The sequence below is a fragment of the Neoarius graeffei genome, chromosome 3 (genome assembly GCF_027579695.1).
Source record: "Neoarius graeffei isolate fNeoGra1 chromosome 3, fNeoGra1.pri, whole genome shotgun sequence".
Classification (NCBI taxonomy): domain Eukaryota; kingdom Metazoa; phylum Chordata; class Actinopteri; order Siluriformes; family Ariidae; genus Neoarius; species Neoarius graeffei.
In genome coordinates, this window is record NC_083571.1 from 12760529 (window position 1) to 13913961 (window position 1153433).

Below are 1153433 nucleotides of genomic sequence, written 5' to 3' on the forward strand. Positions count from 1 at the left end.
TTGGTTCGGAGTTCATTGCCGGGACAGAAGGCCATGGCAGTGTATGTTTATATAGGAAGTTACAGATGAATTAACCAATCAGATTTTGATTAATAGTGGGAGGGACCAAAAATGTATCACCTTAGGCCTTCTCGAAGGCCAAACACTAACTTAATTGCGAGTCGGCGCCGTCAGCGCAGCAGTGAAGTCACCTTCCAGCCGGTGCAGCGTTCATCAGTAGTGTTAGCGAATGCTAATAAAGCAGTTGAGCCAGTGCTATCAACAGCTACTAGCACAGGCTAACAACCGAGAAACTAAGATTTCTGTCTCTAGACTCTTCTTCCACGCTGCACGCTCACTACAGTATTTTTCACTCAGACTTAAGTGTTCATTTCGCTGTGTAATTTACTTAGTTACTTTTAAAATCAACATCGACAGCTACACACAACGGAGCGACCTGGCAGCCTGCCACTAATCCCTTAAAACATCCTTTGCCCTGTTGCTGTTTTGGTGTCTGGCTAAGGTTTGGCTGAGCTTAAGTCCCAGCTCTAATAGTAACGGTTCGCCACTGGTGTCAATAAATCATGAAATATAAATGAAATAGGTTTTGTGATAATAAATTGAAAGAGTTATTGAAATATTTAATTACTGATATATTTATTGGACGATATATTTATAAATTTATTGACGGATAGGTTGACACATACAGTATAATTAAAGATAGGTCACAAAAAATACTCCATATACACTGAATCACAACCATGCAAATATCCAATATAACCTCATTCTTGCTTGTGTGACTTTACTTAAAACTTTTATTAATACTGTATGTAACATTTTGTCTTTTGGGGAGACAAACACCGCGATTTGAAGGTGAAATTAGAGTCAGGTGTTTTCAATCAATGGGATGACAATCAGCTGTGAGCAGGCACCCTGTTTTATTTAAAGAACAGGGATCTATCAAAGTCTGATCTTCACAACACATGTTTGTGGAAGTGTATCATGGCACGACCAAAAGAGATTTCTGAGGACCTCAGAAAAAGCGTTGTTGATGCTCATCAGGCTGGAAAAGGTTACAAAGCCATCTCTAAAGAGTTTGGACTCCACCAATCCACAGTCAGACAGATTGTGTACAAATGGAGGAAATTCAAGACCATTGTTACCCTCCCCAGGAGTGGTCGACCAACAAAGATCACTCCAAGAGCAAGGCGTCTGATAGTCGGCAAGGTCACAAAGGACCCCAGGGTAACTTCTAAGCAACTGAAGGCCTCTATCGCATTGGCTAATGTTAATGTTCATGAATTCACCATCAGGAGAACACTGAACATCAGTGGTGTGCATGGCAGGGTTGCAAGGAGAAAGCCACTGCTCTCCAAAAAGAACATTGCTGCTCATCTGCACTTTGCTAAAGATCACGTGGACAAGCCAGAAGGCTATTGGAAAAATGTTTTGTGGACGGATGAGACCAAAATAGAACTTTTTGGTTTAAATGAGAAGCGTTATGTTTGGAGAAAGGAAAACACTGCATTCCAGCATAAGAAGGTTATCCCATCTGTGAAACATGGTGGTGGTAGTATCATGGTTTGGGCCTGTTTTGCTGCATCTGGGCCAGGACGGCTTGCCATCATTGATGGAGCAATGAATTCTGAATTATACCAAAGAATTCTAAAAGAAAATGTTGGGACATCTGTCCATGAACTGAATCTCAAATGAAGGTGGGTCATGCAGCAAGACAGCGACCCTAAGCACACAAGTCGTTCTACCAAAGAATGGTTAAAGAAGAATAAAGTTTTGGAATGGCCAAGTCAAAGTCCTGACCTTAATCCAATCGAAATGTTGTGGAAGGACCTGAAGTGAGCAGTTCATGTGAGGAAACTCACCAACATCCCAGAGTTGAAGCTGTTCTGTACAGAGGAATGGGCTAAAATTCCTCCAAGCCGGTGTGCAGGACTGATCAACAGTTACCAGAAACCTTTAGTTGCAGTTATTGCTGCACAAGGGGGTCACACCAGATACTGAAAGCAAAGGTTCACATACTTTTGCCACTCACAGATATGTAATATTGGATCATTTTCCTCAATAAATAAATTACCAAGTATAATATTTTGTCTCATTTGTTTAACTGGGTTCTCTTTATCTACTTTTAGGACTTGTGTGAAAATCTGATGATGTTTTAGGTCATATTTATGCAGAAATATAGAAAATTTGAAAGGGTTCACAAACTTTCAAGCACCACTGTACTGAGCACATATACACTCAGTGGCCACTTTATTAGGAACACCCATTCACCTGCTGTTTTACGCAGTTATCTAAATCAGCCAATCCCTTGACAGCAGCACAATGCATGAAATCATGCAGATACAAATCAAGAGCCTCAGTTAATGTTCACTCACATCAAACATCAGAATGGGAAAAATTGTGATCTCAAAGTGTGACTTTGATCACCTGATGGACTTTGATCCATGTGGTTTAAGCCAGATGGACTGGTTTGAGTATTTCAGAAACTGCTGATCTCCTGGGGTTTTCACACACACAACAGTCTCTATAGAGTTTACACAGACGGAATGGTGCGGAAAAACAAAACAAAAACCCAAAAAACATCTTTTGAGTGAGTGACAGCTCTGTGGGTGGAAACAAATGCTTTGTTGATAAGAGAGGTCAGAGGAAAATGGCCAGATTGGTTTGAGCTTTTTGGCCGGGAAGGATATCTCATCTCATCTCATTATCTCTAGCCGCTTTATCCTTCTACAGGGTCGCAGGCAAGCTGGAGCCTATCCCAGCTGACTACGGGCGAAAGGCGGGGTACACCCTGGACAAGTCGCCAGGTCATCACAGGGCTGACACATAGACACAGACAACCATTCACACTCACATTCACACCTACGGTCAATTTAGAGTCACCAGTTAACCTAACCTGCATGTCTTTGGACTGTGGGGGAAACCGGAGCACCTGGAGGAAACCCACGCGGACACGGGGAGAACATGCAAACTCCACACAGAAAGGCCCTCGCCGGCCCCAGGGCTCGAACCCAGGACCTAATTGCTGTGAGGCGACAGCGCTAACCACTACACCACCGTGCCACCCCCCGGGAAGGATATATTAACTCATATAATCACTCTTTACAACCATGGTGAGCAGAAAAGCATCTCAGCAGAAAAGCAACAGCAGAAGACCATGTTGGGTTCCACTCCTGCAGCCAAGAACAGGAATCTTAGAACCAAGAACAAGTTCCTATTAAAGTGGCCGGTGAGTGTACGCGGAATCCTTGAAGTAAGAATTGCAGTACTTCTAAGAATTGAACTTTCTCCATCTCTATTTATTGCAGTCAGTATTATAATAGAGTATAACCATGATATTAGCTGTTTGTGCTTGATATGTTATGTCCAGCAGAAATAATGGAAAAAATAGCTGCAAAAAATTAACTCCTGGAAGTCTATTCTTCTGTCTAATAAATGGGAAGATTTCTCGCTTCATCGGTTGCGTGATGAAGGTTTGAAGTGGCGTAATTACTGCATTGTCGTCTCTTCAGAGTGATCAATCATTCTTGCATCTCCATTAAAACTTTTAATGCACAGTCTTATTCAGTTTAGATTAATAGATGCAGTTTTATGAAAGTGATGGTGGAAATGAGGTTGATAATTGAACATTCATTACTGTATTACATTCATTTGAGAAAAAAGAAAAAAAAAAGATTAATAAAGTGCTTTGGGATGTTTGTGTCTCTGTGCATTGAAGTGAAGTGCTGCTTTGCCGGACTAAAAGCAGACCTTGGGAATAATTCATACGCTTGGCCTTTGTGTGTATTAGGGCGAAACAGGCCTGATGTTCCCTGAGCAGATCGTCTGGAGATTACCTCTATGTGACAAGGCTTGGCTGAAATGCAGCTCATCCATTTCAGTTTGTAGACGTTCAGTTGCATTGTGACCATCACCTGAATGCCAAAGTTATTCCTGGTGTGATTAGGCATTCTCTCTGCATCTGGTATTGTCGGCCATGAGCTTCATCTAAATTAAAGAGAAAAATAAGTCAGGCTGTTCTCACTCCAGTCCTTGGAGTGTGTCGCAGTAATACAAACCATTTTTCAAACCTCCACCATGTCCTGAATACATATAGACCCATATACACGCCACTGTTCCTGACTGATCCTCTTGTGGTAAAGGACCATATGCAGAGACCTGCTCTGAGATTTTCTTTTTAAGCAATCGTCAGATAAAATAAATACTATTTCCCACAGTACCATACTGAGAAGCAACCAAGGCAGTCTAGACGCTGATACAGCAGAGTAAAAACTCCACTGCTCTTTTAACAACTTGAAATAGAGCTGTGATGTGTGTGCAATGTGTACCATGTGCAGTGTTTGTCCTACTTTCTACAAACAAGCTCGTGTAGACACTAAAGCGTTCACGTGCTAATGCGTTCACAACAGTTTGTGGGCCGTATTCCCAAAAAAAAGTATACCGCAAGTTGGCCTAGCAGTTAGTGTATCCGCCTCTTGATTGGGAGATCGTGAGTTCTACTTGTGGTTGGGTCATACCAAAGACCATCATAAAAATGATACCTACTGCTGTCTGGCAAGGGAAGCTGCAATACAGATGTGAGCGGGGAGTCGAAGTCTTGTGGTTACCAGAGGACTAGCCCTCCACTGTAACCCTAGCTGTATAGGTGAGTGGCCAAGGGCTATGGAGATTGGTGCTACCCAATTGCTTGGTGTGGGAAGGACTTTAGACTTTTTTTAGATTCCAAAAAAAGTCAAATGTTCACCGTGTTCAGAGTTGAGTTTCAAACGTGCTTAAGCTGACTTTCTGGCATTTGCATTCAACCCTCCCCAAAAATGAGGGGGTAGAAAATGTGGACTGAAGAAGCAGATCACTTTTTTCCTTTACTGTCATGTAGTATGATGGAACTGAAAAGCAAGAGCCTGTTTAAAAATAAACAAATAGTAGGCACATGTCAAGAAAATGACTTTAAAAAATAGTGAAATGAAATGTTTCAACACTAAACCAAATGCTGTAAACAGTAGTAAGCCATAAAAAAAATAGTAGTCTCAGGTACAGTGAGTGCAGTTTGATAAGGAAATGAGCTGTAGGTTTTACTGAGCATCTTACAGAACCAGCCACAGTTCTTCTGGACACTTGACTGTCACACTTGCTTTGTAATTTTGCACCAAAACCCAGTAGCTTTCATTATGTTTCTTTTTTAATCTGAAAAAAAGTGCTCAGATACAAACATATTTTTTTTCTGTAACATTTAATTTTGTGCTGGAAAACAAACGTTTGGAACTCTAAAATGTTTTTGTGTTGACTCGTTAATGTTTTAATTGAATAGACTTCCAGGAGTTGATGTTACTTGTTCAGTAATTTTTTGCAGCTAATTTTTCCATTATTTCTGCTGGACATATCAGCCATAAACAGCTGATATTGTAGTTATACTGTATTATAATATTGACCGCAGTAAATAGGGATGAGGAAGGATCGATTCTTAGAAGCAGTGCAATTTTTACTTAAAAGGTTTCTGTGTACACTCACTGGCCCTTGACAGCAGCACGATGCATCAAATCATGCAGATACAAATCAAGAGCTTCAGTTAATGTTCGCAATGTTCAAACATCAGAATGGGAAAAATTGTGATCTCAAAAAGTGTGACTTTCTTTCACTGTGGCATGGGTGTTGGTTTGAGCCAGATGGACTGGTTTGAGTATTTCAGAACCTGCTGATCTCCTGGGGGTTTTCACACACAACAGTCTCTAGAGTTTACACAGACAGAATGGTGCGAAAAACAAAAAACATTGAGTTCAGTGAGCAACAGTTCTGTGGGTGGAAACAAACCCCTTGCTGATAAGAGAGGTCAAAGGAAAATGGACAGGTTGGTTTGAGCTATTTGGCCAGGAAGGATGTAGTAACTCATTATAATCACTCTTTACAACCGTGGTGAGCAGAAAAGCATCTCAGCAGAAAAGCACATTGGGTTCCACCCCTGCAGCCAAGAACAGGGATCTTCATCCTTAACTATCCAAAGAATCCTTGAAGAAATCTTTGTCTCAATATATATTTTTTAAATGGTTGTCCAACTGGTGAACCATTAAAAGTGAAGAAATTAAATCTAGCCAAAGAAACTTTGAGGAACTCTTCACACACAGAGAGAGAGAGCGTTCCAGAGGGAACTGTGCTTGTGAGGCTTCACTGACATCAGCAGGTACATTAATATTCATGTAACCTATGAAGCTGCTGGTGGTTTTGGTTCAAAAGGTCTCCTGATAGTTCAGGAATTCATTTCATACCGGTTTCTGGCACAAAGCACCAGCTGTGATGGATGGATGCAAATATTGCAGTGGAAATTAATGCCACAACGATTTAGAAATCAGTGCGGGATCATGAATATGCATTCTGAGTGTCGCACTGAAACACAATGCTGTGTGATGAGAGATGAAGAGTTGGCTCAGGTGTGAATATTGTTTTTGGGTCTGATTTGTGAAGCATGGCTCAGTGGTTTGTGACGTCCTTACCACTTCCTATTCTTCTCTCAGGATGATGTGGTGAAAGCCAGGAACAAAGATGCTGTATCAGCAAAATGCCTATATAACAATCATTTATTTATTTCAACAGCACTTGACGTCAGACATTAAGCAGATGCTCTTATCCAGAGCACCTTACAACATGCCCAGAGCAGCCTGGGGAGTAGTTGGGGGTTAGATGCCTTGCTCAAGGGCACTTCAGCCATTTCTGCTGTTCCAGGGAATCAAACCAGCAACCTTTTGGTCTCAAAGATGCTTCTCTAACCATTACGCCATGACTTTCCCTCCTTAAAGCTAAACAGATGACCTTTTCTGTGCGTTCAGAGAACAATCAATTGCTCAGATAGATGGATCTTTTGGCATACAAACCTGGATTGTGGTGTTAATGAGGCCTTAAGGTTCAGCATGTTCATCATGGAGCGTGTCTGGTTCATAATGATTACGTGAACGACTCTGATAGTAATAATCATATTGTTCAGCGAGAGTGTGAAATGAGCTCACTGCTGTAATTCTCCGTTCTCACTGGGACTTTAATACAGCACTTTAAATACCATCCTGACCAAATTGCCCCAATCATAATTCATGTTCCTAAGCAAAGTTCAGCCGAGGTTATTAACCACACACTGATCTTTTGGAACCAATGAACCTTTTTAAGAAACAGACGCAGTTTTAGAGTCGGTGTAAATGACGTGTGCGTCAGTGGCAGCGAAGCATTACAGCAGGACAGAACATGTACAGAAAAAAGGTTCATCTATGAGTGAGTAGGTGTGTCCAAACCTTTCACTGGTACTATACATGAATTTTGTTAATATGTCTCATTACTCCACAGCAGTGTTGAATTCTTGAATCTGATTGGTCAAATTTTCTATCATTTTCTATCACAGTAGCTCTGACATGAGCACATGGGTTTATATTAATGCCTGTTATTGTTTCTATGGAAACAGCTCCTTCTCAGGAACTTGACCCTCCATGAAATCTACAGCTGACCTCTGTCATCAACAAGGTGTTTCCACCCACAGAACTGTCACTCACTTGGTGTTTTTTGTTTTTTGCACCATTCTGTCTGTGTAAACCCTAGAGACTGTTGTGTGTGAAAACCCTAGGAAGTCAGAGGAAAATAGCCAGCAGACAGATTTAAAAAAAAAAGTATTATTTCTCAGAGAAAAATATCTAAACACCGACATTTTCTTGAAGGAGTCTCCAGTGTCAGTGCTTTGTAACATCCAGTAAGGTTTCTGAAAAAGGAAAAGGGGGGAAAAGGAGTGTCTTTAGGACAGGTTTCTTGGTAAAGTATTTTAATAATAATAATAATCTGTCCCTCTGAGTTACATGTTGGTCCTGGGATTGAGATGCTGGCCTCTTCTGCCCCTCGGACCTGCTTGATCCATCATGGTGCCCTGTGTCTGGTCGGAGTTTTATCGCATCGCTCCTGTGAAGGACGGCCCCATGAGGATAGTTGAGGGTTATACCTGGAGGATGCTCTTGACTCTTACAGTAATGCTTTTATGGCTGAGGACTACAGTTGTCTTGCTACCTTTAGGACTGCAGTTATCATGAATCAGTTTTGCACTCAAGTTTCCATCAATGAAGAGTTATAACATCAACGAAACTGTCCTCATGTTAAAACTGTTAATATTATAGTCAGGCTGTCTGTTGTTGCCCAAATGAGGATGGGTTCCCTTTTGAGTCTGGTTCCTCTCGAGGTTTCTTCCTCATGTCGTCTGAGGGAGTTTTTCCTTGCCACCGTCGCCACAGGCTTGCTCATTGGGGATAGATTAGGGATAAAATTAGCTCATGTTTTAAGTTGTTCAAATTCTGTAAAGCTGCTTTGCGACAATGTTTATTGTTAAAAGCGCTATACAAATAAACTTGACTTGACTTATTAATAATAATAATAATAATAATAATAATAATAATAATACACAGACGACCACCCATTTACAAATTTGATCAACCAGTGGTGGGATGGAGATGCCCTCACGGCTGACCACGCATCAGTTGGAACGATGTCGTTCATCAAGACCTCCAGCAGATCAATTTGAGGCTGGAAGACATCCCGACACTCAGCCAAGACCGTGAGAGATGGTGGAGTTCGGTAAGATGGGTGGGCTCAATGCCATGCTGGCATGAGGTTTAGAAGAAGGAAGAGGGAGAAGAAGAAGCGGCACAGTGGTGTAGTGGTTAGCACTGTCGCCTTACAGCAAGAAGGTTCTGGGTTTGAGCCCAATGGCCGAGGGGGGCCTTTCTGTGTGGAGTTTGCATGTTCTCACCGTGACTGTGTGGGTTTCCTCCGGGTGCTCTGGTTTCCGCCACAGTCTAAAGACATGCAGGTTAGGCTAATTGGTGGCTCTAAATTGACTGTGAATGGTTGGTTGTCTCTATGTATCGGCCCTGTGACGACCTGGCGACTTGTCCAGGGTGTATCCCTGCCTCTCACCCATAGTCAGCTGGGATAGGCTCCAGCTTGGCCATGACTCTGCACAGGCTAAGCGGTTATAGATAATGGATGGATAATAATAATAGTACTTCCGTAGAGAGAAAAAATTGAGGCTGGTGAAGGAATGACTGTTTATAGCTGCTATAAAGTAAGTTTTAGATTATAATTTTGGTAAATTGCTGCGGTATAAAAGGAGGGACAGCACATGTGGAGAGCTTGGGAATTAAGCTAAGAGAGATGAGACTGAGATGGTATGGGCACATCCTGAGAAGAGATGCAGAACACGTTGGAAGGAGAATGTTGAGGATGGAGCTGCCAGGCAAACGAAAACGAGGAAGGCCAAAGAGGAGATACATGGATGTGGTGAGAGAGGACATGAAAGTGGCAGGTGTGGTAGAGAAGGATGCGGAAGACAGGGAGCAATGGAGACGAAAGATCCGCTGTGGCGACCCCTAATCGGGAGCAGCCAAAAGAAGAAGAAGAAGAAGCGGTATAAAAGGAACAAAAAAAAAATTGTTATATGCTTTTATTGGAAAATAATCAGCTTTTGGATGGTAACACTAATGTTGTAGTACTTGAGACCAGCCTCAAGGCCACTTTTTGAAGGTTTTAGTCTTGTCTTGGAATTGACCGTATTTTTACTCAGTCTTGTCAGACATAGAGGACTCAGGATTTTATTTCAAGACTGGTCAAGACCACAACTGTGGGGATTTCACTAAAAAAAATGACATCACTGTCCAGGTACATTTAGCTTTAATGTGTCTCAGGGATATAAAAAGACAAGTTGTTTTCGGCTACCAGAAATAATAAAGATCAGTAAAATCTGCTCAAATTAGTTCAGAACACAAAGAGCCTAATTAATGTTCTTTAAAACATCACTGGGGACCTTGTGTAAGCACCGATGTTTCAGTATCAGCCTTGATTAGCGTGCGGTGTGCAGGGACGCTGTAATAACTCTTCAGCCTATAAAGAAAGTATTCTCTTGAAAAATGACTACAGTGAATATTGCAGGATGATTTATGGCGAGACATTTTTATGGGTTATATTCACGTCCATATGCCTTATTGAAAATGGCTACATGTCCATTTTCCTTAAGCAGTTTTTTAATTGAAAAAATGGACAACACTTCTGTGGCTTGAAACAGACAGCCATTTAATCATTGCAGTGCTAGAATCTAGCAGAAGCTTGATAAATGTAAATTAATATTCTGACAAGCCATCAGCTTAAATGGAAATTATTCCTCTTCGCTAGTTATTGCATTTTCTCCACATCTTCTTTCTGTGCAACTGTAGAATGGAACAGAACAGGCACATAAAAGCTTTTCAGAGCAGAACCTGCTTTATTTGTGCCCTGTCATTGACATACACAGAAGTGAATGTCATCATGGACATGAATGTTCTGGCAATATTGCGCTTTCAAGGATTTCTTTGAACTCTTCCTTTACTGTGGCAGAATGATTGTACAACATACATCTTTGATAGAAAAAAAAATTATTTGATGTACAAGTTTTAATTTATTTGGGGTTTTCTGACATCAACACAGAATCAAAATTATACAGAGTCAAAAGTATACGTACACCCACTGAGATTATTAATTCATTGGTGCTGAAAGTTCCAAAATATCCTTTAACTTGCCAAGGCCAAGCCCTGTTAACTTCCTGTTAGTGATCATGACTGACGACAGCTGGTAGCTTCTCTGTGCACAACATAAAAAGGGTTTGTTTGACAGCACTCACTGGATTGATTGATCAACACATAGTACAATGAGAAAGTCCAAGGAGCTCAATGCAGAGCTGAGAAAGAGGATCATAGATTTACACACTCAGGAATTTCTCTTGGGGCCATTTCTAAACAACTGCAGATTCCACAACCATCCGTTCAAACAGTTGTACAGTGCTCAGCGTAAATGAGTACATCCCCTTTGAAAAGTAACATTTTAAACAATATCTCAATGAACACAAACAATTTCCAAAATGTTGACAAGACAAAGTTTAATATAACATCTGCTTAACTTATAACGTGAAAGTAAGGTTAATAATATAACTTAGATTACACATTTTTCAGTTTTACTCAAATTAGGGTGGTGCAAAAATGAGTACACCTCACAACAAAAACTACTACATCTAGTACTTTGCATGGCCTCCATGATTTTTAATCACGGCACCAAGTCTTCTAGGCATGGAATGAACAAGTTGGCGACATTTTGCAACATCAATCTTTTTCCATTCTTCAACAATGACCTCTTTTAGTAACTGGATGCTGGATGGAGAGCGATGCTCAACTTGTTTCTTCAGAATTCCCGAAAGAAAATTATTTCTTTTCACCACAAAGGTGAAGGCTACAAGATGATCAGCAAACCTTTACTTATCAGTCAGAATACTGTAGCAAAAGTGGTACAAAAATTTAAGAAAGATGGAACTGCAACCATCTCACAGAGACGTCCAGGTCGTCCACGGAAGTTAACACCTTGACAGGAGTGTCTTCTGATGAGAAGGGTTGAAGAAAATCAGCATGCAAGTTCGCTGCAGTTATCTAAAGAAGTAGAAAGCCAAACTGGGGTGACTATTTCCCATGACACAATACGGCATACACTGCAGAGGAATGGCATGAATGGATGCCGTCCATGAAAGAAGCCTCTCCTAAAGCCCAGGCACAAAAAAGCCTACCTAGAGTTTGCCAGGGCCCATGCTGACAAAGATGAAGACTACTGGGACTCTATACTCTGGAGTGATGAGACCAAGATATAAATGTTTTTGGAACTGATGGCTTCAAAACTGTATGGCGTCACAAAGCTAAGGAATACAAAGAAAAATGCATGGTGCCTACAGTGAAACATGGTGGTGGCAGTGTCCTTATGTGGGGCTGCATGAGTGCTGCTGGTGTCGGGGAGCTGCATTTCATTGATGGCATCATGAATTCACAGATGTATTGCTCTATACTGAAAGAGAAGATGCTACCATCACTCCGTGCCCTTTGTCGTCGTGCACGTTTCCAACATGACTAAACACACATCTAAGGCCACTGTTGGATTTCTGAAGAAGAACAGGGTGAAAGTGATTCAGTGGTCAAGTATGTCTCCTTATCTGAACCCAATCGAACACCTATGGGGAATTCTGAAGAGACAAGTTGAGCATCACTCTCCATCCAGCATCCAATCACTAAAAGAGGTCATTGTTGAAGAATGGAAAAAGATTGATGTTGCAAAATGTCGCCAACTTGTTCATTCCATGCCTAGAAGACTTGGTGCTGTCATTAAAAATCATGGAGGCCATACAAAGTACTAGATGTAGTAGTTTTTGTTGTGGGGTGTACTCATTTTTGCACCACCCTAATTTGAGTAAAACTGAAAAATGTGTAATCTAAGTTATATTATTAACCTTACTTTTTCCTGTTATAAGTTAAACAGATGTTATATTAAACTTTGCCTTGTCAACATTTTGGAAATTGTTTGTGTTCATTGAGATATTGTTTAAAATGCTACTTTTCAAAGGGGGTGCACTCATTTACGCTGAGCACTGTATGTAAGTACAAGTTATTGGGAGGTGTAGCCACTTTGACAAGCCACTTTGCTGGAAGAAGACCCAAACTGTCACCCTCAGCTGAGAGGAAATTGGTTCAAATGGTCATGAAAAACCCAGAAACCTCCAAGGCACAGGCCTGCCATGAACTGGAAGCTGCTGGAACACTGTGTACAGTCAAGCGTGGTTTATATCACCATGGATTGAGAGGCTGCTGTCCAAGAATCGACACCTTCAAGCTTAAATAAAGTTTGCAGCTCAAAGAAATCATTGAAAGCCCAATATTGCCGACATTCACGTCCCTGTATGTAAACTTCTGACTGTAAACAAATAAAGTGCCGCAGCTTTTTTAATGTTTTCTGTTTTCTTCAGTGAAGTGATTCATGCTGAGCTGTGAGAGTCTCGATGTTCACAATCATGATAAACCGTCTCACTATTAAAGCTCTCTGAATGGTCTAATTTTGCCAACAAATAGAAACCATAGCCTAATGGTTAGAGCAGCAGCTTTTGGACTAAAAAGTCACCAGTTCAATTCTCTGGACCAGTAGGAATGGCTGAAGTGCCTTTGAGCAAGGCACCTAATCCCTAACTGCTTCCCAGGCTACTCTGGGTATGTTGTATGTCGCTCTGGATAAGAATGCCTGCTAAATGCCTGTAATGTAGAAACAGGTTTCTGCAAATTTAATACTTGTACTAATTTGTGCCCAGAAGTGACTTTCAGGCTGCTGTATATCACATTGCAGGTGTAAAATTCATTCATTTGTACAAAACCTCTGTAGACACTGTTAGTCAGCCATAAATAAGACATACACATGCACGCACGCAGGATTTGAAATAGACTTTAAACACACCTGTTGTCTGTGATGAAGCTGTTTCATAATGAAACAAATTCAGCATCACCTACTTCTTCTTCTTCTTCTTTTTTTTTTGGTCATCCTACCACAGCATTAAATATTTACACCTTCATTATTGTGATCAGATTTCTATCCTGGTTATTATTCTGAGTTTCTTTTACAGCGTGTGCTGTAAAGTGTGAAACAGATCCGTCCCTCCTGACTGATAAAACCACATCATGGCCTCATTACACAGCCTAATGGCCAAAAATGGTGTTATAATCACGGCTTGTGCGCATGGATTCCATTTCTGAATGTCACGTGTCTGTTCCTCGGAGAACGATACGTGACCCTGATGTGACCCATTTCTAGATTGACACTTGAAATAGAACGATGTCTATAGAAGTTGTTATTGGGCTTCGCTGACAAGAATCTAGTTTAAAAGTGTGTATTGGGGCAACATTTTTGGAGAAAAATAGTACATATTTGTACTGCGTGATGAATTCTCGGAGTAGTTGAACTTTTTCCCAAGCCAAAATCTGTTGTACCTTGACAGATGCTTTATTTGTCAGCGTATACCGTACATTACAGATCTGCTTTAATTTGGAAGGTTAATTTACTTTGAGGCCTTGAGCAAGAAAAACCTTAAAGCAGGGGTTCATAAACTGTTTTGTCAGTTGAATCCCTTCAACTTAAATGATTTGCCTCAAATTATTTACCCGCGGAGATGTTAAGCAGGTAAATGTTAAGTAAATCTTTTGCTTGTTGTACAAGTTTGTTTCATCTCATCTCATCTCATTATCTCTAGCCGCTTTATCCTGTTCTACAGGTTCGCAGGCAAGCTGGAGCCTATCCCAGCTGACTACGGGCGAAAGGCAGGGTACACCCTGGACAAGTCGCCAGGTCATCACAGGGCTGACACATAGACACAGACAACCATTCACACTCACATTCACACCTACGGTCAATTTAGAGTCACCAGTTAACCTAACCTGCATGTCTTTGGACTGTGGGGGAAACCGGAGCACCCGGAGGAAACCCACGCGGACACAGGGAGAACATGCAAACTCCACACAGAAAGGCCCTCGCCGGCCACAGGGCTCGAACCCAGACCTTCTTGCTGTGAGGCGACAGCTACACTACAACACCGTGCCGCCTGTTTGTTTCATTCAATTAAAATTTTATTTCCAAAATGTCTTTTTAAGAACGCTAACTTCATACTTTTGTTAGAAAGTTGCTTCAAACATCACACACTTGGGAAAGGGTTTGGCTTTGTCACGGTCCGTGAACATGAATCCAAGTTTTCAATATTCCTTGCTGTACTTGCAGAACTTTTTCCCATTTGGAGCTAGGATCTTCATTCTCTTGTGATTTTCTTTTACTGCAACATGTCTGTCCATTTCAAGTGATTTTAAAGACTGAAGATGACACTGTTAGACATAAGGACTGTGTAGCTTTCCCTAGGTGTGGGTGGAGCACAGAGGACGGCAGGACAGAGATCAGGTCCAACAAACAGTTTTATTGTTCCACTTTTCAGGGAACACAATAGCTTTCACGCAGACACACGCACACACACACATCAGGTGTCTGGTTCGGGGGAGATCCCCTCTGCTCTCGCTCTCCCTCCCTAAATAGGGCGCGGTCCCTGGGAAGACACACAAACACAGGTTAATTGCTCTCAGGTGAAGTGAATCTGCCACTTACCTTCCCTGACTCCGCCCTCCTGTCACAGACCGGTGCTCGACCACGCCCCCGCTGCCACATACCCCCACCGCCCGACTCAGGCCGGGCAGCCGTCCGGCCCGCAGCCGACTCCCCCCCCCCCCTTGACGGGAGAGGAAGTCCGCCACGATCATCTGCGCCCCCGGCCTGTGGACCACCTTGAAATTAAAGGGTTGGAGCGCCAGATACCAACGGGTGATCCGCGCGTTGGCATCTTTCATGCGGTGGAGCCACTGGAGGGGCGCGTGGTCCGAACAGAGGGTGAAAGAGCGCCCCAGCAGGTAGTACCGGAGGGCGAGGACCGCCCATTTGATCGCCAGGCACTCCTTCTCAATCGTGCTGTAGCGCCCCTCACGCACTGACAGCTTCCGGCTGATGTATAGGACCGGGCGATCCTCCCCCTCCACCTGCTGGGACAAAACGGCCCCCAGCCCTCTGTCCGACGCATCTGTCTGTAACATAAAAGGGAGAGAGAAGTCAGGGGAGTGTAAAAGTGGCCCCCCACACAGTGCAGCCTTTACCTCAGAGAAAGCCCGCTGGCACTGCTCCGTCCACTGGACCGGATCTGGCGCCCCCTTTTTAGTGAGGTCAGTCAGCGGGCTGGTGACGTCCGAATAATTAGGTATAAACCTACGATAGTAGCCAGCCAGCCCCAGGAACTGTCTCACCCCCTTTTTGGTCTTGGGCCTCGGGCAGGCCGCAATCGCTGCTGTCTTATTAATTTGGGGACGCACCTGCCCGTTGCCCAAGTGGAAGCCCAGATACCGTACTTCCACCCGCCCAATCGCACACTTCTTTGGGTTGGCCGTGAGTCCCGCCCGTCTCAGCGACCTAAGGACGGCCCTCAGGTGTTGCAGGTGCCGCTGCCAGTCGTTACTATAAACGATAATGTCGTCCAGGTAGGCGGCCGCATAGGTGGCGTGGGGCCGGAGGACCCGGTCCATCAGCCGCTGAAACGTAGCGGGCGCCCCAAACAGCCCAAACGGAAGTGTGACGAACTGGTGTAAGCCGAACGGTGTGGAAAAGGCCGTTTTCTCCCGGGATAATGGAGTCAAGGGGATCTGCCAATATCCCTTCGTTAAATCCAGTGTCGAGTAAAAGCGAGCCGTGCCTAGTCGATCGAGCAGCTCATCAATACGAGGCATTGGGTACGCGTCGAATTTAGACACCGCGTTGACTTTTCTATAGTCCACACAGAACCGGACCGAGCCGTCGGCCTTGGGAACCAAGACCACCGGGCTGCTCCAGTCGCTGTGGGACTCCTCGACGATGCCCATTTCGAGCATGGCCTGAAGTTCTTCCCGAACCACCTTTTTTTTGTGTTCGGGTAGTCTATAAGGGCGGCTACGCACTACCACCCCCGGGGGTGTCTCTATGTGGTGTTCTATGAGGTTAGTGCGACCGGGCAGGGGCGAGAACACATCCGAAAACTCGGCCTGCAACTGGGCGACCTCCGTGAGTTGGGTCGGGGAGAGGTGGTCTCCACAGGGGACCGGAGAGGTACGTGATGCCAAATTCCCTTTTTGAACCTCCGGCCCCAGCTCCGCCTTCTCTGGAACTACCGACACCAACGCCACGGGGACCTCCTCGTTCCAGAGTTTGAGCAGATTGAGGTGGTAAATCTGTAGCGCCCCACCCCTGTCTGTTCGCCTCACCTCATAGTCGACATCCCCGACTCGCCGTGTGACCTCAAAGGGTCCTTGCCACTTGGCGATTAATTTGGAGCTCGACGTGGGCAAGAGTACGAGTACTTTATCTCCCGGTGTAAACTCTCTAAGGCGCGTACCCTTGTTGTACAGGCGGGCTTGCCGTTCCTGGGCCTGCCGCAAATTCTCCTGAGTTAGGTGGGTGAGCGTGTGGAGTTTTGCGCGCAGGTCCATAACGTACTGAATTTCATTCTTACTTTGTGAAGGTCCCTCCTCCCAATTTTCCCGCAGCACGTCCAGGATGCCGCGCGGCTTACGCCCATATAATAATTCGAACGGGGAGAACCCCGTGGAGGCTTGAGGGACCTCTCGCACTGAGAACAGCAAGGGTTCGAGCCACTTATCCCAATTACGTGCGTCCTCACTTACGAATTTTTTAATGATATTTTTGAGGGTGCGGTTGAACCGTTCTACTAAACCGTCCGTTTGTGGGTGATATACACTGGTGCGGATCGGCTTAATCCCCAATAACCTATACAGTTCGCGTAGTGTTCGTGACATAAACGTAGTGCCTTGATCAGTCAGAATCTCTTTCGGGATTCCAACTCGGGAGATGACGCGGAAGAGTGCCTCTGCAATACTGCGTGCTGAGATATTGCGCAGAGGCACTGCTTCCGGGTATCGCGTTGCATAGTCCACTAGAACTAATATAAAGCGGTACCCTCGTGCTGACCAATCTAATGGCCCGACGAGATCCATCCCAATTCTTTCAAACGGGGTCTCGATTAACGGTAGAGGGCGCAATGGCGCTTTTGGAATGGCCGCTGGATTTACTAACTGGCATTCGCGGCATGCCGTACACCACCTACGGACATCGCCGTGAATCCCTGGCCAATAGAATCGGGCCATTATTCGGGCTAGTGTTTTATCCTGCCCTAAGTGTCCAGCCATGGGATTAAAGTGAGCCGCCTGGAATACCAATTCCCGGCGGCTCTTTGGAATCAAAAGCTGCGTGACTCGCTCTTTAGTTTGAGTGTCCTGCGTCACTCGGTATAACCTATCCTTCATAATCGTGAAGTAGGGGAAGGACGGGGTGGCGTTCGGCGGGAGCGTTTGACCATCGATTACTCTCACTTGGTCAAACGCATGCCGCAGAGTCTCGTCTCGCGACTGCTCTAATGGGAAATCCGCGAGGGATTCCCCAATAGAGAGAGGAGGAGCCGGTGGCTCCTCACCCTGACGCGGAGATGACGTAGACGGCTCCGCGACAGCTGCTCCCGCCAAAACGACACCGGGACCTCCCCCTGTCAACTGGCAGGACCCACTCTCTACTAGGCGCGTCATTAAACCCCGAAATCCCGGCCAATCAGTCCCCAAAATTAACGAGTGGGTAAGGCGAGGATTAACCGCCGCCTTCACTATAAATTTTTCCCCTCTGAAAATAATATGGACCGACACCAAAGGGTAGCTGTGAATATCCCCGTGCACACACAAAACCTTCACCCCTTGTGCTCCCCCCAATGCCTCATTTTGAACCAGGCTTTGGCGAATTGAGGTCTGATTACAACCAGAATCCACCAATGCCTGATATGTAGCCCCTTGGATACTCACCGGTATGCGATACGCTCCGGCCCGATCGAGGGCGGCCTCTGGCACGTCGGGGATCCGAACCACCGCGCCCACTTCCATTGCTGTGCACTGCTGTTGAAGGTGGTCCGGTTCCCCGCAGCGCCAGCAAACCGGCCCGGGCTTCCCCTCTGCACCGGTGCTCTGGGGCTCACTCACCTGAGGTGGGGGAGAGACAGACACAGAAGGGAGACACGGGAGGGCACCGCGGGTGCGGCGGGCCGGCAGGGGTGGTGCCGGCCCCCGCCTCCGCGGTGGGGGAATGGGGCGAGGACGGGACACAGAAGGAGGGGAGAGAGAGAGAGAAAGAGAAGAGGAGAGAAGAGATGTCGACATCCGCTGTCCTGCCGCCGAGACAGCTGCCAGATGATCCTCCGCCAGCTCGACTGCCTGATCCAGCGACGCCGGGCGGTGGCACTGGACCCACTCCGCGGCTCCTGCTGGTAAGCGGGCGATGAACTGTTCCAGTACCACCTGATCGACGATTCCCTCGGCGTCGCGATCTTCGGCCCTCAGCCACCGCCAGCAGGCGTCCCGGAGCTGCTGGCCGAACGCGAACGGGCTGCCGACTTCCTCCATCCGCAGCGCGCGGAAGCGCTGGCGCTGCTGCTCCGGCGTGCGCCCCACGCGCTGAAGGACAGCCCGGCGAAGGTCGGCGTAGGCCAGCCGGCGATCGGCGGGGAGCTGTAGTGCAGCCAGCTGCGCCTCTCCTGTCAGGAGGGGGAGGAGGCGCGCTGCGCGCTGCTCCATCGGCCACCCCGAGGCTTCAGCGACCTGCTCGAATAACGTGAAGAAAGCCTCGGGGTCATCCTGCGGGCCCATCTTAGTTAAGGTGAGGGGAGACGGGCCCGCGGCCGGAGCGCTGGTGGGCCCCGCCGACGCGAGGAGACGCCGGAACGCCTTGCGATCTTCTTGCTGGGCCAGCACCAGGGCATCGAAGCGCCGCTCTTGTTCCTTTCGGAGTGTGACGAGCGCCTGGTGCTGGCTTTGCTGAGCCGTGGCGAGGGCGTGGACCAGGTCGGTGAACGGGGAGGATTCCATGGGGCTGCTGGGTTGGTGCTCCATTTCTCCCGGGTTTCGGCACCACTGTAGCTTTCCCTAGGTGTGGGTGGAGCACAGAGGATGGCAGGACAGAGATCAGGTCCAACAAACAGTTTTATTGTTCCACTTTTCAGGGAACACAATAGCTTTCACGCAGACACACGCACACACACACATCAGGTGTCTGGTTCGGGGGAGATCCCCTCTGCTCTCGCTCTCCCTCCCTAAATAGGGCGCGGTCCCTGGGAAGACACACAAACACAGGTTAATTGCTCTCAGGTGAAGTGAATCTGCCACTTACCTTCCCTGACTCCGCCCTCCTGTCACAGACCGGTGCTCGACCACGCCCCCGCTGCCACAGACTGATTTACAGCTGTGGTCAGAAGTTTACATACAGTGACATGAATGTCATCTTGGATATGAACGTCATGGCAATATTTGGGCTTTCAATGATTTCTCTGAACTGTTTTTTTTTCGGTGTATATATATACAGTACACACACACACACTATATATATATATATATGTTGGAATTAGAGCAAGAGGGTGGAGCACAGAAGTATGGCAGGCCAGAACTGAGTTCCAAAAAACCTCTTTATTTGCACTTTTCAGTGTCTACACTCTCCCAGCCACACACGCACGCACACACACAAGTCGTCTGGTTGGGGAGAGAGCTCCCTTCCTCTGCTCTCTCTCTCCTTTTATAGGGCGCGGTCACTGGGGAAGACACACAAACACAGGTTAACTAACATCAGGTGTAGTGTTTCTGCCACTTACTTTCCCTGACTCCGCCCTCCGTTCACAGACCGACGCTTGACCACGCCCCCGCTGCCACATACCCCCACCGCCCGACTCAGGCCGGGGAGCCGTCTGGCCTGCAGCTGACTCCCCCCCACCCACCCACCTTGACGGGAGAGGAAATCCGCCACAACCATCTGCACCCCAGGCCTGTGGATCACCTTGAACTTAAATGGCTGGAGTGCCAGATACCAACGGGTGATCCGCGCATTGGCATCCTTCATGCGGTGGAGCCACTGGAGTGGTGCGTGGTCCGAACAGAGGGTGAAAGGGCGTCCCAGTAGGTAGTAGCAGAGGGCGAGGACCATCCACTTGATGGCAAGGCACTCCTTCTCTATAGTGCTGTAGCGGCCCTCATGAACCGACAGCTTCCTGCTGATGTACAGCACTGGACAATCCTCCCCCTCCACCTCCTGGGACAGAACAGCCCCCAGCCCCCTGTCTGACGTGTCTGTCTGCAAAACAAAGGGGAGAGTGAAGTCAGGGGAGTGTAACAGTGACCCCCCATACAGTGCAGCCTTTACCTCAGAGAAAGCCCACTGGCATTGCTCCGTCCACTGGACCAGATCTGGTGCCCCCTTTTTAGTGAGATCAGTCAGCGGGCTGGTGACGTCTGAATAATTAGGTATAAACCTACGATAGTAGCCAGCCAGCCCCAGGAACTGTCTCACCCCCTTTTTGGTCTTGGGCCTTGGGCAGGGCACAATCGCTGCTGTCTTATTACTTTGGGGACACACCTGCCCATTGCCCAAGTGGAAGCCCAGATACCATACTTCCACCTGCCCAATCGCACACTTCTTCGGGTTGGCTGTGAGACCCGCTCGCCTCAGCGACCTAAGGACGGCCCTTAGGTGTTGTAAATGCCGCGGCCAGTCATTACTATAGATTATAATATCATCCAGGTATGCAGCCGCATAGGTGGTGTGGGGGCAGAGGACCCTATCCATAAGCCGCTGGAACGTAGCAGGCGCCCCAAACAGCCCAAAAGGGAGTGTGACAAACTGGTGTAAGCCAAACGGTGTGGAAAAGGACATTTTCTCTTGGGATAATGGAGTCAAGGGGATCTGCCAATATCCCCTTGTCAAATCCAGTGTCGAATAAAAACGAGCCGTGCCTAGTCGATCAAGCAACTCGTCAATACGAGGCATTGGGTACGCATCGAATTTAGACACCGCGTTGACTTTTCTATAGTCCACACAGAACCGGACCGACCCGTCGGCCTTGGGAACCAAGACCACCGGGCTGCTCCAGTCACTGTGGGACTCCTCAACGATGCCCATGTCGAGCATGGCCTCGAGTTCTTCCCGAACCACCTTTTTCTTGTGGTCGGGCAGCCTGTAAGGGCGGCTGCGCACTACCACCCCCGGGGGCGTCTCAATGTGGTGTTCTATGAAGCGGGTGCAGCTGGGCAGGGGTGAGAACACGTCCGAAAATTTGGCTTGCAACTGGGCAACTTCCTTGAGTTGGGTCGAGGAGAGGTGGTCTCCACAGGGGACCAGAGTGGTAAGCGATGCCAATGTTCCCCTTTGAACCTCCGGCCCCAGCTCTGCCTTCTCTGGAACCAACGACACCAATGCCACGGGGACCTCCTCCTTCCAAAATTTTAACAGATTGAGGTGGTAAATCTGTAACGCCCCGCCCCTGTCCATTCGCCTCACCTCATAGTCGACATCCCCGACTCGCCGTGTGACCTCAAAGGGTCCTTGCCACTTGGCAGTCAATTTGGAGCTCGACGTGGGCAACAGCATGAGCACTTTATCTCCCGGTGCGAACTCCCTAAGGTGCGTGCCCCTGTCGTACAGGTGGATTTGCTGTTCTTGGGCCTGCCGCAAATTCTCCTGGGTTAGATGTGTGAGTGTGTGGAGTTTTGCGTGCAGGTCGATAACGTATTGAATTTCATTTTTGCTCGTTGAAGGTCCCTCCTCCCAATTTTCCCGCAGTACATCTAGGATGCCCCGTGGCTTACGCCCATATAATAATTCGAATGGGGAGAACCCTGTGGAGGCTTGTGGGACCTCTCGCACTGCGAATAGCAGGGGCTCGAGCCATTTATCCCAGTTATGTGCGTCCTCACTTACAAACTTTTTAATTATGGTTTTGAGTGTGCAATTAAACCGTTCGACTAAGCCGTCCGTTTGTGGGTGATAAACGCTGGTGCGGATCGGCTTAATTCCCAGTAACCCATACAGTTCACACAGTGTGCGTGACATAAACGTAGTGCCTTGATCAGTCAGAATCTCTTTGGGGATTCCAACTCGGGAGATGACATGGAAGAGTGCTTCTGCAATACTACATGCTGAGATATTGCGAAGAGGCACTGCTTCCGGATATCGTGTTGCATAGTCCACCAGAACTAAAATAAAGTGATATCCTTGTGTTGACCGCTCTAATGGCCCGACGAGATCCATCCCAATTCTTTCGAATGGGGTCTCGAATAATGGCAGAGGGTGCAAAGGCGTTTTTGGAATGGCCGCGGGATTCATTAACTGGCATTCGCGGCACGCCGTACACCACCTACGGACATCGCCGCGAATCCTTGGCCAATAGAACCGGGCCATTATTCGGGCTAGTGTCTTATCCTGCCCCAAGTGTCCAGCCATGGGATTAAAGTGAGCCGCCTGGAATACCAATTCCCGGTGGCTCTTTGGGATCAAAAGCTGTGTGATCGGCTCCTTAGTCTGAGTGTCCTGCGTCACTCGGTATAATCTGTCCTTCCTAATGGAAAAATAGGGGAAGGACGGGGTGGCGTGTTTGACCATCGATTACTCTCACTTGGTCAAACGCATGCCACAGAGTCTTGTCTCGCGACTGCTCTAACGTGAAATCCGTGAAGGATTCCCCAAGAGAGGGAGGAGGAGCCTGCTGCTCCTCACTCTGACGTGGGGATGCTGTAGACAGCTCTGTGACAGCTGCTCCCGCCAATGCCACACCGGGACCTCCCCCTGCTGAACTATGGCAGGCCCCACTCTTCACTAAATGAGTCATTAATTCCCGAAATCCCAGCCAATCAGTCCCCAAAATTATCGAGTAGGTAAGGCGAGGATTAACTGCTGCCTTTACACTAAATTTCTCCCCTCAAAATAGAATGTGGACCGACACTAAAGGGTAGTTGTGAACATCCCTGTGCACACACAACACCTTCACCAATTGTGCTCTCCCCAATGCCTCATCTTGCACCAGGCTTTGGTGGATTGAGGTCTGATTACAGCCGGAGTCCACCAAAGCCTGATACGTATCCCCTTGGATACTCACCGGTATGCGATATGCTCCGGCCTGATCGAGGGCGGTCCCTGGCACATCGGGGATCCAGACCACCATGCCCACCTCCATTGCCGAGCACTGATGCCGGAGGTGCCCTGGCTCCCCGCAGCGCCAGCAAACCGGCCCAGGCTCTCTCTCTGCACCGGCGTTCTGGAGCTCACTCACCTGAGGGGGGGGAGAGACAGACACAGAAGTGGGAAACGGGAGGGCACCACGGGTGCGGTGGGCCGGCTGGAGTGGAGCCGGCCCCCGCCTCCGTGGTGGGGGAACTGGGCGAGGACGAGGAACAGAAGGGGAGGGGGAGAGAGAGGAGAGGGTAGAAGAGGAGACATGCTGTCCTGCTGTCAGAACAGCCGCCAAATTGTCCTCCACCAGCTCGATGGCCTGATCCAGCGACGCCAGGCGATGGCACTGGACCCACTCTGCGGTTCCTTCGGGAAGTTGAGCAATGAACTGTTCCAGTACCACCAGATCGATGATTCCCTCGGCGTCGCGGTTGTCAGCTCTCAGCCACCGCCGGCAGGCATCCCGGAGTTGCTGGCCAAACGTGAACAGCCGGCCGACCTCCTCTAGGCGCAGAGCGTGGAAGTGCTGTCGTTGTTGTTCCGGGGTGCACCCCACACGCTGGAGGACGGCCCGGCGGAGGTCTGCGTAGACCAGCCGGCTGTCGGCGGGGAGCTGTAGCGCAGCCAGCTGCACCTCGCCCGTTAGCAGGGGGAGGAGGCGTGCCGTGTGCTGTTCCACCAGCCAGCCCCAGGCCTCTGCTGCCTGCTCAAAGAGCGCGAGGAAGGACTCGGGGTCGTCGTGCGGGCCCATCTTCGTTAGGGTGAGGTGGGGAGGGCCCGTGGCAGTGGAGGTGGTGGACCCTGCCGACGCGAGGAGGTGCCGGAACCCCTGACGAAGGACCAGGGCCTCTAACCTTTGCTCCTGCGGCAACCAGCGCCTGGTGCTGGCTCTGTTGGGCCGTGGCGAGGGCATGGATCAGGTCCTTAAAGGGGGAGGACTGCATAGGGCTGTTTTCCTCTGTGCTCCGGGTCCCGGGTTTCGGCACCACTGTAGGAATTAGAGCGGGTGGGTGGAGCACAGAAGTATGGCAGACCAGAACTGAGTTCCAAAAAAACTCTTTATTTGCACTTTTCATTGTCTACTTTACACTCTCCCAGCCACACACGCACGCACACACACAAGTCGTCTGGTTGGGGAGAGAGCTCCCTTCCACTGCTCTCTCTCTCCTTTTATAGGGCACGGTCACTGGGGAAGACACACAAACACAGGTTAACTAACATCAGGTGTAGTGATTCTGCCACTTACCTTTCCTGACTCCGCCCTCCATTCACAGACCGACGCTTGACCATGCCCCCGCTGCCACTATATATACAGTGGTGCTTGAAAGTTTGTGAACCCTTTAGAATTTGCTACATTTTTGCATAAATATGACCTAAAACATCATCAGATTTTCACACAAGTCCTAAAAGTAGATAAAGAGAACCCAGTTAAACAAATGAGACAAAAATATTATACTTGGTCATTTATTTATTGAGGAAAATGATACAATATTACATATCTGTGAGTGGCAAAAGTATGTGAACCTCTAGGATTAGCAGTTAATTTGAAGGTGAAATTAGAGTCAGGTGTTTTCAATCAATGGGATGACAATCAGGTGTGAGTGGGCACCCTGTTTTATTTAAAGAACAGAGATCTATCAAAGTCTGATCTTCACAACACATGTTTGTGGAAGTGTATCATGGCATGAACAAAGGAGATTTCTGAGGACCTCAGAAAAAGCATTGTTGATGCTCATCAGACTGGAAAAGGTTACAAAACCATCTCTAAAGAGTTTGGACTCCACCAATCCACAGTCAGACAGATTGCGTATAAATGGAGGAAATTCAAGACCATTGTTACCCTCTCCAGAAGTGGTCGACCAACAAAGATCACTCCAAAAGCAAGGCGTGTAATAGTCGGCGAGGTCACAAAGGACCCCAGGGTAACTTCTAAGCAACTTAAGGCCTCTCTCACATTGGCTAATGTTAATGTTCATGAGTCCACCATCAGGAGAACACTGAACAACAATGGTGTGCATGTCAGGGTTGCAAAGAGAAAGCCACTGCTCTGCAAAAAGAACATTGCTGCTCATCTGCAGTTTGCTAAAGATCACGTGGACAAGCCAGAAGGCTGTTGGGAAAATGTTTTGTGGACGGATAAGACTAAAATAGAACTTTTTGGTTTAAATGAGAAGTGTTATGTTTGGAGAAAGGAAAACACTGCATTCCAGCATACAAACCTTATCCCATTTGTGAAACATGGTGGTGGTAGTATCATGGTTTGGGCCTGTTTTGCTGCATCTGGGCCAGGATGGCTTGCCATCATTGATGGAACAATGAATTCTGAATTATACCAGCGAATTCTACAGGAAAATGTCAGGAAATCTGTCCATGAACTGAATCTTAAGAGAAGGTGGGTCATGCAGCAAGACAACGACCCTAAGCACACAAGTTGTTCTACCAAAGAATGGTTAAAGAAGAATAAAGTTAATGTTTTGGAATGGCCAAGTCCAAGTCCTGACCTTAATCCAATTGAAATGTTGTGGAAGGACCTGAAGCGAGCAGTTCATGTGAGGAAACCCACCAACATCCCAGAGTTGAAGGTGTTCTGTATGGAGGAATGGGCTAAAATTCATCCAAGCAGGTGTGCAGGACTGATCAACAGTTACCAGAAATGTTTAGTTGCAGTTATTGCTGCACAAGAGGATCACACCAGATACTGAAAGCAAAGGTTCACATACTTTTGCCACTCATAAATATGTAATATTGGGTCATTTTCCTCAATAAATAAATGACCAAGTATAATATTTTTGTCTCATTTGTTTAACTGGGTTCTCTTTATCTACTTTTTGGACTTGTGTGAAAATCTGATGTTGTTTTAGGTGATATTTATGCAGAAATATTGACAATTCTAAAGGGTTCACAAACTTTCAAGCACCACTGTATATATATATATATATATATATATATATATATATATATATATATAAAATGTGTGAATTTTATATATATATATATATATATATATATATATATATATATATATATATATATATATATATATAAAATTTAGTGCACAATTTTCTTTGGGTTTTCTGAAATCAACACAGGGTCAAAAGTATACATACAGGGTCAAAAATATACATACAGCCCACCTAATATTTGGGTAAAATGTCTCTTCGCAAGATTCAGCTTGACCAAACATTTTTTGTTTACCATGAACAAAGAACAGAAAAAATTCTGGCAGAATTCTGGTTGGATATTTCACAACTTTTCATGGTAGAATTGGTAGAGTTCAATTAAATTTGTTTTTTTTCTTGGCTTATAAGTCGAGTGACTTATAAGCACGGTCCATATATTTTCAATAGGGTTGGTTCGGATGGTCAGGAACAACCCAGGAACCACCATGGCACAGCCCTGCCATGAACTGGAAGCTGATGGATCACTGTGTACAGTTCAGTGAGTTTTATATCAGCATGGACTAAGAGTCTGCTATCCAGGAAATAACCCCCTGCTCCAAAATTGTCTCATATATAGGGTTGTTAGTCTGCTTTATCCTCTACAACCAGCGTGTTTGGGTTCATTGTCCTGTTGTGACTCCCAATCATATTCAAGTTTCCAATGGAAGGTTATGCTGAAGAATTCTGAGGTAGTCCTCCTTCTTCATTATTCCATCCACTTTGTGCAATGAACCAGTTCCACTGGCAGTAAAACAGCCCCAGAGCATGATGATTCTACCACCACCACCAGCTGGTACAGTGTCCCTCTGTACATGGTGGTCATTGTGGCCAAACAACTCAATCTTTGTCTCATGTGACCATACAGCAGAAGGCTTTTTCTTCGTCCATGTGGTCAGTTGCAAACTTTAGTTAAGCTCAAAGGTGCCAATTTTGGAGCAGGGGGTTATTTCCTGGATAGCAGACTCTTAGTCCATGCTGATATAAAACTCACTGAACTGTACACAGTGATCCATCAGCTTCCAGTTCATGGCAGGGCTGTGCCATGGTGGTTCCTGGGTTGTTCCTGACCATCCGAACCAATTTCCTTTCAGCTGAGGGTGACAGTTTGGGTTTTCTTGAAGCAAAGTGGCTTGGCAAAGTGACTACACTTCCCAGTAACTTACATACAATTGTTTGAACTGATCTTGGGATCTGCAGTTGTTTAGAAATGGCTCTAAGAGACATTCCTCAGTTGTGTACATCTGCGATCCTCTTTCTCAGATCTGCACTGAGCTCCTTGGACTTTCCCATTGTATTGTGTGTTGGTCAGTCCAATGAGTGCTGTAAATAAACCCTTTTTATGAAGGCACAGAGAAGCTACCAGCTGTAGTCAATCATGATCGCTAACAGGAAGTTAAGAGACCTCGGCCTTGGCAAGATAAAAGACATTTTGGAAGTTTCAGCACCTCTGAATTAATAATCTAAGTGAGCATGTGTAACATTTTGATCCTTTATGTATAGTTTTGAACCTGTGTTGATTTCAGAAAACCCAAAGAAAATTGTGCACTGAATATGTATATATTTTAAAGATGTATGCTGTTTCATTCTGCCACAGAAAAAGAACAGTTCAGAGAAATCACTGAAAGCCCAAATATTGCCATGACATTCATATCCAAGATGACATTCATGTCGCTGTATGTAAACTTCTGACCACAACTGTAGCTCACTAGCACTAATTTACATTTAACTCCTTTGTTAAGAAATACAGTATTATCTCGTCAACTTCTATTACTTTTTACTTCTCTGATTACAATAATGTGCTACGGTATACGGTTTAACTTGTAAACATATACAACTGAGCGTGTCACTAACATTTCCATCACAGCCTCACAAAACCCCTGCAATGCCACCATGAACCCCTGGCTGGAAAACCCTGCCTGCAAGGAACGTTCTGGCATGTTGAATCACATTTTGAATAGGTTTGAAACTTTCCCAGGAACTCCACCTTCGCCTGTGACTATGTCTGGTTTCTCTGGGATATATACACTCACCGGCCACTTTAATAGGAACTTGTTCTTGATTCTAAGATTCCTGTTCTTGGCTGCAGGAGTGGAACCAAATGTGGTCTTCTGCTCTTGCATCCTGAGATGCTTTTCTGCTCACCACGGTTGTAAAAAGTTGCTGTGAGTTACTATATCCTTCCTGGCCAAAAAGCTCGAACCAATCTGTCCATTTTCCTCTGACCTCTCTTATCAGCAAGACGTTTGTTTCCACCCACAGAACTGTCACTCACTCAACTTCAGTGTTTTTTGTTTTTCTCACCATTCTGTGTAAACTCTAGAGACTGTTGTTAGTGAAAACCCCAGGAGATCAGCAGGTTCTGAAATACTCAAACCAACACCCATGCCACAGTGAAAGAAAGTCACACTCTGAGATCACAATTTTTCCCATTCTGATGTTTGAAGTGAACATGAACTGAAGCTCTTGATTTATATCTGCATGATTTAATGCATTGTGCTGCTGTCAAGGGATTGGCTGATTAGAGAACCGCATAAAACAGTGCACACATGCAAACTCCTCACCTTTCGGCGAAATTCGCCGTTTTGGTCCCAAAATAGGTCACTTGTGTGAATCGTGTAGATCCGAAGAGTTTTTTTTTTTTTTTTTTTTTTTTTGGGGGGGTAGGCAGGCTACAACGCTATTGTTGCCAAACATTTCACTTACAAGGTTACAGCCAATCAAGATAAACAGTTACTAACACGCTTCTTTTCCATTGGCGTTCTGATCAGCTGGTGCACAACCCACTGCTGGTTGCCAGTCCTCGCTTATGAATATTCCACAGATTCACACCGCAAAGTCACCTTTTTATAGAGAGATCTGGCAATCTCATCTCGCGACTGAATCTGAATACCAATGGAACAGTTTCCAGCGCGCTCGGGGGTGAATAACCATGGGCGGACCTACCGGGGTGGCATATGCCACTCTAAAAGAAAGCCTTGCCACCCCTGCTGCTACCCCAGTTGGCAGCGACGAATTCAAAGAAAAATTACGGCCAATTTGACATTTACGTGCGCGAATTTCCAATGTCTGACTGTGGCGAATGCAGCACGAGATAACTCCAGAGATTGGTTGTTTTGGAAAATTGAGAGGCGCGAAGCGAGGGAGCCAGGAGTCGCGAGGAAAGGAGACACGGGAGGAAAGGGGTAAAAGCTGATTAACTATCTATCAAAAAATGAAATTATAATGAATGAACAGTGCTAGCATAGTTGCGATGCTGATTTTGAGAGGATAAAAATCAGGTTGGAGAAGGTTATTTAGCTAACTATACATGTAAGGCAAAAAAAAAGCGTGTTTCCGGTAACCCGACCGATCGAGAATTTCCGCGTCGAAATTGCCGACCGTAAAGTTTTTATTACAAATTTCCCTCGATATTTTAGTGTAAGTGGCGTTAGTTTGTCATAATTTTTTGTTTCAACGCATTCAAGTTGTGAAAGAAACGATAAAAAGTAAAATGTTTTGCCACTTCTATCAGCCCTCCTGGCTGTAATGCAAATTGCTTCCTCTTCAGTATACAAGTGCACTTCCATGGCAAGGAAAAACACTACATTTTGCCACCTATGTAGTCCCCTATTTATACAAATAGGAGTCATTCAGGATTCAGCCATGTTTTTGCTCCGTGTTTTTGCTCGACCCAAGTTCTACAGTAGGCTAGGCGAGGCCGGCTGCTTTTAATGGAAGTAGCCTAGCCTAGGACGTTAAACCATATTTTCACGTTATTTCTTGATAAGGTGTTTTCACATTATCACATGAAAATATCATGAAATTACGTGATATGTTATTACATGATAAATATATTGTAAAAACGTGATAACTCTGTTAACAATATCTTTTCACGTAATTACTTGAGTCTAAGCCAATTTTTTTTTCTTTTTGAGTGTGGCAGCAATACGCTTCCGCAGATCATAACTCGAACTCTTGCGATATTTTTTTTATTCGTTTAAAGATTTAAAACACTAATTTTATTATGATGTGTGGTATAAAGGATTCTGTGCCAAAATACTATTTTGTAAGATGTTTACTTGTGTTAATTTTTTCGAACAAAATAAAACAAATTAAGAAAAAAAATTTCCTACCCACCGACCTTATTTTAGTATTTCATGTTACCTGAAACACACTTTTTTTTGGCCTAATGTTATCTAGGTCTGACATTAGTTTTGTGTAAAGTCGGCCACAAAAGTTAATATTGATTCACCGTCTGTCAAGGAAAACATTGCTATTGGCTGAAGCTTATGATTCAAATATTGAGGATCTTAAACATGAGTTACATCAGACGAGGAGAGTACTAGACAGAAAAAAGGGGGAACAGGAGAGTCCTACCACTCTCATGGAGTTCACTGTTTTTGGACCCATACCAAGATGATGTTTGTTTTTTTTTGAGTTGTTCAGGTTGTGTAAAATAGCGGTTGTCTTGCCTGTGAGCAGTGCATCCTGTGAACGAAGTTTTTCATCTCTCAGGCTCATAAAGACTTATTTGCGGTTGACTATGACAGAAAAGAGACTATCAAGTTTGGCTGTACTCAGCATTGAATCAAAGCGCACAAAAGCATTAGGTCTTGATAAATTTGTGAAGCGTTTTGCTGAGCAACATGGAAATCGCCGCATTCAGCTGTTGTAGGCATGACAAGTTCATGTTATGCTCACTGGTGAGCCTTTACAAAGCGTGAGGAAAAAAACTATAAAATGTGACACTGGTGTAAATGGTTTAAATCATGCTGAACTTGAAGCAGTGTTGTTATTGTTGTTTTTTAGTGTCTGTTCTTTTGCATATACAGTATAAAACTGTCCAGAAACGGTATAGACCTCATCTGAGAATGTGTGTTCTTCGTGAACAATAAAGGCATGAGATTAAGTTTGTCTGTATGAGTTTGCAAATGGCAGTCTGTGCCCTTTTGTAGTGTGTACATACTATTTGTCGTCAAACTGTGATTAAATTCAGTATATATACATGTCTGTAATACGTTGCCACCCCTCAAAAATTCCTGCCCCCCTCTTGCCACCCCATAAATATTTTTCTAGATCCGCCCCTGATTTCACATAGGTGATGTCTTTAAGAAAATTGACAGACAGGGATTGGCCAGGTGTGTCCTCTGGGGTAGGTCTGTTAGATAGCACAGGCAGTAATATATACCTTTTTGTAAATAGCCCACTGTGTTGTACACAGGGGTGAAAATTAACTTCACAAAATATCAAACTTTACCGGCCACTGACAAATAAATGGTACAATTTACCGGCCACTCAACAGTAACTTATTAAGACATGTTTATGGAAAGTTATTTTGTACTGTATTAAATTCAAGATGTCACTGGTTGCAATTTTTTTTGTAACGTAGACTACGAAATGTACTTTTGCGCGTGTGCCGTGTGTCCGTGCACCCTTCTCACCTTTTTCACCCCTGACCAGTTTGCATGCCTGACAGTGGGGGGCGGCACGGTGGTGTAGTGGTTAGCGCTGTCACCTCACAGCAAGAAGGTCCTGGGTTCGAGCCCCGGGGCCGGCGAGGGCCTTTCTGTGTGGAGTTTGCATGTTCTCCCCGTGTCCGCGTGGGTTTCCTCCGGGTGCTCCGGTTTCCCCCACAGTCCAAAGACATGCAGGTTAGGTTAACTGGTGACTCTAAATTGACCGTAGGTGTGAGTGTGAATGGTTGTCTGTGTGTCAGCCCTGTGATGACCTGGCGACTTGTCCAGGGTGTACCCCGCCTTTCGCCCATAGTCAGCTGGGATAGGCTCCAGCTTGCCTGCGACCCTGTAGAAGGATAAAGTGGCTAGAGATGATGAGATGAGATAAAACAGTGGGTGTATGGGTGGGTGTTCCTAATAAAGTGGCCGGTGAGTGTATAACGTTGAACACATGTAAGGTTTCTTCTCATCCGTCACCACCCTGAGGAAAAACCAAGCGTTTTCAACAGAAATGAAACGGATAGTTGTTACTGTAGACATACAGATTCGGAGTTCAACAGTGTAATTGATTCGTTTGATTTTTTTTCTAATTCTGATACCATAGCTGTTTATTGGAGAGTTTCAAAAAAGAACTTCCACATGCACAAACCTAAGAATATTCCAGATTGTGGGATGTCCTCCTTGACATTACAGCAAGAGGTTCAGTACTGTTATTCTTTCCATGGAACGTGTCATGAAATATTAATCATAAGGGTGCCAATAATTCTGAAACCAGTGTTTTGCAGAAAAAGTCACACTACTTAAGAAAGCTCAAAACATGACTCATTGCATGAGATATTGATGTTTATTCTATCCACATTCACTGGATATGAGCAATCGCGCGCTCTGATTGGCTACTCTACTACTAGGATATCAGCTCATATACCATAAGTAAAGAAAAACAAGATAGTGGAGCATGTTGCTGAACCAACCGAGGACAAAATAAAAACTCTCCTCGAAAACAAAACCCCAAAAAATACAAACAAGCAACAAAGTATGGAATGAAGGGATTTGATATTAAGAACGCATCTTTATTTATTTTTCAAGAATTATTATTATCACGTTTTCCACAAATTGCTCCTGTCATTTCGCCAGTTTGTTTACATTCTTCATCTTTAAGCATTAAAATTTGCTGCATTTTGTTTAGACTGGTTCAAAATCTCAAAGAAAAATAAAATTTTAATAGTTTACATGTATGCGACTTGTCATGTGTCTGCTAAGCAGTGTTGTAGTCGAGTCACTAAACCTCGAGTCCGAGTCCAGTCTTGAGTCCCCAGTGTTCAAGTCCAAGCCATTAAAAAAAATTTCGAGTCGAGTCCGAGAACAAGACTCCAACCGCACCATTTGACGGTGGCTGTTTTAACACCATTAACATTAGTTTGTTCCTGAACATGACGTATGAACAGGTCAATGTGCTTCTCTTTATCAGGGAGTATGAAGTATTCTGTCAGAGATGGTTGGGAGATGGATGCAAGTGCAGAAGGTGCGTTTATTAATACAAGTGAAGATGGTAAACAATCCAGAACGGCAGGCAAAATTGTAAAACGGTGAAACAGGCAATAGGTTGAGCGACGCACAAACAGGCTATCGCAGACTCGGCAGAATCAAAGACGAGAAACAGGAAATCAGGGATCAGGAAACCAAACAAGTAAATAAGGCTTAGTAACGTGTCAGCAATGCGACTCAATACTTCGCAAAGTAAGTGTGTTTTCACAGTTTTTATATCGACGCGATGATTGCGCCTTAATCCTAGTGTTGTGCATGAACGCGTTCAAAAGAATGCGTTCACTGAACACGCTCGTTTTTCCATGAACTTTGAACTGAACGCAACAACTTTGTAATGAAAGAACTTGAACGTGAATTCGTTCAAATTATGCGACATGAATGACAAACATGAAGATGAACGAAACATGAAACCTGATGAATCGAGTGGCACGTCTACTTGCAAGATATTTTACGTTCTACTACTTCACTGTCAGTCTGATGCTGTTGTCACTCACTGCCCTGAGGTGCCGCGTGTGTGCAATGCATCATGGATAACGTAGTGTGAAGCCGGAGATAGTGGATGGCTCTATGATTTGGCGCCATACTACGTTACCCATGATGCAGCAGAGCAGAGTAGGCGTAACCTGAAAACTGAAAGCATTTGTTTGAAGTCACGTGTAACGTTTTGGTGCAGTGGTTGAGTCAGTGAAGAAATCAAAATATTTTGTCCTTTTTCCATATATAGTATGTACAATAACTTCCATTTTGTGTGATAGAATATAATATCTATAATATGTGAGTAGTTTTGAGCTAGAATGTAGCATATGATTTTAGTCTTTATTTTCATATCCCGCCTAAAAGTAAAATGAACTGAACTTTGAACTAGTTCAGAATTAAAACTGTGAACTATGAACGTGACCAGTTCACTTTTAACATGTTTGAACTGAACTTGAACTAGTTCAAAAAAAGTGTGAACTTGCACAACACAGCTTAATCCTGTGAAGGTGCGAGTCGTTTACGGCGCACGCGCGAGAGTCCGCCAAGGCGTGCAGGTGTGACACTCTTGCGCGAAATTAGTATAAAAATTAATGTAGTTATAAGTATCTTATGGCAAATTATTATGGCATGTTACAAAAAAATAAAGAAAAAAATCTGAGTCTTGGTCTCCAATTTACAAGTCTGAATGCAGTTAATGCACGAGTCTGAGTCCAAGTACAAGTCATCAGTGCTCAAGTCCAGGTTGAGTCACGAGTCCTTAAAATTAGGGCACGAGTCGGACTCGAGTATTACAAGCCTGCCACTAAGCAGAAATGGTTTTGTTGGACGTTTTGTATAAAGTTTTTATTTATCGAATTTGCTAAAAATGAAAATGCTCTGTTTCTCAAAATCCAGTGAATGTGGACAGAATAAAACAATTATTCCACTCAATCTCGTTGTACATGGATTATAGCCGACTCGGTGCTACGCGGCTCCTCAGCTATCAGCTCATGTACAACTCGATTTCATGGAATAATTGTGAAATGTATTGCAGCTGTTGTAGTCTCCATTCTGATTGATCGAGTGTTGGCCAGTACTCATTGATAAGGAGATGTTTATGTAAGATTTTTTGAAGGAGTCTCCAGCATCAGTGCTTAGTTACAGTCGGTCGCTGATTGTTTTCCTATAATAGCACACCTCAGGTGCTTTATTCCTTACTTACACCTTTGTGTCCAACTCACATTCCTTTATTCTTTCTATTTCAGTTTTCAGCTCTCTACCTACTGTCGTTCTTCATCATCTTGCTCGGCTTGGTGATCTACTCGTCCTCGTCGACCTACATCGCGCAGGACCCTCGCGTTTATAAGCAGTTCCGCAACACAGGAAATCCTGTCCCGGATACGCCCAACGTCGGGCCCTTGGAGCCCTCAGTGACCTACAGCAGCCTGGGGCAGGAGATAGAGGACGAGCCTCGGGTCCGGGTTGCCTGAAGGGGCGGAGTCTCATGCACGCAATTATCCACAGCCCCTCCCACAGCGTGTAGAAAGTGAATGATGATTGTCACAGAATAATGTATATAACCACGTAGCAAACAAGTACACTGTGATCACGAACTGTGAATAGGTAGCAGTGATCTCGGACTGTTTCGGATCCATGGTGTATAAACGTCATCGCCTGCACACGCAACAGTTTAAGTGTTTAAGGATCTGTGCTGACTGTTTGTGCAAAATCTCAGTTGTGACTTTTGTTTTCTTACATGAGCACAAAAGGTTTCAGTGTACCTGAAATTGTTTATTTTGCTATTGTTAATATTTTAAAGGAACAAATCAGCCAAAAATAAAACGTAAAATATATCATTTTACTCTTTACACTAAACTGAGCCAGTCGGCTAAATTTGCTGTTTAAATTTTGCACTGGAGCAACGAAACTAACATGGCTAACATTTAAGAAAGTTTTACAGCTACCAATTTAACATAATTCTAACTGCATGCCTGCATCATCACAATCAGCTGAAACTCTGTGGAGCGCTTTCGTGTCTTGTGGATGTAGTTTTTGACGCTGTGTATCACACTGATTATCAATAAAAATGGACAAAAGCAAATATTTCAGAGCAGAAAACAGTCTCTTGAAGCTGGAATCAGGTTCAGGTAGGGGGCGTGGCTGAGAACATAAAGGTTGAATAGCGAATAGTATGCTCAAAGTGATTTAGTTGATAATGTAGTACTGATTTGATTTTTATTTCTCATTTTCTTAATACAGACTGTTATTGTATAAAACTGTTTTGTAATTGATTCAGTTGATGTCCTCGGAGGAGGTGCATGCAGTTGTGGTGCTAAAATGGTGGCTGTATGCTTTTATACTGCTTGAATTCCTGAATCTGATTGGTCACAAGGTGTTTATTAAAGCTAGACGGCCTTGCAGTTTCATAAAATCGGTGAAATTTAGTTCCCTCTGAAATTTGGTCATTGTGATGTATGTTTATTTCTGCAATATCTAATATAAATAAATAACCCAGGCCATTCTGTGGCTGGGAAGTTATTTTATTTGAGGGGATTAACGCAAATAATGTGCATGAAATCGCTCGCTTCGCACAGTCAAGCAGACAGAGGAAGTCCTTGTGCGCATGCGCAGGTTTACCTTCTTCTTTTCCTTCTTCTTTTGGGTTTTACGGCAGCTGGCATCCAGTGTTGCATGACTGCCATCTACAGGTTTACCTTGACCATGCACTGATAGTTACATCATTCTGTCGCTAAATGAACAGCTGATCACACCGAGGTGCTCGCTGACCGCTGATATTTATTAGTTTGGTCCTGTGTTTCCTTTCCTTTGCAACATAACGTCTTTTCTTCTCGCTTTCTGTTACTGTAGTCAGTCTTTCATGTTTCATTCGCGCCCTCCGTTTTTCTCTCCTGTTTCAGATTTGTATCTCACAATGCCTTGCGTGATCGGGGAAAGCCCACCACGTGATGCATGACGTAGTATCTTGAATTGGGTCATGGTGAAGCAGGAAAAAATAGCGGAGAATTTATGGCCACGGGGCCCTAAATTCATTAATTATTCTATTTTTTAAAAAAAGTAATACAATTGGAAGTCAGTGATTCAAATTCAGTTGCTTTCGGTCCATTAAACAAAAATAATTGAGTGTCGGGGAAAATTCTTTCTATGACCTACACATGAAAAACCTGAAAGGCGGTCTACCTTTAATTTTATGTAATAGCAGCTCTGTCAATAGTTCTGGCTGCTAATATGTTATCGATTTTATAGCTACACAAGGATTTATATGGTGGGCGTTCCATGTAATCTAAGGCTAATAATAAACAGATTAAAAACGTGCTGTTATTTAGCAAAGAAAAACATAATTGCTATGTTTAATATTGTAAAGTTTTCATAAAGGAAGGATGTTTAACACTTATGGAAGGAGTCTCTAGTGTCGGTGTAACAGTCACTGAGACACAGAGGGCTTTGGACAGTTCAGTTTATCAGTAACACATCAACCTTCGCTTTTTTTTTTGTCGTATTAACTTCAAGAGAGCCAAAAAAACAGACTGGTGAGGGATCAACTGAAGTGATAACAGGAACTAACTTGTTTCGTGGACATTTCACAATATTAAATGTAACTATAAATTGGTTAAATGATGTGTTGTTAAATTAAAATTAGTTGGAAATAATTGTGGTTTAAAAGGAATAAAGCACACTTTGGAGTTGCTATTATTGGAAAATAATGAACATTGGGGTGGTAACAGTAATTCTGCTCCATGCCAGGCCACATCACACCGCATTGTTGTTATTTACTTTTATAGTTAAAGCAGCACATCCCCAAGTGTTTAACCCCTTACTTATTAGCTACGTTAATCTCATAGCTCGAGTGCAAAACTGAAGAAACAATACAATTCATACACCAAACGTTATGGTTAACCGAGTGCATTTGGAGTATGAAGATAATTGTGTACGTTTCATTTTGCTTTAATAGATTCTGAGTTACAATAAATTATAAACTGATTTGTTAAGAGCCAGTGCCTTGCCATATATAGGTAATGTTGGTGAAAGAGTCAACAGTGTCAGTTTTCCACTTGTCTGAGAACACAGATTTGTGAGAGAGTGCATTCTCAGCTGGAAACTAAAATATATTACTTATCAGAAAACCAGAATGAAACACACACACACACACACACACACTTATTTACTTATGGGTCTCTTTTATCGGTTTTATTTTTCTGTTATGCCACTTTGGTTAATCAACCTTTTGAACAAACTAAAAGAATGTCTTTGGGTTATTTTTGTGTTTTTATTGTCATGATAATGTATGATATTTTCTTTTGTATTAAATATAAAATGTGTACTAGCTTGATTGTAAACATGTACAAAAAAATCTTAAATGCACCTCCGCCAACTTTGTTGGAGGAGGTTATGTTTTTGCCTCTGTTTGTTTGTTCCCAACATAATTCAAAAAGTAGTGAACAGATTTTCATGACATTTGGAGGAAAGGTGAGCCACGGGCCAAGGAACAAACTGATTGATTAGATTGTGATGCAAGTCTGGATATGTATGAGCATCCAGGATTTTTGTTTGTTCCCAACGTAACTCAAAAAGTAGTGAATGGATTTGGATGAAATTTGGTGGACAGCTTTAGTATTATCCTCGGTTCAAGTGATTTGATTTTGATGTTGATAATATGTGGCTTGACGGAGGTACGCACTCTACGGAGTGCCCTTCTAGTATTTAATTTGTCTTATGGCTGAACATCAGCCACATCATTGTCCTTTGAAGTATTATCAGCATTTGGATAAATTCTATGTATAAATTTATTATATTGAGCAAATTCTCTAAAAATATATATATTGTTTTGTTTTCTTTTATTTGGTCATTTATGTACTGGAATTCTTAATGTGTCCAAGTTGTCGCTTTAAATAAAGGATCTTTGTCTTAAAGCTCAAAACGAAACGACTAAATGTGTAGCATAAAACCAGCTGAGAAAACCATATAAAAGAAGAATGTTAAGAGAGCCAACAGTTTTGCAGGGTTTACATTTTTGACCTTTTCAGATAGGTTCTGAAATTAAACGTTTTGTTCTGATCGTTCAGCCATCTCCTAAAAAAAAAAATCAATATAAGAATGCAATTCATTAAAACTACTGTAATTTCAGTACCAATTAAGATCAACGGAAATGAAATACTTATCAGCAACACAAATGGTGGTATACACAAAACAGTTTGTGGTACAGGTATATTACTGTGAAATAAACACATTTTGGGATACTGTTGTTGGTAAATAATAATTCCAGGGTGGCAACAGAAATTCTACTTCACGGTGGATGTCATGGAAACTCTCCCAAGCAAGAATAATTCAAAGTCAAAGAGTTTGCAGAAAAATTTAGACTTTTATTAAGTCAATTAACAAAAGCTGAGTCAGTCTGCAGAGTTGTCTGACTCCAAAAGTGCAAAGCACACATTTTTATAGTGTTCTGACATAAAGTTTGATAAGTATAATGATTGGTTCACACGTCTCACCATTGAAGACCTCATTTCCACCAGTATATTCTCATCTCATCTCATCTCATCTCATCATCTCTAGCCGCTTTATCCTTCTACAGGGTCACAGGCAAGCTGGAGCCTATCCCAGCTGACTACGGGCGAAAGGCGGGGTACACCCTGGACAAGTCGCCAGGTCATCACAGGGCTGACACATAGACACAGACAACCATTCACACTCACATTCACACCTACGGTCAATTTAGAGTCACCAGTTAACCTAACCTGCATGTCTTTGGACTGTGGGGGAAACCGGAGCACCCGGAGGAAACCCACATGGACACGGGGAAAACATGCAAACTCCACACAGAAAGGCCGTCGTCGGCCACGGGGCCCGAACCCGGACCCTCTTGCTGTGAGGCGACAGCGCTAACCACTACACCACCGTGCCGCCCCCCAGTATATTCTATTGGGCCATATAAACCCTCGAAGTTTCAGGTTGGTCTCCATCAATATTTCCAGTGTCGCACTGATACCATTAAAAAACAACAACAACAACAACAAAACAAAAAACATACATTCAGGTCTCGCTCTTCAAATATTTCCAAGGCCACAATGAGCTAAATAAAAAAAAAAAAGCTTAATCATTTAAACAAGACTTTATACATGATTCAAAGTTCTAGAACAATATAATGTTTTAACAAATCTATTTGTAAAAATTTTTAAAGTAGAAATCAATTTCATTTATTATTATTTAATGAAAATCAAGACGATTGGCTTTAAGTTAAAATACAAGCAACATAAAACAAATTACTGTATGTGTGAGATTACATATGCATAAAATCATCACAAAAACAACATCACTGTTGATTATTTTCCTACGACAGCACCTCCCTAGTATTATATTCCTTACTGACAAAGTGAATATTATATCAAATCTACACCTTGTTTTTACACTATTATCAGAGAACATATGAACTATGCATGTTTAAACCTTATACAAACAGATGATATTAAAAAGTACAACAAAACAAACCCCAGTCACTTTAATAATTATGGGATGCACAGGGGCCATCTTGTATGTACACTTGTGCCATCTTACAAAATATGTAAATAGGGGAATTCCTCTCACCATGATCACTTAGAGAAATTAAATAAATAAGCCCAGATTTATCAATAGTGGCTTAGCATTTACAAATTTAGCTTTAATACAAAATGTAGCCTTTACATTTTTTATTTCTGTTCCAGTATTGTGATAATCATAACTCTGTGTATCCCAAACACTCCCGTGGTGTGGTGTACTGGGCTAACCTCAAGGGTCACAATGATGGCCACATTACTCAGCCAGTCCTGAGATATTGCCAAGAGCGACTGTATGAGGGAGGGAAAAGCTTTGGGTGGACAGTCAGGGATTGGGTTATGAATATGGGATTGTGGCAGTTCGTAGGAGGGGGAGGAGCACAGAAAGACGGCAGGCCAGAATAAAGTTCCATAATGCTCTTTTATTTGTTCTTTTCAGACACAAATCTCTCCAGTCACACCACACACACCAGTTGACTGGTTCCAGAGAGAGCTGCCTTCCTCTGCTCTCTCTCTCTTTATATAGGGCGCGGTCACTGGGAAGACACACAAACACAGGTTAATTGACATCAGGTGTAGTGATTTTGCCACTTACCTTCCCTGACTCCGCCGTCCTGTCACAGACTGATGCTTGGCCACGCCCCCGCTGCCACATACCCCCACCGCCCGACTCAGGCCGGGCGGCCGTCCGGCCTGCAGCCGACTCCCCCCCCCCCCCCCCCCTTGACGGGAGAGAAAGTCCGCCACAACCATCTGCGCCCCCGGCCTGTGGATCACCTTGAAATTAAAGGGTTGGCGTGCCAGATACCAACGGGTGATCCGCGCGTTGGCATCCTTCATGCGGTGGAGCCACTGGAGGGGGCGCGTGGTCCGAACAGAGGGTGAAAGGGCGTCCCAGCAGGTAGTAGCGGAGGGCGAGGACTGCCCACTTGATCGCGAGGCACTCCTTCTCTATCGTGCTGTAGCGCCCCTCGCGTACCGACAGCTTTCTGCTGATGTACAGCACGGGACGATCCTCCCCCTCCACCTCCTGGGACAACACGGCCCCCAGCCCTCTGTCCGACGCATCCGTCTGTAACATAAAAGGGAGAGAAAAGTCAGGGGAGTGTAATAGTGGCCCCCCACACAGTGCAGCCTTTACCTCAGAGAAAGCCCGCTGGCATTGCTCCGTCCACTGGACCGGATCTGGTGCCCCCTTTTTAGTGAGATCAGTCAGCGGGCTGGTGACGTCCGAATAGTTAGGTATAAACCTACGATAGTAGCCAGCCAGCCCCAGGAACTGTCTCACCCCCTTTTTGGTCTTGGGCCTCGGGCAGGCCGCAATTGCTGCTGTCTTGTTAATTTGGGGACGCACCTGCCCGTTGCCCAAGTGGAAGCCCAGATACCGTACTTCCACCCGCCCAATCGCACACTTCTTTGGGTTGGCTGTGAGACCCGCTCGCCTCAGCGACTTAAGGACGGCCCTCAGGTGTTGTAAGTGCCGCTGCCAGTCATTACTATAAATAATGATATCGTCGAGGTATGCAGCTGCATAAGTGGCGTGGGGGCGGAGGACCCTGTCCATCAGCCGCTGAAATGTAGCGGGCGCCCCAAACAGCCCAAAAGGAAGTGTGACAAACTGGTGTAAGCCGAACGGTGTGGAAAAGGCCGTTTTTTCTCGGGATAATGGAGTCAAGGGGATCTGCCAATAACCCTTTGTCAAATCCAGTGTCGAGTAAAAGCGAGCCGTGCCTAGCCGATCGAGCAACTCGTCAATACGAGGCATTGGGTACGCGTCGAATTTAGACACCGCGTTGACTTTTCGGTAGTCCACACAGAACCGGACCGACCCATCGGCCTTGGGAACCAAGACCACTGGGCTGCTCCAGTCACTGTGGGACTCCTCGACGATGCCCATCTCGAGCATGGCCTCGAGTTCTTCCCGAACCACTTTTTTCTTGTGTTCGGGCAGCCTGTAAGGGCGGCTACGCACTACCACCCCCGGGGGCGTCTCAATGTGGTGCTCTATGAGGTCGGTGCGGCCGGGCAGAGGCGAGAACACGTCCGAAAACTCGGTCTGCAACTGGGCGACCTCCGCGAGTTGGGTCGGGGAGAGGTGGTCTCCACAGGGGACCGGAGAGGTATGCGATGCCAATGTGCCCTTTTGAACCTCCGGCCCCAGCTCCGCCTTCTCCGGAACCACCGACACCAACGCTACGGGGACCTCCTCGTTCCAGAGTTTGAGTAGATTGAGGTGGTAAATCTGTAGTGCCCCACCTCTGTCCGTTCGCCTCACCTCATAGTCGACGTCCCCGACTCGCCGTGTGACCTCAAAGGGTCCTTGCCACCTGGCGATCAATTTGGAGCTCGATGTGGGCAACAGTACGAGTACTTTATCTCCCGGTGCGAACTCCCTAAGGCGCGTACCCCTGTCATACAGGCAGGTTTGCCGTTCTTGGGCCTGCCACAAATTCTCCTGGGTTAGGTGTGTGAGCGTGTGGAGTTTTGCGCGCAGGTCAATAACGTATTGAATTTCATTTTTACTGGGTGAAGGTCCCTCCTCCCAATTTTCTCGCAGCACGTCTAAAATGCCGCGCAGCTTACGCCCGTATAACAATTCAAACGGGGAGAACCCCGTGGAGGCTTGGGGGACCTCTCGCACTGCAAATAACAAGGGTTCGAGCCATTTATCCCAGTTACGTGCATCCTCACATACGAATTTTTTAATTATATTCTTGAGGGTGCGATTGAACCATTCAACTAAACCGTCCGTTTGTGGGTGATACACGCTGGTGCGGATCGGCTTAATACCTAATAGCCTATACAGTTCGCTCAGTGTTCGTGACATAAACGAGGTGCCTTGGTCAGTCAGAATCTCTTTCGGGATTCCAACTTGGGAGATGATGCGGAAGAGTGCCTCCGCAATACTGCGTGCTGAGATATTGCGAAGAGGCACCGCTTCCGGGTATCGCGTTGCATAGTCCACCAGAACTAATATAAAGCGGTACCCTCGTGTTGACCGATCTAATGGCCCGACGAGATCCATCCCAACCCTTTCGAACAGGGTCTCGATTAATGGTAGGGGGCGCAAAGGCGCTTTTGGAATGGCCACTGGATTTACTAACTGGCATTTGCGGCACGCCGTACACCACCTACGGACATCGCCACGAATCCCCGGCCAATAGAATCGGGCCATTATTCGGGCTAGTGTCTTATCCTGCCCTAAGTGTCCAGCCATGGGATTAAAGTGAGCCGCCTGGAATACCAATTCCCGGCGGCTTTTTGGAATCAAAAGCTGGGTGATTTGCTCTTTCGTCTGAGTGTCCTGCGTCACTCGGTATAATCTATCTCTCATAATAGAAAAATAGGGGAAGGACGGGGTGGCGTTCGGCGGGAGCGTTTGACCATCGATTACTCTCACTTGGTCAAACGCATGCCGCAGAGTCTCGTCTCGCGACTGCTCTAACGGGAAATCCGCAAGGGATTCCCCGAGAGAGGGAGGAGGAGCCTGCGGCTCCTCACTCTGACGCGAAGATGATGTGGACGGCTCTGCGACAGCTGCCCCCGCCAAAGCGACACCGGGACCTCCCCCTGCTGACCTATGGCAGGACCCACTCTTCACTAGATGACTCATCAACTCCCTGAATCCCGGCCAATCAGTCCCCAAAATTATCGAGTGGGTGAGGCGAGGATTAACCGCCGCCTTTACTATAAATTTTTCCCCTCGGAACAAAATGTGGACCGACACCAACGGGTAGCTGTGAACATCCCCGTGCACACACAACACCTTCACCCCCTGTGCTCCCCCCAATGCCTCGTCTTGCACCAGGCTTTGGTGGATTGAGGTCTGATTACAACCGGAATCCACCAATGCCTGATATGTATCCCCTTGGATACTCACCGGTATGCGATACGCTCCGGCCCGATCGAGGGCAGCTCCTGGCGCGTCGGGGATCCGAACCACCGCGCCCACTTCCATTGCCGAACACTGCTGTTGGAGGTGGCCCGGCTCCCCGCAGCGCCAGAAAACCGGCCCGGGCTTCCTCTCTGCACTGGCGCCCCGGGGCTCACTCACCTGAGGGGGGGAAGAGACAGACACAGAAGGGAAAAACGGGAGGACACTGCGGGTGCGACGGGCCGGCTGGGGTGGGGCCAGCCCCTGCCTCCGCGGTGGGGGGACGGGGTGAGGACGAGACACAGGAGGAGAGAGGGGGAGAGAGAGAGAGGAGAGGAGAGAAGAGGATGTTCGCTGTCCTGCCGTCGGAACAGCCGCCAAATGGTCCTCCGCCAACTCGATGGCCTGATCCAGCGACGCCGGGCGGTGGCACTGGACCCACTCCGCGGTTCCCTCTGGCAGGCGGCCGATGAACTGCTCCAGCACCACCTGATCGAGAATTCCCTCGGCGTCGCAGTAGTTGGCCCTCAACCACCGCCAGCAGGCGTCCCGGAGCTGCTGGCCAAACGCGAACGGCCGGCCGACTTCCTCCAGCCGCAGAGCGCGGAAGCGCCGTCGTTGTTGTTCGGGGGTGCACCCCACCTGCTGGAGGACGGCCCGGCGAAGGTCCGCGTAGGCCAGCCGGCGGTCAGCGGGGAGCTGTAGCGCGGCCAGCTGCGCCTCTCCTGTTAGCAGGGGGAGAAGGCGCGCTGCGCGCTGCTCCATCGGCCACCCCGAGGTCTCCGCGACTTGCTCGAAGAGCGTGATGAATGCCTCGGGGTCGTCCTGCGGGCCCATCTTGGTTAGGATGGGGGGGGACGGGCCCGCGATGGGAGCGCTGGTGGACCCCGCCGACGCGAGGAGGTGCCGGAACGCCTGACGATCTTCCTGCTGCGCCAGCACCAGGGCCTCGAACCGGCGCTCTTGCTCCTTCCGGAGGGTGATTAGCGCCTGGTGCTGGCTCTGCTGGGCCATGGCGAGGGCGTGGACCAGGTCCGCGAAGGTGGAGGGCTCCATGGGGCTGTTCTTTTCCTGTGCTCCGTCCTGGGTTTCGGCACCACTGTGGCAGTTCGTAGGAGGGGGAGGAGCACAGAAAGACGGCAGGCCAGAATAAAGTTCCATAATGCTCTTTTATTTGTTCTTTTCAGACACAAATCTCTCCAGTCACACCACACACACCAGTTGACTGGTTCCAGAGAGAGCTGCCTTCCTCTGCTCTCTCTCTCTTTATATAGGGCGCGGTCACTGGGAAGACACACAAACACAGGTTAATTGACATCAGGTGTAGTGATTTTGCCACTTACCTTCCCTGACTCCGCCCTCCTGTCACAGACTGATGCTTGGCCACGCCCCCGCTGCCACAGGGATTAAGTGGCTTTAATATCTGCCCTACAGTATCATATTCTACAGTTCCCCCTTGGACCTTTGAGGAAGCTAAAGTAGACCTGGGGCTGCTTGAAGAAAGGCAGGAGTGTGAGGTGGACAAGTGGAGGGTTGATGGGTACAGTCATGAACATTACAGCAAGAGTATGTTCATATATACAGATGCCTCAAAGGGTCCTGATAAAAGGGTGGGAGTGGCGTATGTGGTACCCGAGCTGGGGTTGGCCATTAAAAAGAGAATAACTGATGACCTGGCTATGTATACAGCAGAGCTGGTAGCCATATGGTTTGCCCTGCTCTGGATAGAGGGTAATGAGACCTTCTGGCTCTCCCCTTTTAGTTATGCTGTCATAGTTAGTTGCCGGAGTCCCTACTTGTACCCAGTGCAAGATGTATACTGTTCCTACTTATTCAGGTGACATTGGGCATACGTAACAACCCGTGTTTTCTTCCCCCCCCCAAAAAAAAAAATCTGTCCCTCTGAGTTACATGGAGTCAACAGGAAATCTTTTGGTGGAGAGGGTGGAGACCTCAACTGGCTATCGTAGCCTGCAGGGAATCGGCCGTCAGACATTCTGTCGCATGTCCCAGACCTGGTGAAATGTAACTGAATTGTCTTGGCCAGCCCTAAGGGTCCCATCTGCATCTCATCATTGCTGAGGAGTGTGCTCCCATCACCCAATCAAGCATCCAACCAGAGAAGGTCATGATATTTTTTTAACCATATTAACATGCCATTGTTGTGTATTATGCCTGATGTCAAGACTCTCGTCTCTGCGAGCCTACCACACAGATTTAATACTTGTGTCATTTTTAGGGCATACCTAACAACCTGTGTTCCCCCCCCCCCCCCCCCCCCCCCAATCTGTCCCTCTGAGTTACATGTTGGTCCTGGGATTGAGATGCTGGCCTCTTCTGCCCCTCGGACCTGCTTGATCCATCCTGGTACCCTGTGTCTGGTTGGAGTTTTATCGCATCGCTCCTGTGGAGGACGGCCCCATGAGGACAGTTGAGGGTTACACCTGGAGGATGCTCTGGACTCTTACAGTAATGCTTTTATGGCTGAGGACTACAGTTGACTTGCTAACTTTAGGACTGCAGTTGTCATGAACAGTTTTGCACTCACGTTTCCATCAATGAAGAGTTACAACATCAACGAAACTGTCTTCATGTTAAAACTGTTAATGTTATAGTCATGCTGTCTGTTGTTGCCCAAATGAGGATGGATTCCCTTTTGAGTCTGGTTCCTCTCGAGGTTTCTTCCTCATGTCGTCTGAGGGAGTTTTTCCTTGCCACCGTCGCCACAGGCTTGCTCATTGGGGATAGATTAGGGACAAAATTAGCTCATGTTTTAAGTCGTTCAAATTCTGTAATGCTGCTTTGCGACAATGTTTATTGTTAAAAGTGCTATACAAATAAACTTGACTTGACTTGACTTAATGGGGATAGGCACAGGCAAGTGGTCATAGCATCTGACTCTAGCTCTGCTCTTGTGAGTATTCAGAACTCACATTCCACATCCAGGAACGACATTCTTCTTGACATTTTACAGTTGACAAGTGTGTTAATGAAGGCAGGTTTTAAACTTTCCTTTTTATGGGTTCCAGCTCATGTAGGGGTGGAGGGGAACGAGTTGGCTGACAAATATGCCAAAAGAGCGGCAAGTAGGGACAATATAGATATTAATATACAGTATAGTAAGGCTGAAGTCAAAAGCATTATTAAGGCCAGAGTACATGGGAGATGGCAGCACCTTTGGGAGAATGGGTCTTCTGGGAGGCATCTTTTTAACATTCAGCCTGAAATAGATAGTTTTCACTGACGTCACGGCATTCCGGGGAACGCCCTCCAGCTGCCATCTTGTGGGGCAAACAAAACGGACCATCGCCATTACCGGCTACATTATCTCGGACGAATTTATGAAGTTATATAGTCAGTTTTCTAAAATAAAGATCAATGTCAGTAAAATCAAGCAAACGGAAGTATATGGATACATTGGACGACATCTCACGACAACGGTATGCAGCCAAACTGGCCTTGATTGGGGGAATTGACCCCTACGAAGTGGACAAAGATGCATTTTCAAGTAACTATGCAGGGCTGCCATCCATATCGTACCCTGATATTGTGAACTATTTCGTGAATAGTAAAAGTGCCTACACACTCGAAGCATACAAGTCGCTGGAGTCATACAATTATTTTGTCTGTGGCTGGGTCCGTGAAGTCCACCATATAAAAACAAGTGACAGTCGTGTCCTAATTACAGCCAAGGTATGTAAACATTGGAATTTTAGAGCTCTCAACACTGCATATAAATATATATATGTGTGTGTATAATATCGAGTTGATTTAAAACAAATTTTACATCCATTAGTGGTATTACAGTACCAGGTCAGTATAAACTTTGTAATATAATTAACTGGTATGTAGGCTTGTTACATTTTGTGTTTGTTATGATAAATATGACAATTTATAGGCCAGTAATAATCATATGTTTGCAGCCTTGTACCGAGCGATATTAAGTGTACATTACAATGTAAACGTACACTCAGCGGTTCCAGTTAGGCATTCTCCAGAGATTGTTTACACGATGTTTTGGTTTCCAAAAACAAACTTAAACACAATTGATTGTTTATTTAAACAACGTACCACTTATAAAATGATTGGAGCAGACTTTGCTGTGTTTGGAAGGCTGATAATCCTTGCGGTTGATTCTCGCAAGCCATAGATTTCTCCTTTGTATGCTGAGTTTCTTTGTTTGCTCGCCTTCGTGCTCCCGTACAGTGGGAATTCCATAAAAGCTCCGCTTGACGTCATCATCTGACCTATTACAACAGCCGTGAATACAATAGGTGTGCACCATTGCTAGCTTTAAATAGCCTGCTTGGGTTCTTTTGAATGTGGCACGGTGGTGTAGTGGTTAGCGTTGTCGCCTCACAGCAAGAAGGTCCGGGTTCGAGCCCCGTGGCTGGTGAGGGCCTTTCTGTGCGGAGTTTGCATGTTCTCCCCGTGTCCGCGTGGGTTTCCTCCTGGTGCTCCGGTTTCTCCCACAGTCCAAAGACATGCAGGTTAGGTTAACTGGTGACTCTAAATTGACCGTAGGTGTGAATGTGAGTGTGGATGGTTGTCTGTGTCTATGTGTCAGCCCTGTGATGACCTGGCGACTTGTCCAGGGTGTACCTTGCTTTTCGCCTGTAGTCAGCTGGGATAGGCTCCAGCTTGCCTGCGACCCTGTAGAACAGGATTAAAGCGGCTAGAGATAATGAGATGAGATGAGATGGGTTCTTTTGAAGACTTTGTACTCGCGCGTTACAATGTGTGCTCAGTCACCAGTACGGTAAGTTTGACCCGCAAGATGGCCGCCACTAGGGAATCCCCGACTCTGTGACATCATTTGAGAATTGGGCACTCCCATCTTAATAGTACTCTCTTTATTATGAGTAGGCATGCTGATGGTAACTGCGAGTATTGTGCATCACAAAGCCCAGAGACTGTAGAGCATGTTCTTATTCATTGTCAAAAATACTATCAAGAGAGACAGAATTTTATTGCTCAAGTCGAGGCCAATAATACACCCTTTAATGTCAGAAATATCTTACAAAGAAGTAATGGGAAAATTTTATCTTATTTGTTTACTTTTTTGAAAAACACAGGATTATTAAAACGTATTTAATTTCTAGATAAGAAGCAACTCCTGTTCCACACTCCAGTCCAGCGGTGGCGGTAATACACAGAAACAGTTGTCAACCGCCATATAAATCAGAAAGAGAGAGAGAGAGTCCTCATAATTGATTTACGGGAAGATTTTGTTTGGTTATCCTCGTAATTGGTTTACGGGAAGATTTTGTTTGGTTATCCTCGTAATTGGTTTACGGGAAGATTTTTTGTTTGGTTATCCTCGTAATTGGTTTACGGGAAGATTTTGTTTGGTTATCCTCGTAATTGGTTTACGGGAAGATTTTTTGTTTGGTTATCCTCGTAATTGGTTTACGGGAAGATTTTTTGTTTGGTTATCCTCGTAATTGGTTTACGGGAAGATTTTGTTTGGTTATCCTTGTAATTGGTTTATGGGAAGATTTTTGTTTGGTTATCCTCGTAATTGGTTTACGGGAAGATTTTTGTTTGGTTATCCTCGTAATTGGTTTACGGGAAGATTTTGTTTGGTTCATGGGACAATTTGGCTGGAGTTTCTCTAAGCTCCGGTGAGGTGGGACGAGGGCTGATAGGGCATGCCCGCCCTCTGAGCACCAATACTCGTCAAGAAGAGCAAGGATTAACTCGAGCATACATCTCTTAATATTGTTAATATTCTACTCCATTCTATTTTACTATTTCAGCGACAAGGCTAGAATTCTTCTGTGACCTCCCATACGAAAAAGAACAGTAAAGAACTTATAAGAGTTTACCACTGTCTTAGTAGTAAATCCTTATAAATATAAGGATAAATCCTTATAAGGATTTATAAATAAATATATATGCCATGTATGATTTACTCCTGAAAGTGGCCCATTTTGCATTTTCCTCATACAAATTTTTTATGAAAATCTAGTATGTATGAAGTGAACATTGTGCATGGTTTTTACAGATAATGTGTATGATGAATTACACCGTCTTTGTATGCTTCATGTAATGTTTGTAGTTTTAAATTATATTTTATAGTTTAAAATGTGGGTGGCACGGTGGTGTAGTGGTTAGCGCTGTCGCCTCACAGCAAGAAGGTCCTGGGTTCGAGCCCCATGGCCGGCGAGGGCCTTTCTGTGTGGAGTTTGCATGTTCTCCCCGTGTCCGCGTGGGTTTCCTCCGGGTGCTCCGGTTTCCCCCACAGTCCAAAGACATGCAGGTTAGGTTAACTGGTGACTCTAAATTGACTGTAGGTGTGAATGTGAGTGTGAATGGTTGTCTGTGTCTATGTGTCAGCCCTGTGATGACCTGGCGACTTGTCCAGGGTGTACCCCGCCTTTCGCCCGTAGTCAGCTGGGATAGGCTCCAGCTTGCCTGCGACCCTGTAGAACAGGATAAAGCGGCTAGAGATAATGAGATGAGATGAGTTTAAAATGTATATGCCTTTTATATGTAAATCCACATATGTTTGTGTTGGATTTACATATAAAAGGCATATACATTTTAAACTGTAAAATATAATTAAAAACTACAAACATTACATGAAGCATACAAAGACGGTGTAATTCATCATACACATTATCTGTAAAAACCATGCACAATGTCGACAGAAGAAGAAGAAGAAGCGACAGAGACACCCCCGCGGTGAAACTTGGTACATCCTGACAGTTTTAAAAGCTGTTATCCAAAATGGCGGCGCTTGGCGAGCTGAGTACTGGCAGGTATGGCCTACCACGACACGACCCTGGAGAGCGAGCTGCTGGAGCCTTTTTCCTGTTTATCTGTTAGCAGGGATGACCGTATGATTAAAAGTGAGCTCCAGGACTCGGACACAAACCCGGGTTTGTTATGTTTAAGCGACGAGGTGCTTATTGTGATTTTAGCTCCCCTGGAGCCGGTGTCTTTGTTGAGGCTCGGCAGCACCTGTTGCAGGTTGTTCCGGGTTTGTTCCTGTGACTCGCTGTGGACTCGCCACTTCCGGGTACGGTTTGTTTGTTTTTCTGAAAGTTTTAATAAAGGAGCAGTTGTTTTTGAGCAAACACAACGTATTTGAGTCTTGTACGCCCATTTCTAGCACTTTCTTGGTGTTACTGGGTACACAAATGCTAAACAAGCAATTAGCACAAATTAGCATCTGTTATTGATAACTGTTGGCTCCTGGTTTACACTACCGTTCAAAAGTTTGGGGTCACTTTGAAATTTCCTTATTTTTGAAAGAAAAGCACTGTTCTTTTCAATGAATATCACTTTAAACTAATCAGAAATCCACTCTATACATTGCTAATGTGCTAAATGACTATTCTAGCTGCAAATGTCTGGTTTTTGGTGCAATATCTCCATAGGTGTATAGAGGCCCATTTCCAGCAACTCTCACTCCAGTGTTCTAATGGTACAATGTGTTTGCTCATTGCCTCAGAAGGCTAATGGATGATTAGAAAACCCTTGTACAATCATGTTAGCACAGCTGAAAACAGTTTAGCTCTTTAGAGAAGCTATAAAACTGACCTTCCTTTGAGCAGATTGAGTTTCTGGAGCATCACATTTGTGGGGTCGATTAAATGCTCAAAATGGCCAGAAAAAATGTCTTGACTATATATTTTCTATTCATTTTACAACTTGTGGTGGTAAATAAAAGTGTGACTTTTCATGGAAAACACAAAATTGTCTGGGTGACCCCAAACTTTTGAACGGTAGTATATGTTTAATAATAGGGTTTTGTATACAGTCATGGCCAAAAGATTTGAGCCTTAACCAAATTTTGGTTTTCACAAAGTTTGCTGCTTCAGTTTTTATGGTGGCAATTTGCATTGACTAGATTGTTGTTCTAAAGAGTGATCAGATGAATTGCAAAGTCCTTCCTTGCCATGAAAATTAACTTTTAAGGGTTGCTTTGCAATCAGGGTACAAAGTTTGTGTCACAGGGGTCCAAAATTCAAATTGATTCAAACTGGTTCTTGTACCAGTTTTTAAGTGAAGGACAAGTTATGCCTCGGTCACAACTGGCCGTACGTGCTCCTACGGCCGGTCTACGTGCAAGAAACGCACGGAGGGCGCGCGTGTGACGTGCTGATTTTCGAGCCGTAGACTGGCCGCAGACCGGCCGCAGAGGTTCTTTGTCATGTCAAACAAACTCTACGGGCGCTTATGCTTTTTTTCAGGTCGCAAGACAAACTTACGGCCAACGTGCGTCTTTCTCCACGAACAAAAAAAAAAGCGCAGCGAGTTGGGAAACGCCAAAAATCGCACGGCCAAAAAATCGTACGTCTGGTTGTGACCTAGGCTTTAAAGAACAGGTAGGCAATGCATGTGTAATAGTTTGTATTATAACAAGATTAAGTGTAGCTTTAAGCAGGGCTGGGAGAAACAAATGAAGTGATTCTCGGAGAGGCACCGGCGCGGGAACCGGGGGTGCGGGGGGGTGCGGCAGCACCCCCTGGTGGTGGACCCTCAAAACTGACATGAACATAAAACAAAACTTGCGTGAAAATATATTTGTTTATTTGTTTTCATTTGGCTCTGCTGATTTTATATGTCATGTTTTAGATGTAGGATGATGAGGGCTACATTTTAGTTATTTAAAAAAGGATTTAATTAAAACTTATAACTTAATATGTAGCCTAGTGGACCATCAGAATTTTTTTTGTCGTGACGTTGACGTTCAGCTTTTCAGCGCGCGAAATTACAACAGGAAGCGAGTACGAGTCGACCGTCTGTAGAGAAGAGTAAGAGTTAGTTAGTTGATACTTAATAGTTACTATGTCTCAGAAGAGAACCGTGTGGATTTAAGTGGAATAATTGCGAGAAGTCATATGATCAAGACAGCGTTTTAAGGTAAGGCCATTTGGTTATTAATTTTGCCCGCTGTGTCGTGTTCACTTGAGCCTATTTGGTATGCCTTGAACAAGTGCAGGTGTTGCTAGCATCGTGCTTTGAAGTTGACTCAGATGTAACTACAGTCTTAAAAAATGTTCGTTTAAAACGGTGTCCATGCTCATCATGTTTTACTTTTACTTAATGGAGAGTGTGAAATACCGCTGCATCACTTTTATGAGTGATTTTTGCAATAGAACACTAATGGCCCTTTTCCACTACCCTTTTTCAGCTCACTTCAGCCCGACACGGCTCGCGTTTCGACTACCAAAAAACAGCACGACTCGGCTCGCTTCAGCCCTGCTTAGCCCCTAAAACCCGCACGGTTTTGGAGTGGGGCTGAAGCGAGCCAAAGCAAGCCGAGTGAGGCTGGGGGCGTGAGCAGACACTCCCCTGTGCACTGATTGGTGAGGAGGAGTGTCCTCACATGCCCCCACACGCCCCGCGAGCATGCTGGGATCTGTAAACACCGTAAACCCGGAAGGAGAAGAATTAAGAATTACGAGAATTTCTGAAGCCTTATGCGCCTCGCCTCATCTATACGCTCTTGCCAGTATCTGTTGGCGTTGTCGGTGACAACAAGCCACAGAACCAAGACCAGCAACACTAACGACTTCATGTTTATTGTTTACTATTCGGGTCGTGAGACTGCCGCTTAAAAGCTCACTGTTTGCGCTGCTTAACGACATCACCTGACGTCCACCCACTTTCGCTAACTCCACCCAATGTGTCCACCCACTTCCAGCCAGCACGGTTCAGCGCGGTTGTAGTCGAAATGCAACTCCAACAGCCCCGCTCAGCTCGACTCAGCCCAACTCGGCACGGCTCAGCCGCGTTTGTAGTGGAAAAGCGGCATAAGTTAGTGTCACTAACCCATAGTAGTAGGATGAGTGGGTTCATGGATTTCGGTCTGTTGATTGAGAGAACCATGGTGTTTGTGTTGTTCCAGCGAGAGTGTTGTTCTGTTTCGTGTGTGTGCGCGTGCGACTAACTACTGTATTTGAAATGCACACTCGCTTGACTGGATCTGGGTATGTAAGGCTGTAATCGGGTGGAATCCGCGTCTCCTTCAGTTTATCTAGAGCAGATGTAAAACCTGCGACTGTTAAACCACAGCTGTGCGCTTCTGCTTCTAAAATAACCTGTCCTTTGTAATCGTGTTAACTGAGAATTGTCATTGACAGACAGGCTTCAGATTCTTCCGTCATCACTCAAAAAAAAAAAGTCGTTTTTACGGATTAGGCCTATAAGTAGTAGGCAGTTTAACGAAATATTGCAATTGCAAGCTTAAAAGGATTTCGGACGCCTGATTGGTTAAAATGCAGGAAATTGCATCTAAGAAATACAAAATTTTCTGGGGGAGGACCCCCAGACCCCCCTTCAAAAAAATGTCCCAGGTCACGTCACAGCACCCCCTGCCGACAATGTCTTCCCGCGCCGCTGCGGAGAGGAGGTTTTTTTTTTTGACAATTTAGAATCCACTACTTCCATAGTGCTTTTAAATAGAAGGTAAACTGTGTTAGTTGTCTCTAATATTTATGTCCCAATATCTTGACCACATTTTAGGATGAAAATAATCATTTTAGATGTTATTTTATATTGAAAAATTAGCTGTCTGAGGACATTTTTTTGACACAATTACAGACTAATTTGATCAAAATAGTCTGAAAACTTACTGGCATTCAACATTAAAACTTAACTATGTTTCCAATGATATGGAACCAAATATTTGTTTTATGGTATAAAGAATGATTTAAGTGCATCCCTTTTGGAGCTACCTGTGGTCAAAAAAGCACTTTTTCTAAATGACATGAGTAATTTTGCTAAATATAACACACATTGCCATACATTCACCAAAAATAACGTTATCACCAGATTTTTTTTTTTTTTTGCATGGTAAGTAGAGCTATCACAGGGCTACAATAAACAACCAAGCTTATTTAGTCAAGCCTTTTGATATTGAAGATAAGTGTTAAATGTGATTTTTAGCTTGCGTACCCTGAGAGGAGTTGTACAGTCTGATGGCGTAAGGGACAAAGGAGTTTTTAAGTCTGTTTGTCCTGCACTTGGGAAGGAGCATTCCATCACTGAACAGGCTCCTCTGGTTGCTGATGACTGTGTGCAGAGGGTGACTGGTATCGTCCATGATGTTCAATAGTTTGTCCATATATCTCTTCTCTGCCACCGTCACCAGAGAGTCCAGCTTCATGCTGACCACAGAGCTGGCCCACCTGATCAGTTTGTCCAGCCTGGATGTGTCCCCCCCCCCCCCCCCCCCCAGCACATGTAAAACAGGACACTGGCGACCACAGACTGATAGAACATCCACAGGAGTTTCCTGCAGATGTTAAAGGACCACAGCCTCCTGAGGAAGTATAACCTGCTCTGTCCCTTCCTGTATAAGTGATTTGGTGTTGCAAGTCCAGTCCAGCTTGCTGTCCAGCCACAGCCCGAGGTACTTGTAGGAATCCACAGCCTCCACCTCGACTCCCTCGATCAGAACTGGTTGTGACCTTGGTCTGGACCTCCCAAAGTCAATGATCAGCTCCTTGGTCTTCGAGGTGTTGAGCTGCAGATGGTTCCTGTTGCACCACACAGCGAAGTCCCTCACCAGGCTCCTATACTCCTCCTCTGTCATCACTGATGCACCCAATGATGGCTGTGTCATCTGCGAACTTCTGAATGTGACACAGCTCCGAGTTGTAGCAGAAGTCCGCGGTGTACAGGGTGAAGAGAAGAGGGGCCAGCACCGTGCCCTGGGGTGTTCCAGTGCTGCTAATTAGTGTCAGACGTGATGTCCTTCAGCCTGACGTACTGCGGCCTGTCAGCGAGGTAGCTGGAGATCCAGGTGACCAGGCAGGGGTCCACTCGCATCCTGTTCAGTTTGTCCTGAAGCAGTAGGGGCTGGATGGTGTTGAAGGCACTTGAAGTCCAAGAAGAGGATCCTCACTGTGCCACTTCCTCACTCATTGCCATTTCCGCTATACTAAAACACAGAGCTGAGTGCAACTCCAATCCTCCATTTTGAGCTAATTTATCGCCATGCCACGGAGATGTGGTGTTGGCTGGTACAGCAACATGACAGAAGGCGGATTTGCATTGCATTCATGGCCCAAGAATGTTCAAACTGCAAAGATTTGGATGCGGTTTGCAAGAAGTTCACGGGCACATTGGGCACCTACGAAGTGGTCTCTCCTCTGCTCTGCACATTTTACTGAAGACTCGTACAAGACCTCTAATCTGTTGAGGAGCGTTGGCTATAAGCCCGTATTGAAAGAGGGTGCAGTACCAACAATTAAAGAAAACAAGAAAAGTATTTTAGATTTATTTATTTATTTTTAAAGTTCAGTTGCACCAGTCATCCCAGTTCACCAGTTGTTGGTGAAACCTGGAACGGGATTGGACGTATCGCTCAGGCAGTGACCTCCCCGCGGTTGTTAAAACCGGTGACATCCCGTTCTGTCCCGGGTTTTAGTAATTGCCAGAGCTGAGCAGTAATGTCGGGCTACACAGTATGAAGAAAAGTGAATGAGTGGAGCAGCAGTCTTATTTCTAAACTGGATATTGCTGCCATCTCGCCCTTACATGGAAGTGAATGAATGGAGAACTGAGTCAGATTATTTCAGAAACAATTGGCCACAAGATCAGCCTTCAAGAAGCGAGAACAGATGGGCTGCTTACCTGCATTTAGATTAATACATGTAACTTGCATTGTGTTTAAGTTACCAGTATGAGATTATTTAATTTGCTTCAGAATGTGATTTTCAGTTCATCTGGTTATTTAATTAGCCTTTTACGTTTTATCAGTGAAAATGCATGCATAATGTAATGTATGTTGCAGGGGCGATTTCTCAGAGACAACAAGGGAAGCCGAGCTTCCCCTAAAATTCTCTCCCCAAACTGCGGCATCTACGACGTTGAATTCTCATTAAAACAATAACTTGCATAATATATGCCCAAGATTGTATTTACGTTCATAACTATCCTGTAACTTGAGTGATGTCTGACGAACTTGCAGTTTGCTACGAGAATCACCTTTGCTGCCAGGCTGTAACCAGCGTTGCCAGATACTGCTGACTTTTTCCAGCCAAAGTGTTCAAAACCCGCCAAAATGCACTTAAAACCGCCCAATCTGGCAACACTGGCTGTAACCTTTCTTATTTCAATGGGCTCTATGGCTGGCAGCCGGGTATCCGTTGCAGTCTATGAGAGGGCTCTGAACAGCCAATTTCGGCTAGTTGTTATTGGTTAAATTCGACAAAATCGTCACTTCCAGGGAAGCCGGGCTTCTCTGGGACTAAATGAGACAGTGGGAGGGACAAGAAGCCGGGCTGATGAAGGATTATTGGAGGTAGTGTTTGAAAGACATGAGGAGGGCGGTACTTCAGCGAGGAACACGGAAGTATGATCAGTCAGTCCCCAGCGGATGTCGAAAAAGTGTAGTCGTGTGCCAAAGTGCTGTCCGACTTTCCATATAAACGTTTCTTCTCATTGATCTCTGTACATTACTCTGTAAATAAATGTAAATATTACTCGTTGTGCTCCGTTAACTTTCATCCATTCTATCAGTTTGATCATTCGTGAATTCACTCGTTTATTTCATTTGTAGTTCAATCTGGTTGTAGGCTAGCTTGAGCCTTATTGGGATCTGCAGTGCTAGCTGCTAACAGAAATTGGTGAAGTCTCTGGAAAGCACAACCAGCTGGTATGACAGGGTCACAGACCATTTTCTGGAAAAGGAGCGGAGGGCAGAATTTGTGTATAAATAGTGTGCATCATGTAATGTTCATGAATCTGAAGTGTGTATATTGTTCAGTAATGTTAAAGGGCTGATGACACGAACATGACTATGCAATTTCTTAAATAAACTATACAACATGGCAAACATGTTAGGTTTCTGTTATAATTACATGAAAAGAAGCTGTTGCGCAAATATCCAACTTTTAATTGCACAGCGCAAGAAAACTGGGTCCGTGGCTCGCGGCCATGTGACGTCAGCGGGAGAACACGCTGCGGTTCACTGGCTGTTCTACTCAATGGAAATGGCGCATGAAAACGCTGGTGAACTCTCTAATGCTAGCTCTTCCTCTTCTGGGAGTCTAGAATTGTGTTGATCTCTTCCAAATAGAATCTGATAGCCTACCCTCTTTGCCTCTCGTAGGCGGCAGTTACATGAAAGCCGCAAGCTTTCACAAGCAAATACATGACTGATATCACGCCGACTTTATGATTGCATTTATGATTATCACATACCTGCAAACTAGTCACCTTTCGGCGAAATTCGCCGTTTTGATCCCAAAATAGGTCACTTGTGTGAATCGTGTAGATCCGAAGAGGTTTTTGGGGGGGGGGGTGCGCGAGGCTTCGTTGCCGAACATTTGATTTCAATGTACTACTACTTCAAAGTACTACTACTACTTTTCTCCTCACACCCACATTCCGACCATTTCCGCCGCCTTCATACTTCAAACGTCTCTCTGATTGGATGACATTCCAACGAGCCAATAGTCTTACAGAGCACTGGACAGTGTCCGCGAATTGTAACTGAATAGAGGCGGGGTTTTCTTGAATACGGGTGTGTATAGGAGGATGGCAGAGATCATCCAAACGCAATGCAGAACGGGACACTGAGTCTTGAAAACAGCTCACGGAATCATATTTTCTGATTTTTTTTCCGGAACTCTATATTACATCCGGAGACGGAAAACATTTTTAGTATGCGGAGAAAGCTGTGTTACGATGAGTGCGATTTAAAGAGGCTTTAGGGTGGTTTTTTTTTTTTTGGTACCTGTGATTTTGGTGGTCTGTGAGTCGCGTTTTTATGACGTAAGACGCAAGGGGTGGGACTGTTACGTTTGAACCGAACGCGCGACACGGAAGATGTTTCTGTGGGCTGAAACAAAACAGAAAAAAATGTCAAGTCAATTTGAATAAAGTCATTTTTTGTTGAACATAAGGATCTATAAACGTGTGTTTTGGGTAAGAGAGATCATTTTTATGTGAAACTATTGGTGGGATTGTCAATTATAACGTAATGTGTTGATCTCGGTTGTATTCAGAGAACCAGTTGTGCGTGTGAGAGTGTGTGTGAGAGAGAGATTCTCTCTCTCTCTCTCACACACCATGAATTTGGCAGCACTGAAGGAAAGGAGGGCTGAATTTGGTGTCCAGCCATCTACCAGTGCTGCTGGTAATAGGGCAGAGGTGGTGGAGAAGGATAACATGGCGCGAAAGAGGCACATGGCAGAGCAGCATAAACGTGCCCTTGAACGGCTTGTTTGGGCCAAAAGGTCTAAAAAATGATAAACTGGTCTGCTGAAGAAAGTTTCTAGTGTCACACTTCAAAAATTACTTTTTTAAATTCAAATTTTACTTTTTATACTTTTCCTTCCTTAATGGTAATGTAATGAGGTGTCAGATGCAAAACTGAAAATTGCAAAGCTAAAAATGAATAAATCTTGTCTGTTTTAAATGTTGTCTTTTCCCTTTATTTTCCTTGATCGCGCGCTGTTTAAGGGGGCCGGGGGGTTACCGGTAGTTTGTCACCTTTTTCAACCCTCATGAGTTTGCAGGTATGTTATGTAGAATCTATAGCTCTACGTACCTTTATCTTATGTCGTTTCACAACACGTGTTCTGACAGGAGGACTATCTTTGGATCCAGCATAGCTACTAGTAGACCCCCTCCGGAATACTGGCAGTGTTGCCAGATTGGGATTTTTCCCGCCCAGTTGGGCGGTTTCAAGTGCATTTTGGTGGGTTTTGAACATATTTTGGGCTGGAAAACTTCAGCGGTATCTGGCAACAGATTCTGCTGACGTTTTCCAGCCCAAAATATGTTCAAAACCCACCAAAATGCACTTGAAACCGCTCAACTGGGCGGGAAACCTCCCAATCTGGCAACACTGTGTAGGCACTGCTGATGGTAGTAACACACGTTTGTGCTGAACTGAACACCCAAGAGATTCTTTTAAGCTGGGAAGGGTGTCAAAACAATCCAAATCGAAGTGTTCAGAGCACAGGACGGATGTTGGTGAGGGCTCCCACTTGTCACGAGTGCGCCTGACTTGCTTCACCTACTTCGCATGCAGCTCGGGATCTCTGGGAAACTTGAATAAACTTACCCCATCCTTGTGGGTTTTGGAGCAAAAGCCGGCAACACAACGCGAAGGCATGATAACTAAAATACTAATAATGACAAACTGAACACCTGCCGAATCAACAACAAACTGGTAAGTTAGGAGGAAGGTTCTTTCGCTGACGTCATATAGCTCCTCCTCCTCTTTCGTCTCCTGGGTGCTGCAGCCCTGTCAAATTTGCCCAAATTTGCGTTTATCATAACTTGTAAAATAGGCGCCTTCGTGAATTAATATATGGATCATCGGGAATTACTTTTTGTTATAAAACATCGCCAAAGATGTCAAAAACGTGTCATCAGCACTTTAAGAGAATGGTGGGCTCTGTGTTATAGGTTATACCTGGGTATAATATTCAAGGTTCTGTGTGTTGCATAGCCTACTTGGTTATGAATTTCCAGACTGTGTTGCAGATGATGTTCAAGGATGTGTTGCACAGCTGGGTATTGTGTTAAAGACTCTGTGTTGCATATCAGGGTATGATGTTCAAGGCTCTTCGTTGAATAGCCAGTGATTTTTGGATGTTTGATATTTTTGATTAAGGATATGAGGCACTAGCCTGGCAAGCCAGACTATAACATGAAATGTACAAGCAAAAATACTTTCTGCCACTAGGTAGGGTTGTCTAGTTCACTATGCTAATGGGGCACACCTTTCTATGCTTTGATATCCGGCCTACAGGTTTTACGATGAATGTGCAAAATGGGCTTCCCCCGTTTTAAAAACCAGCAGCCGCCACTGGTATGTTGCACAAGTTATAACACCTATCCTGTTTTAATGAGTCAACCCACAATCAATGAAGTCAAATCAGTCTTAGTTGAGCAAGTCAGTGACTGTATATTTCTTACTTTCACCATAAATTTATATGACTTTGGTCTATAGCTGTAAAAGGCCTCAGCCTTAAAACCGGTTCTTGCTGTGACTTCACACACTCTGGCATGGCTAGCTCAGCGGGGCAGCTCGAATGCCAACTTTACAGATTTTTATTCCCATTTATGCAGCATACAAGTGATAAGGATGGAGATACTATCCACTCAAACTTATTTAAAAATAAAGGCTCTGCATATCTCCTTTAATCACAAACCCCATTTCCACTGCATTTTAGCCCTGCCACAAAATGACTTGCTGACATTTCAGTGATCTTTTCCTTAGCTCAGGAGAAAGTGTTAAGAAGGACAAGGCAGCTGATATCACCCTGTCATGCTGATTGAATTAGAAGAGCAGACTGGTTGCTTCAGAAGTGAGGTGGCGCTTGAAATCATTGTCTTCTGTTAACTATCCTTACCTCCAAGATAACACATGCAGTCATGATTGCTTTGCATTAAAAGGGGCTTCACAGGCAAAGATATTGCTGCTAGTAAGATTGCACCTAAATAAACCATTTATCGGATCAAGAGCTTCAAGGAGAGAGGTTCAATTGCTGTGAAGAAGGCTTCAGGGTGCCCAGGAAAGTCCAGCAAGTGCGAGGATGGTCTCCTAAAGAGGATTCAGCTATGGGATTGGGTCACCACCAGTGCAAAGCTTGCTCAGGAATGGCAGTAGGCAGGTGTAAGTGCATCTTTGCACGCAGTGAGACGAAGACGTGGTTTTTTTTTTTTTTTTTTTTTTTTTTGGGGGGGGAGATGGCCTGGTGTCAAGAAGGGCAGCAAAGAAGCCACTTCTCTCCAAGAAAAACATCAAGGACAGTCTGACGTTCTGCGGGAAATACAGGGATTAGACTGCAGAGGACTGGGATGAAGTTATTTTCTCTGTAGCCTCCTTCAGATTGTTTTGGACATCTAGAAAAATGATTGTCTGGAGAAGAAAAGGTGAGTGCTACAATGAGTTCGGTCTCATGCCAACAGTAAAGCATCCTGGGACTATTCATGTGGGGTCGCTTCTCATCCAAGGGAGTGGGATCACTCAATTTTGCCTAAGAACACTGCCATGACTAAAGAATGGTATTAAAACATCCTCCAAGAGCAACTTCTCCCAACGATCCAGGAGCAATTTGGGAATGAACAATGCTTTTTCCAGCATAATGGAGCACCAGGTCACAAAGCAAAAGTGATAACCAAGTGGCTTTGGGAACAAAACATTGACATTTTGGGTCCATGGCCAGAAAACTCTCTTCAGATCTTAATCCGAGAAGCTATGGACAAACAAAAACCCCAAAATTGTGATTAACTCCAAGCACTGATTATGCAAGAATGGGTTGCCATCAGTCAGGATTTAGCCCAGAAGCTGATATCCAGCATTCCAGGGCGAATTGCAGGAGTCTTGAAAATGAAGGGTTAACACTGTAAATATTGACTTTGCATAAACTTGATGCATTTGTCAATAAAAGCCTTTGAAACTTATGAAATGCTTATTGTACTTCAATATACTATTAGAAACATCTGACAAAAAGATCTAAAAATGCTGAAGCATTTGTTAAAACCAAAATTTCAGTCTCAACTTTTGAACTTGACAAAAAATACTTCTCATACTCCAAATCTATAAAAAAGTATTGCCAGGCAAAACAAACCTTGCCTGGTAGCACTTGTATTAAGGAAGATATCGTGGAAAAAATGTACCCATAGGATACTCATGTGGCGGCTACTTATAAAATTGACACCATGACCATACAGTAAATATAGCTTATATATTTACTCTAGGAGGCTGTAGCCACAGAAATGAAATCCAGAAATGAGCAACTTAAAAATCACTAGTGTCTGTTCTTTTTATATTCAACTCTTGCCTCTTAGTTTTTGAAACTGAAACCTCTGAACCGAGGCTGACACGCATGCTGTCGCCATGACCGAAACTCTTATTTCCTGGAAATGGCCCAGTGCTAGAGCTCAGTGGGATGCACTTTCCCTCTGTAATAAGCATAAACGTGTCTGATTTCTTTAGTCCATTTATTTTGAATGGTGAACTGAATTGTATACACTCGCCGGCCATTTTAATCGGAACGCGTGTATGCACATGCGCAATGCACTATTGTTACACTTGCATTCTTGCAGCACGATGATGTAGTGGCTAGCACGTCCTATATGAAGCAGTAGACACAACAAAAACAATTTTGACCTTGTCCAGATCCTCAGTGTTGAGGTTCTATTTGAGACCAATGCCCATCTACCCTGAAAGTTTCATGAAGATTGATCCAGCTGTTTTCCTGTAATATCATTTACAGAGGGGAAAAAAAAAAACCAAAGAAACCAGACTGAAAACAATACCTTGCCCTGCTTACTCTGTAGTGGGTGAGAGAACAAACGTACAAGGCTGTTTTTCCAGCTAACTGTAAAATAAACATTTTTTTTCACAATTGGCTCATATACATGTATGTATAACTGAAGTCTGACAAATTTGGAAGCCTGTTTCTGCCACTTGGAAAGAAATTACGTAGTCTATGGCCCTGTCCACACGGCAACGGATTCAGGTGAATCCGATAAAATTTATCGTTTCGGCCTGGTGTCCACACAGCACTGGCTTTTTGGGTGCCCCAAAACGATATTTTTTTTGAGAACGGTTTCCAGAGTGGAAAAATCTGGCAACGGCACTGTTGTGAAGTCGTCTGGATGAGTAGAATGGATTTGTTTACGATGACGTCACAACCACATGACTAGAACAAGCAGCACTCGCACGCATCATTCGTAACAACAGCAGCAACAATGGCGGACCCCAGAGTAGTAGTAGTTCAGTGCCAGGTAGAAGGTTTTTATGCGCATGCGTCCTACTTCTATTGTTCTGGTGTCTCTGATGGGACCGTCTTACAGCGCACGTAGAGGTGTGGCATGTGTATTGCATCGTTTTCAGCAAGCGTTGCGTTGCCATATGTACCTGATATTTTACTGATCCGTTGCCCATGTGGACGCGGGGTTTTTTTTTTTTTAATATAAACCCGCTACAAAAAAAAAAACTCGTGTGGATGTAGCCTATATCTTGGTCGGTAAGTCATTTGACATCACACCAACTATTAAACAATACTATATGAAATATCAAATAAAAACCACTATAATTTACACACATTGTAGAAATACATGCTATAAACGAACACTTAGTCATTAGTTTCGTATTGAAGAGCCTTAACTTTAAATGTCTCTAAAGAACTACTTTCAACTATGTTTCTAGGTGGATGATTACAAAGTCTGGCCACTAGGTGGCGTGTAGGGCAGGCAGTTACTAGCACTGGCCACTAGGCGGCGTGTAGGACCGAAACCATCAGGAAACAACTCGATGGGTTTATGTATCTGGATCGGTCTTAGAAACTGGGTACTGTGGGGGTACCTTACTAAATATACTCAGTCAATAAACTATACGGTTTTGAATGGTGTTGGTTTTAATTTGAAATAAAATGAAGAAATACAGAACTAAATCTTTGATGTGAATACTCTTCAGAATTTGGCAAAAATTCTGCAAATTTGTGGAAAAATGGCGGCTTGATCTGGGACGTGATAAATGATTGACTACATCGCATTCCCTTAAGGTTGTAGTCCACTGAAAAGTCTACAGTTATCACTAATTGTATTTTAAATTGTAACTTTATCCACCTAAGGATTGGTGCGCTCACAGAATAATCATAACCGTAATAAAACATCATGCAAAATATTTGATCACCGTTGTAACTCCATTTTCTGCATACCCAATACGATCGTGTGTTTTGATCTAAATGGAAAGCCTCCAGGTCAAGGTCACTACCTCACCAAATCACTACGCCATATAAAAATTTAGTTATAAATCTATGATTGTTTTTTAAAACGAAAGCTGAAAGTTGGGTATAGAATGGTTTGTTTTTTTTTTACAGAATGTTACGATGGTAGCTGGTCTTGTATGAATTTCAGAGCTATAAAATGAGTTGTGGTCTATTTTTTACCGTAGCGTGTTATTTGTGTGCGGGGAAGGACACGTTAACAATTTGCATGTGTAGAATAGAATTTTCCACTCCAACAGTTAGAAGTTGATCGTGCTTCCATTTGCGGTCTCTGTTACGTGGGTGATCTGTTTGGACGTTATCACTGAAAAGGTGAGTTTTGAGTTTTATTTTTAGTCTTGCAGTATAAGGCAATAGAATGTTTTCTTTTTCATCTTTATTTCGTAGTGTTTGTGTATTTTTGGCCACTATTTTGCAACCATGGTCAATTTAGATCGAACTTTTGATAGAATCTACGGCTAGTTATTTTGCCCCGCCCCCGCCTCGTGCTCCCTCAGGTGCGGTAGTGATGTCCCATTGCTCACGCGCTGCAGTAGAGACCCGCGCGACCTTCAGCCGGTACAGTCGCTGTTTTACCACCGCCGTTATTCTCATCTTTCCGGTGTGTTCTTGATTTTTCCATTGTGTCCTATCAAATACCCAAAAAGTACCATATTATTCATATTTAAGTGAATAATCAATTGTCATCATAACTTGGCGTTTTTAACCCAAGCAATCAAAGAGGAAATTTATTCAATATTTTCACTCATCTGCGAAGGAGGGGCTTAATTCATGATGTAGTTATTTTATATGGAAATCAATTTTACAAAAGCATTTGAATTGTAATCTCAATTTTCCACAGTGGAGGCCAGATAAAGCAAGATGCTATCTTTATTCTTATTAAACATGACAAAAGAAACATTGAGTGTTAGGTAAATGCAAAAAACAGGTAAAATTAGAATTTTATTTTTTGACCATAATGTCCCAAATGAGAGACCAGTTTCTGAGACAGACCCATCTACACACTATGCCTATGGGGCTCTGCTCGCGTGGGCCTTTGGCCTGTGCAGGGGCTCCACTTAAAAATCCTTAGTAGCCTCGTATTGTTTGAACTTAAAATTTACTTGAACGGGTACTGACTCCAGTATTCTCTTCAGGACATGAGTAACTAATTACATCAATTTCAACAAGTCCAGGACACGTCTTGTAAAAATTAATCTAGACAACATCCTCCTTGACTCAGTCCACCCCAGTTCCCTAAGCATATTAATGGCGCCTAACAATTGGATGATGGTGGTTTGCACAAACGTGCAGTTAACATCTGATTGACTTTGTATCTTTATAACTGATTTTCATTGGCATCTGTCAGTCACGTGGCTGTGGATCAGCGCCTTGAGTCATGATCAGTTGGCACTGGAGCAGTGCCTGTTGTGGCGGGAATGTCAGTCCCTGAAGCAGCAGCGGCTGCACTTGAAGGTGGTAGGGCTTGTTGGCTGTTCTTGCGTCTCACTTCGTTCATCTGCCCCAGGCTAGCTGCTTTTCCCCTTTGTGTAGATTGTGATTCAGTTCCTGTCTCCAGCAGGAGTGATCTTGGGCAAGGTCTTCCTATCCATCGACATCCACGTTGAGGCCCTTCATGTCTCTCTTGCAGACATCTTTAAATCAGAGTTGGGGGTGGCCCTGAGCTCTCCTTGCCTGTTGCAAGCTCACCATACAGCAGGTCCTTGGGAATCCTGTGGGTGTGTCTGAGGCAACGTTGATGTACAACCCCGATTCCAAAAAAGTTGGGACAAAGTACAAATTGTAAATAAAAACGGAATGCAATGATGTGGAAGTTTCAAAATTCCGTATTTTATTCAGAATAGAACATAGATGACATATCAAATATTTAAACTGAGAAAATGCATCATTTAAAGAGGAAAAATTAGGTGATTTTAAATTTCATGACAACACCTCAAAGTTGGGACAAAGCCATGTTTACCACTGTGAGACATCTCCTTTTCTCTTTACAACAGTCTGTAAACGTCTGGGAACTGAGGAGACAAGTTGCTCAAGTTTAGGGATAGGAATGTTAACCCATTCTTGTCTAATGTAGGATTCTAGTTGCTCAACTGTCTTGGGTCTTTTTTTGTCGTATCTTCTGTTTTATGATGCACCAAATGTTTTTTCTATGGGTGAAAGATCTGGACTGCAGGCTGGCCAGTTCAGTACCCGGACCCTTCTTCTACGCAGCCATGATGCTGTAATTGATGCAGTATGTGGTTTGGCATTGTCATGTTGGAAAATGCAAGGTCTTCCCTGAAAGAGACGTCGTCTGGATGGGAGCATATGCTGCTCTAGAACCTGGATATACCTTTCAGCATTGGTGTCTTTCCAGATGTGTAAGCTGCCCATGCCACACGCACTAATGCAACCCCATACCATCAGAGATGCAGGCTTCTGAACTGAGTGCTGATAACTTGGGTCGTCCTTCTCTTTAGTCCGAATGACACGGCGTCCCCGATTTCCATAAAGAACTTCAAATTTTGATTCGTCTGACCACAGAACAGTTTTCCACTTTGCCACAGTCCATTTTAAATGAGCCTTGGCCCAGAGAAGACGTCTGCGCTTCTGGATCGTGTTTAGATACGGCTTCTTTGAACTACAGAGTTTTAGCTGGCAACGGCGGATGGCACGGTGAATTGTGTTCACAGATAATGTTCTCTGGAAATATTCCTGAGCCCATTTTGTGATTTCCAATACAGAAGCATGCCTGTGTGTGATGCAGTGCCGTCTAAGGGCCCGAAGATCACGGGCACCCAGTATGGTTTTCCGGCCTTGACCCTTACACACAGATTCTTCCAGATTCTCTGAATCTTTTGATATGCACTGTAGATGATATGTTCAAACTCTTTGCAATTTTACACTGTCGAACTCCTTTCTGATATTGCTCCACTATTTGTCGGCGCAGAATTAGGGGGATTGGTGATCCTCTTCCCATCTTTACTTCTGAGAGCTGCTGCCACTCCAAGATGCTCTTTTTATACCCAGTCATGTTAATGACCTATTGCCAGTTGACCTAATGAGTTGCAATCTAGTCCTCCAGCTGTTCCTTTTTTGTACCTTTAACTTTTCCAGCCTCTTATTGCCCCGTCCCAACTTTTTTGACATGTTGCTGTCATGAAATTTCAAATGAGCCAATATTTGGCATGAAATTTCAAAATGTCTCACTTTCGACATTTGATATGTTGTCTATGTTCTATTGTGAATACAATATCAGATTTTGAGATTTGTAAATTATTGCATTCCGTTTTTATTTACAATTTGTACTTTGTCCCAACTTTTTTGGAATTGGGGTTGTAGAAGATTTGGGTTGAGATTGAATGGAGGTTCTATGCCTTAATTATAACTTTTCATAATAAAGAGAAAATTGACTTATGTAATGCTGAGTCATAATAGCGAGAGGCTGGAGTGTTATGATGATGGCGAGAGGGGCGGAGGTGTCCGTGATGGTGGCAGTTCAGTTGCGATACAGTCATAAGATCTCATAATTTATGAAATGGCAAAGGAGTTCAAGTCATTTAGAACTTTTAAGTTGTAATTATGAGAAACCTTTTCATTATTATGGAGTGGAAATGGGCATCCATATATCAATCTGGCAACAGTCTTTGTTGGCTACATGAGCATTTTTGGCAGAAAAAAATTATTTGATGCTGACTTGGAGGTAATATGATTATTTCCACCAACACCACCATGTCTTTGCTAATGTTTAGGCTTTAAGCTGAGTAGGGTCTTGTTGGTGAGTCTTGGAATTGGGGCTGTTTGTCCTGTTGATATTAAATTTACAAATGCAGTATTTTCAGTATGGGTAGTTTGAATAGCCGAAGAAGAAAATTCTCATTTTTTGCAGTTGAGAATGTTGCCAGAGGTCACATTGAAGGTGCAAACCTTTTACTCAAGTTAGATTTGAAAATGAAGGACGAAAGCCTTCAGAAAGAAAAATGTGACCTTTTGTATATTTGCCAATTTTATGGTGAGAGGCTGGAAATATTAAGCTTAACTGCATAGTCCTGAGATTGTGTGGGTTTTTTTTTTTTTTTTTTTTAAACAAAGTTTAATCTTTAGGGGTATAGGACATTGTGATCATGGCAACACCCTTTTAATGTAATTTTATCTCAAGATACAAGGCTTTTTTCTTCCCTAACTTGTTTTATTTCAAATGTTTGACTCCCACCCCCCCACCCCCCTTCTCGTTTTGAAATGTGTGGTTAGGACTCGTTTGGGGTAGGCCTGCCAAACATCACTACAGCTGGTTACGCCGCCAAAACCGCCTTTCGTTTAGTGTTCATGTGGCGATCCCTTTTCCGAAACATCCACTGTAACCGGTCCCTTCAGGAGAAGCTGTTCGCTGAAGTGCCGTTCCCTCCGCACCCGTACTGGACACAGTGGCTTGCATTGGAGGAGCGAGTGCCTCTACCTGCTGCACGGCTACCATGTGCTGATGTGGAGAAGCTGTGGGGGATGCCGAGGGAGCTGCTCACTGAGAAACTTCAAGGTAGTCCTGTCCATCTTTCCTCAGGTCACACTGGCTCATGGAGGGCTGTGTAGGAATCAGTGATGTGGTACAAACATGGAATCAGAAATTATGATGCATGCAGAAGATTTTCATGTTACCTTTTTACCTCCATTAAGTTTAATTCTCTTCACACGATCTCTTAATGTAGTGCAACATGTAAAGGTTTTCATAACCTTGTTTTGTGTTTTTTGTTAATCTTCAAGAAAGGGATAATTGTGAGGGAAAGACTGTCTGTAGCTGCTGTAACGCAAGTGATAACAGGAGCTAAATTTTCAGACGTATGAAATATTTTAATACAGTTCATGCGCACCATAGTAGCTGTAGTTCATTTTTCTAAAACCACACATGACTGGCCCCCCCCCCCCCCTTAGTTAACACTTGCCTCAGTAAAGTGTAGCCAGTATTGATGGCTTGTTCCCAGTCCATCCCTTAAGGCTCCAAAATGTTTCATTAAATTAAACTCCTAATGTGGGCGGGGTTTTTTTTTTTTTTTTTAGGGGCACCAGATGAGACACTCAGGGTGGAATGGAGGGAGTTGTATAACCTCGCTGTCACTCATCATGGCAGTACAGCGATGCTCTTTCACTACGTTCTTGAGCAACACCAAAGCAGTGGTAAGTCATTTCCATTCCCCAGGGATCAGTGACTACGTTTACATGCACGTCCAAATCGAGCTGCTGTTGGTAATCGAGCAAAGGGTCCCAGCAGGGGTGCCAGAGAAATCCAATCCTACATGCACAAGTGAAATCGGGCTATTGTGCACCCGAGCCACACGTGGCGCTACACGCCCCATCATGTTGGTACACTTCTGGTTGTCGTCATGAAGAGCTATAGTGTTGCCAGATACTGCTGACGTTTTCCAGCCCAAAACAGGTTCAAATCCGCTAAAATGCACTTAAAACCCCCAATCTGGCAACACTAGCAGTTCCGTGTTCAAGCTGTTAGGCTTGCTCTAACAGACTATGGCTACAAACTATCCGGCGCAGACCACTGTTTTGTAAGACAACTTATTTTGCACAATAATATTTTTCTAAAGTCCATTTTTTGCTTACAAAAAATTTTTTTTTTGCTTACAATTTAACTTGTGTCTTAATAAACACAAAAAGTTCAATTGTTTTGTTTTTATTGACATTCTTCAGATGTTGGACATATATAAAAAATATACGCGCACACACAATGACTTGTTAATGTACACAATTCACAGCTGTGCAACAGCTGTACAGATGTATTTGGTGATACAGTAAGTGAGCTAAATTTTAACAGTGCAAACAATGCCACAAAAAGAAAAGATTCATGCCGGTGTCATGCCGACCGAGGCTGTTGTGTTTCCCGCTTGCGGTCTAGTCACTTCCGGAAGTAGCTCGACAACTAGCTCAATAGGGTATACATGCATAAAGTAGCTCGGCAGAAATCGCATAAACTAGGTCGTGTAGCTCGATTCCGAGAAATCAAGTTCGGTTCAATTTCAGCCGAATTAAGGTATATACATGGCATTTTGAACTTCGATTTCAGTCGAGCAACGGCAGAAATTCGATTCTCTCTGTGCATGTAAACGTAGTGAGTGTTTTGTAGTCAGAGGAAGATTTGGACTGCCATTACTTGTTCCATTAAGTCTAAATCGGCTTTATTTTATATTTATATCCATTTTAACCCTCTGGGGTCGAGAACTTTGCCAACGAAGCTCGACAGATTTGGAATGAGTAGGTCATGTATTTAGATAAAGCTCTTCATGTTTTATCATACAAGCATGACAAACTTTTCTATGTGCCTACTGCCAAGTAACAGCTTTTAAATTGCCTAAATTACATGAAACATAAAACTTGTCACCTTACTCAGTCACACTGGAGTCAGCGCTGAGTGCCCATTTACGCATTCATAAGACTATTCACATGGTAACAGCATGATCACTTTCACTTTTTTGGTTTTGATTGGTTTCTCTTTCACGGTGGGAATGCCCATCGTAAACAGGTCAGGTGTAGTTTAGACTATTTGGAGGTAAAACTTAATTTTGCTCCATTTTGAGTTTAGAGAGTAAAATTTGGAGTTGGAGGAAAATTAGAGTAATTGTGTAAGAGTTGGTTGTGGCTCTGAACTGAGTAAAATAATACAATATTTAATTTCAAGACGCACTGAATCGAGTCAAATACTAGATAAATGAAGGTGTTGTACAAAGCAGTTTTAGAACTGTTGGAATTTGTGAAAAACAAAACATGACCTTACCCATTCTGACTTAACCTGATGGAATTAAGAGTTGGCAGTGGGAGGGGTTTTCACTCTTCTCATTGAAGGTAAAGGAAATTTTTACCCTTCTCATTGAATACCCCTCCCACTGCCAACCCTTTATCCCAAAACAATAGGACAAAAACTTTTTGGTCAGGTAATTGTCCAAATCAAGGGAGCAAAATTAAGTTTTTGTGCTTGATGCATTCCTAAGATTGAACAGAATCACCTCAAGTGATCAAAACGGTTCATCACAATGGGTAAGGTCGTGTGTGTATGTATATATATATGTATATATATATGTATATATATATGTATATGTATATATATATATATATATATATATATATATATATATATATATATATATATATATATATATATATATATTTTTTTTTTTTTTAACACATTCCAACACAGCTCTAAAATTGCCTTTTACAACAGCATTTTTTTTTTTTAAATACAATCCTGGCATACATACTGCATAGACGTTATTGTAGTTGAACTTGTGCTGAATGCAAAAGTTATATGACTGAAAATACTGCTTATATTTGTTGAAATTGATGACAAAATCAGAGCATGACGATCATTGGAGTGCCAGAAAATACCCTCAGACCCCAGAGGGTTAATAGCCAATGGACCGGATTTGGGGCTCACTAGAGAAAATTAAATATTTGCTGGCATTGAGTGGCATACAGGTTCAGTATCATGCTAGCTGAATATACACCATGGAAAAGAAAGCCAGCCAATATTATACATACACACACTATGGGGCATGTGCATCTTTTTAATGTTTTTTTCAATGAGGGAATGGTGCACCACATCACCCTTTCCTAACACCCCCCCCCCCCCCCCCCCCCCCAAAAAAAAAAAAAAAAAAACTGGACTGATGCTGTTCTGAAAGATTGGATGGCTTCAGAAAATTCAGTGTCTTTAATGTCTATTTGGCCATTGTATATATCGTTCAAATGGCGATTAATGCCTGCATGAATACTCACTTCTGAAGTCCTCTTGTAAAAGTCTGTCACTTTTCCTCACCTTCAAGTAGAACCTTCAGCCATTTCAGCTATTGCTCTTTTCCAGTTTTTCAATGTCTGTTGGTATGTTTTTCTCTTGTAGATAATATGCGTGAAGTAGTAGTTTCGGTAGATTTTCAGGTGTTCAGCGTCTTTCAAAATTCTCTCATCTTCTGTATTTAACAAAGCAAACCTGGCAGCCATGTTTGCTTACAAATTCAGTTGCTTGCTTGCATGGAAGTTTTACATGTAATACATCTTATGGCATTTTCAGTGCACTGCAACGGTTTAATGCTGCTGTACATGCACAGAAGCAAACGTTCTCATTGAATGTTCGCATCAGCTCCGTGTGACGTCATGCAAACTATATTCAACGCTCGCTCTCCATTGGGTAGAGTGATATGCTAACGATATTGCATGCCATCGAACCAAATGAATGAAACTGACTAGAAGGGAATAGAACACATTTTTATTCCATCGAAGAAGTGCATCCTGTATGGATAATCCTTAATATTTGGTTCAATATTGAAATCCTTGTTTATAATCAATGAGCCGTTTTAGGATCGATGTTTTATACCTGGCTTTCTTCATCGCTCAGGATGGCTAGAATGTGATGGACGATATAAGAACTTAAATAAATAAAAATCTAATGCTTTAATCATACTCAAGTTCCTGTTGACACTTTTTGAGACTTTGGTGTACAGTTGTAGAAGATAAGGATGGATTCCCTTTTGAGTCTGGTTCCTCTTGTCTCAGGAGGTTTTTTTTTTTCTTGCCACAATCACCATTGGCCTGCTCCTTAGGGATAAATTGGTGGTGGTTTTTTTTTTTTTTTTTTTTTTTTTAAATTTACGTTTATTTGGATTTCTGTCAATCTGCTTTGTGACCATGTCAGTTTATTAAGTGTAAATAAATTGAATTGAAAAGTCTTAACATTGTTTATCAAGCTGAATGAGAGTAAATTTTGCAATGTACAAAATTTTAATCATTTACGCAAAATTTGGAGGTGGGACTCTGATAGTGGCTTTAAAACCACAATGTGAATACTGAAGCTACTTCAAGATTCACAAGTCTGACATTTGCAACAAAATACTTGCGCTTTTTTTTTTTTTTTTTTGAAGTGCTTTTTGTTTTTGAATGCTTTTCATCATGGGCCTCTTGTGTGCCCTCCTACACTCCTGCCCTACCAAAAAGCAATGGAAGCCTTTTGGAGAAGTACAATCCAATTTTTTGCACTGCTGAGTCACTTCAAAGTGCCGTAATGTACGGGCGGAGTGAAGAGCCTCCTTTGTCTTGCTACAAGACTGACTGACTCATGTTTTGAGTCCTTGTTCTTCATGTCTGATTAGTTTGCATCTGTTGCTTTTCATCGCCAAGTGTCTTAAAATATTTATTAATCCATTTTCTATAACTTGTGGAGCAGATTTTCATTTCAAAACACAGTATTAAAATTCAGTACTGTCCGAGATGTTGACTATATACACATTTAAGCTCATCAGCCTTATGGCCACGCCATGGTGTGGCATCTGTCGTCCACAATTCAGTTAAATCGTATCTCCTCCAATTCTCCACGGATTTCTGTTCTGATTTTGTTTGAAAGAACGCTTCACTCCGCACAACTTGGTTTTGTTTAATTTTTTTTTTTTTTGTGAATCAGTTAGTAATTGGGCCAAATTAATGACTTTTCCAGGCCTCTCACTAGAATTGTATCTCCCCTCTCATTTCTCATCCGATTTCAGTTCTGATCAATGTTTTGGGTAGATCTTCCTTCAGGGAACAAAACTTGGTTTGGTTTTCTTGCTTTAAACAATGTTTGCAACTTTTTTGTTTCTTTTCAGTTAAATCGGGGGTCTGCCCTCAGTTCTCATTGGATTTCAGTTCTGATTGTTTTGCTTGAAAGAGCTAGACCTTCTGCACAAAACTTGGTCAACGTATTGTCAACTTTTTTTTTTTTTTGGCTAACAAATTAGTCTATAGGTCAACTTTAACACATTTTCTTCTGACTAGAATTGTATCTCTATCATGCGAATTCAGTTCTGATCAATGTATTGGGTCGAGCTAAATTTAGCCTCACCACCCCCTTCCCTGTTGTAAAGAATTTGTTGTGGAGGTTGGTCCTCTCACACTGTCACACTTCAGTTCTGTTTGTTTTAGTCATCATGATTTTTGATGGCAGGCCAGATAAGCTACCATGTTCTGGTTTAAAAAACAAATTCCCCTCATTCACTTTACACGTTTATCTTCGGGCTCCTCTAGACCATTCTGAACTGGAGTCGATGTACCGCCAGTACACCCAGTGCCGGTTCCAGTGGCTCTTCACTTACTGGCTCTTTCGCCAGCCGGCTCCGCTAAACCGCCAGCTCAGATCCATATACCTGCAGTGGAGGAAACACAGCAAGAAGAAGGTTTCCACATGGGGAGAAACGGTGTGTGATGTGAGATACCTGGCATCCCTACATCCCATCACCAGTGACTACTGGAGGGGCAGGCTGGCTCGGGGAGATGAGAACATTGGTGAGTTTGGGTTTAAACTTGCTCTGTGCAAGTCGTGATGGTTTTTAATGATTATGCAATCACACGTCGTCCATCTGTTGTCTGTCCACAATTTACAAAAATCGCTACCCTTCCGACAGGATTGATCAGATTTTGCTCAAACTCGCATACAATGTTCCCCAGGTGGGTGTGTATTAAGTTGTCAAGATGGTGGCGCCACCTGTCATTTACGATTTTATGGGCATCTGAAATAAGGATGTATGATGATCAAAAACGGGCGGCATGGTGGTGTAGTGGTTAGCGCTGTTGCCTCACAGCAAGAAGGTCCTGGGTTCGAGCCCCGGGGCCAGCGAGGGCCTTTCTGTGTGGAGTTTGCATGTTCTCCCCATGTCCACGTGGGTTTTCTCCGGGTGCTCCGGTTTCCCCCACAGTCCAAAGACATGCAGGTTGGGTTAACTGGTGACTCTAAATTGAGCGTAGGTGTGAATGTGAGTGTGAATGGTTGTCTGTGTCTGTGTCAGCCCTGTGATGACCTGGCGACTTGTCCAGGGTGTACCCCGCCTTTCGCCCGTAGTCAGCTGGGATAGGCTCCAGCTTGCCTGCGACCCTGTAGAAGGATAAAGCGGCTAGAGAATGAGATGAGATGAAATTTTTGGGTGACGTTACATTAAATGCTACTCTTTGTAAACTGTTCACTGAAACTCACCCAGAAGACTCCAAAGACACATTCCAACAAGAATTGTTCACCAGTTGGTGCCACCTGGCATGGATGTGGCTACACAGGGGTCGGGAAAATCGCTGCTCCTCCTACAGGATTGACTGGATTTCAAACTTGCATGCAAGGAAATGTTCTGCCTATTATTTATCAAAGCAGCTCATGTATCAAAATGTGTGATTTCAGAGAATGTGTAGCTGAACGGTCTTGAATTTGAACGTGTGATCAGATCCAGATGCTTGATGTTCAATCATGAAAAGTTATTCTTGCCTGTTAATATATTTTCCACCTCTCAATGATGCAGGGATTCATACAGTGGGAAACTACTTCTCCATGTGCAAATCGCTCGTGGCCTGGATCCTCGGCCGTGACTGGGGAAGACTGAAACGCAAAAAGGTACAAATCCTCTCCATTCTTATTGAAGAGAACAAACTATAATGAACCTCAGTGCTTGGCTGTCCTTCCCACCTCACCACTTAAAACCCACGCGAAACACGACAAACTAAACAAACAGCCTCATCTCACTTATTAAAATGTACTTGTTTACTGTCTGAAATGCTGAAGCAGCTCACTTCAGACTGCTCTCCTGGTCAAAAATGCAAACTCCGAGTTCCCTCTCTCACGGGCTCCTCTTTTTCATTTAGGCAACATTTAAACGAGCTCCTGCAGGGCACAGCACATCTTTAGGTATTCCTGTGGTGTCCATCTCGTGCCATTATGTGTCATTAGTTCATTACCCAGTATCTGTAATTTCACAGGTCACAGCATGAGCAGGCAACAGGAAGCGCTCGCCTTCATCTAATGGCTGGCTAAAAGGATAACAGGCGTATCAATATGCATCCTATTTAATTGTGCTACGTGTCTGAGCATGCTCCTTCTCCATTTTACTGCCACATTAATAGAATTAATGAGCTGGAGTTGAAGTTGGGAGGACTAGTGAAGTCACGACTTTGTTTTCAGCATGAATATGACCTTTAGGAAATGGTCATGTTTTTAATTAGTTTGACTCCCTCCCCCCCCTTCATTTCTGCATTTGCTTCAGATGTATTTTTGAATGTAGTGCATATTATGAATGTCGTGACTTCCATTTTTAGTCTCATGCCTGTATTGTAGTCCTAAATGTCAACCAATAGTTAATCCTGCTTTTCCTGTGCAGTTTAAGCCATTTTTCATTCTAATTTTATCCAAAAACAGCAAGCAGTACATTTTATTGCACTGAGAAATGGGCATATGACTAGATATTGTGGTACAAATTTGTGACTATTCAAAATGATAAAATAACAAATGAATCGTGATTTGTAACTTCGTTTTTCCTCGCTGTAATTGTTTAGACAGTAGGGCTGTTTCACAGGCAGGGTACCAAAGTGGATTATATGGAATGGCTCAAGTATTACTGAAGTACAAGAAGTACTTGTGAAGTAAGGATTAGCTCTGCATGAAGAACTAATCCCACCTGTAAACTAGCCATTCGTTAGCCAGCCTGATGTACTATTAAGTAAACCCATTTTTGACCTTTTTGTTTCAACCTTATTTGGTCTAGTTTGAAGAGGTACAGTGGTGCTTGAAAGTTTGTGAACCCTTTAGAATTTTCTATATTTCTGCATAAATATGACCGAAAACATCATCAGATTTTCACACAAGTCCTAAAAGTAGATAAAGAGAACCCAGTTAAACAAAGGAGACAAAAATATTATACTTGGTCATTTATTTATTGAAGAAAATGATCCAATATTACATATCTGTGAGTGGCAAAAGTATGTGAACGTCTAGGATTAGTAGTTGATTTGAAGGTGAAATTAGTCAGGTGTTTTCAATCAATGGGATGACAATCAGATGTGAGTGGGCACCCTGTTTTATTTAAATAACAGGGATCTATCAAAGTCTGATCTTCAAAACACATGTTTGTGGAAGTGTATCATGGCACGAACAAAGGAGATTTCTGAGGACCTCAGAAAAAGCGTTGTTGGTGCTCATCAGGCTGGAAAAGGTTACAAAACCATCTCTAAAGAGTTTGGACTCCACCAATCCACAGTCCGACAGGTTGTGTACAAATAGAGGAAATTCAAGACCATTGTTACCCTCCCCAGGAGTGGTCGATCAACAAAGATCACTCCAAGAGCAAGGCATGTAATAGTCGGCGAGGTCACAAAGGACCCCAGGGTAACTTCTAAGCAACTGAAGGCCTCTCTCACATTGGCTAATGTTCATGAGTCCACCATCAGGAGAACACTGAACAACAATGGTGTGCATGGCAGGGTTGCAAGGAGAAAGCCACTGCTCTCCAAAAAGAACATTGCTGCTCATCTGGAGTTTGCTAAAGATCATGTGGACGAGCCAGAAGGCTATTGGAAAAATGTTTTGTGGACGGATGAGACCAAAATGGAACTTTTTGGTTTAAATGAGAAACGTTATGTTTGGAGAAAGGAAAACACTGCATTCCAGCATAAGAACCTTATCCCATCTGTGAAACATGGTGGTGGTAGTATCATGGTTTGGGCCTGTTTTGCTGCATCTGGGCCAGGACGGCTTGCCATCATTGATGGAACAATGAATTCTGAATTATACCAGCGAATTCTAAAGGAAAACAGCAGGACATCTGTCCATGAACTAAATCTCAAGAGAAGGTGGGTCATGCAGCAAGACAACGACCCTAAGCACGCAAGTTGTTCTATCAAAGAATGGTTAAAGAAGAGTAAAGTTAATGTTTTGGAATGGCCAAGTCAAAGTCCTGACCTTAATCCAATTGAAATGTTGTGGAAGGACCTGAAGTGAGCAGTTCATGTGAGGAAACCCACAAACATCCCAGAGTTGAAGCTGTTCTGTACGGAGGAATGGGCTAAAATTCCTCCAAGCCGGTGTGCAGGACTGATCAACAGTTACCGCAAACGTTTAGTTGCAGTTATTGCTGCACAAGGGGGTCACACCAGATACTGAAAGCAAAGGTTCACATACTTTTGCCACTCACAAATGTAATATTGGATCATTTTCCTCAATAAATAAATGACCAAGTATAATTTTGTCTCATTTGTTTAACTGGGTTCTCTTTATCTACTTTTAGGACTTGTGTGAAAATCTGATCATGTTTTAGGTCATATTTATGCAGAAATATAGAAAATTCTAAAGGGTTCACAAACTTTCAAGCACCACTGTAGTTTAATATTATTGGCAATCTTGCAGCCCCTGAATAGTTTAGTTGGAGCCTCATTTCATACGTGAAGAATAATTGCCAACAAAGTTAACCACAAATGGGTACTGATAGGGTCACAAGGGTATATTTAAGAAGGTAGCTTGTTTGCCAAAAATGTCCTCTCTGGTAATCTAGTCCTTAGTTTATAAAAAAAAAAAAAAAGCAGATCTTAGACAAGTAGCTTATGATTCTGAAAGTCCAGGTCCATATAAGTACTGGCACATAAGGCTATACACTTAGCTTCTTAAAATGAGCTATAGTGGTTACCAACAAAACAATTGTCTTGTCCAGAAATAGAATTATTCTCTCACCATTAGCCAGGTGACAACACAGTGCTGTCTGTATTCTAGCTGCAAATTCTTGCCACCAACAGCGTTCAGCAGAAAATAACTTCCATCAATATGTACTGATTGCCAAAAAATTGAACTTGATTTTTTGATGTTGGTGACAAACTTGTGTGCCCTGACTGTGAAACACACCAGTAATAACGTACAACCCCGATTCCAAAAAAGTTGGGACAAATTATAAATAAAAACGGAATGCAATGATGTGGAAGTTTCAAAATTCCATATTTTATTCAGAATAGAACATAGATGACAGATCAAATGTTTAAACTGAGAAAATGTATCATTTAAAAAGAGAAATTAGGTGGTTTTAAATTTCATGACAACACCACATCTCAAAGTTGGGACAAGGCCATGTTTACCACTGTGAGACATCTCCTTTTCTCTTTACAACAGTCTGTAAACATCTGGGGACTGAGGAGACAAGTTGCTCAAGTTTAGGGATAGGAATGTTAACCCATTCTTGTCTAATGTAGGATTCTAGTTGCTCAACTGTCTTGGGTCTTTTTTTTGTCATATCTTCTGTTTTATGATGCGCCAAATGTTTTCTATGGGTGAAAGATCTGGACTGCAGGCTGGCCAGTTCAGTACCCGGACCCTTCTTCTACACAGCCATGATGCTGTAATTGATGCAGTATGTGGTTTGGCATTGTCATGTTGGAAAATGCAGGGTCTTCCCTGAAAGAGATGTCGTCTGGATGGGAGCATATGTTGCTCTAGAACCTGGATATACCTTTCAGCATTGATGGTGTCTTTCCAGATGTGTAAGCTGCCCATGCCGCATGCACTAATGCAACCCCATACCATCGGAGATGCAGGCTTCTGAACTGAGCGCTGATAACTCGGGTCGTCCTTCTCCTCTTTAATCCGAATGACACTGCGTCCCTCATTTCCATAAAGAACTTCAAATTTTGATTCGTCTGACCACAGAACAGTTTTCCACTTTGCCACAGTCCATTTTAAATGAGCCTTGGCCCAGAGAAGACGTCTGCGCTTCTGGATCATGTTTAGATACAGCTTCTTCTTTGAACTATCAAGTTTTAGCTGGCAACTGCGGATGGCACGGTGAATTGTGTTCACAGATAATGTTCTCTGGAAATATTCCTGAGCCCACTTTATTTCCAATACAGAAGCATGCCTGTATGTGTATGTACCTCTGGTGATAAGGAGCTTGTTTGGCTTTGCTGTAGCTTAGAAGGCAAAATATTAACAGAACTTAAGCTGCTTTTGTGACTTGACTATAAGCAGCTGCAGGTAAAGTGGAACACCATGCTGCATTCCAGCAAACATGATGGGTGGTTTTGGGTTTTTGTTACATTTCAGTGTTTGGTATATTATTGGTAATGATTTTTTTTTTTTTTTTTTAATTTTTTGCGCTCACGAGCAGGACTCGTCTCTGACTTGTTCAGTATCTTGCTAGCTGAATGATTAGATTAGATGGAACTTTATTGATCCCTTTGGGAGGGTTCCCTCAGGGAAATTAAGATTCCAGCAGCATCATTACAGAGAATGGAAAATGGAGAAAAAAACTTCTAGATAAATTAAGTATTTACATATTCAAATATAAAAATAAGAAATGAGGGGGGGAGAAAGGGGGCCAACAGGAGAGGTATTGTCCAGTATTGCTTGTTAGGCTAGGCTACTGCTCCTTCTTGTTCTCTGTCCTCCTGTTACCTCTCCTCCCCCCCCAGAGAGGAGTTGTACAGTCTGATGGCGTGAGGGACAAAGGAGTTTAAGTCTGTTAGTCCTGCACTTGGGAAGGAGCATTCTGTCACTGAACAGGCTCCTCTGGTTGCTGATGAGTGTGCAGAGGGTGACTGGTATTGTCCATGATGTTCAGTAGTTTGTCCATAGTCCTCTTCTCTGCCACCATCACCAGAGTCCAGCTTCATGCCGACCACAGAGCTGGCCTGCCTGATCAGTTTGTCCAGCCTGGATGTGTGTCCCCCCCAGCACACCACGGTGTAAAACAGGACACTGGTGACCACAGACTGATTTAACATCTGCAGGAAACTCCTGTGGATGTTCTAGGACCGCAGCCTCCTAAGGAAGTAGGCTATAGCCTGCTCTGTCCCTTCCTGTATAAGTGATTGGTGTTGCAAGTCCAGTCCAGCTTGCTGTCCAGCCACAGCCCGAGGTACTTGTAGGAATCCACAGCCTCCACCTCGATTCCCTTGAACAGAACGGTTTGTGACCTTGGTCTGGACCTCCCAAAGTCAGTGACCAGCTCCTTGGTCTTCGAGGTGTTGAGCTGCAGATGGTCCCTGTTGCACCAAATGGCAAAGTCCCTCACCAGGCTCCTATACTCCTCATCTGTCATCACTGATGCACCCAACGATGGCTGTGTCATCTGCGAACTTCTGAATGTGACACAGCTCTGAGTTGTTGCAGAAGTCCATGGTGTACAGGGTGAAGAGAAGGGCCAGCACTGTGCCCTGGGGTGCTCCGGTGCTACTAATCAGTGTCAGACATGTCCTTCAGCCTGATGTACTGCGGCCTGTCAGTGAGGTAGCTGGAGAGCCAGGTGACCAGGCAGGGGTCCACTTGCATCCTGTTCAGTTTGTCCTGAAGCAGTAGGGGCTGGATGGTGTTGAAGGCACTCGAAGTCCAAGAAGAGGATCCTCACTGTACCGTTTCCCTTATCCAGATGCAAGTGGGCTCGGTGTAGCAGGTAAAGGATGACGTCTTCCACACCAACACCTGCCTGGTACACAAACTGTAGCATGTTGTACCTGGGGTCTGAGGAGGCTGAGGAAGAGCGGCTCTAATGTCTGGAATGTATCTGAGACCCCTCAACACCAGCCAATATTTAAATATGTCACTCAGATCCATGATGCATTTCATATGAAATGTGAATTTTTCAAGACGAACTATACATCTTCAAGCCAACATGTGATATATTTTTTTAAATTATATCGACATTCACAAAGTACCCAAATTTATCAAAAACAATTCATCGATTTCCTCATGAGTGATGCATAGAGATTTATGTCACGGTTTTGGTTCTCCATGTCCTGGATGGAGCTCGTATGAAAAATACGAATGGCGTATTTCCCAGTAAAACACTCGTTCATAATAGAAAATTAGATAAATTTACCCGTATTTAAAATATTTTCACTTTGAAATGTAAATCAAAATCTTGCAATGAAGTAGTCCTTTTTGACTTTATTAGCAAAATTAGTGGTATAAATGCATTGTGTACGGCAGCATATATAAGGGCTATTTTAGGTAAATTAAAAGCTGAAGGGGGGGGGGTGTGTGTGTGTAAATATTCTAAGATTTCTGGGATTAAAGTCATATGCTTATGAGGAAAAAACTTGGATATTCTCCAAGGTTATAAAGTCATAAATTTGGGAGGGGGGGATCAAATTCCTTTTTTTTCCTTTCTTTTCTTATAACTGTGTGCTTTCAAATGTTAATGCAAAACTATGTAAAAGATAATTATAACTAATGTCCTGAGGTACCCATTTGCATTTTGAGTCCTCCTAAATTTTTAATGGTTCAAGGTTGTATGTAGAACTCCAGATGAGTTCCTCTTACAGAGCTGGCTGAAGGACCTATTTAGAATTCCACAGCCTTCAATTCTTTAACGAACCCTATTTTACCAAGTGGGGTTTTTTTTGCCCACAATGTGGCCGCTCATTAGTGTAGTGTGATATGCTGGCAGGTTTATGGGGACACTTTGGATGGCGTGTACCTGCTGCTGAAGAGAGAGATGCAGGAGAGGCTGGTGGAGCACGAGAGGTTCTGGCAGGTGGCCAAAGTGCAGATGAGCAGAGTATGTGCTCTGGAGGAGACAGCCATGAACTACGTCAACTGGAAGATGATAGAGATGCTTCCCTGTTACAAGTAGGTGCTGAGCGTCGTGTGTGTGGGGAGATGCTGGAGGGGTTTAATGGGCTATAAATATGAGCTCTGTTGAAAAAGGAACATCTTGGAAATTAGCTTTAGGTTTTATTATTGAGACTTTCCCTCAGTGACTGTTTGATTCTGATTTGTAGAGGTTTTATTTTTTTAATAAGCCTGCTGCAATCCTTATACACTTCTAAAATTGCGTTTTTATGGACAATTAAAGCTACTCCTAGGAAGGTTTTTTTTGGGTGGGGGGAAGGAGCAGAAAAATGGAACAGAAGAATAAAATGTGAATCAGCAAATCAAACACTGCAAAAGGGTGAGGATTTAAAAATAAAAAAAAAGAGAGAACAATTCTTTTAAATTAGGTTCTTGGCTATTAGAAGGAACTACTATGATTTGGATGAGGGTGTTGCTTCTCTTTAAAGCTGGTCAAGCTCTGTGTTTTTCTGCCCCAGCACCCTTTTTTCCCTTTCAGGCAGGGCTTTGAAGCTTGTCGAGCTCTCCGTGGGAGAACTGTGCTGCGGCTGGCAGCTTCAAACACACAGCCTGCAGTCAGTCACAGGGTGAGATCTACAGCGGTTCGACGCTGTCTTTTTGAAGTGCGAGGAGAATAAAACTCCGCTCTAAAGCCAGGCGAAGCCATTTCCATCAAAGTGAACTGACTACAGTCAGCTAATATGAAATATTAAGTGGAAAGTTTATCATGCAGGCAAATTAATATGAAGCAGCTTTTCCATCTGTTCAGCTTTTTAAATGGAGAGGCAAGTGATGGGACGTACAGAAATGTAACGCTTTACTGTATATAGTTAAATGCAAAAAAAACCAAACCAACCCACAGTGAGGTAAGCATTTTGTTTTTGTATTTTAAAGCCTACATTTATGTAGGACACGGATTAATATATTTTTATCCTGTATACTGGCAATGCTGTAATTAGGTTTTACTCCACGATAAACTATGGAAGGAGTAAATTGCTTGCAGTGCTGTTAGTCAAGTCAGTTTATTTGTATAGCACTTTTAACGGACATCGTCACAAAGCAGCTTGACAGAAAATTAAAGACTAAGGCCTGGTGCCATAATACCTATAAATAAAAGGGTCCCCTGCAGTTTGTGGTTGGTGGTCACACCAGATTGATAACGATATCTATAGCCCAGGCCTGGGTTTATCCATGTCGGAGTGATTTTTCCAGGCCTGATCTGATAATACATCTGACCAATCAGGTAATTGTTTACATGTGATGTCTGAGCATGTGCCATTTTTCCCCTGAACATCCTTGTTGCATCATGAAGTCATGGAATACGGATTTACAGAAAATGAATATAATACAAAGCACGGATCTTTTCACAGATGTGATTCCCGTGAAATATCAATAGTAAATTAATAAGCATGTAAATGCAGGTAAGATATTACTGTATGAAATCAGTAACCAATTTATAATCTACTGAAATGTCTGTGACCAATCCGTAAATTATTAGCATCTGTATTAAAATCTGTAACCATTCCGTATTTTGTATCCTTTATATTTCCGTAATCCATGACCTATCTGTATATCAACCACTGGAGTGTGTGCATGGGTTGTTTTGAAGCCCAAGCTGTACAGTATGACCTGGAATTGTGCGCTACTACTTGGAAAAAACTTCCATGACCATTCCTAAGTTGCATGCATTTATTTCCCTGAGTGGCAGGACCAGCAGTGGTGTGACTGCTCCATACTAGGACTAAATTCAAGCAGAGGTATAGTTATCGGTGTTGTGGGACCGGGCCCTTAAAGATGTGAGCTAATTTTATCCATAATGATTTTATTTATCCCTGATGAGCAAGCCTGTGGCAAGGGGAAAAAAACCCTGAGAAGTCATGAGGAAAAAACCTTGAGAGGAATCAGACCCAAAAGGGAATCCATCCTCATCTGGGTGATAGCATGATCATCAATAACTCACTCCTATAAGTGTCCTATATCACAAAGTACAACTGTGTAACCAGGAAATTCATAGTTTGACATGAAGTCTATTTTGTTTTTTATTAAACTTCATTGATAACTTCAACAAAATAGACTTTAGGCTAAACTAGCATGGAGGAAACCAGCATTATAAGAAAATCACTAAGGTGATGGGATCACACGCATCCTGACTTTTCCATTCAGGTGTGTTTAATCACACATGGCTCATTATTAACCCTAATAGTTCTTAGGGAATAAAATCAGCAATACAAGCAATTCGTTGTAAGGCCTAAAGCGAGGCATTTGAATCTTGTGCATTTTATTTTTGGCAGAATTTCTAGTGCATATTCACATGAAAGTGAAGATGTAATGTGAGAATGTGTTTGCTGTTTAGGCTGTATTTGGTGTCTGGTAACGACGTGTACCTGCAGCACGTGCAGGATTTCCTGAGCAGGAAGAAGATGCTTTGTGATTGGATCTACCTGGAGGACAACACCTGGCTCCGAGAACTGCTCCCTGATGAGCTCTTAACACTGCTGGAGTTTGACACGAAGATCTCGCAAGGTAAGTTCACAGAGCTCTGTAGATCATATAAACACGAGGATCTCGGACACATCCTGCAGGAGCCTGACCACAAGAACAGTTCATCATTCTTGAATTACAATATTGGGTTTAATGCACATAGGATTTGTTTGTTTCTCGGTTCACACCCTAATTTGGCATTTATTTCACCAAATAATGCATTAAAACATAGAAACCTTTGATATCGATGAACAGGTGACTATCGCAGATCAGATGTAAGAAGAAACCTAATCCAGCCAGTTTGACTCACAAATGGAAAAACACATCAGAGCAGTGTGGGGACAATGCTTTAAAAAGAAAAAAAGTTGGATACAAAATGGAGTTGTCGTTTTTTTTTTTTTTTTCCACCAAAGTTTCAAGTTTGTATAGCGCTTTTAACAATAGACATTGTCCCAAAGCAGCTTTACGAAATCTGAATGGCCCAAGACATGAGCCAATTTTATCCCTAATCTATCCCCAATGACCAAGCCTGTGGCGATGGTGGCAAGGAAAAACTCCCCCAGACTACATGAGGAAGAAACCTCGAGAGGAACCAGACCCAAAAGGGAACCAATCCTCACCTGGACAACAGACAACATGACTAACAGTTTTAACATGAAGTCCGTTTCGTTGTTATAACTCTTTGTTAATGGAAACTTGAGTGCAAAACTGTTCATGACAACCACAGTCCCAAAGTTAGCAAGCCACCTGTAGTCCTCAGCCACAAAAGCATTACTGTAAGTGTCCAGAGCATCTTCCAAGTGTCACCTTTCAACTGTCCATATGGGGCTGTCCTCCACAGGAGTGATGTGATGAGACTCCAACCGGACACGGGGCACCAGGATGGATCAGGCAGGTCCGAGGGGCAGAAGAGGTCAGCATCTCAATCTCAGGATTGACATGTAACTCAGAGGGATAGATTGGGGGGGAGAACAGGGAGAAAACACGGGTACACTTGTGTTCAAAATAATAGCAGTCCAACACGACTAACCAGATCAATCACTGTTTTTGGTGGAAATTATATTACTACATGGCAAATAATTTACCAGTAGGTGTAGTAGAGTCATAGAAAACCAACAGACCCAACATTCATGATGCGCATGCTCCCGAGTCTGTGTAATTGAATAAGTGAAAGGGACGTGTTCAAAATAATGGCAGTGTGGAGTTTAATTAGTGAGATCATTCATTCTGTGAAAAAACAGATGTCCGTCAGGTGGCCCTAATTTAAGGATGAAGCCAGCACATGTTGTACATCCATTTCTCTCTGAAAACCTGAGAAACATGGGTCGTTCCAGACATTGTTCAGAAGAACAGCGTGCTTTGATTAAAACGTTGATTGGAGAGGTAAAACGTATACTGTAAAGAAGTGCAGAAAATGATGGGCTGCTCGGCTAAAATGATCTCCAGTGCTTTAAAATGGACAGCAAAACCAGAGAGACGTGGAAGAAAACAGAAGACTACCATTCGAATGGATCGAAGAATAGCCAGAATGGCAAAGACTCGGCCAATGATCAGCTCCAGGGTGATCAAAGACGGTCTGAAGTTACCTGTGAGTACTGTGACAATTAGAAGACACCTGTGTGAAGCTAATCTATCGGCAAGAAGCTCCTGCAAAGTTCCACTGTTTAAAAAAAAAAAGACGTGCTGAAGAGGATACAATTTGCCAAAGAACACATCGACTGGCCTAAAGAGAAATGGAAAAACATTTTGTGGACTGATGAAAGTAAAATTGTTCTTTTTGGGTCCAAGGGCCGCAGACATATTTTCAGACGACCCCCAAACACTGAATTCAAGCCACAGTACACTCTGAAGACAGTGAAGCATGGTGGTGCAAGCATCATGATATGGGAATGTTTCTCTTACTATGATGTTGGGCCCATTTATCGCATACCAGGGATCATGGATCAGTTTGCATATATCAAAATACTTGGAGGTCATGTTGCCTTATTGCTGAAGAGGAAATGCCCTTGAAATGGGTGTTTCAACAAGACAACGACCCCAAACACACCAGTAAGCGAGCAGCATCAGGGTTCAAGACCAACAAAATGAAAGTTATGGAGTGGCCAGCCCAATCCCCGGACCTTAATCCGATAGAAAACTTGTGGGGTGACATCAAAAATGCTGTTTCTGAGGCAAAACCAAGAAATGCAGAGGAATTGTGGAATGTTGTCAAATCATCCTAGGCTGGAATACCTGTTCACAGGTGCCAGAAGTTCTCAGAAACCGTGGTTATACAACTAAAATATTAGTTTAGTGATTCACAGGAATACTAAATCCTTAAGATTTCAGTTTATACAGTAAATATTTGGAGTTTGTAATGAAAAATGCAGACACTGCTATTTTTTTGAACAGCCCAATGTTCATTTTTCTTCATTTTCTGTAAGGTAATTAAAATATTGATGCATTTTTCTTCATGTTTTGATGTAGAATATAATGTGCATTGTTCCCAATGCATGGAAATAAAAACTATTATAAGGATTGAGCTTTACTCATGTTTTTAAACACACTGCTATTATTTTGAACACAACTGTATGCCCAGTGTCACCTGAATAAGTAGGTACAGTATACATTTTGCACTGAGTACAAGCAGGGACTCCGGCAAAACTAACCATGACAGCCTAACTAAAAGGGGAGAGCCAGAAGGTGCAACAGGCATGAGGGAGCCCCGGGACATAAGCAGCAGCCGCTACACCGTCGACAAACTCGCGTGAGCAAGCGAGTGGGGACTGACAGCATCCATACATCCCAGTTTACCAAAACACTGTCTGAGGACCCTCCAGATCTCCACCGTTACCTCATAAACACCATTAACACAAGGCTTGACTAAACATGTTTTCAGCCTGCACTTAAATGCTGAGACTGTCTGATTCCCAAACACTACTTGGAAGGCTGTTCCATAACTGTGGGGCTTTGTAAGAAAAGGCTCTGCCCCCTGATGTAGCCTTCACTATATGAGGTACCAGCAGATAGCCTGCACCTTTTGGTCTAAGTAGGCGTGGCGGGTCATAAAGGAGCAGAAGTTCGCTCAGGTACTGTGGCGCAAGACCATTTAGTGCTTTAAAGGTCAATAGTAGTATTTTATAATCAATACGAAATTTGATTGGGAGCCAATGCAGTGTGGATAAGACAGGGGTGATGTGGTCATTTTCTAGTTCTAGTAAGGACTCTTGCTGCTGCATTTTGAACTAACTGGAGCTTGTTTATGCACTTATTGGAACATCCAGACAGTAAGGCATTACAATAATCCAATCTGGAGGTAACAAAAGCATGAACTAGTTTTTCTGTGTCATGTAGTAACATTAAATTTCTTATCTTAGCAATATTTCTGAGATGAAAGAAAGCTATCCGGGTAATGCTATCAATGTGAGTTTCAAATGAAAGACTGGGTAACCAAAGGTGATCAAAAACCTCTTGATTTTTAATAAAGCTTAATTTTTCATATACTTATTTCATATCAGTTCAGATTGCCTCTACTAGTGCATCTCAATTAGAATATCGTGAAGGTTCATTTTTTCATAACTTAATTCAGAAACTTTCATATTCTAAATTCATTACACGTAAAGTGAGATTTCAGGCCTTTGTTTTAATTTTGATTATGGTCTATAGCTCATGAAAGTCAGAAGTCCAGTGTTTCAAATTATTAGAATATTTCCTAAAATCAAAGGATTTGCAATACAGAAATGTCCAACTTCTGAAGAGTATCATTTATACACTTGGTACTCATTTGGGGCTCCTTTACCATGGATTACTGCATCAGTGTGGTGTGGCATGGAGGTGATCAGCCTATGGCAGTACTGAGGTGGTGTTGAAGCCCAGCTTGCTTTGATGGCGACCTTCAGCTCGTCTATTTTTGGATCGGGTGTTTATCTTCTTGACAATACCCCACAGATTCTCTATGGGGTTCAGGTCAGGCGAGTTGGCTGGCTAATCAAGCACAGTAATATCACGGTCAGTAAACCATTTGGTAGCAGTTTTGGCACTGTGGGCAGGTGCCAAGTTCTGCTGGAAAAGGAAATCTGCATCACCATAAAACTTGTCAGCAGCTAGAAGCATGAAGTGCTCTAAAATTTCCTGGTTTGAAGGTGTGGCATTTCCATGACTTCCTTGACTTGATCACACACAGTGGACCAACACTAGCAGATGACATGGCACCCCAAATCCATCAGACTGTGGAAATGTCACACCTTCAAGCGCCTTGGATTCTGTGCCTCTCCAGACTCAAGGAACTTGATTTCCAAACAAAAATGCAAAATTTACTTTCATCTGAAAAAAGAACTTTGGACCACTGAGCAACAGTCCAGTTCTTTCTCTCCTTAGCCCAGGTAAAACGCTTCTGATGTCTCTGGTTCAGGAGTGGCTTGATATTAGGAATGTGACTGTTGTAGCCCCTTTCCTGAAGGTGTGTGTGGTGGCTCTTGATAGACTGACACTAGCCTCAGAGCCTGTTGAAGCTCTCCCAAGTTCTTGAACTGACTTTTCTGGACAATCCTCTTAAGGCTGCAGTTATCCCCGTTTGTGCGCCTTTTCAGCAATGACCCTCAGTGGCTTATTCTCCTTGTGGAGGGTGTCGATCATCTGGATAACCGTCAAGTCAGCAGTCTTCATGACTGTGGTTGCGTGTACTGAACTAGACTGAGATATGCAGTATTTATATGTTTTTACTCAAACTTGAAATGAAATATTCTAATTTGAGTTTTATTTTTTGCACTATAGGCCATAATTATCAGTTAAAATAAAGTTAACATTTTAGTTTGCGTAGTGAGTTGAATATATTAAATTTTCACTTTCTTAAATAACTGATGGAAAATATTGACCTTTCATGATATTCAAATTGTTTGAGATGCACCAGTGTATGACATGGCCAGTTCCATCAGGGAATTCAGACAAACAAAAGTGTAAAAACAAGAGTTGTCTGCTTTTGCCCCAAACTCATTTGAAAGACTTGGCAGGAAACTGTGAAAAATTGCCCCAGTTCATGAATTTTCAGATCATTAATCTAATAACAGTCACTAGATTCATATTTGAAAGTCCAAATTTCTTTAGTCTCTCTCTTGGATTTGTTCAAATTGCAGGTGAATGATTCCAAAAGTGTTCATTTTATCTTTCACTCAGCAGGGCAGATCTGACCTGATTTCTTTTAGACTGATTTTTGACATCTCGTCAAACTGCTGGAAGTTTGGGCATCCTTTCTCGTAGGTTTTTCTGTATTTTGTGTTTTCATTGGAGAACAATACTGCAGACATCAAAACTATGAAATAACATCTGGAACATGTTTTCCACATAATTCCATACAAGTGTTAAAATAGGAAGCAGTTTTTAGATTCTTCAAAATTTCCACCATTTACCTTGATGCTTTGAACACTTGGCATTATCTTAACCAGCTTTGTGAAGTAGTCACCTGGAATATTAACAGGTGTGCATCATCAAAAGTTAGTGGATTATTTCGTGTCTTAATGTGAGGTCAAATAGTAAATGATGGCCCTATTCCACAACTGTAGTAATCCATATGTCCAGAACTACTCAACTAAGGAAAGAGAAACTACATCCATTACTTTTAAGACATGAAGTGACCTTTCAATAAAAATAAAGAAGCTTTTGACTGGTACTCTGAGCCAATGTTCATTAACATGGCCAAGTAGAGCAAATGTCTTGCCAACAGTCTATCACACAACTTCATGTGCAATCTTCACAATGTTCTGTGGATGATCCCCAAGTTTCATACAAAAAGACCACTAGATGCATCATTAAATTGCTTCTCCCCAGTGACCAATTTTCCTGGTAACTTTTTCCCCTCTTAAATCTCGCTTCATGGGTAGGACAGCAGGAAGATTCTGGGTTTGAGCCCGGGGGCCTTTGTGTGGCGTTGCATGTTCAGTGTCTGTGTGGGTTTCCCCCACAGTTCAGACATGCAGATTCAGTAAAATACCCAGCCACTTGGGTTACAAGACAGTGCATACTTGGCACTGGTCCCAAGCCTGGATAGACTGGGGAGGGTTGTCAGGAAGGGCATTTGGTGTAAAACCTATGCCAAATCTGAGCACGAGCTAAACTGGTTAACCTTCTGAAAATGGTCTCATTTGTCTGTGAAGGTTCTCAGTCATCCAAGTCATAGTAAACCGTAGGTGCTTAAAAATAAAGCAACTGGACTTGCTTGAAATTCTTGGAGATGTTTCACCTCTCATCCAAAAGGCAGGTTCTATCTGACTAGTGGGGAGTTCCAGGTATTTATCCTCTAGTAGACCAAAAGCAACCCTAAGGAGAGTTGTTGGTCACCTGGGTCGTTGAGTCCTCGTGTAGGTCACTGGGGGCCGGGTGTGAACGGTGTTAGCAGCCTAGAGAGTTCTTAAGACAGAAGCCTTAGCATCAAGGTCTACCAGAAACCCACACACAGACTGTCTGACTCTCACCACCCACTGGACCACAAATTGGGGGTCATTACAACCTTGCATCACAGGGCTCAGAACATTCCTACAATGGTAGAGGGAAAAGCAAAGGAGCAAAAACACAAAGGAAGCACTTCAGAAGTGGGTACCCCAACTGGGCTTTTGTCAAGACCAGAAAAAGAAACCTAATGGACAGGGAAGAAAATGGTAACAAAGGCAAGAAAATTCATTCTCTACATTTCTGGACTATTTGAGAAACTCAGGAGGTTCTACAAACCCAACATTCCTGTACATTTTGGACCCAGCAACACTAAGGCAGAAACTGGTCCACCCTAAGGACAGAATACCCAGACAAACAGGACAATGCAGTGTATGCAGTGAGGAATGCACAAACCTGTACATTGGGGGAAATGAAACAACCGCTTCACAGGCACATGGCTAAACACAGGAGATCCAGTTCCTCAGGCCAGGACTCTGCAGTCTATCTTCATCTCTAACAAAGGACACTTGTTTCAAGACTGCAACGTATGCATTTTAGCCAGAGAAGACTGGTGGTTTGAAAGGGGAGCAACTCTTATGTCAACATGAGGCAACAGCCACTAACCTGAAATTTACATTAACTTCATTTGACAAGGGTTTTTTTTTTTTTTTTGGGTGCCTCAAGCAGCTTCATCCTTTAAAGACTAAAGCAATTTGAAAAGGTTTTGGCGAAGCTTGAAATTCCGCACTTTAACCAGATCCTGTTTTGTCACCTTTTTATGAAATCCCTTGACCATGATTTGTTAGGTTATCGTCATCAACCTGGAACGACAATCACTGAACAGAGGAGGTGGTCTAAGACACCACTCATCAGCCACCTACAATGCAGTCCTTGGCACACTTACCAGAAAAATGAGCACATCCACACCAAGACTCAGCTGACTTGAATGATTCACATGGTAGAGAGCGCCAATGAACCCTAATGAGACTCTAGGTTGCCAACACTGTTCACACCCAGCCTCCAGTGACCAACACCTACAAGGATGACTCAGGTGACCTCAACTCTCCTTATGGTTGCTTTTGGTCCACTAGAGCAGTGTTTCTCAACCACTGGGCTGCAGCCCACTGGTGGGCTGCGAAGTGGCATGAATGTGAATTTGAATGTGAAGAGGCTGTGAATTTTTTTAAAGTTGAAATTTAATTTTTTACTTGTTGGGTATCATTGGGTTGCATCGGTCACATCTGCCTCATTAAGCTGCAGTCACCCTACAGCTCGTGATGGGTTATCAATGAAAATGAGGCCTTTTGGTGGTGATATACATGAGCTAAAAGTTGTGGTCACACAGTAGGTGAACACGTGACTGTCGCACCTTTGCATGCTTGAGTCTGGCGCAGCTCGAGCAGCTGCGCACGCTCATGGAGTACGTTGTGCGCGTGCTTGAGACCCTGATCATTATGGGAAACGCCTGGTACTGATCTGAGTGCAATCAGCAGATAGGGACGTTGTTTTCAGAGGCTTTGCGAAGCATCAGTCATGTTTGTTTCTAGCCATGTTTAACACTTTAAATATTCTGCTTTGTTTTGCTTTTGTAAATATCACGCCTCTAATAAACACACTTCCTGCATTTAGATCCATCTACTCCTGTTTATCTTGTCCTGATCCCCAGATCTTTAACCCAACCACGTATAAAAAGTTGCATGCCTCCATGCGCTTCCAGGTTCTTGTCTGTGTAGAGCGATGTCTGCAGCACCAGATAGTTTGAGATGTTGGGGAACTCAACGGGTGGATAATTTTCCAACTTGTAGGAAAAATCCTTCTTTATAAGGACTGAATCCCATTGAGTGGTTTCTATATCCACTTCTAGGTTTTAATAACTTGCTTGTTTGCTGGACACAAACATGGCAATAAGTTTGTTCATGGACCAGACTCCACTTTTGGGTCATTAATCCCTTTTGATGGAGAATGCCCTGCATGCATGGTTTTATGTTGGTTTCTGGCACATCCATGCAGTTTTTAAATACAATACCAACAAACAGTTTTTATTGCATTTATTTAATTCCTAGGCTCCCATCGGTAACGAGGAGTGATGTTGCATTCTGTTAATACACTTTACAATAAGTTAGATTCTAATAGAATAGGTGAGGCAATTTTTTTTTTTTAAATGGGCTCTGTTTCGTTATACACTGAGTGCAGAATTATTAGGCAAGTGAGTATTTTGACCACAACATCCTTTTAATGCATGTTGTCCCACTCCAAGCTGTTTAGGCTTGAAAGCCTACTACCAATTAAGTATATCAGGTGCTGTGCATCTGTGTAATGAGAGGGGGTGTGGTCTAATGACATCAACACCCTATATCAGGTGTGCATAATTATTAGGCAACCTCTTTTCCTCTGGCAAAATGGGTCAGAAGAGAGATCTGACAGACTTTGAAAAGTATAAAATTGTGAGATGTCTTGCAGACGGATGCAGCACTCTTGAAATTGCGAAGATGTTGAAACGTGATCACCGAACAATCAAGCGTTTCATTGCAAATAGTCAACAGGGTCGAAAGAAGCGTGTGGGGGGAAAAAAAAGGCGCAAAATAACTGCACATGATCTGCGGAAAATCAAGCGTGAAGCTAACAAGCAGCCATTAGCATCCAGTTCTGCCATATTCCAGAGTTGCAACATTCCTGGAGTGTCAAAGAGTACAAGGTGTGCAATACTGAGGGACATGGCCAAGGTAAGGAAGGCTGAAAAACAACCACCACTGAGTAAGGCACACAAGATAAAACGTCAAGACTGGGCCAAGAAATATCTCAAGACTGATTTTTCTAAGGTGCTGTGGTCTGATGAGATGAGTGACTCTTGATGGGCCAGATGGATGGGCCTGTGGCTGGATCAGTAATGGGCACAGAGCTCCACTCCGACTCGGACGCCAGCAAGATGGAGGTGGAGTACTGCTATGGGCTGGTATCATCAAAGACGAGCTTGTTGGACCTTTTCGAGTTGAGGATGGACTCAAACTCAACTCCCAGACCTACTGCCAGTTCCTGGAAGAAACCTTCAAGCAGTGGTATAGGAAAAAGTCAGCATCTTTCAAGAAGAACATGATTTTCATGCAGGATAACGCTCCATCTCATGCGTCCAAATACTCCACTGCGTGGCTAGCCAGTAAAGGTCTGAAAGGTGAAAAAAATAATGACATGGCCCCCTTGTTCACCTGACCTAAACCCCATAGAGAACCTGTGGTCCATTATAAAACATGAGGTCTACAAAGAGGGAAAACAGTACACCTCTCTGAACAGCGTCTGGGAGGCCGTGGTTGCTGCTGCACACAATGTTGGTCGTGAACAGATAAAGAAATTGACAATCTATGGATGGAAGGCTTTTGAGCGTCCTCATGAAGAAGGGTGGCTATAGTGGTCACTGATTTGTTTTTGTTTTGTGTTTGAATGTCAGATATGTTTATTTGCAAATCTGGAGTTGTCATATCAGTGTACCTGGTGAAAATAAATAAGTGAAATGGCTACATATTTGGTTTTTATTAAGTTGCCTAATAATTCTGCACAGTGAAAGTTACCTGAACACATACATATTCTCCTAAAATGGCCAAAACTAAAAACGCCCCACTCTAACTTCCATACATATTCAGCTTTGATATTTGAGTCTTTTTGTTTGATTGAGAACATAGTTGTTGTTCAATAATAAAACTAATCCTCAAAAATACAACTTGCCTAATAATTCTGCACTCCGTGTAAGTATGAATAAGTGGGCCTCAAAGCAGAAAAGGTTGAACCCTTGCACTAGAGGATAAATACCTGAAACTCTCCACTAGTGAGACAGAACTGAAGACTTTCAGATGAGAGGTGAAACATCTTCAAGCAAGTCCAGTTGCCCTTTTTTTAGCACGTACTGTATGGAGTCCTATTTATGCTCCCTACAGTATTCTCCAAGGCATAGTGAATAACCCTGAAGGGCCAGAGCTCAAACCCTGCTTCTCCCAGGTTATTTTGCATCAATCTTTGAATCTCCATTCTCAAAGGTCTTAGGTCTTGGATAGTGTCCAAGGTCTCCATTTGCTTGGATCCCAATCATTGCTGCTCATGGCTATACTTGTGCGGAAAAAAAGCTGTCTGAATGCTGATCATATCTGGTCCTAAAACCCACTGTATATAGCCGTGAAACTAATAGTTATTGCCATTAGATGAAAACTTGCTGAAATGAAGACTGATTCTAAATAATGCCTTGAATGCTATATTTAAGATTAATATGGAAGTTTTTCACCCTCATCTTTGAATTCACAGCTGTCCATTGCACACAAATGGCCTTCATTTAAACAAAAAAAAAAATTGTGCCTTTTTAGTTCTGATCACTTGCAGTGTAAACACAGTTGTACTGTTTTTTGCTCCTGAGCCACAGCTGGTCTGGATGTGGGGTGTGACGTGGTGTTAATTGGGCTTTGAGTAATGCTGGTGGTTTCTGAGAGACTGGGATTGATTCATGTCCTGAAGGTGAACCATCGAAAAATGCATTTAAAAAAAAAAAGAATAAATCTGACCCTTTGCCTGCGTGTGAGCCATTCATCATTCATGAGGTGGTGACAAGACGTCAGTGAAGTCTTTAATTAGGATTTATAACGGTTCTGCTGCTCACATCTCTGACCCTCAGCCGTGATGGTCAGTTTATCAGACAGCTGCAGTCCCACAAGTGATTTATCTTGTTTACAACTCGGCGCTCTAGGTCCTGTTCATTCCTGCATGCTTTACTGAGCTGTGTGGTTTTTGCAAAAATGCACATGAATACATTTTATAGCATGGTTTGGAAAAATTTTTTATAAATAAAACTGACCTCAAATGTAGTTGACCTGTTTGGTGTCTGTCTGCTGCTTGGTTTTGGACTGGAAGCTAGAAGGCTGTGCTACATTTACATTAATGGCATGTAGTAGACACTCTTATCCAGAGTGACGTAGAGCAGCCTAGGGAGCAGTTGAGGGCTAGGTGTCTTGTTCAAGGGCATTTTCAGTCATTCCTGCTGGTCCAGGGAATTGAACCGGTGAGCTTTTGGTCCCAAAGCTGCTTCCCTATAGAGATCTTGCAGTCACGTGACCGGAAAGTACACAACTGCCATCTTGTCGGTCAAAAACACTGCTGAATACTGCTGCACTCGTGTACAGAATGGATCAATTTCAACCGACGGACTACACGGCTCATTTTTCTAATGAACAGATAACTAGATATGTCTAAATGATCTACAGATTTGTGACCCTTATGGCTTACCGGACGGAGTTTTCATGACCGGATTTTGAACTGCCAGCGGAATACCCGGACGTGTATAATTACCTCATTAACTTTCCCTCGCTGTTCAGTGGTGAATCACTGCGTGCTTATAAATCTCTGGACAGTTATCTCTACAGAAATTCAGGATTTGTCAGCGACTCAGATGTGGCATCTTGTAAACAAGAATCCTCATTGGATGGGTAAGTCACTTAAGTATTGAGTATAGCACTGACCAGCCGATTATAGAATAAGGTAATTCCAAATCGTCCGTCTTGTTTACATGGATCTGGCGTTGGAGAGAGAGGGGCTTGGCAGTGGAGATTTGAGTGGCTGTTTTCTGAGCTTAGTCAACAGGCCGGCTCTGCCTGCAGCCTCGCTTTTGTTCCCGGCGCCGCCTCCTTCGCTTTGCTTCCGATAACAATCCACGGAGACCCCGCTGGTCTCGCTATCTCGTCCGGAATGTTTTTTTTTTTTTCGTCCGGAATGTTGTGCATGCGATGGAAATCGCTACAAACCGTCATTTTCTGCTGGAAACCAATGTCCAGTAAGTCCATACGGTTGTAGTGGATATTGAAGTCCGGTACAGACGAGCAACACGCAAAAATACACACAAACGTAAACGTGCACAGGTAGGGAGGGCTTGTAGCCGCAGCCGTTGTAGTAGAATTGTATATAGTAGGGTTTTCCAGAAGAAAAGGTAGAAGTAGAAGGTGGAATATGGCGTTTGACCGACACGATGGTGTCTGTCACAATCTGGATCAGCTGTGACGTCACATGCAAGTGCTCCATATGCTGGCAATCTTGCCTAAGATCTATTAAGTGCATCTGTGTAGAATTTCGCCATGTAAAACTTGAGGTAGTTTAGTTGTGGGAGGGATGTAAAGGTGGTGTGCGTCTGTCCAACTAATCAGAAGTAACGTAAAAGGTTTAGTGAGCTATGAAAAATGTTGTGCTGTGAAAGGTTTACATAGTTATGGGGTGGAAGTCTTTTATATGTGCAAAACAATTGCTATATTAAAGTGATCTGTGTAAAGTTTAACCATTAGGGTGCATCAGTTGCCCTCACTTTCATAAAATCTGATGCATTTTTGTCTGGGTGTTCCTTTTCACCAAAAAAAGACATCCTGTAATTTTTTTGACCATATTCAAAAGTCTAATGGTGGCACCATGAGGTTCGTTTTTTTTTTTTTTTTGCCAAAAAAACACTCATTTTGTTTTCACGTAAGGTTTGAATCACAATGTTGGACTCCATTTATTGATTTTCTTGTGACCCAGAGATCATGTTAAGAACCTTTGCAAGGGATTGAGAAGCATTAATGTGATTCATAATATATTTGTATTGTTTAAAAGTAGTTGAACAATGATTCAATGAACAGCTAAACTCAAACTGTGCTTGATGTATTTAGAATATGTACTAAAAATGTGTATCTAAGATATTTGGTATACTCTATAAGGTGCCATAATGTTTCATGAAAAGTGATCGAAATTGTCAGTCACAAAATAGCAGCTTTTTCCATAATTTTGAGCTCCTGGTGCCACCATTAAACTTTTGAATTTTGTCAAAATATTTCACCCAGTGTGTTTTCTTACCAAAAGGAACATAAAAACAAAAATGCATCATGATCGGAGTCTGTGGTTGGTAGAAGAGAGCAACTGGACTTGCTTGAAAAGTCTTGAAGACGTTTCGCCTCTCGTCCGAAAGGCTTCCTCAGTTCTGCCTGACTAATAGGGAGTATCAAGTATTTATCCTCTCATGGATCATCATAGAATCCGAATCAGAATGCTGATGGCTGCATTAAAGGTGGCTGATAGATGTCATAAACACCCACCTCTGTTCAGTGATGGTCGTTCCAGGTTGACAAAAATGAACGATCCTCTCTGGCTAAGATGTCTGCCAGTTTTCTGGAAGTCCTCTCATACTCCCGCACAGACAGAACTGAGGATGCCTTTCGGACGAGAGGCGAAACGTCTTCAAGACTTTTCAAGCAAGTCCAGTTGCTCTCTTCTACCAACCACAGATTACTATGTACCTGGATGACGGAGTATCTTCACAGATGTGTTTCTACGCACTTTGGGATGAGATCCCTTCGACTGGTGCGGGAGTATGAGAGGACTTCCAGAAAACTGGCAGACATCTTAGCCAGAGAGGATCGTTCATTTTTGTCAACCTGGAATGACAATCACTGAACAGAGGTGGGTGTCTGACATCTTTTATCAGCCACCTACAATGCAGCCATCAGCATTCTGATTCGGATTCTATGATGATCCATGAGAGGATAAATACCTGATACTCCCTATTAGACAGGCAGAACTGAGGATGCCTTTCGGACGAGAGGCAAAACGTCTTCAAGACTTTTCAAGCAAGTCCAGTTGCTCTCTTCAACCAACCACAGATTACTATGTACCTGGATGACTGAGTATCTTCACAGATATCATGATCGGAGGAACTTTTCATTTTTAGGGGGCAACTGATGCACCCTATTAACCATGTATAAGGGCAAGTTTATCAAATTTAGCTATGTAACTAAACTTTTAGGGCGGCACGGTGGTGTAGTGGTTAGCGCTGTCACCTCACAGCAAGAAGGTCCTGGGTTCGAGCCCCATGGCCGGCGAGGGCCTTTCTGTGTGGAGTTTGCATGTTCTCCCCGTGTCCACGTGGGTTTCCTCCGGGTGCTCCGGTTTCCCCCACAGTCCAAAGACATGCAGGTTAGGTTAACTGGTGACTCTAAATTGACCGTAGGTGTGAATGAGAGTGTGAATGGTTGTCTGTGTGTCAGCCCTGTGATGACCTGGCAACTTGTCCAGGGTGTACCCCGCCTTTCGCCCGTAGTCAGCTGGGATAGGCTCCAGCTTGCCTGCGACCCTGTAGAAGGATAAAGCAGCTAGAGATAATGAGATGAGAGAACTAAACTTTTAAAAGGGTTAGCAAGTAGTCGAAACCTCCAGCTTTCTTGTACACGCTCCTGCCTTTTTTAAATTTTTCGCCTAGAGGGATGAAGATTCCGAAATGCAGGTGTCCAAGATGGCTGACCTCCATAACATTTTAAAGTTGTTTGTCTATGGATGACAGGAAGTCCCACTGTGTCTGTCATGTTCATTGCAATATTCACCTTTTGGCTCCAGTGTAAAACTATAGTATTAGACACTGAATGCGTGCGTTCACTGTTTTTGCGAACAGGAAGTTTACATGGTGCCTCTGCAAGCGCTCTGCTCAGTCGGCTGATCTGGCTGTACCTGCACTCAGGTGAGCAGCTCTACATGGAGGCAGTGAAACAGACGGTGCTGCAGTCCGTTCATGCACGACTGGTCATCTGCTCCAACATCCTCTCAGCAGACCTCTGGCAGCTCTCCTCAGGTCAGTCTCCATGAACTGGCATCAGGTGGATTTTCCTTTTACGTATTTTTAAGGGATATGTCGGTTTTATACAATTTTATTCCTCATTTAAAAAAAAAAATGTATTGCTCTTGCATATTGTAGTGCATTTTTGGGACTGTAACAGTTTTAATTTGTGATGGAGCTGGATGTGTGGACCCTCAGACGTTGAACCCGATGCTGTGTGTAAATGTTAGTATGAATTTCACAGGTTGTGATTGTCTGAGCTGTGTGTGAAAGTTTGGGTGTGATCCTGAGATGCATGATCACCATTTTCTTTTCTTTTTTTAAGCACATCGGTTTTTAATTTTTTTTTATTATAACTTTCTTGACAATCACTGAATTTGTGGGTTTGTCTCCTGGATAATCCTGTGACTATTAAAGTCCATTTCAACTTTAACCCACTGCTGCTGTTGCTTTATTACCATCAGTAGCCATGTTCTTATCCAGTTTTAAGTTGTTCAACACTAGTAGAAATGCCTCCAACATGGAACTATACTCCTTGCTCTGCAAAAAAGAGATTATCTGTAGAAAAATATTTTATTTTATTCTTTGTACAAATGGAAAGCAAACATTTTTTCCCTTTTTTGTTTTACATGAAAAAATACAAGTCTTTCTGTAAGTGTACATAAATAGAGCTTTGGCATGTGGAAAGTCAAGCTGAAAAACTAAAAGCTTTTAACGCCCGTGCAAGTGGATGTGATGCAGTAAAGCCAACCAGCAGCTTCAGTGTGCTCACAATCGGCCATGACAACCATGCAGCGCACACTCCCTCAGGTTCATCACTTAACCTGAGTAGAAATGTGCAGTTTGTACCTATGGCTGCTTGTCACACCGATTACACACACACCACTGTCACACCACACACACCAGACGTGTTTAACTCTGCTGCATAGATTTATAAAGGCACAGGAAAGCAACGTCTGCTGAATTCTATGCTGGTAAAATGAGGTTGCATAGCGTTTTATACGTCCAACCAGCTTCAGAGACATTCTGTTCCTGCACAAACTCCATCTGGAGCAATTGTGTGCGCGCACACCCGATGACTGACATGCACAAAAAAAGCTAATATTGGTAGCTAGATACACCAGCAGAAACAACTTTATAAATATATTCATTGTCCAGCAAATGTATGTGCACAGGTTGTCATGACCCAAGCATTTCCTAATTTTGTTATTACAGAGAATGAGTTCTATACAGCGTCTAACAAAAAAAAAAAAAAACAATCCCACTCTGCTTAAAATGAGTTCAGAGTTAAAATCCCTTTTTGAAAGCAAAGTGGTTCCACCATAAGCATGGAGTCTCAATACTGTTTTATATACCTGAGAATCTCTTTTGCATTGTTTGAACTGTAACATAACGTTCTGTCATAAGATCTGATCTTCCCCCTTTTGAGGAATCTACTGGGGGTTCTGTTTAAAACCATTACCTGAATTCCAGTACATCTTTTTCACTGAGCCTGGACGGATCATCATGAATACGGAATCCTCTTAAAAGGAAAAACCAACATGGGGGGGAGTCGTACTCGGACAAGGTTCTGAACGGAAGACCGATGAACCACCGCTGTGCGTGAGAGTGCAATCTGCTTCAGTGTCGACCGGCGACCAGCAGCATTTGATGGAGGAGATGAACATCTTTGGGTGAGACTGAGGATTTGTCACAGTTTGGGCTTTGAGATGTAAAACGATCAGCGAATGCACTGGAACATCACAAGGCACTTGATGGAGCAGCATGAACCACTTCACCCACACATTTCCAACCACCTACAGTGCATCACTGCCTTGCTCACTTCCTGTATTTTCTAGATTACAAGACTTTTTTTTTTTAAACCCTTTTTAGTTTGATAAATTTGCATTAGTTATTCAAATGCAGCTGATGCATGTTATGACGACGACCAAAATTGTAGCCAAGAGTGTCGTGGCTCATAGTCCAGAAAATACTTTAATGTAACAACTAATGGCCTTTTTCATAGTCCCAATAAATAAGAGCTCGGATCCCAGAAGTGGAGATGAACAGAAATACAAAGACTGTAAACTTGATTCACAGCTTGGTCCAACATTCAGTAGTCAGACAGGTTTATTCTCCTTTCTCTTGTTGGTGAGTGGCTTGGCCTCCAGGGGCCACTCACTGCGTCACACAGTTCTCCCCCATGTCCTGGGCGTAGCGGTCAGAGATGATGGTGCGCAGCTCGTCAATGTCTTTCCTCAGCTGATGCACCTCCAGCAGCTTGGACCGCAGTCCATCCTCCACCAGTGGCTTCTCGCTCTCCTCGGCTGAGCAGCTCATTGCTGAAACAGGAAAAAGTTATCAAAATGCAGCCAGAAAAATTCAGGCAACAATTCTGAAATGTCTTCTCTTATCCCTAGAGCAGTGATGTTTTTGGTTGCTTTATTACCCGTCACTATACAGGTGGAGAGCAACCCTCAGCTTTATCTATGCAATGCATTCATCAGTTTCTGACCACAGCACTGCAGGTTAGACATTCTTAATTTCTCAACTTTTTTCAAAACTGAATTCGAAAAATCAAACTTGAAGGAACCACTGATACAAGATATTTTGGAGAGCTCATTGTCAAACCTCTGCTGTACAGATGAGTGAAGCCATCAGGCTGCCATATTACTGTACCCATTGTGTGTATTTTTGGTTTGGTCATATCGGATTTAAATTTGCCCCAAGAAAAGTATTTCCTGACTTTATTCCTTTTATTACCTCCTTATTTTCTCAACTTTACCCACATTCCTTACACAGCTTTATAGCACTTTTTTTATGACTTTTCAATACTATCTCTAGGGTGGCTATTCTCTTTCATGTACAATTGTACAGAGTTCCATAGCATTTTTACTTGTATCCAAACTACTACTTCCTTTCTATTTAGGACAGCTGTTGAAACAGATTTTCTTATGGTAGTCGCTGTCATGTCATTCTCAGTCATGTTTTAAGCATAGGGGTTGCATTCACATCATGAGAGTTGATCCTGAGTTCAATAACTTGATTATTCCTCAGTACTCACACTAATGGCTCCATCAGCTTTTTTACACTAGTGGATTGTTAGTTACAAATACCCCTCTTTAAATTGCCACCTTAACAGGGTGGAGGGGTTTGAGTGCTTCAATGATTCTAGGGGCTATGTTGTTAGGGGCATTTGCCCCTGGTAGAGTCTCCCAAGGCCTATGGGAAAGGTCAAACTAAGAACGGTCCTGAAGACCCTTATGAGGAAAAGAACAATGAGCTGAATGAGTGATACAGAACCACCCGCAGGAGGGGCCGATGGATCAGCTAAAGGGGGAGGCCCTGGCATACTAATCCCCCAACTGACAAAACTGGCTTTTGGGACATGGAATGTCACTTCTCTGGCAAGGAAGGGGCTTGGGCTCTGGAACCAATTTCCTGGAGGGGGTGGGACTATTGTTAGCCTCCAAGTAAACAAGAGGGTAGGTTCCCTGCACCATCAGGTCAGGAACCGATCTTTGTCATTTGCCAAGTGGTAGTTCAGAGTACCTGCCCTTCCTGGAATGGGGTGCTAGACAGTGCACCATGAGGGGGAGACCTGAAGGGGTGTGATTTGGGAGGAACAGCTTGCTCGATATGAATCCAAGTGGTGTTCTGTTGGATTTCTATACCATGCATGCTTTGTCCATAACAAACACCATGTTCAAGCATAAGGGTGTCCATAAGTGCACATAGCACTTGAAGGATACCTTAGCCTGCAGATCGATGATTGATTGATTTTTTTTGTAGTCGTTTCATCTGATCTGTGACTGTACGTCTTGGACACCTGGGTGAAGACAGGAGCAGAGTTGTCAAGTGGTGGGGGAGGATGCCAGACAGACCTGGTAGGCCCAAGCGTGTAGTGAGAATTATGCTGGAAACATTGAGTCAGAGTAGACCATATTCTGCACCTCCATTGCTGAGGCGGTCATGCAGAGCTGCTGGTGCATGTAATCCCCAAAGCCGGTAGTAGACACACAGGGCGAGGGGCACTGTCAAGCTGAAGGAGTCCTATCAGGCTTGGTTAGCCTGCGGGTCTCCAGAGGCAGCTGACAGGTACTGAAGGTCCAAGCAGAACACGGCTCTGGTGTGGGAGAAGTTTGGTCATGGAAAGTGACTTTCGGTTGGCCTTGAGGAGATTCTGGAAAACCATCCAGCAGCTCAAGATGGGGAAGCAGTCCTCTGTTCTGACTTTACAGTAGGGATGGAGTGCTGTTGTCTGAGGCAGACTTGTCGAGGTGGTTAAAAATTACCCCTAAGGAACAGTGTTTTGAATTTAAAAAGCTCCTCAGTGGTGGATGAGATTTGCCCTGCGTCCCGAGTTGGACAGACCGATTGGGGCAGTGTCAGTAATGTTGCGGATGCTAAACTGGTCTGTTATGGTGGAGAGAGAGCTGAGCCAAAACGCACAGAGTCGGGGATTCCCTGGTGGCGGCCATCTTGGGGGGCTAGCTTACCGTATGGGTCACTGAGCACACATTGTAACGCGCGAGTTACATTATTTAAAGCTAGCAATGGTGCACACCTGTTGTATTCACAGCTGTCGTAATAGGTCAGGTGAGGACGTTAAGCGGAGCTTTTATGGAATTCCCACTGTACGGGAGTACGAAGGCGAGCAACCAAAAAAACTCAGCATACAAAGGAGAAATCTATGGCTTGCGAGAATCAACCGCAAGGATTATCAGCCTTCCAAACACAGCAAAGTCTGCTCCGATCATTTTATAAGTGGTACGTTGTTTGTTGTAAGGCTGCAAACATATTATTACTGGCCTATAAATTGTCATTTATCATAAACACAAAGTAATAACCTACATACCAGTTAATTTATTACCAAGTTTATACTGACATGGTACTGTAATACTACTAATGGATGTAAAATTTGTCTTAAATCAACTCTATTATACACACGCATATATTTATATGCAGTGTTGAGAGCTCTAAAATTCCAATGTTTACATACCTTGGCTGTAATTAGGACACGGCTCTCACTGGTTTTTATACGGTGGACTTCACGGACCCAGCCACAGCCAAAATAATTGTATGACTCCAGCGACTTGTATGCTTTGAGGTCGTCAAGTGGGTAGGCGCTTTTACTATTCACGAAATAGTTCACAATATCAGGGTACGATATGGATGGCAGCCCTGCATAGTCACTTGAAAATGCATCTTTGTCCATGTCGTAGGGGTCAATTCCCCCAATCAAGGCCAGTTTGGCTGCATACCATTGTCGTCCAATGTATCTCTATATACTTCCGTTTGCTTGATTTTGCCGACATTGATCTTTATTTTAGAAAACTGACTACATAACTTAATAAATTCGTCCGAGATAACGTAGCCGGTAGCGGCGATGGTCCGTTTTGTTTGCCGCTCAAGATGGCGGCTGAGGGGCGTTCCCCGGAATGCCGTGACGTCAGTGAAAACTATTTACTGGTCCATTTACGTTCCCACTCTTGCCTATAGTCACACGTTATGGATGGCGACCGAAAGAATGACTGCAGATACAAGTAGTCAAAATGAGTTTTCTCTGCAGGGTGGCTGGGCTCTCTCTTGGAGAGAAGCTCGGGCATTCGGGAGAGACTCTGAATAGAACCGCTGCTCCTCCACATCGAAAGGAGTCAGTGGAGGTGGTTCGGGGACCTTGTTCAGATGCCCCACTGGGAGGAGACCCCAGAGAGATTAAATCTCTTGGCTGGCCTGGGAAGCTCTACTTAGGCTGTGACCCTGATAAGCAGTAGAAAATGAATGGATGGATAGATGGTGCCTGATGTTATTTAGGTTTTCTTAAAATTTATTTTCATGTTTTAGAACTGAATTTCCAAATACATGAGTATTAGAATAATTTTAATACTAGATAGCTATTTAGAAAGCAGAAGCAGCCTTTATTTGCTACATGTACATTCAAGCACAGTGAAATTCGTCCTCTGCATTTAACCCATCTGAACACACATGCAGCAGTGGCTAGTTGAGGGTTAAGTGCCTTGCTCAAGGGCACTTCAGCCTAAGGCCACCCCATGGATTGATACCAATCTGTAACATCTCCCTAAAAATCTTCGAGTTTCGCAAGTATGTTGAGCTGTATGTTGGTGTTCTGGCATTATCATTTCTTGACCAATCTTCACAGGACAACTGCTTAGGGTCACATGAAGACATTAGTTTTTGGTGGGTCAAGGTCAAATCTTGCAGAAATACCTAATCAGCCACAATTCTTTGTGATTTTCACCTATCTGTCACCACTTCCTTACTTGCAAAAAATCTCAGATTTTTGCAAGTATGTCCATTTGTTGGTGCTCTACTGTCATCATTTCTTGACCAATCTTCACCAAAGTGCAGAGGACAACTTACTAGGGTCGCACATGTAAAATCTGGAGTAACAAAGACATCATTAGTTTTTGGTGGGTCAAGGTCAAATCTTGTAAAAAAAAAAAAAAAAACCCTAATCGGCCATAACTTCCATTTTCTTTGTGATTTTCGTAAGTATTATGAAACCGTGCGTGACCTTTTTTAATTGCTCATCTGGAACAGTATGAGGGTTCACATACCTCCAGGCACCAGGAAATGACTGTTTGTGGACCCTGACCCACCTGCTGTCTCCATCTCTCTGGAAACCAGAATAGTGGTGGTGTGTACAGTTTTCTTCTCTGTTTTTAATTAATAAAATCTGAATGTATCCATGATGATGATAAAATGATTATAAAACACACCCGCAAAAATCACCCATTCTCACTCACTCACGCGTCCAATTTTGTGTAGCTTCCTAGGCAGAGATATGACCCTACTGGTCCGATGTGTCTGGTAATATGGCAGCCAGATGGCTTCACTCTGACAGGCCAGTGAGCTATCCAGATAGTTTATGTAGAAAGCAGTGGAAAGAACCCATTTCCATCAGCTCCAGTCATGTGAAAAGCTTGAAGATGGTGTATGTTTGAAAGCTATTACAGAGTGACTGCAATAGATGATGTAATTAAGACCACTAATTTCACACATTTATCACTTTCTTGCATCACGATGCATGACAATGTATTGTTGCATCCCGAGCTCCTGTTTTTTGCAAAATGAACCCCCCCCCCCAAAGTTTTAATCTTCAAACTTCACACCAAACAAGTAGTAAGATGTTCAATATGTTTGTACTTTGTGCAGCGGGAATCCTGTGTGGCTTAAATGTGCTGCCTGCTTTGAGTTACAATAATTTTTGTAATAAAATCAGAGAACTGCACTTGTAAACAAAGACCAGTATCTTAGAAACTACTGAAATTGAAGAGGTGAAGCTTGCGTAATTAACACTCTAGAGTCCAGACCATACACTATTTTATATCCTGCCTCCTGTGAACTTGTATGAAAGTGTTAACCTGCATGATCATGGAGAAATCAGGGTCGTAACACTCACATTTGATGCCCAGCAGCAGTGCCAGGTTGGGTTCTTTGCCCTGTGCTCTCTGGGTGAGAATGCTGCACAGAGCCTTCAGGTCTAGCAGACATAGTGACATTTCCTTCAGCAGAGAGCCCGCTTCCTGCCGCATGGCACCATTATCCACGTGCTGCTGCTTCTACAAACGCACACCCGTGAAAATGTTAATATGCACTTCTGCAAAAATGCACCTGGTAAAGGAATACATGTATGTACTTTTAAAGGAAAAAAACAAATGTTCTGTTTTGGGAAGGTATTCTTGTACAGCACAAAGAATTAAACCTGATTATTGAGCTCTCATTGTGCTTATAGACATCATAATTCAAATTTTATGTCACAAACACTTGTACATAGTATGACATGGAGTGAAAAGCTTAGCACAAATGCTCCCTAAGTAGTAAAGATTTCCTTTTTTAAGCTGAAGAGTAAAACAGAATGTAAAAATAGAATAAAAAAAGTGATAGAATGGTCCCAACAGCGAGCCGCTGTGTTTGGGGATCAGGTCATCGAGGCCCCTGCCTTCGACTGCCACCCAATCCACACTGCACCGGCCCCCTACTGCTACCTCTGTGGGTAGTGAACCCACAGGAGGTCGGACCCACGTCACCGCTGAGCCCGGCCGGGCATACAGGATTTCATCTCTGCTTTTTGCAGATGATGATGTCCTGTTGACTTCAAACCAGGACCTTCAGCATGCACTGGGGCGGTTTGCAGTCGAGTGTGAAGTGGCTGGGATGAGAATCAGCACCTCCAAGTCCGAGGCCATGGTTCTCAACCGGAAAAGGGTGGCTTGCCCTCTCCAGGTTGGTGGAGAAGTCCTGCCTCAAGTGGAGGAGTTTAAGCATCTCGGGATCTTGTTCATGAGTGAGGGAAGGATAGAGCATGAGATCGACCGGCAGATCGGTGCAGCCGCCGCAGTGATGCGGTTGCTTTACCGGTCCGTCGTGGTGAAGGAGCTGAGCCAAAAGGCGAAGCTCTCGATTTACTGGTCGATCTACATTCCGACTCTCACCTATGGTCATGAGCTTTGGGTGATGACCGAAAGAACAAGATCGCGGATACAAGCGGCCGAAATTAGTTTCCTTTGCAGGGTGGCTGGGTGCTCCCTTAAAGATGGGGTGAGGAGCTCAGAGTAGAGGCACTGCTCCTCCACATTGAGAGGAATCAGCTGAGGTGGCTCAGGCATCTCTTTTGGATGCCTCCTGGGGAGGTGTTCCAGGCATGTCCCCCTGGGAGGGACTATGTCTCTCGGCTGGCCTGGGACCGCCTCGGTGTTCTTCCCGAGGAGCTGGGAGAGGGAAGTTTGGGCTTCCATGCTCAGACTGCTGCCTCCGGATAAGCGGAAGATATGAGATGAGAGATGGAATGGTCTGCAGAATATGTACAAATATATACTGTACTAAAGTAAATGCACTTGCGACTAAAATATAAATATTGCACTTTAATGAGTTTGTATGAAGAGGTGTAAAAGATGAGGGGAAATGAGGATGAAGTGGTGACGTGATCAAGTTAATGGCCTGAGGGAAGAAGCTCCTCCTCATTCTCTCTGTGTTGGCCTTAAGGGAGTGAAAGTGTTTCCTTGACCTCGACAGAGACAAGAGTCCATGGTTGGGATGGCTGAAGTCCTTCATTATCATCCTGGCACCAACTGGTGTAAACAGATTGCAGGTCCGTTCGCTCAGTGTGGATCATTCGTTCAGCTGATCGCACCACTCTCTGGAGAGCCCCTGTCCTGTTCGGTGCTGTTCCCAAACCAGGTGGAGGTATGTCCTGTCAGGATGTTCTCAGTGGTGCAGGAGTAAAAGCTCCTCATCACCCTCGGTGGAAGACTTGAGTCTCAGATGGAACAGACACTGGTGGGCCTTCTTAACCGGGACGCTAATGTGTAGGTCCAGGTACTGAAAACTATCCACTCTCTCCACTGGGGCCCTGTTGATGTTAAAGTGCTGATGACACGAACATGACTCTATGCAATTTCTTAAATAAACTATACAACATGGCAAACATGTTAGATTTCTGTTATAATTACGTGAAAAGAAGCTGTTACGCAAATATCCAACTTTTAATTGCACAGCGCAAGAAAACTGGGTCCGTGGCTCGCGGCCATGCTGTGACGTCAGCGGAAGAACGCTGCGGTTCACTGGCTGTTCTACTCGATGGAAATGGCGCATGAAAACGCCGGTGAACTCTCTAGTGCTAGCTCTTCAACAACCAAATACTGGTACTTTAAGCAGTGATCATGATGGCATGATTTTATCTGATTTTAAATAAATGAGATTGATAATAATGTGAATGTTCACAACTAGTACATACAAACTCTGCAGCTTCTGATTCAGCAGCTGCGTCATACTCCGCAAAAACATCAGCAAGAACCTACAATATATAGCTCAAATGACTTTTGGAAAGTATAATTTCTAAACTTTTTCTACATATTCTTGAAGGCGGTCATCGAGGTACTTGCTACCGTTCCCTAACAACGCATGGCAAAGGGTAAAGTGTAGTGTTGCTACGAGTACTTGCTAAAGCCTCCGGTGGAAGATCCTCGATGTGCTGATAAGACGTACAGTTCTATATAACACACAAGTGTCACGATAATCACAAAACAGATGCAAATTGTTAAAATACCTAATTTTTAAGCAATCATGTGTTGATCTCTTCCGAATAGAATCTATGATAGCCTACCCTCTTTACCCTTTGCCTCTCGTTGACAGGCGGCAGTTACATGAAAGCCGCAAGCTTTCACAAGCAAATACATGACTGATATCACGCCGACTTTATGATTATCATGAATGTGTACTCTATGAGCGCTCTGAAGCGAGTCACTTCCAAGATGGCCGCGCAGACCGCAGTGTTACTATTTTTAGCATCATGTCGGAGCACTCTATAGCTCTACGTACCTTTATCTTATGTCGTTTCTCAACACATGTTCTGACAGGAGGACTGTCTTTGGAGGAGTCGCCTTGTCCCAGGCGACTGCTGGATCCGGCATAGCTACTAGTAGACCCCCTCCGGAATACTGTAGGCACTGCTGATGGTAGTAACACACGTTTGTGCTGAACTGAACACCCAAGAGATTCTTTTAAGCTGGGAAAGGTGTCAAAACAATCCAAATCGAAGTGTTCAGAGCACAGGACGGATGTTGGTGAGGGCTCCCACTTGTCACGAGTGCGCCTGACTTGCTTCACCCACTTCGCATGCAGCTCGGGATCTCTGGGAAACTTGAATAAACTTTCCCCATCCTTGTGGGTTTTGGAGCAAAAGCCGGCAACACAACGCGAAGGCATGATAACAATAATGTCTAATAAAAATACTAATAATGACAAACTGGTAAGTTAGGAGGAAGGTTCTTTCGCTGATGTCATATAGCTCCTCTTTCGTCTCCTGGGTGCTGCAGCCCCGTCAAATTTGCCCAAATAGCCGCGTTTTTTTATCATAACTTGTAAAATAGGCGCCTTCGTGAATTAATATATGGATCATCGGGAATTACTTTTTATGTTATAAAACATCGCCAAAGATGTCAAAAACGTGTCATCAGCACTTTAAGGGACTTGTACTTCCTCCCCTGCTTTGTGCAGAAGTCCACAATCAGCTCTTTTGTCTTGCTGACATTTAGGAGGGGGTTATTGTCCTGGCATTAGACCTCCAGGTTTCTGACCTCCTCATTGTTGTTGTTGATCAGACAACACAACAGTGTCGTCAGCAAACTTGACAATGGTGGTAGAAGCTGATGAGGCTATGCAGTCAATGTGTACAGAGAGTACAGCGGGGGCTCAGAACACAGCCCTGGGGGGGGCTCCACTGCTGAGGAGGATGCGTTTCCTCACCCTTACTGCTTGTGGTCTATCTGAAAGGAACTGGCACACTAACGGGCCGAGTCCCAGATCCTTCAACTCCGTGAAGAGCTTTGAGGGAATTATAGTCCACAAACAGCATAATACATGAGTGTCAAGTGTTCTGGATGAGCGACTTCTTTTATGTTAGACATTTGTTGAAGAAATGACCAAATTTAATATTGTTAATATGAATTTGTGGTGTGAGGAAGCATCAGCAGTTTGGCAAACATTCCCTTAGATGACCTTTGGTGTGAAATATAGACGTACGATTTTAGCTCAGCTTTCCAGAGTCCAGTCAGGCTGTAACATATTTCACGTTCTCCATTTTGGAACGATTTCTTGAATATAGATTTGTATCTGTAACTATATCTATCTAATAATATCTGAAGATATATTGTGTGAGATTTATACTCCCTGGTCTATTGGAGTGTGCTATTTTGGGATGAAGTGTGACTGACGCTCGTGTGTGTGTGTACTCTGTGATACTGAAATAGACTGCTACTGTTTCAACACGTTTTTCTCATGAGCTGAAATGCTTTTAGACTCAGACAGTGCAGTCTTGAACTCGCACTGAAGTTCACACTGCTGCTCAGCTCGACTGAACAGAGAAAGATGGCTTCTGAGAGCCACGGTGAGCTGAAATGCCAATTAAAGACTAACCAGCACAGTCTATTAACTGTACTTTTAGGAAAGGCCTTCTCCCAGCATAATCTGGATAAATCAGTAGTTTTTTATGTGCTGCAACAATACTGATGTGTATAACGTCTCTGCACCTTTAAGGCCGAGGAGCAGCCTTGCTTTGTGTGTTCTCTCCCATCAGTGAGGGTCTTTAGGTAGGAATCACACTCAGGATCAAAACAACCAGTCAGAGAGCGTCTGGTTTCTATGAACCCAAGCATGATTTGATTGCTGTGAGAGAAAGTGATTCAACTCTGAACTGACTGGGTTGCCTTTCAAAAAAAAAAAAAAATTCTGCACTAGTAAACTGAGGCTCAGTTCTAGAGATCTGGACTGACAAAAAAAAATAAAAAGTAATGCTAGATATGATGCACACACATCTATTTATAGAATAATTTATTTAGCATGAGGTCTGCATTCTTCATGCTTGGGTGATTTTTTTTTTTTTTTGCCAATTACTATGCAAACTATCACCGTATTTATTTCTGACTAATGAATGTAGGTTTAACAAGTCAGATTTTTAGCTGTACACTCCCCTCAGCATCCCCCCCAATTATTTCAGTCTTGCAATTTAGGTCAGGACCCTGCTGTACCTGCTGTACGCTCTTGGACAACATCTCCAGGTCCTCCTCTCTCTCTGCCAGCTGCTTATGAAGCTCCTGTGTGATGGCGCTTTCTTTCTGCAGCCTCTTCTCAAGTCCCTGAGCGAGAGATAGAGATGACATTAATTTCACAGAACACACCCAAGCATCTCCTCTCCACCTATGCACTGCTTCCTCACACTGATCACTCGCAGTCTTCATGAGGTGCTCAGCTCTCACCAGCTATGTGACCATCCATGTTAATACGCAGCAACGGAAACTGCAGACATATTTCTATCAACTCCTGTTGTACTGAATAATCAAAATTCAGTGTGGCGTGTTGGGTTCAAAAATGCATATCAAATAAACCATTTGGTTTAGCAGTAAAGGCCAGTAGATCGCAGGTTACTGGGCACTATATCAGCAACCTAATAAGCTGATTAAAAAAAAACACACCTCGGATTGTGCCGTTATTGAGAAAATGATCAACTTTGGGGTTATCACAATAATTCTGCTGATATTTCATCTCTGTCCACATTGCACCACCTTGTTGTTTATTGATTATTTTTCACTTGCACTTTTCCAACAATGACCATTTACCGTATTTTCTGGACTATAGAGCGCACCTGTATATAAGCCGTATCCGCTCTATTTAAAAAAAAAAAAAAAAAAAGATATACAAGCCGCACCGGGCTATAAGCCGCAGATATCTATGTTGAAAAATTAGATATTTACTGCATGTACAGAACGATTTTGTACTGTAAATGTACATGTATGTACCTGAACAGATTCTTTCCGAACAGTGCCTTTTAACACGGCAGTAACTTTGCTGATTAAAACGGAACAGAACCAAGAGAAAATAACCGGTATTTATTTACCTTCATTTCTCCTGTGTTTGAAACCACAAGTCACTTTAATCATCTTCGCTGGATTTGAAAATAATTACCAGTTAGTAATTTGTCGTGCGTGTTCTATCTGCTAAAGATCTGCTAATTCTTCTTTGCATTGATTTTTCGTCTATCTTTTGATTCTACTTCCGGTTAGAGCGCCCCTAGCGGTGGAAGAAAAATCCACAGAATAGCCGCACCTTTGTATAAGCCGCATGGTTCAAAACCTAGGAAAAAAGTAGCGGCTTATAGTCCAGAAAATACGGTATGTATTAAAGATCAAGCCCTCATACTTTTTTTTTCTGAATACATTTAATGTGCAACACCCCCAAATTAACTTGGTGCATGTTTTCACTTCGATTACAGCAGTTCTCTCTCTCTCAAAAAGCTCCATCCACCCAGTGCTTAAGACGTTCCTAGTGGAAAAAGCATGGACACTGACTGGAGCCCTCGAATACAAATGTTAAATAAAACACTTGCGCAAAGGTAGAAAACCTCGCCGTTAAATAACACCTTCTGATCAAATCAGAATCAAGTTTATTGCCAGGTACGTTCTCACATACAAGGAATTTGCTTTGGTGATTGGTGCAACAGTGAACACCTTGTCCCTGACATGTTTTCTTGGTTTTTTTTTTTTTAATTCTATATTTTTCTTTCGTTTCTACAACATCCAGAAGTGTCTGTTCTTCAATGTTTAAACTCAGGACATTCCCTAGTTTTGTTTTTGGCCTTCTGCTCTTTCTATTTCATTTATTTGAAACCGTCATGGAGAAAGAAGGCGACACCAGACGCCGTTATTTATATAAAACACTCTTTATTACAGCGTCTCAACATACCAGTTGTTCCATCTTATCCGTATTGATGTACATTTTTTTAAAGAAATTGCGTGTGTAATAGGGCTGTGCGATATGAGAAAAAATGAATATCCCGATACATTTTCTCCATTTCACGATATACGATACATTTAAATCTCCTCTAAAGGACCCCATGAAATCTAACTTTTACTCTTTTCACTACAATCCCTGCAGATTAAATAACATTCTTGGTTAACTTTACAGGTGGTTTTCAACAACACATTTTAAATTTTCATGTTAGTGATTAATCACAATTTAATTGAAATCAGACTATTTTTATTCAACAAAGATGTGGCACAAACTGCAAAAACAATCTTGAAAATTGCAACAAAGGGGCAATACAATACAGAGCTGCTCAGAGCTCAAATCAGTAAAGTGCAAGCTCAACACTGAGAAAGACATTTAGCCTAAATAAGAAAAGTGCTCTTTCATTAAATTATTTTAAAAAATAGATCTCCAAGCTATTAACCTGACTACTGAGAACCACTGGAACATTCACAATAGAGAGGGAGATTGAGGGAGAGAAGAGAGAGATCTGCAAAACATCATTTTCCTCTTTGCACACTTTTGAACTGAATGTTTTCTGGCTCTGCCTCTCAGATGTGTAGAATTCCGGCTGCTGCCTTTCGTGATGACAGGTTTTTTTTGCACACTTTACAAACTGGCACTTGCTGTTCCACGTCGTCCTCGCGATATCCAAAAAAATGCCAGATGACCGACCCCTTACTAGTTCTTTTAGGAACCAATTCGTCCGCTTCCATTTTTAATTTGTCGCTGAAATTGACAGAGCTTACACGGTAGCCTATGCAACACCAGAGATTGCACGAACTGAGTCAGCGCTGTAAACCAGAACCAGGAAATCCTCCCGCCGGCAGTGTTGCCAGATACTGCTGACGTTTTCCAGCCCAAAATATGTTCAAAACCCGCCAAAACGCACTTAAATCCGCCCAATCTGGCAACACAACCGAAACTAGAAAATCTTCCCAGAAGTTCCTTTCAGCACCGAGCTTTCGCTCGGGATTGGTTGGCGAGTGCGTGACGTTGTTTTCTTTACCCTTAGGCAGCCTCTCACGTTACTGCCTGAGGGACAGGGAGGAAACCACTGGGAAATGTTTTAAACAAACACGAAACGAACGCAAGTCGGAAGATGATCATAAAATATTCGATAGTTACGATATAATAATTTTATGTATCGCGCACACAATTTTCGGCGATATATCGAGTATATTCGATATATCGCACAGCCCTAGTGTGTAAATTAAATTAGAACCAATTATGGAAAATTTAACATCTGTTTTCTTGGTGTTAAAATCTGAAATTCAAAGTTCGTGTCTTCCTTCCTTCTGGATAGCTATATTGATAGCTAGACACTTGAGTTAATGCTTCGATTTCATTGTGTGTGTAAATTTTCTCATTTATATATTTTTCTTGCTAGTTTCCCCCCCCCCCCCATGCTTGTTTGATTTTTTTGTGGGTGGGTGACTTTCGTGCATGCGAGTTTTATTGATTATGTATTCTCCTACAATTTGAAATTTATAACAATTATGCCAAGGCCCATGGCGGCTTGGCTCAATTAGTCTCAACTACTGCCAAGTGGCTTGTGCTTTTTTTCCATAGAAATCCTCTGTAATTATGCACTTTTTCTCAATTTCAGTATTTGCATCCAAACTCAATAACACAACCCTACACCCTGTACCTGTGCAACGAGCGAGACAAAAACAGGAGTTCGAGCTGCTTACCGTTAATTCCAGGGTGAGTCTGTCGATCTGCTGCTTCTGGCTGTTGATCAGCTGAAAACAGAGAACATTATCATCAGCCTGAGCGGTTATCTACAGACAAAGTGTAAAAGATGAGTGTGTGGGTTGTTCGGTGCACTTTGTGTGTGGGGGGGAATGATATTCAGCAGGTAGAGTGTACTCAGAAAGAATGAAAAACAGCTCAGCTGGGACTAAACAAAACCCTTGAAATAAAGTTTTTTTTTTTAGGGTTCGTTTTTAAAAACTACTTTCATTATGTTCCATTATATCTATATATATGTGTGTGTGTGAGAGAGATGTGGTACCGTGCTGTTGTGACCCTGCTGTTCCAGGAGACGCGCGTTCTCCCTCTCCAGCTGCTTCATGTCCAACATGGGCAACCGCACTCCGTCCTCCAGACACTTCTCCACCTTCTCCTGCAAACTATAGACAGATTAGAGAGAAGAGTGAGAGAGTGTGTTAATATTTGGCTCATATCATGCAACAACCAAAGTGATGGCGCACGGCTCCTCCGTGCTTCAGGAAGACGGGTTTGCGCTTTAATCTCTGCATCACAAACAGGAAATTGACTTAAAAATGAAATATAGACTTAATTTCTACCAGTTTCACTACTAATACTAATGCTGCACGACAGAGTCGACCTGGAAGTACTGTTCTACACAATATTCTCTGGTTAAGAGGTGTAACTCGGGAAGCTCATAAAAATGGGATTAACATGAGCAGAAATATATTTTGAGAGATTCAGAGTTATTTGTTAATTTAAAACAAAAATGTGATTGATGGAGGAGATACAGGAGTTTTTTTTTTTAATTTCACAATGAAAAGCTAACACACACCTCTGCACAGCAGCCACCAGCTCCTTCTCCCTTTTGGCCTGTCTCTCGATGAGCGCGTCTTTCTCCTGTAGACGAGCTCGGCTCTCCTCTAAGCTCCGCTCCAGCTGTGCCACGGTGTCCTGCAGCGTCTGCGCCTTCGCCTGTACGTCCTCCAACTGACGAAAGACATGCATCAGTAATTACACACACTCAAAGCTAAGGGCTTGTCAGTGAGTGTGAGTGTTCATGAGCATGAAATGGACGACTGAGTGCATCAGAAAGAAGTCAGGGATAATCAGCAGCGCAACAGAGCCTCTCGGTCACGCTGCCTCGTAGCTATGTTGGCTAGCTAGGTACATTATGGGACAACCGGGATCCCAACAGAATCTCACACTGAATCTACTCGATATCTGATCATGTAGGGCTGGAACACATGACCACCTTACTGAAATCATAAACACGATGTCTGTCTAAGCAGGTATTGTTAATAATTTTATAAAAATGACTCCATAACACCAGTGTTACCCTACTGTGTCAAATAACTAAACAGTCATGAAATTATATTCTATTATTTTTATTCCAAATGTTCATTTGTTATATGGAGCGTGTCACCACAAAACCGGTCCAGTGGAGCACAAGTTCATTCCGGCGTATAGTGATTTATTGCATCAAAAAATGACCCATATATTGTTTATCTAATTTTGCTGCGAATATATTCCTTAATATTCTATAATGTATCCAATACTAAAACATTACGCTGTAAAAATAACCTATAAATATGACTTTGTAGATCAAATAAATGTTATGAATGCTATGTGTTACAGCTGATTTTTTCCAAACTTAATTTTCCATTCAAATAATGAAATATTTTCGCTAATTTCTCTGGATTGGCTGCACCATATACCGCTTATCCATTACGGGTCGTGGGAAAGCTGGAGCCAATCCCAGCTGACATCAGGCGGGAGGCAGGGTTCACCCTGGACAGGCCGCCAACCCAATCCATCGCAGGGACCAACTGTCACAAATGATCCCTTTATTTCAATGATGATCTGTAGATTTAGAATATCCAATAAAACGTCTTTTCATTTTTTGATGACACGCTCCACATGCAGCATATCATCAAAGTGTTTTCAAGCACCATAGTATGACAATCTGGCCATATCGATCACACCTTAAATATCGAATTTGAGCTATTTACAGATTTGAGTGTAAACATAGAGGACATCGCGTGTGCTGATTGGTTGAGAAATTCGGACCATTTCTCTATAATCACCTCGAGCGACTCGGCAAAATGGCGGCCAATCACTTTATCACCGTAAGTGAGGAAGAATTACAAACGATGAAAGAAAACGCTGCTCCTAAAAGCACTAAAGATGCTACGAAGTTTGGTCTAAAACTATTCAAAGGTGGAATTGTGATTTATTTTATCGATTTCAGAGCCAAGTATTTTGTGACTCCGTGTAGATAAGTGATTTTATTACATTTGCATGCTGATTTTGAAGTTTGAATTTTTTTTTTTTTTAATAAAATCAGCTGTGTATTTATACTAAAACAATTATCCACCTCAGGCTCTGAATATTGGTGAATAACAACCTCAACTTCGTCTTGGTTATTATTCACTGATATTTACTGAGCCTTCAGCGAACACTTGCTAGATTTTAGCAACATGGTTCAATTTGAATCATGATGTGTGCAACCATAAAACCTGAATTAAATATTCAATTAAAAAAAAAAAAAAGGCACGGTGGTGTAGTGGTTAGCGCTGTCGCCTCACAGCAAGAAGGTCCGGGTTCGAGCCCCGTGGCCGGCGAGGGCCTTTCTGTGTGGAGTTTGCATGTTCTCCCCGTGTCCGCGTGGGTTTCCTCCGGGTGCTCCGGTTTCCCCCACAGTCCAAAGACATGCAGGTTAGGTTAACTGGTGACTCTAAATTGACCGTAGGTGTGAATGAGTGTGAATGGTTGTCTATATTACCCCTTTTCCACCAAATCAGTTCCAGGGCTGATTCACAACTCGTTCAACTTGTGAACCAACTGAGAACCAGTTTGCTTTTCCATAGCTCGGGGTGCTAAGGGGAGCCGCGTCATTACGTCTGTTACGTCGCCGCCGCGTTTGCATAAACCTTGGCGCAAACATCGAAGCAACAACACGGAGAAGAAGAAGAAGCAGCAACAACAACAATAATGGATGACTGCTGCTTTACTGCATCCATGATATCTCGTCGCTTATTTAAAAATGGCGCCCTCTCGCGGTCTTGCTATTGTTGTTGGTCTTAACAACTCCGCCCCCCCGCTGACGTAAGCAGTTCTTTCCTCTGGCCCAGCAAGGAGTTGGTGCTACCCTGGAACCGGTTTTTCTGGCCCAGAGCCAGTTCTTTGTCAGTGGAAACAGAAAACCTGGTTCCAAATTAAGCACTGGCCCCGAACCAGCCCTGGAACTGACTTGGTGGAAAAAGGTTATGTGTCAGCCCTGTGATGACCTGGCGACTTGTCCAGGGTGTACCCCGCCTTTCGCCAGTAGTCAGCTGGGATAGGCTCCAGCTTGCCTGCGACCAGGATAAAGCGGCTAGAGATAATGAGATGAGATTGCTAAAATGACTCCGTTAATCCAAGTTTGAATCACAATTAAGAAATTTACAACCATAAAATCTATATCATCATATTAGAATTATATTTAATAAACAAACAAGACAAAGTGCATGACATAACGTCGTCTTGTCTTTTTTTTTTTTTAAAGCATCATATCTTTCATCAGTTGTTCTCTGCCCAATACCGGTTCCAAAGTAAATGCTATAATGCCACAAAGACCAAACGTTTTCTCCTGTTTTTCAATCATTTATATACCTGGTGCCTGACATCAAGCATCTGAGTTTCCTAAATCCTTTGTAACCATAATAAAAATATCTCACTACTTCTGTAGAAATCTTTAACCTGCCTGCAGCTTACATTCGAGCACAGAAAATCACATCACTGTTTTGTTACTGCCCCCTGCTGGCTCAGTTTCATAGTCTACAGTAACAACACGTCATCGTAAACATCCTGTTAAGCCACTTAGTGCAGCTTAATCAGCTGCTGTAAGGTCCGAGAGCGCCGATTTCTCTACAGGTGATATCAGCCTGTCACGGAGTGTCTGTCTTCTACAGGAATATTAATTCCTCTCAGCTTGCACATGTTACAGGAGGCAGTGATGTGGATTTAATCAAGTGTGAACAGCTTGTTTATAAACAATAAAATGTCACATTAAAGGCTCTGTTAGCACAGCCGCGGGGGACACGCGCTCCGGATCCAGCACCGTTAATACACAAATGTGTTCATTATGCTTTAATCAACTCAACTCGCTGCTGGAACTGGTTTAAAGATTAAGAGTTAAAGGTTTGGGTAAATAACACGTATGAAGATCAGCCTGAAGCTTAGAGCGGAGTATGTACATGCGCAGCACACGTTTCTGTAATTTGGTGTGTTTTTTCAGTGTGGATTTGTATCTGAATAACACACCGACCTTTCACTTCAGAAGACCCTAAATCACTGCATGAAGAGAGACAAAGGTACTGTAGAAACCACAACCCATCATTATCAGACTTGCTATATACCATGTCTGAAATCCAATGAACTTTTTAGAAAATTGGTTCTTTGGATACAAAGTTAAAGGAAAAAAACAAAAACAAAACTCTGGCTCCAAGAAGTATCCAAATATTGTACACATTTAAATAATGTGCCTAATTTTATTTTTGTAAATAAATCTACATTTTAAAACAGATATCTTGTGAAAAATACTTTTATCATTCAATTTTTTTTTTTTATGCCGTTTTGACTGGCTGAGCGAACTGCAAATACAGTGCTGAGCGTAAATGAGTGCACCCCCTTTGAAAAGTAACATTTTAAACAATATCTCAATGAACACAAACAATTTCCAAAATGTTGACAAGTTTAATATAACATCTGTTTAACTTATAACGTGAAAGTAAGGTTAATAATATAACTTAGATTACACATTTTTCAGTTTTACTCAAATTAGGGTGGTGCGAAAATGAGTACACCCCACAACAAAAACTACTACATCTAGTACTTTGTATGGCCTCCATGATTTTTAATGACAGCACCAAGTCTTCTAGGCATGGAATGAACAAGTTGGCGACATCAATCTTTTTCCATTCTTCAACAATGACCTCTTTTAGTGACTGGATGCTGGATGGAGAGCGATGCTCAACTTGTCTCTTCAGAATTCCCCATAGGTGTTCGATTGGGTTCAGATCAGGAGACATACTTGGCCACTGAATCACTTTCACCCTGTTGTTCTTCAGGAATCCAACAGTGGCCTTAGATGTGTGTTTAGTCATGTTGGAAAAGTGCACGACGACCAAGGGCACGGAGTGATGGTAGCATCTTCTCTTTCACTATAGAGCAAAACATCTGTGAATTCATGACGCCATCAATGAAATGCAGCTCCCCGACACCAGCAGCACTCTTGCAGCCCCACATAAGGACACTGCCACCACCATGTTTCACTGTAGGCACCATGCATTTTTCTTTGTATTCCTCAGCTTTGAAGCCATCAGTTCCAAAAACATTTATCTTGGTCTCATCACTCCAGAGTATAGATAGTTTTCACTGACGTCACGGCATTCCAGGGAACGCCCTCCAGCCGCCATCTTGTGGGGCAAACAAAACGGACCATCGCTATTACCGGCTACGTTATCTCGGATGAATTTATAAAGTTATATAGTCAGTTTTCTAAAATAAAGATCACTGTCGGCAAAATCAAGCAAACGGAAGTATATGGATACATTGGACGACATCTCACGACAACGGTATGCAGCCAAACTGGCCTTGATTGGGGGAATTGACCCCTACGAAGTGGACAAAGATGCATTTTCAAGTGACTATGCAGGGCTGCCATCCATATCGTACCCTGATATTGTGAACTATTTCGTGAATAGTAAAAGCGCCTACACACTTGACGACCTCAAAGCATACAAGTCGCTGGAGTCATACAACTATTTTGTCTGTGGCTGGGTCCGTGAAGTCCACCATATAAAAACAAGTGACAGTCGTGTCCTAATTACAGCCAAGGTATGTAAACATTGGAATTTTAGAGCTCTCAACACTGCATATAAATATATATGTGTATAATATCGAGTTGATTTAAGACAAATTTTACATCCATTAGTGGTATTACAGTTAGGCATCCTCCAGAGATTGTTTACACGATGTTTTGGTTTCCAAAAACAAACTTAAACACAATTGATTGTTTATTTAAACAACTTACCACTTATAAAATGATCGGAGCAGACTTTGCTGTGTTTGGAAGGCTGATAATCCTTGCGGTTGATTCTCGCAAGCCATAGATTTCTCCTTTGTATGCTGAGTTTCTTTGTTTGCTCACCTTCGTGCTCCCGTACAGTGGGAATTCCATAAAAGCTCTGCTTGACGTCATCTGACCTATTACGACAGCCGTGAATACAACAGGTGTGCACCATTGCTAGCTTTAAATAGTAGCAATGTAACTATAAATGTAAATAATATATAAATAAATGTAACTTGCACGTTACAATGTGTGCTCAGTGACCCGTACGGTAAGCTTGCCCCGCAAGATGGCCGCCACCAGGGAATCCCCGACTCTGTGACATCATGTGAAAACTATCTATAGAGTCCCAGTAGTCTTCATCTTTGTCAGCATGGGCCCAGGCAAACTCTCGGCGGGCTTTTTTGTGCCTGGGCTTTAGGAGAGGCTTCTTTTGTGGACGGCATCCATGCATGCCATTCCTCTGCAGTGTACGCCATATTGCGTCACGGGAAATAGTCACCCCAGTTTGGCTTTCTACTTCTTGAGATAACTGCAGTGAACTTGCATGCTGATTTTCTTCAACCCTTCTCATCAGAAGACGCTCCTGTCGAGGTGTTAACTTCCGAGGACGACCTGGACGTCTCTGAGAGATGGTTGCAGTTCCATCTTTCTTAAATTTTTGTACCACTTTTGCTACAGTGTTCTGACTGATCAGTAAAGCTTTGCTGATCTTCTTGTAGCCTTCACCTCTGTGGTGGAAAGAAATTATTTTCTTTCTCAGGTCTTGTGTCATTTTTCTTCCATGTGGTGCCGTTGCTGACAGCATGAAATGGGGAGGGGTTTTCTTTAAGTAACGCCCTTTTATAGTCAACTGTCTGCTGGACACCTGTGTAATGACTAATTAGACTCACCTGTGATTGTATTCTTGTTAAATTAGACATTTGTAGTCGACAATTTAGCTCTGCTCCAGAGACTTTCAGTGGGGTGTACTCATTTTTGCACCACCCTAATTTGAGTAAAACTGAAAAATGTGTAATCTAAGTTTATATTATTAACCTTACAAGTTAAACAGATGTTATATTAAACTTTATCTTGTCAACATTTTGGAAATTGTTTGTGTTCATGGAGATATTGTTTAAAATGTTACTTTTCAAAGGGGGTGCACTCATTTACGCTCAGCACTGTATCTACCTACAAATAATGGTCTGCTCGTACAGAGTTACTTCACACTTTTATCAAGATGGCTCACTTCACTAAATTGACAGAGTTGGCTTCTTTAACAGAAAGTAAAACCACGTCAAAAAAATTGAACAATAAAACAATTATTGAACTTGGTTTTCACAAAACATCGTGATATGTTAGTGTATCTACCTTCGGCATTGGCAAATCATTGCTTGCTCACCACTAATCATGATATTTTGTTCAACGTTTTCCAATAATTGCTTATTATTTTTATTTATTTTTACTATTTCAGTAACCACTTTGTCCTGATCAGGGTTGCATTACATTACATTACACTGCAGGCAGTGAGCAGACGCTCTTATCCAGACTGATGTACAACATACCCAGAGTAGCCTGGGGGTTAGGTACCTTGCTCAAGGGCACTTCAGCCATTCCTGCTGGTCCAGGGAATCAAACCAGTGACTTTTTGGTCCCAACGCCGATTCTCTAACCATTAGGTCATGGATTGTTACTCTATATGAATCCATTGCAATGTCATAATGTAATGCAATGTGATGTAATATGAGGTTTTAGACTACGTTCAGACTGCACCCTGAAACGACCCATATCCGATTTTTTTGCCCATATGCGACCTGTATCCGATTTGTTATTGACAATCTGAACGACACAGATCCGATTTTTTCACATGCGACCCAGGCCGCTTGGATATGTGGTCCTAAATCCGATGCATATCCGTTATTTTCACATGCGACTGCAGTCTGACCGGACAGATCGCATTCATGCGACCTACACGTCATCAACAAGAGACAAACGTCACTATTCTGCGTTGGCTAATCCCGCCTCTTTGCCACCAAAAACAACAACATTTGTACAGTTTTCAGAATTTAAATAGACTTTTATAGAATTGATCAAGCTAATGGTGGATTTGGTAGGGACCTGGATGTTGATCTGTTAGCCTGATTAAATAAAACAGTTTCTATAACTGATTTATAACTTAAACCATCCTGTATTACAAGATTATAAGATTGTTCTGGAAATTTCCAGTAATTTGACACCTTCGGTCTCATTAGTCTGCTGCCCACATTAATCAGATCATTGTGCGAGTTCCACCGCCGCCACAAAAACCACATCGCCAGGTCTCGCCTCATCTCCATAGCAAACTGCACTGGTGTTTCTGCACCTTGAGCCAGCGCTGAGAGAAGTTGCAGAATTCAGCTGGCTATAAACAATCTAAATAAATATTTATAAAAATGTAGAAAAAGTTTATTAATATGACGAAATAAATATGTGCAAATGATTAAGCCTGAATTAAGAGTTTGGTAATACAGCGGCCGTATCCCAAATGACTGCCTACTGAAGCTCGAGTGCACTATATAGAGTTTAAAAATCCATTACTTCCTAGTAACATGTAGTGCACTTATATAGAAATTAGAGAGACATTTAGGAGTCAACCCTCGTTACCAGGCTACACGTTTTCATTTCAGTTCAGAAACAAAAACACACACGAGACCTCACACTTTAACACTAACCAGATAATTAAACAAACAAACAAACAAAAAATTCATTAAACTTGAAGAGTGCGCTTTTTTTTTGTTTACGTATTACGTAGATGTGCTTATTACGTGTCAATCTGCGCATGCGGGACACTTTTGGGTCGTTTTCCGTTCATATTGGAGATCGCATACAAGTCTCATATAATTGGTAATGTGAACGGCCTAACAAAAAAATCGGATTTCACAACAAATCGGATATGGGTCGTTTCAGGTTGCAGTCTGAACGTAGTGTTATTCTATCCACATTCACTGGATACGAGCAACCGCGCGCTCTGATTGGCTACTCTACTACTAGGTTATCAGCTCATATACCGTGAGTAGAGAAAAACAAAATGGCGGAGCGTGTTGCTGAACCAACCGAGGACGAAATACCCCGCCCCCAAAAAAGCAACAAAATATGGAGAGTATTTGATGCTAAAAGTATCTGTTTTTATTTTTCAAGAATTATTATTATAGCATTTTTCACAACATTGCTCCTGTCATTTCGCCGGTTTGTTTACATTCTTCATCTTTAAGCATTAAAATTTATTGAAGTTTTTTTTTTTTTAAACTGGTTCAAAATCTCAAAGAAGTTTGAAAATTACAGAACTGAAACGTCCAGGGAAGAATTAAATAAATGTCTAAAGCTATTCTATACCTCGGCATGACAGCAAGATGGCACTTTCTACAAAAAAATAAAATAAAATAAATTCGTGCAGCCATCAAAAGGTTTTTAAGAAGTCCACCTCAGCGGAAATGATTTTGCCAGACAAGTTTTTATTTATTGAATTTGCAAATAAATAAATAAATAAATAAATAAATGCTCTGTTAGAATAAAACAATTATTCCAGCCAATCTCGTTGTACATGGCTTATAGCCAACTCGGTGCTACCCGCCTTGTCGGCTATCAGCTCACGTACGACTCGATTTCGTGGAATAACTGTTAAATGTAATTTCAGATGATGTAATATGTATTAATTTCAGGAGATGTAATATTATGTAACCTAACATCATTTGATTGAATTTTAGTCATCCCTGACTGTAAACATTTTCAAAAGCCGTGCACACAGCTGATATTTACTGCTACGTTTATCTTTGAGATTTCAACCGTTCCAGTAAAGTGCCCGAGACGCACTACACCAGTGCATGCACTGCTCAGCTACACGTTGCGGCACAACAGCAACTCTTTTCACTGTTCGCTCTCTTAGAGCAGCCTGAAGATAAAGCATTTGCCAAGTTACAGCACTCTGGGCCTAAATATACAGCCTGTTTTGTGAGCTGAGTGATGTCAGAGTGCTACTGCATTTATTAATCGACCCTGCCTCCAGCCTGGTTTCTTCATAACTCACGCTGTGACTGCAATTTTTTTGTGTGTGTGTATTCAGAGTATCTCCTCAGTTCATATGAAATAAATAAAAGTTACTGTGGACACTCAAACACCAGAGACGCAGTGTACTGATGCGCTATAACAACACTGTGCCTGTGATCAGCTATTACTTTATTCCTTATTCAGTTTTGTTTGCATAAATGATCAAAAACAGGCTCTCTTATTGGATTAAGCAGCAGTGGGAAAGTGTTAACAGTATACAAAGTGATGCGCGTGTGTGTACCTGCTGGGCCTGGGTATGCACCTCGTCCAGCGAGGGCAGATCTGCCAGGTATTTCTCCAGAGTCTCGATGCGCTGCTGCTTTTCCTGATTCTGCTCCTGCTCTCGCTGACATTTCTTCTTTAGACTGCTGATGTAGCGATCACGCGTCTTCATCTAAACCACACACAAAACTTTTTTTTTTAATATCAAAAACTATAATCCAATCAAGGCTGTCTTCTACAAGTGTGTGTAACTAAAAATCTGATATTAAAACTAGATATTAAAAAGTTAAAACATTATTTTTGGTAATATCAAGAAAATAATGCAATGGTGACATCATGGTGTGTGTACATCAACAGTAGCACATCAATTAAAAATCACCGATGTGAAATTTACTGCGGTATAAGAGGAATAAAACACTTCGGGATGTGATTTTACAGTAAAATATTCAACTTCGGGATGCATCACTCCACCTTGTTGTTGATTATTTTCTGATAACGGCACAACCCTATGCGTTTTATTCACACAGTGATATTCTGCACACAGGGTGTCTGCAGGCTTGAACAAGTTCAATTTAAGACTTTTTAAGACCTTTTTAAGACCATAACAGGTTAAATTTAAGACTTATGCCGCACAAAAAAAATAAAATTGGGAGAGCCTGAATTACTTTCGAAATAACAAAATTTATCATCATTCACCAGTGAACTCATTACATCCCGAGGGTGCGCTCTTGCATTAATGAGGAACTAAGTTGCAGTGGAGCCAAAGACATCCCGCAAATCACTTGAGGATGAGGCATTCGATTCCGTACGGTTTGCATGTTGTAGCGTTACAGTTCGCACAGAGTTAGCTGATACACCGTCTCGAGATGTGCTTGGACTTGACAACGGTGAACAAAATTGAGTGATGGCATGCGATTGTTGCAGACTTTTATGGGCAGCCTGGTGCTTCTCCACTTTCGCGTGCGATTCCAGTGCCTTTACACCCAGGGTGCTGAGTTTGAGTGTTCTTTTGCACAATGTGCAGTACGCCTCAAACGGATTGTTTGGTACACGTTTTAACCAGTCTACGAAATCATTGCGTTCAAGCCAGCAGTCGTTAAACTTGCATTTGCCCATTTTGCTACAAACAGTGACAATAGGGCTGTGCGATATGGGAAAAAATGAATATCCCGATACATTTTCTCCATTTCACGATATACATCTCGATATATTTAAATCTCCTCTAAAGGACCCCATGAAATCTAACTTTTACTCTTTACTGTTTTCACTACAATCCCTGCAGATTAAATAACATTCTTGGTTAACTTTACAGGTGGTTTTCAACAACACATTTTAAATTTTCATGTTAGTGATTAATCACAATTGAGTTGAAATAAGACTATTTTTATTCAACAAAGATGTGGCACAAACTGCAAAAACAATCTTGAAAATTGCAACAAAGGGGCAATACAATACAGAGCTGCTCAGAGCTCAAATCAATAAAGTGCAAGCTCAACACTGAGAAAGACATTTAGCCTAAATGAGAAAAGTGCTCTTTCATTAAATTATTTTAAAAAATAGATCTCCAAGCTATTAACCTGACTACTGAGAACCACTGGAACATTCACAATAGAGAGAGAGATTGAGGGAGAGAAGAGAGAGATCTGCAAAACAATTTTTCTCTTTGCACACTTTTGAACTGAATGTTTTCTGGCTCTGCCTCTCAGATGTGTATAATTCCGGCTGCTGCCTTTCGTGATGACAGTTTTTTTTTGCACACTTTACAAACTGGCATTTGCTGTTCCATGTCGTCCTCGCGATATCCAAAAAAATGCCAGATGACCGACCTCTTACTAGTTCTTTTAGGAACCAATTCGTCCGCTTCCATTTTTAATGTGTCGCTGAAACTGACAGAGCTTACGCGGTAGCCTATGCAACACCAGCGATTGCACGAACTGAGTCAGCGCTGTAAACCGGAACCAGGAAATCTTCCCGCCAGCAGTGTTGCCAGATACTGCTGACGTTTTCCAGCCCAAAATATGTTCAAAACCCGCCCAATCTGGCAACACAACCGAAACTAGAAAATCTTCCCAGAAGTTCCTTTCAGCACCGAGATTTCGCCCGGGATTGGTTGGCGAGTGCGTGATGTTGTTTTCTTTACCCTTAAGCAGCCTCTCACGTTACTGCCTGAGGGACAGGGAGGAAACCACTGGGAAATGTTTTAAACAAACACGAAATGAATGCAAGTCGGAAGATGATCATAAAATACTCAATAGTTACGATATAATAATTTTATGTATCGCGCACACAATTTTCAGTGATATATTCAGTGATATAATTTTCAGTGAAAATTTATATTAAATTTTCATGTTAGTGATTAATCACAACTGAATTGAAATAAGACTATTTTTATTCAACAAAGATGTGGCACAAACTGCAAAAACAATCTTGAAAATTGCAACAAAGGGGCAACACAATACAGAGCTGCTCAGAGCTCAAATCAGTAAAGTGCAAGCTCAACACTGAGAAAGACATTTAGCCTAAATAAGAAAAGTGCTCTTTCATTAAATTATTTTAAAAAATAGATCTCCAAGCTATTAACCTGACTACTGAGAACCACTGGAACATTCATAATAGAGAGATTGAGGAAGAGAAGAGAGAGATCTGCAAAACATCATTTTCCTCTTTGCACACTTTTGAGCTGAATGTTTTCTGGCTCTGCCTCTCAGATGTGTATAATTCCGGTATTGCCTTCTCTGTAAAATGTCTGCGACCAGGCAACTCATGTTTGGGATTGTGTGTGTTTAGTAATTTTTGGAAGCCTGGTTTTTCCACTATACTAACTGGGATCATGTCTTCGGCAATGAAGTTAGTGATTGCATCCGTTATAGCTCTCCATCTCTGACTCATTTACTCATATGGGGGGGCTTTGGAGAATGAGGCCGCTATGGTCATTTGTTTAGCTCGTGGGGGGTTATAGCTCGTGGGCAAGTAGTTCAGAGTTTAAGAGACTCTTCTTACTGTACCAGGTGAGTTTTCAGGTGATGGAACATATTTGTCGTGCTGCTGCCTTTCGTGATGACAGGTTTTTTTTGCACACTTTACAAACTGGCACTTGCTGTTCCACGTCCTCCTCGCGATATCCAAAAAAATGCCAGATGACCGACCCCTTACTAGTTCTTTTAGGAACCAATTCGTCCGCTTCCATTTTTAATTTGTCGCTGAAATTGACAGAGCTTACACGGTAGCCTACGCAACACCAGCAATTGCACGAACTGAGTCAGTGCTGTAAACCGGAACCAGGAAATCTTCCCGCCGGCAGTGTTGCCAGATACTGCTGACGTTTTCCAGCCCAAAATATATGTTCAAAACGCACTTAAATCCACCCAATCTGGCAACACAACCAAAACTAGAAAATCTTCCTGGAAGTTCCTTTCAGCACCGAGATGGTAACCAATCCCGGGTGACATCTAAGTGCTGAAAGGAACTTCCAGGAAGATTTTCTACATGCAGAATAATTCTGCACGTAACCTAGGTCTTAAATTACCCAAATGAGATTTTAGACCAACAGTGCAAAATATCTCTGTATTTTAGACTTTTTTAGGCCTAAAATTGAAAATGTGTAATTTTAGACTTTTTTAGACTCGGCGGACACCCTGTGCACATCATATGACAGATGTCTAAACCCCAGCAGACCTTCTCCTCCAGCTTCTTGATGTCCTCTGTGTATTTCTGTGTGTTCTGCTTGAGGAACTCTTTGAGGTGGATGACCTCGAGCTCGGCTGAGGCCAGTCTGCGCCCCAGCTCTCCGTTCTCGCAGCATACTGGAGTCTGAGGACTGTGTCGAGACGATGCAGGGCTGTCCAGCGGGCTCTCCTGAGGAGGAACGCCGAAAATGTAACGTCTTTAACAACGTCACGAATCAAAAGTTCATCATATTTGCATGCATAATTAAGTACCTTTGTTTTAAGCGCGTATGAGTCGTCACTGCGCCCTCTCTGGTTCTGGAGGACCTGCTGTGCCCTTAACTCGTTTTCCCTGATTCTGGCATGGAGCTGCATGATCTGCTGCTTTTGCCTGGGAAACACAGAGACGTTGGGGGGGATGGCATAAAACATATGTCATTATCCAACATAAATGTCATAATGCGCAAATGGGAATTAAATAGAACTGATGTGTAAAACTGAAGCTGATAAATTACTGGGAAAGCAAATCATGTCTTAATGACTGTTTGATGATGTACAGACATCACAGTAAAACCAGCAACATGAGGACCGATAAAGTCAGGTTAGAACCTACAGTTCGAATCAGAATAGAAATGAAGGATGAAAATCTTCGTAAGCAAGCAAGAGAAGCTGGAGATGCAAGAAAGTTAAGTGTACAGCTGAAAAGCATTTAACAAGTGCTGAATAACATGTTTGCAAAGGAGTACTTGTTCTTAAAACCACACTTGGGGGAAAAAAATACTAGTTTCATAATTTACCATAATTTTAGTTAGTGCAGTTCAAAATGTATCCAGTAGGTGGCAGTGACACGTTAAGAGTCTATACAGGAATGAAACATGAAAACGAAATAATTACAGCAACTAATTTTAATCATTATTGTACAGATAGAAATTTAACAACACTCCACTCTTTAAAAAAAAAAAGCTAAGATACTGAACTAAAATAAATATACGAAGAATAACTCTAATAGCCTACAGTGCAAGAGTCTGAGGTACATATAAAAAATTCCGTTCCTCAGTCCTCCAGGATTATACCTGAGTGTTATCCATTCCGGCTTTCAATAGCTTTTGAAGCAATAACAAATCTCATTTCAGAATCAGAATCAGAATCCAGTTTACTGCCAAGTACGTTCTCACATAGAAGGAATTCGCTTTGGTGGTCGGTGCTTGGACAGTCAAGAGAACAGAATTTTAAAATAGACAAAAGTAGCTCTATGAGCAGAATAAAAAATAAGAAGCGGCTAAATAAAATATATAAATTTGAAAAACAGACATTTTTTAAGCAGCATGGGTTGTATTGAAGTCCGAGCTGTACAGTATGTTCCGGAACGTGCAAAAAAAAAAACGGGTCACAGGATGAAGATGAAGAAGAGTCAGGACATGAATGTGTGAGAAGAGAATATGTGCAGTGAGTTAAATAAATAACCAAGCTGCAGGGTTCTGAAAAAATATTCACTTTTTTTCCTTGAAAAATCAAGTCAAAGAAGTATTCTTCACGTTTTCTCAGTCTGCATTCTTCTTAGTTACCGACATATCAAAGTGGACTTAATACAGGTTTGTACCAACCAAACTGGCACAATTCAAATATTTGTACAGACACAGCGAGGCCTCTCGGTTACATATAAAATTTGGGCTCCACGCCAGCCTCTAATAAGAAGGACTTGGTTTTGGGCGCCCTGTGCACCATCAAGCTCAAATAAACCTCTTTAGTTTGAGCTTACTGAAGGTTATTTTAGCAGGAAATTATTCCAAAGAGGTATGAGGACTCCCTTTAGCCTTTACTTCAACACTAAACTTGATTGAACACAGTTGAGAAGAGTCTTGGACCAACCAACAGTGAAGGAATTTGAATTTTCCGTCGATTTACAAACCGAACACAGAATGACGCTGCGTTTTACATCATACGTTCACTGCGGGAACTCAACACGCCACGCTGCCTGAAACAGTGCTCCCTTCAGTTACTTACCAGCTGACAGCACTTTGGAGTTTTTTACTGACCCCTGTATTACTGACACTGTCTGATGTGCTCGGGGCTAGAGCCCTGCACTCCCGCGGGATTCCCGCGGGACCCGCCGCAAAGCAGTGCGGTGCGGGACAAATTTTGAAAGCTCATTGCGGGCGCGGGTGGGACCGGAAGTGCACATATGCGCACGCGGGCGGGAGCGGGAGTGCAGATATGCGGTGCGGGTGGGAACGGTGATAAGCTGCAGTCCCGCTAACTAAAAACGTGCTTGAAATAAAATTTATAAATTATTAATTTATGTCTATCATATATAATTTGTGCTGGATATTTTATTTGGCATTAATAAAAACATTTTAAGATGCCTAAATTTGCAGAGAAAGTCAGATTGCCGGATTGAGTGAGAAATAGCATCTTAAACTTGCCATTGATCACTCTAATGACTCACAGTTCACACCCAGCTAGCAAGAGAACCATGAGTGAATTGATTTACTTGTTGCGTTAGTCTACAACTTTAACCAGAGAGACAGGTTACACAGTGACGGTAGGCTCGACTCAATGCTATCCCAGAAATCCTTCCTGTAATATGCAAATTTGGCTGTCCAATCAGAGGCGGCCAAATTTGCATATTACAGGAAGGATTTCTGGGATAGCATTGAGTCAAGCCTACCGTCACTGTGTAACCTGTCTCTCTGGTTAAAGTTGCAGACTAACGCAAGCAGGAAATCAATTCATTTCTTTTACTAGCTTTGCTTTGCAATAAAAAAAAACATTGATACAAAGCAAGCCCATTCACTTTTTTATGCTGATCAGAGAATTACAATGGTTTCTCATGTGATAAAAATGTGTGATTTGCGATTAAATATTTTAATCGTTTGACAGCACTAATTATTATTATTAGAGATACTACATGCTGAATTCAGAAATAAGGTAAACAATAACAAACGTGAGCTGTAGATATTTATGCTCAAATCCACTCAAAGTAGGGGGTGGGGCACCATCACACTGTGTCAAGACAAGAACTTTCCTGAGAAATAACGCGAACGTCTGCATCATGTGGGATTTGCGGGCGGGAGCGGGACAAAATATGGCAGGCGCGGGCGGGAGCGGGACTGAAAATCATAATTCTTTGCGGGCGCGGGCGGGAGTGGGACTGCACAATGCGGGCGCGAGCGGGACTGAAAAATCCGACCCGCGCAGACCTCTACTCGGGGCTCTGAGCGCCTCTCCCATGACTGTTTAAATCATCTTCAGTGCTTGAAGCAGCTCACCCAAAAAACCTCATCAGCTTATGGCCAATTTATGCTGACAACCCAGTCCTCGCAGATGGCGTCACAGACAACATCTGCGTAGCCCCCCCCCTTTCGCAGACACTCTGCGCACACCTCCCAAAAATTGTGACCACCGCAGAAGCCTCGCAGACAGCGTCGCAGACAAGAGGGCTCTGATTGGTCCACTCTACATCCGCTGTACACGCACTTCCGCTTCCCTACTTTCCCAGTTTGGTTTGTTTTCACTACCGCCATTTTTAAAAACACGAGCGAAGATGGAGCAGCACGAAGAGCAGTTGATCGAGGAAGTGAGGAAGTACGTACATCTATACGACTCCAGTTCTAGTCATTATAAGTAACCGGAGGATAAACACTCCACTAACCACACCCACCAACTACTCCTAGCGATTTCGCACCCCCTTGCGTAGTTGCGGTGAATAACATCGCGCACGCCTATTACTCCCCGCTCAACGATAAATTACAACTGTCTGCGAAAAGCTATCTGCGAAAGCCTTGTCGCAAGAGCATGCAGAGGCCCTTAGACTGCACCATTGTTTGGTTCACGCACAGATAATTCCACCATCACACCAGGCCGATTAAGACGCACAACAATTGGTCAAAAGCTTGGCGTCCATTTGGTCATTATGTATGGTCAATTTTTATTGGTCACAAGTGTGCGCTCATTGTTTACACTCTGGCTTCCCGCCGTCTCTTCACTGCGGTTGGATTTCAGCAAACGGAAGGATTTGTGGAGGGATTTCTTTAAAAGATGACTTATGATAATGATAAAGACGACAAATACATTCGTCACCGTGACGACTGTGAGCAATTTTCTCTTCCTCACTGATGGATTACGTTCGTCAATGACGAGCGCCAGCGGGAACCCTGAAGCTGTACCGTGTGAACTGGAACATGCAATAAAAGCTCGTGGGATGAAGACGCATGACATGACCATGAAATGTTTAAAAACAAACAAACAGGTCATTCAAAAGTTTGTTTTAGGGACCCATGTTTCAGCAGCACATCATATGGATGTCGTTTATGCTTGGGTGTATCCAAAACAACTACAAGTGTTAGAAACGTGCCATATTCTTCCCATCTATTAATAACTACTAATCTTGCTTGCTTGGTCTTTATGGGAAAATATCAGACCGAGGTCTTGACAGCACAGACGGAGCCATATATTTTCCCGTAAAGACCAAGCAAGCGAGGATAATAAGGAGGAGTTTATTATATGGCTTTTTTATTTCTAAGATTAAAACAGACGGTCATTATAATGAGACGTGACGCTGTTTGTAATGTAGTTGAGTCACGCATGCAGAATAAACAGCTAGCAGTTTCAAAACTGAATTTATTTCATTCTCCACTCGAGTAATACATGACAAACGTTCTGAGACATCTCATCTCATTATCTCTAGCCGCTTTATCCTGTTCTACAGGGTCGCAGGCAAGCTGGAGCCTATCCCAGCTGACTACGGGCGAAAGGCGGGGTACACCCTGGACAAGTTGCCAGGTCATCACAGGGCTGACACAGACACAGACAACCATTCACACTCACATTCACACCTACGGTCAATTTAGAGTCACCAGTTAACCTAACCTGCATGTCTTTGGACTGTGGGGGAAACCGGAGCACCCGGAGGAAACCCACGCGGACACGCGGAGAACATGCAAACTCCGCACAGAAAGGCCCTCGCCGGCCACGGGGCTCGAACCCGGACCTTCTTGCTGTGAGGCGACAGCGTTAACCACTACACCACCGTGCCGCCGTTCTGCGACATATAAAAATATAATCTACATTGGTTTATTTTTCAACAAAATGATGTTAGATAATGAACAGGTTTTTTGAGAAACGGCGCCTTGGAAAGATCACCCACGGGCATTATGAGAAAATTGTGCCCGCCAGGGAACCAATCAGAGCACACGATTTTTCCGGAAGTAGCTCGGGCCATATAATAATGACAGATATTCAAAGTTTGGGTTTTTCTTTATAGCCAAAATATTGTTAAATACTGTCCGATGCAACAGATCTACTGAATGATAGAAAGCCTGAATGAGAATCTAATGGCAATATGGTCAAACAGCACCATGGGTGTAACTTTATATTTAAACAAACAAAAAACGGCTGTGCGACTTTGCCGAGGTCTTAACACTGTGTGGGTGTGTGTGTTGGTGTTTTTGTGAGCATGTGCCCTGTGACTGTGCCAGTTTGTGAACTTCACACATTGTGTGTGTGTGGGCATGTTTTTATTATCCTGCAGGAGACCAAATGGATAAAATGGATCTAAAGGGGTGTTCACACGGCACATATTTGCATCGATGCTGCACCGATGTATTTTGTTGCGATATATCTTATACTAGGGACGGCGAAAACTAAAAAAAATCTTGACCGACCACCGAGCCTCATTAGCCGGTTAAAGTCGATTAACCTATGAGTTTAAACAGGGATGCAAACGGCGCGCCTTTTTCACAGCTCGTGCAGATCCGATTTTTTTTTTAGGGGGGGCGTTGGAGTGTCTGAATAATTTCATCAGAGTAAATTCTGTATTAAAATTACTACATAAGCAAATGCCGTTACAGTCCATGAAAAAGCCGTGAAAAAGTCGGCATCTGCGCCTTTAGTTTGTGTGGAGAGATATGATCTGCAATAACATGCATTGTTGGCTACAGACCGAAACATACTTTCAGAAAGCACTGGCCAAGGCAGGACTAAACTCCATGTGCCTTCTAATAATAATTAAAAAAAAAAAAAAAACAGAATAGTAATTTGTAAGCTAAAAAGCCTGTGTCTACACTTTTCTTTCACAGAGTGGCAGCGGGAGGGCAGGACATGACTGAATGGGTGTTTTTGATTTGTCAGCTGTCTTTAACTGGGGCGGGAGGGCGGGACATGACTGAATGAGTGTTTCTGATTTGTCAGCTGTCGTCCTTACACCGCATGGCATGCCCCAAGCGTTTACAACACAGAATTCCAGGTTCTCCGCTCCAAAATGATTTTTTTTTTTAACCGACAACCAAAAAAAAAAAAATTTAACCGGTTGACGTTGATTCGGTCAACCACCGGTCAAATGGTCATCGGTTAACATCCCTATCTTACACCGGTGTAAATTTTGTGGAGCGTTCACACGTCACAACCCTGCTTACTAGAGAGAAGCGTGTTAGCACCGGTGCAGCCCCACTTGCGGTCACACGGCAGTTTTTGCGACTGTGCAATAGTCGCAAAAACTTTATTACTATCATTTCCTTTGGTAGTAATAAAGTTTTGATATCATTTCCTTTTATTATTATCATTTCCTACAGTAATAATGCGGAAATGAAATATGTGCATGCGTGAAAATGTACTTCCTTTTCCCGGTTGTCAAGGCATCACCAAGCGCCGGGAAAACAACGTGGATGAAGACACCAGTGTTGCCAGATACTGCTGACGTTTTCCAGCCCAAAATATGTTCAAATCCGCCAAAATGCACTTAAAACTGCCCAATCTGGCAACACTGGAAGACACGCAGTTCTGTTGTTGTTGATATTCGCCATTTTGGAAGCGCAAAATACCAGGATGCAAATTATGCAATGCCCGTATGTAATCGACTCTCCTCACGCGTAGCGAGTCTACCCCTGTAGCGTTCAGACGTCCCATTTTATATCGGTGCTGCCCCGCAGACTAGCATTTACTCCGGAGTAAATTTCTTAAACCACCTCCCGAGCAGGGTTAGATTTGCACCGGTTTAAGCAGCTTTCAGGGGCGACACCGGTATAACTTTGTACCGTGTGAACGCTCTACCGGGGCAGCCCCGGTGCTACACCGGAGTAAAAGTTGCCGTGTGAATACGCCTTAAAAGGATAGGAATATTATCAGAGTTTTTACTTTTGGCTGGTTTCCATGAGGAAAAGCTTTTATTTAACAAACAAACAAACAAAAATCCCCCATAATGTTTCTTTTTGGTTACTGAAGTTAAGATTCGGATTAGATTTGAGTGTAGCACAGAATTAATGAGCTGCATTAAGAGTTTTGTCAGTGAAAGGTCCTCAGAAGGATCGTAACACAAGTGTGTGTGTGCGTGCGCCAGTGAGCTGAAGGTCACTCAGCAATCAGGAATGCACATTCCTCACCATGCACTGTAGCATGTCGACACGCTGCCACTCACACACACACACTGAGGAAACCAGATGTCCCAACTGGCCAGATCTTTTCGGTTAAGGACACGAGATTTGAATGCAAAGTGAAATTAGCGAATACACCATGCCAGATGCTCTTGTGTAATCGGGGTGCAGATGAATTCCCTCAGTTCATTTCGTTTTATTTCATCAGCACACCAAACAGATCATCACTCACCTGTCGATCTCCAGCTCCCGCTGTCTCAGCAGCCCTTCCTTTATCTTCACCAGTGTGTTCACAGGGAGAGGAGCTCCACCCAGCATCTGCACAACACAATTAGAACAACCACATTACATTATACACTCACTGGCCACTTTATTAGGAACATCCACCTGCTGTTTTATGCGGCTCTCTAATCAGCCGATCCCTTGACAGCAGCGCGATTCATAAAATCATGCAGATACAAATCAAGAGCTTCAAGTTAACGCTCACTTCAAACGTCCGAATGGGAAAAATTGTGATCTCAAAGTTTGACTTTCACTGTGGCGTGGGTGTTGGTTTGAGCCAGATGGACTGGTCTGAGTATTTCAGAAACTGCTGATCTCCTGGGGTTCACACACACACACACACACACACACACACACACACACACACACCAGTCTCTAGAGTTTGCACAGACAGAATGGTGTGGAAAACAAAAAACACTGAGTGAGTGACAGTTTTGTGGGTGGAAACAAACGCCTTGTTGATAAGAGAGGTCAGAGGGAAACGGCCAGATTGGTTTGAGCTGCCAGGAAGGATGAAGGATACAGTAACACATAGCAACTCTTTACAACCGTGGTGAGCAGAAAAGCATCTCATTAGACAAACAACAGCAGAACACCACATTGGGTTCCACTCCTGCCAGTCAAGAACAGGAATCTCAGAATCAAGAACAAGTTACTATTAAAAGTGGCTGGTGAGTGTGTACACACACTGCCCTGTCTACACACTGTCATCAAACTCAGCAGTTGAGCAATCATTTAGAGTAGGGGTTCTAAACCTTTTTCTCAGTGCGCCCTTTTTTGGGGTAAAAATTATGACGAGCCCCAAAACACACACCTCGCAAAGGTGCCTCAGTGTATTACCCCCGGAACGCCATTGTACTTCATTGGGTTACAACATCTGATTGTGTTCGGCTGTTAATCGACAGCAGCCTATCTTCCATTTAACTTTTTTAGTGTCATGATTTTAGATCTAGAGATGACCAAGTTCATTTTGTGCCGGTGGTATTCAGTAAAACTCATGACAGGGTTTTTTCTAGAAAAATATAGTACGAGGGCGCTCACCATGGCGAGGGAGCGGGGGGGGGGATGGTGCCAGTTGTCCCCCCCCGCCGTGCAAAGCCTTTGAAAAATGCTCCAATGGGACATTCTGAGGCTATCTGAGAGGGAAATTGTAACAAATTGTCTGTCAACATTGAAAAAGAAAGAAGTAATCTTCTTCTGTCCCGGACAGTCTTTGGCTTTCTTCCGCTTCGTGCCGCGGGATGACATCTTTAAATGCCCAAGTGTCAACAAAAACAACTCGCAAACTACTTCTGTCAAAAGCTCCCACGCCAGTGGGTGAAAGGTCATTCAGTCTTGAGAAATCTCGCTCTACAAGTCAGCTGACCTTGTATGTAACCCATGTCAAATCTCGCGAGAGCAGCCGCGACAAGTAAACAACTAAACAACATGGCGCCTCAGTCTGGAAAACGCTAATTCGGATTGTTTTCGCACCGTCTGGCGGTGTATCTATTATAATTGGAATATTTTTGGAGCAATTATAACGTATTTGATGATCAGACACATTGTCACATAGTGTTGCTGGGATGTTTTCACGGAGTCGGTAAGGGGGCGCACGCCGAGAGTAAGAGGGCGCAGCGCCCCTGTTCCCCCGTTTAGACGAAAGCCTGCATGAGGTCTACAAGCAAAAAGTTAAGTAAAATCTAAAAACCCAGGAGTTTGACAATATTGACAAACGTATACATTTTAATTCTATTACTATTTGCTTATTTGGATGCATGTTCTATCCATCCATCCATCAGGCATGTACCAATATATCGTGCAATGATGAACTGCGATACAAATTTATGACTATTTGAATCAATGAAATAAAAAATGAATCATGATTATCAGACTGAGCTGTAATTGCATTGTTTAGACAGCAGAGGACACAATAACATAAAACAGGGGGAATGCTCATGACTTAACAGTAGGCGGAAGTAACACAACTCTAATGCCATGAAAAAACAGACACACACAACCCAAACAAACCAGATCTAAAATGGGAAAGAGCTGTTGTGTGATTGTCTGTACAAACAGATTTAAAGTGCATATCACGGGTAAACTCAGGAGCAAGATCAATGTAATTCTCCTATTTTATATTAAACTTTGGTCAAATATCTAACATTTTGCAGTATGTGCAAATTTTTTTTTTACCTTGCACAATACCAGAAAAATTCGGTTGAAATCAAGCCATTTGAGGCGAATTGGTCCGTCTCTGAAAAAACTTGGCATTTGGATTTCCTGGCAAACAACAGATTTTCGTGACGTCGCGTGCGGGACGCCTCCTTCTGAATCCTACATTAGCGCTGGTTTGTTTATGAGAAAACGACCTGGTGGTTTGCTGCAAATTTCTTCAACGTTATCACGTAATTATTAAAATGGTTAACAGATGTATCGTAGGAGGGTGTAGCAACACCAATCATGATGGGATTAGTACTCATCGTTTCCCAAAAGACCGGACAATGAGAGAGAAATGGGAGCGCTTGGTCTACACAGGCTGTGCACTGAAACCGTGCAAAGCTCGCGCAGCCTGCTGGCGTTTCCGCAGGTGACGTCACGAATCTGGCTCCAGACTCCCTTGGGATTTTTCCAGATGCGTTTTGTTATTTGATTTTTTTTTCTGCTGTAGACAGATGGCCTTGTGCAAAATTACCCTTCTGGATGAGTGTGTAAAGGGACATACTTTCATATTTAAAAAAAAAAAAAGAAATTGGTCCAGAATATGCACTTTAACAAGAAATCAGAGCTCTTTTTACAGACTGATGAAAGATTAAGAAGAGAGAAGCAAATGGAGGTAGTACAAATGTTCATAAAAGTTTAAGAAAAAGCCTCTTCGTTATTAAACTTTTTCACTTCTTAATAAAAGGAATATTTTAGCTAATAGGCTATCTGCTATTACATTTTACTCCAACCTTGACAAATGTGGGTAAATAATTATTGCTGGTTATCATCTATCTACGTTTTATTTAATTTCTGGCGCATTTTTATTACAAGTGCAAGCATTTTAGAAAAGGTATCTACAAAAGGTGTTAAACATCAATTTTTGCCAACTAGAAACTAGGAGAAAAATTCACACACTACCACACAATAAAACATATACTTTATCGTGTATATTATAACTTGTGCTCGGGTGCTGCACGAAGTCTGGGGTAGATGAAAGATTGACATGATGAAGGTTAGTGGTATGGTGTTTACACCATGTTGGAAAATACTGGAGCTTGTGTGTGAACTGTTGAGAGGACGCAGCAGGAGCTGGTCTGTAATCCCCTAACAGCTGAGCACAGGACTTGCAACTCACTGCCATTCTGGAGGTCTCGTATTACCAGGTAGAACAACACTGTCTGGATCCTTTGGTTTGGGAGCTGGTGGTGGTTTGGAGCTTCGTCAACATTTTAATCCCAACCATGAGATTTACACACCAAGACACATTCATTACTTTATTCAGATGTGCTGTTTAAAGTTTTAAAAATGTAAAAAAGAAGTACCAGAGTTACCCGGGAATGACATGAGACAATCTTTCATGGAGTTTGAAAATGATGCAATTCCAAGCTCAGAGCCAAGTTTCTGGGTTTTTTTTCTCCAACAAAGCATAAAGCTTTGGAGTTAATGAAAATCCGTATGCAATTCCAGCCAATTAGCTGCCTTTCTAGTTCAAAGCACACAGGAATTCAACTTGGAAAAACCATCTCTGCTCACAACCCCCACCATGGCAGCAACCTCCTAACTAACCACTTCATGAATTTGGAAGTCCGGTTATCTGTCTGTCTCTCCCCATGTGCTGCCAACAATCAGAACCAGCAGCTGCCGGAGAGCTGAAGCTCATTCATTATGCCAGCCTGCAGTAAAAATGATAAATGCCAAGCCTTCCATTGGGATGGCTCACAATTCCTGATTCAGATTCCCTAAACAAGAACACAGCCTAGGTCCAGATCACACATCTGATACAACAAGTGTGTGCATGTTGGAGCTAAAAATAGTTTAAGGCCTTCTTACTGTGAAACGCCAGCTTTACCCCATTAAACTTCACAGGTCCATCCATGTACACGCTCAGCATGCTTACTATTATAAACTGTTTCAGCTCAGGGATAAGAATTTGACTTCTGAGCCAAGTTCATAGAGGTCTGCACTGCATGCCACCATGTGCCAACTTTGAAGCTTGAACTGGATGTACATTGAAGCTGACCGATCAAAACCTCTCCGGCTGAAACAACCCTGATATACAAAGTAGGTTTACCTGCCATAAAGCAACCGATTAAACCAGAGATTCTACAGTAAAGGTGTGTGTGTGTGTGTGTGTGTGGGGGGGGGGGGGGGGGGGGGGGGGGGGACGACGACTGTTTTTTTTGAATCCCAATCCAACCAACTCCCAAATGAATTTTGACTTGCCCACCTGCTCCCAAAACAATTCTGACCAATCCCTTCAGTACTTGAAAGAATCTTGACCAATCCCTTGCTCCCAAAAAGAAGTCCAACCAAAGCCACCCACTCGCATCAGAATTCCAAAAAAAAGAAAAATTCTGACCAATCCCGCCTGCTTCTGAAAGAACTCCAACCAATTGTGCCCATTCCCTCAATATGCTCAATCCAGCCCATTCTCAAAATACAAGGTTTTTTTCCCCAAAAGAATCGTATTGTGTTTTTCGTTTCCAGTTGAGGGTACGCCGTGTGCATTTTGCCTGCCACTTCTCACCAGAATCACTTCTTTTTTCTTTGTTTGCTCTCCGTTTTAACGTTTTGCTGATTTGGTCTTTTTGTCCACCAGTTGTGGTGTAGCTCCAGACTCGGTCTTGAGTGTAGGTTTCTCCCCAGGCTTTGGTCCACCACGAGTGCTCTGCTCACTATGGACTGTGGTACGTTTGTTGCTCTCGTCAATATCAGGGTCACCCAGCGCTCTGTGCAGTGATGTTTCTGGACTCGCTTTGTGGATCCATGGCATGGCATTCTGAGCGCTGTTGCCTGGTAACATTGCGAGAGCTGTACAGGACTAGCCTGGGCCCGCCCATCCTAAGCGTGACGCAACACGAGGGCCTGTTGCGAGCTTAGTCTGGCCAGGCAAGCTATCTCCAGCTCTTCCAAGCTCCGGAAAAATCGGGAGCCAATCAACTTTGAGCATCTCCAACGGCCCTGGGTAGAGGCGTGTTCAAGGCAGTGACGTAGAAGAACTGCGACCGGAAGCCATAGATTGTTTACAGAATCATGCTGTATTGAAAGCATTCAACGGGAAGTTTTCATTGAAAACGGAGCAAAGAGCAGCCCTGGAGGTATTTATTGAAAGGAAGGGCGTTTTCGCCTTGCTCCCGACCGGCTTCGGTAAGAGTTTAATCTACCAGTTAGCCCCGCTAGTAGCCAAATCAATGGGGCTCAGCGAGAATTCTATCGTTGCGTCACATACGTCAGAGGAAAGAGTGATGTGATTGGTTTAAGCTTCGTCACAGCCTTTTCTGGCTTCGACCAGTAGCAAACTGAGGCATTTCAGGGAGGCGGGTCAACCACGGGCTCTGGGAAACGGTTGGGCTGAATATCTTGGCCAGACCAATAGCTCGTAGAGCTTTGAAGTCGCGTTAGCCAGACTAGTACAGGACATCCCTGTGTGCATTTTTCAGTGGGGCTGTGAGCAGCTACCCCACTTGAGTTACATCCTGACCACTTTTGGAGGACTTTCTTCCTGTTTGTTTTTCTAACTGTAAAGCGACCTTGGCTGTGAGAACAGCGTTATATACATTATTATAATTTTGTTAATCTAGACCAATTCCACCCATTCCTGACAGAATTATGACCAACGCTGGCAGCTTTTAAAAGAATTCAGACCAATTCAACTCACTCCCAATAAGAATCTGGACCAATCCAACCCTCTAACAATTAAATTTTGACGTATCCTGTCCGCTCCCAAAACAACTCTGACCAATACCGTCCGCTCAAAAGAAATTCCTTTTGATTGACTCCTTAATATTTTCCTTTGAACTTGGTTATATGCTGCAAAACAAACAAATTAGCATCTTAAACCATAGTAATGCTGACCAGGAAAAAGTTTCGAGTTTCATATCCGACCACTAGCATGACAGGAAAAAATTCTTGTCTGAGCTCTGCAGAATCCCATTTCGATGTGCACCTCTACTTTACAGAAGCCAAGCTGAAGAACAGCGAATAAAAGAAGAGGTGGTGATGCAGCCCAGTGTGACTGCTCGGAGAAAGCGGAGAGAAGGTTTTATCCACTCTTGGCTGATTGACGTTCATCAGAGCCTCACTATGAAGCACATCCACTGCCAGACCTCACAGCTAATCTGCTGCCAGCTCTGTGAACGTAATCAGCTCTGGTGCCACTCAGTCCTTGTGTGTCTACAGAAAGCCAGGCACACACTCATCTGTGGATGAGAAGCTCTAAATCAGCTCTGGGTGTCAGATCCAAGAGACTGATAGGAAATGTTTAACTTAATGGTGATGCCAGTCTATGCACGTTTTATTGATTGGTTTAAATTTGGTATCAAAATGGCTCAGGGTGTAAAAGAGCCAATGCTACCCATTCAGCAAGTATTCAACAGGTTCTTAGGTGATTATGCAGTAAGGTCACAAAAAATAACGCCCCCATGATGTTCTAAAAAAGTTTTTTTTTTTTTTTTTAAATCTGCCATAAATTATGGAAAGACTCACTCAGAGAGCTAAAACTGATGTTCTGAGAACCAAAAATGTTCTACTAACCTAAAAAAATATTTCTTCGCTAGGTAGCATTTTAATTCATTGGTTTACATGTGGTAAATGCGAGAAGTTGTTCTGCCTCACATTGGTTTTTAAGCTGCAAAATTGGTAATCAGCAGATTTCGAGAAGATCGTCGCAACTGTCAACAGTCTCCCTTGATGTGTACACTTAGATTAGATCAGTCAGTCATCGGCAGCCTTCTGGATAATTAGCCTGGCGAGGTCACTGTGCCACTAGTGTTAAGCTACAGCTTTCAAATGCTTGGCTAAAATGACTCTCTGCTAATCTGTGTAGCTTTATAAACAGGAAGTGGTGAAGCAGCAAGGCTTCATTTTATAGTTTTTGAAATGGTCCTGCTTTTGAAACGGGTATAAAACAGACTGCACGACTTGTGACTGTGGAAAAGGCATTGCGGAAACATTATTCTTTGCCATTCCCACCTGCCTTTTTAGCACTGGCACCCTTGCTGCATTCTTGTTCCTGGGGAGATGCCAAGTCAATAATTACACAATATGGCGTCCCTACACTGCTCTGATCAGACAGAACATGGAAGAGTTTGTGTTAGTTTCCAAGAGCTAATCAAGTTTTTCATCTGATGTGTTGGGCAGGGGGCCAAGGACTGGAAGTGAAAATCCCTTCCTGCTCCAACACACCAGATCCAACTAATAAGCCAGTTAGCAGGTCCTTGAATTAAACACCGCAATAGCAGGAAGTTGACTCAATCTGAACCAAATGGTTTTTGCCCCTGACAACAGAACTGCAAAATATAAAACGTTCAAATATACACAAGTATGCACAATGGTACGCAAAAAGAACTTTGGATATCCTGCGGTGACCTTGCTATGAGACACATGACGACAGGTGAGGTACACCAAGCTAAGTGAAGAGCTGCAATGTAGATATATTGCTGGCAATAAGCAGACGTACTATCGAAACTAGCCAAAGCTGAGCCTTGTGAGTGCACAACCCGGCCATGGCTAGCAGTAAACAGCCCATAAACAAAGGAACGGTCTGAACAAGGTCAATTCTAACGGCCATCCTTCCACAGCACCTCGGTTTGAATGACTACTCCGCAAGCCGTGCCCTCCATTAGTCTGGCATAGTTAAACGGCGCCGGTGGTCCTTCATGTTTTCCATCAGCGGGGTATAAATGGTATGCGTAACTGACATTCGGCTTGCAAGGCATGATAATGAACAATAAGAACTTGACCATGAGGGACGGTGGAGCTGAGCTGCTGGAGGTCATTCTGGACAAGTGGCGGACATGGCTTGGCCAACCCATGGCTCAAAGGATTAAAACATCCTGCTCGGATGACGTGCCTCTGACTTCCATCTCCCATTCACCAGTGGCTCTCAGTGTGTAGCCAACAACGACAGTATTCAGTACGCAAGTGCGTACTCTTGTCTCTGAGTACCTGGGATTCAGTTGCAGGGGTTTAACCTGTGCCAACGACCGTGCTGTCTCATCCAGGGGAAGCACAGCCAGCACATGCCACAGCAGTGTCCTGATCACCCTTCCCCTTCGGTGAAAAATGCACTCTTGGAACTCGCTCTGCTCGAATGTGCCAAGCGCCTTATAAGGAAGAGGAAGCTCAGAGCTGTTTTTATCTCTGGAGCTTCTGAAAAGCTGTGCAGCAACATTCCCAGGAGAACCCCTGTAAAAGGTTTCAATCAAATCGTTGGAGGCAAAAGGTCAAGAAAAGGAAAAAGGTGGCTGGACAAGGTCAATGGAAGAGGTCAGGCAAAGCACACACTCCTCTGGCGAAAACATCAATCGAATACTTATGTTAATCCTCCAGCAGGGGAACAGACTGACAATGAGAAAGTACTGTGCGCAGTTACAGAATAAACAGAGGGTCTGTTAAGGGATTCGTGGGAAGATTTTTGATGAATAAAGCTGATGTTAACCAGCCATGCTAGAACAAATTCATAATAAAACAAATCGGGGAGGAAAAAGGAAAAAAAAAAAAAAAGCCAAAAACAGACCACAAAGGCACCATTGTGAGATACAATTTAAAATATATATATATGGTTTTCTAAACACCATAAAAATGCACAAAGCCTAATGATTTCCATGACTAATAATAATAACAACAACAACAGTAGTAATGTCAATCTGCAGAAAAAAAAATGCAAATTTATGCTACATTAATTTAAAAAAAAATGATGTATAAAGAATCACCAATTGAGACAATCATGTCACCTCTAAATCGAATCTGCAGGCCTCTCGAGATTTTTCACCCTGCTGGTCATAATTAGCACAACGTATGAAACTAATCTGCACATGAAAATTAATTGCAAACCTCTCAGTTCTCAAACTGATTACTTCTGATGAGAGTGAAGATGGAAGAGAGAGAGAGAGATTCTGAGACTGCATTTAGCTTTAGAAAAATCAGTGCACCGATCCTTTTATGGGAAAATTAATATCAAAGCTACGCTGAGTTGAGAGAGAGAGAGAGAGAGAGAGAGAGAAACATGCCTTGGAAAACAAGTGTGACACGAGACCCCTCCTATGCATCTCTGTTTTGCTATCATCCCCACCATTTCTCCTCCCCTCTGCGTTCTTTCGCACATAAACTCTCAGACATCCTGAACAAAACTCCCAGAGGCCATTGTCAGCCGCTGGAGCAGTGTGAGAACTGGAGCGAGGACGTAAAACCCACCCGCGTAGGCTGGACCTCACTGCCACGGCCTCGCTTCCACAGGCTCAGGTAAGACGCGCACACGTCACCGGTCACTGAGCACATGCTGATGATGCACATGCAGCAAAATAGACTTGTACACAAACGGAGGTTTACCAGTCTGAATATTTGTGTGGATGACATTTGGGATGACAAATTTACTGAATAGAAAGTCGGAATATATATATATATATATATATATATATATATATATACACACATACATACACACAAAAAAAAATGATCAAATTACAAACAGGATCAGAAGAGCATCTGCGGTATGAAATTCAAGGACAAGGAGATTTGTTCACTTTTTTTTTTCCATCATTTGTATCATCAGAATAAACCTGGCACACACACACACTCCCTCATGTAAACAGATGAGGAAAAGACATCATACTGTACACACACTAATCTCTATAAAATGTATTACTACGTACGATATAGTTAAAGCCCTAAATGTCATTATTTATGATGTAAACTAGGGCTGTAACGATATGCGTATCGAAATCGCGATACGCAGAGCCACGATCCGTATCGCGATACAAGGCGGCAGAATCGCGGTACACCCTTTCAAACTTCTCCTCAGCCCAAAAACAGAGGTGCTTCCAAACTTCAATTTATGAATACTTTTTATTTAAATTACATTTTAAACTTACTTAAATTACTTTTATTTTTTTATATTAAAGTCGTTTTTTCGCCGACCTGCGACAATCTTCTGCGAGTCACGCATCGTCCACACTCGCCACTGGCAGAGCATTAATTTCTTTTAAGCGGTCGCCATTCTGGTTGCGACGCGGGGAGCGAATCTGTAAACAAGCAGCTCATTGGCTGGCTAGGTGTGCCACAAGCCAATCACAATCACTTGACCGGAAAGGCATGCAGTGTTGCCAGATTGGGCAGGTTTAGGTGCTTTTTGGCTGGTTTTGAACATATTTTGGGGTGGAAAACGTTAGCAATATCTGGCAACACTGAAGGCATGTCTGCTTGGGCGGAAGCCTTCTGCGGCAGTTACATTTTGACACGCGAGCAATGTTTCACCATAAAAATTCCGTAATTTCCATTTGTTTTCCGCGATCACAGAAAATCATTGGCCCTATGAGAGTGAGACAGTGAGAGAGCCACCCCCCCAAAAAAAATCTTAACGGATTTACACGATTTGGAAAAATGACTTTTTCAGAACCGAAAAAAAAACAGAGCTTCCGGCTCAACAGTATTATTTTGAGAAATAAAACAATCTTTGGATATACATTTGTTCATTTTTGAATACATATTACTCATTCTCTGCAGTGGTCTGAATTATTTGTTATTAAATAGTTAATGTAAGTAAGTAAATGTTAAGTCAAATTTACTACTTTAAAAAAACATTTAAAAAAAAAATCGTGGGCGTATCGAATCGTGGGTCAAAAATCGCGATACGAATCGAATCGTGAGTTGGGTGTATCGTTACAGCCCTAATGTAAACCAATATAATTTCAGTTGAAACACCGAAGCGAAGGAATACAAAATCAGGAGCGTCTACAGACCCAAACATTTGGAGATTTGGGAGTCATTTGCATATTATGATACTGTCCAGACTTCAGCTTCAGTGCCAGCACAAATCTCTGTCCAAACATTAAACACGCAGTATGTTTCCAGCTTTAAAGCCTGACACTCGCCTATCGCTCACGTCCCCATCAAAAATGTTCACTGAACATCTCATTTCTAACAGGAGAATAAAATGAGAAAGGCGTAGCGGGCATGTAGGACATAATAATAACCTCGGGGTGAGCTGTAATGATGGCTCTCAAAGCCAAGCATTGCTCCATCATGCCATCATGGAAAGTTCAGTAAGCAGCCGTGCACCCCTCCCCTCTGCCTCGAGAGGACTTTATTTGTGCAGGAGCGCTGCCAGGACAGCGGGAATATAGAGCACGTTAAAATCCATCCACGTCTGGGAAATCTGCGGCTGTGGATTTCCTTCTTCGGTTTGAGCCAGACCTGTTCTCTGCCTCTGGCATTATTCAGTTGATGAACAACACCTGCCTTTAGCCAAGCGATGCTCTGAAACCCTTTCAAAATAAATGAGCGTGCTTTAATAGAGTCTGTTCTGAGTAACCATGTAAGGGTACATTTCCCCAGCCTGTGAGGTGTGTGTTAAGAGAGTTCACAGCCTCCTAGTGAAGTTATCGCTGAAAGCTGCTCTCTGGAATATTTCTGGGTGACGCTGTTGGCGCACACTTTCGTGGTTTACGTGTGCCCATGCTGCAGTGACACTCACTCAGGCTGCACTGACAGGGTGATTATGATGAAGCTGTCAACACTACAAACACACACAGACAAACACGGGGAAGTTTCTGTCCTGCCTCAGAACTGACTGACCCGACCTGGCAACGAAAACCGCCATTAAAGAGACAAACTGCGGAAATTGCTTTAATCGTTAAAATACCTTAAAGATCTGGCTAGTATCTAAATCTGTGACTGGAGAGGACACTTGCAATCGATTAAAACACTTACAAGTGACACACAAGCATGAGCACATCCGGTCGGAGATGATGTGCAGCGACAGCAGGGATCTGGCAGTAAAACGGAGGTGATGAGTTCTGGATGGAGCCACATTCAGTCTGTTGATAATCAAAAGGTCGTTCCTAAGAATAACCTTTAATGCGTGTGGCCGATAGCGTCAGCCGGGGCCTTTTTGAGGACGTGGGGCTTTGGAGACCCTGGGAATGTTCCCTCGTGAGGCCCTCAGTCCAAACGAGAGCCAAGTGAAGCAGCGTGAGAGAGGAAGATAAGCTCCTCTCCACACAAACACTCAATCTTCATAATGGAGTGTCTTATCTTTTAGCAAAGGACTTGACAGCTGCACCCAGTCTGCTCAGGAGCACCACGATTCACGCTTTAGTCTCGCTCACATCATGAAACTGTAAACGCAGAGATCATTTCTTTTCAGCACGAACTGGATCAAGCCCTCAGACACATGTTAGATACTGATGGATTAACATTAGACTCCTAGGATCTTCTGCAAACCTCTGCACATAAATGCAGCGCCTGTCATGACTCCAGCGCGCAAATGGCTGCCAGAATGCTTTATTTATTACTGGGTTCATCAGCTGGAAAACGAACATAAAACTAACTACGGAAACATTCAATGGCAAAATCCCACCGCTGTATTGCATTCCTGGAACATTTATTTTTGCCATTTTCTGCTTTTTATTGAGTGAGTGCCTGGACATGATCACCAAGCACATTGGGGGTAAAAGGAAAACAAAACATGAAATGTAACTATAAATAGATAAAAAGTATGACATCTCTGGGGAAAAAAAAAAAGCCACTGGATAATCATTTTGTATTAAAGAACATTGTGTTTTTGTCCATTTATAGTTACATTTAGTGGTTGTGGATTGCCCTAGAAACATTTACATTATAGCACCTATATTCCATATGAATTAACTATTAATATAGAAATAACTGAAGTGATATTTAACAGTTATTCCACGAAATCGAGTCGTACATGAGCTGATAGCCGGCGAGGCGTGTAGCACCGAGTTAACTATAAGCCGTGTACGACAAGATTGAGTGGAATACCTGTTTTATTCTATCCACATTCACTGGATTTTGAGAAACAGAGCATTTTTATTTTTTGCAAATTCAATAAAAGGTCAATCCATGTGAAATCACCAGAGGCCTCGCCACTGACCATCTCAGATTTGCTTCATACTTTCTGGAAATATTGTCAGTGTGCCCCATAAATAGTGTACAAAATTTTAGGCTTGTACCTTCATTAGTTTCTGAGATATAGGGGCTTTAAAAAAGAGGCGTGGCCCCAATTTCGCTGTTGAAACACGTGCTACGGAAAACAGACCTAAATTCCATAAGTCATTAATTTTAAACTATTCATGCAAGATACGTGAAATTTTCAAGGATTGTTCTTCAATGCCAGACGCCTTTAAAAATACTATAATAGAAAGTTCACAGTTCAATATTTGCCAAGTTATGGCTTGCTGAAAATCATAAAAAAAAAAGTCTTCTATCGTGCTTTGGAGCAACTTTGACGCACCGTATCTCCACATTAAAGCACACCAGATAGGGCTGCACAATTAATCGAATTTAATCGAAAATCGCGATTTTGGCTGCCACGATTAAATTAAATGAAAATCCCGATTTATTTCCATTTAAAATGCGAGCTCTGCTGTATCAAGCACTTTTTGACCAATACTCCGCCAAACCATTAGGGGGCGAACCGACGCATGTAAGGTTTCATTACTCCGCCTAAATAAGCAAGCAAGCCAAGTGCAGTGTTGCCAGATTGGGCGGTTTTAAGTGCATTTTGGCGGGTTTTGAACATATTTTGGGCTGGAAAACGTCAGCAGCATCTGGCAACACTGGCCAAGTGCGCAGAGCTTCAGTGCAGCGGTATCTTCTTCAAGGGGGGATAGCGTGAGAGTAGGTAGCAGATTGAGGTGAGAGAGAAAAGCTAACTAGACTGGCAGTCAATGAAAAAGTCCAGGTCAATAATTCAACATATTATGCAATACGGAGTTGGGGAAATGTTTGAGATGTTTCTACTGAATAGCGTGCACAGAAGTCATTAATGAGTTCTCCTCAATCCAAACATTTTTCAATAGTCTTCAGGGAGTGGTCTTTAGGAATCAGCTCAAAGTGCTGTTTTGGAGAAAAGCAAAAATTTGTACACGGTTGAAAGGATGGGTTGGATAGCCTTTATTAAGGCCATGAAAAAGCCGACTTTTGTATTCCTTATGTCCAAGATGCCACGGTTAAATCCAGATGACAGATGGCGGGCCCTCGGCATGGTGCAAGCCGGCCTAAGTTTTTCAGAAGTTGGGCGTCGATTGAATGTCCAAACCCTGCCATGGCCTGCGTATTCACCTGATCTCAATCCCATTGAGCATTTATGGGATCACCTTGGAGTTCGGATCCAGAACCGTGTTCCTCGTCCCATGAACAGAGGTCAACTGATCCAGACTCTTCAAAAGGAGTGGCAGGCCATTCCACAAGACAGGATTCGCCGTTTGATACGCAGTATGCGTCGCAGACTGAAGGCTTGTATTGCTGTTGGTGGGGACAATACTCGGTACTGAAGCTGCAACTTTCCAATTACAGGGTATCCATTTTGTTCGGACTGTACATTATCAAAGCTCACAACAATTGTGATTTTTTTGTTTATTCATCTCGAGTTAAATGTCAGTATATTGATCTGTAAGCTTCTAGTACATGATTTCATAGCTTATGAATAAAATTATTTTCATAAATGTCACCTGGACATTTTCATTGACTGTCAGTGTATGTCGGAACAACAGACTATTTAGCACTGGAGGCAATGTTGTGACCTGCCTTCGCTCATGTTTAAAGCCAGAGCATGTTGATAGGCTGGTCTTTCTAGCTAAAAACTTGTAGGCCTCAGTATAATGCTATGCAATTGTTGCAATTGAGTTTTCAGTTCCTTCATCCTTTGGTAATTTCTTGGATAAATTTCATTTATTTGTCATTTGGAAATCAGAATTTCTCTTTTAAATTTCATTCTGCACTGAAAGCTGTTCATATTGTTTGTTTGAATATCTCATTCTCATCTCATCTCATTATCTCTAGCCGCTTTATCCTGTTCTACAGGGTCGCAGGCAAGCTGGGCCTATCCCAGCTGACTACGGGCGAAAGGCGGGGTACACCCTAGTGAAATAAAATTTAAGTGATTTCCCTAACATCAAGAATAATCGTGATTAATAATCGTGATTACAATTTTGATCAAGATAACCATGATTATCAGTTTTTCCATAATCGTGCAGCCCTAACACCAGATCTTTCAAATTTTCTTATTTATTACTCATGTTATAGTACTCTTTAGGCAACTAGGTATGTGTTCAAAAGAAATCACACTTTCTGATTTATTAGGCTTTAAAAAAAAAAAAAATTTTTGCACCTATAATTCAAATGCATATTGCAAATGTATGACAAGGTCTAGCATAAAAACAATTTTACCACCGGAAAGAGCTTGTTTTGATTAGCAAATGCACAAAATATGAAGTTGGTACGCTAAACCAAGCTATAAATGTTAAGGTAGCAAGTACGGCATGTTTTACGATAGATGGAAATGCTGTTTTAAGGCATATTACAATACAGTTACAAACCTACAGTGTAGGAAAAACAACCACCTTAAAAATACTTTATTTCAAGAGCTTAAACAGTGTATTGATTTGCTTTTCCACATCAGATGGAAGTTTATACTGCCTGCCAGTTGATGTAAGCAGGGCATCAATGATTTTCATGGCATGCACCAGAGGGACCCAACAGTTATGCTCTCTCCTGGGCCAGCTGCAAGTCTGAGAGGGACCATGAGGATGCATAAATGTTACTTGTACATCTTGTTCCTCCTCTGATAATGCACGAATGTTGCCTATCCACCACTGTCTGTCATACAAACATACAACATATTTACCAGGAGTTGTATCTGCCAGAGAGACTGCTGATTTAACAGGGGTTTTATGCGTTACTTGTGGCCGATTCCCACTCACATCCACAATGAAGCTAGGACCACCTGACACCCTGCTGACCTGCAGCTGGTTGGACATGATTGGAACGAATGAGTGGTTGTCTCCTGTTCCAGGAATAGTAGCTGACCTTGAAAATCTTGTCTCCAATGCTTTTCCACTCTCCATAACTTCCCCTGTACCAACCCAGATGAAATGGATGTTCTTATGTTTTTCTGCCCACAAAAACAGATCAGATGGGGTTAGTATGTGATCACTCGTGACCGGCTGTAAGCTAGCTCGAGCTGCTGACCGCTTTACAGTGCCTCCAATACCATCACAGGGTGATTTACCATGAGAAGTAAATATGTGCTTCTAATGCCGCTTTTCCACTACAAACGCGGCTGAGTCGGGCCGAGTGGGGCTATTGAACTTGTATTTCGACTACAACCGCGCTGAACCGTGCTGGCTGGAAGTGGGTGGACACATTGGGTGGAGTTAGCGAAAGTGGGTGGACGTCACGTGATGTCGTTAAGCGGCGCAAACAGTGACATCAGTGATCTTTTAAGCGGTAGTCTCACGACCCGGAGAGTAAACAATAAACATGGAGGACATGGAGTCGTTAGTGTTGCTGGTCTTGGTGCTGTGGCTTGTTGTCACCGACAACAGATACTGGCAAGAGCGTATAGATGAGGCGAGGCGCATAAGGCTTCAGAAATTCTCGTAATTCGTAATTCTTCTCCTTCCGGGTTTACGGTGTTTACAGATCCCAGCGTGCTCGTGGGGCGTGTGTAGGCATGTGAGGACACTCCTCCTCACCAATCAGTGCACAGGGGAGTGTCTGCTCACGCCCCCAGCCTCACTCGGCTCGCTTTGGCTCGCTTCAGCCCCACTCCAAAACGGTGCGAGTTTTAGGGGCTAAGCAGGGCTGAAGCGAGCTGAGTCGTGCTGTTTTTTGGTAGTCGAAACGTGAGCCGTGTCGGGCTGAAGCGAGCTGAAGTGAGCTGAAAAAGGGTAGTGGAAAAGGGCCATAAGGGATAGTGATAAAAATCCTCATGAATTTTGTGGTTTTTCAGTTTTTATGCATCTCTGGATGCATCCAAGTAGATTATATGCCTTAAAACAGCATTCCCGTCTATCGTAAAACATGCTGTACTCGCTACCTTAATATACTCAACAAAAATAAAAACTTCACACTCGTTTCAAAGTCAATAATTTGAACATTTTGGAAAATAGGTTTGAAATAACGATTGTATTCAATTATCTTGTCATTAAAGATGCTATAGCATACAGATCATGTTTGTCATGGAATCGGTTCCACCGGAAATGTGACGACAATGTCCATGATCAAAAACTGTGAGTCACAACTTAATGAAATCATGTCAATATCGGGTGTGTCCTCCATGGGCGTTCACAACTGCGATACAACGTCTCCTCATGGATTGGATGATGCGTCTGAACACGGCTTGGGGAATGCGCCGCCATATTTGTACCAACATGGCACCAAGCTCCTGCAAGTTCTGTGGAGGGTTCCTTACGGTCGGCTGTGGTGCCAGTTTGATGGAGACGTGTCTGGAGATTATGGATGGTCTGTCGACTGCGTCCCATAACCCTCGCAACGTCAGTGACGGATGTTCCCGTATTCAGCATGCCAATGGCACGTTCACGCTGAATGTTTGACAGTCATGGCATTGCAAATTAACGAATAATTAACCATAAAACCTTGTTTTTCTGAGATGACACTCTACTCTGCTACCGTGAGATCAATTGCACGTGTATCAATAGGTCACGTCACTTGTGTCACGTGGAAACGTGATTTTAGCGTGCAGTGCTCTCGCACGTGCTACGTAGGCCCGACCAGTAGAATGAATGTGTGACGTAATGCCCTTGACAATGCATTTAACCATAATCACAACAAGAACTCTTTCAAGAAAAGTTTCTAAACACTATTTGAAAATAATGAGTGTCAAGTTTTTATTTTTGCTGAGTATATTTATAGTTTGGTTTAGCGTACCAACTTCATATTTTGTGCATTTGCTAATCAGAACAAGCTCTTTCCGGTGGTATAATTGTTTTTATGCTAGACCTTGTCATACATTTGCAATATGCATTTGAATTATAGGTCCAAAATGTTTTTTTTTTTAAAGCCTAATAAATCAGAAAATTTGATTTCTTTTGAAGACATACCTAGTTGCCTAAAGAGTACTATAACATGAGTAACAAATAAGAAAATTTGAAAGATCTGGTGTGCTTTGATGTGGAGATACGGGGCACCAAAGTTGCTCCAAAGCACAATAGAAGACTTTTTTTTATGATTTTCAGCAAGCCATAACTTCGCAAATATTGAACTGTGAACTTTCTATTATAGTATTTTTAAAGGCGTCTGGCATTGAAGAACAATCCTTGAAAATTTCATGTATCTTGCATGAATAGTTTAAAAGTTATGACTTATGGAAGTTAGGTCCATTTTCTGTAGCACGCGTTTCAACAGTGAAATTGGGGCCACGCCCCTTTTTTAAAGCCCCTATATCTCAGAACCTAATGAAGGTACAAGCCTAAAATTTTGTACACTATTTATTGGGCACACTGACAGTATTTCCAGAAAGTATGAAGCAAATCTGAGATGGTCAGTGGCGAACATTTTTCTAAATCTGGTGATTTGGGGCGGAATTACCCTAAATAAAAACTTTATACAAAACGTCCGACAAAATCATTTCCGCTTAGGCGGACCTCTTAAAAACCTATCGATGGCCGCACGAATTGACTTTAATGGGTTTTTCGTCTTGCTGTTGTACCGAGGTACAGAATAGCTTTAGACATTTATTTAATTCTTCCTTGGACATTTCAGAGATAATTTTCAAACTTTTGAGATTTTGAAAGATAAAGTATGCAAACAAACTGGCGAAATGACAGGAGCATTTTGTGAAAAATGCTAAAAGGATAATAATTCTTGAAAAAAAAAATGTTCTTACCATCAAATACTTTCTTTCCATATTTTGTTCCTTTTTTTTGTATTCTTTATAGTTTTGTTCCCGAGCAGAGTTTTTATTTCGTCCTCGGTTGGTTCAGCAACACGCGCCGCCATTTTGTTTTTCTCTATTCATGGTATATGAGCTGATATCCTAGTAGTAGAGTAGCCAAACAGAGCGCACGATTGCTCATATCCAGTGTATGTGGATGGAATAATAGTGAATAATGCACAGAGGCCCTGCAAGTGACACCAAGTCCTGTACACAAGGTTTATGACTAAATGCTTTTGGAGACTGACACAAGCTGGGTAAAGTGTGCAAATGGTCAAGTAACTGGCAGTTCTGCTGAATTCCTATTAAAAAAATTGCTACAAATCTTTATCCTTGATGAGGATGAAAGCGTTGGCTCTTATCGGATTTTCAGTCCGGGGTACTAGTGTGAGCATACAGCATCAGTCAAAAGTTTGTACACCCCATCCTACTCATTCATAGGTGTTTCTGTATTTTCTACAGTGTAGAACAATACTGAAGACGTCAAAACTATAAAACCATACATGTTCCATGTAGTAAACGAAAACGTTTTTAAGCAAAACAAAATGTGTTTGACATTTTAGCTTCTTCAAAGTATCCAGCATTTGCCTTGATGATGCTTTGCACGCTACTGGCGTTATCTTAACCAGCTTCATGACGTCGTCACCTGGAATGCTTTTCAATTAACAGGTCTGCCTCGTCAAAAGGTAATTAGTGGACGAGTTTCTTGCCTTCTTAATGCGTTTGAGATCAAACAGTAAATAATAAAAAATACAGTAAACCACAGTACAGTATTCCATCCACAACTGTAGTCATCCATATGTATTCTATCGAGAACCGCTCAACTAAGTAAAAGAGAAACGACACCCATCATTGCTTTAAGACATGATGAAGTGTCTTTTAATTAATAACAATTAAAAAGCAAAACACTGAATTAGAAGGCGTGTCCAAACTTGTGGCTGATACTGTATGTGTTACAGGGTACTAGCATGGAGGATGAGTAAATGAGTGATTTAGATTTTCTTTTTTGGTGCATTCCTACGAAACAAAAAAATTTCAAAAGTTCATGAATGGTTTATCATGTTGTACATGCATGTAAATGTGGCATGACTGACTCCCATGTGTGCATGCGTACTCATTCGGCTTCTCTACTGCTCCCTCCATCAGCCCTGTGGACTCCACCAGCTCCTGGACCACCTCTGTCCTCACGAGCACATCCACACCCCACCCTCCATCTTATTCTTCTTCACTCCTACACCTCTCTCTCTCTCTTTCTCTCTCTCTCTGTGTGTGTGTGTGTGCACACTTCACCTCCGGCACCTCACGTGTACAGTGCTAGCGTACCATGGAGAAGGTGCAGCACATGACCCGTGCGGCCATCAGGAGGGCATCCACCATGGAGGTTCCACAGCAGGCCAAGCAGAACATGCAGAACCTCTTCGTCAACTTCTGCCTCATCCTCATCTGCCTGCTGCTCATCTACATCATCGTCTTGCTAATGTGAGCTGGAGGAGGGGCCGGGACGTGGCCTGGTGGCCAGTCAGGGTCATGGACTCAGTCAGGGAGGGGTTTGGGGTGGGGTCAGAGCAAGGGGGGGGAGGGGTTAAATTGTCTATCTGAGCTGACTGCATGCTGCATGAATTTAAAAACACACTGTTCTTGTAAATAATACACTGTACATCAAATAACAGCACACCAGCAGGGAGGCAGAAAGGGAACGGTGGTAGTCTGAGGACAGCAGATCCAATTCCACATTCCCCGTCCCTTCACCTGAGCTCACAAAACAGGATTGAGAAATGGACTCAAAGCCTGAGCACTGCACTAGCCCAGATGTTACACTCAGTATTAATAAAACTACAATAAACACTCAAAAGACATGTGTATAGCATATTTTCTCAATGCCCCCCCACCCAACACTACGGTTAATCCACATTAGTGTGAGAAACTAAACAGAAAACTTCACACTACAAAGCTTAACTATCAAACACACACACACACACACAATTTACCTTCAATGTAGTCAGTAAATCACCTGGTGTCTGATGTTTACTTCTTTAGTTTTGCTCAAGAGGTATGAGGCTAATGGAGCGAACAATTAATTAATCATCAATATAATTAGAGATGTTTCTATTATACACAATTTATATATCAAGGTATGCAAATTAGACTATATTTTATTATCTAGAAAACTTATTCAACACTCAAAAAGAGGGAAAACTCGTACGTTTTTAAAGATTCGGTCCAAGATTCGGATTGTAATGGCTGAAATAAATGGACAATGCTCATGAAATCTGCACAAGATCAAGATTAATTTGCATTAGTATCAATATGCAGGTGATTATAGGAAATTGTATGAGCTGATTGGTCGAGAGATTCAGACTATTTCTCGATAATCACCTCGAACGACTCGGCAAAATGGCGGCCGATCGCTTCGTCACCACAATTGAGGAAGAATTACAAATGATGAAAGAAAACGCTGCTCCTAAAAGCACTAAAGATGCTACGAAGTTTGGTCTAAAACTATTCAAAGGTGGAACTGTGATGTACTTTATTTGACTCGGTGCAGATACATGACAAGCCTGCGCATATTACGTTTGTGTGCCGCTTTTGAAGATTGAAATAAATTATTTTTTAAATACGATTTTTTTCAAATAAATCGCCTGTGTATAGATACCAAAACAATTATCCACCTCAGGCTCAGTGAATATCGGTGAATAGTAACTTCATCTCTGTTATTATTTAAATAATATTGGCTGGCTTTTTTTTCGTGGTAGATCAGATAGATTCCATTCAGCTAGCAGGATATTGAACGAGTCAAAAATGAGTAGCTGAATTGACATGAAAAAAAGCCAGACATTATTATTATTATTATACATACATTACACATTACTTTCAGATATTCAACCCATCTCTCTCTTTCAAAATTCTCTCAAAATCTTCCATATTTAATGAAGCAAACCTGGAGGCCATGTCTGTTTACAAACTGTCACAGTCGCTCGCTAGCGTGGAAGTTTTATGTCTCCAAAGTGTGACGTCATGTTGTCTTGACAACCATGCAATATCGTAAACCATATTCAATGCTCATTCTCCATTGGGTAGAGTGACGCAATACACGTAGTATAAGCGATATGCTAACAATATCGCATGCTATCAAACCAAATGAATGAAACCCGCTAGAAGGGAATAGAACACGTTTTTATTCCATCGAAAAAGGTGTCCTGTATGTAGAGTAACTCCTGATATATACTGAACCTTCATTGAATAAATTGTCCAGCCCCAAATAACAGATCATTTTTGTAAATTTGTCTTAAACTCGTGGTAAATTAGGCTTGATTTAAGTACAATTTATTTTTCGCAAACAATTTTTAGTACATTTTTTTTTCCTCTGAAAGCACATTTCTAAAACTTACAACTACAGCTGGCATAACTATCAAAAAAAAAAAAAAAAAGTCATAATGGTCACTTTTGCCATTTGTCCCAAAACAGCAACAACAACAAAAACCCAAAGCTGGTTTCATTTATATTCATTCAAGAAACTCTTATTCTATCACTGATTTTTGTTGTTGTTGTTCCATATGACAGAACAAAGCATGGAATACTTTAGGGCAATGTATAACGCTCAACATGGCTGCTGTACCATACAAGTCCCACCCCTCAGTAAAAAAAGAGCCAATCACCCCGTTGGTTAAAACGCCTGGCTTATTAGATCCTTACACTGGCTACACAGGTGCCGATATCGTTAATGTTACTTGTGGTAAAACGTGCAAATGTGCAGTTGCCGGAGCAAAATGGAAAACTGAGAGTTGAGCCACAAATTTTTGAAGCCATTTTAGGTCAGCCATCTTAAAACCATGTTTAAAACTAGGCATGCAACGATCCACCCAATTCACAATTCGATTCAACTTAGGATCTTGGGTTCACGATTTGATTTTCCCACAATATTTTTGAAAAAAGGGCGTCACGGTGGTATAGTGGTTAGCGCTGTCGCCTCACAGCAAGAAGGTCCGGGTTCGAGCCCCGTGTCCGGCGAGGGCCTTTCTGTGCGGAGTTTGCATGTTCTCCCCGTGTCCGCGTGGGTTTCCTCCGGGTGCTCCGGTTTCCCCCACAGTCCAAAGACATGCAGGTTAGGTTAACTGGTGACTCTAAATTGACCGTAGGTGTGAATGTGAGTGTGAATGGTTGTCTGTGTCAGCTCTGTGATGACCTGGTGACTTGTCCAAGGTCCTCTCGCCCGTAGTCAGCTGGGATAGGCTCCAGCTTGCCTGCGACCCTGTAGAACAGGATAAAGCGGCTAGAGATAATGAGATGAGAGTTTTGAAAAATAAAACAAAACAAAAAAACCTTGTTTCATTTTCTTAATAACCAACAATAATTTACTCACACTTCTAAAGGCTGGAGTAAAATATAACAGCCTATTAACTACAAATATCCCTTTTATTAAAAGTGAAAAAAGTTAATACCAAATAGGCTTTTCCATATTAAACTTTTATGAACCTCCATTTGCTTCTCTTTTCTTTATCCTTCAGCAGCCTGTAAAAAGACCTCCAATTCCTTGTCAAATCTATTTGTAGTCAGTCACACAACAGCTCTTTCCCATTTTCGATCTGCTTTTTGTGTTTTCACAGCACTAGAGCTGCGTTACTTCCGCACAGGGTGAAATCATATGCATTTTTGCTATTGTACGTTACCTCTGCTGTCTAAACAGCGCAATTACAGTGCGGAGAAACAGATTCCACATCAGGATTATTTTTTATTTCACTGACTCGAATGGTCAAATTTGTACCGTGATTTATCACTGCACAATATCTCGTTACATTCTTATTTAAAACGCCATTTGGTCAATCCCTTTCTGGCTTTTAGGTCTCCTCCCGTTAATGTAGATGAGCCTGAGCTTCTACGATTGACAAATAACTGTGTTGCTAAGCTGGCCAACAAGTGAGCAGACTTTACTAGAGGAACACTGATGAAACTTTATGGTATCGCTGAATCCACTGATATGAATCACAAAGCTTCAATTGAAACTTGCTCCTAGGCAAAAGTAAAAGATGTAAAAGTCAGACACTGGACATGTCTGCACACAAACACTTATTAAGAACAGCAACGCTGTGCTCTTATTTGTCCTTGTTGATGGTGTTTAGCTCTTTCCACGTGTGAAGGATGGACAGTGTGGCGTAACCTCGTCCTCTTCCTGGCACTGCACGCTGAGCACGTCCGTCCCCGAGCCGCACGGCACCTCACTGTGAGCTCGCGCTCTGCGATCATCCAGCTCTGACATCTTCACCATGGATCTTGCCAATAACCGAGGTCTCAACCTGCTGCTCAACTTCCTGCTCATCGTCATCGTGCTGCTGCTCATGCTCATTCTGGTCAAGCTCATGTGACCTGAGCTGAGCTGCTCACCAAGCACTCAAGACTTAATATGGCCTGAACACATTTACTACAGATGGAGAGATATAGGGATCTCTCCCTCGTTCATTCTCTCTCTCTAGTTCTCCGTTTGAGCGTCTGTTCCACTTTATAAATCACATTCTGATGCATCGCTTTAAGACCAAGTGCTCGTTAAGGCAACGTAGGAGGTCTTTTATGTGGAAAAAGATGAGATGTGCGCTTCTTAACGACAATCTAAAATCAAAACTGACCTTTTCGCCATGTTAGCTCACATCTTTGATTAGATTGTGCTTGAAAAACGATTCTAAATTGTCCATTAACGTGTAGCAGTAAAGATTTCCCGCTTCTAAATCACTTCAGACTTTTAGCTATGTCACTGACCGTCATGGACGGGATAAAAAAAAAAAACAAACAGCCAGTCAGCAAAGATGTGAGATGTCTGCTTTTCATAAGCCAGTCAAAGTCTCAGGGATAAAACCAAAAAAAAAGTTGTTTTACCCGTTTCACTGATTAAAGCCCTATTCGGATTGGATTTGTTTTATATGTGGAGACGCACCACCAGTGCATCTCTGGGATTTTAGTCCGAATCTGACATGCCAGGAAATTGTGTGTCTAGAAATAATTTGCTTTCCGTTGACGAGTAGAAATGGCCCCAGGTAAAAAAAAATATACCACCTGAACTGACATGTTGGTAAAGATTCGGTTTTATCCTGTGGCTGTGGAAAAAGAGATTTTACATTCTTCCTTCAGTATGAAGACAATCCAGGAAGCACGATTGTTTCCCACAGAAACCACGACAGAACTGGATTTAAAACAGAACAAAAACATACAGATGGTGTTTGAGATACCTTTTCAGAGTAGTGACACTTTCAGGGGTTTTAGGAAAGTTTTTGAGTTCCACAATAGGTAAAGCTGACACGCATTATGGTCATGTGACCTCCTTTTGCAGCCAGCGGGGTCAATACGATCAGTTTGACCTATGTAGTTGGGGTGTAAACCACAGACTTCGATTCTTACCAGAATTATGTCTGAAAACCTTGTCCACCTGAATCGCACTTACCACACGCAAGTGATAAACACTGCTTCCTACATGCTTCTGCCATCTAGTGGTGATGTTTATACTGCAACGAGGAAAAACCTCAGACCAAGGTCTTTAATTTCACTCCTCCACCCTTTTTCTACCTTCTCCATATAAACTGCACAGTGCATTATGGGAGATCTGCAAGCCCTCGGCTACATTCTTCAGTTCGGTCTGATAAAACGTGCACTCCACAGTGAAAAGGAGTAGAGTATGGACTTTTCTTCCCATTCAGCTCACCAGGACTTCGGTGACAAACCTAATTTTTACTCATGGTCATGATGTGTACTGAAGGTTTCATTTTTAAAGTGCCTGGACATCAAACCATCAGTGTTGTGAGATTTTTAATTGCGGCACTAGGGGTGGGTGATATGATCCAAAAAAAAAAAACCCCAGGAAACCAATAGTGTCACCTTACAACCAGGGCTTTGAACCAGAATTTTTTTCCTATTGGTTCGTTCCGAACAGAAACGGAATTTTAACGTTTCCGATTTTGGGTTCCACCATTAAATAGACGTTCCCGAACCGGTTAGAACAAAAAAAATTTCGTTCCCGGAACGGTTAATTACGTTCCCTGTCAGCTGTTTAACAAATGGCAATAAAATTATGTCTCTGTCTCATCCAGCTTAAGCCAAATGTAGGCTAATTCTATTACAACCTTCATTAAATAAGACAAGAAATAATTCAAAACAATTATTATTTCAAATGTTGGCGATTTGGATTCTCAGTATGTCTTCCCATCTACACAAACAGAAAAAGTGCCAAAAATGAAAGAGAATTCATTTAGTGTGTTACCAAAGGCTAGTCAGGCCCTATGCATTGATAGGCTAACAGAGGTTAACGTCATTTAATGTTCACGAGCCTCTCATTAACGTGGACAAATATATTGATATCGTGTTTGAAATTGACATTTTTGAATAACGATAGACTGCAATATTTACCTCTTATTTAAGATGTGGAGACGTGATAGTAGTCCACCCTCCCGCTCTCTCCATTCAGTCAGCGAACGTCACACAGGAAGCGAACCCCAGCGGGTCATAGAAACTTGCGCAGGAGAAGAATGACTTTATTTGTAGGCTACGGAAACTTTGAGGAACGAAATAAAAACCGGTATTAACCGGTTACCATTATTTTTAATAAGCGTTTCTGTTCCGGAACATAAAAAAATAAAGTTTCTGGTTTCGTTTCTGTTCCATGTGAAATAGAAAAAGTTCCCGGTTTTCGTTTTCGTTCCTTGAACCGGTTCAAAGCCCTGCTTACAACCGAGTTGTATGATGGCTAAAATAATAAATAATTTAATACTGAAAAGAAGATACATACTGTGTAAAAAAAAAAAAACATGTCTATAGTACAACATTCAGACAACAGATCAACAGCTTCCATTCAGTTTCAAAATGATAAAAATATTTATAACCATATCTGATATACTGTGACAATCAAACTACAATATCAAAATTGTCATATCACCCAGCCTGTGTCACTACTGCTTTTTTTTTTTTTTAATAGTTTGCAAATCTAAATATCTTCATTTATTCTATCCACGTTCACTGATATGAGCAATCACATGCTCTGACTGGCTGCTCTACTACTAATCTATCAGCTCATATACTGTGAGTAAAAAAAAAAAAAAATTGCAGAATATATAAAAAGATACCTTTTCCATATATATATATATATATATATATATATATATATATATATATATATATATATATATAAAAAAAATGGAAAAAGTATCTTTTTTTATTTTTCCATTATTATTATCGCATTCTTCACAAATTGTTCCAGTCATTTCGTCGGTTTGTTTACATTCTTCATCTTTAAGCATTAAAATTTGTTGAATTTCTTTAGACTGGTTCAAAATCTCAAAGTAGTTTGAAAATTACAGAACTGAAATGTCAAAGGAAGAATTAAATAAAATGTCTAAAGCTATTCTATACCTCGGCACGACAGCAAGACGGCACTTTCTACAAAGAAAACACCACTCAAGTCAATTCGTGCGGCCATTGATAGGTTTTTAAGAAGTCGCCTAAGCGGAAATGATTTTGTCGGACGTTTTTAATTTATCGAATTTGCAAAAAAATTAAAATGCTCCGTTTCTCAAAATCCAGTGAATGTGGATAGAATAAAACAATTATTCCACTCAATCTCATTGTACACGGCTTATAGCCAATTCAGCGCTCCGCGTCTTGTCGGCTATCAGCTCATGTACGACTCGATTTCGTGGAATAACTGTTAAATATATATCTCAAGTATATTAATTCACCCTCACTGCCATGTGTGGTGGCTGAAATCATCAAACTGTGCTGCACTCTGGCTTCCAGGACTCAAGCCGATGCCCTCTATACTAAGAAACACAATAAGAGTGGCCAGGATGGGTTTCCAAATAAAAGAAAAAAAAAAAAAGCTGCTTGGATGCAGTGGTGCACAATTATGAAGACACAAGGCTGACTGATTACAAAAAATATCCACTATGTTCCAAGCTGAAACACTGACGTTACGCTTCGTGTTTCACTGTTTGGTTTGTATATAGTTTCTGTAGAAACGTAATCCAACTGTTTGCACATTCACGATTTGTCAGCAGATACACGAGAATAAAAGGTGTACATGAACTCAAATGCAAATAAACATCCTACACTGATGATCACACCTACTGAGCCAGCTTACGTTTCTTTGTCAACTTGTCACCATTCGACTGAGTTTTGATATTGATAAAATTAATTCCAATTTGATCTTATATATTATATATCAGCCCTTTGTACGAAATAAAAAATCTTAAATAGGCAAAATATGATTGTATAAACTACTCTTTTGGTAGCTTTTACAGGTAAAGAGATGTTCACCCATTTATAAAGGAAGATTTTGAGGTATTGATGGTGCTGTGATGAATTCTTCCCACTAGGGGGCAGCACAGTATTTACTATATCTATTATAAGAGCAAGTTTGACCTTTCGAGGTATTTCTAGCCATGTGTGCATGAGTCGGAAAGATGCCGCTGGCCTTAATGCATCGAGGTGTTACACAGAACGTTTGTCTTACCTGCGAGAGCTCGTTCTCCTGCCTCATCCTGTCTCGCTGCTGCTGCTCGCTCAGCCACGTGTTCACGCCCTCAGGTCTGAACTCCATCTGCTCGCTCAGCCACATCTGAGTCCTCACACTGGGTTGGATGGGTGACCCTCCAACAGCCTGGTGCCCCAACGAGTGCCCCCTGGGCATCACGAGGGAGGTTCTGCTCTCGGGTAAGGCACTGTAGCTCAGGTCCAGCGTACTAGGCTTGAGCGGAGACGAGTCGGGGCGGGCGTGGAGCAGGCCGCGGTCCAGTGAGCCGTGGGCGTCCGGGTGATACGAAGTCTTGCCGTTTTTCTCTTGGCCACTCAGGCGGGTGAGGGAGGACCAGCGGCGCATGGGGCGAGGGTCCTTCATGTCCAGTGGGCTAGAGATGGGAGAGGAGAGCTGACTGCTGTTCCACGGGCTGCCGGGGACCGACTGGGCACTGAGCTTGGAGCTGGACGGAGACGGCATGACATGCGCGGTGGGGATGGAGCCCTGCGAGCGGAGGGGCTGAAAAGACAGCGTACCACTCGAACTGGAGTGGTCTGGAGGGAGGAAGGGAAAACAGACATACACAGATGTTAGTAAACGCTGATATTGTTTATCGTGGCATGATTGAGGTGCGTGTACACAATACCAGGTTCAAGGACAATTCATTGTAGCTAACTCTCACCAAGACTCTCGTGTGTCATTTTCGAGTTAGAAAATTACTTTTAAACTTATAATAACCATATATGTTCTTAACCATCGCCTTTGAATTTCCTTCAGGAAGCCACTTTCGCACTTCCGAGACTCCACCTACTGTGTAATTTCAGTACGAGTGGATGCCTGAACAATCCAGCTCTTTGTTAGCATTCAGGACTCACACCCAGGGCAGCTGTGGAGCAGCTGTGGAACTGAGAGCGCACGTGCTCAGGAGAACCCACACTCAGGTCATTAACACACACACACAAGCCAAAGCGAAATGATTATAGGTGTTCCCGCGCTACTGTATATTCTTTATGCCGGAGCTTGATCTCATTTGTACCTACAAGTATTTTAAAGCAAAATTCACTATTTAGTACCAGAAAAACCACCGCTGGTGGCCAACATGATGGTCCTGAAAGCCAGTCTCACTCTCACGGCAACACTTTGGAAAAGAAAAGTCGCTTCCTTAATCAGGACCAGCAGGTGAACTGGGATTTGTCTCCATTTCTACTTCTATGATCTGCTATTCTATTATTTCTACTCGCTTTCTTTAAAAAAAAAAAAAAAAAACAGTGACAGCAGAACCCAGTCACATAAATATAAACGAATACAAAGTACTGAATAGTTTAACATATAGGTCTGCAGGTATGGATCGTTTGATCTTTCAGGAGTTCAGAAGCTTATGTTGAACATTTTTCACTTCTTTTATTAATAAATAACCTTACAGCAAGCACTACAGGTCTTCATACGTGCTGCATGTTGGGTCTCTTTTTCAGTAAGTACTGCTCTCACACACAACAATACGATACACAAGTTTAAAGCCTTTATCTGTACTCTGTTAGTGCAGTGTGTGAAATACCACACACACACACGGCAACGTGCACTCCAACATCAACACGACGGCTCTAAATTAACCGCCGAGGTGCAGAGCCAAATCTACTCCAGCCAATCACAACCAGAGATGTTTATTTTAGCGTCCCAACACGCGAGCTTGGTTATGTAACAAGAGACACAGAAGGACACAGCGGTGTTATTTTCATGAGCGGAACTTGCCCTGGTTACACCGACGTGAATAGAAACATCATTTAAAGGGTGCAGCGATGTAATAAATATATACATATCATTTTTCCATTTTAACTTCTAGGTGTCAGACAGGATAGGTTCAGGGATGTGGTGTGTATCGATTCCGACCACAGCGGGACAAATCGATAATAAATGATGAGGCCTTGTTGTGATTTCATCCATGATCTCATTCCTTGTCCTGTTGAGCAATCAAGAGACCCAATAGTGTCCTACTGCTCTTTCCACGTTTATTAACATGCATTTAAAATCAGCTCTTGAATTTCACGGTGTCGAATTCCGTGTGGCGCCGATGAGATGAGCGGAGACGCTTCCATTCCCGTAAGGGGTCCAAGCAGAGAACTAAGAATAAGACTGACAGGAGAGGTATGTTTCCGATGCGTGCTGTCCCCAGGTAGCCATTTTGAACTGAAATTATTCAGAGTAAGCAAATAGGTTAAACCCACAGAGGGCCAGACGCGGTAAACAACCACATCAAGCGTCCTTTAACTGCATGTACAACAGAAAGAGTGAAGGAGAGAGGGTGAAAGAACAGGAGCATGAGAGAAAAGCAAGAGCAAAAAGAGATGAAAGCAGATGAAAGCCTGAGCAAAAAAGAATGAACAAAAGAAAAAAGCAAAATAAAGAATGAGTGAAAAAAAAGTGAAAGCAAGCAAAAGAAGTAAAAGGTGGAAAATGTGCAAAAGAATGAACGTAATTTTTAGACAATTTTACCGAAATAAACAGATGGAACAAAAGTGAAAGAAGGAAAAGTGAGCGAACGAATAAACGCGTTTGAATTATCTTAGAGGCAGTGTTGGTGTAATCATAACCCCGCCCCCTGCAGTCACATGACCCAGCACAATGAACTAACATTCTTCTAGCTACCCTGCACTTCCATATCCAGGCTTTATGAAGGCACAGTAACAGAGCCAACGCTGGTCCTACTCTCGCGCTCTCGCACACAAATGGAACCGCCCCGAGTGAGAGAGCGTGGTTAAACCAGAGCAGAGTGTGAGAGTGTGGTGAAACTGGAGCAGAGAGGACAGTGGATGGCGGTGAAGGTGACCTCTGCAGAATCAAGCCTTTAGTGTCTAAACAGATGAAAATCACACCCTGGAGCGCCGACACGTCTTTTACGGGTTTCTAGAACAATCTGTGAACACAGGAAGCGCGGAACACACACCTGGGAACGCTGACAGGAGTTCTGGCACATTCGTTAAAATATACGTCAAACAGCAAGGAAGCTATGAAAGAAAAACCTACAAACATTCAATCGCTTGTTTTTGAGACATCACACTAATGCTCTGGGACAGACAACATAATGAGGAAGGAAGGAAGGATGGATGGACAGACAGAAGGAAAGAAAAAGTGGGAAAGAGTAAAAAGTAACAACATAATGAGAACATACAGATGGATGGAAGGAAAGAAAGAGTAAAAATTAATAAAGGAGTGAAAGGAAGGAATGAAAGTAAAAAAAGAGTGGGGAAGGAAGGATGGAAGATGGAAGGCAAGAAAGAAAGGGAAAGAGTAAAAATTAACATGCAGACTGACGGATAGAAGAAAAGAGTAAAAATTAAGAAAGGAGTGAAGGAAAATGAAAAAGACTGAAAGTGTAAAAAAAGAAACAAGTGAAAAAGTGGTGAAGGAAAGATGAATGATGGAAGCCAAGAAAGAGAGGGAAAGAGTAAAAATTAACATGTGGACAGACTGATAGAAGGAAAAAGGAGTAAAAAAATTAAACAATGAAAACATGGATGGACAGAAGGAAAGAAAGAGGGAAAGAGTTAAAATTAAGAAAGGAGTGAAAGAAAATGAAAGACTGAAAGTGTAAAAAAAGAGAAAAGAAACAAGTGAAAAAGAAAAAAGTAGTGAAGGAAGGATGAATGATGGAAGCCAAGAAAGAAAGAAAAAGAGGGAAAGAGTAAAAATTAACAACATATGGACAGATATCAGAAGGAAAAAAGGAGTAAAAATTAATGAAAACATGGATGGACAGAAGGAAAGAGTTAAAATTAAGAAAGAAAGGAGTGAAGGAAAATGAAAGACTGAACATGTAAAAAAAGAAAAGAAAAACAAAAGTGAAAAGAATGAAAGAAGAGCGAAAGAAGAGCAAAAGAAAAAGTGGTGAAGGAAGGATGGAAGTCAAGAAAGAAGAGGGAAAGAGTAAAAATTAACAACATATGGACAGATGGATAGAAGGAAAAAGAGTAAAAATTAAAACAATGAAAACATGGATGGACAGAAGGAAAGAAAGAGGGAGAGAGTTAAAATTAATAAAGAAAGGAGTGAAAGAAAAAAGAGTGAAAGTGTAAAAAAGAAAAAAGTGAAAAACAAAAGATAAAAAAGAAAGAAAAAAGAAGTGAGGCAGGAAAGAAGGAAGGATTGATGGATGGAAGGCAAGAAAAAAGAAAGAAAAGTGAGCAAAGAAGGAAGGCAAGAAAGAAAGAGCTTAAGATAGAGTGAAAAAGAAAGAAAGAAAGCTTCAATGAAAGTTTAAAAGAAATTAAGAGCAAAAGAAGGAAAAAAAAAAAAACGCACTGCTAGTATGAACGCAAGATTTGGTCTCTTCCTGTCCCTGACTCACAACCTCTCGTCTTTCTTTGCCGTCTCTCCGTCTTTCTGATGCGTCCTGAACGAGCGCTCTCGTGTGAAGCAGCAGTGTGTTCACTACAGAACCCTCTGCATCGTCTTTCCCTCATTAGCACAGCCGTATAAAGTGATCAGACCGAAGAGCTGCTGCTGCACGGCTTTAGACTCATTATTTCATTCATGAGCGAAAGCAGGAAGACAGCGGATGAATGAGAAGACATCAGGAGACGGATACGGCCCTCCTTTAGGCCTATAAATGGGGAACTGGGCTGCATTACTGGATCTCGGACCACCATCCTAGCGGAAAGGAGAGGGACGATTAAAAGGGTGTAATCCGAGATAAATGGAGGATGTTGAACAGTCAGAGCTCCATTCAAGCAGGACACGGATATGGATCAATACAGAGATGGAATCGTGGTGCTGCTTTAAAAACCCGGTGATGGGAGGATGAGAAGAGGACAGAAGAGCAGTACGAGTGGACGAGATCAGTCACCTCACTTGTGTGTGTCGGGGGGGAAGCTACCGGTCAATTCAAGTCATGTCTTATTGATGTGAATGAAAGGAATAAATCAGGGCAGGGAACGCTGTAATCGGAAATTAATCAATAACATGACTGTGTGATGAGGCTGAGTTACTGTTACCACTTAAAGCAGGGGTCACCAAACTTTTTTCTCTGGGGGCCACATTGTCGTTCCTGACTGTGATGGGGGACCGGGGTCGGGTCAGCTATATCACATAGAATTGTATGACCCAGACAAATATGACCACCAGCAGGCCTCATTGTGTAGTAGAGATTACTAGCCTGGCACAGCCATCCACACTACTATATCCCCACTACTATATCAACACTTGATTCCTGGCACATATTTGTTTATCTTTACTAGTGGTTTGTAAAAGTAGTAATCAAGTCTTCACACTTTGTTTTAATTTGAAATACCACTGATATTCCATTTATTTATTTTCTAATAAAAATAATATCAAAGCTGTCAAGGTAAGAAACATCTGCCTAGTCGAGGTGATTGACACTGGCAAAGGTGAGTGGAAAATTATAAATTGTAGGTAGGCCTGTTGATATTATTAATAATATAAATAATTGTACGCAGCACTTAATAAAGGTCAAATAAATAGGCCTATAAAATAAATACATTTTAAAAAACAGTGAAATTATAATAATATGAGCAATAGATCAATAGATCACAGCAGTTGTGCTGTGTCCTGCACGTCATTGCTCTCATCCATGGCCAAAGCAAAAAAAACTCGAATTCTGACGCTTTCTCATTCAGCTGGTCATACACGGTGTCCCCCAAATCTTCGGTTCGCCTGGTCATAGTAGGTGCGGAGAGACTCACCGCGTTGAGTGCATCCTTCTTGTCGGGACATGCGTCCTCGGCCACAGCAAGCATGCATACTTTAACAAAGTCCCCATCAGTAAACGGCTTTCCATGGGTAGCTAGTAGGTGAGCTACCTTATAGCTAGCTCGGACAGCAGCCTGGTTGATCTGGGTTTGGCAAAGGAATACATCCTGTTGTGCAGCCAGTCTGCATTTCATCCTCCGAATCCTGTCTTCTCTTGTTTGCCCTCGCAAACTAGCATACTCTTTGTGGCGGGTTTCGTAGTGACGACGCAGATTATATTCTTTGAAAACCGGCACACTTTCTTTACATACAAGACAAACTGCACGGTCCTTACACTGAACAAAAAAATAATCAGTGGTCCACTATTCTTTAAAAACTCTGCACACTCTGTCAGCTTTTCGCTGACCGCTAGCCATTTTGCTGTCCTGAACACTGACAGTTCTCTGCGCGTGCGCTACCTGTCACTGCTTGATCGCGAGCATATGACGAAAATTCGGAAAATATGAATAGTTCATTTTATAACTAAATATCAATTTTAATTGATAAAATCAACAAAATACAAGATGCAGACATGTTATTATTTGCCAAAAAGCAATTTTAAAAAATAGGCCATGACCACTTTTGGGGATTGCCTCATAGGGCCGGTTCAAGTGATGGGGGGCAGAGGGGCTGGGGGGCCGGTCAAAGGGGGGTGGCAGGCCGGATCTGGCCCGCGGGCCGTAGTTTGGTGACCCCTGACTTAAAGGTTGATGATTTTCCTAGAACACCTGGTCCCAAAGTATTCTATTCATCTTACACCACAGCAAATCACCAACACGGACACTTTTTATGCCTTTTTATCCATTTATGGTTACATTTAATGCTGTGGAACGTCCACAAAAAAAGGCTAGTACCTCAGTAGGGTCTCTTATTGTCCCTCTTGAAATTAACAAAACAAAACCTGATGTATTGAACATCATCCTCCATCCTTAAGACTTTCCTACGGTGGGAGGTTTTACCTCCGAGTGTTACAAAGCACCGACACTGGAGACTCCTTCCACAAATATTAAACCAATAACATCTCTGAACCGAACACTGCACTACACCAACACAGGTTTTTAAAAACGTCCCTGTGAATGAGCTTCGTCGCTTGTAGACGGCCTGGTGAAAATAAGAGGCACACGTGCGAGCACGCGCGCACACACACACACACAAATCATACAGAGCAGTAAACCAGCCGGAAAGGCAGGACCATCATTCCAAGGCCTCCATTAAAAGTTCCAGACTGAAGTTGAACACTCATCTGTTTGCCCATAACCCAATACACACACCTCATGACTGATATCTGGCTTCACAAAGCTAATAACCGGAGCCGTAACAGCGTTCGGTCGATTCCTGAACACGTGCAAGACTCCGAGCAGGAAGGGACGTCCAGTTACATGGCCTCTTTATGGCTAAGCTGATCCTGAGCGACATATGGAGCGGATGAGTTTAAAGTGCTTTAACAAGCACAAACAGGCTGAAAGTAAATTAGCACTGAAGGTTACAGAGAGAGAGAGAGAGAGAGAGAGAGAGAGAGAGAGAGAGAGAGGGGATTAGCTAGTGAAGTCATTCTCCTAAAATCACCTCATGTATTTACAGCCTCCGACTAAGAATGCTTTGCTTTGTTTGTTAATGAATTAGAAATTTCACGTTTTGAAAAAACAGATCAATCTCTGACTATAAAATGTGATTGCTTTTTTTTTTTAATCTACAAGGAAGTCGGACACTTTTTAGAACCCACTATTTTTATCCAAATAAGTTAAGTTGATTACTGCTTTAGAAACAAAGAAAGGCCGTACTAATCAAAACATTTGGACGCACTTACTCATAGTAAATGCGTTCAAACTTTTGACTCTACAATAAATACCCAAGAGAGTTTCTTACCAAGAACTAAAACTATTTTTGAGAGTCCGGCTGAACCCGCATCATCTCCGGATTCCCTCAAAGCAACATCTTGCACAGATTTCATCTCCTCACGGTTATGCCTCAGGCGATTAAGAATGGGAAAATAACGAGACTCGGAAAGTAGGCAATGAAAACTGGAACATAAATCAACTTTGGGATGGAACGAGCATGTCTGCGTCACGTCTTTGATAACTTTCCTGTAACAGTACGCCTAAAACAAAATGAGTGTCGTACTCCTTACATGATAGACTTTAAGTATCATCATCATCATCATCATCATCAGATGTCAGTATTCCTACAACTACTTCTCCTCATTGTATAAAGTAACTAACTGGATAATTTCTCTCTCTTTTTTTTGGCAAAACATTTCTAAACCTTTTACTGGTGATCAAGTTTATACACACAGATTTTTTGTGTATTATTCAAATAGAGTATGATTCAAGTTTTTCTTTTGCCAAATCAGAAATCTCTTAAAACAGAGGCAGAAGACAAATCGCAGTACTGACTAGCATCAGTTGCCCAGCTGTTTAGCACAGAGGCACTGCGTCATCTCACTGCAACAACACTCTCTGTACAGAGTGACCGAACTCTCTCCGAATGACCCGATCTCGCAACACAAGATAAGAACTGCAACACGTGGACCTGCCTGATTTCAACACTGGCTCGTCGCAGAGTGGGTGAGGGCGTGGGTTGAGGAAGCATCTCCATACTTTCCCCTATGCCATTTATATCAGAGACTGTGTTCTCAAAATCTTTACAATTAACACCCCGTTAAGAAGGCAGGGCTGGATACACATGGCTCTCCTCCAAGCGTAATCAGTAAGCTACACGTTTAGAAGCTTCAATGCGCTTCATTTCGGGTTTTGTAATGAATAGCTGGAAAACCACTACAGTGTTTCCACAAACCATGAAGAGATACCCAGTTTCTGTGCATTTCTGTTCATCTTCTGTCCACCAATCAGGAAAGACTACCAGTAGAGAGATTAGTCTAGTGCTTCCAGTCCTACAGGACGATCAGGTTCTTTCTTTCTAGAACTCCAAGCGCCAAAACTGACTTCAGATCCATAGGAGACTCCTAGTCAGGTATCTGCGTCTACTTCCTGTTGTGATTGTACTAATGAACGTTAGGAAGCTTGTGGGATGGAGTTGCGAAGATGGATGTTAACCGAAAAAAAGGAGATTTATTTCATGTAAAAGCCCCCTAATCAACTTGCTGAATCCAAACAAGATCAACTGTGAGCTACTGCTCACTTGCGCATCCCCCCCCACTCTCGCTCATATCAGAAAGCAAGCAACCGAAGGAATAGGACACTTATAATGAATGTTGACTTCAACAAATAATTAACCCTGAAACAAATAAGTAAAGAGCAGTGTCTCTCCCCAGGGATTTCAAATAGCATCCTGGTAAACTGTCATTTTGAAATAGCATTTTGCTTCTTGAAATAGCGTCAAAGTCCACTCTATACGTTTTGTAAATACATTCAGTTGGTAAACAGGAAGTCGACATGGGACAGACCTGAAAAACAGTATATGTGGTATAGAACCCCAAGCTGAAGTTTGGTTCCAAGTGGCTATGATTTGTGGTTGCTGAGAAAAAGGGTGTTTTGGACCAGCGGAAATAGGGACAGAGGTGTTTAAAAAAAAAAGTATACCCTTTGGAGCGGGGGTATGAATAATTAAATTTATATATATAAATAAATAATTTACCAGCTGGGAGGTCCGTATGGTGAAATACCGTGACCGAGGTCTTGAAAGTACTGAGCGAGGCCCTCTGGGCCAAGGTCACGGTATTTCACCATACGGATCGACCTTAAGCTGGTAAATAATATATTTATTTTTTCGTTACCAAATCCTAACAGAAAACGAGAGCGCCTGAAAGGGAAAAACGAGCCGAGCCTCCATTTTGAATCCTCATTCACGGCTGTAATGCAAATGGCTTCCTCCTCTGTATACAAGTGCACTTCCATGGCAGAGAAAAAACTACATTTTGCCGCCTATGTAGTCCCCTATTTATACAAAATTGAGTCATTCAGGATTCAGCCATGTTTTTGCTCGGCATTAGCAAGTTAGAGGTTTTTAGCTTTCTCCTGAAATGTAATGTTTTATTTCGTCTTCCTCAGGGTAGTAAAACTCGCTTTCGCTGTGAAAACTGTCGTTATCGCTATCCACACTGTAAAATTAATGCTATTTTCCTGAGAAATGCTGGCAAACATTTATAAGATTTTTGATAAGCTTATAAATAAACCTTATTAAAAAAAAAAAAGATAAATGTTGACAAAAAAAATTCTACTATGTTTGTTGTTGTTCTGAACGAGCGAGTTGCCAGCGGTCCATAACCGGGGTCCGTATCGTAGGATACGGACCCACTCGCCAGCCAATCAGAACGCAGGATTTAATGGAAACCGCACCGCGAAAAAAATAATTTGGGTTATTTTCTGTGGCTGAAAACGTACTCGGAAAACTCATTCATTGGTCAGAAATATGGCGACAGAAAAAGATAAACTTTTACCAACCAACCAAGTGCATCCAGACAGACGGTCATAAAAAGCATTTCACTGCATGTTGTACTTTCTATGATTGTGTGTGTAACCAATAAAATTTGATTCGATTTGTGCTGAATTTAAACTTGAGCATAGAGAAGAAAGTTACTACTCAATGAATGGTTAGTTAATTATGGCTAGGTCAAAATCCCCCAAAAAACAGCCACAAAACATTGTTCTATCGTTTGGCTCGGCTGTCATTAACAGCTCCCGTCTACAGAAAACGTCGCCCACAATCCAAAACATGTTTGGTTCACTTCCTGCAGCTGGATTGATTCAAATCGTTTTCTCACTGCAATCAAACCGCAACAGAATTCAGGCTGAACGGTACCGAGACCACCTTGTTCAGATGCTCTCGGTTGATCTGGTCCACCAAAGAAGAAAGCGCACCAGAGTTTGATGTAAAACGGACTGCGTGTGTGAAAGAACACTTAAACATGGTACACACTTGAGGATTTTCCGCTTTTAAAAACATGGGAGACCACAGACATAATGACAGATTTAACCAAATTTGTAATATTTTACTCGCAAGAACATACACACACACACACGATTCAACTGAGACGCAGGACCTCACACACACACACACACACACACACCGAATGATTGATTTCAGAGTGACGATCTCACAGAATCTCGTTCGTAAAAATTCCAAGTTTGAAGCACTTGCTCTCCTCATTGGAAACAATGCTGGCGCTTGGGGTGGAAAAAAACAAACAAAAAAGCACCGTATGAACACCAACAACACTTCTACATTTTGCAGCGTGAGCTGGAGGTGAGCTAGCGCAAGCTACTTCTACAAGCTCACACTGTCATGTGAAGCGAGAGTGAAACCCATGTAGTTATTTTCATCCATTCTCCGACCTTCCACTGCCTTGGAGATACCGTGCTAAACATGACGCTTCTTGGTCAATATTCCATCACAGTTCCTTTTACACTACATGATTTCTAGTCTTAAATATCAAACGTTCATTCATTCCTACTGAAAACTTTGCAAGCTAGATTTATGAACCCTGACAGAAAATTCACACTAGCTAGGTATTTTTAATACCGGATTTGCATTCCAAAGATCTGCACTGTTTCTACTTCGACCCATGTGTCTGTGTTTGTTACTCTGCTGTCTGGCAAGAAGCATAAACAAACAAACAAAAAAAAAGCACTGTTTCACTTGCGATTATTATAATAAACGTGGTATCAGTCAGGCTACTCTCTAGCCCCACTAGAGTGGCCTGGAAGCACCATTTAATGAGAACCCAGACAGCTTCAAGGACGCCCTTCACTCAACGGCTGTAAATGCACAGCTCGTCAACATGTAAGTAATATAGATCAGCCAAAACCTGTCCTTAGACCATCTGTGTCGCCAGACCCATTTTACTGGGGCACGTGCCCCAGTATATATCTGCTGTGCCCCAGTAAATTTTCCTGAACACATTTCAGAAACAGTAATGTCTTTGGCATTGCGGAATCACCGTATACGACCGATGCGTCCAAATCGCACCCATTCATCTCTATTAAATTGCTGGCGGAATACTCACCACACAATTAACACGCATAAATCACATGACTTGGGCTTCCCAATGGCGCTACCCCACTAGTTGCTGTGATAAACGATTTGCGATAAAATTAACATAAATTAATTCACATCATATTCTGCATACAGCTCTGCGTCCCATTCTTGTTGGCGCAATACCTCACTAGCTCCTGAGTTTACACGACAAACCATACATCAAAATAAACAGCAGCCCCTACCGTTTCGAATGGTACAAAGCCTTCATCTGGGCCTTTTGCCTTTCTCAAGTAATCCAGTTTTGAAATTCTAGCACCAGCAAATTACAGCAACAATGTGTCTCCAACTTATATTCCAATATAGCTTACATTACGTAGTTACGTCGGTACATGATATATTTTTACAAATTATTGCTAAGGCATACAGTAGGCTATCCCACTATCATGATCTTTATGTTGCCAGATTCCAGACAGTCCACACAAGTATGAAAAGGTATTTCGGTTGCCATGCTTCCTATAGTGGCATACATTCAGGAACATAGAAAATTCATAAACGCAAAATGTTTTTCCTTGATAGAAAAGCCTGACGTGAATATGCAAATATTATCATAGCCTAGACTGCCCTGAAAAAAAAAAAAAGATTACATCATTATAGCATGTAGATGGATGGCCCTTATAATGGACCATGAGCTTAAAAGTAAAGATAGTATACCCTGAAAATAGTCTATGGTTAATTTATGCTCAGGTCAGATGGCAGGCTGCAACTAGTTTTCAACGACTTGCGTCTACCTGTGATGATAAAATTGCAGGTAGACGCAAGACTGGTCTTGCGTCGACGCACGATGACGCAGATAATGGCAGTGTTGCAGAGCGTCTTTAGTCGAGGCAGGTTGATGCAAGTGGATCACGATCTGTTCGCATTGTAGCTGCGATTCGCTTCCAAATCGGTGCAAATAGCAGGTTGACGCATGTAGAAGGCAGGTCTTAATCTGGATGGCAGAGGAGTGGAGGGGAGGAGCCGACGGGAGAACTACAGGAACGGGTAATTAGGGAAAAAAATGGAGATTAGAGATCAGCTGCCAAACGAGCGCAAAAGGGAAAAAAGCATGATCGAATCCAGAAACGCAGCCCCACAACGGGAAAGAGCTCTCAGTTCAAAGAACGCAATTCAAAAGTTCAAAGCACTTCCGCGTCGGGAAAACAACGCGCTCACAGTCCCAATAAAATATATCCACAGAAGAGCGAAATACTCCACAGCGCACAGCAAAGTAACAAAATAATAGAATACAAAAACCAGGAGGGGGGAAAAAAAAAAGGGCGAAAAACCATATCACGAGGCGAAGACAATCCTGCACTGAATAAATACCTGAGCAGTATAATATAGAGTCGTGGATGAGAGACCGGTGTGTTAGCCGCAACGCGGGGAAAGCTCGGGCAAAACCAGGGAAAGGGGTGAAAGATTGGATAAGGACCTAGATGTTCCTGGCTGGCTCGTGACAAGATTCAGCTTAAAAACTGTGTCTTGCAATAGATCTGACCACAACGAAGGATTTGACGCAAAACACCTGCGTCCATCTACGGTCGGTCTCCACCCGACCGATCGCAGCATGTGTCCTTCTACCATCTGACCTGGGCATTAGATCGATAATATCAGGAAGAGTGTGGATGTTTTTCTACTTCAAGGTGCATCAACGTAGGCAACTTTCTGTCCGGAAATATAAGACGCACATTCTGTGCACGTCCATGTGACTGTAGGGAACGCACATGCAGCCAAACGCACGAAATTGGAGAAGGAAGGTACAGTGACGCCACGCAAGTTTGCGCAGCGAGTGAAGCTGTATGTCCTAGAACACATTTCATACACAGAAAGCTTTCAAAGAAAAAAGGGTATGGGTATTGGGTGGCAAGCCGGCATGCCCCAGTAAAGCTATATGTCTAGCAACTCCCCTGCCTTAGACACATGGGCAGACTGGATGTAGTAAACATAGAAACAGCATCATCTGCATGGTTATGGGGTAGCTGTCTCAGGAAACGAGGGGGATACCGATGAGAAAACATTCAGTTCATGTTTTGGAAACTTAAGTTAACTAGTAAATCTCCGTACACTATCAAATCGCCCAATACCCTGAGTGGTTGGAAACACTGTCTAGCTGCTAAGCCATTCCTAATTCAGGGCTTAAAACCCCATCATTAGAAGGGTGCAGAGCAGCTGGCGTGTCAATATGTTCCACAGTGGGGGTTATGAGGGAGAGGGCACAGGAGGACGAACACAAATTACACCTCCTTCAATCATGTCTTAACTACATTACTACCACATATCAGCCTGATGGTAACAAGTGACTCCTGACCGGCTAATTAGACTACGCAATGTCTAACAGGGCCCAAATTTTATTTGGGGGGGGAAGGATTCTTGCAGATGTTCCTCTTGGGAAGGGATATTAGCTAATGGTCTGGGATTTGGGAACCATGATCCTGACTCATCCCAAATTATGCTAACCTCTTCACTAAAGTGCTGTAGCTAGGACTTGCAGCTCGGGAGGGAGGGGGTGTCCAAATTTTACTTGAAACTGAGGAGTTGTCTGCAAATTTTAGCTGCCAACCAGGCCATGTTGCTTCAAACCCATGTTGACACTTGGAGCCAAATATGGACCCTTTTCACGTGACGTCACGACAAACGCGGCCGCCATTTTGGACGTGTACTACCAGTAGTTTACCACAGCCAACATTGAGGAACGGCAGCAAAGAAAGTGTTTATTTTCAGCAAGACTTCCATCATGCCACTATATTGTTGTGCACCTGGATGTAGTAACCATCAACAAACAAGGCAAGGGTTATCATTTTATCGGATCCCGGTAGATGCTGACCGACGGAGAAGATGGATAGCGGCACACCAACGCTTGTGTAGTGACCACTTTGTTGGAGGTAAGACGAATAAAATTAGCCAGAAAAGGCATTACATTGCTGTTAACATTCTGTGGCGGCGAGTGTGTAACCAAATAGGCTAAAATAACCCATTGTAACCTCTTTGTTCTTCTGTAGTAGCTATTAGCTAGCGTTGTGTTCCTTTGCTGTTGGTAGACTGTAGGACAGATCAGAGGCAGTGTCCTACAAACAGCGCTTAATTTGAGGGGGAGCAAGCCGGAGCGCGCTCCGGAACTTCGGGCGTTGGCTCCGGCAGCTATTTACACTGGATCCGGTGATCCGACACCTCTTTTGACTATATAACAAAAAACAAAACAAAACAAATAATTAAATAAAAAAATGCGAGTTTATTTAGTGTTAATGTCTGATTTTGATATCTGTCTTGTTGGTGATTTCTCTCATGAAACGACATCCACAAAATATCTGCAGATGAACTTAATTTGCAGTGTTATTACAAAACATGCCCAGAAGCGCAGCGCAGCGCCCCCCCTTTTTTTCCGCACCGGAGCCGCTCATCCTCTGCGCTCCGGGACCTCCCACTTTACAAATTAAGCACTGCCTACAAATAAGTGTTCAAAATAAGAGGAACATGTATTTGTCTCTTAAATCCAGGCCGTTCCCTGTAATCTGTAACAACGGTTGGAGAAAGTAATGGCAAATAGTGAGTGCACAAACCATAGAAGGTAAACTGTACACAGCGCCAGGGCAGTGTGATGGTATGTCTACTTTTAGATTGTGTTAGCTTATCAATGAACACACTCGTCACTCGATGAGTTTCACGTCTTTACGACGGATACTTAAATGTGTGTTAGGTATTATTGTTGCAGTCTAAGCAGTCATTGTAGCAGCTAGATGAGCGAGAACCGAAAGGGTCTGTGCCATAAACCGTTATTTCTGTACGGCATTGCTAATGTGTCGTTACTGTTATTTCTCCCTCTGCTCGCCCTGTAAATGCCCTACGTCGCTGGATAGCGAAGGTGTTTTCTGCATCTCGCTCCTTTTTCTTGTATGTTCTCCGTTTGTCGCCTTCCTCGCATTCAAACCAATTCGAGCCGAAGTCCGCTACATGTCCAAAATGGTGGTCGCGTTTACGAAGGTCACGTGACTGAAAAGGGTCTATACCGAGTAGTCCATAACAAAGGAAAAGAAATGTACACAATGAATTCTGTCTCCCTTCTGAGAAGTGATATTTACGGGGTGAGTTAGGAGCTTCCTCGGCATGCTTTCTCGCATGTTCTTAGTCACCTCTATGCATATTCCTGGCTAATAAGTCATGTGGCTCGGGTTGCCTTTCAACACTGGGGATCCGTGCAAGAGGATACCCTGATACCATGCCCTGGACTCGACCTCCATTGCGTCAGTGCTTGGTGGAAACATGAGTCTCAGTAAACCAGCGAGAACTTCTTTCAGCAGACAGAGGATGAAGATGACAGGCTGTTTGATGGATTCTTTAGAACCGATTTCCTAGGCCTTCAAGCAAATTCAGGATAAAGAATCCGAGTGTGAACCTTTAGTGGTAAAGTGAGGTAGAATTTGCCTGTTAGCACAGCGGGGGCTCCATAACAGCTGTGAATTTGCAGTCGAAGAGTGAACACACCAATTTACTCCCAAACCCACCCATCAGACTCACATAAGCTTGAGAGGTTGAAACAAGAATGAAACAGCGTTCATGTCTGCATTATTCAGGAATGCCCGAATAGAGCCATAGACACCCAGGGGTAATTATGAGGAAGCTACTCTTGCTACAGTCATATAATTGGTATAATTAGCGAGTTGGGTCAGCAGGCAGCCTGGTTCAAAACTAGAGGAATTTCCTGCGTCTTTTTCTAGGCCACTTACACAGCTAATCTGGAGGATGGAAATTCTAAAGTGACCATCCGGACAAGATTTAACATGGGTCAAGGGGAACTTTTTTTTTTTTTAGACCAATGGGTCAAAGCAGAGGTTTTAAAGGATATGGGACATGAAACATAAAAGCACACTATATCAGTTTCTTTCCATTAAAAATATGAATTAATTGCATCAACAAATACAAAATCATCTATTAAATTCAGCAAAATCGTTATATTCGTGATGATTATATGGCATTTCTGCTTGACTTCCGATATGCATTTTTTGCAACCGGAAGAGCCGCTGTCATGTGATCATACGTCACAAAAACTTTCGGGCACAGCACAAGCGGGTAGATGAATGGAGAAGTGGATGACAAGAAAATTGTTTTTATAGTCTTTAAAGTACATTGAACATCATGGTGTATTGTGCTGCTTATGGTTGCAATAATTCCAATGGGAAATGTCCTGGAGTAAGTTTTTTTGCATTCCCCAAGGACCCGAAGCTGAGGAAAGTGTGGGCTCACCTGCGCATGCGCAGTAGGCTTCGCGCATGCGCAGTAGGCTTGGTAGGACAACTTTACAGAACACCTGTTGAAAAAAAAAAAAAAAACTTTGCACCTACTGTTTCCCACAAACTGTATTCGGACCATTTCACTGAGGATTCTTTCAACATTAATACTCAGATACTGAGCAATATTAATTCATGAAACATGAAACAGGAAGCATAAGGATGAGAAAAAAAAAAAAACAGTTCAAATCGGGAAGCCGCGCACACCTGCGCCAGGCTGCACAAATGTCCGCAGCTTCCCGACCCAAACCGCCTCTCTCTCATCCTTACACTTCATGCCTCATGCTCCATGAACCAACATAGCTATTTTTTTTTTTTTTTAAATCGGATCTGCGCGATTCAGCCGTGAAAAAGGCGGCATCCGCCGAAAGGCGCGCTGTTTGCATCCCTGCACGGAGGCCAGGGGACAGGGCAGGAATATTTTTGTTGATATGAGTGATCCGGTGCGATTTCGCGACCCCCCTGTTGAAGACCTCTGCGCTAAGCGACTGAAAGCCGAAGTAAGGATTAGTATTATAATTTTGGGTGTATCAATTATTGATTATCATAATTCTGACTCGGGCGGCACAGTGGTGTAGTGGTTAGCGCTGTCGCCTCACAGCAAGAAGGTCCTGGGTTCGAGCCCCGGGGCTAGCGAGGGCCTTTCTGTGTGGAGTTTGCATGTTCTCCCCGTGTCCGCGTGGGTTTCCTCCGGGTGCTCCGGTTTCCCCCACAGTCCAAAGACATGCAGGTTAGGTTAACTGGTGGCTCTAAATTGACCGTAGGTGTGAATGTGAGTGTGAATGGTTGTCTGTGTCTATGTGTCAGCCCTGTGATGACCTGGCGACTTGTCCAGGGTGTACCCCGCCTTTCGCCCGTAGTCAGCTGGGATAGGCTCCAGCTTGCCTGCGACCCTGTAGAAGGATAAAGCGGCTAGAGATAATGAGATAATTCTGACTCGTTTCGCCATTTTGAATGTTTTCATCTCGGACTCTGGAAGCATTGTATCTCAATCAATCTCGAAAAATATCAGCAAAAAAAAAAAAAACTAGCTTGCAACGGACTTTAGCTAGATCTATGATGAACTTTCAATGTATGATACAAAAATAATACTTCTTTCAACAGATCATTAGCCTTTGAGCAGAATTGTTTTTAACTTACCAGGAAGTGTTATCCAGCCGACCGCTTTCAGTTTCATGAGGGCTGAATGAACTCTCACTCTCAGAATCATCTGACCCGTCAGAGTAAAGACAAGATCCATGTTCATGTGAATTTCCAGCTATTGGTTCGAATTGATAGGGTCTAACTTCACATCTCTGTGAAACATCGGGAATATCACTGTCGATGGTGTCCATTTCGGTAACCTGTTTACATTAGATTCCCAAGCGCTGGCTCCTTGGAAAGTTTTTGTGACGTCACGGGTCACGTGACCACCTAGCTCATTAACGAACCCTTGTTTTACGCTGATGTATAGAAAAACTTGAATAATGTGATGATTTTCACATTTTTGACGCCCTGCAGTGATTTAGATGGCATTTCTTATGTCCTTTATACATAATTATGCCCAGGTAAAAATCCATGTCCCATATCCTTTAAGGGAACTCTTCCATGATAACGGAAATGCTTTAAAAAGTTTGCCATGGCACGACATGATGTTTGCAAAAGGAACTCCTGCATCAAATTTCACTGCCTTCAAAACATCAGCCAAGCTTTCAAACCCACAGATCGCAAAATATCCTGCATCTGACAAGCGAGGCCCTTGAGATTTCTGACACACTGTTTATAACGCTAGCTAGGCTGACCTACATTCTAAGAAATGTTATGTCTGGAACTCACCAGCTCTTTCACCCAATTGTTTTGGGACCTGGGGATCCTCTATGTATCTTGGGTCACTAAGATTTGACTGAACACTGGATAAATTGGAGTGACATAAATGCGGGACACGTCCCCAGGCTTCTTAATGAACTGGAATGAGGCCACTTTCTCATTATACAACTCACTTAAGGAGAAATATCACCTTCAGCATGAACTGAAGGGGGGGGAAAAAAAAGATGTTATACAAGTGGATACATGCATATGTTCTCAAAGGCTGCTAACACCAGACCATGCGAGAGTTTGATAGGGACCGATCCACTAGTAAACCTAAGGGTAGTAATTATGTGGCAGCTCCCAAAATAACATCATCCTTTTGGTGTGGATTGCAGCCACTGCATGCAGAATTCCTTCTGAAGGAAAGATTTTGGATAAACGAGCCTCAGAAATGGCATTCTTTAACAGCAGAGCAGGCTGAGAATAGTGATAAAAAGAGAAAACTAACGACACTGATCTTCATTAGAAAGACCATTGCTCTGACGGTAATATACGATCAGTATCAGAAGGTGAAAATAGTACTGATGTACGTCTTTCGCTGTTCTGAAGCCATTACTTGCCCATGCTTGGCAAGAAACATGTGGGTGAGGAAGACAAGCCAGAAATGATATCCTCATCCACAGTAAAGTGTTTAATCAACTTAAGTCTACATTTCCTTATGGTCACGTGTGTAGGGGACTTAAATCTGATTAAAAAGGGTTAGATATTTAATAATGTGAATGCAGCCTTTGGAAAAATAACCGGACCCATTTCAGTGCTCCTTCCTACATCTCCTCAACCTCAGAGATGTCTGTAAGCAGATATGACTAACGACATTCCCTGTTTCTTTGCTTGTCGAGGTTTTCTGCATCATCCGGTGATATTACGACTCCGCTTCCTACGCAGCATTTACAGACATTTTCATGACAGATCTGCTACTCCTCTGGAGCCAGCTGTCTGTTTTAAAAGCTTGATCATAGATCATGCAGAGCTGAAACACTCACTTACAGGATACGAGCGATTCTGGATCCTCTGCGGTCACAAGTTTTAGCAAATGCACAACCGCTGAAATCTAGGCCACAGCCCAAGGTACTGCACGTGACTTTATTCCTGGCTCTTTGCCGTTTTAGTGACTGATTCATTGATTTCTGATGGTAAAGCCTCAGTCCACGTACCAAGATCAATGTGAACGTGCTGTTGACTATTTGCATATATTAGCAGCCGAGGGAGTGAGCTGGGTGAGGAGATGATGAGATCCAGTCCAGGACAAAGCTCATACTGGTGGGGGCACAATGATTTGGTGGGATGCATGGTTCAAATCCCTCATCGCATCCAGCACTAATTAAAACCTGACAACTGCTCCTGTTGTGATGAACTCAGCAAAGTTCCTATAGTAACCCGCTCTCTCTTGGGTAAACAGTGAGTACAGCTGAGGCTGAGCCCCCACCCTGATGCTCGCTCATCATCTGGCAAACAAGAACCATTAGCACTCTGGGCTGTTTAATGCAGCAACACAGACTTTCAAAGGTGGTACATTTTAATGATGGAGGACTGGAGCACTAATGGTGGGGGTCTTGGTAACAACAGGCTAAGATGATCAGTTTAAACTTCTCTACCTCCTGAGCCACATATTCCAGCCCCTCCTGGAGCATCCCTGGACATTCCCAAGCCAATCATGAGATACAGCCTCTCCAGCAGGTTCTGGGGCTATTCAAGGGTCTCCATTCAGTCGAACATCCCTGGTCCGGCTCTAGATGGCACCAACCAGAGAGCATCCTTAGAAGATGCCCAAACCAACTCACATGGAGCCTTTTGATTTAGGAGTAGCAACTTGACGCTGAGGTCCTGAGCTCCTTGGACTTTCACAGAGAAACAGCCCGAGGAACCCTGCAGAGGAATGTAACTTTCCGCCACTTGTACCCAGGACCTTATTCTTTCGGTCACTACTCTCACCATGTGGTCATATTTGAGGATAGGGATGTATAGAGTGACCAGTAAACAGAGAGTTTTGTATGAAACCTGAGCTCTTGTTTCACCACCACAGACCACAGTGACCGTAACACTGCTACCGCTAACCTGATCTGTTTGCCAATCTCACACAAGTGTAACTCGTCCAAATGCTGAAGGTCGTTACCGGTCATGCCTTTCAGTCAGACCCAATAATTTGGATTGAGAGATGCAAGAAAAGAACATCTGCTCTGTTTGTCTCTGAGCAAATGCAGATGTGATAAAATAGACCGCAACAAGCCTCCGACCTCTCCAGACTCCAAACTGGACATAAATGCCAACTTGACGAGACGACCACAACTCAAGTCTCCACGTACAAAAATGACCACAACTGTAACAGACTAAACCCTAAAGTCCATCCAGAAATATATTCAATTATTATTGTGGTTGGTTAAAAACAGCAACTGGAAGTAAATGTTATGACTAATATTTGTGTAATGCTTTGAGATCATGCCATGCTTTCAAGCCATGATTTTATGCATTTCAAATGTATGAATCATGATTTGGCATAATTTAATATCATTCATTCCAGAAAGCAAACACATACTTGGCAAAAGTGCCTTGCGCCATGACTTTCCTTTGTGAACGATGTTGTTCTAAAGGAAAACCACCTTCAAATAAACACACTGCATACGAGCGCTGGTTTCTGGTTGAATAATCGGTCATACTTTCATCATTATGATGAAAACTTCAAGCTCTGCGCTATGGAAAAAGAAACCAAGTCAAAAGAGACATGTCTCTGTCTCCATCTCTATTTTGTTGCCTTCTTCTTCTTCTCGTCACTACGCTGCAACCAGCGATTTCCAGAATTCCCTGTTTTTGGCCACTTTCTCCGTTTCACCCCAGCTCTTCCCAATACTCTTGATCTTTTCTTCAATCGTCCATCTCCAGGTCTCTCTCGGCCAGCCTCTCCTCCTTTTCCCCCTCGTCTGGTGTCCATTTTCGAGCTGTACTTGTTATGTTCTCTGGGTCTTTTTGGATGACGTGAACCAGCCATTTCCAGCTTTTCTTAACCAGGGTTAACACCACGAGTTGGCCTAGTGGTTAGCGTGTCCGCCTCTCGATCGGGAGTTCTACTCACGGTCGGGTCATACCAAAGACCATCATAAAAATGTCATCTGGCAAGGCACGCTGCAATACAGATGTGAGTGGGGAGTCAAATTCTCATGGTTACCAGAGGACTAGCCCCCCACTGTAACCCTAGCTATTGCCGCTTTTCCACTACAAACGCGGCTGAGTCGGGCTGAGCCGTGCCGTGCTGAGTCGAGCTGAGTGGGGCTATTGGAGTTGCATTTCGACTACAACTGCGCTGAACCGTGCTGGCTGGAAGTGGGTGGACACATTGGGTGGAGTTAGCAAAAGTGGGTGGACGTCACGTGATGTCGTTAAGCGGCGCAAACAGTGACATCAGTGATCTTTTAAGCGGTAGTCTCACGACCCGGATAGTAAACAATAAACATGGAGGACATGGAGTCGTTAGTGTTGCTGGTCTTGGTTCTGTGGCTTGTTGTCACCGACAACGCCAACAGATACTGGCAAGAGCGTATAGATGAGGCGAGGCGCATAAGGCTTCAGAAATTCTCGTAATTCGTAATTCTTCTTCTTCCGGGTTTGCGGTGTTTACAGATCCCAGCGTACTCGCGGGGCGTGTGTGGACATGTGAGGACACTCCTCCTCACCAATCAGTGCACAGGGGAGTGTCTGCTCACGCCCCCAGCCTCACTCAGCTCGGTTTGGCTCGCTTCAGCCCCACTCCAAAACCGTGCGAGTTTTGGGTGCTAAGCAGGGCTGAAGCGAGCTGAGTCGTGCTGTTCTGAGGTAGTCGAAACGCGAGCCGTGTCGGGCTGAAGTGAGCTGAAGCGAGCTGAAGTGAGCTGAAAAAGGGTAGTGGAAAAGGGCCATATGTAATAGGCGAGGCGCCGAGGGCTACAAAACGGCGATCAGTGCCGCCATATGGCAGGGGAAAGACTTTTTTTTTTTTTTAAACCAGGGTCATGATGTCCTGTTGACCATTTTCCATAGACGTGTTGTATGGAACCTCATGTCTCTGTACAACTCTCCAGCATTCTGCACCATACAGCAGGACCGAAAGGACATTACTGTTGTAGATCTTTATCTTGATCTTCTTTGGTGTTATGGGATCTCTGTATCTTGTTCAGTTGACGAAACGATGATCTTGCTTTCTTTAGTCCGTTAGCAATATCTTTATCTATGTTTTATTTATTGTTTCACTCTTTCATCTCAGCCCAAGTTAACGTCGATGGCTTTAGACGTGACTTTTAAAATAAATTCGATATGTAAAAGTAAATACACAGAAACCAAGATGTACTTTTAAGGCAATATTAAGTCTCCATTTTTCTGTAGGATGAGCAAGGCAGTTATGCCCAAATAGAGTGCAGAAATAGTGGAACAGGAGGTCAATTCGGATTTGGCTACAAATAAAATATACTGCTGTCTAAAGACGTATTAACGATGAGTCCAGGTCTAATATTTGCTAATTGTTTACCTTAATGGCAGTACATTTATATACACTTATTCATTTAAAAAAATTTTTTCTCGTCTTAACTTATTACCACTCATATTGCCATCACTTCAATGCATATCACATGTTTTGTCCATACTGTGTAGCACTAATATAGTCCAACCTGCAGTGCGTGCTGACAGTAGCACTGTTCTCACTAACAGCATTAGAGGGCTCGGTGGTGCTGTACTGGAAATACAGACTGGCCTACATAACTAATGATCATAAAGGATCTCTAGGACGGTCTTTACGTTTAGATTTTGCGCTTCACTCCGCTCCGATCACATGAATAGGAAACAGGGATGCAAACAGCGCGCCTTTTGGCGGATGCCGCCTTTTTCACGGCTGAATCGCGCAGATCCGAATTTTTTTTTTAGGGGGGGCGTTGGAGTGTCTGATTATAATTTCAAAGTAAATTCTGTATTAAAATTACTAAATAAGCAAATCCGTTACAGTCCATGAAACAGGAAGTATAAGGATGAGAAAAAAAACAGTTTAAATCGGGAAGCTGCGCACATTCGTGCAGCCTGAGCGGCAGGACTGCGCAAATGTGCGCAGCTTCCCGATTTAAACTGTTTTTTTCTCATCCTTATACTTCCTGTTTCATGGACTGTAACGGATTTGCTTATTTAGTAATTTTAATACAGAATTTACTTTGAAATTATAATCAGACACTCCAACGCCCCCCCTAAAAAAAAAAATCGGATCTGCGCGATTCAGCCGTGAAAAAGGCGGCATCCGCCAAAAGGCGCGCTGTTTGCATCCCTGAGGAAAGATACCTCACGTACCTTTCTGCTCCTCACGTATGCTTTCTGACAACCATCCCTTCATTCCAGCAGATTTAGAGTTAATAGGAGATAAGACGACACTGTCTGATCATTACAAATGAGCACAATTATTACAAATCACTTAATCAGCACTGATTTGAGCTTTCGGTGTTTTCACGTACACAGCACTTGGTTTGTTTGAATTGGTGCGTGTTTTCCTCTTTGATGTGGTTTGCTTACACAGGTGAGAACACATTTCACACGCGGGTTCGGACTAAGACAACTGAGTGACGAGGACTCCGTCTGGTTCCAAACAGACTCCGGTTTGTGACAGGCTGCTGAGCTGAGACGCAAAAATGCAAGATGTTTTATTGGGGGTGAGGGGGGAGAAAGAAATGCTAGATACGGTTCAAAAAATATTTAAACGTGCTCGGTATTGTATTATGTAATACTTGATTTAATATTTATAATATAAGCTTGCCAAAGGTTTCTTTACGTTTTGGCATCGCTGTATCTTGGCGCAATTACTTTGAAGTGAATTTTATGAAACACTGTTTCCCATCTCTTCCCAGCTCTCAGCTAAAACGATCATTTTTGATTATGTGCAACGTGAATACACACTAATATCACTTTGACTCAAACTCAGCAAAAAACGTACGAACATGAGAAATCAGTAGTTCTGAATGTAAGCACACGAGCATGTGAAAAGGTCAACGCCATGACCTTTAGGGTATCCCTTACCTTCCACGCTGTCCGAGCAGGAAGTTCCTATGCCTGTGTCGGCGCTGTCGGAGGCGGCGCTGTGGCGCCTGGCGCGGTTACTGCTGCTGATGGAGGATGAGCCGTGCCATGCTGATTCACAGCCTGGCACCCATCCAGGAGAGGACGCACTGGAACCTAGACAGCAAAACCAGAGGACACAGTCACCAAAGAAACAGTGCTCATGGAGGGAAAAACTAGACTAAATGACCTGAGCCCTGTGTCTATCATAATGGTGTAATGATTCTGACTCAGTAGAGGCAGAATGAGATGAGGAAGCGGAGTTAAACACACTGTATTCAATGGTCAGTGTGCACACACCACAGCTCTCGCTCTTCCTCCTGACTCATACAAGGACAAAACAAGGCCAAGTGCACGTGAGTAACACCAACCCGGGTTTTAACTCTTCAGCAGCTAACCTGAGTGATTACCACGTGTACTGCGGTTCGACACGGTCATTAAGGATGTCCTCTAACACAAGCCAGGAGGGAACACGGACTCTGTTACAGCTCCAGTCACGCGTAATTTAACTTGACAAACATACAGTGAGCACAAAAACACTGGAATGTATAACATCCATATCAAAATATATCAGCAGGAAGTTTTCCTTATTGACTAACGTATAGATTTTTGCATCCAGTTTATTAGACATACACACATGTACATATATGTGTGTGTGTCACTGTTATGCTAAGGATGAAGCTGCGTTCAACTTAACTCAGAAACTGAAACCCAGAATTACATCAGGCTACAAAGTTGGGATAAACCCACGGAAGCCTCCTGTTCATTTTTTGTTAGTAACAATCTAGCCCACCATCTGTAACTTACTGTTACAGATTTCATACACATTTGCTTGTGTTATATCTAAAGCAAATACTTGTATATACAGTATTATTCATTTAAAGGTACCAAAAATTTGGCCATTTTGATTCGCCATCATTTCCTGACCTCGGGGTTGAAGACACCGTCCTAACATTTCTATGTAGAAATTTCTGATGAGAGTTACAAGCTTTAATCGACCATAGCACAAAATCTCTTTTCACTGATAGAGGGGGGCCAATACTTGTGCAGCGCAGCAGACTGGCTACACTCAGTAACTACAAACCAAAAAAAACTGACCTATACAATTGCTGGGTTTCACATGACGTCACATCCGCCTCATTAGTTATTCAAAACTTTAGCTGGTGGTCTACCAAAGCTCAGCTGACAAAAGGGGTGTTCACACGGCAACTTTTACTCTGGTGTAGCACCGGGGCTGCCCCGGTAGAGCGTTCACACGGTACAAAGTTATACCGGTGTAGCCCCTGAAAGCTGCTTAAACCGGTGCAAATCTAACCCTGCTCGGGAGGTGGTTTAAGAAATTTACTCTGGAGTAAATGCTAGTTTGCGGGGCAGCACCGATATAAAATGGGACGTCTGAACGCTACAGGGGTAGACTCGCTACGCGTGAGGAGAGTTGATTACATACGGGCATTGCATAATTTGCATCCTGGTATTTTGCGCTTCCAAAATGGCGAATATCAACAACAACAGAACTGCGTGTCTTCCAGTGTTGCCAGATTGGGCGGTTTTAAGTGCATTTTGGCGCATTTGAACATATTTTGGGCTGGAAAACGTCAGCAGTATCTGGCAACACTGGTGTCTTCATCCACATTGTTTTCCCGCCGCTTGGTGATGCCATGACAACCGGGAAAAGGAAGTACATTTTCACGCATGCGCATATTTCATTTCCGCATTATTACTATCGTATAGCACGGTCGCAAAAACTGCCGTGTGAACGCAAGTGGGGCTGCACCGGTGCTAACACGCTTCTCTCTAGTAAGCAGGTTTGTGACGTGTGAACGCTCCACAAAATTTACACCGGTGTAAGATATATCGCAACAAAATACATCGGTGCAGCATCGATGCAAATATGTGCCGTGTGAACACCCCTAAAGCGTTTGTACGGAGAAGGTGCATTGCTCACGTGAAAAATGCCGTACGCTTGCATTGTTTTAGGTTGTTCGAATTGATCAAACCGTGAAACCGATAAAAGTTTCTTCAAGGTTCCCTATGAACTAATTAAAAAAAGGGTGAACGAACACAGGATTTCACAAAAAAGACGTCGAGAAAGGTGGCTTTTGAACCTCTCGCTGAAATCGAAGGGGGCCCGAGTCTCAAAGCATGCTCGAGTTTGCAGTGATCACTTGGTGAAAGGTTTGTATTTCCCTCTCAGCTATGGCCTTGGTGTTTTCCAAGTACTTTTCTTGCTGTGTGTCGTTATTTTACGGTACTTTTTTTTTTTTAGTCACGAAGCACTAAAGTCCCCAGCTGTTTCTCTGTTTACTCCTCACAAAGTCCATGAAGGTCGCGACAAAATTCTTCCCCAGCCGTACAGTTACAACGCGCCGTGATCACTTCTCCATCTTGTTTGACTAAGATCCAGGTCTTTAAAGGGGTTTCTGATGATCTTTGTGAAGGATTTAGCTGAGATATAAGAGCCAACGCAAATGAGAATCAAGCCAACTGTTGTTTGTTTACACTTCAACTCGCAGCGCTTCGTTGTAAAGACACGAACAAAAAGCTTAAAAAAAAGAAAAAATACTTACATGGGCAAAAACAATACAGGATTCATTCGGCAGCGACTTGATACTGAGGTCCTTTACCCAGCCACATATTTAAAAACTAAAAAAATAAAAGTTATAAGCCTCCATACTCTTCCAACACGATCTGTTTTGCGGTACAGAAGGACGTCTGCGACACCAGATAGTTCGCGATGTTGGGGAACTCGACTGAAGGGTAGTTTTCGAGATCGTATGACAAAGCCTTCTTTCCCAGACTGTAGGGGTCGATCCCACTGCACATAGCAATCTTCTGAATATATCTAAAGCCAGCAGTGGCTTCTGGATTACGAGCGTACTCTGATAGGTTATCGCTAGTTGTTTGCACTACAGCAGCTGTTTAGACCACCAGCTATTTCACTTCCGGTAAAACCGCTAAGAAAAGTCACATGACTGAAACCCAGCAACAGGTAGCCCGAATAAACTGGCAAGAAAACCTTCTCGTACACACAGAGACCGACATATCTTGGTGAAAGAATGGGATTTTCCAGAAAGCTGTCTCTAGTGTGGCTCAGAATCAGAAATCAAGTTTGTTGCCAAGTACATTCTCACATACAAGGAGTGTGTATGATGTGTACAAAGAGATGATGTGTAATGGGTTAAGTCAATAACCACGCTATACAGCATGAGCTGAAACGTGCGATAAAGGTTCACAGAATGGAGATGTATGACATGGCTTTGGAATGTGCAAAATCGCAGTTCAGAGACAAAGTGCACTGACGTTACAGATTGGAAGTGTGAGGTTAGAGTCAGTGGGGTCTCGGAGACCCTTATTGATGAAGCCAGCTGCAGTGGGGAAAAAGCTGGCCTTATGGCATGAGGTTTTGGTTCTAATGGACCTAGGGCTGTGCGATGTCCCCTTAATTGGCATCGACGATGTTTACAGTGCAAACATCGTGATGGACGATCATATTGTGGGCGGGTATTAAAAGTATTAGATACTCATCCGAGGCTTTGGCACGTAAAGAAAAAAAAGCGCTAGGTGATGTGGAATATTTGGCCTTGATAACGGATATGTGGTCCAGCTGCAACATGATGCCCTATATGTCAGCTACCGTACATTATGTGGACCGAGAGTGGGCAATGCAGTCCAAATGCCTGCAGACGAGTTTCATACCAGAGACACATTCAGCGGACAATTTAGAAGACGCATTGCGCGAGACACTTGCCGAATGGAAAATAGAGGAGAAAAAGATCGCCTGCATATCAACGGGGCGAATATTGTCACAGCCATCAGGCAATTGAAATGGCCGTGGTTAAGTTGTTTTGGGCACAATTTGAACCTGGCCATAACCAACTCGCTTGCGCAACAGATGGCCAGTACAGACCGAGCGTTTGGAGTTTGCCGAGCAGTCAACACTGCGTTTGCGCACAGCTGGCTTCGGAGAAATGAGCTGCGCAAAGCGCAGGTGGAAATGAACCTCCCCGAGCACTCACTGATCACGGCAAGATATTAATCTGCTCTAACAATGAAAGACTAATATTCAAACTATGAGAAGAAACTACACTTAAGCTATTACTCATTGTTTATTTACACCATATCAATTGAAGATGCGTTTCGGCCTTTAGTGCGCACTTGAATGCGCTAATTTTTCCAATTTATTAGTGTTTGAATTATTGCACCAGCTTTTAAAATCATGATTTAATATTGTTTTTTTTTTTTTACTGTCTTTACATTTATCAGAATCACCTTCATTCTTCCATTTGGTTTGACATTATGGTTTAGAGTGGACCATTTTGTGTCTGAAAGTAGGCCTATTTACCAGATTAAAGTTATTTGACTTCTGCCGAAGTCTGCGCTTCACTGCCGTTTGATAAGGTGCAATATTTCCCGACTGAAGTCGTTAATAGGGGCTATTTGTTTGAACAACATGACAAATTTTACATTAAAAGTATAGTGTAGGCTAAAAAATGAAGTCAAAATTTATTATTAGTAGCATACTGTATTTGTGTAACCACATGTTATGTTCACTAGCACGTCCCTGCACCATAGCCTACGTGAACAAGCGGTAATAGGATATTACTTTATAATGATTTATATAATTATGTATTTAGATATAATTATATGTTATATATTTATATATTAAACAAAACTAACTAACTAAACTAACAAAAAACTAACTTTTTAGGTTAAAATAGGCCCAGATGATACCGTATATGCATGATTATGACAGGAGGGGGCGTGGTATCACGATGGTGGCTCTCCATCGTGATGGATGACCACCATCGTCGATGGACGATGGCATCGTCTATCGGCACAGCCCTAAAAGGACCGCAACCTCCTACCAGAGGGGAGCGGTTCGAAAGGTTTGTGTCTGGGGTGAGCGGTGAGCGGGGTCGGCTACAACCCTTTCTGCTCTCCTCAGGGTCCTGGACTCGTACAGGTCCTGAAGAGACGGAAGGTTGCAGCCGATCGTCCTCTCAGCAGAGCGAATGACGCGCTGCAGTCTGCCCTCGTCCCTGGCAGTGGCAGCAGCGTACCAGACGGTGATGGAGGGGGTGAGGACGGACTCGATGATGGTGGTGTAAAAGTGCACAATCATTGTCTTTGGCAGATCGAACTTCTTCAACTGCTGCAGGAAGTACATCCTCTGCTGTGCTTTCTTGGTGAGAAAGCAGGTATACGTCTCCCAATTAAGGTCCTGGGTGATTATAGCGCCCAGGAAACAGAAACACTCCACAGAGGTTACTGGGGAGTCAAACAGGGTGATGGGGAGGGTGTGGCAGAGCTCAGGTTTACAATCGTTGCGCTCCAAGTTGTTCTGCCTGCACCAGGACACCAGGATAAATCCCACCTGTAGGCAGACTCATCCTCATCAAAGATGAGTCCAACGAGGGTGGAGTCATCTGCAAACTTTAAGAGCTTGAGAGACTTCCGGGGAAGCAGAGTACAGCAGGTCATCTCATCTCATCTCATTATCTCTAGCCGCTTTATCCTTTTACAGGGTCGCAGGCAAGCTGGAGCCTATCCCAGCTGACTACGGGCGAAAGGCGGGGTACACCCTGGACAAGTCGCCAGGTCATCACAGGGCTGACACATAGACACAGACAACCATTCACACTCACATTCACACCTACGGTCAATTTAGAGTCACCAGTTAACCTAACCTGCATGTCTTTGGACTGTGGGGGAAACCGGAGCACCCGGAGGAAACCCACGCGGACACGGGGAGAACATGCAAACTCCACACAGAAAGGCCCTCGCCGGCCCCGGGGCTCGAACCCAGGACCTTCTTGCTGAGTACAGCAGGTACGTGTGTAAAAATAACCACACTGTAATAGATTATTAGACTTTAAATTCATCGAAATAGGAGAAACAGTGATCAAATACTTTAATAAAATAAATATCTGTGGTGAATCTTCATTTCATTCGGACATTCATTGTATTTTTCGTTTGTATGGTTCACATTAACCATCACAAATGTCGTAAAATATCTCGGGGGAATTTTACGACGGTGCCGAACTCACTCACGGTTTCTTTTCATTTACAACGTGATTCGGTCCCTCTTATCATGTCCAACTTGTTTTCTTTAAATTAATTTATACTTTAAGTTTTACTGGATTAAAATCAGCCTTATTTCCTCCAGAAGCTTTGAGTTTGGGTGAGTCGAACTCTTAAAACTGCAGGTCAGGTAATGGGCTAGAACACCACACGCACCATAATAGGGCACTGGAAAGTTGTTTATTGTTAAAGTTTTAGTGAAAAATTATAAATCATTAAAGCATAATGATTATGATAACTATACCTGCCTTTTTGATAAACTTTGTTAACCACTTTCCTTTCAGTGAACTAGTAAACACCTAGGAATACAAAGGTGAAAAATCTTGCTGCTTGTCCGACTGGATTAAAACGTTAACGTCGAGCCCTGTGGATGAACGTATAGAAGTGTAAATTGAAACCTAGAGGAAATTTCCACCACAACCGTTACAGAAACAGGTCGAGTTAATACCCGGACACCGTCAAGGAGTTCTGCCAAACAAAGGATGGCCACTTAAATACTAATGAGTTTATAAATATGTTTTTGTTCAATTATGACCTGTACATCTTATTTTTAAACAAACAATCTATTTTTGGAAACTATTTTGCTTGAAATGTGTGCTTGTGATATCTTTAATTAAAACAAGAAGACAGAGTCATCTATATCCCCTGCCCTATATACCAACTATATACCAAGTTTCAAGATATTAGTAGTCACATTTTTCAAGTTGTGCTGCAGGAAACCAACCCGACCTCTTTACACTGACCTCAGCAGCCCATGGCATAATAAACCCAGCAGACCTTTGGTCCAGGGGAGCTAAAAAGTCAAATTTCTCACATTTCTTAGTATCAAAAGGCACACATACATTACTTAATCTACACACGTACCAACTTTCAAGACCGTACCACTCATAGTTTTCAAGTTCTGTTCCAGAAACAAACCCTACCCCTAAGACTAACCTGAGAGACTAACGCTACGTTCACACTGCAAGGCTTAATGCTCAATTCCGATTTTTTTGTGAAATCCGATTTTTTTGTGAGGTCGTTCACATTAACAAATATATGCGACTTGTATGTGATCCTCAGTATGAACGAAAAACGACCTAAAAGTGTTCCGCATGCGCATTGCAGGATACGACGACGTCACACGCAGTGAGCATGGCCAGTGTTTACGGAAGTAAAACCGTCCGGTTGCGGTATGACTCATCCAATCTAGCTTGAATAGCTGCATCCCCCCAAATGGAAATCAGCTCCCTAACCTCTGCGTCCTTCCATTGAGAAGATTCAGAACCTTCACAGCCCGAAGCGTCCCTCGCATTGATGTCATGCGCAGGGGCGCAGATACGTTTTTTGAACTGGGAGGGACAAAAAACTGGGGGGGACAAAGCTGCCAGCAAACCAACCCCAAACCCCGATATGCCTGTCAAACTTGTTGTTAGTAACCATAGCAACCAAGCTCGAGCTCGCAACCTGTGCGGTCTGCGCAGCTCAACCAACCGAATATCAGTCTTTGTTTTGTTTTATGTGAGTTGTTGCAACCAGCGCTCGAAACTAACGGTGTCCCGACGTCCCGGGGACCATAAAAAATGTCATCGGGACACAAAATTATCATATCTGGGACAATCCCGGGACAATGGAAAAAAATAGATCTAGAAAAAAAGTTCCACATTAATATTATTTACAAAGCCGTAACACATACGTAGACATTCACCTAATTTGTCAATTTTAATTTTAAAACGTTAACAGCGAAAAATACATTAGTAGCTACACTTTGGATGCACCTGCATCCGTAGGCTACAGAGCAGCGCATTCTGTTCTAGAATCTTCGGCCGGAGTCCGCATTATATGGACTTGGAAGGGAATTGCTACCGCACACGCTGCGCCGACTCTTGCCAGAACAAAAATGCTGAAGTGGTTGAAGCGGACCGACCGCGGGGAAGAAACTGAAAGCCCAGACATAACGTCTCCGGGACCTTCAGGATCCAAAGTGTCATCGCCTGGTCTGCAGGCAACGCTAGCAACTGAATGAACTGAATGAACACTGTTAGACATGTTATAAAATACAACAGGAATGATGTGGATGATATTGACGGAAGATACCGTTCAACAGAATAAGTGAGTTTTCTTGGTGTCTTTCTAGTTCAGAAAGTTTAGTCAGTCAGCAGCACAACTAGGCTTGGACCTGCCACTATGCTGATGTTGCTAACATTTGCACCCACGTTTCGGCAACGAAAGTTCATAAAATGGATAACGGAAAGTTCATAAAAATGGATAACGGTAATGGTGAAAATTATAAGTTGGCCTTATAAGTGCCAACAGATATTCAAGGTATAAGTAGATGAAATGAACATAAAAGGGGTCTTATTTTCAACTAAAGTGTACTGCAGATGTAGTGAGTTGAAACATTTTCTGAATGAGCTAGTTGGCCCCTTTAAATAAACGGGTATCTATTCATACAGTGAGATCGCCAAAGTTTAATAAACTGAAAATGCAATAACTAATTTTGAAGTAGATGATGTATAGGACATGTGTCGCTTGTGTCTTGTGACTTATTGTAAAAAAATGATATAAAAGGGTTCAAAATCGCATAGTTACAAATATAATAGTAACTTCATATGATAATATTAACCACTGGTTATTTCAGAGAGGAAAAAAATGGGGACACTATTGCTTCCATTCGGGACAATACAACACAGAATTCGGGACCACTGGGGGACACAAAGAAAAAAAGTTAATTTCGAGCCCTGGTTGCAACTATGTATACACTGCTGTGCACCTCAATAAACCGAATGGTAATTAGTCTTTTGATTTTTCCGTGAGGTTTGCCTTATGCAAAGAAAGACAGCATAGACGTTTTTTCCTCCCTATAAGTGGGGGGGACCGAACGAAGTGAATTGAAATCTGGGTGGGACGAATCCCACCCGTCCCACCCTCTATCTGCGCCTGTGATTATGCGCCATGTTGTTGTAACTTTTTTTGAGAGACCCGCCGCCTACTTCAGCGCAGAATAGTGACGTTTGTGGCTTGTTGATGACGTGTAAGTCGGATGAATGCGACCTGGCGGTTCAGACTGAAGTCGCATATGAAAAGAGCGGATAGGAATCGGAATTAGGACCACATATCCAAACGGCCTGGGTCGGATTTGAAAAAATCGGATCTGTGTCGTTCATATTGTCAATAAAAGATCGGATACAGGTCACATATGGGCGAAAAGATCGGATTTGAGTCACTTCAGCCTGCAGTGTGAACGTAGCCTAATGGCCCTTTTCCACTACCCTTTTTCAGCTCACTTCAGCCCGACACGGCTCGCGTTTCGACTACCTCAGAGCAGCACGACTCAGATCGCTTCACCCTGCTTAGCACCCAAAACTCGCACGGTTTTGGAGTAGGGCTGAAGCGAGCCAAACCGAGCAGAGTGGGGCTAGGGGCGTGAGCAGACACTCCCCTGTGCACTGATTGGTGAGGAGGCGTGTCCTCACATGCCCACACACGCCCCGCGAGCACGCTGGGATCTGTAAACACCGTAAACCCGGAAGAAGAAGAATTACGAATTACGAGAATTTCTGAAGCCTTATGCGCCTCGCCTCATCTATACGCTCTTGCCAGTATCTGTTGGCGTTGTCGGTGACAACAAGCCACAGCACCAAGACCAGCAACACTAACGACTCCATGTCCTCCATGTTTATTGTTTACTATCCGGGTCGTGAGACTACCGCTTAAAAGATCACTGATGTCACTGTTTGCGCCGCCTAACAACATCACGTGACGTCCACCCACTTCCAGCCAGCACGGTTCAGCGCGGTTGTAGTCGAAATGCAACTCCAACAGCCCCACTCAGCTCGACTCAGCCGCGTTGGTAGTGGAAAAGCGGCATAAGTCTGAAATTGTTTCCATGGAAACATGAAAAATTTAAATTTCTCAAATTTCTTAGTATGAAAACGCACATCTACATCACCTTGTTAACATGTATACCAAGTTTCAAATCCGTATCATGAATAGCTTTATTTATGACCTGTACATCTTATTTTTAAACAATCTACACAATCCATAACGGTTACAGAAACGTCTTGAAATTATGAAAAACTGTACAAGTCTCACTACAAACTCAGTGTGCGGATTGTACGTAGGGACAAATATTTTCCCTCAAAATGTCTTCAGAATAGAAAATCTTGGGACTTGGGAAAAAGGAAAAAAAAACATCATCGTACAGCAGGTATTTAAGACGACGTGAAATCATGGCTGCTGAATATCGGTCTTTATCTTGGAAACAATTCATGGCACATGCTGAGACCTGAGAGAAACGAAAGTGTGATGTGTGTGTGTGAGAGAGAGAGAGATCTGTGATAACACCGGGCCTTGTTTATCAAGTTGGATATAAACGGATTTATTTATACATTTTGTGAAAACCAGGCCATTTTATTTTATTAGCATTAATTAAGGAATATTAAAAATGTGACCCAAAACAAACCCATACATTAAATTGTTCAATTAATGCTGGAGACTGAGATTCTCATTGGGAGTGACAAAGTTGGACAGGATCAGAAATGAGTATATTAGAGGGACAGGACATGTACGACAGCTTGGAGACAAAGCGAGATTGAGATGGTTTGGACACGTCCAGAGGAGAGAGCCAGGGTATATCAAATCAAATCAAGTTTATTTGTATAGCGCTTTTAACAATAAACATTGTCGCAAAGCAGCTTTACAGAATTTGAACGACTTAAAACATGAGCTAATTTTATCCCTAATCTACCCCATATTCTTATCCCCGTATATTGGGAAAAGAATGCTGGAGATGGAGTTGCCAGGTAGAAGGAAAAGAGAAAGAGCAGAGATTTATGGATGTAGTAAAGGAGGACATGAGAATGGCTGGCGTAACAGCAGAAGATATGGAGGACAGGAGGAGATGGAAGGACATTATCCGCTGTGGCGAACCTAACGGGAACAGCCGAAAGAAGACGACGACTAAAGGAATGGTGATGTACAAATAGAGGACGGGGAGGTCTGTCTGCTTTGAGCCAAATGTCTTAAACAGAATGAAAGATAACTTCTACTTGTGCCTTTCTGCCTTTACCCTGACTGTTCATTTCGTGCTCCCCGCTGTCTGTGCACTTGACCTTTTCTGGGGTTTTGTAGGCGCCACTACATGCAATGTGGCATGGGTGTTGGTTAGAGCCAGATGGACTGGTTTGAGTATTTCAGAAACTGCTGATCTCCTGGGGTTCACACACACACACACAACAGTCTCTAGAGTTTACACAGACAGAATAGTGTTTAAAAAAAAAAATCGAGTTGAGTGAGGGACGGTTCTATTGGTTAAAACAAACGCCTTGTTGATAAGAGAGGTCAGAGGAAAAGATAGCCAGAGGAAGGATATAGCAACTCTTCACAACCGTGGTGAGCAGAAAAGCATCTCAGCATGCAACAGCAGAACACCACATTGGGTTCCACGCCTGCAGCCAAGAACAGGAATCTTAGAATCAAGAACAAGTTCCTATTAAAGTGGCCAGTGAGTGTATTTGGTGCTCATTAGCACATTCCATCACCGCTGTTGCTGTATATGTCGTTCCTTGAGCTTACAATGATCAGCATTGGGTCAGATCTTAACCTGAAAAATCTAATCTCACACATTTATCTTTGTCGTTCGCAACGCGAGTGTGATCACAACCAGAGAACTGTTACGAATTATAATACAAGGTTCTCGCCTTTCAGTTTAAAAATAAATAAATCGTACAACGCAAAGCCGGCTTTCGAGAAGTACATGCTGAGAAACAAGAGGGCGATTAAGAAATACAATCACGTGGATGTCTGTTTAAATCATGAACCTCATATTTAAGTTAGGCGAGTAGTTGGATTATTTATGTTCATAAAATTAATGACAGATTTTTATTTGCTTGCTTTGACATTACCGGGTCAGTAAAACATTTAGATTTCCAAACATTAGTTTTTAAGCACAAAGTTAAATTTTTCCAGAAAAGTTTATAAAATGCTCAAGGAAAGAAAACACCCAAGACCAGGTGATGCTGAGTACGAATATCCTGAAGACAGCAAGGTTAAGAAGGTTAAATTACATCTCCTTGAAGATGAAGCGACAAAATTTGAAATGGGAGCAGAGGATGAAGCGAATGTTTCCATGAGTGATGTCCGTGAAAGTGTTAATGCCATTGGAATAGAACTCGCAAAAGACTCTAACGGAGGGATCGATGGTACAGTTGACAATGGCTGGCTAGATGATTTGGTCATAGATGCGGCCCATTCTGTTTTACAAAGGCAGTTTCCCTTCGTCGGTGGTTTCCGACCTTGTGTCTATGCCGAGACACCATGCTTCAAAAGCCAGTTGATGCTTTTGTCAAATTGTAAACACACCTCCGAAGACTGGTGGCCAGCGCTGGATAATGATCACAACTACTGTATGAATGTTAACATTTCTTCAGCAAATATTAAGTTGTATGAGAGTGCTTTGACAAACTCCATCTCTTCTTCAGTTCAAATGAGTATAGCCAGCATTCTCCAGAGTCCAAAATAATTGCACATTTCATGAACTCCGATGTCCAACCAAATGCCAGTGACTGTGGCATGTATGCGATAGCAAACGCCGTAGAAATTTGTTTTGGTGGATTGTCAGAGGCTGTACATTATGACCTCCAAGCTATGAGACAATATCTGAGAAGATGCATCACAATTTTTGTGGCTACTGCCTCATAGAAGCGGAGCCACGATGTCATCGTGTTGTAAGAATATAAGAATGAGTGCAACAATAGTGCACTGTGCATACGCATGAGCATTACAATCACCAGAATGGTGAATTGTGATCTCGCGTCATCAAAGAACGAGTGGCGAAGCCACAATGTCATCGTGTTGTAAGAATGAGTGTAACAATAGTGAAACTGCGTAACCGATCAACACTTATCCTGATCAAGTTCGATTTCCCGTTCTACTTCTTGATAAACTTCAGAACCAGAAACGAAATAAGAGAAATCTCATTATAACTTCGGAGTATCGGAAGATAATCGGCAGATAAAAAGATAAACGAAATTTGCCTCATGGTTCGCCAAGGCTACTGATTCGATATCAAGTAAGTGGTGTTTATTTGAAGAAAATTTACTTTTTGATTATCACAGCTTTTGTTTGGGCCTTCTGAAAGGTCAAATGAAAACCTTACAAAACCTTTTTTTTTTTTTAAAACTCTTTGGCAGATATTTACAGCAACAATTCCAGCCATTCAACAAAAATAGGTACCCTATGGGTCCATGTGGCTGCTGCTTATAAATAAAATTGTTTTCTGATACCATGCCTATACCGTAAATATAGCACATCTACATATATTTGCTCTATGAGGCAGTAGCCACAAAAATGAAGCGCAATCCAAAAATTAACTATTTAAAAATCACAGACGTAAACTATACCAAGTGTCTGTACTTTATATTATTCTACTCTTCCCGTTTTTGAAACCGAAACCTCCGAACGGAGGCTGACATACACATGGTGTTGCCATGACCCAAACTCTTATTTCCTGGAAAAGGCCTGGCGCTAGAGCTCAGTGGTCACTTTTCGACAACTTCCAGTAAAAACTCGGAAGGAAGTGCGTCACATCTAAATCACACATTGGCTGAAGAAGGCGAGGAAACCTGGAGTATATTTTAAAATAGGAACGCAAGTTCCATCGGTAATAAGCACAAATGTGTCTGAAAGCGATTTCTTGAGTCTAGTCCATTTATTTCGAATGGTGAACCGAATTGTCTACACTCACCGGGTATTTTAATCAGAACACATGTATGCGTATGCGTAGTGCACGATTATTACAATCAATCATTCTTACATCACGATGACACAGTGGCTACAGCCTCTACGGTCATACCTGTCAACCCTCCCGTTTTTCCCGGGAAATCCCTTATTTTGACTTATTTCCCGCTGTCTTCCCGTTTTTTTATTTTCCCGAAAATATCCCGTATTTTCACAATATAAAAAAGTCGGTAGGTCCAGAATTCATGACGCGCCTCTGACAGGAGTTTACAGCAGGAAGTCGGGCAATGAATTCACGTCCCCGCCCTCTCAGGCATCAGTAATTACATAACTCCGTCCGGAGGCAAGGCTGAACAAGTGATTAGGTCCAGTGTTGCCAGATTGGGTGGTTTCCCGCCCAAGTTGGGAGGTTTCAAGTGCAATTTGGTGGGTTTTGAACATATTTTAGGCTGGAAAACGTCAGCAGTATCTGGCAACACTGATTAGGTCTGAGGTGAAGATGGCGATGCTAATAGCTAAGAAAAACATTAGCCTCTCTTTCTCTGATGATTTCAACAAGTGCGTGGCTGGAATGTTCCCAGACTCTTCCATCGCAAAGAAATTTTCCATGGGGAAAACGAAAGCCTCCCAAATAATCAAAGGTAAGCTACACGTTTACATTAAGTATGTCCTGGCTAAGACCTCATAAATAGCCTAGTGTAAACTAATTGGTGTATTAACTGTTTTATCCACTCACTGTCTATTTTATTTTCTATCTGAAACTTACCCATTTTAAATCACTCTTGGTTTAATATCTTATATTACTCTTTTTTATCTATCTATCTATCTATCTATCTATCTATCTATCTATAGGGGTGTTCACACGGCAACTTTTACTCCAGTGTAGCACCGGGGCTGCCCCGGTAGAGCGTTCACACGGTACAAAGTTATACCGGTGTCGCCCCTGAAAGCTGCTTAAACCGGTGCAAATCTAACCCTGCTCGGGAGGTGGTTTAAGAAATTTACTCCGGAGTAAATGCTAGTTTGCGGGGCAGCACCGATATAAAATGGGACGTCTGAACGCTACAGGGGTAGACTCGCTACGTGTGAGGAGAGTTGATTACATACGGGCATTGCATAATTTTGCATCCTGGTATTTTGCGCTTCCAAAATGGCGAATATCAACACCAACAACAGAACTGCGTGTCTTCCAGTGTTGCCAGATTGGCAGTTTTAAGTGCATTTTGGCGGATTTGAACATATTTTGGGCTGGAAAAAGTCAGCAATATCTGGCAACACTGCTGTCTTCATCCACATTGTTTTCCCGGCGCTTGGTGATCCCATGACAACCGGGAAAAGGAAGTACATTTTCACACATGCGCATATTTCATTTCCGCATTATTACTATCGGAAATGATAGTAATAATGATAGGAAATGATAATAAAAGGAAATGATATCAAAACTTTATTACTATCAAAGGAAATGATAGTAATAAAGTTTTTGCTACTATAGCAAGGTCGCAGAAACTGCCGTGTGACCGCAAGTGAGGCTGCACCGGTGCTAACACACTTCTCTCTAGTAAGCAGGGTTGTGACGTGTGAACGCTCCACAAAATTTACACCGGTGTAAGATATATCGCAACAAAATACAGCGGTGCAGCATCGATGCAAATATGTGCCGTGTGAACAGGGCTTATCTATCTAGTGTTCCGAGGCTATGACTATGGTAAAACCATAATAAATTGCAATGGAATTGAATTTATTGACTGGTTATATAATGACCTAAGATACGTATTTTAGCCCTTAATTTGGGAAATAACTGGTACCACTGAAAGCAAGTAAAAATAAATGTATAGCTTATTCACAAATGCATTCTATAAACCATAAGCATATTGAGTTTGGGTCTTGGCTATCACCAACATGCACCAGAGTACAGGAAATCACAAATGTTAGATAGAAAATTGCCCCCCATTCAACTACACACCCACTTTTGGTGAAGGGTATGACTTTCCAAAATTTTCCCTTATTTTGAGTTAAAAATCTGGGAAATATCCCTTTTTTTCAAACCTCAAAGTTGACAGGTATGTCCACGGTAGTGAAGGCATTGTTGGAATCTTCTGAGCGATCTGCTCGGTTTGCAATTACAAAAGTCCCATTTGGGAATAAATCAGCTCCTTCGTGAAAAGTTAAAAGTGTAATTGGTCGAACTTGTGTTGTTCGCTTTAATTTTTTGAGTACTATATTTGTGAAACAAAACGTGCTCATTAGTACTAAATCATGCTTCCAAGACGATTCATGGACAAGTGCTTTTCTTACCATTTTGAAAATATAACTCACAGCACTGTATTTTGAACAAAAAACACTTTTACTTTTCAGACAGAAAACATAACCAAGGCTGCTGGAGCAAGTGTGGCGGTCAAAGTGTCCAGAAGAACTGAGACTGGTTCTGTAAAACCTACAGCTCATTTCCTTTTAATAAAACTCAAGTTTTAAAATAACTCTGTTTGGTTTTAAAACCAGAGTCTGAACACCAAATAGTGACTTTCCCCCCTTTGTTACTGCTATTTATAGACATTTTAACACAGAAAAACGTTCAATTTCATCATTTCTGACTGCATATTTGTGGGAAAAAAAACAAGGAATATTATTTGATGCAGTTTTATATTATATTATCACAATTACACTGTAGTGCTTGAGCAGAGAAAGTCAGTGAGGTCGTGCTGCCAGACAGACTTATGCAACATTAGAGTTAAATATTGCACAATATCCAGCTAGTCTGAGCCTGAAATCAGACAAAATAGTTATAACAGTGTGTCTAAAACTCTGTTACTGACCCTGACGTGCAGGAATAGTAATTAAAATCAGCGCCAGTAAGCGAGAACATGATCCAGTCACAGCTAAGGCGAGCTAAAGCTAGCAAGCTAATAATTATTTATCCTTTTCTAACTAATATCGTGACAGATATCTAAACCGGGTCAGTCAAAATGCTGTCTCGGGTTTATAACTAATTTATTACAGAGTTTAAACTACAATTTAAATGGTTTCCAAGCCTGCATTTGAAAATAAAACATTTAGAAACCAGCCTTGCTAACTCAGCTAGCTAACAATAAGATGCCGTTAGTCAGAGTCTGAGATTCCGGAGGTTAACGGTGAGCGCGCGAGCGAGAGAAAATAAAAATCAATAAATTTAGCAGGTTTTAGGATTAAAACACCGTATATCCCGGGACTTACCGGTTTTATAGATATCCAGGCCATCCTCGAAATCGTTTCTGCTCCACATCTCGGTGGATTTCATGCGCTTTTTAAACCGTAAACGTCGAAGGAGTTTCAGAAACCGATTCCTCCTCAAAAAAAAACAAAACACCACGTAACCTAATATTATGGATTTGATATATGGACTAGGATTTTTTTCTCTCTCTCTTCTACCTGTAATCCATTTTTACGACAAAAAAAAAATCTTATTCCACACGAACCTAACATTCACCTCAAGCAAGAAGCAGCTTTGGCTAAACTACAGTCCGAGTACGAGCACGGCCAAACTCACTGTGAGCTCAAACCGAGGCCGCATTCCAAACGCACACAAAGTGCACTCAGATGACGCACGTGAAGCACTAGATCGTGTCCTACATAGTGCGCATGTGTAGAAGGCTTGCGTACGTTTAGAATACGACCTCGCGCCGCTTGCTCTTTCTGCGTATGAGTGGAGAATGAAAGCAGCAATCAGAGCTGTAAAACTCCGCCCACGAAAGTGACTCGAATCACTGTATTTCGGCTCCTTATCCTATAAAGTCTGACACGACTCAAATCAGACTTCCATGGGGGAGATGTTAATCCGGATGTGTGCGCGCATACACACACAATGCAGCCTCAAATATCTAACAGCAGCACCGATTTGAATCGATACGGTTTTGCCGCGAATCGAATCACTTCAATTGACTCGAATCTCTGGAGAGTAACTGAATCGAATCTCTTGTAATGAATCGAATCAGTTGAGATCATAGATTTAGAAAGCACAACTTTATTCATCACACACTTGTGAAATTCCTCTCTGCAGTTAACCCATCTGTAGCAGTGAACACACACACAGCAGTTGGGAGTTAGGTGCTTCACTCAAGGGTACCTCAGCTCAAGGCTGTCCCATAACCGCATGTCTTTGGACTGTGAGGGAAACCAGAGCACCCGGAGGAAACCCACGCAGACACGGGGAAAACGTGCAAACTCCACATAGAAAGGCCCTCGCCGACCGCTGGGCTCGAACCCAGAACCTTCTTGCTTTGAGGCGACCATGCTAACCACTTACACCAATCATAGATTTCCAGCTCTAGTCCTGGAAACCATTTCCCCAAATCCTGCACATTTTAGTTTTTCCTTCTTCCACCACACTTGATTCATCTATCAGCCACTCCTGAACTGAAGCAGGTGAGCAGGGGTACACTAAAATGTGCAGGAACAGTGACTGGGTTGGGAACCTGTATTGTCACCAACACTGGCCTGTACCAATGTTGGACCCCTTGGATAATTTATGTTCCCTCTTATGTGTTGTCCTCACCCTTTACACAACACCAGGTTTAGTGCTTCCTGGAATAAGTATAGGTGGGATTTATAACCATGCATGGAAAAAAAAAAGAGAGGCATAAATATGGCACAGCTCCAGGATCCTTCATTTAATCCTGAGCTTGGCTTACTGTATGTGTGAGTATCATTCCAACTAGCAAAACATGCTGGGTGGCCCCAAGGAGTGAAACTCTGTGTGTGTGTGTGTGTGTGTGTGTGTGTGTGAGAGAGAGAGAGAGAATGTCCCATCCAGGGTGTGCTTCATGCCTCACACCCAGTGTTCCTGGGATACGCTCAAGATCCACCACCATCCTGACCAGGATAATGAAGATGAATAAACGAAAAAGAGACCATTATTATGTTAAACAACTCCACGCTGACGATTGGCTGAACACAGGCTGAACATTTTGACCACATTCATATGCAAATATGTATTTCTTCAAAATCTCAAAAAGAGTCAGATTTAAAACGGACCTCTGATTTGAACAAAGTTTATCCTTGATGCATTTTTGTGCCAAATCACGTACATGATTTGGCCAGCTGATGAGTCACCCAGTTTCCCGACCAATTAGAAATCATCTTTGGAATGCACTAATCAAAGAGACTAATCCTGAATGTAAACTGCAGGTTCAGGAACGCTAGTGTTAACAAAAGACCATTTGCATTCCCCAGGGTAACAAAATGCACAAGAGGTCTCCTCAGCCCCTGTTCTGAGCACACATTCATTTTAAAGGAATTTCAGGCAAACTATTTAAAGGGGCTGAAAACCATTTGGCACCTGTTCAGCGACAGACTGATGCCTGAAAGTCTGATGCGAGCAAGTGAAGTTTTCCAAGTGGCATCTTCAACAGTTCAACCCGAGCCTGATACAAAGCAGAGTAAACATCAGACTCTAATGTAATAACTAATAAAAAAAGAATTTGGTGTTCAAGGGTTGTTTCTTTAGTTCTGTCTCAACGCAAAGGAGATGTGATCAACCAATCTATGAAGTCGTTCTAGATTAAAATGAAAGGACAACGAGGACATGCGAAACAGAGGTATGATCTAACAAATAGCACCGATTTGATTTGATTCAAAATCCAAAACTGGCACAAGATCTCAGGCTCTTGCTTTTCTGCAATATGAATAATGAATAGTACTGACATTTATCAGATGTCTAAAGACTGGCCACTGCAGTGGTTTCAGATACCACAGTCCATTCAGTTTAACCTTCATATATACAGTACGTCTGTAACAACACCTACATTACATAAAGCCATGACTTAATGGTTAGAGAAGTAGCTTTGGGACCAATAGGTCACCGGTTCGATTCCCTGGACCAGCAGGAATGGCTGAAGTGCCCTTGAGCAAGGCATCTAACCCTCAACTGCTCTCCAGGCTGTTCTGGGTGTGTTGGGCGTCGCTCTGGATAAGAGTGTCTGCTAAATGCCTGTAATGTAATAAAGCTATTAAGCAACCATGTAGATACCAGCGATCTGCCCATTTTACTCAAGTTTTAGAAAAAAAAAATATATATATATAGTGTGGAAGTACAACAGGTGTTTATCTCAAACATAAAAAACCCAAAACAAATACCCTCCCATTGCTATTCTATTCTGATATTCTTAAGCGAGCATTTCTATCCACAAAACCAAACAACTTTTAACATAAACAAAATGTCCTTTACTTCCTGTGTGTGTTGCAAAATCGGCCTTATATCGTAATCCTCTTCGCATGTGGTACATGGTTTCATCATGTTGCTCATACGCAGTTCCTCTTTTTTAAAGCTTAAACCTCACATTATTACGGAAACATCCTCACGGCATGTTTCACATATATTCAACAGTAAAGGTGAAAAGCTGAACGCATAAGTACGAGTGTTTTGTTTGGTTTCGGTATTAGCAGAGAACAGCGGCGGCAGCAGCAGCGCTCTTTCAGCCGGTGGACAAAGGCCATGCATGCAAAATTAAAGCATTGAGTTAGGTCAATTACCCATGAGCTCCTAATTAATCCAACACCGGTCAGCTGTGTTACACTCAAGTGCAACCGGGCATGCACAAAGAGCCTCTGGGAAATAAATATTTGGACTCCGAAAACATGGAATATTGGCTCTCAAAGACTGGTTCGGATGTTAATGCAGTAGACTGGCATCCGATTCAGGGGGGTATGCCAAGGACGTGGTTAGGTGACAAACCCAGGGAAGCTGATTTAAAGTAAATAGTAACCCTCCAGTAGAAGAGTTCCATGGCCTAATGGTTAGAGAAGCAGCTTTGGGAACAAAAGGTTGCTGGTTTGATTCCCAGGACCAGCAGGAATGGCTGATGTGCCCTAGAGCAAGGCACCCAACCCCCAACTGCTCTCCAAGCTGCTCTGGGTATGTTGTATGTCGCTCTGGATAAGACCATCTGCTAAATGCCTGTAATGTAATAATTCTCCCAGCAAACCAAAGGCTCTTCTGTTACATGGGCTACGACTTACTCGGAGTTCAAGTAGATACCATACCTGAAGGAAAGTGTTCATCAGCTTTAATGTTACCATTATTTCAAGGCTACTACTGAAAAGTCTGATTATTTCTTCAAAACCTTTAAAAGTCCTCCTATAGAGATCTTGCATGTGACGTCACAGCCGATCCAGATTGTAACAGACGCCGTCTTGTCGGTCAAATGCCATATTTCCGCCTTCTACTTCTACCTTTTCTTCTGGAAAACCCTACTATATACAATTCTACTACAACGGCTGCGGCTACAAGCTCTCTCTACCTGTGCACGTTTTTTATGTTTTTTGTGTGTATTTTTGCGTGTTGTTCGTCTGTACCGGACTTCAATATCCACTACAACCGTATGGACTTACTGGACATTGGTTTTCAGCAGAAAATGACTGTTTGTAGCGATTTCCATCGCATACATAACATTCCGGACGAGATAGCGAGACCAGCGGGGTCTCCGTGGATTGTTATCGGGTCTGGCAGGCGAAGGAGGCGGCATCGGGAGAGGAAGCAAAAGCGAGGCTGCAGGCAGAGCCGGCCTGTTGACTAAGCTCAGAAAACAGCCACTCAAACCTCCACTGCCAAGCCTCTACCTCTCCAACGCCAGATCCATGTAAACAAGACGGACGATTTGGAATTACAGCTGGAATTACCTTATTCTATTCTATTATTGGCTGGTCAGTGCTATAGTAGATACTACTGATATATCTAGTATCAGTACTAGTAATACTTAAGTGACTTACCCGTCCAATGAGGATTGTTATTTTCTTGTTTACAAGATGCCACATCTGAGGGCGGCTGACAAATCCTGAATTTCTGTAAAGATAACTGTCCAGAGATTTATAAGCACGCAGTGCTTCACCACTGAACAGCGAGGGAAAGTTAATGAGGTAATTATACACGTCTGGGTATTCCACCTCTGGCAGTTCAATATCCACTGACACGGTCGTGAAAACTACATCCGGTAAGCGATAAGGGTCACTAATCTGTAGATCATTTATTTTAGACATATATCTAGTTATCTGTTCATTAGAAAAATGAGCCGTGTAGTCCGTCGGTTGAAATTTATCCATTTTGTACATGAGTGCAGCAGTATTCAGCTGTGTTTTTTACCGACAAGATGGCGGCTGTGTACTTTCCGGTCACGTGACTGCAAGATCTCTATAGTTGTAGTTGTAGCATTGGCCAATCTGTCCGATGTTTTGCAGTTGAAGTCTAGTGCTACTTGTCCCTTTGAGCTGGTTCTCATACTTTCATTTTTAGACCTACCATACACTGGAGCTCAAGCTATTTTATTCATAAAAGCTTAGCCAGTGGCACTGTTCTGCCCCGCCCCAATTTAAACCTGCAGAGTCTTATGAACAATCGCATTATAAAACACCAATCAGTTCTGTCGAAGGCCTACTTGTCCCTACCTGTCCCTTGAAAAGCTTTAAAGCATGCCATCTTGGCTTAACTTTCCTAAGGGCAAATAATATTCCTGAGAAATCCCAGTCAGGTTTTTGAGCACAGCACAGAGTGCACGCTTTCTAAATTAATGACATAGAATTGGAGTCCAATTCTTAAAATCATTACGTCAATAAGAACGATGAAACTTTTCTATCCTTGTGGGAGTGGTTTCTTACAAAATGGCTCCGTCTACACCTAGAGGATACAAGCTCTGTGTCCGAAATCGCTCACTCGTTCACTACTCCCTGTATAGGGAATTACTAGATAGAGGACTATATAGTGAGCTTATTGATAAAATGAAAAAATGCTTCATCGTGCTGGTATCTACGTCATTACTGTCGTACAATTAAAACGTGCCAGATCAGTCGGCTGGTGGGTTTTCAAAATAATAAATACATGCATGCGTTTTTGTGATAAATCCATATTGTACTGAGCGTATTTCCCACATTAATCAATACAAAGTCCCTGCATCTTTCAGTTCTTTTAAATCAAGGCTGAATACTTTCTTCTTTGTCGCTGCCTTTTATTAAATCAAATTTGAGACTTTTAATGTGATTTCTTTCAGCGTGACCGCAATGCATGATGGGATATATTGCTTTGGTTAGTGACCATCGTTGTACACTACTTTTCATGATGCATTGTGGGATACTTTGAGTGCACTATATAGGGTGTAAATAATCCTCACTAAGGTTTCGGACAGCACTACAAAATGGCGTCCCCACTATATAGTGCCCTATATAGTGAGTAGGGAGCGATTTCAGACACGCCATCACCACAACACCAACTGGCAGAATATCTTTCGGATGAATGGCGTTCATCACGAATACAGTTCCAAACTTATCAAGGTGCACGAAAGCTGTTTTGCTGCTTGTGTTTGCAGCCCAGTACCTTATCAGTAGTTTACTTTTCATTCATTTTGACACCCATCTATAATATCTATAGCATAATGGATTAATTTGAGTAAAACGTAGTGGAACATTTGACAGCTACATACACTAGTGTGCAAAAGTCTTAGGCACCATATATTTTATCCATACAGCCTTTGTTATAAATTTCTATTTTATGATTTCTTTATTATCGAGTTAGTACAAAAACATTTTAGAGTTCCAAATGTTCATTTTCTTCCAGCACAAAATTAAATGTTACAAGGAAAAAAAAAAAGTTTGTATCTGAGCAGCATATTTCATAAGAGACCACTTCATTCATCTCATTATCTCTAGCCACTTTATCCTTCTACAGGGTCGCAGGCAAGCTGGAGCCTATCCCAGCTGACTACGGGCGAAAGGCGGGGTACACCCTGGACAAGTCGCCAGGTCATCACAGGGCTGACACATAGACACAGACAACCATTCACACTCACATTCACACCTACGGTCAATTTAGAGTCACCAGTTAACCTAACCTGCATGTCTTTGGACTGTGGGGGAAACCGGAGCACCCGGAGGAAACCTACGCGGACACGGGGAGAACATGCAAACTCCGCACAGAAAGGCCCTCGCCGGCCCCGGGGCTCGAACCCAGGACCTTCTTGCTGTGAGGCGACAGCGTAAGAGACCACTTTTCAGATTAAAAAACAAAACATAAATGAAGGCTACTGGGTTTTGGTGCAAAATGAAGAAGCGAGTGTGACAAAGTGTCCAGAAGAACTGTGGCTGGTTCTGGAAGATGCTCAGTAAAACCTACAGCTCATTTCCTTATCAAACTGCACTCGTTCTACCTGAGACTACTATTTTTAATTTTCTTTAAAGCAAACGGAATTTTGTCTCACACCAAATATTGACTTTGTTATATTCATTTATGATGGCTCACTGCTGTTTATAGTATTTTTTTCTCATGTTGAAACATTTCATTTCGTTATTTTTAAGCCATTTTTGGTCGACAGCATTTCTTTACATGTGCCTAAGACTGTTGCACAATACCTCAGGCCGACATCTCAGGTCTCATTTTGTTTTATCATCCACACTTTCCCTTTATTTGGTTTCAAACGTACCATGTCTCACACCACTACTATATAGATGATCCACATTCTTTGATGAAATGCTGATTCTGGAAAATTGATTGTGGAAAAGTGTGCTGGTTTCATGGTTTCTCTTTAGTCTGAAGAGAAATTAAATTTTAACCTGTTGCTTTTATCCTTTCAGTCTAGTATTTGTTTACGGGTCTTAAAGGATTTGTATACAACCCTGATTCCAAAAAAGTTGGGACAAAGTACAAATTGTAAGTAAAAACGGAATGCAATGATGTGGAAGTTTCAAAACTCCATATTTTATTCAGAATAGAACATAGATGACATATCAAATGTTTAAACTGAGAAAATGTATCATTTAAAGAGAAAAATTAGGTGATTTTAAATTTCATGACAACACCACATCTCAAAAAAGTTGGGACAAGGCCATGTTTACCACTGTGAGACATCCCCTTTTCTCTTTACAACAGTCTGTAAACGTCTGGGGACTGAGGAGACAAGTTGCTCAAGTTTAGGGATAGGAATGTTAACCCATTCTTGTCTAATGTAGGATTCTAGTTGCTCAACTGTCTTAGGTCTTTTTTGTCGTATCTTCCGTTTTATGATGCGCCAAATGTTTTCTATGGGTGAAAGATCTGGACTGCAGGCTGGCCAGTTCAGTACCCGGACCCTTCTTCTACGCAGCCATGATGCTGTAATTGATGCAGTATGTGGTTTGGCATTGTCATGTTGGAAAATGCAAGGTCTTCCCTGAAAGAGACTTCATCTGGATGGGACCATGTGTTGCTCTAGAACCTGGATATACCTTTCAGCATTGATGGTGTCTTTCCAAATGTGTAAGCTGCCCATGCCACACACACTAATGCAACCTCATACCATCAGAGATGCAGGCTTCTGAACTGAGTGCTGATAACAACTTGGGTCGTCCTTCTCCTCTTTAGTCCGAATGACACGGCGTCCCTGATTTCCATAAAGAACTTCAAATTTTGATTCGTCTGACCACAGAACAGTTTTCCACTTTGCCACAGTCCATTTTAAATGAGCCTTGGCCCAGAGAAGACGTCTGCGCTTCTGGATCGTGTTTAGATACGGCTTCTTCTTTGAACTATAGTTTTAGCTGGCAACGGCGGATGGCACGGTGAATTGTGTTCACAGATAATGTTCTCTGGAAATATTCCTGAGCCCATTTTGTGATTTCCAATTCAGAACCATGCCTGTATGTGATGCAGTGCCGTCTAAGGGCCCGAAGATCACGGGCACCCAGTATGGTTTTCTGGCCTTGACCCTTACGCACAGAGATTCTTCCAGATTCTCTGAATCTTTTGATGATATTATGCACTGTAGATGATATGTTCAAACTCTTTGCAATTTTACACTGTCGAACTCCTTTCTGATATTGCTCCACTATTTGTCGGCGCAGAATTAGGGGGATTGGTGATCCTCTTCCCATCTTTACTTCTGAGAGCCGCTGCCACTCCAAGATGCTCTTTTTATACCTAATCATGTTAATGACCTATTGCCAATTGACCTAATGAGTTGAAATTTGGTCCTCCAGCTGGTCCTTTTTTGTACCTTTCACTTTTCCAGCCTCTTATTGCCCCTGTCCCAACTTTTTTGAGATGTGTTGCTGTCATGAAATTTCAAATGAGCCAATATTTGGCATGAAATGTCAAAATGTCTCACTTTCGACATTTGATATGTTGTCTATGTTCTATTGTGAATACAATATCAATTTGAGATTTGTAAATTATTGCATTCCGTCTTTATTTACAATTTGTACTTTGTCCCAACTTTTTTGGATACGGGGTTGTAGTTAATTTCTATTGCCGTTTACATTCTTGTACTGGTATATTGTGTATTTTCTATCAGCTAGCGTAATTGCACTGGTATATCCCTGCATTGTTCACTTTTTGCACGACTGCCATAGTACACATTGTATTCTACCATAGCATCCTATTGAACCACTTCCACTATGTATATTGCCTAGAATCTGTGATCATCTCACAATTGCCTTCTGTTTTTTTTTCTTTTGCATATGTACGTCATAAGCTACTGGATGCCTTAAAGGTAAACTGCCTTTTAGATTTTTCAAGTTTAGGTCATAAAAAGACTTTTCCCTGACACCCAATTATTTTTGTTTAGTGGACCGAAAGCTACTGAATTCGAAATCACAGACTTCCAATTTTATTAGTTTTTTTTTTAAAATAGAACAATTAATGAATTTAAGGCCACATGGCCCTAAATTCTCCACTATTTTTTCCTGCTTCACCATGACCCAATTCAAGATACTACATCATGGCATTTCCCCGTTTGTGCAAGGCATTGTGGGATACAAATTTGAAACAGGAGAGAAAAATGGAGGACGCGAGTGTGCGAATGAAACGTGAAAGACCAACTACAGTAACAGAAAGCGAGAAGAAAAGATGTTATGTTGTATATGAAGGAAAGGAAATGCAGGACCAAACTAATAAATATCAGTGGTCAGCGAGCACCTCGGTGTGATCAACTGTTGGTGCACAGTCAAGGTAAACCTGCGCATGCGTACACACACAGAATTCCTCTGTCTGCTCGACTGTGCAAAGCCTGCGATTTCATGCACATTATTTGCTCGGGAATCCCCTCAGATTAAATAACTTCCCAGTCACAGAATGGGCTGGATTTTTTTTTTTGAGATATTACAGAAATAAACATAGTTGTGGTCAGGAGTTTACATACAGTGATGTGAATGTCATCTTGGATATGAATGTCATGGCAATATTTGGGTTTTCAGTCATTTCTTTGAACCGTTCTTTTTCTGTGGCAGAATGATTGTACAGCATACAGCTTTATTTAAAAAAAAACCACTAGAATTTGGTGCACAAGTTTTAATTTTCTTTGGGTTTTCTGAAATCAACACAGGGCCAAAAATTTACATACGCTCACTTAAATTATTAATTCAGGTGCGCTGAAACTTCCAAAATGTCTCTTACCTTGCCGAGGTCTCTTAACTTCCTGTTAGTGATCATGATTGACTACAGCTGGTAGCTTCTCTGTGCCTTCATAAAAAGGGCTTGTTTACAGCACTCATTGGATTGACCAACACACAATAAAATGGGAAAGTCCAAGGAGCTCAGTGCAGATCTGAGAAAGAGGATCGCAGAAATACACAACTCCGGAATGTCTCTTGGAGCCATTTCTAAACAACTGCAAATGCCATGATCAGTTCAAACAATTATATCCAAGTTATTGTGAGGTGTAGTCACTTTGCTTCAAGAAAACCCAAACTGTCACCCTCAGCTGAAAGGAAGTTGGTTCAGATGGTCAGGAACAACCTGGGAACCACCATGGCACAGCCCTGCCATGAACTGGAAACTGATGGATCACTGTCTACAGTTCAGATCACTATGGACTAAGAGGCTGCTACCCAAGAAATAACCCCCTGCTTCAAAATTGACACCTTCAAGCTTAACTAAAGTTTGATGCTGACTACACGGACAAAGAAAAAGCCTTCTGGAGGAAAGCTGTATGGTCAGATGAGACAAAGATTGAGTTGTTTGGCCACAATGACCACCATGTACAGAGGGACACTGTACTAACTGGTGGTAGGATCATCATGTTCTGGGGCTGTTTTGCTGCCAATGGAACTGGTTCATTGCACAAAGTGGATGAAATAATGAAGAAGGAGGACTACCTCAGAATTCTTCAGCATAAACCATCAGAAACTTGAACACGACTTGGGAGTTACAACAGGACAATGAACCCAAACACGCATCAGAGCTGGTTGTGGAGGATAAAGCAGGCTAACATTAAGCTTAAAACAAGTCCTGACTTCAACCCTACTGAAAATATACGAACCGTGCTTATGAGTCGAGTCCATGCCAAGAAAAAAAAAAAAATTTAATTGAACTCTACCATGAAGAGTCGTGAAATATCCAACCAGAATTCTGCCAGAAGCTTGTTCATGGTAAACAAAAATGTTTGGTCAAGGTGAATCTTGCGAAGAGACATTTTCCCTAAATATTAGGTGTGCTGTATGTATATTTTTGACCTTGTGTTGATTTCAGAAAACCCAAAGAAAATTAAAACTTGTGCACCAAATTCTAGTGTTTTTAAATTAAAGATGTATGCTGTACATTCTGCCACAGAAAAAGAACAGTTTAAAGAAATTACTGAAAGCCCAAATATTGCCATGACATTTCATATCCAAGATGACATTCATGTCACTGTATGTAAACTTCTGACCACAACTGTACATCACAATGACCAAATTTCAGAGGGAACTAAATTTCACGGATTTTATGAAATTGAAAGGCTGTCTAGCTTTAATTTCCTTTGGGATGAATAAAGTAAGTCAGTAAGTAAATATGTATATGTATGTATGTATCTTTTCAAAGTCTACTCCAGTATTCCTGCTAAGCCGATTATGACGACGACCCTTTTATTTTCTGCTGATTTGTAGCTTTATTCAGCCTTGTTTTATTTAAGCCTATAGCGTTTTGTCTTGTTCTGCCAGTTAAATGGACTTTCTAAAGAGAGATTACATCACTTAATTTTGTGGTTTGTGGATCCAAATGTTTATCCTAAGCAGCTGAATGTCTCTAGCAAAGCTTCAGGCTGGTTTCTACATTGCCTTCACTGCCTCCTGCTGATAGACCACAAATGTCATGTGCTTCCACATGATAATCATCACAAAGGAAGAGAAATATTTACTGCTGATCTCTTTTATCCATCAAAGTCATTCGACTCAATGAATCCCCAATCCCAGGTACGGTACATCAAACTCTCAAACCCATTAAGATCATACTAATACTCGACTCCGCTCAGGTCAGTTCAGGTCCCAGTCGAATCTCGCTGATGGCTTTTGGAGCTCTTTATAAATAAATAATAGCCCTAATCTGGCACCTTCTACTGAAATGCTATACAAAAGCTCTGACGGTGAGCGGCTGCGTAATGTTTTACATTATTAATATGACTTATTATGCAGACTGTTCCCTTACAGCCACGTCAGCCAAATGTCCTCATGGTGCTTTAACACCCAGTACAAGACCGGTCAGGCCTCCTGTAAAGCAGCACTTGTATAATATTCCTAAACGGCTTAAAACAGTGAATATTCACTGACAGTATAAGCTAAATCTTGGATTTTGACTTAATTATACACTTCTACCGCCCCCAATCCATCCATCATCCACCTGACCTGAACACTACAAGACCTGTACAGCTCTGTCCAACATTAACCTGAACTCACTATCTGATGCCTACAGCTCGTGTCATTTATCGGAAATTTAAAAGGTCTAAAGAACCCACAAGCAAACACTGATCCTCAATCATTTACTAAGACCTTTTATATGTCAAAGCGAACAAAAACCAATCGACAGAGGATTTTCAAAAAGCTTCAATCACTAATGCTGATTTTTCAGAGTCGTGTGCATGTTGACGAACACCAATCAGCCAAGCATGTTCATGGCACACCTGATTTATATTTAGGAACTCTTATCCGATTACGTTCAGACTGCAACCTGAAACGACCCATATCCGATTTGTTGTGAAATCCGATTTTTTTGTTAGGCCGTTCACATTACCAATTATATGAGACTTGTATGCGATCTCCAATATGAATGGAAAACGACCCAAAAGTGTCCCGCATGCGCAAATTGACACATAATAAGCACATCTACGTAATATGTAAACAAAAAAAAAAGCGCACTCTTCAAGTTTGCAAGTAAAGCATGGAGATGAGGCGAGACCTGGCGATGTGGTTTTTGTGGCGGCGGCGGAACCTCACACAATAATCTGATTAATGTGGGCAGCAGACTAATGAGACCGAAGGTGTCAAATTACTGGAAATTTCCAGAACAATCTTATAATCTTGTAATACAGGATGATTTAACATCCAGGTCCCTACCAAATCCACCATTAGCTTGATCAATTCTATAAAAGTCTATTTAAATTCTGAAAACTGTACAAATGTTGTTGTTTTCCACCAAAGAGGCGGGATTAGCCAACGCAGAATAGTGACGTTTGTCTCTTGTTGATGACGTGTAGGTCGCATGAATGCGACCTGTCCGGTCAGACTGCAGTCGCATGTGAAAATAACGGATATGCATCGGATTTAGGACCACATATCCAAGCGGCCTGGGTCGCATGTGAAAAAATCGAATCTGTGTCGTTCAGATTGTCAATAACAAATCGGATACAGGTCGCATATGGGCAAAAAAAAAATCGGATATGGGTCGTTTCAGGGTGCAGTCTGAACGTAGTCCAGAGAGCTGAAAACGGCAAACTCATGACTAAAAACAGTGAAGAAGCATCTCCGAAGCATGGTACGCACTAATCTTCCAGTAATGCAGCTCAGCCACTGCAGCCACCATAAACACACCAACTCTTTCTGATTTTATAGGGCACCATTACTTTTATGATACTCTAACAGCTAGTCTTATTTGCCCAGTTTTTTTTTAATGATTTGATTCTTTCAAACTGTGAACATGAAACAACTAAATGTTCATTAAATTGAGGTGTAATTTAAAGGTGCTGACTGCAAAGTTGAATTCTGGGCAAAATGTTCTATTTCTATTGCTGTTTCTGTTTTGAGATGTTTCGCTGCTGCGCACACACTGTGTATCCTGTGTGTGTAGATTTTGCCGAGATAAAAAGTGTCCCACGTTTTACGATTCCAGAGATTGCCGGAACAAGTTAGCAATAATATCACGTGACCATCGTGTTTGACCTACTTTTAACCAAAACAAGTCGATGTGGGCAAACATGGCAGACTTTGCTCTCTCTCCAGCTAAAAGCCAGTGGAAAAGAAAAGAAAAGCCTGCCTAGTGAGCGCAACTGGAAGACAGAGCAAGGTTAGATGACGTGTCATTTTTCTGGACAGATAATCATTCTAGCTAGTGCTTAGCTACGTATCTTAGCCTTCAAATGCATGGGCTTGACTCCACGGTAGCGAGTATGGAGTTATAGCCCGAATGTTTTGAGAAAGAAACAATAACACAGAGAAGATCTATTCGTGAATGCCAACCACAAATTACATCCCAGTGACTCAAAACTCTCAGAGGCCGATGCGAAGTCACGACGTTTTCCGTGCGTCGCCATCTTGGTGCGACAAAGTTCCAGAATTATGCTAATTAATTAAAGCTCCTTGCGTTCGGCTGTTTCCGTAGGGTCATACTGTTTGCCTCAAGGTCCCAAAATGGAGAAAAGTGACCGTCAACACATCAAAATGATCACATCTCGTCCGCATGATATTGTTCTTGCGAGACGAGGAAGCCATGGACTTAATGGTTAAAGAAACAGCGTTGGGACCAAAAGGTTGCTGGTTCGATTCCCTGGACCAGCAGGAATGGCTGAAGTACCCTTGAACAAGCCATCTAAACCCCAACTGCTCCGGGTATGTTGTACGTCACTCTGGATAACAGCGTCTGCTAAATGGCATTAATGTAATGAGACATAGGAAAATGCCATGTACAATAAAAAGTTAGAAAATTAACATTTTCTTTGCAGTCAACACCTTTAAATAAAGAAACCGCAACTCATCAGCAATTACAAGATCGAAAGCCTCACGTTCGGGAGTCTCCTCAGATGTAAATTTGCAGAAACACAGGAGAATGTGTTGGATATGGACGTTTCTCTGAGATAATTGGATTTTTATATGCAAATGATGCATTTCTTATGGAAACGTCCCTGTGAATGATTTATGCACATATTCATTCAGGTCAGTTTGATAAATGAGAGTTAGTCTCATGAACTGAACATTCAATACCTACAGTCTCAACACACACCCAAACACACCACACACACACTTTCCAGACTTACAGTCTTGTATAATTTGCAGTCTGTTTAGATTCGCATGTTTAATTACACCATGTGTTTGATATCGATGCTGCTCCTGTATTATCTCCCTCCCTGGTTATGCACTGTCCTGGTCTAGAATGTTCTATATTTCTGCATAAATATGACCTAAAACATCATCAGATTTTCACACAAGTCCTAAAAGTAGATAAAGAGAACCCAGTTAAACAAATGAGGCAAAAATATTATACTTGGTCATTTATTTATTGAGGAAAATGATCCAATATTACATATCTGTGAGTGGCAAAAGTATGTGAACCTTTGTTTTCAGTATCTGGTGTGACCCCCTTGTGCAGCAATAACTGCAACTAAACGTTTGCGGTAACTGTTGATCAGTCCTGCACACCGGCTTGGAGGAATTTTAGCCCATTCCTCCGTACAGAACAGCTTCAACTCTGGGATGTTGGTGGGTTTCCTCACATGAACTGCTCGCTTCAGGTCCTTCCACAACATTTCGATTGGATTAAGGTCAGGACTTTGACTTGGCCGTTCCAAAACATTAACTTTATTCTTCTTTAACCATTCTTTGGTAGAACGACTTGTGTGCTTAGGGCCGTTGTCTTGCTGCATGACCCACCTTCTCTTGAGATTCAGTTCATGGACAGATGTCCTGACATTTTCCTTTAGAATTCGCTGGTATAATTCAGAATTCATTGTTCCATCAATGATGGCAAGACGTCCTGGCCCAGATGCAGCAAAACAGGCTCAAACCATGATACTACCACCACCATGTTTCACAGATGGGATAAGGTTCTTATGCTGGAATGCAGTGTTTTTCTTTCTCCAAACATAACGCTTCTCATTTAAACCAAAAAGTTCTATTTTGGTCTCATCCGTCCACAAAACATTTTTCCAATAGCCTTCTGGCTTGTCCACATGACCTTTAGCAAACTGCAGATGAGCAGCAATGCTCTTTTTGGAGAGCAGTGGCTTTCTCCTTGCAACCCTGCCATGCACACCATTGTTGTTCAGTGTTCTCCTGATGGTGGACTCATGAACATTAACATTAGCCAATGTGAGAGAGGCCTTCAGTTGCTTAGAAGCTACCCTGGGGTCCTTTGTGACCTCACTGACTATTACACGCCTTGCTCTTGGAGTGATCTTTGTTGGTCAACCACTCCTGGGGAGGGAGGGTAACAATGGTCTTGAATTTCCTCCATTTGTACACAATCTGTCTGACTGTGGATTGGTGGAGTCCAAACTCTTTAGAGATGGTTTTGTAACCTTTTCCAGCCTGATGAGCATCAACGACACTTTTTCTGAGGTCTTCAGAAATCTCCTTAGTTCGTGCCATGATACACTTCCACAAACATGCGTTGTGAAGATCAGACTTTGATAGATCCCTGTTCTTTAAATAAAACAGGGTGCCCACTCACACCTGATTGTCATCCCATTGATTGAAAACACCTGACTCTAATTTCACCTTCAAATTAACTGCTAATCCTAGAGGTTCACATACTTTTGCCACCCACAGACATGTAATATTGGATCATTTTCCTCAATAAATAAATGGGCAAGTATAATATTTTTGTCTCATTTGTTTAACTGGGTTCTCTTTATCTACTTTTAGGACTTGTGTGAAAATCTAATGATGTTTTAGGTCATATTTATGCAGAAATGTAGAAAATTCTAAAGGGTTCACAAACTTCCAAGCACCACTGTGTTATATATATATATATATATATATATATATATATATATATATATATATATATATATGAAATAAACTAAACTGTTTTGCTACATAAACTGGACATTTCCAATCCTTCCTTTATGCTGTACTGTTTGGAAATCTTGGTGGCTCATGAGAGCTGTAACCGTCGTCACGACACACAGAAGCTCCAAGCAACGACTGCGTCCTACTCGCACACAAAACAAAGAACACACTCTACTATGAACAATCCTACTGCTGTTAAGGATTCACAAATACACCACCGATCAGTGGGACACACTAATGGTTCAGTGACACAAAGAGTGGAGTGCAGCATAAAATAAAACCAGCGCTATATGAGATTATATCAGCGTGAAACATCTTTATACAAAACAACTCTCTGATGAAAGATAAAACGTTTTAGTATTAACTGTGTCATTAACAAACAAAACACTTGCTCTCAGAGGAACCCACGTGGTTGGGTGTTCCACTGTGCGTTTTAGCCTCTGGGTTGACGGTGTGTGTATGTATGGTGTGAAATCCCAAATCGATGTCAAAACAGGACACGAGTGGGACTTTAAGAAAACAAGAATGAGTACGGAGAATCACTGTTTTTGTGTGTTATCAGGAGTGTACACACACACTGCGCCCTGCCCCCCCACTTCCTGTCTCACAGTCTCTTAGTCAGGAAAGCTGGCGTTCTATCTGAGGCTACGTCCCAATCCATACTAGTACTACTCTCTACATGGTGGTAATTAAAATACAAAAAAGATTCAAGACATGTCCCAAATCACATCCTAATGCACTAATCGGTATGTCAAAATAGTACGGATGATTAAAGTACTTCAGGACTCAGAATGCCAAACTGCGTACTACAGTACTAAATTGTATTCAAATAGAATGAGTTACAGGCCAAGACTCAGGATATGACCTTTGATGAAGTAATTAGTGTGTCAAAACACTTCTGGTGATCACAATACTACCTCAGGACACATCCCAAACCACAGACTAATATACTAAATAGTGTGTCAAAGTAGTACAGGTGGGAGGCGTCATGGCTCAGGTGGCTCAGGCGCCATACCATAAATCCGGGGACCCGGGTTCGATTCCGACCCGAGGTCATGTCCCGATCCTTCCCCATCTCTCTCTCCCACTCATTTCCTGTCCTGTCTCTGCACTGTCCTATCCAATAAAGGTGAAAAAAGCCCAAAAAAAATCTTAAAAAAAAAAAAAGTAGTACAGGTGATTAAAATAGAGTTTTGGGACTCAGGATACTGACAAAACTGCATACTAATGTACTAAACAGTGCATCAAAGTACAACCCCAAATCAGAAAAAGGTGGGACAGGACGTCAAATGCAAAAAAAAAAAAAAAAGGGGAAAGAAAGCAGTGATTTCTAAATCGACTTTGATTTGTATTTCATTACAGACAGAATGAACTCAAGATATATGTCATGCTCTCTCTGGTCAACTTCATTTCATTTGTTAATATACATCCATTCCTGTTTTTCAGGCCTCCAACACATTCCAAAAAAAGTTAGGACCGAGGCAATTTAGGGCTAGTAATGAGATAAAATGATTAAACAGTCAAGTGGTTTGAAACAAGTGATGTCAACAGGTGACTTGGTAATGATTTGGTAGAAAAATCAGTATCCAGGAAAGGCCTAATCTTTGAGGAGCAAAGAAAGATGGGATGAGGCTTTCCAGTTTGTCAACAAATGCATGAGAAAATTATTGAAGCATTTAAAATCAATGTTCCTCAAAGAAAGATAGGAAGGGGTTTGGATATTTCGCCGTCTACGGTGCATAAGATCATTAAACGATTCAAGGAACCTGGAGGAAATTTGGTGCGTAAAGGGCAAGGGCTCAAGCCTAATCTGAACACCTGTGATAGCCGATCCCTCAGACGGCACTGCATCAAGAACCGTCATTCATCTATAGCTGATATAACCACATGGGCTTGGGATTACTTTGGAAAAGCTTTGTCAAGCTCTACTATCCACAAACGCCAATTAAAACTTTACTGTGCAAAAATTAATCCTTATGCTAACGGTGTCCAGAAGCACCGTCGACTTCTCTGGGCTTGGAGGCATCTGGGATGGACCATCACACAGTGGAAACATGTATTGTGGTCAGATGAATCGGTATTCCAGGTCTTTTTTGGAAGAAATGGACACGGTCTGGAGCAGACCAAAGACAAAAAGGCCCATCCAGACTGTTACCAGGAACAAGTCCAAAAGCCAGGGTCTGTCATGGTATGGGGTTGTGTCAGTGCCCTTAGCAAAGGTAACTGACACTTCTGTGATGAGCATTAACGCAGAAAAGTACACTGAGATTTTGGAGCAACATATGCTGCCTTCAAGACGACATCTTTTCCAGGGAGATTTCAACAAGACAATGCAAAACCACATTCTGCACACATTACAAAGGCAGGGCTGTGGAAGAAGACGGTGCGTCTCCTCTGTCTCCAACAGAGAATGTGTGGAGAATTTAGAAATGAAAAGTATGACAACAGCGACCCTGGATGTCTTCAGTCTCTAAGGCTACATCCACACGACAACGGCAACGAGATTTTTTTTTTAGCGGGTAAAAAAAATATCGCATCCACATGGGCAACGGATCAGTAAAATATCAGGTACATATGGCAACGCAATGCTTGCTGAAAATGATGCAATACACATGCCACACCTCTACGTGCGCTGTAAGACGGTCCCATCGGAGACACCAGAACAATAGAAGAAGTAGGACGCATGTGCATAAACCCCTTCTTCTACCTGGCGTGAATGAGTGAGTGCTGCTTGTTCTAGTCATGTGGTTGTGATGTCATCGTAAACAAATCCATTCTACTCATCCAGACGACTTCGCAACGGCGCCGTTGCCAGATTTTTCCACTCTGGAAACCGTTCTCAAAAAATTTCGTTTTGGGGCACCCAAAACGCTGGTGCCGTGTGGACGCCAGGCCGAAACGATAAAAAAATTTACTGGATTCACCTGAATCCGTTGCCATGTGGACAGGGCCTAAAAGTGTTGTGAGAAGGAATGGCAACATTACAAAGTGGTAAATGTTTTACCGTTCCAACTTTTTTTTTTTTTTAAATGTGTTGCAAGAATCAAAATTGCAATGTGGTTATCTCATCATCTCGAGCCGCTTTATCCTGTTCTACAGGGTCGCAGGCAAGCTGGAGCCTATCCCAGCTGACTATGGGCGAAAGGCGGGGTACACCCTGGACAAGTCGCCAGGTCATCACAGGGCTGACACATAGACACAGACAACCGTTCACACTCACCTTCACACCTACGCTCAATTTAGAGTCACCAGTTAACCTAACCTGCATGTCTTTGGACTGTGGGGGAAACCGGAGCACCCGGAGGAAACCCACGCGGACACGGGGAGAACATGCAAACTCCACACAGAAAGGCCCTCGCCGGCCACGGGGCTCGAACCCGGACCTTCTTGCTGTGAGGCGACAGCGCTAACCACTACACCACCGTGCCGCCCTGCAATGTGTTTATGTTGGAAAAAAAACCCAAAACCATGAGGTAAAGCATCAAATAATGTCCTGTTGTATTGTTCCGAGTGCAATACATGCCAAATATTACTTACAAATCATTGTTTTCCATTTTAATTTCAACATACCGTCTCAAATTTTTTTGATTTGGGGTTGTGGTACTGATGATTAAAATACAACCTCAGGACACATCCCAAACCACATACCAAATGTACTAAGTAGTGCATCAAAACACTGCGTCACATATGGCAAAGTGCGAGCTCCAGCATCAGATCAACAATAAAGATGTCAAACCGTAGCACCAATGGTACGTTTTGTACCGTTAGTTTGCATCTTTAACCTGAGAAGGCGCATGAGTTGAACCACCAATTAGCTGTGAGACTAAACATGTGTTTTAAGATGTCATCGGTGGTCCTGAAAGTCTAATTATGCATCTTAAACCATTTTGTAAAGGTAGACCGTGTTCATGTTTCCAGGTGAGGTACATAATAAAAGGTACATGTGCCTTTGATGGTACAACTGCAGCAAGCAACAAGGAAACGTCCAGGTTAGTACTTTTATTTCTGGGAGTGTGTATTAACACCTCACTTAGCAGAATCAATGGAGGATCAAACTCAATCGTCTTTACAAAATACATGAATATATTATTAACCTAGAAACATAGAACAATGTGAAACATGCAGCACATGCCTCTGTTTGCATTTCTGCTTAGCCGTCACATCCTGTGCTTTTTTTGGGGGGGAGAATTTGTTTTTTTTTTTAATTGGCCTGGCTACATTCTACATGAAGCAGCTTTTTCACCTCCATTAACCAATTGGACATTTTCAGACAGTAAAAGAGCAATGCAATTTAAAAAAAGGGAGTAAAAAACACCATTTTAGAAAGAAAGAAAAAAAAACTTACAGCTGCTGTTCTTCATGAGAAAGACGCATTATGCAGAAGTAGTGGGAGGAAGTGGTGATGCTTCAGCATACGTTAGCTAAAGTGAAACCCGGCAGAGGAACTCGTTCAGCCAATAAGCATCACAGACCTTTTTTTTGAAATGGTTGAAGTGAAGAAGAAAAAAAAGTGACTTCACAAAAAGCAAGGTGTCATGGAGGTACATAGAGGTTACAGTGAGGAAATGAACATGACGTGTCCTGAGTTATATATGTTAGATCGGTTTATTAATGTGGCCTCTTTGGATCTGGCAAGGCAAGGAATACAGCAACATTATTCCATTTTTTTGGGCTCAATAGTTCATCTCATCTCACCATCTCTAGCCGCTTTATCCTTCTACAGGGTCGCAGGCAAGCTGGAGCCTATCCCAGCTGACTACGGGCAAAAGGCGGGGTACACCCTGGACAAGTCGCCAGGTCATCACAGGGCTGACACATAGACACAGACAACCATTCACACTCACATTCACACCTACGCTCAATTTAGAGTCACCAGTTAACCTAACCTGCATGTCTTTGGACTGTGGGGGAAACCGGAGCACCTGGAGGAAACCCACGCGGACACGGGGAGAACATGCAAACTCCACACAGAAAGGCCCTCGCCGGCCACAGGGCTCGAACCCAGACCTTCTTGCTGTGAGGTGACAGCGCTAACCATTACACCACCGTGCCACCCGACTCAATAGTTAATAAAACTTAGGCCAAGTTTACATTAGACCGTATCTGTCTCGTTTTCTTCGCGGATGCACTGTCCGTTTACATTAAAACGCCTGGAAACGCCGGGAAACGGGAATCCGCCAGGGTCCATGTATTCAATCCAGATCGTGTCTGGTCCGGTGCTGTGTAAACATTGAGAATACGCGGATACGCTGTGCTGAGCTCTAGCTGGCGTCGTCATTGGACAACGTCACTGTGACATCCACCTTCCTGATTCGCTGGCGTTGGTCATGTGACGCGACTGCTGAAAAACGGCGCGGACTTCCGCCTTGTATCACCTTTCATTAAAGAGTATAAAAGTATGAAAATACTGCAAATACTGATGCAAATACTGCCCATTGTGTAGTTATGATTGTCTTTAGGCTTGCCATTCTTCCACTTGCAAGTGGTAAGTGACGCGCATGCCCGACATGCACTGAGATCACACACACAGCGGCTCAGTCCCGAATCACTGCTCGTGCGCTTCACTCGCGCGCTCTGTGAGCTGCGCAGGGCCGGAGTGCGCACCCTCCAGAGGGCACTCGCTGTTCAGGGCGGAGTGATTTGGAGCGCAGGATGCCTGCGGAGCCGAGCGTATCCGTGTATTGGTGTTGCTGTGTACACGCGAATCGTGTATTGGTGTTGCTGTGTGCACGCTAATCGTTTTAAAAACGTTAATCTGATGATCCGCTGATACGGTCTAATGTAAACCCCACCTTATTCTATCCACATTCACTGGATATGAGCAATCACACGCTCTGATTGGCTACTCTACTACTAAGATATCAGCTCATATACCGTGAGTAGAGAAAAACAAAATGACGGCGCATATTGCTGAACCAACCGAGGACGAAATAAAAACTCTCCTCGAAAACAAAACTCCAAAAAATACAAAAAAAAAGGAACAAAAGTATTTGATGTTAAGAACGTATCTGTTTTTGTTTTTCAAGAATTAGTATTATAGCATTTTTCACAAATTGCTCCTGTCATTTCGCCGGTTTGTTTACATTCTTCATCTTTAAGCATTAAAATTTGTTGAAATTTTTTAGACTGGTTCAAAAGCTCAAAGAAGTGTGAACAGTACATCACTGAAATGTCCAAGGAAGAATTAAATAAACGTCTAAGGCTATTCTATACCTCGGCACGACAGCAAGACGACACTTTCTACAGGAAAAAAAACAATACTAAAGCCAATTCGTGCAGCCATTGATAGGTTTTTAAGTCGTCGCCTAAGCGGAAATGATTTTGTCGGACATTCTGCGTACGGTTTTTCTTGATCGAATTTGCAAAAAATAAAAGTAAAAATGCTCAGTTTCTCAAAATCCAGTGAATGTGGATAGAATAAAACAGGTTATTCCACTCAATCTTGTCGTGCATGGCTGATAGCTGACTTGGTGCTTCGTGCCTCATCGACTATTTGCTCATGCATGACTGGATTTCGTGGAATAATTATTAATTATGCTGGGATCAGACTACAGAAATTTAGGTTGCTTTTGACACGGCTGAGACATTTCCAGCGTCATGCCTGAATACGAACGTCAGGAATGACAAACAGGCCTTGTAGTGCGACAATCAAAGAACCATGATGCCCCAGGACACCCCGACGACAAGTCTAGCATGTTAGAATTTTTGCAATTTTCTCACAGTTTGTAACTTCTATGACACGTTCCTTGATGTTCTATGATTGCCAATTTCTTGACCCTCCTTCCCAATGGACATGAATGATGATTGGTTGTTGCCAGTCTCCCGATCAAGACACGGCAAGAATTTATGACCCCATGATCGACTAATCTCACATAATGACCATCATGAAAGAAAAATCTCCTGTAGTCTGATCCTGGCATTACTCAAATAAAGAAAGAGTGCATCATCAAGAACCACTTATCCTGTAAAACCCAACAGTCAAAATCTTTACAGATAAAAAAGTTAGAACACAGAGACAGAGTTATAATCGCAGACTGTCTGAGTGGAGTCTCTGTTCAGGCCTGGTGTGGATTATGGCTCCTGGACCACAAGATGAAATCATTGAGCTCTTTCACAGCAGGAGTCGTCTGCTCAATGCTCACCAGTGTGGCCTAAAGCACATCCTGTGAGGATCAATGCCTGTCTGGCTCACTGAAGTAGGAATGAAATGTCTGTGATTTGATCGTCTGGTCTATGAAAGAAGTCTTGAAGTGCAAATCAACCAAGAGCTTTGAGAAGATAACAGGCTCAGCAAGTTATTAAATTAATCATTAAAAATTTGATCTTAACGCAGACTGTAGGACTCGAGATGGTTTGACTTGGTCTTGGAAATATTGGCACTTGGACTTGTCGAGGTCAAGAGAAGAAGAAACCTTTATTCGTCACATGCACACTGAAATTCATCCTCTGCATTTAACCCATCTGAAGCAGTGAACACACACACCCAGAGCAGTGGGCAGCCACACCAAAGCACCCGGGAAGCAGTCAGGGGTCAGGTACCTTGCTCAAGGGCACCTCAGTGCCCAAGGTTGCCCCACATCAACTTAACTTCATGTCTTTGGATTGTGGGGGAAACCGGAGCAAACCCACGCAGACAACATGCAAACTCCACCTCGCCGGCCACTGGGTTCGAACCCGGAACCTTCTTGCTGCGAGTCGACCGTGCACCACCGTGCCGCCCTTAAACTTACTGTCAGAAGTGGGATTCGAACCCACGCCTCCAGGAGAGACTGCGACCTGAATGCAGCACCTTAAGCCGCTCGGCCATCCTGACAGAGTTTGTATATGTAACCGGGTCAACGTCTGCGTTTATAATTACACAAAATATTAGTTACAGTCACTACCTGGCAAGAAAATGCCTCCAGATCACATGTGTAGACTCTGTGTGTGTGGTTCAAAGCCTCTCCTTTTTAAATTTCTTCTTCTGTGGTGTCCCCCCCGTATAAATGCCCTCTGTGTCCTCACCTCATCTCCTTTGTATAATTCTCCTGTTGGAGAAGTGAGTGCCATTGCCCAGTCAGTTAACAATCAATAATCGCCCATCTTAAACCTTTCTCCTTGTTTATTTTATATAATTTTGGTCCCAATGTTATCATTATGTCTGTCCCTCCCTAATGTGATGCATACGTCTGCAGAGTTGTATTTAAAACTATTATTTTTAAATATTGCTAGCTTAAAATTAACTTCCAGTTTGCTGACATTTTTAATATTTGTACGGGAGCTGCAGCGGGCAGCACTATTTACATGGAGGCGCTTTGTCTTTTTTGTTCATTATGCCAGGCTCACGATAAACGGAAAATCATAGCCAAAGAGGTCCCGGTGTCACAGCATCACTGTCTAAAGCACAACGCAGAACCACACCGGTCACATGTAATCAGCCGTTCCTGTTTGGGGTCGCCGCAGCGGATCTGTTCTGTACATTTTGATTTGGCGTAGGTTTTACACTGGATGCCCTTCCTGCCTGATGCAACTCTCCCCAATCTATTTGGGCTTGGGACTGGCGCCAAGTCCACACTGTCTTGTGCAACTCCAGTGGCTGGGTATTTAACCAAGAGTTCATCTAATAAGAAGTTTGCACTGTTGTTTCTTTCTGAATGCACAAAGTGTGCCGAGACATACCGGTAATTCTCTTCAAGAAAACAGCCTGATCACTGGCGCAATGCACAAATAACCCTAACCCATAACTACGTCATCGCTTGTTTACCGCAATGCATTACGGGCGATACCCGGGGTCAGCTCCGCCGTATTGTTTACTTTCGCCTTTGTTAAACACTGCATTGTTCTGTCCAACCGGTTTTAACCATGCCGAAAGTGAACTGCCGTGTGCCTTACTGTGTCTCCACGACAAAGGGCACCTCATTTGAGCTTTTATCAGCTGCCAGGCGAGAAGAAAGAAATGGATAAGTTTAATCCGCAATGAAAACCTTCGAACTGAATCGAAACGGACAAGTGTTTGTAGCTTACATTTCTCTGGTGGGAAAAAGCCGTACTTAAACTGTGACCCAGCAATATTTCCATGGTCTGCAGAATGGCCCTTGGTTATAGAAGATTATCACAATCGACACTGTTCATCGTGTGAAACTAGCGATATTCCAAAGCCTGGAAAACACAGAAGCATTCTTCAGCCTTTGCCTCTCGGCAGCTGAACGAGCCTGTCGGACTGATAAAGCTCCCAAACCACAAAGGGTTCTCTTTCGGGTACGTTTAATGCTCAGTGTACCTCACTAGCGGCATTTATTGAAGTAAATGCATTTATACCGAATATGACACAGCAGATTTCCAAAGATTTTTTTTTTTGCAATGTTTCCTGATATCAAGTTATATTTAACTAATCACTCATTTATAAACATTTTGATAAGACATTCTGAGATGTGATGTTGTTGTACAGTGTGGTAGACTCGGTCTAGACTCTTAGCTTCTCACCAAGCTTGATTTGGATTCAGATTTTCCTGCTGTAAACCCTCGACGTTATCCGCCTCCTTAAATCACCAATTTCACGACAGAGCACAGCGAAATTGCTCCTCTCACGTAAAATTAATCTAACATCTGCTGTATTGCACAGCTACCGACCCTGGCTATCCCCCATAATGCATTCCAATAAACAAGTGATGACGTAGTCGTGCTTGGGAACTACTGTATTAAGCCAACTAGTTGATGCAAAGGCTTGGTCTTGATCTTGATCCCACCTTCCTTCCAGTTCACTCTATCCTGACCTTGACTCAATCTCAATCTTGCTTTATTCTAGTCTTCGACTTGACGATGGCGGCTCTGGAACTAAAATTATTCTCTTTTGGTTGATAAACTATTCATGGACGTATTAATGCTATAGTAATCCTGGGGTTGTACTGCGAAAGAAAGAAATCGATCTGGTAAATCGTTTTGACTTGGAATTGGTGAAAGCCCTGCTTCTTTTATGAATGAGTGACTGCAACATGGGGACTACAGGGAATCCTTTTTTAAGTTTTGGTATTCAAATCATAAAAACATACACTATAATGGCCAAAAGTTTTCACACCCCTATGTGTTCTTCTGCAAACCGTTGCCACAAAGTTGAAACACACACACACAAAATTGTACGGTGTGGAACTGTATGCTGCAGCATGAACAATTTCCTTTCACTTGAACCAGGAGGACCAAACCTGTCCCAGCATGAAGAACTATGGCCGAGTTCTTTGAAGCGTGCTGCAAACTGCACAACAGGCTGACACATGTATATATGTGGGTGTTTCTTACGAAGCAGTTTATCTCTAACAGGAACACCCAGACAGTGATGCTGAGTGAAGCGCACAGAGCTGAGGGCCAAAACACGCACACGTTCCTCAATAGCTGGTTATATAAAGGCAGAACTGAGGCATGCAGAACCACAAAAACAGTCCTGTTATCGGGTCAATCTTAGCTGCATTCAAGTCTTTGGAAAAGCTGGGAAAACGTCCCATTACCCTGAATTTGTCAAAAAGGATCATCGTTGTAGTTTTCACTCTTTAATGATTAAAAGAACTCAATTTATCATTTCTAAAACACAACCTAAAATTGCTTTTGTAAGACTTTATTTCCCTGGACACACACCCTGTACATGGTCATTCCATCACTCTTTGGTTTGGCAGGAGCAACCACTGCTATCCAAAACCTCCCAAAGTTCCTATTCAGAGTTGACATGAACAGTTTTCCCAGATGGAAGACAGGAATTTGCGTTATTTAGATATCAAATCAAATCAAGTTTATTTGTACAGCGCTTTTAACAATAAACATTGTCGCAAAGCAGCTTTACAGAATTTGAACGACTTAAAACATGAGCTAATTTTATCCCTAATCTATCCCCAATGAGCAAGCCTGTGGCGACGGTGGCAAGGAAAAACTCCCTCAGACGACATGAGGAAGAAACCTCGAGAGGAACCAGACTCAAAAGGGAACCCCTCCTCATTTGGGCAACAACAGACAGCCTGACTATAATATTAACAGTTTTAACAGGTATAACCCTCAACTGTCCTCATGGGGCCGTCCTTCACAGGAGTGGGGCAATAAAACTCCGACCAGACACAGGGCACCAGGATGGATCAAGCAGGTCCGAGGGGCAGAAGAGGCCAGCATCTCAATCCCAGGATCAACATGTAACTCAGAGGGACAGATTGGGGGGGGGGGGGGGGGGGGGGGGGGGGGAGAGACAGAAAGAAAACACGTTGTTAGGTATGCCCTAAAAATGACAAGTATTAAATCTGTGTGGTAGGCTCGCAGAGACGAGAGTCTTTACATCAGGCATAACACACAACGGCATGTTAATATGGTAAAAAATATATCATGACCTGCTCTGGCTGGATGCTTGATTGGGTGATGGGAGCACACTCCTCAGCAATGATGAGATGCAGATGGGACCCTTAGGCCTGGCCAAGACAATTCAGTTACATTTCACCGGGTCTGGGACATGCGACAGAATGTCTGACGGCCGATTCCCTGCAGGCTACGATAGCCAGTCGAGGTCCCCACCGTCTCCACCAAAAGATTTCCTGTTGACTCCATGTAACTCAGAGGGACAGATTTGGGGTGGGGGGGAGGGAAAGAAAACACAGGTGGTTAGGTATGCCCAATGTCACCTGAATAAGTAGGAACAGTATACATATTGCACCGAGTACAAGCAGGGACTCCGGCAACTAACTATGACAGCATAACTAAAAGGAGAGAGCCAGAAGGTAACACAGGCATGAGGGAGCCCCGGGACATAAAGCAGCCAGCCACTACACCGTCAACAAACTCGAGTGAGCAAGCGAGTGGGGACTGACAGCATCCGTACATCCCAGTTTACCAAAACACTCTATGTCTGAGGACCCTCCAGATCTACTCCTTTACCTCATAAACACCATTAACAAAAGGCTTGACTAAACAGATATGTTTTCAGCCTAGACTTAAATGCTGAGACTGTGTCTGATTCCCGAACATTACTTGGAAGGCTGTTCCATAACTGTGGGGCTTTGTAAGAAAAGGCTCTGCCCCCTGATGTAGCCTTCACTATACGAGGTACCAGCAGATAGCCTGCACCTTTTGATCTAAGTAGGTGTGGCGGGTCATAGAGGAGCAGAAGTTCACTCAGGTACTGTAGTGCAAGACCATTTAGTGCTTTAAAAGGTCAATAGTAGTATTTTATAATCAATACGAAATTTGATTGGGAGCCAATGCAGTGTGGATAAGACAGGCGTGATGTGGTCATACTTTCTAGTTCTAGTAAGGACTCTTGCTGCTGCATTTTGAACTAACTGGAGCTTGTTTATGCACTTATTGGAACATCCAGACAGTAAGGCATTACAATAATCCAACCTGGAGGTAACTAAAGCATGGACAAGTTTTTCTGCATCATGCAATGACATTAAATTTCTTATCTTTGCAATATTTCTGAGATGAAAGAAAGCTATCCGGGTGATGTTATCAATGTGAGTTTCGAATGAAAGACTGGGGTCAATAATCACTCCGAGGTCTTTTACTCGGAGTGATTATTGAGGTCTTTTGAGATATGACATGAATGTGGTATGAGGGGAAAACCACCTTGAAATTGCAGGATTGCTTTGTTGCGGAGTTATTTTTTTCCCCCCAAAAGACTGATTATAAAGTCAAGTTTGAAAAACTTATCATCGTTCACAATTTACAACAATAATTCATCCATCTATGGCAACCACTTTAGGGTCACGACAGATCCAGAGCCACAGTGGGATCACTGGACATGAGTTAAGAGTACACCCTGGATGATGGAGGAGGGAAAGTGATTTGGACAAATGTAATCTACATTCCAGCTCCATCCTCTCCACCCCTGGACGACATCACCTCCCTGGGGGACATATCTAAGGCCCTGTCCACACGGCAACGGATTCAGGTGAATCTGATAAAATTGTTTATTGTTTCGGCCTGGCGTCCACACGGCACCGGCATTTTGGTGCCCCAAAACGAAATCTTTTGAGAACAGGTTCCAGAGTGGAAAAATCTGGCAACGGCACCATTGCGAAGTCGTCTGGATGAGTAGAACGGATTTGTTTACGATGACGTCACAACCACATGACTGTGAGTGCTTCACGCTGGGTAGAAGTGTAACGAACTCGATGCGAGTTGTCAACAAATCCTATAACTTGGTTCATGAAACGCGCTTACAAAATATTTTCACTGTGAATATTTATTGTGTAATGGTGCAAAGTGAGAGAGAGAGAGAGAGAGAGAGAGAGAGAGAATAGCCCTTAGGGCAGAGTCTTTAGTCCAAACACTGCGGAAGCAGTACCAAACCGCGCACCACCCGTGCGCTTTCCAAAAACAAAAACAATCCCGCCAGCAAAAACAGGAAAACAAAAGGAGCGATCTCACCTCTTCAGATGTTGGTTTAAGTCCGACAATACATTCCTCAAAAAGGGCGTAGAACAACAAAGTAATCCATCAACGTGTAGCATTCAATTTATTCCGGACCATTAAAGAATTCTGGAGGATATCAGAATGTTGGCGGTACCAGCTTCCATCTACCCCCATTCATTCCTCTTTCCGCGTCTTTCGTTTTACGCTACTGATTAATAATCAAAACTTTATGTGGCTAATGCTACAGAAGAAGGGGTTTATGCGCATGCGTCCTACTTCTTCTGGTGTCTCCGATGGGACCGTCTTACAGCGCACGTAGTGGTGTGGCATGTGTATTACATCATTTTCAGCAAGCATTGCGTTGCCATATGTACCTGAAATTTTACTGATCCGTTGCCCATGTGGACGCGATATTTAAAAAAAAAAATCTCGTTGCTGTTGTCGTGTGGATGTAGCCTAAGTCACCATCACCCAATGTGAAGAACCTAGAGGTCATGTTTGACAACAAACTCTCCTCCTCAACAAACATCGCTGCAGTGACCCAGATGTGACTCCTCTACAACATCTGAAGGATCTGCCCTTTTCTGACCACCTACTCTACTCAGCTCCTGGTCCAAGCACTGATCCTCTCCCACTTGGATTGCTGCAACTCTCTCCTTGCTGGCCTTCCAGCTTCTCCCATCAGACCCCTGCAGCTCGCCTGGTCTACAGCCTCCCCCATTCTTCCATGTCATCCCTCTGCTTGCCGACCTATCGCAGTTCGTATCAAATTTAAGACATTCGTGCTTTACCAGGCAGTCAAGGGGTTAGGGTCAGCAGACCTCCAGAGTCTGAGCCGTCCTTATACGCCAGCCAGATACCTACGCTCCACTACTAGTGGTCGCCCAAGACTGCGGTCTTTCCTGGTTCCCATTGGTGGAATGACCTTCCCATTGAGGTCAGAACTCCTGACTCCCTGACCACCTTCAAGCGCAGACTGAAGACTCACCTCTTCAGGCTGCACCTCTCCCCTTCTTCCCTGTCCACTGTGTAACTGTGCTTTGGTCTCGACCAACCCAGGCTGTGAACGGTCTAGCCTGGGTTTAGCTGTTTTGAGTTCTCCTAGTTGTACTTTATATGGTTGGTTTGTTTCCTTGGCTGTTTGAGTATTGGCACTTCAGCAGAATATATTACACTAGGTGCTATTCTGTCACTTGTTCAGTTGGCACAAGAACTTTCTTGTCTAGAACTTCAGCACTTCGTGTACCTGACTTTTGCACTTGCTGTACATCGCTCTGGATAAGAGCATCTGATAAATGCCATGTAAAGTAAAATCAAATCAATCAATCAGAGTTGGTTTCTATCAGATTGTACTAGTTTTAAATCAGAACTGATTTTCAAAACAGCTGATCCAATCTGGCAACCCTGTGAGCTGAGCCAGAAAATCAAGCTGAAAAAACAAGGCTAATAACTGTGTTCGTGAAACACTGCTGTAGCCGTCAGAGCAGCACACACACTTAATCCCCTGGGGCTCTTCAAACATCCAACCAGCTCATAAATCAGGTTTACCGCTGACTAAAGCCGTGTTTCTGACTTGTACAACTTTTTTTTTTTTTTAACTCAAAAACACAAATATAATGATGTTACTTAGCATTAATCGCACTATCACACTGACTATCCACTCAGTGCAGAATAACCACTTACCTTAAAGGCAAAGCTTTCACTTCAGTAGACAGAAGAAAACCCCAGACTCTGAGAAGAAACTGAACCGCTCTAAAGGAGCGGAACAAAATAGAAAGCAAACTCGCCATGTGTGTTTGACATGATCCAACACCTCACATGATACTGTTAAACCTGCCACAACAATCTGCTGGCAAAATAGAGCTTCTAGAAAAAGCAGCTCAAGCTAGCGTCCATGAATTTGAAATCACACACACACAACTTTTATTTTTCTTCCGTAAAATATGTTAATGTTCTCCTTACAATCACCTCTCCAGGTTTTGCTCTGGAGCTAGCCATCTGTAGCATCAATGGAAGAGTTTAACATCTTTATTTCATTTGACAGTCATGGTGTCTAGTAACGTTGCTAGTTGTTCAGTTTTTTTGTTTCGAAACCCCAGCTACAGCCACATTGTTTTACGCTAGCTATATTTAACGGCGGGCGGCACGGTGGTGTAGTGGTTAGCGCTGTCGCCTCACAGCAAGAAGGTCCGGGTTCGAGCCCCGTGGCCGGCGAGGGCCTTTCTGTGTGGAGTTTGCATGTTCTCCCCGTGTCCGCGTGGGTTTCCTCCGGGTGCTCCGGTTTCCCCCACAGTCCAAAGACATGCAGGTTAGGTTAACTGGTGACTCTAAATTGACCGTAGGTGTGAATGTGAGTGTGAATGGTTGTCTGTGTGTCGCCCTGTGATAACCTGGCGACTTGTCCAGGGTGTACCCCGCCTTTCACCCGTAGTCAGCTGGGATAGGCTCCAGCTTGCCTGCGACCCTGTCGAACAGGATAAAGCGGCTAGAGATAATGAGATGAGATATTTAACGGCACACATCATGGAGCGCTTTGCAAGCTAGGCATAATAATCCTGATTGTGATGCTAGTTAATTTATTACTTGGCCGCCGTGTGTTATGTGTGATCATTACACGTAGCCATGTTTGTTATTTCAGCTGATGAAAAGGTATTTATGACATCAAGGGGACTTCTTTGTCAATTCAGAAAGCTCTGCCTGGAGCATTAGAGCACTATTCATTCAGGCTTTAAATATAAAAACATGTCCCTGACAATATGGAAGGAGACATCGAATTATTAATGTGGCCTGCCTTGGATCTGAAATTCAAACCAGGAATCTGTGATGTTGGGACAAGGGTTATTACAGCAGTATGTACACTAACTCACGGTGGGATCTTAAAATGTTTTGGAGAATCGCAAAAGGAATTTGGACTAGAAAACAAAGACTTCTTCAGATACCTTCAAATAAGAGATTACTCTGATAAAAGAAAAAGACCAACATTATTCTAGCCACATTTACTGGATAAGAGCAATCGCGAGCTCTGATTGGCTACTCTACTACTAGGATATCAGCTCATATATGGTGAGTAGAGAAAAACAAAATGGCGAAGCGTGTTGCTGAACCAACCGAGGACAAAATAAAAACTCGACTCGAAAACAAAAAATGCAAAACACAAAATATGGAATAAAATTATTTGATCGTAAGAACATCTCTGTTTTTATTTTTCAAGAATTATTATAGCATTTTTCACAAATTGCTACTGTCATTTCGCCGGTTTGTTTACATTCTAAGCAGAAATGATTTGGACGTTTTGTATAAAAAGTTTTTGTTTATCGAGTTTGCAAAAAATAACAATAAAAATGCTGTTTCTCAAAATCCAGTGAGTGTGGATAGAATAAAAGTTATTCCACGCAAATCTCATTGTACATGGCTTATAGCCGACTTGGTGCTACGTGCCTCGTCGGCTATCAGCTCATGTACGACACGATTTCGTGGAATAATTGTTATATATCTGGAGAGGGTAATGCAGCAATAGAGATAACAGAAGCCTATATAAAGAAGAATGAGAAAATAATTTCCAAATTATACCAGGGCCTTCAGAAACCAAATGGGAACAACACGGGATACCTTCAAACAAAATGGGAGAAAGAACTAAATATAGAAATATCACTGGAGGACTGGTGTTCAATGCGGAGTGCACGGCATTCTTCCACAAGTTCAAAGAAGTGGAAAGAATTTGGCTGGAAAAATTTGATCCGTTTCTTCATTACACCACATATTAAAAGTAAACTATCTCAGTCACAGGAACAGTGTTGGAGGCGGTACGGAAACTTGGATGCCAATCAATCACACCGATATCATCTGGTCATGCCCAAAAATCCAAACATTTTGGGGAAATGTGTGTCTAACTCTAAGAAAGATCTTGGGATATGAAATTCCGAGTAAATGTTAAGATCTTGTACTTTTTTGTTTTAAAAGATGTGATTAAAAAAAAGACTGGTATCTAAGTAAAATACTGTTAATAGCCTGTAAAAAAAAATAAATAAATAGATAAATACAGAATTGGTATAAAGCTGAGTCCCCAAGCCTCAATCAGTGGATGGACAGCGTTAAAGAATTCTATCCTGTCTGAGGTCCAGAGGAGCAATCTTTCCCAGAAAGTGGGAGAAATAGACTGCCTGTATCAAAGGGGTAGAGGACGCTACCTGAACATGGGATACAACGGACAATTAAGGACACTGGTCATGATACATCACAACAATACAAACTGAGGTGCCCCCAACATTGTTTTTCTTTGTCAGCCTGTTATTGTTTGCTTGTTCCATATTATGCTGAAAATAATAAATAAAAAAAGTTACCATATACACTAGTGCTGTCAAGCGATTAAAATATTTAATCGCGATTAATGTCGCGACTGTCATAGTTAACTCGCGATTAATCGCAATTTAACCGCACATTTTTGTCACATGAAAAACCATTGTAATTCTCTTATCAGAATAAAGTGAATGGGCTTGTTTTGTACCAATGTTTTTTTTTTTATTGCACAGCATAACACGTCTTGTCTCAGCCACTGCAAAGTCGGGCTGGAGCCGCCGATGGGAAAACGAAACCTAAGCCAAGCACCGTGGCTCTTCGTCCCGAGGCGCGAGGCTAGCGCGCCCTGCCCGCGCTGGTTCTTTGGGGGGAGGGCAGAGGACTCTGGCTGTGCGGGGCGTGGCATTACAGTCTAGCTGCTATCGTTTTTCTAAGCAAAGTCTCTGTTCCAAGTTCCTGGCAGTTTCAAAAGCTTATGAAAAACCTACATCATGTCACAGAGCGTTAATCTCGCGATAAAAAAATTATCGCCGTTAAAATTGAGTCAAGTTAACGCGATAATAACGCGACATTTTTGACAGCACTAATATACACATTTCCGCAAGCAGCGATGAAGGGCCCAAGCACCTCCGGTTCTGCGACCCATCATATGTGGTCATCCAAATCTGGAATGAATCTGATGAACCGTCTAGGAGCGGTATAGCAGATATTGATGAAAAAGCCACTCTTTATGTTACCAAATGGTGGCACTATACCAGAGGGTCACTTTGGGCATGTGGATATCATCAGAACTGTCATATCCTGTGAAGTTTGAGCCATAACGGCAACGCATGGTGAATTTATGACACATTTCCTGTTTGCACGGCTTAACACAAACTTATTTTTTCACCTTTTCAGCATCTTGTAAGATATCGCAAATCCCTATGTAATTGAAGCCACGGCCTAATGGTTAGAGAAGCAGCTTTGGGACTAAAAGGTTGCCGGTTCAATTCCCCGGACCAGCAGGAATGGCTGAAGTGCCCTTGAGTAAGGCACCTAACCCTCAGTGCTCCCCAGGCTGCTCTGCATACGTCAGTCTGGGTAAGAGCATCTGCAAAATGCCTGGAACGCAATTCAAAAATCTGCAACATCTTGACATCACGTATACCAAATCTGGCATGAATCCAACAAACTGCCTAGGACGAGAACGTCAAAATGTAATGCGTGTCAAAACGCATAAAACCAAAAATAACTCGCTTCCTGTTGAGTATCGTTAATACAATATACATTACGATTTTGTTCGTCTTGGGGCACCCCACACACCTACCAAATTTGACACGGATAGGTGAAACTATATACAGCGCAAAAGTCTCAATGACATGTGGGGGTGCTATGGAGTCCCCCGGACACACCTGGGGTCAAGCCTCTATCCCTGAGTAGCGGTGGCCAGGACTGATGCGTGTACCAAATTTCATGAGTTTTCGCCCATCTCAAAAATGGCCAAGTCTTGAAGAAAGGTTCCTTGGGAAAATAATAGGGCGTTGTACTGCTGGTGCTCGGGCCTTAAAAACCCACACGTCCCTGACAGACTGCTTGTTTGTGTCCTTCTTGTTCGTCCTTACGCTTGCCTCCATCTTAACTCCGATCATCTTTCTGAGCTTGGGGCTGAAACTGGACACAGATTTAGCAACAGGAACTTTAGCAGAAAGCTCGTCTGATCAGCAATTTCGAAAGAAATAACTGCTGATCACTTAATTTAAAATAACTTTATTACCCAGTCAGCTAGATGGCTAAAGCAGCGATTCGGATCAAGGATACGTTTCTGCTTGTGAGCTAGCAAGCTAGATTAGTTTCAATAGGCAGGATAAAGCAGCCACAGATGTGCGATCGATTAACATTTAGAGCTGCAGTTCTATGCCGATGTAAAGCCCTTGACTGAGAATCTCATTTGTGTCACAGTCAAATACAACGTTAATTAAAAAAAAAAAGGCAATCTTTACTACCTTTTTTAAATTACTGTGCTGTTGCACTAATCCTGAGGCACCGATAAAACAAACTCCAGCTCGTAAAACATGCTGGTCTAGAACCAGCCTCATTCATTTCAATGCGTTATCCCCGGTCATGCTGCAAAAAACTATTTTCCTGGAACTAAGAGATTGCTCCCAGAGCTTTTCCAGAAGCACATTTCTGACCTAGAATCCAAGAAGAAGAAAAAAAAAAGTAGTCAGACTGCAAATAACACAATAAAACACTAAAAATCCTTCTGGCTGCCTCGAGGATGATGTAATGTTGGTTAGAGGAGGGGATGTGCTAACTTGACACCAAGAGAGACGTTCAGGTCAATAACACTTCATTATTGATGATGATGCTGCTTCATCTGCAGGAAGTTGGGATCCATTAACTCCTCATGTTACCGCTCGTTTTCTCCTGAGCACAGCTCGGCCCTGTGAGGAACACCGAATCCGACACACCTCACCGTCTGACATTGACTATTCTCTGACTGGCTCAAGCCGGAGACGAGACCTCATTCAGTAATGGAGACAATTGGACTGGCCTTCTCTCTCTCTCCGTTCCTAATTCAAGGGCAAAGGAAAAAAAAAGTCTTCTAATGGACACAATTACACATCCATCACAAAATATCATTATCTACACTAAGATATTGTATATCAAACTAAAAAGTGAACACACACAGACACAAAAACACCCCTCACCATTTGGATTCAAATAAGCGAAGCCTTTGGATAATTACTGCAGTGATTAATGTGTTTCAGCTGACACTTTTTTTTTTCACCCTAACTGATGCAGTGAGTAGCTTCTCATTTCTTACACATCCATGTTGGAAGTCATATCCTGTGCTCATGGAAAAGATGTTACGGTGTTTCAGAAGATCAAATTATTGGTTTGGATCAAGCAAAGAAAACAACTAAGGAGATTACGGAAATTACTGGAGTTGGGATAAGAACTGACCAATGCATTATTACAGCCTAGAAGGATAATGATGAACCATCAACTTCACAGAAGAAATGTAGTCGGGAAAAAAAAAAAATTCTGACTGACCATGATCAGAGATCTCTGAAACACTTGAAGTTGAATTGTAAAACATCGAGAGCAGAACTCACAGCTATGTTTAATAGTGAAAGTAAGGGCGTATTCACACCTACGTTGTTTGGTCCGGACCAAACGAACCAAATTTCCCTTGGTCCGGACCTTTTGGGTTGGTCTGAATACAAACCACCGAACTCTGGTCCGGACCAAACAAGCGGACCGAGACCGAGCTGCAAGGTCGGACTCGGTCCGGACCAAAGGAACCCTGGTGCGGACCTTTTGGAGGTGTGAAAGCAGACCGGACCTAATCCGACAGTTTTGCTTTTTTGTACCTCGGGAGCTTCCGTCGTTTGTCGAGCATTATGGGAAACAGAGTCTTGACACTCCACCGCAAAGTGCAAACACTGTTTCGGTTGTCAAGGGAACCTTACAACAGTCGTTCAGTCATTCAGACCAGTGGTAGGCTAGACTACAGAGTACAAAAAATGAGTAGGGGGCAAACGTGGGCCGAGGAAGAAACGCGTACCCTTGTGGATATATGGGCAGATGTCCACATATCTGAGCTTTTGGAGAGAACACACAAAAATGCCGACGTGTTTGCTGTATTCAGTGAGAAAATGAAGAAGGGGTTCACGCGCTCCCCAGAACAGCGCTTTGTGCGCGTGTCGTCTCTGACCAATAGCTGAACGACCTCAGGGCGCGTGGCTTTGTTGACAGATTTTGGTCCGCTTACTAAAATGTACAGTGTGAAAGCGAACCGCACCAAAATGAAAAAATAAAAAAAACATTTGGTTCGGACCAAAGCAAGCGAACTATCGAACTATCCTGGTCTGAATACACCCTAAGAGCATTTCCACACTCCCAATGTGATGAGAACTCACAGGATTGGGACTAAACAGATGTGGGTCCATAAGAAACGAATCAGGAGCATAAAGACTGGACTCTGGCGCAATGGGAAAAGGTCATGTGGTCTGATGAGTCCAGACTGACCCTATTCCTGAGTGATGGGTGTGTCAGGGTAAGAAGGGAAGCTCATGAAGCGACGCACCCATCATGCATAGTGGCCACTGTACATGTCTCTGGAGGCAGCGTTATGATCTGGGGTTGCTTCAGTTGGTCAGGTCGAGACTCAGCAACGTTATGGGGCAATAAAATGAAGTCAGCTGATGACCTGAAAATGTACTGAATGACCATCACATCAATGGGTTTTTTTTTCTTCTCCGATCACACGGGGATAAAATTAGGGCTCGGATTGTGAAAGAGTGGAACTAACCACCACGGAGTCCTGTCCTTAACTCCATTGAAAGTCTTTGGGATGCTGGAGAAGACTTTACAAAGTTGTTAGACTCTCTGATAGTCAAGACAAGACCTCGGTGAAAAATTAATCCAACTCTGGATGGAAATAAATGTTGTGACGTTGTATAAAGTTACTGAAATAATGCCATGGTGAACGCGAGCCATAACCAAAGCTAAAGGTAGTACGTTAAACATTTGTGTGGGATACTTTTTTTTTTTTCTGGACTGGGTAGTGTATAAAATTCTGAAAAGTAATTTTTCATGGACCGAAATATGTTTCTCATTCACATCAGTCTGTTTCATAACCTGAGGTTAAAAAAAAAAAAAAAGTCACTACCGAACCTCATCATGGTGTCTTCACTAGTATCACACCAGCATCGGTGCAGAAATCATGTTGGACTCCTTCACACACTTGTGCGCTTTTATTTGGCCATTTAAATCTTTGACCACTGTTGTCTGTATAAAGCATGTCGGTGCTCTTCTTTGTTTAAATGACGACGAATTGATGGCACAGGAGCATCGCAGACATTGTGACAGCCGGTATCCAAACTGATTCGTGTCCGTTTCGCGATGACACTTCCAGAAAATATCTAATAACTTGATCAAAACATGACACTTGCTGTGTAATGAAATTAGTCAGCTAGTAAGATTTTACTTCAAATAAGATTAATAAGTTAAAGATTTTACGCTTCTTAGATTTTGACTGGTTTATTGAAAATTAATGATTTTTAATTGAATGCATTTTTTACTGTCATGATTTTAGACTTCAAGTATAATTGTTTGCATTTTTTTGCATTGTAAAGCGCTATTGAGGTTTTTCACCCACGTGACCAAGTCATGTGAGGCCGCCATTTTGGACGTCACGGCTCGAATCAGTTTGAATGTGAGGAAGGCGACAAACGAAAATCGTAAAAGAAAAAGGAGCGAGATGCAGAAAACACGTTCACTATCCAGCGACGTAGGGCATTTACAGGGCGAGCAGAGGGAGAGGTATTTGCAAAAATTGAGGTTAGCAGGCTTAGAGAACGACGTTTACCTGCTTCCACCAGGATTGTTCACTGACGTACGGAAGTACACGAAGCCCTCGTCTTTACCTGACTTCGGCCCACGTGATCTGTATACCTATGTCGTTAAAAACCCATCGCCATACACAGGTATTGATCTGAAAGCGTATAAGAGTTTGGATGCCTACAAATATTTTGTGTCAGGCTGGGTAACATGCCTACATCAGCGGGTCGTCCCTGGAGCCGGCGGTCGCCATCTTATTACAGCTAAGGTTTGTTCACATTTTCATTTACTTTCGGTCCTCAGGATAAACAAAATGTTATTAAATGTCATTGAAATAACTTCTTAGTCTGTTGAGACATGGCCCGTTATAAATTTGCCGTTACCAGGCAATGACCAAGAACTGTATTATTAGGGTCGGTGTAGTTGTAGCAGTGTACTAGCAGCTAGCTGTTAGCACTAGCTAATGTCAACAACATAGTAGCTAGTATGTTACTGTAGCAATGTTTACGTTCAGTCATTTGGATGACTGTTAAAACCTTTCAGTCTCAAGTTTTTCCTTTACTGGATTTACTAGTTTACTGAGCTAGCGCGCTCGGGCAAGCTGGGAGCTAGCGCGCTCGGGCAAGCTGGGAGCTAGCGCGCTCCGGCGCGCTAGCTCAGTAAACTAGTAAATACAGTATAGGAAAAACTTGAGACTGAAAGGTTTTAACAGTCATCCAAATGACTGAACGTAAACATTGCTACAGTAACATACTAGCTACTATGATGTTGACATTAGCTAGCTTGACCTTCAAAATGGCGGACACCGGGGCGTCACGTGACCCTGTGACGTCAGGTGAAAAACCTCAATACTCATATAAATGTAATAAAGTAGACCGGCGGATACAATTAGACACCTTTACAGATTTACCAATAAAAAACAAATTTTACAAAGGTGAGTTTCAGTTACAACAGTTATTATTGGTTAATCAATCAACCGCAAGACCTGCCTCGCCCTTTGAGCTTGTTGTCTGATAACACAGCTCGTTACCGGAGATAGAATTTCTTTAGGCCACACCAATTCAATTAGTTGGTTCTCGGAATTGCTGCTTGAAGAAAATGCAAAATGAAAAAAAAAATCAAACTCCTGCCAACAGAAAAGGTCACATGACGTGAGGTCACGTGACGTCGAAAACCAATCAAATCGCCCCTTTCACTTTCGATAAAGACTTGTGGAAGAAACATGCCTGTGGAGGGGAATCCTACAAAGCCTGTGTTTGTGATTGTTAGGATATTCAGCGAACAGAAGCGTAAAATCTTTGACAGGTGTGTCGAAATTCTGTTTACTGGTTTGCCTGTATTGTTTGGTCTATTTCCACCGCTAATTTTACCATCAGAGCATTTTTTAAATTTTATTTTTATTTCGCCCGCTCGCTTCATATTTTTCCTGAAAAAAATCCAAGAACCAACTAATTAAATTGGTGTGGCCTTAAGCACGATCAGCAAGTTGAGAAAAACCCGGACGTTATCATCGCAGGTAAGCATGGTGGAAAGATCATGGGGATGTTCTTACAAATCAAATTCACCAATATTTGTCGAAACCTACTTTGTTTCTTACTCTTTCATTTGACAGTCACCATTTTGTATCTAAACGCATTTGAGAACTCACGTGAAGTGTCGATAATAGTGACCACTTTCACCGGTGTCCACCATTATCAACACCCTGTGGAATTAAGTGACATTTACAACTGTTATGGATCGATCTTTGTGTAACATTGTTGAAGTAGATTAAGTGCTTTAAAAAAAAAAAAAAAAAGTGCTGTGAAAAAAAATAATCTTTTTTTTTTCTGATTCATAACAGAATGGAATGTTTATAGAGTATTTGGAATCCGATTGCAGTCAATAGAATTAGACCAGAATTGAATTCCTAGCATACAAAAAATTCCATTCAGAAATTTTTTTTTTTGCAGTTTGTTGTAAATACAGAGGTGCTTGAAAGTTTGTGAACCCTTTAGAATTTTCTATATTTCTGCATAAATATGACCGAAAACATCATCAGATTTTCACACAAGTCCTAAAAGTAGATAAAGAGAACCCAGTTAAACAAATGAGACAAAAATATTATACTTGGTCATTTATTTATTGAGGAAAATGATCCAATATTACATATCTGTGAGTGGCAAAAGTATGTGAACCTCTAGGATTAGCAGTTAATTTGAAGGTGAAATTAAAGTCAGGTGTTTTCAATCAATGGGATGACAATCAGGTGTGAGTGGGCACTCTGTTTTATTTAAAGAACAGGGATCTATCAGAGTCTGATCTTCACAACACATGTTTGTGGAAGTGTATCATGGCACGAACAAAGGAGATTTCTGAACACCTCAGAAAAAGCGTTGTTGATGCTCATCAGGCTGGAAAAGGTTACAAAACCATCTCTAAAGAGTTTGGACTCCACCAATCCACAGTCAGACAGATTGTGTACAAATGAAGGAAATTCAAGACCATTGTTACCCTCCCCAGGAGTGGGCGACCAACAAAGATCACTCCAAGAGCAAGGAGTGTAATAGTCGGTGAGGTCAAAAGGACCCCAGGGTAACTTCTAAGCAACTGAAGGCCTCTCTCACATTGGCTAATGTTAATGATGTTCATGAGTCCACCATCAGGAGAACACTGAACAACAATGGTGTGCATGGCAGGGTTGCAAGGAGAAAGCCACTGCTCTCCAAAAAGAACATTGCTGCTCGTCTGCACTTTGCTAAAGATCACGTGGACAAGCCAGAAGGCTATTGGAAAAATGTTTTGTGGACGGATGAGACCAAAATAGAACTTTTTGGTTTAAATGAGAAGCGTTATGTTTGGAGAAAGGAAAACACTGCATTCCAGCATAAGAACCTTATCCCATCTGTGAAACATGGTGGTGGTAGTATCATGGTTTGGGCCTGTTTTGCTGCATCTGGGCCAGGACGGCTTGCCATCATTGATGGAACAATGAATTCTGAATTATACCAGCGAATTCTAAAGAAAAATGTCAGGACATCTGTCCATGAACTGAATCTCAAGAGAAGGTGGGTCATGCAGCAAGACAACGACCCTAAGCACACAAGTCGTTCTACCAAAGAATGGTTAAAGAACAATAAAGTTAATGTTTTGGAATGGCCAAGTCAAAGTCCTGACCTTAATCCAATCGAAATGTTGTGGAAGGTCCTGAAGTGAGCAGTTCATGTGAGGAAACCCACCAACATCCCAGAGTTGAAGCTGTTCTGTACGGAGGAATGGGCTAAAATTCCTCCAAGCCGGTGTGCAGGACTGATCAACAGTTACCGCAAACGTTTAGTTGCAGTTATTGCTGCACAAGGGGGTCACACCAGATACTGAAAGCAAAGGTTCACATACTTTTGCCACTCACAGATATGTAATATTGGATCATTTTCCTCAATAAATAAATGACCAAGTATAATATTTTTGCCTCATTTGTTTAACTGGGTTCTCTTTATCTACTTTTAGGACTTGTGTGAAAATCTGATGTTTTATGCAGAAATATAGAAAATTCTAAAGGGCTCACAAACTTTCAAGCACCACTGTATCTACCACATATTACAATATCAGGAGACATTTTATATTTTGGTTCGAGGAATGACATGCGACCTTTGAGCTGGATGTTCATGTGGTTACAATGTCAATTGCCTGTTGACCTTTATTGGTAAATAACAAAACTAGAAATTAATACAAACACCGAATGATTAACAAAATGTGCTCTATGAAAATACTGAGAAAGCGGGTAGAAAGTGGAACAAAAAGATTTTCTGACATGGGTTAAACATTATCCGTTCATTTGTTTACAAACATTAGAATTACTTCATTTACGTAAACACCGACATTGAAAAAATATTTTGTATTAAATACAAGTCTACGTAAAACAAATTTTAAATAAAAACTATGTTGTGTTTACTTAATACCACATACCAATTATTATTATTATTTTTAGGAATAATCATCTGGGTGTCGATAATTGTGGAATGGTGTCACGTGATGCGATGCGCTAAGTAATCGGGAATCAACTAATTTTTTTCCCAGTGGAAGTTTGAGTAACTATTCATGCACAATTTACGTATTGAAAGTCTTTTCAAAAGATCGTTAAAGTGTCGATAATCGTAGCCACTGCTCTATTATTGTTTTCGGCATTTTTAGCTAAACTGGCTCCGTACACAACATTTGAAGGAAGCTAGTCTGAAAGAAAGTAAAGTAAATACATTTCAAAATTGCTTAAAAGTGAGCTGAAGTATGTTAGACAACCTTTTTTTTCCCCCCAGAAAGACTATCATTTTTTGGCAGATTTGCCGAGATCCAGTGGGTTTTCCCAGACCACTGCGCATATTTGCTGAGTTTTTCTGCTGTTTGAGGTTATATCCGTAAACCACTTACTTATATTATTTTGTCAGAAAGTTGAGCACGAACAAATGAGCTCGGCTCTCATATTCACCCTTCCATCTTATTCGACCATTTGCTCTTTCAATGACCTCAGTCCATCTCAAGTTGTCATTACGATCTCCTTGGACGTTTCTCAACAGTCCTTCATCCTTCAAGCCGCTAAATAAAAGGTTTAAATAAAGGAAGAATCTACAGTCCTGTGCAAAAGTCTGAGGCACCGTGGGTTTTTTTTTTCATAGAAACTTTGTCATAGATTTCTATTTTATGACTTCTACATTATCAAGTCAGTACAAAAACATTTTAGAGTTCCAAATGTTCGTTTTCCAGCACAAAATTAAACGTTACAGAAAAAAAAAATTTGTATCTGAGCAGCATATTCCATAAGAGACGACTTTTCAGATTAAAAAAGAAAACATAATGAAGGCTACTGGGTTTTGGTGCAAAATTAAGAAGCGAGTGTGACAGTCAAAGTGTCCAGAAGAACTGTGGCTGGTTCTGGAAGATGCTCAGTAAAACCTACAGCTCATTTCCTTATCAAACTGCACTCACTGTACCTGAGACTATCCTCTATCTATACGCAAACGGAATTTCGTCTCGCACCAAATATTGACTTTGCTATATTGATTTATTATGGCTTTATCGTACAACCCCGATTCCAAAAAAGTTGGGACAAAGTACAAATTGTAAATAAAAACGGAATGCAATGATGCGGAAGTTTCAAAATTCCATATTTTATTCAGAATAGAACATAGATGACATATCAAATGTTTAAACTGAGAAAATGTATCGTTTAAAGAGAAAAATTAGGTGATTTTAAATTTCATGACAACAACACATCTCAAAAAAGTTGGGACAAGGCCATGTTTACCACTGTGAGACATCCCCTTTTCTCTTTACAACAGTCTGTAAACGTCTGGGGACTGAGGAGACAAGTTGCTCAAGTTTAGGGATAGGAATGTTAACCCATTCTTGTCTAATGTAGGATTCTAGTTGCTCAACTGTCTTAGGTCTTTTTTGTCGTATCTTCCATTTTATGATGCGCCAAATGTTTTCTATGGGTGAAAGATCTGGACTGCAGGCTGGCCAGTTCAGTACCCGGACCCTTCTTCTACGCAGCCATGATGCTGTAATTGATGCAATATGTGGTTTGGCATTGTCATGTTGGAAAATGCAAGGTCTTCCCTGAAAGAGACGCCGTCTGGATGGGAACATATGTTGCTCTAGAACCTGGATATACCTTTCAGCATTGATGGTGTCTTTCCAGATGTGTAAGCTGCCCATGCCACACACACTAATGCAACCCCATACCATCAGAGATGCAGGCTTCTGAACTGAGCGCTGTTAACAACTCGGGTCGTCCTTCTCCTCTTTAGTCCGAATGACACGGCGTCCCTGATTTCCATAAAGAACTTCAAATTTTGATTCGTCTGACCACAGAACAGTTTTCCACTTTGCCACAGTCCATTTTAAATGAGCCTTGGCCCAGAGAAGACGTCTGCGCTTCTGGATCGTGTTTAGATATGGCTTCTTCTTTGAACTATAGAGTTTTAGCTGGCAACAGCGGATGGCACGGTGAATTGTGTTCACAGATAATGTTCTCTGGAAATATTCCTGAGCCCATTTTGTGATTTCCAATACAGAAGCATGCCTGTATGTGATGCAGTGCCGTCTAAGGGCCCGAAGATCACGGGCACCCAGTATGGTTTTCCAGCCTTGACCCTTACGCACAGAGATTCTTCCAGATTCTCTGAATCTTTTGATGATATTATGCACTGTAGATGATGATATGTTCAAACTCTTTGCAATTTTACACTGTCGAACTCCTTTCTGATATTGCTCCACTATTTGTCGGCGCAGAATTAGGGGGATTGGTGATCCTCTTCCCATCTTTACTTCTGAGAGCCGCTGCCACTCCAAGATGCTCTTTTTATACCCAGTCATGTTAATGACCTATTGCCAATTGACCTAATGAGTTGCAATTTGGTCCTCCAGCTGTTCCTTTTTTGAACCTTTAACTTTTCCAGCCTCTTATTGCCCCTGTCCCAACTTTTTTGAGATGTGTTGCTGTCATGAAATTTCAAATGAGCCAATATTTGGCATGAAATTTCAAAATGTCTCACTTTCGACATTTGATATGTTGTCTGTTCTATTGTGAATACAATATCAGTTTTTGAGATTTGTAAATTATTGCATTCCGTTTTTATTTACAATTTGTACTTTGTCCCAACTTTTTTGGAATCGGGGTTGTATTTTTTTTAATGTTAAAACATTTCATTTCATTATTTTTGAAGCCATTTTTGGCACACACGTGCCTAAGACTTTTGCACCGTACTGTACGTCACTATATAAGCAGATGCACATCCAGCACTGAAGCTGTAGAAGGCTAACACCGTGATAAACGCAACACAACGTAGCAAGCAGTCGCCGTTCTGTCAGCAGTTATCCTGCACTGCTGACGGAAGTGGGCATGAAAAATGCAGCAATAAGGGAAGTGTGATAGGAAAGCATGGCTAGTACATCACTAAACACAGGGGAGCAAGAAGGAACTTTATACCTGCTGATTAAAGAGCAAAAATGAGTAAAGTGCATTTTTTTTTCTTACTGTTCATTTATAACTTTGCAGCAGGAGGAGACGACTGGATTTTTTTTTCCCTGAACAGCTTTTCATTTCACATAATCCAAGAAAATAGATTACACATCATAAAACAAGGTTAAGAGACCATTTTTTTTTTTTACATTAAAGGAAAACTCCAACGTTTTTAACCTCACGTCTATCCACAGTATCTGTAGCGTGTGTGTGTGTGAGAGAGAGAGAGATTACCAGGGACAAGAATTTACACCATTTCCTGTATTATGTAAAGAAGAAAGAAGAAAAAACCCTTGTAATTGGAGGCTAAGGGCAGTAAACATGTTGTATTGTGCGTGTGGCACATATTTATGATTTCTGCAAGAGGGAGGGGAAAAAAAAAAAGTATGGATCGGATACCGTAAAACTTCGAGAACATTTAAAGTAAAATGCTTTAATCTGGATAAATCACTCTGCTAAGAGTGTCCGTTTCATCCTAATACCTTCTAGACTACAGCGCCACAGCTGTCACTCTTGATTTGGCATTATATACAGCAGATCACGTTTTTAAACATTTATCACCTGGCCCTAGACATGGATAAACCGCAGCTTTTGTTCTTTTCTCATAACAGGAAAGCGTGTCGCTCATGTTGATTACACAGATGTAATGGATACAGATGGAGCGCTTCCGGAGTATTCCTTTAATGCAACTTTAAACACACAGGTCTCTTGTATATATATATATATATATGAAACTATAGATTCACTTTCTTTTTTGACTCCTCCTCCCAGTTCACATCGAAAGCTTCATCATCTGCTATCGAGGAGCTGAAGAAGGAAAGACCAGAGAAAAGACCTCCGGGACGTGCTGAGCTCAACTCAAAGCACTTCCTCTTCCTGGAGTTCACAGATTGTTCTTCACACGTCTCAGTCCTTGCGTGTGGCCTGCTCGTGTTCTGGCGAGGCTCTGTGGCTGAATTCGTGGAGCTTTTCTGTTCCACAGTCGCAGTAGTGCTTGTGTGCGTACTTTCTGCTGCGTTGGCATCTTTTTCCATGACGCCGTCCCTGGAAACGGGTGTGGTGTTCTCCTGTGTTGGAGCTGTGGTAAGATTCTGGCTGGACTTTTCCTCAGGAGAGGGAACAAAAGAGAACGCGGAAAGCTTGGCCAAGGTAGACGAAGCGACTTTAGTTTTTGGTGGGCGTGGCTGAACGGAGGACTCGGGCTCGTTTGGAGCGAGTTGCTGACGTTTGTGCTCTGCGTCGTCGGCTGTTCGGTTTCTCTCTCGTGACTTTTCAGAGGGAATCTCTCCGACTTCAGCCTCTCCGGGCTTCCTAGACGCACTGCCGCCCTCTGCTGGTTGCTCGGCGCACTGATTTTTTTGCTTCTTCTCTTTCTCTTTTCGTCTTATTTGTCTAATTTGTTTTGTGCCAATTTTAGCATCCATTTTAGAAGCCAGATCTGTGCGCGTCATTCTCTCTCTGGGTTTGAAGGTGAAGCTCGACAGGTCGACCTGTAGATTTTCACACTCGGACTGTTCCGTCGCAGGTGGACTCAAAGATGTAGCTTTTCTTTTAGAAGGTCTTTTCCTGTCCACCACTGGCGTGCTGTGGCATGGGCGCTCATACGGAGAGAACGGCTGCTCTGTATTTAATCGCTCATCCACAATGTTCTTTGTCTCGTTCTCCCTGTTCATCCCTTTCAATCGTTTGGTCCTCAGCTTTTTGGAGATCTTCTGCACCACTGAACTGCTGTCTTCATCGGCCTGCTTCTCCCACGCAGAGCCCTCGCCATGCGCCGAGCCACTGTTGCTAGGCAACACACTAGGGCACGGTGCATTAGCTGCACGATCCGGTGTAAAGGAACGAATGGGAGATGTTGGGAAGAGAGAATTCCTTTCAGCTGGCCTGGTTAAGCTGTGAAACCAGTCGAGGCCTGGGTCAGAGGCAGACGTCTCTTCACTGCTCATACTCTCTCTGCGTACGTCACTCGGCTGCTGACCTCCAGACGACTCACGAGAGCTGTTCTGCTTTCTGAAGAAAATTAGGAACAGAAATTGAATTTTAAAACTCCTTTAAACATTCTGTCCCACCTTTAATCACTTAAAATATTTAGCAGTCAAATGCGTTCATGAAAATGTCGTGTTATACGCGCCGCCACGGAGCTAAGAGCGCTCCTGAAATTTCAATTCTCTTTGGTCAGAAGGTGTTGAGTTCTTTTCCATACCAGCAGCTTTGACAGTAGTGATAACAGTAACACAAATCACACATTTATATTAAATGCACTCATTCTAATACATTAGCATTTCTATGGTAACAATAAATGTAATCATTGCTAATTTGCTGGGGGAGGAAAAAAAAAAAAAAAAACACTTCCGGATGAGAAACGATCGACTTCACGGATATAACAGTGGATGCAAACAGAAAACACTTTGCATCAGGTCACAAAATCCACCTTTTGGTAAAGTCGTCGCTTCATCTCACAGTGGGAAGAAAATGAGACAAATCCAACTTTTAATTGAAATAAATTTGTTCAAAGGGGAAAAAAAAAATCCCTCAGTAAGAAAATTATTTTCAACAAAAACACATGTTCCAGTATTATTGACACCCCTGGAAATGATAGTGAACACAGTGTAACTGAATCATGTTTGCTATTTAAATTGTACAGTATTTTTGAGTTGACTGGAGTGTGTAGGAACGTTCAAGCTGTAATCCATGACTTTCTGGGGAACAAATATGAGGTGACACAGAGGCTAAATTCCCTCAACATCGACATGGGGAAGAGAAGAGAACACGCAAACCAAATGACGGAGAAGTAGTAGTAGTGTGCTGATCTTCATAAGTCAGGGGAATGGGTATTATTTAAAAAAAAAAAAAGGCTACTCACCTGAAAATGTCCATTTCCTATAGTATGTCCTGTTAGGGTGGTGATAAAGTGGACGCCAACTGGAACTGTTATAAACTTGTCTGGAAGAGGACTCAAGTTTATTTTGCCCCCACTGTACAGTGAGGAGGGTAAGAGAGGCAAAAAAAAAAGATCATTGTTGGTGAATTACAAGAAAAAGTAAATTCTTGGGGTTTACAAGTCTCCAAAACCACCATTAGACTCCACCTCCATGTCAACAGATTATTTGGAAGGTTGTATGAGGGGGAAAAAACAAAAAAGCTTTTCTGTCAGTTAACCACAAAAAACGTAAGCACCTGGAGTTTGTGAAACGCTACTACAACTTTGACTGGAAGCGCGTTCTCTGGTCTGATGGAACAAAAATGGAGCTTTTTGGCAATAAACACTCGCGGTGGGTTTGGTGTAAAAAGAAGGATGGCTATAATGAAAACATCCCAGCTGTAAAATACGGTGGAAGTTCTGTGATGTTTTGAGGCTGTTTTTCCCTCCAAAGACCCTGGAAACCTTGTTAGGGTGCATGGCATCGTGGACTCCATGAAATACCAGGACATTTCAAATCTAAATCTGGCTGCCTCTGCCAGGGAACTAAAACTGGGTCGTCACTGGATCTTCCAGCAGGACAATAATCCGAAGCATATGTCCAAATCAACACAAAAATGGTTGAACCCCATTGAAAACCTGTGGGGTGCGCTGAAGAGGAGAGAGCACAAGAGAGGGTCGAGGACCCTGGATGATCTGGTCTCAGATCTCCTGCTCTGCATCTCCAACCTTATAAAACGTTATAGGAGAGACTCAGCCTCAGTGCTGTTTTACTGGCAGTGCGAGGGTATACAAAGTATTAAATGCAGGGACGCCAATAATAGTAGCACGTGCGTTTTTCTCTGAATAAAATGTATTTCAATTAAAGGTTGGATTTTTCCTCATTTTTTCAGTGTGAGATGAGGCGACTTCTTCACCAAAAGGTGGATGCTTTCTAACCCTTTTGAACTCATCTTTACAAGGGGTGCCAATAATTGTGGAGGGCACTGTAGGGGTGTGTGTGTATGCATGTATGTGTATATATATATATATATCTCAACCCTGCTCTACACCACGTGAGTCATTTATCCTTAATGTTCAGGCACAAACTCGGTCTTAAATAATTAAATGTAGATTTTTTTTTTTAAATGATTTAATTACTGCTTATTAGAAATATGGTCAGCCTAATGCTTCTCATGATGAATAAAGGTGATCATGTGTCATGTTTCATATGCAGCAAGTGCTCATAAAGGAAAAAAAAACAACATACATACATATACATATATACACATATATATATATATACATATATACACATATATATATATATATATATATATATATATATATATATATATATATAGGGTATTAAAATCGAAACTCGCATGCCTATTTATCCGTTTATATTATCTGTATTTAATTCCTTCTATGTCGCTCGGTACTGTACACTGAATCTCGCGCACGTCTGATGACAATAAAGGTGTTTGTATTTGTAATTAGGGATAATTCTGGGAACTCCATTAACGAGGTTTACCCTGAGAGCCTCTGCAGCTCTTTGTTGAGGATGTGAGTCAGGCCCAGACCCTCCAGAACAATCTCGCATTGGCTTCTATACTGCTCTCCAGGCTCATCAGGGAAGGACGTGTGCAGAGCGTTCACATTACCAAGCAGTGCGCCACCCTGTGGCCAAAACACACACACACAAAAATAAACCTAATTCCAGAGAGGAACACCAATGACAATTTTGACTAAGAAATCAGGAGACACTATTAGCTCATGGAACTAAATGATTTGTCAATTTAATAATCTTCAATAGATTCTTGAAATAATTCAATCAGCAGGCTCGAATGTCCTGTTCTCCAATACATCCTTGTTTCATTTATGAAATAACATCATACTGTATCTGTTATGAGATACATTCAGTGTTATGAACCTTACACTAAACATGCGACAGCAATTATAAATACAGTAACTGATCCATCACCAGCCACTTCTTTTTTTCCTCAAAGTTAAGAAGAAAACTGCATCATCATGTTAATGATAAACTGCAAAGTGTATTATTCTATCCACGTTCACTGGATATGAGCAAATGGCGCGCTCTGATTGGCTACTCTACTACTAGGATATCAGCTCATATACCATGAGTAGACAAAAACAAAAATGGCGGCAGTGGCGTGCACAGATAGACACGAGGTGGTGCTCAAGCACCTGCCCCTCTGCCCTCTGTCCAAAAAAGTGCCCTTTTGAATTTTTTTTTTACAGTTTACTGAGGCCAATGTTGACATGATCTTTTAGAAAAGCCGCGGCATTAAAAGCGTGTGAAAATAATGTCCCGATGTGTGCCCCCTCCGCGCACACACCGGACCTCTGTCTCTCTTGCTCTGTCACGTGAACAAGCGTGCAGTGCATTCAATGTGAGGTTGCAGCAGCGTAGCGTCCTGGAAGCCACGGCCTTGTCGTAGCGCAGACAGCACATCGGGCAGTCAGGCAGCTCTTCCCCTGCCCCACCAGCCAGGTAACACATGAATCGAGTGAAAATGTATTGTTTGCCCTCTAAGCCCAAGCTGTAATTATTTTGTCGTGAAGTAGCCCGTCGCATACAGAAACAACTGCACATAAGTGTTATATTTTTTGCTAGACCATTTTCAGATTTAGGAAAACAAAAATTTCTTTTTCTATTTTGTTCAACTATTGATTCCTGGCAAAGTCAAAAAGCCTTGATGTAATAAATTAACATTAAGTGGTTGTTTTACACCGTTAAAAACTAAAATGGGTCAGTGGCGACCCGAACACAAGAGGAGGGTTAAATCTCAGACTTTTATAATAAGGTGTTCCACATGCGCAAAAAAGTGCCCTTTTTTCCCCCCAGAGCACTTGCCCCCCAAAATGTCTGTGCACGCCACTGAATGGTGGCACGTCTTGCCGAACCAACCGAAGACGAAATAAAAACCTTTACTCGAAAATAAAAACCCCAAAAACACAAAAATAAAAAAAAGCAACAAAATATGGAATAAAGGTATTTGATGGTAAGAAGATATCTTTTTTTAAAATTTATTTTTCAGGAATTATCATCGCATTTTTCACAAATTGCTTGTCATTTCGCCGGTTTGTTTACATTCTAAGCGGAAATGATTTTGTCGGACGTTTTGTATAAAGCTTTTATTTATCAAATTTGCAAAAAATAAAAGTTTCTCAAAATCCAGTGAATGTGGGTAGAATAAAACAGTTATTCCATTCAATCTCGGTGCTACGCGCCTCGTCGGCTATCAGCTCATGTACGACTTTCGTGGAATAATTCTTAAACATCCTCTGTCCAGAAGACTTTCCTGTGCTGGAAACCTTGTGACCAAGCTTTATCTCTGACTGTTACAGAGACGCCAAACAAACATCTCCTCACAGAAAACAAACAACCCCCTGCCCCTCCCAAAAAAACACCTTAAAAACACAATCTTGTTTGTGCAGTTTCTGTTCTGTTGCTACTGTAGAAATGATAATTTATTCCAAAAAGCACAAAACAAGCATATTCCCGTATACAAAAGGAAAAAATATGGGAGTTCGGTTTGTTCTGTATTTAACCTTTGATCAAAATGTACAAAAAAAAATAATAATTCATTACAACTATGTACTACCGTATTTTTTGGACTATAAGTCGCACTTTTTTTCATGGTTCGGCTGGCCATGCGACTTGTACTCCGGTGCGACGTATATATATATATATATTTTTTTTTTTTTTTCACCGCGGAATAACTGGAGCTGATGCTGAGTCTGACGACAGCCACGCAGAAGAGGAGGAAACGGCGCTTCATCTGCCGCTGGAGGCAGAGTTGTTCAGAAGCGACACCGAGGATGAGGAATTCAATGGATTTGCTGATTTGGAGTGAAATCATCAGCTTGATAAACTTGATTGACCTGTGTTTTATTCTTAATGATAGGCCTATAGTTATTTAAATAAGTTATGTAGTGATTTTAGGCAGTGCTTAATTTGTGAAGTGGGAGGTCCCAGAACGCAGGAGGTGGGTGGGTCCGGCGACTTAAAAAAAAAAAAAAAAAGGCGGGGGATGGTTTACTATAACTTTACGCTTATTGTGTGTGTAAAATAATAATAATAATAATAATAATAATATCAGACATTATGATCTTAGAAAACGCTTTAGTGACAAACAGTTACAGACAGTAATATGTCGTGATATTATAAAATATTAATTTTTATTAGTCTATATATTAAATTATATATTACATTTATCTTCTAAAATAACAGACTGTACTCATCACAACCGGTTTATTTCACCATTGGAGATCAGATCACACAAGACACGAGTTAAATGACTCATTTTAAGGATTTAAGTAGGGGATTTAAAAGCGGTTGTTGTTTTTTTTTTCACTAGATGGTTGTTTTTACTACCGTACCTGTCTTTGCAGATGATATACCTATAGCCTACTTGACCTCTGATTTGATGAAATAAAATTCGACAAAAATGAAGAATGACACTCCTCGATGATGACTACAGTTTAATAACACAGATGAAAGAGCCATGGGGCGATAATAAGCCCTACCGGTAAAAATATTCTAAAAGCAAACTGATTAATGCATCAGTAATAGGCTACTAATATTAGTTATAATAATAATATAGGCTATTAGTAATAACGATAGTGATAGTATTAAAGATGGTAGTAGATATTTAAAATAATCAGACTAGGCTACTTACAGGGCAAAGGCCGCGTTATCACTGCTCAGCTGTTCGTTTATTAAATAAACGATGCAGTCGCGCAGTAACCACGCGCCGCTTATCAGATACAATCACAGATTCTATGGATAGAATAACCCTTCAAAAAAGTGCGACTTATAGTCCGGTGCGACGTATATATGTTTTTTTCGTCTTCATAATGCATTTTTTGGCTGATGCGACTTAAACTCCGGAGCGACGTATAGTCCGGAAAATACGGTATATAAACACGCCGAACTCAGAGTCGAGGTTATTTACAGCAGTGTTGCTCTTTTGTTCTTATTATCCACTCAGGTGTCAGCCATCTTATCATACAGGCTACACTGCTGTAGGTCGACAGTTACTGACTGGAGCCCATCTGTTTCTCTGCATAATTTATTGCCCCCCCTTCACACACCCAGCACGTCCTTTAATGAAAAGAAGCTGCTGAGCAAATATTATATAACACTCTCATGCTCCTGGAGGTGACGTACCTGCATGGAGCACTCCATAACAGATACCACCACTACGGCATCCTCCACCGTCACGCTCTCTCTGAACATCAGCTTGGCATGAGCTGGAAAACAGAAACAGATTAAAAAACAAAAAAAGGAAGTAACAATGTGGCCCTTTTTGCGCTGATTAGTGCTCTAATGCAAGTTGGCATTTTAAAAAGGAGCCATTACTCTAAATATACATTAAGAGAAGTGATAAGGCAGAGGAATCAGTGTGTGCGTGTGTGTTTGGGATCCAACAGGACACCCAATAAATAAATAAAATGAAATAAAATAAATCCTGGTCCGATACGTATCTCAGTTTTGAAGTCACGGTTCGGATCATTTTTGGTACAGTAAAAGGAAACTAAATCGAGACTGCGACTGAAGGTCACAGTAATTTGCGCTAGCTGTTATAAACTGGGACGTCTGGTCACTGTACCCTAGAGATCTGGAACGGTAAGAGATAGAGAATAAAAAGAGATAAGAGATAAAGTTGCGCCCTGAGCAAAATAAAAAAAAAAAATCATGAAAATTGACAAAGTGATTGGAAAAAAAGCCCGTTTTTCATGGATCATTCTGGTTCGGTGATCCGGATCACCACCAAAAGCCAGCAGCGTAATTCAGCCCAGAGGTATTCTTCATGTGAAATTTGGTGAGGACTGGCTGAAAACTGAGGGAGAAATAGTGTCCTAAAAAACGTTAGGATAATAATACCAATAAAAATAATAATAATAATAAAAGAAGAAAGATCCTGAGTGTGAGTAAAAATTTGCACCAGTGCTGCTAGCGCAAATTAAAAAGGCACAGCATAAAATTGCAGGTAGAGCCCTGCACTCCCACGGGAGTCCGGCGGGACCCGACGCAAAGCAGTGCGGCGCGGGACAAATTTTGAAAGCTCATTGCGGGCGCGGGCGGGAGGGGGAGTGCACAATGCGGGCGCGGGCGGGAGAGGTGATAAGCTGCAGTCCCGCTAACTAAAAACGTGTTTAAAATAAAATTTATAAATTATTAATTTATGTCTATCATATATCATTTGTGCTGGATATTTTATTTGGCATTAATAAAAACATTTTAAGATGCCTAAATTTGCGGACGTGGTCTAATCTCGCGTACATTTCTGATTCCTTTCCGCTCTTCCGTGTTTGAGATCTCCGATCATGGCAGAAGAGCAGAGCTCCTCTAGTGAAGCTCACAATGGGTATCTCTGTAAAGCCTCAGCTGCGCATGCCGCCTGGCAACGCGCACCCTCGCTACGTGCGCTAGGTGAAGGATCGGTCAGTGGAGAGCTCAGCTAAGCTCAGCATGTTTAATTCCCCAAGCCAATGACAAGAACTTTCGTGAGAAATAACGTGAACGTCTGCATCATGTGGGATTTGCGGGCGGGAGCGGGACAAAATATGGCAGGCGCGGGACTGCACAATGCTGGAGCGGGCAGGAGCTGGACTGAAAATTCTGTCCTGCGCAGACCTCTAATTGCAGGTTGTTTATTATGAACCTTCTGTAAACACCAATGTTGTAGTTGAGTCGCTAAACCTCGAGTCCGAGTCCAGTCTCGAGTCCCCAGGGTTCAAGTCCGAGTCATTAAAGAAAATTTCAAGTCGAGTCCGAGAACAAGACTCCACCCGCACCATATAACGGTGTCTGTTGTTGCCTTTATGTGAAAGCGTCTCTGCTACTGCGTTGGACTAACGTTCCTGCTCGACTGCTCCATTTTAGTTAACAGGCTACAGATAAAAAGCTTGTTCCTTGCTCAGCAAGCCCCGCCCATTATCAACAGAGCGATAAACACAGTGTGTCACTTCCTTCTCTGGGTGGAGTCTTGCCAAATAACGATTGAAGTTCGAGGTCGTCCCCGTCGTCTCCTCGATAGTTCTTCTACATATGGAACACACAGCAGTGCATTTTTTCCCACTGCACGAGAAGTCTGTATAAGCGAAGCGGACAATCCTAGCGGCGTCTCTCCAGGCATTTTAGCGCCGTTAACGTTAGTTTTTTCCTGAACATGATGCATGAACAGGTGAATGTGCATTCACTTGCACGAAATTAGTATAAAAATTTATGTAGATATAAATCTCTTACGCCAAAGTATTATGAGAAGTTACAAAAAAATAAAGAAGCAATCCGAGTCCGAATGCAATTAATGCACGAGTCCGAGTCATCAGTGCTCAAGTCCAAGTCGGACTTGGGTACTACAAGCCTGGTAAACACCAACAGTTTATAATGTTTAACAACATTTTAAATGCAACCTACTAAAAAAAAACAAAAAACCCTAGAATAAAAAATTAAACACTGCTGCAAACCACTGATAACTTCTCGAAGAAATAAAAGTTCCCCCCTCCCAGAAAAATTAACTTGTCCGCATTGTCCTGTGAAGCGACAGATCTGCAGCTGGCAATGACGATATCTGAGTGTTCGAGTTCGAAGTGTTGCCAGACGCATCCTTGATCGCTCCTTAACAATGTCGACACGCTGATTTCATCTTATCGACTTGTTTTTGTCCGTCGTTGTATTTCAACGGGATAACGATAAGGGCGGGTCTTCAAGCTCTGGCTTCTCGTTCATATCACCCATGACGTTCGCCAGCTTGGCGGAGACTTGACAAATATGTTCGTGTGGGAACTCGGATTTGAAGTGTGTTCCGCACGCAAAAAAAGATGACTGCTAACTACTGTTAAAGATTGCATTTGGTACACACCTGCAGTGTAGAGAAAGTCCTGCACCGAAGCAGTATGAACTGTGCCGTTACACCCCTAGTATGCGTGTGTGAGACAGCGAGACAGGAGGACAGACCTTCTGCGAGACGGCCAAGGCTCTCCAGCATGCGGATGGTGGTGCGTGCGGCGTTACGGCTGTCGCTCTGCCTCTGCAGCTGGTAGTAGCGGGTCAGGATGGCGTTGGCGTCCTGCGTGACGCGCGGCTGCAGCCTCTTTATCACACAGAAGTATGCTCTCATCTTCTCCATACTCCATAACGATGAAGGCTGAGTCGGGACACCTCGGGGAGACAAGGATAATAAAGACGACGATGATGAAAACGTAATGCGATTTTGTTTCCATTACGTGGCCATTTTATCATTTGCTATCAATTTTGCTCAAACAAATACAGCAGAAAAAGAAAAGTAAGTAAGGGCTCTATATATCCTGGTTAGTGTTGCAATGAATCTGGAGCCAATCCCAGGAAAGATCAAAAGATCGCAAACGCCCATGCCCTTATTACACGGAAGGATCCAGACAGATAACAGGGTGATCTGACCTTTCCCATGATTCATTACTGCATCATAGCAGAAGCCGGTCTCTTTCTTCTGCTCCACTGTGTGTTTGTAGCTAGCGCTAACTGCTAGGTAGTTAAGCTCAAAGATCACTAAAATATGGTTACGCGGGTCCGATTTTCTGACGCGCTCTGGGGAGAATATGATCGAAGTGCCCCATCCGTCCACCCTCACGGAATGGAGAGACGTGAAGAAGTTGTGGCCTGACGTCAGCTACGTTGACATTGCCAATTATTTTATTCTTAGCGATGGCGTTGATGACAAAAAAAAAAAAAGGAAATCCTGCAGTCATGCAGCAGCTATCATCTGGAAAGTAGGCTATGTCAGAGTAGAGCAACTGTATTACTGGTTTTTTGTTTGTTTGTTTTTTTACTAATAATGTACACTACCGTTCAAAAGTTTGGGGTCACTCAGACAATTTTGTGTTTTCCATGAAAAGTCACACTTTTATTTACCACCATAAGTTGTAAAATGAATAGAAAATATAGTCAAGACATTTTTCTGGCCATTTTGAGCATTTAATCGACCCCACAAATGTGATGCTCCAGAAACTCAATCTGCTCAAAGGAAGGTCAGTTTTATAGCTTCTCTAAAGAGCTCAACTGTTTTCAGCTGTGCTAACATGATTGTACAAGGGTTTTCTAATCATCCATTAGCCTTCTGAGGCAATGAGCAAACACATTGTACCATTAGAACACTGGAGTGATAGTTGCTGGCAATGGGCCTCTATACACCTATGGAGATATTGCACCAAAAACCAGACATTTGCAGCTAGAATAGTCATTTACCACATTAGCAATGTATAGAGTGGATTTCTGATTAGTTTAAAGTGATCTTCATTGAAAAGAACAGTGCTTTTCTTTCAAAAATAAGGACATTTCAAAGTGACCCCAAACTTTTGAACGGTAGTGTAGTTTTATATACTAGTGCATCTCAAAAAATTAGAATACCATGAAAAAGTTCCTTTTTTTCCATGATTTAATTCAAAAAGGTAAGCTTTCATATATTCTATATTCATTACATGTAAAGTGAAATATTTAAAGCCTTTTTTGTTTTAATTTTGATGATTATGGCTTATAGCTCATGAAAATCAGAAATCCAGTATCTCAAATTATTAGAATATTCCCTAAGATCAATCAAAAAAAAGAATTTACAATACAGAAATGTCCAACTTCTGAAAAGTATATTCATTTATACACTCAATACTTGGTTGGGGCTCCTTTACCATGAATTACTGTATCACTGCGGTGTGGCATGGAGGTGATCAGTCTGTGGCACTGCTGAGGTGTTATTGAAGCCCAGGTTGCTTTGATAGCGGCCTTCAGTGTGTCTGTATTTTTGGGTCGGGTGTTTCTCATCTTCCTCTTGACAATACCCCATAGATTCTCTATGGGGTTCAGGTCAGGCAAGTTGGCTGGCCAATCAAACACAGTAATATCATGGTCAGCAAACCATTTGGTAGTAGTTTTGGCACTGTGGGTAGGTGCCAAGTCCTGCTGGAAAAGGAAATCAGTATCTCCAAAAAGCTCATCAGCAAATGGAAGCATGAAGTGCTCTAAAATGTCCTGGTAGATGGCTGTGTTGACTTTGGACTTGATAAAACACAGTGGACCAACACCAGCAGATGACATGGCACCCCAAATCATCACAGACTGTGGAAACTTCACACTGGGCTTCAAACACGTTGGATTCTGTGCCTCTCCACTCTTCCTCCAGACTCTAGAACCGTGATTTCCAAATTAAATGCAAAATGTACTTTCATCTGAAAAGAGGACTTTGGACCACTGAGCGACAGTCCATTTCTTTCTCTCCTGAGCCCAGATAAAACACTTCTGACGTTGTCTCTGGCTCAGGAGTAGCTTGATATTAGGAATGTGAAAGTTGTATCCCCTTTCTTGAAGATGTCTGTTCGTGATGGGTCTTGATACACTGACACCAGCCTCAGTCCACTCCTTGTGAAGCTCTCCCAAGTTCTTGAATCAACTTTTCTTGACAATCCTCTCAAGACTGCGGCCATCCCTGTTGCTTGTGCACCTTTTCCAGCCACCCTTTTCAGCAATGACCTTTTGTGGCTTACCCTCCTTGTGGAGGGCATCAGTGATCATCTTCTGGACAACAGTCAAGTCAGCAGTCTTCCCCATGATTGTGGTTGTGTGTACTGAACTAGACCGAGAGATACACTTTTGGACAAAAGTGTCTGTCAAATACCATACAGGCTCAATATGTATATGTCTAGGCTCAAGAAGCAAAGGCTAACCATTTTACTGCAGATGCTGTCAAACTTTGAAAACAAACATACTACACTTAATAATTCCTTGTCTATGTACAGTATTTGTCCAAGCTTCTTCAACTTCTTAACTCCCCTGATCATTCCAGATATTGGATGGTATTTGTAGGCTGTTTGTCTGGTCGCTCTTGGATTCTCTTGGCTACGTGCACTTATTGTGAGTCGCTTTGAATAAAAACGTCAGCGAAATGACTGTACTGTAGTGCAATGTTTGAATAATGTACAATGTCTAAACCAGTGTTTCTCAACCAAGCGCCATCTAGTGGGCTGCGAATTTTTTTCAAGTTTGAAGCTAAACAGTTCAGGATGTCGTTGTGTCCTAAATCTGGTAGCAGGTTTGCGAAACACTTTTCAAATAAAATAAATACATTTGTGGGTAAATCAAGATGAACAAGCCTTTATTTTGTCACATTCCTCCTCTACATTTAACCCGCATGTGTGCGCGGACACAGAGCGCACATGTGCGCGTCCACACACGCTGCAAAAAATGACATCTTAGCAAGTGAAAATATCTTGGAAATAATTGAAATAATCCAGCATTTCCTATTAGAAGAATACAAGACACCAATTCCGAGATTATTAAACCTCGTTCTAGATTGCAACCAACGTATTCTAAGATGTCTTATCAAGTAAAAATATCTGTCCATGCAAGCAAGATGATTTCACGAGTATTAAGTAATTTTCTCCTCAAATTCAGTTTTCAATTTTTTTGCAGTACACACACACAGCGCGCGATAAATAGATACGTTTGTGGGTAAATTCTATGGATCTGCGATATCTGCTGGAAGAGCAGAACAGGGAGGATTGGGAATCAAGTGGCTGTTGTTTATTTACACCCGATACCAAAACTTGTAGCGTCCTAGCAACCATCACAAAGACGCAGACAAAAACAATAGTGTGCTGATCCCCAGATCTTTAACCCAACCACATAAAAAAAGTTGTTCTCCTCCATGCTCTTCCAGGTTTTCATCTGTTTGTCTGTGTAGAACGATGTCTGCAGCACCAGGTAGTTTGAGATGTCGGAAAAATCAACGGATGGATTAATTTTCCAGCTCATAATGAATGACTTTATTTAAAACACGATACGTTGATCAGCAGAGCCGGTGGGGTCGTGCATGTACAGATACAAATACAACCCCGATTCCAAAAAAGTTGGGACAAAGTACAAATTGTAAATAAAAACAGAATGCAATAATTTACAAATCTCAAAAACTGATATTGTACTCACAATAGAACATAGACAACATATCAAATGTCGAAAGTGAGACATTTTGAAATTTCATGCCAAATATTGGCTCATTTGAAATTTCATGACAGCAACACATCTCAAAAAAGTTGGGACGGGGCAATAAGAGGCTGGAAAAGTTAAAGGTACAAAAAAGGAACAGCTAAAGGACCAAATTGCAACTCATTAGGTCAATTGGCAATAGGTCATTAACATGACTGGGTATAAAAAGAGCATCTTGGAGTGGCAGCGGCTCTCAGAAGTAAAGATGGGAAGAGGATCACCAATCCCCCTAATTCTGCACCGACAAATAGTGGAGCAATATCAGAAAGGAGTTCGACAGTGTAAAACTGCAAAGAGTTTGAACATATCATCATCTACAGTGCATATCATCATCATCAAAAGATTCAGAGAATCTGGAAGAATCTCTGTGCGTAAGGGTCAAGGCCGGAAAACCATACTGGGTGCCCGTGATCTTCGGGCCCTTAGACGGCACTGCATCACATACAGGCATGCTTCTGTATTGGAAATCACAAAATGGGCTCAGGAATATTTCCAGAGAACATTATCTGTGAACACAATTTACCGTGCCATCCGCCGTTGCCAGCTAAAACTCTATAGTTCAAAGAAGAAACCGTATATAAACATGATCCAGAAGCGCAGACGTCTTCTCTGGGCCAAGGCTCATTTAAAATGGACTGTGGCAAAGTGGAAAACTGTTCTGTGGTCAGATGAATCAAAATTTGAAGTTCTTTATGGAAATCAAGGACGCCGTGTCATTCGGACTAAAGAGGAGAAGGACGACCCAAGTTGTTATCAGCGCTCAGTTCAGAAGCCTGCATCTCTGATGGTATGGGGTTGCATTAGTGCGTGTGGCATGGGCAGCTTACACATCTGGAAAGACACCATCAATGCTGAAAGGTATATCCAGGTTCTAGAGCAACATATGCTCCCATCCAGACGACGTCTCTTTCAGGGAAGACCTTGCATTTTCCAACATGACAATGCCAAACCACATACTGCATCAATTACAGCATCATGGCTGCGTAGAAGAAGGGTCCGGGTACTGAACTGGCCAGCCTGCAGTCCAGATCTTTCACCCATAGAAAACATTTGGCGCATCATAAAATGGAAGATACGACAAAAAAGACCTAAGACAGTTGAGCAACTAGAATCCTACATTAGACAAGAATGAGTTAACATTCCTATCCCTAAACTTGAGCAACTTGTCTCCTCAGTCCCCAGACGTTTACAGACTGTTGTAAAGAGAAAAGGGGATGTCTCACAGTGGTAAACATGGCCTTGTCCCAACTTTTTTGAGATGTGTTGTTGTCATGAAATTTAAAATCACCTAATTTTTCTCTTTAAATGATACATTTTCTCAGTTTAAACATTTGATGTGTCATCTATGTTCTATTCAGAATAAAATATGGAATTTTGAAACTTCCACATCACTGCATTCCGTTTTTATTTACAATTTGTACTTTGTCCCAACTTTTTTGGATTCGGGGTTGTAATTACGAATACAAAAGACTAAAAACATACATAATCTTTTCACAAAAAAAAACTTAAAATCTGTTGATTATCTGTTAATTATCTTCACATTCAGTTAATTAATAGTATGGGTAACTACTGTCTTTGTATTTAGTTACGGCGACAACAGGATCAAAATTTATTCTACTAACATCAAATTTAGGTGGTAAATTTTTCTTTCATAGGAGGAAAAATCCTTCTTTGTTAACGTGTAAGGATCTAATCCCATTGAGTGGTTTCTATATCCACTTCTTGGTTGTAATAACTTGCTCGTTTGCTGGACACAAACATGGCGATAAGTTCCTGTGTGAATGGGCCAGACTCCACTTTTGGATCATTAATCCCTTTTGACTGAGAATGCCCTGCATGCAGGGTTTGGCTTCTGGAACATTCATACAGTTTTAAATACAATACCAACAATCTAAAAAATAGTTTTTATTGCATTTATTAATTCCCATTTGTAACAGGGAGTGATGTTGCATCCCATTAATACACTTTACAATAGATTATTAGATTTTAATAGAATAGATGAGCCAAAAATAATTGGGGTCTTGTTTAATGGGACCCCGACTCGGTACAAGTATGAATAGGTGGGCCTTAAAGCAGAAATGGTTGAGAACCCCTGGTCTAAACAACAATTACATGGAATTAACGCTGTTGATTCAGATCCAAAATGCAGTGGTTAGTGAAAGACAGGAATCGCATGTACAGATGAGCAGTGTATGGAGCTGGACAACACGTCTTACTAGGGCTGTGCCGATAGACGATGCCATCGTCCATCGACGATGGTGGTCATCCATCACGATGGAGAGCCACCATCGTGATACCACGCCCCTTCCTGTCATAAACATGCATATACGGTATCATCTAGGCCTATTTAACCTAAAAAGTTAGTTTTTTGTTAGTTTAGTTAGTTAGTTTTGTTTAATATATAAATATATTATAGAACATATAATTATATATAAATACATAATTATATAAATCATTATAAAGTAATATCCTATTACCGCTTGTTCACGTAGGCTATGGTGCAGGGACGTGCTAGTGAACATAACATGTGGTTACACAAATACAGTATGCTACTAATAATAAATTTTGACTTCATTTTTTAGCCTACACTATACTTTTAATGTAAAATTTGTCATGTTGTTCAAACAAATAGCCACTATTAACGACTTCAGTCGGGAAATATTGCACCTTATCAAACGGCAGTGAAGCGCAGACTTCGGCAGAAGTCAAATAACTTTAATCTGGTAAATAGGCCTACTTTCAGACACAAAATGGTCCACTCTAAGCCATAATGTCAAACCAAATGGAAGAATGAAGGTGATTCTGATAAATGTAAAGACAGTAAAAAAAAAAAAACAATATTAAATCATGATTTTAAAAGCTGGTGCAATAATTCAAACACTAATAAATTGGAAAAATTAGCGCGTTCAAGTGCGCACTAAAGGCCGAAACGCATCTTCAATTGATATGGTGTAAATAAACAATGAGTAATAGCTTAAGTGTAGTTTCTTCTCATAGTTTGAATATTAGTCTTTCATTGTTAGAGCAGATTAATATCTTGCCGTGATCAGTGAGTGCTCGGGGAGGTTCATTTCCACCTGCGCTTTGCTCAGCTCATTTCTCCGAAGCCAGCTGTGCGCAAACGCAGTGTTGACTGCTCGGCAAACTCCAAACGCTCGGTCTGTACTGGCCCTCTGTTGTGCAAGCGAGTTGGTTATGGCCAGGTTCAAATTGTGCCCAAAACAACTTAACCACGGCCATTTCAATTGCCTGATGGCTGTGACAATATTCGCCCCGTTGTCCGTTGTTATGCAGGCGATCTTTTTCTCCTCTATTTTCCATTCGGCAAGTGTCTCGCGCAATGCGTCTTCTAAATTGTCCGCTGAATGTGTCTCTGGCATGAAACTCGTCTGCAGGCATTTGGACTGCGTTGCCCACTCTCGGTCCACATAATGTACGGTAGCTGACATATAGGGCATCATGTTGCAGCTGGACCACATATCCGTTATCAAGGCCAAATATTCCACATCACCTCGCGCTTTTTTTTCTTTACGTGCCAAAGCCTCGGATGAGTATCTAATACTTTTAATAATAATAATAATAATAATAATAATAATATATTTAATAATGTGGTATTAAAATCCCCCCCGCCCACGATATGATCGTCCATCACGATGTTTGCACTGTAAACATTGTCGATGCCAATTAAGGGGACATCGCACAGCCCTACGTCTTACGAGTCCGTTTGTGCTCAAAATAGATTCCATTCATAAAATCTTTAAGCTTTCGTGAGTTGTTTGTGCACCCGACGATGGCACACGCTGAACCAGAAAAAGGCATAATTTAAAAAAAGACGTTATTCTCTGACTAAAACATGCTTGTCGTAGCTAGCTCCGCTCAGCTCCCTCGACCTCAGCTGATTTCTGGTTTATCCAAGCAAAGACTGCCATCTGCGAGAGGCGGGTGTGTCATGGCGACCCCCCCCCCTCCCCCATTGTCTCTCGCAGGAAAGTCGTGGATAACATTCCCCGAGTGTAGCTGCTAGGCTACAGTAACATGTCTTTAAAACAAGAACGTGAGAGATAACTGAGCGCTACCTTTATTGTGGAGGATAAACGAGGAGATGATTTTATCCCACTCTGGGTTCTTGGTGTCCAGCAGGACGAGGACCAGGTCAAAGCGGCTGAGGAGAGGACTGGCCAGAGCTACGTTTACAGACACGGACACATTGGGGTCGTACTGGCCCTTTGGGTTGGTAGCTGCAAGAATCGTGGTCCTTGTGTCCAGTTTACACACCATTCTGTACGGGAGAACACACGCATCATTAGTGTTGACCGATAAAGTTTTCTTTCATAATAAAATAAAAGCCATAATATGACTGTTCAGGAAGCTTTGCAAGAAAACATCTGTCGAGAGATGAAGAAGTGTAGGTCGCTGTACAATACAATGGTTTAGATCATAGCAGTGCACACGATCACTGGACTGTTACCGTCTAAACTGAAATGGTTCCAAAACAGCCATTTTTCACTGTTCTCGAATCTGTTTTGGGGTTGTGTCTAAGGCTACGTTCATACTGCAGGCTGAAGTGACTCAAATCCGATCTTTTCGCCCATATGTGACCTGTATCCGATCTTTTATTGACAATATGAACGACACAGATCCGATTTTTTCAAATCCGACCCAGGCCGTTTGGATATGTGGTCCTAATTCCGATTCCTATCCGCTCTTTTCATATGCGACTTCAGTCTGAACCGCCAGGTCGTATTCATCCGACTTACACGTCATCAACAAGCCACAAACGTCACTATTCTGCGCTGAAGTAGGCGGCGGGTCTCTCAAAAAAGTTACAACAACATGGCGCATAATCACGGGCGCAGATAGAGGGTGGGACGAGTCATATTTAAATTCACCTCGTTCGGTCCCCCCCCCACTTATAGGGAGGAAAAAACGTCTATGCTGTCTTTCTTTGCATAAGGCAAACCTCACGGAAAAATCAAAAGACTAATTACCATTCGGTTTATTGAGGTGCACGGCAGTGTATACATAGTTGCAACAACTCACATAAAACAAAACAAAGACTGATATTCGGTTGGTTGAGCTGCGCAGACTGCACAGGTTGCGAGCTCGAGCTTGGTTGCTATGGTTACTAACAACAAGTTTGACAGGCATATCGGGGTTGGTTTGCTGGCAGCTTTGTTCCCCCCCCCCCCAGTTTTTTGTCCCCCCCAGTTCAAAAAACGTATCTGCGCCCCTGCGCATGACATCAATGCGAGGGACGCTTCGGGCTGTGAAGGTTCTGAATCTTCTCAATGGAAGGACGCAGAGGTTAGGGAGCTGATTTCCATTTGGGGGGATGCAGCTATTCAAGCTAGATTGGATGGGTCATACCGCAACCGGGCGGTTTTACTTCCGTAAACACTGGCCATGCTCACTGCGTGTGACGTCGTCGTATCCTGCAGTGCGCATGCGGAACACTTAGGTCGCTTTTCGTTCATACTGAGGATCACATACAAGTCGCATATATTTGTTAATGTGAACGACCTCACAAAAAAATCGGATTTCACAAAAAAATCGGAATTGAGCATTAAGCCTTGCAGTGTGAACGTAGCGAAAATGTGCAAAAACCAAAAAAGGTGGCACGGTGGTGCAGTGGTTAGCGCTGTCGCCTCACAGCAAGAAGGTTCCAGGTTCGGACGTCACTGCTAGGGTTCCTTTCTGTGTGGCGTTTACATGTTCTCTCTGTGGGTTTCTTCCCACAGTCTAAAGACATGCAGGTTAGGTAAAAATACCCAGCCACTGGGGATGCACATGCCAGCGCATACTTCGTGCTTGTCCCAAGCCCGGATAGACTGGGGAGGGTTGTGTCAGGAAGGGCATCCGATGGAAAAACCTATGCCAAATCAAATACGCAGATCATGATGAGCCGCTGTGGTGATGCCTAATGGGAGCAGCTGAAAGAAGAAAGCAGCAGCAGTAGTTCAAAAACCAACAATGCCAGGAGAGCATTTTTACCTGAACATTTTCAGTCCTGTTTACAGCGATGTACTTGTCTAATTCCATCATTCACCGATTAATTAACTCAAAATATTCTATCCACGTTCACTGGACATGAGCAATCGTGCGCTCTGATTGGCGACTCTACTACTAGGATATCAGCTCATATACCGTGAGTAGACTAAAACAAAATGGCGGTGCGTCTTGCTGAACCAACTGAGGACGAAATAAAAAGTCTACTCGAAAACAAAACCCGTAAAATCGTTATCAAGTATTTAAAAGAAACAGAAGTAGCTAAAAATATATATATATATATATATATATATATATATATATATATATATATATATATATATATATATCGTTCCCACTCCAATATCTCCTGTTCCACTCCAGCCCAGTCAGTGGCGGAAGAAAACCCAAAAAACTAAATATGGAATAAGAAGTATTTGATGTAGCCTGGCTAACGCGACTTCAAAGCTCTCCGAGCTATTGGTCTGGCCAAGATATTAAGCCCAACCGTTTCCCAGAGCCCGTGGTTGACCCGCCTCCCTGAAATGCCTCAGTTTGCTACTGGTCGAAGCCAGAAAAGGCTGTGATGAAGCTTAAACCAATCACATCACTCTTTCCTCTGACGTATGCGACGCGACGGGGCTAACTGGTAGATTAAACTCTTACCGAAGCCGGTCGGGAGCAAGGCGAAAACGTCCTTCCTTTCAATAAATACCTCCAGGGCTGCTCTTTGCTCCGTTTTCAATGAGAACTTGCTCCATGTTTGTAATGTTTCTAGTGAATGAAGCGCTTCCGGCATAGATTCTGTAAACAATCTATGGCTTCTGGTCGCAGTTCTACTACATCAGTGCCTTGAACACGCCTCTACCCAGGGCCGTTGGAGATGCTCAAAGTTGATTGGTTCCCGATTTTTCGGGAGCTTGGAAGAGCTGGAGATAGCTTGCTTGGCCAGACTAAGCTCGCAACAGGCCCTCGTGTTGCGTCACGCTTAGGATGGGCGGGCCCAGGCTATATTTGACGGTAAGAACGTATCTTTTTTTAATTTATTTTTCAAGAATTATTATGAGAGCATTTTTCACAAATTGCTCCTCTCATTTCGCCAGTTTGTTTACATTCTAAGCGGAAATGATTTTGCATAAAGTTTTTAGTTATTGAATTTGCTTAAAATAAAAATGCATAACCCAGTGAATGTGGATAGAATCAGTTATTCCACTCAATCTCGGTGCTACGCGCCTCATCGGCTATCAGCTCATGTATGGAATCAATTTTGTGCCAAAATGTTCATACAATACTTTTGAAATATCAAACAAAAACGATAAATCAAAATTTTTAAAAAAGTCCATTTTTTTTTAGACTGGCAAACAAATTATTTGTGTAATCGTGCAAAATTACAAAAGTCTATTACTCTTCAGAAACCTTTTATTTTTGTTCCGCGTCTTTCTCGGTTTTGTTTGACGTAATTTATTTCGGTTGCGATTCCAGCTTTCTCGTTTGCGCTCCCTGACTTTTTGCTTGCAGTTTTGGCACAAACTTCACGTGTGGGTGGGCTGTCCAGGAATGCATTCCCATTGGCTAACTTGTGTTTGACTGACAGCTACGCTCAGCGATTCCCCCGGAGGCTGTTGCGGCCATTTCCTACTCGGATTCTGGCGGACTGTTTGACGAGTGACTGATCCATTGACGGTAAACAAGGATCGAGTGGACTTCAGTGGCAACTATGATATTGAATTAATTCAACAAAGTGTAAGTACGGGACAAATGTGTTGTATGTGTTGCAGTAGTACACATTATGCAGGTGTGTTTAACGTTAGCAAGACAGCTATTATATTGGGTAGTGGAGCTAAGGCTAACATTTGACTTGCCACGAAACACCTGCATAATGTGTACTACTGCAACACATTATGCAGGGGGGGTAGAGACGTCAAACACAGCAAGGCTTCCGATGGTGTCGAGATCAAAGCTCAAAACACCTCCAAAATTTTTAATTGTTCCAGATTCAAGTGATAACTTGCACAAGGCCAGCTGTAATGTGCCATTTCGTACAGGCTAATCTAAGCAGACTCAGACCTAATCACAGTCCAGTGCGTGTATGGAGTGTCATTTTTTTGTGCATCATAAAGCTCAGTGAAAAACAGAAAATGTTTCTGGTGTGGTGCTGCAGCACAGGATCTTACACACAGTGACATGTAGTAAAAAGTAGAAAAGCACTATAGTTGTTGAGGTTGGTGCAGGTTTAAGACAGAGCGTAGTGTTGCTAACCCAGCTTTCGCCACGCTGATGGTCTGCTGCTCCATGGCCTCGTGGATGCTGGTGCGGTCATGTTCCTTAATGCTGTTAAACTCATCGATGCAGCACAGGCCTCCGTCAGAGAGAACCAGCGCTCCTGCCTCCAGGTGCCACTCTCCAGAGTCCTTCACTGCTGCTACCGTCAGCCCTAATGATCTCACACACACACACACAGTATCAGACACCTGACTGCTCACTTCTGTAGATGTAAAGGTACAATATTTACAGTAAAACCCGAGTCAGCACCTGCATTAGTGGAGCCGATGCCAGCAGTGAGGACCGAGCGTGGCGTGATTTTTGCTGCGTACTTCAGAAACTGAGATTTTCCAGTGCCTGGATCACCCACAAGCAAGAGGTGAGACTCACCTGCCAAAAAGCAACATCTTTACTGAACGAGAGAGCTGCTGAATTCTCAATTTTGATTGGTCAGAATGGTGTATAAATATACAGAGGTACTTGAAAGTTTGTGAACCCTTTAGAATTTTCTATATTTCTGCATAATGACCTAAAACATTATCAGATTTTCACACAAGTCCTAAAAGTAGATAAAGGGAACCTAGTTAAACAAATGAGACAAAAATATTATACTTGGTCATTTATTTATTGAGGAAAATGATCCAATATTACATATCTGTGAGTGGCAAAAGTATGTGAACCTTTGCTTTCAGTATCTGGTGTGACCCCCTCGTGCAGCAATAACTGCAACTAAACGTTTGCGGTAACTGTTGATCAGTCCTGCACACTGGCTTGGAGGAATTTTAGCCCATTCCTCCGTACAGAACAGCTTCAACTCTGGGATGTTGGTGGGTTTCTTCACATGAATTGCTCGCTTCAGGACCTTCCACAACATGTCGTTTGTATTAAGGTCAGGACTTTGACTTGGCCATTCCAAAACATTAACTTTATTCTTCTTTAACCATTCTTTGGTAGAACGACTTGTGTGCTTAGGGTCGTTGTCTTGCTGCATGACCCACCTTCTCTTGAAATTCAGTTCATGGACAGATGCCCTGACATTTTCCTTTAGAATTCACTGGTATAATTCAGAATTCATTGTTCCATCAATGATGGCAAGCCATCCTGGCCCAGATGCAGCAAAACAGGCCCAAACCATGATACTACCACCACCATGTTTCACAGATGGGATAAGGTTCTTATGCTGGAATGCAGTGTTTTCCTTTCTCCAAACATAATGCTTCTCATTTAAACCAAAAAGTTCTATTTTGGTCTCCTCCATCCACAAAACATTTCTGGCTTGTCCACATGATCTTTAGCAAACTGTAGATGAGCAGCAATGTTCTTCTTGGAGAGCAGTGGCTTTCTCCTTGCAACCCTGCTATGCACACCATTGTTGTTCAGTGTTCTCCTGATGGTGGAATCATGAATATTAACATTAGCCAATGTGAGAGAGGCCTTCAGTTGCTTAGAAGTTACCCTGGGGTCCTTTGTGACCTCGCCGACTATTACAAGCCTTGCTCTTAGAGTGATCTTTGTTGGTCGCCCACTCCTGGGGAGGGTAACAATGCTCTTGAATTTCCTCCATTTGTACACAATCTGTCTGACTGTGGATTGGTGGAGTCCAAACTCTTTAGAGATGGTTCTGTAACCTTTTCCAGCCTGATGAGCATCAACAACGCTTTTTCTGAGGTCCTCAGAAATCTCCTTTGTTCGTGCCATGATACACTCCCACAAACGTGTTGTGAAGATCAGACTTTGATAGATCCCTGTTCTTTAAATAAAACAGGGTGCCCACTCACACCTGATTGTCATCCCACTGATTGAAAACACCTGACTCTAATTTCACCTTCAAATTAACTGTTAATCCGAGAGGTTCACATACTTTTGCCACTCACAGATATGTAATATTCAGCGCTATCCGAAGAGGAACGTCTGGAGAAAGACCTGCACCGCTTGGGATGGAATGTGTCTGGCGTGAGGAGTAATCGTGCGCGTGTGGATCGTAAACTTCTTAATGTGATGGAAGGATTTCTTGGCGGACTTGGTGAGACCGTTTCAAATAGTCTAGAATAGGGACAAGTACAGTGGTGTCTTTAATGTTACTATAACTTGTTTACTCTCCTTTTCTGTAATGCACTTGTTATGGCGAACTAAGGGGACTTATTTTATCATTCCAGCATTCAGCATTGTTGTTATACAGGCTACCTTACTACAGGCTATGTATGGACAATGGGCCGTTGTTTTTGTTAATTGATATAGACGATTTCAGTCTAATCTTATTAGAGCATCTTCTGTTTATTGGCTATTATTATTTGGCTATGCCTATTCTTTACTGTATTTTATTATTATTTTCTCTTAATGGCCAAGTCCCATTCTTTCACACACTTTTTTTATTCGGAGTCCGAGCTGTCCATTCTTCTTATAACCTAGGCCTAATTTTTAATTTTTTTTTTTTTTTTAGAGTTAATAGCCTAACACTTTTGTACTTTTCATACTTTACACAATATAGCCTCCAGTTTTATTGTGGGTATGGTCGTGGGACAGGGTTTTTGCACCTCTTGATAGTGGTAAGTGTGGGATTTAGCCTCCCACCCAGCGGTGAACATCTAACGCTGAAGGCCCAGGTGGTGCTTAGGCTACCTGGAAATTCCTTTTCATTTGTTGTCATGAAGAAATATTACTTCTTGTTGTTGTTTTTGTTACTACCTCATGGTTCTTTGGGGTATTTGTTTGTTTTGTTATTATGCTCAAAACAATTTTGGCACTTATGTACAATCAGCAAATCATTACTTTTTTGTTGTTGTTGTTGTTTTTTTATTATGATGTATCCCCCCCCCCGTATTTGCTCTACAATTATTTCTCAAGGTGCCAGTTGAAGTGCTGTGTGTCTGTGGTTTTGGTACACTGCGATGGGAGTTAAATTAATTAGTTATAATGTGAATGGTCTTCATAGTCCTGTGAAGAAAAAGAAGATTCTCCATCAACTGAAACAAAGTAGCTGTGGAATAGCATTTCTGCAGGAGACACACCTTTCAGATGCTGAGCATGGCAAACTTGGTAGAACATGGGCTAACAAAGTCTATTTCTCATCTCATGCATCAGGGAGAAAACGAGGGGTAGCAATACTGTTAAATAGGAGCCTGAATTTCACTCATGTCTCCCACTTTGCAGACTCTGAGGGTAGATATATATTACTAAATGGAATAATTGATGGTATGCATCTCTCTTTGTGTAACATTTATGCCCCTAATGAAGATGACCCATTATTCATAAGACAGGTATTTGGTTTCATTTTAGACAAAAGCTCTGGGGTTCTCATTGCAGGTGGTGATATGAATTGTGTAATGTCTCAGCTTAAAGATAAAACCCCATTAGCATCATCCAAGTCAGGGGCCAATATGAGCAGAGCTCTTAATTATCATTGTCAAGAAATGGGCTTGTTAGATATTTGGCGATACAAACATCCAAAAGGCAAAGATTTTACATTTTATTCCAATAGACACTCTTCCTATTCACGTATTGACCTACTGTTTACACCTAGGGGGGAGATACATAGAATTACAGAGTGTAAAATACTTCCAGTCACTCTCTCAGACCATTCCCCAGTACTGGTGGATTGGCATCTGGGGGTGAGAAACATATCAAAAACCTGGAGACTCAATACATCCCTCCTTAATAACCCAGATTTTGTGCAGTTTGTCAAAACAGAACTAAACTATTATTTGGAGTTAAATTCTCTTCCGGAGACCTCCCCATTAATATTATGGGACTGTGCAAAGGCATATTTAAGGGGTCGTATTATAGCTTTTTGCAGCGTCAAAAAGAAGGAAAAAGATTCTGAACGTAAAAGGTTAGAAAGTAAAATTAAGAATCTTGAGCAACAACATAAAATTACACAATCCACAGAGATATCGGAATCACTGATGAATACACGCAGATTACTAGACTCTTTATTTACTGACAAAGCAGAGCGGTGTTTACGGTTTACTAGACAGAGATACTATGAACATGGGGCAAGGGCGAGCCGTTTACTTGCATTTCAATTAAGAAAACAACAATCCTCCAGGGTCGTGACAAAAATTAAAATAAACACCCCTCCCACAATGTTGACAGATCCAGTACAAATTTCTGAAGCATTTGCTAACTTTTATAAGTCTCTATACACCAATTCAGGGGTCTCCACTTGTGAAAGTGAGATCCAAAACTTTCTAGACCAAATTAATATTACACAACTGCCTGATGGCGTAAAAGAGGAGTTGGATCGGCCTATTGCCCTTAATGAACTGGAGGAGGTTATTAAAGATCTTAAGAATAATAAAACCCCTGGCCCTGATGGGTATGTAAACGAGTTTTATAAAACTTTCAAGGATATATTGTCTCCTTTGTTACTAAAGGCGTATAACTGCATATTAGAAGAAAAGAAGCTGGCCCCATCATGGAGAGATGCCATTATAATAGTTTTACATAAAGAAGGCAAAGATCCTTCTGAATGTGGCGCGTATAGACCCATCTCTCTCCTCAATGGAGATCTGCGCCTACTTTCATCTATGTTGGCCCGTAGACTGAATAAATATATCACTGAAATTATACATCCAGATCAAACTGGATTTATTCCTGGGCGCTATTCAGGGAACAATGTGTGCAGACTGCTAAATGTCATGTCCTGTGCATCCACCCAGACTTCTGAAGCCATGGTCTTATCCTTAGATGCAGAAAAAGCATTTGACCGTGTGTCATGGAAATATTTATTTCAAACTTTGGTGCGGTTTGGATTTGGTAAGAAGTTTGTGTCATGGATCCGCATCCTTTATTCTGAACCTAGGGCTGCAGTTAGGGTCAATGGGCATTTATCAGAGCCCTTCAGTCTTGAAAGAGGTACACGCCAAGGCTGTCCTCTCTCTCCTGTGCTCTTTGCCCTTTGTATTGAGCCATTTGCTCAAATGATTAGAGATAGTTCAAATATAGTTGGAATAATGGCAGGAGACGAAGAACATAAAATCTCATTATACGCTGATGATGTTCTTTTGTATCTCTCGAATTTGCCTTGCTCCATTTCTGCGTTGATGGATACTGTTAAACTGTTCGGACACTACTCTGGCTATAAGATTAATGTTAACAAAACAGAGGCGTTAGATATAAATAGATGTATTTCAAAACAAATTAAGGATAATAGTGGTTTTCGTTGGCCCGCTGAAGGTATTAAATATCTTGGCATTATAATTACTCCTTCACAAGACAAGTTATACAATGCAAATTATGATAAAATAATGAGACAAATCAAACAGGATCTAGCCCGTTGGTCATCTCTCCCCCTGTCCTTGCTAGGCCGAATAGAATCCATGCGTATGAATGTTCTCCCAAGGTTGTTATACCCATTTCAAATGCTTCCTATTCCTGTACCGAAGTCCATTTTTGATATTTGGGATAGGTTGATTTCCCGTTTTATATGGCAAGGTAGGCGGCCAAGAGTACGACTAAAAACGCTACAGCTCCCTAAATCTGAAGGGGGTCTTGCCCTACCTTGTCTGAAATTATATTTCTGGGCTGCACAGCTGAAGCCCTTCCTGGCTTGGATCACAAATGATATCTCCACCAGATGGCTGGACATAGAGGTATCACAGTGTGAATATACTCTACAACAATTAGCTTTCTCAAGTATTTCTCTGAAATCCTGTAGGGTAAGCATATGGTCTAAACACAGCATTCAGATATGGAGGGAAGTACAGAAGAAATACAAATTAGCAAACTCAATTTCAAGTCTAACTTTAATTAAATCTACTCCCAACTTTAAGCCGTTGCAATTAGATGTAGGATTCAAACACTGGGCTAGATATGGCCTTACTTATATTCATCAGCTAATTGAGTCAAACAGGGTTAAGCCCTTTTCCCAAATTAAGGAAGAATTTGATCTTCCTAATACTGACTTCTTTAGATTTTTACAAATTAGGCAGTTTCTTAATAAACTTGAGAATCCTGAAAGAATCCTCTCACCATCTGCAATAGAACAATATTTTATTGGGGTTCAACTTGGTGTCTTTTGTAAGAAGACTATTTCATGTCTATACAATTGCCTCCAGAGTATGGAAACTTGTGATACACTATATATTAAACTAAAATGGGAGACAGAGCTTCAGCTAGATATTTCTCCAGACACATGGGCTGAAATTTGTACAGAGGCACACAAGGTGACATATTCTAATAGTTGGCGGGAATTCAGATGGAAAATGGTTGTTAGATTTTTTAGGACCCCATACATAACAGGGAAGTACGGATCTTCATCCTCTAGTTCTTGTTGGAGGGATTGTGGTGAGAGTGATTCGAACTTTCTTCATACCTTTTGGTCGTGTGTAAAGCTGAGGAAATACTGGGATGATATATTTTCTGCATTGGTTGATATTTTTCGTACAGATATCCCTAAAGAGCCCCTGTATGGGTTGTTGGGAGCGGTCCCTCAGGGCTTTGAATGTAGAGATGATATATACCTCTTACAAATCCTCCTAGTAGCAGCTGTCAAAGGGATCACTGTAAATTGGCTGAAACCTGCTGTTCCAACATTTCAATCATGGAAAGACAGAGTATGGGAAATATATAGGATGGAGGAGATAACTCACAACCTAAGGCTTCAGAAAGAGAAGTTCCTAAGGAGATGGTCTCCTGTATCGCTTATGATGTTTTGAGAAGAGCAAAGCCCCCCCCATTTTGTTGTTTGGATTTGGTTTTTGTTTTATGGTCTGTGTTTGTCTACTGTCTCTAGTATTTGTATGGTTGCTGACTGTCTGTGATTTCTGTTTTTGATTAATAAAAAAATAAGTTTAAAAGACAGATATGTAATATTGGATCATTTTCCTCAATAAATAAATGACCAAGTATAAATAAATGAATAAAATAAATGACCCCCCCCCGGAAAATTTTGAAAAATAAGGCCTTACAAACCACTTGTCCTGCAATCTGAGCTGTAGTAGATAAAAAATATATCTGTTGTCTTTTTTATATATTTACATGAAAATGTTTCAAATCAATAGGAGTATTGTTTGAATTCAAGATAAAATCACATTCTACATTCAAGGGTATGGTTATAATTCATGATCAACAAAAACGACAAACTAAATTCACATTAAACTTAAGTTTTATTAATTATCAAAATGTCCATATATTAAATAAAATTTTAGGGTGACTGACCTTTTCTCCCTATGTCCTCATTAGTTGCATATGATTCTTCAAAAAGTCTTTTGAAATAGTTAAGTTTTCAAAACTGTCAGCATTAATTCAGATTTACTGACCATCATATACATGTTCAATGTATTAAATCAAACGAATGCTAAGTTTATGGGATAATGTCTATGTACACTTTATACAATTATTTATAGTTCACAGTCACTTATCATTTTCATTTAATCATTTCGATGACTTCTTCAGCCTTTTGGCCAAAGACAAGAGCTTGTCAGTCCTCTCTCTGTTTTTTATACCAGCATCGATTTCACGTACCTTTGCTTCGTCTCGCTTGTCAATTGTATTCGGCATTTTGAGTAAAAAAGCCGATACGAAAGAGAAACGTATTTTTGAAGAGCAGCGATGATGAACATGTGCAAGTTTCGATAAAATAGAACAGATGCGGGTACTTTTGTAAGAACTATTATGATTGGCTATCATGCTCTCATCAGTGATGTTTTGGCCAATTACATTGTAGATAACACGTATTCTACCGCGAGACTAAAGATGGCGAAAATGTAAACATGTAACATCATCGTAGGAATGAATTACGCTTGAGTATCACGAAGGAACATACCCCAACCCCCCTCAATAAATGAAAAAAAAAATCTCAACGGATTTGGCATAATATAAAAAGGTTGATTTTTACTCAAAAAGCAGAAATACGCCAAAAAGCGGAAAACTCTCATCCCTGAATCACTGCTAAGTTAACGTTTTCTGTAAGACATGATTTAATATGAGCTACCTTTTTTTGGCTGATGATGGAAAAACTGTTTTTAGCTTCTATAACACGAGTGGTAACAGGAAATAATTTCTCAGATGTTCCACAATATTAAACATAACTATAAATGGATTAAAACAAACGTTTAATTAATTTAAAAAAAAAAAGCCATCGTTGATGAAAATCGTTTTGACAGAGGAGGAAGAAAACACCTTGTACAATATTATACCAAGTACTCAGCGTGTAATGTAACACAACATACAGTAGGGATACGGTCACGACCTTGAAGTTGATTATTTACCCATAACAACATGATCCGGGGTGTTTTATTCATTCAGAGGAACTCACATACCTCTCACCTTCATTCCTGAGGCATCGACTCGCTGCACTCCACCTGCCAAAACCAAGGCTACAGCCAACTTGACCACATACATCCCAAACACCTGGGGGCACAAACTCATCAGAATCTGGTTCCTGCCTTCAGATTGTCAGAACAAGGAAAGAAAGAGAAAAATGAGAGTTTTGGATAGAAAAATCAGAGTTTGAATGTCTTCACACTCGCTATGTAGCGACATGGAGTTTAATAATCGGTTAATACAATATATTTGGAATTAAAAAAATCATTAATTTTACACCTAAAATCTAAGGAGGTGGGAAGTAAGTTGAGCTGAGTGCTATTATTAACGGCTAATGCAACAATAAAAACGTGATGTGCTTTAGCAATGTATCCAGTTTAACACTACGAGTAACTTGTTTAATAGTTATATAAACTAATAATGATTTCCTAAATCTTTGCACCCATTCAGTGCATATGCATTTACATCATTACAACAACCCCTAGTGCTGTGAGGAGGGAATAAGGATGTAGAACGATTTAGAAATAACTAAGGGTTTGATAAAGGTGGGATGGACTTCTGCAAACTCCTAAACTAAATGTTAGATAGTTGTTACAGTCTGACAGGAATCATGCATCCTTTTTTTTTTTTTTGGAAGACATGTTTACAATAAATGTACATTAATATCCCCCGCAGGCAACTCGGCCATAACTCTGGTAAAATGCTAGCCTAGTAAACTAGACCCACCCGCCTAGCGGCCAAAAATATTTTTGCCTACGAGTGGGTCTAGCCTCGCACCATATCAACAAAAACACCCCGGGCATCAAATCGTGCCCGCCAATCACAACGCAAGGTTTTTGTTTGAATTCTTTGGGCGGGCTTTTGCAGGAGTGACGACAAGGCTGCGCGACGCTGGAGAAAGCACAACAGGAAAGATGGCTACCGCTAGTGAACAGCGCGCGTTTGACTCCGCTTTGGAATCAGTTTTAGAAGAATTAGACTTGGAGTTTTTGTTGAAACATGAGCAGGAAGAGGCTCTCCGCTCATTCCTTTTCAAGAAGGACGTTTTCGCTGTTTTGCCGACCGGCTATGGGAAAAGTCTGATCTACCAGCTGGCTCCGCTCGTAGCCAAAAGGATGGGGCTAGTTTGTGCAGTACGAAGAATTAATAAACAGCTTTGAAACATTACTTTTTGATTGTTTCTTATTTTCCCATTATTTTAAATTTAAGGGAAATTATTTCACCAAACACCACTAAATAAAAACTCTCAAAAACAGTTTAAGCAAACCCTTGAAAAACACTTGAAAAAAAATAAGAGTTATGTGGTACAGACTCCAAACTTGTGGTCATTATCTCCAAACTTCTTAATATCTAGAACCTGTTTATTACGTAATACGCATTTTGAAAAATTATTTATTTCAAGGCCTCCCCTACTGCTTTCTGTCGCTCTGATTACATCACAGTCACTGTTGCGCTGATTGGTCAGAGCGTTGGCCTATACGCACAGAGACAGTTTGAAAGACAGCGGGTTGTTCCTCCCACACCCTTCGGAAATGTCTACGGATCGAGGCCAGACTAAATATTCACATTTAGTCTGGCTTGCCAGGCTAGTAAAATGCGACTGAATTGAACAAAATTGCAAGATGCGTGTTACCGATATATAACAAAGAATCCTGTCAAGTTTCGTGAAATTCCTCCAAAAATTGTGAGAAGAGTTGATTTCAGAAGGTGAGTACCCTTCCCGGGACGGACGGACGGACGGACGATTACCATGACATAATCCCCCTTCGGGCCTTTCGGCCAGCGGGGGATAAAAATTGTGAGGGAAGTTGATTTCAGAAAGCAAGCACACCTTGATGAAATTGCCAAAGTACAAGTTTGTTAATATTCAAGAGCATAACTCTGGTAAAATTTGCCCAAATTAAACGAAATTTCAATATGCGTATAACTGTCATATAACAAAGCCTGTTGCCAAGTTCGGTGAAATTCCTCCACAAATTATGAGAGGAGTTGATTTCAGAAGAACGTACACCTTCATGAAATTGTCAAAATAGAAAATTATTTAATCAAGGGTCAAAACTCTGGGAAAATTTTCACAAACGAAATTAGATCGCAATATGCATATTACCGTCATATAACAAGGCCTTTTGTCAAGCTTCGAGAAATTCGTCCAAAAATTGTGAGAGGAGTTGATGTCAGAAAGCAAACACACCTTCATGAAATTGTGAAAGTATAAGGTTGTCAATCAAGGGCTGGAACTCTGGAAAAATACGACCGAATTTAATGAGATTCCAATATGCGTACTACCGACATATAACAAAGAATCCTGCCAAGTTTGGTGAAATTCCTCCAAAAATTATGAGAAGAGTTGATGTCAGAAGGAAAACACACACTTATGAAATTGTCAAAGTATCATTTTGTTAATCAAGGGCTGTAACTCTGGTAAAACGTGACCCAGTTTAACAAAATTACAATACGCATATTACCAACATATAACAAAGATTCCTGTCAAGTTTCGTGAAATTCCTACAAAAATTGTGAGAGGAGTTGATTTCAGAAGGCGAGTACCCTTCCCGGGATGGACATCGCCACGACATAATCCTCCTTTGGGCCTTTCGGCCAGCGGGGGATAAAAAAACAAATCTTAGTCTTCGGCACATGGAAAGCAAAGATGGCTTTAAAAATGGTGAAACTGAACTTTTCCTATATTAAAAAAAAGTGTTGTAAGTAGTAATAAACTAAAAGTTAGCATGTGATGAGACAAGAATTTCCATTAAATTAAAAAAAAAAAAAAATCCCCACATCTCCAGTCTGAGGTACACTGTTGAGTTTTCTAAGGAAATTAGCCAGTAAGGTTTTCTGAGTATCTTGGAGAACCTGCTACGGTTCGTCTGGAGATTCTGACTCTTAACTCCTCCTCTGCTTTTGCAGCTAAAACCCGACAGACTTCGGCCGAATCCCATTTCACCCCTTGGACCAACCCCTTGGCCCTTCCCCTCCATTTTGCGCGTTCACGTGAAGGGGTAGGGGTATCCCAATCCCAGTTAACGCGGAGGGGTAGGGGAAGGGCTCCTGTACCCCTCCAAACGGAGATTTTCCTGGAGCTGACTCCGAACGAAGGGGTTTGAGTGATTTCCCACAATGCCATGCGGATTTCAGCGAGATTTCATGCGGATTTCAGAAAGATGGCGGTTCCCGCGGCGAAAGATTGTCATAAATGTATTTTCTCCATTATTTACGTGTTTTAAGTTGTTATCCAGAGGAAACACGCTGCTTGATTCGCTTTCGAGCTGAGAATGAGCAGCGATTTCTGAAATCCAAGCTGCTGCTAAAAAGCTTTGGGAGTGAGTATTGTTTTCGGTTGCTTTACTGCGTACGTTTTGTTCTGTTATTCTCGCTTTTATTGTTTACATGAGTGTTCTGACACCTCATTCTGTCGGATGTGGTGCACGAAGCGCCAAAGATATCCCATTCAGTGGTGTTAGTTAACAAATCACACCCTGCCAGCAGAGATTTCTGGTTCTGGCTCTGACTGTAGCGGCTGGTCGCAGCCAATGACGCATTTGGTCGCGTTTTGCTAACGTAAACGCTGACGGAGGTACGCGATGACGTATGCGATCGTTGAAGGGCTATCCCAATACGTAAGGGTTGAATTTCAAGCCCTATCCCTTGTAGCTCAGTTTCAAGGGGAAGGGCCAAGGGGAAGGCGGAGGGGAAGGGGGAGGGGTAGAAATTAGAATTGGGATTGGGCCTTCATTATGTTGTTCTGTCTGAAAAGATGTCCGTTTTATAAAGTGTTGCATTCTTTACTGCCATGCAAACGTTTTTCTCTAACATTTAATTTAGTTGGAAAAGTACTGCTTGGAAATCTATGAAGGTTTTTGTGCTGACTCGATAATGCAAAAGCTACAGAATGAACATCTACCACAAAAGTTGTATGAAAGAAAATTAGACTGCTGTATCTATAAGCATAGACGTACAGTATACAGAGATTGATGTGGATGGGGGCGGGGTCTTTCTGGATGAGACCACACCCACTGGGATAGATCTGTCCCATCAGTCAGAAAAATACTTTGTAATAATTGGATTAATTAGGCCAATTCCAGTGGATCCAGCTGCCTACTTTCCATTATTTTTTAGTTTTATATACCGTACCAGCCAAAAGTTTGTACACCCCTACTCGACTCATTTATAGGTTTTTTCTGTATTTTCTACATTGTAAAACAGTACTGAAGACATCAAAACTATGAAATAACATCTGGGACGCATATGGAATTGTATGTCCAAAAAAAAAAAAAAGTTTGATAGTTTAGATTCTTCAGCGTATCCAGTGTGTACCTTGATGATGCTTTGCACACTATTGGCAATATCTTAACCAGCTTCATGAGGTCGTCACCTGGAATGCTTTTCAATTAACAGGTCTGCCTCGTCAAAAGGTCATTAGTGGACTCATTTCTTGCCTTCTTAATGCGTTTGAGATCAGAGTAAATAATAAATAATAAAAATACCTTATAATAAATAGCCCTATTCCATAACTGTAGTAATCCATATTATGTCAAGAACCGCTCAACTAAGTAAAGAGAAACGACATCCATCGTTACTTTAAGACAAGAAGAAGTGTCTTTTAATGAATAAAAATAAAGAAAAAACACTGAATTAGAAGGTGTGTCCAAACTTTTGGTTGGTACTGTATATTATTTAAATATTTAGTGTCACATTATTTTATATATATATATATATATATATATATATATATATATATATATATTACACTCACACACCCGCTATAGGGTTCTGCTTGTGAATTTCCCAGAATTCCTCAAATTCCTTCTGAAAGTCCTCTAGCGCTACTGCTGCTGTGGATTGATCGTTGTTGATTTCAATGTAGTTGGCCTTCAGCACAATCTCCACATCACAGCGAGAGTCCTGGTACAGTGGCTTCCAGCGCTGACACACCACCCCATACACCGTAATATCATCTCCTGGAGGGGAAAAATAAACAAAAACACAAATAACCTGTGATGCTCTCAGTGAAGATGAGGTTATGGCATTGCTAGCAAGCATTTCATTCTACGTGTATCCATTTCATTCTGCACATATCCATTCTTATGGCTAAAAGGATGTGGTTTTCCCCAAACTGTTGCCACAAAGTTGGAAGCGCACAAGTGTATAGAACGTCTTTGGATGCTGGAGCTTTACAATTTCCCTTCACTTGAACTACGAGGCCTGAACATGTTCCAGCACGACAATGCTCCTGTGCACAAAGCTCCGTGAAGACATGGTTTGCCAAATTTGTACTGGAAGAACTCGACTCGAGGGTCCTGCACAGAACCCTGACTGAACACCTTTGGGATGAACTGGAACGCCAACATCAGTGCATGATCTCACGAATGCTCATGTTGCTGAATGAACACAAATCCACGCCCCAAAATCTAATGGAAAGCCTTCACAGAAGAGTGGAGGATATTATAAGAGCATCTGGAACGGGATGTGGATTTGTTCAACAACCAGGATAAGCTAGTAATTACATAGTAACTAACTTTTTTTTTCCCCCTCAAAGATGCAAATAGTGGCATCGTTTTTATTATATGACGTGAGCACAATATCACTCGCTGGTGACTATGCCATAACTCTGGTAAAATGCGATTGAATTGAACGAAATTGCAAAATGCATATTAGCGACATATAACAATTTTTTTTTTTTCACGGTCCAAATCCTGTGCTCTGATTGGCTAGCGAGTGGGTCCATATCCTATGGTACGGACCCCGGTTACGGACCTCTGGCGACTCGCTCGTTCACAACAAACAAACAACATAGTAGAATTTTTTGTCAACATTTATCTTTTTTTTAAAAAAAAGATTTATTCGTAAGATTATCAAAAATCTTATACATTTTTGCCAGCATGTCTCAGGAGCATAGCATTAATTTTACATCGTGGATAGCGATAACGACAGTCTTCACAGCGAAAGCGAGTTTTACTACCCTGAGGAAGAAGAAATTTAAAAAAAAAAATTTCAGGAGAAAGCTAAAACCTGTAATTTGCTAACACTGAGCAAAAACATGGCTGAATCCTGAATGACTCCTATTTGCATAAATAGGGAACTACGTAGGCGGCAAAATGCAGTTTTTTTTCCTGCCATGGAAGTGCACTTGTATACCGAGGAGAAAGCGATTTGCATTACAGCCGTGAATGAGGATTCAAAATGGTGGCTCGGCTCGGTTTTCCCTTTCGGGCACTCTCGTTTTCTGTTAGAATTTGGTAAAGAAAAAATAAATATATTATTTACCAGCTTAAGGTCGGTCCGTATGGTGAAATACCGTGGCCTCGGCCCAGAGGGCCTCAGTCAGTACTTTCAAGACCTCAGTCACGGTATTTCACGATATGGACCTCCCAGCTTGTAAATAACATATATGAATTCTGTCAAGTTTCCTGAAATTCTGCCAAAAATTGTGAGAGGAGTTGATGTCGGAAGGCAAGCACACCTTCATGAAATTGTGAAAGTAAAAGGTTGTTAATCAAGGGCTGGAACTCTGGTAAAATGCGACAGAATTTAACAAAATTACAATATGCGTACTACCGACATACAACAATGCCTTTTGCCAAGTTTCGTGAAATTCCTCCAAAAATTGCGAGAGTTGATTTCAGAAGGAAAGCACACTCTCATGAAACTGTCAAAGTATAATTTTGTTAATCGAAGGCTGTAACTCTGGTAAAATGTGACCGAATTGTACGAAATTGGAATACGCGTATTACTGACATATAACAAAGAATCCTGCCAAGTTTCATGAAATTCCTCCAAAAAAGTGAGAGAGCCGTTGATTTGAGGTGGTGAGCACCCTTCCTGGAACGGACGGATGGACACCACCACGACATAATCCTCCTTTGGGCCTTTCGGCCAGCAGGGGATTAAAAAAAAAATATGTAAAATACTCACTCACTAAAGCTCACATCCCCAGATGGATTAAATGCGGAGAGTGAATTTCACTATGCTCTAATGTACGTGTGATGAATAAAGGCTTAAAATTCCCCAAATTTCCCCCAATGTATGCTACAGCCTATTGTCTTTTTATTAAATCATTAAATAAACATGACTTATTGGATAAAACTTTCTTTCTAATTAGTACGAGTACTACAATAAAGAACTGTGCTCATTACAAATGAAAAATGTTAAAATGGTATTAAATATTACATTTTCACATCTTGAATGTTAAAATGGGAAATGAAAATATTTAAAAAAGTTGTAGTATTAGGTAATATCTCCGAGTTCAAGTTCTTATCCACTGACTGAAACACAACGTTAACACATGAACATTGCACATGGTGTTGGCTAAAATGCTCACAAGCACTTTTTTTTAAAAATCTCACCTCTGTTCAAAAAGGTAGTCGCAATGTTTCTCCTAATCCCTGATGTTAAATTGTTTAAATTAAATAACTTGTACAAGGGCAAAGATCTCAGGAATGACACTGCATTAATCTGGAGCGAACTGGGCTTGCAGCGTTGTTTACCTGATTTGCAGCTGTCCACCAGATCGTCTTCTAAAATGAGCAGCATGGAGCGAGGGATGCTGCCCACGGAGAGTCTCTGGACCTGCAACCAGGCATCATAACCCCTTTACTCAGGAGGGCATTACATTCAACTGTCATTAAGGCTGTTTCACAATCTTGGGTGTCTTTTTGAATAGCACCAACTAACTCCTACAACTAGATCCTGTGTGTGTGTGTGTGTGTGTGTGTGTGTGTGTGTGTGTGTGTGTGTGTGTATACTGGAGTTTCTTATACATCATTTTACAGGGACACACCATCCCTACCTACAGCAGTAATGTCTCTTATAAGGTCTTATAAATACGTTTAAGAGTCAAATCCGGTCTCAGTTTTGACCTTGTAGTCATTTCATTTAATTCTACTTTAATTATTACACTTAGATTTTACTGGTTAAATTCAGAATTGCTTTTTTTTTTTTTTAGCACTAATTAGGTTTTACTCTGGGATGTATACAGTACTTTCATTCACAGTAGAAAGATATTTAAGTGCAAGTTATTTTTTTTGTGAAACTAAGTGCCTCTGACAGGAACCTTTGTCTGTTAAAAACTTCCTCTCTGTAAATCACTCACCATATGATGAGGTTGTAAATGATTATCTAACCCTCTGGGGTCTGAGGGTATTTTCTGGCACTCTAATGATTTTGGCATGCTCTGATTTTGTTGTTAATTTCAACAAATCTAAGCAGTATTTTCAATGTCATATGACTTTTTTTTGTATTCAGCACAAGTTCAGCTACAATAATCTCTCTGTAATATGTATGTCATGATTGTATTTTAAAAAATACCAGATAAATGTTGTAAAAAGCAGTTTTAGAGCTGTGTTGGAATATGTAAAAAACCATGACCTTACCCATTGCAGGGTTTTTTTCTAGAAAAATTTAGTATGAGGGCGCTCACCATGGCGAGGGAGCGAAGCAGGGGGGCGGGGGGATGGTGCCGGTTGTCCGTCCCCCTCTCTGCCGTGCGAAGCCTTTGAAAAATTGAGGCTACAATGGGACATTCTGAGGCTATCTGAGAGGGAAATTGTAACAAATTGTCTGTCAACATTGAAAAAGAAAGAAGTAATCTTCTTCTGCCCCGGACAGTCTTTGGCTTTCTTCCGTTTCGTGCCACGGGATGACATCTTTAAATGCCCAAGTGTCAACAAAAACAACTTGCGAACAATTCTGTCAAAAACTCCCACGCCGGTGGGTGAAAGGTCATTCAGTCTCGAGAAATCTCGCTCTATAAGTCAGCTGACCTTGTATGTAACCCATGTCAAATCTCACAAGAGCAGCCGCAACAAGTAAACAACTAAACAACATGGCGCCTCAGTCTGGAAAATGCCAATTCGGATTGTTTTTGCACCGTCTGGCGGTGTATCTACTATGATTGGAATATTTTTGGAGTAATTATAACGTATTTGATGATCAGACACATTGTCACGTGGTGTTGCTGGGATGTTTTCACGGAGAAAAGATCGCATGTTGTGCAGTAGCATATAAGTGCATGGCCTAAGTGTGATTTGGGGTTCAATCGGCATTTCGGTAAGGGGGCGCACACCGAGAGTAAGAGGGCACAACGCCCCTGTTCCCCGGTTTAGATGAAAGCCTGCATTGTGCTGAACTGTTTTGGTCACTTGAGGTGATTCTGTTCAGTCTTAGGAATGGATCAAGCACAAAAAAAAAATCTGCTCCATTGATTTGGACAATTAACTGGTCATTAAAAAATGTATATCCTATTGTTTTGGGATAAAGGGCTGGCAGTGGGAAGGGTATTCAATGAGAAGAGTAAAAATTTCCATTTCATTCAATGAGAAGAGTGAAAAACCCTCCCACAGCCAACTCTTAATCCCGTCAGGTCAAGTCACAATGGGTAAGGTCATGTTTTTTCACACATTCCAACACAGTTCTAAAACTGCTTTTTACAACAGCTTCATTTATCTGGTATTTGACTCGATTCAGTGTGTCTTGAAATTAACTCTTGTACTATTTTACTCAGTTCAGAGCCACAACCTACTCGGTTACATAATTATTCTATAATTTTGCTCCCACTCCAACTTTTACTCTCTAAACTCAAAATACAGAAAAATTAACCATTTTTGAGGAAAATACTTTTAACTCTGGAAAAACTGCTCAGTCGTTTTTCCTGTGTATGCACTACAGCGCACACACATCAACCGATCTGCTCATCAGAAATAGAAGAAATATTTACACTTACTCGAGTTGATCTTCGGCTGGATCGAGTCAAAGTTAAAAAAAACAAAAAAAACAAAACACCACTCATCATCAGTGTCGCAGTTCTCAAGATTGAATTGAATCACTGTCCAGAATCATCCAAAGCGCATAAAATCCGTGTGCCATCTCACAACAAGTTTTAGCGCCAAATAACCTAAACTATATCTAAAAGATTTGGTCCTGTTTACAGTGGGCGTGCCCACCACGAAAGAGAAACCAATCGAAACCAAAAGAGTGAAAAAGTGATTATTATGCTGTTACCATGTGAATAGTCTTTTATGAATGTGTACGTGGCACTCAGCGCTCCGACTCCGGTGTGACTGAATAAGGCTACATCCACACGACAACGGCAACGAGATGTTATTAAAAAAAAAATATCGCGTCCACATGGGCAACGGATCAGTAAAATATCAGGTACATATGGCAATGCAACGCTTGCTGAAAACAATGCAATACACATGCCACACCTCTAGGGGCGCTGTAAGACGGTCCCATCGGAGACACCAGAACAATAGAAGTAGTAGACACATGCGCATAAACCCCTTCTTCTACCCAGTGTGCACAGATCTATGCCGGTGTGAAGCACTGTCAGGAACAAACACACAACAAGAAGAAGATGGGTGCGACTACGCGAGGAAATCGTGCCTTCTGTGTGTACAAATTAGTTTTATTAGTGTGCATAGTTTTATATAACTTACTTTTCTTATTGTGTGTGAACATTTTGAAAAGCTTTTTTATATAATTTATATAACTTTTTATATTGTGTGTGAACATTTTGAAAAGCAGTCTTATCCAATAAAAAAAAAAAAAGAAATTCAAGAAATGGTTCAGTTACTTGTTTATTTAAAAGAAAAGCTGTATACAAAAGTGAATGCAATGCAGTGGTTCATACAAAACAGCGAGAGTGCTGCTTGTTCTAGTCATGTGGTTGTGACGTCATCGTAAACAAATCTGTTCTACTCATCCAGACGACTTCGCAATGGCGCCGTTGCCAGATTTTTCCACTCTTGAACCCGTTCTCAAAAGATTTCGTTTTGGGGCACCCAAAACGCCGGTGCCGTGTGGACGCCAGGCCGAAACGATAAACAATTTTATTAGATTCACCTGAATCCATTGCCGTGTGGACAGGGCCTAAGGTGACAAGTTTTAAGTTTCATCTAATTTAGATAATTTAAAAGCTATAATATTTGACAATGGGCACATAGGAAAGTGTAAAGTTTGTCAATATGTTTATCATGCTTGTATGATGATAAACTCGAAGATATTTATTTAAAATACATGACCTACTCATTCTAAACCTGTTGAGCTTCGCTGGCGGAGCTCTCAACCCCAGAGGGTTAAGAAAATATTTCTCTCTTTTGAAACAGAATACTCTGTTGCTGCTAAAAAGAAAAGGGGAAAAAAAAAACATGACTTGAAACACATGTGAGACACATTTGATCTGCAGCAGAACTTCACGTAGTTGAAATGTGAGGCCATCAAACAGTGTCCTCTCCAGAAAACCACAAGGATCACCACCACTTCAGTTGTTATTACAGTAACCACTGTGTACAATCATCGCTGCACAGGATTTGAAAATTTGTAATTAACATAGATTATATCCATTTCAACAGTTTTTAATTTCGTATCCCTTACTCTTGTGGACTATTAGTTAGGTGGTCAGTTTTAGAAACATGCTACGTGCCGGCTTCTCACTACAGGTAACATGCGCAGGATACGACCTGTAGCTCTGAAATTCTGCAGTTCATTTCCATCTCAAAAGGTCATTTTTGGCAGCAGAGAAACATAAAAATCTGAAGTTTGAATTTTGGACTATTGTGGATGTGATTGTCAAACAGCCCTTTTAAAACCACTGGTACGGAAGCCGCGAGAGGCCCTTCATATAATCTTTTTTTATTCACCTTGTTATCCCGAGATAACGACATAATTAATTCAGGATCTCGAGAAAACAACACAACTAATTTGAGATCTCGAGAAAACAAAACAATTATTCCGTGATCTCGAGAAAACAAGACGATTATTCCGTGATCTCGAAAAAACAGCTGAGATTTCTAGCAGAGCTGCGCCCCCCTGTGGGTCAGACAACGAAGACTTAGAAATTGGCGGACATGTAACAGAGCAGAAATGGCTTTTTACGATGCCTTGAGAGAGAGGGGGGTCCCAGAGAAGATTATTCCAGACATTCTAATGACCAAAGTTGTGTCTATACAGAATGAGAAATAGCCCCAAAGTCAGCATATCACAAGTCTCTTGGCGCACCTGAATGAACCATTTCTCAGCTGTTTACTCGAGATCATGAAATAATTGTTTTGTTTCTCGAGATCTCGAATTAGTTGTGTTGTTTTCTCGAGATCCTGAATTAATTATGTCGTTATCTCGGGATAACAAGGTGAATAAAAAAAAAGGATTATATGAAGGGCCTCTCTCGGCTTCCGTACACTGGAGAAGGTTAGACTTTATTTAAAACGCCTCATAATAAATCTACAATTCACAACCACTCGATTTCCCCAGAACACCTCTCTCTCGCCCGAGGTCCTGACCTGCTCTTGGATCTTGATTTCCTGGTAGTCTCTGCAGGATGACGGCGGGGTGTCTGCTTCTGTCAGGCAGGTGAATTTGAAGGAGCTGCACTCGTCCTCACTGGGGCAGCGGCTGGGTGGCGTGAAGCTGTAGTACTGCTCGAAGTCGGCCTGCACGGAGAACACGTGTCTGCACTTGTTGCACATGTAGTCCCGCTGGTACTCCAGCACTTTGGTCATGCTGGTGCGGATGACGGTGCCCGTGACGGACAGGAAGTGACCCACGTCGCGGGCTTTAGGGATGTGCTCTCTGGTCATCTCAGGACACATGGGCAAACCTGGAGTTTCAGACACGGTGGATGAGGGACAATTTTGGCCAAGTATAAAAAAGTGGGTTGCATTTAGAAATTATTAAAATGATTAGAATAAAACATGCCATGCCATCCACGGCGGCGTTTCTGTAAAGAATGGCAGGTTTAAGAGCTGCACCGACAGCACAGGTTACTCCACTTACCCTCCACAAAGACGGCATTGAAAAATGGAGCTGAGAGATCATTCACATCCAGGGCTCAACTTGAAAATCATCTCAAACATTTACTATTATGAGAAGGTTAAAGGCGCAACAGTGGCAGCTTGGTGATGCTGGGACTTGAACTCATGACCTCACAGAGACTGTGATATGTACTTGAATATAAATCAATCAGTTATATTGAGTGTATAAAAACATTTTTAGACTGAGGTGTGAATAATTGAACAAGCGAGTGAGGTGATTTGTCTGTAATATAGTTTTAAAAACAGTCCTTGTCTACATATCCATTATTCACATACAGTGGTGCTTGGAAGTTTGTGAACTCTAGAATTTTCTATATTTCTGCATAAATATGACCTAAAAAAAAAAATCATCAGATTTTCACAAGTCCTAAAAGTAGATAAAGAGAACCCAGTTAAACAAATGAGACAAAAATATTATACTTGGTCATTTATTTATTGAGGAAAATGACCCAATATTACATATCTGTGAGTGGCAAAAGTATGTGAACCTTTGCTTTCAGTATCTGGTGTGACCCCCTTGTGCAGCAATAACTGCAACTAAATGTTTGCGGTAACTGTTGATCAGTCCTGCACACCGGCTTGGAGGAATTTTAGCCCATTCCTCCGTACAGAACAGCTTCAACTCTGGGATGTTGGTGGGTTTCCTCACATGAACTGCTCGCTTCAGGTCCTTCCACAACATTTCGATTGGATTAAGGTCAGGACTTTGACTTGGCCATTCCAAAACATTAACTTTATTCTTCTTTAACCATTCTTTGGTAGAACGACTTGTGTGCTTAGGTTCATTATCTTGCTGCATGATCCACCTTCTCTTGAGAGTCAGTTCATGGACAGATGTCCTGACATTTTCCTTTAGAATTCGCTGGTATAATTCAGAATTCATTGTTCCATCAATGATGGCAAGCCGTCCTGGCCCAGATGCAGCAAAACAGGCCCAAACCATGATACTACCACCACCATGTTTCACAGATGGAATAAGGTTCTTATGCTGGAATGCAGTGTTTTCCTTTCTCCAAACATAACGCTTCTCATTTAAACCAAAAAGTTCTATTTTGGTCTCATCCGTCCACAAAACATTTTTCCAATAGCCTTCTGGCTTGTCCACGTGATCTTTAGCAAACTGCAGACGAGCAGCAATGTTCTTTTTGGAGAGCAGTGGCTTTCTCCTTGCAACCCTGCCATGCACACCATTGTTGTTCAGTGTTCTCCTGATGGTGGACTCATGAACATTAGCCAATGTGAGAGAGGCCTTCAGTTGCTTAGAAGTTACTCTGGGGTCCTTTGTGACCTCGCCAACTATTACACGCCTTGCTCTTGGAGTGATTTTTGTTGGTCGACCACTCCTGGGGAGGGTAACAATGGTCTTGAATTTCCTCCATTTGTACACAATTTGTCTGACTGTGGATTGGTGGAGTCCAAACTCTTTAGAGGTGGTTTTGTAACCTTTTCCAGCCTGATGAGCATCAATGACACTTTTTCTGAGGTCCTCAGAAATCTGCTTTGTTCGTGCCATGATACACTTCCACAAACGTGTTGTGAAGATCAGACTTTGATAGATCCCTGTTCTTTAAATAAAACAGGGTGCCCACTCACACCTGATTGTCATCCCATTGATTGAAAACACCTGACTCTAATTTCACCTTCAAATTAACTGCTAATCCGAGAGGTTCACATACTTTTGCCACTCACAGATATGTAAAATTGGATCATTTTCCTCAATAAATAAATGAGCAAGTATAACATTTTTGTCTCATTTGTTTAACTGGGTTCATTTTATCTACTTTTAGGACTTGTGTGAAAATCTGATGTTGTTTTAGGTCATATTTATGCAGAGAAACAGAACATTCTAAAGGGTTCACAAACTTTCAAGCACCACTGTAACTAATAAATCAGCCTACACCGGATTCTGGTCACGTTTTGATGAGAGGATACAAATTGCAGGAGATCTGGTGTTATAGTCATATTACACTGACGCCTCAAGAACTGAAATTATATACATTATTTGGACACGAGTGTTTTACTGGGAAACACACCACTCATTTTTCATACGAGCTTCTTTTCTTTCAAAACAAAATCACATGTTGGCTTGAAGATATAATGTTTATCTTCTCGTGTTGAAAAACTCGCATTTTTCATACGAAATACATCACGGATCTGAGTGACATATTTAAATAATATTGGCTGGCGTTGAGTGGTCTATCCGATATATTCCGTTCAGCTAGCATGATGCTGAACGAGTCAAACTCATGAATGGAATATATCTGATATACCACCAAAAAAAAAAAAAGCCATTAAGCTCTGACGTGTTGTCTTGACAAGGCCACACCAATTCGATTAGTTGGTTCTCGGAATCGCCGCTTGAAGAAAATGCAAAATGGAAAAAAAAAATCGAAATCGACTGCAGGTTGAGGTCACGTGACGTCAAAAACCAATCAAGTCGCCCCTTTCACTTTAGATAAAGACTTGTGGAAGAAACGTGGCTGTGGAGGGGAATCCTACAAAGCCTGTTTGTGATTGTTAGGATATTCAGCGAACAGAAGCGTAAAATCTTTGACAGGTGTGTTGAAATTCAAGAGGGAGAAAACTTTGTACAGTTGTACTCAAGATGCCGTGAGCTTGTTAGCCTGCAATGTGCCAACATGGACAATGACTCTGTGGAGGTGGGTTTGATTTATATATTTCATTGATTGATGTGAGGGGCAAACAAAAAATCATTCGAAGTATTTAGCCATCAGATGTTCAATTGACTGTAATTCAATCGTTTATTTAGCCTATCTGTTTACTGGTTTGCCTGATAAAAGACGTGCAGCCAGAGCTAGCCCTTAATGCATACGGGTGGAAATAAGAAAAGCTATTAAAAGAGCCATATGAAATGTGTAACAATAATGTATTGTCTTTGTTTTGTTTCTCTATTATGAAAGCCCTCTATTTCCACTGATAATTTTACCATTAGAGCATTTTTTTTTATTTTATTTTTATTTCGCACGCTCGCTTCATATTTTTCCTGAAAAAATCCGAGAACCAACTAATTAAATTGGTGTGGCCCAACCATGCAATATCGTAAACCATATTCAGCGCTCATTCTCCATTGGGTAGCATGGCGTAATACATGTAGGATAAGCGATATGTGAACAATATTGCATGCTATCGAACCAAATGAATGAAACCTGTTAGAAGGGAATAGAACATGTTTTTACTCCATGGAAAAAAAAAGTGTCTTGTACTGTATGTATAATAGTTCCTGATATTTCACTCTGATGACATCACTCCCAGTGGGACATCAGATGGTCTTATTTCTGATAAAGAGAAGCTGTACAAAATGCTAACTTCCTGTTCAAGAAAATGTATTGTCCTGAACTGGGTAATGGATAAACCTCCTTCTAAAACACAATGACATAAGGTCATAATAGAATATTATCATTAGATGATCTAACATGTACCGTATGTTGCATGATAATGTCTTTCATGAATTATGTTATACATTGGACTGGACATTGCAACTATATTTACAAGGTTTACATCCTGCAGATTGGAATGGATGGTGCATCTAACTACCCGTTACCTACTTCTATGTTAAATGAAAAACCCTGCAGTGTAATTTACACAGGAAACAAATGCTTATTACTGATAAAAAGTCAGTCGATCAATAAAAATTGGTTAAGATTAGGTCACACTGACTAATTAGATTATACTTTGAGAGGAAAGAACAAACTCTGCTTGACAGAAAATATCTGACAAGTACAGACAACAGCAGCAGCAGCAGTCGCAAGTGGGAATGGGATTTAAAAATAGATACAGTGGGGCAAAAAAGTATTTAGTCAGTCACCAATTGTGCAAGTTCTGCCACTTAAAAAGATGAGAGAGGCCTGTAATTTTCATCATAGGTACACTTCAACTATGAGAGACAAAATGAGAAAAAAAAAATCCAGAAAATCACATTGTCTGATTTTTAAAGAATTTGTTTGCAAATTATGGTGGAAAATAAGTATTTGGTCAATAACAAAAGTTCATCTCAATACTTTGTTATATACCCTTTGTTGGCAATGACAGAGGTCAAACGTTTTCTGTAAGTCTTCACAAGGTTTTCACACACTGTTGCTGGTATTTTGGCCCATTCCTCCATGCAGATCTCCTCTAGAGCAGTGATGTTTTGGGGCTGTCGCTGGGCAACACGGACTTTCAACTCCCTCCAAAGATTTTCTATGGGGTTGAGATCTGGAGACTGGCTAGGCTACTCCAGGACCTTGAAATGCTTCTTACGAAGCCACTCCTTCGTTGCCTGGGCGGTGTGTTTGGGATCATTGTCATGCTGAAAGACCCAGCCACGTTTCATCTTCAATGCCCTTGCTGATGGAAGGAGGTTTTCACTCAAAATCTCACGATACATGGCCCCATTCATTCTTTCCTTTACACGGATCAGTCGTCCTGGTCCCTTTGCAGAAAAACAGCCCCAAAGCATGATGTTTCCACCCCCATGCTTCACAGTAGGTATGGTGTTCTTTGAATGCAACTCAGCATTCTTTCTCCTCCAAACACGACAAGTTGAGCTTTTTCCAAAAAGTTCTATTTTGGTTTCATCTGACCATATGACATTCTCCCAATCCTCTTCTGGATCATCCAAATGCTCTCTAGCAAACTTCAGACGGGCCTGGACATGTACTGGCTTAAGCAGGGGGACACGTCTGGCACTGCAGGATTTGAGTCCCTGGTGGCGTAGTGTGTTACTGATGGTAGCCTTTGTTACTTTGGTCCCAGCTCTCTGCAGGTCATTCACTAGGTCCCCCTGTGTGGTTCTGGGATTTTTGCTCACCGTTCTTGTGATCATTTTGACCCCACAGGGTGAGATCTCTCGTGGAGCCCCAGATCGAGGGAGATTATCAGTGGTCTTGTATGTCTTCCATTTTCTAATAATTGCTCCCACAGTTGATTTCTTCACACCAAGCTGCTTACCTATTGCAGATTCAGTCTTCCCAGCCTGGTGCAGGGCTACAATTTTGTTTCTGTTGTCCTTTGACAGCTCTTTGGTCTTGGCCATAGTGGAGTTTGGAGTGTGACTGTTTGAGGTTGTGGACAGGTGTCTTTTATACTGATAACGAGTTCAAACAGGTGCCATTAATACAGGTAACGAGTGGAGGACAGAGGAGCCTCTTAAAGAAGTTGTTACAGGTCTGTGAGAGCCAGAAATCTTGCTTGTTTGTAGGTGACCAAATACTTATTTTACCGAGGAATTTACCAATTAATTCATTAAAAATCCTACAATGTGATTTCCTGGATTCTTTCCCCCCATTTTGTTTCTCATAGTTGAAGTGTACCTATGATGAAAATTACAGGCCTCTCTCATCTTTTTAAGTGGGAGAACTTGCACAATTGGTGGCTGACTAAATACTTTTTTTGCCCCACTGTAAATAAAATATTCAGACCGTTCCTTTAAAGTAAAGCAGCACAATTCCGTCTGTTCAGAATACAACATTTCAGTATAACAAGTATGACAATGTAAAAACAATAAACCAACACTACGCTGCATAATTATGTCCACTAGATGGCACTGTAAACTCCTCTATGGAGAAGAGAAGCTCTTGGCCTTGAAAATGAGACCACAAATTGGAGGGAAGGAAGAAAAAAACATTACAAAAATTACACGATTCTCTGCTTCACTGAAGGCAACAGCAAATAAAGCAACCCTGAAAGTATTTTTAAAAGGTCAGTGCTGTTTAATAAATGAAAGCAATGCCTTAACAACTTTAATTTGAGGGAGATAAGAACAGACACAGTTCCCTTGTGCCAAATAAATGTGCAGGAAACGGTGATGCAAGGATGTCTGGACTTCCTGATCCGTCATATCTGTAAGTGTACAGAGGGTTTCTGTAATTACAGGTGACATATATCCTCTCCATCCCACGTGCCCAGAAACAGACGCAAAAGGGGAGGAGAGAAAAGAAGAGGAAGAAAAAAAAAAAGGTCTGCTTCATTGTGATTCAGTCCAATATTTTACCACACAAACAGCACTGGGGATAAAAGGCCTCTCTCTGTTCCTCCTACAAGGAATCTTAAAAAAATAAAAAAAATAAAAATTCCTCCTCACTCTTTTGGGTGTTTGTCTCTGCTTCAGCAAACCTCATCCCTGCAGATCAGACTGAAAGTCAGATGGAACAATGCCCTTCAGTGAAGGCTGGTTAAAACAGCGCTTGTCCTCTGTACAAATCAGACCCGAGCTGCTGTCTGATAACCGCCTGCTTGCGCTCTCTCTTTTTCTGTCTGTGTGCTATTTATAGATCGTCCATTATGTTCTCATCATGTCCCTGAGTGAAGAACAACCTGCGGCTATTTTCAGTCCGATTGTACACCAGCTCATAACGGTAAAGGTAACAGTATTTTATAAAAGCCGTATGACGCAGGCACAGAGCGAGTAATTTCCTCCATCTGAGCTCCATCTCTAGTTACAGGAGCTTGATTTTCTACAGTAGGGGTTGAATCTTTTCACAGTATTTCGAAAAGCTCCATCTCTCCCCGAGTCTGGCTGAAACTAGAGCGGGCTAGTTATATATGATAAGATAAATGATATAATGATGGAGATTGTTATGAATTACATCACATCACACTTTTTCAAAGAGATCAGACATTTTTATTGTTTAATATTTTCAATTTCTTTTGTAATATTTAAGAACTGCTACAGTTGAAACATTTCAAGTCAAGTTTATTTGTATAGTATGGAAGCCGAGAGAGGCCCTTCATATAATCCTTTTTTTTATTCACCTTGTTATCCCGAGATAACGACATAATTAATTCAGGATCTCGAGAGAACACAACTAATTTGAGATCTCGAGAAAACAAAATCGTTATTCCGAGATAACGACATAATTAATTCAGGATCTCGAGAGAACACAACTAATTCGAGATCTCGAGAAAACAAAACCGTTATTCCGAGATAACGACATAATTAATTCAGGATCTCGAGAAAACACCACAACTAATTTGAGATCTCGAGAAAACAAAACCGTTATTTCGAGATCTCGAGAAAACAAAATTATTTCATGATCTCGAGTAAACAGCTGAGAACTGGTTCATTCAGATGCGCCAAGAGACTTGTGATATGCTGACTTTGGGGCTATTTCTCATTCTGTATAGCCATTTCTGCTCTGTTACATGTCCGCCAATTTCTAAGTCTTCGTTGTCTGACCCACAGGGGGCGCAGCTCTGCTAGAAATCTCAGCTGTTTTCTCGAGATCATGAAATAATTGTTTTGTTTTTTCGAGATCACGGAATAATTGTCGTTTTCTCGAGATCCTGAATTAATTATGTCGTTATCTCGGGATAACAAGGTGAATAAAAAAAAGATTATATGAAGGGCCTCTCTCGGCTTCTGTAGTATAGCGCTTTTAACAATAAACATTGTCGCAAAGCAGCTTTACAGAATTTGAACAACTTAAAACACGACCTAATTTTATCCCTAATCTATCCCCAATGAGCAAGCCTGTGGTGACGGTGGCAAGGAAAAACTCCCTCAGACGAGGTGCTACGCACTTCCTGGTTCCCGAGTTGTTTGCGACGAGTCTTTTCCGCGAGTGTTGGCGTTAATTACTAATCTTTAAAAAAAAAAATTCTACAAATAATTTTCCAGTATCCTCTTCATTTTTTTTTATTGTACTTTGGCTTTCCTTTTTCCGTTTTTTTCCCCCTCTCTTTTTTCGGAAGAACACCGAGACCGGAAGCTTTCTTTTTTTTCCTCCTCCTGTGCAAAGACCACAAGCGGAGGCCAACCACATCGGATCTGCTTTAATATCAACAGATCTTCGATTAAGGTACGCAAATCCTTTCATCATGGCACACCTTCAGCCTGTTCAGTGTGCTGAGTGCAGGATGTTTAGTCATTCTTCCTCCATCGCTAGCGATAGCTTTATTTGTGATAAGTGCAGATTAGTTAGCTCTCTGATGGAGAAGATTATAGTGCTAGAAGCGTGTATCCAGGCTTTAGAGGTCAGTGAGAACGAGAACAGCAGGGAAGAGAGTGGGTCCTGATGAAAAAAAAGCAGAAAATCCGTAAAATGTCCTGAGGGCGCCGAAGGCGCCCAAAGTAGTAAAGGGGGTCCAGGGGGACACCCCCAGTGAAATTTTTCAAAATGAGACCTTACACACCCCATTTCCTGCAATCTGAGCTGTAGTTAATTAAAACACCTGATGCCTATTTTCATACTTATTGAAATAAAAACACTATTATATAGAACAATATGTATCAAAATTCAGAATATCTACATTTTATGGGGACTGGTTAGGCCATCCTTAAAAAAAAAATCCGTTTCCTGTCCACCGGGTGAGCAAAAAAATTTTCAGTCAGGAGGGAGGGATTTTTTTTTTATATGGATGGATAAGAAATCGCAATGCTGTTTGCTTTTTCTTTCAGTACTTTATTACAAAAGCGGACACATTTAATAAAATGACAGTTTAATCAACTGAAACTTGTACAAAAACTTTGTTAGCATTTTAAATGCTGACTGCAACATTTGCAAAACTTTTACAAAGGTACTTAAAATGTCCGACACACAGACTTTTTGTAGTTCTAAATCGACCGTTAGGCCTAGTTCGGATGAAATTACACTATTAAAATGATCACTGAATGATTTGTTTTTCTGAATCTTTACTATTTTGTTGTTCGCTAGAATACCATTTTGCGATTTCACACTTAAGCAAATGTTTGAAAACTCCGGATCTGCTTCCTTCATGGTGGCTGCCATTTTTTTGTGCCGCACGGCGCATGCGCAGAGCTGATTCAGTTCAGAGTGCGCGCGCACTCGGCGGAGGCAGTAGTGTGTCGGAGGGAACAGAAGCAGAGATGACGCTTATTTTGTCTCCTGTAAACCAGTCTTCTCTTGTTCAGTTACGTGCTGGCATCAAAAGACACCGTTGGTTGTAAATGAAACCAAACTGAGTGGTTGGAGTGTATTTTCATACACAAATGGAGAAATGTTCGCTGAGTGTTTGTGTAGCCCCACTGCAGACCGTTGTCGTTGTTAATTCATAGCATGCTCAGCTGCGTGAATGTGTCATGCACCGAAAATAAGAGATTTACAAGCCAGGAACGCCTCATGATGCAATACGCAAGAAAAGAAAGAAGATTTACTGCCATTTTACTTTGTATTTGAGTAAAGTGAATAAATAAATGGTCTGTGGAAAATACATTTAATCCTGGGAACTGCGTGCACAGGAGTTTATTTTGTGTTTAAACCCCCCCCCCCCCCCCCCCCCCAGCTGGCTACTTATTTGTCATGGCTGGCTAGTATGAGCCTTAGTGGAAAGCCCTGGGAATGCGGAAATGTGAAGTTCGATTTTAGATTTACGAACCTGAAAAAAATGTTGAAAAACCGGCGTTAAAAAAAAAAAATTTCAACTGCACAAACAGCACTCACCCGGCCGGTGGACAGGAAACAGAACATTTTTTAATAATGGCCTTATTACTCATTGTCAACATCACTTGTTTTTCTAAAAAAATGTCCATTAAAATTCAGTTATTTACAGTTCCATTAATAATTCAAATTTTCATCTATTCAATATATTGAATTAAATAAAAACATTTATATATCTTAGAGACTGACGTTTTCCTAATGTCCACATTACTTGTATATGATTTCTTCACAATGTCTTTTTAAACTTTAAAAAGTTGTCAACACTGTCAGCTATAATTCAAATTATCATATATTCAATGTATTGAATCAAACAAATGCACGTTATGGGGACTGTCTTTCTCTTATTGTCCACATCACTTGTATGTTTTCTTCAAAAGGTAGAGCATATGTCTATTCACACTTTTTACAGTTAAAGTTGTTTACAGTTCCCAGTTATTTTTGAAACAAATTTTCATTACATCATTTAGAATTCTTCTTCAGCTTCTTGGCCAAAGCCAAAAGCTCATCAGTCCTCTCTTTTTTCCTTTTTCTTTCATTAGTCAGCTCCTCCTGTGTTTTTACTGTACATGCTCTAACCTGGTTCTCTTCTGCTCTCTCTCACACTCCTCTCTTGCTTTCCTTTTGCTTTGCTAAACTTGTTTTTTATCCCAGCATCAATTTCACGTGCCTTCGCTTCACCTCGCTTGTCAATAGTCTTCGGCATCTTGAGAAAACACGGCGATTAGAGGAACGTATTTTTGATATGCAGCTCACGAACATGTGTAAGTTTTGATAAAAGAAAACGGCTGTGGGTATCTTTGTAAAAACTGTTTTGATTGGCTATTATGGTCTCGACATCGATGTTTTGACCAATAACAATGTAGAGAACACGAATTTTACATCACATTCAACGAGATTAAACAAGACTAAAGATGGCGACTTACAAATAAATGTGTAAACATCGTTGGAGTTAATCAAGTTTGAACAACAGACATCCCAAGTCTCCCGGAAGTTCCGGGAGTCTCCCGCATATTGATAGCGGCTCCCTGATGCCCGCAAATTGGATAATATCTCCCAGAATCTAGAGCAAGCAAGCAAGAGCATGCACGCGAAACATTAATGTCTGCATCGCGCATATGACTGATTGCGAGAGAGACTGCACGTGTGCCTGTTCATGTAGCGCATGCTAGACAAAGAGCATCCTGATTGGTTTACAGACATCCCAACCTGCTGAAACTCCCCCCCCCCCCCCCCCCCCCCCATGGGGGAAAAATTTGTGCGGCATGACTTTTTTTCTCCATCAGCGGGGGGGGGATTGTCGTCGTCATGACACCTCCCTGAAATGAGTTTCTGCAGGTTGGGATGTCTGGAACAACATGAAGGAACATACCCCAACCCCCCTCAATTAATTTAAAAAAATTCTCAACGGATTTGGCATAATATAAAAAAAGGTTGTTTTTTTAACTCAGAAAAAGCGGAAATCCGCCAAAAAGAGGAAAACTCTCATCCCTGGAACAGTATAATTTCTGTAGAGGAAAGTCTGGATGCCCTAGGTGGAGTTAGCAGTCCCCCAACTCCAGCAGTAGAGCCCTTAAAGCAGGGCGAATGGGTGACGGCTCGGCAGCATAAGCGTCGAGCCAAAGCTAGCGCTGAGGCTCACCCACGGGAGCACCAATCCTCTCTGTGTCACGTGTCGAACAGGTTTGCTCTCCTTAGTGATGCACCCACTGAGAAACTTGAAAGAGCTCTGGTTATAGGGGACTCTATCATACAGCACGTGAAATTAGCTCAGTCTTTAGGGGCACCAGCAGCTTTAGTTAGGTGTATACCGGGAGCCAGACATAGCAGGTAATCTTAGGGTCCTAGGCAAGCACAGGTTCTCAAAGATAATTATCCATGCAGGAGTTAATGATATATGCCTTCGTCAGTCTGAGGTTACCAAGAGTAACTTTGTAGAGGTGTTTAAATTAGCGAAGGCGATGTCCGATGCTGTAGTATGCCAGATGTAGCTTACAGCAGGTTATGGTCGCTGAACTGCTGGTTGTCCAGGCGGTGCTCTGAAAACAGTGTGGGCTTTATAGATAATTGGGCTAATTTTGAGGGCACTACTGGCCTGTTTGTTAGGGTTTTGCTGGGATTCAAACCTGGTTTGTTGGTGTGATAATCCAGCAAACCCCCACTAGGCCACCAGGGGGATGACTCAAATGCAGAGGCGTGAGGCGGAAGTAGAAAAGTATCAAAAGGTTTATATACAATATATATAGTCCAAAAGAAAAAAATCCAAAACGCTCAGAAGATGAAGGGAAAAATAAGAAATATCCAAAGTACAAAAGTCAAAACAAAAGCCAAAAAACCAGAAAAGGCAAAAAATACCAACGCTCAGAAGATCCAAAAAACAGTAAATACTAGGTCAAAAAAGTCCAAAAAGCAAAGCAAAGTGCAAAACCAAAAAGACAAAGGCAAGGAACACGGTACAGAGGAAACTGGAGCTAAACATAACAGCACAAAGACTCCGTGACAAGAGGACTGAACTCAGGGGTATAAATACGTACACAAACTAATTAAGGACAGGGCGGAGAAGGAAACAGGCAATAAGACAAAAACAAAACACAGAACACAGTGGTGACCTCTAGAGGCCAAAACAAACATGACCAGAAAAGGAAATAACAGCGGCCTCTAGAGGCCAAAACAGTCCCAGTCCTAACACTGTTAGGACGGGACGGTATCCATCCTACTCGGGAAGGTGCTGCTCTCATTTCCTGCAGCATAGGTCATAGTCTCAGAACAGGCCTAGTTAATTTCTGACAATCCAGAGCCAAGGCCAGGGAGCAGACGAACAGGCTAAACCGACTGTCTGCGAGCTGCACAGAGTCGTCACTCAGGGTCCACTACATTGAGACTGTGTCTGTTCCCCAAGCTCAACAAAAAGGTAGAAATATTCAGAGGGTTTGCTCCAGTAACCTAATCAATATAAAATTAGATCATGCTGACTGTACAGCTGCTGCCAGCACCTTTGATCTAAAGGTGGGGCTATTAAATATTAGATCTCTTACATCTAAAGCGCTAATGGCTAATGAACTCATTACTGATCAGGAGTTTAATGTACTTTGTTTAACTGAAACATGGATTAAGCCAAATGAATATATAGCATTAAATGAAGCGAGTCCTCCTGGATACAGTTATATACACCAGCCTCGTCTAACTGGCAGAGGAGGAGGCGTTGCGGTTATTTATAATGATTATCTAGGTGTAACACAAAAACCTGGTTATAAATTTAATACAATTGAAGAAGTTCTTCATACTCACATCATGTATGTAGCCTCGAAAAATAGGTCTACCCAGTTAATTGTGTTACTTATTATTTACAGGCCCCCGGGGCCATATTCTGAGTTTCTTTCTGAATTTGCAGATTTTATCTCAGATCTGGTTATTTCCTTAGACAAAGCTTTAGTTGGGGATTTTAATATTCACTTCGATAACCCAGAAGACCCTTTGAAAACAGCTTGTGTGTCCATTTCGGATTCAGTAGGGATTAATCAGAATGTCATAGGACCGACCCATAATGGTGGTCACACCCTCAATCTAATACTAACATTCGAGTTAAACGTAGAAAATATAGTCACACTTCCACAGTCTGAAGTTATCTCAGACCATTATCTCATCTCATTCAAACTATGTCTGAGTAATAATATATGCACCTCACCACGCTACTGTATTAAACGTACATTCACGTCAACTACTGCACAGAGCTTTATAAATGATCTCCCAGAGTTATCAACTTTGATTGGGTCACTGTCAGCCCCTGCAGAACTTGATCAGGCAACTGAATGCTTAGAGTCAATGTTCCGCTTTACTTTAGATAATGTAGCTCCTCTTAAATGGAAAATGGTCAGATACAAAAAATTAGCACGCTGGTATAATGATGACACTCGCACATTAAAACAGACCACTTGAAAATTGGAACGTAAATGGCGTCAAACAAAATTGGAAGGAGAGCTTCCTGAAGTATAGAAAAGCTCTTAGTGCTGCAAGATCAACATATCTCTCCTCCATAATAGAAAATAACAAAAATAATCCTAGATTCCTATTTAATACTGTAGCAAAATTAACCAGGAATAAGTCCACTATAGACACATGAACACCTGCAGTATGTAGTAGCAACGACTAAATGAATTTTTTTCATAACAAAATTGAGAATATCCGACAAAAAATTCAAACTACTAATTTAAGGTCAGACAATGTAAGTGACCCTGTAGTTAACAATATAACTACCAGATCATCAATTAGAATGTTTTACTCCCCTTAGAGAAACTGAATTACTTTCATTAATCTCGACATCTAAAGCCTCAACTTGTGTACTAGATCCCTTACCTACACGTCTATTCAAACAGATAATACCTGAAGTAACTGAACCTCTTTTAAAAATAATAAATTCTTCTCTTACGATTGGCTATGTACCCAAATCCTTTAAACTAGCAGTTATCAAACCCTTGATTAAAAAACCTGACCTTGATCCCTGTCAGCTGTCCAATTATCGGCCAATATCAAACCTCCCCTTTATCTCCAAGATCCTTGAAAAAGCTGTGGCACAGCAGTTATGCTCATATTTACATAGGAATAACATCCATGAAATGTATCAGTCAGGATTTAGACCTAATCATAGCACAGAGACAGCTCTGGTTAAAGTAGTAAACGACCTACTGTTGGCGTCTGATCAGGGCTGTGTCTCGCTGCTTGTGTTGCTTGATCTTAGTGCAGCATTTGATACCACTACTCATTCAACTCTACTGGATAGACTAGAAAATGTTGTGGGAGTGAAGGGAACGGCCCTCTCCTGGCTCAGCTCTTATTTAACTGATCGTTATCAGCATGTTGATGTAAATGGTGATTTTTCTAGACGTACTGAGGTAAAGGTTGGTGTTCCACAAGGTTCTGTCTTGGGTCCATGCTTTTTTCTTTATACATGTTACCTCTGGGTGATATTATTCGTAAACATTGTATTAGTTTCCACTGTTATGCTGATGATACACAGTTGTACGTTTCTGCAAAACCTGCTGAAAGACACCAGCTTAAAAGAACTGAGGAATGTGTTAAGGACATTAGACACTGGATACTTATTAACTTCCTTCTGCTTAACTCTGACAAGACTGAAGTACTTGTACTAGGACCACATGCAGCTCGAAGTAAGTTTTCTGATTACACAGTAACTCTGGATGGCCTTTCCGTTTCTTCACGTGCAGCAGTAAAAGACCTCAGAGTGATTATTGACCCCAGTCTTTCATTCGAAACTCACATTGATAACATCACCCAGATAGCTTTCTTTCATCTCAGAAATATTGCTAAGATAAGAAATTTAACGTCACTACATGACGCGGAAAAACTAGTCCATGCTTTCGTTACCTCCAGGTTGGATTATTGTAATGCCTTACGGTCTGGATGTTCCAATAAGTGCATAAACAAGCTCCAGTTAGTTCAAAATGCAGCAGCAAGAGTCCTTACTAGAACTAGAAAATATGACCACATCACGCCTGTCTTATCCACACTGTATTGGCTCCCAATCAAATTTCGTATTGATTATAAAATACTACTATTGACCTTTAAAGCACTGAATGGTCTCGCACCACAGTACCTGAGTGAACTTCTGCTCCTCTATGACCCGCCACGCCTACTTAAATCAAAAGGTGCAGGGCTATCTGCTGGTACCTCGTATCGTGAAGGCTACATCAGGGAGCAGAGCGTTTTCTTACAAAGCCCCACAGTTATGCAACAGCCTTCCAAGTAATGTTCGGGAATCAGACACAGTCTCAGTGTTTAAGACCCCGTCCACACGTAGCCGGGTATCTGCTAAATCGAAGATATTGTTCTAAGTTTTGGCCTGTCATCCACATGAAAACACATCAAAAACGAATATTTAAAAAAAACTCCGGGCAAAGTGAAGATTTTTGAAAACTCCGTGCATGCCTTTTCGTGTAGACAGAGATAACCGGAGTTTTGCGTTTTAGAACGTCACAATCTGCGCCAAAAAAATGACAACAAATCTGCCCTGACGTCAAACATGCGACCTTTGTTTACTGCAGAAGCCAGATTAAGCATGGACAAAGAGTAATGGATCGGAGTAGTGCCTTGAAAGCGTTAATTATTGTGCAGGTGCTATTTACATGTTTAATTTTAGAAGCCCAACTACTGACAAGATTCCCAATCAACGTTTTCTTGCGTCTTTTGAAGTTTATACTCCAAAATTGTGTTTAGAAGCAATTCGGTCTCCGAGTCTGTCCAGACGAACGAGCTTGGCGCCATGTTTTATGTTTAGGCGGAAGTGACGCCAACAGAGGGCTATTCTGATGTGATTAGGGGGTAGGATTTGGGGAAATAATGCCATCTACAGGTTTGGAATGCTTATGAATGTGATTGAAAACGCAGATGTTCGGTTATGTGTGGAAGGGATTTTTTTCGAAGATGAGGTGGTGTGGCTAAAACATTTTTATAAACGGAGGGGGGGAAATGTTCGGTTTTAAAAATACCCGGCTACGTGTGTACATGGCCTAAGTCTCAGCTGAAAACATATCTGTTTAGTCAAGCCTTGTGTTAATGGTGTTTATGAGGTAAAGGTGGAGATCTGGAGGGTCCTCAGACATAGAGTGTTTTAGTAAACTGGGATGTATGGATGCTGTCAGTCCCCACTCGCTTGCTCACTCGAGTTTGTTGACGGTGTAGTGGCTGTTGCTTTATGTCCCAGGGCTCCCTCATGCCCGTGTTACCTTCTGGCTCTCCTCTTTTAGTTATGCTGTCATAGTTAGTTGCTGGAGTCCCTGCTTGTACTCAGTGCAATATGTATATACTGTTCCTACTTATTCAGGTGACACTGGGCATACCTAACAACCTGTGTTTTCTCTCTCTCTCTCCTCCCCCCAAATCTGTCCCTCTGAGTTACATGTCAATCCTGAGATCGAGATGCTGACCTCTTCTGCCCCTCAGACCTGCTTGATCCATCCTGGTGCCGTGTCTGGTTGGAGTCTCATCGCATCGCTCCTGTGGAGGACGGCCCCATGTGGACAGTTGAAAGTCACACCTGGAGGACGCTCTGGACTCTTACAGTAATGCTTTTATGGCTGAGGACTACAGTTGACTTGCTAACTTTAGGACTGCAGTTGTCATGAACAGTTTTGCACTCAAGTTTCCATCAATGAAGAGTTACATCATCAACGAAACTGACTTCATGTTACAACTGTTAATGTTATAGTCATGTTGTCTGTTGTTGCCCAAATGAGGATGGGTTCCCTTTTGAGTCTGGTTCTTCTCGAGGGTACATTTCAAATACAAACTTTGTTCAGATTTCCCCCTTCTTCCCTGTGTCTTGTTGAGGCACCTGTCTGTATGTGTAACTGAGTTCGAGCATGTTTAAGAATGTAATTGGCGAGCCAGCCTCAGGTGGTGATTCCACAGTCATGGTGTGGCGCCAGTGTCTACTCACTATGTAAGGGCAGGGCTCTACACTAACTTTTTTTTTTCAGGAGCACACGTGCTCCTAAGTTAAAAATTTTAGGAGCACAGGGAAAAAAATGGGGGCACAAGTAGGTTTTCATTTTAAAGGTTTATTGCAGCGCAAACCTTAGACACACCAACACACAAAACGCAAAATTCAATTGAGAATGAATGAATGAACAAACAAATGAATAACGAATAACTGAATGAATGAACAAACAGTAGCTAAACAGAGAGCAGAGCTCAGCAGAGCTAACAACATCATCAAGGACAGCTCCCACCCTGGCTCTGAGTTCTTTGACTTGCTGCCCTCAGGCAGGCGTTACAGGTGCATCAAAGCAAGGACCAACAGACTCAAAAACAGTTTTTTCCCCACAGGCCATAACCACCTTGAACAATTAGCCTTTTTCACATTACGTCACTTGCAGGGGAACTCGTATCCGTTTTCAGCCTTTTGAATGGAAGAAGAGGTATACGGCGGCAACATATGTTAACAAAACTATGTCATTCACAGATAAGATTGATAATAATATTGTGCATTGCTGTTTATCATTACGTATTGTTAGCGACCATTTCAGTCACCTATCTGCCTTGTTTTGGAAAGGAAGTTTACTGACTTTCTATGGTTGCTACTTGTTAGCCAGCAGATTAGCATGCCGCCTCTTCTTCCATTCAAAAGGCTGAAAACGGATGTGAGGTTCTTCTGCAAGTGATGTAATGTGAAAAAGGCTAATTACATGCACTGACTGATGCCACTTCTGGCAGGTGCAACAATGCACCACCAAGGACCTAAAAGGACAATATTCTCACACTTACCTGATACAGTGCAATACTTATTACAGTGCAACCTCACAGAGCAACTTTTTAGTTTTTATAGCTTTTGTATATTTTATATTTATATTTCTACACTTTTACATCCATACCCAATACAATGCAATACCAAATACAGTGCAATATCCTGAGTTTTGTAGCTGAACTGAGTTTCTATAACTAATGTGCAATTAACATCTGCAACTCAACACGCCCGGTTGTATATATATTCTTTGTTTTTCTGCTGTGTTGTGACATGCACCATTTGTATATACTGTATATTATTTGTTTTTCTGCTGTGTTGTATGTTCCCATCTAAATGTTTGCACTGGGGTATGTGCTTTCCATCTCATTATATAATTTTCCCGCACCTTCTCCCGTCGTTCTAGCTTTCTTCACTACACTTTCTTCCTCTTCCGTTCTTTTATTCTTGTTTCCACCATCATTGCTTGTAAAAAAAACGCCGTTATTCTCTGCATAGCGAATATATTTCTCAGTTCGGTCCGAACCAGCTCTCAGTTATCTCTCAGTTGAATGATCTGATGAATCCCTAAAAAGCACTTTTCCCACCTAATGCCACACCCACAACATACAACCGCGGGAAAGAGGGGCAATCACAGAAAGATGAGTAGAAAACGGGAAATGTTACGGGGGATATTTATTGTGATAGTAGGCTATTGTAACGTCAGCACAAAAGCACCAGACTCAACTTTAACTGACAGTGTTATTCCGTAGCCTAAACTTATTCAAGCTACAGACCGAGAAGAATAAAAATGCTGAAATCTCATGTCCCGGTAAAACGCACTAGCATGGCAGAACGGCAAAAAAATTTAACTTTTTCACTCCCCCCCCGGCTACCATGGGAACCACCGCAGTGCAAGACAGAGGCAATGCACGCAACTACAGACAGGGAGCAAGGCGCAGGCAGAACACACACACACGTACACAACACTGAACACACACACACAACAATACAGGCCGTTACTCGTTACACTACATTAGGTAGGCTATCCAGCGCTGGATTTACATACTTTGCAGTTTAACGCTTGATACATTTTAGAATGCTAAACTCATCGCGTCTGTGCTCAGTGCTTTCCTAAATTTTCGGCCGCAAGAAGCCCTCGCACGAATGCGCGTTTTTTTTCGTCGTTCGCATGCCAAAAAATTCGCTCGCAAATGCGAGTGAAATGTGCGCACTGTAGAGCCCCTGTGTAAGGGTCATGTTACATAACCTCCATTCACAATGTAATCCTCCATGGCAGAGCGGTCTAGAGCGTGATCCAGGAAAGGAACTGATTTTGCAATGTTGGTTCGAATCCTGGCGTTGACGTAAAAGGCTGAGCACAGACCTGCACAGGTCTCTAGTTTTTATGAAAAGTCTGTATTAATGTAATTTTTTTTTTATTTAGTACAATTGTAGAGAAACTGTTCATAATCCTATACTATCGTCATATATACGAAAGCACTTCAAAAAGTTCTCAGCCTCGCCCAGAAATGAGGGGCGTAACTCCCATTTTGGGGCATAACTGTACCCTAAAGGAGCCTTAAATCACTGTCCACAAAAACTCAAATGAAAGAAGCCATCAAAGAAAAAAGGAAAGGAAAGCTTCGAGCTGGCGTGCTGTTGTTCCAAGACAATGCGCCCTTCCACACAGCACAGATGGCGGGGTGAGTAAGGTGCCCTGTGGACCTTACTCACCCGACCTGGCACCGCCTGACTTCTGTCTGTTTCCCAAACTGAAATCCCACTCGCATGGTCACCATTTTCAGAGTGATGATGAAGTCATCCATGCTGTTGAGGAGGATCTGGAGGCTCAAGATATGACCACCTTCCGCGAAGGGATAGCGAAGCTTGAATATCAGTGGACCAAGTGCATTGACATTAAAAGAGACCATGTTGAAAAATAATGCAAGAACAATCTTTCTCCTGTGACGTTTTCTGGGCGAGGCCGAGAACTTTTTGAAGTACCCTCGTATCATGTATCATAGAAATGCCTTTAAGAATCATGATCTTTTTTGTCCCATCACCCCACCCGTAGCTACAGGAATATGCCTCATTATACTATAGCGCTTGACTCTGATTGGTCAGAAGGCATGATGAAGTAAGGAATAAACCACTCTGTGGTATGTGGTGAGAGGAAAATCATCCACGATGATGCAGCCTGATGCAAAGCAGACTGACTTTTCCCACAATGACTTAAGTCCTGGAGTGTTTTATGGCTCTTACACCGCAGCGGTTTGTCAATATTTACGAATTTAAATTCTTGAATGAGCGACATGTTTATAGTTCTGTGTCGACTGTTCACAGAACAAGTTCATTTGTGGAGACTTTCCATTCACGTTCAAACAGACATCACTGATTAGATCAAAGATTGTGTGAAAGAGTGGTTACGATAGAAATAACGTTTTGAATGAAACTGAGCGTGAATGGTGAGCGAGCCACGTAATCCTAGAATAAAAATAAACTCATGACAAATTAATATAATATTAGTCGTCTTATTCTTGAGCCTTCATGACCAAGTGTCTCATAGCGCCTTGATAAGCCTCGACCATTCCTTTCTTCCATTGACAATCGTTCCCGTTTCTTCAAACATGATGGAACGTCCTTATAGGTCTCTGAGAACACTCTCCATCTCATTCTTTGTCAATCAGGCCTTCGTGTTCCTAATGGGTTCCAAAAGAGGAGGAGTCTACGGGTAATTCTGGAAGGTGACATCCTTACTACGTGGTCAGACTATGTTACTTGTTTCTTTCATAGTATATTTATCACTGGAGGTTGGTGAGTCAATCAAAGTCCCTTTCATGCCAGAATCTGGTCTTCCCAGGCAGTCTCCTATCCCAGTACTAACAAACTCTTTAAGGCATATGGGTGCAGCGTCGATCTCTGTTTTGACAGCCCTTGGCCTCTTGCCGATACAGCTAGGGTTACAGTAGGGGGGCTAGTCCTCTGGTAACCGCGAGAGTTTGACTTCCCCACTCGCACGTGTATTGCAGCGTGCCTTGCCAGACAGTAGTGGGTACCATTTTTATGACAGTCTTTGGTATGACCCGACCGCAAGTAGAATTCGCGATCTTCCGGTCGAGAGGCAGGCATGCTAACCACTAGGCCAACTCATGGTGAGGTTGGTGAGTGTGTTGGTATAATTCTGCATTTGAGCTGTGGTCCATCCAACTGATCTTGAGAATTCTTCTTAGACAGCGGTTATAAAAGGACGAAAGACGTTGTTCTTCTCCGATAGTCGTGTTGGTAGTGGTGGTAACTGCTGCTTGGAAAATCTTCAACTTTGTGGTTCAACTTGTGCTTTATTATTGATATTTCATTCAAAGCGCCAGCTGCCTTTCCAATTCCATTATCCATTTCTTGAGCGAGTTCTCCATTTGCAGTGACAGTACTTCCAAGATAAGTAATCTCCTTCACATTTTCTAGTATCTCATTGCATCTCAGTGTGATGCTAAGCATTGTTGGTGCTCTTGTGACGGACATCACTTTACTCTTCTTTGCATTTACAATCATTAACATATGTAATAATGTCGGTGAATAAATTCATAGTGGCTATCCCTCGAAAGCAAGGATGACGTTCTAGTCGTTGGCAGCTCAGTCGTGGTGGGTTCTCAGGTGGCTAAGGAGCCCAATCTTTGATTTAGAGGATTTGTTGCAGATAGTGGTGGTGGTGGGAAAGCGCAGGTAGTATGGATTTTGTGCACATTCTTTCCTTTGCCTCCTCTCCTCCTCGATGTGGCTCATCCTCTGGTTTTCGAAATTCTTGACTCTTTCTATGATGGTTGCTCTCCAGGTAATACGGTTTCTGGCCTGGTCTTCCCACTTGTTCCAGTCGATGCTGCAGCTTTTCAGGTTTCGTTTCAGCAGGTCCTTGTATCGTTTCTTTTTCCTCCTCTGGACCGCTTTCCTTCTCCGTGTTGGGAGCAGAAGACCTGTTTCGGAAGTCGGCTGTCATCCATTCTGATGATGTGGCCAACCCACCGCAGCTGGCTTTAGATGACGATGGACTTGATGCTCGGGAGTTTAGTTTCAGCCAAGATGCTGATGTTAGTACGGTATTTCTCCCAGCTGATGTGAAGGATGCTCCTCAAGCAGCGTAGGTGGAAACGCTCAAGGGTCTTCAGGTGGCCCGCGTTTCAGATCCGTACAGAAGAGTTGGGATGACGACAGCTCTGTAGACACGAATCTTCATTTCGTCTCAGAGGTCTCCGTTTTGGAAGATGCAAGAGCGCAGGTGGCCAAAGGCTGTTCCAGCACATTACTTAAACGTAATGTACGGATCTCGTCGTCAATGTTGGCGTTCGATAACACATGGCTGGTGAGGTATGCAAAGTGGTTCACATTCTCAAGAAGTTATCCCTTCAGTTTCACAGCTGGGATTTTTGGGTGGACCTCACGGGGAGTGGGTTCTCAAATTAAATGTGTAGTCGTTGATGTGGAGACGTTTATCTAAGGGCAGGTTTATTTCACAGTATTCGGAGGAGACTTCGATGTCCTTTGGTAAATGTTTATAGCTGCTATAGCACAAGCGATAACAGGAACTAATACCTCTGTCTCCAGAGGGCAGTTTTGTGGCATCTTGGTGCAACAAGCTGCATTTTCTCTGATGAGAAAAGTCAGGATCGGTCATTTATAACGGTTATGTCGTGCCTGACAACAGATTCTGAGAAGCTCCGCAACATTAAATGCAGCTATAAATGGACAAAAAGTATTACTTGTTCATGAAGAAAAAAAAAAAAAGAATTGGAAGACTGCTGTTGTATAACTATATAAGAAAAAGAATAAAACACTTCACATCACACTGTAACAGGAAAATAATCAACTTCACAGTGCCGATGTACCCAGAGACGAAATGTTGTTAGCATCACAACCCTGAAGTTGATTAATTTCCTCCAACACCACCAACTGTTTTTGATTCCTTACTTAAAATTCAAGTTCACGCTGAAAACTTTATCACCCAGAAACAGACTTGTGTTCCTGCACAACGCAATTAAAGTTAACTTCACACAGTAAATACACTGCACAGCGGGTATGTTGTTGTAATAAAAATCGCTCTTAAAAAAAAAAAAATCATGAGCCAAAAGCTATAATAATTCGCTCACAGACAATACTGAGAGACTCATGTGCGCCATCAGCTCGGAGATGAAAGCATCTGATCGATAAAGCTCCTGCGGTGCGCAGTTCCTCCTCATGCTCGTCTCGTCACTGTATCACGCTGGGGTTTTACTTTTTACCCAAACGCCTGCAGGGAAACCCGGCGTCTCTGTCTCTTTACTGTGAGAAGCCGCAGATCAAACAGAGCGAATGAAAAGGGATAAAATATAATTCCTTTCAGGCAGCTGATAATCAAAGCGAGGATTCGGTTATGTTAATTCTGAGCTTGATGCTTTTCATGCCCTAGTTTGCCAGTGGCAACATGGATTCAGGCTGCAGAAATCTGAGAAATGTCAAGAGAAGCGTTCCAGCTGCAAAGCTTTTGACGCGTTTGTCATTTCTTCCGCAGACCTGAACAGTTTGAACACTCAAGTATTTTGGTTACTTTATTTTATTTATTGGCTTCCTATTCCCCAAGTGCACCAAAGCAAGTAGGCAGTGAAATAGTGCTTTCTCGACCCTATCTAGTGCACTAGATGTTCAAATAGCAAGTCATTCGGGATTCAATCAAGCAAAGAACTTCTTGAACTCCCTTCTCCGACTCTCACCTCAAGCTCTCTGTGCTTAAAGTCGATCTATCGGACGAGTAGCTTACAACCAGAAACAGGAGAAATGTTTACATCCCAATTAGCTAATCCTGTTTTTTATTAAAGCACCTAGAATCCAATAACATGATACAAAAAGAGTGTGATCATTTAAAAAGAAACTTCTTTATAATCAATATAATTGATGTTATTATCTAACAGTGCATACACTGGTATAATTTCTCATCTCATTATCTCTAGCCGCTTTATCCTGTTCTACAGGGTCGCAGGCAAGCTGGAGCCTATCCCAGCTGACTACGGGCGAAAGGCGGGGTACACCCTGGACAAGTCGCCAGGTCATCACAGGGCTGACACATAGACACAGACAACCATTCACACTCACATTCACACCTACGGTCAATTTAGAGTCACCAGTTAACCTAACCTGCATGTCTTTGGACTGTGGGGGAAACCGGAGCACCCGGAGGAAACCCACGCGGACATGGGGAGAACATGCAAACTCCACACAGAAAGGCCCTCGCCGGCCACTGGGCTCAAACCCGGACCTTCCTGCTGTGAGGCAACAGCGTTAACCACTACACCACCGTGCCGCCCCTGGTATAATTTGTTATAGTTATTTATTTTTCTACAAAACATCCTCGAAATCCTAATTGAAATACATGAATTGATTTAGAATTGAAATTCTTTGAAAGTGAATTTGAAAAAGGAATTGAAATTTGAATGTGAAATTATCTGAAAATGAAATAAATTTTTCATTTAAAAGAGCTTTTTTAAATTTTATTTCTTTTTCTGTTTTTTTTTCCTGTGTGTTTGTGTAGTTTGATGTTTATTTGAATGTTTTGTTCCACCGGTTGTGGTGTAGCTCCGGACCTAGTTTTGGGCGTTGGTTCCCTCCAGGTCTTGGTTCGCTGTGGGTGATGCCTGTGCTCCCAGCTATGGACTGCAGCGAGCTCGTTTCTCATTTTACATCGTGGTTGTCCAGCGCTCTGCGCTTTAACGCTTGGCGTGATGTTCCGAGCGATGTTGCTCGGTGGTGTCGCAGCGGCTGTGCAGGCGGTTTGGGACACACCAGCGCTCTGCGTGGCGGAGCTTCTCTGCTCGCTTTGTGGATCCATGGCGTGGTGTTCGAGCGATGTTGCTGACGGCGTCACGGCGGCGGTGCTGGAGATGTGGGACTTGTTTTCGTGCGCCTTTTGGTGGGACTGTGGCTGCTACACCATGGGAATTACATCCTGACCCCTACTTGGTGGACTTAATTATTTTTTCTTTCCTTGTCTATAATTGTAAAGCGTCCTTGGGTTTTTTGAAAGGCGCTATATAAATTTAACTTATTATTATTAAATTAGAATTGAAATCCCTGAACTGAATTAGAACTGAAATTCTTTGAAAGTGAACTGAAATAATCTGAAATCAATTAGAACTGAAATTTAATTGAAAATCCATGAACTGAATTAGAATTGAAATTAGTTGAAACTGAATTTGAAAATAATCATTTAGAATTGAAATTCTAATTGAAATCCATGAATTGAATTAGAATTAAAATTGAATTCGAAATTATTTGAAAATTAAATCAATTAGAATTTAAATTCTAATTTCAGAGCCTTTATTATTGGTGTGGTAGTTGATGTTCAATAAGGTGCGAGAGAGACTTCAATCGCGGCTCTTCAGGGTCTCACAAAAATGCTAAACATTTGACCTTTTTTGTAACCATTTTGGAATCGAAATGGGGAAATCGATAAGAACCAGGACCAATAACCAGAATCAGGGTATATAAAATTCGCTCAAATGATACTCAACCCTTTTACACACACACAAACAATACAAAGAGAATTCAGGACTGGGACTAAACAGCTGTGTGTCCATAAGAAAACCACTGGTTTCACTAACAAATCAGAAGAAAAGGCTTCAGTTTGCTCGGGAGCTTAAAGACTGGACTCTGGCGCAATGGGAAAAGGTCATGTGCTCTGATGAGTCCAGACTGACCCTATTCCTGAGTGATGGGCGTGTCAGGGTAAGAAGGGAAGCTCATGAAGCGACGCACCCATCATGCATAGTGTCCACTGTACACGTCTCTGGAGGCAGCGTTATGATCTGGGATTGATTCAGTTGGTCAGGTCGAGACTCAGCAACGTTATGGGGCAATAAAATGAAGGCAGCTGGCAACCTGAATGACCAGGTTATCATCGCATCAATGGATTTTTTTCTTCCCTGATGTCACGGGAATAAAATTAGGGCTCAGATTGTGAACGTGTGTTTCAGGGACCATGAAGAATCGTTTTCACATATGAATTAACCACCAGAGAGACCTGATCTTAACTCTACTGCAAGTCTTTGGGTTGCTGGAGAAGATTTACAGAGTGGTTCAACTCTCCAGTCGTCAAGACAAAAACTCGGCGAAAAATCAATGCAACTGAAAAAAGTGACAGCCTTAATAATTCACATCTCCATTTATTTAGAACGCAGATCGAATACACACTGAAATGCCTTCTAAATAAACGTTGGCCCTCTAGTGGAGACAACAGAATGCACTTTTCCGTCCTCATCCTCTCGTTTATTACCGTTTTTTCCGCACTATAAGGCGCACCTAAAAGCCCTCAATTTTCTCAAAAGCCGACAGTGCGCCTTATAATCTGATGCGCCTTATATATGGATCAATATTGGTTAATCACGGCTACCGTAGTCAGGGGGCGTCACCGTAGTAACAACGGTAGGAACGCGGTAACGGTCCCACACCATTTGTGTGTGTCAGAGATTTTATTTGAGGATATATATATATATACACAGACTGACTTTGTGTGTGTTTAAAGACCCCAAAATGGCTCCTTTGAAGAGAGACGCTTACGACGCAGAGTTCAAACTCAAGGCTATCAGTCACGCAGTAGAACAGGGGTGTCAAACCTGATCCATAAAGGGCCGTGTGGCTGCAGGTTTTCATTCCAGCCATGCAGCAGCACCCTGATTTGGCTTATTCAATCAACTGACACACCCACCCTTTAATCAAGGGTGGGTGTGGCTGCAAGTATTTGACTGTGTGAAGACAGTTCAGTTGATTGAATGAGCCAAGTCAGGTGTGCTGCTGCATGGCTGGAATGAAAACCTGCAGCCACAAGGCCCTTTATGGATCAGGTTTGACACCCCTGCAGTAGAACATGGGAATAGAATTCGGACACTGAAGAAGAAGAATTCGAGGGATTCGTGGATGAGGAATGAACTGATAAAGTGAAATGATAAAGTGAGCTTTACATGTTTCTTTTGTGTGTTCACAACTGAACAAGGTTGGTCATATTGTGAATATGAACGTTAACGTTTCAACAACGTTGAGTTATTGATTTATTGTTATTGCTTTGCACTATTTCGAGAGTTACTATATTGTGATTGCACTAACGTTTGATTTACCGTAACGGTATCGGTTTCTTTTACATGTTTACTGAATCGAGGAAAAGTTCCCCTCCACTACGTGATAAAAAAAAGTTGCACTACTTGTTATACCATGCTGTTGTTAAGAGATAATCTGTTTCGCGAATATACTACGTCACTGACGTTACCTCGGGGAAAACAATAAAACTGTTTATTCATTTTGGGAGTGAACGGAGTTGTCAGAACGCTGGTCTGTATTATATTAATAAAGTTTGACTGCTAACTTATCTGACTGTTTTGTTGACATTCCCTTTAGCGCAGCTCCATCTAGTGGATGCATAACGCAACCCCAGCCACTACTGTAGGTTCTATTCTATGCGCCTTATAATGCAGTGCGCTCTATATATGAAAATAGTTTTAAAATAGGCCATTCATTTAAGGTGCGCCTTATAATCCGATGCGCCTTATAGTGTGGAAAATACGGTACTTTTAAATGTAGGTGGATTGGCTTTTTTTTTTATTAAAGGAAATCTTCTGTTGTTTTGTGAGATTTCATTGCTGCTACTTTACTTACCTGAGATTTTAAATTGACAGGATAAACGGATATTGGACTTATTTATTTATTTCTCTTTTGTAGCAGCGAGAAAGTTCATTTAAGGGACATATTTTTGAGTGAAGTATTCAACTTTACTGTCTGTACTGTTAGTTAGCACAGGCCTAAAACAACCTCAGGCTAAATTTAAAAGCTGATTGCTAAATAAGAGCCATTGCATAATCGTGCAATTCATAATCCAAATAGTCGATTACTCATTTCAATAATCAACAGATTATTCGACTATCAAAACAGTCGTTAGTTGCAGCCCTATTAATTACATCAAGCCAGCACATGAGCGTCACCGTGACTTATTTTTTTTTCACTTGGAGTATCTATTTTAGTGATGTGTATCAGGATGCAAATGCAATTTCGCATAAGTGTTCGGAGACAAATTGCTTACCGCTGCTTTAATTTAAAATTTTTCAGTTAGCACATGACAAAAACCACCTCAAAATAAGTGCCATCATATAAGCATGCAATTCATAATCCAAATAGTTGGTTTGCTTCAATAATCAATAGATTATTCGACTATCAAAACATTATTAATTGCAGCCTTATTAATTACATCTAGCCAGCGCATTGCTTTTTTTTTAAGGGTTTGCCATACAAGTGTAAAATGATTTAGTGATTACAGATCACCAGAGCATCACTGTGACTTATTTTTTCATTCAGAGTATCCATTTTAGTGATGTGTAACAGGATGTAAATGCAGTTTAGCAGAAGTGTTTGGAGACAGATTGCTTACTGCTGCTTTAATTTCAATTTTTCAGGCAATCCAGCTCCTACGAAGCAGCCACATTTGATCATTACTGTCGGTATGTTGGCCTGAGAGACTTGGTGAGCTCAAAACTATCCAAAAAAACCCTGTTTAAGTCTGCAAAAGTTGGATTCCGGTTATTACTCACTTGAATTCAAGGTTCCCTTTAAAATCTAACTATTGCAGATAAATACTAAAACATTCCGTCTCTTTCCCCACACACCTCAGATCTATAGCTACATGATCGAAACTTACTTTGGCGTACAATTGTACACCGTTGTCGTACCTGAGATGCGGACGTGCAGGTTGTGTTTCAGCCTGAAGGAGCTCTGCAGCGGCTCGGACCGGGAGACGGCGAGCGCGGCGGCGTGAAGAGCCTCGTCGAATATGGGCAGCACCTGGCTGGGGAAGGCGTTGAAATACTCGCCCACCTCCATGTTGGCTTCAAATAAGGTCATAGCATTAACTACGAGCGAGTAATGAGCATCTTCATCGGGTTCCTGTAGGATCTGCAGGATGTCATTCCTGTGATGCTCCATCACATAGGTTTCAAACATCAGGCCTGTGAGAGCCGCCTGCTCCGAGTTCAGCCACATCTTCACCCTGGACAAGAACCGACGCTTCAGTCTTCAACCCATTAAATATTCCTGTAGTCTGATCCCTGACTGACCTTCCTTTATTAATTTTTAAATACAACCCCAAATCAGAAAGAAAGTTGGGACGGTATATTGAAATTAAAACTGAAAACAATGGTTTGTAAATAATCTCTGACCTGTATTGCACTCAGAACAATACAACAGCATATTATTTGATGTTTTACCTCGTGATTTTTTCTTTTTCAAAATAAACACATTTCAATTTTGGAGGTCCTCGACTCATCTCCGCTCTCCAAAGACTAGGCCTTTCCTGGATACTAATTTTGTACCAAATCATGCCGACAATCACCGGTTTCAAATCCAGAGGTGGACAAAGTACCCAACTTCATTACTTAAGTCAAAGTACAGATCTCGCTGGTCAAATGTTACTCCGATACAAGTGAAGGTTGTCCAGTCAAATTTTTACTTAAGTTAAAAGTACTTGCTTTTAATAATACTTAAGTATTAAAAGTACATTTTCTGTCAACGCATTGTTGTATTATTGCCACAATGCTTACAAAACCTAATGCCTCTGAAGCAACCAACTGGATTTACAAAATGAACGCATGCCGTGCCATCATGGTGGTTTAACCTTAAGCTAGCTAGTCAGTCAGTGAAGCTCCACCTGACATGCTAGCAAACTCTTTTCAAACTTGAAATCATATTGGGTAGCTAAGGTTACTTGAATTCTGTTCATTTGCCAAAACATTTCTGAAAGGACTTCAGATAAGTTAATGTTATTCATGTTAGTGTAACTCCGTTTTTACATGCTAACTAACAGTGCCCAAGTTAATGTTAACGTTAGCCGTGGACAAGGCTGTAGCAACTTGGCAGGCAAATCCGTAGAAAGTCATTTGACTAACCAGACTACGTTATCGCTAGCTCTAAAAGCACAGACAACCTCATTACAAACTTTCTCTTGGAATAAAATGTTTACATGCCTCAATATGCTTCCGCAGGTTGGACGAGTTTTTGTAGGCTGTGATGTGGTTCGTTTTAGGCAAACAAAGCAAACATTTAAAACGAAATAAAGCTTTATTCCTTTCAGAAAACTGAAACATGGGTTCTGGGTATGGCCATGACTCTTCTGGGCATTCTCCAGAAGAACCGCCTCCTTCCATTCTGTCATCAACTGATCGTGTTAAATAATGCTGCTGAGAAATCATTGAACTTGATTTTATAGTCTATGGACGTGACGTGACCCGAGTGATTTACTGACAGGCTGTCTCAGTGTCACCTGCGAAAAAAACAATCACGTTTTAGAAAAGAAAAAAAACATCCACTTTCAAAGCCGCTTCATAGTAACGAGGACCTTGATAGAAATGTAGTGGAGTGAAAAGCACGATATTTGTCTTTCAAATGTAGTGAAGTTAAAGTCATAGGTTTCCAAAAAAAAAAATACTCAAGTACAGATACTCAAAAAGTGTACTCAAGTAAATGTACTTCATTACTGTCCACCCCTGTTCAAATCACATCATTATTTAATTGTTTTACCTCATTACTAGCCCTAAAGTGCCCCATGCCAACTTTTTTGGACTGTGTTACAGGCCTGAAATACAGAAATGGATGTACAACCCCGATTCCAAAAAAGTTGGGACAAAGTACAAATTGTAAATAAAAACAGAATGCAATAATTTACAAATCTCAAAAACTGATATTGTACTCACAATAGAACATAGACAACATATCAAATGTCGAAAGTGAGACATTTTGAAATTTCATGCCAAATATTGGCTCATTTGAAATTTCATGACAGCAACACATCTCAAAAAAGTTGGGACAGGGGCAATAAGAGGCTGGAAAAGTTAAAGGTACAAAAAAGGAACAGCTGGAGGACCAAATTGCAACTCATTAGGTCAATTGGCAATAAGTCATTAACATGACTGGGTATAAAAAGAGCATCTTGGAGTGGCAGCGGCTCTCAGAAGTAAAGATGGGAAGAGGATCACCAATCCCCCTAATTCTGCGCCGACAAATAGTGGAGCAATATCAGAAAGGAGTTCGACAGTGTAAAATTGCAAAGAGTTTGAACATATCATCATCTACAGTGCATAATATCATCAAAAGATTCAGAGAATCTGGAAGAATCTCTGTGCGCAAGGGTCAAGGCCGGAAAAACATACTGGGTGCCCGTGATCTTCGGGCCCTTAGACGACACTGCATCACATACAGGCATGCTTCTGTATTGGAAATCACAAAATGGGCTCAGGAATATTTCCAGAGAACATTATCTGTGAACACAATTCACCGTGCCATCCGTCGTTGCCAGCTAAAACTCTATAGTTCAAAGAAGAAGCCGTATCTAAACATGATCCAGAAGCGCAGACGTCTTCTCTGGGCCAAGGCTCATTTAAAATGGACTGTGGCAAAGTGGAAAACTGTTCTGTGGTCAGACGAATCAAAATTTGAAGTTCTTTATGGAAATCAGGGACGCCGTGTCATTCGGACTAAAGAGGAGAAGGACGACCCAAGTTGTTATCAGCGCTCAGTTCAGAAGCCTGCATCTCCGATGGTATGGGGTTGCATTAGTGCGTGTGACATGGGCAGCTTACACATCTGGAAAGACACCATCAATGCTGAAAGGTATATCCGGGTTCTAGAGCAACATATGCTCCCATCCAGATGACGTCTCTTTCAGGGAAGACCTTGCATTTTCCAACATGACAATGCCAAACCACATACTGCATCAATTACAGCATCATGGCTGTGTAGAAGAAGGGTCCGGGTACTGAACTGGCCAGCCTGCAGTCCAGATCTTTCACCCATAGAAAACATTTGGCGCATCATAAAACGGAAGATACGACAAAAAAGACAGAAGACAGTTGAGCAACTAGAATCCTACATTAGACAAGAATGGGTTAACATTCCTATCCCTAAACTTGAGCAACTTGTCTCCTCAGTCCCCAGACGTTTACAGACTGTTGTAAAGAGAAAAGGGGATCTCTCACAGTGGGAAACATGGCCTTGTCCCAACTTTTTTGAGATGTGTTGTTGTCATGAAATTTAAAATCACCTAATTTTTCTCTTTAAATGATACATTTTCTCAGTTTAAACATTTGATATGTCATCTATGTTCTATTCTGAATAAAATATGGAATTTTGAAACTTCCACATCATTGCATTCCGTTTTTATTTACAATTTGTACTTTGTCCCAACTTTTTTGGAATCAGGTTTGTAGGTAAAGCTATGAAAACTCACCTCAAAGTCTCCTGCGAATCATAACGTCAAAAGTAGCTGACGGAAAATTTTGCTGAATACTTCATCAGAAACAGTGAGAGCTAGAAAACATCCCTATGGAAAAAAAGTAATCTGGTTGATATTCACAAGTAATACAGTCAGAAACCGATCAGAAGAGAGACAGAGAGCGAGCCTGACCGCTTTCCCGTGACTTAAAAAGCACCGGCAGTTTCCCGACGTCCTGCGAGCAGTGTGTGTACCCTGTTGTACCGACTTCAGCTTGGCGTTACTCCCAAAGTACTCAACAGATCTTAACGTGATGAATTTCTTTGGAAAGCAGAGATAAGCTTTTTAATGAGAGTATTCACGATAGAAAATGTTCAAGAGTTAAGCAACGACAGATTTGGAAACTTAGATGAGCGTCTGCATGCAGAGTTTTCACAGCACGGCCAGTGAGTGTCTGATATGCCGACTTTTACTCGTGTAACAGCAACTTTTATAGGCATGTTGGCAATATTGTGGGCGTAGTGATAAGGAAACATTGTGTATCGGCCCGATACGCTGAAAAGGCCTAGTTAGAACCCTGCAGTTAATTTGGACAAAACTGGGTTTAGATTTAAACTGAGTTTATCAGGAGACTGTGTTTACCCAAATAACCCTGAAACGTACACAATTTCCTGCAAGATATTTTTGAAGTCAAAAATGGAAAAAGTCATTCATTTTGCCCAAAATGTCCATTTTCCCTTGACACTTTGTGCATTACACTTTATATGTATTACATCAACTCTATGCAACTCTCACACTCACCTCAAACTGCGCCGAGTTGTTCAATGCATACCTGGTTTCTGAAACACTTCTTATCTATCAGAAAGTGACAGAAAGTAAAAAGTCACAGATCTTAAAGCATATACGCAAAACCATGGCCTCATTTTTCGTTTATAAATGCCTTGAGACCTCAAGAATGACATAGGAACAGTTTTAAGCATTAACAATAAAGCTAATATAGTAATTTTTATGATTAAAGTGATTCATATAGGTAGCGGTCTGAGTGAATGACCTTGACATCTGTGACGTCACAGCGGGAAGGCTATCGGTCTCATCGCCATTTCCGCTATACTAAAACACAGAGCTGACTGCAACTTTTGAGCTAATTTACTGCCATGGCATGTAGATGCGTTGCTGGCAGGTGCAGCAACACGACAGAAGGTGGATTTGTGTTGCATTCATGGCCCAAGAATGTTCAGACTAGGGCTTTGACTTCGAACTTCGATATTCGAATACAATTCGAATGTTGTGAAAAAAAAAGAGATGTTCGAACGAATATTAGGCAGCTCTAAATATTCGAACCTGTATATGGTATCATTAGGCATAATTCTTTTATTTTTGTGAATGTGGTTGTAAACGTTTTCAGTTCAGGTCGCAGGTTTTTTTTTTTTTTTTTAACGTCTGTGGAATTTATGTGAATCGCGAAGGTCATTGTCTTTTGTCTTATCTGGGCACCTGTAGACGTTAGCGTCAAGCTGGCACGCATTGAACAATGGAGTCAGATGCTAGCACGTTGGAGATTTGCACTCCGGAGAATTTAAAAAGTGATGTGTGGTGCTATTTTGGATTCGAAAAAAAAGATGGAGAATGCGATAAAAAAAAAGGTTACCTGTAAAATATGTGGAAACAAATTGGCCTATCAATCAACAACTTCAAACTTGAGGGCCCACTTGAAGACATTGCACGCGGGAGTGCTAGAAGGTGAGAGGGGGCTGCTAACGTAGCCCCTTTTTATTACTAACGCAGACTATGCGACACTGCGCAGTAATGCTTTCATGCGCTGTTATTTTTGTCAACTTGGGATAGTTGCTAAAATAAAAAATAAAAAAAAAACTATTAGCTTACTTGTGCAAGTAGCCTATAGGCCTAAATTAATTTAGCCTACACATGGTGGAATTTACGTACCATGAAGTTCATAAGTTAACGAAGTGAGCACGTAAAACTAATCTGTGATCTTATAACATATCGTGTCCGTGTTTGTTTGAATTGTGAATCAGAGACGCGAGCAGGAAGCAGTGACATGACAGCTGACACCGGTCTCATTCAAAACAAACATTCTCAAAAGCCAACACGAATGGGCTCGGAACGGCAGTGTTATAAACTCACAGATTAGGTGTAGGCCTAGCAGTACCTGCTCATTTTGTAAACGTTCCCCTTTGATTGTCAGTGAGGCTACAGTTTAGAGGCTTTCATCAGTACAAGCAACCAGGAAACCGAAGGAACAGCGTTTCACACAAAAAAGGCAACGGACAAACGACGAAGTTTGTGGATTATGTAACGTTAAGTGTCAGCCGGTATAATGCCAATTACTACGACACTGCACGTTTCATTAGTAGTGGTTGTAAAAACACGCCTGAATATTTCATATTTCCTGCACGTAATCTTATTGACATTGACTGAACACTGCCCCCTGGTGGACTGAATATCATTTAATTTTGATGCCGAGGTGTTAGTGAGGCATTTAAGAATAATATAATTAATAAAAAAGTTCGAATACTATTCGAATGTCTAGATTAATTTCCAAACGAACTTCAAATATGATTTTTGGGCCAAGGTCAAAGCCCTAGTTCAGACTGCAAAGATTTGGACGCATTTTGCGAGTTGTTCGTGGCACATTGGGCCACGAAGTGGTCTCTCCTCTGCTCTGCACATTTTACTGATAACTTGTACGAGACCTCTGATCTGTTGAGGAGCGTTGGCTATAAGCCCGTATTGAAAGATGGTGCAGTACCAACAATTAAAGGAAAAGAAAACTACAAGAAAAGGAAAGTAAGTTCAGTTGGACCAGTTCTCCCGGAGTACTCAGTATGGAGAAAATGGAGAACGGGTGGACCAGCCGTCAGATTTCTCCGCTGGATATGCTTGCCTCAGCAGCAATATCTCACCCTTACATGGAAGAAGCGAATGAACAAAGAACTGAAAGTCAGATTGTTTCAAAACAAATCGGCCACAAGCTCAGCCTTCAAGAAGCGAGAACACAGACGGGTAAGATGCGACTCTCGTTTGGTTACATAACAGCAGCAGCACTCGTCGTTTAACTGCATTTAGATTAATACATGTAACTTGTATTGTGTGTTTAAGTTACCGGTATAAGATTATTTAATTTGCTTCAGAACGTGATTGTCTCAGTTCATCTGATTATTTAATTAGCCTTTTACGTTTTATCAGTGAAAATGCATGCACGTCACGGGCGATTGCTCTAAGACAACGAGGGAGGCTCAGCCTCCTCTAAAAATGAGGAACATCGTGTAGGATGAATTGCGCTAGGCTTATGTTATAGCCGACCTTATAACATTGCTATTTCAGATCCAGAATCATAGAAATATATGTGCTCAACCCACTACAGTGTGAAATCATTCCGTTATAACTTTCCCCAGTTCGCCTAATGTGCGCGTGAGTTTTTCCCCCTTGTGACAGCCGATGCAGCCCAGCCTCAGTGGATTGCGAGCTATGTGCTTGTCAATCTCAAAATGCAAGACAATTATTGGACAAATACTGCGAAAACGCCCGCCCACGGAGTCTCACGGACTCCCAGCCTCAGTGGACTTCAATGGCATTTGGGAGCTATGCGCTTTTCAATCTCAAAATGCAAGACGGTTATTGGACAAATACTGCGAAAACGCCCGCCCACGGACTCCAAGCCTCACATGGGAGGGACATGGCAGTTTCCGCGAGGAGACTGGTGATTGGTGAAAGCGGCCGGATATTTTCTTTGATTGACAGCTCGTTTCAACTATAGACAGGCAGCACAGTGTTGCCAGATTGGGCGGTTTCCTGCCCAATTGGGCGGTTTTAAGTGCATTTTGGCGGGTTTTGAACATATTTTGGGCTGGATAACGTCAGCAATATCTGGCAACATCAGTTCAGTCCCATGCGGATTCGCAAGTGCTGTGGTGTATTGTAAGAGATCGGCTTACATTTCGATTTCATTCATTACATACGGTTTCTACCAGCTTTTTTAGTTTGTATATATTTTCATTGTAAATAAAGTGTAAATATAGTGTTGTCAAGTTTGCTATCTTAGTTCCAGAAATTTCGTTTATTTGAGTGACTGAACTTGAACTTGAGGGGGCTAGTCAGCTAGCAAGAAAGCTGCGCACGGATGCTGAGCATTGCTGATTTAATTTTGGCGAAGCCATTTGCCAGTCTTCCTTTCGAGGAAAAAATTAAAATTAAAGAGCAGGGTAGACCAACGTCTCAAACTGACTTGGTGAAAAAGGTAGGGAATAATACTCGTTCCTTTCAGCTCTCCTGGTACGAGAAAGTGAATTGGCTAACAGCAAGTGACCCACATCAACAACAGTAAATAGGCTACTTTAGTAATATGTCATGGATGGACCAAAAATATAGAATCTATTTAAAATGTTTATGCTGAGTATATTATATTGGAATATATGTTTTTCGGGATATGAATTAAACACCGCTACAATTTGGAAAACATTTTTAAACAAAAACACAGCCGAGGTCAATTTTTAAACAACATGCCACAATTTTAAACTATAAAATGTTAAAATATACCCCACCCAACACCACCATCATGTATATTGGACAGTAGGCTAATGGGCCAAAAGAACCTGTTATTTCACAGTTTGTGACCCTGCCAACAATCAGCCAGATCAGAGGCAAGAGTATGGGCAAAATTGATGTGTTTTTTCTTTTAAAATCTGGAAATATCGTAACCGACCAGCCTCCCCTGTTTGAAAGACTACCAGCCGCCACTGATGCACGTACATGTATGTTGCAGAAGTTATAACACCTATCCGGTTTTAATGAGAGTCACATGAGACCATCCGTTCAATTCCATCCAATTCTCTAGACGGCTTTGTTCTCTGACTTTATTTTGTAAGGTGGGGGCCTCCGTGGCCGGCGTGTTACAATCGGATTCACTTTCCGATGGTTCGAACTGATACGGTTCTACGTGTATAGCAATAGCATGTACACACACTCCAATTTCAGGACCATCACAGTCAGATGTACTACTATCTGAGGAATACTCCAATAAATCCGAATGAAGAGGCCGTTGCAACCACTCTCACCTGCCGAGTCTGGCTTTGGTCGATAGCTGTCAAAGGCCTCGGCCTTAAAACCGGTTACCGCTGTGACGTCACGCACTCAGGGCTGGCTGGCTCAGCGGGGCAGCTCGAATGCCAACTTTGTGGTCGATTTTAACTCTCAAAAATATTTCTTCATTCTCATTTATGCAGCATACAAGAGTCAAGGACGGAGATACTATCCACTCAGAAATGTATTTAAAAATAAAGGTTCTGCGTATCTGCTTTAAACCTGATACAGCTCCATCTTAAAGCAGCTACTGTCTTCCTCAGCGCATACTGTAGCTTCAACAAAGAACATCAGACCTTGGTTCGAGGCGTTTTAAATCATCAGACTTGCTTCGGAAGTCAGGGCTTGGAAGTACGTCATTTTCAAACTCTGTATTTGAGCTGCAAAATGTGGAAGGGGGGTGTGTGATGATGCGACCTATGAGCGCACCATCACGGCGTCTGCTATGGCAGCTGCCATTGAAAGCATGTACTGTCATTTCCCCCATTCAAACTTTCCTCGCACTGTTATGATTGTTCATGGACTTTACAAACTGTAGTACGTGAGTTTTAACCCTTTTACTGTGCATGGTGGTTTTGTTAGTTAACATGGGTCGACACATGTTCAGCGTAACAACCATTCACGCACATAGCATTAAAACACATTACATTCCTACACATCGACGCAAACATAAATAACTCAGAAACAACGTTTTGTTTCTTTATTGTGCCTAGTCATAATATCTAGCCTTAATGAGTGCAAACGAGTGTTTTTTAAGTGTTTAAAAACACCAACCAATGTTCATTTGGCATTTAAAAATTCCATGTCTTACCGGTGTCGCAGCGCTTCCTTGTTGTGGCAAAGGGTTGCGTGACGGTTCTGAGGACGTTTTTATTATTGGGCACGTTTACGTGTGCGCGTCCTCGCGGTGACAGTTAAACGTGTAAAATGTCTGAATGGTTGGTATTTGGGTATCTATATGTATATGTACTTGTGTATTATTTTTTTTTTTTGCAAGGCCTGAGAATATGTATTTCTTTATAGCGCTATTTTAAAATGTTTAAATTAATTATTATTGAGTGCCTAACTAAAACTCCCTGTTTTTTGGTTCAGGCAAGTGTATTGGCCAACTATAGGGAGGATACAGGTATCATTCATAATGGTGATGTGTTCAGTTGTTGGGAGAGCCAGGTAGAGACAAGACCTGTGTTTATATTGCTCTGTCCTACACTCAGCTGTGTGAGTACATTGACTTGAACTTTGCATTCTTGAGCCTTAGGCTAGTTTATCTTTTTTTTATGTTTATTTTGGCTCCACGTAGCCTGTTTATTTTCTGTATATTTGTAAATATTGTGCAGTTATATTTTTCTACATTTTCATTTTGGTTTAGTTTAGTTGGTTATTGGTCTCTGGCTCATTATCTTACCCGTGATGGCAAAAATAAAAGGCAAAAACGTCATCTCTTGCCTCCTGCCGTATCTGTGTGCCAACTCCTAAGACCCTCGACACTCTGATCCCTTAACAGGGGGGAATCATCGAAGCCTCCATGTTTGTCTTTTCTTCACAACAACCTATCGCTTTAACTATGAGTGATGCATATTTACCTCCTCAAAACAGCCTACTGTGTAGACAGTATTATAGATTTAGCAAGCACTTGTCTGGACAGTATAACTCTTCAAGGTAAAGTAGTACTACTCTGGCTCCCGTTGATGTTGTGAAACAAAGTAGCCGTTTTGATTTGAGATCACTTGCTGAACTCGGGGATGAGGAAACACGATTTCATCATGGCCGACAAATTTCCAGCCCCGGAACGTGGGATGCATCAGGACACCTCAGAATTTTTTGTATTTTCACAAGGACATAAACGATGATTGGTCGGGGTCACATTTGTGGTGTTGCCAGTCCCCCAACCAAGGGACGACAAAAACGTGTCACCATGATTGCTTAATCGGACATGATGACCATCATTAAAGACAAAAATATTGTGCGGTCTGATTCCGGTATGAGTCGTATTCAAAAACTCTGACTGACTGGCAGCGGCTGCTAAATTACAGGTACAGATTTATTTCGGCATGTTATGATTGATAACATTTTGTTTTTATGTTTTATTCATCTTCCATCCAATACTGCCACTTTTACAATGTTTTTATTTTCATTCATCACAATTCTTGTTTTTAGCACTATTAATGCATATTCACCTGTACAAAGCAATTACAGTGGTGCTTGAAAGTTTGTGAACCCTTTAGAATTTTCTATATTTCTGCATAAATATGACCAAAAACAATCAGATTTTCACACAAGTCCTAAAAGTAGATAAAGAGAACCCAGTTAAACAAATGAGACAAAAATATTATACTTGGTCATTTATTTATTGAGGAAAAGGATCCAATATTACATATCTGTGAGTGGCAAAAGTATGTGAACCTCTAGGATTAGCAGTTAATTTGAAGGTGAAATTAGAGTCAGGTGTTTTCAATCAATGGGACGCCAATCAGGTGTGAGTGGGCACCCTGTTTTATTTAAAGAACAGGGATCTATCAAATGGCCCTTTTCCACTACCCTTTTTCAGCTCACTTCAGCTCGCTTCAACCCGACACGGCTCGCGTTTCGACTACCAAAAACCAGCACGACTCAGCTCGCTTCAGCCCTGCTTAGCCCCTAAAACTCGCACCGTTTTGGAGTGGGGCTGAAGCGAGCCAAGCCGTGCCGAGTGAGGCTGGGGGCGTGAGCAGACACTCCCCTGTGCACTGATTGGTGAGGAGGAGTGTCCTCACATGCCCACACACGCCCCGCGAGCACGCTGGGATCTGTAAACACCGCAAACCCGGAAGAAGAATAATTACGAATTACGAGAATTTCTGAAGCCTTATGCGCCTCGCCTCATCTATACGCTCTTGCCAGTATCTGTTGGCGTTGTCGGTGACAACAAGCCACAGCACCAAGACCAGCAACACTAACGACACCATGTCCTCCATGTTTATTGTTTACTATCCGGGTCATGAGACTACCGCTTAAAAGCTCACTGAATCAGTGACATACAGAGCATCGTGGACGAGTTCGCGGAGCGCAAGGCTCGTCGTATGCCCTTCAAATAATGCGCGCAGTAGGCTATTGATGTTTTATTATGAGCCATGTACAGTATGTCGCCTAATGTTTTTTTGTTTCTGAGTTACATGTTCGTTTGAAGGACTTAATGGACAAAATAACATAGTTGCACCCGGTAGTGTTGAAATTGGTAAACACAGTGCATTCAGTGAGGTTTGCACCGCCCTCCTTTTATTTCTGACTCTTCCTGTCACCGTTGCAACCTCTGAGTGCTCATTCGTATGCCCTTCAAATAATGTGCGCAGTATAGGCTATTGATGTTTTATTATGAGCCATGTACAGTATCCTAATGTTTTTTGTTTCTGAGTTACATGTTCGTTTGAAGGACTTGATGTACTAAATAACATAGTTGCACCCGGTAGTGTTGAAATTGGTAAACACCGCAGTTGCGGACATTTTGTAGCCTAAAATGATGTTATGATAAGCTTTAATAAAGGGCCCGGTCATTTGCCCCGCCCCCGGCCCGGCTCTGACTTGTTCCGCCACTGTCACTGATGTCACTGTTTGCGCTGCTTAACGACATCACGTGACGTCCACCCACTTTCGCTAACTCCACCCAATGTGTCCACCCACTTCCAGCCAGCACGGTTCAGCGCGGTTGTAGTCGAAATGCAACTCCAACAGCCCCGCTCAGCTCGACTCAGCCCAACTCGGCACGGCTCAGCCGCGTTTGTAGTGGAAAAGTGGCAAAAGTCTGATCTTCACAACACATGTTTGTGGAAGTGTATCATGGCACGAACAAAGGAGATTTCTGAGGACCTCAGAAAAAGCGTTGCTGATGCTCATCGGGCTGGAAAAGGTTACAAAACCATCTCTAAAGAGTTTGGACTCCACCAATCCACAGTCAGACAGATTGTGTACAAATGGAGGAAATTCAAGACCATTGTCCCCCCCCCAGGAGTGGTCGACCAACAAAGATCACTCCAAGAGCAAGGCGTGTAATAGTCGGCAAGGTCACAAAGGACCCCAGGGTAACTTCTAAGCAACTGAAGGCCTCTCTCACATTGGCTAATGTTCATGAGTCCACCATCAGGAGAACACTGAACAACAATGGTGTGCATGGCAGGGTTGCAAGGAGAAAGCCACTGCTCTCCAAAAAGAACATTGCTGCTCGTCTGCAGTTTGAAGCATTATGTTTGGAGAAAGGAAAACACTGCATTCCAGCATAAGAACCTTATCCCATCTGTGAAACATGGTGGTGATAGTATCATGGTTTGGGCCTGTTTTGCTGCATCTGGGCCAGGACAGCTTGCCATCACTGATGGAACAATGAATTCTGAATTATACCAGTGAATTCTAAAGGAAAATGTCAGACATCTGTCCATGAACTGAACCTTAAGAGAAGGTGGGTCATGCAGCAAGACAACGACCCTAAGCACACAAGTCATTCTACCAAAGAATGGTTAAAGAAGAATAAAGTTAATGTTTTGGAACGGCCAAGTCAAAGTCCTGACCTTAATCCAATGGAAATGTTGTGGAAGGACCTGAAGCGAGCAGTTCATGTGAGGAAACCCACCAACATTCCAGAGTTGAAGCTGTTCTGTACGGAGGAATGGGCTAAAATTCCTCCAAGCCAGTGTGCAGGACTGATCAACAGTTACCGGAAACATTTAGTTGCAGTTATTGCTGCACAAGGGGGGTCACACCAGATACTGAAAGCAAAGGTTCACATACTTTTGCCACTCACAGATATGCAATATTGGATCATTTTCCTCAATAAATAAATGACCAAGTATAATATTTTTGTCTCATTTGTTTAACTGGGTTCTCTTTATCTACTTTTAGGACTTGTGTGAAAATCTGATGATATTTTAGGTCATATTTATGCAGAAATATAGAAAATTCTCAAGGGCTCACAAACTTTCAAGCACCACTGTACATACGGTAGGTTTTTTTAAATTGTTACATTTTTATATTGTATTGTTGGTTTGTTTTGGGGATTTTTTAAAAATTCCATTTTATGTTGTACAGTGTGTTTTTCTTTTTGCACGTCTGATAACTTGCTGCTGTAGCATAATATCCCAGCTTGGGATCAATAAAGTAAACCAATCCATCTATAAATGCATCCCTTGTGCGGCAGGGTGGTGCAATGATTAGCACTGTCGCCTCACGGTAAGAAGGTTCCAGGTTCGAACCTCTCAGCTGACAGGGGCCTTTCTGTGTGGAGTTTGCATGTTCTCCCTGTGTCCATGTTGGTTTCCTCCGGGATCTCCAGTTTCTTCCCACAGTTCAAAGTCATGCAGATTAGATAAACTACCCAGCCAGTGGGACTGTACATACATAGTACCGGTCCAAAGCCCAGATAGACTGGGGAGGGTTGTGTCAGGAAAGGTATCTGTAAAACCTATGCCAAATCAAATATGCAGAGCCACTGTGACCCCTAACAGGAGCAGCTGAAAGAAGAAAATGACGTAAAAACACATCCTTTATGAACTCCTCCCATTTTATGAGCAAACCTGTACAGGTAGTCGTCGACTTACGACCTATGCAACTTATGACCGATCGACTTTACGACCGTCTGGTTATGAATGGCAAGTGTTTCCCAGCTGAGCTAGCTAACCGTACGACAGTTTCCGCCCCAGCTCCTGGCAGCGCCTCTCGCCGCGTACAACAGTTTCCGCCCCAGCTCCTGGTTTATGAAACGAGCAAATGCTCCCGCCAGCCCGAGCGCTGCAACAGCTGATGATGACGTAGACGACCCACAGCCAAGCACCAGTGATGCCAGCGGTCACTAAGTCTTGTATTTTGCTATGTTTTACATTTGTATTTTATGTTTCAAACACTTTCTACAGAGGCACCATCGAGAACATTCTGACCAGCTGCATCACCGTGTGGTACGGCGCCTGCACCGTGTCCTGCTGCAAGTCTCTGCAGCGCATCATGAGAGCAGCTGAGAGGATCATTGGTGTCTCTCTCCCTCCTCTAATGGATATTTATAACTCCCGCCTCACCCGCAAAGCCATCAGGATTGCAGGTGACCCCACCCACCCATCCATCCATCTCACAGCCTCTTCAGCCTGCTGCCGTCGGGGAGGAGACTGCGGAGTCTCCGGGCCAAAACCAGCAGGCTCAAGAACAGTTTCTTTCACCAGGCGGTCAGGAGGCTCAACTCCCTCCCTGTTCTGCCCCCTGCCACAGATTCTGCCCGCACACCCCCCTGCCCTCCCTTCAGCATCTGATATGTCATCCTCACAGTCCCCCACCCCCCCCAAACACACACATCATTCATTAACACACTGAACTCAGGGACCGCACATCTCACTTTACCTCGCTCATTGGCACTATTCCGCACTACCTCACCTTAACAACTACTAGTTTGTTTATACTGCTTATTTCATGTTTACCTGCTATACCTCAAGTGCCCTTGACTGTTTATTTATTTGCACCAATTTACATGTGTGTGTATATACATGTATGCATATATGAGTGCTTAGTCTACGTCTAGTTCTTATCTAGAGTGTTTATACTGTTTATATTGTTTGTTTTTTCAATTATTCTATTTTAATTTATTGCATTGCGTGTTTGCACCATGGGTCAGAGAGGACTGAAATTTCATCTGTGCTGTATGTCGAGCATGTATAGCATATTTGACAATAAAGTTGACTTGACTAAAATGTTTTCTATTTTTCACACCTGTATTTCGTATTTTTTTGTTCTGCACATATTAAACGAGTTGTACTGTACGCAGTGTTTGACTTAAAGTGCTGATGACACGAACATGACTCTATGCAATTTCTTAAATAAACTATACAACATGGCAAACATGTTAGATTTCTGTTATAATTACGTGAAAAGAAGCTGTTGTTACGCGAATATCTCATCTCATTATCTCTAGCCGCTTTATCCTGTCCTACAGGGTCGCAGGCAAGCTGGAGCCTATCCAACTTTTAATTGCACAGCGCAAGAAAACTGGGTCCGTGGCTCGCGGCCATGTTGTGACGTCAGCGGGAGAACACACTGCGGTTCACTGGCTGTTCTACTCAATGGAAATGGCGCATGAAAACGCCGGTGAACTCTCTAGTGCTAGCTCTTCCTCTTCTGGGAGTCTAGAATTGTGTTGATCTCTTCCGAATAGAATCTATGATAGTCTACCCTCTTTACCCTTTGCCTCTCGTTGCTAGGCGGCAGTTACATGAAAGCCGCAAGCTTTCACAAGCAAATACATGACTGATATCACGCCGACTTTATGATTACATTTATGATTATCATGTAGAATCTATAGCTCTACGTACCTTTATCTTATGTCGTTTCACAACACATGTTCTGACAGGAGGACTGTCTTTGGATCCGGCATAACTACTAGTAGACCCCCTCCAGAATACTGGCAGTGTTGCCAGATTGGGAGGTTTCCCGCCTAGTTGGGTGGTTTCAAGTGCATTTTGGTGGGTTTTGAACATATTTTGGGCTGGAAAACTTCAGCGGTATCTGGAAACAGATACTGCTGACGTTTTCCAGCCCAAAATATGTTCAAAACCCACCAAAATGCACTTGAAACCGCCCAACTGGGCGGGAAACCTCCCAATCTGGCAACACTGTGTAGGCACTGCTGTAGGTAGTAACACATGTTTGTGCTGAACTGAACACCCAAGAGATTCTTTTAAGCTGGGAAGGGTGTCAAAACAATCCAAATCGAAGTGTTCAGAGCACAGGACGGATGTTGGTGAGGGCTCCCACTTGTCACGAGTGCGCCTGACTTGCTTCACCCACTTCGCATGCAGCTCGGGATCTCTGGGAAACTTGAATAAACTTACCCCATCCTTGTGGGTTTTGGAGCAAAAGCCGGCAACACAATGCGAAGGCATAATTAATATATGAGTGATTCCACGCTTATGGGTACTGAAATGGGGACATGAACTTATTCACCTAAAACCATTTCTTTTTTTACCATCAGGTCACAAAACATGTAATCTTTAATGAATGATATGTTAAAAGATAACTTTAATTTTCTGAGATGTAATAAAAACATATTTATATGCCAAAGTCAAGCCTATGAGTTCCAAAATGATGTCTGTTACATTACTTCTGTTACGATTGTCCATCTCGCGTCTGTTACAAATTAATTACAATCTAGCTATATACCATGTTAATCTTATTGAAAGAATGTGTATGTTTATTCTACTACACATGTTTATTAATTATATTTGCTAAAACATCACCTTCCTATGTTTCAAAAAGTAATTCTACATTGTTAAAATTGAGAATATATATGTCCACAACACTTCTGTTACGTTCTGACTTTGGCATATAAATATGTTTTTATTACATCTCAGAAAATTAAAGTTATCTTTTAACATATCATTCATTAAAGATTACATGTTTTGTGACCTGATGGTAAAAAAAAGAAATGGTTTTAGGTGAATTTTTAAAAATAAGTTCATGTCCCCATTTCAGTACCCATAAGCGTGGAATCACTCATATATATATATATATATATATGTATAATAAAAATACTAATAATGATAAACTGAACACCTGTCGCATCAACAACAAACTGGTAAGTTAGGAGGAAGGTTCTTTCGCTGACGTCATATAGCTCCTCCTCCTCTTTTGTCTCCTGGGTGCAGCAGCCCCGTCAAATTTGCCCAAATAGCCGCGTTTTTTATCATAACTTGTAAAATAGGCGCCTTCGTGAATTAATATATGGATCATCGGGAATTACTTTTTATGTTATAAAACATCGCCAAAGATGTCAAAAACGTGTCATCAGCACTTTAAACACTGCATACTACTGTATATCGTGATATATATAATATCGCGTGTCAAGAATCGTGATACGATATTTCTGTCATATCGCCCAGCAAATTAAACACTTAGAGCTGCTTTAATTTCTCTGCGTTATTAATTACACATATTTTAACAGACATATCAGTCTGTTTTTAAGTAACCATCTAAACTGAGACACACAGAAGTCAGTTAAGGATATTGTGTAGCACCGGATATCGACTTATAATTACTCACTAATAACATAAACACAAAATGGCGGCCATTAAAACTTTTTTTAAGCCTGAAAATGCCCTGTTTAGCATGTTAGCCAGCAAGCTAACGTGCTAAAATGATATTTAATAACTTTCTCGTTAACAAATGGCTCTTATTTATTATTTGAAAACTTTATAATAAAATATTAACCTACTAGTGGATGTGTTCACAACTTCTCCAGCTTTCAACACTGTGTAGCTGAATTATAGAAGTTAATCCGCACACCTGTGCACATAAACATGCTTTAGATTTGGCGCCGGGTCTTCATTTCCTTCAGATTTAGGGGTGAGTTGAACTACAAAAATACAAAAAAATCACTTAACTAAGAATAAATTAGTAAATATGCAACATGGCGGTAAAAACTGTTTTAATAAAGTGTGTAATATATAGTGTTACATAATCTTATCTTTTTTTTTCGAAGTTCATACACAACTTGAATTAGCGGTTCCACCCGCTTTATATTGATGATGGTACGTTCCAGGAACCATTAAACTCAGCACAAGGCTGAATCCCAAATCCCAAATAGCGTATAACTCGCTACCCAAGTGCACTACGTAAGGCTTAATAATAACGGTTGACGTAGTGCGCTACTCGTTCACTACACCCAGGAGTTGTTTGAGATTTGACGTCAAAGCGTTCTTCTTTTTTTAGACGTACAGAGGAGAATAATACAATCGCAAAAATGAATAAAAATATGAAACCCTAAGCAAATTTAATCTCATATTAGTCAAAAAGCTTTTATAGAATGTTTCAAATATATATTTTGCACGTTTTTTTCCGTGCAAAACAGCAACTCGAGGTGCCACCACTGAGCTCTATGTACAATTTGAAGCGCTCATAGGCTCGTCAGAGTGAAGCCACCTGGCTGCCATCTTACCACTCGCATCGCCTGTATTTGGATTGTGTGTTGTTAAACCGTCCTATCTGATCAAACTTGCCCCAAGAAAAGTATCTCCTGTTTTTTCCCCTTTCATTGCCTCCTCTTATTTTCTCAACTTTACCCCCATTCCTTATATATCTTTATAGTGCTCCGCTTCACTGTTATTTTTTTCCTTTTCCAGTCTAGTTTCTGATAATTTTTTTGAACGGCTGTTTTATAGCTACTATAATTATTTTTAGGGAAATTATTTCAGTTTTTCTCTTATACAGTGTATCTTTCTCTTTCATACAGTTCTTCCTTTCTATCTATATCTATTATACCAACACAAAGGCTGGACAATACTTCCTTTCTACTTCGGACAGTTGTTGAAACAGGATTATTTTCTCATGTTATTTACCATTTTCACTTCATTCTCACAGTCATGTTTTAACAGTATCCACTGTCACATATTCCTGCGGCTTGCGATCGATAAATACTGTTAAGACATGACTGTGAGAATGAAGTGAAAATGGCAAATAACATGAGAAAATAATCCTGTTTCAACAATTGTCCTAAATAGAAAGGAAGTATTGCCCAGCCTTTGTGTTGGATGGATAGATAGATAGATAGATAGATAGATAGATAGATAGATAGATAGATAGATAGGAAGAACTGTATGAAAGAGAAGGATACACTGTATAAGAGGAAAAACTGAAATAGTCTCAGTTGAAATAATTATAGTAGTAAAAGAGCCATTCAAAAAATGATCAGAGACTGGATTGGAAAAGAAAAAAACAGTAACAGTGAAGGGGAGCGCTATAAATATATATAAGGAATGTGGGTGAAGTCGAGAAAATAAGAATAGGTAATGAAAAGAAAAAAGTCAGAAGATACTTCTCTTGGGGTAAATTTGATCAGATACTATGGTTGAACACAAGCCAAATACACATGATGTGAGTGGTAAGATGGCGGCCAGATGGCCATGTGCTCTCCAGGCTTTATATGGAGCTCAGTGGGTGCCACTCATTGAATCTGAATAATGGAACATTCCAGAAATAAACAAACAAAAAGGTCACAAAGGAGAAATCTGGGCTCAGGATTTTCATATGAAACTGTACATTCTTTCTGTCTTGTTTATTATCACTTTTGCACTTTAATAGGTTAACTGATGAGAAATGACACGCTGTTAAATCTCACAATAATCATTTATTCTGTAAGCATACATACAGAGTAATATAAATATAAAATATGCATTTTTCTTTTTAAAATTGGCGAGACATCATTGTATCTGTGTTGAGACAACCATACAAACAGTTTTAATTCTACCAAAAGTGGATTTATGCAGCTGTAAACAAACTCTCATTACGGTGCCAATAATCTAAAATAAGATACAGGGAGAAGGACAAGGACTTTATACTGCATTTAACAAACCATCGTCATCATCATCATCAGAATATGCACTACTCTTTAGAAACTCCATGAGATGCAACGTCAAACAAACCTAATTTTATTATTATTATTTTTATTATTAATCACTGTACAAACAAGAAACCCATTCACAGTGGAGAAATAAAACAGAACAGTTAGAAGGATGTAAAGATGAAGATAGCTTTTTATTTATTTGTTTTCTTTCTTTCTTTTTTCATCTTTTGGCTTGGCTGACATGCTTCGGAGATGTTAAGAGTCAGAAGGTGAAGTACTGGGCGAACCACTCTTGTCTTTGAGAATCTGGGGAGGTCGGGGGTGAGTCTTCTGTCTCAGGAGGGCTGTGGAGAAAGAGAGAGAGAGTGTGGGGGAGACACAAAGAGAGAAATAGAGAAGGGGGAGACAGAGAGAGAATGAGAGAGTGAGTGGGGGAGCGAGAGAGAGAGTGGGGGAGACAAAGAGAGAGAAATAGAGAAGGGGGAGAGAGGGGAGAGAGACAGAGAGAGAGAGAAATAGAAAAGGGGGAGAGGGGGGAGAGAGAGAATGGGGAGACATGAAGAGAGAGAGAAACAGAGAAGGGGAGAAAGAGTGCACGAGAGAGAGATAGAGAAGAGGGAGAGAGAGGGGAAGAGAGTGAGAGAATGAGAGAGAGTGGGGAGACAAAGAGAGAGAGAGAGAAATAGAGGATAGAGAGTGGGGGAGACAGAGAGACATGGGGAGAGAGTGAGAGAGAGAGAGGGAGACGCAAAGAGAGAGAGAGAGAGACAGACAGACAGAGTGGAGAGAGAGTGGGGGGACAGACAGAGAGGGGGAGACACAAAGAGAGAGAAGGGGGGAGAGAGAGAGAGAGAGAGAGAGAGAGAGAGACAGACAGAGTGGGGGGAGAGAGTGGGGGGACAGAGAGGGGGAGATGGGGAGAGAGTGAGAAAATGAAAGAGTGGGGGTGGAGAGAGAGAGAATAGGAGGAGTGCAGTGGTTATACTGCAAACTGTAGTTTATGTGCAACGTTTCAACCTCCATGCAGTTTTCATTCATTCATGCAATTTTCAAATAAATATAGATAATTCATTAATTCAAATAAAAAAAAGTGAATAAAACCCCAAACCTATGAACTGATGATTTTAACCTTCTGACTTTCTGTGCCACCCTGAAATAACAGGGTTTTCTCTCTCTCTCTCTCTCTCTCTCTCTCTCTCATGCTCGCGCACTCTCCAGTGTCTTGCAAAAGTATTCATCCCCCTTGGTGTTTATCCTGTTTTGTTGCATTACAAGCTGGGGTTCAAATGGATTTTTTGGGAGTGAGTGCCATTTGATTTACACAACATGCCCATCACTTTAAAGGTGAAAATTGTTGTTTTATTGTGACACAAACAATAATTAAGATGAAAAAACAGAAATCTGGAGTGTGCATAGGTATTCACCCCCTTTCATATGAAACCCCTAAATAAGAGCTGGTCCAACCAATTCACTTCATAAGTCACATAATTAGTTGATTAAGATCCACCTGTGTGCAATCAAAGTGTCACATGATCGGTCACATGACGTCTGTATAAATCAACCTGTTCTGGAAGGACCCTGACTCTGCTACACTACTAAGCAAGCAACATGAGAACCAAGGAGTCTCCAAACGGGTCAGAGACAAAGTTGTGGAGAAGTATAGATCAGGGTTGGGTTATAAAAAATATCCCAAACTTTGAATATCCCAGGGAGTACCATTAAATCCATTATAGCAAAATGGAAAGAATATGGCATCACTACAAACCTGACAAGAGAAGGCCTCCCACCAAAACTCACAGACCGGGCAAGGAGGGCATTAATCAGAGATGCAACAAACACACCAAAGATAACACTGAAGCACTGAAGGAGCTGCAAAGATTCATAGTGGAGATGGGAGTATCTGTCCATAGGACCACTTTAAGCGATACACTCCATAGAGCGGGGCTTTATGGAAGAGTGGCCAGAAAAAAAGTCATTGTTTAAGAAAACATGTTTGGAGTTTGCCCAACAGCATGCGACAGACTCCCCAAGCCCATGGAAGAAGATTCTCTGGTCAAATGAGACTAAAATTGAACATTTTGGCCATCATGGGAAATGCCATGTGTGGCGCAAACCCAACACCCTGAGAACACCATTCCTACAATGAAGCATGGTGGTGGCAGCATCATGCTGTGGAGATATTTTTCATCTGCAGGGACAGGAAAGCTGGTCAGGACTGAAGGAAAGATGGATGGCACTAAATACAGGGCAATTCTGGAGGAAAACCTGTTTGAATCAGTCAGAGGTTTCAGACTGGGATGAAGGTTCACGTTCCAGCAGGACAATGACCCTAAACATACTGCTAAAGCTACACTGGAGTGGTTTAAAGGGAAACATTTACATGTCTTGGAATGGCCTAATCAAAGCCCAGACCTCAATCCAATTGAGAATCTGTGGTATAACTTGAAGATTGCTGTACACCAACGCAACCCATCTAACTTGGAGTTGGAGCAGTTTTGCCTTGATGTGCTAAGTTAACAGAGACATACCCCAAGAGACTTGCAGCTGGAATTGCAGCAAATGGTGGTGCTACAAAATAACGACTTTGGGGGTGACTACCTATGCACACTCCAGATTTCTGTTTTTTCATCGTAATTATTGTTTGTGTCACAATAAAACAACAATTTTCACCTTTAAAGTGATAGGCATGTTGTGTAAATCAAATGGTGCTAATCCTCCAAAAATTCATTTTAATTCCAGCTTGTAATGCGACAAAACAGGACAAACACAAAGGGGGATGAATACTTTTGCAAGACACTGTATCTTTTTTTGCTTTTTTTTTGTTTAATGAGCTTCTTCTGGAGAGATTAAGTCAACTACCAACCCTCTGACCCCCTAAAATTAATAAATAAACAAGCAAACAGAAACTCCAAAACAACTGTTGATACAACCGGCAGGCCCAAAAGTAATTAATAATAATAAATTATATACACAGAGGAGATTACATGACTATGCAAAGATATGAAGCTTATTTTCAAGTGGTGAATGTAGATATCACGAATGAGCGAAGCGAACAAGTGAAAATATTTTCAACACGAGAAGATAAACTTCATATCTTCACGCCACCATATAATGTTCTTAATTTATATGGACACATCCACAAAAAACCCCAAACAAACAAAAAAAACCCCGCAAGTAAATCCAAAGAATTTCAATGTTGAACCTGTTTGCCATTTTGACAACATGTGTCTATTCAGCAGGAAAACACTGGGAGTGATGTCATTGGAGTGAAATATCGGGAGTTATGTTACAGAAATCCGCGATGTAGTTCATATGAAAAAGGCGTGTTTTTCAACACGAGAAGATAAACTTCATATCTTCAAACCAACATGTGATGTTCTATTTGTTATATAGACACATTCACAAACAAAAAAGTACCCAAATTTATCAAAACAATTCATCGATTTCTTCATGAGTGACAATATAGAGATTTATGTCATGGTTTTGGTTCTCCATGTCCCGGATGGAGCTTGTATGAAAAATACCAGTGCTGTATTTCCCAGTAAAACGCTCATGTCCATATTTTATATAAATTAGAATCCAAAGACTATGAACTGATAAACTCTCTGTTCAACCCTAAAATAAAATTTCATAAAATCCCAGTTCAACTCACGTTTTGAGAAAATTTGTAATTATAAGGCAAGTTTATAATTTCTTTCAATGATTTTTTGTGCAGAAAAGCAAAATGGACCTTCAAACAGAGCATCTGGTCCTAATTAGGCCTGACAGCTGCATTTGGAAACTTGAATGTCTTTAAGTGTCTTAAGTTTAATTGAGAGAATTTTAAAAAGCATTCATATGATGAGATTATTTATATGAGATTATTTATATTTATATATTATGCATGCCCTTCCTGTGTTGAGTGTCTGCATGCTGTTCTCATTCAGTCTTAGAGCCATCAATTAGAATCCCTTTACTGTCATTGCACAGAGTACAACGAAATTGGTTAGCAGTCCTAATGGTGCACTGACACAACAAAACAAGAAGTAGCAAGAGCAAAATAAATAGGCATATATATCCATACACACTTTATACACCCACACACACATGCAAAGAAGAAATTGTGCAACGTTAGTAGGCAACTGAGAATGTACCATACATTCAGACAAATCCAGGACAATATCATCCTGGGATCCAGACAAACATCATGCTGGGGTATTTACAAACATCACCCTGGGAACCAGGCAAACATCGTCCTGGGGTATTTACAAACATCACCCTGGGAATCAGGCAAACATCGTTCTGGGGTATTTACAATCATCATCCTGGGAACCAGGCAAATATCGTCCTGGGGTATTTACAAACATCACCCTGGGAATCAGGCAAACATCGTCCTGGGTTATTTACAAACATCACCCTGGGAACCAGGCAAAACATCGTCCTGGGCTATTTACAAACATCATCCTGGGAACCAGGCAAACATCGTCCTGGGGTATTTACAAACATCATCCTGGGAGCCAGGCAAACATCGTCCTGGGATCCAGGCAAACATTGTCCTGGAGTATTTACAAACATCACCCTGGGAACCAGGCAAAACATCGTCCTGGGGTATTTACAAACATCATCCTGGGAGCCAGGCAAACATCGTCCTGGGGTATTTACAAACATCATCCTGGGAGCCAGGCAAACATCGTCCTGGGATCCAGGCAAATATCGTCCTGGGGTATTTACAAACATCACCCTGGGAACCAGGCAAACATCATCCTGGGATATTTACAAACATCATCCTGGGATCCAGGCAAACACCATCCTGGGGTATTTACAAACATCATCCTGGGGTATTTACAAATATCACCCTGGGATCCAGGCAAACATCGTCCTGGGGTATTTACAAACATTACCCTGGGAACCAGGCAAACATCGTCCTGGGGTATTTACAAACATCATTCTGGGATTCAGGCAAACATAATCCTGGGGTATTTACAAACATCATCCTGGGATCCAGGCAAACACCATCCTGGGGTATTTACAAACATCATCCTGGGGTATTTACAAATATCACCCTGGGATCCAGGCAAACATTGTCCTGGGGTATTTACAAACATCACCCTGCAGGGTTCTCCACGAGGGGTTTTAGAGGTGCAGGCCGCCCCCCTTTCTGTTATTCCCGCCCCCGTTTAATTTCTGCCGCCCCTTTACAAAAGGAAGAGACGTCCCTTTGTTTTCTTTGTGACAGATAGCCTTTCTCTGTTGGAGTACCAACAATGCGACAACACCCGAGTGTGAAACTCATTTACCAGCAATTAGTTTAGTCAGTCTGACGATTATAGTCTAAGAAAAGCGTTTCACACTTCGGCGTTTTTGACACATTGTTCTTGCGCCGGGAGATAACACGCCTTTATAATACGTGTGAATCGACACCAAGTTCGAGATAACTGATTGTTATTGTCGGCAGAGAAATAAAGTATAAAAACAAAAAGTTCAAAGTTGGTGAGTTTAAATTACAATGTCATTTTTCTTTTTTATCTTCTTAGACTGTTAACTGGTGAACATGGATGGAGCAGTGTAAATATAGCCATGGAGCAGTGTAAATATAGTTAAAACAACATCTTTTCAATGTACTTTACTCTCTAAAAAAATTATTTTTTCCAGTGGTGCCTGCAATTACATTTCCATTTCAAACAATGTCAGCTTTTGTGGAGCAGTGTTAATATAGTTCATACAAAAACTTTTCTGTACTTTTCTGTTCTTTTTTTTGTAGTTTGCTAAATAAAAAAATATTTTTTCCAGTTCCATTTCAAACAATGTCTGAATATGATGTATAAGTGTGTAATATTTGATGTATGATGTGTTTTGTACCAGTCCAATTGATTCCTCTATTCTAAATGATTACTATTTGAGAGTATTTAATGCAAATTCTATGCAAATGACATATGTAAATTTATGCAAATTTGTTTCAAGGTCAACCGATTGACCCCCACCCCCCTATATTTTCAATCCGTAGAGAACCCTGACCGTGGGAACTAGGCAAACACCATCCTGGGGTATTTACAAACATCACCCTGGGATCCAGGCAAACACCATCCTGGGGTATTTACAAACATCATCCTGGGATCCAGGCAAACATCATCCTGGGGTATTTACAAACATCATCCTGGGATCCAGGCAAACATCACCCTGGGAACCAGGTAAACATAATCCTGGGGTATTTACAAACATCATCCTGGGATCCAGGCAAACACCATCCTGGGGCATTTACAAACATCATCCTGCAGTATTTACAAATATCACCCTGGGAACCAGGCAAACATCGTCCTGGGGTATTTACAAACATCACCCAGGGAACCAGGCAAACATAATCCTGGGATCCAGGCAAACATCATCCTGGAATATTTACAAACATCATCTTGGGAACCAGGCAAACATAATCCTAGGGTATTTACAAACATCATCCTGGGATCCAGGCAAACACCATCCTGGGGTATTTACAAACATCATCCTGGGGTATTTACAAATATCACCCTGGGAACCAGGCAAACATCATCCTGGGGTAGTTACAAACATCATCCTGGGATCCGGGCAAACACTATCCTGGGGTATTTATAAACATCATCCTGGGGTATTTACAAATATCACCCTGGGAACCAGGCAAACATCATCCTGGGGTATTTACAAACATCATCCTGGGAACCAGGCAAACATCGACCTGGGGTATTGACAAACATTATCCTGGGAACCAGGCAAACATAATCCTGGGGTATTTACAAACATCATCCTGGGGTATTTACAAATATCACCCAGGGAACCAGGCAAACATAATCCTGGGGTATTTACAAAATCATCCTGGGATCCAGGAAAATATCATCCTGGGATCCAGGCAAACACCATCCTGGGGTATTTACAAACATCACCCAGGGAACCAGGCAAACATAATCCTGGGGTATTTACAAAATCATCCTGGGATTCAGGCAAACATAATCCTGGGGTATGTACAAACATCATCCTGGGATCCAGGCAAACACCATCCTGGGGTATTTACAAACATCATCCTAGGGTATTTACAAATATCACCCTGGGAACCAGGCAAACATTGTCCTGAGGTATTTACAAACATCACCCTGGGAACCAGGCAAACATTGTCCTGGGGTATTTACAAACATCACCCTGGGAACCAGGCAAACATCGTCCTGGGGTATTTACAAACATCACCCTCGGAACTAGGCAAACATCATCCTGGAGTATTTACAAACATCACCCTGGGAACCAGACAAACATCGTCCTGGGGTATTTACAAACATCACCCTGGGAACCAGGCAAACAACGTCCTGGGGTATTTACAAACATCACCATGGGAACCAGGCAAACATTGTCCTGGGGTATTTACAAACATCATCCTGGGATCCAGGCAAACATCGTCCTGGGGTATTTACAAACATCATCCAGGGATCCAGGCAAACATCATCCTGGGATCCAGGCAAACATCAACCTGGGAACCAGGCAAACATAGTCCTGGGGTATTTACAAACATCATCCTGGGAACCAGGCAAACATCGTCCTGGGGTATTTACAAACATCATCCTGGGAACCAGGCAAACATAATCCTGGGGTATTTACAAACATCATCCTGGGATCCAGGCAAACACCATCCTGGGGTATTTACAAATATCACCCTGGGAACCCCCTGTGATGACCTGGCGACTTGTCCAGGGTGTACCCCGCCTTTCGCCCGTAGTCAGCTGGGATAGGCTCCAGCTTGCCTGCGACCCTGTAGAACAGGAAAAAGCGGCTAGAGATAATGAGATGAGATGAGACCCTGGGAACCAGGCAAACATCGTCCTGGGGTATTTACAAACATCATCCAGGGAACCAGGCAAACATAATCCTGGGATCCAGGCAAACATCACCCTGGGAACCAGGTAAACATAGTCCTGGGGTATTTACAAACATCATCCTGGGAACCAGGCAAACATAATCCAGGGGTATTTACAAACATCATCCTGGGATCCAGGCAAACACCATCCTGGGGTATTTACAAATATCACCCTGGGAACCAGGCAAACATCGTCCTAGGGTATTTACAAACATTATCCTGGGATCCAGGGAAACACCATCCTGGGGTATTTACAAACATCATCCTGGGGTATTTACAAATATCACCCTGGGAACCAGGCAAACATCATCCTGGGGTATTTACAAACATCATCCTGGGATCCAGGCAAACACCATCCTGGGGTATTTACAAACATCATCCTGGGGTATTTACAAACATCACCCAGGGAACCAGGCAAACATAATCCTGGGGTATTTACAAAATCATCCTGGGATCCAGGAAAATATCATCCTGGGATCCAGAAACATCATCCTGGGATGCAGGCAAACACCATCCTGGGGTATTTACAAACATCATCCTGGGAACCAGGCAAACATTGTCCTGGGGTATTTTCAGACATCACCCTGGGAACCAGGCAAACATTGTCCTGGGGTATTTACAAACATCACCCTGGGAACCAGGCAAACATCGTCCTGGGGTATTTACAAACATCACCCTCGGAACTAGGCAAACATCATCCAAGGAGTATTTACAAACATCACCCTGGGAACCAGGCAAACATCGTCCTGGGGTATTTACAAACATCACCCTGGGAACCAGGCAAACAACGTCCTGGGGTATTTACAAACATCACCATGGGAACCAGGCAAACACCATGCTGGGGTATTTACAAACATCACCCTGGGATCCAGGCAAACACCATCCTGGGGTATTTACAAACATCATCCTGGGATCCAGGCAAACATCGTCCTGGGGTATTTACAAACATCATCCAGGGATTCAGGCAAACATCATCCTGGGATCCAGGCAAACATCAACCTGGGAACCAGGCAAACATAGTCCTGGGGTATTTACAAACATCATCCTGGGAACCAGGCAAACATCGTCCTGGGGTATTTACAAACATCATCCTGGGAACCAGGCAAACATAATCCTGGGGTATTTACAAACATCATCCTGGGATCCAGGCAAACACCATCCTGGGGTATTTACAAATATCACCCTGGGAACCCCCTGTGATGACCTGGCGACTTGTCCAGGGTGTACCCCGCCTTTCACCCGTAGTCAGCTGGGATAGGCTCCAGCTTGCCTGCGACCCTGTAGAACAGGAAAAAGCGGCTAGAGATAATGAGATGAGATGAGACCCTGGGAACCAGGCAAACATCGTCCTGCGGTATTTACAAACATCATCCAGGGAACCAGGCAAACATAATCCTGGGATCCAGGCAAACATCACCCTGGGAACCAGGTAAACATAGTCCTGGGGTATTTACAAACATCATCCTGGGAACCAGGCAAACATAATCCTGGGGTATTTACAAACATCATCCTGGGATCCAGGCAAACACCATCCTGGGGTATTTACAAATATCACCCTGGGAACCAGGCAAACATCGTCCTAGGGTATTTACAAACATTATCCTGGGATCCAGGGAAACACCATCCTGGGGTATTTACAAACATCATCCTGGGGTATTTACAAATATCACCCTGGGAACCAGGCAAACATCATCCTGGGGTATTTACAAACATCATCCTGGGATCCAGGCAAACACCATCCTGGGGTATTTACAAACATCATCCTGGGGTATTTACAAACATCATCCTGGGGTATTTACAAACATCACCCAGGGAACCAGGCAAACATAATCCTGGGGTATTTACAAAATCATCCTGGGATCCAGGAAAATATCATCCTGGGATCCAGAAACATCATCCTGGGATGCAGGCAAACACCATCCTGGGGTATTTACAAACATCATCCTGGGAACCAGGCAAACATTGTCCTGGGGTATTTTCAGACATCACCCTGGGAACCAGGCAAACACAATCCTGGGGTATTTACAAACATCATCCTGGGATCCAGGCAAACACCATCCTGGGGTATTTACAAACATCATCCTGGGGTATTTACAAATATCACCCTGGGAACCAAGCAAACATCATCCTGGGGTATTTACAAACATCATCCTGGGATCCAGGCGAACATCATCCTGCGATCCAGGCAAATATCATCCTGGGATCCAGAAACATCATCCTGGGATCCAGGCAAACACCATCCTGGGGTATTTACAAACATCATCCTGGGGTATTTACAAACATCGTCCTGGGATCCAGGCAAACATCATCCTGGGGTATTTACAAACATCAGCCTGGGAACCAGGCAAACATCATCCTGTGGTATTTACAAACATCACCCTGGGGTATTTACAAACATTGTCCTGGGATCCAGGCAAACATCATCCTGGGGTATTTACAAATATCTCCCTGGGAACCAGGCAAACATCGTCCTGGGGTATTTACAAACATCACCCTGGGATCCAGGCAAACATCGCAAACATAGTCCTGGGGTATTTACAAACATCATCCTGGGAACCAGACAAACATCGTCCTGGGGTATTTACAAACATCACCCTGGGAACCAGGCAAACATCATCCTGGGATCCAGGCAAATATCCTGGGATCCAGAAACATCATCCTGGGATCCAGGCAAACACCATCCTGGGGTATTTACAAACATCGCCCTGGGATCCAAGCAAACATCATCCTGGGGTATTTACAAATATCACCCTGGAAACCAGGCAAACATCGTCCTCGGGTATTTGCAAACATCACCCTGGGATCCAGGCAAACATCATCCTGGGAACCAGGCAAACATCGTCCTGGGGTATTTACAAACATCACCCTGGGATCCAGGCAAACATCATCCAGACAAACATCATCTGTTGATCCAGACAAACATCATCCCGGGATCCAGACAAACATCATCCTGGGATCCAGACAAACATCATCTTGGGATCCTTACAAATATCATCACATCTTACACACCCACATCTCAACCTCCCCACAGAGGAAACCAGATGTTCGTTTTAAACATTTTGGGATCCTTACAAACACCATCCTGAGATCCAGACAAACCCCATCCGGGTACCCAGACAGACAAACATCCTCCTGGGATCCAGACAAACATCCTCATGGGATCCTTACAAAAATCATACTGGGATGTTGACAAAAATTCTGAGATCTTCACAAACACCCTGTGATCTCTATAAGAGCCCCTGAATTATGAGATACTAAACAACCCTAAATCATCCATGGTAAGAAGTTTTTTTTTTCTTTTTTCCTTGAAAAGTAAACAACAAACCCAAGGAATCTGAGGGAAGGGTGGGACATGCATCTTTGGTGGTAATGTGTGTGAAAAGACTTTAGTAGCGAGTCAGTGAGTGGGTAATGAGTGAACAATATTTTATGGCTTTGCTTCATTAGTACTGATGATGGGAAGGAGCTTTACTCTGCTCCATTCTCTCTCTATCCACTCTCAGTCTCCATTTTAGTTCATCATATAGAGACTGTTCACCTCACCATATTTTATTTAGTTCTGGTTGTCATGGTTTCCAGTAGAGCATGGCCAGTGCAATATCCACACAGCCAAAGGGAACTGTACAAGCTAGCTACAGATCAGACATCTTCCCACAGACGACTCTCAGAACAAATCTAATATTGTTGAAAAGTTTCTCACAGCTCAGTTGTGATCCAGTGTTGTTTTTCAGTATCGCCAAACGCATGGAATTTAGCGGTTAATACTCAGCATAATTACAATATCTTACAGATTTTAGTCCCTCTGAACCTTTTGGCAGCATTTTCCCACCACATCTGAGGGAAATGTCGATCCTCCTGATGATTCTGCCTTGTTTCCATTGTCATCCTTCCTTTACATTTTTCACATGAAAGACTTAATCGCTAGATAGTTAAGTAATTAGCCTCTCATTAACCACACTGATTTCCCAGTTGCCTAGCAACCGTGTTCTTATGGCACTTTAGGCACTTGAACAGTGTAGCGTGCGTACTGTGTGTTCATCTTCCTGTGTTGAAGGCACAAATCCACACACCATTAAACACAGGCAGCTAATGCTAGCTAATTAACTTAATGCTTAAAATGACGAGGGAAAAGAGCCTTGGTGCAAAGTGCCAAATAAATCCCTTCATTTGTTTCCTAAAGACAAAACCACCATCCTCTAACTGTTCTCCCAAATCCTTACACTCAAACTAAAGCACACTTATGCACTCAGAGCATTAGCATGACTATAACAAATTGATTTAATGACATTATTTATTTATCCATCTATCTATTTGTTTATTTATTAGCAGTTTCCTGTTTAAATCTGGAACAGCAGCAGGTTCTAACAAGAGTGCTCTGAGAGCACAATCTCCTTCGCTGGCAACTAGGCCATCTGGTAAAATGCAACTGAATTGAATGAAATTACAATATGCGTATTACCGACATATAACAAAGAATTCTGCCAAGTTTCCTGAAATTCCTCCAAAAATTGTGAGAGTTCATTTCAGAAGGTGAGTACCCTTTCTGGGACGGACGGACATCGCCACAACATAATCCCTGTTCGGGCCTTTCGGCCAGCGGGGGTAAAAATTGCAAGGGAAGTTGATTTCAGAAAGCAAGCACACCTTGATGAAAATGCCAAAGTACAAGTTTGTTAATAATCTGGTAAAATTTGGCCAAATTAAACAAAATTTCAATATGTGTATAACTGTCATATAACAAAGCCTTTTACCAAGTTTGGTGAAATTCCTCCACAAATTGTGAGAGGAGTTGATTTCAGAAGAACCCACACCCTCACAAAATTGTCAGAGTGCAAGTTATTTAAATAAGGGTCAAAACTCTGGGAAAATTTTCACAAAGGAAATTAAATCGCAATATGCGTATTACCGTCATATAACAAGGCCTTTTGCCAAGCTTTGAGAAATTCGTCCAAAAATTGTGAGAGGAGTTGATGTCAGAAGGCAAGCACACCTTCATGAAATTGTGAAAGTACAAGGTTGTTAATCAAGGGCTGTAACTCTGGTAAAGTGTGACGGAATTGAACAAAATAACAATATGCGTACTAATAACGTATAACAAAGCCTTTTGCCAAGTTTGGTGAAATTGCTCCAAAAATTGTGAGAGGAGTTGATTTCAGAAGGAAAACACACTCTCATGAAATTGTCAAAGTATAATTGTTAATCAAGGGCTGTAACTTTGGTAAAATGCGACTGAATTGAACAAAATTGCAATATGTGTATTACGGACATATAACAAAGAATCCTGCCAAATTTCATGACATTCCTCCAAAAATTGTGAGAGGAGTTGATTTCGGACTGTGAGCACCCTTTCCGGGACGGATGGAAATCGTGACAACATAATCCCACTTCAGGCCTTTCGGCCAGCAGGGATAAAAAAAAAAAGGATTCTATTAATGTGTAAAACATTGTTTGTTAGCTAGTTAGCTGATAGATAGCCAAGATATCCAATGAAATTCAAGCCAAGAGTATAAACTCACCTCGGCACATTATTACTATTATTACTGTTATTATTATTATCAGGGTGCGATTTGTCAAAAAACCAGAAGGGGGGATGTTTTTTTTAATCATGAAACGTCACAAAATTAAGGTAACAATAGGCTAACAGCTCAATAACATCCGATGATATGAAATGAATAACACTAAATGAAAACGAACACTAAACCAGAGATAGTAAATTCATCTTCCTATCTCTCTGACTAAATACACGAACACTAACACACAACAAAGTTCGCATTGCTTGTCGCGTTGCTGTGATGTTTCTCTCCCTCCGGATTAAATGGACAGTGACTCGAAAATCACTAAAATACATGAATACTAAATGAACAGTTTGCTCTGATGGCGCAGTTCACATTGTGCGCAGCTTTCCGATTTAAACTGTTTTTTTCTCATCCTTATACTTCCTGTTTCATGGACTGTAACGGATTTGCTTATTTAGTAATTTTAATACAGAATTTACTTTGAAATTATAATCAGACACTCCAACGCCCCCCCCCCTAAAAAAAAAAAAAATCCGCCGTGAAAAAGGCAGCATCCGCCAAAAGGCGCGCTGTTTGCATTCCTGCATAGAACGCAAAGATATTGTTATTATCTACAATGTATCTGTTTGCTGGGGACGTTCGTGAACATCAAAGCTGCCACTTCGGGTCATTTTGAAAGTGAGTGCAATGTAGACCATAGAAAACTGTGTCACAACATGCCTGTCATGTCAACTTTTTTTTTGGTTTGTTTGTTTTATTGACGGGGTTGTCCCCGAGGATTTTTTTTCAGCAGAGATAAAAACCAGAGGGGGGGATGATCCCCACCATCCCCCCCAGCAAATCGCACCCAGATTATTATTATTATTATTCACATCCAGCATCCATATTTCAGAATGTATATGTCAACTAACGACTGTTAATAAACATTAGCATGGGGTCAAATATTAATGATGAGAGGGCAGTGAAAGCTGGCTGTGATTTGGACAGTCAGAGACTGACATTGCAACAATTTATTAAAACATAACATGAGTTTTAAAGCAAAAAATCAACGTGTTTTATAGATACTCACTACCAAAACTTATAAAATAATAAAGTATAGCACCTTTAAAATTTTAATCCGTCTCATCATCATGAAGTGGCCCATAGTGATCAATATACTGTGTGTGTGTGTATATATATATATATATATATATATATGATAGGAATGAAAACCTCAAACCTGAAATATTCGGGGTTTTTTTTTCCTCCACTCCATTTTAGGAAGTGTGTAAATATAAGACGGAGAACACAGGACAGCTGAACTAAAATACATTCTACTGTTTGTATTTAGACAACACACATTTTACAACACTTTTATTACACCAGGAAGAAGTAAAATTACTTTTGTAAATAATACAAAACAAAACAAAAAATCATTAGAGGAAAAAAAACAAAACAAAACACTTATGTTGTCCATATACAGTACGGTGCAAAAGTCTTAGGCACATGTAAAGAAATACTGGAGACCAAAAATGGCTTAAAAATAATGAAATTAAATGTTTCAACATTAAAAAAAATACTATAAACAGCAATAAGCCATAATAAATCAATATTAAGTCAATATTTGGCACGAGACGAAATTCCCTTTGCTTTAAAGAAAAAAATAGTAGTCCCAGGTACCGTGAGTGCAGTTTTATGCGGAAATGAGCTGTAGGTTTTACTGACCATCTTCCAGAACCAGCCACAGTTCTTCTGGACACTTTGACCATCACACTCGCTTCTTCATTTTATACCAAAACTCAGTAGCCTTCATTATGTTTTCTTTTTTAATCTGAAAAGTGCTCTCTTATGTAATATGCTGCTCAGATACAAACTTTTTTCTGTAACATTTAATTTTGCGCCCTGTGATGACCTGGTGACTTGTCCAGGGTGTACCCCGCCTTTCGCCCGTAGTCAGCTGGGATAGGCTCCAGCTTGCCTGCGACCCTGTAGAAGGATAAAGCGGCTAGAGATAATGAGATGAGATGAGATTTAATTTTGCGCTGGAAACCCCCCCCAAACGTTTGGACTCTAAAATGTTTTTGTGTTGTTGACTCGATAATGTAGATAGAAATCTATAACAAAGTTTGATGGAAAAAAAAATAGGGGGCTAAGACTTTTGCACAGGACTGCATATCCTGGGGTCATTTTTGACATTATTGACTTTTAAACATGATCGCTAAATACTGAATCTCTTTTTCCTTTTTCTATAATTTTTGCAGTAAAAATGAATAAATCAATCAATGAGGCCTGTTTTTGGAGTGACGATACCCTTTTCATCAGATACCCCTACCACGCAGGTCACTTTGTAGCCGTACAATTACTGACTCTCATCCATTTGTTCTTATAAATATTTGCCCCATCTACCTCCATCAATAACCATAAGCAGCTCTGAGCAGATGTTTTATCGGTGATGTTTTATTCTCACAGTACACTACACCAACACTGGTGTAGATCAGCGACAGTAGTTTTCTTTGTAACGTTTTAAACAGTGTACACTTTTAAACCAGACTTTAAATTGTAGGTTTTAAGTTAATTCGCAACTTAATTAATATCTTCAATTAAAAAATAAAATAAAATTTCATAAATCTTCAAATAAAAAAAATCTTCACTTTACAAAAAAAAAAGAAGCATGCGACAGTGTGACTACTATATTTTCACACAGTCAAAACAGCAAGAAAAATAACATACACTTTCTTATGTAAGGAATAAAAACACCCAGGAATGTGCTGCTGTAGGAAAATAAGCAACAACACTCTGAGAAGTGTTTAATTCCTCTTACAGCACAGTATAATTTGCCAATAATTAAAATTTTTATTTTATGAATGAATAAGTATGTAATTATATATATATATATTCGTGTGATGATATTTAACAGTTATTCCATAAAATCGAGTCGTACATGAGCTGATAGCTGATGAGGTGCGTAGCACCAAGTTGGCTTTAAGCCATGTACGACAAGATTGAGTGGAATAACTGTTTTATTCGATCCACATTCACTGGATTTTGAGAAACAGAGCATTTTTATTTTTTGCAAATTCGATAAATAAAAACTTTATACAAAACGTCTGACAAAATTTCCGCTTAGAATGTAAACAAACCGGCAAAATGACATTAGCAACTTGTGAACAATGTGATAATAATAATAATAATAATAATAATAATTCTTGAAAAAAAAAGATACGTTCTGACCGTCAAATACTTTCATTCCATATTTTGTTCTTTTTTTTTTGTATTTTTAGGGTTTTGTTTTCGAGTCGAGTTTTAATTTCGTCCTCGGCTGGTTCAGCAACACGTGCCGCCATTTTGTTTTTCTCTACTCACGGTATATGAGCTGATATCCTAGTAGTAGAGTAGCCAATCAGAGCACGCGATTGCTCATATCCAGTGAATGTGGATAGAATAATATATTGGGTAAATAATTACTGTTGATCATTAAGAAAATGAAACAAAAGGAATATTTAAGCTGATAAAAATAAGAAAATGAATGTTTTTGGTCATAAAATTTTCATTTAGTTTCAAAAACATGGGAAAATCGAATCGTGAACCAGACACTGGTGACGCCTTCTATAAAATAAATCAACACACAGAAAGGTACAGAATATTCAGATTGCTAATGGATTCGGTGGCCAGATTCTTCGACTAATTATTATTTACAAAGTGACCTAAATGTTAGGTGTATCCCACATGAGCGTCTCAGTCTACATATTATATCATACACAGGCGCTGGCTTGACATGGCACCATTTAATGTGACTGTGCGTGTGTGTGCTTAACTAGTTGCTGTGCTGTGGTTTGGCTCTGGATTCAGGGTCACCTTGTCCTGCTCTGAGCCTGGCAGCTTGTGAGTGTGTGTTTGAGGAAATGGACGAGTCCCATGACAATGTAGAGCAGTCCGCCTCGCTCACTTCATTCCCATTCAGGACAGCATGCATGCAGAATCGTACAGCGGCGCCACCAGACACGAAGCACAGCCATGCATGCTCAATAAACCACACCATAACACGCACGCACACACACACACACACACACACATATACACAAACATGCTGAGGAGTCACAGCTTTAAGAACAGTGTTTTATCAGAATGCAGTGAAACACATACATACAGAGAACAATAATGAAAAGTTCAATACAAGATTAGCTCACATGACCTTAAAGTGCGGTTCAGAAAAATGAAGACGTTACACATGAGCTTGATATCACATAGACAGAAAGACACCAACTCCCAGTGTGCACTCTGACGGTGGGGACACATGCTCCCTTTTGCATTCCAATGCCATTTATAATAGTAATAATAATACTCAGACATAAACATTAGGGTTAGGAAGAGGTATCCCCTTTTTCCTGTCATCTGGAAAGAAACCAAGCTGTGTCTCTGGTACGATACGATCGATATCTCTTAGGGACAAAATACAAAAAAAAGTTCTTCTAACAGCATACTGATCGAGGGGGAATCTTCGCCCCACCCCTCCTTTAAGCCAGAGAGCTTAGAAGGTCGAGGGCTTTCATTACTCAAGTTAATGACATGTTTCAGAGGGTTGCTTCGGGTTTCTAATTCCTGATTTCACGCCCTCTGTTTATCAGAGAAAAGTGATCCTCAGTGTCACGTTGGATTCTTTCCAGTTTCTCAAAAGGGATACGGCAGCAGTGGTTAGAAATGTTTGGAGATGAGCGGACAGGCGAGTGACGTGCTGGCGTGCTCGTCCACTGGGCGAGAGAGATAGAAAATGAGAGACAGAAAAAGAGAGACAGAAAAAGAGAGAGGCGTCTGTGGCGGAGAGAGGTGCAGCTCACCTCGTGAATTTCTTGGGTTCAGAGGGAGGGGTCGGTGGGGGCAGTGGTTTGCTGGTGTTGAGCTCCAGCTGGTGAATGGGGGAGTTGGGGATGGGTTCGAGGCGATTAGGCTGGGGCGGCCCGCTCCCCGTCCCCCCAGCCTCTGCATTGGCCCTTAGATTGGGCGAGCTGCTGAATCGGGTGGATGATTTGTCATTCTTTCGCTTTTGCTACACAGAAGAACACAAAAATAAACAACAACAACAAAAATACGTATGTAGAGAAGCTAAGAGAGCTGGAGTAGCCTGACGCTCTCGAATAGAACTTCTATCCTGCACAGATTGAGATCAGATCAGGTGTCGATGGTCAAGCTTAGAGGCGCTCAGCTGTGGAAAGTGACAGTCGCGCTCAGCCAGATGTGTCGGAAAGAGTTTGAGTTGACAGAATGGCTTGGAAAGCAAAGAGTTGGAGGTCTAAATGCAGATGACACACACTGGACACACACCCACACACACAGAAAATGAAATATATGCGACAGAAACTTTTTTTTTCCTTTTCCAAATCCAGTTTGAGACAAGTTTGGTGTTTTACCTGCTCAAACTCTTTCATTAATCCGATTCGATGAAATGTGTTGGAGCAGAAAAAACAAAAACAAACAAAAAAACCCACCAAACGTGTTTACGTAGCATTTTCTAGAGCGACAGTGTTAGTGACATCCCTCTTGCTCATGCGCTCAGGCATGTTAAGTGTGAGCTGAAGCAGCGACAATGGAATGGGAAAGACACTTTAGACCTCTTCTGTCTAGATCAGTGGTTCTTCTGAATTTTTTTTTTTGTTAAATTCAGCTACAGCAATGGAAATCACTTCTCACTAAGTCACTAATAAAAGGTTATTATATTCATCCTTGATATTACTGAGTATAGTTTTTAGTTATCTCGTTTGACCAGTCAGTTGAATTGAACGGGTTTAATCCGAACCTCTAACTCAAACACCAGTAGGTCTTGATGGAAAGTTCAGGAAGAACAAGCTCCATGGCTTCAATAGATACGAGATACTGAGGGCTCCGTGGAATTTATATTACAGTGAACAAAAAGTGTGAGAACTGCTGATCTAGATCACTCTTCACAAAATCCACCCTCGTGCTCAGATGATGTGGACGATTTGACATTGCTCCGTAACAATGTTTACGATGAACTGCTTTTAGTAAGTGCAGCAAAACTGATTTAGGCGAGTCGCGGCTTGATGGGGATTTCTCGATTCAGACACAGAGCTTTATCCTGGATATTCAGTCTGTATGTACTGCCTTTGATTACGCTACATAAGAATCACATTAGTTAGGTGAGATCGCTGGTATTTTAAAGGGATTGATCACATGCAGCTCTGTCTTATATTTATTTCTACAGTCAAGGATTAGAAACCATGGTGCTGTTGAAAGAAACTACGTTAAACCTTAGAAACACCCATGGGATGACAAAAAATGGGATTTCAACATTTACATTTGATAGAATGCAAAGAAATGTAGCCACTACACTACAGGATACAAAGCAAAACTACGTACACAGCTGATCTTCCAAACAAACAAAGCTGCCAGATAAAGACTTTATTTTTTGTGATAGAATTTAAAAAAAAACCCCTCATTATCCCTTACTTCCTTTATAGAGAAAAAGTGGGTTTGGCCCAACAACAAGATCTAGGCTGCATCCGAATACGCATACTTCCATACTATTAGTATGCAAAATGCAATATGTAGGGTGTCCGAATACTCATGAGGCATTTAATTGTAGCCAAATGATCTACTACACTGTCAGAAATAGGGATACAGTTACAGTAGGAGTCCATTTCTGTCCCCCAAGGTACAAGCTACACTAATGTACCCCCTGAGGCTCATTATTAGACTTCAAGGTAACTTTGTATACCTTTTTATGGCTAAAAAGGTACATATACTGCTTGGGAACATATATCTCATCTCATCTCATCTCATCTCACCTCATTATCTCTAGCCGCTTTATCCTGTTCTACAGGGTCGCAGGCAAGCTGGAGCCTATCCCAGCTGACTACGGGCGAAAGGCGGGGTACACCCTGGACAAGTCGCCAGGTCATCACAGGGCTGACACATAGACACAGACAACCATTCACACTCACATTCACACCTATGGTCAATTTAGAGCCGCCAGTTAACCTAACCTGCATGTCTTTGGACTGTGGCGGAAACCGGAGCACCCGGAGGAAACCCACGCGGACAACATGCAAACTCCGCACAGACAGGCTCTTGCCGGCCATGAGGCTCGAACCCGGACCTTCTTGCTGTGAGGCGACAGCACTAACCACTACACCACCGTGCCGCCCCAAGCAGTATATAAAGGGTACAAATAAGCACCTTAGAGGGTACTGCACCAGTGACAAACCGTTGTACCCCTAAAGGTACAATAATATACTTTATTTTCTGAGACTGTACATCTGTAGCATGCAAACGTACCACACAGTATGTCATTAGTACATACTGAGAATTCGGATTCAGCTATAGCTAGCTTGATGGATGATATCAAAGTTTATTCACCATTACTTGGTCAATAAGTAAGGAATAAAACACTAAAGGATGTGTTTTTATAGCGAAATTATCAATGATAGGGTGGTGTGATGGGGAATCCATGGCCTAATGGTTCGAGAAACAGCTTTGGGCCCAAAAGGTCGCCGGTTCAAGTGCCTGGACCAGCAGGAATGGCTGAAGTGCCCTTGAGCAAGGCACCTAAATCCCAACTGCTCCCCAGGCTGCTCTGGGTATGTTGTACGTCACTCTGGATAAGAGCGTCTGCTAAACGCCTGTAATGTAATGCAATGTAATGTAATGTAACGTAATGCGATGTGACTGTCACCAAGCTGATTATGTTCTGACAAAAGCATAGAAATAAAAATAATGTGCATTAATATAAACCTGGGATTTGCCTTGAAGTGGAAACTATAATTAATTAATCACCTTCTGATGAATCAGAATCGAGAATTCAACAGCGTTATGATATAAAATACAGCAGTTTACTTACATTTGACAAGGTTATTAAAATATTAGCACCTCTGATAATAACAGACATGACAGAGTCATGGTGCATTTGTTCTGGAGCAAGTAACAGCTATTAATATCATCTTTGCATGTCAAATGTTTGGTGACAACTCACTTTAGACATTTTTTAATCCTGGTTGGGGTAGATCCAAGGCTGTCCAAGGAACACTGGGTGTGAGGTAGTGTTCATTACAAGGCACCATATATGCGTGCATTCAAATGCTCATTTGGACAATTTGACATTGCCAATCTGGCTACAACAAATGTTTGGAAGTTGGGATAAATACGGAGATTAATCCCACATGGTGAAGCTTCAAATGGACTGTAACCCAAACTCAGGATCCTGAACTAGGGACCCTGGGAGCTGTGAGCCAGCAATGCTGTAAATAATTGAGATTAATTGTCCTTAAAAAAAGAAGTCTTTAAGGAGCTCTAACTGCTTCACACACTTCCTCTCAGGAACAGTCAGCATTTCTATAAATTTCTCACAGATGCCCTGTTGTGTCTCTTGCATAAAGTCTGACAAGATTGTGGAGATTTGGTTTCGGTTGAGGTCCTGAACTGGTCGTTCTCAAAGGCACTAATTTCTTCCTTTCACTCAGCTTTTAAGGTGGGGTTTACATTAGACCGTATCAGCGGATCATCAGATTAACGTTTTTAAAAACGATTAGCGGGCACACAGCAACGCCAATACACGATTCGCGTGCACACAGCAACGCCAATACACGGATACGCTAATCACATGACTAATTCGGCACGTAAGTTGAAATGTGTCAGTGCGGCTCATCGCTTCCTCCTCAGCGGCTGTGCTCCAAATCACTCCGCCCTGAACAGCGAGTGCCCTCTGGAGGGTGCGCACTCCGGCCCTGTGCAGCTCACAGAGCGCGCGAGTGAAGTGCACGAGCAGTGATTCGGGACTGAGCCGCTGTGCGCAAGTCACTTACCACTTGCAAGTGGAAGGATGGCAAGCCTAAAGACCATCATAACTACACAATGGGCAGTATTTGCATCAGTATTTGCAGTATTTTCATACTTTTATACTCTTTAATGAAAGGTGATACAAGGCGGAAGTCCGCGCCGTTTTTCAGCAGTCGCGTCACATGACCAACACCAGCGAATCAGGAAGGTGGATGTCACAGTGACGTTGTCCAATGACGACGCCAGCTAGAGCTCAGCACAGCGTATCCGCGTATTCTCAATGTTTACACAGCACCGGACCAGACACGATCTGGATTGAATACGTGGACCCTGGCAGATTCCCGTTTCCTGGCGTTTCCAGGCGTTTTAATGTAAACGGACAGTGCATCCGCGAAGAAAACGAGACAGATACGGTCTAATGTAAACTTGGCCTAAGTGTGTTGGGAGGAAAATTTCAAAAGCAAGCACGATATCCTTCAACTTTGGACAGGCATATATTACGGTATATTACAGTGTGTGTGTAAACTATACAACTGAAAGTAAATGAAAATGACCCTGTTTCTAATCCTTGACCATATTGCAATGTATTTCACGCGATGTATGTGCTCCTGGAACCGATACAGGAGCATTGTTCCTCTGCCCAATTCACAGTACTGGTGGGACGTGTGTTTAAAGATGCAGCTGTTACTGAACAATCTGTTATACAGCAAATCTGTCATTTTTTTTGATTAATAACACCATAGAACCTTGACATATATCTTCATATTTTCTGAATATTCTGCATCACTGACACCATTCACTTACGTCAACAGAAATGCCAGAAAATCATGAAAACAGCCAACAGCGAAGAGAGGAAGTTAGCTTACCTTAATGAGAGGGTTAATTACACCGACATTGGGGCTGGCGTTGAACACTTTGTTGAAGTTGGTCTCTCTGTTTACGAGCTCTAGCTGGTAGAACTTCTTGTCATCCTGTACACAGCAGGAGAAATCTCAGATCACTGTAGACGCATCACTGAGATTAAAGCAAACAATACTTATGGGATGGATGGCTTACAGTCATGTGAAAAAGAAAATATACCCTCTTTCAAGCCTAGGTTTTAAGTATCAGGACATAATAAAAATCATCTGGTCCTTACCAGGTCTTAAAATTAAGCAAATACAACCTCAGATGACCAATAACGCATGACATATTCACCCTGTCATTATTTATTTAACACAACGCAAGCCAAAAATGCAGTAGCAGTAGGGCTGGGTATCACCAGATACCTCACAATACGATACTATGGCGATATTTTGCCCACGATAACGATAATATCAAGGTACAGCGATTCTGCGATAATCGATATATTGCAAGAAATTTCAACCACATCACGATATCTGTGTCACTGAAGAAAATGAGAATTTATTGACCACTGTAAAATTACATTTCACATACATAACTACACACTCTTGCCAGACATATATTTGTCTCTATTCCACTGCTGGCAAAACCAAGAGTTGCTTTACTACAACATACAGAAAATTCCCATTTCTGTGCTAGTATTATCAACTTTTCTGTAAGCATGGACACATCAGTGCTGCTTAACAAGCAGAATTAAATTGTTTTATGAAAACTTAAAACTTGCACTGCAGACTGCACATACATTTCAGTGCTAACACTAATATCAATTTGTTCTTTGTAAACTTGAGAACATATACCTGAGAACATTTAACTTGTGCTTATTTTGCAGGAACAACACTGTCTGAAACACATTGAAAAGTGCAGTGTGCATCTTAGTCTCCTACTGCGCATGCGCGAAGCCTACTGCGCATGCACAGAACACATGAATTAGCAAGTTCTCATACAGACCGGTTTATTATTCAAAACAAGGCATTACAAATTATTTGACTCGGCCAAAGACTCGACCAATACGCACAAAACATAAAAATCGGCAAATGCGTGAAATACTCACCAATTTTCTATCAGCCCAGCTGATCAGTAGGACAAAACTACTGTTGAATTTTCCTACCCTCCTGGATTTCGCGCATGCGCAGTAGGCTTGGTAGGACAAATCCAAGAGGTAGGATAACTTTACAGAACACCGGCTCACTGTTTTTTTTTCTCCTTTCCTTTGGAATCCAAAATGCCTCCAAACATCTGCCTTAAAGTTCGGCGGCATCTCTAGGTTTACGTTAACAGCCATGCTTACTTGTTTTTTTTCCTCACTGCAACCGCCGGGGAAAAAAGAGAAGACGAAGAGTGCCTTGCAGTGAGGGAGCAGCACAGCGACACCTCGCGGAGCGGAGGTGCGGAAGTCGTACTGGATTTACAACCCGTCTGAAACATGATTTATTATTTGAAAAAAATATCGATATTCAAATTGAGTATCGATATTGAATCGGAAGACAAAGTATCGCGATATATCGCCGTATCGATATTTTTGCACACCCCTAAGTAGCAGTGTGTGAAAAATTAAGTACAACCTTACTGCTTTCATAGAAATTATAAAGGCAATTGGCAGCCAGGTGTTGCTGATCAAATGAATTTGATTAATTGATCATCAGCAAGTGTGGCCACCTCTTAAAGGGCTGATGACACGTTTTTGACATCTTTGGTGATGTTTTATAACGTAAAAAGTAATTCCCGATGATCCATATATTAATTCACGAAGGCGCCTATTTTACAAGTTATGATAAAAAACGCGGCTATTTGGGCAAATTTGACAGGGCTGCAGCACCCAGGAGACGAAAAAGGAGGAGGGGCTATATGATGTCAGCGAAAGAATCTTCCTCCTAACTTACCAGTTTGTTGTTGATGCGAGAGATGTTCAGTTTATCATTATTAGTATTATTATTATACATTATTATAATATATATATATATATATATATATATATATATATATATATATATATATATATATATATTAGGGCTGTCAAAAGATTAATTTTCTTGATCGCAACTAATCTCAGAAATTTCATAGTTAATCGCGATTAATCTTGATTTACTTTGCATGTGTAAAATTGATATTTTGCAGTAAGACCGTTCGAATCTAAAGTTAAACCCACAATGCAAAGTATTTCTGACCATTGTGTCTTAAATTGGAATAAAATGAAGACAGAGACAAAAGCAGAATTTATCTTTTGGCCTTTTTTATTTCAAAAAGAGTGTAGAGAAAGGAAAACAAGTATTAAGAATGAATGACTGGCTACTGCTTGACACAGGGTGCATTTTACTCTCGTCTTGTCGACTTGTCCGTCTGGATGTTTTTTAAATTCAAACAAACCATTCAGAGGTCCAGAAAACCGTTGCTTATCTATCACAAAAGAGGACTAAACTGAAGACAACAGCGTGTCCTTCCATGCCAATGCCAACGACTCGATGGAAACCACACGATTCCGCTCGAGCTGCCTGCGGATGCGTAGAAGGAACAAAAGACTAGCAAACTCGAAATAGCGCGTTTAACCGAAAATGAGTTTAATTAATACAACCAGAGGAACTGCATGTGGATGGTAGAAGTGCGGAAAATGCTGGTAAACTCTGATCGCGATTAAAAAAAATATTCGCGATCACAATTTACATTAATCTAATCGCGATTAACGCGTTAATATTCCCAGCCCTAATATATATATATATATATAGTTATTATGCCTTCGCGTTGTGTTGCCGGCTTTTGCTCCAAAACCCACAAGGATGGGGTAAGTTTATTCAAGTTTCCCAGAGATCCCGAGCTGCATGCGAAGTGGGTGAAGCAAGTCAGGCACACTCGTGACAAGTGGGAGCCCTCACCAACATCCGTCCTGTGCTCTGAACACTTCGATTTGGATTGTTTTGACACCCTTCCCAGCTTAAAAGAATCGCTTGGGTGTTCAGTTCAGCACAAACGTGTGTTGCTACCATCAGCAGTGCCTACAGTATTCCGGAGGGGGTCTACTAGTAGCTATGCCGGATCCAGCAGTCGCCTGGGACAAGGCGACTCCTCCAAAGACAGTCCAATTGTCAGAACATGTGTTGAGAAACGACATAAGATAAAGGTACGTAGAGCTACAGAGTGCTCCGACATGATGCTAAAAATAGTAACCATGCGGTCTGCGCGGCCATCTTGGAAGTGACTCACTCTAGAGCGCTCACAGAGTACACATTCATGATAATCATAAATGTAATCATAAAGTCGGCGTGATATCAGTCATGTATTTGCTTGTGAAAGCTTGCACTGTCTTCGATGGTGTTGGATGGTTTGTTTACGTCTTCTTAGTACTAATACAAAAAAAACTGATCTATGGGTATGGGCATCATATCGCCTAGTCTTCCTCCTCACTTGCTGGTTTGTTGATGTGACAGATTTGTAGTAGCAGTTGTAGTATGTTGCCTTTGCATTGTGGTCTCTTATTGCCAAGTTGAAAGAATTTGTTTCTCAAAGCAAACACTGAGGGAAAGCTAACTTAGCCAGACAAGTAGGCTACAGATTGTCATTTGCTTACGCTGATGTAGGTTATCAAATATTTTGCTTCATTCAAGGATAAAACTAAGAAGCCATAAACTAGAAGACGTGCCTGCCAATATTATCCTAAATGTATCACGGATCAGGCATAGTCGTAAGCTTATTATGTTAGCCGTTTGCATGCTCCATTAGGAACTATGTATTCAGTGTAGCATACGGCTTACATGATATAAGCAGTGTTTACACATGCAAGACAACAATACACAATATTAAAATATTGATTCCGTAACATTTTGAACAAATACGGGTTGACCTACCAATCCTTGTTATCCAACCTTGTGGTGTTCAATGCTGGGCTGTCTGCCTGTCTGCTGTCCATGTCGGAGTCGGAGTCGCTCTCAGATTGGTGCACAGTAACAGGTTCAAACCTGTACGGTTGGATGCACCCGTGTTCGTCATCACTTGATTCTTCCGATCTATCCCATACACAACACAATTCTAGACTCCCAGAAGAGGAAGAGCTAGAGAGTTCACCGGCGTTTTCATGCGCCATTTCCATTGAGTAGACAGCCAGTGAACCGCAGCGTGTTCTTCCGCTGACGTCACAACATGGCCGTGAGCCACGGACCCAGTTTTCTTGCGCTGTGCAATTAAAAGTTGGATATTCGCGTAACAACAGCTTCTTTTCACTTAATTATAACAGAAATCTAACATGTTTGCCATGTTGTATAGTTTATTTAAGAAATTGCATAGAGTCATGTTCGTGTCATCAGCCCTTTAAAAAGCAGAAGTTTTGGCAGTTTGCTGGTCTGGAGCACTCAGGTGCACGTTAACACAATGCCAAAGAGGAAAGACATCAGCAATGATCTTAGAGAAGCAATTGTTGCCGCACATCAGTCTGAGAAGGGTTATAAGGCCATTTCCAAACAATTTGAAATCCATCATTCTACTGTGAGAAAGATTATTCCGAAGTGGAAAACATTCAAGACACAGTTGCCAGTCTTCCCAGGAGTGGACGTCCCAGCAAATTTACTCCAAGGTCAGACCGTGCAACGCTCAGAGAAATTGCAGATAACCCAAGAACTACATCTAGGACTCTACAGGCCACAGTTAGCATGTTAAATGTTAAAGTTCATGACAGTACAATTAGAAAAAGACTGCGCAAGTATGGCTTGTTTGGAAGGGTTGCCAGAAGAAAGCCTCTTCTATCTAAAAAGAACATGGCAGCACGACTTAGGTTTGCAAAGATGCATCTGAACAAGCCACAAGCCTTCTGGAACAATGTCCTTTGGACAGATGAGACCAAAGTGGAAATGTTTGGCTATAATGCACAGTGCCATGTTTGGCGAAAACCAAACACAGCATATCAACACAAACACCTCATACCAACCATCAAGCACGGTGATGGAGGGGTGGTGATTTGGGCTTGTTTTGCAGCCACAGGGCCTGGGCACCTTGCAGTCATTGAGTCAACCATGAACTCCTCTGTATACCAAAGTATTCTAGAGGCAAACATGAGGCCATCTGTCCAACAGCTAAAGCTTGGCCGCAATTGGGTCATGCAACAGGACAATGATCCCAAGCACACCAGCAAATCTACAGCAGAATGGCTGAAAAAGAAAATAATCGAGGTGTTGTAATGGCCAAGTCAAAGTCCAAACCTCAACCTAACTGAAATGCTGTGGCGGGACCTTAAGAGAGCTGTGAATAAACAAATGCCCTCAAACATGAATGAACTGAAGCGATGTTGTAAAGAAAAGTGCACCAAAATTCCTCCACAACGGTGTGAGAGACTGATAAACTCATACAGAAAACGATTGCTTCAAGTTATTGCTGCAAAAGGTGGTTCTACAAGCTATTGAATCATGTGGTGTACTTACTTTTTCACACATGGATTCTGCATTTTCACTTAGTTTTTGTTAAATAAATAATGACACGGTGGAATCTGTTGTGTGTTGCTTTACACCTGAGGTCAGATTTGCAGAATTTTAGGACGTGGTAAGGATCAGATGACTTTTTGTTATGTCTTGAATGGTAAAACCATGTAAGTGGAAGAGGGTGTACTTTCTTTTTCACATGACTGTATGCCTTATCCATCACAGAAAAACCTTTGGAAAGTTCTGCTGCTAATTTAGACAGCTGCTTGATTGTGCAATGTAATGAAATACCGATGAGTGGTGTATAAATCACGACTGAGACACACTCACCACCAGCTTCTTGACCAAGGCTTCTCTCTCTGCCACCATATCTTTGAGCTCAGCAATCACCTGCAGATCTTCTGGCCTGCTCTCCCGATTCCTGAACTTCTCTTCTGTCCCCTCAAGCCTGAAGAAAGTAGCAAAAAGTTCTCATCTTCCTCACAGGGGGAAAAAAAAAATAGATAGGCCTGTCTGGTACCAGTAAATGGGCAATTCAACTTCGCTGGAATGCCTGATTCAATTAAGAGAATGTTTTCGAGCACTCTGAAAGCCATTAGTTTGAAATCGATGTAAAAGTTACATCCCACATCATTGTCTGCACTTCAATCTCACATGGTAATTAAAATCAGCAGCACCTCTGAATACCTGTGTGTCTCAATGCATCCTTCATATTCACACATCCCTCCATTCTCAGCATGGACAGAATCATTATGAATCAATATCTACTCTGTGTCTGGATTCATGATTATTCTAAGTTCATAAGGGATGTACAGAAATCACGAAGCTAATGCTCTTTCTGTATGTATTTTTATGACTAATGTGGGTTTGCATGTCATAGTTTTCATAAACATAAACTATTAAAAAGCTCATCTCATCTCATCTCATTATCTCTAGCCGCTTTATCCTTCTACAGGGTCGCAGGCAGGCTGGAGCCTATCCCAGCTGACTACGGGCGAGAGGCGGGGTACACCCTGGACAAGTCGCCAGGTCATCACAGGGCTGACACATAGACACAGACAACCATTCACACTCACATTCACACCTACGCTCAATTTAGAGCCACCAGTTAACCTAACCTGCATGTCTTTGGACTGTGGGGGAAACCAGAGCACCCGGAGGAAACCCACGCGGACACGGGGAGAACATGCAAACTCCACACAGAAAGGCCCTCGCCGGCCCCGGGGCTCGAACCCAGGACCTTCTTGCTGTGAGGCGACAGTGCTAACCACTACACCACCGTGCCGCCTATTAAAAAGCTTACATTCACAAACTAATTGCTTTATTCTCAACTCCTAGCATTAATCCATATATTCCTCCCTTTATTCATCGAGCCTGAAAGCCATTCAGACATCCATACAATAATCCACCCATGCATGCACACATTTAGACTGCTAGCCACCCACCCAATCAAATATCCATCCATCCATCCATCCATCCATCCATCCATCCATCCATCTAATTATCTCATCTCATCTCATTATTTCTAGCCGCTTCATCCTGTTCTACAGGGTCGCAGGCAAGCTGGAGCCTATCCCAGCTGACTACGGGCGAAAGGCGGGGTACACCCTGGACAAGTCGCCAGGTCATCACAGGGCTGACACATAGACACAGACAACCATTCACACTCACATTCACACCTACGGTCAATTTAGAGTCACCAGTTAACCTAACCTGCATGTCTTTGGACTGTGGGGGAAACCGGAGCACCCGGAGGAAACCCACACGGACACGGGGAGAACATGCAAACTCCGCACAGAAAGGCCCTCGCCGGCCACGGGGCTCAAACCCGGACCTTCTTGCTGTGAGGCGACAGCGCTAACCACTACACCACCGTGCCGCCCCTCCATCCAATTAGATATACATTCACAAACTAATTGTGTAACATCCATCAATCCATACATGCATTCACCAGTCAACCTATCTATCCATTCATCCATCAATAACTCCAGCCCTCCCTTCATCCATCCAACCTGAAAACTAGTCAAACATAGTCAATAATTCATCCATGCATATATACACATTTAATATACAGTTGTGCTCATAAGTTTACATACCCTGGCAGAATCTATGATTCTTTGACCATTTTTCAGTGAATATGAATGATAACACAAAAATATCTTTTCCACTTATGGTTAGTGGTTGGTTGAAACCATTTATTGTCAAACGACTGTGTTTTCTCTTTTTAAATCATAATGACAACAGAAACTACCCAAATGACCCTGATCAAAAGTTCACATACCCTGGTGATTTTGGCCTGATAACATGCACAGAAGTTGACACAAATGGGTTTGAATGGCTACTAAAGGTGACATCCTCACCTGTGATCTGTTTGCTTGTAATCAGTGTGTGTGCATAAAAGCTGAGTGAGTTTCTGGGATCCAGACAGACTCGTGCATCTTTCATCCAGCCACTGACGTTTCTGGATTCTGAGTCATGGGGAAAGCAAAAGAATTGTCAACGGATCTACGGGAAAAGGTAGCTGAACTGTATGAAACAGGAAAGGGATACAAAAAGATATCCAAGGAATTGATAACGCCAGTCAGCAGTGTTCAAACTGTGATTAACAAATGGAAAATCAGGGGCTCTGTTAAAACCAGGCAAATGCCACAAAGTATCTCGCCTACAATACGCCAAACAGCACAGAGACAAGCCTCAAAACTTCTGGAACAAGGTAATTTGGAGTGATGAGACCAAAATTGAACTTTTTGGCCACAACCATAAATGTTACATTTGGAGAGGTGTCAACAAGGCCTATGAAGGAAGGAACACCATTCCTACTGTAAAGCACGAAGGTGGATCGCTGATGTTTTGGGGATGTGTGAGCTACAAAGGAACAGGAAACTTGGTCAAAGTTGAAGGAAAGATGAATGCAGCACGTTATCAGCAAATACTGGAGGCAAATTTGCACTCATCAGCCCGGAAGCTGCGCATGGGACGTACTTGGACGTTCCAACATGACAACGATCCAAAACACAAGGCCAAGTCGACCTGTCATTGGCTACAGCAGAACAAAGTGAAGGTTCTGGAGTGGCCATCTCAATCTCCTGACCTCAATATCATTGAGCCACTCTGGGGAGATCTCAAGCGTGCAGTTCATGCAAGACAGCCCAGGAATTTACAGGAACTGGAGGCTTTTTGCCAAGAAGAATGGGCAGCTTTACCATCTGAGAAAATAAAGAGCCTCATCCACAACTACCACAAAAGACTTCAGGCTGTCATTGATGTTAGAGGGGGCAATACACGGTATTAAGAACTGGGGTATGTAAACTTTGATCAGGGTCATTTGGATATTTTTTGTTGTCATTATGATTTAAAAATAGAAAACACAGTTGTTTATCAATAAATGGCTTCACCCAACCACTACCCATGAGTGGGGAAAAAAGTTTTTGTGTTATCATTCATATTCTCTGAAAAAAGGCCAAGAAAGCAAAAATTCTGCCAGGGTATGTAAACTTATGAGCACAACTGTATGCCAGCCATCCTGCTAGCCATCCACCCAATAAGACACCTTCAACAGGGCTTTCCCCAGAAAAAAAAAATCAGAGCAGTGCTACTGATGCAGAGCCCAGCCCTTAAGGTCTGGCCCAGCCTGGAGGGCTGGCTACTAAGGGGGATCCAGGGGCATGCTCCCCGGAAAGTTTTGAAATTCGAGACTTCAATGGTGCATTCTGGTGGCATCGAGGGCTGATTTAAGCACAATTCAACATTATTAAATTTGCTTTTTTTCCTTGTCAAATATGCAAGGGGCAAAATTTAAAGGCCAAAATTAGATTTGAAATGAAAACACTGGAAGAAGTCAATTCAGAGAAATATTTAATTTTACTGCACAACAAAAATGAATAATAAATAGCACGGCTCTTCATATTCCAATTCCAGGATGCCAGGAACAGAATCGAGGTCAAATCATTCAACAGTGCCATCAAGCGACCAGCGCCAAGAACGTGGTTTTTATGTATGGTTGCGAATGGCAGTCAGCGCACGCAGCGAAACCCTTTATTTTCACTTCTGGGTTGAGTACCAAAATAGTCTTGACCTAGATATTACAGTATCTTCCTATTTCTATAGTTATTACTCATTTTCATAGGGGAATAGGAGACATTTAGGTGTGGAAAGTACTCTGCATTGTTCAATTTAGGGTATTGATTTTTTTTGGTGTGCAAGTGCAGGCTTGTAGTACTCGAGTCCCACTCATGCTCTAATTTTAAGGACTTGTGACTTGACTTGGACTTGAGCACTGATGACTCGGACTCATGCATTAACTGCATTCGGACCCGTAAATTGGAGACAAGGACTAGGATTTTTTCTTTATTTTTTGTAACATGCCATAATAATTTGGCAGAAGATATTTATATCTACATTAATTTTTATACTAACTTTGTGCAAGAGAATGCACATTCACCTGTACATACATCATTTTCAGGAACGAACTAATGTTAATGGCACTAAAATGCCTGGAGAGAATGCCTCAGGATTGTCCGCTTTGCTTATACAGACTTCTTGTGCAGTGGGAAAAAATGCACTGCTATGTGTTCCATATGTAGAAGAACTATCGAGGAGACGACGGGGATGACCTCGAACTTCAATCGTCATTTGGCAAGACTCCACCCAGAGAAGGAAGTGACACACTATGTTAATTGCTCTGTTGATAGCGGGGCAGCCCTACCAATATTCAGCCGCTACTGTGTAATCACGATCAATAAAAGCGATGTCCTAACCTGAGCAAGGATTATATGGCACACAAAGGGTTAAATGTATGACACTGCTAATAATCCCCCCTCTAACGTAGATATACATTCTCTGATTAGCTACCTGTTTCTCGCTAACTTACATGGTTGGCTATCCCAGCTGTCACTCCATCTGCTGTAAAAGCAGCACACTTCCCACAGCAGCCATGACTACCCGCCCATCAACCCCCCGTATCTCACACGTACACATCTGACCTACCCCACGCACCCCCCACTCTCCGTCAGCCTACAAATTGAGCTGGACTTCGATGTCCATGCATGCTTGCCCTACGACTCGCATGCTGACTTGAGTATCATGGATGACAGCCCCCCTCCCAAGAAATGAGACATTCGTTCATTCTTCTTCAAAGTCAAGAATGTAAGTGCAGGGTTTCCGTCGAGCTTTAAAAACTCAACAAAATCCTTTTGATGTATGGAAACCCTTCATAAAAGTATTGCTGCGGCTCCTTAGGCAGGTTTAGCAACGTGACAGGACGCATCAGAGCTAGGCTACGAATATTGGTAACTGCAGCATGAACATAAACGAAGTCACAAGCACATCTGCAGTGAAAATCACAACACATGTTACGAACACAGAAACAGGCAACAAAAAGATATAATATGGAAAATGGAGGGGCAACAAAAAGACAAAAAATGGGGGGTATACTACAAATGCAATACTAATGTAATCATAATCATACTATAATAGGCAATCACTAAATTATATATCCAAATATCATTTTAACTAAATTTGAGCTTAATTACAGAATAGAAAATGCCACCAGTAGCACCTATTTATGAGTGTCTCAATAAGGCAGTCAGTGAATTTTGAGACACCCCCCCCAATGTCAAACAATACAGATATTGAATTAAAAAAACCCCAATATTTAATGCTAAAAATGCTTAAAGTTTTTAATTCTTATTTTCATGTATTTCTGTGGAAGAGACAGAACGACTACTTAAACACAAATTAGGAATTGTGTGGTGTAAAAGTAATAAATCATCAGACTCTAGCAATGTTGGGTTAGGCGCCTTGCTCAAGGGCACTTCAGCCATGGATGGAGATGTAGGGAGAGGTAAGGGTGGGATTTGAACCTGCAACCCTGGGATCCAAAGACCAACCATTAGGCCACGGCTGCCCTCATTAACCTATAAGATTTGCATGACATGAAATTATGATTGCTAATGGAAAAAAAAAAAAAAACACCTTTCGGAAGCTCTGCCTTGGATCAATTTTGTGTCCCCACCAATGTCAAAACCAAAGTTACTCCCTTGGCGGGGCTTACTTGCTGACCTATGAACTAGCTAGTGTTAACTCTCTCATGTTATTTGCCGGGCGGCACGGTGGTGTAGTGGTTAGCGCTGTCGCCTCACAGCAAGAAGGTCCTGGGTTTGAGCCCCGGGGCCGGCGAGGGCCTTTCTGTGTGGAGTTTGTATGTTCTCCCCGTGTCTGCGTGGGTTTCCTCCGGGTGCTCCGGTTTCCCCCAAAGACATGCAGGTTAGGTTAACTGGTGACTCTAAATTGACCGTAGGTGTGAATGTGAGTGTGAATGGTTGTCTGTGTCTGTGTCAGCCCTGTGATGACCTGGCGACTTGTCCAGGGTGTACCCCGCCTTTCATCCGTAGTCAGCTGGGATAGGCTCCAGCTTGCCTGCGACCCTGTAGAAGGATAAAGCGGCTTGAGATAATGAGATGAGATGAGATGAGATGTTATTTGCCCTGTTGATAGTGGGCGGGGCTTGTTGAGCAATGAACGAGCTTTTTATCTGTAGCCTATTCACTAAAATGGGGCAGTCGAGCAGTAACGTTAGTCCAACACAGTAGGAAAGACGGTTTCACATAAAGGCAGCAACAGCCACTGTCAAATGGCGCGGTTGGAGTCTTGTTCTCGGACTCGACTTGGATCAATAGTGGATTTGACTCGAAATTTTCTTTAATGACTTGGACTTGACTTGGAATTGAACCCTGGGGACTCAAGACTGGACTTGGATTTGAGACTGGACTTGGACTCGAAGTTTAGTGACTTGACTACAACACTGTGCAAGTGACATTGTGGCACAGATGTCGCACAGCGTAGCGCAGCATCATGTATTTGCACTTTCAGGAAAGCCCTGTTCAGTCCATTCGTCCATCTATCCAACCAACCATCCATTCAGTCAGACATACAATAATTCATCCATCCATCATCACAAAGATATTTGTCAAGTTGGATGGATGGCTGTTTGGATGGTTTTATGGATGGGTGGATGGATGGATGGTTGACTGGAGGGTTTTATGGGTGGATGGATGGCTCATTGGATGGTTTTAAGGATGGATGGCTGAATGGCTCTTTGGATGGTTTTAAGGATGAATGGACGGCTGATTGGATGGTCTTATGGATGGATGGATGGCTGACTGGATGGTTTTATGGATGGATGGATGGATGGATGGATGGATGGATGGATGGATGGATGACTGTATAGTTTTATGGATGGTTGACAGACTAGTTGCAAGATAGAGGGATGGACTGATTGATGAAATCAGACATCCAATGAGCCATCCATCCCTCCATCCATCCATCCATCCATCCATCCATCCATCCATCCATCCATCCATCCATCCATAAAACCCTCCAGTCAGCCATCCATCCATCAATCCATCAAACCATCCAATCAGCCATCCATCCATCCATCCATCCATCCATCCATCCATCCATCAAACCATCCAATCAGCCATCCATCCATCCATCCATAAAACCATCCAATCATCCATCTATCCATCAAACCATCCAATCAGCCATCCATCCATAAAACCATCCAATCAGCCATCCATCAATCCATCAATAAAACCATCCAATCATCCATCTATCCATCAAACCATCCATCCATAAAACCATGCAATCATCTATCTATCCATCAAACCATCCAATCAGCCATCCATCCATAAAACCATCCAATCAGCCATCCATCCATCCATCCATCCATAAAACCATCCAGTCATCCAGTCGATCATCCAGCCTGAAACAAATCAGACATCCATTCATTAATTCCAGCCAGCCAATTATTCAGCCATTCATACATACCGGTACATCCCATTCAACCAGTTACCCAGTCAGACATCCATCCATCCTTCCATGCATACATACATTCAGCCCAGACATTCATCGATCCAACGAGCCAATCTCATATCCATGTATCCCATCATTCCGCCTATCCAGCCAGACATCGATCCACTAAATCCACCCACCCATCAATCTATCCATCCATTTTTCAGTCAGCAAGCCAACTTGCTACTTAGTTACAGTATTAGGGTAAAAAAGGATCCTTAAGGGTTCTTTTATTGATGAACAGTCCTAACATCCTGTTGTAGGATTTCCCGGTTGGAAAAATCTAAAATCCTTTTAAGGTGCTAGACAGATTTTTATTATTTTATAGGAATGCACTTATTCACATTCCTATTGACATTCAATCATTCATCTTACTTTCTAAATGTGTTAGTTTGCTGGAGGCTGGAGGATGAGGCGGTGAGTTTATACAGATGGAGTCTGCTGGAGGCTGGAGGTGATGACTCTTGTGGCCAGGCTTTCCTAAATAAATCATCACTCTGTTGATTTTACATTCTTCACAAAGACACAACACCCACTCAGCTCAGTCCTGCCATCATTCCAGCAGATAAAACGAAACACGAAGAAAAACACAGCCATCAAATATGCATGAGAATTAAATGGGTTGAAATATAATGACTGTTTGGGGAAACTTGATTGTCACTGTGATTAATTGCGACAAAGATGCGGCTGGCATTAAGAAAGATTTGTGTTGCGCTTAATTAGCAAGCTGTAAATCCAGGCCCTGTGGGGACGCCCCAGGAAACTATGTGAAAAATACCAGTTAAGACTGCTCCACTTGAAACCTTATTCTGTTTGGCAGTAAAGGACTCCGTTGTCCTCGAAAATGTTTGTAAGTTGTTAATTTTCTTAATAGGATGTGAAACGGGATGGCACAAGTTCAGCATTTAAAAAGTCAAAGGCAAAAGGATTGAATGCATACATATTTTAACGTTTTTAAACAAACAGTATCTTACTTGCCCAGGACACAGCTGTTTCATTTCATTTGCTTTAGCCTTGGGAAGACTTTCCTGAGGCAGAAAACTTACTCACTGTTACCAAGTGCTAACACTGGAGACACCTTCCATAAATGTTAAAAAAAAAAAAAAGTTCAAGAAAATGTCACCATATCAACAATTATAATAAATACAGAACACTTTTTTCCATGGAATAAAAACATGTATTCTGTTCCCTTAAATATAAAATAATGATCCGTGTTTAAGGACTTCATAAACTCTGATTCTAATAAGACTCTAAGTGACTGCTTTATTAAAATCAGGGCTTTGAACCGGTTCAAGGAACGAAAACGAAAACCGGGAACTTTTTCTATTTCACATGGAACAGAAACGAAACCAGAAACTTTATTATCTTTTATGTTCCGGAACAGAAACGCTTATTAAAATTAATGGTAACCGGTTAATACCGGTTTTTATTTCGTTCCTCAAAGTTTCCGTAGCCTACAAATAAAAAAGTCATTCTTCTCCTGCGCAAGTTTCTATGACCCGCTGGGGTTCACTTCCTGTGTGACGTTCGCTGACTGAATGGAGAGAGCGGGAGGGTGGACTACTATCACGTCTCCACATCTTAAATAAGAGGTAAACATTGCAGTCTATCGTTATTCAAAAACGTCAATTTCAAACACGATATCAATATATTTGTCCACGTTAATGAGAGGCTCGCGAACATTAAATGACGTTAACCTCTGTTAGCCTATCAATGCATAGGGCCTGACTAGCCTTTGGTAACACACTAAATGAATTCTCTTCCATTTTTGGCACTTTTTCTGTTTGTGTAGATGGGAAGACATACTGAGAATCCAAATCGCCAACATTTGAAATAATAATTGTTTTGAATTATTTCTTGTCTTATTTAATGAAGGTTGTAATAGAATTAGCCTACATTTGGCTTAAACTGGATGAGACAGAGACATAATTTTATAGCCATTTGTTAAACAGCTGACAGGGAACGTAATTAACCGTTCCGGGAACGAAATTTTTTTGTTCTAACCGGTTCGGGAACATCTATTTAATGGTGGAACCCAAAACCGGAAATGTTAAAATTCCGTTTCTGTTCAGAACGAACCAATAGGAAAAAAATTCTGGTTCAAAGCCCTGATTAAAATCGCTTGTATTCTTTACTGTAAATTACAATACATTACAGTTAAGCCTAGATTTATTTCTCAGTTGATATTATACACTTTTAGTCTTATCGATCAGACAAATCCATGTTGTCACAAACATTTCTCCCTTCACGTACATCCATTTCTCACTTTGCTAATTCTAGAGGATTTTATTTGAACTCGTATGTTGAAGTGAATTCAGGGTGTTCGAAAACTTTTGTTTCGTCAGTGTATTTGTGATTCTTGGTGTTATGGTGCTGCCTGAATGCAGCATGTGAACTCACAGGATCTGCAGGGCCGAGATTTTGTCCTTGAGCAGCTCCTGGGCTTTGTTGAAGTCGGAGAGCATGTTCTGCGTCTCCCTGTTGTGCAGGGCGTTTAGCTCGGCCATCTCCCGCTCATGCTTCTTACACAGGTCCTGCTCATGAGCCCTGAGAACACACGCACACACACACACACACACACACACACACACACACACAGCTCATTTGATCACACCATTAACTTTCATCCATCCCAGGGCTGTTCTGCCGCTTTCGCTCTTCCATCTTCTGTAGTGGCCATCTTCTGTATGAAAGCTGTGTATAAATCACGACATCCCCAGTTGAATGGGATCATTGCGTTTTATACACTTCCTTCTGTTTATTTATTGATTTTCATTCAGGACAAACTGAGCGCATCCCCCCTTCAGGAGCAAAGTCCTCTTCATACTGGAGCGGCAAATTATACTTTTAAACACGCTCATATCTGGTATACACACTCACAATCTCTCTCTCACACACACACATACACACCATCCCTGACAGATCAACAAATGTGTGTGCATTGAGGGTGTGTGCAGGAGTAGGCTCTGCTTTCCCACACTCATTTCTCCACAGGAGAGCCGAAGTGATTTGTCATTTGCTATTATTAGCACAAGGCTCAAGATCTGCTGCCATGTTAAATAATTAGAAATGAAACCTTGTGTGAAAAAGTGCATGTACAATGCATTATAGTACAGCTACACAACATATGTGCAATATGTACAACCCCAATTCCAAAAAAGTTGGGACTTTTTTTAAACCGTAAATAAAAACAGAATGCAATAATTTATAAAATCATGGAAACCCTATATTTCACTGAAAATAGTACAAAGACAACATATCAAATGTTGAAACTGAGAAATTTTTATTGCTTTTTGAAAAATATATGCTCATTCTGAATTTGATGTAAGCAACACATTTTAAAAAAGTTGGGACGGGGGCGTGTTTACCACTGTGTTGCATCACCTCTACTTTTAATAACACTCTGTAAACGTTTGGGAACTGAGGAGACCAATTGCTGTAGTTTTGAAAGAGAACTCTTGTCCCATTCTTGACTGATATACAATTTCAGTTGCTGAACAGTTCGGGGTCTCCTTTGTTGTATTTTGCACTTCATAATGCACCAAATGTTTTAAATGGGAGACAGGTCTGGACTGTAGGCAGGCCAGTTTAGCACCTGCGCTCTTACTACAGAGCCAGGCAGTTTTAATATGTGTAGAAAGCGGTTTGGCATTGTCTTGCTGAAAGAAAGAAGGCCTTCCCTGAAAAAGATTTTGTCTGGATGGCAGCATATTGCTCTGAAACGTGTATATATCATTCAGCATTAATGATGCCTTCCCAGATGTACAAGCTACTCATGTCATGTGCACTAATGCACCCTCATACCATCACAGATGCTGGCTTTTGAACTGTGTACTGATAACAACCCGGATGGTCCCTCTCCTTTTTAGCCTAGAGGATGTGGTGTCCATGATTTCTAAAAAGAATTTCTACTTTTGATTCATCAGACCTCGGGACAGTTTTCCACTTTGCCTCAGTCCATCATAAAAGAGCTTGGGCCCAGAGAAGGTGGTGGTGTTTCTGGATATTGTTTATATCTGGTTTTAACTTGCATTTGTGGATGCAGTAATGAACTGTTTTCACAGACGATGGTTTTCTGAAGTGTTCCTGAACCCACTACAGACATGTGTCTGCTTTTAATGCAGTGTCGCCTGAGGGCCTGAAGATCACAGGCATCCAATGTCAGTTTTCAGCCTTGTCTCTTGCATACAGAGATTTCTCCAGATTCTCTGAATCTTTTAATGATATTATGGACCACAGATAATGTGATCCACAAATTCTTTGCAGTTTTACATTAAGGAATGTTATTCTTAAATTGTTGCATTGTTTGTCCACGCAGTCTTTCACAGAGCAGTGAACCCCTCCCCATCTTTACTTCTGAAAGACTCCGCCTCTCTGGGATGCTCTTTTTATACCCAGACATGTTACTGACCTGTTGCCAAGTAACCAAATTAGTTCTTTGGTTTTTTTTTTTTTTTAGCATTACACAACTTTTTCAGTCTTTTGTTGCCCGTCCCAACTTTTCTGAAATGTGTTGCTGACTTCAAATTCAAAATGAACATATATTTAAAAAAAAAATGTCTCAGTTTCAACATTTAATATGTTGTCTTTGTACTACTTTCAATGAAGTATAGGGTTTCAGGGTTTCCATGATGTGCAAATCCCTGGCATCCCTGGAAATGATAGTGAACGCAATGTAAGTGAAGCATTTTTCCATTTATATTGTACAGTATTTTTGAGTTGATTGGAGTGTGTAGGAACTTTCAAGCTGTAATCCATGACTTCCTGATTAACTGGGGAACAAATGTAAGGTGACACAGAGGCCAAATTCCCTCAACATCAACATGGGAAAGATAAGAGAACGCACAAACTAAATGAAGGGGAAGTGTGCTGACCTTCATAAGTCAGGGAAAGGTTATTATTAAAAAATAAAGAAATAGCTACTCGCCTGAAAATGTCCATTTCCAATTAGGGCAATAATTAAAAAAGTGGACACCAACTGGAACTGTTACAAACTTGCCTGGAAGAGGCAATCATGGAGGGTACTGTGTATGATATGCTTCTCCATGTTGGGGGAAGGAGCAGCCGACAAGACCGCAACAGAGTTGACAGTGTCACGTCTTTTACACCACATTGGGCCAACAACACCTTCGTGTGTTCACAGTGAAATGATGTTATGATATACATAACCATTTCTACTGTAAGATACATTTGCAAAGGCTGGGAGAAGAAAAGGTGGATTATGTAGTGGATAACGTCATTACATCAGAAATGCGTGTGTACCACAGTACCTGCCTTTTTGAGGGCTAGTTTCAGGAGACAATATTAGCTCTTCTACATGTGCACCTTGCAAACCGTGGCAATGATGATGGGAAACACACCTGCTGTATCAAACTCAGTTGAACAACGGTACATTTAAAACGATTCGAAACGAGTTGCTAGTCGGTTATAACGTATTATTCTGTCTTATCAAAATCTCTTTAAAGCTGTAGGGCTGAGTGGGACTTTGTTCTTGAGATACTTGATTGTTTAGTGGCTTGTATATCTTTCACAGGATGACAAATGATTTGAAGGATTTATAGGGTATTATCTCAAGATGTCAGAGTCGACGCCGTCACACTTCACCACGTTTTGGAGAACTGATTCCACTGAATATCCGAAACCAAGGTAAAAGCCAGAGCAAATATGATTACCCAGAACTGATAGGCGTGGCTATTAGAAGCTCCAGGGGCTAATCTGAATTTTGATGAATATTAACAGTGCATCGGAAAGCAATCCGAGTAGGTGATAGTACATTGAGAATGCTTTGCTTTTAAAGTCAATGGAAACAGCAAGATTAGAGAATATGACTAAACTTTGTGAAGTCTTTATGAAGCCCTTTCATCGACTTAACTATTAATGCAGCTAATTCATGCTATAATATACCTAAATCTAACCTTAACATTAAGCTTAGTAACTAAAAGGAAACTTTTGGGTCAAAAAAAAAATTAAATAAACGTTTTTGTGAACCCACACATGCACACACCTGATCTGTTGATTGGCTTCGCTGCGGATCTTCAGCACCTCTTTGCCCTTGAGCTCCAGCTCCTTGGTGAGAGTGCTGATGTTCTCATTCAGCGTGTGGATCTCATGATCCAGATCGGCGATGTGTTTTTTCCTGCGAGTCACTTCCTCCTGGAGCTCCGATATACGACTCAGCAGCTCCCGTTCCTTCAACACAAAAACACAAACACACGCCACCTTAGAAACAACCACTGATGACCCTGCTATTCATGTGGCAACAGGTTAAAACTACTAACAGGTGAAGTGAATAACATTGATTATCTCATTACAGTGGCACCTGTCAACGGGTGGGATATATTCAGTGGCAAGAGAACACTCAGTTCTTGAAGTTGATGTGTTGGAAGCAGGAAAAACGGGTAAGCGTAAGGAGCGACTTTGATGAGGGCCAAATTGTGATGGCTAGATGACTGGGTCTGAGCATCTCCAAAATGGCACATCTTGCGGGGTTGTTCCCGGTATGCAGTGATTAGTACCTACCAAAAGTGGTCCAAGGAAGGACAACCGATGAACCAGCAACAGGGTCATGTGTGTCGAAGGTTCATTGATTCGCATGAGGCATGAAGGCTAGCCCATATGGTCCAATCCCACAGAAGAGCTACTGTAGCAAAAAACTGCTGAAAAAGTTCACCTTTCTGTTTTTTCACCAGTTTGTGCTACAGTAGCTCTTCTGTGGGACTGGACCGTATGGGCTAGTCTTCATGCCCCATGCAAATCAATCATGACCCTGTCACCGGTTCACCGGTTGCCCTTCCTTGGACCACTTTTGGTGGTCCAGAAGCTCCAGATGTCTTAAAAAGAACACAGTTGACTTATAATTTGTTTTCATTGCTGAAATATTGAAACAGCTTCCATTTTCTTAACAAATTCACCTCAGCTGAACTGTTCCTGAAGAGAGATTTAGTCTGAAAGAAATGAGTGAAAATAAAGGCTAAGCAGCATTCTAAAAAAAAAATTAAAGATAAGATAATAGAGTTTCGTAACTTGTAAAATTAGATCTAAGAGGCTGGACATGCCAGTAAGCACTGGTGGCTCAGTAGTGAGGAAGAAGTGGAAGCTGCCTCACACCACCCAAGCAGTGCTTAGACAAGGCTGTCCCTCAAAACTCAAATGCAAAACCAGACAGAGGGAAGCTACAGTGAGGCCAGTAGTTACTCTGAAGGCGTTAGAGTACACTGGCTGAGAGTGGACTGAAGGTGCACCATAGAACCATTTCAGGAGTTCTGCATAATTAAGGACTGTATAAGAAGGTGGCTAGAAAGAAACCATCGCTCAAGAAGAGGCTTATGAAAGGGAAAGAACTCACAAAAAAGCCACAAAAGTGAAGAAGTGTTTATTTATTTATTTGGTGTGATGAGACCAAGATCAAGATTTGTTCTGGTTTCAAACCTAACAGGCCATATGTCAATTAATACCATCCCTATAGTGAAATATGGTGGCGACAGCATCATACATTTGGGGATGCTTTTCGTCCTCACAACCCTGGGCATCTTGTCTAAATTAGGCTAGGCTGACACTTGCACGATTCCGTGGCACGCATTGGCACGACTCGAGTCGTGCCAGTGCGCAAACTAGTCGTAAACTGGCGTGAAGTGTGCGTAAACCCGTCGTGACTGCGTGCCATGTCGGGACGAGAATTTTGAAATGTTCAAAATTTTGGTCACGACAAAATTTCGCGACCTGGTCGTGAACTATGCGCAAACTGTTCGTGATCTCGTCGGGAGGATGCGTGCCAGTGCATGGAAGTGTGCGCCATGCCACGACTGTCACGAACTGCCATGAATAGTTCACGAACAGCTCACATCGAGTTCACGAGTAGTTCACGACATGTTCACAAATTGGTGCGCGTCACAGCGTGGCCGTGCCTTCCCACTGACACGGTCACGCATTGATGGCACAAGCAGTTCACGACTAGTTTACGCACTTCACGAACAGTTTGCGCATGGCACGAGCAGTTCACAAGCAGTTCACGACTACTGCGCGACAGTGGCGCTCGCGTCGGTGCGGGGGTATATATAGGGCTTCCCGGACACTTCTCGCCATTCGCAATTTTTTTTCTTGCTTTTTTCTTTAATGTCTTTTATTTTCTAATCCTTCATGACTTTTTTTTGTGGGGGGAGTTTCATTTCTTTTATTTCAAAAATGGAACAACTGTGGATGCAGCTCATGAAGCTACTACCATTCTTTCTTGCCAAGGGACAGCACCAGCAGGGGACATGTAGTAATGTGACAGGTAGTCTCGCTGATCCTTTGCATCCTTCTGGGTATGATGGCCGGTTAGAGGCAGCAGCCCCTGCAGGTGTCGGTCAGTCCTCCATCCACCAGGGATCAGATCATGTGTGTCCGGATCTTCGCGGTCCACTTCTGAAATTGCGTGTGGGTATCTGATGAGGATGAGGTTGTGCATGACACAGGCGTGCCCAAGTCGGCACGACACCGTCCGAATTGCGCAAACTCGTCGTGCCAATGCGGGAAGTGCGTAAACTATGCGCAAACTATGCGTGAACTCATCGTGCCAGTTCGTGAATGTGGACGGGCACGCATTCGTGAACTCATCGTGAACTATGCGTGAACTAGTCGTGAACAGTGCGGGAGCCTCCCAGTTCGTGCCCCAAAATGGCACGACTTGCCACGACAAAATCATGGCCAAAAGTCATGCAAGTGTCAGCCTAGGGTTAGATTAGACTAAGGTTTGTCATTGTGCAGAGTACAGGTACAAAGCCAATGGAATGTAGTCGCATTTGAAGGGAGAATGGATGGAGCAAAATACAGGGGATATTACAAGAAAAACTGTTTCAGTCTGCTAAAAACAATCAAACAAACAAAAAGCTTGGGCGAAACTTCGCCTTTCAGCAGTACAATGGTTCCAAACACAAGGTGGTTAAAAACAAAGTTGTACAGCGGCCAAGTTAAAGTTCAGATCCGAATCCTATTGAGAATCTGTGGCACTGTTTGAAAATTACGGTCAACAAATGATACCCACACAACGTGGAGCAAATCTGCCAAGAGAAATGAGTGAAAATCTCTCCCAAACAGTTTACAAAGCTGGTAGGAACATAACCGAATACTCTTAAAGCCGTTACTGCAGCAAAAGGTGATTATACCCAGGACTAGTCTGAAGGGGTTAAAGAATTACTCAAGCAGCATTTTTCAGTTTAAATTTTTTAAAGGATCCGCTGACAAATAATGAATTTCGTATTTGAAAATGCACTTTTCGAGCACATTGATTTGCAGTAAACATGCTGGCTGGAGCAATCTGTGGAAGCATCATTTGTAATCAGACAAATCTGATGACTTAAGGGAGTTGAATACTTTTGCAAAACACTGTACGTGCATTAGGGCTCAAACAGCAAGAAGGACTTATGGCACTTACGGCTCAAACTTCACAGGTTATAGGATATGATGGTTCTGATGAGGGTGGCACAGTGGTGTAGTGGTTAGCACTGTCGCCTCACAGCAAGAAGGTTCTGGGTTCAAGCCGAGTGGCCGATGGGGGCCTTTCTGTCTGGAGTTTGCATGTTCTGCCCGTGTCTGCGTGGGTTTCCTCCGGGTGCTCTGGTTATCCCCACAGTCCAAAGACATGCAGGTTAGGTTAATTGGTGGCTCTAAATTGACTGTAGGTGTGAATGTGAGTGTGAATGGTTGTTTGTCTCTATGTGTCAGCCTTGCGATGATTTGGCAACTTGTCCAGGGTGTACCCCGCCTCTCGCTCACAGTCAGCTGGGATAGGCTCCAGCTTGCCCGTGACCCTGCACAGGATAAGCGGTTACGGATAATGGAAATGTATGTGCACTATGATCAGGGTTTCCAGATCCACAACAAAAGCGGCACAATTGACAAGTAGTACAAAAAACAAAACAAAAAGACATAGTTATTTCACCAAGATCCTCAATGATCTCATAAGATCAGACCTTCACTTGGGTGTCTCTTCTTAGCAACCGAAATTACTATGGCCCAAGATGTCCTGAGTAGCTTTTTGCTTTCAAATACAGCCAAACAAGAAGTCACCCTTCCTGGAGATGGGGAAAGTGAGTAAATAATTCAGATGCTTCCTGAATGAGATGAGATGAGAAAAGGCATCTAATAGCTCTTGCCCAATTCCCTCAGCACTCTGGACACGTTTTCAAGAGCAGTACCCACATTTATAAAGTCCTGCTTTGAATATATAATCAAAAAAATCTTAAAATAATAATAATTATAATAATAACCTTGATGATTTTAAAATGTCATCATTAACATATAGTCATCATCATACATTAAGGAATACATGAGCAGAACTAACAGCTCAGTATGATTAAGTGGAGTGTAGTTTAATTAGCCAGTGCAATGCACATAATCTTTCACTCTAATGGCATTGACTTTTTAAAACGTCAGCTCTTCCTATGGCACAATGCCCAGCCTATAGCTGCATTTAAGGACAAAATGAATCTTGCTTAATTGAATTATAATCTGCTCATCTCGTTTTACAATTTTGTAAATACCATTTCACACCTCACAAGTAGCTTAATAATAGGATAACAGTGAGTCTTGGAGCTAAAAGTGTACGTTGGTGCTCTTCAGGTTAGTGATTCTATTAGCTCATGACAGAAAACCTTTGACGGAGATCTAGCATGTAAGTGTGTGCTAAAAAATTATCCAGCACCTAAATAAAAACTGATCAGACATTTTATTGATATACGGAGTAGAAAACTACATCGTGCATATCAGCATATGGCCTACAGCTAGTAACTGTACATCTACAAATTAGCATTTTGTATTATATTCGAATTAAGTGTCTGAAATGGTTAAATGTATGTATGTATGAATTTCACTTGTTTTACACTAGTGATATACAGTCTCCTTTAAATGTTTTGGAATAACAAGACCAATTTTTACGCGAGACCTCTCAATCCTTAGGTGATCAAAAGTATCGGAACATATACTCTTAAAGTAAATCACACTTATTATTATACATACAGGACACTTTTTTGATGGAATAAAACATGTGTTCTATTCCCTTCTAGCAGCTTTCATTCATTTGGTTTGATAGCATGCAATATTGTTAGCATATCGCTTATCTTATGTGTGTTACGCCACTCTACCCAATTTAATCGGCTCCCCGGCCCAGCTTGCTGGGTGAGGCGGGTGTGTGGGGCACCCAGAAGGATTAAAACAAGACCTATCAAAGGGTGGATGAGCTCCTAGTGAGCCAACGCCCACCCCTGCACAATAAATTGCCTTGCAGCAGCGTGCCTCCACTGGCATCCTGAACCTCATTTTTGCCCTCGAGTCTGGGACATGTTGTCAAGAGGATGATGGATAGTGCGACCAGCATCGTCACCAAGCACACGCTTCCACGATGATAAATAGCCACCAAGTAAAATCATCATGGCACCTTACTCGAATCGAGTGGCAGCGACGACGATGACCCAATGGAGAACGAACGTTGAATATGATTGTCAAGACAACATGATGTCACACGTCAGAGATGTAAAACTTCCACACTAGTGAGCGATTGTGACAATTTGCAAACAAACATGGCCGCCAAGTTCGTTTGGTTAAATATGGAAGATTTTGAAAGACCTGTTGAACACCCAAAAGGAATCTCATCTCATTATCTCTAGCCGCTTTATCCTTCTACAGGGTCGCAGGCAAGCTGGAGCCTATCCCAGCTGACTATGGGCGAAAGGCGGGGTACACCCTGGACAAGTCGCCAGGTCATCACAGGGCTGACACATAGACACAGACAACCATTCACACTCACATTCACACCTACGCTCAATTTAGAGTCACCAGTTAACCTAACCTGCATGTCTTTGGACTGTGGGGGAAACCGGAGCACCCGGAGGAAACCCATGCGGACACGGGGAGAACATGCAAACTCCGCACAGAAAGGCCCTCACCAGCCCCGGGGCTCGAACCCAGGACCTTCTTGCTGTGAGGCGACAGCGCTAACCACTACACCACCGTGCCGCCCCCAAAAGGAATGTATAATAATAATAATAATAATAATAATAATGGCTGGCCTTTTTTCGTGGTATATCAGATATATTCCATTCAGCTACTCATCGTTGACTTGTTCACTATCATGCTAACTGAATGGAATATATCTGATATACCACTCAATGCCAGCCAATATTATTTAAATACTTTGTTGCATGTCCCTTGCTTGCAAGAACCACATCAACCTGGCAACCCAGTGAAATCTCCAAACTGTTGCATTCTTTTTTGTAATGCTTTTCCAGGATTGATTTCAGTAGTTGTTTGTTTTACAGTGTTTCTCCTTTCAGTCTCCTCTTCAGTTGGTGAAATGCTGCTCAACTGGGTTAAAGTTTGGTGATTGACTCAGTCAATCTAAAACCTTCCACTCCTCCCCCCGATGGACTCCTTTATTGTGTTGACAATGTGATCTTCATCATGATGAAATTCATTCATTCATTCATTATCTCTAGCCGCTTTATCCTTCTACAGGGTCGCAGGCAAGCTGGAGCCTATCCCAGCTGACTACGGGCGAAAGGCGGGGTACACCCTGGACAAGTCGCCAGGTCATCACAGGGCTGACACATAGACACAGACAACCATTCACACTCACATTCACACCTACGGTCAATTTAGAGTCACCAGTTAACCTAACCTGCATGTCTTTGGACTGTGGGGGAAACCGGAGCACCCGGAGGAAACCCACGCGGACACGGGGAGAACATGCAAACTCCGCACAGAAAGGCCCTCGCCGGCCACAGGGCTCGAACCCAGGACCTTCTTGCTGTGAGGCGACAGCGCTAACCACTACACCACCGTGCCGCCCCATGATGAAATTATGTCATTAATAAAGATTATTGAGCTCATTCCAGAAGCAGCCATGCAAGACCCAGCCATGACACTACCTCCACCATGCTTGAATGGTTTGGTTCATGAGCAGATCCTTTCTTTCTTCACACTGTGACCTTTCCATCACTTTGGTAGAGGTTAAGCTTGGTTTCTGAACTTTTGTGGCTCATCTCTGTATTTCTTTTCGAATTCCAGTCTGGCTTTTTGATTCTTACTGCTGATGAGTAGTTTGCATTTTGTAACATGGCCTCTATATTCCTGCTCTCGAAGGCTTTTTTGAATACTGGTACCTTTGTGGTACCTTCACCTCTGCTCTGTGGAGGTTATTGGTAATGTCACTGACTGTTGTTTTGGGGTTTTTCTTCACAGCTCTCACAATGTTTGTCATCAACTGCTGTTGTTTTCCTTGGCCAACCTGTTCAATGTCTGGTTGTTAGTACACCAGTGGTTTCTTTCTTGTTCAGGGCATTCCAAATTATTGTACAACCCCGATTCCAAAAAAGTTGGGACAAAGTACAAATTGTAAATAAAAACGGAATGCAATGATGTGAAAGTTTCAAAATTCCATATTTTATTCAGAATAGAACATAGATGACATATCAAATGTTTAAACTGAGAAAATGTATCATTTAAAGAGAAAAATTAGGTGATTTTAAATTTCATGACAACAACACATCTCAAAAAAGTTGGGACAAGGCCATGTTTACTACTGTGAGACATCCCCTTTTCTCTTTACAACAGTCTGTAAACGTCTGGGGACTGAGGAGACAAGTTGCTCAAGTTTAGGGATAGGAATGTTAACCCATTCTTGTCTAATGTAGGATTCTAGTTGCTCAACTGCCTTAGGTCTTTTTTGTCGTATCTTCCGTTTTATGATGCGCCAAATGTTTTCTATGGGTGAAAGATCTGGACTGCAGGCTGGCCAGTTCAGTACCCGGACCCTTCTTCTACACAGCCATGATGCTGTAATTGATGCAGTATGTGGTTTGGCATTGTCATGTTGGAAAATGCAAGGTCTTCCCTGAAAGAGACGTCATCTGGATGGGAGCATATGTTGCTCTAGAACCTGGATATACCTTTCAGCATTGATGGTGTCTTTCCAGATGTGTAAGCTGCCCATGCCACACGCACTAATGCAACCCCATACCATCAGAGATGCAGGCTTCTGAACTGAGCACTGATAACAACTTGGGTCATCCTTCTCCTCTTTAGTCCGAATGACACAGCGTCCCTGATTTCCATAGAGAACTTCAAATTTTGATTCGTCTGACCACAGAACAGTTTTCCACTTTGCCACAGTCCATTTTAAATGAGCCTTGGCCCAGAGAAGACGTCTGCGCTTCTGGATCATGTTTAGATATGGCTTCTTCTTTGAACTATAGAGTTTTAGCTGGCAACGGCAGATGGCACGGTGAATTGTGTTCACAGATAATGTTCTCTGGAAATATTCCTGAGCCCATTTTGTGATTTCCAATACAGAAGCATGCCTGTATGTGATGCAGTGCCGTCTAAGGGCCCGAAGATCACGGGCACCCAGTATGGTTTTCCGGCCTTGACCCTTACGCACAGAGATTCTTCCAGATTCTCTGAATTTTTTGATGATATTATGCACTGTAGATGATATGTTCAAACTCTTTGCAATTTTATACTGTCGAACTCCTTTCTGATATTGCTCCACTATTTGTCGGTGCAGAATTAGGGGGATTGGTGATCCTCTTCCCATCTTTACTTCTGAGAGCCGCTGCCACTCCAAGTTGCTCTTTTTATACCCAGTCATGTTAATGACCTATTGCCAATTGACCTAATGAGTTGCAATTTGGTCCTCCAGCTGTTCCTTTTTTGTACCTTTAACTTTTCCAGCCTCTTATTGCCCCTGTCCCAACTTTTTTGAGATGTGTTGCTGTCATGAAATTTCAAATGAGCCAATATTTGGCATGAAATTTCAAAATGTCTCACTTTCGACATTTGATATGTTGTCTATGTTCTTTTGTGAATACAATATCAGTTTTTGAGATTTGTAAGTTATTGCATTCCGTTTTTATTTACAATTTGTACTTTGTCCCAACTTTTTGGAATCGGGGTTGTATTAGTTCTGCCCAGTGCTTGTGTAATAAAAATCTGATTGATTTTCCTTCTTTTCTCAGCTAGGAAATGGCTTGCCCTGCCATAGGCAGCTCTCTGGTCTTCATGTTGGTTTTCCTTTTTTTTTTTTTAAACAGCAAATGCGCTTTTCATAGGTAAAACCCAGGACTCAAACCAAGTACAGATATTCACAGCTATTAACTGTTTAAACAATCAATCAGTCTAACAGGACAAACCTGGGCAGCAACAAACACCTGTTCCAATATTTTTGGGCACTTGAAAAACAGGTGGGTTCAAAACAAAGGCACCATGTTTGAAGTTGTTTAACACGTCTAGATGTAAATAACAGAAAACGAAAGCTGAAATTCTGATCCATCATTGAGCTTTTGAGCTCAAACCCAAATGTCAGTGTCTAGCAAAACAACAGAATTGGATTTGTGGTTCCAATACTTTCTGAGGGGACTGTATGAGCTGTATAAACTGTAGGCCAGCCATTCTCAAACATTTTGTAGTCTGAGGTGCATTTCAATGTAAAAAAAAAAAAATCATTAGAATTTATGACTGCAGTAGATTATAAACATATCTATTTAACTATTAACCACATTTTGCAAGTATGTAATATCCTGTTTATTTATTACAGCCATTAGAGCTTTTTATTCCTCCTCATCTTACCTCATTATCTCTAGTCGCTTTATCCTGTTCTACAGGGTCGCAAGCACATCTCATATAAACAGCACTTCTCCTGCTTTTAGCCAAATTGCACTTACTGTAGATTCAATGTGACAGAATTTATGATTGGTTTAAGTAATTAAGTTTTAGATTAAAAAGTAAATTTTTAAACACTATATAGCACATCAGTGTGAGTGGCAACCTTTTACAGCCATTTACGCAGGTGATCAGTCAATAATTCAAGTGACCAAATAAGAACTATATAACAACAGTGGTTGATAGTCATAAAATTGTATTAACCCCCTCCCCCCCCCAAAAAAACCCCCCAAAAACTATGGACCCTGTTGTTGAAATAGTGTGTTACAGACCTCATGATCCTAGATGATGCGGCAAGTCTTAGCAAATTCCCCATAATCAGGGTTCTAACTAGGCCTTTTCAGCGTATCGGGCCGATACACAACGTTTCCTTACTGCTAGGCCACAATATTGTCGATATGCCTATAAAAGTTGCCGCTACACAAATAAAAGTAGGCATATCAGATGCTCGCTGCCCGTGCTGTGAAAATTTTGCATGCAGACACTCATCTAAGTTTCCAAATCTGTTATTGCTTAACTCTTGAATATTTTCTATCATGAATACTTTCATTAAAAAGCTTATCTCTGCTTTCCAAAGAAATTTATCTCGTTAAGATCTGTTCAGTACTTTGGGAGTAACGCCAAGCTGAAGTCAGCACAACAGAGTAAAAACTCTGCTCGCAGGACGTTGGGAAACTGCCGGTGCTTTTTGAGTTATGGGAAAGTGGTCAGGCTCGCTCTCTTCTGATCGGTTTCCGACTGGATTACTCATGAATATCAATCAGATAACTTTTTTTTTAATAGGGATGTTCTCTCGCTCTCACTGTTTCTGATGAAGTATTCAGCAAAATTTTCCATCTGCTAATTTTGACGTTATGATTCACAGGAGACTTTGAGGTGAGTTTTCATACTGTAGCTTTACCTACTTATTTTTTTTTCAAATAAAACTGATTCCTGTAAATAAATAACTACTTTACAATATAATTGTAGTTGTTTTGATGAAAAATATTGAGATCTTAGTGGTTGGAATGATATTTTTAAAAAAACCTGGAAGTCAGAAATACAAGTGTCAATTTCAGTTCAATTAATTGGAATTGCTTATTGGATGTGTCTCACACAGTTTTTTCAAGGCTCGCCTTGAAAGCTGTGAATATTATCATTTATATTCTTTAATATAAACACTAGCAGGCCCTACTTTTGAGAAATACAAAGGCCTACAGAGCACAAAGAGGGTATTAGAAGTATTCTTTTATCACTTTTTTATTGAGTGTACTGATTTAATGTTTTTTTAAACCCTAATTAGCATAAGTAATAGTAATTAAATGCTATTTTGCATAATTGGGTTCTACTAATTTTTCAAACTTTGTATTCAGTATACAACCATCTATGTGCCTGCCAATTTCCATGTAAATATCTTGAAAAATAAAAAAGTTATTAAGAAAAAACATTTGATCTCATTTGTTAATGAGGCCCATTTTGGACCATGAGATCCTCGTACAGAATATTACGGCAGTTTTCTAAAAATTAAGCCGTTTCTTCAAGCTTTGATTTGTAATATCTCAGGAACGGATAAACATATTTTAATTCTGTGAAAAGTATGTTGTTCAGCATTCATTTCTGAATTCAGTGAAACCAGTTTCAAGCTATTTGGATTGAATTTAAAATTTCACCTAATATGCCTAATAAAAAGACTTGTCAATCGTGAAAATGTGGTCTTTTGTTTAATTTTCTCTTGTTATCCCGACACGGCAGTGACAGCGCACAGCCATTTGAATGTTCTACATTCGGACATACTCCACTCCCAGTGCATAGTTGCCCAAGTAGTTCCGTGTGGAAATCGTCACTGATCATGCTAGTCCGGTTTACCTCCTTCCTTCTGCTGTGTTTGCGGTAAAGTACCATCCGTGTTAAGAGCCGCTTACGTGTCATGCACGTAATATGTGCTGGTCCCTGAGTTAGATCTGGAGAGTCATGTATTGTAACTGAATGGCTGAAGCTGAAAATAAAGCTGACCCTTGGTGAACATCAACTGGTTGTTTTATTCTTAGTCCATAAATATGTCACTAATAGAGTTAAATATTAATGATAATAAGTCTTCAGCAAAAGTGCTAGGAAATGCACAAGAATGCATCTCAAGGCATGCAGAACCCGTGAGCTTTCAGGGGCCTAAGGTGGCCCCTGAACCCCCAGCCGTTATGACTGATGCCACTACATTGATATTTTGGTCTAGTTAGAACCCTGCATAATCCTCCACATTGTTGATATTTCCATCATCAAGTACTTATTTATCCATTCCGTATATAAATTTGTTTACTCCTCTTACCCAGGTACGAGTTATGAGCCAAGTTGGGACATGTAGGCGGAGCTAAAAATACTGCAGACCCTTGTCTACTAAAATAAACATCTTCAGTACTAGACTAGTGTAGTGGCTGCCAAAGTTTCCCACTTGTCTCAAACATCCATTGCTTAAAGAACAAATTAAAGTTTCAGATTCATTTTAATTCATTTACCCACAGAAATGTTTTATTATAGCTATTTAACTTGATCCAGGAGAAATCTGCGTAGGGATTTCACTGTCAAGACCGTATTCACATTTGATCTAACATAATGGGATGCCGTATCTAGTGCCTTCACATATAATGTAGGAAGATGTTTGCAATTCAACCACAGACATTTTGCACTCAAACTCCTTTCATTAAACATGACGAAAGAAAAAAAAACCCAAACAACTGCCATTAAACATAAAAGTTTTGGCACTTTTAGCTGTAATTGGGTGTATATGGGTAGCGATTAAATGAAATTTTGCTCTTATTCAGTTTCACACGCTACCCTTAAAACACATATTATTAATTCACTCCGAGAGAGAAATGCAGCAGTAACACATTCATCTCATCTCATTATCTCTAGCCGCTTTATCCTGTTCTACAGGGTCGCAGGCAAGCTGGAGCCTATCCCAGCTAACTACGGGCGAAAGGCGGGGTACACCCTGGACAAATCGCCAGATCATCGCAGGGCCGACACACAGAGACAAACAATCATTCACACTCACACCTACGGTCAATTTAGAGTCACCAGTTAACCTAACCTGCATGTCTTTGGACTGTGGGGGAAACCGGAGCACCCGGAGGAAACCCACGCAGACACAGGGAGAACATGCAAACTCCGCACAGAAAGGCCCTTGTCGGCCACGGGGCTCGAACCGGGACCTTCTTGCTGTGAGGCAACAGCGCTAACCACTACACCACCGTGCCGCCGCAGTAACATCTCATCTCGTTATCTCTAGCCGCTTTATCCTGTTCTACAGGGTCGCAGGCAAGCTGAAGCCTATCCCAGCTGACTACGGGCAAAAGGTGGGGTGCACCCTGGACAAGTCGCCAGATCATCGCAGGGCTGACACAGAGACACAGACAACCATTCACACTCACATTCACACCTACGGTCAATTTAGAGTCACCAGTTAACCTAACCTGCATGTCTTTGGACTGTGGGGGAAACCGGAGCACCCAGAGGAAACCCACGCAGACACGGGGAGAACATGCAAACTCCGCACAGAAAGGCCCTCGCCGGCCACGGGGCTCGAACCCGGACCTTCTTGCTGTGAGGCGACAGCGCTAACCACTACACCACCGTGCCGCCGCCGCAGTAACATACTATATATAAATGGTTTCATTTTGGAAATATAGCCGCAAGCAGCAATACCAACCCTGCGCTAGAAGTCATTCACTGGATTGGTTACACATGCTGTCACTCACGAGACTAGTCAAGGAGCCCAAAAATCTGTTCAGAGGTGCCCAAATTAATCCTTTCCCTATGATTACACTGTCTAACATATCAAAATTTCCTTCACAATACAAAATCAAGACACCCATGAGTTTATGTACACCAAATCTGGAATGAATCTGATAAACCGTCTTGGAGCGGTATAGCAGTTATGGATGGGATGAAAAAGCCACCCTTTCTGTTGCCAAATGGTGGTGCTATACCAGAGGGTCACTTTGGGCATGTGGATATCATCAGAACCATCCATCCATCTATTATCCGTAACTGCTTATCCTGTGCAGGGTCGCGGGCAAGCTGGAGCCTATCCCAGCTGACTATGGGCGAGAGGTGGGGTACACCCTGGACAAGTTGCCAGATCATCGCAGGGCCGATACACAGAGACAAACAACCATTCACACTTGCATTCACACCTACGGTCAATTTACAGCCACCAGTTAACCTAACCTGCATGTCTTTGGACTGTGGGGGAAACCGGAGCACCCAGAGGAAACCCACGCAGACACGGGGAGAACATGCAAACTACACACAGAAAGGCCCCCGTTGGCCACGGGGCTCAAACCCAGAACCTTCTTGCTATGAGTAGATAGTGCCAACCACTACGCCACTGTGCCGCCCTGATCAGAACCATCATATCCTATATGCTGTGAAGTTTGAGCCAGAACAGCTATGCATGGTGAATTTATGACACATTTCCTGTTTGTGTGGCTTAACATATAAATTTATTGTTTCGCCTTTTCAGCATCTTGCAAGATATTGCAAACGCCTTCGCAATTCAAAATCAGTAGCAGCTTGACATCACGTATACCAAAACTTGCATGAATCCAACAAAGTGCCTAGGAGGAGAACATCAAAATGTAACACGTGTCAAAACGCACAAGACCATAAATAACTTACTTCCTGTTGAGCATGGCTAATACAATGTACATTACAGTTTTGTTTGTCTTGGGCCACCCCACACACCTACCAAATTTGACACAGATAGGTGAAACTATATACCAGGCAAAAGTCTCAATGACATGTGGGGGTGCTATGGAGTCCTCCAGACACACCTGGGGCCAAGACTCTATCCTTGAGTAGCAGTAGCCAGGACTGATGTGTGTACCAAATTTCATGAGCTTTCGCCCATGGGAACCACCTCAAAAATGGCCAAGTCTTGAAGAAAAAGAATAATAATAAGGGGAGGAATAAGAATAAGAATAAGAATCCTTAGGAAAACAATAGGGCCTTGCACCTCTGGTGCTCAGGCTGTAATGATTGACTTGACGCTGGAGAGTATTTCTGTTGAGATGGAAGGCCAAACTGTGAAACACTTGTGCCTTTTTAAATTCAATAGATGGCTTGGCATAATATATGGACTACGTCTGGATACCAGATAAGACTGTCTGGAATACTAAGCATCATTTCAACAGTCATTTTCTCTCTCTCTCTCTCTCTCTCTCTCTCTCTCATTTGTTTGACGAGGTTTTGAACTTCATGAGTCCGTGACTGATGCATTCGTCATGTCTCGCAGACAGACAGAATCTCTGAGGAAATCATTTTGGGGAAAAGCTCTGTGCTCGAGTTCACTGACTGCTCACTGTGCCTTGAACTACAAACCGAACTCTGACTGGTGATATTTCTATCCGCACTAAAACAAAAATGTTCAGGACCACCAAATCCTCTTTAGCAACAAGCATATGAGGAGAAGGTCCATATCTGCTTTCTACATACTTTCTCTATTTTCTTGCCTTTTGTAAAGCAGAGCGATATAAACAGCATTCTAGATATCAGTTAGGAAAAGGACAACTGCTTTCTAGATATCTGTGCCACATTTTTCTATCACCTACAGTGTCTTGCAAAAGTATTCATCCCCCTTGGTGTTTGTCCTGTTTTGTCACATTACAAGCTGGAATTAAAATGGATTTTTGGGGAGTTAGCACCGTTTGAGTTAGACAACATGTCTACAACTTTAAAGGGGCAAATTGTTGTTGTTGTTTTTTAAATTGTGACACAAACAATAATTAACATGAAAAAACAGACATGTGGAGTATGCATAGGTATTCACCCCCCAAAGTCAATACTTTGTAGAGTCACCTTTTGCTGCAATTCCTGCTGCAAGTCTCTTGGGGTATGTCTCTATTAGCTTAGCACATCTAGCCACTGGGATTTTTGTCTATTCCTCAAAGCAAAACTACTCCAACTCCTTCAAGTTAGATGGGTTGCATTGGTGTACAGCAATCTTCAAGTTATGCCACAGATTCTCAGTTGGATTGAGGTCTGGGCTTTAACTAGGTCATTCCAAGACATTTAAATGTTTCCCTTTAAACCACTCCAGTGTAGCTTTAGCAGTACGTTTAGGGTCATTGTCCTGCTGGAATGTGAACCTCTGTCCCAGTCTCAAACCTCTGGCTGACTCAAACAGGTTTTCCTCCAGAATTGCCCTGTATTTAGTGCCATCCATCTTTCCCTCAGTCCTGACCAGCTTTCCTGTCCCTGCAGATGAAAAACATCCCCACAGCATGATGCTGCCACCACCATGCTTCACTGTAGGAATGGTGTTCTCAGGATGTTGGGTTTGAGCCACACGTGGCGTTTCCCATGATGGCCAAAAAACTCTGTGGCGCGTACGGCTTAAAGTGGTCCTATGGACAGATACTCCCATCTGTGCTGTGGATCTCTGCAGCTCCTTCAGTGTTATCTTTGGTGTCTTTGTTGCATCTATGATTAATGCCCTCCTTGCCAGGGCCAAGAGTTTTGCAAGACTCTGTATTTGTTTTTGTGAATATTCGCACATCATTAAGACCAGAGTTGTTCTGAACTAGAGCTATAAGACACTCACATAAAAATACTACAGAATTAACCTGGGTGGAATTACGGAAGCTAGTGCTCAGTATGACCACATTATGTCTCTCCCCCCCCCTTAAAAAAAGTGATAAAAAGAATTAACCATGAGCCTTCAGATTAACCATACTAACTCATCACGTTACTGTTACCACAATGCAGTTGATTATTTTCCAATAACAAAGGGTGCTGGTATATTTTTCTGCTCTTCTGTCATATCAATTTGTCAATGATTACTTTTTATCCATTTATAATGATGTTAAATGTTGCTGAATGTCCCTGAAACAAGTTATTTCCTGTTATCACTCATGTTATAGCAGCTAAAAAGCGTAGCTGCCTTGCGAACCTCTTTTTTTGACTGTAATAAGGCACTGACATTGGACACTCCTTCCGTAAATGTGAAATAAACTTCTCCTTACAGGAAAAAGAAAAATCACCACATCAACAATTACACGGGTTTTTATCCGTTTTATACGATTCCTGTACTACACAAGATTTACAAATAAAGCCGATTTTTTTAAAAAAAAGTCACCTGACAGACAGAGAGTCCAAATCCCAAACAGCTTCCTACTTATTTACGATATACACTCCCTGGCCACTTTATTAGGTACACCCTAATAAACTTGTGTGAAAATCTGATGTTGTTTTAGGTCATATTTATGCAGAAATACAGACAATTCTAAAGGGTTCACAAACTTTCAAGCACCACTGTGTATTTCAATAGAAATGTCATATCTAATTTGAAAAAGGTAAAAAAAAAGTGTGATTTATTTCGAAAAATATCCTTTATATTGATATATTTTTAAATTATGAATCTATATTGTAGCCTTTTTTTAATCTGTGAGAAAATGTGAATAGGAAAAAAAATAGAAATATGAAAAGAAATTTTAACTTCCATAGTCTCGACAGGGAAACACGAGCCTCTTATCTTCCTTTGAAGTTCGACAGAAAGTCTTACAATCCTTCTGATCATTCTCACACACAAACTGAGACTGAGAGATGAGGAAGGAAGGCGTCTTTTGAAACGCTAAGACAGTCGTGTTGTTTCATGTAGTCTGACTTCACTGTACTCTAAAAGGTTAGAAAAGTCAGTTGTGCTTCTAGCCAGTGGAGAAAATCAGATTCATCAGCGGCTGGAAAAGCCACAATAGAAGAGAACGTGGTTATGGCAATTTATCTTCTAAAAGACTTCAGCGGCACTGTGCATCATAAACACAAATATTAATCAAAGAGCCGTATCAGCCGTGCGTTTGGTGTAAAGATTTAGCGATTCTGTTTATTGGCTCTGACGCAGTCGAGCACATTAGGCGAGCATGATGTGTATGTTCATGTGCGAGAGAGAGAGAGAGAGAGAGAGAGAGAGAGAACTAGTGGACAGTAAAATGGCACGCAGCTCTGCTGACTGTCATGATGATAAAACTTGATTCTTCACGCTGCAGCTTTGACCAGCCCATCGCCCACAGCTCATTACACCGGACACACACTGATATCTCACAGGGGAACAATCAATGAAGAAGAGAAAGAAAAAAAAAAAGAGTGATAGTGAAAGGGAGGAGAAAATTAGAAAAAAGACAACAAAGCAAGAATGCAAGTAAGCAAGCAAGCTTAAAGCTGTACAGACAGAAGGATGGAGAAAGTAGGAGAAATGTTCTGCCATGATGAGTGATCGGGGTAATTATTTTAAAATCACTGGCGTATTGATCTCAAACACTAGCGAGGCTTTATTCCTGTTCTCACTGCCAGCCATCTTGTTAACAGCTGCCTGTACGGGAGACGAACTGGATATTTGGCCGCACAGATTTTCTTTGATTAAACGTTAACAGGTTTGTAGAAGAGCTATTTTGATTTCCTGTGGAAAACAGCATGGACTTTTAAAAAGCTCGGAGCTACATTACAAACCGCATACTTGTTACGATAATGTTTCCTGATCTCTTGCCAAAGTGGCTTCAAATAATACTCATTAATTCTTTGGTTAAAAAGCATCAACACGCAGGCCCAAGCTGCTGGGTGGGAGCATGTCTGAGGGGAAGCTTAAGCTCCCATAAAGTCTTTTCCATATTGATAATTAGGGCTGTCAATCGATTAAAATATTTGTGATTAATCGCATTATTGTCCACTCGTGACTAACCGCAAATTAATCGCACATTTTTTTATCCGTTCTAAATGTACCTTAAAGGGATATTTTTCAACTGTTTGAGGAGTGGGAGTGGACAAACATGCTTGCTTTATGCAAATATATGTGGTCAGGTCAGGAAGGATAAAGCTGGACGTAGCAAAAATAATTTGTCTGGGTATTTTATTCCTCCACTGCATTAAAAAACAAGTTCTCTGATAGCCCTTTTCCACCAAAGCAGTTCCAGGGCTGGTTCGGGGCCAGTGCTTAGTTTGGAACCGGGTTTTCTGTTTCCACTGACAAAGAACTGGCTCTGGGTCAGAAAAAATGGTTCCAGGGTAGCACCAGCTCTTTGCTGGGCCAGAGGAAAGAACTGCTTACGTCAGCGGGGGGCGGAGTTGTTAAGGCCAACAACAATAGCAAGACCGTGAGAGGGCGCCATTTTTAAATAAGCGACGAGATATCATGGATGCAGTAAAGCAGCAGTCATCCATTATTATTGTTGCTGTTGTTGTTGCTTCTTCTTCTTCTTCGTGTTGTTGTTGCTTCGATGTTCACGCCAAGGTTTATGCAAACGCAGCAACGTAACTGACGTATAAAGTGACGTAATGACGTGGCTCCCCTTAGCACCCCGAGCTATGGAAAAGCAAACTGGTTCTCAGCTGGTTTGCAAGTTGAACGAGTTGTGAACCAGCACCGGCACTGGCCCCGAACCAGCCCTGGAACTGATTTGGTGGAAAAGGGGTATGAGAGCACAATATTCCCCGCTGGCAACTATGCTATAACTCTGGTAAAATGCGACTGAATTGAACGAATTTGGAATATTTGTTTTACCGACATATAACAAAGAATCCTGTCAAGTTTCATGAAATTCCTCCAAAAATTGTGAGAGGAGTTGATTTCAGAAGGTGAGTACCCTTCCTGGGATGGACAGACGGACATCGCCATGACATAATACCCCTTCGGGCCTTTTGGCCAGCGGGGGATAAAAATTGTGAGGGAAGTTGATTTCAGAAAGCAAGCACACCTTGATGAAATTGCCAAAGTACAAGTTTGTTAATAATCAAGGGCATAACTCTGCTAAAATTTGCCCAAATTAAACGAAATTTCAACATGCATATAACTGTCATATAACAAAGCCTGTTACCAAGTTTGGTGAAATTCCTCCACAAATGGTAAGAGGAGTTGATTTCAGAAGAACGTACACCTTCATGAAATTGTCAAAGTACAAGTTATTTAATCAAGGGTCAAAACTGGGAAAATTTTCACAAACGAAATTAAATCGCAATATGTGTATTGCCGTCATATAACAAGGCCTTTTGCCAAGCTTCGAGAAATTCGTCCAAAAATTGTGAGAGGAGTTGATGTCAGAAGGCAAACAGACCTTCATGAAATTGTGAAAGTACAAGGTTGTTAAAAGGGAACTGAAGTCATTTTTAAACTTGCTTTATTTCTTAATTAACGTGTTATTCAATTACGTTTTCGGTTTTATTAACCTTATATCGTAACTCATCTCATTATCTCTAGCCGCTTTATCCTGTTCTACAGGGTCGCAGGCAAGCTGGAGCCTATCCCAGCTGACTACGGGCGAAAGGCGCGGTACACCCTGGATAAGTCGCCAGGTCATCACAGGGCTGACACATAGACACAGACAACCATTCACACTCACATTCACACCTACGGTCAATTTAGAGTCACCAGTTAACCTAACCTGCATGCCTTTGGACTGTGGGGGAAACTGGAGCACCCGGAGGAAACCCACGCGGACACGGGGAGAACATGCAAACTCCACACAGAAAGGCCCTCGCCGGCCACGGGGCTCGAACCCGGACCTTCTTGCTGTGAGGCGACAGCGCTAACCACTACACCACCGTGCCGCCCTATATCGTAACACATATTGGCATATTATATTACACTTATCTGCCTTTTCGGTTTTTAGCCATGTTGAATGTAGTTCGTTTGGTCCACGGCAGGCGTCGCTTATCCACGCGATCTTCACAAGACTTGTGCGAGATTTCAAACTTGAAGTGTCAGTGTCACCATTTTGAAAACTGTTTACACAGTGGCCAGATCGTCATATCATTCCACTGTAGATTAATTTTGAGATTTGCCAGCTTCATCAGTGATGGAGATTATTCCATACGACTTCGAACCAACGTGGAGTAGAGAAGAGTTGGAAAGACAGGATAAGGTCGAGTCCGTCGTGCTGGTATTTACATCATTATTGTCGCACAATTAAAACATGCCAGATCAGGCGGCTGGTGGGTTTTCAAAATAATAAATGCATGCATGTATTTTTGTGATAAATCCATATTACACTGAGCGCATTTCCCACATAATCCTCACTAAGGTTTCGGACAGAACTACAAAATGGCATCCCTACTATATAGTGACCTATATAGTGAGTAGGGAGCGATTTCGGACACAGGGAAAACTTCCAGCTTGATTACATCAGCATTCGAAAGAAGGCATGCGCGTCTTTTGACAACGTTGGCAGATGTTGGTCACTTTGATTTCCGCTGTATGTATTACTTCCGTCCTACGATGTCTCGCATAGGTCTCAGCGAATCTCGTTTACAACCATTGCTTTGACATATGGACTGATATATTACAGAGCATATTTCAAACACTCATAACTTGCTATAGTAGTGACAAAATAGCGATCAAAAATGCATTCCGATATTTAATAAAATGAGATTTTGATCATAAAAAAATTTGCCTTCAGTTCCCCTTTAGGGAACTTAAGTCCTTTTTTAGGACTTGTGTGAAAATCTGATGTTGTTTTTGGTCATATTTATGCAGAAATATAGAAAATTCTAAAGGGTTCATAAACTTTCAAGCGCCACTGTATGTCATTAGTACGCATATTGTAATTTCATTAAATTCGGTCACATTTTACCAGAGTTGTGGCCCTGGATTAAAGGGGAACTGAAGGCAAATTTTTTAATTTTATTTTTATTTTATTAAATTTTTTATTATATTTTTTTATTTTACTTTCAAGCACCACTGGACCAATGCCTTTTGCCAGGTTTGGTGAAATTCCTCCACAAATTGTGAGAGGAGGTAATATCAGAATGAAAACACACACACTCATGAAATTGTCAAAGTATAATTTTGTTAATCAAGGGCTGTAACTCTGGTAAAATGTGACAAAATTTAACGCAATTACAATATGCGTATGTGGCAGCGGGGGCGTGGTCAAGCAACGGTCTGTGACAGGAGGGCGGCGTCAGGGAAGGTAAGTGGCAGAATCACTACACCTGATGTCAATTAACCTGTGTCTGTGTGTCTTCCCAGTGACCGCGCCCTACTTAAGGAGGGAGAGCGAGAGCAGAGGAGCTCTTCCCCGAACCAGACGCCGATTGTGTGTGTGTGTCTGTAAATTTCGCAGTAATTGTTCACTGAAAAGTGTCGCAATAAAACGCTGTATCAACCTGAACTCTGTCCTGCCGTCTTCTGCGCTCCACCTGTTAGGGTTTTGCTGGGATTCGAACCTGGTTCGTTGGTGTGATAATCCAGCAAACCCCCACTAGGCCACCAGGGGGATGACTCAAATGCAGAGGCGTGAGGCGGAAGTAGAAAAAGAATCAAAAGGTTTATTTAAACTATATACACTATATACAGGGCAAAACAAAAGACAAAAAAAACCAAAGAGTATAATCCAAAAGAAAAGCAAAGTGCAAAAATTCAAAAGCTAAGAAGATCAAAAAACACAGTACAAAGGAAACTGGAGATAAACATAACAGCACAAAGACTCCGTGACAAGAGGACTGAACTCAGGGGTATAAATAGACAAACTAATTAAGGACACAGGTGAAGATAATTAGGCAATTAACACAAACACAAAACACAGGAACAGTGGCGGCCTCTAGAGGCCAAAATAAACACGACATGAAAAGGAAATAACAGCGGCCTCTAGAGGCCAAAACAGTCCTAGTCCTAACAGGACCCCCCCCTCTAGGAGCGTCTCCTGACGTTCCCAGGGCGATCCGGATGGGCCGAATGGAAGTCCCGACATAGTTCTTTATCAAGGACATCCCGAGCAGGAACCCAGCAGCGCTCTTCAGGACCATAGCCCTCCCAGTCCACCAGATATTGCAACCCGCCGCGGACCCGGCGGGAGTCAAGCAGGCGATTCACAGTGAACACAGTCTGCCCCTGGAAGATGCGGGGGGGTGGGGGGTTCCTAGGGGCAGGGGCATACGTAGACGTCAGTACGGGCCGTAACAGGGAAACATGGAAAGTGGGGTTGATCCTCAGAGTCCGGGGCAACTGGAGCCGGTAGGAGACAGGGTTCACCCTGCGCACCACCTTGAAGGGGCCAATGTAGCGAGGAGCAAGCTTGCGGTTCTCCACCCGCAGTGGAAGGTCCTTAGTGGACAGCCAAACACGCTGCCCAGGGCGGAAAGCGTGTGCAGGTCTTCTATGGCGGTTGGCCTGAGTCTGGTTGGTTCTGGAGGTCTGTATGAGGGTCTTCCTGACCTTGCTCCAGGTCTTGCGACACCGTCTCACATATTGGTTGACCGAGGGCATCCCCGCGTCCTCCTCCTGGTCCGGGAACAGAGGTGGCTGGAACCCGAATTGGCACTGGAATGGCGACAGCTTGGTGGCCGATGACTGCAGGGTGTTGTGGGCGTACTCCGCCCATGGCAGCCAGGTGCTCCACGATGTCGGGTTATCCATAGCCAGGCCTCGCAGGGTGGTTTCCAGGTCCTGGTTGAGCCTCTCCGTCTGACCATTGGACTGTGGGTGAAACCCAGAGGAGAGGCTGGCAGTGGCTCCGATGACCTTGCAGAACCCGTGCCACACTCGGGAGGAGAACTGGGGCCCTCGGTCTGAGACGATGTCCTGTGGAAGACCAAAGACTCGGAAGACATGATTAAACAAAAGTTTCGCAGTTTCAAGAGCAGAGGGGAGTTTGCACAGTGGTATGAAGCGGCAGGCCTTGGAGAATCTGTCAACTAAGACCAAAATGACCGTGTTACCTTGTGACTCAGGGAGACCCGTGATAAAGTCGACTGCCACGTGGGACCAGGGACGCCGGGGAATGGTCAGAGGATGCAGGAGACCCTGGGGACGCTGTCGTGGGTTCTTGGTTCTGGTGCAAACCTCACAGGACAGGACAAATGACCTTACTTCCTTCTCCATGTTAGGCCACCAGAAGCGTCTTTTCAGGAAGTCCAGGGTCCTCCGAGCTCCCGGGTGGGCGGTGAGAGGGGAAGAGTGACCCCACTGGAGAACCTTGGCCCGGGCTTGATGTGGGACGTACAAGAGGCCTGGTGGCCCCGTCCCAGGACCGGGGTCCTGGCGTTGGGCTCGTCGGACAGCCTCCTCAATACCCCAGCGGACAGGGGCCACAATCCGGGACACAGGGATAATAGGCCCGACTTCATTCTCCCTGTTAGTGGCAGAGAACAGTCTGGACAGTGCGTCAGGTTTGGTGTTCTTGGAGCCGGGGCGGTATGAGAGGGTGAAGTCAAACCGACTGAAAAACAGGGCCCACCTAGCCTGTCGAGGGTTCAGTCTCTTGGCTTGCTGGAGGTACTCCAGGTTCTTGTGGTCAGTCCAAACCAGGAATGGATGTTGTGCTCCCTCCAGCCAGTGCCTCCACTCCTCAAGGGCCAGTTTGACCGCTAGCAGTTCTCGATCCCCCACATCGTACCGGGACTCAGCAGGACTCAGGCGGTGGGAGAAGTAAGCGCAGGGGTGCAGCTTTCCTTCCGAACGTTGAGAGAGCACCGCGCCGACACCACTGTCCGAGGCGTCCACCTCCACGATGAATGGTTGGGAGGTGTCCGGGAGAACCAGAATGGGTGCCGTGCAGAAGCGGTCCTTGAGGTCTTTGAACGCCTTTTCTGCCTGAGGAGACCAGCCATAAGATCCACCTGTCCCTTTGGTGAGGTCTGACATGGGTGCTGCCACAGAACTGAAGTTCCTGATGAACTTGCGGTAGAAGTTAGCGAATCCTAAGAACCGCTGAACCTCCTTAACGGACTTGGGAGTAGGCCAATCCCGGACGGCCAGGGTCTTGGCAGGGTCCATTTGGAGTTGGCCTGTCCGTACAATAAATCCCAGAAAGGAGACCTCGGGAACATGAAATTCGCATTTCTGGGCCTTGGCGAACAGATTGTTCTGTAGCAGCCTCTGGAGAACCTGGCGGACATGGTGGCGGTGCTCCTGCACGGTCTTGGAAAAGATAAGGATGTCATCGAGGTAGACAAAAACGTATAGGTTAATCATGTCCCTTAAGACGTCATTGATTAGGGCCTGAAAAACAGCTGGTGCGTTGGTGAGTCCGAAGGGCATCACCTGGTATTCGTAGTGCCCAGACGGGGTGTTAAAGGCAGTCTTCCACTCGTCTCCCTGTCGGATACGGATGAGGTGGTATGCGTTCCGTAGGTCCAACTTGGTGAAGACGGTGGCGCCTTGGAGCAGGTCGAAAGCTGTGGACATCAGCGGAAGGGGATATCGGTTGCGCACAGTGATCTTATTCAGGCCCCTGTAATCAATACATGGTCGGAGCCCCCCATCCTTCTTGCCGACAAAGAAGAAGCCGGCTCCAGCAGGTGAAGTGGAGGGTCGAATAAACCCAGAGACCAGGGCATCTTTGAGGTATTCCTCCATGGCCTTGCGTTCTGGCTGAGAGAGTGAAAACAGTCTGCCACGAGGAGGGGTAGTCCCAGGGAGCAAGTCGATGGCACAGTCGTAGGCCCGGTGCGGAGGAAGAACGGCGGCCCTGCTCTTGCTGAATACCTCCTTGAGATCCCAGTACTCTGTGGGAACTTGAGATAACTCGGTGAGATCAGGGGGCTCGGCAGGAGACACAGGAGAGCTAGAGAGCAGACAAGAGGCATGGCATGCAGGGCCCCATTCCACAACCTGGCTTGTTACCCAGTCTATGCGAGGGTTGTGGCGAGTAAGCCAAGGAAGGCCTAGAATAACTGGGAACTCAGGTGAAGGAATCAGGTGCAGGGATATTTCTTCCTTGTGACCTTGAGACTGGAGGAAAACTGGAGAAGTAACTTGGGTGACTCTTCCATCACCTAACGCTTGGCCATCGAGGGCAGACACAGACAGTGGGACTTCAAGAGGTGCAGTCGGAATATTGATGCTTTGGGCGAAGTGAATATCCATAAAGTTCCCAGCCGCCCCTGAGTCTATCAAAGCTTGACAAGAGTGGACAGACTCACCCCAGGAGATGGAGACCGGGATGTAGATTCCTTGGCCAGGGAGTCCGGGAGAGAGGGTAGGCCCCGTCACAACCCTCCCTCGGCTGGACGGGGCGGTCCTTTTCCCAAGAGTTCGGGACATGATGCTCGGAAGTGACCAGGCTTGCCACAGTAGATGCAGCACTTGTCCCTCCTTCTGCGCTCCCTCTCAGATGCGGAGAGGCGAGTACGACCCACTTGCATGGGTTCTGGACAGTCACTGAAGGAGGTAGACGGTCTCCAGGTAGAGGTAGGGAGGCTGGGGGGGCTCAAGGCTTGGTGGCGTTCTCTCATCCTGTTGTCCAGACGAATAGCATGTGAGATGAGGGTTTCGAGGTCACTTGGGCATCCAATAGAGGCCAGACCGTCCTTGATGGGGTCAGACAGACCATGGTGGAAGGCTGACACCAGGGCAGTCTCGTTCCATCCACTTACTGCTGCGAGTGTTCGGAACGAGATGGCGTAATCTGCGACGCTTCCTCCTTGCCGGATGGACATGAGCTTTCGGGCTGCGTCGGTACTGATGTCTGCCTGATCGAAGACCCGAAGCATCTCTTCAGAAAACAGCTGGAAATCAAAGCACTCAGGTCCCTGTCTTTGCCAGATAGCAGTAGCCCAGGCTCGCGCCTTACCAGCTAATAAGGTGATCACAAAGGCAATCTTGCGGCGATCCGTAGTGTAGGTGGTAGGCTGAAGCTCAAAGGTGAGTTGACACTGGGTAAGGAACTCTCGGCACTCACTGTGCTTGCCGTCATACCTCTGTGGTGCAGGAAGGCTGGGTTCGCGAGGTGAAGAAGGCAGCATTGCAGGAGGCACTGGAGCAGGAGCAGGAACTGGATCAGGAGCAGGAGATGCAGGCAGAGATGTCAGCTGTGCCAGGGTTTTCCCAATTTGCTGAAGCAGTTCCTCGTGGCGAGCGAGGGCCTCACGTTGGCTGGTGAGCGTACGTCCATGAGCGTCCATGGTCGCTCCGAAGCGTGTCAAAGCTGCCATAATTCCCTGAAGGTTGGCCGGGTAGACAGTTGAAGCAGCCTCTGCTGAGTCGGTCATGACGGAGTCTTTCTGTTAGGGTTTTGCTGGGATTCGAACCTGGTTCGTTGGTGTGATAATCCAGCAAACCCCCACTAGGCCACCAGGGGGATGACTCAAATGCAGAGGCGTGAGGCGGAAGTAGAAAAAGAATCAAAAGGTTTATTTAAACTATATACACTATATACAGGGCAAAACAAAAGACAAAAAAAACCAAAGAGTATAATCCAAAAGAAAAGCAAAGTGCAAAAATTCAAAAGCTAAGAAGATCAAAAAACACAGTACAAAGGAAACTGGAGATAAACATAACAGCACAAAGACTCCGTGACAAGAGGACTGAACTCAGGGGTATAAATAGACAAACTAATTAAGGACACAGGTGAAGATAATTAGGCAATTAACACAAACACAAAACACAGGAACAGTGGCGGCCTCTAGAGGCCAAAATAAACACGACATGAAAAGGAAATAACAGCGGCCTCTAGAGGCCAAAACAGTCCTAGTCCTAACACCACCCTTATACAAGAACCGCTACAGTGGTGCTGAAACCTGGGATCTGGAGCGCAGACGCCGAACAGCCCCATGGAGTCTTCCCTGTTCGCCGACCTGGTCCACGCCCTCGCCACGGCCCAGCAAAGCCAGCACCAGGCGCTAGTCACGCTCCATAAGGAGCAGGAGCAGCGATTCGAGGCCCTGGTGTTGGCCCAGCAAGAGGATCGACAGGCGTTCCGGCACCTCCTCGCATCGGCGGGGTCTACCAACGCTCCCACCGCGGGCCCGTCCCCCCCCCGACAAAGATGGGCCCGCAGGATGACCCCAAGGCTTTCATCACGCTCTTTGAGCAAGTCGCGGAGACCTCGGGGTGGCCGATGGATCAACGCGCGGCGCGCCTCTTCCCCCTGCTAACGGGGGAGGCGCAGCTGGCCACGCTACAGCTCCCTGCCAACCGCCAGCTGGCCTACGCAGACCTTCGCCGGGCTGTCCTCCAGCGTGTGGGGCGCACCCCCGAACAGCAGCGCCAGCGCTTCCGCGCTTTGCGCTTGGAGGAAGTCGGCCGGCCGTTCGCGTTTGGCCAGCAACTCCAGGACGCCTGCTGGCGGTGGCTGAGGGCCGACAACCGCGACGCCGAGGGGATCGTCGACCAGGTGGTACTGGAGCAGTTTATCGCGCGCTTGCCAACAGGAACCACGGAGGGGGTCCAGTGCCACCGCCCGGCGTCGCTGGATCAGGCCATCGAGCTGGCGGAGGACCATTTGGTGGCTGTCCCGGCGGCAGGACAGCAGACAGCCTCTTCTCTTCTCTCCTCATCTCTCTCTCCCCCTCCTCCTGTGTCCCGTCCTCGCCCCATTCCCCCACCGCGGAGGCGGGGGCCGGCGCCACCCCAGCCAGCCTGCCGCACCTGCGGTGCCCTCCCGTTTCTCCCTTCTGTGTCTGTCCCCCCCCCCCAGGTGAGTGAGCCCCAGAACACAGGTGCAGAGAGAAAGCCCGGGCCGGTTTGCTGGCGCTGCGGGGAGCCGGGCCACCTCCAACAGCAGTGCACGGCAATGGAGGTGGGCACGGTGGTTCGGATCCCCGACGCGCCAGGAGCCGCCCTCGATCAGGCCAGAGCATATCGCATACCGGTGAGTATTCAAGGGGATACATATCAGGCGTTGGTAGATTCCGGTTGTAATCAAACCTCAATTCACCAAAGCCTGGTGCAAAACGAGGCATTGGGGGGAGCACAGAGGGTGAAGGTGTTGTGTGTGCACAGGGATGTTCACAGCTACCCTTTGGTGTCAGTCCACATTTTTTTCCGAGGGAAAAAATTTATAGTAAAGGCGGCGGTTAATCCTCGCCTCACCCACTCTGTAATTTTGGGGACTGATTGGCCGGGATTCAGGGAGTTGATGAGCCATTTAGTGGAGAGTGGGTCCTGCCATACTTCAGCAGGGGGAAGTCCCGGTGTCGCCTTGGCGGGAGCAGCTGTCACAGAGCCGTCTACGTCATGTCCGCGTCAGAGTGAGGAGCTACAGGCTCCTCCTCTCTCTCTCGGGGAATCCCTCGCGGATTTCCCATTAGAACAGTCGCGAGACGAGACTCTGCGGCATGCGTTTGACCAAGTGAGAGTAATTGATGGTCAAACGCTCCCGCCGAACGCCACCCCGTCCTTCCCCTATTTTTCTATTATGAAGGATAGATTATACTGAGTGACCCAGGACACTCAGACGAAAGAGCAAATCACGCAGCTGTTAATTCCAAAGAGCCGCCGGGAATTGGTATTCCAGGCAGCTCACTTTAATCCCATGACTGGACACTTAGGGCAGGATAAGACACTAGCCCGAATAATGGCCCGATTCTATTGGCCGGGGATTCGCGGCGATGTTCGTAGGTGGTGTACGGCGTGCCGCGAATGCCAGTTAGTAAATCCAGCGGCCATTCCAAAAGCACCTTTGCGCCCTCTACCATTAATCGAGACCCCGTTCGAGAGAATTGGGATGGATCTCGTCAGGCCATTAGATTGGTCAGCACGAGGGTACCGCTTTATATTAGTTCTGGTGGACTATGCAACACGATACCCGGAAGCAGTGCCTCTGCGCAATATCTCAGCACGCAGTATTGCGGAGGCGCTCTTCCGCGTTATCTCCCGAGTTGGAATCCCGAAAGAGATTCTGACTGATCAAGGCACCATGTTTATGTCACGGACACTGCGCGAACTGTATGGGTTATTGGGGATTAAGCCGATCCGCACCAGCGTGTATCACCCACAAACGGACGGTTTAGTTGAATGGTTCAACCGCATCCTCAAGAATATAATTAAAAAATTCGTAAGTGAGGACGCACGTAATTGGGATAAGTGGCTCGAGCCCTTGCTGTTTTCAGTGTGAGAGGTTCCCCAAGCCTCCACGGGGTTCTCCCCGTTCGAATTATTATATGGGTGTAAGCCGCACAGCATTCTAGATGTGCTGCAGGAAAATTGGGAGGAGGGACCTTCACAAAGCAAAAACAAAATTCAATACGTTATGAACCTGCGCGCAAAACTCCACACCCTCACCCACCTAACCCAGGAGAATTTGCGGCAGGCCCAAGAACGGCAAACCCGCCTGTACAACAAGGGTACGCGCCTTAGAGAGTTTGCACCGGGAGATAAAGTACTCGTACTGTTGCCCACATTGAGCTCCAAATTGGTTGCCAAGGGGCAAGGACCCTTTGAGGTCACACGGCAAGTCGGGGACGTCAACTACGAGGTGAGGCGAACGGACGGGGTGGGGCGCTACAGATTTACCACCTCAATCTGCTTAAACTCTGGAATGAGGAGGTCCCCGTGGCGTTGTGTCGGTGGTTCCGGAGAAGGCGGAGCTGGGGCCGGAGGTTCAAAAAGGGGCATTAGTGTCACGTACCCCTCCGGTCCCCTGTGGAGACCACCTCTCCCCGACCCAACTCGCGGAGGTCGCCCAGTTGCAGACCAAGTTTTCGGATGTGTTCTCGCCCCTGCCCGGTTGCACTGACCTCATAGAGCACCACATAGAGACGCCCCCGGGGGTGGTAGTGCGTAGCCGCCCTTACAGGCTACCCGAACACAAAAAAAAGGTGGTTCAGGAAGAGCTCGAGGCCATGCTCGAAATGGGCATCGTCGAGGAGTCCCACAGTGACTGGAGCAGCCCGGTGGTCTTGGTACCCAAGGCTGACGGGTCGGTCCGGTTCTGTGTGGACTATAGAAAAGTCAACGCGGTGTCTAAATTTGACGCGTACCCAATGCCTCGGATTGATGAGTTGCTCGATCGACTAGGCATGGCTCGCTTTTATTCGACACTGGATTTGACAAAGGGATACTGGCAGATCCCCTTGACTCCACTATCCCGAGAAAAAACGGCATTTTCCACACCATTCGGATTACACCAATTCGTCACACTTCCTTTTGGGCTGTTTGGGGTGCCCGCTACGTTTCAGCGGCTGATGTACAGGGTCCTCCGCCCCCACGCCACTTATGCGGCCGCTTACCTCGATGACATTATCGTCTATATCAATGACTGGCTGAGGCACCTCGAACATCTGAGGGCCGTCCTTAGGTCGCTGAGGCGAGCGGGGCTCACAGCCAACCCAAAGAAGTGTGCGATTGGGCGGGTGGAAGTATGGTATCTGGGCTTCCACTTGGGCAACGGGCAGGTGCATCCCCAAATTAACAAGACGGCAGCAATTGCGGCCTGCCCGAGGCCCAAGACCAAAAAGGGGGTGAGACAGTTCCTGGGGCTGGCTGGCTATTATCGTAGGTTTATACCTAATTATTCGGACGTCACCAGCCCGCTGACTGATCTGACTAAAAAGGGGGCACCAGATCCGGTCCAGTGGACGGAGCAATGCCAGCGGGCTTTCTCTGAGGTAAAGGCTGCACTGTGTGGGGGGCCACTTTTACACTCCCCTGACTTTTCTCTCCCCTTTATGTTGCAGACGGATGCGTTGGACAGAGGGCTGGGGGCTGTTTTGTCCCAGGAGGTGGAGGGGGAGGACCGCCCAGTCTTGTACATCAGCAGGAAGCTGTCGGTGTGTGAGGGGCGCTACAGCACCATCGAGAAAGAGTGCTTGGCGATCAAGTGGGCGGTCCTCGCCCTCCGTTACTACCTGCTGGGACGCCCTGTCACCCTCTGTTCGGACCACGCGCCCCTCCAGTGGCTCCACCGCATGAAAGATGCCAACGCGCGGATCACCCGTTGGTATCTGGCACTCCAGCCCTTTAATTTCAAGGTGGTCCACAGGCCGGGGGCGCAGATGGTCGTGGCAGACTTCCTCTCCCGTCAAGGTGGGGGGGGGGGGGGGGGGGGGGGAGTCAGCTGCAGGCCGGACAGCCGCCCGGCCTGAGTCGGGCGGTGGGGGTATGTGGCAGCGGGGGCGTGGTCAAGCGCCAGTCTGTGACAGAAGGGCGGAGTCAGGGAAGGTAAGTGGCAGAATCACTACACCTGATGTCAATTAACCTGTGTCTGTGTGTCTTCCCAGTGACCGCGCCCTACTTAAGGAGGGAGAGCGAGAGCAGAGGAGCTCTTCCCCGAACCAGACGCCGATTGTGTGTGTGTGTGTCTGTAAATTTCACAGTAATTGTTCGCTGAAAAGTGTAGCAATAAAACGCTGTATCAACCTGAACTCTGTCCTGCCGTCTTCTGCGCTCCACCCTTATACAAGAACCGCTACAGCGTATTACCGACCTATAACAAAAAATTGTGAGAGGAGTTGATTTCAGAAGGTGAGCACCCTTCCTGGGATGGACGGACGGAAATCGCCACGACATAATCCCCCTTTGGGCCTTTCGGCCAGCGGGGGATAAAAATTAAACAGTGTTGACTTTATAATTTTGAGGGTTTTGCACAATTCATTGTGAACAAAACAATATTCATTTTTCTCTAGTTCTGTCCTTAACGTCCCGCCTCAAACTACGCAGTAAAAACCGAGTTTGGTTAGTAAAAAATAAACTAACCAAACTTGGTGATGTGGACTCTGGACAACAGTAGCGGCCATTTTTAAATAAAAAAAAAAATACAAAACCCAAATAAATACTTTTGTTGAGCCACACAGATCATAAAGATGTTTTCCAGTAAAATGCAGTAACTCACTGGTAAATATACAGAACATTCATGAGCAAAAACTGCATTTATACACACTTTTATATCACTCTCATCTCAGAATAAAACAAACTCGCACTCCAGTGTACAGCCTGCGTGCTTACACACACACACACACACACACACACCTGGACCTTAACACGTCTTCTTTTCTCCCCTCTGGATCATCTAAAAAATATCTAAAAAAATACACACATTTTTTGTAAACAGTCAGAATGCAACAATATAAAGTTAATTCTGTACATAAGTGCACTTTATCACGACTTACGACCACCAGCTACTCGCTACATCACTTTCTGATTTCCCAAACAACGGGGAAGGGGGGCAGAACGTACATGCATTAATCATGCGTGAAAATAATTCGTGGCGTTAAAAGGAATTTGCTTTCATGTGTCATTATCGCATTCACTTCGACAGCCTGATTGATCGTGTTAAAGGTGTTTGTGGGAAATTCTGCTTGCACTGCAAAGAAAATGACATCTTACCAAGTTAACATATCTTGAAAACATATATTCAAAATAATCTGGAAACCAAATCAGATTTCAAGCTTGAAATAGTTCTATTGGTAGATAATTTTAAGTATTTATTTCTAAAAAGATGCAAAATTATCTGTCAGTCGAGAAAGAAGACGGAAAGCTTGAAATTGGTAAAAAAAAGTCTAGAAATAGATTTAATAATCTTGTATTTATTTATTTTATAATAGGAAATACTAGATAAATATGACTACGTTCGAGATATTTACACTTGCTAAGATGCCATTGTTTGCAGTGTACCAGCTTACTACGGCTCATTACATTACATTACATTACATTAATGGCATTTAGCAGATGCTGTTATCCAGAGCGACGTACAACATACCCAGAGCAGCCTGGGGAGCAGTTGGGGGTTAGGTGCCTTGCTCAAGGACACTTCAGCCATTCCTGCTGGTCCAGGGAATCAAACCAGCAACCTTTTGGTACCAAAGTTACTTCTCTAACCTTTGGCCATGGATATTTCTAGGGAAATATCTCCCAGATAGTATCCTCCATCCAAGAAAGTCTGGTCAGTGAGGTATAGAGAGCGTGCACGTGACGTCACGAGGTCACGTGATATTTGTTTATCTGCCATCTTGGATGGCATGGCCGCGCATAGAACTTAGACAAACCCGTTCTAATTATCAAGTGTGTGGGAGTAGATCTTTCGAGAATGGTTATATCTTGTTCAGCATTTGGTTGTACCAATAGACAGGGCCAAAAGGAGGGCCTGTCATTTTATAGATTCCCCGCAGACGAGGAGAGACGCGCAAAATGGGTGTCCGCTGTGCGAAGAGAAAACTGGAACCCCAGTTCTACCAGCCGAATTTGTAGTGAACACTTCATATCAGGTAGGTGTAATCTTCTAATTCAATACTCCTAGTACATCTGTTAAGTTGATTTTCGGATTGAATGATAACTGCATACTTAGAAACTAGACAGAACAGTGTTTGTGGCCGTCAGTCCGCTTGATCTCTAACGTTTAAAATGGCTATGCCTAGCCCTACTACCCTGGCCTAGTCTATGACAATGTTTTATCTTTTTGGCTCATATATGCCTTTGAAAGGCCAATCCATAGTAGGGATGGCGAAAACTAAAAAAAATCTTGACCGACCACCGAGCCTCATTAGCCGGTTAAAGTCGGTTAACCTATGAGTTTAAACAGGGATGCAAACGGCGCGCCTTTTGGAGGATGCCGCCTTTTTCATGGCTGAATCGTGCAGATCCGATTTTTTTTTAGGGGGGGCGTTGGAGTGTCTGAATAATTTCATCAGAGTAAATTCTGTATTAAAATTACTAAATAAGCAAATGCCGTTACAGTCCATGAAACATAGGAAGTATGAGAAGAAAACAGTAAATCGGAAAGCTGCGCACGTTTTCGCAGCTTTCTGATTTACTGTTTTCTTCTCATATCTGGAACTGAGTTTAGATTTCGAACATTCTTACGATAAAACGTCCTGCATAGTCTCTTTATGATAAACGTCTTAATGCCACTTACCCGTGAGGTTATCAAGTAGACATTCTTCTTCGGAACCTTCCAGAGGTATAGTTGGGATACCCATCCCGCAACAAAATACAGTTGTGCTCATAAGTTTACATACCCTGGCAGAATTTTTGCTTTCTTGGCCTTTTTTCAGAGAATATGAATGATAACACAAAAACTTTTTTCCCCACTCATGGGTAGTGGTTGGGTGAAGCCATTTATTGATAAACAACTGTGTTTTCTATTTTTAAATCATAATGACAACAAAAAACATCCAAATGACCCTGATCAAAAGTTTACATACCCCAGTTCTTAATACCGTGTATTGCCCCCTCTAACATCAATGACAGCCTGAAGTATTTTGTGGTAGTTGTGGATGAGGCTCTTTATTTTCTCAGATGGTAAAAAAGCCTCCAGTTCCTGTAAATTCCTGGGCTGTCTTGCATGAACTGCACGCTTGAGATCTCCCCAGAGTGGCTCAATGATATTGAGGTCAGGAGACTGAGATGGCCACTCCAGAACCTTCACTTTGTTCTGCTGTAGCCAATGACAGGTCGACTTGGCCTTGTGTTTTGGATCGTTGTCATGTTGGAACGTCCAAGTACGTCCCATGCGCAGCTTCCGGGCTGATGAGTGCAAATTTGCCTCCAGTATTTGCTGATAACGTGCTGCATTCATCTTTCCTTCAACTTTGACCAAGTTTCCTGTGCCTTTGTAGCTCACACATCCCCAAAACATCAGCGATCCACCTCCGTGCTTTACAGTAGGAATGGTGTTCCTTCCATCATAGGCCTTGTTGACACCTCTCCAAATGTAACATTTATGGTTGTGGCCAAAAAGTTCAATTTTGGTCTCATCACTCCAAATTACCTTGTTCCAGAAGTTTTGAGGCTTGTCTCTGTGCTGTTTGGCGTATTGTAGGCGAGATACTTTGTGGCATTTGCCTGGTTTTAACAGAGCCCCTGATTTTCCATTTGTTAATCACAGTTTGAACACTGCTGACTGGCATTATCAGTTCCTTGGATATCTTTTTGTATCCCTTTCCTGTTTCATACAGTTCAGCTACCTTTTCCCGTAGATCCGTTGACAATTCTTTTGCTTTCCCCATGACTCAGAATCCAGAAACGTCAGTGGCTGGATGAAAGATGCACGAGTCTGTCTGGATCCCAGAAACTCACTCAGCTTTTATGCACACACACTGATTACAAGCAAACAGATCACAGGTGAGGATGTCACCTTTAGTAGCCATTCAAACCCATTTGTGTCAACTTCTGTGCATGTTATCAGGCCAAAATCACCAGGGTATGTGAACTTTTGATCAGGGTCATTTGGGTAGTTTCTGTTGTCATTATGATTTAAAAAGAGAAAACACAGTCGTTTGACAATAAATGGTTTCAACCAACCACTAACCATAAGTGGAAAAGATATTTTTGTGTTATCATTCATATTCTCTGAAAAATGGTCAAAGAATCATAGATTCTGCCAGGGTATGTAAACTTATGAGCACAACTGTATTTATAAGCTTCCAGGCTCTTGTAAGCTTTGAGAACTTTGCCAGTGTAACACGATTCACGATTAACAAGAAAATTGTAAATGTCGTGGTAGGCCAGATCGGGCAAATCGCCGGCACCGCAGCTCCGAATTTCCCTGAACAAGGATTGCGTCAAGTTGTACGGATCTGCAATCCCCAACCTGGAACACTTTTCCACGTAACGCTGCCTCACGTCACCTTCAAGATGCTGAACAAACTTAGACAAGTTATCGCGCGATGTAGATGGGGTATTTTTCGAATTTTCTTGGGGATTACTCCCTGGATCCATTACGCTCACACAAGGTAAACAATCCTGAAGCCGTCCAATATGGCGGAGTAAACACGGACGGGTCACGTGACTGCACATCCTCTATAAAGGCAGCTCTGTTGAAGTACACGAGCTTCCATGCTGTGTGTTCTCAGTTTCAGAATCAACAGTCAGATGAGACACATGGATGTATCGTTGTGGACATCTATTGCACCGATTTATTTTTGTTTCTAATAACAGAGTAGCCGAAAAAGTGACCAGAACGTCAAGGACGTAGTAGCTCATCTGGCCCGCCATCAAAACGACCATGACGACCAAAACATCAAACAGAACTGAAATGTGACAATGTGAGAGAGGACCAACCTCCACGCCAATTTGTTTACAACAGGAAAACCAACAAAGGACTAAATTTTGTTCCCCGAGCGAAGATCGACCCAAAACATCGATCAGAACTGAATTCACATGATAAATGAGAGAGGAGATACAATTCTAGTCAGAAGAAAAATGTGTTAAGTTGACCTAATTACTAATTTGTTAGCAAAAAATTGACAATACAATGACCAAGTTTTTGTATTGAGGGAGGGAGGAGATATGATTTAAATGAAAATAAAGTACTGGAAAATTAACAAAATAAATGACCAAGTTTTGTTCGTCAAGGGAAGATTTATCCAAAACATCGATAAGAACTGAAATTGGATGAGAAGTCTGAGAAGAGATACAATTCTGTAGAACAGGATAAAGCGGCTAGAGATAACGAGATGAGATGAGGACTGGAAAAAAACGTTAATTTGGCTGAATTACTAAGTCATTAGCAAAATATTTGACAAAACAATGACCAAGTTTTGTGCGGAGTGATGATTTCTTTCAAAACAAAACAATCAGAACGGGAATCCGTGGAGAATTGACGAAGGAGATAAGATTTAACTTAATTGTGGATGACGGACGATGGACGACAAACGCCACGCCATGGCAACAGCTCATCGGCTTTATGACCAGATGAGCTAATAATAATTGAAGTGCGTTTTGGTGCGTTCTTTCCTGTTGCTTACCAGAATTTAACCGCGATAATAAAAACAGCTGAAAAATAGCCAACTACTTTCTTTAATTACTTGTCAACTAGGCTTAGTCCTTAACAGCTTGGGATGATGCAAGCGCATAAATTAACTTTTTAAAATGACACACTTCACTACATCAAGTCTAATTGACGCGTGATCATCTATAAAAACAGATAAAAGCATGTTACAGAACGAAACCATCTTGAAGCTGAATCTCTTTCTCGGTAAATAGTTTGCTCAGATAGGACGCGCTGTCTACACGTGAAGGACGATAATATGTCTAATTTGATTTGCATATTTGTTGAATACAGACTTAAGTTCATTTATGAGCTATGACACTAAACCAGTCTTCATATTTTCTCCCAACGCTGCTGATGGATCCATCCATACACACAATCGTTTATCAACAGAAGAAATCGCATGCTCCATGTGCGTCATCAGTGCAGTCTGGCAGCTGAGAGATAATTAAAATTTCCTCCTGCTAGCTTCAGCGCTTTGATTCGAAACAGTGAACTTCTGTAACGCATGATGTGCGTCAGTGAAAGAACATCTGGCTGAGCCATCTGCATGACGTAGTCCAGTGATCACGAGAACTGAATGAAGGTGATTGATGCAGGAGTGACATCAGTGAAGGTGTGGGTGAAACAGAGACGAGACCCTGCTGTGGAAGTCACAGAGCTCCAGCTGGCCTCCGGCTTTACACTCATTCAGCACCAGTGCGAACGGGGATGATGTGATGTTTACTCACTCGGCGAGGATGAAGTGGAATCTCCGGTTTCTAATAATCAGCAGTTAGACACATGCAGAATAATGCAGACAAATGAGTGTGCTTTTATAGTACGAGAGCCATAGGGGGTTATTATTACACTGTGTGTGTGTTTGTGTGTATGCGTCTCTACTAAATATCAACCGCACTGACTCATTTCCTTTGCCAACAGTCCTGACAGATCGCATCTGTGTTTTGCGCGAGCACCAAAGTTTGAAGGCTTTTGTGCTCTTATTCTGTCACAAGTTGACAGTGCACTGTGATTAATTAGCTCCTTTTCACATGGGTGTGCCAAGAGCTGTTCCGAGTTCCCACTGTTGATATTAAACCCTGATTTTAAACAGCATGCTCTGTCCATTTTAACAGCAAAATTAATGAGAAATGTAAGAAGGCTGGTATAGTACACGTTCGGCTCATTGCATCTTTGCTCGTGCAATTGGTCTCAGCTGAGCTGAAGTGTGTTTCGCCATTTGTACTAATGTACTTTGGTGTCCTGATGACATATTGGTTTTAATCACTTGAGGTCCATGTAGTATTTTTGGAAACAAAAACGTACCCATTTTTTTCATGTGTGTTCGCGCTATCGTAGTGAGATCGCGAGTTCAAATCCTGACAACGCCACAGCCATGGAGCAAAATTGGCTGGGAGGCATGGCATACTCTATACTCTCTCTATACTCTCTCACCTACCAATCACAGAGACACTAGCCAATCATGGACTTCTATAAGCTCGTGTATGCGGAAGCGGGCGGATAGCGCTTTCCTTTCCATCGAATGTGAAGGAGCAGGAGCAGCAGATTAAAAAGATGTACTGTACGTACTAGTTGGCTTCCTGTGGCTTGGAGGAAGCATGTGTTAGCCTCCCTGGGCGACAAAATTGAAGAGAAATACAGAATTCGCTTCTTAATAACCAGAATGTCAAGGACATAGTAGCTCATCTGGCCTGAAATCAAAACAAAGCACGACTACCAAAGCATCAAACAGAACTGAAATGTGACAATGTGAGAGAGGACCAACCTCCACGACAAACTGTTTACAACAGGAAAATCAACAAAGGACTAAATTTTGTTCCTCAAGGGAAGATCGACCCAAAACATCAATCAGAACTGGAATGGGATGAGAAACCAGAGAGGAGATACAATTCTAGTGAGAGGCCTGGAAAATTTGTTAATTTGGCCTAATTACTAACTCATTAGCAAAAAATTTGACAAAACAATGACCAAGTTTTGTGATGAGTTTTTTCAAACAAAACAATCGTAACGGAAACCCGTGGAGAGTTGACAGAGGAGATATGATTTAACTTAATTATGGATGACGGACGCCATGCCATGGCAACAGCTCACCAGCCTTACGGACAGACAGTGGCGGTTCTAGACCAAAATTACTAGGGGGGCCGAGGTGGGGCCAGTGTTTTTTCAAGGGGGCACATATGGACAAAACATGGCAATATTTAAGCGTTCAAAATGTTTTGTTTTGTTTATTTAAAACCAAAACAAAATACATTGAGCATAAATACAATGAGAAACATTCTGTCTCAATAGCCTAAACATAAAATAAATTGTGTTCAATAAATCTTAAAACCATGTTTCTCTTTTTTGTAAAATAAGATTTCTATTTTTGCATACAATGAATCTTTTCTTCAGACGTGGCTGCACTGGAGTGTCGTCCAAGCACTTGCTGATATCTGGAGAAAGATGAATACAGTAAATATGAGAGTGCTACTGAGAACAACATTTATCATTATTCATTTATTAATTTATTATTATATCTATTATTTTTATTTTATATTTATTAATTATTATTCAGACTTCACACTTTCAGGGTAGGCTATATGAATTGTAGGCCAACACTGCTCACACACACGCATTTGTTCAACATTACAAACCTGATGGTGCTGTACTTGATATGCATGGTGAATCTGGTTGTCCCAATGACTCGTTGGGTTGTCCCTCATTCTGTCCCTCAATCTGATCCTGAATGTCTTCATCCTCACTCTCAGATTGCCTTTCAGATGCCTCACTTTCCACCTCTCCAACCACCACCTCTGGCTGTCTCTCCACCTCTGGCTCACTCTCCTCTTTCATAATCTTCATCTTCCTTACTCTCTCTATGTTGCTTTTTGCCAACAGGGGCAAAAAAGGACATAATGTCCTTCTTGCTCCTTTTCATGATAGCCTACAGTAGGCCTATACTAAAAAGTAAACGGAGAGGAATGTAGCCTCTACATATCACAAGGCCATTCGAGTTTTACAAGAAGGTTAAACACTGTCGGTTATTTTACCCATTTCACAAAAATATTAAGTTAGGCTACTTATTGCTGTGCAACGCACTTTTAAGAAAGCGCAATAAAACGGATTTATTATTGTAGTGAACAACAACAGTAAAACACGGATATGTGCAAACACTGATGTTACAAAATTGAATAATTTTCCTTACCTTCACTTCTTTGCAGTAGCCTAGTTCTTGCAGGGCTGCAGCTGTTATCTCTCACGTCCGAAGTTTACAATTCGCGCTGCTGCTGATCTTTCTGCTGCAGGTAACAGTGTGTGTGTAGCGCTTTAAGGAGTCCGTGTAGAACACTCCGTCATGTCAGTTCCGATCTTCGAGCCAGCGCATGTCAAAATTAATAAAGCTTATTATCTGTTCAGCACAGGGGCCACAACAGGGGCCAGGAGCAATTTTACAGGGGCACTGGCCCCCCCTGGCCCCCGTTTAAAACCGCCTATGCGGACAGATGAGCTAATAATAATTGAAGTGCGTTAGATCCTCTAATTTTTGACAAACAACATAACACACGACAAGCTTCATGAAGTCAAAGCATTGCTAGAAAGCAGACGCAACCTCTACTAGAACAAATGAGCGTCTCTGACATTGTAAAAGTCTGAGAAAGAGTGAAAATGATTGGGAAATACAGGACATGTTGAATGGATTTGGCTGTCTAGGTAGCATACTGATTGATATTCTTTGTTTGCAATCACGTGACTTCTTGCCTCCTGGTTTACTTCCGGTTTCCAAGTGACGGGCAACGATCAAAGATGGCATCCAAGCCAAGTACGTGTCCGTCGTCATCTTGTGGCACTCATTCTCTATCTGACCATGTTAATGGACTCGAACCAAAAGCAAAATCAAGGTCTCATCTCATCTCATTATCTCTAGCTGCTTTATCCTGTTCTACAGGGTCGCAGGCAAGCTGGAGCCTATCCCAGCTGACTACGGGCGAAAGGCAGGGTTCACCCTGGACAAGTTGCCAGGTCATCACAGGGCTGACACATAGACACACACAACCATTCACACTCACATTCACACCTACGCTCAATTTAGAGTCACCAGTTAACCTAACCTGCATGTCTTTGGACTGTGGGGGAAACCAGAGCACCCGGAGGAAACCCACGCGGACACGGGGAGAACATGCAAACTCCACACAGAAAGGCCCTCGCCGGCCACGGGGCTCGAACCCGGACCTTCTTGCTGTGAGGCGACAGCGCTAACCACTACACCACCGTGCCGCCCCAAAATCGAGGTATCAAGAAAAAAAAATATTTATGTGATGGATTGGACTCCTACTGCTTAAAAAAGACAGACTTTTCAAGCGATTTCGACAACTTTCCAAACATACAGTTTCTGGACATTTCCAATTATCTGGTCATCCAAACATCGTTTTACACGAAGAATCAAATGAAAGCTTTCAAAAGTCTTGAAGCCGATAACTTTTTCATTTGTGGCTGGGTTCATGATGTTGGAAAAAGACTTCTAAAGGACAATAATCATCTTATTTTTGCGAGAGTAAGTAATGTAAGCCGGTGTAATACATGATTCAAGTTGGCACTGCTGGAGGCATTTTTGCAATGATAACTTCCATTTTATTTCATGACATTTCAAACGACATCATCGGACAACCTGAAACAATACGTCAACAATCGAGTTTCAATCGAGGCTGACCTACAAACTAGTTTCATCATTTCATCAACGACATCCAAAACGTAAGAAAACTCATTTAACATTAGAAGTTTTGAGTTTAGATCCATAAAGTTGATGGACGTACCTTTAACAAAATGATCGCTGCAAACACGAGCATGTAGACTCTCGATTCCTTTCCAATACAGTGAAAAGTTTGCGAGCCATTTTTCATGGCGTCTTTTTGAGATATTTTTCATTCTTTCACCCTTCTGCACGACTTATTTTAGTATCCTATTATACTGTACCTTTTGTCTTTTTCTCAATTTGATCGGTTTGAACATCCAAATACAGAGCAACAATCTGGTATATCTGGAGGCGAAACACAAGAAACTACTGCACAGTGACTGTAAACAAATGCGATGGCTGCCCGTCAGCTGGAAATCTGAATACATAATGAGGTGGATCACTACCAGAAGTGATGTCACAAACGAAGAATTCTGCTATTCTATTGTAGTGTTGATGTTAATGTTGGTTAAAATTATATGAGTGTTTCTGCGAATCAGTGTTGTAGTCGAGTCACTAAACTTCGAGTCCGAGTCCAGTCTCGAGTCCGCAGTGTACAAGTCTGAGTCAAGCCCAAGTCATTAAAGAAAATTTCGAGTCAAATCTGAGTCACGTCCAAGAACAAGACTCTAACCGCACCATTTGACAGTGGCTGTTGCTGCCTTTATGTGAACCCGTCTCTGCTACTGTGCTGGACTAACGTTACTGCTCAACTGCCCTATTTTAGTTAATAGGCTATGGATAAAAAGCTTGCTCATCGCTCAGCAAACCCCGCCCACTATCAACAGGGCAAATAACATGAGAGAGGGTTAACACTAGCTAGTTCATCGCTCAGCAAGCAAGCCCCACTATCAACAGGACAATGAACATAGCGTGTCACTTCCTTCTCTGGGTGGAGTCTTGCCAAATGATTGAAGTTCGAGGTTGTCCCCATCGTCTCCTCGATAGTTCTTCTACATATGGAACATATAGCAGTGCATTTTTTCCCACTGCACCAGAAGTCTGTATTAGCAAAGCGGACAATCCTGGGGCGTTCTCGCCAGGCATTTTAGCGCCATTAACGTTAGTTTGTTCCTGAACATGACGTATGAATAGGTGAATGTGCATTCTTTTGCATGACATTAGTATAAAAATTAATGTAGATTTAAATATCCTCTGCCAAATTATTATGGCATGTTACAAAAAATAAAGAAAAGAATGAGTCCTCGTCTCCGATTTACGAGTCTGAATGCAGTTAATGCATGAGTCCAAGTCCAAGTCATCAGTGTGCAAGTCTAAGTAGAGTCACGAGTCCTTAAAATTAGGGCACGAGTCGGACTCGAGTACTACAAGCCTGCTGTGAATACAGAGAAATTTGGGGTGGGCAATTTGGCAAAAATGAAGTATGTTGGGTTTTGGTATAAATACTGCCAAATGATCATAGCACATCCCAAGTAAAAGGTACACAGCAGAGCCATGCTCAAATGCTTTTATATTTTTCAGTATACAACACTAATCACATACATCATTTTGTGAGATGTCCACTATGTGACAGATAGACCAGCTGCCATCTATTCTTGTAATACAATCCTGGTGGTGGTCATCCTTAAGTATTTTGTATAAATGACAGAAAATACTAACTTGTAACGATTTTTTTTTTCACTGTGGTGTAGTGGTTAGCGCTGTCGCCTCACAGCAAGAAGGTTCTGGGTTTGAGCCCAGTGGCCAACGGGGGGCTTTCTGTGTGGAGTTTGCATGTTCTCCTCGTGTCTGCGTGGGTTTCCTGTGGGTGCTCTGGTTTCCCCCACAGTCCAAAGACATGCAGGTTAGGTCAACATAGGGCAGCCATGGCCTGAGGTTGGGCTGAAGTGCCCTTGAGCAAGAGCATCTAACCCACAACTGCTCCCTGGGTGCTGTAGCATAGCTGCCCACTGCTCTGGGTATGTGTGTGTGCTCATTGCTCACTTGTGTTCACTGCTTCAGTTGGGTTAAATTTCACTGTGTGCTAAAGTCTGTGCCTGAGTGTACATGTGACAAATAAATGCTTTTTGGATTTTTATCTTAATTTGGGACTAAATATGGTCAAAATAACAATAAGCTAATAATAATAATAATAATAATAATAATAATAATTTAATAATAACTTGTTACTTTTTGTGTACCCCCTACTTTAAAGTCAAAATCAAATAGCTTGTTGTCTAGAATTTGGCTTCACCAGTAGACATTGTTGGTTGAATTGTAGCCTGCACTGCAGTATCCAGCAGCACTGGCAATGCTAAATCTACCTTAAAGTAGACGTTTGATGTCACATAGTTGACAAAGTTTGGGCGTTTTGCCTTGCCATGTCCATTGGTTGGCGGCTGTCCATCGCTAGCGATGATGACTACTTCATTAGGATGTGCAAAAATGCAGATGGGCCGCGAGGCCCACACTAGAGTGACAGAGCCGTCCGCAGCGGCGGTATGAATGGCCCAGCCGAGCCACCATGGAATGCCTGGGCTCATGAGTATATTATTCTCCTCTCCTAGCAAAGCACCTTGCACAGTAAGGTAAGACAAACAATGTCGTGCCCCTATCATGTTGTCTCTCTAGGCCTCCAGACCTGATGCCAAGTGATGCACAAAAGTGCCACAGACCTGATGGGTATGGAAGTTGCCCTGCAGTGACAACTGACTTGCTGAATGATGCCATCCATTGGCCATCTGAATGGCTCTTCCGCATGCCATCTGGTGGTGCGCCATTGACCTTGTTGGTTGAATTGTAGTCTGCACTGCAGTATCCAGCAGCACTGGCAATGCTAAATCTACCTTAAAGTAGGCATCACATATTTGACAAATTTTGGGCATTTTGGCTTGCCAATACACCCAAAATTGTACATTTGTTTGTCTGAACCAACAATTCAACCGACAAGTATTCATCTCATCTCATCTCATCTCATTATCTCTAGCCGCTTTATCCTTCTACAGGGTCGCAGGCAAGCTGGAGCCTATCCCAGCTGACTACGGGCGAAAGGCGGGGTACACCCTGGACAAGTCGCCAGGTCATCACAGGGCTGACACATAGACACAGACAACCATTCACACTCACATTCACACCTACGGTCAATTTAGAGTCACCAGTTAACCTAACCTGCATGTCTTTGGACTGTGGGGGAAACCGGAGCACCCGGAGGAAACCCACGCGGACACGGGGAGAACATGCAAACTCCACACAGAAAGGCCCTCGCCGGCCCCGGGGCTCGAACCCAGGACCTTCTTGCTGTGAGGCGACAGCGCTAACCACTACACCACCGTGCTGCCCCCGACAAGTATTAGTATACTTTTAATTATAATAACATTCACCACATTATCATTTTACTGAACCATCACCATTGTTATGTGATGCAACTAAATTTTGCATCACACCATAGTTCTATTTTACTAAAAGCAAAATGGGGTTAATTATTGCTGCTATGGAAATGTAAGCTAATTATATCAAAATACTTCACTTACGTCAACCTTCTGTAGAAGTACAAGTAAAGATTAATGATTATTTGTATGAACACACCTTGATAATATTTGTATTTCAAATCTCATCTCATCTCATTATCTCTAGCCGCTTTATCCTGTTCTACAGGGTCACAGGCAAGCTGGAGCCTATCCCAGCTGACTACAGGTGAAAGGCAGGGTACACCCTGGACAAGTCGCCAGGTCATCACAGGGCTGATACATAGACACAGACAACCATTCACACTCACATTCACACCTACGGTCAATTTAGAGTCACCAGTTAGCCTAACCTGCATGTCTTTGGACTGTGGGGGAAACCGGAGCACCTGGAGGAAACCCACGCGGACACGGGGAGAACATGCAAACTCCACACAGAAAGGCCCTCGCCGGCCACGGGGCTCGAACCCGGACCTTCTTGCTGTGAGGCGACAGCACTAACCACTACACCACCGTGCCGCCCGTATTTCAAATCATGAGTCAATATAATGTACTGATCATACTATTGTATACTATGTAACTTACATAGATTTAACATTACTATTTTGTATTTTCATTGTTTACAATTGTTGGCAATAGTTTGACTCAGAGTATTTTTGGCCCTGTATTTTTTATAAATTATTTGATTATATATATATATATCATAGAACTTTTCTAAGAGTAAATGTTTAAGCATTATCAGCCGACATGAGACAATAAAAATTCATAATTGCCTCTGAATGAGCTTGTCTATCTGCTATTGGTGTCAGGGGCACTGATTCCGTGTTATCCGTAACTGTTGATTTCGCAAGTGTTCCCCAATGGCTGACATCATGAGCATCATCAGGCTTCGCTTTGAAAAACGATGATCCAAGAGAATAGTTTGCTCGTCTGAAAGCACGTTTTTTTGGTGTGCTTCTTCATTTTTGTATGTTCTGTGATCGCAACACATCCTCGACTCCCATAATTTATCAAGTCATTGCAGTATGTGGATAAAACTTTGCCAGGTCAATTGGCTTTCTCGACAAAATTTTCAAGTTTCTCCGGGATTGTCTCTTCTTTGCTACGGATTTTCACCTCGATTGTCACTGTCTTTTGCATCCATTCCTACCTAAATTTATTTTTAACTTCCTTGTCAATTTCAAGAACTTGAGATTCTTGTTCTCGTGTGAGAGTTTTCACCATTTTCATCTTTAGATTTCAGCTGAAAGCATGGTCTATCGATCTGCCATTTGCAATAGTGATATCTATGTATCGAGACCGCTGATTGGTTCAAAGATCAAAAGATAGTTTGGGTCAGCCAATCGCTACACGTTTTGCAAAATTTATGGCTTTTGAGAGGTTTTCTGGTTACGGAAAGAAGTGATTTGCTCCAAATGTTCCGCGGGTCACGTCTACGCTGAGAGGGACTTGGCAAAAATCGAACCTCCTTGGATTTGGACGATTCACAAAAATGACCCATTTGGCTAACAAAACTGCGGAAATCTGCGGCTCCACGGAAAATTGTCATCCCTGCTGTTGGGTTCATCTACCACATTGCACCAAAAAGCACCCTGCTGCCAGCGCCTTATTGTTGATGTACTATTTAACCCATAGCTGGAACCCAGGCAGGTGCTATCACCTAGGAGCAATGGTGATTAAGGGATAACTCCACTTTCCCCAATACTCAAGTACTCCCAAACCTGAGACTCACCACCGGTTGCAGTTTAAAGTCATAGCCAGTCATACCCACATGGGCGCCGCCAGGGGGGGAAAGGTTAGAACAATTCTAGGGGCCCAGCACTGCCATGGGGCCCTTTAAGGGACTGATAATATGCTTTTAATGATTTTAATAAGACTTTTGAAATAACAACAATGCAATATTCCATCTGGTAAAATGAGCTAATTGAACAAGGTTGTCTATTTCTTGAGTTCTTCAACATATTGTCATTTAACCCTCCCCCTTTTGCGAAATGGTACGGTCCAGTTCTGGTAGAAGCGCGATGCGTTAAATCTGTGTGCTGATCAGTGCAACGCTACTTGCTGCTGTGTCGCGGTGCAGCAGCCAGCCAGCCAGCAGTCTATGATCGCTAAATATGAAGCGTGGCTGTCAAAAACATAAAGAAAGGCAGCTGAAAGCTGAGAGGGACCGGAGAGGCAGGCAACTGGTCACTCAGTTTTTCCCAAAGAAAGGTAGCTATCGCTCACATGTGTGTTCAAAATATTAGCGAATGGTAAATGAACAGTATGAACGTGGTTGGATTAGCCTATCAAGAGAACACTTTTACAGTTTGTACAGTGACATTTTTTCCATTTTAATAACTGAACTGACTTGTGTGATAAACAAGATGAAATATTACGTTATGCTGGTGCTAATAACTAGTGCTAATAACCAGTTTCATAACTAATGGGGTGCCCTAAATATGCACAGATTCAGCCTCAGGGGGACCTCTGCCCTACCAAACCACTGAACCCCCCTTTGGAGAAGGAGGTAAGCAGCAATACAACCCATAAATGCTTTAGGATTGAAGTTTTTAATGAGCAAGCGCCATATACAGTTTGCTAGATTAAAGTGTTGCTAATAACGGACACCAGCCAAGTGTTTGACATGGTTACGTGTGTGGAATGTTCACACGTTCTAAACCATTGGTTTCAAATTGAGGAGCTGGAGAAAGCGCAGCACACATAAAAAAGGGATAGAGGTTACAACATATGAAGAAATACGTATGTAATTGATCAAATTGAAATGTGTCACTTTGAAATAAATTTATAATAAGATGTTTCCTGTCTTTTATGGGTAACATTTGTAAGGCTACTGAGTATGGAGTTCATTTAAATGCATCAAACTTGTCCCTGGTAGGTTAATACATAAAATGTAATAACAAAGTCACAAACTCAAGGTCCATGGGCTATCAAAAGTCAAATAATGACAATAGTGCAATTGTGACGAGGGTGGGCAAAGTTGGGGGGCCCAAAATTCTAATCTTTCATGGGGCCCAAAATTTCTGGCGGCGCCCCTGCATACCCATGTCCACTGGTATCAACCTATTATCACCCAGGGTCATGTGTGTGAAGGGAGTGGGCTGCCACTTCGTTTCATCATACTGACTACTTACCGCAGTTAATCACGCGGATGTAATCACCGTCACATAGTTGACATGTAAAAAAGGCACGCATCAATTTTTACACCCTCAACTCCACGCAAAAAAAACCATACCAAAAGCAGTAGACAAGATCGTGTGTATGAGATGTGATAACATGAGGCAGGCGAACCTTGTATCTGAGTAACCGTTGCAGCACTGGGGCTGAATTCAGCGCCGTCACAGAGTTGACGGCAAGTTCGTGGGACGCTTACTTTGGCTGAGCTGCAGTCGAAATGATTGAAAGCTGCATCAAGTTTCATTGCATTTTCTTTAAACACACTCATACCCGTGACATGCATGGAGGACAATCATGTCTGATGGCTTTCAGTGGAGAAATAACACTTCGTTCAAACCAAGGTTGCAGGTGGGATGAGCCAAGTTGGCCATTTTCACACTTATTTCGATTTTTTCCAACAACTAAGAAATGTCAGAGAGGTCTGCTGAATTTTTTCCACAGTAGGCCACAGGGAGTTCTTGCTGTATGGAAAGGGTTTAGATCACCCCACGTTACACAGGCCGAGAGATGGCTCTGGGGGAACACATTTCTCAGTATTCACAGAAACACCCGTATTGACTCATCTGTGTGGCTTTTTCCAGATTTCTCAGTATTAATCAGACTGTGGCTGTTCAAATATTGAGCTAATGCAAGCAAATGCATCCTCGACCTAATGAAGTCTGGTCATTTTGCCACCGAGACACACCATTGGCTGAGCAGCAGCGAAGAACTTGAGCTGATACTCAACTTTAGCTGTTAAGTTCTGAGTGTAATGAAGGAGAGCTGAAGCTGCAGTAAAATCAGCACCATTGTCCAACACACTGATCATTAGAGCGGGTGGTGAAGATGTTGTGATCACCTGTATCCTGCTCTGCTCCAGGGCGTTCTCCAGCTCCTGCTTGGCAGCTGCAGTCTCCTGCTGATGAGTCTGCCGCAGGTGCTCTATAGCCGAAGCGTGGAGATGATTCAGCTCTGAACGCAGAGATGCTACACACAGAGAAAGAGAGATAGAGAGAGAAAAATATTATTCTTGTGACACGAATCTCTATGTTATATTAAAACTCATCAATCACTGACGTTCGATGCACAAAAAAGTCAAGTCGAAGAAGTAATTGCTTTTATTCTAACAATAGCAATATTCTCCCTCCCTCAATCTAGTTTTCTCTGCACTGTACACTTTCTCATATTTATGGCTACATTCCAGAGAAAATTGGTGCCTCATAATTCTTCAATGTGAAAGTCACGAGGAAAATCACATTCAGACTCGGAAAAACTTTAATTAAACCTGGAGCCATATACCACCAGCGCTCCATGATACTGCAGTTTTAGACTTCTTACAAATCAGCTTAGGAAAGTTTTAGTGCTAACTCTAAGTTGCGCTTTTTTTTTTTTTTTGGTAATATGACTTCACATTGTTAAGACACCTTACCACAGTGTGATTTTTGAACGATTCCATCGCAGTGGATTTTTCAAGTTTCTCCGTTTCATTTTTCTCTGGTCTGGAAATAAGCTCCACCCCCCACTCTCATCTCATCTCATCTCATCTCATTATCTCTAGCCGCTTTATCCTTCTACAGGGTTGCAGGCAAGCTGGAGCCTATCCCAGCTGACTACGGGCGAAAGGCGGGGTACACCCTGGACAAGTCGCCAGGTCATCACAGGGCTGACACATAGACACAGACAACCATTCACACTCACATTCACACCTACGGTCAATTTAGAGTCACCAGTTAACCTAACCTGCATGTCTTTGGACTGTGGGGGAAACCGGAGCACCCGGAGGAAACCCACGCGGACACGGGGAGAACATGCAAACTCCACACAGAAGGGCCCTTGCCGGCCCCGGGGCTCGAACCCAGGACCTTCTTGCTGTGAGGCGACAGCGCTAACCACTACACCACCGTGCCACCCCCCCCCACTCTGCATAATTAAATACTAATTATATAGATTATTAATAATAATCTAATTCTCCCGGTATTATTATAAGGATTATTAGTAGTTGTGTTTGTGTTAGTGGGAGCACAGCTGGCAGCGTCGTCACATCACAGCTCCAGGCTTCCTGGCTTGAGTTCCACGTGTTCTCTTCATGTACAGTACATATGAGTTTCCTCTGGGTTCTCCAGTTTCCTCCAACCAGGCTTGTAGTACTCGAGTCCAGGACTCAGACTCGAGTCAGACTCGTGCCCTAATTTTAAGGACTTGTGACTTGACTTGGACTTGTGCATTAACTGCATTCAGACTCGTAAATTGGAGACTCAGCCTTTCTTTATTTTTTGTAACATGCCATAATAATTTGGGAGAAGATATTTATATCTACATTAATTTTTATACTAATTTCGTGCAAGAGAATGTACATTCACCTGTTCAAACTTCATGTTCAGGAGCAAACTAACATTAACGCTGCTAAAATGCCTGAAAAGAATGACGCTAGGATTGTCCGCTTTGCTTATACAGACTTCTCGTGCAGTGGGAAAAAATGCACTGCTATGTGTTCCATATGTAGGAGAACTATCGAGGAGACGACGGGGACAACCTCAAACTTCAATCATCATTTGGTAAGACTCCACCCAGAGAAGGAAGTGATACGCTGTGTTCATTGCCTTGTTGATAGTGGGCGGGGCTTGCTTGCTGAGCGATGAACTAGCTAGTGTTAACCCTCTCTCATGTTATTTGCCCTGTTGATAGTGGGTGGGGCTTGCTGAGCAATGAACAAGCTTTTTCTCTGTAGCCTGTTAACTAAAATGGGGCAGTCAAGCAGGAACGTTAGTCCAACACAGTAGCAGAGACGCTTTCACATAAAGGCAGCAACAGCCATCGTCATATGGTGTGGATGGAGTTTTGTTCTCGGACTCAAATCGAAATTTTCTTTAATGACTTGGACTTGAACCCTGAGGACTCGAGACTGGACTCTGACTCGAGGTTTAGTGACTCGACTACAACATTGCCTCCAACAACTTAAAACATGCTGGTAGAAGGACTGATGACTTTTAATTGCCCTTAGTTGTGAAAGTGTATGTGCATGGTGACCTGTGATGGACTGGAGTTCCATCCAGGGAGTATTCCCACATCATGCCCAGTGTTCCTGGGATAATCTTGACCAGAATAGAGCGGTTACTGAAGATGAACGAATGAGTTGTATGAGTAGTTGTAACAGGTCTATTTAAAATGATCTTAACTGATAGAAAGAATGTAGAAAGTGATACCATTTAACAATGATCTAACAACTATTATTATACATACAGGACACTTTTTCGATGGAATAAAAACATTCTATTCCCTTCTAGTGGGTTTCATTCATTTGGTTCGATAGCATGCAATATTGTTAGCATATCGCTTATCCTACATGTATCACGTTACTCTACCCAGTGGAGAATGAGTGTTGAATATGGCTTACGATATTGCATGGTTGTCAAGACAACATGACATCACACGTCGGAGCTGATGAGAATATTCAATGAGAGAGTTTTCTGCTGTGCATGCACAGAAGCATTTCTTTGTTTGCCGGGAAAGAGAAAGGCGTGTTGAACACCCGAAAGGCTACCAAAACTTCATTAGATATTCTTCGCGCATATTTACAAGCAGTGATGAACCGTTACTATTAGAGCTGCGATTTCAGCTCAGCCAAAACTTAGCCAGACACACCAAAAAAGCAACAAGGCAAAGGATTTTGTAAGGGATTAGCGGCAGACTGCCAGGTTGCTCCGTTGTGTGTACAACCCCGATTCCAAAAAAGTTGGGACAAAATACAAATTGTAAATAAAAACGGAATGCAATAATTTACACATATCAAAAACTGATATTATATTCACAGTAGAACATAGACAACATATCAAATGTCGAAAGTGAGACACTTTGAAATTTCATGCCAAATATTGGCTCATTTGAAATTTCATGACAGCAACACATCTCAAAAAAGTTGGGACAGGGGCAATAAGAGGCTGGAAAAGTTAAAGGTACAAAAAAGGAACAGCTGGAGGACCAAATTGCAACTCATTAGGCCAATTGGCAATAAGTCATTAACATGACTGGGTATGAAAAGAGCATCTTGGAGTGGCAGCGGCTCTCAGAAGTAAAGATGGGAAGAGGATCACCAATCCCCCTAATTCTGCGCCGACAAATAGTGGAGCAATATCAGAAAGGAGTTCGACAGTGTAAAATTGCAAAGAGTTTGAACATATCATCTACAGTGCATAATCTCATCAAAAGATTCAGAGAATCTGGAAGAATCTCTGTGCGTAAGGGTCAAGGCCGGAAAACCATACTGGGTGCCTGTGATCTTCAGGCCCTTAGACGGCACTGCATCACATACAGGCATGCTTCTGTATTGGAAACCACAAAATGGGCTCAGGAATATTTCCAGAGAACATTATCTGTGAACACAATTCACCGTGCCATCCGCCGTTGCCAGCTAAAACTCTATAGTTCAAAGAAGAAGCCGTATCTAAACATGATCCAGAAGCGCAGACGTCTTCTCTGGGCCAAGGCTCATTTAAAATGGACTGTGGCAAAGTGGAAAACTGTTCTGTGGTCAGACGAATCAAAATTTGAAGTTCTTTATGGAAATCAGGGACGCCGTGTCATTCGGACTAAAGAGGAGAAGGACGACCCAAGTTGTTATCAGCGCTCAGTTCAGAAGCCTGCATCTCTGATGGTATGGGGTTGCATTAGTGCGTGTGGCATGGGCAGCTTACACATCTGGAAAGACACCATCAATGCTGAAAGGTATATCCAGGTTCTAGAGCAGCATATGCTCCCATCCAGACGACGTCTCTTTCAGGGAAGACCTTGCATTTTCCAACATGACAATGCCAAACCACATACTGCATCAATTACAGCATCATGGCTGCGTAGAAGAAGGGTCCGGGTACTGAACTGGCCAGCCTGCAGTCCAGATCTTTCACCCATAGAAAACATTTGGCGCATCATAAAACAGAAGATACGACAAAAAAGACCTAAGACAGTTGAGCAACTAGAATCCTACATTAGACAAGAATGGGTTAACATTCCTATCCCTAAACTTGAGCAACTTGTCTCCTCAGTCCCCAGACGTTTACAGACTGTTGTAAAGAGAAAAGGGGATGTCTCACAGTGGTAAACATGGCCTTGTCCCAACTTTTTTGAGATGTGCTGTTGTCATGAAATTTAAAATCACCTAATTTTTCTCTTTAAATGATACATTTTCTCAGTTTAAACATATGTCATCTATGTTCTATTCTGAATAAAATATGGAAGTTTGAAACTTCCACATCATTGCATTCCGTTTTTATTTACAATTTGTACTTTGTCACAACTTTTTTGGAATCGGGGTTGTAGTTGTCGATGTTGATTTAAAAAGTAACGAAGTAAATTACACAGGGAAATGAATACTTAAGTCTGAGTGAAAAATACTGTAGCAAGCGTGCAGCATGGAAGATGAGTCTGGAGACAGAAATCTTAGTTTCTCGGTCGTTAGCCTGTACTACTTGCTCTCGATAGCACTGGCTTGACTGCTTTATTAATATTCGCTAACACTACTGATGAACGCTACACTGGCTGGTAGGGGACTTCACTGCTGCACTGATGGCGTCGAGTCACAATTAAGCTCATGTTGGCCTTTGAGAAGGCCGAGGGCGATACATTTTTGGTCCCTCTCATTATAAATCAAAATATGATTGGTTAATTCGTCTGTCACTTCCTACATAAACATACACTGCCATGGCCTTCTGTCCCGGCAAAGAAGTCCTAATCAATGAGCGAGCCAGCTCTAAACTCTTCTCAGCCTAGAGACAACAAACAAAAAAATCTCACTGGATAACTCGATTTTAATGTTTTCAGTACAGTAACCCTATCAGCAAATTTGATAGAAAATGAGGCCGAATTAGAATTGGAAGAGAATAATTATCATGAAATTATGAAAGAAATTAAATATAACATTTGAAATGCTGATATGTTTGGGCCTTCTCTGAAGGCTGAGAAGGCCCTGACAGTTCCCCCTCCATTTACAAGAGAAAAACATACCAACGGACATCGAAAAACTGGAAAAGAGTATAAATCCAGTATGTATAATAATAATAATAATAATAATAATAATAATGACTTTTGTTTGTGGTCTATCAGATATATTCCACTCAGCTACTCGTCTTTGACTCGTTCAATATCATGCTAGCTGAATGGAATATATCTGATAGACCGCTCAACGCCAGCTAATATCATTTAAATATTTGGATTTATTGATTTAACCCTTTCGATTATTCATAACTCCTGCGAATTCTTCACTCGCAGAACTGTTAGGGAGTTAAAAATAAAACATTTCTACAAAGAATCTTAGTGACAGCATTTCGTTATCACAGTAGGTTCCAAGTAGAACCATGTTAACTGGCTACAAATCCTTATTTATCTTTCAAGAGCCTGTTTTTCTAACTGAGATGCATGCAGAGTGGATGATGAGTCCTTGAAGCTACGGTATGCCTGGAACAAAACAAGTTTTACATTTTTGCCCTGTGGTTACGCTGGAAGAAATTGTGTGCCTTGAAATTTGCCCGCCAAAAAGCCGAGCTCAAATCCACCGTGTCCTCTCAGTAGGGGCAAACGGCAGATGTCCTTCAGCCCGGACTCCGTCGCTGTGCTTCTTACCTAGCATTGCTTTCCCCTCGTCCTCCAGCTCGAAGCGTAGCGTCTGCAGCTCCTGCTCCGACTGCTGCTTCAGCGTCTCGATTTTCTGCCTGTGGGCTTCTCTTAGGGACTGCAGCTCCATGTGATGCTGCTGCCGCAGACGCTCCTCCAACTCCTACACCAACACACACACGCACACTTTTTAAATCTCCGGAAAGCAAACTCTATTAAAACAGAATCTTTTAGTAACCACAAATTAGACATGGACTCTAATGGACTTTCTCCAAAGCCATCAATTAAAGCAGTTTGCAGCCTGGGGATCATTAATAAGTCTTTGTCGGTCAGAAAAATTGCATAAAAATCAAAAACCACTTACACATATTAGCAACTTATTGTGGATTTTAAATGGCTGTTCCGTTCAGGTTGTCAGTGTAAGCGAAGCAGACATTATGTCGTGCTAATCTGGTCAGTCATGTTACCACCAACGACAGATGTAGAAATCACTAATGAAATGGAAGTAGAGGCAATTACGTCTCTCGATGCTTTAGGAAAGCTTAATCTGCTGCATCTGCACTTTACAAGTTAGAAAAAGAAGTCAGCAAAGGTACCTTCTTACCTAACACCCTAACCAGAGACGAGTTTCTCTTTCTCAGTCTCTCTTTCTCTCAACAAATGGTCTTAAGTTCACAACACTTTTGGGAAACTGGATCCAAATTGATCAACAGCGGGAAATTTTTTTAAATTCAATTCTTAGTTGTTAATTTTCTATTTAAATTATTCTGATTTGAATTCTGTTGTATTATTTATAGTTTCAAAGAAAAGCCGATAAATTTGATAAACTCGAGCCAAGCTAGTCTGAAGATTTGAAGATACAGTACCTAAGACACCACGTGGTGGTGTAGTTTATTGGGTGGAGCTTAAAGTGTGTGTAATCATGAGTCAAAAATAAGGAGGAAGCGCTGAAATCAAGCAAGGTGCAGAGCATGTAGAGAACTCAAACAGGAGTGCTAGGAGAGCACAACATCCCCCACTGGTAACTATGCCATAACTCTGGTAAAATGCAACTGAATTGGACGAAATTACAATATGCATATTACCAACATATAACAAAGAATCCTGTCAAGTTTCATAAAATTCCTCCAAAAATTGTGAGAAGAGTTGATTTCAGAAGGTGAGCACCCTTCCCGGGATGGACAGATGGACATCGCCACAGCATAATCCCCCTTTGGGCCTTTCAGCTAGCGGGGGATAAAAATTGTGAGGGAAGTTGATTTCAGAAAGCAAGCACACCTTGATGAAATTGCCAAAGTACAAGTCTGTTAATAATCAAGAGCATAACTCTGGTAAAATGTGCCCAAATTAAATGAAATTTCAATATGCGTATAACTGTCATATAACAAATCCTTTTACCAAGTTTGGTGAAATTCCTTCACAAATTGTGAGAGGAGTTGATTTCAGAAGAACGTACACCCTCATGAAATTGTCAAAGTACAAGTTATTTAATCAAGGGTCAAAACTCTGGGAAAACTCATCTCATCTCATTATCTCTAGCCGCTTTATCCTTCTACAGGGTCGCAGGCAAGCTGGAGCCTATCCCAGCTGACTACGGGAGAAAGGCGGGGTACACCCTGGACAAGTCGCCAGGTCATCACAGGGCCGACACATAGACACAGACAACCATTCACACTCACATTCACACCTACGGTCAATTTAGAGTCACCAGTTAACCTAACCTGCATGTCTTTGGACTGTGGGGGAAACCGGAGCACCCGGAGGAAACCCACGCGGACACGGGGAGAACATGCAAACTCCGCACAGAAAGGCCGTCACCGGCCACGGGGCTCGAACCCGGACCTTCTTGCTGTGAGGCGACAGCGCTAACCACTACACCACCGTGCCGCCCCTCTGGGAAAACTGTTAGACAAAATTAAATCACAATATGCGGATTACCGTCATATAACAAGGCCTTTTGCCAAGCTTCGAGAAATTCGTCCAAAAATTGTGAGAGGAGTTGATGTCAGAAGGCAAGCACACCTTCACATTGTGGAAGTACAAAGTTGTTCATCAAGGGATCTGGTAAAATGTGACTGAATTTAACGAAATTACAGTATGCGTACTACCAACATATAACAAAGAATCCTACCAAGTTTGGTGAAATTCCTCCACAAATTGTGAAAGGAGTTGATTTCAAAAGGAAAACACACTCTCATGAAATTGTCAAAGCGTAATTTTGGTAATCAAGGGCTGTAACTCTGGCAAAATGTGTCCCAATTGAATGAAATTACAATATGCATATTACTGGCATAGAACAATGCCTCTTGTCAAGTTTCGTGAAATTCCTCCAAAAATTGTGAGAGGAGTTGATTTCAGAAGGTGAGTACCTTTTTCTGGGACGAACAGACAGACGGACAGACATCACCACAACATAATCCCCTTTCGGGCCTTTCGGCCAGCGGGGGATAAAAAGACAAAGTGATGTAATCTATCCACATTCACTGGATATGAGCAATCGTGTGCTCTGATTTGCTACTCTACTACTAGGTTATTAGCTTTATATACCATGAGTAGAGAAAAACAAAATGGCGGAGTGTTTTTCTGAACAAACCAAAGACAAAATAAAAACTTGACTTGAAAACAAAACTACCCAAAAAAGATCAAAATCTGGAATAAAAGTATTTGACGGTAAGAACGTATCTTTTTTTACTTTTCAAGAATTATTATTATAGCATTTTTCACAAATTGCTACTGTCATTTCGCCAGTTTGTTTACATTCTAAGCGGAAATTATTTTGTTGGACGTTTTGTCGAAAGTTTTTATTTATTGAAATTGCAAAAGTAAAAATGCTCTGTTTCTTAAAATCCAGTGAATGTGGATAGAATAAAACAGTTATTCCACTCAATCTCGTTGTACATGGCTTATAGCCAACTCAGTGCTATGTGCCTCGTCGGCTTTCAGCTCATGTACGACTTGATTTCGTGAAATAACTGTAAATTAGCAGGTCAACTGCAAATGTCAAGTTATGGCACAGTATAAATAATGCACAAATCATGTATAAATGATCTTGAGATGTGTCAAGAATCATTTTATACTCACATCATGGCACTCTGAATCAAATTAGCATTGAATCCCTATATAATACATAATGGAAAGGTTTTTTTTTTAACGATTAGAAAAACATGTTTGTTTCTAAGTGTAGTGTCATGTGGCAGGATTTTCAGGATGGTATCAGAGCAGGACAACGTTTCCTAGTTTTCTGGTATTTCCAGGAAATAATGTGACGTGATGCTTGCATTTGATGGAAATTACAGCAATTCAAAATAGCACGTTCTTGTAACATCATGTGACAGCTTGCATTGTTCCTGTTCCATCTTGTAGTGTTATTAAGTGAGAAGAATAAGGAGTTGAAAAATGATCAACATTAGTAGTTTGCAGATTATGTAGTCAGTAATGGAAAAGTCAAACTGTAATAAGAGGCTAAACGGTCACATTCTCGCCATTACCACTTCCTGTTGCATTTGCATGAGAATAACACCATCTCGAACATTCTTTCTTTACTGATTTGTTATTCGATGACACCTCCATCGAATATTTTTTTTTCTTCATTGACTGCATTTCCTGCTTTATTTAATCTCACATATGTGCCCTTGCACAACTTGCTGTTAGAGGAAAATAATCAGTCTTGTGTGATATTTCTGTTACCACCTCTAAGTTGACTATTTTCCATCATTACATAAAATCATTTTCACCTCAAAAACTCAATTTGATGGAAAGTTGTCAAAAAAATTTTTTTTTCTTGCATTATACACACCAGAGCATCAGTGACAGTAGCTTAGACGGCTGTACCATGAGAAACCAGACTCGTTTATAATTAGCCAATTTGTTCTTCATGAGAAAAATTAGATCTTCCAAACAAAAGAAATCAGAATCAAAATCCATTGAAAACTCAGGGAGGAGTAGCGATTTTCCTCAAAGTTCATTAACCGGCCTAACTAGCAACTTGTTAATGAGAAATCACAAAACCAGGGAGTAACTTTTGTGCAGATGGATTAGATCTTCCAAACAGAACAATCAGAATCAAAATTCATTGAAAACTCAGGGAGGAGTAGCGTTTTTTGTGAATTGTGGGCGGACAGATGATGGGTGCCGCATGATTGCAATAACTCACTGCCCTACGGCTGGTGAGCTAATAAAGCCAACTGAGACTTGAAACTGAAACCAAGTCTTAAAGTTTAATAGCTAAAAACTTTTAAACTGGCTTATTAGTTTATCCTCAGTAATCAGGATCAGTGTCAAACTTTAGATTTTCAAGCTACAATGCCTACAACGCAGTAGCGGCTGGTGGTCTTTGAAATATGGGAAACTCAGTTTTAGGTCTACAAAATAAAACTTTTCAATTATTTGTTATTTGTTGTTATTTATATGTGAATTCTGCCATGTTCTACTCTGACTCTGCCAAGTAAACTTCAGTGTGCACATGAACTTAAGTGTTCTTTGTTTTTCTTATGCCTTTTGTATATCCTGTCAAAGTTGGCCAAATCTCCAAAACCCAGTTTTGACCCAATAATGGGATGGTCTCAGTAGCAAAGCAGTGACCTTATTCTGCCTTGAACCCAAGTCTACAGGGTACCAAACCTGCACCCTGACCACAACACCAAAGAGCCAGGCTTGTTGGCATGGCAGAGCACATCCTCAACTGTAGTGACAGGCATTCTGTCACACTGCCCTCCCCTTTGGGAGGTGCACACAGGCATCCCTCAGCCATACTTCTCCCATACCAGGGTGCCCCACCCACTCATGCTTCACCCATCTCTGGGGTCCTTCACACAGGGCCACCTATCCCTCGTATACAGGGCACACCTCCGATGGCCTTCCAGCAAGCCATCCCACTCCTGACACCATCTGGAGCAAAGCAGGAGAACAGTGACCTTATCCTGCCTTGAACCCAGGTCTACAGGGTACCAAACCTGCACTCTGACCACAACGCCAAAGAGCCAAGCTCGTTCATATGGCAGTCAGAGCACATACTCAACTGTAGTGATGGGCACTCCATCACAGTCTCATTAAGAGACAAGTCCAACAGGACATTCTCTTGGTCAAAGCCCTCCCAGTGAACCAGTTTACTTTGTCATACCAAGACAGCTGAAATGAGTGATTGTGCCTCCTTGACTCTTGAATTAAATCAATTTTGGGCATTGATCTGCCATGTTGTTTAATTCTGAGCATCTCCTCATAAAGCCTGGCGCACACAGGTGATTTTCCGTCGCTTGGTTGTGCAACTTTTTGATGCAAGTGAAAAATTGCTTTGTTTGCGGATATTTGCAATGACGATTTTTTTGTCAACTGTGACAGATCGCAGGTATCAAACATGCTTGATATTCTACGACAAAAAAAAAAAATCGCCAGTTGCTGACTTGTTGCAGAGCTATTGTTGCGTGTGCGTGTCTTTGCGATAACAAAGTGATCACCTCCAAAGGCTAACCCAATCCCTGCCTGCAAAGTGATTTCCACGTGACTTGCATCCCCCTCCCCAAATCGCCCACTGGTCACAGATAATGCACGCATGCAGCTACCCGAGAAGGGAAACTTGCGTCCAAAAATAGCAATACGCTTGTGATGGGAAGTTGCTCGTGTGCATCGGGCTTAAGGAAGAGCATCAAAATCAGGTCTTCTCCAAAATCAGGTCAACAACATTAGTAACGTTTGCCATTTCCCATTTTGCACAGCTAATAGCTAGCTAGCTGGCGAGATTTCCCCTTAAAATAAACAGCCTTTACTGATCCGAAACATAAGCAAGTAACAAACTCACAAACTCACAAATATTTACAATTTCATTTACAGTATATACAAATGGAAATAGGAACTGCATATTGGTAGGAAAAGAACGAGAATGAGCAGCAGCTAGTCTCAAGACTTCACTTGCCAACACACCGCATGATGGACTGAGCTTGAATCCCTCCGATCGATGTGACGTATAATTTTAAAACACTGTCAGTCACATGACATTCAAAAGAGATTTGAGAGTTCCTCCACTCATCCGTCATCATACAGAAGCCCAGTGTCCAGTCCCGCCTTAATGTCAGCGACTCTCCATAGACCCCCAGTGAAGCCGGGAGTCCAGAAGTTACGTTTTAAAAGAATATTGTCCAATAAATGTCTCTAAGATCAAAGCCTATCCCGTAGTGGCATTGAACTACAAAGACGCTGAGCATCAATGGGTTTTCAGTGGGTTTTGCTTCCACAGGCTTCTCTGTGGGAAAAACAAAACAAAACACATTATCAGATTATGACGACCAGCGAGAAAGAACTGCTGAACAAACCAGCCATAAAGCTGAGCACTTTCTAGCACAAAATATCAATTTGGAATAAGAGTCATGTAAATACAGTGGTGCTTGAAAGTTTGTGAACCCTTTAGAATTTTTTATATTTCTGCATAAATATGACCTCATATTTATGCAGAAATATAGATTTTCTGGTCCTTCCACAACATTTCGATTGGATTAAGGTCAGGACTTTGACTTGGCCATTCCAAAACATTAACTTTATTCTTCTTTAACCATTCTTTGGTAGAACGACTTGTGTGCTTAGGGTTGTTGTCTTGCTGCATGACCCACCTTCTCTTGAGATTCAGTTCATGGACAGATGTCCTGACATTTTCCTTTAGAACTCGCTGGTATAATTCAGAATTCATTCATTATTCCATCAATGACGGCAAGCCGTCCTGGCCCAGATGCAGCAAAACAGGCCCAAACCATGATACACCCATCACCATGTTTCACAGATGGGATAAGGTTTTTATGCTGGAATGCAGTGTTTTCCTTTCTCCAAACATAATGCTTCTCATTTAGACCAAAAAGTTCTATTTTGGTCTCATCTGTCCACAGGACATTTTTCCAATAGCCTTCTGGCTTGTCCACGCGATCTTTAGCAAACTGCAGACAAGCAGCAATGTTCTTTTTGGAGAGCAGTGGTTTTCTCCTTGCAACCCTGCCATGCACACCATTGTTGTTCAGTGTTCTCCTGATGGTGGACTCATGAACAGTAACATTAGCCAATGTGAGAGAGGCCTTCAGTTGCTTAGAAGTTACAGTGTTTCCCACAGACCAGGTAGCAATTTGTGGTGCTCCACTGTGCCAATGAGGGAATCGTGCGCGGTGGTGTCGTGGTGGTCGGTGGAGTCGGTCATTGGGGTGTATGCAAAGTGTTTACAGCGGGCGGTGTTCAAACACATAGTATTTTTCTTCAGAGTCACCTGCTGGGACTATTTTAAAGCTACAAGAAGCATTTGAGATTATTCAGTTCAATCTAAATTCTTTTAAGTTCTTTAAGAGAAGACAGCTAAAACAATTTTTACCAGAACCCTGCCTGGTTTCATTCCTTGACCCAACTTTACATTACAGGGAAGGCCATTAGTTTGCTGGGCTTGATGTTGGTGGAAAACCTGTCTTTTAAATTTATGAAAATTACTCACCAAAATTGAAGTTGAAGTTTAGTTTTTACCTTAGTTTTTGGCCTTTTTGGTGGCAATCTTTCAATCATTCTTTAGTTGACATTCAAGGAATAAATTGCAAAAAACAAGCTGGAGGTTTTTATTTTAAATACTGAACTCAACACTTACCTCAACCAATAGTAAAATGAAATAAATAGTATAATGTAACAACAAAATAATAATAAAATAAAATATCATAATTAGATATAAGAAACCACTTAAGGTAACACCAAAGCAACTAACAATAATGAAAAAGCATTACCCTAATTGGTGCAAAGCCTGCATGCCCTATCAGAACATTTAATTCTCCATGGCTTCCTGAAAAAAAACTCAAGTGCCCTATCATAAGGGAAGTCATTGGGTTCGGGACCATTTATGGAGATTCATAAGCAGGCTGAGCCTATTCCTGAGGTCTGTTTTAATCTATGGATAAAAAAGTACATTTTCTTCATCATCAAAGCACTACAAATTTCATTATATCAAAAAAAATACAAAGGAATACTGAATTTCTATGTGCTTACCCTATTCATAGCTGAGAAATCCCGTTCGCAATTCTACTTCGCCAATAAAGCTAATAAAGATGTTTCTTAAAATATTCAGATTTTATGCTTCAGACAGCATCAACTAGGCATCCCTGCGAGTATAACAACATTTTATTTAGGCTAGTGGGAAATCCTTATTTATTGTGAATGTCAAGCCATTATTAATAACTTGCATGAATGCTGAAGCAGGATAAACGGGATAATGCAATAAGGCCGGTTCCTCGCGTCAAGCTGCTACTGTATGCATCAAAATTGGTTTATAGCCTGACTCAGGGATGTCCGTTTCATGTAAGCCAAGAAGGCTATGATAAAGCTCATCACGAGCACGACGTAGGCTACCTTTTAAAATAAGGGGTTGGAAGGCGAATCGGGAAGGCTGCGTTATTTTTAATTAGCCTAACAGGCCTACTTGCAGTCCGGGTATATGCGCAACGGCAGGCCTGTGCACACGCCTCTCTCTCTGTCTCTGTGTGTGGGTGTGTGTGCGCGCGCGTGAACGAGAAGAAAGAGCACTATGAATGAACGGAACGATACGCAACGGAATTTTTTTTTTCAAAATCGCGAGTCTGATGTGGTGATAGGAATCCATTGTGTGGCACTGCGCCACACAATGGTCTATGTATGGGAAACCCTGAGTTACCCTGGGGTCCTTTGTGACCTCGCCGACTATTACACGCCTTGCTCTTGGAGTGATCTTTGTTGGTCGACCACTCCTGGGGAGGGTAACAATGGTCTTGAATTTCCTCCATTTGTACACAATCTGTCTGACTGTGGATTGGTGGAGTCCAAACTCTTTAGAGATGGTTTTGTAACCTTTTCCAGCCTGATGAGCATCAACAACGCTTTTTCTGAGGTCCTCAGAAATCTCCTTTGTTCGTGCCATGATACACTTCCACAAACATGTGCTGTGAAGAGCAGACTTTGATAGATCCCTGTTCTTTAAATAAAACAGGGTGCCCACTCACACCTGATCGTCATCCCATTGATTGATAACACCTGACTTGTCATGCTTCGCCCCGGACTTCCACTCTGGAGATTTATTATCTCCCAATTCAGCACTAATCTGGATCCAGGACGGGACTTTCATCTTGCTGGCATTCACTTCCTGGTTTGCTCTGCTATGTATAAAAGGCCGTTCTCAGAAGGGGACTTTGTCAGAACATCTCGTTGGTACTGTTTTCATGTCGTCTCTGCGCCCTTATTGCTTCTTGGATTTTTGCTCTCTGTTTTGCCTGTTCCTTGTCACAGTTTTTGCACTACGTTTTTTTTTGGTCTTTTTTCATGTTTGTTGAGCTACGTTTTTGTCTCAAGTTTTTTGTTTGGACTATTTTTATGCTAGCGTTTTTTGTCCTTGCCTGCCTCTTTTTTTGTCCCTAGTTTTTTCTGGATTATTTTTACTCCTATTAAATCTTTTTTATCATTGGATTTACTGGTCTGTGTTCTGCTCTTGGATCCTACTCACCACATCTCACCTCCCATAACACGACTCTAATTTCAGCTTCAAATTAACTGCTAATCCTAGAGGTTCACATACTTTTGCCACTCACATATGTAATATTGGATCCTTTTCCTCAATAAATAAATTACCAAGTATGATATTTTGGTCTCATTTGTTTAACTGGGTTCTCTTTATCTACTTTTAGGACTTGTGTGAAAATCTGATGATGTTTTAGGTCATATTTATGCAGAAATATAGAAAATTCTAAAGGGTTCACAAACTTTCAAGCACCACTGTACACATTTAACAGACAATTAACATTTAACAGACATTTCGTGACATTTTACAGGAAGCTTCCCTTGTAGTCTTACAGCAGTCGCCTCTGCTACAACCTCATGCTTAAGTATACGATATAAAATCGGTCTTCAAGCCCAAACAAGACACGCAGCCGGAAGCTCTGTCTCTGCAGGAATACTTGTAAGACTGAGAAGGTCAAATCATATCAGTCATCCAGACAGCTATCAGGAGACATGCCCCAGCCTTTCTATTCGACACGTACACAAACCAACACACAAAACCCCTCTACACACTCTCCCTCAGGAGCTGTGGGCTGTGCCGCTGTTTTCAGTCTGACTGACAAGACTCCCAAACCATCTCGCTTTCACTCTCTCCCTCATTTTAACACACAGCACCATCCAGGACGCATCTGAATTCTCAGCACGTTCAGTACAAACACTGTAGCAACCGTCCCAGAAGACAGGATCCCATTTGCACCTCCACAAGTGTTACTAGTGTGGTAGCACATCTGAATAGGCTTTGAGATCTAGCTTCCCCTCCTCTGGAGATGTTACACACTGGCAGGGTATGAATAGTGGACGGCTCATACGCTGCCATGTCTCAGCACTGAATGAATGACACTCAGTGAGAAAGCAGTGTATACATATAGAACATTCATACAACTGGCATATAATGGCCCACAAATCAATATAGACTCATGAGGATCTCGGACAGATTTGTGGGTCAGATTTTGGTCTGAACAGGCAACTGGATTAACATTTCAAAGACATTACTGAACTGTGATTTTGCACTCTTCCATTCCATTGCAAAGATGCCTTCAAAAATAATGAAATTTAATGTTTATACATTAAAAAACGACTATAAATCAGCAGTAAGCCATAATAAATGAAATAAAGTCAATATTTGGTGTGAGACGACCCTTTGCTTTAAAAAAAAATAGTAGTCTCAGGTACAATGAGTACAGTTTTATAAGGAAATGAGCTGTAGGTTTTATTGAGCATCTTACAGAACCAGCTTTTCTTTTAGACACTGACTGTCACACTCGTGTCTTAATTTTACACCAAAACCCAGGAGCCTTCATTATGTTTTTTTGTTTGGAAAGTGTCTCTTATGCAATATACTGCACTTTCTTTACAGAACATACAAACATTTTTCTATAACATTTATTTTATGCTGGAAAAAAAGTTTGGAAACCTAAACTGCTTTTGTACTGACTCCATAATGAAGAAGTTATAAAATAAAAGACTTTTGCACAGTATTGTATATTTAAAGAAATCTGCTTCATGGAAAGGAAAAGAAAGGAAAGGAAAGAAGAAAGTAACTCAAGTTTTTTTTTTTATTTGTTATGTATATTTAAACAAAACAAGAGTGCTCTGAGAGCACAATATTTCCCGCTGGCAACTAGGCCATAACTCTGGGAAAATGTGACTGAATTTAACACAATTGCAATATGTGTATTACCAACATATCACAAAGAATCTTGTTAAGTTTCGTGAAATTCCTTCAAAAATTGTGAGAGGAGTTGATTTCAGAAGGTGAGCACCCTTACTGGGACGGACAGACAGACATCGCCAAGGCATAATCCCCCTTCGGGCCTTTTGGCCAGCGGGGGATAAAAATTGTGAGGGAAGTTGATTTCAGAAAGCAAGCACACCTTGATGAAATTGCCAAAGTACAAGTTTGTTGTTAATCAAGGGCATAACTCTGGTAAAATTTGCCCAAATTAAGCGAAAATTCAATATGCGTATAACTGTCATATACCAAAGCCTTTTACCAAGTTTGGTGAAATTCCTCCACAAATTGTGAGAGGAAATTGATTTCAGAAGAACATCCACCCTCATGAAATTGTCAAAGTACAAGTTATTTAAAACTCTCGGAAAATTTTCATCCAAAAATTGTGAGAGGAATTGATGTCAGAAGGCAAGCACACTTTCATGAAATTGTGAAAGTACAAGGCTGTTAATCAAGGGCGACCGATTGAACAAAATAACAACATGCGTACTACCGATGTATAACAATGCCTCTTGTCAAGTTTTGTGAAATTCCTCCACAAATTGCGAGAGGAGTTGATTTCAGAAGGTGAGCACCCTTCCTGGGATGGATGGACAGATGGACATCGCCACAACATAATCCCCCTTCAGGCCTTTCAGCCAATGGGGGATGAAAAGGAAAAGAAACTTGCTACTGACATTTGCAAACCTCGTTTTTATTATTTGGTATATATTTTCAACAAACATGCTTCACAGAATGGAAAGAGGAAAAAAACGTACTACTGACTCTTGCAAAATAAAGATTTTTATTTGGAATGTATATATGCTTTATATTCTCTCTATCTACACATATTTCTACTACTTGGACTGTGACCTTGTAGCAGTGTAGTAGCTTGCGCGCCCCTGTGAGCCCAAGAGCTCATGCCAGCGGGGGTCCCTATAAACCCTCAGCAGGTTCAGCCTTGCCGGATTTGGTCTTGGGGGACAGGCCCGACAAACAACAGTCCACCCATTTCTCTCTAGACACGCACCTGGTGATGTGTGTCTCCCTGTGAGTCCACTCCATGCGTTTCTGAAAGAAGGATGCCGTATGGAAGATGGGCAGCCTACTTGCTAGCAGCAGTGAGGCCAGCACCCTCACTGCAGTGAATTTTTTAACATACGAACTCTTCAATCATGACATCACTATAGCTTCAAGCAAATGGGAAGTGTCACAGCAAGAATGATGGGGTGAGGGTAAAGCCCACGGGAACCCCCCCACACCTGAAAATTCAGGATGTCATCACAAATACATCTGTCAGATCAAGATCGCATTTCATCCATCGATAGCCATGACGGGGACCATAAGTAAGTAAGTAAGTAAGTAAGTAAGTAAGTAAGTAAGTAAGTAAGTATTCTTTGTACAACCCCAATTCCAAGAAAGTTGGGATGCTATGTAAAACAAATAAAAACAGAATGCAATGATTTGCAAATCCTTTTCGAACTACATGCAGTTGAATACAATACAAAAGACAATATATATAATATTCAAACTGATAAACTTTATTGGGACAGGGGCATGTTTACCACTGTATTACATCACCTTTCCTTTTAACAACACTCAGTAAACATTTGGGAACTGAGGACAATAATTATTGATATTTTGAAAGAGAAATTCTTTTCCATTCTTCCTGGATCAACAATTTCAGTTGCTCAACAGTCCCAGGTCTCTGTTATTGTATTTTACACTTCATAATGCACCATCCATTTTCAATTGGAGGCTGGCAGGTCAGTTTAGCACCTGCACTCATTTACTATGAAGCCACGCTCTTGTAACACATGCAGAATGTGGCTTGGCATGGTCTTGCTGGAATAAGCAGGGATGTTCCTGAAAAAGGCATCATCTAGCTGGCAGCATTGTTACTCTAAAACATATGTACTTTTCAGCATTAATGGTGCCTTCACAGATGGTGGCTTTTGAACTTTGTACTGATAACAATCTGGATGGTCCTTTTTCTCTTTAGCCTGGAAGACATGATATCCATGATTTCCAAAAACAATTTAAAATGTGGACTCGTCAGACCACAGCATAGGTTTCCATTTTGCATCAGTCCATCTCAGATGAGCTTGGGCCAAGACAATTCAGCAGCATTTTTGGATGTTGTTGATATATGACTGTGGCAGCGGGGGCGTGGCCAAGCAGCAGTCTGTGAATGGAGGGCGGGGTCGGGGAAGGTAAGTGGCTAAGTCATTCCGCCTGCTGTCAATTAATGTGTGTGTGTGTTTGTTACAGGGACGGAGCATTAAAGGAGGGGGAGAGCAGAGAAAAGAGGCTCCCAACCAGAATGCATGTGTGTGTGCATGTGTGAGGCTGAAAAGCTAGATATCTCTCTTTAAAAAAAAAAAGAAGTTTGTAAGAACCTCAGGTCCCGCCTGCCATGCTTCTGTACTCCACCCACATCAGGGATTTGCTACAGTTTTGCTGAAACCCAGGAGCGAGTACAGAAGGGAACCACCCCATGGAGTCCTCGCCAATTATGGAGCTCGTCCATGCCCTCGCTGCTGCCCAGCAGAACCAGCATCAAGCACTGACCGCCCTCTGGAAGGACCAGGAACAAGGCTTGGAAGCCTTGGTGCTGGCCCAGCGGGAAGATCGCCAGGCGTTCCAGCATCTGCTGGCGTCGGCAAGGACATCCAACATTACCACCCTGGACTCCCCTCACGTCACCCTCACGAAGATGGGCCTGCATGACAAGCCTGAAACCTTCATCGCTCTCTTTGAGCAAGCGTCCCAAGCGTAGGGGTGGCCAATTGAGCAGCACGTGGCTCGCCTCCTCCCGCTCAACAGGCAAGGCGCAGCTCGTGGCACAGCAGCTCCCTGCCGACAGCCAGCTCAACTACGCCAACCTCAAGAGGGCCATTTTGCAGCGGGTCGACCGCTCCCCGGAGCAACATCACCAGCGGTTCCAAAAGCTGACCCTGGAAGAGATCGGCCGACCGTTTGCATTTGGCCAACAACTCCGGGACGCCTGCAGGTGGTGGCTGAGGGCGAAAGACTGCGACACCGACAGGATCATCGACCTGGTGGCACTGGAACAGTTCATCTCCCGGCTTCCGGAAGGAACGGCAGAATGGGTCCAGTGTCACAGCCCAGCATCGCTCCAGCGAGCCATCAAGTTGGCGGAGGACCATCTGGCGGCGGTTCTGACGACAGGTGGACGAGGCGAAGGTGCCTCTCCTCATTTCTCTTCTCCCTCCCCTCCCTCTGGCCCCATTCCCCCACCGCGGAGGCAGGGGCCGACTCCCTCCCAGCCGGCCCGTCGCACCCGTGGTGTCCTCCCGTTTCCCTCGTCCGTGTCTGTGTCTTTCCCCCTTCAGGTGAGTGACGCCCTTAACACCGGTGCAGAGGGAAAGCCTGGGCCAGTATGCTGGTGCAGCGGGGAGCCGGGGCATCTCCAGAATCAGGGTTACGCAAGGAAGGTGGAAGCTGTGATCTGGATCCCCGACACGCCAGAGACTGCCCCTGATCAGGCCAGAATGTATCGCATACCAGTAAGTGTTCAAGGGGATACATATCATGCTTTGGTGGATTCCGGTTGTAATCAGACCTCAATTCACCAATGCCTGGTGCAAGGTGAGGCATCGGGGAGAACACAAGCGGTGAAAGTGTTGTGTGTGCATGGGGATGTTCAAAATTATCCCTTAGCGTCTGTCCGTATTCTATTCCAGGCCCAAATGCATAGAGTAAAGGCGGCGGTTAGCCTTCGTCTCACCCACTCGTTGATTTTGGGTACTGATTGGACAGGGTTTGAAAAGCTGATGAAATATTTAACACGTAGTGGGTCCTGCACTAGTAGGTCATGGGAAGATCCTGGTGTGGCGTTGACTGGAGAAGCTGTCACAGAGCCGTCTACGTCAGCACTGCGTCAGAGTGAGGAACAGCCCACTCCTCCTCCCTCTCTTGGGGATTCCCTTGGGGATTTCCCATTAGAGCAGTTGCAAGACGAGACTCTGCGGCATGTGTTTGACCAAGTGAGAGTAATCGATGGTCAAACTCTTCAGCCAAGCGCGGCACTGACCTTCCCTTATTTTGCTATTATTAAAGATAGATTGTACCAAGTGATGCAGGACACTCAAACTAGTGAACGAATAACCCAGTTGTTAATCCCAAAGAGCCACAGGGAACTCGCATTCCATGCGGCTCACTTTAATCCCATGGCTGGACACTTAGGGCAAGATAAAACACTAGCCCGAATAATGGCCTGGTTCTATTGGCCAGGGATTCGCGGGGATGTCTGTCGGGGGTGTGCGGCATGCCATGCATGCCAATTAGTAAATCCCGCGGCCACTCCAAAAGTGCCTTTGCACCCTCTTCCTCTAATCGAGACCCCATTTGAGCAAATTGGGATGGATCTCGTCGGGCCATTAGATCGGTCGGCACAAGGGTATCGCTTTATTCTAGTTCTGGTGGACTATGCAACGCGATATCCGGAAGCAGTGCCTCTCCGCAATATCTCAGCACGCAGTATTGTGGAAGTGGTCTTCCGCTTTATCTCCTGGGTTGGGATTCCAAAAGAAATCCTGACAGACCAAGGCACGTCGTTTATGTCACGCACACGGCGCGAGCTGTATGGGTTATTGGGGATTAAGTCTATCCGCACCAGTGTCTATCACCCACAAACGGATGGCTTAGTAGAGCGATTTAATCAAACGCTCAAGAACATAATCTGGAAATTCATAAGTGAAAATGCACGTAATTGGGATAAGTGGCTCGAACCCCTGTTATTCACAGTACGAGAGGTCTCGCAAGCCTCCACAGGGTTTTCTCACTTTGAATTATTATACGGGCGTAAGCCGCATGGTATTCTGGACGTGCTATGGGAAAACTGGGAGGAGGGACCTTCACCTAGCAAAAACGAAATCCAGAATGTTCTTGACCTGCATGCAAAACTCCACACCCTCACACACCTAACCCAGGAGAATTTGCGGCAGGCACAAGAACATCAAAGCCGGCTGTATGACAGGAGCATGCGCCTTAGAGAGTTCAAGTTGGGAGACAAAGTGCTCGTATTATTGCCCACGTCGAGCTCCAAATTAGTCGCCAAGTGGCAAGGGCCCTTCGAGGTCACACGGCGAGTCGGGGACATCAACTATGAAGTGAGGTGAACGGATAGGTGTGGGGCATTGCAAATCTACCACCTCAACCTTTTAAAATGCTGGAATGAGGGGGTCCCCGTGGCGTTGGTAGTCCTGGAGAAGGCGGAGCTGGGGCTGGAGGTGAAAAAGATAACGTCTCGGACCACTATGGTCCCTTGTGGAGACCACCTCTCATCGGCCCAACTCACGGAGGTGGCCAAGTTGCAAAAGGAATTTTCCGACGTGTTCTCGCCCCTTCCTGGTCGTACCCACCTCATAGAACACCACATCGAAACGCCCCCGGGGGTGGTAGTGCATAGCTGCCCTTACCGCTTACCTGAACACAAGAAAAAAGTGGTTCAGGACGAACTCAAGGCCATGCTCGAAATGGGCATAATCGAGGAGTCCCACAGACCTTGGTTCCCAAGACCGACGGGTCGGTCCGGTTCTGTATGGACTATAGAAAGGCCAACGCGGTGTCTAAATTTGACGCATACCCAATGCCTCGCATTGATGAGTTGCTTGATCGGTTAGGTGCTGCTCGCTTTTATTCAACATTGGATCTAACAAAGGGATATTGGCAGATCCCCTTGACTCCTCTATCCCGAGAGAAAACGGCCTTTTCCACACTGTTTGGATTACACCAATTTGTCATGCTCCCTTTTGGGTTATTTGGGGCGCCCGCTACATTCCAGCGGCTTATGGACACGGTCCTCCGCCCTCACGCTGCCTACACGGCCGCATATCTGGATGATATAATAATCTACAGCCATGATTGGCAGCGGCACTTGGAACACCTGAGGGCCGTTCTAAAGTTGCTGAGGCGTGCAGGCCTCACAGCTAACCTGAAAAAGTGTGCAATTGGGCGGGTGGAAGTACGGTATCTGGGTTCCACCTGGGTCATGGGCAGGTGCGTCCCCAAATTAACAAGACTGCAGCGATTGCGGCCTGCCCGAGGCCCAAGACCAAAAAGGAGGCGAGACGGTTCCTGGGGCTGGCTGGCTATTATCGTAGGTTTATACCTAATTATTCGGACGTCACCAGCCCCCTAACCGATCTCACTAAAAAGGGGGCTCCAGATCCGGTCCAGTGGACGGAGCAGTGCCAACAGGCCTTCTCTGAGGTAAAAGCTGCACTGTGTGGGGGGCCACTTTTACACTCCCCTGACTTTTCTCTCCCCTTTATTTTGCCGACTGATGCATCGGACAGAGGGCTGGGGGCCATTTTGTCCCAGAAGGTGGAGGGCAAGGAGCGCCCCGCGCTGTACATCAGCCGGAAACTCTCAATGCATGAGAGCAAATACTGCATGATAGAGAAGGAATGTCTTGCCATCAAGTGGGCGGTCCTCGCCCTCCAATACTACCTGCTGGGGTGCCCTTTCACTCTCTGTTCAGACCACGCGCCCCTCCAGTGGCTCCACTGCAAGAAGGATGCCAGTGTGCAGATCACCCGTTGGTATCTCGCCCTCCAGCCATTTAAGTTCGAGGTGATCCACAGGCTGGGGGCACAGATGGTGGTGGTGGACTTCCTGTCCCGTCAGGGGGGGGAGTCAGCTTCAGGCCAGATGGCTCCCTGGCCTGAGTCAGGCGGTGGGGGTATATGGCATCGGGGGCGTGGCCAAGCAGCAGTCTGTGAATGGAGGGCGGGGTCGGGGAAGGTAAGTAGCTAAGTCATTCCACCTGCTGTCAATTAACGTGTGTGTGTTTGTTACAGGGACAGAGCATAAAAGGAGGGGGAGAGCAGAGAAAAGAGGCTCCCGACCAGAATGCGTGTGTGTGTGTGTGTGTGTGTGTGTGTGTGTGTGAGGCTGAAAAGCTAGATATCTCTCTTTTAAAAAAATAAAATAAAATTTTGTAAGAACCTCAGGTCCCTCCTGCCATGCTTCTGTACTCCACCCACATCAGGGATTTGCTACAATGACTTTCACTTTGCATTTGTAGATGCAGCGATGAACCATGTTTCCTGACAATGGTTTTCTGAAGTGGTCCTTAGCCTGTGTAGTAATATCCTTTGTTCAATCATGTCGGTTTTTAATACAGTGCTGCCTGAGTGATCGAAGGTCACAGGTGTTCAAGTGCTGGTTTTTGGCCTTGCCCTTTACATACAGAGATTTCACTAGATTCTCAGAATTTTTTTGATATTATGGATTCTCAATGGTGAAATCACTAAATTCCTTATAATTGTTCATAGAGAATTGTTCAGGCCTGTGATGACCTGGCGACTTGTCCAGAGTGTCCCCCACCTCTCACCCATAGTCAGCTGGGATAGGCCCCAGCTTGCCCCCGACCCTGCACAGGATAAGCGGTTATGGATAATGGATGGAAGTGCTGCTCTTAAACTGTCAGACTATTTGCCCCATCCTTGCTTGTGAAAGACTGAGCATTTCCAATGACCAATTAACCTGTTTACTGCATTAGGTGGTCACTTTTGGATGGTTTCTCCTCAATGCTAGCGGCGTTATAGGCTTGGAAGGCTGCCTCGCACTCACTGTCCCAGCAGGGGATATAGCTGTTACGTCTGCCCCGGGGAATGGAGGCCTTAGCGGCTGAGTTGAGCATGGATGTGAAAGCCTTGTACGTCTCTGACGCTGGTCAAGAGGGGTCTGGGAGCTCGGAGGATAGCGAGTTGGCGAGCGAAGTAAATTTACTCCAATCTGCTTTGCGAAAATTCCATCTCTTTTTCCCAAGACTATTGACGTTCATCCCTACTTCGGTACTGATTATAATTGGGCAGTGCCCAGATCGGGGAAATTTATCCAGTACAGATCTTTTACATGAGCTCGCCAATAAGTTTGAGACAAAACATAGATCGGGGTTAGTCCAGGTCTTGTGTCAGCCAGAGAAAAACGACTTGCCGTCATTGGCGTCATAGAGCAGGTAGAGGTCCGATGCTTCGGCCCATTGGGCAATCATCTCTCCATTAGTATTGGTATCCAGGTAGCCCCATAGGGTGTTTCCCTGACCATCCCTGCTATCTGGCGCAAGGCCAATGTGGTTGCTATCCTCAAACCTAAGAAACCTGCTGAAGATCCCAAGAGCTACAGGCCAATCTCACTGCTTTGTATACCATACAAGCTGGTGGAGAGAGTAATCCTGGCGCGCATAAACGGCATTGTGGAAACAAATCTTCCACAAGCCCAGGCAGGCTTTCGTAAAGGCAGATCCACAACAGACCAAATAGTTCGCCTTGTAAATGACAAAGAAGGTGCCTTTCAGAAGAAAGAAAAAGTTGAAGTTGTATACATCGGTCTAACAGCCGCCTACGACACCGTGTGGCATCGTGGCCTCTATCTGAAGCTCCTACAAATGATCCCTGACGTGAAGCTCATGAATTGCATTATGCTCATGCTCCAGAACCGATCTTTCTATGTCACCACCTCAAGCGGTGAGCGAAGCAGAAATCGCCAGCTCCGAAACGGCTTACCACAGGGATCCGTACTTGCTCCCATTCTCTTCAACATCTACACCGCGGTCTACCCCGCCACCTCGGCAACTAAGTACCTATATGCGGACGACAGTGCAATTGCGGCCCAAGCCAAAACATATGAGGAGATCCAGACCATCCTAGAGGCAGATTTATCTATTCTCTGCAGCTACTTTCATCTTTGGCATCTGAAAGTAAGCGAGTCAAAGACTATCTGTTCGATCTACCACCTGTCGACCCGACTTGCCAAAACAGAGCTTGAAGTGAGAAAGGAGGGCAAGAAGCTAAGATTCGACCCTGTACCTGTTTACCTGGGCGTCACACTTGACCGCAGCTTAACATTTGGGCCTCACCTAAAGAACGTAACCAAAAAAACATCCAAGCGCGTCAACCTGATAAGGAAACTCTGTGGCCTAGAGTGGGGAGCCAGTTTCACGACATTGCGCACATCAGTCCTTGCACTTGTGTACTCTACTGCCGAATATGCTGCAGCGGCCTGGTCTCATAGTATCCACACCAAATCAGTCGATGTTGTCCTCAACGAAGCAATGCGCATCATCTCTGGCACTCTGAAGCCAACTCCAACAGAGATGCTACCCGTACTATCCGGAATCCATCCATCAAAAACAAGGTGCGACTTTCAGATCCTCAAACTCGCAGAGAAGGCAATTCAACCTGGTGGAAATAGCATCATCTCAGCACCGCAGGACACACCCCAATGGATCTCGAGGCAACATTTCGCCACTAGAGCTGCCGAGCTTATAAGATCTGGCCCTGCCTCCGACACATGGATGGAAAGGAGATGGAGCGATGAATGGAAGGACTTAAACACCAACCTGCACTCCTTCATCAGCACCCCTTCTACAACACCACCTAGACATACCCTCCCATGGAAGGCATGGGTTCGGCTCAACCGCCTCCGAACAGGTTGGGGGAGGACCAAGTCCTTCCTGAAGATGACAGGAGCAAGCCCCTCAGATGCCTGCCAATGTGGGGCTAGCCAGACGGTCTCACACATCATCAATGAGTGCCCGACCTTTGGCACCCCACATGGCCATAGAGGCCTGGCATTGTTGGACCGAGACACGATCAACTGGCTGTTTAACGTAGCAATTCCTATATGATGGAAATTACACGATCGACGTCGACGAACCTGTTTACATGTAGAATGTTACAAACGGGTATTTTTTAAGCATTCCACAACTTTCCCAGTATTTTGCTGCCCCGTCCCAACTTTTTTGGAGTGTGTTGTAGGCATCAAAGTCAGACTGAGTGCATACTTCAAAGAAACAATAAACTTTAATCAGTTTGAACATTACATGTGGGCAACCATGGCCTGAAGGTTAATAGAAGCAGCTTTGGGCTGAAAGGGTCACTGGTTTGATTCCCAGGACCGGCAGGAAAAATGTGAGTGAAGTTGAATGAATGAACAGCACTTTCCCTTCCTTCTGTATTATAGCTGAAGTGCCCTTGATCAAGGCACTTAACCCCCAACTGCTCCCCGGGCACTGTAGCATAGCTGCCCACTGCTCTGGTTATGTGTGTGTTCACTGCTTCAGATGGGTTAAATGCAGAGGAAGAATTTTGCTGTGCTTGTATACATGTGACAAATAAAGGCTTCTTCTTCTTCTCTTTATTGCATTAATTGAATTCAGGTCAAAAAGGATTTGCAAATCACTGCATTCTGTTTTTATTTACAGTTTACACAGCGTCCCAACTTTTTTGGAATTAGGGTTGTAGTTAAGCATGTCAAGAAAATGAAGACACTCGTCAGACTCGAACAACATGTTTTGTGTATGATGTGAAGAGAAACCACCGCAACTCACTTTCAAACCTCAGGCACTTTCTTCAGAAAGTGGATAACATAGTCATTATTCTATGTGGAAACTTATAAACTCGTCTGTGTCTGCGTTACTGCCATTAACTACTGAACTTGAGTGCCATACGTACGTTGCATTATTGTTTTAGCTTAGTTAGGCTCAAGCAAAACATTCAATAAGTGGCAGCACTATGTGGGAAAAGTAATCTCTCCACCAGGTGTATGGAAGTTCAAGTCACTGATGTTTCTGACTGTTAGCTGGCCTCGATTTACACAATCACACATTTTACTTACAGTTATTCAGCAGTCTGAGATGACAGCATGAGCTGTGAAATTCTATGAGGTTCAGCAGGCTAATGAGGCAGTTAGCCCTGTTAACATGTCAATTAAAACAGAAATGAAATGTTTCAGTGTGCTCTGATGCCAGAAGGAGTCTCTCTGGATTTGTGCGGATTTGTGTTAATGGAGAAAACTGGAAATATTCACAAGTCAATCAGTGTCACACTTGGCATACACGCCACACTTTAACACTACATGGAAAGTACGGACTCGCCTAAAATTTTATTAAAATGCACCAATTGAACATTCACCTGCGTTATTCATCAGTCTTGGTGATGAATCAAAATATCAAATATTTCCCACCAGTATTGCGCTGTTCGTTCATTCATTCAACTCAATGGACAGGACAGCCTATGAGAACATGTCCATTGAAGCCCACTTAGCTGGGAGTCAATGAGTGCCTCAGGAGGAGGTTTTGCATAGAAAACAATATCTCAGTATTAACTGGAGAGCTGATCTTCATAATACATTTTATCCATGATTAGTTCTCTCATAAAAAAATGTCAAGAATGAACCTGCTTTCATTGTTAGTTCATGAAAACAGGACACATAACAGGGTTGTGTTTATGTCTGTTATCCTTCTTTTTCACTTTTCTATCCAAGCAGGATCATTGGGACCATATGTTCTCCTCTGGCTCCTCGGCCAATGTGGGTAGAGAAAATAACAACTCTCTCTGGTGCAGCTCGTGGGAAGTATGTATGGTCTTTCCGGATAAATCAAAGAAAAGTAAAGGTAGTTTTCTAACATCAGCAAAAAATGCTACAGGGATGTTTGGTGAGTTTTTTTTTTTTAAAGAGTTGTTGGAGTAAAAAAAAAAATCTCCAGTACAGAAAATAGGCTTATTTTGCCTGGGAAGACAGTGCTTTATAGGAAATGAGGCAATCCTTCTCCTGTCTCCCTTCTCCTACCATTCCAGTATTCAAAGATTTCCTCTATAGGACAAAGAAATCTCATCTGGACACGATGAAGAGGATTTTAAAAAATGCTGTTTTCCACTACCTTTACCACTACAAAAAAAAAAAAAAAGAGGAGATAGAACCCACTTTGTTCTCCACTAAACCCGTCTTATTTATTAAAAAGCAGTGAATAAATCAACAGCACACTGTCCTGTTTAACCAGAGTGCCTGCTTAGCCATGCTGGTGCTGGGCTTCAGAGCGGTAATGTGTAAAAACCAGCCCTGCTGATGGATCTCTCCCACACTCATACTGAATAATGAACAAACAGATGGAAAAGGACCCTTATTTTAACGGCCCTGTAGCTGGGTAGAACTTTCCAGAGACTGCATTGGTCGAGCGGTCAATTCGCTCCATTTAGCACTGAAACTCGATAGTTCTAACACGATACTGAATACCACCAGTGCCGTTTCTTTTCTACCTTCAATCTTTTTAAATATTAATAACCCATTTTTAAAGGTGTTGATGAGTAAAAAACTAGCTGTTTAACCTGCAGTTCAAGTTTATATGAAAGCTAAAGCTGTTGTCTGCGTGATCTGCTGGAAAACGTTCAAGCCATAACGGATAAGCTGTAAAACCAAGACCATGAGATTATTAAATTTCCTAACTGTATTGAAATCGTGCCAGCTCGATGTCGGATTTTAACCTAACCACTGAGGCCTCTTGGCATTATAAGCTGTGAATTGTATTCCTCGCTGTCAGCAGTGCAGAGCAAGGCATTGATTATAAAAAGGTGATTAGACATACAGAGCTGTGTATCACATTTATTCTAATTTAATGTGAAAGTCTGAGGAAACGTGCCATCCAGTGGAAAAATGCTTTTCCAACCAGGATTTCACTTTATAACCCAGAGCAATCCAATTCACACAAATCAACCTCAAGGTTATCAGTCACGAGGAATTTGGGCTTGTGTGGACTCTTTACTTAATTGACTGTGCAACCAAGAATCTTTTGAATGAGCTCTTTTTTTAATTGATCTCAGCTTTTTCATACTAAGAAGGTTAATTTTATTACACTCAGCAATTTGAAAGTAAATGGCAGTCTTACACACACACAGAGCCCAAAGAATATAGTTCAATAGCAATTGCTCCTAACCAGTGATGAGAATAACGGCGTTAGAAATAAACGGCGTTACTAACGGCGTTACTTTTTTTTAGTAACGAGTAATCTAACTAATTACTTTTTACATGGTTATAACTCCGTTCCCGTTACTTACAATAAAATGCTCTGCGTTACTTTATTAAAGCTGTTTTCATCTGGCACGCTGCTCGTTCAGCCTTTCTTTACTCTGCTTTAGTGTGGGGCGGGGAGACGCGAGACAACGGCATAGTCAGCCAATCAGAGTAGATTTGGACAACATACGTAGGTAGGCTCCGCCTACTGCACTACTGCGCACACTTTCAATCAGAAGACACAGCGATGGTGAGCGGTCAGCCCAACACTGCGCTTTCACATTAGAAATACAGCCATTACTTTTCATTACTTGAAATAAAAGGCAAAAATGTCTACATGCAATGCACATTATGTCGAGGAACAAAGCGTTTGTCCTCGTCAGTGGCCAGTAATTAGTAACAATTTTAATAACTACAAAAATATATTACATTTGATAGATGTCTTATCTCACATTGTCCCACAAAAATATTAATATAGTGTAGATAATGTTACTAACTGGTTCTGTTAAGTGTCCATTTTGGTCATTAAACACATTTAACATTCACTTTTATTATGATTACACTAATTGAATTTTTTTTTTTTGTGGGGGGGACACAAAATGTCACGGAATAATTACTTTCCCTGGTAATTAGTTACTTTTATGACAAAGTAACTCCGTTACTAACTCCGTTACTTTTTGGGAAAAGTAACTAGTAACTATAACTAATTACTTTTTGAAAGTAATGTGCCCAACACTGCTCCTAACTACCAGTGTCCCTCAGGGTTCTGTCTTAACACCACTTCAGTTTTCATTCTATACAGAGAAGGTGAAGAACCATAGCAGCACTTCTGAGTGGTTTCAATCCGCAGATAAATTAGGGATAAAATTAGCTCAAGTTTAAAGTCTTTAATTTTCTGTAAAACTGCTTTGTGACAATGTCTGTTGTTAAAAGCACTATGCAAATAAACTTGACTTGAGATAACAGGCTGGACCATAAAGGGACCATTCAGAGCTCTTTTCAGTCCAATGCAGAGGGAATTAATGCTATCGAAACACTGCTGCACTGTGTGATCCACTTGTCATATTAATTGGAGCATAGTTCTACGCCAGATGCCCTTCCTACCACAACCCTCCCATTTCTGGGCTTGGAAAACACACATGGACAATTTAGAGTAGCTAGTTAACCTAACCACATGCCTTTGGACTGTGGGGGAAACCGGAGCACCCGGAGGAAACCCACGCAGACACAGGGAGAAAACGCAAACTCCACACAGAAAGGCCCCCGTCGGCCACTGGGTTTGAATCCAGAACCTTCTTGCTGTGAGGTAACAGTGCTAACCACTACACCACTGTGCCGCCCCTCTGGGTCAGACAGTATATAGGTTATAAACAATATTTTATCATCATCATCATTTGTAAATACAGTGGTGCTTGAAATTTTGTGAACCCTTTAGAATTGTCTATATTTCTGCATAAATATGAACTAAAACATCATCAGATTTTCTCACAAGTCCTAAAAGTAGATAAAGAGAACCCAGTTAAACAAATGAGACAAAAATATTATACTTGCTCATTTATTTATTGAGGAAAATGATCCAATATTACATATTTGTGAGTGGCAAGAGGATGTGAACCTTTGCTTTCAGTATCTGGTGTGACCCCCTTGTGCAGCAATAACTGCAGCTAAACGTTTCCGGTAACTGTTGATCAGTCCCGCACACTGGCTTGGAGGACTTTTAGCCCATTCCTCCGTACAGAACAGCTTCAACTCTGGGATGTTGGTGGGTTTCCTCACATGAACTGCTCGCTTCAGGTCCTTCCACAACATTTCGATTGGATTAAGGTCAGGACTTTGACTTGGCCATTCCAAAACATTAACTTTATTCTTCTTTCACCATTCTTTGGTAGAACGACTTGTGTGCTTAGGGTCGTTGTCTTGCTGCATGACCCACATTCTCTTGAGATTCAGTTCATGGACAAATGTCCTGACATGTTCCTTTAGAATTCGCTGGTATAATTCAGAATTCATTGTTCCATCAATGATGGCAAGCCGTCCTGGCCCAGATGCAGCAAAACAGGCCCAAACCATGATACTACCACCACCATGTTTCACAGATGGGATAAGGTTCTTATGCTGGAATGCAGTGTTTTCCTTTCTCTAAACATAACGCTTGTCATTTAAGCCAAAAAGTTCTATTTTGGTCTCATCCATCCACAGAACATTTTTCCAATAGCCTTCTGGCTTGTCCACGTGATCTTTAGCAAACTGCAGACAAGCAGCAATGTTCTTTTTGGAGAGCAGTGGCTTTCTCCTTGCAACCCTGCCATGCACACCATTGTTATTCAGTGTTCTCCTGATGGTGGACTCATGAACATTAACATTAGCCAATGTGAGAGAGAGGCCTTCAGTTGCTTAGAAATTACCCTGGGGTCCTTTGTAACCTCGCCTTGCTCTTGGAGTGATCTTTGTTGGTTGACCACTCCTGGGGAGGGTAACAATGGTCCTGAATTTCTTTCATTTGTACACAATCTGTCTGACTGTGGATTGGTGGAGTCCAAACTTTTAGAGATGGTTTTGTAACCTTTTCCAGCCTGATGAGCATCAACAACGCATACATGTCAACCTATACAGAATGTCCGTATTTTATACGGATTTGATTCAATAAACGTAGTATACGGGCGTACAAATAAAGTTATACGGATTCTTTAAAAAAAACTTCAATATTTATTTAGAGCTATAATCAATTCCCACGATGATAAAAGAGCGCATAACATTTACAAATGTACTGTACACCACAGAAAGCACAAACAGCCAGTAAAGAGTCTTATGAAATTGCACGTTATCTTGTGGTAGCGAGACTTCATTCCACTTTTGATCATGCGCACACCACATTGCGAGAATCCCGCCAAACGGGAAGTAACATTTTGTTTGAAACGCGTATTTCCACCTGAGCGACTTTCACTAGCGACTGAAAAGATTCTGAATGGGCGCTCCGGCAAGATCAACACAGACACTTGCTGTGACATGCAGCCTAGTGAGCATTGGTGCAGACTGCTAAAAAAAGCTGTCATGGAGTACAATTCAGAACATTAGAGTGACACTTTGTGTTTTTGTCGAACATTGGGGCTTTGTATTCATTCTGAAGGTTTATTGTTATTAATATTGAATAAAAAGTAACTGGGATATATCATTGTTAATTATCATTCAAATTTTAGGTAAATTATTTTAATTTGCATCTTATACGGATTTTATAAGGGAAATACAGATTTTGGAGGTTGGTTATACAGGTTTGATTGACCAAAGGTTGACATGTATGACAACGCTTTTTCTGAGGTCCTCAGAAATCTCCTTTGTTCGTGCCATGCATGGGTGATTGCTCTAAGACAACGAGGGAGGCTCAGCCTCCTCTAAAAATGACGAACATCGTGTAGGATGAATTGCGCTAGGCTTATGTTATAGCCGACCTTATAACATTGCTATTTCAGATCCAGAATCATAGAAATATATGTGCTCAACCCAACTACAGTGCGAAATCATTCCGTTATAACTTTCCCCAGTTCGCCTAATGTGTGCGTGAGTTTTTCCCCCTCGTGACAGCGCGATGCAGCCCAGCCTCAGTGGACTTCAATGGCATTTGGGAGCTATGCGCTTTTCAATCTCAAAATGCAAGACGATTATTGGACAAATACTGCGAAAACACCCGCCCACGGAGTCCCAGCCTCACAGTGGGAGGGACATGGCAAAGCTTTCCGCGAGGAGACTGGTGATTGGTGAAAGCGGCTGGATATTTTCTTTGATTGACAGCTCATTTCAACTATAGACAGGCAGCGGTGAATTTCAGTTCAGTCCCATGCGGATTCACAAGTGCTGTGGTGTATTGTAAGAGATCAGCTTACATTTCGATTTCATTCATTACATACAGTTTCTACCAGCTTTTTTAGTTTGTATATATTTTCATTGTAAATAAAGTGTAAATATAGTGTTGTCAAGTTTGCTATCTTAGTTCCAGAAATTTCGTTTGAGTGACTGAACTTGAACTTGAGGGGGCTAGTCAGCTAGCAAGAAAGCTGCGCACGGATGCCAAGCATTGCTGATTTAATTTTGGCGAAGCCATTTGCCAGTCTTCCTTTTGAAGAAAAAATTAAAATTAAAGAGCAGGGTAGACCAACGCCTCAAATTGACTTGGTGAAAAAGGTAGGGAATAATACTCGTTCCTTTCAGCTCTCCTGGTATGAGAAAGTGAATTGGCTAACAGCAAGTGACCCACATCAACAACAGTAAATAGGCTACTTTAGTAATATGTCATGGATGGACCAAAAATATAGAATCTATTTAAAATGTTTATGCTGAGTATATTATATTGGAATATATATTTCTCTGGATATGAATTAAACACAGCTACAATTTGGAAAACATTTTTAAACAAAAACACAGCTGAGAACATTTCACACTACAGACCTGGATTAAAAGTGAAGGGTTATCAAAATTATCAATAAAACATTTCTCAGTCAAAATAAGTAAAATATAGGGAAAGTGTCACTGAATGAAATGTGTGGCACCCAGCTCTATGTTTGGCTCCCCAAGGTCAGTGCTTGTGCCTATTCCAGAACACTCTGCTGTTACTGCTGAGGTTCCTGACAAAGAGCTGCTTTCAATAATAATCAATTTTTAAACAACATGTCACAATTTTAAAATATAAAATGTTAAAATATACCCCCCCAACACCACCATCATGTATGACAGTAGGCTAATGGGCCAAAAGAACCTGTTATTTCACAGTTTGTGACCCTGCCAACAATCAGCCAGATCAGAGGCAAGAGTATGGGCAAAATTGATGTGGTTTTTCTTTTAAAATCTGGAAATATCGTAGCCGACCAGCCTCCCCTGTTTGAAAGACTACCAGCCACCACTGGTGCCATGATACACTTCCACAAACATGTGTTGTGAAGATCAGACTTTGATAGATCCCTGTCCTTTAAATAAAACAGGGTGCCCACTCACACCTGATCGTCATCCCATTGATTGAAAACACCTGACTCTAATTTCACCTTCAAATTAACTGCTAATCCTGAGGGTTCACATACTTTTGCCACTCACAGATATGTAATATTGGATCATTTTCCTCAGTAAATAAATGACCAAGTATAATATTTTTGTCTCATTTGTTTAACTGGGATCTCTTTATCTACTTTTAGGACTTGTGTGAAAACCTGATGATGTTTTAGGTCATATTTATGCAGAAATATAAAAAATTCTAAAGGGTTCACAAACTTTCAAGCACCACTGTACAGTATGAATGTTGATCTATTAAAGATGACCTTTCAAAGTTGTACCATTTATTATGGCAGCTTGGACACCAAGAGTAAAAAGAGAGTCAAATCTTCAGAAGATTGCAGTTGGCAGGCAAGGTCAGTATGAAGAAAGAGGCAGAGTCAAATTTTTACTGGCCACCCCGTCTCATCTACTTAACAGTTTAAAATGATGTGCTTTGGGGGACAATTCAGGAAACGGTCCAATAAAAACATCTATAAAAGGTATGTTATCCTTTACCCTATAAAAACCTCTAAATAAAAATATGTAAAGGACCAACCAACAGTGAATGTTAACCTTTTATGCTCATCAGATTTTATGTGTGTTTTATTGTCTTTAGATATTTTTGTGTGTTTGATGTTTCATGGTAAGGCCAACTGGGTCTGTCTGACACTAGCTATTCCAGATGACTTAATTACATCAAGGTTCAGACATCTGGGAGGTACTGAAATATCTAATAATAGTACCAGCTCATAGCAACTCTATTCGCGGTATAATCCTGAAGTCATTCCGTCTGAAAGTGACACCTGGCTCTGGTTAATCATTCCTTGCCTGAATGAGAACTCAAATCACAGAGGCCAGGTAATGCATGACTATGCCTCAGAGCCAATTACAGCAAGCACTCAATTGTCGCTCAGCTAAGCACCAAGTTGTTACGAAAGCTCTTTGTTGCCCAGAGAAAGAAGCTGGGACTGCACTGAATCAGTCTGGATTACCAACAGACCTTCCCCCTGCATTGATCCAGTGGTAGAGGAGTTTTCGATAGGATCATCCAAAGGTGCCTTGTTGTCTTGCTGCCGACGATGCCTTATAAGGGAGTTTTCCGAAAAGTTAGGCAGTGCTTCAATATCTACAAAGGTATGCAGCTGTAGTTGACTGCATATCAGAAGGCAGGCACTGAATGTTTTAGGTAATCCTAGTGCAGGGGTTCTTAACCTTTTCTTCTCTAAGGGCCACCTATTCATACTTGTAACGATTTGAGGCCCATTAAAAAAAGATCCACTTATTTTAGCTCATCTATTCTATTAGAATCTAATAATCTATTGTAAAGTGTATTAATGGGATACACCACTCCCTGCTACAGATGGGAGCCCAGGAATTAAATAAATGCAATAAAAACAAACTGTTTTTTTAATTGTAGGTATTGCATTTAAAACTGTATGGATGTGCAGGAAGCCAAGATAAAACCACGTACAGTATGCAGGGCATTCTCAGTCAAAAGGGATTAACGATCCAAAAGTGGAGTCTGGTCCATTAACACAAGAACTTATTGCCATGTTTGTGTCCAGCAAACAAGCACGTTATTAAAACCAAGAAGTGGATATAGAAACCACTCAATGGGATTAGATCCTTACATGCTAGCAAAGAAGGATTTTTCCTACGAGTTGGAAAATTATCCATCCGTTGAGTTCCCAGACATCTCAAACTACCTGGTGCTGCAGACATCGTTCTACACGGACAAATAGATGAAAACCTGGAAGAGCATGGAGACGTACAACTTTTTATATGTGGCTGGGTTAAAGATCTGGGGATCAGGACACTACAAAATAAATTCTGTGTCGTTTATTATTGTGAAGTATTCTGTCAGGTATGCGGTGGTAGACGGATCTAAGTGCAGGAAGGAGTGTTTATTAGCAGGCGTGATATTTACAAAAACAAAACGTGAGGAAAGGTCAGAGTAACAAAACACAAACAAAAGCAAAATCATAAAGCAGATTATTTAACCAGAGCCATAAACATGGGTAGAAACAAACACTACAGTGATAACGATACAAAATCTCTGTGAAAACAGTGTCTGTATATGCACATGCTGATTGCGCTCAAATCTGCATCAGGTGTTTCCCATAATGACTAGTCCCAAGCGCGCACACAACACGCTCTGTGAGTGGGCGTGGCCGCTCGAGCTGCACTAGACTCAAGCACGCGAAGGCATGGCAGTCAAGTGTTTGCCTGCTGTGTGACAACAACTTTTAGTTCACCTGTATATCATCAAGCATCGCCGCCAAAATGCCTCGTTTTCATCAATAACCCATCGTGAAGCAGTGTGGGCTGTAGTGTGACCGTAGCTTAATGAGGCGGATGAGACGTCGGATGCAACCCAGCAGTTGCACCTTACTATGAGTAAAAACAAGTGTTGCCAGGCAAAATAAACCTCGCCCGGCAGCACTTATTTTATATCTACACGTTGATAATGGTAACATTTCTCAATCATCAGCTGTCAGCTTATAGTCATATGAAAATCCATGACCTTGAGTTTGACATTTCAAAGTCATTCAAGGTCAAAGGTCATGGTGCCAAACGAAAGCCCATATAGCACTTCCTATAAGGTGATAATGGTAAATATCTGTCTACCATCAACCGTTTTCAAGTTACGGCCGTCTGAAAATCCATGACCTTGAGTTTGACCTTTCAAGATCAAAGATCATGGTGCTAAATGAAAGCCCATATGGGAGTTCCTATAGGTTCATAATAGTAAACATTTGTCTATCAGCAACTGTTTTTGAGTTATAATGGAAAATATGTTATTTTGACCGAAAGGTTGACCTTTCCAGTGACCTTGACCTTCACCTTGACCCGATTACCCACAAAATTTAATCAGGTAATCTACGGAGCATTGCCCACCTACCCTGGACATTTGAAGTCAATTGGTGCAACCGTCTAGACCAGGGGTGGGCAATTATTTTTTCCATGGGGCCACATGAGAAACAGAAAATTTTGTGGAGGGCCGGACCAAAAGGCTGAACTAAATTCTGCATAATATTAATTGTATTTCTTTATATAAAGCAGTAAATAACATTGTTTTTACAAGCTGCTAAAACTGGTAAGAGTATGGAAAAAACGAGGTTGCCTTACAAAAAATGTCATTTATTCAATCAAATTTCCCAAAACAATGGTTAACAAAATGTGAACGTTTGTACCATTTTTTTTCAGTCACATTCACCCCAAAACACAATAAAGACATCACAATATTGCATTTCTACTCCAAATATCAAGCAAGATGCATCATATTATAATAATGATACCGTGTCGATTCGGTGTAGGTATCAGATCTACAGATCGGCTCGGGCTCCGGCGCCTGCTGGTGACGTCACACTATGTGAATGGCTGGACCGTTTGAAGGATGACGTACAAGTTTGTGGTTGGTCTGGACAAATTACGGAAGTAGTTATCGCGGGATTAGGTTTCGTGGGATTTCATGTCATGTTCATGTCGCGCGCATTGCGTTTTTGTTGAACACAACTTCAAAATAAAAGCACTGCACATTCAGTCCATGCATGATGTAAAATTAGAAAATACGTTTATTTTGTAATTTCTAATTAACCTTACGCGGGCCGGTCAGAATGAACCAAAGGGCCGGATGCGGCCCGCGGGCCGTAAAATGCCCAGGTCTGGTCTAGACGCTAGATTGTTAACAGACAGACACACAAACAAACCACACTGATTACAATATCTCGCCCCACTTACTCTGTTGCGGGCGAGGTAATTAGCTTCGACTTGGGGGGAAAAAAGTGACCCACTAGATGGCACTTCGCAGCCCACTAATGGGCCAAGGCCCAGTGGTTGAGAAACACTGTCCTGGGGCATTAGACAAATGAAAGCTTTATAAGATGGTTATCCATGTAGGAGCTAACACATGTCTTCGTCAGTCAGAGGTAACTAAGTGTAACATTGTACAGGCATGCAAGTTAGCGAAAGTGAAATACGATGCTGTAATATGCTCTGGCCACGTCCCAATCCGACATGGTAATACAACTTGGTTTAATATTCGTAGCAAGTGGTACTCTGAAAACAATGGGCGGGAAAGAGTGGGACAGATGAGGTGTGGCAGAGAGCTGGTTAAAGACTGCTCCGTAGAATGAGTCGCAGGGTGATAATAAATATGACAATTATAAATGAGAGAGACCTTGAGGTCATGCTGGCGTGCCTCCTGCAGGTCGTGGATGGCGCAGCAGTGGGCCTCGCGCAGACGCTCCTCCCTTCGCTGGTGCTCCAACTCCAGCTCCTGCAGCTGCTGGCCCAGGTGCTCTCGCTCCTGATTAAACTGAGCCTGCAGCTGCTGCAGAGAATGCTGTGACTGCGACAGCTGCATCTCCAGACTCTGCTTCAACAGAGAAATCTGCACCACCAGATAGAGCGAGAAAGAAAGAAAGAAAGAAAGAAAGAAAGCACGCAAATACTTATCAGTACAACCTGAAAACCACATAGCAGAGACCTACAATCTATCAAATGTATCCTAGGGATAAAGAGAATGCAATGAGAAGAAGCAATAAATAAAGCACTTGCAGGGGCACATATTTTGTTTTATTCCTCTGGAGCATCCATTAGGCTCGAGCCAGATATAATCAGCGATTGTGAGGATGTTATTTGTCCGCTTTTTTGTCAGAATCTTAACCACAATCTTCTCTCACTGCTGTAAGACTCAGCTTGCTCGATCTGTTATATAAACAGCTCCCTGGATGCGGGCCAACAAACGTAAAAGAGACTGCAGCTAAGTAAAAGGATACGAAGTTTGTTACAAAATCAGCAGGGTGTTAATATAATAAAATGACAAATCATGACAAATAAGGCTAAACACTTCCTGTAATTATGATGTGGAGCTAGAGCTAGGAGAAGAGCAACTTTCTGCCAACCGCAGATGCTCCTGTTGAAGAAGAAGGAAAAAAAAAGACTAACCTACAAAAGTATAAAGAGATCAGTTCATTGCTAAGAAATCAGATTCCTATAAATGGACAGTCTTCGCCTCCATGTTCGACTCCAACGTGTTGCGTGTGTGTGTGTGTAAGCTGCCATGTGGTTGCTAGTCTTGCTTCAAAGATGAGAGAATGAGAGATCGACAGCAGACATTCTCCCTTTACTCCAATCGATATCACTGGAAGAGGCAGGCAGAAGGCAGTGGATTTGCAATTAATGAAGCTCACTGTGCAGCCTGCTCATGTCATTAGCACAGTCTCTCACTGCTGAGTGAGCAGCCTGCTAGCCCGACATGCGAACTCACCATCATACCCCTTACAAAAGGTGCCAAAAATCTGGGTCAAACCAAGAAACCTAACATAAGAGCCCGGTCCCACAACACTAATAACTCTGACTATCCCTCTGCCTGAATTTAGTTCCAGTCTGGAGCAGTCACGCCACTCAGGTAGATAAATGCATGCAACTTAGGAATAGTCATGGAAGTTCCCCCCCCCCAAGTAGTAGCACATTATTCCGGGTCATACTGTATAGGCTGGACTTCAAAACAACCCATGTGCATACTCTGGTGGTTGATATAATACACATACAGTGGTGCTTGAAAGTTTGTGAAGCCTTTAGAATTTTCTATATTTCTGCATAAATATGAACTAAAACATCATCAGATTTTCACGCAAGTCCCAAAAGTAGATAAAGAGAACCCAGTTAAACAAATGAAACAAAAATATTATACTTGGCCATTTATTTATTGAGGAAAATGATCCAATATTACATATCTGTGAGTGGCAAAAGTATGTGAACCTTTGCTTTCAGTATCTGGTGTGACCCCGTGTGCAGCAATAACTGCAACTAAACGTTTCCGGTAACTGTTGATCAGTCCTGCACACCGGCTTGGAGGAATTTTAGCCCATTCCTCTGAACAGAACAGCTTCAACTATGGGATGTTGGTGGGTTTCCTCACATGAACTGCTCGCTTCAGGTCCTTCCAAAACATTAACTTTATTCTTCTTTAACCATTCTTTGGTAGAACGACTTGTGTGCTTAGGGTTGTTGTCTTGCTGCATGACCCACCTTCTCTTGAGATTCAGTTCATGGACAGATGTCCTGACATTTTCCTTTAGAATTCGCTGGTAAAATTCAGAATTCATTGTTCCATCAATGATGGCAAGCCGTCCTGGCCCAGATGCAGCAAAACAGGCCCAAACCATGATACTACCACCACCATGTTTCACAGATGGGATAAGGTTCTTATGCTGTAATGCAGCGTTTTCCTTTCTCCAAACATAACGCTCCTCATTTCAACCAAAAAGTTCTCTTTTGGTCTCATCTGTCCACAAAACATTTTTTCCAACAGCCTTCTGGCTTGTCCATATGATGTTTAGCAAACTGCAGATGAGCAGCAATGTTATTTTTGGAGAGCAGTGGCTTTCTCCTTGCAACCCTGCCATGCACACCATTGTTGTTCAGTGTTCTCCTGATGGTGGACTCATGAACATTAACATTAGCCAATGTGAGAGAGGCCTTCAGTTGCTTAGAAGTTACCCTGGTGTCCTTTGTGACCTCACCGACTATTACACGCCTTGCTCTTGGAGTGATCTTTGTTGGTTGACCACTCCTGGGGAGGGTAACAATGCTCTTGAATTTCTTCCATTTGTACACAATCTGTCTGACTGTGGATTGGTGGAGTCCAAACTCTTTAGAGATGGTTTTCTAACCTTTTCCAGCCTGATGAGCATCAACAATGCTTTTTCTGAGGTCCTCAGAAATCTCCTTTGTTCGTGCCATGATACACTTCCACAAACATGTGTTGTGAAGATCAGACTTTGATAGATCCCTGTTCTTTAAATAAAACAGGGTGCCCACTCACACCTGATTTGTCATCCCATTGGTTGAAAACACCTGACTCTAATTTCACCTTCAAATTAACTGCTAACCCTAGAGGTTCACATACTTTTGCCACTCACAGATATGTAATATTGGAACATTTTCCTCAATAAATAAATGACCAAGTATAATATTTTTGTCTCATTTGTTTAACTGGGTTCATTTTATCTACTTTTAGGACTTGTGTGAAAATGTGATGATTTTTTAGGTCATATTTATGCAGAAATGTAGAAAATTCTAAAGGGTTCACAAACCTTCAAGCACCACTGTAGGCCATGGATTACAGAAAAAATACGGATGCAAATAATTTACGGATTGGTCACAGACGTTTCTGTAGATTACAGATTGGTTATGGATTTTATACGGATGATGCATCACGGATAAAAAAAAAATTAAGAAGTCATGGAGAAACAATTAAATGTTTGGACTGCCGAGGTTCATCATTAAAACATCTTACCTGCATGTACTGTATATGTTTACTTTATTAATCTACTATTGATATGTCACGGAAAATCATATATCCGTGAATAAAAGATCCGTGCTTTGCATTATGTTTTTTATTTTCCGTGACTTCATGATGCAACAAGGATGTACAAAGATGCCCTGGAGAAATAGCACATGCTCAGATAACATCACATGGAAACAATTACCTGATTGGTCAGATGTTTAATCGGATCAGGTCCAGGCCTGGAAAAATTGCTCTAGAATCTCACCGATACGGATAAATCCAGGCCTGGACTATACTGTAGGTATCTTTATCGGTCTGGTGTGAGCACCGAGCACATAAACTGCAGGGGACCCAGTTATTTATAGTTATCGATAATTATTGTGGGACGAGGCCTCAACCCCAGCTGACGGTTCAGTATTAACCCTACGTTACCAAGCTGCTCATTTTGCTTGCAGTTTGGTCTTGTGGGCGTCTTGCGTCCGCTAATGGTGCTGCTTGTGGGCGTGGTCTGTTCTGGCTTTTTAAATTCTGACATGGAGAAACTTTCAGTCAGTCCATGCAAGACACACAGTGTATAAATAGGTCTAACCACTCATTCATTACCTACTCATTCTCTGCAACTTCTCCTCCCATTCACAGCCGGTGCTTGACCACGTCCCAGCTGAAACAGTTATCTATACTGTAGTTAAAGCTAAGAAAATATGATCAGAAATGGAATAAAACGCCATCAAATTTGGTTGTGTAAAGTCTAAAGTCCTTAAACATGGGTAGGAAGTGAACTTGTAAAAGATACTAAGGAGAGATATCTGTGACGAACCTCAGTCATCCAGGTACATAGTATTCTGTGGTTGGTTGAAGAGAGCAACTGGACTTGCTTGAAGATTCTTGAAAACGTTTCGCCTCTCATCCTAAAGGCATCCTCAGTTCTGTCTGACTAATAGGGAGTATCCAGTATTTATCCTCTCATGGATCATCATAGAATCTGAATCAGAATGCTGATGGCTGCATTGTAGGTGGCTGATAAAAGATGTCATAGACACCCACCTCTGTTCAATGATGGTCGTTCCAGGTTGACTTAAATGAATGATCCTCTCTGGCTAAGATGTCTGCCAGTTTTCTGGAAGTCCTCTCATACTCCCGCACCAGTTGAAGGGATCTCATCCCAAAGTGCGTAGAAACATATCTCTGACGAATCTCAGTCATCCAGGTACATAGTAATCTGTGGTTGGTTGAAGAGAGCAACTGGACTTGCTTGAAGATTCTTGAAAACGTTTCGCCTCTCATCCTAAAGGCTTCCTCAGTTCTGTCTGTCTAATAGGGAGTATCCAGTATTTATCCTCTCATGGATCATCATAGAATCCGAATCAGAATGCTGATGGCAAAACGTTTTCAAGAATCTTCAAGCAAGTCCAGTTGCTCTCTTCAACCAACCACAGATTACTATGTACCTGGATGACTGAGATTCGTCACAGATATGTTTCTACGCACTTTGGGATGAGATCCCTTCGACTGGTGCGGGAGTACGAGAGGACTTCCAGAAAACTGGCAGACATCTTAGCCAGAAAGGATCGTTCATTTTTGTCAACCTGGAACGGCCATCACTGAACAGAGGTGGGTGTCTATGACATCTTTTATCAGCCACCTACAATGCAGCCATCAGCATTCTGATTCAGATTCTATGATGATCCATGAGAGGATAAATACTGGATACTCCCTATTAGTCAGACAGAACTGAGGAAGCCTTTAGGATGAGAGGCGAAACGTTTTCAAGAATCTTCAAGCAAGTCCAGTTGCTCTCTTCAACCAACCACAGATTACTAAGGAGAGGCTAATAAGGAGGTTTCCAGGAACAACCTGTGCCAAGGAATTTACTGTAGTCAATCATTTGCATTTGTCAACTTACTGTGTCATTTAATTTGTGCATTTTCTTGCTGTCCGGTCTCTGTATTGCTTACTGCTGTTGTTGGAATTGCAGCTGCATGTTGCGCAGTCACAGGAAATAAACTTTACCTATCGCTTGCTGTTGTAAACTTCGTGTGAGGCTACGAGTTCACAGACAAACTAAGATCTTTGTGCATGGATATTTCATAGAGCTCGATTTCATTTCATCATCCACACAAAGCCTTAGGCTTGATCAGATGTCCTTTTGCAGCGTGGCCTGAAATGGAGCCTCTCATCAGACAGTATGAAGAAATCTTGGATGCCTTGTGTGTGTGTGTGTGTGTGTGTGTGTGTGTGTGTGTGTGTGTGTGTGTGTCTGTGTGTGCGCCACTCATCTACTTCACCTGCTCCAGCAGGTCCTCCACTTTTCTCTGCCAGCTCTCTCGCGCATTGCCCAGCTCTTGTTCTTTGGCCTGAGCAAGCTGTGTGAGCGCTGCCCTCTTGTCCTCCTCATGTTCCTCTCGCAGCTCCTCACGTAGTTTCTTACACTCCTGCCTACACACACACACACACACACACAAACCCAAATGCAGATGTTATGAACAAAATATATACTAGTCCTAATATTTAACTATATAAGGCCACACCTCCATCATAGACGCCATGGAGATACACTCATTATACACTCACTGGCCACTTTATTAAGGACACCCTAATAAGCACCTGCTGTTTTATGCACTTATCTAAATCAGCCGATCCCTTGACAGCAGCACAATGCATAAAATCATACAGATACAAATCAAGAGCTTCAGTTCATGTTCACTTCAAACATCAGAATGGGAAAAATTGTGATCGCACAGTGAAGTGTGACTTTCTTTCACTGTGGCATGGGTGTTGGTTTGAGCCAGATGGACTGGAATCTGCTGATCTCCTGGGGTTTTCACACACAACAGTTTCTAGAGTTTACACAGACAGAATGGTGCGCAAAAAACAAAAAAAAACATCGAGTTGAGTGAGTGACAGTTCTGTGGGTGGAAACAAACACCTTGTTGATAAGACAGCTCAGAGGAAAAATGGCCAGATAGGTTTGAGCCTGGGCGGCACGGTGGTGTAGTGGTTAGCGCTGTCGCCTCACAGCAAGAAGGTCCGGGTTCGAGCCCTGTGGCTGACGAGAGCCTTTCTGTGCAGAGTTTGCATGTTCTCCCCATGTCCGCGTGGGTTTCCTCCGGTTTCCCCCACAGTCCAAAGACATGCAGGTTAGGTTAACTGGTGACTCTAAATTGAATGTGAGTGTGAATGGTTGTCTCTGTCTATGTGTCGGCCCTGTGATGACCTGGCGACTTGTCCAGGGTGTACCCCGCCTTTCGCCCGTAGTCAGCTGGGATAGGCTCCAGCTTGCCTGCGACCCTGTAGAACAGGATAAAGCGGCTAGAGATAATGAGATGAGAATGAATGAGGTTTGAGCCCTTTTTGCCAGAAAGGATAAAGCAACTCGTATAATCACTCTTTACAACCGTGGTGAGCAGAAAAGCATCTCAGCATGCAACAGCAGAAGAACACGTTGGGATCCACTCCTACAGCCAAGAACGGGAATCTTAGAATCAAGAACATGCTCCTGTAAAAGTGGCTGGTGAGTGTAAATATTACTGGAGGATATTCATCGGGAGGTGACTGACATCTAAAACGGAGAGCTTTATGCACAGAGAGGCACCATAGAGCTTTTTCATCGTTGGATGATGTATGCCGGAGTTTCCCATCATTGACTATCAACTGTAATGGTGAAAAATGTAGCTTAAAAGCACAGGCTGTTGCATTCTGTCTCATCCTGTGTCGCCAGCTGTTATACAATGATTACATAATAGGCTGCCATCGGTATGTAGATCAATGTTCTGTTGCTGTTTCTAGCAGATGTTTCACCTGTATCTTGCTTGAACTGTGTAGTTCAAATTAATACCGTAGTGGTGTTTATCTCACAGCATTGTGACTACTGTAGGCAGCGCAATGTAGATCTGTGTGTGATGAATATGCTTCTGTTCTGTGCATACGTGGGTATAAATTATTGAATAGCACACAGGAGAGATAGTAAAGCCAATTTAGGTTGCTTAACCCCTTCGGACACAAGGAAAAATGCTATGGAACATCATGCTATGGAACTTCACGTGTACAATTATAGACGTTATGTCCGAAGGGGTTATATGTTTAAATATTGTAAGTATTATGAAAGGAAATTTTTTTATTGTTTACAGTGTGATCATTGGCTCCATCTTGCAAAACAGAACTGCTGATTTCAAAATCAGTGTAAAGCTAAGGATTAACTATACTTACAGACATACAACCCTGATTCCAAAAAAGTTGGGAGAAAGTACAAACTGTAAATAAAAACGGAATGCAATGATGTGGAAGTTTCAAAATTCCATATTTTATTCAGAATAGAACATAGATGACATATCAAATGTTTAAACTGAGAAAATGTATCATTTAAAGAGAAAAATTAGGTGATTTTAAATTTCATGACAACAACACATCTCAAAAAAGTTGGAACAAGGTCATGTTTACCACTGTGAGACATCCCCTTTTCTCTTTACAGCAGTCTGTAAATGTCTGGGGACTGAGGAGACAAGTTGCTCAAGTTTAGGGATAGGAATGTTAACCCATTCTTGTCTAATGTAGGATTCTAGTTGCTCAACTGTCTTAGGTCTTTTTTGTCGTATCTTCCGCTTTATGATGCGCCAAATGTTTTCTATGGGTGAAAGATCTGGACTGCAGGCTGGCCAGTTCAGTACCCGGACCCTTCTTCTATGCAGCCATGATGCTGTAATTGATGCAGTATGTGGTTTGGCATTGTCATGTTGGAAAATGCAAGGTCTTCCCTGAAAGAGACGTCGTCTGGATGGGAGCATATGTTGCTCTAGAACCTGGATATACCTTTCAGCATTGATGGTGTCTTTCCAGATGTGTAAGCTGCCCATGCCACACACACTAATGAAACCCCATACCATCAGAGATGCAGGCTTCTGAACTGAGCACCGATAACAACTTGGGTCGTCCTTCTCCTCTTTAGTCCGAATGACACGGCGTCCCTGATTTCCATAAAGAACTTCAAATTTTGATTCGTCTGACCACAGAACAGTTTTCCACTTTGCCACAGTCCATTTTAAATGAGCCTCGGCCCAGAGAAGACGTCTGCGCTTCTGGATCATGTTTAGATACGGCTTCTTCTTTGAACTATAGAGTTTTAGCTGGCAACGGCGGATGGCACGGTGAATTGTGTTCACAAATAATGTTCTCTGGAAATATTCCTGAGCCCATTTTGTGATTTCCAATACAGAAGCATGCCTGTATGTGATGCAGTGCCGTCTAAGGGCCTGAAGATCACAGGCACCCAGTATGGTTTTCCGGCCTTGACCCTTACGCACAGAGATTCTTCCAGATTCTCTGAATCTTTTGATGATATTATGCACTGTAGATGATGATATGTTCAAACCCTTTGCAATTTTACACTGTCGAACTCCTTTCTGATATTGCTCCACTATTTGTCGGCGCAGAATTAGGGGGATTGGTGATCCTCTTCCCATCTTTACTTCTGAGAGATGCTGCCACTCCAAGATGCTCTTTTTATACCCACTCATGTTAATGACCTATTGCCAATTGACCTAATGAGTTGCAATTTGGTCCTCCAGCTGTTCCTTTTTTTGTACCTTTAACTTTTCCAGCCTCTTATTGCCCCGTCCCAACTTTTTTGAGATGTGTTGCTGTCATGAAATTTCAAATGAGCCAATATTTGGCATGAAATTTCAAAATGTCTCACTTTCGACATTTGATATGTTGTCTATGTTCTATTGTGAATACAATATCAGTTTTTGAGATTTGTAAATTATTGCATTCCGTTTTTATTTACAATTTGTACTTTGACCCAACTTTTTTGGAATCGGGGTTGTATAAACTGTTGCTTTTCGTACCCACTGTGCTTTCTTCCAGCATGAAGAGGGCATGTATGTACACACTAGCCCACGTCAGTCTTTACTGTACGCTTTGGCTCCAATTTTCATCTTCTGCACAAATGCAAACATTACACGCGCTTTTTAATTTGGCTTTTTTTTTTTTTACTTAACAGCACAGTGGACACCAGCAGTGCTCCATGATATCCAGTGATTAGGACTGGGGCACCCAAACTGCCCAAATACCAGGCTTGTAGTACTTGAGTCTGACTTGTGCTCTAATTTTAAGGACTCGTGACTCGACTTGGACTTGAGCACTGATGACTCGGATTTGGACTTGTGCATTAACTGCATTCAGACTTGAAAACTGGAGACGAGGACTCAGATTCTTTTCTTTATTTTTTGTAACATGCCATAATAATTTGGCATAAGATATTTATATCTACATTCATTTTTGTACTAATTTCGTGCAAGGAGTGTCACACCTTATTTACTGAGCCTTATTTCCTTGTTTGGTTTCCTGATTTCCTGTTTCTCGTCTTTGATTCTGCTGAGTCTACGCTAGCCAGTTTGTGCCTCGCTTGACCTATTGCCTGTTTCACTGTTTTACGATTTTGCCTGTCGTTCTGGGGTAGGTTTCCCAATAATGTTGCCCTTTAGGGCTAAACAGCAAGTTGAGAGACTTTCTTCAGCAATGAACGTTGTCTCTGTATGTGTTTTTTCCGAACTCACTCGTCAGAAGGAGTCTTAACAGAAACGTTACAAAGAGCTTCTTTGAAATACGTGTCCCCGATATAGGCATTAGTAGTTGCTAAATCCAGTCGAGGAGGTCGCATGGCATTTGTTTTTTACAAAAAAAATATATAAAGTGTTTAAAACGCTAAAATATTGTATTGTCATTAAGCATTACATATATAATGTGGTGATTAATAATTTAAACTATTTTACATTTTTGGGCAATAGTTTTTTTTATTCCAAGTATGCTTTTTTAATTAAATGAAAGAATGAGCAAACAATAAACTAAATAATTCAGTAAATGTGTGTCCCATGCCTGCTCATTTCACTGTTAGTCAAACATACAGTCAGGATTATTTCAACTGTTATCCACAATGCCAAGTGGGCAATGTTCTTCCTTATAATGTACGCGTGCAGAGAGAGAGAGAGAGAGAGAGAGAGAGAGAGAGAGAGAGAGAGAGGTTTTAATCTGTTTGTACCTAAGGAGGTTGAATTGACCATATATACCGGTAAGATAAAACTTTATTAATCCTGAGGGAAATTCTTGTGCCAGAAGTCGCTCCATAGCAATACAGTACAAGTTAAAATACAATACAAGTGTGTGGGGGGGAGCACGTAATAAGAACTGTGCAAGAAATAAATGCCTAAAAAACAGTGCCTAATAGAACAACAGAGATACTGTAAGTTACATAAGGGGAATGGAAAAAGCAAAAACCAGTGCCTCGATGGTGAGCATTCTAACTGTAGAAATAAGGTACGTTATGTAAGAAAGTAACCTAATGGTGAAAGTAAATCTTGCACATATGGTATGTTGGGGAATATACACAGTGGATGTAAAAAGTGTACACACCCCGTTAAAATGATGTAGTTTTTTCTGATGTGAAAAAATGAGACCACGATATATAATTTCAAAACTTCTTCCACCTTTAATGTGACCTTTAACCTGTACAATTCAATTGAAAAACAAACAAATCCATTAGGGGGGAAAACAAAACAATAAAAAATGTACAATAAGCTGGTTGCATAAGTGTGCACACCCTTAAACTAATACTTTATTGAAGCATCTTTTGATTTAATTACAGCATTCAGTCTTTTTGGGTTCATACCTGCTATCAATTAAAATGACTCTGATTAACTCCAAATAAAGTTCAGACATTTACTCAGTCGCATCCTCCAGCAAAAGCCGGGGTTCACAGAGAGCTTACAAAGGGATCTCATTGCTGAAAGGTATTAGTCAGGAGAAGGGTACAAAAACATTTCCACAGCATTAGATATACCATGGAGCACAATGAAGACAGTCATCAAGAAGTGGAGAAAATATGGGACAACAGTGACATTACTGAAAACTGGATGTCCCTCTAAAATTGATGAAAAGACGAGACGAAAACTGGTCAGGGAGGCTGCCAAGAGGCCTACAGCAACACTGAAGGAGCTGCAGGAATTTCTGGCAAATACTGGTTGTGTACTACATGTGACAACAATCTCCTGTATTCTCCATATGTCTGGACTATGAGGTAGGGTCAAAGAAAAACATCCAGGCCCAGCTAAATTTTGCAAAAAATACATAAACTCTCCCAAAAGCATGTGGGAAAATGTGCTATGGTCTGATGAAACCAAGGTTGAACTTTCTGGCCACAATTCCAAAAGGTATGTTTGGCGCAAAAACAACACTGCGCATCACCAAAAGAACACCACACCCACGGTGAAGCATGGTGGTGGCAGCATCATGTTTTGGGGTTGTTTTTCTTCAGCTGGAACAGGGGCTTTAGTCAAGGTGGAGGGAATTATGATTTTTGGCCCAAAACCTTCAGGTGTCTGCTAGAAAGCTGAAAATGAAGAGGAATTTCATCTTTCAGCATGACAATGACCCAAAAAAGTTTTGGAATGGCCCGGCCAGAGTCTAGGCCTAAATCCAATTGAAAATCTGTGGGGTGACCTGAAGAGGGCTGTACACAAGAGATGCCCTCGCAATCTGACAGATTCGGAGCGCTTTTGCAAGGAAGAGTGGGCAAATATTGCCAAGTCTAGATGTGGCAGGCTGACAGACTCCGACCCAAAAAGACTGAATGCTGTAATTAAATCAAAAGGTGCTTCAACAAAGTATTAGTTTAAAGGTGTGCACACTTATGCAACCAGCTTATTGTACGTTTTTTTTTTTTTTATGTTATTCCCTCCTACCAGATTTTTTTGTTTTTCAACTGAATTGTACAGGTTATCGGTCACATTAAAGGTGGGAAAAGTTTTCAAATTATTTATTATAGTCTCATTTTTTTACATTAGACCTATCATTTTAACGGGATGTGCACACTTTTTATAACCACTGTGTGTGTGTATAAGGTCAGTTCAACCTCCTTAGGTACACACACATCAAAACCTCTCTTTCATGTGCACGTGTGCACTCACACATGCACAATGTTAGAGGTGCAGAAATGTGTCTCATTTATGGCACTAAATGAGATAATCACTCGTCTTATGGGGTTAAATTTAATTAAAACGTGGCAATATTAATGTGATATTCCGATATCCATACGTGATTCCAGACCATATTGAAATATATTCATAAATGTTTGTCGTATAGGACAGCATGGTGGTGTAGTGGTTAGCACTGTTGCCTTACAGCAAGAAGGTCCTGGGTTCGAGCCCCATGGCTGACGAGGGACTTTCTGTGCGGAGTTACTAATGTTAATGGAGCTAAAACAGCCACTGTCAAATGGTGCGGTTGGAGTTTTGTTTTCTGCCTCGACTCGGATCAGTAGTGGACTCAACTTGAAATTTTTTTTCATGACTTGGACTTGGGTGGCACGGTGGTGTAGTGGTTACCGCTGTCACCTCACAGCAAGAAGGTCCGGGTTCGAGCCCCGTGGCCAGCGAGGGCCTTTCTGTGTGGAGATTGCATGTTCTCCCCGTGTCCGCGTGGGTTTCCTCCGGGTGCTCCGGTTTCCCCCACAGTCCAAAGACATGCAGGTTAGGTTAACTGGTGACTCTAAATTGACCGTAGGTGTGAATGTGAGTGTGAATGGTTGTCTGTGTCTATGTGTCAGCCCCGTGATGACCTGGCGACTTGTCCAGGGTGTACCCCGCCGTTCGCCCGTAGTCAGCTGGGATAGGCTCCAGCTTGGCCGCGACCCTGTAGAACAAGATAAAGCGGCTAGAGATAATGAGATGAGATGAGACTTGGACTTGACTCAGACTTGAACACTGGGGACTCGAGACTGGACTAGGCCTCAAGGTTTAGTGACTCGATTACAACACTGCCAAATATAGCATCATTGCTTGTGGAAGCCATGGTCTAATGGTTAGAGAAGCAGCGTTGGGACCAAAAGGTCACTGATTTGATTCCTGGACCAGCAGGAATGGCTGAAGTGCCCTTGAGCAAGGCACCTAACCCCAAGCTGCTCCGCAGGCTGCTCTGGGTATGTTGTACGTCGCTCTGGATAAGAGCGTTTGCTAAATGCCATTAATGTAATGTAATCATTGACAGTGACTGTACAGCACCATCGCCAAAACAAGAAGCACAGCTTGTTGGATCTGTCCAACAGCTTGAGCTGGCAGCAAAGAGATAGAGACAGAAAAACACCAGCAGTGTGGGAGAAAAAAATAAGTGGTCTTTCTAATTAAACATTTTTCTGACCCATTCTAAGCCATGCATCCACTCCAGCTTAACTTTCTGCAAGTACACCTCTGGTATTTAAAGTGGGACCTCTGCATAACCATAAAAATATACAATATTATATATATTTACATATTATATATTTGAAGGCAGGTGGCACAGTGGTGTAGTGGTTAGCACTGTCGCCTCACAGCAAGATGGTCCTGTGTTCGAGCCCAGCGGCCGGCGAGGGCCTTTCTGTGTGGAGTTTGCATGTTCTCCCCGTGTCCGCGTGGGTTTCCTCCGGGTGCTCCGGTTTCTCCCACAGTCCAAAGGCATGCAGGTTAGGCTAATTGGTGGCTCTAAATTGACCGTAGGTGTGAGGGTGAATGGCTGTCTGTGTCTATGTGTCAGCCCTGTGATGACCTGGCGACTTGTCCAGGGTGTACCCCGCCTCTCACCCATAGTCAGCTGGGATAGGCTCCAGCTTGCCTGCGACCCTGTAGGACAGGATAAGCGGATACAGATAATGGATGGATGGACATTTGAAGGCAAGATTTAATTGATTTCGAGGTTATGTTTTCAGCGCGGTTTGTTTGTTTGGTGTAAGCAGGTTGCCGCAAAACCTACCAATCCCATTTCCATGAAACTTGGTGGAAAGGTGTAGCATGGGTCAAGGAAGAACCCACAACATTTTGGTGTGGATCCCAGTCATGGGGCAGATCCACGGATTTAGTTTCCCTCTCGCTAACATTGTAAGATAAAGCATTTGGCCTTGTTGGAAGTCTGTGCTCAACAATGTCATGCATCTTGCATTCCAGTAGATAGCAGTAAAGTTCAACAGTGACAAAACATAGCCAATGTAGAAATATGATGACTCCAAATTACAATCCCGATTCACAGGTAATACACTAGTAATCCTCTGTGATACACATGCAGACACAATTCTAATAGATTTAGAAATATATCCAGACATATATATAAAGTGTCAAATATTGTCCTTGGCAGAGGTCTGCGCTCTCCAAGTTACAGTTTGAAAGGTTGATACTGTGGACCTGCATGAGCTATTACTTCAGTAAATAGAGGGACAGACAGAGAGATGAGAGAAATCACCACCACTGTGCATTTATAATAAAAGCCCCCTTTTGCTCCTGCACTGCGGAGCCTGCAGCTCATCATTAAACCTTGTAATGGAGGTAGCCGTGCCCTGGGCCCTCTATAGCTGAAAATGCCACCAAGCTATTTTATGTCCAGTTGAATCCCAGCACACCATAGTGGTGGTTTAGTGGTGTGAAATTTTCATAATTGCTAGCTGTCTGAAAATGGCATGTTAAATGAGAGCATGGACACCTCATTGGGGCTCTGAAAGCACTACAGCGGTGGTGTGTGGGTGTAGACGCGGGGATGAGGGAGGGAAGGTGCTTATCAGAGAGATTTCTCTCAGGAATACTCTGTGAAACAAAAAGTCATTATCGCAGACTCCGGATTCCACATTCAGATCTGAGGTTGTTTGTGTGCTACCTTAAAGCAGCATGGTAGACACAGCAGCCCATCACACAAATAATTTGGTGGTTCTTTGTACGTGAAAAACACTACTGTGTAAATGTAAAACACGCTGGATGTTGTAACAGGACCAGGATATGTCTTTATTAATGTTGGCAAACTTCAGATTACCTTACTTTGGATAGCTTGGATCGGCTTTGAGCTTGATCACTCAGGCCAAGCATATCACATATCTCCACCGCCGATTCCCAGGGTAGCAGCTATTAACACTTGCTACCGACCCACTTCAATAACACGTTCCTATTCACTCCAAGGTACCCAGGTGTAGGCACAGTCGCTACATGCCCCAATACACAGTCATCCTCGGTCTTCTTTTCCTACAAGTTATGACACAGAAAAATCCCCAAAGCTGTAATTCATGAACGGTCCACTCCACATACAATCTGTCGGTCTCCATTTGATCACAAAACAATAAAGGGTTCCTGAATCACCACGTCAGCAACTTCAAATCAATATTCATGCCCCCTGCTGCTGATTTTCTGAATCGAGCCGAAAAGTTCGTCTACTCCGCCGGCGCTGCCATGATTGAAAATCATGTGATTGCATTCCTGCACACTGATTGGCCAAAGCTCAAAGCAGTGTGAACCTTGCATGCCGTGCTGTTTTACCTATCAGTATCCCCCAATCACCGTGCCCAAATAAACTTGAGATTACTGATTTGAAGCCACACAGTGTATCATAAATTTAGACTTTGCGTACTACTTCTTTCATTTCCAACCCTTCCATAACATGACACGGTGTGTTGTGAGCCTAGTCCCGTTTTTGTTACTCATTTTGACAGTTCACATTTAAAACATTGGTGCATGGTTTCTTGCAGACAAATTCAACATCACTTGTCTTTCAACCAATCAGCGCACAGCAATGCATCATGTGATTTCTAAAATGGCAGCGCTGGTAGACTGGAAGTTTTCTTCTTCGTTGAAAGAAATCAACTGTTTGGGTCAATATTATCGACTTGAATTGAATAACACGTTGGGCTGAGTAATCTATTGATTCGTGATCAAAATAAGGTTGGTAGACTGGCCATGGCGCTAGCAGTTTACGAAATACATGACTTCTAACATGGGAACTCCCAGCTTTAGGGTTTTTCCATGTCATAACTTGTAGGAAAAGAAGACAGAGAAGGATTGTGTATTGGGGCATGTAGCGACTGTGGGTTTAGGTGGAGTGTCAGGGAATGATCTGAGCCAGGGGTTCCCAAACTTTTCCATGCCAAGGCCCCCCAAACAGCATTAGCTTCTGGCCAGGGACCCCCTTTGCAAACCCACAGACAATGCTACAAAATATGTAAAGAAACATCAACTTTTAGAATGTTTTCTCTTACTTTTATTCAGTATTCAATAATTGTTACATTTGTTTAGCATAAGAATATTATTAACTAACATGTTTTCAACACAAATATTTTCGCACTGAACAATAAACTGTATAACCTCCTGTAGTACCTGATTCAACTCGTTATCCATCCTTTTTGCGACCAGTGCCTCGCGATGGAGCATGCAGTGTGTGGCCACTACATGCGGGGCCTTCTGCTTAATGAGAGCGGTCACTCCACTGATCTTCCTGGTCATCGCCGCGGCTCCGTCCGAACACACCCCCACACAACGGGTCCAGTCCAATCCGTTAGACTCGATGTAATCGTCCAAAACTTGATAAATGTCTTTCCCAGTAGTTCTTCTTTCAAGTGCTTTACAAAATAGTATTTCCTCCACAAATCTTTCCTGTGAAATAAATCTGATGTACACAAGCAGTTGGGCCTCATTGGATAAATCTGTGCTCTCATCCAGCTGAAGTGCGAAGTATTTGCTGGCTCTCACCTGCTCCAACAGCTGAGCAGATACGTCTTGAGCCATGTCACCAACCCGTCGGCTCACGGTGTTATCAGAGAGTGGGACAGCATCGATTTTTTTGGCAGCATCCTCACCAAGCAATTCTTGGACAATGTCTTTGGTGGCTGGTAAAATCAAATCTTCTCCAATTGAGTGAGGTTTTTTAGCACGAGCAATGTGGTACGAGGCTAAAAATGATGCCTTCAGGGCCCGCTCGGGGACAGTAGCTTGCTGGGTGAATGCAGCAGATTGCCTGACCAAATGCTCTTCTTTGTGTCTGAAGAAATCTACTGTTGTTTTGGCATCTGTCGGATGTTTTTGTACCAAGTGACGCTGAAGTTTCGAAGGTTTTAAGCACTCGTTTGACAGGGTCTCCAGACAGAGGACGCATTTCGGGCAATCATGGCCATTTTTCTGTATGGCTGTAAAGCCACACATAATGTATGCTGCTTCATATTTTCGGATTTTATTTGGCCAGGACTTCTTAGTTTTTTTCGCAGCAGTGTCCTCCACAGCAGGGCTGTTGGTTTGTTCCTTCGGTCTCTTCTTCGAAAACCTGTCCATTTTGCGCTAGCAATACGCTAGTTTGAGGAGCAAAGCAGCTTGATAAATGGCGCAAACCGCAACGTCACAGGCAATCGGAGAGATGAGCATGGCAAACAACGTTTCAATATGATGCATTATTATTAAAAATTATATTTTATAATAATGATTAAAAAACTAATTACAATATATTTAATAATTATTATTTTTAAAAAGTATATTTTTTTTCCGCAATTTTTTTGTTATCGTCCCTCCAACTTTCTGAGGCCCCCCTAGTGTCCCCTGGCGGCCCCCCAGGGGGCTGCGGCCCCCACTTTGAAAACCACTGATCTGAGCCACTTATTAAAGGTGTCATTGCATCGTTTTTTCATTAATTGTACAGTGGTCTCTAGTATGAATGAATGCCCTGTGAGCCAGTTTTGGTGAAAAAAACGCTGTGGTGCTCCTGTTTCAGGCTGTTCTAGTTTGGTGGAGGACTGGGTGGGGAGAGAACGACAGGATTTCAGCTCTTACTCATGAATATTCATGACATGTAAACATATCGCTTCTGATTGGCTAACAGCACTATGACGCTCCCTCCAGTGGGTTATAGGCGAGGCCATGACGACTAATTTTCGAAGTGACGCAAGTTCGTAGGGCTTTTTCTGATTCGCTCGTTTTTCCATCTATTTTCTTTCATAGGCTAACACAGGGAATGGGGGTAGAAGAATATTTTCACGTGCAGCATGCATATGCAACTCGGAGTGACCTATGGTATTTCAAAAAGAGCAAGTATTAAACGGTTTGTCGTGGAATGACACCTTTAAGTTCTATCTTGAAACTCATCAGGGGAGGGATTGACTTGATGTCTTCTGGCACCACATTTGAGAGAGCTGGTGCGACCGATGAAAAAGAGGTGAATATCGTCATGTTAACACTGCTGTACTGTGAATTGCCAAGAGGTCTGATAAATGTCATTCCTCATCTAGCAGATTAATTGGACTCAATATTGATGCAATTGGGTACAAGATTGTTTTGTATCTTCCAGATCAAGATAATGGCGTATTGCTCATGGCACCTTTGTAAAGAATAGAGGTTGAGAGCCTTAAGTCTGTTCCAATAGTTTGTAGTTCAAAGACTGCTGATTTTTCTTGTGAAGGATGTTTGTATGCTCTCAGTCTTGATGGTATCACATTGAAGATGCAGCAACCAGAGTGGACTCTACAATGGACCTTACATATGACTTGTATAAGAGAATCACTGTGTCCTTGTCCTGACATGAGAAAGTTCTCAAGACCCAACTGGCTTTTTTTTTTTTTTTGCTGGCTTCAGCTACCTTAATATTGATATGAGCTCTCCAGCTGAGACTTTGATTGACGTAGACTCCAAGATGTTTAACACACCCCTCACCTGACAGTAGCTCTCCAGATGGTAAAATGTAAGGAAGTTTAAGCTCTTCATTTTTGCCATGTTGGAGGAGTTGGAACTTGGGTGGATTTAGCTCCATGTTATTATCAAGGGACCATTTCACAGCTTCAATATCTTCCTGGAGAAAGTATTTCATTTGTGATTGAACCAGTGTTGTAGTCGAGTTGCTAAACCTTGAGTCTGAGTCCAGTCTCAAATCCCCAGGATTCAAGTTCAAGTCATTAAAGAAAATTTTGAGTCGAGTCCAATATTGATCCGAGTCGGGTTCAAGAACAAGGCTCCGGCCCTGTCCACACGGCAACAGATTCAGGTGAATCTGATAAAATTGTTTATCGTTTCGGCCTGGCGTCCACACAGCACCGGCGTTTTGGGTGCCCCAAAACGAAATCTTTTGAGAACGGGTTCCAGAGTGAAAAAATCTGGCAACGGCCCCGTTGCGAAGTCGTCTGGGTGAGTAGAACAGATTTGTTTACGATGACGTCACAACCACATGACAATCCCGCCAGCAAAAATAGGGAAAAAAAGGAGCGATCTCACCTCTTCAGATGTTGGTTTAAGTCCGACAATACATTCCACAAAAAGGGCGTAGAAGAACAAAGTAATCCATCAATGTGTAGCATTCAATTTATTCCGGACCATTAAAGAATTCTGGAGGATCTCAGAATGTTGGCGTACCGGCTTCCATCTACCCCTGTTCATTCCTCTCTCTCTCCATCTACCCCCGTTCATTCCTCTTTCCGCGTCTCCATTCAAAAAACGAGCACGTGATTTAAAGGGACTATAGCCATAGGATAGGGAGTGAGAAGGTGTGCGCGTGTGACAGTGACAGGGAAGAACCTAGGCTCATGCTCGCCCTGAATTTCTCTTAAAGTGAAGGCAGAAGAACGTTCAGCGCCTGGCCAGGCTTTCTATGTATTAATTTACATAGACGTTTTAATATGAAATATAAATAAGTGTCTTAGACAATAGATACTATTTAACGCTACTGACTACTAATAAAAACTTTATGTGGTTGATGCTACAGAAGAAGGGGTTTATGCGCATGTGTCTACTTCTTCTATTGTTCTGGTGTCTCCGATGGGACCATCTTACAGCGTACATCGAGGTGTGGCATGTGTATTGCATCGTTTTCAGCAAGCGTTGCGTTGCCATATGTACCTGATATTTTACTGATCCGTTGCCCATGTGGACGCGATATTTAAAAAAAAAAATCTCGTTGCCGTTGTCGTGTGGATGTAGCCTCCAACTGCGCCATTTGACGGTGGCTGTTGCTGCCTTTATGTGAAACCGTCTCTACTACTGTGTTGGACTAACGTTACTGCTTGACTGCCCCATTTTAGTTAACAGGCCACAGATAAAAAGCTTGTTCATCACTCAGCAAGCCCCGCCCACTATCAACAGGACAAATAACATGAGAGAGTTAACACTAGCGAGTTCATCGGTCAGCAATAAAGCCCCTTGGATGGAGTCTTACCAAATGACCACTGAAGTTCGAGGTTGTCCCCGTTGTCTCCTCGATAGTTCTTCTACATATGGAACACATAGCAGTGCATTTTCCCCACTGCACGAGAAGTCTGTATTAGCAAAGTGGACAATCCTAGGGGCGTTCTCTCCAGGCATTTTAGCACCATTAACGTTAGTTTGTTCCTGAACATGACGTATGAACAGGTGAATGTGCATTCTCTTGCACGAAATTAGGATAAAAATTAATGTAGATATAAATATCTTACGCCAAATTATTATGGCATGTTACAAAAAATAAAGAAAAACCCAAGTCCTCGTCTCCAGTTTACAAGTCCGAATGCAGTTAATGCAGGAATCTGAGTCATCAGTGCTCAAGTCCAAGTCAAGTCACAAGTCCTTAAAATTACGGCACGAGTTGGACTCGAGTCCTGGACTTGAGTACTACAAGCCTGGATTGAACTATATTTGGGCATGCAGCAACGTAGATAGATGGACGTGCATATGGACAATGGAAAGCTGTCTTTTTTCTGATTGGTCACTGCTACATGGTTGCTGTTTGTAATTTAATACAATGCATCAAGTTAAAAACCAGCACAATGTTTCTCGCTGGGCTGAAACACCAGTTCTCACTGCTCGCTATCCCACAATCCCTTGCACTGGAAGGAATCCAGGATCCCCATTAGAAATGAACTGGAGTGAAATTTCAGTTGACGAATTTGCACATCTTGGATGTGTCCCATTAGAGTTCATGATTCATAATTCTCCATCATTTAGACAAAATAGCTTAGTTTTCACATCTGCTATAGAAAGCTGGTAAAACTATTCGAGTCACTACGATTCCCAAACCTTCAATCATGAGAGACCAAACAGATGATGTCACTTTTTAGTCCATCTTATTGTTATCTAATCAGAGAACTAAAAATTCTTATTGTAATTTAAAGACATATCCACATAAAGATGCTAAGGTGACAAAATTGGCTTGGCAACTGAAATCAATATTCTTGATTTCAGTATTGACCAAAATAATCGTAATTTTCATTTGACTCATTATCATTACAGCTGGGCGGCACGGTGGTGTAGTGGTTAGCGCTGTCGCCTCACAGCAAGAAGGTTCTGGGTTCGAGCCCCGGGGCCGGCAAGGGCCTTTCTGTGTGGAGTTTGCATGTTCTCCCCGTGTCCGCGTGGGTTTCCTCCGGGTGCTCCGGTTTCCCCCACAGTCCAAAGACATGCAGGTTAGGTTAACTGGTGACTCTAAATTGACCGTAGGTGTGAATGTGAGTGTGAATGGTTGTCTGTGTCTATGTGTCAGCCCTGTGATGACCTGGCGACTTGTCCAGGGTGTACCCCGCCTTTCGCCCATAGTCATCTGGGATAGGCTCCAGCTTGCCTGCGACCCTGTAGAAGGATAAAGCGGCTAGAGATAATGAGATGAGATGAGATCATTACAGCTTGCACTGTGATTTCAACACTGCAAAAAAGCCTTAAATCGTTTGCTGAGGAAGGAAAAAAAAGAAGAAAAAAATGAATTAAAGTAAACGAAGACCATTTGGAATAATAAATCCAGGATTCATGCAGGACGATGGTACAGAGCAGGATTAGACCCGTGTTTAAGAGATGTAGCGATATCTCAGCAAATCCTTACTGTAGTGTATTAAGACTTTAACGGATTTGAAGAGCTAATTCACAACTTTTGTACTTCGCATGAATAAGTTTCTCATAGGCTCTTAACTGCCCTATTGTAGCACAGGGCCATTAAGATTCAAAAGTTTATTCACAATTTGACATTCCATACAGCCTGCAAGGGTTTGAAGCTCCTACATCTCAATCCCCTGCTCTCTTCAGCTCGTTAGCAGCTCATCATCTGATCATTAACGACCTCCACCAAAGAGCCTGACACACCCAGTGACAAAAGTACTGCCCGAGTTTCAGACGCAGTAATATACTTGCTTCAAACGCACAAAAATCCTAGCAATGGTGATGTCTCTGCACTATTATTTCGGTGAGATTGAAAACCGGTGTGGGGCGGCACGGTGGTGTAGTGGTTAGTGCTGTCGCCTCACAGCAAGAAGGTCCTGGGTTCGAGCCCCGGGGCCGGCGAGGGCCTTTCTGTGTGGAGTTTGCATGTTCTCCCCGTGTCCGCGTGGGTTTCCTCCGGGTGCTCCGGTTTCCCCCACAGTCCAAAGACATGCAGGTTAGGTTAACTGGTGACTCTAAATTGGCCGTAGGTGTGAATGTGAGTGTGAATGATTGTCTGTGTCTATGTGTCAGCCCTGTGATGACCTGGCGACTTGTCCAGGGTGTACCCCGCCTTTCGCCCGTAGTCAGCTGGGATAGGCTCCAGCTTGCCTACGACCCTGTAGAAGGATAAAGCGGCTAGAGATAATGAGATGAGATGAAAACCGGTGTCACAAGAAACTCACAAACTAGAACACTATGTTCAATTCCTCAGACCCAGAGCCTTGACACATGGCACCCAAACATTATCGATTTATAAGACAGTGCTGTGATTTCTTCAGAGGTTTCGAATTATAGTTTCACTCGGCTGTCGTGGTTGATGTAAACTGCACACGCCCTGTCCCCTAAAACAAAACTATTAAACTCTTAAAAACTTCTGCACACATCCTGAAATATTGTAGAAGTCACCCACAGCTGGGAAACCTGCTGGCAGGTTACATATCCATCATGTTTTTTTCATTCACAGCTGCCTAAAAGAAACAACTGTTCATATAATAGCTACTAGTATTTTTCTGATGTATTTTTTTTTCTTCATTCATCCAACAACCAGAGAAGGGAAAAAAAAAACTACTTCCTTTTATATATTTTCACAGAACGCCACCTTTCATTTCAAATGTAAAAAGTAATACATGCTGTTATATAGAAATAATACAAGCCCTGGAGGTGCGATACAGCCTGATATTATTATCCTAAGTGTGTTATTCCACTTGTACGTACTGTGGTTCTGAAGAAGAACGTAGGCCACTGACAATCCTCCTCCACTCTGTCTTGTTCTGCGCTTCTTTCTCCAACTGCTTCCAGGTGTAGCCAGCTGTCTGGATCTCTACTGTTGTGTTCCGTCTCCAGGTATTCCAGGGGCGGCCTCTCTTTCTTTTCCCCTGGGGGTTCCACTGTAATGCCTTGTCTTGTGATGTTGTTCCTAGGTTTCCGTAGGGTATAGCCAATCCACCCCCATTTTCTTCGCTGCATTTGGGTTAACAGGGGCGCTTCTTTTGTTCTTGTCAGCAACTCTTCATTGGTAATCTTTTCTGGCCACCATATCCTTAGGATCCAATGTAGGCATCTGTTGACAAAAGCCTGGAGCGTTTTTGTTGTTTGCCAAGTTTCTACCCCATACAACAAAACCGATTTCATATTCGAGTTGCAGATCCGCAATTCTGTGGGGGTCGAGATGTTGTGTGCCTTCCAGTTTCCCGGCATTACAGTACAAAGGCTGTCCTGGCTTTTCCCATTCTGGCTCTTACACCCTTTTCTGTTCCTCCTGTGCTGTCTGTGATGCTGGAAATCCTCGACTTCCTCAATGATGTTTCCCTTTATCCTCACCGGCTCTCTGTTGTTGGTGTTAGCTATTAGCACCTTGGTTTTGTTCATGCTGATGATGCGTAGTCCAGCTGATGTGGCATATCCATCCAGTAGATCTACCTTGTCTTGCATTTGTTTATGGGCACAGCAATGTCATCCACAAAATCGAGGTCATCCAGCTGGTCACGGAGTGTCTGCTAGATCCCATTACGTTTGTTTACTGTTGTTTGTCGCATGATCCAGTCGACAGCCAAGAAGAATCGTATCCCACTTATACCACAGCAATTTTCCGATGATTATAATGTTTCATTTATCAATGAATGAATGAAGGAGCACTTTTTAATGTTTACAGTTAGACAGTTATAGTTAGGAATATTGCTAGAACTATATATAAGAACGTCCATGATACAAGTTAGTTCTATTATCGCTTATGTTATAGCAGCTATAAACAGTCATTTGATCTCTCTCTCTCTCTCTCTCTCTCTACCATTCTCAAAAAAAAGTTTTGAGAAAATACTGGGTACCTTATAAAATAGCCAACAAGAGGAGCAAAAATCATAATCGTAACTGCTGGTAAATAAAATAAGATTACACAGATAAGAAGGGAGTTTACACAGTATGGCATTGTAAATAAAAATATACCAATGCTGCTGTCTCCTTAGGCTTAATAAAGACCAAGGAACCAGATCAATAAGTACACAGTGATGTGTTCTGGACAATGAATTAGACATAAAATGAAAAGAATACGAGAATATGATACAGCGAATCAAGGCAGTGAAGTACAGATGAGGCAGCATGCATGTAAATAATGTCCCCATAATCTAGAACACTTAAGAACGTAGCCTGTACAAGAGTTTTCTAGTTGCTAAATTAAGACAGGCCCTGTTTCGATTATAAAAGCCCAGGCTGACTGTCGACTTCTTCACTAGGTGCTCAGTATGCACTCTAAAAGAAAACCCATCGTCCAACCAAATACTTATAGGATGATACTTTTCCAGTCGAGTCTCCTCCTAAGGTATGAATGCCAACAATATACATTATTATACATACGGGCCACTTTTTCCATGGAATAAAAACATGCATTCTATTCCCTTCTAGCGGGTTTATTGATGCCATGCAATATTGTTATCGTATCGCTTATCCTCCATGTATTACTCCACTCTCCCCAATGGAGAACGAGTGTGCGGTATTGTTATAATATTGCACGTTGTCAAGACAACACGACGTCATACACGAAAATCCAATGACAAAACTCTTCTGTTGCGCATGCGCACAATCATTTCTTTGTCGGCCGGGAGACAGAGAAGACGGGGTTAATTCAGTGCTCAGTTTAAGCACTAAATAAATAAACTGAAACTAAAGACACGCTGAACACCCAAAAGGCTACCAAAACTCATCTCATCTCATTATCTCTAGCTGCTTTATCCTTCTACAGGGTCGCAGGCAAGCTGGAGCCTATCCCAGCTGACTACGGGCGAAAGGCGGGGTACACCCTGGACAAGTCGCCAGGTCATCACAGGGCTGACACATAGACACAGACAACCATTCATACCTAGGGTCAATTTAGAGTCACCAGTTAACCTAACCTGCATGTCTTTGGACTGTGGGGGAAACCGGAGCACCCGGAGGAAACCCACACGGACACGGGGAGAACATGCAAACTCCGCACAGAAAGGCCCTCGTCGGCCACGGGGCTCGAACCCGGACCTTCTTGCTGTGAGGCGACAGCGCTAACCACTACACCACCGTGCCACCCCCTTTTAGAATATTAGAATATTATTAATAAAAATTGAAAATAGGGCAGCACGGTGGTGTAGTGGTTAGCGCTGTCGCCTCACAGCAAGAAGGTCTGGGTTCGAGCCCCGTGGCCGGCGAGGGCCTTTCTGTGCGGAGTTTGCATGTTCTCCCCGTGTCCGTGTGGGTTTCCTCCGGGTGCTCCGGTTTCCCCCACAGTCCAAAGACATGCAGGTTAGGTTAACTGGTGACTCTAAATTGACCGTAGGTGTGAATGTGAGTGTGAATGGTTGTCTGTGTCTATGGCCAAGTTTACATTAGACCGTATCTGTCTCGTTTTCTTCGCGGATGCACTGTCCGTTTACATTAAAACGCCTGGAAACGGGAATCCGCCAGGGTCCACGTATTCAATCCAGATCGTGTCTGGTCCGGTGCTGTGTAAACATTGAGAATAGGTGGATACGGTGTGCTGAGCTCTAGCTGGCGTCGTCATTGGACAACGTCACTGTGACATCCACCTTCCTGATTTGCTGGCGTTGGTCATGTGACGCGACTGCTGAAAAACGGCGCGGACTTCCGCCTTGTATCACCTTTCATTAAAGAGTATAAAAGTATGAAAATACTGCAAATACTGATGCAAATACTGCCCATTGTGTAGTTATGATTGTCTTTAGGCTTGCCATCCTTCCACTTGCAAGTGGTAAGTGACGCGCATGCCCGATATGCACTAGGATCACACACACAGCGGCTCAGTCCCGAATCACTGCTCGTGCGCTTCACTCGCGCGCTCTGTGAGCTGCGCAGGGCTGGAGTGCGCACCCTCCAGAGGGCACTCGCTGTTCAGGGCGGAGTGATTTGGAGCGCAGGATGCCTGCGGAGCCGAGCGTATCCGTGTATTGGCGTTGCTGTGTGCACGCGAATCGTGTATTGGCGTTGCTGTGTGCATGCTAATCGTTTTAAAAATGTTAATCTGATGATCCGCTGATATGGTCTAATGTAAACCCCACCTATGTGTCAGCCCTGTGATGACCTGGCAACTTGTCCAGGGTGTACCCCGCCTTTCGCCCGTAGTCAGCTGGGATAGGCTCCAGCTTGCCTGCGACCCTGTAGAACAGGATAAAGCGGCTAGAGATAATGAGAGAAATTGAAAATAAATCAGGAGCTAAGACTGAACCTTGTGGGACTCCGTTAGAGATCTCCATAAAACATGACTTGTCCATCTGCATATACTGTATACACTGGGTTCTATCTGCAAGGTCGTTCCGAAACCACTCTATAGCCTTATCACCAATACCAATATAACGGAGTCTGCCTCACAGCAGCTTATGGGCGACAGAATCGAACGCCCTGGACAAATCCACAAACTGGGCAGCACAATGTTGCTTTCTGTCCAAGACACTGATGATATTATTGGTTACCGACATAGCTACTGTTATGGTACTCTGACCTGATCTAAAGTCAGACTGAGTCTCGCTTAAAATATTATTGTCAGCTAAGAATTTTTCAATTAGGGGTTTATTTGAGATTCTAAAATCTTAGCATGTATACAAAGTTAAGATCGAGTGTTCAAGCAACCATTCATTCTACTGTACTTTCATTCATTCACACCGAAAAACACCCTGACCAATATGACAGTGCCGTAGATGTATGAACCAGAGGCTGATGCGGCGTCTACGTCTATATTTCTCTGTTCTCGGCTCATTCTATAAATGTTAACTAAAGTTTGCAAACAAATAAACAAACAAACAAACAAACTTTACCACATTAATGATCACACATTTTTCTTTGTTAAATAAGAATACATTTTTAAAAGTCAGTTTATTATTAGCCTTAAATTCTGTGTAGCATCTGCCATACAAGTCCTTGTATATGAACTGTTACTAGAGCTGTCGAAGTGAACACGATAATGACGTGTAAATGCAAATTCCTTTTAATGCCATTAATTTTTTTGACACGCGATTAACGCATGGGCGGCACGGTGGTGTAGTGGTTAGCGCTGTCGCCTCACAGCAAGAAGGTCTGGGTTCGAGCCCCGTGGCCGGCGAGGGCCTTTCTGTGCGGAGTTTGCATGTCCTCCCCGTGTCCGCGTGGGTTTCCTCCGGGTGCTCCGGTTTCCCCCACAGTCCAAAGACATGCAGGTTAGGTTAACTGGTGACTCTAAATTGACCGTAGGTGTGAATGTGAGTGTGAATGGTTGTCTGTGTCTATGTGTCAGCCCTGTGATGACCTGGCGACTTGTCCAGGGTGTACCCCGCCTTTCGCCCGTAGTCAGCTGGGATAGGCTCCAGCTTGCCTGCGACCCTGTAGAACAGGATAAAGCGGCTAGAGATAATGAGATGAGATGAGATTAATGCATGCACATATCTGTTTTTGATAAGTTTATTTTTTATTTCATATTTTATGCTATTTACATATATTTACATATTTTTATATGCATTTGATGGTCCAGAGGGGAAAAAAAGATGTGTTAAGGTCCAGGTGTGTGTGTGTGTTTGTGCTTGTGTGTAAGTGCGCAGGCTGCACACTGGAGTGAGAGAGTTTGTTTTATTCTGAGAAATGTGTGAGTTACGTAAAAGTGTTTATAAATGCAGTTTTTGCTCATGAATGTTCTGTATATTTACCAGTGAGTTTTTGCATTTTACTGGAAAACATTTTTATGAGCAGTGTGGCTTAACAAATGTATTTATTTGTTAAGCCACATTTATTTGCAGTGTCTTGCAAAAGTATTCATCCCCCTTTGTGTTTCTCCTGTTTTGTCACATTACAAGCTGGAATTAAAATGGATTTGGGGGGGGGGTTATTACCATTTGATTTACACAACATGCCTACCACTTTAAAGGTGCAAATTTTTGTGTTACTGTGGGAAAAACAATAATTAAGGTAAAAATAAAAAAAAACAGAAATCTGGAGTGGGCTTAGGTATCTCCCCCCCCCCCCAGGTTTTTCTGGGAGCAGTTTTCCCCATGCCTCAAGGCAAAACTGCTCCAACTCCTTCAAGTTAGATGGGTTGTATTGGTGTACAGCAATCTTCAAGTTATGTAACAGATTCTCAATTGGATTGAGGTCTGGGCTTTGACTAGGCCATTCTAAGACATTTAAATGTTTCCCTTTAAACCACTCCAATGTAGCTTTAGCAGTACTTTTAGGGTCATTGTCCTGCTGGAACGTGAATCTTCGTCCCAGTCTCAAACCTCTCACCGACTCAAACAGGTTTTCCTCCAGAATTGCCCTGTATTTAATGCCATCCATCTTTCCTTCAGTCCTGACCAGCTTTCTTGTCCCTGAAGATGAAAAATATCCCCACAGCATGATGCTGCCACCACCATGCTTCACTGTAAGAATGATGTTCTCAGGGTGTTGGGTTTGTGCCACACATGGCATTTCCCATGATGGCCAAAAAGATCAATTTTAGTCTCATTTGACCAGAGAATCTTCTTCCATGTGTTTGGGGAGTCTGCCACATGCTGTTGGGCAAACTCCAAACATGTTTTCTTAATTTTTTTCTTTGAGCAATGGCTTTTTTCTGGCTACTCTTCCATAAAGCCCCACTCTATGGAGTGTATGGCTTAAAGTGGTCCTATGGACAGATACTCCAGTCTATGCTGTGGATCTTTGCGGCTCCTTCAGTGTTATCTTTGGTGTTTTTGTTGCATCTCTGATTAATGCCCTTCTTGCCCAATCTGTGAGTTTTGGTGGGTGGCCTTCTCTTGTCAGGTTTGTAGTGGTGCCGCATTCTTTCCATTTTGCTATAATGGATTTAATGGTGCTCCGTGGGATATTCAAAGTTTGGGATATTTTTTTTTATAACCCAACCCTGATCTATACTTCTCCACAACTTTGTCTCTGACCTGTTTGGAGGCTCCTTGGTTCTCATGTTGCTTGCTTGGTAGTGTTGCAGAGTCAGGGTCCTTCCAGAACAGGTTGATTTATACAGACATCATGTGACAGATCATGTGACACTTTGATTGCACACAGGTGGAACTTAATCAACTAATTATGTGACTTATGAAGTGAATTGGTTGGACCAGGATTTATTTTCATATGAAAGGGGGTGAAGTATGGAATCAATTTTGTGCCAGAATGTTCATACAATACTTTTGAAATATCAAACAAAAACGACAAATCAAAATACAAAAAAACAAAACAAAAAGTCAATTTTTTTAGACTGGCAAACAAATTATTCGTGTAATCGTGCAAAATATCAGTCTATTACTCTTCAGAAACCTTTTATTTTTGTTCCGCGTCTTTCTCGGTTTTGTTTGACGTAATTTATTTTGGTTGCGATTCCAGCTTTCTCGTTTGCGCTCCCTGACTTTTTGCTTGCAGTTTTGGCACAAACTTCACGTGTGGGTGGGCTGTCCAGGAACGCATTCCCATTGGGTAACTTGTGTTTGACTGTCAGCTACACTCAGCCATTCCCTACTCGGATTTTGGCGGACTGTTTGACGAGTGACCGATCCATTGACAGTAAACAAGGATCAAGTGGACTTCAGTGGCGACTATGATATTGAATTTACACTTTGCTGAATTAATTCAATATCATAGTCGCCACTGAAGTCCACTCGATCCTTGTTTACCGTCAATGGATCGGCCACTCGTCAAACAGTCCGCCAAAATCCGAGTAGGAAATGGCCGCAACAGCCTCCGGGGGAATGGCTGAGCGTAGCTGTCAGTCAAACACAAGTTAGCTAATGGGAATACATTCCTGGACAGCCCACCCACACGTGAAGTTTGTGCCAAACCTGCAAGCAAAAAGTCAGGGAGCGCAAACGAGAAAGCTGGAATCGCAACCAAAATAAATTACGTCAAACAAAACTGAGAAAGATGCGGAACAAAAATAAAAGGTTTCTGAAGAGTAATAGACTGATATTTTGCACGATTACACGAATAATTTGTTTGCCAGTCTCAAAAAATTGATTTTTTTTGTTTTTTTGTATTTTGATTTGTCGTTTTTGTTTGATATTTCAAAAGTATTGTATGAACATTTTGGCACAAAATTGATTCCATAGTGAATACCTATGCACACTCCAGATTTCTGTTTTTTCATCTTAATTATTGTTTGTGTCACAATAAAACAACAATTTGCACATTTAAAGCTGTAGGCATGTTGTGTAAATCAAATGGTGCTAACCCTCCAAAAATCCATTTTAATTCCAGCTTGTAATGCGACAAAACAGGACAAACACAAAGGGGGATGAATACTTTTGCAAGACACTGTATATGTCCACTCCCACTCCACAAAACCTTTTAAAGTATCCCTTTAAGGTACATTTAGAACAGATACAAATGTTCAATTAATCGTGAGTTAACTACGGACAATAATGCGATTAATCACGATTGGATATTTTAATCAATTGACAGCCCTAATATAAACCTATTGCTCATGTTACAGCTGAAAATTCTGTCCAAGCTGTTATGAAAAAAAATCATCTCATGCACATCTTATAACCAATCAGATTCAAGAATTAAACTGTGCTGTGATATATAAGTTTCTTTAAATGCAACATGTTCCAGTTAACTGATTCATACTGTACATCAAGCACCTCGGTTCTACACACATGCATGGACATGGCTGCTTTGGGGATTTTTTTTTTATTACTAAACAATTTTTATGAGACATATCAATTAGCTTTGATTGATACTAGACGAACTTTCAAGAATCACAAATGAAAAAGGAAACAGAGACTAAACTGAGGAAAATACGGTACACTGCGGCGCAAAAAGCGTTATACAAGTCTAACGCTAGCACAATACACAGCCGAGATGATGACAGGACATCGCTCATGACCAAAGTTTTAGCCAGAGATATTATCATTAGGGGCGGCACGGTGGTGTAGTGGTTAGCGCTGTCGCCTCACAGCAAGAAGGTCCTGGGTTCGAGCCCCGGGGCCGGCGAGGGCCTTTCTGTGCGGAGTTTGCATGTTCTCCCCGTGTCCGCGTGGGTTTCCTCCGGGTGCTCCGGTTTCCCCCACAGTCCAAAGACATGCAGGTTAGGTTAACTGGTGACTCTAAATTGACCGTAGGTGTGAATGTGAGTGTGAATGGTTGTCTGTGTCTATGTGTCAGCCCTGTGATGACCTGGCGACTTGTCCAGGGTGTACCCCGCCTTTCGCCCATAGTCAGCTGGGATAGGCTCCAGCTTGCCTGCGACCCAGTAGAACAGGATAAAGCGGCTAGAGATAATGATGAGACATTATCATTAGAGGATAAGTACTGTAGCTACATAAAGTCGTCGCTCAGAAGGATTCTTTAAAAAAAAGGCACCTACGCACACACACGTAAACCCACACCCACCTACCTGAGTGTTTCAGTCCATTTCAGCTCCAGCTCCAGAGCCATTTTGTCCATTTTGAGCTTCTCATCCTCTTTAGTGGAGATGAGTTTGGCATCGTGTTGTTGCTTCTGAGTTTCCATCTCTCCCTGTTGAGAGCAACACAGAATGAAGGCGCAGTAAGGAGCTAAACAATATGCGAAAGCTCAACATTGTAAAACCTGTTCACAACCATCAATCAACACACAGTTTTGTGAGGACCGGATGATTATGAAGTGCTAAGTACATGTAGACAGACAGACGGACACACACACACACACAGACAGAGCCATCTTTTGGATAAAAGCTGTTAAAAAAAAAATAAAATTGTGAGGACCGGATGACTGAGGTCATTCGGTCTTTTTAGGTCCTCATAAAACCTGAAATACTGTACATGTACATGTGAGAGAATTTTGTCTCTAGCTTGTGGTTTTAAGCTTCAGAATGTATTGGGACTCCCATAGACTTTTTGTCTCTGGAGACATTTTGTTTTGGGGTGGTCCTGGGGTGGTCCAAGGCCGGGTCTCCCAAAAAGGGACCGGACTTAAAAACTAATGGAAGAAACTTAGACTTCAGTGTTTTGCCAGGAATCACTCATGCTTGTATTGTTTCTGTGCAATAAAAGCTTTTCAGGCGACTTCTTTCATGTAAAGTATAATTTTTGGCTACTTTTGAGGTATAGAAGTCCACGACACACACACACACCCCACTATCCAAGGTCAGAGTGAGATCATGTTCTCCTGGTCAAAGGAAGGAAAAGTTTCAGTGTCAGAGTCTTGCTCTAATGAAGTGTCAGTATCACTGTTCTTCACCAGCACCCAAAACACTGCGATCCATAATTCATCACAGCACCTGTCACATGCCCCCCTCCACTGATCTCATTACAGATGTCATCAGCATCACTATTCATGAGGAAATAAGGACATGACTGACAGCCAGACTACACTTCAGAGGAGATATTAACCCACCCCGCCCTTAACCTGCGCCGTCAATGACATTCCCTCTCTTTCTCTGTGCTGTAAAAGATCTGTGCAAACAACGCCGATGATGATGTTACCTGATGAAAACCTTTCTGTAACATGGGTGCATTTTTAATCAGCAAGGAAGTACTAACAAATAAAACGGGACTGTCTCTACACTTACTGTATGTCTCCAAGTCCTTGAGCAACCCAAAATAATCACGAACAATAGCTAGCTTAATAGCTACTCATCTCATCTCATTATCTCTAGCCGCTTTATCCTGTTCTACAGGGTTGCAGGCAAGCTGGAGCCTATCCCAGCTGACTATGGGCGAGAGGCGGGGTACACCCTGGACAAGTCGTCAGGTCATCACAGGGCTGACACATAGACACAGACAACCATTCACACTCACATTCACACCTACGGTCAATTTAGACTCACCAGTTAACCTAACCTGCATGTCTTTGGACTGGGGGGGAAACCAGGGCACCCGGAGGAAACCCACGCGGACATGGGGAGAACATGCAAACTCCTCACAGAAAGGCCCTCACCGGCCACGGGGCTCGAACCCGGACCTTCTTGCTGTGAGGTGACAGCGCTAACCACTACACCACCGTGCCGCCCGGTGAATAGCTACTGCTCGTAAAATATCTTGGATTTGTTACATGTAGATGAGAATTCAATTCCAATTTCTATCATTATTTTCTCAAGCCTTGGGATATAACGTAATCATCAAAAACCTGTTCACAACCATCAATATTACTCATGACTAATATTCACTTTGTAGTTAGCAAGATTAGTATGCAAGATCCGTGTCTAGAACTTTCTGTGTACAAGGTCATCCCGTAATCTCAGGCATGCATCATTATCTGAGCTTATATTATACAGGAGCACTTACAAAGTCTCTGAGTAAAAAATTAGAATGATTATAAGAATTAATATGTGAGCTTCAGAGCAGCCATCTTGGATTTTGAAATCCATGTCGGAAAAAAATCCTGACTTCAGGGGCGTTCCAGTTGACATGTCTGACTAGGAACTTGGAAATCCTGACTTCCCAGTACACATGGAACACACCATTAGCCCTCACTTTATTTCTACCTAAACAGAGCAATGCAGCGGCACTTTATTCTTTAGTTTGTCCAGTTCTTTCATCACATTATCTATAAACAAACTGGCTTCCAAAGCTTTAAAGTTCATGTTTATACTACCATCAGTGCCGCCACACTTGTCATCTTGCAGCTCACGGACTAGCCGAGTACAACTGTGTTGTATGGCTGCATACCATTCTGTAACCGAGTCCAAAGTTTGGAAGATAATGAGTGAGAAACTTCAGACCTGAAGTGCTGCGAGGAGATTGGTGGTCTCTCTCAGTCTGGCCCGCGTGGCATCCAGCTCTTCCAGAAGTTTCTCTTGAGCCTCCTTCAGGCTGGAGATGTGTCCCTTAGCCGAGCCCAGACCCAGCTCTCCTTCCTTCACCATCTCCTGAAGCTGGCTTACCTAGCGAAAAGAGAAAGGGTGCTTAAAGATCCACATTATAGCTGAGTGCAAAAGTTTGTACACCCTTGGAGGTAAAAAAAAAAAAAGTGTAAATTTTGATAAATGCTCCTTTATCATCACAAAGAGCAACAATGCTCCAATAGTAAACCATGATGGATACATAATGGTATACTTACTGTGCACAAACTATATCCACTTGAAATTTACACACAATGTCTTTTGACTTCTGAGTATGTATTCATCAGCATATACACTAAATTGATAATGAAAACATATTCAGATATTACATTAAAACGTTCCGTAAAAATAAATCAATTTCTGCATATAAATGCTGCAAAAAAGTATGTCCATTCCACCCAGTGTCCTTATAAAAGAGGCTGCCATTGCTGCAGATTTCACACAGCAAGTAGCAATTATGGTGAAGTTCTCGGGGACGATATGTCAGGACAGCTGGTTTGATAATACGGAGTTGGAAATTTCATGAAACCACAACTAATCATCCAATCATCCCTGAACACTTGCGCCATATAAAATTCCACAATACGCTCTCAGACTAATGACACGGAAAAGGTAAGAGAAAGCCAGCAGCCACTTGAAAAAAGTTGCAGGATGACCTGAAAGCAGCAGGAACAACAAGAAGCAAGGACCTGTACTGCAATCATCTGTAACTACTCGTACACCTCATATAAAACTCCTCTGCTAGAACAAAGCGCAGTGATGCATGTTTTACCAGTTAGACAAATCCGAACAATAATGGAACAAAATCTGAAACAAAAAACAGAACTTTTGATCAATAATTCAGCTCATCATTTTTGGAGAACCATATGAGGTCCAAGAAGTGGGTCTGCTTTTCTGTAAATGCTCCTGGAGCATCACACATCATTATCAAAGGACACATGAACAGAGCAATATACTGGGACATCCTGTTTCACTCAATCTGATTGGTCAAGCAACTGAATCTGGGAAGAAAAACATTTCAACAAGACAACGACTCCAAAGATACAGCTAAAATAACTCAAGAAGGCCTTGCATGGCATAACCTCCTGACTTGAATCCTATTTAAAATTTATAGAGAAGTTTGAAATTGGGAGCGGCACGGTGGTGTAGTGGTTAGCGCTGTCGCCTCACAGCAAGAAGGTCCTGGGTTCGAGCCCCGGGGCCGGCGAGGGCCTTTCTGTGTCGAGTTTGCATGTTCTCCCCGTGTCCGCGTGGGTTTCCTCCGGGTGCTCCGGTTTCCCCCCACAGTCCAAAGACATGCAGGTTAGGTTAACTGGTGACTCTAAATTGACCGTAGGTGTGAATGTGAGTGTGAATGGTTGTCTGTGTCTATGTGTCAGCCCTGTGATGACCTGGCGACTTGTCCAGGGTGTACCCCGCCTTTCGCCCGTAGTCAGCTGGGATGGGCTCCAGCTTGCCTGCGACCCTGTAGAAGGATAAAGCGGCTAGAGATAATGAGATGAGATGAATGAGTTTGAAATTGGAGAAGATCCATTAGTAGGACCCTCATAATCTTGGGGGGGAATGAAGATTATTTGCCAAGAGGAATGGACCAAAGTTGGCCACAATGCTGCAAAAAGCTAATTACTTCTTACCGTATACATCTTGAAGCTGTAACTGCCAACAATGGCTTTGCAACAAAGTGTTTTTCCCTTACAACTTTGTCTTGAACATTTGTTTATGCTTATGAATGCATCCGTTTTTCTTCACATTTATAAGTACAAAGTCAAAAGACATTTGAAGTGAATATACTGTATGTACTAGAGGTATATTCAATAACAAACTAAAGTGTCCAAATACGTATTTTCTCTCATTCCATGTTAAGGTACTATTACTGTACCTCCACTAAGGAGTTTATGTTTTCCATGTGGTTTGTTTGTCTGACTGTAAGCAGGATTGCACAAAACCTACCACCCACATTTCTACCAAACTTGGTGGAATGGTGTAGCATGGGCTAAGGAAGAACCCATTAAATTTTGGAGCAGATGCATCCCGTGTCAGGGTGGATCAATGAATTTAGCTTCACTATTACTAACAATGCGAGATACAGCATTTGGCCTTGGTGGAAGTCTGCACTCAACAATCTTCTTCTTCTTTCATATGAGCTACACAAACGGCAAAATCTACAAAGTCAAATCCAGGGATGATATCCAGGCAAGGACAGCACTGGTTGTTCTTTCTGGCTCTTTGAAACTCCCAGTGAAATGCCATACACAGCAATGATTCACAATATGATGAATTGTCTGGTCTTGGTGGTCACAATCGCAGGCAGGGTTGTCTGCCATCCTCCATAACGCAGATGGTGTCTTCTTCTTGAGTGGAGGGTGCGTATGTGGTTCAATATCTGCTTGTGTGGGAGGTTGAAACCATTTGGCTTCACTGTGGGATCTGTAATGGTGGTGTGGTCCCAGCTGGAACTGGCATCTGCCCATGCCCTGCGCCATTTGGTCTTAATGTCAAAGTTGTCCGGAGATTCAAAAGACAACCAGACAGGCTTGCGAGACTTTAAACACATGGCCAGCAGGTTGTTGAGGTCATCATGAATGGGAAGGTCAAGGTTGGCCTAAATGGCAATCATGTCCATCATTTTTTCCTTTCTGCATATGTTGGGGGGAGTGTTGTGTGAGAGAGGACGGGGAGCCACGGAAGGGGGGCTGATTTCAGTGTCCCTGTGATCACTCGCATTGCAGAGTTCAGGACTGTATCAACTTGCTTGGTATGGCAGCTGTTGGCCCAGGTTGTTGAACAGTACTCTGCTGTTGAGTAGACTAAGGCTAGACTTGCAGTGCAAAGGGTGTTTGCCTTGGATCCCCAACTGTTGCCTGCAAGCTTCCTGATGATGTTCACCCTTGACTTCAATTTGTCGGCTACCGTTTTCAGTTGTTCATGATATGTGAGGGTGCGATCAAGCGTGACCCCAAAGTATGCACTCAATAGTGCCATACTTCTCAAAATCTAGAACATGGCAATAAAGTTCAATAGTGACAAAACATAGCCAATGTAGAAATACAATACAATGACTCCATATCACAATCCACATTCATGGTTATCAGTAATCCTCTGCGATACACATGCAGGCATGTAATTCTGACAGTTTTAGAAATATATCCAGACATATAAAGTGGTTGTGTTTGGAAATTTGCATATGAAAGAGTCGTCAACTATTGTCCTTGGCGGAGATCTGAGCTCTCCGAGTGCTGTTCTAGTTCTCTAAGAAATCATGATGGATGCCAACTTTTGCACCTGACAGCAAGGTGTCACTTTAACTTCACCAGCCTCACAGATGTTTTACACCTGACCCCAGTATTCCTATCACGCTCTTCTAATGAAAAGAATGAAACGAGAAGCCAGAGAACAATAAGGATTTGATGCCAAAGTGGAGTCCTTGTCCTGTAGCAGTGGTGAGACTTTGTGCGACACACAACCAGCTCTGAGAGCAGAGAACCCATTAAAACAGAAAGAGTAATGAGACGCAAAACACACAGTGCTGAAATTAATCACTCTGAAATGGGTCCAAATTGTCCACCCACTAGAGAGCTAAAGATCTACGGAGCTCGACTCCGAGAACAGCACGAGGCACAGCGCCTCAGAGAAACGTGTATGAAAACAAGGACCACAGCCAGCTCCAATTCACCGATTTGGGCTCTATAGTAGAATGAACATTAAGAGTTTATTCAAGCCTGTCTTTCTTAATTTCGTCACATTTGGTATGCTTTTTTTTTTAAAACAGCACTGCTGTAATGGAAGTAGTGTTCTGCCAATTCTTATGACTGAAACAAACAAGAAAGACAAACTGACAGCTACAGTGGTGCTTGAAAGTTTGTGAACCCTTTAGAATTTTCTACATTTCTGCATAAATATGACCTAAAACATCATCAGATTTTCACACAAGTCCTAAAAGTAGATAAAGAGAACCCAGTTAAACAAATGAGACAAAAAATATTATACTTGCTCATTTATTTATTGAGGAAAATGATCCAATATTACATATCTGTGAGTGGCAAAAGTATGTGAACCTTTGCTTTCAGTATCTGGTGTGACCCCCTTGTGCAGCAATAACTGCAACTAAACATTTCCGGTAACTGTTGATCAGTCCTGCACACCGGCTTGGAGGAATTTTAGCCCATTCCTCCATACAGAACACCTTCAACTCTGGGATGTTGGTGGGTTTCCTCACATGAACTGCTCGCTTCAGGTCCTTCCACAACATTTTGATTGGATTAAGGTCAGGACTTTGACTTGGCCGTTCCAAAACATTAACTTTATTCTTCTTTAACCATTCTTTGGTAGAACGACTTGTGCACTTAGGGTCATTTTCTTGCTGCATGACCCACCTTGTCTTGAGATTGCAGTTCATCGACAGATGTCCTGACATTCTCCTTTAGAATTTGCTGGTTTAATTCAGAATTCATTGTTGTATCAATGATGGCAAGCTGTCCTGGCCCAGATGCAGCAAAACAGGCCCAAACCATGATCCTACCACCACCATGTTTCACAGATGGGATAAGGTTCTTATGCTGGAATCCAGTGTTTTCCTTTCTCCAAACATAACACTTCTCATTGAAACCAAAAGTTCTATTTTGGTCTCATCCATCTACAAAACATTTTTCCAATAGCCTTCTGGCTTGTCCACGTGATCTTTAGCAAACTGCAGATGAGCAGCAATGTTCTTTTTGTTGAGCAGTGGCTTTCTCCTTGCAACCCTGCCATGCACACCATTGTTGTTCAGTGTTCTCCTGGTGGTGGACTCATGAACATTAACATTAGCCAATGTGAGAGAGGCCTTCAGTTGCTTAGAAGTTACCCTGGGGTCCTTTGTGACCTCGCTGACTATTACATGCCTTGCTGTTGGAGTGATCTTTGTTGGTCGACCACTCCTGGGGAGGGTAACAATGGTCTTGAATTTCCTCCATTTGTACACAATCTGTCTAACTGTGGATTGGTGGAGTCCAAACTCTTTAGAGATGGTTTTGTAACCTTTTCCAGCCTGATGAGCATCAACAACGCTTTTTCTGAGGTCCTCAGAAATCTCCTTTGTTTGTGCCATGATACACTTCCACAAACATGTGCTGTGAAGAGCAGACTTTGATAGATCCCTGTTCTTTAAATAAAACAGGGTGCCCATTCACACCTGATTGTCATCCCACTGATTGAAAACACCTGACTCTAATTTCACCTTCAAATTAACTGCTAATCCTAGAGGTTCACATACTTTTGCCACCCACAGATATGTAATATTGGATCATTTTCCTCAATAAATAAATGACCAAGTATAATATTTTTGTCTCATTTGTTTAACTGGGTTCTCTTTATCTACTTTTAGAACTTGTGTGAAAATCTGATGATGTTTTAGGTCATATTTATGCCGAAATATAGAACATTCTAAAGGGTTCACAAACTTTCAAGCACCACTGTAGTTAGGTAAGCCAAAAATCCAGAAAATAGAAGAAATTATGGTAAAATACAAATGCTGTCTGACAGAACATTAGTCAAACAGTGTCACCCATATAGATATTTCTGTCAAAAGACAACAGCACTGTTAGATGAACCTGAACTAGATGAAAAAAACCAAACACTTTGACCACATATTTCCACACATTTATTTATGCATTTATTCTCGCTGGTCCTGAAAGTAACTGGACTTTTACCTCTTGTGATAAATAAAAAATACTTTAGTTCCTTAAAGCTATGTTAAGCTAGCGGTTCAACTGAGTCACATTTTAAAGTCAATATTAATCAAATATCTCATGCACTGAGAGGCTCCATTTGAAATTAAGGATTCTCTGAGGTGACTGGCATAGTACCATTTTGTGAAGGGCCCAGTCCCAAAGAGAATCCATAATTCCTGGTGCCTCTCAGTTCATGGTATATTTGATTTATAGCCTTCATCAAAAAATTCCCAACTAAAAGTGTTAAGATTGAATCTTGGCATAAACACACTGGAGGCAGCCATGTTTGTTGTTTACGGCAGAGCAATCTTCGACCTGCATATGTGCAATGTACCATGCTATTGCCTGCCTCACTTGGCATGATCAGATGTAGGTCTACACACACACACACACAAATGCTCGCGGAGCCACAGCTGTGACTCGAATTGGCCGTATAGCTTGAAAGTGTGACGTCTATTCATGGTATATCCAGGATATATTCTATCCACATTCACTGGATATGAACAATTGCATGCTCTGAGTGGCTACTCTGTGACGAAGCTATGAACACATATACCAGGAGTAAAGAAAAACAAAATGGCGGAACATGTTGCTGAACCAACCGAGGACGAAATAAAAACTTGGTGCTACACGCCTCATCGGCTATCAGCTCACGTACAACTCAACTTCATGGAATAACACCTAATTATACCACAGCACTATTGAATTCTCAAATCTGATTGGTCAGAAGGTGTTGGTTAGCTTTAAAGCATATACGCAGAACCATGGCCTCACTTTCGTTTATAAATGCCTTGAGACCTCAAGAATGGCATAGGAATACTTTTAAGCGTTAACAATAAATCTAATATAGTAATTTTTACAATTAAAGTGATTCATATACAACCCCGATTCCAAAAAAGTTGGGACAAAGTACAAATTGTAAATAAAAACGGAATGCAACAATTTACAAATCTCAAAAACTGATATTGTATTCACAATAGAACATAGACAACATATCAGATGTTGAAAGTGAGACATTTTTAAATTTAATGCCAAATATTGGCTCATTTGAAATTTCATGACAGCAACACATCTCAAAAAAGTTGGGACAGGGGCAATAAGAGGCTGGAAAAGTTAAAGGTACAAAAAAGGAACAGCTGGAGGACCAAATTGCAACTCATTAGGCCAATTGGCAATAAGTCATTAACATGACTGGGTATAAAAAGAGCATCTTGGAGTGGCAGTGGCTCTCAGAAGTAAAGATGGGAAGAGGATCACCAATCCCCCTAATTCTGTGCCGACAAATAGTGGAGCAATATCAGAAAGGAGTTCGACAGTGTAAAATTGCAAAGAGTTTGAACATATCATCATCTACAGTGCATAATATCATCAAAAGATTCAGAGAATCTGGAAGAATCTCTGTGCGTAAGGGTCAAGGTCGGAAAACCATACTGGGTGCCCGTGATCTTCGGGCCCTTAGACGGCACTGCATCACGTACAGGCATGCTTCTGTATTGGAAATCACAAAATGGGCTCAGGAATATTTCCGGAGAACATTATCTGTGAGCACAATTCACCGTGCCATCCGCTGTTGCCAGCTAAAACTCTATAGTTCAAAGAAGAAGCCGTATCTAAACATGATCCAGAAGCGCAGACATTTTCTCTGGGCCAAGGCTCATTTAAAATGGACTGTGGCAAAGTGGAAAACTGTTCTGTGGTCAGACGAATCAAAATTTGAAGTTCTTTATGGAAATCAGGGACGCTGTGTCATTCGGACTAAAGAGGAGAAGGACGACCCAAGTTGTTATCAGCGATCAGTTCAGAAGCCTGCATCTCTGATGGTATGGGGTTGCATTAGTGCGTGTGACATGGGCAGCTTACACATCTGGAAAGACACCATCAATGCTGAAAGGTATATCCAGGTTCTAGAGCAACATATGCTCCCATCCAGACGACGTCTCTTTCAGGGAAGACCTTGCATTTTCCAACATGACAATGCCAAACCACATACTGCATCAATTACGGCATCATGGCTGCATAGAAGAAGGGTCCGGGTACTGAACTGGCCAGCCTGCAGTCCAGATCTTTCACCCATAGAAAACATTTGGCGCATCATAAAATGGAAGATACAACAAAAAAGACCTAAGACAGTTGAGCAACTAGAATCCTACATTAGACAAGAATGGGTTAACATTCCTATCCCTAAACTTGAGCAACTTGTCCCCTCAATCCCCAGACGTTTACAGACTGTTGTAAAGAGAAAAGGGGATGTCTCACAGTGGTAAACATGGCCTCATGGCCTTGTCCCAACTTTTTTGAGATGTGTTGTTGTCATGAAATTTAAAATCACCTAATTTCTCTCTTTAAATGATACATTTTCTCAGTTTAAACATTTGATATGTCATCTACGTTCTATTCTGAAAAAAATATGGAATTTTGAAACTTCCACATCACTGCATTCCATTTTTTTTTTACAATTTGTACTTTGTCCCAACTGTTTTTGGAATCGGGGTTGTAGGTAGCGGTCTGAGTGAATGACCTTGACGTCCCTAATGTCACAACAGGAAGTCTATCGGTCTCATCGCCATTTCTGCTATACTAAAACACAGAGCTAACTGCAACTCCGATCCTCCATTTTGAGCTAATTTATCGCCATGTCACGTAGATGTGCCAGCAACATGACAGAAGGTGGATTTACGTTGCATTCATGGCCCAAGAATGTTCAAACTGCAAAGATTTAGACGCGTTTTGCAAGTTGTTCACGGGCACATTGGATGCCTACGAAGTGGTCTCTCCTCTGCTCTGCAGATTTTACTGAAGACACGTATAAAACCTCTGATCTGTTGAGGAGCGTTGGCTATCAGCCTGTATTGAAAGAGGGTGCAGTACCAACAATTAAAGAAAACTACAAGAAAAGGAAAGCATTTATTTTATTTATTTTAAAGGAAAGTAAGTTCAGTTGCACCAGTTCTCCTGGAGTGTGAGCCGAATGTTGTTGCTAAAACCCGGGACGGAACGGGATGGGACATATCGCTCAGGCAGTGGCCTCCTCACGGTTGTTGCTAAAACCGGTGATGTTCCATCCCAGGTTTTAGTAATTAATTGAGCAGAGCAGTAATGGCGGAGTACTCAGTATGGAGAAAATGGAGAATGAGTGAAGCAGCCGTCTGATTTCTAAACTGGATATTGCTGCCATCTCGCCCTTACGTGGAAGAAGCGAATGAATGGAGAACTGAACGAACAACTGAAAGTCAGACTGTTTCAAAACAAATCGGCCACAAGATCGGCCTTCAAGAAGCGAGAACACAGACGGGTAAGCTCCGACTCTCATTTGGCTATAAAACAACAAAAACACGTTGTTTACCTGCATTTAGATTAATACATGTAACTTGTATTGTGTGTTTAAGTTAGCGGTATAAGATTATTTAATTTGCTTCAGAATGTGATTGTCTCAGTTCATCTGATTATTTAATTAGCCTTCTACATTTTATCAGTGAAAATGCACGCATGTATGTTGCATAAGTTATAGCACCTATCCTGTTTTAATGAGAGTCAACCCACAATCAATGAAGTCAAATCAGTCTTAGTTGAGCAAGTCGGTAACGCTATTTCTTACTTTCACCATCAATTTTTATTTATATGACTTTGGTCTATAGCTGTAAAAGGCCTCGGCCTTAAAACCGGTTCCTGCTGTGACGTCACGCACTCAGGGCTGGCTGGCTCAGCGTGGCAGCTCGAATGCCAACTTTGGAGTTGATTTTAACTCTCAAAAATATATATTTTTTAATTCCCATTTATGCAGCATACAAGAGTCAAGGATGGAGATACTATCCACTCAGAAATGTGTTTAAAAATAAAGGTTCTGCGTATCTCCTTTAATAGGTCATTTACATAATCTTAGGCTAAAAATGTATCATTGTTGACGTGATAAAGTTTTCTAGAAGAATATACAGTATTTATTTTACATTTATGGAAGGAGTGACCAAGTGTCAACACTTTGTAATGGTAAGTTTTCCACCACAGGAAAGTCTTCAAGATGGAGGAGTTTGCTCTTTTGTGGTTTTTGTATAACATGACAAGCTGGATTTATCTTATTAACAACTGAGAGAAAGAGAGAGAGAGAGATCAATCCACAATAAATGTAACTATACGTAAATGGATAAAACTTATGCCATGTCATTTTTTAAAATAATTAAAATTGTTTGTGTTGACAAATTGCTGTTGTATCAGAAAAATCAACATTGCATTGGGACTCAGGACACTATCCTATCATTGATTTATTTCCTGCAACAGCATGCCTATTATAGAAAACATTTTATTTCTTACTCATAAGCACTTTATCGGAAATAAATCGCACATCACTTTCCACTCGCACCAAACGCTGTCGAAAGTTTGCGTCTTTGATTTGTCCTGGAGTTACAAATATAATGGAAGCTTATAGCTAGTAGCTTAGCAAACTAACTGCATGCTGAAATCATCACACACTCTAATGTACATCAAACAGACTCACATCATGTTGTACAGGTTTAAAAAAAAGTCATATCTTTAAAAGTTTAAACTTGACATAGTGTTTTGCAAAAGTATTCATCCCCCTTTGTGTTTGTCCTGTTTTGTCGCATTACAAGCTGGAATTAAAATGGATTTTTGGAGGGTTAGCACCATTTGATTTACACAACATGCCTACAGCTTTAAATGTGCAAATTGTTGTTTTATTGTGACACAAACAATAATTAAGATGAAAAAACAGAAATCTGGAGTGTGCATAGGTATTCACCCCCTTTCGTATGAAACCCCTAAATAAGAGCTGGTCCAACCAATTCACTTCATAAGTCACATAATTAGTTGATTACGTTCCACCTGTGTGCAATCAAAGTGTCACATGATCTGTCACATGATGTCTGTATAAATCAACCTGTTCTGGAAGGACCCTGACCCTGCTACACTACCAAGCAAGCAACATGAAAACCAAGGAACCTCCAAACAGGTCAGAGACAAAGTTGTGGAGAAGTATAGATCAGGCTTGGGTTATAAAAAAAAAATATATCCCAAACTTTGAATATCCCACGGAGCACCATTAAATCCATTATAGCAAAATGGAAAGAATATGGCATCACTACAAACCTGACAAGAGAAGGCCTCCCACCAAAACTCACAGACCGGGCAAGGAGGGCATTAATCAGAGATGCAACAAACACACCAAAGATAACACTGAAGGAGCTGCAAAGATCCACAGTGGAGATGGGAGTATCTGTCCATAGGACCACTTTAACCCATACACTCCACAGAGCGGGGCTTTATGGAAGAGTGGCCAGAAAAAAGCTATTGCTTAAGAAAACATGTTTGGAGTTTGCCCAACAGCATGCGACAGACTCCCCAAACACATGGAAGAAGATTCTCTGGTCAAATGAGACTAAAATTGATCTCTTTGGTCATCATGAGAAATGCCATGTGTGGCACAAACCCAACACCCTGAGAACACCATTCCTACAGTGAAGCATGGTGGTGGCAGCATCATGCTGCGGGGATATTTTTCATCTGCAGGGACAGGAAAGCTGGTTAGGACTGAAGGAAAGATGGATGGCATTAAATACAGGGCAATTCTGGAGGAAAACCTGTTTGAGTCGGCCAGAGGTTTCAGACTGGGATGAAGCTTCATGTTCCAGCAGGACAATGACCCTAAACATACTGCTAAAGCTACACTGGAGTGGTTTAAAGGGAAACATTTAAATGTTTTGGAATGGCCTAATCAAAGCCCAGACCTCAATCCAATTGAAAATCTGTGGCCTAACTTGAAGATTGCTGTACACCAACACAACCTATCTAACCTGAAGGAGTTGGAGCAGTTTTGCCTTGAGGAATGGGCAAAAATCCCAATGGCTAAATGTACTAAGCTAATCGAGACATACCCCAAGAGACTTGCAGCTGGAATTGCAGCAAAAAGTATTGATTTTTTTTTTCTGGGGGGGGGTATTATTGTTTGTGTCCCAATAAAACAACAGTTTTCTCCTTTAAAGTGGTAGGCATGTTGCGTAAATCAAATGGTGCTAACCCCCCAAAAAAATCCATTTTAATTCCAGCTTGAAATGCGACAAAACAGGACAAACACCAGGGGGGATGAATACTTTTGCAAGACAATGTAGTTTGGTTTTCCTCCACTACAGCATCAGACTCAGATAAAAGGCATGGCCTAAAGTCTGAACATAGACAAATATACAGTATTTGAACTGCTTTGAATAACAGTGTAGTTACAGTCTGATTTGTATAGTCATTTTAATACAGAGATTTTTATTCGACAATTTTATGAATGTTTTGATTCCCTTGGCTCATTAAAAAAAAAGAAAAAAAAGGTCTTAATATTGAGCCAATCATGTTTAGTCATGTAGCTCCAGAGTAAATCTATAGAACCAAACTGAAGAAAATAAAAATGACCTTGCTCTCAATTGATAAACTGCGCTGGAGAAAAAGTAAAGATATACTGTATATCAGCAAATTTAACTAATATTTCTTTTTCGTATAAATACGGAGGTGATTACAGAAAATCGCGCGCACTGATTGGTTGAGCAATTTGAACTATTTCTTGATAATCACCTCGAGCAATTCGGCAAAATGGCGGCCAATCGCTTTGTCACCATAAGTGAGGAAGAATTACAAATGATGAAAGAAAATGCTGTTCCTAAAAGCACTAAAGATGCTATGAAGTTTGGTCTAAAACTATTCAAAGGTAAGGTGGAATTGTGATTTATTTTATCGATTTCAAAACAAAGTATTTTATGTGAATCGGTGTAGATAAGTGACAAGTCTGCACTGTGCCGTTATTACATTTGCATGCCACTTTTGAAGTTTGAAATAAATGCTTTTTTAAATATGATTTTTTTAATGTATTTATACTAAAACAATTATCCGCCTCAGGCTCAGTGAATATCAGGAATTATTATACATACAGGACACTTTTTTGATGGAATAAAAACGTGTTCTATTCCCTTCTAGTGGGTTTCATTCATTTGGTTTGATAGCATGCAATATTGTTAACATATCGCTTATCCTACATGCATTACGTCACTCTACCCAATGGAGAATGAGCGTTGAATATGGTTTATGATATTGCATGGTTGTCAAGACAACATGACGTCACACGTCAGAGATGTAAAACGTCTGCACTAGTGATCGACTGTGACAATTTGTAAACATGGCCACCAGGTTTGCTTCGTTAAATATGGAAAATTTTGAGAGAATTTTGAAAGATAAAGATGCGTTGAACACCCGAAATGAATTTGTATGTATAATAATAATAATAATAATAATAATAATAATAATAATAATATTGGCTGGCTTTTTTTGTGGTATAGCAGATATATTCCATTCAGCTAGCATGATATCATGCTAGCTGGATGGAATATATCTGATGTACCACTCAATGCCAGCCAATATTATTTAAATAATAACCTTGACTTCATCTCGGTTATTATTCGCTGATATTCACTTTAGCTTCGGTGAATAATTGTTAATTATTAGGTTTTTAAACAAATAGAAGATTATTAAGCCAACTTCTAATGTCAAGCTTGGAATTGTTTTATTCATTTCTGTAATTCAAGCCTTTATTTCTAGAAAGAAAAAAAATCTGCCAATAGAATAAACACTAATTTAAAGGGGAACTGAAGGCTAATTTTTTAATCAAAATTCTATTTATCTCATTTTATTAAATATAAGTGCATTTTTGATCGCTATTTTGTCACTGCTATAGCAAGTTATGAGTGTTTGAAATATGCTATGTAATATATCAGTCCATTTGTCAAAGCAATGGTCATAAACGAGATTCATTGCGACCTGTGTGAGACATCGTAGGATGGAAGTAAAACATACAGCGGAAATCAAAGTGACCGACGTCTGCCAACATTGTCAAAAGACGCGCGTGCCTTCTTTCGAACGCTGATGTAATCCAGCCGGAAGTTTTGTTTGTTTTGATAGCAATCAGGAAAGTTTGAAAAAAGTAGGCAGTAATCGTCATTTAAACTCGTTTTTGTGCAATATTTCGTTTGGAAAACAGTTTTCAAAATGGCGGCACCGACACCTGGCTGACACTTCACGTTTCGAGGTCTCGCACAAGTCTCATGAAGATCGCTCGGATAAGCGACGCCTGCCGTGGACCAAACGAACTAAATTCAACATGGCTAAAAACCGAATAGGCTGATAAGTATAATATTTAATTGCAGTTAGTTGCCAATACGAGTCATGATATAAGGTTACTAAAACCAAAAACATAATTGAATAACACGCTAATTAAGAAATAAAGCAAGTTTAAAAATTACTTCAGTTCTCCTTAAAGCTGAAAATGAGTAAATATGTCTAGAACTAGGCTTAACAGTCTGTCAAATATTCAATAACTTTTCCTTGATTCACTTACTAAGATCATTTTTTACAGTGTGGGGAAAGATGAGAAACCGTGACCTTCAATTGTGGCCAAAGTATACCTTTAAAAGTCTTTCAGAAGGATATTTGTAACATTTAGAGGGTTGGTAAAGCTTTTGTAATGGTCTTTGTGGGACAGGCTCATACTATATGACAGAAAGCGTCTACGTGGTGAGCATCTATAGCTCACCTGTGAATCAGTAAATGAGTTTCATGTACGGCTGTACAATAAATCATATTAAAACTATGATCTCTATTCATTTCTCATTCAGGAACAGTAAACTGTGGGTGGTAGAAATGGGCAACTGGACTTGCTTGAAGATTCTTGAAAACGTTTCACCTCTCGTCCAAAAGCCTTTTGGACGAGAGGTGAAATGTTTTCAAGAATCTTCAAGCAAGTCCAGTTGCCCATTTCTACCACCCACAGTTTACTATGACCTGGATGATTGAGAATCTTCACAGACATGTTCAGGAACAGTATTGATTCATAAAACAAAGCGTCACTATGCATCGACGTGAAAGGAGGGGAAAAAACAATGTCAGAAATCTGTGAGTGAGTGAGTGAGTGAATTTTAAAATGACTCAAATGTCTGGTTGGAGTGACAAGCAACAAATTTGTCCGAAACAAATATTCAATATTACATCACACGTGGGGCGGCATGGTGGTGTAGTGGTTAGCGCTGTCGCCTCACAGCAAGAAGGTCCGGGTTCGAGCCCCGTGGCCGGCGAGGGCCTTTCTGTGCGGAGTTTGCATGTTCTCCCCGTGTCCGCGTGGGTTTCCTCCGGGTGCTCCGGTTTCCCCCACAGTCCAAAGACATGCAGGTTAGGTTAACTGGTGACTCTAAATTGACCGTAGGTGTGAATGTGAGTGTGAATGGTTGTCTGTGTCTATGTGTCAGCCCTGTGATGACCTGGCGACTTGTCCAGGGTGTACCCCGCCTTTCGCCTGTAGTCAGCTGGGATAGGCTCCAGCTTGCCTGCGACCCTGTAGAACAGGATAAAGTGGCTACAGATAATGAGATGAGATGAGAGACATCACATGTGCAAAGGATTATGAATTGATTTTGACAGAAGACCAGAATTTCATCCACAACAGGAAGAATTTAATACATACAGTCAAGCCGGAAAGTCTGCACACCTCTTTCACTTTCTCCACGTTTTATTAAGTTACAGACTTATTCTACAATAGACTGAGTTCATTTTTTGCCTCAAACATCTACACACAATCACCAATAATTATGAAGTGAAAACAGGTTTTTAGAAAATATGCAATTTTATTTTACTGACAAAAATAGGTTATTTATGGGTTACATATCTGTACACACCCATAGCCTAATACTTGGTTGATGCACCTTTGGCAGCAATTACAGCTTCAAGGCATCTTGGAAAAGAAGCTACAAGCTTGGCACACTTGTTTCTGGACATTTTTGCCCATTCCTCTTGGCATATCCTTGCAAGCTCCGTCAGGTTGGATGGGGAGTATAGGTACACAGCCATTTTCAGCTCCTTCCACAGATGTTCAATTGGATTCAGGTCTAGCCTCTGGCTGGGCCACTCAAGGACATTCACAGACTTTCTCCACAGCCACTCCTTCGTTCTCTTAGCTGTGTGCTTCGGGTTGTTGTCATGTTGGAAGGTAAACCTTCACCCCAGAGGGCTCTGGAGCAGGTTTTCTTCAAGGAGCTCTGTGTACTTAGCTGCATTCATCTTTCCCTCTATCAGGACTAGTCTCCCGTTTCCGCTGCTGAAAAACATCCCCACATCATGATGCTGCCACTGCCATGCTTCACTGTAGGGATGGCATTAGTCAGGTGATGAGTGATGCCTGGTTTCCTCCAGATGTGACGCTTGGTATTCAGGCCAAAAAGTTCAATTTTGGTTTCATCAGACCAGAGAATCTTGTTTCTCATGGTTTGAGAGTCCTCTAGGTGCCTTTTGGCAAGCTCCAAGCGGGCTGTCATGTGCCTTTTACTAAGGAGTGGCTTCTGTTTGGCCACTCTACCATAAAGGCCTGATTTGTGGAGTGCTGCCTGGATGGTTGATCTTCTGAAAGGTTCTCCCATCTCCACAAGGATATGCTGGAGCTCTGTCAGAGTGACCCTCAGGTTCCCGCTCACCTCCCTGGCCAAGGCCCGTCTTCCCTGATCGCTCAGTTTGGCTGGGCGGCCAGGTCTAGGAAGATTCTTGGTGGTTCCAAACTTCTTCCATTTACGAATGATGCTGGCCACTGTGCTCTTTGGGACCTGTAAAGCTGCAGCAATTTTTCTGTACCCTTCTCCAGATCTATGCCTTGACACAATCCTGTTTCTGAGGTCTGCAGATAATTCCTTTGACCCCATGGCTTGGAGTTTGCTCTGACATGCACTGTCAACTGTGGGACCTTATAAAGGCAGGTGCTGACAATCCCTAATCATGTCCAATCAATTGAATTTACCACAGGCAGGCCTGTCACGATAACAAATTTCTGCCAATCCAGTTTCTCAAAGATTAGTGCCCAGATAAACAAAAAGTGCAAAGTAACAACGTATTGCCAGCTGTCATTTGGATAAAAGTAACAATAATTAGAACGAGATAACATGTAGGCAAGGGCGTAGGTTTGGTATTAACACTGGTGGGGACATAAACCCAATGCCAACCCCCAGTGGCGCCAACTTCAGGTCAACATTAGAGGGTCACAATATTTTGCTTCATTGTGTTCCACCAAAAGAGTATCCATCATCTCTCCAAAGTCCAGACTTTTAAAATTTGAAGTTCAGAACTGTAGTAATTCAGGAATAATAATAATATGCAATTCATTTGATTAATTGCAAATCTTGCATGTGGTGATTAACTCATTCTACCAATTTGCAAAATGTGTTTTACAAGCGAGTAACACATTGACTGTCGGGAGGGTGTATGGTCCTTTCCCTCATAAATGGAAGTAAAACACATATGGAGCCTTAAACACTGCATTCCATTAGGCTGGCAGGGGGAGTTGGCTATCTTCTGTGTGATCTTTAACTAGTTTTAGAATGCTAGTTTAAGCTGATATGTGATTGATCTAACGGTAAAACAGGACGAGGGCTCTAGAACTTTTTTGACACGTTGAAAAGTTATAATTTTACTTGGCAATCAGAATTCCGATTGGTTGTTGGTATATTATTGCCCTTTTGTTGTCTTCTTGAGCCCAGAGCGGAGAGGGGAGGGAAAGGAGGGAAGGACAGGGTTCTACAGAGAAAAGTTTTTAGCCGACCGCTTTCAAATGAACCCCTTCGAAAACCAATCAGTTCAGCAGATGTATGTACTCCGTATGTGACGTTTTCAAAAGAGAGGCGGGAGTAACCAAAAATTTCTGATCAAGAAGGTGGAGGCCGTTATGCTTATTACGTGAAAATGTTTTATTTGATTAAAAGGTGTCTGGGCCACGAACGATGTCCACATCACCATCGGGTTGGTGTTTACCGTACATGTGTCATGTTACACGAACTCGGTCAGGGCTCTGCAGGTCTTAACTGAAGCACTTCAGATTCAAGGTTAGCAGGCTGCTAAAGTTTGCAGGCACTTCACAAGCAAGACTCAGTGCAATATTAGCCAACATTAGCACAATTTGATATGATTTAATAATGTCTTTGTGACCTTAATGAACACCAGTTGTTGTCGGTATCAAGTCGGATTATTTACATGCCACACAAACTTAGAAAACAGTCATATTCGTATGTTGTCGTTTTTACACACTGAATACGAACTGTTGTTAACTGATTAATTTTACGAGCTAATCTAACGTTACATTCCTCAAGGACAGTTTGCTAGCTAGCAGCCGGTCACTGCACTGCAACCGCACTTGCTAATTGACATGGTAGCCGAACTTGCTTGCTGTTTTCAGGACCACACCCCCAGAGCGAATATTCATGAGCGAATTTTGTGTGGTTTCGCCCAGTGGAAACCTACAGTAACCATTTGTGTACCGCGCACGGAGCGTGATTTTTTTTTCTTCAATTAGAAATATTGGTAGGGACACGTCCATACCCAATTCTACGCCTATGGTCTGTACAACAGAGCAACATGTTGTTGTCTCTTCCCCATTCAGTGGATAACCTGGCTGGATAACTGTTGCATGCTGGGAGGCCCCGCCTCTGACAGAGAGCCGCGTGAGACGACAGAAAACAGCGCGGTGTTTTATTCAGGCAATGGGTCAAGCTAATACTCTGGTGACTTCCCTATGTAGATATACAGCGTGTAAATGCCAAAATCGCGGTAAAAAAAATTACCGAGTTCATTTTCATTTAACATACGATAAGTCGGTATATCGAATATCGCGACAGGCCTAACCACAGGTGGACTGCAATTAAGTTGTAGAACCATCTCAAACAATATCAGTGGAAACAAAATGCACCTCAGCTCACTTTTGGGTTTCATGTCAAAGGGTGTGCACACATGTACATATGATATTTTGCATTTTGATTTTTAATAAATTAGCACAAATGTCTAAAAACCTGCTTTCACTTTGTCATTATGGGCTATTTTGTGTCGAATTTTGTGACAAAAAAATTAACTCAATCTATTGTAGAATAAGTCTGTAATGTAATAAAACATGGAGAAGGTGAAGGGGTGTGCAGACTTTCCGGCTTGACTGTATACAGTTCTGTTCCTTACAAAACAGCTCTTGTTTCATGCGAGGTTTCTGAAGTGTTTTTCGTCCCCAAATTATCCTCTGCTACACAGATGAGTGCACACACCCTTTCTGATCATCTATAACATGGTGTGAAAGGATCAGAGGGAGGATTTGGGGTTGCTCTCACCTCACTGTTGGCCATGTTGAGCTTGGTGGTGAGCTCCTCTCTCAGGCTGTCCAGCTGCTCCCGCAGACGGTTCTTTTGCTCCTCGAGTGAAGTGCGCTCCTTCTCAAACTGCTGCTCCATCTCCTGATGGGAGAAATGCAACACCACAATGAGAAAATGGCCCACATGTCACAGTAAGGACACTCAAGTGTACTCAACTGAAGACTGGTGAAACCTTCGACGTCAAAAATTTGCCGGAGGCTCAAGAAACTTTTGTCAAAACATTCAGGCTTAGAGATACATGACTAGGAATTACAACCCCAATTCAAAAAAGGTGGGACGCTGTATAAACTGCAAATAAAAACAGAATGTGAAGATTTGCAAATCCTGGAAACCCTACATTTCATGGAAAATAGTACAAAGACAACATATCAAATGTTGAAACGGAGAAATTTTGTTGTTTTTTGAAAAACGTATGGTCATTTTGAATTTGATGTCAGCAACATGTTTCAGAAAAGTTGGGACATGGCAACAAAAGACTGAAAAAGTTGTGTAATGCTAAAAAAACCCCAAAAAACCTAAGTTGATTAATTGGCAACAGGTCAGTAACATGATTGTGTATAAAAAGAGCATCCCAGAGAGGCGGAGGCTCTCAGAAGTAAAGATGGGGAGGGGTTCACCGCTCTGTGAAAAACTGCATGGGGAAACAGTGCCACAATTTAAGAATAACATTCCTCAATGTAAAACTGCAAAGAATTTGGGGATCACATCATCTATGGTCCATAATACCACTAAAAGATTCAGAGAATCTGGAGAAATCTCTGTATGCAAGAGACAAGGCTGAAAACTGACATTGGATGCCTGTGATCTTCAGGCCCTCAGGTGACACTGCATTAAAAGCCGACACGTGTCTGGAGTGGAAATCACTGTATGGGCTCAGGAACACTTCAGAAAACCATCGTCTGTGAAAACACTTCATTACTGCATCCACAAATGTAAGTTAAAACCAGATATAAACAATATCCAGAAACACTGCCACCTTCTCTGGGCCTGAACTCTTTTACGATGGACTGGGGCAAAATGGAAAATTGCCCTGAGGTCTGACGAATCAAAAGTAGAAATTCTTTTTAGAAATCATGGACACCACGTCCTCCAGGCTAAAGAGGAGAGGGACCATCCGGCTTGTTATCAGTGCACAGTTCAAAAGCAGCATCTGTGATGGTATGAGGGGGCATTAGTGCACATGACATGGGTAGCTTGTACATCTGGGAAGGCGTCATTAATGCTGAATGATATATACATGTTTCAGAGCAATACGCTGCCATCCAGACAAAATCTTTTTCAGGGAAGGCCTTCCTTCTTTCAGCAAGACAATGCCAAACTGCTTTTTGTACATATTAAAACTGCATGGCTCTGTAGTAAAAGAGTCCGGGTGTTAAACTGGCCTACCTGCAGTCCAGACTTGTCTCCCATTTAAAACATTTGGCGCATTATGAAGCGCAAAATACGACAAAGGAGACCCTGAACTGTTGCGTAATTGAAATTGTATATCAGGCAAGAACGGGACAACATTTCTCTTTCAAAACTACAGCAGTTGGTCTCCTCAGTTCCCAAACGTTTTCAGAGTGTTGTTAAAAGTAGAGGTGATGCAACACAGTGGTAAACACGCCCCCGTCCCAACTTTTCTGGAACGTGTTTCTGACATCAAATTCAAAATGAGCATATATTTTTCAAAAAACAAAATTTCTCGGTTTCAGTGTTTGATACAGTATGTTGTCATTGTATTGTTTTCAAAGAAATATAGGGTTTCCATGATTTGACTAACAAATCGTCATATTCTGTTTTTTATTTACGTTTTACATAGTGTCCCAAATTTATGGAATTGGGGCTGTCCAAAAACAGTCCTGATTTTTATTTTTATTTTTTTTAAAAGTTCCACATACTTCAATGTACTTCATCTGGAGGAAGCAGGCACATTTTACAGCTGTCTTATGACTTGATTAATATTTGCATACCTCTGTTTGATGAGAAGGTTAATCATCTTTTGGTGCAATATTCAAAAAAGGGAAATACAACTATAAATTATGGCTGCTCTGTGAAACATTTGCATGGAAGAGTATTATTATTACAACCCCGATTGCAAAAAAGTTGGGACAAAGTACAAATTGTAAATAAAAACGGAATGCAATGATGTGGAAGTTTCAAAATTTCATATTTTATTCAGAATAGAACATAGATGACACATCAAATGTTTAAATTGAGAAAATGCATCATTTAAAGAGAGAAATTAGGTGATTTTAAATTTCATGACAACAACACATCTCAAAAAAGTTGGGACAAGGCCATGTTTACCACTGTGAGACATCCCCTTTTCTCTTTACAACAGTCTGTAAACATCTGGGGACTGAGGAGACAAGTTGCTCAAGTTTAGGGATAGGAATGTTAACCCATTCTTGTCTAATGTAGGATTCTAGTTGCTCAACGGTCTTAGGTCTTTTTTGTCGTATCTTCCGTTTTATGATGCGCCAAATGTTTTCTATGGGTGAAAGATCTGGACTGCAGGCTGGCCAGTTCAGTACCCGGACCCTTCTTCTACGCAGCCATGATGCTGTAATTGATGCAGTATGTGGTTTGGCATTGTCATGTTGGAAAATGCAAGGTCTTCCCTGAAAGAGACGTCGTCTGGATGGGAGCATATGTTGCTCTAGAACCTGGATATACCTTTCAGCATTGATGGTGTCTTTCCAGATGTGTAAGCTGCCCATGTCACACGCACTAATGCAACCCCATAGCATCAGAGATGCAGGCTTCTGAACCGAGCGCTGATAACAACTTGGGTCGTCCTTCTCCTCTTTAGTTCGAATGACACGGCGTCCCTCATTTCCATAAAGAACTTCAAATTCTGATTCGTCTAACCACAGAACAGTTTTCCACTTTGCCACAGTCCATTTTAAATGAGCCTTGGCCCAGAGAAGACATCTGCGCTTCTGGATCATGTTTAGATACGGTTTCTTCTTTGAACTATAGAGTTTTAGCTGGCAACGGCGGATGGCACGGTGAATTGTGCTCACAGATAATGTTCTCTGGAAATATTCCTGAGCCCATTTTGTGATTTCCAATACAGAAGCATGCCTGTATGTGATGCAGTGCCGTCTAAGGGCCCGAAGATCACGGGCACCCAGTATGGTTTTCCGGCCTTGACCCTTGCGCACAGAGATTCTTCCAGATTCTCTGAATCTTTTGATGATATTATGCACTGTAGATGATGATATGTTCAAACTCTTTGCAATTTTACACTGTCGAACTCCTTTCTGATATTGCTCCACTATTTGTCGGTGCAGAATTAGGGGGATTGGTGATCCTCTTCCCATCTTTACTTCTGAGAGCCGCTGCCACTCCAAGATGCTCTTTTTATACCCAGTCATGTTAATGACCTATTGACAATTGGCCTAATGAGTTGCAATTTGGTCCTCCAGCTGTTCCTTTTTTGTACCTTTAACTTTTCCAGCCTCTTATTGCCCCGTCCCAACTTTTTTGAGATGTGTTGCTGTCATGAAATTTCAAATGAGCCAATATTTGGTATGAAATTTCAAAATGTCTCACTTTCAAAATTTGATATGTTGTCTATGTTCTATTGTGAATACAATATCAGTTTTTGAGATTTGTAAATTATTGCATTCCATTTTTATTTACAATTTGTAATTTGTCCCAACTTTTTTGGAATCGGGGTTGTATTATTATTATTATTGTTATGTGTCATCCACACAGATATTTTTGTGGCTGGATGACAGTGGTAATGTCGCACATATCCCCAATGCTGAGTCTGATTTTAAAGGGAAAAAAAAGGAAAACATGCTGAACAAAGTGTCACAGTCTGCTCAGATAAGCGGTGGCGTTATATAATCTGAGACACGGCTCAATTATGGATTGATGAATGCAGTGTAAATGCAAATCACCTGTGTAATTATAGTAAATGTTTATCTGTGTATGGAAGCACAGCTGTAATTCATAATTACAATCATTATATGTATATAAAAAAAGACAAGACAAATATTGCAAATGACAGGCTTTAATACAAAGTTGCATGTTGTTGTAAATGTGCAGTTGCCACGCCGAGCGTCAGGATGATCAATTGGAAAACGCACCGGAGTGCCGTGTAATGGAGGCTGATGGCACTTGGAGTGCACTGCTGCTCAAAAACGTGTTTTATAATTTCGCATTTAGCTCTTGGAATGATCGCACGACTTTATCATGCTCATAACTGATAGTTCTGAAACGTGAATGTGCCGCCTGATGTTGTTCATGCTGTGTGCTTTCTATGCAAATATGCATGCACTTCTTCAAACCATAAATAATAAACGAGGCTACATATAAAATATTTTACTTGTCAAAGAGAGAAAGACCATGAGAGAGAGTGCATGAGTAAGACTGCTAAAGAACGGATAGTGTGCAGAGCTGATCATTGAGTACAGCTGGCGAGCGTGCATAATTTACCGTCCCAAACTTCCAAGTGGGGAAATATGCAAATATGTCCTCATGCATGATTAATAAGGCTACATCTGTAATTGCAGTGTGATGACATCAAAGCACAGGACAAAGCTTTCGGCGTAACCAAAAGTATGCAAAAATCAAACGCACACAAATGTTCCAGTTAACCCAAAGATAAAAGATGTTCTTTGAATACCATGAAAATCCTCACGCATGTCATCCTCAAGCCTCGGTCACAACCGGCCGTACGTACTCCTACGGCCGGTCTACGTGCAAAAAACGCAAGAAACGCACGGAGGGTGCGCGTGAAATGCACGGAGGGCGTGCGTGTGACGTGCTGATTTTCGAGCCGTAGACTGGCCACAGACCGGCCGCAGAGGTTTTTTGTCATGTCAAGCAAACTCTACGGGCGCTTACGTATTTTTCAGGTTGCAAGACAAACTTATGGCCAACGTGCGTCTTTCTCCATGAACAAAAAAAACGCCAAAAATTGCACGGCCAAAAAATCGTACGTCCAGTTGTGACCTAGGCTTTAGACACAATGGTACAACCAACTTAAACGATTTATATTGAACTGAAATGTGCAGAAAGTTTTGTATTTACAAGCAACAAGTTGAGTGTATATTTTATTTCATTCTATCCACATTCACTGGATACGAGCAATCGCACGCTCTGATTGGCTACTCTACTACTTGGCTATCAGCTCATATACCATGAGCAGAGAAAAACAAAATGGTGGAGCGTGTTACTGAACCAACCGAGGACGAAATAAAAACTCTACTCGAAAACAAAACCCCAAACAATACAAAAACAAGCAACAAAATATGGAATAAAAGTATTTGATGGTAAGAACGTATATTTTTTTTCCCCAAGAATTATTATTATCGCATTTTTCACACATGGCTCCTGTCATTTCGCCGGTTTGTTTACATTCTATATCTTTATTAAGCATTAAAATTTGTTGAATTTTTTTTAGACTGGTTCAAAAGCTCAAAGAAGTTTGAACATTACAGAGCTGAAATGTCCAAGAAAGAATTAAATAAATGTCTAAAGCTATTCTATACCTCGTCACGACAGCAAGACGGCACTTTCTAAAAAAAAAAAAAAAAACACTAAAGTGAATTCGTGCAGGCATCGATAGGTTTTTAAGAAGTCCACCTAAGCGCAAATGATTTTGTCGGACATTTTGTAACATTTTTATTTATTGAATTTGCAAAAAATAAAAATGCTCCGTTTCTCAAAATCCAGTGAATGTGGATAGAATAAAATAAATATTCCACTCAATCTCGTCGTACATGGTTTATAGCCAACTCGGCACTATGCACCTTGTTGGTTATCAGCTCATGTATGACTCGATTTTGTGGAGTAACTGTTAATTATTCACTTGTTAAACAAGATCAACTGTGAGCTACTGCTCACTTGCGTATCCCCCCCGCTCTCGTTTACATCAGAAAGCAAGCAGGCGAAGGAATAGGACACTTATTATGAATGTTGACTTCAACAAATAATGAACCCTGAAACAAGTAAGTAAAGAGCAGTGTCTCTCCCCAGGGATTTCAAATAGCATCCTGGTAAACTGTCATTTTGAAATAGCATTTTGCTTCTTGAAATAGCGTCAAAATCCACCCTATATGTTTCGTGAATACATTCAGTCGGTAAACAGGAAGTTGATGCGCGACAGACCTGAAAATGGTGCACATGGTATAGAACCCCAAGCCGAAACTCGGTACCAAATATCAAGCAGTTGTGATTTGTAGTTGTTGAGAAAAATGTTACAAAAATGTTGTAAATCCACCCTACATGTTTCATAAATGTATTGTCAGTAAACAGGAAGTTGATGTGCGACAGACCTGAAAATGGTACAAATGGTATAGAACCCCAAGCTGAAGTTTGGTACCAAGTGGTTATGATTTGTGGTTGCTGAGAAAAAGGGTGTTTCGGACGGACGGACGGAGACAAAGGTAAACCAGTATACCCCCCCCTTTGGAGTGGGGGTATAATAAAAATGTCTGATCTGCACTCTGGTCCATGATCATGTTATGTCATGTCTACAATTATACTGAAAGATGTATTCTGTTGAAGAACTGACTCTTTGGACTGAACTGAGCATGACTGAGCAATAACGACAATCTCAGGAAAAAAAATGGTACTAAACTGTACCAATCCTTGCTGCTCTGGGCAGTACCCTTAACCGTCACCTAATACGCATATTTCGTCAAGATACACAAATTAAGTTTTTACTGATGTTTACAGACCACATCAGCAATTCTGACACCCATTTCACAGTTATTCCACGAAATCGAGTCATACATGAACTGATAGCCGACAAGACACGTAGCGCCAAGTTGGCTGTAAAACATGTACATTGAGATAGAGTGGAATAACTGTTTTATTCTATCTACATTCACTGGATTTTGAAAAAGAGAGCATTTTTATTTTTTGCAAATTTGCTAAATAAAAACTTTATACAACCCCGATTCCAAAAAAGTTGGGACAAAGTACAAATTGTAAATAAAAACGGAATGCAATAATTTACAAATCTCAAAAACTGATATTGTATTCACAATAGAACATAGACAACATATCAAATGTCGAAAGTGAGACATTTTGAAATTTCATGCCAAATATTGGCTCATTTGAAATTTCATGACAGCAACACATCTCAAAAAGTTGGGACAGGGGCAATAAGAGGCTGGAAAAGTTAAAGGTACAAAAAAGGAACAGCTGGAGGACCAAATTGCAACTCATTAGGTCAATTGGCAATAGGTCATTAACATGACTGGGTATAAAAAGAGCATCTTGGAGTGGCAGCGGCTCTCAGAAGTAAAGATGGGAAGAGGATCACCAATCCCCCTAATTCTGCGCCGACAAATAGTGGAGCAATATCAGAAAGGAGTTTGACAATGTAAAATTACAAAGAGTTTGAACATATCATCATCTACAGTGCATAATATCATCAAAAGATTCAGAGAATCTGGAAGAATCTCTGTGCGTAAGGGTCAAGGCCGGAAAACCATACTGGGTGCCCGTGATCTTCAGGCTCCTAGACGGCACTGCATCACATACAGGCATGCTTCTGTATTGGAAATCACAAAATGGGCTCAGGAATATTTCCAGAGAACATTATCTGTGAACACAATTTACCGTGCCATCCGCCGTTGCCAGCTAAAACGCTATAGTTCAAAGAAGAAGGCGTATCTAAACATGATCCAGAAGCGCAGACGTCTTCTCTGGGCCAAGGCTCATTTAAAATGGACTGTGGCAAAGTGGAAAACTGTTCTGTGGTCAGACGAATCAAAATTTGAAGTTATTTATGGAAATGAGGGACGCCGTGTCATTCGGACTAAAGAGGAGAAGGATGACCCAAGTTGTTGTCAGCGCTCAGTTCAGAAGCCTGCATCTCTGATGGTATGGGGTTGCATTAGTGCGTGTGGCATGGGCAGCTTACACATCTGGAAAGACACCATCAATGCTGAAAGGTATATCCAGGTTCTAGAGCAACATATGCTCCCATCCAGACGACGTCTCTTTCAGGGAAGACCTTGTATTTTCCAACATGACAATGCCAAACCACATACTGCATCAATTACAGCATCATGGCTGCGTAGAAGAAGGGTCCGGGTACTGAACTGGCCAGCCTGCAGTCCAGATCCTTCACCCATAGAAAACATTTGGCTCATCATAAAACGGAAGATACAACAAAAAAGACCTAAGACAGTTGAGCAACTAGAATCCTACATTAGACAAGAATGGGTTAACATTCTTATCCCTAAACTTGAGCAACTTGTCTCCTCAGTCCCCAGACATTTACAGACTGTTGTAAAGAGAAAAGGGGATGTCTCACAGTGGTAAACATGGCCTTGTCCCAACTTTTTTGAGATGTGTTGTTGTCATGAAATTTAAAATCACCTAATTTTTCTCTTTAAATGATACATTTTCTCAGTTTAAACATTTGATATGTCATCTATGTTCTATTCTGAATAAAATATGGAATTTTGAAACTTCCACATCACTGCATTCCGTTTTTATTTACAATTTGTACTTTGTCCCAACTTTTTTGGAATCGGGGTTGTACAAAACGTCTGACATTCCGCATGTTAGATTCGGCACAGTTTTACGCCGGATGCCCTTCCTGATGCAACCCTCTCCAATTTATCTGGCCTTGGGACCGGCACCAAGAGTATGCTTATGCACCCCCAGTGGCTGGATTTATACATGTGCATCAGTGAGAATGGGGATGAGAGTGTAGTGAAGATGCAAGGAGTAGACGTAAAGAAAGTTGGTGAATTCAAGTACCTGGGGTCAACTGTGCAGAAAAATGGGGGCTGTGATAGTGAGGTGAGAAAGAGAGTGCAGGCAGGGTGGAGCAGTTGGAGAAGGATTTCGGGAGTCATTTGTGATAGGAAAGTCCCAGCAAAAGTGAAAGGTAAGGTGTATAAGACAGTAGTGAGACCAGCTGTGATGTATGGATTGGAGACCATACCCTTAACGAAGAGACAGGAGGCAAAGTTGGAGGTGGCGGAGTTGAGGATGTTAAGGTTTGCGATGGGAGGTTGGACAGGATAAGGAACGAGCACATTAGAGGGACAGCACATGTGGAGAGCTTGGGAATGAAGCTAAGAGAGATGAGACTGAGATGGTATGGGCACATCCTGAGAAGAGATGCAGAGCATGTTGGAAGGAGAATGTTGAGGATGGAGCTGCCAGGCAAACGAAAACGAGGAAGGCCAAAGAGGAGATACATGGATGTGGTGAGAGAGGACATGAAAGTGGCAGGTGTGGTAGAGAAGGATGCGGAAGACAGGGAGCAATGGAGACGAAAGATCCGCTGTGGCGACCCCTAATCGGGAGCAGCCAAAAGAAGAAGAAGATACAAAATGACCGGCAAAATCATTTCCGCTTAGCGAACACGTGACAAACTGTATACATGTGGAGTAAAATATTCAAATTTAACAAGATTTACATCAACAGTTGATCAATGAAAACACATTTTATCAGAAAAAAAATTAAGCCTCACACTTTCTGAGTAGAGTTTTTATTTCGTCCTCGGTCGGTTCAGCAACACGCTCCGCCATTTTGTTTTTCTCTACTCACGGTATATGAGCTGATAGCCTTGTAGTAGAGTAGCCAATCAGAGTGCATGATTGCTCATATCCAGTGAAAGTGGATAGAATAATACTTGTTAGCATATTAGAAACTTCAGTCAGGTATCAGACAACTCTGATGTAGATGATTGACTGTATTCGTGATGTGGAGAAAATTGGACTATTGCTGGAAGCTTCTCCTACAGAGACTATCGATATAGTTCTGTGCTATTTAAAAAAAATAATAATTAAATGGTTTTGAAGACTACCTCTTCCAAGTGTTGGATGGAACTGACAAGCTGTCAGTGCTCAAGGGAAGAAAAGGAAGTGGAAGGAGAGAAAGAGGAAGAGGAGAAACTCCAGGTCTGGATTAAAATAGCTGTTATCGTCTTGTTTCTGTACGACTTGGCGCTCAGCTCTCACGTAATCCCTGCTCCTTCATTATTCATCCACCCTTCAATTTTTCTTTTGCCATTTCCATTTCTCAGAGCCGCGACTGATAAGCCCAAAGCGGCTCTGCGCTAATGTGATTCGGCTCTTTAGTGTCGCGCCTGCTTCAGTGTCCTGTCCTCTGGATCTGTCCCTGAGGATAGGTCCCAGCAAAAAGGGCAAAACGAGCTGCCGGAGACGCAGGTGCGACATCGGAGAAAATCAGCCATGCCTGCGTAAAAGCCTGCCTCGGGGACTTCAAGGAGACATGTTGGTGTTGGAGAGACAGACAGCGCAACGTTTGAGACTCGCTGTCATTTGGAGATGAAAAGAGAGCAGAAACAGGCGACTAAAAATAGATTTGAGATTTTTTTTTTTGCATTACTTCTCATGAAACTTGCAACCAATAACAGTTGTTATCAGTTATTACAAAGCAAAGGTCTATTTTTACCATGGCAAGATACTGCGACTGTGATTCCTGTTGGTTTTAATGTTTAATCCTGAGGAAAAATCTAGCATGTGGTCACATTTGATCATTAAAAGTTGCCAAAAATTAAACACCCCAGAAGTTATTCATGAGCCAAGACATTTAGTGGCAGTTTACTTCTGCAGCTTAGTTATGCATCATGCAAACCAAAATTTTACAACCCCAATTCCAAAAAAGTTGGAACACTGTGTAAATTGTAAATAAAAACAGAATGCGATAATTTGCAAAACACAGAAACCCTATATTTCATTGCAAATAGTGCAAAGACAACGTATCAAATGTTGAAACTGAGAAATTTTGTTGTTGTTGTTGTTTTAAATATATGTTCATTTTGAATTTGATGTCAACAACACATTTCAGAAAAGTTGGGACGGGGCAACAAAAGACTGAAAAAGTTGTGTAATGCTAAATAAAAAAATGCATTTAGTTAATTGACAGCAGGTCAGTAACATGATTGTGTATAAAAAGAGCATCCCAGAGAGGCAGAGTCTCTCAGAAGTAAAGATGGGGAGGGGTTCACCGCTCTGTGAAAGACTGCGTGGACAAACAGTGCAACAATTTAAGAAAAATGTTCCTCAGTGTAAAACTGCAAAGAATTTGGGGGATCACATCATCTATGGTCCACAATATCATTAAAAGATTCAGAGAATCTGGAGAAATCTCTGTATGCAAGAGACAAGGCTGAAAACTGACATTGGATGCCTGTGATCTTCAGGCCCTCAGGCGACACTGCATTAAAAGCAGACACGTGTCTGTAGTGGAAATCACTGTATGGGCTCAGGAACACTTCAGAAAACCATTGTCTGTGAAAATAGTTCATTACTGCATCCACAAATGCAAGTTAAAACCAGATATAAACAATATCCAGAAACACCGCCACCTTCTCTGGGCCTGAGTTCTTTTACGACATACTGAGGCAAAATGGAAAATTGTCCTCGAGGTCTAACAAATCAAAAGTAGAAATTCTTTTTAGAAATCATGGACACCACGATGGGCGGCACGGTGGTGTAGTGGTTAGTGCTGTCGCCTCACAGCAAGAAGGTCCTGGGTTCGAGCCCCGGGGCTGGCGAGGGCCTTTCTGTGCGGAGTTTGCATGTTCTCCCCGTGTCTGCGTGGGTTTCCTCCGGGTGCTCCGGTTTCCCCCACAGTCCAAAGACATGCAGGTTAGGTTAACTGGTGACTCTAAATTGACCGTAGGTGTGAATGTGAGTGTGAATGGTTGTCTGTGTGTCAGCCCTGTGATGACCTGGCGACTTGTCCAGGGTGTACCCCGCCTCTCGCCCGTAGTCAGCTGGGATAGGCTCCAGCTTGCCTGCGACCCTGTAGAACAGGATAAAGCGGCTAGAGATAATGAGATGAGAATGAGATGGACACCAGGTCCTCCAGGCTAAAGAGGAGAGGGACCATCCGGCTTGTTATCAGTGCACAGTTCAAAAGCAGCATCTGTGATGGTATGAGGGGGCATTTGTGCACATGACATGGGTAGCTTGTACATCTGGGAAGGCGTCATTAATGCTGAATGATATATACACGTTTCAGAGCAATACGCTGCCATCCAGACAAAATCGTTTTCAGGGAAGGCCTTCCTTCTTTCAGCAAGACAATGCCAAACTGCTTTCTGTACATATTAAAACTGCATGGCTCTGTAGTAAGAGTCCGGGTGCTAAACTGGCTTGCCTGCAGTCCAGCCCTGTCTCCCATTTAAAACATCTGGCACATTACGAAACTTAAAATACGACAGAGGAGACCCTGAATTGTTGAGCAACTGAAATTATACATCAGGCAAGAATGGGACAACATTTCTCTTTCAAAACTACAGCAACTGGTCTTCTCAGTTGCCAAATGTTTACAGAATGTTGTTAAAAGTAGAGGTGTTGCAACACAGTGGTAAACATGTCCTTGTCCCAACTTTTCTGAAACATGTTTCTGACATCAAATTCAAAATGAGCATATATTTTTCAAAAACAATAACATTTCTCAGTTTCAACATTTGAGGGTGGCATGGTGGTGTAGTGGTTAGCACTGTGGTCTTATAGCAAGAAGGTTCTGGGTTTGAGCCCAGAGGCTGATGGGGGCCTTTCTGTGTGGAGTTTGCATGTTCTCCCCATGTCTGTGTGGGCTTCCTCTGGGTGCTCTGGTTCCCCCCCACACAGTCCAAAAACATGCAGGTTAGGGTAACTGGTGGCTCTAAATTGACTGTAGGTGTGAATGTGAATGGTTGGTTGTCTCTGTGTCAGCCCTGCGATGACCTGGCGACTTGTCGAGGGTGTACCCCACCTCTCGCCCATAGTCAGCTGGGATAAGCTCCAGCTAGCCTGCGACCCTGCACAGGATAAGCAGTTATGGATAATGGATGGATGGAGTTTCAAAGCATATTTGTAAAGGCTGGAGTAAAATATAATAGCCTGTTAACTAAAATATTCCTTTTATTAAAAATGAAAATCCTTAATAACAAATACTCTCCTTCTTCTTCTTCTTCTTCTGGCTGCTCCCGACTAGGGGTCGCCACAGCGGATCTTTCGTCTCCATTGCTCTGTCTTTTGTTAATAAACATTTATGAACCTTTGCTCTTCCTCCATTTGCTTCTTTTTTCTTTTTCTTTCAGCAGTCTGATTTCTTGTTAAATCTATTTATAGAGTCAATCACACAGCAGCTCTTTCCCATTTTACATTTGTTTTTTTTGTGTTTTTGCAGCATTAGAGCTGTGTTACTTCCACCCAGGGTGAACGCATGCGTATTCTCGCTACTGTATTTTATTTTATTGCACCCTATACTGTCTCAACAATGCAACTACGGCAAGGAAAAACTAAGATTACACAGCCTGATAATAAGCTTATTCTTCTTCTTTCAGCTGCTTCCACTAGGGGTCGCCACAGAGGATCCTGATCCGCATATTCGATTTGGCTTTATTTATTTATTTATTTTATTTTTTACACTGGAAGCCCTTCCTGATACAACCCTCCCCAATCTATCTGGGCTTGGGACCAACACCAAGTATGCACAGTCAGTGGGAAAACACTGACTCATTGGAGTGAAATATCAGGAATTATTATACATACAGGACACTTTTTCGATGGAATAAAAATGTGTTCTATTCCCTTCTAGCAGGTTTCATTCATTTGATTTGATAGCATGCAATATTGTTAGCGTATCGCTTATCCTACATGTATTACGTTACTCTACCCAATGGAGAATTAGCGTTGAATATGGTTTACGATATCACACGTCGTCAAGATAACATGATGTCACATGTCAGAGCTGATGCAAATATCGAATGAGAATGTTTTCTGCTGTGCATGCGCAGAAGTATTTCTTTGTTCACTGGGAAAGAGAAAGACGTGTTGAACACCCGAAAGGCTACTAAAACTTCATCAGATATTCTTCACACATATTTACAAGAGAAAAACATATCAACGGGCATCAAAAAACTGGAAAAGAGAGTGTGTATGTATTATAATAATAATAATATTGGCTGGCTTTTTTTCGTGGTATATCAGATATATTCCATTCAGCTACTCGTCTTCGACTCATTCAATATTATGCTACCTGAATGGAATATATCTGATATACCACGAAAAAAAGCCAGCCAATATTAGTTCAATATGTCACTCAGATCCGTGATGTATTTTGTATGAAAAATGTGAGTTTTTCAGTATGAGAAGATAAACTTCATATCTTCAAGCCAACGTGTGATTTTCTTTTTATTATATGGTATGGACACATTCACAAACAAAATGTATCAAAACAATTCATTGATTTCCTCATGAGTGACATATAGAGATTTATGTCACGGTTGTGGTTCTCCATGTCCCAGTTGGAGCTTGTATGAAAAATACCAGTGGCGTATTTCCTAGTAAAACACTTGTGTTCATCTTGTCTAAGCCCATTTCTATAGATCGAGTGCAAAATTATACCATTCACAGGGTTTTAATAATAAGAATGCTCGTTTTTTCACAATTATATCCAGTGAAAACATTTTCCATTCATACACATCACATGCACATTTTAAATATTTTTAATCTTCCTTTAATTAAAGGTATACTTGTCATATAATTATGCATGTGTGACAAGTTTCCTTTTCAGTTTTACTCATCAGGGAGTCTCTTAGAGATGTGAAGTCATCTAAATGCAAAAATCTTATTTATATTATTTGTCCATGACATAAATCACACTATTTTTCTTTGTGTAACTCGCCTACTATCCACGCACACGGTTTCTCCCACTGCACTAGCAAATTACAGTGCGTTATTTGGGATAGAAGTAAATCAGATCATTTAATTCCGTCTTATTCGCCACATTCTCTCAGTGTACGTGTGATATTAAATGGCTAATGGGTGAAACAGTATGTGGAGGTTTTGGAGTGTGACACGCGGCTGTTTGTTGGCAGGAATGCAGTCGACAGAGATAGAAGACAGATTGTGTGTTGGCTGAGCCAATCATGCATGGCTTTTTGGGCTTACATTTCATATGCTTTCAGTCGAAAATATCACAACAGACAAGCTAGTAGTCGTGTCATTTTGTAGCTTCTGGGTTCAGCCTCCCTTGCAGACGACAAGAGAAAAGGATGTGGTGTGTCAGACAGAGTGCTGAAGGAATGTAAAGGTGTGTGTCAGCACAAACAGGACATCTAGGTTAGGGCCAGAAGAAGAGGCAGGATGTCTAATGAAGCGTGGGTTTGGAGCGGATACTCTGCTTCTTAGATCTGTGAGGCTTCCTGGAGCTTGAGCAGCTGGACTCGCACTAGCAAAAAACTATTTTAAAAGGACACACTGAAGTGCCAGCCGGGTCTGTTCAGGAAGTCACCAGCTGTGATCCGTGTCACTGAGTAGATGCATCCACCCAAAACAACTGGCAATGAACCAATCATGCTTATGGAACAACTCTTAGTCCAAACACCGTACCAGGGACATGACCAATTAAACATGTAGAATGCCATGGCATTTCTACAGCACTGTTATCCCTCTAGAAATACAGCAAACCTATATAAAATAGCCTTATAGAATTATTATGTAAAGACCCCTGACCCATAATTATGGCGACCCCTAACGGCTGAAAGAAGAAGAAGAAGAAGAAGAAGAAGAAGAAGGAGCTTATTATCAGGCTATGTAATCTTAATTTTTCCTTGCTGTAATTGCATTGTTGAGACAGTATAGGGTGCAAAAAAGTACAGTAGCGAGAATACACACGACTTCACCCTGAGTGGAAGTAACACAGCTCTAATGCTGCAAAAAACCAGACATGATGGACTGTGTATGAATGAAAATAATCCACACTCGGGTGGTGTAATGTGGCACAATGTAAAGTGAAGTAGATTATTTTCATATAACCGCACAATTGAATACACAGTCTGCTGATTATTAATAAACACTGTAATCAGCATAAACAACACTTTTTTGTATTTTAATGATTTATAATTAAACCCAGGGTAGGTAATTTTGGAGAAACCGGCAAGAGTATGCGAGAGTTTGAAAGTATCCAACCAAAATAATCCCACCCCTTTGTTTCAGCCCTACTTCCCAAGCCACTCCTTCAGAGATGTCCACAAGTGTCAGCGACCAGCGGTTTCCTCTGCCTACTGGCTACTCGATCCCAGGTTAAAACAAACAACAACAAAAAAACCCTTGCCTTTCGATGTTCAAGCGATTTTGTATAGTCTTCGCTGCCTATAATTTGCTGCAAATCCAATTATTTCACCACGAAATTGTCTTCGATTCGGGTCAAGTATGATCGGAAGCGACATCATATTTGTTGATCGATTCTCGTGCTCTGATTGGCTAAGCCGAACCACATGATCACACCGTAGCGTATGTAGTTATGTTACTGAGCCAGGCAGCGTACTACAGAGGGTAACTGAGAAAGTGAAGCACACACACACACACACACACACACACACACACACACACACACACACACATACACACACATTGGGAGGGAAATTCATACATATTTGCAAGTATTTTACAGGGAAACGGTTAGTAATTTATTAGCTGAGAATGCACCAGAAGGCATGTAAATTTCAAAATTTTCTGGGGTGGGGGGGCATGTCCCCAGATCCCCCTAGCATTAGCAACGGCAAAAATTCCAGAGCCACCTACTACTTTTTTTTTTAGCTGGCTACTTCAGATTTTCCGGAGAACCCTGTTCCTTCAAAACACATGAACGCGCACTGCCTGACTACTGCTAGAGGACGAGCCCCTGAAAGAGAGCGAGAGCGAGAGTGCAGCACGTTAATGCCATATCCATCTTCATCATGTCTCATTCGCACATAAAAAAAACCATCTAACATTATCATAATGAATGCAAATGATGAACATGGCTATTGTTAGTCCTCACAGCTGTCAACTACCTCGCTAGATTTAAAGAAGAAAGAAAGAAAGCACAACTTTATTCATCACACACTTGTGAAATTTCCTCTCTGCATTTAACCCATCTGAAGCAGTGAACACACACACGTGAGCAATGAGCGCACACACATACCCAGAGCAGCGGGCAGCCATGCTAACAGCGCTTGGGGAGCAGTTGGGAGTTCGGTGCCTCGCTCAAGGGCGCCTCAGCCCAAGGCCGTCCCATATTAACCTAACCACATGTCTTTGGACTGTGGGGGAAACCGGAGCACCCGGAGGAAACCCACGCAGACACGGGGAGAACATGCAAACTCCACACAGAATGGCCATCGCTGGCTGCTGGGTTCGAACCCAGAACCTTCTTGCTGTGAGGCGACAGTGCTAACCACTACACCACCATGCCACCCGCCAAACAATATGTCTGCAGTATGTTTGCCGAACTTGCACGTGCAATGAGCCTACGTGCAGGTAGGCAGGTCGTTATGTAGCCCATTTGAACCAAATGAAATGATTGAACGGGGTGTTTTTTTTTTTTAAACAGTCCTGCGACTGCCACAGATGACAGATTGTTGTTGTTTTTTTTCTTTTTATCGTCAGAGCATTTGATTTATTCATTGCTGTCAGGAAGGAAACAGATCTTCAAGAACTGTAACAAAAAATACTTAGCTTTAAGATTTAATGTTGTGGTACGTCTCAGAGACAAGTTCCTGTTATCACTTACGTTTTAGCAATGATAAACAACCATTCCCTCACCAGAAAAACCTACTCTCTCACTGTCTCTCTTTCCAAAAAAAAAAAAAGCAGCTTGTCTTTTAACCTGGCGGAGAAACTGTCGGAAAGCACAAACTCCTCTATCCTGAAGTCTTTCCTGGACTGGAAAACTTTACAAAGCACCTACACCTGAGACTCCTTTCATAAATGTTAAATAAACTTCTCCTCACAAAAAAAAAAAATGTCACTACAGCAACATTTCGACAACATATATTAATTAACAATTATTTGCCAAAGGCTCCGTGAATATCGGTGAATAATAACTGAGACGAAGACTTGGTTATGATTCACCAATATTCACTGAGCCTGAGGCGAATAAGTGTTTTAGTATAAATACACAGGTGTTTTTTTTTTTTTTAATTAAATCGTATAAAAAATTAATTATTTCAATCTTCAAAAGCGGCATGCAAATGTAATCACGGCACGACACGGACTTGTGTCACTTATCTACGCCAAATCACATAAAATACTTTGTTTTGTAATCAATAAAATAAATCACAATTCCACCTTACCTTCGAATAGTTTTAGACCAAACTCCGTAACATCTTCAGCGCTATAGGAACAGCATTTTCTTTCATCATTTGTAATTCTTCCTCACTTACAGTGATGAAGTGATTGGCTGCCATTTTGCCGAGAAATAGTCCAAATCTCTCGACCAATCAGCACGTGCGATTTTCAATAATCACCTGCGTATTTATGCTAATTACACATATACTGTATAATATGGACACAAGTCTTTTACTGGGCAATACGAGCTCCATCTGGGACATGGAGAACCAAAACCGTGACATAAATCTCAATATGCCACTCGTGAGGAAACTCATGAATTGTTTTGAAAAATTTGAGTACTTTTTATTTGTGAATGCATCGATATAATAAAAATCACGTTGGCTTGAAGATATGAAGTTGTAATATCTTGTCGTGTTGAAAAACTCGCATTTTTCATATGAAATACTGTACATCGCAGATCTGAGTGATATATTTAAATAATATTGGCTTGCGTTGAGTGGTATATCACCTGTAACCTCCTGGGAACCAAGAAAAAAATGTGTCTCTCAATTTCTCTTTTGTTGTGATTTCCTTACTAGGAATTTCCCAGCAACCCTCCTAGTCACATGATATATCATTGGAAAGCCCAGGATCTACTCTTTACAAGACACTAGGATTCAAATGAATAGCTTGAAAGAGTAAGAGGGTGTGCACGTAAAACAAATGTCAACTACAGAGGACACAAGTCTATGGGTTGGTTCTCAGGAGGATATTCAATTCAGCTAGCATGATTTTGAACAAGTCAAAGACGAGTAACTGAATTAAATATATCTGATATACCACGAAAAAAAGCCAGCCAATATTATTATTATTATTATTATAATACCTACACACACTCTTCATATCAGCATTCTCGAAGGCCAATGCTAGCTTACCCGCAAGTTAGCACGGCAGTGAAGTCACCTTCCAGCCGCTCTGGAGTTCATCAGTAGCACAGGCTACCAACCGAGAAACTAAGATTTCTGTCTCCAGACTCTTCCTCGCACGCTTACCACAGTATTTTTCACTTATACTTAGGTATTCATTTCCCTCTGTGATTTACTTAGCTACTTTTAAAATCGACACTGACAGCTACACACAATGGCACAACCTGGCAGCCAAAATTCTCTCAAAATCTTCTGTATTTAACGAATGTTTGTTTACAAACTGTCACAGTCACTCGCTAGCACGGAACTTTTACATCTCCGATGGGCCTCTTTTCCAGTTTTTCAATGTACATTGATATGTTTTTCTCTTGTAAATATGCGTGAAGAATATATAATGAAGTTTTGGTAGCCTTTCGGGTGTTCAGCGCGTCTAGTTTCAGTTATCATTTTATTTATTTAGTGCTTAATTATAGCATTGCTAATCCTAGTAGTAGCACTGAATTAGCCTCTTTCCCAGCGGACAAAGAAATGATTGTGCGCATGCGCAGCGGGAAAGTTTTGTCACTGGATATTCGCATGAGCGCTAACGTGTGTGAGGTCATGTTTGACAACGTGCAGTATTGTAACAATATTACACGCTCATTCTCCATTGGATAGAATGGCGTAATACACATAGGATAAGCGATATGATAACAATATTGCATACCAGCAATAAACAAGCTAGAAGGGAAGAGAATACATGTTTTTATTCCATCGAAAAAGTGTCCTGTATGTATAATAATTCCTGATATTTCAATTCACACCAATGACGTCACTCCCAGTGTTTTCCCGCTGACTAGGCACACGTTGTCAAAATGGTGAATTGGTTCAAAATTAAAATTCTTTTGATTAACTTGCGTTTTTTTTGCATATAAAGAACATTACATGGCATGAAGATATCCACCACTCTAAGATAAACTTCATATCTTCATGCCACCATGTAATATCCTCTCTCTCTCTCTCTCTCTCTCTCTCTCTCTCTCTCTCTATATATATATATATATATATATATATATATATATATATATATATATATATATACACAGTGGTCCTTGAAAGTTTGTGAACCCTTTAGAATTTTCTATATTTCTGCATAAATATGACTTAAAACATCATCAGATTTTCACACAAGTCCTAAAAGTAGATAAAATTAACCCAGTTAAACAAATGAGACAAAAATATTATACTTGCTCATTTATTTATTGAGGAAAATGATCCAATATTACATATGTGAGTGGCAAAAGTATGTGAACCTCTAGGATTAGCAGTTAATTTGAAGGTGAAATTAGAGTCAGGTGTTTTCAATCAATGGGATGACAATCAGGTGTGAGTGGGCACCCTGTTTTATTTAAAGAACAGGGATCTATCAAAGTCTGATCTTCACAACACATGTTTGTGGAAGTGTATCATGGCACGAACAAAGGAGATTTCTGAGGACCTCAGAAAAAGCGTTGTTGATGCTCATCAGGCTGGAAAAGGTTACAAAACCATCTCTAAAGAGTTTGGACTCCACCAATCCACAGTCAGACAGGTTGTGTACAAATGGAGGAAATTCAAGACCACTTTTACCCTCCCCAGGAGTGGCCGACCAACAAAGATCACTCCAAGAGCAAGGCGTGTAATAGTCAGCTAGGTCACAAAGGACCCCAGGGTAAATTCTAAGCAACTGAAGGTCTCTTGCACATTGGCTAATGTTAATGTTCATGAGTCCACCATCAGGAGAACACTGAACAACAATGGTGTGCATAGCAGGGTTGCAAGGAGAAAGCCACTGCTCTCCAAAAAGAACATTGCTGCTCATCTAGAGTTTGCTAAAGATCACGTGGACAAGCCAGAAGGCTACTGGAAAAATGTTTTGTGGATGGATGAGACCAAAATAGAACTTTTTGGTTTAAATGAGAAGCGTTATGTTTGGAGAAAGGAAAACACTGCATTCCAGCATAAGAACCTTATCCCATCTGTGAAACATGGTGGTGGTAGTATCATGGTTTGGGCCTGTTTTGCTGCATCTGGGCCAGGACGGCTTGCCATCATTGATGGAACAATGAATTCTGAATTATACCAAAGAATTCTAAAGGAAAATGTCAAGACATCTGTCCATGAACTGAATCTCAAGAGAAGGTGAGTCATGCAGCAAGACAACAACCCGAAGCACACAAGTCGTTCTACCAAAGAATGGTGAAAGAAGAATAAAGTTAATGTTTTGGAACGGCCAAGTCAAAGTCCTGACCTTAATCCAATCGAAATGTTGTGGAAGGACCTGAAGCGAGCAGTTCCTGTGAGGAAACCCACCAACATCCCAGAGTTGAAGCTGTTCTGTACGGAGGAACGGGCTAAAATTCCTCCAAGCCGGTGTGCAGGACTGATCAACAGTTACCGCAAACATTTAGTTGCAGTTATTGCTGCACAAGGGGGTCACACCAGATACTGAAAACAAAGGTTCACATACTTTTGCCACTCACAGATATGTAATATTGGATCATTTTCCTCAATAAATAAATGAGCAAGTATAATATTTTTGTCTCATTTGTTTAACTGGGTTCTCTTTCTCTACTTTTAGGACTTGTGTGAAAATCTGATGATGTTTTAGGTCATATTTATGCAGAAATATAGAAAATTCTAAAGGGTTCACAAACTTTCAAGTACCACCGTATATTAAACTAGTCCTTATATATTGAGGAACTACTTTCTGAGAAGTGCTGGTTCGCAAAAATAGTGCCCACCTTGTGTTGTGACCAATCAGATTTGAGCATTCAGCCACGTTGGATAATGCAGTCAGTGAGTATAAAAGGCAGGTAGTGAATTAGTGAAATTGAATCTGATAAGAATCTCACTTCAGGTATCTGACTAAACATCTCTCTGTATGGTAAGAACCCCTGGGTTGAGATCCACCGGTTCAGAGCAGTGAAACCCTATTGTTCAGTGTTTCCAAGGACATAAACCATCTACCATAAAAAAAAAAAATCAATAAAGCCAGTGAGATGGAAACGAGAGTCAGTTCATGAGACTGCAGGATACGAGAGCGAGACAATGAATTGCCTGTGTGTGTTCTCGATGTCAAAACACTAACCTCGCTTAACGAGGTCCAATAATAGAACAGCCAACGTGAGACGACGGCAATGACAATCAAGCGTCAGGCTACACTACAGCCTCATCTCCATCACACAGCTCCTCTTCTCCTTCTCTCTCTCTCTCACTTTCTTTACAAACAGCGTGACAAGATGATAACACGCTTCGTGTGCCGACGTGGAAAGAGATGCACTTCCATTTTCATTTTTCAGCTAATGACATCCCTCTTGTATATCCTCGTAACGCCGTTTCCATCCAGCACTGATCGAACCCAAACACTCCGAGCCATTAACAGCACAATTTACAACACGATACAACTGAGAAACAAAACTATTTGAATGCTTTAAATAATATTAAGCCTAATGTTATACTGTTCGAGACAGAATAAACATTAGCAGTACCAGTAGCAACACTGATGCAGGAGTAGTAGTTCTTTGCAGCTTATCATAATTTTATTAGGAATGGCAAAGTCTTAGATGTGGGGTTTTTTCCCCATTGTCACTTGGTTTTTGAAGGATTTTTGAGGTCGAGGTAAAAATCTGGTTTTAAAAAAATTAGAGCAGTATTTCAGGTTTAATTAAAAAAAGAAAAAGAGCTCATTCAATAACTGATGGAAATACTACTACTACTACTAATATTATTATTATTATAAACAAATTAGCATTTAAGTACGATCAAATGCGCATTACAGACATTAATAAATAGCTAAATTACAAAACATTGTCTATTGTACAAAACATATATCAAAATTCCGATATAAAACATAAAATATCTCAGGCAAAACACATTTATATTACTTATTGTCCAAAAATAATTTATCTTTATCTTCATATAAATATTGCAGGTGCAAAAATCAGTTAATAAAACGTTTCTATAAAAGAAATCAGAATGTCATAGAAATACCTCATAATAAAACATATTATTCGATCCACATTCACTGGATATGAGCAATCACGCGCTCTGATTGGCTACTCTAGTACCAGGCTGTTAGCTCATATACCGTGAGTAGAGAAAAACAAAACGGTGGAGCGTGTTGCTTAACCAACCGAGGACGAAATAAAAACTACTTGAAAACAACCCCCCCCCCAAAAAAAGGAACAAAATATGGAATAAAATTATTTGATGATAAGAACAAATCTTTATTATTATCGCATTTTTCGCAAATTGCTCCTGTCATTTCACCGGTTTGTTTACATTCTAAGCGGAATTGATTTTGTCGGACGTTTTGTATGAAGTTTTTATTGATCGAATTTGCAAAAAAATAACAATAAAAATGCTCCGTTTCTCAAAATCCAGTGAACTTGGATAGAATAAAACAGTTATTCCATTCAATCTTGTTGTACATGGATTATAGTTTATATTGGCTCACGTACGACTCGATTTCATGGAATAATTGTTAAATATAATAATGATACATTAATACGATCAGTTGTAGTATCTAAAATTTATCCATAAGCAGCCCGAAGGGGAAAAAAAAAGTTTTAACCAAAGACTTAAAATTATCAAAGTTCTTCTCATGTATTTCAATATTTCAACATTTGAAGTATTTCAATAAATACTTCAATATTTGGTCATGTTAAAGTGACACATTTAGTTCACTATTATATCCACGTACATCGTTTTAAAAAGGTGTTGAAATCAAATATGCCATAAATGACACGTTCAGAGCTGTTTTAATAATGTAACGGTCAGAAACTTATATTAATCGCTGAAAGAAAACGAAAATGAGATCTGGTAGAAATTCTGCCTTTGAAATTGTATTTTTTTAACTTCCTGTAGTAATATCTTAATACCTTAGACGATGTCAGTGTGTGCCCTTCAGTGTATTCAATATAGTTCAATGGCAACAACTACACAGGAGTTCGTTCCTTACTTTCCCCTTTTTTCATTGTGTGTGTGTGTGCGCGAGATGAAAGTGCACTCACGGCCAGCAGTCGGTTCTTCTCTTTCTCGGCCGAGCTCTGGGTGTTCTCCAGGGCGGCCCGGTGTTTTCTGGAGAGCTCCTCCAGCGCACGGCTCTGCATCTCTCTGAAGTGAGAGGTTTCCTCCTCGTATCTGTTCCGCAGGTTCATCAGCTCCTTCTCATAGGCTTGCTTTTCCTCGCGAAGATTCTGCACAGGGGAGAGGACAGCAGGACGATGTGTTGAACTCGGGAATAACGCCAGGATGAAAATCTTCCACACTTCAGACTGAGCGGTAGTGAGTGAGTTAATCTGCTTTCAGAAATGACCAATGTTTACGCTTATGTAAGGAGGAATAGAATACTTGTAGGCGTACCGTTTGTCAAAAGAAAAAAAAAATCAACGCTGGGGTCAAAGTTCTTTTTTTTTTTTCTATAGGAGCATGTCTCATTCTGCTAATAGGTACCGCAGCTGGTAAACAATTCATGAAAGAACGAAACGTTGATGAAACTAGTTCCTTATGTTATAGTCGTTTCCTCACCAGACTCTTAAAATCCTGTCCTGAAGAACAATATGTTGTACAAAGAAGCGGAGATGTCACATGTACACAAGCACAGTGAACGCTCACATGTGAGCAACGAGCACACACACATACCCAGAGCAGTGGGCAGCTATACTACAGCACCCGGGGAGCAGTTGGGGGTTAGGTGCCTTGCTCAAGGGCACTTCAGCCATGATACACAGGGAGGGAAAAGAAGTGCTGTTCATTCACTCGAGTCCCCTCACATTTTTCCTGCCGGTCTCGGGAATCAAACCAGCGACCATTTGGTCTCCAGACTGCTTCTCTAACCTTCACACTGGAGACTTCTTCCATAAAGGTTAAAGAAACATCTCCTCACATAAAGCATCAGCATCCGATTAATCATTACGCACCTTTATTTTTCAATTTTAAAAACACGTTACTTAACAAATCAACTATTCTGACCAACCAGATTTGAGTATTCAGTGTCATGGACTACTGACTACGTTCAAGCTAGACGTCTTGATATAAAAAGTAAAGATTCTTGGATTTTTTTCCTTTACATTCCATAATATAAAAACATACTGATGATCGTATTCTTGTCAGGATGTACAGTATCTGCACAACCGTTAGTGAACTAGAGGCGTCTCGTGTAACTCGCATGGTCCTAACAGGCTTACATAACCTTTTAAGCCGAAGAACGCACATGGAAACTGGCAGGGGGTGGAACTGCACAGCCTGAGGGGCACTCAGACTCAGACGCAGCATGTTAATTTCAGCGTCTGTGATGAACAGGAAGAGACGGAGACTTGTTATTCGACCATGTTTCGGATACTGACAGGCCTCAGCTCTCGGCACGTCCCGCATTGTTAGCGAATTCAACAAGCCTGAAACAAAAAAGCAAGAGACTCCATTAAAGCATCTAGGAACATCCGGCATAGTGAATCACACACTCCTGCCTTCATTTAGCCCCACGTTGTCATAGCAACGCCAAACCTCAGACCACATTCATAACACAAGGCCGTGTTCTTCTCTTCTCTACAGGCGCGCTGGCTGGGGATGTGTTCTGAGCCGGAGACTGGAGTTCAAAAGTTATGGCAATGTTTATGCAGGAAAAAAGTTCCTTATATTCAGAATTGGTTTATGCGACTGATCTGAGTGTTGGATTATGCGGAGGGTCCAAGCTGTTACTATAGAAACAATAAAGTGTTAAAACAAGTGCATTAATATTAATGTATCAGTCATATTCAAGCTTGAACTACTGTCTGACCAATCAGATTCAAGAATCGAATACCAGGGTAATATAGTGACCAAAAAAAAAGTGAATATAAAAATCGAGTATAAAGTCAAGTACTTGAGAGTATTTATAGCCCAAAGTGTAAAATTCAGTGTGACGTATTGCACTGATAATCTCTAAATACACCCCAGAGAGAGAGAGAGAGAGAGAGAGGCAGAGAGAGGAGAGAGAGAAAAAGAGAAAGAGAGAGAAAGAGAGAGAGGGAAACAGAGGAAAGAGAGAGAGAGACAGACAGAAAGAGAGGGAGAGAGAAGAGACAGAGAGAGAGAGAGAGAGGACAGAGAGGGAGATGAGAGAGAGAGAAAAGGAGACAGACAGAGAGAGAGAGGCAGAGAGAGACAGAAAAAGAGGGAGAGAGGAGAGAGAGGGAAACAGAGAAAGAGAGAGGAGAGAGAGAAAGAGGAGAGAGAGAGAGGGGGAAACAGAGGAGAGAGAGAGAGAGACGGACAAAGAGAGGGAGAGAGAGGAGACAGAGAGAGAGAAAGCGAGGACAGAGAGAGAGAGAGAGAGAGAGAGGGAGAGAAAGCGAGAACAGAGAGGGAGATGAGAGGGAGAGAAAGGGAGACAGACAGAGAGAGAGAGGCAGAGAGAGGAGAGAGAGAGACAGAAAGAGAGGGAGAGAGACAGAGAGGGAGAAAGAGAGAGAGAGAGGAGAGAGAAAAAGAGGGAAAAGAAAGAGGGAAACAGAGGAAAGAGAAAGACAGACAGACAAAGAGAGGGAGAGAGAGGAGACAGAGAGAGATGAGAGAGAGAGACAGACAAAGAGAGAGAGGGAGAGAGAGACAGAGGGAGAGAGAACGAGAAAGATATGAGAGAGACAGAAAGAGAGGGAGAGAGACAGAGAGAGGAGAGAGAGAGAAAGAGGAGAGGGAAAGAGAGGAAAAAGAGAGAGAGGGGGAAACAGGAAAGAGAGAGACAGATAGACAGAAAGAGAGGGAGAGAGAGGAGACAGAGAGAACGAGAAAGATAAGAGAGAGAAAAAGAGAGAGAGAGAAACAGAGGGAGAGAGAGAACGAGAGAGATATGAGAGAGAGAGATTATATCAGAAAGTTTCTGAATGAATGTTAGGTCCCCTTTATGAGATTTTTTTAATGAGATCCTCCCTAGATATGAGAGAGAGAGAGAGAGAGAGAGAGAGAGAGAGAGATGAGAGAGAGAGGGGGAGAGAGAGGGAGAGAGAGAACAAGAAAGAAAGAGAGAGATATGAGAGAGAGATTATATCAAAGTTTCTGAATGAATGTTAAATCCCCTTGCCATGTTGCAGAAGGTTTTATTATTGCTCACATGCTGAACTGTCAGGACATGGGGGGGGGGGGGGGGGGGTTTGAGAAGCTGAATTAAAATCATCTTGACATTTACATGGAACTGCATTGTGTGATGTGGATACTGTCTACATCTACTTTGGCCTTTTCTCCAGGCTGTAATTCACATTTAAATATTTCAACATTGAATAAAAGAAACTTTCCTTCCTTCCTTTAATTTAAAAAGTACCGACTAAAAAAACAACAACTCTGTTCCAGAAATGCATCGATGGAGGGCACTTTGCAACATATTATTCACTAAACACGGCCTAAACGCTGTACGGCTTTTAAAACTGCAGCTTGTGCAGGAAGTCCCAGCCCACACAAGCGTCTGTATTTACGAATTGTGATGAAATAACTAAACCTGTGTAATAAGAAACCGTATGCGTGAGCCAGTAGCATATATAGCTACAGCTCGGTTCAAACACGGTGCCTATTTGAGCAGGAATTACTTTGGGCAGCTTGAAGAATACACATCATGCCCTGAAGCAATAAAAATTCATTTTTAAAAATGTCATGCTGCTGCTGTCTTTACAGAATATCTTATATACAAACTAATCAAATTTGGTCTCTTTTACTTTGCAAAACAGACAAACTGTTGAAAGAAACAAATCCAATTTAAGACATATATCAGATTTACCCTGCTGCTGCTGCTGCATGAACCTCAATTTCAAGCAATAAATCATTTAAAAAAAAAGATATTTGACTCTAGTACAGTGACCAAGACTTGTCCATCATCCTGGACTTGTTCTGATTGTTCCTTGGACATCGTGGTTTCACCCAGGAACAGGTTTATTCATATCAAGCCCATGTGACATTTCCGACTGTACTGACTTCTGATGGCAGAACTACTGTAATTTCGGGGGTTTCACACCAATGGGGGGGTCAATATTTATCCAATAACAGCTTTTTTTAGTAAATATTATAGTCTAAGGGAAGTATCTCACTGGGCTGCGACAGCTTGTGAACATCATTTGCGAGAGAGTTTCAAAAGTGTCTTGAAACATTCGTGGGGCTTCTCAATTTCCTCGCATGAGTCGCAAAGTGTCGCTCCTTCGTCGCTGAAATTTTGAACATGTTCAAAAAATTAGTGCGACAAAATTTCTCTCAAAATAGCCGCAAATGCGTCGCTGGTGTCGCAAAGCCGTCACGAACCCTTCTCAAATCAGTTTCCGTCAGACAGGAAGTGCGAGTTGAGACAGGAAGTGCGAGCCAGTATCTCACTGGGCTGGAGACACAACAATTGCGGTAAAATATGCGAATATCAATTCAGTGTGATTCCAAGTCAAGTCAAGTCAAGTTTATTTGTATAGCGCTTTTAACAATAAACATTGTCGCAAAGCAGCTTTACAGAATTTGAACGACTTAAAACATGAGCTAATTTTATCCCTAATCTATCCCCAATGAGCAAGCCTGTGGCGACGGTGGCAAGGAAAAACTCCCTCAGACGACATGAGGAAGAGACCTCGAGAGGAACCAGACTCAAAAGGGAACCCATCCCCATCCGGGCAACAACAGACAACATGACTATAACATTAACAGTCCTAACATAAAGTCAACTTCGTTGATTCTATAAACCCCCCCACCAACGGAAACCCGAGTGCAAAACCGTTCACGACAACCGCAGTCCCAAAGTCAGCAAGTCAAGGTTTGCTCTCCTTAGTGATGCACCCACTGAGAAACCTGAAAGAGCTCTGGTTATAGGGGACTCCTTCATACGGCACGTGAAATTAGCTCAGTCTTTAGGGGCACCAGCAGCTTTAGTCAGGTGTATATCAGGAGCCAGGGTGCCGGACATAGCAGGTGATCTTAGGGTCCTAGGCAAGCACAGGTTCTCAAAGATAATTATCCATGCAGGAGCTAATGATATACGCCTTCGTCAGTCTGAGGTTACCAAGAGTAACTTTGTAGAGGTGTTTAAATTAGCGAAGGCGACGTCCGATGCTGTAGTATGCCAGATGTAGCTTACAGCAGGTTATGGTCGCTGAACTGCTGGTTGTCCAGGTGGTGCTCTGAAAACAGTGTGGGCTTTATAGATAATTGGGCTAATTTTGAGGGCACTGCTGGCCTGTTAGGGCAGGACAGTATCCATCCCACTCGGGAAGGTGCTGCTCTCATTTCCTGCAGCATAGGTCATAGTCTCAGAACAGGCCTAGTTAATTTCTGACAATCCAGAGCCAAGGCCAGGGAGCAGACGAACAGGCTAAACCGACTGTCTGCGAGCTGCACAGAGTCGTCACTCAGGGTCCACTACATCGAGACTGTGTCTGTCTGTTCCCCGAGCTCAACAAAAAGGTAGAAATATTCAGAGAGTTTGCTCCAGTAACCTAATCAATATAAAATTAGATCATGCTGACTGTACAGCTGCTGCCAGCACCTTTGATCTAAAGGTGGGGCTATTAAATATTAGATCTCTTACATCTAAAGCGCTAATGGCTAATGAACTCATTACTGATCAGGAGTTTAATGTACTTTGTTTAACTGAAACATGAATATATAGCGCTGTCGCCTCACAGCAAGAAGGTTCTGGGTTCGAGCCCCGTGGCCGGCGACGGCCTTTCTGTGCGGAGTTTGCATGTTCTCCCCGTGTCCGCGTGGGTTTCCTCCGGGTGCTCCGTTTTCCCCCACAGTCCAAAGACATGCAGGTTAGGTTAATTGGTGACTCTAAATTGACCGTAGGCGTGAATGTGAGTGTGAATGGTTGTCTATGTGTCAGCCCTGTGATGACCTGGCGGCTTGTCCAGGGTGTACCCCGCCTTTCGCCCGTAGTCAGCTGGGATAGGCTCCAGCTTGCCTGCAACCCTGTAGAACAGGGGTCTTCAATCCTATCCACAAAGGGCCAGTGTGGCTGCAGGCTTTCATTCCAACCAAGCAGGAGCTACACCTGATTTCACTTGTTTAATCATTTCATCCTCGTCTCCAATCAACAATCAAGTGAGCCTCCAATTTGGCTGTAATGAAAGCCTGCAGCTACACCGGCCCTTTGCGGATAGGATTGAAGACCCCTGCTGTAGAAGGATAAAGCGGCTAGAGATAATGAGATGAGATGAGATGAATATATAGCATTAAATGAAGCGAGTCCTCCTGGATGCAGTTATATACATCAGCCTCATCTAACTGGCAGAGGAGGAGGCGTTGCGGTTATTTATAATGATTATCTAGGTGTAACACAAAAACCTGGTTATAAATTTAATACAATTGAAGTTCTTCATACTCATATAATGTATGTAGCCTCGAAAAATAAGTCTACCCAGTTAATTGTGTTACTTATTATTTACAGGCCCCCGGGGCCATATTCTGAGTTTCTTTTTGAATTTGCAGATTTTCTCCCAGATCTGGTTATTTCCTTAGACAAAGCTTTAGTTGTCGGAGATTTTAATATTCACTTCGATAACCCAGAAGACCCTTTGAAAGTGAAAACTGTCGCTAATTCGCATATTTTATCGCAATTGTTGTGTCTCCAACTAGTCGCAGGCTGTTGCAGCCCAGTGAGATATAGTGTATAATCTTAATGAGCTGCGTTTGCGGTTCTTTTACGACACTCACAAAAACGATATATGACAATCAGGGTCTGCAAAAGCTGCTGAAGAGAAATGTCCATGACGTTCTTCAGCGATGTAAGAACACTTGCGAAGCTCCTTCTAGCAAGCGAACGAAGGGCTAGAAATGTAGTGTGTGCTTCGTCATAAATACACAACGAGAACATCAATGATGGCGTAGCTCACTCCGGCCCTGTCTAGTCCAGGAGGAAAGATCTTAAGTGAATATATTGATTGAGAAGAAGCAATTTTCGTGAAATGTGGACAATGCCAGACAAACAACACACAGCACATGATGGCATAAGCTCATCACCTGTCAGCCGGATGAGCTAACAACAATGAAGCTAAGAAAATGGAATTATTCTCATCTCATTATCTCTAGCCGCTTTATCCTTCTACAGGGTCGCAGGCAAGCTGGAGCCTATCCCAGCTGACTACGGGCGAAAGGCGGGGTACACCCTGGACAAGTCGCCAGGTCATCACAGGGCTGACACATAGACACAGACAACCATTCACACTCACACCTACGGTCAATTTAGAGTCACCAGTTAACCTAACCTGCATGTCTTTGGGGGAAACCGGAGGAAACCCACGCGGACAACATGCAAACTCCACACAGAAAGGCCCTCGCCGGCCCCAGGGCTCGAACCCAGGACCTTCTTGCTGTGAGGCGACAGCGCTAACCACTACACCACCGTGCCACCGGAATTATTAACAGGAAGATTAAAAAAAAAAACTTTCAAAGAGTAATGGCATTGTTTTTTTGTTTTTTTTAATAGCTCATCCGGCCGACGAACTTATGCCATCATGTGTTGTCCGGCATCATCCTCATTTCACAAAAATCACTTCTTCTGTCTCAATTCTTCACCGATTTTTATTCTTTTTGGCAGGAAGGTAGGTCTGCCTAGGGTGCATATAGCTTCCATGCAAATTTGCATAATTGCATTAATAATGAAGATATGGAGTAATTAAAGGGGAACAGAGGGCAATATATAGAGTAAATATAACAATAAAACACACATTAACGAACCTTATTCAAGACTTACAAAAGTTTTTTGTTCTAAGGTTGGAAAGTTATAGTGTTTTGAAAGTAGCTCGAGCAAACTATTTCCGCAGTTTGAACAGCCTGCCATGATATTAATTTTATCCAATCAGAATGCACGTTCATTTTCTCTGCGTAACACTCATGACGTATGTATGTGCCCAGTTGTGTTGGCTCATTGAGGTTGGGAATAGCACGTGTGAAATACCTGTTTCTGCCTCTTGCGACGATTTCGCAAGTCCACGGGTGGCGCCTATCTCATTGCAGCAAATAAATTCTGCTGGACTCGTGAGCAACTCCACGTTACATTTTCCGCACGAGCACCACGCCGTGTCACCTGCACGCATACGCTCTGCCCCACGCTCGCCATGCCCATGGTCGGCATCAGTCTCATCCTCGCCGTCATCCGAGCTTTCTTCTCTTATTTCATCACCGGAGTCGAGAGTACCTCTCCTAGCTATTTTAAGTTCGTTTCTTAAGACAAGGATTTTTTTAAGATGTTCCCTTGTTGACAGTTTCGGTGAGAATCTTCCGCCTTCTTCAAAACAGTCACCAGATGTGTCCTGGGGGAGCGACCTGACAGCAGGAGGCGTGAACTACCTGTCAAATTGGGCGGGACGTTCACGCCTCCGTAGCGTAACATCAGCTGATAAGGCACGTCACCACTCGACATCTGGTGACTGTTTTGAAGAAGGCGGAAGATTCTCGCCGAAACTGTCAACAAGGTAACATCTTAAAAAATCCTCATCTTGAGAAACGAACTTAAAATAGCTTTAATAGTTAGACATAATGAACTTGCAGTGTGTCTTGCGGGATCTCTTCGTATGATTCGACAGAGCTGTCGCTTTCACTTGATGCGCCCGACGCCATGATTACACGCTCATCTCCTCTATTTCAGAGAGTTCCGCTAGTGCAGTGGGTAGCGCTGACGTCACGGTCTTTTAAAAATGGCGACTCTTGTGCGGTTTAGCGTATAAAGTATTATATTTACAATTACCAAGATATTTCGTTGTTTTCTAGTATATAAATTTGATAGAATACTTAAGAATACGTTACTTTGTCACATCAGCAACTGTATATTTGGTACCCCTTTAATCAATCGCTAACAAGCAGTTTCCACACAAATCACTACTTCTCCCTCAATTCTTCACTGATTTTGATTCTGTTTGGCATGAAGGTAGGGCTACCTAGGGTTCATATAACTTCTACCCAGATTTGCTTAATTAGAATTATTAATGAAGTTATGGACTAATTAAGCCTTAATGAGCAGTTAAAAAAGATAATTTCTTCTTGTTCAATTCCTCGCCATTTTGGATTCTTTCTGACAAATATTCCTAGGGTGGATATAGCTATATTGCGCAAGGTGGCCCACTTTAGATCGTTCCTTCTGGACTAGACAGGGCCGGAGTGAGCTACGCCGTCATTGACGATCTCGCTATTTTTTTGCTGTTGTTCTCTGACTTTTGATTGTTTTGATTCAGCAAGCTGATCTGGCACGTTTCGTACGGGGTGAAATTGTGAAACGGACGTGATGTAGGTTTGCTAACCTTCGTCACAAATTTTAAGGACGGAGCTTCTGAAGAAGCACTGAAGGGTGGCGTGTATTTATTTGGCTGGTGACGAACATCAACGATGACGGCTCCTTTAAACACCTCAACGGTGGCCACTCGGTCGATGTTGTGTTACGAAGCACAAGTCACTCTCTCACTGTACCGACCAACGTAAACGATTCGAATGGAAATGCTATTAGATATGGAAATGCACTGCAGTTTGAAATACAAGTAGCCCGTTAAGGCTCTGTCAGTTCCAGGTTGTAACATGCTGAAAAGCTCAAAGGGTGTGAATACTTATGCAAGGCGTGGTAATAAACAATAGTGACTGATAATGATCCGATGCTAATCAGTGAGTGATGTAGTATGCAGCGTGCGGTGTAGTTCGCTCAGTACCTTCTCTAGTGTGAGGATCTGCTGCCTCTGCCTCTCGTCCAGAGCCTGACTCTTATTCTGCAGCGCTCCCCTCTCCTCCTCCAGACGCAACACCTTGTCCTTCAGACGCGACTTCTCCGACTCCAGGTCACGGATTGCCGCCTCGTGGGTCATCTGTGTAGCCTGCAGGCTGCCGATCTGACCTGAGGACACAGGTCACGTTCATAGCTTTCGGGCTTAAAACAAAGAAAGCTTCAAACTCTTCTTAACTGTAGCATGCTAGCTTTAGGTCTGTGTATCTGACATGTGTTTTTACTTTAGCGCCATAGTTCATGGATGTTACTAGGACACCAGGTGTGGCTAGATAATGTAGGAGAGAGAGAGAGAGAGAGAAGACACGACACACCAAGACCTGGATAGCTGAAAGAACAGATTTTGATTACAGCAAAGACGGTGAACGTCTGATGAGTTGTTGCTTTTCTGTTTCATCATGTGTAAATAAATCTGCAGATCACCCACGCTGTTCTGGAGCAGTACATTTATAATCCCCTTTAAAATCAATCACTATTTCAAGTTGCTACCTTCATTTCAAAGAACTCTCTTTGCCAAACATCTGACTTCATGCCTTTTATCTGCATTACCTTGTATTAAGCCTATAAATAGCACAAAAAAAAAATCAATAAAGCCCCAGCTGTTTTGTAAGGCTAACAGATGCAGCTTAAGTTAATTAATCTGAATAACAGATTACAAGCAGTCTGATTGAAAATGCTTCCTGATACAGTGGATATAAAAAAAAAGTGTACACACTTTTTTGCTTTAAAATGATAGGTTGTAAAATGATGTGTAAAAAAAAAAAATGAGGCCACGATAAATTATTTCAAAGCTTTTCCCACCTTTAATGTGACCGATAACCTGTACAATTCAATTGAAAAACAAAGAAATCTGGTAGGGGGGAAAAACATAAAAAATAAAAAACGTACAATAAGCTGGTTGTATAAGTGCGCACACCTTTAAACTAATACTTTGTTGAAGCACCTTTTGATTTAATTACAGCATTCAGTCTCTTTGGGTCGGAGTCTGTCAGCCTGCCACATCTAGACTTGGCAATATTTGCCCACTCTTCCTTGCAAAAGCGCTCCAAATCTGTCAAATTGCGAGGGCATCTCTTGTGCACAGCCCTCTTCAGGTCACCCCACAGATTTTCGATTGGATTTAGGGCTAGGCTCTGGCCGGGCCATTCCAAAACTTTTTTGGGGTTATTGTCATGCTGAAAGATGAAATTCCTCTTCATCTTCAGCTTTCTAGCAGACACCTGAAGGTTTTAGGCCAAAATTCATAATTCCCTCCACCTTGACTAAAGCCCCTGTTCCAGCTGAAGAAAAACAACCCCAAAACATGATGCTGCCACCACCATGCTTCACCGTGGGTATGGTGTCCTTTTGGTGATGCGCAGTGTTGTTTTTGCGTCAAACATACCTTTAGGAATTGTGGCCAGAAAGTTCAACCTTGGTTTCATCAGACCATAAAACATTTTCCCACATGCTTTTGGGAGAGTTGATGTATATTTTTTTGCAAAATTTAGCCAGGCCTGGATGTTTTTCTTTGACCCTACATATGGAGAATACGGGAGATTGTTGTCACATGTAGTACACAACTAGTACTTGCCAGAAATTCCTGCAGCTCCTTCAGTGTTGCTGTAGGCCTCTTGGCAGCCTCCCTGAGCAGTTTTCGTCTTGTCTTTTCATCAATTTTGAAGGGACGTCCAGTTCTCGGTAATGTCACTGTTGTCCCATATTTTCTCCACTTCTTGATGACTGTCTTCACTGTGCTCCATGTTATATTTAATGCTGTGGAAATGTTTTTGTACCCTTCTCCTGACTGATACCTTTCAGCAATGAGATCCCTTTGTAAGCTCTCTGTGAACCCCGGCTTTTGCTGGAGGAAGCGACTGAGGAAATGTCTGAACTTTATTTGGGGTTAATCAGAGTCATTTTAATTGATGGCAGGTATGAACTCAAAAAGACTGAATGCTGTAATTAAATCAAAAGGTGCTTCAACAAAGTATTAGTTTAAGGGTGTGCACACTTATGCAACCAGCTTATTGTACGTTTTTTATTTCTTATGTTTTTCCCCCCTAACGGATTTGTTTGTTTTTCAGTTGAATTGTACAGGTTATAGGTCACATTAAAGGTGGGAAAAGTTTTGAAATTATTTATCGTGGTCTCATATTTTTACATCAGAAAAACCTATATCATTTTAACGGGGGGCAGCACGGTGGTGTAGTGGTTAGCGCTGTCGCCTCACAGCAAGAAGGTCCTGGGTTCAAGCCCCGGGGCCGGCGAGGGCCTTTCTGTGTGGAGTTTGCATGTTCTCCCCGTGTCCGTGTGGGTTTCCTCCGGGTGCTCCGGTTTCCCCCACAGTCCAAAGACATGCAGGTTAGGTTAACTGGTGACTCTAAATTGACCGTAGGTGTGAATGTGAGTGTGAATGGTTGTCTGTGTCTATGTGTCAGCCCTGTGATGACCTGGCGACTTGTCCAGGGTGTACCCCGCCTTTCGCCCGTAGTCAGCTGGGATAGGCTCCAGCTTGCCTGCGACCCTGTAGAAGGATAAAGCGGCTAGAGATAATGAATGAATGAATTAATTAATTTTAACGGGGCGTGTACACTTTATATATCCACTGTAAATACACATAACCACTGGCCCTGATGATGGCATGAAAAGAGTAGGAGTGGCATTGAGTCCAGGTGTTCAGTCTTCGTGTCTGGTGAAACACTCCAGAAATTGGCTGACAGGGTCTTAGGGAGCAACAGAGCTGTGACGTTCAGTTGCTGTTGCCAGGAAACCGGCAGGCGATCTGTCACCCAAAATTTTCCCAACATAGACCCACACAGAGTGGCTGAGAAAAGCCTCAAGACAAACCAAGCACCGGTTTCTGGCTCGTGCATTAAACTCCCCAATTCCCTCCATGAATCACATACGAGACGAGCAAAGATTGGAATAAATTGCTTTGTGACCCAACAAGCAAATCAGTGCTTGGGACTGCTGGGACTCGCTCAGTGCTCCAGCCACTCAGACATAAATCACGAGGTATCAGGTGTTACTGGGGTTGCCAAACAGGGACACTGCATCCTTTATCCTTTATCAGACACTTTAAGGACAGTTTAATCAACAAGGACACCAAAGACCCACTAAAGAGTCTGGACTTGAGGACAGGACACATCAGAAACATGCCTGTTATTTTGAAAAAGTATTCCTTCTAGTCACTCAAGTGTCTCATAGAAACCTATTGACTCTTCATCCTTCATGAGGAGGCAGCTGAGACAGCTTCCACGAACAATGAGATATACTGTTGAGCAAACAGAGGTCATCGCCCGCTGTGTCAAATTCCATGGATGAACGTGGTATGCGCTGGAGCCTGCTACCACCCTGCCTCATTTGTGACTTTGAGAATCGGCGATTATTTCCTTGCAGTCGTTAAAACGGTCGTGACGTTTTAACAGCGCCACCTGCAGGACTGGAGCACTTCTGGAGGGCACGATGGCCAACAGGAAACTGCAGCAAGTACGTCAACTTGCAAGCTCACAAATCTGGTTCCATCTTCATGAAGAAAGCGTCAGTCAGACTGATCTAATCTGTCTTTCAGAACCTAGTCAAGCGTCAGGAAAATAAGATCTCCTTTACTGTCTTTAATAAATCTGGTACTTTTTTATTTATTTGAATAGTTATGATGGATCTATTATCAGATATGAATAAAAGTATTAGATACTATTCTATCCACATTCACTGGATATGAGCAATCCAGTGCTCTGACTGGCTACTCTACTACTAGGATATCAGCTCATATACCATGAGTAGAGAAAAACAAAATAGCAGCTTTGCTATCAAGTATTTAAAAGAAACAGAAATAGCTAAAAGAATATAGCTATCCCTCCGTCCCCCAGTATCTCCTGTTCCACACTCCAGCCCAGTCAGTGGCGGTAATACACCTTTAAGTTGGTCTGCCAAATGTCAAAAAACCCTGAAGAAAGAAAAGAACAAATCCTGCATCCGAAATCGCTCACTTGTTCACTACTCCCTATATAGGGAATTACTGTATAGAGGACTATACAGTGAGGTCATTGGTAAAATGAAAAAAAAAAAAACGCTTTCGGATGCTAGTCCGTTGCGCTGGTATTTACGTCATTACTGTCACACAATTAAAACGTGCCAGATCAGTCAGTTGGTGGGTTTTCAAAATAATAAACGCATGCGTGTATTTTTGTGATAAATACAAAGTATACTGAGCGTATTTCCCACATTAATCAATACAAAGTCCCTGCATCTTTCAGTTCTTTTAAATCAAGGCTGAATACTTTCTTCTTTGCCGCTGCCTTTTATTAAATCAAATCTGAGACTTTTAATTTGATTTCTTTCAGCACGACCGCAATGCATGATGGGATATATTGCTTTGGTTAGTGACCATTGGTTGTACACTGCTTTTCGTGATGCATTGTGGGATACTTTGAGTGCACTATATAGGGTGTAAATAATCCTCATTAAGGTTTCGGACAGCAGTACAAAACGGCGACCCCACTATATAGTGCCCTACATAGTGAGTAGGGAGCAATTTCAGACACAGGGAAAATAGCGGCACATGTTGCTGAACCGACCGAGGATGAAATAAAAACTCTACTCAAAAACAAACCCTCAAAAAAATATAAAAAAAAAATCAACAAAATATGGAATGAAAGTATTTGATGGTAAGAACATATCTTTTTTTATTTTTCAATTATTATGATTATTATAGTATTTTTCACAAATTGCTACCGTCATTTCGCCGGTTTGTTTACATTCTAAGCGGAAATGATTTTGTCGGACGTTTTGTATAAAGTTTTTATTTATCGAATTTGCAAAAAATAAAAATTTTATTTTTGTTTTTCTGTTTCTCAAAATCCAGTGAATGTGGCTCGAATAAAGCAGTTATTCCACTCAATCTCGTCGTACTTGGCTTATAAACAACTCAGTGCTACGCGCCTCGTTGACTATCAGCTCATGTCCGACTCGATTTCGTGGAATAACTGTTAAATACAGATATATAGATAATTACAAAAAAGTATTCATATCAAAAAAATTAAAAGGAGGTAAAGGTTTTGGGTCACTTTTAGACAAGAACAAAAGGAAAGAATTGATGTGTGTTTTGATACACAAAGAGAAATAAATCAGAGTGAGTGTATGTAGAGAGTATAAAGACTGTATGTCGATAGTTTTTGATGCGATTTAAAATTTATGGAGATATCTCACTGGCTTTGAGGAGGATCTCCGTGGCCTGCTGCTGAACTCTGTCTCTGGTGGCTTCCAGCTCGCACTCTGCTTCTTTCTGCCTGATCGCTATGATCTCCGCATCCTGAGTCACCTCATCCAGCTGTTTATGCAGCTCCTGTACACACACACACACACACACACACACACAAATAAACCCAAAGATGAAATTAAATGAGCAGTGCATCACTGATTGACACATGGTGCTGTCTTATTCTTCCCCCCGATCATCATGACCACTCTTTTTCTCTCTGTCCAGCCATTTCCTTTTTCCTTCTCATGAATTGTGAATGTGCACCTCATCTCCCTCTACTCTTCCTATCCTTTAGACTCGGTAACAATTTCCTGTGAGAGTCTTTCTTTCTTTCTTTCTTTCTTTCTTTCTTTCTTTCTTTCTTTCTTTCTTTCTTTCTTTCTTTCTCTCTCTCTCTCTATTGCCATCATGTTCAGTCCTATTATCCCATCCTGGCTATCTGTCACTCTCTGAGCAGTGAAGAGGAGCAGGCACTTTGTCAAAATATATATTTCTTACTTGTACAAATAACATGGATAATATGTAGAACATGGTAACAACATAGCAGTTTAAGTCATGACCTTGACACAAGTGACCTCTCATCAGTAATTTAATAGAGATCCACCAAAACTCCTTTACTCCGTCTCCATGTCAGTATGAAATCAGCATGTGCCCAATGCTTTCATGGTTATCAAGAAAATTCTTTCAAGTCGTCATGATGTGTTTCATCGTGGCTCCCCGTATTACCATTTCGACCCACCACCATGGACCACGAACAGATGAGACGTCTGATAAGGGAAGAATAAACATATACATCCATGACCAATTGTCTTTTTTAAACCAAACCATGTCAAGAGCAAATAAGATGAAGTCAAGTCAAGTCAACTTTATTATCAAATATGCTATACATGCTCGACATACAGCACAGATGAAATTACAGTCCTCTCTGACCCACGGTGCAAACAGGCAATGCAATAAATAAAAAATAGAATAATTGAAATAAACAATACAAACAGTATAACCACTCTAGATAAGAACTGGACATAGACTAAACACTCATAAAAATAGAATAATTGAAATAAGCAATACAAACAGTATAAACACTAGATAAGAACTAGACAGACTAACACTCAAAAATAGAATAACTGAAATAAACAACACAAACAGTATAAACACTCTAGATAAGAACTAGACATAGACTAAACACTCATATGTGTATATATATACACACACACACACACTTAAATTGAAGCAAATAAACAGTCAAGGGCACTTGAGGTATAGCAGGTAAACGTGAGATAAGCAGAATAAACAATAAACTAATAGCTGTTAAGGTGAGGTAGTGCGGAATGGTGCAAATGAGCGAGGTAAAGTGAAATGTGCAATCCCTGAGTTTAGTATGTTAATGAACGTTGAGAGTATGTATGTGTGCGCGCGCGTGTGTGTGTGTGTTGGGGGGGTGGGAACTGTGAGGGTGACATGTCAGATGCTGAAGGGGGGGCAGGGGGGTGTGTGGGCAGAATCTGTGGCAGGGGGCAGAACAGGGACTGAGTTGAGCCTCCTGACCGCGGCCCGGAGACTCCGCAGTCTCCTCCCCGACGGCAGCAGACTGAAGAGGCTGTGAGATGGGTGGGTGGGGTCACCTGCAATCCTGATGGCTTTGCGGGTGAGGCGGGAGTTATAAATATCCATTAGAGTAGGGAGAGAGACACCAATGATCCTCTCAGCTGCTCTCACGATGCGCTGCAGAGTCTTGCAGCAGGACACGGTGCAGGTGCCGTACCACACGGTGATGCAGCTGGTCAGGATGTTCTCGATGGTGCCTCTGTAGAATGTGTGCATGATGGGGGCTGGGACTCTTGCTCTCCTCAGTTTGCGGAGGAAGTACTGACGCTGTTGGGCTTTTTTGGCCAGTGATGCGGTGTTGTTGTTCCAGGACAGGTCTTCAGAGATGTGCACACCCAGAAACTTGGTGTTGCTCACCCTCTCCACTGCAGCACCGTCGATAGATAGTGGAGCATGCTGGGTGTGCTCACTCCTGAAGTCCACAACAATCTCCTTTGTCTTCTCCACATTCAGGCGGAGATTGTTGTCCTTGCACCACATGGCCAAGCGGCTCACCTCACTCCTGTAGATTGTCTCATCGCCATTGTTGATGAGATCCACTACAGTCGTGTCATCCGCAAACTTAATGAAGAGATTAGAGCTGGATGTTGGTGTGCAGTCGCTGGTCAGCAGAGTAAAGAGGAGGGGGCTCAGCACACATCCTTGGGGGGCCCCCGTGTTCAATGTGATGATGCTGGAGGAGTTGCTGCCGACTCGTACAGCCTGTGGTCTCCCCGTCAGGAAGTCCAGCAGCCAGTTGCACAGGGAGGTGTTGAGTCCCAGCTGGTCCAGTTTATGGATGAGCTGCTGAGGAATGATTGTGTTGAATGCTGAGCTGAAGTCTATGAACAGCATTCTGACATACGAGTCTTTTGTCTCCAGGTGGGTGAGGGCTGAGTGGAGGGCAGTGGAGATGGTGTCATCGGTCGAATGGTTGGACTGATATGCAAACTGGAAAGGGTCCAGGGCGGGGGGGAGGGCAGACTTGATATGCCGCATGACTAGCCGCTCGAAGCACTTCATGAGGATGGGAGTGAGTGCAACAGGGCGGTAGTCATTGAAGCAGGAGGGAGACGGCTTCTTTGGGACCGGGATGATGGTGGTGGCTTTGAGGCACGTGGGGACAACAGCCTGGCTCAATGAGATGTTGAAGATGTCTGTAAAGACATCTGTGAGCTCCTCGGCACAGTCTCTCAGGACACGACCAGGAATGCTATCAGGACCTGGGGCTTTCCGTACATTTGTCATCCTGAGAGCTCTCCTCACGCTGTCTGGGGACAGCGTCAACACCTGGTCGCTGGGAGGTGGTGGGGTCTTCCATGCCATGGTGCTATTGTCTGGCTCAAAACGAGCGAATAAGTTGTTCAGCTGATTCAGGAGAGACATGGAGTAGTCACAGGTCAGCGGCGAGGGCTTGATGGTCTGAATCCCCTGCCACAGGTTCCTGGTGTTTCTGCTGTCATTGAAATAGTCAGCAATGTACCTTGAATACTGTCTCTTGGCCACCCTGATGCCTCGAGACAGGTTGGCTCTAGCTGTCCTCAGGCCCACCTCGTCCCCAGCTCTGAAGGCAGTGTTCCGAGCCCTCAGGAGCCTGTGGACTTCCCCTGTCAGCCATGGTTTCTGATTGGCTGACAGGGGAAGTCCACAGGCTCCTGAGACGTCAACGAAAGTCTATAAAAACTCTCCATTTAGACCAAATCTCTCGATCCATGCAGCTAGTTTTTGTTCCAGTGAGCTGTCTTTAGTGACATAACTGACACAAATGTATGCGATTGGATAAAATACACAGAAGTAACAGAAGATCTACTACTACTCGAGTTGCAGAACTATGCTCGGTTCTGTCTGCTGAAATATTTCAGCTGAACTTCAGTCTGCCACTTCGTCTACAGTAGAATTTGCACAGCCCAGGGAATAATAGTACAACCCCAATTCCAAAAAAGTTGGGACGCTGTGTAAACTGTAAATCAAAACAGAATGCGATAATTTGCAAATCATGGAAGCCCTATATTTCATTGAAAATAGTACAAAGACAGCATATCAAATGTTGAAACGGAGAAATTTTATTGTTTTTGTTTTTGAAAAATATATGCTCATTTTGAATTTGATGTCAGCAACACGTTTCAGAAAAGTTGGGACAGGGGCGTGTTTACCACTATGTTACATCACCACTACTTTTAACAACACTCTGTAAACGTTTGGGAACTGAGGAGACCAATTGCTGTTGTTTTGAAAGAGAACTCTTGTCCCATTCTTGCCTGATATACGATTTCAGTTGCTCAACAGTTCGGGGTCTCCTTTGTCATATTTTGTGCTTCATAATGCGCCAAATGTTTTCAATGGGAGAGAGGCCTGGACTGCAAGCAGGCCAGTTTAGCACCTGGACTCTCTTACTACAGAGCCATGCGGTTTTAATATGTACAGAAAGCGGTTTGGCATTGCCTTGCTGAAAGAAGGAAGGCTTTCCCTGAAAAAGATTTTGTCTGGATGGCAGCGTATTGCTCTGAAACGTGTATATATCGTTCAGCATTAATGACGCCTTCCCAGATGTTCAAGCTACCCATGTCATGTGCACTAATGCACCCTCATACCATCACAGATGCTGGCTTTTGAACTGTGCACTGATAACAAGCCAGATGGTCCCTCTCCTCTTTAGCCTGGAGGACATGGTGTCCATGATTTCTAAAAAGAATTTCTACTTTTGATTCGTTAGTCAGCTGGGATAGGCTCCAGCCTGCCTGCGACCCTGTAGAACAGGATAAAGCGGCTACAGATAATGAGATGAGATTCGTTAGACCTCGAGACAATTTTCCATTTTGCCTCAGTCCATCGTAAAAGAGCTTGGGCCCAGAGAAGGTGGCTGTGTTTCTGGATATTGTTTATATCTGGTTTTAACTTGCATTTGTGGATGCAGTAATGAACTGTTTTCATAGACGATGGTTTTCTGAAGTGTTCCTGAGCCCATACAGTGATTTCCACTACAGACACGTGTCGGCTTTTAATGCAGTGTCGCCTGAGGGCCTGAAGATCACAGGCATTCACTGTCAGTTTTCAGCCTTGTCTCTTGCATACAGAGATTTCTCCAGATTCTCTGAACCTTTTAATGGTATTATGTACCATAGATGATGTGATCCTCAAATTCTTTGCAGTTTTACATTGAGGAATGTTATTCTTAAATTGTTGCACTGTTTGTCCACGCAGTCTTTCACAGAGTGGTGAACCCCTCCCCATCTTTACTTCTGAGAGACTCCACCTCTCTGGGATGCTCTTTTTATAACCAGACATTTACTGACCTGTTGCCAAGTAACCAAATTATTATTATTATTTTTTTTTAATTTTGTATTACACAACTTTTTCAGTCTTCTGTTGGCCCCGTCCCAACTTTCCTGAAATGTGTTGCTGACATCAAATTCAAAATGAGCATATATTTTTCAATAAACAATACAATTTCTCAGTTTCAACATCTGATATGTTGTCTTTGTACTATTTGCAATGAAATATAGGGTTTCCATGATTTGCAAATCTTCACATTCTGTTTTCATTTGTGTTTTACACAGCATCCTGACTTTTTTGGAATTGGGGTTGTAATAATAATAATAATAATAATAATAACAACAACAACAACAACAACAACAACTCCTCAAGAAAAGATCAGATGGCAATTTCCGACACGCACAGTGGATATAACAAGTCTATACAGCCCTGTTAAAATCACAGGGTCTTGTTTTTCATTTTTGGTGGACTTTATATCCACTGTTTACTATATTTTTTCCATTTCTGTGCATCAAACATTGTCAAAACAGACCAACATACAAAAAACAGACAACGAGAAAGTATAGAAGAAGCGACTGTCGAACGTCCCTCACTGTTGGACTGATACACGGATCAGGATACTCGCGGCAGTTTTTTTTTTTTGAGTCATGCTTTTATGGAGTCATAACTGATTTACAGAAAAAGCGATTAAATGTCACTGTTATTGAGTTTCGCTGCCTCCTGAGTCATATCTATGTTTAGTTGAAGGTACCGCCATAGTGTGTTTATAACTTTCATAAGCACTGCGTGAATGTTTGATTACGCAATTCTGGAGAATTTATGCCAACAATTATTATTATTATTATTATTATTATTATTATTATCATCATCATCATTATTTAGTAGCAGTTGGAGTTTGCATGTTCTCCTCATTTCTGTGTATGTCCCCCCCACAGTCCAAAGACATGCAGTAGATTAATCAACAATCAACATCTCATTTGGCACGATCATGTTGAAATGCTGCACTCTAAGGTTGCACAATGGCTTGGAGTTTTAAAGCGGATAAAACACCTGTTGCCTTTGTTTGCAAGGAAAATTTATGTCATGATATTAATAGTCCCTCTATCTGACTATGTGTCCATTGTCTGGGGTGAAAAGGACAATAAAATGTTAATGAACTCGCTCCAAGTACTTCATAACAAAGCGGCCAAACTACTCCTGAATCGATCACCTTGGTCCTGCTCTACTGACGAACTCAAGTGGCTGGACCTTTCAATGACTTGACTTGAAAGCTTTAATGTCCTTAAAAAAGGCAATTTGTCTTACAGCACAGCAAAGTGACAAAAAAACACATACAATAAAAAACCCATCACAACACAATAAATAGCAAAACGTGTAAATAAATACAGACCACTGGTCAGAGGCATCAATCAATGCTAGAAATGTTAAAAAAAAAAAAATCATTTGTACATTAACACAAGTATGAGTGTAGTTTTAAGTATGTATCTCCCATATCTTGTTCAACTGATTAATTGCCATGGGGATGAAGGAGTTCTTTGCTCTATTTGTTCTGATGTTAGGTATCTGTATATACGACCTGAAGGAAGTGTTTGGAATTTAACTGAGAGGGGATGGGTAATGTCAGTGCAGACTTTGCCTGCCTTCTTGGCTAGTCTATCCAGGTAAAGGTTATTAAGCTCTTTTTGCTGACACCCCATTATTTTCCCACTTGTTTTAACGATTTTACCCAGTTTACTTTTGTGCGTCACTTTGGAGTGACCATACCAGCATACAATACCATAGCAAAGAATACTTTCAATAAAAGACTTGTAAAATAACGTCATAATTGTATTGTCAACATTAAAAAAGTTAATGACGAGATGTTAATGACGAGTTAATGACGAGAACTCCATCGCTGTGTCCGCATGTATAACAAAGTATCTGAAGATGCATCAAGTTTATCTAAAGGTACAGATGTATAACAAGTACAATACGTGCAATAAAAATATGCTGAGAACAGTTAAATCTAACACGAACCAGGGTCTGTTAAGATCTCAAATCTCGTGTCTAGTCAAGTCAAGTTTATTTCTATCGCGCTTTTAACAATAGACATTGTCGCAAAGCAGCTTTACAGAATTTGAATGACTTTAAACATGAGCTAATTTTATCCCTAATCTATCCCCAATGAGCAAGCCTGTGGCGACGGTGGCAAGGAAAAACTCCCTCAGACGACATGAGGAAGAAACCTCGAGAGGAACCAGACTCAAAAGGAGCTGTCGACACAGCTGGAACTCCTTACTCGATGACAATCACTGTCCACTATTAAGAAATTTAAAAGAGTGGCGAAAAGTTCCTTCATCGTAATTAATTATGTTTTGTTAATTTTTTTTCTCCCTCTTTACCTCACCTGCGACGGAGCCAGCAGGGCGAGATATTGTAATCAGTGCGGTTTGTTTGTGTGTCTGTCTGTTAACAATGTAGCGTCTAGACGGTTGCACTGATTGACTTCAAATTTTCAGGCTAGGTGGGCAATGGTCCGTAGATTACCTGATTAAATTTTGGGGATAATAGAGTCAAGGTCAAGATCTTCAAATTCATCATTTTGACTTCAAACCAAAACCAAAATGTGCATCTTTCAATTCTGCTTCCAACCATATGCTGCATGATGGGGTAGCTTGGACGGTCTCCGTAGCAGTTGGGGGTTAAAGATCAGAGGGTTCAAGGTCATCGGTCAAAATAACATTTTCCATTATAACTCAAAAACGGTTGCCGATAGACAGATGTTTACGATTATGAGCATAAAGGAACTCCTATATGGCCTTTCAATTGGCACCATGATCTTTGACTTTGAGTGACCGTGAAAGGTCAAACTCAAGGCCATGGATTTTCAGAGGGCTGTAACTTTAAAATGGTTAATGATAGCCAGATGTTTACCATTATCAACATATAAGAAGGGCGGCACGGTGGTGTAGTGGTTAGCGCTGTCGCCTCACAGCAAGAAGGTCCGGGTTTGAGCCCCGTGGCCGGCGAGGGCCTTTCTGTGCGGAGTTTGCATGTTCTCCCCGTGTCCGCGTGGGTTTCCTCCGGGTGCTCCGGTTTCCCCCACAGTCCAAAGACATGCAGGTTAGGTTAACTGGTGACTCTAAATTGACCGTAGGTGTGAATGTGAGTGTGAATGGTTGTCTGTGTCTATGTGTCAGCCCTGTGATGACCTGGCGACTTGTCCAGGGTGTACCCCGCCTTTCGCCCGTAGTCAGCTAGGATAGGCTCCAGCTTGCCTGCGACCCTGTAGAACAGGATAAAGCGGCTAGAGATGATGAGATGAGAACATATAAGAAGTCCCATATGGGCTTTCATTATTACGATAAAATAATACACTCTCTACCCACACCCCCGAAATAGCCATAAGGTCTACACCATAGCAACGTCATGCATAGTCCAAGATAGCTGCTATGACGTTTTATCTTCGCCAACTTTGAAAGGTGAAGAGGGAACACTTGTATAATGCCGTCAGTATCAAAAGCACTAAAATAAGTGCTGCCGAGAGAGGTTTGTTTTGCCTGCGAACACTTTTTTAATACTTATTTTATCGACATTATTATTATGATTTGTCATCATCATGTTGCTATTTATCATATTATTTATTAGAATGACTTACTGTTTACTTAAGTGTAGTTTTTAATGATATGTACTTTATGATTATGTATATATAACAGTTATTCCAAGAAATCTAGTCGTACATGAGCTGATAGTCGGCTATAAGCCATGTACGGCGAAACCGAGTGGAATAACTGTTTTATTCTATCCATATTCACTGGCTTTTGAGAAACAGAGCATTTTTATTTGTATTTTTTGCAAATTCGATCAATAAAAACTTTATACAAAACATCCGACACAGTCATTTCCGCTTAGAACATAAGCAAACTGGCGAAATGACAGGAGCTATTTGTGAAAAATGCGATAATAATAATAATTCTTGAAAAATACATTCTTGCCGTCAGATACTTTTATTCCATATTTTGTTGCTTTTTTTTATTTTATGGGGTTTTGTTTTCGAGTAGAGTTTTTATTTCGTCCTCGGTTGGTTCAGCAACACGCTTTGCCATTTTGTTGTTGCTGTTCTTCTTCTTTAGGGTTTTTCGGCGGTTGGCAAACCAACTTAAATCTGCATTACTGCCACCAACTGGGCTGGAGTGTGAAACAGGAGATATTGGGAGGGGGGAAAACAACTACTCTATTCTTTTAGCTATGTCTGTTTCTTTTAAATACTTCATAACAAAGCCGCCATTTTGTTTTTCTCTACTCACGATATATGAGCTGATATTCTAGTAGTAGAGTAGCCAATCAATCAGAGTGCGCGACTGCTCATATCCATTGAATGTGAATAGAATAAGTACATACATTTTTTTTTTAAATTTTATTTTATCAGAGCCCTACTGAAAATGACTTTGCAGGACGTAGGTCTTCCGAATAAAGATTCTTCCTACTGTTAACTGGCTAGTCTAAATTGCCTGTCGGTGTGAATGTGTGTGTGTGAACGGTTGTTTGTCTGGGGAACCTGCGACATGCCTAGCAAGCCAGATGAAGATGAAGTGTGCTCAGATAAGAAGCTGGCAACTGACAGGCGAATTGGCCTACAGGGCGTCAGGGTGTGTGAGTAGTTGTTGTTGACTGACTGGCATTCTCAGTCACTGTCATTTGTGATCCATATTTTGGAAGTAGCTTGAAGGAGTATGCAGTTTATGAGGTCAAAAAAAAAAAAGTTAGTATGTAAGGAGAACAGCTGTGGCTCTCTCATCCATTAAAAATAAATAAATAAATAAATAAATAAATAAATGTGAGATGAATAGAAATAATTATTCAAGAAATAATTTAATAGGATATTAATCTCGGCTATTTTTGTCCTGCTGCCAGACTGGGATGTGGTGCAGCACCTCGAGCTTGAGTGATCACGTTAAAAAGAGTTGAGGTTTTTTTTTTTAATTAGCTATTTATTTTTTCATTTTATTGCATTTTATTTTAGGTTGTTTGTCTTTTGTTTTGGTTGGATGTCTGTATCGTGTTGATGTCTGCATTTTGTCTGAAGATGCAAAAAAACAAATATTCAATAAATATCTCATCTCATCTCATTATCTCTAGCCGCTTTATCCTTCTACAGGGTCGCAGGCGAGCTGGAGCCTATCCCAGCTGACTACGGGCGAAAGGCGGGGTACACCCTGGACAAGTCGCCAGGTCATCACAGGGCTGACACATAAACACAGACAACCATTCACACTCACATTCACACCTACGGTCAATTTAGAGTCACCAGTTAACCTAACCTGCATGTCTTTGGACTGTGGGGGAAACCGGAGCATCCGGAGGAAACCCACGCGGACACAGGGAGAACATGCAAACTCCGCACAGAAAGGCCCTCGCCGGCCCCGGGGCTCGAACCCAGGACCTTCTTGCTGTGAGGCGACAGCGCTAACCACTACACCACCGTGCCGCCTTCAATAAATATATGTTTTGAAAAAAATGACGAGGTTATTATTTATATACATCACTGCAATTTTCATTACAGCTTAAAAAAAAAAAAGTCACTTACCATTATCCAGTTCATGATTTGGATATAACTAACAGCTGGGTTGTTATTTCCACAACTGTAACAACATGAATATTTAAAAAAACTAAAAATAAAAACAATTATAGCCCCCCTGGCTATTATTCATAGACCCCATTTGGCGAGTCATGTGTATAAATGTCTTATCCTCTCATCAGAACATTTCATCATTATGACTCGAGAACAGAAAGCCTTCTTTGTTGTATGAACTGCCTTGTACAATACCATATCACACGATCTGTCTTGCAAATCACAAAATGCGTTGTGTACGCTGCTATGAGCGAAATGTTTAGAAACTATATATTTCTGAACCATTATTTTTCCTTCTCCCTGTTCATTCAGAGAAATATGGCTCGAAAGCCTGGTACTAATTGCATTCACAAATAACGACTCCTTTTCTAAAATTCAGAAAGGGCTCCGAGAGATTTAACGATGGCTCGCTCATTAACTGTGAATAAACACAAGCTGTACGCTGCACTCTTTGAAGATCAGATGAAAAAAGAAAAAAAAAGATTAAAACACACCTTTATGTTCGCTGAACATCAGCACTAAACTTAGCTGCATATATTTTATGAATCAGCGATGCACTGTGTATTCAGTGTACACAGTGTCTTGCAAAAGTATTCATCCCCCTTGGTGTTTGTCCTGTTTTGTCGCATTACAAGCTGGAATTAAAATGGATTTTTGGAGGGTTAGCACCATTTGATTTACACAACATGCCTACCATGTCTTTGAACTGTTCTTTTTCTGTGGCAGAAGGATTGTACAGCATACATCTTTAATAAAAACACTAGAATTTGGTGCACAAGTTTTAATTTTCTTTGGGTTTTCTGAAATCAACACAGGGTCAAAAATTTACATACGCTCACTTAGATTATTAATTCAGAGGTGCTGAAACTTCCAAAATGTCTCTTATCTTGCCAAGGCCGAGGTCTCTTAATTTCCTGTTAGCGATCATGATTGACTACAGCTGGTAGCTTCTCTGTGCCTTCATAAAAAGGGCTTGTTTACAGCACTCATTGGACTGACCAACACACAGTAAAATGGGAAAGGCCAAGGAGCTCAGTGCAGATCTGAGAAAGAGGATTGCAGATATACACAACTCCAGAATGTCTCTTGGAGCCATTTCTAAACAACTGCAAATTCCAAGATCAGTTCAAACAATTATATGCAAGCTATTGTGAGGTGTAGTCACTTTGCCAAGCCACTTTGCTTCAAGAAAGCCCAAACTGTCACCCTCAGCTGAAAGGAAATTGGTTTGGATGGTCAGGAACAACCCAGGAGACACATGACAACCCTGCCATGAAATGGAAGTTGATGGATCATTGTCTACAGTTCAGATCACCATGGATTAAGAGGCTGCTATCCAAGAAATAACCCCCTGCTCCAAAATCGACACCTTCAGGCTTAACTTAAGTTTGAAGCTGACCACACGGACAAAGAAAAAATCCTTCTGGAGGAAAGCTGGATGGTCAGATGAGACAAAGACTGAGTTGTTTGGCCACAATGACCACCATGTACAGAGGGACACTGTACCAGCTGGTGGTGCTGGTAGGATCATCATGCTCTGGGGCTGTTTTGCTGCCAGTGGAACTGGTTCATTGCATAAAGTGGATGGAATAATGAAGAAGGAGGACTACCTCAGAATTCTTCAGCATAAACCATCAGAAACTTGAACATGACTTGGGAGTTACAACAGGACAATGAACCCAAACACGCATCAGAGCTGGTTGTGGAGGATAAAGCAGGCTAACATTAAGCTTAAAACAAGTCCTGACTTCAACCCTACTGAAAATATATGAACCGTGCTTATAAGTCGAGTCCATGCCAAGAAAAAAAATTTGATTGAAGTCTACCAATTCGACCATGAAGAGTTGTGAAATATCTAACCAGAATTCTGCCAGAAGCTTGTTCATGGTAAATAAAAATGTCAAGGTGAATCTTGTGAAGAGACATTTTACCCAAATATTACGTGTGCTGTATGTATATTCTTGACCCTGTGTGTATAATTTTAACCATGTTGATTTCAGAAAACCCAAAGAAAATTAAAACTTGTGCACCAAATTCTAGTGGGTTTTTTTTTTTATTAAAGATGTACGCTGTGTATTCTGCCACAGAAAAAGAACAGTTCAGGGAAATTACTGAAAGCCCAAATATTGCCATGACATTCATATCCAAGATGACATTCATGTCACTGTGTGTAAACTTCTGAGCACAACTGTATAAACAGACACACACGCACACACAGTATTGTACACAGCGGTACAGAAATGGGCTCCTCCTGTAACTGCACCCCTATTTCTGACAGTGTACTGATTAATAATGGATATCTCAAATGCTACACGATGCTAATTTACAGTATTGTGCAAAAGTCTTAGGCACCCTTTTTTTTCCACACAAACTTGGTTATAGATTTCTATTTGATGACGTAAGGGCGGCACGGTGGTGTAGTGGTTAGCGCTGTCGCCTCACAGCAAGAAGGTCCGGGTTTGAGCCCCGTGGCTGGCGAGGGCCTTTCTGTGCGGAGTTTGCATGTTCTCCCCGTGTCCGCGTGGGTTTCCTCCGGGTGCTCCGGTTTCCCCCACAGTCCAAAGACATGCAGGTTAGGTTAACTGGTGACTCTAAATTGACCGTAGGTGTGAATGTGAGTGTGAATGGTTGTCTGTGTCTATGTGTCAGCCCTGTGATGACCTGGCGACTTGTCCAGGGTGTACCCCGCCTTTCGCCCGTAGTCAGCTGGGATAGGCTCCAGCTTGCCTGCGACCCTGTAGAACAGGATAAAGCGGCTACAGATAATGAGATGAGATGAGATTTGATGACGTCTAGAGTCCAAATGTTTATTTTCCAGCACAAAATTGAATGTTACAGAAAAAATGTTTGTATCTGAGTAGCATGTTCCATAAGAGCCCACTTTTCAGATTAAAAAAGAAAACATAATGAAGGTGTGGCAGCAGGGGCGTGGTCAAGCATCGGTCTGTGACCGGAGGGCGGAGTCAGGGAAGGTAAGTGGCAGAATCACTGCACCTGATGTTGGTTAATCTGTGTTTGTGTGTCTTCCCCAGTGACCGCGCCCTATATAAGTAGAGAGAGAGCAGAGGAAGGGAGCTCTCTCCCCTACCAGGCAACTGATGTGTGTGTGTCTGTGTGACTGGGAGGAGTATTTGAAGCTGAAAATAAAGAGCTTTTGCAAACTCAGTTCTGGCCGGCCGTACTTCTGTGCTCCACCCACCCGCTCAACATACTACAGAAGGCTACTGGGTTTTGGTGCAAAATGAAGAAGCGAGTGTGACAGTCAAAGTGTCCAGAAGAACTGGGGCTGGTTCTGCAAGATGCTCAGTAAAACCTACAGCTCATTTCCTTATCAAACTGCACTCATTGTACTTGAGACTACTATTTTTTTTTAAAGTAAAGGTCTCACACCATCTCATCTCATCTCATTATCTCTAGCCGCTTTATCCTTCTACAGGGTCGCAGGCAAGCTGGAGCCTATCCCAGCTGACTACGGGCGAAAGGCGGGGTACACCCTGGACAAGTCGCCAGGTCATCACAGGGCTGACACATAGACACAGACAACCATTCACACTCACATTCACACCTACGGTCAATTTAGAGTCACCAGTTAACCTAACCTGCATGTCTTTGGACTGTGGGGGAAACCGGAGCACCCGGAGGAAACCCACACGGACACGGGGAGAACATGCAAACTCCGCACAGAAAGGCCCTCGCCGGCCCCGGGGCTCGAACCCAGGACCTTCTTGCTGTGAGGCGACAGCGCTAACCACTACACCACCGTGCCGCCCAGGTCTCACACCAAATATTGACAATGTTTTATTTATTATAGTATTTTTTTAATGTTGAAACATTTAATTATGGGGCGGCACGGTGGTGTAGTGGTTAGTGCCGTCGCCTCACAGCAAGAAGGTCCGGGTTTGAGCCCCGGGGCCGGCGAGGGCCTTTCTGTGCGGAGTTTGCATGTTCTCCCCGTGTCCGCGTGGGTTTCCTCCGGGTGCTCCGGTTTCCCCCACAGTCCAAAGACATGCAGGTTAGGTTAACTGGTGACTCTAAATTGACCGTAGGTGTGAATGTGAGTGTGAATGGTTATCTGTGTCTATGTGTCAACCCTGTGATGACCTGGCAACTTGTCCAGGGTGTACCCCGCCTTTCGCCCGTAGTCAGCTGAGATAGGCTCCAGCTTGCCTGCGACCCTGTAGAAGGATAAAGCGGCTAGAGATAATGAGATGAGAATGAATGAGACATTTCATTATTTTTAAGCCATTTTTGCCTAAGATTTTTGCACAGTAGTATATATGTATACTTGTGTGTGTGCGCGTGTGCTGAACCAAAGTGAGCTTTCCAGAGGCTGACAATTTTCTGCCCTTACCCCCACCCCATGCAGAGGCACAGACCAAAATTGTTTATTTCAAGCTGAATCTGCTGTGTCCTCAAGCTACATTGTCCAATTTTATTGTTGAACTCCTATTCAGTGCTGTGTGTCCGGATATCAGAATCGGAAAAAAAACAAAAACAAAACAGACGACCGAAATAGCATGCACACCTTTCATTTAAACGTGGATATGAACTCCAGTAACATTCAAAATATCATCATGCAAAACATGCCATCATATTTGGAATGATATTCATAAAATCATAAAATAATTTGTACAATAAAAGAATAGCAGTGTTTACTCTTCCTACTCTATAAGAGGGAATAGTATTTAACGCCTCTACGTCATCCTATATTTTATAGTAGTACTTTAGTGTCTATTGTCTGCATTTATTATTATACTAATCCCAGGCTCTCTCACTCATGTTCTGAGTATCTGGGACAAACTACATTTCATTCCTTCCTGATGTCTTGTCTGATGTCTGTCTATGATGAAAGGGACGACAATAAAGCAGGGCTCGACATTAAGCATTGCCCGATTGCCCGGGACAAGTGAAGCATGCATTTGGGCAAGTAGGATATGTCCCTGACATGCCCGACCGGGCAAGTTGGAATGAGCATATATTACAAACTAGCACCACAAAAATTAGGCTTTTTGATCTTTTATTTCAGTTCCTAAAAGCGTCCCTGGCTACGTATCCGCCATAATGTCTTGGCTGTTTTTTTAGTCTCAGTTTCATTTACTGCTTTGTAAGTTATTTGATATACCCCTGCTGTTGTAGTATGGTACCTATACCGTTTATAGACCCCTTGTGCATGACGTCACGCATCACGTGATAATTACATCTGGGGTCAGACAGACACCGTCTTTCATGCAAGCAAGGCTTAATCTGTCTTCAATATGGTTCATTTTTGTGCTGTTTTTGCTTGTTCATACAGACAAATAGATAAAAGGCAGTACCGTCTCCCCGCTATCAAGAAAAATGTTAGCAAATAGAAGCAAATTCACGAGTGTATTTAAAATGTATTTTACAAAGACAGAAAGTCAGAAGTGAGTATGGAAGAGTTTGCTTAAGTATCTTGTTTTATTTTTTTTTCTGCTCGCATTTGAGTTAGCTCCTTCATGAAAGCGTTTGATTTTCTTACAGGCGAAGCCGCTTCCTTATTCGACACAGAAAACCCAGATTGGTTTCAAACAACTCGGGCATAAAAAAACTCAACAAAGAATGACATACGTGATAAATCCTGCAAGAACAGAACAGATTAAGAGCAGAGAGAGCTGGAGCTTTATTTCTGTTATCAGAGGAACCCAGTCCTGTGCAAAATATTTATATCTATCTTTTTTTTTTTTATATCATCCACCTCTAGGGTTATTTCAAAGAAACAAAACACCCAGGCTGCATCATGACAGACCGGCTGCACTGATTCAGTTACAGGTTGCCAGATCTGTATAAAACACCCATAACCTACACACTAAACAATAAATTTTAAAGTCAAACATTATCCTGTCTAGCCCTGTGATGACCTGGCGACTTGTCCAGGGTGTACCCCGCCTTTCGCCCGTAGTCAGCTGGGATAGGCTCCAGCTTGCCTGCGACCCTGTAGAAGGATAAAGCGGCTAGAGATAATGAGATGAGATGAGATATGAGATTATCCTGTCTGTCATGACGCAGCGTGTTTTTTGTTTGTTTTTTTTTAACCTTGAGGTGGATCATATAACAAAACCCCCCGATATACAAATATTCTCAAACACAGTACTGTTCAAAAGTATTGGCACCCTGTTGTTTTCTTCATACAAACTTTGTTATAGATTTCTATTTTATGATTTCGACATTATCGAGTAATGAACCGACAGTCTGAGAGAGTTCTACACAAACACACTGAACTTTACAACAGCTGCATGCATGTGAAATGGAAATAAATCAACTAAGGCAGGAAAAACTATTTTGGATAGAATTGTTATTGTCCGTTACAAGTAAAAAGTAACCAATAACCAAACTTAATACTAAACTTAATCAATAACCAAACTTCAACTCAATGTGTGATCTTCATTTTACGTTGCAATTCACAACTATTCTATGGTTTTCCTAAAAAAAAAAAAAAGTAGTACTCACAAAATAGGGGGCAAGTGATAATATTGGGGGGGGGGGTTAAAAGTTAATGTCGAGTCCTGTAAAGCCATCGTTATATTATATCTGACGTGCCACTTCACACTGTATATGTTACAGGTCAAAAAAATTTCAACCTCTGTGATTTTTTTTTTTTGACCTGGGTTACAATTTTTAACATCTTTCGTAATTTCCTAAAGCTCATAAAGATTCTTAAAAGGGATTTTCTATAATTTCTTTAGTCTTTCTTTTATCCATCCACTTCCTCTCTTTCTACACCTGCCTAGTATTTCCTCTTGTCTATCTGCCCACCTATTCAGCATTTTCTTTAAAGGACATGGGACATGAAACATAAATGCACGCTATATCAGTTTCTTTCCATTAAAAATATGAAATAATTGCATCAACAAATACAAAATTATCTATTAAATTCAGCAAAATCGTTATATTCGTGATGATTATATGGCATTTCTGCTCGAGCTCCGATATGCATATTTTACAACCGGAAGAGCCGCTGTCACGTGATCATACATCACAAAAACTTTCGGGTATAGCACAAGCGGGTAGATGAATGGAGAAGTGTGAATCGTGATGATGACGAATGCGACAAAATAGTTTTTGTGTCTTGGATGACAAGAAAATTGTTTCATTTTTAGAGTGTTTAACGTACATTGAACATCATGGTGTATTGCGACCTCCCAGTCAGTCAGACGCGCTGTCACTCCTGTTAGCAATGTAGCTAGGCTCAGCATGGCCAATGGTATTTTTTGGGGCTGTAGTTAGATGCGACCAAACTCTTCCATGTTTTTCCTGTTTACATAGGTTTATATGACCAGTGACATGAAACAAAGTTCAGTTACACAAATTGAAGTGGCGATTTTCTGTGCTATGGAAAGTCCGCACTATAATGACAGGCGTACTAACACCTTCTGCGCGCTTAGACAGCGCATTGATACCTTCACTCGGAGTTGTACCATTATTTTTTAGACAGGGCGGACGGACCAGGGCATTCGCCCGCCTGGCCGTGCCCGACGAGGAGCGCTCTCGGCCGGCTTGGGAGGCAGACGGCAGCCCCTCCTGGAAGTGTGGTTTTACCATGGGCCTCTTGCGGAAAAATGCCGAGGTGCATTCGCTAAGCGACTGAAAGCCGAGGTAAGGATTAGTATTATAATTTTGGGTGTATCAATTATTGATTATCATAATTCTGACTTGTTTCGCCATTTTGAATGTTTTCATCTCGGACTCTGGAAGCATTGTATCTCAGCAAAAAAAAACTAGCTTGCAATGGACTTTAGCTAGATCTATGATGAACTTTCAATGTATGATACAAAAATAATACTTCTTTCAACAGATCATTAGCCTTTGAGCAGAATTGTTTTTAACTTACCAGGAAGTGTTATCGAGCCGACCGCTTTCAGTTTCATGGGGATTGAATGAACTCTCACTCTCAGAATCATCTGACCCGTCAGAGTAAAGACAAGATCCATGTTCATGTGAATTTCCAGCTATCGGTTCGAATTGATAGGGTCTAACTTCACATCTCTGTGAAACATCGGGAATGTCACTGTCGATGGTGTCCATTTCGGTAACCTGTTTACATTAGATTCCCAAGCGCTGGCTCCTTGGAAAGTTTTTGTGACGTCACGGGTCACGTGACCACCTAGCTCATTAACGAATCCTTGTTTTACGCTGATGTATTAAAAAGTTGAATAATGTGATGGTTTTCACATTTTTGACGCCCTGCAGTGATTTTAGATGGCATTTCTTATGTCCTTTATACATAATTATACCCAGAAAAAAATCCATGTCCCATGTCCTTTAACATACCTGTTCTTCATACATAACCAGGATTTGAACTCGGAACCTTCTGACCAACACCTTAACCACTCGAGCAGCATTGATTGCAATGGAATGAGTGATATTTATTCTGAATTTATGAAGGAGTCCAGTTTTATTACGACTTAGCCTCCCCGTTTATATAAGTCCAGAAGGAATTATCTAAAGTGAACCACCTTGCACAGTTCTCCTCTCAATCAGTCCGGCTCAAATATTTGCCTGAAAGAATCCAAAACGGTGAAGAATTGACTGAGAAGAAGCGATTTTTGTCGAACTGCTCATTAAGGCTTAATTAGTCCATCACTTCATTAATAATTGCAATTAAGCAAATCTGGGTAGAAGTTATATACACCCTAGGTAGCCCTACCTTCATGCCAGAAAGAATCAAAATCAGTGAAGAATTGAGGGAGAAGTAGTGATTTGTGTGGAAACTGCTTGTTAGGGGTTGATTAATTATTCCATATCTTCATTACTAATGCAATTATGCAAATTTGGGTAGACCTACCTTCCTGCCAAAAAGAATAAAAACCAGTGAAGAATTGAAAGAGAACAAGCGATTTTCCTGACATGTGGACGACGACGGACGGACGATGGATGACACATGATGGGATAAGCTCATCGCTCGTCAGCCAGATGAGCTAACAAGTAGCAAATTATGAACTGGGTTAAAAATTCTAACTTAGGTTGAAAAATTCCACCTGACCTGCAACATATATTTGTTAAACTGTACTTTCTTTTTTTTTTGGTACGGTGCATGATTCGAAGCCTGTGTGAGAAAAAGAAAGATGAAACGATATGACGAGACGTGTCGATGAATAACAACAGAGCTAAGTTCAAAGTTATTTTATGTTTCCGTGGTTACCTTGATGTTGCTCTCAGAGGCGGTGAGCGAGGCCTGCAGTTTGTGCGATTTCTCCTGGCTCTCTCTGGCCTCCTCTTGAACTCGCTGCAGCTCGGAGCGCAGCTTACCCAGCGTCTTCTGCAGCGCCGCCTCCTGCGCCTGGAACTCCTTCCTCAGCTCCGCCTCGGTCTTCTTCCAGGCCAGCAGGTTCTCTGCAGTCATCTGCTGCGTGCGCTTCATGGCCTCTAGCTCTCTCTCGTAGAAGGTCTGCGCCTTGCTCAGCTTGGCCTCGTACTCCTCCACCAGGCGCTTCTTGTCCTGCTTGAGCTCCTCCATGCGCTCGGTCAGAGCCTCCACTTCCTGTTTGTGCAGCTGGCTCAGCTTCTCCTGATCTTTGCTGTAGTTGGCGTTCTGGCTCTGGTGTGATCGCAGCAGCTCCTGGACCTGCACCAGGAAAAAAGAAAAAAAAATCATCCTCATTTGTAATAAAGTGATTTTAAATGTTGATTAGTACTAACTACGACAGGATATTTAAAAAAAAAAAAAAAAAAGCTCTGAAGAGCTACCCAAGCTGTAGGAGGTGAAACCTTGGATATAAAAGTAACTTGTAGCTGAAACACGTTCTTCATACCTCCTGTCTGTGTGCGGTACGCAGCTCCTCCAGTGCCTGTCTCTTCTCCTGCTCAAACTGTGCCTGGACTTGAGCGAAGGCTCTCAGCTTCTCCTCGAAGGAGCGCCGCATCTCCTCAACCTCGCGCGACATGGTGACCACACGCTGCGTATGCTGCGCCTCCGTGCACAACTGCATGTCCTCCACTCGCTGCCGGTATGACTCGAACTCGGCCAGCGCCTGCCGCTTCATCCTGTCGTGCACCTCCATGGATTCCTCCAGTGACTGGATGCGCCGCTTCAGGTCCATCTCGTCACTGATCTTGCTCTTGTACTGCATGATCTTCTCGCGTGTCTCAGACAGGATCTGCTGCACCTCCTCTTCATGGGCCTCCTTCAGGGTCTGGATAGCTGCCTCGTGCTCATCGTTCTTTGTATTGAGCGCGTAAATCACCTGGTTTAGGAAAAGAGAGAGGTTTGAGAGAGGGAATGGGTTCTCGGGGAGTTGGGAAGACACCAAGCGTTGTTAAATAAAACTGCTAGCATATGGAGGAGAAAGGGTTTTAGGTTCCCAGTGTACAAATAAAAATTGTGTGTGTGTGTGTGTGTGTGTTTGGCAAATGAAAACTACTCTTCAATAACTAACACACATTTTTGTTAGGGTTTTGCTGGGATTCGAACCTGGTTCGTTGGTGTGATAATCCAGCAAACCCCCACTAGGCCACCAGGGGGATGACTCAAATGCAGAGGCGTGAGGCGGAAGTAGAAAAAGAATCAAAAGGTTTATTTAAACTATATACACTATATACAGGGCAAAACAAAAGACAAAAAAAAACCAAAGAGTATAATCCAAAAGAAAAGCAAAGTGCAAAAATACAAAAGCTAAGAAGATCAAAAAACACAGTACAAAGGAAACTGGAGATAAACATAACAGCACAAAGACTCCGTGACAAGAGGACTGAACTCAGGGGTATAAATAGACAAACTAATTAAGGACACAGGTGAAGATAATTAGGCAATTAACACAAACTCAAAACACAGGAACAGTGGCGGCCTCTAGAGGCCAAAATGAACACGACATGAAAAGGAAATAACAGCGGCCTCTAGAGGCCAAAACAGTCCTAGTCCTAACAGGACCCCCCCCCTAGGAGCGTCTCCTGACGTTCCCAGGGCGATCCGGATGGGCCGAATGGAAGTCCCGACATAGTTCTTTATCAAGGACATCCCGAGCAGGAACCCAGCAGCGCTCCTCAGGACCATAGCCCTCCCAGTCCACCAGATATTGCAACCCGCCGCGGACCCGGCGGGAGTCAAGCAGGCGATTCACAGTGAACACAGTCTGCCCCTGGAAGATGCGGGGGGGTGGGGGGTTCCTAGGGGCAGGGGCATACGTAGACGTCAGTACGGGCCGTAACAGGGAAACATGGAAAGTGGGGTTGATCCTCAGAGTCCGGGGCAACTGGAGCCGGTAGGAGACAGGGTTCACCCTGCGCACCACCTTGAAGGGGCCAATGTAGCGAGGAGCAAGCTTGCGGTTCTCCACCCGCAGTGGAAGGTCCTTAGTGGACAGCCAAACACGCTGCCCAGAGCGGAAAGCGTGTGCAGGTCTTCTATGGCGGTTGGCCTGAGTCTGGTTGGTTCTGGAGGTCTGTATGAGGGTCTTCCTGACCTTGCTCCAGGTCTTGCGACACCGTCTCACATATTGGTTGACCGAGGGCACCCCCGCGTCCTCCTCCTGGTCCGGGAACAGAGGTGGCTGGAACCCGAATTGGCACTGGAATGGCGACAGCTTGGTGGCCGATGACTGCAGGGTGTTGTGGGCGTACTCCGCCCATGGCAGCCAGGTGCTCCACGATGTCGGGTTATCCATAGCCAGGCCTCGCAGGGTGGTTTCCAGGTCCTGGTTGAGCCTCTCCGTCTGACCATTGGACTGTGGGTGAAACCCAGAGGAGAGGCTGGCAGTGGCTCCGATGACCTTGCAGAACCCGTGCCACACTCGGGAGGAGAACTGGGGCCCTCGGTCTGAGACGATGTCCTGTGGAAGACCAAAGACTCGGAAGACATGATTAAACAAAAGTTTCGCAGTTTCAAGAGCAGAGGGGAGTTTGCACAGTGGTATGAAGCGGCAGGCCTTGGAGAATCTGTCAACTAAGACCAAAATGACCGTGTTACCTTGTGACTCAGGGAGACCCGTGATAAAGTCGACTGCTACGTGGGACCAGGGACGCCGGGGAATGGTCAGAGGATGCAGGAGACCCTGGGGACGCTGTCGTGGGTTCTTGGTTCTGGTGCAAACCTCACAGGACAGGACAAATGACCTTACTTCCTTCTCCATGTTAGGCCACCAGAAGCGTCTTTTCAGGAAGTCCAGGGTCCTCCGAGCTCCCGGGTGGGCGGTGAGAGGGGAAGAGTGACCCCACTGGAGAACCTTGGCCCGGGCTTGATGTGGGACGTACAAGAGGCCTGGTGGCCCCGTCCCAGGACCGGGGTCCTGGCGTTGGGCTCGTCGGACAGCCTCCTCAATACCCCAGCGGACAGGGGCCACAATCCGGGACACAGGGATAATAGGCCCGACTTCATTCTCCCTGTTAGTGGCAGAGAACAGTCTGGACAGTGCGTCAGGTTTGGTGTTCTTGGAGCCGGGGCGGTATGAGAGGGTGAAGTCAAACCGACTGAAAAACAGGGCCCACCTAGCCTGTCGAGGGTTCAGTCTCTTGGCTTGCTGGAGGTACTCCAGGTTCTTGTGGTCAGTCCAAACCAGGAATGGATGTTGTGCTCCCTCCAGCCAGTGCCTCCACTCCTCAAGGGCCAGTTTGACCGCTAGCAGTTCTCGATCCCCCACATCGTACCGGGACTCAGCAGGACTCAGGCGGTGGGAGAAGTAAGCGCAGGGGTGCAGCTTTCCTTCCGAACGTTGAGAGAGCACCGCGCCGACACCACTGTCCGAGGCGTCCACCTCCACGATGAATGGTTGGGAGGTGTCCGGGAGAACCAGAATGGGTGCTGTGCAGAAGCGGTCCTTGAGGTCTTTGAACGCCTTTTCTGCCTGAGGAGACCAGCCATAAGATCCACCTGTCCCTTTGGTGAGGTCTGACATGGGTGCTGCCACAGAACTGAAGTTCCTGATGAACTTGCGGTAGAAGTTAGCGAATCCTAAGAACCGCTGAACCTCCTTAACGGACTTGGGAGTAGGCCAATCCCGGACGGCCAGGGTCTTGGCAGGGTCCATTTGGAGTTGGCCTGTCCGTACAATAAATCCCAGAAAGGAGACCTCGGGAACATGAAATTCGCATTTCTGGGCCTTGGCGAACAGATTGTTCTGTAGCAGCCTCTGGAGAACCTGGCGGACATGGTGGCGGTGCTCCTGCACGGTCTTGGAAAAGATAAGGATGTCGTCGAGGTAGACAAAAACGTATAGGTTAATCATGTCCCTTAAGACGTCGTTGATTAGGGCCTGAAAAACAGCTGGTGCGTTGGTGAGTCCGAAGGGCATCACCTGGTATTCGTAGTGCCCAGACGGGGTGTTAAAGGCAGTCTTCCACTCGTCTCCCTGTCGGATACGGATGAGGTGGTATGCGTTCCGTAGGTCCAACTTGGTGAAGACGGTGGCGCCTTGGAGCAGGTCGAAAGCTGTGGACATCAGCGGAAGGGGATATCGGTTGCGCACAGTGATCTTATTCAGGCCCCTGTAATCAATACATGGTCGGAGCCCCCCATCCTTCTTGCCGACAAAGAAGAAGCCGGCTCCAGCAGGTGAAGTGGAGGGTCGAATAAACCCAGAGACCAGGGCATCTTTGAGGTATTCCTCCATGGCCTTGCGTTCTGGCTGAGAGAGTGAAAACAGTCTGCCACGAGGAGGGGTAGTCCCAGGGAGCAAGTCGATGGCACAGTCGTAGGCCCGGTGCGGAGGAAGAACGGCGGCCCTGCTCTTGCTGAATACCTCCTTGAGATCCCAGTACTCTGTGGGAACTTGAGATAACTCGGTGAGATCAGGGGGCTCGGCAGGAGACACAGGAGAGCTAGAGAGCAGACAAGAGGCATGGCATGCAGGGCCCCATTCCACAACCTGGCTTGTTACCCAGTCTATGCGAGGGTTGTGGCGAGTAAGCCAAGGAAGGCCTAGAATAACTGGGAACTCAGGTGAAGGAATCAGGTGCAGGGATATTTCTTCCTTGTGACCTTGAGACTGGAGGAAAACTGGAGAAGTAACTTGGGTGACTCTTCCATCACCTAACGCTTGGCCATCGAGGGCAGACACAGACAGAGGGACTTCAAGAGGTGCAGTAGGTATATTGATGCTTTGGGCGAAGTGAATATCCATAAAGTTCCCAGCCGCCCCTGAGTCTATCAAAGCTTGACAAGAGTGGACAGACTCACCCCAGGAGATGGAGACCGGGATGTAGATTCCTTGGCCAGGGAGTCCGGGAGAGAGGGTAGGCCCCGTCACAACCCTCCCTCGGCTGGACGGGGCGGTCCTTTTCCCAAGAGTTCGGGACATGATGCTCGGAAGTGACCAGGCTTGCCACAGTAGATGCAGCACTTGTCCCTCCTTCTGCGCTCCCTCTCAGATGCGGAGAGGCGAGTACGACCCACTTGCATGGGTTCTGGACAGTCACTGAAGGAGGTAGACGGTCTCCAGGTAGAGGTAGGGAGGCTGGGGGGGCTCAAGGCTTGGTGGCGTTCTCTCATCCTGTTGTCCAGACGAATAGCATGTGAGATGAGGGTTTCGAGGTCACTTGGGTATCCAATAGAGGCCAGACCGTCCTTGATGGGGTCAGACAGACCATGGTGGAAGGCTGACACCAGGGCAGTCTCGTTCCATCCACTTACTGCTGCGAGTGTTCGGAACGAGATGGCGTAATCTGCGACGCTTCCTCCTTGCCGGATGGACATGAGCTTTCGGGCTGCGTCGGTACTGATGTCTGCCTGATCGAAGACCCGAAGCATCTCTTCAGAAAACAGCTGGAAATCAAAGCACTCAGGTCCCTGTCTTTGCCAGATAGCAGTAGCCCAGGCTCGCGCCTTACCAGCTAATAAGGTGATCACAAAGGCAATCTTGCGGCGATCCGTAGTGTAGGTGGTAGGCTGAAGCTCAAAGGTGAGTTGACACTGGGTAAGGAACTCTCGGCACTCACTGTGCTTGCCGTCATACCTCTGTGGTGCAGGAAGGCTGGGTTCGCGAGGTGAAGAAGGCAGCATTGCAGGAGGCACTGGAGCAGGAGTGGGAGCTGGATCAGGAGCAGGAACTGGATCAGGGGCAGGAGATGCAGGCAGAGATGTCAGCTGTGCCAGGGTTTTCCCAATTTGCTGAAGCAGTTCCTCGTGGCGAGCGAGGGCCTCACGTTGGCTGGTGAGCGTACGTCCATGAGCGTCCATGGTCGCTCCGAAGCGTGTCAAAGCTGCCATAATTCCCTGAAGGTTGGCCGGGTAGACAGTTGAAGCAGCCTCTGCTGAGTCGGTCATGACGGAGTCTTTCTGTTAGGGTTTTGCTGGGATTCGAACCTGGTTCGTTGGTGTGATAATCCAGCAAACCCCCACTAGGCCACCAGGGGGATGACTCAAATGCAGAGGCGTGAGGCGGAAGTAGAAAAAGAATCAAAAGGTTTATTTAAACTATATACATATATACAGGGCAAAACAAAAGACAAAAAAAAACCAAAGAGTATAATCCAAAAGAAAAGCAAAGTGCAAAAATACAAAAGCTAAGAAGATCAAAAAACACAGTACAAAGGAAACTGGAGATAAACATAACAGCACAAAGACTCCGTGACAAGAGGACTGAACTCAGGGGTATAAATAGACAAACTAATTAAGGACACAGGTGAAGATAATTAGGCAATTAACACAAACTCAAAACACAGGAACAGTGGCGGCCTCTAGAGGCCAAAATGAACACGACATGAAAAGGAAATAACAGCGGCCTCTAGAGGCCAAAACAGTCCTAGTCCTAACAATTTTAAACCAGACTATTCACTTATAAACTGATTGCAGACAGAAAAAAGACATCATGCTCATTTGCGTGCTCATTTGAATGCCAGACCACGCCCACCACACGAGTTTTCTGATTGGTGATTAGTCAGTTCAGTTGCTGTTTATGCAAATCAATTTTTGGATCCACAGACATTTTCTCAGTCTGGATGTTGAACAAAAACACTCATCTTTGGACTCGTATACACATTTTATTTTTATTTTGTCATATTCATACATGATCCTCTCTGGATCGTTATCTCAATCCAAACTGACTTCCACTTAAAATTAATCTCACCATACAGCATGTTTTTCCATCATACACATACTTTAAATCAGGGTTTCCCAAAGTGTGGTGCGTGCACCCCCGGGGGTGCGCGAGCTGCCACTAGGGGGTGCGCAAGATAAAAAAAAATGTAATGGCGATTTTTAACTCTTCTTCTACGCTGTAACGGTTCTGCAGTAGTTTGTGGCTTCATTCATTCATTTGCGATGCTCAACTGGTTGAAATCGGCAAAACTAAATGTGCCACCACAAATCAGGGATGAAGGAGGAGAAACCCCAACAGATAGGGACGAATCGGGGGCAATTGGTGAGGAGCGCTACAGTTGCAGTTCAAGCGAAAGGCACTTGTGGATTTCTGGACTGGGTTGATGCCGTCATACACAGTCCTGGCAAAACAGGCCTTGAGAGTTTTGATGCCCTTCGCAACAACTTATCTGTGCGAAGCTGGGTTCTCCGCTTTGGCAGCAATTAAAACTAAATATCGGCAAAGACTGGGAGATGTTGAGAAAGATTTGAGGCTGAGACTGTCTTCAATTACCCCAAACATCGGAGAGCTCTGTGCCAAGATGCAGGCCCATCCGTCGCATTAATATTGGTATGTATTTGGCCAAATGGCATTGATCTTGCTAAAAATATATACTGCTACTGAAAATAGGACCTATATAGCCTACTGACCCACCCATCGTCTGTCTGTATGTCTGTCTGTCTGTCTGTGTCTCTCTCTCTCTCTCTCTCGCTGCAGACTGAGCCGCCAGCGCTGCACTTCACAATCAGATGGATCCTCTTCTTTATCTGTTCCTGATATGCTCCTTAATTGTTGTATCTCTTTAAAATGCATGTTCATAATTATCATTGCTATTTTTACTGTTATTATATGAGTGATTCCACGCTTATGGGTACTGAAATGGGGACATGAACTTCACACATCACACACATCACATTATCTCTAGCCGCTTTATCCTTCTACAGGGTCGCAGGCAAGCTGGAGCCTATCCCAGCTGACTACGGGCGAAAGGCGGGGTACACCCTGGACAAGTCGCCAGGTCATCACAGGGCTGACACATAGACACAGACAACCATTCACACTCACACTCACACCTACGGTCAATTTAGAGTCACCAGTTAACCTAACCTGCATGTCTTTGGACTGTGGGGGAAACCGGAGCACCCGGAGGAAACCCACGCGGACACGGGGAGAACATGCAAACTCCGCACAGAAAGGCCCTCGCCGGCCCCGGGGCTCGAACCCAGGACCTTCTTGCTGTGAGGCAACAGCGCTAACCACTACACCACCGTGCCGCCCGGGACATGAACTTATTTTTAAAAATTCACCTAAAACCATTTCTTTTTTTACCATCAGGTCACAAAACATGTAATCTTTAATGAATGATATGTTCAAAGATAACTTTAATTTTCTGAGATGTAATAAAAACATATTTATATGCCAAAGTCAGAACGTAACAGAAGTGTTGTGGACATATATATTCTCAATTTTAACAATGTAGAATTACTTTTTGAAACATAGGAAGGTGATGTTTTAGCAAATATAATTAATAAACATGTGTAGTAGAATAAACATACACATTCTTTCAATAAGATTAACATGGTATAGAGCTAGATTGTAATTAATTTGTAACAGACGCGAGATGGACAATCGTAACAGAAGTAATGTAACAGACATCATTTTGGAACTCATAGGCTTGACTTTGGCATATAAATATGTTTTTATTACATCTCAGAAAATTAAAGTTATCTTTTAACATATCATTCATTAAAGATTACATGTTTTGTGACCTGATGGTAAAAAAAGAAATGGTTTTAGGTGAATTTTTAAAAATAAGTTCATGTCCCCATTTCAGTACCCATAAGCGTGGAATCACTCATATGTTAACTTTTTTGCAAATTAAATTCATTCTCAATTCATTTTCATAACCTTGTAATGACAGGGTTGTGTTGCTAGTGTTTTAAACACGGATGAAAATCATATATTTTCCCCGTATCTGGCTGGTAGACTACATGCCTCGATGTGATCTCCCTTTGTAATGAATTTGCGCATTTACCGTGTTGCAACGTTTTAAAACTGTTACATTTCAATCAAATTCTAATTCAAATACGAGAGCGCATAATATGTTAATGTGATTCGATGTTCTCATTCGAGCACGACGTGCTGCCTTTGTAAGAAAGCTTTGGTGGGTTTTTTTTTTTCACTTTTGTGGTTTCCTGCAGGTGTGGCAAACAATGTTTATCATTTTAGCACGAGTAAAGATGCTGCCTTTATAAGAAATGTTTTCAAAAATTTATACAAAAATGTTTTCAAGTACGTTTACAATTAATTTAAAGTTTAAATTAATTGTAAACGTACTTGAAAACATTTTTGCTCTTTTTTAATTTTTTTTTTTAGAAAATCACAACTCGCTAATCACAAGGCAACATTTTAGACAGAAGCTTAAATACGAAATACGCGTTAACATTTTGCACTTATAACCGGCTACAGCTCATTTTCAATTTGAAGGCATTCAGAATTTAAAAGTATATAAATTAATTGATTGATACACATTAATGAAAACATAACTGAATCATAAACACCAGATACTTTCCTCATAAATAATAAGAGTCAATGATAAAATAATAACAACAAGATCGTCAATGACGGCGTAGCTCACTCCGGCCCCGTCTAGTCCAGAAGGAACGATCTAAAGTGGGCTACGTTGCGCAATAAATGCTGCAAGCTATATACAGGCTATATATAGACGCTATAGCCACCCTAGGAATACCTACCTATTTATCAGAAAGAATCCAAAATGGCGAGGAATTGACCGAGAACAGGTGATTTTTGTTGAACTGTTCATTAAACGTGCCCTTCCACCAAAAACGTTTAATACTGGCTCTTTTTGAAATACCATAGTTCACTCCGAGTTGCATATGCATGCTGCATGTGAAAATGTAATTCTACTCCCATTCCCTGTATTAGCTTATGAAAGAAAATAGTTGGAAAAACGATCGAATCTGAAAAAGCCCTACGAACTTACGTCACTTCGAAAATTAGTATTCATGGCCTCGCCCACCTTGGCTTGCGACCGCCCACGGGAATAAAGTTCGGATTTAAGCGCGAAGAGAGATAGCAGAGCCCATCTCGTCAGTAGCTAACGAAGAGGACCTAACAGCAAGTTGAAAACATGGCTGAACAAGTTTGTGCCTGTGTTATTTGTGGCAGTAACCCATCAACGTTGCATGTTTGGGGAGGCTGGGACCTCCCCTGTGCGAGTTACGAGCGTTCAAAGTCGGGCTGGAGTCGCCAACAGAAACGAAACCTAAGCGGAGCACCGCGGCTCGCCTCGGGGCGAATTACGTCCCGAGGCGCGGGGCTAGCCTGCCCTGGCAGCGCTGGTTCGTTGGGGAGAGGGCAGAGGTCGCTGGCTGGCAAGTTTGGGGAGGCTGGGACCTCCCCTACCCGAGTTACGAGCATCCAAAGTCGGGCTGGAGCCGCTGATAGAAACGAAACCTAAGCGGAGCAATGTTGCAAGATAGAAGAGGTGAAGAAGAAATGGTTGGAATTTATCTTTGGAACACGACCAGCGAAGTATAATGCAGCGTTAGTACTGTGTTCTGATCATTTCAACCACAGTGACTTTTCAAACTTCGGTGACTTCAGTAGTGGTTTTGCTTCGAGGTTGTTTTTAATCCCTGGATCTGTACCGTCAAGACGATCGACCACCAGCTCACAAGCTGTAAGTAAAACATGAACTTTTTGTTCGAAGGTTTTTGTTACAAAATAGCATATTCATATTCTCCACGTTAGCATGCATGACATGGTCACAAGCTAGGCAGGGATGAGAGTTTTCCGCTTTTCGGCGGATTTCCGCTTTTTCTAAGTAAAAAACGACCTTTTTATATTATGCCAAATCCGTTGAGAATTTTTTTAAAATTAATTTCGGGGGTTGGGGTGTGTTCCTTCATGCTGTTCAAACTTTATTAACTCCAACGATGTTTACACATTATTTGTAAGCCGCCATCTTTAGTCTCGTTTAAATCTCGTTGAATGTGATGTAAAATTCGAGTTATCTACATTGTTATTGGTCAAAACATCGATGTCGAGACCATAATAGCCAATCGAAACAGTTTTTACAAAGACACCCACATCCGCTTGTTCTGACCCACTGGAGGTAGCATCACAGGGCTGTTAGCCAATCAGAGGTAACACGTTTACTGATTGCTGTTAGCCAATCAGAGGTAACATGTTTACATGTCATGAATATTAATGAGTAAGAGCTGAAATCCTGTCGTTCTCCCGCCACCCACTCCTCCACCAAACTAGAACAGCCTGAAACAGGAGAATCACAGCATTTTTTTCACCAAAACCGGCTCACAGGGCATTCATTCATACTAGAGACCACCGCACAATTAATGAAAAAACGATGCAATGAGACCTTTTAAGGCTTAATTAGTCCATCACTTCATTAATAATTGTAATTAAACACATCTGGGTAGTAGTTATATGCACCCTAGGTAACCCTACCTTCATGCCAGAAAGAATCAAAAGCAGTGAAGAATTGAGGGAGAAGAAGTGATTTTCATTAAATGTGGACGACGACGGACGGACGGACAACAGACCACACATGATGGCATAAGCTCATTGCCTATCGGCCGGATGAGCTAAAAATAAAAATTATTATTATCCATACAAAACACTTTTTCGATAGAATAAAAATGTGTGTTCCATTCCCTTCTAGCAGGTTTCATTCATTTGGCTTGATAGCATGCAATATTGTTAGCATACACGCTTATCCTACATATATTAAGTCACTCTACCCAATGGAGAATGAGCGTTGAATATGGTTTACGATATTGCATGGTTGTCAAGACAACATGATGTCACATGTCGGAACTGATGCGAAAATCCAATGAGAGAGCTTTCTGCTGTGCATGCGCAGAAGCATTTCTTTGTTCGCCGGGAAAGAGACAGACGCGCTGAACACCCGAAAGGCTACGAAAACTTCATTAGATATACTTGATGCATATTTACAAGAGAAAAACATACCAACGGACATCGAAAAACTGGAAAAGAGACACATTGGAGATGTAAAACTTCTGCGCTAGCGAGGGACTGTGACAATTTGTACACAAACATGGCTGCCAGGTTTGCTTTGTTAAATACGGAAGATTTTGAAAGAATTTTGAAAGAGAAAGATGCGTTGAACACCCGAAAGGAATGTGCATGTATAATAATAATAATAATAATAATAATAATAATAAAAATATTGGCTGTCTTTTTTTTTCCATGGTATATCAGATATATTCCATTCCGCTATTCGTCTTCAACTTGTTCAGTATCATGCTAGCTGAATGGAATATATCTGATATACCACTCAACGCCAGACAATATTATTTAAATATACTGTATTAGTGAGTATATTACTTTTATCTCATCTCTCATTATCTCTAGCCGCTTTATCCTTCTACAGGGTCGCAGGCAAGCTGGAGCCTATCCCAGCTGACTACGGGCAAAAGGCGGGGTACACCCTGGACAAGTCGCCAGGTCATCACAGGGCTGACACATAGACACAGACAACCATTCACACTCACATTCACACCTACGCTCAATTTAGAGTCACCAGTTAACCTAACCTGCATGTCTGTGGGGGAAACCGGAGCACCCAGAGGAAACCCACATGGACACGGGGAGAACATGCAAACTCCGCACAGAAAGATCCTCGCCGGCCACGGGGCTCGAACCCGGACCTTCTTGCTATGAGGCGACAGCGCTAACCACTACGCCACCGTGCCGCCCGTGCCTGTAATTATCACTGGAAATAAAACATGACTCCTGATTCAGAGTCTTCCACTTTGTGCATCACACTTCGAGTCCACTCCCGTAATTGTCTGTCCAGAGTCCCATTCTGCATGAACAGCTTTGTTCAAACAATGACTAAGCCACAGAGTGGACTGAAGGAGTCATCTTCATCTTATAATGGCCAGTCAAGTCCGAGAGACAGAAGAGCAGTCATTATCTTCACACTCCACTTTCACACAATGGGCTGGTGAGAAAAGCAGGTCGGTCTGAAAGTGCACTTTAGCTCTTGGATCCTTTCTGCTTACGGAATTGGTTATTCGAGATCGATCGTAATGTTTAACTGAACTCTCCAGGGCTTAGTGAATGGCTTTGGGTAATAAAAACCTCAATAGCTCATACGGAACTCAGAGCTGCTTTGCATGCACTTTTCTGAGGATTTAATAGCAACATTCCTTACACACGTCATTCATTCTTCAGACCTCTATGAATAATGTGAGGTGACATCAGAGTTACACACAGGGCGGAGTTTACCTAAGACAGAGGCGTGTCTTCTCATCTCATTATCTCTAGCCGCTTTATCCTGTTCTACAGGGTCGCAGGCAAGCTGGAGCCTATCCCAGCTGACTACGGGCGAAAGGCGGGGTACACCCTGGACAAGTCGCCAGGTCATCACAGGGCTGACACATAGACACAGACAACCATTCACACTCACATTCACACCTACGGTCAATTTAGAGTCACCAGTTAACCTAACCTGCATGTCTTTGGACTGTGGGGGAAACCGGAGCACCCGGAGGAAACCCACGCGGACACAGGGAGAACATGCAAACTCCGCACAGAAAGGCCCTCGCCGGCCACGGGGCTCGAACCCGGACCTTCTTGCTGTGAGGCGACAGCGCTAACCACTACACCACCGTGCCACCCCAGAGGCGTGTCTTATAAAAGTTATTCTGACTTAGTAACCACACTATGTCACACTGAAATGTGACCAAAAGTTTGTGCACACCTGACCACTATATGTGCGTTCCAGATTCATTCCCTCTTTGCCGTTATAATAAGCTCCACTCTTCCGCGAAGTCTTTCCACTCGATTATGAAGCCTAGCTGTGGGGGTTGTGTTTATTTAGCCACAAGATCAACTCTCTTGAGAACATTTTATACCAAAGCACTTGCTTCAATCAATCAATCAATCAATCTGATTGGTCAGAATGTGTATACAATTTTCATATAACAGCACAAGTCGGAGCAGCTGTAACATGAACGATTAATGCGCTCGGTTTGAGACATTATCATTTCTCAAGCAACAACTCATACACATGGACATGTACAGTTGACACGCCGCGTAATTTAAGATTAATAATACACAGATTTAAATATGGGTTGCTGCTCAAGAGAGTAATGCTTATAACTGTTGATGTAGTGAAGTTGTTTTTTTTTTTGTAAGGAGATCTTTAATATTTGTAGGAGGACTCTTGATTATAAGTGCTCTGAGAGAGAGAGAGAGAGAGAGAGAGAGAGAGAGAGAGAGAGAGAGAATGAATCTCTCAGACATTTCACAACATTAACCATGATGTTGTTGTCTTCCAGTTACACATGGTTTTACCATTCAAGACATAACAAAAAAAAAAAAAAATCATCTGATCCTAACCACGTCCTAAAATTCTGCAAATCTGACCTCAACACACAACAGATTCCACCGTGTCATTATTTATTTAACAAGAACTAAGTGAAAATGTAGAATCCATGTGTGAAAAAGTAAGTACACCCCATGATTCAATAGCTTGTAGAACCACCTTTTGCAGCAATAACTTGAAGCAATCGTTTTCTGTATGAGTTTATCAGTCTCTCACACCGTTGTGGAGGAATTTTGGTGCACTTTTCTTTACAACATCGCTTCAGTTCATTCATGTTTGAGGGCATTTGTTTATTCACAGCTCTCTTAAGGTCCTGCCACAGCATTTCAGTTGGGTTGAGGTTTGGACTTTGACTTGGCCATTCCAACACCTTGATTCTTTTCTTTTTCAGCCATTCTGCTGTAGATTCGCTGGTGTGCTTGGGATCACTTTCCTGTTGCATGACCCAATTGCAGCCAAGCTTGAGCTGTTGGACAGATGGGCTCACATTTGTCTCTAGAATACTTTGGTATACAGAGGAGTACATGGTTGACTCAATGACTGCAAGGTGCCCAGGCCCTGTGGCTGCAAAACAAGCCCAAATCATCACCCCTCCACCACTGTGCTTGATGGTTGGTATGAGGTGTTTTTGCTGATATGCTGTGTTTGGTTTTCGCCAAACATTTCCACTTTGGTCTTATCTGTCCACAGGACATTGTTCCAGAAGGCTTGTGGCTTGTTCAGATGCATCTTTGCAAACCTAAGTCATGCTGCCATGTTCATTTTAGATAGAAGAGGCTTTCTTCTGGCAACCCTTCCAAACAAGCCATACTTGCGCAGTCTTTTTCTAATTGTACTGTCATGAACTTTAACATTTAACATGCTAACTGTGGCCTGTAGAGTCCTAGCTGTAGTTCTTGTTTTTTCTGCAATTTCTCTGAGCATTGCACGTTCTGACCTTGGAGTAAATTTGCTGGGACGTCCACTCCTGGGAAGACTGGCAACGGTCTTGAATGTTTCCCACTTCAGAATAATCTTTCTCACAGTAGAATGATGGATTTCAAATTGTTTGGAAATGGCCTTATAACCCTTCCCAGACTGATGTGCAGCAACAATTGCTTCTCTAAGATCATTGCTGATGTCTTTCCTTCTTGGCATTGTGTTAACATACACCTGAGTGTCGTGTGTTATTGGTGATCTGAGGTTGCATTTGCCTAATTTTAAGACCTGGTAAGGACCAGATGATTTTTTTATTATGTCCTGACACTTAAAACCTAGACTACCCCTTTTCCACCAAATCAGTTCCAGGGCTGGTTCGGAGCCAGTGCTGGTGCTGGTTCACAACTCGTTCAACTTGCGAGCCAGCTGAGAACCAGCTTGCTTTTCCATCGCTCGCGGTGCTAAGAGAAGACACGTCATTACGTCGCTGTATACGTCAGTTACGTCGTTGTATACGTCAGTTACGTCGCTACGTTTGCATAAACCTTGGCGCGAATATCGAAGCAAAAACAACGCGGAAGAAGCAGCAGCAACAACAACAACAATAATAATAATGGATGACTTCATGTTTGTACAGCTGCTGCTTCTCGTCGCTTAAAAATGGCGATCTTTCGCGGTCTTGTTATTGTTGTCGGTCTTAACAACTCCGCCCCCCCCCCCCCGCTGACGTAAGCGGTTCTTTCCTCTGGCCCAGCAGAGAGTTGGTGCTAGCCTGGAACCAGTTTTTCTGGCCCCAGAGCCAGTTCTTTGTCAGTAGAAACAGAAAACCTGGTTCCAAACTAAGCACTGGCCCCGAACCAGCCCTGGAACTGCTTTGGTGGAAAAGGGGCAGACATGAAAGAGGGTGCACTTTCTTTTACACATGACATACATATACATACAATATACTGTATATTTCTATCCACATTCACTGGATACGAGCAATCGCGCTCTCTGATTGGCTACTCTACTACGAGGGTATCAGCTTATATACTGTGAGTAGAGAAAAACAAAATGGCGGAGCGTGTTGCTGAACCAACCGAAGACGAAATAGAAACTCTACTCAACAACCAAAAAAAAAAAAAAAATTGGAATAAAAGTATTTGACGGTGGGGCGGCACGGTGGTGTAGTGATTAGCACTGTCGCCTCACAGCAAGAAGGTCCTGGGTTCGAGCCCCGTGGCCGGCGAGGGCCTTTCTGTGCGGAGTTTGCATGTTCTCCCCGTGTCCGCGTGGGTTTCCACCACAGTCCAAAGACATGCAGGTTAGGTTAACTGGTGACTCTAAATTGACCGTAGGTGTGAGTGTGAATGGTTGTCTGTGTCTATGTGTCAGCCCTGTGATGACCTGGCAACTTGTCCAGGGTGTACCCCGCCTTTTGCCCGTAGTCAGCTGGGATAGGCTTCAGCTTGCCTGCGACCCTGTAGAAGGATAAAGCGGCTTGAGATAATGAGATGAGATGAGTATTTGACGGTAAGAACATATCCTTTTTTAATTTTTCAAGAACTATTATTATCGCATTTTTCACAAATTGCTCCTGCCATTTTGCCAGTTTGTTTACATTCTAAGCGGAAATTATTTTGTTGGACATTTTGTATACAGTTTTTATTTATCGACTTTGCAAAAAATAAAAATGCTCTGCTTCTGAAAAGCCAGTGAATGTGGATAGAATAAAACAGCTATTCCACTCAATCACTTCATACATGGCTTATAGCTGACTCAGCACTACACACCTCGTTGGCCATCAGCTCATGTACGACTTAATTTCGTGGAATAACTTTTAATTAGATATTATATGGAGACAAGTGTTTTACTGGGAAATACAACACTGGTATTTTTCATACGAGCTCCATCCAGGACATGGAGAACCAAAACTGTGACATAAATCTCTATATGTCACTCGTGAGGAAATCGATGAATTGTTTTGATTAAATTTAGGTACTTTTTGTTTGTGAATGTGTCGATATAATAAAAAGAAAATCACACGTTGGCTTGAAGATGTGAAATTTATCTTCTCTTGTTGAAAAACGGATCTGAGTAACATATTTAAATAACATTGGCTGAATTTTTTTGTGGTATATCAGAAATATTCCATTCAGCTAGCATGATACTGAACAAGTCGAAGACGAGTAGCTGAATGGAATATACCTGATAGACCACCCAAAAAAGCCAGCCAATATTATTATACATACGCATTCCATTCGGGTGTTCAATACGTCTTTCTCTTTCAAAATTCTCTCAAAATCTTCTGTATTTAACGAAGCAAACCTGGCGGCCATGTTTGTTTACAAATTGTCACAGTCGCTCACTAGCGCGGAAGTTTTACGTCTCCGACGTGTGACGTCATGTTGTCTTGACAACCATACAATATCGTAAACCATATTCAACGCTCATTCTCCATTAGGTAGAGTGACATAATACACATAGGCTAAGCGATATGCTAACAATATTGCATGCCATCAAAGCAAATGAATGAAAGCCACTAGAAGGGAATAGAACACATTTTTATTCTAGCGAAAAAGTGTCCTGTATGGATAACAATTCCCGATCTTTCACTCCGATGACGTCACTCTCAGTGTTTTCCCACTGACGACGCGCGTTGACAAAATGGTGAACCGGTTCTTAATTAAAATTCTCCTGATTAACTTGCATTTTTTTTTGTGGACGTGTCCATATAGTATAAAGAACAGTACATGGTGGCATGAAGATATGAAGTTTATCTTCTGGTGCTGAAAATATTTTCGCTTCACTCACTCATGGTATATCCATTCAAAACGTGAAGATAAACTTTATATCTTCACGCAACCGTGTAATACCCTCCCTCTCTTTCTCTCTCTCAAACACACACATATATATATATATATATATAAATTTGCATCATACTATATCATAATTATTATTTAATACATGAATTAATAAAAATACATAATCATTTAAAGTGTCCTTTTTTCCTGCACAGCGGACATCAGAGGAGATAGCATCTTCATCAAAGACGTCGCTTCTTGTCCTTTTGCGTGTTCATTTATTTATTTTAGTTCTCATTTTAAAAGTTCTGGAGCGATCTTTATATGCATCGAGTCATCTTTTCATCTTAAACAAAAAAGAAAATCTTTAAAACGTCAAAAGGCAAGTAAAATAAAATATATTTGAAAGATGGAGACGTTTCACATGTCGCATACTCAATTCATTTTTAATGGATGAACTGTTGAACAGCACATAAACTGCGCTGTAACTGTAGCAGATGAGCGTTTGGCCTTCATGTATCCTGAAGCAAGCACCCTTCACGTATCCTGAAGCACCATTCACATTTTCTTTACTGGAGAGCACGAAATGTACCTTGGCATCGATTCTCCAACTCTCTAGAACTGCAATGATGAACACCTTCCTTTCAAAAGCTATTCCCTTCGTTATATTCCATATATATTTGATACAAAGACAGATTTTCAGACTAACCCATTGCTTGGAACCACTCATAACATTCATACAATTCAAACAAATATGGATTTAAAAAAAAAAATTCTTGTGCTATTTTCATTGAGTTGAAAAAAGCACTCAACACAGTTGATATAATTTTTGTTAAAAAAGCTCAATTGTTATAATATTAGAGGCATAGTAAATAACTGGTTTCATTCTTACCTTTCAGAAATAAAGCACTGTTGAAATAAGTTCTTCTATGAGCAACGCTGAACACTGCCAGTGTGGGGTTCCTCAAGGCTCCGCACTCGGACCCCTACTATTTTTATTGTATATCAATGATATTACTAAATCTTCACATATTTTTAAGCTTTTTCTATTTGCTGATGATAAAAACTTTTAGGATCTACGGTTAACAGTGAATTAAGGAAGTTATCTAACTGGATCATGGCGAATAAATTACCCTTAAATGTCTCATCTCATTATCTCTAGCCGCTTTATCCTGTTCTACAGGGTCGCAGACAAGCTGGAGCCTATCCTGGCTGACTACGGGCAAAAGGCGGGGTACACCCTGGACAAGTCGCCAGGTCATCACAGGGCTGACACATAGACACAGACAACCATTCACACTCACGGTCAATTTAGAGTCACCAGTTAACCTAACCTGCCTGTCTTTGGACTGTGGGGGAAACCGGAGCACCCAGCGGAAACCCACGCAAACAACATGCAAACTCCGCACAGAAAGGCCCTCGCCGGCCATGAACCCGGCCCTTCTTGGTGGGAGGCGACAGCGCTAACCACTACACCACTGTGCCACCACCTTTAAATGTTTAAAAAAAAAATTCACCCTCACCAAAGAAAAATGTATTCAGATATTAATATAAAAATTCCTGATTATTTATTTCAGTGATTTTGGGGTTTATTGATAGATAGTATGCGTTCTTGGAAAAAAATCTGATCAATTACATTTGTACCAAAGTCAGTAAATCGATTGGTCTTATTGTTAAGTTTAGACATTTTGCACCTCAAAAAACTTTAAAATCACCTTGTATTTGGTCACTCATCTATCCTTATTTAAATTATGGAATAAGTGCTTGGGGACAAGCATCCAAATCCCTTCGAAAGAAGTTATTAATTTTGCAAACGTGAGCTCTCAGACTTATATTTTTAAAAGAATATTAGGGAAAGTGCTATTCCATTACTTATGAAAACTAATATACCTCCATTCCATTAACAAGATCAACTGTGAGCTACTGCTCACTTGTGTATCCCCCCCCCCCCCCGCTCTCGTTTATATCAGAATGCAAGCGATTGAAGGAATAGGACACTTATTATGAATGCTGACTTCAACAAATAATTAACCCTGAAACGAGTAAGTAAAGAGCAGTGTCTCTCCCCAGGAATTTCAAATAGCATCCTGGTAAACCGTCATTTTGAAATAGCATTTTGCTTCTTGAAATAGCGTCAAAATCCACCCTATATGTTTCATAAATACATTCAGTCGGTAAACAGGAAGTTGATGTGGGACAGACATTAAAACGGTATACACAGTATAGAACCCCAAGCTGAAGCTCCGTACCAAATATCAAGCATTTGTGATTTGTAGTTGCTGAGAAAAATGTTACGAAAATTTTGTAAATCCATGCTATACAGTGGTCCTTGAAAGTTTGTGAACCCTTTAGAATTTACTATATTTCTGCATAAATATGACCTAAAACATCATCAGACTTTCACACAAGTCCTAAAAGTAGATAAAGAGAACCCAGTTAAACAAATGAGACAAAAATATTATACTTGGCCATTTATTTATTGAGGAAAATGATCCAATATTACATATCTGTGAGTGGCAAAAGTATGTGAACCTCGAGGATTAGCAGTTAATTTGAAGGTGAAATTAGAGTCAGGTGCTTTCAATCAATGGGATGACGATCAGGTGTGAGTGGGCACCCTGTTTTATTTCAAGAACAGGGATCTATCAAAGTCTGATCTTCACAACACGTTTGTGTATCATGGCATGAACAAAGGAGATTTCTGAGGACCTCAGAAAAAGCGTCGTTGATGCTCATCAGGCTGGAAAAGGTTACAAAACCATCTCTAAAGAGTTTGGACTCCACCAATCCACAGTCACAGTACACAGATTGTGTACAAATGGAGGAAATTCAAGACCATTGTTACCCTCCCCAGGAGTGGTCGACCAACAAAGATCACTCCAAGAGCAAGGCGTGTAATAGTCGGCAAGGTCACAAAAAACCCCAGGGTAACTTCTAAGCAACTGAAGGCCTTTCTCACATTAGTTAATGTTAATGAGTCCACCATCAGGAGAACACTGAACAACAATGGTGTGCATGGCAGGGTTGCAAGGAGAAAGCCACTGCTCTCCAAAAAGAACATTGCTGCTCATCTGCAGTTTGCTAAAGATCACGTGGACAAGCCAGAAAGCTATTGGAAAAATATTTTGTGGAAGGATGAGACCAAAATAGAACTTTTTGGTTGAAATGAGAAGCGTTATGTTTGGAGAAAGGAAAACACTGCATTCCAGCATAAGAACCTTATCCCATCTGTGAAACATGGTGGTGGTAGTATCATGGTTTGGGCCTGTTTTGCTGCATCTGGGCCAGGACGGCTTGCCATCATTGATGGAACAATGAATTCTGAATTATACCAAAGAATTCTAAAGGAAAATGTCAGGACATCTGTCCATGAACTGAACTTTAAGAGAAGGTGGGTCATGCAGCAAGACAACGGCCCTAAGCACACAAGTCGTTCTACCAAAGAATGGTTAAAGAAGAATAAAGTTCATGTTTTGGAATGGCCAAGTCAAAGTCCTGACCTTAATCCAATGGAAATGTTGTGGAAGGACCTGAAGCGATCAGTTCATGTGAGGAAACCCACCAACATCCCAGAGTTGAAGCTGTTCTGTACGGAGGAATGGGCTAAAATTCCTCCAAGCCGGTGTGCAGGACTGATCAACAGTTACCGCAAACGTTTAGTTGCAGTTATTGCTGCACAAGGGGATCACACCAGATACTGAAAGCAAAGGTTCACATACTTTTGCCACTCACAGATTCGCAAAGGAAGTGTGTTTTAACAGTTTTTATATAGGTGCGCTGATTGCGGCTTAATCCTGTGCAGGTGTGAGTCATTTAGTCCTCGTCTCTAATTTATGAGTCTGAATGCACAAATCTAAGTCCGAGTTATCAGTGCTCAAGTCCAAGTCAAGTCACGAGTCCTTAAAATTAGGGCACGAGTCGGACTCGAGTCCAAGTCCTGGACTCGGGTATTACAAGCCTGCTCGAATGCGTAGGCTTAGCTAGCGAGCCGTGCTTTACACGTCCAAGTCTCAAAAAACACAGCCTATAAATTTTATACTAACCTGTGCTAACCAAAATTTTGTTGTTTTGTGAAGTAATTTTGTGCATTTCTGTGGACATTTTTGTTGATGGTCAGCAGTTTCCTGGCCCACGTGCTTTTCGGATATGGAAGTTAAATCGAGAAAATCAAATTTATCGGCAAAAATGTAGCGTTCTTATTGGTCAGACTTCGAAACGAGACTTGAATGGAAGCAAAATACTACGAGTTTTGAGAGCTTCGCCGGCAAAGCTCAGCAGGTTTAGAATGAGTATGTCACGTATTTAGATAAATATCTCATCTCATCTCATCTCATTATCTCTAGCCGCTTTATCCTTCTACAGGGTCGCAGGCAAGCTGGAGCCTATCCCAGCTGACTACGGGCGAAAGGCGGGGTACACCCTGGACAAGTCGCCAGGTCATCACAGGGCTGACACATAGACACAGACAACCATTCACACTCACATTCATACCTACGGTCAATTTAGAGTCACCAGTTAACCTAACCTGCATGTCTTTGGACTGTGGGGGAAACCGGAGCACCCGGAGGAAACCCACGCGGACACGGGGAGAACATGCAAACTCCACACAGAAAGGCCCTCGCCAGCCCCGGGGCTCGAACCCAGGACCTTCTTGCTGTGAGGCGACAGCGCTAACCACTACACCACCGTGCCGCCCTTAGATAAATATCTTCGCAGTTTTTTTTTAAATCATACAAGCATGATAAACATACTGACAGAAACTTTATACACTTTACACTTTCCTATGTGCCCACTGCCAAATAATATTATAGTTTTTAAATAACCTAAATTAGATGAAACATAAAACTTGTCACCTTACTCAGTCACACTGGACTCGGAGCGCTGAGCGCTCACTTCGGCATTCATAAAAGACTGTTCCCATGGTAACGTCATGATCATCACTTTCACGCTTTCGGTATTGATTGGTTTCTCTTTCGCCAAGATTTACATTATCTTAAATAGTACTTTCATAAACTACCATTATTATTGAATTTTTTGTATCGTTTACAGTATTTACATTTCAAGTAACTATCGGAAAATTTCCTTTCATTTGTAACTTCCTGTTTATTGCACTTTTTAACAGAATCAAAATGATTCCTAACATTTTGTGATGTAACAACTGCATTAGGCATCTCATCTCATTATCTCTAGCCGCTTTATCCTTCTACAGGGTCGCAGGCAAGCTGGAGCCTATCCCAGCTGACTACGGGTGAAAGGCGGGGTACACCCTGGACAAGTCGCCAGGTCATCACAGGGCTGACACATAGACACAGACAACCATTCACACTCACGGTCAATTTAGAGTCACCAGTTAACCTAACCTGCATGTCTTTGGGGGAAACCGGAGCACCCGGAGGAAACCCACGCGGACAACATGCAAACTCCGCACAGAAAGGCCCTCGCTGGCCACGGGGCTCGAACCCGGACCTTCTTGCTGTGAGGTGACAGCGCTAACCAATACACCACCGTGCCGCCTTGCATTAGGCATATTTTGTAAAATCAAAACTTGTTAAAGGTATCGATTATTTTCAGTTGTATATATTTCATAATATTAATCTTCAGAGTTAGCTGAATCTCATTTGTCGTCTCTGTTGTATATCGTAAAGATTGCAGCGATCTGTATTTTATTTTTGTCGTAAGTGCAATAGAAATGATAATTTAAGATTTCTGCTTTTATTGCAGGAATTTGTAGAAGATTTTATTGATAATTACAGTGATTTGTAAAGCTCTGGTTAATGAATGAGACGCTAAATTTAAACTTTGTTATAACGTTTTATTCAGTTAGTAAATACAATTTGTGTTAAATGCCTAATAAAATATAATTCAGACTTAAAATTAATCCCGTCTTTCATTTCTTTTTAAGGCTCAACTGCAGCTCCAGAAGTCACCAGATTGCACCAAAAAAGATGAAATTTTCAAAATTTGCCTCCCCCGCATTTACGTCTGAATGAATGAAACATGCAATGATTTGGTCTACATACTAAATCAGCTCAAAAAAGTGAAATGTTCCATGAAATAACTGGCATTATATTAAAATCTAGGTCTTAGGACTGTCATATTGTTCAGCCCAAGGATTTTCATTTCAGTGCATCATTACTCAGCGTGTGTGTGTGTGTGTGTGTGTGTGTGAAGAATACTATGAAGCGCTAAAACCAACACACACTGTGGATTTCTTTTCCCCAAAATAACTAGGAGCTTTTCTCTTCCAGGGTGCCATCATATCTCTGTCTTCTCCTCTAGCAGGCAGAGAGAAGCCTAAACACACACTTTTCACACCTGCATGTCCTGGAGGTTCGACATCTTCCCTGCTGTACACTGAAATTTCCCTTCCAAGTCATTTTTCTGGATTTTCCGGATATCTGGTCACTGCGGCTTGCAGGTTGTTATTTCTTCGTGTGACCTCTGCAATACCTCAGAATAATGTCCTTCCTCAAATAACATCCAGGCTAAAAAAAAAAAAAAAAACAAGAAAGAAAAATGTGTGCAGCTGTAAAGCGATATGGTGTTGGACTTTTTCCTGGATTGATTCAGTTGCATTTGCCTCCCAGCTTTTGTCCGCCTGCCAGTCTTGAGATCTCAATTTAAATGAGTTGTGAAACTACTCTAGCTCCGTGTTGAGTCCTGTAGAAGTACACCAAGTTTTGGCAGGCAGGTTGACTTGTGACCTAAAAGAACTTCAACCTGACAAATCTGCTCATGTCCTTCGGCGGTGGAGGTGTAATCACGTCCTCAGATCTCAGAGCCATTATAGGTGGCCTCCTATCAGTCAATACTTCGTGATAAATGATAACAGGAATTTGCTGAAGGACAGTGAAAGACGAATGTGTGCTTCGGCCTGGGAAATCTGTCCATATTTCCTATTCAAAAGAAAAGGAAAAAAAACACTCGATATTTTCTTGAACTGAAAATTGCTGTAAATTTCCAGCAGTCTGATTACCTCCTAAATGAAATGCATTTAATTATTTCACTCCAATTCCAAATCCTACACTATATGGCTAAAAGTATGTGCATCCCTGCCCATCACACCCATATCAAGTTGGAAGCACACAATTGTCGTGAATATCTGCTTATGCTGTAGCTTTAAGGCCTCTGCATGCTCTTGCGACAAGGCTTTCGCAGATAGCTTTTTGCAGACAGTTGTAATTTATTGTTGAGCGGGGAGTAATAGGCGTGCGCGATGTTATTCACTGCCACAACGCAAGGGGGCGCGAAGTCGCGAAATCGCTAGGAGTAGTTGGTGGGTGTGGTTAGTGGAGTGTTTATCCTCCGGTTACTTATAATGACTAGAACTGGAGTCATATAGATGTACGTACTTCCTCACTTCCTCGATCAACCGCTCTTCGTGCTGCTCCATCTTTGCTCGTGTTTTTAAAAATGGCGGTCGTGAAAACAAACCAAACCGGGAAAGTAGGGAAGCGGAAGTGCGTGTACAGCGGATGTAGATTGGACCAATCAGAGCCCTCTTGTCTGCGACGTTGTCTGCGAGGCTTCTGCGGTGGTCACAATTTTTGGGAGGTGCGCGCAGAGCGTCTGCGAAGGTGGGGGGGCTACGCAGACACTGTCTGCGACGCTATCTGCGAGGACTGGGTTGTTAGCAAAAATTGGCCTTTACAGTTTCGAGGCCTAAACCTGTTCCAGCACGACAACGCTCCTGTGCACAAAGCGAGTTCCATGAAGACATGGTTTGCCAAAACTGGTGTGGAAGAACTCAAGTGTCTTGCACAGATCCCTGACTGAACTCAACCCCAGTGAACACCTTCGGGATGAACTGGAACACTGACTTCACCCCAGACCTCCTGACCCGACATCACTAAAGCTCTTGTGACTGAATGATCACAAATCCCTACAGCCACGCCCCAAAATCTAATGGCAAGTGGAGAAGAGTGGAGCTTATTATAACAGCAAAGGAGGAATAAACCTGGAACAAAATGTTCAGCAAGGACATACAGATGTGATGGTTGGTGTACAAACTTTTGGATGTATAGTATATATAGTCCAGAATTCTTTGTTTGCAATCACGTGACTTTTTGCCTCCTGGTTCACTTCCGGTTTCCAAGTGGCAGGCAATAATCAAAGATGGCGTCCAAGCCAAGTACACATCTGTCGTCATCTTGTGGAAAACATTCTCCATCTGACTACATTAACTGACTCGAACCAAAAGTAAAATTGAGATATCAAGAAAAAATATATTTATGTGATGGATTGGACTCCTACTGCTTAAAAAAGACGGACTTTTCAAGCGATTTCAACAACTTTCCAAACATACAGTCTCCGGACATTTCCAATTATCTGGTCATCCAAACATCGTTTTATACGAAGAATCAGATGAAAGCTTTCAGAAGTCTTGAAGTCGATAACTTTTTCGATGTGGCTGGGTTCATGATGTTGGAAAAAGACTTCTAAAGGACAATAATCATCTTATTTTTGCGAGAGTAAGTAATGTAAGCTGAAGTGTAATACATGATTCAAGTCGGCATTGCTGGAGGCATTTTTGCAATGATAACTTATATTTTATTTCATGACATTTCAAACGACTTATGAATTGACATCATCGGACAACCTGAAACAATACGTCAACAATCGAGTTTCAATCGAGGCTGACCTACAAACTAGTTTCATCGTTTCATCAACGACATCCAAAACGTAAGAAAACTCATTTAACATTAGAAGTTTTGATTTTAGATCCATAAAGTTGATAGACGTACCTTTAACAAAATGATCGCTGCAAACACGAGCATGTAGACTCTCGATTCCTTTCCAACACAGTGAAAGGTCTGCGAGCCATTTTTCATGGCATCTTTTTAAGATGTTTTTCGTTCTTTCACCCTTGTGCATGACTTCTTTTGGTATCCTATAACACCTTTTGCTTTTTTCTCAATTTGATCTGTTTGAACATCCAAATACAGAGCAACAATCTGGTATATCTGGAGGCGAAACACAAGAAATTACTGTACAGTGACTAAACAACGAGATCAACTGTGAGCTACCGCTCACTTAGGTATCCCCCTGCTCTCGCTTATATCAGAATGTAAGCAATCAAAGGAATAGGACACTTATTATGAATGTTGACTTCAACAAATAATTAACCCTGAAACAAGTAACAAACAAGGGATTTCAATAGTATCCTGGTAAACTGTCAATTTGAAATAGCGTAAAAATCCACCCTATATGTTTCGTAAATATATGCAGTCGGTAAACAGGAAGTTGATGTGCGACAGACCTGAAAATGGTATATACGGTATAGAACCCCAAGCTGAAGTTTGGTGCCAAATATCAAGCAGTTGTGATTTGTGGTTGCTAAGAAAAATGTTACGAAAATTTTGTAAATCCACGCTATATGTTTCGTAAATACATTCAGTCGGTAAACAGGAAGTCGATGTACGACAGACCTGAAAATGGTATACACGGTATAGAACCCCAAGCTGAAGTTTGGTGCCAAATATCAAGCAGCTGTGATTTGTGGTTGCTAAGAAAAATGTTACGAAAATGTTGTAAATCCACGCTATATGTTTCGTAAATACATTCAGTCGGTAAACAGGAAGTCGATGTGCGACAGACCTGAAAATGGTATATACGGTATAGAACCCCAAGCTGAAGTTTGGTGCCAAATATCAAGCAGTTGTTATTTGTGGTTGCTAAGAAAAATGTTACGAAAATTTTGTAAATCCACGCTATATGTTTCTCAGTCGGTAAACAGGAAGTCGATGTGCCACAGACCTGAAAACGGTAAATATGGTATAGAACCCCAAGCTGAAGTTTGGTACCAAGTACCAAGTGGCTATGATTTGTGGTTGGGTGTTTCAGGCGGACGGAGATACGGACAGAGGTAAACCAGTATACCCTCCTTCCTCCGGAGTGGGAGTATAAATACGATGCCTGCCTGTCAGCTGGAAATCTGAATATGTAATGAGGCGGCTCACTAGCGGAAATGACGTCTATTGCAAACAAAGTCAAAGGTGATGAGAAATATCACTGAATGCTGAAGATTAAAATGAATACAGTTCTTAAATAAAAAACAAATTCAGCTTGTGTAGCAGACCATTCAAACCAGTCGTACAGTTGGTATAATATTGGGCAACCCAATATCACTGACAGGACAGAAATAGAGAGTCAGTGATTGAGCAGGTGCACAGGAGCCCATGATCTGTCAGGCGTGTGAATATGCATTAAGCAAGAAAAAAAAAAAAGCGCAGACTTTAATGAGCTTCATGGAGAGTGTTAATTACAGTAATTATTTTTGCTAAACTGTAAGGTGCACCTTTATCCATAAAGTAATTAGCAGCGGTTGGAAACGTGTGCAGGGAAACTCTGATTTTGACTAAATGCATATAGGAAAAATTTATGCTCCCTTTAAAAACTATCATCGACTTACAAACCTATCCTTCCGAGGCCTGATAAAGCTTTCTGTATCAGCTAATGATGAGGGGTTTTTTTTGTGTGTGTTGTGCTTGGAGAGACGATGTGATATGATATGATACGATCTGATCTGATATGGCGAGGTGTGTGGTCCTGGGATCTAGGGAGCGTCTCCTAATATTACATAAAAGCATTTGCATGTCCCTCACCATTACAAGGACGACTGGCGATTAGTTCACAACTTCATTATGTTAATGAATATTTCATACAAGTCATGCTGATGTACTATATTCATTTCCTGTTCTTAGAAATCACTAATTGGTGGCAGAGGAACAGAGGACCCATTTCACGACATAATGTGTGGTGTTTTTGTATTAATTTACCATAAGCACAGTCATGTCCAGAAGTCTGAGAGCACGAGTGAGTGAAAATGCTTGAGTGAAAAGTAGAATATCAGGAATTATTGTACATACAGGACAACTTGTCAATAGAATAACATGTGTTCTATTCCCTTCTAGTGGGTTTCATTCATTTGGTTCGATAGCATGCAATATTGTTAGCATATCGCTTATCCTACGTGTATTACGTCACTCTACCCAATGGAGAATGAGCAATGAATATGGTTTATGACATTGCATGGTTGTCAAATGAGGCCAAATTAGAATTAGAAGAGAATAACTATCATGAAATTATGAAAGAATGAAAGCAATTAAATATAACATTTGAAAGGCTGATATGTTTGGACCTTCTCTGAAGGCCTAGAAGGCTCTCATGGTTCAACTCTGTTTACAAGAGAAAAACATACCAATGGACATCGAAAAACTGGAAGAGAGCGTGTGTATGTATAATAATAATAACATTGGCTGGCTTTTTTTCATGGTATATCAGATATATTCCATTCAGCTCCTCGTCTTTGACTCGTTCAATATCATGCTAGCTAAATGGAATATATCTGATAGACCATGAAAAAAAGCCAGCCAATATTATTTAAATATTGACAAATTTCAGAATTTTAGTATTCATAGTAAACGTCCCACTTTTTTGAGCTCAACATGGACTCAACAAGTTTGCATCAAACCTGACAATCCATGTTAGAACAAATTAATTGGAGTGTCGTGTGACGTGAACACAGAGGACGAGATCAGACTTGAGGAAAATCTAGTTTGTACAAAAGAAGTTATTCTGATCAGTGTTAGAAATCTGTCTAAATTTAAATAGTGACTGAGAAATAAATAGTGGAGAATTTTGGATACTGAATATTGAGCATTTAGTTCTTTGTTTTAATTTTTATCAAAATTTCTTCAACTTCGTTTATTCCCCAAAGTAAAATTCACAGATTTTCTATGTGCTCACATCCTTCAGGACCGCACTGTACACACCAGTTATTTCCAGTCACCAGAAATTGAGGATTTTTGCTTGCCATTCAGGCCTGAGTTTCCCAAAAGCATCGTAGCACAAAGATCATTGTTAAATGGTTGAGTGAGCAACACAACGAATGCTCTCTCAACTCGTTAAGATGCTCTTAAAGTGATGATACAAGGGGCAACTTTTTGGGCAATTGCGCTTCGACCATTTCCCATTGAGACTGGGCAATGCAATTTCTATCTGAAAATTTTGGGGCAAACTTTTTAAGATCATCCAATCAGAGTGCTAGCAGCAAATCACATGACCACCTGAGAGCTTCTGAAATTTTCAACAAAGATGGCGGCATCTCCGGCAGTTGAGCGAAGGAAAAGGGAGACGACTTATGGCTTTTTATGCCGGTAAATTGTTCTGCGTAAACCCAAAGTGGTGAATTTACCTCATCAGATGCTTAGAAAACCAACTGATGTCTATTTTTAAGTGCTCAGGTTGGAATTAAGACATAGATTTTTTTCAGCTAAGTGTAAACTGCCGTTAGCTAACCACCGCTCCGTAGAGATTGAATGGGATTTAGCTAACTAGTGATGGTTTTTGCTAATATAGTTAGCTGAAAGTTATCGCTAGCTCGTGATAGTGATGGGCAGCTCATCTCATCTCATTATCTGTAGCCACTTTATCCTGTTCTACAGGGTCGCAGGCAAGCTGAAGCCTATCCCAGCTGACTACGGGCGAAAGGCGGGGTACACCCTGGACAAGTCGCCAGGTCATCACAGGGCTGACACATAGACACAGACAACCATTCACACTCACATTCACACCTACGGTCAATTTAGAGTCACCAGTTAACCTAACCTGCATGTCTTTGGACTGTGGAGGAAACCGGAGCACCTGGAGGAAACCCACGCGGACACGGGGAGAACATGCAAACTCCACACAGAAAGGCCCTCGCTGGCCATGGGGCTCGAACCCGGACCTTCTTGCTGTGAGGCGACAGCGCTAACCACTACACCACCGTGCCGCCCTGGGCAGCTCATGATTTTTTTTTTTTTGTGAGTTGTAATAGATTGTCTAACTTATCTGATCTAAAAGTGACAGCTGCAAATGTTTCAGTGTCCATCTTTGCAGTGTCTGTCTCTCTGGCAATAGATTTGCTCTGATCTGATTGGTTGTTGCCAATTGTCTGTTGCCCTGAGTCTCACCTGATTGCGCGTTGCTGGCAACATTGCCCAAAAAGTTGCCCTGTGTATCATCACCTTTAGCATTAAGAGGCTTTTGAGAACCCCACCACAGATCAGTGACCAGCTTCAGTTAATTCAGCTTCTGAACCGAAAACTGGTTCCAATCAATCTGTATCCAAGTGCAAAGAGTAAAAACATTTATTATTTAAAACAGATTTTACTCTCAGGTGTTTCAGTTCCATATAGACTACAATCCTGAATTCCATCTTTTGTCCACAGCTTACAGCTTGTGCATCACATCCTGCTTTAGTTTTAACTTCAAATCTGGACCTCTAGTGAGTTCAGCACTTAACCTAAAAAGCTACTAGTCGATATCCCATTATCTTCATAAACCAGGTTGAAACAGTCACTACATTGATATACACAAAATGCCCTTATTCTAAACTATTTCAAGAGATTTCATGGAAGATCTTGCTGAAGACCAGCTATCTTGGCGACAGACCATCAAACAAGGAGTTCTGAAATGAGAGGATGTGAAGCGCAACAGGAGAGAAAGATCGCATCCGAATGGCGAGACACCAACGGTGCCAAGCAATGGTCCACCAGCAACATGGACACGCCCCACAGCTGCAACATCTCCCAGAGGTCCTTCCAAACCGGAACAGGACTGCTGAGTCATACCATACCAGAGCACATGCGAGACGTGATGGGACAATCATAAGAAGAAGACGACTAAAGAATTTACATGGTTAATGACATGCTTGTGGGCGGCACGGTGGTGTAGTGGTTAGCACTGTTGCCTCACAGCAAGAAGGTCCGGGTTCGAGCTCCGTGGCCAGCGAGGGCCTTTCTGTGTGGAGTTTGCATGTTCTCCCCGTGTCCGTGTGGGTTTCTTCCGGGTGCTCCGGTTTCCCCCACAGTCCAAAGACATGCAGGTTACGTTAACTGGTGACTCTAAATTGACCGTAGGTGTGAATGTGAGTGTGAATGGTTGTCTGTGTCTATGTGTCGGCCCTGTGATGACCTGGCGACTTGTCCAGGGTGTACCCCGCCTTTCGCCCGTAGTCAGCTGGGATAGGCTCCAGCTTGCCTGCGACCCTGTAGAACAGGATAAAGCGGCTAGAGATAATGAGATGAGATGAGACTTGACTTGAGCACTGATGACTTGGACTCGTACATTAACTGCATTCGGACTCGTAAATTGGAGACGAGGACTTGGATTTTTTCTTTATTTTTTGTAACATGCCATAATAATTTAGCATAGGATATTTATATCTACATTAATTTTTATACCAACTTCGTGCAAGAGAATGCATGATCTGTTCATACGTCATATTCAGGAACAAACTAAAGTTAACGGCGCTAAAATGCCTGGAGAGAACGCGCCTATTATTGTCCGCTTTGCTTATACAGACTTCCTCGTGCAGTGGGAAAAAAAATGCACTGCTATGTGTTCCATATGTAGAACTATCGAGGAGATGACGGGGACAACCTCGAACTTCAATCGTCATTTGGTAAGACTCCACCCAAGGGGCTTGCTTGCTGACTGATGAACTAGCTAGTGTTAACCCTCTCTCATGTTATTTGCACTGGTGATAGTGGGCGGGGCTTGCTGAGCGATGAACAAGCTTTTTATCTGTAGCCCATTAACTAAAATGGGGCAGTTGAGTAGTAACGTTAGTCCAATACAGTAGCAGAGATGCTTTCACATAAAGGCAGCAACAGCCACCGTCAAATGGTGCGGTTGGAGTCTTGTTCTTGGACTCGACTTGGATCAATAGTGGACTTGACTCAGGTGGGGTTTACATTAGACCGTATCAGCGGATCATCAGATTAACGTTTTTAAAACGATTAGTGTGCACACAGTAACACCAATACACGATTTGAGTGCACACAGCAACACCAATACACGGATACGCTCGGCTCCGCAGGCATCCTGCGCTCCAAATCACTCCGCCCTGAACAGCGAGTGCCCTCTGGAGGGTGCGCATTCCGGCCCTGCGCAGCTCACAGAGCGCGCGAGTGAAGTGCACAAGCAGTGATTCGGGACTGAACCGCTGTGTGTGTGATCCCAGCGCATATCACTTACCACTTGCAAGTGGAAGGATGGCAAGCCTAAAGACCATCATAACTACACAATGGGCAGTATTTGCATCAGTATTTGCAGTATTTTCATACTTTTATACTCTTTAATGAAAGGTGATACAAGGCGGAAGTCCGCGCCGTTTTTCAGCAGTCGCGTCACATGACCAACGCCAGGGAATCAGGAATGTGGATGTCACAGTGACGTTGTCCAATGACGACGCCAGCTAGAGCTCAGCACAGCGTATCCGCGTATTCTCAATGTTTACACAGCACCGGACCAGACACGATCTGGATTGAATACGTGGACCCTGGCGGATTCCCGTTTCCCGGCGTTTCCAGGCGTTTTAATGTAAATGGACAGTGCATCCGCGAAGAAAACGAGACAGATACGGTCTAATGTAAACTTGGCCTCAGACTCGACTTGAAATTTTCTTTAATGACTTGGACTTGGCTCGGACTTGCACACTGGCTAATGAAGATGAAAATTCAACTAATATTCCCGTTTACATGCAGCCGTACATACTTCAACTAACGTTAAAAAAAAAAGAAAAAAGAGGAAGTTCCATGTTGATTTCTGTCCAATGCACAGAGCTGAACGTGAACAGGAAAGAGGCCATGTGTCGCAAACTACCAGAAAGCGCCAAACAAAACGGATATTCCCAATGCACTGTATACAGTGCTGTACAAACTTGCTTTCTGTAACATTTAATTTTGTGCTGGAAATAAACGATAATGTAGAAGTCTCATCTCATTATCTCTAGCCGCTTTATCCTGTTCTACAGGGTCGCAGGCAAGCTGGAGCCTATCCCAGCTGACTACGGGCGAAAGGCGGGGTACACCCTGGACAAGTCACCAGGTCATCACAGGGCTGACACATAGACACAGACAACCATTCACAGTCACATTCACACCTACGGTCAATTTAGAGTCACCAGTTAACCTAACCTGCATGTCTTTGGACTGTGGGGGAAACCGGAGCACCCGGAGGAAACGGGGAGAACATGCAAACTCCGCACAGAAAGGCCCTCGCCGGCCACGGGGCTCGAACCCAGGACCTTCTTGCTGTAAGACAACAGCGCTAACCACTACACCACCGTGCTGCCCTAATGTAGAAGTCATAAAATGGAAATCTATAACATAGTTTATATGGGGAAAAAAATAGGGTGCCTAAGACTTTTGCACAGGACTGTAGATTAGCATCGTGTAGCGTTTGAGATATCCATTATTAATCAGTACACTGTCAGAAATAGGGGTGCAGTTACAGGAGGAGTCCATTTCTGTACCCCATGATAGAATCTATACTAATGCATGGTTTTCCCCAAAGCGTTTTAGCGTATCGGGTTCGATATGCTTGCTCTGCCTGCCGATACACTTAGTCGCTTTAGTTAAAATCTGATACGCTTAGATTTATACCGATACGTTAAATTTCCTACCCACAAGTAACTAGATACATCGGAGAGCAAATAACAGATCCATTTACATATTGATTGATATTTGTGTTAAACAAGCGGTCTTTTTTTCCAGTGTTCATGTTGATTCTGTCAAAGTAATATGTCCGTGTGGTATGATGTAAACAAACTGTAATCTGTTGGCTAGGTCAAGATCACGTGTTCAAACCGTCCAATAAAAATATCGAAAGAAAACGTCAGGCATCCCGGAATTTTCCGATTCATTATAAGCCAGGCATCACCAAATGGCAGACCTCGGTCCGGATCCGGACCCAGTGATGGTTCTGTCCGGACCCGTGACCAATGGTAAATTCACGAGATTAAGTAATTTTCATGGAGCATTATTTTGGATGGTCGTGGTTATTGACAGCGGGCGCTGCTACTCCAGTTAATACGACAACAGCTTCACTCAGTTGAGCCAATAAAATCGTTAGTTTACCCAGCGCACCACAGCAGAGCAACAAGCATAGAGGAAGAGAGTTAAGTTAAGAAACAACCGACCGAGACAACATGGCTTGCTCCAAAAGGCGGCGGAAAGTAGACAAGGAAAATCGTTGTTTTAAAGATGAATGGACGGAGAAATATATGTTCATTCTTCCGGCGAGCAGTTCAAAACCAGTGTGCCTCATATGCTCCGAAAACGTGGCATTAATTAACCTTCATCCTACCAAGTGGGGTCCATCTGGACCCCGCACCTATATGTTTGTTTGCCATTTTAAAAATAAGTGACATACTGCCTCACCGTTTTATGAATTTGTCGGAATTTATGTCTTAATTAAAACACTAAAGCACCGGAAGATCAGCTTTTTGCATTGTGAAGGTATAATTAATTTGTTACTGGGGTCCAACCGGACCCCAGAGTAAAGTTTATCTGTCTTTCATTTTATAATTGAATAGCACACTGAAAGTTAACTTCTTTTATTTCTTTTATGTTCCATAATGAAACTACCAAGGCATTCCTTCTTGGGGTCCGTGTGGACCCCACTGCTGCAATAAGCACAGGCTGCAAAACAAAAGTTCTAGGCTCAACAATGAACACCTACATATCTGCATGAGAATGGCACTAATTCCATTCCAACCAAAATTTAAATTACTGGCAGGTCAGCCACATGCCCATTTTTCTCATTAAGAAAAGTAAAAGAAGAATTAAAAGAGAAAAGTTAAAAAAAAAATGTTCTGTTTGCATTTCCCCCCCAAAAAGCCACTTGTTTTCTGAAGATGTGGACTTTTTTTTCTTGAAAAGTAGGCCCTCATTTTTTTAGGCTGGGACCTCCTTATTTTAAGAACAAAGAAGAGAAAATGTGAAGTCAATTAGCCTAGTAAACTAGACCCACCCGCCTAGCGGCCAAAAATATTTTTGCCTACGAGTGGGTCTAGCCTCGCACCATATCAACAAAACACCCCAGGCATCAAATCGTGCCCGCCAATCACAACGCAAGGTTTTTGTTTGGATTCTTTGGGCGGGCTTTTGCAGGAGTGACGACAAGGCTGCGCAACGCTGGAGAAAGCACAGCAGGAAAGATGGCTACGGCTAGTGAACAGCACGCGTTTGACTCCGCTTTGGAATCAGTTTTAGAAGAATTAGACTTGGAGTTTTCGTTGAAACATGAGCAGGAAGAGGCTCTCCGCTCATTCCTTTTCAAGAAGGACGTTTTTGCTGTTTTGCCGACCGGCTATGGCAAAAGTCTGATGACAAAAGCTGGCTCCGCTGGTAACCACCTGAGCCACTACGCCCCCAGGCCTCCCCCACTGCTTTCTGTCGCTCTGACTACGTCACAGTCAATGTTGCGCTGATTGGTCAGAGCGTTGACCTGTACGCACAGAGACAGTTTGAAAGACAGCGGGTTGTTCCTCCCACACCCTTCGGAAATGTCTACGACCGAGACCAGACTAAATATTCACATTTATGCCGTTTTTCCACTACCAACGTGGCTGAGCCGTGCTGTGCTGAGTTGGGCTGAGTCGAGCTGAGCGGGGCTGTTGGAGTTGCATTTCGACTACAACCGCGCTGAACCGTGCTGGCTGGAAGTGGGTGGACACATTGGGTGGAGTTAGCGAAAGTGGGTGGACGTCAGGTGATGTCGTTTGGCGGCGCAAACAGTGACATCAGTGAGCTTTTAAGCGGTAGTCTCACAACCCGGAGAGTAAACAATAAACATGGAGGACATGGAGTCGTTAGTGTTGCTGGTCTTGGTGCTGTGGCTTGTTGTCACCAACAACGCCAACAGATACTGGCAAGAGTGTATAGATGAGGCGAGGCGCATAAGGCTTCATAATTCTCGTAATTCGTAACTCTCCTTCTTCCGGGTTTGCGGTGTTTACAGATCCCAGCGTGCTCGCGGGGCGTGTGTGGGCATGTGAGGACGCTCCTCCTCACCAATCAGTGCACAGGGGAGTGTCTGCTCACGCCCCTAGCCTCACTCAGCTCGGTTTGGCTCGCTTCAGCCCCACTCCAAAACGGTGCGAGTTTTAGGGGCTAAGCAGGGCTGAAGCGAGCTGAGTCGTGCTGTTTTTGGATAGTCGAAACGCGAGCCGTGTCGGGCTGAAGTGAGCTGAAGCGAGCTGAAAAAGGGTAGTGGAAAAGGGCCATTAGTCTGGCTTGCCAGGCTAGAAGTCAATGCTCTGTTTGCACTTTTTAGTTAATGTTTTCTGAGTTGACTTTTTTACTTGAAGTGTAGGCCTTCAATTCTTCAGGTTGGGACCTCTTTAATTTAAGAGAAAAAGGAGTTATTCCACTCTGTTTGCACTTTTTTATTTATTTTATTCTGAGGTTCCTGTTTTCTTTAATCTGAAATAAAGGCCTTGAATTAATTTTCCTGGGACTACTTTTATTTATGGTAAAAGAGATAGTTGTGCACTCAGTTCATTTCCTGCATTGGAAATGAGCAATAAATATTGTTGAAACCATATGAAAATGTGGACATAGGGGAAGGCTATAAGACACAAGCTGGACTTCGGTTTGGACCTTCTACACTCAAAGAAATGAAACATGCATGTTGCTGGAGTTAAATAACTAGTTCATGTTAAATTTATTAAATATTGTCGTGTTTAACGATTAAATCAAGTGAGTTTTGTTTTAATAACCGAACAGTATTGGCTTTTATGATTATTAGACCTTATTGAGTTGGATTTATGTAATACAGTTGATTAAACTGCATTAAGGTTGTCCCAATGCACTCTCCGTACTTTCTTGCACACGCTCAGTAAGGCAGACTAAACATTGGTTGAATTAAGGGACTTGTTGGGTATTGCACTGAAATCTTGGGAGTCCCAGTAGGTGGTACTGGTTTGTGATTGTTGGCTTGATTATATTTTTGTTAGATTGTATAAAAAAGACCACATTGTTCTTGTCAGTCCTCACTTGACATGCTGGATAAGACAATATTTTTGAGCAAGGAGCTTAGTTTATCTTTTTACTGTTGTCTGAAGTATAACGATTTTACAAAAGCACCCAATATATGATATTCATTATGTTGTCATTTTATTTTGAGTTTTTTACTTGGCACAGTGGTCAATTTGTTAAGAACAAAGCTGTGGAGGGTTACATAACTTTCCCCTACTGAAGTCTTCAGCTTGTTTTTTTATGCTGTTAGACTTTTTGTTTGCATTGGTAATGCTGCCAAATGTCAACAAGTGACTTGTTGGGTATTGCACTGAAATCTTGGGAGTCCTCGAACATCTCCCAGTAGGCATTACTGGTTTTTGATTGATATTTTGATAATATATTTGTTAATATTCAATTTTTAAATGAAAGTTGTCATTTAACCCAATTGATACCACATTAGTGTTGCCACCTGTCCCGGTTTTTCCTGATTGTCCCGGATTTTCATGGTCTGTACCGGAAAAAAAAAAAAAATCAGGGACACTGAATGTCCCGTTTTTTTGTACATGATGGGCAAAATGTGTATTTCAACTTGCGAGCCAGCTGAGAACCAGTTTGCTTTTCTGTAGCTCGCCGTGCTAAGTGGAGCCACGTCATTACGTCGCTGAATACGTCATTACGTCACTGTATACATCAGTTACGGCGCTACGTTTGCATAAACCTTGGCGCGAATATCAAAGCAAAAACAACACAGAAGAAGCAGCAGCAGCAGCAACAACAACAATAATAATAATGGATGACTTCGCGTTTGTACAGCTGCGGCTTCTCGTCGCTTAAAAATGGCGACCTTTCGCGGTCTTGTTATTGTTGTTGGTCTTAACAACTCCGCCCCCTCCGCTGACGTAAGCGGTTCTTTCCTCTGGCCCCGCAGAGAGTTGGTGCTAGCCTGGAACCGGTTTTTCTGGCCCCAGAGCCAGTTCTTTGTCAGTAGAAACAGAAAACCTGGTTCCAAACTAAGCACTGGCCCCGAACCAGCCCTGGAACTGCTTTGGTGGAAAAGGGGCATTGGAGGATGCTTGGACTAATAAAAGAAACAGATTCTCTGTTGCAATGGTGAAGGCTGAGCTTCAAGTCAGGCTAAACTTTCAGTTGTCCTGTACTGAGTTCAAGACATTCATTGAAAATCAGCCAGGACTCATAGCAGCAGCAAAGAAAAACACCAAATATAAATGGAAGATTAGGTAAGGTTTTAGTGAATTAAATGAAATAGTGTAGTGTAGTACATACTCCTGTATGTACTGTATGTGCCCAGTTATATCAGTTACATGTCCTCCTATGTATTTGTTTAGCCAAGAGCAGCAGAGGCACAGGCAAGCACAAGCAAAGCACACAGCACACTCTAAGCAATCAGGTAAGCTGTTGGACACTACACCTTACACTGTTACATTCAGGTATTCTTAGATACAATGAAAAATTAGATTATTTATTTTTATTCCACATAAGCAAACAGAACTTAATTATGTATTCCCCTTTTACCTGTGCCCACTACTGCCCCCAGGTGTCCACAACCAAAAACTGTTGGAAATAAACCAAAATAATGAAGACCTGCTATATTATGTAAAGCAATTAACTAAACAAATAACTAGCAAAAGCGTCATTTTTACTAATTAGAGCAATACAATTTCAGCGTAGAAGGGCAATTTTTGCCTTGGGTTAGATGTGCGAAGGGCGCCGTTGCTTACAAGCAAAAAGGTCGATTGGATGGTCGAAATGTCCAGGATTTTTGTCAGACACAGGTGGCAACCCTATACCACACTGATACTTATGACTTAAGTCTTGAGCTTGTTTTGGGCTGTTACACATTTTGTTTGCATTGGTAATGCTACCAAATGTTTTCTGTTTATAGATAGCCTAAGATTTTTTTATGCACTTAAAGATGCCCGTGCACTTTACAACAAAGGCGAAGGCTTTTTTTTCTTTAAAGTAACTTGAATCACCTTTCTATTTTTTTGACATTGTAATCTGCCAAAAGTTTAGTTTTTCAGATTGAAAGATGCACTTGGGCAAACAAATTAAACTGAGTTAAATAGTTATTTTGTGTTGTGTACGGTGCTTTAAGTAGATATTGGAACAAATGCAGACAGTACAGAACGCAGGAATGTAAATTAAACACAAGTTTATTAAATAAATCCAACATAACTCTGTTCACCAAAGGCAACGTGACGTTGTTAATTAAATCCAACATAACTTTGTCAGCTAAATCCAACATGGCTTTATTTAATACCGTCCATGCAACTTTGTGTAGTAAATCTAACATAACTCTGTTGAATAAACTCAACATAACTGTATTCAATACATCTAAATTAACACAGTTTCGTGGGACCGGTTGCCATAACTCGGTTAAGTAAATCCAATGTTTTATTTTTTTGAGTGTACTTGGACAAAATTTAATAACTGGACCTCAGTGACTTTTAATTGAATACCCCTGTTATAAGCGATCTCATTGGCTGCCGATGTTGTCCCCCACCAGACGGACAAAGCCGACTGATCTTAATCACAAAAGTTTGACCTAGTCTATTAGCATTATGGCTTTGATCAAAGACTGGTTGACTAAACGTCAACAAATCCACGTGAGTGATGGCGCACAAAACCAGACAACTGTCACGACAACGAAAATGTCATCAATTTTAATCACGGCGACTGGCTCAAAAAGCACTCGCTGGACAATTTGATCCACATCAGCATGGATGACAGCGAGATGGACGACGAGAGGGTTGCCCAACATTGGGCCAAGCAAAAGCCAAGGAGAATTAATCTGCTTTAAAGGAGTAGAAAGCTTCATTCATCAGTTTGGGTTTGCAGAAAGATTATGTACTTATAAACACTCTCACGAAGTGAAGTTGTCCAAATGTGTCAAATACAGCATAATTTCAAATAATAATCATAAGCATATTTGACAGTGTGATGTCACTGTGTTAAAGGGTCACAGTGACATCACACTGCCAAATACCGTACGCTTATCATTATTATTTGAAATTATGCTACATTTGACACTTAAATTCTCTTCATGAATGTGTTTATAAGTACATAATCTTTCTGCAAACTTAAATGTATGAATTAAGTTTTCTTTTCCTTTAAATATGTTTTAATCGTAATCTAGTCCATTTAATAAAGTGCCAAAATTTAAACTTTATAATATGCAGTCGCCTTACTTTTCTTTTCAGTGTATCTTAGTTCTACATATATTACGGTAACTGCATCAGAAACATTCTAAATCATTACAGTTATAGTAATACAGCAACTTATTTTAAGGTGGCAGGTCTTAGGTTCAGATCCCTTTGTGATCAACAGGAGGTCATGGTGATCGATTCTCTTCATTGGATTGCATAAGATGGAGCAAACCACTGTTCATATTTTCATGCACATTTTTGTTACAACACTACTTGATCATAGATAATTAAAGGATCCCCGTAGATTTTCAATCGATCATATACTTCAGTAATCTATAACAAAACAGTTTAACTTGCATGGTGAACTTTAAGGTGAAATTTCAAATACTATTTAGGTCAGAAATCATTGAAACCCTGGTAAAATCTATCCTATAATCATGTATTGAAAACCTCTCAGAGACCCTGAAAATGCACCTGAGAGCATCTATTTTCAAAAAATTTTCCGGGGGGGCATGCCCCTGGGCGGCACGGTGGTGTAGTGGTTAGCGCTGTCGCCTCACAGCAAGAAGGTCCGGGCTCGAGCCCCGTGACCGGCGAGGGCCTTTCTGTGTGGAGTTTGCATGTTCTCCCCGTGTCCGCGTGGGTTTCCTCCGGGTGCTCCGGTTTCCCCCACAGTCCAAAGACATGCAGGTTAGGTTAACTGGTGACTCTAAATTGACCGTAGGTGTGAATGTGAGTGTGAATGGTTGTCTGTCTATGTGTCAGCCCTGTGATGACCTGGTGACTTGTCCAGGGTGTACCCCGCCTTTCGCCCGTAGTCAGCTGGGATAGGCTCCAGCTTGCCTGCGACCCTGTAGAAGGATAAAGCGGCTAGAGATAATGAGATGAGATGAGATGCTCCGTACCTCTCCGAGCTTTGCGCGACCTCCCAGTCAGTCAGACGCAGTCAGACGCGCTGTCACTCTTGTTAGCAATGTAGCTAGGCTCAGTATGGCCAATGGTATTTTTTGGGGCTGTAGTTAGATGCGACCAAACTCTTCCGCGTTTTTCCTGTTTACATAGGTTTATATGACCAGTGATATGAAACAAGTTCAGTTAAAAAAATTGAAACGTAGCGATTTTCTATGCTATGGAAAGTCCGCACTATAATGACAGGCGTACTAACACCTTCTGCGCGCTTCGGCAGCACATTAATATCTGAGCTCCGTATCAATGCACTGCCGAAGCACGCAGAAGGTGTTAGTACGCCTGTCATTATAGTGCGGACTTTCCATAGCATAGAAAATCGCTACGTTTCAATTTTTTTAACTGAACTTGTTTCATATCACTGGTCATATAAACCTATGTAAACAGGAAAAACGCGAAAGAGTTTGGTCACATCTAACTACAGCCCCAAAAAATACCATTGGCCATACTGAGCCTAGCTACATTGCTAACAGGAGTGACGGCGCGTCTGACTGCGTCTGACTGACTGGGAGGTCGTGCAAAGCTCGGACAGGTACGGAGCAGCTCGTCTCAATTCAGATAAGAGCATATTTCATTATGGAAGTACGGTGGACTGTTCCTTTAAGGCTCATTATTGGACCTCAAGGTAACTATGTGTACATTTTAAGAGCTAAAAAGGTACATACTGTATATGTTCCCAAACAGTATATAAAGGGTACAAGTAAGTACTTTAGAGGGTACTGTCCCAGTGACGAGCAGTTGTAAAGTAATGCACTTTAATTTGAGTGTGTTCAGTGCATTTTACTAGCGTCCTGAATGACAAATGACATCGCCACACCACTGGGAGACTCAGTCCTGCTCGGTAATGATAATGTAATGACAACAATGCACATGTAATGACTGGTTTCCTCATGCTCGGTGTGTACCACCTCAAGTGAAGTAGTGTGATGGGACGCAACCTGGCAGCGAGTTTTGTGAAAATGCTGCATGCTCACAGCAAGCACGCAATGATAGCAAAGAACCCTGCTGCGAGACCTGCGAGTTGAGGCTGCTGATGGGGAGAGCAGTTTATCTCGGTGTAATTATGCAATGAGCCTTCTTTCGCAGTTTCCCCTGATTGAAAACGATGCCAGAAGCTGACTCCATCTGGCGTAGTGTGCGTCGCTCTTCTGACAGCTTCATCAGATTGTAAATGCTTTCCCCCCCACCCACTGACACACATCTCAACTCTATATTTATGTGTAGATTACTTTCACGTCCCAGCAGTATGCGTCTGTGAACCTGTGGTTGTAAAAGGATTTGTCTGCCCCATGCTCAGGTCGTCTGGAAGCATAACGCGATGAACATAAGACTAGACTTGATTTCATGTTGGGTCACCGTGGTGAAGGTTCCTCATGGATGGACAAATCAGTAGCCTGCAGAAGAATAGGTTCAATTCGCAGAAAAAGAATTAAAAAACCCTACACCTTTATCGATTTTGCAAAACAAACAAACTTTTCATTGGCTTTCATTGGTATAACGAGTTTTAGTAGTAGGATTAATTAGTGTGAGCGATGATGGGCGGTTTTTTCATAATCAGGATCATGCAGGTTTCTGGAAACCCTTAGTCTGTATTTTATGCTGTACTCGTCCTATCCATGGAAATCTTGAACTAGGAATTTTGTCATTTTTGACCTTGAGCTACAAAGTCGGGAAAAGGAAGAGGAGAAGGAGGAGGAGGAAAGAAGGAGTAGGAAGAGGGAAGAAGAATAAGGAGGAGGAGAAGGAGGAGGAGAGAAGAAGGAGGAGGGAAGAAGAAGAGGAAGGAAGAGGAAGGGAAGGAGGAGGGAAGAAGAAAGAGGAGGAAATGAGGAGGGAAGAAGAAGAAGGAGGAGGAGGAGAAAAGGAGGAGGGAATAAGAAGGAGGAGGGAAGGAAGGAGGAGGGGAGGGAAGGAAGATGGAAGAAGAAGACAGGAGGAAGATGAGGAAGGAAGAAGAAGGATGTGGTGGAGGAGGGGGGAAGGAGGTGAAGGAGGAGGAAAGAAGCAGGTGGAGGACGAGAAGGAGGGAAGAAGGAGGAAAGAGGAGGGAAGGAATGGGGAAGAAGAAGGAGGAGGAGGAGGAGGGAAGAAGAAGAAGAATCCTTCAGTGAAACTCTTTACTACACCTCTGGAATTGTATATAATGTCTTGCAAAAGTATTCATCCCCCTTGATGTTTGTCCTGTTTTGTCGCATTACAAGCTGGAATTAAAATGGATTTTTGGAGGGTTAGCACCATTTGATTTACACAACAGGCCTACCACTTTAAAGGTGCACACAGTTGTTTTATTGTGACACAAACAACAATTAAAATGAAAAAAAAAAACCAGAAATCTGGAGTGTGCATAGGTATTCACCCCCTTTCATATGAAACCCCTAAATAAGAGCTGGTCCAACCAATTCACTTCATAAGTCACATAATCAGTTGATTAAGATCCACCTGTGTGCAAAGTGTCACGTGATCAGTCACATGATGTCTGTATAAATCAACCTGTTCTGGAAGGACCCTGACTCTGCAACACTACCAAGCAAGCAACATGAGAACCAAAGAGCCTCCAAACAGGTCAGAGACAAAGTTGTGGAGAAGTATAGATCAGGGTTGGGTTATAAAAAATATCCCAAACTTTGAATATCCCAGGGAGCTCCATTAAATCCATTATAGCAAAATGGAAAGAATATGGCACCACTACAAACCTGACAAGAGAAGGCCACCCACTAAAACTCACAGACCGGGCAAGGAGGGCATTAATCAGAGATGCAACAAAGACACCAAAGATAACACTGAAGTACTGAAGGAGCTGCAAAGATCTACAGTAGAGATGGGAGCATCTGTCCATAGGACCACTTTAAACCGTACACTCCACAGAGTGGGGCTTTATGGAAGAGTGGCCAGAAAAAAAGCCAGTGCTTAAGAAAACACATTGGGCAAACTCCAAACAGCATGTGGCAGACTCCCCAAACACATGGAAGAAGATTCTCTGGTCAAATGAGACTAAAATTGATCTTTTTGGCAATCATGGGAAATGCCATGTGTGGCGCAAACCCAACACCCTGAGAACATCATTCCTACATTGAAGCATGGTGGTAGCAGCATCATGCTGTGGGGATATTTTTCATTTGCAGGGACAGGAAAGCTGGTCAGGACTGAAGGAAAGATGGATGGCATTAAATACAGGGCAATTCTGGAGGAAAACCTGTTTGAGTCGGCCAGAGGTTTGAGATTGGGGCGAAGGTTCACATTCCAGCAGGACAATGACCTAAAATAGGGGTGGCCAAACTACGGCCCGTGGGCCAACTGCGGCCCGTCGCTCTCTTTTATGTGGCCTGCCATGAATTATAAAAATTGAACTGTAATTTGGCCCGTTGTAATGTCAGTCTGAATACATTGCACTTTTTAAGTTTCAACACTGGGTGGCGCTGCAATTTTGAGCAAGATTTGGCTCCACTCTAGACTCTTTGGCTGAGTTACTCACGTTCGCTCACGTTACTGTTGTTTACTTTATTGGTTGTTGCCTTGGAGACGAGCAAAGCACTCAGATGAGCGATTACATGCGCTATCACAGTAACTGACAAAAGATGGGAGTGAAAAGACGAAAAATAGAGAGTGAGTGTAGAAAATTTCAGACTAGATGGGAAAATGAATACTTGTTCGTAGAGATTAAGGGAAAATGTGTTTGTTTGATTTGCAAGGAGTCTGTAGCAGTGATGAAAGACTATAATGTTCGAAGACACTATGAAACTAAACATCAGTCATACACTTCATACACTGGCCTGGAGAGGGAGAGAAAAGTCAAACAGATGACAGCTAACCTGTTAGCGCAACAGCAGCATTTTTTTCATGCCAACAAACTTCAAGAAAACAGCACCAGAGGTATCTCAACTGATTGCTGAGCATGGAAAACCTTTCTCGGATGGTGAATTTGTTAAATGCTGCCTCACTAAAGTTGCTGTGTCCAGAGAAGATTCAGGACTTCAGAAATGTGAGTTTGTCCAGACAAACAGTTGCCAGACGAATCGAAGACCTCTCAGCTAACTTGAATCAGCAAGTATCAGACAAGGCAAGAGCATTTGAGTTTTACTCAATTGCGTGTGATGAGAGTACCGGTGCTACAGACACAGCGCAGCTGCTGATTTTTTTATGAGGCGTCGACATTAACTTTGGCATTACCGAGGAGTTACTTGATCTTGGGAGTCTAAAAGGTACCACAACGGGTAGGGACATTTTTGAGGCTGTATCGGCTGCGATTAATGACATTAACCTGCCCTGGGACAAGCTGCGTGGAGTTACCACAGATGGGGCTCCAGCAATGACTGGCGAACGTACCTGTAATGGGGTGGCCTCTATGGTGTGCAGAAAAGTTCGCAAAAGTGGAGGTGAGGCTGTAAAAATGCACTGCATTATCCACCAGGAAGCACTCTGTGCTAAGACTGTTCAGGTGAATGATGTGATGGACACGGTGGTTAAAACAATCAATCAATCTCATTCGTGCAAAGGCACCCAATCACAGACAGTTCCAAACTTTTTTGTCTGAAGTTGAAGCTGAATATGGAGACATCATCTACCACTCAGATGTGCGCTGGCTCAGTCGCGGCACCGTTCTGCATAGGTTTTACTCACTGAGATCAGAAATTGGCCAGTTTTTGAAAGAAAAAGGCAAGCCTCTTCACGAACTGGATGATCCCCTATGGTTGGCAGGCCTGGCTTTTTTGGTAGATCTGACCAGCCATCTTAACGCACTGAACAAGAGCCTTCAAGGCAAAGATCAACTTGTCTCTCACCTGTACGCACACCTGAAAGCGTTCTGTGTCAAGCTCAAACTTTTAGAGGCGCAACTACGCGACTTCAATGTAGTTCACTTCCCCACAATGTTGGAGCTGAAGACAGCTTTCCCGAATGCCAACATCTCTGCCCCCCCAAAAAAAAATGTATCAGTGATCACATCTCTTCTGGCAGAATTTCGTAAGCGCTTTCAGGATTTTTCGGTCATTGAGAAAGACATGAAACTATTCACAACACCATTCTCGGTTGACGTGACAGATGTTGATGAGCGTATGCAGATGGAAGTTATTGAGATCCAGTGCAACAATTCACTGAAAAGTCAGCATCAGCTTCTCCCCCTACCAGAGTTTTATCAGAGTTTGGATAAGACCAGGTTTCCTCTCATGAAGCGCCATGCCGCAAGAATGATGAGTCTGTTCGGGTCTACGTACATACGCGAGCAGACATTTTCTCTTATGACTCTGAACAAAAGCCGACTAAGAACGAGGCTGACTGACAGACATCTCTGCGACGTTCTTCGCATCGCAACATCAAGGCTTACTCCTGACCTGCCAGCTATTCTTCAGTCCAAGACTCAGCATCACTGCTCCCACTGAACGACATTGCAATTTTTTTTTTTACCTGCAAATGTTTTCATCAGTCTTGTTGCACCTTTGTCACTGATCATGACCCATTTTCAGTTAGGCTACTTAAAGGTCCCATGGCATGGTGGTTTGTTGATGCTTTAAACGGGCTCGTGGAGGTTTCCGGATGTTATATCCGCAGCCTTTCTCGAAATGAACCCTTGGCACGTAGATATAGCCTCCTGGGAGAAAGCCCCATTTCAGCGCTTTTCCCAGTGCGTCGTTTTGCTAATGAGAAGCAGGAGGCGGGGAAGGGTAGAGGGTGGGGGCGGGTCTTATCATTAATATTCATGACATGTAAACGTGTTACCTCTGATTGGCTAACAGCACTGTGACGCTACCTCCAGTGGGTCAGAACAAGCGGATGTGGGTGTCTTACTATGGCGAGAGAGAAGGAACAAACCGTGAAGGGAAAAATACCGCGCACTGACGTCATTAAGGTGCGACGCGAGGAAATAAAATAAATTCAACAAATGTTTGGGTTTTTACTGAACAAACAAACAAATAAAATGAACGAGTGACTTAAAAAAAAGAATGTGGGTGTCTTTGTAAAAACTGTTTTGATTGGCTATTATAACAGAGCATGCTGCATGCTTTTTGGTTTTGTAGCGCAGAGTACCTGGCTAACTGCAGGGAGCGGTTAGCTGCACAGCTAATGTAGCCATTGCAAGGCTAATGTGGCACCGATTTTAAAACACGGCAAAACATAAGCTCATAAGTTACAGTCAATTTCCAGACTAAACTCAGTTTAACAGAGCATGCTGCATGCTTTTTGGTTTTGTAGCACAGAGTACCTGGCTAACTGCAGGAAGCGGTTAGCTGCACAGCTAATGTAGCCATTGCAAGGCTAACGCACCGATTTTAAAACACGGCAAAACGACTTAACAGTTATACACTTACTTGTTCGCTGTTTGTGGCTGATGCGGCAGGGATGCTTGGTACGGACCCAGGCTTCAGTGACAGTTGATGTGCAAAACCTGCCCTGTACTGTCCCAAGTTGTGGAAACATTCATCAGGAAAATGCTTCCGACAAACATACACCGTCTTAGGTAGACTCGATGGCGTATTATTGGAGTAAATAAAATTAAGCCACTGCGTCTTCAGGGGCTCTCCCGTCGGCAGTAAAAACAGACTCTTTTCTGTGTTGTCACATCCATGTACAGCGCAACTTCCATGTTTGGTGGCAACTTTTGAGCTGGGCGGGCAATCCATACGGTGGGTGGGAATCCAGAGGGGGGGCGTGGGGATCATCTCCCTTGCTGACGTCGTCAAGGGAAGAGCTTCTCAACGCGCTGTTTTGACGCGCCATTCTCAAATATTGGGCATAGTTTGGTTTACACATTATGACATTTCTAGCCACTGGGGTGACTTAAGAAGGTCAGAGGAACTCATTTTAACGTTAAAAAACCTCAGAAAGTGAAAATTTCATGCCATGGGACCTTTAACAAAGCACTAAGATTAGGCCTATAGAGATCTTGCAGTCACGTGACCGGAAAGTACACAGACGCCATCTTGTCGGTAAAAAACACCGCTGAATACTGCTGCACTCGTGTACAGAATGGATCAATTTCAACCGATGGACTACACGGCTCATTTTTATAATGAACAGATAACTAGATATATGTCTAAAATAAACGATCTACAGATTAGTGACCCTTATGGCTTTCCGGACGGAGTTTTCACGACCGTGTCAGTGGATATGGAACTGCCAGCGGAATACCCAGACGTGTATAATTACCTCATCAACTTTCCCTCGCTGTTCAGTGGTGAAGCACTGCGTGCTTATAAATCTCTGGACAGTTATTTTTACAGAACTTCAGGATTTGTCAGCGACTCAGATGTGGCATCTTGTAAACAAGAAAATAACAGTCCTCATTGGACGGGTAAGTCACTTAAGTATTACTAGTACTGCACTGACCAGCCGATTATAGAATAGAATAAGGTAATTCCAGCTGTAATTCCAAATCGTCCGTGTTGTTTACCATGGATCTGGCGTTGGAGAGGTAGAGGCTTAGCAGTGGAGGTTTGAGTAGCTGTTTTCTGAGCTTAGTCAACAGGCCGGCTCTGCAGCCTCGCTTTTGCTTCCGCTCCCGGCGCCGCCTCCTTCGCTTTGCTTCCGATAACAATCCACGGAGACCCCGCTGGTCTCGCTATCTCGTCCGGAATGTTTTTTTTTTTTTCTTGTCCGGAATGCTGTGCATGCGATGGAAATCGCTACAAACCGTCATTTTCTGCTGGAAACCAATGTCCAGTAAGTCCATACGGTTATAGTGGATATTGAAGTCCGGTACAGATGAACAACACGCAAAAATACACACAAAAAACATAAACCGTGCACAGGTAGGGAGAGCTTGTAGCCGCAGCCGTTGTAGTAGAATTGTATATAGTAGGGTTTTCCAGAAGAAAAGGTAGAAGTAGAAGCAGAAGTAGAAGGTGGAAATATGGCGTTTGACCGACAAGATGGCATTTGTCACAATCTGGATCGGCTGTGACGTCACATGCAAGTGCTCCATAGACAGGTATGTTTTCTTGATGTGACTGCCTGTACTGCCTTTTTCCTTTTCGGCTACATGTGAATGTGTTATTTATTCATTTGCAGACCTTTGTGACATTGTCAGTTATTAGGCTAATTGAAATTCATTTCATACCAAAGTAGGTTGTTTTATTAGGCTATGTTCTTATGTAAGCCATTCACATTTTATACCAAACTACATTAGCTTACACAGCCACTTTCTCTCAGAAGTGTTGAAACTGCCTTGACCCTCTGTGTTGTTCACTCAGACATTTATGTTCATAGTCTGTTGCATTCTACATATTTCAGGTTACATTCTGAGATTTTCAAATGTTTATTTGAATGAAACCAAGGATAAGTAAAGTTGTGTACTAGGGTGCATCAGTTGCCCTCACTTTCATAAAATCTGATGCATTTTTGTTTGGGTGTTCCTTTTCACCAATAAAGACATCCTGTAAAATTTTTTGACCATATTCAAAAGTCTAATGGTGGCACCATGAGGTTCATTTTTTGCCAAAAAAACCCGCTTATTTTATGTTTTTGCGTAAGGTTTGAATCACAATGTTGGACTCCATTTATTGATTTCTTGTGGCCCTCAAACTGGAAAACTTCATAGGTGAAGACTCGTGGCTGTTCTTTGCAGCTTTTGATATATTTGATGATCATCTGCTCTCAACACCAGTGTCACAATGGGATGGCTTGGCATCTTACCAGAGGATAAAGGCAACACTCATAAACTTCACTGTGACAAATGATGTGGCAGAGCGTGGGGTTAAACTAGCCCATGAGAAAGTTGGTTCTGCCACAATAGAAGAAAGATTCCAGAACATTGTGCAAGTTGTAGCAAAAGACAGAGTAATGGTTCCAAATCTGAGACGGCCACATAGGAAATAGACATTGAGAATTTGCTTCTTAACATTTCACTTGTATCTTCAGTTGTCTTGAAAACAGGTAATCTAGCATCATTATAACTTTAACAGGGGCTAGCATATGCATAGGTGGCAAGCTTAAAACCAGGGTTATAACATTGATAGATAATGCTAGTGACACCCTAAAATCTCATCTCATCTCATTATCTCTAGCCGCTTTATCCTGTTCTACAGGGTCGCAGGCAAGCTGGAGCCTATCCCAGCTGACTACGGGCGAAAGGCGGGGTACACCCTGGACAAGTCGCCAGGTCATCACAGGGCTGACACATAGACACAGACAACCATTCACACTCACATTCACACCTACGGTCAATTTAGAGTCACCAGTTAACCTAACCTGCATGTCTTTGGACTGTGGGGGAAACCGGAGCACCCGGAGGAAACCCATGCGGACACGGGGAGAACATGCAAACTCCGCACAGAAAGGCCCTCGCCGGCCACGGGGCTCGAACCCGGACCTTCTTGCTGTGAGGCGACAGCGCTAACCACTACACCACCGTGCCGCCTACACCCTAAAATAAACCTCCAAATATTTTTAGACATTCTAGACATACTGTCTACAGTATCTAAGATATTTGGTATGCTCTATAAGGTGCCATAATGTTTCATGAAAAGTGATCGAAATTTTGTCATAAAATAGCAGCTTTTTCCATAACTTTGAGTTCCTGGTGCCACCATTAAACTTTTGAATTTTGTCAAACTATTTCACCCAGTGTGTTTTCTTACCAAAAGGAACATAAAAACAAAAATGCATCATGATCGGAGGAACTTTTCATTTTTAGGGGTCAACTGATGCACCCTAGTGTGCACTGTAAACTTAATAAAGTACTCAGACATCATTAGGCCTATAATTCACATCATATCAAGTAGGCTACTATTGCAACAAAAATACAATGTTTTGCACAGTCTAAAAAACATTGTAACTAGTCTAAAAGACACCTTTAATTTCTATCGGCCCTTGGCGGCTCATACAACCCCGATTCCAAAAAAGTTGGGACAAAGTACAAATTGTAAATAAAAACGGAATGCAATAATTTACAAATCTCAAAAACTGATATTGTATTCACAATAGAACATAGACAACATATCAAATGTCGAAAGTGAGACATTTTGAAATTTCATGCCAAATATTGGCTCATTTGAAATTTCATGACAGCAACACATCTCAAAAAAGTTGGGACAGGGGCAATAAGAGGCTGGAAAAGTTAAAGGTACAAAAAAGGAACAGCTGGAGGACCAAATTGCAACTCATTAGGTCAATTGGCAATAGGTCATTAACATGACTGGGTATAAAAAGAGCATCTTGGAGTGGCAGCGGCTCTCAGAAGTAAAGATGGGAAGAGGATCACCAATCCCCCTAATTCTGCGCCGACAAATAATGGAGCAATATCAGAAAGGAGTTCGACAGTGTAAAATTGCAAAGAGTTTGAACATATCATCATCTACAGTGCATAATATCATCAAAAGATTCAGAGAATCTGGAAGAATCTCTGTGCGTAAGGGTCAAGGCCGGAAAACCATACTGGGTGCCCGTGATCTTCGGGCCCTTAGACGGCACTGCATCACATACAGGCATGCTTCTGTATTGGAAATCACAAAATGGGCTCAGGAATATTTCCAGAGAACATTATCTGTGAACACAATTCACCGTGCCATCCGCCGTTGCCAGATAAAACTCTATAGTTCAAAGAAGAAGCCGTATCTAAACATGATCCAGAAGCGCAGACGTCTTCTCTGGGCCAAGGCTCATTTAAAATGGACTGTGGCAAAGTGGAAAACTGTTCTGTGGTCAGACGAATCAAAATTTGAAGTTCTTTATGGAAATCAGGGACGCCGTGTCATCCAGACTAAAGAGGAGAAGGACGACCCAAGTTGTTATCAGCGCTCGGTTTAGAAGCCTGCATCTCTGATGGTATGGGGTTGCATTAGTGCGTGTGGCATGGGCAGCTTACACATCTGGAAAGACACCATCAATGCTGAAAGGTATATCCAGGTTCTAGAGCAACATATGCTCCCATCCAGACGACGTCTCTTTCAGGGTAGACCTTGCATTTTCCAACATGACATACTGCATCAATTACAGCATCATGGCTGCGTAGAAGAAGGGTCCGGGTACTGAACTGGCCAGCCTGCAGTCCAGATCTTTCACCCATAGAAAACATTTGGCTCATCATAAAACGGAAGATACGACAAAAAAGACCTAAGACAGTTGAGCAACTAGAATCCTACATTAGACAAGAATGGGTTAACATTCCTGTCCCTAAACTTGAGCAACTTGTCTCCTCAGTCCCCAGACGTTTACAGACTGTTGTAAAGAGAAAAGGGGATGTCTCACAGTGGTAAACATGGCCTTGTCCCAACTTTTTTGAGATGTGTTGTTGTCATGAAATTTAAAATCACCTAATTTTTCTCTTTAAATGATACATTTTCTCAGTTTAAACATTTGATATGTCATCTATGTTCTACTCTGAATAAAATATGGAATTTTGAAACTTCCACATCATTGCATTCCATTTTATTTACAATTTGTACTTTGTCCCAACTTTTTTGGAATTGGGGTTGTATTTTTCTTTATGTGGCCCTCAAGCAAAAAAAGTTTGGCCACCCCTGACCTAAAACATACTGCTAAAGCTACACTGGAGTGGTTTAAAGGGAAACATTTAAATGTTTTGGAATGGCCTAATCAAAGCCCAGACCTCAATCCAATTGAGAATCTGTGGCCTAACTTGAAGATTCCTGTACACCAACGCAACCCATCTAACTTGAAGGGGTTGGAACAGTTTTGCCTTGAGGAATGGGCAAAAATCCCAATGGCTAGATGTGCTAAGCTAATAGAGACATACCCAAAGAGACTTGCAGCTGTAATTGCAGCAAAAGGTGGCTCTACAAAAGTACTTTGGGGAGGTGAATACCTATGAACACACCAGATTTCTGTTCTTTCATCTTAATTATCATTTGTGTCACAATAAAACAACAATTTTCACCTTTAAAGTGGTAGGCATATTGTGTCAATCAAATGGTGCTAACCCTCCAAAGATCGATTTTAATTCCAGCTTGTAATGCGACAAAACAGGACAAACACCAAGGGGGATGAATACTTTTGCAAGACATGTGAAGTAAACATGTCGCTCCAAACATGATACAGATCTGAGAGAATGTGTAGAGCATAAGGCCGACCAATATCGAGTATATGCTGTAAATAATAAATACAAAATTAAGGATCGGTAGCTTTACTCTCATCGGTTCCTGAACTTTTAGACACCCTGTTTATACAGTGGGCTCCAGAATTCTGAGAGCATTTGTGAAAAATGCCGATTTTGTAATTTAACACAACAACTTTTATGACAACTCATGAGAAACATGAGTTTCAGAGTTCTTAGTATTTCACACGTCCTCTTTTCGTTTGAAAGACAGTGTGCACTCGAGCTGCACGGACTCCACAAATTTGTGCAAAACCTGATGATCCGTTTTTGATCAAATCCATCAGAGCGTTGTCTGATCACGTGCTTCAGTAGAGAAGAGATTAGACATGAGGCAAATCTGACCTTTTGCACAAAGCAATAACATGGTCAAGATCACAAACTTGCTTACATTTAAATAGAGACCGAGAACTAGTGCAGAATCTGGAATATTTATTCTATTAAACATAGCTTTCTTCATTTTAAATATTTGAAATGAATATTAGTGAGTGTGATGCAATAGCAAACATAGCTATAAATAGGGTTGGGAACTGAAACTCTGTTCCAAATTAAAACCCAATCACAAATGCCAGACAAAAAAATTAAAATAAATAATAATAATTTTGGTTCTGCGGCGGCACGGTGGTGTAGTGGTTAGTGCTGTCGCCTCACAGCAAGAAGGTCCTGGGTTCGAGCCCCGTGGCCATCTTTCTGTGCGGAGTTTGCATGTTCTCCCTGTGTCTGCGTGGGTTTCCCCCACAGTCCAAAGACATGCAGGTTAAGTTAACTGGTGACTCTAAATTGACTGTGAGTGTGAATGGTTGTCTGTGTCTATGTGTCAGCCCTGTGATGACCTGGCGACTTGTCCAGGGTGTACCCCGCCTTTCGCCCGTAGTCAGCTGGGATAGGCTCCTGCGACCCTGTAGAACAGGATAAAGTGGCTAGAGATAATGAGATGAGATGAATTTTGGTTCTGCATTAACCCTTTAGTTTTGCTAAAAAGGACGTATGTACACCAATCAGCCATAACATTAAAATCACTGACAGGTGACATGAATAGCATTGATTATCTCATTACAATGGCATGTGTCAAGGGGTGGGATGTATTAGGCAGCAAGAGAACAGTCAGTTCTTGAACTTGATGTGTTGGAAGCAGGACAAACGGGCAAGTGTAAGGATCTGAGTGACTTTGACAAGGACCAAATTGTGATGGCTGGATGACTAGGTCTGAGAATCTCCAAAATGGCACATCTTGTGGGGTGTTCCTGGTATACAGTGGTTAGTACCTACCAAAAGTGGTCCATGAAAGGGGAACCAGTGAACTGGCGACAGGGTCATGGGTATCGAAGGCTCATTGATCGGCATGGGGCACAAAGGCTAGCCCATATGGTCCGATCCCACAGAAGACCTACTGTAGCACAAACTGCTGAAAAAGTTAATGCAGACACCTTTCTGTTTTAGCCAGCATTCACTTTTTCAGCAGTTTGGAGATGCTCAGACCCAGTCATCTAGCCATCACAAGTTGGCCCTTGTCAAAGTCGCTCAAATGCTTACGCTTACCCATTTTTCCTGCTTCAAACACATCAACTTCAAGAACTGACTGTTGTCTTGCTGCTTAAAATGAGATGGCCTTTCGATTTTATAAAATTGGTGAAATTTAGTTCCCTCTGAAATTTGGTCATTATGATATACGTTTATTTCTGTACTATCTCACAAAATATCAGGCCATTCTGTGGCTGGGAAGTTATTTAATTTGAGGGATTCCCGAGCAAATAATGCGCATGAAATTGCAGGCTTTGCGCAGTCGAGCAGACAGAGGAAGTCCGTGTGTGTGCGCATGCGCAGGTTTACCTTTGACTGATCACACCGACATGCTCGCTGACCGCCAATATTTATTAGCTTGGTCTTGCGTTTCCTTTCCTTCGTATATAACATAACGTCTTTTCTTCTCGCTTTCCGGTATTGTATTCGGTCTTCCACATTTCATTCGCACACTCACGTCCTCCATTTTTCTCTCCTGTTTCAAATTTGTATCCCACAATGCCTTGCGCGAACGGAGAAAGCCCACCACGTTATGACATGACGTAGTATGTTGAATTGGGTCATGGTGAAACAGGAAAAAATAGCAGAGAATTTAGGGCCACATGGCCCTAAATTCATTAATTGTTCTATTAGGAAAAAAAACCCTAATAAAACTGGAAGTCTATGTTTCGAATTCGGTAGCTTTCCATCCACTAAACAAAAATAACTGGGTGTCAGGGAAAATTATTTTTATGACCTACTGTATACTTGAAAAATTTGAAAGGCAGTGTACCTTTAACATATCCCACCCATTGACAGTTGCCACTGTAATGAGATAATCAATGTTATTCACTTCTTCCCCTGACAGTGGTTTTAATTTTATGGCTGATCGGTGTGTGTAGCTGTCTGCCAGGACCTGTCTATGTGACTACTACGTTATGCATCATTATCATTTGTTTAGACACAAGCTAGCATGCGTGGCTAACGTCACAACAGTGTGAAAGATGGCCTGCAGTAAACAGTCAAAAGTTATATTTTGTTATCTAAACATTTGATCTCTCTCTCTCTCTCTCTCTCTCTATCTCTCTCTCTCTTTTTAACCCTTCTGGAATCAAAATTGGGAATCTATAAAAGCTGGAAACATTAAAATTCAAATCCAACCACAGATAGTTCATACAGTTCTAATATAAACAGTTTGTCCCAGTAGAGAAACCTTTAAAGGTTCTACAGCATGTCGAATCCTACTACAAAGAGATTTTCTTTGTAGAATCCTTTTGGTAAACTATGAACCTTTCTACGAATGAACATAAAAAAATATATATATCATCATGATGATTCAAGGAATACAGTGGTGCTTGAAAGTTTGTGAACCCTTTAGAAATTTCTATATTTCTGCATAAATATGACCTAAAACATCATCAGATTTTCACAAGTCCTAAAAGTAGATAAAGAGAACCCAGTTAAACAAATGAGACAAAAATATTATACTTGGTCATTTATTTATTGAGGAAAATGATCCAATATTACATATCTGTGAGTGGCAAAAGTATGTGAACCTCTAGGATTAGCAGTTAATTTGAAGGTGAAATTAGAGTCAGGTGTTTTCAATCAATGGGATGACAATCAGGTGTGATTGGGCACCCTGTTTTAATTAAAGAACAGGGATCTATCAAAGTCTGATCTTCACAACACATGTTTGTGGAAGTGTATCATGGCACGAACAAAGGAGATTTCTGAGGACCTCAGAAAAAGCGTTGTTGATGCTCATTAGGCTGGAAAAGGTTACAAAACCATCTCTAAAGAGTTTGGACTCCACCAATCCACAGTCAGACAGATTGTGTACAAATGGAGGAAATTCAAGACCATTGTTACCCTCCCCAGGAGTGGTTGACCAACAAAGATCACTCCAAGAGCAAGGCGTGTAATAGTCGGCGAGGTCACAAAGGACCCCAGGGTAACTTCTAAGCAACTGAAGGCCTCTCTCACATTGGCTAATGTTAATATTCATGAGTCCACCATCAGGAGAACACTGAACAACAATGGTGTGCATGGCAGGGTTGCAAGGAGAAAGCCACCACTCTCCAAAAGAACATTGCTGGTTGTCTGCAGTTTGTGAAAGATCATGTGGACAAGCCAGAAGGCTATTGGAAAAATGTTTTGTGGACGGATGAGAACAAAAAATAACTTTCTGGTTGAAATGAAAAGCGTTATGTTTGGAGAAAGGAAAACACTGCATTCCAGCATAAGAACCTTATCCCATTTGTGAAACATGGTGGTGGTAGTATGATAGTTTGGGCCTGTTTTGCTGCATCTGGGTCAGGACGGCTTGCCATCATTGATGGAACAATGAATTCTGAATTATACCAGCGAATTCTAAAGGAAAATGTTGGGACATCTGTCCATGAACTGAATCTCAAGAGAAGGTGGGTCATGCAGCAAGACAACGACCCGAAGCACACAAGTCGTTCTACCAAAGAATGGTTAAAGAAGAATAAAGTTAATGTTTTGGAATGGCCAAGTCAAAGTCCTGACCTTAATCCAATGGAAATGTTGTGGAAGGACTTGAAGCGAGCAGTTCATATGAGGAAACCCACCAACATCCCAGAGTTGAAGCTGTTCTGTATGGAGGAATGGGCTAAAATTCCTCCAAGCCGGTGTGCAGGACTGATCAACAGTTACTGCAAACGTTTAGTTGCAGTTATTGCTGCACAAGGGGGTCACACCAGATACTGAAAGCAAAGGTTCACATACTTTTGCCACTCACAGATATGTAATATTGGATCATTTTCCTCAATAAATAAATGACCAAGTATAATATTTTGTCTCATTTGTTTAATTGGGTTATCTTTATCTACTTTTAGGACTTGTTTGAAAATCTGATGATGTTTTAGGTCATATTTATGCAGAAATATAGAAAATTTTAAAGGGTTCACAAACTTTCAAGCACCACTGTTAAGTTCAGATATCCTGTGCTGTCGGTCATGTCGTTCATGACGCACTACATACTTATGTTTAAACAGAGGATCATGAAATTGGAGCGGTGCACTGTGTAATTGTCATAATGACAATATTAGTCACGTACTAAATGATCAGGGAGTGTTCGCGGCAAAAATACAGGGAACCCAGAATCGGGACTGAGAACCAGTGCTATTGAAAGCAGATTGAACGAACCTCAAACTGAGGAAGAAGCCGTGTGTTGGGTTTGATCAACCTTCCTGCTTTTTCATATTCGTTTGCGAGACAAAATTTTATAACCGAAAGTTTTACTTCAGGGGTTCTCAACCTTTCCTACTTTGAGGCCCACCTATTCATACTTATAATGAGTATTAAAAAAGATCACTAACTATTTTGGCTCATCCATTCTATTAGAATCTAATAATCTATTCTAAAGTGTATTAATGGGATCCAACATCACTCCTTGTTACCGATGGGAGCGCAGGAATTAAATAAATGCAATAAAAACAAACTGTTTTTTAATTGTTGGTATTGTATTTAAAACTGTATGGATGTGCCAGAAGCCAACATAAAACCATGCATGCAGGACATTCTCAGTCAAAAGGGATTAATGATCCAAAAGTGGAGTCTGGGTGATTAACACAAGAACTTATTGCCATGTTTGTGTACAGCAAATGAGCAAGTTATTAAAACCAAGAAGTGGATATAGAAACCACTCAATGGGATTCGATCCTTACACATTAACAAAGAAGGATTTTTCCTACGAGTTGGAAAATTATCCATCCGTTGAGTTCCCAGACATCTCAAACTACTGGTGCTGCAGACATCGTTCTAAATGGACAAACAGATGAAAACCTGGAAGAGCATGGAGGTGTACAACTTTTATATGTGGCTGGGTTAAAGATCTGGGGATCAGGACACTACAAGATAGACGGCGGTAGACGGATCTAAGTGCAGGGAGAGTGTTTATTAGCAGGCATGATATTAACAAAACACAAACGAAAGCAAAACAGAATCATAAAGCAGAGTATTTAAACAGCGTTATAAACATGGCTAGAAACAAATGTGACAGTGATAATGCTTCGCAACACCTCTGTGAAAACAGCATTCATGTCTGTATCTGCTGATTGTGCTCAAATCAGTATCAGGTGTTTCCTATAACAGCCAGGTCCCAAGTACGCGCACACACGCTCCGTGAGCACACACAGCGTGACAGTTAAGCATTCACCTGCTGTGTGACCACAACTTTTAGCTCACGTGTATACTACCACTAAAATGCCTCATTTTTCATTGATAACCCATCACAAAGCATCGCGAGCTGGAGTGTGACCGTAGCTTAATGAGGCGGATGTGACGTCGGATGCAACCCAGCAATTGTACCCTACTACGAGTAAAAATTAACTTCAACTTGGAAAAAAATTTGCGGCCCAGTGGTTGAGAAACACTGTTTTACTTTACTGATTTTACTGCACAGAATAACAAATTACAATTTTCCAAGAAATAATAAAACAAAGAAAAATAATAATACAAATAACAAGTGCTGATGGGAGCCTGGAAACAGGAATAAACTTCCCTTAGATAAAGGCTATCAAAAAAGAAATAGATAAACAAATAATTAATAACATTATTTTTAAAGTAATAACAAAGAAAGTAAGGAAAGGTAATAAAAAAGTAAAAAAAATTAAAATAAATTAAATTACAAAATTATTATTATTAGTAATAATAATAATAAAGTAAATAATAAATAAAGTTTTAAAAATTAAAAATAATTAAAAATAATTAATAATAATAAAGTAAGGAAGGAAATGTAATAAATTGAAAAAGTTTAAAAAAATTAAAATAAAATAAATTAAATTCAAAAGTATTATTAATAAATTAAAGTTTAAAAATAAAAAGAAATAAAATCAAATAAATTAAGGAAAGGTAATAAATTAAAAAAGTAAAAAAAAAAGAAAATGTATTAATAATAATAATAATAATAATAATAATAATAATAATAATAAATAAAGTTTTTAAAAAATTAATTACATTTAAAATAATTAATCATAAAGTAAGGAAAGGTAATACATTTTAAAAAGTTTAAAAAATTAAAATTCAATTAATTAAATGAAAATTTATTCATAATAAAGTAAGGTAATAAATTAAAAAAGTTACATTTAAATTAATTTATAATAATTAAAAAGAAAGGTAATAAATTAAAAAAGTCCTCAATATACAAATATGTAAAATATTAAATGTGTAATAAACATGGTCGATAACAAATGTTGGGAGAAAAAAAAGAATAATACATAAATAAATATCACCACCTTCCATACATTGGCACACCAGCCACACCCAAAAAACACAAGCAAGGCTACAAGGCTCGAAAAAACATATGAAACTACTATACAGCCACGCCCGAATGCTCCACACTCGGCCAGTGAACCAATGCATGGAAAGTCATGAATATAATAAAATAGAAACTTTAAATAGAAAATTAATTATTAATTATAAATAAAAAAGACAATACCCGAAAAGGCTGATTTACATAAAAAGATAAATTCAGTTCAGTCCTGTCAGTCAATCTGGAGGCAATGTGATCTTAGCTTGCTTTCGAAGACAGAAACTGATTCACTTTTCCTTATTAACAAAGGAAGATTATTCCAAAGCCGAGCAACTCTTGGAAAAAAGGAACATTTCAGGGTGTTAGTTCTGGCATAGATAGTTTTAAAGGTTAATTCAGTGTTTCTTATTTGGAGTCGGTTCATATTCGGAGTTGTAAAATTGCACATAATTTGAGATATTCAGGTCATAATAATAACCATGTAAATACTTAAATTAAAAGAGTAAGTCTAAATAAATTCTTCTTGACGAAAGTGACAATCGATCCTTGTGCAAGACAGCTTGTTCCCAACCATAAGCTTGGTCGCACGCCGCTGTTTTAAGGCTGGCTGTGTAACTGTAGCTCTGTCTATCAGCTTGTTTTACCAAGAATATTATGCTGAAACACATCTTTCTTCGTTCACACAGGAATTTACATCTCCAGCCTGCTTGGGAACACACAGTCTGGGATTTCACTTATGGTGAACAAAAAGAAAATGATTTGTGTCCTCTCTGTCAGGGAAATAGCTGCAGCCTGGAATGACAACTACTGCCTTCATGCTGTGTCTCTGAAATACTTACTTTTTTTTTTCTTCAGCTCACTGACAGAACCTTCTTTAACTTTCTGTAAGCTGACAGAGATATAAAGCATTCAACCATCAGGGGTCGAAATAGTCTCTGTCCTGCTGGCTTGTGGCCAGCAGAAGTTTTAAGTTTCCACCCCATCTGGCGTATTTTTTTTTAAATCACGTATATCCATGCAGCACCTTGATACTAATTTGTCTTATGTATATAGACATCTGCTTGAGTACATAAACTACATTTATGAATGAGATCATGAGACGGGGCGGCACGGTGGTGTAGTGGTTAGCACTGTCGCCTCACAGCAAGAAGGTCCGGGTTTGATCCCCATGGCCGGTGATTTTGGCTGTGTGGAGTTTGGATGTTCTCCCCGTGTCCGCGTGGGTTTCCTCCGGGTGCTCCGGTTTCCCCCACAGTCCAAAGACATGCAGGTTAGGTTAACTGGTGACTCTAAATTGACCGTAGGTGTAAATGTGAGTGTGAATGGTTGTCTGTGTCTATGTGTCAGCACTGTGATGACCTGGCGACTTGTCCAGGGTGTACCCCGCCTTTCGCCCGTAGTCAGCTGGGATAGGCTCCAGCTTGCCTGTGACCCTGTAGAACAGGATAAAGTGGCTACAGATAATGAGATGAGATGAGATGAGATGAGATCATGAGACAGCCAATCACATTGCACGTATTTATGACCATGCGTAGTGCATTTCATTTTCTGTTTTAGTCATTTCACCTGTGACTGGCTGCCATGCTTATTGCAAATGGTGTTTCACTACGAATCCATTATCGACCATTTACTTATTTAAAGAAAAATTTTTTTGAGAATACTGAGATTACAGAAAAAGAGACGGAGGACAGAAGGAGATGGAGGGACATTATCTGCTCTGGCGACCCCTAACAGGAACAGCCGAAAGAAGACAACGACTAAAAATGGAAAGGTACCTGCCGAACTACTGAGCCCGACCCCCAATATTAGAAATGATCGATGATTTCTGGTATCACAATGATGTGCAGTCTCTACATAATGTGGCTAAAATACTGTATGCTGTATTATTATACATATAGGACACTTTTTCCATGGAATAAAAACGTGTGTTCTATGCCCTTCTAGCGGGTTCCATTCACTTGGTTTGAAAGCATGCAATACTGTTAGCATATCGCTTATCCTACGTGTATTACGTCACTCTAGCCAATGGACAACGAGCGTTGAATATGGTTTACGATACTGCATGGTTGTCAAGACAACATGACATCACACGTCAGAGCTGATGCGAATATCCAATGAGAGAGTTTTCTGTTGCGCATGCACAGAAGCATTTCTTTGTTCTATCGAGAAAGACGCATTGAACACCTGAAAGGCTACCAAACCTTCATTAGATATTCTTCACAAGAGAAAAACATATCAGCAGACATCAAAAAACTGGAAGTGTGTATGTATAATAATAATAATAACATTGGCTGGCTTTTTTTCGTGGTATATATCAGATATATTCCATTCAGCTACCCATCTTCAACTCATTCAATATCATGCTAGCTGAATGGAATATATCTGATAGACCGCCAAAAAAAGGCAGCCAATATTATTTAAATATGTCACTCAGATCCGCGATGTGGGGCGGCACGGTGGTGTAGTGGTTAGCGCTGTCGCCTCACAGCAAGAAGGTCCGGGTTCGAGCCCCGTGGCCGGCGAGGGCCCTTCTGTGTGGAGTCTGCATGTTCTCCCCGTGTCCGCGTGGGTTTCCTCCGGGTGCTCCGGTTTCCCCCACAGTCCAAAGACATGCAGGTTAGGTTAACTGGTGACTCTAAATTGACCATAGGTGTGAATGTGAGTGTGAATGGTTGTCTGTGTCTATGCGTCAGCCCTGTGATGACCTGGCGACTTGTCCAGGGTGTACCCCGCCTTTCGCCCGTAGTCAGCTGGGATAGGCTCCAGCTTGCCTGCGACCCTGTAGAACAGGATAAAGCGGCAAGAGATAATGAGATGAGATGAGATGAGATGAGATCCGCGATGTACTGGTATTTTGTATGAAAAATGCAATTTTTTTAAAAGATAAACTTCATATCTTCAAGTCAATATGTGATTTTCTTTTTATTATACAGACACATTCACAAACAAAATGTACCCAAATTTATCAAAACAATTCATCGATTTCCTCACGAGTGATATATAGAGATTTACGTCACGGTATTGGTTCTCCATGTCCCGGATGGAGCTCGTATGAAAAATACCAGTGGTGTATTTCCCAGTTTTTTTCTCTTTCAAAGTGCAATCTGATTGTTTGGAAAAAGAAATATGTTTCCATGCTATTCTGAAAAGTTGAACTTTTTTCACTTTTCCTATAGGATTGCATGTAAAATGTGTGCTGATGGATCAGGAAAAGCAAAACGTGTAAAGGCAGCCTTGTACAACATTTTTAAAACGTACTAAAGGAAACTTTTTTCTACAAGGAAAAAGGGATGATTATGTTTTCATGTCAGTGAAGAAATACAGGAAAAAGCACCGACCATCGTCCTCAAAAATAAAATCACTTCACAAACAAATGAAAGCATTGTTTCTTTACCCCAGGAGGGCTGCAGATAACAGGATAAAGCAGAAATGTTTAGGTAGGGCTAAGTGAAGTGACCCATTACTACGGATTCAGCAAGAGTGCGTGCATGCACCAGGGACTGGGATGTAGGCCAACTTAATTAAATATCAGCTGCATCCTTGAGCTGCATAACAAATCAAAGGGACACCTGAAGACCTGAAGAGACAGCAGGGATAGCGTCCAACTCCTTCCACTTCCTGACAGGAGCCGCTTTTTTCAATCGTACAAATTTCAGCTCCATGGAATCTATCCTTAGGCACAAGCAAGAGTGAGAACAGCAATACAAATCCTCCAAAAAAATTAATAGCCTTTATTTCTGGAAAATCTCTTACTACGGTGGTGTAGTGGTTAGTGCTGTCGCCTCACAGCAAGAAGGTCCGGGTTCGAGCCCCGTGGCTGGCGAGGGTCTTTCTGTGCGGAGTTTGCATGTTCTCCCCGTGTCCGCGTGGGTTTCCTCCGGGTGCTCCGGTTTCCCCCACAGTCCAAAGACATGCAGGTTAGGTTAACTGGTGACTCTAAATTGACCGTAGGTGTGAATGTGAGTGTGAATGGTTGTCTGTGTCTACCGTATGTGTCAGCCCTGTGATGACCTGGCAACTTGTCCAGGGTGTACCCCGCCTTTCGCCCGTAGTCAGCTGGGATAGGCTCCAGCTTGCCTGCGACCCTGTAGAACAGGATAAAGCGGCTAGAGATAATGAGATGAGATCTCTTACTACCAAATGAGAAGCAATGTAAATATTATTTATTGAGAAATTTATCGAGAACGCTAAATCAACAGGGTCAAGGAAACTTTGGCAGCGAGGACAAGAAGGACAGTGGAAGTAAAGTGGATTAACAATGAGTCCTATATAAACCTGAACAGACATTTCGGTGTCTGTTATTGTGTATGACAAATAAACATCTTGAATCTTTCGCAATTAATCTGCCATTCAGATTTCAGGAGGCCATCTGAGCCTGAATAGACTTCATGCACGGCTACGTAAAGCTCAATCGATGCTAGATCCAATTACGTATTGAAACAATTTGTTAAAAAGGGCGTGACATTTAAATACCTCAAGTAGCTGAAGTGATGTTCAGTACTCTAAAACCAACCTCACTGCTATGTCTGGTCTTTTTATAGAAAGTTTCTGAAAGACGCATAGGTAAAGACAGCTTGACAAACAAGGTAGAAGAAGGAGATGGTCAAACATATTTGCTTCAGTGCCTTTAAAGGCCCAGGACAATCTGCTATTCAGCGAGCATAAAGGCCAAGTCCCAGAGTAGAGTCACAGGTGTGACACCAGACCTTTCTGCCTGTTTGTCATGTCTCCTGCACGCAAATGTCTGGGACCATTATGTAATCTCGAAACGGGGGTTGAGGAATCAATTATTCTGAGCACACACAAGAGCAAATCCATCTCGCTAGGGTAAAACGAGCTGGGTGAATTTGTCACTGTGATCAACACGGTGCTTCATCACCTTTACTTTACTTCAAGTCAAAGAAAAAAAAGTTAGGATACCTTAAAAAAAATGAAATCTGTACTATAAACTGATTAACACAGAAAATTACAAGGGGACTCAGAGAGTACAGACCCCCACCAAGGATAATAATCAATTCTCCTATGATATACAAATCTGCAACCCTAATCATTTTATATGTTGGGATACATTTCCAAAATTATTACAATTATGCACCTACATGTGGTCGCAAAATGGTATGGTGGTTAGCGCTGCTGCCTCACAGCAAGAAGGTTCTCAGTTTGAGCCCAGTGGCCAACGGGGGCCTTTCTGTGTGGAGTTTGCATGTTCTCCCCGTGTCTGTGTGGGTTTCCTCCGGGTGCTCCGGTTTCCCCCACAGTCCAAAGGCATGCAGGTTAGGCTAATTGATGGCTCTAAATTGACCGTAGGTGTGAATGTGAATGGTTGCTTGTTTTTACAGTACGTGTCAGCCCTGTGATGATCTGGCAGCTTGTCCAGGGTGTACCCTGCCTCTCACCCAGTCAGCTGGGATAGGCTCCAGCTTGCCCGCGACTCTGCACAGGATAAGTGGTTACGGATAATGGATGGATGGACCTACGTGTGAATCTCAGAAGATTACTGATAGCCATGAATGGGGATTGTGATATAGAGTCGTTGTATTTCTACATTGACTGTTTTCTCACTATTGAACTCTACTTCCATCTACTGGATTTTAGCAAAAGAGAAAATAAATGAGTCAGATCTGCTCCAAAACTTAATGGGTTCTTCTTTGACCCATGCTACACCCTTCTACCAAGTTTCATGGAAATCAGATTAGTAGATTTTGCGCAATTCTGCTTAATGTTAGACAAACAAACCAACTGAAACGCACCGAAAACATAACCTCCATGGTGGAGGTACTTACATAACTGGTATGGACCCTTTTCACGTGACGTCACGACAAACGTGGCCGCCATTTTGGACATGTACTACCAGTAGTTTACCACAGCCAACATTGAGGAACGGCAGCAAAGAAAGTGTTTATTTTCAGCAAGACTTCCATCATGCCACTATATTGTTGTGCACCTGGATGTAGTAACCATCAACAAACAAGGCAAGGGTTATCATTTTATCGGATCCCGGTAGATGCTGACCGACGGAGAAGATGGATAGCGGCATACCAACGCTTGTGTAGTGACCACTTTGTTGGAGGTAAGACGAATAAAATTAGCCAGAAAAGGCATTACATTGCTGTTAACATTCCATTCTAGTTTACTGTAATTATGATCTGGCAGCTATTTACACCGGATCCAGTGTAAATAGCTGCCGGAGCCAACGTCCGAGGTTCCGGAGCGCGCTCCGGCCAGCCGCGAGCTAGCGCGCTCCGGCCGGCCGCGAGCTAGCGCGCTCCGGAACCTCGGACGTTGGCTCCGGCAGCTATTTACGCTGGATCCGGTGTAAATAGCTGCCACATCATAATTACAGTAAACTAGTAAATACAGTTTTCTGCATCTCGCTCCTTTTTCTTTTATGTTTGTCGCCTTCCTCGCATTCAAACCAATTCGAGCCGAAGTCCACTACATGTCCAAAACGGCGGTCGCGTTTACGAAGGTCACGTGACTGAAAAGGGTCTATAGCTAGTGTACACAATGATATGCACAAAGACCAGGCCTAACATCTGCAAACCAGCCGAAAGAAGAACCAGTAGAACTTTTAATTTTGGTTCATGTTCCACCAACTTGAGAGAATATAATAAAAGTGGTAAAAGTGTTGCACTGAGTGTGCAATGCCACCAGGTTAATATGGAAGAAGTGCTTGTATTATTCCTTTGTCTAAATGGCCATTTGGTTAGCAAATCTACTCTAGATGCAACATAATATGTTGATGAGAAAGGGAAAGTGGTTTTAGACAAAAATGGCACTCCATGACGGAATTAAAACTTACATTTTTTTTTACCTACTGTTCAAAACATAGCTCAATTTTAAAGACGTTCATTGAAAACCTACTTGAAGTTGGTACCCAATTGATCAGAAAACTAAGCCTTGTGCTTCACTTTCTGCTGTTCAGGCACTGTTTGGGTTGAGGCATTGCTTCATTTTTATCCCCCGCTGGTTGAAAGGCCCGAAGGGGGATTATGTCGTGGCAATGTCTGTCCATCTGTCCGTCCCAGGAAGCTTCTGAAATCAACTCCTCTCACAATTTTTGGAGGAATTTCATCAAACTTGACAGGATTCTTTGTTATATGTCGGTAATACTCATATTGCAATTTCGTTCAATTCAGTCGCATTTTACCAGAGTTATGGCAGAGTTGCCAGCGGGGGATATTGTGCTCTCAGAGCACACTTGTTCATGAGAATGCGCTTGATTCTGGTCTGAGCAGAAGTGGATTTGGAGCCTATAGGTTGTATTCAGTCATGTGGCTTTTGCTTCCGAGTTTACAAAGTGGTGGTTAGATGAACCACCAGTTCACCAGCGTTGAACAAAGTGGTGGTTAGATGAACCGATTTAGCTGCCGTTATGCGAAGAGCTAGTGAAACCGTCTCCGACTATTTTCGCAGTTTAGAGGCCAATGCATGGTCAAGATACCTTCAGAAAGTTGCTCTTTGTGATAGGATAGATCCTTACACGCTAGTAAAGAATTGGAAAATTATCCATCCATTGATTTCCCTGACACTTCAAACTACCTGGTGCTGCAGACGTCGTTCTACACGGACAAACAGATGAAAACCTGGAAGAGTATGGAGGCGTACAACTTTTTATATGTGGCTGAGTTAAAGGCCTGGGGATCAGGACACTACAAGATAAATTCTGTATCATTTATGCCCGGGTAAGTGGCATTTTTGGGCGCGTCTTTGAGACGTTTGCTCGGACGCTATAAGTTTTAGCATCTGGTATAAACAAACCATATCTGCTTGATTCCCAATCCTCCCTGCTTTTCTCTTCCAGCTAAATCATTCACAAAGATCCACAGAAATCCCTTTAAAGACTTGGGGATTGGTGAAACAGGATGGAGAAGTTATCACAGCTCACTGCAACTGCTTGGCCAGGTAAGCAGTTTCGTGCTGTTAACTTGTGAGCTCTGCTTTTGTGTTTCCATGGATCGTCTCGATTATCTTATCTCTCTAGTTCAGTGTAGGAGCCCAATCTACCGTACATCATCGTCCTTGTAAAGACTGCTGGCCCACTCATCACCTATTCCTCTATGTACCAATCATATCACATACCTGGGGATAAGGGTTTCCCCCAAGCTGTCAGACTTGTTTGGTCTAAATTTCACCCCCCTACTCAATTCAATAACTGATGACCTCCAGCACTGGATGAACCTTCCACTATCCATCATGGGCAGGATATCAGTTATCAAAATGACAGTTTTACCCAAAGTTAACTATTTACTTTCAATGATTCCTATTCAGCCTACCCAATCCTGGTTTAAATCACTAGACTCTACAATCATCAAATTCTATTGGAAAAACAAGACACCAAGAATCAAACTGACCACACTTCAAAAACCTAAAATACTAGGTGGTCTAGAGGCGCCACACTTCTATCATTATGCACTGGCCAACCAGCTTCAATACATTTACAAATGGATACATCCCACTTCACTTTAATTCACCTGGTTAGACCTAGAACAAACCATTTGCAAGGATATTCAGATCTCAGACTTACCTTTCTGCAGCCAGTCAGTCAAAAAGCATCCATCTTTCAAAGCTCCAACCATAGCATCAAGTCTGACAGCTTGGTGGAAGTTTTACGACCTTACTAATTTGCCTCTGACACTATCAAATCACACCCCTATCTGGAATAATCCTGATTTCACCATCAATAAAAAAAAACACTCAACTTTCTCACATGGATAGGCAAGGGTATCAATCATCTTCATCATATCATCCAAGACAATAGACTGGTCTCTTTTCCCTATTTGGTCCAGAAGCATGGCATTGAGGGTAAACACTTCTTACAGTATCTTCAAATTAAATCAACTATTCAAGCAAAATGGAATATTCAGATACCTAATTTAGACATCCCCCCACAAATCTTGGAACTGATTAACATACCCTCCCCTCAAAAAATCCTTTCCAAAATATACAAAACTATATCACAATCCGAAAAAACTTTAAGCCTTCCATACCACAATTGGGAATCAGACCTGTCCATTACTCCTGATGCCGGCTTCTGGACCCAAATCTGCAAAAATATCTATCTAATGACTAAAAATGCCAATCTTCAACTAATACAGTACAAGGTACTCCACAGATTTCACTACACTGCACAGAAACTGGCAAGAATGGGTTTTGGCTCCGACACGTGTTCCCACTGCATGCTAAACACCCCAGACACATATATCCACGCTGTCTGGCATTGCACCCCAATCCATAGGTTCTGGATAAAAGTCACAGACTCACTCACCTCTATCCTTGGCCATCACATCCCAGCAACTCCTTCCCTCTGCATACTAGGAGATACATCTTCAACCAACCTTAACACCACAGACAATAAATTTCTTCTGCTAGCACTAACTGTCGCCAAGAAAACAATCCTCATGAACTGGAACTCAAAGAACTCAATCCACATTACCCATTGGAAAAACCTGCTAGCAGATTATATATCATTGGACAATCATACCTCTCCCAACTTACTCCATACTCGGAATACACACTCCCCTTGGTCATCTTACCTCACCTTTTTACAGACTTGACCTGGCCCTCTGTGCCTGAGATTCAGTCCCAACGCCACACTCAAATATCCTTCCATAATCGTTAATACTTAGCCATACATATTAGGGAAGGGAGGATGGAAGCTGGAATCTCTTATCTCTGTTTGTTTATGTACTTCATTTATTAATTTTTCCCACCACTCCCTCCCTCCCTCTGCTACCGTCTTCCCTCCCCCACTTCATCTACTCTTGTTATACCTGGGCTTCTGGGATGGCGTGGTCAGCCCCATCCTGTCTGGCTGTCAGGTGGGTCTGGCGTTGGTTGGTGCCATTGGGAGGGTTGATGGGTCAGGGTTCCCCTCCGGGTCAGGGTCCCGAGGTTTTCTCGGCGCCCCGCCCACCCCACGCATGCACTCTGATACCTGCCTACTCTTGGTATTGCACAGCGCGCCTTATCCTCTTTTAAATGCTCTACACATTAGGAAGCACGCACCATTTGTCCACCTTCAATAAGAACAACATGATAGACTAGGGTAGGGGAGGAGTGCATGTGGGAAACCTCTGCAGGTGCTTCGCTGCACTCCTTGCCTCTTTTAATGCAAATACATCTCTTCTTTTAATGCAGTACATTTTAGAGAAGGCACACATTCTTGTCATATACAGTCATATATAGGATAGGTAGGGCGTGTTGTGCGGAGGCTATGGGGGGCTGGTGTCGGTGTATGGAGCGTCAGGGCCCGGAGCCCTGCCTCATGCAGTACCTCCCCCTCCCCTCTGTCATCCCATCATGATTTAACTTGGGCAGGGGGGGCTGGCACCATAGCCATAACAGGTGCTCAGGTAGTCATCATAATTAACTATTAAATAACTATTATTTTTAGAATTTCTATCTATAAAAAATTTACTAACACAAATGATTAGCAAATAAAATAATACTCCCCCTCCCCCCCTCTCCTTCATTATGATCCAGTTTCCTTCTTCCTGGCCCGACACAGACCAGCACTGCTTATATACACTCACACACACACATGTGCTTACTTTCACATATCCCGCTCCCCCCCAACATATACACACTGTCCCTCCACCCATAATTCAAGGCCCAAAACCCCTCCAAATCCCCCCACCTACCCTCCTCTATCTCATATGCACATTCATTACCCCTAATCAACCCCACCCATCCTCCTCTATACAGCAGTATAGCTCTTGTTTATCTTTGTCGAATTTGTCTCCATGTGTTCTGTTACATCTCTTTGTTAACATATTAGTAGTATTGTCCAGCCTTTGAAATTGTTGTTAGTTACGTCAGTGCTTCTGTTGTATGTCATGTGTATGTATTGATTTGTTTCATTCTGTCCTTTTTACTTTGTATTTGTTTGTATTTGTTAGCAAATAAATAAATAAATAAATAAATAAAGACTGCTAGGACACCCTGATAAATAAAGTGAAAACGTACACATTAGTTTACAATATGGAGAACACAATCAATCAAACAGTAAACAAAAATGCATCTGAGGACTTAAGCATCTCCTGAACTTCAAAAGATCACGAAATAAAAGAAAATGCCGAGAAAGGTGATTTGCAAATCCAAACTAAATAAATCGGAGGAATTTACAAACCTTTCACGAAGTGATCACTGCAAACTCAAGCGTTCATTGACTTGGCTCCCTTCCATCACAGTGAAAGGTTAAAGAGCCACCTTGTCGCCTTTTGGTAAAATCCTTTGCTCTTTCACCCTTTATTACTTCATGGAGAACCCGGAAGAAACTTTTATCAGTTTCACGGTTTTATTGATTTGAACAGCGCAAAACAACGCAAGCATAGAGCATTTTAACAACTAGCAAGGCGCCCCAGTGATAGTCGTGCTTTGTGAAAAGGGAGCTCAGCTGACCACCACTTCATGTCTCGCATATCTAATGAGGCAGATGTGACGTCGGATATAACTCACCTACACCAGGAATATTAGGAGGTAGGCAGGAATACACCTAGATGGGATGCCAGTCATTTGCCGGGAACCGAGCATACGCATTTATATACTCATTTACACCTAGGGGAATACACCTAGCATAACAATCCACCACCTGGGAGGTGAAACCCGGAGAACCAGGAAGAAACACGCAGACATGGCGAGAACATGAGAGATTCCATCTCGACAGTAACCCCAAGCTCAGGATTGGAGCTGTGAGGCAGAGTCTGCACAATATGTCGCCAAGGGTGGTGATACAATTTGTGAATACTGAACATTTATGCTGCATTGGATGGCATATTATGACACAATACTTCGAACCAATCAGCAACATAACACTGCTCCTAGCCCCACCGACAAATACCACTAGTTCCTATTGCTGCCAAACTTAAAGTTTCAAAGCCATGAAACAGGCCTTGATGTGTGGCCAACAGGAAAAAAAAATCACAAGTATCAAAAGGTTCTAGTACTTGCTATAGCGCAATGTTGCTTAGCCCTGATCCGGATGAAAGAATACTGCTGTGTGGTCCAACAAAACAGGGAATGTGTAAAGTCCTACCAAGTCTATAACTTCTTGAAAAGACAAAACAAACTCTGACAGACATGTGAGACGCTCTGTAGAGAGCAACAGCGTCTTCCTTTTGATGTGGTTCAAGTTTCAAGCTTTCATCCTACTCGGAAATCCCACAGTAATGCTGCTTAGCTCTTCACAGAAATCCGACCACCTCTCAGCACACCAAATATGGATTCACTGTTAGTGGGCAACAACCCACACAATGGTGCAAACTTCTCCCCTGGTACTGCGCTGAGTCAAGCCAGCTTTTCCCAGTGGTAGTGAACACAGCACTACATCACATACAGTACATCACATGCACGGGCTGTGTGACCTTGTTCCATCACCATGGTAACTGCATGATGATACTCGTTTGATAAATTCTGGACTAGAGGTTGAAAGTGGGAAGGTCTGCTTTTGGCTTTAATGAATTCGAGAGCTTGATGGTTAGACAGCCTGAAATGTGAGCCAGGCTTGTAATACAGATCAGAGACTACCACGCTGTCCTGCTGGGGTTTGTGTCCCTACTGTTTAAAGCTAATGAGGCAGCACGCTCATGAAACCATGTGTCCAACACTGGTATACACTCATTAAAGGGGGGGAAGGATGGGCAAATTTGCTCAACCATCAGCCGATTGAGAAAACCTGGTAAATGTGTCCTAGTTTAGAGAAAAGGGTCAGATCATGCTTCAGGGCAGCTTCTGGTCCAGCAGTATTTTCTTTTAAAACCATACACACGGGGAATTATTTTGAGATGGCAAACAGGATTACAGACATACTGGGGGGGGGAGTGAAAATCTTCCATAGTTTGAAGACAGTTTCCCGTGTGGTGCAACTGAAAAGTGTTCTCTCTATCTGCAACACTGCGAATTTGAACTGCGATGATGCCAAAGGTATCTGTGGCTTGGTGTCTGAGTGAGCATTGACCATGGGAGCGATGGTATTCTCTCTCACCCCTGTCAATCTCAGTGACTCTTGCTAATCATTGCTGTCTGTGAGCTCATATATATGGAAGACCAGAGATGTCCAGAAGTGCTGGCAACCAGCGGTTTTCTCCACCTACACGGATGGTCTGCGCCGGCTACTCAATCCCAGGGAAGAAAGAAGAAGAAGAAAAAAAACCCTTGCCTTTCAATGTTCAAGCGATTTATATCGTCTCAGCTGCATATAATTTGCTGCAAATCCAATTATTCCACCACAAAATTGTCTTCAATTCGGATCATGACCGGAAGCGACGTCATATTTTAGTTGATCGGTTCTCGCGCTCTGATTGGCTGATCCCAATTGGCTGACCACACCCTAGCACATGTTACACCATGTAGTTATGTTACAGAGACAGGCAGCATACTACATAGAATAACTGAGAAAGCCAAGCACACACATCTGGAGGGAAATTTCATACATATTTTGTCAGTATTTTACAGGGAAATGGTTTATAATTTATTAGCAAAGAATACAGCAGAAGGCATTTAAATTTCAAAATTTTCGGGGGGGGGGCATGCCCCCAGACCCTCCCCCTAGCATTAGTACATTAGCCACCTACGATTTTTTCTTTTTCTTTTTTTTAGCCGGCGACTTCAGATTTTCTGGAGAACCCTAGAAGACAGTTGATAGCCCTTTCCTTCAAGTGTTCAACTGCCTTGTGATGCAGAATGAGAAGTAGTTAAAAAAGATGGAAGAAGCACATGCTAGACTTTACTTGCCCTGACTGGAAGCTGAAGTGTGATAGGGGAGAGTTAGCCTGTGGGTGAGAACTGGCAAATGAACTTGAGTGTCCTGCACAGAGCCCTGAGCCCAACCCCACTGATTGCCTTTGGGATAAACTGGAAAGCTGATTACACCCCTGGTCTCCTCGCTTGCCCAACATCAGTGCCTGACCTAACTAATGCTCTTGTGGCTGAATGGGTATGCTATGGAAAGCCTTCCCAAAAGAGTGGAGGTGATAATAATAGCAAATGGTGTAATGGTTAGCACTGTCACCTCACAGAAAGAAGGTTCTGGGTTCGAGCCCCGCGGCCGACGGGGGCCTTTCTGTGCGGAGTTTGCATGTTCTCCCCGTGTCTGCGTGGGTTTCCTCTGGGTACTCCGGTTTCCCCCAGTGACATGCAGGTTAGATTAATTGGTGGCTCTAAATTGACCATAGGTGTGAATGTGAGTGTGAATGGTTGTTTGTCTCTATGTGTCAGCCCTGCAATGACCTGGTGACTTGTCCAGGGTGTACCCTGCCTCTTGCCCATAGTCAACTGGGATAGGCTCCAGCTTGCCCATGACCCTGTACAGGATAAGCGGTTATGGATGATGGATGGATGGGGAATAAATCTGGAATGGAATGTTCAACAAGAGCATATGGGTATGATGGTCAGGTGTTTACATACTTTTGGCCATACAGTGTATATATTTGAGCCGGTAATGAAAGTGGTGTTTCAAGTGCCAAGGCTAATATTTGTCCTCATAAATATTATCTCAAGCAACTCAAGAAGGCGCAAAAGCTGAACGTGACATTTTTTGTCCCGCCCACCCACAATTTTACCATGATGTAGTTTAAAATAAATACATGAATGAATAAATGAAAACATTTGAGAGTATTTATTAGCAGGAAGCAGTTGGAAGATTATGGACAAATACAACCCCGATTCCAAAAAAGTTGGGACAAAGTACAAATTGTAAATAAAAACGGAATGCAATGATGTGGAAGTTTCAAAATTCCATATTTTATTCAGAATAGAACATAGATGACATATCAAATGTTTAAACTGAGAAAATGTATCATTTAAAGAGAAAAATTAGGTGATTTTAATTTTCATGACAACAACACATCTCAAAAAAGTTGGGACAAGGCCATGTTTACCACTGTGAGACATCCCCTTTTCTCTTTACAACAGTCTGTAAACGTCTGGGGACTGAGGAGCAAGTTGCTCAAGTTTAGGGATAGGAATGTTAACCCATTCTTGTCTAATGTAGGATTCTAGTTGCTCAACTGTCTTAGGTCTTTTTTGTCGTATCTTCCGTTTTATGATGCGCCAAATGTTTTCTATGGGTGAAAGATCTGGACTGCAGGCTGGCCAGTTCAGTACCCGGACCCTTCTTCTACGCAGCCATGATGCTGTAATTGATGCAGTATGTGGTTTGGCATTATCATGTTGGAAAATGCAAGGTCTTCCCTGAAAGAGACGTCGTCTGGATGGGAGAATATGTTGCTCTAGACCCCGGATATACCTTTCAGCATTGATGGTGTCTTTCCAGATGTGTAAGCTGCCCATGCCACACGCACTAATGCACCCCCATACCATCAGAGATGCAGGCTTCTGAACTGAGCGCTGATAACAACTTGGGTCATCCTTCTCCTCTTTAGTCCGAATGACACGACGTCCCTGATTTCCATAAAGAACTTCAAATTTTGATTCGTCTGACCACAGTACAGTTTTCCACTTTGCCACAGTCCATTTTAAATGAGCCTTGGCCCAGAGAAGACGTCTGCGCTTCTGGATCATGTTTAGATACGGCTTCTTCTTTGAACTATAGAGTTTTAGCTGGCAACGGCGGATGGCACGGTGAATTGTGTTCACAGATAATGTTCTCTGGAAATATTCCTGAGCCCATTTTGTGATTTCCAATACAGAAGCATGCCTGTATGTGATGCAGTGCCGTCTAAGGGCCCGAAGATCACGGGCACCCAGTATGGTTTTCCGGCCTTGACCCTTACGCACAGAGATTCTTCCAGATTCTCTGAATCTTTTGATGATATTATGCACTGTAGATGATGATATGTTCAAGCTCTTTGCAATGTTACACTGTCGAACGCCTTTCTGATATTGCTCCACTATTTGTCGGCGCAGAATTAGGGGGATTGGTGATCCTCTTCCCATCTTTACTTCTGAGAGCCGCTGCCACTCCAAGATGCTCTTTTTATACCCAGTCATGTTAATGACCTATTGCCAATTGACCTAATGAGTTGCAATTTGGTCCTCCAGCTGTTCCTTTTTTGTACCTTTAACTTTTCCAGCCTCTTATTGCCCCTGTCCCAACTTTTTTGAGATGTGTTGCTGTCGTGAAATTTCAAATGAGCCAATATTTGGCATGAAATTTCAAAATGTCTCACTTTCGACATTTGATACGTTGTCTATGTTCTATTGTGAATACAATATCAGTTTTTGAGATTTGTAAATTATTGCATTCCATTCTTATTTACAATTTATACTTTGTCCCAACTTTTTTGGAAACGGGGTTGTACGTATTTTGTGTTTTAATTGATCAGAACAGATGAATCTGACCAAGAAGATTAAACAGAGTAGAAAAGTTCTTTTTGGTTTCAAGTTATCTTTAAGAAATTAAAGGTGCTGATGTCTCAGAGCTTCATGGTACAATGGTCATGAGTGCGTTCCTGCATTATATCCACGTTTCCCATGACCACTCTAACCCTGACCAGGAGAAAAATCCATAATCAATCAATCAATCAATCAATCAATCAATCAATCGCCTTGCCCATATTTATCCAAAGAGTATTCTTTCCAAAACTTATTTTTGCTGGATGTGTTTAATACGATTCATGTCATGTGCTGTATATTCTATACAGTATATTTAGGTTTGTGTGGGTAGACTGTAATTGCACATGACAGCATGCAAAAATCTGAAAAATTTAACAGTTTGCTGCTTTTCTGATTGCTGGTTCTGACCTTCGCAATAAAGAGAAACAAGTTACTGTGGCAACCATCACCAGCTGCCTGTGTAGGAAAAAAAAAAGGTAGGCTCCAGCCTGGTTTTCCTTTCTACTGCAATTTACTGTTGCTGTTTTTAACTCCCACAGCGAGCTCTAATTGAGTTTGAGTATTCCAGGAGCCTATAATTAAACACTTGCAGAAATCTGTTGATTAGGCTCATATTAGTTTCTGTGCAACCATTAACTCACATGTTGATTAACTAAGTTTGCGAAAACATCTCTCAAACTTACAGCAGAAAGCTGATTTGCATTATTGGATTTCTCCGACATCGACACAGCTCACGTTTTTTCTTATTTCTAAATGTGTTGGAAATTTTATCAGGACTGTGATAATGAAAAGCGTATGGCCTTGGCTAATGCATATGGCAGGGGTATACATGTGTGTGTATGTGAGGAAGGAAAATGGTGGATGGCGATCAGTAGGATTTATAAATTAAAAAAAAAAGTCAGTATTTTCACTTCTGAAACAACAAAGGTATGCATTCATCTTTTTTGGAATATTATTAATTTGAATCCTAAGGATGTCAGCCGTGGGAGTTGAATTGGCCATGCTCTCTTGGTAGGAGGGGCGTGTTTTCCATCAGTCACCAATCACAGTGATGCTAGCCAATCAGGGGCTGTCTATGAGCTCATGTATGCAGAGATGGACAGTAACAAAGTACATTTACTTGAATACTGTACTTAAGTACACTTTTTGAGTATCTGTACTTTACTTGAGTATTCATTTTTTTGGCAACTTATGACTTTAACTTCACTACATTTGAAAGACAAATATTGTACTTTTTACTCCACTACATTTCTATCAAGGGCGGCACGGTGGTGTAGTGGTTAGCGCTGTCGCCTCACAGCAAGAAGGTCCGGGTTCGAGCCCCGTGGCTGGCGAAGGCCTTTCTGTGCGGAGTTTGCATGTTCTGTCTGTGTGGGTTTCTTCCGGGTGCTCCGGTTTCCCCCACAGTCCAAAGACATGCAGGTTAGGTTAACTGGTGGCTCTAAATTGACCGTAGGTGTGAATGTGAGTGTGAATGGTTGTCTGAGTCTATGTGTCAGCCCTGTGATGACCTGGCGACTTGTCCAGGGTGTACCCCGCCTTTTGCCCGTAGTCAGCTGGGATAGGCTCCAGCTTGCCTGTGACCCTGTAGAATAGGATAAAGCGGCTACAGATAATGAGATGAGATGAGACATTTCTATCAAGGTCCTTGTTACTATGAAGCGGCTTTGGAAGTGGATGTGTTTTTCTTTTCTAAACGTGATTGGTTTTTCCCCAGGTGACACTGAGACAGCCTATCAGTAAATCACTAGGGTCAGGTCTCATCCATAGACTGGATAAAACCAAGTTCAGTGATTTCTCTGCAGCATTATTTAACACGATCAGTTGATGGCAGAATGGAAGGAGGTGATTCTTCTGGGGAATGCACACACTCATGGCCATACCCAGAACCCATGTTTCAGTTTTCTGAAAGGAATAAAGAGTTGTTTTGTTTTAAATGTTTACTTTGTTTGCCTAAAACGGAGCACATCACAGCCTACAAAAACTTGCTGTCTGACCTGCGGAAGCATATTGAGGTCTGTAAACGTTTTATTCCAAGAGAAAGCTTGCAATGAAGTTGTCTGTGCTTTAGAGCGAACGATAACGTTGCAATAGCTATGCAGTCTGGTTAGTCAAACGACTTTCTATGGATTTGCCTGCCAAGTTGGCCTAGCTTTGTCCACGGCTAACAATAACACATAGCTAGTTAACTTGGACACTATTAGTTAGCATGTAAAAATGGAGTTATGCTAGCATGAATAACGTTAACTTATCTGAAGTGCTTTCAGAAATGTTTCAGCATAATCTTGCCAAATAAACAAAATGTAGAAATCTTTCTTTTCTAGTAACGTTAGCTACCCAATATGATTTTGAGTTTGAAATGATTTTGCTAACATGTCAGGTGGAGTTTCACTGACTAGCTAGCTTAACATTAAACCACCATGATTCCACAGGCAGAGTCATATGTGCATGAATACATACACTTGCAAGCGCTCACACACGACCTGTGAGATGGACAGTATTGTACTAGTCCGTCACAATGAATTGTCGGCATTTTTTGTTTTGATGTCAGATGATGGTTTTGCATTTTTTGTCTTGCTTAAAGCAGTGTTGCTATTGGGCAGCTATTAAGCTAGAGGTGTGGACCTGGGTTTTAAGCAGGTTGGATTGTCACTTTTATTTTCTGAGCAAGCTGCATTTACAGCTATTCCACTGTCTTCCTGATTAACATACACATGCATGTGTGCACACACTGCCAGAGCTGGGTCAGAACACTACCATGCTGCTTTGTCGGGGTGGGAAGGAGTGTTACAATTTAAAAAAAAATGACAATGGTTCTTTTTCAGTTCAGCTGTGTTTAATTTTGTAACATTCTACCAGGCGTTTATTCTACAGGTTCTACAAGTTAGTCAGTAAATCCAGTCGGTTGCTTCAGAGGCATTGGGTTTTGTAAGCGTCGTGGCAATAATACAACAATGCATTGACAGAAAATGTACTTTTAATACTTAAGTAATTTTAAAAGCAAATACTTCAGTACTTTAACTTAAAGGGGTACCAAATATAATATATACAGTTGCTGATGTGACAAAGTAACGTATTCTTAAGTATTCTATCAAATTTATATACTAGAAAACAACGAAATATCTTGGTAATTGTAAATATAATAGTCGGTACGCTAAACGGCACAAGAGTCGCCATTTTTAAAAGACCGTGACGTCAGCCCTACCCACTGCACTAGGAGAGAAGCGTGTAATCATGGCGTCGGGCGCATCAAGTGAAAGCGACAGCTCTGTCGAATCATACGAAGAGATCCCGCAAGACACACTGCAAGCAGGCTATGGCTTAGAAGGGTACCAGTTTGAACCTAGGAGAGGTACTCTCGACTCCGGTGCTCAAGAAAGAAGAGAAGAAAGCTCGAACTCACTTGGTGTTTTTCAGCGGAAACGAGTGAAAAGACACGTCTGGAGGATCGTTATGCTTTCCATCGGTCCTGTTATTACACCCGAAAGCAACACACTGTGGCATTGTGTAGCCGATCACTTACAATTCATCCTACTTTCCGATTCACACGTGCTATTCCCAACCTCAATGAGCCAACACAACTGGGCACATACATACGTCATGAGTGTTACGCAGAGAAAATGAACGTGCATTCTGATTGGATAAAATTAATATCATGGCGGGCTGTTCAAACTGCGGAAATAGTTTGCTCGAGCTACTTTCAAAACACTATAACTTTCCAACCTTAGAACAAAAAACTTTTGTAAGTCTTGAATAAGGTTCGTTAATGTGTGTTTTATTGTTATATTTATTCTATATATTGCCCTCTGTTCCCCTTTAAGTAAAAATTTGACTGTACAACTTTCACTTGTATCAGAGTAACATTTGACCAGTGGGATCTGTACTTTGACTTAAGTAATAAAGTTGGGTACTTTGTCCACCTCTCCATGTATGTGGAAGAGGGTCGATAGCACTTTCCTCCAGGTGTGTTATGCTTCCTTGTGATGCGACATAAGCAGCAGGTCAAAAAGATGGAGTTGGCTGGCTGTATGTGCACAGGTTAGCCTTCACCCTTTTTGGATGGCAGTAAATGTATTATAGGCGAGAGCTGCCTGGTTGGTGGAAATTGGTCAAGAACAAATTATGGAGGAAAAGATCACAAAAAAGTAAGAAACATACCATCGGTAAATCTTTTCTGAGCCTCATGGTATTTTCATTCCATTGTAATTGACAATTTAGCAGTTTACCTCTGGTATAATTGGACTAGCTGGGTGATGTTTTAATTTTCGGTTTCCACAATAGTTCTTTATTATTAATAAATAAAATACAAGCAGTATGGTGGCACAACGAGTAGTGTTTGAAATGTTCCCCAAGTGCTTGAAAAGTAGATTTTCCCCCAGATCCTTTTGTTTGCAATTAATTTTGTGGAAACAAATTCATTCTTCTTTTCACTTAGGCCCTGGTCATATTACAGCTCGCAAATATTTGGCAAAGAAAAACTGGTCACATTGCCACCAATAGTGGAGTACAAGTCAATTGTTCTCCGAGCTTCACAAGTTGTTTTTTTCTTGTGAGTGGCCAAAAACGTCACGGAAAATTTCAATGCATGCACTGAAATTTGGTGGCGATGTTTTCATTCGCAAACTAAGCAGCGAATACTTGCAGATGGGTTTGGGAATATTTCCTGAAGCTCGGGGAACCTTTGTCGAACCTCTTGAGGTGTATTGGTCTTGAATCTATGTCCCCGATGCTCACGTGAGCCTCATCAACACAACGGCTCGGCATAGCTTAACCTTCACCGAGACTTAAAAAGTGCATTTACATTCAGGGATCCTTCAGAGCGTATTGTGCACGCACTTGGGACCCAATCGTTATGGGAAACACCTGATGTTGATTTGAGCGCAATCAGCACACGCATATAAGGACGCTGTTTTCACAAAGACTTTATGAAGTATTCTGTCAGGTATACAGCAGTAGATGGATGTAAGTGCAGCAAGAGTGTTTACTTACAGCGCAGGCGTGATATTTACAAAAACAAAACACAAAGGAAACCGAAAGCAGAGTCATAAACATGGCTGGAAACAAACGTGATAGTGATAATACTTCGCAAAGCCTCTGTGTCATTATATGGGTGTGCTGATCACACTCCAATCAACATCAGGTGTTTCCCATAACGACTGGGTCCTGTAAGTGAGCGTGGCCACTCAAGCATGCGAAGGCATGACAGTCAAGTGTTCACCTGCTGTGTGACCACAACGTTTAGCTCGCTTGTATATCACCATGCATCGCCACCTTATTTTCACTGATAACCCATCGCAAAGCATCGCGAGCTGTAGTGTGACCTAACATTATAACAGCTACAGGAGCTCATTTCCTCACCTTCCTTTCTCTTGAAGTTAACCCTGAGGGTCTGAGAGTATTTTATGGCACTCTAATGATTTTGCATGCTCTGATTTTGTTGTCAATTTCAACAAATCTAAGCAGCATTTTCAAAGTCATATGACTTTTTTGTATTCAGCACAAGTTCAGATATAATAATATCCATGTAGTATGTATGTCATGATTGTACTTTTTAAAAAGTAACAGATAAATGAAGATGTTGTAAAAAGCAGTTTTAGAGCTGTGCTGGAATGTGTTAAAAAACATGACCTTACCCGTTGTGTTGAACTGTTTTGGTCACTTGAGGTGATCCTGTTCAGTCTTAGGAATGGATCAAGCACAAAAACTTAAATCTGCTCCGTTGATTTGGACAATTAACTGGCCATCAAAAAATGCATGTCCTATTGTTCTCGTTTCTCGTCTTCATCCACTTTATCCGGGGCCGGGTCGCGGAGGCAGCAGTCTGAGCATGGAAGCCCAAACTTCCCTTTCCCCAGACACCTCGGCCAGCTCCTCGGGAAGAACACCAAGGCGTTCCCAGGCCAGCCGAGAGACATAGTCCCTCCAGCGTGTCCTGGGTCTTCCCTGGGGCCTCCTCCAGGGGGGACATGCCTGGAACACCTCCCCAGGGAGGCGTCCAGGAGGCATCCGAAAGAGATGCCCGAGCCACCTCAGCTGATTCCTCTCGATGTGGAGGAGCAGTGGCTCTACTCCGAGCTCCTCCCGAGTGACTGTGCTTCTCACCCTATCTCTAAGGGAGCGCCCAGCCACCCTGCGAAGGAAACTCATTTCAGCCGCTTGTATCCGTGATCTTGTTCTTTCGGTCATTACCCAAAGCTCATGACCATAGGTGAGAGTCGGAACGTAGATCGACCGGTAAATTGAGGGGGTTTTCACTCTTCTCATTGAATGAAATGGAAATTTTTACTCTTCTCATTGAATACCTCTCTCACTGTCAACCCTTTATCCCAAAACAATAGGACATGCCAAAAAGGCATGTCCTACTGTTTTGGGATAAAGGGTTGACAGTGAGAGGGGTATTCAATGAGAAGAGTAAAAATTTCCATTCCATTCAATGAGAAGGGTGAAAACCCCCTCCCACTGCCAACTCTTAATCCCATCAGATTAACTCTTAATCCCGTCAGGTCAAGTCACAATGGGTAAGATCATGTTTTTTCACACATTCCAACACAGTTCTAAAACTGCTTTTTACAACAGTTTCATTTATCTGCTACTTGACTTTATTTTGGTATTTGACTCTATTCAGTGCGTCTTGAAATTAACTCTTGTACTATTTTCTCAGTTCAGAGTCACAACCTACTCTGTTACACAGTTACTCTATAATTTTGCTCCCACCCCAACTCCAAATTTTACTCTCTAAATTCAAAATCAAGCAAAATTAACTATTTTTGAGGAAAATACTTTTAACTCTGGAAAAAACTGTTCAGTCATTTTTCCTGTGTATGCACTACAGCGCATGCATATCCACTAATCTGCTCATCAGAAATAGAAGAAATATTTACACTTACTCGAGTTGATCTTTGGCTGGATCGAGTCAGAGTTAAAAAAAAAAAGGGGCACCACTCATCATCAGTGTCGCAGTTCTCAAAATTGAATTGAATCGCTATCCAGAATCATCTGAAGTACATAAAATCCGTATGCCATCTCACAACAAGTTTTACCTCCAAATAGCCTAAACTATGGCTGACAGATATTAGCCTGTTTACGATGGGCGTTCCCACCGCGAAAGAGAAACCAATCGAAGCCGAAAGAGTGAAAGTGATTACCAATCCATTACCATATGAATAGTCTTTTATGAATGCGTAAATGGGTGCTCAGCACTCCAACTCTGATGTGACTGAATAAGGTGACAAGTTTTATGTTTCATCTAATTTAGGTCATTTAAAAATTATAATATTATTTGGCACTGGGCACATCGGAAAGTGTAAAGTATAAAGTTTCTGTCAATATGTTTATCATGCTTGTATGATGAAAAACTCATGAAGGTATTTATCTAATACATAACCTACTCATTCTAAACCTGTAGAGCTTCTCCGGCAAAGCTCTCGATCCCAGAGGGTTAATAAGACCAAAAAGAAAAATAATAATTAAAAAAAATTATTTAAAAAAATGCAGCTTGTTGTGTTGGGAAGAGCCACAAAACCCTCTGTCTTTCCTGTGCCAGAAAACCTACTCTAACCTCTGATATTGGTAACTCCTTCCAAAAATGCTCAATAAACATCTCACAGATGCTCCAAATGCATTTCTAGAGCATCTCGAAAATCAGTCAACACTTTCTGATAATGACAATGAAGAATTTAGCAGCACTGGGATATAAACTGAGAAGAATGTGTGATGATGTGCCTCTTTTTAGACCGGGCCAGAAAGAAACTGTGCATAATAATCAGATTGCTATGGACAGTTTTAGGGTTTTAAGTCAATTTTAGTCTTTTTTGTTTCGTTTTGGAAAATCCTATTCCCTGGCAAAAATATAGATTGTTGCTTAGACAAAATTAATGTTTCAGTTGGCACAGTTGCCAAGATACAACTCTCTGATGTTTATAACAGCGTGCAGTTGCGCAGTTCACAAGTACAAAGCAAGTTGCAAACAGATGATGTGCGTCAATGAGGTTTAAGTGGAAAAATGCTTATAAATAAAATAAAAAAAAAAGACGAGTTTTTTGTGTCTGTGTAAGTGCAAGAGCCAGTAAAAGCTTTCCACTGAAAGAAGAAGTGCATTGCAGTGGAGAATCAGGACACATAACTCATCAGCCGCGAGCTCTCACGTGGATCCGTGTTGTGTGCACTGGGCAGAAATAAAGCATAACCTTCACCACGTCATCACGCTCTTAGCTCTCGCCAAGTTTCGAGCTTCACTTCCAAGCCCCAAACAACCTACAGGGGTTTGACGTATCCGTGCTTTGTGTTTTCATTTCCGTACTTCGGTCAAGAGCTTTACCTGCGCACAGTGTCAGAATGGATATGCACAACCACTATCAACTCTCCCATCCATTTGCTCTCTGAGTCAGCGTAAGGTCATGTGTTCAGGACAGACCTGTTCCTCAAAATAGTGACCAAAACACCCACACACATACGCACTTGATCTCAGACAGCACAGATATGATGGATGAGGAGCTTCATCGTTTGTCCCTGGCCATTCGGCTGTGAAATTGTGTGCGAGAGCTGATCTAGGACAGGAATGTGGACTGCAGCTGTGCAACTGCCACCACACAGACCCATGCGAGAAACCCACAAACGCACAGTGTTTGATCATTCAGAGATAGTCAATAAAATTTGCACAATTATCTACTCAATATACACCAAATTATTACAAGCCCGTGACACAAACAAATGCCTACGATACATATGCAGACTCCATCTGGAGCCCAGTCCTTCCACAAACTAACCACAAACTAACCTCATCTACACCTGCTTCTCTTGAACAGAGATAACACTTAGCTAGGTTGGTTGAAGTAATATTTTACAACCCCGATTCCAAAAAAGTTGGGACAAAGTACAAATTATAAATAAAAACCTACTACCACTGTGAGACATCCCCTTTTCTCTTTACAACAGTCTGTAAACGTCTGTGGACTGAGGAGACAAGTTGCTCAAGTTTAGGGATAGGAATGTTAACCCATTCTTGTCTAATGTAGGATTCTAGTTGCTCAACTGTCTTAGGTCTTTTTTGTCGTATCTTCCGTTTTATGATGCGCCAAATGTTTTCTATGGGTGAAAGATCTGGACTGCAGGCTGGCCAGTTCAGTACCCGGACCCTTCTTCTACGCAGCCATGATGCTGTAATTGATGCAGTATGTGGTTTGGCATTGTCATGTTGGAAAATGCAAGGTCTTCCCTGAAAGAGACGTCGTCTGGATGGGAGCATATGTTGCTCTAGAACCTGGATATACCTTTCAGCATTGATGGTGTCTTTCCAGATGTGTAAGCTGCCCATGCCACACGCACTAATGCAACTCCATACCATCAGAGATGCAGGCTTCTGAACTGAGCGCTGATGATAACTTGGGTTGTCCTTCTCCTCTTTAGTACGAATGACACGGCGTCCCTGATTTCCATAAAGAACTTCAAATTTTGATTCGTCTGACCACAGAACAGTTTTCCACTTTGCGACAGTCCATTTTAAATGAGCCTTGGCCCAGAGAAGACGTCTGCACTTCTGGATCATGTTTAGATACGGCTTCTTCTTTGAACTATAGAGTTTTAGCTGACAATGGCGGATGGCACGGTGAATTGTGTTCACAGATAATGTTCTCTGGAAATATTCCTGAGCCCATTTTGTGATTTCCAATACAGAAGCATACCTGTATGTGATTCAGTGCCGTCTAAGGGCCCAAAGATCACGGGCACCCAGTATGGTTTTCCGGCCTTGACCCTTACGCACAGAGATTCTTCCAGATTCTCTGAATCTTTTGATGATATTTTGCACTGTAGATGATGATATGCTCAAACTCTTTGCAATTTTACACTGTCGAACTCCTTTCTGATATTGCTCCACTATTTGTCGGTGCAGAATTAGGGGGATTGGTGATCCTCTTCCCATCTTTACTTCTGAGAGCCGCTGCCACTCCAAGATGCTCTTTTTATACCCAGTCATGTTAATGACCTATTGCCAATTGACCTAATGAGTTGCAATTTGGTCCTCCAGCTGTTCCTTTTTTGTACCTTTAACTTTTCCAGCCTCTTATTGCCCCTGTCCCAACTTTTTTGAGATGTGTTACTGTCATGAAATTTCAAATGAGCCAATATTTGGCATAAAATTTCAAAATGTCTCACTTTCAACATTTGATATGTTGTCTATGTTCTATTGTGAATACAATATCAGTTTTTGAGATTTGTAAATTATTGCATTCCGTTTTTATTTACAATCTGTACTTTGTCCCAACTTTTTTGGAATCGGGGTTGTAGATTACACTGTGAGAACTTACCGATGGTAATATGATCCATATATTCATCACTACTGCTTTGCCATATGGTCTGCTTCTCCACTTTCAGAATCACACAATGAGTGATATACCTTTCCATCCCTTCCTCACCACTGGTCTAAAGTGAATTATTCTATCCACATTCACTGGATATGAGCAATCGCGTTCTCTGATTGGCTACTCTACTACTAGCTCATATACCGTGAGTAGAGAAAAACAAAATGGCAGAACGTGTTACTGAACTAACCGAGGACGGAATAAAAACTCTACTCGAAAACAAAACCCCAGAAAATACAAAAATAAAGCAACAAAATATGGATTGAAAGTATTTGATGATAAGAACGTATCTTTTTTCTCCAAGAATTATTATTAATATAGCATTTTTCACAAATTGCTACTTTCATTTCGCCAGTTTGTTTACATTCTTCATTTGTAAAGCTAGACGGCCTTTTGATTTCATAAAATCGGTGAAATTTAGTTCTCTCTGAAATTTGGTCATTGTGATAAATGTTTATTTCTGTAATATCTTAAAAAAAACCAGGCCATTCTGTGACTGGGAAGTTATTTATTTTGAAGGGATTCCCTAGTAAATAATGTGCATGTGCAGTCAAGCAGACAGAGGAAGTCTATGTGTGTGCGCATGCGCAGGTTTACCTTTGACCGTGCACTGACAGTTACAGTACATAATTTTGTCACTAAACGAACAGTTGATCACACTGAGGTGCTCGCTGACCACCGATATTTATTAGTTTGGTCCTGCGTTTCCTTTCCTTCGTATATAACATAATGTCTTTTCTTCTCGCTTTCTGTTACTGTAGTCGGTCTTTCATGTTTCATTTGCACACTCATGCCCTCCATTTTCCTCTCCTGTTTCAAATTTGTATCCCACAATGCCTTGTGTGAATGGAGAAAGGCCACCACGTGATGCATGACATAGTATCTTGTATTGCATCACGGTGAAGCAAGAAAAAATAGCAGAGATTTTAGGGCCATGTTAGGGCTACTGAAGGTAATGGAGCGGTTCCATTAGCACGCCATTCTTCATACATTTCCAGCAAGGCTCGTCATGAGAAGTATTTCATGCTGGGATGTTATATTAAGAGTCTAACTTCTAAATAACACAAAGCCATTTCCTTCTCACAAGCACATAACTGAAAGCTCATGTACGGATGTTTATTGGAATTGGTTATGCATTTCGGAAAGCTGTATTTATGATCTTTATGACCTTCGAAGGTGATAAGTTCTCATGGTGGTCTAATACTTATCACCTTAGAAGGTCAGAAATTAAAAGAAGTGAATGATTTCCAATCCTTAGGATCATGGATCTCCAATTCGGGAAAAAGACCTCGAAGTTAGAACAGGTAAAGGATAGCATGGGCAACATCAAACAAAAGCAAGCACGATATGGAAATCCAACCTCAAGAAAGAATTAAAGATAAGATTCTTCTGCTCATCCACTAAGCTTCTAAAAACAGCACTAAATGTATCATGGAAGGAGCATAAAGCAAACAATTAATTATATGAACTGTGGATGATAAAAGAGAGCAACTGGACTTGCTTGAAGATTCTTAAGACGTTTCACCTCTCATCCGAAAGGCTTCTTCAGTTCTGTCTGACTAATAGGGAGTATCAAGTATTTATCCTCTCATGGATGAAAAGCAATCCTAAGGTGTCGTTGAGTCATCCTGTTGGTGTGGGTCACTGGGGGCTGGGTGTGAACAGCCTAGAGAGTTGTTAGGGTGACCAATGGGTTGTTGGTTCTCTCTGTCCTCCTGTGAGTCACTGAAAACAGCTGGGTTTTGGTGTGCATTCAGTTGTCTGGGAAGTGTGCCAAGGACTGCGTTGTAGGTGACTGATAAATGGTGTCTTAGACCACCACCTCTGTTCAGTGATGGTTGTTCCAGGTTGACAAAAATGGCTTCTTTAATTCCTCGCTCATACCAACGATCCTCTCTGGTTAAAATGCGTACGTTGCAATCCTGAAATGAGTGTCCTTTGTTGTTAAGATGAAGATAGACAGCAGAGTCCTGGCCTGAGGAACTGGCTCTCCTGTGTTGAGCCATGCGCCTGTGAAGCGGTTGTTTTGTTTCCCCAATATATGAGTCAGTGCATCCCTCACTGCACTGAATTGTATACACGATGTTGTCCTGTTTGTGTCTGGGTATTCTGTCCTTAGGGTGGACCAGTTTCTGCTTCAGGGTGTTACTGGGTCTGAAATGTACCGGAATGTTGTGTTTGTAGAAGATCCTCCTGAATTTCTCAGATAGACCAGAAATGTAGGGAATGGCAATGTTCTTGCGTTTGTTCCTGTTATCTTCCTTGTCCGTTATGTTCCTTTTTCTGCTCTTGAAGAAAGCCCAGTTGGGATACCCGCAATTCTGAAGTGCTTTCTTGATGTGATTTTGCTCCTTCTCTTTTCCCTCTACCGTTGTAAGAATGTTCTGAGCCCTGTGTTGCAAGGTCCTAATGACCCCCAATTTGTGTTCCAGTGGGTGGTGTGAGTCGAAGAGTAGGTACTGGTCTGTGTGTGGGGGTTTCCGGTAGACATCGATGCTAAGGCTTCTGTTTTGTCTAATGTGTACATCACAATCCAAGAAGGCTAGATTATTCCCACTGACATCCTCCCGAGTGAAATTGATGTTGATATCCACTGCATTGATGTGCTTAGAGAAGGCTTCCACCTCATGGATTTTGAGTTTAACCCAGGTGTCATCCACATATCTGAACCAGTGGCTGGGAGCAAATCCTGAAAAAGTGGTCAAAGCTTTATGTGCTAAGTGGATTGTGATGTTAAATGGAGGCATTTAATGATACACTGTGCGACGATAAATCGTAATACAAATTTATCATGGTCTCAAATCGAATAATTATCAGGCTGTGGAAGCTCTGAGTTTTTCCTAGATGGAACTGTGTTTAAACAGCAGAGAGCACAATTACGTACATTAGCGGGAATGAATGTGACTTCATCCTATACTGAAGTAACACAGCTCTAATGCCGCGAAAACACACAAACAGATCTAAAATGGGAAAGAGCTGTTGTGTGATCTCATCTCATCTCATTATCTCTAGCCACTTTATCCTGTTCTACAGGGTCGCAGGCAAGCTGGAGCCTATCCCAGCTGACTACGGGCGAAAGGCGGGGTACACCCTGGACAAGTCGCCAGGTCATCACAGGGCTGACACATAGACACAGACAACCATTCACACTCACATTCACACCCACGGTCAATTTAGAGCCACCAGTTAACCTAACCTGCATGTCTTTGGACTGTGGGGGAAACCGGAGCACCCGGAGGAAACCCACGCGGACACGGGGAGAACATGCAAACTCCGCACAGAAAGGCCCTCGCCGGCCACGGAGCTCGAACCCGGACCTTCTTGCTGTGAGGTGACAGTGCTAACCACTACACCACCGTGCCGCCCTGTTGTGTGATTGACTCGGCAAATAGATTTAATAAAAAAATCAGAGCTCTCTTGTTATAGACTGCTGAGAGATAAAGAAAAAGAGAAGCAAATGGAAGGAGTACAACTTCATAAAAGTTTATTAGATTAGATTAGATAGAACTTTATTGATCCCTTTGGGAGGGTTCCCTCAGGGAAATTAAAATTCCAGCAGTATCATTACAGGATAAACAGAGAATAGAAAATAGAGAAAACTTCTAGATTAATTAAGTATTTACATATACAAATATAAAAAAGAATAAGATATGGGGGGAAAAAAAGTCCAGCAGGAGAGGTATTGCACATTATATTGCACATTTATATTGCACATTGTCCAGTATTGCTTTTTGTCAGGCTAGGCTACTGCTCCTTCCCATCCTCTGTCCTCCTGTTACCCCTCCTCCCTCCCAGAGAGGAGTTGTACAGTCTGATGGCGTGAGGGACAAAGGAGTTTTTAAGTCTGTTAGTCCTGCACTTGGGAAGGAGCATTCTGTCACTGAACAGGCTCCTCTGGTTGCTGATGACGGTGGTCAGAGGGTGACTGGCATCGTCCATGATGTTCAGTAGTTTGTCCATAGTCCTCTTCTCTGCCACCGTCACCAGAGAGTCCAGCTTCATGCCGGCCACAGAGCCAGCCCGCCTGATCAGTTTGTCCAGCCTGGATGTGTCCTTCTTGGATGTGCTGCCCCCCCAGCACACCACGGTGTAAAACAGGACACTGGCGACCATAGACTGATAGAACATCCACAGGAGTTTCCTGCAGATGTTAAAAGACCGCAGCCTCCTCAGGAAGTATAGTCTGTTCTGTCCCTTCCTGTACAGCTGGTTGGTGTTGCAAGTCCAGTCCAGCTTGCTGTCCAGCCACAGCCCGAGGTACCTGTAGGAATCCACAGCCTCCACCTCAACTCCCTCGATCAGAACTGGTTGTGACCTTGGTCTGGACCTCCCAAAGTCAATGACCAGCTCCTTGGTCTTCGAGGTGTTGAGCTGCAGATAGTTCCTGTTGCACCAAATGGCAAAGTCCCTCACCAGGCTCCTATACTCCTCCTTTCTGTCGTCCCTGATACACCCCATGATGGCTGCGTCATCGGCGAACTTCTGAATGTGACACAGCTCCGAGTTGTAGCAGAAGTCCGTGGTGTACAGGGTGAAGAGAAGAGGGGCCAGCACCGTGCCCTGGGGTGCTCTGGTGCTGTTAATCACAGTGTCAGATGTGATGTCCTTCAGGCTGACGTACTGCGGCCTGTTGGTGAGGTAGCTGGAGACCCAGGTGACCAGGCAGGGGTCCACTTGCATCCTGTTCAGTTTGTCCTGAAGCATAAGGGGCTGGATGGTGTTGAAGGCACTCGAGAAGTCCAAGAAGAGGATCCTCACTGTGCCATTTCCCTTATCCAGATGCGAGTGGGCTTGGTGTAGCAGGTAGAAGATGGCGTCTTCCACACCAACACCTGCCTGGTACGCAAACTGCAGACAGTCCTGGGCATGTTGCACCTGGGGTCTGAGGAGGCTGAGGAAGAGCTGCTCCAATGTCTTCATCAGACGTGAAGTGAGTGCCACCGGTCGGAAGTCGTTCAGCTCGCTGGGCCGGTTCTTCTTGGGAACTGGAACAATGCATGATGTCTTCCAGAGGGTGGGCAATCTCCCCAGCTGCAGGCTGAGGTTGAAGATGCGTTGGAGTGGTTCACCCAGTTCAGCGGCGCAGGTCTTCAGTAGTCGGGGACACACCTTGTCCGGGCTTGCTTATTAGTTATTAACTTTTTCATTTTTAATACAATGAATATTTAAGTTAATAGACTATTATATTTTACTCCAGCCTTTACAAATGTGGGTAAATAATTATTGTTGGTGATTAAGAAAATGAAACAAAGGGATTTTTTTCTTTTTAATTTCTCTCATTATCTCTAGCCGCTTTACCCTTCTACAGGGTCACAGGAGCCTATCCCAGCTGACTATGGGCGAAAGGCGGGGTACACCCTGGACAAGTCGCCAGGTCATCACAGGGCTGACACATAGACACAGACAACCATTCACACCTATGGTCAATTTAGAGTCACCAGTTAACCTAACCTGCATGTCTTTGGGGGAAACCGGAGCACCCGGAGGAAACCCACGTGGACAACATGCAAACTCCGCACAGAAAGGCCCTCGCCGGCCACGGGGCTTGAACCCAGACCTTCTTGCTGTGAGGCAACAGCGCTAACCACTACACCACCGTGCCGCCCTCTTTTTAATTTAACAAAAGGAATATTTAAGTTGATAAAGAATAGGAAAAAATTAGTTTTTTTGTAATAAAATTTGCTTCGTTTACTTTTTTTCCCAAAAATATATCATGGGAAAATCAAATCCATCCATTATCTGTAGCCACTTATCCTGTGCAACGTTGTGGGCAACCTAGAACCTATCCCAGCTGACTATGGGTGAGAGGCGGAGTACACCCTGGCCAAGTCCCGAGATCATCACATAGAAACAAACAACCATTCACACTCACACCTACAGTCAATTTAGAGCCACCAATTAGCCTAACCTGCATGTCTTTGGACTGTGGGGGAAACCCATGCAGACATGGGGAGAACATGCAAACTCCACACAAAGGCTCCCATCGGCCACTGGGCTTGAACACAAAACCTTCTTGCTGTGAGGTGACAGTACTAACCACTACACCGCTGTGCCGCCTGAAAAGCAAATCATGAACCCAATATCATGAATTGAATCGTGAATTGGGTGAATTATTATATGCCTAGTCCAATGAAAAACTTTTTTGCAAACATTTTTGTGTTCGTTTTGCACTGATTTTTTTTTCTGCATGGGAGCATCATCAGAAGCATGTGATTATGCATGCACACAGTGTAGAGAGAACACTGATCACAACAATGTGATATGGCAAAATAATATCATCTTTAAATAATATCCCAGCATCATGTTATATTGTGTTATGTTACATCCCAGCATCATATTATATTGCCTGCCTCTAATTAAACTAAATTATGTAAATGAAGTTGACACATACTGTATAAATGTACAGACTTCCAGATGTGAATAAAATCCTAGAAGTAATCCTGTATAAAAATACAAACAAGATCAACTGTGAGCTACTGCTCACTTACGTATCCCCCTGATCTCACTTATATCAGAATGCAAACAACTGAAGGAATAGGACACTTATTATGAATGTTGACTTCAACAAATAATTAACCCTGAAACAAGTACGTAAAGAGCAGTGTCTCTCCCCAGGGATTTCAAATAGCATCCTGGTAAACTGTCATTTTGAAACGGCATTTTGCTTCTTGAAATAGCGTCAAAATCCACTCTATACGTTTCGTAAATACGTTCAGTCGGTAAACAGGAAGTCGATGTGCGACAGACCTGAAAACAGTATACATGGTATAGAACCCCAAGCTGAACCTTGGTACCAAATATCAAGCAGTTGTGATTTGTAGTAGCTGAGAAAAATGTGAAAATTTTGTAAATCCACGCTACATGTTTCGTAAATACATTCAGTCAGTAAACAGGAAGTCGATGTGTGACAGACCTGAAAACGGTATACATGGTATAGAACCCCAAGCTGAAGCTCGGTACCAAATATCAAGTGGCTGTGATTTGTGGTTGCTGAGAAAAAGGGTGTTTCAGACGGATGGAGATACAGTATGGATGGACAGAGGTAAACCAGTATACCCTCCCTCCTTCAGAGCAGGGGTATAATAATTCCCTTTCGCCTCTTGTATTTTTGCATTTAGATCTCTGTACTTGCATCGAGTGTCATCGTTCCAAAATCCGAACTCTTATTCTACTCAGGAACTGAATATTGTTTGGGAAACATAGCTGCTAAACCTAAAGGTATGTGCTCGGAGGCCACCCATCTGAGTGTGGCGTCTTTCTGAAACAATCGTCCCGGTCAGTGTTTAACCCAGAGCTACACAAAGCTAGGAAGAGATCAGAAAGCACTGGTTACAGCTGAGGAGTTCTTTGAACATTTCAAAATGAGTTCAGTCTCTCTCTCGGGTACGGTCATGAGACAGGGCTAGATAAGCCGAGATGTGCTTTTATCTGGCAGCCCTGCCTCAAAAGGCTCTTCTCCCTGGTGGCTGAGAAACTTTGTGAAATACTAAATAGTTTGGAAAACTCCCCAGAATGCAAGATAAAGAGCTATTGAGGGTGCGCATGCTCAAAAATCACACCGAAGTTACTCGGCATAATATTTATATCAATACTGGAGGGAAAAAAAAAACAAAAAAAAAAGAGCTGTGCAAATGTTAGAGGAGATTGTATATGGAAATGCTGGAGCTGAAAAGGTGAGATGGCTTATGTAGAATTATGATTATTATTGACTTGCGCTTTCAGTCATTCTGAGCTTGTGTCTGGCCAACAACATTTATTAGTGTAAGCCCCACCATCGAAAAAAGCGTCATCTCTGGAATAGAAATTGCACAGGAGATGAGAAACCATGGGCCTGAAAAGCCATGCCATGCCAGTCTTGGCTCCTCTGGGGTACAAAGTTTTTTCTGAATTCCAAAAATAGCACTCGATGTGAAAAAATGGCCTGCTGTGAGCAAACTGCAGGCTGAGCACGTCGACCTTACACACCACTCGCAGCCTGGTCCTACACCCCAATCCAAGCATGAACCAAGAATAAAAGCTATTGAAATCGGAGATATATGAAGCTTTATGAATACAGTAACGAACTGCAGTTCTGGAGGATTTCTAGCATTTTCCATCCTTCCATTCAAACCAATTTATTCTGCTGAATGCCTCTTTTGAGAAGTAATGCTTTTCGAAAACCTGAAACTCCATCTCTGATCATATGATATGATCCTTTCTGCTTTGAGAACCCATTTCAAATGATAATATAAAACTCCTTTTTGGTCTCGCTATACTTTTATACATTTCCAAGTCTCCCTTCATTTCCTTTGAGAAGATTTCTTGCACCTACCGCCCCTTTGCCCTTTCCTTTCCAGCTCTGGTTCTCTGCTTTCTTAGACTTTTCAGATCACTCTTCATACTTCCACTAATTGAAGACATGGTCTGTGCTTTTTAAACACAATGGATAGATTAGATATTTTACAGGCATGTGGTTAAAAAAAAAAAGAAAGGATCTGGTGATCTGATACTACAGAACAAGAAAATCCCAGCAGGCAGACTCCATGATAAGAGCGTAAAAGCTAAATCTATTAGTGATGTGTCGTTTGTGAACGAACTGACTCTTTCAGAAGCCGACTCGCTTCATTTTTGTTTTCTGTCTCTCTGTATTCTGGCACAAATAAAACCTTCAGCGTTTCGTCTGTCCAAACACGCCCTCTTTGGCCATGTTTAAGTTTAGATTTTGCATTGAAACATGTCCTCATTTATTCTAAAATATCACAAACCTTGTCAGACTTCCAACTAGATATCAAATGAGCCGTTTACTAGGCAAAAAAAAAAGTCCTGAGCCAAATGATCTGACTCACTGAAAAGAGCCAGAATTATTAACACTACTTTACACTTTTACCAGAGACTGTAAAAATAGATGGACAAAGCCTCTGTGACATCACTCACAGGATTTCTAAAGAGCAGGTTTGAAGCTCAAATCCTTGACTTGCAAGTGACGTCAAAGCAAAATAGAAACCTGGATGTCGGCCATGTTGGTGGATATACAAACGTGGGGTCAAGTGACATTCCATACAAAACAGTCATGCGTGAGCAACGCTCTTCATTTTTCCACTGCTTTAAGCGTTCTTTTAGCTATGCCATATTTTTGTGCTGTATATGGTTGTGGTCACAACAGTACTCATGACTGTGGCACGTTCCGATTTTTTAGAATTCCGTCCGTGATTCGAAAAGAGGGCGAGGAAACTCCGAGGCTTAGTACGGAGAGGAGATGAGCACGGCTGCACAACATCGGCAGGGCTGATCTAAGAGCCCGGTCACACCGCCCGAACTTTGCTGGAGCGTTCCTTGAACGGTAGGGAGGGGGGGCCGAATTTCGACAATGCTCATCACCGCGCACAAAATGGGAAAAAAAATCGAAAACACAGGCGTTGGCTTAGCGGTGCACCGCTGAAGCCGGCGTTGCTTTAGCGTTGGTTTAGTGGTAGTGAGCGTTGGTTTAGCGGTGACGCGAGCGTTGGTATAGCGGCGTTCTGCGCATGCGGGCTTTGGCTCGGCGGGGGTATAAAGTTGGTTTAGCGGCATACCGCTTGTGACTACGGAGCTGAACGGATCGTTTTGATACAAGTTCTGATAGATTTTTGATAGAAGCTCCACCATCAGCTTGTCATACAGTCCATATTCAGGCCTTCTTAGTATCCACTGTCTGACCCACACAACTCTGTCTCTCCTTCTTCTCTCTCTTCTCCTTCTGTCAACAGCTTGTTGCAATCTGAGGAGGTTCTGATTCTGCTGCTGGACTAGTGCACCAATCATAGCAAGTCTCTCAGCATCCATGGTGATACAGTTTTACTGTAACTTTGAGCAAATTCGATATAGATGAGGTCTGAACTCAACGGCAGCTCGATTCCAAATGAGCTCCTGGTCCATTTCTCCCCGTATTTATAGCCAAATTCTGGTCCCGCTCCGACACCTCTATACCAACGCCAAACCAAAGTTCATCGCCGCCATGGATAGCTGCTTCAACGCCCGACACCGTTCCAGCAACCCCGTGTCCGCTCGTAAAACGCTTACAACCGCTCCACCGAAGTTTGTGCAACGTTTAATCGCCGCCCGGGCAACGCTGGCGAAGCAGCGGTGGTCCAGCGTTCAAGATTTCTGCGTTGGCCTAGCGGACCCAAGTGTCCACGAACTTGCGTCTAGCGGTGCCAAACTTTGACTGGGCGTTGGTGGAGCGGGGGTGAACTTTGCCGGGGCGGAAAATTGCCCCCTCCTCACCGCTCGCAATATTTTGTGCAGCTCAAAACTTTCGGAGCGGTAGGAGGGCCCCTCAAGAAACATCAGCGGTGGCCGAGCGTATACGGCGTTGCTTTAACGGGGGCCAACTTTTGTTAAAAGGTGGTGAACGGTTACGAGCAGTGATGAATTTTTTTCACCGCTCCAGGAACGCTCCAGCAAAGTTCGGGCGGTGTGACCGGGCTATAACAGAGGCTAAAACCAAAACAACTCATGTTTGCTGTAATCATTTTATCTCAGGTGAGATTCAAAAGCTCTCTCAATAATATCATGGAAGAATTTTATTTCGTGTTGCTAGAATTTTGGTAGGGTGGCACGGTGGTGTAGTGGTTAGCGCTGTCGCTTCACAGCAAGAAAGTCCGGGTTTGAACCCCGTGGCCGGCGATGGCCTTTCTGTGTGGAGTTTGCATGTTGTCCGTGTGGGTTTCCTCCGGGTGCTCCGGTTTCCCCCACAGTCCAAAGACATGTAGGTTAGGTTAACTGGCGACTCTAAATTGACTGCGAGTATGAATGGTTGTCTGTGTCTATGTGTCAGCCCTGTGATGACCTGGCGACTTGTCCAGGGTGTACCCCGCCTTTCGCCCGTAGTCAGCTGGGATAGGCTCCAGCTTGCCTGCGACCCTGTAGAACAGGATAAAGTGGCTAGAGATAATGAGATGAGATGAGAATTTTGCTATAAAATGAGCACTCTCTTGTTGTGGTTCACTCGGTCGTTGTTATAATTTTAACATGTGTATTACCATTTCGCTTCTAGGGGTGCCAGCAAAATTATAAAATAGAAACAATCCACACTGGGTACCCACTCAGAAAATGGGCTACGTTTTGTCCAAGGTCAGAGTTGATTCTTCAGCAGCCAAACCAGATAGAACGTGATATCTGGGTACTCGATGGACAGTAGAAGCGTCTTATCTTCAGAAAAGTCTGACTTTTTTCAATAATATGGGTCAAAACCACAAATAACTATCTTCTCTTTGGATCGAATCTTCGCTCGACCGTTCAAATCGTGGTAATACTGAGAAAATTCAGCATTGTTTACAGACACGCTTTCAGTGGCTGTCATCCTAGTTGCTTGTATATCCACCATCATAGCAGATGCTTATGACATAGCACATTTTGATTATGTGGTTGCAAGTCATCTATAAGGAGGTTACGGGCGTCGCCATCTTGGCAGCACCTGACTCCTCCCAACTCACAGATTGTCCATAAATGGAGAAAAGGGCTGGGATAGTGAAGCCTGACCACTGGAATACGCCTACTAACCGCGACGCTAACAAGCTAGCTATGCAAGCTGGCCAACAAGCTACTGGAAGAAGCTGCTCCATAAGATTCAGACCATAACCTTAACGGCCGGATTACCAAAAAACAAAAAAATAAGAAAATAAAATCACCAGGCATGTAACCGTAATTGTTAATAAAACAATATTAGTGATAATATTCCCCCTGATAGCTTAGATAATTAGCATTAGCTTGATTAATTGCTGGCGATATAATTTGCTAGGTGTGGCTGAGGTCGACAGCAGCTATTGTTAGATGGTCAGTCTATGATGATCACATAGCACAGTGTATTTGCTATGAAACAATCGACCAAACCCGCGATTTAGTTAAGAGATGTGTCTCTTGGTGACCGATTGACTGTTGCTGTGTGAATCTTCACGCTGAATGGATATTATTTCTAAGTCAAACTCCAAAATGTAACTTTTTTTTTAGTTGCTCAAGCTGTCAAATTGTCAGTCTGAACCTGATTTACTGAAAGACAGACCCCGATAAACTTCATCAGCAGCGACGACATTAAAAATACTGAAAGGTAAGTACAATCTAAAAAAGCAAATTAAAGTAACTTACGGGTGTAATAGTGTGTAAAAGTTGTGTTTTCATGGAAAAACTCTGAGAGGAAAATAGGCAGGGCTCCATTAATTATTTATTTTCTGAGGTAAGTTATGAGGGGGCAGCACGGTGGTGTAGTGGTTAGCGCTGTCGCCTCACAGCAAGAAGGTCCGGGTTCGAGCCCCGTGGCCGGCGAGGGCCTTTCTGTGCGGAGTTTGCATGTTGTCCGCGTGGGTTTCCTCCGGGTGCTCCGGTTTCCCCCACAGTCTAAAGACATGCAGGTTAGGTTAACTGGTGACTCTAAATCAGGGGTGGGCAATTATTTTTTCCATGGGGCCACATGAAAAACAGAAAATTTTGTGGAGGGCCGGACCAAAAAGCTGAACTAAATTCTGCATAATATTAATTGTATTTCTTTATATAAAGCAGTACATATCATTGTTTTTACAAGCTGCTAAGACTGGTAAGAGTATGGAAAAAACGAGGTTGCCTTACAAAAAATGTCATTTATTCAATCAAATTTCCCAAAACAATGGTTAACAAAATGTGAACGTTTGTACCATTTTTTCTTTCAGTCACATTCACCCCAAAACACAATAAAGACATCACAATTGTCTTTCTACTCCAAATATCAAGCAAGATACATCATATTATAATAATGATGTCCACATTTGTAGTCTAATCACCTCATTTGGTGTTTTTCATTTGGTAATGCCGACTCAAATTGTAGTCCTTGAACACTGCGATCTGCTCTCCGCAAACTAAACACACGGCTTCATCTCTGACTTCAGTAAATAAATACTTAGCAGTCCATGTTTTGTTGAAAGCCCTGCATTCAGCATCTACCTTTCTTCTTTTTGCGGACATTTTGGGGACTAAAGTCTTCTTATGATCTGCTCGCAACAACTTCGATTCGGTGTAGGTATCAGATCTACAGATCGGCTCGGGCTCCGGCGCCTGCTAGTGATGTCACACTATGTGATTGGCTGGACTGTTTGAAGGATGACGTACAAGTTTGTGGTTGGTCTGGACAAATTACGGAAGTAGTTATCGCGGGATTAGGTTTCGTGGGATTTCATGTCATGCTCATGTTGTGCGCATTGCATTTTTGTTGAACACAACTTCAAAATAAAAGCAATACATATTCAGTCCATGCATGAGGTAAAATTAGAAAATACGTTTATTTTGTAATTTCTAATTAACCTTACGCGGGCCGGTCAGAATGAACCAAAGGGCCGGATGCGGCCCGCGGGCCGTAAAATGCCCAGGTCTGCTCTAAATTGACCGTAGGTGTGAATGTGAGTGTGAATGGTTGTCTGTGTCTATGTGTCAGCCCTGTGATGGCCTGGCGACTTGTCCAGGGTGTACCCTGCCTTTCGCCTGTCGTCAGCTGGGATAGGCTCCAGCTCGCCTGCGACCCTGTAGAACAGGATAAAGTGGCTAGAGATAATGAGATGAGAAGTTATGAGGTAATACTAACTAGCAGCTAACAATATTACACAAATCCAGCTGTCACTCAAATCAGCCCCGCCCCTAATTATTCATAAATGTATGGCTCAATATCATTTAAACTGTTGAATTTTATATAAAAATTCACCCTCCGTACAGTTCTCATGAAGGAGGAAACTCGCTATAGAGACCGAAACTGTTTTTCTGTACCAGGTAGTAAACATGCTTGTTTTCACTGTAACGTTGGACATTTTAACATGGGGGTCTATGGGAAATGACTCGCTTTTGGAGCCAGCCTCATGTGGCCATTCGAGGAACTGCAGATTTTAGCACTTCTGCACTGGCTTCACTTTTCAGGAGCGGAGATTGCCACGACTTTTAGCAACCAGAGACCACAGCCCCGCCCTCTTGATTTCTCCTGAGTCATAAAACCAGGGTTCAGGAATATCTAGGTCAACGTTCAGCTTGATAAAGTCAGGATAAAAAGAAGGTAACTGCTAGCAGGGGCAAATTCAGTCTTTCACATGTCACTTCCTTCCCCCTTTGGTGAATTTTCTTTTCAGCCTGAAATTTAATCGTGTTTGGCAGAAAAGTCGCATTTTTGCATACCAAACCCCGGCGAATGAAAAGGGGTAGGTTAGATTGCACGACACAGTCACACCCTTGTAAGGGGGTCCAGGGGCAGTATAAAATAGTGCATTCTGAGTGCCATATTTGAAGAAAACTGATCGAGAAATTGGACCGACATACTGTACTTCACAAAATACTGCTTCTCACCTCACCTCACCTCACCTCGATGCTTTGATGCTGGATGACCAAGTCATCGTGAACTTGTTGTCAAAGCGAATCTTGTTTTTCCTTCAGTTTTCATTGCTCACGATCAACAGAACATGTTTGGTTTTTACGAACACTGCTGCGATTTGTGACCTCACTGCCAATTAGCTAGAGCCATAACGAGAACCAACGGAATGGCGCAATACAAGTAAAATTCAACATCATTATCATTATCGCGCTGTTCCATTGGCTCTTGGCTTCACTTAACATGACTATTTGTCCCTATATACTTGTATCCCCGTGTGCCGAAAACAGCTGAAGCAAGATCAGGAGAGCGAATCCAACAGTGTCACTGATTATTTAGTAATGTGGCATTTTTTTTAAACCAGAAGCGATAGACTACCGTGTGAATCGGCAGATTTGGAGAATTGGCAAGTATGGTGTCAAAATTCGGTGTCTGCGGTATCGCTAGGGCATGGGATCAAATTTTGGTGGATGGCACCTCTGGATACCAACTACATCTGTTTCAGTAACAAACGACTCTTAGTAACTGAGTAACTATAGAAATGTCTTCAAAGTGTTATGAAATGATATTTCTGTTATATATGCACCACAAAATAAAACATTCATTCATGGTACAGTGGATATAAAAAGTGTACACACCCTGTTAAAACGATAGGTTTTTCTGATGTAAAAAAAAAAAAAGAGACCACGATAAATAATAAAAAAAAAAAACTTTTCCCACCTTTAATGTGACCAAACAAACAAATCTGTTAGCGGGAAAAACAAAAAGTAAAAAAATGTACAATAAGCTGGTTGCATAAGTATGTACACCCTTAAATTAATACTTTGTTGAAACACTTTTTGATTTAATTACAGCGTTCAGTCTTTTTGGGTCGGAGTCTATCAGCCTGCCACATCTAGACTTGCCAATATTTGCCCAATCTTCCTTGCAAAAGCGCTCCAAATCTGTCAGATTGCGAGGGCATCTCTTGTGCACAGCCCTTGCAATATAATGTGCAATACCTCTCCTTGCAATATAATATGCAATACCTCTCCTGCTAGATTTTTTTCTCTTCATATTTTATTTTTGATATTTGTATATGTTAATACTTAATTTATCTAGAAGTTTTCTCTATTTTCTATTTATTCTGTAATGATGCTGCTGGAGTTTTAATTTCCCTGAGGGAACCCTCCCAAAGGGTTCAATAAAGTTTTATCTATCTATCTATCTATCTATCTATCTATCTATCTATCTATCTATCTATCTATCTATCTATCTATCTATCTATCTATCTGTCTATCTGTCTGTCTGTCTATCTATCTTCAGGTCACCCCACAGATTTTCAATTGGATTTAGGTCTGGGCTCTGCCTGGGCCGTTCCAAAAATTTTTTGGGGTCATTGTCATGCTGAAAGATGAAATTCCTCTTCATCTTCAGGTTTCAAGCAGGCACCTGAAGGTTTTGGGCCAAAATTGACTGGTATTTAGAACTGTTCATAATTCCCTCCACCTTGACTAAAGCCCCTGTTCCAGCTGAAGAAAAACAACCCCAAAACATGATGCTGCCACCACCATGCTTCACCGTGGGTATGGGGTTCTTTTGGTGATGCGCAGTGTTGTTTTTGCACCAAACATACCTTTTGGAATTGTGGCCAAAAAGTTCAACCTTGGTTTCATCAGACCATAACACATTTTCCCACATGCTTTTGGGGGAGTTGATGTATTTTTTTTGCAAAATTTAGCCGGGCCTGGATGATTTTCTTTGTAAGAAAAGGCTTCTGTCTTGCGACCCTACCCCATAGTCCAGACATATGGAGAATACAGGAGATTATTGTCACATGTAGTACACAACCAGTACTTGCCAGAAATCCCTGCAGCTCCTTCAGTGTTGCTGTAGGCCTCTCGGCAGCCTCCCTGACCAGTTTTTGTCTCATCTTTTCATCAATTTTGGAGGGACGTCCAGTTCTCGGTAATGTCACTGTTGTCCCATATTTTCTCCAATTCTTGATGACTGTCTTCACTGTGCTCCATGGTATATCTAATGCCGTGGAAATGTTTTTGTCCCCTTCTCCTGACTGATACCTTTCAACAATGAGATCCCTTTGATGCTTTGTAAGCGATCTGTGAACCCTGGCTTTTGCTGGAGGATGCAACTGAGTAAATGTCTGAACTTTATTTGGGGTTAATCAGAGTCATTTTAATTGATGGCAGGTGTGAACCCGAAAAGACTTTTTGAACCCCAAAAGACACAGGTTTTTCTGATGTAAAAAAAAATAATAATTTTAACAGGGTGTGTACACTTTTTATATCCACTGTATATTGTGTCATCTGGTGCTTAGGATAAACGCCGCCAGCGAGTTGCCCATCGTAGTCGACGGAGAGCCTCTCGAAGACATGGACTCCTTCACACCTATCTTGGAAGTGTAGTGGATCGCCTCAGGGCTACGGATAAGGATATTGCAACTAGGATTGGGAAGGTGAGATCTGCTTTCCTCCTGTTGAAGAACGTATGGGCATCTAAAGAGCTTACAACTCAAACCAAACTCCGGATTTTCACGTCTAACGTGAAGTCTGTGTTATTGTATGGGACAGAGACATGGAGGATAACCAAGAAGTCCAGTAAGAAAATCCAGACATTTATCATCAGCTGTCTGAGGAGAATAGTGCAAATGTTGGCAGGATAAGGTTACCAGTGAGGAGTTATGGAAGCAAGTGGGGGAAGAACCTGTTACATTATACATAAGGAGGAGGAAATGGGGTGGATAGGCCACACTATGTGCAAGTCAGCGAGGAACATCACGCGACAGGCATTGGCCTGGAACCCTCTCATGGAAAGAGGAAACAGGGACGGCCGCGAAACAGTTGGAGGAGAGATTTGGAGAAAGAACTAAGGAAGAAAGGATTAAGTTGGAAGGATGTAGGGAGAAGGGCCCAGGAAAAGGATCGTCGAGGAGTGAAGGGCCTAAGTAATTAACTACATTGTGCCGTCTAGTGCCATAATCTAAACGGCACATGATCTGAAGTATAACTTGGCATCTAATTGAACTTGATGTGGAAAAGTCGCACTGATGTTCATAATTGCGTTGATCACAAGCAACATTATTTATTCAAATTAACAATGCACTATAAAGGAAATTCGCCACAATATTTCTCTCTCTAGCTTGGACGTTTAACATAAATATGAATGAGGTTGTGCTCGAATGAGTTCAGGCTCCTGTAACAATGTGAGAGGACAAAGCTTTGAAATCACAAGGAGAGAAAGAATGACTAAGCCATTTCACAACCTACTCAGGGTGTTCTCAACCTTGGGCTGAAATGCCTCTGAGGCTCAGGGCTTCGAGGAGGAAATGTGCTTTAATAGGGCACAAGTAGTGCAAATAAATTCCTTTTCATAACCCGCTCATGATGCGACAGACGTCAGGGAAAAAAAAAATCCCTTTCATGACCTTGCTCAATAAAAAAGGCACATATTAAGCATACATTAACCACAAAATAAATCTAATCTCTACTCAGATGTCCAGTGTAATTGAAATCACATTGTCCTCCAGACGGGCTAAATCTGCTCTGTGGTGCTCGGAGGAGGAGAACCGAGAATGATTATAGAAAAGAGAGAATGCTATTGCTCCTGCTTCCCAGAGGGACACGGACATAATTCCATGAGTGAGGTCATGGATCAAAGCCGTATTACGGGTCGGTAATGTGGTCCAGAGCACTTCACATTGCTCTCATCCTCACTCCTGGGAACAATGGATCTTCATCTGGACAGTTGATGCTTGACACCTTTCGTAAGGATAAGATTAGGATGCTCAACAACTGAGAAAACGAGTGCAGGGAGGGAAAAAAGAGACATGGCGCTGCAAAATATACTGTGAGAAATGGAATGTGATGCTATGCGATGTTTCAACAGGGAAAAAAAACCCAACATCTGTGCTGCTGTATTAAAGAGCAGCTTTGAGATATATGAGCATAATATGCTTTATGACTCAGTAGGCAAGTAAAATGTCTGGCAGCTCTTAAGAGAAAAGCTGTGCACACAAGGAAATCAATACAAGGATAATGTCTACCATGACTACAGGGGTAAACACCAAGTACTGTGCATTGCACAAGCTGACAAACAATTTGTCCCTGATATGAGACATATGGTGCGACATGTACAGTGGTGGACAAATCATATTTATTTGCTCACCCACTCGGAACGTCGTCGGCTGTCCATCGCAAGCGATGATGACTGCTTCATTAAGATGTGCAGAAACGCAGAGGGGCTGCGCGTAATTCTCCTTTCCTAATGAAGTGCCTTGCATAGTAGGGTAAGACAAACGATGTCGTGCCCCCATCGTGTTGTCTGTCTGGACTTCCAGACCTGATGCCAAGTGGTGCACAAAAGTGCCACAGACCTGATGGGTATGGAAGTTGCCCCACAGTGACAACTGACTTGCCGAGTGATGCCATCCGTTGGCTATTTCAGTGGCTCTTCCGCATGCCATCAGGTGGTGTGCCATTGACCCTGTTGGGTTCATCTGCCACATTGCGCCAAAAAGCACCCTGCTGCCAGCGCCTTATTGGTGATGTACTATTTATATTTAACCCATAGCTGGAACCCAGGCAGGTGCTACCACTCCGGGTCAGAGTGGACCTGGGAGCAATGGTGATTACGGGGTAACTCCACTTTCCTCAATACTCAAGTCCTCCCAAAGGATTGAGCCTCCCTGAGACTCCCTATCAGTTGCAGTTTAAAGGAGAACTGAAGGCAATTTTTTTATTATCAAAATTCTATTTATCTCATTTTATTAAATATAGGAACGCATTTTTGATAGCTATTTTGTCGCTGCTATAGCAAGTTATGAGTGTTTGAAATATGCTATGTAATATATCAGTCCATATGTCAAAGCAATGGCTGTAAACGAGATTCACTGAGACCTGTACGAGACATCGTAGGACGGAAGTAAAACGTACAGCGGAAATCAAAGTGACCATCTGCCAACGTTTTCAAAAGACGTGCGAGCCCACTTTCGAATACTGATGTAATCAAGCCAGAAGTTGTGTTTGTTTTGATAGCAATCAGTAGCCTAGTAAACTAGACCCACCCGCCTAGCGGCCAAAAATATTTTTGCCTACGAGTGAGTCTAGCCTCGCACCATATCAACAAAACACCCCGGGCATCAAATCGTGCCCGCCAATCACAACGCAAGGTTTTTGTTTGGATTCTTTGGGCGGGCTTTTGCAGGAGTGACGACAAGGCTGCGCGATGCTGGAGAAAGCACAGCCGGAAAGATGGCTACGGCTAGTGAACAGCGCATGTTTGACTCCGCTTTGGAATCAGTTTTAGAAGAATTAGACTTGGAGTTTTCGTTGAAACATGAGCAGGAAGAGACTCTCCGCTCATTCCTTTTCAAGAAGGACGTTTTCGCTGTTTTGCCGACCGGCTATGGCAAAAGTCTGATCTACCAGCTGGCTCCGCTCGTAGCCAAAAGGATGGGGCTAGTTTGTGCAGTATGAAGAATTAATAAACAGCTTTGAAACATTACTTTTTGATTGTTTCTTATTTTCCCGTTATTTTAAATTTAAGGGAAATTATTTCACCAAACACCACTAAATAAAAATAAAAACTCAAAAACAGTTTAAGCAAACCCTTGAAAAACACTTGAAAAAAAAAAATAAGAGTGTATGTTAAGTATGTGGTACAGACTCCAAACTTGTGGTCATTATCTCCAAACTTCTTAATATCTAGAACCTGTTAATTAATACACATTTTGAAAAATTATTTATTTCAAGGCCTCCCCCACTGCTTTCTGTCGCTCTGACTACGTCACAGTCACTGTTGCGCTGATTGGTCAGAGCGTTGGCCTATACGCACAGAGACAGTTTGAAAGACAGCGGGTTGTTCCTCCCACATCCTTCGGAAATGTCTACGACCGAGACCAGACTAAATATTCACATTTAGTCTGGCTTGCCAGGCTAAGCAATCAGGAAAGTTTGAAAAAAGTAGGCAGTAATCTTCATTTAAACTCATTTTTGTGCAATATTTCGTTTGGAAAACAGTTTTCAAAATGGCAGCACTGACACCTGGCTGACACTTCACGTTTCGTAGTCTTGCACAAGTCTCGTGAAGATCGCGCGGATAAGCGACGCCTGCCGTGGACCAAACGAACTAAATTCAACATGGCTAAAAACCGAATAGGCCGATAAGTATAATATTTAATTGCAATTAGTTGCCAATACAAGTCACGATATAAGGTTACTAAAACCGAAAATGTAATTGAATAACATGTCAATTAAAAAATAAAGCAAGTTTAAAAATGACTTCAGTTCTCCTTTAAAGTCATACCCAGGACTAAACACTTACATTCCCACTCAGAATATAAAAGCTGAATCAATCAATGTGTCTAATCTAAAGAAACCTAGCAGACGAAGTTAAAAATTGGCAGCTAGCTATGTACTAACACCCAGCAAGATAGATAGATAGCTAGTAGACTGCATTTATGCAGATGATTAATCACGGTCCTCACACTTTTTTCAGAGCAACAAAGTTTCTAATGCAGCACATCATGTTTGCTGACCAACATTTTGGTTATGACATATGGCATTTCCCCAAGGCTCATAACGTGTACAGCGGGGGGGGAGCCATGACCTAATGGTTAGAGAAGTAGCTTTGGGAAAAAAGGTTGCTGGTTTGATTCCCTGGACCAGCAGGAATGGCTTAAGTGCCCTTGAGCAAGGCACCTAACCCCTCAACTGCTCCCCAGGCTGCTCTGGGTATGTTGTACGTCGCTCTGGATAACAGCGTCTGCTAAACACCTGTAATGTAACAATCTCTTTACACTTGATGTGTTTAACCGCTGGTTGACTGTAACTCGTAGGAGAGTTAGCGTTAGGAGACAGATTTGTTTCATAGGAGTTTCCACTTTCATGTGTGTTCCTGATTCTGAGATCATCATCTATAGTTTTCTCAATGTTAGGCATATAACGATTCCCCTAAGTCAGGATTCATAAATAAATAAATAAATAAATAAACGAAGAAAACTGTATTGCCAAAAAAGTGCAACATTTATTATTTTCCTATTCTTTATCAACTTAAATCTTCTTTTCGTTAAATTAAAAAAAAATAAACTTTTGTTTTATTTTATTAATAACCAACAATAATTATTTACCCACATTTGTAAAGGTTGGAGTAAAATAGAACAGCATATTAACTAAAATGGCAGCACGGTGGTATCAATGGTTAGCACTGTTGCCACACAGTAAGAAGGTTCTAGGTTTGAGCCCAGTGGCCGGCGAGGGCCTTTCTGTGTGGAGTTTGCATGTTCTCCCCGTGTCTGCGTGGGTTTCCTCCGGGAGCTCCGGTTTCCCCCACAGTCCAAAGACATGCAGGTTAGGCTAATTGGTGGCTCTAAATTGTCCCGAGGTGTGAATGTGTGTGTGTGTGTGTGTGTGTGTGGATGGTTGAGAGGAGAAAACCTCTAGATAATAATCCAATAGAAGGCAACGGGAAACCACTGCTGTAATGTTCCCTAGACACTTTGATGGCTGAAGCCGTCAGAGCGACCATGTCACTGTAGTGATGTGCCAAAATGGATGGATTAACTAAAATATTCCTTTTATTAAAAACAAAAAATGTTCATAACAAACAGGCCTTACAAACAAAAATTCTTAATACACTTATGAACATTTTTACTCCCTCCATTTTCTTCTCTTCCCTTTATCTTTCAGCAGTCTGTAAAGAGAGAGAGCTCAGATTTCTTATTAACCCCTTGGCTGCCACCCATAATTACAGTGGGGCAAAAAAGTATTTAGTCAGTCACCAATTGTGCAAGTTCTCCCACTTAAAAAGATGAGAGAGGCCTGTAATTTTCATCATAGGTATACCTCAACTATGAGAGACAAAATGAGAAGAAAAAAAATCCAGAAAATCACATTGTCTGATTTTTAAAGCATTTATTTGCAAATTATGGTGGAAAATAAGTATTTGGTCAATAACAAAAGTTCATCTCAATACTTTGTGATATACCCTTTGTTGGCAATGACAGAGGTCAAACATTTTCTGTAAGTCTTCACAAGGTTTTCACACACTGTTGCTGGTATTTTGGCCCATTCCTCCATGCAGATCTCCTCTAGAGCAGTGATGTTTTGGGGCTGTCGCTGGGCAACACGGACTTTCAACTCCCTCCAAAGATTTTCTATGGGGTTGAGATCTGGAGACTGGCTAGGCCACTCCAGGACCTTGAAATGCTTCTTATGAAGCCACTCCTTTGTTGCCCAGGCGGTGTGTTTGGGATCATTGTCATGCTGAAAGACCCAGCCACGTTTCATCTTCAATGCCCTTGCTGATGGAAGGAGGTTTTCACTCAAAATCTCACGATACATGGCCCCATTCATTCTTTCCTTTACACGGATCAGTCGTCCTGGTCCCTTTGCAGAAAAACAGCCCCAAAGCATGATGTTTCCACCCCCATGCTTCACAGTAGGTATGGTGTTCTTTGGATTCAACTCAGCGTTCTTTCTCCTCCAAACACGACAAGTTGAGTTTTTACCAAAAAGTTCTATTTTGGTTTCATCTGACCATATGACATTCTCCCAATCCTCTTCTGGATCATCCAAATGCTCTCTAGCAAACTTCAGACGGGGCTGGACATGTACTGGCTTAAGCAGGGGGACACGTCTGGCATGGCAGGATTTGAGTCCCTGGCGGCGTAGTGTGTTACTGATGGTAGCCTTTGTTACTTTGGTCCCAGCTCTCTGCAGGTCATTCACTAGGTCCCCCCGTGTGGTTCTGGGATTTTTGCTCACCGTTCTTGTGATCATTTTGACCCCACGGGGTGAGATCTTGCGTGGAGCCCCAGATCGAGGGAGATTATCAGTGGTCTTGTATGTCTTCCATTTTCTAATAATTGCTCCCACAGTTGATTTCTTCACACCAAGCTGCTTACCTATTGCAGATTCAGTCTTCCCAGCCTGGTGCAGGTCTACAATTTTGTTTCTGGTGTCCTTTGACAGCTCTTTGGTTTTGGCCATAGTGGAGTTTGGAGTGTCACTGTTTGAGGTTGTGGACAGGTGTCTTTTATACTGATAACGAGTTCAAACAGGTGCCATTAATACAGGTAACGAGTGGAGGACAGAGGAGCCTCTTAAAGAAGGAGTTACAGGTCTGTGAGAGCCAGAAATCTTGCTTGTTTGTAGGTGACCAAATACTTATTTTACCGAGGAATTTACCAATTAATTCATTAAAAATCCTACAATGTGATTTCCTGGATTCTTTCCCCCCATTCTGTCTCGCATAGTTGAAGTGTACCTATGATGAAAATTACAGGCCTCGCTCATCTTTTTAAGTGGGAGAACTTGCACAACTGGTGGCTGACTAAATACTTTTTTGCCCCACTGTAATTGTAATGTGCCAGGCATATAGAACAAAAATAGGTCAAAATTGGGATATTTTGATAATCTTTCTCTAACTTGTTCAGAACTTCATATTTTTAATATTTGTATAGAAAAAAAAAATCACAAAAAAACACTGTTGTAGAGTAAAAATAACTTTAGTAATCAAAAACAACTTCAAAAACCCCAAGACAACGGGTCTGTCAATGAAAACCTGTCCATAAACATGAATTACTAGTACTTGAAAACACAAATGTACACCAAGTAACTGGGTACCATTTTTACGATGGTCTTTGGTATGACCCGACCGTGAACAGAACTCGCGATCTCCCGATTGAGAGGCGAACACGCTAACCACTAGGCCCACGTGTGGTAATGTGCCACTGTGAAGTTAAAGTAATGTGCCATCTCAGGTACATAAAAGGAGGTGTTTATGACGAGTAGCGTACGTCATAAGGCACAGCAGTAAAAGATTTCATGATGTACGTGACTCGTCCAAGGGCATTGAAGGGGTTAAGTCTATTTGTAGAGTCAATCACACAACGGCTCTTTCCAATTTTAGATCTGCTTTGTGTTTTCGCAGCATTAGAGCTGTGTTACTTCCTCCTATGGTGAAGTCATGCACAATCTCACTATTGTGTGTTATCAAACAACGCAATTACAGCTAGCATTTTATTTCATTGATGCAAATCATCATAAATTTGGATCACGATTTATCGTGGCACGATACAGTGTTTCCCCTACACACACATAATAAATAAATAATATAAAAAAGGGGTGCAGTTCTATTGAGGTTTTTCACCCACGTGACCAAGTCATGTGAGGCTGCCATTTTGGACGTCACGGCTCGAATCAGTTTGAATGCGAGGAAGGCGACAAATGAAAAACATAAAAGAAAAAGGAGCGAGATGCAGAAAACACGTTCACTATCCAGCGACGTAGGGCATTTACAGGGCGAGCAGAGGGAGAGGTATTTGCAAAAATTGAGGTTAGCAGGCTTAGAAAATGACGTTTACCTGCTTCCACCAGGATTGTTCACTGACGTACGGAAGTACACGAAGCCCTCGTCTTTACCTGACTTCGGCCCACATGGTCTGTATACCTATGTCGTTAAAAACCCATCGCCATACACAGGTATTGATCTGAAAGCGTATAAGAGTTTGGATGCCTACAAATATTTTGTGTCAGGCTGGGTAACATGCCTACATCAGCGGGTCGTCCCTGGAGCTGGTGGTCGCCATCTTATTACAGCTAAGGTTTGTTCACATTTTCATTTACTTTCGGTCCTCAGGATAAACAAAATGTTATTAAATGTCATTGAAATAACTTCTTAGTCTGTTGAGACATGGCCCGTTATAAATTTGCTGTTACCAGGCAATGACCAAGAACTGTATTATTAGGGTCGGTGTCTGTGTTGTAGCAGTGTACTAGCAGCTAGCTGTTAGCACTAGCTAATGTCAACAACATAGCTAGTATGTTACTGTAGCAATGTTTACGTTCAGTCATTTGGATGACTGTTAAAACCTTTCAGTCTCAAGTTTTTCCTTTACTGTATTTACTAGTTTGCTGTAATTATGATCCGGCAGCTATTTACACCGGATCCAGTGTAAATAGCAAGCCGGAGCGCGCTGCTTAATTTGAGGGGGAGCAAGCCAGAGCGCGCTCCGGAACCTCGGCCGGAGCACTCCGGGAGCAAGCCGGAGCGCGCTGCTTAATTTGAGGGGGAGCAAGCCGGAGCGCGCTGCTTAATTTGAGGGGGAGCAAGCCGGAGCGCGCTCCGGAACCTCGGCCGGAGCACTCCGGGAGCAAGCCTGAGCGCGCTGCTTAATTTGAGGGGGAGCAAGCCGGAGCGCGCTCCGGAACCTCGGCCGGAGCACTCCGGGAGCAAGCCTGAGCGCGCTGCTTAATTTGAGGGGGAGCAAGCCGGAGCGCGCTCCGGCAGCTATTTACACTGGATCCGGTGTCTGTAACACGTTTTTTTTTCAAGCTGGTTCTCCCTCTCTGTCTGCAGCGTTAGTATGTAGCTTGACCTTCAAAATGGCAGACACTGGGGCGTCACGTGACCCTGTGACGTCAGGTGAAAAACCTCAATTGTAAAAATAGTTATAATTATTGTTCTAAAATAAATGTGAGGACTTAAAACAGGACTCCTTTAACTGTTTTTTCAGGTCCAAATGCTCTGTAATAGGAGCTGTGGGAGGAGTCCTGCAGGTGATCATCTTCATCCAGCCCCCCAACCTATAAACTTAGGGGAAACAGATATATCATTCCGTGTCTGCTGAATGTTCGAACGTATCTGTCTGCTGAGCAACTAGAAAATAGTTATTAAAAAAAAAAGATGAAATCTGCTTGTTCCAGACAGGCTATGGATTTGTCCACCCTTCAATATGTAATTATAAACTATAATACAGTGGATGATGGGAGCGATAACCGTCTTGAAAAAGGTCAAATAACTTCCAGTTTACTGTTAAAACTTGCAAGCTGGATTTCATAAGCTTTAAACAAACAAAATACCAAGCCTACAGAAATGGCTGCCGACGAAAGACATTAAAGGCTGTTTTCACAGGATGTGTTGGATGTTTGAGTTCTGGGTTTGGAACAGTTGTTGATCTGCAAACACTGTACTTAAGCCTGGGATTGCTCCAGAGATCCAATCCTTCGTCCTCCACCACTGAAAATGGTGGTTTGCTTAAAAAAAAATTAAAAAAAGCACAATACATTCGTCATCAAGTGCGGAAGCTCTCCATGTTCAGCCCAGCACACCGACTAACTTGTGCTATTTATGGTTGATACCGTACCTTTTAGTTCTGCTGTTATCGACCAAAAAACAAAAAACAAAACCTGGCTATCAGCTCATGTACGACCCGATTTCATGGAATAACTGTTAATTAGCCTCTGGAGGCGAGAACTACACGTCAGGAATTTCCCAATAGGGTCAGTCCATATAAAATCACCGGAGGCCCTCCGACTGACCATCTCCGATTTGTTTCATACTTTCACAAACTAAATGTCATTATTCCCAGTAAACACCATACAGAATTTCAGCCTTATATCTTTAATAGTTTTTGAGATATTGGGGCTTTAAAAATGGGGCGTGACGCTGATTTTACTGTAAAAACGAGTGGTACAGAAAAAGACGCTAAGTTCAATTAGTCATCACTTTTGAACTATTCATGCTAGATGCGTGAAATTTTCAAGAGTTGTTCTTAGGTACTAGATGTCTTTAACTACTATAAAAGAAGATCCACAGTTGCATATTTGTCAGTTTATAGCTTGCTGAAAACTGTTTAAAAAAAAATCGTTTGTGCTTTGGAGCAGTTTTGGCCCTCTGTATTTCCACACTGAAGCACATCAGATCTTTCAAATTTTGGGATTTATTTCTCATGTTGTAGTGCTATTTTGGTGACCAAGTATTTTTCTAAAAGAAATAAAATTTTCTGATTTATGAAGCATTTAAAAATGAAAAAAATCATTTCACGCCTATATTTCAAATGCATATTGCTCATTTATGACAAGGTCTACCATGAAAAGAATTTTACCATTGGAAAGAGCATGTCTTCATTCATATATTCACAAAATATGAAGTTGGTATCTTGAATCAAACTATAATTTATTAAGGTATCAAATACGCCATGTTTTGCTACAGGTGGAAATGCCGTTTCAAGGCATATGATATATGCTCCAAGTAATACATTAAACCTGGAAATTGTCTCTCTTGTAGATACAGTTCCTAGTACCGTAAATATGTTGTGTGCTTGTATGACCAACAATGGTGGATGGGTAACGTACGGTAAGTGCAACATCGGACGAGGGACAAGTAATATTCATGCATCCTTACAGCTAGCCCAGGAGGGAGGATAACTGTTGGGTCCCTCTTGTACATATCCTGAAGATTATTGATGCTCCACTTACATCAAGTGGCAGGCAATATAAACTTCCATCTGATGCTGAAAAGCAAATCAATACATTGTTCGAACTCTTCAAGTAGACAGTATTTGTTTGAAGTTTTGCTTCTACTGACACTGTAGTTTGTTTAAATTGTAGAACTGGGTCTGGTAAAACTTGCAGAATAAAGACAAGCTGAATATTTAGACGTAAAATACAAATATTAGTACTCGGATACAATTTTGTGATTGTATTTTAAGTACAGTGGCTCTGTGTTTTAAATTTCTGTTTGTTGTGAAACATGGCATATTTGATACCTTAATAAATATAGTTTGATTCAAGATACCAACTTCATATTTTGTGAATATATTAATGAAGACATGCTCTTTCCAGGGCGGTGTAGTGGTTAGCGCTGTTGCCTCACAGCAAGAAGGTCCGGGTTCGAGCCCCGTGGCCGGCGAGGGCCTTTCTGTGTGGAGTTTGCATGTTGTCCGCATGGGTTTCCTCCGGGTGCTCCGTTTTCCCCCACAGTCCAAAGACATGCAGGTTAGGTTAACTGGTGACTCTAAATTGAGCGTAGGTGTGAATGTGAGTGTGAATGGTTGTCTGTGTCTATGTGTCAGCCCTGTGATGACCTGGCGACTTGTCCAGGGTGTACCCCGCCTTTCGCCCGTAGTCAGCTGGGATAGGCTCCAGCTTGCCTGTGACCCTGTAGAACAGGATAAAGCAGCTAGAGATGATGAGATGAGATGCTCTTTCCAGTGGTATAATTCTTTTTATGGTAGACCTTGTCATACATGAGCAACATGCATTTGAAATATAGACGTGAAATGATTTTTTTTCATTTTTAAATGCTTCATAAATCATAAAATTTTATTTCTTTTAGAAAAATACTTTGTCACCAAAATAGTACTATAACATGAGAAATAAATACCAAAATTTGAAAGATCTGATGTGCTTCAATGTGGAAATACAGAGGGCCAAAATAGACCGGTACCAAAATTCAAAAAAGTGCTTATTTAAGGAGTTAAAGGCATTTTTGAGACAAAGTCGGCAAACAGTCTTATTTTGTCAATTTGGGTGTGCCGAATTCAAATCTGCAATATGCCGAGCTCTATCTGACCTCTGTTGACCTCTAGAGGTCATTGAACTTTGGGCCTGTAAACGTCTCAGCTGAACCCAGTTTCTCAGCTTTCTAAGGAATGAAATGTACTAAAATGATTAATGAAGTTAGCAAATGGCCTTGTTTGTTAAATGTTTGGGTGCTGAATTCATTTTTCATTTGTAAAACGACATATGACCTCTGATAACCTCAAGGTCATTAAACTTGGCCTATAGGCCTATGCGTTTAACGGCATTTTTAAACTGACTTTACTCCCCCAAAAAGAATATGAACTGACAAAAAACAAATAGAAAGGAACAAATACAACATTAAATGCCAGTCCATGTACATGTGACTTACTTTTCACAATGAGAATGCCTCGGCGATCACCTTACATAACATTGCATTACATTTAGCGGTTATTGTTTATACAAAGCTACTGAAAAAAGGACAGATTCAGCAGCATACAAAATGTGGGGGCATACAGGGTATACAGGTTAATCAGGGTTAGTATATATGAGAGTTTTTTTCTTTGTTGTTTGTTTTTTGTTTTGTTTTAAACGGGGTAAAGCCTTTACAAAAAACAAACGACAAAGAAAAAAACTCTCATATATACTAACCCTGATTAACCTGTATACCCTGTATGCCCCCACATTTTGTATGCTGCTGAATCTGTCCTTTTTTCAGTAGCTTTGTATAAACAATAACCGCTAAATGTAATGCAATGTTATGTAAGGTGATCGCCTAGGCATTCTCATTGTGAAAAGTAAGTCACATGTACATGGACTGGCATTTAATGTTGTATTTGTTCCTTTCTATTTGTTTTTTGTCTGTTCATATTCTTTTTGGGGGAGTAAAGTCAGTTTAAAAATGCCGTTAAATGCATAGGCCTATAGGCCAAGTTTAATGACCTTGAGGTTATCAGAGGTCATATGTCGTTTTACAAATGAAAAATGAATTCAGCACCCAAACATTTAACAAACAAGGCCATTTGCTAACTTCATTAATCATTTTAGTACATTTCATTCCTTAGAAAGCTGAGAAACTGGGTTCAGCTGAGACGTTTACAGGCCCAAAGTTCAATGACCTCTAGAGGTCAACAGAGGTCAGATAGAGCTCGGCATATTGCAGATTTGAATTCGGCACACCCAAATTGACAAAATAAGACTGTTTGCCGACTTTGTCTCAAAAATGCCTTTGGGTGTCACAATTCTGGATTTTGGTACCAGTCTAAAACTGCTCCAAAGCACAAACGATTTTTTTTAAACAGTTTTCAGCAAGCTATAAACTGACAAATATGCAACTGTGGATCTTCTTTTATAGTAGTTAAAGACATCTAGTACCTAAGAACAACTCTTGAAAATTTCATGCATCTAGCATGAATAGTTCAAAGTGATGACTAATTGAACTTAGCGTCTTTTTCTGTACCACTCGTTTTTACAGTAAAATCAGTGTCACGCCTCATTTTTAAAGCCCCAATATCTCAAAAACTATTAAAGATATAAGGCTGAAATGTTGCATGGTGTTTACTAGGAATAAAAACATTAGCTTGTGAAAGTATGAAACAAATCGGAGATGGTCAGTCGGGAACATTTTCTGAAATCTGGTGAAATGAGGTGGATTTATCCAACATGAGGCCGAAAATATAAATCCTTCTTAAAGTATAGGTTACTCTTCAAGACAATTTGTGAGTACAAATCACTAACAAGAACCACCGAGTCATTTTCTACACTTTTGTCTTTATTTGAGTTCTAAAATGCAGTCACGTGACCATCTTCATTGATTTTTATCTTTATGTTTGGGTACCCTGTGGTGAAGTATAACATATACAGATTTTCTTTGTTTTCTGAGTCACACTTGCTGCAAAAGTTGTTGGACGTCACATTTATGACTATCGTCCAGCTGAATTCAGCATTGTATTCTAATCGTCAAATAAATTTAGTACATGGTGTAAAAATGCACTGATTCAGGATTCCTGTGGTAATTTCCTATACAATTTTTTGCAAAAAAGCTCATCTATCTTCAGCTTGTGAGATCTTTTTAGAGAAGAAAACTTCTCCCTGTACTGTACGTCAACGCCATACGACAGATACTACCCTGAATGTTCGCGATGGATCATTCAAACTATGCCAGGTGGCTCTCTGTACAATACTGAGACATGCGTGTCCTATCATCCAAGCACCCACATATGTAAGAACAATTCAGCGATGGTTGTTTTGTTGTACATGAAAAAAGCAGGCTATTCTTGTCCATTTCGCAACTATTAAAGTGAACAATTTTGGTCAGTAACATCTGGACTATTTTGTGATACTGGGGAGAGAACTGGGGAAAAGAGTTTTAATGGTTACTGACATTTAAAACCAGATTTCCACAGGACTGGAGCAGGGTTCCCGCTGGCACTCATCACGCTCGTCGTTGACGAACATAATTCATCAGTGACTAAGAGAAAATTACTCGCAGTCATCACAGTGATGAATGTATTTGTCATCTTTATCATAAGTCATCTTTTCAAGAAATCCCTCCACAAATCCCTCCGTTTGCTGAAATCCAACCGCAGTGAAGAGACGGCGTGAAGCCAGAGTGTAAGTGATGAGCACGTGCTTGTGACCAATAAAAATCGACTACACATAATGGCCAAATGGGCGCCAAGCTTTTGACCAATTGCAGTGCGTCTTAGGCCCACTTTACACGGGGACGGTCTGAAACAAAAACGCAAAAGTCCGTTTTCGTTCTCACTTTTTTCCGCGTCTACACGACCGTTTTCAAGGAGGAAATCTGCGTCTATACAGTGACGCATAAATGTGTGGAATTCAATTGGATGTGCATGCCAGGCGGCTAGGTGGTGCTGTGAAAGACCTCCGCTATGTCTGCACGCATGCGCAACGTCTTCCGTCTTGTCTGATCTGCACATCTGCGCCGCGAAAACTTTGACTACTCTGGCTATGGTAAGTAAGAAAGTAAGTAAAAAAGTAAGAGCATACTATACCTGCCTCTGTTCATTAACGGTATATGTGCAGATTCGGTATAGATGTTCGAAGGACTCCTGGACGTTTATTAAAGCTGCCAGAGCAGCTTGAAGATCCGTTGGATCGATGTAATCAGACATGCTCTTACTTTTTTACTTACTTTCTTACTTCCTGGGCTGGCATGTACAGTATATGACATATGTATGACGTAAACGCGTACCCGACGTGAGCAGATCCGAGCAGAGTTTCGCGTATTGGGTAGTTTAGACGGATATGCAACGGGGGCTGTTTTTAACTTATCCACTCTGGAAGGCGTTTTCAATTTTTTCCGTTTTTCAGCCTCGGAAACGCCGTCCCCGTGTAGACGAAAGGCACTTCCGATAAAATATTTAGTCGTTTTTACCCGACAGCATCCTCGTGTAAACGGGCCCTTAATTGGCCTGGTGTGGTGGTATCTGTGTGAACCAAACAATGGTGCAGTCTAAGCTGATGAAGTTTTTTGGGTGAGCTGCTTCAAGCACTGAAGATGATTTACCGTAAGGGCCAAAACAGTCATGGGGGAGGCAAACTCAGAGCCCCTACCGTCCCTGAGCATATTGGACAGCATCAGTAATGCAGGACTCAGTTTAAAAAAAACAACAACAACAAAAAAAAAACAATTCAGAGCCCCTACCATCCCCGAGCATATTGGACAGCGTCAGTAATGCAGGACTCAGTTTAAAAAAAAAAAAAAAAAAACTCAGAGCCCCTACCATCCCTGAGCATACTGGACAGCGTCAGTAATACAGGGGTCAGTTTTAAAAAAATTAAAAATAAATAAAATAAATAAACCCTCAGAGCCCCTACCATCCCTGATTATACTGGACAGCGTCAGTAATATAGGGGTTGTTTTTATTAAAAAAAAAAAAAATAAATAAAAACCTCAGAGCCCCTACCGTTCCCGAGCATATTGGACAGCGTCAGTAATACAGGGGTCGGTTTAAAAAAACAAACAAACAAACAAACAAAATAAAAAACCTCAGAGCTCCTACCATCCCCGAGCATATTGGACAGCGTCAGTAATACAGGGGTCGGTTTAAAAAAAAATAAAATAAAATAAAAAACCTCAGAGCTCCTACCATCCCTGAGCATATTGGACAGCGTCAGTAATACAGGGGTCAGTTTAAAAAAAATTAAAAATAAATAAAATAAATAAACCCTCAGAGCCCCTACCATCCCTGATTATATTGGACAGCGTCAGTAATATAGGGGTTGTTTTTATTAAAAAAAAAATAAATAAATAAAAACCTCAGAGCCCCTACCGTTCCCGAGCATATTGGACAGCGTCAGTAATACAGGGGTCGGTTTAAAAAAACAAACAAACAAACAAACAAACAAACAAAATAAAAAACCTCAGAGCTCCTACCATCCCCGAGCATATTGGACAGCGTCAGTAATACAGGGGTCGGTTTAAAAAATAAAAAATAAAAAATAAAAAACCTCAGCGCTCCTACCATCCCCGAGCATATTGGACAGCGTCAGTAATACAGGGGTCAGTTTAAAAAAACAAGCAAACAAACAAAAAAACTTCAGAGCCCCTACCATCCCCCAGCATATTGGACAGTGTCAGTAGGGCTCCCTTGTAAAAGAGGCTGAATGTCTCAGTGGGACTCACCCTGGTCAAATAAAGGTCAAATAAAATAAAAGTAATACAGGGGTTGGTTTAAAAAAGTTTAAAATAAATAAATACTCAGAGCCTCTACCATCCCTGATTATATTGGACAGCATTAGTAATACAGGGGTCGGTTTATAAAATTAAAAAAAATAAAAATAAAAACTCAGAGCCCCTACCATCCCTGAGTATATTGGACAGCGTCAGTAATACAGGGGTCTCATCTCATCTCATTATCTCTAGCCGCTTTATCCTTCTACAGGGTCGCAGGCAAGCTGGAGCCTATCCCAGCTGACTACGGGCGAAAGGCGGGGTACACCCTGGACAAGTCGCCAGGTCATCACAGGGCTGACACATAGACACAGACAACCATTCACACTCACATTCACACCTACGGTCAATTTAGAGTCACCAGTTAACCTAACCTGCATGTCTTTGGACTGTGAGGGAAACCGGAGCACCCGGAGGAAACCCACGCGGACACGGGGAGAACATGCAAACTCCGCACAGAAAGGCCCTCGCCGGCCCCGGGGCTCGAACCCAGGACCTTCTTGCTGTGAGGCGACAGCGCTAACCACTACACCACCGTGCCGCCCGTAATACAGGGGTCGGTTTAAAAAAAAAACAAAAAAAACAAAAAAAAACATTCAGAGCCCCTACCGTCCTCGAGCATATTGGACAGTGTCAGTAATACAGGGGTCAGTTTATAAAAATTTAAAATAAATGAATAAACCCTTAGCACCCCTACCATCCCTGATTATATTGGACAGCGTCAGTAATACAGGGGTCGGTTTAAAAAAAAAAAAAAACCCTTAGAGCTCCTACCATCTCTGATTATACTGGACAGCATCAGTAATACAGGAGTTGGTTTAAAAATTAAAAAAAAAACACCTCAGAACCCTACCATCTCTGACTGGACAGTGTTAGTAATACAGGGGTCGGTTTATAAAAAAATAAATAAATAAACCCTCAGAGCCCCTACCGTCCCTGAGCATATTGCACAGTGTTTGTCATACAGGGGTTAGTTTTAAAAGAAAAAAAAGAATACTCAGAGCTGCTACTGTCCTCAAACATATTGGACAGCGTCAGTAATCCAGGAGTCGGTTTAAAAAAATAGCAATAAAAATAAATAAATAAATAAACCCACTCAGACCCCTACCGTCCCCAAGCATATTGGATAGTGTCAGTAATACAGGGGTCGGTAAAAACTCCAAAGTGAAAGTGCTGTCAGCCAGTAAGGGACTGAAGGGAGCACTGTTTTGGGCAGCGTGGCATGTTGAGTTCCCACGGTGAACGTATGATGTAAAACGCAGCGTCATTCTGTGTTCGGTTTGTAAATCAACAGGAAATTCGAATTCCTTCACTGTTGGTTGGACCAAGATTCTTCTCAACTCTCTTCAATTGTAAATCAAGTTTAGTGTTGAAGTAAAGGCTAAAGGGAGTCCTCATACCTCTTTAGAATAATTCCCTGCTAAAATAACCTTCAGTAAGCTCAAACTAAAGAGGTTTATTTTAGCTTGATGGTGCACAGGGCGCCCAAAACCAAGTCCTTCTTATTAGAGGCTGGAGTCTCATCTCATCTCATTATCTGTAGCCGCTTTATCCTGTTCTACAGGGTCACAGGCAAGCTGGAGCCTATCCCAGCTGACTACGGGCGAAAGGTGGGGTACACCCTGGACAAGTCGCCAGGTCATCACAGGGCTGACACATAGACACAGACAACCATTCACACTCACATTCACATCTACGGTCAATTTAGAGTCACCAGTTAACCTAACCTGCATGTCTTTGGACTGTGGGGAAACCGGAGAAAGGCCCTTGCCGGCCACGGGGCTCAAACCTGGACGTTCTTGCTGTGAGGCGGCAGCGCTAACCACTACACCACCGTGCCACCCAGAGGCTGGAGTGGAGCTCAAATTTTATATGTAACAGAGAGGCCTCGCTGTATCTGTACAAATATTTGAATTGTGCCAGTTTGCTTAGTATAAACGTGTATTAAGTCCACTTTGATACGCCGGTAACTAAGAAAAAATACAGACTGAGAAAAAGTGAAGAATATGTACATCTTTGACGTGATTTTTCAAGGAAAAAGGTGGAGAATATTTCTCAGAACCCGGGGGGAACCCTGCTGGAGCACTATAATTAGCTCAGCATTCTGGTACGGACACTTGTACTGAGAGAATCACCAATAAATAAATAAATAAATCAGTAAAAAAAATGCCTGGGCGGCACGGTGGTGTAGTGGTTAGCGCTGTCGCCTCACAGCAAGAAGGTCCTGGGTTCGAGCCCCGGGGCCGGCGAGGGCCTTTCTGTGCGGAGTTTGCATGTTCTCCCCGTGTCCGCGTGGGTTTCCTCCGGGTGCTCCGGTTTCCCCCACAGTCCAAAGACATGCAGGTTAGGTTAACTGGTGACTCTAAATTGACCGTAGGTGTGAATGTGAGTGTGAATGGTTGTCTGTGTCTATGTGTCAGCCCTGTGATGACCTGGCGACTTGTCCAGGGTGTACCCCGCCTTTCGCCCGTAGTCAGCTGGGATAGGCTCCAGCTTGCCTGCGACCCTGTAGAAGGATAAAGCGGCTAGAGATAATGAATGATGAATGAATGAGTAAAAAAAATGCATGTCTCGTGTCAACCTGCATGGCTAAGAATATTCTTATATTCGAGCGGCTCCTTATTGCAGGTATTTGATAACATGCCATGCTTGCCCTTCGCTGCTTAATTGTTAGCACCAAAGGAAAGGATTTTTTTTTAAAGGGTGCTGACAAATGGTGCTTACAAACCTGCTCCTACAAAAGTATGGAGTATGCAAGTGTACAATCGAGGCACGTTGAAGAATTCCTTTCTGAAATGTGAACGTAAACTTTTCAGTATTAGCCCTGCCCTCAAACAAGCACAGAATCGGTTCTCGAGCATTTGAAAAAGTGTGAAGATGCCATTTACAGTATTAATGATATAAAGTAAATGGCTTTGACCAGGGGCCACCAAACTTTTTTCTCTGGGGGCCACATTGTCGTTCCTGACTGTGATGGGGGGCCGGGGTCGGGTCAGCTATATAACATAGAATTGTATGACCCAGACAAATATGACCACCAGCAGGCCTCATTGTGTAGTAGAGATTACTAGCCTGGCACGGCCATCCCCACTACTATATCCCCACTACTATATCCACACTACTATATCCACACTACTATATCCACACTTGATTCCTGGCACATATTTGTTTATCTTTACTAGCGGTTTGCAAAAGTAGTAATCGAGTCTTCACACTTAGTTTTAATTTGAAATACCACAGATATTCCATTTATTTATTTTCTAATAAAAATAACATCAAAGCTGTCAAGGTAAGAAACATCTGCCTAGTCGAGGTGATTGACACTGGCAAAGGTGAGTGGAAAATTATAAATTGTAGGTAGGCCTGTTGATATTATTAATAATATTAATAATAATTGTGTGCAGCACTTAATAAAGGTCAAATAAATAGGCCTGTAAAATAAATACATTAAAAAAACAGTGAAATTATAGTAATATGAGCAATAGATCACAGCAGTTGTGCTGTGTCCTGCACGTCATTGCTCTCATCCATGGCCAAAGCAAAAAACTCGAATTCTGATGCTTTCTCATTCAGCTGGTCATACACGTTGTCCCCCAAATCTTCGGTCCGCCTGGTCATAGTAGGTGCGGAGAGACTCACCGCGCTGAGCGCATCCTTCTTGTCGGGACACGCCTCCTCGGCCACAGCAAGCATGCATACTTTAACAAAGTCCCCATCAGTAAACGGCTTTCCATGGGTAGCTAGTAGGTGAGCTACCTTATAGCTAGCTCGGACAGCAGCCTGGTCGATCTGGGTTTGGCGAAGGAATACATTCTGTTGTGCAGCCAGTCCGCATTTCATCCTCCGAATCCTGTCTTCTCTTGTTTGCCCTCGCAAACTAGCATACTCTTTGTGGCGGGATTTGTAGTGACGCCGCCGATTATATTCTTTGAAAACCGACACACTTTCTTTACGTACAAGACAAACTGCACGGTCCTTACACTGAACGAAAAAATAATCGGTGGTCCACTGTTCTTTAAAAACTCTGCACTCTCTGTCAGCTTTTCGCTTACCGCTAGCCATTTTGCTGTCCTGAACACTGACAGTTCTCTGCGCGTGCGCTGCCTGTCACTGCTTGATCGCGAGCATATGACGAAAATTCGGAAAATATGAATAGTTCATTTTATAACTAAATATCAATTTTAATTGATAAAATCAACAAAATACAAGACGCAGACATGTTATTATTTGCCAAAAAGCAATTTAAAAAAAATAGGCCATGACCACTTTTGGGGATTGCCTCATAGGGCCGGGTTCAAGTGGTGGGGGGCAGAGGGATTGGGGGGCTGGTCAAAGGAGGGTGGCGGGCCGGAGTCGGCCCGCGGGCCGTAGTTTGATGACCCCTGGCTTTGACCATCAGTTGATAAGGTTCCCCTGGCGCAAGTGTGATCTCTTACTCTAACTGGAGTTAATATACAGGTCATCTTATTTCTACTTAACCTCCTAGAGGTAAATCTCACCAACTTGGCATCGCTTTTGGACAGTGTTTGGAGATCTTTCCTGGAGAGTGATTTGCCTGGATTGTAGCGTTGTGTACCAAGAGGAGGACGAGCACGAGTCGAGAACATGATGGTGTTGGGTAATCAAGAGAAGATTTGGGAAGGTTTTGCCTAAATTGAGTCACCACTAAAATTTCACCGAGGGCTCAATCCCTCAATGAAATTGAGAACCAGAGCAGCACAACAGCGCGTTATACCACTGACTTTGCTTCAAGCTAAAAATAATTCAGATAGTCCTGACGCTAGCTTCCATTCATCAGCACTCCAGCTTCTTCACTTCCAATCTGGAGAGGGACTTGAAGTGAATGTGCTCTTTATCGCTGACTGGGCTTTTCCCTCGAAGGCTTAGCTGATGTCCTGCTACGATAGTGCAGGGGAACTGATTGCCCTGGTGCAGGCCGGTTTAAGAAAACGGAATAATGATCAAAAGAAATCAAGTGAAACTTTATCTTTTTAGACCAGATGCTTGACTTGTGGAGAAAACTTTTTTGTACTTATCCTGGCCTGGAAAGAAAGTTCACAAGACCGCCAATTCTCAGGAGGAAGAGAACTTAAAGCAACTATGATGGGACGGACAGAAACCGAGTGCTTAACTGAAGCAAGAGCGTGACTGCTCTGCATGATCATTTCATTTATTTCAGTTTTATTTTAGTGCACTGTACAATAAAAGATACAGGAAATCAGGAGATATTAAAGGTTGGTCAAGTACTTTTGAGAATTACCAGAGACTAATTTCTGAAAGTGTGAAATCTTTCAAGGTTATCGGAAGCTTTTTGAAAAGATCTGTTTGCAGGTTTTCGATCAAAACAAGGTGAAATACAAATTTTGCCATCTCTGATGCTATACTTTAATTGAGATGAGGAAGTTTATCTGCATTTTGGGTCAGAATTGAAAAACTCTTAGGAAAGAAAAGGATCCCTCGTATATCCAACAACTAAACTGTCCAATCGGTGTAAAAGGTTGGTGTGTCTTGGGGAGAGAGAGAGAGAGAGAGAGAAACACACATACGTTTCTAGCACGGGCGATTGCTCTAAGACAACGAGGGAGGCTCAGCCTCCTCTAAAAATGACGAACATCGTGTAGGATGAATTGCGCTAGGCTTATGTTATAGCCGACCTTATAACATTGCTATTTCAGATCCAGAATCATAGAAATATATGTGCTCAACCCAACTACAGTGCGAAATCATTCCCTTATAACTTTCCCCAGTTTGCCTAATGTGTGCGTGAGTTTTTCCCCCTCGTGACAGCGCGATGCAGCCCAGCCTCAGTGGATTGGGAGCTTGTGCTTGTCAATCTCAAAATGCAAGACGATTATTGGACAAATACTGCGAAAACGCCCGCCCACGGAGTCTCACGGACTCCCAGCCTCAGTGGACTTCAACGGCATTTGGGAGCTCTGCGCTTTTCAATCTCCAAATGCAAGATGGTTATTGGACAAATACTGCAAAAACGCCCGCCCACGGACTCCGAGCCTCACATGGGAGGGACATGGCAGTTTCCGCGAGGAGACTGGTGATTGGTGAAAGCGGCCAGATATTTTCTTTGATTGACAGCTCATTTCAAATATAGACAGGCAGCGGTACAGTGTTGCCAGATTGGGGGGTTTCCCGCCCAATTGGGCGGTTTTAAGTGCATTTTGGCGGGTTTTGAACATATTTTGGGCTGGATAACGTCAGCAGTATCTGGCAACATCAGTTCAGCCCCATGTGGATTCGCAAGTGCTGTGGTGTATTGTAAGAGATCGGCTTACATTTCGATTTCATTCATTACATACGGTTTCTACCAGCTTTTTTAGTTTGTATATATTTTCATTGTAAATAAAGTGTAAATATAGTGTTGTCAAGTTTGCTATCTTAGTTCCAGAAATTTCGTTTATTTGGAGTGACTGAACTTGAACTTGAGGGGGCTAGTCAGCTAGCAAGAAAGCTGCACACGGATGCCAAGCATTGCTGATTTAATTTTGGCGAAGCCATTTGCCAGTCTTCCTTTCGAGGAAAAAATTAAAATTAAAGAGCAGGGTAGACCAACGCCTCAAATTGACTTGGTGAAAAAGGTAGGGAATAATACTCGTTCCTTTCAGCTCTCCTGGTACGAGAAAGTGAATTGGCTAACAGCAAGTGACCCACATCAACAACAGTAAATAGGCTACTTTAGTAATATGTCATGGATGGACCAAAAATATAAAATCTATTTAAAATGTTTATGCTGAGTATATTATATTGGAATATATGTTTTTCTGGATATGAATTAAACACTGCTACAATTTGGAAAACATTTTTAAACAAAAACACAGCCGAGGTCAATTTTTAAACAACATGCCACAATTTTAAAATATAAAATGTTAAAATATACCCCCCCAACACCACCATCATGTATATTGGACAGTAGGCTAATGGGCCAAAAGAACCTGTTATTTCACAGTTTGTGACCCTGCCAACAATCAGCCAGATCAGAGGCAAGAGTATGGGCAAAATTGATGTGTTTTTTTCTTTTAAAATCTGGAAATATCGTAACCGACCAGCCTCCCCTGTTTGAAAGACTACCAGCCACCACTGGTTTCTAGCCTTCTGAATGCTTCAGCAGCCTGTTTGAAATGGAGCATTAAACAACCTTCAGAAAGTCTAAAGTACGGATGGGACTCCAGAAACTGGTTTCAATTTGTCCGATCAATTGGAATCATATGCCTCCGAGGTTATCCATTCTTTTTAATCAATACCGCCATGTTTTTCTGATGGTTGCACATTGCAAAGACTCACGTGTCATGATGTCAAACTCGACATCTACATTGCTGGAAACTCGCAACAAGAAGCAGCCATGGTGGAGAGGAAGACGTGGTCCAAAGCATGGCTTCGAGTGATGTACAAGTCAGGGTTTTTTAATACCAGACCCGACCTGTTATGAGAGTCAACCCGCAAACACGTGCGTTAATCAACCTCCTGAACCCGACCCACAAAAACGCCAAGTTTAGTCGATATAGCGGCAGCATTCATATCATAGAGTAAGGAGAATGCAAGGTTGCAAGGCACATCCGATTGTATCTCAGGATCCAGGCTACTAAATAAACAGACAAATTGTTCCAAATGATGTTCTTTAGTGTTGGATAGCAACAAAACAAGTAACCCTTCATTAAAGACATGAACTCTCTCTCTCAAACTCGTCCTCTCTCTGACTATGTAGAACAAGAATGTTCACAGTTGCAAGATATAACCTATTTCAACACACAACCTCAAGAGAGAGAGACACACACACGAGTGAGAGAGAGAGAGAGACAAAGAGAGAGACAGATGAGAGAGACAAGAGAGGAAAGAAAGAGGATAAAGGAGAGAGACACACACAAGAGAGGAGAGAGATACGAGTGAGAGAGGAGAGAGATATGAGAGAAACAAGAGAGAAGACGAGAGAGAGACAAGCGAGAGAGAGAAGAGAGGAGAGAGAGATGGTCTAGTAATCACAGCCTATTCTATTCTATTGCATGTAATTCAGAGCCTATAATTCAAAACCAAGCATGCAAAATTTCTGTAAGTTATTTATAACTTTACTTGGAATGCTGCTTTGTCACTTTTTGACCCAACCCACCCGAACCCGTGCTATTTTTCTCACAAACTTAGTCTGTTCCTACAGATTGCTCTGAGGCTACAGCCAGCTGCTCGACTCGCTCATCAGCTCCCAGCCAGAAAAACCCGTTCACGCTTATTTTAACATGTTCCAACGTTATGAGGCAGATATTCTACACTGTGTGAATAAAACAGCTGTGTTGATGCTGAAAACCTGCGTAGGCCTACTCTTCCCCCAGACAGAAACTTGATCCGATCAAGAATCGATCAGGGACTCAATAATGGCATCAGTATCAATAAAATCTTATCCATTCTCTTCCCTGCTCTTGACTGTTGTATCGCCATTAAATCTCCGCTCATTAAATTACTAGTCGCACAGAAGGAATCAGTTTGTATTTCGGTATTTGTATTAACTTCATTTCTATGCTGCATTGAACTTGTTACTGTAGAAACAAACTTGTCTTATGTTCTCGTATACAGAATCGAACTTTAATAATAAAAATACTACTGTACTGGACAAACAGTTATTACTAGTTATATACAACCCCGATTCCAAAAAAGTTGGGACAAAGTACAAATTGTAAATAAAAACGGAATACAATAATTTACAAATCTCAAAAACTGATATTGTATTCACAATAGAACATAGACAACATATCAAATGTTGAAAGTGAGACATTTTGAAATTTCATGACAAATATTGGCTCATTTGAAATTTCATGACAGCAACACATCTCAAAAAAGTTGGGACAGGGGCAATAAGAGGCTGGAAAAGTTAAAGGTACAAAAAAGGAACAGCTGGAGGACCAAATTGCAACTCATTAGGTCAACTGGCAATAGGTCATTAACATGACTGGGTATAAAAAGAGCATCTTGGAGTGGCAGCGGCTCTCAGAAGTAAAGATGGGAAGAGGATCACCAATCCCCCTAATTCTGCGCCGACAAATAGTGGAGCAATATCAGAAAGGAGTTCGACAGTAGAAAATTGCAAAGAGTTTGAACATATCATCATCTACAGTGCATAATATCATCAAAAGATTCAGAGAATCTGGAAGAATCTCTGTGCGTAAAGGTCAAGGCCGGAAAACCATACTGGGTGCCTGTGATCTTCAGGCCCTTAGACGGCACTGCATCACATACAGGCATGCTTCTGTATTGGAAATCACAAAATGGGCTCAGGAATATTTCCAGAGAACATTATCTGTGAACACAATTCACCGTGCCATCCGCCATCGCCAGCTAAAACTCTATAGTTCAAAGAAGAAGCCGTATCTAAACACGATCCAGAAGCGCAGACGTCTTCTCTGGGCCAAGGCTCATTTAAACTGTTCTGTGGTCAGACGAATCAAAATTTGAAGTTCTTTATGGAAATCAGGGACGCCGTGTCATTCGGACTAAATAGGAGAAGGACGACCCAAGTTGTTATCAGCGCTCAGTTCAGAAGCCTGCATCTCTGATGGTACGGGGTTGCATTAGTGCGTGTGGCATGGGCAGCTTACACATCTGGAAAGACACCATCAATGCTGAAAAGTATATCCAGGTTCTAGAGCAACATATGCTCCCATCCAGACGACGTCTCTTTCAGGGAAGACCTTGCATTTTCCAACATGACAATGCCAAACCACATACTGCATCAATTACAGCATCATGGCTGCATAGAAGAAGGGTCCGGGTACTGAACTGGCCAGCCTGCAGTCCAGATCTTTCACCCATAGAAAACATTTGGCGCATCATAAAACGGAAGATACGACAAAAAAGACCTAAGACAGTTGAGCAACTAGAATCCTACATTAGACGAGAATGGGTTAACATTCCTATCCCTAAACTTGAGCAACTTGTCTCCTCAGTCCCCAGACGTTTACAGACTGTTGTAAAGAGAAAAGGGGATGTCTCACAGTGGTAAACATGGCCTTGTCCCAACTTTTTTGAGATGTGTTGTTGTCATGAAATTTAAAATCACCTAATTTTTCTCTTTAAATGATACATTTTCTCAGTTTAAACATTTGATATGTCATCTATGTTCTATTCTGAATAAAATATGGAATTTTGAAACTTCCGCATCATTGCATTCCGTTTTTATTTACAATTTGTACTTTGTCCCAACTTTTTTGGAATCGGGGTTGTACTTCCCTACTGAAGTTCTGCCTTTAATCACAGCTCATCAAATTACTAGCAAAAAGGTAGAGGTGTAAAACCAGCCTTGATGCATAAGGCAGTGATTCGTTATTTGATGATAACGAATTCAGCCCTACTGCTCAGCTTGACACACAGTACTGTGCAAAAGTCTTAGGCACCCTCTTTTTTTCATAGAAACTTTGTTCTAGATTTTTATTTTATGACTTCTACATTATCAAGTCAACAACACAAAAACATTTTAAAGTCCAAACGTTCGGGGGGTTTTTTTCCAGCACAAAATTAAATGTTACAGAAAAAAAATGTTTGTATCTGAGCAGCATATTCCATAAAAGAGCACTTTTCAGATTAACAAAGAAAAAACATAATGAAGGCTACTGGGTTTTGGTGCAAAATTACGAAGCGAGTGTGGCTGGTTCTGGAAGATGCTCAGTAAAACCTACAGCTCATTTCCTTATAAAACTGCACTCATTGTACCTGAGACTACTTTTTTTTTTTCAAGCACAGGGTCGTCTCACACCAAATACTGACTTTGTATTTGTTCATTTATGGCTTACTGCTTTACTGTTGATGGTAATTTTTTAAATGGTGAAACATTACATATATATATATATATATATATATGTTATTTACCAGCTGGGAGGTCCGTATCGTGAAATACCGTGACCGAGGTCTTGAAAGGACTGACCGAGGCCCTCTGGGCCGAGGTCAGTATTCAAGGCTGAGGTCATGGTATTTCACTATACGGACCGACCTTAAGCTGGTAAATAACAGGGCTCGAAATTCGCGGTGGTCCAGTCGCCCGAGGCGACTTAATTTGTCATTTGGCGAGTAATTCCTGTCACTAGCCAGCCCAGCTGGCTAGTTGAAAATAAAAAAAAAGATATATGAAGCGAAGATTCAGACACACCGTCAACTAAAGCCGCCACATATTAAGCGCGTGCCGTGTCTGTGTTAATCGATGTGTTTATCGGCAGGACGGTCAGGCTGTCGGTTTTTTCACTACTGCACATGCATATAACAGGCGTCCCAAGTCTCCCGGAAGTTCCGGGAGTCTCCCGCATATTGACAGTGGCTCCCTGAGTCCCGCAAATTGGATAATATCTCCCGGAATCTAGAGCAAGCGAGCAAGAGCGTGCACGCGAAACATTAATGTCTGCATCGCGCATATGACGGAGTGCGCGAGGGAGCGCGAGAGAGAGACTGTGTGTGTGCCTGTTCATGAAGCGCATGCTAGACAAAGAGCATCCTGATTGGTTTACAGACATCCCAACCTGCAGACCGGGGAAAAAAGTCCAATATGTTATTATTTGTTGATATTACTGTATATTATGGTGCGTGGCACGGTGGTGTAGTGGTTAGCGCTGTCGCCTCACAGCAAGAAGGTCCGGGTTCGAGCCCCGTGGCCGGCGAGGGCCTTTCTGTGCGGAGTTTGCATGTTCTCCCCGTGTCCGCGTGGGTTTCTTCCGGGTGCTCCGGTTTCCCCCACAGTCCAAAGACATGCAGGTTAGGTTAACTGGTGACTCTAAATTGACCGTAGGTGTGAATGAGAGTGTGAATGGTTGTCTGTGTCTATAAGTGTCAGCCCTGTGATGACCTGGCGACTTGTCCAGGGTGTACCCCGCCTTTCGCCCGTAGTCAGCTGGGATAGGCTCCAGCTTGCCTGCAACCCTGTAGAACAGGATAAAGCGGCTACAGATAATGAGATGAGATGAGAAAATCAGGGCTGAAAGTAAGCCGGTCCTGGCCGCTCCGACGTACCACTAAAAGACTTAGCCGTACCGGAAAGAAAAATATACCGTCTCTGAAAAAAAAGCACTTTCAGCATAACAACACACCTGCTAACGTTAATTTACCAAAAGCAACACGTTTTCCTCAATACACATTGCATATAACTCGTTCTGACCTGTCTCTGAATTATGTCTGAAGTGAATTCCTTCCGTGTTTCACTCGACAAACAGCATGCGAGATAGTGCACGGAGCCCACTGCTTAACCATCTTGCGCCAACGTGCGCAGCTGGTATCCAAAGTGTTTTAGTAGACAGAATGTCCAAAATGAAAAGTTAGTTTTCAACTGTTCAGCTAAAAAAAAAATGTATTAAAACGACTGTGTTGTTGAAATGATGTGTTTGCAATTTATTTATAACCAAAACTGATACAGGTGGATGAAAGAGTGATAAAAAAGTACTATACTAGTACTACTGAGTGATAAGAAGCCCTAGTGAATGCTTGATAAGTAGACAATAATAAATAATTAGGTGTATTTTTCGGCGCTCGCTGCGCACGTGCACTGCACTATGACTCAAAATAATAGCAACGGCAAGAAATAAAAGTTACTTTCACCCCTGAGTAAAATTCATACATGAACAAATTTTGGCGAGTTGATTTTCTGTTTGGCTAGTTACTTTGGAAGGTACACTACCGTTCAAAAGTTTGGGGTCACTTTGAAATGTCCTTATTTTTGAAAGAAAAGCACTGTTCTTTTCAGTGAAGATCACTTTAAACTAATCAGAAATACACTCTATACATTGCTAATGTGGTAAATGACTATTCTGGCTAAATTCTACTAAATGTCTGGTTTTTGGTGCAATATCTCCATAGGTGTATAGAGGCCTGGGCTACCAACTCTCACGCAATGAGCGTGAGACACACGCATTTGATTGTCTTCACACGCTCACACGCCATACCTCCGATTTCTCACGCTAGAAAAAAATCTAGTTTATCTATCTAATCTAGGCTACCCATTGCGTCGCGCCAACCACTTGCGATTGATCAATTACGCCTTACGCACGGCTAAACAGGCAGAGAGCTGTTCCCTTCTGTACACGCTCCCCTATGGTAGGTCGCGCATCTAATGATGCTGCACTCGCCGGAAGTTGGATAATTGCCTACCGTCAATTTAGAGGAAGAGGAGAGAGAAGAAGGTATCCGAGTTGAAGACGGGTGTCTCAGACAGGTTTGTACATATGCACGCCAATGTGTGGTGTTACTGGCGTAACTATGAACTTATATAAAGTTTCTTAATCGTTTTAGCCTATAAGTGTTGTGAGAATATTTAATGCCATATCGAGAGTTGTGTACTAGGCATGCTAAATCATTATAGGCCTCCTGCCGTGCCACAGCCTCTATCTTCCCCAACAAGCAGCACGGGAGAGCACCTCCTTAGCACACGTTTATTAAGGCACATTTCTAGTTTGTTTACTGTATGTTATCATACTTTATGACTTTATTTGAAGCCATACTGGAAATGTTGTAAAATAAAGCAAGTAAGAGATAATATTACAAATGCAAGAAGAGCCATTAGCCACCATACCTATTGTTTATTTACAGGGTATTTATTTTTAATTATTTATGATGTATGTAATTGCTCAGTTAAAGTAAATAAAGCATGGTCACCTGTAATATCAAAGAACTTGAACTTGTGAATAATTAAAAAAAAAAGACAGAGAACAATATACTGAGGAGACAGGGTCTCAAAGAGGGCAAGACAGGTAGAGAATATTTGTCAGATAACAGGCCCTGACGAATGCTCTATTACTAATAAGAAACATAGATAAGAAATAAATTAATAAGAAATATATTAATATAGCTTATTTAAGTATGACCAAAATTTTTAAGCCCAACTTTGTGTGCACATTCCCACCTATGGCCAAGGTTCAGCTTTTTGTGTTTCAATACTGTTCAAACTTAATCATTTTAATGTTTCTTGCAGCACATGCACATTTTGCTTACTGTTTAAGCATTTTATTTGTTCTTCTGCTGCTGATATTTTTCCCCATGCCAATCTTCTGCTGAACCCAGTGGTGGGGAAAGCCCTTAAATGCATAATGAATAGTCAGTGAGAGACAATCTTATTTTTTGCAACAGTTATTAAAAACTTAACATTTAGTTTCAATTCAGAAGGTGTTTAGGCTTAGCTGATGAAATATTTTCAAACATGAACTTGCCTTTAAATCTGAAACACAGGTCTATAGGGCTACAGGAACATTGGCAGTCATCTGTAGTTTTCTAGTGTGGGGGCTTTTAAGCCAAAACTTGGTGCTTTTGTTGGCCACAAGCTGAAGGCCTGGCAAGTCAGGGTGTGTAAGAATGTAGGTATGGCACAGCAGGCCACTCCAAAAATCCACCAGAATGCAGGAACATCTACTAAATCCAAAATCTCAACAACCCCCCCATTGTCCATCTCCAGCTGGACAACCCACAAACAAAACACCAGAATGCAGGGGGACAAGTGAATATCAAACTGAATGCAAAATTCCCACTTACTGCATGGTGTGCGGAAAAATTTTGCCATCGACCCCCCCCAAAAAAAATCTCACTCCAAGGAATTTCGAAAAGTTGGCAGCCCTGAATTAGAGGCCCATTTCCAGCAACTATCACTCCAGTGTTCTAATGGTACAATGTGTTTGCTCATTGCCTCAGAAGGCTAATGGATGATTAGAAAACCCTTGTACAATCATGTTAGCACAGCTGAAAACAGTTTAGCTCTTTAGAGAAGCTATAAAACTGACCTTCCTTTGAGCAGATTGAGTTTCTGGAGCATCACATTTGTGGGGTCGATTAAATGCTCAAACTGGCCAGAAAAATGTCTTGACTATATTTTCTATTCATTTTACAACTTATGGTGGTAAATAAAAGTGTGACTTTTCATTGAAACACAAAATTGTCTGGGTGACCCCAAACTTTTGAACGGTATTGTAACTAGTCCGGCTGGCTGGTGAAAAAATATACGAATTTCGAGCCCTGAATAATATATTTATTTTTTTCTTTACCAAATTCTAACAGAAAACGAGAGCGCCCGAAAGGGAAAACCGAGCCAAGGCGAGCCGCCATTTTGAATCGTCATTCACGGCTGCAATGCAAATTGCTTCCTCCTCGGTATACAAGTGCACTTCCATGGCAGGAAAAAAATCCACATTTTGCCGCCTATTTATACAAAATTGAGTCATTCAGGATTCAGCCATGTTTTTGCTCGGCGTTAGCAACAGTGAGAGGTTTTTAGCTTTCTCCTGAAATGTTTTCTTTTATTTCTTCTTCCTTAGGGTAGTAAAACTCGCTTTCGCTGTGAACACTGTCGTCATCACTATCCATGCTGTAAAATGAATGCTATTCTCCTGAGAAATGCTGGCAAAAATTGTTAAGATTTTTGATAATCTTATAAATAAATCTTATTTAAAAAAAAGATAAATGTTGACAAAAAAATGCTACTATGTTTGTTGTTGTGAATGAGCGAGTCGCCAGAGGTCCATAACCGGGGTCTGTAACTGGGGTCCGTATCGTAAGATACGGACTCGCTCGCCAGCCAATCAGAGCACAGGATTTGATGGAAACCGCATCGCAAAAAAAAAAAATTTCATTATTTTAAGCCATTTTTGGTCAACAGCATTTCTTTACATGTGCCTAAGACTTTTGCACAGGACTGTGTTTATTGTACCTAAAGGCAGGACGTCTGAATAAGGAAGAAATCAGTAAATTAATAACGCAAGCATTAAAGGAGAACTGACGGCACATTTTTTTATTCTCAAAATTCTATTTATCTCATTTTATTAGATTAGATTAGATTGGATTAGATTAGATTAGATAACATAGAACTTTATTGATCCCTTCGGGAGGGTTCCCTCAGGGAAATTAAAAATTCCAGCAGCATCATTACAGGATAAACAGAGAATAGAAAATAGAGAAAACTTCTAGATAAATTAAGTATTCACATATACAAATATTGAAAGAAAAAGATATGAAAAAAGTCCAGCAGGAGAGATATTGCACTTTATATTGCACATTATCCGGTATTGCTTATTGTTAGGCTAGGCTACTGCTCCTTCCCGTCCTCTGTCCTCCTGTTCCCCCTCCCCCAGAGAGGAGTTGTACAGTCTGATGGCGTGAGGGACAAAGGAGTTTAAGTCTGTTCGTCCTGCACTTGGGAAGGAGCATTCCGTCACTGAACAGGCTCCTCTGGTTGCTGATGACTGTGTGCAGAGGGTGACTGGCATCGTCCATGATGTTCAGTAGTTTGTCCATAGACCTCTTCTCTGCCACCGTCACCAGAGAGTCCAGCTTCATGCTGACCACAGAGCTGGCCCACCTGATCAGTTTGTCCAGCCTGGATGTGTCCCTCCCAGCACACCACGGTGTAAAACAGGACACTGGCGACCACAGACTGATAGAACATCCACAGGAGTTTCCTGCAGATGTTAAAGGACCGCAGCGTCCTCAGAAATATAGCCTGCTCTGTCCCTTCCTGTACAGGTGGTTAGTGTTAGTGGTTGGTATATTAAATATAGGAATGCATTTTGAGAGCTATCTTGTCGCTGCTAAAGCAAGTTATGGGTGTTTGAAATATGCTATGTAACATATCAGTCCATATGTCAAAGCAATGGTCGTAAACAAGATTCATTGAGACATGTGCGAGACATCGTAGGACGGAAGTAAAACGTACAGCGGAAATCAAAGTGACCAACGTCTGCCAACGTTGTCGAAAGACGCGCGCGCCCTCTTTCGAACGCTGATGTAATCAAGCCGGAAGTTGTGTTTGTTTTGATAGCAATCAGGAAAGTTTGAAAAAAGTAGGCAGTAATCGTCATTTAAACTTGTTTTTGTGCAATATTTTGTTTGGAAAACAGTTTTCAAAATGGCGGCACTGATACCTGGCTGACACTTCACGTTTCGAACTGTCGTGAAGATTGCGCGGATAAGCGACGCCCGCCGTGGACCAAACGAACTAAATTCAACATGGCTAAAAACCAAATAGGCCGATAAGTATAATATTTAATTACAATTAGTTGCCAATACGAGTCACGATATAAGGTTACTAAAACCGAAAACGGAATTGAATAACACATTAATTAAGAAATAAAGACAGTTTAAAAATGACTTCAGTTCTCCTTTAAATATTTAAATAATATTGACTGGTGTTGAGTGGTATCTCATCTCATCTCATTATCTCTAGCCGCTTTATCCTTCTACAGGGTCGCAGGCAAGCTGGAGCCTATCCCAGCTGACTACGGGCGAAAGGCGGGGTACACCCTGGACAAGTCGCCAGGTCATCACAGGGCTGACACAGACACAGACAACCATTCACAGTGTTGAGTGGTATATCAGATATATTCCATTCAGCTACCATGATATTGAACGAGTTGAAGACGAGTAGCTGAATGGAATATATCTGATTTATTCTATCCACATTCACTGATTATGAGCAATTGCATGCTCTGATTAGCTACTCTACTACTAGGCTATCAGCTCATATACTCTGAGTAGAGAAAAACAAAATGGCGGAGCGTGTTGCTGAATCAACCGAGGACGAAATAAAAACTACACAAAAACAACCCCCCCAAAAAAAAAAAAAAAAATAAAGTGCAACAAAATACGGAATAAAAGTATCTGATGGTAAGAACATTTTTTTCAAGAAGTTATTTATCGAATTTGCAAAAAATAAAAATGCTCCATTTCTCAAAATCCAGTGAACATGGCTAGAATAAAACGGTTATTCCACTCAATCTCGTCGTACATGGCTTATAGCCGACTTGGTGCCATGCGTCTCGTCGGCTATTGGCTCATGTACGAATCAATTTTGTGGAATATGTTAAATACCACGAAAAAAGTCAGCCAATATTATTATTATTATACATACACATTCTTTTCGAGTGTTCAACGTGTCTTTCTCTTTCAAAATTCTCTCAAAATCTATTGTATTTAACGAAGCAAACCTGGCGGCCATGTTCATTTACAAATTGTCCTAGTCGCTCGCTAGCGTGGAAGTTTTATGTCTCCGGCGTGTCTCTGTTCCAGTTTTTCGATGTTCGTTGGTATGTTTTCCTCTTGTAAACACGTGTGAAGAATATCTAATGACGTTTCGGTAGCCTTTCAAGTGTTCAACGTGTCTTTGTCTTGACGTGTGACGTCATGTTTCTTGACAACCATGCAATATCGTAAACCATATTCAACGCTCATTCTTTATTGGGTAGAGTGATGTCTCTCTCGTCTCTCATCTTCTTCCACTTATCCGGGGCCGGGTCGCGGAGGCAGCAGTCTCAGCATGGAAGCCCAAACTTCCCTTTCCCCAGACACCTCAGCCAGCTCCTCGGGAAGAACACCGAGGCGTTCCCAGGCCAGCCGAGAGACATAGTCCCTCCAGCGTGTCCTGGGTCTTCCCCGGGGCCTCCTCCCGGGGGGACATGCCTGGAACACCTCCCCAGGCAGGCGTCCAGGAGGCATCCGAAAGAGTGATGTAATAGACATAAGCGATATGCTAACAATATTGCATGCTATCAAACCAAATGAATGAAACCCGCTAGGAGGGAATAGAACATGTTTTTATTCCACTGAGAAAAGTGTCCTGTGTGGATAATAATAGGCTATCGTACGTAATACATAAATAAATCTCATCTCATCTCATTATCTCTAGCCGCTTTATCCTGTTCTACAGGGTCGCAGGCAAGCTGGAGCCTATCCCAGCTGACTACGGGCGAAAGGCGGGGTACACCCTGGACAAGTCGCCAGGTCATCACAGGGCTGACACATATGGACCTTTTCCACTACCCTTTTTCAGCTCACTTCAGCCCGACACGGCTCGCGTTTCGACTACCTCAGAGCAGCACGACTCAACTCGCTTCAGCCCTGCTTAGCACCCAAAACTCGCACGGTTTTGGAGTGGGGCTGAAGCGAGCCAAACCGAGCCAAGTGGGGCTAGGGGCGTGAGCAGACACTCCCCTGTGCACTGATTGGTGAGGAGGCGTGTCCTCACATGCCCACACACGCCCCGCGAGCACGCTGGGATCTGTAAACACCGTAAACCCGGAAGAAGGAGAATTACGAATTACGAGAATTTCTGAAGCCTTATGCGCCTCGCCTCATCTATATGCTCTTGCCAGTATCTGTTGGCGTTGTCGGTGACAACAAGCCACAGCACCAAGACCAACAACACTAACGACTCCATGTCCTCCATGTTTATTGTTTACTATCCGGGTCGTGAGACTACCGCTTAAAAGATCACTGGTGTCACTGTTTGCGCCGCCTAACGACATCACGTGACGTCCACCCACTTTCGCTAACTCCACCCAATGTGTCCACCCACTTCCAGCCAGCACGGTTCAGCGCGGTTGTAGTCGAAATGCAACTCCAACAACCCCACTCAGCTCGACTCAGCACGGCACGGCTCAGCCCGACTCAGCCGCGTTGGTAGTGGAAAAGCGGCAATAGACACAGACAACCATTCACACTCACATTCACACCTACGGTCAATTTAGAGTCACCAGTTAACCTAACCTGCATGTCTTTGGACTGTGGGGGAAACCGGAGCACCCGGAGGAAACCCACGCGGACACGGGGAGAACATGCAAACTCCACACAGAAAGGCCCTCGCCGGCCACGGGGCTCGAACCCGGACCTTCTTGCTGTGAGGCGACAGCGCTAACCACTACACCACCGTGCCGCCCCACATAAATAAATAAAATAAAATAAAATAAAATAAGTCAGGGATGTGTATTGTAATAGTGCATATTCTTTTTGGTCGTCTCATTTCCTTTGCTCTTGCTCTCGACAGTAATCATGTATGTGAATAGCTGAAAGAAAAAAAATCTAAAGCGTAAATTCTTATGTTTGCATCTTCGCTGCAACACTGTTTACTCAACACGGTGACAAAAAGATGTGATAACACACAATATGATCAGGGAGACCTCTGTCTTACTCTGCTGTCTGGGCCACATGGCTTCAATAATGCACAAAGTCATCCTTCAGGGACACACACACACACACACACACACACAGCGTGATGCCAGGAGAAGCAGCAATATCTATTTGCTCATGCTATACTGCTAATGCTGGGTCAAAGATCAGGGGATTTGATAAATTTTATGTGCGAGTGGGACAGAAATGAACAATGAATCACATTTTAATTGTGATCACCTTCTTAGGAGTTCTGCCATCAGTAAATCTCAAAAGGCTATTAGTGCCTTCAACACGTTACGATCAAAGTTTACGATTTATAAGCAATGATTCCTGTCAAACAAATGAGTAAATGAAAGCTAGGAATTGTTATAATGCGTTTAGATGTTGTACCTACAGCTTCGAAACTCGTAAGCTGCGACACGCAGTGGGCCGTGTGCTATTTATTCAAATAGCATTATCATGAAAATATTGTTTTTGTCAAGCATGCGCGTGCGTAGGAGGGAGATCTCGATGAATGCGCTTCATCACATCACAGTAAAGAAATGAAAAAAAAAATTAAAAACTGTGTAATAAAAAGTGTAGATCTGTGTGATATGTCTGTTCCTATTAGGGCTGTTAAATTCCTTCGCGCTTAAATTGGAACTAATTAGAAGATTTGTGCTTTGAATGCATTTGAATATCAATGAGACGACGATGCACTCTCGGACTGCCGCAGAAGCAGCAAACACGAGCAGTAGTGCTGCATTATTCATTCACTTTATATTACACATCCGAAAAGTTCAAACAGGGTTCCTACAGGTTTCTTCAAGTGAAATTCAAGGCTTTTTAAGACCATTTATACACAAATTCAAGACCTAATTTCGCAGCTGATTTCACCGGCAAAGAAACATCTCAAAGTTGTGTTTACTTGTTTCTCAAACAAATGTGAAAATGTGCAAAGGATGATGAATCGTGTAACCTTATTGCATCACAGTACTGAGTACTCACCGTACACCACCACAATACAATTGTGTAGAGTCCACAACACCTCCGCTTTCATTGTTTGTGTAGACCCAAATGTTGTGCGCAGATCTACTCTTGCAGTCGTTACATGAGGGACTACACTAGCAACGGGCTGGCTGGCATTAGCCATGCTAGGTAGTTGGCTAACGTTGACTGCCGCTTCGGCTGGCTGAAAAACACTGGCGATGGAAGGCGTTCGCTGTTTCTCTTTCATACATGCTATGTGTTTTGATGATTTCGCGTGCGATTCTAGCGCCTTCACGCCCATTGTGCCGAGTTTAAACGCCCTTTTACACACACAGCAAAACGCCTCGAATACATTGCCATCGACAGGTTTTACCCACTCACGAAATGAAATATGATGCCTCCATGCCTCGTTAAACTTACATTTGCCCATTTTTCCATAGATAGGCCTATATGTAGGCTATAGACTTTTCGTTTATACTTTTAGGTGGGGTTTACGTTAGACCGTATCAGCGGATCATCAGATTAACGTTTTTAAAACGATTAGCGTGCACACAGCAACGCCAATACACGATTCGCGTGCACACAGCAACGCCAATACACGGATACGCTCGGCTCCGCAGGCATCCTGCGCTCCAAATCACTCCGCCCTGAACAGCGAGTGCCCTCTGGAGGGTGCGCACTCCGGCCCTGCGCAGCTCACAGAGCGCGCGAGTGAAGCGCACGAGCCGCGATTCGGGACTGAGCCGCTGTGTGTGTGATCCCAGTGCATGTTGGGCATGCGCGTCACTTACCACTTGCAAGTGGAAGGATGGCAAGCCTAAAGACAATCATAACTACACAATGGGCAGTATTTGCATCAGTATTTGCAGTATTTTCATACTTTTATACTCTTTAATGAAAGGTGATACAAGGCGGAAGTCCGCGCCGTTTTTCAGCAGTCGCGTCACATGACCAACGCCAGCGAATCAGGAAGGTGGATGTCACAGTGACGTTGTCCAATGACGACGCCAGCTAGAGCTCAGCACAGCGTATCCGTGTATTCTCAATGTTTACACAGCACCGGACCAGACACGATCTGGATTGAATACGTGGACCCTGGCGGATTCCCGTTTCCCGGCGTTTTAATGTAAACGGACAGTGCATCCGCGAAGAAAACGAGACAGATACGGTCTAATGTAAACTTGGAATTAGACTTAATTCTCCAGACTTTCCTTTTACCGCGCGCCAAACAAGTTCAGGGATGTGTGTTCGAAGAATTTTGCCCTCGGGGTGTGCGTGCGATAGCATGGTTCCGCCCACAGCTCCAGTTCCGCCACTTATTTACTTACTTAGGCCGCCAGTACATTATTTACCAAAATAATGGCAGTTAAGATATTAAAAAATAATGAGAAATTCTATATGGTGAAGTTACATACTGTGCACAGATTTTAAGACCTACACATTAAAATTCAAGGCTTTTTCAAGGCTTTTTAAGGCATTCTTTTAAGTTCGTTTCTTAAGACACGTATTTTTAAGTATGTTACCTCGCTTGTTGACAGTTTCGGCGAACACTTCCGCCTTCTTCAAAACAGTCACCAGATGTCGAGTGGTGACGTGCCTTATCAGCTGATGTTACTCTATGGAGGCGTGAACGTCCCGCCCAATTTGACAGGTAGTCCACGCCTCCTGCTGTCAGGTAACATACTTAAAAATACGTGTCTTAAGAAACGAACTTAAAAGAATAGTTATAATTATCAGACATAATGAATTTTCACTACATTTTTAAGGCATTATTTCCAAATTCTTAAATTCAATGCTTTTAAGGCTTTTTAAGACCCCGCGGGAACCCTGTTCAAAATCAGCTGGCTTTTCTGAAGCACATACTGTATCAGGAGGCACCATCAAACCTTTAACGTTTTCAGGTTTATGCACACTCCAATCCACATGATAATCTTTTTTTTTTTTTTCCCCAGTCTGAATCAGAAACTGCTTCCTATTCACTATATGTGCTCACTATACAGGGTTAGGGTTAGGATAAATGATGCATAAATATGTATACCCCGCATAATGCGTATAGATATTTAACAGTTATTCCACGAAATCGAATCATACATGAGCTGATAGCTGACGAGGCGTGTAGCACCGAGTCGGCTATAAGCCACGTACAATGAGATTGAGTGGAATAACGGTTTTATCTTATCCACATTCACTGGAATTTGAGAAACGGAGCATTTTTTTTAGTTTTTGCAAATTCAAGAAATAAAAACTTTATACAAAATATCTGACAAAATAATTTCTCTTTAGAATGTAAACAAACCGGTGAAATGACCGGAGCGATTTGTGAAAAATGTGATAATTCTTGAAAAATAAAAAAAGATACGTTCTTTCCATCGAATACTTTTATTCCATATTTTGTTGCTTTTTTTGTGGTTTTATTTTTGAATCGAGTTTTTGTTTCATCCTTGGTTGGTTCAGTAACACGTGCTGCCATTTTCTTCTTCTTTTTTAGGGTTTTTGGCAGTTTGGTGCCACCGACTAGGCTGGAGTGTGGAACAGGAGATATTGAGGAAAATAAATATATATTCTTTTAGCTATTTCTGTTAACCCTCTGGGGTCGAGAGCTTGAAGCAGGATAAACATATTGACAGAAACTTTATACTTTACACTTTCCTATGTACCCACTGCCAAATAATATGTTATATATAAGGGAGAACATTGCCCACTTGGCATTGTGGATAAGAGTTGAAATAATCCTGACTGCATGTATGGGTAACAGTGAGATGAGCGGGCATGGGGAAAACATTTACTTAATTATTTAGCTTATTATTTGCTCATTCTTTAGTGTGAATGTTTGTTTATTTACTTTAAAAAAAAAAAAACGCTTGGAATAATAAAATGTTCGTCCAGAAATGTACATCAGTTTCAACTCTTAATTACCATGATTAAAATATATTAATATATTTTAAACACTTTACATTTCATTGGTTTTGGTTAAACTCGAACACCACTTGACCTCATTGACTGGATTTAGCAGCTACTAATGCCTATATCGAGGACGTGCATTGTAAAGATGCTCTTTGCAAAGCCGCTCTTCTTATGAGTGAGTTCGGGAAAACCATGCACAGAGACAAGATTCGTTGCTTAAGAGCATCTTTAAACTAGCTCTTTAGCCCTAAAGTGCAATGTTATCAGGAAACCTACCCCAGTTCTTTTGGCTACATTTCTTGTTAATGTCTTTCAACAAAGTGAATTGATTAGATGTATGCCCAGTTCATTGCTACATGTACAGTAGCTATCCAACAACTTGATCAAACCAGGAGAAAAGTACACTTTAGCTACGAAGGTTTCAGACAATGGTTGTTGGTCTGGCTCTTTATCCAACAGGATCTTTACAGACAGACAGCCAAAACAAGGTTAAGTTGTAGTTTTGGTAAAATATAGTTACATTTTCTTGAAGTGAAGTTGAGGTGTTAAACTTCATTTTGGTCAAATTTCTCATTTATCTGAATTTAGTGACATCTACCAGGTTTTACCAGACCAGCACACGCGCACACACACGTGCACGAAAGGCAAGACTCCCTCTTTTCTCTGTCTTATACACATTCCACTACAGAGACATGAACATATTTAAAAAAAAAAGAAACTGTTTTACAAAGAGGTCACAGGAGATCAGGAGATTGTGCAGGTGAGATCAACAGTCCACAGTAACCACTCTTTATAGCCACGGGGAGTAGAAAAGCATCTCAAAATGCTACAAAAGCAGAAGATCACATCAGGTTTCATATCAGGCTTCAACATTAATGGTAGTCTGACTGTCCGGGACAGTCAAGTGTTTGGTCCGGACAAGGCAATTCTACATCTGCCTGTCTGACAGGACAAGTTGAATATTTGTTGAAAATCACCATGTTTATAGTAATTATTCAAGAGTTACATCAATAAAGTTCCAACAAAACTAGCTTGATCCCCTCAGTGATCCGGCCGCGTTATTGTTTACGAAATTCCAGGGAAGCTGAGTACAGCAGGTATGTGTGTAAAAATAACCATATTGTAATATCCAATTATAAACATGGATATTTAGACGCTTCCTTCTAAACAGTGGACTTGCTAAATGTCTTGATGCCCACAAAACTAAAATCGATTTCAGGCTTTAAAGAAAGAGCAAGCCTTTGTTCTCGTCAGGCTTGTAGTACTCGAGTCTCACTCGTGCCCTACTTTTAAGGACTCATGACTTGACTTGGACTTGTGCATTAACTGCATTCGGACTCATAAATTGGAGACGAGGACTTGGATTTTTTTCTTTATTTTTTGTAACATGCCATAATAATTTAGCATAAGATATTTATATCCACATTAATTTTTATACTAATTTCATGCAAGAGAATGCACATTCACCTGTTCATACATCATGTTCAGGAACAAACTAACGTTAATGGCGCTAAAATGCCTGGAGAGACGCCCCTAGGATTGTCCGCTTCTCGTGCAGTGGGAAAAAATGCACTGCTGTGTGTTTCATATGCAGAAGAACTCTCGAGGGGACGATGGGGACAACCTCGAACTTTAATCGTCATTTGGCAAGACTCCACCCAGAGAAGGAAGTGACACGCTATGTTCATTGCCCTGTAGATAGTGGGCGGGGCTTGCTTGCTGAGCGATGAACTAGCTAGTGTTAACCCTCTCTCATGTCATTTGCCCTGTAGATAGTGGGCGGGGCTTGCTGAGCGATGAACAAACTTTTTATCTGTAGCCTATTAACTAAAATGGGGTGGTCATGCAGTAACGTTAGTCCAACACAGTAGCAGAGACGCTTTCACATAAACGCAGCAACAGACACCGTCAAATGGTGCGGCTGGAGTCTTGTTCTCAAACTCAACTCGGATCAAAATTTTCTTTAAATGACTTGGACTTGGGGGCGGCACGGTGGTGTAGTGGTTAGCTCTGTCACCTCACAGCAAGAAGGTCCTGGGTTCGAGCCCCGGGGCCGGCGAGGGCCTTTCTGTGTGGAGTTTGCATGTTCTCCCCGTGTCCGCGTGGGTTTCCTCCGGGTGCTCCGGTTTCCCCCACAGTCCAAAGACATGCAGGTTAGGTTAACTGGTGACTCTAAATTGACCGTAGGTGTGAATGTGAGTGTGAATGGTTGTCTGTGTCTATGTGTCAGCCCTGTGATGACCTGGCGACTTGTCCAGGGTGTACCCCGCCTTTCGCCCGTAGTCAGCTGGGATAGGCTCCAGCTTGCCTGCGACCCTGTAGAACAGGATAAAGCGGCTAGAGATAATGAGATGAATGAGACTTGGACTTGAACACTGGGGACTCGAGACTGGACTTGGACTTGAGGTTTAGTGACTCGACTACAACGCTGATTCTCGTAATGTGCTTTCTACAATGAATCTTCATCTTCAACCGTCGAGACACACTCAGCAGGGCTTACAGAGGGTTAAATGGGCCATCCGTGGCGATCATAGGCACGGATTCTTCTGCCTGAAGTGAACGCATGAGTGAGCAAAACTTTGATGTTTGACGCTGTCTGACCTGCACTGACATCCCGTGTCGTGCGCTGTCATCGCCTCAACGTGACACAGGGATTGCTATTCAACTACACTGAAGAGATGGAGGAAGCTTGGGTCAGGAACTGCCAGAGTATGAGCGCCACTGAGATTCTTTATATTTGTGCTAAAAATACCGTAGGTGGAGGTGTTGATGGAGTAATGGAAGAGGAATAGAAGAGGAACGCAGAAAATATCCCTTTCTTTAAATTCCTTTCTGACTCCGTGGCAGTCACATGGGTTATAGTAGAGCAAATGGAAGTATCATGAGCTCTACATCCAAATCTAAGGAATAAATTACAACTTATAAATGACTTTTATATGGATAAAATTATGAACTGTGCTTACTTAAAGTGAGCTCTAAGTCTAGTACAAAAGAGTTTGGTCAAAACATTGTTACTGTTTTATTAATTCAACGAATCGAAAGTGTGAATTAAACTAGCGAACATCCTGCACATACACATTATGATTCAGCATTTCCCAAACTCACAGCCACATTAAATTATGCGTGAAAGTAACCGTTAGTGCGCAATATAAAAAAATAATGAATAAAACATTCGTCTCCTAACAGTAAATTCAGCATTTTTCATCTGCTTCACACTTTCTGCCACTATACTTACAGTTCATAATGTGTAATTTATCACAAGTTTAATATCAACAGCCCACTATCTGAAGTCCCCCAGAGCAGGAGGTGTTAATATTTTAACCCTGGAAATTAAAAGTTTTGTTCTCGCACCATCTCTGAAGTTGTCCTTGTTGATGACGCGTATGGCTCGTTCCTCCTTAGTAGTAAAGCAGCAAAATAACCCTAAAATAATCAGTAGTGAGAGTGAAGCCGAACACTGAGCCAAATAGATATTTCCATCCTGACAAGAAATATCTCCACCTGGTTTGGGAACAGCACCAAGCATTTAGTTTGGGAACAGAACTAACCCTTGAATTTCTGAAGCAAATTAGCAAATTAGAAGAGAATAATTATAATGAAATTATGAAAGAAATTAAATATAACATTTGAAATGCTGGCGGCACGGTGGCGTAGTTGTTAGCGCTGTCGCCTCACAGCAAGAAGGTCCGAGCCCCGTGGCCGGCGACGGCCTTTCTGTGCGGAGTTTGCATGTTCTCCCCGTGTCCGCGTGGGTTTCCTCCGGGTGCTCCGGTTTCCCCCACAGTCCAAAGACATGCAGGTTAGGTTAACTGGTGACTCTAAATTGACCGTAGGTGTGAATGGTTGTCTGTGTCTATGTGTCAGCCCTGTGATGACCTGGCGACTTGTCCAGGGTGTACCCCGCCTTTCGCCCGTAGTCAGCTGGGATAGGCTCCAGCTTGCCTGCGACCCTGTAGAACAGGATAAAGCGGCTAGAGATAATAAGATGAGATGAGATTTGAAATGCTGATATGTTTGGGCCTTCTCTGAACACCTAGAAGGCCCGGATGGTTCCCCTCTGTTCAGCCATAGGCTTAGCTTAATCCCCAAACACGGCCTATACATTTTATACTCACCCGTGTTAACACAAATTTTGTGAAATTTTGTCATTTTGTGAAGTAATTTTGTACATTTCTGTGGACAATTTTGTTGATGAGCAGAGGTTTCTTGGGGCGTGCCCGGCACGCGTGCTTTCCAGATATGGAAGTAAAATCGAGAAAATCAAATTTACCACCAAAAACGTAGCGTTCTTATTAGTCAGACTTCAAAACGAGGCTTGAATGGAAGCAAAATACTACGAGTTTTGAGAGCTTCGTCAACGAAGCTCTAGAGGTTTAGAATGAGTACGTCATGTATTTAGATAAATATCTTCGCGAGCTTATCATCATACAAGCATGATAAACATATTGACAGGAACTTTATACTTTACACTTTCCTATGTGCCCGCTGCTAAATAATATTATAGTTTTTAAATGACCTAAATTAGATGAAAAATAAAACTTGTCACCTTACTCAGTCACACCGTAGTCGGAGCGCTGAGCGCTCACTTCTGCATTCATAAAAGACTGTTCCCATGGTAATGAAATGATAATCACTTTCATGCTTTCAGTTTTGATTGGTTTCTCTTTCGCGGTGGGAGCACCCACTGTAAACAGGATAAAATCTGTCAGCCATAGTTTAGGCTTTTTGGAGGTAAAACTCATCTCATCTCATTATCTCTAGCCGCTTTATCCTGTTCTACAGGGTCGCAGGCAAGCTGAAGCCTATCCCAGCTGACTACGGGTGAAAGGCAGGGTACACCCTGGACAAGTCGCCAGGTCATCACAGGGCCGACACATAGACACAGACAACCATTCACACTCACATTCACACCTACGGTCAATTTAGAGCCACCAGTTAACCTAACCTGCATGTCTTTGGACTGTGGGGGAAACCGGAGCACCCGGAGGAAACCCACGCGGACACGGGGAGAACATGCAAACTCCACACAGAAAGGCCCTCGCCGGCAACGGGGCTCGAACCCGGACCTTCTTGCTGTGAGGCGACAGCGCTAACCACTACACCACCGTGCCGCCCCGGAGGTAAAACTGTTTTTTTTTTTTTTAAATGTGACCACCAAGTACCCATGTACTGCAACATATATGTTATGCATAGGTTTTTGTGACATCTATATTTGTTACATTATAATCTAGATGAAATACTGGGTCGTGAAAAACACTAATTCTTTGATCAGAAAGGAACTTATAACTAAATTTCAAAGTAACAGTGAGTATTCTGTCTGTGAAAGATGTACTGTGTTGCTTTTGATTAATATTCAAATGTTCAAGCAGAAGGTACAGGGTTTGACTAAGACTTTCAAATTTTTTGAGTTCCTGGACTCCATGGTCTTTCAAAAATGGAGTCCTTTATGATTTTGTAGAGTATTTTCCCAATAGGGACAGCTTTAAGTCCAACCCTGCATTACTAAGAAAAAAACAAATTTATATATACGTACACACAGTACCAGTCAAAAGTTTGGAAACGCCTCTAATTCAGTGGTTTTTCGTTATTTTAAAATTTTCTGAATTGTAGATTAATACTGAAGTCAGCAACATTATGAAGAAATATATATGGAATTATTTGGTAAACAAAAAAAAAGTGTTAATCAAACCAGAATATGTTTTATATTTTAGATTCTTCAAAGTAGGCACCTTTTGCTTAGATGACAGCTTTGCACATCTTGGCATTTTCTCAGTCAGCTTTACGAGCTAGTCACCTGGAATGGCTTTCAGTTTACAGCTGTGCCTTGTCAAGAATTAATTTCTTGAATTTCTTGAACTCTTAATGTGGTTGAGACCATCAGTTGTGTTGTGAAGAGGTAGAGTTGGTATACAGTGAATGGCCCTATTTGAGTACTGCTCTAATCCATAGTATGCCAAGAACTACTCAACTAAGGCCAAGTTTACATTAGACCGTATCTGCCTCGTTTTCTTCGCGGATGCACTGTCCGTTTACATTAAAACGCCTGGAAACGCCGGGAAACGGGAATCCGCCAGGGTCCACGTATTCAATCCAGATCGTGTCTGGTCTGGTGCTGTGTAAACATTGAGAATACGCGGATACGCTGTGCTGAGCTCTAGCTGGCGTCGTCATTGGACAACGTCACTGTGACATCCACCTTCCTGATTCGCTGGCGTTGGTCATGTGACGCGACTGCTGAAAAACGGCGCGGACTTCCGCCTTGTATCACCTTTCATTAAAGAGTATAAAAGTATGAAAATACTGCAAATACTGATGCAAATACTGCCCATTGTGTAGTTATGATGGTCTTTAGGCTTGCCATCCTTCCACTTGCAAGTGGTAAGTGACTTGCGCACAGCGGCTCAGTCCCGAATCACTGCTCGTGCACTTCACTCGCACGCTCTGTGAGCTGCGCAGGGCCGGAGTGCGCACCCTCCAGAGGGCACTCGCTGTTCAGGGCGGAGTGACTTGGAGCGCAGCCGCTGAGGAGGAAGCGATGAGCCGCACTGACACATTTCAATTTACGTGCCGAGTCATGTGATTAGCGTATCCGTGTATTGGCGTTGCTGTGTGCACGCGAATCGTGTATTGGCGTTGCTGTGTGCACACTAAACGTTTTTAAAAACGTTAATCTGATGATCCGCTGATACGGTCTAATGTAAACCCCACCTAAGTAAAGAAAAACGACAGTCCATCATTACTTTAAGAAATGAAGGTCAGTCAGTCCGAAAAAGTTTGGGATGAGTTGGACCTCAGAGTGAAGGCAAAGCAGCCAACGAGTGCTCAGCACCTCTGGGAACTCCTTCAAGACTGTTGGAAAACCATTTCGAGTGATTACCTCATGAAGCTGACTGAGAGAATGTCAAGAGTGTGCAAAGCTGTAATCAAAGCAAAAGGTGCCTATTTTGAAGAATCTAAAATCTAAAACATATTTTGGTTTGATTAACATTTTAAAGTTTACTAAATGAGTCCTTACGTGTTGCTGCATAGTCTGGATGACTTCAGTATTAATTTGCAATATAGGAAAAAAAAATAAAAACTTCGAATTTGAAGGTGTTTCCAAACTTTTGACTGGTACTGTATATATATATATATATATATATATATATATATATATATAAGTGTACACACCCCGTTAAAATGATAGGTTTTTCTGATGTAAAAAAATGAGACCATGATAAATAATTTCAAAACTTTTCCCACCTTTAATGTGACCTATAACCTGTACAATTCAATTGAAAAACAAACAAATCCGTTAGGGGGGAAACATAAGAAATAAAAAACGTACAATAAGCTGGTTGCATAAGTGTGTACACCCTTAAACTAATACTTTGTTGAAGCACCTTTTGATTTAATTACAGCATTCAGTCTTTTTGGGTTCACACCCGCCATCAATTAAAATGGCTCTGATTAACTCCAAATAAAGTTCAGACATTTCCTCAGTCGCTTCCTCCAGCAAAAGCCGGGGTTCACAGAGAGCTTACAAAGGGATCTCATTGCTGAAAGGTATCAGTCAGGAGAAGGGTACAAAAACATTTCAACAGCATTAGATATACCATGGAGCACAGTGAAGACAGTCATCAAGAAGTGGAGAAAATATGGGACAACAGTGACATTACTGAAAACTGGACGTCCCTCCAAAATTGATGAAAAGACGAGACGAAAACTGGTCAGGGAGGCTGCCAAGAGGCCTACAGCAACACTGAAGGAGCTGCAAGAATTTCTGGCAAATACTGGTTGTGTACTACAGGTGACAACAATCTCCTGTATTCTCCATATGTCTGGACTATGAGGTAGCGTCAAAGATAAACATCCAGGCCATTTTTTTTTTTTTTTGCAAAAAATATACATCAACTCTCCCAAAAGCATGTGGGGAAAATGTGTTATGGTCTGATGAAACCAAGGCTGAACTTTCTGGCCACAATTCCAAAAGGTATGTTTGACGCAAAAACACTGTACATCACCAAAAGAACACCATATCCACGGTGAAGCATGGTGGTGGCAGCATCATGTTTTGGGGTTGTTTTTCTTCAGCTGGAACAGGGGCTTTAGTCAAGGTGGAAGGAATTATGAACAGTTCTAAATACCAGTCAATTTTGGCCCAAAACCTTCAGGTGTCTGCTTGAAAGCTGATGATGAAGAGGAATTTCATCTTTCAGCATGACAACGACCCCAATAAAGTTCTGAAATGGCCCGGCCAGAGCCCAGACCTAAATCCAATCGAAAATCTGTGGGGTGACCTGAAGAGGGCTGTGCACAAGAGATGCCCTCGCAATCTGACAGATTTGGAGCACTTTTCCAAGGAAGAGCAGGCAAATATTGCCAAGTCTAGATGTGGCAGGCTGATAGACTCCGATCCAAAAAGACTGAATGCTGTAATTAAATCAAAAGGTGCTTCAACAAAGTATTAGTTTAAGGGTGTGCACACTTATGCAACCAGCTTATTGTATGTTTTTATTTATTTATGTTTTTGCCCCTAACAGATTTGTTTGTTGTTCAATTGAATTGTACAGGTTATAGGTCACATTAAAGGTGAGAAAAGTTTTGAAATTATTTATCGTGGTCTCATTTTTTTACGTCAGAACAACCTATCATTTTAATGGGGTGTGTACACTTTTTATATCCACTGCATGTTTTAATAGAAGAAACCATTGGGAAAACAAAGTTCTGCCAAGAGACCAAGGCAGACTGATGATGAAGACCCTCCGCCTCCTGCAAACAAAAAAACGTGTTAAATGCCTAATAAAATATAATTCACACTTAAAATTAATATTTTCTTTCATTTCTTTTTAAGGCTCAATTGCAGCTCCAGAAGTTGCCAGATTGCACCAAAAAAGATGAAATTAAAAAAAAAAAAACCCAGTCACAACCAAGGCCCAAGTTACACTCCCTGCTTTCAGAAAAACACTCCCAACATTCCCAATCTTGGCAAAGCCTCTGTGCTCAGTTGGAGTGCAATATCTCCGCCAAGCCATATGTTATCAACATCAAAATTAAATCACTTAAACCTAGGATAATATTAAAGCTGTCCACCAAATTTCATCCAAATCCATTCACTACTTTTTGAGTAACGTTGGGAAAAGACAAAAAAAAAAATCCTGGATTCGTATACATATCCGGATTTGCATCAAAATGTAATCAGCTGTTTCTTGGCCCATGGCCCACCTTTCCTCCAAATTTCATCAAAATCTGTTCAATACTTTTTGAGTTACATTGGGAACAGACAAACAAACCGAGGTGAAAACATAACCTCCTCTAACAAAGGTGGCAGAGGTAGTAAGTTTGTCAGGCAAATGGATGTATAGAATTTCCTGTTTTCACTATTTGATAAAAAAATGTTTCTGATCAAGAAATAGACTTTGAATGTACACCTACTCTGGCTGCTTCTAGTGCAGTGTTACACAGTGATTGAGAGCAGGGCAGCAAACAGAAACACGGCTCAGGTTTCACATCCACACGCGTTTTACGATGCCAAACACGTCTCTGCAGCCAGATGGGAATTCTGATGTAGTTTGCATGGCCTATTGATCAGGGTGTTGAGCTCTCACACGATGGAGAATTTCTCTGCCTCTGTGCCGTCGCTGGATGAATGGTTCATCAATATAATAATAATAATAATAATAATAATAATATTCAGTATCAGTACTCATTTGTCCAAACACAAAGGCACTAATCATTCAGAGTTGATTTCTGTGTGAGCCTGTCCATTATTAAACGCATGATGCAAATAAAACGGAATTGAAATGTCTGTTTCACTCCTAAGTCCATCGCAGCACCATTTCACATTGTGTCAGAAAGGGAAAAAAAAAAAGTCTTATGTTTTCACTAATATGCTAATATACAGCCTCGTGCTGATCTAAATGAGATGTGACAAGGCTTTATGAAAATCGGAGAAACTCTCCGTCAAGGTTAATGCAACTCGCTACATAACAAACATCATGTCCGGCTCTGACAGCTTGCTCGTTTTCGATTAACTTTGGGAAAGAAAACATCCTAAATGTTTGAAGCTGAACAATCAAACTCCAGAGAAATGAGATTCCAAGCAGAAGATCTTGGGGTAAAGAATCTCGAAAATGACTTTTAAAAAAAAAAAAAACACTTGCATGCATATGTAAAGGTTCAAGCATTGTTTTTAGCTACAAAAATTTGTGGATTTGATGGAACATTTGCTGTGTTTTTGGTAGGACTGTCAAACGATTAAAATGTTTAAATCGCAATTAATTGCATTATTGTCCATATTTAACTCGCGATTAAATGCACATTTTTTTTAATGCATTCTAAATCCAACTTAAAGGGATATTTTTCAAGCTTTTGGCGAGTGGGAGTGGACAAATATGCTTGCTTTATGCACCACTATGCTATAAATTTGGATGTACCATCCTCTGAAGGAGGGGCGATATACTGGTTTACCTCTGTCTGTCCATCCGAAACACCCTTTTTTTCTCAGCAACCACAAATCATAGCCACTTGGTACTTGATACCAAACTTCAACTTGGGGTTCTATACCATGTATACCATTTTCAGGTCTGTCGCACACCGACTTCCTGTTTACCGACTGAATGTATTTACAAAACATATAGGGTGGATTTACAAAATTTTCGTAACATTTTTCTCAGCAACTACAAATCACAACTGCTTGATATTTGGTATCGAGCTTCAGCTTGGGGTTCTACACCGTGTATACCGTTTTCAGGTCGGTTGCACATCGACTTCCTGTTTACCAACTGAATGTATTTACGAAACATATAGTGTGGATTTTGACGCCATTTCAAGAAGCAAAATGCTATTTCAAAATGACAGTTTACCAGGATGCTAATTGAAATCCCTGGGGAGAGACACTGCTCTTTACTTATTTGTTTCAGGGTTAATTATTTGTCAAAGTCATCATTCATAATAAGTGTCCTATTCCTTCAATTGCTTGCATTCTGATATAAGCAGAGCAGGGGGTATACATAAAGTGAGCAGTAGCTCACAGTTGAGCTTGTTTTTTCTTCACTCAGTCTGTATTTTTTTCTTAGTTACCGACATACCTGTATCAAAGTGGACTTAATACAGGTTTATACCAACCAAACTGGCACAATTCAAATATTTGTACAGATACAGCGAGGCCTCTCTGTTATATATAAAATTTGGGCTCCACGCCAGCCTCTAATAAGAAGGACTTGGTTTTGGGCGCCCTGTGCGCCATCAAGCTAAAATAAACCTCTTTAGTTTGAGCTTACTGAAGGTTATTTTAGCAGGGAATTATTCTAAAGAGCTATGAGGACTCCCTTTAGCCTTTACTTCAACACTAAACTTGATTTACAATTGAACACAGAATGACAATGCGTTTTACATCATACGTTCACTGTGGGAACTCAACACTCCACGCCTCCTGAAACAGTGCTCCCGTCAGTCTGTCTTCCCAACTGTCCTTATTTTTTTTTTAAAGACATTTTTTTGGGCTTTTTTATTGGATAGGACAGTGTAGAGAGAGGAAATGAGTGGGAGAGAGAGACGGGGAGGGATCGGGAAATTACCTCGGGTCGGAATCGAACCCAGGTCCCCGGATTTATGGTATGGAGCCTTATCCAACTGAGCCACGACGCCCCCCTTATTGTTCTTACTCATTAGGTGACATTGGGCATACCTAACAACCTGTGTCCCCCCTTCACTGTCTGTCCCTCGGAGTTACATGTAGATCCTGAGACCTCTTCTGTTTCTCGGACCTGCCTGATCCATCCTGATGCCCTACGTCTGGCTGGAGTCTCATCACATCGCTCCTGTGGAGGACGGCCCCATATGGACAGTCAAAAGTCGCACTTGGAAGATGGATCTGCACACTTACAGTAATGCTTTTATGTCTGAGGACTACAGTTAACTTGCGAACTGTAGGACCGCAGTTGTCATGAACAGTTTTGCACCCAAGTTTCCATCAATGAACAGTTTAGAACTTCAACAAAACAGACTTCATGTTCAAACTATAATGAATTTCCTGGTTACACAGTAATACTTTGTTACTATATAGGACACAGTTATACCGTAGAAGTGAGTTACAGTATTTATAATCACGTTGTCTGTTATCACCCAAATGAGGGTGGGTTCCCTTTTGAGTCTGGTTCCTCTCGAGGTTTCTTCCTCATGCCGTCTGAGGGAGTTTTTCCTTGCCACCGTCGCCACAGGCTTGCTCATTGGGAATAGATTAAGGGCAAAATTAGCTCATGTTTAAAAGTCTTTAATTTTCTGTAAAGCTGCTTTGCGGCAATGTCTGTTGTTAAAAGCGCTATACGAATAAACTTGACTTGACTTCAGTCACTTACCGGCTGACAACACTTTGGAGTTTTTTACCGACCCCTGTATTACCGACACTGTCTGCTGTGCTCGGGGACGGCAGGGGCTCTGAGTTTGCCTCCGCCGTGGCTGTTTCAGCCCTTAAATCATCTTCAGTGCTTGAAGTAGCTGATCCAAAAAAACTTCATATATTTAGACTGCGCCATTGTTTGGTTCACGCAGAGATAATTACGCCACCACACCAGGCCGATTAAGACACACTGTGATTGGTTAAAAGCTTGGCGCCCATTTGGTCATTATGTGTAGTCGATTTTTATTGGTCACAAGAACGTGCTCATTGTTTACACTCTGGCTTCCCGCCGTCTCTTCACTGTGGTTGGATTTCAGCAAATGGAGGGATTTCTTTAAAAGATGACTTATGATAAAGATGACAAATGCATTCGTCACTGTGACAGCTGCGAGTAATTTTCTCTTCATCACTGATGGATTATGTTCGTCAATGACGAGCGTGAACCCTGCTTTATAATTTTTTAGAGTTTCACACAATTCAGTGTGAACAAAACAATATGCATTTTCCTCTAGTTCTGTTCTTAACTTCCCGTCTCAAACTTTGTAGTAAAAATAAACTAAACTAACTCAGTGATGTGGACTCTGGACAGCAGCAGTGGCTATTTTTAAATAAAGAAAATAAAAATACAAAACCAGTCCTCGAAAAAAATCTCCCAGCCTTACTTGCCCAATAGGCAAGCAGCACCCAAAACATAATTGTCTGAAAAACAATTCCGCTTTCCCAGAGCTTTATTTTATTTTTTTAATGTAGGTGAAGCAGCATAATTATCATAAATCCACAAAACCATAACACCAACATATGCGCACACATTCAGAAAGAAAAGTTCTAGTAGAGGAATGAATAATTTAGGGTATATTAAAGGAACAGTCCACCGTACTTCCATAATGAAATATGCTCTTACCTGAATTGAGACGAGCTGCTCCGTACCTCTCCGAGCTTTGCGCGACCTCCCAGTCAGTCAGACGCAGTCAGACGCGCTGTCACTCCTGTTAGCAATGTAGCTAGGCTCAGTATGGCCAATGGTATTTTTTGGGGCTGTAGTTAGATGCGACCAAACTCTTCCGCGTTTTTCCTGTTTACATAGGTTTATATGACCAGTGATATGAAACAAGTTCAGTTACACAAATTGAAACGTAGCGATTTTCTATGCTATGGAAAGTCCGCACTATAATGACAGGCGTACTAACACCTTCTGCACGCTTTGGCAGCACATTGATATCTGAGCTCCGTATCAATGCGCTGCCGAAGCGCGCAGAAGGTGTTAGTACGCCTGTCATTATAGTGCGGACTTTCCATAGCATAGAAAATCGCTACGTTTCAATTTGTGTAACTGAACTTGTTTCATATCACTGGTCATATAAACCTATGTAAACAGGAAAAACGCGGAAGAGTTTGGTCGCATCTAACTACAGCCCCAAAAAATACCATTGGCCATACTGAGCCTAGCTACATTGCTAACAGGAGTGACAGCGCGTCTGACTGCGTCTGACTGACTGGGAGGTCGCGCAAAGCTCGGAGAGGTACGGAGCAGCTCGTCTCAATTCAGATAAGAGCATATTTCATTATGGAAGTACGGTGGACTGTTCCTTTAAGCTGAAGAGGGGGCGGCATGGTGGTGTAGTGGTTAGCGCTGTCGCCTCACAGCAAGAAGGTCCGGGTTCGAGCCCCGTGGCCGGCAAGGGCCTTTCTGTGCGGAGTTTGCATGTTCTCCCCGTGTCCGCGTGGGTTTCCTCCGGGTGCTCCGGTTTCCCCCACAGTCCAAAGACATGCAGGTTAGGTTAACTGGTGACTCTAAATTGGCCGTAGGTGTGAATGTGAGTGTGAATGGTTGTGTGTGTCTATGTGTCAGCCCTGTGATGACCTGGTGACTTGTCCAGGGTGTACCCTGCCTTTCGCCCGTAGTCAGCTGGGATAGGCTCCAGCTTGCCTGCGACCCTGTAGAAGGATAAAGCGGCTACAGATAATGAGATGAGATGAGATAAGCTGTAGAGTTTTGAAAGAGTATAATAATAATGCTGGAGCTTTGTTTCTGTTATCAAATGAACACAGTCCTGTGCAAAATGTCACCGTGGAACCAGAGTGTAGAAACGAACCTACAGTTCAAGAGAGTTTTACACAAGCACACTGAATTTTACAACAGCTGCACACATGTGAAATGGAAATAAATCGACTAAGGCAGGAAAAACTCATCTCATCTCCTCTAGCCGCTTTATCCTTCTACAGGGTCGCAGGCAAACTAGAGCCTATCCCAGCTGACTACGGGCGAAAGGCGGGGTACACCCTGGACAAGTCGCCAGGTCATCACAGGGCTGACACATAGACACAGACAACCATTCACACTCACATTCACACCTACGCTCAATTTAGAGTCACCAGTTAACCTAACCTGCATGTCTTTGGACTGTGGGGGAAACCGGAGCACCCGGAGGAAACCCACGCGGACACAGGGAGAACATGCAAACTCCGCACAGAAAGGCCCTCGCCGGCCACGGGGCTCGAACCCGGACCTTCTTGCTGTGAGGCGACAGCGCTAACCACTACATCACCATACCGCCCCGCAGGAAAACTATTTTGGATAAAATTGTAAGTGTCCGTTACACACTGATCAACCTGTGTGACTCAGTTGTGCCTTTGAATCGAGAGTTAATGAAAAGGGAACTGAACATTAACCGTTTATTGAAATTATTCTTACAAGAATGATTATAGTTACGATATAACTACAGTACAGCTACAACTGGAATGTGTTGATTCTGTTAGTGTTTGTAATTATTGTTCTATTAGATAAAATTAAAATAAAATCTTACAATATTGTTTGAAAGTCTAGAGCAAGATATTTTGTTATTTTACAAATAATAACACTTCATATATTGTTTTAACAATAATAAGCATCATTGTATAAATGACAGAGTGCAAATAGCTGTGTAACTAAATGTCCTTGGGGTTGCTGAGACATGGACGAGTGGGAATAAGATCTAGCCCACAGTTCAAGACAAAGCCCTTTGAGAGTAAATGCTTTGGCTTTCACAACATTCTGTTCCCAAAAGCTGATGTCGGGAAAAAGTCTTTACACACAGAAGGTTTTCTTGCTTCTGTAGTTTTTTTAAGCTGTTCTTCTGTGTTGGGACTTTTCAGGAAAAAGAATGTATATTCCAACATGGCGCTAATGCTAACACTAGGCCACAAATCTGCACTGTTACTCCAGTCATTTCGAGGAATTTTGTATGGCTCAGAACTGCTAATAAACTCTCATTTCCACGTATATCTATCACTCACTTCTTTCTGACTAAGATTGTCCAAGTAATCTGGTAGTAGAGCTTTTTTAGCTGTAGTTTTCTTCGGACAACAGCACCAGGCGCCGGACATCTCTGCTTGGCTTCAGTATGTGAACGGCCAATCAGCGGGTCCCGTATCTGTTTACGATTTTTATGTCACGATTTACAACCAAGGGAGGCACCCTTTGTCGGCTGTCCACCAATCACAGGCTCCCGTGCCACAATGGCGGTCTCATCTCATCTCATTATCTCTAGCCGCTTTATCCTGTCCTACAGGGTCGCAGGCAAGCTGGAGCCTATCCCAGCTGACTACGGGCGAAAGGCGCGGTACACCCTGGACAAGTTGCCAGGTCATCACAGGGCTGACACACAGACAACCATTCACACTCACATTCACACCTACGGTCAATTTAGAGTCACCAGTTAACCTAACCTGCATGTCTTTGGACTGTGGGGGAAACCGGAGCACCTGGAGGAAACCCACGTGGACACGGGGAGAACATGCAAACTCCACACAGAAAGGCCCTCGCCGGCCACGGGGCTCGAACCCGGACCTTCTTGCTGTGAGGCGACAGCGCTAACCACTACACCACCGTGACAATGGCGGTATGTTGATAAATATTTAGAAAATAAAAATGATATCTTTACAAAATATATGAAACCATCAAAAACAATTTAAAAATCGTTGTGTACACACACACACGCAATGGTTAGAGGTAAGGAACATTATTCAGTGATATCGTTTATTATTAACTCCAATCGTGATCTAAAAGTTCCAAGTTTGACACCTGCCCGCTTCAACCGTGCTGCTGGCACACGATGTCCTTGACCCTTGTCGCCCTTACCCATTTGGTACAATTACATCATTACATGGACCTCTCTAAGCAGAGCTTTTCCAGTACACTCGAACACATGCATACTTCGATGAATTATAACCAAAAACAAGGACATTTGAATGATTTCCTCAAATATTTTTTGCACTTGTATATATTGTCAAGTCAAGTTTATTTGTATAGCGCTTTTAACAATAAACATTGTCGCAAAGCAGCTTTACAGAATTTGAACGACTTAAAACATGAGCTAATTTTGTCCCTAATCTATCCCCAATGAGCAAGCCTGTGGCGACGGTGGCAAAGAAAAACTCCCTCAGACGACATGAGGAAGAAACCTCGAGAGGAACCAGACTCAAAAGGGAACCCATCCCCATCCGGGCAACAACAGACAGCATGACTATAACATTAACAGTTTTAACATGAAGACAGTTTCGTTGTTGTTGTAACTCTTCATTGATGGAAACTTGAGTGCAAAACTGTTCATGACAACTGCAGTCCTAAAGTTAGCAAGTTAACTGTAGTCCTCAGCCATAAAAGCATTACTGTAAGAGTCCAGAGCGTCCTCCAGGTGTAACCCTCAAGTGTCCTCATGGGGCCGTCCTCCACAGGAGCAATGCGATAAAACTCCAACCAGACACAGGGCACCAGGATGGATCAAGCAGGTCTGAGGGGCAGAAGAGGCCAGCATCTCAATCCCAGGACCAACATATCGAGAATCGAGACTCCAGCATGCTGAATAGTTATGCGGCCCCTCATGGCCGGCGTCCCAAACTTCTTAGAGGGACAAGTGGCGTTCAGCTACGCGAGATGGAGCAATAACAGGTCTGTGATATATTGTCATGTTGATGAATAAAACTTAACGCATTTCCCGTGAAACGAGACGAGCTACTTCAGACTGGTTCCCTGCTCTCTTAGCGCCCGTGTCAGAAGAATTTTTACTGTGGGGGGGACACACTGGTGGGGGGTCTGGGAGTCCTCCCCCAGAAAATTTTTAATTAATTAGATGCCATTTCCTGCATTCTGGTGTATTTTTAACAGGTTGTTAAACATCTAATTTTACCTACAAAAGTCACAATGACTATTTTAGAGACTCGACAATAAATCCTCATTCAACTAGTCCATATATTCATCAGCCTGTTTTTAAACCCACCGCTCTGCCGAAGATAATGAGATGAATGTGACACAATTTATCACCAACAATGACTTTATGGGTGCATTTTACTTTTTATTTTGCGTTTCCTTTTTTATTTAGTTTTAGATGTAACACGACATGCCACTGTGCCAAGGAATAGTGACACTCAACGGTATTCATAATTTCACACAATGAACAGGCATGACATGGCATCATGCAAACTTCATAACACAAAATCGCACTGTGTCAAGCAACGGTGAGGCATAAAAAACAACTTCACACAATGAACAGGTGCAATTTTGTTCACCACCAACAGTGACTTTAGTGGGTGCATTTTACTTTTTTCCGATTTAGTGATACTCGTAACAAAAATGACATGGCTTCGTGCAGTCTTCATAGCACAAAATTACACTGTGTCAAGCAACAACACATAAAAGAGAACTTCACACAATGAACAAGTGCAGTTTTGTCAACCTACATGCAATGGTGGTACTACAGTAACATTTACAGATTAGTATAACAAATAGATTTATAGATATAACTCCTTACATTGGTGCCACCACAATTTCTACCACTTCATAACTTTTATCCCCCTTTCCTTCACAATCCACCTGGAATAACATCCATCTCTCTCCATTGCTTTCCTTTCTACTATTCCTTCCCCATACACTGATTTCCCATGTTACTTTCCAGAAAACTGGCAAAGACCAGACAAAACAAGTTCTTCAAATCACAACAGGGAATCAATAAATATCATCAGAGCAGACTTGACCTCATTCTTGGCATTACAGTAAGGCAGGCCTACTGGGTTTGAGTTAAATGATAGCTAACATTAAGCTAGCTGATACATCTCCTAACATTGACTAGCCAGCTAACTGCACTAACATTTCCATTGGGACAAAAAAAACCCTGTCCTGTGGGGAAATTCTGACTAACTTTCCGCTTCTTTGTAAAGAATTTCCTTATGGGGAGGGAGCAAATATTGCAAACAATTCATCATCAACCAAGAATACCCCATTAGGCTAAGCTTATTTCATTGTTTAGTTGAACATTAATTTAACGTGGCCTAGGGTTAATTTTGAGGGCATATAATGCCTCGGTCACAACCGGCCGTACGTGCTCCTACGGCCGGTCTACGTGCAAAAAAACGCAAGAAATGCACGAAGGGCGCGTGTGAAACGCACGGAGGGCGCACGTGTGACGTGCTGATTTTCGAGCCGTAGACTGGCCGCAGAGGTTCTTAGTCATGTCAAACAAACTCTACGGGCGCTTACGTTTTTTTTTTTTCAGGTTGCAAGACAAACTTACGGCCAACGTGCGTCTTTCTCCATGAACAAAGAAAAAAAAAACGCAGCGATTTGGGAAACGCCAAAAATCGCACGGCCAAAAAAATCGTACGTCCGGTTGTGACCTAGGTTTAACAAAAGAATAAGGTTTTAGCAAAAGCTAAACATTGTGAGGTGGCAGTGGGGCTGACGTCACCTCCTCCACTTTCGAGCAGCCTGAACCTTGCACCAAAATTTCTCTGCTTGCACTTCACTCGCGTGCGGTGAGTTGTTGAAGGTAACGCCCGGAAAACCCGGAGTGGATTTTCAGTGGTATGTGCATTCTCTTATCGATCAAGTGGAATGGATTCTTTCACGAAGCAATAGAAAAGGCGCTGGGTGAACTAATATTTTATGATAAATGTGGGGGGGTCCAAACGAAGAATTATGAAATGTGAAGGGGACACGCCCCCTTCACATTCAATGGTGGCGACGCCCATGCTTTTATATCACTCACATCTTTCTCAGAATAAAACAAAACTCTCTCACTCTCACTCCAGTGTGCAGCCTGCGTGCTTACACACACACCTGGACCTTAACACGTCTTCTTTTCTCCCCTCTGGACCATCAAAAACATATAGAAATATACACATTTTATGTAAACAGTCAGAATGCAACAATACAAGTTGATTCTGTACATAAGTGCACTTTATCACGACTTACGACAACCAGCTACAACATTTCCTGATTTCCCAAACTACAGGGGAGGGGGACAGAACGTGCATGCGTTAATCGCATGTCAAAAAAAATTACTGGTGTTAAAATGAATGTGAGTTAACGCGTTATTTAACAGTTATTCCACGAAATTGAGCCGTACATGAGCTGATAGCTGATGAGAAGTGTACAGCCAATGATTTTCCGTTTCAAAATCTGGCTTCACAATTTCAGTTCAAAATTGTTCTGTTTTGCTCCAGTTTAGTAATTCTGGCTGGCATAATTTTACTTGGGTTTCAAAGTATTGCATCTCTAGACACAAATGGCCCTTTGCATGATGAAGTCATTCATTAAAAAAAAAAAAAAAAAAAAAAAATATATATATATATATATATATATATATATATATATATATATATATATATATATATATATAATAAAACAATTACACTGACAGTAGGCTGATAAATTGCATTAATAAAAAAAAATTAAAGTGGGATCACAGATTGAGACAACTCAAAATGACATACTTGACATACTGATAACAGATAAATCAAGAAACTAGGATCACGGTTAACTAAAAACCCATCTCATATATAATATATGCAATATAATACAACCCCGATTCCAAAAAAGTTGGGACAAAGTACAAATTGTAAATAAAAACAGAATGCAATGATGTGGAAGTTTCAAAATTCCATATTTTATTCAGAATAGAACATAGATGACATATCAAATGTTTAAACTGAGAAAATGTATCATTTAAAGAGAAAAATTAGGTGATTTTAAATTTCATGACAACAACACATCTCAAAAAAGTTGGGACAAGGCCATGTTTACCACTGTGAGACATCCCCTTTTCTCTTTACAGCAGTCTGTAAACGTCTGGGGACTGAGGAGACAAGTTGCTCAAGTTTAGGGATAGGAATGTTAACCCATTCTTGTCTAATGTAGGATTCTAGTTGCTCAACTGTCTTAGGTCTTTTTTGTCGTATCTTCCGTTTTATGATGCGCCAAATGTTTTCTATGGGTGAAAGATCTGGACTGCAGGCTGGCCAGTTCAGTACCCGGACCCTTCTTCTACGCAGCCATGATGCTGTAATTGATGCAGTATGTGGTCTGGCATTGTCATGTTGGAAAATGCAAGGTCTACCCTGAAAGAGATGTCGTCTGGATGGGAGCATATGTTGCTCTAGAACCTGGATATACCTTTCAGCATTGATGGTGTCTTTCCAGATGTGCAAGCTGCCCATGCCACACGCACTAATGCAACCCCATACCATCAGAGATGCAGGCTTCTGAACTGAGCGCTGATAACAACTTGGGTCGTCCTTCTCCTCTTTAGTCCGAATGACACGGCGTCCCTGATTTCCATAAAGAACTTCAAATTTTGATTCGTCTGACCACAGAACAGTTTTCCACTTTGCCACAGTCCATTTTAAATGAGCCTTGGCCCAGAGAAGACGTCTGCGCTTCTGGATCATGTTTAGATACGGCTTCTTCTTTGAACTATAGAGTTTTAGCTGGCGACGGCGGATGGCACGGTGAATTGTGTTCACAGATAATGTTCTCTGGAAATATTCCTGAGCCCATTTTGTGATTTCCAATACAGAAGCATGCCTGTATGTGATGCAGTGCCGTCTAAGGGCCCGAAGATCACGGGCACCCAGTATGGTTTTCTGGCCTTGACCCTTACGCACAGAGATTCTTCCAGATTCTCTGAATCTTTTGATGATATTATGCACTGTAGATGATGATATGTTCAAACTCTTTGCAATTTTACACTGTCGAACTCCTTTCTGATATTGCTCCACTATTTGTTGGCGCAGAATTAGGGGGATTGGTGATCCTCTTCCCATCTTTACTTCTGAGAGCCGCTGCCACTCCAATATGCTCTTTTTATACCCAGTCTATTGCCAGTTGACCTAATGAGTTGCAATTTGGTCCTCCAGCTGTTCCTTTTTTGTACCTTTAACTTTTCCAGCCTCTTATTGCCCCTGTCCCAACTTTTTTGAGATGTGTTGCTGTCATGAAATTTCAAATGAGCCAATATTTGGCATGAAATTTCAAAATGTCTCACTTTCAACATTTGATATGTTGTCTATGTTCTATTGTGAATACAATGTCAGTTTTTGAGATTTCTAAATTATTGCATTCCGTTTTTATTTACAATTTGTACTTTGTCCCAACTTTTTTGGAATCGGGGTTGTAGCATATATAATATCTCAATATAATATTGAGAGTACTGATAAATTAATAGGGATAAATTAATATTCAGTAATACTTACTGAGCCTGTAATGACAATACTCATAACTGACTGTTTAAAAATATTACTCTTGACCTGGTCCCGTGGAAGATATTCAGCCAGGTATCGCAGGTATCGACTCTTCCGCCCTGGCTTTTTGAAAAAGGCTGACCAGGGTAGCTGTGTGCATACATGTCAACCTTTGGTCAATCAAACCTGTATAACCAACCTCCAAAATCCGTATTTCCCTTATAAAATCTGTATAAGATGCAAATTAAAATAATTTACCTAAAATTTGAATGATAATTAACAGTGATATATCTCAGTTACTTTTTATTCAATATTAATAACAATAAACCTTCAGAATGAATACAAAGCTCCAATGTTTGACAAAAACACAAAGTGTTATCAGCGTAGTTACGAAGGAAATACTTCGTTGTTTGGAGACAGGTTTCACCGAGCGGCTATTATGCGCGAGACTTCATATTAGCCACAAAGTCAGAAAAATCTGTTCATAAAATTATGTTATAATGACCAGATACAATGAAAAGTATTTTTCCAGTCTCACCTGTGAAAGGTAATCCCATGTGATCTCGTTTGGACGGTAAACCTGTTGGTACAGTTAAACGCAGCACATGAATGAGGCATCTTTATTCTCGGCTACTGTCTAGACGCTGAGACGGTTGAAGAATCTCCACTTTGCCACATCCAATATGGCGGCGAGGATGACGTATGATTCTACGCAGAAGGCGGTGTCTATGTTTATACGTCTATGACTTCACGATTGGCGGGATTCTCGCAATGCGGTGTGCGCATGATCAAAAGTGGAACAAAGTCTCGCTACCACAAGATAACGCGCAATTTCATAAGACTCTTTACTGGCTGTCTGTGGTGTACAGTATGTTTGTAAATGTTATGCGCTCTTTTATCATCGTGGGAATTGATTATAGCTCTAAATAAATATTGAAGTTTTTTTAAAAGAATCTATATAACTTTATTTATACGCTCGTATACTACGTTTATTGAATCAAATCCGTATAAAATACGGACATTCCGTATAGGTTGGCATGTATGTGTGTGTGTGAAGTCTGGCCACTTTACAAACACATCTCCCGCTAGATTCAGAATATATGCAAGGCAAAGGATGTGCAGAGAGTTTGGGAAAATGGAGGCGATCACGTCAAAGGCTTTCTTGGAGTAGGCTGCTGAATCAGTGACAACTCCCATAATATCGGCAAATTTTATCTGTAGACCAGTCACTGCTTGTATGACTGCTTGACTCAATGTTGAATGATTGCACGCCTCGAGCCTCACGACATCAATCAAGAGGTATTGATCCCAGACCCTTGCCACAACATTCAGGATGCTTTGGTCTCTGTCATCTGTTGTCTCACCAGCGATGAGAGACACGGGAACATCACATACGATGGACTTCAACGCGTCAAAATGGGAATCAAAAAGACGCTGCACATGCACTTGCCTTAGCGTCGCCGCCTGTGGTAATGCCCCACCCTGTTGACAGTGTTTTTCCATGAAACCCTTCATCTTCTCGACTTTCTCGATCGGAATATCTGCCATGGTGCACATTTTCAGAAAGTCGAGTATGAAGTCATCTCGAAGATCCTTGGATTTCGTCAAAGATGGAAGGGTCCTTTGCTTGAATGCCGCATCGGCGCATGAATTCTTCCGAATCGCGTGTTTTTTGGATTTCAGGTGGTCCTTGCACGTGTCAACCCTGATGAAATCAATGCTGTGGTCACAAAACTTACAAAATAAAATGTCATTGTCAGCGTAGAAATTGTCTGGAAATTGCTTTGTACGTTCAGAAGCCGTAACTCTACTGATAGGATGCATTCGTTTCTTTTTCGCGGTTGCCATTCTGGTTGCGACGTGGGGAGCGAATCTGTAAATGAGCAGCTCATTGGCTGGCTAGGTGTGCCACAAGCCAATCACAATCACAGACAAAGCTGCCTTGACTGGAAAGGCATGTCTGCTTGGGCCTTCTGCAGCAGTTACACTTTGACACACGAGCAATGTTGAAAAAATTGCAGATATACTAAAAAAACATTATTTCCAAAAATTCCGTTTGGCAGTCAAAAATCCGTTTCACTATAAAAATTCCGTAATTTCCATCCGTTTTCCGCGATCACGGAAAATCATTAGCCCTAGGAGTGTAGCGCTGAGTCGGCTATAAGCCATGTACGACAAGATTGAGTGGAATAACTGTTTTATTCTATCCACATTCACTGGATTTTTAGTTTTTGCAAATTCGATAAATAAAAACTCAGTTTTCCCACTGGCGCTCGTCACACTCCCCATTGACGAATATAATCCATCAGTGACGAAGAGAAAATTACGTGCAGTTCTCACAGTGACGAATGTATTTGTCATCATTAATCATATTTTATAGAAATCCCTCCACAAATCCCTCTGTTTGCTGAAATTCAACCGCAGTGAAGAGACTTCCCGTAGCTGATTCTCCGAGTTGGCAGCGAGAAGTCAGAGTGTAAACAATACGCACGTGCTTGTGACCAATAAAAATCGAATACACATAATGACCACATGAGCGCCGAGCTTTTGACCAATCGCAGTGCGTCTTAATCGGCTTGGTGTGGGGGTGTAATTACCTGTGTGTGAACTGAACAATGGTGCAGTGTAAAGTAACCAAGTTTTTTGGGTGAGCTTCTCCAAGTAATGAAGATGATTTAAATGCCGAAACAGCCCTACCGTCCCCAAGCACATCGGACAGTGTCGATAATACAGGGGTCGATAAAAAGAAAAAAAGGCAAAGTGAAAGTGCTGTCAGCCACAGCAAACGATTGACGAGAGCTACATTTCAGGCAGCGTGGCGTGTTGAGTCCCCATGGCTAACTTATGACGAAAAATGCAGTGTCATGCTGTGTTCAGCTTGTAAATCGACGGGAAAATCAAATTCCTTCACTGTTGGTTGTTTGAAGATTCTTCTTGACTCTGTTCAGAAGCATGCCAATACAAAAGACCACAAGCAGGCTCGTATCGATGAAAGAAGTTTGGGGTCAATGGACCAGGCTACTGAAAAAAGGCATGAATCTGAGAGTGGAACGGTTGTGAAAGCTATGAAAACTGTGTGTTATCTGGTGAAGAAAAATCGTCCTAATTCGGACTTTGGTGACTTGGTAGACTTTCAGATTGCCCAGGGTGTTGAAGGCTTGCAAGATCTTCATGTTGATAAGCATACTAACTATAGACATGACAGAATTTCAGTGAGCCATGGCTAAGGTTGTGGTGGATGATCTGTTGAAGGACCTTTGTGACTCTGGGATGTTTGGAATTATCCTGGATGAGTCAACAGACGGGGCGACTGAAAAAAACTTTAATCGTCTTTATACAGTAAAATACCATACACATGGTCACGTCAAAACTAAATTTCTCTGTATCACAGATCTTGACAGTGGTACTGCTGATGCAATCTGTTGTTAACACTTGTGTTAATATGGGTTTAGATCTTAAGAATTGTGTTGCTGTTGCTACCGATGGGGCCACTGTAATGGTAGGAACCCGCTCAGGTGTCACCACCATGAGGTTGAAGCAGCTCTTTCCATTTATTGTATCAGTGCACTGTATTGCCCACAGACTTAGTCTTGCAGTTTCTCAAGCTGCTCATGCTGTCCCGTACCAGGACCCTTACCAGGAGACCCACAATGCCATTTACAAGTACTATCATTATAGTCACAAGCATCAGCTTTAAAGCATATTCAAGAAGTATTTGAACAAACACAAATTAAATTTAAGCAGGTATTTGACAACAGGTGGCTCTCTTTTGAAGGGGCTGTGGAGGCTGCCCTTAGAAATTTGAGCCCACTTATCTCTGCCTTGCTCCAGGATAAAGATCCACTGGTGAAGAAAATGGGCACATATGAATTTGTAGCTACAACTCACTTCTTACTGATGTCCTGACCTTGGTTGGTCGACTGAAGAAAAGCTTGGATTTCTCTCAGGCACACAGATTTCTCAATTTCTACATCTGTGCCATTTCTGATTTGAAAGACAATCCTGGTATCAATTTCCAGAGGTTTCTTGATGGTCTACCAGCTGCACCAGAGGGGTCCGTAGAAGGGTGTTTCAATTGAGAGGGTCATGCTATTGTTGAGGTGGCACGGTGGTGCTGTTGCCTCACAGCAAGAAAGTCCTGGGTTCGAGCCCAGCAGCCAGCGAGGGCCTTTCTGTGTGGAGTTTGCATGTTCTCCCCGTGTCTGTGTGGGTTTCCTCCGGGTGCTCCAGTTTCCCCCACAGTCCAAAGACATGCAGGTTAGGTTAATTGCCCACAGTTTGTCTCTGTGTCAGCCGTGCAATAACCTGGCGACTTGTCCACGGTGCACCCCACCTCTTGCCCATAGTCAGCTTGGATGGGCTCCAGCTTGCCTGTGACCCTGTAGAACAGGATAAGCGGCTACAGATAATGGATGGATGGATGCTATTGTTGACAGTGTGGCAAGGAAGGAGAGGTTTGAAAATGTGAAAAAGCAATTCCTTACCCATCTTGAGACTAAGCTCCAGTCCAGATTCCTTGATGGGGATATCCTTGAGGCTTTCTTTATCTTTGGTCCCTCAAACCTACCCCCTCATGGGAACCTAGCCAGATATGGCAATGATGAAGTCAAGACCATCTGTAGTCACTTTGGTAGAGAGGTAAAACCCCAGAGGTGATAGATAGTAAAATTGAGTGGTCAACTTTCAAATATCAGATGAGCGCAGAATACAAAGACATGTCCTTTGATGAAATGTGCAAAGACATTCTTTCTGAGGCTTCTAACTTTTTGGACTATCCACAGACCACCAAGTTGCTATCCATTGCCCTGTGTACCTCTGTTACCAGTGTAGATTGTGAGAGAGGTTTCAGTAGATACAACCTCATCAAAACCACCACAAGGAACAGGTTAGAAGTCAAAGAGTGCAACCTTCTCATGCAGCTCCCTCATGATATCCCACCTATTCTAGACATGGCAACGTTTGACTTCAAGAAAGCTTTTGAATACTGGGCCAACCCCAACAAAGCCAACTTTACAGGAAGAAGGATTCTCAATTTGGAGGAAAGGTGGGCCATGGGCCACGAAACAGCTGATTAAAATTTGATGCAAATCTGGATATGTATACGGATCCAGGATTTTTATTTTTTTATTTTTTTGTGTGTGTTTTTCCAACGTAACTCAAAAAGTAGTGAACGGATTTGGATGAAATTTGGTGGACAACTTTTATAAGTTGGTAACTTAAAAAAAAAAACCTAAGAAAAAAAGTGAAGAATATTTCTTTGACTTTATTTTACCAAATAAAAAAAGTGGAGAATATTTTTCAGAACCCAGGGAGAACCCTGAAAACTTTATACAAAACGTCCAACAAAATCATTTCCACTTTGAATGTAAACAAATCCGCAAAATGACAGTAGTAATTTGTGAAAAATGTGATAATTCTTGAAAAAACAGATACATTCTTACCATCAAATACTTTTATTTCATATTTTGTTGCACTTTTTTGTAGTTGTTGAGGTTTTGTTTTCAAATAGAGTTTTTATTTCGTCCTCAGTTGGTTCAGCAACATGCACTGCCATTTTGTTTTGCTCTACTCACGGTATACGAGCTGATAGCCTAGTAGTAGAGTAGCCAATCAGAGTACGCAATTGCTCATATCCAGTGAATGTGGATAGAATAATATCGCCTTAATTTTGACAGCCCTAGTTTTTGGTTGTTTTTTTACACCAATAATGGCTAACCTGTATTAAAAATATATTTTTAAAAATCATCTAAAACTTTTGACTGCCTGAGCTCATAGTATCAAGAAAAACTGATCTGACGGACTCTCGGGTACGCTCTGGACAGCGCGCGTGCCAAGAGGACTCTCGTACATGCGCCGTTAACAATGCACACCTGCACAAGATTAGGGCACAATCAGTGCATCTATATAAAGACGGTGTTAACACATGCTCAGTGCGAAGTATTGAGTACTTTACTGAACTGTGTTTCTGTATTGATCTCCTGGTTTCCTGATTCCTGTTTTTTGATTGTGCTTTCGTCTGTGCCTTGGATAGTAAGTTTGTGCCTTGCTCGACCTATTGTGTGTTATCCATTCAAGATTTTGCCTGCTGATTTGGATTGTTTGCCTGGTGTCACTTTTATGAACAAGAGTGATCCGAGAGCACAATATTCCCCGCTGGTAACTATGCCATAACTCTGTTAAAACGCGACTGAATTGAACGAATTTGGAATATTTGTATTACCGACATATAACAAAGAATCCTGTCAAGTTTCATGAAATTCCTCCAAAAATTGTGAGAGGAGTTGATTTCAGAAGGTGAGCACCCTTCCCGGGACGGACGGACAGACATCGCCACGACATAATCCCCCTTTGGGCCTTTCAGCCAGCGGGGGATAAAAATTATGAGGGAAGCTGATTTCAGAAAGCAAGCATACCTTGATGAAATTGCCAAAGTACAAGTTTCTTAATAATCAAGGGCATAACTCTGGTAAAATTTGCCCAAATTAAACAAAATTTCAATATGCGTGTAACTGTCATATAACAAAGCCTTTTGCCAAGTTTGGTGAAATTCCTCCACAAATTGTGAGAGCAGTTGATTTCAGAAGAACGTACACCCTCATGAAATTGTCAAAGTACAAGTTATTGAATCAAGGGTCAAAACTCTGGGAAAATTTTCACAAACTAAATTAAATCGCAATATGCGTATTACCGTCATATAACAAGGCCTTTTGCCAAGCTTCGAGAAATTCATCCAAAAATTGTGAGAGGGGTTGAGGTCAGAAGGCAAGCACACCATCAAATTGTGGAAGTACAAGGTTGTTAAATCAAGGGCCACAACTTTGGTAAAATATGACTGAATTGAACAAAATTACAATATGCGTACTTCCAGCATATAACAATGCATTTTGTCAAGTTTGGTGAAATTCCTCCAAAAATTGTGAATGGAGTTGATTTCAAAAGGAAAACACACTCTCATGAAATTGTCAGATTATAATTTTGTAAATCAAGGGCTGTAACTCTGGTAAAATGTGACCAAATTGAACAAAATTACAATATTTGTATTACCGACATATAACAAAGAATCCTGCCAAGTTTCGTGAAATTCCTCCAAAAATTGTGAGAGGAGTTGATTTCAGAAGGTGAGCACCTTTTTCTGGGACGAACAGACAGATGGACAGACAGACATCGCCACAACATAATCCCCCTTCGGGCCTTTCGGCCAGCGGGGGATAAAAATAAAACTATCTTCTGCACATACAGTACATCTGACTCCAACCCATCCCTGACACTGTAAAACAAGTCATCACTAAAAGTAAAGAAAAATACATCTACACCAGTTCGGTGGTGTAATATCAAGGCGTGGGTGTAGCTCTGCTTTTTAGAGGAACTGTGTGGGCATGCTGCACATTTTATGAATTAAACAGATAAGAGGGGGAAAAAAAGGAGAGAGAATTGGATAAGATCCATGAAACACATCATGCCCATGTCATCAACTCTGTTCTACAGAGATAAAACATTTTTGGAAACACGACCAACATGCGCAATCCTGATGCACATTTCCATCAGGATTTGGAGGAAAAATAAAAATTATGTTCTTCTGTCTCTTGCCAAACAAAAAAACCCTCAAGCAACTGTCAGATAATTTCCAGATCAATTCCAGGTTTCATTCTTGAAAATTTGAAGCCGATTAGGCTTTTTTCCTTGATGCTTTATCAGTGAAAAGTGGTCACGCAGTTGACATGAGACAATAGATGATGGTATCAGGAGTCTCAGGCAGGTTCTACGGCTGTCAAGTTGGAATATGAGGTGTCTGCAAATCGACAACTATCTCGTAATATGTGTACAGTATTTTGTAATCCTGTACAATCCTTTATAGCTGTAATAATGTCTGAGCAACTAACCATCGCTTTCTCTGATGCATTGTAGCTTCCGCTGCCAGTGCTGCCAAACAAATAAATCTGTTAACAGCTTCGCTCTCAAAACATGAGAGAGGGTTTAATTTAAGAAAATTACTTCACTGTACAAGAATTCAAAAGGTTTCTCTGCTCAGGAGAGAGAGTAGGTAATTATAGCTAAAACCTTGTGAAGTATATTTCACCGTTTCTGAGCGGCAAAGTGGGGAAAAAACACGGACTTCCACATCTTTCCATTTTGTGATCAACAATCCAGCCAGGTCACTGATGCGCAAGTCTTAGGCACATGTAAAGAAATGCTGTAGAACAAAAACAGCTTAAAAAATAATGAAACGATCAACTGTGAGCTACTGCTCACTTATGTATCCCCCTGCTCTCGCTTATATCAGAATGCAAGCTATCGAAGGAATAGGACACTTATTATGAATGTTGACTTCAACAAATAATTAACCCTGAAACAAGTAAGTAAAGAGCAGTGTCTCTCCCCAGGGATTTCAAATAGCATCCTGGTAAACGGTCATTTTGAAATAGCATTTTGCTTCTTGAAATAGCGTCAAAATCCACCCTATATGTTTCGTAAATACATTCAGTCGGTAAACAGGAAGTCGATGTGCGACAGACCTGAAAACGGTATACACAGTATAGAACCCCAAGCTGAAACTCAGTACCAAATATCAAGCAGTTGTGATTTGTAGTTGCTGAGAAAAATGTTACAGAAATTTTGTAAATCCACGCTATACTAGTGCATCTCAAAAAATTAGAATATTGTGAAAAGGTTCAATATTTTCCATCAGTTATTTAAGAAAGTGAAAATGTTATATATTATAGACTCATTACGCATAAACTAAAATGTTTCAAGCATTTTTCTATTTTAATTTTAATCAGTATGGCATACAGTACAAAAACATAAAAAAAAACATCTCAAAATATTAGAATATTTCATTTCGAGTTTGAGTAAAACAGTATGAACACAGTGTATCTCTCAGTCTAGTTCAGTACACACAACCACAATCATGGGGAAGACTGCTGCCTTGACTGTTGTCCAGAAGATGACCACTGATGCCCTCCACAAGGAGGGTAAGCCACAAAAGGTCATTGCTGAAAAGGGTGGCTGGAAAAGGTGCACAAGCAACAGGGATGGCCGTAGTCTTGAGAGGATTGTCAAGAAAAGTTGATTCAAGAACTTGGGAGAGCTTCACAAGGAGTGGACTGAGGCTGGTGTCAGTGTATCAAGACCCATCACGAACAGACATCTTCAAGAAAGGGGATACAACTTTCACATTCCTAATATCAAGCTACTCCTGAGCCAGAGACAATGTCAGAAGTGTCTTATCTGGGCTAAGGAGAGAAAGAAATGGACTGTCGCTCAGTGGTCCAAAGTCCTCTTTTCAGATGAAAGTACATTTTGCATTTAATTTGGAAATCACGGTTCTAGAGTCTGGAGGAAGAGTGGAGAGGCACATAATCCAAGGTGTTTGAAGCCCAGTGTGAAGTTTCCACAGTCTGTGATGATTTGGGGTGCCATGTCATCTGCTGGTGTTGGTCCACTGTATTTTATCAAGTCCAAAGTCAACACAGCCATCTACCAGGACATTTTAGAGCACTTCATGCTTCCATGTGCTGACGAACTTTTTGGAGATGCTGATTTCCTTTTCCAGCAGGACTTAGCACCTACCCACAGTGCCAAAACTACTACCAAATGGTTTGCTGACCATGATATTACTGTGTTTGATTGGCCAGCCAACTTGCCTGACCTGAACCCCAAAGAGAATCTATGGGGTATTTTCAAGAGGAAGATGAGAAACACCCGACCCAAAAATACAGATACGCTGAAGGCCACTATCAAAGCAACCTGGGCTTCAATAACACCTCGGCAGTGCCACAGACTGATCACCTCCATGCCACACCGCATTGATACAGTAATTCATGGTAAAGGAGCCCCAACCAAGTATTGAGTGTATAAATGAATATACTTTTCAGAAGTTGGACATTTCTGTATTGTAAATCCTTTTTTTTGATTGATCTTAGGGAATATTCTAATAATTTGAGATACTGGATTTCTGATTTTCATGAGCTATAAGCCATAATCATCAAAATTAAAACAAAAAAGGCTTTAAATATTTCACTTTACATGTAAGGAATATAGAATATATGAAAGTTTACCTTTTTGAATTAAATTATGAAAAAAAGTAACCTTTTCATGGTATTCGAATTTTTTGAGATGCACTAGTATGTTTTGTAAATAGGTTCAGTCGGTAAACAGGAAGTTGGTGTGCAACAGACCTGAAAACGGTATACATGGTATAGAACTGCAAGCTGAAAGTTGGTACCAAATATCAAGTGGCTGTGATTTGTAGTTGCCGAGAAAAGTGTTCTTAAAATTTTGTAAATCCACGCTATATGTTTCGTAAATAGATTCAGTCAGTAAACAGAAAGTCGATGTGCGACAGACCTGAAAATGGTACACACGGTACAGAACCCCAAGCTGAAGCTTGGTACCAAATATCAGGCAGTTGTGATTTGTAGTTGCTGCTCCTGTTCCTTCGGAGCAGGGATATAAAGAGATGTTTCAACATTAAAAAAAAATACTATAAACAGTAAGAAGTAAGCCATAATAAATGAAAAAAAAGTCAATATTTGGTGTGAGACGACCCTTTGCTTTTTAAAAAAAAAAAAAAAAAGTAGTCTCAGGCACAATGAGTGCAGTTTTATGCGGAAATGAGCTGTAGGTTTTACTGAGCATCTTACAGAACCAGCCACAGTTCTTCTGGACACTTTGACTGTCACACTCGCTTCTTAATTTTGCACCAAAACCCAGCAGACTTCATTATATTTGTTTTGTTTTTTTTTTGTCTCACATAATATTCTGCTTTCTTTACGACTCGATAATGTAGAAGTCATAAGGCCATTATTAAAAAATGTTCTGTTTCCGGTCCACCGGCCGGGTGAGTGCCGTTTGTGCGGTTGAATTTTTTTTTTTTTTAATGCCAGTTTTTCGACATTTTTTTCGGGTTCGTAAATCTAAAATCAAACTTGACATTTACGCATTCCCAGGGCTTTCCACTAAGGCTCATACTAGCCAGCCATGACAAATAAGTAGCCAGCTTGGGGGGTGGGGGGGTGGGGGGGAGTAAACACAAAATAAACTCCTGTGCACACAGTTCCCAGGATTAAATGTATTTTCCACAGACCATTTATTTATTCACTTTACTCAAATACAAAGTAAAATGGCAGTAAATATTCTTTCTTTTCTTGCGTATTGCATCATGAGGTGTTCCTGGCTTGTAAATCTCTTATTTTCGGTGCATGACACATTCACGCAACTGAGCATGCTATGAATTAACAACGACAAAGGTCTGCAGTGGTGGCTACACAATTAAACACTCAGCGAACATTTCTCCATTTGTGTATGAAAATACACTCCAACCACTCAGTTTGGTTTCATTTACAACCAACGGTGTCTTTTGATGCCAGCACGTAATTGAACGAGAGAAGACTGGTTTACCGGAGACAAAATAAGCGTTATCTCTGCTTCTGTTCCCTCCGACGGCCCAGACACACTACTGCCTCCGCGGAGTGCGCGCGCGCATACCGCATGTCGGGGCCGTGGATGAGTTACTCTCCCTTGATCAACGAAGTCGTCGGGGAATTTGTGGTTATTATCGGTACAAACAGCGCGAATCACAACTTAAATGAGTGCGGTTCAGTTTGACATTATTGTCAGTCCGTTAGATAAACATTTAATTTTATTAAAATCGAAAATTAATATTTAGAGCCTGTGGGCTACAAAAATAATAGTCATTAAAGTAGCCGGCTGGACTTAATTGTGTAGTCGGCTGTATGGCCGGCAGCCGGCGCTTGTGGAAAGCCCTGTCGAATCAACTCTGCGCATGCGCCGTGCGGCACAAAAAAATGGCAGCCACCATGAAGGAAGGAGATCCAGAGTTTTCAAACATTTGCTTAAGTATGAAATCGCAAAATGGTATTCTAGCGAACAACAAAATAGTAAAGATTCAGGAAAACAAATCATTCAGTGATCATTTTAATAGTGTAATTTTATCCGAACTAGGCCTAACGGTCGATTTAGAATTACAAAAAGTCCGTGTGTCGGACATTTTAAGTACCTTTGTAAAAGTTTTGCAAATGTTGCAGTCAGCATTTAAAATGCTAACTTAAAGTTTTTGTACAAGTTTCAGTTGATTAAACCGTCATATTTTATTAAATGTGTCTCATCTCATCTCATTATCTCTAGCCGCTTTATCCTTCTACAGGGTCGCAGGCAAGCTGGAGCCCATCCCAGCTGACTACGGGCGAAAGGCAGGGTACACCCTGGACAAGTCGCCAGGTCATCACAGGGCTGACACACAGACAACCATTCACACTCACATTCACACCTACGGTCAATTTAGAGTCACCAGTTAACCTAACCTGCATGTCTTTGGACTGTGGGGGAAACCGGAGCACCCGGAGGAAACCCACACAGACACGGGGAGAACATGCAAACTCCGCACAGAAAGGCCCTTGCCGGCCCCGGGGCTCGAACCCAGGACCTTCTTGCTGTGAGGCGACAGCGCTAACCACTACACCACCGTGCCGCCCTTAAATGTGTCTGCTTTTGTAATAAAAAAGTACTGAAAGAAAAAGCAAAACACAGCATTGAGATTTCTTATCCATCCATATATTAAAAAAAAAAAAAAAATCCCTCCCTCCCGACTGAAATTTTTTTTGCTCACCCGGTGGACAGGAAACAGATTTTTTTTAAGGATGGCCTAACATAGAAATCTATAGCAAAGTTTGTATGGGGGTGGGAAAAAAAAAAAAGTGTGCCTAAGAATTTTGCACAGTAAAATTGTATATTTACAGTATGATTTGTTTATTTGTTTACTATTCATGTTGTGAGCAACCATTTTGATTTGAGGCCACTTCCTGAACTATCCTCATCCTCCTGAGTAGGAATTCCGAGTTGAGGGTGAGTTTTTTTGATTTCCTTCATCCATAGGTCAGAAAAATTACATTGTGGCAGCGAGGGCGTGGTCAAGCATCTGTTTGTGAATGGAGGGCGGGGCCAGGGAAGTTAAGTGGCAAAGCGATCACACCTGTTGTCATTTGGTGTGTGTGTGTGTGTGTGTGTGTGTGTGTGTGTGTGTGTGTGTGTGTGTGAGATAATTCCAACGTTACGATGAAAAGCAAAAATATTAATAAAAGGGACTGTGTTGTACATCATTTCCCGCCTGTCTGTGCTTCAGTGCTCCACCCACCCTCAGGGACACGCTACATACATGTTATGACCTTTAGTCGAATTCAGCAAGAGCCCTGATTTCAATTTTTAGCATTCCTGTGTGCTCAGAGATCATTAATTTAAAAACAAGAGAAAAAAAACCCGACTTCAAATAACAGCTGCAGTCACAGCTTGTTACCAGCTTCCAGTCATTTTTACTGTCGTGATGTCATTTATACATGACATGCTTGCATATTTCTAGCCACGCCCCCCTTCTTTTTCTCCCTCGAGTCAGCTTTGTTGCTGTGTACACGCCTCATAAGCCAATTACATCGCCAATCCGTGATCGTTTAAAGGGCACAATAGGATGTTGGCACATTGTGTACATTCTCTCACGCCTATCATACAGCCTATAAAAAAAAACAGAACACCAAGGACGCAGCAGCTCATCTGGCCTGCCATCAAAACAACCGTGATGACCAAAACATCAAACAGACTGAAACGTGACACTGTGAGAGAGGACCAACCTCCACGACAAATTGCTTACAACAGGAAAACCAACAAAGGGACTAAATTTTGTTCCCCGAGGAAAGATCTACCCAAAACATCGATCAGAACTGAATTCGCATGATCAATGAGAGAGGAGATACAATTCTAATGAGAAGTCCCAAAATTCGTGAAATTGACCTAATTAGCAGTTCGTTAGGAAAAATTTGATGAAACAATGACCAAGTTTTGTGCAGAAGGTCTAGTTCTTTCAAACGAAACAAAACGCTGAAATCCTTTGAGAACTGAGGGAGGAGATTGAACTGAAAATAAACAAAAGTTGTAAACAACAGGAAAATCAACAAACAAACAAACAAACACGTTTTGTTCCTCATGGGAAGATCGACCCAAAGCATCGATCAGAACTGGAATGGGATGAGAAATCAGAGAGGAGATACAATTCTAGTGAGAGGCCTGGAAAATTCATTAATTTGGACTAACTTATTAGCAAAAAATGTGGCAAAACAATGACCAAGTTTGGGGCGGCACGGTGGTGTAGTGGTTAGCGCTGTCGCCTCACAGCAAGAACGTCCGGGTTCGAGCCCCGTGGCCAGCGAGGGCCTTTCTGTGCAGAGTTTGCATGTTCTCCCCGTGTCCGCGTGGGTTTCCTCCGGGTGCTCCGGTTTCCCCCACAGTCCAAAGACATGCAGGTTAGGTTAACTGGTGACTCTAAATTGACCGTAGGTGTGAATGTGAGTGTGAATGGTCATCTGTGATGACCTGGCGACTTGTCCAGGGTGTACCCTGCTTTTCGCCCGTAATCAGCTGGGATAGGCTCCAGCTTACCTGCGACCCTGTAGAACAGGATAAAGCGGCTAGAGATAATGAGATGAGACGACCAAGTTTTGTGCGGAGTGACGAGTTCTTTCAAACAAAACAATCGGAACAGAAATCCATGGAGAATTGACAGAGGAGATACGATTTAACTGAATTGTGGATGACGGATGGATGGATGGATGCCACGCCATGGCAACAGCTCATCGACCTTATGACCAGATGAGCTAAACATCACGTATAGAACCAAGATGCATCAAAAACAGTTCTAATACGCACACTGTGAATTGAAATCTAACAGGAATTGCCCTTTTTTTTTGTAGATGCAAATGTAGCAGAGTAATATGCAGCTACGCTCAAAATTGTCTCCAGAATGACTGGTAATCCTGTCTCCGATCCTGGCAGCGCTGAAGAGAGGATGTACTGTGGTGCATGAAGTCCTTAAATGTCAGAGAGGATTACTGCAAATACAGTTATTTCCTCTCAGTGAATGGGGACGAATGAGTAGGGGGGAGGGGGGGGATATAGTTTCATCTGGTTTGTGTAGATTGTGTAAAAACAAAAAACACACACATTGGATTCTACAGCATTAAAATGATTCGTTATTGTGAGGCTCCTCGCTTTGTTTAACAGAAAGAAAGTCATTAGGTACTATGCGTTCTTCCTAAAGAACGTGTTCCAATCATCCTGTTGCGTTTCGGAGCTTTATCCCTCCAGGCTCGAGGCTACGGCCATCTGCTCGTCACCACGATGGTCTGTATTCCTCTACGCAACACCACAAGGGTCATTTTTCTCTCCTCTGGATTAAGATGTGCACAAGTGTGCGCGTGTGTGTGGCCTATTTTTTGGTACATTTTTATCTGATTTCACACAGAGAGCCAGCTGGCACTGTAGTGATGAGATGAGAAGGAAAAAAAAAAAAAAACAACAGCAAAAAAAAAAAAAAACCAAGGCGTCCTTGATGATTAAAGTGTTCTTCATTTCAACATGGGCTTGCTGATGAAGTCTTGAATGTGGGTTCAAAAAAAGAAAGTGAAGAATAAAATCACGTGACTAATTTTTTGCCCCAGAGAGCTTAGGTAAGCATTTCTACACTTGTATATGGAGCATTAATACACACTCCATGCAGAACATGGCGGAAGACATTGCAGTAGTGTTAGTGATGAAATCGCAGTTCAGACAAGGATCACAGAGTTTGGCCAACGACCTGATAATGATGGAAAGGCCTGACGGGAATCATCCAGAGCTCCAAAAGTGATCGTGATTGGTCAGAGATGTCATGTTTCATGTTTAACAAACCAAATGGTTACTAAATGTTTCAATAATATTGGCTGGCATTGAGTGGTCTATCAGATATATTCCATTCAGCTAGCACGATATTGAACGAGTCGAAAATGAGTAACTGAATGGAATACATCTGATAGACCACGAAAAAAAGACAGTCAATATTGTTATTATTATTATTGGGTCATTCCATGTCAATTCACACAAATGCCCAAAACCTCCCCAGTGACACCTCTTCAATTTGCCTTATTTTTATTTTCTTAGTGCCTTATGATGTCAAATGAAAGAATCCAAAATTTTAGCTTCCTAGCTCAAACGTTTTGTGAGTTATGGCCCTTCAAAGTTTGGGTGCCACGCCCACTTTTGGGGTCCGGGAATTGCTCACTTAATTTGCAAGCATTTTTGGAGGCCCATATTTTTTGTTCTAAGGGGGATATAGAGCTGTAAATTGCTATATATATGTATTCTGGCCCGGTCTATCAGCTTCTGCACCTAAAAATAGCACAAGTTTACTAACTTTATAGATATTAACCCCTTAAAAGTGGATTTTTTTAATGACAATTTTTTTTTTTTTACATTTCAGGGGTCCATATCTTGGAAAGTTTTTGTGTTGATAGGGTTTAAACTGATTTATCATCATATTTGGGAACTCTACTGTGTACTTAGAGAGTTTCAGGGCACTCAGAGCTTTGGTGGGGGTACAGGAGGGCCCCAAATATGGCTTCGGGACAAAATTACCATTTGGTACGCCCTACTTCAGGCCATTAGTTGGCCATGTGGGCACATGATGACTGGAATGAACCTTTAACCCTATCAACAGACACCTTTTATCAAACTTTTAAGCCAATAAAAACTTTGATTATCCAGCTCCTTCAAGATAAACTAAGCATTGTATATGGTACTATTTTTGCATATTTTCTGAAAAATCCTAAGTCCGGAAAGTAGGTCAACTGTTGTTTTGACTGCCTATTCATGTTTAAGGTAGTAAAAGCACACCCATATAGTGATTTTAATCGATGGGAAGATTATTTATACCCAATACCCAATTAGTTATATTGACAATTACAAGGGATAAACCCTTTCCCGGCTGTTTCACGATGCTGTTTTTTTACATTTGACACCTTTCCCTGTATCCAACCAAACTCTGACCACTATACACTTAATAGTTAAATGCATCTTTCAAACAGGAAAGGGAAAGATGCAAACAAGGGGATGATCCCAAGAAAAACATCCTGGTTGCTTTACTACATTTGTTCTGACATCCGATCTGGAAGTTAAACCTAGACTCATCAGGGTTTTTTTTTTCAAGAAAAGGGGAAGGGGCCCCTAGCCACTCATGTGGGGAAAATTAGCATATCAATTAGTAAAAAGGGGAAATATATATATATTTCCCCTTTTTACTAATTGATATGCTAATTTTGGGTGGCACGGTGGTGTAGTGGTTAGCGCTGTCGCCTCACAGCAAGAAGGTCCGGGTTCGAGCCCCGTGTCCGGTGAGGGCCTTTCTGTGTGGAGTTTGTATGTTCTCCCCGTGTCCACGTGGGTTTCCTCCGGGTGCTCCGGTTTCCCCCACAGTCCAAAGACATGCAGGTTAGGTTAACTGGTGACTCTAAATTGACCGTAGGTGTGAATGTGAGTGTGAATGGTTGTCTGTGTCTATGTGTCAGCCCTGTGATGACCTGGCGACTTGTCCAGGGTGTACCCCGCCTGGGATAGGCTCCAGCTTGCCTGCGACCCTGTAGAACAGGATAAAGCAGCTAGAGATAATGAGATGAGATATATATTATAAAATTAGCATATCAATTAGTAAAAAGGGGAAATTATATATATTTCCCTTTTTTACTAATTGATATGCTAATTTATATATATATATATATATATATATATGTATATTATGCGGCACGGTGGTGTAGTGGTTAGCGCTGTTGCCTCACAGCAAGAAGGTCCAGGTTCGAGCCCCGTGGCCGGTGAGGGCCTTTCTGTGTGGAGTTTGCATGTTCTCCCCGTGTCCGCGTGGGTTTCCTCCGGGTGCTCCGGTTTCCCCCACAGTCCAAAGACATGCAGGTTAGGTTAACTGGTGACTCTAAATTGACCGTAGGTGTGAGTGTGAATGGTTGTCTGTGTCTATGTCAGCCCTGTGATGACCTGGCGACTTGTCCAGCGTGTACCCCGCCTTTTGCCCGTAGTCAGCTGGGATAGGCTCCAGCTTGCCTGCGACCCTGTAGAACAGGATAAAGCGGCTAGAGATAATGAGATTATATATATATATATATATATATATATAATTTCCCCTTTTTACTAATTGATATGCTAATTTTATAATATATATCATCTCATTATCTGTAGCCGCTTTATCCTGTTCTACAGGGTCGCAGGCAAGCTGGAGCCTATCCCAGCTGACTACAGGCGAAAGGTGGGGTACACCCTGGACAAGTCGCCAGGTCATCACAGGGCTGACACATAGACACAGACAACCATTCACACTCACACCTACGGTCAATTTAGAGTCACCAGTTAACCTAAGCTGCATGTCTTTGGACTGTGGGGGAAACCAGAGCACCTGGAGGAAACCCACGCGGACACGGGGAGAACATGCAAACTCCGCACAGAAAGGCCCTCGCCGGCCACGGGGCTCGAACCCAGGACCTTCTTGCTGTGAGGCGACGGCGCTAACCACTACACCACTGTGCCACCCAAAATTAGCACATCAATTAGTAAAAAGGGATATATATTTCCCCTTTTTACTAATTGATATGCTAATTTTCCCCACATGAGTGGCTAGGGGCCCCTTCCCCTTTTCTTGAAAAAAAAAAAAAAAACCTGATGAGTCTAGGTTTAACTTCCAGATCGGATGTCAGAACAAATGTAGTAAAGCAACCAGGATGTTTTTCTTGGGATCATCCCCTTGTTTGCATCTTTCCCTTTCCTGTTTGAAAGATGCATTTAACTATTAAGTGTATAGTGGTCAGAGTTTGGTTGGATACAGGGAAAGGTGTCAAATGTAAAAAAAAAAAAAAAACAGCATCGTGAAACAGCCGGGAAAGGGTTTATCCCTTGTAATTGTCAATATAACTAATTGGGTATTGGGTATAAATAATCTTCCCATCGATTAAAATCACTATATGGGTGTGCTTTTACTACCTTAAACATGAATAGGCAGTCAAAACAACAGTTGACCTACTTTCTGGACTTAGGATTTTTCAGAAAATATGCAAAAATAGTACCATATACAATGCTTAGTTTATCTTGAAGGAGCTGGATAATCAAAGTTTTTATTGGCTTAAAAGTTTGATAAAAGGTGTCTGTTGATAGGGTTATAGGCTCATTCCAGTCATCATGTGCCCACATGGCCAACTAATGGCCTGAAGTAGGGCGTACCAAACGGTAATTTTGTCCTGAAGCCATATTTGGGGCCCTCCTGTACCCCCACCAAAGCTCTGAGTGCCCTGAAACTCTCTAAGTACACAGTAGAGTTCCCAAATATGATGATAAATCAGTTTAAACCCTATCAACACAAAAACTTTCCAAGATATGGACCCCTGAAATGTCAAAAAAAATTGTCATTAAAAAATCCACTTTTAAGGGGTTAATATCTCTAAAGTTAGTAAACTTGTGCTATTTTTAGGTGCAGAATCTGATAGACAGGGCCAGAATACATAGATATAGCAATTTACAGGTCTATATCCCCCTTAGAACAAAAAATATGGGCCTCCAAAAATGCTTGCAAATTAAGTGTACAATTCCTGGACCCCAAAAGTGGGCGTGGCACCCAAACTTTGAAGGGCCAAAATTCAAAAACTGTTCCAGCTAGGAAGCTAAAATTTTGGATTCTTTCTTTTGACATCATAAGGCACTAATAAAATAAGTATCAGGCAAATTGAAGAGGTGTCACTGGGGAGGGTGTGTGAATTGACATGGAATTACTAGGGATGTCCCGATCAGGTTTTTTTGCCCTCCGATCCGATACCGATCATTTGATTTTGAGTATCTGCCGATACCGAGTCCCGATCCGATACTTCTTATAATCCATAAAAAATAATAAAGACGAGGAAAGAAACGGATCCAGGATGTTCCTCATTTTTTATTTAACACCTTATTTTAACATCCAACAACTCCGTTAGCAAACAGAGCACTTACGTGAGGCAGTTTGAACAATAAATAACAAATTTTAAAAAAATAACCTTAAAATACCTGGCAGGAATGTAAACAAATAAAAAAAATAAAGTGCCACAGTGCCGGTAATTTGCTTTTAAGAACGTATCTCACAGTGGTGTACAGTAATTTCAATTAAGGAAATGAACGTTTTTCTTGATGAAAACAAGCATTTCTACCCTTTCAGGTTTGAGCCCGTTTCTTTTGTCATCCAACGAAAAAAATAAAATGATCTCATGCTTTGCTTTCCGCTTCGAACTGCTTCCGTGTTCAACTTTGCCGGCAACAGGCAGCCAATAACCAATAGAGTCTCCGCTACAAAGTGATGTCATGCCGCACGCGTTGATGTTGCTGTGTTGAGACAAGAGGTCTGGTCTCACTCTGTGCCAACGCATAGCTATTGATGTGTTAAAAATGAGAATATATTATATAGATATACATCCGATCCCTGATCGGGAGGCAATGCCCGATTCCGATCGAGTCTGAAACCATGTGATCGGGCCCGATTTCCGATCACGTGATCGGATCGGGACATCCCTAGGAATTACTCTATTATTATTATACATACACACTCTTCATATCAGTATTCTCGAAGACCAATGCTAGCTTATCCATGAGCTGGCGCTGTCAGCACGGCATTGTAGGCACCAGCCGGTGTAGCGTTCATCAGTAGTGTTAGCGGATGCTAATAAAGCAGTGCTGTTGAGAGCAAGTAGCACAGGCTAACGACCGAGAAACTAAGATTTCCGTTTCCAGACTCTTCTTCCATGCTGCATGCTCGCTACAGTATTTTTCACTCAGACTTAAGTATTCATTTCCCTGTGTAATTTACTTAGTTACTTTTAAAAACATCATCAACACACTACACACAACGGAGCGACCTGGCAGTCAAAATTCTCTCAAAATCTTCCGTATTTAACGAAGCAAACCTGCCGGCCATGTTTGTTTACAAATTGTCCCGGTCACTCACTAGCACGGAAGTTCTACGTCTCCGACGTGTCTCTTTTCCAGTTTTTCGATGTCCGTTGGTATGTTTTTCTCTTGCGTGAAGAATATCTAATGAAGTTTTGGTAGCCTTTCGGGTGTTCAATGCGTCTTTCTCTTTCCCGGCGAAAACAGAAATGGTTGTGTGCATGTGCAGCAGAAAACTCTCATTGGATGTTCGCATGAGCTCCACGATGTGACATCATGTTGTCTTGACAACCATGCAATATCGTAAACCATATTCAACGCTCATTCTCCATTGGGTAGATTGACATAATACACGCAGGATAAGCGATATGCTAAGAATATTGCGTGCTTTCGAACCAAATGAATGAAACCCGCTAGAAGGGAAAAGAATACATGTTTTTATTCCATTGAAAAAGTGTCCTGTATGGATAATAATAAGTATTAATGTACACATGCACACGCAACTCTGTACTTTGAATCCTGGTTGAAACAATAACCTTGACTATTCTTGGCAGCCTGAACTGCCTGAGGGTTGCCAAGTTTGGCAAAACAGTGCAACCAGGGATACGGCATCATCTATAATTTGTCAGCGCACAGACATGGGCAATGAGAGCAAGTCCATAAAGACAGCCTTAAAACAGAACAAAGCCTCAAGCCATGCTTTGAATGAAATAGGCAATCTGTTCTCGCAGCATTTCCTCCACATCACGTCTCCGATCAGATCGTCTAATTTAAGTGGAATTTTCGCAGATTTTGTGTGTTTGGTGTCACTGTGACTGTTCATTCATACCCTCCTGAAGCACTGGATTTAAGGCCTGGTCCCACAATACTGATAACTTTAACTATAACGATAACTATAAATAAATGTGTCCCCTGCAGTTTATGTGATTGCTCACACCAGACTGATAACGATACCTATAGCCCAGACCTGGATTTATCCATATCGGTGAGATTCTAAAGCTTCTGGAGCGATTTTTCCACGCCTGGACCTGATCCGATAAAACATCTGACCAATCAGGTAATTGTTTACATGTGCCGCTGTCTGAGCACGTGCTATTTTTCCCAGGCATCCTTGTTGCATCATGACATCATGGAATACGGATTCACGGAAAATAAAAAATATAATACAAAGCATGGATCTTTTATTCACGGATGTGTGATTCTCCGTGAAATAGCTCATCTCATCTCATTATCTCTAGCCGCTTTATCCTGTTCTACAGGGTCGCAGGCAAGCTGGAGCCTATCCCAGCTGACTACGGGCGAAAGGCAGGGTACACCCTGGACAAGTCGCCAGGTCATCACAGGGCTGACACATAGACAACCATTCACACTCACACCTACGGTCAATTTAGACTACGTTCAGACTGCACCCTGAAACGACCCATATCTGATTTTTTTTGCCCATATGCGACCTGTATCCGATTTGTTATTGACAATCTGAACGACACAGATCTGATTTTTTCACGTGCGACCCAGGCCGCTTGGATATGTGGTCCTAATTCCGATGCATATCCATTATTTTCACATGCGACTGCAGTCTGACCGGACAGGTCGCATTCATGCGACCTACACGTCATCAACAAGAGACGAACGTCACTATTCTGCGTTGGCTAATCCCGCCGCTTTGGTGGAAAACAACAACATTTGTACAGTTTTCAGAATTTAAATAGACTTTTATAGAATTGATCAAGCTAATGGTGGATTTGGTAGGGACCTGGATGTTAAATCATCCTGTATTACAAGATTATAAGATTGTTCTGGAAATTTCCAGTAATTTGACACCTTCGGTCTCATTAGTCTGCTGCCCACATTAATCAGATTATTGTGTGAGTTCCGCCGCCGCCACAAAAACCACATCGCCAGGTCTCGCCTCATCTCCATGCTTTACTTGCAAACTTGAAGAGTGCGCTTTTTTTTTGTTTACGTATTACGTAGATGTGCTTATTACGTGTCAATTTGCGCATGCGGGACACTTTTGGGTCGTTTTCCGTTCATATTGGAGATCGCATACAAGTCTCATATAATTGGTAATGTGAACGGCCTAACAAAAAAATCGGATTTCACAACAAATCGGATATGGGTCGTTTCAGGTTGCAGTCTGAACATAGTGTTAGAGTCACCAGTTAACCTAACCTGCATGTCTTTGGACTGTGGGGGAAACCGGAGCACCCGGAGGAAACCCACGCGGACAACATGCAAACTCCGCACAGACAGGCCCTCGCCAGCCACGGGGCTCGAACCCGGACCTTCTTGCTGTGAGGCGACAGCGCTAACCACTACACCACCGTGCCGCCCCCGTGAAATATCAATAAAGTAAAAATATACAAGCCGGTAAGATATTTTAATTATGAACTTCAGCAGTCGAAACATTTAATTGTTTTCTTAATTTTTTTTATCCATGATGCATCATCTGTATGAAATCGGTAACCAATCTGTAATATACTGAAACGTCTGCGACCAATCTGTAAATTATTAGCATCCATATTAAAATCTGTAACCGTTCTGTATTTTGTATACTTTCTTATTATATTTCCATAGTCTGTGATGTATCTGTAACCACCGGAGTGTGTGCATGGGTTGTTTTGAGGTCCAGGCTGTACAATATGACCCGGAATAATGTGCTACTACTTGGAAAAAACTTCCATGACTGTTCCTAAGTTGCATGCATTTATTTCCCTGAGTGGCAGGACCAAGTGATATTACAGTCGGGATTATAGTTGTGGTGTGGCTGCTCCAGACTGGAACTCAATTCAGGCAGAGGGATAGTCACGAGTTATTAGTGTTGTGAGACCGGGCCCTTACTGGTCATCCTGGTCAGCTGACTCACAACTGATGTGTGAGTAAAGACAGCATATGGCTGTACTGAGGACTCGCGGTATAACAGAGCGAGAGACTCCAACAGCCCGAATGGAGGTGTTGGATTCCACGGTGTGAAAACAGCAGTGTAAACTAACACCCTTTTTGTATTTGGCTCGTCCTCATATAGATGCACAAATGTGTGCGGCATTCCAGGAAAATATACGAGTGAACAATGGCGCAGCCATATGTTTGGGAATCATATGTCGCAACTTATAAGCTAATGTTGCCAACAACACATCGAAAACTGTCCACTTTCACCGATCCTGTGCCCAATGTCGCATCAGACTCATGTTCTTGACTGAAAATGTGGCCTTGTGCTGTTGTAGCTCATCCGCTTCAAGGTTGCACATGTTCTGAGATGCTTTTCTGCTCACCACGTTTGTAAAGAGTGTTTATTTAAAGTAGTTTTAGAATTTGAAAATCGCCTTTGCATGTAACGATGAATACTAATATTTGTAGTATATTACAAAAAAAATCACTAAAAAATGTTTATCCGTAATGATTTTATAGAGGATTTTCTGCGATAGCCCACGAGCAAAACATCGCGCCGCGATCACGTGACCGATGCCGTAGTAAATTGACAAGCTAGACAGCTCACTTCCTGTACATACTGTGACTGTGAGTGACAATTCGTGGATCTACGGATTATTTCCACTGTATACGATGGTAAAAAAGTGTGTTGCGTACGGCTGTTCTAAAACCAACAAAGACGGAGTATCTCTGCATCAGTTCCCTGATCCTGATAAGAATAATGGATACGATCTCGCTGAGTGGAACCGGCAAGTAAAGCGGACGAGGGCAGACTGGTGCTAGTTGAAGGCTAGTGCACATATTTATGCTGGTGAGTGTAAAGGGAAAAGTGGTTTTTATAGTCCATGGGAGAATCTTGAGGCGCGCTTTGAACGAGCTTCCCGAACCTTTAGGACAATTAAAGGGTTCTTTAACTAAACAAGAACTAGACGATCCCTGGACGAGTTCCTGCTTTGCACTTCTACGATACAGCCGTGACTGTCCCCATTCAGGCCCGCATTTTTCTTCTCCGCAAGCTCCGAACGCACACAAAGCAGACTTTGACAGCTGCAGTCATTTCCGTGTTGTTGGAAAGGCCATCGGTTGAACGCCATCGGTTCACCCCAAATATACTGCCGATCACGACGCACATTTCGGCCCAGACCTCTGATTTAGTAGAAAAAATGTTGTGCATCAACTCACCTCGACTGGAACACGATTCACTTTCGTCTTCAGACGCAATTTCGTCTGAATAATCGCTGTCTGATTCACTCATTTCGCTTGTGTTTATACTGGATGCTGCCATCCTGGTCAATTTACTACGTCATCGGTCATGTGACTCCCGACTGGGATTTCCAGGAAATGCTTCCCAGAAGCTCGGTTTTGTTGCTCAAATACACCCCTTTGATGGGGAAATTTTTTATTTTTAATTTGCATACATTGAATATATACCATTATACTACATTTTCATCAATAGTGGGTTCTAAAATTCTAGAACTACTTTAACTTACTGTCACCTTTTTTTTTTTTTAACTATCTTCTTCTTCTTTTGGCTGCTCCCGATTAGGGGTCGCCACAGCGGATCTTTTGTCTCCATTGCTCCCTGTCTTCCGCATCCTTCTCTACCACACCTGCCATTTTCATGTCCTCTCTCACCACATCCATGTATCTCCTCTTTGGCTTTCCTGGTTTTCGTTTGCCTGGCAGCTCCATCCTCAACATTCTCCTTCCAACATGCTCTGCATCTCTTCTCAGGATGTGCCCATACCATCTCAGTCTCATCTCTCTTAGCTTAATTCCCAAGCTCTCCACATGTGCTGTCCCTCTGACTATAACTAAGGTATACCGACACAAAAAAATCTGCGTCTTCCCTTTGTTCATTACGCATACCTTGTATTCACTGTCTATGCACCACTGTCTTTGTCTTTTGTTTTGTTATAATTTAAAAAAAAAGGCTACGGTAAGTTAAATAAACACTCTTTACAAACGTGGTGAGCAGAAAATCATCTCGGAGCACATGCGGCCTTGAAGCAGATGACAAATATAAGCTGTACAATATGACAAAACAAAGACAGCGAATACAAGATATGTGAAATGAGCAAAAGGAAGAGGCGGAATTTTAAAGTGCAAACTGTACTTAAGCAATAAATAATAAATCCTTCAGTGATTTGTAGTGTATACACCATACCAGTCAAAAGTTTGTACACCCCTACTCATTCATAGGTTCTCCTGCATTCTGACCATTCGCTACGAAGCAGAACAACACTGAAGACATCAAAACCATGAAACGACACGTGGAACACACGCAGGCCTTTTCAGCGTATCCAGCCGATACACAATGTTTCCTTACCGCTTCGCCCACAATATTGCCGACACGCCTGTAAAAAGTTGCCGCAACACTAATAAAAAGACTTGTCAATCTTGAAAACGTGGTCTTTTGTTTAATTTTCTCTTGTTATCCCGATGCAGCGGTGACGGACCATGCGAATGTTCTACATTCGGACATACTCCACTCCCCGTCCACGTCAGCGCACAGCTGCCTGAGTAGCTCCGTGTGGAGATCGTCACTCATCCTGCTAGTCCGCTTTACCTCCTTCCTTCTGTTGTGTTCACGGTAACATGTCATCCGTGTTAAGATGCGCTTACGTGTCATGCATGTAACACGTCCCGGTCCCTGAGTTAGGTCTGGATAGTCATGTATTGTAATTGAATGGCTGAAGCTGAAAATAAAGCTGACACTTGGTGAACATCAACTAGTTGTTTTATTCCTATTCCATACATGCCACAAATATAGTTGAATATTAATTATAATAAGTCTTCAATCAAAAACAATCACAGCAACTTTTGGCCAACAAAAAAAAAAAAAACTCTCATTAATATTACCAAAAAAGAGTGACTTTCAGGGAGGTCTGCAAGTGCCAGGAAATGCAATAAATTGCGTCTCTGAGCATGCAGAGCCCGTGAGCTTTCAGGGGCCTAAGGCAGCCTCTGAACCCCCGGCTGTTATGACTGGTGCCACTACGCTGATATTTTGTTCTAGTTAGAACCCTGCATACACGGAATCATGTGGCAAACAAAAAAAGTGCCAAAAAAAAAAAAAGTTTCACATTTTTGACTCTTCAAAGCAGCGACCTTCTTTTTTTCTGTCCCTTTTAATTTCCTTTTTTTTCTTACAGTTTACAAGAATGAAAGACAGGACAAGAAAAAAGGGATATAAAAATTAGAATAACAGAGATCTCATCTCATCTCATTATCTCTAGCCGCTTTATCCTGTTCTACAGGGTCGCAGGCAAGCTGGAGCCTATCCCAGCTGACTACGGGCGAAAGGCGGGGTACACCCTGGACAAGTCGCCAGGTCATCACAGGGCTGACACATATGCCGCTTTTCCACTACCAACACGGCTGAGTTGGGCTGAGCCGTGCGGTGCTGAGTTGGGCTGAGTTGAGCTGAGTGGGGCTGTTGGAGTTGCATTTCGACTACAACCGCGCTGAACCGTGCTGGCTGGAAGTGGGTGGACACATTGGGTGGAGTTAGCGAAAGTGGGTGGACGTCACGTGATGTCGTTAGGCGGCGCAAACAGTGACATCAGTGATCTTTTAAGCGGTAGTCTCATGACCCGGATAGTAAACAATAAACATGGAGTCGTTAGTGTTGCTGGTCTTGGTGCTGTGGCTTGTTGTCACCGACAACACCAACAGATACTGGCAAGAGCGTATAGATGAGGCGAGACACATAAGGCTTCAGAAATTCTCGTAATTCGTAATTCTTCTTCTTCCGGGTTTACGGTGTTTACAGATCCCAGCGTGCTCGCGGGGCGTGTGTGGGCATGTGAGGACACGCCTCCTCACCAATCAGTGCACAGGGGAGTGTCTGCTCACGCCCCTAGCCCCACTCGGCTCGGTTTGGCTCGCTTCAGCCCCACTGCAAAACCGTGCGAGTTTTGGGAGCTAAACAGGGCTGAAGCGAGCTGAGTCGTGCTGCTCTAAGGTAGTCGAAACGCGAGCTGTGCCGGGCTGAAGTGAGCTGAAAAAGGGCCAATAGACACAGACAACCATTCACACTCACATTCACACCTACGGCCAATTTAGAGTCACCAGTTAACCTAACCTGCATGTCTTTGGACTGTGGGGGAAACCGGAGCACCCGGAGGAAACCCACGTGGACACGAGGAGAACATGCAAACTCCACACAGAAAGGCCCTCGCCAGCCACGGGGCTCGTACCCGGACCTTCTTGCTGTGAGACGACAGCGCTAACCACTACACCACCGTGCCGCCCTAGAATAACAGATAATAGAAATAAAATAAACAATGACAAAAAAAAAAGACAAAAAGCAGGAAAGATCAACCAAAAACAGACAAAAGGGAAAAAAAACCCTGCAATACTTAAACAATGATCAAATAATGCGAAAGGAGAGCAAAAGAGAGAGTAAAACCAAACCCCATCATCCCCCAGCCACCAGTGAAGCAGGCAGGCGCCCGATGCAAACACGGCAGGCAGCCAATCAACCAAATAAATAAATAAATAAACTTTCCATAACATTCTTCTCAAATCAAACCAGTGTAGTGATTGTCCTCTGACCTCTCATATCAACGAAGCAACTCTTCCTGCAGAACTGGTGCTTACTGGATGACGTTTTCTTGTTTTTCGCACCATTCTGTATAAATTCCAGACTGTTTTACGGTAAAACGTAACATCTCAGGAGATCAGAAACTTCTGAACTATTCAAACCAGCCTGTGTCACCAACAACCATGCCACATCACCGAGATCACATCTTTCCCCGTTAACTAAAGCTCTTCACATGCATCTGCATGATTTTATTCATTACACTGGCTGGATAACTGCATGAATGTCCAGGTGTCACATTCACACACACACACACACACACACACACACACACACACACACACACTGCCTACACCACGTCAGTACAGTAATATGTCATGACCTGATTATTATTTCCATATTTTGCTCGATATATTCAGACTGTTTGCTTTGAAAACCCTCAGAACAGGATTAACAGGAACTCGGTGGCTGGTAAAACACTTACTTCGCACACAAATCAAACCTTGTCCATCAGGTTATCGGAGATCTTTTACAATTATCAACTTATCGTACTGTTTCAGATGATTCTGATCAAATCTTGGATAGATTCTGAGATAACACCGTTGTACTCTTACTACGTTCTTCTTACGTCTTCAATAACAGAGCTCGCTTTCCAAGCACTTAAAAACCAAAAGTGTTTGCCCTATTGTCCAGAGATCATGAGTTCGAATCCCAACAGGCAATCCATGGTTAGGAGTCTGAGAGAGAAAATGGCCGTGCTTTCTAGACAGGATGGATGTTGTAAAATTTACTCTCTCTCTCATCAATCACAACAACACTAACCAATCATTGATGTCTGTGAGCTTGTGTATGTAGAAGAGGGCAGACAGCGCTTTCTCCTGAGCGCCTTACGCCTCTCTGAAGATGCGGTTGGTTGTGTTAGCCACCCTCAAGGGTTGGTCGTGCTCATACAATAGGGGAGAGCTGACTGGTGGTGGGAATTTTCCAAGAGAAAATTGCAGATAAATAAATAATTCAGCCAAGACTGCAAATTTCAACAAGAAGTATTTTACGATGTGCAATTTTTGTCTGTAAAGCTGCTTTAAGAAAGGCAAGCACAACAGCACGCATATATTATGTATAACGGCAACTTACCTGCGCTAACACACCTGATTTAAATCAGATTTAGGCAGAAAGAAGACTAAACTTTGTGTACATGTAAAACCACAGCTGTGTTTGCTTTGGTTTATGCAGAATAAGAGTCACTGAATCAGTAGCTACGCTTACACGGACCCGGATAATCTGTTAATAATCGGAGTCAAGCTTGAAATTCCCCATTCGGATTGAAAGAGGTGGTGTAAACCTCTGATAATCCGTTCGATAAAAGCTCAACTGGACCGCCTTCTGCACCTGTAACCTTCTGTGCATGTTCAGTACGCCTTCACGCAGTGATGACTTCATGACGATTTATCTATGACATATAAACACGCACATCCAACCCCATCGCTTTCGTGTAAATGGTACGTTCAGAATAAATTGACTCGGAATGTAGGCAGCATTCGACATTAACTTTTTAATCTATTCGTCCAGTCGGACAAGCAGCAAGATTTTTCACTTGTCCTGACCATCACCTTTTTATTCCCGTGTGTTTACTAGTTCCATGAAAGGAAATTGAGTAATGAAGTTTATCAAAAAGCAGGTATACTTATCATAATTATGCTTTAATGATTTATAAATCTGCAATAAAACTCAAACTTTAACTGTAACAATAAACTAAAACTATCCCATGCCCCCATTATGGTGTGTGTTGTTATTGTCCTAACCCATTACCTGATCTGCAGTTTTAAAAGTTCGACTCACCCAAATTCAAAGCTTCTGCAGGAAATAAAATTAAATCTTGACTGAGTAAAACTTGAAGTATAAATTGGTTTAAAGAAAATGAGTTGGACATGATAAGGGTGACAGAATCACATTGTGAGCAAAAACAAACCGTGAGTGAGTTCGGCACTGTCGTAAAATTCCCCCGAAATATTTTACAACATTTGTGATGGTTAACGTGAACCATACAAAACAAAAATACAATGAATATCTGAATGAAATGAAATGAAAAGTCACTACAGATAGTTATTTTATTGAGGTATTTGATCACCGTTTCTCTGATGCCGATGAATTTAAAAAGTCTAATAATCTATAATTAGATATTACGACGTGGTTATTTTTACACACGTACCTGCTGTACTCGGCTTCCCCGGAATTTTGTAAACAATAACACGGCTGGATCACTGAGGAGATCGAACTCGTTTGGTCGGGACTTTATTGAGGTAACTCTTACGAACGAGACTGTCGATGACGGCGTAGCTCACTCCGGCCCCGTCTAGTCCAGAAGGAACTATCTAAAGTGGGCTGCCTTGCGCAATAAATGTTGCAAGCTATATACACTACATACAGTAGAAGACATCCTAGGAATACCGACCTATTTGCCAGAAAGAATCCAAAACGGCGAGGAATTGACTGAGAAGAAGTGATTTGTGTGGAAACTGCTTGTTAGGGATTGATTAATTACTCCATATCTTCATTATTAATTGCAATTATGCAAATTTGGGTCAAAGCGATTTGCACCTTAGGCAGACCTACCTTCGTGCCAAAAAGAATAAAAATCAGTGAAGAATTGAGAGTGAAGAAGCGATTTTTGTGAAATGTGGATGACGCTGGACGGAAGACGGACAACATGATGGCATAAGCTCATCGCCTGGCGGCTGGATGAGCTAATAATAATAATAATAATAATAATAATAATAATAATAATAGTTATAAAAATGGTGATTTTCAACAAATATTCAGCTTGTCCTGTCAGACAGGCAAATATGGATTTGACTTGTCTGGGCCAAACATTTGGTTGTCCCGGATAGTCGGACTACCATTAATGTCGAGCCTTGGTATATAAAAAATGTTTGTATTTAAATGTAGCTACTAACGTACTGACTGGCAGCAATTTGGGACGTGAGAGAACAGCCGTGCCGTGCCGTGAACGTTCCAGAACAGTAAACGTAACTATAAACGGATTTTAAAAAAACAAGAACAATGGTGATATTCTTTAATTATAACCAAATGAACTCATCAACGAATCGCTGTGGTGTAAAAGGAATAAAACTCTGCTGTTGAAAAACTTTGACGTGGTCACAGGGACTCCTCTTTGTGTCGAGACACACCACAGCTGATTATAACGAAGATAACGAAGTCGAGATTTTGGGATGGGTGTTTGTGTTTTTTTTTTTAAATAAAGTGACGTGACGTCTCAGGACCAGAATATATCTTTCAGAAGACCCGTGTCCAGGACAGATCTCGCTCCAGTCCACTTTCACAGACTTGTCGAATGCACACTGACGCTTTCACTGAAAGAACGAGGTCTTGGAGACATGATGTACGCAAATGTACTGTAGTTATATACACTAATCCACTCGAATGATGATGAATTTGGTCCTCGAATTGATTGGGGCTGATTGGAGGCAGGGTCTGTGCATGCGAATGATGGACAGATAGTGCACCTCCAACCATCTCACACAGCAAACACACACACACACACAAAGACAAAATACCTTTGTGAGCTGTGCGATCTTCTTGCTCATCTTCAGATGCAGGTCCTGTGTGTACTCCATGGCCATGCCTGGTGCTGAAGAGCTGTATTTTCCAGCAGGATTGTAGTATTGCTGCCATCCGGCTCCAGTCGCCATCTTCACCCAGTCCTTCACTCGCTCTCAGTCTGTTTCAGTCAATGACAATGAAAGACGAGGTGATGCTCAAGTCCAGTGATGCTCCTCTTCTTCTTCTTTCTTCTTCCTCACCAACCAAAGCAATTCAAACACAACCAGAACCTTCCTCAACACCAGGCATGTTTGTTTTGGTTTGGGGTTGTTTTGTTTTTGCTGGTTAGTATAATAAACCCAGCACTGCCTAGATATAATATCCAACCTTTTAATTTTAGCAATTTGTTTACCCAAATACGGTGATTATCTTTAGTTGCTAGAGCATTTTGTGCGCTTTGTTTTTATGATGAAAAGGATGAAGCTAGCACCGAAGGAAGGAGACCTGCTACTGCTACATCCGAGAGCCTCTTTTACTGAGTCTGTTTCAACGCGAAATTTCTTCACATTTGTCTCATGACAGCTGTATCCGAAATGTTTCGCTCTATCTTACAATATATATATATATATATATATATATATATATATATATATATATATATATATATAGAAAGCAAAACAAACCCGGAGAAGCAGTCAGTGCATTGGAGTCGGTTGAGAGTCTGACAGGCTGCGCGCGCGCGACTGCTACCGCACTGACTCTGTTGCCATGGATCACCTCAACAGTTTACCTTACCCTCTCGCGCTCGCTCGCGCGCTCTCTCTCTCTCTCTCTCTGACGTCACTTCCGCCCGCCTCCATGCCAGTCAAGAAAATTGACAGCGTCACTAGCCAATCAGCGTGCGAGTATGACGAGCTTGGCTGCTCCAATTATCGACACCTTAACAATATTAGGGCTGTTGAAAAAGTAGAAAAGACTTTAAATACGTAAATTGTGAATGAATAATTACTCAAACTTCCACTGGAAAAAAAAGTTTATTCCTGTTTATTCCTGATTACAACACGTGACACCGTTCCATAATTATCGATCCCTTTGTCCATAGTTATCGACGCTGTTCCACAATTATCGATACCTTTTTGCATGGTTATCGATGCCGTTCCACAATTATTGATACCTTTTTCCATGGTTATCGACGCGGTTCCACAATTATCGATACCTTTGTCCATGGTTTTCAACGCCGGTCCACAATTATCGATGCCTTTCTCCATGGTTATCGACGCTGTTCCACAATTATCGATGCCTTTGTCCATGGTTATCAATGCCGTTCCACAATTATCGATGCCTTTGTCCATGGTTATCGACGCCGTTTCACAATTATCGATACCTTTTTCCATGGTTATCGACGCCGTTCCACAATTATCGATGCCTTTGTCCATGGTTATTGACACCGTTCCACAATTATCGATGCCTTTGTCCATGGTTATTGACGCCATTCCACAATTATCGATACCTTTGTCCATGATTATCGACGCGGTTCCACAATTATTGATACCTTTTTCCATGGTTATCGATGCAGTTCCACAATTATCGATACCTTTTTCCATGGTTATCAACACCGGTCCACAATTATCGATACCTTTGTCCATGGTTTTCGACGCCGGTCCACAATTATCGATACCTTTGTCCATGGTTATCGACGCCGTTCCACAATTATCGATGCCTTTGTCCATGGTTATCGACGCCGTTCCACAATTATCGATGCCTTTGTCCATAGTTATCGACGCCGTTTCACAATTATCGATACCTTTTTCCATGGTTATCGATGCCGTTCCACAATTATCAATACCTTTGTCCATGATTATCGACACAGTTCCACAATTATCGATACCTTTTTCCATGGTTATCGACGCCGGTCCACAATTATCGATGCCTTTGTCCATGGTTATCGACGCCGTTCCACAATTATTGATGCATTTGTCCATGGTTATTGACGCCGTTCCACAATTATCGATACCTTTGTCCATGGTTATCAACGCCGTTCCACAATTATCAATGCCTTTGTCCATGGTTATCGACGCCGTTCCACAATTATCGATACCTTTGTCCATGATTATCGACGCGGTTTCACAATTATCAATACCTTTTTCCATGGTTATCGATGCGGTTCCACAATTATCGATACCTTTTTCCATGGTTATCAACACCGGTCCACAATTATCGATACCTTTGTCCATGGTTTTCGATGCCGGTCCACAATTATCGATGCCTTTGTCCATGGTTATCGACGCCGTTCCACAATTATCGGTGCCTTTGTCCATGGTTATCGACGCCGTTCCACAATTATCAATGCCTTTCTCCATAGTTATCGACGCCGTTCCACAATTATCGATACCTTTGTCCATGGTTATCAACGCCGTTCCACAATTATCAATGCCTTTGTCCATGGTTATCGACGCTGTTCCACAATTATCGATACCTTTGTCCATGATTATCGACGCGGTTTCACAATTATCAATACCTTTTTCCATGGTTATCGATGCGGTTCCACAATTATCGATACCTTTTTCCATGGTTATCAACACCGGTCCACAATTATCGATACCTTTGTCCATGGTTTTCGATGCCGGTCCACAATTATCGATGCCTTTGTCCATGGTTATCGACGCCGTTCCACAATTATCGGTGCCTTTGTCCATGGTTATCGACGCCGTTCCACAATTATCAATGCCTTTCTCCATAGTTATCGACGCCGTTCCACAATTATCGATACCTTTAACCATGGTTATCGACGCCATTCCACAATTATCGATACCTTTGACCATGGTTATCGATGCCATTCCACAATTATCGATACCTTTTTCCATGGTTATCGACGCAGTTCCACAATTATCGATACCTTTGTCCATGGTTTTCAACGCCGGTCCACAATTATCGATGCCTTTCTCAATGGTTATCGACGCTGTTCCACAATTATCGATGCCTTTGTCCATGGTTATCGATGCCGTTCCACAATTATCGATGCCTTTGTCCATGGTTATCGACACTGTTCCACAATTATCGATACCTTTGTCCATGGTTATCGATGCCGTTCCACAATTATCGATACCTTTGTCCATGATTATCGATGCGGTTCCACAATTATCGATACCTTTTTCCATGGTTATCAACACCGGTCCACAATTATCGATACCTTTGTCCATGGTTTTCGACGCCGGTCCACAATTATTGATGCCTTTCTCCATACTTATCGACGCCGTTCCACAATTATCGATACCTTTAACCATGGTTATCGACGCCATTCCACAATTATCGATACCTTTGACCATGGTTATCGACGCCATTCCACAATTATCGATACCTTTTTCCATGGTTATCGACGCAGTTCCACAATTATCTATACCTTTGTCCATGGTTATCGACGCCGTTCCACAATTATCAATACCTTTTTCCATGGTTATCGACACTGTTCCACAATTATCGATACCTTTGTCCATGGTTATCGACGCCGTTCCACAATTATCGATACCTTTTTCCATGGTTATCGACACCGTTCCACAATTATCGATACCTTTGTCCATGGTCATCGGCACCGTTCCACAATTATCGATGCCTTTGTCCATGGTTATCGATGCCGTTCCACAATTATCGATACCTTTTTCCATGGTTATCGACGCTGTTCCACAATTATCGATACCTTTGTCCATGGTTATCGATGCCGTTCCACAATTATCGATACCGTTTTCCATGGTTATCGACGCCGTTCCACAATTATCGATACCTTTGTCCATGGTTATCCATGCCGTTCCACAATTATCGATACCTTTTCCCATGGTTATCGACGCCATTCCACAATTATCGATGCCTTTGTCCATTGCATTTTATGCAATCATTTTGTTCAACCCACTGAATTAAAGCTGAAAGTCTGAACTTCAACTGCATCTGAATTGTTTTGTTCAAAATTAATTGTTGTTATGTACAGAACCAAAATTAGAAAAATGTTGTTTCTGTCCAATTATTTATGGACCTAACTGTATTTATTGCTAGCTTTTCAGTCTTTTATCACTTCCCAGCCGCACATGCACGCACGCACACACACACACACACACACACACACACACACACACACACACACACACACACGTGTTCTGGTTGGGGAGAGCTCCCTTTCTCTGCTCTCCTTTCCTTTTAAAGGGCGCGATCACTGGGGAAGACACACAAACACAGGTTAATCCCCATCAGGTGCAATGATTCCACCACATAACTTCCCTGACTCTGCCCTCCATTCACAGACCGACGCTTGGCCACGCCCCCACTGTCACATCACGTTATCAAATTCAATAGATGTGGCCACATTATCGCCCATTTAAACACGTGTGTTTTTTTGTTGTTTACATCTACATCTGCCAAAGCTAGGTTGCAATGTGGAATTTTCTGAAAGGTGTACAGAAACCGCCAGAGACGGGGACAAAGCGACCTCGGTCTGAAGAGGAGAAAAAGGCTGCCGATAAAGCGTACGAGAAGGATAAACGACAAAGGACTTATAAGCAAACGTGGGAGCAGGGTAGGCCTTGGCTGCGATACGATTTTTATGGAATAATCAATTTTTTTCAAGTTGATTCCTAGTCAATATGAAGCTCCTAATGCTTTCTCTCTCATAAATGGTTAAATACAGAAAGCATGTTGGACATATCGGTGCTATAGTCATGGTATATTTGTTTTCAATACTCATACACCAAGTTGCCAAGTTTTCCAATATATTATTATTTGTTGATATTATATTATGGTGCTCTGTGTTGTTCTCATTTATGTATTTAACAACAGTATCAAAATACTTAGGTCTTGAAATAAATGCACATTAGTCATGAACAATGCGTTATTTTTGACAGAAGTAAAATTCATACATGAACAAATTTTGGCTAGTTGATTTTCTGTTTGGCTAGTTACTTTGGAAGGTAACTAGTCCGGCTGGCTGGTGAAAAAAATATATGAATTTCTAGGCCTGCTTTGTCCATGGTTATTGACGCCGTTCCAAAATTATCGATGTCTTTATCCATGGTTATCGACGCCGTTCCACAATTATCGATACCTTTGACCATGGTTATCAACGCCGTTCCACAACGATTGATGCCTTTCTCCATGGTTATCGATGCCGTTCCACAATTATCGATACCTTTTTCCATGGTTATCGACGCCATTCCACAATGATCTATACCATTGTCCATGATTATCAATGTCGTTCCACAATCATCGATGCCTTTTTCCATGGTTATCGACGCCGGTCCACAATTATCGATACCTTTTTCCATGGTTATCGACGCCGTTCCACAATGATCTATACCTTTGTCCATGATTATCAATGTCGTTCCACAATCATCGATGCCTTTTTCTATGGTTATCGACGCCGGTCCACAATTATCGATGCCTTTCTCCATGGTTATTGATGCTGTTCCAAAATTATCGATGCCTTTATCCATGGTTAGCGACGCCGTTCCACAATTATCGATACCTTTGACCATGGTTATCGATGCCATTCCACAATTATCAATACCTTTGACCATGTTTATCGACGCCATTCCACAATTATTGATACCTTTTTCCATGGTTATTGACGCCGTTCCACAATTATCTATACCTTTTTCCATGGTTATCGACGCCGTTCCACAATTATCGATACCTTTGTCCAAGGTAAGCGACGCCATTCCACAATTATCGATACCTTTGTCCATGGTTATCGACGCCGTTCCACAATTATCGATGGCTTTTTCCATGGTTATCGACGCCATTCCACAATTATTGATGCCTTTGTCCATGGTTATCAACACTGTTCCACAACTATCGATGCCTTTCTCCATGGTTATTGACACCGTTCCACAATTATCGATGCCTTTGTCCATGGTTATCGACGCCGTTCCACAATTATCGATGCCTTTCTGCATGGTTATCGATGCCATTCCATAATTATCGATGCCTTTGACCATGGTTATCGATGCTGTTCCACAATTATCGATGCCTTTGTCCATGGTTAAAGCCCAAATATTGCCATGACATTCATATCCAAGATGACGTTCATGTCAATGTATGTAAACGTCTGACCACAACTGTATATGGTTCAACCAACAGTAATGTAAATGGCTAAAAGACTGACACTGGGTCTCTTTCAGCTTTATTTATCTTTGAGTGTAAATATTTTTGCAGGCCAAATCAGATTCTAAAAAGTTTCAGTAACACTGATTTTTTTCATATTTGCATGCTATATTATGTTACAGGCATTTAGCAGATGCTCTTATTCAGAGTGATGTACACCATACTTAGAGCAGCCTGGGGAGCAGTAGGTGATTAGGTGCCTTGCTTAAGGGCACTTCAGCCATTCCTGCTGGTGCAGGGAATCAAACCAGCAACCTTTTAGCCCTAAAGCTACTTCTCTAACCATTAGGCTATGTTGATATATACCCAACATTGTACATGATGCTGGATTCAGCTAAAACCTGTAACTTGTAATTTCTGATCGCTGACTTGGAAAAACCAAAGAAAAGGCAATCTCAACTCGTTATTCCTACTCAGAAAGTCAGGATGTTCTCCTCAATGCTGAGTCTGGCACATGACAAATCTAAATGACTGCTCTGAGTATCAACGGTAAACAAAGTAGCACTTCTTTTGCTTTAAATAAATTATATTTATATACATGTATTTGCTTTAGCTTAGTCAATATACACATATCTTCATTTGGTAAATCTATAACACTGACTATACATTTCTGAGTAAGAAAAAAAATACATGCATCACTCATCAGAGATAAGCCTAGGTCACATCCGGACGTACGATTTTTTGGCCATGCGATTTTTGGTGTTTCCCAAATCGCTGCATTTTTTTTGTTCATGGAGAAAGACGCACGTTGGCCATAAGTTTGTCTTGCAACCTGAAAAAAACGTAAGCGCCCGTAGAGTTTGTTTGACATGACAAAGAACCTCTGCGGCCGGTCTGCGGCCAGTCTACGGCTCGAAAATCAGCACGTCACACGCGCGCCCTCCATGCATTTCACGCGCGCCCTCCGTGCGTTTCTTGCGTTTTTTGCACGTAGACTGGCCGTAGGAGCACATACGGCCGGTTGTGACCAAGGCTATAAGTAGCTAGATTTTTGTATCCATGTTTTGTCATACTTTGTTGCACAGAGATTCAAAATGACATAATTCCTAGTTCTGACTTCTCACTTCCAAGTTAAGTCAAACACAACTTTACAAAGCACATTCCAGGGGCGTGTTTAGCCTATTTTTGGGGGTGCTCAAGCACCCCCAAAAACAAGCTCAGCACCCCCTAGCTCAGCACCCTCAAAAACACTGCTTTCGGACGTAATTTTCAGAAATAAGTGCCCTTGCTCACTGCGCAATGAATGTGTGCGTGGGCGTGTGTGCGTTCTTGAATTCGCCTGTTACGTGATAGTTCTATGACCAGTAAAATACCTCTCCTCCTTGCGTCCCCTCTGATTGGGTTGCCTGTCCGCGCAAGTGCTTGCTACGACATGGTGTTTTTTTTAACTGGATTCCACGCCGATGAGGAACTCGAAGTAGCATCTGAGTATTACTGGCATAGCGAGATGTGAAGGTACGGACTGGAGTTACAATTGTTAAACACAACACAGTAATATGCATAATGCAATATTGATGTTCCCTGGTCTATGAACAGAATGATAAAAATGACATTTATCATCCATATCGAGATACTTTTGTGCAGAGCTGTACAAGTGCTACGGTGCTAGACCACCGTGTGTTAGTCAATTTTATTTAATGTAACATAGCGTTTACTAATGTAAACTAATGTAAAATCATAATAATACACACTATTATTACACAATACACAATAACACATTAATTAACAATTACCACTGTTCAAAATGAATAGCTCCAACATTACAAATGCAGTAGTAGGTCTTATTTAGTTAAAAATATAATGTAAATATTTGTGTCAGTGGTTGTAAATGTGTAGATATCATAGTTTATTGGGTCAGCTTCTGTTAAAACATTGCATAAGTCTAGTCTTGTCTAGTCTAGTCTTCTTGTCTAGTTAAGTCTAGTCTAAATGCGGAATTAACGTGGAAACACTGTCGTTCAAGCCAGGTGCCTCTGTCAGCTCTGGGGGCTAAGCACCCCCAAAGATCAGATGCTAGAATCGCCCCTGGCACATTCACAGCATATTTGAATTTCGTGAAGCCAGAAAATTCCATAAAAGGAAAAGCTCAGAGAACTGAAAATGGCAACGAAACATGAAAGAGCACCTCCTAAGTAAGAACAGTATGAGCTAAATCTTCCAGTAATGCAGCTCAGCCAATACAGCGACTTAGCTCGAATAAACGCACACAAACACTGCATCTTTTTATAGGGTGCCATTACTTTTGTTCTAATTGAACAGTCAGTCATATTTGTATTCATTTTGGATGGCTTTCTTTCAAGTCATTGATACTGAGTTTGTATGTGTACATGAAAAAAAATTAACCGATTTAATCTGTGTATAAAGTTGAAATCACTCATGACAGTTTTACGATTTGAAGCTGATCACATCACATTGAGGTTCATATCATGTTGAAACACAAGGGCTCACACAGAACACAAATGCATTTCTGAAAGAACTGAATTTTCATGAATATTGCATTTCTTGGATCCCTTTGAATGATTTTGCTGATTTCTTACTTTGATAAGTCATATGGTTTATCATGATATTCAAGGATTTTCATTATTCTGAATCTAGTGTGACTTAGCAGCGTCCAGAGTCGACATTATGTGTGACTGTCTGCTTGCTTATCTCCTGCACTCTCTGCTCTTAAATGTGTCCTCAGATTCCAAATCACGGGTGTGTGATTATATGGGTTATGTATATTTTGTGCATACGTTGTAATGACATTTTAATTCAATATGGATTTTTTTTGCAGTAATACTGCAGGCATTCGGATTGTGCTTGCTCCTCTCTGCAGTGGAAGTCGATGCAGTTAATTAAGCAAAATGATGCTAAGTTAGTTGAGAATTTATTAATTTATTTATTTATTTATTGTAAAATAGGGCAAGGCCTCATTTATTTGCCTGCTGATAAATAATGCATAACCCTTCCTCTGCCTCTGACTCCAGCTACTGAAATATGCTCTTTTACTGCTACCTTTCAGAGGCTCACAAACTCCACATAAATAGTATATGTAGGCCAAGCAAACGATCCCAACCACGGGCTACAACCGAGACAGAAGAGAGGTGTACTACAGGAGAGAATGGGATTGGGGCGTTCTGTCGTGCTTTGGGGAGGAACGATGATCGATATTCTATTGTCCTCTTCCAAATGATGAGGCTGCAAAGAAGCCTTTGCACCAACACTGGCATACGCTGACACTAGTCCTAACACAGTGGGTGGGGATTGAAGCTATTGGTTTTTTTGTGTGTGTTTGGCTCTTTTCAGTGTTACATGACAGATTTTGAGCAATGCATGCTGCTTTAAAGAAAATATCTCGCAAATAATCAAATTGAGCTAAAGTCGTCTTTATGTCTGTCCTTTATAAAAAAAAATAGGTACCCTATGGGAACATGTAGCTACTGCTTATAAATAAAATGGCTTTCTGATACCATGTCCATACAGTAAATATAGTACATATACATTTTATCAAGAAGTGTTGCCAGGCAAAACAAACCTTGCCTGGCAGCACTTATTTTATACCTATATGTTGATAATGGTAATATTTCTCAATCATCAGCTGTCAGGTTATAGTCCTATGAAAATCCATGACCTTGAGTTTGACATTTCAAAGTCATTAAAGGTCAAAGGTCATGGCAGCAACTGAAAGCCCATATGGGACTTCTTATATGTTGATAAATGGTAAACATCTGGCTATCATGAACCATTTTAAAGTTATAGCTCTTTGAAAACCCATGACCTTGAGTTTGACATTTCAAGGTCACTCAAGGTCAAAGCTCGTGGTGCCAAATGAAAGCCCATATGGCACTTCCTATAAGTTGGTAATGGTAAATATCTGTCTACCATCAACCGTTTTCAAGTTATAGCCCTCTGAAAATCCGTGACCTTGAGTTTGACCTTTCAAGGTCACTCAAGGTCAAATATCATGGTGCCAAATGAAAGGCCATATGGGAGTTCCTATATGCTCATGATAGTAAACATCTGTCTGTCGGCAAACGTTTTTGAGTTATAATGGAAAATATGTTATTTTGACCGATGACCTTGACCCCCCTGACCTTTAACCCCCAACTGCTACAGAGACTGTCCAAGCTACCCCATCATGCAGCATACTGTATGGTTGGAAGCAGAATTGAAAGATGCACATTTTGGCTTTGGTTTGAAGTCAAAATGATGAATTTGAAGAAAGTTATTGGAAAAAAAAAAGATTTTGACTTTTCCGGTGACCTTGACCATGACCCGACCACCCCCAAAATTTAATCAGGTAATCTACGGACCACTGCCCACCTACCCTGAAAATTTGAAGAAGTCAATCGGTGTAAAGTTATAGCCCTTTGAAAACCCATGACCTTGAATTAAACATCTCAAGGTCCCTCAAGGTCAAAGGTCATGGTGCCAAATAAAAGCCCATATAGCACTTCCTATAAGTTGATCTGTCTACCATCAACCGTTTTCAAGCTATAGCCCTCTGAAAATCCGTGACCTTGAGTTTGACCTTTCAAGGTCACTCAAGGTCAAAGATCATGGTCCCAAATGAAAGCCCATATGGGAGTTCCTATAGGCTCATAATAGTAAACATTTGTCTATCGGCAACCGTTTTTGAGTTATAATGGAAAATATATTATTTTGGCAGAAAGGTTGAACCTTTCTGGTGACCTTGACCTTCACCTTGACCCAATTGACCCCAAAATTTAATCAGGTAATCTACGGACCATTGCCCACCTACCCTGAAAATCTGAAGTCAATCGGTGCAGCCGTCTAGATGCTAGATTGTTAACAGACAGACACACAAACAAACAAACAAACAAACAAACAAACAAACAAACAAACAAACAAACAAACAAACAAACTGATTACAATACCTCGCCCTGCTTACTCCATCATGGGCGAGGTAGTGATACTTGCCTCATCTCTTTCAAGCATCACCAAGCTGTGAGCTGCATCAGGGCTTGTAGTATTTTGGTTACCAATTTTGTTTACTGTGTTTTGTTCAAAATACAGTGCTGTGAACTATATCTATTTTTAAAATAATAAGAAAGCACTTGTTCTTGAATTGTCTTAGAAGCATTATTTAGTACTAATGAGCACATTTTGTTTCACAAATGTAGTGTAAAGACTAAAAAAAAAATTAAAGCGAATAGCAGAAGTTTGACCAATTATACTTTTAACTTTTAGTTTTTATGAAGGAGCTGATTTATTCCCACATTTTTTCTCTTCGTGCTCTCACGGAAGGCGGTCACATTTCTCTGCCTCTCCTCTCCCTTATCTTCCCTGCTTTGCTCCTCTTGTCTTGTCTGTCTACTGTCTATACTTTTGAGAGACTCTCCACACTGCTCTCCAACCTAAAAAATCATGGAATTGATAAATTGGTCTCTTAACGCAATTGACACAATTTTCTTGACGAGAAGCCTGGGTTCGGGGGAACCGGCCTGTCCTGCCAGAACGTTCGCAGCTAGCTACACGATGGACGCATGGGAGAAGTGGCAGGTTGTGTGCCTGGTGGTTCTTTCTGTGGAGGACATTGAAATCATCTACCTATTCGGAACCATGATTATAGGTCTTTTGCTGATTGGATTCGGCATTGCCCTGGTATATCGAGGAAATCAGAAAACGGTGACAGCTGTCCAAAGCCCCATAAAGCTGCCCAACATGATTGAAGTGGTGGGCAGAGCTGTTGGCACTCAGACTGTGGCCATTCAGAACTTGAACCGCAACATGGATAACATCATGGAGAAGCTTTTGGCTTTGCAAAGGAAAATGGATCGATTCGGAGACCAGAATGGACAAACAGAGTAGTCGTGTAAAAGAATGCGTCTACTCGCCCCAAGGCCAAACAATCCCAATCTTATCTGCTTTCAGCTCCCTCAGACAGCACTGGCCTCGGCCAAGGCCGTTGCTGGAACAACAACTCCCCCTGAAGATCACTGCAGTGAGACGCTCTTGCAATCCTTCCCCCACTTCCCACGGTCACCGCTTTTTACCCCCAGTGTGACAAGTGGGTGCGCAGCCAGCGCCGTCATGGCTGCAGGAATGGACGGCTGCTTGCTTGCGCTGGGTTACCTCTATCATCGCCCCCCCCCCAAGTCCCGAGTTTTCATGTTGTAAAGTGTACTTGTGTTATTTTGTGCTTATGTGCTGAGGTGTTTTTTTAATGTTCCCACACTATACTCCCCACAGGAGCATAGTGTGGGGGTTGCTTTTTTCTCCTCCCCTCTCCTCATGTTACTCTGTATTTTTTCTTTTCATCCCTGTCTTCTTGTCCTGTCAATTGTATGTATGTGTATATGTACGGACGGGTTGATGGCCAATTTCGCTGGTACTTGTGACTAGTGACAATAAAGGGTTCATTCATTCATTCATGGGACTTTTGTAATTGCAAACCGAGCGGATCGCTCAAAAGATCCCAACGTTGTCTTTGCTGCCTTCTCGAGTTTTTGTTGAATGGCTGGAATTTTTGGTGTAAATATCCACCAAAAAGCTCAAAAAAACCTACAAAACCTTTCATTTGACCTTTCAGAAGGACCAAACAAAAGCTGTGATAATCAAAAGGTAAATTTTCTTAAAATTACCACTTACTTGATATCAAATCAGTAGCCTTGGTGAACCATGAGGTGAATTTCATTTATCTTTTTATCTCCCGATTATCTTCTGATACTACAACATAATAACGAGGTTTCTCTTATGTGCTTATGTTTCTGGTTCTGAAGTTTATCAAGAAGTAGAACGGGTTAAACTTGATCAGGAGAAGTGCTGATTGGTTACAAAGTTTCGCTATTGTTTCACTCATTCTTACATTCTTACAACACGATGACATAGTGGCTTCACCACTTGTTCTTGTGTACCTTTGCTAATGTGAGATCAACTATTCGTATCACGAAATCACGATTCACCATTCCGGTGATTGTAATGCTTATGCGTATACGCAGTGCGCTATTGTTACATTCATTCTTACAACACGATGGCATAGTGGCTCCGCCTCTATGAGGCAGTAGCCACAAAAAGCTGCATGTTGAATTTGTTCTTAATAATATAACCACTAAAGTGATGAAAATAGACGGGACTGTTTTTCGTCAGGGAGGCCGCCATAACTCCATCGTGCATGACGTCATTTTCCGTGAGCACAGTGGAGGTGTACAAGTCCATGCTATACTAGACTATAGTATAATATTATGATCTCATGTGACTTCTCGGTCCATTTGTTTGCATTTCTCCACAAAAAGTATAGTAATGCAGTATTAGAAAAGGAATCAAAATAAAGTAGTGGCTAGTTTGTTGCCTGTTTATTTTTAAAAAATAATAATAATTTTATATATATATATATATATATATATATATATATATATTTACCTGCTTATCTTCCATCCATTTGACGCATGACACAGCATGCTGTCATGCTGCTGGTGTTTTGTGGGGAAACAAAAGTTGGGATCGCATCTGGCTTCAGTTTTCATTTCTGCCTCATGTCTCATGTCTTCCCAGTGATTTTTTTCATACAAGTCCTCCACGAAACAATCTTCTGTAAAATGCTCACTGCACAATTTGCTGCTTTTTCCAGGAGTAAAGTTTTCTCGCTTGACTTGATGAAGCCACTCGGTTAAACGTCTTGGATCCAGGATGGAATGAGGAAGATGTGTGGAATCCTACATCACACAGCACCACCCTCATTTTCATCTCCTAATACATCCATGTATCTGGCTAATCCAGAAATGGCCCAACAGACCGATGTTACGATTTTAACATGTTTTTTAAGCTAAAGTCTGTTTAATTTTTTTCATCTAGAACATCTTGTATTAATGTATAATGATGACATTTCATAACCCCGTAATTTCAAATTTTCCTGGTTAATCGCTTTAACAGTGTTATAGAAAAGTCAGATGGGTGTGACATTAGGGTGGTCCCCAAAAACAAACTTCAACTTTTTAAAGGTGCTACTTCATTTTCTTGTTCCACTTGGGGAAAAATAAATTGGGTAAAATTTCAAGTGATTTGAATAATACAACCCCGATTCCAAAAAAGTTGGGACAAAGTACAAATTGTAAATAAAAACGGAATGCAATGGTGTGGAAGTTTCAAAATTCCATATTTTATTCAGAATAGAACATAGATGACATATCAAATGTTTAAACTGAGAAAATGCATAATTTAAAGAGAGAAATTAGGTGATTTTAAATTTCATGACAACAACACATCTCAAAAAAGTTGGGACAAGGCCATGTTTACCACTGTGAGACATCCCCTTTTCTCTTTACAACAGTCTGTAAACGTCTGGGGACTGAGGAGACAAGTTGCTCAAGTTTAGGGATAGGAATGTTAACCCATTCTTGTCTAATGTAGGATTCTAGTTGCTCAACTGTCTTAGGTTTTTTTTGTTGTATCTTCCGTTTTATGATGCACCAAATGTTTTCTATGGGTGAAAGATCTGGACTGCAGGCTGGCCAGTTCAGTACCTGGACCCTTCTTCTACGCAGCCATGATGCTGTAATTGATGCAGTATGTGGTTTGGCATTGTCATGTTAGAAAATGCAAGGTCTTCCCTGAATGAGACGTCATCTGGATGGGAGCATATGTTGCTCTAAAACCTGGATATACCTTTCAGCATTGATGGTGTCTTTCCAGATGTGTAAGCTGCCCATGCCACATGCACTAATGCAACCCCATACCATCAGAGATGCAGGCTTCTGAACTGAGCGCTGATAACAACTTGGGTCATCCTTCTCCTCTTTAGTCCGAATGACATGGCGTCCCTGATTTCCATAAAGAACTTCAAATTTTGATTCGTCTGACCACAGAACAGTTTTCCACTTTGCCACAGTCCATTTTAAATGAGCCTTGGCCCAGAGAAGACGTCTGCGCTTCTGGATCATGTTTAGATACGGCTTCTTCTTTGAACTATAGAGTTTTAGCTGGCAACGGCGGATGGCACGGTGAATTGTGTTCACAGATAATGTTCTCTGGAAATATTCCTGAGCCCATTTTGTGATTTCCAATACAGAAGCATGCCTGTATGTGATGCAGTGTCGTCTAAGGGCCTGAAGATCACGGGCACCCAGTATGGTTTTCTGGCCTTGACCCTTACGCACAGAGATTCTTCGAGATTCTCTGAATCTTTTGATGATATGATGATCATGATGATATGTTCAAACTCTTTGCAATTTTACACTGTCGAACTCCTTTCTGATATTGCTCCACTATTTGTCGGCGCAGAATTAGGGGGATTGGTGATCCTCTTCCCATCTTTACTTCTGAGAGCCGCTGCCACTCCAAGATGCTCTTTTTATACCCAGTCATGTTAATGACCTATTGCCAATTGACCTAATGAGTTGCAATTTGGTCCTCCAGCTGTTCCTTTTTTGTACCTTTAACTTTTCCAGCCTCTTATTGCCCCTGTCCCAACTTTTTTGAGATGTGTTGCTGTCGTGAAATTTCAAATGAGCCAATATTTGGCATGAAATTTCAAAATGTCTCACTTTCGATATTTGATATGTTGTCTATGTTCTATTGTGAATACAATATCAGTTTTTGAGATTTGTAAATTATTGCATTCCGTTTTTATTTACAATTTGTACTTTGTCCCAACTTTTTTGGAATCGGGGTTGTATTAACCATTGCCACATGAGCCCTGTTTTTTGCATGCCAGGTGGATGGCACATGTCATCTATGCAATCAAGATGTTTTTGTTTAGAAACCAGTTTCAGTTATCTACTGAGGAACTCTCTGGCTTGAAACGCTTCACAGCTTTCACTGGAGCACTGTATGTCAAGGCCTGGTTCAGTGCTCCATCTGCAATCGCTGCTCCAGCTGGTGATTTGTCATTCCTGAAGGGACTGGTCTCCTATCCTGATTCTGATATTGCGAAAGCCACCAGCAAGAAGTTTGCCAGACACCTCTGGTATCTGAGTGAGGACCTAGCCGGACTTGCCCTATTTGACAGCAGCATCACAGATGAAAAGCGTGGGATCGTGGCTGCTCTGAAAGACGAAGCGGATGATGATCATCAGCCACGTGCAACAGTGGACACAGAGGAGAAGGAAGCCGTTCCAAACAAAACTGTGGCAGATTTTGTTACATCTGCCTCGGGTCACATTTTTGAGGCATTCAACATTGACACCGACTTCCTTGTCAAGGACTCTTCAGAGTGGGAGGAGGACCCATCATTCCAGTCATCAAAGAAGGCCCTGCATGGTATTGCTTTGGTCAGTGACTTTGCTGAGAGAGGAGTGGCACTAATCCAGGACTATAATCAAATCCTGACAAAAGATGAGCAGCAGCAGCAATACCTGTTGCAAGCGGTGGAATGGCATCGGCGTCAGTTCCCAGAAGCCAAGAAATCGTAACAAAACACCACCCATTATGACTGTTTGAGCTAAACAAATATTATGTGAACAGTGGCACATAATATTGTTTTTATTTGTCTTGGATTCCTGTTTGTCATTTTTCAATATGTATTGCTTAGGTGAACATGCACATTGCTTTTTGTTGGTTTTTGCAAATATGCTCAAATAGTACAAATTTCAACCCGTGCATGGCAGTGGTTAGAATAGTCGTATCAAAATAAAATTTTGCACAAAATGTTTTCTCAGCAAGCCGAACAACTTAGTGAGGAAGCACCTTAAGAAAGTCACATTTTTATTTTTGGCATATATTTGAGGACCACCCTCGTGTGACATGGTACGACAGGCTACAGATTGTTTAAAGGTTTTGTTTAATCTTATGATCTGACTCATTCAATGACTACTAGAGGAAAACAATCACACCAAAAAATGATTATACTGTCAACTCATCTGTTATTCGTACCCTTGCTCCGATGTTTGGACATTGAAGACCTGCCTTTTGAAGAAAAGAGCACCAAGGCCCATAAGGTATACAGTGGGGGCATGGCTGAAAGGTTAAAGAAGCACCTTTGGGACCAAAAGGTCACTGGTTCAATTCCCTGGACTAGCAGGAATAGCTTAAGTGCCCTTGAGCAAGGCACCTAACCTCCACCTACTCCCCAGGCTACTCTGGGTATATTGTACATCACTCTGGATAAGAGTGTCTGCTAAATGCCTGTAATGTAATGTGTTAGTATCCACCTATAGCAATCAGCAATCAATTAGAATAAAGAAAATGTCCTCCAGAATCATCGTGACTGCAATTCCTTCTCCCTTTTTTAAAAGTCACCCTAAAATATACCTTTTCTCCGAACATTTTCTGCTGCCTTTTGTGTGTATGTGTTCAGAGATAACTTGAGGATTAGAAAGATGCTACTTGGAGGATATTATTATATTACTGTTATAATAAACAAATGGGCGGCACGGTGGTGTAGTGGTTAGCGCTGTCGCCTCACAGCAAGAAGGTCCGGGTTCGAGCCCCGTGGCCGGCGAGGGCCTTTCTGTGTGGAGTTTGCATATTCTCCCCGTGTCCGCGTGGGTTTCCTCCGGGTGCTCCGGTTTCCCCCACAGTCCAAAGACATGCAGGTTAGGTTAACTGGTGACTCTAAATTGACCATAGGTGTGAATGTGAGTGTGAATGGTTGTCTGTGTCTATGTGTCAGCCCTGTGATGACCTGGCGACTTGTCCAGGGTGTACCCCGCCTTTCGCCCGTAGTCAGCTGGGATAGGCTCCAGCTTGCCTGCAACCCTGTAGAAGGATAAAGCGGCTAGAGATAATGAGATGAGATGAGATAATAAACAAATATAAAAATATCCATAATTACAGTATTATGCAATCATAAATCCACTATCTGATGTCACCCGCATTTAATTTATAAAAATAAGTAAATAAATAAATAACAGTTAAACATGTATCTATTTTCAGCATCATCTTGAATTATAGTTTTAAATCATTTGAATGTAATATTTCTCCATATTGCTATTTGGAGCTATGGATTGATGCTAATGTAGTCAGTTACAATTTTCCAAACTGTACAAGCTGATGCCAGTTGATATCAAGCCAATAATGAATTGAACTGATGGATCTGTATTAGAGTTGAGATAGTTTTTGGACTGAACCCGTGTTATATTCAATGGTTACCTCTGGTATTTTGTATAATTTGGAAAAAGAAACTTGCAGAGACACACTTTTTTGCAATGAGAAATTCAATAATTTGTTTTTGGTGTGAAAATGGATCTGTTCAGTTTTTGTAGAAGCACTTAAGACAAAGAAAATGGTCAATTAAGAATAGTGTGGTCAGTATTTTGCTTTGTCCAGCTTATATAAATATTTAATAAAGTAATAGAAAGAAAGAAAGAAAGAAAGAAAGAAAGAAAGAAAGAAAGAAAGAAAGAAAGAAAGAAAGAAAGAAAGAAAGAAAGAAAGAAAGAAAGGAGTTGTATGGTCTACTGCCTGGTTCAACTAGAACCAGATTTCTTGGAGAAATTTCCAGCAGCACTGTTATTCTTATACCATCATGTGAGTAGGAGTACATGTCAACTATGAGGCTTGCACACAAACCGAGCAAATTAAATATAAACCCAATGACGCTTATTTTAGAGATAATTAATAAGAAAGCATGATACTGGCTTATAGTATATGTCACAGTCCGATCCAATCCATCCATGCCTGAGTTTGTGGGACTTCCATGCCGTCTCCAGGCCGGATCTGGGACAGGAATTCAGTCCTGCCCTTCTGGAGGCCATCTTCCCTGAAGCAGCACTCCCACACCTGTTACCACTCCTTTCCTATCACCCAGGGCCTTCTTCAGTGTTGCCAACTTGGCGACTTTCTCACTAAATCTGGCGAATTTACAAATCCTCTTGGCTACTTTTTTTTGTCAAAAGCGACTAGCGACAAATCTAGCGACTTTTACTGGTGTTATTGAAGACTTTTCTGGTGTTTTGGAGACTCTGACGTGAAAGCACGTACAGTATATTTCTGCAGGTACTGTCCTCAACGAGCAGCAGGTGCTGCCGTGAGCCCCTCCGCCATCCCACAGCACTCACAGGCAGTCAGTGTCACAGCGGCAGTCAGAGTGGAGAGGAGTGGTGGGGGCACTCCGCTCCAGACTTCTAATGAATCGCACATCATGGGCAAAGCCGCCGCTATTCCCGCCCTGGCTTAGAGAGTGGGATGTAAATGTTTCTTCACTATCATACTAAAATAAACCACTGCATTTTACTGACACAGCCTCAGTCACTTACTCACCTCGTCCACTGTGTGTGTACCGCTGACATAAGCTAAACATCTAGCTAGCTAGCTCATCATGTCTCAGTCTAAACTGTACACTCAAAAATACAGAAAGGAGTGGGACTCAAACCCTGAATTCAAAGGCTGGTTGAAACAGTTTATTGGGGATGATACATGGGCATACTGCCTGTATTGTAAGGCTGATTTCTATGCCAAACATAAAAAAACACCCACATGGCAACTCAAAAACATACTCAAAAGGCAAAGCCTTATAACAGTTCCACCCAAAGCAAGCTGCCATTAATGTGTAAAAAAATTGACTCTGCAAAAAAGGCTGAAGCAATTGGCATTAGCAATTGCTGAACACTGTTCCCTGCTGGCATGTGATCACATTGGGGAAGCATGCAAAGCTGCTTTCTCAGACTCCACTGCTGCTACTCACTTCAAAATGCACAGGACAAAGTGCACGGAAATGATTAATGGTGTTCTAGCACCATACTTTCTAAAAAAGTTGGTTGCAGATGTGGGTCACCAGCGTTTCAGCCTCCTCCTCGATGAGTCCATGGATGCAAGTGTTTCTAAGTACTTGGGGGTTGTGATAAGGTACTTCAGTGACACCAAACACACAATTGTCTCAACATTTCTGGGGCTAGTTGAGTTGGAGTGAGGAGATGCCAGATCTATAACTCAAGTTGTTGTGGCTTTCCTGGAGAAGTGTTGTCTTAAAAAAGAGAAACTCCTGGGGCTAGGGACTGACAATGCCTACATTATAACGGGGATTAACAATGGGGTTCATAAAGTGCTGAAGGAGGAGTATGGCCTTAAAGATCTGGTTCTTATTCACTGTGTATGTCACTCTCTGCAGCTTGCTGTGAGCCATGCTTCCAATGACACCATCCCCCATAGTGTGGAGTACTTATAACTGGTTTTCAGTGTCTCCAAAGCACAGGGAGGCCTACAAAGCACTATGAGTCCATCAACTGTGGGGAGAAACCCTTACAAATAACCAAGGTGTGTGCTACACTTTGGTTCTCCATTGAACCAGCGGTTTCACGCATTTTGGACCAGTGGGAGGCGCTTAAACTACATTTCGCATTCACCAAGTCCAGTGAACACTGCTACATGGCTGAGGTTTTATACTCCATGTACAATGATCCTCAAAACATCTTGTATCTGACTTTCTTGAAGTTAGTGCTGGGTGAGGTACAGTTGGCCATCAAGGCTTTTGAGGGAGAGCAAGGTAGATCCTCTTAAACTTCTTGACAGCTTGGTTAGCCTGATAAAGTCTGTGAGTAATGCCGCTTTTCCACTACAAACGCGGCTGAGCCGTGCCGAGCCGTGCCGTGCCGAGTCGAGCTGAGTCGGGCTGAGCGGGGCTGTTGGAGTTGCATTTCGACTACAACCGCTGTTGATGGGTATTAATGTAAGCTGGTTTGGATTGTTCAGACGCTGTTGAGAGTCGGTCAGGACTCTTAATATGGAATTCAACATAAAGGGATCCAACTTTCTTTCAAATAAATGTCCTTTAATCTTCCCATACAATTGCAATGTCACTGGTATTTGTATACTGTCTGTTTGTCTGTGGTGGTGTGTGTGTGTGGTCTGCAAGAAACAAATATACAATAAAGAAATAATCAGTAATTATGTTATGGATGTCCACTAAATCACCTTAACTGCATAAACACTGATACAATACATAACTGACTGACTTGGGCTAAATACAGCACTGTAACAAAGGGATTGCATCTATATTAAACATAATACCACTTTATCTTTACTGAAACATAAAGGCACTTCGTCTGTTCTTACTAATTGCCAATGTACATAATAACAACTGGTACAACTTGGTGGATTCACTCGATGAATTATCGTTCAGGCATACGTTACCACATTAAAGATTCAAACCATAACGGCACACCCAAACCGACAATCACTTACACATTCAGCACTAATTGGCGTCGAAATATTTTAACTATTACTCAACTCAACTAGGCAGCATTACTTACTTTAGAGACGCACACTTAGTGGAGGAACAAACAAAATGATAGAACACAAATTGACTATAAACTTAAAGTCCTAGTTGCATCTTCGAGCCGCGCTGCAGTTTTTTTGCTCTCTCCTCGCGCTATGAACTGGCACTATTAACTCGCGCTGCCGCTTAGTCCATGCCTTAAAGGTAAAGTGTCTTAAAGGAAAGTGGCCCTTTTTAACAGCCGCCCCCGAATTCACGGAGGGAATTCGCACCCAAAAAAAAGGGCTTCAATCAGTTCTCCTCTGGAAGCACAGGAAGACTGATCAGTCTTGCTACAGGCCGAACATACTTCTTGTCCTTCACTGACACCTCCGCTGATCTGATTCTCTTGTCAGCTCCTGGGAAAACTTGAACGACCTTTCCTACTGGCCAGAGAGCACGGGGCAGTTGATTGTCGACAATCATGACGACTTCACCTACTTGTAGCTCCGCCGTATCGGTCCGCCACTTCTGACGAGCCTGGAGCCCTGGAAGGTAGTGCGTAAGGAAGTGCTTCCAGAAGTGATCTGCTAATATTTGGCTGTGTTTCCATCTTCTTCGACCCAACATGTCTGGACCCTCATACACGACCTGGGGTAGGGAAGTATCCCGCCGTCCCATCAAGAGACAGTTGGGGGTGATTGGATCAGGATCAGCTATATCCGATGAGGTATACCCAAGGGGTTTGGAATTCAAGATTCCCTCGATTTCAACGAGGACGGTGCGTAGCACCTCTTCAGATACAGTCTGAGCCCCTATGGTGACACGGAGTGCTGCTTTGAGAGAACGGATCTCTCTCTCCCAGCAACCTCCAAAATGAGGAGCTGCTGGGGGGTTGAAGACGAATCTGATTTGCTCGCTGGCCAATTGGTCTTGGAGCTCCGGATGGAGAGCGGCAAAGGCCTGCCGGAGCTCTTTCTCTCCACCTCTGAAGTTTGTGCCCTGGTCGCACAAGAGCTCATAGGGTTTTCCTCGTCGCGCTATAAAGCGCCTCAGAGCCATCAAGAAGGTGTCACCATCCATATTACTGAGTAGATCTAGATGGACAGCACGGGTGGTCATACATTTGAAAAGTATCCCCCACCTCTTCTCGTTCCTACGACCAATCTTGATAACAAAGGGCCCGAAACAATCTACACCAGTAGAGTAGAAGGGGGGCTTGAAGATGCGTTGCCGCGATGGTGGAAGGTCAGCCATCCTTGGTGGGTTTGTACGTCCTCTCCATTTTCGACATGTGACACAGCTCTTCTGGTGTCGACGCACTGCCTCACGCCCATGCAATACCCAGTAGCGTCTTCGGATCTCGGTGAATACCCTCTCCGGCCCAGGATGACACAACTTCTCATCATAGTCCTGGATGATCAATTTGGTGAAAGGGTGCTTAGGGTCGAGGACGATAGGGTGAACTTCATCTGAGGCAAGGTCAGTGCTGCGGCGTAACCGACCACCAACCCGTATCAGACCAGTAGCCTCATCTAGCTCCGGGGCGAGCGACAGGAGACGGCTTGACTTTGCTACTGGCTTACCGGCTTTGAGCAGGGCAGTCTCATCAGGGAACGAGTCTCTTTGGGCCTGTTGCAGAACTTCTAGCTCAGCAGACTTGTAGGCATCCGCGGTGAGGGGAACGTTAGGGCTGGCCGCCCCGTGAAGCTGATAGGCAACAGCTTGCAGATAGTCACCCAAGGCGAGATGTTGCTCTGGATCTGGGAGCGGTGAGGCCACGGTTGCCAGGACCATTTCCGTTGCTATCGTAGCCCGCTTCAACTCGCACTCTGGCTCCTGAACTACGAAAGATGGTTGGTCAGGCCACTGAGCAGGTTGTGACTTCAGGAATGTGGGACCATAAGCCCACCGATGGTCGTCACACATGACTTTAAGAGAGAGACCTCTGGTTATATCGTCGGCTGGATTGTCCCCAGTTGGGACATAACGCCAGGAGGCAGATCCTGTCAACTCCTGAATCTCCGCTACACGCGTGCCCACGAAGACCTTGTAGCGGCAGGAATCTGACAGCAGCCAGGTGAGGACGGTCAAAGAGTCTGACCAGAGCGTGCTGGAGTTGATTGGGAGGGTCAGCTCTGTTAGTATGACCTTTAGGAGCTGTGCTCCAGTGAGAGCCGCACAAAGCTCGAGTCTTGGAATAGACTGCTGTTTACAAGGTGCCACCCGGGACCGTGCAGCAAGGAAGGAGATCTTGACTTCACCATCTGGATCCTCGGTTCTGATATATGCAACAGAACCATAAGCCTGTTCTGAGGCGTCACAGAACACATGGATGTCTCGTATGCTGCTTGAACGGTCCATTCTTGGTGTAGAGTAGCACCTGGGAAGTGTTATCTCAGGGAGATGTTCCAACTCTGCTTCCCAGGAATGCCAGGAGTCCAGTAGCTTTTCAGGCAACTGAGGATCGTCCCAGTCACGCTTCTTGTCCCATAAACGCTGCACCAGGACCTTAGCTCTCATCGTGTATGGCACCAAGTATCTGAGGGGATCATATTGGCTAGCTAGAACCTTGTATATGTTCCTCATGGTGACAACAGAATATTCCACCTTGCGGGTCTTGTACGAGAGCGTGTCTGACTTACAGTTCCAGTGTAGGCCAAGGGCTGGCTCCTGTACATCTGTCTGGCCATGGCTAAGCCACAGCTCACAGCTGGTGGACTTCACATCAGGGGGAAGGTGGCTGATGATAAATGGGTCATTGCTGGCCCACTGCCTGAGCTCAAAGCCTCCTTCGGCCAAAAGATGTTGGAGTCTGTCCACAAGGGCTTTGGCTGCTTCTTGCGAGGTAAGGCTATGTAGACAGTTATCCACATAGAAGGACTGGTCGATGGCAGCTCGAACTTCGTCCCCTGGTTCAGTGGTATCATGCACGTGCCTCTGTAATGCATATGTCGCACAACAAGGGCTACAGGTTGTGCCGAAAGGGAGTACCTGCCACTCGTAAACATCTGGTACACGGTCACGATTCAGGTCCCTCCAAAGGAACCGCAGCAGTGGTCTGTCAGAGGGGAGCAGCCGTACCTGGTGGAACATGGCACGTATGTCACTGCTGAAGGCGATTGCATGTTGTCGGAAGCGCAGCAGTACAGCCAACAGAGAGGAGCCTAGAGCAGGGCCAGGAAGTAGAAAATCATTCAGGTTAAGGCCTTGGTACTGGAAGGAGCAGTTATAGACCACCCGGTTCTTTCCATTGTGCTGGACTATATGGTGTGGTATATACCATGCCTCCTCGGTGCCTTCGATCTGATGTGGCTCCAGCTTTACAACATATCCTGTTTCCTCTAGCTTGTGAATCTCTGCTTGGTATGCTGCAGCTTGCTCCGGAGATTTTGCCAACCGGCGCTCGATACCCCTCAGGTGCGGCAGCACAGCCTCTGGTGAGGCATGTAATCGGGGCATGTTCTTAACTCTGAGGAGGGGTGTGGCATACCGTTTCACACCACAGATATCCACTCTCTCGGTCTGCTCTTGGAGCAGAGTCATGGCTTCTTGATCTTGACGTGACCTAACGACCACCTTCTCGCTGCGATAAGGAATCACGTCTAACTGCCACAGTTTCTCAACACATGAGAACAGATCAGGTGTAGAAGCTGCTGTTGTGAAGAGGCACTGTGGTGCTCCATGACTGAGGTTGATATCTTGTGCTGGTCCTTGCAACGTCCATCCTAAGCGTGTCCTCACGGCGGCAGGTCCACCCGGAGGGCCTAGTCGTACGGGCTCTATCGGCGTGATAAGGTGAGTGTAGTCAGAGCCAATCAATAACATGGGGTGTACTTGATTCAAGGACTGGAGGGGCAGCCCAGCCAGGTGCTTGTATCTTTGCTGGAGGGTGCTCACAGGATGGGTGTGTTCAGCTAGTCCTAGCTGCTCAGCAGAGAATGCGTTCTGTATCTCATACCTCTTCTTGGGCTCTGAAGCTGGGGATATAGTGAACGATATGGCCGCCCCATGGAGGACCTGTAGCTCCTGTCTGACTGTGCGGAGGGCCAACTTCTCTGGTTTGCCTACAAGGCCTAGTTTCTGTACTGCAGAATGGAGGAGAATCGTCCTCTCCGAACCATCATCTAGGACAGCGTAAGCCTCCATGGATTGGTTCCCGTTCCTAATGATGACTTTACTGATCTTCAGTAGCACCTTACAGTCATATGTGGGGCGGTCGACATACAAAACTTTGTTAACCGTATTTGCGAGGCAGCTCTCTGCTCGGACTTCTGCTGGGGGTTGAGCCTCATGCTCTGCTCTATCGTTAACCTCATGCAGAACAAGCAGATGTCTCCTGTTGCACGTCTTGCAGGGCGCCTTCAGAGTGCATTTAGCAGCTTGGTGGCCACGGCCACAACGCCAACACCGGTTATTGCCCTTTATCCATGACACCTTCTGTTCTTTGCTAAGTTGCTTGAAGTTAGCGCAGCTATTAAGAAAGTGTTTGTCATTGTCACAATATGGACAGTAGGCCTTTCCCTTCTGCTCCTTGGTGGCTTTACTGGCTGAAGGCTCAACTGCCGAGGACGCTACCGATGTACTGGGCTTGGAGGTGGATTCCGTACCCAGGAGAACAGTCGTGGTCTTATTACCGTGGTTGGACTCTCGCTTCTGATCTCTCTTCCTGTTATAGGGCTCTTCATTCTTACCACGGGGCTTCCCGTTGTCATCTTGGATTTCGAGCTCATATTCAAGCCACTCAGCGAAGTCGACCAGGGTAGGGATTTCCACTCTCCTGGGATGGATGTACCTCTTAAAACTGTAGGTAAGGTCATAAGGTAGCTTACTTAGTAGCCTTGACACATGGGAACCACATAGTAGTTCTACATCGCCTCCTCTCCCCAGTTGTTCCAGCATGCCTACTAGGGAGCGTACTTGTAGAGCGAACATGCTGAAGGACTTCACATCACCAGTACGGATACTTGGGCCATCCATCATCTCTGATATCCGCTGTAGGGCCAGTTTGTGTGGTTGCCCATACATCTTGGTGAGAGCCAGCATAGTATCTGTGTATGGGTGCCTGAAGTTAAGATATGAATCTGCCACGAGAAGGGCCTCCTCACATTTGAGGTGGTCAGTGAGGATCTGGTATTTATATCTCTCTGTGGCGTCATCTGGCAGAAGATTCTGCAGTGCCGTCTTCATCCTGGAAAACTGTCTTGAGTCAGGTGAAGTCATGCACGGTATAGTTGCTTTGGGCCCTCTGTATGTGCTCTCACGTGTAGGTGACATATCCATACGACGAGAACGAGAGAAGGGGTAACCGGGTTCTGTGGCGAAAGCGCTATTGCCTCTTGTGCCGTAGTCTGTATGTAAGGAATGTGTTTCCCTTCTCTGACCATACCGGTCTCCACCAGTGATGCTAGAACGGAGAGCGTAGCTTTCTCTTGGATGCTGTGAGGATTGGAGAGGGGTGTGGTCACTTGCTACACTGTAGTGGCGGTCGAGATGATGATTGTAGGAATGTTCATACTCAGAACCAGGCGCTTCTGTCCGGCGGGATGTTGGGTGGCTGTACACCTCAGACTTCGGCAGCAGAGACGGTTGTGATGACACTGGGGTAGCATGAGGGCGTGGAGATCTTAGCTCACTCATGAGGTCCTCAAACTGTTGCTGGAGAGTGACATTTTGTTGCCTGACTTCTTGTACGGCAGCAACTAACTCAGACATCGCGTTGTTCTGATTACTCAGAGTGATGTGGGTTTCGTGGGTTTGCTGACGCGTGGTGTGTATCTTAGACAACGGGCGGTTCTTCTCTGTGTCACCCATGTAGTTCTGCATCAGTTCTCTGGCTTGAGGAAGAATGGGATGGTTTACTGGCTCGATTTGGCTTGCTGGTGATGCAGATCTGGAGTTGGGTTGTGACTCAGGATATTCCATCTTCAAACAGCTATCTGCTTTATCCGGCTCGAAGGACCAAATTGTTGATGGGTATTAATGTAAGCTGGTTTGGATTGTTCAGACGCTGTTGAGAGTCGGTCAGGACTCTTAATATGGAATTCAACATAAAGGGATCCAACTTTCTTTCAAATAAATGTCCTTTAATCTTCCCATACAATTGCAATGTCACTGGTATTTGTATACTGTCTGTTTGTCTGTGGTGGTGTGTGTGTGTGGTCTGCAAGAAACAAATATACAATAAAGAAATAATCAGTAATTATGTTATGGATGTCCACTAAATCACCTTAACTGCATAAACACTGATACAATACATAACTGACTGACTTGGGCTAAATACAGCACTGTAACAAAGGGATTGCATCTATATTAAACATAATACCACTTTATCTTTACTGAAACATAAAGGCACTTCGTCTGTTCTTACTAATTGCCAATGTACATAATAACAACTGGTACAACTTGGTGGATTCACTCGATGAATTATCGTTCAGGCATACGTTACCACATTAAAGATTCAAACCATAACGGCACACCCAAACCGACAATCACTTACACATTCAGCACTAATTGGCGTCGAAATATTTTAACTATTACTCAACTCAACTAGGCAGCATTACTTACTTTAGAGACGCACACTTAGTGGAGGAACAAACAAAATGATAGAACACAAATTGACTATAAACTTAAAGTCCTAGTTGCATCTTCGAGCCGCGCTGCAGTTTTTTTGCTCTCTCCTCGCGCTATGAACTGGCACTATTAACTCGCGCTGCCGCTTAGTCCATGCCTTAAAGGTAAAGTGTCTTAAAGGAAAGTGGCCCTTTTTAACAACCGCGCTGAACCGCGCTGAACCGTGCTGGCTGGAAGTGGGTGGACACATTGGGTGGAGTTAGCGAAAGTGGGTGGACGTCACGTGATGTCGTTAAGCAGCGCAAACAGTGACATCAGTGACAGTGGCGGAACAAGTCAGAGCCGGGCCGGGGGCGGGGCAAATGACCGGGCCCTTTATTAAAGCTTATCATAACATCATTTTAGGCTACAAAATGTCCGCAACTGCGGTGTTTACCAATTTCAACACTACCGGGTGCAACTATGTTATTTAGTACATCAAGTCCTTCAAACGAACATGTAACTCAGAAACAAAAAACATTAGGATACTGTACATGGCTCATAATAAAACATCAATAGCCTATACTGCGCACATTATTTGAAGGGCATACGAATGAGCGCTCAGAGGCTGCAACGGTGACAGGAAGAGTCAGAAATAAAAGGAGGGCGGTGCAAACCTCACTGAATGCACTGTGTTTACCAATTTCAACACTACGGGGTGCAACTATGTTATTTTGTACATTAAGTCCTTCAAACGAACATGTAACTCAGAAACAAAAAAACATTAGGTGACATACTGTACATGGCTCATAATAAAACATCAACAGCCTACTGCGCACATTATTTGAAGGGCATACGACGAGCCTTGCGCTCCGCGAACTCGTCCACGATGCTCTGTATGTCACTGATTCAGTGACCTTTTAAGCGTTAGTCTCACGACCCGGAGAGTAAACAATAAACATGGAGGACATGGAGTCGTTAGTGTTGCTGGTCTTGGTGCTGTGGCTTGTTGTCACCGACAACGCGGACAGATACTGGCAAGAGCGTATAGATGAGGCGAGGCGCATAAGGCTTCAGAAATTCTCGTAATTCGTAATTATTCTCCTTCCGGGTTTGCGGTGTTTACAGATCCCAGCGCGCTCGCGGGGCGTGTGTGGGCATGTGAGGACACTCCTCCTCACCAATCAGTGCACAGGGGAGTGTCTGCTCACGCCCCCAGCCTCACTCGACACGGCTTGGCTCGCTTCAGCCCCACTCCAAAACGGTGCAAGTTTTAGGGGCTAAGCAGGGCTGAAACGAGCTGAGTCGTGCTGGTTTTTGGTAGTCGAAACGCGAGCCGTGTCGGGCTGAAGTGAGCTGAAGCGAGCTGAAGTGAGCTGAAAAAGGGTAGTGGAAAAGGGCCATAACAGGGTGCTGAATCCACTGGCAAATATTGATGTACTCAAAGAGCCAATTGATGGATACATCAGTCCCAAGCTGTACCTTGGTTACCTTTTTGAGTCAAAGGCAGCTGAGCTCCATCTTATGCCTGAGGAGAAGGACAATGTCCGAAAGTGGTGTGTAGCCTTCACCATCTCCCTCACTAATGAGTTGAGGGTGAGACTGCCGGACAACATCGAAGCATTGCAGTACATGTCAGTTTTCAATGTAGAGGAAACTCTGAAGCACAATAAGAGCCTGAGGGAAATAGAAAAAATAGCCAAGCTCCTTGGCGACTCTCCTGCACAGATAGACAAGATTGTCCAGCAATGGCGTGTCATCCATCTTAGTAAGTGGAATGAAACAAAAAACACAGTGGGCTTCTGGAGTGAGATTTGGAAGTTCAGGGATGCAGCTGATATCAACCCGTTTCAGGAACTTGCCATGGCTGCTGTGTCTGTGTTGTCTTTGCCACACTCGAATGCTGAAGTCGAGAGATTATTCAGCCAGATGAGTGTGGTAAAAAGCAAACTTAGAAATCGGATGTCCTTGCAGACCCTTAACTCCATCCTGTATGTCCGATTTGGTCTGAAGCTGTCTGGTGAGGCTTGCTATGAGCACAAGCTGCCTGATGATGTTTTGCAGCTCTTTGGCACATCAGCTGCTTACTCATTTAAGTCAGCTTCCTCAGTTGCTGAACCTGCCATAGCAAGCCTTGACCATAATGAGGATGACCTACTCTTTCTGTGAGCCAGCACAGCTTGTGTCTGAAACAAAAAACAATGAATGTGAATTAGGGCCAGACTAGTTAGCATCATTTACTTACATTGTCATTGACAGTTTTTTTCTATTGTCTCTTTTTGGTCCATTAAGATTGTTAATGTTGTCATGTTAAAATAGAAAAAAAAAGTTAAAATGTTATGTTATGACTTGTTGTAGGCTCCTAAGTGGAACATAAACTTAAGAACCCCCCCCCCAAAAAAAAAAAAAAACTAAAAAAAAAAAAAACTAAAAAAAAACCCCCAAACCTAAATAACTCTGCCAGAGTGTCTCTTTTGGGTCACTTTGCCGGTCCTAAGCCCGGATAAAGGAGGAGGGTTGGATGTAGAGCTAACAATTCCACCCCACATAACAGTCTTTTGATTCTATTTGATATTCTAACATTTAACAATACAGGACAAAATTGATTTATGTAACGTGGAAAGTGCCTTGAGATAATTGTATTATGATTTGGCGATATATATATATATATATATATATATATATATATATATATATATATATATATATATATATGTAAAATTGACTGAAGTCATTGTTATTTTGAGAAGTGATGACCTATTTCAATGGCAAAATTAACAGTTCTAAACATATTTAGGATGTTTGTTACTCACTTTTTGTCTCTCCCACGATGTTATTCCTCTCTCCTACAGCGTCCATTACAATTACTTGCAAATTGTTAATTATGCAAATTAGACAATGACGTCATTTAGCGACTTCTAGCGACTTTAAGGGCAGCCAATAGCGACTTTCCTTACTGAGGAGTTGGCAACACTGGCCTTCTTAACCCTTTGATGCAAAACATGGGTCAAAAGTGACCCGGCTGAGTTTTTATCTTCTATATCTTTGCAATAAATTAATTCCATCATTCAGTATTCAAGGTATTCCTCAATTAACTTGTTTTTGATCATCATACATCCTTATTTTATTTTTTCCTTTCCTTACTTTTTGAATAAAAAACCTTTTTGTATCACTACCCTTCTAATGCACAACATGGGTCAAAAACGACCTGCATTCATTTTCCAGGTTATTTCATGTATGGCTGAGTGTTTCTATGATATACTTTTGAAATAAATTCATTTTGTCATTTACTTTTCCAAATATGCAGTAAATATCTTGTTTTTGTTTAGCACAAATCATCATTTTTATTTTTCCTTTCTTAAGTTATGAACAAGCACAGCTTTTGTAATTCTACATCAAGTTTACACACATGGGTCAGAACCGACCCGCATGCATTTACTCCAGCATTTGGTGGGAACTGTGAATTGTGCTTGTGTCAGACATTTCACAGCTCAGCACAGCGCCCTTTGCCCATCTAATACATGGAAGTAATGTTTTTCAATTGTTCTAACATTACCTTAGAAAAAAAATTGATGATGTTTAGGTTACCTTGAGAGTGAGTAGATTACTTGTCAGAAAGTTACAAGTAATTACTATTAGCTACCTAGCTGTTGACATATTCTACTTTAGTTAGCTAATTTTATTGTAGTTGGCTTAGCTAACTACATAGTTAATAAATAAATAACTGGCCCCATTCACTGCTAAAGTAATTACTTGAAACAAATTATTATTATAGTATTAAGACATTTAATTTTAAATCAAGGCGGCACGGTGGTGTAGTGGTTAGCGCTGTCGCCTCACAGCAAGAAGGTCCTGGGTTCGAGCCCCGGGGCCGGCGAGGGCCTTTCTGTGTGGAGTTTGCATGTTCTCCCCGTGTCCGCGTGGGTTTCCTCCGGGTGCTCCGGTTTCCCCCACAGTCCAAAGACATGCAGGTTAGGTTAACTGGTGACTCTAAATTGACCGTAGGTGTGAATGTGAGTGTGAATTGTTGTCTGTGTCTATGTGTCAGCCCTGTGATGACCTGGCGACTTGTCCAGGGTGTACCCCGCCTTTCGCCCGTAGTCAGCTGGGATAGGCTCCAGCTTGCCTGCGACCCTGTAGAACAGGATGGGGCGGCTAGAGATAATGAGATGAGATGAGAATTTTAAATCACACTTGGATGACCCATGTGTAGTAATATAAAAAGTATTTTTGTTCATAAAGTAGGAAATAAAAAATTAAATTAATGATTTGTGGTAATTAAAAACAAGATATTTAAAGAGTACTTGGAATAGTCAATCATAAAATAAATTGATTTCAAAAGATAGAGCAAAGAAAAACTCAGTCAGCATGAAATAACCTGGAAAATGAATGCGGGTCATTTTTGACCCATGTTGTGCATTAGAAGGGGTGTGCATATGTTTTGCATCAAAGGGTTAAGAGCTGTTTGGAGCTACTCCTGTTGCCAGACTGTCTCTTGCAGACTTTCCTCGCCTTGCTACAGCCCTTTGGTATTGTGACTTCTAGATTCCCCCTGCCTGTATTGTTCTGTGTTTTTGTCTAGTTTTCTGTCCAGTTTTTTGCCCATGTTTTAGGGCCTGTTCCTCTGGATTGTTTTTTGCTCCCTCTGCCTGGGTTTCCCTTGTCCCTGTTTTCTTCAGTTTTTGTGAATATTTTTCTGTCCTGTTTTTGTCCCTGACTATGCCTGCCTGCTCGTCTATGTTTTAACCTCTGGGCCTGTTCTTTGACCACCGATTTTGCCTGAGCCCTATTGTACCTCTGCCCTGCACTTCATTAAAGAAGTTTCTTTTGTACACTGCCTGTCTTGAGTCTGCTCTTGGGTCCTCACTTCACCTCAGCTCGCCATTTCTGACAGTATATTAAACTGTAGAAACTCATAAGCACCAATTAGAGATGTACAGGCATAAATGTCTTAACCACTATATTCCCAGGTGTACATAACAGAATACAATAAATTGGTTTTGCTTGTGAAGGCTGCACAAACACATCAAGTCCATTTTCATCATGGTATTTCTATATTAATTTCATCCTATTCACTGATCAGCTATAACATTAAAACCACTGACAGGTGATGGAATAACATTGATTATCTCATTACAGTGGTACCTGACAAGGGATGGGATATATTAGGCAGCAAGGGAACAGTCAGTTCTCAAAGTTGATGTGTTGGAAGCAGGAAAAATGTGCACATGTAAGGATATATCTTTACAAGATCAAATTGTGATGGCTAGATGATTGGGTCTGAAGCATCTCCAAAACAGTAGATCTTGTGGGGTGTTCACAGTATGCAGTGGCTAACAAAAATGATCCAATGAAGGACAACTAGCGAGCCAGCGACAGGGTCATGGGACTCCAAGGTTCATTGATGCATGGGGAGTGCAGGGTAACCCATCTGGTCAATCCCACAGAAGAGCTACTGTAGCACTGCTGTGTATGGGGCTGCATCACCGCAAACCAGTCAGAGTGCCCATGCTGACCCCTGTCTACCACCGTAAGCACCTATAATGGGCAGGTGAGCATCAGAATTGGACCACTGAGCAATGTAAGAAGGTGGCCCGGTCTGATGAATCATGTTTTCTTTTACATCATGTGGATTGCCAGATTTGTGTGAATCACTTACCTGGGGAAGAGATGGCACAAGGATGCACTATGGGGAGAAGACAAGCCAGAGTAGGCAGTGTGATGGTCTGGGCAATGTTCTGCTGGGAAACCTTGGGTCTGGACGTTCATGTGGATGTTACTTTGACATGTACCTGTTTACATGTCAATCCTGAGATCGAGATGCTGAGCTCTTCTGCTCCTCGGACCTGCCTGATCCATCCTGGTGCCCTATGTCTGGCTGGAGTTTCATCACATTGCTCCTGTGGAGGATGGCCCCATATGGACAGTCAAAAGTCACACTTGGAAGATGCTCTGGACACTTACAGTCATGATTTTATGGCTGAGGACTACATTTGACTTGCTAACTTTAGGACTGCAGTTGTCATGAACAGTTTTGCACTCAAGTTTCCATCAATGCACAGTTTATAACTTCATCTAAACAGACTTCATGTTAAAACTGTTAAAAATGTTATAATCATGTTGTCTGTTATCACCCAAATGAGGATGGGTTACTTTTTGAGTCTGGTTCCTCTCAAGGTTTCTTCCTCATATCGTCTGAGGGAGTTTTTCCTTGCCACTGTCACCACAGACTTGCCCATTGGGGATAGATTAGGGATAAAATTAGCTCATGTTAAAGTCATTAAAATTCTGTAAAGCTGCTTTGTGACAATGTCTATTGTTAAAAGCACTATAAAAATAAACTTGACTTGACGTACCACCTACCTAAACAATGTTGCAGATCAAGTACACCCTTTCATGACAATGGTATTCCCTAATGGCAGTGGCCTCTTTCAGCAGGATGATGCCCCCTGCCACACTGAAGAAATTGTTCAGGATTGGTTTGAGGAACATGATAAAGAGTTCAAGGTGTTGACTTGACCTCCATCCATCCTGTGCAGGGTCAGACGTAAGCTGGAGCCTATCCCAGCTGACTATGGACGAGAGGCAGGGTACACCCTGGACAAATTGCCAGGTCATTGCAGGGCTACAACCTTTTGGGAACAAAAGGTTGCTGGTTCAAGTCCCTGGATCAGCAGGATTGGCTGACGTGCCCTTGAGCAAGGTGCCTGACCTCCATCTGCTCTGGCAAGAGTGGTGGCATACCTTGTGTCTGATTAGCCAAAGAAAAACTTATGATGTGATTATCAGTTCAGGTGGTGCCCAGCCAAAAGAAGAAGAAGAAAAAAAAAAGAGTTCACATATTTCTTATTAGCATACAGTACATGTCTCTTGGCAAGTCAATTAGGTAAAATTAACTACTTTGTTCACATCTGAGGTCATTTTAAAACAATTGATTAGAAACAGATTTATTTCAGCTTTAGTGCACAATTCTTTGTGTGCAACCACGTGACAAAATAGTGTGATGTATGCATCTGCCACCATGTTGGATGATACACAAATCCAAAATGTTGTCTCATGCGAACAATAACTGTGATGCATGCCTGACTTGCTCAAAATAAATCATAAGTCCATACGTAAAAATGCACAAGTAAAACAAAGTTACTGGGATACTGGAACGGCATCGCTAATATCTCACCTGGCAAAGTTGACCCACATTGTTCTCTTTGTGTATCCAAACTCGCTAAGGTTTGCGTTACTTCTAATCTGGCTTTCTTGGCAGATCTTTCATTTATCCTGTTGCTTCTTGATACTGCGAGATGAGTTTTCATCTTGGTCTTATCATGTCCTAATATGAGTGTTGGCACCCAATCTGGATTTGTTTTATCGTGTAGGTTTGCCGGTGCTCCTGCAATGTAAGAAGCAGAGTATTCACATTAAAACTTGAAAGTTCAATTTAGTCAGCAGAAAAAATAGCTTTAATTAGCAATGAACTCTTACCAGATATAAAGTGGTCACAGCACACATGGGTGTAATTAGCTTTTCCCTCAGTTAAGTCCTGATGTATGTTTTTGAACCACAGCACACAACGTTCTGTTCTCTGGACAGTTCTTCATCTGTTTTGTTTTTAACTATTTTGGGAATTCTAAAGAACCGTTTCTCTTTGTCACAAGTAGCATCCATCCATTATCTAAAGCCACTTATCCTGTAAAGGGTCGCAGGCAAGCTGGAGCCTATCCCAGCTGACTATGGGCGAGAGACGGGATATACCCTGGACAAGTCGCCAGGTCATCACAGGGCTAACACATAGAGACAAACAACCATTCACACTCACATTCACACCTACAGTCAATTTAGAGCCACCAATTAGCCTAACCTGCATGTCTTTGGACTGTGGAGGAAACCGAAGCACTTAGAGGATACCCACACAGACATGGGGAGAACATGCAAACTCCACACAAAAAGGCCCTCGTTGCCCGCTGGGCTCGAAGCCAGGACCTTCTTGTTGTGAGGCAACATTGCTGACCACTACACCACCGTGCCACCCGACTTGGCTTCCAGATTCCCCAGCTCTCAATCCTATTGAGCATCTGTGGGAGGTGCTGGACAAACAAGTCTAATCCATAGAGGCCCCACCTTGCAATTTACAGGACTTACAGGATGTACTGCTAACATCTTTGTACCAGATACCACAGCACACCTTCAGAGGTCTAATGGAGTCCATGCCTTGATGGGGCAGAGCTGTTTTGGTGGCACAAGGGGGTGACACAATATTAGGCAGGTAGTTTTAACTCTTTACCCCTTAATGACGACATATGACGACCCTGTGTATATCTCTTAATGACAACATATGATGACCCTGTGTATATCCCATAATGACGACATATGACGCCTTGTCTAAAACCTTGTCTTTAGACTTTTTTTCTTGTAAATATGTTCTAAGGGTGAACAGTATATACATATACAAGGGTGGCTGTAGCAACTGCTTTAAGGGGTAAAGAGTTAAAGGTGAGAAAATATACCTCTTTTGCTCAAGCTGACATATGCCGCTTTTCCACTACAAACGCGGCTGAGCCGTGCCGTGCTGAGTCGAGCTGAGTCGAGCTGAGCGGGGCTGTTGGAGTTGCATTTCGACTACAACCGCGCTGAACCGTGCTGGCTGGAAGTGGGTGGACACATTGGGTGGAGTTAGCGAAAGTGGGTGGACGTCACGTGATGTCATTAAGCAGCGCAAACAGTGACATCAGTGACAGTGGCGGAACAAGTCAGAGCCGGGCCGGGGGCGGGGCAAATGACCGGGCACTTTATTAAAGCTTATCATAACATCATTTTAGGCTACAAAATGTCCGCAACTGCGGTGTTTACCAATTTCAACACTACCGGGTGCAACTATGTTATTTAGTACATCAAATCCTTCAAACGAACATGTAACTCAGAAACAAAAAACATTAGGATACTGTACATGGCTCATAATAAAACATCAATAGCCTATACTGCGCACATTATTTGAAGGGCATACGAATGAGCGCTCAGAGGTTGCAACGGTGACAGGAAGAGTCAGAAATAAAAGGAGGGCGGTGCAAACCTCACTGAATGCACTGTGTTTACCAATTTCAACACTACGGGGTGCAACTATGTTATTTTGTACATTAAGTCCTTCAAACGAACATGTAACTCAGAAACAAAAAAACAGGTGACATACTGTACATGGCTCATAATAAAACATCAATAGCCTACTGCGCGCATTATTTGAAGGGCATACGACGAGCCTTGCGCTCCGCGAACTCGTCCACGATGCTCTGTATGTCACTGATTCAGTGATCTTTTAAGCGGTAGTCTCACGACCCGAATAGTAAACAATAAACATGGAGGACATGGAGTCGTTAGTGTTGCTGGTCTTGGTTCTGTGGCTTGTTGTCACCGACAACGCGGACAGATACTGGCAAGAGCGTATAGATGAGGCGAGGCGCATAAGGCTTCAGAAATTCTCGTAATTCTTCTCCTTCCGGGTTTGCGGTGTTTACAGATCCCAGCGCGCTCGCGGGGCGTGTGTGGGCATGTGAGGACACTCCTCCTCACCAATCAGTGCACAGGGGAGTGTCTGCTCATGCCCCCAACCTCACTCGGCACGGTTTGGCTCGCTTCAGCCCCACTCCAAAACGGTGCGAGTTTTAGGGGCTAAGCAGGGCTGAAACGAGCTGAGTCGTGCTGGTTTTTGGTAGTCGAAACGCGAGCCGTGTCGGGCTGAAGTGAGCTGAAGCGAGCTGAAGTGAGCTGAAAAAGGGTAGTGGAAAAGGGCCAATAGTTCCCTGAGGTCTTTTTGAAATGTTTGTGACATGCTTTGGTCAACAAACCACAAGGATAACCCCACAGCTCCTTTCTGACCCTGTCTAAACAGCCCTGTTCAAAACGGATGATTTGAGTGCCTGTGCCTTTAAATGATAATGAACCACTGCTAACCCCACCCCCTGTTCCTCCAGCCAATCATGTAGCACTTTCTTCACGAATATTCATTTGCAAAGGTAATTCTCGACCCATAAGTGGAGACACTCAGATAAGGGGGCAGGATCATTCTAATGAACTCATTCATTAGATCGCTCATCATTCTAATGAACTTATGACATAGAAAGAGGAGTCAAATCTGAACAGCTTGTTGAAACACGTTTTCCAAAATAGCCAGAACAAAAGAACAGTCTGGGTGTCTTATGCCGCTTTTCCACTACAAACGCGGCTGAGTCGGGCTGAGCCGTGCCGTGCTGAGTCGGGCTGAGCGGGGCTGTTGGAGTTGCATTTCGACTACAACCGCGCTGAACCGTGCTGGCTGGAAGTGGGTGGACACAATGGGTGGAGTTAGCGAAAGTGGGTGGACGTCAGGTGATGTCGTTAAGCAGCGCAAACAGTGACATCAGTGAACTTTTAAGCGGTAGTCTCACAACCCGAATAGTAAACAATAAACATGGAGGACATGGAGTCGTTAGTGTTGCTGGTCTTGGTGCTGTGGCTTGTTGTCACTGACAACGCGGACAGATACTGGCAAGAGCGTATAGATGAGGCGAGGCGCATAAGGCTTCAGAAATTCTCGTAATTCGTAATTATTCTCCTTCCGGGTTTGCGGTGTTTACAGATCCCAGCGCGCTCGCGGGGCGTGTGTGGGCATGTGAGGACACTCCTCCTGACCAATCAGTGCACAGGGGAGTGTCTGCTCACGCCCCCAACCTCACTCGGCACGGTTTGGCTCGCTTCAGCCCCACTCCAAAACCGTGCGAGTTTTAGGGGCTAAGCAGGGCTGAAGCGAGCTGAGTCGTGCTGGTTTTTGGTAGTCGAAACGCGAGCCGTGTCGGGCTGAAGTGAGCTGAAGTGAGCTGAAGTGAGCTGAAAAAGGGTAGTGGAAAAGGGCCATTATTTCAGAGTTTGTCAGTTGGTAGGCTCCAGATACCCAAATGTATGTGCACAAGTAATGAAAAAGCGAGTTTTTTGTAATATGTCCACTTTAATGTTATGGCTGATCTGCGGAAAATATTCCCAATAATGAAAGCCCTCAGCATCTGTAAAAATACATAAAGTGAGTCATGCTAGGAGATTGGCATGCCAGGATGTATAATCTAACATGATTAGTCAGATTAGTCAGGTAAATGTGATTATTTACTCCACCCTTATATAATGCTATGTCATAAATCTGTAGCGCATATACAGTGCTCAATGTTAGGGCATTTAATATACCTAATGCCTAACACAAACACACACTTACTTTAAAGAAAAAGAAATAGACTGTGGCACTAATTGCACATGTTGTCATGGTTTCTCTACTGAAAAGCAACCGAGTCCTTTTATAAAGGCACTATGAAATGCTATGTCTTTAGAAAATAGGACACTTGTGGCCATGAAGAGAGTTGCTAGGCAATGACTCACATCTTAGCCCTGAGAGGTTCAAATGTTAACAGAGAGGTGGCATAACTATTTCTCTCACTTTCCAAGATGTGTGTGTTCACTTGAGATCCCTGGATGAGTGTCTGTTTATGACCTTGTGAAGCCGTCATCCCATGGAGCATGATGGAAAAATACTGTTCGTCTGTTGTACTGCTGAGGCAGCTGTTGGAGATCATGACTCAAATCCAAATCTTCAGTTCTTACAGTTGAGGCGAAGACTTTAGATACACCTAGCTTAAAGATATTCAACAACTGTGCATATCTAGGGGAAGCCATGGCATAATGGTTAGAGAAGCAGTTTTGGGGACAAAAGGTTGCTGGTTCAAGTTTCTGGATCAGCAGGATTGGCTGAAGTGCCCTTGAGCAAGGTACTTGACCTCTAACTGCTCTAGCAAGAGTGGTGGTGTACCTTGTGCCTAATTAGCCAAAGAAAAACTGATGATATGATTATCAGTTCAGGTGGTGCCCAGCCTCAAAAAAAAAAAAAAAGAGTTCACACATTTTTTATTGCATACAGTACATGTCTCTTGGCAAGTCCATCCATCCATTATCTCTAGCCGCTTATCCTGTTCTACACGGCCGCAGGCAAGCTGGAGCCTATCCCAGCTGACTATGGATGAGAGGTGGGGTACATCCTGGACAAGTCACCAGGTTATCACAGGGCTGACACAGAGACAAACAACTATTCACACCTACCATCAATTTAGAGCCACCAATTAGCCTAACGTGCATGTCTTTGGACTGTAGGGGAAACCGGAGCACCCAGAGGAAACCCACGCAGACACGGGGAGAACATGCAAACTCCACACAGAAAGGCCCTCGCCGGCCGCTGGGCTTGAACCCAGGACCTTCTTTCTGTGAGGCGACAGTGGTAACCACTACACCACTATGCCGCCGATCTCTTGGCAAGTCAATTAGGTAAAATTAACTACTTTGTTCACATCCAAGTTCATTTTAAAACAATTGATTAGAAACAGATTTATTTTAGCTTTAGTGCACAATTCTTCGTGTGCAACCACGTGACAAAATAGTGTGACGTATGTATTCGCCACTATGTTGGATGATATACAAATCCAAAGTGCCGTCTCGTGCGAACAATAACTGTGATGCATGCCCAACTTTCTCGAAATAAATCATAAGTACATACGTAAAAATGCATAAGTAAAACGAAGTTACCGGGTTACTGGAACAGCATTGCTAATATCTCACCTGGCAAAGTTGACCCACATTGTTCTACTTGAGTATCCAAACTCACTCAGGTTTGCGCTGCTTCTAATCTGGCTTTCTTGGCAGATCTTTCATTTATCCTGTTGCTTCTTGATACTGTGAGATGAGTTTTCGTCTTGGTCTTATCGTGTCCTAATTTGTGTGTTGGCGCCCAATCTGGATTTGTTTTATCGCTGGCGCTCCTGCAAGGTGAGAAGCAGAGTGTTTGTGTTAAAGCTTGAAAGTTCAATTTAATCAGCAGAAAAAATAGCTTAATTAGCAATGAACTCTTCCCAGATATAAGGTGGTCACAACACACGTGAGTGTAATTAGCTTTTCCTTCAGTTAAGTCCTTACAATGTATGTTTTTGAACCACAGCGCACGACGTTCTCTGGACAGTTCTTCATCTGTTTTGTTGCCGTTTTTAATTATTTTGGGAATTCTGAAGAACCGTTTCTCTTCGTCACGAGTAGCATTATTACCACAGTTATATCCCGCACACAAAGTAGGCACTGTCTTTCTTCAAAGGCAGTGAAGCACCGCTATCTTGGTTGTTGTTATCATCCAACATGGCGGACTTCCGGTTTGGAAAATAAGCATGACGTCACATGCACACAAAGAATATCAAAATTCCAGTGGGTCAAATGTTACACGCACCAAGGTAACTGTCTCTGATGTAATTACTTGTTAGAAGTTTCTGTTTAGCCAGTGATTATAATTCAGAGTTAATTAGGAGTCTACCCATGGTTGTATTTACAGCCAGTGTTTTTTTTTTTTTTGTCATTGAAACCATGGGAAACTACAAGCAACTCGGCCAAAACCCCAGAATAAAAAATTATGGACCTCTACACATGATTGCTCGATTATCAAGGCAGTTAAAGCTAACAGAGTAGCTGTTGAGCATTTTCCCTTGAATTAATGTAACGAAGCATTGAATGATGGAAATAGCAAACTGGAATAGCATTATGGAGCTTAATATTATTGAAAGATTTATCTACAGCCAGGTTGTAACCAGAACTTTTGAAATAAAATATTCTTCAAAAATATAGATTTTTACAACCATGCACTGGAAAACAGCCCCAAACTACTGTATTAATAACATTATTGTGTTTTACAGTGCGTATGGGAATTTTTTTTTCAGTGGATGGGTGGATAAATGGGATTTTTTCTTATATGCAGTTCCCAGAATCTGATGGTATGCATTGGGAGAACATTCTTATCAGAGTTCAGGACAAAGAAAGGAACATCTTTTCTTCATTTAGATTCCTCTGAACATGCCTGGGCACAGAGCTTCAGACCTGTCGGCCAAGGCCTTTTTTTTGTTTGTTTTTTGGAGATCCTGAATTAAAATTACAGCAGTTGAGGTCTGGTATGTCATAGATCAAATATTGATTCACGCTAGATTATGAATACTATTCCAAAAAAAGGATTACTGCAGAGTGTTATTGTGCTTAACGAAATGGAATTGCGAAGCAGTTATGAAAATGATTTGCTTCCTACTATTGTTTATGAGCCCATGTTCATTTTAAGGATCCAAAAAAAGAAAAACAATGACCTAAATCTGTTATTAGGAGGAAAAGTGCTGAGGAAGGTGGCACACTGTCTCCATTATTACACTCTCAGAGATAAGGGAAGTACCTTTCCTTGTTCCCGGGGTGGTACCCTTATCTTTTGCAACTTTAATATGTACCTTTCAGCTGGAAATGTGGCCTTAGTGTTCCTTTAAAAAGATTTAAAGGGATAGTGTGAAGTAGCACATCACATTTCTATAAAGTTCAAGTCACAAATTATCAGTTTAACAGTAGTATAACAAACAGAACACGGAAACATTCTTCAATATAGATTTCCCGAGTCTCCTGCAAAAATCCATGAATCCGGAAGTGTGACATCATTTCTGCTGTGATAGAGAACCACTGAGCTCTATGTAGAGAACACTACTATATTGACTACTTTCACGTTACCCATAATGCTTTGTGCCTTGGGGGTAACTGAAATATAAACAAACTAAAACACGGTGTCGCACACTGACAGTAATCTTTCGAATTTAAATCTCCCTAAAACCTTCAAAGAAGTGTCAAAAATAACTAAACCAAAACTTTAAGAAATCTGCAAAGCCTTTTAGACATTGAGAAATCAATCGGTAAAAAAAGCGCTTGTAAATATCGTATCGAATGCTTTGAACATCTCTACTTCGGGTGACAGTGAGTCAGCAGCCTTCTCCGTCTGTCAACATGGGTGTTCCAACAATTACCAACCTGCAGACGTTAAAAGATTGGCAGAAGAGCTTCAAAAGATCGACACTGATCATAAAAGAATCCACAGTGAAATGGGTTTTCCTGGGTGCTGATTACGACGAGAAAACCATAAGAAAATACAAAACGCTTCATGCACGGGAACACAAGCAAGGAATTCACTCAGTCAAGCAAGCACTGTAAACGCAGCAGAACTGTCAAATTTCTTTTTTAAGTTGAAGTTGATTTTGATTTCCTTCACTCTGATTTTCCTGGAGCTCATATGCTACCAGATTATGACAATCTTTGGGCTGTTCCATCCTATTAAGACTACAGGGTCAAATAATACATTTGAGCTACCTATGTAAACACTAAAAGGGGAAGTAGGGGAGAGAGGGGTAAGATGAGCCACCCCCTGTTTCTAAGAAACAGTAAACAAATGTGACCATGTGACCACATTCAAAGGGGGGCGGGACCATTTACTTACACTTGTGGAGAGGAGCACCACATGTCAAACTAGGTGAGGGAGATATTTATAAAAATGTGTTTTTGTGCTTTCTAAGTCAATTCCATGTTTGTCCACAGTGAAGATGATTTAGAGAAGACAAAAGTAGAATAATATTTAGACACAATAGGGTTAAGTTAGTGGCTTTCTAAGCTATGATATGAATGCTAATAAAAATAATTTTGATTAGCCTAATCCCCTTTATTAGCATTTTTCTACAAAATGGTGGCCACGGGGTAAGATGAGCCATTAGATATGGGGCAAGTTGAGCCACTGGCTCAACTTACCCCATTGGTGGCTGAGCTTACCCAATATGGATGACACTTAAGTTTTCACATTTACTGGTCATATATGACAACAACAACAACAACAAATAAACAAATAAATAACATGTTAATATAAATAATGTGTTTAAAAAGTTTTTTAATAAATAAAATAATACCCTCTGTTATTACAGGTGTGCATGATGCCACACTCATACAAAAGAAAAACAGACAGGGCCGCACAATCCCATGCAGTTTTGGAGAGAGCCGCAGAGGAAGTCAGGAAAGGCAGGCCTATTCGGGCTGTGGCGAGGGATATGCATTTGGACAGGATGACTCTGACTAGGTTCATTGAAAAGATAAAGAATGGAGAGGTAGAGACCAAGTTGGTGAAAGTGCATTACTTCATTGGCCAGATAATCAAATTGGATGTCTTCGAAATAGAGGCAAGATTTCTCAAAAGAAGCTGGTCATGCCATGGCTCTGCAAGAAAGCCAACCTTTGTCTTCAAAGAGAAAGATGAGGCTGTCCTGTCAAGACAGGATATTGTGAAAAAATTGCCCCGCCCCTTTACTGTTGGTGGGACAGCACGGAGGGAGAGGCAAATGGTGTTCCCTTGCAATTTGAATGCTTGGAACATTGAATAATGATGAAATGATTGAATGATTGATGGAATGATTGCTGCATGTTTTAGCAATGTTTTAACCTACTGAAAGAAATAAGATTTTTTGGCACTGCTCTACTGTTTTAGTAATTTCTATAATATAGTATATCTCTCATTCCCTCTCTAACCATCCCTCTTTCTATCTATCTATGCATATCTCTCTCTCTCTCTGTCCATCTATCTATCCCTCCCTATCCCATCTCGTTCTATCACCTCTCTCTTCATCTCCCCTTCTCTATGCAACAGCCCTATCCCCCACTTGATTGACTTGACTTGATTCATTGATTGCACTTCTAATAATAAAAGTTGTTTACTTTGTTAACCTAACATGTTTTGTGTTGGCTCAATTTACCCCACACAGTGGCTCATCTTACCCCGTGCATGGGGTAAGTTGAGCCACTTGACATTTTTTTTTCAAGAGGTAATATCACTCTAACCATAAGAGCTTATCAATTATTTTTTGCTCAGATAGTAACAGTACACTTTGAAATTTGGTATGGTGTGTAGACTGGAAGCAAAAATGGCTTTAACATGTAGTTATGATGAAAAATGTAAAAAGTGGCTCATCTTACCCCGCTCTCCCCTACATGGAAGCTTACTTACACTGTGGATGGTAAAAGAGAGCAACTGGACTTGCTTGGAGATTCTTGAAGACGTTTCACCTCTCATCCGAAAGGCTTCTTCAGTTCTGTCTGACTGGTAGGGAGCATCAGGTATTTATCCACTCATGGATGAAAAGCTCATCTAAGGTGTCATTGAGTCATCCTGTTGGTGTGGGTCACTGGGGGCTGGTTGTGAACGGCCTCGAGAGTCGTTAGGATGATCAATGGATTGCCCGTTAGGGTGATCAATGGAATGCTGATTCTCTCTGTCCTCCTGTGAGTCACTGAAAACAGCTGGGTTTTGGTGTGCATTCAGTTGTCTGGGAAGTGTGCCAAGGACCGCACCGCAGGTGGCCGACAAATGATGTCCCAGACCCCCACCTCCGTTCAGCGATGGCCGCTCCAGGCCGACAAAAATGGCCTCTCCAACTCCTGGTGAAACGTCTTCAAGAATCTCCAAGCAAGTCCAGTTGCTCTCTTTTACCATCCACAGTTTACCATGACCTGGATGGCTGGGAATCTTCACAGACAAGCTTACTTACACTGCATCATTTGTGCTTTGTTTTGGGAGTTGATCCTTCAATAAAGTTGTCCTTTACAGTTCTTTGACTTGTCCTTGTTTTTCAGTTTTCGTACTTTTTATGACTAAACACAAAGACAGATGGGTTGTAGGCTTCGTGACTTGGATCATCAGACTTTACTCCACCACTGAAGTGTGCAGAACACAGTCACGTGTTGTCTGTCAGTGTAAGGCCCCGGTCACACCGCCCGAACTTTGCTGGAGCGTTCCTGGAGCGGTGAAAAAAATTCATCACCGCTCGTAACCGTTCACCACCGTTTAACAAAAGTTGGCCCCCATTAAAGCAACGCCGTATACACTCGGCCACCGCTGATGTTTCTCGAGGGGCCCTCCTACCGCTCCGAAAGTTTTGAGCTGCACAAAATATTGCGAGCGGTGAGGAGGGGGCAATTTTCCGCCCTGGCAAAGTTCACCCCCGCTCCACCAACGCCCAGTCAAAGTTTGGCACCGCTGGACGCAAGTTCGTGGACGCTTGGGTCCGCTAGGCCAACGCAGAAATCTTGAACGCTGGACCACTGCTGCTTCTCCAGCGTTGCCCGGGCGGTGATTAAACGTTGCACAAACTTCGGTGGAGCGGTTGTAAGCGTTTTACAAGCAGACATGGGGTTGCTGGAACGGTGTCGGGCGTTGAAGCAGCTATCCATGGCGGCGATGAACTTTGGTTTGGCGTTGGTATAGAGGTGTCGGAGCGGGACCAGAATTTGGCTATAAATACGGGGAGAAATGGACCAGGAGCTCATTTGGAATCGAGCTGCCGTTGAGTTCAGACCTCATCTATATCGAATTTGCTCAAAGTTACAATAAAACTGTATCACCATGGATGCTGAGAGACTTGCTATGATTGGTGCTAAACCAACTTTATACCCCCGCCGAGCCAAAGCCCGCATGCGCAGAACGCCGCTATACCAACGCTCACGTCACTGCTAAACCAACGCTCGCTACCGCTTGCTACCGCTAAACCAATGCTAAAGCAATGCTGGCTTCAGCGGTGCACCGCTAAGCCAACGCCCGTGTTTTCGATTTTTTTCCCATTTTATGCGCGGTGACGAGCGTTGTCAAAATTCGGCCCCCCCCCCCCCCCCCCCCCCCCACCGTTCAAGGAACGCTCCAGCAAAGTTCGGGCGGTGTGACCGGGGCCTAAAATTTTGATGGCAAATTCTATCTAACCATGCTTTTCGACGCTTATCCTCTAGGTATTCTATAAAACATTTGAATCAGGAAAAGTCATCTTCCCTGTGTGAATTTGAAGAAATGACTGAGGTTATGGCGGCACGGTGGTGTAGTGGTTAGCGCTGTCGCCTCACAGCAAGAAGGTCCTGGGTTCGAGCCCCGGGGCCGGCGAGGGCCTTTCTGTGTGGAGTTTGCATGTTCTCCCCGTGTCCGCGTGGGTTTCCTCCGGGTGCTCCGGTTTCCCCCACAGTCCAAAGACATGCAGGTTAGGTTAACTGGTGACTCTAAATTGACCGTAGGTGTGAATGTGAGTGTGAATGGTTGTCTGTGTCTATGTGTCAGCCCTGTGATGACCTGGCGACTTGTCCAGGGTGTACCCCGCCTTTCGCCCGTAGTCAGCTGGGATAGGCTCCAGCTTGCCTGCGACCCTGTAGAAGGATAAAGCGGCTAGAGATAATGAGATGAGATGAGATGAGACTGAGGTTATCTGACTTAGTAAACAAATGTAGTGCCTGGTTACCCCCCCCCCCCCCCAAGCGCAAATCATTACGGGTAATGTGAAAGTAGTCACTTGAAAGCTGGTTGGAAGGTGATTGGGAAAGTTCTTCTGCTGTATCTGAGGTGGTGCAAGTGATTGAGGAGTTGGAAAGGGAGGAAGAGCTTGATGACGTGCTTTATTTTGGCTTCTATATGTATGAGCCTGATGCAGCTGATGTTGAAAATGTGGTGCCTTGAACAGCGAGATATGAAATGGTGACACAATGCATTGAGACTGGGTGATAGTTTCAGTGATTTTTTTTTTTGGTTGGATCACCCCCAGGAATACTTCATAGAACTAACTAGACCTGTCAAACATAAGATATTCCTGGATTCACTGTTTAAAAGGTGTTTTGTTTGACTACCGTGAACTAATGGTGGAGATCGCAAGAATGCCCTGGGGGTCCAACAGGAAGTGTTAATAATAATAATATGATTGTATATAACTGCATATGGCTGTATATGGTTGAAATAACAATAAAATAAAGCCTTGACCTTGACCTTGACAATAATGTCAACTGATAGCCTCAGGGTCAGTTCCAAACCCAACTCTTAGTCTTTCTTCAGCCCAATAGATTGTTGCCACATTTAAAATACAATTGATTACTTCATATTGTGAAAATTAGTCATACCTCTTTGCAAATTCAGTCTTGTATGCCATTGAACTAGCAAAGCAATCATCCTCGAAGTGCTTGAACTATAGCACACCAGTATTAATGAATACAACCCCGATTCCAAAAAAGTTGGGACAAAGTACAAATTGTAAATAAAAATGGAATGCAATGATGTGGAAGTTTCAAAATTCCATATTTTATTCAGAACAGAACATAGATGACGTATCATTTAAAGAGAAAAATTTGGTGATTTTAAATTTTATGACAAAAACATATCTCAAAAAAGTTGGGACAAGGCCATGTTTACCACTGTGAGACATCCCCTTTTCTCTTTACAACAGTCTGTAAACTTCTGGGGACTGAGGAGACAAGTTGCTCAAGTTTAGGGATAGGAATGTTAACCCATTCTTGTCTAATGTAGGATTGCTCAACTGTCTTAGGTCTTTTTTGTCATATCTTCCATGCTATGATGCGCCAACTGTTTTCTATGGGTGAAAGATCTGGACTGCAGGCTGGCCAGTTCAGTACCCGGACCCTTCTTCTACGCAGCCATGATGCTGTAATTGATGCAGTATGTGGTTTGGCATTGTCATGTTGGAAAATGCAAGGTCTTCCCTGAAAGAGACGTCGTCTGGATGGGAGCATATGTTGCTCTAAAACCTGGATATACTTTTCAGCATTGATGGTGTCTTTCCAGATGTGAAAGCTGCCCATGCCACATGCACTAATGCAACCCCATACCATCAGAGATGCAGGCTTCTGAACTGAGCGTTGATAACAACTTGGGTCGTCCTTCTCCTCTTTAGTCCGAATGACACGGCGTCCCTGATTTCCATAAAGAACTTCAAATTTTGATTCGTCTGACCACAGAACAGTTTTCCACTTTGCCACAGTCCATTTTAAATGAGCCTTGGCCCAGAGAAGACGTCTGCGCTTCTGGATCATGTTTAGATACGGCTTCTTCTTTGAACTATAGAGTTTTAGCTGGCAACGGCGGATGGCACGGTGAATTGTGTTCATAGATAATGTTCTCTGGAAATATTCCTGAGCCCATTTTGTGATTTCCAATACAGAAGCATGCCTGTATATGATGCAGTGCTGTCTAAGGGCCCGAAGATCATGGGCACCCAGTATGGTTTTCCAGCCTTGACCCTTACGCACAGAGATTCTTCCAGATTCTCTGAATCTTTTGATCATATTATGCACTGTAGATGATGATATGTTCAAACTCTTTGCAATTTTACACTGTCAAACTCCTTTCTGATATTTCTCCACTATTTGTCGGTGCAGAATTAGGGGGATTGGTGATCCTCTTCCCATCTTTACTTCTGAGAGCCGCTGCCACTCCAAGATGCTCTTTTTATACCCAGTCATGTTAATGACCTATTGCCAATTGACCTAATGAGTTGTAATTTGGTCCTCCAGCTGTTCCTTTGTTGTACCTTTAACTTTTCCAGCCTCTTATTGCCTCTGTCCCAACTTTTTTGAGATGTGTTGCTGTCATGAAATTTCAAATGAGCCAATATTTGGCATGAAATTTCAAAATGTCTCACTTTCGACATTTGATATGTTGTCTATGTTCTATTGTGAATACAATATCAGTTTTTGAGATTTGTAAATTATTGCATTCCATGTTTATTTACAATTTGTACTTTGTCCCAACTTTTTTGGAATCGGGGTTGTAGAATAGAAAAGAATAGAATGCGGGTGGCACGGTGGTGTAGTGGTTAGCGCTGTCGCCTCACAGCAAGAAGGTCTGGGTTTGAGCCCTGTGGCCAGCGAGGGCCTTTCAGTGCTAACCACTACACCACCGTGCCGCCTTTATGAATAATTTAAATGAAAATATTTTTAGGGTCATTTTTATCTTCAGAATTCACTCACATACCCCTTTTTGAGCAACCCCTTTGGATCGCCAAAATAAGAAAATATCTGTCTGAAGATTCCACAGTAGCTCTTGTGCATGCTTTTGTTACCTGTAGATTGGATAATGGCAATGCTCTTTTATACGGTCTTCCAAAATATCTCATACAGCGGCTACAGTCTGTCTAGAACTGCGCTGCTTGGCTTGTTTCCCGCAAGTCGAGGTATGCTCGTGCCTCACCAATCCTCAGAGAGCTGCACTGGCTGCCAGTGGAACAACGAATTATTTTTAAAATATTATTATTAGCTTATAAGTCTTTAAATAATTTAGCTCCTGCATATCTTAGTGATCTGTTAAGTCCTCATCAACCCAGTCGCAATCTAAGGTCTGCTGGCCAGTGCCTCCTGGCCATCCCAAGGTCTAATCAAAGGACCTATGGGGACAGGGCATTTTCAGTTGCTGCACCAAAGCTCTGGAATGCCCTGCCTGCTGACATAAAGATAAGCGATTCAATAACATCATTCAAATCAAGAGTTAAGACATTTCTTTTTAAGAAAGCTTTTTTGTAATTTTGTTAAGTATTGTGATAATCTTTTGTTTAATGCTTAAACATAAGATTTTTTTAAAAACTGTATTATTGTGAAGCGCCATAGGGCAGATAGTGTATATGGCGCTATAAAAATGCTATATTATTATTATTATTATTATTATTAACAGGGAACTGGTTCTTTAACCGTTCCCATTCAGAATTCTTTGAACCTTAGTGTTGACTAGCGAACCAGTACAACCAGCTGTTGTAATCAAGTACGCATCATGAACAGAGGGCGTTGCACAATTCACAACAGAAGTAAACAGGAGTCACAAGATGGCGGTGCTCACTGGTTACCTGCGATCTTTTGTTCTGTTTTCTGCCCATTTTCTTCTGAAGATGTATCCTTTTCCGTTGCATTCTCCATTGCTGCGCTCCGCTTCCTCTCCAAACTAATGACACACCCACTGATCTCATCACGGTTTGCTTTGGAAAAACCAGCTATATTTTGGTTCCAGCTGGGAACCAACTTTCAGGTTATGAACCAATTTATTTTAGTCAAAATGCTCCAAAGAGTTCAAACTTTGGTGCACGAATCAGAACAGAACCAGTTCCCTGTTGGTCGAAAAGCGGTATCAGTGAAATTTGATGTACTACTTCACACTATTCCTTTAAGGTATAGAACTGGACCATAAATACCTTTTAGAGGAAAGCTTTAAAGGTACCAGACAAGGAATAGTATGGTTTAATATTCATTTTCTGAGAATGCAAGTTTTATTGTCAGTTTTGAGTCAATACGGTTTCAGAGGCACTAAAACCTCATGCATAGGAGGCAAAATTTCTCCTGTTGATGTTTCCACTGTGTTTTTTGAATCATTAGTAATAAGGGCACTTTTGATAAGCCTTTAAGGAATCATGCAGCACATTCGAGGTCACTATGCAAATGCCCAAGCTCATATCTTTTACTGAATAACAGTGAAATACAAACACATTATTTTTCTACTACAAATTAGTCCTTATGGCTGCTGGCGGTTTAAAAAAAAATCATTTATTAACATAAAATGTCTGATCAGCCTCATTTTGCATATAAATTAATGTCAAAACAGCTATTCTGATGTCTGCAATAACCAAAACAATGGCCCATTAGCAAAATTCACAATGATGAAAAAATCTTGTAGAATCACATTTTGTAAGTTTTGATTCACTCAGCTGTGCATTGTTCAGGTTTCGCTGTTAAATCCCGAACTGCATCATAACACATCAGTTTCATCTTATTTTTTTATTCATCTAAGAAGCACATATAAGATTTAGAGTCTAAACAACACACGAAAGGTATCCACTGATATGAAGTGCACTTACTCGAGAGTGTAGATTAAAATGAATTAAAGGGTACACATTTATCAGTGACATATTTATCACTGATGTGATGCAGCTCTCTTACAAAGCAGCCTGGGCTGAATATATTACAGTGGATGGTACGGAAAGGCCCCAGAGGATATCTAATATCAAAATATCTAATATTTATTTACACTTTTCTGGTCACAAGCTTCAGAATCATGAAGGTTGCAGTTTGATTGGTTCTCTGTATGAACATATTACTGTACTGGTTTCTGTTGAACACTATGACACAACAAACTTTTCAGAGCAAGATAGTTTCACTGGATTGAAAACTAATTCAGAGTAATGTCTTTTTGCATTGATCTTGCTGGACTTGCTGCCTCTTTTAGCAAGAAAGACACATTTCACCTTGTGATAGAGATGTCTCTTTGGCATGCTTGAGACTCATGTAGGCTGTTCTGATTGCTACTTGTTTTGACTAGTTAAATCCATGAGATTTATCTTCATTTGCACATCTGCTTTTGGTTTCCATAAGGTTATTCTGATCAGTGATGCCATGTTCCATCAGCCATTGACATTACTCTGTCACACATAGAAAACTCAGCTTCTTAAATCATCATCATCCAATCATATAGCTATAACACACTCTTGAATGTGGATATATACTTGTTAGGTTTTGATCTGTCTGTACCAAAGGAGGTTGAATTGACAAAATATGATCTCGGAATGTAGACCTCTGCCACCTACAGTACTTTGTAAATTCAACTTCCGTCAGTACAGACAGATCAAAACCTATCACCCTGTGAAACTAGAGACAATGGATACTGAATATTGTTTTTTTCTGTCAACAAACTGCCACGAAGATTCATAGAAAAAAATAGCCTCAGTGAGGCTGTAGCTCATATGGGCCAAGATGCCCATAAAATCGTACATAGGACAGGTGGTGCCACCACCTTGACAATTTTTATGTACACCCACCTGGAGAACATTGTATGTGAGTTTGATCAAAATCCGATCAATCCTGTCGGAGGAGTATCGATTTTTGTAAACTGTGGACAGACAACGATGACTGATGACGACAGACAGATGACGGATGATGTGTGATCGCATAAGCTCATCTGGCCTGGCCTGTGGCCAGATGAGCTAAAAAAAAAAACGGATAGTGGGTTAATTCTTTAGTTACTTTTTTGAGTCTTGAGATTCTGGTAAGTCTGGTACGTAGGTCTACCCATGTCACCTTGGAGGAGATATATGGGAACTTGCTGCCAGTCACAATGAGACTCAAATCAAGAAGAGTCCTCTTTGCGGGGCACTGTTTTAGAGCCGAGGGGGAGGTGATATCCCACCTTCTCCTCTGGAGTCCAGAGCACCGCCCAGTGAGGTCAAGAAAGTTAACCTACCCCTACCTAATATCAAGGGACACTGGAATTGGGATACAGGACCTGAAATTTGCAATGGCTGACAGGAATGTGGGTGGCATGGTAGTGTCGTGGTTAGCACTGTCACCTCACAGCAAGAACGTTCTACCCAGTGGCCTTTCTGTGTGGAGTTTGCATATTTGCCCCGTGTCTGCATGGGTTTCCTCTGGGTGCTCCGGTATCCCCTACAGTCCAAAGACATGCAGGTTAGGTTAATTGGTGGCTCTAAATTGACCGTAGGTGTGAATGTGAGTGTGAATTGTTGTTTGTCTCAATGTGTCAGCCCTGTGATGATCTGGCAACTTGTCCAGGGTGTACCCTGCCTCCCGCCCATAGTCAGCTGGGATAGGCTCCAGCTTGCCTGCAGCCCTGCACAGGATAAGTGGTTATGGATAATGGATGGATGGATGGATGACAGGAATGTGTGGAAGAACATTGGGCAATTTATCTCGTCTGAGGCTGAAAGATGATGATGATGATGATGAGGTTACACTACAGCCAATCAGATGGTCTTATTTAGAAGGGTGGCTTTTAATCTTTGTTAATCAGTTCTGGTAGTCTTTAAACAGAATATTAATGTGTTATTGTTGAAAGGAAAAACTTTCTGGTTGATTCTGATGATAAAGTCTGTTGCTGATATACAAGCCGTAAAGACTGGCTTCAGGAGTTATTAGTGGTTCTGTTAGTGGCAAATAAATGTAATCCCCTCCACAAATTTGTCAGTAGGCTCCAGGAAAAGTATGTGGTTGGTTGGTATCATTTTGTGAAAGTGAAAGTTAAAAGACTCTCTAGTGAATGCGTAAAGGTCTGACTTGATAGACTGTAACCAAACCATGGAAGCAATGAGACTCACCACTGAAACAGGTTTGATCAAACTAAATTACAGCCACTGCACAAAATCACAATGGCAAGCACAATTCTTTGTCAGTGACATGTTTACTGGAGATTCTAAGTGATCACTGGCTTCAGGTTCAGCCTTGCTTTGATGAACTATAATTTCCTAAATGGCCCTTTCTCTTTCCTCGGTCTCTTGAGGGCGGGCAGAAATTTACCTATTCACATTTCCTCGGCTCAGACTTCTAACCATGCATAATGATGTTCACCTTCATCCATGGAGTGGGTTATAATGGATTTCCACTCAACACTCTCACAGGAGGAAGTGAGGAAGTGGACAATTTATTTATAGTCTCTGGACAGCTGATTCCTGAGCTCTGTCTCATTAGTCTCATCCCCAGGGAGACATCATTGCCCTCTCACTGAGCTCCCAGCATGTATATCTAATGCTCGACCTGTTCATAGAAATAATTATCACTCAAATAGGGAAAAGTGGGCGGCACGGTGGTGTAGTGGTTAGCGCTGTCGCCTCACAGCAAGAAGGTCCTGGGTTCGAGCCCCGGGGCCGGCGAGGGCCTTTCTGTGCGGAGTTTGCATGTTCTCCCCGTGTCCGCGTGGGTTTCCTCCGGGTGCTCCGGTTTCCCCCACAGTCCAAAGACATGCAGGTTAGGTTAACTGGTGACTCTAAATTGACCGTAGGTGTGAATGTGAGTGTGAATGGTTGTCTGTGTCTATGTGTCAGCCCTGTGATGACCTGGCGACTTGTCCAGGGTGTACCCCGCCTTTCGCCCGTAGTCAGCTGGGATAGGCTCCAGCTTGCCTGCGACCCTGTAGAAGGATAAAGCGGCTAGAGATAATGAGATGAGATGAGATAGGGAAAAGTAGGCGTAACGGCTTGCATTGCTCTCTGACTCCTGGGATTAGGGGAGAATTGGGAGACTTGGGATGGAGGAGACTTGGGACAGTTTGTATTCCCATCAATTAATTTCAACCAATCAGGTTTTAGATTCCATTAGAAGTTAGATGTTGCCCTTTAGAATAACCTACTTCCTTTGGCGCCATGAAGCTGGACATTGCAGTAGGGTTTGTGCAGTTCACTATTGTTGTCAACTAAAACTTGTATTTTCTACTTTGCCTCCACCCCCTTTCTATGGTGTAATGTACTCTGGTGAATTGGGGATTTGTTAGGAATTAAAAGTATGTAGCTTAGAGGTACCATATACATTCACCGACCACTTTAATGGGAACTTGTTCTTGATTCTAAGATTCCTGTTCTTGGCTGGCAGGAGTGGAACCCAATGTGGTCTTCTGCTCATTTGTCTGATGAGATGCTTTTCTGCTTACCACGGTTGTAAAGAGTTGCTATGAGTTGCTATATCCTTCCTGGCAGCTCAAAACAATCTGGCCATTTCCCTCTGACCCCGCTGATCAACAAAGCGTTTGTTTCCACCCGCACAACTGTCCCTCACTCAACTCAATGTTTTTTGTTTTTCGCACCATTCTGTGTAAACTCTAGAGACTGTTGTGTGTGAAACCCCCAGGAGATCATATCAGCAGTTTCTGAAATACTCAAACCAGTCCATCTGGCTCAAACCAACACGCACACCACAGTGAAAGTCACACTTTCAGATCACAGTTTTTCCCATTCTGATGTTTGAAGTGAACATTAACTGAAACTCTTGATTTTATGCTTGATTTTATGCATTGTGCTGCTGTCAAGGGATTGGCTGATTAGAGAACTGCATAAAACAGCAGGTGGATAATAAAGTGGCCGGTGAGTGTATAGTATTATTTATTAAATTAAATTAAATTGGGGGGCGGCACGGTGGCATAGTGGTTAGCGCTGTCACCTCACAGCAAGAAGATCCTGGGTTCGAGCCCTGGGGCCGGCGAGGGCCCTTCTGTGTGGAGTTTGCATGTTCTCCCCGTGTCCGCGTGGGTTTCCTCCGGGTGCTCCGGTTTCCCCCACAGTCCAAAGACATGCAGGTTAGGTTAACTGGTGACTCTAAATTGACCGTAGGTGTGAATGTGAGTGTGAATGGTTGTCTGTGTCTATGTGTCAGCCCTGTGATGACCTGGCGACTTGTCCAGGGTGTACCCCGCCTTTCGCCCGTAGTCAGCTGGGATAGGCTCCAGCTTGCCTGCGACCCTGTAGAAGGATAAAGCGGCTAGAGATAATGAGATGAGATGAGAAATGGGGGGGTGGTAAGGATTTTTTTTCAAAAGGGCCAGAAGGGGGAAGTTGGGACAGTTCATCATGTTGCAGTTTTTTCTTGTGGTTTACAAATATAAAATAGTTTAAATTTTTTTGTTAAAAATGTGGGTGTATCCCTGCATGAGGATTAAGCTTATTTCATTCCTTCATGAGAATGAAACTGTTTTGTCTGATCAGGTTTTGGGTAAAGTGACATTTTTCTGTTGCTGTACCTGCCTTGTGTGTTCATACAGTTCATACGGTACAAGTTTTGATAATAAATAAAAATTGAACATGTAGGATTCTAGATATTTTATTTTTGTTCCATGTCTCCTCACCATGTCCCAAGTCTTCGAAGATAATGTTCCATGTCTCCTCTCAGTGTCTCATGTCTCCCTGCAAAAAATAATGACAGAAAAAGTGAAGCCTGAAGGCCATTATATGTGACAAGCTGAGAAACTAATGTTGTGGTAAGAGAGTCTCATCTCATCTCATCATCTCTAGCCACTTTATCCTGTTCTACAGGGTCGCAAGTAAGCTGGAGCCTATCCCAGCTGACTACGGGCGAAAGGCGGGGTACACCCTGGACAAGTCGCCAGGTCATCACTGGGCTGACACATAGACACAGACAACCATTCACACTCACACCTACGGTCAATTTAGAGTCACCAGTTAACCTAACCTGCATGTCTTTGGACTGTGGGGGAAACCGGTGCACCCTGAGGAAACCCACATGGACACGGGGAGAACATGCAAACTCCACACAGAAACGCCCTTGTCGGCCACGGGGCTCGAACCCGGACCTTCTTGCTGTGAGGCGACAGCGCTAACCACTACACCACCATGCCGCCCTGGTAAGAGAGTATAAGAGGTAAATACTCTCTAATGTAATATGGATTTTACACTCCCTGCAAAGAATTTCACACAATCTACAAAAGCTGAAAACTTGTCCCAAGTCTCCCTGCTCTTCCCTACTACTATTACTCCTACTCCTAAAACTACTAAGAACAATGATACACAACACATACACTTCATACCGTAAATCATACACTTTATAAATCCTCAGTGTGTATCAAGGTGACAGAGTACAAGGTAATGTTTGAGTCTTGTAAGTGCACTATCAAATTGAGGACTAAGCGTGACCTGAATGAGTTTGTACGTATTACAAACATCGCTGGAGACAAAGAGACAAGGAGGACAAGACGCTCTCCTTTTTTCCACGTTCCTCATCTGCATGCTCATATATCTATGCCATCTGAGGACACTGTTTTCGTCCTCTGCTGCAGGATGAGATTTATGCTGCAGAATCAACAAAGCAATTAAGATGTTTACTCGTTGATTCATTGAGAAAGACAGCCAAAAATATGAACAAAGACAGATGAAATTCACATGAGATCAAAATAGTTGTTTGAGCATGAATCTGTGCATGAATCTCTTGGTGTTTCAAGCATATATTTTAACAATTGTGTTTTATGGATATTCTTTAAATTTCCAGGAAAACGTGCATTTGTCCAATTTGGGTCCAATCAAACGTTCTCAACAATGCACATACCCAGCCTCTGTATACAAATTAATTATCACGCTACATTCTACAGCAGCATGTAGTTAGCATCAAATATGGGGTAGTTTTGGTTGTGTAGCTTCCTCTGTGTTAGAAAGACAGGAGGTGTTTGGAGATAGTGTCCACATTTTCAGCATTTAGTAGACACCCATTTCTGGAATCTAAGAAGGTTTTCAAATGATCACCTAAGCTAAAACTATTTTATGGAGGTTTAGAGTTTGTTTTTGTTAGTGCCTCAGCTGTTTGGACAGTCAAGAGAAGGTCATTCTTTGTATCTTGAGGAATGTTCAGTTGAGTTGATCCATGCTGCTTCATGCCTTAAAGAAAATGTAGTTCAGGGTGGGGTTTGATAAACATCTTGGGATCGGTTTTTGGCTTTGTATGCAAACTCCAGTATTTTAAATGCAGTATGATGTTGGAGTGGTAGCTAGGGAAGCTAGGCTAGGATGGAACACAGTGATTGGATGATATTTGGGATATGCCTGTGAAGGTTCTCAGTCATCCAGGTCATGGTAAATCCATAGGTGCTAAAGAAGGCAACTGGACTTGCTTGAAATCTTTGAAGATGTTTCACCTCTCATCTGAAAGGATGAACTGAAGAAACCTTTCAGATGAGAGGTGAAACATCTTCAAGGACTTCAAGCAAGTCCAGTTGCCTTCTCTGGCACCTACAGATATTTGGGACCTAGAGTTTTGGGTGGAAGAGTTTGCATTGCATTCTGGATCAATTGCAAGAGACGTACCAACTTTGCAAGAGAATAGTCCAACCTTGAGATGACAAGGGACTGAACAATCACCTTGAGTGACCTTTGTGGAGAGGAAAGTTTGGGTCCTTTTGAGAAGAAACCTGCACAATTGATGTCAAAGAGTTGGATAATTGGTTGTCCAGAAATACACTCAGATTTTATACTTTGTCAGATGGTGTGATCCAAGTGTTGTGCAGGAAGATTATACAATCTTGACATGGCTTCTTCAGGGCTATAGCTCGGTCTTGCTGGGATTTCATTTCAGCTGATGAGCTGCCATCCATAAAAAGATATTTGCTCAGATTCATGCAGAAACTCATCACTGAGAAACGAGAAAATGTGTTTCTCGATACAGGTCGATTTCACTGCCTTATGGTAAATGGCAGTTTATGACAAAGTGGCACTGAGAATATGGAAATGGAAAAGGAGAAATCGTACACAGCTGGAAATGAGCTTATCTGAATGTGTTGGTAAGTCATGAGAGTGAAGTTAATAAATAGGTAGACCTTTATACACAGAGCTAGTGACATGATTATCATGCTTAAAATAAATACTAATTTAGGTATCATAGATATATGGGATGTCTGTGTCCAGTGTTTTACCTTTAATTTTCATGTAGCAATAGTATCAACTCTTGCTTTAATCCATAATACAGTTAAATCCAGCTCAGAGGGTATCTATAGGTTACCAGCACTATATCCATATACCTGAGTTGAGCAGAAATTTCTGGCACATTTTGCTGAAAAAGCTCACACCAATGCCAAAATACAGGACACCTTCATGAACAAAAGAAGCCACAAATCAACAGCTTTCAGATTTTTTTTTTTTATCAGAGATAATTTTCACATAAAGCCCATATTCAGGCTTTAATACCAGGTAACAAGGTCAAGTATAATGCAGAAATGAACATTCAGCATATTCTAAAGCAGAAAATGAGATTTATGAATAACATAAGAGAAAGATTTATGACTGAGGGATGATTATATTTTAGATTTACCCTTCATGCACAACTTTTCATCTAGGACTATATGCTTTGGAACAAAGATCTATGCCTTATGTTTACTGCCTTACAACTGCATCAAGCTTCCATCCTTCCATCCATAATACTTCATCCTGGCCAGAGTGGCAATCAATTCAGAGCTAATTGGGTGAAAGTTGGGAGAATTCACCCCGGATCGGATGCCAGTCCATCACAGAGCATCATGCACACACGCATTCACAATTTAGTGTTACCAATCCACCTACTGGAATATTTTTTGAACAACAGGAGGAAATCAGAGACTGCAGAGGAAACCCACTTGAACATGCGGGAATATGAAAAACTGCAACAGCAGTAAGCTGAGCTCAGGATTAAACCAGGGATCCTGGAGCTGTGGGGTAGCAAACTGTGTCACCCAGCATCAAACTCCTGTATAAAAATGATATAAAACAAATAATTCCATAGTCATCAAAATTATATTAATATTATGGTCAATAGTGATATTAACATAAAACTGGCAGATTGGCATTATTGAGTATCTCTCAAGTCTAGTCTCGAGATAATGGAAGGGGAATGATTTTAGGCTTTCAGACAATTACATATTAAATGTTTGACAATCACCTGAGTGGAGGCATCATTAGATAAAGTCTTTGGATTTAACCAGGTGCTTGTAATTGCTTAGGAAATAGAGCAGCAGAGGCAGCATGGAGCATCACTAGACTCTCTGTAAGATACTTCTTTCTATAATGGAAACACATTTAAGCTTTAATATTTAAAGGGAGTGATTATAGAGCTGGAAGCTCAATAAAATTAAAATGCTATTATATTTATTATGTATTTTAGCTGGTAGAAACAAGACTGTCACAGATTATTCAGTTATATCCAGACCCTAAACCCAACTCCACCCAGACCCTAAACCTATCTACACCCAGACCCTAAACCCATCTACACCCAGACCCTAAACCCATCTACACCCAGACCTTAAACCCAAATCCACCAAGACCCTAAACCCATCTACAGCCACACCCTAAACCCAACTACATCCAGACCCTAAACCCAACTCCACCCAGACTCTAAATCCAACTCCACCCAGACCCTAACCCCATCTATACACACACAGCCCCTAAACCCAACTCCACCCAGACCCTAAATCCGTCTGCACCCAGACCCTAAATTCATCTGCACCCAGATCCTAAACCAAACTATATCCAGACCCTAAACCCAACTCCACCCAGACCCTAAACCCAACTCCACCCAGACCCTAAACCCATCTCCACCCAGACCCTAAACCCATCTCCACCCAGACCCTAAATCCATCTACACCCAGACCCTAAACCTGTCTACATCCAGACCCTAAACCCAACTCTACCCATTTCTTAAGCCCAACTATACCCAAACCCTAACTCTAACACCACCTTAAAACCATTTACACCTGGACAATAAAATTAATCAGCATCCAGACCCTAAACTCATCTCCATCCAGACTAAACTCTTTAAAAAAGCTGACAGGCAGCTAAAATTTATAACCACCATATCTGACCCTAAATCTCTCTGCCTGGACCCATAACTATATCAAAACTACCTCTACAACTTAAGGTCCATTTGACCCATATTTTTACTTATATATATCCAGTCATTAAACTGAAATGAACCATCCTTGTGCTGTTGAATAACCTGTTGTTGCAGTATGTCTCTTCTTCTTCTTCTTCTTACTGAAAGGTCTATGTTTAAATAACTTTTCCTTATCTCCTGACCTGAAAACCTGCAAATCATGCTGTTTGGCCAATGACTCATACATTACATTAAAATGAGCATTACAGGATTTGGGTGTGGGCAGAAACCCTCTGTGCTTTTATGTGTCGTATGGTTTATATGAGATAAAGCAGAGAGGAGGCGCCTTGGCATCAGTGAAGTGGCTGCCAACACATAGATCTGTTTGAAACGCTGATATAGAAATGTCTTCAAAAGGCTGACAGGCAGGAAAGGTGGGTGCCAATTTTAAAACCCACTGAGCCTGAGTCATACTGCCATTATATTTAACTGAAGTCCTGTCAATTTTAGCTCCCCCCCCAACCCTTAGCAATCAGTCTCATCAAAATGACTCGTTCTTGGTTCACGTAATTAGGACGCTTGGGTATCCATGTGATAACTTTCTTTCATCAAAGGTTAATAAGTATGAAAGTCTGTTCCTGACTTGTGGAATATGCTGTAATCACAACTTGGGTTGTACTGCCACCTGGTGGTTTCTGAATAAAAAGCAATTTATTTTTGTAAAATAAAAACAAAACTATTTCTTCCACTGTAATGATATGTGGAAGGAATTCCAGCTGCTTTGGCATGCGGGTTGGCTGGGGAATGGCTTGATTATGAAGAAAAATAAAGATTAATGTCTTGTCCTTTTACACATTTCCACCCCACACACTTCTGTTCCGTGTCTTAGAGCAGGGGTTTTCAAACTGTGAGAAAGTGGGCCTCCCCTCAGAGAGAAACAGCTGAGAAGAAAGGGCTGTCACGAATACTATTCAGCATCTGTTCCTTCACATCAGATGCCATGTCTGAGATGTGGCGCTGGCTAGTATTGTCAGACATTGGGATCGCATTTAGCTTGGCAGCAGCAGCTTCTCCCATCATTACCAAACACATATCTTTAGCAGCAGGGAGGAGTAACGTTTCACCATTGTTGTAGGGTTTACCTGCCTTAGCTATGCATAATGCCACACACTGTGATGCTTCAGTTGCTTTAGTGCTTAATGTCTCAATTACTTCCTTCTGTGAATGGAGTTCTTTTAGCTTTCTGTCAAAAACTCCCATGGCTTGGCCACCAAATTTGGGTGCTTGGTCTCAACATGACACCGGATTTTGCATGGTCTCATACTGCCATTAGCTAGCACCTCTTTGCAAATAACACACTGAGGTAGTGGCGCATCATCTGGGCCAATACATGAAAATCTCATTCATCTCATTATCTCTAGCTGCTTTATCCTGTTCTACCAGGTTGCAGGCAAGCTGGAGCCTATCCCAGCTGACTACGGGCAAAAGGCGGGGTACACCCTGGACAAGTCACCAGGTCATCACAGGGCTGACACATAGACACAGACAACCATTCACACTCACATTCACACCTACGGTCAATTTAGAGTCACCAGTTAACCTAACCTGCATGTCTTTGGACTGTGGGGGAAACCGGAGCACCTGGAGGAAACCCACACGGACACGGGGAGAACATGCAAACTCCGCACAGAAAGGCCCTCGCCGGCCACGGGGCTCGAACCCGGACCTTCTTGCTGTGAGGCGACAGCACTAACCACTACACCACCGTGCCACCGTACATGAAAATCCAAACTTTAAATAATCATTGTTATACTTCTTCCATTTTCTGCTTGCACCAGACTCTCACTTTAAGTATGACAAATTTATCCATATCTCTATCCACACATAGCTTGAGTTAGCTAACCAGATGTTTACTATTTTTTCTATTATTTTTTTCTCGCACTGCGCCTCCCCTTTAGTTCTGTGGTGCCCCCCAGGGGAGGTGCACCTCACCTTTTGAAAACCACTGTCTTAGAGAGAATAGCAACACTGGTTTTTCCATCCACTAGCCTTCAAGCTATGTATCAGGTTCACTGTTGTGATTTCAGTAACTATGCCTTTTCAAATGCATCTCAAGAATGAGCAGCCATAATTGCTAAATCACCCGAAAACACACCTCCATTAGATGAAAGAACCACAAGCGGTTTTGCACAGCTGCACACTGAGGATTCTACTTCTGCTGGGTGTTCTTCAGAATGACTAACAAATACAGTATACTTCATCGTCAAGCTCGAGCTTTTCAATTGATTTTATTGATCATTTAAACCTTATTATAAAATCTCCTGAATTAAAATAAATAAATAAATAAATAAATAAAATCTGTGACACACTGGCAATTATTGCTAGTCACTTAGTTAATACAAACACCCCCCCCCCCCCCCCAAGATTCCCCCTGCCCCCCCATGGTTAAAATGGGGCACTTGGTAGAGTCCATACCTCAGACAAGCCACATATTATCAACATCAAAATCAAATCACTTGAACCAAGGACAATACTAAAGTTGTCCACCAAATTTCATCCAAATCCATTCACTACTTTTTGAGTTACACCGGGAAAAGGCATACCAAAAAAAACACCCCAAAACCTAGCTCCACATATAGAGGATGTGCAGTCACGTGACCCGCACGTGTGTATTCCGCCATATTGGACGGCATCAGGATTGTTTACCTTGCGCAAGCGCAATGGATCCAGGGAGTAATCCCCAAGAAAATTCGGAAAATACCCCATCTACATCGCGTGATTACTTGTCTAAGTTTGTTCAGCATCTTGAAGGTGACGTGAGGCAGCGTTACGTGGAAAAGTGTTCCAGGTTGAGGATTGCAGATCCGTACAACTTGCCGCAATCCTTGTTCAGGGAAATTCGCAGCTGCGGTGCCGGCGATTTGCCCGATCTGGCCTACCACGACATTTACAATTTTCTTGTTAATCGTGAATCGTGTTACACTGGCAAAGCCCTCAAAGCTTACAAGAGCCTGGAAGCTTATAAATATTTTGTTGCGGGATGGGTATCCCAACTATACCTCTGGAAGGTTCCGAAGAAGGAAATCTACTTGATAACCTCATGGGTAAGTGGCATTAAGATGTTTATCATAAAGAGACTATGCAGGACGTTTTATCGTACGAATGTTTGAAATCTAAACTCAGTCCATGAAACATAGGAAGTATGAGAAGAAAACAGTAAATCAGAAAGCTGCGCACATTTGTGCAGCTTCCGCGAAAACGTGCGCAGCTTTCTGATTTACTGTTTTCTTCTCATACTTCCTATGTTTCATGGACTGTAACGGCATTTGCTTATCTAGTAATTTTAATACAGAATTTACTCTGATGAAATTATTCAGACACTCCAATGCCCCCTAAAAAAAAAAAATTCGGATCTGCACAATTCAGCCGTGAAAAAGGCGGCATCTGCCGTTTGCATCCCTGTTTAAACTCATAGGTTAACCGACTTTAATCGGCTAATGAGGCTCGGTGGTCGGTTAAGATTTTTTTTAGTTTTCGCCATCCCTACTATGGATTGGCCTTTCAAAGGCATATATGAGCCAAAAAGATAAAACATTGTCATAGACTAGGCCATGGTAGTAGGGCTAGGCATAGCCATTTTAAACGTTAGAGATCAAGCGGACTGACGGCCACAAACACTGTACTGTCTAGTTTCTAAGTATGCAGTTATCATTCAATCCGAAAATCAACTTAACAGATGTACTAGGGGTATTGAATTAGAAGATTACACCTACCTGATATGAAGTGTTCACTACAAATTCGGCTGGTAGAACTGGGGTTCCAGTTTTCTCTTCGCACAGCGGACACCCATTTTGCGCGTCTCTCCTCGTCTGCGGGGAATCTATAAAATGACAGGCCCTCCTTTTGGCCCTGTCTATTGGTACAACCAAATGCTGAACAAGATATAACCATTCTCGAAAGATCTACTCCCACACGCTTGATAATTAGAATGGGTTCGTCTAAGTTCTATGCGCGGCCTTGCCGTCCAAGATGGCAGATAAACAAATATCACTTGACCTCGTGACGTCACGTGCACGCTCTCTATATCCGGATTTGCAAATCTAATCAATTCTTCCTTGGCCCATGACCCACCTTTCCTCCAAATTTCATCAAAATCTGTTCACTACTTTTTGAGTTACATTGGCAAAAGACAAAAAAAAAAAAAATCTGGATCCGCATACATATCCGGATTTGCATCAAAAGCTCATCAATTGTTCCTTGGCCCATGGCCCACCATTCCTCCAAATTTCATCAAACTCCATCCACTACTTTTTGAGTTACATTGGGAACAGACAAAAAAAATCCTGGATCTGCATACATATCTGGATCCTGGAGCTTCATACATATCTGGATTTGCATCAAAATCTAAGTAATTGTTCCTTGGCCCATGGTTTACCTTTCTTCCAAATTTCATCAAAATTTGTTCACTACTTTTTGAGTTACATTGGGAACAGGCAAAACAAACAAACAAACAAGCAAACAAATGGAGGTTTGGTGGAAATTTGGCAGAGGTAATAAAATAAATTGTAATGTTTGAATATATAGGTGTGTGTGTGTGTGTGTGTGAGTGTATGTGTAGATTTCCTCTATCCTTATTCCACTTCTAGCTCTTTTCAGCCTAAAATGTGAAAGGCTGAATAACTGTTTAAAACCTTTACTTTGAAATTTTGTCCTTCCTGTGATTTAAGTTGCATATTATTTTGTGTCTATATAGTGCTGGTCCTTTCCTGCACATCATTTTATTCAGTTGTATTTTGTCTTATTTATGTACTTTTTATTGCATACTGTCTTTTATAATTTACAATGCCTTTTTGATATGTCTGTTTTATTTTCCTTCTATCAAATCCTTCATTTGTTCTCAACCTGAATTCATCCGACCTCACTGTCTCAGCACTTCTGCTGTCAGCTTTTGTTGTCTTTATTTCAATGGCAATCATAAATAAATATGATTTGATCACCTGAAATTGCTCCTTCCGTTTGCTTGCTATGTTCACTAACCCATAAATCCATATGCTTAGCATAAGAGCGTGATTTTCTTATTTTCATTTTATGATAATGTCGGAATTTGTTTTGCACTGTGAATATAGATATGCACTCTGCATCTATAATCATTTGAAATAGAGGCTTTAAACTCTGCTCTCAATTACTGCACATAATAATATTATGCAAACCCAGAATGTTCTGTAAGATAATCTTCCATTAATACATTGCATTCGGCATAAATACAAATGAAAACAGTTTTTGATGTTGACTATTAATCTTTTAACCACATTTTAATCCTTTCCATGTTCAAGACATAAATTATTTATCGCAGGGGAAAATCCAAGGACATGGATTATCATTTTGTTCTCTCTCACTTGAAAAAAAAAAGATGGATGATAATATGAAGCAAGAAAATCTCATACTGAAGACTCTCCAAAACAAATTCTTTTGGCAGACGAATGGGAAAACAGGTTATGAAATTCTAAGTAAAACAAACCACTCCAGATAGTGACTTTAGGTGTGTAAAATAATAGAAAAAGGCAAATGTTGCTTAGCATTTAAATCATCACACACTTGACTCATACTATTTGTGCTTAAAGCATATATGCAGAGCCATGGCCTCACTTTTGTTTATAAATGCCTTGAGACCTCAAGAATGGCATAGGAATAGTTTTAAGCATTAACAATAAATCTAATATGATAATTTTTACGATTAAAGTGATTCATATAGGTAGCGGTCTGAATGAATGACCTTGACTTCCCTAATGTCACAACAGGAAGTCTATCGGTCTCCTCGCCATTTCCGCTATACTAAAACACAGAGCTAACTGCAACTCCAATCCTCCATTTTGAGCTAATTTATCACCATGCCATGTAGATGTGTTGCTGGCCGGTGCAGCAACATGACAGAAGGTGGATTTACATTGCAATCATGGCTCAAGAATGTTCAAACTGCAAAGATTTAGACGCATTTTGCGAGAAGTTCATGGGCACATTGGATGCCTATGAGGTGGTTTCTTCTTCATTTTACTGAAGACTCGTACAAAACCTCTGATCTGTTGAGGAGCGTTGGCTATAAGCCCGTATTGAAAGAGGGTGCAGTATCAACAATTAAATAAAACTACAAGAGAAGGAAAGCATTTCTTATTATCTCTAGCCGCTTTATCCTGTTCTACAGGGTCGCAGGAGCCTATCCCAGCTGACTACGGGCAAAAGGCGGGGTACACCCTGGACAAGTCGCCAGGTCATCACAGGGCTGACACATAGACACAGACAACCATTCACACCTACGGTCAATTTAGAGTCACCAGTTAACCTAACCTGCATGTCTTTGGACTGTGGGGGAAACTGGAGCACCTGGAGGAAACCCATGCGGACACGAGGAGAACATGCAAACTCCACACAGAAAGGCCCTTGTCGGCCACAGGCATCGAACCCGGATCTTCTTGCTGTGAGGCGACAGTGCTAACCACTACACCACCATGCCACCCCAAGGAAAGCATTTATTTTATATAGTAATTTTTTAAAAAAGGAAAGTGAGTTTAGTTGCACCAGTTTTCCTGGAGTGAGCCGAGGGTTGCTGGTAAAACCCGGGATAGAACAGGATGTGACATATCGTTCAGGCAGTGACCTCTCTGCGGCTGTTGCTAAAACCGGTGACATCCTGCTCCGTCCCGGGTTTTAGTAATTGCCTGAGCCGAGCAGTAATGGTGGAGTACTCAGTAATGGAGAGAATGGAGAAAGAGTGGAGCAGCCATCTTATTTCTAAACTGGATGCTGCTGCCATCTCGCCCTTACGTGGAAGAAGCGAATGAACGGAGAACTGAAAGTCAGAATGTTTCAAAACAATTGGCCATGAGAACACAGACAGGTAAGCTTCGACTTTCATTTGGATAAAAAAACAACAAAAACAGCACATCGTTTACCTGCATTTAAATGAATACATGTAACTTGTATTGTGTGTTTAAGTTACCGGTATAAGATTATTTAATTTGCTTCAGAATGTGATTGTCTCAGTTCATCTGATTATTTAATTAGCCTTTTATGTTTTATCAGTGAAAATACATGCATGTACATGTATGTTGTATAAGTTATAACACCCATCCTGTTTTAATGAGAGTCAACCCACAATCAATGAAGTCAAATCAGTCTTAGTTGAGCAAGTCGGTAACGCTATTTCTTACTTTCACCATCAATTTTTATTTATATGACTTTGGTCTATAGCTGTAAAAGGCCTCGGCCTGTGATGTCATGCACTCAGGGCTGGCTGGCTCAGCGGGGAAGCTCGAATGCCAACTTTGAGGTCAATTTTAAAATATCTCATCTCATCTCATTATCTCTAGCCGCTTTATCCTTCTACAGGGTCGCAGGCAAGCTGGAGCCTATCCCAGCTGACTACGGGCGAAAGGCGGGGTACACCCTGGACAAGTCGCCAGGTCATCACAGGGCTGACACATAGACACAGACAACCATTCACACTCACATTCACACCTACGCTCAATTTAGAGTCACCAGTTAACCTAACCTGCATGTCTTTGGACTGTGGGGGAAACCGGAGCACCCGGAGGAAACCCACGCGGACACGGGGAGAACATGCAAACTCCGCACAGAAAGGCCCTCGCCGGCCACGGGGCTCGAACCCAGGACCTTCTTGCTGTGAGGCGACAGCGCTAACCACTACACCACCGTGCCGCCAATTTTAAAATATATATTTTAAAATTCCCATTTATGCAGCACACAAGAGTCAAGGATGGAGATACTATCCACTCAAAAAATATATTTAAAAATAAAGGTTCTGCGTATATCCTTTAAACATCCATCCATCTATCCATCCATCATCCATCCCGCTTATCCATCAGGGTCATGGGTGAAGCTGGAGCCAATCCCAGCTGATTTCAGGCAAGAGGTGAGGTTCACTCTGGGAAAGTCACCAATCTATCACAGTGTTAACACAGAGACAACAACTATCACACTCACATTCACACCTATGGGAAATTTAGAGCAGCCAGTTGACCAAATCCACGTCTTTGGACTGTAAGAGGAAACCAGAGCACCCAGAGGAAACCCATTCCTGCACGAGGAGAACATACAAACTCAACATGACTAGCAGGTTCGAACCCAGAAAAAATGTATGTTTAAGTTTAATAAACACCACATAATTTACTGCATTGTAGCTAATGTGTTGTGATTAATGCATGGGTTTAGTTTGTACAATACTAAACTGGTAGCTATACATCTTCCTTAGCTCTACACTACCGTTCAAAAGTTTGGGGTCACCCAGACAATTTTGTGTTTTCCATGAAAAGTCACACTTTTATTTACCACCATAAGTTGTAAAATGAATAGAAAATATAGTCAAGACATTTTTCTGGCCATTTTGAGCATTTAATCGACTCCACAAATGTGATGCTCCAGAAACTCAATCTGCTCAAAGGAAGGTCAGTTTTATAGCTTCTCTAAAGAGCTCAACTGTTTTCAGCTGTGCTAACATGATTGTACAAGGGTTTTCTAATCATCCATTAGCCTTCTGAGGCAATGAGCAAACACATTGTACCATTAGAACACTGGAGTGAGAGTTGCTGGAAATGGGCCTCTATACACCTATGGAGGTATTGCACCAAAAACCAGACATTTGCAGCTAGAATAGTCATTTACCACATTAGCAATGTATAGAGTGGATTTCTGATTAGTTTAAAGTGATCTTCATTGAAAAGAACAGTGCTTTTCTTTCAAAAATAAGGAAATTTCAAAGTGACCCCAAACTTTTGAACGGTAGTATATGTTACTGTCATACATAGCAACTCCACCAAGCTTGACTGACTCACAATATTTTTAGATATTTTTTGAATTAAATATTTCCTAATACTGTAAAAGGGAAAGGATTAGCACTTGGAAATGAGCTAACTGCACCAGACTTCACTTATAATTATAGGCTACCGATAGAGCTGATATTGATTTAGCACTGGGGGATATATGATACACAAAGTGCATCATGAAATACAGATTTGCTAACAAAGTGGCAGCAATACAGTAGGGTTGCATAAAAAATGTTTGATTTAGTTACATGAATGGCATTTAGCAGATGGTCTTATCCAGTACAACATAGCCAGAGCAGCAGTTGGGGGTTAGGTGTCTTGCTCAAGGGCACTTCAGCCATTCCTGCTAGTCAAGGGAATCAAACCAGTGACCTTTTGATCACAAAGCTGCTTCTCTAACCATGAGGCCATAGCTTCCCTATTTCCCCTTGTTTAATGTCTAAAAATTAAATGTATTTATGTTTTTACTTATAAACTAAAAAAAAAACATTATAATATCTAATTAGGGGGTGGCACGGTGGTAGTGGTTAGCACTGTCGCTTCACAGCAAAAAGGTCCTGGGTTCGAGCCCAGCAGCCAACAAGGGCCCTTTCTGTGTGGAGTTTGCATGTTCTCCCCGTGTCTGTGTGGGTTTCCTCTGGGTGCTCTGGTTTACCCCACAGTCCAAAGACATGGAGGTTAGGCTCATTGGTGGCTCTAAATTGACCGTAGGTGTGAATGGTTGTTTTGTCTCTATGTGTCAGCCCTGTGATGACCTGGTGACTTGTCCAGGGTGTACCCCGCCTCTCGCCCATAGTCAGCTGGTATAGGCTCCAGCTTGCCCACGACCCTGTACTACATAGCAGAGCGGACAAACCCAATTTTTACGTAAAATCGTGCAAATGGTGATATTAGCACCACATTTGGTACAGTGATGCTCCATGGGCTATTGATAATTTTTAGCTGATTGGCCATTCAAAAATCCAAGATGGCTGCCATTTTTCAAGATGGCCACCAAACTGATCACCCGATATTGTTTTTTTTTTTGCTGAGAGAGGCATTGTTTTCATTTTTTTTCTTCGGCACTTTTTGCCAAATCATTGATGCCAGCATTGACTGTGACTATCTTACAATCTGAGAAGTGAATTGTGTTTCCCTTTTGAAATTTGCTAGCAGTTTTTGTTCTGAAATTCCTATTTTTGGTGTCGATAACACTCATCTGAATAAGGATGGAAATGAAAGATTGTGGTTGACTGTCTTTTTCTAGACTTAAGAAGTTTGCTCTATCTATCTATCTATCTATCTATCTATCTATCTATCTATCTATCTATCTATCTATCTATCTATCTATCTATCTATCTATCTATCTATCTATCTATAATGGAGTGACTGTCAAGCACTACCAGGGCACACTGGTGACATCACTGCTGTGAAACCCAGCATGGGGTTCAGTGTCAGCTGAGGTTTTGTAGATTACTAACTTCAGTATCCCAAATGCTGATTATCAAACCCCAATCATGTTAATCAGCCGCACCTGAATTGACAGGATGTGCCAGCGCAGGAGAACTGAGCCAAGGATAACGGGGTTTTAGTTACCCGAATGGTGTACAGATCACATGGGACTAATGACACTGTATGAATGATTGGGCTAGGTGTACTGTATGGCAGAGAGCAGGATCCTAGTTGAATCCCATACATTACAGTGCTTTTTCTTAGGGTGGTAAAAGGATAGCCCCTCGACCCTAGAGCGCAAAAAGTCAGGAAGTATGGAAACCTCCAAGAAATCATGGTCCACAGACTGGACCAAGTGCTGTCTTTGTCAGCATGACAAAAAGGAAATCCTTAAGAGTCCACAGACAAATCCTGTCAGAAAAGAAGGCGATGGTTACAGTGGTTTGGCAAGGAACATTCCTTTGTTTCACTCGCTGAACGCGATGCCCATCAAAATTGATGTTGACAGGCTCAATGAGGGTCATGGACTTGAAGAGACAATGAGGAGAAACAGGGCACAATATCATGAGAGTTGTAGGCTCCTTTTTAATAACTCGAAATTACAGAGAGCCCAGAAAAGATCAGCTTCTGCAGCTGAGACAGAAGACTGCTGCAGTAGCAAGATACCTCGAAGACTCAGTAATATCAGTGAAGTGAGTGAATGTTTCCTGTGTGAAAAGGAAGCAGTTGGAGAAAACATTAGGCATGTGATGACAATGAAACTAGACAAATGCATAAATGAATGTGCGAGGACACTTGGTGACAGGAGACTTCTCGCCAAACTGAGTGCAGGCGATGTGGTAGCACAAGAGTTTGTCTACCATCCTCAGTGTTTGACTGAGTTGTACAATCGAGAACAGGCTCATCTGAATGCTCAAGAGAGACAAATGCATCAGAACCACACTGAAGTATAACTAATAGCATTCTTGGAAGTAATCACCTATATTACCAAGATGAAGGCTTCCAGTACTGAAGCAGATTCACCTATTTTCAAACTGGCCGGCCTGATCAAGCTTTATAAACAGAGACTCGAGCAGTTGGGTGTTGATCGGGCCGATATTCATGCAACTTGTTTGAAAGACCAACTGCTAAGCCACATCCCTCAGCTGAAAGCTCACCAGCAAGGGCAAGATGTTTTGTTAGCATATGAGAGAGATGTAGTTTCAGCAATTGGGCCAAGAAAAACCAGTGGAATCCTATATTTCCATGCTTTCACTGGCTGTGACGTCGTTTCTGGCTTCCATGGAAAGGGAAAAAGACTGCATGGCAAACATGGAATGTATGTGACGATGAGGTATCAGATGTCTTCACCAGACTCAGCCATTGACCTGCAACAGTCACAGAAGATGACCTGCAACAGCTTGAAAAGTTTGTTGTTCTCATGTATGACAGGTCTAGTGCAACCACACATGTGAACGAAGCTCGATTGCATCTGTTTGCTCGAAAACAGACAGCGTACAACTCTATCCCGCCAACGCAAGCAGCTGTCAGGGAGCATGTAAAGCGTGCTGCGTATCAGGCAGGAATAATTTGGGGACAGGTAACAGTCTGCCTTCCACACTTTGATAGTCCTTCCAGTTGGAGATGGACTCAGAATGGAGATGCATGGGAGATATGCTGGACAGTTCTACCACCAATCTCAACAAGCTGCCAAGAGCTTACCAAGTGTTCCTGTAAGAAGAACTGCAGTCAGAGGTGCAGATGTTACAGCTCAGGTCTTCCATGTACTTCCATGTACACGTACCATGTACAGCTATGTGTGTGAACAGCAGTAAGCAATGTGAGTAGTGAACAGATGTGACTCACTCCTAGATGCCTCAGTAGCAAACAACGTGGAGTTGTGAACATATGCCTCACTATTGCATGTACAGTCTGACATGAACTGAACCCAAGTTCAACATCTAGATTTATTGCATAGTAAAGAAAGTTAAATCAAAAAGGTATCTAATCCAAAAAAGAACAGCCGCCATCTTGGACTTTACAATGACTATGACTGTGTATTTCCAGATAGACATTTAGTTCAGTTTGACAAACAGCCTCTAATAATATGTTGATTCTTAACACCTGGTCAGTCAGATAATCGCAGCGCTTTGTTGAGAAAAATGATGATTCTGAAGGCCTGAATGGCAGCCATCTTGAAAAATGCTGCCATTTTTAATCACCGATAGTTCGGATGGCTAGATCTGACCAAATGTCATTAATGTGTATTCAAATAATGACCGAACTGTCAATAATTGTTAACATATACAGCCACTAGCATGAAGAACCAGTCCCTATTGAGACCTTTGGTGGCCATCTTGGATTTTCAAGTGACCAATCAGGCAGATTTGATGCATATCCCCGAGAAAAGCCACATGCTTGTATCACCATTTGCACGATTTTCTCATTACTTGCTCTGCTAACAGACAATGGATATTATTTTTTTCTACAAATTTAAAGATTAAGTAATTTAATATCAGAATCAGCTGCTGCCAGTCTGTTTGTAATTATTGTAAAATGTTAAAAAACTAATATAAAGATATCCCGACGTATCTGTAGTTTTATCCATGAAATGCGTAGTGGTGTAATTTATGATATTAATATTATATCATCATATCGCCCAGTTCTACACTTGTTCTCATTAGTTTTGCATTTTTTTCAATATTTAATGAAGGATTATTATCTCATCTCATCTCATTATCTCTAGCTGCTTTATCCTGTCCTACAGGGTCACAGGCAAGCTGGAGCCTATCCCAGCTGACTACGGGCGAAAGGCGGGGTACACCCTGGACAAGTCGCCAGGTCATCACAGGGCTGACACATAGACACAGACAACCATTCACACTCACATTCACACCTACGGTCAATTTAGAGTCACCAGTTAACCTAACCTGCATGTCTTTGGACTGTGGGGGAAACCGGAGCACCCGGAGGAAACCCACGCGGACACGGGGAGAACATGCAAACTCCACACAGAAAGGCCCTCGCCGGCCACGGGGCTTGAACCCGGACCTTCTTGCTGTGAGGCGACAGCACTAACCACTACACCACCGTGCCGCCCTAGGATTATTATTATTATTCAACTCATCTCATTATCTCTAGCCGCTTTATCCTGTTCTACAGGGTCGCAGGCAAGCTGGAGCCTATCCCAGCTGACTACGGGCGAAAAGCGGGGTACACCCTGGACAAGTCGCCAGGTCATCACAGGGCTGAAACATAGACACAGACAACCATTCACACCTATGGTCAATTTAGAGTCGCCAGTTAACCTAACCTGCATGTCTTTGGACTGTGGGGGAAACCGGAGCACCCAGAGGAAACCCACGCGGACACGGGGAGAACATGCAAACTCCGCACAGAAAGGCCCTCGCCGGCCACGGGGCTCGAACCCGGACCTTCTTGCTGTGAGTCGACAGCACTAACCACTACACCACCGTGCCGCCCTAGGATTATTATTATCCAATTGTTCAATGATAAGTAATACCAAAGATCAAAATAAAAATACAATCTAGGGCATACAAAGCTATTGTTCATTTGGCCAATGTTTTTTCCCTAAAAAACAAATGGGGATAACCTGGAAATTTAGGGAAAGGCCATTGGCTAACAAGACTGGGTAGCCATGTGCGAAACTCAAATATTTTCACTCGATCAGGCCGGATATTGCCTTTCTAATTATCGTTTCACTTTCCCATATTACTATCTTTTGCATTTTGTTGCAGAGTTTTTCTATTACCTGTACATTTTTGTCATTGAACAGTTCAGTTGTTTTATTCCTCCTCCTAAACACTCTATTATCATAGGGATTACTCTACATTTTTCTCGTCTTTCTCATAATTCAAAACAGCTGCTGGTATTTTCCTATCTTTTCATTTTGTTTTTTGTTCTTGTTGGATATGTTCGGACTTTCCATATCCACTATATATATAAACTTTCTTTTCTATATCCTCTAGCATCAAATTTGGTCATTATTATGATGTTGATGATGATAATTATTATTATAGCAGTATTTGGTAACTATAGGTGGATAAATGTTGTTGGTACTTAATACTTTACATTAAAGGCCCATAACTAACATAATTTACCGCATTAGCTAATTTGAATAAAACATAAGCCTGGGCAAGTAAGTTAGCTGATGTTAAGTCAAATGTCATTTTAGTATATATGCATTAACCAAGGCTTATTATATCCAGGACTATAAAAAATAAAATAAAAATAAAGCCAGTGTTACAAATTGTTGATAATGAACTGAGCTCAGGTCTTTGTTTATAAATAATGGGTGCCCATAATTCAGAATAATTTATAATTGTTTTCCATGTAGCTATCAAAAACCTTAATTATTATTAGTATTTAATAATTATTATTAACTAATTATTCATCTACACTCACTGGCCACTTTATTAGGAACACCCATACATCTGCAGTTATCTAAATCAGCCAATCCCTTGACAGCAGCACAGTGCATAAAATCATGCAGATACAAATCAAGAGCTTCAGTTAATGTTCCCTTCAAACATCAGAATGGGAACAATTGTGATCTCAAAGTGTGACTTTCTTTCACTGTGGCATGGGTGTTGGTTTGAGCCAGATGGACTGGTTTGAGTATTTCAGAAACTGCTGATCTCCTGGGGTTTTCACACACAACAGTCTCTAGAGTTTACACAGAATGGTGCAGAAAAAAAAAAAACATTGAGTGAGGGGCAATTCTGCAGGTGGAAATAAACACCTTGTTGATAAGAAAGGTCAGAGGAAAATGGCCAGATTGGTTTGAGCTGCCAGGAAGGATATAACAACTCATATAATCAGTCTTGACAACCGCGGTGAGCAGAAAAGCATCTCAGCATGCAACAGCAAGGACAGAAATTTTAGAACAGGAATTAAAGAACAGTGGCCGGTGAGTGTATTTATCTGAATGTTATGAATTAGAAGAAATGACAACAGTGTGAGAAATACAGGATAAATCTGGATTTATAGATATCTCATTGGAGTTGAGATGTAGTTAAACAGATTAAAGCATATAAAGCATTACCTGGGGTGGCACGGTGGTGTAGTGGTTAGCGCTGTCGCCTCACAGCAAGAAGGTCCGGGTTCGAGCCCTGTGGCTGGCGAGGGCCTTTCTGTGCGGAGTTTGCATGTTCTCCCTGTGTCTGCGTGGGTTTCCTCCGGGTGCTCCGGTTTCCCCCACAGTCCAAAGACATGCAGGTTAGGTTAACTGGTGACTCTAAATTGACCATGAGTGTGAATGGTTGTCTGTGTCCATGTGTCAGCCCTGTGATGACCTGGCGACTTGCCCAGGGTGTACCCCGTCTTTCGCCCATAGTCAGCTGGGATAGGCTCCAGCTTGCCTGCGACCCTGTAGAACAGGATAAAGCGGCTAGAGATGATGAGATGAGATGAGAAGCATTACCTGGTTGTTTTTTGGTCTTTGCAGCTCCAGTGTGGACCACCAGAGTGCACACTCCTCCTGTTGTATGTTTCTGTAGAAAACCCTGAATACTGAATGGATAGGCTCAGGAGAATGAGGAGAATGATAAAAATACAGAAATGATAATGATGCTGGGAATGTGTGAACAATCACACGTGTTTGGGTTAAGGCTCAATCAATAGCTCCATCTTTGTTTCTTTCTCTTCCTGAATGTGACAAAAGAGGACAAAATGATTATACCTTTAAGGGCTGTATTATCTGATTAGCACATTTTTGCTCCATTCATTCCCCTGCCTCTGTGATCGATGAGCAGCTGGTTCAATCTCTCTCTCTCTCTCTCTCTCTCTCTCTCTCTCTCTCTCTGTATATAATTCATTTTCATTGCTGTGATTATGTCAGTATAAACAGCTTTTACATTAGAAACCTTTGTAAGGATATAAAATGTTTCTCTCTTTGTTAGACTACAACAAACCAACAAAAATCCTTTGCACCGGGACAGAGTAAGTGCTTATACTCATACAGCCACCATGCCTCCACAATTACAGCTACTGCAGAGCTTGTTAATATTCATACAGTGAGTTCCTTATAACCATTATGCCTAACAAATGGCTAGTATTATGCAAAACCCCTTGTTTAAAACATCTCTTTCGGTTTAATCCTATCTTTTCCTTTCCTTTACGTAAAGTGACTGCCATTCCTGTGCAACAGCACATTTTATACTGGGTTATCAAGAAACACAAGGTCATGCATAATGCAGTGGCTGTCTATTTGAGGAAGTGCTGTCAGAAAAATGATAATCTCTGCCCACCTTTTCCACATGCCAACAATTGGGTAAAGGTCTCAGTGCCTATTGGGGAATGGAGTTTGGCATTTGGAAAGCTTCTGTACTATTTGGCACTGTTTCCTTCGAGTCACATTTTAGAAAATTGACTGATACATATTAAATTAGCTAACTGATGCTAATTTAGGTCACTGATAACTGGGTTCCTCATATACAGTGGTACTTGAAAGTTTGTGAACCCTTTAGAATTTTCTATATTTCTGCATAAATATGACCTAAAGCATCATCAGATTTTCACACAAGTCCTAAAAGTAGATAAAGAGAACCCAGTTAAACAAATGAGACAAAAATATTATACTTGGCCATTTATTTATTGAGGAAAATGATCCAATATTACATATCTGTGAGTGGCAAAAGTATGTGAACCTTTGCTTTCAGTATCTGGTGTGACCCCCTTGTGCAGCAATAACTGCAACTAAATGTTTCCAGTAATTGTTGATCAGTCCTGCACACTGGCTTGTAGGAATTTTAGCCTGTTCCTCCATCCAGAACAGCTTCAACTCTGGGATGTTGGTGGGTTTCCTCACATGAACTATTCGCTTCAGGTCCTTCCACAACATTTCCATTGGATTAAGGTCAGGACTTTGACTTGACCATTCCAAAACATTAACTTTATTGTTCTTTAACCATTCTTTGGTAGAATGACTTGTGTGCTTAGGGTAGTTGTCTTGCTGTATGACCCGCCTTCTCTTGAGATTTAGTTCATGGGCAGATGTCCTGGCATTTTCCTTTAGAATTCTCTGGTATAATTCAGAATTCATTGTTCCATCAATGATGGCAAGCCATCCTGGCCCAGATGCAGCAAAACAGGCCCAAACCATGATACTACCACCACCATGTTTCACAGATGGGATTAGGTTCTTATGCTGGAATGGAATGTTTTTCTTTCTCCAAACGTAACACTTCTCATTTAAACCAAAAAGTTCTATTTTGGTCTCATCTGTCCACAAAACATTTTTCCAGTAGCCTTCTGGCTTGTCCACGTGGTCTTTAGCAAACTGCAGATGAGCAGCAATGTTCTTTTTGGAGAGTAGTGGCTTTCTCCTTGCAACCCTGCCATGCACACCATTGTTGTTCAGTGTTCTCCTGATGGTGGACTCATGAACATTAGCCAATGTGAGTGAGGCCTTCAGTTGCTTAGAAATTACCCTGGGGTCCTTTGTGACCTCGCCAACTATTAAACACCTTGCTCTTGGAGTGATCTTTGTTGGTCGACCACTCCTGGGGACGGTAACAATGGTCTTGAATTTCCTCCATTTGCACACAATCTGTCTGACTGTGGATTGGTGGAGTCCAAACTCTTTAGAGATGGTTTTGTAACCTTTTTCAGCCTGATGAGCATCAAGAATGCTTTTTCTGAGGTCCTCAGAAATCTCCTTTGTTCATGCCATGATACACTTCCACAAACATGTGTTATGAAGATCAGACTTTGATAGATCCCTGTTCTTTAAATAAAACAGGTGCCCACTCACACCTGATTGTCATCCCATTGATTGAAAACACCTGACTCTAATTTCACCTTCAAATTAACTGCTAATCCTAGAGGTTCACATACTTTTGCCACTCACAGATATGTAATATTGGATCATTTTCCTCAATAAATAAATGACCAAGTATAATATTTTTTGTCTCATTTGTTTAACTGGGTTCTCTTTATCTACTTTTAGGACTTGTGTGAAAATCTGATGATGTTTTAGGTCATATTTATGCAAAAATATAGAAAATTCTAAAGGGTTCACAAACTTTCAAGCACCACTGTAGTTCCATATAGTCCTATATTATTGTTATTACTGCCTATTATTAGTAGTTCAAATTATACTTCCATTTATACATAACACATTTCTAGTTCTTTCATCTTCGTTTGAAGAAAGCCAGTGAGTCAGCTGTTTGGACAGCCAGGGCACATTCATTTCACTGCCTGGTTACCAAAACATAGAAGAGTCTTGGGGTATGTCCCATGTATCTTAAGGAATGGTGTATGTATCTTGAGGAATGGTCCCATGTATTTTGAGGAACGGTCCCATGTATCTTGAGGAAAGGTTGAGTTGTGCTGGATGCTCTATGGAAACTTGGTAGAGAGTGGGATTTGATGAGCATCTTTAGGTGGGTGTGGACTGTTCAGCTTTTGGATCTGTAGGCAAGCAGCAATGTGGTGATATGACAGAATGTGAAGCTTCATTCTCGATCAACTCCAGGGGTGTAATGTTGCATTAGTCCAATCTTGAAGGGACAATGGGCTGACCAAGAACCTGAGAGGTCGACATGGAGGGGAAAGGCTGGGATGTCATGATGTTGTAAAAGACAAACCTCCATGATGAAAATGATAGCTGTCTTGAGGTTGTCAGACCCCAAGGTTTGGTGTGTAGTCAGATAGTGTAATCATACAGTAGAGTCCGACATGAAGATGACAAGATCTCTATATGGGGATGCAGAGTTATGCAGACAGAAATTTATTTTGTGGTGATGAGCTTCCACCCATGCTGAGATCTGAGCACTAAAATGAGTGTTTGAGAGAGGAAAGGCGAAACAGGGTAGTGTGTCATCAGCATAGAAATCATATAAAACCCTTTGTGAATATGTGAAGATATGACCTTATTGATAGCACATGTATAGAGTGAAAATAGAAGAGGGTCAAGAACTAAACCTTGTGGGACTCTAGTTGAAAGTCTACACAGAGTTGTTGTAGATCCCCACCACATCACCTGACATGACCATACTTTCAGGTACGAAGCAAACGACCATCACTAACCACTAATTCCAAAGCTCATGGGGATAAATAGAAAAGTCATGTCAAATGCTACTCAGAGATCAAGAAGGATTAGAACTAATCTTACTAGGTCAGCCTCAGCCAGGTAAAATGTCATGATCCATATTTGGCACCTAAGTGTAGGGGTTGCAACTCCTCCAATGCTGATGGACAGCCAGTGGCCACCTATGGGCAATTTAGAGTAGCCAGTTATATTACATTACAAGCATTTAGCAGACGCTCTTACCCAGAGCGACATACAACATACCTAGAGTAGCCTGGGGAGTAGTTGGGGGTTACGTGCCTTGCTTAAGGACACTTCAGCCATTCCTGCTGGTCCAGGGAATCAAACCAGCAACCTTTTGGTCTCAAAGCTGCTTCTCTGACCATTAGGCCATGGCTTCCAGTTGACTTAATCTGCATGTATTTGGAATGGTGGAGGAAATCCATATAGGCACAGGGAGAATATGCAAACTCCACAGTCCCCTTCAACCATGAGGCTGGAACTTTCTGGCTGTGAGGTAACAGTGCATTGCACCTAATCTTAATTTGGCTTATCTGGCAGGATGAGGCTTCTTTGTCACCAGGGCAAAGAAGTTTCTCTGGAGTGTACTGCATTGAAGCCTGTCTGGTTCAGGTCCCAGTAGTCATTCTGGATATGAAAGGTAGGCAACCTGAACTACAATTCCCATACCCGACCACATGTGTTAATCAATCACATCCAGCTCTTTAAAACAACCTGGACATTAAAACAAGTCTTGTGCCTGTATTTGACAGTCTCATCTCATCTCATTATCTCTAGCCACTTTATCCTTCTACAGGGTCGCAGGCAAGCTGGAGCCTATCCCAGCTGACTACGGGCGAAAGGCGGGGTACACCCTGGACAAGTCGCCAGGTCATCACAGGGCTGAGTATTTGACAGTGATATTATAAAGCTTTTTCTGCTGTTTTCCTAGATTTCCCAGTTTGAATTTGTTTTTCACTGTTTACTGATTATTATCTCTGCCTAGTTTCGCCTGTTTGCTGATCTCCTGACTTTCTGCCTGATTATCATTCTTGATTATTTGCCGGCCCTGAGTTTGTCAACATACTCTAATCTGCATTTGCATCCAAAATTTGTGTGCTACATAACACGGTGGATCAGTGCTGTGAAAGTACAGGCAGTTTGCGATATCTCTCACTCTACGATATAGTGGTGCAGTAGGTATTGCTTCTGTCCCACAGCTGTAAGGTCACTGGTTCGAGCCTGAGCTTGGCTTACTCTCTCTGCAGAGTTTAACATGTCCTTTCTGTGTTTGTGTGCAGGAACAGGGTCTATAATTTCCTTCCACATCTTGAAAACATGCTGGCAGGTGGATTGGCTACACAGCATTGTCTGTATAATGTGCAGACTGGCATCCCTGCCTCATATCCAGTGGTCCCTGGATAGGCTCCAGATCCACCATGAGTCTGACCAGGATAAAAGGGTGAATGAATGAATGAATGAATACAGTGATATATAATATAGAAGGAAGATGCTTGGTTAATTCAACAGCTGTGTGCATGGATTGATTTCACCCTCATATTTAATAAAAGCCAAATGGATAAGTCTGAATATTCCTAAGTTTCTAGATGTGTGTGTGTGTGTGTGTGTGTGTTTGTACATGAAGGTTCAGTTGGCCAGTGAGAAAATGTTGTCGTAATAATGCAATGTTGCAATCACAGGTTCCCCCAAACCCCATTATTCAACTCCAAGGTGCCATATCTCACCCAAATCATGAAGGTCACTTGTGGAAGTGTTTTGGAAATAACAGCAACAACAAAAAAGTCATCCTTGACTCTGTTTTCTTCCTTGCCATCTTGTGAAGTGGATGATTTAGAGCACAGAAGGGCACTGGCATATGAGACACCTCTTCATACATTTAGTACAAAGCAGCTGGTCGGCTGTAAAACATGCAATTTTCCTTTATTTGATTTCATTTCATGGTGCCGCTTCTGCCTGCCTTCAGAGTGCTGTAAACTATAATAGAAAGGCACATTCACTGTGCATGATAAAAAAGACTAAAAGTGAAAGAAGAAGAGGAATAATAATGACCCTGTGTATGCATGACTCTGTAACTGAATTGGAAACGGCAGGTCAACATCAGCCGCTCACATTTTAATCATCTTCTCTGACATGATGCCACTCAGTTTATCACTGTTCCTGTTTCTTATACTGGTTATATCATGGTGTTATTCTTTGGATGGCCTTTCATCCATTTTAACAGTTGCTTGAATCCACTGCAGACTCCAGCTATGAAAGAATGATGGATGTTTAAGAGTTTAGTTGCTATGGTTTACATCATCTCCATTGTGTCTTCATTGCGATCCCTAAAAAGGAAAAAAACAAACAAACATAAAACAAAGAATGTAATCCTGGAGACTGAGGACAGTAAATTGTCCTAAATGCAAATCTAAATGGTATGGTGGTGGTGGTAGAGTGGTTATTATTACTACATCCCAGCTCCAAAGTCCCAGGTTCAATCTAGAGCTGGGAATTGGTGCATGTGGAGTTTCTTTGGATGTTCTGCTCATGTCCGTGTGATTTCGTCCAATCTCAGAAACATGGCAGATTGGCTAAAGCTATGGTCACACTACAGCTCGCGATGCTTTATGATGGTTTATTGATGAAAATGAGGTGTTTGGTGGCGATGCCTCCCTGAGCTTCAGGAAGTATTCCCAAACCCATCTGCTAGTATTCGCTGCTTAGTTTGCTAACAAAAACATTGCCACCAAATTTCAATGCATTTGCAATGTTTTTGGCTACTCACGAGTCAGAGACACACCAAAAAACAACTCACGAAGCTCGGAGAACATTTGCCGTGCATTGCATGATTGGTGGCGATGCTACCAATTTTTCATCACCAAGTATTCGCAAATCCATTGTGAGCTGTAGTGTGACCGTAGTCTAAGATAAATTCCCTCTAAGTGTGAATACATGTATATATGGTGCCCTGCAATGACCTGGAACTATATCCAGGGTGTTTTCCTACACCTTACGCCCAGTGTATATTCAATATGACTTTGTACTGTATTTTCTAGAAATACATTCATGATGCAATGGCATGATCATGTCACCACAAACATGTATCGCAAATATCTACGCTTTCATTTACAAAAGCCACCCTGAGAAATGAACATCACAAATAGTCCTATTTTTAGTATTGCACAATACTCTTCTCCTTCCTCTTCTTCTTCTGCCAGATTTTTGGTCCTGCAGTTTTTGAGCTAGAGACCCCAAACCAACTTTAATCCATATGGTATGATCGGGAATGTTGTACTTGTATGCAGCTTTTGGATTGATGCACCCATTCTCTCATTGCCATTTTTCTGTCATTTTTTTCCCATAGAAAATGAATGGGGCTCACGTTTCCAGTCATCCTGCTCAGACACGCTTCATCGAAGACCTACCAAACTTCATGTGATACCTCAGGCCAACTCCCCCAACACATACTGTACATGCAATTGGTTTTGACCTGCACTCATTTCTTTTCTTTTTGCTAATCCCTTCCCCCTCCCATTCACTTCCATTCATTTTTGGCCCCATACAACTGAATGGAGTTTCGGGAGAAAAACGTTCATTCTTCGTCAATTTTTTGAACTGATTAACCAAACTTCACATGATGCCTCAGGCCAAGTCCCTCCCCTCATCTGAGACCTGCACTCATCTTTTCCTTGGTTTTCACGAATTCCTTTTTCCTCATTCACTTCCATTCATTTTTGGCCCCATTCAAATGAATGGATTTCTGCTCAGTAACACTTCACCATACATCCACCAAACTTCATATGGCACCTCAGGCCAACTCACCCATCTCACACACACACACAATGATAAAGCTCTGCTGCATCTGCACAATACTCAGAATTTCTCTTCAGATAAAGCACTTTCTAGTTATACACTCCAGAACCACAGCGTAACCAATAAGTGGACATTATATTCAGACCCAGAAAGAAAGAAAGAAAGAAAGTTCACCTATGACTGCACACGTCTGCACAACCTTACTTCCTATAAATACAAGCTATAATCTAAGGGAACAAAGGAAGTCCTCAGAGAATCTCATTAACATTTCAAAAGCATGTTTCCATCTGCGGGATGAGATGATGCAGAGGTGTTCTTTTATTGCTTTACTTGAAGCATTATTTTCCGTTGATGGTTACAATGCCTTTTTTTTTTTACATATTTGCATAGACAGCAAAATGTTGCAGAGGAACTGGACTCTCATTTACTTAAACAAAGCAAGGCTTCTACTCCAGGGAATTTATATCCCAGATAGTCCTGGACTTCATATTCAGACCAGGTAATAACCGAAGAGGGTTTTTGCTACTACTAAGAAATCAATATCATCAATCAGAACATTATTAGGAAATATTTCCATGTTGATATCAACATGCAGATTTTCTTTTTGCGTCTCTTCTGTTCATGACAGTGAAATCAGTGATTCTTAACAAAGCATATGGCATGATGGTAATATTTCAGATTAAATTTATGCAAGAAATTCATTATGTTTGAATAAACAGAGAATGAATTATGGGTAAGAACATTTTCAAGACCTAAGAATTCTGTGTGTTGCTCCTATGAATTAAAAAGGTGTGTGTGTGTAGCTTCCATGAATGAGTGATTTCCTGTCAAGGACCATGAGGCGTATCTTTTTTTTATATTCCAGTGCATGATGTCTTGGGTGTTAGTTCAGGTTTACAAGTAAATAGTTATCCCTTTTGGATTAAACCCCCCAATTCGATTTGTGCCACTTTTCATAAAGTGGTCGGGTTAGCAAAGCTTGATGAGTGTTATATGCTCAAGTAATATATGCTCAATGTGCATTCTCAGGGATGCAAAAATATATCAGTGGTTAGAAAAAAAACACTCAGGCTTCACAGCAGCTGTTCTCAGTTGAGTTTCATCCTGCATTAAATCTCTTTATCCGGCCTCACTATGCTCACTCAGAGGTAATCAGCCATCTTGTTCAGCTTTTCAGGAGTGTTAAAGTGGATGCTGTGCCAGGTGCTATGAAACACTAAAGGCCCCAATCCACCATCATTCCTCTGTGCTATGAAATCAGTGAATATTTATCCCTTTCCGAGTGCTTTCATTTAAAAGTGGAGGATGACGCATGTACGGTAAAAAGCGAATGTGAGGAATGTTCTGTGCTCCACTCAGTGAATAGGGGATAATCAAAAGCACTGAACAAGATGCAGGAGCTGATATGCAACATTTTATGGAATAATTGAGGCCATTTACTCAGGGTTCATGAGAAATAGTTTAAATGCATATGGCTTTCTTGATGTATTTTAAAATTGTGTGCCTTAGATATTGGATCATTTCATGAATCATTTAATAAAGTTGTTTCAACTCTTGTAGCATTCAGAGCACCATTGATGACTGAATTGACTCCCTAGTGAAGTAACTAGCTACAACAAAGCCTGGGGTGCTTTCATTATGACACCTGAGGGTAACTTTGGGGCCTAAGCTGCTTTGAGGAACAGGTTGGATGCTTTTATGGCAAAATACTCTCATAACTCAAGTGATATTATTAAACCTTGATGCAATCAGTAACTATCACAATGCTCATTAGAATGCTAGCCCATGACCGTAGAGGCTATAAAGACACCCAGAATGATAAGCAGTAATTTAATCAGTTGATTAAACTGATTAAATGATCATCTTCCAAGCAGTGAGACCTCCCTAAATCTGAATAATGTTTGAGATTTTTAAAACATTTCTCCATATACACACAGTTTACTAAGTGCATCATGTTTTCAGTAATATAATATGACACCGTCAATGATAGCGTAGCTCACTCTGGACCCGTCTAGTTAATTTATAGTTGTTTGTGGAGGCCCTGTGCCTCCAAAACAAATCCAAAACTGCGAGGAATTGGCAAAGAAGAAGCAATTTTTGTTGAACTGCTCATTAAGGCTTAATTAGTCCATAACTTCATTAATAACTGTAATTAAGCAAATCTGGGTAGAAGTCATATGCACCCTAGGTACCTACTTTCATGCCAGAAAGAATCAAAATCGGTGAAGAATTGAGGGAGAAGAAGTGATTTGTGTGGAAACTGCTTGTTAGGGCTTAATTACTCCATATCTTCATTATTAATTGCAATAATGCAAATTTGGGTAGAATCCATATGCACCCCAGGCAGACCTAGCTTCCTGCCAAAAAGAATAAAAATCAATGAAGAATTGAGAGAGAAGAAGCGATTTTCATTAAATGTGAATGATGCCGGGTGGACGACAGAAAACAGATAACAGATGACAGACGATGGACAGATGACAGACAATACATGATGGCATCACATTATTGCCTGTCAGCTGGATGAGCAAATAATCAATACTTGAGGATTTATCTAAAAAAATTCTTCAATTTTTCTTCAAATCTGTTATTTCTATTGTGCCACAGTAATTTGCCACCAATTGCAATTTTTTATCCATTAAATAACATCATACTTGAAAAAAATCAATTTATAGTTGTTTCACATTGCAGCATTAGTTCCTATTAACACTTATATTATAGCTGATTTAAATATTAGTTCCATCACCAGCCTCTCTTGTTCTCAATTTCTCTTGAAGTTAATAAGATGACGACAACAACAACAACTAGAAGGACACTTGGTAGAGTGCATACCTCAGCCAAGCCACATATTATCAACATCAAATGAAATCACTTGAACCTAGGATAATACTAAAGCAGTCCACCAAATTTCATCCAGATCTGTTCACTACTTAGTTACTTTGGGAACAGACAAAAAATTCCTGGCTCCGCATACATATCTGGATTTGCATCAAAATCTAATCAATTCTTCCTTGGCCCATGGCCCACCTTTCCTCCAAATTCCATCAAAATCCACTCACTACGTTTGAGTTACACTGGGAACAAACAAACAAAGAAACAAATGGTGGCAAAAACATAACCTTTTTCAACAAAGTTGGTGGAGGTAACAACAACAACAATAACACTAAGAACAACATCGCTGATTTTGGCTTCATAGGTAACCTGACAGGTCTTCTTTGTCCAAAGATGTTCCAGTGTTGGAAGATTTACATACTTTTACAAGCACTGAAACTGGAGACTCCTTCCATAAATGTTAAATAGATGTCTTCTTACAGCATGTTATTTATTACATTAATGGCATTTAACAGATGGTCTTATCCAGAGCGAGGTACAACATACCCGGAGCAGGCGCCTTACTCAAAGGCATTTCAGCCAGTCTAAGGACTTGAACCAGCAACCTTTTGGTCCCAAAGCTGCTTCTCTAACCATTAGACCATGGCTTCCCTCAGGCCACAGTAGATTCAGATTACACCAAGTGCCCACAATACAAGTCCCTATGACTTCGCCGTTACTCAGAAACGATAACGTATTAAAATCTGTGATTTTTCTGGCAGCCTGAACAACTGTCAGAGCTGTTATTATCGAAAAAGTATGACCTAATACAAGACAGAACATACAAAGCTGTCAGTGAATGGTTCCTTGGAAATAATTGGTTTTCATTTTTATTTAGCTTTAAAAATGTACTTTATGTCAAGACTTCATGCATCTAATAAAATGTATAGCAGTTGCATTTGTGATAGATGGAAATGAGCAATGTCATTTTCACCTATTCATCTTTAGCACCAAGACCTCCAATGGAATTTCATCAGTGCTGTGCTGATCAGATGAAGATTTGAAAATTGAAAGCCTTGTGACATCCACAGAGAATTTCAAAGCGCACAGCCATATGGTCTTTTATTTATGCAAAGAAGAACTTCATAAGGAAAGCTGATTGTGCCATCACTTGAGGAAAGTTTTCAAAGTATGGCTGGTGTTCATAGGAGCATTACTACTTTCAGAAATATGAACTCCGAATGAAGATAAAAGTGCATAAGCAACCCAGAAGTGTGCTATGGCTCTTCAAGGCTCTGCCTTGGACTTTAGTGGATTGGATGTTTGGCGTTTCAGTTTCTCCTAAGTAAGTGTTTGAGCTCTGACATGTGGATCAATAATATATGTGTACAATGTGGTGAACATTCTCACTTTATTCTCCACATTAAAAATGGGCAGCTGATTGGTCCAAGCCCACAGATTTGAGAATCACAATAGGTAGAGGCCTTGTCAAAGATTCATCTTCCCTCTGACTCCTTCCTCTCAAAGTCATATCTCTTTCTTCAGACCCTCTCCTTGTATTCTGAATTGCTTTTATCACTTACCTCCCATACTTCATTCCTCCCAGTCTCTTCATTCCCTTTCTACGTAGCACATCCATTTACTAATTAGGCCTGGAGGAAGAGTGTGTAACAGGCTCAACACACTTCACTGATCACAGTATTCACAATGATTGACAGCAGCTAAATGGGCAGAGCATTTATTTATTTATTCATTTTCGAAATCTTGCTTTCACCAGCTTGGTGTCCTTTGAGAATTATGCACACCTTATATCAGCTCTTTGGTCAGCACTTTGAAACGAAACATCTCGGTTTTGTAATTGTTCAAGTCATGACATTGTAGAAAACCCATCCAGGTTAAGAATGAATGAACGAAAGATCAGTATAAGACCAGAGGTGGACAGTAACGAAGTAGATTTACTTGAGTACTGTACTTACGTACACTTTTTGAGTATCTGTACTTTACTTGAGTATTATTTTTTTGGAAACTTATGACTTTAACTTCACTACATTTGAAAGGCAAATATCATACTTTTCACTCCATTACATTTCTGTCAAGGTCCTTGTTACTTTTTACTATGAAGCGGCTTTGAAAGTGGATGTTTTTTTCTTTTCTTTTCTAAAATGTGATTGTTTTTTTCACAGGTGACACTGAGACAGCTTATCAGTAATCACGTCACGTCCATAGACTGTATAAAATCAAGTTCAGTGATTTCTCAGCAGCATTATTTGAACACGATCAGTTGACGGCAGAATGGAAGGAGGCGGTTCTTCTGGGGAATGCACACACTCATGGCTTTACCTAGAACCCATGTTTCAGTTTTCTGAAAGGATGAAAGATTAATTTTGTTTTAAATGTTTGCTTTGTTTGCTGAAAACAAACCACATCACGGCCTACAAAAACTCGCCGTCCAACCTGTGGAAGCATATTGAGGTATATAAACATCTTATTCCAAGAGAAAGCTTGCAATGAAGTTGTCTGTGCTTTTAAAACTAGCGATAATGTTGCAATAGTCATGCAGTCTGGTTAGTCAAATGACTTTCTATGGATTTGCCCACCAAGTTGCCATAGCCTTGTCCACGGCTAACGTTAACACATAGCTAGTTAACTTGGACACTGTTAGTTAGCATGTAAAAATGGAGTTATGCTAACATGAATAATGTTAACTTATCTGAAGTCCTTTCAGAAATGTTTTAGCATAATCTTGCCAAATAAACAGAATGTAGAAATCTTTCTTTTCTAGTGATATTAGCAACCCAATATGATTTCAAGTTTGAAAAGATTTTGCTAGCATGTCAGGTGGAGCTTCACTGACTAGCTAGCTTAACGTTAAACCTCCATGATGCACAGCATGTGTTCATTTTGTGAATTCACAAAATAATCCAGTCAGTTACTTCAGAGGCATTAGGTTTTGTAAATGTTGTGGCAATAATACAATGATGCATTGACAGAAAATGTACTTTTAAAACTTAAGTATTTTTAAAAGCAGGTACTTCAGTACTTTGACTTAAGTAAAAATTTGACTGGAGAACTTTCACTTGTATCGGAGTAACATTTGACCAGTGGGATCTGTACTTTGACTTAAGTACACTGTAAAAAATGATTTGTTTTAACTTAAAAAAGTTAGTACCCGGGCTGCCTTAAAATTTTGAGTACATTGAAATTAATATAGTAAGTTAACACAACGACATGAACAATTTAACTTACTATATGAATTTCAATGCACTCAAAATTTTAAGGCAGCCCGGGTACTAACGTTTTTAAGTTAAAACAACAAATAATTTTTTACAGTGGATGAAGTTGGGTACTTTGTCCACCTCTGTATAAGACTAATGCAATAATTTGGTAGCTTCTTATATGGATGCCATACATAGCAAAAGGATAAATTCAAAGAGTGTGTGTGTTTTTCACAGATTTACACAAAATCCAATACCCACTGTAGATATCCAAAGGCAAAATCCAGTAGACATTTGAAGCAAACCCACATAGAATGGCTTGGAATTGCACATTGAATATATGGCAAGACATGCTAGTCTAAAGAGCAACAAGTTGAAGATATGGTGCTGCCAGAGCACTGTGTGTGAGGGTGAGATAATGACAATAAGCAGAAGAACTGGAGGTCAAGTTGGTCAAGATCTGGAAGCATGCAGTACATACCTGTAGGATATTTCTTCACCATCCTACCACGACGGTGATGCAGGAACATCAGCAGGTGATATCCATTGACCTTTCAACACCAGAGCTGACAGGCCACAGAGCATCTGATACCTTTTATTGATATTACTCATAGATCCTCTATAATCCTAACTTTCATGTTATTATTGTTTGTAAGCACAGCTCTGGAACTTGTTACTGGGTTTTTCACTACAGTGAATGAACATACTATAATATGCACAGTGCATACTGTAGATCCTGGTATGTGACAAACAAAACTTGAAACTTGTAAAGTACTTAAGCTAGCTACTAGCTTCAAAATTTTAAATGCTGCAATCTGATTGGCAGATCGCAAGTCACATATTATGGCTTGTATATGGTATACACAAGTTGCTATTTTAGTTTGTGCTTTTCCCCCCAAAGATGTGAGCAACACTGGTACTCATTGTCCTTCCAGTATAATGCTTCCATGGAAACCTCTTTTCAACATTGGAGCGCTTTGTTAGTGTGAAGCACGAGACATGTGTTTAATTCCAGTGGCTTTCAGGAAAAATTAATTTTCATAATGAAGCATAAAAACAGCTGTATAATAATAATGTCATGCTTGGACCTCTTGAAGTGAGCGAGGGTACATGTTCAGATGGTGTGGGCATGGGCATGGGTGGCAATCACCTCAGACAACAAGGAATCTTTGTTTATGGACTTTAGTGAAGTTTGGCAGGTGAGTACAGAACATACAGCCATTTACATCAGTGAAGGCAGTTCTGCAGGGTTGTGATGTCCAGCTTGTCCACGCAATGAGCTGTGATCACCACCGTTAAACCTTAACCAGCTCTGGTGGAATCATGTTCCTGACCAATCAGCATGCTACAGTGGTGCTTGAAAGTTTGTGAACCCTGAAGGATTTTCTATATTTCTGCATAAATACAGTATGAGCTAAAATGTCAGAAGTCCTAAAAGTAGATAAAGAGAACCCAATTAAACAAATGAGACAAAATATTATACTTGGTCATTTATTTATTCAGGAAAATGACCCAATATCATGATATTACCACAATACTACCATGTTATATTGTGGACATGCTAATGAGACATGCCATTAGCGTGTCCACCGCTTGACCGGAAGATTGCGAATTCTACTCATGGTCGGGTCATACCAAAGACCATTATCAAAATGGTACTTACTACCATCTGGTGAGGCATGCCACAATACAGATGCAAGTAGGGGGTCAAACTCTTGTGGTTACCAAAGGACTGGCCCCCCAGTGTAACACCAGCTATGTACTGGTGAAAGGCTGAGAGCTACTGATCAGTACGACTGAATACTGGGACAGGAAACTGCCTGAAAAGATCATGTTCTGGCAAGGGAAGGGATTTTGAACTCTTTGAACCATATAACCATGATTCTCCCACCACCATGTTTCACAGACAGAATAAGGTTCTTATGCTGCAATGCATTTTTCCTTTCTACAAATATAATGCTTCTCATTTTCAAATCAAAAAACTTTTCTTTTTTCAATCAAAAATATACAAAAATTTTTTCCAATAACCTTCTGGCTTGTCCATGTGATCTTTAGCAAACTGTAATTGAGCAGTAATATTCTTTTTGGAGAGCAGTAGCTTTCCCCTTGCAAACCTGCCATGCATATGGTAGTTGTTGACTGTTCTCCTGATGGTGGACTCATGAACATTGACATTAGCCAATGTGAGATAGATCTTTAATTGCTCAGAAGTTACCCTGGGTTACTTTGTGACCTTGCAGATTATTACACACCTTACCCTTGGAGTGATCTTGAATTTCCTCCATCTGTCTGACTGTGGATTGATGGAGTCCAAATGCTTTAGAGATGGTTTTGTTACCTTTTCTAGCCTGATGAGCCTCAACAAGGGGAATCCATGGCCTAAAGGTTAGATAAGCAGCTTTGAAACCAAAAGGTCACCGGTTGAGTCCCTGGACCTGCAGGAATGACTGAAGTGTCATTGAGTAAGGCACCTAACCCCCAACTGCTCCCCAGGCTGCTCTGGGTATGTTGGATGTCATTCTGGATAAGAGCATCTGCTAAATGCCATTAATGTAATGTAACCATGCTTAATATCCAAATCTCCATTGTTCATATCATGATACATTTCCACAAACGTGTTGTGAAGATCAGACTTTTATAGATCCCTGTTCTTTCAGTAAAACAGGGTGCCCACTCACACCTGATTGTCATCCCATTGATGGAAAACACCTGACTCTAATTTCACCTTCAAATTAACTGCTAATCCAAGAGGTTCACACACTTTTGCCACTCACTGGTGTAGGGATGGATTGCCATGCCCGTAGCCATAGTAACCATTTATGAACCATTTTCTCCCTTTCACTGTACAACACTGAACATACCAATCCCTGAACTCGACGCCATGTTCTATCTCCGCCCATTCTTCTGACTCCCTGTAATGGCACTGGATATAGAGATGATACTGGATACCAAATACAGTGATGTCATGACTGTGCTTAAAACCCGCGGCAAAATCGAAATTCTTTCTCTCTGGTGGTGGGTTTCCACACGTGAAAGAGAGACGCCATTGCATCGATGCTACAGGGGAACAAAGGACAAAGAACAAGCTATTGATACCAGACCTTTAGCCAAAGTTCAATGTATTTGATCTTCGCATAGTTGCAATAATAACTGAACCAGTTAGTTACTGCAGCCCACGCAGTATTTCAAAGAGAAAAGGCGACCGGATCCCTTTTCCCTTTCTCAACGTCGATGAACTAAAAACAAGATTCCTTCCAGATCATCGGACGACTGATGGGACACTGACGATCTTCAGCTGACGAGCTGTAAAACTGAAAGGAACAGAACTGTTTTCTCCCTAGACCTGCGCTCCGTGTTGTCTTCGGATAACAGAAGGCGCAATTCAATCGCCAAGCAAGAGCGATTTCAAGTAAGGCTGGCATCTGGGCAATTGTTAGTTGTGGCTAGTTAATGTATAGAGTGTTGTTTATTTTAATTAATTTATGGTTTAAATGTATGCATTTTGATTCAAATGAAAGTCGGTCTTAGATTGCATGTTGTTTGATTTGCTTTGTTTACTATCTGTATTTAGTTAGATCGTGCATGCGTTCTCTCTCTCTTTAACTCCCTCCGTCATACTCCACTCCTCAACATTGGGATTTCAGGAGTAGCTAAGGGTTGAGTAGAAGTTTGGATTTAAGGCCTAGTCGAAACTAGTTTAAACTACAGATTCCTTTCTCTCTCTTTCGCTCGCTCTCCCTGTATTGACCATCCCTCTCTGGGGACAGCCTGGCACACTGCTTGCGTGTTCCATTTGCATTCCATACACACACACACACACACACACACTCTTACACACACACCTCCTCATACACACACTCACACACATAAACAAGTGATTTCCCTATCACATTTTAATATCCACTTGCCCCTACACTGTAAACTTGTATATAGCTTATTACTTCTGATCACCATTAGTGCCTTAGTTATCATCATATACACTACTAATTCTTATTTGTATACATTGTATCACCATTTATATTGAAGTATTCCTTGGCTGCTATTGTTAGTATATCTGATCAGTATTAGTTTGCTAATTCATGTCAGCTATTTCAATAAATGGTATCTTTGGAATAAACTGTGTCTTGTTTATTGCTACAACATCCACTGAATGCCAACCTCTGCCAACCAGGTATTCTAATTGCCTTCATCCATTTGGTTGTTATATGAATGTTATAGATCTAGAGTAAACATATTACATTAGAGCTACAATACTCAATAAACTATAGCAACATCACCACCAAATTATTCCAGTGATTTTAACAGTTTAGCTATAAACTATTAGACTTTTGAATTAATGATTAATTAATTTATGAGACTTATCCCTTTTTACATGCACTGTAAAAAATGTCCGTAGAATTAACAGTGAATTTATGTAAAATCATGACATAAGAAACTGTAAATACAAAAACAATGAAGCAGTGTGTAATTTACATCAATATACTGTAAAACTCCTAACCAAATACCACTGTTAATTTAACAGTAAGAATATGTTGAATTAATCATATTTTTTTGTAGAATTTACAAATTGTTGTAGTTTAAACACAGACAAACTGTAATACTAAAACAGAATGTGATAGTTAAAATTACATCATTGCCCTGTTAAAAAAATTAAAAAGACACCCACCATCGTGGCTCAGTCGACTAAGGCGCCATACCATGAACCTGGGTACCTGGGTTTGAGTCCAACCTGAGGTCATTTCCTGATCTCTCCCCATCTCTCTCTCCAGCTCATTTCCTGTCTCTACACTGTCCTATCCAATAAAGGTGAAAGAAGCCCAAAAAAATTATAAAAAAAAAAAATCTGTCTAGTAGATCATTGTTTATTGTACAATGAATATCAGTAAAATTAACAGTTATGTATTGATTATTGTACATTGAATACCTGTAAAATTTACATTTAGTTATCATTAATTGTACATGGAATCCCAGTGAAATGTACAAGTTATTCTGTAATGTTGTTTACATTTCACTGTATTTTTAACAGGATTATTCTGGCAACCACAGCTGCCAGTATTTTTCCGTAAAAACAACGGATTTTTTTTTTACAGTGTGAGACTGATTTGATAAGCCTATTGCACCTACACTGGTATCTAATATTGGATCATTTTCCTCAGTAAATAAATGACCAAATATAATATTTTTGTCTGATTTGTTTAACTGGGTTCTCTTTATCTACTTTTAGGACTTGTGTGAAAATCTGATGAGGTTTTAGGTCATATTTATACAGTAACATAGAAAATTCTAAAGGTTTCACAAAATTTCAAGCACAACTGTACCTCTATACACTGCCTTCAGACTTGAAAAGAAGCCCTTGGAGCAAGGTATGGTCACTTGATTGAAAGGTCACAGCTTCTCATCTTTAATGTGTCTGTGGCAGCAGGGGCATGGTTGAACATCAGCTGTGAATGGAGAGGAGGCACGAAGAACCAGCAGGTAACACGTGATTACTGGCATATGGTGGTGCAGTGGTTAGCACTGTTGCTTCATAGCAAGAAGGTTATGGGTTCAAGCCTAGTGGCTGATGGGGGCCTTTCTGTGTGGAGTTTCCATGTTTTCTCCGTGGATACTCTGGTTTCGTCCAAAGACATGCAGTTAAGTTAACTGGCAACTCTAAATTGCCCATAGGTGTGAGTGTACAGAAAGGAACTGGCCACCTGACTGCTGCATTTCTGGCCAAGTCACCAAGCGTGGTCCCCCTTGGGTTCGGCAGTGATAACAACAACTGGCATTTTTCTTGTGTTCTTTCAGAGAGAAACCAGAGAAAGAGAGCTATAGAGCTGAACAACCCAATTCCGTGTGTGTGTGCCAGAGTTCCTAGAGGAAAATAAAGTCACTGAGAAGCAAGACCAAATGAAATCAAACACACCTCCAATTGTCACAAGCCTGTCTCCTATTTTCTCATTTCTCCCCGAGCTGCAAAAGTGTTAGAGAATCATTAGAGGGTTTTGTTTAAAGCAGTCAGTGATGGAAAAAAATGTGCTTGGGATCTTCCTGTGAAAGTAGGTGGTTCTTTTACAGGAATGAACCACACTCTCTATCAAAAGCTGGTGCTTTATCAGATGATACACATTATGATAAATCCACTAAACCACTCCTGACTATTTTTCATGAGTATGTTCTTATATTGAAAAGGATGGAGGAGTGAACAGTAATTACAGATGTTTGGATGAGTGGATGAATTTGTGACATGTCTGGTGATGCGAGTGTTCCATCATGAAGTGGTTTTCCAACATTTGTGTGTTGTGAATGGCAGACATTTGATAGGATAAGATCAAATCCTATAATCAAATTTGGGGTGATAAATGTAACTTCACTTCATATCAGGCAGCATCACACCACAATCCATCCATCCATTTTCTGTAGCTGCTTATCCTGTTCTACAGGGTCACAGGCAAGCTGGAGCCTATCCTGGCTGATTATGGGGGAGAGGCGGGGTACACCCTGGACAAGTCGCCAGGTTATCACAGGGCTGACACTCACACCACCATGTTGTTGATTATTTTACTATACCAGCACACCCCCAGGACTTTTATTCCGTACTTATGCTATCTTTTATAATGCTTGATCACACAAAGTCGTCGAAGGAATACTTGGGCATAGATCTCTCTCTCTCTCTCTCTCTCTCTCTCTCTCATTAGTATTTTAGCCCCAGGAGAAAAATCTGCTGTTTCTCCCACAGAGTTTCCACAATGGTCAATGTTGATATTCACTATTCACACATTAATTATAACCAGCTTCTGCTCTAATCCACTGCCTTTCTGTGGATTTCCAAGACAATAATTAAACTCTCAGTGAACCTAATTAGAAATTGTCTTAAGGCGATGTGCATGGATGCTTATCTTAAATTGTCCTACAGCTGACAAGACGTTCAATGTCTTTCTATTAAACATCATTTTACTGTGCTGGGACAAAACCCCCCCCAAAAAAACCCCAAAAGACTTCAAGAAAAAGATGTCATGTTATTTAAAATATTGAAGTGCAAACTAAAAAAACCAAACAGCAACAACAACAACAACAACAAAAAGAATCAGCAGGTAACTGAAGGTTCCTAAAGATAATTTTACTGATAGGTCAAAATGACAGCTGAACTATTTATGACAGTCAACTGATTAACTCGGTGTACATGCAGTGGTGCTTGAAAGTTGGTGAACCCTTTAGAATTTTCTATATTTCTGCATAAATATGATCTAAAACCTCATCAGATTTTCACACAAGTCCTAAAAGTAGATAAAGAGAACCCAGTTAAACAAATGAGACAAAAATATTATACTTGGTCACTTATTTATTGAGGAAAATTATCCAATATTACATATCTGTGAGTGGCAAAAGTATGTGAACCTCGAGGATTAGCAGTTAATTTGAAGGTGAAATTAGAGTCAGGTGTTTTCAATCGATGGGATGACAATCAGGTGTGAGTGGGCACCTGTTTTATTTAAAGAACAGGGATCTATCAAAGTCTGATCTTCACAACACATGTTTGTGGAAGTGTATCATGGCACGAACAAAGGAGATTTCTGAGGACCTCAGAAAAAGCGTTGTTGATGCTCATCAGGCTGGAAAAGGTGACAAAACCATCTCTAAAGAGTTTGGACTCCACCAATCCACAGTCAGACAGATTGTGTACAAATGGAGGAAATTCAAGACCATTGTTACCCTCCCCCCCCCCAGGAGTGGTCAACCAACAAAGATCACTCCAAGAGCAAGGCGTGTAATAGTCAGCGAGGTCCCAAAGGACCCCAGAGTAACTTCTAAGTAACTGAAGGCCTCACTCACATTGGCTAATGTTAATGTTCATGAGTCTACCATCAGGAAAACACTGAACAACAATGGTGTGTATGGCAGGGTTGCAAGGAGAAAGCCACTGCTCTCCAAAAAGAACATTGCTGCTCGTCTGCAGTTTGCTAAAGATCATGTGGACAAGCCAGAAGGCTATTGGAAAAATGTTTTGTGGACAGATGAGACCAAAATAGAACTTTTTGGTTTAAATGAGAAGTGTTATGTTTGGAGAAAGGAAAACACTGCATTCCAGCATAAGAACCTAATCCCATCTGTGAAACATGGTGGTGGTAGTATCATGGTTTGGGCCTGTTTTGCTGCATCTGGGCCAGGATGGCTTGCTATCATTGATGGAACAATGAATTCTGAATTATACTAGTGAATTCTAAAGGAAAAATGTCAGGACATCTGTCCATGAACTGAATCTCAAGAGAAGGTGGGTCATGCAGCAAGACAACAACCCAAAGCACACAAGTCGTTCTACCAAAGAATGGTTAAAGAACAATAAAGTTTATGTTTTGGAATGGCCAAGTCAAAGTCCTGACCTTAATCAAATCGAAATGTTGTGGAAGGACCTGAAGCGAGCAGTTCATGTAAGGAAACCCACCAACATCCCAGAGTTGAAGCTGTTCTGTATGGAGGAATGGGCTAAAATTCCTCCAAGGCGGTGTGCAGGACTGATCAACAGTTACCGCAAACGTTTAGTTGCAGTTATTGCTGCACAAGGGGGTCACACCAGATACTGAAAGCAAAGGTTCACATACTTTTGCCACTCACAGATATGTAATATTGGATCATTTTCCTCAATAAATAAATGACCAAGTATAATTTTTTGTCTCATTTGTTTAACTGGGTTCTCTTTATCTACTTTTAGGACTTGTGTGAATATCTGACGATGTTTTAGGTCATATTTATGCAGAAATATAGAAAATTTTAAAGGGTTCACAAGCTTTCAAGCACCACTGTAAACCACAACCTGGCTTTCGGTCACAGATCCTGTGGTCGGATAGATCTGAACTGTCCTTTAATACTGGATGTGTTCATGGCTCACTGAGCCCAGAGAACACACATCAAAGAAAACCTGTCTTTCATCTTCCCTTCTCCCTCTGTCTCTCTCTAGCAGTATCTCTCCTATCACTGTCTCACTATCTATTAAGACTTATCCCTATTTCCAATTTAGCTGTCTATTTGGCTTTATGTTTCTTGGCTGCAGTGCTCTCTTTTACTACAGTTGCTTCTTTCTTTCATCTTCACTGCTAAACCCAATCCGGGCTTGAGGCAAACCATGTTTGGTTGACTTGGCCAGAATTGCAGCAGTAGGGTGGCCAGTTCCTTTCTGGGCGCGCACACACACACACACACACACACACACACACACACACACACACACACACACACACACACACACACCTATGGTCAATTTAGAGTAGCCAGTTAACCTGTCTGAGTAGCATGTCTTTGGAGTGTGGGGGAAACCGGAGCACCCAGAGGAAACCCACATAGACAGTGGGGGAACATGCAAACTCCACACAGAAAGGCCCCTGTCGGCCACTGGGCTCAAACACAGAACCTTCTTGCTATGAGGTGACAGTGCTAACCACTGCAGCACCATGCTAGACCTCTCACCCTTTAACCCAGCTTTAATCACATAACATCACTCAATGGAAACACAGACTATTTGCAATTGTGTTTTGTCAAACTTTTAAAAAAATATTGCTGATATTTTGTATAAAACTATAATTGAAACTTGGTTCCTGTTTGAGGAAAGAAGCTGTAATACAACCCATTTCCATCCATTATCCGTAACCGCTTATGCTGTGCAGGGTCACGGGCAAGCTGGAGCCTATCCCAGATGACTTTGGGCAAGAGGCGGGGTATACCCTGGACAAGTCGCCAGATCATTACAGGGCTGACACAAAGAGACAAACAACTATTCACACCTACAGTCAATTTAGAGCCACCAATTAACCTAACCTGCATGTCTTTGGATTGTGGGGGAACCTAGAGCACCCAGAGGAAACCCAGGCAGACCATGCAAACTCCACACAGAAAAGCCCCCGTCAGCCACTGGGCTCAACCCCAGAACCTTCTTGCTGTGAGGTGACAGTGCTAACCACTGCATCACCATGCCGCCCTGTAATACAACCCCAAATCAGAAAAAGTTGGGACAGTATGTTGAAATTAAAACATTTAGCAGATGCTGCTATCCAGAGCAATACTCAACATACCCAGAGCATAGTTGGAGGTTACTGGTAGGTGCCTTACTCCAGGGCACTTCAGCCATTCCTGCTAATCCAGGGAATCAAACTAGCAAGCTTTTGGCCCTAAAGCTGCTTCTATAACCATTAGACCATGGTTTCCCAACAGTGGGTTGTAAATAATCTTTGACCTCTACTGCACTCAAAACAATACAACAGCCTATTATTTGATCTTTGACCTTGTGAATTTTATTGGGTTCCCCCCCAATAAATGTTTCAATTTTGATTCTTGCAACACATTTCAAAAAAGGTGTGACATTAAAGCATTTACCATTTTATAATGCTGCCATTCCTTCTCACAACACTTAAAAAATGTTTCAGGACTGAAGACACCAAGTGATGAAGTGTTTCAGGTGTTATTTTGTCCCATTCTTCCTGCAAACAGGTCTTACGGGTTGTCACTGTCATATTTTTCATTTCAAAATTCTCCACACATTCTCTATTGGGGACAAAGAGTTTGACACCTCTGTTCCAGCAGGAAGTAACTTTTTTTCACCCTCTTTGGATCTCTCTTCTCTTTTTCTCTCTCAAGCTCCCTGTAGCCTTCATTTCTCCTCTGTACTTTCACAGGCAGCTCAGAAATTAATCAGGGGAAAAGAACGAAATAGCATAGACAGATTGAGATAAACATATTCACTATGAAATCTGCTGATGTGATTCTGTTTCTCGATTTTGTTAAGCATTGGTGGTTATGTTATAGAAGGTGGTAATATGGTGTAATTGTGCAGCCACAGTCATGTCGCTGTTATGGTGCAGTCGCAAACCAAATCATGTACACTGGACTTGAGCTGTTATTTAAACCTCCATTCGCCTAGCTTGAAATATTCTCTTGATGAAATGTTGAATATGGTGAAATTACTAGGCCATAGTCATTATCTTTGCTCCCACATAAAGTCTGGAAAAAGCAATATCTCGTTCTGTGCATAAGCTGGTAAATAGGAGTTGGGTAATAGAGCTTCAGCAATGTGTGTGTGTGTGTGTGTGTGTGTGTGTGTGTGAGAGAGAGAGAGAGAGAGAGAGAGAGATAATAAAGCTGCATACAAAGGAGTTTGTCTCAATGATTACAGCCACAAACTGCTGTGCCACCAAAATGAACAGGAGAGAAAGAAAAAGGGTCAGAGCTCAGACCCTGAACAGAATCTCTGATCAGTGATGCTTGAATATTCTGCACATTAACCACATCCACCATAATTAAATAGTCAAAATGTTCAACAGTCTCAGCGGGGATAATTAGCTCATCCTATTCACGAAAAAAAAAAAAAAAAAAACGTTGTGGTTTTGATCCCAAATATACCTGTAGCACCCTCATCATAATATCATTGTGTTACAGTTTTAGTATTTTTCAGCACCATTTGCACATCTGGTGAAATGTGTCGTAATTGTAAAAATTACAATATAATATGGTTACAATAAATGCATTATCAGTTGACCAGGCAACTGTGATATTCAAGTGATGTTACGAGATATTAGGTGTTTCTCAATGTTAAAGACAGGTTCTTCTAAGTCAGGTCCTTCAGAGGCGAGGCAAGACTCCTTTCTAGCATTTGGAGAACACGTCATGGAACAGTCTAATGAGCTGTGCGGTTCTTCTTCTTCTGTTGAGTTTATTGGCAGCTTGCACTCTTAAAGGGATCCTCTAGCGGATTTATTCTCAAACTTTTTTAAGTAAAAGTAATTGCAGATTTCAAAAATCAAACTTTCATTTTTGGATACCAAATCCTGTTAAAAAAAAAAAGAATTTTCTTTAAAATGTCAGATAGGCTTCCTGTGGTTGTGACATATGTGATGACATCAGGTAGTGGTCGCTTGGAGCAACTTGGCTGTTCATATTCTCTGTTTACATCATAGTTTTGCAAGTATTTTAGAAGAAGAAGAAACCTTTATTTGTCACATGCACACTTCAAGCACAGTGAAATCTGCATTTAACTCATCTGAAGCAGTGAACACATGCACACACACCCAGAGCAGTGGGCAGCCACACCAGAGCGCCCAGAGAGCAGTCAGGGGTCAGGTACCTTGCTCTAGACCCCGAAGCCGCCGCCAGGCGCCGCTAAAACCGCCATTTAGAATTTGAGCCGCCGCCAGCCAATAATTTTGTAAGCCAATTTGAGCCGCTATCTAATAAAATTTGGCTGAGCCACTAAGAATTGTGTACATCAAATAATGGGTTTATCCACATCATGAGCTACAAGAAAAGTGACACAAACATGATCAACTGTACACACTAGTAGTAACACAATAGAGACGTATAGGCATACACTGTAGAGATTTAGAACTGATATCACAGCACAGAGAGCCACCACAAGCTTGCCGTTGTGACTACCTGTCTGGCTTCCCGCCCCTCACACCGTTACCACGATACACTGGGGAACCCGGGAACCCACCCAGAGCATCAATCGACTCCGATATCGACGAGATGGTTGCATTCTTTGCCGCTGCTGAGGGAAAGTGTAAAGGTATTTTTTGTTTGTTTGTTTGTTTGTTTCACATACTTCGAGATTGATAAAAAAAAAAGTACTCCACCACTCTACTTTCATCATAGTAAGATAGCTGCCAGTCCTTCACTGGTCATTGCTAGTGAGAGTAGATAGCTAGATGCCTTCCTCGAACAATCCAGATTAGCTTATTATTAGCATTGAACTACAATCTTGCTAGATTTATATTTACAATAAAGTAAGAGACCAGGGGACCTGTGGTAATTTGCTATTTATTCCCCCCATTTGTTTGATCCGTTCGCCCGAATATATGCCACACAGTGACGTCCAGTATCAGCCATTTGTAGCCATAAACATTTTGGTGGCTGCAGCAGCCATTAAGGTTTTGGCTGAGTCAGCTAGCCAGCCAATAATTTCATCAGCCAGCCATTATCCTGAAAACAAACGGCTTCGGGGTCTACCTTGCTCAAGGTCACCTCAGCCCAAGGCCGCCCCACGTCAACCTAACTGCATGTCTTTGGATTGAATTGTGGGGGAAACCGGAGCACCTGGAGGAAACCCATGCAGACACAGGGAGAACACAGAAAGGCCCTCGCCGGCCTCGAACCCGGAACCTTCTTGCTGTGAGGCGACCGTGCTAACCACTACACCACCGTGCCACCCCCAAATTTTTAATGGATTTTATCGGATTTATCAGTTTTTAAATAAGTAAGCCTCATTGTGTAGGATATAAATTCCACAATGATGCTAAAAAGCAAGCACAAGCTGGAACTAGACTGCATTTCCACAGAGAAAATGCCAAGTGTGCTTGATCAGTTGTTGCAGAGTATCACCAACAGAAACTGGATCAGACATGAGACCTCGCGCTGCAAAATCTTTTTTACATGATCTATAGTGTGTGTGTGGCTGCATACTCTAAAATCTCAGTTTAAAATGGCTCAAATCACAGCACAACATGACACTTTGTGGTGTAAAATCTTTTTTTTTTACATGATCTACATGATGCTTGTGTAACAGTCTGGCTCAAGACCATTACAAAAGAGAGGTGGACACGCAAGGGCGGCACGGTGGTGTAGTGGTTAGCGCTGTCGCCTCACAGCAAGAAGGTCCTGGGTTTGAGCCCCGTGGCCGGCGAGGGCCTTTCTGTGCGGAGTTTGCATGTTGTCCGCGTGGGTTTCCTCCAGGTGCTCCGGTTTCCCCCACAGTCCAAAGACATGAAGGTTAGGTTAACTGGTGACTCTAAATTGACCGCAGGTGTGAATGTGAGTGTGAATGGTTGTCTGTGTGTCAGCCCTGTGATGACCTGGCGACTTGTCCAGGGTGTACCCCGCCTTTCACCTGTAGTCAGCTGGGATAGGCTCCAGCTTGCCTGCGACCCTGTAGAAGGATAAAGCGGCTAGAGGAGATGAGATGAGGAGGACACGCAATTAAATTTCAGAAACTCAAGAATTTATTCAATAAACGGATCAAAAATAAGATGTAAAGCATATCTCAAACAAACAATGTCAGTATGACCAGTCAGTAATCGGTAATATATGCAAAGAGAAGATGTGTGAAAGTATGATGTTGAGGCATGAAAAATAAAGGCAACACAAGCCAAAACGAAAGGACAAATGCCTGCCATCAGTCTGTCCCCTACGCCTGAGTTGGCCTAAAAGAGGAGAATATAAAGAAAAAAAAAGACAGGTGAACACAATCCCAGGTAACTACCCATTTACCATAAAGGGACAGCACCCTAACAAACTGACAGCCCTGAAGCTGTCACACTGGGTAAATTAACAGAGTGTGGAATGGTTTAAAACAGAGATTTTAAAGCGTGAAGCAGGACATGACACAAAGTTCTTCTCCTGAAACTTCATTTATTTGAATGGAGGAAAAATGAACGGAAATGAATGGAAAATCAGTGAAAATAAAGGAAAAGATGACAGTGGGTCAGAACCTATTGCATGTATATGTCGAAGGAGTTGATCTAAGGTATCACATGAAGTTTTTTGTGTCTCTGATGAAGTGTGTCCGAGCAGGATGGTTTGATTCATGAGCCGCATTCATTCTCTATGGGAAAAAATGACAGGAAAATGACAAGAACAAGAGAACAGGTGTTTCTACCCAAAAGCTGTATACAAACATAGTACACCAGTATAGGACGCTGTAGATCATGCAAAAAAAAAAAAGATTTTAGATCGCTGCAACTTGAGCCAGTTTAAACTGAGATTTTAGAGCGCACAGCCCTACGGCCATGAATGAGTAAAATGAAGGGAAAAAATAGATATCTCAGGAAAAAATTAATAAAACATGGCCACGATATGTATACACTCACCGGCCAAATTATTAGGAACACCCATACACCTGCTGTTTTATGCGGTTCTCTAATTAGCCAATACCTTGATAGCAGCACAATGCATAAAATCATGCAGATACAAATCAAGAGCTTCAATTAATGTTCACTTCAAACATCAGAATGGGAAAAATTGAGATTTCAAAGTGTGACTTTCTTTCACTGTGGCATGGGTGTTGGTTTGAGCCAGATGGACTGCTGGTTTGAGTATTTCAGAAACTGCTGATCTCCTGGGGTTTTCACACACAGCAGTCTCTAGAGTTTACACAGACATAATGGTGTGAAAAACAAAAAAAAAACATTGAGATGAGTGAGCGACAGTTCTGTGGGTGGAAACAAATGCCTTGTTGATAAGAGAGGCCAGAGGAAAATGGCCAGATTGGTTCGAGCTTTTTTGCCAGGAAGGATTTAGCAACTCATAGCAATTCTTTACAACCATGGTGAGCAGAAAAGCACCTCAGCATGCAACAGCAGAAGAACACATTGGGTTCCACTCTTGCAGGCAAGAACAGGAATCTTAGAATCAAGAACAAGTTCCTATTAAAGTGGCTGGTGAGTGTATATATTTTCTTTTTTCCTTGTCGTGTCATGAACGGGGCTCCATACAAAAGTCATATGAATGTAAGAATGACTTTTGTAATCATAGTCATCCGTCGACACACTGACAACGGCCTTTTCAAATAGGTTCCTCTTGTTCAGTCTAAAGACTTCTAGTGTCTAGTGAGTTCCTTTCTGTGCTTTTAAACATTGCTAAACCACTGCACTGTCTTCAGCACTTCAGTATTCACCTTCCATTTCTTGTAAATTATTCCTGATTAAATTATCACCTTCATTTTAATAATGCAGGTGATGAGAGAGGATACCAAAAATTAAACACGATTTCAAGATTCACATTAATCCCCAAATGAAATTTTAATATTTCATCATTGAAGTTATCATTCAAATATTATGTATTAATTTTCCATAAGGTATGTGCAACAAGAAACACACAAATGGTTTCTTCATTGGATGGAGATATAGGAATGTTCTCCAATTCTACCCCAAACCGTGTCTCCTATATTACCCACAATGCAATTTGACCACACTGAAAGCAGTTCAATTAAAGCTTGCAACTCTGAATTTCTGTCCTCTGACTTGGAAAAACAAACATACAAAGAAAACCCCTCTCTCAACTTGGAATTCCTTCTCGGAAAGTTGGGAAAGTGTCCTCAACCCTTGAGTTCAGCATGTGACATCTTCTCAACATGGTCGCTCATTCTGTCAACAGGAAATATCACTACTTTAGTTCAATCAACATAAACATGTTAGTCAAATAAATCTAAACACTGACTTTATGCAGTTGTTCAAAGTTTTGATAAAGTCAACACATCAGAAACTTGACACTTTCATGGAAACGTCCATGTTTTTTCCCCACTTTGAAGCTCATAATTCCAAGTTCAGACTTTCCACTTCAGAGTTAATTTGAATGAAGCATCTGTCCTGACTTCCTCTCTGTCTAAATACACTAGTGCAGCAGCACTTTATTTGTTTAATCCAGCTTTCTTTTCATCAAACAGATCAGCTTCCAAAGCTTCAATGTCCATGCTAATACACAATCAATACCATTGTGCTTGAAATCTTGCATCATTGAGATGGTTGCAAGCCACGCCCTGGACTCAACACAACTATGCTGCGCATTGCATTGTGGAATTTTGAGTCTCCTGTTTTCTGTCTCCAGTATTTCTACACTGGATGACATTGACTGTCATCACTCATGATTGAGCTCGGTGAATTTTAATTTCCTGTTAAACTTCACTGTAACTGTGCTAGCAATGTGACATCAGAGTATCAGTCAAACATTAACTTCTCACAAGAAGAAACAAAATACAACAATACCTTTAGGATTTTCTAGAATAATCCATCCATCCATCATTCATAACCGCTTATTCTGTGCAGGGTCATGGGCAAGCTGGAGCCTATCCCAGATGACTATGGGCAAGAGGCAGGGTACACCCTAGACAAGTTGCCAGATCATTGCAAGGCTGACACATAGAGACAAACAACCATTCACACCTACAGTCAATTTAGAGCCACCAATTAACCTAACCTGCATATCTTTGGACTGTGGGGGAAACCGGAGCATCTGGAGGAAACTCACACAGACACGGGGAGAACATTGCAAACTCCAAAGAGAAAGGCCCCTGTCGATCACTTGGCTTGAACCCAGAACCTTCTTGCTGTGAGGCGACAGTGCTAACCACTGTACCACCATGCTGCCGTTTTCCAGAATAAACATATTTAATATAACTTTAAACTGAGTTAATCAAGGATAAATCTGAATCTTTACTATTACAGCCAGTTCTAGTATATAATACTGGTAATGTTCTCATGTGCACTGAGGCTATATGAAACATTAATTAGAGTGTCACAGCATGTGAGCAGTGGAGGGTGTTATGACTCGTATTCATCATGTCAACATGAAGGCCACCATGAGAGCAGATCAATGATAGCACACAAGGACAGCTCCAGTATTGCTGCCTGAGCAAGCGTGAGACAAAATATGAACATGATAATTTTAAAATAGGCCTGTAAAATTTTAAATATGCTCCGGGCAAGTGCACAAGAGAATTATTTTAATCATTAAGACAGAATGGGTTTTAGTCACTAACGTGGGCATAATAAAGCATCACCATAAAAATGCAGGATGCATTAATTGAAGCAGTGAGTCAGATAAACCACACATATAACATCCTCCTATGGATATGAAATGAAAAATGCAAGCAATTGCACTGGCATAATAAGACTCAATTTCATTTTTATCCTCTGGGCAAAACCAACAGGTTCACCTGCACTGTTAAATGCAAAATCAAATTCAACGTAAATTAAGGCAGGTGAACAAGATCGATTTTAAAGCAGTGGATATCACCATTAACTGGTGTCTGTTGATTGATTGTACAACATCAGAATGACTGTATGACATCTTTGTTGTACAATACCCAAAAATTTAGTTGAAGACAGCCCCAGTGCATGATACTACCACTACCATGCTTCACAGTTGGTACAGTGTTCCTCTGTACCTCTGGTCATTGTGGCCAAACAACTCAATCTTTGTCTCATCTGACCAAAAAACTTTCCTCCACAAGGCTTTTTCTTTGTCCATGTGGTCAACTGCAAAATCAAGCTTGAAGGTGTGGATTTTGGAGCAGGGCGGCAGCCTCTCAGTCCAGGGTGATGCAAAACTCACTTGACTGTACAATGTTCCAGCAGCTTCCAGTTCATGGCAGGCTTGTGCCTTGGTGGTTCCTGGGTTGTTCCTGACCATTTGAACTAATTTCCTCTCAGCTAAGGGTGGCAGTTTGGGTCTTCTTCCAACAAATGGCTTGGCCAAGTGGCTACACTTTGCAATAACTTGTTCTTACATAGAATTGTTTGACTTGATGATCTTGGAATCTGCAGTTGTTTCGAAATGGCTCCAAGAGACATTCCTGAGTGTGTAAATCTATGATCCTGTAGCTATGCTACAGCACCTAGGGAGCAATTGGGGTTAGGTACCTTGCTGAGGGGCACTTCAGCCATGATACGTGGGGGGGGGGTTGGTTGTGCTGCTGTTCATTCACTCAACTCCTCTCCCATTTTTCCTGCCAGTCCTGGGAATTGAACCGGTGACCCTTTGGGACCAAGGCTGCTTCTTGAATAAAATAAATACAGCTGCCTCCATGACCTGAAGGTTATAATGAAATAACCATCTTATCTCATTATCTGTAGCCACTTTATCCTGTTCTACAGGGTCGCAGGCAAGCTGGAGCCTATCCCAGCTGACTACGGGCGAAAGGTAGGGTACACCCTGGACAAGTTGCCAGGTCATCACAGGGCTGACACATAGACACAGACAACCATTCACACTCACACCTATGGTCAATTTAGAGTCACCAGTTAACCTAACCTGCATGTCTTTGGACTGTGGGGGAAACCGGAGCACCCAGAGGAAACCCACGCAGACACGGGGAGAACATGCAAACTCCGCACAGAAAGGTCCCGGGGATCGAACCCGGACCTTCTCGCTGTGAGGCGACAGCGCTAACCACTACACCACCATGCCGCCCCTGAAATAAACATTATAACACAATTTAAAATTGATTGGTCTTTTGTCTCAGTTATTGGTTTTATCTCTCTTTATTGTTATTTAATTTATAACCAATGTCATCTCATGAAATGGAATGTATGCATTTATCATACATTTATGACATAGAAAAAACACAACAAAGGTAGTGGTTCTCATTTTCAGCAATGATGAGATGAAATATAGAAGTAAAGTAGACCATCTTATTGCATGCTCTGTCTATCACAACCTAAAACTTCATGCTTTCAATGATGATTGATCTCCACAAGTATCTCTCTACCTACCAAGTCCTGATAATCAACAGCTCAGCTGTGTTGACCACCACCATTAACTCACTGAAGTGGGTCGACCACATAACCATATTCAAGATGTTCTTTCTATGGCAACTCAAGAAGTGCAGAATCTCTCAACCCTTCCTGGAATGATTCTCCCTCCATCACAATCTGGTTCTCCTCCATCTGTAAGACCAGACTGCAGCGAGTGGTCCACTTGGCTGAGATGATCATCGGCTGTGAACTCAAAGATCTGAAAGCCATCAGAGTAAAGAAGAGAGCAGTGAAAACTGTTGCTGACCTCAAACATCCAAACAACCATCTTTTTGTCAAACCGCCATCGGAGAGATCCTACAGCTCCATCACCTCCAGAACCACAAGTCACAGTCATCATAGCTACTTTCTGGATGTTATTTAGATACTTCACTCCAGTTCAAAGCAACTCCCACCTATAGTTGTGGTCAGAAGTTTACATACAGTGACATGAATGTCATCTTGGATATGAATGTCATGGCAATATTTGGGCTTTCAGTAATTTCTTTGAACTGTTCTTTTTCTGTGGCAGAATGATTGTACAGTAATTTAATTTAAATTCTTTAATAAAAAAACTAAAATTTGGTGCACAAGTTTTAATTTTCTTTGGGTTTTCTGAAATCAACACAGGGTCAAAATTATACATACAGGGTCAAAAATTCACATATGCTCACTTAGATTATTAATTCAGAGGTGCTGAAACTTCCAAAATGTCTTTTATCTTGCCCAGGCCAAGGTCTCTTAATTTCCTGTTAGTGATCATGATTCACTACAGCTGGTAGCTTCTCTGTGCCTTCATAAAAAGGGTTTGTTTACAGCACTCATTGGCTTGACCAACACACAGTAAAATAGGAAAGTCCAAGGAGCTCAGTGCAGAGCTGAGAAAAAGGATTGTAGATGTACACAACTCCAGAATGTCTCTTGGAGCTATTTCAAAACAACTGCAAATTCCAAGATCAGTTCAAACAATTGTATCCAAGTTATTGTGAGGTGTAGTCACTTTGCCAAGCCACTTTGCTTCAAGAAAACCCAAACTGTCACCTTCAGCTGAAAGGAAATTGGTTTGGATGGTCAGGAACAACCCAGGAACCACCATGGCACAGCTCTGCTGTGAAATGGAAGCTGATGGATCATTGTCTACAGTTCAGATCACCATGGACTAAGAGGCTGCTATCCAAGAAATAACCCCATGCTCCAAAATTGACACCTTCAGGCTTAACTAAAGTTTGAAGCTGACCACATGGACAAAGAAAAAAGCCTTCAGGAGGATAGCTGTATGGTCAGATGAGACAGAGATTGAGTTGTTTGGCCACAATGACCACCATGTACAGAGGGACACTGTACCAGCTGGTGGTGGTGGTAGGATCATCATGCTCTGGGGCTGTTTTGCTGCCAGTGGAACTGGTTCATTGCACAAAGTGGATGGAATAATGAAGAAGGAGGACTACCTCAGAATTCTTCAGCATAAACCATCAAAAACTTGAACATGACTTGGGACTTTGGATTTACAACAAGACAATGAACCCAAACACGCATCAGAGCTGGTTGTAGAGGATAAAGCAGGCTAACATTAAGCTTAAAACAAGTCCTGACTTCAACCCCATTGAAAATATATGGCCTGTGCTTATAAGTCAAGTCCATACCAAGAAAAAAAAATTAATTGAACTCTACCAATTCTACCATTAAGAGTCGTGAAATATCCAACCAGAATTCTGCCAGAATCTTGTTCATAGTAAAAAAAAAATGTTTGGTCAAGGTGAATCTTGCGAAGAGACATTTTACCCAAATATTAAGTGTGCTGTATGTATATTTTTGACCCTGTGTGTGTTGATTTCAGAAAACCCAAAGAAAATTAAAACTTGTGAACCAAATTCTAGTGGTTTTTTTAATTAAAGATGTATGCTATACATTCTGCCCCAGAAAAAGAACAGTTCAAAGACATTACTGAAAGCCCAAATATTGCCATGACATTCATATCCAAGATGACATTCATGTCACTGTATGTAAACTTCTGACCACAACTGTAGCTATTTCTATTTTATGACTTGTACATTATCGAGTCAGTACAAAAACATTTTAGAGTTCCAAATGTTCATTTTCCCAGCACAAAATTAAATGTTACAGAAAAAAAATGTTTGTTTCTGAGCAGCATATTACATACAGTGGTGCTTGAAAGTTTGTGAACCCTTTAGAATTTTCTATATTTCTGCATAAATATGACCTAAAACAACATCAGATTTTCACACAAGTCCTAAAAGTAGATAAAGAAAACCCAGTTAAAAAAATGAGACAAAAATATTATACTTGGTCATTTATTTACTGAGGAAAATGATCCAATATTACATATCTGTGAGTGGCAAAAGTATGTGAACCTCTAGGATTAGCAGTTAATTTGAAGGTGAAATTAGAGTCAGGTGTTTTCAATCAATGGGATGACAATCAGGTGTGAGCGGGCACCCTGTTTTATTTAAAGAACAGGGATCTATCAAAGTCTGATCTTCACAACACATGTTTGTGTAAGTGTATCATGGCACGAACAAAGGAGATTTCTGAGAACCTCAGAAAAAGCGTTGTTGATGCTCATCAGGCTGGAAAAGGTTACAAAGCCATCTCTAAAGAGTTTGGACTCCACCAATCCACAGTCAGACAGATTGTGTACAAATGGAGGAAATTCAAGACCATTGTTACCCTCCCCAGGAGTGGTCGACCAACAAAGATAACTCCAAGAGCAAGGCATGTAATAGTCGGCGAGGTCACAAAGGGCCCCAGGGTAACTTCTAAGCAACTGAAGGCCTCTCTCACATTGGCTAATGTTAATATTCATGAGTCCAGCATCAGGAGAACACTGAACAACAATGGTGTGCATGGCAGGGTTGCAAGGAGAACGCCACTGCTCTCCAAAAAGAACATTGCTACTCATCTGCAGTTTGCTAAAAATAATGTGGACAAGCCAGAAGGCTATTGGAAAAAAAAATTTGGACGGATGAGACCAAAATAGAACTTTTTGGTTTAAATGAGAAGCGTTATGTTTGGAGAAAGGAAAACACTGCATTCCAGCATAAGAACGTTATCCTGTCTGTGAAACATGGTGGTGGTAGTATCATGGTTTGGGCCTGTTTTGCTGCATCTGGGCCAGGACAGCTTGCCATCATTGATGGAACAATGAATTCTGAATTATACCAGCGAATTCTAAAGGAAAATGTCAGGACATCTGTCCATGAACTGAATCTCAAGAGAAGGTGGGTCATGCAGCAAGACAACGACCCTAAGCACACAAGTCGTTCTACCAAAGAATGGTTAAAGAAGAATAAAGTTAATGTTTTGGAATGGCCAAGTCAAAGTCCTGACCTTAATCCAATTGAAACGTTGTGGAAGGACCTGAAGCGAGCAGTTCATGTGAGGAAATCCACCAACATCCCAGAGCTGAAGCTGTTCTGTATGGAGGAATGGGCTAAAATTCCTCCAAGCCGGTGTGCAGGACTGATCAACAGTTACCGGAAACGTTTAGTTGCAGTTATTGCTGCACAAGGGGGTCACACCAGATACTGAAAGCAAAGGTTCACATACTTTTGCCACTCACAGATATGCAATATTGGATCATTTTCCTCAATAAATAAATGACCAAGTATAATATTTTTGTCTCATTCGTTTAACTGGGTTCTCTTGATTTACTTTTAGGACTTGTGTGAAAATCTAATGATGTTTTAGGTCATAGTTATGCAGAAACATAAAAAATTCTAAAGGGTTCACAAACTTTCAAGCACCACTGTAAGAGCCCACTTTTCAGATTAAAAAAGAAAACATAATGAAGGCTACTGGGTTTTGGTGCAAAATTCAGAAGTGAGTGTGACGGTCAAAGTATCCAGAAGAACTGTGGCTGGTTCTGCAAGATGCTCAATAAAACCTTCAGCTCATTTCCTTATAAAACTGCACTCATGGTACCTGAGACCACTATTTTTTTTAACCAAAGGGTTGTCTCACACCAAATATTGACTTTGTTTCATTTATTATGGCTTATGGTGGTATATAGTATTTTTTTTTAATGTTGAAACATTTAATTTCATTATTTTTTAGCCAATTTTGGTCTACAGCATTTCTTTACATGTGCCTAAGACTTTTGCACAGGACTGTATTTTTCTTTGTTAAACAACATATTTTTTAAACATCTGATTAGATTATTATTGGATTAGATTATTATATTATATTAGATTAGATATCTGCTTATGGGGGGAAGCCATGGCCTTAACCGTTAGAGAAACATCTTTGGGAACAAAAGGTCACTGGTTTGATTTACGGAACCAGCAGCAATGGCTGAAGTGCCCTTCAGCATGGAACCTAACCCTCAACTGCTCCCTGGGCTGCCCACTGCTGTGGTTATGTCAGGGTCCTGTTGTACATTGCTCTGGATAAGACCGTCTGCTAAATGCCTGTAATGTAATGATGTGGAACATCCACCATACATCCAGTATGAGCTGTTAGTATAGAAACAACAACATAGCAGAATAATCAAGTTAATAAAGACATGGCATTTATGTTACAGCTGGAGCTACTGTCCAAATCATGCTGTTCCACAGAAATAACACACACCTTCTGACAAAAACAAAGTTTGAGAATTCTACATTGCTGTGCTATAAGCATCATTTACTGATAACTGATAACTTTGATGGTTGAAATGATCAGCATTTCTTAGAATATGAGAGTGAAAATATTACAAATTAATTTTAACATTGAAGAATCAATGATCACAACCTAATTGAGGTGAATTAGAGAAATCGATAACAATGGTGGTGTCGTCCTCTACAGTTCTGCTGAGGTATTTATGATTTTTGCTCTGTTGCTAGGGTGACATGGAAAACACCTGAAAACTATGTTTTTTTTTCCTGAAATAAGAGATAGAAAGATAGATAGATCAATCGATAGATAGTTTATTCATCCTGATGGAAATTAAGGAAAGCTGCAATCAGACCAACCATGAATAATAATTTGCTTTGCAGCAAAAGCATGTGCTGCTTTCACTACAAGCCATCTTTAAATTACAGAGGTAGTGACATTGTGAAACTAGAAGGGCAATCAGTAGAGCGAATAGCTCTGCCAAGCCACATATCAACATCAAATCACTTGAATCTAGGATAATACTAAAGCTGTACACCAAATTTCATCAAAATTTGTTCATTACTTTTTGAGTTACATTGGGAACAGTCAAAAAATCCTGGATCCACATACATATCCGGATTTGAATCAAAATCTAATCAACTGGCCCATTGTCCATCTTTTCTCAAAATGTCATCAGAATTTGTTCACTACTTTTTGAGCTACGTTGGGAACAAACAAACAAACAAACAAACAAACAAACAAACAAACAAACAAACAAATAAATGGAACTTAAAACATAACCTTCTTCAACAAAGTTGGCGGAGGTAATAAATCTAAAAAACAGTTAATTAAATTAAATTAAACATGGCCTCTTGTTAAAGTAGCGCAATAGAAAAGCATTTCTATCATCCGGAGATTGCTAGTTGAAATCCCAATCATGCCACAGCTATCTGTAGCCTATCAATGGCCAGGAGCTTAAGACAGGAAAATTGGCATCCTCTCTCTCCCCTGTCAGCTCAAGTCTGTGAGCTTGGGCATGCAAAAGTGGGTAGATAGCATTTTCCTCCAAGGGTGTTATGCTGCCCCCTAATGTTACATATAATCATCATTGGCTGTCCATTGCTAGCGATGATGACTGCTTCATTAGGATGCTCAGAAACGAAGATGGGCCACAAGGCCCTCACCAGAGCAACAGAGTCGCCCGCAGCGGCGGCACAAACGGCCTGGCTGAGCCGCCACAGAATGTCTAGCCTCATGAGCTCTCACATACTGTTCTCCTCTCCTAATGAAGCACCTTGCACAGTAAGGCAAGACAAACAATGTCATGCCCCCATTGTGTTCTCTCTCTGGACCTCCAGACCTGATGCCAAGTAGTGCACAAAAGTACCACAGACCTGATGGGTATGGAAATTGCCCCACAGTCACAACTGACTTGCTGAGTGATGCCATCTGAGCATTTGAGTGGCACTTCCACATGCCATCTGGTGGTGTGCCATTGACCCTGTTGGGTTCATCTGCCACATTGCCCCGAAAAGCACCCTGCTGCCAGCGCCTTATTGGTGATGTACTATTTAACCCATAGCTGGAACCCAGGTGGGTGCTACCACTCTGGGTCAGAGTGGACCTGGGAGCAATGGTGATTAAGGGGTAACTCCACTTTCCCCAATACTCAAGTCCTTCCGAACCTTAGACTCACCACTGGTTGCGGTTTAAAGTCATACACAGGACTAAATGTTACATAAGCAGCAGTTAGAAAAGATGCAGTCAGCTGTTGCCATGTGCCTCAGAGGAAGCACATGATGACCTTCACCCTCCCTGGTTGGTGCTGTCATGTAATAGGGGAGAGGTGTCTGGTGGGTGGGCATAATTAATTAAATTAAATTGGAGATGGAAATTGGAAAAGTGAAACATCACTCTAAAAATCAGCAGAAACACCAATCATAATAATCCATCCATTATCCATAACCACTTATCCTGGGCAGGGTCACAGGCAAGCTGGAGCCTATCCCAGCTGACTATGAGTGAGAGGCGGGGTACACCCTGGACAAGTCGCCAGATCATCGCAGGTCTGACACATAGAGACAAACAACAATTCACACTCACATTCACACCTATGGTCAATTTAGAGCCACTAATTAACCTAACCTGCATATCTTTGGACTGTGGGGGAAACTGGAGTACCTGGAGGAAACCCACGCAGACAACATGCAAACTCCACACAGAAAGTCCCCTGTTGGCCACTGGGCTCGAACCCAGAACCTTCTTGCTGTGAGGTGACAGTGTTAACTACTACACCACCGTGCCACCACCAACAACAACGAGACCGTCAATGACAGTGTAGCTCACTCTGGCCCCGTCTAGTCCAGAAGGAATGATCTAAAGTGGGCCACCTTGCACAATAAATGCTGCAAGCTATATACACTATATCCATCCATCCATCATCTATAGCCGCTTATCCTGCACAGGGTCATGGGCAAGCTGGAGCCTATCCCAGCTGACTATGGGCGAGAGGCAGGGTACACCCTGGACAAGTCGCCAGATCATCACAGGGCTGGCACATCGAGACAAACAACCATTCACACTCACACCTATGGTCAATTTAGAGCCACCAATTAACCTAACCTGCATGTCTTTGGACTGTGGAGGAAACCGGAGCACCCAGAGGAGACCCACACAGACATGGGGAGAACATACAAACTCCACACAGAAAGACCCCCATCGGCTGCTGGGCTCGAACCCAGGACCTTCTTGCTGTGAGGTGACAGTGCTAACCACTACTCCACCATGCCTCCCTATATACACTATATACAAGCTGTATACCGAAGCTATATACACCCTAGGAATACCGAACTATTTGCCAGAAAGAATCCAAAATGGTGAGGAATTGACCGAGAAAAAGCGATTTTTGTTGAACTGCTCATTAGTCCATAACTTTAGTGATTTGTGTGGAAACTGCTATATGCACCCCAGGCAGACCTACCTTCCAACTGAAAAGAATAAAAATCGGTGAAGAATTGAGAGAGAAGAAGCGATTTTCGTGAAATGTGGACGAAGCCGGATGGACGATGGATGACAGACAGACAATGGATAACACATGATGGCATAAGCTCGTCGCCTGCCAGCCAGATGAGGTATTAATAATAATAATAATAACTGAAAATTTTATCAAATCTTTAATATCCTGTATTTTTAATTCATATTCTGAAAATCAATTTGTTTTTTGTTTTTTTGGGAGATAGCACTGTGAGAGGGGCGGCATGGTGGTGTAGTGGTTAGCGCTGTCGCCTCACAGCAAGAAGGTCCGGGTTCGAGCCCCGTGGCCGGCGAGGGCCTTTCTGTGCGGAGTTTGCATGTTCTCCCCGTGTCTGCGTGGGTTTCCTCCAGGTGCTCCGGTTTCCCCCACAGTCCAAAGACATGCAGGTTAGGTTAACTGGTGACTCTAAATTGACCGTAGGTGTGAATGTGAGTGTGAATGGTTGTCTGTGTCTACCATATGTGTCAGCCCTGTGATGACCTGGCGACTTGTCCAGGGTGTACCCCGCCTTTCGCCCGTAGTCAGCTGGGATAGGCTCCAGCTTGCCTGCGACCCTGTAGAAGGATAAAGCGGCTAGAGATAATGACATGAGCACTGTGAGAGTTTTGACATTTTCCCCGAAAATGAAAGCTCTCTGATTTATTTGACAGGTAACATGCAAATCGCTCACAGACAGAGTGTGTGTTTGGAGGCTGACAGCAAAAAGTAATCGCTTTGATATGAGGCATGTCTGCAGTGACTGTTTTCAGTCACACACTTTAGATTAAACAACCGCTTGATATATTTCTGTGTGATGAGTTGTAGAGGAGAGAGTCAAGGACAGAAACTCAAATTACTTTATTTTCCCATATTTGATATTCCAGTAAACACAGTGAATAAATAATGGGTTTTATAGTCCGTTTACAGGTGACTGTGATGACAAAGAGGCTTCATCTCTGCTTTATAACAAACCTGGAATTTTAATGCATTAACTGAAGGCCAAAAAAACACCACCGACAAAAACAAAACAATGCAACAAAACCAACTATTTGTTTGAGCTGCAACCACTTAAAATGTGCAACTTGCTTTTGTTTTACTAAAGTATTGGCACCCTCACTATGTATTAATGCAGAAACTTGCTCTGTCTGTGTATTCATGCAACATACCAAGAAACTTGCTAAATATTTAATATACAAGAATACCAATTTGCAAACTAAGTAACATTTTTCTAATCACTACGGGTTTGAAGATCAGATCCCAAGCCCATGCCTCCTTTTTTCCTCTAAAGTATGCCTTAATTAATTTCCTTTCCACTGCCCAGGACACATAGCCTCTCACTGTTTCACACATTTCCCTGCTTTCAAACCGCTAGTGTTCACAAAGGTCTTGATAATTATCTGAATCAGATCTGGAGCAGAAGAATCACGAACATGTCTAGAGTTCCACTTCCCCAAGGCTGTAGCTGCAACTCTTGCTGTTCTTTCCAAGCAATACAAAACATCATTAAATTAAATGAGGTACAGAAGCAACTGAGGGCTCTTTTATTCTGCAGGCATGAGTGCATAAGGATTGTTTTTACTTTATTAAATAATTTATAGTTTAGTAGAATATATGAGCTTAATAAAGTCATGTCGTGAAGTGTAACCATGAACCACAAAAGGTACAAGGTACGATGTTGGTCTTTGTTCATTTGTGTATGAAATATAAAGTGTAAGTGTGTCCTGTGAAGCAAAAAAGTCATCAGTAAAAAGAAGAGGTAACACCGAACTTGATTTTTTTCTTGAACTTGAACTTTCTTTAACATTAAAGAGATAAATACTGGATATTGAATCAAATTAATATTTATTTCAATTCCAGGAGGAATATAAACTCCCTGTATTGGTTCAACATCCAACCTCCTGCTTTAAATCCTTTCACCATTCACCATTAGCTGATAGTAATTTTTATTTAAGGATAGTATTATTTATTGTTCACAACTTAGACCTAAAAAAAGTTTGTAGATTCAAAGTTGGGTTTATTTGCTTTACTGGATAGTTGCACTAACTCCATGGCTTTCAATGCATTTTTCCTACTCCTGATCCCATTCTGTAAATTACATTCTTTCCTGTCTTGAGTGTAAATATGATGCCAAACATGTGGACATTTCTTTATAGCTTTGAAGATTGGAACATTTTTCACCTTCAATTTATGTCCCTCCTACTTCATACCAGATCTCTCATCTCATGCCAATATAAAGACAGTATCACATCATCAAACACACTCAGAGAACTCAGAAAGTTAGTAATGAATGCCATGTAGATTGTTTAAAATACTCTGAGTTGTTGTTGTTGTTGTTGTTGTTATTTTTCTCCCCAGATGGAGTTCCATCTTGCATCTTAAAATTCAATTCAATCTTTATTTCAGACTCACAGACTCACAAGTATATCATAAAATAGGAAAATAAAATCTCGTCTCGTCTCTTCATCCACTTATCCAGGGCCGGGTCGCAGAGGCAGCAGTCTGAGCATGGAAGCCCAAACTTCCCTTTCCCCAGACACCTCGGCCAGCTCCTCAGGAAGAACACCGAGGCATTCCCAGGCCAGCCAAGGGACATAGTCCCTCCAGCGTGTCCTGGGTCTTCCCCGGGGCTTCCTCCCGGGGGGACATGCCTGGAACACCTCCCCAGGGAGGCGTCCAGGAGGCATCCGAAAGAGATGCCCAAGCCACCTCAGCTGATTCCTCTCGATGTAGAGGAACAGCGGCTCTACTCCAAGCTCCTCCTGAGTGACTGTGCTTCTCACCCTATCTCTAAGGGAGTGCCCAGCCACCCTGCAAAGGAAACTCATTTTGGCCACTTGTATCCGCGATCTTGTTCTTTCAGTCATTACCCAAAGCTCATGACCATAGGTGAGAGTCGGAACATAGATCGACCGGTAAATCGAGAGCTTTGCCTTTTGGCTCAGCTCCTTCTTCACCACGACGGACCGGTAAAGCAACCGCATCACTGCAGAGGCTGCACCGATCCGCCTGTCGATCTCACGCTCTATCCTTCCCTCCCTCGTGAACAAGATCCCAAGATACTTAAACTCCTCCACTTGAGGCAGGACTACTCCACCAACCTGGAGAGGGCAAGCCACCCTTTTCCAGTCGAGAACCATGGCCTCGGATTTGGAGGTGCTGATTCTCATTCCAGCCGCTTCACACTCGACTGCAAACCACCCCAGTGCATGCTGAAGGTCCTGGTTTGAAGAAGCCAACAGGACAACATCATCTGCAAAAAACAGATGAAATCCTGTGGTTCCCAAACAGGATTCCTTCCAGCCCCGGGCTGCGCCTAGAAATTCTGTCCATAAAAATTATGAACAGAACCTGTGACAAAGGGCAGCCCTGCCAGAGTCCAACATGCACTGGGAACAGGTCTGACTTACTGCCGGCAATGCGAACCAGACTCCTGCTCCATTTGTACAGGGACCGGACAGCCCTTAGCAAACAGCCCCAAACCCCATACTCCCAAAGCACCCTCCACAGAATACCATGAGGGACACAGTCGAATGCCTTCTCCAGATCCACAAAGCACATGTGGACTGGTTGGGCAAACTCCCATGAACCCTCAAGTACCCCATGAAGGGTATAGAGCTGGTCCAGTGTTCCGCAACCAGGACGAAAACCGCATTGTTCCTCCTGGATCCGAGGTTCGACTATTGGCCGAATTCTCCTCTCCAGTACCCTGGAGTAAACCTTCCCGGGGAGGCTGAGAAGTGTGATTCCCCATAATTGGAGCACACTCTCCGGTCCCCTTTCTTAAAAAGAGGGACCACCACCCCAGTCTGCCACTCCAGAGGCACTGTCCCCAACTGCCACGTGATGTTGCAGAGGCGTGTCAGCCAAGACAGCCCCACAACATCCAGAGACTTGAGATACTCAGGGCGGATCTCATCCACCCCCGGTGCCTTGCCACCGAGGAGCTTGCAAACCACCTCACTGACTTCGGCTTGGGTAATGGACGAGTCCACCTCTGAGTCATCAGCCTCCGCTTCCTCAATGGAAGATGTGATGGTGGGATTGAGGAGATCCTCGAAGTATTCCTTCCACTGCCTGACAATGTCCCCAGTTGAGGTCAACAGCTCCCCACCCACACTGTAAACAGTGTTGGCAGAGTACTACTTCCCCCTCCTGAGGCACCGGATGGTTTGCCAGAATTTCTTTGAGGCTGACTGATAATCCTCCTCCATGGCCTCACCGAACTCCTCCCAGTTCTGAGTTTTTGCCTCCGCAACTGCCCGAGCTGTGGCACGCCTGGCCTGCTGATACCCGTCAGCTGCCTCAGGAGTCCCGGAGGCCAACATGGCCTGATAGGACTCCTTCTTCAGCTTGACGGCATCCCTTACTTCTGGTGTCCACCACCGGGTTCGGGGATTGCCGCCACGACAGGCACCGGAGACCTTGCAGCCACAGCTCTGAATAGCCGCGTCTACAATGGAGGTAGAGAACATGGTCCACTCAGAGTCAATGTCCCCCGCCTCCCTCGGAAGCTGGGAGAAGCTCTCCCGGAGGTGGGAGTTAAAGACCTCCCCAACAGAGTGCTCGGCCAGATGTTCCCAGCAGACCCTCACCATACGTTTGGGCCTGCCAGGTCTGTCCGGCTTCCTCCTCCGCCAGTGGATCCAACTCACCACCAGGTGGTGATCAGTTGACAGCTCAGCCCCTCTCTTCACCCGAGTGTCCAAGACGTAGGGCCGGAGATCCGATGAAACAACAACAAAGTCGATCATCGACCTCCGACCTAAGGTGTCCTGGTGCCACGTGCACTTATGGACACCCCATGCTCGAACATGGTGTCTGTTATGGACAAACCGTGACTAGCACAGAAGTCCAATAACAAAACACCACTCAGGTTCAGATCGGGGAGGCCGTTCCTCCCGATCATGCCCCTCCAGGTGTCACTGTCATCGCCCACGTGAGCGTTGAAGTCCCCCAGTAGAACAATGGAGTTCCCAGTCTGAGCACCTCTCAGTACCTCTCCCAGGGACTCCAAGAAGGCCGTATACTCTATACTGCTATTCGGCCCATAAGCACAAACAACAGCAAGAGCCCTCTCCCCGATCCAAAGGTGCAGAGAGGCAACCCTCTCATTCACTGGGGTAAACTCCAACACATGGCGGCTGAGCTGGGGAGCTATAAGCAAGCCCACACCAGCCCGCCGCTGCTCACCATGGGTGACTCCAGAGAAGTGGAGAGTCCAGCCCCTCTCAAGGAGCTGGGTTCCGGAGCCCAAGCTATGTGTGGAGGTGAGCCCGACTATCTCTAGCCAGTACCTCTCAACCTCCCGCACAAGCTCAGGCTCTTTTCCCCTCAGTGAAGTGACATTCCATGTCCCAACAGCTAGCCGCTGTGTTCGGAGATCAGGTTGTCGAGGCCCCTGCCTTCGACTGCTGCCCAATCCACACTGCACCGGCCCTCTACGGCTACCTCTGTGGGTGGTGAACCCACAGGAGGTCGGGCCCACATCACCGCTTCGGTGAGCCCGGCCGGGCCCCGTGGACAAAGGCCTGGCAACCAAGCGCTCGCATATGAGCCCCAACCCCGGGCCTGGCTCCAGGGTGGGGCCCAGGCTGCTCCATACCGCGCGACAACACGGTCCTTGATCGATTATTATCCATAAGGGTTTTGGTGAACTGCTCTTGGTCTAGCCTGTCACCTAGGACCTGTCTGCCTTGGGAGACCCTAACAGGGGCGTAATGCCCCCAACAACATAGCTCCTAGGATCATTCAAGCACACCAACCCCTCCACCACAATAAGGTGGCAGTTCTAGGAGGGGAAAAATAAAATCACCTAACGAAAAAAAAAATCATACATGAAAGCATAACAACTTCAGCAAAAGACCAGTAATCAATCAATCAATCAATCAATCAATCAATCAATCAATCAATCAATCAATCAATCAATCAATCAATCAATCAATCATCTGTATAGATCAGTGGTTCTCAAACCTTTTTCACCAAGTACCACCTCAGAAAATACTTGGCTCTCCAAGTACCACCATAATGACCAACATTAAAATACAGTAGCGTAGTAGGCCTAAGTATTAATTAAAAACAAGGCGGAGGTTTTATTTAACAAGTATATTTAATATTGTTGGCCACTGTAACATTACACACAGTACTTTGAACAGTAACACTGTGTTTAAATATAGGAAAATAAAACACTGTACTTAAATAATGAATCAAATAAAATTAATTGCACATAAAAGTGAAATAAACATTGTACTAAAATAAATATTAAAAGACAGTTCTTAAAGATTAAATGAAAATGTACTTAAAAGTTAAATAACTGTACTGTACTTAAATGTTAAGTAAAAAAAAGTACTGTACTTGATGTACTTGAAAAAAATCAAAACAGGCTATGCATGGCTGCAGTTCTTGCCGTTTCTTAACTCCAGTGACTGCTTTCTGAAACAGAAACACACACCCACAACAGAGGAAGAACAATAAGATTAAGAATAAAACAAAAGTGAGGAAAAGCATTAAGAATAACAGCTTATAATGTTAAATATACACAGACTATTGACTGATTGACAATTGATTGACAACTTACTGAGCTTAATGTGATGGGTGTGCATGCCTCTGTGAACACAATCCTGCAACGTCTGGGTCAGTGGAGGTCAGCTTCAGTCTCAGGTTTGGCTCAGCATCCACCCTGCTTCTGTACTTTGTTTTTATGACAACAAGTTAAGAGAAGCCTTTCTCACACAGGTAGGTGGTCACAAAAGGAAGGAGAAATCGCACAGCCTTGTCAGAAAGCACAGGGTATTCACTGTACTGCTTTATCCAAAAGTCCTACAAAGTGTGCTTTCTGAAAGATGCCTTCAGTGTTTCATCACAAGACAGCTCTATTAACCTCTCCTGCTCAACAACAGTTAAGTCCATTGAGGCCATGTGAGAGGTGTCGATGTTGAAAGGGTTTCTCATCCAGCTGCTAGCTTCATATTTAGGCATCACTGGGAAATAATTGCAAAACTGTTGTCTGAGTGATGTGAGGTGTGCAGTGATGCTCTCCCTGACTCCATCATCAAGCATCAGGTCATTGTCAGACAAAAAACTCTCCAAAGCAGGGAAAGCTGAAACATCACCTGTCTTGACTTTGATTTCAAATAACTCCAACTTTTTCAGCAGTGCATTGATTTTGTCCTGCACATCAAAAACATTGATGGAGAGTCCCTGTAGTCCTAAATTCAAGTCATTTAAACGTGAAAAAATGTCAGACAAGTATGCCAATTGACTGAGCCACACAGTATCCTCAAAAATGTCTGACGGGGGAAATTTGTGTCCTGCAAGAACATCTGGACCTCTCTGTGCAATTTGAAAAGCCTTGAAAGCACCTTTCCTCTTGAAAGCCACCTTACTTCAGTATGAAGCAAGAGTTGGACATGCTCACTGCCCATCTCCTCGCAGAGCACATGAAATAAGCGAGCATTCATCGGTCTGGCCTTGATGAAGTTCACAGTATTTACAGCACAATCCAGCACGGACTTCAGGTCATCAGGCATCCTCTTCACTGCCAGCGCCTCATGATGGATGCTGCAGTGAGTCCAGCGCATCTCAGGTGCCACCTCTCGGATGCGAGCTGCTACCCCGCTGTTGCGACCCGTCATGGCCTTCGCTCTGTCAGTACATACACCCACACACTTTTCCCAGTCCATGCCATGCTCCTGGATGAACTTGTTCAGTAACTGGAATATTTGCTCTGATGTAGTTCTGGTCTCCAGTGATTTACAGAACATAAAGTCCTCCTGCGCCACACCGTCATATTCATATCTCACATAAACCAATAAATTGGCCAAATCTGCAACATCTGTAGTCTCATCAAGCTGTATGGCAAAATATCTACTGTTCTTAATGTGCTCAATCAGTGTCTTTTTAACATCGTCAGCCATGTCGTTTATTCTCCTTGACATGGTGTCATTTGAAAGCGGCACCAAGTTTAACTCTCTGGCAGCTTTCTCTCCACACGTGATACGTGTCATCTCTTTGGCTAATGGTAAACACAGCAGTTCCCCGATTGTGTGCGGCTTACCGGCTCTGGCGATCAGGAAGCTGGCATGATATGAAGCTTCCTGTGCTTTGGCTACGGGTGTATCATAGGACAGAATGGTGGACTTGGACTGCTTCAGTTCATCACGTTTTCGTAAAAAAAAAAATCCATTGGTTTGTCCTTTAGTGCTGTGTGTTTGGTTGTAAGATGCCGTTTGAGATGCGATGGTTTCATGGACTCATTGCTCAGAACATCGCCGCATACAACACACTGCGGCCTGGGCAGCTCCTCTATCCCGCTCCAAATGAATCCCAGTTTTATGTATTTTTCGTCATACTTCCTCCTTACTGGTTTCTGCCATTTGCTAGCAGTTCTGGGGATGGTTTTGCCACTGGCGTTAGCATCTGCGCTTGGCTCACACACGTCCTCTTCAGTTCTCCCTCTCTCCTGATCCACGCTCCCATTCGCGGATTTAAGCCACGACAGTAATTTTGTCGTACTCGTCATAATTAGCAAAGCCACTTCCACCTTTTCCCATCACAGCCTAGTCTACCAATGGCGGATAACCGTCTGTCAGCGGAACCGGCGGGAATGCATACGTACGCTACGTATGGCTACCCAGAAGCACTTGCAAACTTCTTAAAATTATTAACTTAATCTGTATCTCCTTTCATTTTCTTGTCATCGGTTGATAAGATATTTTCATCCATTCGGATATTATGGATAGTATTTCACGTTTTATTTTATTTTTTAATTTTATTTATATTTAATTAAGTGATTCTTTGGCATACCACTAGAATGGAGCCCGCATATCACTAGTGGTATGCGTACCACAGTTTGAGAATCACTGGTATAGATGATATGTATAGATTATATCGCCAGTGTTTTCTAAGCCTGGGTGAGCTCATAGGACTTGATGTTTCAATCCCTCAGATAAATCGGCACTCTGAAATCTTGAGTGGAGAATGGGCTAATCACTTCCTTGGGATTGTCAGGTGGGCACCCTCCTCCATTGATGTTTCATTGATAGGCCCACAACACCTCCAGAAGGCTCAACAGCGACACCCAGCATCCCAAGTATGCTCCCCTCTGCTTTCACCCCTCTTGCTGGTCATTTTGCAGCCCAGATGGGATACTTTCTTTCCAGTCAGATCCAGCTGCTACTTTGTTCTGCAGCCTCTGACAATGACCTGACTGCTTGTCTGAGGGCCTGGCCTTGAATTCCCATCCTCTTCAGGAGCTTAGATATTGAGGTGGCTATAAACCCTCTACAGCTGACCTCTACCGGGAGGATCTTGGTCCGCCAGCCTCGTTGTTCTGCCTCTGCTGCTAGGTCAGCATATTTCAGTCTCTTACATTCATATGCTTCATCAACCGCAGCCTCCCACAGCACAGTTAACTCCAGAATGTATAGGAACTTCTGCGAGGTTGGCCATAGGATCATGTCCAGCCTGAGGTTAGTTGTGATTATCTCTGGGGGAAAGATGAGCCTTTGGCCTAGGTCAACCTGCATTTTCCAGTCTGGGGCAGCATCCAGGAGGGTTGACTCCATCCTTGCAGATGGTTTCCCAGGAAATTGTCCAGCTTTCACAAAGGAGATGGTGTTTGAGAAACCGGATGTCGGGGAGGGAGGGCATTGGTAGTGGATATCCTTCATTCCAAGGTAATGGCCAGTTGTTCCAGGACCCTGTTTTGCCTCCAGGTGTAGCGGTCTTGTGAGAGACTAATGCTGTGTTCACACTTATACCGGTACGAAAGTGGTATAACTGTATCGATACAAAGTACAGTAAATCCTCTAATACTGGCCTGTATTCCATTACTGGCCGGGACTCTAATATTGGCTGGTCTCGCTGTCGGAGGAGGTAAATAATGGCCGGACTCTAATACAGGCCGGGGCTATAACCAACGATGTTTCTGAGATCATAGTGGCCTTACACAATCGTTCCGATCTGAAAGACAATTGTGATCAGTGGCGCCGCCAGGCGTATGGCCGTACGCACTAGGCGTACCTTGGGGAGAGAGATATTTTTTTTAATTATAATTGTTACCTGAATTCTTTGGCAATGCAACATAATTTGAGAAAGAGAGAGAGAGAGAGACGTGTGTGTGCCGGCGCATTTGTGTGCTTCAGGAGTGGGCGGGGTGTGCGTGACCAAGAAAGCTCATTGGTCAATGCAGATATACTTTTCTTGCACCACTGAGATTCTCTCCAGTTTTGAGAAACGGAGACAGACAATCGTCAGTAGTCAGAGCTTGTGTGAGAATTTATTGAGAAGCGAGTCAAAAATGAGTAAACGAACCCTGAAACAAACGAGCTTGTTTCAGACTTTTACGAAAAAGTCCAAAAGCAGTGATCCAGGGGTGTCATCTGCTTGCCAGTCCTCTCCAGTATCAGCTAGTAACACGGCACCGGCAGCTTCCACTCCTCCGCAACCTAGCAGCAGTACGCTGCAGCTGGATGCTAGCTCAGTTCCTTTGAGGGAATTGCCTTCATCTACCTCTGAGTTTGAAACTAGCCATACATCCAGTGAATTTCATATAAGAACACCTACATCTCCCCATGTCCCTTACGATCAGAAGTAGATGGTTGCTCCACCTTGCTGACAAATGAGCCATCAGATAGCTTTACTAATGAGCCACGAGTCAGCCCGCTATCACTGACATCAGATTTATCAGACATAGGTAAACTTCAACCAGATGCCGTAAAATGTGCACCGGACTCTGTAAAGCTCAATGTCCTACAGAACCGCTTCAAACCAGACAGAGGGTGGGTGACTCCTTCTACTCTGATTTTCGGTAAACTCAGAAAAATACCCGAGGAGTTTTTCAACGAGTCTATGTACCCCACGTTGCGCTACAGTGTGTGTCAGAGTCGTGCGTGCGGTAGTGCTGAGCAAGTTCACTAGATTCTAATTGAGGCTATAAAGAGTTTATTGTTTATTGTCGTGTGTAGTTCACATATGTTGTTCAAATATCAGCCTGTGTTCATGGAAGGCTATTGTTCAATTTCAAGTTAAAGTTCTATCGTTGTTTTGTGTATAAGCCTATAGATCGACTCTTCATAGAAACTGCAGCACACAAGCTTTTTTTTTTTTGGGGGGGGGGGGGGGGGGGATTACACCGCTAGTGCGTACCTTACAGTTCAACCCTGTAGGCGCCCCTGATTGTGATTACCGGTAGGTCTGGTGGTAACCAGGCAACCAAGCATCAACTTGACAAATAGACACAAAATCTCGTTTTTATTCATTCCACTGGTAGTCTGTTTTGCTCAAATAGAAATAGAGGCCTGCCTCTAATTCTGGCCTCCTTCCAATAATGGCCTGGACCAAGATGCACTTGAGTGAAATAAAGGCCCCGGCCTATATTAGAGGATTTACGGTATACCGGTACAGTTTAGTACATCTGTCCACACTAGCGAGAAATGTTTGTGGTTTTCTTTCACGGAAGTTGAAATGCGCGTGCGTGAAATGTTTCCATGGTTACCGAGTAACTTCCTTCCGAGAATATATGGCGGATGAAACAACGTGTGTGTGCTTTTTGTTGTCAATGTACAGTCTGTATTTCTGGTGGTCATTTATTCAGTTGAATCGTATAAAACACACGAGGCAGTTCTCCCCCCTCACTTTCTCCCTCTTCCCATCTCTTCCCCTCCCTTTCTCCCTCTTTCCTTCTCTCTTTCCTTCTCTTCCCCTCCCTTTCTCTCCCTTTTCCCCCTTTCTTCCTCCCTCTTTCCCCCTCTCTCCCTCCCTCCCTCTCTCCCTCCCCCTCTCCCTTTCTCCCCCCTTTCTTTGCTCCATGTAGCTCCACAGTCGTTTTGAGCCATTTTGACGTTTTATTTACAGCTGGAAAGCACGGGCGTATTGTATTGTATGAATAACCCGGAAGACGTAGGAATGGTTCATTGCGCTTGCGCATTATATTTGTATCAATACAGAGCTGCTTCATCTGTCCACACTACAGCGAAGTGCTACAGTACCGATACTGTACCGGTACGAAACCCATACATTTGTGGGTTTCGTACTGATACAGTTATACCGCTACAGTACCTGTATAGTTGCTAGTGTGGACAGGTGTTGTGGTACGAAAGTAGTTTCATATCGATACAAAATCCCTAGTGTGGACAGGGTATAATTTTGCAGTCTGTAATGTTGCTGGAGTCTGGCAGAGGTGACATAATGGATCTTCTCCAACCCATTGCTGTAGATTCTTGGGTGTTGGAAGAACATCATAGGTGGATGTATACCTTACACAGCTCTTCCAAGGGCTAGTTAAAGCCTCTATGATACTGTTCTCCGATTCATCCAGGCAACACATGAAATTATACATAAGATTTCTGAGAATTGCCTCACATGTAGGCACATCAAAGAACACGAACAGATGACTGGCACTACACCACCTAAGTACTTGAAGCAGCACCGTCACAGCATCATTATAAGCCATGATGAGCCTCTGCAAACTACTTTTCTTGTAGCTACACCAGAGATCGGCAGTATACATGGGTGTACAGAAGGCTCTACATAAGGAACATTTCACAGTAACAGAGCACATGCTAAACTGGCAAAGCAACATATTAGCCTGAGCATATAACTTGCGACACTGATGATATATATCTCTGTCATCACTCATATCATCAGTAAGAATATGTCCAAGGTATTTTACTTCCTTGCATATCATGAGTGGAATATTACATAAATAAAACACATAGAAGATTAGTTTCATGTCCTCTTTACTTCTGACTATCATGACATTACTCTTTTTAGCATTAAATTTGATCTCATAGTCCATGCCATATTGTGAACATACTTTCAACAAGTGTTGCCAGGCAAAACAAACCTCACCTGGCAGCACTTATTTTATACCTACATGTTGATAATGGTAATATTTCTCAATAATCAGCTGTCGGGTTATAGGCCTATGAAAATCCGTGACCTTGAGTTTGACCTTTCAGGGTTACTCAAGGTCAAAGATCACAGAGCCAAATGAAAGGCCATATGGGAGTTCATATAGGCTCATAACAGTAAACATCTGTCTATCAGCAATTGTTTAAGTTATAATGGAAAATATGTTATTTTGACTGAAAGGTTGACCTTTCCGGTGACCTTGACCATCACTTTGACCGGATTACCTCCAAAATTTAATCAAGTAATCTATAGAACATTGCCCACCTACCCTGAAAATTTGAAGTCAATCGGTGCAACTGTCTAGACGCTAGATTGTTAACAGACAGACACAAACAAACAAATTGCACTAATTACAATACCTCGCCTCACTTACTCTGTAATAAGTAATAATTGGTGAAGACCAGCACTACATGGGCTAAAAATGACCAAGTCATCTGCATACATGAAATGATTAATGACAGAGTTTCCACCCAGGCATCCAGTATTACATCTATTCAATTGACTTGACAAGTTATCCATGGATATATACATTAAATAAAACAGGAGAAAGGATACCACCTTGATGAACACCATTACTTACATGAAACTTGTTACAGAGTGTCTCTGTTTCACAATGCCAGGCCTCATTATAAAGTATTGCAGCTCGTGTACTTTTGGGACTTCAGCACACCAAGAAAAAAAATCAGGTATACAAGCCAGAGGCACAGCTGACTGCGTTATTGTGTTGTAGAACATCAACATCAAAATCAATTCATTTTATATTAAATGTGAGGCCTTGCAGCATTTTGTTGAAGTTTGACATAGTACACCAAGCTGATCTTGTAGCTACTGTATATTAAAACTTTTTCCAACACTCAGGAGAATGATGTAACACCAATTTAGTGGGGTTTCTAAATCCTTGGCATTTGATCGACAGGACTGAACTGAATTTTTTATGTAAACCGGCCTTTTAGGGTATTATCTCCTTTTTTATAATTAATACTTCATGTTCTATTTCAATTTTCTATTTTATTACATTCATGACTTTCCATGCACTAGTTCACTCGCTGAGCATGGAGCATTCGGGCGTGGCTGTAGGGTACTTTTATATATTTTTTAGAGTCTTGACGTGTCGCCTGCGTTCTTTGGGTGTGGCTGGTGTCACATTCAGTGGATACGAGTAATCATGTGCTCTGATTGACCACTCTACTACTAGGCTATCAGCTCATATACCGTGAGTAGAGAAAAACAAAATGGTGGAGTGTGTTGCTGAACCAACCGAGGATGAAATAAAAACTCTACTCGAAAACAAAACCCCAAAATTGTTATCAAGTATTTAAAAGAAACAGAAATAGCTAAAGGAATATAGTCATTCCCTCGCTCAATTTCTCCTGTTCCACACTCCAGCCCAGTTGGTGGTGGTAATGCACCTTTAAGTTGGTTTGCCAACTGCCAAAAAACCTGAAAGAAGAAGAAGAAAACTCCAAACAATAGATGACTTGCAACCACGTGATCAAAATGTGCTATGTTATGAGTGTCCACCAAGATGATGGATATACAAAGCAACTAGGATGGCAGCTGCTGAGCGTGTCTGTAAACAGTGCTGAATTTTCTCAGTATTACCATGATTTGAATGGTCAAGTGAAGATTCAATACAAAGAGAAGATAGATATGTGTGGTTTTGACCCATATTGTTTTAAAAAGTCAGACTTTTCTGAAGATAAGATGCTTCTACCAACCATCGAGTACCCAGATATCACGCTCTATCTGGTTTGGCTGCCGAAGAATCAAGTCCGACCTTGGATGAAACATAACCCGTTTTCTGACTGGGTGCCCAGTCTGGATTGTTTCTATCGTATAATTTTGCTGTCGCTCCTAGAAGCAAAATGGTAATACACGTGTTAAAATTATAACAACGACCAAGTGAACCATGACAAGAGAACTCTCATTTTATAGCAAAATTCTAGCAACACGAAATAAAATTCTTCCATGACATTATTGAGAAAGCATTTGAATCTCATCTTATCTCATCATCTCTAGCTGCTTTATCCTGTCCTACAGGGTCGCAGGCAAGCTGGAGCCTATCCCAGCTGACTATGGGCGAAAGGCGGGGTACACCCTGGACAAGTCGCCAGGTCATCACAGGGCTGTTTGAATTTCACCTGAGATAAAATGATTACTGCAAACACGAGCTATTTTGGTTTTAGCCTCTGTTAGATCAGCCCTGCCAATGTTGTTCAGCTGTCCTCATCTTCCACTCCATACTAAGCCTCAGAGTTTCCTTGCCTTCTTTCCAAATCATGGACGGAATTCTAAAAAATCGGAATGTGTCACGGTCACGAGTACTGTTGTGACCATGACCATAAACAGCACAAAGATATGGCATAGCTAAAAGAATGCTTAAAGCAGTGGAAAAACAAAGTGAGTCGTGCACGCGTGACTATGTTTTGTATGGAATGTCGCTTGACCTTGCATTTGTATATCCACCAACATGACCGACATCCGGGTTTCTATTTTGCTTTGACGTCACTTGCAAGTCAAGGATACAAAAAAAAAAGCAACAAAATATGGAATAAAAGTCTTTGATGGTAAGAACATATTTTTTCTTTAATTTTTCAAGAATTATTATTATAGCATTTTTCATAAATTGCTATTGTCATTTTGCCGGTTTGTTAAGCGGAAATGATTTTGTCGGATGTTTTGTATAAAGTTTTTATTTATCAAATTTGCAAAAAATAAAAATGCTCTGTTTCTCAAAATCCTGTGAATGTGGATAGAATAAAACAGTTATTCCACTCAATCTCATCGTACATGGCTTACAGCCGACGGGGTGCGTACGACTTGATTTCGTGGAATACTGTTAAATATATATAATTTTTTTCTCCAACATTTGTTATAGACCATGTTTATTACATATTTCATATTTTACATATTTGTATATTAACAACTTAATGTTTTTATTTAATTTATGACCTTTCTTTACTTTCATTTTTTCTTTAAAAACATTATTAATTATTTGCTTATCTATTGCTTTTTTGGTAGCCTTCATCTAAAGGAAGTTTATACCTGTTTCCAGGATCTCATCAGCACCTATTATTATTATTATTATTATTATTATTATTATTATTATTACTATTATTATTATTAATTTTTTGTCAAATTGTAATTTCTTATTTTGTGCTGTAAAATCATTAAAGTAAAGCAAAGTAAAGCATGAATGATACAATACCCAGAAGAAGAAGAAAAAATTGGATTGGATGTCAGAAGGGAAAAAAGGATGAATTTGATCTGCTCCTATAACAGATAAGAGATTGGAATTGGATTTTGAAAAAAATAAAACATTATTATTTAAGGCAAAGTGAATATCGGTGAATAATGACCAAGATGAAGTCATTCACCGATATTCAAAGAGCCTTCCTTCCTTCCTTCCTTCCTTCCTTCCTTCCTTCGTTTCTTTCTTTCATAATATTTTAACAAGATGCTTCTTCACCAAAGTAGTTTTCAAGAAGGTCCTGTAAAAACGAATGACATGTTACAACCTCATGAAGCTGGTTAAGATAATGCCAACAGTGTACAAAGCGTCATCAAGGTAAACACTGGATACTTTGAGGAATCTAAAATATCAAACATTTTGTTTTTTTAAACACTTTTTTGTTTACCACATAATTCCATACATGTCCAAGATGTTATTTCATAGTTTTGATGTCTTCAGTATTGTTCTACAATGTAGAAAATACAAAATACAGAAAAACCTATGAATGAGAATGAGGTGTGTCTAAACTTTTGACTGGTACTGTGGCTAATTCCAGATGTAATCTCATTCATTAACCTCATTTCTATTCCATTTCACTAGCATGGATTGGAATCTGATTCTAATGAATCAAGCAATCGTTCTTCACGAATCATTGCTCTGAGACAAAGCGTAAGTAAACCACACATCAGCAGCTCAATTTATAATATCATAGTAAAATAAACATCACTCCTTAAAACAAGAAGAAGATCATATCATTATTATAGCAAAAAGCAGGTTGTAATGAATTTCTGTCACAGTCTGATTTATCATTCTGAAAGTGAATAGACAGAGTATAAGCTTCTATCATTTTCATGCATCCATATGATGGTGTCCTGCCTGATCCATCTTGATGCCCTATTTCTGGCTGAAGTCTCATCACATCGCTCCTGTGGAGGACGGCCTCATATGGACAGTCTATATACACACTTAGAAGATGGTTCTGGACATTTACCATTTTACTACGATGGTTTAGGACTAACATCACAATGATAACTTTAGGACTGCAGTTGTCATGAACAGTCTTGCACTCAAGTCTCCATCAATGAACAGTTGATAACTTCAACAAAATAGACTTGATGCTAAAACTATAATTACTTTCCTGGTTACACAGTTGTACTTTATGACTACTGTATATAGGACACAGTTATAGAAGCAGGTTATTTATAATTACTCTATCTGTTATCACCCAGATGAGGATGGGTTCCCTTTTGAGTCTGGTTCCTCTCAAGGTTTCTTCCTTATGACTTCTCAGGGAGTTTTTTTCTTGCCACCATCGCCTCAGTCTTGGTCATCAGGGATAAATACATTTATTAGGGATAAAATTAGGTCATATGTTTAAAGTCTTTATTTTTCTGTAAAGCTGCTTTGCAACAATGTCTGTTGTTAAAAGTGCTATACAAATAAACTGACTTGACTTGTGCATCAACAGTTTATTTGGGATTATATCTAAAATACCACTGACCATGAACTAATGAACTTGTAGCAAATGATTTACCTTTATTAACATCAACATCACATGCTGAAGTTGATTCTTTGTGCTCAGATCATAGCTCATTTTAATGTAGAACAGTTTTATAGATTAACAAAAGTTGTTAAAAGTGATTATACCAATACAAATTAAACCAACTGTTTAACTTTTAACAATATTTTGGTTTCTATGAATACCTATTAATTAAATAATATTAGCTGGTATTGAGTGGTATATCAGATATATTCCATTCACTTAGCATGATATTGAAGATATTGAACGAGTTGAAGACGAGTTCAATATCATGCTAGCTGAATGGAATATATCTGATATACCATGAAAAAAAGCCAGCCAATATTATTATTATTATTATTACATATATTCCATTCGAGGCTCCAGCTTGCCTGCGACCCTGTAGAACAGGATAAAGCGGCTAGAGATAATGAGATGAGATATTCCATTCGGGTGTTCAATGCGTCTTTCTCTTTCAAAATTCTCTCAAAATCTTCCGTATTTAACGAAGCAAACCTGACAGCCATGTTTGTTTACAAATTGTCACAGTCGCTCATTAGTGTGGATGTTTTATGTCTCTGACGTGTGACGTCATGTTGTCTTGACAACCATGTAATATCGTAAACCATATTCAACGCTCATTCTCCACTGGGTAGAGTGATGTAATACATGGAGGATAAGTGATATGCTAACAATATTGCATGCCATTGAACCAAATGAATGGAACACGCTAGAAGGGAATAGAACACATTTTTATTTTATCGAAAAAGTGTCCTGTATGTATAATAATTTTAATACATTGAATTGAAATTAAATCATTGATACTTGGTTAGTTTGCAATTTGGTTCAGTTTAGATTCATGCTGTATATAAAGTAAACAAAGACAAAAAGCAAAGAGTTTTCAGTGTTGCCTAAGGGGTGTCTCAGTAGTGGAAAAGGTAAAGACACATTTGCAAAGTTCATGTAGAAATTGAAGAATATGGAGCCAGTGGACGGCACGGTGGTGTAGTGGTTACCGCTATCGCCTCACAGCAAGAAGGTCCGGGTTCGAGCCCTGTGGTCAGTGAGGGCCTTTCTGTGTGGAGTTTGCATGTTCTCCCCGTGTCCGCGTGGGTTTCCTCCGGGTGCTCCGGTTCCCCCACAGTCCAAAGACATGCAGGTTAGGTTAACTGGTGACTAAGTTGAGCGTAGGTGTGAATGTGAATTTATTTATTTATTTTTTATTTTATTTATTTTTCAGGACAGTGCTGTGTGTCTATGTGTCTGCCCAGTGATGACCTGGTGACTTGTCGAGGGTGTACCCCGCCTTTTGCCCGTAGTCAGCTGGGATAGGCTCCAGCTTGCCTGCGACCCTGTAGAACAGGATAAAGCGGTGTGACACCCATCTGTGCCCCCTTCAGGTTTGGCCCTGCCAGTGCACAGGCATGGGCTGAACCTGAGCCTAAGTGCTTTATTGTCTGCACCTGTATTTAGGGTGGGGCTATAAAAGGGTTTCTGTCTCTCTCTCTCTCAGGAGGGGTAGAAGCACTTCTTTTCAGTTTTTGTAGGCACTATTTGATATTTTCTCTCACACAGGCACTTTGACTCCTTTCTCAATCTGTCCCCTTTTATATTTCTTTAGCTCTCACTTTCTCATTTATTTACCTAACATACTAATCCATTCATTCACCCACTCATGCATGACATCAATCATTATCTTTTTCATACCCGTTACGGCACCCCCTAGGGTCCAAAGGACCAGAGCGCCAACATTTATACAACAGACTTAAGTGAGAAAAACAGACTCACACAAAACAGTTTTAAGGTGCAGATTAAATTTTATTAGTGCTACACCAACAAAAGCAACCATAGGGGGAAAACGAAGGGTTTACAAATCTAAATGGCGACACCAAATCAAAAGAAAAAACAACCAAAAAAGCCACCACCAATAACAGGTGCTCACAAAAGCACCTCAAATTACAAAATAGGGGGTGGTGTCACCATTAAACTAAACATAGGGCAATGTGGCTAACAGAAAAACTAATGTGTGCCAAAAAAAAAAAAAAAGTACACCCCGGGGCAGATCACCCAACGCCCCCCCAGGAGCTTAAAACAAGATAAACCAAAAATAAGAATATACACAACTAAACTAAAGTAAGGCAAAAATAACGACTGGTCAGAAAAAGAATCACAACACATCAAAAGGATACAACATAACTAAAAATTTCTAAACCTAACACAAGACAACCAAAGACAACCAAAAACAAACCACAAACAAGGGCGCTGCCACCACCCTAGCCAAAAACGCAATGAACAAAGAAACATGGGGACTTAAATAGTGCTGGCAATTGGAAGGGGACTGGTTGCTGGGTAAACGGAGATAAGTGGAAAACTGGATCCAGGTGCGCTGATCTGTAAGAAAAATGGTAAGTAGAACCTGAAGGGGGAGACAAAGCACAACACACACATAAAACACAAAATAGCAGGCCTGCATACACAAACAGAAAAGAAACAGACGAAGTCGTAACACCTCCCCCCCAAAAGACGTCAACCTGTTGACGTAAGCAACCAAACAACCTCATCCATACAATTCAAGCCCCATAATTACTCATGCCCGAGAAAGAGCATCCGCCAAAATATTATCTGAGCCCTTCTTATGGCGAACAACAATATTGTAACTCTGGAGGGCAAGGGCCCAGCGCATCAACCTCTGATTGTGATTAAACATACGGTCAAGGAAAACAAGGGGATTATGATCAGTGAAGACCACAACTGGCACAGAACTGGAACCAATGTACACATCAAAAAATTGCAAAGCCAACAATAACGCTAGGGTGTCTTGTTCTATGGTAGAATAACGTTTCTGACTACTGTTAAACTAATTGGAAAAATAAGCAACTGGATGCACTAGACCATCAGCATCCTGTTGGGTCAATACTGCACCAGCACCAAGACAACTGGCATCCACCTCGACAGAAAACGGGATAGAAAAATCAGGCCCTTTGAGAACTGGGGCACTACACAAAAGAGCCTTACAGCCTTCAAAAGCAACCGGACACTCGTTTGACCACAAAAATGGCACCGATGGACTTATAAGATCTGTCAATGGGGCCACTATGGTAGAAAAGTTATGACAGAAACCTCTATAATAACCAGCCATTCCCAGGAATCTACGCAACTCCCATCTGGTAGTGGGTGCTGGAAAAGCAAGAATGGCAGCAACTTTTCCCTCAAGAGGGCGCACTTCCCCACCGCCCACTACCTTTCCCAAATAGGTTACCTTGGCCTTTCCAAACTCGCATTTCGCCAAGTTCAAAGTAAGACACGCATCAGCAAGACGTTGAAACAAGGTGCGCAACAAAACCATGTGTTCAGGCCAAGTGGATGAGTATGCTATGACGTCCTCCAAATATGCTGTACAGTTAGACACACCAGCAAATACTTGGTTTACTAACCTCTGAAAAGTCGCAGGGGCGTTTCGCATCCCAAAAGCCATAACGGTGTACTGCATAAATGAATCAGGCGTAACAAAGGCGCTGATTTCCGATGCTCTGTCGGTCAAAGGTACCTGCCAATATCCTTTTAGCAGATCCAGTTTGGAGACATAATTGGCAGATCCTATAGTGTCTATACAATCATCCACACGAGGCATGGGAAATGAATCAGGCACAGTGATTTTGTTCACCTTTCTATAATCCGTACAGAATTTTACCGTAGAATCAGGTTTCGGCACTAACAGACAAGGAGAGCTCCATGCGCTGGAGCTAGGATGAGCTAGATTGTTCTCACACAAGTATACAACCTCCTTTTCCATTTGTTTTCGCTTGTCTGCACTGATCCTATACGGATGCTGTTTGATAGGCCGTGCCTCGCCTACGTCAATATCATGTTCCAAAACCGTAGTGCGAGTAGGCACATCACCAAATAAACATGGAAACTCAGAAATCAACTGAATCATTTCTGCCTCCTGTTCCTGCGTCAAATGAGTCATAAGGGTGTTCAAGTTTTGCAACATGTCAAAATTACACAAACGAGGCGACTGCCTCTGTACATCACACAGCTTTAAGCCATCTTCATCTTCCCTTGTGTTATACATGTCAACCTGCCCAGCCTCCACAGGTACTGTGACAGCGACAGAGGATTTTACAACAGAATTCACGGGAAGCACTTCGTTACGTACGTGATATTGTTTAAGCATGTTAATATGACACACTCGCGACTGTTTTCGGCGGTCAGGAGTTTCAATCAAATAGTCCGTATCACCTAACTTTTTAAGGACTGTATAAGGACCGGAGAACCAAGCCTGTAACGATGCTCCAATGACAGGCAACAGTACCAGCACCTTATCACCAGCCTCAAAACAGTGAGGAACAGCCTTTCGGTCAAACTGCGTTTTCATACTCTGCTGTGCGCCACAAAGATTTTCTTTTGCCATTTCCCACACATTATGTAACCGTTCACGAAAACGACAGACATGTTTCAGCACACTCGTTTTAACAGGGACCTCTGCAAGAATCTGCTCCTTTAACACATCTAATGGGCCTCGAACTGTATGCCCAAAAACAAGTTCTGCGGGACTAAACCCCACAGATTCCTGTACAGCCCCACGCAAAGCGAAAAGCGCAAGAGGCACCCCCTCGTCCCAATCTTTTCCCATCTCCATACAGTATTTACGCAACACTGCTTTTACCGTCTGATGCCAGCGCTCCAAAGCACCCTGCGATTCCGGATGGAATGCACTGAAGACGCGATGGCTGATGGAAAGTAACTAACACTTGCTCAAATATACCAGACAAAATTTGTCCCCTGATCAGTTTGAACTATCCGCGGCAAACCAAATGTAGAAAAAAACTTGATCAGGGCTTTTACTACAGTTGGTGCAGTAATCTTACGTAGCGGAATAGCTTCAGGATAACGTGTGGCCACGCACATTACGGTGAGCAAGTATTGGTTACCAGATTTACTTCGGGGAAGAGGCCCTACACAGTCAATCTGAATGTGCGCAAAGGGTTCCCCCATGACAGGTATAGGTCGGAGCAGAGCTGGTGAAATTACCTGGTTAGGTTTTCCAGTCACCTGACACACGTGGCAGGAGCGACAAAACCTAGAGACATCCCTCTTCAAACCAGGCCAAAAGAAATGTTTGGAAATGCGTGCGTATGTCTTAGTAACGCCAAGATGACCAGCCCAGAAGTTATCATGAGCTAAGGATATCACTGACTGACGAAATGGTTTAGGCACTACCACCTGGAAAGCCACACCTTCACCATCACTACCCTTACTCAAAGACCACCTGCGCATAAGCAGGTCATCATCAACATAGTAGGCTGTCTGCATAGTTTTAGCAACATCGGGAGTAACAGAAACATCAAAACACTTAGTAAGCGTAACATCCTTTTGTTGCGCTGCAATAAGGCTCTCACGCGTCATTGGAATCTGACCCTCACTTTTCACTAGAGTCTTTGATTCAGGTGTGAACTGTACAGTGGTGTCGAACAATTCCGGTGGAAAAACGGCATCAGACAAATCAACTTCCTCTTTTTGTCTCCTGGCTTGTGCCCGAGTGACTGCACACACTGGGAACACATCAGGGAAAGTTTCAGACAGTACATCGGGATGTGAAGCAACAGGCTGCTTTAAAACTTCCACCACTGGTACTACCTTATCTCGCCCTTTAACAATGTCATTCCCCAAAAGCACATCCACCCCTTTCACTGGCAAGGATGGAGACACAGCCATTTTATAGGTTCCTGCTGTAACTAAACCACATGACAAATGTACTAGATGAAGCGGCAAGGCAACATAACCGCTCCCAATGCCTTTAACCAACACATTAGACTCCACTTCATCACAGAATGGTAGGATACCAGCCAATATAAGTGACTGGCTCGCACCAGTGTCTCGCAAAACACGGACTGGACGTGACTCGCCCCGTTCGCCAGGTAAGGAAACAGAACCCATACAGCAGTATGGCTTGTAACTGTCATTAACTGTGTCCCACCACTCATGGGTTGGAGTGGTGTCAGACACAGAGCGAAGAGTCTGAAGCAGGCCCACCTCTTTTACATCCCTATTTTGACGTTTCTCCTGCCAACGTTTCCAAGAAAAACAATCTGCTTTAAGGTGTCCAACTTTATTACAATAATTGCACCTACGGTTCTCATGCTCTTTACTTGAACAGGTGGCAAAGGACATTGTTGTACCCCTGTGCGCTGCATGAGGAGGCTTAGCGGAGGTATATGGTGAATTACTCTGACTATCAAAACGAATAGCCGCGCAAGAAGTTTTATGAGCCAAAAGATAATTGTCCGCAAGCACCGTTGCCTCCGACAGGGTTTTAACATCACGCTCATTTAAATAAGCTACCAGGCGTTCTGGCAAACAGTTTTTTAGCTCCTCAAATCAATATGAGCTCAGTAAGACCCTCGAACGTGTCAACCTTACTAACATCACACCAGCATTTAAAGAACACTTCTTTTTCACGGCCAAATTCAGCCACTGCCTGACCAGACTTAATTTTATGATTCCTAAACTTTTGCCTATAGGCTTCAGGAACAAGTTCATAGATGCGCATTACAGCTGCTTTTATAGTATCATAATTTAAACTAGCTTCAACAGAGAGAGTAGATAAAGCCTCAAGACCTTTTCCAGAAAGCTTGCTTTGCAAAACTAAAGCCCAGCCTACATCAGGCCACTTGTGTGATTTAGCTATGCGCTCAAACGCATTAAACCATGCCTCAACATCCGTCTCCCGAAACTGAGATACCAATGGAAGACTTTTGCTGACATTAAACTCATGGCGTTTTGCACCCATGTCAAGCTTGGAAAACTCCACCTAGAGTCTTTTAAGCTGAATCTCTTTTTCAACCTCCAATTGTCTCATGGCCAACTGGTGAGCATAATCCCGCTCTTTGGCAACCAACTGCAACCGCAGTAATTCTAATTTGGTGTGGGCGTCACCACCCACAGGTAACCCAACATCATCCTCAGGACAATTTTCTGTATCCGACTCATGAGCCTTTACTTGGCCACCGCCACTAGCGCTACTTATCGTCTCTCTCCGAGACTCCTCCGACTCCAAAACATAGGAGACGGCCACATCCGCAGATGCACCGGTACTCATCCTTAGAAACTTCTGCTCTACCAGAATTTCAATAATGGCCTTTCTCAGGTCAACTAATTTGGACGACATAGACAAGGTAACTCCTAGATGGGCAGCAATATCCACCAAATCCTGCTTCTTACACTGCATGACCTGTTCTACAGAGTCAAGATTTGAAAAAAAAACTGCAACATCAAAGTCCCCCATCCTGAGTATCAACAAAGTTCACTGACCAATAAATCAACTAAATTACTACCTGACCAGCCTAACTACCTGTGGTCTGTACTCCAACACCTAAGTCTGTTGTAAAAATTGGATCAGAATAGAGCTCCCGGACGAGCCCCCATTAAATGTTACGGCGGCCCCTAGGGTCCAAAGGACCAGAGCGCCAACATTTATACAACAGACTTAAGTGAGAAAAACAGATTCACACAAACAACAGTTTTAAGGTGCAGATTAAATTTTATTAGTGCTACACCAACAAAAGCAACCATAGGGGGAAAACGAAGGGTTTACAAATCTAAATGGCGACACCAAATCAAAAGAAAAAACAACCAAAAAAACCCACCACCAATAACAGGTGCTCACAAAAGCACCTCAAGTTACAAAATAGGGGGTGGTGTCACCATTAAACTAAACATAGGGCAATGGGGCTAACAGAAAAACTAATGTGTGCCAAAAAAATGTACACCCCGGGGCAGATCTACGTAAACCTCACCCAACGCCCCCCCCAGGAGCTTAAAACAAGATAAACCAAAAATAACAATATACACAACTAAACTAAAGTAAGGCAAAAATAACGACTGGTCAGAAAAAGAATCACAACACATCAAAAGGATACAACATAACTAAAAATTTCTAAACCTAACACAAGACAACCAAAAACAAACCACAAACAAGGATGCTGCCACCACCCTAGCCAAAAACACAATGAACAAAGAAACATGGGGACTTAAATAGTGCTGGCAATTGGAAGGGGACTGGTTGCTGGGTAAACGGAGATAAGTGGAAAACTGGATCCAGGTGCGCTGATCTGTAAGAAAAATGGTAAGTAGAACCTGAAGGGGGAGACAAAGCACAACACACACATAACAAAACACAAAATAGCAGGCCTGCATACACAAACAGAAAAGAAACAGACAAAGTCGTAACAATACCCCTATTTGATTGATTATTAATACTGGTAATAATAAATTTTTATTATTGATTTGAACCATTTTGTGTCTCGTCCCTCATTATGTGATGGTAAATGAGTCTGCCGTTACATAATTTCGGGGCTCGTCCGGGAGATCTGTCGAAAATCCAGATCATAGACTTTCATGAGTTCAGGTGGAAACGTCTGTTGTTTGCATTGGCTATTAGTTAATTTCGTGCAGTCTCTGGCTAAGGAAGAGTGCTCCAGCTGGGCCTTGCCTTTCCTTCAGAGCACTGTTTATTGTTTTTTCTTTATTGTTTTAGGTCGTTATTTTGAGACAATCCTGGTCTGAAGTTGTTATAACTTCTGTCAGGGGCACACTTCGTGCAGCTTGTCTGAAGCGAGTTCAGCGTTATCCAGTCGCCTCAAGGCTGGCATGTCTCAGAAGAGCTAGCTAGGACAGTTAGCTTCTTTAGGTGCAACTCTGTGCAGTGGCTGAGCATTATCAACTGGCCTTAACTACTCAAGAGAAAAGCTTGAGAGAGACATTGTTCCAGTCTATAAGGAGCCAGCTTATACTTAAAGGAGTGTTGGAATCAGAGGCTCCTCCTTCAGACCAGTTACAGTTTGAGAAATTGAAGGCTGAGAGGGAGGCTAGGGTTCTTAGAGAGAAAGAGATTGACTCAAAGAGGGCTTTAGAGGTTCGCAAACTTGAGCATGAGCTCGAGTTGAAGCGTATGGAGAATGAGGAGCGAGAGCATTCTTTGACCTTGAAGAAGCTTGAGCTTGAACTGAAACAACCCATTCCTCCTGCCTGTCCGCAATCTGGTTTTGATGTCACTAAGAATATTCGCCTTGTTCCACCCTTCATAGAGAAAGATGTCGAGAAATATTTTTCTCATTTTGAGAGAGTAGCAACCACTCTTAAATGGCCCGAGGAGGTGTGGCCTCTGTTGCTTCAATGTGTTTTTATAGGGAAGGTGCAGGAGGTGTTTTCTGCTCTAAGTTTAGAACAGACTATGAAGTATTAGGATGTGAAAACGGCCATCCTCCATGCTTATGAGTTTGTCCCTGAGGCTTATCGCCAAAGGTTTAGGAAGACCAGGAAGACAGAACAGCAAACGTTTGTAGAATTTGCACATGAGAAAGAGCGTCTGTTTGACTGGTGGTGCTGTTCACAAAAAGCGGATTCCAGGGAAGACCTATGACAACTTGTCCTCGTAGAGGATTTCATGAATTGTCTCCCTGAGGCTGTGGCTGTCCACCTGTCTGAACAGGAAGTGCAAAAGTTGAACGAGGCTGCTGTTCTTGCTGATAAGTTTGTTCTTGCGCATAAGCGTGTACCTGGTAGTGGCTGGGTAAGCCATCAGAACAGAACACGACCCCCTCCTAAGAGTCAGCAACAGTCTGGAGGGGGAAATGATGCTCCGCGCTCATCTCCCCCTGCTAATGCTAGCCGTCTTACTACTAACAACACAGGGGTCATTTGCAACTATTGCAAGAAGGTAGGCCATATGAAATATGATTGTGTAGGACTTCGTAAGAGGAAAGAGAAAGAGAAGGCCAAGAGTTTTGGCCTGGTGGCTTCCTGTGGAAGCGCCCTGTCTTCTTTAAATAATACTCTGAGTGTTGGGCCTATGGTTGCTTCTAAGCAAGATAAATGTGAAGTTGATGCAGAGTACACTCCCTTTGTCACCAAAGGCCCTGTGTCTTTGCCTGATGGGCATTGTAGTGTGCCAGTACATATACTAAGAGACACTGGGGCAGCTCAGTCTTTTATGCTGTCTGGGGTTTTGCCTTTGTCTGACAGTACTTCCACCGGAACACATGTTCTAGTCAGGGGTTTGGAAATGACTCCTGTTCAGGTGCTGTTACATCGAGTTTGTCTCTCTTCAAAACTGGTCAAAGGTGATGTGGTGGTGGGAGTTCGTCAATGTCTCCCTGCACCAGGTATTTCATTTATCTTGGGCAATGATCTAGCTGGGGGGAAGGTTTGGGGTAACACCAAGGCCGTCTCGCCACCTGTTGTCTTTGATTCGGTGCCTGAAGTACCATCAAAGTCTGATCAGTGCTTACGGCGGCATCCTGATGTGTTTCCTAGTTGTGCTGTCACTCGTGCCATGGTAAAACGTGGCCTTGATTCTGATTTGGTGTCTCTAAATGACATTTTTCTTACTAAACCTGATGTTGTGTGTAGTGGTTCTTCACCATCACCTGTAGGGGAGCTAGAGACTACCAACACTTGGTAGTCAACACTTGGATGACTCCATTGGACGTGGTGATGACTCAGATGTTGAGAGTAAGTCTGTGAAAGTAGCCCCTCCTTTGGGAGTGATTAATGGTGAGTCAGAAGTCACAACTTTGAGTTTGAATGAGCTTGAGCGCTGTTCTTTGCCTGACTTGTTCAAGGTTTCACGTGAAGATTTGATTAGAGAGCAGTTGATTGACTCTTCTCTTAAACCTTTATTTGTTTTAGCATCTCAAGAGAAACCTGAGGATGAATCCTCCTAATTTGTACAAGATGGCTTGTTGTGTAGAAGGTATGTGTTTCAGAAAGAGACTTTTACCAACTTTTTTGTACAGGTAGTAGTTCCTTGTAAGTTCAGGAAAGCGGTGCTAGCTCTAGCTCACAACAAAGTAGCTGGACACACTGGGGTGTGGAAGACATATGACAGGATTTGGCGTCAGTTTTATTGGCCTAAGTTGAGGAAAGATGTTGCCTCCTATGTAAAATCATGTCATGTGTGCCAGTTAACCGGCAAACCTAATCAACAGATTCCTGTCGCGCCATTGCAACCCATTCCTGTAGTGTCCAATCCTTTTGAACACCTCATAGTTGATTGTGTGGGTCCATTGCCTCGCTCTAAGGCTGGACATCTTTATCTATTGACAGTGATGTGTCAATCTACGCGTTATTCTGTAGCATATCCACTTAGGTCAATGACGACTAAGTCTGTGTTGAAGGCTCTTACTAATTTCATGTCAACTTTTGGTATTCCAAAAGTCCTTCAAAGTGACAGAGGGTCTAATTTCATGTCAAAACAGTTTGCTAGGGCATTATGTCAATTGAAAGCCAAACATAACATCTCAAGTGCTTACCATCCCCAAAGTCAGGGTGCTCTCGAACGTTTCCATCAGACCCTCAAGTCTCTGTTACGGTCTTACTGTGTAGAACTTGGGTCTGATTGGGAGGAGGGTCTCCCTTGGCTTCTCCTAGCAATTAGGGAGGTTGTTCAGGAGAGCACGGGCTTTAGCCCTAATGAACTAGTATTTGGGCAGTAGATGGAATATTGGGTCTGCAGTTTGAACATCGTGTTTCAGAATACACTTTCGCAGTGTTTTCTTGCTACTTGTCCCCTGAGCAGTCTTCATGGGGACGAGATGCTAATGAATTCTTAAGTCACATGCTGTGTCAGATGTATGCACTGGAAGGTGTGGATAATATTATTATATGTGGGGATTTGAATAGTCGAACAGGGGGGCTTGATGACTGTATTGTTGACGTGGATGGAATTCTGCCATGTGAGATACTTGACACTGTTACAATCATGGCGCCAGCTTAATTGAATTCTTGAATGATTCTAAGATGTGTATGTTGAATGGAAGATTTTCCCCAACAAACAACAGCTTCACCTCTGTTTCACCGAAAGGAAAGGCAGTTGTAGATTATATTATAATGCCCCATGATTTGTCTTGATAATTTCTTTGAGTTCAATGTGTTGAGTCCAACTCACCTGGTAGAAAAATGTGGTACTTCTTGTATGGGGTTAATAGGTGATCGTTGTAGACTACCCGATCACTCTGTGTTACTTGTAGGTTTCTATGTTTCTTTACAAGGAAATCAGTATGTTGAAAACTCACAGCGGATACCACAGCAAGGCAAGAAAAAGAGTTACAACAGCAGAAACCTACCTGGAAATTTCTTGACTTCTGATGTTAGCCGTAGGGCCTTGTGCAATATGATAGATAATCTCGAATCTATGCATGAAACTCAGGAGAACATTGACACTTGGTATGACAAGTTTTGTGACATCATCCTTGATGAATTAAATTCAGGTGTTGATGATGACAATAGCAATGTGTCACGATACAGGAAGCTTTATCGCCCTGGTAAAGCATTCTGGAATGCTGAGCTGGATAATTTATGGTCAGAAATGAGGAAAGCTGAGCGCCAATTTACCAGATTTCAGGGAAGTAGGAGGTGTAGAGAGGACCTTAGGATAGATTTTAGAAACAAACAATACGCATTTGATAAAAAGCTTCGCTTTTACAAATGTAGATACCAGTGAGGACAAGTGCTTGAACTTGAGGGTCTTCAAACCAATAACCCACAAAGATTTTGGAACGAGGTGAACAAACTTGGACCTAAGCGAAGTACTAAAATTCCTATGGAGGTCACTGATGATAATGGGGATCTGATTCAGGATGTAAACAGGGTACTTGAAAGATGGGAAAGGGATTTTGCAGACCTATTCACAGGAAACAGCACAGAGACCGAATTTGATGAAGAATTTTATCAGGAGATTTGTACATTGAAAAACCAACTTGAAAAGAACATGAGAGATTCGTCATACTTATCAAACTCATTTTTAAACTCCCCAATTACATTGACTGAAGTTGAGGAGGCCTTGATTTTTGCTAAGAAGGGGAAAGCATGTGGGATGGATGACATCTCTAATGAAATGTTAAAAATACCAAATCTGTTGCAATCTCTGTACAGTCTAGTGCAAAAATGTTTCGATAATGGTCTTATACCATCTGTTTGGTATAAATCAATAATTAAACCCATCCCAAAATCAGCAAAGAAAGACCCTAAAGTCCCCATGAACTACAGGGGAATAAGTCTGATGAGCACAGTATATAAACTTTACACAAGTATTCTCAATAACAGATTAAATTACTATCTTATTACTCCCGGTACTACTATACTGGCTGATGCAGCAGGGAGGGCCTTAGGAGGTATATTAGGCAAAGTTAAAGTTTTAAAGGACCTAGGGTACCAAGCGTACTCTGCACTTTATGATGGGTGTGTCTGTCCTATATTGGTTTATGCTGCGGGAATGTGGGGCTTTAAAAATTACCACAAAAGCCTTGTTATTCAAAATAGGGCCATCCGCTGCTTCCTCGGTGTTCACCGTTTTGCACCCACCTCTGCTATAAATGGTGACATGGGTTGGATACCATGTGAGGTTAGGTGGAAGGGGGCTATGGTGGCACTCTGGAATAGGCTAGTGAGTATGCCTGATGACAGGATTACGAAGAAGGTTTTCAGATGGGACATACGTAACAGAGATCCCTGGAGCAAAGATTTATTTAAAATATTTTGTGACTTAGAGCATGTCATGACGTGTCTTCTTGAATACGCTCAGAGGCGATATTAGACTCATCAAAGAGGTACTGTTCTCTCAATATGAGCAAAACTGGTCCTCTGAACTATGGCTGAAACTGAAATTGAGATCTTATGTGCTGATGAAAGATACATTTTCCCCAGAAAAATATGTTACCTTACCTCTTACAAGGTCCCAGAGGTCTTTGTGTGCCCAGGTTAGATCTGGGATACTACCTTTGTGTATTGAAACAGGCTGATACCGTGCCATTCCAGAAGGGGACAGAATCTGTTTGTTATGTGACCTACATGAAATAGAAAATGAGGCTCATGTTATATTCTACTGCCCATTCTATGACAATTTACGTCAAGCACTTTTTTGATAAAATGTACAGCAAGAGACCTGATATTATCTGGAAAAGAGATGAAATTAAACTTAACTGGTTATTTACAGAGGGGGTGTTTGAAATTGCATTATATTTACAGCAGGCTTGGAAAAAACGCAAATATTACATTTATTCATAAGAGGAAAAAAACAGTATGAGTGATTCAATAGAATGAATTTTATTATAGACCTGTTTTATTTGTAGTTGAGCAATTCCAGCGTTATGGACGTGACACTTGAACTCAAAATGGCGACAAATGACCCAGTGCATGTTTTATTGTCTCCCAGTATTTAAACAGGTGTTGCATATTTTAAGGCTGTACCATACTGGAGAAGTGATGGAACAAGAACAATTCCCATAGTACATCTAGGGCATGCCAGAAAACGCCAATAAAAGATGCGTTATGGACGTGACAGAAAAAGTATCACTTTTCTTGGGTGACTGTACATTTTTATCAAACTCTGTGAAATTGTAAACCTAATGTCGAAATGGAGATATCCATTTGATAGGGGGGTCCAAGGTGAATATTAAAAAATCTTTGTTTAAAATATTTTGTATTTCATGCAGAGTTTCGGAAGGAAACGTCGGCGTTATGGATGTGACGAAATTCCGTTATGGATGTGACGCGTCTGAAATAGACATGGCATATGTTTAGAAAATCAACAATTTAACCACCATAACCCTTTGAAAAACTCTCTAAATATCAGCTAAAACTATCAAAGTTCTTAAATAATATTTAGGATGGCTATTGTTTTGCTGTTTTGTGGATTTTAGCATACATTTCTGTGGCTTGTGGCAATAATATAGAATTGTACATGATCAAAGTTGATTTTAGCTTGGGTTTTACATTATAAGAAAGAAAGACTGACAGTGACATATTAGGTGATCAAAATATTTATTTATGTATGTATTTATTTGTTTATTTATTTAGTACAGGCCTAGGTGATATCTCTGGGAGTGGTTTTGATGTATTGCATGTTGCTTTATTTTTGCATGGTGAGGTTGACATTTACATGGAATTGCCCAGTTTTGGTTTGTTTTTTTCTCTTTTCCTGTTACATCTACCGGTTTACTTTACATTGAGTTGATTTTGTGTATGTACAAGTTATATCATTATTTGTGTTGAACACCACCCTATGTAATATCCTCTTTCTGTGTTGCTATCGTTATCATTTCTGGTTGGATTTTGATTTATCAATTACTTATGTTTCATTTGATTTGATTTTATGTAATTTATTTTTGTTTCGGTGTCTTATAAGCCCATGTGGGCTGGGCGACTTAAAGTGGTCGCAAGACACGTTAATAAACATTCATTCATTGTTGTGAGAGGGCCAACTGCTGTCTTAGCTGAGGAGTGGTGTACAGCTGAGACACCCATGAACGTGTTGGATTATGTTAGTGGATTTTGCTACCGTTTGTACGAAGCTAGAGCTGCTGCTAGATGTAAACTGGGTAAAACTCAGTCCAAGATGCAACGTCTTTATAACCGCAGGGTGAAACAATGTAGTTTTAATCTTGGGGATAAAGTTTTAGCTTTGTTGCTTCTTTTGAATAGTCCCTTTCAGGCTAAATTCAGTGGCCTGTGCGAAATTGTGAAATGTTTCAATGATCACAGTTATGTTCTTAGTATGCCAGATCGGCAGAAAAAGGTGCAGGTTTGTCATATTAATCTTTTGAAACCTTATTTTTCTCCCTTACCAGTTGCACCTGTTGGATTAATTGCTATTATGCCTCTAGGGGACTCTAGTGATCCAGATCATGTGATCTCTTTGGTGGATAATGGTTCTGAAAGTCTTGATTTTGTCATTGAGGAGTCTAGTGAGGGCGTGAGAGGTCCATCACAGGTGATCGTGGAGGGTCGTCTGAGAAATTCTGAGTTCCTGGCACAGTTAACTTTACATCTTTCCCATTTGAATGATGTGGAGAAAACAGATATCATTGGGTTGATTGAGTCTTTTCCTGCTCTGTTCCCTGATGTTCCGACCTGTACATCTGTGATTGAACATGATATTGATGTTGGTGGAGCTTTGCCAATTAAACAGCATGCCTATCATGTCAATCCTAGAAAGAGGGAATTGTTGCAGAAAGAAGTAGACTATTTGTTAGCCCATAATCTTGCTGAACCTAGTTTTAGTGCATGGAGTTCACCCTGCTTGTTAGTGAACAAACCAGATGGGACCTTTCGTTTTTGCACTGACTATCGTAGACTGAATTCAGTTACAAAGCCAGACTGTTATCCATTACCCTGATGTGATGATTGCATAGACCGTGTTGGCTCAGCCAAATTTGTGAGCAAATTTGACCTTCTAAAAGGATATTGGCAGGTCCCTTTAACAGCCAGGGCTAAAGAATAACCTGCTTTTGTAACATCTGATAATTTCCTGCAGTATCATGTTATGCCATTTGGGGTCAGAAATGCTCCCGACACTTTTCAAAGGCTCATCAACCGGGTCTTGGCAGGTATGTAGGGTTGTGAGGCATACCTTGATGATGTGGTTCTTTATAATACCAACTGGACTCATCATTTAGACCAGATCAATGAACTTTTTACTCGTCTTGCTACCGCTAATCTAACTATAAACCTTGCCAAGTGTGAGTTTGGTAAGGCTAGTGTTACTTATCTTGGTAAGATAGTTGGTGGAGGACAAGTTCGACCAGTAGGAGCGAAGATTGAAGCCATATGTAATTTTACTATACCTGAGAACCGGCGGGAACTCCGGAGGTTTCTTGGTATGGCAGGTTACTATAGGGCCTTCTGTAAGGATTTTTCTTCTGTCGTTACACCTTTGACAAACCTTCTTAGTCCTAAAGTTCAATTTCATTGGTCTTCCAGATGTCAAGAAGCATTTGATAATGTTAAGCTTTTGCTTGCTTCTTCCCCTGTGCTATCTGCTCCAAATTTTGACCATCCTTTCAGTGTTGCTGTTGATGCCAGTGAGAGTGGCGCCGCAGCAGTTCTGTTACAGGTAGGATTAGATGGGGTAGAACACCCGGTAGGATACTTTTCAAAGAAATTTAATCGCCATCAGCAAGTCTACTCCACAGTGGAGAGAGAAGCGCTAGCTTTAATCCTTGCAGTACAACATTTTAAGGTCTATTTGGGCTCATCTTTGAGTCCAATAGACATTTTCACTGACCATAACCCATTGGTCTTCATTGATCGTATGCGGAACCAGAATCAGCGCATTATGCGTTGGAGCTTAATTTTACAACAATATCCGTTAAAAATTCAACATATCAGAGGCAAGGACAACATTGTGGCAGATGCGTTGTCCAGAGTCTAAAATCATATGTGTTTTTTTTTTTTTATTTCCACTATGGTTATGTAAAGTTACATAGTATGGGTGTTGATTAGTATGGGTACTGATGTGTTGCATTTCCCTAGTCCTAGGGGCCCCCAGGATTTAAGATGATGTGGCACAGGAGGTTTTTTTTGTTTATTTATTTGTTTGAGGTTTACTTATAGCAAACCTCTTAGGAAGGGAGGTGTGACACCCATCTGCGCCCCCTTCAGGTTTGGCCCTGCCAGTGCACGGACATGGGCTGAACCTGAGCCTAAGTGCTTTATTGTCTGCACCTGTATTTAGGGTGGGGCTATAAAAGGGTTTCTGTCTCTCTCTCAGGAGGGGTAGAAGCACTTCTTTTCGGTTTTTGTAGGCACTATTTTTGATATTTTCTCTCACACAGGCAATTTGACTCCTTTCTCAATCTGTCCCCTTTTGCATTTCTTTAGCTCTCACTTTCTCATTTATTTACCAAACATACTGATGCATTCATTCACCCACTCATGCACAACATCGATCATTATCTTTTTCATACCCCTATTTGATTGATTATTAATACTGGTAATAATACATTTTTATTATTGATTTGAACCATTTTGTGTCTTGTCCCTCATTATGTGATGGTAAATGAGTCTGCCATTACAGCGGCTAGAGATAATGAGATGAGATGGAGCCAGTGCTTTGTGTGACACAAACGTGTGCTATATCAGTATAACAGGAACATGGATATGGGTAAAACCTGTATTTTAAAAAGAAATTCCAAACATCAAGCTGTTAGCAGGGCGGCACGGTGATGTAGTGGTTAGCGCTGTCGCCTCACAGCAAGAAGGTCCGGGTTCGAGCCCCGTGGCCGACGAAGGCCTTTCTGTGCGGAGTTTGCATGTTCTCCCCGTGTCCGCGTGGGTTTCCTCCAGGTGCTCCGGTTTTCCCCACAGTCCAAAGACATGCAGGTTAGGTTAACTGGTGACTCTAAATTGACTGTAGGTGTGAATGTGAGTGTGAATGGTTGTCTGTGTCTATGTGTCAGCCCTGTGATGACCTGGCGACTTGTCCAGGGTGTACCCCGCCTTTCGCCTGTAGTCAGCTGGGATAGGCTCCAGCTTGCCTGCGACCCTGTAGAACAGGATAAAGTGGCTAGAGATGATGAGATGAGAAGCTGTTAGCATCTTAGCAGTGGCTTTGTGATAATAATAATAATTCTTATCAATTTGCATTAGCAGCAGTAGCTTCTTCTACTTATTATTTTCCTAACGTTTTTAGGATGCTATTTCTCCCTCGGTTTTCAACCAATCACCACCAGATTTCACATACATTATATCTCTGGGCTGAATTATGTTGCTATGCCTTTTGGTGGTGATCCGGATCACCGAACCAGAATGAGCCATGAAAAATGGGATTTTTTTTTTCAATCACTTAACTCTGTCAATTTTAATGATTTTTTCCAATCTTTTTTTTTTTTAAATGTTGTTCAGGGTGGCAGGGTACAACTTTTCCTCACTAAGCCTCATTCTCTATCTCTTACCATTGTGGATCTATAAGGTACGGTGACCAGACATCCAGGTTTGTAACAGCTAGTGCAAATTACTGTGACTTTAGTCACAGTCTCTATCTAGTTATTATTATTATTATTATTATTATTATTATTATTAATAATAATCCTGGAGTGTGTTTAGACTGAGTGTTACTGAGTCTCATCCTGTCCAATAAATCAAACCCTCAACAAAGTCGAAACACATCCATCACCTTCACCTTTTATACCCCTAATCAGATTGACAGGCATGACCACGCGCACACACACACACACACACACACACACACACATATATATACACACGCATGAGAGGAGGTGTTGAGACTTCAGAGCAGAAGGAAGCAATTACGGTGTGTGTCTAACCGACTCAGATCTTCTGACAGCTCGGAGAATGATTGCAGGAGATGATAAGGTTAATCTGTAACAGATTGATTTGAGAGTGTGAAGGAAAACACTGCCAAAGCTGCAAAACCATCATAAAGCACAGACACAGAAGCATTTTACACACCCTGGGTCAATCATGATGTCTTCATGGACACGCCGGACACTTCTTTAAGTGCGACACTGACAGCTGGAGTGTGTACAGATTATACATTAAACACTCAGTGCCTCATGGTGTCGGACACTTCCTGATGGCTCATTTCCTGATAAAAATAAATACAGCTTTTTGATGAGTGCCAGCCATTTTCAATTCATATATTTCTATATTTCTGTAATATGTTTTTGTTGATTATTTTTCCCCCACAGCACAATACAGCCAGTGACAGATCACAACAATATAAACACTGTCATAGATAGTTAGACTTTTCATTACAAAATGCTGTACAAAGATTTCAAAAGAGGCTCAGAAACAGAATAACAAATATACATATTTTAACATTTCTGTTATTGCATTCCACCTCCATGTATAGCATTCATTCCAACGTGTTCTATAAAGAAAATCTGATTATGATTTGAAGGATAAGCTGACCAAACACTTATCTGCTTATGTGCAAGCAACATCTCTGAATAGGATGATGTCTCCTTTGATGTGAATTTATAAAGGATGAGAGTATTAATTAATTAATAGTATTGTATGTGTCTGTGTATTTAATATTGGCCTTGAATGTCATTTCAGGAGGTCAGATCAGGGTCGTTGACTCTGCTACCAGTAACATGTAACCCAGTACTACCTGCCACATGGACGGGTGGTCGGCATCTAAACCGGCTCCCCCACCAGTGCACGCCACTGGTGAGGAGGGTGGCATATCACCCAGCAGGATTAAAAACAAAACCTGGCAAAGGGCAGATGAGCTCCTTGCGAGTCAATGGCCAACATGCAATACATGGCGGATCCCCACAATCATCGAGTCAACATCAGCGTTGTATGCCTGGGCCGCCCCGCTGCACCCATGACGAGCCACAGGTAAAGTTGTGAGGACCCCATGGTTCTGATACGCCCAAGCTCGCCTGCAATTACATGAAGCAAACTTGCTTCCTGGAATGTTAGAACCCTGTCTGATGACACCACCACCATCAAGCGCCAGGCTCCCAAACACTGATCAGCACTCGTTGCCGCTGAACTCAAGAGGTTTGATATAGATGTCGCCTGCCTCAGCGAATGCCGTTTACCTGAAGAGGGTGAATTTGTGGATGGTGAGGACACATTCCTGCACTCTGGCAGACCCAGTAATCAACCTAAACAGGAAGGCGTAGTGATTACACTTAAAACCAGCCTTCGCTCATCCATGTCCAGCTGGAAAGGCATCAACTCCCAAATAATGAGGATGCGTATTAAGCTTGGTAAAACCTGCAATGCTACAGTCATCAGCGTTTACGCGCCGACCTTCAAACAGCCTCTCGAAGAGCAGACCCTTTTCTACAATCAGCTATCAGAAGTTTTGTCATCTGTTCCCAGCAGCGACTGTCTCTTTCTTCTTGGTGATTTCAACATGAGAGTTGGCAGAGATACTAAAACATGGCCTGACATCATTGGCCCTCATGGTCTTGGAGAATAAAATGAGCAAGGAATCATGCTCCTTGAATTATGCACCCATTATGGGCTCGCCATCTCCAACACAATGTTTGCCCATCTGGACATCCATAAGGGCACCTGGATGCACCTGAGGTCCAAGTGCTGGCATATGATAGATTACATCATTGTATGACGACACTTCCATAGCGATCTTACAGAGGTGTGTGTGCACCATAGCACTGATTGATGGACAGACCACAGGATGGTGTGTGCTTGCTTGAAGCTCCGCTTCCACAAATCCACCCAAAGCAGGCGACGATCTGGACCTAAACACCTAAACACCATGTGTCTTCAAGTACCAGAAGTAAGTCAGCAGTTTGGTGACACCATAGCTTCCAGGTTGGAAAGCATCACAACTGCCAGTCTAGAGGACCATTGGGTGTCTCTCCGCGACACTCTGTATTCCTCAGCCTTGGAGACCTTAGGGCTACAAAAGCGGCACTACTGTGACTGTCTTGATGACAATAAGGAGGCTATCAAAAACTTACTAGAAAAGAAACACAGCAGCTTCCAGGCAGTCCTTCATGATAACTTGCCAACCAATCGTAAACGCTACAGAGCAGCGAGGAATAGTTGCCAAAAAGAACTACGGTGAATGCAAAATCAGTGGTGGCTTGACCATGCTAGAGAGGTGGAAGCATATGCTGAGAGACACGATGCCAAGAATTTCTTCAAGGCTGTGAAACTGGTTTCTCAGTGACATACATCCGGTCTCAATCCCATCAATGATGTAAACGGCAATTGTCTTATGGAAAAAGCTGACATCCTATCTCACTGGAGAGAACATTTTGCCACCCTTCTTAACCAGCCAAATGGTGCTGACTTTTCAGTCCTGGATGACATCCCACAGGAAGAAATCCTCACTGACCTCGAAGAACCACCAACAACCCTTGAGGTTACAGAAGCTTTGCAGCACCTCTCCAATGGCAAGGCCCCAGGCCCAGACTCAATCCCTGCAGAGGTCCTTAAAGCCAGAGGGCAGCATGTTGTGAACAAGTTGCACAAGCTTCTGCTTATGACTTGGGATGAAGAACGAGTGCTACAAGACCTTAGAGAAGATCACATTGTATCACTCTTCAAGAAGAACTGCTGTTTCACCTGCAGCAATTTCGGAGGCATCACGCTTCTCTCAGTCATTGGGAAGCTGTATGCTCATGTGATCCTGAACCGAATCTGGCCCATTATCGAGACACAAATTCCTGAGGCACAATGCAGTTTCAGAAGTGGCTGCTCAACAAATGACATGATGTTCTGTATGCGTCAAATGCTGGAAAAGTGTTGCGAGCAGAGCCAGCAGCTCCATGTCATTTTTATCGATCTTGTCAAAGCTTTCGACAGCATAGACAGAACACTCATGTGGAACATCCTACTCAAGATCAGCATCCTGCCCAAAATTGTTAACGTCATCAGAAGCTTCCATGATGGCATGCATGCCAAAGTCTGCATCAGTGGGGAATTAACAGACCCCTTCAATGTTACCAGCAGTCTGAGGCAGGGATGTATCATGGCACCAACCCTATTCATCCTGTTCTTCTCCTATGTTCTTCATCATGCTCACAAGTCAATGCTAGACTTTGGCCTGGACATACACCACAAGATGGATTATAAGCTGTTTAACCTGTGCCGCCTGAAGTCTAAGTCCACTGCAACATCTAGGCTTAGTGACTTTATATATGCTGACAATGCAGCACTATGCACTTCCACCCAAGACTCTTCAAAATGCAGCCACAGCATTGCACAACTTGTGCAAATTGTGGGGCCTTAACATCAGTAAGCCCAAAATGGAAGTCATGCATGCTCAGTGCTCCAAACCACCCCAATCCTGTTTGACAACTTCCAGTTGAAGAGAGTGCATAGCTTTACCTACCTTGGAGGAGAACTAGCAGATGACGGTGACCTAATGCCTGGAATCAGGAAACGGATAAGCCGTGCTGCATTCGCCTTCCGCTCCCTCGACTCTAGATGCTGGAGCAGGGATGGCCTGTCCATTTCAAGCAAGCTGAAGGTGTATAACTCCACTGTTCTTCCAACACTACTCTACAGAAGCAAAACCTGGCCAACACTCACCAAGCAGCTCCACATTTTAGAGGTGTTCCATCAATGGTCCTTATGTCACTTGCTCAACATCAAGTGGTGGCATCGCATCACAAACACTGAGGTCCTCAGACATGCAAAATTAACCACCATAGAGACGATCATCCGAGGCAATAGGCTCTGCTGGTTGGGCCATGTCTGCAGAATGGACAACACCCGGATGCCAAAGCAACTTCTCTTTGGTGAGTTAGCGCAGGGTTCAAGACCAAGGGGTTAACCGAAGAAACGCTGGAAAGACTGCATAAAAGATGACTTGAAGGCTTTCGGCTTTGACAAAGACTGACATGAGATTGCCCTTGACAGAAAGTCCTGGCGCTCCAAAATCTGTCGGGGAAAAGCACTCTCAGAATGCAACCACGAAGATCACCGGCAGGCCAGACAGGCGAGATGGCATGGGGGAGACCCCAATCGTCAAACCTGACGTGGATTATACACACGCATGCACGCGAATGCCATTTTATAGTTTTTGGACTGTATTAACAGTGCAAAACATGCTATTAGAAGAACAACAGGAAGAACAATAAGAAGAACAAGAAAAAGAAGAATATATAATAACTACTGTTGGCTTCTGATCAGGGCTGTGTCTCGCTGCTTGTATTGCTTGACCTTAGTGCAGCATTTGATACCATTGCTCATTCCATTCTTCTGGATAGACTAGAAAATGTTGTGGGAGTTAAGGGAACGGCCCTCTCCTGGCTCAGGTCTTATTTAACTGATCGCTATCTGTATGTTGATGTAAATGGTGATTTTTCTTGACATACTGAGGTAAAGTTTGGTGTTCCACAAGGTTCTGTCTTGGGTCCACTGCTTTTTTCTTTATATATGTTACCTCTGGGTGATATTATTTGTAAACATTGTATTAGTTTCCACTGTTATGCTGATGACACACAGTTGTATGTTTCTGCAAAACCAGATGAGAGACACCAGCTTAATAGAATTGAGGAATGTGTAAAGGACATTAGACACTGGATGCTTATTAACTTCCTTCTGCTTAACTCTGACAAGACTGAAGTACTTGTACTAGGACCACATGCAGCTAAAAGTAAGTTTTCTGATTATATAGTAACTCTGGATGGCCTTTCCGTTTCTTCACATGCAGCAGTAAAAGACCTCTGAGTGATTATTGACCCCAGTCTTTCATTCGAAACTCACATTGATAACATTACCCAGATAACTTTCTTTCATCTCAGAAATATTGCTAAGATAAGAAATTTAATGTCACTACATGACGCAGAAAAACTAGTTCATGCTTTCGTTACCTCCAGGTTGGATTATTGTAATGCCTTACTGTCTGGATGTTCCAATAAGTGCATAAACAAGCTCCAGTTAGTTCAAAATGCAGCAGCAAGAGTCCTTACTAGAACTAGAAAATATGACCACATCACCCCTGTCTTATCCACACTGCATTGGCTCCCAGTCAAATTTCATATTGATTATAAAATACTACTATTGACCTGTAAAGCACTGAATGGTCTTGCGCCAGAGTACCTGAGTGAAGTTCTGGTCCTCTATGACCCACCACGCCTACTTAGATCAAAAGGTGCAGGCTATCTGCTGGTACCTCATATAGTGAAGGCTACATCAGGGGGCAGAGCCTTTTCTTACAAAGCCCCACAGTTGTGGAACAGCCTTCCAAGTAGTGTTCAGGAATCAGACACAGTCTCAGCGTTTAAGTCTAGGCTGAAAACATATCTGTTTAGTCAAGCCTTTTGTTAATGGTGTTTATGCAGTAAAGGAGTAGATCTGGAGGGTCGTCAGACATAGAGTGTTTTGGTAAACTGGGATGTATGGATGCTGTCAGTCCCCCACTCGCTTGCTCACTCGAGTTTGTTGATGGTGTAGTGGCTGGCTGCTTTATGTCCCGGGGCTCCCTCATGCCTGTGTTACCTTCTGGCTCTCCCCTTTTAGTTATGCTGTCATACAGTAGTTAGTTTTGCCAGAGTCCCTGCTTGTACTCAGTGCAAAATGTAAACAGTTCCTACTTATTTAGGTGACATTGGGCATACCTAACAACCTGTGTCCCCCCCCCCCCCAAAAAAAAAAAAAACCCAAACAAACTGTCCCTCTGTGTTACATGTCAATCCTGAGATCAAGATGCTGACCTCTTCTGCTTCTCGGACCTGCCTGATCCATACTAATGCCCTATGTCTGGTTGGAGTCTCATTGCGTCACTCCTGTGGAAGACGGCCCCATATGGACAGTTGAAAGTCACACTTGGAAGACACTCTGGACACTTACAGTAATGTTTTTATGGTTGAGGACTACAGTTGACTTGCTAACTTTAGGACTGCAGTTGTCATGAACAGTTTTGCACTCAAGTTTCCATCAATGAAGAGTTTATAACATCAATGAAACCGACTTCATATTAAAACTGTTAATGTTATAGTCATGTTGTCTGTTGTTGCCCAAATGAGGACGGGTTCCCTTTTGAGTCTGGTTCCTCTCAAGGTTTCTTCCTCATGTCGTCTGAGGGAGTTTTTCTCAGCCACTGTCGCCACAAGCTTGCTCATTGGGGATAGATTAGGGATAAAATTAGCTCATGTTTTAAGTCATTCAAATTCTGTAAAGCTGCTTTGCGACAATATTGTTAAAAGCGCTATACAAATAAACTTGACTTGACTTGATTTAACAGTTATTCCACAAAATTGAGATGTACATGAGCTGATAGCCGATGAGGTGCATAGCGCCAAGTTGGCTATAAGCCACGTATGACGAGATTGAGTGGAACGACTGTTTTATTCTATCCATATTCACTGGATTTTGAGAAACAGAGCATTTTTATTTTTATTTATTGCAAATTCAATAAATAAAATGTTTATACAAAATGTTTGACAAAATCATTTCTGCTTAGGATTCACTGCAAAAAAAAATCTTGTTCAGAGAAAACATCTTTAATATAGGTGAATTTATCTAACATTTCTTATTAGAATTCAAATATAAGTTTATTTAGCTTACTTTTAGATGCTTTTCCTCATTTCAGGCTTGAAATGTTCTTATTCTGTTATTATTGGCAGATAATTTTGCTAATTTTAAGCATTTCATTCGAGAAAGAACCACAATTATCTGCCAATAGAATAAAATAATTTCAAGCTTGAAATGAGTAAAAGCATGTAAAAGTAAGCTAAATAAACTTATGTTTCAGTTCTAATAATCTTCTAATAAGAAATATTTGGTAAATTCACCTGTATTAAATATATTTTATCTTGACGAAACCATTTTTTGCAGTGTGTAAATAAACCGGCGAAATGACAGCAGCAATTTGTGAAAAATGCTATAATAATAATAATAATAATAATAATAATAATGATTCTTGATAAACAAAACAAAAAAAGGATATGTTCTTACCATCAAATACTTTTTGACATATTTTGTTGCTTATTTTTGTATTTTTGGGGGTTGTGTTTTCAAGTAGAGCTTTTATTTCTTCCTCAGTTGGTTCAGCAACACGCTCCATCATTTTGTCTTTGTTCTGTTTTTTTTTTGGTGGTTGGCAAACCAACTTAAAGGTGCATTACCGCCACTGACTGGGCTGGAGTGTGGAACAGGAGATATTGTGGGAAAAACAAAAAACTATATTCTTTTAGCTATTTCTGTTTCTTTTAAATACTTGATAACAAAGCTGCCATTTTTTTTTCTCTATTCACAGCATATGAGCTGATATCCTAGTAGTAGAGTAGCCAATCAGAGTGTGCAATTGCTCATATCCAGTGAATGTGGATAGAATAAGTCATAAAGCGGCTAGAGATAATGAGATGAGATTTATGTAACTGTTTGAATAGTCTGAGGTCTGAATACTGATGTGTGATATAAAACTCCTGTACAAATCAACTCTAAATATGGCCCAAAGATATACATTTCTACGCAAGATGTACAACTATTTTGATGATAAGGTTTCAGTGTGACACCTCTGAATCTGATAGGATTTTCATGCTTGTTTGTCACTTAATAAAGAATTGAAAATTTCCATCAAATAAAAAACAAAACCAAAACAAAATATTTTTACAAGACTTTTAACAAACCTTTTTTTAAAATAACAAATTCCTCCAGAAAAAAACCCCTAAAAAACCAGAAACCATTTTATTCTTTGCACACGCAATAAAATCTTTAAGACCCCATTTACGTACAACATTCCCGAGACTCACTCCTATAATCCACTATTTCAAGTCATCAGGAAAATTAACGAGACTTAAATTATACAGTCTTTTAAACACTGGGGCAATTAATTTTCAAAGCTTTAATGAGGTATAAAATAGTACGTCGCAGTATTCGCAAATTAAAGGCATGACAGCTTAAATCGTGCAGAAGTTATGTCTGCTATACATAACTTCTAACGTCTAATTAAAAGGCGGGGCGCTGTTAAGAGCACATTCCTCTGCTAAATGCTACAGCAAAGGTATCGTCTAATTTCATTCAGTGTCTGTACAATTAATGGAAATGGACAAAAAAAATTCACCCCAGGTGACTATTCTGCAGTCCACTTCTCTTATCATATGAGTAAACTTGCAGATAAATCTCAGCATTTCAATAAACCTCATCAATTACATCTTTATTAGCACAAAGAGCCTGTGTGTTTTCTTTCTGCTGTTGGCCCTGTTTCTTGGGAAATCAAATGCAGAAGTGAGGAGGTTGTCAGAGTTATTGCTTTGTGTGTTCTCCAGCTCAAACTGTGTATGGATCAGTTTAGCGAAGACAGAGGCCAGCTGTCACACAGCCATGAGCCGTGCATTCGCAAACAGCTGGCAAATGAAGAAAATAATGAATTCCATTAAGATTTGAAAATGACTTCTCATGTGTAGTGCAGTGTGTGTGTGTGTGTGTGGGGGGGGGGGGGGGGGGGGGGGTGCAGTGGGGCAGATTTGAAGATTTTACACCAAAAAAACAAGTTAGTCATCAGTGAGGAGTAAAGACTCAAACACTATATAAATCCCTCAGGTCCAAACAGTGACAAAGAATTACCCTGGCAAATGTTATGGCTGCCTCAAGAGGCGGATGAAATGAAAGTTAGGAACGCGCCAAGAGGGTGCAGTCGCCTACGCTGCCTAACGCGTAAACACCGACACCTGCTGAGCTTTACGACTGGCTGGTTAAAGAGGCGTGCCGAGACAGACATCTGGCCGAGAGACTGGCCTCGTGTTCGGCAGAGCTGAGTGCTTGAAAGCACGAATGAAATGTCAATGGAGCATAAAAGCACTAATGAAATTTTTATCTCTGTCCAACATCTGAGGGTTCTGTAGTTTCTTTGCTGCGCTAGATTCCATCATAACAAACAAGACAACTGTCAATCTCTGAAGCATCTGTCCTCATTTTTCTCCCCGCTTTGGTCGCCTGACTATTTCCACCCACTATCTAGCTCTTCCCTATTATACAACAGCTAATAATTGGGACAGGTGAACTAACACGTGCTGAATGGTTAGAGAAGCAGCTTTGGGACCAAAAGGTTGCCGGTTCAATTCCCTGGACCAGCAAGAATGGATGTACTGAAGTGCCCTTGAGCAAGGCACCTAACCACCAACTACTCTCCAGGATGCTCTGGGTATGTTGTACATCGTTCTGGATAAGAGCATCTGCAAAATGTAAATAATGCAATATAGAGGCCTTTCACATGACATCATCATAACTGTGGATTTGTGTATGCGGCCATACTGCCAGCTGAGCTTTGTGTTTGCCAGCGTCCATCACAAGTGTACATGAGTGATTGCAAGCCCAATTCAGTAAACATCTACAGATAAACTTGTATAAGTTACATTTAAAAGAACAATGCCAGAGACTTGTAGTATGTTTGGATGTAATAACAGACATGGAGATAAGCCTGGTTTAACTTTTCACCACCTCCCGGCAAACCCAGAAAAACGAGAAAAATGGCGAGCTGCAGTTAAACAGAAGACTGGATAAAAAAAACATTCCCGTGTTTGTGGAGAACATTTTATATCAGGTTATTATTTTATCCACATACACTGGATATGAGCAATCACATGCTCTGATTGGCTACTCTACTACTCAGCTATCAGCTCATATACCGTGAGTAGAGAAAAACAAAATGGTGGTGCATGTTGCTGAACCAACCGAGGACGAAATAAAAACTCTACTCGAACACCCCCCCCCTCAAAAAAACAACAAAATATGGAATAAAAGTATTAAATAGTAAGAACATATCTTTTTTAACTTTTCAAGAATTATTATTATAACATTTTTCACAAATTGCTACTGTCATTTTGCCGGTTTGTTTAAATTCTAAGCAGAAATGATTTTGTTGAACATTTTGTATCAAGTTTTTATTTATCAAATTTGCAAAAAATAAAAATAAAAATGCTCTGTTTCTCAAAATCCAGTGAATGCGGATAAAATAAAACAGTTATTCCACTTAGTCTCATCATACATGGCTTATAGCCAACTCGCTACGTGCCTCATTGACTATCAGCTCATGTAAGACTCAATTTCATGTAATAACTGTTCAATATGAAAGCTATGTGCACCTGTTATTTCTCCGAAGATGTTTTTTTAGCTCAAGGCCATTCAGCTATAAAAACCCCATAGATCTAGAGCTAGCCTTGGCATATTCACGTTAACATCCAACAAGTCCATAAGTTGGCGTAACATGGACAGAACTTTGGTTGAGAAAGGAAAGCTTTGAACAGGTTGCACTACTGGTCTGGCACTACTCAGTATAGTCTACTGGTAAGTACACCAGTGTGTCATACTTTGCCGCTTTACTGCACTACAAAAAACATGCCAAATCATAAATATATGAATGTTAAAATGTATATCTAGTTGCAGACTTTGGATGCGATATATTTTATTACACCTAATGCTTGGCTCGACTAGCAGCATGTTTGTTATGTACTGATAATGTAGACTCGACTAAACACCATAGGCCCAGGCTTGTTTATTACTATTAGAAGTCCATATTTTCAAGTGGAATAAATACATTTGTGAGTAAATTATATGGATCTGTGATGCCTGCATGTTTCAGCTTTTGGATGTAACACAATCTGTTGGTATAATATAAATTTTCAATTATTTCAGAGAGATTGTACAACTGCAGTCAGTACAATCTCTCTGAAATGATTGAATTCAGAGATATTTTCATTAATAATTTTCATTATTAACTGTTGCGGCTATATTTCTTTGTTTGCCTAGCAATATGGCGGTGATGCTGCATGATAAACAAAAATCTGTGACATCACTGAAAGGCCCCTATTATTCTAGTTTGGGTTACATCTTTATTTTCTTGCAATATGTTTAATCACAATGTGGCTGTTACTTATACCAAGAGGGTTACAGTGTTTCATTGGACCTACATAAGATCCATCCATCCAACTGGAGACAAACCCAGCTGAATTTGGGTGAGAGGTGGGGTGCCCCTGGGGCAGTTCGCCAATCTATTGCAGGGGGGCTAACACAAACAACATTCACACACGCATTCACACCTATGGGGAATTTTGAATAGCCAGTTGACCTAATCTACAGCCCCGATTCCAAAAAAGTTGGGACAAAGTACAAATTGTAAATAAAAACAGAATGCAATAATTTACAAATCTCAAAAACTGATATTGTATTCACAATAGAACATAGACAACATATCAAATGTCGAAAGTGAGACATTTTGAAATTTCATGCCAAATATTGGCTCATTTGAAATTTCATGACAGCAACACATCTCAAAAAAGTTGGGACAGGGGCAATAAGAGGCTGGAAAAGTTAAAGGTACAAAAAAGGAACAGCTGGAGGACCAAATTGCAACTCATTAGGTCAATTGGCAATAGGTCATTAACATGACTGGTTATAAAAAGAGCATCTTGGAGTGGCAGCGGCTCTCAGAAGTAAAGATGGGAAGAAGATCACCAATCCCCCTAATTCTGCACCAACAAATAGTGGAGCAATATCAGAAAGGAGTTCGACAGTGTAAAATTGCAAAGAGTTTGAACATATCATCATCTACAGTGCATAATATCATCAAAAGATTCAGAGAATCTGGAAGAATCTCTGTGCGTAAGGGTCAAGGCCGGAAAACCATACCGGGTGCCCGTGATCTTTGGGCCCTTAGACGGCACTGAATCACATACAGGCATGCTTCTGTATTGGAAATCACAAAATTGGCTCAGGAATATTTCCAGATAACATTATCTGTGAACACAATTCACCGTGCCATCCGCCGTTGCCAGCTAAAACTTTATAGTTCAAAGAAGAAGTCGTATCTAAATGTGATCCAGAAGCGCAGACGTCTTCTCTGGGCCAAGGCTCATTTAAAATGGACTGTGGCAAAGTGGAAAACTGTTCTGTGGTCAGACGAATCAAAATTTGAAGTTCTTTATGGAAATCAGGGACGCCGTGTCATTCGGACTAAAGAGGAGAAGGACGACCCAAGTTGTTATCAGCGCTCAGTTCAGAAGCCTGCATCTCTGATGGTATGGGGTTGCATTAGTGTGTGTGGCATGGGCAGCTTACACATCTGGAAAGACACCATCAAAGCTGAAAGGTATATCCAGGTTCTAGAGCAACATATGCTCCCATCCACACGACGTCTCTTTCAGGGAAGACCTTGCATTTTCCAACATGACAATGCCAAACCACATACTGCATCAATTACAGCATCATGGCTGCGTAGAAGAAGGGTCCAGGTACTGAACTGGCCAGACTGCAGTCCAGATCTTTCACACAGAAAACATTTGGCGCATCATAAAACGGAAGATACGACAAAAAAGACCTAAGACAGTTGAGCAACTAGAATCCTACATTAGACAAGAATGGGTTAACATTCCTTCCCTAAACTTGAGCAACTTGTCTCCTCAGTCCCCAGACGTTTACAGACTGTTGTAAAGAGAAAAGGGGATGTCTCACAGTGGTAAACATGGCCTTGTCCCAACTTTTTTGAGATGTGTTGTTGTCATGAAATTTAAAATCACCTAATTTTTCTCTTTAAATGATATATTTTCTCAGTTTAAACATTTGATATGTCATCTATGTTCTATTCTGAATAAAATATGGAATTTTGAAACTTCCACATCATTGCATTCCGTTTTTATTTACAATTTGCACTTTGTCCCAACTTTTTTGGAATCAGGGTTGTACATGTCTTTGGACTGTTGGAGGAAACTGGAGCACCTAGAAGAAACCCATGCAGGCATGAGAACATGCAAACTCCACACAGAAAGGCCCCAGTCAGCTGTGAGGTTCAAACCCAGAACCTTCTTGGTGTGAGGAAACAGTGATGACCACTGCACCACTGTTCTACCCACATAAGAACCATTCCATAAAAAAATGCCATCATCAACCAGATGAGATCTTGGCTGAGAAACTTGTTGAAGGACCATGACAGAAGAAGAAGAAGAAGAAGTCCATTATGTTTAAACAGTCATACCAAAACTTGAAAACATTCATTTTGCAAAAGTCAGTATGAAATAGGGAAGAATTTTCTTTTTCTGGTTATTGAACCAAGAGCTGGGCAATATGATGATGTAATATTGATATAGTAATACATTATATCACAATACCCTGATATACTCACAAATTTCAGAGATACTGAAAATATCCCTTTTTGTTTTTACATTACATTACAGGCATTTAGCAGATGCTCTTATCCAGAGCGATGTACAACATACCCAGAGCAGCCTGGGGAGCAGTTGGGGTTAGGTGTGTTGCTCAAGGGCACTTCAGCCATTCCTGCTGGTCCAGGGAATCGAACTAGTGACCTTTTGGTCCCAAAGCTGCGTTTTATAAAATAATTACAAATTGAATGGAAGCAGCTGATTTAATGCACAAATAAAATGTAACTGTTAATTCATTTTTTTATACAAAAAATATTTGTAGGCATTGAATCAAGGGTTGTTTTTAATGCAACACGACTGATTTGCTGGCTGTTTGGTAGAAAACCTACCCTCACACTTTATTAGAAACACTGTACTAATACTGGGTAAGGCCTCCCTTTGATTTCAAAACACCCCTGATTCTTTATGGTATGGATTCCACAAGATGTTGGAAATATTCCTTTGAGATTCTGGTTCATGTTGACTTTATTGCATCATGCAATTCCTGCAGATATTTCATGTACACTTTCATGCTGTGAATCTCCCGTTCTACCACATTGCAAAGATGTTCTCGTGGATTCAGAGACAATGACTGGAAAGGCCTTTGAAGAACACTGAACTCGGGGTTGCGCATGCACATTCTGTGCTACGCGCTTCCTGGTTCCTGAGTTGTTTGCGACGAGTCTTTTTTCCGCGAGTGTTGGCATTAATTACTAATCTTATTATTTTTTCTACAAATAATTTTCCAGTATCCTCTTCATTTTTTATTGTACTTTTGCTTTCTTTTTTATACTTTCCACTTTCGCTTTCCCTTTTCCGTTTTTTTCTCTCTCTTTTTTTGAAGAACGCCGAGACCGGAAGCTTTCTTTTTTTCTCCTCCTGCGTAAAGACCATAAGCAGAGGCCATCCACATCGGATCTGCTTTAATATCAACAGATCTTTGATTAAGGTATGTGAATCCTTTCATCATGGCACACCTTCAGCCTGTTCAGTGTGCTGAGTGCAGGATGTTTAGTCATTCTTCCTCCTTCGCTAGCAATAGCTTTATTTGTGATAAGTGCAGATTAGTTAGCTCTCTGACAGAGAAGATTATAGTGTTAGAAGCGCGTATCCAGGCTTTAGAGAAGGTCAGTGAGAACGAGAACAGTGTAGTTTCTGTAGGGGAAAGTCTGGATGCCCTAGGTGGAGTTAGCAATCTCCCAACTGCGGCATTAGAGCCCTTACAGCGGGGCGAATGGGTGACGACTCAGAGGCATAAAGAGCTTTGGCATAGAGCCAAAGCTACTGCTGAGGCTCGCCCACAGGAGCACCACTCCTCTCCGTGTCATGTGTCGAACAGGTTTGCTCTCCTTAGTGATGCACCCACTGAGAAACCTGGAAGAGCTCTGGTTATAGGGGACTCTATCATACGGCATGTGAAATTAGCTCAGCCTTTAGGGGCACCAGCAGCTTTAGTCAGGTGTATACCGGGAGCCAGGGTGCCAGACATAGCAGGTAATCTTAGGGTCCTAGGCAAGCACAGGTTCTCAAAGATAGTTATCCATGCAGGAGTTAATGATATATGCCTTCATCAGTCTGAGGTTACCAAGAGTAACTTTGTAGAGGTGTTTAAATTAGTGAAGGCGATGTCCGATGCTGTAGTATGCTCTGGCTCCATCCCAATGCAGCGTGGCGATGTAGCTTACAGCAGGTTATGGTCGCTGATCTGCTGGTTGTCCAGGCAGTGCTCTGAAAACAGTGTGGGCTTTATAGATAATTGGGCTAATTTTGAGGGCACTGCTGGCCTGTTAGGGTGAGCTGGTATCCATCCCACTCGGGAAGGTGCTGCTCTCATTTCCTGCAGCATAGGTCATAGTCTCAGAACAGGCCTAGTTAATTTCTGACAATCCAGAGCCAAGGCCAGGGAGCAGATGAACAGGCTAAACTGACTGTCTGCTAGCTGCACAGAGTCATCACTCAGGGTCCACTACATCAAGACTGTTTCTGTTCTCCGAGTTCAACAAAAAAGTAGAAATATTCAGAGAGTTTGTTCCAGTAACCTAATCAATATAAAATTAGATCATACTGACTGTACAGCCATTGCCAGCACCTTTGATCTAAAGGTGGGGTTATTAAATATTAGATCTCTTACATCTAAAGCACTAATGGTTAATGAACTCATTACTGATCAGGAGTTTAATGTACTTTGTTTAACTGAAACATGGATTAAGCCAAATGAATATATAGCATTAAATGAAGCGAATCCTCCTGGATGCAGTTATATACACCAACCTTGTCTAACTGGTAGAGGAGGAGGTGTTGCAGTTATTTATAATGATTGTCTAGGTGTAACACAAAAACCTGGTTATAAATTTAATACATTTGAAGTTCTTCATACTCATATAATGCAGGTAGCCTCGAAAAATAGGTCTACCCAGTTAATTCCGTTACTTATTATTTACAGGCCCCCGGGGCCATATTCTGATTTTCTTTCTGAATTTGCAGATTTTATCTCAGATCTGGTTATTTCCTTAGACAAAGCTTTAGTTGTCGGAGATTTTAATATTCACTTTGATAACCCAGAAGACCCTTTGAAAATAGCGTTTGTGTCCATTTTAGATTCAGTAGGGATTAATCAGAATGTCATAGGACCGACCCATAATGGTGGTCACACCCTCAGTCTAATACTAACATTTGGGTTAAATGTAGAAAATATAGTCATACTTCCACAGTCTGAAGTTATTTTACATCATTTGTATCTTACATACAATTGTAAATAATCGACAGTAGAACTCACAGCTATGTTTAATAGTGAAATTAAGAGCATTTCCACACTCACAATGTGATGAGAACTCACAGGATTGGGACTAAACAGCAGTGTGGCCATAAGAAAACCACTTGTTAGTGAAACTAATCAGAAGAAAAGGCTTCAGTTTGCTTGGGAGTATAAAGATCAGACTGGAGCAATCGAAAAAGGTCATGTGGTCTGATGACCCTATTCCTGAATATTCTTGGGCGTGTCAGGGTAAGAAAGGAAGCACATGAAGTGATGCATCCATCATGCATAGTGGCCACTGTTCCAGCCTCTGGAGGCAGTGTTATGATCTGAGGTTGCTTCAGTTCATCAGGTCAAGACTCAGCAATGTTATGGGGCAATAAAATGAAGTCAGCTGATGACCTGACTGTACTGAATGACCAGGTTATCATCACATCAATGGATTTTTCTTCCCTGATGTCACAGGCATAGAATTAGGGCTCAGATTGTGAAAGAGTGGTTCAGGAAGCATGAGGAATCATGAATTTTCACACATAAACTAACCACTACAGAGCCCTTACCTTAACCACACTGAAAGTCTTTAGGATGCTGGAGAAGATTTACAGGGTGGTTTGACTCATCAAGACAAGACCTCTGGACAAAATTTATGCAACTCTGGATGGAAATACATTTTGTGATGTTGCATAATGTCATTGAAATAATGCGACAGTGAATATGAGCCATACTCAAAGCTAAAGGTGGTCCAATGAAATATTCGAATGTGTGACTTTTTCTTGGCAGGGCAGTGTGATATCTGAGACTATCACACCTTTGTGAGTGGTGTGAAGCAACACAACAGTGGGAAATTGCCCTTAAATTGCATTTTTACCCAACCCACAAATGCCAAAATAGCTTACTGAGGAAAAAGTGTGAAGGGGAAAAAAGCGAAAAGGTTTTTAAGACTGAAGCTCAGTCAACACCGCAACTTCAAACCATCTGTCCTTTATCCATCCCAATTAGTCAGACAGCCCAGCCAGGGATCATTGATATGCCTCCATTATGAGCCATACATCAGCACGTCCATGCAGGAATGAAAGCCAGTGACTCAGAAGTGCCATAATGAGCAGATCATCTGTGTAATGGTGTCTGACTGACTGCACTCACAGCCAAGACTCTGCCTCGGAAAAAGAGCTCAATTAAATCTGCTTGCTAATTTAGTCAAACATCCTGGGATTTACGTGGGATGAAGCCAATATTAATGAATATTCATAGTATCATTTAAATAATAAAAAAAAGAACTAGCTCACAAACATGGCATTACAGAACAACATTTCAGATTAGTCTGCTGTCTCGTTGCTGCTGAATGCACTAAAGCGTTAAATTGACATTGCTTTATGACACCTGAACTGACAACTGACATAAAGCTTCATACAACAAATACAGGACTGAACACAATCAGCTGTCAAAAGAGCATGAAAAGTGTCATAACACAGCTTGATGTTAATACAAATCTATGCCACATCACTCAGCTATTCATGTCAAAGTGTTAGATTACGGATTTTAGAGGCACAACTTGTAAGAGGCTTTAAAATAAATAAATAAATAAATAAATAAATAAAAATCATTCCAACAATACTGAAGTGATATTTAACAGTTATTCCATGACATCGAGTTGTACATGAGCTGATAGCTGACGAGGCGCGTAGCACCAAGTTGGCTATAAGCCATGTATGACGAGATTGAGTGGAATAACTGTTTTATTCTATCCACATTCACTGAATTTTGAGAAACAGAGCATTTTTAATTTTTAGCAAATTTGCTAAATAAAAACTTTATACAAAATGTCCGACAAAATCATTTCTGCTTAGAATATAAACAAACCAGCAAAATGACAGTAGCACTTTGTGAAAAATGCCATAATAATAATTCTTGAAAAATAAAATATTTTTCCATCAAATACTTTTATTCCATATTTTGTTGCTTTTTTGCATTTTGGGGAGGGGGGGTTGTTTTTGAGTAGAGATTTTATTTCATCTTCGGGTGGTTCAGCAACATGGTCTGCCATTTTGTTTTTTTCTACTTATGGTATGAACTGATAGCCTAGTAGTAGTAGATATCAGAGCAGGTAATTGCTCATATCCAGTGAATGTGGATAGAATAAGAAGATTTATTCCAAGGTCTGCTAGTAAAGTTAATAATAACCCTGGCAATATTTACCTTTCCTACCAACATGATCTAATTATATGATCTGAGCACATCATATACTGGACATAAATAGAGGATATTACATGGTGGCATGAAGATACAAACTTTTTTTTTTCAAGATGGTGCTCCCCAGAGGGCGACGTCACAGAGCTCTCCGAGTCAAGTTAATTTTTTGTCTTCTTCTCCTTCTTATTTTTTTGTGCCGAGTTAAGACACACTCTCCTAATGTTTTCTATGATCGTGCGACCTTATTACAGCTGAGAGAGCGGAGTCATTTTGGACTTTTCGACCAGAGCGCGTTGGAATCCTACCCTGAGCTAACATGCTATGCTGACTTGACGCTAGGCCGGCCCCCGACAGGGAGCTCTCCAGAGAACAACAGGCTGAAGCGGAGGCATGGCAGACGGGAAGGAGCTGACCGAAGGCTCCGACGCTTGGTTAGCAATGGAAGGCTAACCCTCCCAGTCATATTAGGGGTGTTCACACGGCACATATTTGCATCGATGCTGCACCGATGTATTTTGTTGCGATATATCTTACACCGGTGTAAATTTTGTGGAGCGTTCACATGTCACAAACCTGCTTACTAGAGAGAAGCGTGTTAGCACCAGTGCAGCCCCACTTGCGTTCACACGGCAGTTTTTGCGACCGTGCTATACGATAGTAATAATGCGGAAATGAACTATGTGCATGCGTGAAAATGTACTTCATTTTCCCGGTTGTCATGGCATCACCAAGTGCCAGGAAAACAACGTGGATGAAGACACCAGTGTTGCCAGATACTGCTGACGTTTTCCAGCCCAAAATATGTTCAAATCCACCAAAATGCACTTAAAACCGCCCAATCTGGCAACACTGGAAGACACGCAGTTCTGTTGTTGTTGATATTCGCCATTTTGGAAGCGCAAAATACCAGGATGCAAATTATGCAATGCCCGTATGTAGTCAACTCTCCTCACGCGTAGCGAGTCTACCCCTGTAGTGTTCAGACGTCCCATTTTATATCGGTGCTGCCCCGCAAACTAGGATTTACTCTGGAGTAAATTTCTTAAACCACCTCCCGAGCAGGGTTAGATTTGCACCGGTTTAAGCAGCTTTCAATGGGCTACACCGGTATAACTTTGTACCGTTTGAACGCTCTACCGGGGCAGCCCCGGTGCTACACCAGAGTAAAAGTTGCCGTGTGAACACCCCTATTGTTTGCAAACGTTCAGTCTCTGGAAAATAAAATGGACCAACTCCACGCTCGGATTTCCACGCAGAAGGACATTCCAGGGTTCTCGCCAGCGCTTTATATGGTTGCGGCCCGCTACGCTAAAATTTCAGACCGCAACGGTAATTTCCCCCCGCTACGCTAAATTTTTAATATAGCGTAACGGTTGTTTTCAGTTGTTCATCACCATCGCCAAAAGTTTTTTTTTTCCTGCGCACTTGAGCAGTTTTCAAGGTGTCAAAATCAGCCTACGTTTGTTAGGAAACCCATGCCTGGAAATCAGTTCCGAGAGAGAGAGAGAGAGAGAGAGAGATCCTGGCGATAACTTTCTCTTGAGCTGGACTTCGGTGAATGACAATGGATGACGGACCCCCTCGCAAAAAAAGAGACATTCGCTCTTTCTTCACAGTTAGAAATGTAAGTGCACCACTTCTACAGGTTTTCCATCACGCTTGAAAACTTAACCCAAAGCCCTTTGATGAATGAAAACGTCTACTTTGTAAGCAGGTTTAGCAATATGACAGGGCGCACGTATCGGATGATTAGCGCTAATTTACTGGATCCCACTGTGGCTAACATTAACACACTGGTAATCTGCCTGCATGCCATCCATCGTTATATTTCTATAAGGAGACAGGCACAAGAGAGGTTGGAGGAGATGAAGGAAAGGACATAGGAGGCAGAGGAAAGGAGGTAGCAGATAAACGGGCAGAGGATGGAGGTAGGCCTAGTGGGGGAGAGCCCGCTGTTGGAGATAGAGGAGGAGATGGAGGAAGACGAGCAGAGGCTGGAAATTCACAGGTGAGAATGAGGTTAATGATATGATTTTAGTCATGGGATTCAGCTCCAATGTGCCAAACGTGATCGCCCTTGTGGCTTTAAATCAGAGAATTAACAGTGGTTACAATCAAAGTTACTCCCGTGGTGTTAACAGAAGACGGCGAACCAAAACAGGAGAAAATCGGGCATCGACCCGTTGTGGAAACAAGAATTATAAAATTTTATAATTTTAATTAGAATAGTAAATTTTCTATTAAACAAGAAATTTAATAGTTTTAGATTATATATTAATTATTTATTAAGGGGGCTGGGTGTATGTTATGCCTGAATGAAAATGCAATTTGTTTTTTTTTTATTTTTATGTGCTCAGGCATTTCTTAATTTCTTAATACAATAAAACATTCATTATCTCTTTGGTTGTGTCTGAGTTTACATATCTTTTGACAACACCCTTTGTAGTTCAGTGAAATACAACAGTAGGTAACACATTGCCAAGATCCAAAGATGTAACAATTTTCCATCAAGGATATACAACATAAAAAATGCAATTTATCCCCTCCAGGAACGTCAAATATGGCCAATTTTGGGCATGATTTTTCAAAATCTCCGCACCATCCCCCCGCTCGGTCGCTACGCTCCCTCGCCATAACCCATTACGCTAAAAAAAAATCCTGGTGAGAACCCTGCATTCAGAATTGCTCCATATTGTGTTTCTGTGAAACCTGGCTGGGGGAGAGGACACCCGACGAGGCAATAACACCAGATGGCTTTACAGTCTTCAGAGAGGACCGATGCACTGCGGAAAGCAGCAAGACTCACGGAGGAGGAACGGCCGCCCTTGTCAAACAATCCTGGTGTACCGACTGTAAGATCATCTCAAAATCTTGTTCTGAAAATGGGGAATATCTGACTTTGAAGCTAAGACCATTTTATCTGCCCAGAGAACTGCAATGCATTATTGTGAGTGTTGTGTATATCCCCCCTCTGCCAAGGAGGAGGCTGCACTGAAGGAGCTACATGACATGATCAGTGAGCATGAAAACACGTATCTTGATGCTGCTGTCATTATTCTGGGAGATTTTAACCACTGCAATCTCTGGAAAAACATGCCTAAACTGCATCAGTTTGTGACTTTCCCCACCAGGGGAAATAAAACACTGGATCACTGCTACAGCAACATCAGAAATGCCTTCTCAGTTGAACCAAAACCCCATTTTGGAAAGTCTGACCACCTGGCAATCCAGCTCAAACCAGTGTATAACAAAAGGCTCAAGACAAAACCAGTCACAGTCAGAACCATTAACACCTGGACTGAAGGTGCACAGGCTAGCCTGCAGAGCTGCTTAGAGGCCACAGACTGGAGTACTTTTAAAGAGGCCACTAATGACATCCATGAATACACAGAGACTGTGAGCGACTACATCAGCTGGTGCACGTCCATGTGTGCACCTCCCCAGGACTGTGCGTGTGTTCCCCAACCAAAAACCCTGGTTTAATGGGGACATAAAACAGAAAATCAGGAAGCAGCGGGAGGCCTTCAAGTCAGGAGATCAAGTGGAGTATAAGAGAGCCTGGTACAAGCTGCAGAAGTCCATCAGAGCAGCAAAAAGGGCTCACTCCTAAAAACTTGAAAGCTACTACCTCAACCACAACACAGGGAATCCAGTCTGTCACAAACTATAGGAGAACCACAGCAACCACAGACCCCCAAGATGCCACCCTGCTAGACAGCCTTAATACCTTCTACGCCAGGTTTGATAGGCTGAATACAGACACACCCTCAAAAGCCCCCTGTGACCCCACAGACACTGCCTTTCAAGTGACACACATACAGGTCCTGAAGGCTCTGAAGAAGGTGAACCCCCACAAGGCTGTGGGACCTGATGGAGTCCCTCCCAAAGTTCTGAAGGCCTGTGCGGAACAACTAGCTGGTGTGTATGCTGACATCTTCAACTTGTCATTATCCCAGGCTGTAGTCCCCCATATTTTCAAATATTCCACCATCATACCAGTCCCCAAAAGACCAGATACATCCTCCCTAAATGACTTCAGGCCAGTGGCACTCACACCAGTTGCCATGAAGTGCCTAGAAAAACTAGTCCTCACACACATCAACCACATGGTCCCGGACACTGTCGACCCCCTCCAGTTTGCCTACCGCCCCAATCGATCAGTGGACGACGCGGTAGCAATAGCCCTACACCACGCTCTGCAACACCTGGAAAGCAGCAGAACACCTGCCAGGATACTCTTCCTGGACTACAGTTCTGCCTTCAACACCATCCGCCCGGGCAAGCTGATCGAGAAGCTGACAGACCTTGGTGTCCCAACTCCCACCTGCAACTGGATTCTGGACTTCCTGACAGAAAGACCACAAGTGGTGAGAATGGGAGGACAGGTGTCTGCTGAGCGTAGATCGCGTTAACCGACAATTGTCTGTCATTGACGGATTTTTTTTTTAGCTATGACGGAAAAATCTGAAGGCCGTCGGTCATTTTGACGGATGTTTACCGTTACCATTACCAATAACAATAAGAGCCTAATAATAACAATAATAAAACATAATGAAACACACAATTGAAATGATTGGCAAGTTGTGGCAGAGTTTTCTTACATACAGTATACATAGTCTTCACTGCCGTCACTTTCAATCTGAGCCGACGTTGCAGCAGTCTTGATGTTCAGTGCATAGGCTACTCATGTATACATTGTAGCCACTGCGCAAAGCTGTTCCCCCCTATCGCGCTCCTGACCACGCTCTGACTTTTCTAACCACTAGCACAGAGATGTATTAATGTTTCCCTTCTCTGCAGAAGACACGTCATTTTTGCTATGAAAAAAGAGATGCATTGGGTTGTTTGTGTCGTTTCCCTGCCTGTACGTCTTAATGCAATAGCGCTCATTTAGGCTAGTTGTTTTCTTGTTTTTAAAATGAAACAAATGTTGATTTATTGTATTCTTCCCCAGCAAGCTTAGGAAGCTTAGGAACATCACTGCTCGAATATCTGCTAAACTATCATTTTAATGAGAGCACGGGTAGACAAACTAACATTTAAACATAACTTCGTTTTATTTAAGACCTTCCGTGTCAGCCCACTACGGGTCACCACGGGGTGCAGCTGCACCACTGGTGCAGAAAGACCACATGCTGCAGGATTTCCTCCTTATGAAGAGAGTACTAGCAGGGTCGGGAAATCCAACTTTCAGAGGCTCTTGCCAGCTTCTGATCACTTCCCTGGGAGAAATGTTTCCCGACTTCAGAACTTTGGCTGAAGTGGCACTGGTTATTCCAGTCTCCAGTGTCGCAGCACAGCGTGGGTTCAGCCTTCAGAATAAAATTAAAACGTCAATGAGAAGTCGTCTGTCCGAGGCAAAGACGCAAAATTTAATGACAATTGCCTTGGCAGCAGTCTCCATTCTCCCAATTTAAATCCATGCGGGCCAGAAGGAAGGTTTGAGCTCACGCAAACAGGTCAAATTAGATTGTCACTTAAATCGTTGTAGTGGACTGTTCATATTTTAACTGCAATTGTCTTGCTACATTGTAAAATAACATTGTTCATATGCCCGTTAAGGCACAACAGCCGCAATGTTTTTAGCGGAGGGAAAATGGGTTCACAAGTGACTGAACGTCAGAATCTCTGTTCATCTTTTTGCATCATAAATACATAAATAAATGATTAAATAATACACGCTTGTTCTGTGAATTAATTTTTAAATGAAAATGAGTCCATGAAAACACAAGTTATTAAATATATAGCATTTATAGCCTATATACATTGTCATTTAAAAGTTAAAATAAAATGACAGATAATAATGGACAATGACGGAATTTTTACGACCCTGTCCGTCAAAATGACGGACAATGAAAAAGTCTAACGCAACCACTGCTGCTGAGCTCACAGTCAGCACAGGATCCCCACAGGGCTGCTGCCTTAGCCCCAAACTCTTCACCCTGTACACCCATGACTGTGTCTCCACTCAGGACACCACCATCATCATCATCATCATCATCAAATACGCTGATGACACCACTATCCTGGGACTCATCAAGGGGGGAGACAAGTCAGGGTACAGGACCCTGGTAAACAACATTCTTGTCTATGGAGAGGAGAACGACCTCATCCTCAACACAGACAAGACCAAAGAAATAATACTGGACTTCAGGAAGAATCCTCCCCCTCGACAGCCTCTCATCATCAAAGGGACTGAGGTGGAGAGGGCCGACAGCTACAGATTCCTGGGGCTGCAGGTTACATTTGACCTGAGCTGGACTCTTAACGCCACAGCCATAGTGAAAAAAGCCCAGCAAAGGCTTTATTTCATCAGGCTGCTCAGGAAAGCTGGTCTGAACCATTGCCCTCTCACCCTGGCCTACAGAGGACTGATAGAGAGCATTCTCACCGCAGGCATCACTGTCTGGTATGGTAACACCACACAGGCAGAGAGGAAGGCTCTGCAAAGAGTCATGAAGACTGCGGAGAGGATCATAGGGACAAAATTTCCTTCCATGGACTCTATGTATGTGCAGCGTTGTCGGAAAAGAGCAGAGGGAATCATCAGAGACTCACTCCACCCAGCTCACGCTCTGCTCAGACACAAACACTGCACGTACAACCTGAGACACAGCAGAGCGGACAGCATCATCACTCAGAGAACATGGTTTTTCAACAGCTTCTTCCCTGCCACAGTCAGACTGAAGGCAAAACAAAACTATTGAACTATTGAGTAATAACCCATTACTACCTCACTTCACTTGTCATATGCAATATGTGATATATTATTATCTGTGAAATAGGATTGTGTCATATACCCTCTGATAAATGTGCAATATTCTAACTGTGCAATATCCCCACATAACTCTCATCCCCCTCCCAAAATGTGTCATATCACGAGTGAGTGAAGTGAAATATTTTCAACATGAGAAGATAAACTTCATATCTTTGCACCACTGTGTAATGTTCTTTATATTATATAGACACATCCACAAAAAAAAAAAATGCAAGTTAATCAAAATAATTTTAATTTTGAACCGGTGCGCCATTTTGACAACGTGTATCTAATCAGCGGGAAAACACTGGGAGTGACATCATCGTAGTGAAATATTGGAATTATTATATATACAGTTCACTTTTTCAATGGAATTAAACATGTATTCTATTCCCTTCTAGTGGGTTTCATTCATTTGCTTTGATAGCATGCAATATTGTTAGCATATTGCTTATTCTATGTGTTGTATTACGTCACTCTACCCAATGGAGAATGAGCATTGAATATGGTTTATGATATTGCATGGCTGTCAAGACAACATGACGTCACATGCTGGAGCTGATGCGAATATCAAATGAGAAAGTTTTCTGCTGAGCATGCGTAGAAGCATTTCCTTATTTGCTGGGAAAGAGAAAGACTAGCCTAATCCAGTGCTAGGATTAGCTATGCTATAAGTAAGCACTAAATAATTAAACTGAAACTAAAGACGCGTTGAACACCCGATCTAATCTTCATTAGATATTCTTCACACATATTTACAATCCGTGGTGACCCATTACTATTAGAGCTGGGACTTCAGCACAGCCAAAACTCAGCCAGACACACCAAAAAAGCAACAGGGCAAAGGATTTTGCAAGGCATTAGCGGCAGGCAGCCAGGTTGCTCTGTTGTGTATAGTTGTCGTTGATTTTAAAAGTAACTAAGTAAATTACACACGGAAATGAATACTTAAGTCTGAGTGAAAAATATTGTAGCGAGCATGCAGCGTGGAAGAAGAGTCTGGAGACAGAAATCTTAGTTTCTCGGTTGTTAGCCTGTGCTACTTGCTCTCGATAGCACTGGCTTGACTGCTTTATTAGCATTCGCTAACACTACTGATGCATGCTACACCAGCTGGAAGGTGACTTCACTGCTGCGCTGACAGCGCTGACTCGTGGGTAAGCTCACGTTGGCCTTCCAGAAGGCTGAGGGCGATACATTTTTGGTCCCTCCCACTATAAATCAAAATCTGATTGGTTAATTCATCTGTCACTTCCTACATAAACATATAACCCCGATTCCAAAAAAGTTGGGACAAAGTACAAATTGTAAATAAAAACGGAATGCAATGATGTGGAAGTTTCAAAATTCCATATTTTATTCAGAATAGAACATAGATGACATATCAAATGTTTAAACTGGGAAAATGTATAATTTAAAGAGAAAAATTAGGTGATTTTAAATTTCATGAAAACAACACATCTCAAAAAAGTTGGGACAAGGCCATGTTTACCACTGTGAGACGCCCCCTTTTCTCTTTACAACAGTCTGTAAACGTCTGGGGACTGAGGAGACAAGTTGCTCAAGTTTAGGGATAGGAATGTTAACCCATTCTTGTCTAATGTAGGATTCTAGTTGCTCAACTGTCTTAGGTCTTTTTTGTCATATCTTCCATTTTATTATGCGCCAAATGTTTTCTATGGGTGAAAGATCTGGACTGCAGGCTGGCCAGTTCAGTACCTGGACCCTTCTTCTATGCAGCCATGATGCTGTGATTGATGCAGTATGTGGTTTGGCATTGTCATGTTGGAAAATGCAAGGTCTTCCCTGCGAAGTCGTCTGGATGGGAGCATACCGTATGTTGCTCTAGACCCTGGATATACCTTTCAGTATTGATGGTGTCTTTCCAGATGTTTAAGCTGCCCATGCCACACACACTAATGCAACCCCATACCATCAGAGATGCAGGCTTCTGAACTGAGCGCTGATAACAACTTGGGTCGTCCTTCTCCTCTTTAGTCCGAATGACACAGCGTCCCTGATTTCCATAATAAACTTCAAATTTTGATTCGTCTGACCACAGAACAGTTTTCCACTTTGCCACAGTCCATTTTAAATGAGCCTTGGCCCAGAGAAGACGTCTATGCTTCTGGATCATGTTTAGATATGGCTTCTTCTTTGAACTATAGAGTTTTAGCTGGCAACGGCGGATGGCACGGTGAATTGTGTTCACAGATAATGTTCTCTGGAAAAATTCCTGAGCCCATTTTGTGATTTCCAATACAGAAGCATGCCTGTATGTGATGCAGTGCCGTCTAAGGGCCCGAAGATCACAGACACCCAGTATGGTTTTCCAGCCTTGACCCTTACGCACAGAGATTCTTCCAGATTATCTGAATCTTTTGATGATATTATGCACTGTAGATGATCTCATCTCATCTCATTATCTCTAGCCGCTTTATCCTGTTCTACAGGGTCGCAGGCAAGCTGGAGCCTATCCCAGCTGACTACGGGCGAAAGGCGGGGTACACCCTGGACAAGTCGCCAGGTCATCACAGGGCTGAAACATAGACACAGACAACCATTCACACTCACATTCACACCTACGGTCAATTTAGAGTCACCAGTTAACCTAACCTGCATGTCTTTGGACTGTGGGGGAAACCGGAGCACCCAGAGGAAACCCACGCGGACACGGGGAGAACATGCAAACTCCACACAGAAAGGCCCTTGCCAGCCCCGGGGCTCGAACCCAGGACCTTCTTGCTGTGAGGCGACAGCGCTAACCACTACACCACCGTGCCGCCCCCACTGTAGATGATGATATGTTCAAACTCTTTGCAATTTTACACTGTTGAACTCCTTTCTGATATTGCTCCACTATTTGTCGGCACAGAATTAGGGGGATTGGTGATCCTCTTCCCATCTTTACTTCTGAGAGCCGCTGCCACTCCAAGATGCTCTTTTTATACCCGGTCATGTTAATGACCTATCGCCAATTGACCTAATGAGTTGCAGTTTGGTCCTCCAGCTGTTCCTTTTTTGTACCTTTAACTTTTCCAGCCTCTTATTGCCCCTGTCCCAACTTTTTTGAGATGTGTTGCTGTCATGAAATTTCAAATGAGCCAGTATTTGGCATGAAATTTCAAAATGTCTCACTTTCGACATTTGATATGTTGTCTATGTTCTATTGTGAATACAATATCAGTTTTTGAGGGTGGCACGGTGGTGTAGTGGTTAGCGCTGTCGCCTCACAGCAAGAAGGTCCAGGTTCGAGCCCCGTGGCCAGCGAGGGCCTTTCTGTGCGGAGTTTGCATGTTCTCCCCGTGTCTGTGTGGGTTTCCTCCGGGTGCTCTGGTTTCCTCCACAGTCCAAAGACATGCAGGTTAGGTTAACTGGCGACTCTAAATTGACTGTGAGTGTGAATGGTTGTCTATGTGTCAGCCCTGTGATGACCTGGCGACTTGTCCAGGGGGTACCCTGCCTTTCGCCCGTAGTCAGCTGGGATAGGCTCTAGCTTGCCTGCAACCCTGTAGAACAGGATAAAGCGGCTAGAGATAATGAGATGAGATATCAGTTTTCGAGATTTGTAAATTATTGCATTCCGATTTTATTTACAATTTGTACTTTGTCCCAACTTTTTTGGAGTCGGGGTTGTACACTGCCATGGCCTTCTATCCCAGCAATGAAGTCCTAACCAATGAGTCAGCCAGCTCTAAACTCTTCTCAGCCTAGAGACAACAAACAAAAAAATCTCATTGCATAACTCAATTTTAATGTTTTCAGGACAGTAACCCTTTCATTTCTGAAGCAAATTTGATAGAAAATGAGGCCAAATTAGAATTAGGAGAGAATAATTGTAATGAAATGATGAAAAAATGAAAGCCATTAAAGAATGAAAGAAATTAAATATAACATTTGAAATGGTGGTCTGTTTAAGCCTTCTCTGAACACCTAGAAGACCCTGACAGCTCCCCTCTCTTTACAAGAGAAAAACATACCAACGGAAATCGAAAAACTGAAAAAGAGAGTGTATAATAATAATAATAATAATAATAATAATAATAATATTGGCTGGCTTTTTTCATGGTATGTCAGATATATTCCATTCAGCTACTTGTCTTTGACTCATTCAATATCATGCTAGCTGAATGGAATATATCTGATATACTGTATCACTCAACTCCAGCCATCCATCCATTATCTGTAGCCGCTTATCCTGTACAGGGTTGCAGGCAAGCGGGAGCCTATCCCAGCTGACTATAGGCCATGTTTGCTTCATTAAAAACAGAAGATCTTGAGAGAATTTTGGCTGCCACGTCGCTCCGTTGTGTGTAGTTGTCAATGTTGATTTTCAAAGGAACTAAGTAAATTACACAGGGAAAATAATAATAATAATGGGCTTGACTGTGCTAGCATTGGCCTTCACTAACACGCCACTGGCTGGAAGGTAATTAGACTGCTATGCTAACAGCATCGAGTCACGGGTAAGCTAGCGTTGGCCTTCGCTAACGCTTCTGCTACATCAGGTGGAAGCTAACTGGACTGCCACACTAACAACACTGAGTCACAGGTAAGTTATCGTTGGCTTTTGAGAATACTGATATGAAGAGTGTGTATGTATAATAATAATAATAATAATAATAATAATAATATTGGCTGGCTTTTTTGTGGTATATCAGATATATTCCATTCAGCAACTCATCTTCGACTCGTTCAATATCATGCTAGCTGAATGGAATATATCTGATATGCCACTCAATGCCAGCCAATATTATTTAAAGATGTCACTCAGATCCGTGATGCATTTTGTATGAAAAATAGGAGTTTTTCAACAGGAGAAGATAAACTTCATGTGTTCAAGCTAACGTGAGATTTTCTTTTTATTATATAGATACATTCACAAACAAAAAGTCCTCGAATTCATTGATTTCCTCAAGAGTGACATTTTGAGAAATATGTCATGGTTTTGGTTCTCCATGTTCCGGATGTAGCTTGTATGAAAAATACAAGTGGTGTATGTCCCAGTAAAACACTCATGTCTGTATAATATATATGGATTTTTAAAATTATTATTCATACAGCTGAAATACTGTATCTTGTGCACAAAACACCATACAGGGACTCAGTCTTGAGTTTGAACTTGATACAGTAATTGGAGTTATTTTATGCCCAAACGGGACCTGCAACCTCAGTGTAATCCATTAGCTTTGTGTCTCGGAGATCTGATGACTAATTTGCACTTGAATTCTCTTGACACCCAATTAAACCCCACAACAGCTTAAGACATCAATGACCTTTTATTTGACTAGAAACTGCTTTGCCACTTTATTAGATACACTTCTCTGGTACTTAATAAGCTGATAACTTAGTGTACTGTTTCAGTGAATCAGTCTGAAAGCCTCAGTGAGCTATCACACACTTATGGTAATCATAAGAGTTCAGTTATCTTTGTTCACTGTATATGCTAGTCATAAAAAAATAACTATCAGAATGCAGTCCTGAGAAAGATTCTCCATTGTGTATTTCCTATTTGTGTGGTGTTATGTTGAGTGGTTATATATAGGCCTCAATGGCACTCAGTCACAAGGCATTCTTAAATCTTACTGGCAGCTCTGACGACAGTGCAGATGTTCCACACAATATAAGAATGAATCAGAACAGTTTTTAAAAATCATGTTATTATTTAACAAAGAAAAGCATAGAATTGTTTACGGTGAAAAGTCTGATGTTTCTGGAAGGAGTCTCTAGTGTCAGTTCTTTGTCAGATACAGTGCTTTTTTGGCTACAGGAATGGATTTGAGCTTTCGCCGTAGATTAATTTTTGTTCTCTAAGAAAGAAAAAAAGGATGGTGAAGGAACAACTCTTTATAAGTGTTATAATGTAACCGATAAGAGGATTCCTGAATGTTCCACAACATTACATTACATTACATTACATTACATGGCATTTAGCAGAAGCTCTTATCCAGAGTGATGCACAATGAGTGCAAAAGTCAGGTATACGAAGTGCTGGACTTCTAGACAAGAAAGTTCGAGTGGCAACTGAACAACTGATAGCAATACTTCATGTAACATACCGCTGAAGTACCAATACTCAAACAGCCAAGAGAACTAACCAACCATATAAAGTATAACTAAGTAGAGAACTCAAAATGGCTAACCCCCGGCTAGACGGTACACAGCCTGGGTTGGTTGAGACCAAAATGCAGTTACACAGTGGGCAGGGGAGCAGGGGAAAGGTGCAGTCTGAAGAGGTGAGTCTTCAGTCTGCGCTTGAAGGTGGTCAGGGTGTCAGCAGTTCTGACCTCAATGGGAAGGCCTTTCCACCAACAGGGAGCCAGGACACACAGCAGTCTTGAGTGGGCTGGGCAAGAGCAGAAAGGAGGAGGGGCCAGGCAACCAGTAGTAGTGGAGCGTGGGGATTTGGCTGGTGCGTAGGGCTGGATCAATCTCTGGAGGTATGCTGGCCCTAACCCTTTGAAAGCCTGGTAAGCTATCACCAATGTCTTAGATTTGATACGAGCTGCAATAGCTGCTAATATTTCATTAAAAGTAATTACGCTCCAAAAATTACATCTTATCATGTGGAAATACCTTGCATATCATCAAACAGAGCTAATCTTTCCTACTATAAGATTAACAAAATTATTAAATACTAAGATGATATTTTTTGCAGTGTATAATTGGATAAGAGTATGATAACAAATAAAAACAGTACTTGATGACAAATGGCTGTGGTACAAAAGAAAGAAGTTTAGGACGTGCTGCTTTGTGAGGTAATCAACTTTTGGATCAGCTTCATCACAACACCCAATTGTTGATAATTCCTCTTTGACAGCTCAGCTCCAAGTGTGTTATTCCTTACATTTCTGTATGGTTTGAGTCTTGTTGTAATAGCACAAGTCAGTGGCAATTAGAGAGGAAAAGAATAGCGCAAAGGAAGAGTGAAAAGATTTCTCTAATACTCAGGTTTATGAGAAATCGTAATATATAAGATTTATTGAAGTTATTTGGAAAATCTAAACACATACAGTATACTTTCCATCTTACTTACAAGCTCAGATGATCAGGTATGAATGTTGTTTCCAGATGGACTGTTTTGAGTATTTCGTAAACTGCTGATCTCCTGGGATTTTCACACACAACAGTCTCTAGAATTTACACAGGACAATAAGTACGTGTCAGTATCTGAACCAGGGCTTAATTTGAGCCAGAACATGACGGAACAAGATCCGGAACCTCCGTCGTCGGATCCGGCAGCTATTTTCATTTCATTCGGTGTTCCGGCAGCTATTTAAATGGATCAGATCACCTCCGTGACCATCACAAAGGGAAAAAAAAATCAAACAATAAATTAAATAAATAAGTAAATAAAAATTTGTTTAGTATTCGGTTTTGATTTTGATATCTGTTGTTGATTTCTCTCCTATGACATCCACAAAATCTATGCAAAAGGGGGGGGGGGGGGGGGGGTCATGGGGTGTATATACTTCCGCTCAATAGAACACCAGGTTTTTTGTAGCCATTAGCTTGCGCTGTGGAAAAAATGGCAAAAAAACAAGAAAGCTTACTAAAATTTTTCAAAGTCCCAGGACAGCCGGATCCTAAATGTTACACTGCCCTCTACAGACATTTTACACAGGCAGCGTAACCCGTGATGGAGCAACCCAAGAGAGCTACAATGGGCTGGCAAAGCGCCGGTGCATCCTGAACCTGCCGACCACCTGCGAACAATCCCAGTTACATAACAAATCCTTGACTATGTGAAGGGTGTAGGCGGATCGCTGCCCTGAAAAAATAAATGCTACATGTCAACTCGTTATTACTTAAGAAAATAATTAACCGTGTTACTTGAAAAAGAAAAAATGGCTCACGTCACTTTTTAAAAACCTGTTATTACTTACCCATTACTTGAATCGATTGCACTTATGGCTGCTACTTGAATCCTTGGAATATAGTAAAACTTGAATCCTTAAAATGAATTCTCCAACTTGTTTTGTAAACCCTTTATTTCTTAACTATTACTTGAATTGATTGCACTTATGTTTGCTGGCACTTATGTTTGCTGGCACTGCTTTTAAACTTGAAATATGCTTGAAATCCTAGGCTATGCTTTTAAATACCCTACTTAGGCCATGTACACACGTAGCCGGGTATTTTTAAAACCGAACATTCCCCCCGTTTATAAAAATGTTTTATCCACACCACCTCGTCTTCGAAAAAAATCCCTTCCACACATAACCGAACATCTGCGTTTTCAATCACATTCATAAGCATTCCAAACCTGTAGATGGCATTATTTCCCCAAATCCTACCCCCTAATCACATCAGAATAGCCCTCTGTTGGCGTCACTTCCGCCTAAACATAAAACATGGCGCCAAGCTCGTTTGTCTGGACAGACTCAGAGACAGAATTGCTTCTAAACACAATTTTGGAGTATAAACTTCACAAGACGCAAGAAAACGTTGATTGGGAATCTTGTCAGTAGTTGGGCTTCTAAAATTAAACATGTAAATAGCACCTGCACAATAATTAACGCTTTCAAGGCACTACTCCGATCTATTACTCTTTGTCCATGCTTAATCTGGCTTCTGCAGTAAACAAAGGTCGCACGTTTGACGTCAGGGCAGATTTGTTGTCATTTTTTTGGCGCAGATTGTGACGTTCTAAAACGCAAAACTCCAGTTATCTCTGTCTACACGAAAAGGCATACACGGAGTTTTCAAAAATCTTCACTTTGCCCGGAGTTTTTTTAAATATTCGTTTTTGATGTGTTTTCATGTGGATGACAGGCCAAAACGTATAAAAATATCTTCGATTTAGCAGATACCCGGCTACGTGTGGACGGGGTCTTAAATCCTTAAAATGAGTCATTTAACTCATGTCTTGTGTGATCTGATCTCCAATGGTGAAATAAACCGGTTGTGATATGAGTACAGTCTGTTATTTTAGAAGATTAATTTAATATATAATTTAATATATAGCCTAATAAAAAATAATATTTTATAACATATCACGACATATTACTGTCTGTAACTGTTCGTCATTAAAGCATTTTCTAAGATCATAATGTCTGATATTATTATTATTATTATTTTTTTTTTTGCCAAGTGGGGCCACTGCAGGCCCGGTGCCATGGGGGGGGGGTGAAAGGGGGCGTCGCCCCCTCAACGGAGACTCAGATCACTTAATTGTTTTCTTATGAAAATATAATGTATTATAGACGTATTAATAATTTGCATTTTCAAATACGAAATATTAAGTGGTTGCGCATTGCACAAAAATACATTTCACATAAATCACTACTAAAACTGGCACGGTAGAACAAATCTGATTGGTTGTTATGACACTTACAAGTGCACTGTCTTTGCAATATCCTGTAATATGCAGTCAAGTTTACGGGAGTAGTCTTTCCCCCACCGAATTAAACCAATTCAATCACAATATTGTGAATCCATTTTCTTTCTTTGTAGGCTAAGTTTATCTCCGTTTATGTTGGTGTATGTGTTCATATATGGTCCGCTTTGTGCGCAAATAGCGTAAGTGTCGTTGACGTCACCCCCCATGCAGCGGGGGTGAAAATTCATCACTTCAGAGTGTTTTGTGGGCGGCACGGTGGTGTAGTGGTTAGCGCTGTCGCCTCACAGCAAGAAGGTCCTGGGTTCGAGCCCCAGGGCCGGCGAGGGCCTTTCTGTGTGGAGTTTGCATGTTCTCCCCGTGTCCACGTGGGTTTCCTCCGGGTGCTCCGGTTTCCCCCACAGTCCAAAGACATGCAGGTTAGGTTAACTGGTGACTCTAAATTGACCGTAGGTGTGAATGTGAGTGTGAATGGTTGTCTGTGTCTATGTGTCAGGCCTGTGATGACCTGGCGACTTGTCCAGGGTGTACCCCGCCTTTCGCCCGTAGTCAGCTGGGATAGGCTCCAGCTTGCCTGAGACCCTGTAGAAGGATAAAGCGGCTAGAGATAATGAGATGAGATGAGAGTGTTTTGTCCCCTACACGCCTAAACTGGGATCGCGGATTAAGTGGTTAGCGTTGACTCGGTGCGAGTCAGGAAGGCTATTACTGGTGCAGCCGCGGGGTCTGTTGATTTTTTTAAATTATGATTTTGGCTGCCGAGCCAAGTGCCTTAGACTTGCATTGACGTTTTGTTTTCATGCCGCGGAGCTATTTGTATGCATTTTAAATTTAAAGGACTTGCCTGTAGGTTTGTGTGTGTGTTGTTTTATGTTTGGTATCTTTCCGGTTGTAACGCGTGTCTGTGAGAAAATTGGAGGGGAGGGTTAACAGGTGGGCACGGGTGTTGATAAAGTGCAACTGCCCTGGTAATATGTCACATGATTTTCTGGTACTAAAGCAACCTTCGGGGCCGTGGTTTTGTGGTTGGTGCAGTTAATTGTTTGAAACACGTTGTCAGACCGCCATCACTACTACACACTACTGTATATGAAAAATATTTGCCCCCTTGCGATTTCTAATTGCCCCCTTAGTAAACTGTTCCTGGCACCGGGCCTGGGCCACAGCCGGGTCGGTCGACATGTGGTAGGTCTATTGTTCAAATGCGTTCTACGGTCTATGGGACTGCGTTGTGGGTGCAAGTGCCAGGACCGTTTTATTTATTTACTTTCTTTATAATCTCAGTCAGATACACAAGCAAGATTAAGTCTTTACTCTGCTGTGTTTTATTATGGCCATCAATATATTGTAACCTGTGTTTGATTTGTTAATTGTTGATCCAGTTGTTGCCTTAACACAGGGGTCTGCAATGGCTCGGGAGCCAGATGTGACTCTTTTGGTGACTGCATCTGGCTCGCAGATTAATCAGCTCATATTGAGATCAAGAAGTACACCTCCATTTAATGAAAAAATCAGTTAGCTGTCCGCAAAGCAAAGCCTTTTGACAAAGAACATGGTGAAAAGGGAAAAAAGGTGACTGGTAGGCTACCGTACATTTCAACAGGAATGGACAGAGGAATTCGCCTTTGTGGGGTGAGAGGGTTCTGCTTTGTGTCCAATAGGCCTATACAATGACAAGATTGCATCGATGAAACAATGAAATAAAGCGGCACTTCGAAACACGCCAAGCTACGTTTGCGTCAAAATATTCAGTAGGGGAAAGGAGGAAGACGGCATATCAAGAGCCTCTTCATTATGAAAAAGAATATATTACACTCAAATTGTTGGTCATACGTAAAAATGCATTTTAGTTGTATTCAGCATCACTTTTTATATATGGCTCTCACGAAACTGTATTTGAAAATATTTGGCGTTCCGGGACCTCCCACTTCACAAATTAAGCACTGATCTGAACCAATTATGGTCAGATACAGTGGTTCTTGAAAGTTTGTGAACCCTTTAGAATTTTCTATATTGCTGCATAAATATGACCTAAAACATTATCAGATTTTCACACAAGTCCTAAAAGTAGATATAGAGAACCCAGATAAACAAATGAGACAAAAGTATTATACTTGGTCATTTATTTCATTCTCATCTCATTATCTCTAGCCGCTTTATCCTTCTACAGGGTCGCAGGCAAGCTGGAGCCTATCCCAGCTGACTACGGGCGAAAGGCGGGGTACACCCTGGACAAGTCGCCAGGTCATCACAGGGCTGACACATAGACACAGACAACCATTCACACTCACACCTATGGTCAATTTAGAGTCACCAGTTAACCTAACCTGCATGTCTTTGGACTGTGGGGGAAACCGGAGCACCCGGAGGAAACCCACGCGGACACGGGGAGAACATGCAAACTCCACACAGAAAGGCCCTCGCCGGCCCCGGGGCTCGAACCCAGGACCTTCTTGCTGTGAGGCGACAGCGCTAACCACTACACCACCGTGCCGCCGGTCATTTATTTATTAAGGAAAATGATCCAATATTGCATATCTGTCAGTGGCAAAAGTATGTGAACCTCTAGGATTAGCAGTTAATTTGAAGGTGTAAGGTGTTTTCAATCAATGGGATGACAATCAGGTGTGAGTAGGCACCCTGTTTTATTGAAAGAACAGGGATCTATCAAAGTCTGATCTTCACAACACATGTTTGTGGAAGTGTATCATGGCACAAACAAAGAAGGTTTCTGAGGACCTCAGAAAAAGTATTGTTGATGCTCATCAGGCTGGAAAAGGTTACAAAACCATCTCTAAAGAGTTTGGACTCCACCAATCCACAGTCAGACAGATTGTGCACAAATGGAGGAAATTCAAGACCATTGTTACCCTCCCCAGGAGTGGTTGACCAACAAAGATCACTCCAAGAACAAGGTATGTAATAGTCAGCGAAGTCACAAAGGACCCCAGGGTAACTCCTAAGCAACTGAAGGCCTCTCTCACATTGGCTAATGTTAATGTTCATGAGTCCACCATCAGGAGAACACTGAACAACAATGGTGTGCATAGCAGGGTTGCAAGAAGAAAGCCACTGCTCTCCAAAAGAACATTGCTGCTCGTCTGCAGTTTGCTAAAGATCACATGAATAAATCAGAAGGCTATTGGAAAAGTTTTCTGTGGATGGATGAGATCAAACTAGAACTTTTTGGCTTAAATGAGAAGTGTTATGCTTGTAGAAAGGAAAACACTGCATTCCAGCATAAGAACCTTATCCCATCTGTGAAACATGGTGGTGGTAGTATCATGGTTTGGGCCTGTTTTGCTGCATAAGAACCTTATCCCATCTGTGAAACATGGTGGTGGTAGTATCATGGTTTGGGCCTGTTTTGCTGCATCTGGGCCAGGACGGCTTGCCATCATTGATGGAACAATGAATTCTGAATTATACCAGCAAATTGTAAAGGAAAATGTCCGGACATCTGTCCATGAACTGAATCTCAAGAGAAGGTGAGTCATGCAGCAAGACAATGACCCCAAGCACACAAGTCGTTCTACCAAAGAATGGTTAAAGAAGAATAAAGTTAATGTTTTGGAATGGCCAAGTCAAAGTCCTGACCTTAATCCAATCAAAATGTTGTGGAAGGACCTGAAGCGAACAGTTCATGTGAGGAAACCCACCAACATCCCAGAAGTGAAGCTGTTCTGTACAGAGGAATGAGCTAAAATTCTTCTAAGCTGGTGTGCAGGACTGATCATCAGTTACCATAAACGTTTAGTTGCAGTTATTGCTGCACAAGGGGGGTCACACTAGATACTGAAGGCAAAGGTTCAAATACTTTTGCCACTCACAGATATGTAATATTGGATCATTCTCCTCAATAAATAAATGACCAAGTATAATATTTTGTCTCATTTGTTTAACTGGGTTATCTTTATCTACTTTTAGGACTTGTGTGAAAATCGGATGATGTTTTAGGTCATATTTATGCAGAAATATAGAACATTCTAAAGGGTTCACAAACTTTCAAGCACCACTGTATCCATATTGTTGCAGGTTAATACAGTATTCCTCTGTTAGTGATTACCAAAATCAGTTATGAGAGGTTTAGCTTGTGTTACTAAATATCTGAGAAAATAATGATGCAAACAGAAACTCAGATCCTGAAATCCTGCCAGGTTCTGTCAGAATGTGTCAGATTTCCTGAGTTCATAAAATTTGTTCAGTAATAAAAACAGACTAATATGTGAACTCCTGCAGTGGTTCAGGGGTTAATCCTCAATATACACATTGAATGTGATTGAGGGGGGAAATGATTTGACCAGCTGAACACTTACTACAGATTGTAGGTTGTAGGTAATGACCCTGGACATGAAAACTTGACCTGCACAAACAGGTCCATAAGTATTCAGCAGAGGTGGAAAGTAACGAATTACATTACTCGCGTTACTGTACTTGAGTAGCTTTTTTGTGTACTTATACTTTTTCAAGTAATTTTTAGAGTGTACTTTTACTTAAGTATGTTTTCTTTTAAGTAGTGTACTTCGGTACATTTTACATCACAACCGTTACTGAGTAAAAAATAAATAAAAAAAAAAGGCTAAAACGGAGAAGGGGAAATGCATGGGCGTCGCCACCATTGAATGTGAAGGGGGCGTGTCCCCCTCACATTTCATAATTCTTCGTTTGGACACCCCCCCCCCCCCACACACACACATTTAACATAAAATATGAGTTCACCCAGCGCCGTTTCTATTGCTTCGTGAAAGAATCCATTCCACTTGATCGATAAGAGAAAACACAGAGCACTGAAAATCCACTCCGGGTTTTCCGGGCGTTCCCTACAACAGCTCACCGCGCGCGAGTGAAGTGAATCTCAGCGCGAGCACAGAAATGTTGGTGCAGCTGCTGGAAAGTGGAGGAGGTGACGTCATCCCCATTGCAACCTCACAATGTCTAGCTTTTGCTAAAACCTTATTCTTTTGTTATGTGCCCTCAAAATTAACCCTAGGACACGTTAAATTAATATTCAACTAAACAGTGAAATAAGCTTAGCCTAATGGGGTATTCTTGGTTGATGATGAATTGTTTGCAGTATTTGCTCCTCCCCAGACACAATGGACATAAGGACATTCTTTACAAAGAAGCGGAAAGTCAGTCAAAATTTCCCCACAGGACAGGTTTTTTTGTCCCAATGGAAATGTCTAGTCAATGTTAGGAGATGTATCAGCTAGCTTAACCTTAGCTATCATTTAATTCAAACCCAGTAGACCTGCCTTACTGTAATGCCAAGAATGAGGTCAAGTCTGCTCTGATGATATTTATTGATTCCTTGTTTTGTCTGGTCTTTGGCAGTTTTCTGGAAAGTAAGATGGGAAATCAGTGTATGGGGAAGGAATAGTAGAAAGGAAAGTAATGGAGAGAGATGGATGTTATTCCAGGTGGATTGTGAAGGAAAGGGGGATAAAAGTTATGAAGTGGTAGAAATTGTGGTGGCACCAATATAAGAAGGAGTTCTATCTATAAATCTATTTGTTATACTAATCTATAAAAGTTACTGTAGTACCACCATTGCATGTAGGTTGACAAAACTGCACTTGTTCATTGTGTGAAGTTCTCTTTTATGTGTCATTGCTTGACCCAGTGTAATTTTGTGTGATGAAGACTGCATGATGCCATGCCATTTTTGTTATGAGTATCGCTAAATCGGAAAAAAGTAAAATGCACCCACTAAAGTCACTGTTGGTGGTGAACAAAATTGCACCTGTTCATTGTGTGAAGTTATTTTTTATGTGTCACCGTTGCTTGACACAGTGCGATTTTGTGTTATGAAGTTTGCATGATGCCATGTCATGCCTGTTCATTGTGTGAGATTATGAATATTCTTATTTTTAAACATACAGTTGAGTGTCACTATTGCTTGGCCCAGTGGCATGTTGTGTTACATCTAAAACTAAATAGAAAACACAAAATAAAAAGTAAAATGCACCCATAAAGTCATTGTTGGTGATAAATTGTGTCACCTTCATCTCATTATCTTAGGCGTAGCGGTGGGTTTAAAAACAGGCTGATGAATATATGGACTAGTTGAATGAGGACTTATTGTTGAAAATTAATTAAAATTTTTCTGGCGGAGGACCCCCCGCCAGTGTGTCCCCCCCACATTAAAAATGCTTCTGACGCCCCTGGGGAAATGCGTTCTGGAAATGAATCACGGGAAGGACAGTTGTCGCGCACGCGAGTCTCACACAGACGATGGCGGACATGCACCGGCACTTTAAGGGGGGGGGGGCTTCGGGGGGCTCAAACCCCTGGGCCACAGCCAATCAGGGGCCTTGTAATATTAATAAAATAATAAACTGTCGGAATTGTGAACTGTCTCGGGCTTACATTAATGTACGGATAGAAATAAGGTTAGAAATAAATGAGCGCACAGTAGCCTGCTGTAAGAGACATGGTGGATGTGGTTCGCGAAACGAACACCCACAACTGTCCCAGAATAAAATGTAACAAAATGTAACGTCACGCACAAAAGCGCGCCAAAGACTGCAGACTACTGAGACACAAATTTAGAGACTTTGAAAGATGAAGCGTTCACATGTTAGCGGGGCGCATAAAAGGAAAAAAAGAGAGAGATGCAGGTAATGATAGAATCGTTGCCTAAAGTCACAGACTTTTTTAAGGTAAGGATCATCAATCTGTTCAGAATATCAGCTACTTATCAGTTATCAGCCTACCAGCAGCTAGGCTATGTGCAGCTAGGCTAGATATGCTATGATCTGTCCAACAGTAAAATAAATCAGTTGTGATTTGAATACGTGTCGTGTGATTTGAGTTATAATCCTGTTAGTATAATAGCATATTTCGATGGGGATAATAAAATGTCTAAAACGGCATCTACTGAAGAAATTGATGAAAAGATTGTAGCCTATAATTTTCACAGTTCGGGCAGTAGACAGTGTAAGCATACTGAGGGGAATAGCAATACAAAGCTAGCGCATATCCACATTTCTCGCTAGCTGTGTTGGGTGTGTTGTTAACCCGTGTGGATTTAAGTGAAATACTTGAGAAGTTCTGTGGTCAAGACAACGTTTTAAGGTAAGGACGCTCGATTATTAATGTTTGCCCGCCGTGGCTTGTTGTTGACGAAAGGCCCACACGATTTTGCCTTATGCAGCTACTGCTAGCATCATGCTTTGAACTAGGTTAAGCTCATTTGCGCTAAAGGATGGGTTTATTGAAGGACTTTGATGTAGCTAGTTTCTTTTTAAAAAATCGTATGCTCAAAACAGTATGCCCGTGTTCATCATGTTTAACTTTTTCTTGATGGAGTGCGTGAAATATTGTTGCAAGTGATATTTCGATGCAGTCATGTCAAAAAGGCAGTTGAATGCACGGTCTTATTCAAGGAGAAGGAAGACTTGCATGATGCTTGAACATAGATCGGTAAAATAGACCCTAGTAGGACTTGGTTTTGTGTATTTCGGTCTGTAGAGTTATGAGTTTGGCCGCTGTCCATGGTGTTTACGTTTCATGTGGCCACCGAGCCAAGTACCTTCATCATCATCATCATCATGTTCCCCTGTCAAAAGTTTAACTCTCTAGGGGTGCTTCTGCTGTAGCAATTGCAGCAGTTGCTCAAAGTTTGATTTGTCCATCATCATACGTCTTATCTGTTGGGTGTCTATGCCCAGCAGATTTTCCCATTTCGTCCATTTGTAACCATTTTTGTCAAACAGGAGCTGCTTTTGCACTTGGTTATTGCCCATCCGGCAAACGTGAGCAATATATTTTAGTTGTTGTACGTAGCAGGATAGTTTTATATCCTGGCTTCCTGTCAGTTTCCGGAGGTCAGCATTGGACATCTTGTAGCTCCAGTCTATATTTTCATTTGTAGTGTTCTTTTGGTCAGGGGCATTCTTTCGTTTCTATCCACCTTTAATCATTTTCCTTAGGAAGCCGTGCCACACTACCTCAATTTTGTGAATTTCACTGGATGATAGTTGCCATGCTTGTGTGCTGTACAGGAGACGAGATCGAACGCATGCCACTAGGAACTTTATACGGGTTTTTAGTAGTATTCGGTGGTCGGTTAGAACGTGTTTCAGTTCATTCCATTTCATGAATGCAGCACTTATCCTAGCATGCAGGAAGTGTGAGGATTCATCACAGTTGCTGACATTATAACCAAGATATTTAAAGGTGCAGACGTTTTTAATATTAGTGCCGCCAAGGGAAATGATACTTGGTTTACATTTGATATCCTCATTGACGTTAAAAGCCATTGTTTCTGTTTTGACATATGATATTTGTAAACCAAAGCGGGTGTAGGTCTTATCATACAACTGAAGAATATTCTGAAGCTCCTCGATGGATCCAGCGAGTATGGCCTGATCATCTGCGTATAGAATCTCTGTTATGCAACCCTCTCCTGATGCTCGTGCTTTCGTATGCATTTCTCTTGTGGATACCTCATTCGGAATGCAATATCTGAACTTGAAGCCTGTATCTGGGTACAGTTTTGATATCTCATGCTGTGCAATCCTGACAACAAAGTCCATATAGATATTTAAAAACTGATGGCGATTCTAGGGCACCTTGTCTTGCAGTGAATGTTTGTTTTCATGCCGCCGAGCTATTTTTATGTATTTTATTTTTTAAAAGGACTTGTCTATAGGTGTGTGTGTTTTATGTTTACAACACATAGGTCTACATTAGCGCATGCACGCTTGTGTGGTTATCTCTGGCCATGCCCCTGCGTGAAAGTTACGCAGTATCACTGTCCTGTCCGTGGTAATAATCAGAACTGGCTCTGTAATGATAATGCGCGTGTTCTTCTCTCCCTCTGTGGTTGGATGTGTTGAGCGATGTGAGCGTGGGCCTTGCGCAGCTACGCTGAGCCAAACGTAACCTATTGTAGGCTTCTAGGCTAATTACGCGCTTACACTGTAAATGCTTGACACGTATTGCAAATAAAATAAGAGTGTTTTCCTGGCCAACGGTAAGGGTAGGGTTGACAGGTAGCCTATGAGGGGCCTAGCCCCTGGGCCACGGGTGTTGATAAAGCGCCCCTGCGGACATGGAGGAGACCGAGGAACCTGTGGTGGACGACCCTGCAGAAAATGCAATTTCTTCCAGTAATGAAGTGCACCCCTGGCCCTACATACGTGATCACTTCAGCTTCGTAGAGAAAAGGGGTGACAGTTTCATTATGCAATGCAGATTGTGTGCCCAAGAAGACAACCATTGCGGCATACAAAAATTTGACGTCTAATCTGCGCAAGCATGTTGAGGTAAGTATTGTCATTGGCATCATAATCACGGGCGCAGATAGAGGGGGGACGGGTGGGATTCGTCCCACCCAGATTTAAATTCACCTCGTTCGGTCCCCCCCACTTATAGGGAGGAAAAAACGTGTATGTTGTCTTTCTTTGCATAAGGCAAACCTCACGGAAAAATCAAAAGACTAATTACCATTTGGTTTATTGAGGTGCACAGCAGTGTTGCAACAACATAGTTGCAACAACTCACATAAAACAAAACAAAGACTGATATTCGGTTGGTTGAGCTGCGCAGACTGCACAGGTTTCGAGCTCGAGCTTGGTTGCTATGGTTACCCACAACAAGTTTGACAGGCATATCAGGGTTGGGGTTGGTTTGCTGGCAGCTTTGTCCCCCCCAGTTTTTTGTCCCCCCCCAGTTCAAAAAACGTATCTGCGCCCCTGATCATAATGTTTCCTTTCCATAGTAAAACCGACAATAGGCTGGTTATATTCCAAAAATTGTGGATGGCATTGCTAATGTTGAAGTAGCAACCTGTTGGTACTGTAACATAACGGTAACTAGTCTGTTATTCGGTTGGCTAATCATGCAAGCAAGTTAGCTCGCCAACCTGACGTGATCAGTCCTCCTACCATTCTACATCCAACAGGCCAGAAAGGAATACTAAGCAAAACAAATAATGTTTGAATTGAATTGTTCAATAACACACAGTGCACACAGGCAAGCTACGAGATTTCGGTGCAACATTTCACTTTCATATTTCGTGTACAATGCTTTGTGTGTGGTCAGGGCGATGTAAACGACATGACTGTGTGTATTGACCTTTTTTGTTTGTCTCAGTTTTAATGCAGCATTATCCTAAGCATTCAATTTGATACACTTCCTTTAAATAAAACATCTGGGTTGAGATGTACATATATCCTTGTTTCCTCTTCTTTTTCATTTTTGCACAACACAATGGAGGCAGAAAACGCCCATTGTTAAAAGTAACGTTTTACTTTTACTCAAAGTACATTTTAAATGATCTACTTTTTACTTTTACTTGAGTAGATTTTTTGTCTGGTAACTTTACTTGTACTTAAGTAAAATTTCATCAGAGTAACAGTACTTGTACTTGAGTATAATATTTTAGTACTCTTTCCACCTCTGGTATTCAGACAGTGAATTTTCATACATATGCCATGGTCTGGGGTGGCATGGTGGTGTAGTGGTTAGTACAGTTGCCTCACAGCAAGAAAGTTCTGGGCTTGAACCCAGTGGCCAGCGAGTGCCTTTCTGTGTGGAGTTTGCATGTTCTTCCCGTGTCTGTGTAGGCTTCCTCCACAATCCAAAGACATGCAGTTAGGTTGACGTGGGGTGGCCTTGGGCTGAGGTGCCCTTGAGCAAGGTACTGAACCCCTGACTGCTCCCCAGGTGCTCTGGTGTGGCTGCCCACTGCTCTGAGTGTGTGTGCGCGCGTGTCTTCACTGCTTCAGATGGGTTAAATACAGAGGATGAATTTCACTGTGCTTGAAAGTGTGCATGTGATAAATAAAGGTTTCTTCTTCCACATCTTTTTGCATTGCTAAGCTCACCGCTGCATTCCTTCTTTTTAAGAATACACCAAGTTGTTGATTTTGCCACTCCTAACATTTCTGCTCTCTCTCTGGTAGGTTTGTTTTGTTTTTTTCAGCCTACTGATAGTGTCTCTCACTGGCATGGACACCTTATTTGGCCAAATCCAGAGAGTTTCCATGAACAGCTACCAGATGCAAATTCAACACTAAAAATCTATACTTTAATCACAGTTTGACTGCTTCATTTCAAATCCTCTGTAATACTGTACAGAGGCAAAATGATGAAAATGGTGTCAATGTCCAAATACTTATGGCCGCTTTATGTCCTGGGGCTCCCTCATGCCTGTGTTACCTTCTGGCTCTCCCCTTTTAGTTATGCTGTCATAGTTAGGTGCCGGAGTCCCTGCTTGTACTCAGTGCAATATGCATACTGTTCCTACTTATTCAGGTGATATTGGGCATACCTAACAACCTGTGTTTTCTCTCTCTCTCTCCCCCCTCCCCCCTGCTTGATCCATCCTGGTGCCCTGTGTCTGGTTGGAGTCTCATCACATAACTCCTGTGGAGGACGGCCCCATGAGGACAGTTGAAAGTCACACCTGGAGGACGCTCTGGACTCTTACAATAATGCTTTTATGGCTGAGGACTACAGTTGACTTGCTAACTTTAGGACTGCAGTTGTCATGAACAGTTTTGCACTCAAGTTTCCATCAATGAAGAGTTTATAACATTAATGAAACTGACTTCATGTTAAAACTGTTAATATTATAGTCATGCTGTCTGTTGTTGCCCAAATGAGGATGGGTTCCCTTTTGAGTCTGGTTCCTCCACCGTCGCCACAAGCTTGCTCATTGGGGATAGATTAGGGATAAAATTAGCTCATGTTTTAAGTCGTTCAAATTCTGTAAAGATGATTTGCGACAATGTTTATTATTAAAAGCACTATACAAATAAACTTGACTTATGGACCCAACTGTACACAGTGTGGTCAGAAGTTGACATACATGGACATAAATGTCATCGTGAACATGAATATTATGGCAATATTGGGCTTTCGATTATTTATTTGAATTGTTCTTTTTCTGTGGTAGAATGATTGTACAACATACATCATAACAGGGAAAAAAACCAAGAATTTGATGCACAACTTTTAATGTATATTTTTGGTTTTCTGAAATCAATACTGGGTCCATCCAATTATACACACACACACACACACACACACACACACACACACACACACACACACACACACACACACATTCAGAATTCTGGTTGGATATTTGATTGTCTTCTTGGCAGAATTGGTTGAGCTCAATTAAATTTATATGTTTCTGGGCACAGACCTGACTTTTAAGCTCAGTTCACATATTTTCAATAGGGTTGAGGTCAGGACTTGTTTTAAGCTTAATATCAGCCTGCTTTGTCCTCCATAACCAGTTTTGATGTGTGTTTGGAGTCCTGTTGGAACACCCAATTAGTCCAAGTTTCTGATGATTTGAGGTTATGCTGAATAATTCTGAGGTTGTTCATTATTCCATCCACTTTGTGCAGTGCACCAGTTCCACTGGCAGCAAAACAGCCCCAGAGCATGATGCTACCACCACCATGCTTAAGAGTTATGACTGTGTTCCTCTGTACCTCTGGTCATTGTGGACAAGCAATTCAATGTTTGTCTCATCTGACTATAAAACTTTCTTCCAGAAGGCTTTTTCTTTGTCCATGCATTGAGCTGCAAACTTTATTCAAACTAGAAGGTGTTGATTTTGGAACAGGGGCTTCTTTTTTCGACTGCAGCCTTTCAGTCCATGGTGATATAAACCTTGCTTGACTGTAGACAGTGTTCCAGCAGCTTCTAGTTCATGGCAGGCCTGTGACTTGATGGCTCCTGGAATGCTCCTGACCATCCAAAACAATTTCCTCTCAGCTGAGGGTGACCATTTGGGTCTTCTTCCAGTAAAGTGGCTTGGCAAAGTGGCTACACCTCCCAATAACTTGTACTTATGCACAGGTGCTTGAACTGATGACACTGGAATCTCCAGTTGTTTAGAAATTACTCTCACAGACATTCCTGAGTGTGTAAATCTATGATCCTCTTTCTCAGATCTGCACTGAGCTCCTTGGACTTTCCTATTGTACTGTGTGCTGATCAATCAATTCAGTGAATACAGTCCAACAAACCCTTTTGATGTTGTGCACAGAGAAGCTACCAGCTATAGTCAATCATGATCACTAACAGGAAGTTAAGAGGCCTTGGCTTTGGCAAGTTAAAAAACATTTTGGAACTTTCAGCACCACATAATTATTAATCTAAGTGAGTGTATGTAAATATTTTTAACCCTGTGTTGATTTCAGGAAATTCAAAATAAGTTTAAACTTGTACACCAAATTATTATGTTTTAAAATTTAATATGTATGTTATACAATCATTCTGCCACAGAAAAATAACAGTTCTGTGGAAAATCATTGAAAGCCTACAATTGCCATGATATTATTAATGTCCCTACATGTAGACTTCTGACTGCAGCTGTATGTATATATGGTCATAATTCTATATTTGTCTCAGAAGGCTTTATTATATCTAATGAAAAAAAAGTCTGTTGAACACAGTGTCACTGCTTTCTGAAGAGTAAAATAAACCTCAAATTTACATCGTATGCCATTTACAGCATTGAAGTGTTCATTTATACTGCACATCTGACCCTCAGTTTTATAGGATATTTATGTCAGTGCTGACAAAAAATTACTTCCTGCTTGTTGTTATAGTAACAAATGCTTTCAGGAAATACCTTGTGTTTAGATCGGTTAGGTCAGATGAAAGGAAAATCAGCACTATTTTTCATTATTTTTGTTTTATAAAAAATGTCCTTACTGCATTCACATATATCATAGTTCATTATAAATTAAATGTATATTTTTGTTTATGGTTAAACAAAAATAAAAAATATTACAATGGTTTTACTAGTATAGGTTACTATGGGCCTTTATGGCAAGTATAGTTTTTAAATACAATATTTAACAATATAATTAATAATGTTATGATTTAATAACATATTTAAATAATATTGGTTGGTGTTGAGTGGTATATCAGATATATTCCATTCAGCTAGCATGATACTGAACAAGTCGAACATGAGTTAGCTGAATGGAATATATCTGATATACCATGAAAAAAAGCCAGTCAATATTATTATTATTATTATTATTATTATTATTATACATTCCTTTTGGGCGTTCACTGAATCTTTCTCTTTCAAAGTTTTCTCAAAATGAAGCAAACCTAGCGGCCATGTTTGTTTTCAAATTGTCACAGTCGCTCGCTAGCATGGAAGTTTTACGTCTCTGTCATGTGACGTCATGTTGTCTTGACAACCATGTAATATCGCAAACTGTATTCAACGCTCATTCTCCATTGGTGTGATGTAATACATGGAGGATAAGCGATATGCTAACAATCTTGCATGTTATCAAACCAAATGAATGAAACCCGCTAGAAGGGAATAGAACGTTTTTATTCCATAGAAAAAGTGTCCTGTATGGATAATAATTAAAAATATTATGATTCTACAATATTCATATGATTCTACAATATAATTTCATTATAATTTGGTAAATTATTAGAAAAACAGAGTTCTTTGGGTAGTAAAGGGTTCTTAACTTCCTAAAAGTTTTCTATTTAGAATCTGATCTTCCAGGGAAATAAAATAACCATGTTATTCTGTTTTAAAGGTTTTACAGAAAGTGAGGAGCCCTTAAATTGTTGGTATGCTCTTGCTTCTATTTGTATCTCAAAATACTACATTATATACTACAAACAGGTGACAAATTAAAGAAAAAAACAATATGGTCTATCATGGTATGGTCTAACGCCTGCAGTGTTGGCATTGATTCTACAAGTATTAAAGTGATGAACACTTTTTTAAAAAAAGATATTCCCTCATTTGATGTTTTGATGATGGTGGTCAGCATCGCGATCTAACATCTTTCTCCAAAATCTCTTATTGGTACTCAAATGCATTGAAATCCAGTGAAAGTGAAGGTAATAACATAGTTTATGTGATTTTAATCCTCATCTAATTATTCAGTGAGTCCTCATACCCTGTATATGAAGGCAGAGTCATCTTGGAAGAGATCACGCCTATCAGGAAAGAAATGCTTCATCATAGGATAAAAGGTGCTCAATGGAGAAGTAGTATGGATTGATTTGAAGTGATGCTTCATGAAGTGGACAAATGAAGCAAAAATGCCCCCACAGCATAACAGAGCTGCTGTATTATTTCCTTTGTCATGTCCTGGTATATACTTGGTATATATTGAATATCTCATTCCTGATTTTTGTAGAGTAGTAATGTTTTAAATTGAATAAGAAATGACAAATTATCATCATTGGGCCAAGCCAAAAGTCTTCATAGGGACAAACACTGATCTTAAACTTTCTAGTTAGAGCAAGCTGTGACACTGATTGCACAAAATATCCACACACATCACCTTTGTCAGTGATATCAGCACATCAGCCATGCATTAATAGTGCACTCCTTGTGTGAACATGCTATTCACACTAAGGTGATGTGAATTGCGCTATTTCAGATGTAACTCACAACATTCGCCCCATGCTTTGCTGTAGGACGGTTGAAGACAGATGTACAGCAGTTAGCCTGGTATAAACATACTGTAGTCTGTAAATTATTCTGTTATGCGTGCAAAAGTCTATAGCTCAATTTCATAAAATGTACACATTACACAACTGTTAATTGTACTGATTACATGTTAACCTACAGCTGATTAATGTGTGAGTCTGCATACAAATGAGTGTGCGGTGATTATGTGAATCATATTAGCTGCCTTGGCCTTCAAACAGAGATGAATTTAGAACTTATTAATAACTGAACTTAATTATTCAGTTTAACGTGGCATTAGCACTCATGATCAGCAGACTGAACCTCAGAACCTCAAGGATAGGGATGATAATGATGGGGATAATGATGATGATGATGGGGATGTTGATCATGATGATGATGGGGATGTTGATCATCATGATCATCATCAACATCCCCGTCATGATGATGGTGATGGGGATGTTGATCATGATGATCATGATCATGATGATGATGACGACGAGGATGTTGATCATGATGATGATGATGACGGGGATGTTGATCATGATGACATGGATGTTGATCATGATGATGATGATGATGACAGGGATGTTGATGATGATGATGATGACAGGGATGTTGATGATGATGATGATGACAGGGATGTTGATGATGATGATGATGACGGGGATGTTGATGATGGGATGATGACGGGGATGTTGATGATGACGGGGATGTTGATGATGATGATGATGACGGGGATGTTGATGATGATGATGACAGGGATGTTGATGATGATGATGACAGGGATGTTGATGATGATGACAGGGATGTTGATGATGATGACGGGGATGTTGATGATGGGATGATGACGGGGATGTTGATGATGGGATGATGACGGGGATGTTGATGATGGGATGATGATGATGATGATGATGACGGGGATGTTGATGATGATGACGGGGATGTTGATGATGATGATGACGGGGATGTTGATGATGATGATGACGGGGATGTTGATGATGATGACGGGGATGTTGATGATGGGATGATGACGGGGATCTTGATGATGACGGGGATGTTGATGATGATGACGGGGATGTTGATGATGATGATGACAGGGATGTTGATGATGATGATGATGACAGGGATGTTGATGATGATGATGATGACAGGGATGTTGATGATGATGATGATGACAGGGATGTTGATGACGATGACAGGGATGTTGATGATGATGATGATGATGATGACGGGGATGTTGATGATGGGATGATGACGGGGATGTTGATGATGGGATGATGACGGGGATGTTGATGATGATGATGACGGGGATGTTGATGATGATGACGGGGATGTTGATGATGATGACGGGGATGTTGATGACGATGATGACGGGATGTTGATGACGATGATGACGATGACGGGGATGTTGATCATGATGATGATGATAACGGGGATGTTGATCATGATGATGATGGGGATGTTGATCATGATGATGATGGGGATGTAGATCATGATGATGAAGATGATGTAGATCATGATGATGATGATGATGATGACAGGGATGTTGAACATGATGATGATGATGACGGGGATGTTGAACATGATGATGAAGATGACGGGGATATTAAACATGATGATGATGATGATGGGGATGTTGAACATGATGATGATGGGGATGTTGATCATGATGATGGTGTCAGGGATGTTGATCATGATGAAGATGATGATGATGATGGCAGGGAGGTTGATCATGATGATGATGACGGGGATGTTGAACATGATGAGGATGTTGAACATGATGATGATGATGATGATGATGATGGGGATGTTGAACATGATGATGATGATGATGATGGGGATGTTGATCATGATGACGATGATGATGATGGGGATGTTGATCATGATGACGTGGATGTTGATCATGATGACGTGGATGTTGATGATGATGATGATGATGATGACAGGGATGTTGATGATGATGATGATGATGATGACGGGGATGTTGATGATGGGATGATGATGGGGATGTTGATCATGATGATGATGATGACAGGGATGTTGATCATGATGATGATGATGATGGCAGGGAGGTTGATCATGACGATGATGACAGGGATGTTGATCATGATGACAGGGATGTTGATGATGATGATGATGACGGGGATGTTAATGATGATGATGATGATGATGACAGGGATGTTGATGATGATGATGATGACGGGGATGTTGATGATGATGACGGGGATGTTGATGATGATGATGACGGGGATGTTGATGATGATGATGACGGGGATGTTGATGATGGGATGATGACGGGGATGTTGATGATGGGATGATGACGGGGATGTTGATGATGGGATGATGACGGGGATGTTGATGATGATGATGATGACGGGGATGTTGATGATGGGATGATGACGGGGATGTTGATGATGGGATGATGACGGGGATGTTGATGATGATGATGATGACGGGGATGTTGATGATGATGATGATGACGGGGATGTTGATGATGATGATGATGACGGGGATGTTGATGATGATGATGATGACAGGGATGTTGATGATGATGATGATGACAGGGATGTTGATCATGATGACAGGGATGTTGATGATGGGATGATGACGGGGATGTTGATGATGATGATGACAGGGATGTTGATGATGATGATGATGACAGGGATGTTGATGATGATGATGATGACAGGGATGTTGATGACGATGACAGGGATGTTGATGATGATGATGATGATGATGACGGGGATGTTGATGATGGGATGATGACGGGGATGTTGATGATGGGATGATGACGGGGATGTTGATGATGATGATGACGGGGATGTTGATGATGATGACGGGGATGTTGATGATGATGACGGGGATGTTGATGACGATGATGACGGGATGTTGATGACGATGATGACGATGACGGGGATGTTGATCATGATGATGATGATAACGGGGATGTTGAACATGATGATGATGGGGATGTTGATCATGATGATGGTGTCAGGGATGTTGATCATGATGAAGATGATGATGATGATGGCAGGGAGGTTGATCATGATGATGATGACGGGGATGTTGAACATGATGAGGATGTTGAACATGATGATGATGATGATGATGATGATGGGGATGTTGAACATGATGATGATGATGATGATGGGGATGTTGATCATGATGACGATGATGGGGATGTTGATCATGATGACGTGGATGTTGATCATGATGACGTGGATGTTGATGATGATGATGATGATGATGACAGGGATGTTGATGATGATGATGATGATGATGACGGGGATGTTGATGATGGGATGATGATGGGGATGTTGATCATGATGATGATGATGACAGGGATGTTGATCATGATGATGATGATGATGGCAGGGAGGTTGATCATGACGATAATGACAGGGATGTTGATCATGATGACAGGGATGTTGATGATGATGATGATGACGGGGATGTTAATGATGATGATGATGATGATGACAGGGATGTTGATGATGACGGGGATGTTGATGATGATGATGATGAAGGGGATGTTGATGATGATGATGACGGGGATGTTGATGATGATGATGACGGGGATGTTGATGATGGGATGATGACGGGGATGTTGATGATGGGATGATGACGGGGATGTTGATGATGGGATGATGACGGGGATGTTGATGATGGGATGATGACGGGGATGTTGATGATGATGATGATGACGGGGATGTTGATGATGGGATGATGACGGGGATGTTGATGATGGGATGATGACGGGGATGTTGATGATGATGATGATGACGGGGATGTTGATGATGATGATGATGACGGGGATGTTGATGATGATGATGATGATGATGGGGATGTTGATGATGATGATGATGACGGGGATGTTGATGATGATGAAGATGATGATGATGACGGGGATGTTGATGATGATGATGATGACAGGGATGTTGATGATGATGATGATGACGGGGATGTTGATGATGATGGGATGATGACGGGGATGATGATGATGACGGGGATGTTGATGATGATGATGACGACGACGGGGATGTTGATGACGATGATGATGACGATGGGGATGTTGATGACGATGATGATGACGGGGATGTTGATGATGATGATGATGATGACGGGGATGTTGATGATGATGATGATGGGGACGTTGATGACGATGATGATGGGGACGTTGATGATGATGATGACGGGGACGTTGATGATGATGATGATGACGGGTATGTTGATCATGATGATGACGACGGGGATGTTGATCATGATGATGATGACAGGGATGTTGATCATGATGATGATGATGATGGCAGGGAGGTTGATCATGATGATGATGATAACGGGGATGTTGATCATGATGATGATGGGGATGTTGATCATGATGATGATGGGGATGTAGATCATGATGATGATGATGATGTAGATCATGATGATGATGATGATGATGACAGGGATGTTGAACATGATGATGATGATGACGGGGATGTTGAACATGATGATGAAGATGACGGGGATATTAAACATGATGATGATGATGATGGGGATGTTGAACATGATGATGATGGGGATGTTGATCATGATGATGGTGACAGGGATGTTGATCATGATGAAGATGATGATGATGATGGCAGGGAGGTTGATCATGATGATGATGACGGGGATGTTGAACATGATGAGGATGTTGAACATGATGATGATGATGATGATGATGATGGGGATGTTGAACATGATGATGATGATGATGATGGGGATGTTGATCATGATGACGATGATGATGATGGGGATGTTGATCATGATGACGTGGATGTTGATCATGATGACGTGGATGTTGATGATGATGATGATGATGATGACAGGGATGTTGATGATGATGATGATGATGATGATGATGATGACGGGGATGTTGATGATGGGATGATGATGGGGATGTTGATCATGATGATGATGATGACAGGGATGTTGATCATGATGATGATGATGATGATGGCAGGGAGGTTGATCATGACGATGATGACAGGGATGTTGATCATGATGACAGGGATGTTGATGATGATGATGATGACGGGGATGTTAATGATGATGATGATGATGATGACAGGGATGTTGATGATGATGATGATGACGGGGATGTTGATGATGATGATGACGGGGATGTTGATGATGATGATGACGGGGATGTTGATGATGGGATGATGACGGGGATGTTGATGATGGGATGATGACGGGGATGTTGATGATGATGATGATGACGGGGATGGTGATGATGGGATGATGACGGGGATGTTGATGATGGGATGATGACGGGGATGTTGATGATGATGATGATGACGGGGATGTTGATGATGATGATGATGACGGGGATGTTGATGATGATGATGATGACGGGGATGTTGATGATGATGATGATGATGATGGGGATGTTGATGATGATGATGATGACGGGGATGTTGATGATGATGAAGATGATGATGATGACTGTGATGTTGATGATGATGATGATGATGACAGGGATGTTGATGATGATGATGATGACGGGGATGTTGATGATGATGGGATGATGACGGGGATGATGATGATGACGGGGATGTTGATGATGATGATGATGATGATGATGACGACGACGGGGATGTTGATGACGATGATGATGACGACGGGGATGTTGATGACGATGATGATGACGGGGATGTTGATGATGATGATGATGATGACGGGGATGTTGATGATGATGATGATGGGGACGTTGATGACGATGATGATGGGGACGTTGATGACGATGATGATGATGACGGGGACGTTGATGATGATGATGATGACGGGTATGTTGATCATGATGATGACGACGGGGATGTTGATCATGATGATGATGACAGGGATGTTGATCATGATGATGATGATGATGGCAGGGAGGTTGATCATGATGATGATGACGGGGATGTTGAACATGATGATGATGATGGGGATGTTGAACAGGATGAGGATGTTGAACATGATGATGATGATGATGGGAATGTTGAACATGATGATGATGATGATGGGGATGTTGATCATGATGACGTGGATGTTGATGATGATGATGATGATGATGACAGGGATGATGATGATGGGATGATGATGGGGATGTTGATCATGATGATGATCATGACAGGGATGTTGATCATGATGATGACGACGGGGATGTTGATCATGATGATGATGACAGGGATGTTGATCATGATGATGATGATGATGGCAGGGAGGTTGATCATGATGATGATGACGGGGATGTTGAACATGATGATGATGATGATGATGGGGATGTTGAACATGATGAGGATGTTGAACATGATGATGATGATGATGGGAATGTTGAACATGATGATGATGATGATGGGGATGTTGATCATGATGACGTGGATGTTGATGATGATGATGATGATGATGATGGGGATGTTGATGATGGGATGATGATGGGGATGTTGATCATGATGATGATCATGACAGGGATGTTGATCATGATGATGATGATGATGATGGCAGGGAGGTTGATCATGACGATGATGACAGGGATGTTGATCATGATGACAGGGATGTTGATGATGATGATGATGACGGGGATGTTAATGATGATGATGATGATGACAGGGATGTTGATGATGATGATGATGACGGGGATGTTGATGATGACGGGGATGTTGATGATGATGATGACGGGGATGTTGATGATGGGATGATGACGGGGATGTTGATGATGGGATGATGATGGGGATGTTGATGATGATGATGATGACGGGGATGTTGATGATGGGATGATGACGGGGATGTTGATGATGGGATGATGACGGGGATGTTGATGATGATGAGATGATGACGGGGATGTTGATGATGATGATGACGGGGATGTTGATGATGATGATGATGACGGGGATGTTGATGATGATGAAGATGATGATGATGACGGGGATGTTGATGATGATGATGATGACAGGGATGTTGATGATGATGATGATGACGGGGATGTTGATGATGATGGGATGATGACGGGGATGATGATGATGATGACGGGGATGTTGATGATGATGATGATGATGACGACGACGGGGATGTTGATGACGATGATGATGATGACGACGGGGATGTTGATGACGATGATGATGATGATGACGGGGATGTTGATGATGATGATGACGGGGATGTTGATGATGATGATGACGGGGATGTTGATGATGATGATGATGGGGACGTTGATGACGATGATGATGATGACGGGGACGTTGATGATGATGATGATGACGGGGATGTTGATCATGATGATGACGACGGGGATGTTGATCATGATGATGATGACAGGGATGTTGATCATGATGATGATGATGATGGCAGGGAGGTTGATCATGATGATGATGACGGGGATGTTGAACATGATGATGATGATGATGATGGGGATGTTGAACATGATGAGGATGTTGAACATGATGATGATGATGATGGGAATGTTGAACATGATGATGATGATGATGGGGATGTTGATCATGATGACGTGGATGTTGATGATGATGATGATGATGATGATGACAGGGATGATGATGATGATGATGATGATGGGGATGTTGATCATGATGCTGATCATGACAGGGATGTTGATCATGATGATGATGATGATGATGATGGCAGGGAGGTTGATCATGACGATGATGACAGGGATGTTGATCATGATGACAGGGATGTTGATGATGATGATGACGGGGATGTTGATGATGATGATGACGGGGATGTTGATGATGATGATGACGGGGATGATGATGATGATGGGGATGTCGATGATGATGATGACGGGGATGTTGATGATGTTGATGATGATGATGACAGGGATGTTGATGATGATGATGATGATGGGGATGTTGATGATGGGATGATGACGGGGATGTTGATGATGGGACGATGACGGGGATGTTGATGATGGGATGATGACGGGGATGTTGATGATGATGATGATGATGATGACGGGGATGATGATGATGATGATGACAGGGATGTTGATGATGATGATGATGATGATGGGGATGTTGATGTTGGGATGATGACGGGGATGATGATGATGATGATGATGATGATGATGACGGGGATGTTGATAATGATGATGATGATGACGGGGATGTTGATGATGATGAAGATGATGACGGGGATGTTGATGATGATGATGATGATGACAGGGATGATGATGATGATGGGGATGTTGATGATGATGGGATGATGACGGGGATGTTGATGATGATGATGATGACAGGGATGTTGATGATGATGATGATGACGGGGATGTTGATGATGATGGGATGATGACGGGGATGATGATGATGATGATGATGATGACGACGGGATTGTTGATGACGATGATGATGATGACGACGGGGATGTTGATGACGATGATGATGATGATGACGGGGATGTTGATGATGATGATGATGATGATGATGACGGGGATGATGATGATGATGATGATGATGATGATGACGGGAATGTTGATGACGATGATGATGATGACGACGGGGATGTTGATGATGATGATGACGGGAATGTTGATGACGATGATGATGATGATGACGGGGATGTTGATGATGATGATGACGGGGATGTTGATGATGATGATGATGATGATGACGACGACGGGAATGTTGATGACGATGATGATGATGATGACGGGGATGTTGAAGATGATGATGATGATGACAGGGATGTTGATGATGATGATAACGGGGATGTTGATGATGATGATGATGGGGATGTTGATGTTGATGATGATGATGACGGGGACGTTGATGACGATGATGATGATGACGGGGACGTTGATGACGATGATGATGATGACGGGGATGTTGATCATGATGATGACGACGGGGATGTTGATCATGATGATGATGACAGGGATGTTGATCATGATGATGATGATGATGGCAGGGAGGTTGATCATGATGATGATGACAGGGATGTTGATCATGATGATGGGGATGTTGATGATGATGATGATGACGACGAGGATGTTGATGATGATGGGGATGCTGATGATGATGACAGGGATGTTGATCATGATGATGATGAAGATGATGATGACAGGGATGTTGATCATGATGATGATGATGATGATGATGGGGATGTTGATCATGACGATGATGAGGGGGATGTTGATCATGATGATGATGATGGGGATTTTGATCATGATGATGATGATGATGAGGAGGATTTTGATCATGATGATGATGATGATGGGGATGTTGATCATGATGATGATGATGACGATGATGACGGGGATGTTGATCATGATGATGATGGGGATTTTGATCATGATGATGATGATGATGAGGAGGATTTTGATCATGATGATGATGATGATCGGGATGTTGATCATGATGATGATGATGATGATGATGGGGATGTTGATCATGATGATGATGACAGGGATTTTGATCATGATGATGATGACAGGGATGTTGATCATGATGAAGATGACAGGGATGTTGATCATGATGATGATGATGATGATGATGACAGGGATGTTGATCATGATGATGATGATAATGATGACAGGGATGTTGATAATGATGATGATGGTGATGATGATGACGGGGATATTGATCATGATGATGATGACGAAGACAGGGATGTTGATCATGATGATGGAGATGTTGATCATGATGATGATGATCATGATGATGATGACGACGAGGATGTTGATCATGATGATGGGGATGTTGATCATGATGATGATGATGATGATGATGACGGGGATATTGATCATGATGATGATGACGAAGACAGGGATGTTGATCATGATGATGGAGATGTTGATCATGATGATGATGATCATGATGATGATGACGACGAGGATGTTGATCATGATGATGGGGATGTTGATCATGATGATGGGGATGATGATGATGATGACGACAGGGATGTTGATCATGATGATGATGATCATGATGATGATGATGACGAGGATGTTGATCATGATTATGATGATGATGACCGGGATGTTGATCATGATGATGATGGGGATGTTGATCATGATGAGGATGACAATGGGGATTTTGATCATGATGATGATGATGATGATGATGATGATGATGGGGATGATGATGGTGATGATGACAGGGATGTTGATCATGATGATGACGGGGATGTTGATGATGATGATGATGACGGGGATGTTGATGATGGGACGATGACGGGGATGTTGATGATGGGACGATGACGGGGATGTTGATGATGGGATGATGACGGGGATGTTGATGATGATGATGATGATGACGGGGATGATGATGATGATGATGATGATGATGATGACAGGGATGCTGATGATGATGATGATGACAGGGATGTTGATGATGATGATGACAGGGATGTTGATCATGATGATGATGACAGGGATGTTGATCATGATGATGATGATGACGGGGATGTTGATGATGGGATGATGACGGGGATGTTGATGATGATGATGATGATGACGGGGATGATGATGATGATGATGATGATGACAGGGATGTTGATGATGATGATGATGACAGGGATGTTGATGATGATGATGACAGGGATGTTGATCATGATGATGATGACAGGGATGTTGATCATGATGATGATGATGACGGGGATGTTGATCATGATGATGATGATGACGGGGATGTTGATTATGATGATGACGGGGATGTTGATCATGATGATGATGACGGTGATGTTGATCATGATGATGATGATGACGGGGATGTTGATCATGATGATGATGGGGATGTTGATCATGATGATGATGATGATGATGGGGATGTTGATGATGATGATGATGATGATGAAGACAGGGATGTTGATCATGATGATGATGATGATGATGACAGGGATGTTTATCATAATGATGATGATGATGACGGGGATGTTGATCATGATGATGATAATGACTGGAATGTTGATCATGATGATGATGATGATGATGACTGGGATGTTGATCATGATGATGATGATGATGATGACAGGGATGTTGATCATGATGATGATGATGACGACAGGGATGTTGATCATGATGATGATGATGACGGCGATGTTGATCATGATGATGATGATCATGACGGGGATGTTGATTATGATGATGACGGGGATGTTGATCATGATGATGATGACGGTGTTGTTGATCATGATGATGATGATGATGGGGATGTTGATCATGATGATGATGATGATGATGATGATGGGGATGTTGATCATGATGATGATGATGATGACGGGGATGTTGATGATGATGTTTGATGATGACAGGGATGTTGATCATGATGATGATGATGATGATGATGATGACAGGGATGTTGATCATAATGATGATGATGATGACGGGGATGTTGATCATGATGATGATAATGACTGGGATGTTGATCATGATGATGATGATGACAGGGATGTTGATCATGATGATGATGATGACAGGGATGTTGATCATGATGACGATGACGATGACAGAGATGTTGTTCATGATGATGATGATGATGACGGGCATGTTGATCATGATGATGATGATGATGACGGGCATGTTGATCATGATGATGATGATGATGACGGGGATGTTGATCATGATGATGATGATGATGATGGGGATGTTGATCATGATGATGATGATGATGATGACAGGGATGTTGTTCATAATGATGCTGATGATGACAGGGATGTTGATCATGATGATGATGATGACGACAGGGATGTTGATCATGATGATGATGATGACGACAAGGATGTTGATCACGATGATGATGGTCATGATGATGATGATGACGAGGATGTTGATCATGATTATGATGACGATGGGGATTTTGATCATGATGATGATGACAGGGATGTTGGTCATGATGATGATGATGATGATGATGATCATGACAGGGATGTTGATGATGATGATGATGATGACGGGGATGTTGATCATGATGATGATGATGATGGTGATGACGGGGATGTTGATCATGATGATGATGATGACGGCAATGTTGTTCATGATGATGATGACGGGTAAGTTGATCATGATGATGATGATGATGGGGATGTTGATCATGATGATGATGATGATGATGGGGATGTTGATCATAATGATGATGACAGGGATGTTGATCATGATGATGATGATGATGGCAGGGAGGTTGATCATGATGATGATGATGATGATGACGACAAGGATGTTGATCACGATGATGATGGTCATGATGATGATGATGACGAGGATGTTGCTCATGATTATGATGATGATGGGGATGTTGATCATGATGATGATGATGATTATAGGGATGTTGATCAAGATGATGGGGATGTTGATCATGATGATGGTGATGTTGATCATGATGAGGATGACGATGGGGATTTTGATCATGATGATGATGATGGGGATGATGATGGGGATGATGACAGGGATGTTGATCATGATGATGACAGGGATGTTGGTCATGATGATGATGATGATGATCATGACAGGGATGTTGATGATGATGATGATGATGATGATGATGATGATGATGGGGATGTTGATCAAAATGATGATGATGATGATGATGATGATGGTCATGTTGATCAAGATGATGACGGGGATGTTGATCATGATGATGATGATGATGATGGGGATGTTGATCATGATGATGATGATGATGATGGGGATGCTGATCATGATGATGATGATGATGATGGGGATGTTGATCATGATGATGATGATGATGATGACAGGGATGTTGATCATGATGATGATGGGGATGTTGATCATGATGAGGATGACGATGGGGATTTTGATCATGATGATGATGATGATGATGATGGGGATGATGATGGTGATGATGACAGGGATGTTGGTCATGATGATGATGATGATCATGACAGGGATGTTGATAATGATGATGACGGGGATGTTGATGATGATGATGAAGACGGGGATGTTGATGATGGGATGATGACAGGGATGTTGATCATGATGATGACAGGGATGTTGGTCATAATGATGATGATGATGATCATGACAGGGATGTTGATCATAATGATGATGATGATGATGGGGATGTTGATCATAATGATGATGATGATGATGATGATGGTCATGTTGATCAAGATGATGACGGGGATGTTGATCATGATGATGATGATGATGATGGGGATGTTGATCATGATGATGATGATGATGATGATGGGGATGCTGATGATGATGATGATGATGGGGATGCTGATCATGATGATGATGATGATGACAGGGATGTTGATCATGATGATGATGGGGATGTTGATCATGATGAGGATGACGATGGGGATTTTGATCATGATGATGATGATGATGATGATGGGGATGATGATGGTGATGATGACAGGGATGTTGATCATGATGATGATGACAGGGATGTTGGTCATGATGATGATGATGATCATGACAGGGATGTTGATAATGATGATGACGGGGATGTTGATGATGATGATGATGATGATGACGGGGATGTTGATGATGGGATGATGACGGGGATGTTGATGATGGGATGATGACGGGGATGTTGATGATGATGATGATGATGATGATAACGAGGATGTAGATGATGATGATGATGATGACGGGGATGTGGATGATCATGATGATGACAAGGATGTTGATGATGATGATGATGATGATGATGACGGGGATGTTTATGATGATGATGATGACGGGGATGTTGATCACGATGATGATGATGATGATGACAGGGATGTTTATGATGATGATATGATGATTATAGGGATGTTGATCAAGATGATGGGGATGTTGATCATGATGAGGATGACGATGGGGATTTTGATCATGATGATGATGATGATGATGGGGATGATGATGGTGATGATGACAGGGATGTTGATCATGATGATGATGACAGGGATGTTGGTCATGATGATGATCATGACAGGGATGTTGATAATGATGATGACGGGGATGTTGATGATGATGATGATGATGATGATGACGGGGATGTTGATGATGGGATGATGACGGGTATGTTGACGATGGGATGATGACGGGGATGTTGATGATGATGATGATGATGATGATGATGACGAGGATGTTGATGACGATGATGATGATGACGGGGATGTTGATGATGGGATAATGACGGGGATGTTGATGATGATGATGATGATGATGATGATGATGACGGGGATGTTGATGATGATGATGATGATGACGATGGGGATGTTGATGATGACGGGGATGTTGATGATGATGACGGGGATGTTGATCATGATGATGATGATAACAGGGATGTTGATCATGATGATGATGATAACGGGGATGTTGATCATGATGATGATGATGACGACGGGGATGTTGATCATGATGATGATGACAGGGATGTTGATCATGATGATGATGACAGGGATGTTGATCATGATGATGATGACGGGGATGTTGAACATGATGATGACGGGGATGTTGAACATGATGATGACGGGGATGTTGAACATGATGATGACGGGGATGTTGAACATGATGATGAAGATGACAGGGATGTTGAACATGATGATGATGATGACGGGGATGTTGAACATGATGACGAAGATGATGGGGATGTTGAACATGATGATGATGATGACGGGGATGTTGAACATGATGATGAAGATGACGGGGATGTTGACCATGATAATGATGATGATGGGAATGTTGAACATGATGATGATGGGGATGTTGATCATGATGATGGTGACAGGGATGTTGATCATGATGATGATGATGATGATGGCAGGGATGTTGAACATGATGATGATGATGATGACGGGGATGTTGAACATGATGAGGATGTTGAACATGATGATGATGATGATGATGGGGATGTTGAACATGATGATGATGATGATGATGATGGGGATGTTGAACATGATGATGATGATGATGATGGGGATGTTGATCATGATGATGATGATGATGATGGGGATGTTGATCATAATGATGATGACAGGGATGTTGATCATGATGATGATGATGATGGCAGGGAGGTTGATCATGATGATGATGATGATGATGACGACAAGGATGTTGATCACGATGATGATGGTCATGATGATGATGATGACGAGGATGTTGATCATGATTATGATGATGATGGGGATGTTGATCATGATGATGATGATGATGATTATAGGGATGTTGATCATGATGATGATGATGGTGATGTTGATCATGATGTGGATGACGATGGGGATTTTGATCATGATGATGATGATGGGGATGATGATGGGGATGATGACAGGGATGTTGATCATGATGATGACAGGGATGTTGGTCATAATGATGATGATGATGATCATGACAGGGATGTTGATCATAATGATGATGATGATGATGATGATCGGGATGTTGATCATAATGATGATGATGATGATGATGATGGTCATGTTGATCAAGATGATGACGGGGATGTTGATCATGATGATGATGATGATGATGGGGATGTTGATCATGATGATGATGATGATGATGGGGATGCTGCTGCTGCTGCTGATGATGATGATGGGGATGCTGATCATGATGATGATGATGATGACAGGGATGTTGATCATGATGATGATGGGGATGTTGATCATGATGAGGATGACGATGGGGATTTTGATCATGATGATGATGATGATGATGATGGGGATGATGATGGTGATGATGACAGGGATGTTGATCATGATGATGATGACAGGGATGTTGGTCATGATGATGATGATGATCATGACAGGGATGTTGATAATGATGATGACGGGGATGTTGATGATGATGATGATGACGGGGATGTTGATGATGGGATGATGACGGGGATGTTGATGATGGGATGATGACGGGGATGTTGATGATGATGATGATGATGATGATAACGAGGATGTTGATGATGATGATGATGATGACGGGGATGTGGATGATCATGATGATGACAAGGATGTTGATGATGATGATGATGATGACGGGGATGTTTATGATGATGATGATGATGATGATGATGATGGGGATGTTGATCACGATGATGATGATGATGATGATGATGATGACAGGGATGTTTATGATGATGATGATGATGATTATAGGGATGTTGATCAAGATGATGGGGATGTTGATCATGATGAGGATGACGATGGGGATTTTGATCATGATGATGATGATGATGATGGAGATGATGATGGTGATGATGACAGGGATGTTGATCATGATGATGATGACAGGGATGTTGGTCATGATGATGATCATGACAGGGATGTTGATAATGATGATGACGGGGATGTTGATGATGATGATGACGGGGATGTTGATGATGGGATGATGACGGGGATGTTGATGATGGGATGATGACGGGGATGTTGATGATGATGATGATGATGACGAGGATGTTGATGACGATGATGATGATGACGACGGGGATGTTGATGATGACGGGGATGTTGATGATGATGATGATGATGATGACGGGGATGTTGATGATGATGATGATGATGACGACGGGGATGTTGATGATGACGGGGATGTTGATGATGATGACGGGGATGTTGATCATGATGATGATGATAACAGGGATGTTGATCATGATGATGATGACGACGGGGATGTTGATCATGATGATGATGACAGGGATGTTGATCATGATGATGATGACAGGGATGTTGATCATGATGATGATGACGGGGATGTTGAACATGATGATGACGGGGATGTTGAACATGATGATGACGGGGATGTTGAACATGATGATGATGGGGATGTTGAACATGATGATGATGGGGATGTTGAACATGATGATGAAGATGACAGGGATGTTGAACATGATGATGATGATGACGGGGATGTTGAACATGATGATGAAGATGATGGGGATGTTGAACATGATGATGATGATGACGGGGATGTTGAACATGATGATGAAGATGACGGGGATGTTGACCATGATAATGATGATGATGGGAATGTTGAACATGATGATGATGGGGATGTTGATCATGATGATGGTGACAGGGATGTTGATCATGATGATGATGATGATGATGATGGCGGGGATGTTGAACATGATGATGATGATGACGGGGATGTTGAACATGATGATGATGATGATGATGGGGATGTTGAACATGATGATGATGATGATGATGATGATGATGATGGGGATGTTGAACATGATGATGATGATGATAATGGGGATGTTGAACATGATGATGATGATGATGATGGGGATGTTGAACATGATGATGATGATGATGATGATGATGATTGGGATGTTGAACATGATGATGTTGATGATGGGGATGTTGATCATGATGATGATGATGACAGGGATGTTGATCATGATGACAGGGATGTTGATCATGATGACAGGGATGTTGATGATGATGATGATGACGGGGATGTTGATCATGATGATGATGATAACAGGGATGTTGATCATGATGATGATGATAACGGGGATGTTGATCATGATGATGATGATGACGACGGGGATGTTGATCATGATGATGATGACAGGGATGTTGATCATGATGATGATGACAGGGATGTTGATCATGATGATGATGACAGGGATGTTGATCATGATGATGATGACGGGGATGTTGAACATGATGATGACGGGGATGTTGAACATGATGATGACGGGGATGTTGAACATGATGATGATGGGGATGTTGAACATGATGATGATGGGGATGTTGAACATGATGAAGATGACAGGGATGTTGAACATGATGATGATGATGACAGGGATGTTGAACATGATGATGAAGATGACGGGGATGTTGAACATGATGATGATGATGACGGGGATGTTGAACATGATGATGAAGATGACGGGGATGTTGACCATGATAATGATGATGATGGGAATGTTGAACATGATGATGATGGGGATGTTGATCATGATGATGGTGACAGGGATGTTGATCATGATGATGATGATGATGATGATGGGGATGTTGATCATGATGATGATGATGATGATGGGGATGTTGCTCATGATGATGATTATGATGACGACGAGGATGTTGATCATGATTATGATGATGATGACAGGGATGTTTATGATGATGATGATGATTATAGAGATGTTGATCATGATGATGGGGATGTTGATCATGATGATAACGGGGATGTTGATCATGATGATGATGATGATGGGGATGTTGATCATGATGATGACAGGATGTTGATCACGATGATGATGATCATGATGATGATGATCATGATGATGACGACGACGAGGATGTTGATCATGATGATGATGACAGGGATGTTGATCATGATGATGGGGATATCGATCATGATGATGATGACGGGGATGTTGATGATGATGATGACGGGGATGTTGATGATGATGATGACAGCGATGTTGATCATGATGATGATGACAGGGATGTTGATCATGATGATGATGATGACGGGGATGTTGATCATGATGATGATGATGACGGGGATGTTGATCATGATGATGATGATGATGATGATGACGGCGATGTTGATCATGATGATGATGATGATGACGGGGATGTTGATCATGATGATGATGATGACGGGGATGTTGATTATGATGATGACGGGGATGTTGATCATGATGATGATGACGGTGATGTTGATCATGATGATGATGGGGATGTTGATCATGATGATGATGGGGATGTTGATCATGATGATGATGATGATGATGATGATGGGGATGTTGATGATGATGATGGGGATGTTGATCATAATGATGACGACAGGGATGTTGATCATAATAATGACGACAGGGTTGTTGATCATGATGATGATGATGACAGGGATGTTTATCATGATGATGATGATGACGGGGATGTTGATCATGATGATGATAATGACTGGGATGTTGATCATGATGATGATGATGATGACTGGGATGTTGATCATGATGATGATGATGATGATGACAGGGATGTTGATCATGATGATGATGATGACGACAGGGATGTTGATCATGATGATGATGATGACGGCGATGTTGATCATGATGATGATGATCATGACGGGGATGTTGATTATGATGATGACGGGGATGTTGATCATGATGATGATGACGGTGTTGTTGATCATGATGATGATGATGACGGGGATGTTGATCATGATGATGATGATGATGACGGGGATGTTGATGATGATGATGATGACAGGGATGTTGATCATGATGATGATGATAACAGGGATGTTGATCATAATGATGATGATGATGACGGGGATGTTGATCATGATGATGATAATGACTGGGATGTTGATCATGATGATGATGATGACAGGGATGTTGATCATGATGATGATGATGACAGGGATGTTGATCATGATGATGATGATGACAGGGATGTTGATCATGATGACGATGACGATGACAGAGATGTTGTTCATGATGATGATGATGATGATGATGATGACGGGCATGTTGATCATGATGATGATGATGATGACGGGGATGTTGATCATGATGATGATGATGATGATGATGGGGATGTTGATCATGATGATGATGATGATGACAGGGATGTTGTTCATAATGATGCTGATGATGACAGGGATGTTGATCATGATGATGATGATGACGACAGGGATGTTGATCATGATGATGATGATGATGACGACAAGGATGTTGATCACGATGATGATGGTCATGATGATGATGACGAGGATGTTGATCATGATTATGATGATGATGGGGATGTTGATTATGATGATGATGATGATTATAGGGATGTTGATCAAGATGATGGGGATGTTGATCATGATGATGATGATGGTGATGTTGATCATGATGAGGATGACGATGGGGATTTTGATCATGATGATGATGATGGGGATGATGATGGGGATGATGACAGGGATGTTGATCATGATGATGACAGGGATGTTGGTCATGATGATGATGATGATGATCATGACAGGGATGATGATGATGATGATGATGATGATGATGATGACGGGGATGTTGATCATAATGATGATGATGATGGTCATGTTGATCAAGATGATGACGGGGATGTTGATCATGATGATGATGATGATGATGGGGATGTTGATCATGATGATGATGATGATGATGATGGGGATGCTGATCATGATGATGATGATAATGACAGGGATGTTGATCATAATGATGATGATGATGACAGGGATGTTGATCATGATTATGATGATGATGACCGGGATGTTGATCGTGATGATGATGACAGGGATGTTTATGATGATGATGATGATGATGATTATAGGGATGTTGATCAAGATGATGGGGATGTTGATCATGATGATGATGATGGTGATGTTGATCATGATGATGATGACGATGGGGATTTTGATCATGATGATGATGATGATGGTGATGATGACAGGGATGTTGATCATGATGATGATGACAGGGATGTTGGTCATGATGATGATGATGATGATCATGACAGGGATGTTGATGATGATGATGATGATGATGATGATGACGGGGATGTTGATCATGATGATGATGATGATGATGATGATGATGATGGTGATGATGGGGATGTTGATCATGATGATGATGATGACGGCGATGTTGTTCATGATGATGATGATGATGACGGGTAAGTTGATCATGATGATGATGATGATGATGATGATGATGATGGGGATGTTGATCATGATGATGATGATGGGGATGTTGATCATAATGATGATGACAGGGATGTTGATCATGATGATGATGATGATGGCAGGGAGGTTGATCATGATGATGATGATGATGATGATGACGACAAGGATGTTGATCACGATGATGATGGTCATGATGATGATGACGAGGATGTTGATCATGATTATGATGATGATGGGGATGTTGATCATGATGATGATGATGATTATAGGGATGTTGATCAAGATGATGGGGATGTTGATCATGATGATGATGATGGTGATGTTGATCATGATGAGGATGATGATGATGATGGGGATGCTGATCATGATGATGATGATGGGGATGTTGATCATGATGATGATGATGATGATGATGGGGATGCTGATCATGATGATGATGACGGGGATGTTGATCATGATGATGATGACAGGGATGTTGATCATGATGATGATGATGATGACGGGGATGTTGATCATGATGATGATGATGATGATGGGGATGTTGATGATGATGATGATGATGATGGGGGTGTTGATCCTGATGATGATTATGATGACGACGAGGATGTTGATCATGATTATGATGATGATGACCGGGATGTTGATCATGATGATGATGGGAATGTTGATCATAACGATGATGATGATGGGGATGTTGATCATGATGATGATTATGATGACGACGAGGATGTTGATCATGATCATGATGATGATGACTGGGATGTTGATGATGATGATGATGACAGGGATGTTTATGATGATGATGATGATGATGATGATTATAGGGATGTTGATCATGATGATGGGGATGTTTATCATGATGATGACGGGGATGTTGATCATGATGATGATGATGATGGGGATGTTGATCATGATGATGATGACAAGGATGTTGATCACGATGATGATGATCATGATGATGATGATGACAGGGATGTCTATGATGATGATGATGATGACAGGGATGTTGATCATGATGATGGGGATATCGATCATGATGATGATGATGATCACGGGGATGTTGATGATGATGATGATGATGACAGGGATGTTGATCATGATGATGATGATGACAGGGATTGTTGATCATGATGATGATGATGATGGCGATGTTGATCATGATGATGATGATGACGGGGATGTTGATCATGATGATGATGATGACTGGGATGTTGATCATGATGATGATGATGACGGGGATGTTGATCATGATGATGATGATGATGATGACGGGGATGTTGATTATGATGATGATGATGACGGGGATGTTGATCATGATAATGATGATGACGGGGATGTTGATCATGATAATGATGATGACGGTGATGTTGATCATGATGATGATGACGGTGATGTTGATCATGATGATGATGACGGTGATGTTGATCATGATGATGATGACGGTGATGTTGATCTTGATGATGATGACGGTGATGTTGATCATGATGATGATGACGGTGATGTTGATCATGATGATGATCCCGATCGGGATTTTGATCATGATGATGATGATGATGATGATGATGGGGATGATGATGGTGATGATGACAGGGATGTTGATCATGATTATGATGACAGGGATGTTGATCATGATGATGACGGGGATGTTGATCATGATGATGATGGGGATGTTGATCGTGATGACGATGATGGGGATGTTGATCATGATGATTATGACGAGGACGTTGATCATGATGATGATGATGATGGGACTGTTGATCATGATGATGATGATGATGATGATGGGGATATTGATCATGATGATGATGTTGATGATGTGATGATGACGGGGATGTTGATCATGATGATGATGATGATGATGATGGGGATGTTGATCATGATGTTGATTATGATGACGACGAAGATGTTGATCATGATTATGATGATGATGACCGGGATGTTGATCATGATGATGGGGATGTTGATCATGATGATGATGATGATGACAGGAATGTTTATGATGACGATGATGATGGGGATGTTGATCATGATGATGATGATGACGGGGATGTTGATCATGATGATGATGATGGGGATGTTGATCATGATGATGATGATGGGGATGTTGATCATGATGATGATGATGGTGATGATGATGATGAGGATGTTGTGGATGTTGATCATGATGATGATTATGATGATGACGGGGATGTTGATCATGATGTTAATGATTGGAATGTTGATCATGATGATGGGAATTTTGATCATGTTGGGAATGATGACAGGGATGATGACGTTGATGATAATGATGGGGAAGCCATGGCCCAATGGTTAGAGAAGCAGCTTTGGGACCAAAAGGTCACTGATTCAATTCCCTGGACCTGCAGGTATGGTTGAAGTGCCCTTGACCAAGGCACATAACCCTCAACTTATCCTCAAGCTTCTCTGGGTATGTTGTATGTCACTCTGCCAGGGCTTCCTGCCATCATTTCACACCAATGTGGCTTGCTTTGACCCCGGAGTGGACAGTGTAAGAACCAAGAAGAAAGCACCAGAATATCAATTATATAAACCCTGTTTTGAAGTCAACCTCATGCAACCTAATGAATTCTGGCTTTCATGGCTCATCAAATAAAACAGCATTAATAATCTAACCTGGAAAATTAAATTATCACTATATACAAATTCAGGCTTGTAGACAAAATCAATGACAAATTGTAATCACATTTTCATAACTGAATAGAAAGTTGCATAAAGGTCAGAAACACATCGACTGGACAGAGGAGAACACTTTTTCCATCTTCATTGATTCACTTTGCAAAGATGTGAGTGAAAGACATTCCTGAATAAAAACAGTGAGCAGTATGATAATTACTGGGAGTTTTCACCACTCCAGTGTTCACCATAGCCTTTTATCCCAGCCAGCTAACTAATCTCAAGACCTATCTCTGACATGATGGAAGGAAGAAGTCGGATAACATGGGAGATCAACATCATCAATATGTTCCATTTAGTGTTAAACTAGAAAGCATTCATCTCATCTCATTATCTCTAGCTGCTTTATCCTTCTACAGGGTCGCAGGCAAGCTGGAGCCTATCCCAGCTGACTATGGGTGAAAGGCGGGGTACACTCTGGACAAGTCGCCAAGTCATCACAGGGCTGACACATAGACACAGACAACCATTCACACTCACATTCACACCTACGGTCAATTTAGAGTCACCAGTTAACCTAACCTGCATGTCTTTGGACTGTCAGGGAAACCAGAGCACCCGGAGGAACCCACACGGACACAGGGAGAACATGCAAACTCTGCACAGAAAGGCCCTCGCCGGCCATGGGGTTTGAACCTGGACCTTCTTGCTGTGAGGCGACAGCGCTAACCACTACACCACCTTGCCGCGTGAAAGCATTGATATTTCCAAATATATTTTTTTGAATTTGTTTATGTTTTCAAATTCTGATATTGCATTTCAGATAAAATAACCAATCCATATTCTGGAAAAAAATCGATTATAGATTCATGCAAACATCAGCCAGTACTTGATAGAAATTTGTGTAACATTTTATTTAAAGGTTTTGTTCTTAAGGTTTCACAACACCTACATACGCCATTCGCAAAAATGTACATACACCTGTATAAACAATTATGAAATTATGGGTCAAAGGCATCATAAAAAACCAAAAACACACTGACAACATTTTCTCTGAATCCCACACTAACCTTATGGCAGACAGAAAGCTACACGCTACTTGTGTGTCTCATGGCACAGTTATAACAAGTTATGCATATGGGATAAACACAAAACAGGTGAACACAATCGTGTAACAAACCAGTGATATAGTCTTGACTCTGCCCTGTTCTAATACTAAAACAAAGGCACATGAGGGGGGAAAAAAGCCTACAACAAAAACACATGGAGAAAAGTGAGAGTTATAATTTTTTTTTCAGAAAGAGCCCAAGACTTTTTAAAGTTTAATTAGCATGGCTAAAGAGGAATAAACTCATAGGATTATGAGACTGATGTGCTAACATTGCAAACAAGAAAATCCTGGCAGGCAAAAAAGAAAATAATACATTTTACCACAAAACCTTCAGCATGTCGCAGTGGACAAGACAGTAAATTAAAAATGATTGCCAAGAAACAGTAAAAAAACATTGAGGTAAATATCTGGTGTGACCATTACTTAATAATCAATAATCACCTGCTCCAACCAAAGAGAACACTTGTGGTTGTGGGTTTTTTTTTTTTTTGCCTAAAGTGATTTGGAGAAATTTCTGCTTTTCCACTTGGTGAATTTTATTCACATTTATTTTAACTGCTGTTTTAGAGAGAAAAAGAAAACACTCTATTACCATTGCAAAAAAGGCTAACACACAGACATTAGCACCTCTGTCAGAATGCTGGATTCTGTTCATCTTCACTGTTGTCCTTCCAGGGACTGGCATCCTTGGAACTATAACTTCCTCCCCTATTGAGGAATGTTAAATGTGCAGTGCCAAGATTTGACTCAATTAAAAATAAAATAAAAAAGTACAAACATCACCAAAATCAGTAAACCGTAAACTGCTGCACTGGTTTTTGTTATTGGTTCCATCTTCTTCCAATTACTGTGCTTCAGCGAGTGACCCAGCCATTAGAAATAGAGTGACCCACTGTTAGAAATAGGGGTACAGTAGGAGTCACTTTCTGTTCCTCAGGATACAACCTACACTAATGTCCCCCCATAGACATGACCTCAGAAAACAGTCCCCCCCCCCGCATCTCCCCCTTCATCCCAAAATTGTCCTTCCCTTCAGGCTTGTATGGCATGAATTCAGGAAGAGTGAGTATATTTTTCTTAATAGCCATTAATATTCAGGGGTTTCTGTTATTTCTATCAACATTATTGGACCTCAAGTTAATGGTGTGTACCTTTTTTTTAAATGACTAAAAAAGGTACATACTGTACATGTTCCCAAGCAGTAGGGTACCTTCAAGGGCACTGCCCCAGTGACAAGCCGTTGTACCCCTAAAGGTACAATATTGTAGTTTATTTTCTGAGAGTGTACCACAAGACAATAAATTCACTTTCTCGGTAAACATTCCACAAGTCCTCATCAAATCCTTCATAAAATAGGATCAGAGAACTGAATACAGCACCACCACCACCTTCATAGCCCTATACCATTTATTCTTGTGCTTCCTGTAAAGCTCCACAGTGACACCAACTATACAGTCTTCCATAATACAACTTCAGTCTCAATGTGAGCTATGATATTTTGCACCAGGTATGAAAATCCTTTTCATTAGTCTGCCTGTTATAAAAAAAATAGCCTACTTCCAGTTTATCCAAGGGTTGTCAACCTTTTCAGCTTTGAGGCCCAACTGTAACGAGTCGGGGCCCATTAAAAAAAAAAAATCCAATAATTTTGGCTCATCTATTCTATTAGAATCTAATAATCTACTGTAAAGTATATTAATGGGATGCAACATCACTCCCTGTTAAAGTTGGGAGCCCAGGAATTAAATACAAATAAAAACAGTTTGTTTTTATTGCATGTAGGTTTTGTATTTAAAACTGTATGGATGTGCCAGAAGCCAACATACGGTAAAACCATGCATGCAGGACATTCTCAGTCAAAAGGGATTAATGATCCAAAAATGGAGTCTGGTCCATTAACACAAGAACTTATTACCATGTTTGTGGACAGCAAACAAGCAAGTTATTAAAACCAAGAAGTACACTCAAAAGAAGTGGATATAGAAACCTCTCAATGGGATTAGATCCTTACATGCTAACAAAGAAGGATTTTTCCTATGTATGAGTTGGAAAATTATCCATCTGTTGAGTTTCCCGACATCTCAAACTACCTGGTGCTGCAGACATCGTTCTACACAAACAAACCGATGAAAACCTGGAAGAGCACGGTGGAGTACAACTTTTTATATGTGGCTGGGTTAAAAATCTGGGGATTAGGACACAAGATAGAAGATGGTAGATGGATCTAAGTGCAGGAAGAATGTCTATTAGCAGGTGTGATATTTACAAACGCAAAACAGAAAGCAGAATATTTAAACAGCATTATAAACATGGCTAGAAATAAATGCAACAGTGATAATGCTTTGCAAAGCCTCTGTGAAAACAGCTTCCATATCTGTGCGTGCTGATTGCGCTCAAATCAGTATCAGGTGTATGACTGATAACCATAATGACTGCGTCCCAAGCGCGCGCACAACGTGCTCCGTGAACGCGCATGGCCGCTCTAGCTGCGCCAGGCTCAAGTGCACAAAAGGTGTGACAGTCAAGTGTTCACCTACTATGTGACCACAACTTTTAGCTCATGTGTGTATTGCTGCCAAAATGGCTCATTTTTCATTGATAATAATAATAATAATAATAATAATAATACATTTTATTTACAAGCACCTTTCATGACACTCAAGGCCACTTTACAAGAATAAAACAGATAAAACAAACAGATAGAAACTACACAATATAAAATGGAAAGAAGAGGGGAAGGGGAAAAAAGGCAATTTACAGGGAATAAACTAAACAGCAGATAGAAACTAAACAGCAAAAATAATTAAAAAGAGAAAAACAATGCAAATTACAAAGAATAGGCTATTTTGAATAGGTGAGTTTTGAGTCTAGATTTGAAAAGAGGAAGAGAGTCAATGTTACAGATATCAGGTGGGAGGGAGTTCCAGAGTGTTAAGGCAGGCAGAAGGCATGGTGAGATGAGTGGAAGAGGAGGATCTGAGCAAACGGGTGAAAGTTGCAATATGGAGGAGATTTGACAGATGGGGGCAAAATTATGGATGGCCTTGACTGTGTAAAGGAGAATTTTGAAATCAATTCTGTACTTAACTGGGAGCCAGTGGAATTGTTGTTGGACAGGGGTAATGTGGTGGAATGAGGGACCCATCACATAACCCATCACAAAGCATCGCAAGCTGTAGTGTGACCGTAGCTTAATGAGGTGGATGTAACGTCGGATGCAACCCAGTAATTGTACCCTATTATGAGTAAAAATTAGCTTCAACTTGGGGGGGGGGAGATAATTCACTGCTCACTAGATGGCGCGTCACAGCCCACTAATGGGCCATGGCCCAGTGGTTGAGAAACACTGTCTTATACAGTTTAAACAATATGTACTTTTACAGACGGTACATTTCAGCAAGCTAATATACCCATAGCAAATAAATAAATAAATAAATAAATATTAACATATACACTCACTGGCCACTTTAATAGGAACTTGTTCTTGATTCCAAGATTCCTGTTCTTGGTTGACAGGAGTGGGACCCAATGTGGTCTTCTGCTATTGCATGCTGAGATGCTTTTCTGCTCACCACAGTTGTAAACAGTTGCTATGAGTTATTACATCCTTCCTGGCAGCTTGAACCAATCTGGCCATTTTCCTCTGACCCTCTCTCATCAACAAGATGTTTTCACCCACAGAACTATCCCTCACTCAATTTTTTTGCACCATTCTATGTAAACTCTAGAGACTGTTGTGTGTGAAAACCCCAGGAGATCAGCTTTCTGAAATACTCAAACCAGTCCCTCTGGCACCAACACCCATGCCACAGTGAAAGTCAAACTTTGAGATCACAGTTTTTCCCATTCTGATGTTTGAAGTGAACATTGACTGAAGCTCTTGATTTGTATCTGCATGATTTTATGCACTGTGCTGCTGTCAAGGGATTGGCTGATTAGATAACTGCATAAAACAGCAGGTGGATGGGTGTTCCTAATAAAGTGACCAGTGTATAATAGTTGGTGCATGCCCCCCCCCCTTTTTAAATTAATTAATTAATTTGTTTATTTTACACTTTGCATATAGTGCACATTGAAGAGAATTACAGAATAGCTTTGGTTACAACAGATGAAGAAGAACGCCAGCTATTATCATGAATAATAATTTACAGCCATGTTAAAACTGTGCTACTTGGTGCAACTAATTTTTCACTTGGCTTTTTCACCCTTAATAAACATTATGCTCTTGGGAGCCCCAGCTAACTAACCAGCCTTCGTCCTACAGGAAATTACATGACAATAATCTGTAGATGCAGCTGACAGGGATTAGGAGATAAAGACAAAACACGTCTCAGCCATTTTACTCATAATAATTAACAAGATCAACTGTAAGCTGCTGCTCACTTACGTACACCCCCTGCTCTCGCTTATATCAGAATGCAAGCAACTGAAGGAATAGGACACTTATGAATGTTGACTTCAACAAATAATTAACCCTGAAATGAATAAAGAGCAGTGTCTCTCCCCAGGGATTTTAAATAGCATCCTGGTAAACTGTCATTTTGAAATAGCATCAAAATCCACCCTATATGTTTTGCAAATACATTCAGTTGGTAAACAGGAAGTTGATGTGGGACAGACCTGAAAATTGTATTGTGGCAGTTCGTAGGAGTGGGAGGAGCACAGAAAGACGACAGGCCAGAATTAAGTTCAAAACTCTTTATTTTCAGCTTTTCAGCTTGAACACTCTCCCAGCCATACCGGTACACGCACGCACGCACACACACTAGTCTTCTGGTTGGGGAGAGAGCTCCCCTCTGCTCTCGCTCTCTCCTTAAATAGGGCACGGTCACTGGGGAAGACACACAAACACACATTAATAGACCTCAGGTGCAGTGATTCTGCCACTTACCTTCCCTGACTCCGACCTCCAGTCACAGACCGACGCTTGACCACGCCCCCGCTGCCACATACCCCCACCGCCCGACTCAGGGCAGGCGGCCGTCCGGCCTGCAGCCGACTCCCCTCCCACCCTTGACGGGAGAGGAAGTTCGCCATGACCATCTGTGCCCCCGGCCTGTGGATCACCTTGAAGTTAAAGGGTTAGAGTGCCAGATACCAACGGGTGATCCGTGCATTGGCATCCTTCATGCGGTGGAGCCACTAAAGGGGCATGTGGTCCGAACAGAGGGTGAAAGGGCGTCCCAGCAGGTAGTAGCGGAGGGCGAGGACCGCCCACTTGATCGCGAGGCACTCTTTTTCGATGGTGCTGTAGCGCCCCTCACGTACTGACAGCTTTCTGCTGATGTACAACACTGGACGGTCCTCCCCCTCCACCTCCTGGGACAAAACAGCCCCCAGCCCTCTGTCCGATGCATCTGTCTGAACATAAAGGGGAGAGAAAAGTCAGGGGAGTGTAACAGTGGCCCCCCACACAGTGCAGCCTTCACCTCAGAGAAGGCTGCACTCAAAGCCTCGTTTATCACCTCAAAGCCCACTGGCATTGCTCCGTCCACTGGACCTGATCTGGTGCCCCCTTTTTAGTGAGATCAGTCAGCGGGCTGGTGACGTCTGAATAATTAGGTATAAACCTACGATAGTAGCCAACCAGCCCCAGGAACTGTCTCACCTCCTTTTTGGTCTTGGGCCTCAGGCAGGCCGCAATCACTGCTGTCTTGTTAATTTGGGGACGCACCTGCCCGTTGCCCAAGTGGAAGCCCAGATACCGTACTTCCACCCGCCCAATTGCACACTTCTTCGGGTTGGCTGTGAGACCCGCTCGCCTCAGCGACCTAAGGATGGCCCTCAGGTGTTGCAGGTGCCACGGCCAGTCATTACTGTAAATAATGATATCGTCGAGGTACGTGGCCACATAGGTGGCGTGGGGGCGGAAGACCCTGTCCATCAGCCGCTGAAACGTAGTGGGCGCCCCAAACAGCCCAAAAAGAAGTGTGACAAACTGGTGTAAGCTAAAGGGTGTGGAAAAGGCCGTTTTTTCTCAGGATAATGGAGTCAAGGGGATCTGCCAATAACCCTTTGTCAAATCCAGTGTCGAGTAAAAGCGAGCCATGCCTAGTCGATCGAGCAACTCATCAATACGAGGCATTGGGTATGCGTCGAATTTAGACACCGCGTTGACACAGAACCGGACCGACCCGTCGGCCTTGGGTACCAAGACCACCGGGCTGCTCCAGTTACTGTGGGACTCCTCGACGATGCCCATTTCGAGCATGGCCTTGAGTTCTTCCCGAACCACTCTTTTCTTGTGTTCGGGTAGCCTGTAAGGGCGGCTGTGCACTACCACCCCTGGGGGTGTCTCAATGTGGTGCTCTATGAGGTTGGTGCGGCCGGGCAGGGGCAAGAACAGGTCTGAAAACTTGGTCTGCAACTGGGCAACCTCCACGAGTTGGGTCGGGGAGAGGTGGTCTCCACAGGGGACCGGAGAAGTATGCGATGCCAATGCTCCCTTTTGAACCTCCGGCCCCAGCTCCGCCTTCTCCGGAACCACCGACACCAATGCCAAGGGGACCTCCTTGTTCCAGAGTTTGAGCAGATTGAGGTGGTAAATCTGTAGTGCCCCACCCCTGTCCGTTCGCCTCACCTCGTAGTCGACATCCCTGACTCGCCATGTGACCTCAAAGGGTCCTTGCCACTTGGCGATCAATTTGGAGCTTGATGTGGGCAACAGTACGAGTACTTTATCTCCCGGTGCGAACTCCCTAAGGCGCGTACCCGTCATACAGGCAGGTTTGCCGTTCTTGGGCCTGCCACAAATTCTCCTGGGTTAGGTGTGTGAGTGTGTGGAGTTTTGCGTGCAGGTCAATAACGTATTGAATTTCATTTTTACTTGGTGAAGGTCCCTCCTCCCAATTTTCTCGCAGCACATCTAGAATGCCGCACGGTTTACACCCATATAACAATTCGAATGGGGAGAACCCCGTGGAGGCTTGGGGGACCTCTCGCACTGCAAATAAAGAAGGGTTCGAGCCATTTATCCCAATTACGTGCGTCCTCGCTTATGAATTTTTTAATTATATTTTTGAGGGTGCGATTGAACCATTCAACTAAACCGTCCATTTGTGGGTGATAAACGCTGGTGCGGATCGGCTTAATTCCTAATAACCCATACAGTTTGTTCAGTGTACTTGACATAAACGAGGTGCCTTGGTCAGTCAGAATCTCTTTCGGGATTCCAACTTGGGAGATGACGCGGAACAGCGCTTCCGCAATATTGCGTGCTGAGATATTGCGAAGAGGCACTGCTTCCAGGTATCATGTTGCATAGTCCACCAGAACTAAAATAAAGCGGTACCCTCGTGTTGACTGATCTAATGGCCCAACGAGATCCATCCCAATTCTTTCGAACGAGGTCTCGATTAATGGGAGAGGGCGCAAAGGCGCTTTTGGAATGGCCGCTGGATTTACTAACTGGCATTCGCAGCACGCCGTATACCACCTACATACATCGCTGCGAATCCCTGGCCAATAGAACTGGGCCATTATTCTGGCTAGTGTCTTATTCTGCCCTAAGTGTCCAGCCATGGGATTAAAGTGAACCACCTGGAATACCAATTCCCGGCGGCTCTTTGGAATCAAAAGCTGCGTGACTTGCTCTTTAGTCTGAGTGTCCTGCGTCACTCGGTATAATCTATCCTTCATAATAGAAAAATAGGGGAAGGACGGGGTGGCGTTTGGCTGGAGCGTTTGACTATCGATTACTCTCACTTGGTCAAACGCATGCCGCAGAGTCTCGTCTCATGACTGCTCTAACTGAAAATCCGCAAGGGATTCCCCGAGAGAGGGAGGAGGAGCTGCAAATTGTAAATAAATACGGAATGCAATGATGTGGAAGTTTCAAAATTCCATATTTTATTCAGAATCGAACATAGATGACATATCAAAATGTTAAATGGTTTCCGTTTCCGGTTGAGAGTATGTCATGCACGTTCTGGCTGCCGCTTCTCACCAGAGCTTTTGTTTCTCTTTTTCTATTTTCATTTTATTTATTTTTTTTCTGTGTGTTTGTGTAGTTTGATGTTTGAGTGTTTTGTCCGCTGGTTGTGGTGTAGCTCCGGACCTAGTTTTGGGCATTGGTTCCCTCCAGGCCTTGGTTCGCTGTGGGTGATGCCTGTGCTCCTAGCTATGGACTGCCGTGAGCCTGTTGCTCATTTTACATCGTGGTTGTCCAGCGCTCTGTGCTTTAACGCTTGGCGTGATGTTCTGAGCGATGTTGCTCGGTGGTGTCGCGGCAGCTGTGCAGGCGGTTTGGACATACCAGCGCTCTGCATGGCAGAGCTTCTCTGCTTGCTTTGTGGATCCATGGCGTGGTTGTTCGAGCGATGTTGCTGACGGCGTCACGGCGGCGGTGCTGGAGATGTGGGACTCGTTTTCGCGCTCCTTTTGGTGGGACTGTGGCTGCTATACCACTGGAATTACATCCTGACCCCTACTTGGTGGACTTTTTACTTATATAATTTTTATTTATTTTTTTTTCCTTGTCTATAATTGTAAAGCGTCCTTGGGTTTCTTGAAAGGCACTATATAAATTTAACTCATTATTATTATTATTATTATTATTAAACTGAGAAAATGTATGATTTAAAGAGAAAAATTAGGTGATTTTAAATTTTATGACAACACATCTCAAAAAAGTTGGGACAAGGCCATGTTTACCACTGTGAGACATCCCCTTTTCTCTTTACAACAGTCTGTAAACATCTGGAGACTGAGGAGACAAGTTGCTCAAGTTTAGGGATAGGAATGTTAACCTATTCTTGTCTAATGTAGGATTCTAGTTGCTCAACTGTCTTAGGTCTTTTTTGTCGTATCTTCCATTTTATGATGCGCCAAATGTTTTCTATGGGTGAAAGATCTGGACTGCAGTCTGGCCAGTTCAGTACCCGGACCCTTCTTCTACGCAGCCCTGATGCTGTAATTGATGCAGTATGTGGTTTGGCATTGTCATGTTGGAAAATGCAAGGTCTTCCCTGAAAGAGACGTCATCTGGATGGGAGCATATGTTGCTCTAGAACCTGGATATACCTTTCAGCATTGATGGTGTCTTTCCAGATGTGTAAGCTGCCCATGCCACACGCACTAACGCAACCCCATACCATCAGAGATGCAGGCTTCTGAACGGAGCGCTGATAACAACTTGGGTCATCCTTCTCCTCTTTAGTCCGAATGACACAGCGTCCCTGATTTCCATAAAGAACTTCAAATTTTGATTCGTCTGACCACAGAACAGTTTTCCACTTTGCCACAGTCCATTTTAAATGAACCTTGGCCCAGAGAAGATGTCTGCGCTTCTGGGTCATGTTTAGATATGGCTTCTTCTTTGAACTATAGAGTTTTAGCTGGCAACAGCGGATGGCATGGTGAATTGTGTTCACATATAATGTTCTCTGGAAATATTCTTGAGCCCATTTTGTGATTTCCAATACAGAAGCATGCCTGTATGTGATGCAGTGCCATCTAAGGGCCCGAAGATCACGGGCACCCAGTATGGTTTTCCGGCCTTGACCCTTACGCACAGAGATTCTTCCAGATTCTCTGAATCTTTTGATGATATTATGCACTGTAGACGATATGTTCAAACTCTTTGCAATTTTACAGTCCGTGCGTTTACATGCACATAGAGAAAATCGAATTTCTGCCGTAGCTCGACTGAAATTGAAGTTCTAAATGCCATGGAAACACCTTAGCTCGGCTGAAATCGAACCGAACTGAATTTCTCGTAATCAAGCTATGCGACCTAGATTATGCGATTGTAGCCGAGCTACTTAGTGCATGTAAACCCTATCGAGCTACGTAGTCGAGCTACTTACTTCAGCACTGCCCCTTCCGGAAGTGACGAGTGACGAGACCACAAGCGGGAAACACAACAGCAGCCTCGGTCGGCATGACAACAGTAGTAGTAGCAGCGAGCAGCAGAAGAGGTCAGGAGGAACAAGGAGAACGAACGAACGAAGAAGAGAAAATGGTGAGCAGAAACATGCACTTCTGGAGCAATGAGGAGCTGATAACTTTGTTTATACTCTTGAATAGCTCTTCTTCATGACGACAACCGGAAGTGTACCAACACGATGGGGCATGTAGCGCCACCTGTGGCTCAGGTGCACAATGTGCCTCACACAATAGCTCGATTTCCTTGTGTGCATGTGGGATTGGATTTCTCTGGTACCCCTGTTGGGACCCTTAGCTCGATTACCGACAGTAGCTCAATTTGGATGTGCATGTAAACGCACTGACTGTCAAACTCCTTTCTGATACTGCTCCACTATTTGTCAGCACAGAATTAGGGGGATCGGTGAGCCTCTTCCCATCTTTACTTCTGAGAGCTGCTGCCACTCCAACATGCTCTTTTTATACCCAGTCATGTTAATGACCTATTGCCAATTGACCTAATGAGTTGTAATTTGGTCCTCCAGCTGTTCCTTTTTTGTACCTTTAACTTCTCCAGGCTCTTATTGCCCCGTCCCAACTTTGAGATGTGTTGCTGTCATGAAATTTCAAATGAGCCAATATTTGGCATGAAATTTCAAAATGTCTCACTTTCGACATTTGATATGTTGTCTATGTTCTATTGTGAATACAATGTCAGTTTGAGACTTGTAAATTATTGCATTCCATTTTTATTTACAATTTGTACTTTGTCCCAACTTTTTTGGAATCGGGGTTGTAAGACATTGCTAAAACAGTCAAGTTACCTCAAAGGAAACTCTGAAAATGATAGATTAGACCATATTCATATTATACCATATTAACAGTTAGCTCCATTCCACTAATCTGATGAGTGGTGCTCCACGACTGAATGCTTATATTTCCGACCACACTGGGACAGTTCACTGTGCAGGTTTCATTCTGCTCTTCTGTGTTCATGTAAAATTCCACTTCCCAGTTCAAAGCCATTACAACAGTACAGTAGTTTTAAATGAAGGCTGTGTCACATGCACAAGCACAGTGAAATCCTCCTCTGCATTTAACCCATCTGAACCAGTGAAAAAAAAGAAAAAACACTCCAGTAGGCAGCTATGCTATGGCACCCAGGGAGCAGTTGGGGGTTCAGTGCCTTACTGAAGCCATGATTGTTAGGGTTTTGCTGGGATTAGAACCTGGTTCATTGGTGTGATGATCCAGCAAACCCCCACTAGGCCACCAGGGGAGTGACTCAAATGCAGAGGCAGAAGTAGAAAAAGTAACAAAAGGTTTATTTATACTATGTACACTATATACAATCCAGGGCAAAACAAAAAAAACAAACAAAGAGTATAATTCAAAAAGAAAAAGGCAAAAATGCAAAAGCTCAGAAGAGCCACAAAACACAGTACAAAGGAAACTGGAGATAAACATAACAGCACAAAGACTCCGTGACAAGAGGACTGAACTCAGGGGTATAAATACACAAACTAATTAAGGACACAGGTGAAGATAATTAGGACTAACAGGCAATTAACAAAAAAAAAAACACAAAACACAGGAACAGTGGCGGCCTCTAGAGGCCAAAATAAATATGACACGAAAAAGAAATAACAGCGGCCTCTAGAGGCCAAAACAGTCCAAGTCCTAACAGGACCCCCCCCTCTAGGAGCGTCTCCTGACATTCCCAGGGCGATCCGGATGGGCCGAATGGAAGTCCCGACACAGTTCTTTATCCAGGACATCCCGAGCAGGAACCCAGCAGCGCTCCTCAGGACCATAGCCCTCCCAGTCCACCAGATATTGCAACCCGCCGCGGACCCGGCGGGAGTCAAGCAGGCGATGCACAGTGAACACAGTCTGCTCCTGGAAGATGCGGGGGGGTGGGGGGTTCCTAGGGGCAGGGGCATACGTAGACGTCAGTACAGGCCGCAACAGGGAAACATGGAAAGTGGGGTTGATCCTCAGAGTCCGGGGCAACTGGAGCCGGTAGGAGACAGGGTTCACCCTGCGCACCACCTTGAAGGGGCCAATGTAGCGAGGAGCAAGCTTGCGGTTCTCCACCCGCAGCGGAAGGTCCTTAGTGGACAGCCAAACCCGCTGCCCAGGGCGGAAAGTGTGTGCAGGTCTTCTATGGCGGTTGGCCTGAGTCTGGTTGGTTCTGGAGGTCTGTATGAGGGTCTTCCTGACCTTGCTCCAGGTCTTGCGACACCGTCTCACATATTGGTTGACCGAGGGCACCCCCGCGTCCTCCTCCTGGTCCGGCAACAGAGGTGGCTGGAACCCGAATTGGCACTGGAATGGCGACAGCTTGGTGGCCGATGACTGCAGGGTGTTGTGGGCGTACTCTGCCCATGGCAGCCAGGTGCTCCACGATGTCGGGTTATCCATAGCCAGGCCTCGCAGGGTGGTTTCCAGGTCCTGGTTGAGCCTCTCCGTCTGACCATTGGACTGTGGGTGAAACCCAGAGGAGAGGCTGGCAGTGGCTCCGATGACCTTGCAGAACCCGTGCCACACTCGGGAGGAGAACTGGGGCCCTCGGTCTGAGACGATGTCCTGTGGAAGACCAAAGACTCGGAAGACATGATTAAATATAAGTTTCGCTGTTTCAAGAGCAGAGGGGAGTTTGCACAGAGGTATGAAGCGGCAGGCCCCAGGGCGTCTTTGAGGTATTCCTCCATAGCCTTGCGTTCTGGCTGAGAGAGGGAAAACAGTCTGCCACGAGGAGGGGTAGTCCCAGGGAGCAAGTCGATGGCACAGTCATAGGCCCGGTGCGGAGGAAGAACGGCGGCCCTGCTCTTGCTGAATACCTCCTTGAGATCCCAGTACTCTGTGGGAACTTGAGATAACTCTGTGAGATCAGGGGGCTCGGCAGGAGACACAGGAGAGCTAGAGAGCAGACAAGAGGCATGGCATGCAGGGCCCCATTCCACAACCTGGCTTGTTACCCAGTCTATGCGAGGGTTGTGGCGAGTAAGCCAAGGAAGGCCTAGAATAACTGGGAACTCAGGTGAAGGAATCAGGTGCAGGGATATTTCTTCCTTGTGACCTTGAGACTGGAGGAAGACTGGAGAAGTAACTTGAGTGACTCTTCCATCACCTAATGCTTGGCCATCGAGGGCAGACACAGACAGAGGGACTTCAAGAGGTGCAGTAGGTATATTGATGCTTTGGGCGAAGTTAATATCCATAAAGTTCCCAGCCGCCCCTGAGTCTATCAAAGCTTGACAAGAGTGGACAGACTCACCCCAGGAGATGGAGACCGGGATGTAGATTCCTTGGCCAGGGAGTCCGGGAGAGAGGGTAGGCCCCGTCACAACCCTCCCTCGGCTGGACGGGGCGGTCCTTTTCCCAAGAGTTCGGGACATGATGCTCGGAAGTGACCAGGCTTGCCACAGTAGATGCAGCACTTGTCCCTCCTTCTGCGCTCCCTCTCAGATGCGGAGAGGCGAGTACGACCCACTTGCATGGGTTCTGGACAGTCACTGAAGGAGGTAGACGGTCTCCAGGTAGAGGTAGGGAGGCTGGGGGGGCTCAAGGCTTGGTGGCGTTCTCTCATCCTGTTGTCCAGACGAATAGCATGTGAGATGAGGGTTTCGAGGTCACTTGGGCATCCAATAGAGGCCAGACCATCCTTGATGGGGTCAGACAGACCATGGTGGAAGGCTGACACCAGGGCAGTCTCGTTCCATCCACTTACTGCTGCGAGTGTTCGGAACGAGATGGCGTAATCTGCGACGCTTCCTCCTTGCCGGATGGACATGAGCTTTCGGGCTGCGTCGGTACTGATGTCTGCCTGATCGAAGACCCGAAGCATCTCTTCAGAAAACAGCTGGAAATCAAAGCACTCAGGTCCCTGTCTTTGCCAGATAGCAGTAGCCCAGGCTCGCGCCTTACCAGCTAATAAGGTGATCACAAAGGCAATCTTGCGGCGATCCGTAGTGTAGGTGGTAGGCTGAAGCTCAAAGGTGAGTTGACACTGGGTAAGGAACTCTCGGCACTCACTGTGCTTGCCGTCATACCTCTGTGGTGCAGGAAGGCTGGGTTCGCGAGGTGAAGGCAGCATGGCAGGAGGCACTGGAGCAGGAGTGGGAGCTGGATCAGGATCAGGAGCAGGAGAAGCAGGCAGAGATGTCAGCTGTGCCAGGGTTTTCCCAATTTGCTGAAGTAGTTCCTCGTGGCGAGCAAGGGCCTCACGTTGGCTGGTGAGCGTACGTCCATGAGCGTCCATGGTCGCTCCGAAGCGTGTCAAAGCTGCCATAATTCCCTGAAGGTTAGCCGGGTAGACAGTTGAAGCAGCCTCTGCTGAGTCGGTCATGACGGAGTCTTTGTTAGGGTTTTGCTGGGATTAGAACCTGGTTCGTTGGTGTGATGATCCAGCAAACCCCCACTAGGCCACCAGGGGAGTGACTCAAATGCAGAGGCGTGAGGCAGAAGTAGAAAAAGTAACAAAAGGTTTATTTATACTATGTACACTATACAATCCAGGGCAAAACAAAAAAAACAAAGAGTATAATTCAAAAAGAAAAAGGCAAAAATGCAAAAGCTCAGAAGATCCACAAAACACAGTACAAAGGAAACTGGAGATAAACATAACAGCACAAAGACTCCGTGACAAGAGGACTGAACTCAGGGGTATAAATACACAAACTAATTAAGGACACAGGTGAAGATAATTAGGACTAACAGGCAATTAACAAAAAAAAAAAAACACAAAACACAGGAACAGTGGCGGCCTCTAGAGGCCAAAATAAATATGACATGAAAAGGAAATAACAGCGGCCTCTAGAGGCCAAAACAGTCCAAGTCCTAACAATGATACAGAGAGGGAAGAGTGCTGTTCATTCACTCAGCTCCCCTCACATTTCTCCTGCAGATTCTGGGAATTGAACCACTGACCCTTTGGGCCTAAGGTTGCTTCTCTCACCTTCAGGCCAGGGCTGCCTCATGTCACTGCCCATTTACAGACAGCAGACATAGCAAAATATACTTTCCAGGAATATACTGGTAACTTGACTTAAAATTATGAAAAGATCACATGAAAAGGAAGGGAAGCCAATTTCATTGGAAGCACCTTTAATGAGAATGTACAAATCATTGGAAGCTAGCTAGCAGACATGTTATAAAGTGTCTTCTTGGGAATCTGCTTTAGTACAAAACAACCCCTTTAACATTTTTAAAGTTATGTCATTTATCCTGAAGGGCTTATGTTATCATGTAGACTTTATAAACACCATCCTTAAAAGTGTAGTCAAGTCTATTTGGATCATGGTTTTAAGAACAGAAATCACAAAGCAGCTTGATAGAAAATGAAAAAAAAAATGAAAAACATGAACTGATTTTATCTATAGTATGTTTATCCCTGATTGGCAAGCCTGCGGTAGCAAGGAAAAACCTCCCCCAGATGTCATGAGGAAAAAACCTTGAGAGGAACCAGACTCCTCATTTGGGTGATAAACAAATAACATGATCAATAACTCACTTCTATAATTGTCCTATATTACAGTAATTAAAGTATAATTGTATAACCAGGAAATTTATGATAGGTTGAGCATGGTCTGCTGATATCCACACCATCATAGGCCCTGTACCCTTCCATAAGGCTAATAAAACCAGATTTGTAAATTCACAGCTGTTAAGTGAGTCATTTTTATGCATCATGACTGCTTGCCATTTCACACCATCCCACCCTGAGCTACACCCAGGACACATTTACATAAAAGTTGTTAGTCAGTTCTTGACAAACACGAGTTAGCACTTCTGTACCAGCATGAATGTGAAGCTAGTAGCTTCACTGCTTTGGGAGGAATACAATACCTTTAATGCATCAAACACAAAACATGGCAGTTTTACCACCTTTTTAAACAAATTGTTTAGATGTAGGACAATTGTTTAGAACCAAGATGGCAGCACGGTGTTGCTACTCTAATTGGTTTGAGGGTTTACTTTCTATTAAGTGTTAAATATGCTCAGGCATATGTAAAATACAGCAGGCATGAAATACTTGTCATAGGTTCTACACCTGCAAAACACGTTTTCAAAAATCAGGACAACTCCAGACAACTGCCCAGCAGAGCTCATCAGACCACCAGGGCCTCTGTGGATTTATCTGCCAGCTGGAAGGTTAAAGAGGCAACACTGAAAGAGGAAGCAAAAGTGAGGATGTCATGCCGGAATACAAGCTAGGGTGGGCAGAGACCTGCACAAGCCTTTACTGCCAAGTCTCTGTCACAAATGCAAGATCACTTTCCAACAAGATCAAGGAGCTGGAACTTGCTCTAACTATGCAGAAAAACATTAAGGATCGCTGTGCCATGGCAATCACAGAAACATGACTCAGTCCAGCTGTCCCAGCAGAGGCTATCAGGGCACTTAGCACACTGAGCCAACAGGACAACAGACTCCACTAACTGCTGTTAAAAACAGCAGACCCACCCTGATGGAGTCTTTATAATAGGTGATTTCAACAAAGCCCATTTAAAGACCACCCTCCCTAATTTTTACCAACATGTTCAGCATCCCACAAAGGGAGGAACCCCCCCCATACACACACGTTTATACTGTAGCAACATCAAGCATGGGTTTAAGACATCACCTCCCCCCCCCCATCTAGGACAGTCTGACCATATTTGTTTATGACCCCAGCATACAGACCACTAATCAGTCAAACCAACTACCAGGACAATACAAGTGTTGCTGGTGGGGGCTTCTGAGCAACTGCAGGACTGCATTTGAGGATGATTATATTGACATCTACACATCCTCTACTATTTTATATAAAATGCTGCATGGCCGATCACCCCCATGAAATGGACCCCTAGGTTTCCCAACAAGCCATGCTGACAAAGCATGTACAACATCTGCTGAAGGCTCAACACTGCTTTCTGGTCCAGTGATTCACAACAGTCCAGTGCAGCCAGGGCAAACCTGAAGGGCATCAGAGAAGTTAAAGCAGCCTACAAGTGAAGGCTTGAGGACCACTTTATCAACTCCAATCCCTACCGGGCATGGCAGGGGATGTGTCACATTACCAGGCAAAATAACACCAGCTGTCTGACCAACAGCAGCACTTCTGGCAGAGCAGCTCAACCAGTTCTTCAGCCACTTCTATGAAGAAAGAACAGAGTAGACATCACCCCAGCTCCAGCCAATTGCAGCCAGGTACTTGTCATCCAGTCTGCTGTGATATGCACACTAAAACCACATGGAAAGCAGCTGGCCCAGATGTGTCCAAGGGTGGGTTCAGACGGTGCTGTGGAATTGGGTGACTCACAAATCTTAACCCTTGCAGTTTAAATAATAATAAAAAAAACCTGTCTCCACCTGCCTGAATCACCTTCCAGAAAATGCTGCAGGTTCATCAAAACATGCACAAGACTCGAATAGCTTTTATCCAAAAGCCATTACCAAACAAAGTAAACCCTCAAAACATCTTAATGTGCAACAGCACTTTAACCACATATTGGCAGTGTATGGTACAAACTGGATGAATAGAATTAAGTTTAATATTTGAATATAGTACTCAAGTGCACTTGAATTTCATTGCATTTCTGTACAATGAAAATATTGAACTTGAGTATGTCTGGTTTGAGGAACAGCATTTTACCACATTCTAGAATGAGCACAAGTTTGCATACCCTTACAGATCAAATGGACAACTGAAGTTGCAAGTGATAAGCCCCAAAATGTACTGTTGTGGTACCAGTCAAGTTTGCACATTCCTACTCATAACAGCTTCTGCATTTTCTACATTCTAGAGTATTAAAGGAAGTCTGTTCACCTATGCAAAGGACAGCAGGGATGTACACATCCACAGACTGGTGATGCCCAGAACACCCCCACAACCTTTTTGCTTTTCCAAAACATGGGGAAAGTGCTAATCCCAGACTATTCATTTCCCCATAGGCTACATGCTCCCACAAACATACTGCATGCAGCCTCATCAGGAAATGCCCTCCCCAACTTGACCAAGAGTTGTGTTTGCCTGGGACCTTGCAATCAGCACTCCTTGCCAGAGAGTTCTGCTAGAGCCAAGTCTGGCTCACTGACAAGACATGGGGAGGGATTTAACCCCTGTGAAGAGCATTCAGAGGAAGTCCAGTTTGTGGGCAATAACTACTCAGAACCAAAGCACATGTGTGAAGGGCTAAGGTTGTTTTTTTTTAAAACCCACAGATTTAACAGCTTAACCTGCTTAGAACAGCCTTTACCCCAGTGAAGTATTAACTTTAAGCCCCTTGTATAATGTACCTCAATTTTTTCATGCAATACATTAAGTAAATTTTGGAACCTGAAGTACACAATATGCACTTAACATGGTGTACATTTTAAATGTACTCCAGGAGTTTAAAAAAGGCACATGTACATTTTTCCCCCTAAGATACCTAGGCCTGTCAGGGACTCAGTTACCCAGCATAAAGAACTGCAAGTATTTGGGCATGTATGGACAACAAGTTGCCATAAGAGATTCATACCCTGAGCAAGAAAAAAAGCCAAACAAAGCCACTCCATCATTGATTTGTTTATTTAAAATTACAATGGCATACCATGAGAATGGAGTGTTCCAGGAAACCAAGGATACTGCTTTGGTGCAACTGTAGGAGCTGCAGTTGGGCCAAGTGGATATCGGTGGAAGTGCCATGGCATACCATAAGGATAATGCGTTCCAGGAAGCCAAGGATATGGCTTTGGTGCAACTGTAGGAGCTGCAGTTGGGCCAAGTGGATATTGGTGGAAGTGCCATGGCATACCATAAGGATAATGCGTTCCAGGAAGCCAAGGATATGGCTTTGGTGCAACTGTAGGAGCTGCAGTTGGGCCAAGTAGATATCGGTGGAAGTGCCATGGCATACCATAAGGATAATGTGTTCCAGGAAGCCAAGGATATGGCTTTGGTGCAACTGTAGGAGCTGCAGTTGGGCCAAGTAGATATCGGTGGAAGTGCCATGGCATACCATAAGGATAATGCGTTCCAGGAAGCCAAGGATATGGCTTTGGTGCAACTGTAGAAGCTGCAGTTGGGCCAAGTGGATCTCCGTGGATGTGCCATGGTATACCATAAGGATGACCCATACGAACATGTGCCACAGGAGAGACAGGTTGGACATTCATGGTAGCAGGTAAAGGCATAATAGGTGGCAGATGAACAGCTGGGCAAGACACCGTCAACTCCCCATTCATGTATTGCACAGACAAATGCATCTCATGACCCTGAGAGACAGAAATGATTAACAGTTAATCAAGTAGGTCAAGTTACATACAAGCCCATAAGTGCAGAATTACCTCATATTGCCAGCAGTTGCTTGTATATGGTGCTGTGAGGGTCAGGCCACCCTGCACAATATCAACAGTAAAGCCACAGGCAGTGGAAGCTTCATGCAGAGGTTGCCAAACACCATTCACTAAAATCAAATACTTCTCAGTGCCAGCTAGTACAATTGTGTTCCATTGAACACCACTCACTGAAAATAAAGCCAATCCTAAAGCAGGAACTACTCACCCTTCAGCCTGACAGCATCTGTAGACATGCTAAGACTCACAATCATAGCTGTAGGGCTACAGGAGACTGTCGCAAGAGGGCGAGCCACAGGACAGACCATCTTCATAGCAACTCCCAAGACTCTCAAGGGAAGGATGTAGGCATTGTCCTACAATTAAGTAGGAAATGCACAACATAATGCAAAACAGATTTATAAAGCCACTAAAGTGAAACTGAATAAACATACATGCAACTGGCCTCTTGAAAACAGTCATTTGCAGATTACCTGCTGTGCAACGTTACAGCCACCATAGTTGGCAACAAGTGAAACATCTCTACGGACCCTCTTCATGGAGAAGCCACAATGAGAAGGCATCTGTGATAATGGTACAAGGCCCTCATCACCTAAGGAAAGAGGTTTTATAATGCACCACAGAACATTCACACCAGCTCAAGTTTCCAGGACTGTAATTCCATTTTGAAATGAAGATTGCTCAACAAACCACCACCTCAGAAGTTGCACACTTGTTCAGGGCCAACAATGGTTGCTGGAGCCCAGACAAACACTGCCAGTGGTATTTGGTAGTTTCAATTAAGTCAATGATAAAGCCATGGAACAAGCTATAGCACAAGGAGGAATTGAATAGCCCTTAATTTCAGTTACAAGGCTGAAGATAAGGCAAGTTTTAAAATAAGGCTAGTTTTAAAGTGAGACTTTATACCCCAGAGGTAAAGCATTATGCAGGTTTATACTGCAAAAACAACAATGCTTTCCACTGTACTATAGTAAAAAGCATGTGAACTTTGTCCTTGTATCAAAAGTAGATCTTATGAAACATTCCTTTCAGCAAGCACACACTCACTTGTCTCAATCAAGAAGTTGGGTAGTCGACTTCCCTGGATACGCAGAGACATCGAATCATTGTCACACTGCACAAAGGGCCTCAAGCGCTGGAGTTTTAATTGAGCCAACGGGAACCCTTTTGACAAGCATGGGGGGGGGGGGGGGGGGAGTTACACCAATATTAGAACAAGATGCTACACAGATGCTAGATTATATTTGTACCTGCCAATTGCAGCTGATCAGCTTGATAGCCTTTGGTGTCTCCAGCAGCCCCATCATGCAGTTTCTTGAGATCATCCTTGGTTTCATTGGTAGTTCTGTTGGAACCAATAAGAAGTCTACCAACCTGAACTGACTTGCCCTTAGGAGCTCTCTCAAGACAAAATGCTAAGGAAGTAAGCATCAATAGTGCTATTATCAGAGAACATGTTTGCTTTTTTTGCAGCAACATTTGTACTCATTTACCTACTTTCTATGCATATACAACTTTTACTAACATACCTACATCAACACAAACTAAACCATCAAGTAAACACCACATAGCCCTTGGGAGTCAATATATATTGTAATCCTTAATTAGTTTCTCAATGAAATCAGTGGCAGAGCTATCTAAATCACCTGTGACTAATTAGGTCCCCCCCCATGATTCTGTTTCCAGTGCAGACCTTCAAAAATGCATTTGAGTGCATTAGCCCTGGCAATATTAGGATATGCAGATTGAGCAAGTGATTTTTATATGAAAAACTAATCATGGATTTGGGGTTGTATTGACAAAAAACAAGCAAAAACTTATCTTTATGTTTACTGTGAGTAAAAGTTTTACTTAGTTGCAGTAAGTGGCAATTTTATCCATAATCTCTCAATTTGTTTGCTCATTTAGCAATTTCGAGTGATGGGCATATGGAGCCTTCCTCACTCCCCCTGACACCTATAGGCCAATTGGTCTCAATTGGCCTCCATCCAGCATCCAGTCACTAAAAGAGGTCATTGTTGAAGAATGGAAAAAGATTGATGTTGCAAAATGTTGCCAACTTGTTCATTCCATGCCTAGAAGACTTGGTGCTGTCATTAAAAATCATGGAGGCCATACAAAGTACTAGATGTAGTAGTTTTTTGTTGTGGGGTGTACTCATTTTTACACCACCCTAATTTGAGTAAAACTGAAAAAATGTGTAATCTAAGTTTATATTATTAACCTTACTTTCCTGTTATAAGTTAAACAGATGTTATATTAAACTTTGTCTTTTCAACATTTTGGAAATTGTGTTCATTGAGATATTGTTTAAAATGTTACTTTTCAAAGGGGGTGTACTCATTTACGCTGAGCACTGTACGTGATGCATTGTTATAACCTACTGAATGTGGTTATTTCTTAAAGTGCTGAAATTAAGTTTTATTATATAGACACGAGTGTTTCAATTGGAAATATGCCACTCATGTAGAACAATACTGAAGATATCAAAACTATGAAATAACATATGGAGCATATATGGAATTATGTGGTAAACAAAAAACTGAAAAAACCCAAAATGTTTCATATTTTAGATTCTTCAAAGTAGCCAGCGTTTACCTTAATGGCACTTTGTACACTACTGGCATTATTTTAACCAGCTTCATGAGGTAGTCACCTGGAATGCTTTTCAATTAACAGGTGTGTCTCGTCAAAAGTTGATTATTGGATTAAGTTCTTGCCTTCTTAATGCATTTGCGATCAAACAGTAAATAGTAAAAAATATAGTAAATAGCCCTATTCCACACCACAACTGTAGTAATCCATATTATGTCAAGAACTGCTCAACTAAGTAAAGAGAAACAACAACCATTGTTACTTTAAGACATGAAGAAATGGCTTTTAATTCATAAAATAAAGAAAAAAATTGAATTGGAGCTTTTGACTGGTAGTGTAGGACAATAATCAGTGGCAGTGTATTGGGCAAGTTTCTGCACATTCATTCTTTCGTCACAATAGCTTATTTTTCTCTTCACTTTAAGAGATTTCATTGACAACATGTCTCTGACAGCTCAAAATGCATCTCTGGGCAGTGTTGTAGTCAAGTCACAAAACCTTGAGTCTGAGTCCAGTCTTGAGTCCCAGTGTTCAAGTTGGAGTCAAGTCCAAGTCATGAAAAAAAAAATTCAAGTTGAGTCTGAGTCGAGTCCAACACTCCAACTGCACCATTTGACAGTGGCTGTTTTAACACCATTAACATTAGTTTGTTCCTGAACATGACATATGAACAGGTGAATGTGCATTCTCTTTGTCAGAGAGTGCAAAGTATTCTGTCAGAGATGCTTGGAAGATGGGTGTAAGTGCAGAAGGTGTGTTTATTAATACAGGCAAACACAGGTAAACACTCCAGAACAGCAGGCAAAATTGGAAAACGGTGAAACAGGCAATAGGTCGAGCAAGGCACAAACAGGCTATCGTAGACTCGGCAGAATCAAAGACGAAAAACAGGAAATCAGGAAACCAATCAAGGAAATAAGACTCGGTAATGTGTCAACAACGCAACTCAATACTTTGCAAAATAAGTGTGTTTTCACAGTGTTTATATAGGTGCGCTGTTTGTGCCTTAAAGCCTCGGTCACAACCGGACGTACGATTTTTTGGCCGTGCGATTTTTGGCATTTCCCAAATCGCTGCGTTTTTTTTTTGTTCGTGGAGAACGTAGTTGTGGTGACCATGAAGGAGTAAGATCACCGCGCACCCAACGTACAACCTGTAAGTTGAACATGCGTACCGCGCACGAAATCTGAGGCTGCTTGGACGTACGGCTGTCGCTTCATTCGTACAGCCAACGCACCTTCAAACGTGCACTAATCGTACTGACCGTGCGTTCCATGCAGGCTTCGTATGAAGGTTGCAAGAACTGCGCACAATCTGTACGTTGTGCGTACCAACTGCGTTTGTTTGTCGCACTGCGGCGATTGGAGAGGGGTATATATATTTCGGCATAATTTGGCTTCTCACTGTGAAAATGGCAATCCCTCCGTAAAGACTTTGTCTCCTAGATTTTCAATTACAACTTCACGAAGCTGAGGAACACCACGAAGCTATACTACTCTATCTAATTCGTGAGAGACAGCACAAACAGGGGCCAAGACCAAGGCGATGGTGGGTACGTCCTTGGATACAGAGAAGGCAGATGTTAGGGCAGTATAACACCCTTTTCCAGGAGTTGGAGAGAGAAAGCCAGGGTGACTACATCATACATTCGCAAGGACCCAAACACCTTTGCGGAATTGCTGCTACGCATCACACCACGCATAACCAAGGGGCCAAGGTATGTATTTGTGAAATATTGAGATTTCTCTGGGGTAAAGAAAATGTTTGGATTATACATATATTAATTAAAATCAAATAATGGTTGCTATTAAAGCACACACACACACTATCCGGAAATTAGCCACTTCAGAGTGGGTCGGACGTCGCATGGAGAACAGCAGCATGCCATCGAGCTCTGTCTTGGGTGTCGCTGGCAGACAGACCAGCAGCCTTCAGATCATTTTTCACGCATTCCTGCCAGGACTTCTGGGGCCTGCCAGGACGTTTACGCCCGGCGACTTCGAGGTGGCATGTGCGATTGATGATGGAGTTGCTACGCAGCACGTGGCCAAACCAGCGAAGTCGCCGACGCCTGAGGGTAGACTCCAGGTCTGTCAGACCGAGCCTCCTTCTCAAGATAGATGTGCTCGATCTATCGTCAGGCTTGGTATGCAAAATCCAACGCAGCATGGCCCTCTCGTTTCTTTCTAATCTTCCGAGCTCACAACTTTTCAGGGGCCAACACTCGCTAGCATAAAGCATAGCACTCCTTACGCAGCTTTCGTACACTTTCCCACGTGTTGATAGAGACAAACACCTGCATGTCAGGACTGGGAGAAGTTCTCTGAACTTGCCCCATGCACATCTAGTTCTTATAATAGTAGCAGCCTCACAGCCACCACCTGATGTGATGGTGTCACCCAGATAGCAAAAGGAGTCAACGACTCCAAGCGTCTGACCGTCAACAGTGACATGTTCGCATGGCCTGTTGTCAATTGGGCGGGCTGTTCCTAGACACCTTCTACATCTGAAGCATGGGTCAGCAGTGAGCCTTCCTTTGATGTCGCTACACCTTTTATGGATCCAATGAGAACAGCCTGTGCAGAAGATAGAGTTGCTACCCACGCCACTCCGGCAAACACCACACGGGAACTTTCCCGAGTCTTTTAGGGGGTTTAGATTGGGGCCAAGAAACATCACCTTTGTCTTGTCCACATTCACTCGCAGGCCCTTGGACTCGAGCCCTGCCTTCCAACGTTGGAATTTATTGAGCACATCCTCGAGAGATTCAGATATCAGAACCAGGTCGTCTGCATAGAGTAGCTCCCAGGGGCAGCCCGTACGGAAGTCTCTTGAAAGAGCCTCAAGGACGATGATGAACAGAAGAGGACTGAGGACAGAGCCTTGGTGAACTCCAACCCGAACATTAAACTCCTCGCTGTACGAGTTGTTAATACGTACTCTACTTCTGGCATGAGCATACATGGCCTGCACTGTTCCAACTAACCATTCAGGCAGTCCTAGCCGCCTCATGGCCCACCACAATACCTCACGGGGGACACGGTCGAATGCCTTCTCGAGATCCACAAAGATGAGGTAAAGCCTTCGGTCTCTCGCAAGATATTTCTCTTGTAGCTGACGAACGACGAAAACAGCATCAGTTGTACTTCTGCCACTCACAAATCCTAACTGCATTTCATTGATGTCAACAATGCCACGGCATATTTCCTCAATGACTCTTTCGATGACTTTAAGACAGTGTTTGGTGAGTTTAAGACCTCTATAACTACCTCTCTCTGCAGCATCGCCTTTCCCCTTATACAAGTTGACAATATAGCTATCATCCCAGTCAGCTGGTATTTTCCTTTCTGCTATGATCGAGTTGGCAAGATTACTTAACACTTGGCATGTAACTTCAGAAGAAGATTTTAGCATTTCAGTGGCAATGCCAGAAGGTCCGGGGGCTTTGCCAGTTTTCATCTTTGTCAGGCTCTCAGCTATCATTACAGGTGTCACCTGCACTGGAGGTCCTGCAACAGGCTCAGCAGTTGGTAAATCCTCTACAGACCATGGAAATTCTATGTTAAGGAGACGCTCGTAGTGCTCCTTCCAGGCTTCCTTCTTAGCATCGTCATCTACTGCCAGACAGCCAAGGTCATTTCTCACAGCACTTTCACCAACAATATCCCGATTCACTCTTCTCATTTGCTTAGCAATGCGGTAGATGTCCATCTCATTTTTCTCCACATTCTGAAACCTTTGATTCTCGGCACGTTTCTTAGCGTCAAAGACCACACGCCTAGCGTTACGCTTAGCTGCGAGATATTCCTCTTTACTGCCACCCTCTTTACGCCATCTTTTCCATAACCGCCTCTTTTCGTCCACTGCAGAGCTCACTGTCTCGTCCCACCACCATGTTTCCTTTCTCCAGCCACTGGCTTTCTTGGTCGAACCACATAGAGTTTCCGCTACCTTCAACAGGCCACCTTTTAGGGCATGCCACGTTCCTTCCACTGACGGGGCCTCTGCAGATGAATTTAGTAATTCATGCAGCTCCTTCTCAACCTCCTCTTGATATTTCGCCTGGGTTTCAGGGTCACGAAGCTTCCAAACACGGAGCTTGGGTTTAAAGGTTGATCTTTTGCACTTAATTGGACTAACTGCCAAGTCACATAACAGAAGTCTGTGTTGTGGGGCACATTCCTCATTAGGTAGTATTAGTCACATTACATTAGTCACAAATCTGCGGTGACTATGCCTAGTCAAGATGTAATCCAACTGGGTAGAACACTCGCTAGACTTGTAGGTGACCAAATGAGTGCTTCTCTTCTTGAAAAGAGAGTTGCAGATAATAAGCTCATTTGCCACAGAGAACTCTAAGATCCTTTCACCTTCAAGATTGCGCTCCCCATAACCAAAACCACCATGTATCCCCTCGTACCCGGAGGATGAGGCCCCAATGTGACCGTTGAAGTCACCACAGATGAGGAGGGTTTCATTTGTGCCAATTTTGATGACTAAATTCTGAAGTTCGTCATAGAAGGCATCCTTTGCAGCTTCGCACAGCCCAACTTGGGGAGCATAGATTGTAAATATTGATAAGATATTTGACCCCACAATGATCTTAATAAGACAGATTCTGTCAGAGATCCGGTTGATATCCAACACATGCTCAACCCACTTTTCAGCCAGGAGAATACCCACTCCTCCTGTACCCTTATCATTGCCGACCCAAAAGAATTTATATTTTGAGTCCTTGCCCGTAATCATTCGAGCTGATCCACCTCGCCACCTTGTCTCTTGCAGACAACATAAATCAATCTTCCTTCTCGAAACAGTCTCTACAACCTCAGTTCCTCTACATCTCATAGTGCCCACATTCAAAGTCGCAAGTCGAAATTTCTGACATTTCTTGCGTGGTCGCAGGATGTCGATCTGGTGTTGCCCACGCATAACACCCACCCTACCATTCACGACACTCCTGGTACATCCAGGAGTCCCGTCTACTTCTAAACTACTACTGTGAACCTCCATGACTTGAATTGAAGCAAAATTTTACGGCTGGATGCCCTTCCTACCACCAACCTGGATCTACAGCAACCAGGAACTGGGTTCTAAGGGTTATCTAGAAATTAGGCATTATAGGAGATGAGTAGATGACATTAAACTCTAAAGGAACAGGAACAACTGGTTTTAAGGCGCCAGTGACCCGCCTTGCGCCCCTTCTCCTGTTGGTTTTTAACAGTTCAGCCACGTGAAGGCCAGGAGCTGGACTTTGGTTGTCAGAGGCTATATTTTGCGCTAAGCCATTGGGGCATTTTATAGGCTGAGAAGGCAAAACCTTGACAACCACCCCGGCGATAACAACCTTAGAACCTTAGAACCTTAGAATATGTATTAAAGCATACATATATAATATTTCAGGTACTTAAAATTTATTTTTGTTGGGTATATTTACAGAAGCAGACGACCATTGGAGCCTGGGATGAAATTGGTGATCACTCTGCGTTTCCTAGCGACGGGTAGCAGCTACAGATCTTTAGCCTTCAACTTCCGTGTCGCCCACAACACCATCAGCCTGTTCATTCCCGAACTGTGCTTAGCCATATTTGATGAATACTGCAAGGAGCTGTTTGAAGTCCCCTCAACACCTGACCAATGGCCTGACGTAGCGCAGAAATTTTGGAAACGGTGGAACTTTCCCCATACTTGTGGTGCTATAGACGGGAAACATATAGCTATAAAGAAACCAAACAAGAGTGCTTTGCTGTTTTATAACTATAAAGGATTTTTCTCTATTATATTGCTCGGTGTGGTGGATGCTGAATACAAGTTCGTCTGGGCCACTGTTGGGGGCAATGGCTCTGCATCAGATTGCGGCATCTTCAACGCTTCCCAGCTGTACCCGGCCCTTGTGGGGGATTCACTTGGCTTCCCCCGTCCTGAGGCACTCCCAGGAGATGATTGTGACCTTCCGTACTTTCTCGTGGGCGACGATGCGTTCCCCCTATGTACCTGGATGATGAAGCCATACAGCAACAGGGGTATGACGCATGCAGAGAGTGTCTTCAACTACTGACTCTCACGGGCAAGGCGGGTAGTCGAAAATGCCTTTGGCATTCTCACACATCCCTGGCGTTGCCTGCTCACCACATTGCAGATCGGTCCTGGCAAGGCCACTAAGGTCGTCAATGCCACGCTTGCGCTGCACAACCTCCTCAGGATGCGCCGACCAGCTCTCCAGGCAAATGAGGTGGATCAGGACGATGATGGGACCGTGGTACCAGGAGCCTGGCGTGAGGGTGTGCAACTGACTGACAGTTGCGGTTAGAGGTCAACGTGTGACATGAGGGAAAAAAAAACAGAGGAACTCTGTGACTATCTGAACAGCTCTATTGGCAGCGTACCATGGCAGGACAGGGTTGTATAAAACAACTTTGGCAGAAGCTTTCAATGAACTCTTGATGACAAACGGTTATTAAACAAATTAATTTTCATGATTAAAATGTAAAAAAGGTGGAATAAAACTTGACATCATTGACTGGTTTCCATGTATGGCTGAGTGTTTCTATGATATACTTTTGAAATAAATTCATTGTCATTTACTTTTCCAAATATGCAGTAAATATCTTGTTTAGCACATCATTTTTATTTTTCCTTTCTTAAGTTATGAACAAGCACAGCTTTTGTAATTCTACATCAAGTTTACACACATGGGTCAGAAATGACCCACATGCATTTACTACAGCGTTTGGTGGGAACTGTGAATTGTGTCAGACATTTCACAGCTCAGCACAGCACCCTTTGCCCATCTCATACATGTAAGTAATGTTTTTCAATTGTTCTAACATTACCTTAGAAAAAAATTGATTATGTTTAGGTTACCTTGAGAGTGAGCAGATTACTTGTCAGAAAAGTTACAAGTAATTACTATTAGCTACCTAGCTGTTGACATTCTACTTTAGTTAGCTAATTTTATTGTAGTTGGCTTAGCTAACTACATAGCTAATAAATAAATAACTGGCTCCATTCACTGCTAAAGTAATTACTTGAAACAAATTATAGTATTAAGACATTTAATTTTAAATCACACTTGGATGACCCATGTGTAGTAATATAAAAAGTCTTTTTGTTCATAAAGTAGGAAAGAAAAAATTTAATTTGTGGTAATTAAAAACAAGATATTTAAAGAATACTTGGAATATTCAATCATAAAATAAATTGATCTCAAAAGATAGAGCAAAGAAAAACTCAGTCAGCATGAAATAACCTGGAAAATGAATGCGGGTCATTTTTGACCCATGTTGTGCATTAGAAAGGGTGTGCATATGTTTTGCATCAAAGGGTTAAAAAAGTTAAAGTAACTACCGAAATATGATAACATTTAGATTAATTATAACTCTGCCAAGTCTCAGTGAAATTGGTAAAATATTTTTGGAGAACTAGATGTGTTCGGACACACCCACACACATCATTCTGCTTTCTGTAGTAATTTTTTTCAGAAGTCTTATTTCTGGGAAAATATGAACAACAAGTCATTATATATGGTCAATCATAACATTTATTAACAAAACAGATTGCACATCTTTCCGCTCCTATATAGCCAATCTGAGACATCGTCCTCCGCCCTCTGGCTTGTCGGGGTCGATCCGGAGTCCCCTCCCTCGAGCTGCTTCAAGAAACTGCCACTCAGACCCATGTTGGAGAAGCTCTCCCCTGACGTGCTTCCTGGGTTGAATTGCCCTGCTGTGGGTGTAGCCCTGCTGAATGTGGCCTAGGTAGAGGGACCGATATCTGCAAAATAAAGACGTTAAAAAAGATATTTAAATTTTAGTTCTCTAGTTTACCTGTATTTTTTTTTTATGTGACAAGAAACATTAAACATTTAAATGATGATTTTTGTTTGTTTTTTTAAATTACACTACCATTCAAAAGTTTGGGGTCACTTTGAAATTCTTATTTTTGAAAGAAAAGCACTGTTCTTTTCAATGAAGATCACTTTAAACTAATCAGAAATACACTATACATTGCTAATGTGGTAAATGACTATTCTAGCTGCAAATGTCTGGTTTTTGATGCAATATCTACATAGGTGTATAGAGGCCCATTTTCAGCAACTATCACTCCAGTGTTCTAATGGTACAATGTGTTTGCTCATTGCCTCAGAAGGCTAATGGATGATTAGAAAACCCTTGTACAATCATGTTAGCGCAGCTGAAAACAGTTTAGCTCTTTAGAGAAGCTATAAAACTGACCTTCCTTTGAGCAGATTGAGTTTCTGGAGCCTCACATTGTAGAGTCGATTAAATGCTCAAAATGGCCAGAAAAATGTCTTGACTATATTTTCTATTCATTTTACAACTTCTCATTCTCATTATCTCTAGCCGCTTTATCCTTCTACAGGGTCGCAGGCAAGCTGGAGCCTATCCCAGCTGACTATGGGCGAAAGGCGGGGTACACCCTGGACAAGTCGCCAGGTCATCACAGGGCTGACACAGACAACCATTCACACTCACACCTACGGTCAATTTAGAGTCACCAGTTAACCTACCCTGCATGTCTTTGGACTGTGGGGGAAACCGGAGCACCCGGAGGAAACCCACGCGGACACGGGGAGAACATGCAAACTCCGCACAGAAAGGCCCTCGCCGGCCCCAGGGCTCGAACCCGGACCTTCTTGCTGTGAGGCGACAGCGCTAACCACTACACCACCGTGCCGCCCATTTTACAACTTATGGTGGTAAATAAAAGTGTGACTTTTCATGGAAAACACAATTGTCTGGTGACCCCAAACTTTTGAACGGTAGTGTATGTGTCATCAAAATTTGTCATTTAAAAAAAATTATACACAATCCAATTTATCATGAAGATATACACATGTTCAGAGTAGAATGTGTCATCTTGTCGCTGGCTACTCCATTGTAATACACACCTGCCTCAGAGTGCTGTGGCAATGGGGTGGGTCATGCTGCCAGGACTGTTGCGGGGGTTGCTGCAAGGAGGCAATGAAGTATCTGGGGCTTGTGGAGGGGGCATGATGGGCCTTGTGAATTCCTGCATCAGATTCTGGGCAGCTACAGTGAAGTCCTCCCATCGGGCACCTTTGCGATCCTGGCCACGAGCCAGTTCCCCAGTGCCATGCGTTCGTCTTGGGGTCCTGCAGAACTAGCGGCTAAAGCTGCTTCAATCCGCTCAAGATCATGGAAAAATGTAAAAATAATGATTATTAACTCCATATACCATTAAATACCATAAAAAGAAAAATACACAAATTTAAAATACACTTTGTACAAAGACGTTGTATTCTTTTGGCCAAACAAATGCTAAAGTCTTATACCTTTTGGGAAATCTCCTCAAATGGCCTGGGCCTCTATGTATTCGAGAATGACATCGTCAATCTTCTTTGAACGCTTTTTTTGGGCTTGAACATAGGCCCGGCTGGAGGTTGACCTGTCACTCGCTTGATCCTCTTCTTCACTGGTCGAAGCTCCCCTGCTTGTCCTGGACTCCGATGACGGCAGCTGGAGAAACGAAACACAAAGCAGAAAATAGTCATTAATCATGATCATTAATGAAATAATTAATCGTGATCAATCATGATCATTTATAATAATCCAAACAATACATGGTAAATGCTTACTGTTCCTGTGTCAGACATGTACGATCTTGGAACGATGTGATCCCTCAAGAAAACAAAGTTCTGTAGCTGCCATCTTTTCCTGGCTGTGAGTGCCTCTAGTGCTTACCCTGACCTTTTCTTCAAAAGCTTTCCCACAGCCGTCCTCTGGTTCCTGAACCATCCATTTACCCTGGCAACTGCAGTAAACAAAAACAAAATATTTCGGTATTTATTTTTACAGGGATGCAAACGGCGCACCTTTTGGCAGATGCCGCCTTTTTCACGGCTGAATCGTGCAGATCCGATTTTTTTTGGGGGGGGGGGGGGGGGGGGCGTTGGAGTGTCTGATTATAATTTCATCAAAGTAAATTCTGTATTTTTTTAACACTATTTATGGTGTTTGTCATTAAATTCACAATGCAATTAAAGATTTTACAATGCTTTGTGGCCAAAATGATGACCACACCAAAAGATGTTACTCAGGACAGACAAGAAAAAAGAAAAAACAAAACATACAAACAAAAATCAACTACAGAAGAGGGGAAAAAAAAAAGTGCTCCATTGTATAATTTGACATATCAGCAAGATGGATAGTAAATACAAGTATAAGCAAGTGATATACACTCAGTTCCAGGCCAGGTAACAAATTCACATATTGTATGAAACGGTCCCACATTTTGTAAAACTTATTAACAGAGCCATTCAGAGTGCATCTAATCTTTTCCAGCTTTATATTTAACATAACATCTCTGATCCATTGATTATTTGTTGGAGGATTTGAATCCTTCCATTTAAAGAGAATGGCACGCCTAGCTAACAAAGAAAAAAAAAAAAAAAGGCAATAACCCTCTGAAGGTAAGCTGGAAGAATAGACCCATCTGTACATGATGCAACACCAAAGATGCCAATTTTAGGACAGGGCTGAAAATTACAGCCTTAGAGATTGTGTCCAAAAAAGGAATCCCAGAAAGATGACAGTTTTGGACAAGACCATAGCATATGGTAGTTGGTGGCTGGGGCCTGTTTGCACCTGTCACAAGTAGTGTTTATATCTGGAAATATTTTGGCTAGTCTAAAATGTGTAGCCTATGTAAGACCTTAAAGGCCCAGTCCCACTGCACTTACGGATGCAAAGAGGATCTCATCTCATTATCTCTAGCCGCTTTATCCTTCTACAGGGTCGCAGGCAAGCTGGAGCCTATCCCAGCTGACTACGGGCAAAAGGTGGGGTACACCCTGGACAAGTCGCCAGGTCATCACAGGGCTGACACAGACACACAACCATTCACACTCACGGTCAATTTAGAGTCACCAGTTAACCTAACCTGCATGTCTTTGGACTGTGGGGGAAACCGGAGCACCCGGAGGAAACCCACGCGGACACGGGGAGAACATGCAAACTCCACACAGAAAGGCCCTCGCCAGCCCCAGGGCTCGAACCCAGGACCTTCTTGCTGTGAGGCGACAGCGCTAACCACTACACCACTGTGCCGCCCTGCAAAGAGGATGTAAAACGTAAAAAAAAATCTTTGCCATCCGTTGGAAGACGCTATGAACCCGTTGTGTACTCATTGCATACGTGCTTCATACGCTCTATCCATCGAGCATCCGTCCACTGATTTCATCCACGCAAAAAGTTGAGCTGCACAAAACTTTTAGAACGGATGAACTTTCCGCCGTGTACGATGTAAATCCGCGACATATACGAGCAACAAACATTCTATGTCCATTATCATCCGTTAAACGTCTGCTGTATCCTTTCTGCATCCTCTGGGCATCCTCGCAACTCACATCCGCTGCAGCTGAAAACGGAAAGAGGGAGGAAAGATAAGGTACATGAAACGTCAATTCATCATTAGTAGCACGATGAAAGGATGTAAGAAAGGATGTAAGCATATGCATCTCGTATATAAAGTATTCAAAACGGACAAAGCGTTTATATCTGGGATGTATCGTATATTTAGGATGTCTGGAGTATGTCTAGAGTATGCAGAAGGACACCTAGCAGCAGTCTCATCACAGTCAGTGTCAGGGGGTGGGGTGCTGGTTCTGACCTTCACCTTGCCAGGGCTTGAACGAGTAGACACGGACTTCCTTTTCTTGCCTGACTGGCGCACCATGGTGTTGATACAAGATGTAGTAGAGATGCATCAACGTAGCCTTCTTCAAAAACGAGATGTAGTAGAGATGTATCGATGTAGCCGCCAGCACGTCTTTCCGCTTTATGCTGACGGCGTGCGTGCTGCATCCCTTTATATCTGCGGAGCAGACGCAATTCATACCCCCCCGCATGCGCAGTGAACGGTCTGCATCTGATATACATCTGCGCAACATCCCCTTTGTTTCTGTTAGGCGTACGTGATGCATCCCCTTCATCCGCTATGCATCCGCTCTTTCTGCTATGCGTCCGCTTCTCAGTTATCACCGGTAACCCCTTCGGAGCTATCTACTTCCATCTGCTTTCATCCACTAGGCTTCCTATGAACATGCGTTTAACATCCCCGCTATATACTACCCACATCCGTTCTTTTCCGTTCTGTTTTCACAAATTTTCACCAATTTTGTCCATTTCTGGAGCGGATGAAAACGGATAGAGCCACCCCTGAAATTTTGCTCGTCCGCTGTGTCCTTTTTGCATACGTTTTGTGTCCATCGGCCAGTGGGACCGGGCCTTTAAACTGGATCAAGGCACTGTCACACACCTGGAGCGCAGTCCTGGAGGAGCGACCTGACAGCAGGAGGCGTGAACTACCTGTCAAATTGGGCGGGACGTTCACGCCTCCGTAGCGTAATATCAGTTGATAAGGCACGTCACCACTCGACATCTGGTGACTGTTTGAAGAAGGCGGAAGTTTATCGCCGAAACTGTCAAGGTAACATCTTAAAAAAATCCTTGTCTTAAAAAACAAATTTAAAGAATGGATCAAGGCCTGTCTTGAACAGATAGAAGACGAATGGATCCTCAGCAAAGCCATATTCTATTCTTCATCTGAAAGTGGGATCCCCATGTCATTTCCCCATTGTTCCCAGATGTGGGAAACAGAGGGACTAAGTGCATCCATTATTGCAGAATAAAATTATTGACACCCTACCTTTCTTAAACAGATTGACCTTTAAAAGATGGTCGAAACAGGACAAAGGAGGGGTATCTGGAAACTTGGCAAATTTCTTGCTTACAAAAACCAATTGTAAATAGCAAAAGTAGTGAGTATTAGTCAGTTCATATTTTGTGGACAGTTGTTCAAAACTTGTGAAAGTATTATCAATATACAAGTCGCTAATGCTATGGATACCTTTATCATGCCAGGTCTGGAAGCCCCTGTCTAACAAAGATGGGCAGAAAAGGTGATTATTCACTATAGGTGAATAAAAGGACATGTTTTGGGCACCCAAGCATTTCTTAAATTGCTTCAAGATACATAATGATTGGGTAACAATTACATTTCCACTCACATTAACAACTGATGGCAAGGATGCACAGAGTAAAGCGGGAAGTGAGTAAGGACGACTTGTGGCTTGTTCAATCTGAAGCCATGCTGGGTACCTGCCATTCCAGTCCTTTAACCATAGGGAGATAGTATTCAGATTTGCAGCCCAATAATATGAACAAAGATTTGGTAAAGAGAGTCCACCACAGGTTTTTCGTCTCTCCAAAAATTCTTTCCATATGCGTACTGATTTATTATACCAAATAAAAGGGGAAACAGCCTGATTGAACAACTTAAAAAATGAAAGTGGTATGAAAATAGGTATAGCTTGAAATAGATAAAGATATTTAGGTATTACATTCATCTTTACAGAATTTATTCTCCCAATGAGAGATAACGGTAGGGTGGACCAGCGTTTGATGTCTGTTTTGGTATGTTCTAGAAGAGCAGCAAAATTATTCTTAAAAAGATGGTATGATTTTGGTAACCTTTACCCCCAGATATGTAAAGGAGTGACTTGAGAGCTTAAATGGTAGGTTTCAGCACCTTTGTTAATGGGGAAAGTACTCGCTTTTACTATAATTGAGTTTGTAGCCTGATATTTTTCCGAAGTTTTCCAGGACAGTTAGGACCTCAGGTATACCTGTGATGGGATCGGTGATATACAATAATAGGTCATCAGCATATAGCAAGACAGTGTGGGTTAGGCCCTCACGTTCTATACCTTTTATGTTACCCTTGTTTCTTAAAAGGAACAGTCCACTGTACTTCCATAATGAAATATGCTCTTATCTGAAGAGAGACGAGCTGCTCCGTACCTCTCTGAACTTTGCGTGACCTCCCAGTCAGTCAGACACACTGTCACTCCTGTTAGCAATGTAGCTAGGCTCAGTATGGCCAATGGTATTTTTTGGGGCTGTAGTTAGATGCGACCAAACTCTTACACGTTTTTCCTGTTTACATAGGTTTATATGACCAGTGATATGAAACCTATGTAAACAGGAAAAACGCGGAAGAGTTTGGTCGCATCTAACTACAGCCCCAAAAAATACCACTGGCCATGCTGAGCCTAGCTACATTGCTAACAGGAGTGACAGCGCGTCTGACTGACTGGGAGGTCACGCAAAGCTCGGAGAGGTACGGAGCAGCTCGTCTCAAGTCAGATAAGAGCATATTTCATTATGGAAGTACGGTGGACTGTTCCTTTAAAGCTATTGACAATGGCTCTATAGCTAAAACAAAAAGTAATGGACTTAATGGGTCACCTTGTTTGGTACCTCTGTGAAGAGAAAAATAATCAGAAGAGATTGAATTGGTGCAAACTGATGCAGCTGGATCCGTATACATCAACTTAATTTAATAAACTTACGGCCAAATCTTCACAGTGTATGGAAGAGATAATCCCATTCAACCCTATCAAATGCCTTTTCAGCATCTGTTAGGGTTTTGCTGGGATTCAAACCCTGGTCGCTGGTGTGATAATCCAGCAAACCCCCACTATGCCACCAGGGGGATGACTGAAGTGCAGAGGTGTGAGGCATAGGTAGAGTATCAAAAAACAGTTTATTTACATACCTACAATCCAATGGAAAAAACAAAAATCCAAAAGCTCAGAAGATGACCAAAAATAAAAATATCCAAAGGTTCAAAGTCCAAAAAACAAAAGGAGAGACAAAAATGCTGAACGCTCAGAAGATCAAAAAATACAAAGTCCAAAGAAAGCAAAACCACAAGGGCACAGGCAAGATACATGGGCCAGAGGAAACTAGCACTAGACAACATAGCATAAAGACTCCATGACTAGGGGAACAAACAGAGGGGTATTTATACACAAACTAATTAAGGAACAGGGCGGGGCAGGAAACAGGCAATCAAGACAAACACAAAACACAGTGGCGGCCTCTAGAGGCCAAAACAACCATGACAAGATAAACATAACAGCGGCCTCTAGAGGCCAAAACAGTCCCAGTCCGAACAGCATCAAGTGATATAATGGCTTCTGGGGTTGGTTTATTGGGCTTAGTATATATAATATTGAACAGGCGCCTCAAATTAAAATGGGACTGCCTATCCTGGATAAATCCAGTCTGGTCCTCAGATATTAAATAAGGAAGGACTGACTCAAGGCGAAGTGCAATGACTTTAGAAAATATTTTACCATCACAGTTTGTTAAACTGATGTGTCTGTATGATGCGCAATCAAGTGGATCCTTGTTTTTCTTCAGTAATAGTGTGATGGATGATTGACGGAGTGTGGGTGGGAGAACTTTTTTTTTACCGATTCTTTATAAACTGAAAGAAGAAGTGGGGCCAATTGTTCCTTAAATTTTTTTATAAAATTTGTTGGGGAATCCGTCAGGACCAGGGGCTTTACCACTTTGTAGAGATGTTATTGCAGTGATGATTTCTTCTATAGTGATAGGTTGTTCTAATTTTTCTTCTGTGTCAGAGTCAATAGTGGGGATGTTTAAGTTACAGAAAAAAGTGTCAAATTGTTGCTGATCTAGATCTAAATCTGACGAATATAATTTGGAGTAGAACTCTTTAAAATTATTGTTGATGGTTTGATGATCCTCACTTAATACACCATCAGGTAATCTAATTTGTGAAATGACATGGGATGCTGCTTTTTGACGAAGCTGACTAGCCAATAGTTTGGAAGGTTTATCACCCTCTTCATAAAATCCACTACGGGACTTAAAGATTAGCCTTTCTGCCTCAGTAGTTAATAGAAGATCAGCTTCAGTCTGTAAGCTAACTCTCGCTTTCATCCTATCGGGGGTCGGAGAGCTAAATATAAGGCTATCCAAAGCTTTAATTCTAGAAGACAGATCTGTGATGTTATTTTGGTGGACTTTCCTAGTATATGCACTGTGGGCAATGATCTGTCCTCTAAGATATGCCTTAAGTGACTCCCATAAAGTTGATGCTGAAATGTCATCAGTCATGTTTATATCCAAGTAGATATTTATTTGTTCTGAAACAAACTGCACAAAAACATCATCAGCAAGCAGTAGAGGATCAAGTCGCCATGTCCGTCTTGGCCTTTGAGATGGGAGTTTTATGGTCATACTCACAGGGGCATGATCGGAAATCATAATTGGATTATATTTACAATCAGAAATGGCATTTAGGAGAAAAGGATCCACTAAAAAAAAATCTATTCTGGAAAAAGATTTGTGTACATTAGAGAAAAGAGAATACTCCCTCTTGGTGGGATTTTTAAATCTCCATGGGTCTATCAATTTATGTACATCCATAAATGCTTGCACTACTTTTACTGATTTAGTTGGTCTAGAGACAGAGTGAGGTGAATGATCCCAATCTGGGTCCATTACCAGATTGTAATTCCCAGATAGCACAATATGGTGAGTGTCTAGGTTAGGAATAGAGCTTAGCATCATCACTGTTAGGGGCATAAACACCAGTGTTGTGCAAGTTCACACTTTTTTTGAACTAATTCAAGTTCAGTTCAAACATGTTAAAAGTGAACTGGTCACGTTCATAGTTCACAGTTTTAATTCTGAACTAGTTCAAAGTTCAGTTCATTTTACTTTTAGGCGGAATATGAAAATAAAGACTAAAATCATATGCTACATTCTAGCTCAAAACTACTCACATATTATAGATATTATATTCTATCACACAAAATGGAAGTTATTGTACATACTATATATGGAAAAAGGACAAAATATTTTGATTTCTTCACTGACTCAACCACTGCACTAAAACGTTACACGTGACTTCAAACAAATGCTTTCAGTTTCACCTAACAGTAACTTCTAATAAACTAGTCTGATGAACGAGGATTTCTCAACTTTGCTTAGTGGTTGTAAATCTTCCACAACGTAGTCAATAATCAGTTTATCTACCTGCTGCTGGGAGACAGTGGTACTCTTGAAGGCTGCAGGCAGTGTGACTTGGATTTTGGGATTTTGGCAGGGGATCTTCTTGCCCTTTCCCTTCTGATCCTCGAGGACTTGCATATATGCTTTGAAACTGGACAGATGCTTCAACTCAATGTGTCGTTTCAAATTTGAGAACGACGTTGTCGATGTTCTTACTTGTTTTTTTCAGGAAAGGTGGACAGAGCTTACACAGAAAGGTAAGGTTTTTACCGTCTGAGTCTTTGTGTGAAATTGTGTAAAATTGCTGTAAATAACCATGAGGAGAATCCGTCTCATCTGTGTTCTCCGTGCCGCTACTTGAACTTTCACTGGCCATGTTGCTGTGAGTGTGCGCCGGCTGTGGTGTGCGCACTGTCTGCTGCCTGTAGCTAGGGAATGCTGGGTTACGCCTACTCTGCTCTGCTGCATCATGGGTAACGTAGTATGGAGCCAAATCATAGAGCCATCCACTATCTCCGGCTTCACACTACGTTATCCATGATGCATTGCACACACGCGGCACCTCAGGGCAGTGAGTGACAACAACATCAGACTGACAGTGAAGTAGTAGAACGTAAAATATCTTGCAAGTAGACGTGCCACTCGATTCATCAGGTTTCATGTTTCGTTCATCTTCATGTTTGTCGTTCATGTCGCATAATTTGAACGAATTCATGTTCAAGTTCTTTCATTACAAAGTTGTTGCGTTCAGTTCAAAGTTCATGGAAAAACGAGCGTGTTCAATGAACGCGTTCATGCACAACACTAATAAACACTCATCATAACTGTTAGGGGCATAAATATTAACTAATATGACAGGGAGTTGAAATAGCTTTCCTACCACCATCACATTACCATTTGGATCAGAAATAGTGTTAGTGACATTAAATTGAATATTTTTATGAATAAGGATGGCTGCTCCTCTACTTTTACTGTCAAATTTTGAATGAAACATCTGGCCAACCCAATCTTTATGCATCCTAAGATGATCTCTATTTCGAAGATGAGTTTCCTGTAGCATTGCTATGCCCACACCAAGATGTTGTAGATGTGAGAGAACCTTTTTCCTTTTTACCATATGATTGAGACCCTTAACATTCCAACTTATAATATTCACATCTCTGTTACCTGAGATTGAATTGGAAGTATCATGTGCCATTAGGGCTAAACACTTGAAATATATCAATGTTGATCCATCTTGAATGATTTAAGATATTAATGGATGCACAAAAGAAATAAAAAAAAAAAACATACAGAAAACACGCATAGTAACAATGCACATGTAGTGAACAAAACCCTAGTGCCATAAAATGGCAAACCCCCCCCCCCCCCCCCCCCCTTAAACACGTTGGATTTTCACAAACTCTCATTTGCATCCCTCCTGCTGTTTAACAAGCATTTAACATTGTGAACCTCAAACGCCGTCTGACATCTGTCAATGAAGCCTACTAAATCGCTATCGTACAAATCTAGTGATTACAGTGGAGAGGAGAAAGTCTTTGACCATATGCTCATAACATTAATGTCTTAATCAGTGCATGAGGGCCGGTCGTGGTTCTTGGAACGTAACAACATAGAACGAAATATTTCCTTTCCCCCTGGTCAAGCTAGGTAGGAGTAGCCTAGCATATCAAGCTTACATTTGACCCGTCACCTTAATTGTCCTCGGGAAGACCTGAAGCTGGAGATTGAGAAGACCCAGCGATGTTGTTGCTGATGAAAGCAAGAGCCTCCCGGGGGTCGGTGAACCTCATATTCTTATTGTTGTGGCTGAACTGCAGTGTGGCCGGGTAGTACATAGCGAACTTGATCTTGGCTGTGTGAAGCATCTGTTTGGATTCGGAGAAGGCGGCGCGTCACTTGTTGACATCTGGGCTGAAGTCGGGGAAAATGTGGACTCTCGATCCATTGTAGGTAAGCGTACCTTTCTCCCGGGCAAGCCGCAGTATCCGCTCTTTGGTTTGGAAGTGATGTAGCTTTACAATGAATGGTCGTGGTCTGTCGCCCTCCCCAGGCTTGGGGGCTAAGCTCCTGTGGGCTCTATCCAGGCACAATTGCGGTTGAAAGTTGTCTTCTCCTAACAATTCCAGAAGAAGTTTAGTAATGAACTCTGTTGGCTTTGGACCTTCCACATTTTCTTTAATCCCCACAATTCGAATGTTCTGTCTTCTTGTGTAATTTTCCAAGTACATTACCTTGTCTTTAGCTAGGGTGGCTTGTGCTAGCTTGATACAGTCCATTCTTTTATCGAGTTCATTCACTCCCTCCTCCACACTCGCGATTCTCTGGCCAAATGCATTTAACGTTGTTTGTAGAGAGGCAATGGATGCACGATTTTCCTCACGAAATGAGTCGATTGAAGCTTGTATTGCACCAACTGCTTTTGTAAGCGTCTCCATGTTCTTAGTATTAGCATCCGCTTCAGAGTTAGCCGTAGAGTTAGCAGTGTTTCTCGCTGTCAATCGGCATTCTCTCAGCTCTTTAGAAGGCTTTGACATTGTAGAAATACTATTGAAGACTTTATACCCGAGGTGGCCGTATGACTAAATTATTGTAAGGTTCACAATATATGAATTTAATAAGATTTTGCAGGAGCTCCGGTAGACACGTCTACTCGCAAGGCATGCTCAACAGCTGTAAATTCTGTAATTTTAATACAGAATTTACTTTGATGAAATTATTCAGACACTCCAATGCCCCCCCCCCAAAAAAAATCGGATCTGCACTATTCAGCCGTGAAAAAGGCGGCATCCGCCAAAAGGCACGCCGTTTGCATAGAAATGCAAAGAAAAGAAAGTTAAAATTCATGTGCACAGCATTTGTAGACATTTAGATACATGAACTTAGGGAAAAAATGACAACATATACCAAGCAAAGCTTTAACCAATACACGTGCAAAGTATGTCTACACAAAACTTACAAATCCAATAATTTTTACTAAGAAAATGCCAAAACAGCACCATAATTAGTATTTAGCAGGCCAATACTCACCAGTTGTGTGTAGTTCAGTAGCAATGCCCTGTGTCAATTTCCGTTTGTGGATGGCATTGCTGTACAGGTCCAAAGTCTTGTCATAGAAACAAGGGTTGGCGCGGAAAAAATCGACCAACCTCTCCTCGTCTGCTACGCCAAAAGAGTAGGACAAACTCCTGGCCTGCTGGCCACTGTCGTGGTCTTCATCCACCTCCTCACTGCTCCTTGTCCTCTCTCTCTCTCCTCCCTCTCTGCCACCGTCTCTCTCTCCTCCCTCTCTGCCGCGTCTCTCTCTCCTCCGTCTCCGACACCTTTTCTATCCTCCTCTTTTTTTTAAGATTTAAGATTTTGCCCAAACCTGACACCAGCAAATCGTACGAAAGACGCACGTCGGCCGTACGGAAGACACACGAGGCCGTAAATTTGTCTTGCAACCTGAAAAAAATGTAAGCGCCCATAGAGTTTGTTTGACATGACAAAGAACCTCTGTGGCCGGTCTGCGGCCAGTCTATGGCTCGAAAATCAGCACGTCACACGCGCGCCCTCCGTGCATTTCTTTGCGTTTTTTGCACGTAGACCGGCCGTAGGAGCACGTACGGCCGGTTGTGACCGAGGCATAATTCTGTACAGGTGCAAGTTGTTTGCGGCACGCGCATGAGAGTCCACTTAGTACGCACGCTGTCCGGAGTGTGCCCAAGAGTCTATCTGATGCACGCACCAAGGTGGACAGGTGTGACACTACTACACGAAATTAGTCAAATCAAAATCAAATCAAGTTTATTTGTACAGCGCTTTTAACAATAAACATTGTCGCAAAGCAGCTTTACAGAATTTGAACGACTTAAAACATGAGCTAATTTTATCCCTAATCTATCCACAATGAGCAAGCCTGTGGCGACGGTGGCAAGGAAAAGCTCCCTCAGACGACATGAGGAAGAAACCTCGAGAGGAACCAGACTCAAAAGGGAACCCATCCTCATTTGGGCAACAACAGACAGCCTGACTATAATATTAACAGTTTTAACAGGTATAACCCTCAACTGTCCTCATGGGGCCGTCCTTCACAGGAGCGGTGCGATAAAACTCCGACCAGACACAGGGCACCAGGATGGATCAAGCAGGTCCGAGGGGCAGAAGAGGCCAGCATCTCAATCCCAGGATCAACATGTAACTCAGAGGGACAGATTGGAGGGGGGAAGAGAGAAAGAAAACACGTTGTTAGGTATGCCCTAAAAATGTCAAGTATTAAATCTGTGTGGTAGGCTCGCAGAGACGAGAGTCTTTACATCAGGCATAACACACAACAATGGCATGTTAATATGGTAAAATATATCATGACCTGCTCTGGCTGGATGCTTGATTGGGTGATGGGAGCACACTCCTCAGCAAAGATGAGATGCAGATGGGACCCTTAGGGCTGGCCAAGACAATTCAGTTACATTTCAGCGGGTCTGGGACATGCGACAGAATGTCTGACGGCCGATTCCCTGCAGGCTACGATAGCCAGTCGAGGTCTCCACCCTTTCCACCAAAAGATTTCCTGTTGACTTCATGTAACTCAGAGGGACAGATTTGGGGTGGGGGGGAGGGAAAGAAAACACAGGTGGTTAGGTATGCCCAATATCACCTGAATAAGTAGGAACAGTATACATATTGCATCGAGTACAAGCAGGGACTCCGGCAACTAACTATGACAGCATAACTAAAAGGAGAGAGCCAGAAGGTAACACAGGCATGAGGGAGCCCCGGGACATAAAGCAGCCAGCCACTACACCGTCAACAAACTCGAGTGAGCAAGCGAGTGGGGACTGACAGCATCCATACATCCCAGTTTACCAAAACACTCTATGTCTGAGGACCCTCCAGATCTACTCCTTTACCTCATAAACACCATTAACAAAAGGCTTGACTAAACAGATATGTTTTCAGCCTAGACTTAAATGCTGAGACTGTGTCTGATTCCCAAACATTACTTGGAAGGCTGTTCCATAACAGTGGGGCTTTGTAAGAAAAGGCTCTGCCCCCGATGTAGCCTTCACTATATGAGGTACCAGCAGATAGCCTGCACCTTTTGATCTAAGTAGGCGTGGTGGGTCATAGAGGAGCAGAAGTTCACTCAGGTACTGTGGTGCGAGACCATTTAGTGCTTTAAAGGTCAATAGTAGTATTTTATAATCAATACGAAATTTGATTGGGAGCCAATGCAGTGTGGATAAGACAGGCGTGATGTGGTCATATTTTCTAGTTCTAGTAAGGACTCTTGCTGCTGCATTTTGAACTAACTGGAGCTTGTTTATGCACTTATTGGAACATCCAGACAGTAAGGCATTACAATAATCCAACCTGGAGGTAACGAAAGCATGGACTAGTTTTTCTGCATCATGCAATGACATTAAATTTCTTATCTTTGCAATATTTCTGAGATGAAAGAAAGCTATCTGGGTGATGTTATCAATGTGAGTTTCGAATGAAAGACTGGGGTCAATAATTACTCAGAGGTCTTTTACTGCTGCACGTGAAGAAACAGAAAGGCCATCCAGAGTTACTGTGTAATCAGAAAACTTACTTCTAGCTGTATGTGGTCCTAGCACAAGTACTTCAGTCTTGTCAGAGTTAAGCAGAAGGAAATTAATAAGCATCCAGTGTCTAATGTCCTTAACACATTCCTCAATTCTATTAAGCTGGTGTCTCTCATCAGGTTTTGCAGAGACATATAACTGTGTGTCATCAGCATAACAGTGGAAACTAATACAATGTTTACGAATAATATCGCCCAGAGGTAACATATATAGAGAAAAAAGCAGTGGACCCAAGACAGAACCTTGTGGAACACCAAACTTTACCTCGGTACGTCTAGAAATATCACCATTTAGTCCAAAATTAATGTACAGAGGTGCTTGAAAGTTTGTGAACCCTTTATAATTTTCTATATTTCTGCATAAATATGACCTAAAACATCATCAGATTTTTATACAAATCCTAAAAGTAGATAGAGAACCCAGTTAAACAAATGATACAAAAATATTATACTTGGTCATTTATTTTTTGAGGAAAATGATCCAATATTACATATCCATGAGTGGCAAAAGTATGTGAACCTCTAGGATTAGCAGTTAATTTGAAGGTGAAATTAGAGTCAGGTGTTTTCAATCAATGGGATGACAATCAGGTGTGAGTGGGCACCCTGTTTTATTTAAAGAACAGGGATCTATCAAAGTCTGATCTTCACAACACATGTTTGTGGAAGTGTATCATGGCACGAACAAAGGAGATTTCTGAGAACCTCAGAAAGAGCACTGTTGATGCTCATCAGGCTGGAAAAGGTTACAAAACTATCTCTATAGAGTTTGGACTCCACCAATCCACAGTCAGACAGACTGTGTACAAATGGAGGAAATTCAAGACCATTGTTACCATCCCCAGGAGTGGTCAACCAACAAAGATCACTCCAAGAGCAAGGCATGTACCGGTAATAGTTGGCGAAGTCACAAAGGACCCCAGGGTAACTTCTAAGCAACTGAAGGCCTCTCTCACATTGGCTAATGCTAATGTTCATGAGTCTACCATCAGAAGAACACTGAACAACAATGGTGTGCATGGCAGGGTTGCAAGGAGAAAGCCACTGCTCTCCAAAAGAACATTGCTGCTCGTCTGCAGTTTGCTAAAGATCATGTGGACAAGCCAGAAGGCTATTGGAAAAATGTTTAGTGGACGGATGAGACCACAATAGAACTTCTTGGTTTAAATGAGAAGCGTTATGTTTGAAGAAAGGAAAACGCTGCATTCCAGCATAAGAACCTTATCCCATCTGTGAAACATGGTGGTGGTAGTATCATGGTTTGGGCCTGTTTTGCTGCATCTGGGCCAGGATGGCTTGCCATCATTGATGGAATAATGAATTCTGAATTATACCAGTGAATTCTAAAGGAAAATGTCAGGAGATCTGTCCATGAACTGAATTTCAAGAGAAGGTGGCTCATGCAGCAAGACAACGACCCTAGGCACACAAGTCGTTCTACCAAAGAATGGTTAAAGAAGAATAAGTTTAATGTTTTGGAATGGCCAAGTCAAAGTCCTGACCTTAATCCAATCGAAATGTTGTGGAAGGACCTGAAGCAAGCAGTTCATGTGAGGAAACCCACCAACATCCCAGAGGTGAAGCTGTTCTGTACGGAGGAATGGGGTAAAATTCCTCCAAGCCAGTGTGCAGGACTGATCAACAGTTACCAGAAACGTTTAGTTGCAGTTATTGCTGCACAAGGGGGTCACAGCAGATACTGAAAGCAAAGGTTCACATACTTTTGCCACTCACAGATATGTAATATTGGATCATTTTCCTCAATAAATAAATGACCAAGTATAATATTTTTGTCTCATTTGTTTAACTGGGTTCTCTTTATCTACTTTTAGGACTTGTGTGAAATTCTGATGTTGTTTTAGGTCATATGTATGCAGAAATATAGAAAATTCTAAAGGGTTCACAAACTTCCAAGCACCACTGTAGATATACATATCTTATGCCAAATTATTATGGCATGTTACCAAAAAAATAAAGAAAAAAATCTGAGTCCTCGTCTCCATTTTCCGAGTCCTAATGCAGTTAATGCACAAGTCTGAGTCCAAGTCCGAGTCATCAGTGCTCAAGTCCAAGTCAAGTCATGAGTCCTTAAAATTAGGGCACGAGTCGGACTCGAGTACTACAAGCCTGTCTCTGCGCATTTACAAACTGAAGAGCTTCCAGGGGCCTCTGGCGGGTCCTGGATCGCTGGCCTTACTGGGTTGATGCCCCCCCTCCCATTTTCCTGGATCTGCCCCTGGCTACTGCAGGTCCTTCATCCCTAATGCTGCCAGACTCTTCAACAACAGCCTGGTGGAATGAAGCACTGTTTTTTCAATGTTACTATCACCTTTTTGTCACTTTTGGCACTTTATTCGCATTTCATTGCCATCTTCTATTTATGCTGTGCAATAACATTACTATTTGGTATATCCTTTTCATTTGCAAGTATTATTCTTATTAAGTCTCACTATTATATTGTCCTGCACAATTATGTTCATAGCCAGTGTTTTGTTTTTTTTTTTTGCCATATTTTGGTTACTTTACACACATATTCTATCCTCATTATCTATGTTATGCTGTGTAATAAAATTAATTACCACAGGAAACATCCGCTGTGAAATAACATTCACTACCTGGGGCAATATTTCTACTTCTATTTTGGTTGCAAGTATTTTATTAGTGCAATAATTAGCTATGTATATTACATACATAGCCCTTGTCTTTACTTTTTCTTTACTTTTTTATTTTTATGCATATAACATAAATTTCCCCACCAAAGGATGAATAAAGCTTATCTTATCTTATCTTATCTTATCTTATCTTATCTTATCTTATCTTATCTTATCTTATCTTATCTTATCTTATGTGGAACTCAGTGCTATATCAGAGACAGTACAGAGTGAGCAGATGCTGCCATTTTCTCATTAATTTTGTCTTTTTGGATAACAGAATACTATACATTTCGATCATTAGGAATACACATTAAATCGTTGTAAGACTTTGAGCGGGTGGGTGGAGCACAGAAGTACGGCAGGCCAGAACTGAGTTGTCAAAACTCTTTATTGTGTTACTTTTCAGTCTAACACACACACACACACACACACACACACACACACACACACACACACACACACTCCCAGTCACCCAGACACACACATTAGTTGTCTGGTTCAGGAGAGAGCTCCCTTCCTCCTCTCTCTCCCTCCTTATCAGGGGTGTAGTGGTAAAAAAAGAGGTGGGTAAACTATAAATTTTGGGATCGGGGGACCACGACGTTGTAAGGGCCAATTCATAGTCGACGCAAGCATGACGCAAGGATGCTATGATGCGTATTGTATGAAACAACTTTTCTGACACATAGGAGTGTGTGTGTGTGTGTGTGTGTGTGTGCATGACAGTGCATGTGTGTGTGTGTATATGACAGAGTGTTTGTGAATGTGCATGTGTGTGTACTTGTGTGTGTGAGTGCATGTATGTATGTGTGTGTGTGTGACAAGGGTTCCCTGAGGTCTCTACTCTATATCATTCATAAAACAAGATACACAATAAGTATGTTTGAGGTTTATTAAATCTTAATAAAGAGAAAAATAATGTCAGTGTGAAAGAATGGCAAATTACACATACCAACAGTAGGCCATATGAAATCCATAAGCTGACAGATATATCACAGCAGTAGACCTTGCACTAGAAGAATGTTAACTTTTGTATGTGTGTGTATGAAAGTGTTTGTGTGTGTGTGTGTGTGTGAGTGTGAATGTGCATGTATGTTTACTTGTGTGCATGTGTGAGTGAGTCCAAGCATTTGTGTGTGTGTGTGTGTGTGTGTGTGTGAGACACCAAGTAGAGTGGTGTTTATGAAATCTAAATAATCAATAAAGAGAGAAAAATAAAGACTGTGTGTAAGAATGGCAAATTACACATACCATATAAAATCCATATGAAATCCATAAGCTGACAGATATATCACATCACTAGATCTTGCACTAGAATAATCTTTTGTGACTATGTCCAGGTAGCACAACACAAAGCTGCAGGAGCAGTTAAACAAAATAAAGAACCATATCAAGTAATCATTACAGCACTGAACCTAACTTTGTAGCTACCCATTAGTAATAATGTCACTCACAACAGTGCCCACAGAGCCTCTTTGTCTGTTGGGTAAGAATGGCCAAATTGTAAACTGAACCAACTGTAGGCCATATGAAATCCATAAGCTGACACATACATCACATCATTAGATCTTGCACTAGAAGAATCTTAACCTTTGTGTGTGTAAGAGAGTGTGTGTGTGTGTGTGTGTGTGTGTGTGTGTGTGTGTGTGCATGTGTGAATGTGGGCATGCATGTGTGTGTGGCACCATGTAGGGTGGAATTTATGAAATCTTAATAATCAGTAAAGAGAGAAAAATAAAGACTATGTGACTGTGACTATGTCCAGGTACACAACACAAAGCTGCAGGAGCAGTCCAAACAAAACAAAGAACAATATCAAGTAATCATTACAGCACTGAACCTAACTTTGTAGCTACCCATTAGTAATAATGTCACTCACAACAGTGACCACAGAGCCTCTTTGTCTGTTGGATATTTTAGTGTGCAGGGACGTGCACGTGGATCTGTAGCTGCCCTGTGCTTCACCAGCCAAGATTTCACATAGTCTTTTGGGTTCCACTTTATCAATGGGGGACCATTCAGGTTAACAAACATCAGTGATGACACAGACTGGATCAACACCCTACACCTAAGCGGAGACACAATAATGTTCATTAAACTGAATCCTCGTTCACATTCGGCATTGCTCACAGGTATCAGGTTGAGAATATTGGTGAGTGGGGACAAGTTTTCAGGTATCTCACTGGAGTTCTCTTTATAATCCCTGAAGCCTTCAAGCGCTTTCCTTGGGTCAAGTCTGAACCGATGTGCAAGTTGCTTTATGCAAGCTTCTCCATACTGCTCTTGTAAGGGCACAGGCCAGTTTTCTGGAATCAGGACATTAAAGTGCTCAAGTAAGTCTGTATATTGAGCAGTGTTCTCAGCTGATACACCAGGGTGTCTGCTTGAGCCAGTGCTGAACAACCTTTCCTCTAGGTTCTCAGTAAGGGACTGAAGGAACACTGCTGAGTCTATCCGTCTCAGCCTAGGACTAGCTGTTAAGGGAATGCCATGAAACTCCTCTCTCTCTGCAGCTGCAAGAGCATCCTTCCTTTTATCCCCTGGAGAGGTTATCATTGATGCAATTATTCGAATGGTCCTTTTCATTAGTTTGTCTGCTCTGGTGAGCGTCATTCCTCTCTCTTGTAAGGTCAAGGACAGGTGTGAAATTTCCTCTAATGTGTCATACATTAAACCTAAATCACAGAGGAATTCTTGGGTCTCCATTTTTGTCATCAGGCCCCTGCACATAGCCTTTTCATTCTCATCTCTTGTGCAATCCACAGAAGCAGCACTGAAGTGATGGTGTAAAGCTCTGTAGGAATTCCAGACAGCTTTAACTGTTCTGAAGCTGCTAGCAGCCCACCGAACATCAAGAACCCTCCCAATCTTCTGCACATGTATTTCAAGTTCTTCCGCATGCTGAGCCAGTTCGCGGGTGTTCTTTGGTGATCTATGGTAGACTGTATATACTTTGTCCAAAAAGGATGTGAAATGGTTGACATTGTTGACTTTTTTCACAGTATCACCCACGGCCAACTCAAGTCTGTGATTGAGGCAATGCCATACGATTAACTCTGGATACATCTGTTGCAGACGTGTGGCTACACCAGATTTCCTCCCAAGCATGGCACTGGCACCATCACAAGCAAATGCAACAAAGTTTGCCCTGATAAAATTTTCATTTAGTCCACAAGTTGTTAGACACTGTAGTAAGGTATTGGTGATATTCTCAGCTGACTGACTTTCTAGCTCGACCAAGTCAAGAAATATTGCAGTGGGCACATTATTTACTGTGGATGTTAAATATACCACCAATGCTGACTTCTTGCTTAGTGTTGTGGACTCGTCAATTAGTACGCTAAACCTCTTATCTTCAGTTAGTATGTGATTCAATATTTTATTTCTCATTTCTTGCGCTGTGTGGTCGATTATGTTTTTAGCAGTGTATCTTGAATGGAGCGTGATGCCCATGTCAAGGCCATTTGCTTGCTGGAGTACCACCAGGTCCTGATAGTCTGTGTAAGGCCTGTTTTTCTTTGCCATATGGTAAGCTGTTCGAAAAAGTGAGGCTGTCTTGTCCACTTCCCCTTCTAGTTGTTTTTGAATGGACACATCGATTGTACTTTTTTTCTTTGACAACTCTTCTGCTGCCTTATGGCTTTTTGACATTGCATGTTTGTAAATTTTGCTTCTCAAGCATGATAGCTGATACTGCCGATTGACATTGTGGCTGTATGTCACTTTTGTTTGAGACCATTCATTTGAAAGAGACATTCCTGTTTCTTTAAACACTCCAAGGGACTTGACATGATTACATGTTTCACAGCCAAGATATTCACCACGGACAACAAGCCAAGTATTGTCTTCTTTAAATTGTTTATGTTGTTTTTCAGTCCAGATGTGTGGATGGCATCTGATGCTTTCTGATACTGTCTCAGTTTCCTCTGCCTCCATTTCGTCTGTCTCTGCATCTTCTCTGTCTGATTCTCCTCCCTCATTTTCTCTTCCTTCTGTTCCGTCTATTTCTGTTTTTCTTCCCTCATTTTCTCCTCTCTCTGTTTCTTCTGTTTCTCCCTCAGTTTCCTCTATCAAAGTTTCTCTTAAAGGCCTATCTGATTCTCCATCCATTTGCCTTCTCTCTTTTCCTCCCTTTTCTCCTCTTGTAGTTGATCCTGTTTCATCCTCTCTTTGCCCTATTTTCCTCCTCTCACTCTCTCCGCCTTCTGTCTCTCCTCCTGCTGTTTCTCCTGGCCCCGCAACACTGTCTGTCTCTCCACCACTATCTGTAAAATTAAATTAAAACGGCTAAGTACACCAATCATGTGGACAAGTATTTCTGCCCAATCTGAATGCTATAGCCTTCTTTAAAAAATAAACACACACACCCACACACCGAGAAGGGCGGGGAGGAGTGACTTGCCTAACATTACTTTAGGCTAAGTTCTCTATATTATGTCCGTGACATGAAGCTAGCATGCTATCATCATGACTTCGAGATTAACATGAAATGACAACTATTTGTCTTACAATGCGCTACAAATACTGAATTTATGTTGATATAATAATTACCAAAAACTTTAGACTGCACTAACAACGTCATTTGTCTGCCAGAAAGGTAGGCTAATTTGTTGGCACAAGTTAACAACCTAACGTTGGTTAGTGGCATGGTTCACAAACCAAAACGATGGGGAGTTTATCCTAAAAACGTGAAGTTTAGGATTCTTTTTGGACTCACTGTGTCGAGACGTTTTGCTGGTATCAGCTGGAAGGGTGATGCTCCGACGCTTCAGAAATCGCCTAATATCCATTTCTTCACCATTTCTTCACACACGTAATCAGTGACTAATGAATCTCGCAGTCTGCTGGCTCCCGCAAGAGGGCGAGCGGTAGACAGACAATTACTACGCGTAGGCTACGCAGTGTTGATAAAACCCACAAGAACTTGTGGAGGATCTACTAGGTGTAGGCAATTGAAAAATAACGGAAAAGCTGTTTTAATATCTGTATAAAACAAGAGACATACGTGCGTAAACTGTATTTAGAGGTGGGTAAACTATGCTTGGATGTGCGTAAACTATATTTAGAGGTTCATAAACGCTATTTCCTAAAATATGGAGGTGGGTAAACAGCGTTTATGTGCGTTTACGCACCACTACATCCCAGCTCCTTATATAGGGCGCGGTCACTGGGGAAGACACAAACACAGGTTAATTGACCTCAGCTGTAGTGATTCTGCCACTTACCTTCCCTGACTCCGCCCTCCAGTCACAGACCGACGCTTGACCACGCCCCCGCTGCCACATACCCCCACTGCCCGACTCAGGCCGGGCAGCCGTCCGGCCTGCAGCCGACCCCCCACCACCCCCCCGACGGGAGAGGAAGTCCGCCACGACCATCTGCGCCCCCGGCCTGTGGATCACCTTGAAGTTAAAGGGCTGGAGTCCCAGATACAAACGGGTGATCCATGCATTGGCATCCTTCATGCGGTGGAGCCACTGGAGGGGCGCATGGTCTGAACAGAGGGTGAAAGGGCATCCCAGCAGGTAGTAGCGGAGGGTGAGGACCACCCACTTGATGGTGAGGCACTCCTTCTCTATTGTGCTGTAGCGGCCCTCATGCACTGACAGCTTCCTGCTGATGTACAGCATGGGGTGATCCTCCCCCTCCACCTCCTGGGACAAAACAGCCCCCAGCCCTCTGTCCGACGCGTCCGTCTGCAACATAAAGGGGAGAGAAAAGTCAGGGGAGTGTAACAGTGGCCCCCCACACAGTGCAGCCTTCACCTCAGAGAAAGCCCGCTGGCATTGCTCCATCCACTGGACCGGATTTGGTGCCCCCTTTTTAGTGAGATCAGTCAGCGGGCTGGTGACGTCTGAATAATTAGGTATAAACCTACGATAATAGCCAACCAGCCCCAGGAACTGTCTCACCCCCTTTTTGGTCTTGGGCCTTGGGCAGGCCGCAATCGCTGCCGTCTTATCAATTTGGGGACGCACCTGCCCATTGCCCAAGTGGAAGCCCAGATACCGTACTTCCACCCGCCCAATCGCACACTTCTTCGGGTTGGCTGTGAGACCCGCTCACCTCAGCGACCCAAGGATGGCCCTCAGGTGTTGTAGATGCCGCGGCCAGTCGTTACTATAGATTATAATATCATCCAAGTACGCGGCCGCATAGGTGGCGTGGGGGCGGAGGAACCTGTCTATAAGCCGCTGAAACATAGCGGGCACCCCAAACAGCCCAAAAGGAAGTTTGACGAATTGGTGTAAGCCAAACGGTGTGGAAAAGGCCGTTTTTTCTCAGGATAGTGGAGTCAAGGGGATCTGCCAATAACCCTTTGTCAAATCCAGTGTCGAATAAAAGCGAGCCGTGCCTAGTCAATCCAGCAACTTGTCAATATGAGGCATTGGGTACACATCGAATTTAGACACCGCGTTGACTTTTCTATAGTCCACACAGCACCGGACCGACCCCTCGGCCTTGGGAACCAAGACCACCGGGCTGCTCCAGTCACTGTGGGACTCCTCGACGATGCTCATTTAGAGCATGGCCTCGAGTTTTTCCTGAACCACCTTTTTTTTGTGTTCGGGTAGCCTGTAAAGGCAGCTGCGCACTACCACCCTCGGGGGCATCTCAATGTGGTGTTCTATGAGGCAGGTGCGGCAGGGCAAGGGTGAGAACATGTCTGAAAATTCGGTCTGGAACTGGGCAACCTCCGTGAGTTGGGTCGGGGAGAGGTGGTCTCCACAGGGGACTGGAGAGATACACGATGTCAATGTTCCCCTTTGAACCTCTGGTCCCAGCTCCTCCTTCTCTGGAACCAACGACACCAATTCCATGGGGACCTCCTCGTTCCAGAGTTTGAGTAGATTGAGGTGGTAAATCTGTAACACCCCACCCCTGTCCATTCGTCTCACCTCATAGTCAACATCCCTGACTCGCCGTGTGACCTCAAAGGGTCCTTGCCACTTAGCGATCAATTTGGAGCTCGACGTGGATAACAGTACTAGTACTCTATCTCCCAGTGCGAACTCCCTGAGGCGCGTACCCCTGTTGTACAAGCGGATTTGCCATTCTTGGGCCTGCCGCAAATTCTCCTGGGTTAGGTGTGTGAGTGTGTGGAGTTTTGCGCACAGGTCAATAACGTATTGGATTTCATTTTTGTTTGGTGAAGGTCCCTCCTCCCAATTTTCCCGCAGTACATCTAGGATGCCACACGCCTTACGCCCATATAATAATTCGAATGGGGAGAACCCCGTGGAGGCTTGGGGGACCTCTTGCACTGTGAATAACAGGGGTTTGAGCCATTTATTCCAATTGCATGCGTCCTCGCTTATGAATTTTTTAATTATATTCTTGAGCATGCAGTTGAACCTTTCGACTAAACCGTCCGTTTGTGGGTGATAAATGCTGGTGCGGATCAGCTTAATTCCCAATAAACCATACAGCTCGCTCAGTGTGCGTGACATAAACGAAGTGCCTTGATCAGTCAGAATCTCTTTGAGGATGACGTGATGACGTGGAAGAGTGCTTCCGCAATACTGTGTGCTGAGATACTGCGAAGAGGCACTGCTTCCGGGTATCGCGTTGCATAGTCCACCACAACTAAAATAAAGCGATACCCTCGTGTTGACCGATCTAATGGCCCGACGAGATCCATCCCAATTCTTTTGAACGGGGTCTCGATTAATGGTAGGGGGTGCAAAGGCGCTTTTGGAACGGCTGCTGGATTTACTAACTGGCATTCGCGGCACGCCGTACACCACCTACGGACATCGCCGCAAATCCCTGGCCAATAGAACCGGGCCATTATTTGGGCTAGTGTCTTATCCTGCCCCAAGTGTCCAGCCATGGGATTAAAGTGAGCTGCCTGAAATACCAATTCCTGGTGGCTCTTTGGGATCAAAAGCTGCGTGATCTGCTCTTTAGTCTGAGTGTCCTGCGTCACTCAGTATAATCTATCTTTCATAATAGAGAAATAGGGGAAGGACCGGGTGGCGTTTGGCTGGAGCGGTTGACCATCGATTACTCTCACTTGGTCAAACGCATGCCGCAGAGTCTCGTCTCATGACGTTTCTAACGGGAAATCTGCGAGGGATTCCTCGAGAGAGGGAGGAGGAGCCTGCTGCTCCTCACTCTGACGTGGAGATGACGTAGACGGCTCTGTGACAGCTGCTCCCGCCAATGCCACACCAGGACCTCCCCCTGCTGAACTACGGCAGGACCCACTCTTCACTAAATGAGTCATTAACTCCCCAAATCCCGGCCAATCAGTCCCCAAAATTATCGAGTGGGTAAGGCAAGGATTAACCGCCGCCTTTACACTAAATTTCTCCCCTCGAAATAGAATGTGGACCGACACTAAAGGGTAGTTGTGAACATCCCCATGCACACACAACACCTTCACCAATTGTGCTTTCCCCAATGCCTCGTCTTGCACCAGGCTTTGGTGGAGTGAGGTCTGATTACAGCCAGAGTCCACCAAAGCCTGATATGTATCCCCTTGGACACTCACCGGTATGCGATATGCTCTGGCCCAATCGAGGGCGGTTCCTGGTGTGTCGGGGATCCAGACCACCGCGCCCACCTCCTTTGCCGAGCACTGATGCCGGAGGTGCCCCAGCTCCCCGCAGCGCCAGTAAACCGGCCCGGGCTCTCTCTCTGCACCGGCGCTTTGGGGCTCACTCACCTGAGGGGGGAGAGAGACAGACACGGAAGCGGGAAACGGGAGGGCACCACGGGTGCGGCGGGCTGGCTGTGAGGGAGCTGGCCCCTGCCTCCGCGGTGGGGGAACGGGGCAAGGACGAGACACAGAAGGGGGGAAAGAGAGAGAGAGAGAGGAGAGAAGCAAAGAGGGGATCTGTGATCCTGCCATGGGAACAGCTGCCAAATAATCCTCCGCCAACTCGATGGCCTGATCCAGCGACACCGGGCAATGGCACTGGACCCACTCCGCGGTCTCTTTGGGAAGTTGTGCGATGAACTGCTCCAGTACCACCAGATTGAAGACTCCCTTGGCATCGCAGTTGTCGGCCCTCAGCCACTGCTGGCAGGCGTCCCGGAGTTGCTGGCCAAACGTGAATGGGCGGCCGACCTCCTCTACGCGCAGATCACAGAAGCACTGTCGTTGTTGTTCGGGGGTACGCCCCACATGCTGGAGGACAGCCCGGTGCAGGTCCGCATAGACCAGCCAGCTGTCAGCGGGGAGCTGTAGCGCAGACAGCTGCGCCTCGCCCGTTAGCAGGGGGAGGAGGCGTGCCACGCGCTGTTCCACCAGCCAGCCCAAGGCCTCTGTTGCTTGTTCGAATAGTGCGAGGAAGGCCTCGGGGTCATCGTGTGGGCCCATCTTCATTAGGGTGAGGTGGGGAGGGCCTGCGGCAGTGGAGGTGGTGGACCCCGCCGACGCGAGGAGGTGCCGGAACGCTTGACAATCTTCCTGTTGCGCCAGCACCAGGGCCTCGAACCTTTGCTCTAGCTCCTTTCGGAGGGCGACCAACGCCTGGTGCTGGCTCTGTTGGGCCGTGGCGAGGGCGTGGACCAAGTCTGCGAAGGGGGAGGACTCCATGGGGCTGTTCTCCTCTGTGCTCCGTCCCGGGTTTCGGCACCACTGTAAGACTTTGAGCGGATGGGTGGAGCACAGAAGTACGGCAGGCCAGAACTGAGTTGTCAAAACTCTTTATTGTGTTACTTTTCAGTCTAACACACACACACACACACACACACACACACACACACACACACACACACACACACACTCCCAGTCAGAGCTCCCTTCCTCCTCTCTCTCCCTCCTTATAAAGGGCGCGGTCACTGGAGAAGACACACAAACATAGGTTAATTGACCTCAGGTGTAGTGATTCTGCCACTTACCTTCCGTGACTCCACTCTCCGGTCACAGGACGACGCTTGACCACGCCCCTGCTGCCACAATCGTCTTCCTGACTTTTGAAATAAAAAGATGGCTCACTGCTAAATTAATTCATCTCATTGATCCCAATTTTGGCAGTTTGGTAAAACAGGCAATTTAAAGACTGATTGTTCAGTGACTTGTCACATTCATGGACAACAAGGTCATTTTTACTCTTTTAGACACTGATTGTTGTGACAGCTTTCGATCTCATGTCAACCTCCAAGTGAACCATCAAATCATCAATTTATTGTAAGAAGTTGACAGCTCAGTACGCAGCTTCATAATGAGGTTGAAACCCAAGAAGAAATTCAAACATGAATTTACACATTTTATAGCACACAGAAACTTGAGTAAAATTGTGTGTTAAAACAAAACCAAAATGACTTCAGAGACTTGTATGACACAAGTGTTTCATTCTCAATGATTACATATGTAGTTTAATTGGTGCTTTATATTGACAACGAGAGGATTATGCTAATAGAGTTTTGTTTGTGAGAAAAATTACTCATGAACCAAAGGGAGATGAGAAACTCTTCTTACAAATGATACATCATTATGCAAAGCAAGAGGCTCATTTATAAGGGAGAACATGGAGACGTGGCTGCTGCAGGGAAGAAAAAATTAAGTGCAAAATTGCCTCTGGTGGAGAAACATGAGTCAAAGAACATTACACACACACACACACACACACACACACACACACAAACCCTAGCTCAGTAGTGATAATGCTGACTTGGACATCTCAGGATTCCTTTGTAAATGTTTATTGAATAATCGCTGCTGAGTCTGTGATCTCTTGCTGTGCCATATTGGATGGATATAGAGCTGAATGGATTTGTATCTTCTTTTTATTGAATGAATCCGCTGTTGTTGTTCTTCTTGTTGTCCTTGTATTACCTACCACTCTAACGGAGGCAAAAACATTTCACGGTCATCTCAACTTTTAGGTCTAGTTTAAAAAACAATTTGTTTCGTCTGGGATTTTGTTAAACCTGCACTAGGCAAGATTTGTCAATCATTGAAGTGATCTTTTTTTACTCCTTAATTCCACTCCCTGTATACAAATCTCGGTGCCCAGGACCTACAGTGCTTCACTGAGAGTTAGCATGCTAACTAGAGTTTGAATTAGCATCAATTTTTGTAATACACATACAAAACTTGGCTCATAAATTTTGACCCATGGGGGAAGCCATGCCCTAATGGTTAGAGAAGCAGCTTTGGGACAAAAAGGTCACTGGTTTGACTCCCTGGAGTAGCAGGAATGGCTGAAGTGCCCTTGAGTAAGGCATCCTACCCCCAGATGCTCTCCAGGCTGTTCTGGGTATGGTGTACATCGCTCTGGATAAGAGTGTCTGCTAAATGCCTGTAATGTCATAAAGACGTATCCGGATGGTCAAGAGTAATGAAAAACATTCAAACATTTCAAAGTTTTCTATCCAGTAGATTGTGATTATAGACCTGTCCAGGAGCAATGTCACTAATTCTGTGTCCAGTGTCCAGGTTCATCCCCTTCACCATTAAGAAAATTAGTTCACCTTGGAACAGCACTGCCAGTGTTTATTCTGGTTTTAATGTATTTCCTGTTAAGTTTTTATGAAGCACAGTGTGAGAGTGAGAATTATCAGGCTGCGCTGGGCTCTTGCTGATTTCAGAATGAAGCAAACCAAATAATCAGTTCTCTCTATCTCTGTCAAGCTTCACGTGGTCAGTGCCTGATCCAAACATACTGTACTTTGCCCTCCATACCTGCCTGATTAATCCCAATGCTCTTCTTCTCTTGTGACTCACTTCTCACACAGATACCCTACACATTTGCTCTCCCCAAGAACAGACTGTTTAAGTCTGAACCTTGCTTCAGTGTTTATCATCTGGATACTGTAGATTTGTATCCAAGAGCTACTGCTGTAATCATCAAGACTGTCCTGGGGTCCTCCCAGGACTGCTCATACTTCAACAAGCTGGAATCACACCCAGATGATGGTCGGTTCCTTTTTGAAGCTGGTTCCTCTCAAGATTTCTTTACGTCGTCTCAGGGAGTTTTTCCCTCACCACTGTCATTATGTCCAGATTTCTGTAAAGACGCTTTGTGACAATGTTGGTTGTGATAAAAATGATATATAAAAGAGAAAAGTGAGTCAAATTTTGCTTGATGTAAAGTTCATCTTTATTCTCAAGATTTTAGTTTGATAAATAATCCACCCATTATCTGTAGCCGCTTTATCCTGTTCTACAGGGTTGCAGGCAAGCTGGAGCCTATCCCAGCTGACTACGGGCGAGAGGCAGGGTACACCCTGGACAAGTCGCCAGGTCATCACAGGGCTGACACAGAGACAAACAACCATTCACACTCACATTCACACCTACGGTCAATTTAGAGCCACCAATTAACCTAACCTGTATGTCTTTGGACTGTGGGGGAAACCGGAGCACCCGGAGGAAACCCACACAGACATGGGGAGAACATGCAAACTCCACACAGAAAGGCCCTCGCCGTCCACTGGGCTCAAACCCAGGACCTTCTTGCTGTGAGGTGACAGTGCTAACCACTACACCACCGTACCACCCCTTTTGATAAATAAATAAATAAATAAATAAATAAATAAGAGATTGCTTTCCAGAAGGGTGATGTCTGAAAAAAACAAAATAAAATGCTTCACTGAATAACATTTTCTCATCATCATGGCAATGAATTAAGTCATTTACTTAATTTATTGCCTTACATTCATTTTATTACAGCCAATTATGGAACTAAATCAAGCAAAGCAGGACTCCAACACTCCAAGGTCATTTGACTTAATTCATTTTTACTGAGACGTGTTTACAGATAAGGTGATCTGGGAACAAATCTCCAAGTGTATTCATGCTTTGTAGAATATAGATATATGAGCCTCGGCACTGAGTTTTAAATGGCTCTTCTGCCCCATTTACCTGGCTCTTTTTGAGTAATGCGATACACTTTTTCATTGTTCATTTAAATGGGTGGATGTTAAGGTTATCTCGGCACACAGTGTGTGCAGGAGCCTTCCTTTCTGAAAAATGTTCCTTTCACCACTGTGATGTCCTAAGGGAAGAACAAAGAATGAGGTGTTGTGTCCTTTTGGCAAGAGATCTGAGCCAAAACTGTTATTATGTGCCCTTTTCAATGTAGGCCTCTGAGCATTAAAAAAAAAAAAAGATTACGAGGTTTTTATTCCCTTGGTTTTGTGTGATTGAGGGAAAGCTCAGTAAAAATGCCAGTGTCTTGAAAGAAATAAATAAAAGAAAAAAGCAACAATACTCAGCTGAGATGGTATCTAATGAAATTTGATATATGGCTGTTAATGACTGAGAACGGATATTACACGGTTGCGCAAAGATATGAAGTTTATCTTCGAGTGGTGAATATATTCACGAGTGAGCATAGCGCATGAATATTTTCAACACGAGAAGATAAACTTCAAATCTTTGCACCACCATGTAATGTTCTTTATATTATATAGACATATCCACAAAAAAATACACAAGTTAATCAAAATAATTTTAATTTTGAACTGGTTTGCCATTTTGACAACACACATCTAGTCAGTGGGAAAACAGTGGGAGTGATGTCAATGGAGTGAAATATTAGGAATTATTCTATCCACATTCACTGGATATGAGCAATCGCGTACTCTGATTGGCTACTCTACTACAAGGCTATCAGCTCATATACCATGAGTAGAGAAAAACAAAATGGCGGCGCATATTGCTGAACCAAACGAGGATGAAATAAAAACTCTACTCGAAAACAAAATCCCAAAAAATACAAAAAAAGCAACAAAATATGGAATAACAGTATTTGATGGTAAGAATGTATCTTTTTTATTTTTCAAGAATTATTATTATAGCATTTTTCACTAATTGCTACTGTCATTTCACCAGTTTGTTTACATTCTTCATCTTTAAGCATTAAAATTTATTGAATTTTTTTTAGACTGGTTCAAAAGCTCAAAGAAGTTTGAAAATTACATCACTGAAATGTCCAAGGAAGGCGGCACGGTGGTGTAGTGGTTAGCGCTGTCGCCTCACAGCAAGAAGGTCCGGGTTCGAGCCCCGTGGCCGGCGAGGGCCTTTCTGTGCGGAGTTTGCATGTTCTCCCCGTGTCCACGTGGGTTTCCTCCGGGTGCTCCGGTTTCCCCCACAGTCCAAAGACATGCAGGTTAGGTTAACTGGTGACTCTAAATTGACCGTAGGTGTGAATGTGAGTGTGAATGGTTGTCTGTGTCTATGTGTCAGCCCTGTGATGACCTGGCGACTTGTCCAGGGTGTACCCCACCTTTCGCCCGTAGTCAGCTGGGATAGGCTCCAGCTTGCCTGCGACCCTGTAGAAGGATAAAGCGGCTAGAGATAATGAGATGAGAATGAGATGAGATGAAATGTCCAAGGAAGAATTAAATAAATGTCTAAAGCTATTCTATACGACAGCAAGATGGCACTTTCTACAAAATAACAACACTAAAGTCAATTTGGGCAGCCATCGATAGGTTTTTAAGAAGTCCGCTTAAGCGGAAATTACTTTGTCGGACATTTTGTATAAAGTTTTTATTTATCAAGTCTGCAAAAAATAAAAATAAAAATGCTCTTTTTCTCAAAATTCAGTGAATGTGGATAGAATAACACAATTATTCCACTCAATCCCGTCATACATGGCTTATAGCCAACTTGGTGCTACGTGCCTCAGCGGCTATCGACTCTTGTACAACTCGGTTTCATGGAATAATTGTTAAATGTGTCACTCAGATCCGTGATTTATTTCATATGAAAAATGTGAGGGGCGGCACGGTGGTGTAGTGGTTAGCGCTGTCGCCTCACAGCAAGAAGGTCCTGGGTTCGAGCCCTGTGGCCGGCGAGGGCCTTTCTGTGCGGAGTTTGCATGTTCTCCCCGTGTCCGCGTGGGTTTCCTCCGGGTGCTCCGGTTTCCCCCACAGTCCAAAGACATGCAAGTTAGGTTAACTGGTGACTCTAAATTGACCATAGGTGTGAATGTGAGTGTTGTCTGTGTCTATGTGTCAGCCCTGTGATGACCTGGCGACTTGTCCAGGGTGTACCCCGCCTTTCACCCGTAGTCAGCTGGGATAGGCTCCAGCTTGCCTGCGACCCTGTAGAAGGATAAAGCGGCTAGAGATAATGAGATGAGATGAGAAAAATGTGAGTTTTTCAACATGTGAAGATAAACTTCATGTCTTCAAGCCAACATGTGATTTTCTTTTTATTATATCAACACATTCACAAACAAAAAGTACCCAAATTTATCAAAACAATTCATTGATTTCCTCACAAGTGACATATAGAGATTTATGTCACAGTTTTGGTTCTCCATGTCCTGGATGGAGCTCGTATGAAAAATAAAAGTGGCGTATTTCTCAGTAAAACAATCACGTTCGTATAATATAAATCATTACAGTATCCAGGTGTAGAACATGTGAATATGTCTCCTGATTCTGTCCATCTGATTTCAGCTTAATTCCTGATTATTTTGTCTATTTATACCCTCCGTTGTGATGATGTCTCAGGAAAATCTCATCCAAGTATACAGTACCAGTCAAAAGTTTGAAAATCTATGAAATAACATATGAAACACACACACACACACACACACACACACACACACACACACACACACACATATGTGTGTGTGTGTGTTATTTACCAGCTGGGAGGTCCGTATGGTGAAATACCGTGACCGAGGTCTTGAAAGTACTGACTGAGGCCCTCTGGGCTGAGGTCATTATTCAAGGTTGAGGTCATGGTATTTCACCATACGGACCGACCTTAAGCTGGTAAATAATATATATATATATATTTTTTTTCTTTACCAAATTCTAACAGAAAACGAGATCGCCCGAAAGGGAAAACCGAGCTGAGCCACCATTTTGAATCCTCATTCACAGCTGTAATGCAAATTGCTACCTCCTCGGTATACAAGTGCACTTCCATGGCAGGAAAAAAATAAATTTTGCCGCCCATGTAGTCCCCTATTTATAGAAAATTGAGTCATTCAGGATTCAGCCATGTTTGTGCTCAGTGTTTTTGCTCGACCAAAGTTATACAGTATTATGACCTTTATATTGCATAAATAAAGCCATTTGGTGAAACTTTGAAGAAGAGATTATACTAGTTTAAAGTTTTTACCTAACGTAATATTATGTATTAGGATAACATGGTCCAAAATGGGCCTCATTAACTAATGAGATCAAACTGTTAGCAAGTTAGAGGATTTTAGCTTTCTCCTGAAATGTTTTATTTTATTTTGTCTTCCTCAGGGTAGTAAAACTTGCTTTCGCTGTGAACACTGTCGTTATCGCTATCCATGCTGTAAAATTAATGCTATTTTGAATCCTCATTCACGGCTGTAATGTAAATGGCTTCCTCCTCGGTATACAAGTGCACTTCCATGGCGGGGGAAAAAACTACATTTTGCCGCCTGTGTAGTCCCCTATTTATACAAAATTGAGTCATTCAGGATTCAGCCATGTTTTTGCTCGGTGTTAGCAAATTACAGGTTTTAGCTTTCTCCTGCAATGTTTTCTTTTATTTCTTCTTCCTCAGGGTAGTAAAACTCACTTTCGCTGTGAACACTGTCATTATCACTATCCATGCTGTAAAATTAATGCTATTCTCCTGAGAAATGCTGGCAAAAATTTATAAGATTTTCGATAATCTTATAAATAAATCCTATAAAAAAAGATAAATGTTGACAAAAAATGCTACTATGTTTGTTGTGAACAAGCGAGTCGCCAGAGGTCCATAACCGGGGTCCACAACTGGGGTCCGTACCATAGGATATGGACCCACTCAGAATCAGAATCAGAAGTACTTTATTGCCAGGTATGGTACACACACGAGGAATTTGACTCTGGTTCGACTTAGCTTTCATAGTACAGACAGAAAGAAAGTATAGGAAAAAAACACAGAGAGAGAGAGAGTTTCACTGCAGTGAACTCCAGGGGGAGAATCGCGTTTCTACAGTGATGGCCTTGAAGGCAATGCTGGCTGGGAGAGCCAAGATAAGATTGGAATTTGCTTAGACTTAAGATGGGTAGACATGTCCTTTTTTCACTTAACCCGCTTGTCCATTCTGGCCACCAAAATGATCCATTTCTCTTTGCAAAGCCATCAACTTCTCCATGATGTTATCAATGTTGCGACTTAAGTTCTGAACAGCCACAGTCTGAGTGCTGACAGCTCTGCCCACCGCCTCAATCATGTCGGGCAGCTTTGTGGGGCTTTGAACAGCTGCCACTGTTAACTGATTTCCTCGATACACCAGGGCAATGCCAAGTCCAATCAGTAAAAATCCTGTGATCATGGTTCCCAATAGGTAAATATCCTCAATGTCCTCCACGGAAAGAATCGCCAAGCACACCACACGCCGCTTCTCCCAGGCATCCATGGTGTATCCGGCTGCAAACGTTCCGGCAGGACAGGCAGGTTCCCCTGAACCCAGACTTCTCGTCAAGAAGATTGTGTCAATTGTATGAAGTGACCAGTTGATCAAATCCATAATTTTGATTCAGAGAACAGTACAGGAAGGGTCTCTCAGACAAGACAAGTCCGCAGAAGCAAAGCAGGAGAGAGGCTTGTCAGGAAGGGAGAGGCTGAGAAATGAGAGATGAGAGGAAAAAACACCCATACATTTCGCACCTATCAGGACCAGAATGTGTAGGCATTAAAAAAAACCCTCAGTGCAGCATTCCGTGAAGCACGGAGAAGAATTAACACAACAATTACACAAAAACATAGAAAGTATGAGAGAGCAAAGTCCCGTGGCAGCTGTCTGCGGTGCCATCTTGGATGGAAGCCAATCAGAGCGCAGGATTTGGACCGCGAAAAAAGTAAATGGAATTATGTGCAAAACAAGATATGTTTGATATTTTAGATTCTTCAAAGTAGCCAGCATTTACTTTGATGACACTTTGCACACTACTGGCATTATCTTAACCAGCTTCACGAGGTAGCGACCTGGAATGCTTTTCAATTAATAGGTGTGCCTTGTCAAAAGTTAATTAGTGGATTAATTTCTTGCCTTCTTAATGCTTAATGTTTGAGATCAAACAGTAAATAGTAAATAATAAAAATACAGTAAATAGCCCTAATCAACAACTGTAGTAATCCATATTATGTCAAGAACCGCTCAACTAAAGAGAAATGGCATCCATCATTACTTTAAGACATGAAGAGTCTTTTAATTAATAAAAAAAAACCCATTTAATTAGAAGGTAAGTCCAAACTTTTGACTGGTACTGTGGGCACATAACTGAGCCTGCATTTCCCTAATTCTGATTTTTCCAGTTATTTCCTTCCTTTTGTTGTGATTATGGATTTGCCCTTTTTGACATTGCCTACCTGTGTGTTGAACATTGCTCTGGACTATGGCCATGGTTTGTGGATTAATATACTGCTGTAGGATTAGGATACACTTAGACATTATAGGCATGAGTGTGCATTATAATAAAGTATGTAAAAGCTTTCTGATTCTGTTGGTATCAGATGTTCAAACATTGGACATTTTGCATATGAAACCAAATTTACTGTAGAAAACAAGTCATTATTTTGTGAAACATTCTGATTATTTTGATATTTTGATCAATACTAAATTAAGAATGGTGCAAATTATGTCTTCAACTGATGGAAACAAGTTTCACCAAATTTAATATTTGCCCTTCAACAAGCAATCAAGGTTCTTAAAGTGACTTATTTTGGGGCTGCAGTAAATCCCACTATGCATAGGAAATTGTCCTATTTGTATTGACTCCACCCTGTGTTTGTACCAAATTACATATTCACTATATCACAATTAAGCAGCTTGCACTTTTTTGTAGGTTTGAACAAGTTGCATGCATGCAAACTTATATACTAATACCTTTAGCAAATCAAAGCGTATGCATTTAATTTGTCTTTTGATTGTATCATCTTGTTCATTGTTGATATCACAGTGTTTGATGGAATTTGGTGGAAGGTGGGATGCTTTGAATTCTCTTTTCCCTGTTTGCTGTAAGCAACATGTGAAGTGTAAATGGAGTGATAGGATTTAATCAATGACAATATGACAGCATGGCAGGTGGTGTGTTTCTGTAGCTGCTTCTACTTAAAATCTCTCACACTCATGGAACAGAAGCAGTACATTCCTTTTGGTATCCTAAACCATTGTTGGAAAGGTGGAATGCTGCTCCTTTATTTTACATTACATTACAGGCATTTAGCAGATGCTTTTATCCAGAGTGATGTACAACAGGACCCTGACATTCCCACAGCAGCGTGCAGCCCAGGGAGCAGTTGGGGGTTAGGTTCAGCCATTCCTGCTGGTCCAGGGAATCAATTTGGCAACCTTTTGGTCCCAAAGCGGCTTCTCTAACCTTTAGGTCATCGCTTCCCCCATTATTTCTTACAAACATACCTTTGGTGACTGTGATCAAAGAGTTCAGTCCACTGGACTTATTTCCAAAATGTCTCTGACTTATCTCGATGTTGCTTTGCAGGTCACAGTTAACATTTGTGTTCTGAAGATTCTTCCATGCAGATCATTGTGCACCACTACTTCTGTGGCATGCAATTCTTCCTACAGTTCCTTGGCATCATTTTTTGAGGCTTCTGCTTTGCTGTTATGTCCAGCATACGAACCACTATATCTGAGAGTGTTCTTGGGTTTCTAGATCTTGCCGTGACTTCCACAGTTCTACTCAACTGCCATTTCCTAATGACATGTCAGACCGGCTTTCAGACCAGATTTGATGAGTCCATGTCTGTCAAGTGAAGATTGAGAGAGCATTTTGATAAATTTAATCAAAATGCAAGTGGCTATATATTAAAAATTTGAAAAATATTTTTAAAAATATTTTGCTGTAGAGGTTGTGTTTGCTTTTTTCATTTTAAAAATCAACCAAATATTTAATTTGGTCTGGATCCTCTAACTTTTGCAGACAACTGTGTATACTTATTCATTGAAATGAAACACAAAATGAATGCAATTTACACAGCAAAATGACTTGTAAAGAGATCCAGTCCCACCTGTATTATGCCATGCAATTCCTGATAATGATACTATATAGTTGAGCAACATTGCTTGTTTAATGTTCATTATTCAATGGCATTTTTTCCTGCCTTGTTTATTTGTGAATACATAAAATACCATTCCACCTGGCAGAGGAAACAGTAGGGAATGAGAACAGACCGCTGTGCATTCATTTTGTCATCATAATATCTTTCTATTCAGTGCGCAACATTCAGCTGAATATATGCAATGCTTCAATGTTTTCCACTGCCAATGTGTGTTATTATGACGTCCTCTTTTCCATTTCCACACCACTCACATATAAAGTAATTCAAAAGTTGTTCTGAGGACTAAGATTTTGTAATACATTGCCTGACGTGGCAATTCCAGATTCTATGAATATACAATTTGGATCTGGCAATAATAAGTAAGGAATGAAAAACAGCAGGGTTAGAGGAAAATAACAACAGCATTGTGGCAATGGTGAGTGAAGATACTGCTGCCACTCTAAAGATGATTAAGCACATCTCACAATGTTGTATTCCTTTTATACCACAGCAATTTGTACATAATTACATTTTATATTAATTAAATAAGAATACATTCTTTCTACTTATTAAGTTATATTTATTGTTATGGAACATCTGCAAAAAAAAGCCAGCTCCTGTTATCCATCCATCCATCCATCCATCCATCCATTATCTGTAGCCATTTATCCTGTTCTACAGGGTTGCAGGCAAGCTGGAGCCTATCCCAGCTGACTATGGGCGAGAGGCGGGGTACACCCTGGACAAGTCGCCAGGTGCTCCTGTTATCACTTATACTAAAGCAGCTGGAAACAATTGTTCATGCACCAGCCTCTTTTTACAGAAAATTAAGGGCAAAAAGACAGACTGTCATGTGGCCATGAAACAACAGAGCGTAAACTTGTATGTCCTGAAGACCTTTAGAAAACATTATGGTTTTACATCAGCTTTACAAAGTGCTGACATTGGAGACTCCTTCCAGAAACACTAGATAAATATAACAATGCCCACAATGTTTCAGATCAAATAATATATATAGTGGCGGTGGCAGAGGAGGGGCAGGGGGAACCCCCCCCCCCAAAGTTACGATGGGAGTCCTTTGACTATTTATAAGGAAGAAAAGAAGAGAGTAGTGTGAATAAACAGCCCGCTGCGTGCCTTTGTTTTCCTTTATTAATATCCCGCTGCGTCCCTTCATCCTGGTGTCCTGGCAGCATCCCTTTGTAGCACCCATTCGCACCAAAACTGATGCAAATTAGCCTGGCCCTGACGTCACCAATTGCCTGGATTTTCCTTATTTGCCTTACACAGAACTGCAAAACCCATCACTTTTAGTAGACAAGCTGATTTATGAATATTCTGTGGACGAATTAACCTGTTGCTGTGGCAACTGTCTAGACATGTCTGATCTCCTTGGGTACTCATGCCAAAGCAAGTATGGCTATGACAGTGTCGCTACATTTGTATCTGACTGATAACTCGTGTCCTGTACGGATGACTAGATAGCATTCATGAGGCGTACAAGCAGTTTTAGGCGCCCAAAAACTTGATGCTGCTCTAGAGCTACAAGAATTCACTTGCTGCCCTGACCACTCACTGAAAATCAGTATGAAGAGGAGTTTCAGACAAATATCCATTGCAAACTTTTTGGGCTCGACAAAGGCACCCAAGTTGCTTGATGATAACAAGGTAAGTTTTCAGTACAAATTTTTTTTAACATACCGAGTCAAATTTCGCAAACCAAGAAATGAGTTCACTCACACTGAAGACTAAAAGAAAGACAGTTATTCGTGCTCGTGCTTTATACCACGTAGCTGAGCAGGTATATAACTCTCTTAGCGCTTTAATTCAACAAGGACATTGAGGACAAATTTTCTCGTGTTTTGTTTGTGTGTGTGTGTGTGGGGGGGGGGGGGGGGGGGGGGGAGTAGATCCATGAAAAAAACTAAGGGAATGTAATCTTTCCAATTTACCAATACAGCCCCATATGTCATTCATACAGTGGTGCTTAAAAGCTTGTGAACCCTTTAGAATTTTCTATATTTCTGCAAAAATATGACCCAAAACATCATCAGATTTTCACACAAGTCCTAAAAGTAGATAAACAGAACCCAGTTAAACAAATAAGACAAAAATATTATACTTGGTCATTTATTTATTGAGGAAAATGATCCAATATTACATATCTGTGAGTGGCAAAAGTATGTGAACCATTGCTTTCAGTATCTGATGTGACCCCCTTGTGCAGCAATAACTGCAAGTAAATGTTTCCGGTATCTGTTGATCAGTCCTGCACACTGGCTTGGAGGAATTTTAGCCCATTCCTCCATACAGAACAGCTTCAACTCTGGGATGTTGGTGGGTTTCCTCACATGAACTGCTCGCTTCAGGTCCTTCCACAACATTTTGATTGGATTAAGGTCAGGACTTTGACTTGGCCATTCCAAAACATGAACTTTATTCTTCTTTAACCATTCTTTGGTAGAACAACTTGTGTGCTTAGGGTCGTTGTCTTGCTGCATGACCCACCTTCTCTTGAAATTCAGTTCGTGGACAGATGTCCTGACATTTTCCTTTAGAATTCCCTGGTATAATTCAGAATTCATTGCTCCATCAATGATGGCAAGCCGTCCTGGCCCAGATGCAGCAAAACAGGCCCAAAACACGATACTACCACCACCATGTTTCACAGATGGGATAAGGTTGTTATGCTGGAATGCAGTGTTTTCCTTTCTCCAAATTTAACGCTTCTCATTTAAACCAAATTGTTCTATTTTGGCCTCAGCCGTCCACAAAACATTTTTCCAATAGCCTTCTGGCTTGTCCATGTGATCTTTAGCAAGCTGCAGACAAGCAGCAAGTTTTTTGGAGAGCAGTGGCTTTCTCCTTGCAACCCTGTCATGCATGCCATTGTTGTTCAGTGTTCTCCTGATGGTGGACTCATGAACATTAACATTAGCCAATGTGAGAGAGGCCTTCAGTTGCTTAGAAGTTACCCTGGGGTCCTTTGTGACCTCGCCAACTATTACACGCCTTGCTCTTGGAGTGATCTTTGTTGGTTGACCACTCCTGGGGAGGGTAACAATGGTCTTGAATTTCCTCCATTTGTACACAATCTGTCTGACTGTGGATTGGTGGAGTCCAAACTCTTTAGAGATGGTTTTGTAACCTTTTCCAGCCTGATGAGCATCAACAACGCTTTTTCTGAGGTCCTCAGAAATCTCCTTTGTTCGTGCCATGATACACTTGCACAAACATGTGTTGTGAAGATCAGACTTTGATAGATCCCTGTTCTTTAAATAAAACAGGGTGCCCACTCACACCTGATTTGTCATCCAATTGATTGAAAACACCGGGCTCTAATTTCACCTTCAAATTAACTGCTAATCCTAGAGGTTCACATACTTTTGCCACTCACAGATATGTAATATTGGATCATTTTCCTCAATAAATAAATGACCAAGTATCATATTTTTGTCTAATTTGTTTAACTGGGTTCTCTTTATCTACTTTTAGGACTTGTGTGAAAATCTGATGATGCTTTGGGTCATATTTATGCAGAAATATAGAAAATTCTAAAGGGTTCACAAACTTTCAAGCACCACTGTACATGCTTCAATACACCAATATCACACAGTTTTGATTTTAAAAATATGCAACAAATATATACTCAGGAACACACAGACTTTGTGAAGTATATGCTCTGTACTCTGTGTCTAACATTACCAAGCCTTCAGTGGCGGCTGGTAGTCTTTCAAACAGTGGAGGCTGGTCAGTTACGATATTTCCAGATTTTAAAAGAAAAAAGAAAAAACACATCAATTTTGCCCATACTCTTGCCACTGATCTGGCTGATTGTTGGCAGGGTCACAAACTGTGAAATAACAGGTTCTTTTGGCCCATTAGCCTACTGTCCAATATACATGATGGTGGTGTTGGGGGGGTATATTTTAACATTTTATATTTTAAAATTGTGGCATGTTGTTTAAAAATTGATCATTATTGAAAGCAGCTCTTTGTCAGGAACCTCAGCAGTAACAGCAGAGTGTTCTGGAATAGGCACAAGCACTGACCTTGAGGAGCCAAACATAGAGCTGGGTGCCACACATTTCATTCAATGACACTTTCCCTATATTTTACTAATTTTGACTGAGAAATGTTTTATTGACAATTTTGATAACCCTTCACTTTTAATCCAGGTCTGTAGTGTGAAATGTTCTCGGCTGTGTTTTTGTTTAAAAATGTTTTCCAAATTGTAGCTGTGTTTAATTCATATCCAGAAAAATATATATTCCAATATAATATACTCAGCATAAGCATTTTAAATAGATTCTATATTTTTGGTCCATCCATGACATATTACCTAAGTAGCCTATTTACTGTTGTTGATGTGGGTCACTTGCTGTTAGCCAATTCACTTTCTCGTACCAGGAGAGCTGAAAGGAACGAGTATTATTCCCTACCTTTTTCACCAAGTCAATCTGAGGCGTTGATCTACCCCGCTCTTTAATTTTAATTTTTTCCTCGAAAGGAAGACTGGCAAATGGCTTTGCCAAAATTAAATCAGCAATGCTTGGCATCCGTGCGCAGCTTTCTTGCTAGCTGACTAGCCCCCTCAAGTTCAAGTTCAGTCACTCAAATAAACGAAATTTCTGGAACTAAGATAGCAAACTTGACAACACTATATTTACACTTTATTTACAATGAAAATATATACAAAATAAAAAAGCTGGTAGAAACCGTATGTAATGAATGAAATCGAAATGTAAGCTGATCACTTACAATACACCACAGCACTTGCGATTCCGCATGGGACTGAACTGAAATTCACCGCTGCCTGTCTATATTTGAAATGAGCTGTCAATCAAAGAAAATATCCGGCTGCTTTCACCAATCACCAGTCTCCTCGTGGAAAGCTTTGCCATGTCCCTCCCACTGTGAGGCTGGGAGTCCGGTGGGCGGGCGTTTTCGCAGTATTTGTCCAATAACCGTCTTGCATTTTGATATTGAAAAGCGCATAGCTCCCAAATGCCATTGAAGTCCACTGAGGCTGGGAGTCCGGTGGGCGGGCGTTTTCGCAGTATTTGTCCAATAACCGTCTTGCATTTTGATATTGAAAAGCGCATAGCTCCCAAATGCCATTGAAGTCCACTGAGGCTGGAAGTCCGTGGGCGGGTGTTTTCGCAGTATTTGTCCAATAATCGTCTTGCATTTTGATATTGAAAAGCGCATTGCTCCCAAATGCCATTGAAGTCCACTGAGGCTGGGCTGCATCGCGCTGTCACGAGGGGGAAAAGCTCACGCACACATTAAGCGAACTGGGGAAAGTTATAACGGAATGATTTTGCACTGTAGTTGGGTTGGGCACATATATTTCTATGATTCTGGATCTGAAATAGCAATGTTATAAGGTTGGCTATAACATAAGCCTAGCGCAATTCATCCTACACAATGTTCATCGTTTTTAGAGGAGGCTGAGCCTCCCTCGTTGTCTTAGAGCAATCGCCCATGTAAGCCTTGTATTTTGTATCACTTTTCTGGTTTTGACCCTGTTTGTGTTTTTGGACTGTGAATATTGTATTGCCTCTGGTTTTGACCCTGTTTGCATTTTTAGGCTGTGAGTATGGTATTACCCCTGTCTGTTCCTCACTTGACCACTGCCTGTTTTTTGACTCTGCCTTTGTCTCCATTTTGGATCTGCTTGCTAGCGTGCTTTCAATAAAACTCTTCCTGCACTTACGTCCGTCTATCACTCTTACATGACAGAAATTGTCAACTGTTCAATAAGCTAGTGGACTAATAAAACTGTTTTAACTAGTTTTATATGAAGCTGTCATGAGTATTTTCTGTAAAATGAGTTAGTAAATAATCTCATGGTTTTTTTTAAGTAAATTATAAATAAGCACTGGTTAAAAACCCATCTATCTTATGTAAATAAAGATACAAATTTTGTTGTCTGGTAGTCAAGTGTTTATGAGATATGTTGCCTTACATTTACGATCAGGTTCCCTGTGGTGGTACACGTACATCATTCGTACATACATATGAATGTCATATGGTCGCAAAAGCCATCAAAAATCAGGTCGATGCATTACCATATTCTCTTCGGAATGGAGCTCCGCTATTGACAATTACACACATTTCATAACCTGTTTATGTGAAGCATCCACCATACAAGTTCCAGTGTAAGTTGTTTCTATAGTGAACACTAACATATGAGAACAAGTGCATTCATGTAGACCTGGGATTTGCCTTCCAGCTGGAACTATTGTCCGAGCTGCTGTTACTGAACATGAATGAACACCTTCTGACCAATCAGAATCAAGTATTCAAAATTACTCTGGTTTAATTGCATTATTTTTTAACCAGTGGCTCTTATGCGCTGTAAGAACACAAAATTCAATGTGTAAAAGCTGTAAAAAATGAGAGAATCCTCATGCAAGAGGGTGCTGCTGTTATATAAAAACCCTGCATGTCTCCATGCTGATGCAATCGCACCACCCTGATCTGGGCATGAGCAATGGTTCACCCATGCCGAGCTGAATGTTATGCCATTGATCACTAACAGTATGGAAACAAACAGCTCCAGCTGGATTCTGCAGGGGTTCCCTTCTATTCCTCTCCAAGAACAAACACAGCCTCTGATTTCACACTGTTCTCAGACTGTGTTCTGACCTTTTCACATAATTGTTCTGGTAGAGAGAAAAGCAATGTAACATTTTGCCTGTCAGAATTTAACAATCGATATTAACCTTACTGTTCCGTTCAGGTCAGAATGATTCATTGGGCTCAAATGTTGACTAAGTGATATGATATTTATAAGAGGAGACTTTAGAAAAAAGCTTATGCACATGATTATGACAGGAGGTTAACAGGATTAAATGCACTCTCTGGCCACTTATAGAAACACCACCTTCCCTGCTCATTCATTATCCAGTTATCCAAATCAGCAGTAATCAGGTGGCAGTGGTGCAACACACACACACACACACACACACACACACACACACACACACACACACACACACACACACACACACACACATTCTCTTGTGGATGTTGATACACAGCAACCCCATTATAATGAACCCTTTTACTACAAACTTTCACATATAACAAACCAAGTTCATGTCCCCTGCCTTTAGTGACAATGAGTCAAAGTCTTCAAAAAAACACCACTGGGTCATGTCCGCAGGTTATAACACATGCACAGTGGCATTAGGACTAATTACTATGCACCTGTTCCAGATTAGAGCACAATCACAGCATGCAATTATAAGGACTCTCTAAACATGCAGACTTGGCAAAGTATACATGCTGTACCTAGTGTCTCACATTACCAAGCCTTATATCTGTTTATTGTCTTTCTGGTTTTGACTTTGTGAATTTGGACTCTGCCTTTCGTCTTTGCCTCCACCACTCTGTTTGTGCCTCGCGTGAACATTGCCTGTTTCATGACCCTGCCTTTGTCTTACATTTTTTAACTGTTTGCCTGCCTATTTGTGCATAAACACACTTCCTGAAATTACATCTGTCATTCGCCTGCTTACATACATGCTGAGCCATGCGCTCCTCTTCCCACCAAAGACAAACAATAAGTAATCAAATCTGCAGTCAAGTTAACAATATGTATTAACATCTGTGGGTGGTAGAAAATGGCAACTGGACTTGCTTGGAGATTCTTGAAAACATTTCACCTCTCATCTGAAAGGCTTCCTCAGAACTGAAACATTTTCAAGAATCTTCAAGCAAGTCCAGTTGCCCTTTTCTACCACCTACAGTTTACTATGACCTGGATGACTGAGAATCTTCACAGACATGTATTAACGTCATAAAACAAAGGCTTAACAAGCCTTGCTTAGGTGTTGATCATGAACAATTATCGAGAACGGGGATCAAAGGATGAAATGTCTGCTGATACTGCGAAACTTAGCACCTAGTTAAAGCGTACCAGCTGAGTTTTTATATCCCCACCCAGCTCTGTGGCATGACATAAATGACATTGTCAGTGATTTGCAACACATGAATGAACTGAATGGTGAAGATTTAGAAAACATTGCGAATCAGTGGGTAGACATTGACACAATACAATACACCGGTAACCTCCATCACCTACATAACAGATGAAGAAATCATTGCCTCCATTTGTGATCATTTAACTCAGCCAATGAACTGAGATAGTGACTCGGTAGGAGAAATTTGTGATAAGGAGAATGTACTTAAAATTCCACATATAACCTGAGTGTTTGGTGTGACAAGTGGGTTCATTTCAGTATTACAAACTTTTTAGTATAATGAACTATTTGGACATCCCCCAAGCAAGGAGTTCGTTATAGTGGGGTTGCAGTGTGTTTCACTGTATACCTGCATGGCACCAAGATGGCAATAAGTGTCTATTTGTTTTTTTAACGTAGGAGTTAGCAAGAAGTATTAAGTAACTCTGCCTCATAAAAGGATGGTGAGAAAATCACTATGCTTTTAACCATAATATTTTTTCACCCAATCGCCCTGATGTTTAAATCTTTATTTCTCCTTTAAATGCTTGTCTGTGTGAAGTCTCAATGGATGGGTGATTAGCATCTGCCTCAAGCAAAGCTCTGCATCTATATGAAACCTATTTAATTCTTTGCTTGTAAGAACCAAGCTGATTTAACAATCCTTGTTCATTTATGAAGCTATAACACATCAATCTACATCATCCAGCTCCTTCTTTCACTCCAGGGTAAAGGCAGAAAATTGCATTGAAAGTCTCAGATTGCACTTGTGCAGATTCAATCCTCAATTGGAAAGACACATGCTGTGCTTTTTACATGTTTATAGATCACACCAGATTGTGGAAGTACTGAAACGACGGCATACCTTGAAGTGGGTTGTTTTTTAACAGAAGGATATAATTTAACATGCAGAAAGCAGAAGGAGGTGAAATTAATTTGCCAATGTATATTTGCTTCATCCCCCCATCTTTTTGTTCTCCATGTTTTCCTGTATTTTGCCCAGGCTGGGTTTGGCTGCTTTCCCAGAGCACATTCATTTACTGCGGAAAAAAAGGGGTATGCACAATAAATAATTCAGACAGATTTCCCATATTTTTGTCAAACCAAAAGCGGGACATGGCCACTCTAGACTACTGAGGTTAAAAAATGTGTCCTGGTTACATTAACCGCAGCAGCAGCAAAGGTAATATAAAATCAACTAAACAGAAATATATCACAGTAAAACCTTCTGGAAACATACGATTACACTGAGAGGATTCTTGTTGACATTTTATTTGGATAGTCTGCTTTTAGAGACTATAATCACTCAGACTCTCTAGAGACTGACAGGAAACCTGTTGATGGTTCACTGCCGGAAACAGCCCATTAACTGCTTCTCAACAGATTTAACAATGTCATGTATTAAATGGAGTACACATTGCATATTTACCAAATAAATTATAACGTGACAGTAAATACACAATATATTCAATGTCATAGATTAAGAAACTCCATATGGACAGTATTTTCAATGGAATGACGTGCAATGAATGAACGAACAACAACAGACTCCTCAAGCAACTGTTCTACGAAGTCCTACAGGAGAGAAAACAAAACATCGGAGGACAAAGGAAAAGATTCAAGGACCAACTGAAACAAATCCTGAAGAAAACAAACATCCAAGGGAAAAAAAAACATGGCCTGAAGATGCCATGGACAGAAACTACTGGTGGAGACTGCTTCACAACAGAGTCTCCACTTTTGAAGCAAAGAAAACAGGAAGAAGAGAGAAGGAAGCGATGCAAGGAACAAATGGCCCTCCTCCAAACAGGCCAGATGCAATCAACGATTTCCTGCCTAGACTGGCCAAGGAAATTCCATTCCAAACTTGGAGCTGCCTCACACATGAGAGCCTGATATGGACATCCCTGAAACAAATTGTCACTCGCGAGGAAAGGCCAACGACGATGACGACGACAGACAGTAATCAGAGCTCAGGATCGAACCAGGAACCATGGAACTGAGAGATAGCAATGCTATATAATAGGAATAACATGTTTGGGGTGTGCTATTATCAATCAAATATACCATGGACTGAGAGGCTCTGGTTGAAGTTATAGATTCTCTGAGGTGACTGGCATAGTACCATTTTGTAAGGGGCCAGTCACCAAAGACAATCCATAATTACTGGAGCCTCTCAGTGCATGGTATATTAGATTTATATCCCTCATCAAAAAATTCCAAATTAAAAGTGTTAAGATCGAATCTTGGCATAAACTTGCTGGAGGCAGCCATGTTTGTTGTTTATGTCAGAGCGACCTTCAACCTGCGCATGTGCAATGTACCATGCTATCAACTGCCTTGCTAGGTATGATCATAATACGTAGATCTACACACACAGAAATGCTCACGGAGCCACAGCTGTAACTCAAGTCAGCCATATAACTTGAAATTGTGACGTTGGTTCATGGTATATCCAGGATATACCATGACTGACTCACACCATATCCATTTTTTTTTATGTCACGAGATACATTGCGGGCGGCACGGTGGTGTAGTGGTTAGCGCTGCCGCCTCACAGCAAGAAGGTCCTGGGTTCGAGCCCCGGGGCCGGCGAGGGCCTTTCTGTGTGGAGTTTGCATGTTCTCCCCGTGTCCGCGTGGGTTTCCTCCGGGTGCTCCGGTTTCCCCCACAGTCCAAAGACATGCAGGTTAGGTTAACTGGTGACTCTAAATTGACCGTAGGTGTGAATGTGAGTGTGAATGGTTGTCTGTGTCTATGTGTCAGCCCTGTGATGACCTGGCGACTTGTCCAGGGTGTACCCCGCCTTTCGCCCGTAGTCAGCTGGGATAGGCTCCAGCTTGCCTGCGACCCTGTAGAAGGATAAAGCGGCTAGAGATAATGAGATGAGATGAGATACATTGCTTAATCAATGGTGGAACTATTTTATGTCACGTGAGCCATCCATGGCCAATCCCTTGCACAGGAAATTTTTGAGGTGGGATATTAAAGAAAATAGTCAGTGATGGAGTGATGTGATGAGGCATGATACAACCCCGATTCCAAAAAAGTTGGGACAAAGTACAAATTGTAAATAAAAGCGGAATGCAATAATTTACAAATCTCAAAAACTGATATTGTATTCACAATAAAACATAGACAACACATCAAATGTTGAAAGTGAGACATTTTGAAATTTCATGCCAAATATTGGCTCATTTGAAATTTCATGACAGCAACACATCTCAAAAAAGTTGGGACAGGGGCAATAAGAGGCTGGAAAAGTTAAAGGTACAAAAAAGGAACAGCTGGAGGACCAAATTGCAACTCATTAGGTCAATTGGCAATAGGTCATTAACATGACTGGGTATAAAAAGAGCATCTTGGAGTGGCAGCGGCTCTCAGAAGTAAAGATGGGAAGAGGATCATCAGTCCCCCTAATTCTGCGCCGACAAATAGTGGAGCAATATCAGAAAGGAGTTCGACAGTGTAAAATTGCAAAGAGTTTGAACATATCATCATCTACAGTGCATAATATCATCAAAAGATTCTGAGAATCTGGAAGAATCTCTGTGCGTAAGGGTCAAGGCCAAAACCATACTGGGTGCCCGTGATCTTTGGGGCCTTAGACGGCACTGCATCACATACAGGCACGCTTCTGTATTGGAAATAACAAAATGGGCTCAGGAATATTTCCAGAGAATATTATCTGTGAACACAATTCACCGTGCCATCCGCCGTTGCCAGCTAAAACTCTATAGTTCAAAGAAGAAGCCGTATCTAAACATGATCCAGAAGCGCAGACGTCTTCTCTGGGCCAAGGCTCATTTAAAATGGACTGTGGCAAAGTGGAAAACTGTTCTGTGGTCAGACGAACCAAAATTTGAAGTTCTTTATGGAAATCAGGGACGCCGTGTCATTCGGACTAAAGAGGAGAAGGACGACCCAAGTTGTTATCAGCGCTCAGTTCTGCAATGTCCTGATCCATCAACTTTTAACCAAATGATACTGAAGTGCATATCTATTTGAAAAATCATGAGGATCTAAGGGACCGTAAGAAATGGCTCTGGCTGCTCTTTTAGAAATTGAATCAACAAAATCAGAATCAAGAGTTTAAATGGTACTGGTACTGTACCTGTGTAGTATAAACAAACAGCTTGTAGACTTTCAACAAATCATCAACTCGATCTCAGCGGATTTATCAGTGCTTTAGTCATGCTACAGTGAACTTCCTGTTCATACCTGATAAGTAATATTGTTAGCATATCACTTATCCTACATGTATTATGCCACTCTACCCAATGGAGAATGAGTGCTGAATATGGTTTACGATATTGCATGGTTGTCAAGACAACATGATGTCACATGCTGGAGGCATAAACTTCTGCGCTAGTGAATGACTGTGACAATTTGTAAACAAACATGGCCACCAGGGTTGCTTCATTAAATATGGAAGTTTTTGAGAGAATTTTGAAAGTGAAAGACACATTGAACACCCAAAAGGAATGTGTATGTATAATAATAATAATAATAATAATAATAATAATAATAATATTGGCTGGCTATTTTTTGTGGTATATCAGATATATTCCATTCAGCTACTTGTCTTTGACTAGTTCAATATCATGCTAGCTGAATGGAATATATCTGATATACCACTCAATGCCAGCCAATATTATTTAAATATTTTACTCTTGATTTCTTCCCCTTTTATCAGAGGTATTGTAAATTCATGTGAATCACGTTACTGATTCATAAGAATTCTAATTTTTTAAACTGATTCTTGTATGATTCACTCAAAGCAACTTGCTGCTCTTTTACCATGCTGTTGTGTTGAAAGTTCAAATTCACATCTACTGAACTCATTGTGGGCAGCACGGTGGTATAGTGGTTAGCACTGTCGCCTCACAGCAAGAAGGTTCTGGGTTCAAGCCCAGTGGATGACGGTGGCCTTTCTGTGTGGAGTTTGTATGTTCTCCCTGTGTCTGTGTGGGTTTCCTCCAGGTGCTCTAGTTTCCCCCACAGTCCAAAGATATGCAGGTTAGGCTAATTGGTGGCTCTAAATTGACTGTGAGTGTGAATGGTTGTTGGTCTCTATGTGTCAGCCCTGCGATGATCTGGTGACTTGTCCCTGCCTCTCGCCCATAGTCAACTGGGATAGGCTTCAGCTTACCTACAACCCTACACAGGATAAGCAGTTATGGATGAAATCGCTGTAATCTTTCCTTGTTAAACATATCATATACACACACATCATTTTTATGTATGATTGACCACAAATAGAGGTTCTGAAAACCCTTTGGAGTCAATTTCCATGTGAGTTTTACTTTATGTTTCTGCAATATTTTCCACTTTCATTTGAGCTCATCCGCAGGCAAAGCATAAATTACAATAATCTCTTTATGTGTAACTTTCATCTGTCATCTATACAAATTAAGCTTATAGTCTATCTTTTGGCAGCCAATAATTCTTAAAACATGACTGACAGGCAATGAAAGCACACACTTATATCTTATTATTATTCGCTATTAAAAACAAAGTCAAAAGGCTACCCGTTTACTGGCAGCACTTTATTTCAAAAGACAATAACACATAGCTGGCTTTTCTTTAAAGCATATATCAGAGCTGATGCGAGAATATGCCATACATCCAAAAGTCTGTCTGGTATACACCAAATGTCAGAGACAATTTATATCTTTTTTTTTTTTTTTAATGATGTGCATACCTGGCGGCACGGTGATATAGTGGTTAGCGCTGTCGCCTCACAGCAAGAAGGTCCGGGTTCGAGCCCCATGGCCGGCGAGGGCCTTTCTATATGGAGTTTGCATGTTCTCCCCGTGTCCGCGTGGGTTTCCTCCGGGTGCTTTGGTTTCCCCCACAGTCCAAAGACATATAGGTTAGGTTAACTGGTGACTCTAAATTGACCGTAGGTGTGAATGTGAGTGTGAATGATTGTCTGTGTCTATGTGTCAGCCCTGTGATGATCTGGCAACTTGTCCAGGGTGTACCCCACCTTTTGCCCATAGTCAGCTGGGATAAGCTCCAGCTTGCCTGCGACCCTGTAGAACAGGACAAAGTGGCTAGAGATAATGAGATGAGATGTGCACACCTGCCATTGAGACAAACACAGACTGATTTTCTCACTGCTTTTAAATGGTTATTTTGATCCTTTCTGACAACTGTTATTACAACACATGGTCTTGCCAGGCACAGGCAAAGTGTTGATGTGCTAAAACGAAGTGTACAGTGTGTTATTTTCATAGTTAACACCATTTACACATAGCGTCTCAGTCAAAAGGGCTCTATATCACAAATATAGACTTGCCTGCTGTCTGAAAGCCAAGCATCTAATCTAAGAGTTTGAGTGTTGTGTTCAATGTGTAAAATTAAATCTAATATTTAAAAGAGTTGTCATGACTTCCCATTAAAGCCAAGTGGATATTACATGACATTCAAAACCTCAGAATCGTTGACCCTTATACACTATCTGACTTTAATCGCTTGCGATTGCTCATTTGGTGGCTGTAAGGGCAACCAGACTACAAAGTAGCGTTGAACGATATAGCTGAAATATTCATCAGGACTAAATGTTTCATTTCAGTTGATATAGATAATTACCTCATCGTCTGCAGTGTTTCCCACACATAGACTTTACTTGGGCAGGGCCGCCCAGGCATATTAATGGCTGCCAAAGTATATTTGGTGACCTATTTTAGCAAATAAGTCTGAAGAACTAGAATGTTCTGTGAGTGATAGTCAAATAATAATGTACTGTATCGCTAAAAGAAACTGTGCTGTGCTGAAATGATTAGCCAAATAGCCAAACACATAAACGCAGAGGTTTCACCCAATAGAAAATCTTAATCAATCAGTGTGCACATTACATGTTTTTGTCAATGTTACCATGGCAATATGATTTCAGTCAGTGCATTTTACATTAGTGCTTTTTTCTAGCCTATTTAACTGATTACTGAAAAGACATTCATGGTCTATGTACATTTGATCATTCTATTTTCGTGTCAGCAACAGAAATTAATAGGCCATTTTTATTTTTATCATAAAAATTGCAGATACAAAATGTTAAAGCATTTTGTGCTGCTTTTCCTTCTTGGTACTGTGAGCTGGCCTAGTGGTTAGCATGTCTGCCTTTTGACTGGGAGATCACGAGTTCTACTCGCAGTCGGGTCATACCAAAGACCATCATAAAAATGGTACCTACTGCCATTTGGCAAGGCATGCTGCAATACAGATGCAAGTAGGGAAGTCAAACTCTGGTGGTTACCAGAGGACTAGCCCCCCACTGTAACCCTAACTGTATAGGCGAGAGGCAGAGGGCTATGGAAACGGAGATTGGTGCTGTACCCATCAGCCTCAAAGAGCTGGTTAGTACTGAGACAGGAGACTGCCAAGGAAGACCAGATCCTGGCGTGGAAGGGACTTTTTTTTTTTCTTGGTACATCAAACAGTGAAATCATAAACAAAATAAACAGAAAAAAGTCAATTTTTCAGAAGGCTCTGGTTGTTGTTGATGGATAACATATGTGATTTAATGAGCAGTGAGAGCAGAACCAATTCCAGTGTGATGTGAAATCACATGTAGACTGTTTTTGTGAGGGAACTGAGGGATTATAGTCACTGAGGTGGGGGATATAGCCTCCAAGGTGGGGGATACAGTCTCCAAGGTGGGGAATATAGTCACCGAGGTGGGGGATAGAGTCACCAAGATGGGGGATACAGTCACCAAAATGAGTGTAGTCGCCAAGGTGGGGGATACAGTCACCGAGGTGGGGGATACAGTCACTGAGATGAATGTAGTGTCCAAGGTCGGGGATATAGTCTCCGAGGTAGGGGATACAGTCACTGAAATAAGTGTTGTCTCTGAGGTGGGGGATATAGTCTCCAAGGTGGGGGATACAGTCACTGAAGTGGGGGATACAGTCTCTGAGATGAGTATAGTCTCTGAGGTGGGGGATATAGTCTCTGAGGTGGGGGGATATAGTCTCAAAAGTGGGGGATACAGTCACCAAGGTAGGAGATACAGTCACCCAGATGGGGGATGCAGTTGCCGAGATGAATGCAGTCACCGAGCTGGGGGGGGGGGGGGGGGTGCAGCCCCCAAGATAGTGAGGTGTAGTCACCGAGCTGTTGGGTGTAGTCATCAAGTTGTCGTAGGAACAAACACCATGTGCTTTTCTGTTTGGGTTTCTGTTTTGGTCCAGTCCCATCTCCTGTCTTATCAGTGTGTTTTGCTTGCTGTGTTCCTGTTTCTTGCTACCTTCCTATTATTTTTGAGTATCCCATACTGCTTCTCATTTCTTGTTGTAAGGTCATTAGTGTTCCATCACATGCATTTCTGGATTGCACAGTATCTTTCCTGTGTTTCCTAGGCTTGACTCACTCATATTTCCTGTTTATTAACAAATTATACACTGTTAACTCCAACTTCCTGTGTTGACTTGGATAATTAAAGATAACATAAAATCAAATAGAATATAAATTAGAGTAGAACTGCCACGTTTTTCTATGGGTGAATTTTTACTGTACATACAGGAAATGAATTTAAGATCAAATAGTAACTACTTTTACTTTATTGAGTTTGTTGTACTGTATGTAGGCAATTTGGTTTATTATTTCTCACCGCTATATTTTATTGACTGTGTCTAATAAAAATAATAATTAAAAAGTAATAAAAAGAGCACTTCAGGCTCTTGTTGAATGGAATATTAAGGGAGACAGATTTAATACTGCTTCATTAAATATTTTTTGATATTGTGATTTATTTGACAAATATTAGTCATGATGTGAAATTTAAAACAGGGTTTGGGAGGACCCTTGTATCAATTTCTTGTATCAAGTACATACACAAGTGTTATATCAGATACAAATAAACAATATAACCTGACAATACAGACTAAATAGATATTAATATATAATAACAGATGAGCTGAGAATATGCATAGTATGAGGAAAGAATAGTACCTTCTGACCAATCACTATCAAACATTCAACAATATAAAGTGTATTCAACACTGATGAATGTTTTCCTAAGCTGTTATATTTCTATGCTGAAAGCAATTTGCAATCAAGAGACCAGAATAAAAATCTGATCATGTCTAAAATATAAAGCAGCAACACTTTTTTTATGCTTATAAGTACACAAGAAGATCCAGGTCCATTCTCACACTGCCTAAAGAAAGAGTCTATTTATCCATTTGTGCTGCACTGTCTCATACATCATCTGTCCACAGAGGCAGAAAAGTCATTGTCTTATTGCTGAAAGGCAGCCAGAACCCTTGTGTGTACAGAACAACTGGTTACAGTATTTCTAATGTTAGCTACACAGCATGAAATCAGCGTCCTGTGGAAAAGTGCAGCAGTCTTATTTACAGGGAATATACTGCTACAGAGAATCTTGCCGTGTTGTCATGAATCACCACATGGCCATCTTTTAGCTTGGCATTTACTTAATAATTAGAGACTCATTATTTTTACAGTGATGTGTAAGGAATAAAACACTTGGTGGTATGCCATTATAGAAGAAGCCTTTATTTATCACATGTACACAAGCACAGTGAAATTCCTCCTCTGCATTTAACCCATTTGAAGCAGTGAACACACACAAATGAGCAATGAGCACACACACATACCCAGAGCAATGGGCAGCTATGTTACAGCACCCAGGGAGCAGTTAGGAGTTAGGTGCCTTGCTCAAGGGCACTTCAGCCATGATACAGGGGGAGGGGAAAGTGCTGTTCATTCACTCAACTCCCCTCACATTTTTCCTGCCAGTCCCAGGAATCGAACCGGCAACCCTTTGGGCCCAAGGCTGCTTCCCTAACCTACTGCCTCCCATTTTGGAAAATTTGCTGCCCGTTACAAAAAGTCAGCAGTGGAGATTCCTTCCATAAGCGTCTCTAGAATGAGCACATTGAAAACCTGTGATTTAAATTCCAGCCAGAACTACTCTTAGAAAATGAGTAGTTCTGGCTGGAATAATACAATCAAATGAATAAATCAACAATAAATAAAACATATTAGAAAAAGAAAAAACAAACAAACAAAAAAAATAGACGTATACAGACTAAAAGCAGCACAAACTGGTGCCAAGAGTGGAGATTGGCCGATATGTATGACATTTTACACACATAGATTTAAAAGTCTTTGGTCTATCAATATCAAAATAAAGCCTAGTTAAATTACTATAATATAAAAAAGGTCCTTCTTAAACTGTGAAAGTGATTGATTCAAATTCCTTAAATGTGGGAGTAAAATATTCCAGATTCTAGGACCCCGAATATAAAAACTGGTCTGAAAAGTTACAGTATTAGCCTTGGGTACATTTAACATAGTTCCCCTAGACAAATCTAATCGCCTAGTAAACCTTCTAGGTACACTAATAGAAATATTTTGGTCTGTTGACATAGATTTAAAAAGATAAACAAGATCCAGGTACTCATGCCAGAAACACAAAGGAAGGAGTCCTAGCTTTAACAATCTGCCCTTGTAGTCTGATCGAAACGAAAAAGATAAAATGTAAAACCCCGATTCTAAAAAAGTTGGGACAAAGTACAAATTGGAAATAAAAATGGAATGCAATAATTTACAAATCTCAAAAACTGATATTGTATTCACAATAGAACATAGACAACATATCAAATGTCGAAAGTGAGACATTTTGAAATTTCATGCCAAATATTGGCTCATTTGAAATTTCATGACAGCAACACATCTCAAAAAAGTTGGGATGGGGCAATAAGAGGCTGGAAAAGTTAAAGGTACAAAAAAGGAACAGCTGGAGGACCAAATTGCAACTGATTAGGTCAACTGGCAATAGGTCATTAACATGACTGGGTATAAAAAGAGCATCTTGGAGTGGCAGCGGCTCTCAGAAGTAAAGATGGGAAGAGGATCATCAGTCCCCCTAATTCTGCGCCGACAAATAGTGGAGCAATATTCAGAAAGGACTTCGACAGTGTAAAATTGCAGAGTTTGAACATATCATCATCTACAGTGCATATCATCATCAAAAGATTCAGAGAATCTGGAAGAATCTCTGTGCATAAGGGTCAAGGCCAGAAAACCATACTGGGTGCCCGTGATCTTCGGGCCCTTAGACGGCACTGCATCACATACAGGCATGCTTCTGTATTGGAAATCACAAAATGGGCTCAGGAATATTTCCAGATAACATTATCTGTGAACACAATTCACCTTGCCATCCGCCGTTGCTGGCTAAAACTCTATAGTTCAAAGAAGAAGCCGTATCTAAACATGATCCAGAAGCGCAGATGTCTTCTCTGGGCCAAGGCTCATTTAAAATGGACTGTGGCAAAGTGGAAAACTGTTCTGTGGTCAGACGAATCAAAATTTGAAGTTCTTTATGGAAATCAGGGACGCCGTGTCATTTGGACTAAAGAGGAGAAGGACAACCCAAGTTATCAGCGCTCAGTTCAGAAGCCTGCATCGGTTGCATTAGTGCATGTGGCATGGGCAGCTTACACATCTGGAAAGACACCATCAATGCTGAAAGGTATATCCAGGTTCTAGAGCAACATATGCTCCCATCCAGAAGACGTCTCTTTCAGGGAAGACCTTGCATTTTCCAACATGACAATGCCAAACCACATACTGCATCAATTACAGCATCATGGCTGCATAGAAGAAGGGTCCGGGTACTGAACTGGCCAGCCTGCAGTCCAGATCTTTCACCCATAGAAAACATTTGGTGCATCATAAAACAGAAGATACGACAAAAAAGACCTAAGACAGTTGAGCAACTAGAATCTTACATTAGACAAGAATGGGTTAACATTTCTATCCCTAAACTTGAGCAACTTGTCTCCTCAGTCCCCAGACGTTTACAGACTGTTGTAAAGAGAAAAGGGGATGTCTCACAGTGGTAAACATGGCCTTGTCCCAACTTTTTTGAGATGTGTTTTTGCCATGAAATTTAAAATCACATAATTTTTCTCTTTAAATGATATATTTTCTCAGTTTAAACATTTGATATGTCATCTATGTTCTATTCTGAATAAAATATGGAATTTTGAAACTTCCACATCATTGCATTCCATTTTTATTTACAATTTGTACTTTGTCCCAACTTTTTTGGAATGGGGTTGTACTTAGTTGCGTGTCTCTGGATTCTCTCAACTGAGTAGAGCAGGATAACTGATTGCAGAGCCCAGACCTGAGAACAGTATGCCAAACAGCTTCTGACCAGAGAGATATAAAGTGACTTCCACACCTTGATATCTCTAACTTCAAAAGTAGATCTAACAAAGCCCAACATTTTACTCACTTTAGCTAAAACCAATTGGACATGAGAGTTCCACTTGAGATATGGCGTGACTGTAACACCAAGGTCCTTCTGTAACTCAGTCATTTTGATAGGCGCATCCTTCAGTTGGTATGTGGTCAGCAGAGGCTTGGAGCTTCTCATGAATGACAGAAGCCCACACTTAGACAGATTGAGGTCCATCCTCCAGAGATCACACCATCTGCATATGCTGTCAAGATCATTTTGCAGGCATGCACTGTCCTCAGGGGTGTTAATTGCGCCATAACACTTAGTGTCGTCGGCATATAATGCAACAGATGATGACGTGACTACACAGGGTAAATCGTTGAGAAACACAAGGAACAACAAGGGCCCAAGTATAGAGCCCTGTGGCACTCCAGAGAGTACTGGAAGTGGCTCCGACGTTTTGCCTAAGACCATTACTCTCTGATAGCGATCAGAGAGGTAGTCCTTGAACCAGTCCAAAATTTTCCTCGTAATACCAAACCGCTGCAGCTTCATGAGCAGTAGGTGGTGATCTACTCTATCAAAAGCCTTGGTGAAGTCTAGGTATACTACGTCAGCTTGAATTCTGGTGTCAAGAAGTTGACCTATCTCATGGAGAACCTTTAATAGCTGATTAGTAGTAGATAAGTCCTTTAAAAAAAGCATACTGAAATTTGTACAGTTGAGCAGCAATGTGGTCGATGATTTTGTTGTAAACACACCAGAAACCTTCCCTAGAAACCTTGATGGCTGAAGCCATCAGAGTGACCACGTCACTGTGGTGATATGCCAGAGAGAGAGGCTGACTGATTAATTCAGATTGCCTATTCCATGTGCTCACTTCTCATTTTTATTTTTTTCAGCTGAAAACATGTTTGAGTTGGTGATATCAAGGGGTAAGCTGAAAAGATGGTTGTTACACAATAACTAAGAATGGGCAGAGATGATACATAGTTGTGGCCTTTCTGTTAAAACACTTAAACATTAAAACCACACTCAATATAATAGATTTATCCTGGGTTACTGAGATGATACAAAGTTCTAACCCATTCCAACACGCTCTACACGTATTTAGTTCCTCAGGTTTGTATTTTTTTCTAACTCTGATTTGATTTCGCTGGAGATAGCTGTATGAGCCAGAGGCATTCGGGCCCCTTGTACCTCTTACAGAGTAATGGTCTGTAAGTCGAATTATAGATACTAACGTTTCAGTCACTCTTCCAACCTTAAGAGAAATTCAGCCTTTGCTGAAGGTTCTTGAGGAATTAGGAGTCCACAATCTTGAGGACATAGAAGACATACAGGAAAGAGCACTTCCACTGGTTTCATGTTCTAAAACCAGTGGAAGTGAGGAAATTTATTTCACATTTCAAAACCACAAGAATGTGTTTTGTTTTCGACACAATGTGACTTTCATAAAAAAAAAAAATCAGTAACAGATAGATTAGAATTTTTTTGTTCTTTATTCAGGCCAGAAAGCTGTGTTGGACATTCCTTCCAACATATAAATCCTGAAACACAGCCTGATGAGGTGTTGACTTCTGGTGAGTACATGACTGAATTGCACAATCAGTTGGGTCTTTTGGGACTTTGTACTGAGAATTATTGTTAAATGACTTGAATAAGATCATAATATGCACCGCACCAAATCAAGTTGTACAGCAGCATCCTTGGTGTGGATCAAATATATAGGTAGGATGATAGAGTTTTTTTAAACTTTTTTTTTAAACTCACATATTAAATGATGGGCAGCATGGTGGTGTAATGGTTAGCACTGTTGCCTCACAGCAAGAAAGTTCTGGATTCAAGCCCAGTGGCTGACAGGAGCCTTTCTGTGTGGAGTTTGCATGTTCTCTCCATGTCTGTGTGGGTTTCCTCTGGGTGCTCCGGTTTCCCCCACAGTCCAAAGACATGCAGGTTAGGTTAACTGGTGGCTCTAAATTGACGATAGGTGTGAACATTAGTGTGAATGGTTGTTTGTCTCTATGTGTCAGCCCTGCGATGACCTGGTGACTTGTCCAGGGTGTACCCCGCCTCTCGCCCATAGTCAGCTGGGATAGGCTCTAGCTTGCCTGTGACCCTGCACAGGATAAGCAGTTATGGATAATGGATGGATATTAAATAATATAGATTTACAATTACTTTGGTTTATTTCTCATCTCATCTCATTATCTCTAGCCGCTTTATAGGGTCGCAGGCAAGCTGGAGCCTATCCCAGCTGACTACGGGCGAAAGGCGGGGTACACCCCGGACAAGTTGCCAGGTCATCACAGGGCTGACACATAGACACAGACAACCATTCACACTCACACCTACGGTTAATTTAGAGTCACCAGTTAACCTAACCTGCATGTCTGTGGACTGTGGGGGAAACCGGAGCACCTGGAGGAAACCCATGCGGACATGGGGAGAACATGCAAACTCCGCACAGAAAGGCCCTCGCCGGCCCCGGGGCTCGAACCCGGACCTTCTTGCTGTGAGGCGACAGCGCTAACCACTACACCACCGTGCCGCCTGGTTTATTTCTATGATTCATTAAAATGTATTTAACCCACCATATATTTTATATTGCAAAAATGAAACACTTTACAGGGGATGTTCAATCATCATGATTTCATAAAAGACTAAATTTGTCTTTGTTTTTTTTTTTCTGCAGCTTTTTTAGGTGGGCTGTTTCACAATCAAGGTTTACTTTTCGGGTCCACAATAGTCCAAAAATCAAACTTCAGGTTTTTGTGTTTCTCTGCTACCAAAAATGACCTTTTCAGATAGAAATTTCAGAGCTACAGGTCATATACTGGGCAAATTACCTGTAGAGAGAAGACAGCATATAGTGTATTTCTAAACTTTACCACCTTTCTAATAGTCCACAAGTGTAAAAGATACAAAGTGAAAAACTGTTGAAATGGATGTAACATATGTTAAGTACAAATTTTCAAGTCCTGTGCAGTTATGTTTGTACACGGTGGTGACTGTAATAACAGCTGAAATGGTGATGATCCTTGTGGTTTTCTGGAGAGGACACTTTTTTGACGAACTCACATGTGAAGTTCTGCTGCAAATGTGACCTTGCATCTGATATTATTATTATTATTATTATTATTATTATGATTATTAATAGATTTCTGACAAATTGCCCCCAAAAGGTGAAACTTGGCCTTCACTTTTCCTCCTCCTGCACTCAGCACCGGCTCTCCCCAGAGCTGCGTGTTGAACCCCCTACTCTATTCTCGTTACACACACGACTGCACTCCTGCCTACCCTGGAAACACCATCATTAAATTTGCCGATGACACCACTGTGGTTGGGCTGATCTCAGGAGGTGATGAGGTGAACTACAGGAACAAGGTCCTGAGGTTGACAGAGTGGTGCTCAACAAACAATCTGCTACTGAACACCTCAAAAACTAAAGAAATCATTATTGACTTCAGGAAGATCAGGGCTGACCTCACCCACCCTCTACATCAATGGCAACTGTGTAGAGAGGGTCAGCACCTTCAGGTATCTTGGCACCCTTATCTCTGCAGACCTCTTACAGACCTGGTCTGCAAACACCACGGCAGTCATCAAGAAGGCCCAGCAGCGACTACACTTCCTGAGGGTGCTCAGGAAGAACAACCTGGATAGTAAGCTGCTGAAGACCTTCTACAGATCCTGCATTGAGAGCCTGCTGATGTACTGCATCTCTGTGTGGTATGCCAGGTGCACTGAAGCAGACAGGAAGAGGCTGCAGAGAGTGGTTAAGACAGCACAGAAAATTGTCGGCCACCCTCTCCCCACCTTGGATGATATCTACAACTCTCACTGCCTCACCAGAGCAAGAAATATTGTTAAGGACAGTTCTCACCCAAGCCATCAGTTGTTTGACCTGTTGCCCTCTGGGTGGCGCTACAGGTACATCAGGTCCAAGACTAACAGACTCAAGAACAGTTTTATCCCTAGAGCCATGGGCGTCGCCACCATTGAATGTGAAGGGGGCGTGTCCCCTTCACATTTCATAATTCTTCGTTTGGACCCCCATTTAACATAAAATATTAGTTCACCCAGCACCGTTTCTATTGCTTTGTGAAAGAATCCATTCCACTTGATCGATAAGAGAATACACATACTACTGAAAATCCACTCCGGGTTTTCCGGGCGTTAACTACAACAACTCACCGCACGCGAGTGAATCTCAGCGCGAGCAGAGTCATGTTGGTGCAGCTGCTCGAAAGTGGAGGAGGTGACGTCAGCCCCATCGCCACCCCATAATGGCTAGCTTTTGCTAAAACCTTATTATTTTGTTATATGCCCTCAAAATTAACCCCAGGCCACATTAAATTAATGTTCAACTAAACAATGAAATAAGCTTAGCCTAATGGGGTATTCTTGGTTGATGATGAATTGTTTGCAGTATTTGATCCCTCCCCATAAGGAAATTCTTTACAAAGAAGCAGAAAGTAAGTCCAAATTTCCCCACAGGACAGGGTTTTTTTTTTTTGTCCCAATGGAAATGTTAGTGCAGTTAGCTGGCTAGTCAATGTTAGGAGATGTATCAGCTAGCTTAATGTTAGCTGTCATTTAATTCAAACCCAGTAGGCCTGCCTTATGGTAATGCCAAGAATGAGGTCAAGTCTGCTCTGATGATATTTATTGATTCCCTGTTGTGATTTGAAGAACTTGTTTTGTCTGGTCTTTGCCAGTTTTCTGGAAAGTAACATGGGAAATCAGTGTATGGGGAAGGAATAGTAGAAAGGAAAGCAATGGAGAGAAATGGATGTTATTCCAGGTGGATTGTGAAGGAAAGGGGGATAAAGTTATGAAGTGGTAGAAATTGTGGTGGCACCAATGTAAGAAGGAGTTATATCTATAAATCTATTTGTTATACTAATCTGTAAATGTTACTGTAGTACCACCATTGCATGTAGGTTGACAAAACTGCACTTGTTCATTGTGTGAAGTTCTCTTTTATGTGTCGTTGCTTGACACAGTGTAATTTTGTGTTATGAAGACTGCATGATGCCATGTCATTTTTGTTACGAGTATCACTAAATCGGAAAAAAAGTAAAATGCACCCACTAAAGTCACTGTTGGTGGTTTTCAAGATGGTGGCTTGAGAGAAGGTCATGTTCGGGAGAGCTGGTGCGCTAATTCGCTAATTTTTTTTTTCATTTAACCCTGCAAAATAGCACTGCTGTTACCTTTTAATGGTTTATCAGCCTAACATGAACACTGACAGTTATTTTCTGAGACAGTCCGACGGCATGCCACGTAAGAAAAAACAAGCTCTCGGTAATGTTGAGTCTAGCCAGGAGGCAGATAGCGCTCACGCAGGAGCTAGCACCATGGCCGACACTGGAGCAGACGCTAGCATACTGGCAATCCGTGAAGCAGTGGGTGAAATTACAGCCAATATTTCCAAAATTATAGACGAAAAGTTAGGCCCACTGTCAGAGCTCTTAAAAACACACCGAGAGGAGCTCGACAGCCACGAAGAGTGGATAACCAAGGCTGAACAGAGGATCTCAGCGCTGGAGGATACCAGAGACCCGGTCGAGGGAAAAATTAAAACGCTAGAGAGGATGGTGTGCGAGCTGAGTGAGTGGGCTGACGACCTGGAGAACAGAGGATGACGTCAAAATATCCGTGTCGTCGGACTTCCTGAGGAGGCTGAGGGAGAAGACCCGACTCAGTTCTTTGAGACCTGGCTCCCTAAAATCCTTCATATTAAAACGAAGTCAGGCCGAGTGAAGTTGGAAAAAGCACACCGCTCACTGGCCCCAAAGCCTCCCTCCACCCAGAGACCACGGCCGGTGATGGTTAGGTTCCATAACTATCAAGATAAACAGCGTGTAATGAATGTGGCGTGGGAGATGGGACGGAAAAATCAAGCGCTGAAATATGAAGACGCGACGGTGATGATATTTCAGGACTTTTCTGCATCTGTTCTCCGTAGAAGAAAGGGATACGATGGGGTGAAGAAACAGCTGAGAGCACTCGGTGCCGAATACAGGCAAATCTACCCCGCGTCTCTGAAAGTCACCAATCACGGATCAACCAAAATGTTCCACGACCCAGCTGCAGTGGAGAAATACATCGAGTCACTGAAGGATACTCCCCGTGACAATGTATGAGCATTAATTTGTAAGTTTTGCTTTTCATTCTGAACAGTGGATTTGTCGGACTTGTATCATGCTTTACAGTGCATGGACATGCATTTCACTTGACCTGGAGCAGACCGCTAGCTTTGTAGGCTCACTATAAGCTATGCCTCCTGACCTCCCGGATAAATATCTTTTTCTGTTGCTAGAGAACCCTTCCACTCAAGCTCCTCCAAGTCTAGGAGAAGGATAGTGTCTACGAACATTTTTGGTTTAATGCCAATGTTAGGCAAGGGGTGCCTTAGATGCACTATTTTTTGTTATAACTGTTACAGTATTATGTTCTTGTTCTATTTGGCTCACTCTGTTACAGATTACTTTGCGGGCGATATGTGTTCAGGTATTATTTTATTTCATAGTCCATAATCATGTCGGCTTTGAAGCTATGTACTTGGAACGTAAACGCTGTTCGTATGCCTGTTAAATGGAAAAAGATCCTTACTTATCTTAAAAGGGAATGTGTTGCTATAGCGTTGTTGCAAGAGATGCACTTAAATGACAGTGAACATTTAAAATTACAACAAGGGGGCTTTGGACAAGTTTATTTTTCATCTTTCACTTCAAGGAGTAGAGGTGTGGCCATCCTAATCCAGAGAAATGTACCATTCAAACTTATAGACTGTATAAAAGACACAACAGGTTGCTATGTGATTGTGAGAGGTATGCTTTATGGGGAAGAAATTGCTATAATGAGTATCTATAGTCCACCTGGATACCCCAGTTATCTCCTGACCATTTCCTTCTCTAAAGTCTCTCATCTCATTATCTCTAGCCGCTTTATCCTTCTACAGGGTCGCAGGCAAGCTGGAGCCTATCCCAGCTGACTACGGGCGAAAGGCGGGGTACACCCTGGACAAGTCGCCAGGTCATCACAAGGCTGACACATAGACACAGACAACCATTCACACTCACACCTACGGTCAATTTAGAGTCACCAGTTAACCTAACCTGCATGTCTTTGGACTGTGGGGGAAACCGGAGCACCCGGAGGAAACCCATGCGGACACGGGGAGAACATGCAAACTCCACACAGAAGGGCCCTCGCCGGCCCCGGGGCTCGAACCCAGGACCTTCTTGCTGTGAGGCGACAGCGCTAACCACTACACCACCGTGCCGCCCCTTCTCTAAAGTGATAGATTTTAATATTAAAAACACATTTATTGGAGGAGATTTTAATTGTCATTTGAATCCTATTATGGATAAATCCCCACCCAGGAAATTATCACTTTCTCCTCAAGCCAAAATGGTCTTGGCACTTTGTGAGGACCTAGATTATATAGATGTGTGGAGAGCCCAACATATAGCAGAGAAAGAATATACTTTTTTCTCAGATGTCTACAAAACCTATACAAGAATTGATTATTTCTTTCTCCCAAGGAGCTTGTTGCAGACAATTGTCTCCAGCTCTATAGGAAATATAGCTATTTCTGATCATACTGCTGTGTTCATACAATATAATTTAAGAAACCCAGTCAATCAAACTAGACACTGGAGGTTCAACCCTTCTATCCTAACAGACCACAAATTTTTATCTTACTTTAGAGAAGAATTTCAGTTGTTTCTGTCTGTTAATTCAGCTTCCACCAATGATCCCTCGTTGCTGTGGGAAACATCTAAAGCCTTTTCTAGAGGTCTTATTATATCTTATATGTCCACCAAGAGGCGAAGACAGGCTGAACAAAGAAAAATCTTAGAGTCTAAACTGAAACGTGCCGAGAAAGAGTACATTAAAAACTCATCTGTACAGAAGCTTAAAGAGGTTTCTGTACTTAGGAGCAGTCTAAACCTGCTACTGACAAAGGAGGCAGAAGGTAAAATCAGACTTGCTAGACAAAAAATGTACGAACATGGGGATAAGCCAGGGAGATATCTATCATACCTGACAAGGACAAAAGCAGATTCCCAATCTATTTCCTCAGTTGTAGACGGTCTGGGTAAGCAGGCTTTTAACACCATAGCCATTAACAACGCATTTAAAACTTTCTATGAAAATTTGTATAAATCTGGACTACTAACTGACACAACTGAAAAAATGAACACCTTTTTCTCCTCTCTTAACTTCCCTAGTTTATCTGATGACCAGAAAACATCTCTGGAAGCTCCTATATCTAAGAAGGAAGTGCTCAATGCCATTAAGGGGTTACAATCTGGTAAAGCTCCAGGTCCTGATGGATTCAGTAGTGAATTCTACAAAGAATTTCATGACTTATTGACTGATCCTCTTCTAAATATGTTTAATGACTCTTTTAAGAAAGGCATTTTACCGCAGTCTTTGAAAGAAGCACACATTTCTTTAATTCTAAAAAAGGGCAAAATCCCCGAGGACTGTGCATCATACAGGCCCATCTCCCTGTTGAATGCTGATTTGAAACTCCTCTCCAAAATATTAGCAACAAGACTAGAAGGCTTACTCCCTATTCTTATAAATGATGACCAAACTGGATTTATTAAAGGTCATAATTCATACAATAATATGCAGACTATTAAATACAATCCAAGTTTTTCAACAGCGGTCTTTAAATGGTCTGGTGCTTTCTCTGGACGCAGAGAAGGCGTTTGACCGCGTTGAAATGTCAGACTTGTTCTATACATTACACAAATTTGGTCTGGGTGAAAAGTTTACTAATTGGATAAAGTTACTTTATACTAATCTCCTCTCAGCAGTGCTAACAAATGGGCTGCGTTCTTCTAATTTCCACATTTTAAGAAGTACAAGGCAAGGGTGTCCTCTATCGCCCTTGCTCTTTGCCTTGGTAATTGAGCCACTCGCTGAGGCAATCAGGGTGAATGAAAAGATACGTGGCCTCACTACTGATACTAGACAACACAAGATTACTCTTTATGCTGATGATGTCTTGTATGTTTTGACTGAACCTGAGGTATCTACCCCAGCCCTTATTGAGACCATCAATATGTTTAGTACTTTTTCTGGCTACAGAATACATTTCAGTAAATCAGAAGTAATGCCATTAGGTAGCCTGACACAAATACCCCAAACTCCATCTCCCTTTTCTTTTAAATGGTCACCAGAAGGCTCTGTCTATTTGGGAATACGTAGAACACCCTCCTTGGATAAATTGTATGAGGCAAATTTCCCACCCGGGCAGCACGGTGGTGTAGTGGTTAGCGCTGTCGCCTCACAGCAAGAAGGTCCGGGTTCGAGCCCCGTGGCCAGCAAGGGCCTTTCTGTGTGGAGTTTGCATGTTCTCCCCGTGTCCGCGTGGGTTTCCTCCGGGTGCTCCGGTTTCCCCCACAGTCCAAAGACATGCAGGTTAGGTTAACTGGTGACTCTATGGCTACGTTTACATTACGTCGAATCAGCGGATCATCAGATTAACGTTCTTAAAACGATTCGCGTTTACACTAAAACCGTTAGCCGTGCACACAGCAACGCCAATATGCGGATACGCTAATCACATGACTTTAGACGGCGCGTAACATGATCCCAGTGCATTTCAGACGGTGCGTAACATGATCCCAGTGCATTTAGGGCATGCGCAAGGCTCACCACTTGCAAGTAGAAGGATGGCAAGCCGCGCAAGGCTCACCACTTGCAAGTAGAAGGATGGCAAGCCTAATACACGGATACGCTCGGCTCTGCAGGCATCCTGCGCTCCAAATCACTCCGCCCTGAACAGCGAGTGCTCTCTGGAGGGTGCGCACTCCGGCCCTGCGCAGCTCACACAGTGCGCGAGTGAAGTGAACAAGCCACGATTCGGGACTGAGCCGCTGTGTGTGTGATCCCAGCGCATATCACTTACTACTTGCAAGTGGAAGGATGGCAAGCCTAAAGACAATCATAACTACACAATGGGCAGTATTTGCATCAGTATTTGCAGTATTTTCATACTTTTATACTCTTTAATGAAAGGTGATACAAGGCGGAAGTCCGCGCTGTTTTTCAGCAGTTGCGTCACATGACCAACGCCAGCGAATCAGGAAGGTGGATGTCACAGTGACGTTGTCCAATGAGACGCCAGCTAGAGCTCAGCACAGCGTATCCGCGTATTCTGAATGTTTACACAGCACCAGAGCTGACACGATCTGGATTGAATACGTGGACGCTGGCGGATTCCCGTTTCCTGGCGTTTCCAGGGGGTTTAATGTAAACGGACAGTGCATCCGCGAAGAAAATGAGACAGATACGGTCTAATGTAAACGTAGCCTAAATTGACCATAGGTGTGAATGTGAGTGTGAATGGTTGTCTGTGTCTATGTGTCAGCCCTGCGATGACCTGGCAACTTGTCCAGGGTGTACCCCGCCTTTCGCCCGTTGTCAGCTGGGATAGGCTTCAGCCTGCCTGTGACCCTGTAGAACAGGATAAAGTGGCTACAGATAATGAGAGATGAGAAATTTCCCACCCATATTTGAGTGTATAAGCAGTGCCGTATTAAGCCAATGCGGTGCCCCTGGGCACTATACCTCAAGTGCCCCCCCCACCACCCTGCATGCACGAGTTCAGTAACCTCCTGCACACACTCACAAACCTTGCCCTTTGCTGTCAAAAATAGTAGCATATACATAAACAATAGTACACATAAACAAGGTCATTCTTCCTCATTGAAAATTTATTAAGTAGGCTACATCAGCCCATCAAATTCACTGAAAACAACCAACGATATGCATGTAGGCATACTGAAATGTCTTATTCAAAAATGAGCAGCATACATTTGTATGTCTCAAGGGGATCCTCGTCGTCGCCGACCCCTCGGCTAACACTGGCTGTGGTTGTAGCATCTCCCCGGCTAGTGCTAGCAGGGCCATCTCCCTCACTCGCATCGTTGATTTCACTAGCTTTGGCTTCAGCGCTGGTAGTGACAGCAGTTGTCGATGTTTTTATAAAAAAAAAATGATCTAACACTGGAACATTTTTAATTGCAGCTACACGCCTGGAGTCTTTCTCTTTTTTTAATTTTCTCTTCACACAACCACTCAATTGATGTCTGTCTATTTTTCATTTCTACCGCGGTTTTTAAAAAATTGGTACATTTCACCGTAGGTGGACTGGCTCAACTGACAGGTTGAGGAAAGGGGGGTTAATGGTCACATAGGCCACTCTTGCTCAGAATTATGATAATTGTTGTTGTTCTTATGAAATTAGTGTTCATAATGAATTATATATGACTATTTAACAATGTCAAGTGTATAACCATTTTAAGTGTACAAACATTCACGAAAAATATTTTTAAAGTTTCTGTCATGTGGTGCCCCCCCACTGGCTGCGAGTGGTTAGTGCCCCTGGGCACTGTGCCGCAGGCCCATATAGTTAATCCAGCCTTGGTATAAGGCTGGACCTAGAGAGATGGAACACCCTTCCAATTTCCTCATTAGGCCGTGTCGCGCTCTTAAAAATGAACATTCTCCCCAGGTTACTTTACCCAATGCAAATGATCCCAGTTATGTTCCTCCATCAGACCATCAAACAGCTAAATAGCTGGTTTAGTTCCAAGATGGCGCCGCGGATGGTTGCCTCGGTACTTCGCTCTCTCGTACTTTCTAAGTTTTTGTGTATTTGTTGTGTTTCTTGCATTTCTTCGCTGGTCACATACTCTAGAGAAGAACTCATAAACATTGGATTAACCACCAGTAAAGTTCTTTCATCGGCTTTCATCAATCCGGAAAGTTTTTCAGAGTTACTTGTCGGGGGAGCAGCAGCTCTCTATGGATTACGCTGAGGACGCTGGAGACACCGGGGGAAGCGAGCCGGCGCGCTCGTCAGACTGAGGCAGCGGGGGTTTCGCACTGCGCTCCCATCTATTCACCTGGCTAACGTCCGCTCTTTGGCCAATAAGATGGACAAACTGCTGCTCCTCAACACAATCAACACAGATTTTAACAGATCTGCTGCCTTGTGCTTCACCAAAACCTGGCTCGGTGAGCACATCCCAGACTCTTCTCTCCACCTGCCTGGATTTCACCTTCACCGAGCGGACCGTGAAACGGAGCTCACAGGGAAAATGAGGGGAGGTGGAATCTGCTTTTGTATTAACGAAGGTTGGTGTACTGAGGTCATAGTTCTAAATAAATCATGCAGTCCTCATCTGGAGTCATTATTCATAAACTGCAAACTGTTTTATGCTCCACGAGAGTTTTCCTTGTTTATTCTGGTTGGAGTTTACATCGCCCCTCAGGCGTGTGTTAATGAGGCGTTACAACACCTGGCTGACCAAATAAACAATGTGGAGAAAAAACACCCGGACTCTTTGCTCATTGTTTTGGGGGACTTTAACAGAGCAAACCTCAGCCACGAACTGCCAAAATATAAACAGCACATTAAGCGTCCCACCAGGGATTCTAACACTCTGGACCACTGTTACACTGTTTTAAAGGACTCATACCACTCTGTCCCCCATGCAGCCTTGGGACTATCTGATCACTGTATGGTTCATCTTATCCCGTCCTACAGGCAGAAGCTGAAAGCTGCTAAGCCTGTAGTTAAGACAGTGAGGAGATGGTCTGATGAGGCCAAAGTGGAACTACAAGCCTGCTTTGACTGCACTGATTGGAGTGTTTTTGAGGCTGCAGGTTCAGATCTGCATGAACTGACTGATATTGTGACATCAGTATTTGTGAGGATATGTGTGTGTCCACCAAGACCTTCCGCACATACAATAACAACAAACCCTGGTTCAACGCAAAACTCAGGCCCTGTCCACACGGCAACGGATTCAGGTGACTCCAATACAATTGCTTATCGTTTAGGCCTGGCCTCCACACGGCACCAACGTTTTGGGTGCCCAAAACGCAATCTTTTTGAGAACGGGTTCCAGAGTGGAAAGATCTGGCAACGTTGCCAGATCTCCACACAGAAAGGCCCTCGCCGGCCCCGGGGCTCAAACCCAGGACCTTCTTGCTGTGAGGCGACAGCGCTAACCACTACACCACCGTGCCGCCCCACCAGGATATCACCAGGAAAAAGCCTTACAGAGCACTAGTGAGAGTGAAACACGAGCTTGGATGAGTAGAACGGATTTGTTTACGATGATGTCACAACCACATGACTGTGAGTGCTTCACGCCGGGTAGAAGTGTAACGAATATCACCAGGATATCTCATCTCATCTCATTATCTCCAGCCGCTTTATCCTTCTACAGGGTCGCAGGCAAGCTGGAGCCTATCCCAGCTGACTACGGGCGAAAGGCGGGGTACACCCTGGACAAGTCGCCAGGTCATCACAGGGCTGACACATAGACAACCATTCACACTCACATTCACACCTACGGTCAATTTAGAGTCACCAGTTAACCTAACCTGCATGTCTTTGGACTGTGGGGGAAACCGGAGCACCCGGAGGAAACCCACGCGGACACGGGGAGAACATGCAAACTCCACACAGAAAGGCCATCGCCGGCCCCGGGGCTCGAACCCAGGACCTTCTTGCTGTGAGGTGACAGCGCTAACCACTACACCACCGTGCCGCCCCACCAGGATATCACCAGGAAAAAGCCTTACAGAGCACTAGTGAGAGTGAAACACAAGCTTGGATATTATTATTATTATTATGTTCAGTGTTAGTTCACAGTAGTAATGCAAGAAGCAGAATAGTGACAGTAATAGTGAAGCAAAACATGCAATTGTACAAACACTGCAGCTCTACAGCAAAATATTCATTTATGAAATGGTCTGATTCTTAACACCAGTAGTGCCAATGATCTTCTCATTGCGATGCGATGCGAGTTGTCAACAAATCCTATAACTTGGTTCATGAAACGCGCTTACAAAATATTTTCACTGTGAATATTTATTGTGTAATGGTGCAAAGTGAGAGAGAGAGAGACTCTGCCCTTAGAGCAGAGTCAATCCCGCCAGCAAAAATAGGGAAAAAAAAGAGCGATCTCACCTCTTCAGATGTTGGTTTAAGTCCGACAATACATTCCTCAAAAAGGGCATAGAGGAGCAAATTAATCCATCAACGTGTAGCATTTAATTTATTCCGGACCATTAAAGACGCCGCCTTCCGCGTAGAATCATACGTCATCCTCGCCGCCATATTGGATAGGTCAAAGCGGAGAATAAATATTTATGCGCTGCCTTTAACTGTACCAACAGGTTTACCGTCCAAACGAGATCACATGGGATTACCTTTCACAGGTGAGAAACAACAAATTAATCCATCAACGTGTAGTATTCAATTTATTCCGGACCATTAAAGACACCCCCTTCCGCGTAGAATCATACGTCATCCTCGCCGCCATATTGGATAGGTCAAAGCGGAGAATAAAGATTAGCTGCGTTTAACTGTACCAACAGGTTTGCCGTCCAAACGAGATCACATGGGATTACCTTTCACAGGTGAGACTGGAAAAATACTTTTCATTGTATTTGGTCATTATAATGTAATTTTACGAACAGATTTTCCTGACTTTGTGGCTAATATGAAGTCTCGCGCATAATAGTTTATGCGCATGCGTCCTTACTTCTTCTATTGTTCTGGTGTCTCCGAAGGGACCGTCTTACAGCGCCCCTAGAGGTGTGGCATGTGTATTGCATCGTTTTCAGCAAGCGTTGCATTGCCATATGGACCTGATATTTTACTGATCGTTGCCCATTTGGACGCGATATATTTTTAAATAACATCTCGTTGTCGTTGTCGTGTGGATGTAGCCTCAGACAGCTTCTCCAGGCCATGGAGGAGGCCTACAGAAGTGGGGACAGAGTCCTGTACAAACAGGCCAGAAACACACTGACTACGTTTACATGCACATCCAAATCGAGCTACTGTCGGTAATCGAGCTGAAGGTCCCAGCAGGGTGCCAGAGAAATCCAATCCTACATGCACACAATGAAATCGGGCTATTGTGTGAGGTGCATTGTGCACCCGAGCCACAGGTGGCGCTACACGCCCCATCGTGTTGGTACACTTCCGGTTGTCGTCATGAAGAAGAGCTATTCAAGAGTGTAAACAAAGTTATCAGTTCCGTGTTCTCCATTGCGCGTTTTTCTCCCGTCCATGAATTTTAATATATTCAACTCCTTAAGCTGAATGAGCATGAACTCTTTCTCCTCATTGCTCCAGAAGTGCATGTTTCTGCTTGCCTGTGGCAGTGGGGGCGTGGTCAAGCGCCGGTCTGTGACAGGAGGGCGGAGCCAGGGAAGGTGAGTGGCAGAACGACGGTACACCTGACGGTAATTAACCTGTGTGTGTGTCTTCCCAGTAACCATGCCCTATTTAAGGAGGCAGAGGGAGAGCAGAGGGGACAGCTCATCCGGGGACTAGAACACAGCGCGCGCGTGCATGTGCGCGCGCACGCTTCTCTCAAGAATAAAAGTAGGCTGTTAAACTGAAAAGTCTGACAATAAAAAGCCTATTAGTACCAGAAGCTTTGTCCTGCCGTCCTCTGTGCTCCACCCACACTTCAGAGAGCTCTACATCGCCATTTTCTCTTCTTCGTTTGTTCCTCCTGACCTCTTCTGCTGCTCGCTACTACTGTTGTCATGCCGACCGAGGCTGTTGTGTTTCCCGCTTGTGGTCTCATCACTCGTCACTTCCGGAAGTAGCTCGACAACTAGCTCGATAGGGTATACATGCACAAAGTAGCTCGGCAGAAATCGCTTAAACTAGGTCGTGTAGCTCGATTCCGAGAAATCAAGTTCGGTTCAATTTCAGCCGAATTAAGGTGTATACATGGCATTTTGAACTTCGATTTCAGTCGAGCAATGGCAGAAATTCGATTCTCTCTATGTGCATGTAAACGTAGTGACTGACAAAAGAGGTGAAATCAGCTAAGAGGAGCTATGCTGAAAGGATCAAAAACAGCCTTTCAGCCAACGATCCGGCATCAGTGTGGACAGGCCTGAAGAATATCACTAACTACAGGAGACCATCCCCCTACACTGCAATGAACCATCAACTGGCTGAAGAGTTGGATGTGTTCTACTCCAGATTCAACAAATTCACACCTCTCCCCCTCTCAGATATTAAAGACCCATTTATGCCCCCTGCTATTCTGCCTCCTCTCGCCTCTGACCCCACACCAGCACTCAAGATCTGTGAAGAGGATGTTTGTCAGCTTTTTCGCAGACAGAAGATCAGGAAGGCACCTGGCCCAGATGGTGTGTCACCCTCCTGTCTGAAGGTCTGTGCTGATCAGCTGGCTCCCATCTTCACCCAGATCTTCAATAGATCCCTGGAGCTGTGTGAAGTCCCCTCATGCTTCAAACGCTCCACAATAATCCTGGTTCCCAAGAAAACCACCATCACAGGACTGAACAATCGGTCAGAACAATCTGGAGCTGAACACGCTCAAAACTGTGGAGATGACCGTGGACTTTAGGAGGAGCCCCCCCACTCTGCTGCCCATCACCATCACCAACAACACTGTGACTGCCGTTGAAAGCTTCAGGTTTCTGGGTTCCACAATCTCTCAGGACTTGAAGTGGGAGACAAACACAGTCACTATCATCAAAAAGGCTCAGCAGAGGTTGTACTTTCTGCGCCAGCTCAAGAAGCTCAACCTGCCTAAGGAACTGCTGACACAATTCTACTCTGCCATCATTCAGTCTGTTCTTTGCTCTTCCATCACTGTTTGGTTTGGATCGGTCACCAAACAGGAGAAGAACAGACTGCAACGGACAATAAAGTCTGCAGAGGAAATTATTGTCAACCTGCCCTCCATCCAAGACTTATACTTGTCCAGAGTCAGGAAACAGGCAGGTAACATCTCTGCGGACCCATCACACTCTAGTCACAATCTGTTTAATCTTCTCCCCTCAGGGAGGCGATATAGATCACTGTATGCAAAAACAACCAGACACAAGAACAGTTTCTTCCCTCAGGCTGTCTCTGTGATGAACAGCTAAAATCCAGATTCATATATCAGTAATATCGCTTGCAAAATATCTGCACACTCATACTGTCATTCTGTGCTCACTGTTACTTATATTTATACTCATTTAAATTTACTATTTCATCTTTGCACTATGCACCATATTGCACCAAAAGGGAAATCCTTTCTGTGATGAACAGCTAAAATCCAGATTTATATATCAGTAATATCACTTGTAAAATATCTGAACACTTATACCGTCATTCTGTGCACACTGTATACTTTATATTTATTTAACTATTCCATACTTGACTTACCTGGATTACTTTGCACTATGCACCTATTTTTGTTGTTATTGTTGTTTGCTTGTTTGTTTGTTTTGTGTATACGCTTTTTTTTAAATCTGTTTTGTACTATGAGAGCTAAGTGAACCCGAGTGAAATTCCTCATGTGTGTCCACATACCTGGCAATAAAAGTGTTTCTGATTCTGATTTATATGGTCTAAGAAGAAACCACGCCTCAAAATAGCTACATTGTGTCTTTCCTCTACAGAAGGAGGTGTTGATCTCCCGGATATTAGAAAGTTCCAGCTAAGTGTTCACTTGTGTACTATAGCTGATTGGATGAGTAGTAAGTAGGGCTGTCGAAGTTAACGTGTTATTACTGCGTTAACGCAATTTAATTTGATCGCGATTAAAAAAAATGACGGCGTTATCACAGGGTATTTAAACAACAGTGAATTGGGCTCATCTTGGTAAGGAACAATGCAGATTTTCACGGGTGACTAGCATGCAAAATAAAGCTAGTTATAACATTAACTTTGTGGTAAAACGTAGCTCTACAACTTGTCAGATAAACCCACAACATGGTCAGTTAAAGTGTAGTCTGCATATGCGATGCGGTGCGAGTTCCGTTTACTTTCACTTTACTGGGTGAAATGTGTTGATATCTGGTGGGCTACAATCGGGAATGCGCACATTCCCTTTTCTCCACCTGTAGCTTGTAGGTAGCCTAGCGATTTCCAAATAGCCTCCTGCTTCACTTGAATGAACTTGCAGGAGTCAAACTACTTCCTCTTTGCTCTTCGAAGTGTAGCTTGCAGCCATTACAGTTGAGAAAAAATATATAGTCTGTTATTTCTCCAAATCGTATTTTGCACATAGCCTACAGTATGCCCAACAGATGTCTGATAGGCTACACTGGAAAGAATAATGCCTAGATCTAATATCAAAACCCGAATGCCATTTTGTGCATTTAGGCCTATATATTGTCTATCATATGGCCCTTTTCCACTACCCTTTTTCAGCTCACTTCAGCTCGCTTCAGCTCACTTCAGCCCGACACGGCTCACGTTTCGACTACCTTAGAGCAGCACAACTCAGCTCGCTTCAGCCCTGCTTAGCACCCAAAACTCGCACGGCTTTGGAGTAGGGCTGAAGCGAGCCAAACCGAGCCGAGTGGGGCTAGGGGCGTGAGGAGACACTCCCCTGTGCACTGATTGGTGAGGAGGAGTGTCCTCACATGCCCACACATGCCCCGTGAGCACGCTGGGATCTGTAAACACTGTAAACCTGGAAGAAGAAGAATTACGAATTATGAGAATTTCTGAAGCCTTATGTGCCTCGCCTCATCTATATGCTCTTGCCAGTATCTATTGGCATTGTTGGTGACAACAAGCCACAGCACCAAGACCAGCAACACTAACGACTCCATGTTTATTGTTTAGTATCCGGGTCGTGAGACTACCGCTTAAAAGATCACTGATGTCACTGTTTGCGCCGCCTAACGACATCACGTGACGTCCACCCACTTTCGCTAACTCCACCCAATGTGTCCACCCACTTCCAGCCAGCACGGTTCAGCGTGGTTGTAGTCGAAATGCAACTCCAACAGCCCCACTCAGCTCGACTCAGCCCAACTCAGCACTGCATGGCTCAGCCCAACTCAGCCGCGTTGGTAGTGGAAAAGTGGCAATAGAGAAGATGAGCCTTATACAGTCCCCCCAGGATTCCGCGGGCCTTTTTTGTGATTGTTGCGGGCTAAAATGTCTGATGTTGTGGGGGGTTCTTCCAAAAAATTGCGATGAAAGTTGCAGTGTTTTTTAGGTTTTTGTTGTGATTACATTGCAGGAGGAAGTGAAAGTTGCGAGAAATTGTTGCAATTTTCTCTTTTTGTGATTAAAATTGAGTGATATGTTAAATATTAAGTTATTACTGAAAAACTATTGATTAAAAAAACAGAGACACTGAGAAATGGTGCTATAAACAACTTTACCAATATAAAAGATTACCAGGACTACAAAAATGCAGAAAAATAGGCTTTACTTATCCAAATGCACCTGTTGGTTCAAAAGTTAAAGTGCATAGATCCTCACAGCACAACATGAAGTTACCTTAAAATATAATATAAATGTCTCAGCTTTCATGTAAGAAAAAAACTATTAATACTAGTACTGTGTGCAGGCAGTCTCTCCTGAAGACTAAATTAAACAATAATTATAAACTAATAAAATAAATGGCTCAGGCTTCATAGAAGAAAAAAAAACAATTTGAACAGAATCTCACAGTATGATGCTGAAGCTGCCTAAACAATGGAAAATAAAATACCATTTTGGCAAAAATCCAGCCCAAAATATGTTGAAAACCTGCCAAAATGCACTTGAAATCCCCCAACTGGGCGGGAAACCGCCCAATCTGGCAATACTGAAAGTAAGGCGGAAGGTAGTTTGTCGACGTCACCTCAAGACGATGCCAATGATTGGTCAAATTTGCAGGAAAGTTGTGGTGATTGGATACAACTGCAACACCGCCCTGAATTCGCGGGGATTGGTTGAATTTGCGTTGAAGTTGCAAATCGCAACATCGCGAAATCCTGGAGGGTCTGATTATAATTGACATGGATCATCAGAGCATATATTCAAATGTTTGCTCTGATGTAGAAATGTATTTGAGTACAATTTAAATAGATGTTTAAAGATTTTTTTTGCGATTAATCGCGATTAACTACATAATTTTATGAGATTAATCGCGATTAAAAATTTTAATCGTTTGGCAGCCCTAGTAGTAAGTCTACATCTCTTTGGTTGGATATAGAAAGTTCAATGTCCAGGTACCCTTTGAGTAATCTTTTGTTTATTAGAAAAAGTGCATCCTTGAAGTCTGCTTGTACTAACCCAATTGCAGTTTCCACAGTTAAGGCATGGCATGCCATTAGAAAATTGGAGGGTAGATTTCAATTTACCTCTGTCTTCACTCCAATATGTAATAATCCTGATTTCCCGCCTGGAGTGACCGACAATAATTTCTGTGTTTGGGTGGATAAGGGAATATCTGCTTTACACAAACTACTGGAAGGTTCCACCATGATGTCTTTGGCCCAATCCCAATTCTAATCCCTTCCCCTCCCCCTTCCCCTTGGCCCTTCCCCTTGAAACTGAGCTACAAGGGATAGGGCTTGAAATTCAACCCTTACATATTGGGATAGCCCTTCAACGATCGCATACGTCATCGCGTACCTCCGTCAGCGTTTACGTTAGCAAAACGCGACCAAATGCGTCATTGGCTGCGACCAGCCGCTACAGTCAGAGCCAGAGGCAGAACCAGAAATCTCTGCTGGCAGGGTGTGATTTGTTAACTAACACCACTGAATGGGATATCTTTGGCGCTTCGTGCACCACATCCGACAGAATGAGGTGTCAGAACACTCATGTAAACAATAAAAGCGAGAATAACAGAACAAAACGTACGCAGTCAAGCAAACGAAAACAATACTCACTCCCAAAGCTTTTTAGCAGCAGCTTGGATTTCAGAAATCGCTGCTCATTCTCAGCTCGAAAGCGAATCAAGCGGCGTGTTTCCTCTGGATAACAACTTAAAACACGTAAATAATGGAGAAAATACATTTATGACAATCTTTCGCCGCGGGAACCGCCATCTTTCTGAAATCCGCATGAAATCTCGCTGAAATCCGCATGGCATTGTGGGAAATCACTCAAACCCCTTCGTTCGGAGTCAGCTCCAGGAAAATCTCCATTTGGAGGGGTACAGAAGCCCTACCCCTTCCCCTACCCCTCCGCGCTAACTGGGATTGGGATACCCCTACCCCTTCACGTGAACGCGCAAAATGGAGGGGAAGGGCCAAGGGGTTGGTCCAAGGGGTGAAATGGGATTCGGCCTTTTAGTCAGCTGAAAGAGAAATATGGCATTCAACAACAGGATTTCTTTCAATATTTGCAAGTAAGGAACTTTATCATAAGGGATACCACAATCCTTAAGTGCCAAAATATTTCACACTTAGAGAGACAACTTTTTTTGCAGAAATCTGGCAAGTCTATTAGTTTATTCTATAATATCCTTACAGGGTACAACACCGCAAATATCTATTCTCTGAAAGGCCTGTGGGAAAGAGAACTCGATGTTGAGATATCAGACGAAGGATGGGATGATGCGTGGAAGAATGCAAAAACGTTGTGTGTGTAATTGAGTGAGAACTATGCAACTTAAGCTCCTGCACAGGGCCCACATATCTCCCTCTCAACGTCATAAATTCTACCCTCATACATCCCCACTGTGCCCCAAGTGCAAAATTGAAACTGGTAGTCTTACACATTGTTTGTGGCAATGTAGGAAAGTACAGCAGTTCTGGCAGGTCATAGGGCAGGAAATTAACAAGATTATGTCTACTAATAGAAACAACAACCCCCTATATTTACTACTTGGCATATCTGATCTGTCCATCTCTGACAAATTTAAAAGAAAACTTCCCCAAATACTTGCTTTCTGTGCTAGAAAGTGTATTCTTCTGAATTGGATAACGGATAAAGTTCCATCCAAGGCTCAATGGCAAAGAGTGACACTTGAATACATTGCATTGGACTATTTAACTTGTAAACTAAATAGCAAAGATGATGTTTTCTGTAAAATATGGGAACCCTTCCTCTCTTATATTGGTTTGAATGTGTCTACCATTCTGGCAGGAGGGTTGGTTGTATAGCTCCAAGCACTCGATCTCATAAATGACACTTGGCTGCTTGGTTGATGTATTTTGTTTCTATGATTATGTGGGTGTATCATGCATGGACGTGTGCTTTCAATTTATTTTACTTCCTGTGTGTGTGTGTTATGTGTGCACACGCATATCATGTGCATGTTCCTGTGTGTGTATATATACACATAATACATGTTATCTGCTTACTTATTTGTTTGTATTTGTTCTGAGAAGTGACTCCTGAGCCTTTTTTTTCGCCTATATATAAATTCAAATTTTAGTGTGTATGTGAGCCAAATGTATGTTTGTTTGTTTTATCATATATGTTTTTGTTTTACTTGATGGTCTAATCAGTTGGATGTTGTTTCAGTTATGATTTTTTAAAGAAAATTCATTTGATTTATAAAGAACAATTATTTAAATGACTGGACATTATGATCTTTGGTCTCTGTTTGGCTCAGTTGATAAATCCCTCTCTATTATATATGTCAGTGGTGAACTATTACTATTAGAACTGGGCCAGACTATCAGCTCAGCCAGACCTTAGCCAGAGGATTTGCAAAGGATTTTGCAAGAGATTAGCGGCAGGCTGCCAGGTCGCTCCGTTGTGTGTAGTTGTTGATGTTGATTTTAAAAGTAACAGTAAATTACACAGGGAAATGAATACTTAAGTTTGAGTGAAAAATACTGTAGTGAGTGTGCGTATTAGAAGAGTCTGGAGACAGAAATCTTAATTTCTTGGTCATTAGCCTGTGCTAGGGGCGGCACGGTGGTGTAGTGGTTAGCGCTGTCGCCTCACAGCAAGAAGGTCCTGGGTTTGAGCCCCGGGGCCGGCGAGGGCCTTTCTGTGCGGAGTTTGCATGTTCTCTCCGTGTCCGCGTGGGTTTCCTCTGGGTGCTCCGGTTTCCCCCACAGTCCAAAGACATGCAGGTTAGGTTAACTGGTGACTCTAAATTGACCGTAGGTGTGAATGTGAGTGTGAATGGTTGTCTGTGTCTATGTGTCAGCCCTGTGATGACCTGGCGACTTGTCCAGGGTGTACCCTGCCTTTCGCCCGTAGTCAGCTGGGATGGGCTCCAGCTTGCCTGCGACCCTGTAGAAGGATAAAGCGGCTAGAGATAATGAGATGAGATGAGATGAGATTAGCCTGTGCTACTTACTCTTGATAATAAACTGGTCAAGCCAGTGCTAACATTCGCTAACACTACTGATGAACGCTACACTGGCTGGAAGGTGACTTCACTGCTGCGCTGACGGTGCCGAATCACAGTTAAGCTCATGTTGGTCTTCGAGAAGTCTGAGGGCGATACATTTTTGGTCCCCCTCACTAAATCAAAATCTGATTGGTTAATTCATCTATCACTTCCTACATAAACATACACTGCCATGGCCTTCTGTCCTGGCAATGAAGTCTGAACCAATGAGTGAGCCAGCTCTAAACATTTCTCAGCCAAGAGACAACAAACAAAAAATTTCATTGGATAACTCGATTTTAGTGTTTTCAGGACAGTAACCTTTTCATTTCTGAAGCAAATTTGAAAGAAATTTAGGCCAAATTAAAATTAGAAGAGGATAATTATAATGAAATTATGAAAGAATGAAAGCAATTAAATGAAAGAAATTAAATATAACATTTGAAATGCTATGTTTGAGCCTTCTCTGAAGGCCGAGAAGGTCCTGATGGTTCCCCTCTGGTAAACGTATGTACTACAAGTACTTCATACTATCTGTCGACCAAACCATTGAATGGCCACATCACTGTCTACAATGATGCTGTTGTGCTGATCTTTGCCTCCTACTACTGTCTAAATATCGCTTACTCATCAGCCCATGGAGCAACATGGAGTTGGAGTTCTTGCAGAATTAAGAATGCAGCAGTCAAGTTGATACTATCTGAAGATTTATAGAAATACCAGAAAAATTGTGGCTCTTGTACAGTCTAATGCAAAAAAAAAAAGCCTTGCAATAAATAATCCTTATGTAGGCATCAGACCACATGTTGATTGATTCTGTGGCAATTTTAACGCATGCAGTTTGTCCTGGTGTTTCATTGGAATACATTATAATTAACTATTACAAATTCATACTGTTCTACAACTCTGATTACTAATATGAAAGGAGTATATTACAAGTACAGTAGATGCCATGCTATTGCTGAAGTTATTGTATTGTTGCTGTTTTTCTTTCACCAGATGCATTTTCCAGATAAACCTGGGCAAGGGATCAAAAGTAGAGAAGAAGCCTTCCAGAAAGCAGCTGGCTGTTAGTCTAAAGGTTCTTTCCCTGATTAAAAAAAAAAAATGCAGATTAGTAATGGAGGGAGTAAAAGATGTTTTGGAAGAGAAATCACTGGACTGAAGCAAGTCTGGCATCTCTACATTTTAAACTGTGGCCAGATGTTTGAGGTGTTTGTGGCAGGTGGCTTTGCCATGATAAATGTGGTTGTACCTCAGGAGTTCTTGGATATGAAAGATGTTTTCTTTCATATTTTTGATTTGTTTTATATGAGGCTTAAAGGCACACAATATTTTGAGGAAAAACAGGCTTCTGAAAAGCAGATAGTGGTCAATCCAGTTTATTTGTCTGTAAATCTTACCTCTACCTGCTCTAAGTGGTATGTGGTTTTTATTGGCCCACAAGTGGCCAGGTGTTCATGGTGTCCGTGGCACCAAGGTCAAGGCTAAGGTCTTTTTATTTGTCATTTCAACCATAAACAGTTGGTACAATACAGAGTTAAAATGAAACTACGTTTCTCCAGAACGATGGTGCTACATTAAACATCACAGGACTACAGTCTACATACACAGTGGTGCTTGAAAGTTTGTGAACCCTTTAGAATTTTCGATATTTCTGCATAAATATTACCTAAAACATTATCAGAGTTTCACAGAAGTCCTAAACGTAGATTAAGAGAACCCAGTTAAACAAATGAGACATAAATATTATACTTGGTCATTTATTTATTGAGGAAAATGATCCAATATTACATATCTGTGAGTGGCAAAAGTATGTGAACCTCTAGGATTAGCAGTTAATTTGAAGGTGAAATTAGAGTCAGGTGTTTTTAATCAATGGGATAATAATCAGGTGTGAGTGGGCACCCTGTTTTATTTAAAGACCAAGGATCTATCAAAGTCTGATCTTCACAACACATGTTTGTGGAAGTGTATCATGGCATGAACAAAGGAGATTTCTGAGGATCTCAGAAAAAGCGTTGTTGATGCTCATCAGGCTGGAAAAGGTAACAAAACCATCTCTAAAGAGTTTGGACTCCACCAATCCACAGTCAGACAGATTGTGTACAAATGGAGGAAATTCAAGACCATTGTTACCCTCCCCAGGAGTGGTCGACCAACAAAGATCACTCCAAGAGCAAGGCGTGTAATAGTTGGTGAGGTCACAAAGGACCCCAGGGTAACTTCTAAGAAACTGAAGGCCTCTCTCACATTGGCTAATGTTAATGTTCGTGAGTCCACCATCAGGAGAACACTGAACAACAATGGTGTGCATGGCAGGGTTGCAAGGAGAAAGCCACTGCTCTCCAAAAAGAACATTGCTGCCCGACTGCAGTTTGCTAAAGATCACGTGGACAAGCCAGAAGGCTATTGGAAAAATGTTTTGTGTAAAGATGAGACGAAAATAGAACTTTTTGGTTTAAATGAGAAGTGTTATGTTTGGAGAAAGGAAAACACTGCTGTAGAGCTCTCTTAGGTGTGGGTGGAGCACAGAGGACGGCAGGACAAAGCTTCAGGTAAGAATAGGCTTTTATTGCCAGACTTTTCAGTATAACAACAGTTATATTCAGGTAGATACACACACACACGCTGTGTTCTTGTCCCGGGAAGAGCTCTCCTCTGCTCTCCCTCTGCCTCCTTAAATAGGGCGCGGTACTGGGAAGACACACAAACACAGGTTCATTACCGTCAGGCGTAGTGATTCTGCCACTCACCTTCCCTGGCTCCGCCCTCCTGTCACAGACCGGCGCTTGACCATGCCCCCGCTGCCACATACCCCCACCGCCCGACTCAAGCCGGGCGCCCGTCCGGCCCGCAGCCGACTCCCCCCCCCCCTGACGGGAGAGGAAGTCCGCCACGACCATCTGCGCCCCCGGCCTGTGGACCACCTTGAAATTGAAGGGTTGGAGTGCCAGATACCAACGGGTGATCCGCGCGTTGGCATCTTTCATGCAGTGGAGGCACTGGAGGGGCGCGTGGTCCGAACAGAGGGTGAAAGGGCGCCCCAGCAGGTAGTAACGGAGGGCGAGGACCACCCACTTGATCACCAGGCATTCCTTCTCAATAGTGCTGTAGCGGCCCTCACGCACTGACAGCTTCCTGCTGATGTACAGGATGGGGCGGTCCTCCCCCTCCACCTCCTGGGACAACACCGCCCCCAGCCCCCTGTCCGACGCGTCGGTCTGCAACACAAAAGGGAGAGAAAAGTCAGGGGAGTGTAATAGTGGACCCCCACACAGTGCAGCCTTTACCTCAGAGAAAGCCCGCTGGCACTGCTCCGTCCACTGGACCAGATCTGGCGCCCCCTTTTTAGTGAGGTCAGTCAGCGGGCTGGTGACATCCGAATAATTAGGTATAAACCTACGATAGTAGCCAGCCAGCCCCAGGAACTGTCTCACCCCCTTTTTGGTCTTGGGCCTCGGGCAGGCCGCAATCGCTGCTGTCTTATTAATTTGGGGACGCACCTGTCCGTTACCCAAGTGGAAGCCCAGATACCGTACTTCCACCCGCCCAATCGCACACTTCTTCGGGTTGGCAGTGAGACCTGCCCGCCTCAGCAACCTAAGGACGGCCCTCAGGTGTTGCAGGTGCCGCTGCCAGTCGTTACTATAGATGATAATATCATCAAGATATGCAGCTGCATAAGTGGCGTGGGGCCAGAGGACCCTGTCCATCAGCCGCTGAAATGTAGCGAGCGCCCCAAACAGCCCAAACGGAAGTGTGACAAATTGGTGTAAGCCGAACGGTGTGGAAAAGGCCGTTTTCTCCCGGGATAATGGAGTCAAGGGGATCTGCCAATATCCCTTCGTCAAATCCAGTGTCTGTTAGGACTAGGACTGTTTTGGCCTCTAGAGGCCGCTGTTATTTCCTTTTCGTGTCATGTTTATTTTGGCCTCTAGAGGCCGCCACTGTTCCTGTGTTTTGTGTTTGTGTTAATTGCCTGTTTAGTCCTGATTATCTTCACCTGTGTTCAATTTAGTTTGTGTATTTATACCCCCTGAGTTCAGTCCTCTTGTCACGGAGTCTTTGTGCTGTTATGTTTATCTCCAGTTTCCTCTGTACCGTGTTCTTTATTTTGCATTTTGCTTTTCTTTTGGACCTAGTAGTTACTGTGTTTCTTGGATCTTCTGAGCTTTGGTATTTTTGCCTTTTCTTTTCTGTTTTTTGGCTTTTGTTTTTGTACTTTTGGATTTTTTATTTTTTCCCTTATATCTTCTGAGCGTTTTTGTATTTTTACTTTTTGGATATTTTTTTGTACATATTGTAAATAAACCTTTTTGATACTTTTTTCTACTTCTGCCTCACGCCTCTGCATTTGAGTCATCCCCCTGGTGGCCTAGTGGGGGTTTGCTGGATTATCACACCAACGAACCAGGTTCAAATCCCAGCAAAATCCTAACAGTGTTGAGTAAAAGTGAGCCGTGCCTAGTCGATCGAGCAGCTCGTCAATACAAGGCATTGGGTATGCGTCGAATTTAGACACTGCGATGACTTTTCTATAGTCCACACAGAACCGGACCGACCCATCGGTCTTGGGTACCAAGACCACCGGGCTGCTCCAGTCACTGTGGGACTCCTCGATGATGCCCATTTCGAGCATGGTCTGAAGTTCTTCCTGAACCACCTTTTTTTTGTGTTCGGGTAGCCTGTAAGGGCGGCTACGCACTACCACCCCTGGGGGCATCTCTATGTGGTGTTCTATGAGGTTAGTGCGACCGGGCAGGGGCGAGAACACATCCGAAAACTCGGCCTGCAACTGGGCAACCTCCGTGAGTTGGGACGGGGAGAGGTGGTCTCCACAGGGGACTGGAGAGGTACGTGATGCCAATGTCCCTTTTTGAACCTCCGGCCCCAGCTCCGCCTTCTCCGGAACTACCAACACCAACGCCACGGGGACCTCCTCGTTCCAGAGTTTAAGCAGATTGAGGTGGTAGATCTGTAGCGCCCCCTCCCTGTCCGTTCGCCTTACCTCATAGTCGACGTCCCCGACTCACCGTGTGACCTCAAAGGGTCCTTGCCACTTGGTGATTAATTTGGAGCTCGACGTGGACAACAGTACGAGTACCTTATCTCCCGGAGTGAACTCTCTAAGGCGCGTGCCCTTGTTGTACAGGTGGGCTTGCCGTTCTTGGGCCTGCTGCAAATTCTCCTGAGTTAGGTGGGTGAGCGTGTGGAGTTTTGCGCGCAGGTCCATAACGTATTGAATTTCGTTTTTACTCTGTGAAGGTCCCTCCTCCCAATTTTCTCGCAGCACATCTAAAATGCCACACGGCTTACGCCCGTATAACAATTCAAATGGGGAGAACCCCGTGGAGGCTTGGGGGACCTCTCGCACTGCAAATAACAAGGGTTCGAGCCATTTATCCCAGTTACATGCGTCCTCACTTACGAATTTTTTAATTATATTCTTGAGGGTGCGATTGAACCATTCAACTAATCTGTCCATTTGTGGGTGATAAACGCTGGTGTGGATCGGCTTAATATCTAATAGCCCATACAGTTCGTTCAGTGTTCGTGACATAAACGAGGTGCCTTGGTCAGTCAGAATCTCTTTCGGGATTCCAACCCGGGAGATGACATGGAAGAGGGCCTCCGCAATATTGCGTGCTGAGATATTGCGAAGAGGCACCGCTTCCGGGTATCACGTTGCATAGTCCACCAGAACTAATATAAAGCGGTACCCTCGTGTTGACCGATCTAATGGCCCGACGAGATCCATCCCAATTCTTTCGAACGGGGTCTCGATTAATGGTAGGGGGCTCAAAGGCGCTTTTGGAATGGCCGCTGGATTTACTAACTGGCATTCGCGGCACGCCGTACACCACTTACGGACATCGCCACGAATCCCCGCCCAATAGAATCGGGCCATTATCTGGGCTAGTGTCTTATCCTGCCCTAGGTGTCCAGCCATGGGATTAAAGTGAGCCGCCTGAAATACCAATTCCCGGCGGCTCTTTGGAATTAACAGCTGTGTGACTCGCTCTTTAGTCTGAGTGTCCTGCGTCACTCGGTATAATCTATCCTTCATAATAGAAAAATAGGGAAAGGACGGGGTGGCGTTCGGCTGGAGTGTTTGACCATTGATTACTCTCACTTGGTCAAACGCATGTCGCAGAGACTTGTCTTGCAATTGTTCTAATGGGAAATCCGCGAGGGATTCCCTAACAGAAAGAGGAGGAGCTGGCGGCTCCTCACTCTGTCGCGGAGATGACGTAGACGGCTCTGCGACAGCAGCTCCAGCCAAAGCAACACCGGGACCTCCCCCTGTCAAATGGCAGGACCCACTCTTTACTAGGCGCGTCATTAATCCCCGAAATCCCGGCCAATCAGTCCCCAAAATTAAAGAGTGGGTAAGGCGAGGATTAACCGCCGCCTTCACTATAGATTTTTCCCCTCTGAAAAATATGTGGACCGACACCAAAGGGTAGCTGTGAACATCCCCGTGCACACACAACACCTTCACCCCCTGTGCTCCCCCCAATGCCTCGTCTTGCACCAGGCTTTGGCGGATCGAGGTCTGATTGCAACCAGAATCCACCAATGCCTGATATGTAGCCCCTTGGACACTCACCGGTATGCGATATGCTCCGGCCCGATCGAGGGCAGCTTCTGGCGCGTTGGGGATCCGTACCACCGCGCCCACCTCCATTGCTGCGCACTGTTGTTGCAGGTGGCCTGGCTCCCTGCAGCGCCAGCAAACCGGCCCGGGCTTTCCCTCTGCACCGGTGCTCTGGGGCTCACTCACCTGAGGGGGGGAGAGACAGACACAGAAGGGAGAAACGAGAGGGCACCATGGGTGTGGCGGGCCGGCTGGGGTGGAGCTGGCCCACGTCTCCGTGGTGGGGGAATGGGGCGAGGACGGGACACAGAAGGGAGGGGAGAAAGAGAGAGAGAAGAGGGGAGAAGACGTCGTCGGCTGTCCTGCCGCCGGAACAGCCGCCAGATGATCCTCCGCCAGTCCTACTGCCTGATCCAGCGACGCCGGGCGGTGGCGCTGGACCCACTCTGCGGTTCCGGCTGGTAAGCGGGCGATGAACTGCTCCAGCACCACCTGATCAATGATTCCCTCGGCGTCGCGATCGTCGGCCCTCAGCCACCACCAGCAGGCGTCCCGGAGCTGCTGGCCGAACGCGAACGGCCGGCCGACTTCCTCCAACCGCAGCGCGCGGAAGCGCTGGCGCTGTTGTTCTGGTGTGCGCCCCACGCGCTGGAGGACGGCCCGGCGAAGGTCTGCGTAGGCCAGCCGGCGGTCGGCGGGGAGCTGTAGCACGGCCAGCTGCGCCTCTCCCGTCAGGAGGGGGAGGAGGCGCGCTGCTACATCGGCCACCCCGAGGCTTCGGCGACCTGTTCGAACAATGCGAGGAACGCCTTGGGGTCGTCCTGCGGGCCCATCTTGGTCACGATGAGGGGAGACGGGCCCGCGGCCGGGGTGTTGGTGGACCCCGCTGACGCGAGGAGATGCCGGAACGCCTCGCGATCTTCCTGCTGGGCCAGCACCAGGGCTTCGAAGCGCCGATCTTGTTCCTTTCGGAGCGTGATGAGCGCCTGGTGCTGGCTTTGCTGAGCCGTGGCGAGGGCGTGGACCAGGTCCGTGAACGGGGAGGATTCCATGGGGCTGCTGAGTTGGTGCTCCACCTTTTACTCCCAGGTTTTGGCACCACTGTAGAGCTCTCTTAGGTGTGGGTGGAGCACAGAGGACGGCAGGACAAAGCTTCAGGTAAGAATAGGCTTTTATTGCCAGACTTTTCAGTATAACAACAGTTATATTCGGGTAAATACACATACACACGCTGTGTTCTTGTCCCAGGAAGAGCTCTCCTCTGCTCTCCCTCTGCCTCCTTAAATAGGGCGCGGTACTGGGAAGACACACAAACACAGGTTAATTACCATCAGGTGTAGTGATTCTGCCACTCACCTTCCCTGGCTCCGCCCTCCTGTCACAGACCGGCGCTTGACCACGCCCCTGCTGCCACAGCTGCATTCCAGCAAAAGAACCTTATCCCATCTGTGAAACATGGTGGTGGTAGTATCATGGTTTGGGCCTGTTTTGCTGCATCTGGGCCCAGGATGGCTTGCCATAATTGATGGAACAATGCATTCTGAATTCTACCAGCGAATTTTAAAGGAAAATATCAGGACATCTGTCCATGAACTAAATCTCAAGAGAAGGTAGGAAGACAACGACCCTAAGCACACAAGTTGTTCTACCAAAGAATGGTTAAAGACGAATAAAGTTAATGTTTTGGAATGGCCAAGTCAAAGTCCTGACCTTAATCCAATCGAAATGTTGTGGAAGGACCTGAAGCAAGCAGTTCATGAGAGGAAACCCACCAACATCCCAGAGTTGAAGCTGTTCTTTATGGAGGAATGGGCTAAAATTCCTCCAAGCCAGTGTGCAGGACTGATCAACAGTTACCAGAAATGTTTAGTTGCAGTTATTGCTGCACAAGGGGCTCACACCAGATACTGAACACAAAGGTTCACATACTTTTGCCACTCACAGATCTGTAATATTGGATCATTTTCCTCAATAAATAAATGACCAAGTATAATATTTTTGTCTCATTTGTTTAACTGGGTTCTCTTTATCTACTTTTAGGACTTGTGTGAAAAGCTGATGATGTTTTAAGTCATATTTATGCAGAAATATAGAAAATTCTAAAGGGTTCACAAACTTTCAAGCACCCCACTGTAACAACATAAAGTGCAAGAGTGCAACGAGTGGGCGGCACGGTGGTGTAGTGGTTAGCGCTGTCGCCTCACAGCAAGAAGGTCCTGGGTTCGAGCCCCGGGGCCGGCGAGGGCCTTTCTGTGTGGAGTTTGCATGTTCTCCCCGTGTCCGCGTGGGTTTCCTCCGGGTGCTCCGGTTTCCCCCACAGTCCAAAGACATGCAGGTTAGGTTAACTGGTGACTCTAAATTGACCGTAGGTGTGAGTGTGAATGGTTGTCTGTGTCTATGTGTCAGCCCTGCCTGTGATGACCTGGCGACTTGTCCAGGGTGTACCCTGCCTTTCGCCCGTAGTCAGCTGGGATAGACTCCAGCTTGCCTGCGACCCTGTAGAAGGGTAAAGCGGCTAGAGATAATGAGATGAGATGAGTGCAACGAGTGCAACACTGCAGACAATAAATGACACAATAGACAAACAATAAATGGACAATAAATGACACAAATGATATAACGTGCAGACACAAGTAACATAAGGTACAGAGTTGAGTGTGCATACTGAGGTAGTATATGAAAGGGAGTAAATAAATGTAAACCCTTGTGTGTGTGTGAGAGACATTGTAAACATTGTAAGGCAATAGTGCATTATTGTCCACTGTGCAAAAGATTGCAGTGTGAGTGGTGTGTTCAACAGTCCATGAGAATCAGTCCAGTCCCTCAGAGTTGCGGCGTCTGATGGAATGAGGAATTGAGGTAGTGTATGAAAATGGAATAAATCGATGTAAACCTTGTATATATGTGTGTGTGTGTGTGTAAGAGAGAGAGAGAGAGAGATTGTAAACATTGTAAGCAATAGTGCATTATTGTCCACTGTGCAAAGACTGAAATGTGAGTGGTATGTTCAACAGTCTGTGAAAATCAGTCCAGTCCCTCAGAGTTGAGGAGTCTGATGGCATGTGGGAAGAAACTGTTGCAGAGTCTGGCTGTGAAGACCCGAATGCTTCGGTACCTTTTTCCAGATGGCAGTAGGGTGAAGAAATTGTGTGAGGGCTGTGTAGGGTCGGCCACGATGTTGGTAGCTTTCTGAATGCAGCATGTGGTATAAATGTCCACGATAGAGGGAAGAGAGACTCCGATGAGCTTCTCAGCTGTCCTCACTATCCACTGCAGGGTCTTGCGGTCTGAGACGGTGCAATTCCCAAACCAGACTGTGATGCAGCTGCTCAGAATGCTCTCAGTAATCCTGTAGAATATAGTGAGGATGGGTGATGGGAGATGGGTTTTCCTCAGCCTCCATAGGAAGTAGAGGTGCTGCTGGGCTTTCTTGACAGTTGAGCTGGTGTTGAGGCACCACATGGCCTTAACATTTTCCATGGGGTTGTACCTCAAGAATACTCTTGATTTTGCAAGATGTTATTATTATTATTATTATTATTATTATTATTATTATTAATGAGTCCTTAAAGGTGCACAATATTTTGATATTTGATATTGATATTTTGAAATACGTATAAGAAATTCCATACCATTGCAGATACATGTACAATTCCATGTTCTGTAAGCAAGAATTTTGCAGAATGTTGTTGATCTCTTTTTTTTTTATTCTGGACTGTTAGTCAACATAATTAAAGTAATATTGAAAACAGGAAGTGTGGCTTAATTGTATATTTACTAGTAGCTGTCATTGTAACACTTAAAGGTAAATACACTCACCAGCCATTTGAACAGGAACTTGTTCGTGATTCTAAGATTCCTGTTCTTGGCTGCAGGAGTGGAACCCAATGTGGTGTTCTGCTGTTGCATGCCGAGATGCTTTTCTGCTCACCACGGTTGTAAAGACTGATTGTGAGTTACTATATCCTTCCTGACAGCTCGAACCAATCTGGCCATTTTCCTCTGACCTCTCTTATCAACAAGGCATTTGCTTCCACCCACAGAACTGTCATTGCTCACTCAATGCTTTTTGTTTTCTGCACCATTCTGTGTAAACTCTAGAGACTGTTGTGTATGAAAACCCCAGGAGATCAGCAGTTTCTGAAATACTCAAACCAGTCCATCTCGCTCAAACCAACACCCATGCCACAGTGAAAGTCACACTTTGAGATCACAATTTTTCCCATTCTGATGTTTGAACATTGTGAACATTAACTGAAGCTCTTGACTTGTATCTGCATGATTTTATGCAGTCTGCTACTGTCAAGGGATTGGCTGATTAGATACCTGCATAAAACAGCAGGTGGATGGGTGTTCCTAATAAAGTGGCCAGTGAGTGCATACTATTGCAACTGTTAAAGCCAAGAAAGCCTTATTGTCTTGATGTTTTGATTTTTTTAAGCAGGTAATTGCTTTTTCTTCCCAGATTAAATAGCCATTTAATTATATTATATTATATTATATTATATTATATTATATTATATTATATTATATTATATTATATTATATTATATTATATTATATTGCATGGTCTTGCATTAATGGAAGATTTTTGTAAACATAAACTTAAGCTTTTTTTTAAAGTGAAATATCCATTCAATACATGTGAAATTACACAAATAAACTTTATTTTTTAACTTAATCTAATCTCAAATTAGCAGTATATTGTAATTTTAAATACAGTCACCTTTTTATAACAGTTTTTGCACATCTTCTTCAATCTAAATCTGTTGGTTCTCTAGATTATTAGGATTTTAACAAGAGTAAACCATTAAATAGACAATATTACACTTAATATGATCCAAAACTAACTGTTTATTGTTGTATTTATAAACCTCATTACCTTTTTACAATGGTACTTTGACATTTTGGAAAACGAAAATCAAATCTCATCATCTCTAGCCACTTTATTCTGTTCTACAGGGTCGCAGGCAAGCTGGAGCCTATCCCAGCTGACTACAGGCAAAAGGCAGGATACACCCTGGACAAGTCGCCAGGCCATCATAGGGCTGACACATAGACAACCATTCACACTCACGGTCAATTTATAGTATGTCTTTGGGGGAAACCAGAGCACCCGGAGGAAACCCATGCGGACAACATGCAAACTCCACGCAGAAAGGCCCTTGCCAGCCATAGGGCTCGAACCCAGACCTTCTTACTGTGAGGCGACAGCGCTAACCATTACACCACCGTGCTGCCCCAGAAAATCAAATGTTTTATGGGAAACATAAGATGCTGTTACAATAAATAATGATTAAATATACAATGCTTTTGTGTAAAATTGTGTAACAATACACAAAGTACAACAGTACAGTTTTGTTAACTTTAAGTCTCATTATTTGTATCATTGCAACATTAGTACATTTTATACATAGTTTAATTGTTTTTGAAGGAGGAAATATCGTTAATTAAACATTGGAAGACATAAAATTGTGCAATTCCATGTAAAAGTAATGTGACGAGCATTTGTAATTGTGGAAAATAACTATTTTTATGGGTTGGTTAAGTTCTACTATTTTACAGTATTTTGTTGGCACCCCAGCTGCCGGAATATTTCCTTCCTTATTTATTTATTTATTTATTTAGAGCTTAAATACTTTGAATATTATTTCTCTTTTTATTCAGAAATCAGACATCCATAGATCAGAAATCCACCAGATTGTAGTGTTTAAAAAATCATTGTAACCTTAAAAAGCGTTACATTTTACGAAAAAAAAAAAACCATTCACAATAATTAAAGCCACTGCTGTACTTCTGCATCATTCTATTAGGAAACAGCCGCTGGGAAATCTGAAAAGTAACAGGAGTTATTGCATCATAGTATATCACAGCCAATCAGATTTCACTATTGTAAATCATGGAAATGGAACCTGAAAAAATTATTTTCTTCGACACAATTACTCAGAGAGCTTAGATGATTATTCTCAACTTCAGAGAGTTTAGAAATTAAAAGAAAAAACAGAAAAATGTTTACCAAAGGTACCAAAATCTACCAAAGCTTTAACATTAATTCTACAGGTCACAGAAACTGTACTGGCGTGGAAATCTCCCACTGGTGTTCAAATGGGTTTGGTGACAATTAAGACCATAGCATATCCTTGATTTGCAAGTGACATCAAAGCAAAATAGAAACCCAGATGTTGGCCATTTTGGTGGATATACAAATGCAGGTTCAAGCGACAGTCCATGCAAAACATAGTAACGTGTGTGCAACTCTCTTTGCTTTTCCACTGCTTTAAGCGTTCTTTTAGCTATGCCATATCTTTGTGCTGTATATGGTCATGGTCACAACAGTACTCATGACCGTGGCAAGTTCTGATTTTTTAGAATTCTGTCCATGATTTGGAAAGAGGATAAGGAAATCTGAGGCTTAGTATGTAGAGGAGATGAACATGGCTGAACAACATCGGCAGGGCTGATCTAACAGAGGCTAAAACCAAAACAGCTCGTGTTTTCAGTAATCATTTTATCTCAGGTGAGATTCAAAAATTTTCTCAGTAATATCATGGAATAATTTTATTACGTGTTGCTAGAATTTTGCTATAAAATGAGCGTTCTATTGTCGTGGTTCACTCAATCGTTGTTATAATTTTAACATGTGTATTACCATTTTGCTTTAGGATTGCCAGCAAAATTATATGATAGAAACAATCCAGACTGGGCAACCACTCAGAAAATGGGCTGTGCTTCATCCAAGGTCAGACTTGATTCTTCGGCAGCCGAACCAGATAGAACGTGATATCTGGACACTCGATGGTCAGTAGAAGTGCCTTATCTTCAGAAAAGTCTAACTTTTTAAAATATCTCATCTCATCTCATTATCTCTAGCCGCTTTATCCTGTTCTACAGGGTCGCAGGCAAGCTGGAGCCTATCCCAGCTGACTACGGGCGAAAGGCGGGGTACACCCTGGACAAGTCGCCAGGTCATCACAGGGCTGACACATAGACACAGACAACCATTCACACTCACATTCACACCTACGGTCAATTTAGAGCCACCAGTTAACCTAACCTGCATGTCTTTGGACTGTGGGGGGAACCGGAGCACCCGGAGGAAACCCACGCGGACACGGGGAGAACATGCAAACTCCACACAGAAAGGCCCTCGCCAGCCACGGGGCTCAAACCCGGACCTTCTAGCTGTGAGGCGACAGCACTAACCACTACACCACCATGCCACCCCCTTTTTAAAATAATATGGGTCAAAACCAAACATATCTATCTTCTCTTTGTATCAAATCCTCGCTCAACCATTCAAATCATGGTAATACTGAGAAAATTCAGTATTCTTTACAGACACGCTTTCAGGGTCTGCCATCCTAGTTGTCTTGTATATCCACCATCATGGAGGACGCTCATGACGTAGCATATTTTGATCACATTCCAGTCATCCTGGAAGAGACCATGCCCATCATGCTAAAAAACATTTAATCTTCACCAGGATGTATTGGATGTTTCATGGCTTTTATCTGTAAATAAATTCTTTTTTGAAACATCTCTGAAAGGGAAACAATAGGGTTTTGCATTTTTAGATAGGTTCCCAGAAGATAATTGGATTGTCTCCATGTTTCACAAAGCTTTAAAACAATTCTGTAAGGCTTCCTTTTGCTTTTCTCATGACTTTTAGCCCCCCCATCAGATTAATTATCACATTTTCCTTTGTGTTTACAGAGAGACTTGCCAATCCCTTCTAAAACCAGACATTTAATAAAAGCTGGGATGTTAATTTGCAGCTTAAATAGAACTAAGCAACACCTTTGAAAAGGTAATACCTTTTGGTGCATGTCAAACATAACACAGAGCTTGAAACATTGAAAGACTTTTAAAGACTCATTTTCAGCTTCATGTCTGCAGGAAATATTCTTTTTTTTTCCTCCCACACAGACCAACAGTGATGTTAGCAATGCCATTATGTATTATAAAAAATTAAAAAAAAAAAACTATTTCATCTTTTTCAAGTGATTACCAAATCTGAAAGAAAGACTATGATTCTTTTGTTTACAATTAAGCATATAATTAGCATAATAATGCTTGAATATTACTTACAGCTATAGTTATTACAGCACATTTATATACTTACAGCAAATTTGGTGTAATTAGACTGGTGCAGTGGAAGACAAAATGGTAAGACCATGCACAGAATTGCATTTATGCATCTTAGAGCATCTTGCAGAGTGAAACTGATAGGCCTCTCAATGCTTATGATTGTTATTTGTGGGCATGTTCAAGATGTTTACAATATCGAGTACATTATGGAAGCCGAAGTGAAAGCCGAGGTTCCGAGTTGAGAACAAAGTTAGCTAACTGAACATGTCCATCAGAGTAGGCATATCAGATGCTCACTGGCCATGCTGTGAAAATCAATCATCCAAGTTTCCAAATCTGTCATTGCTTAACTCTTGAATATTTTCTATTGTGAATACTATCATTAAAAAGCTTATAATCTCTGCTTTCCAAAGAAATTTATCTCATTAAGATCTGTTTAGTACTTTGGGAGTAACGGCAGGTTGAAGTTGGTACAACAGAGTACACTCTCTGCTTGCATGACATCGGGAAACTGCTGGTGATTTCTGAGTCATGGTAAAGCGGTCAGGCTCTCTCTCTCTCTTCTGATTAGTTTCCAACTGGATTACTCATGAATATCAATCAGATAACTTTTATAGGGATGTTCTCTTGCTCTCACTGTTTCTGATGAAGTATTCAGCAAAATTTCCGTCTGCTAGTTTTGATGTTATGTACAGGAGACTTTGAGGTGAGTTTTCATAGCTTTACCTACTTTTTTTTTTAAATCAAACTGGTTCCTGTAAATAAATAACTATTTTAGAATATTACTGTACTTGTTTTGATGAAAAATATTGAGATCTTAGTGGTCAGAATGATATTTTAAAAAAAACGGAAGCCAGAAACGTGGGTGTCAATTTCAATTCAATTAACTGGAATTGTTTATAGGATGTGGATCTCACAGTTTTTTCAAAGTTTGCCTTGAAAACTGTGAATATTATCATTTATTTTCTTTAATATAAACACTAGTAGGCCCTACTTTTGAGAAATACAAAGGCCTACAGAGCACAAAGAGGGTATTAGAAATAATCTTTTCTTGTTTTTTTTTATTTTGATAGAGAATAGTCAATGTGAATGACATTCAATGCTTATTTAGGCATATTTTATAATTAACATTGATTTCTCCCTCTTTGTGATGTACAAATGAGAGTTAAGATCAGCTTTATATTGCACAAATAAAGCTATTTGGTAAAACTTTGAAGAAGAGAGTGTACCAATTTAACATCTTATCTAATTAGCATAATTAATACTGATTAAATACTAATTTGCATAATTGGAGTTTACGAATTTTTCACATTTTGTATTCAGTATACAACCATCTATGTGCCTGGCAATTTCCTTTGTAAATATCTTGAAAAAATTATTAAGAAAAAAACATTTGATCTCATTTGTTAATGAGGCCCATTTTGGACCATGTGATCCTCATACAGAATATTACGGCAGTTTTCTAAAAATTAAGCCGTTACTTCGACCTTTGATTGGTAATATCTCAAGAACGGATAAACAGATTTTAATTCTGTAAAGACTATGTTGTTTAGCATTCAATTCTGAATTCAATGAGAGCAGTTTCAAGCAATTTGGATTGAATTTGAATTTTCACCTGGTATGCCTAATTAGAGGCAAATCCTCAAAAACAACATGACCAAGCCTGCTAGTGAGAATTAGCTAGCTAGCTTCTTGATGAATCAAGCAAGCTAGCTAGCTTGGTCATGTTGTTTTTGAGGGTTTGCCTCTAATTAGGCATGTCAGGTGAAAATTCAAATTCAATCCAATTGCTTGAAACTGTTCTCACTGAATTCAGAATTGAATGCTAAACAACATAGTTTTTACAGAATTAAAATCTTTTTTATCCATTCTGTTTTTAGGCAACCTATGCAGGTTTGTTAAAGCCATTTACATTATGTATGTTTGTTGAGGAGAAAGTTAATTTTTAGTTTTAGTCAAGCCAGCTTCATTGATATTTATTGACAGTTAGCTAATTAGGTGAGATGAAATTGGTGCTGCAAAGACGGAGCTACTCAGATGAATCATTCCTCATAACCACAAGAGTCGTCTGTCTCATTTGATGGTACATGGTAAAAACAATAATGAACATTTTCCCTGAATGGGATGAGGAGATTATTGCTTCCTATGCGGGTGAAAATTTGGTTGCAGAAATAACATACAACCTATCTGAGGTGGAGACAACTGGAGACGGACAAGTTTCTAATCCCCAGTTTTCCTTGAAGCTGAACTCAGATACTCAGAAACTCTCACTCTGTTCCACAATGTAGGCTGCCTGACTAAAACCTCTTGATCTTGAACAAGATTTAAAGAGGAACCGAGCAGTAAGAATGCTCTTGTATCTTTTTTTCTCATAAATAATTTCAAATGGTGCAGTGCACACATTTCCCCAGACATCTGGGTTTGAAATAGGCCGGCAATGGTATCGAAGTTACATAAAATGCCCCATGTTCACCACATGAGAGAATTTGAATAAGAGAGAAGTCCAAATTTAGAGTTTCTGACATACATTGCACTTCCATTACATACCAGAAAACATTTACGCAGCTTTACAGAGCTTGATATAATGTAAACTGACTCAAAAAAGCGTCGAGTGTGGCTGTGCTGTTACACAAAACATGCGATGATGGAAATAGCCATGCACTAACTACAGTTGACTTAGGATAATTTGATATTTATGGGAAACACGTTTGTATAATGTGCACTCACCGGCCACTTTATTAGGAACACACATCCACCTGCTGTTTTATGCAGTTATCTAATCCGCCAATCCCTTGACAGCAGCACAATGCATAAAATCATGCCGATACAAATGAAGAGCTTCAGTTAATGTCCACAATGTTCAAACCTCAAAATGGGAAAAACTGTGATCTCAAAGTGTGACTTTCACTGTGGCGTGGGTGTTGATTTGAGCCAGATGGACTGGTTTGAGTATTTCAGAAACCGCTGATCTCCTGGGGTTTTCGCACACAACAGTCTCTAGAGTTTACACAGAATGGTGTGAAAAGCACTGAGTTGAGTGAGTGACAATCCTGTGGGTGGAAACAAATGCCTTGTTGATAAGAGAGGTCAGAGGAAAATGGCCAGATTGGTTTGAGCTGCCAGGAAGGATAGTATATACTATATAGTAACTCATATAATCAGTCTTGACAACCGTGGTGAGCAGAAAAGCATCTCAGCATGCAACAGCAGAAGACCACACTGGGTTCCACTCCTGCTAGCCAAGAACAGGAATCTTCGAATAAAGAACAAGTTCCTATTAAAGTGGCCTGTGAGTGCAGGTTGAAAATGTTAAAAATGAATTCTGTATTCTCTTTAGTTTCTCGTCCTACATTTTCAATGCCACTGTCAGATGTAGATGTCTTCTGGAACAGTTCAGATTTTCAGCATTTGTTTTCCATAAGTTGGTCTTTCTGCTAGTGATACAGACGATATGGTCTAAAATAATACCATGTCTCAGGAATGTAATCAGGTTTTGATTTGCCATTCTGTATCTGTAGGGAAAATAGAGGGCAAAACTATTTCAGACCTACTCGCAGTGGAAAGCTGATTGAGCACTTAAAGTATTTAAATCATTGTAACAACTTTCTAACTTGGGGGGGAAAAAGAGGAACTGGAAATAGGCTTCAGAGCAGGTGTATTCTTTTTTTATTTCTCACTTTTCAGTGGCAACTAACACACATACCTAAGCACACACGTGGGATGACGCAGCTCTCTCTCTCTCTCTCTCTCTCTCTCTTATTCCTGACTGACTGAAAGGCACACAGAGACACAAGCTAATAGACAGCCAGTAATTCGACACAGGTGCACCTCATCACATGTTACCCGGTGGTTCAACCTGCCTCCTCGCCGTTCACAGCTGATGCTCGACCACACCCCCGCTGCCATAATCATCCATTTCAGAAGTCCAATCTCAGTGTAACTGAAGTAGACTAGGATCAGTTGCACACAGAGAAGCTGCCTGGAAGGATTAGTTATGCAGTGGTGCTGGAAAGTTTGTGAAACTGTTAGAATTTTCTATATTTCTGCATAAATATGACCTAAAACAACATCAGATTTTCACACAAGTCCTAAAAGTAGATAAAGAGAACCCAGTTAAACAAATGAGACAAAAATATTATACTTGGCCATTGAGGAAAATGATCCAATATTACATATCTGTGAGTGGCAAAGGTATGTGAACCTCTAGGATTAGCAGTTAATTTGAAGGTGAAATTAGAGTCAGGTGTTTTCAATCAATGGGATGACAATCAGGTGTGAGTGGGCACTCTGTTTTATTTAAAGAAAAGGGATCTATCAAAGCCTGATCTTCACAACACATGTTTGTGGAAGTGTATCATGGCACAAACAAAGGAGATTTCTGAGGACATCAGAAAAAGTGTTGTTGATGCTCATCTGGCTGGAAAAGGTTACAAAACCATCTCTAAAGAGTTTGAACTCCACCAGTCCACAGTCAGACAGATTGTGTACAAATGGAGGAAATTCAAGACCATTGTTACCCTCCCCAGGAGTGGTCGACCAACAAAGATCACTCCAAGAGCAAGACATGTAATCGTCGGCGAGGTCACAAAAGACCCCAGGGTAACTTCTAAGCAACTGAAGGCCTCTCTCACATTGGCTAATGTTCATGTTCATGAGTCCACCATCAGGAGAACACTGAACAACAATGGTGTGCATGACAGGATTGCAAGGAGAAAGACACTGCTCTCCAAAAAGAACATTGCTGCTTGTCTGCAGTTTGCTAAAGATCACGTGGACAAGCCAGAAGGCTATTGGAAAAATGTTTTGTGTATAGATGAGACCAAAATAGAACTTTTTGGTTTAAATGCGAAGCATTGTGTTTGGAGAAAGGAAAACACTGCATTCCAGCAAAATAACCTTATCCCATCTGTGAAACATGGTGGTGGTAGTATCATGGTTTGGACCTGCTTTGCTGCATCTGTGCCAGGATGGCTTGCCATCATTTATGGAACAATGAATTCTGAATTATACCAGCGAATTCTAAAGGAAAATTTTAGGACATCTGTCCATGAACTGAATCTCAAGAGAAGGTGGGTCATGCAGCAAGACAACGACCCAAAGCACACAAGTTGTTCTACCAAAGAATGGTTAAAGAAGGATAAACTTAATGTTTTGGAATGGTCAAGTCAAAGTCCTGACCTTAATCCAATCGAAATGTTGTGGAAGGACCTGAAGCAAGCAGTTCATGTGAGGAAACCCACCAACGTCCCAGAGTTGAAGCTGTTCTGTATGGAGGAATGGGCTAAAATTCCTCTAAGCCAGCGTTCAGGCCTGATCAACAGTTACCGGAAATGTTTAGTTGCAGTTATTGCTGCAGAAGGGGGTCACACCAGATACTGAAAGCAAAGTTTCACATACTTTTGCCACTCACAGATATGTAATATTGGATCATTTTTCTCAACAAATAAATGACCAAGTATAATATTTTTGTCTCATTTGTTTAACTGGGTTCTCTTTATCTACTTTTAGGACTTTTGTGAAAATCTGATGATATTTTAGGTCATATTTATGCAGAAATATAGAAAATTCTAAAGGGTTCACAAACTTTCAAGCACCACTGTAGCATTACAGATCTATGATATGATACATGATATGATATTTCAGCCTGATTTCATGCAAAGTTTGTACACATTTAAATGAGGAAAAAGCCATGTGGTTGGATTTGTTTCTCTTTCACATGAATAAAGTTATTAGGAAAGGTACAAATGTTATGTTTACCCTTAAACGCTCATCTTAAACTGCATTGTTTTATACAATTTGAGTTATGAATCTTGTGTTGCATTTGCAAGTCTGAATCCAAGTGTTTGTAATCATTAGTGTATTTATGTTTGTTTTCATTTATTCTAATGAAATAGACATTAATACACTAATGTCTATTTAAAACAGAACGGTTTTGCGCAGGCACCAACATGGCTGCCATGAGGAGCGTTTGGTCTCTATTCTTAGTTCTTTTTATCATTTCAAGTTTTATTTTTCTGTTCTCTACATCATACGGGAAGCCTCCGAAGGATATTTTACTGCCTCTGTGGGAAACTCAGATAGCTTCATCACTTTATGATGTCGTAACAGTACATAAAGTGATTATTAAGTTCAGTGGGCTATTTAAAGTCTCTTTGGCGAAGCATGGATTTCTTAGATCTCGTCAAAGTCTTTCCAAAGATTTTGGAAAGCTGGTGGCGGGACATGACCCTCCTATGGATATCACTATTTACTTAGACGTATCTACAAATACTGGCCCGGACTCTCTGTTAAGTTTTCAGAACTCTGCTTCTGAGTCAAATATAAGTGGTCACTCGACTTCAACTTTGATGAGTTATTCTAAACTTGATCTGATCAAACTTCGTTGTTCTTCCAAGAGTATCAATCTGCCGTCTAATTTACTTGGAAAACTTAAATCATATGGTATTCTACGATATCGGGGTAAGCGTGCTGGAAGTTGGTGGTTTTAAGATTTAAGATTGAAACTTTGATTACAAACAGAACTATAACTAGGTCAACGGTCTATTCTCGCCATTATTCTAATTTGGTTCTGGTTACATTGGTTACACCTGCTATTGTGTATAACAACAAATCGCAGTTGATGAAGTGTTGCGTCCATTGAATGCCCAGTCACTTAGGAATAAAGGTGCTGACTTCATTGACTATATTTGTGACTCTGAAGTTGACATTGCAGTCATTACTGAAACTTGGCTGAAATCGGTTGATACTGCAGCCAAAATTGATGCTACACCAACAGGATATTGACTTTTTGATCACCCTTGCCCTGATAGGATCGGTGGTGGTACTGGCATTTTAGTGCGTGACTCACTTCAAGTTAAACAAGTAAGAGCAGGAATTTTGAATTCATTCGAATACTCTGAGTGGAGCGTTGTCTCCGGCTCATTTTGGTTACGTCTCGTTGTGGTCTACAGGCCTCCTTACTCACCTAACCACCCAGTTACTACAAGTGTGTTTATTGCGGAATTTGCACAGTTTCTGGAGTCTGTTGTCATGGTAGCTGAGCCATTGGTCATTACTGGCGACTTTAATATCCATGTCAATGTGCGCTCGGATAATGATAGTTTGCGGTTTTTGGATCTTCTTCAGTCTATGGGCTTGATCCAACATGTTGACTTTCCTACTATCTGGAAATACACTGGAGTTGCTCATTACTTGTGAGATTGAACTGTTAGTGGGTGAATCACCCAGACCTAGTACCTGTTTTTCTGATAACTGTTCGATTTTGTTTGACTTGTACACATCAAAGCGGACGCTGTTGAGGAAGGAGATATCATTTCGGAAAATCAAAGCTATCGATACATCTACATTTATGCATGATTTGTCTTCTTCAAGACTGTGTCAAGATCTTCCATCTGAGCTTGACATGTTGGTTGGCTGCTATAACACCACCCTATCTGCCCTACTTGATCAACATGCTCCTATTAAAACTAGATCTGTTACTATCAGACCCAAGGTGCCGTGGTACTCTGACGGAATCCGTGAGGCCAAGAGGGATCGCAGGCGTGCTGAGAGGAAATGGAGGTCTTCTGGGTCTGCTGCTGATTTCATCTTATTCAAGTCGTTGAAAAATCGTGTCACGTATTTACTAAATGAAGCTAAATCATCTTTCCTTGTTGATTTTATTGATTCTAATGCTGACAACCAAAGCAAGCTATTTAGAGCAGTGAAAAGTTTCCTGGTTGAAAATGATACTTTATCTTTCCCGGGCTATCTTGATAAATCGACACTTGTAAATGAAATTGGTAAATACTTCATGCAAAAAGTTACACATATTTGTGATGAGTTTGACTGTGTCTCTACAGCAGAGGTAGAAAACGTGGATATTGAAAAACTGACATATTGCCGGCACCATGGTTTGATTTGTTTAATTTGCTGACTGAGGATGATGTTCGTATGCTGATAGCTAATTCTAAAACTACATCTTGCTGCCTTGATCCGATACCCACTTCTCTTTTGAAGTCATGTGTTGGTCCTTTGATCCCAGTGATCACAAAGATTATTAATGTTTCTCTGGAATCGGGGACTTTTCCTGAAGATTGGAAAGAGGCTATGGTTCGACCTTTACTGAAAAAAGTTGGTCTAGAATCGGAGTTCAAGAACTTACGTCCTGTGAGTAATCTGGCATATATATCAAAGCTCATAGAACGTGCAGTATTCAATCAGATCCATGATCATTTGATATCCTCAGGCCTTTATCCTTTATTGCAGTCTGCTTATTGTCAATATCACAGTACTGAAACAGCTTTATTAAAAGTTGCTAATGATATTCTTCTAAATATGAACTCTCAGTGTGTCACACTACTTGTTTTGTTGGACTTAAGTGCTGCGTTTGATACAGTAGATCACCAAATTTTGCTGAGGCGCTTAAATTTGAGTTTTGGAATATGTGGGAAGGAGCTGGATTGGTTCACCGCGTACTTGTCAGGGCGTAGTCAGCGTATCTTGTTTGAAGGTGCTACATCAGATAGTTTCAACCTGCGTTTTTGTGTTCCTCAAGGAAGCTGCCTTGGCCCATTACTCTTCGTGATCTATGTGTCCAAGCTATTCCATATTGTGCAAGCTCACCTTCCAGATGCTCATTGCTTTGCTGATGATTCACAATTATATCTTTCTTTTAAGCCTAACAGTCCTTTGGACCAAGCTGAGGTGGTACGTGCCATGGAGAACTGTATTTATGATTTAAGAAAATGGATGTTCCAGGACAAGTTAAAGATAAACGATGATAAGACTGAATTTCTAATTATAGGTTCTAAACAACAACTTTTGAAAATTAATCCTTGTACAATTCCTGTTGGTACTACTGATATTAAGCCTGCTTCTGCAGTACGTAATTTAGGATTCTGGTTTGATACTAACTTTACTATGTCCACCCAAATATCTAAGTCTTGTGGCACAGCTTTCTTTTGTTTGCATAATATTAGGCGCATAAGCAAATTTCTACCTAAGGATAAGCTGGAAATGGTTCTGCATGCATTTGTTACAATTAGAATTGATTATTGTAATAGTCTTCTTTATGGTTTACCTGACTATGAGATAGTTAAGCTTCAAAGAGTACAGAATGCTGCAGCAAGGTTGTTGACATCCACTAGTAAATATGATCATATAATGCCCGTTCTTCAGGACCTACATTGGCTTCCTGTTAGATTTAGAATACATTTTAAGATATTACTTTTAACTTTTAAGGCTTTACATGGTATGGCGCCACCTTATATTACTGATCTAATTAATATTAGACAACATGCACATTATTCATTGCGCTCAGCTGCTAGCACTGTTTTACTATTTCCCAAAGGAAAAATGCTGCGCACTTTTGGCGATCATTCTTTTAGCATGGCAGCATCAAAATTATGGAATGAGATTCCTGGCGAACTTCGCAATGTTTCATCCCTTGTTACTTTTAAGTCGCGCCTTAAAACTTATCTATTTACATTAGCTTTTAGTTCTTAGGAAATTTTATAGTCATTAGAATAGCATTATTCCATTGTTATTTTTTATTATTGTTATATGTACATTCATGATTGTTGTTGGTGGAGCCAGTGCATCGTAGCCGTGAGGGAGATGCAGTATTGTTGTGGACGCGTGTGTGTTTCTTTCATGGTTATGATGCGTTCGCTCTGTCATAATCTTTTCTATGTGGTTTATTTTTGGTTTGTATGACATTGGTGTGACTCAGTTTGTATATGATTTAATGTTCTATTTTCGATTTGTTATGCGCTTTTGATCATTTTATGTAAAAAGCCTATTATAAGTTAATAAATTTATTATTATTATTATTATTATTATTATGTTATTTCATGTAGACAGTTTGCTATAAGGAGAAATGGATGAAAATACCATTTGTTATGGCCTAGGATGCTCATTAATTTTAATAAATTAATTTATTAATTATACCCAGGGGTGAACATTTACTTGAGTACTATACTTAAGTACACTTTTTGAGTATCTGTACTTTACTTGAGTATTATTATTTTTTTTGGAAACTTATGACTTTAACTTCACTCCATTTGAAAGACAAATATTGTACTTTTTACTCCGCTACATTTCTATCAAGGTCCTCTTTACTATGAAGCAGCTTTGAAAGTGTATGTTTTTTTCTTTTCTTTTCTAAAACGTGACTTTTTTTTTTTGCAGGTGACACTGAGACAGCCTATCAATAATCACTAGGGTCACATGACATCCATAGACTGTATAAAATCAAGTTCAGTGATTTCTCTGCAGCATTATTTGAACAAGATCAGTTGATAGCAGAATAGAAGGAGGCAGTTCTTCTGGGGAATGCACGCACCCAGGGCCATACCTAGAACCCATGTTTCAGTTTTCTGAAAAGATTAAAGATTAATTTCATTTTAAATGTTTACTTTGTTTGCCTAAATTGAACCACATCACAGCCTATAAAATTTCACCGTCCGACCTGCAGAAGCATATGTATGTAAACGTTTTATTCCAAGAGAAAGCTTGTAATGAAGTTGTCTGTGTTTTTAGAGCTAGCAATAATGTTGCAATAGCTATGCAGTCTGGTTAGTAAAATTACTTTCTATGGATTTGACTGCCAAGTTGCCTTGTCCACAGTGTTGTATAAAGTACTGGGAAATCACACTGAAGTAAAAGTATTGGTACCCTTCCAAAAAATGACTTTGGTAAAAGTCAAAGTCACTGACTGAAATGTTACTTAAGTTAAAGTCTTAAAGTATCTGACATTTCTTGCACTTAAGTATGACAAGTAATGCAAAAATAAATGTACTCAAGTAATGTAATTAAAAGTACACGTAAAAGTAAACAAGCAAAGGCAATCTGAATTTGTAATATTTTTAATATTTTGGTAAACTGAAGGTAATTTGTCACCAATGGTTCATGACAAGCAATTACACTGCTGAAAATAGAGGTGCACACACAACCATTATAAACAAGAAAAAAATAAATTGGGAGAAAAATGAAGCTGCCTATCTGGCATCTGAAGATGGAGACCACAGTTTTGACACTTTTTTTCTCATCTCATCTCATTATCTCTAGCTGCTTTATCCTGTTCTACAGGGTCGCAGGCAAGCTGGAGCCTATCCCAGCTGACTACAGGCGAAAGGCGGGGTACACCCTGGACAAGTCGCCAGGTCATCACAGGGCTGACACATAGACACAGACAACCATTCACACTCACATTCACACCTACGGTCAATTTAGAGTCACCAGTTAACCTAACCTGCATGTCTTTGGACTGTGGGGGAAACCGGAGCACCCGGAGGAAACCCACGCGGACACGGGGAGAACATGCAAACTCCGCACAGAAAGGCCCTCGCCGGCCACGGGGCTCGAACCCGGACCTTCTTGCTGTGAGGCGACAGCGCTAACCACTACACCACTGTGCCACCCACTTTTTTTTCTCATTTTTTTCCTTTGTTTTTTAAACTAAGAGAAAGTACTGAAAATTAGGCATACATCACACCATTAAGAAAAAAAAACATAAAGCTGCTACTGTTATTGCACTTTATAAACTATGGAGGTGCATACACGACCAATTGCTGTCATAATAATCAAAAGAAAAAAGTAATTTGGAGAAAACTGAAGCTTATCTGGCATCTGAAGAGGGTGACCACAGTTTGAAACCTTTTTTTGAAAAATAAAATAGTACTGAAAATGAGGCGTACATCACACCATCAAGACAAAATATAAAACAAAAAAGAGCTGCTACCGTTATTGCACTTTATAAACTAAATCTTAACATTTAACATAGCACCAACAGATTTTCTTTTTGCACATTCAAGCCCCACTTCCCCATCCCCAATACACACGTTTGCCCTTGACCTTTTTATTCTTCCCCTCGAACTTAAACCTCCTTTGAGGTCATCCTTGCACATAACCCCCGCCATCACTTGAAACTGTAAAACTTTCTGTTCATCTTCAAAAGCAGCTGGCTTTCAAAATGCCTAGAATTTAGCCTACTCTTCGTGGGCTGAAAACAAGCCCTGCTATGCTGAACAGCCTTTTGCATGCTGCTGATGCTGGCAGTGGCGTGTTGAGCTTGACAGACAGCTTGCAAACAGAAGGGAAGGACTTCAGCAAGTCCATGTGGTCAGCTGAGCAGGACAGGTAGGCATCCAACTGTTTAGCACCATCTTGAGTCTTCGACACCTGCAGGGACGAGAAGAAGTCATCCTCATCTGATGAACTCGACCTGGTCGCATCTGGCTGGAGGGAGGGATCCACTCTGCTGCTTGATGTAATCGATTCCTGAAATATAGAAAGTTACAGTACTTAAATGATGCAACGCAACCTTCTACCATGTTGTGATATCAGCCTAAGGAAGTGAAACATTAAAGTATTATTTGAATTTATTTTTTTGCACTCATTCATTGTCCAATTTCATGCACCTACAACAAACATGCAAAACTGTTAATATTACAAAGTGTCGAGACACAAACACACTTTTAACTTTATGCATGCCTTACCCATTTTGATGGTAGCGTCGTCCTTCGTCCATGTCGTTTGGAATTTGTGAAGAAGAATTGCAGCTGCAACCAGCTCAGCATCCCTGAACATGTGCCCAAAACGGTTCTGAATTCCAGACTGTAGAGCATCAACAAGAGGCCTGCAGTACTTCAGCTGCAACTTGACCTTATCGAGTTTGACCGTCAGCAGGTGGATTGTAGGAAGTAGCCACCCCATTTGTGCGTTGGTCTCTGCTTGCAGTATGTTGGTTGCTTGGGCGACAGGGCTCATTACAGCAGCATATTCAGTGAGAAATGCAAGTTCCGCTGGGTTGAACCTGTGTTGACAAAAAAAGAACACACATGACACCCGGATATTTGTTAGATGGAACCAAGAATTATACATGAACACTAAATAGAAATTTCACAGTTCTGATACAATGTGAAAAAAAAGCACCTAT

The 1153433-nt window shown here is 42.3% G+C and overlaps 6 protein-coding genes and 1 non-coding gene across 16 annotated transcripts in view; 3 read left to right on the plus strand and 4 right to left on the minus strand.

Moving 5' to 3' along the window:
- The window catches only part of slc35f1 (solute carrier family 35 member F1), a 368949-nt gene extending 333301 nt beyond the window's left edge, over positions 1-35648 (plus strand). The window contains exon 8 of the mRNA XM_060916415.1: positions 35077-35648. Within this exon, the coding sequence (XP_060772398.1) occupies positions 35077-35301 (225 nt within the window). The 3' untranslated portion in view covers positions 35302-35648. The remainder of the gene's footprint in view (positions 1-35076) is intronic.
- A 15351-nt stretch (positions 35649-50999) lies between these two features.
- On the plus strand, positions 51000-100804 carry si:dkeyp-114g9.1 (uncharacterized protein LOC555399 homolog). Its single transcript, XM_060915616.1, has 9 exons — positions 51000-51257; positions 69184-69466; positions 69691-69716; positions 69999-70101; positions 74980-75237; positions 76236-76327; positions 83130-83311; positions 85647-85816; positions 100614-100804. Exons 1-9 carry the CDS (start codon positions 51000-51002, stop codon positions 100802-100804), a joined length of 1563 nt encoding a protein of 520 aa, XP_060771599.1.
- A 538-nt stretch (positions 100805-101342) lies between these two features.
- Positions 101343-229957, minus strand: cep85l (centrosomal protein 85, like). Of its 2 annotated transcripts, none has more exons than XM_060916417.1 (13): positions 229876-229957; positions 191733-191888; positions 166870-167426; positions 138456-138541; positions 131130-131247; positions 130867-131046; positions 127211-127363; positions 117628-117782; positions 117097-117214; positions 116774-116824; positions 113306-113413; positions 108181-108340; positions 101343-103096 (listed from the first exon to the last, which is right to left on the minus strand). In XM_060916417.1, the coding sequence occupies exons 1-13, from the start codon at positions 229889-229891 to the stop codon at positions 102933-102935; spliced, it is 2022 nt and encodes a 673-aa protein (XP_060772400.1). In that variant the 5' UTR covers positions 229892-229957; the 3' UTR covers positions 101343-102932. The 2 variants fall into 2 exon arrangements, with proteins under 2 accessions (XP_060772400.1, XP_060772399.1); XM_060916416.1 differs by lacking the exon at positions 229876-229957 and adding an exon at positions 208782-209077.
- pln (phospholamban) lies at positions 147793-165462 on the plus strand. The gene is made up of 3 exons (XM_060916418.1): positions 147793-147931; positions 158532-158864; positions 162503-165462. Exons 2-3 carry the CDS (start codon positions 158710-158712, stop codon positions 162516-162518), a joined length of 171 nt encoding a protein of 56 aa, XP_060772401.1. The 5' UTR covers positions 147793-147931; positions 158532-158709; the 3' UTR covers positions 162519-165462.
- Positions 229958-233260: 3303 nt separating the features above from the next.
- Positions 233261-233343, minus strand: trnal-cag (transfer RNA leucine (anticodon CAG)). The gene has a single exon. It is a non-coding gene; the product is annotated as a tRNA-Leu (tRNA).
- A 20550-nt stretch (positions 233344-253893) lies between these two features.
- On the minus strand, positions 253894-346071 carry mcm9 (minichromosome maintenance 9 homologous recombination repair factor). Of its 6 annotated transcripts, XM_060916420.1 has the most exons (15): positions 345982-346071; positions 332469-332522; positions 331683-331775; positions 328135-328451; positions 299240-299556; positions 294449-294530; positions 291722-291922; positions 286958-287083; positions 278967-279086; positions 278694-278868; positions 274526-274728; positions 266397-266600; positions 263604-263686; positions 259941-260086; positions 253894-257517 (listed from the first exon to the last, which is right to left on the minus strand). In XM_060916420.1, the coding sequence occupies exons 4-15, from the start codon at positions 328442-328444 to the stop codon at positions 256242-256244; spliced, it is 3243 nt and encodes a 1080-aa protein (XP_060772403.1). In that variant the 5' UTR covers positions 328445-328451; positions 331683-331775; positions 332469-332522; positions 345982-346071; the 3' UTR covers positions 253894-256241. The 6 variants fall into 6 exon arrangements, 5 of the variants coding, with proteins under 5 accessions (XP_060772403.1, XP_060772402.1, XP_060772405.1 ...); XM_060916419.1 differs by lacking the exon at positions 331683-331775; XM_060916422.1 differs by lacking the exons at positions 332469-332522; positions 345982-346071 and adding an exon at positions 331860-331877.
- Positions 346072-347943: 1872 nt separating this feature from the next.
- Positions 347944-788839, minus strand: fam184ab (family with sequence similarity 184 member Ab). Of its 4 annotated transcripts, none has more exons than XM_060915808.1 (19): positions 788286-788839; positions 590732-591163; positions 590122-590544; positions 570442-570577; positions 565181-565362; positions 555560-555745; positions 531530-531652; positions 512539-512700; positions 510232-510353; positions 484002-484152; positions 478600-478812; positions 445349-445502; positions 439596-439723; positions 390394-390578; positions 386790-386936; positions 376869-376986; positions 371106-371210; positions 366288-366496; positions 347944-348452 (listed from the first exon to the last, which is right to left on the minus strand). In XM_060915808.1, the coding sequence occupies exons 1-19, from the start codon at positions 788418-788420 to the stop codon at positions 348371-348373; spliced, it is 3393 nt and encodes a 1130-aa protein (XP_060771791.1). In that variant the 5' UTR covers positions 788421-788839; the 3' UTR covers positions 347944-348370. The 4 variants fall into 4 exon arrangements, with proteins under 4 accessions (XP_060771791.1, XP_060771794.1, XP_060771792.1 ...); XM_060915811.1 differs by lacking the exon at positions 788286-788839 and adding an exon at positions 718118-718157; XM_060915809.1 differs by lacking the exon at positions 788286-788839 and adding an exon at positions 614402-614522.
- Between the last annotated feature and the right edge of the window lie 364594 nt (positions 788840-1153433).

Coding starts and splice junctions, on each gene's coding strand:
- si:dkeyp-114g9.1 (XM_060915616.1), top strand. CDS start 51,000: ATGGCCTACCACGACACGACCCTGGAGAGCGAGCTGCTGGAGCCTTTT. Junction 76,328..83,129: donor GAAGACTGAAACGCAAAAAG/GTACAAATCCTC, acceptor ATATGCTGGCAG/GTTTATGGGGACACTTTGGA. Junction 83,312..85,646: donor GAGATGCTTCCCTGTTACAA/GTAGGTGCTGAG, acceptor TTTGCTGTTTAG/GCTGTATTTGGTGTCTGGTA.
- pln (XM_060916418.1), top strand. CDS start 158,710: ATGGAGAAGGTGCAGCACATGACCCGTGCGGCCATCAGGAGGGCATCC.
- cep85l (XM_060916416.1), bottom strand. CDS start 208,845: ATGAAATCCACCGAGATGTGGAGCAGAAACGATTTCGAGGATGGCCTG. Junction 116,825..117,096: donor AGCAGGGTCACAACAGCACG/GTACCACATCTC, acceptor CTCTGTTTTCAG/CTGATCAACAGCCAGAAGCA. Junction 108,341..113,305: donor TGTCCAAGAGCGTACAGCAG/GTACAGCAGGGT, acceptor GTGCGTTTGTAG/AAGCAGCAGCACGTGGATAA.
- mcm9 (XM_060916419.1), bottom strand. CDS start 328,444: ATGTGGCTGAACTCGGAGCAGGCGGCTCTCACAGGCCTGATGTTTGAA. Junction 291,923..294,448: donor GGTGGACAGCTGCAAATCAG/GTAAACAACGCT, acceptor TTTCCCCTCCAG/GAGATGATATTACGGTGTAT. Junction 279,087..286,957: donor CTCAGGAATGAAGGTGAGAG/GTATGTGAGTTC, acceptor GCTTTTTGGCAG/GTGAGTCTCACCTCTTGCTT.
- fam184ab (XM_060915808.1), bottom strand. CDS start 788,420: ATGGCGACTGGAGCCGGATGGCAGCAATACTACAATCCTGCTGGAAAA. Junction 591,164..788,285: donor AGATCGCACAGCTCACAAAG/GTATTTTGTCTT, acceptor TTCCTAAACCAG/GTGATTTACGCGCTCAATAC. Junction 512,701..531,529: donor TCAACATGGCCAACAGTGAG/GTGAGAGCAACC, acceptor TCTTTTCGCTAG/GTAAGCCAGCTTCAGGAGAT.